At 46.2% G+C, this 1,153,433-nt stretch overlaps 2 protein-coding genes and 1 long non-coding RNA gene across 5 annotated transcripts; 2 read left to right on the top strand and 1 right to left on the bottom strand.

Moving 5' to 3' along the window:
* Positions 1–459,879: 459,879 nt before the first annotated feature.
* On the bottom strand, positions 459,880–524,580 carry LOC147702653 (uncharacterized). Its single transcript, XR_015297239.1, has 3 exons — positions 524,530–524,580; positions 523,957–524,058; positions 459,880–460,242 (listed from the first exon to the last, which is right to left on the bottom strand). It is a non-coding gene; the product is annotated as an uncharacterized LOC147702653 (long non-coding RNA).
* Positions 524,581–591,878: 67,298 nt separating this feature from the next.
* On the top strand, positions 591,879–1,150,050 carry HMGXB3 (HMG-box containing 3). 3 transcript variants are annotated; one of them, XM_086931317.1, is made up of 20 exons: positions 591,879–592,821; positions 614,406–614,561; positions 673,909–674,083; positions 699,550–700,113; positions 748,361–748,456; positions 791,817–791,948; positions 803,576–803,937; positions 839,415–839,596; positions 840,394–840,491; positions 841,060–841,164; positions 894,983–895,132; positions 936,540–936,841; positions 937,629–937,756; positions 949,963–950,094; positions 951,151–951,335; positions 971,918–972,137; positions 1,081,008–1,081,141; positions 1,082,908–1,083,024; positions 1,093,622–1,093,831; positions 1,147,296–1,150,050. In XM_086931317.1, exons 2-20 carry the CDS (start codon positions 614,416–614,418, stop codon positions 1,147,797–1,147,799), a joined length of 3,942 nt encoding a protein of 1,313 aa, XP_086787443.1. In that variant the 5' UTR covers positions 591,879–592,821; positions 614,406–614,415; the 3' UTR covers positions 1,147,800–1,150,050. The 3 variants fall into 3 exon arrangements, with proteins under 3 accessions (XP_086787443.1, XP_086787445.1, XP_086787444.1); XM_086931319.1 differs by having other exon boundaries at positions 592,096–592,284; XM_086931318.1 differs by having other exon boundaries at positions 592,157–592,280.
* LOC147702652 (uncharacterized) lies at positions 1,096,442–1,097,947 on the top strand. The gene has a single exon (XM_086928398.1). It carries the CDS (start codon positions 1,096,442–1,096,444, stop codon positions 1,097,945–1,097,947), a length of 1,506 nt encoding a protein of 501 aa, XP_086784524.1.
* Positions 1,150,051–1,153,433: the final 3,383 nt, after the last annotated feature.

Here is a 1,153,433-nt window from a genome sequence, read left to right as displayed (position 1 = left end):
AAGGGTCGAGGGATTTGTTGGATTGGAGGAGGTGGCGAGCTGGCTGTTGACGGCTTTTTCGATGACTTTGGCAGGGAATGGGAGGAGCGAGATGGGGCGGTAGTTCTTGAGTTCCGTGGGGTCAGCTGTGGGTTTCTTCAAAAGGGCGCTGAGTTCGGCGTGTTTCCAGCTTTCCGGGAAGGTAGCGGAGTTGAAGGAACAGTTGATGACATCGCGGAGATGGGGTGCGATGATGGAGTCTGCTTTATTGAAAATGTAGTGGGGACAAGGGTCGGTAGGCGAACCTGAGTGGATCGAGTTCATCAGGCGGATGGTGTCTTGGGTAGTAATTGGGTTCCAGGCGTAGAGGTTGTTAAGGTGTTGTTTAGGTTCGGAGGTGGGTGGGGTGGACTGTTCTTCGGGCTGGTTTTCAAAGCTGTTATGTATGTCGGCGATTTTGTTGTGGAAGAAAGAGGATAAAGAGTCGCAGAGGTCTTGTGAGGGAGTGATGTCGTTGGAGCCGGCGGAGGGGTTGGTAAATTCTTTGACGATGTTAAATAGTTCCTTGCTGTTGTGGGCGTTGTTGTCGAGACGATCCTTGAATGCTGCTTGTTTGGTGGATCGGATCAATTGGTGGTGTTTGCGTGTGGCGTCCTTGAAGGTGGCAAGGTTGTCAGTGGTTGGCTTTTTTCTCCAGGTTTTCTTGAGAGTACGACATAACTTCTTGGATTTCTTAAGGTCATCGTTGAACCAGGGGGCCTTTTTGCTACCTTGTTTGATTTGATGGTTTTTCAAGGGTGCTAATTCGTCAGCGCTGTGGGTAATCCATTGTGTGAATTTGGTGGCCGCTTGGTTTGAGTCCGATGATATGGCGGGAGGGTTTTGGTTAAGTGAAGTGAAGAGTTGGTCGGTGGTGATTTTGTTCCAATTTCTTCGAGGAATAGGTTGTGGATGTTTGTGGGTCGTGGTCTGTTTGTAGCTGAAGTGAACGCAGCTGTGGTCCGTCCAATGGAGAGCTGTGGTGTGATCGAAGGAGATGTGTTTGCTGGAGATGAAGATGGGGTCGAGTGTGTGTCCGGCAAGGTGGGTGGGGGTGTCAACAAGTTGTTTTAGTCCGAGATTGGCCAGGTTGTCCAGAAGGGTGGAGGTGGTGCTGTCGTTTTTCTTTTCCAGGTGGAAGTTGAGGTCTCCTAGTAGGATGTAGTTCTCGGAGGTGAGGGCATGTGGGCTGATGAAGTCAGTGATGTCTTCGCTGAATTGTGTGCGGGTTCCTGGTGGTCTGTATATGAGGGTGCCTCTAAGTGTGGTCCTGGGGTCGGTGTGAATCTGGAAGTGAAGGTGTTCGGCGGTGGCGAGGTTATCGTTGGAGCTGGTCGTGATTCGGATGGTGTTCTTATGGACGATGGCGATGCCTCCTCCTGTTTGGTTGGTGTGGTCCTTACGGGTGATCTTGTAGCCGTCCGGGATGGCTATGGCGATGTCGGGTGCTCAAGAGGCGTTCATCCAGGTTTCTGTAAGGAAGACGACGTCCGGCGCGGAAGTGTCGAGTAGGTCCCAGAGTTCAGTGGCGTGTCTGTGGACCGATTGGGTGTTGAGCAGGATGCACTTCAGGTGGGTAGAGTTGGAGCTGTGTTTGGAGTTAGTGGATTTGGTGTGGGTCCTGATGCAGGCGCACTTGCAGGAGTGGCAGGTGAAGGGTCCGTGGGTGTGTCCTGGGGTGGCCTCGCAGCATTGTGGTGTTCGACCGGGGTTCAGGGCAGAGAGGGTAGCGGAGTCGTACGTTATGCGGGCGGAGTGGATTTTGCGGGGGCCAGGGGGTCTGGCGCTGGGCGCGGTCCAGGCGCGGACTGGCGTAGACAGGCTTACCTTTGGCGCACCTTCGGCGCGCATGGGGCGCGACCGCTGCGCGTGAACGCTGCACGCAAAAGCATCTGTCATAAGTGGATAGAGAAGGGGAGGGGCGAGGGAGGGTCAGCTGGGAGGCGGGAGCGGGGTGGAGATCAGGGCAGGGAGGCAGAACAACAACAACAAAATGGCAGCAAGCCAATATCTAAACAAGACTGGGGCACAATCCAAAATTGCGCGATGCAAATGGCGGAGGCGCAGGCACAATCAGGCACAAATAAAACTGCAGGCAGCACAGCACAAGTTCTAATGTCGGACAAGCGCACCTTGGCAGTCGAGCGCTACGATCTAATTAACCTCAGCAGATATTATAAGTAATCAGGCAGCACAGCACAAGTTCTAATGTCGGACAAGCGCACCTTGGCAGTCGAGCGCTACGATCTAATTAACCTCAGCAGATATTATAAGTAATACTAAGCAGGCGGGGCAATCTAGCGCTACTAACTAGGTTAGATAATTATACAGGCTTAAGCAGTAGGCGAGATAGGCACTCAGCAGTCTACGATACCAGGTGAGGAGGCTGGGAGCAGCGTGTGGAGCGACCGCTTCTGCTGGGAGCAGGACGGTCACCAGAGATTGTGGGTCATACCGGCCCTTTCGCTTCTTAACATCGATGCAAAGTTATTCGCGGGCATCTTCGCGTCACCCCTTAACCCCCTTATGGCCGACATAGTAGACCCAGACCCGTCAGGTTTTATACCTACTAGACAGGGGGGAGACAATTCTAAAAGACTGTTGCAGCTCATCAGCCTTGTACACCGCTCGCGAACATAGACCTTCCTGCTTACAATAGACGCGGAGAAGGCCTTTGACCGCGTTGACTGGGGCTATTTCTTCGCGACGCTGCGTAAGTATGGCTTCCGGGGCAACTTTATCCATTGGGTTCATTGTCTATACGCTTCCCCTAAGGCCTCAGTGCTGGCTAATGGTTGCAGGTCGGCCCTCTTCCCTATTGCTCGGGGAATGCGCCAGGGTTGTCCACTATCCCCGCTTTTGTTTGCTCTCTATATGGAGCCATTAGCCCGGTGGATTTGGTCAAATCCTGAGATTGTGAGTCTCAAATTTGGGGCTGACGTGCATAAAATCAGCATTTACGCCGACGATGTAATACTTTCGCCTACCCAACCCCGGCTAACTCTACAGTCCCTGACTAAAGAACTTACAGACTTTGGGACAGTTGCAGGGTTCAAGGTCAATTTTGCTAAGTCGCAGATCCTCAATATCCCGGTTCCTACGAGTGAGGTACTGGACTTACAGCAAGATTTCGCATTCCACTGGGCACCCGCCGACATCACCTATCTGGGCCTTTGACTAACCTCGACCATTGAGAAAACAGTCTCCCTCAATTACTCTCTATTATTGGAACAAACGGCCAAGGCGCTGGATCCCTGGTCACATCTCAAGTTGGCATGGTTCGGGAGAATAGCGGCGGTAAAAATGACGGTGCTTCCACGCATCCTTTACATCTTCCAAATGCTACCCTTAACTCCGCCGCTGGGCACAATCAAGACACTGCAAGCGCTGTTCAACAAGTTTGTATGGGAGGGTAAGAACCCACGCCTCTCGCTTCCACACATTTCTTCCACAAAACTACAGGGAGGTTTAGGCTTTCCACTCGTGGGAGCTTATTATCAAGCAGCGTGCCTGCTCTATCTTGTTGAAAGGAACAGGTCCCTATCTAGTAAACATTGGAACTTCATGGGTCAGTCAGTGGCTGGAGCGAATATTTGGCGGAAGCTTTGGCTCCCGTGCAAACATAGAGCATGGGGCTATACTCGTCGCCAGTTACCTCCCCAACGCTCAGGGTTTGGGATCGGCTGGCAGTGGCAAAAGGCTGGACCTCATTTCCCTCTCCCATGTCCTTCATCATAGACAACCCCGACTTTCAGCCAGGATAGGCTTCTCCGGTTTTTCACCGTTGGAGGGAAGAGGGCTGCAAAAGGGTGGGCTCCCTTTTTGATACTGAAGGGTTACTCCCTTTTACTCAACTGCGTAAGAACTATGACTTACCAGCCTCAGACGCATTCTACCACCAACAAGTCACTCACTGGGTTACATAATTAGCGAATTTTACCAAAATGTCCCGGCCTCTGACTTCCTTTGAAAAATGGCTGGCACGCAAAAAAGATGATCATAAACTCATATCTGAATTGTATGCTATGATTACTGCACACCCGAAGGGGCACCATACAAAAGTGCAAGTGCGGTGGGAGACAGACCTGGGGAGGCCCTTATTGTTTAAGGAATGGGGGCATATATTATACCAAGCGCATCACACTGCTTATAACACAACCGGGGCAGAATCCGGCTATAAGATGGTAGCATATTGGTATTATACACCGGAGTGTGTTCATTGTTGGGATAAGTTCAAGACACACCTCTGCTGGCAAGGGTGTGGCTTAACGGGTACCCTAAGTTATCTACTCTGGCACAGCCCGCAATTAGTGCGTTACTGTTCAGCGGTTATTGATGTCATTGACGCTGCATTTCAGATTACTTTGCCCGAGACCATGAATATACATTGCTGGGTCTTCTCCACCCTAGGTCCTTCCCACTGAAATCATTGAGAGGTAGACAGATCGCGATGGCATTACTTGCTGCACGATAGGTTATTTTAGCGCGCTGGGGATCTTCGACCTTACCTGAGCCAATGGACTGGATTCATCGTCTTGGCAGTTCTTGGCTATGGAGCGACTTTCGCTCAGTGTAGAAGGGAAAGGCAGCAAATTTGCGAAGTTCTGGGCCACTTACTTGCAGATTCTCACCTAGGATATGAGGGAAATTACTTGTCCTAAATACCTGCAAATTCTGCAGCTCATTCCACTGGAACCATCTGGGTCATCCAAGAGTGGGGATAAAGGCTAAAGGGCTAATGTTGCAGCTTGTTGGCGAGAGGTCATGTTTGAATGTACTGGAACTGATGTGGAGAGTGGGTGGTGGGGTGGGTATGGGTGGGTGGGGGTGTTTTATTGATTTATTTGTTATGTAAAAGTGGTGGGCTTTGCTGAGTGTGCTACGCCATAAGTCATGCTTGAATTTATCACGGGGTCGCCCTCTGGGGTGTAGTCCTGAACGCTGTGTCTCCCTGCTCATATTACGCTCTGCCGGCGCACTGATGTTGGCAGCAAAGCTGTGTATACACTTCCAAGATACCGCACACTAAAAATGATTGGTCTAAACACTAAAATCACCCTTGCCTCCCTTTGCCTCCCCCACCCCTAAACTATAAATTCACCCTTACCTCTCTTTACCTTTATCCACCCCTGAGCCCTAAAATCAGCCTTACCTCCCATTACCTCTACCCACCCCTGCACCCAAAAATCACCCTTTACCTCTGTCTAAGTGTCTATTCCTAAAACCTACAATCACCCTACTTTCCTTTACCACTACCCACTCCAAAGCCAAAAAGCACCCTTACCTCCTCTTACCTCTACTCACCGTGAACCATTAAATCCCCTTTACCTCCATTAACATCTCCCACCCCTCATCTTCAAACTCACCCTTACCTCCATTTACCTCTATTCACCCCTGAACCCTAAAATCAACTTGCTTCCCTTTACCTCTTTACTCCCCTGAATCCTAAATTCACCTTGACAGTCCTTTACCTCTACCCACCCTAAACCCTAAAACCATATTTACCTCCCTTTACCTTGACCCAGACTGAACCCTAAAATCACCCTAACCTCCCTTTACCTCTACACACCCCAAACCCTCAAATCACCCTTACCTCCATTTAACTCGGACTACCCCTGGACCCTAAAATCGCCCTTTCCTCCCTTTACCTTTACCCATTCCTGAACCCTAAAACGACGCTTACCTCACTTAATCCTCTACCCACCCTGAACCCTAAGCTCAACCTTTTTTTTTTTTTTGAAAACCTTTATTGCAGCATTCATAAGGTACAAGTACGGGCCTACAACCACGGGGGCCGGCCGCTAAACAGAAGTGAAACCTGATGTATCAAAATGTAACACAGCTCCTCAGCCGACAACCCTGAGGTCCGGCAGCGATTCAGAATGGATCTTGTACTAGAACGCATTGATAAATTACAGGAGATAATAAAGGTTTCATTTTATATTATTTAAATGAGCGGATCAGGTGCCATACAGTCTAACAATAGGATACGGGGGATAGGCCAAGAAGACTGGATATGCAAATAAAAACAGCCATTCATGAGACTCCAGCGTCAAGACTTACGATTCGGAGAAAACAACAGAGCAATATACATTTTCGTGGACGCCAGTTCTCAGGGCCTGCCCACCCAAAAGTTTGACTTAACGTAAAATGCAAGGGCACTAAATACCAGGTCTCAATGAGTCAAAATAGAGCACAAGCCATACTGATCCTAAAGGAATAAAGGGAAGGGAGAAAAGAAAGGCCATAGAAAATAAAAAAGGCAAAATAAACCCCCCCCCTCCAACCCCCCACCCTGCACCCCTGCCGATGGCTTTAGCCTAACCCCACTAGCAGCGTGCCTGTCGCCTGGTAACCTAAACCCTAAAGGAAGGGAAAAGAAGAAGAATGGAGGAGGGCATAATCATATGATGTTCCCGACCCCTTAGCTCCCCCGCCTAACACAGATCCCCCCTGTCACAAAGGACGGATTTAGAGCTACTCCTACAAAGGACCACAGGGGGTACCGTGATACACCGCCCAGCCTCTTTAATCAAATGGTTGCAGTTCAAGCGTCAATAACAGTAGTTCCAAATCGTCCCGATGCAATGGACCTAACCCTGACCCTTCCGAACCACCACACGAACCCTCCCCAGCGAGACCCATGAGCACAGATGTATGTAAATGTATGTATGTAAATGTATAGGCATTTATATAGCGCACTACTTACCCGGAGGGTCCCAAGGCGCTTCGACCGCTGCGAAACCCTTCCTGGCTTCCCTGAGAGATGGTCCCTTAATAGGTATCTCCAGGGTGAGACCAGGCATCCCCGGCGGTCTGGTGGGGCCGTTAGTGAAGATGAGGCAAGCTAATGCCCAGAGTTGCCGAGTGTGATCGCTGATCAGAGTGGGCACCGAGGCGAGAGAATTATCGAGTCCGCTGACCCTGGTCCAGAAACCTGCCGCGCCGGGAATCGAACCCTGGTCCCGGGCCGTCCTCTGCTCTCGGGTCTGCCGCCTCTAACCAGTGAGCCACACTACTTCACTGCATACAAGTCATAAATGAGAAGGAAGGCATCGTAAGTCAATCCATTACCACTTGTAGCTGATAACTCTACGAAAAGTTCAAGCACTGAAAGTTTCCTTCCCCTCGCTGGACCGTCGCGATGTTTCTCGCCCCGGGATCGTAGAATTGCCAAAGGAGGGAGAGACCACCAGACGATGAGGGGAGAGTCTCTATAGCACAGGTCTCCGGGGGGGGGGACGCCACACGATACTTCCAAAGTCAATGGTGATGTAGGGTACAGTGACACACTCACGGTCTCGGGGACACAATCTTCCAGAGCGCCATCCGTTGGGTCCGATATTCGCTTCCCTACTCGTTCCCTCACGGGGTCCTCGCACAAAGTCAAAATGGCCGCTGCTTGAATGGCTGTAGATTGCTGATTCAACCGTAGGGCAGGGTCCGGTACCTCGAGCAGAATCCCAGTTAGGCATGCATCCATTTCAGTCAAGGACACATCCATTTACGAGTGAAACGCCCAAAGTTCTGACAGTATTGACCTTAACGTTAGCCCTGATGTCGTTAGATCCATATTATCAAGTTCGGTACCAGTCACGATCAGCTCCCCGGGTGAAATTGGCATTCTCGGGGGGAGCGAACAGGATCACGAGAGGGCAAGCGTGAACGGTGACCCGTCGTTATCCACAGCCGCGGTAATCCGGCGGAACACCGCAGGCCGGGGTCCCGACCCGCCGAGCCCCGGCAGGAATCTATGTCGGGACCGCGGGACGGGGATCCCCACCCTCAGTCAGCAAGCAGGTCACCTCTCTCTCGATGCTGGGAAAGGAGAACAATCGCCACCAAATTTGGGCATAAATGAAGTCTCCGCTGCGATCGACCGGACCCTGGCAAGGTCCCCAGCCGATGTTGTTGCACTGCAGTCCGGTCTTGCAAATACTCGAGGCCCCGGCTTCACCGCTGGAGCAGGCCACGATCTTCAACTCAGTGTAAGTTCGTTAAATCAGCAGATAAAAACGTTGGGGTTTCGCCATCGGAGTGAGGAACACTTCATACAAGCAGAGGCTGGGTGTAAGGTCAGGATATTGTACAGGATCTTGAGGCGGAATACGGAGATCGGCGGAGCTGGGAACCTAAGCAGCCATCTTGTTTGCCGCCGTAGCTCCTCCCCTAAGCTCAACCTTAACTCTCTTTACATCTACCCCCCTTGAATCCTAAAATCAGCCTTAACTCCCTTTACCTCTACCTACCTGTCAACTCTGGCTGGCCGGTGTGGCAGACACCGGCCAGCCAGGATAAGACCCAAAAGCAGCAGAATCACCGGGTCCAGGGCCTGACCCCATAATGGCAGCCGTCCCCTTGCCGAAATCATGACCGAATAAAGTATTCAACGAGGTAAGCACTCTTGACTACCCTACTAATTAATTCACTTGCCATGGTCAGGCCCATTGAGTCCACACCAGCAGTACTAGGGGTGGCTTAACTCCTCTGGAAGCCGACTTTCAGTGCAGGAATTGCTGTAGGGAGCGCCCTAGCCTGCCTGGCCCTAGGATGGCACCTGGTGCACTATTAATTCAAACCCAACAAATCGATGAGGCCGTTCCCCGAGGGGTGAGTCTTCAGTTGCAGGTCAGTAGGAGAGATGAGTAGCAGTGGGTGATGGCCATGCTGCACAGTGTGTATGAATACGACAACACCTGGAGTGGACATTTACCTGACCCTGCGCATTTCCACCACCCTCCAGCGCTATCCGGCTCACCAATCATGACACTGAATCTGTGAATCTTGCCAGCGACAGTGGAGATCTAGCATTCTGGCCAATGCCGGGTGGAGCAACCTTGATAGCTATAGAGGAGATGGGCTGTGGCTTTCCCCCTCGGCCGTCTCCAACCCAGCCGGACATTGGAGACACTTTCCTTCGCCTCTCTGCCATGCTTCCCTCCTTGTTACCCTTTTACATTGCTCCCTTACCATTTTACACGCCATTAAATAACAGATGTAACTTGTAACAAATGTAACGTTTGTAACAATATGTAACTTGTAACTGATGTAACTTTTTTAAAATGTGTAATCTCATGTAAAGCGCTCTGATACCTCCGGGTCTAGCCAGTGCTATATAAAACTCAACAAATAAATAAATAAAATGAATAAACTCTTACATCACTCTTGCCTCCCTTTACCTCTACCCACCCCTGAGCTCCAAAATACCCTTAGTCCCTATACCTCTACCACCTCTGAACCCTAATATCACCCTTACCTCTACCGACCCCTAAACTCTAAAATCAGTCTTACCTCCTCTACCTCTACCAATCCCTAAACCCTAAAATCACATGTACCTCCCTTTACCTCCACCTATCGCTAAACCCTAAAACCACCCTTACCTCCCTTTACCTCTTCCCAACCGAAAACTCTGAAAACACCACTACTCCCTTTTAATTCTATCCATCTCATAACCCTAAAATCACTTTAAAAAAAATAACATGTAAAGTATGTTATTTAAAAAAAATACTTACTTGTGTGGTAAACTAGTGCATATTGAAGGTACTTACCTGCTTGATGCGCATCTGTGTCGTAAAAACTGCATGTCAAACGTTCTGCATAGTAAATGCTGAATGGTAAAGGCTGTTTCCTCTCAAGCAGGAAACAATCTCCTGCCTTCACCCTAGCACCCCAAAATGTTTTGGGAGCACTGGTGTTTGTTTTATGTCCTTCAGTATGTGTGGCCGGCACCTTCACATCTTTCATAGTTTATCACCAGCCTGCCACACCCTATACAATAGGACACACCTGAGACAGCACATGCTTTGTCCCTTGCAATACATTTTGTTTACCTACAGGGGGCTTAAAGCCGGCCCATTGCTCACCCATTGCTTGCCATTGTTTGGCTTCTTCTTCAATCTCATTTCCTTGCTTGTCTTTGGTGAGCGATTGCCAGCTTTACTTCCTCTTCGTATGTTTGCCCCTACTCTGGAGCGTGGCCCAGTACTGTTTCATTTGCCCAGTGTCCTTCCGCTGCTTCAGAGGTACATTTTTACCCCTTTTCTTGCATCCTTTTCCTCCCTTCCCTCGCCCGCATTGTAGCTTACTCATCCCATCCCATCCCCTACTGCATTGTTACTTGTATGATCTGCCCCACTCATTACCCATTGTTGATTGTCCTGTCCTCCTCCCTTCCACCCTCCCCCTTCGCAACATTATCCGGTGCAGGTAAGCGTGTTGGGGATGGGGGACGTTGACAGACGACGAATAAGAAACATTTAATAAATAAATAAATCCTGTTCCGTCGTCTATCAGCGCTCCCGCCCACCGTGCTTACCTGCACCAGCCGCTGCTGCCCTTTCGTCGCTTGCACCCTTCCATCCTACCAGAGAAAAAACTGCCAAAAGCTGTGCTAATGGGTTTCAACGTGTTACAAAAATGCAGCCAGCACTGCACTCTGCATGGCTGTTTTTTGGCACTGTCTTCATGTGATGCCAACATGGCAAACTTCAGCTGGGAGGTAAGATAATTAAATGAGTGATATTTGTCCTTGTAGGCTTTTTATGTATTTCTACATTTCAAACATCTCAGTCATGCAATGATCCTTCTCAGTTTTGACATGTTGAGTCTGCTTTCAGCAGATTGCAGCCCGATCGCCAATGTATGAATGGTGGTTATCATTGCTTAGTTTGTGTTTTCCCCAGCACCCTCGGCCATTGGCTCACATTTACTGCTCCCATTGAAAAAGATTGATGCATAAATGTGTATTTTAATTTCTTGTTGGTTTACGTTTGTTGACAAGGTGCTATTGTCATTTGTTCCGGAATACGTTTTTTTGGTGAAGGCAGAGAGTAATCCCATACTAAGAAAATGAATCATTGTCCCTCGTGGATCATCACTGGCCGCTTCATAGCTCTTTTTTAGGTCTCGGTAATATCCGGTCTGCCAAAGGCAGACCGGAAGTCCGAGATTTAATGTTATTTAGTAGGGCTTCAGAACCCGCCTCCCTGCTCTGTCTCTCCACCATTGGCTGGCTTCCTAAACAGAGGCCAGCCATTGGAGGAGAGAGCCATCCCTCCAAAGAAGCCCCGTCTTTTTCGGATTCGGGGGCGTAAGTTTTGCTGTTCTTTAGACAGTGACGTCGTCCGTCACTCAGCACAGCAAAACACGCCCCCAAATCCGAAAAATGTCGTAAGCTTTGTTGCCGCCATTGTTGTCCAGCCGGCGCCTGATGCAGCGCACATGCTCCGGCACAAACTGCGGATGGGGCTTCCGCCCAACGCCTCGGAGCCCAGCTGCAGTCTTTTCCGCCCACACGCGATGCAAGGAGAAGCAAATTGCTCCTGCCGCTTACTTGCACACACGCTGTGCAAGGAAAAGCACACAGCACACCCTCTCATCTTCCGAAGCCCCTACTGCCATCGCAAGTTGTGCGCTAGAGCCTGGACTGGGAGCCGGAGCTTCACTCTGGCGGCAGCAGCAGCGGGCATTGTGCTGGAGCACCGCAACAGCTGCCACCGCCATGAACTTCACCCCGAGCCCCCCGGAGAGAGGTGAGATGAGCGAAGCTACGGGGAGAGGGGCCTCCACACTGGCCTCGCCGCCCCCTCCTCCCCCCCCGCCGGCCTCTCCCTGCCACGGCACCGCCAGTAGCAGCACCTCATGCCCGCAGTGCCAGTGCCCTGCCGCCCGATCCTAGGGCCTCAGCCAGCTGCCCCAGGACCAGCACAGCAGGTCTGAGGAGAAGGGCTCCACCGGTCTTAACAACACCGGCACCGCCGCCAGTTAGAGCGGGCAGAGTGAGGGATCAGTGAGAAGCAGTGTCCCCACCGCACGCAAGGGCGCCCAGACCCCCAGACAAATTACCTGCTGATGCGGCCGACAGTGGCGTTGCTGGGGGTCCACCTTCCCCTTGTCCACGTTCTCTGGGCCTCCGGTTCTAACAGCTCATCTGAGGAACAGGGCGGAACTTCGCTTATTTTCAGGCCCGTCTGCTCCATCCACGCCGGGGAGCAGCGGGGGCGTGATTGCTGCGATAAAGAATAACACTAGCTCCCAGGGTTGAAAATTGCAGAATATGGAAGTGAACGGCTCGCCTGCGGCCCGGGAAGCAGAGAATGGAATATCAGCATCCGTGTCTCCTTTCCCGCCCCCCTCCCGCTAACCGTGTCTCATTTCCCGCTCCCCCTGCTGTCCGTGTCTCCTTTCCCACCCCCCTGTCCGTGTCTCCTTTCCCGCCCCCCCGTCCGTGTCTCCTTTCCCGCTCCCCCCTCCCGCTGTCCGTGTCTCCTTTCCTGCCCCCCCTCCCGCTGTCCGTGTCTCCTTTCCCGCCCCCCCACTAACCGTGTCTCCTTTCCCGCCCCCGCTGTCCGTGTCTCCTTTCCCGCCCCCCCTGCTGTCCGTGTCTCCTTTCCCCCCTCCCGCTGTCCGTGTCTCCTTTGCCGCCCCCCTCCCGCTAACCGTGTCTCCTTTCCTGCCCCCCGCTGTCCGTGTCTCCTTTCCTGCCCCCCCCTGTCCGTGTCTCCTTTCCCGCCCCCCCATCCGTGTCTCCTTTCGCGCCCCCCTCCCGCTAACGTGTCTCCTTTCCCGCCCCCCCGCTGTTCCTGTCTCCTTTCCCACCCCCCTCGCTGTCCGTGTCTCCTTTCTCCCCCCTCCCGCTGTCCGTGTCTCCTTTCCCGCCCCCCCTCCCGCTAACCGTGTCTCCTTCCCCCCCCTCCCTATTCTTTAGAAAGCACAACTGAAATGCTTGGCTTTCAAGTCTCCTGAAGCACATATTACTAGGTTTTGGCTTCAGATTTGGGTTTAGGATGCAAGGATGGTCCGTTGTCTAGAACCATGGACCCTTGAGTGCCTGCATACATGTTTTAGGTGATTAAAGGTTTGTTTTTGAATCGTGATTCTAACGACTGACCAAACGTTCCTGGCTGATGTGTAGGGTGGAGCCATTTCTTGACTGTACTGAGGGCTTGCACATGTTGCAGAATGTCTTTGATTTAACACCCGACTCCACCTGAAGTCATTTTGACTGCCTAGTTATGCTACTCCTTATTGTTTCACTTAAATATGTGCTGTTACAAGCTTTTTCCTTGATTCTGCAGAGGGTGGTAATGCCGAGGAGTGTGATATGCCTGTGATTCTCAGAAAAGGACAGGACTGGTTTTGCTGTGATGCATCAAAGGGAGTCGTCATTCTCATTCAGGGTGGGCACTTTCTTTGCCACAGACCTTTTATTCAAAAGTAGAAAGCTGTACCTTTTTGAAAATTGAGAGGAGTTGTAAATTGTTGTGAGCATTCCTGTGATACAAATGATAGGTAAAGGCAGGGTATGTTGGACGATATTGCTGAAAAGTGAGCAGCACTGGAGAAAATCTGCTCAGAGTACCCGATATTCCATACAGTACTTGACTGCTGTGGAAAAACCGATGTAGTGCTTACTGTTCCTCATACATATCATCTTTTTAGCCTGTGCATGTGAGCAATGACAGTTTCTGAATGGCCTCTCCTTCATCAGCCATGTGCTAGCAGGATGGGGTACCTTGTTTTTGATGTTGGGAGATCTGAGTTCTGGATTTTGGGTGTTAAGGTGCCTTTCAAGCTCTTATTATGCTTACCTTTTTGAAAGCACAGAAATTAGATTTTTTTTTATTGTGTAGCCTTTTGGTTGAGGCTTTGAGAGGAGTCTTGTAAACTCTAGTTGTTAGCGAGCGCGTTTCCTCGATATTTGACTTGCAGGTATGGTACTCGTAGCCCTTGTGTACAGTCTGGATCTCTCTGTCTCCCACAGCGTACAAGCAACTAGCCACCTGAAACGTCAAACAACGAGTTCCTTTCCGCCATCTATTTCCAGCACCAGAAAACTATACCTTAGCAGATTGGAAAATCTCTCGAACCTCTGGAAGAAGTTTGCTCATCCAGCAGTAATGTTTTATTTCTATAGTGATCAAAAGCCTTGAAGAAGCCACTAAGTATTTCCGGGTTGTCAGGTAAGAGACTACCGTTTTTGGTATGAATGTCTGGTAGTGTGGGTTTATAGTATGGTCTATGTGGGAAGTGTTGGGATGTTGTGAAAGATGTTCAGAGATACAAACGTGGCTGTGCTTAGTCAGGGATTGAAGCAGAGAGGTGCAGAGTCACATTTACTGGAGAGACTTGTTTGTCAACAGTTTATCATTGTCCTAAAGCAGGCCTTGTGGTACCGGTCACAGATGTTACTTTGATCTATAGGTTTTAGCTATGTTGCTTTGATCTATAGGTTTTAGCTGCAGTGTGTGTTTACATTCAATGCAGCTATTATGATGATTTTTCAGTAATGTTTCAAACATTCTCCAGACACCAACATCTCTTGCTCAAGGCCAGATGGCTCTGTCTGTGTGTGTGCGTGGCTCTGTCTGTGTGTGTGGGTGGCTCTGTCTGTGTGTGTGCGTGGCTCTGTCTGTGTGTGTGCTTTGCTCTGTCTGTGTGTGTGCGTGGCTCTGTCTGTGTGTGTGCGTGGCTCTGTCTGTCTGTGTGTGTGCGTGGCTCTGTCTGTCTGTGTGTGTGTGTGGCTCTGTCTGTGTGTGTATGTGTGCATGGCTCTGTGTGCGTGGCTCTGTCTGTGTATGTGTGCGTGGCTCTGTCTGTGTGTGTATGTGTGCGTGGCTCTGTGTGTGTGTGTATGTGTGCGTGGCTCTGTGTGTGTGCGTGGCTCTGTCTGTCTGTGTGTGTGTGTGTGTGCGTGGCTCTGTCTGTGTGCGTGGCTCTGTGTGTGTGCGTGAGTGGCTCTGTCTGTGTGTGTGAGTGGCTCTGTCTGTGTGTGTGAGTGGCTCTGTCTGTGTGTGTGAGTGGCTCTGTCTGTGTGTGTGAGTGGCTCTGTCTGTGTGTGTGAGTGGCTTTGTGTGTGTGAGTGGCTCTGTCTGTCTGTGTGTGTGAGTGGCTCTGTCTGTGTGTGTGTGTGAGTGGCTCCGGGTGTGTGTGTGTGTGTGAGTGGCTCTGTCTGTGTGTGTTTGTGAGTGTCTCTGTGTGTGAGTGGCTCTGCCTGTGTGTGTGAGTGGCTCTGTGTGTGTGAGTGGCTCTGTCTGTCTGTGTGTGTGAGTGGCTCTGTCTGTGTGTGTGTGTGACTGGCTCTGTGTGTGTGAGTGGCTCTGTCTGTCTGTGTGTGTGAGTGGCTCTGTCTGTGTGTGTGTGTGAGTGGCTCTGTGTGTGTGTGTGTGTGTGTGTGTGAGTGGCTCTGTCTGTGTGTGTGTGTGAGTGTCTCTGTGTGTGAGTGGCTCTGCCTGTGTGTCTGTGTGCGTGGCTCTGTCTGTGTGTCTGTGTGCGTGGCTCTTTGTGTGTGTGCGTGGCTCTGTATGTTATGGTATGTTAAAATTTGGTAGAGCGCAAAACAGCTGCCCCAGCAAAGGGGCGTCCCGGCGCTAAAGAGCCACAGAATCTTCACAAAAAAAACAGAAAACCAGGAGTCAAAAACCTAAAGGGGAGGAAATAGATGGGTTTTGACAGCTCTCCGGAAAGCAGACAGATTTTCCATTGGGCGGATGTTCACCGGCAGATTGTTCCAAAGTTTGGCTCCTAGTACTCTAAAGGAGCGCCCACCTGTGCGAGCTAACTTTGTGAGGGGAACTGTCAGTAAATGTTGGCCAAGAGAGCGCAGATTGCGCTGTGGCACGTAAGGTACAAGGAGAGGGCAGAGAAGTTTTGGGCGTCCAGTTTTGAGAATTTTAAAGATCATAACGAGAGCTTTAAACTGGATACGGGACTCAATCGGCAGCCAATGCAGCTTTCGTATTGTGGCTCTAGCCGAGCACCTGCGGGGAAGTCCGACCAAGGTTCTTGCCGCGGTGTTCTGTACGCGCTGCAGACGCGCAATCTCAGCTTTGTTGGCACCCAGGAGTAAGACGTTAGCGTAGTCTAGGCGGGACAGAATTGTGGCTTGTATAATCGTTTGACGAACCTTGGAGTCAAAGAAGCCGAGTATGGGATTAAGGCTCCTCATCAGGCCCACACAAGTGGCCGCTACTCTTTTTGTGTGGGTCTGGAAATTGAGTGATGAGTCCATCCAAACGCCCAGGTTTTTGACCAGGGATTTGGAGGGAAGAATGGTGCCTAGCGACAGAGGCCACCAGTGTTGATTCCAGTAACTGTTATTCTTTCCAAGAAGCAGTACCTCCTTCTTGCCTACGGTGAGCTGCAGGCAATTATCCGTCATCCATTGAGCTACGGCAGCCAGCCCATCCCTGAACCTCGCTGCAGAAATAGAGGGACCCTCAGTAAGAGTGATTGCTAACTGTGTGTCATCAGCGTATGACACCAGCGAGAGGTCCCATTCTCTAGCTACAGCCGCAAGTGGCTGTACATATAGGTTAAAAAGGGATGGGCTGAGTGCGGAGCCCTGAGGTACTCCCTGTCCGATGGGGTGGGACTGGGAGAGGAATGGAGGGGCTGACACCCAAAAAGACCTGTCCTCCAAAAAGGAGCGGAACCAGTCCAATGCACGGTCTGAGATACCTGCCATGTTCAGACGATACAGTAGAGTGTTATGTGATACCGTGTCAAAGGCCGCGCTGAGATCTAATAGGATCAGCGCAGCACTTTGGCCGGCATCAAGTATCGTCCGAAGATATTCTGACGTGGCTAGGAGGGCAGACTCAGTGCTATGGCCTGGCCTAAACCCGTTTTGGGATGGATCTAAGATGTTATTTAGATCCATGTGCTTGGACAGGATGATGTTAACGTGAGCCTCTGTGAGTTTGGAAATCCATGGAAGCAACAAAATGGGTCTATAGTCCTCCGGTTTGGAGGGATCGAGGGTCAGTTTTTTAATGATGGGAGAGACCCATGCTTGCTTCCAAACAGTCGGGACAGTGGCCGAGGAGAAGGACAAATTTAATATAGATGCTAGAGAGGGTAAAAAGAAATCCAGGGATTCTAAGAAGTGGGCCGGTCTCATGGGGTCTGCAGGGGAACCACATTTGACCTTCCTGCAAAGTACAGCTAGGTCTTCATGAGAGATTTCAGGTATAAGCTCCATCCTGGTGCATTTATTAATGGGAGGAGGGGAGCTGAGAGCTATAGCAGAGTGGCGTGGAAAGGATTTGTAGATGTTTTGTACTTTGTTCACAAAGAAAGAAGCAAGATCCTCACATTGCTGTGCTGACATAGCATTGGAGGAAGGAGATCTATTTTTCTGCAGCTCATCTACTAGTTTAAACACAACTTTGGAGGGGTTGGTACTAGAATTAATTTCTTCCGCATAGAAGGTGGCCCTAGCGGAACAGATAGCTTTGTGATAAAGCTTTTGTTTGAGTCGATAAGCAGATTTGTCTCTGATACTGTATTCTCGTATCCATGTTCTTTCGGCTGTCTTGCAGTCCTTACGCATGGCTTTCAAGGTGTTGTTATACCAAGGGTTAGAGGGAGAGCTGCATCCTTTAATACATTTAAGAGGTACAAGGGTATCCAGTCCCTGATTAATCCAATCATAGAAAGCAGCATATGTGGTGTTTATGTTTGTATGTGCTTCTTGATGGAATTCTCCTAAGGTGGTATGTAGGTCGTTAGCTGAGAGTTTGTGCCATGCTCTTTTGAGATGACGGGTAGGTTCAGCTTTATTAAACACTTCCTTAATCAGTATCGTAAATTTGACTAAGTAGTGATCCGACCAATCCATAGGTTTGGGCGTCTCTATTATAGTCTCCGGGAGGTTGGTAAAAACAGGGTCTAGGATGTGACGAGCCGAGTGGGTGGCGTCCTGGATCAGGGGGCAGAGTTGTAGGGCTGATAGGTCGGCTAGGAGGTTTTTAATAGTGGGATCTTAATTCCTATCGAAATGGAGATTCAAGTCTCCCAGTATCGTAAAGTTAGCTGAGCTCACCACCAGGGAGTTCGCCGTTTCAAGGAGAGCTTCTATAAATTTAGATGAGGGACCGGGGGGCCGATAAATGTAGAGGCCTGATATAGAAAAATGGGGGCCCGCTGTGATTTTAAAGCGAGCGCTTTCACAGTTCGAAATAAATTCTTTAGTGAAGGAGCACAGAAATTGCTTTCTATAAATGACAGCAATGCCACCTCCTCTGGTGTCTCTATTTATCGACTTCATGTGATAGCTCTCTGGCAGCGCAAGATTGATGATACTGGTCATATCATCATGTAGCCAGGTTTCACAGATAAAAAGGATATCAGGGTTTTCTTCAAGTAGAAGGGTGTTGATCTCTTGATGGTGCTTACATAGTGATCTCACATTGAGTTGTAAAATGGTGAGAGGGGTGAGTTTATACGCAGCTGAGAGGCGCTTTGAAGAGCGGGGGTTCGGTGTGGAGAAGTGGCACGACTTACAGTGTAGGTATGTCTGTCCAACATTTCCCGATATCTTCTCGCAGTTTTTTCCCGGATTTAGAGCGAGAAGGCAGTCTCTATCATAACGAAAGACTTCCCGGGTGATTTGACCAGGGGGACAGGCGACAGGCGATGTCTTGGCGATGACGGGCGCAGACGGGCTTGCCTTAGGCGCGCCTTTGGCGCGCAAACGGCGCGCCCGCTGCGCCCTTCCGCTGCGCGTATGGTGAAAGCACATGTTTATCAAGGGGTAGGAGTGGTGGTGGGCGTGGCCTCAGAGTGGGCGTGGCCTCGCGGCTCACCAGCGATGGCGGCGGGAAATGTTTGGTTGTTTGGGTCCGCTACCAGCCTTCACTCGGCTGTGCGGTATGCTCGAAGGACAAGTCCTGGGGTCCTAAAGAACAAGTGAGTGCTTTAAAATCAGGAAATAAAGTGACATCAAATTTTAAAATTAACAACAAAGAACTCCCGGCTTCCGCCTCAGGAGGATACGTGCTTCTGAACTGCGGCGCTATTGATCAGCGCTTTTATGCAGGGTGGCGGTGGGCGTGGCCTCAGAGTGGGCGTGGCCTCGCGGCTCGCCAGCGATGGCGGCGGGAAGTGTTTGGTTGTTTGGGTCCGCTACCAGCCTTCCCTCGGCTGTGCGGTATGCTCGAAGGACAAGTCCTGGGGTCCTAAAGAACAAGTGAGTGCTTTAAAATCAGGAAATAAAGTGACATCAAATTTTAAAATTAACAACAAAGAACTCCCGGCTTCCGCCTCAGGAGGATACGTGCTTCTGAACTGCGGCGCTATTGATCAGCGCTTTTATGCAGGGTGGCGGTGGGCGTGGCCTCAGAGTGGGCGCGGCATCGCGGCTCGCCAGCGATGGCGGGGGGAAATATTTGGTTGTTTGGGTCCGCTACCAGCCTTCACTCGGCTGTGCGGTATGCTCGAAGGACAAGTCCTGGGGTCCTAAAGAACAAGTGAGTGCTTTAAAATCAGGAAATAAAGTGACATCAAATTTTAAAATTAACAACAAAGAACTCCCGGCTTCCGCCTCAGGAGGATGTGTGCGCGGCTCTGTGTCTGCGAATACTCTCTACTACGCTCTAATGCTCACCTATTGCCATTGTAAATGACAATACCATTTATTTATGTTTAAAAAAAAAATGAAAAAAAATGTCATGAGCAATGCCAATAGCTCTACCTTTCATAATGCCGAGACCATTGCATTGTAAATGCTTGTTTCTAAATTTCAACCATGCTGCACAGCAGCCACACTGCGGCACAACATTGAAACGGCATAGACAAGACCTATTGGCTTTGACAATGCTTCTTATGACTTGTGTTCTCAATATACTGGTGACTTTCAAGAACTCCCTCCTTACCCCATAAAAAAGAGCTGAGTACTGTGTTTAATGCATTGTGCAAATCTATATCGCTAGAGTCTATTGTGGTAGCGGCAGGAGTCACACTGGAGCACACTTGGCCCTTACAGGACACATCAGACTCAGCTTGTTTCAGCTGCTGAATGAGTCATCTGCTTGTTTTACATTATGAACATAAACACAGCGGTCTAGTGTGCTGGGATATTGTAAAAAAACAGGTCCTGCCATCATTTTCTCTCATTGTCCTCGTCTTTGCTCGCCTCCGCAGTGTTCTGAAATTGCTGTTTCATCTTGAAAAGAATAGGAACAGTTCCTAAGAGACCCATGTTTCTTCCTGAAGGCCCTGTCGACTTTGAACATGTTCTAAGTTGAGCGGGGGCAAATTATGTGAACATTTGGAATCTAGGTCACTGATTGTGATGAGGTAGGGCGAACCGGCACGTCACTGGCCTCCTGCTGCTGACCTGACCCACATCCTGATCAGTAACATACACATTCATCATATCACGCTGATATGGATTGAACAGAATTAAGATCTAACATACCCTATACAGTTATTGGTAGGGGTGGGCGAAGCTGGGAATCCTTTGTGCTTCACAAATCTGGGTGGTTTCTGATGTTGCCTGAATGGAGAAGTTTGCTTCTCCCAGCCGCACATCCATACCAATTATAGCATTCATAACAACACTTCTGACATCTTATATGACATATTTTCCGCAAACACAAAGCATGGTAAAGTGGCTGAGCATTGTGTAGAGTGGAGTGTGGCAAAATAGACTGGCATGCAGTGGAATAGCATAGAGAAGAATGGCGTGGAGTGGCAGAGAGTGGAGTGGCAGATAGTGTAGTGGTGGTGTACACTGGACTGGCACAGAGTGGAGTGAGGTACAATGTAGTGGCGTACAGTGGAATAGTGTAGAGTGCAGTGCAGTAGAGTTGAGTTGCATACAGTGGAGTAGTGTACAGTGGAATAGTATACACTGGAGAGGGGTAGAGTGTAGTGTTGTCAAGTGGAGGGTAGTGGCGTAGGGTAGAATAGCATAGAGTGGAATGCATATTCTTCTCACATCAATCAACAAACTATAATAACTTGACCTCTCTTCGTGCACTGCGGGTACTCTTGCATATTATACAACTTATAGCATGTAAAGTCATAGCAGTCATAATACGATTTATGATATCTGAAATGATATAATTTCTCACAGGGCATGGTAGAGTGACCAGTTATAGTTAATATGGTGTGGTGGCTGATGCAAGAAGAATGTGTGCGGAGGTGTGCGGTGTAGAGTAAATTGAAGATGGTGCGTAATTATAAATATAACTTCAAACTAGTGGTGCGTAAATTAGAAATGTAAATTATAACTATAACTTCATAATTTATCCTGTTTCTATAGTTTGTTAGGTATGCATATAAACAATAAATAAAGTTTTCCTAACTATAAAATTCCCGCATCACACTGATATCTTAAACAGTGTATTCCATGCTAAATATGAGACCCTGCAAATGAAGAACGTCAGTAACTATAAAGGGTCCAAATATCACGATTCCTTCAAAGGTTCTTATTAATGTATTTTGTAATTTAATCTTGTATGCTGTGTTAGGCACCAAAGCCATCCATGCCGCATCCATGTACACGTGTAAAGTGTGACGCTGTTATTTATCCAAAACATGACTATTGCCATCTAATTAGCAATGCCCTGAAGAAACCCATGTGTTGGGCGAAACACGTTGGCTGCGTGTATCTGTCTGTCTTGAGAAGAAAGAAAAGAATAAAAATAAAAATTCAAGTACAAATCGACTTCTCTCATGCTTCAGCAAAGACTCTGAATACAACTTTGTAGTTCTTAATTGCTTTTATTTTTTTAAGTCTTAATATGTCTAATGTGTGACCAATTGGCAGCTGGTCAATTGAGGTGGGCAATGATCAGTTGGTGTTAAATGTGTGAATATCTTAGGTGGTGCAGAGAATAAGCTGCCAGCTTTTCTTCAGAATACATCACTCATGACATACTAAATTACATCATTTACACAAATTTCACTCAGGCCTACTACTTATAGGTAAATCAGTATCCATAGTCGATCACATATTTTTTTGTAACCTTTTTGTGTAAATGGTTGACATTAGGTGTGTAAACAATAGTTAGACAAGGGTGTGCGCATTGTTCATGTGGGAAAACTCCTTATGCTCCTCACATCTCCTCCAATCCAGGGGTCAGTATTTAACCATAGGGTCACAAGTTTGAATTTTGGTAGATCCACTCAGATTTGTATTTCTAGAACTCTGTTATCAGCGCAACAAAACCGCTCTTAGAAGCAATCGTGCGCTTTATAAAGAGTGTTTTTTTTAGGTTACCTGTCATTAACTGCATCCCACCCCTACCTGCACTTCAGACCTCCATTGTGCGGTATATTCTGTAGATTTCACTATGGCTCTGAAAGTCTCCGAGCTAAAACGATTATACCTCTGTTGGAACATTGAAACATATTCATTTTTATCATGACGAATAGCCCTGTGCGGCTCTCCGGGAGTTCTCGTTTATCAAACGATTAAACTATTACCAGTTTGTTCTTGCCGGCTGCTCTGTGACCTTGGCAGGTATTTCATTCGCTTTGAGTACCACGTTTTACTAATTCGATTTAGTTGGTAAAACAGAAAAACAAATAGAAGGGCAAGAATTCAGAGCGTGGTTGATTGTGAAAAATAAAGGAAACTATGGCTACAACAAACCGGAAGTGAATGTGAAAAGAGTTTGTTTATTAACACTTTCGGGCCCTTAGGACCTTCTAATCAAAATAATACAATATGGTGATTTACAGCAGCGCTCCAAGAAATGTGCTTTGTGAACACATTTTAGAGGAAATAGGTGCAAAGCATGGTTTAGAGGAAATGGGTGCAAAGCATTCAACAAGCATCGGCAAAGTCAACAGGTCTTGCTTTTTGTTAGCGAAAGCGTTTTAAATTAGTCGAGTGACGTTGTGTATGCTGCACCCAGCTGTACTAAAAAGGTAATCCCACAATGACGCAACTTCTTGCATTGAGGCAGATTGGAAGCTGGTAGCAGGCCCCCTTCACTGAACAGACTGCAATAGCAGTGTGTACCATGAAAGAAAAGTGTTATGAAAAGGAGTCTCAGAAGTTGTTTGTGCTGTAGGTGGTTGTTGCGTCTTTAAGAAAAACCTAAGTGCCAGCATATCTTTATTTGTGAATAACATTTAAAAAATTTTTTTTTATAAAAATACAACCAATGAACGCCCGCTTAAAGGAAATTAATGAATGCTACTGTGCCTTGGTTATAAGCTAAGCTAACGAAACAGCATACACTTCTTAAAAAATTATAAATCAGCAACTTACATATACATCACACACTGTCTCGGGGAGCATAGCTGTCATTGGTGGAGCAGATCCAGTGGCATTGGGACCCAGATGCTTGAATGACCATTGAACCCTGATGAATGCGGTAATTGTAGACTCCCTAGAGCAGTCAGCGTGGTCACTTCTCATGCTTGCACGAGGACCCGTGCCACACTTGCTAAGCCAGTAACTTGGTCGCAATTGCAATCTATACTTCAAGTCCACAATATGAAGTATAACGAAGGGACCACTTGATCTCCCATCATGAAAATCCAATGAGAACCCAGATGGGACAATGTAGCCTTCCACAATTCACCAGCGGACTCATGTATGAAAAGTGATGCATTGCTGCGTGAAAACAGCAATGCATCACTTTTCATTGCGCCCTCCTTGCGACATGCTGGATGCGTCATATTTACAGTATGATGCATCATGTCGCAAGGAGTTACAGATACATCAGTATTTCTGACGTATCTATAGGCGCAAAAATTACGCATTGCTGGAGTGTATCACAAAAGTGATGCAACTCCAGCAATGGCTCATTTCAGATGGGCAAGTCCCATTTCAAATGTGCCTGCGTCAGTCTTACGCCTGCTGTCAGTCAGGCATAAAATATTGACGCATTTGTGTCCTAGAAGAGGCGTAGTGAAATCTCATAGATTTCACTGCGTCACTTCTATGAGGCTTACTTACATCGGAACACCCACCTTGCATATACATCATACCTGGCGCAGGTATAATGTGGCGCAGGGGTTTACAAGGGACACGTCTACCTAGATGACGCACCGGCAGCGCAAAAGTGATGCAATGGCTCATAAATAAGCCCCATGTGCTTAATGAATAGCCCAGTCAATGAATAGGAGAACATGAAACATCTGTTAAAGCCAATGGCTGAGAGGGGCTGCTGACTTATAGCCCATAGTGCAATTATCCTACATGTAAGTAAAACAAAAAGTAAAGAACTCTAAGCCCTATCTGCCCTCGACTCCACTGTCATGTCTTCACCCACGTAAGTCATATAGGTCTCTTAGGTTTCTGTGGTATGTATCCAGGCAAGCCGCCCCAGCCAGAGAGATATAAAAATACAACAATAATATGCAATAATCATCACTCCACCATTGTAAGTAGATAACATAGGACTTCCACTTAGGGACGAAAAACCCACTTGTGTCGTAGCCTCGTCTCTGTGGCCCCGTCCTTGAGGTCATCTGTGCTGGGAACATGCGGGCCTCAGTTATCAGGATCAGTGCCAAGAGTCGAAAGGCAACCATTTGGAAGGGATTAGACTGACAACTGCATACCCATGACAACTTTGTTTCCCTTAGAATCGGAACATGTCTCAGAATCGTTGCACCAATAGATAACAGTTTCACTCAGTCAATCGTGCATGCTTCATTTCTACAGAGTTACACAGAAAGAGATAGATGGGTGTTTCAATAAAAAGGTGTTTAATCAACAGTCTTATTTCTTGTGCAAGAGATATGAGCTGCTACAATCGTAAGACAGAATGCGAAGTATAATACATACAGCGTTAGCAGTAAGATAAAATAATACTGCAATAGCATGGTTTGAAGCTAGGACATATATTCATAAAAATAAATTCATAAATAACACAGGCTAAAATGTAAATACTCATCTGGTGCTTCTAAAATAGTTCTACCCCAGTGTACCTAACCTAAGTGTAGTACGAGGTAAGAAGTAGGGGCTGTTTTCTAAAGTATAGCTAACTATAGTTTAGTTTTTGCCAAGAGTTGCCAAGAGTCCCTCTAGGTTCTAGTCTGCTCCATACCTTAGAATGAGAGAGGTTGGAATCTCTTTCCGGATCTCGATCTCTAACACCCCGCAAGGGGAGTCAGAAACACTGGAGCTGGATTCTCTACGAGGAGGATGACAGCGTCAAGTTAGTGCGTCAGGCGGGGACTCGATTTCCTTCTGAACTTGTCGTGGTGAACCACGTCGTGCAAGTATTCAGCCGAGCTGTGCCGTACCGTGGTTTGTCATGGCAAGTGAAGGTATATTTATACCTTGAAGGTGTTTAGGAATGCCAGTATTGACGTAAAAGTCGGGTAGAGGAACGTCATGAATGAACCCCTAAGGAATAGATGTTAATGCATAATAAATGAGTTCTTGGAGAAATCAATAACCCAAGCAAGGGGAAGTCCTAAAGGCTTAAGAGCTTAAGAGTCTGGTTTTCCAAGAATTAGTTGTGAAGTGGTTGGACGGATGTAGGTGACCATGCCTGTATTTGGTTAGCATGGATAATGCCTAAATAAGGGTTGGATTTCTATGCCTAAATAAGGGCAAAGGGAATTGTGCCTATATAAGGGCATACATCGGGAATCCTATATACGGTATCTAAATCGACACCCAACACCCACTCTAGTTTCGTATGAACGGCATTACTAAATCCTAAACTTGCTAAACATATCTAAAATATAGCTACACACGAAGTGCTAAAAACATGTCTAAAATACATTGTAAAAATGCATTACAACTGTTGCTATGCATAAAATGCAATGGTGCTGTACGCATTAATGCAATGTTTCATTCTAAGCATATGTTGACATTTGAATGCTACAAGAATGAATCATAAATATATATATACATATGATGAAATGGCTCGCAAATACAGAAGAAAAAAGGCCAACACCATTTCATGTCAGATTACATTAATCAATAGTTGTTGACAAGGTGACATATTGTCTCTGGAATGTTTTCAAATAAGTCTGTTCTCTATGAATAGTTCTACTGTAAGCAGATTACTGTGCCAAAAATGAAAAATCATAGGAAAAAGTTGCAAAGTTAGTCCCTTGTTGTGAAAAATTGAAGGTCAAATTCAGCGTTTCTCAGTACACTGTGTGCTAGATCAAAAGTCAGTGTGTGGGCTTGGAGAAAACATGAAATCTTCTATTTCTGTAGACAAAAAGTTGGCTACCGTTGTAGGTGAAAGTTGGAATACCTAATTTAGAAGACTAACTGCACATAGATGTGAACTATCGCCTTCAGCATTGTAAGCATCAGTAATGTTTGTATTGGATGTTACCTACGTGCCTGTTGTTTCCTCTCGTACCTCAACAGCAGCAATCTGCGTCTGTGAGATCTCAATGAATGCCATCATCAAGATTGGTAGCCGCTGGGGGCAATACAGATCATGGGCCGTAACAGGGTTCAGCAGAGTATCAATAAATGTAGGCATGACTGATGAGTGTGTTAGACAGAAGTCTAGCACATATTCTTCACCGCATATCAGGCAGGTTAGAACAGGTAAGATGCAATATTGCCAGATTGGTCTGAATGACAGAAACCATGTGATATTTAGTTCTCGTTGACGAGGTAAACCCAAAATTTGAACGATGAGCTCACAACGCTTCATTTCCAGCAGAGCTCTCTCCACAGTGAATTGCGTGTCGCTGGTGACTTGGCTTGCCATATCGTAGCAGTAGGAGTAAAACAAGCACTGGCGTTGCCAATAGGTCTCGCAGTAGGAAAGTTGGAGCTATTACAATTGCAAATAACAATGCCTTTTATTTTTGTTTTCATTTTAAAAACATAAAGGGCTTTGTCATTTACAAAAGCGAGACCTATTGTGCACTGCACAGTGTGGGTGAAAGTGGCACTGCGTGGGTGTGAGTGGCGTTGCGTGGGTGATAGTGGGCTTGCGTGGGTGTGAGTGGTGTTGCGTGTCTGAAAGTGGTGCTGTGTGGGTGAAAGTGGCACTGCGTGGGTGTGAGTGGCTTTGCGTGAGTGAGTGAGTGAGTGGCGTTGTGTGGGTGAGTGGCGTTGCATGTGTGAGTGGCGTTGCATGGGTGAGTGGCGTTGCATGTGTGAGTGGCCTTGCGTGGATGAGTGGCGTTGCGTGGATGAGTGGCGTTGCGTGGATAAGTGGCGTTGCGTGGATGAGTGGCGTTGCGTGGATGAGTGGCGTTGCATGTGTGAGTGGCGTTGCGTGGGTGAGTGGCGTTGCATGTGTGAGTGGCGTTGCATGTGTGAGTGGCTTTGCATGTGTGAGTGGAGTTGCATGTGTGAGTGGCGTTGCATGTGTGAGTGGCGTTGCATGTGTGAGTGGCGTTGCATGTGTGAGTGGCGTTGCATGGATGAGTGGGGTTGCGTGGGTGAGTTGCGCTGCATGTGTGAGTGGCGTTGCGTGGGTGAGTGGCATTGCGTGGATGAGTGGCGTTGCGTGGATGAGTGGCGTTGCATGTGTGAGTGGTGTTGCGTGGGTGAGTGGCGTTGCGTGGATGAGTGGCGTTGCGTGGATGAGTGGGGTTGCGTGGATGAGTGGGGTTGCGTGGATGAGTGGGGTTGCGTGGATGAGTGGCGTTGCGTGGATGAGTGGGGTTGCGTGAATGAGTGGCGTTGCGTGGATGAGTGGCGTTGCGTGTGTGAGTGGTGTTGCTTGGGTGAGTGGCGTTGCGTGGGTGAGTGTGGTGTTGCGTGGGTGATAGTGGGCTTGCGTGGGTGTGAGTGGCGTTGCGTGTCTGAAAGTGGTGCTGTGTGGGTGAAAGTGGCACAGAGCCTTTGATGTGGCCTGGTGCAGGAGAAATGCTGCTGCTGGGAACAGATGGCCTGGCCGTGAAGCAGGGGGCGGGGCAGCGCTGGGGAAGCCTGTGGGAGGGTGATTGATGCCTTTGGTGTGGCGATATTAAACCCCCCCCATGACGAAGTTAAACAGTGGAAATTCATTGGGAGAGCAGACTAAAAGTCACGTTTAAGGCTGTGATTCGGACCTTTTGAGGAACGCAGAAAGAGGAAGATTCTTCCTCGTGTTGGCATGGATGGGTTAAAAAAATTGTAAACAACTTAAATCTCCGGGTTTTAAAGTGAATTTATTAAATTAACGTGAATACCTACAAAGTGGCCTTTATTTTATTATTTGCAATCCATGCTTACTTTTAAAAAAAAATCCTGATGCAATGCGAGTTTGCTTGATATGATAAAGGTGTAATATCAAACAGATTTAAAATGCTACACAAACAAAACGACTTTATGTAGTATTCTGCAGGCCTTCGCCTTCACAACAGATTACCAACTCATCGCATGCAGCTACGCCCTGCCACACAAGTGAGAAGCCGAGTCATACGTGTCCTTCCATTTACAACAGACAAATGCCGACCAAGTGCCATCTTATAAATACTTGATCATTTTTAAATAATTCAGGCTTCCATCAGGGGTCATTTTACTTGTTATTACATAAATTATTTACACGATAATTAGGAGAATGTACAATAGAAAATCTTCATCTAATTGTTCACTTTAGAGTATTGCAGTTCTGTCGCGTGTCACTGACAGTCCGGTCTCCATGTGCGCGGTTGTCCGGTTACCTGTCCTTTTTCCGCTCCTTGGTCTACATGTCCCTGGTGATCAAATCCCAATATATAAACTTTAACGAGAAATGTGTGCAAGCAATCTGTGTGTTCTTTGTATGGTGGCCTTGTATGTGTTTTAGCTTGAGGGCACACATTGTTTCGTTTGGCGATGGTGGGTCGCAGATATAGGTTGGTGCTAGACATGGGCCAGCTGTGGGTCTTGGGGGGTTGTTTCCTCTCACTGCATGCAAGGCAAGGGAAACTGAGAGTACGGCTGGCCTGCGGCCGGCCATGAATAATTAGGGGAGGAGAAACCCTAGGGGAGGAGAAGCCCTTTGATGTGCTGGGCTGTATAGAGTGCAGGCATGGTGAAAGGAGATGCGTGGAGGATGGGGGCGGGCTTGGGAAACTGAGAGTACGGCCGGCCTGAATAATTAGGAGAGGAGAAGCCCTTTGATGTGCTGGGCGGGCCCTGAATGCGCGTGCTTGTTCACGTGAACTTCATGAAAACCGCGGGGCTGAAAGCCCTTAGTTTGACGATGTTTTCGCCACTTGAATTCTCGCTCCGCTCGATGCGCTTGCGCACATCGATAGGTCGCGAGACCTAAACAAGACCCCTGCAACAAGTGCTAAAAGGAGCGGTAGTCCACTAAACACAGAGTGCACGAAGTTTGGAATAATTCCGAGGACTATTTGAAAAGGTGCTAACAGTCCTGAACACACATTCTTAAATACATGTACAATGCGGCTCGTATCAGACATGTTTAAGATTTGTCCCAACATTTCCGAGAAATGTGTAGGGCAGTTTGTATTAAAAAGGGCAAGTATCTCAGCAGAAGTCCTTGCGATTTGTAGATCATAGCCGAGGTCAGTGGCCCTGTTTGTTGCAAAAGAATGGCTTTCATTCTGCTTAGAGTATCAATTTGTATAGAAGAGATGTTCAGTGAAGGCCATAAAGGTGACTTCCTGACTGTGTCTATTTGTCGAAACAAGACTTGCATAAAGCAAGTGACCCTGGATGTAACCGTTACTAGATATGGGATACCTGGCAACATGCCACAGTAGCTGTAATCATTTAACATGAGGTAACTTCCATTCAAAAATTGACCAAAAATTGGATTAATCACTGCAGCTGGTGAGCCTTGCAGGTAACAGGATAAGTTTGTAGTGGAACCATCACAGGCTCCGTGTAAGTTAATACCCTGACAAAGGAGGTAACAACTTAGTGCGTTTTCACACTTAGTACAGCTAAGAAACACTTCACGCCCCCCACTCCAACATCTGTGTGTGTAGGGTAAATCCCAGGATGTCTTGATGTATTCTTTACCCAACCATTCATATTTACCTGCCCGCATATCTTTTAAGGCAATACTGAAAATGGAAATTGTAACAGGCAGAGTAATTTTACCATGTATGATCCACTCAGTAGCTGGTTTTTCTGCCACTGTGAATGGTAATTTTTCCAGTTTTTCAATGCTCAGCACCGTATAGTCTGCTCCCCTTTGTGCCAGTTTGATTTGTTTATCAATGAGATTGAATTCTGAAAACAGTGACATAGTGTTGATTAAACACCAAGGCACATAGCCTGCATGCAAGTTTTGTAGTGTCCAGCCTTTATAGCATGATAGAACGTAATTGAGACTGACCATGTTGCAACATGACCAAGTATTGTTCCATGATGTCTATGGCAGAAGACACAATGCTGTCCAATGAATATATCCTGGACGACATAGTCGTTAACCCATTGTCTACTACAGAGAGAGATTTCTCTAAATTAATACAATCAATTTCTCGTATTCGTTCTGCAGTCTCTGCTTGGGTAATCTTCTTCCATATTTTGTTATAAGCAGCGTAGATACCGGCATATATGAAACGTTTAGGATGCCATTTTCTTTGTCCTAGCAAGAATTCCCTAAGGTCTGCGCCATCTTTAAGTAAAGATAAGTGTTGTTGAACATCCTGTAGTGTAGCTTTCTGTAGCCAATCAAGGCATAGTTTCCCTACACTGTATGTTGTTAATACCCCTGGATGGTGTAATTCAACATATCATGGGTCTGGCCTATTGATAGTGAAACCCTGTGTTTTGTTCAGGAATCGATCTGGACAGTGCTTTGTTTCCGTGGGCCAGAGTAACCATTTTCTCCATTCAGCATCTGATCTGTTGTGATGTAAAATAGTATGTAAATCGACCTCCCCCTGTGTAGTGCAATTACTTGCATGTGCAGGTATAGACTGAGTGTTCATGTCTTTGATCTTGGCTATCCCAAGGCAAGACGTTTGTTGGACAGTGTCATTCAAAAACATAATTTGGTCAGGGATGATACAGGCTCTAAACAAAGCTTCTGCCCCTGCACTTGCCAATCTTTTGTACCCCAGACAGATTTTGTCTCAATGTTGTCTTTCCAAAAGTCAAAACCCTATCTAGACAGTTGGGCAATAAAGGCTGCAGAATACATCTGTTTTGTATTGGTCAACATATTTTTTGTTTCTGTCTTGTTCACATTTCTAAAGTAAAATGTTTCAGCATTGGATACATTGAACCCTGAAAAATATGGAAACTTCATTGCAAAAGGTTTTGAGCTACCCTTTGGAGGTGTAGGACAATGTTCCCATTGGTTATCCATAAATATATTTCTAGGTGGCACAGATTTGTGCAAGAAATGATGACCATAAGGGTTATAACAATACATTTGTTCATAGTATGATGAACCCTCTAAATATTCATGATTTGTGAATACTGCAGACATTTCTAGATCAGACATCATATTATTAACAGTCTTGAAGTCCCAATCATCAGAAAAGGTACTAGAGGTAATAAAGTCATTTAATAATTTTAAATAAGTGTGGAATCTTCAAAAGCTCAGGCGGGCCAAAAATGTCATATTCTGTTTTGTCCCAGACTATACCATCTTGTATAGGAACAGCTGTGATGTTCACTGCTGACAAGTCTCTTGCTTCACGATGGGATGATTTGTGTGGCTGGAGAAGTAAGTTCACTCTTTTACTTGCTGTGTCCATTTGAATATACTTTCCATTTATCAGCATACCCAGAGTTATTACCAGAGCTAACCAAAGTAGAACGAAAAATATTCCCAAAACAATCCATAGTTCAATCCATGGTGAAACTAGAGAAGTCTTTTTCAGGTGATGAAAAAAGTCTGTTGCTTGTTCTTTGAAAGTTCTTTGTGCTGGTGTCGTTTCAGTTTTGTTGGGATCTTCAGAAAACTTATCAAAGTTAATGAAATAGCCAGAGGCAGTTCTGTCAATGGTTGGAGTTGCATCAGGATTCGTAGAAATCGCTGGAACCACTTGATCACTTGTTACTTCGTTGTAGACAGGTGTATCAGGACGAACTGGTATTCGGGTCTCAAGAGGTACGAGTTCCATAGATTTATTGCTTAATCCTTAATTTCTCACTGTAGAACCTTCAAAGGTGATGAGTCTCTCAGTTTGAACCTCTTGGATTGTAGCTAGAGGAGTGCGTCTGCTACATTGCCGGAGTCCACTTGGCCTACTGCTTAGTATCAGCCACATAGTGTGGCTTGATTAGGTCGCTGGACACAAATCTTTTCTCCTTTTTACCAGCAAGGGGCGGCAGTAGAACTGTTCTTGATCCGTGGATTGCTAGGACAGGTACTGGTTGTCTGTAAGAAGGACCAAATTCCTTCTTGTCCGCAATCTTTTTTCCGACTAGATCACCAAGCTTTGGGATCCAGACAGGCCTTGCTGGGACGGCTGTTTTTTCCCCATTGGTGGTTGGCTTCAGGAACATGTTGCTTTGTTTCATTCTTAGTTCATTTAAGACTTGTAAAACAGCCAAACGATCTGTGATATCAAATTGCTTATTTTCGACCACTGTTCCCTGACAATCAAGGTCCGGTACCAACATTCTAGTCCCAAATAGGACCTTATATGGAGTGACACCCCCTAGAGAACTTCTTGGCTAATTATTTAATGAGCTTTGGACCCCATAAAGATGTTTGACCCACCCATCACCAAAAACTAAAATACCCTAGCTGTTATAAACTGCTTTATGTCCCGTTTTTTTCTTTCCACAACAGAATTTCTCTCAGGAAGGAATTGAGAAGAATACCGCAATGCTACGCCCAAGCTGGCATTGGCTTCTTTGTAAGCTGGAGAGCTAAACGCAGGGCCCTGGTCAGAGTGTAGTGTGCCTATTGCGTATGTTCCAATAAAGACATGCAAATCTTTTATAACAGTTCGAGCATCAGCCGAGCGCAGAGGCCACATCCACTGAAACCTTGAACACGAGTCCACTGCGACCATGATATATTTATAGTTACTATCCCTTTGTAATGGACCACAGTGGTCCAGGTAAACACACACTAATGGTTTATCGCAAATTAACTGGGGCGTCTGCGCAGGACATTTCACTGTAGAGACTGTCATCTTCTGGCATATTTCACAGTCCAAAACATAGTTTCTGGTCCGTTTCCTAATGCTGGGCCACCAGTATCTTTGTTTTAATAATGATACTGTGGAGGAAACACCTGCATGAGCAGAGGCAATCCCTTCATGTGCTGCTAGGATTAGTCCTAGTCTATGTTCCATGTTTGGAATTACCCTATCCCCCACTCCAGGTATTCGAGCAAACGGAACATTGTTCGCATCAGTTATGTACGAGTATTTGAGTGGAAACCCTTTAAGTAACGCTGCACCGCTGCCTTTGCTTGAAGCATTGACAGCCAGTATTATTTCACTGTCTATTTCCGTTTTTGAACAAGTGATTTCAGCTACGGAAGCCGGTTGTACAGCCCCCTTAGCGGCTTCCTCAGCCAATGAATTCCCTTCAACATGAACGCCATCACGTTGATGACTCAACGTGTGTTTCACATAAGTGTTTTGTAGTCCGTTTCTCAACTGCACTACTTGTTCCCAAAGTGTTTTGTGCTTGATTGTGCCACCTTTTGCATCTTTCAAACCATTTTGAAGCCAATTCTGTAATACATATATTCAAGTGCCATTATGATTGCTTGTTGTTCAGCTGGCTGAGCTGTACAATCTCCTAGAGATTGTGTTTTTGTGACCATGGGTCTGAATTTTCCATCGTGCATATGACCTTAAACGATTGCGCATGCTGCACTATAAGCTGATTTACCCTCCGTAGCGGGTTGTGCAGATCCGTGAGTATAAATTCATACTGGTCAAGAGGGAGAATTTCAGTAGGCAGAGGACATTTGTCTTCGTATTGCAGGAATGCTTGTGTTTTCAAATAAGGATCAAAAACATATTCAACATCAGTTGCAGCAAGAGAATTAACCCATTGTATCCATCTCAGATGTAAAGCTTTTGCATTCGGAATGCTCGCTTTTGTAACTGCCTCTAAGGCTGGTACAGGGATTACGACCATAATGCATTTTCCCTGTGCTAGGGCTCTTTCTTTTGCTACAGCGGTTTGAACTGTTGTCAGAAATGTTTCTGTCAAAGTGAATTTCATTTCTGCTTGTGTGTACAAATGTGATTTGTATGCAATTGGTACTTTTTCACCTTCGTTAAAAGTTGAGTAGGTGAATCCGCATTGACCCGGAATGAATCGGATCACTAAGTTGCGCACGTTTACGCGTGTTTGTAAGTGTTTAGTTGCTAACATATCAGCTTGAAGTGAACGAAAAATGTATGTGTGGTCTTGTGTCTAATTTATTAGTAGAGAGGTTTAACCCTTTCTGCTTAGTTTAGAATGTAAGTTCTTCCAAAATTCAGGAAACCTAGTATCAAATATGTTTTTCAGCGTTTTTGGAGGTCGGAGCAGGGCACACTTTTCTAAAAAGTTGGCTGTAAGGCTTTTGCCTTCACTTGATAGTTCATATCCTAGGAAAAGGACGTTGAGGTGGGCAAATCTTGGTTTCTTGAAATTGAATTTGTAGCCCTCAGAGGCGAACCCCAGTATAATGGTGTTCACCCTATTCAAGTGCCTATCCAGGTCATCGTCTGTCAGATAGATGACATCACTCGAAGCTTGACTCATTACCCTGCCCATGTGATGGGGTGAGTGGTCAATCAATCCGACATTTCTTGTTTTTCTGCAAATTTTACATGAAATTTATTAAGTGGCTTCTTCCCCCATTCTTTATTAAGAGCAGACCTATTAGCCTGCGCTCTGCCTATTCACATATGCTTGCCTTAGAAAATGAAGAGTTGGTCTTTCGCCTAAGCACAGTCCGGAGAATTGCTACCAGGGCATGCAAATCAATGCTTATGGATTGAGTTTTAACAATGTACAGACAGTTCCTAAATAACAAATGGATTGGTTTATATATTAGCTACCTATTTATGATGAATTTTTGTTTTAATGTGCCATCTAAAAACATCATGTTATTGTGTTCATACAACTGTAATTCTTGCTATTATATATTGTTAAATTTTCTCTTTTAATCATTGTTGCACTTTTATGGATACATTGTTTATCCGAATAAAGTTTGTGAACTGATAGATGTCATCGACATATGACAATGCCTCGTCATCATATGTTTGTAGTAACTCTGTTGCCCTTGCTGAGAATAACCCTGGGCTGTTCTTGAACCTTTGAGGGAGTCGACGGAAGTGACACTGGGTCCCCATTATTGAGAAAGCTGTCAAATACCTACTTTCAGGTGCAATGTTTTGACAAAAGAAACCATTTGAAATATCTAATGTTGTTTTATATTGTTTACGCACAATGTTATTCATTAATGCTGTACTATGTGCATTTTGCACTACAATTGTTTTACAACAAGAGTTTAGGTGTCTGTAATCCAAAACTAGACAATATGTATTGTTTGGTTTGGAAACAGGAAACAAAGGATTGTTCATTGGTGAGGTGCATATTTCAATCACCCCTTGGTATTCAAGTTGATCTAAAATCTCCCTGACCTGTTTTTTAGCTTCTTGCTTAATTGGATACTGCCTTTGCGCAGATGGTTGATTTTTTAACTGGATCTTATGATGAGGTGACTCCTCATCCCATCCTAAGTGATTTTTGTATAATGCTGGGGCTTGGGCAACTGCCCATTTCCTAGCATAAGTATATTTTAAATGTACTGGAACATGGTTAGAGAAGGCTGGCATAATGATGTCTTCGCCATGTGGGCACTCCCTGACAAATTCTGGTGGCCAGTCCTGTTCTGCTAGAAGTATACAATAACACTTTGAAAGTCACTCCTGAAAGAGTGCTTTCACTTTTCTTGGTATGTCTCCCTCCATCTGGAGTGTTATTTCATAACTTCTCAGGACTTCCAGACAGTTGTGGTTTAACTGGTTTCCCACCCAAACTGTCTCTGCCTAATTCTTCGTAGTATTTTTCAATCATTCTGGCGAGTGCTTGTTGTTGTTCTGTTACATCAGATTCCCTTAATTTCTGGTGGATCGCCACTGATGCTGCCTCTCCTTTAATATTAGATAATATTATTGTTGAGACCTGGTCTTCATACCTAAATTCAGAGCAGGGTCTGCCCCGTATTCGTTGTGAATATGTTTCTGGAAATTAGGTATTACCGCCATAGATGGAACACCATGTGTTTTAGTCTAGATTGCAGCAAAGACTGTACCCCAAGAGGTGCAATCCTCCAGATGTGGTGTTATCCCCATTGGTAAACAGATTATTAAGATTCTGTGTTTCTCATAAGGGCTAGTATCAGGAAATACTTCTTCGATTTGAGTAATTTTTTGAGCTATCCAGAATGGAATTTGTTCACGTTTTGTGGGCAATTTATTCATGACTGCGTGTAAAGTCTGTGGGGTGATTTTTAGTGTATTCCCCTGGTGAGATGTTTCTTTTGGAATAACTATTGGAGGTTGGACTGTGAAAGTCTGCATGACATATTGGACCACTTGTCTGTAGATTTTGATTAATTCTGAGTTGAGCAAGTTATTCTACGTTTCTCTTGTCTTCAATTTCAGGATGAGGTGTGTAACCTGCTAAAACCGGCCATGTTGCTCCTGGTCTACTTAGTGGACGGAGCCTGGTAATGTGATTTAAATGTTTTAGGGCGCCTTTAAACCAGAGCTCATGTTCCTGGTATGTGAGTGGAATTTCAATATCCTCGAAAGACATGGGGGGCATATTACCAAGCAATAGCGATAATTATCGCTATTGCTTGGTTAGAGACAAAAATTTACCGCAGAGCTGCAGCGATTTTTATCGCAGATAAACCTTGGTATTACCAAGGTTTATCGCAAATGCGATAAAAATCTGCCGCAATGCATGAATATCGCTGAAAAGTCAGCAATATTCATGCATTACCGAGCTAATGCTCTTAGCCATGTTATCCACTTCCCATTGGATAACATGGCTAAGAACTGCTCAGGGCAGGTGTTAGCTTTTGGAGATATTCGCGCTTAGCGCGAATATCTCCAAAAGTTGGTAATAGGAGATAGCGATGTTAGAGACTGTTTCCAGTCGCTACCATCTTGGCATGCCCACTTTGGATGTCATTAGTGATAAATATCACTGACATGCAAAGTGGGGCCCAAGATGGTCGCTATCTCCTACTAGCTGTCGCTAACTGGTGTTAGGGACAGCTAGGTAATAGGGAGATAATTTTATCTCCGCTTTCTTGGCTTTTAAAGCCAAAAAAGCGGAGATAAACCCCCTTGATAATATGCCCCTATATTCCTCTGATGGATCATCTTCTTTGTAGAAGGTAAACATTTTAGTTACTGGATGTGATTCAGGAAATACTATCCATGAGAAGAATACCTCTGTCTGATGAGATTCATGTGCCTCTATCACAAAAACTGCTCTACCACCTCTTGGTGTTAGACCATGTCTTATAAATTTTAGAGTGATGGCTCTCCTTAAATTAAGAGGGATGATTATTACATCCTCATCGGTTTCATTAAAACCTGTAAAGTTAAAAGCTGGTGCAGCTTGGTCGCCTGCAGCTCCAGCGATGCTGGTGCTGTTGTCGCTATCCAACATTGTTTAATGAAAAATGCAGAGCAAGTTTCAGGGGAACAAAGATAAGGTGCACAATATTTTGTAACACTGTATCCTTCAACGTTGAACAAACCAAACAGCTAATACATAGGATTTTCATCCTACTTAGCTATGGAGGATATTATCCCTACCCACTCCAGACGTATTATGGAGCTTTATGAGTAAAGCACAACTGAGTTACTTCAGTATCTAGCGTTAAATTAGTGCCTTACCAAACCGTTGGGCGCCATGTAGTCTAGTTCCTATATCCCTGATAGGCTCTGCGCATTGGAATGATATACCCTATAGTTTTTACATAGGACTGAGGTCAGTATGTCTCTATCGAGTAGATTAAACTTAATTACTTGTGTGTGCCAGCTAACTCAGAGGTCACCAGAAACTTCTCAAATGAGCAGGAAGGGATTAGTCTCGGACAACCGCATACACATGACAACCTTGTTTCCCTTAGAATCGGAACACGTCTCAGAATCGTGGAAACAATAGATAACAGTTTCACTCAGTCAATCGTGCATGCTTCATTTCTACATAGTTACACAGAAATAGATAAACAGGCATTTCAATAAAAAGGGGTTTATTGAACAGTCTTATTTTTCGTGCAAGAGATATGAGCTGCTACAATCGTAAGACAGAATGCGAAGTATAATACGTACAGCGTTAGCAGTAAGATAAAATAATACTGCAATAGCATGGTTTGTAGCTATGACATATATTCATAAAAAAAACATACAAAAATAACACAGGCCAAAATGTAAATACTCATCTGGTGCTTCTAAAATAGTTCTACCCCCAGTGTACTTGACCTAAGTGTAGTACAAGGTAAGAAGTAGGTGCTATTTTCCAAATTATAGCTAGCTATAGTTTAGTTTTTGCCAAGAGTTGCCAAGAGTCCCTCTAGGTTCTAGTCTGCTCCATACCTTAGAATGAGAGAGGTTGGAATCTCTTTCCTGGTCTCGATCTCTAACACCCTGCAAGGGGAGTCAGAAACACTGGAGCTGGATTCTCTGCAAGGAGGATAATAGCGTCTAGTCAGTGTGTCAGGCGGGGACTCAACTTCCTTCCGAACTTGCCGTGGCAAACTGCGTAGTGCAAGTATGCAGCCGAGCTGTGCCATACCGTGGTTTGTCATGGCAAGTGAAGGTATATTTATACCTTGGAGGTGTTTAGATGCCAGTATTAACGTAAAAGTCGGGCAGAGGAACGTCATGAATGAACCCCTAAGGAATAGATGTTTATGCATAATAAATGAGTTCTTGGAGACATCTTAAAGTCTTAAAGGCTTAAGAGTCTGGTTTTCCAAGAATTCGTCAGTGGTGGGTAGGTTTCCTGTCCCTGCATGCCAGGATTAATCTCATGGAAGAGTTAGGAAACCTCCCAAGATCGCCTCAAACATGTCCATTTGTTCATTCAAGCAGTATATTATCTGCGCACACTGAGCCGTGGTATATATTTCTTGCAGCCGTGACTCATGAGTCGAGAACCTGAATGCGGGAAGTTCTCATTAACCAAAGGAACCACAGTTTAGCCCATGCTGGAGCAGTGGCAAACCACTGAGCTCTTTGATGTGTTATGTCTGAGGGGTCCATGTAGTCATGCAGGAGAATAGCCCTACTTGTGGGTTTTGTTAGTCCCATCCACATGGAACAACACCTGGTGGCCTTCGGTCTCGGGAACCCACCCACCCCAACGGACCATGCACGCAACCTCTGGCCTGGCAGTTCGGGCTGGACGGTTCCCATTGAGCCCAGGCTCAAGACTGATTTGCATATGGCTGGGTCCAAACTGGAATGGCATGGTGAGCAAAAGAACGATGGATTTAGGCCCGGATCCCTGTACTGGGGTGAATGTATGACAGTTCATGCTCTCAATGCCACTGGAATCAAGCTATCTTGACTGAAGAGTCGAGGATGCTTATTTCAAATCCAGGGAGGACCAGGCCTGGCAGGTCAGGCTGGACTGTTACCAGTGGGCGCAGGGTCAAGACTGATTTGCATATGGCTGGGACCAAACTGGAATGGTATAGTGAGCAAATAAAACTATGGATTTAGGCCCAGATCTCTGTACTGGGGTAAATGTATGACGTTGTTCTGCATTCTGTCCATCAATAGTTCTTTATGCACGCAACCTCTGCATTAGACTGGACTACGGCAGTGCTCTCTACACTAGAATCAACAAAAACTCCTCCGCAAACTCCAGACTGTTCAGAACGCTGCAGCCAGACTCATCCTCGACATCCCCCGACACGACCACATCACCTAACACCTCCATGACCGCCACTGGCTCCCTGTCAAAAGAAGAAAAAACTTCAAGCTGCTCACACATGCCTACAGAGCCCTCCACTACACCGGACCCCAATACCTCCTTCCATGTCCCCAAGAGAAACCTCCGCTCAGCTGACCTTGCCCTAGCCACTGTCCCTCATTTCTGCAGGTGGAAGATCCTTCTCCTACCTCTCAGCCATAACATGGAATGAACTTCCCCTCCACCTCCGATGAAGCCCGACAGCACCAATTCAGAAAGAACCTCAATACCTGGCCCTTCGAATGAAATGACCCCAATGGAGCTGCTCACACCCTCCCCCCCTCAGCACCTTAAGAACCTCATGGGTGAGTAGTGCGCTGTACAAAAGCCTGATTGATTGATTGAGACTGTCTAGCATGTTCCTCTTCGTGTCCCATTCCCCCTTCCAATATGGTGTCAAAGTTGGTCATACCGTAGAATGTGGACTATGTCGCCATCCAGGGAATCACAGCTCCAGCATGCTGCATACTGTACAATGACCCTATCCTTCAGCCATTTGGGAGACCAGTGCCACCTCTGAAATATCTTAAAGTGCAGAGCTTCAGCCTGACTCCCAAAGTTGTGTATCATGAGTGCTCAGAATATCTGTCCATCTCTCCTCTGTGTATTCTGCCGGCCACCAGTCTTTCAGGCATTGTGCTGCTGAGGCAAAGAAAAACTGATCAAGAAGGATGTGGTATAGACCCGAAACCATGCCCTTATATATTCCCTAAGTATGAAGGTATTTGAGTATGGCCGAGTCACCCAATGATATCGGAGTGATAGAGAGTTTTGTGCGTAGGCAGAGGCTTATTTGGTTAAATCTTCAAAATGCTGATAGGTAAAGGTGAAATGCTATCTACACCTCCACAAACGATTTCACCCTGCCGTCAACCACTAACTAATCCACAATTTTAAGGCCCCGTGATGGCAAACGCATTCATTTTACTTTCTTATAGAACTGATGAGATGAAGTATTCCAGACAGTGAAAGATGTTGCTTGCAGACCTAAAAAGTGCCCAAGAATGATAGGGAAGAGAAGAAATGAAAAGTAGTGAAATGGGGCATGAAAAGTAAGAGATGAGGGAAGACTAGGGAAAGGGAAACTTTCTATTGCTGTAGTGCGCTCATGCCTTTGTGTTGCCTGCTGAACATGGTTCCCAAGGTCCCACACTATTAAGCACACAAAAGGAGAGGAAACACAAAGAAGAAAATGAGGTCGATATATTCATCAATAAAGAGACAGGCTACTCATGGGGGCAGTACCAGGTATGCAAAGGAGAGATGGAGTGAAGGTGAGATAGTGATGTGTGACAAAGGCAAGGAGAAAAAAGAGGCAAAGAAGGATGGAGAAGAAAATGGGAGGAGAAAGAATGTCAGAGATGAGGTAAAATAAGGGAGAACATATGAGAATAGGGTGTAGCAAAATTTGAGGGAAGAAAGGTTAGGGGAAAAAATAGAAGGAACCTGAAAAAGTTGTAATAGAATGAGAATTAATGAGAAGGAAAGCAGCAGGAAGGAGAAAAATATGTGGAACGATCAACATGGGGGAAAGTGAAGTAATGAGCATTTCTTCACCCGCAAATTAACTGCTGGCTGGAAACCTGCTTCTATTACTTATGTCTGCTATGTGGAATTCTTCCATTACTTTACCTCTTGCAGAAAATAGCCATAATCCTAGCCGTGGTTATGTTCCTCCTTAATTATTGCAACTTTGCTACACAGGCCTGCCCACAAAAGCAACCAACAAGCATCAAAGAGAACAGAATCGAGCGGATCGTCTTCTGTTTCACCTTGTCAGGGAGTGTCAGCAGCGAAAAACAAGCAATGCCACTAATATTTTACTTCTGCCAGCGGGGACTAAGGCGCGTTGAGAAGCCGCATCTCTCACCCCCCCCCCCCCCCCCCACCCCCCACCTTCCCCCAAGCGATAAAACACCACTATGGAAGAACGCACCCTGGAGAAAAGGGAAGTGGGTAAAATAATAAACACTGCTGCTGGGATGGGATCTTCTTATACCCGAGTCTGGTCTAGCGCTGGGTACATCTTCAGAAGTCACCCCACATGTAATTGCTGCACAGTAAAGAAAATAGAGATGTATGAGAGACAGTAGGGGGAGTCTCAGTCACACTCAAGCAACAGAATGTACAGCTGTTCATACACTCACAATACACTGCTGCAGTAGCGCGTAGATAGTGAACCACGGAACTTCAAACCTTCTGAAGATTCACTCCCCACAAAGGGTATTTAGGATGACCAGGAGTGTGTCAGTGCTCATAACAGAACTGAATGCAATACAATTGTCACGAAGATAAAGAAAATAGTAAGAAATGCAGGCTGAAAAGGAAACTCTTACAGTGCACCCAACTGATGTTTTCAAACAAAGCGTGAGTGAGAACGAATCCGTCACCGCCCGTTACAACGTTGACAGACACAGTGTAGGCACCAAGTAGTCAGCGCACTCGACTGCTGAAAGTTCACAGCGTGAGTGCCCTGCAGACGTTGGTTGAGCAGCACGGTTACAACAAAAATGTTGCGGGTGCTGGAGGAGTGCTCTGTCGCTCCTCTCCCGTCTAGGGCGATGATACCTGAATAAGCCTGGCGCAGTGGAACAACCACGAACCTCCAACTCCCTGCCAGTCTAGGAGTGATGCAGGGATGCAGACACAGAGTCAGGAGCTTGGGACCTGGGTAAGCAGCGGGATGAATCCTTGTGCAAGTCGTACTCAGGCAAAGGAAATTCTTTCAGAGTTCCGACATCCCGCAGTAGAAAACGAACTCCAGCGGGGAAACATACATCCGCTTTCTGCAGGCTGGAAACAGGCAAAATGTCAAGCCCTGACCCAAGCGTCTGTCTTGTTTTCGTCTGTCAGATTCCTTCTGACAGTGATGAGTTTTTGGATACCGAGGCAGTAGCCTCATTACTCCACATTCATTTCGAATTTTTTAGTTGCTGTTTAGGTTGTCTTATTGATGTGTGACTCTTTGTCACAGTTGAGGTTGCATCACATGGTCAGCTCAGTGATGGGCCGCGGGTAGCGGTCAATTGAGTTTGCAGAATTGTCAGCATGTTTCCTCAGAGAGTCTCGTCTTTGCCTATCTAGTGCCTTCTGATAGTATTGAGTTTTGGGTGCCTTCCGCGGCGATTATGCCATCTGGCAGCAAAAGGGTTTTGGTTGCTTGCCGAGGCGATTATGCCATCTGGCAGTGGAGAGTTTTGCATACCTGCCGGCATTTGCCTTCAAACAGTGATGAGTTTTTGGATGCTGCGTTGCTGTTTCAGTTTCGCAAGGTTAGAGCTTCAATGGGTCGCGGGTAGCGGTCAAATGGGTTTGTAGAGATGTCTGCGAGTTTCCTGATCAGTGGGTTTTCCTTTTGATCTAATCCTTTGTAGAATTTCCTGTTGAGTTTGAGGAGATGGTCGTCCAACATGTCAATGCCTAGGTCTCTGTGGAGGTCTGTTGTTCGTGTGAACATAGGTGCAGCTGCTGCAATCCGTAAGGCCTTGTTCTGCAGTCTCTGTAGGCCTTCCCGAAGCTGCGGGCGGCAGCCACTCCAAACTGGTGAAGCGTATGTCATTGTTGGTCAAATTATTGTGGTGATTGCTCGCACCTTGCTCTGCATGGGCATCGACTTGGTCTTCAGGAGTGGGTATAATGCAGCCAGTTTGGCTGCTGCTTTCTGGCAGGTCTTCTCTATGTGGTTTCTCCAGCTGAGTTTAGAGTCCAGAGTCACCCCTAGGTAGGAGCTGCTGTTTTCCCATTTGATCTCATCCCCATTGAGGAGAATCTGTGGATGTTTCCTGTTCAGCTTCCTGGTGAATAATGTTGCTGTGGTTTTACTTGTGTTGAAGGTGATCTGCCAGTCGCTGTACCATTCAGAGAGACTGTTGAGTGATGCAGCCCTGACCCCAGGAAGGGGAGGGGCTTTATGGAGGCGGAGTGTTCGGTGGTACCTGATCCGAGTTCTTGTCATGCATCCCAAGGGATTCTGGGATGTATAGTTTAATGGGCACCACCTGCCTCTGGGCATCACACACGCTGGGGAAGGAAACCGTATGTATAGATGCAAGCAAGGCCTTTCTGCCCCGCCCCCACTGAGTGTTCGCGACATATCTCCACAATTTTGCCTATGTAATGGAGCCAATTCATGGGCACCCAGAAGAACAATCTTCAAATCCCTTTGCTTCATCCATAAAGGATTATCCGAACAACAACTGATCTCTTTTTTGTTTGGTCCTTACTTTTCATGGAGTAGATTAAGGTCAGCAAACCACAATTTACTTCTCATTCGGCCTTCTGTTAAAGAAAATCTGGGAGAAGAACCCTTCATGTACAAGGACTATCTCTGTAGAACTCTCTTCCAATTCATCTAAGGGTTCTTGTGATCTCCAGGGAGAGCTACCAGTGTCAGAAGTGCCAAAACCAGGCAGTACCTCCCCATGAGATAATAGGAATTCTAAGTTGTTCCCCCAGTAAGGGGACTAACAGCAGACTCAGAACACTGGGCCCAATTCTGGAAGATTGCTCCTTGCTGGGGAAAGCATGGGCCAAACTCTGCAGCCTTTTACTATCTGCTTGAAGCAGATGGTAAAGGCTATTTTGCCAGTTTGGGACTTTGGGGGCAGACTCCTTTTTAGGTGTCGCCTAGGCAGCGCGCATGGCTGCTCTAGGAGATCACCTTTTGGAATTGGTCTGCCCTTTTCAAGCACTCGTGCTTGTGCTGGCATCCACCTTGCGGGAGCGAGCAGCGGCGCGCCGGGGCTATCTGTTTGCAATTAGCATGGCCACGCGTGCTTGTTCCTTCTGCTCATTCTCTCTTGCATGTAACTGCTCCATATCGCACCTCTTTTCACTCTTGCTTTGACGCCTTTGAGCCTCTTTTTACTCTTGCCTCTCATTTACTCCTTTTCTACGTTTTTCTATCCATTCTGAGCCTCTTTTCACTTTTTCCATACTTGCCTTTCGTTATTTTTTTTCACCCTTCTGCATCTCCACTTTCCTGTGTACACAAATTACTCAAACCACGGATTCAAGATTTGCAGACATTTACTTTTGTAGATTAAATTGGACTGTAGAGTCTACTCATACTGTGGACTGTGTTTAAAGTTATGGCTAGGAGTAACCAAAGGACGTGCAAAAACACCCACAAACTTGAATTTTGCTAGTAGTCTAATCTATTGTGTGCAGTTTCACATTCTGCAAAGCACATAACTACTGGTTCACGAAAGTGATATGCATTGTTAGAGAAAATATTGCTAATCTGTGGCTGCTGCTACTCAGTAGTGAAATCTTTACTGTTTGAATTGCTAGTTCGGTACAAATGCATATTTGGGATGTTTTCAGCCCATTATGTTAACTTCTGGATGGTGGCTCCAGAGGCCCTCGCAGCACAACACCCAGGCCTGAGAGCTTGTGAGTGAGTCGGGGGGGGGACCTCAAAGTACTTTGCAAGGGGGGGTCCGCCCTCAAATTTAATTACGCCACTGCTACAAACTGCTCTATAGTGCAGATCATGACCATAACAATTTGTAGATAGGAGGTTGAAACACCAGCGCCACAGTCAGTGCTACAGTAAAATGTCAGTGCTTCAAGGGGGTCCAGCCAATACTGCATTTCGGAATAGCATTTGTTTCTCTTTTTACGCTTCATTTTAATGTCCGATTTGTTTTGCTTAAACACTTTCGTTTGTATAGTTAGACTGTGTAACAGCGCTTGAAAGGCTGCGCCCCTTACACTGACCTGTGTGAGTACTTACGGATCCGAGGGGACAGCGTCAGCTCTGCTGCAGGTGACGTCTGCCTGCCTCTCTCACAAGTCTCCGCCCCTCTCTCTCCCTCTCTAGCTGTTCATCTCTCTTATTCACCCTGTTTCCCGCTCGCTCTCTCGTACTCCCTCTCTTTCGGTCGCTCTTTCTCTCTTTCATATAGTCTAGCTCCTGAGCTACATGTGTGTCTCTCTCTCTTCCTCTCATCTTTCTTCTCTTCTGCTTTCTCTTTAACTCTTGTCTCCTTTCTCATTCTCACCCCTCTCTTCATTGCTATTTATTATTCTTTCTTTTTTCATTCACTCTCCCTCCGGCCCTTCCTCTCTCCCTCCCTCTGTCCGTTCCTCTCTCCCTCCTTTCCCCCTCCCTCCTGCTCTCCCTCCTTCCCTCCCTCTCTCGGTCCCTTCCTCTCTCCCTCCCTTCCTTCTTCCCTCTCTCCCTCCCTCTCTCCATCCCTTCCTCTCTCTCCCTCTCATTCTCTCCTTCCCTTCCTCTCTCCCTCCCTCCCTCGTTCCCTCCCTCTCTCCATCCCTACCTCTCTCCGTCCCTTCCTTTCCCTCTCTCCCTCTCTCCCTCCCTCTCTTCTTCCCTTCCTCTCTCCATCTCTTCCTCTCTCTGTCTCTTTCTCTCTCTCTCTCGCCCTCTATCTTCTCGCTTCTAGCATTCAACTGCCTCAGATTGTGTGTTAAATATTTATAAGGTGAAAGCACGCACAAGTTGCTGTAAAGCGTGCCTTCTCCATTGATTGAGATATTACAAGAGGTTTCCCCATGCCTTCTTCTCATTTGATTAAACTGCAGGTACTGAATGTATCAACGAGGTGTGGGATCCCTTTATGTTGCATCTCTTACCAAACTTCCAAACACCTCTGGCAAAAGACTTATAAGGTCTCAGAGGCGAGACCTATTGGCTATGCCAATGCTTGTTTTTCTTCGGCTGTGATAGCTTTTTCAGCTACCCGGTGCTGAAGGATGTTTGCAGGTTTAGGCCGGACATAACAGCTGCCTGCAGCCTCTGCAGCTCCGCCCGTGTCTCCATGCCTGATGATTGAAGGCCCGGAATTATTGGGTCCAGACTTTACAGATAATTAATTTTAGGGTGAGACAGATCAGATCACATGAAGTTGACAGGAGCAGGTGAGCAGAGCTGTATCTCCACTTGTGTTTTTTAGCTCTTTACAAAAACCTTAAATAAAAAGTAAATGAACTAGTAAGATAGGGAGAGAGAGAGAAAGCAAAAATAAAAGAATACAGGTAGAAATAGAGAAAAGAGAGAGAGAGAGTGAAAGAGAGATATGTGGACGGAGACAGACTTGGAGAGAATAGGGTGCATGGGCAGAGGATGTAGATGGAAGAAGAAATAAAGCAAAGCAAAAATGGGAGGGATAACGGAGGAAAGAAAAATAAGAAGGAAAGAGAAATATGAGAAACCGGAGGAAGGAGAAGGGTAAAAATAAGAAAGAATGCGAGATAGAGGGATGAAGAAAGACAGAGAAGAAATGATGCATAGAGAAAGGATGTCTTTGTGTAGAAAAGACAGGGTAGGAGAGATGAGACTGAATGAGAAATGAATGGTGAAATAAATCGAAAATGACATAGAGGAAGGGAATGTCAGGTAAAAAAAGAAAAATTGAAGAGATGGTAAGGTAGGGTAAGAGTGAGAAAAAGGCAACAGAAGGCAGTAAAGGGAAGAAAAGAGGCGAGGAAGGGTGAAGCAAAAGAGAGAGCAGGAATAAAGGGTTGAAACAGGAAACGCAAAAGGAAGCAGCGGTAATAATGGCAGGGAGAAATCTGGAGAAGGAAACATAGCTGCAAAAGACACATAGAAGAAGAGACACAGGTACTCGAGGTGGGCGAGCCATTGAAAGGTCGAGCCAGGCTCGAGTCTGATGCCTGGCTCTGGCTCAGGTCAAGGTTTTCTTGGAACCTCGAGCCCAAAACGAGCAGCGCTTTCATGGAGGCAATGGGTCTAATGGTTACAGCTCCCAAAAATGCATGGTGGGGAGCCAGGTTTGAATCGGCCTTGGCTCAGTATTCTGTATATCTCCCTGTGCAGAAACACAAAAATGGATAGCATAGTTTCTGTGTCTGTTATTAACACTCTTCTACCCTTGGGCAAGATTTGTGCTGTGTAAAAAGAAGCCGAGCTTTGTTGAATCCCCTGTCCCTTCCTCCCTTCCTAGTGTTGTAGTAATCATGCCAGACGAAGGTTGAAGTTGATTTCTTGTAAAGGCTACACGGTAGACAGGACTTCACAGCCAGCTTCCCATCCAGCTCCAACCGCCCACAGTCTTTAAACAATACATTCCTAACAGTAATGCTACCTGGAAACAATAGAACTTCAGGGAGAGAATGGACAGAGAGAGCTAAGAACTCTCTGCTTCCAGCACTAAGCATGAACACAATATATGAACACTACAGTCTGCAAGCTCCCTGGGTGTAGCAGAAGAGGGCCAGTTGCATTTAATTAACCGTTATCCAAATGCAAAAATCCCTGCAGCGCTGATTAGTCCCTCATCTGCTGCGCCCAGGGGTTGGCAGCACGGCTGGGCTTCTTACATGCTGATAGGGAGGGGGGTAAAGAAGCACACACTAACAACAGAGCATGTTAAGGAGGGGCTGAGACAGAGGAGATGCTCTGCAGAAGGCTGTCATCTGGTGATTACGACAGTAAGAGGTCAGGTAGATGAACAGAGCAGGTGCTGGAGCTGTAGTGCCAGGGAAGCTTGCATGCATGCATGCAGGCTGGAAGGCAGACAAACACGCACACATATGTATGTTTAAGTGGATGTACCACTGACCTGAGAGCTGGTCCTGGCACTCGCGAATGCTGTGCCGACAAACATGGCGTCAGGGCCTGGACTGGGCTTAACTGTACATTGCATCCATTGTGCGAAGCAGAACAATGACATGTTTTCTCTGCAGCTGCAGGTGGATAGGTCTGTAGGAAAATCCTACGGTCTCCTCTCCTGGCAGGCATCAAGGCTGGGGAGAGTCAGCTACATAATGATGGGACGGATAAGGTCACCAGGCACCTCTGGCTGACACATTTCTCTTCTCTGCCTGGCCGTGAAACCTACTCTGTTTCCAGCTCTGGCTTTGCTCCTACACAATCATTACTCAACCTGTGTCTCTCCCAATCATCTGTGAATCCTGTCACGGTTTACCAAAGTTAATCAGATCTGACACTCAGGCAAAAAGAGATACTGGGAGAAGGCTGGCACTGGCTTGAATGGAGATTTCAGTCAGGATGGTCATTATTTGGTCTACATGCAAATGCAATTTGGAGTCATTATGCAGGGGTGGGGGGATAGTGAGACTGGGGGGTGAGGGGTTCAAGGCAGAAGCAAGCGTATACATTAAAATGGGTTTAAACGCACTGGTTGCATAGTAAAAGAAAGAAATGGCTTCAGTGGGCCCCTAATACTCATGGGCCCCGATGCCACTTGTTAGACCTGTCAGCCTTAGGTTGGTCTTACCACAAACTTTTTGCCTTACTCCTCCATGTTTTTCTGATCTCATTTTTGTTGGCATTACGACTCTGCACTTCGATGCTGTAGTGCATGTGCGCTCTCCTTAAAACATGGTGGCATTGGCTTGTCCCCAATTGGCGTATTTTTTTATTTTCTTATAAGTCCTTAGTTAAGTGATACTACATGCACTTAGGGCCCGTAAATTAAATGCTACCAGTGGGCCTGCAGCACTTATTGTGCTATCCACATAAGTAATCCTTCAAACATGTCTCAGGCTTGCCAATCCAGCCTGTGCGTGCAATTTTAAACTGCCATTCTGTCCTGGCAAAATAAACCTTTTGCCAGGCCCAAACCTTCCTTTTTAATACATATACGTACTCCCTGGGGTAGGCCCTGTACAGCCCAGATAACAGGGTGCAATATATTTATAAAGTAGGCCATATACTTTTAAGGTTTACATATCATGATAGTGACAAACTCTTCCATTTATTTTTCCGTATTAAAAGGCCTACCTCCCCCTAGGATAACATTGGGTTTGCCTTATTACATTTATTAAGCTGTAAGTGCCAAATGGGAACAAGTGAACAGTTCATGTTTGGTGTCTTTTGAATTGTAATAAAATAATCCTCTTTTATGCTAAAGTCGGATTTTGAATTACACATTTGAAAATGCCACTTTTAGAACATTGACATTTTCCTGCCTTAGCCATTTAGTGCATGCAGCTTGTCTCTGGGTCACACGACTGGGTGTAGTTGGCAGTTGATCATTGTGTGCTCCTCCTAGACAGACATAAAAAAGAGAGAGCTTAGGTGTTCCTGGATAGGCCTTCACTTGCAGGATGGGAGAGCGGAGTTAGGCACAGCCACACTTACACCTGAACTGGCTGTGTTCTTCCATCACACAGGGATTGCATACTCCTTTTGGTTAGTCTGGAGCCAGGGAGGGGGGGGTGAAACCTGTGCACTTCAAAGGGAAACCTTTAGAAGCTTCCCCCACTTCAAAGAAGGCACCAGGTGTAAACATTGGATCTCAGACACTAACATTTTTGTACACTTCTGGGCCTGTGGAAGAAGCTACCAGTCCACTGGACTGCTTCCCTAAAGGACTGCTGGCTGTTGTGCTTACCTGCCGCCTTATGCCCTCTTGCCTGAGTGAGAAGGACTGGACCCGTAACCTGAACCCCGGACCACCAGAGTGACTTTAAGGGCTAGTCTCTTATAACCAGCACCTGGATTCTGCAACTGTGGATGCTGACAAGTGGTGACACCCGAGTCCTGGACTCTTGGAAGTGGACATGAAGGAGCCCTGAGAACCCATCTGTGCATCCAGCACAACCGACTCATCACCTCTGCTGTGTGGCTCAAGCCCAAACAGAATCAATGCATCGCCTCTGCTGTGGGGATTCTTCCAATGCAAGGACTCCACATCGACCTCACAGCTACATCAGAACCTCTGCTGTGCTACACATCCCTAATGCAGGTGCTTGCATCACAAATCCCTCACTTGCAGCCTCAACAAGGATGCAGATCTTTGCATTGCAAATACTGCAGTCTCTTTGGAACCAGCCGGTGCGCGACAAAATGCATCATTGACGCAGGACTTCAAATTGGAAGTTTCCCTCTTTGATGGCATCCTTGATGACGACGCAGGACTTTGCATCACAGCCTCTCAGCTTCCTGGAACCGATGCATCACCTAAGATGCGCGTCTCATCCTTGAAGTGAGACAGTGCAATGCTCCACAAACAGTACATAAGGTACTTTTGTTTAGGGGGCCTAACTGGGTCCCTGCAGCAAACCCATGCTCAATTGCAGTCGGCCTGAACTTGTGACTTTGTCCCGGTCCAGCGCAACCAATTATCCACAGTTGACGCTTTGTGCTATTTTCACTTAAACTTCTAAAATGTACTCACAAGTTGGTTTCATTGCTACGCTGTGCTAGGCTTAAACATGCCCTAAGTCAATGGTGAATAGCAAAAGATGATAGGCTCCCAGGTAGTGGGGCACACCAATGGTTCCCCTTTAATCAAAGCGCCTCCAATACATGCGGACCTGAGATGGAGAGCAGCATTCACAAGTCGGTCCTTCCTGCACCATTACTTAGTTTTGCAAAATGTGTCAGTCACTGCTGTCGTGCATGCATAGAAAGTCGAACAGGGTGGCCCTGAATGTGATGATTTATATTTTGCAGCACTGTAACTGAACCCAGTGTGGCACTTAGCCAGTGCTTAATTTGAAAAAAACACTTGGTGTCAGGGTCCAAGGTATTTCTCAAGAGTTCACTGTAGCTTGCACCAGGTACTGCTGCTGCTAACACTGCTAAATTCCAGTACCAACACGACAACTAATCATCTCACTCCTACCTCCACTATCCTTTTCAACCCAAATAACAGATTCACATGTCCACTGCTCAATTTAAGTTCATATTTCCCCATACTAATTCACCTCTAATCCTTTTTAGGTTCCAGAGTAGCATGCTACTCTACGAAAAGCACTTCCGCGCCTCGTCAGGGGTAGTAAGTGCCATATAAATGCAATTACAATTACAATACGACCCTATCTCTGTGCATTAATGCGGTTAGGATCCTGTTTGATATCTTCCGACCTAGTATTGTTCGGATCAGTGGTTCACACAACACTTGTTTTTTTCTGAATATTGTACCTCTCTCCGCCTTTCAAATGACATTCTTCTCTACTGTTATCTACCTTTTGCTAAGTGTTCTAGACATCCATCTGTATGCTTACTTTATGCAACCCTGACATTAGCAAAGCAATAATGAACATTTTGTATCATCAGAATACTTGTGACGGAGGATTATGAGTGAGATGCAAAACTGAACCTCTATTATGAACCATCACATGTGCATGAATATTGCCTCTCTAGTTATAGTTACAAGCATAGGGCATATGAAAAGTGTTTTTAATTTCCTAATAACTTTGACCACGATTTGTACATTTTAACTAAACTTTTCACAAACATTTTATTCTGAGACTCAAATCTGACTGAATCATTCATCTATGTCTGTGTTCCCTTGCTTGCCTTTTGTTCCCCTACACACCCTCTCTTCCCTTTTAACTACCTCCCGTCCTCCTTTCTTGTACTTTATCCCTGTCTGTCCTCCCTTTCTTACCTTTTATCCCCCTACCACCCTCCCTTTCTTTGATTTTATGCCTCTCCTGCCCTTCCTTTCTTGCCTTTAATCGCGTGTCCTTCCTCCCTTTCTTGCCTTTTATCCCCCACCGCCCCCGCTTTCTTGCTTTTTTTATCCCTGCCCGCTCTCCCTTTCTTTCCTTTTATCCCTCCGGCCCGCCCTAGCTTTCTTTCCTTTTATCCCACTCCTGCACTCTCTTTCTTTGCTTTTTTCCCTCGATCCCCCTCCCTTGCTTTTCTTTTATCCCTCAACTGCCCTCCCTTTCTTGCTTTCTGTCCTTCACCCGGTCTCCCCTTCTTGCCTTTTATCTCTTGCCTAGTATCCCTTTCTTGCCTTTTATCCTCCCCACCCGCCCTCCCTTTCTTGCATTTTCTCTCTCATCCGCCTTCCCTTTCTTGCCTTTTATCTCTCCCGCTGAGGTTCCGTGAATTCTGAACCCGTTTCATAAATGTCATGGTTTCGTTACGAATTTGATAGTAGCAAACCGTAACTAGCGAGTGCGGCAAGTACGAGTGATTTCGCTATGCTAGAGCGACGGATTCACTGTGTATTTAGGGATTTCGTTCTGAGCCTTGGGTTCCATTTTGTGTATGGCAGCCATTTTGTGGTTGTCCTCACATAGGCCGATGACTACGGCCGAACGAGTCTTTAGTACACGTACACTTTAGCTGACTTCTGAATGACCTGAGCAAGCTGACCTTGTTGCCTGAAGCTGACCTTGTTAGGCCAGTTCCTTGCCCGGTAGCTGATCAAGATTAAGGATCAAAGCACAGGACATTGTAGAGTTTGGTATGCACACACACACCCCTTATCTTGCTTCTTATCTGTTTCTGTTCCTTCTTTTATGGTCTATTTATGATATGGGTTGTGGTCTTTTATTATGGGTTTGTCCGGCTTGTGCAAGAAGGAATGTTGGGCTTTCCTGTGTAAATAAGGGTGGGCCGGACAACTGAAAAGTGGGTTTGTCGTCATGCAATACCTTTTGCAATAATGCCTATGATTGGACAAATTGTAAATAGTGGGTGTTTGTCCAGAATGTGATTTTTGGCATAAAAGGATGTCTCGCCATACAAATTTAAGCAGTCTCCGACGAATATACTTGTGTTGTACTTCGCAGACTTCTGCTCCTGGTTGCAGCCAATAAATTCGATCTTTGACGCCACCGAGAAGTATCCCGTGTCTCTGTATTCTAAGACAGGTGAACCCGAAGACTTTGGGCGTGCCCCTGGCGCCGCTGGGTTCTAAAACCCGGTTCTTCATTTGGCGCCCAACACGGGGCGACTTCAGTGGTACCGGTCCAAGCCTGAAGATTGTGAGGAGCTTCGTGAGGAAATTCTGGAAGAGGGCCCCCACTCCATCGACCCGGCATGTCAAATGTGGACTGAAGGTTTTTGCTGCGAGGCTTCCCTCTTTCCTGACGGCTACGAAGGACTGCTGCCCTGACTGTCGCCCTGTCTTGGACCCCCTTGTGACGATTTTCTATGGCGAGATGATAGACGGGTCTTCTGGTGACGGTATTGATACCTTAGTTAAGTATAAGTGGGTCGCTCCCAGTCCTTTGTTTTTTGGTTCCTTAGGTCTTTGATTTGGTTCTTGCAAGCACCAAAGCCGAGGGACTCGTACATTTGTGAGACTATCGTTTTTGGTAATCCCTTGAAGTTTGAAGCTAGATTAGTGAGCGAAGATGCCTGGTCTTAGCAATATTGGAAAGATATTTTGTTGTGGTTGTAATAGGGATTCCCGATTGGGGGACTCGTGTCCGATACCTCCGGTTGGAACTCCGACTTATGAGCTCTATTCTAAACATGGCGTGGGCCCCATTACGTTTAATGAAGTATGGGTCCTCTATACTAGGAAATATGGTGTCTTTCGATGGCCCCAACATGGTAGTTACGATACTGAGATTTTAAATAATTTGGAAACTGTACTATTTAGAAAGAAAGCCCGGCCGGCGATGTTTGACTCTTTCCGCCTCTGGCATAAGGAAGCCAAACAGTGAGAAATTAAACAAGCTAAAAGAGATAAGAGAGAAAAGGGGATATCGATAATGCAAGCTGCTAGGCAGTTTAAAGATAATGAAGAAGATCAAGTGATTGAGGAGTTGCGTAGGCAACATAATATGGCCATCGATAAATGTTATCCAGCTTTGCCACCTCTTCTACGTGGTGCAACGAAGGACCCTGAAAATGATCCTTTGATGTCACATTTGTTGAGATTACCACCCCCTTATGTGCAGAGTGCTACGGCACCTCCACAACCTCTAGTTGTTCAGCCTCCTGTTGTTGCACAGCCGCCAGCTCCTCTTCAGCTGGTTCCTCCTCCTCTGGCGCAGCCTTCTCTAGGGGCGCCGACTTTGCTATCAGTTCTGCCTCAAACTCCTTTGTCTTCTTCTCCTGTACTTGCGACTTCTCTTGCTACTACTCCTACGTTTGTTTAATCTCAGAACACTTTTTCTCCTGTCCTTATGACAGCTTCTCCTTCTGTTCGACAAAGAATGACTGATACTGTTACTGGTCTTTTGTCTCCTTTCTTTGGGTCATTGAGTGTGACCCCTGTTTCTGCGCGTAAACAATTGCGTAGCCAGCTTCCTTGTCCCGAAGAGCGGGCAGTGTTAGATCTTTTGGCTCGAAGGTGGGTTTCAAATATCTCAAGATATAATCTAGAGTCGGTTATGGATGTCTTCCAGCAATGGGAAGCACCGAAGCAAAGGTACGTCTTCAATGTTATGTGTACTTTCCTCCGTGAGGAATGGGAAGATAGTGAGTTGGTTCAGATCCCATTAGAGTTACTTAATGTACAGTCCCAGTTTGCGAAAGGGACGATAGTGGGTCCCGATGTCGAGAAAGCAGTTGCGACGTTGCTTGTGTTTAAGAGCGAGTTTCCTTCTCAGCCACTGTTGGAGCCTGATTCTTCGGTTAGGAGAAAAGTGAGACAATATCCAATGAGAGACGTTCCTCTGGTATGGAAAGAGGCAGTTGTGGATAATGTTAATCAGGGTATTCAGGCTGCACTGGCTCATTTCCAGCGTGTGTGGGTACATGTTCCATGGAAGAGAGCTGAAGTTTTGGCTCTCAAGCAGGCTCTATCTGATCCCCGTAAGAATCCTGCAGGGTATTACAAGGAGTTGTCACAGACAGTTGACGCATGCATTATGAATTTAGCTGATATAGACATGTTGTTGGGTAACGTAGTTCCTCAACCGTTGTGGGCGAAGATTCGTCATGAGAATCACGCGCAAGAGTTAGGTGATACATGGGCTAATATTGTTGCGGCGGATGGTAGACAGGGTGGTGGAGCTAAACCTGAGCCTTTAATTGCAGAACTTCCTGGCAGGATTATCAATCTTATGAAGACGATGATGCCTGCTATGCGAGTGAATTGGGATAAGTTAGCAGCATGTAAGCAGAAGAAAGACGAAAGTGTGTCTGACTTCTTCACTAGGTTTGAAGAGACTTTCATAGATCATAGTGGTCAAGATATGAGTACGGAAGGTGATCAAAGATTGTACGTAGATAAGTTTGTTCATAATTTGCTTCCTGAGTTGTGTAATAAGTTGAAGGACTCCGAGATTTCATGGGCTGTTTCTTCGTCGGCCCAGATATTGGCTACTGCACAGTACTACGAAAATAGAGATAAAGCTGAGAAAGAGAAAGCAGAGAAAAAGACTAAAGAATTAAAGACGAAGGTTCTTTTGCAATAGGCGTATCCGCCTCGTTATAATCAGCGCGAGTTTCAGCAGCCTCAACAATTTCAGAGAGGTTCGCAGAAGCCCAAGTCTTTTCAGCAGCGAATTCCAGTTGGTCCTAATCAGTGTGCATATTGTAAAGAAGAAGGTCACTTCAAGAATAGTTGTCCGGTTCTGTTACAGCGTGCGAATGGTGCATCTGGTGTGAGAGGTCGAGGTGTTCAGCAAGTAACTAGAGGTAGAGGTAGAGGACGTGGTGTGTTCCCCCAGAATGGACGTTCCTTTCCCTCACAGAATACTATGAATTGCTTTGATCAACACAATGCTGCGTCTGGTTGGTCGACTCAGTACTATGCTGACGACTACTATGTTGAGAGTGAGAATGTTGACAGTGATGATTGCTAGGACAGCCATGGACAAAGAGAGGGAGTAGTGTCGGTTCCAGTAGACCAGAGTGGACCTTAGGTTGCAGTAGTTACATCAGGTGCGGTAGAGCTTTTTGTTTTGGATACTGACTGGTGCAGCGAAGAGTTCTATCATGCACTCTAAACTCTCTGGCGCCCCAGTTCGTAATCCAGTTTCTAGTCCCTTGTCTCTTTCTATCGGGCCTTGTGAATTGGAAGCACCCCTCATTTTAACGACAGGTTGTGGTGAGAATTTGTTGGGTCTGGATTTGTTGAAGAGATTACATGCGACATTGCATTGTTCTCCTTCGGGAGTACAGCTTACATTGGGTAAGAAAGTGATCTCTCCGATGTATTTGTCTAAAGATCGGCTTCCACTGGAATTGCGTTCTCTCCCTGATACTCTTTGGGCTACTGGTCCTAATGAGGTGGGTCTTTTGGAGATTCCACCTTATGTTGTGACGCTGAAAGCGAATGCTAGATTGCCACGTATTCCCCAATATAGGATTTCTAGCGAAGGTGAAAGAGCGCTTTTAGCGATCATCTATGATTTGATTGAGAAAGGTGTGATTGAAGAAACGAGAGGTAATGTGTGTAATAGTCCTGTTTTGCCTACTCTGAAGCGTACTGACTCTTCTCAGCCGCCTGTGTATAGGTTTGTGATCGACCTTCGAGAAGTGAATAAGATTATTGTGCCCAGTTTCCGGTTGTTCCAGATATTACTGCTTTGTTGACTATGATCCCTGCTTCAGCTGCCTGGTTTTCGGTGATAGATCTGAAGAATGCTTTCTTCAGTATCCCGATTGCCGAGGAGACTAGAGATATTTTTGGCTTCTCTTTAGGAGGCCGGAGCTTCCGATTTAAGCGTGCTCCTCAAGGTTATTGTGAAAGTCCCTCCATCTATAGTCAGGCTTTGAAAACACAGCTTGATGCGATTGTCTTGCCTGCTGGTGCTGCTCTTATTCAGTATGTGGACGATTTGTTAGTTGCTGATGATGATGAGGAAACTTGTAAAGAAGCTACTCTTTCGTTGTTGCGACATTTGTCTGACCTCCATCATAAAGTGTCACCTTCGAAGTTGCAGTATTGCCGCCAAGAAGTGACCTTCTTAAGTCATCTCTTGTCAAAGGAGGGAAGAAGGTTGACCCCAGAACGAATACAAGCAATTGCGCAAATGACTGTACCAACCACGCAGAGAGAAGTGCGTGCTTTCTTAGGTATTACCTCGTACTGTAGACAATGGATTCCGAACTTTTCATTGCTTGCAAAACCTTTGTTAGCACTTACCCTCAAGGATACTCCGAATCCTCTTCCTTGGTCTGATGAATGTCAGAAAAGTTTTTCTGAATAACGTGATGCATTGTATTCGGCTCCGGTGTTGAGTACCCCCGACTAGTGTAAGCCATTTACACTCTATGTTCACGAGAGAGAGGGTTATGCATTGTCAGTTCTGGCACAACAATTCGGTGATAAACAGCGTCCATATGGGTATTTCTCGTCGACTTTGGATCCGGTAGCTAGAGCGTTGTCGAGTTGTTTGAGAGCTACAGCAGCAGCGGCTGTTTCTATTCAACAGTCTGCTGGTTTGGTTATGGATAATACGTTGATTGTGATGGTTCCACATGCAGTGGATACTTTGTTAAATAGAACTAAAACCCAGCACTTGACTAGTGCACGATTGTCAGGTTACGAGTTGACGCTCTTAGCGAGTCATGTACATATAAAGCGATGCAAGACGTTGAATCCAGCTACGTTGTTGCCGATTTCTGTAGAGACAGATGTTCAGGAACAGCATGATTGCTTTCTCAGGACAGAGGAAGAAATGAAGGGTAGAATTGATTTGAAAGATACTCCTCTTGTGAAGTCTGATGGTACCTTATTGGTGGATGGTTCATGCATTAAGCTTCCGAATGGTGATACGACTGCAGCATATGCGGTTACGACTTTGCATACAATTGTTGAAGCTGCACGTATTCCACAGAACTCAGCTCAAGCAGCAGAGTTGATTGCACTAACAAGAGCGTGTGTGTTGTCGAAAGGAAAGAGAGTGACTGTGTACACCGATAGCCAATATGCGTTTGGTGTTGCCCATAGTTTTAGGCGTTTGTGGAAGGAACGTGGATTCCTTACTTCTCATGGTACGAAAATTCAGCATGGTCAGTTGGTGAATGAACTTCTTGAGTCACTTACGTTGCCGGCGCAAGTTGCGATCGTGAAATGCAGTGCACATAAGAAGGTTACCGATGACGTTGGTTGTGGTAATGCGTTTGCGGATGAAGTAGCGAAAGAAGTGGCGAAAGATGTGATGAGTCGAATGTATGTTGCGGGTCCAGCGAGATGGGTTCCGGATAGAGGAATGTGTGAAGACACAATAGAGAGTGTGAAGTCAATTCAGGCTGAAGCTACTGAGAAAGAATTGAGTGTGTGGAGAGAGAGTACGGGAATGTTGGATTCGACTGGTTGTTGGATTGAGTTGTCGGAACATCGCCGATGGTTGTTACCTGATGCGTATGTCCTTGCAGTGGTTACGATGGCACATGGAATGGCTCACATTAGTGCAAAAGGGATTTGTAAGTTGTTGGCTCCAGTGTGGGAGAATGCTGGAATTCCTAAATGTGCGGAGAATGTGGTCAATAATTGTATGGTTTGTCTGATGTATAATCCTGGCAAGGGAAGCCCAACTCCAGCTGGTCATTTCATCCACATGGAAAGATGTAATAATTTAAAATACGTCCTTGTGGTTGTCTGTGCCTTTTCAAGATGGGTAGAGGCGTATCCCCTAAGAGATAACACTGCCTTATCCACAGCCAAGGTTTTGCTCAAGGAATTTTTCCCTAGATTTGGATTGCCAAGGATGGTGTGGAGTGATAATGGAAGTGGATTTGTGGGCCAGATTATGAAGAGAGTGTGTGAAGGTTTGGGCATTAAGCAGAAATTCCATGCTGCGAATCACCCCCAATCAGCTGGTCTAGTCGAATGCTATAATGGTACTCTGAAGCTGAAATTAGCCAAGATTCAGGCGAGTTCTGGTCTCCAATGGCCCGATGCTTTGCCGTTTGCACTTTTGTCAACTAGAACTACAGTGCATTCCCGAGTAGGCCTTAGCCCGTATGAAATATTATTTGGCCGCCCGGCAAATGTATGGGGAGTGCCGAGGCCGACAAAGTTTAGTGAGATTGAACATCCTGTGTTGCTTGACTACTTGTATGACCTGACGGCTAAATTGCGTGTCTTACATCAACAGGTTCATGATAATCTTCCACAAGCATCTGAAGATTCAGGTCACGCTATTAACCCTGGTAACTGGGTGTTGGTGAAGAATTTTCAACGAACCAAGAACGATCAGCCCCGTTGGACAGGGCCGCACCAGGTGCTTCTATCAACACGAACATCAGTGAGAGTCCACGGCAAGAAGAACTGGATCCAAGGCGTACATTGTAAGAGGGTTCCTTTACCTCTGCCGTACGACCAGTGGGTCCAGGAGGGTGTTGGCGATTCAGAAACAGAGACAGTGCCAAGATTCATTCCGTTTAGCGACGCACGTTTGGTTGGAACAAAGTCTGAGCGAGAGGACGACGATATTTTGCAAGCAGCTGTTCCTTCGCCTTTAAGACTGGACACTACTGAGCCCGAGTTGTTGTTCCGAGATCAGACAGTACCTGGTAAAGGCCGCTATAATTTGCGACCAAGACACAATGGACTAATAAAAAAGTGATTTCCTTTTGTTTTTGAAAACTGCACTCTCTCATCCGAAAAGCTGTTTTGATCTATTTTTCTTTTTCAAACAGTCATCCGGGTTCAGCTGTAGGGTCTCGGTATCAAGACTTGGAGTGTCAAGCCGTGTAGACACAAGGTCGACGGTTCTGGTTTGTTCTAGGGCGTTCCCTGGACTTACAGACGTACACCTGATCGAAGAGAATCAACTGCCGCGAACAGCACGGTTAGAGGATGGAGTTTTTTGAGATCTAGAGAGTTGTTACAGAAATGAACTTTAAGACAAAACTGTGTAAATTGATTCGTAAAAAATGTTTTTTAATAATGTGTCTTATGGTGTTTCTTAGCATGACGTTGTCTTTGGTGGGTTGGATTGTTTTCACTAGCCAATTGACGTTTGCACCCACCACACAACCTATGTCTTTTCCTACTATTACTTCTTTGCATTCTTTTCATACCTTACCTGAACATGGATTAGTTAGAAGATCAGACTTTGTAAACAATTATTTTGTGCAGCTTTGCATCAGCATCATCTAGTAGTGAACACCACTAATTGTTGGGTGTGTGGTCTTATGCCGCATACTTCGGACAGAGGTATCCCTTATTTGGTCCTGCCGTTCAGCTGCAATGGGTCAGTATGGGCATATCAGACAATGTTTATTTATGCCCATGAAGTCTATCCCCTGTGTTCCATGAAAGATAACTTGAGTAATAGTGCCTAAGAGAAGGGAATAAAAGATATGATCAGAGATATCGATACATATGGGACTATTCCTAAAGATGAGGCATTAGCTTATATCGGATGGAATGTGACTGGATATAGTGTTAGTCTGAGTGAAAAGCAGAGACGTAAGAAGTCACCTCCGATTTGGATCGTATCCCATCGTGGTCATTTTTGTCTGCAAGGTAGTGGCAAGAATCCGAGAACTCAGTTAGGGAAGAGTGTTTGTACACGGACGTATGTTTTTGCGTCCCAGACTGCCCCACCGTTTTTAGCAGCTAAGGGCACGTATTTTGTTTGCTATGATAGAGCATATACATGGTTGCCCCTTGATTTTTCGGCAACCTGTTATGTTGCGTATTTGTTACCCCCTACGTATACTGCAGCCACAGATTACCACAGAACGATAGTTGTTAGAGGTGTCTTCAATGAGGAAGATACCGCAGGACAAGAAGTGGGAGACTTTCTTAAGGGTTTCCTACCATTTTGGGGACCTATGGCTAACAGTAGGAACCTACGGCAATTGACGAGAGTGGTCGAGTCCACCATCAATGAAACTGCCGGTGCCCTTAGTAATTTGACTACCGAGCTTCAATCAGATCGTCTTATGACATTACAAAATCGTATGGTTTTAGATGTCATACTTGCAGACCGAGGTGGAGTATGTAAAATGATGCAATCGAGTTGCTGCGTTTTCATACCAGACAATGCTCCTACAGTATACCAGGCCATTTCCAAGTTACATAGGGTCTCCGAGTCTATACATGTGGACGAAGGAGACTGGTCATTGACTGGTTGGCTTTGGGACTTGTTATCCACTTGGGGATGGAAGATTCTGATGATCATTGGGATAGCTTTAGCGATTCTTTTCTCGTTTTGTCTTTGTGTACAGTGTGCTCCTGCTATATGTGGACTTTGTGCTACTACGTGTGTAAGGAGTCCTGTCTCGAGAGAAGTACTGAGTAATAGGAGGATGCTCCAGCAGCATCTTGATAACCTGATGAATATTGACATCGATTCAGATACAGACTGAGTGATTGACTATGTAAGGGCAAAAGGAGGGTCTGAGGTTCCGTGAATTCTGAACCCGTTTCATAAATGTCATGGTTTCGTTACGAATTTGATAGTAGCGAACCGTAACTAGCGAGTGCGGCAAGTACGAGTGATATGCTATGCTAGAGCGATGGATTCACTGTGTATTTAGGGATTTCGTTCTGAACCTTGGGTTCCATTTTGTGTATGGCAGTCATTTTGTGGTTGCCCTCACATAGGCCGATGACTACGGCCGAACGAGTCTTTAGTACACGTACACTTTAGCTGACTTTGAATGACCTGAGCAAGCTGACCTCGTTGCCTGAAGCTGACCTTGTTAGGCCAGTTCCTTGCCCGGTAGCTGATCAAGATTGAGGATCAAAGCACAGGACATTGTAGAGTTTGGTATGCACACACACACACCCCTTATCCTGCTTGTTATCTGTTTCTGTTCCTTCTTTTATGGTCTATTTATGATATGGGTTGTGGTCTTTTATTATGGGTTTGTCCGGCTTGTGCAAGAAGGAATGTTGGGCTTTCCTGTGTAATTAATGGTGGGCCGGACAACTGAAAAGTGGGTTTGTCGTCATGCGATACCTTTTGCAATAATGCCTATGATTGGACAAATTGTAAATAGTGGGTGTTTGTCCAGAATGTGATTTTTGGCATAAAAGAGGATGTCTCGCCATACAAATTTGAGCAGTCTCCGACGAATATACTTGTGTTGTACTTCGTGGACTTCTGTTCCTGGTTGCAGCCAATAAATTCGATCTTTGACGCCACCGAGAAGTATCCTGTGTCTCTGTATTCTAACACAGGTGAACCCGAAGACTTTGGGCGTGCCCCTGGGCCGCTGGGTTCTAAAACCCAGTTCTTCACCGCACATCCTCCCTTTCTTGCCTTTCATCCGTTGCCTGCGCTCCCTTTCTTGCCTTTTATCCTTTGCCCGCCCTCCCTTTCTTGCTTTGTATCCCCACCCGCGCTCCCTTTCATTACCCCTCGCTCGCCCTCCCTTTCTTACCTTTTATCCCTCCCAATGGCACTCACTTTCTTGCATTTTATCCCTTGCCCGCCCTGAGTTCCTTGCCTTTTATTCCCTGCCCGCCCTTGCTTTCTTGCCTTTTATCGCTCGCCCACCCTCCCTTTCTTGCCTATTATCCCCTGCTCCCCATTTCTTGCCTTTTATCCCTCCCTCCCGCCCTCCCATTCTTGCCTTTTATCCCTCCCGCATGTCCTCCCTTTCTTGACTTTTATCCCTTTCCTGCCCTCACTTTTTTACCTTTTATACCCTGCCCACCCTCCCGTTCTTGCCTTTTATCCCGGCCCTCCCTTTCATGCCTTTTATCCCTTGTCCGCCCTCCCTTTCTTGCCTTTTATCACTCCCACCAGCCCTCTGTTTCTTGCCTTCTATCCCTTGCCCACCCTCCCTTTCTTGCCTTTTATCCCACGCCGACCTCTTTCTTGTCTTTTATCCCTTGCCCGCCTTTCCTTTCTTGCCTTTTATCCCTTGTCCGTCCTTCCTTTCTTGCCTTTTATCTCCCACCTGCCCTCGCTTTCATGCTTTCTTATCCCCCACCGCCCTCCCTTTCTTGCCTTTTATCTCTCATCCACCCTCCCTTTCTTGCCTTTTTATCCCCCTCCTGCCTTCCCTTTCTTTGCTTTTATCCCTTGTCCACCCTCCCTTGCTCTCCTTTTATCCCTTGCCTGCCCTCTCTTTCTTGCTTTTTATCCCCCACCGCACTCCCTTTCTTGCCTTTTATCTCTCATCTACCCTCCCATTCTTGCCTTTTATCCCTCTAGCATGTCCTCCCTTTCTTGCCTTTCATCCCTTCCCTGCCCTCCCTTTCTTGCCTTTTATCTCCCGCCCACCCTCCCTTTCATGCCTTTTATCCCTTAACCGCCCTCCCTTTCTTGCCTTTTATCCCTCGCCCGCGCTCCTTTTCTTGCCTTTTATCCCAAATGCAGCCCTCCCTTTCTTGCCTTTTATTCCTCCCGCCGGCCTTCCCTTTCTTGCATTTTATCCCTCACCCGCCCTGAGTTTCCAGCCTTTTATCACGTGCCCACCCTTGCTTTCTTGCCTTTTATTCCTCCTGCACGTCCTTTCTTTACTTGCCTTTTATCCCTTGCCTGCCTGCAGTTTAACTTTTTTCCCTTGCCCGCCCTCCCTTTCTTGCCTTATATCCCCCGCCCGCCCTCCCTTTTTTGCCTTTTATGCCTCGCCCGCCCTCCCTTTCTTGCCTTTTATCCCTCGCCAGTCCTCCCTTTCCTGCATTTTATCCCTTGTCCGCCCTCCCTTTCTTGCCTTTTATCCCCCTCCTGCCTTCCTTTTCCTTGCTTTTATCCCTTGCCCGCATTCCGTTTCTTGCCTTTTATCCCTGCCCGCCCTCACTTTCTTGCCTTTTATCCCTTGCCTGCCCTACCTTTTTGCCTATTATCCCCCACCCGCCCTCCCTTTCTTGCCTTTATCCCTCCCGCATGTCCTCCCTTTCTTGCCTTTTATCCCTTGCCTGCCCTCCCTTTCTTGCCTTTTATCCCTTGCCTGCCCTCCCTTTCTTGCCTTTTATCCCCCACCCGCCCTCCCTTTTGTGCTTTTACCCCTCGCCCGCCCTCCATTTCTTGCCTTTTTTTTTTTTTTTTTTTAAACCTTTATTGCACATTGTATAGTACACAGCGGAATGCCTACAACCCAGTGGGCCGGCCGCTATCACAGTTCGTAACTCAAAATGCAGCATTTCGAAATAGTCATTAAGTCACCAACTTCTGTATATGTACAAATGAGGTCGCTGCAAATTAAAAGTGCATCTCAGATATCTGTGTCGACGCTGGATGAGGTTTTTGATTTTGCTTTTTTTTTTTTGTTGAAAAAAACAACAAACTTCAACTGAAAACATTAGGAATGATATTACGATCTTGCATGAATCAACACAGTTCGAGTTACAAATGCCTCTTGGGAGAGGCCTACTCTAGTCTCGTGCCCTGGTATTCGATCGCCCCCCGCCAATTTTATCCTTACATCCACTCCCTGTTTCCCACGTGTCAATTTTAAGAGGAGATCCCGTACAGTATCCTTGGCTTCCCTCCTACCCACCCATCTCACCTAGCTTCATCCCTCTTCCTCTTTCTCGTCGGAGACATCTTGGTCATCTTCCAGCAAGGGATCACAAATTTCCCCCCTGTACACATTCCATTTCGTACAGACCTTATTCCATTTCCCTGGGCAGGCCCGGTTAGAATAGACTGCCCTTTCGGTTACCATCACCCTGTCCATATTCAGACACCATTGTGACTTGGTCGGCAGTTCTGCCGCACCCCAGCGCTGTGCGATGTCTCGTTTTGCCACCATTAGTCCTACCGTGACCCAGAGTTGTTCATATCTGGAAAGGTCAGTAGGCTCCCAGATGTTTAGTAAGCACCTCCGTGGGTCAGGCAACAGCGACTGATCTAATGCTTGTGAGATTGTGCGGAGTATCTGCTTCCAGTATTCCCGAATCTTGGGGCATTCCCATATGGTGTGGAAAAATGTTCCTTCCTCCCCACACCCACGAAGGCAGTATGGATGTGGCGTCTTATGAATGCGGTGTAACATGGTCCTAGTGTAATAAACCCTGTGTAGTATCTTGAGTTGCACTAGCCGCATTCGCGCTGAGACGCCCACTTCCTTAGGGGACCCAAGTGCCTCATTCCACTCATGTTCGTCCATTTCGCTGGTGTCCCCCTCCCATTTCCCCTTTAACAGGAGTGTTGGATCCGGGAAATTATTGAGCAATTTGCGGTAAGTAAGTGATGTTGCCCTTTCCAACATGTAATCAGTAAGGAGGCGGTCTCCCAATGGCGAGGACTCGGGCAGAGGTGTGTCGGGGGTAGGGCTGCGAGCAATGCATGCTGTATTTGGATGTACCTGTAAAGTTCCGTGTCACCAAGGTCATATAATTCTTTTAGCCGGGCAAAAGGTATCACCCCATTCCTCTCCCAAAGATCACCCACCGTGGAAATCCCTATAGTATCCCAGTGTGTAAAACCCTTACTGTTCCTCATGTTGCCCAGCACCCGAGAGTCCCACAGGGGGTCATCTTGGTGATCTTCCCTTTCCAACCCAGCGCTGCTGTTGCTGTATGCCACAACTGAACTGTCAATTTAGTGGGACCCAGTAAGGCGCGAGCTTTACGGTGATCATACAACGGACCCAACAGACTATTCGTGCCCAATTGTGCCCTGTCTGACTGAAACGCTGGTTCGGTTTGAGGTGCATGAATCCATTGGTTGATCGGCTTAAGGTGTGCTGCTCAATAATACAGTCTTAAGTTTGGTAGAGCAATACCCCCGTCGTACCAACCTCTGTGCAGCTTGGATTGTGCAATGCGTGCGGGGAGATTCCCCCATAAAAGGTTGGAAAATAGTGCTGCCACTTTCTGAAAAACCTAGGGGCTACAGGATAGGGTGTATTTTCGAGGACATACAAAAAACGTGGCAACGCCATCATTTTATAGAGTGCAGCTCAGCCCAAGAGTGTTAGCGGAAGACCGGACCAGAACGTAACATCTCGTTTAAGTCTATCCAAGTGAGGTTTCAGATTCTTATCCATGAATTCTGTCGGGTCCCTAGTGATATGAATGCCCAAATACTTAAACGATGAGCCCGCTATCGTCAGTGGGCACGCCTCGCCAAGGTTCGGGCCTGCCCCTGCAAAACATACAGTTCCGATTTATTCCAGTTCAGCGTATAGCCGGAGACACTGCCATGGGCGTCACAAATGTGTAACAAAGCCGGCACTCCGCATTCAGGGTCTGTTAGATAAATCAACATATCGTCTGCGTATAGAGACAGCCGATCCTCCCATCCCCCACTCCATGATATGCCCTTGAGGAGAGGCGAGGTTCTTATGAGGGTCGCGAGAGGCTCCAATGAAATAGCGAACAGCAGGGGTGACAAAGGACAACCCTGCCGAGTGCCCCTCCCCAGCGGGAACGTACGTGAAATATGGCCATTGGCCACCACGTGTGCCATCGGGTCAGTGTATAGTAGTTTGACCCACGCAATAAAGCGGGGCCCGAATCCCAAGTGCTTCAGTACCTCAAAAAGATACGCCCATTCCACCAAATCAAACGCCATTTTAGCGTTGAGCGCCAAAATTACTGCTGGTGTGTTGATTGAATCAGCTCTAGCCAGCACGCCGTGCAGCCTTTGCAGATTCAACGCTGTGTTTCTGTGTGGCATAAATCCGGATTGGTCCGAGTGTATAATTGACGACAGATGGGGCAGGATCCTTGTCGCTAGGAGTTTAGCCAGAATCTTAACTTCGGCATTTAGCAGGGATATGGGACGGTAAGAAGAACATTCATCAGGTGGTTTGCCCGGTTTAGGAATAGTTACGATCGTCACCGCGCGCTGATCCGGCGGAAGGGAACCCTTCTCTAGACATTCTGTAAACATTCCCAATAGATGTACACTGAGGGTCTCAGGCACTGCTTGGTACCATTCAATGGGTATGCCATTGGGTCCCATTGCTTTGCCTGGGTTTAGAGCCCGAATCGCCAGTTGGATTTCATCGGCAGTGATGTCCACCTCCAACTCATTGGACGCTTCCGGTGACAATGTTTGGACCTCGATCGGAGCTAGGAGGTCTTTGGCCATCTCAGGCGTGATCACTCGTTCCGGGGTGTACACCCATTCGAAATGGCAGCGAGTAGCTCTGTGATATGTCTTGGGTCTGTGTGTACCTCCCCTCTTTCGTCTTTCAGACGTTGGATCCCCCTGGAATTACCCTCCCGTTTATCAAGCCACGCCCGCATTTTCCCAGCTTTTTCACCCACCTCATAGATTCTATTTTGTGTGTCGGTTATGTGTCCTTTCACTTGGACGTGCAGGTGGTCGTTATATAGCTGTTGTTGAAGGGTGAGTGCATGAAGTGTTGATGGAGAGGGGTGCTGTTCATGGGCCATGGTCCGTTCCTGTAAAGCCACCTCCAGATCGACCAATTCCTGAGACATTTGTCTTTTATGACCCGTAATGGAGTTAATGGCTTGTCCCCGTAGGACCGTTTTATAGGCTTCCCAAAGTATCTCGGGGGAGCGCACTGAGTGTATGTTTTCTTGGAAATATTGCTTCGTTGTTCTTTTAAGGGCCTTGCGAACCTGTGGAACTTTAAAGTAGGTAGCGTGAATGGGGTAAATGCGTTTGCGTGATCTTGCCTGTGAGGAAAGTGTTAGCGTGAGCGGTGAGTGGTCCGAGATCCCTCGAGGGTGAATTACCATTGCATCTATATGTTGGAGGCCCTCTACCAGCGTCAGGAAGTGGTCGATGCGAGAGAGGCTGCCATGCACAGCGGAATGAAAAGTGTATTGTTTCGTGTCAGGGTGTAGGTGTCTCCAGATGTCAGTCAGTCCCATGGCCGCTGCGAACCGTTGGAGGTAGGAGACCCCCCCGCCTGAATTGGCGTGGGGTGTTTATCACGCTGCGTGTCCATAACTGCATTAAAATCCCCCCTCAGGATGATCTCGCCCTCGGGGAGAGTCAGAAGAAAGTCACCTAGTTTTGGGAGGTGGACCGAGTGCAGTGCCGGTGGGATATACACTGAGACCAAATTAAAAAGTTTTCCCTCCCACTGCCCCTGCAGGGCCGCGAAGCAGCCCTGATCATCAGTCTTAGTCAGTAAGGGGATGAATCGTGTGTTTTTCTGTATTAGAATGCCGGTCCCCCTGGAACCTGGTGGACCATCATTTTATAACCTCGCCTGTCCAAGGCCTTTGTAGCCCCCCCCTACCAGATGAGTCTCCTGCAGTAGGGCTATGGTGGGCCGTTGTCTTTTAATTGCGGTCAGTACCAACCCTCGCTTGACCTTATCCCCTAGACCTCTCACATTCCAAGACAGCAAATGTAGGGGAGGGCACTGTGATTCAGGGGCCATTACCCCCCCTGCCGGGACAGAGTTATCAACCATTAGGTACCTCGGGTTCATGATGTATCGGCCAAGAAGTGGATCCGGCATGGTGGCTATGCCAATGCACAGCGAAGAACTAAGGGACATCACGGGGGCTTATGATCACTGTCCATCCCAACCAACATGTACTGACTCATACAGGAATTAAAACATTGTCCTCGACCGTTTACATACCTTCCTAACAATAACACTACGAACCCCCCCATCCCCCTCCCTGCTACCCTGCCTAACGGACTTCCAACTGCCCGCCCCCCCAACTGAGCAGAGTGCTTAACCCATCCCGCAACCAGAGTACTTGCGTGTAGGGGGGAGAGCTTCTCCCCGAGCAGGCGGCATCCCTGCGTGCCGTAGGGGTGTTCTTGCCAGTGTCCAACTGCAGCTTATACAACAGTGTGTGAATGGTCGGCTATTGCCCTGTTCAAGAGAATCGGAGAATGGGGTCATTCTTCACCACCAGCCCCCGCAAAGCCACGGGACGGAGAACTTTCCGCTCCTCCACATCCAGACGTCTGTGAGCCAGTTCTGCTGTCAGGTCTACGATCCTGGTCGGACCTGTGTCGCCTCCGCTGCCGGTCCACAGTATGCCATCCCTCAAGCCAGTCCCGGGCCGTTTCCGGAGTATCAAAAAACCATACTTTTTTGTTTGCTACCACTCGCAGCCGGGCCGGAAAGAGCATCGAGTACGGCAGCTCCTTTTCCCTCAATGTTTTCTTTACCTCCAGGAACGTTCTTCTCTTCCTGGAGACCTTTGCCGTATAGTCTGGGAAGAAGGCAATTCTTGAGTTCTGTATTTGGATAGGCGGCGCCACCCTCGCGGCCTGTAAGATGGCGTCGCGGTCCCTGAAATGGAAAAGTCTCGCCAATATTGGTCTAGGCGAACCACCCGTCTTAGGTTTGCCCCCAGGCACTCTATGGGCCCGCTCCACCGAAAAAAAGTTTGAGAGACCTTTGGGCTGGAGTTTGTTTTTGATTAACTCTTCCACATAGAGGTCCATGGCGCCCTTGTCTTCAGATTCCGGCACTCCTAAAATTCGAACGTTATTGCGCCGGGAGCGCCCTTCTTGGTCATCCAACTTATCTCTGAGTAGTTTGTTATCTGTCTGCAGACGTTCCACTGCCGTTTGTAACTCAGACACATCTTCGACCAGTGAGTTAGTGACCACCTCGACCTGCTTAACCCTTTCGTTCATTTTCTGGAGATCCGCTCGTATCAGGGTGACTTCCGTGGCTGTCGCTCCTACCGTAGTTTGCACCTGGGCCAGCGCCGCCATAATGTCCTCTAGCGTGGCCTTCTTCGCCCCCTCAGACTCCGATGTTTTCCCCGCATTTTTGCGCTGGTCTTGGGGAGGAGTCTGTCTCTCGTAGGCAAATTTGTCCAGTTTTGCCTGAGTAGCGGTATTCCTGGGGCCTCTGTTGGACATGACTGTGGTCTGACGGTCTTTGCGGACCAACGCAGGTCCGAGATCAAATCAATGGTTCGCTATTTTGGCGTCGTCCGCGGGGGTCACGTTAGTCGACTGTCGCAGTAGTAGGACCTCAGGTCTTCATCGCTCCGCCGCGTGGTTGCTGAGAAAGCCCGGGGCACGACGTGCAGCCAACGCCCAAAAATGGCGGGGCCAGCCGTCTGAGCCCCGGCGATATTTGCGGCACCTCCGGGCATGGTCAGCGAGTATCTACGGCCACGGGCCATCTCCGGGCCCCACGTGCATCACCGGGCCGCCGGCGGATGAGTACGGATTGTTCTGGCGGTGCGTCCCGGGCACCGGCACTTCCGGCCAACCACCGCCGACAAAAGATTATTTCCGGCTGGGTCCCAAGTTTACGCAACTCCGTTGCCTCCAGAAGAGCGCTAGGCCCCACCTCACGCCGCCTTCTGCCAGGCGATGATCGCGTTGTTTCGGGGACTTCGCCGTCCCAAGATTAGACCACCGGGTGCTGCACGGCCTCTGGGTCCGATCCACCCCTCAAAGCACCTCGAAAATCAGGAATAATATGACGGATTTGAGTGGGAAGCCGCCTCGTCACGGGAGCCTCTCTAAGCTGCGGCTGCCATCGTTGGCTGCTAGCCACGCCCCCCCCCCATTTCTTGCCTTTTATCCCTCCCGCTGGCCCTTACTTTCTTGCATTTTATCCCTTGCCCGCCCTGAGTTTCTTGCCTTTTATTCCCTGCTTGCCCTTGCTTTCTTGCCTTTTATCCCTCGAATGCCCTCCCTTTCTTGCCAATTATCCCCTGCTCCCCATCCTAGCCTTTTATCCCTCCCTCCCGCCCTCCCTTTCATGCCTTTTATCCCTTTCCCGCTCTCCCTTTCTTGCCTTTTATCACTCCCGTCAACCCTCAGTTTCTTGCCTTTTATCCCTTGCCCGCCCTACCTTTCTTGCCTATTATCCCCCTTCCTCCCTTTCATGCCTTTTATCCCTTGCCCACCCTCCCTTTCTTGCCTTTTATCCCTCCCGCCGGCCCTATTTTTCTTGCATTTTATCCCTTGCCCGCCCTTCCTTTCTTGCTTTTATTCCTTGTCCGTCCTTCCTTTCTTGCCTTTTATGCCCTACCCGCCCTCGCTTTCTTGCTTTTTTATCCCCGCCCCCTCTCTTTCCCTTTCTTGCCTTTTATCCCTCCCTCCCGCCCTCGCTTTCTTGCTTTTTATCCCCCTCCTGCCCTCCCTTTCTTCGCTTTTATCCCTTGTCCACCCTCCCTTCCTCTCCTTTTATCCCTCGCCTGCCCTCCCTTTCTTGCTTTTTATCTCTCATCCACACTTCCTTTCTTGCCTTTTATCCCTCCCACATGTCCTCTCTTTCTTGCCTTTCATCCCTTGCCTGCCCTTCCTTTCTTGCCTTTTATCTCCCACCCACCCTCCCTTTCATGCCTTTTATCCCTTGCCCGCCCTCCCTTTCGTGCCTTTTATCCCTCGCCCGCGCTCCTTTTCTTGCCTTTTATCCCAACGCTGGCCCTTCCTTTCTTGCCTTTTATCCCTCCCGCCGGACCTCCCTTTCTTGCATTTTATCCCTCGCCCGCCCTGAGTTTCTTGCCTTTTATCCCCTGCCCACCCATGCTTTCTTGCCTTTTATCCCTCGCCTGCCCTACCCTTTTGCCTATTATCCCCCACCCGCCCTCCCTTTCTTGCCTTTATCCCTCCCGCATGTCCTCCCTTTCTTGCCTTTTATCCCTTGCCTGCCCTCCCTTTCTTGCCTTTTATCCCTTGCCTGCCCTCCCTTTCTTGCCTTTTATCCCCCACCCGCCCTCCCTTTTGTGCCTTTTACCCCTCGTCCGCCCTCCATTTCTTGCCTTTTATCCCTCCCGCTGGCCCTTACTTTCTTGCATTTTATCCCTCGCCCGCCCTGAGTTTCTTGCCTTTTATTCCCTGCCCGCCCTTGCTTTCTTGCCTTTTATCCCTCGCCTGCCCTCCCTTTCTTGCCAATTATCCCCTGCTCCCCATTCCTAGCCTTTTATCCCTCCCTGCCGCCCTCCCTTTCATGCCTTTTATCCCTTTCCCGCTCTCCCTTTCTTGCCTTTTATCACTCCCGTCAACCCTCAGTTTCTTGCCTTTTATCCCTTACCTGCCCTTCCTTTCTTGCCTATTATCCCCCGCCCTCCCTTTCATGCCTTTTATCCATTGCCCACCCTCCCTTTCTTGCCTTTTATCCCTCCCGCAGGCCCTCTTTTTCTTGAATTTTATCCCTTGCCCGCCCTTCCTTTCTTGCTTTTATCCCTTGTCCGTCCTTCCTTTCTTGCCTTTTATGCCCTACCCGCCCTCGCTTTCTTGCTTTTTTATCCCCGCCGCTCTCCTTCCCTTTCTTGCCTTTTATCCCTCCCTCCCGCCCTCGCTTTCTTGCTTTTTATCCCCCTCCTGCCCTCCCTTTCTTCGCTTTTATCCCTTGTCCACCCTCCCTTCCTCTCCTTTTATCCCTCGCCTGCCCTCCCTTTCTTGCTTTTTATCTCTCATCCACCTCCCTTTCTTGCCTTTTATCCCTCCCACATGTCCTCTCTTTCTTGCCTTTCATCCCTTGCCTGCCGTTCCTTTCTTGCCTTTTATCTCCCACCCACCCTCCCTTTCATGCCTTTTATCCCTTGCCCGCCCTCCCTATCTTGCCGTTTATCCCCAGCCTGCCTTGCCCTTTCGTGCCTTTTATCCCTCGCCCGCGCTCCTTTTCTTGCCTTTTATCCCTACGCTGGCCCTTCCTTTCTTGCCTTTTATCCCTCCCTCCGGACCTCCCTTCCTTGCATTTTATCCCTCGCCCGCCCTGAGTTTCTTGCCTTTTATCCCCTGCGCACCCATGCTTTCTTGCCTTTTATCCCTCGCCTGCCCTCCCTTTCTTGCCTATTATCCCCTGCCCCACATTTCTTGCCTTTTATTCCTCCCGCACGTCCTTCCTTTACTTGCCTTTTATCCATTGCCTGCCCTCAGTTTCCTACCTTTTTTCCCTTGCCCGCTGTTAGACGGGGACCCGGAGGGTCGGCCGAGTACAGTGGGAGAGGCCTCCGGTGAGGGCCGTCTCCGGCGATCGTACAGACAAGTAACTTCCCCCCCCACAGATGGACACCACCCAAGGATGAGTTCAACACGCTTTATATATGAATCTTGAGGCAAGGTGATAACGATACAGTGGAACCAGGATACGAGGATCCTGCCAATTCTAGTCTCTGTAGGGAAAAGGGGTAGCGGGACAGTCTTAGTACCGGTCCGGTACAGGTGCGGTAAGAGGGAAGCTCACAATCCTCGAGCTTGGGGGTCCGCAAAGATGAGCCGCGGCAGCGCCAGCAGGCTAGGACAATGGTTCACAGCGAGGAGGGCCGCGGCAGCGCCAGCAGGCTAGGACGATGGTTCACAGCAATGAGAGCCGCGGCAGCGCCAGCAGGCTAGGACGAGGGTTCACAACGAGGAGGGCCGCGGCAGCGCCAGCAGGCTACGAAGATGGTGCACGACGAGAAAGGCCGCGGCAGCGTCAGCAGGCCAAGACGATGGTTCACGTTGCAGAGGGCCGCGGAAGCGCCAGCAGGCTTCGAAGATGGTTCACAAGAAAAGGCCGCGGCAGCGCCAGCAGGCCTTCAAGGATGAGTTCCTCACGGTGTCTCTCAACTCCAAGATACAACTAGCTTCCTGCTCTGGAGCTGCCCCAGTTATAGGTCTGGTCTCCTTTGATGTCCGGACCCTCGCACTCGGAGGTCGGGAGGTCCGGGATGAGGGAGTCCAGACACCCAGCAGGGGGGTGGAGCCAGCGCCCGGGGAGGCCGGGGGCGATCGACACCTGGCGGAGGGGAGCCATTGACATTCCTTCTCCCATTGACCTGCCAAGTAGTCTCTTCACCCCCTAGGTGGATGGTGGTGCCTCGATGTCGGGGCCTGGCCAGGCCCAGGGTTGGGGTCGAGCCGAGGCCACGCGGCCTTGTTACGTAGGGTCCAAAGATGGCGGCTGGGCCGGGGCAGTGGTGCTGACGGGGCCCGGGCCAGCCGATACCGGGGTGTTCGGGGGCTGGAGTTCAGTTGTGGACGGGTCGTGGGTTGCCCCTGCGGGTTGCCGGGGTGGTTCTTGTCGGGGATACCGGGAGAGCAGGGGTCTGGTCCCTGTTGTGCGGGGAGGGAGCGGGCCTTCCCCGAGGCCTGTCCAACATGCGTCCCCCCCAGCTGAAGGCAGGGAGAGTCACCCATCCTCTTGGGTACTCTCCTCGCCGAGGCGGAAGAAGCGTGACAGGCCGTCTGCGTTGGCGTGGTCTTGGCCTGGACGATGTTCCACAGTGAAATCCATCCCCTGCAGGGAGATGGACCATTGCAGCAGTTTTGGGTTCTCCCCCCGCATCTGCATCAGCCATTGCAGGGGTCGGTGATCTGTCTGCACCCGGAAGTGGGTACCGAAGAGATAGGGCCGGAGCTTCTTGAGGGCCCATACCACGGCGAAGGCCTCGCGCTCGATGGTGCTCCAGCGCTGTTCTCGGGCCAACAGGCGTCGGCTGATGAAGGCCACTGGCTGATCGATGCCCTCGGTGTTGAGTTGAGAGAGGACGGCCCCAATGCCGTGATCTGAGGCGTCCGTCTGCACTATGAACTCCCGGCTGTAGTCGGGGGCCTGGAGCACGGGGGCGGTGCACATGGTGGCCTTCAGTTTCTCAAAGGCCGCTTGACAGTCCGGAGTCCAGTTGACGGTTTTGGGGTTCTTCTTGGATGTGAGTTCTGTGAGGGGCCCCACAATGCTGCCATAGTCCTTTACAAACCGCCGGTAGTACCCGGTGAGCCCCAGGAAGGCTCGGACCTCGGTTTGGGTGACAGGTGGTTGCCAGGCCTCGATGGCAGCGATCTTGAGCTGGAGGGGGGCCACCAGACCGCTCCCAGGTAGGTCACGGACCCTTGGCCAATCTGGCATTTGCTGGCTTTGATGGTGAGCCCGGCCTGCCGGAGGGCGTGCAGGACCTCCCGGAGGTGGTGGAGGTGGTCTGCCCAGTGGCGACTGTATATAGCAATGTCGTCTAGATAGGCGGCGCTGAATTCTTCGAGGCCCGCCAGTACTTGGTTCACGAGTCTCTGGAAGGTAGCTGGGGCGTTTTTCATGCCGAATGGCATCACCTTGAAGTGGTAGTGGCCATCCGGGGTAGAGAAGGCGGATCGCTCTTGGGCCCCGGGCGTGAGGCCGATCTGCCAGTAGCCCGCTGTTAGATCGAAGATGCTCAGGTAGCGGGCGGCCCCCATGCGGTCAATCAGTTCATCCGCCCGGGGGATGGGGTGAGCGTCGGTTCTGGTAACGGTGTTCAGGCCCCGATAGTCCACACAGAACAGGAGCTCGGGGGCCACGCCCGGGGCGGCAGCCTTGGGGACCAGTACGACCGGGCTGGCCCAGGGGCTGTCAGACGGCTCGATCACCCCTAGGGCCAGCATTTTGGAGACTTCGTTCTGGATGCAGGCGCGCACTCGATCTGGCACTCGGTACGCCCTGTGTCGAATAGGGGGGCTATCCCCGGTGTCCACGTCGTGAAGGCACCAGGGGGTGACTCCGGGGATGAGAGAAAACAGGTCTGCGAATTGTAGTAGGAGATCTCGACAGTCTTGGCGTTGCTCTGGGGATAAGGCATTGGAGAGTCTGACCCCTTCCACCGAGCCGTCCTGCTCGAGTGTCCTCAGTAGGTCAGGAAGGGGCTCGGAGTCTTCTTCCGTCCCACTATCGGTAGCCATCCGGAGGCTGAGTTCTGAGCGTACGAAGTGGGGTTTGAGTCTGTTGGCGTGGAGGACCCGTAGGGGGTTCCGGGGGGACTCCATGTCGATCAGGTAGGTGACGGGCCCCTTGCGCTCTACCACCTGGAAGGGCCCTGTCCATTTGTCCTGTAGGGCGCAGGGTTCAACCGGGGACATCACCCAGACTTGTTGTCCCGGCTCGAACTCGATGAAGGAGGCATGCTGATCATACCATTTCTTCATGTCCTCCTGACTGGCTTCAAGGTTGGCCTTGGCGAGTTCCCTGAATCGCCGGGTCTGGTTGCGGAGGGTCAGGAGGTACTTGTATACATCCGGAGGAGTCTTCTGGGGGGCCACCTCCCACCCTTCTTTGACCAGGCTGAGGGGACCCCGGACGGGGTGTCCATACAGGAGTTCGAATGGGCTGAAGCCCAGGGATTTCTGGGGGACTTCTCGGTAGGCGAACAGGAGGCACGGGAGCAGCACATCCCATTGGCGACGTAGGGGTTCTTCTAGGCCCATGATCATCCCCTTGAGGGTGCGGTTAAACCGCTCGACCAGTCCATTTTCTTGCGGGTGATATGGGGTTGTGAATTTGTAGGTGACCCCGCACTGTTGCCAGAGAGACTTCATGTATTTAGAGGTAAAGTTCGTGCCCCTGTCGCTGACAACTTCCCGGGGGAAGCCCACCCGAGAGAAGATCCCCATCAGGGCTCGGCCTACCACGGGCGCCGTCACGGTCCGAAGAGGGATGGCCTCGGGATAGCGGGTGGCGTGGTCCACCAGGACTAGGATGAACCGGTGCCCTTGTGCTGTTCGGGGGTCCAGGGGCCCCACAATGTCTATTCCCACCCGTTCAAACGGGGTGGTGACGATGGGGAAAGGCTGCAAGGGTGCTTTGATCTTTCGGCCGCTCTTCCCGCTGGCCTGGCAGGTTGGGCAGGCCCGGCAGTGGTTGGATACATCATTCCGCATTTTGGGCCAGTAGAAGTGGGTCACCAGGCGGCTGTACGTTTTGTCTTGCCCCAGGTGTCCGGCAAGGGGCACATCGTGTGCTAGGTTCAAGAGGAAGTCTCTGAAGCGGAGGGGGACCACCAGCACCCGGCTGGCCCCCAGCTCAGCAATCTTTTGCTCACTGTAGAGCAGGTAATTGTCCCAATAAATCCAGTGGGCCCCCGAGGCGTCTCCTGCGCTCTGGGCGAGGGCTTGCTGCCGGAGTCCCTCGAGGGAAGGACAGGTTCTCTGCTCCTGTCGGAATTGTTCCTGGGTGGGGCCACCCTCTTGACGCCACTGGGCCAGTTCGGGAAGGCCCTGGAGCCGATCAAGTCCTCCTTCGCTGGGTTCCGGCGAACTGGTTTCCAGGGTGGCTCCCTCTTGGACGATCGGGGGAGGAGGCTCTGGCCATTCGGGTTCTTCGGGACTGGGGATGGCGCGGGCGGCCATGGACCGGGTCGTTACGCAGACCCATTCAGGGAGGCCCAGCATCCCCAGGTGCTCTCTTCTCTCGACGGCGGACCAGGGGGAACTTTCGAGGTCGTTCCCCAGGAGGCAGTCCACGGGGGCATCATCGCGGACAGTTACTTTCAGCATTCCGGATACTCCTCCCCACTCGAAGGGGACGCAGACCATCCGACATAGGCTTTCTGAGTTGTCGGCCGACCGTACGGGGCAAAGGATATTTGGCAAGATCTGGTCCGGGGTCACCAGATGGCAGCGGACTGCGGTCACACTGGCCCCGGTGTCGCGGAGGGCCTCAGCCCGGTGCCCATTAATGTTGACCCACTGGCTGTACTTCTGCGTGTTGGCGGGAAGGGGTGCCCGCGGAATCAAGTCTCTTTCCCCTAGGCAGACCAGGGACATGGCGGCTGGTTCCCATTCGGGCTGGTCTGGCTCGTACTCTTCAGTGTCTTCTTGCGTTTGCTCTTCTCCCAGGGCGGCGGCAGCGACCTGGCGGGGCATAGGGCTCTGGTTCTTCGGGCAGTTGGGATCATTGGCGTAGTGGCCGGGTCGCTGGCATCGGTGGCAGGTAACGTTGGCGCGGAAACCTGGTCGCATCGGGGGTTCCCCCTGCCGGCCGGGGGCGGGGTGTTGCTGGCGGGAATCACTGGGACGGTGTCTCTGCCCCAACCCTGGCCTCCTCCTCCCCCTCGGGGGCGATGGAACCCTTGGGCGGCTCTGTTCTGTTCGCTGGGCCCGTTTCTGGAAACTCGGGTGCTTTCCCATCGGTCAGCCTCGGCGGCGAGTTGCCGAGGCTCAGTCATCTTGCTGTCAAGGAGGTGCTGCCTGAGCTCGACGAAGCAGTTGTTAGAAAGGTGCTCCCACACAATAAGGTCAAAGAGTTGCTCGTAAGTGGTCACCTTGCTGCCCTTGATCCACCCCTCGAAGGCTCGGCTAAAGAAGTTTACGTACTCCACCCAAGTCGTACCCGGGATCCGTTTGCAGTCGCGGAACCTCTGGCGGTACATCTCGGGCGTGAGGCCGTATCGAGTGAGAAGGGCGGCTTTCATGTGGTCGTAGGATGTCATATGATGGTCCGGGAGTTGCAGTAGGGCGTCTCGCCCTTCGTTGACAAACCTCCCCCATAACCCGGCTCCCCAGTCGCTCCGGGGAATCCGGTGGGAGGTCATGGCTACCTCGTAGGCTTTGAACCATTGCTGGATATCATCGTTCCGGTAATATTCTCTGACGACATCCTTGGGGATGTGGACCTTGGGGTCCGTAGTGACAGGGGGGCTCGGGTGCCCGGGGACCCCGAGATCTTTGTTCTGCCTCCGAATCTCTAGTTCCTTCAAGTTGCGCTCATGCTCGTAGGCTAGCTTTTTCTCTTCTAACTCTCTCTGCCTTTGTTTTTCTTCTCGCTCCTCTCGGAGCCGTAAGTGTTCCAAAGTTATTTTTTGTTCCGCCAATTTGAGTTCTCCATCTAATCGAAGTCGAGCTAGTTCCAATTCGTGGAGCCTGCTCTTTTCTCGTTCTCTGGCCTCCTCTGGCGAGAGACCCGGTCTTCTCTCTTCTGTCGGCGCGGTGCTTGTTTCGGTTGTCTCGAGGCTTTGGTTTTGGGGTACGGCCGTACCCGTCTCTGCCCAAGCTTCCAGGGCATGTTTGAAGTCCTCTTTCGTGCTCAGTCCTGTGGTAGCAATGCCCAGTTCTATGCAGAATTGTTTTAGTTCTCTGTGGCTGTATTCTTCTAGTTTTTCCATCTGGAATTTTTCCGTTGTTCCGCTCTCTTTTGTTGTCATGGTGGTTGTGTGTCGTGGGGTGAGTTACTCTCTGTACGATTATGCGTTGGTTCGGATCGCGCCGCTGGCCACCAATGTTAGACGGGGACCCGGAGGGTGGGCCGAGTACAGGGGGAGAGGCCTCCGGTGAGGGCCGTCTCCGGCGATCGTACAGACAAGTAACTTCCCCCCCCACAGATGGACACCACCCAAGGATGAGTTCAACACGCTTTATATACGAATCTTGAGGCAAGGTGATAACGATACAGTGGAACCAGGATACGAGGATCCTGCCAATTCTAGTCTCTGTAGGGAAAAGGGGTAGCGGGACAGTCTTAGTACCGGTCCGGTACAGGTGCGGTAAGAGGGAAGCTCACAATCCTCGAGCTTGGGGGTCCGCAAAGATGAGCCGCGGCAGCGCCAGCAGGCTAGGACAATGGTTCACAGCGAGGAGGGCCGCGGCAGCACCAGCAGGCTAGGACGATGGTTCACAACGAGGAGGGCCGCGGCAGCGCCAGCAGGCTACAAAGATGGTGCACGACGAGAAAGGCCGCGGCAGCGCCAGCAGGCCAAGACGATGGTTCACGTTGCAGAGGGCCGCGGCAGCGCCAGCAGGCTTCGAAGATGGTTCACAAGAAAAGGCCGCGGCAGCGCCAGCAGGCCTTCAAGGATGAGTTCCTCACAGTGTCTCTCGACTCCAAGATACAACTTGCTTCCTGCTCTGGAGCTGCCCCAGTTATAGGTCTGGTCTCCTTTCATGTCCGGACCCTCGCACTCGGAGGTCGGGAGGTCCGGGATGAGGGAGTCCAGACACCCAGCAGGGGGGTGGAGCCAGTGCCCGGGGAGGCCGGGGGCGATCGACACCTGGCGGAGGGGAGCCACTGACATTCCTTCTCCCATTGACCTGCCAAGTGGTCTCTTCACCCCCTAGGTGGATGGTGGTGCCTCGATGTCGGGGCCTGGCCAGGCCCAGGGTTGGGGTCGAGCCGAGGCCACGCGGCCTTGTTACGTAGGGTCCAAAGATGGCGGCTGGGCCGGGGCAGTGGTGCTGACGGGGGCCCGGGCCAGCCGATACCGGGGTGTTCGGGGGCTGGAGTTCAGTTGTGGACGGGTCTTGGGTTGCCCCCGCGGGTTGCCGGGGTGGTTCTTGTCGGGGATACCGGGAGAGCAGGGGTCTGGTCCCCGTCGTGCGGGGAGGGAGCGGGCCTTCCCCGAGGCCTGTCCAACACCCGCCCTCCCTATCTTGCCTTTTATCTCCCACCCGCCCTCCCTTTTGTGCCTTTCATCCCTCGCCTGCACTCCCTTTCTTGCCTTTTATCACTCCCGTCAACCCTCAGTTTCTTGGCTTTTATCCCTTGCCCGCCCTACCTTTCTTGCCTTTTATCCCCCGCCCTCCCTTTCATGCCTTTTATCCGTTGCCCACCCTCCCTTTCTTGCCTTTTATCCTTCCCTCCCGCCCTCCCTTTCATGCCTTTTATCCCTTTCCCGCTCTCCCTTTCTTGCCTTTTATCACTCCCGTCAACCCTCAGTTTCTTGCCTTTTATCCCTTGCCCGCCCTACCTTTCTTGCCTTTTATCCCCCGTCCTCCCTTTCATGCCTTTTATCCCTTGCCCACCCTCCCTTTCTTGCCTTTTATCCTTCCCACCGGCCCTTTTTTTCTTGCATTTATCCCTTGCCCGCCCTTCCTTTCATGCTTTTATCCCTTGTCCGTCCTTCCTTTCTTGCCTTTTATGCCCTACCCGCCCTCGCTTTCTTGCTTTTTTATCCCCGCCCGCTCTCCTTCCCTTTCTTGCCTTTTATCCCTCCCTCCCGCCCTCGCTTTCTTGCTTTTTATCCCCTCCTGCCCTCCCTTTCTTCGCTTTTATCCCTTGTCCACCCTCCCTTACTCTCCTTTTATCCCTCGCCTGCCCTCCCTTTCTTGCTTTTTATCTCTCATCCACCCTCCCTTTCTTGCCTTTTATCCCTCCCCCATGTCCTCTCTTTCTTGCCTTTCACCCCTTGCCTGCCATTCCTTTCTTGCCTTTTATCTCCCGCCCACCCTCCCTTTCATGCCTTTTATCCCTTGCCCGCCCTCCCTTTCTTGCCGTTTATCCCCAGCCTGCCCTGCCCTTTCGTGCCTTTTATCCCTCGCCCGCGCTCCTTTTCTTGCCTTTTATCCCTCCCGCCGGACCTCCCTTTCGTGCCTTTCATCCCTACGCTGGCCCTTCCTTTCTTGCCTTTTATCCCTCCCGCCGGACCTCCCTTTCATGCATTTTATCCCTCGCCCGCCCTGAGTTTCTTGCCTTTTATCCCCTGCCCACTCATGCTTTCTTGCCTTTTATCCCTCGCCTGCCCTCCCTTTCTTGCCTATTATCCCCTGCCCCACATTTCTTGCCTTTTATTCCTCACGCACGTCCTTCGTTTACTTGCCTTTTATCCATTGCCTGCCCTCAGTTTCCTACCTTTTTTCACTTGCCCGCCCTCCCTATCTTGCCTTTTATCTCCCACCCGCCCTCTCTTTTGTGCCTTTCATCCCTCGCCCGCCCTCCCTTTCTTGCCTTTTATCCCTCACCTGTCCTCCCTTTCCTGCATTTTATCCCTTGTCCGCACTTTCTTTCTTGCCTTATATACCCCTCCAGCCTTCCTTTTCTTTAATCCCTTGACCGCCTTCCGTTTCTTGCCTTTTATCCCGCCCGCCCTCGCTTTCTTGCCTTTTATTCATCGCCATCCCTACCTTTCTTGCCTATTATCCCCACCCGTCCTCCCTTTCCTGCCTTTTATCTCTCGTCTGCCCTCCCTTTCTTGCCTTTCATCCCTTGCCAGCCCTCCCTTTCATGCCTTTTATCTCCCTCCGCCCTCCCTTTCTTTCCTTTTACCCCATCGCCCGCACTTTCTTTCTTGCCTTTTATCCCCCACCCACCCTCCCTTTTGTGCCTTTTATCCCTCCCGCCGACCCTCCTTTCTTGCATTTTTCCCTTACCCACCCTCCCTTTCTTGGGTTTTATCCCTTGCCCGCCCTCCCTTTCTTGCCTTTTATCCCCCTCCTGCACTCACTTTCTTGCCTTTTATCCCTCGCCTTCCCTCCATTTCTTGCCTTTTATCCCTCCCGCCTGCCCTCCCTTTCTTGCCTTTTATCCCCGCTCGACCTACCATTTATGCCATTTATCACCTGCCCTACCTTTCTTGCACACTGCTTGTGAAATCTATTGTTTTTAATATAAACTTAAAAGGGGCTTACATCCCACCCCCTCTCTTTCCTAGCACTGGCCGCGGCCCCACATCCTCTCCAGCTCCTGTGATGCTTGTGAGGGAGCTCTTTCCTTCGTCCCGAACGGGTATTGACATAAACAGCTTATTAATCATCTCATAGGCAAAACCCATGTATTACCAATGCTTGTTGCGGTGTGTTTTCACTTTGTTACTGTTTGAATTGTTGCACAAATTCTTTACACATTGCCTCTGAGTTAAGCCTGATCGCTCTTTATCAAGCAACCCGAGGGTTGAGTCCAGGCTAATTTAGGGTTTGCTTGTGACTTCACCCTGACAAAGATGGTGGTTCCTGTTTCAGTAGGGTATCACCCGCTCAACCAGTAACCCAATTTATTACACCACTTCACTTGCTGCATTAGTGATAGCTATGCCTCTGGGCTTGATGTACTCTCCTGCAGGACCTGTCTGTGTGGAAGTCCCTGCATTGGCGGCTGGCACAGGTAAGCGCGGTGAAGCAGTGGGGCGGGATGGGTTAGGAGAGAGGGGAAGTCAGTAGACAACAGAATAGGTATAATTAAACAAATAAATAATGCCTATTTCATCATCTGTCAACTTCCTCCCCCGCCGCGCCCCGCCGCGCCCGCCCGCCTACCTGAGGCGGCCGCCACTGAATGGGTGCCAGATTCGTAGTGTACCTGCTCAGCCTAAATACTGACGTGGGTATTCTAGACACGGCCTAAACCAAACTAGGCCTTCGAATTGAAAAAAATTAAGATAATGGATGCATTTCCTTTCGCAGTTCCCCCCTGTTCCTCCTCAGAGCGCCATGAAAAGCAGAGGAGCACTGCTGGGGGCCTAACATTCAGCCATTGAAACGAATTTGCTGTAGAAACCATTTTGTTGTGTTTCATCCCTCACCACAGTATTTAGAATACCATGGAAAATCACGCAGCTCGAAAACTCAACAATCATAACACCACAAACGTAATCCCCTCTTGGCGCTTCAATAATATGTGCTTTCATTCCAAACTCAAAGGTGCGTCATCGGCCACAGAATGATGAACACGTGAGTCCAGCCCTGCCAGGATTTGGAACGCTGACGTGAAGCTTGCACGTATAACTCTGAAGCATTTATTCCACCCGCGAAGCTCTTTTAAGGGCGATGTCCAAGTGTCTCTTTCAGACTGTAATCATTCGTATATACTGCATGTCTTCTGGAAGAGACAGAGTAGAACGAAAGCGAAAAAGAGAGATTTGGTGAGGCCGCGCCAGAGAGAGAGACGGTGGTGGGGATGGTGAAGAGAAAATGCGGGAAAAGGAGGCAAAAGAAAGAGAAAGAGTCCTTCGAAAGGAAATAGAAGTACATGTCTGCAGGTGTGAGCAAAAGGCCGAAATGTGTCAATCTAAGAGTATTATTGCTCGTGTTGAGGGTCTTAGAGCTCGGCTCGGCTTTTCCCACACAATTTCTCTCTCACCGGGCTCTAGCAGGCACTCAGTGTTAAACAGCAGGACAGGTAGGGCAACACGAGAAGTTTCAGACTAATAGCAGTGAATGAGAGTTATAGAGAAGAAACGTTCAAAATGCAGTGTTATATTCCGAGGACCGAGTAAAGGAACACGGGAGAAAGAGCCGCACACAGACGTGACTGTCCCCTCCCAGTCTCATCTCGTCGCCCCTGGCTACATACTGTATCGCCGCAAGCGCTTTGCGACGACAATACAATTTACAAACAAAGAAAAGCAATGTTGTACTTCTCATATTTTCAGCACTTCCTTTAAGCAGTTTGCCAACAAACTAGACACTTTTGTTAATAACCAAACCTCTTGGGACTCAACGGTATAATGTTGTCTGTTTATTTATCTTAGAATAAGGTAATAACTATACCACAAGTGCGGAGCCTGGCGAAAGCACAGGAGAGGAGAAAACATTATTACCGTGAAATGAGGTCCCTTCAGAGGGAGCATCAGGGAGAGGTAAATCCTCTCCATGGAGGTGATAAACGCAGGCGCCCCACCGGCTCTGTGCTCATTGCAGCGGGAAGCACAGGGCGTTCTTCGCTCGATCAGGACTGCAGGCGGGCGGGTACCCTGAAGAGCGGGAGAGTTATCGACTAGCCCGTACTCTGAAGGCCAGCGGCGCCTGGCGAGCGAGAGAAACGCGAGGATTGGCCACCCTTGGCTCGGTTACGGAAACACTCTTCTATCAATGTGTTTTAACAGTCTCTTCGAATCAATACTGGGGTGTGAGCGTTGCGAATATAGACAATAAGATAGTAAAAGTGTTCAGCAGAAAGTAAACAAGGACACACATACGCCGCATGTGCAAGTATGCATGTAAGGGCATGCAAGCATGACCACATAATGTATTGTTTTGTATTGTAATTGTATTTATATAGTGCTTACTACCCCTGACGAGGCGTTGAAGCGCTTTTCAGCGAGTAGCACGCTACCCCGAAACCCAAACAGGATTACTGGCGGGTTAGTATTGTGAAATTTTGAGTTAATTTGAGCAGTGGACATGTGAGTCTGTTAGTTTGATTGAATAGGATAATGGCGTGGATAGACCGCTTGCATGATCACTGAATGATTGCGCCCAGGGCCCGACTGGGAAACCAAAACCAGCCCAGCAATGCGGCCGAGCAGTTTGCCAGGGTCAGTTTTGGTCGATTTTGTTACAGGGGACCGATATTGCAGCTGGAAATGCCTGGTGCCGGCTACTGCTGGTCCGGCACTGATCTGACCACAGACCTGAATGTCTGCACAGCTAACCTCTACACCACTGGACATGCGGACAGCCGCAACACAGCTTGCATGAACATTGCATTGGAGATATTACGTGGCATATTTCATGGAAGACTGCATGACAGTTAGTGACAAATCTTACATAAAATATTGTACGACAAACTACATGACTGCAGACTGCTAACAACCTATGCACGACAACAAATTATGTTATAACAAGTATTGTAAAAGCCAATGGGTCTCGCCTATTGTTAGAAAGTGGCTCTGTATATACTGGACAGTGTGTACAGAGTCCACAGTCCCCAGAGGTTTGGCAGAGGCTAAAGTTAGATATAACCTTACTCTCTAAAGTGGTGGCTTGGTTGAGCAGTAAGGCAGTATCAGAGGACAGTGTAAAGCATTTGCTGTACACACTCAGTCAGGAAATGGTCTCACACACTCAAGAACTTAACTCTAGACCAATTGTTTTGTATCAAAAATATAGTTGTTTTATTTTAGAACCAACAAGGTATCAAAATGACTTTCTCAGAATGAGTTACTTTAGTTAAATACTTTTCAAATAGGCAAAATACTTTTTGACTACAATATTTACAGTTGTTGCAATAGGCAACACAATTTCAAACACAATGCAACATTGAGCTCAATGGGAACTTGTAGTTAAATGCAATTAGTTACTTTGCAGATTACTTTTCTAACCACAGGACTGGATCCTAGATTCAGTCCTGCAACATTTCCTGTAAACAGTTAAGTAAAAGCGTTTCGGTTACAGTAGTGATTTTTAAGGAATATTATTGTATTTTAAAAGCTGACAGAAACTTTTTCACATAGATTCACCAATGTTATCCCATGGGAGGAAACTTCACTTAGCAGGTAAGTAGGGTTATCATTACTTTTTCTTCCTCAGTGTTGGGTCCTGGATCCAGCACTGGGGTATCACCTGTAAACAATTGAAAGAATGCGTTTAAGTCATACAGGCGATATTTAAGGAATATTTGTAGTTTGTGAAAATCGACACTTAGAAACTTTTCTGGTGAAAACCAGACAATGGATTCCTATGAAAGGAAATTCAATTTACTGGTAAGTACGGTTAAAATTACTTTTCAGGGTCAGTGCTGGGCTAAAAGATGCAGCACTGGGTTCTTTCCTGATAACAGGTGAGTAATCAGAATTCGTTTTTCAGCTGATTTTAGATGAATATTTTAAAGTTTCAAAACTCCACACAGAAGAATTTCCAAGTGAAACCAGTCAATGTTACCCTATGGAAGAAAAGTGAGTTATCAGCTTTTGGGTAAGTACTCGACTGGCAGAGTTAAGGTTCTGGGCATCGACTCAGGGGTCTCCCAGGCTCAGGTAGGTACAGTTTGTACACCCTCAGCGGCACAGGTGCAGCGGGGTGCAAAGGTAGTTAGGCCCAATGTTATCCAATGAGAGGCAGGGGGCCTTCGGTTGCTGGCTGCTGGCAAGCAGGCCACGCGGCTGTGGGAGCTGGGCTCCTGGTCACTTGCTCAGTGAAAAAGGGGGAGTAGATTTGGACAAAGGTTGCACTGCCAGGGGCACTCGGGCTGCTGGGTGAAGGGTGCTTTTGAGCCATTGTGCGATCAATGTTATTCAATGGAGAACTTGGAAGATAAAAAAAAGGCAGCAGGCTCGGGACGGAAATTCTTCAGGAGCAACCAACACTTCATGGGGTAAATTGGGATCTTGGAGGATAGGTAGACACCCAGGAGTTGGGCATAGGAGGCTGTGGGGCGCGGGGTGCAGTGGTGTCTTTTGACATTGGGAAATCTTACCCTCTGCTGGTCGCGGTTGGGTAGGTCCCTGGTTATGAGGCTGCAGGCATTGTCTGGGTCATCGAGGAGGGTCCTTGGGCACTGGATTTTAGGTCACAATCGCCGGGGGGACATCCTCAGTGTCTTTGTCAACTCGGGAACAGGCCGGGCTCGGTGGGTGCAGAGTGTGCTGGATTCGCGGTTCCTGGCTGGTACCAGGGGTATTGCTGTTTGAGCAGAACCACTGCTCATGGGAGGCCCAGTCTTTAAGATGTTCAAGGCAGGCAGGTCCTCCGGGGTTTTCGAGGTTGCTGTCCACAGGAGACGCCGGGATTTAGCAGGAACAGGTTCAAGAATCAACAGGCCTGTAGGGCTGGGGCCAAGTCAGTTGGTGTTGTCCTCTTGTTAGCAGCTGCACGGCAGATCTCCTTCTTGTTGGTCTTCTTGCTTATTTTCAAATCAGTAACCATTAAGAAAAATGGGGTGACCCATAAGGCATGGACCTGGGTATATAGTGATATAGAAAAACAATGGTCCTGAACCTATTAATTATGATGATTGACTTAATCAATTATAATACCCACAGTTTTTTTGTGTAGAGCAACCACAACCAGTCTGCTCTATTGTACTCAAGTTGCTTAGTACCAAGAGATAAACCTACACCACGGTTAAAGAAAATACTTTACATTTTTTAGCTTGTTTTTCATTTTTTGGCAGTTCATTTTATACACAATATATAATTTCAGAATAGATAAAAACAGAATGGTTGCCCAAAAAGGAGCGTGCAAAGAAAAGCGTGATCAGGAGTGTGAAACAGGTGAACAGAAAGGAAAATTCACAATAGTGGATAGAAATTATTCACATTATTTGACAAGCAATATCGGACATATGATTTGCCGTATTGAGTACCTGGCCAAACCTTTTTAACTTTTTGCAATCAAAACATTATTACATCCAGACATATATGTCCTAATGTTTTTGCACTATATAAAAAGTTTTAAATAGTTGGTCCAAGGTTATATGAAGGTAGCGTCGAGGTTTCGACTCGTCTTATGCCCAAACGGTGATTTGAACCTGGGGATTGCGAGTCTTCATCAGGACTGGAAAAGCAGACGGGGCAACCAAGGGATAATAATAACCCTATGAAAAATAAATTTGGATATTACTAACCGTGGTGGATGAGATTAATTAAAAACCATAACCCATAAATGGGTAGGGTCTTGTTTCTTACCCTTCAAAAATGAGAGAGCAATAGGAGGTGGTCCATAGTTACAACTTCCCATCAAGTCTCCTGTAAAACAAATGATACCTAGAATTTGTCTAGGTCTGATAATTCTGTTTAACAAGACAAGGGAAACCCAAAAGGAATAACACTAGGGTCCTTGGGCAGTAATCTATTGTACAGAACAGGGGACCCTAGTAATTGAGGATCGCGTAAATAATAGACATATACTAAATAGTATATATGACCTCTGTCCAGCCGGACGGGTTTTTATTTTTCAATTATTGTACTGATTTTATATATATAACATTTATACAAAAGTGGGCACAGCCTGTGACCCACAGACAACAAGACAGAACAAGTGACAAAAACAATTATGTGAAAACGCACAAAAGCGGTCTGTACTTATTATTTAGTTTTGCAGACTGAAATTCAATCATAGCAACCCATTGTTGATCAAAGTTCATGAGGTCAAACCAACATATGGTGCAGTTAAGTCGACGACGTTTCGATGCAACTGAGTAATACATGCATCATCATCAGGACAAGAAGATAATATGTCATGTTTGTCTACAGAGCCTGTTTCAATCACAGTGCCTCTATAGCGATTTACACAATATTACAACCACATTTGAAAGAGAAAATTAAAAGGAGAGAAAACATAGACAGGGTTAGACATGACTAGGCATGGGTGCATTTTACATCACTGACTAACAGACTTTAAATTTCTGTATCCAAGCTGAATTGGTGCAATTGGGCACATGCTGGTGATCAGAAAAACGGGACAAGTTTACTTAAAAAGCGGCGCAGTGAGCAGAGCAAGTGCTTATAGCCATATTCGACTGTATGTAGAAGGCTTAGTGATTTCTCGCACATGCTTGTGGCCATGCTGCTCGGAGGAAATGGCGATTTGCAATATACATTGAAACTTAAAACCGGCGCAGTGAGTGGAGAGTGGGGGAGTTTTAATTCAGAAAACGTCGCGGTGTGGAGAGATTGTGATATTGACCAAACGGCGCAGTGTGTAGTTTAGGTGAAAAAACAGTGCAGGTGCACATCGGCTGGGCGTGAAGTGTCGAATAAACAGAAGGAGCCTTAGTCTTGTAGGTACCTCGTTAAAAACTTATTTGTTGCTCTTTGACATATTTAAGAAATCCAACGTGGCCAAGCATCTATAGAAAATCGAAAAACGAAATTGCGCTGTTGGAATAGGGACCGTGTCATTAATGCTACATGTAGCGCTTATGTGGGCAGAATTATACTCACGATAACTCCGTAGTAGAGAGGAAGAAACTGGGGAGAGATGAGATAATCAATTGGACGTTTACACGGGGTAACAATAATACTGTGTAACAAGACAAAACTTACTTATTTTTGTTGCTCGAGGCGTGTGCTCGTGGCGGTCCGAAAATACATCATAGTATTCTAAATGGAAATTAAGCATACATGAGCCAAGCATAATGGGCTATATTTAGTCTAGGGAAGGGAGTAGTCAGGAGCGGTACTCACTTGTTAGTACAGCATGATAGCCGGACAATGGGGTTCTGGCGGTGATCGCTGCTCGGCAGAGGGAGGGATCTGGTAGTTATACTCGAGGAAGGACTACGCGCAGGGGTCAGTGACTAAGGCGGCCATCTTATAGTGGTGATTTTAAGTGAGCCCCAGTGGAGTGAAAGTGCTTACTGATCATTTCGTGACATATTATAATATACATTTCAGATAAAAACTGTATTTGTACCATATAGCATAAGCTAAATGATTATTCATAACAAGGAGGTCCAATCCTCAACTCTGTTGAGGCCATTTCTTATACTGTCCGTTCTCAAGATCCAATGGAGCTCAACCTTATTCAAAATTTGCGAAATGTCTGCTCCTCTTGGAGGCGCTTTGACTTGTGTAATCACAGTCCAAGTGAAGTCATTCTCTGTATGCCCTTTTTCCAGGAAATGTTCCACCAAAGGTGCATTGGCAGTTTGACAGCGGATTCGGCTTCTGTGTTGTCCCATCCGTAGCTTGATTTTCTGACTGGTCTGTCCTATATATATCATCATACACGGAGAGAGAATTGCGTACACCACATTATGTGAATTACAGTTTGTAAAGTAATGCCTTTCGTATTTGATTGTCCCATAGGTGAATGTTTTGCCTTCTATAGTAGAATCACAGGAGACACATTGGCCACACTTAGCATGCCCTTTCAAAGTGGGTAGATTCCACATATCATTTAGAGTATTTCTTGGGTCAGATTGGGGAAGTGAGGCACAAACCAGGCGATCCTTTATGTTTTTCGCTCTCTTGAAAGCAAACATTGGTCGATCTAGATTAAGAGTACCGGCATTTAGAACTGGCCAATGTTTTAAAACACTTTTCTTAATCGCATTTGAGGCTGGTGAAAAAGTGGTCACACAAGTGATTCTTTCCTGGTTATTCTTACTGCGGGGTTCTAGTAGTATCTCCCTTGGACAGTACCATGCTCTTTTTAATGCACGCCGTACCAGTTTGCGAGGGTAGCCTCGGTGTCTCAGTTTCTGGCTCAATGTTTTTGCTTCTGTAAAGTAGTCCTGTTTATAGTAGCAATTCCTACGTATACGTAGGAACTGCGAATAGGGCAATGAATCTTTTAGGGCCCGGGGATGGTGACTTCTGTAATTTAGTAAAGTGTTTCTTTCTGTGGGTTTTCGGTGGAGACTTGTTATTAGTCGTCCTTCAGAGTGTTTTATTTCGATGTCTAAAAAAGGCAGAGATTCTTTACTGGTAGTCATGGTGAATTTAAGCCCTCCACTGTTATTGTTTGGCCAGTGTGTAAATAGGTCTAGAGGAGTATCAGAGTCTGACCAGATCATAAAAATATCATCAATATACCTCTTCCACAGGGCAATGCCGCTGTGGAAGGGGTTTGATGTATCCAAGATGGTATGATTTTCAATATGGTCCATATACAAAATAGCCAAGTTGGGGGAAAAAACAGCCCCCATAGATGTTCCACGGACTTGCCCATAGAATTGTCCTTCAAAAAGAAAAAAGTTTTTTGTTAGGCATATCTCCAAGAGCTGAAGAATGAATCTGGATGGAACATTATGCGGCCTTGGGCGAGTGTCTAGAATAGTTTCAATGACTCGGAGGGACTCGAATTGAGGGATGTTGGTATAAAGTGATTCCACATCCAGCGTGCACATGGTGCTGGATGTGGGATCGAATGGGTACTCCTCAATAAAGTTGATCATTGACATGGTGTCCCTGATATAGCATGTAGTTGTGGGCACAAAGGGCTTAATAAAATGATCAATATATTGTCCCAGTGGTTCTAGGATCGAGCCACATCCGGACACTATGGGCCGACCTGGAGGTTGTTCTGAATTTTTATGAATTTTAGGGAGGCAATATATTACTGGGATCCTAGGGGCTTTTATATTGAGGAAGTCAAATTCTTTTTTGGATAGGAAACCAGCTTCTAAGCCTTCATTCGTAACTTCTGTAATCAGTTTCTGTATTTCAACTGTTGGGTTACGTGGCAATTTGCAATAGTGTTCATGATTGCCAAGTTGGCGTAAAATCTCTTGTTTGTTTTGTTCAATCTCCTGGATAACAATGCCGCCGCCCTTATCGGGCGGTTTTATAACCAGAGTTTGATTGTTCTTAAGGGTTGATATGGCGTTCTTCTCTAGAACAGTGATGTTGTAGGGGATGAAGGATTTCTTGTTTTCCAATGTAGTCAGGTCATTAAGAACTAGTTTCTCAAAAGTGAGAATTTCAGATGGGACCATAGTACTTGTGGGTGAAAACTTTGATGGAGGTTTAAAAGGAGTATTGGTATATTTCTGAGGACAAGGGTTCAGTAGGAAGTAGCTGTGTAACCTTACTTTCCTAAAGAACCTCAATAGTTCAGTCTGGGCGTCCAAAAAGTTTGGGCGCACAGTGGGAACAAACGATAGACCCTTACTTAGTAGTGACAGTTCACTGCTAGATAGCGTATGTTTAGTCAAATTAAAAATAGGGAGAATATTGGTATCATCCTGTATTGCTGGGGCAACACACTCACCCCGGTTGTTATCATTTACCATCGATAGTGTTGGCGACGGGTGAAGCGCTCGCCCGGGGGGTTCGGCCATCTTTGCGGTTGTTTGCCTCTTCCCTTCCCTGGGGGTTCTTGTTGTCCTTGGCCTCTCGCTAAAAAATTCCTATTGGATGGGCCTGGGCTCTCACTTTGGTCAGAGTTTTCAGACGATTCTGCTGAGCTGTCTGAAAATCCCACAAAATTTTTTCGTCTATTAAACCTGCCCCACGGTCTTTGGTATTGAGGACATTTGTAAGAACGGTTTGTGTAATAGTCCTTAACAAGATAGGGATATGCTCTTTCTTGACTGAAACTTTTTATGTCCTTTCTGACTTTGTTGGTTTTTTTGTCAGTTTCAAATTTATGAAAATCATCTATAGTTTTCTGGATTTGGTCTAAAAGTTTTTTTGCCTCAGTATTTGTGTTATTATCATTTATTTGTTTTTCAAGATCAGCTATTTCTATGGCCAGTTTTTTTAATTCTTCTGTTGCGATGTCAATCCCTAGCACCATCCAGTGCCGGGAACATGTAGTGCTAATATAACTGAATCCGTTGAGGTATTTCGGATTATCAGTAAAGACGCCAGGTACGTTTCTTACTTGAAGGCCAATCGGGATTATATTTGCCTTAAGATAATCTGTAAGAAGTTTTATCATCAATATTAGTCTGACTTCTTTCTTTTTTGCCTTTTCTAGTTCATCTTTCGAGGAAGGACTCGGGGCGTTAGGGGTATTACCTGAGTCAGAGAGGAGAGACGGACCTCCTAAGATCTTATTAATATAGTCTAAATCATAAAGTGGTGGGTGGGGGTCTGACATGCCTAGTCAAAGGAACAACGATTACGAAAATTTAGGGCAAGGAGTAGGGTTAGTGAGGGAAGTGAAGGTTGAAACCCACTTTTCAAAAAAAGGGGGGGGAGGGAAAGGATACCAATCCCTTGCAATCCAGCGATTGCGCTTAACTCTGTTTAACAAGACAAGGGAAACCCAAAAGGAATAACACTAGGGTCCTTGGGCAGTAATCTATTGTACAGAACAGGGGACCCTAGTAATTGAGGATCGCGTAAATAATAGACATATACTAAATAGTATATATGACCTCTGTCCAGCCGGACGGGTTTTTATTTTTCAATTATTGTACTGATTTTATATATATAACATTTATACCAAAGTGGGCACAGCCTGTGACCCACAGACAACAAGACAGAACAAGTGACAAAAACAATTATGTGAAAACGCACAAAAGCGGTCTGTACTTATTATTTAGTTTTGCAGACTGAAATTCAATCATACCAACCCATTGTTGATCAAAATTCATGAGGTCAAACCAACATATGGTGCAGTTAAGTCGACGACGTTTCGATGCAACTGAGTAATACATGCATCATCATCAGGACAAGAAGAAAATATGTCATGTTTGTCTACAGAGCCTGTTTCAATCACAGTGCCTCTATAGCGATTTACACAATATTACAACCACATTTGAAAGAGAAAATTAAAAGGAGAGAAAACATAGACAGGGTTAGACATGACTAGGCATGGGTGCATTTTACATCACTGACTAACAGACTTTAAATTTCTGTATCCAAGCTGAATTGGTGCAATTGGGCACATGCTGGTGATCAGAAAAACGGGACAAGTTTACTTAAAAAGCGGCGCAGTGAGCAGAGCAAGTGCTTATAGCCATATTCGACTGTATGTAGAAGGCTTAGTGATTTCTCGCACATGCTTGTGGCCATGCTGCTCGGAGGAAATGGCGATTTGCAATATACATTGAAACTTAAAACCGGCGCAGTGAGTGGAGAGTGGGGGAGTTTTAATTCAGAAAACGTCGCGGTGTAGAGAGATTGTGATATTGACCAAACGGCGCAGTGTGTAGTTTAGGTGAAAAAACAGTGCAGGTGCACATCGGCTGGGCGTGAAGTGTCGAATAAACAGAAGGAGCCTTAGTCTTGTAGTTCGCTACCTTAGATATAACACTGAGCGCAAAATGAGTTAGCCCCGGGATTTTAATTCAACCCGTTTTTCTTTTCTTTAAAAATCGCCAAAAATTCTCCATCGCGATAATAATTTCTTCAAATACACCAATAAGTAGGATACTATTATCAACACGAGTTATTTAAGGAAAATTGGCTCGGTTGTTTACATATTCCTGTAACGTAACTCCGTTACGTGATTCCCATAACCCAAGAGACAGTCCTCTCTCTATGCCTAATCGGAAGAGGTGGGCTGGGTACAATTGAACGCGGAAATGCGGGAGCATTACCGGCGGCGTCCTTGCACACACTGAGGCTTGGCTGTATATACGGGCTGAAAAATCGGCAAGAAGGTAAGCCCCGTAACCATTGTGTGTGATTAATTTTACACACAAGCTCTGGAAAGAATTTCGCTTTTTGCATTTAAATCGAGCGACATGCCTCCATTGAAATTAAGTGAGACCTTATAATTTTGTGTCTCCCTTTAACAGCTACCTGATCTCACGAGTAGGAGCCCAAATTAAATCAAGGCCTGTTTATCTATATGCCTCGGAATCACTTTAAGAAGGTAATTGTGTGCACTGACCATTTTTAAACGCAAATTTTTTGCTGTAGAACAATTTTTAATGTATATTCTAAGTGAGACCTTATTGTGTCTCCATATACAGCTATCTGACATTATCAACAGGAGCCCCTCAAATAAGAATTTAATTTAAAGACAATTATACCAAGGTAAAATCTTTGGGAACTTAGCCCTTACCTTTATGCCTCATCTAGGGTGAATTGTATACTGATACTATCATAAATTATTTGTAGGTATTAATTTGCCATGATGCATACATGAAGTATTGTGCCCTCCCAACATAAGTGAGGAGAGAATCTTATATTAAGGTAAACAATTCCTTCTTTAACACTGGTAATGGTTAGAGAATTGCCAATTATCAGACCTAGACAAATTCTAGGTATCATTTGTTTTACAGGAGACTTGATGGGAAGTTGTAACTATGGACCACCTCCTATTGCTCTCTCATTTGTGAAGGGTAAGAAACAAGACCCTACCCATTTATGGGTTATGGTTTTTAATTAATCTCATCCACCACGGTTAGTAATCTCCAACTCTATTTTTCATAGGGTTATTATTATCCCTTGGTTGCCCCCGTCTGTTTTTCCAGTCCTAATGAAGACTCGCAATCCCCAGGTTCAAATTACCGTTTGGGCATAAGACGAGTCGAAACGTCGACGCTACCTTCATATAACCTTGGACCAACTATTTAAAACTTTTTATATAGTGCAAAAACCTTAGGACATATATGTCTGGATGTAATAATGTTTGGATTGCAAAAAGTTAAAAAGGTTTGGCCAGGTACTCAATACGGCAAATCATATGTCCGATATTGCTTGTCAAATAATGTGAATAATTTCTGTCCACTATTGTGAATTTTCCTTTCTGTTCACCTGTTTCACATTCCTGATCACGCTTTTCTTTGCACGCTCCCTTTTGGGCAACCATTCTGTTTTTATCTATTCTGAAATTATATATTGTGTATAAAATGAACTGCCAAAAATGAAAAACAAGCTAAAAAATTAAAAGTATTTTCTTTAACCGTGGTGTAGGTTTATCTCGTGGTACTAAGCAACTTGAGTACAATAGAGCAGACTGGTTGTGGTTGCTCTACACAAAAAACTGCGGGTATTATAATTGATTAAGTCAATCATCATAATTAATAGGTTCAGGACCATTGTTTTTCTATATTTTCAAATCGGGATCTGAGGAAGGAAGGTTCAGGGTGCCCCTAAATACTACATTTAGGGGCGATACAGGTATGGCAAGGGCCAGGATCAATGGGTCCCTGTCCTGGGGTGAGTACACCCCCTATCCTGCTCCTCTCCCGTGGGAGGGGGACAGGAGCCTATCTCTGATTGGGCAGGGCTCCCCATCCTCAAGATGGCTGGAGCCCGGAATTGTGCTTCACCTCGACTTCCCCACCTGAGGGGTGGAGTTGGCACAGGCTGGTAATGCAGATAACAAGGACCCCTGAATTTGTTCTAGACCTCCTATGACAGGATAATACTACAATGGAAGAAAAAATTCCTAGGCAGTTAAATAATATGAATCACATAAATAAGTTTACTCAGTGTAAAGGAGAAGCAAGTGTTTCCTCACTTGTATTTTCATGCCTATTTTTTTATATAAATATGAATAAAGTAAATTTCTATATGTTTTAAACAGTTGCTTCTCCTGTACACTGAGTTCTAGTTATCCCTTTAGTCATGTTGTAAACTTATTGATGTGATTCATATTATTTAACTGCCTAGGAATTTTTTCTTCCGTTGTTGGCATAGGCTGGTACACCCCCTTTCCTCACTTAGGGTTTCCCGCCAGTCTTCCGGCCAGAGTGGGGGTCAGACCTGGTGGGGGCCAGTTGCCGAGTACAGCAAGTGGCCTGGAGAAGCTCACAAAGGCAGCATGCATTTGAGGCCTCCCCTCCCAATCCTGGGGGAGGAGACCTAGCACCTCGTCTCAGGATGTGCATTGTTGGAGGCCCAGGAGAGCAGATGGCTCTCTACCCAGGAGTCCAGCAACATGTCTGCTGTGTGGCAGCCTAGGCAGCCCCTCAGACCAGACATGAATTGTAGGTTAGGTTCATGGGGCAACTCTAAGTTGCCCTCTGTCATGCATTTTACCTTAAATCCCACACTGGCATCAGTGTGGGTTTAATATGCTGAGAAATTTGATATCAAACTTCTCAATCTTCAGTGTAGCCATTATGATGCTGTGGAGTTCGTGATGACGACCTCCCAGCACCATATACTCTTAATGGCATCACTGCACTTACAGGGCCCAGGAATGGCTTTGGGCACTGTAGGGGCACAGGGCTCATGCACCTGTGCCCACACCACTGGCATAGTGCACCCAGCTAGAGGGGTGACTGGGGTATGCAAGGGCAGTGTTGTTTGTGGACATGGCACACAGGGATGTGCGCCATGTCGACTCTTTGTTTAGGTTTGCACCAAGACACTCAGCCTACAAAGGCAGTGTGTGGGTGTCAGGGTACAGGGCCCCCAAGGGTGGCACAATAAGTGTTGCAGCCCGTAGGGGTCTTCTCTTGTCACAGTGTCCTGGGTACCATGGGCTGACCTGTGGCCAGAGATGCCAATTTGGTTTAGGCTTCAATACAGTTTTAGGGAAGGAACACAGGCCATGGGCTCCTGATTGGCAGGGGCCCAGGGCACACTCAGTCAAAGCACATCAACAATTCAGCAAAAAGTGGGGGCATACCATGCAAGAAAGATGGCACTTTGTCACACAACCGCCCCCCCCCCCCCAAACGAAAGGTGATGAGACTAACCTGTAGGGAGATGGACTATCTTAGTAGTTTTGGATTTTCCCCTTTCCTTTGCATTAGCCATCTGGGAGGTCTGTGGTCAGTTTGAAACAGGAAGTGAGTTCAAAACAAGTAGGGCCTCAACTTCTTCAGGGACCAGACCACAGCAAAGGCCTCCCTCTCAATGGCACTCCAACGCTGCTCTCTGGGGAGAAGCTTCCTGCTTATAAAGGCAACAGGTTGGTCTTGGCCTTCATCATTGGACTGGGATAGGACCGCTGCTATTCCTAGCTCAGAGGCATCAGTCTGCACTATGAACTACTTGGCATAATCTGGTGCTTTTAGAATTGGTGCTAAGCACATTGCTTCTTTTAGGGTGTCAAAAGCCTTTTGGCAACTAACAGTCCCGTTGATTTTCATGGGCATCTTCTTGGAGGTAAGTTCTATGAGGGAAGTCACAATGGGCCCATATCCCTTCATAAAACTCTTATAGTACCCAGTCAAGCCAAGGAATGCCCTGATTTGGGTCTGGGGTGTTGGAGCTGCCCAGTCCAGGATACTCTGGATCTTGGGTTGTAATGGTTGTACCTGGCCTCCACCAACAAGGTGGCCCAAGTACACCACAGTGCCCTGCCCTATCTGGCATTTCGATACCTTGATAGTTAGGCCTACATATAGCAGGGACTGTAAAACCTTCCCAAGGTGGATCAGATGATTCTACCAGGTGGAGCTAAAGACAGAAATATCATCAAGATAAGCTGCACTAAAGGACTACGACCCAGTCAGGGCTTGATTCATCAACCTCTGGAAGGTGGCAGGGGCATTCTTTAACCCAAAAGGCATTACAGTAAACTGATAGTGCCCATCAGGTGGGGAGAATGCTGTTTTCTCTTTTGCTCCTGGGGCCATGCCAATCTGCCAGTACTCTGCAGTTAAGTCAAAGGAACTGTGGAATTTGGCTGCCCCAATTTGTCTATCAGCTCATCAGCTCTTGGAATAGGGTGAGCATCTGTCTTGGTGTCAGAGTTGAGCCCTCTAAAGCCCACACAAAACCTCATCTTTCTCTATTCACCCTGTTGATGGGGTTTGGGAACCAGAACCACTGGGCTAGCCCAGGGGCTCTCAGAGGGTTTAATGACACCTAGCTCCAGCATCTTGCTGCCTTCAGCCATGATGCTTTCTTTGACTTGATCTGACTGGCGATATATCTTGTTTCTGTCAGGTTTACTGTCATCAGTGTCCACATCATTGGTACACCAGTTTGTCAGACCAGGGGTCAGGGAAAAGAGACTAGCATACTGTTGCAAGACATGCTTGCAGTCAGTCTGCTGTTGGGCAGAGAGGGTGTCTGAAAAGACAACTCCATCTACTGACCCATCTTTTGGGCTGTAGGAGAGGAGATCAGGGAGAGGTTCACCCTCTGCTTCCTGTTCCTCATCAGTCACCATCAGTATGGTGATGTCAGCCCTGTCATTGTAGAGCTTTAGGCGGTTCACATGGATAACCCTTTTGGGTGTCCTCCTTGTGCCCAGGTCAACTAGGTAAGTAAGGAAAACAACAAAGGAGTGTATCAATAATACAAGAAGAACAAGCATGTATCCACTTTCACTGTAACATTAACACGTGAATGGAACCACTTTGGTTCACTCCCCAACCTAGTTGGTGACATGCTTCATCATCGAGCCCCACCATGAGTGGCCGAATGCCACCCTAGTGTGCTACGACGCCAGTTTACTGCGGAGCTGGTTCAGTGATTGGTGAAGAGTGAGATAAGTGAATTTAAAAATGTCCAATTGTGTAAAAAAAAAAGATTTATTTGTTTTTCCAATTAGACATGAATAAAAACAAGAGTGTAGGATAAAGGACCAAATTAAAAGTCAGTTTTTATCCTCGAGGTGTTGGTCAACATGTTTCTGCCTTTAAATGAACAATTCATCAGGCTTTCGTCAGGACCAGTGTAGCGTATGGGAGGCCCCGGCGGTATGGGCGCGGTAAGGCCCACTCTAACCTGGGCTTACTAGCAATGTTCCCTCTAATTTTTTTCCTCTATGTGCGGCAGTGGAGGGGCTCTGTGCGCTGCAACCATGGCTATGTGCACCAGGAACCAAACCACACATGTCTGCGGCGCCAAATGGTACTCAAAACATTTACTTTAAAAAGTGAAAAGATGGTGCATTTTCACACATACAGCGCCACAATAAGGGTCTTTAGGGCAGTTTGCAAATTTATTGTATTGCCTGTATTTTCATTGCTTTTTCTGTGACTTCTGTTTGTCTTCCCCGAAGCCTGTACGTGGTCCATACCCCTTTTTCTTCCCTCTGTTCCCCTTGCTGTCCCCGTGCTCTCTGTGCCCGGTGTTTCCTTCTGTCCCCCTTGCTGCCCGTGTCTCCGTCCAGTTTTCCCTTCTGTTCCCCTCTCTGCCCCCGTGCCTCTCTGCCCGTTCTGCCTTCTGTTCTTAGCTGCCCCTATATTTCTGTATTTTGCCTCTGTGCCATTATTTTGTGCCTGTCTGCCCTCTGTGCCACTCGTTTTTGTGCCCCTTTTGCCTTCTGTTCCACTAGTTTTTTGTGCCTTTCTGCCGTCTGTTCCACTCGTTTTTTGTGCCTTTCTGCCCTCTGTTCCACTTCGTTTTCCCCTCGTTTTTGTGCCCTTCTGCCCTCTGTTCCACTCGTATTTGTGCCTTTCCGCCCTCTGTTCCACTCGTCCTTCTGCCCTCTGCTCCACTCGTATTTTGTGCCTTTCTGCCCTCTGTTCCACTTGTTTTTTGTGCCTTTTAGCCCTCTGTTCCACTTCGTTTTCCCCTCGTTTTTGTGTGCCCTTCTGCCCTCTGTTCCACACATTTGTTGAGCCTTTCTGCCCTCTGTTCCACTCGTTTTTCCCTCATTTTTTGTGACCTTCTGCCCTTTGTTCCACTCGTTTTTTGTGCCTTTCTGCCCTCTGTTCCACTCGTTTTTGTGCCTTTCTGCCCTCTGTTCCACTTCGTTTTCCCCTCGTTTTTTGTGCCCTTCTGCCCTGTTGCACTCGTTTTTTGTGCCTTTCTGCCCTTTGCTCCACTTCGTTTTTCCCTCATTTTTTGTGCCCTTCTGCCCTCTGTTCCACTCTTTTTTGTGCCCTTCTGCTCTCTGTTCCACTCTTTTTTTGTGCCTTTTAGCCCTCTGTTCTACTTCGTTTTCCCCTCTTTATTTGTGCCCTTCTGCCCTCTATTCCACTCGTTTGTTGTGAATTTCTGCCCTCTGTTCCACTCGTTTTCCCTAGTTTTTTGTGCCCTTCTGCCCTCTGTTCCACTCGTTTGTTGTGCCTTTCTGCCCTCTGTTCCACTCGTTTTCCCTTTGTTTTTTGTGCCCTTGTGCCCTCTGTTCCACTCGTTTTTGTGCCTCTCTGCCCTCTGTTCCACTTGTTTTCCCCTCGTTTTTTGTGCCGTTTTGCCCTCTGTTCCACTCGTTTTTTTGTGCCTTTCTGCCCTCTGTGCCACTCATTTTTTTCTTAGTTTTTGTGCCCCTTTTGCCTTCTGTTCCGCTCGTTTCCCCAGTCACTGTGCCCCCTGTGGCCCGCCCCCTGACTGCCCACTGTGGCCTTTTGTTTAAGTATTGCTGTTAATCAGAGCCCCTTCTGATTAACAGTTGAGAGAAAGAGTTGCTACAAGGGGGTTTGTTCAGAGTCTTACTCAATTATTTTTAGATTCTTGGTTCTAACAATAGAACCCAAAGTATCCTCAGGATAACTTAATGACTTGGTTAGGAACTTTTATCAAATGACAAAACATTCATCGTTGACAAATTTAAGAAGAAAGTAGCACAAAGCACGGAAGGATGTTTTGTTAAAAAGATTATTTATATTGGTATAAATCGCAAAGGGAGAAAATTAATTAAATGGGGATGCAGGTTGAACAAAACTATACAAAGACTATTATGAAAAGCAACAAATATACATTTAAATGACAAATCATAACAGTAAAATCAGCTCCAAAAAGTATATATATATGGAAACCAAATCAACAAATATATCTAGGTGTCCTATGGCAGAAATGCCTGAGGAGATGATTTTTAGGTCGACGTTTCGGTCTTTTGGGCTGTCGTCAACAAGACCATCATCAGGACTAGTATTTTTGAGGAAAGGACCCCCTGTACAGAAAATGACATACAATTAAATACAATACTTTAAAGTGGTAATCAAAAAAATACATCCACATATGATACATTTTTTCACCCTGACTAAAGTGCTGTGCGCGTCACATCCTATTGATGGACATTTAAACTAAAAACCTGAATTGTCAGATAAATTCGTGTTAGATACTTGGGTTGACCAACATTTTAATTTACAGGTCTAATCAAATTTTGAATCTATTAAGTTTGTCACATCTAGATTTCAAGAACTGAAAGATTTGTTGCACTCACTTGGGATGACCAACGTAAATACGTGGTCTTAATGGGCTTGTCGGGGTAACGCTCTGCGGTGGTTATTAAATCACACTGGAAGAATACATATTGGGTTGTTAGTCTTTAGCTCAATATTTAAAAATAAATTGAAGCAAGACTTTTGATTTCATGAATCGTCGTCCTACCTGAGAGGATTGTTGAGAGTCGTAAAACGTATTTCTCCTTGACAGGGATTCTTGTTCGATTTTTGTTCGAAGTTATTTAAAGCAAAAAACGAATATATTATCTGCAATGGCAAAGGGTGTTCTTTGTAATTTAATGTTCAAAAGTCAATACGAATTCCATTCACTTTTGGTTTATAAGGTCGTACCTGAATCGAAAGTGGTACATATGAATACCTTCAAGAAGTCATCGATTAGTCACGGTGAATAAATCACAAGTCATCAAATCTGTGAATTAAAGTGATGGCTGTCTTAAATAATAACTCATTTCAATGAATAGGCACAGAATTTCAGAGATTTAAAAACATTTTTGAACGATATTTTAGAGAGCAAATGAACATTGAGTGGGAGCATTATAAGATCGACTATCTAAATCGTCAAGGAACAAACAAGATGTTCACAAATTTATCAATTCAGATATAATATCCGAATCATGGAGTACGACTTATTGTAACAATCAAGGCCAGATCGATGTTGGTTATATACATACAGCAGGACCTCAAATTAGGCAACAAGGTTCCATAAACATAAATAAAGAATACCAGTTTGAGCACCATGTAGCACTCGGAATTTGGTACCTAATGCTCGCACTGGAAGCGGTTAGCTTTAACAGTATTTGCTCGCATTGCGTTACTAACATCTTTTCTGAAATAAACTGCAGGAGTTCATCAATCACCCAATTCGCATGAGGCAGAAGGCGAGAGTCGTCTGGCAACAAAGTGTCAGGACAGACTTCTCGATTTTAAATAGTGTGACCCGGAAGTGCGAAGGTGTATCTGGGCGAAGTTTGACAAATGGAGTGTCATTGCAACGTGTCGGCCATCTTAGAATGGTCTTTTATCGTGAATCCGACTGACTTAATATTATTTGTTTTAAAACATTTGAACTCTCAAGAATGTGTGGATTCAAATTTCAAACAGGAATCGCAGATTATAAGTAAAAATTCGAGAGTGGAAAGCTCTTGTGAGGACAATCTGAGGATATCGATGTTTATTTATCTTTTTCGGACTGTCCTTTTAGGAAAGTTCGAGTAAAACTTAAGGTGCCTGGATTGTGTAAAAAAGAATATATATTGACTGAGTATTCAGGAACACGGTAGTAAATGACAAATAACTTGGACTGGCATATATATTAAATTTCCCAAAAATCGCTGTGTTCAAATCATTCATATTTCCTTGTCTACCGTTCATAACATTTCCAGTAGGTTAATAGACTACTGCAGTCAGTTGTAATTGTATTTGACGGTTTAACAATTTATATACACATTTGGAGATACAGTGACAATTACCACAGTTGAAAAAACAATATTTAACAATTCTGAGAAAAATGAATCTCTACATAGATGGCATGTCCGGGATTTCCGAAGTACATAGTTGTTATCAGTGATTATCATTCCAAAAAATGTTACATCATAATTTACAGTTTTTAAATTAAACATGTCAACAACATATTGGATTCTGGAAAGCAAGGCAACATACTTAATGAAACTTTCTATACATCTGGTATAGGAATTAATAATCTATATTGGCTAGATACAGATGTATGTACACGTTATTCTTTCTGAGCATATATATAATAGTCTATTTTATTTGTGAGCATAGTACATAATATTAAATATAACATGGTGTTTCACTATGAAAAAAGTACTGAGTGTAATACAGCATGAGGCTGAAAATTAATATTGGTTACAGTGGATAGTGTAGCGAGCTGCTATCTCAAGTGTTCACAAAGTTGTTTAAAGTGGGGAATAATTTATTGTGAACTCAGGTTATACAAGCTAGGGTTTGCCATTCAAGGCTAGAGTTAAGGCCATTTTTTCTGAGTCTGCTATGCAGATTCAGCGTTGTTCTCTCAGTGTTAGGATGCGGTCTACGTAGGCATGGGCGGAAAATCCGTTCCGCTCGCGGATTTTGCGGATTTTCGGGAAATCCGCAATCCGCGAGATTTGCGAATTTCCTGCAAAATCCGCAAATCCGCGAGCAGCGGATTTTGCTCGCACTGCTCGCACTGTTCGCGTGAGTTCGCGCCCCGCGAATAAGTGCGAAATTACAGAAATACGATCTAAGCAAAACTGAAAGTAACTACTTACCAGGTTCAAAAGTTCAGGCACATCATTAGTAGCCATTTCCTGTAGTGCTTCCTGAGGGGCCCCTCCAGAGTTCAGTTGCCAGTTGCAACTATTATGTGACCCTGCTCTGAACCTCAGAATAGTTACACATATGCCACAAAGGTCCTGAATTACAGCTAAGGGAGACAAGCAGGAGCCAGGCTGGAAGTTAAAATCCATTAATCAGCCCCTAATTCATTATTGTCAGTTGGGGCAGGGCAGGTGTTGTAACTAATTTTGCAACAATGAAAGCACTTAGCAAGTGCAAAAGATCACTAATCAGGGCGCACTAAGGAAGCAGGTGCCAGCTAAAAAAATATTCTGTGACACATTAATCAGCCCCAAATTAATTCAGGTCACTTGAGGCAGGGAAGGTGTGCTTTGCTTTGCCGAAAATAATGTACACTGGACAACCAGAGGGTGTGGTGATGAAACAGAGGGTGGCATGGGTGGGCCAGAGGGTGGCATGAGTAGTCAGAGAGTGGCAGTGGTGACAGAGAGTGGCAGTGATGAAGAAGAGTGTCCCAAACAGGTTGGACACGTAGAAACAACAAGTTCGCAAAACTTGCGACCCGACAGGTAAGTTCGCAAATTGCGAAATTGTAAAAACCCTCGCGAACTGGCAGAAACACGGGCGAACACAAAAAAAAAAAAAAATCCGCAAATTCGCGGGAATTCGCGGATTTTGCGGATTGCGAGTTTGCAAATCCGCAAATTCGCGGATTGCCAATCCGCAAAATCCGCTCATGCCTAGGTCTACGTTGGTTTGTCTGATTGATGGTTTAATGACTTCTACAACCCACCAAATCAAGTCTTTGGCGGTATGTTTGGCATGTGTGAAGTGTTCCACAAGTGGAGCATTTTCCACTTGGCATCTAACCCTAGATTGATGTTGGAAAATGCGTTGTTTGATTTTTTGGGTAGTTTTTCCAAAATGCCTTAGACCACAGGGGCATTCTATGCAATATAAAACATTTGTTGTATTGCAGTTTGAAAAGCATTTTAAGGGGATGGTTTTGCCATTTAGTGTGAAATCTTTACAGATTTTGGAGGTTTGACAGGCTAGACAGTTGTTGCATCTATAATGTCGAATCAAAGGACTGAGTTGACTGATTAACAGCAATACGTAAACAAAAGGTCACAGTCTGCCCCGCGCTCCCACAAGCCCCACAAGCCCCCCCGCCTCCTTACCTGCGCTCCTCACGACAGCTCCGCCACCACCGCATGGAAAAATGCCTCATGTTCGCGCCGCTCGATTCTTTAAAGCAGCCGGCGGCACGACTCGCTTGCGCGACATCCTGTGTACGAGCTCCACACAAGGCGGTGCGCCTTGACGTCAGGGGAGATGCACGCGCCCTAGAGGGAACGGTGGTTACTAGTGTAAAAAATGGTCAAAAAACACTAGGAAGATTCTCTCACATTAAAAGAGGAAGAGTGTAAATTGGGCAAACAAACATGTAAAAGACAAAGAAAAAAAATAAAGAAGTTATTTCAGTATGCCCTGAATGAATGCACACACGAAGGCTACTTGCTCAGTTGCTCTGCGGGGTGCTCTGGTAATCAAAACAAGGACACAAGTGTCAAAACTAGTATACGCGTGCTCCTACTCGAATAACATGAACCTCATGAGAAGTAAAAGGACCGCAGTCCCTCATCAAGCCTGGTGGCGTGAACTCTAAAAATATAAAATCCGAATCATGGGCAGAAGAGTGTTTAAATGCCCGTCTAAAATTACTGACTTAAACATGGTCTATAACGAACCGGTCCAATTGCCTTGGGACAAACATACATAGCTTAAATGATAATATCCCCTGGGCAACTGTCATGCAGAATTGATCCCTTGTGGGTCCCTACCCTGATCACGACAATAGGGGCTTATCGTAAACATTTGAGCTTCATGACTGAGACTTCATGTTATTCGAGTAGGAGCACAAGTACACTAGTTTTGACACTTGTATCCTTGTTTTGATTACCAGAGAACCCCGCAGAGCACCTGAGCATGTAACCTTTGTGTGGACATTCATTCAGGGCATACTGAAATACCTTCTTTGGTTTTTTTCTTTGTCTTTTACATGTTTGTTTGTCTAATTTACTCTTGCAGGATAAACTCAGTTCCTCTCTTAATGTGAGGAAATCTTCCTAGTGTTTTTGACAATTTTTTACACTAGTAACCCCAGGTTAGGGAGGGCCTTAGCGCGCCCATACTGCCAGGGCTTCCAATACATTACACTGGTCCTGACGTAAGCCTGACGAATGGTTCATTTAAAGGCAGAAACATGCTGACCAACACCTCGGGGATAAAAACAGACTTTTAATTTGGTCCTTTATCCTACACTCTTGTTTTTATTCATGTCTAATTGGCAAAACTAATAAATCATGTTTTTGACACAATTGGACATTTTTAAATTCACATATCTCACTCTTCACCAATCACTGAACCAGCTCCGCAGTAAACTGGTGTCACAGCACACTAGGCTGGCATTCGGCCACTCCTGGTGAGGCCTGATGATGAAGCATGTCACCAACTAGGTTGGTGCGTGAGGTACTTCTGAAGAACCAAAAGTGGTTCCATTCACCTGTTAATGTTACAGTGAATGTGGATACATGCTTGTTCTTCTCGTATTATTGATACACTCCTTTGTTGTTTTCCTGACTTTGCTCGAGGGGAGTAGGAGTGCCTTTCTGTTCCTTTCTTCTCCTGTTGTTATATACAACTAGGTAAGTGACCTCACTCTTTTTCTCTATGATAGAGTAAAGTCCACTCCATCTGTCTCGGAGAGCCCTTGGTGCCTCTGGCTCCAAAACCCACACCTGTTGCCAGGTTGAAATTCAACCAGTGCAGCTTTTTGGTCATACTAGTGTTTCTGAAGCTCCTGGCTGGCCTCAAGATTCTTGGATGCCTTTTCCATGTACTCAGCCATTGTGGACCTTAGGCCAAGTACCTAGTCCACAATGTCTTGCTTGGGTTCTTGGAGAGGCCTCTTCCAACCCTCTTTCACAGGATGACCAAACAGAAGTTCAAAGGGGGAAAACCCTACTCCCTTCTGTGGTACTTCCCTATAAGCGAAAAGCAGGCATTGCAACAGGACATCCCATCTCCTCTTGAGTTTTTCAGGGAGTCCCATGATCATACCTTTCAATGTCTTGTTGAACCTTGGATGGTATGGGGTAGTAAACTTGTACTGCACTCCACACTCCTTCCACATGTGCTTTAGGTAAGCAGACATGAAGTTAGAACTTCTGTCTGAAACCACCTCCTTAGGAAACCCTACCCTGATGAAAACACCCAGGAAAGCCTTGGCTACTGCAGGTGCTGTAGTAGTCCAATGTGGAATTGATTCAGGGTACCTAGTAGCATGATCCACTACTACTAAAATTAATTTGTTCCCTGATGCTGTGGGAGGTTCAAGTGGACACACAAAGTCCACACCTATCCTTTCAAAGGGAACCCCCACCACTGGCAGTGGTTTGAGAGGGGCCTTTGGGTAGCCACCTGTCTTGCCACTGGCCTGACAGGTAACACAGGAGCTAACTAACTCCTTCACCTTTTGCTGCATCTGGGGCCAGTAGAAGTGACTAACTAGCCTTTCCCAAGTTTTTGTTTGCCCCAGATGTCCAGCTAGGGGAAAGTCATGAGCCAAAGTTAGGAGGAACTCCCTGTACTTCTGTGGCACTACCATTCTCCTGGTGGCTCCAGGAGTGGGGTTTCTTGCCTTAGCATACAGTAATCTCTCTTCCCAATAAGCTCTGTGGGTACCACTGACATCTTACTGTGCTTCTGAAACAGCTTGCTGCCTCAGGCTTTCAAGAGTGGGACAGTCTAGCTGAGCCTAGCACAGCTCTTCCCTAGTGGGTCTCCCTGGGCCCAGGGGTTCAACCTGGTAAGGCTCAAGCTCCATAGGCTCAGTTCCCTCTAGGGTTTCTAAGTTCTCTCCCTGAGTAGAGGGGTCCTGAGAGGTTTGCTGTGCAGAAGCTGGTTCCCCAGTCTTCTTGCTTTTTCTCTTGGTTGGTTGGGCCATTCTTTCAGGCTCCAAACCTACTTGTTCACCCTTCCTTTTGCTCTGTGCTCTTATTTGCACACACACCAATTCAGGGATACCAAGCATGGCTGAATGGGTTTTCAATTCAACCTCAGGCCAGGCTGAGGTTTCCAGGTCATTGCCAAGCAGACAGTCAGCTGGTAACTTTTGAGAGACCACTACCTGTTTCAGGCCAGTAACGCCCCCCCCCCAGCCCAATGTCACCATAGCCATTGGATGATTAGTGGTAACACTGTCAGCATTGGTGACAGGGTACGTTTTCCCAATCAAGTATTGCTCAGGGGAAACAGTGTATTTCTCACCATAGTGACACTGGCACCTGTATCCGTCAGAGCTTCTATCCTAGTCCCATTCACCCAGGGGTATTGCAAATACTTCTTTAAGTTGGGTGCCACACAGCTACAGTGACAAACTCAACTTCCCCCATTGAAACCAGACTAGCCTCAGTGTGCATCCGGATTTGCTCAGGGTACTCTTCAGATTCCATCTGTAGAAATGCTGCCCCAGAAGTAGCTGTACTGGGTGCCTTAAGGGCCTTGTTGTGGGGGAAATATTGATCTACAGTTAAATGTCCCAACTTCTTACAGTTGTTACAATAGGCCTTTAAGGTATCAAAGTTCTTTCCCCTATAGGGCTGACGCACATAGGGAGTACTTTTGGACCCACCCACCTGTACAGGTTTTTGGGGCCCTTTGGAAGACTCAGACTTTTTATCTTGGGGATTCTCACCACCTTTCCCCTGGGGAGGCTTTGTAACCACCTTCTTCTGGTCACCCCCAGTGTTTGTCCTTGTCACCCTAGTCTTGACCCAATGGTCTCCCTTCTCTCCCAATTCTTAGGGAGAAATTAGACCTAGGTCTACCAAATGCTGATGCAACTTTTCATTTGTGCAATTACTTAATATATGTTCCTTCATAAACACATTGTAAAATCCAGTAAAATCATGCACATTATGCCCAGCTAACCAACCATCCAGTGTCTTTACTGAGTAGTCCAGAAGTCAATCCAGGACTGGGTCTGGGTTTTGTGAGCCCCCTTGAATCTAATTCTGTACTCCTCAGTGGTGAGTCCAAATCCCTCGATCAGAGTGCTCTTCATGAGATCATAGGACCCTGCATCTGACCCAGAGAGGGTCAGAAGCCTGTCTCTGCATTTACAGAGAACAGTTCCCACAGGAGTGCCCTCAGAGAGGTTTCTTTACTCTTTTTATTTCACAAGCCCTCTCAAAAACTGTGTGAACCACTTGGTGATTTCATCACCTTCCTCAAATTTAGGGACAATCCCTTTGGGGATTTTAGGGTCAGGAGTTTCCTCCCTATCCTTATCTTTAGTATTGCTGCCACCATTGATGGATGCTAAACCCATCTATTTTCTTTCCTTTTCTAGAGCCAGCAGTCTGGACTCTAGGTCTAATCTCTTGGCCAGCTTTGCTAACAAGCTGTCCTCTTCATTGGGGCTGTTCCCAATGTTTCCATGGGCCCTGGTCCACCTGTGTGGGGCTTAGAATCCCAGAGGGTGATTCTTGGAGCTAAGGGTATGGGGACCCTCCTCTCCCTTGAGATGATGGGGGGGGGGATTATCCTCCTCCTCTATCACCCCTTCCCCCTCTGACTGGTCATCAGAGAGATGGCCTTTAGCATACTCAGCCAGGAGCTCCTGAAGCCCTAGTCTGGTTGGATGCAGGCCCATTGTTATATTTTTAAGTTTGCATAAGGACCTCAATTTCTTGAAAGACAAGTATAAGTAAGGTATGAGGTTGAGCTCCTCAACCAGGTCCTTCATATTATTATCTTCACTAATAGCTGGGGCCTGTTCAGACATTCTAACCTGACAGTTCTAACCCTATACCCTTGACTACAGTGACTTTTATTTCTTTAAAATTCTATTGGGACTTAAGCAAGGCTCTGACAAGACTTTTAGTATTTTAGAGAAATCAATTTAGGAATGTCAGAATTCTAAAGGCAATTTAGGAGTTCTGTTGTGTGATCAGATGGTAACCAAGTAGTCTAACAAATGAAAGTTTGTATCCCACTGCTGATCCACCAATGTAAGAAAGTGGCTTTGTATATACTGGACCAAAGTAAGGTACAGTGTGTATAGAGTTCACAGTCCCCAGAGGTTTGGCAGAGGCTAAAGTTAGATATAACCTTACTCTCTAAAGTGGTAGCTTGGTCGAACAGTAAGGCAGTATCAGAGGACAGTGTAAATCATTTTTTGTACACACTCAGTCAGCAAATGGGCTCACACGCTCAAGAACTGAACTCTAGGCCAATTGTTTTGTATCAAAATATATAGTTGTTTTATTTTAGAACCAACAAGGTATCAAAATGACTTTCTCAGAATGAGGTACTTTAGTTAAATACTTTTCAAATAGGCAATAGATTTTTTTATTACAATAGTTACAGTTGTTGCAATAGGCAACACAATTTAAAACACAATGCAACATTGAGCTCAATGAGAATTTCTAGTTAAATACAATTAGTTACTTTGTAGATTACTTTTTTAACCACAGGACTGGATCCTAGTTTCAGTCCTGGGACATTTCCTGTAAACAGTTAAGTAAAAGCGTTTTGGTTACAGTAGTGATTTTTAAGGAAGATTATTGTATTTTAAAAGTTGATAGAAACTTTTTCACATGGGGAGGAAATTCACTTATCAGGTAAGTAGGGTTATCGTTACTTTTTCTTAGTGTTGGATCCTGGATCCAGCACTGGGGTATCTCCTTTAAACAATTGAAAGAATGCGTTCAAGGCATACAGGCGATTTTTAAGGAATATTTGTAGTTTGTGAAAATCGACACTTCAAAACTTTTCTGATGAAAACCAGACAATGGATTCCTACTGAAGGAAATTCAAGTTACTGGTAAGTACGGTTAAAATTACTTTTCAGGGTCAGTGCTGGGCTAGAAGATGCAGCACTGGGTTCTCTCCTGATAACAGGTGAGTAAATCGGAATTCGTTGTTCATCTGAATTTCGATGAATATTTTAAAGTTTCAAAACTCCACACACAGAAGAATTTCCCAGTGAAACCAGTCAATGTTACCCTATGGAAGAAAAGTGAGTTATCGGCTTTTGGGTTGGGTAAGCACTCGACTGGCAGAATTAAGGTTCTGGGCATCGACTCAGGGGTCTCCCAGGGTCAGGTAGGTACAGTTGGTACACCCTCAGCGGCACAGGGACAGCCGGGTGCAAAGGTAGTTAGGCCCAACGTTATCCAATGAGAGACAGAGGGCCTTCGGTTAGTGGCTGCTGGCAAGCAGGGCAAGCAGGCCAAGCGGCTGTAGGAGCTGGGCTCCTGGTCACTTGCTCAGGGAAAATGGGGGAGTAGATTAGGACAAAGGTTGCACTGCCAGGTGCACTCGGGCTGCGGGGGCAGGGTGCTTTTGAGCCGTCGGGTGCTCAATGGTATTCAATGGAAAACTTGGAAGATGAAAAAAGGCAGCAGGCTCGGGTCGGAGATTCTTCAGGAGTGACCAACACTTTGAGGGGTAAGTTGGGATCTTGGAGGATAGGTAGACACCCAGGAGTTGGGCACAGGGGGCCGTGGGGCGCCTGGTGCAGTGGTGTCTTTTGACATTGGGAAATCTTACTTTTGCAGTTGGGGGGTCCCTGGGTGTGAGGCTGCAGGCATCGTCTGGGTAATCGAGGAGGGTCCTTTGGCACTGGATTTTAGGTCACAATCGCCGGGGAGATGTCCTCAGGGTCTTTGTCCACTCGGGCACAGGCCAGGCTCGGCGGGTGCAGAGTGTGCTGGATTCGCGGTTCCTGGCTGGTACCAGGGGTATTGCTGTTTGAGCAGAACCACTGCTCATGGGAGGCCCAGTCTTTAAGATGTTCAAGGCAGGCAGGTGCCCCCTAAGGTTTTCGAGGTTGCTGTCCGCAGGAGAAGCCGGGATTTAGCAGGAGCAGGTTCAAGGATCAACAGGCCTGTAGGGCTCGGGCAACGGTGTTGTCCTCTTGTTAGCAGCTGCATGGCAGGTCTCCTTCCTCTTGGTCTTCTTGCTTGTTTTCAAATCGGTATCTGAGGAAGGAAGGTTCAGGGTGCTCCTAAATACTACATTTAGGGGTGTTACAGGTAGGGCAAGGGCAGGGACCAATGGGTCCCTGTCCTGGGGTGAGTACACCCCCTATACTGCTCCTCTCCTGCGAGAGGAGAGCAGGAGCCTATCTCTGATTGGGAAGGACTCCCCATTCTCAAGAGGGCCGGAGCCCGGAGTTGTGCTTCACCTCGCCTCTCCCACCTGAGGGGTGGAGTTGGCACATGCTGGCACACCCCCTTTCCTCACTTAGGGTTTCCCGGCAGTCTTCCTGCCAGAGTGGGGGTCAGAACTGGTGGGGGCCAGTTGCTGAGTACAGCAAGTGGCCTAGAGAAGCTCACAAAGGAGGCCTGACTTTGATGCTTCCCCTGCCCATCCTGGGGGAGGAGACCCAGCACCTCGCCCAGGACGTCAATGGTTGCAGGCCCAGGAGAGCGGATGGCACTCTACCCAGGGGTCCAGCAACATGTCTGCTGTGTGGCAGCCTAGGCAGCCCCTCAGACCAGACGTGGATTGTAGGTTAGGTTCAGGGGGCAACTCTAAGTTGTCCTCTGTCGTGCATTTTACATTAAATCCCACACTGGCATCAGTGTGGGTTTAATTTTCTGGCTGTGAAAAGACTGCCAGTGGCCCACGGGAGCTTGCTGGAAGCCCCCACGGGTGTGCTGTAATCTCGCAGAGCCTGACGGGGACAGCCTTAACTACAGGTTAGGAAGTGGATCTGAACAGCAAAGATTCAGGCTCCGACCCATCCCCCACCGGCCTCTGCTTGGGTGTTCCCGGCCGGGAGTGACTGACCGGCGGCATGGAGTCCTCGCTGCTTGCAATCTGGGAGTGACCCAGTGGTCCCCCGGTACACGCGGAGTGACCGCGTCAACACTCGTCGGACGCTTTTCAGCACCTGGGCATCGCCCTCCCGGGGACCAGCAGGAGTCGGACCCCTTGATTGCGGAGACCCTCTCCAGGTGCTCTTGCTCTCCGAGTCCAGGGCATCACCCTCCCCAGGATCAGCAGGAGTCTGACTCCTCGAGTGTGGAGACCCCCACCCGGGAGCCGCACACCATGCCCCCTCGCAGTGTAACGAGCACCTCGTGGATACGGAGCGCATTCCAGGCGCTCCTGCTCTCTGACCCCAGGGCACTTCCCCGGACCTTCTTCTTGCGGATTGTGGACAGTGAACGTCTCCCAGGTTTGGGGCGTGGAGCCACGACCGGCTGATGGTCTCGGCGTTGATCCAGTGGACCCGAGCCCACACGCCTCCTCTCCCTTCCTGACTTTGATTTGCTTTAACTATGTACCCCCCGGACTTCTCCTGGCACTTTGGGGCATACTCACTGAGTTACTCTCATGGACTTCTTTACTTTTTTTTTTTCTTTTTTTCTTTTGGCCTGACCGCCATTTTGCTGCTGCTCTCGGCCGCTTTTTTCTCCTGACCCTGGCCCGCCATCTTGTCCGTTCCCTCGGCCTTTACCCTTCTCTCTCTTTTCCCCCTTGACGATCCTCAAATGTTTCTTATTTGCCTTTTGTCCATACCCCTGTATCCTTCTCACCCTCCTTACTCCCACCCAAATCTATTTGTATATATATATATATATATGTAGATAGAGATAGCTCTAATCACTAGTATATGCTGTAGACCATTGAATTCTCTACCATTCCTATGTGACACTTAGTGAACTTTCCCCAGGTATGGGGGTGTGGGAGCCATGACCGGCGGATGGTATTTCTGCGTTGCTCCAGTGGACCCGAGCCCACATGCCTCTTCTCCCTTCCTGACTTTGATTTTTTAATTATGCACCCCCCCCCGGACTTCTCCTGGCACTTTGGGTCATACTCACTTCTTTTGGCCTGGCCGCCAATTTGCTGCTGCTCTAGGCCGTTTTTTTTTTCTCTTGACCGTGGCCCGCCATCTTGTCTGTTCCCTCGTCCTTTACCCGTTTTCCCTCATTTCCACCTTGACGTTCCTCAAATGTTTCTTCCCTTTTCTGATTTGCCTTTTCTCCATACCCGTGTATCCCTCCCACCCACCAATCTACTATTTGTATATTTATGTATATAGAGATAGCTCTAATCACTAGTATATGCAGTAGACGACTGTACTCTCTCCCATTCCTATGTGACGCTTTGAGTTTATCCATTTGTACCTCCTCCTTGAGTGACTTTACTACTTGTACATTTGCAATTTTTTTTCTGTTAGTATCTCTTCCTTGTGTGACTTTACATTGTATACTTTTGCAAATTTTTTTCTGTTTGTATCTTTTATGTAATGCATGTAATCCTTAGTCCTTATGTATCGCAACTGGTTCTTATGTAAAGCGCTCTTACACCTTCGGGTAAAGTTTGCACTATAGAAAATCACATTAAATAAATAAATAAAATAAATAAATACATATCAAACTTCTCAGTCTTCAATGTAGCCATTATGGTGCTGTGGAGTTCATAATGACGACCTCCCAGCACCATATACTCTTAATGGCATCACTGCACTTACAGTGCTGAGGAATGGCCCTGGGCACTGTAGGGGCACAGGGCTCATGCACCTGTGCCCACACCACTGGCATAAGGCACCCAGCTAGAGGGATGACTGGGGTATGCCAGGGTAGTGTTGTTTGTGGGCATGGCACACAGGGATGTGTGCCATCTCGACTCTCTGTTTAGGTTTGCACCAAGACACTCAGCCTGCAAAGGCAGTGTGTGGGTGTCAGGGTACAGGGCCCCCAACAGTGGCACAATAAGTGCTGAAGCCCTTAGGGATCTTCTCTGGTCACAGTGCCCTGGGTACCTAGGGTACCATTTATCAGGGGCTGACCTGTGGCCAGAGATGCCAATTTGGTTTAGGCTTCAATACAGTTTTAGGGAAGGAACACAGGCCCTGGGCACCTGATTGGCAGGAGCCCAGGGCACACTCAGTCAAAGCACATCAGCAATTCAGCAAAAGGTGGGGGGCATACTATGCAAGAAAGATGGCACTTTCTCACACCTATATAAGACCTAATGGCTCTGCCAATGTGTTTTAGCCATGTTGTACACCAGCGCGACTGCTGTTCAGCAAAGTTAGTGGTGTAGAGGGAAGGGCATGGAGTGGAGTGGCGAAGAGTGGAGTGTCGTTGAGTGTCATTGAGTGATGTAGACTGGAGTGATGTAGAGTGGCGTAGAGTGACAGGCGTTGAGTCAAGAGGTGCAGAGAGGAGGGACATAGAGTGGAGTAGAGCATTGTAGAGTGTCATGGCATAGAGTGGAGTAGAGTGCTGTGGAGTGGAGTAGTGTGTCAAGGAGTGGAGTACCGTAGAGTGGAGTAGAGTGGAGGGGAGTAGAGTGGCGTACCGTAGAGTGAAGTCTCATGTAGTGGAGTGACGTAACATGGAGTGGCATGGAGTAGCATAGCGTAGAGTAAAGTGTTGTAGAGTGGAGTGGCTTAGAGTACCATAGAGTGTCATAGAGTGGAGTGGTGTAGAATGGAGAAGAGTGGCTTATAGTAAAGAGGTATAGAGTGGCATTGAGTGGAGTGACGCAGAGTAGAGTAGAGTGAGGTTGAGTGGAGTAGTGTAGAGTTTAGGAGAGTGCCATAGAGTGGAATGAAGTAGAGTGTAATAGAGTGTGCAGTTTATATGAACTACAAGGTTGTATGAATTACAATCGACTAACTGTAATGGTATTAGTAGTAAATGTAAATGTACATGTATTTATATAGCGCAAATCACCGACCCGGTATCTAAGCGCTTGCTTAGGGAACCCGTCCTGGTATTCCCCTGTGAGATAACCCCAGCAGGGTATCCACAAGGTGAAAGCCAGGCATCCCACCGCGAGGGGCCGTTGTGGAGATTAAGCAAGCTATTGCCCAGAGTCGCAGAGTGTGAACCCGTGAATCGAGTAGGCACCGGACCGAGAATTGTCGAGTCCATGGACATTTTAGGACTCAAGACCCCGCCGAGCCGGGAATTGAACCCTGGTCCCGGGCTGACCTCTGCTTCCAGGTCTGCCTCCTCTAACCAGTGAGCCACACTTCTCCACAGTAGTGTGGAAAGAACTATTATATATTGTATTGCATTGTAATTGCATTAATATAGAGTTTGCTACCTTTGATGAGGCACTGAAACTCTTTAAACTGGGCAGAAGGCTGCTCTAGGACCCAAGGTTAGTGTTATTTCAGGGTTTATTGTTGGTTATTGGTTTTTAAAGGAGAGGTTGTCATCTTAGAGATGAGGTGTGGACATTTTGCAGAGATTCAATAGTAGTAATCAAGGCGAGCATGCATGTGACTTAGAATAGGCGGTGGTCAGAGAGTGGAGCCATGCACAGGATGAAAAGGAAGGGGAGTTTCATGGCAAGAAAAAAGCAGGTGCAACAATCGAATGATTTATGTCACTGTCAATTTTTGGTAAGCTTACCATACACACACATATAGGTTTGTTATGAATGTTGAGATTCATAAAAAGTCGTTTTATATTTGTAAAAAGAGTTACTCACAGAAAGATTTTCCTGTAAGTATATTGTTAGGGGCAGGGAGTCAGCGCTCTAGGGTAACATTGCCTCATACATTTGTGCACACCAACAAAGGTGTTTCTTACTTGCTTGACATTCATAAACTTTTTCAATCCAATCCCAACCTGGAAATGATTGGAGATTTTAGGGCTTGATTTAGATTTTAAACTACTCCCGCCATCCCTTCATGGTGGAGGTTTCAAGTACTCTGTCGGCATAACCTAGTCCGCTCGTCGAATTTAGATTAGTGCTGGCTCCGTCATCCATCAGGTCACCCGTATTCTGCCCAGCTTATTTAGATGTTCCAGGTGTGCTGACATAGTCCTAGCAGCAGTTTGCTGCCGAAGTGATCCCTGATGGACTGGAGGCTTTTATTTTCTTGTCAATACACATATATGTTGTGTTTGCCTCAAAAACATATGTAGGTAACGTGTTATGCCCCTTTTTGTTACATATTGCATGCTACACAAACTATTGAATACACACCCACAGGCACAACACCTCCGAGCACCACAACAACAATATTTGTTTTGAAGCGTCAATACAGGTGTGTGTTCATTTTACCTTGATAAATGAACACTACTGCATTACACATAAGAAAAAAATGTATGTAAGAGTAATGCAGAAATACGCGAGGCTACAGCAATTGTCAACACACAATTCATAGTAAGACAATTGTAAAAGTTGCCTACCTTAGGTCACACTACTGCATTACACATAAGAAAAAAATGTATGTAAGAGCAATGCCGAAATACATGAGGTTACAGTAATTGTAAACAAACAATTCATAGTAATACAATTGTAAAAGTTGCCTACCTTAGATCTCGCCGGCAACAGAGTCGTTTGATGTTGTGGTGGAGTCAGAGCAGCATAGGAAAGGATCTGGACGATGGGGTTCAAGATGGAAATGGAAGTGGAAAACAGTAAAAATGGTAAGTTCTTACCTCATTTCCTTTGATTTCGCAAACTCAAAGTAAGAGATATTCCCGCCACAGTTGTCTTGATGGATAGCCAAATCATGATCAGCTTGGCGGGCATCTTGGCTGGACTCCCGCTGACAGCTGCTTTTGCCTATGGCACTATCGAAGGGAGTGAGAATTCCTGGCGGTGTTGGCGGGACTCTGTCGGCTTCCTGTCCATGGACCCACCAGCATATAAATCAAGCGGGTGGATCGCCAAGTAGGCGGGCGGTGAATCCATTGAAAACGTGTTGGCAGCCTCGCCTCGGTCTGCTAGCCTCGCCCTCGCCGCCGTACCACGCATCTGAAGAGCCACCGCCGGAGGCAGATCCTTCTCCTACCTGGCGGCCAAGACATGGAACACCCTCCCCATCCACCTCCGGCTGACCCAGGACCACCTCTGCTTCAGGAAGCAACTGAAGACCTGGCTGTTCGAGCAGCAGCGAACCCCTACCCCAAGCGCCTTGAGACCCTCCCGGGTGAGTAGCGCGCTATACAAGTGTCATAATTGATTGATGATTGATTGACCATTCCAGCCAAGCTCTAAATCAGACCCTTACTCCACTTAGGGACAGAAGAAAATCTGCTTCCATCGTGCAAGTGTGCATGTACCACCCGCAAAGATTTGTAGGGTGTAGAAGGGTTTTCATACTGTAGGGAAGAAAAAAACATCAACATAAAGTGCAATTAAACACATGGAGAGGCATTTCCCCAGGTATAACTGTACAATTATATAGTGAAAAATACCTCTGCATGGTCCCGCGTCAGAATTCGCACAGGTTTTCCATGACTATGCCTGAAAACGCAATTGTCACTAGTTTCCAGAAATGATATGTGAAGCCTTTGTGAATTCCTAAAAATGATAACTCTGCAAGCTTGTAAGGTAAACCGCAGATGTAGATTACCATATATTAAAAAGAATCAAGCCCTTATTGTGTATGAGAAAGAGACAGAGATGAGAAAAAGGGAGAACTTTTCTTTCGTTGGTTCCCAGTAACTTTTCATTTATGTCTTGAATACCAGTTCACAATTGTTTCCCACACCTGCTCCGCTAATGGCAATAAGCTATTGATCTGAACCTTGTTATTATTTCATCCCCCCCCCACCCCCCGTTTCCATGTCACTGCTCTCTCTTCCAGTGCATATGGGAGCCCCGCTTAAATCATGAGGCTACATTGCTGTGACTACTCTCCTGTGCCCGTTGCCTGTTGGGTGCTTCACAGCCTGTTCTTGTTTCTGGGTTGTGTCAGCTTGTTCCCTTTCCAGTCTCTGCTTGGTGAGTTACATTCCAGGTGGATTTCGTAGCATTTCTTTCAGTGCAGACTGTCAACATCATGTTTTGGTTTTAAAATGAATTCTCAAGAACTGTGAATTGTTTATCACTGCGATTCATCACATTTGACCTGTTTTCGGTAAAAAAATAACACCAGGCACACATCATAACTGAGCAGTAAACATGTATTTGCATACCAATGTGAACTACTGTCGGAGAGCAAAGTGGAAAACAGGGGCACCTAAGAGTACACCCTGCCCGCTAAAATACATGACCCCCAAACTAGATGAAACATGCAATAGGGCTTTTAAAACTGACTACATCACTCCAGATATGGCTTTCCACTCTTGATACAATACCACCATTGATACAATACCATCCTGATACAATGGCCAGCAGAGCTTTACACAACGCTCCATATGTGGCTTTAGGGACTGGTCAATTCTCCCATGCACTGACGGATCGTGGGCAGTCAGCTATGCTCTCTTCCTTTCGCTCTCCGAAAGTTAAGTTAGCCTGTGGAGTTCCTCAGGGCTCGTTTTTTCTCCCTATCTGTTTAATTTATACAAATGCCCTCTAGTGTGTGCTTTGAATGAAATGCATGTCACAGTGTATAATTATGCAGATGACATGCAATTGATTTTTACCATTGAGGATTCACCGGAATAGAAATTTTACCTTCCAAGATGTAATGGTTTTCATCCAGGATTGAATGAATACTAACCAACTTAAATTGAATTCAGATAAGACTGATATTGTCATCTTTGGTAAGCAACCCAACCTGTGGAATGCTGCTTTTTAGCCTGTTTTAATGGACACTCCTCCCAAGCTAAAACATTCAGTCAAAAGTCCAGTAGTTGTGGAGTTGTGATTGACTCCAAATTGTCAAGTCAATGAAACCCCAAGTAGTGGCGGTTTTGAACTCTGTAAAATTAGAAAGAGTGGTAAACTTCTTTCTTTTGAGGCTTACAAACAAGTCACCATTGCATTGATCATCTCCACAGTTCACTATGCTAACTCCCTCTACTTGGGCCTCCTAAGGGCCTAGTTGGCAGGCTTCAACTAGTTCAAAACCAGGCTGCTCTGCTTTCGTTTTGATTACCTGGCAAGTGTCACATTACCTCCCCTGTTGCAAGAGTTGCATCGGCTACCAGCTGAGCAACACTGTCTTCAAGGCCTGCTGCATTCTTTTTGAATCCTTACACATTTCAACCAGCTTCCACAAATATGTACTAGATCGGAATCTAAGATCTTCCCATTTGAATCTTTTGTCTATTCCTTCTTTTAAGAAGACTTTGGGTGGCTCAAGTTTCTCAGCACTTGCTCCTTGTATCTGGAATACTCTACCTTCCGATATCAGGTGTGTCTCTTGTCTTTCCAAATTTAGGAAACGTTTGAAGACTCAGCTCTTCAGGGTGGCTTATGATTAATCTGTCAGAGCACATAACTGTAATATTGCTTCTGTAGCTCTAGCGCCAAGCGACCTTATGGTGGTGTGCGTTCTAGAAGAACTTGGTAACATAGCATAACATGTTGACAATATTATATGTGACTTTTAGAACTAGACACAATAATCCTGATGAAATCTCCATAAGTGAACTAAAATCCACCAATGCTATCTAGATTGTTATACAATATTCCCAGGAAAGCCTCAAGAAGCAGACCCAATATTTTCAGAGGTCAGCACCAGAATTCGATGCACTGCTGAAGATGAAAGCACTAAAAATGGACACGAAAATGCAGACACAGCTTCAAGACATGGGCACTCAAATCCAGATGATGGGTAAATTGTGCATATCTTCCCTTTTACAATGGCTATATCTTTTTATCTGCACCTCAACGTTCATGTTGCTTTCCCAGATGTCTTGCTATGTTCACCTAACATGGCTTGCTAATATGTTCACCTAACATGGCAGTGCTTAATTTATATGTAAAAAAATAAGTTCCAGGGCTCTGCACTCTTACACTGCAGCTTTCACCACACATATCCCCTGCCAATGACAATACCAACACAACTACTAACCATCAAACTTCTAAGAAGTGTGACAATTTGGACTAATTGGCCCCCAAAACTATAAGAATGGCCTGGGCAGCAGGTCATTGTCATTTTTAATGTATATTGAATTCATAATTGACTGTTGTTGGAAATAAAGTTTGTTTGATGATGACTGTTGTTGGTGTAATCTCTAAATTAGCAAGACAGCGCCACCTTTTGGCAGACTGTCACAAGCGTTGATGTTGACAGTTAAGTGCTGGTGCCGAGCACCGGAAACCACTGGTTCAAATTAAGCACTGCCCATCTGGTATGAGAAAATAAAGACGCTCACTAACAAGAAAGCTTGTACTTCTGCCACCTTTACTGTAGCCATGGACATCAATTCCTAAATACTCCAGGAGTAACTTAAGTGGCATCAAACACCTTTTTACGTCCGGTGACTTCAAGTGTTGGTCTCCTGTCCCCTCAACATCCTCTTATTTGATTCTAGGTCGGGACGGGAAGGGCACGATGGGGGAATTGTAGAGTCGGTGAAGTCCTCTTCTCTTTCTGCTCCTTCAGATGTCTTCATTACCAATGAGACCTGCTGCCATGCATAAGGAGGTCTCACTCCTGCCCATATTCTATCTAGAGTGTGTGTGCGTGTGTGTGAAAGAGAGAGACAGAGAGAGGGTGCTTGCACTGCTCTTGCTGTCTGAGCTGTACAAGTCACCATAAACCATTATTGCATGTCTGTACTATTGTGCTCCCCAGTGGATAACACTTGATAAAAACCGTTTCACCAATGACTAAAAAAAATAGTTGGTCAACACTTGTTTATTGTGATGTTTGGGAATGTAACTAATGCTTCCATCTGAAAAGTCGTTTTCTATTTTCACTAGAACTTGTGTTTCATTCGTGTAATACTCACGCATATGACTTGTGTCTTTTAAATGCCTATGTTTACTTTTTTCTGTACGGTTTGGCATTTGTCTGATGAAGATCGGGGAATACTTTTTGTTCATAATACCAAGCTGCATATATTTGTAAATACTACAGTATAGTATTAAATGTTCCCGCAATCGTGGTTGGATTACTTGAAGGATAATATGACAAATGAGAAAATTAGCTTCTTAACAAAAATATTAGTGAGCCTGGTGATATATTGAAGCTCCAAAAAAGCAGATATGTATTTCTGGATTTTTCTCTATACATAACTTACCCTAAGGCTGTAGTTGGAAAGTCGTTCACCCATGTTGTGGCAGTTGCTGCTAATTTGTACTTCAACATTTGTGTCGATACCAAGATTAATTCGCTACAAAATGAAGTGCGTTGCGATGAACTGTTTGGCCTATAAAGCAGTTTAAAGCAAGGCAGAGGTGAGGATGTGCTCTGCGGGGACCACGTGTCACTGAGGGGTCCATCGCTCAGTCTATTTGTCTTCCTTTAAATGAAAAGCTCTCAGTTGCTTAATGCCCGAGGTCAGCTTGGATAAAGTGATAGGCGCAGGGCTCCAGGAGGCTGTCAAATATGTGTCTGGAGGTTTGAAAAACACTTTAGATTTGGAGTCTGATGGGCAGGAAATGTCTTCAGGCTCCACGTTTAATCAAATGGAGTCCCTGGGGCAGGGGAAATGTTTAATCTTTCTTTTGTTCAGTAGACTTTCTGTCACATTCACAGTTCTGCTCTTTCACAATAAAGATCAAATTAATTCAGTCTTGTCCAGAGAGAGCGTTTGCAGTAAGGTTTTCTCATTTTCTGAATCCCATTGTTAGTGGGATTGGTCGATATTAGCCACTCCTCGAGCCAGGACGCTAAGAAGAGACCAACTCTCCTGTGAGAGGGCGTAGGATGCCTTCCTGTGGAGCCATACGAAGCCATAACACCACTGGCGCACAGTGGGATTTCTAATTTCTTCTCCCGGGTTAGTGGCGGAGCAGATGAAAGACGCCCTCCTGCCCCCATTGGTAAACAAGCATTGGTAAATGTATTATATTTCACCTACGCGATTAATAATAACCTGTTTTTTAGGTAGAGCCTGAGTCAGCGTGCATGCGCTACTCTGCAAGACTTGTTGTAGTGGAGCATGGAAGAGAAGCCCCGTCCATCTTTTTCATTGGCTTCTGTCATTGTCCTTTGTAAACTCTGAATTGCGAGTCGTTATTAGGGTTGGTAGTCCCTCCTTGGTATCGCATTGTCTACATTTGTAACCTCCCATGGTGACTGGCTCTTTTACTTCGGATGCGACACAGTATGTCTTATCTAGTCTGTAAGCACTCTTTTCATTAATGGGTTTCTCCTACTGCAGGCACAACGTGCTTGTCTCGCAATGCCCGCTTTCACTTTCAAGCAGCCCAGACAATGGCAGACACTTCTTTGAAGTGAACTAGGTCTCGCATTTACAAGAGTTTGAGCTATTGCCATTGTAAATGATAATAGCTTAAACTCTTGTAAATGCAAGATCTATTGCATTGCAAATGCTTGCTTTTGTAAGTTGTACAATATAAGATACAGAAAGTCTTTTAAAGTGTTATAACTTGTTTATGCACAAAAAGGCAATGTATTGTGCTGTTACTAGTGGTATAGTGCGGGTAATTAATAGCAACATTTTGAAAAATGTAATGAAAGGGGGAAATAATAGAATTAATTGGTTTAATAGCAGTATTATGTGTTTAGAGAAGTTCTGACAACTTTTGGGCCCAGTGGCACTGTGCCTGCTGCACCATTCAAATCATGCCCCTAGTGCCTGCAAGAAAACTGCATTTGTGACTGCCTGTTTAGTAGTAACATATTGCAATATTTGGTGTTTAGAGGAATTATAACAACTTTTTGCCCCGGTGCCACTGCACCTGCTGCTGGACCATGCAGACAATGACCCTATTGCCTGTAAGGTAATCACACTTGTAACTGGCTGTTCAATACTAAAATATTGCAATATTTGGTGTTTAGATGGGTTCCTAGAGCTTTGGGCCCTGGTGCTACTGCACCTGCAGCACCATTTAAATCATGGCCATAGTGCCGGATAGATAACCGCACTTGTGACTGCGTGCTTTGTTCTAAAATTTAGCAATATTCTGTGTGCGGTGGGGTCCCTAGAGCTGTTGACCCCAGTGCCACTGCACCTGGTGTAACATTCAAATCAATACCCTTTTAACTGAAATAAAACTGCAATTGTGCCTGCCTGTATAGTAGTAAAATCATGTGTTTAGAGGAGTTCAGACAATTGTTGAACCCGTGCCACTGCACCTGCTGCACCATTCAAATCATGACTGTTGTCTGCAAGTTTAACTGCACATGTGACTGTCTGTTTAGTAGTAAAATATAGCAATATTAGTATTTTAGTGGGGTTCCTAGAGCTTTTGGTCCTGGTGCTACTGAACCTGCTGCACCATTTAAAGCATGACCCCATTGCCTGATAGATAAACGCACTTGTGACTGTCGTGTTTAGTAGTAACATTTTGCAATAACCTGAGTCTAGTGGGGTCCCTAGAGCTTTTGGCTCCAGTGTCTCTGCACCTACTGCAACATTCAAATCAAGTCCCTTTTATCTGCAAAGGTAACTGCAATTGTGACTGCCTGTTTAGTAGTCAAATATAGCAATATTATGAGTTTAGAGAGGTGCCTGGACCTTTTGGTCCCAGTGCCACTGCACCTGCTGCACTATTAAAATCATCACCCTAGTGCTTGCTAAATAACTGCACTTATGACTGCCGGTTTAGAAGTAAAATATAGAAATATTATGTGTTTAGAGGAGTTCTAATAACGTTTGGGCCCAATGCCACTGTGCCTGCTGTACCATTCAAATAATTACCCTGTTGCCCTGCAAGATAACTGCACTTGTGACTGCCTGTTTAGTAGTAAAATATAGCAATATTTGGTGTTTAGAGGAGTTATGACAACTCTTGGCCCTGGTACCACTGCACCTGCTGCACCATTTAAATCAAGCCCCTTTCATCTGCATGGTAACTGCAATTGTCACTGCCTGTTTAATTGTAAAATATAGCAATATTAAGTAAGTGTTGAGAGTAGTTCTGACAACGTTTTGGCCCAGTGCAGCTGCACCTGCTGCACTATTTAAATCATGACACTAGTGCCTAAAAGATAACTGCACTTGTGGCTGCCTGTTTAGTTGTAAAATATAGCAATAATCAGTGTTTATTGGGGTGCCTGGAGCTTTTGGTCCCGGTGCCACTGCATCTGCTGCACTATTTAAATCATGACTCTAGTACTCTCTAGATAACTGCACTAGTGACTGCCTGTTTAGTTGAAAAATATAGCAATATTAGGTGCTGAGATGAGTTCTGATAACTGTTGGCCCCAGTGTCACTGCACCTGCTGCACCATTTAAATCAAGCCCCTTTTAACTGCAAGGTAACTGCAATTGTGACTGCCTGTATAATAGTAAAATATATAAATGTTATGTGCTTAGAGGAGCTCTAACAACTTCTGGGCCCGGTGCCACTGCACCTGCTGCACCATTCAAGTCATCACCCTGTTATCTGCAAGGTGACTGCAAGGTGAACCATCCAAACCATCCAAACGTAGCAGCCAGACTCATCCTCGGGACACCGCGTCACGAACACATGACTCATCACCCACAAGATCACCACTGGATCCCTGTCGAGAAGAGGGTCACCTTCAAACTCCTCACCCACACCTACAAATCCCTCAACAACATCGGACCAAAATACTTCAACAAGAGAATATCCTTCCACGTACCCAAGAGGAACCTCCTCTCCACCTACCTCGCCCTAGCAGAGGTCCCCCCATTCGCAGAAACAGAACAGGAGGAAGAACCTTCTCATTAAGGGTGGGCGTAGTACGCGTAGTCGCGCTACGCGAAGCTACGCACAGACGTTCTCGCACTACGCGAGCTTCGCATAGCTTCGCGAGCGTGCGTAGTAGCTTGCTGGACCCGTTCGCGAGCCGTTTTTCTTGCTTGGGAGCTCGTTGTGCGTGTTCGGGGCGCTGTCTGCGTGTTCGGGGGATTGTAGCGTGCGACCTTACCCATGTGGTGGGCTATGGGTGCGGCCATCTTGTTTTTTCAATTGTCCCGCCCGCTCGCGTCCCCTATTTCCTCTTCCGGGTCGCGTATAACGTGTTCGCGTGGTGCACGACTTGTTCGGGAACACAACTACTTGTTCACGTCGACAAAGTGCGTGTTCGTGTGAAATCGCGCGCAAACTTACCCACGTGGTCGCGATGGGCGCGGCCATCTTGTTTTTCACACTTTATGCTATGGTTCTGGGCCTAGTTTTCTATCCACCTTTTATCTTTGCAATCTTTACCTATTTTCACAGTTTTTCTTACTTTTTTTACTTATCATCTATCTCTCTCTGTCCCTAAGTTTATATTTTGCATTTATTTCTACTTTTCCACCTTTTTTTAAAACTTTTCTCCTGTTTTATTTTACTTCTTTATTTAAGCTCATACTTCTTCCCCCTAACTAGTTTTTTTCCTGTTGTTCTAACTTTTCTTTTCCACCTCCACCTCCACCCCAGAACCATGGCAAAGGAGAGCAGCAGAACCGGCTCGAAGGGCAAGGCGCCTGCGCCCAAGAGCCGGCTGCCTTGCGGCAGAATGCGACCTTCAGGGGTGAAGGCCGGGAATCTTTTCGGGGAGGCGGAGGTGGCCGCCCTTGTTTTTTTTATCCAGCGCCACCTCCCCTTGACCTTGGCAGCAGGCCAGGCTCTGGTTACCTGCCAGAGGAGCGTCATCGCCGGTGGGCGAAGGTGCGCTGGGCAGTCTACCGTCGCTCGGATATCCCGCGTACCCACCACCAGCTGGCCCACCGGTGGGCAGACATTCTGGACAGGGAGCAGGACCTGTTGGAGTTGCTAGGTGTCGAGGTCGTGGGGCTTGGTGAGTAGCTAGTAATATTAATAATTTAATATATATTCTGGTAGTATAAGTATTGTGTATAATTCTTGGACGAATAAGTAACACGATTACTGGTGCGCTTAGTTACATTGCAGATCAATTCCGTCTCAAAATCTTCTGTTATTGTATGACACAGGTGCTGCTCACCACTTCTCTTACTGGTTTGTAACTTTGCGCTAGCTTGGGCTGGTGATTATTGTTGTTAGAGTTTTTAGAGAACTGAAGTTAGTTAATGCTATTGCTAGAGTCTAGTCCTTACATTGTCCTTTAGTGAAATAGTGGTGATGGATAGTATTAGTTCATATTTTACTGTCACTGAATGCTTAGTTAGTTCTTATTCATCCCACCCCTCCATAGAACCGGTTTGAAGTTTGTTTACTGAGTGGTAGGCTTAGCAGCAATAGCATGGCCACGTCAGTCAGTAGCAGTTCATCTGACGCAAGCAACCAACAATTCCGTGAATGCACAAATTTAGGCATGTGTCCTCCATCTCATCTAGGCATGTTTGCGGGCAAAAATAAAATGGAAATGGCGACTTACTGAAAAATCGGCCCTTCTGTATTCTGGAATAGGTGGTGTAGGTCAGGTGGTACTGGCTTCGTTAGTATATTCTGCAATCAGAATGTTTATGGAACATTTGATTAGTGTTCTATAAGTAGACGGTCTGTGAATCCTGCAAGCCAGTAGTCATTTATACTTCAAAGTTAATTTTATTGGAATTGTTGCTTCCTAAAATGTTTGAGAGGATTTTTTGAATGATGTCCTTGTTTCACAGCACTCAATGTTTCTCTTTCTTTATTATTTCTTACATGATCAGCACCACCCAGGGGCAATAAGACAGGGTCCGAGTCGGCGGGACAACCACAAGAGGAGCGCTCCTCTACCGAGGATCCTGCTGCTGGCCCCAGTAAGTCCTACAGTGCTTATATTATTAACAATCATATTTCCCTAACTTTTAACGCACCTTATTTTTTCCAAACTATTAATTGCGCTTCCTCCTAATTCAGTTTTTAACAAAAGCTTCTTTGATCTTCTTTATCTGTTTTCCAAATTTTGGGTATCCCTGCCTTTCAGTTCCTTCAAACTGCCTCTGCTATGACTCTCTGTACTTCTATTAGACTGTCTGTAGCTAAGCTTGCCCTGTTGGCCACTCTTTAGTTAAGGTTTTCTTTTAAATAAAGCTGTGATAGAATAGATGTAGCCACTTGGTCCACTTTTGCGTTGTCCTCTGTAATCTCTAGTCTATGGCAATTCCCACCAACAAAATGCGCAACCAGATGTTTGCCTACTAATTTTGGTTCGGTTAGTATACTACTACTACTGTTGTGGTTATTATTCTCTGCACATACAGAACTATGCACAAGAAAATAGGATGTTGGTGATAGAGAGGTTGGACCTTACTTCTTACACCTTACACCCTAGTCACAGAACTCAGTCAGAAGAACCCACAAACCAATGACCGTCTACCTACCTAAGTGTCTCAGTCATAGTCATTTGTCCCACTCCCGACCCCCATTTGAAGATAGTTAGATATATATACCCAATGATTTTATCACACAACCCAGAACAGAGTTAAAGAACACCCTTTCGCTCACTCACTCGTTTCAGTCCACAACACCCCAGACACTCAAAAAAGAATAACCCCAGAGTCTATGTGCAAGTTCAAAGACTTAATTTTTTTAATAACAAGCTTTGTATTGGTAACTTGTAACTTGTAAGTATTTCCATGAAAAACATCCAGCTCCACCATGCAAAATGAAGATTAAATACTATACATTTAGTACATCTAGTGCACGATAGAGAAATGTGTGAATTGTGTGAGACCCCTCAGCGTTGAACGTATACTGGTTACACATGCATCTTTCGAAAGCTCTGCAAATCTCTGGGTCGTAGAAGGCAATCTTCTCATCTGCCTATGAGAAAAATGTTGCACGTTAGACAGTGAATACAACTATGCCAGTTTTTTAGCAGTCATGGCAAAAAGTGCAACAAGGATAAGCAAAAGGGACTAACAATACTGGTTTGTCAACCTCTTTAGTTGTATGCAACACTCATGTGGCCTAATAGGTGTCTTTCTTACTGTGCAACAAGCTGCGCGGTAACATGGAAAAAGCAGTAGACCCGGATCTAAAATGGTTATATGGCTCAGGCTAACTTTCCAAAGACGAGATTAGGAGTAGAGATTATATGACCCTAGGGACCATCTAATAAATTAAAACTAAACTCGGTCTAATGTGGCTGCTGTACAGTAGGACGCAATTTGGACTAGTTGCAACAATTTATGTTGTATGTAACTGTTTTTTCAATCTTCCTTCCTGTTGAAAAAAGTACAACTAGTGAAATAGGGGGAGGTGTGCAGGCATCTAAAAAGGTGTACTTGCTTTTATAGCTGCACAATCACTACCAACCACCAGTGCTGACAGGGCCAGCGGCGATGCGATTGCCATCCAGGAGGGGACAGTGGCTGTGGCACCTGCAGGAGCATCAGTGGGGGAGGAAAGTTCAGCGGTGGGCGGTGGTAAGTTATATTCATTACTTATTTGCATTACTAGGTGGAAGGGGAACATTTCCCTCACTGCGCTATGAGACAAACTATGAATTTGAAGTTGTACTCGACAATATACAATGGTTGAAGAAGACACCCTTTGTAGCATTACCTGTGTGAGTTGAGTAAACAAGGCCTCTTCTAGCAGACTCCAACTCAGCTGTGAAAGTTATGGAGAAGACTAAAAGTCAGATCAGATGACCTTGAGGGATGTGTTGTACAAAAAGGGAAAGAAGTGAACCAGGGTGGAAGGAAGAAGGACGAAAGAGATATAATAAGACTACCATAGAAGGATACTTTGGAAGGTTCATGCACGTAGCTGATATGAATCCGATGCATGGGTTGTTGAAGGATGGGTAGAACTAGAAGGTGAAAGAAAATGCAGGCCTCGTTGGGCAAAACAACAATATGGGTGCATGGATATAGTGGATAGCAAGAATCATGAGCGGACTTTGTGTCAATGAAACCCAAGCCAAGGAAGGAGTGGATGCATGGGTGGTTGCTGGTGAAAGTGAAACCAGCTAATGTGATAATAAAGAATGATAGACATTTACTTTTAATGGGTGGATGCCCCCTAAATGTTTTGTATTCATCATAGATGGTGCCTGTCACTGGAAGCAGAGTCTTACTTTTAAAATATAAAAGGAGATACCAAAACAGACTGGTGTTCTTGTGTGTACTCAAGTCCACCCATAGTACTAGGGCAAGTATAATGCCAGAAAAAAATTCAACAAATGCTACAGGCAAGGGAAACAGGAGGATAGATTAGATAGATACTAAAAGTTGACACCAATTGTATGTACTGCGCTTGGTAGTGCTACTATGCCACAATGTACTGTTGAATTAATTTTGAAGAGTTTCACTTACAATTCTGTTTCTTTTTTTATAGATACTCATACTCCTTCCCAAAAAACATCAAGGAAGGAGTTGGCAGCCAGGGCCCGGCAACGGAAACTGCAGGCCATTGTGGAAGAGTACTGCCGGCTGGTGGCCGAGAAGGAGGAGGAGGAAGAGGCGGCGGCAGCAGCTGCTGCCTCTTCCACTGCGTCTGGCACCAGCAAGCCCCCACCTGCAGGAGTACGGCGCCACGGCCAGGCAGCCGCTCACCGCCGGCATTTAACATCTGCCACCCCCTCACAGCATGGATGCAAATGTAGGTGCCGTGCATTTTCGGCAACAACTTCTCCTCCAGGTGGCCAAGCTGGAGGACCAATTAGAGGAGCGCGTAAAGATCATTGTGGACAAACACCTCAAAGCCAAAAACAAAGAAGCAAGTCGGATGGTGGAACCTTTCTTAACGGAGCACCTGACCACAATAGCCAAATTAGTATTTTCCCTCTAAATACAAAAAAGGGAGTAGTGTGCACACTGAAAACCACCTACCATCACAATGGCAGTTCTGTACAGAACTTGAGATACAAATTGTAATTTTAAGCAAAGGTGCACCACAACAAAGACATGTGCAAACTAAGGTCTTCTAGTTTGCACACAAGAAATAATCAAAGATTACATATGGAACAATTCTTTTCAAAAAAGATATTTCTTTATTCACTCCAAATGTTAAAGGACACAGCCGACGCGTTTCGTCCCTGAGGGGACTTCTTCAGGGCAAAGTTAATCGTTGAGGCTCCTTGGACGCGACGATATATTTATCAAAGATGCAAGGTTGCAAGAAAGATGACCGGGTTGTATTCAGTCTCAGGATCTCTAGTTCAAATCCATGGAGTATGCAGTTCAGTTTATTATATAGGACGTTGTTCTGTTACGGACAGTAAGGGGACCCAAATTCTGTGGGACTAGCATCCATAAGTTGATTGAAGGATTCGGATGCGCGTTTATGCTGGAGCATCCAAAGAAGCCAGTTCGTGCAAGGATTGCGGCGAGTCAAGGATCGTGCTGAGCCCTTTATTAAGTGGCTCCAATCGGCATTTCCTTTTTTATTTTATGACACAGTACGTGGTGATTCGATTTCAGCGGCCGACTCGCCAACTATGGGATGTTCCCAAATCGTGCGCGATCCCCTTCCCGTCTTGACCAGTTCGTATAGAGCCTGGTGAGAGAGACACCTCAAAGCCCGCCACTTGTAATGGACCCTGTTGATTTACCCCTTTTTTAATACTTTTGTTGGTGGGTGGGATTTGGGTGTTGGGGTTATGTTTGTGGGACATTCTTTGGACTTGGACATTGGTTGGGGTTAGGGTGGGGATAGGGGTGGGATAGGAGGACAAGGATATGTTTTACATGAATAAATGTTATTTATTTTCAACTTACAAATATTCACGTATTTCTTAAATATGATATGAATATGACTTTTGCCTAGGCTGTATGCCCTCTGAGAAACCGTAATACCTGCTGTAGCGGGCTGAAAGGTAGCAAAGAAAAGTAAGCAATAGGTTAAGTGAACAATCAATTAACAAACACAAGCGTAAAATAAATGAAGAGGAAAAAGGAATCCAAACAAATTATGTAAGTGATACTAAACTTAATGTATGGCAACATTCATTTCATATACCTGTCTTTCTCTTCCTTGTGACTGTCAGATCACAGATGCAGCAGTCTAGTTATCAGGGAAGAGGAGCTCGTCCTCAAACCCTGGTGGTTCTTCTGACAGAAGTAGGTCATGTAACCCACTAGTTATGTCTTTGGACCTGCTCTCCTCTTCCTGCTGTGATTCAGGTATTTTGTAGTCTGGTGTTATGAAGTGCTGATTCATTTTGATCATGGTTAACCTCTCCACACTTTTGGGCAAGAGACTGGTCCTTCTCACAGTTAAAATGGCACAAGCAGCACTGAAAACACGTTCTGAAGAGACACTTGCAACAAGGCAAGCCAGATACTTCATCGCCAGCCTGCTGAGCACTGGCCAATCGTTTCTTTTCCTATACCAATACACCAATGGGCTTTGCTCCATGAACACCTCTGTTGTGTGATCCAGATAGGCCTGGACCATCCGCTCAATGTTCAGTGGTGCTCCGGTTTGCTTGTCCTCTCTTTGCTTTGTGACAGCAACGGACTTACCCATCCCTTTCTGTAGAAACCAAGCAGCTATTTTTTTGGTTGTGTCTGATGAATCAGATCCTGTTGGTGCTGTTGTTATTGGTAGTGTTGGTGACTGCTGGGAAGCAAACGCACTGCTCTCATGCTGTGAAGAGGAACATGACTCTGTAGGATGCTCAGTAGTACTTGCACTGTCCTGGGCTGGCATTGGCAGGCCACTAATTGAGAGCCGTTAGTTTTCTAAATCAGTGGCTTCCTCAGCTATTACAGTTTTGTACTTTTGAAAAAGGAATTACTGCATTACTGTTCACAAATAATTTGTACCGTGGATCCAAAATTGTGGCAGTAATGTAATGTTGATGTGACACAATCTTATTTTGAATCCTTGTATTCTCAGATAAGCGCGGGCTAAGGCCTTCGCCAAATAACATGCATCAACTTTTCCTTCAACACCTTCGTATGTTTCAGACACCTCCTTCAGCTCTTGCTCTAGCATGTACAACAATGGGATAGCTTCGCCCATAGTACAGTCCTCTCTGCTGACTGCACGTGTGAAGACCTCAAAAGGAAGTAGCATCTCTGTCAGGCATTTAATGAGGTCCCATTGCCACATCTCAACGGTCATGGCTTTAACAGCAGGATCCCCTGATCTTCTTGTCATGACATAAGCATTAAGTGGTATGTATTGCTCAAACAGCCGATCAAGCATGTAATAAGTAGAGTTCCAACGTGTTGGGACCTCCTGGATGAGTGCTTTCACTGGCATTTTATGGTCACGTTGAATGACCCGGAGCTGCTTCCGGGCTTTAAAAAATAGTTGAAGTGCGTGCAGATTCTTCTGCAAATGGTCAGTAAGTTGCAGACTTTTCTTTCATTTTTCAGAAAGTCCGGCACAACAATGTTAATGCAGTGTGCCAAACACGGGACCCTGAAATAGTCACCATCTTGCATGGCCTTAACTACATTTCTACCATTGTCGGTGGCAACAAAACAAATGTTAAGGCCTCTTGGTCGCAGCCATTCAAAGACCGTGGTGTTAAACTCAGCCAAAATGTTGGCAGCAGTATGCGATTTCTCCATAGCAAACATGGCCACAGTTGCATGTCTGGGAGTAGCTTTAAAAATCTCAGCAGTGGCAATGCCTGCAGATACCTTGTCTCTAACACCTGAAAAAGAGATCCAGTGTGCAGTGATGCACATGTAATCAGTGGCTTGGCAACTGGTCCACATGTCTGTTGTTAGGTGGATACTATGAACAGCACTCTGCTGCAAGGCTTTTCCAAGCAATTCCAGCACATTGTGGTGTAGTGCTGGAACAGCAACTCTGGCAAAATAGTAGCGGCTGGGAACATTCCATTTTGGGCAGAGGGTTGTCACAAATTCCAGGAAACCCACCCCTTCAACAAAAGAAAAAGGGAGAAGGTCCAGTGCTAACATTTTAGCAAGCTTAGCATTATAAAAACATGCTATTGGGTGGTTGCGCTCATACTTTCCCTCCTGCCTAAACATGCTAATAATGGTACGCTGCTTGGTATTTCCTTCAGTTATGCTCAATGCAGTACTTCGCGTCGCAGACTTCGCACCCGTACTCCATGGTGTCTCCGGGTTACTCTTACTCTGGTGCCACTGAGATGTTGCTGATGCGGAGGATGTGGGCTCTACCACTGCAGTGCTGGGGACAGGGGTACTTTGTGTACCACTACCAGATAGAATGTCTCCCTCTTCTTCCTGTTAGACCGTGAGTGGACCTTTTCCTATTTCCCCACCAACATTAATGGTTCCTGCTTTCATGCTATGTAGGTGGTCCTCCCACTTGATTGCGTGGTGTTTTTTCAAATGGGTCATTTGGCCTCCGGTACCATAGTTTGTACCAAGCTTACCACGACTAACAGAAGAATGACAAATGGAGCATATAGCAATGTTCTCCTCATTTGCGCTAACTGTAAAGAAGTCCCACACTGGGGAGCTTAACGTTTGTCTCCTGCTAGAGGTGCCACTTTCAAAGCCAGATGAACTGGAGGTTGTGTGTTGAAATTCACTTTGTGGCTGTGCAGTAGTACCACGACCTACTTCTGCTGAGGAGGAACTTGTGCTGGATGTAGGACGCTGCCGGCCCCGTGGTAATGTAAAAATGGAAGCTGGAGGTAATGTTTCTTTTGGTGTGGCCTGTGTTGGAGGTATGCGTGCTACACCCCTACTAGTCGCAGCCATTCTCGCTAGGGTTAAAATGTTGGTCTCCATGTTCCCAGGCCCAGGAGTAATGCTTGTGATGACTGGGTCTGACTCGTTATCATCACCATCATTATCCGGCTGTTCAACATCGCACTCCATAAGTGTAAGGCTTCCTGGAACCTTCCTTTTCTCTAGCCTGGTCTTTTTGGGATGTCTCTCCCTCTCATGCTCAGATTGTTGTGGCTCCCAATTGAGATCAAGATCATCAGAAGGGATGCTTGGCGAAGAACTCGATGGACTAACCCTCCTTTTCCTTGGTGGGGATTTGGAAAACAATAGATGTCCTGCATCAGGTGCTTCCTCTTCATGCTCTGCATCAGGCTCAATTTCCTGAACTGCCCCGACTTCGGGAGGAACAACTACTATTGCGGGTGGTGGCTGTTGAACAACAACTATTGCAGGCGGTGGTTGTGGTTGTTCTTTTCTCTGAGCATCTACTATTGCGGGCGGTGGTTGTTGAACAACTACTATTGCGGGCGGTGGCTCAGGGTGAACATCTAGTATTGCGGGCGGTGGTTGTGGATGCTGTTTTGGAACATCTACTATTGCGGGCGGTGGTTGTTATTCACCACTTTTCTGCTGTGTTCTCTCTTGCATGGATTGTGTACTACTTTGAGATAGCGCTAAGTTTAGGTCAGGCTCAGTATCACTGCTTTCCACCATTAGGCTGGCTACCTCTTCCCCACTCATGTGCTTGGGCCTGGGTTGGTGGCTTGGGGCCACTGATACCGAGGTGCTGGCCCCAGCAAGGACCCCGGTCACCGCTGCTGCAGGTGTACTTTTTTTCCCAAAAAAGGTTTTCGGGTCAACATCAGAGTTAAGTGTCACTTCCTTCTTCTGTTCTTCCTTCTTCTCAGCAGCTTTCTTGGTCTTGGAGGACCGGTACCTGCTTTCTTTGGGCCCATCTTCTTCAGATGTCAGCACTGCAGCAGCACTCACTTGCACAAGTTGCTGAGAATGAAAGATGGTCAGGTGAGTGACACCACACGTGACGTAGTACAGAAGGACGTCAGTCTGGCAGTAGAACAGGCGATGAATGATAACGGACACCTCCTCTCAGTCTTCAGTCTTTTGTGCACCTACAAGCAAAGAAGGCATAATAACATCAGTCGAATGTGGAATTTGTTTAGCTTTAATTTTAATTACTACTAGAAGTATTAGTACACTCAGAAAGAGTAAGAATAGCAAAAAGCAAATGTAGTGGAAGCGGAACTTGTTTATCCTTAATTTGTGCATCGTTTAGGATGGATGCAGCATCAGTGACCTGCAGCAGATTGCAATGGGGATGTGAATAGTAGTAAGCCAACAGGAACAATGGCAAGACACAGGCCAATTTGTCAAAAACAAAACAGCACACTACCACCACAGCTCCCAGCCACATCGGCACATATCACATTCACAGGTACATGGGTAAAGGCCAGAAAACAATAAACTCAAGCAGGCCTATATACCTATATGGCCAGAAAAAGGAGGATGCCTGTTACACATCACAGCTTAATGCACAAAAAAGAAAATCCCCATGGCTAAAAGGTTTGAAAGTTACACAACAACACAAACAACAAAGGCATTTACAGTTTTTTTACACATACTCAAACAGTTAACTACACCCCAAACACCACATTTGGGAATTCAATGTATTGCCATCCACGTCCTAAATGATGTTAAATTCAACAGACAAAATGGAAACCGCTACATCAAGCACCCCCGCTGCGCTGACTACCTCAGGGACTCTAGGCCTACTGGCAGAAGAAATCACAAGTTTGTAGGCCTGCGACAAAACTGAAGCGGGATGGAAGGTCACACAAATGGCCGCCCGAACATGGCCTGGCCATCCCCAACAACATGAAAAGAAAGAGAAGACAGACAAAACATGCTTACGGCAAAAGGACAATGCTTGGCTTCACAAAATGGCCGCTACCCACATGGCCTGGCCATCCCCAACAAAATGAAAAGAAAGAGAAGACAGACAATACATGCCTACGGCAAAAGGACAATGCTTGGCTTCACAAAATGGCCGCCCCACCACCCACATGGTCAGGCCACCCTCAAACAAGAAAGTACATAGAGGACAGAAACAGTAAGTGGTCCATGCTCCAAAAACTACAAGCAAATGACAACCTGAGGAGTTTCTTTAGCAAAATGAACAGCATCTACATTTTTGGGAAGGTTTTAGACAACTCGAGACATATTGCTCACGAGATTGCAAAATCGGCGTGTTCGGCAGCGCGAACTGTACAAAACGTCGTTATCGCGTGCCCGAGCACGCACATTGAGCGCGCGAACAAGACATAAACTGTAAGGTCTCGTTGTCACACTGTGCAAAGTTACCAAAACTACGCGAGCAGAATTCTAGGGTTACCTAGTGCGCAGAAAAAATCATATTATTCAACACACACCCAAAACCTGCAATTCAACACCAAACACACATTTTGAAAATCAATCCAAAGCCATCCATTACCTACATGATGTTACACTTACAACTTAGTTTAAAAAAAAAAAAAAAAAAAAACATTTACAGTACACCAATTCTCAAACTGACTTGTAAAAGAAAAGTTCAAATCCAAAAGTCCTCAATAAATCCAATCAAATGCTATGATGCAGCAGACATACACAAAGAGTGATCCTTCCAACTTCAAATCCAAATGAAAGTGAACAGCACATGGACAAAGCACTGGGAGGAGCCTGGTGGACAGGAAGAGGAAGTTGGAGACTCAGGGGCACTTCCTTTCTCTTGAAAAAAAAAGTAGAAACAAAAAGAGGACTCCTTGCCCAAAAAAATACAGCCAAATCACAATCTGAGGGGTTTTCCTTACCAAAATGATCATTTTTGATAAGGGTTTTAACATGCTCGAGAGATATTCTGTGCCAGATTGCAGTTTCTGCGTGTTCGGAAACGCGACCTTACCAACATGGCGCTGCAAGGAGGATCGTGCGTCCTAATGACGTATTCGCGCGTCCGAATGACGTTATCGTGTTCTTACAGTCGGGTTGGATTGTGCGGCGGGATTCCAAACATCGTAGCGAACGCGAACGGGAGAGAAAAGCGAGAAAGCGAATGCAGAACCACGGTAAGTCATTACCGCGCACGCGAGAATGCTATTTAGCGCGCGAGGAAGAAAAACTACTACGCTACGCTGTAGATTGCGAAGTAGTCGACAGCTTTGCGCTCGCAGCGAAGTGCGAAGTTGCCGATAATTCGCAAACTCCGCGAACGGAGCGTAGTTCTCCGCCCAGGGTTACTTCTCATACTTCGCAGCCAAGACCTGGAACAAGCTCCCTGTGAACATCAGACGCACCCCGACACTGCACAAGTTCAGGAAGGACTGCATTAGAATAATTTGAAAAAATAAACCCAATAATGCCTACAAAGTGCAAAGAAAGGTATTGAGGCATGAATAGGAAATGCCACAAATGATCTAAGGCTAAAGCATCTGCTTTACACAACTAAGTAATAACAAGCATTGGCATGGCCAATAGGTCTCGCTTTTGGGACTTATAAGTGTTTACCCATGCAACAGATGATGTTGTTGCATCAAGGCTAGTGTGCTGCATAACTAAATACTTCTAAGGTCCCAAAAGCAAGACCTATTGGCTATGCCAATGCTTGTTTTGTAAATGATGCCAGTAGTCTAGCATGTGTATCGAGAAGGTCAGTATATTTTAGTAGCACCCAGCCTTAGGTATGTTCTGGCTGGATAGGGTATTTTAGCAGCCCATCAGCCTAGGGTATGTTTTGGGTGGGTTATGATACTTGGTTAGTAGCTAGCCACTTTGCCGCCCATGGCGGTAATAATAATAATAAGGGAGTTTTATAAAGCGCCTGGTTATGCTCAGAAGGCGTGTCCTTGGGGGATTGGGTCCGCCATCCCCAAAACTTTTGCAGTGTGGGGTGGACTGCCCCCCCTTGCCTCGCCACTGCACAGCAATAGTCTGGGGTGAGTGATTGTCCCCAGATACCAGTAACATGTTGGGCTTTTTGCTGAGGGATCCTTCAGAAGGCACATAGGAACACATGTGAGTTAGAACACCTGCAGTAAGTATGAGGCGCACACTTCTTTGTTATTAAAACAAACCTGGAGGCCCATTATTATTATTATTATTATTATGCAATATTATATAGCGCGAACTAGATCCCAAGGTTTTGGAGCGCTTTGCATGAGCACCAGTTACATTCATTGCTCAGGATCACAGAATGTTGAGCCGACGCCGAGACTCAAACCCGGTTCCCGGGTTCCAAAATCGGCAACTCTGACCGTTACCCCCATGCTGTCTGAATCTTTGCACTATTTGTGTTATTAAGACTAATACTTCAACAGGGAGTGATCACAGACTCTCACATACATTGCACTATTAATCTCCACACCCCAGCCATCAAAAAGGTAAGTCCTCTTTCCATTACAGGCAGCGCCACTTGAGATTGTTCCTATTGTTGGAATTGGAAACTGTGACCTACCCCCGGATGCTGTCACTCGAAGAGACCACGTGGTGCATGTAGTACTAGCACACACAGGAGAAGAACAACTCCTTCACAGCATGGCAGCAAAATTGTACACACTTTTCCGATATAAACAGACGTGCTGTAAATGAAAGATTATATTTAAAAACATATAGGGACTAGGAAGGGGAACTTTTGGCAAGATAATTTACAGGTGCCTGTGTATATATACATATATGAATTAAGAATATTCTTACCATTCAATACTTATTTATGGCCTAATTCTTTGCTCTTAAAGTTCAGTTCAGAGACAAACAATACAGGGGAATGAGTGTTGCAGCTGATCTCAGTCATTGTACAGATCTATAATCTTGCTGTTTTAGTTGCATTACATCCCCTGGTTGCTATGTTAATAATTCTTTAAGACGTTTTATTGTGTACGTCCGTGTATCGCAGGAGTAGCATTAATCCGTACTATTAATGGCAGACGCAGTACAAATGGGGAATAACTGCATGTTCCTTCTTGAGTATCAAAAGATGACTCATTTCTTGATGGTGTCTTTAGCTCCAGTAGGTGGCGCACACCCAGTCCAGCTACATCACGCTGTAGGATTTGACTTCTAGCCTCCACCTGGATTTTCCCTAGTCAACCTCACTGCCACACAATACTTCCTGTTGTAATCGTGTTACAGAAGCCGCACTCGGGCAGTATCTCTCTCCCTTGTGCAGATCATGTGTCAGGTTTCTTCACTTCCGAAGGTAAAAGGTGCCAGTTGTCAAGCAGCCAGTGAAAACAGACTGCCTGGCAAAACACAGCCGTATGGGCGCCTTCCCGCCCTTTATATGCTGTATACAGATACCCTTTAAATACACAATGTATTAATTGCATGGATTACTTTAATCTACCTAGCCTCCAATGCTTGTCGTTATGTCAGAGTAGTGAACGTGCGAGTGAGCATCCCGCTATGTCAGCGTGCATCTGCTGGTAATCCTGGAGAGGGGAGCCTAATAATGTTTCACCAGTTTGAACCAGGGTTGGTATAATGCAGCAGTTTTACTGACTGATGATGCAAGTCATCAAGGACGTATGGAAAGCGCATGCAAGCCTCGCGTGGCAGAAGGGGGAGGCGCTTACCTCGCGTGGCAGCAGGGGGGAGGAGAGGAGCTGCACGATTCACTTGCGGGAGCGATAATTGCTACCATATGGCAGCGCTCGCTCCCGCAAGTGAATCGCCAGACGTGCACGCATTGCCATTGAAGGCAATGGAACGTGTTTGGCTGAAATCAAAGCCGAACCAATAGCAATAGGTCATTTAGCCTAGGCAGTGCATGCGCGATCTAAACAGCAAGCATGCCAGCATATTGTTAGAAACTGTCTGCATGTTTTTCAGTCGGTCAAGATCTTATCTTGACAGTGAATTGGGCTTAAACAGTGTGAACAGCTTTAGTAGAAGTATAGTAAATGCGTGTAACCTGGTGAAGTTAACAACAGAAACAGTTCCACACAAAAGCGAATGGACATAGTAATTCGGTTGTGGAACCTGATAAGAGCCCGCTTTTAAGATCTATTAAATCCAAGAGATTTCACAAGCACAGCCCAAGTGATGTGCAGGCGAAACCTAAAAAGAAACTGTTGTGCCTTTGGAGTCTGCGTGAATAGCACCTCTCCACCATTGAGATTCCAGCCTTGAGTGGGAATAATTACAGCTGTACCCCAGTAGCAGTCTTTGGGGGGCACCTGTGTAAAGGGGAGAATCTCTTGTTTCACTCATGGTTACTCTTATTCGTCACTGTACCTGCAGTGCTGAGATTTTCATTCTTTTCTTTGGAGGGGGAATGTGCCAACAAATCTCTAGCATTTAATGGGCTTTCCTCCTCGGTGGGACATAGGTTTTAGGGGAAAACCTGCTGAAAGCAGGAAAACTACTGTGTGGGCAGTGAAGTAGGGGGAGTCAGGCCTTGTGACATAGGACATGCTTCTCTTTCAAAGTCACTGGTGTCTTGTGGGAAAGATTCCTGCTTATGGGTCTCTGCACTAAGGAGGATCCTTGTTGGAGAGGGAGGAGTCTGCTTTTCCTGTGTTGCCTCTCACGTCTTTCTCTTTCGACATGGGGCCACAATTTCTATCCTTTTCGTTGGATTTTTTCTCCTCTTCAGAGGTGCCAATTTTCTTTTGGGTAGGGCATAGATTTGGAAAAGGCTGTTTATGGTTGGGGTTGGAGAGGAGTGGGTCTTTTGTAGGGCCATTGAAAATCTTTGGAGTCAGTGAGAAAAAATTCTGCTCAGAATCGTGGTCTTTGGGAGGGGCAAAGTTGGAAAGGGAGAGCTTCTTTATTCCAAAAGTGCCTCTTCCAAAAGTATTTCTGCTCAGGAAATGTCCTGCAAACAAGCTCCCCTCCAATAAGAAGTGTGTCCTCTGTCCATGGAGGTGGAGAGCAATCATGACAGCAGTGGGATCACACGATTGCACGCTTGTTGTCACTTGGGGCACTATACGTTTGGAGGAGGTCTGGCACTGTAAATCCTGCCATGCAATTACAAAGCAGTATAATTGGCGATTTTGGCGATTTTGGATCTATCTGACCACTTGATGCAGGCAAAGCCAGGCTTGTGGAACTATGTAGAAATATGAAAACAGGCGCTGGAAGTCATCTATGTCCAACCATTCTAGCTGCCCTGGATGTCTAAACCCTAATGAGTCCCTAGCACACTTCTTATCTGCCTGTGGAGCATACAGTGGACCCGGGAGAAGGTGGTTAAAGCCAGTATGCAGAGAACTGGGAGTCAGGCACCATGCAATGGCACTCCGCATACTGGTAACGGACACAACATCTATGATGATTTTTTGCTGAGTTGCCAAATTCTTGGGAAAGGCCTGGCAGATCCGTTCTAGACTGATAAGATCGAAAACGGGGTAGGCAACTGTGTATAATAATGCCTTAGGTTATCCCCGGTTCTCTGTTTTGGGACTTTATCTAATCTAGTTTTTAACTTACTGTGTCTGCACTTGCTTCAGAAAAGATCTTACCTTTTTTAAAGTTTTTATATCTTTTTTTTAACAATGAATTGAATGTACTTTTATGATAAAGTTTGTTTTATCGAAATAAAGTATTACAACAACTGAAATATGAAAACAGACTAATGGAGATATTTCCTAACAGAATGGAAGAGTTTAAAAGACTGGGTGGAACATATTTTACAATAACTTTGTTGCAAAATTTCAAAATGAGCGTAATGTGTTAGCAGGAAGGTTAGTCTCTAGTTTTCACTTTACAAATTAGTGAATTCTGAGACTTGTGATGTTCTGTGGCCAGCTCAAGCTTTATATCTCACAACTATGACTTATAAAGAGAAAAACTAGGAGTGAGTTGAGTTCAGTGTACATGTAGTGCTTTGGCAACCCTACGAGAGTGACAGCGGTATTAATTGTTAGTTCTGCACAAGTATATTTGTGACACAGAAGGGATTGTTACTGCCAGGGGATCATTTCAAAGAGGGCAAGGTTTAGCTGAGCATGGGCAATGAAATATTCCATCTCCAATAAAAGGCGAACTATTGTGTATGCATGTGTGTGTTGGTTTGTGTGCATGTATACAAACTCCACCCACTGTTTCGCTGCACTCTGTACCCTTTTTTTTACACTGCTCCACCTCAATATTCATACACCCTACTTATTTTAACACTATGGCTGCTAAGGCAATTCCCCTCCTGTGCTGGAAATTGCCATTTTGCTGGTGTCATGACGAGCTCAGCTCGTCATGAGCACAGCTCCAGGCTACCTCATGACGAGCTGAGCTCGTCATGAGCATGGAAGGGGTTAAATTACAGTGTCACAATTGCAGGCAAATATTTTCGCCCCTTTTGTTTCCTCACATTCATGGAGACCTGTTTCTGTTTCTAAAATATCCGTTATGAGATTTTGAGGCCTGTTTAATGAATTCTGTGTACAAGGTTTTCGGTTTCCAGCTTGTATGTATACTGCTAAGAGCATGGATCAGTAGGATGTTTACAGTGCTCCTTCATTTTCAGTTCTACAAAAGTCAAGTATAAACCATTCTCGTCCTCCACAAACAAGTGTATAGTTAGAGCAGAGTTATTCAAATTGTGGGGCGGGGGCGCAACGCCATCTCAGGGGGGGCGCGCACTCCACCAGCACCATAAAATTTCACCTTTCATTGTTTCCCACGGCGGCGAGGCAGAGTGCAGCTGCAGGGGCCCTAAGAAGGGGTGAAGACTATCAACACCTCATTAACATGTCAAAAGGTCTTTAAAAGACGGGAAACACCCATTACATCGATGTCAAAAGATCGCGGTGCCATCACACCACGACTTTTACATCGCAGTATCGTTTGAATCGCATGCATTCACTATGCATGCGACAACGGCGCAATGCCGTTAACATCGCATGCGATTACAACGCTTACCGCGACTGTCAACTTATTGATATGCGGTAACTTATTGTAATGCAGTGTCAAATGCCAAACACAAGCACAAGGCTAGGTTCCTGCAGTGTCAACTTATTGTAATGCAAAGAGGTTCCTGCTCTGGTCGAGGCTTTGGAAACATGCAAGTACGGCATGAAAAACAAAACACAAGCACGAGGCTTTGTGAAATAACTATAATTATGCATGAAATAAGTATAATTCTGCATTACATTATTGTGTGCCAAGAGGTTGGTGGTGGATGTATGGGTGATGGGATGGATGGATGGATGGATGCCTGATGGATGGATGGGTGCATGATGGATGCATGGATGGATGATGGATGGGTGGATGGTGTATGGGGGGATGGATGGATGGATGAATGATGGAATATATGGATGGATGCATGATGGATGGATGCATGATGGAACGATGGATGGGTGGGGGCATGATGGATGCATGGATGGATGATGGATGGGTGGATGTATGGGTGCATGGATGCATGATGTGTGGCTGGTGGATGTATGGGGGATGGATGGATGGATGGATGCATGATGTGTGGATGGATGAATGATGGATGGATGCATGATGGATGGATGGATGGATGGATGGATGGATGGGTGCATGATGCATGGATGGGTGCATGATGGATGCATGGATGGATGATGGATGGGTGGATGGTGTATGGGGGATGGATGGATGAATGATGGAATATATGGATGGATGCATGATGGATGGATGCATGATGGATAGATGGATGGATGATGGATGGGTGGATGTATGGGTGCATGGATGCATGATGTAGGGCTGGTGGATGTATGGGGGGATGGATGGATGGATGGGTGCATGATGGGTGGATGGGTGAATGAGGGATGGATGCATGATGGTTGGATGGGTGCATGTGGATGTATGGGGGATGGATGGATGCATGATGGGTGGATGGATGAATGATGGATGGATGCATGATGGATGGATGGATGGATGGATGGATGGGTGCATAATGGATGCATGGATGGATGATGGATGGGTGCATGGATGCATGATGTGTGGGTGGTGGATGTATGGGGGGATGGATGGATGCATGATGGATGGATGGATGAATGATGGATGGATGGATGGATGAATGATGGATGGATGGATGGATGGGGGCATAATGGATGGGTGGATGGGTGGGTGCATGATGGATGGGTGGGTGGATGGATGGATGGATGGATGGGTGGGTGGATGAATGCTGCGATGCTGCGATGCCAAACACAAGCACGAGGCTTTGAAAACATGCAAGTACGGCATGAAAAACTAAACACAAAAACGAGGCTTTGTACCTGAGGTTCCTGCGATGCCAAAAACAAGCACAAGGCTTTGGAAACATGCAAGTACGGCCTGAATAAATGCGGGGAAATAAAAAGTGCTGTGAAATAAATGTAACTCTACAGTGCTTCTCAGTGGAGAGCATAGTCTTTGAATGGTACTCATTTTATTGACCACAGAAGTTTCTTTGAGGAGGCTTTGCAAGAATTAAGTGGAGAACCCGTTACAATTTGCACACATTTTATCTTGAAAAATGTAGTTTTGGACTGTGTAGTAAGCCTCTGTCATTTCACCGCACCAACTCGCAAACCTTCAGTTTTCTAAACACTCTTACTGTGTTTAACATTATTAGCCAGATATGGACTGGGAAATGCGGATGACGGTCGATTATGTAGAATACCAGGTTCCAGAATTTTTTGTCAAGTGGTGGGGGGGCCCGACATCTAAATAAATTCAGCTGGGGTGGCTCAACATCTAAATAAATTCAGCTGGGGGGGTTCAACCTAAAAAAGTTTGAAGACCTCTGAGTTAGAGTATAGTGATAGGTGTAATGTATATGTATTTGTGCAAGGTTTCTGTTTCCTTGTGTTTACCTTTCAGAAATTCACAAGCACCTTTCAGAGCATACATCGTTGCTCACCCTCACACACCCTCTCACCCTCACACACCCCGCACCCTCACACCCCCTCACTCTCACACCCCCTCACCCTCACACCCCCTCACCCTCACACACCACACTCTCACACCCCCTCACCCTCACACCCCCTCACCCTCACAAACCCTCTCACCCTCACATACTCTCTCACCCTCACACACCCTCTCACCCTCACACCCCCTCACCCTCACACCCATCACCCTCACACCCTCACCCTCACACACCCCTCACACACCCTCTCACCCTCACACACCCTCACCCTCACACACTCTCATCCTCACACCCCTCACCCTCACACCCCCTCACCCTCACACCCCCTCGCCCTCACCCTCACACACCCTCTCACCCTCACACACCCTCTCACCCTCACATCCCCTCACCCTCACCCCCTCACCCCCACACCTACCCTCACACACCCCCTCACACACCCTCTCACCCTCACACACCCTCACACTGACACACCCTCACCTTCACACCCCCTCACCTTCACATCCCCTCACCCTCACACCCTCACACCCTCACCCCTGTCACCCTCACCCCAGTCACCCTCACCCTCACACCCTAACACCCACTCACCCTCAAAACCCCACACCCTCACAAACACACACCCTCACACCTGCACACCCCTCACCCTCACACCCCCCCTAACCCTCACACACCCTCACACCCTCGCACCCCCTCACACCCCCTCACCCACCCACATCCTCACCCACCCTCACCCACCCTCACCCACCCTCACCCTCGTACCCCCTCACCCTCACAATCCTCTCACCTCACACACCTTCACTCACCCTCCCCCTCACACCCCCTCACCCTCACACACCCTCACAAACCCTCACCCTCACACCCCCTCACACCCTCTTACCCTCACACACCCTCACTCACCCTCACCCTCACACCCCTGACCCTCACACCCCCTCACCCTCACACCCCTACACCCCCTCACACACCCTCTCATCCTCACACCCCCTCACCCTCACACCCTCACACCCCCTCACCCTAACACACCCTCCCCCCGTCACCCTCACACCCTCATCCTCACCCTCACACCCTCACCCTCACACACCCTCACCCTCACACCCCCTCACCCTCACACCCCCACACCACCTCACCCTCACACGCCCCCTCACCCTCACACACCCCTCACCCCCTCACCCTCACTCCCCCTCCTCCTCCCCCTCACAACCCTTCACCCTCACAACCCCACCCCCTCACCCTCACACCCCCCACACCCCCTCACCCTCTCACCCTCACACACCCTCACTCAACCTCACACCCTCACCCTCACACCCCTAACTCACACCCCTTCACCCTCACACCCTCACCCTCACACCCCCTCACTTACCATCACACACCCTCACCCTCACACACCCTCTCACCCTCACTCACCCTCACTCACCCTCACACACCCTCACCACAAAACATAGCATAGCATAACGAAACACAGCATAGCATAACAAAAAAGCATAGGATAGCAAAACATAGCATAGCATAACAAAACAAAGCATAGGATAGTAAAACAAAGCATAGCAAAACAAAACATAGCATAGAAAAACACAACAAAGCATAGCATAGCATAAGAAAACACAACAAAACATAGCATAACAAAACATAGCATAACAAAACAAAGCATAGCATAACATAAAGCATAGCAAAATAAAACATAGCATAGTATAACAAAACATAGCCGAACAAAACATAGCAGAACAAAACATAGCATACGATAACAACACATAGCATAACATAACAAAACAAAGCATAGCATAACAAAACATAGCATAACAAAACAGCAAAACACAACAAAACATAGCATAGCGTAACAAAACACAACAAAACATAGCATACATAACAAAACATAGCATAGCAAAGCATTGCAAAACATAGCATAGCATAACAAAACACAACAAAACCTAGCATAGCATAACAAAACACAGCATAACAAAACAAAGCATAGCATAGCATAACAAAACATAGCATAAAAAACATAGCATAGCAAAACAAAGCATAGCATAATAAAACACAACAAAACATAGCATAGAATAACAAAACATAGCATAACAAAGCATAGTATAAAAAAACACAACAAAACATAGCATAACAAAACACAACAAAACATAGCATACACAACAAAACATAGCATAGCAAAGCATTGCAAAACATAGCATAGCATAACAAAACACAACAAAACAAAACACAACATAGCATAGCATAACAAAACAAAGCATAGCATAGCATAACAAAACATAGCATAAAAAAATAGCATAGCAAAACAAAGCATAGCATAATAAAACACAACAAAACATAGCATAGCATAACAAAACATAGCATAGCATAACAAAGCATAGCATAGCAAAACACAACAAAACATAGCATAGCTTAACAAAACACAACAAAACATAGCATTGCAAAACAAAACATATAATAGCATAGCAAAACATAGCATTGCATACCAAACACAACAAAACATAGCATCGCATAGAATAACAAAACATAGCATAGCAAAACAAAGCATAGCATAATAAAACACAACAAACATAGCATATCATAACAAAACATAGCATAGCATAACAAAGCATAGCATAACAAAACATAGCATAGCATAACACAGAATAGCATAGCATAACAAATCAAAGCATAGGATAGCAAAACGTAGCATAGCATAACAAAACACAACATAGGATAGCAAAACATAGCATAGCATACAGCATCACTCAGCACCACCACAGCATCACTCAGAGGCACCACAGCATCACTCAGGGGCACCACAACATCACTATGCCCTACCACAGCATCACTGAACACCACAGCTTCCACTTGTTCGCCATCACAACATCACTCAGTGCCACCACAGCATCAATCTGTGCAACCATTCAACAACAACTGGTTCAAATATGTTCTCTCAATGTTTCAAGCTTTATTACAAATGTAATAAAAAGATGTTAATATTTCACTTCTGTTCTTGGATTTTCGTCACAATAAAATACACTGAACATAATCTTCACAAAAGTTATTTACAAAAGTTTAAGCTATTGCCATTATAAATTACAATAACTTTTATTTAAGTATTCATTATTAAAAAAATTAAAAGCCATTGTTATTTGTAATACCAATACATGTAAGTCACATAAATACAACACATATTGCATTACAAATGCTATAGGTGTCACATTTGCGAAAGTTATAACCACACACAGCCACACACAGCCACCCACACACACACCCACACACACCCACACACACAACTACACACACAACCACACACACAAACACACAACTACAAACACACAACCACACACACAGCCACACACACACACACCCACACACACAACTACACACACAACCACACACACAACTACACACACAACCACACACACAACCACACACACAACCACACACACAACCAAACACACACACAACCACACACTCACACAACCACACAAATCTATCTATCTATCTATCTATCTATCTATCTATCTATCTATCTATCTATCTATCTATCTCCCTAACTCTATCTATCTATCTATTGCCCTCACTCTATCTATCACCCTCTATCTATCTATCGCCCTCTATCTATCTATCTATCGCCCTCACTCTATCTATCGCCCTCACTCTATCTATCTATCGCCCTCACTATATCTATCTGTCTATCTATCGCCCTCACTCTATCTGTCTATCTATCGCCATCACTCTATCTATCTATCGATCGCCTTCACTCTGTCTATCTATCGCCCTCACTCTATCTATCTATCTATCTATCTATCGCCCTCCCTCTATCTATCTATCGCCCTTACTCTATCTATCGCACCACCACAGCATCACTCAGGGGCACCACAACATCACTATGCGCTACCACAGCATCACTGAACGCCACAGCATCACTCGTCAACACCACAGCACCCCCACAGCATCACTTAGAGGCACAACAGCATCACTCAGGGGCACCACAACATCACTATGCTCTACCACAGCATCACTGAACACCACAGCTTCCACTCGTTCGCCATCACATCACTCAGCGCCACCACAGCATCAATCTGTGCAACCATTCAACAACAACTGGTTCAAATATGTTCTCTCAATGTTTCAAGCTTTATTACAAATGTTACAAAAAGATGTTAATATTTCACTTCTGTTCATGGATTTTCGTCACAATAAAATACTCTGAACATAATCTTCGCAAAAGGTATTTACAAATGTTTAAGCTATTGCCATTATAAATTACAATAATAAAAGCCATTGTTATTTGTGATATCAATACATCTAAGTCACGTAAATACAAAACATGTTGCATTACAAATGCTATAGGTGTCACATTTGCAAAAGTTAAGAGTATTGGCATTGTAAATGACAAAGCTATTAATTTCGCTATTTTCAAAACCAACACATAAATAAAAAAATTGTCATTTACAAGACCAATAGCTCAAACTTTCCTAATGTGAGACCTATTGCATTGCAAATGCTTGTTTGTCCCTTGTTTTCCTGTTGGTTGTGGCACCTAGTCATGTTTTGTTTCTTTCTTGAACCTTCTTTGTGCCCTTTTGATGTGTGCCTTCTTACTACTGTTGGACTGAACTTTAGGAGAGTCTTTCTTACATTTGTCTGTTACCCTTGAACTGCGTCCCCCTCTACAGGCAACTTCTCTTTCACAACCGGTATTCCGTTCAAAGGTATAGTGGCCGGAAGGCATCGCCCATTCCTTGAAAAAGCACAGGCCAAGAGACCGGAAACACCTTTGCGTCTAGCACTCTACAGCTGGGCAGTAAGACAACTTGCAGCAAAAGGCTAACACCCCAACCCTGTACATAAGTTATTGAGCAACAGGGGGAGTGTACTTCCAGGGGGGCCCTTTTCTACACAGCCACGGCCCCATGAGAGAAAGCATATTTTAGTATGTCATGTACTGGATTTAATAGTCCTACTGAGGGTGATGGTGCTTGCACAAAATATAGCAATGCTTAATTATTTCCTGCAGGTCTTCTGCCAACTAAAACGTAAAAACAAAACGCGTCGACTTGTGCGCATGTTTTTTCCTCAAATGGACTATATGATCGTACTCAAAGTCTGCACTCATTCTGTGAGAGACAATATCTGCCAATAAACCAAAAATTACTATTGTGTTATAGTTTCATTTCAATTAAATGAAATTAAATTTTATTGATTTAGACCTCTTCAGAGATCAACAATTTGAAATGAGTACAACATATCTATATATATATATGTTATGTTATGTTATGTTATACAGATTTTTATAGCGCACAGCTGCCCCAGCAAAGGGGCGTCCCGGCGCTTTTGAACAGGCAGATAAACACACATAACACCACACAAACTGCAGGGCAGAAGCGAGAAAGGGGAGATTAAAAAACATTAGGGAACAAGTAAGTTTTAATGGTCCTCCTAAATGCGAGCAGGTCATCAAGTGCACGGATATGGGACGGAAGAGAGTTCCAGAGTTTGGCAACCATAACCCGGAAAGACCGGCCTCCAGCTCTACACAGCTTGAACCGAGGCACTACCACCAGATTTTGACAAGCAGATCTCAGGGAGCAAGAAGGGACATAGGAAATAAGAAGGTTCTCAAGAATCTGAGGGGTGGACAGCTTGAGGATCTTAAAGGAAAGGCACAGAGTTTTAAAATCAATCCTTTGCGCCATAGGCAGCCAGTGAAGAGACCGAATGGTTGCACTCACAGAGCAGAACCTCGGAAGCTCCACCAGGGCTCTGGCCGCAGCATTTTGAACGCGCTGCATCCGGGCGATTTCCGCCTTGTTCGCCCCTAACAGGAGCGAACTGGCGTAATCAAGCCGAGACAGAATAGTGGCCTGGATAACCAACTGCCTGGTAGGGGCATCAAAGAACTTCAGAATGGGTCTCAGTCCTCGAAGAATCCCGAAGCAAGTAGCTGCGACTTTTTTAGTATGGGCGCAGAAACTAAGGGCAGAGTCTAACCAGACCCCTAAGTTTTTTACCTCCGATACCGGAGTAGGCGTAACACCTAACTCTGGAGGCCACCACTCATCACTCCACATGTCACAATGTTTGCCAACAACCAGTATCTCAGTCTTCTTAGCATTCAGCTGAAGACAGTTGGCTGTCATCCAGCCGGCCACCGCCAGGAGCCCTGCTCTGAACCTGGGGGCATCAATATATATATATAACAACGATATGTATACATTCTTTTTAAAACAATAACACAGATTTTAAAAAATGTATACAAATTGTAACAAACAAATTCATTTGGGGTGAACTAATTAAAACAATCAGATCATTGATAGTAAACAGACTGTATGTAAAACATTTAGGTTTAAAAAAACTATACAGAGCTCTTACAGGGCTTTACTGGGGCAAATATGTAACACATGGGCTATATCTTGTACTCCTCCTATACATAGCTTGCATATTCCTATCTTATAGCTTATAGCTGTATTATAGCTTGTATCGTCCCAGTGTTTAGTGTAGGCTTTTAGAGGTAAAATCCCTAAACAAAGCATAATAGTGCAGGGTCTAACGCTGTTTTTGGAGTAAATCTCAAATATTTTTGGCTGTAGCTGTAAAATACCTATAGTGTAATAGCTGAGAACAATGTACAATGTCTAGGTCGAAACTTAAGCACAGAGTCATGTTTGTGTGGAAGTAAGATTGCATAATTAGCTGCATAGTAATTAAATAAATTCTAAAGAATAAACGTAGAGCGGATTTCGAAAACAAGGAAATAAGGAGAAAGAGCAATTAAATTGAAAGAAATAGCAACAGATCATGAAAGAAATTGTCAGTTTCAAAAGTAAAAGGAGAAGGGGGATAAAAATATTTTACCCAAAATGTAGAAATTACGTTCAAAGGAGGGAGAGATGAAACAATATCCTCGTTTATAAAAACAAATAAAAGGAACAAACATAAGCAAATACTGGCAAAGCCAACAAATCTCGCCTTTGTGACCCACTGGCTCTGCCAATGGTTTTTTGCCATGCTGTACAGCATCTCCGATGCTGTTAAGGCAGGCTAAAGAAAAACAAACAAAAACAAGGTGTTTTGATGCAGTGGCTGTGTCAGTTTGTAGGCGTGTACACCATGCATGCATTTGCTTAAAAAAAGACGCAATCACTTTTTAAAATTTACTGACTTGGATTGGAAAACATAAAAAATAGGTAGTAGAAAAGCATTTTGGTTTTATGTTTTTTGAAGGGAATGAGGATTGCAGGCTACATCACAAAGGATGTGAGTGGGGCAAAGAACATAGAGGTGAAAGTGGAGGGAAGCCACACAGATGGAGCAGGTGGGGTTTAGCAACATAGGGGTATATTCACAAGAACGTGTAATAACTACCGCACAAGTAGCGTAACGCAACTTTCAACATTGCAGTCCATAGCGGGAAAATAACCCTGTAGCAACGTAGAATTCACAACAAGGCGGTAGCATGCGAAAGACCCCAGATAAAGCGGCAAATGTCCGCGTGAAAATTGACGCCACGCCGCAAAAATGTGGTACACGAAAGCAAAAAAACATGAGATGAGGCCAACCGTAGGACAAAAAGTAGCGAAAACCAGCCACAGGCCTGCTAATCCCACGCGTTTGGCGGGACAAAGCACCATAAAAACCACAGAAAAAATACATCAGAAACAAGCCAAAGCACGTAGCAACATGGAGGCACCCTGACCAAGCGCAGAGACCTACTCGAACCCCACATCCCCCACAAACCAATACCAATGCATGACGGGGTCGGGGAAGGCCAAGGAGAAGAGGGAGAGGAAGACGGGGTGCAGACCGCAGGAAAACAAGACCAGTGTCACGGAGGTGACAGAACACTACCAGCAACTGACCCACAAGCAGAGGAATCCTACCCTCCCCCTCCCCCCACATCACTGCCCTGCAGGTAATCCCACTACCGACCGCGGCTGATGGCACCCCAATGGCATGTGTCAGCATGCCAAAAGGAGATGGCCCAACAGGTGTGGGAGGGGACCGAACCCATGGAATGCGAACCGGGACACGTATGCAGGTGTCTATCACCCTTCAGGGACCACCCACACCCCACTTAAGCTCGCGATGCACAGCTCTAGTGACACCAGGGCAGTTGTCGGTAGTGTACGAACACCTCCGTAACAACGATGATCCTTTTCTCTCCGCCAAGTTGCAAGGCGACATCCTGTTAGGCCTCTCCTTGCGCGCAATGATGCGTAATCAGCCTTTGTATATTCGAAGTTCAGTTCCAAATTTGTGGCCTACTCGAGCATAGCCTAGGCCAAGAGCAGTGTAGGTCGGAGGCAGCGGACAGCACGGGCCATTCACCGTGTGTCGCTGGCATAGGTTGGTGGCCCCACCGGACTGCATAGTTCAGGTTCAGTGGCACCACTTGTTCGGTCACCTCCGTGACTATGACCTGGCTTTCGTCCGGACTGAGCCGCATCTTCCTCTTACTCCTCACCGTGCGTCCACTGGTTCTCGACTAGGTGCTAGATGTGAGACCTACTGGTCCGCAGGCTTGTCCTGGTCCCTCAACCACGGTTCGCCGGATGGTGTTGGACAGGGTTTGTGGCAGCACGGCTTGCCGGATAGCGTTGGACAGGGTTTGTGGCAGCATGGCTCGCCGGATGGCGTTGGACAGGGTTTGTGGCGGGATGTGTTGCAAAAAGCGCATATGGCACTATGCTTCACTGATCAAAGGGAGTCTCGGACTTGGAGCTTACACTGGCACGTGGCGGGCCCTCAATGACACATGGCGGTGTCGGATGCTGATTAGTGTGGCCTGGCTGCGTAGGGTCGGGCCTGACGGGTTTGTGGTCCAGCAGGCCGGGGTATGTCAGGGGCACAGGATCTCAGGCAACTCCGCTAATGAGGACAGTGCCGGCCTCATGGCGGGGTGGGAGGTGCCGCCCTGGAAGAAACATTGGCCCCTCCGGAAGAGGACAACACCCAGGGCTACGTGCTTTTTATTCACACCCCTATGCTGGCCTGGCGTACGCCGGCCCATCCCACTCTGCTCACCCTTACGGGTGGGGCGTAACAGGCAACATTTCCGCCGGGACCACCACCACTGTCTGGTGTGACATGGTTGCATCCGCTGTCCACTACATTCCATTCACCAGAGGTGTACGTCACCGTGGATATGGGTGTGTTCTGCATACCGCGGTTTGTTCAGTACTTCGCCGCCACTCTTGGCATTGTATACTTTCCCAATCATGGTTCTACTGCATCCTTCACATATGCCTGGTTGCCACCTCTGCAACATTCGGCTATTGTTTGGCTGAGGTGTCATGCCAATGATGATGGCTCATGTTCACGGCTTGCCCAGGTTACCATTATAAGTTGCTTGCACGTGCATCCGGCTATGGCGTATGGTTCTTGCTTGGTCTCCAGCTGTTCCTGCGTATTGTGCTGGCCGTACGGGGACTGGGGTGCCAGGATGATGGTGATGTCAAGGACAGGCGTGGGGGTCTTGGATGTGGCTGGCTGTGAGACTTCGCCAACTCTGGCGGGTGTTGTTTGGGGTGTGCCAGGGACCAACAGGTGGTGCAAGCCATCAGCTTGGTGTGGGGTGGGATGCCGGTTGTCCACTGTGTTGGTGCCGTAGGCCTAAGTAAACAAAGCCTGTTGCACACTATATTGTAAAAGTACAGAAGTTCAGTGTCTCAATGGACACTTTAAAGTTCAAGTTTTCCGCCATCAGAGAAAACACCAATATCTGTGTAATTCGGATCCTCTTTTATTGTGTTTGAATGGCTTTGGTGAACTCTTTCTGTGAAAGTGCCAGGACAATGTGAAGTTCGTGACAATGAGCAAACAAACTGTAGTGGATGAACACAACACCGTACCCTCATGCCAGTGTAGGTGTAGAAAGGTAGAAAACACAAGCAGGACTGTGGATCGATAGTGAATGCAAATGTGACATGGTATAACATTGGTTCAAAATTTAGTGAAAGGTCGTGTTTCGGTGACGCAAAGTGAATAAGTGAGAGTTTTGGTGAAAAAGTGTGTGGTAAAAGGATAATTTTTCAGAAGGGGCGAGGAAGTAAATGATAAGGGATTTGAGGAAATTCGTAGATTTTATTACTCGTTCTATTCAGTATCCTTTAATATAAAGGAGGGCGTGCGTCCTACCTGAAGTTAATGGGTGGCGGACCGCAGGTCTGTATAGTTACCAAAAAAGAAGAGAAAAGAAGGGGAGGGAGGAAAAAATGGGTAGGGTGCGAGAAGAAAAGTGGGACACGATTTAGGAATCATGTCTGAGCTTTCAATATTAAATAGAGTTAAGTAAATGATAGTTATCGAAAATTTGTTTAAGTGCATTGAGTTGTTGCAAAAAATCTCACCGCTGTGCCGGTGATAATTCCGACCCGGCCCCGCTCGAGACCAGGTAGACTGGGTCCAAATCGTCGTCGATATAGTTCTAGGATTGTTCATGCCCAATAGGAATAGGGAGATGCAGAAAAAATATAGAAATAGAGAATCAAGGGACCGTAACTGATTGAATACCTTTTGTTGTGTGTAACATGAACGGAATTACCATAAATAAAAATAGTCGATTAGCATCTCACCTTTAAAACCGAGTGTTAGTGCGGTGAAATTCTTCTGCAGTAAGTTATTGCGAATGGTGTTGGCGTGCACTTGACAAATCACAGGGAGTGTGGAGGCTCCCGAACATTAGATGCCCTAGATGCGTAGGTATGGTAGCAAAGAGAGGGGATAAAAAAGAAAAAAGAAAGGGAAAAGACGAGAGCATACGATTAGATGCTCTTACTAGTCATAGTGATTCAAATAGGTATTTAACGGTTTGATCGGCATGACTCTTATAACTCTCTACTGGGTATAGATTAAAAAAAGGTTCTACTAATTGTTATACTGTAGTATAACCTAAGTTGTATCCAAATATATACAACTATATCGGATCTTCTCTTACCCGTTGTATGGGGAAAGCCAACAGGACGAGTATTCCTGTAGAATGGTTCCGGGTGCGGACACGTGTTCATTGACCCGGAAGTGACTAAATAGCACGAAAAATGTCCCGGATTGATGTGACTAGAACGTCAATCATGCCGGCAATGTGTGTAGTTATTCTAACCATTACGGCGGATATCATCATGAAAGTATTAACAGCGAGAAAGTTTAAGAGAAAAAGAGAAGAAACCTGTCATAGACGAGTGCAGTTTCATGCACAAAGAGTTGGTTTGCATGTTGTGGGTGGTGCATATAACATGCAGAGAGCAAAAAGGTTCATGCATCAGATCTGCAATTTTAAACACATCGGTTGTCATTTCAATTCGATTTACAAGTCGTACCTCAAATTACAGTTTCTATATATATTTCAATTATTTACAAAAATTGGTTTTTTTATCTTTCGATGTAAGTTGTAAAAAATTCAGCAATACTTTTTCTTGAAATGGCATCTTGATAGCACCTTTTCGATCACATTGTGTGGATGCTTTACCATTATACAAGTCATTTAGTTAGTAAGCAAACATTATCTCATAAAGGTCGTTCTTTAGAAGCCACTCTGGGTGGTTGTACAAACATTACCTCATGTATGACTCATTGAGAGTACATTTTTAGAGAAGGGGTGAAAATTGGTTTCAGTTTCAAAATTCGAGTTTCAACTGAAGGATTATTAATTCGCAATCACAAAGGATGGCAATTGTCATTACATGTATAATCTAGACAAGGGTACATGTATACAGTTGCATAGTTCACACTCCTGAGGGAAATAAAAGGAGACGTGTTATGTCAATCCCCTAAGAAGTATTGCATCTCCTGGTCAAAATTTAGTCCATGTTCCACCGTACGAAGGCGGAGAATCCACATCGCTTCCAGGCGTCTTAGCTTCAATTCTCTGTTCCCGCCCCGTATCCCCGGAGGTACAGTGTCAATCCCAAAAAAGGAGATTTGTTTGTCCATACTTTGATCATAACATGCATCCGCATGTAATGCTACCGGATATTTGGGATCCTGTTTGTGGATTGCTCTTATATGCTCGGCTATTCTTTCCTTGAGTGGGCGGATAGTGCTGCCCACATAGAATTTCTTACAGACACACTCCATGACATAGACTACAAAACGTGTTGTGCAATTGATATTAGTTCTGATAACATATCTTTCACCTTTGGTGTCATGAAAGTCAAGTGTCTTGTGCTTAGCCCAACGGCACATGGAACAAAAACCACATTTAAAGAAACCTATGTTGCGTGTCGTCAACCAGGTATTTATCGTGGTGCCTCGGGGAATAGTGGGACTAAGTCTGTTTTTGAGGGTCCTACCTCTCCTGAAAGTGATTTGTGGGTGTTCTCCTATATGTTCTTGGATGTCTTTATATGCTCTAAGAATGTTCCAGTGTTTAGCAAAACTTCTACGGATTGATTGGTGTTGACTATTAAAGTCAGTTATCATTCGAATTACTGTAGAGTTGATCTTTGTGTCTGTTTTTTTCTTCTTAAGTGTGTCAACTCTTTTGATTTTCTTGACCCAGTTGGTTGCTCTGTTAAGTAGATCATCTGTGTAGCCTCTTTTTTTGAAACGTACCCGCATTTCCCTCAGATTTTCATTAAAGTCTACGTCATCACTACAATTTCTGAGGGCTCTTAAGAATTCACCATATGGAATAGTGTTGATCTGATGGGGTGGATGAGCACTGCTGGCGTGTAAGATCGCATTAAAGGCAGTACTTTTTCTAAAAAGTCTGCTGGGTAGTTTATCATTTAGTACATAGATTTCCAGGTCTAGGAATTCTACTCTGTCCTGGCTGGATTCAATGGTGAAACTCATATCCCAGGTGTTGTGGTTCAGATGCTTGTGAAAATCCATCAAATGTTCCTGTGTGTGAGGAACATGGCGGCAGGCTGACGTCTGCCGTGGGAGCTCCAGACCGGGAGGTGGTTTCCCCGAAGAGAAGGCTGTGACAAAGGCTCGAAACGGTGAGGGCAGAGCGGATGATTCGATAGTCCGTTGTTAGCAGTATTCTGATGTGGCGTTCGTTTTTGTTTCTCTCCTTTTGCATACGGAGAAACGAGCAAGACGGCGTCTGCACCTCTTCAGAGCACACCCGGCACTAGGACCTAGGAGAGACCTAGGAAAGACAGAGAGAGAAGACGGAGTCAGAACGCGAAGGGAGCCGGCGGTTGAGGCAGTCACAAAAACGCTCTCGGCAGTATGATATGAGCGTGTTCAGGCTCCTTCCCATACCCGTGCTCGGACTCACAGCTGGTGAAGTGATAGGAGCAGGTATTGCCCCGTCGAAGGAGAGGAGGTATTCCGGCGGTACAGTGCGGGGACCGGGTGACTGGGCTTGTGCTTGGGGGCATGCTAGGCAGCTGCTGGCAAGAGTAAGCCTCAGCTCGCCATTAATTAATAATTTTTTCTATCACGCATCATCTAAGGAGGGGGAGAAGAAGGGTGATCAAGCGTTTGAGCATCTGGGGGGTATTGTTGTGCTAAGACCGAGCAGTGGAGGGGGATTATGTGAGTTGCAGAGTTTGTTACGGGACAAGGGTATGGACTCAGGAGCAAGCCCAGCCTCAGTGAATTTACACACATATCCTCGGCAAGAAGAAGAGATAGTTGTTCTCTCGGAGACCCTGGTTGTGGAGGAGCATAAGAACAAGACTTTAAATAAGGAAAGGGGAAGGAATAAGGAGCCTCCTAACGTACCCCCCATCCTACCACCCAGGAATAGGTATCAGCTGAGGTCGAGACTCGCGCTGCAGAAGACAGGAGTTGAGGTCCCTTGCACTGCTAGGACAGGGACCATCCCAATCTCCCCGATAGGAAAAAGGAGGGGCAGGAGGAGCAATATTGCGGGGGAAGTGAACAAACAAAAGCAGAAGCCCCTGAAGGTGCGCGGGACAGTCCCAAAGCCCACCCCTTCCTTAAAGGCCTACTTGTGGTGGATACCACAACAGGGGGGGGAGTGTCCCTTCCCCCAGCCCCTCTGACTCCCCTGGCCCACCCAGTCACCCTCCGTTAGATGATCAGAAAGGAACAGTCACACCGAGTGTCTGCAGTCTACCTGATCATACTTCTCCCAATATACCAGGTGTTTCGTTCGCAGTGCCTCTCAAAAACAGTTATACGGTGTTGGCAGAGTTAGAGGATCCCATAAGTCAGGAGAGGCTGGAGGAAGAACTAGCACAAGTAGATGAAGATAGAATAGAGGGAATACCCATAGGACAGATACCGTCGCAAGCAGCTCATGCTAGCCCCTTGCCTCCTGTAAGATCGCAGGCAACAACTCCTGATGCAGGCTTGTCACATGTAGGGGCCCTCCTTTTAAGTGTCAGAGAGGACCTTCTAACAAAACTTGATCAGAAATTTGATACATCCGAGGCAAACCAAAAAATTATTCACGACCAATGTGACAGTTTAGAACAAAAATTGGTGGATGTTAGTAAACGCACAGAGGTGCTTGAGGAAGAAGTAAGTCTGTTAAAAGGGGCTTTTCAAAGACATGACAGGGACATTGAGACACTAAGAGTGTGAAATAGGGATCTACAGAGGGACGTGGAAAGACTTGAAATTCACTCAAGAAGGAATAATTTGAAATTCTTGAAAATACCGGAAGGGATGGAAAACGGGGATGTCAAGGCCCTCATTTGCAAAATTCTCAGAGAGGGTGTCCTTAAGGATAGTCCAGAAATAGACCTTGAGGGCGAGATACAGAGAGCCCACAGAGATCCCTTTAGGCAGCGTTCAGGGAGGTCAGATCCACGAAAGATCTTGGTGAATTTTCTGTCCTTCTCGGTCAAGGAATTAATCCTGAGTAAAGCTTTGAAGGAAAAATCCCTGCAATTCGGTTCAGCTAACTATTTGATCCGTTCTGATGTGGGGAAGGTAACAGCACAGAGGCAGTGGGAGTTGGGGAGCCGAATGCCTGAGCTGAGGAGTTTAGGGGCGCACAATGTATGTAACATACATAAAGGGAAAACATAATTTGAAAAAAAAAAGGGGGAATGAATTGAACCTGAATATAACCAGTCGGTTAGACGGTTAGACGATCAGACGGTCGGGCGATCATAGTAGGGTAGTAATATTAGTAAGATTATCCTTTTTTTTAAAAACTTTTCTGGTCAACTAATAAATTAATTTACTCAGCTTTTGTCATGTTCACAAAGTCAAATAAACCACAAGGGTCTCCATCCAGGGGTCTGATGAGCTCCCGACTGGCGACAGGATCGCCGTAGGAGTAAAGGGGGGGGGGGTTCCTCAGGGGAGGGGGGGAGGAGGGAGGGGAGCAGGGGGGAAAAGAAAAAAAATTAATCCTCATATATGTTTGAAATCAAATATCAAATCACACACAGGTAGGGAACCGGCTCAGAATGCTTAGAGTCATCATAGAGAATTATGGCCAATACGATATGTAGTATAAAACTAATAAGCTGGAACGTTAATGGGTTAAGGGATAGGAAGAAAGCAAGAAGGATTATTGATTTTTTGTTTAGATCAGGGGCACATATCTGTCTACTCGAGGAGACGCATATAGAAAGGGAAGAATGTAATCAAATCTTTGGGAGATGTAGATGGGTCCAGGACGTTGTCTCCTCGGGACAAAGTGGTAACACTCAGGGGGTGGCTATAGTTATTAGAGCAGGCATGGGGATCAGGCTGATCAAACATGAAACAGATAACTCAGGCAGATGGTTGATAGCTTCCCTGATTGCAGGAAGTACCCCTTTTGTTTGTGCGGTCTACTATGGCCCGAATTTAGATGCTCCGGGGGCTATGGTGAAACTTAAAACCAACTTAATAGAGACAGCAGGCCCGATAATTTTAGGGGGAGATTTCAACCTAATATTCGATAGAGATCTAGATAGAACATCAAGAGTGAGATTTTCCCCCCCAAAAAAAACAAGTCAGGAACTGAAGAACATTATGAGGGATTTTAACCTGATAGATATTTGGAGACTTAAAAACCCGGGGGGAAGAGATTACTCTTTCTACAGCAGAAGATATGGGCATCATTCTCGGATAGATTTTTTCCTACTAGATAATAATCTCTCATCCGCAGTCGACTCAATATTATATGTTCCGGCAATCCTGTCAGACCATTCAATGGTGGAAATGGTGGTCAATTTGAAACAGGAAAAACATCAAAGGAGATGGACATTGGACCGGACGTTGCTACTAGAAGGGGTCAGACAGGACCTAGTGACCCAGTCTGAAGAGTTTTTTAGGGTTAATACCGGGTCAGCAAGTAAACAAATCATGTGGGAAACGTATAAAGCCTTTTCCAGAGGTTTGCTAACAACCCTGATGATCAGGAGGAACAGACTGAGGAAAGAGAAAAGGAAAGCATGGATCTTAAGAATCAAGCTCAAGGAGCGGGAGTTGCAGAAGGCATCGGCCGAGGAGTCGGATAACAGGCGAATCCTACAGAGGGAACTGGATGGCCTGCGAGCAGAATTCCAAGCAGGGTTGGACAAGGCTCTGAAGGAAAAATGGGACACAAGTAATCTACAAAATTTTGCCTATGGTGAGAAGTGCGGGCGTCTCCTAACCTGGAAGGCCAGAGCGGACAGAACTAGAAACCAGATAGACAGTCTGGTGTTAACAAGCACAGGGGAAAAATCCAACGAGGATGACCGCATCAGGGAAGAAGCAAAGAGATACATGCAGTCTCTATACGGAACTAACCCCTCTTTGGGTAGGCAACAAGCAGAATCATGGTTTGCAAATGTACAGCTCCCTGAGTTGTCGGAGTCAAACAGGTCTTATCTTAGTTCAGAAATCAAAGAAGGGGAAGTCAGGGCTCAGTTGGTGAAAATGGCTAAGGGCAAAGCCGCAGGTCCAGATGGGCTTCCCGTGGAACTGTTCAAGATCGTTTTAGAGCAGATTATAGGGGTCCTGACTCTACTGTTTAACGAAATCTTACTTAGAGGGGGTCAGGTCCATAGGCCATGGGCTGAGGCGACGGTCACATTATTATTGAAGCCAAATAAGGACCCGAGTAAGATAGAGTCCTATAGGTCCATTTCTTTATTAAACGTGGACTATAAGATTTTCTCGGGGGTACTGGCAACGAGATTAGCAAAGGTAGTAAAATTGGTGGTACATTGTGACCAAAGGGGCTTTATTCCGGATAGGCAACTTAATGAGTTGACCTTTCAAGCTGTGGCAGCGATAGACGTTGCTCAAGAAAAGAAGCAGCCCCTGACCATAGTAGCAGTCGACGCCGCAAAGGCATTCGACCAGGTAGACTGGGACTACCTTTGGATGGCGATGGAAAAATTTGGCTTCCCAATGAGCTACATAACGGCCATTAAGCTTTTATACTCAGCCCCGACAGCGAAGGTTCTAGTAAATGGTTCACTGACTGAGCAGTTTTCTATTTCCCGAGGCACGCGACAGGGATGTCCCCTATCCCCCCTTTTGTTTGATTTATATATAGAGCCTTTTGTTTGTCTGTTAAGAGCGGATCCAATAATTAAACCTTTTAAGATTGCGGATATGGAGTTGAAGCTTGCATTGTATGCTGATGATTTGTTAATTATACAACAAATCCGGATGTAGCGATACCCAGACTATTAGATCTTGCTAAGGGGTTTGGTAATATTTCACGGTATTCCATCAATGCTGAAAAAACTGAAATAATGGAATGGAATCAGCTGACTAGCTCGATGGGGAAAAAGAATAAAATTAGGTATTTGGGAATCCATCTGGTCAACAAAATTGAAGAAATCCCCAAAACTAATCTAGAAAGGGTTATGAAAGACACAATCGCTCTATTACAACGCTGGTCCTCTCTACCTTTAAATATCTATGGGAGAGTGAACCTCTTGAAAATGATAGTTCTTCCTAAAATTACTTTTTTATTTAACGCTATTCCATTATCTTTTCCAGTACCTTTAATTAAAAAACTCCAAGGAAAATTGGGTTCATTTATTTGGAATGCCAAAGGCCCCCAAATAGCGTGGAAAAAATTAAGAAGAGGTCTGAAGACAGGTGGGCTAGCCTTCCCGGACCTACTGTTGTATTGCCACGCTTTTCATTTTAAGCATTTTAGAACCATGGCGGGTCGTTTGGATCAATCATCGATGGGTTTGCTATTTTCTGCTTTGTTAAAAGATGTCCCTCAGGGATTAAGTTTCTTCCTTTATAAGTTTGGGGACCCAAAATTCTTTAAAAAAGTTAGGCTGAAGATCTTGAGGTCAGCTTTGAAAAATTGGGTATTTGTAAGGAACAAATTAAACATTTCTTATTATACGCCGCAGGCACCCATATGGGACTCACCAGGCCTTCCAGCCTGTCTAAATGATCAACTATCATTACCATTGAAACAGGCAGGGCTGGAGAGGTGGGGAGACTTGCAGGGAGATGGCCAACTTTTAAGTTGGGATATATTGTCGAATCTAACTAGGGGATCTCTGACGCGGTTCAAATATTATCAACTATCAGGTTGGTGGGCAACGAGACCTGTGACACCCGGAGATAATAACCCCCCTAACCCCAAATTTGATGCGGTAGTTAGAAGGGGTAAGTGGAAGAATCAAATATCTTTTTGGTATTCGGCAATGTTAGAGGGTGAGGAAGTCACGGAGGCTGAAATTAGCAAATTGTGGTGCAACGCTTTTACCCCGGCCAGCGGGTCCTTTTTGGATTTTTGGCTTGATTCTTTCGGGGTATTAAATGCTGTAATTAAGCCGGCAGCGCTGAAAAGAAATCACATATACACCATGTACAGGGTTTATATAACTCAGAAAAAACTGGCCAAATTTTCAAATATAGATTACAACTGCCCAAGGTGTGGCCTTTCAAAGGCAGATGATGTACACATGTTCGTGGATTGCCCTGAATTGGTGGATTATTGGAGCAAGATAAGGGAATTCCTGGAAGAAGTCCTCTTAATGTCTATATCAGTCTCAAGGTTTACAGTAATGTCTGGGCTTGTCACGAACTATCAGGTGAATGATCTTCCCACGAAATTTGTATTCTACATCATTCTGTTAGCAAGGCGTGAGATTTGCAGGGCATGGAAAGATCCAACTCCCCCCACTTTTGCTAACTGCCTGAGGCAGATTATGATAACTAGTAAATCAGAAGTGGCATGTGATCCCAGAAGTGAGACGAACATTTGGGCGGCCTTGGCGGCATGGCAATCTCGATGATTGGTATTCCAATGATTTGTCTCGAGCCCTGCTGGTTCCCCGATCTCCTAAGTAGCATGGGGCGCTCTAAGATCGGCGAAAAAAAGGAGAACAGAGGGGAAGGTAGTGGCTACTTGAGGGTACGGGTAAACCAACTTGCATCAGGCCGAAATCAACGAGGGCTGGTACAGAACGACCATTGGTGCATGGAGGAGCCAGTTTCCCATCAAGAGTTCCATCTGTGATATATGAGGATTACCAAAAAAAAAAAAAAAAAAAAATGTTCCTGTGTGCCAGACCAAATTAAAAGACAATCGTCTATGCATCTTCCCCCGAAATCCAATAGAATCAACAAAATTTGCACCTTTGAAGCCCCAAATTAGGTCCTTTTCCAGTGCTCCCATAAACAAATTGGCAAAGGAAGGGGAAAATTTAGAACCCATGGCGACACCTTTTGTTTGCCTGTACCATGAGTTATTAAACATGAAGACATTATTCTTCAAAATGAGTTCCATCATGGAAGCCAGCATGTTTGTGTGTTGCCACATGGTGGCTGGTCGGTTCTGTAGCATCCTCGTTACTACTTCCATTCCCAGATCCGGTTTGATACTGGTATACAGTGCAACCACATCCATGGTTACTAGAATATTGCCCGATTGCCACTGTAGATCAGAGAGTATACTTAATATATGTTTCGTGTCTTGAATAAACGATGGTAAGTTACGTACCAGGGGCCCTAAGAATAGATCTACGTACTCTGCCAGTCTCTCTGTAGGTCCGCCTATACCAGATATGATGGGCCTACCAGGTGGGAAGGGGAGGTGTTTATGTACCTTGGGCAAGGTGTAAAGCCAAGGGTAAGATGGTTTGTATACTTTCAAGTAGAGATATTCATCTTCATTAATCAGACCATCTTCTTTCGAGGTTGCCAGAAATGTATTAATGACAGAGGTGAGAGATGCTATGGGGTTGTGATCAAGCACTCATAGCATGTAGTGTCTTGTAGTTGACCTAAGATTTCATCTTGGTAATCCTTCTTGTCCATGATTACAACATTACCCCCCTTATCTGCTTCCCTGATGATGATGTCATGATCTTTGATAAGGGTGTTTAGTGCGGACCGTTCCCCTGTTGTTAAATTGTCTTTGTACCTAAAAGTTTGTAGGTCTTCAGAGAGCGCAGTGCCGGGTTAAAAAATCGTAGGGGTGCATCATATTCACGAGTAGTCAGCACCCACATATATAGAGGACTTACTAATTGTGTTCAAATATAATGTAGGGTTGAGAACTAATGTAGATGGTATTAGAGTTACACTAAGAGCTAATGTAATGTGCTTTAAAAATCCATAATGCTGTTTTAACATAGAGATGCCGTTTGCTGTGGAGTATTTCACTAATTAGAGTGCGTTTAATAATTCACCATTGTGCCTTTAGCCCTGCTTATTAAACTCACAGTTGTAACGTTAAATGTGATTAAATGGCTTAGGTAGATAATTGTATTTTGCATTAAAGATTGATGTTAAAGAACGTAAATGTATTGCTTATGTTAGCATGTGGATGCACATAACGTGCAGAGGCCCATTTCATGGAAATCGTGTAGGCCTGATTTGAAATGCCTTTCAGCATTAAATCGTAGAAATGTTTTGGAGAAAGCTGCTTCAGCTAAAGTCAATTGCAACATTTAGAATTTGTGAGCCGATTCACATGCGTTCCTTTGCAGGTGCAGGACAAAGTAGATAGTGGAGTAGAAGGGCCCATTGTGTATGAGAGTTAGGATGCTAGGCTCAGACGTGGAGGAGTAACCTAGGAATTCAAGGAAGCAACTCGAAGCGAAGAAGAGCCTGGGACCCAAGGACGTTTTAACGGACAAGGATGGAGAGGTGCCATAATGGAAAATTTTGGAAACCAACACCTTCTAGAGGGGCGTACCTGAAGGCGTGTCGTTCGCATTGTGGGGTTTTGTATTAGGGACAGCACCCCGAGGGTGGAGGTAGAGCAGATGGGCTGAGCAGTCAGAGAGAGAGGTTGGTTAGGCAGAGAGAACGTAGCTAGGACTGAGTAGCCTGAAGGTTGAGATTGAAAGAAAGTGAGTGAACTCTTTTGAGAGTCACCACTGCTGACACCTTTTTTTTTCTTTTTCTGAATGAGACATTGTTGAGTAGGGATGTCACCAAGAATAGTGTAGGGACAGACTAACCTGGATTTTATTCCTTTTCATAAATGCTTACTAAAACTCAGGTTATAGCAATTCTTGTTAGCCTGATGATTCTTGAACTGATTCTTGTATTATTTCTGAGTCGTCTGAGATTCTTCCGTAGGATTATGTTTGTATTAGTGCCTGTTTATCTTTTGAACCTTTAGCTGAGATGTTTATGCATTCAGTTGTTTTTGGCTTTGTAATAAATTTTGAACTTAGTTCCTAGTCAGTGGTTCTTTGGGGGTACATGGGGAATTGACTGAGTTTGACTAATCATTGTTTACCTAGATTTCCTAATTCACTCTATGACAGGTAAAAAGGTCTAGTCGACCTGTGTCTGGGATTCTGGAGTATGTTCAGCAGACTCTAGAAGTAAAATACCGCCTTTCCAGTTGGTAGCAGTGTAGTATGGTTTCCTTCTAGAGTGAGGGTAATCTAGATTAGGTTAAGATTTCCCCAAGGCCCATAGAGATCTAGGATGAGTGTCCAGAGAACCGCGGACGGAGGATGGCGTTCCATGGAAACTGACGGAGAGTGACGGTGCGGCGGAAAGCTGCAGGTCGTAAGAGAGTGAGTATGAAAAGGGTCATGCGTTGCTAGATTGCGGTTACGTTAAATTGGTGTGTTGTGTTGTATTGTCTTGCGGAGTTGAGTGCCTGTAGTGTGAAAGGAGATCAGGTTGTGAGCCACGCAACCGGTGAAAATCTTAGGCTCAAGGAGAGTTTAAGTGGTTCGGGTGTATCGAACACCCATAGTAATTGTTGACCATTATTAGGGGGTCATGAGGTACCATTGATCGCCCGCAGGACCGAGATAGGGGGAAAGTATGTGTGAGTGTGTGGGTAACGGACGCTGTTCGGAAGTTGCCGTGTGTTTGTAACCTATCAGTTGAGGCGATTGTCCGGTCGTTTCGCGGACAGACATTTGCCAGTTCGGTGACATTTACAGTCAGACTGTGGACGTACAGTCAAGGAAGTGGTTGCTTGGTCGGAAGTGATCATTTCAAGTGTATGATTGGGACGCATGCATGACCGGAAGACGAGCTGAGAGAGGCGGGGAACTGCTGCGAAGCGGAGGCGAGTGACGTCAGAAAGAGCCGTGCTGGGATAGCGCGGTTAGTGTGGAGCCGCGCTGGGATAGGGCGATTAGTGTGAAGCGAGTGACATCAGAAAGAGCCGTGCTGGGATAGCGCGGTTAGTGTGGAGCCGCGCTGGGATAGGGCGGTTAGTGTGAAGCCGCACTGGGATTGGTGGATTCTCATTGGGAAGTAAAAGAGCATGTAAACAAAGAAACGTTGTGGTTTTTATCATGAAGTGTTTAAAAGTGTTGCGGAATTGTTTCAAAGGTGAAAAGAAGTTAGAACCTCGGGGTGGGGAGGAGGCTCCACCCGAGGATACTCCAGCCCATTACATGGCTATGAATGTTGGGTTGCATACCATATTGTGGCTTGAGATCTGGTGTAAGATGACTGACGGAAGCGAGGAATTGACCTTTCCTAGATACGGAACGTTTAAATTGGAAGTGTTGTATCAGTTAAAAGCGACTATGGCTTCTTTGCGGCCTTTGCCCAGACCAACACAGTTTGAAGCATTGAATGCATGGATCAGGGCAGCCCATGATAAGAACAGAGATAGGAGACAAGAAAGAGTGAAAAGATCAGTTAGGGCGGTCCAAGATGCGAGATGGGATGCACTGGCTAAGAGATTGAGAGTGCAGACCATCGAAGGGGACAGGTTGTACCCGTTGTTGGTCAATACAGAGGATGCGCAGAGAAGGAGTACCGAGGATGAGGACAGTGAGACAGATGATAGCCTGATAGAGAGACTGTTGTCGGAGAGACCACCTCCATATAATCCTGAGATAGAGGGAAGACCAGCATTTGCAATGGAGAGGGAAGCTTCTGCCGTGGACGGTGGCGTCCCACTGGCGAGCGGTCTGGGCGCCTTAGGGAACAGGTCCGGCTCGGGGGAGGGAGAAAGGGCACCTCAAATTTCTCCAGAGGCGAGAGTAGTGGGAAGATTTACGGTACAAAATGTACCAAACGAAGAGGGTTTCGATTTTCAGAGATTGCCAGACGCTCTTACGGTACCAGTTACTATAGGTCCCATAGTATCAGTGTACAATCCAGAACAGAGACAAGGCGAGGGTCTGCCACAGACGGACAGGGAGAGAAGTGTCAGCGAAGGAAGAGTAGTGTGGCGGACGAATGGAGCCAATTATGATCTTCGGATAGCAGCAGTTACCGAATTAGGTGATTGGCGGCGAGTCGCGGCGTACTTAATAACACGCAGCGTGAAAATTGTGCCCTGCTGCTAATCTATGGGGTATACTCGATTCCCTGTATTATAATGGACTCCTGGTGACTCTCTAGGAGCATTGTGAGACGGTACAAAACCGTGAGTTTGTTACAGAAACTTCTTTAAAAAAGTTTTTTCTTTAAATTCTTTTTCACATACATATCCTCAGGGTTTGGACGTGCCTTAGCGAGCACGGACCGCCCGTGGATTTCACTTAATGGTCCTGACGAAAGCTGAGCCGAACGTGGCAATTAACAGCAGAAACATGTTGACCTTTTTTTAGGACACAGTGGTTTCCAAGAAAATCATTATATGGTCCTCACTTGTTTTTAATGTGACCAGCTGACCCACAAATAAAGTTGTTTAAAGGTACTGCTGGGATCTTTTAAATTTAGCACACACATCACTGAGCACACACTGTCTGTTTCACAAAGAACCTGCTCCGCTGCAATTGCAGGTGTTGAAGCACACGGGGGGGACATTCCGTCTCCCTCGTGGGAACCCTATGATGAAGCATGTCACCACTAGGGTGAGTGAGGGTTCTATTTACAAATAGAGTCTTCCCTCTTACTAATAGATTTGTCTTCCTTCCCGGTCTCTTCACTTTTTCCAAGTGTTTCTTTGGTTTTTAATTTCACTATTAGTCACTCTTTTTATTTGTTGAAAGAGAATGGGGCCAATTGCCAAGGCCTGTAGAAAGGAGCACCCCTTTGGCAGCATCGGCAGACTCGTCTGGAGAGCAACGGGGTTTTAGAGGACCGATGGATCTGAGAGGACCACTGCCAAGGTCGCTTAGGGAATTAAGGCCAGATTTGCGGACTTGGGAGACGGTTGTGGATACCCAGAGCGACATGTCGAGGGACGACTTTGGTCATGGAAGTCAGGGAAATAGGGGGGTGTCTCACTGCACACCTAGCGATAACAGATCGGAGTGGGATCGCGAAGGTTGGGAAAACCGAAGGGTTCCCCATAACACACCTGAAAAAGAGAGAAAAGCGAGTCAGGACTGTGGCAGAGGGGACTCTAATGGAAAATTGAGTCAGGGTACATTGAGGGCGGCAATAAAGGCGAGAAGGATTGATGTGCTGAGACTCAAATCGGAAGTGGAGGAAATAGTGGAAGGCACATTACCATTAGAAAGGATTGAACTCTACGAACCAGATGAACTGTTGTTTGTGGAGGAAGATGTTACTCGAAGGGCTAGGACAGCTCATGAGAAATTGTCTGAATTAGCGAACAAGTATTCTGTGGATTTGACAAGGACAAAAGCATTACAGGGTGGCCATAGGTTGCAGTACTCGGACCAAGATCTAGAAGAGAAGAGGGTGATTGGATTAAAAACCCACATCAGGGAATTGGTTGTGGGACTCCGAACATGGGTCCAATTGGACAAATGGGAGGAAAGGTGGTCAAAGAAAAAGAGTGTTGACGAAGCGCTATTGAGACATCTCCGGGAGGAGGGTTGATGCATGTGGAGGCATACCCCTTGCGGGAGGTGGATCACGGGGGATATGTACATGTACCCTGGAGTAGGGGAGATTTGGCTGCCTTTACGAACTCATTTCCGAAGTTGCGTGAGAGTCCAGTGGAATGGTACAAATAGGTAGAGAGGTTTGTTAAGATCTCAAAGGTGCTGTGGATTGATCTGAATACACTGTTTGACATTGTGGTTCCAGGAGACCTGTGGATAGCATGTAAGGTCAGTGTTGAATGGCCCACAGTGGAGCCAGACCGAGATGCTGCCACAAATGGACCCTCACCCAGGGTGATGGTAAAGTATGATCAGGTGATCACGTGGTTAAAAACTAAGGTACCACCACAGGACATCGACTGGGTGAAGATAGATCGGACCAAGCAGGAACCTAAGGAGTCAGTTCACGAGTACTATGAGCGATTATTGCAGATATTTAAGCAGTACAGCGGGTTGGATGTGATGGATCCAAAGGACATGGGACAGTTTGTGTCTAAGTTTGTTTTAGGACTGAGGCCCGATATTTGTCTCATGATACAACAACATTTGATTTGTTGGCAGAACAAGCCCCTAGATGAGATCTTGAGGTACGCCAGGTACTGTAGTGTCGAGATAGACTCTAAGTCCAAGAAACTTAAAGATAAGCTGATGCTAGTTCAAATGCAATCGGGAGGACAGGGTCAGTCAGGGGGTGGAACATTAGGGAGAAAATCAGGTGGTCAGAAAAGGGACAATGAGGAAGGTACGAGACCGAGGATAGATTTTGCGACTCTGAAGAAGACGACCAAGTGTCATCAGTGTCACGAGATCGGGCATTGGAGACGCGATGTCCCCATAACCCAGAAAATCAAGGACAGGAAGAGGAGGAGGAGGAGGTTCAGGCCCCTCCGGTGCAGAAAGCAGCAATAGCAAAAGTTAAGACGGCCAAAGGGGGGACTTCAGCTCCTAGGGCTCCGGTTCCCCAGCCACCGAAGATTTCGGCAGGGAACAAGGTTTACAAGCAGATGCCTTTCATGGTTGAAGGAGACGAGTATTACTATTTTTATCCAGTGACAGGAAGACGCCTGAGTGGGGGGGGGGGGGACTGTACCCTCGGGGCAGTTCTGGAGGTAGATCAGAGAGGACCATTCGTAGAGGCTGATGTGGATGGTCATCCCACCACCTTTCTGGTTGATACTGGTGCTACCCGTTCTACTGTACGATCTGCAGTAGTCCCCAACCTACCCCTTTCAGGACAGACTATCCAAGTTGTAGGCGTTGCAAACAGGAGAATGACGAACCCACTGACTGAGCCAGTCCCAGTGAAGATAGGAAGTTTCAGAGACAAACACCAATTTGTAGTGTGTGATTCCAGTCCTGTGTGTCTGTTGGGGAGAGATCTCCTGTGCAAACTCAATTGCACTATCTACTGTACCCCCAAGGGAGTGGAGTTGCAGACAAACGATGATGATGCTGCCTTTAAGGTTGCAAATGCGCATGTGTGCATAGAACTGTATCGTGCTTTGACTGTGGAGTAACTCCCTTGGGATTTGAGGGATACAGTCTCACAGGAAGTGTGGGACTTTACAGGAGAAGAGATCGGGTTGATTAGAGGAGTAGAGCCAGTTAAGATTCAAGTAAGACCGAATGCAGAGTTCCCTAGAACACCCCAATACAATTTGACTCCGGAAACTATTGCAGGAATAAAACCTGTGATCGAATCCATGATTAGACAGGGAATTCTGAAGGAAGTCATGGGCAGTCCATGCAACTCCCCGATCATGGGTTTGCAGAAGCCTAGCGGGAAGTTCAGGATTGTGCAGGATTTACGAAAAGTGAACAACATAGTTGTTCCATGCTGTCCAGTGGTACCGAATCCATCAGTGATACTGTTTCAGATACCGTTCCAAGCTGAGGGGTTTACTGTGATTGACCTTTGTCAGGCTCTCTTCTCGATTCCATTGCATGAGGAGAGCCAATTTCTTTTCGCGTTTAAGCTGGAAAATCGCGTATTAACGTGGTGTCGTATCCCTCAAGGGTATACAGAGAGCCCATCGATCTTTAATCAGTTGCTGAAAATGAATCTTGAGAATCTAGTGCTGCCACAGAACTCTGTTCTCGTACAGTACATAGACGATCTACTTGTTGCGTCAGAGATAGAAGATGCTTGTAGAATTGACACCATTGCCTTGTTGAACCATTTGGCAGAAAATGGACACAAGGTATCCCCCAGCAAGTTACAGTACTGTTTGCCTGAAGTACAGTATCTGGGGCACAGGATAGAGAAGGGAAAGAGGAAAGTGTCGCCTGACAGGATTGAGGCGATCATGAAAATGATGGTGCCGTCGACCCAGAGAGAGGTTAGGATGTTCTTGGGGATGGTTGGCTACTGTCGCCAGTGGATTGCCAATTTTTCCCTGAAAGCGAAACCATTGCAGAAACTGACGCACAAGGATGTAAGTGATCCGGTACCATGGGACAAGGACCGTATGATGGCTTTTCTTGAGCTGCGAGAGGACTTGTGTCGCACTCCGGCTCTGGGAATGCCTGATTATACCAAATCATTTTCACTGTTCTGTTGTGAGCGAGAGGGATGTGCTTTGGCAGTTTTAGCACAAGATCATGGAGGTGTCCATAGACCAGTTGCTTACTTCTCGGCTACCTTAGACCCAGTAGCCGCAGCGTTGCCCGGATGTCTCAAATCCGTTGCCGCAACAGGTGTCAGCATTGAAAGGTGTGAAAGTATTGTGATGGGTCATCCACTGATGGTACATGTTCCTCACTCAGTAGAATTGCTGATGACCAGGGCCAAGACACAGCACTTGACAAATAATAGGCTCACACGCTACGAGCAGGTTATACTTGCTGCGGAGAATGTGACCCTTAAGAGGTGCTCGGTCTTGAATCCTGCTACCTTGATGTCATTACCAAATGCCTTGGACGATGATTGTGAAGACCATGATTGCCTGGATGTGACTGAATTGTGTACCCAACCCAGACCAGATATTGTTGATGAGCCATTGGTAGACCCTGGTGAAATTTTCTTTGTTGATGGCTCATGTGTAAGAGACAATACTGGTCAGTTGAGAGCAGCTTTTGCTGTTTGTACGATTTCTGGAATAGTGGAAGCGGCTTGCCTGGAAGGAGTACACTCCGCTCAGGTGGCAGAGATAATTGCGTTGACGCGTGCCTGTTTGGCAGCCAATAAGATTCGGATCACCATATACACTGACAGCCAATATGGGTTTGGTGTGGTTCATTACTTTGGGCAGTTATGGTCTCAAAGGGGTTACATGACATCATCAGGTTCCCCTATCAGGAATGGAGAATTTGTCAGATTACTGCTGGAGGCTTTGCAGGGTCCAGCAGAGATAGCCGTTGTGAAATGCACTGCACATAGTAAAGGTACTGACTTTGTGTCCCTGGGAAATCGTTATGCTGATGAAGTTGCACGTTACTGTGCCGAGCAGGGATACTCGTTTACGGAACAAACTGTTGAAGGGACGCAGGGAAGGACCGAGTTAAACATGATACTGGAAGTGGCTGATACTTGGGATGAGTTGAGGTGCATGCAAGAGCAGGCGTCGGACTATGAGAAAAAGGTGTGGGAGACAGCTGGTTGTGTCAAAGGAGAGTTGGATTTGTGGGTTTCGGCTGATGGGAGAGCTGTGTTGCCGAATGAGCTGGTGAGTCTGATGGCACGACAGATACATGGTCCTGCACATCTGGGGACAGATGCAATGATGCGTGTGTTCAGGCAAACGTGGTACAACCCGAAATTCCGAGCGGCTACGTAAGCGGTATGTCAGAGGTGTGTTACATGTCAACAAATGAACGTTGGGAAAAGAACACCAGTCACACTGAGTCACATTGGGAGGTCCGGTGGACCCTTCAATAGGATGCAATTGGATTTCATTGAGATGCCGAGCTGTAATCGCCTCAGGTATGTCTTGGTGATCGTGTGTGTGTTTTCCAGGTGGGTTGAGGCATACCCAACACGTAGGTGCGATACACTCACAGTAGCAAAGTTATTGTTGAGGGAGTTAGTGCCACGTTTCGGGGTTCCGACCTCTTTGGAATCAGACAGAGGGACGCATTTTAATAGCGAGATCGTGAAAATGCTCTGCTCTGCACTGAACATTGACCAGAGACTGCATTGTAGCTATCGACCAGAGGCTTCTGGCATAGTGGAGCAAGTAAATGGAACACTCAAGGCCCGAATGACGAAAGTGTGCTCCTCTACGTCCCTGAAATAGCCAGATGCATTGCCGTTGGTGCTAATGAGTATGCGCAGTACACCAGACAGGAGAACAGGACTCTCACCCCATGAAGTACTGATGGGGAGGGTTATGAGGCTACTCTCTGTTCCTTCAACAGCCTTGCTGAATATCACAGATGATCTGATTCTTGACTATTGCAAGGGACTTTCTGATGTCATCCATTCTGTGTCTCTTCAGGTGCAGACGGCTGAAATCCCGGCTTCTAGAGACCTTTGTCACGACCTGTGTCCAGGTGACTGGGTCATGGTGCGGAAGCACGTGAGGAAAAGCTGCATGGATGTGCGCTGGAGAGGACCATTTCAGGTTATCCTGGTGACGAACACTGCTGTGAAGTGTGGAGGATTGCCGAACTGGGTCCATGCTTCTCACACCGACGAGTTCCAGCACCTCTGGAAGAAACAGCTCCTCTCGTAGATGAAAATCCAGCTGTGGAGGAAGATCCACTAGAGGGGACAAGTCAAGCTGTGGGGGTGTCTGAAGAAGCTGGTAGTTCATCTGATTGAGCTGAAGAAAATCACAACGACAGCGACTCTGAGTCTACCACTGAATGGGGAAGTTGCTGTGAAGGTGATTCAAACACAGAGCAAACTGAAAGTAGTGATGAGCAGGGTGTGCGAACGAGAAGCAGAAGAGTGAAAAGCGCAGAGACACGTTGGCCTGAGAGGCAGAAGGGATTGAACCTAAGACTAGCTTCCAAAAGAGATCTTGCCCCTGTTTCTGAAGATTCTGACCAAGAGGAAGGTGAACAAGAAATAGAGCAAGGAGGTCCAAGAAGATCAAGGAGGATGAGAGTACCTTGTTGAAGATACGCCACTCCTGAGTGGACCTACCCTGTGACCGATGCCCGGTGTACTGAGATCAGGGAGGGTGAGGGCTGTGACAGTGACCAGTACGAACCCAAATGTTAAGTTGGATGTGGTGTTGTTGGTACCAGGACTTGAGATCGAAGGTATACTGACACTCACTGTTCCTAATCCACCTTATCTAAGCAAGATACGTGATTTAATCCTGAATAGACTGATTTTTCCTACATTTGGGCCGGAAATACCAACTCATGAATCGATTGTGCTTCGCATGGAACTTTTGGAATACGTGCTAAGTGCAGTTGGAGCAAGTGTGATCATCGATTATTAAAGACTTTTTTAAATAGCTGTTGCGCTAACCTAGAGCCGAGTGGAAGAAGAAATTTAGGGACTTTCCACAGAGGACGGAGAAGGGTTAGGGTTGTCTGATGTTGATGTAAATAAAGAACAAAAAGGGTATTTCTGCTTCCAGGTGTGGTTCGAGAACTTTCAAAAGCCAAAAAAGAGACTTTGTGTTGTGGCTGAGGACGAATTACACTGTTCTGAGACCATGGAGGCTGGAAACCCGACTCGTAGAGCTAAGTGCATTGTAGGCACACTTGTAGGAGGAGGGATACTCTTTATTTTCTTAGTAGTTATAGTTTCATATTTAGTGCCACACGAGCAGGCAGTGGAGGTTGAGGGAACACCGACACCTACCACTCCTAGCAAGAAAGAGGTCAACGTAGGAGCTGAAAAAGCTATGGCATTAGAAGAGAGCCGTAGGTTACATGCAGATTTGTCGAAAGGCAATTTTAAACAGAATGCGTATGCAAAGTTGTTGTATGAGTACATTGATGCGATGGATGCGAAAGATTGCTATGTATGTATGCAGTTGCCGGCTTCAGTAGAGGAGGGTATTAAATACCATCACCTTCCATTGACATATGGAATTTCATGTAGTTTGCTGCTTAGCATATTTTATGGGCGAAATCATTTTGAGTATTTCTTTTCGAATTATGACGCTGTGCTTCCAGAAGTCCCTGCTTATAAGCACCTGAATAAGTTTGATTATTATAAGTCAGAGGACAGGCTTGGATATTTTTTCATTCCAACACAAGAATTAGACACCACATATCCTCACCGACACAATTTGACATGTTTGTTATCAGAGACAGAGAAAAGGTTCATAAAACAAGTAGAGGACAGGTACAAAAAGCAAAAACAGTTGCGAGATTCAGGGCAAGGTAAAGTTGATTGGACGGATGAGGAGAAGCTGCACAAGATAAAAGGGAGTTATGGTCCGATAGCTGTAGATGAAGTGCAGAAAGGGAAGCTGTGCATTCACAGACCACAGACGTATTATGAGAATGTGTATGTGGGTCATACTACATGTGAACACACTTTCACGTTGGAGTATTACACAAAGGGTTTCTTGCAGAGCGTGGTGCAGGTGATTCCTACTGTGTATTTTGTCTGCGGAAGGAATGCGTATGTGCGATTGCCGGAGAAATGGTATGGGACATGTTATCTAGCGATTATTTTTCCCAAGATATACCATACTGAGGATTTTGCTCTCTTGGAGGGAGGACACCAGACGAGAGTAAAGCGAGGTGAAAGTGCTGGTGCAATAGTTGGAGATGTGTTTGGAGCAGTGATACCCATGTTGGGAGTGATTCTGAATGGCGTGAAGATACGGCGGTTGGCAACTGTGGTGGATGAACTGTCAATGAATACAGCTAAGTCATTAGTGCTGGTTGAGGGTGAGATGTTGTCGATAAGGACGATGGTTTTACAAAACTGTCTTGCCTTAGATGTCCTTCTAGCAAAAGAGGGTGGAGTCTGTAAACTTTTGAAGGTTCAGGAATGTTGCACGTATATTCCAGACAATTCCAAGGATCTGGAGAAATATATAAGTAACATTACTGCAGTTCATTATGAAATTGAGGATTTGACGCAAGAGAACGTGTGGGAGAAGGTTGGCAAAGGAGTTGGAAAAGTTGGAAACTGGTTTGCAAACTTGGGAAGGAGTTTCCTTGGATTTGTACTGAAACCCCTCATCATAGTTGTGGCATGCGTGATTGGGTTGTGGGGTTTGGTAAGAGTGTTCAAGTGGTATAGATCAACTAGGTTGGAGAGATCGATGAGAGCGCAAGAGCAAAGAATGGAGAGACTGCAGGACAGTCAATATCAGAGCTTGAGAGCGATGGAGATGTTCAAGCGAGGGAAAGTGGCGACAGGCTCTGTGTAACTCAGTTCTTACCTTGGGGATGGTGTGGTGATGGTGATGACACAGGTCATCAAAGGGGGGAACTGAGAGAGCGCAGTACAGAGTTAAAAAATCGTAGGGGTGCATCATATTTACGAGTAGTCAGCACCCACATATATAGAGGACTTACTAATTGTGTTCAAATATAATGTACGGTTGAGAACTAATGTAGATGGTATTAGAATTACACTAAGAGCTAATGTAATGTGCTTTAAAAATCCATAATGCTGTTTTAACATAGAGATGCCGTTTGCTGTGGAGTATTTCACTAATAAGAGTGCGTTAAATAATTCACCATTGTGCCTTTAGCCCTGCTTATTAAACTCACAGTTGTAACGTTAAATGTGATTAAATGGCTTAGGTAGATAATTGTATTTTGCATTAAAGATCGATGTTAAAGAACGTAAATGTATTGCTTATGTTAGCATGTGGATGCACATAATGTGCAGAGGCCCATTTCATGGAAATCGTGTAGGCCTGATCTGAAATGCCTTTCAGCATTAAATCGTAGAAATGTTTTGGAGAAAGCTGCTTCAGCTAAAGTCAATTGCAACATTTAGAATTCGTGAGCAGATTCACATGCGTTCCTTTGCAGGTGCAGGACAAAGTAGATAGTGGAGTAGAAGGGCCCATTGTGTATGAGAGTTAGGATGCTAGGCTCAGACGTGGAGGAGTAACCTAGGAATTCAAGGAAGCAACTCGAAGCGAAGAAGAGCCTGGGACCCAAGGACGTTTTAACGGACAAAGATGGAGAGGTGCCATAATGGAAAATTTTGGAAACCAACACCTTCTAGAGGGGCGTACCTGAAGGCGTGTCGTTTGCATTGTGGGGTTTTGTATTAGGGACAGCACTCCGAGGGTGGAGGTAGAGCAGATGGGCTGAGCAGTCAGAGAGAGAGGTTGGTTAGGCAGAGAGAACGTAGCTAGGACTGAGTAGCCTGAAGGTTGAGATTGAAAGAAAGTGAGTGAACTCTTTTGAGAGTCACCATTGCTGACACCTTTTTTTTTCTTTTTCTGAATGAGACATTGTTGAGTAGGGATGTCACCAAGAATAGTGTAGGGACAGACTAAGCTGGATTTTATTGCTTTTCATAAATGCTTACTAAAACTCAGGTTATAGCAATTCTTGTTAGCCTGATGATTCTTGAACTGATTCTTGTATTATTTCTGAGTCGTCTGAGATTCTTCCGTAGGATTATGTTTGTATTAGTGCCTGTTTATCTTTTGAACCTTTTGCTGAGATGTTTATACATTCAGTTGTTTTTGGCTTTGTAATAAATTTTGAACTTAGTTCCTAGTCAGTGGTTCTTTGGGGTACATGGGGAATTGACTGAGTTTGACTAATCATTGTTTACCTAGATTTCCTAATTCACTCTATGACAGGTAAAAAGGTCTAGTCGACCTGTGTCCGAGATTCTGGAGTATGTTCAGCAGACTCTAGAAGTAAAATCCCGCCTTTCCAGTCTCTTTTGTTGTCTAGTTTTTCTATGTCTTCCAGTACTCGTTTATGGAAATTGTCAATAGAGTTTCCCCCTGGTAAGGTGGGGATCCATTTGGATTTGGACTTCAGCCCACTTACGATACTGAAGTCCGACTCAATGTTGAGTTCCTCTAGTAACCTTTCCATATCGTACGGAGTTTGTTCTTGATCTGTTAAAGAGAGTAGGAGTTGTGTAGCTTGAATGTCATTGATAGTTAAGACACCAGGTTCAAACTGAGTCGGTATATTTGTAGATGCTTTATTAGACATATTGCAATTTGAGAAATGCTTCTTCAGTTTTAAACTGCGTATAAACTTGAACAAATCAATCTTTAGTCTACAAATGTCAGTGTTAGTGAAGGGGTTGAAATTCAGACTTTTGCTCAGAAGGGAGATTACATTGGGTGTCAAAGTTCTAGATGATAAGTTGATAACCTGTACCTCCCCCTCTTGCGTGTCTGTTATTTCTGGTTGTTCCCTGATCTGAGTTTCCTTCTGTAATCTTCTGCGCTTCCCCCTCCTGCCCCTGCGGGTTTTGGATCTTGGATGCGATTGCCCCTTCTGATTCGTTGTATTTCGCATAAAAAAGGTATTGTCTCACTATCTGTTCTGTTGGTGTCATCCTCACTAATGCTGACTGTGCTTAGTGATGTGTTGCTCGAGGATATCGAGCTGGGTTCAGACTCATTAGGCTTACCTTTTCTTTTCTGTGAGGGTTTGTGTATCATGTAATCGTATTTCTTGGCCTATGTAAATATCCTGCCCTCAGTATTGTCAGACCCATCTCTCTTTAACTGTCTGGCTTTACGATGATTTTTTATCTCATTCTGATGTTTAAGTAGAATTTCATCCAATATCGTGTCGTTTTTGACAATAGATTCAGGAAGATTCAAGTCTTTTATCTCCTGTTCTAGAATGGCAATTTCGGCTTGAAATTTGGTGACCTTACGATCAGAGCTCTCAATGAGAATGTCCATGAGGATGTTAGAATTGTTAGTCAGTGCTTCTTCCCACTTGCCTAAGAGATCGGTGTCTAGATCATCGTAAGTGGGGAAGATTTGTGCCCTTAGGCCTCTAGGTATGCGTCTTAATCTTGCATATTGTTTCAAAGTGGTGCCGTCCCACTCTTGCTTCTTAAGTTTTTCTAGCCTTATGAATTTGTCCCTAAGACCTTCTTTTTTGGTGACACTAGGAATTCCACTAGTTGTTGCTCTATGTGTGGACATACCCTTTGCGAGGTTGTCAAAGAGTTCCTCTGCAGCTTTATCTCTATTCATACTTTAAGGAAAGGATGGGAATGCCTATCCCTGATATTGTTTGATGCGCGGCGGCTGCCTCCCTCTTCTGGCTATAGAATTCGATTCAGGACAGGGTTTTTAGAGTGAGGGAAATACTGGGCGCACTGCTATTGGTTGAAGCGCAGAAAGTGTTTGTGCTAGTATATGAAAACAATAGGTGCAGACAGGTGAGGGGAGAAGCCCTATAACCCCTCCAAAAGTGTGTGTTGTGAAACACACGCTATACCAAAGTAAACAAAAGCCTGTTGCACACTATATTGTAAAAGTACAGAAGTTCGGTGTCTCAATGGACACTTTAAAGTTCAAGTTTTCCGCCGTCAGAGAAAACACCAATATCTGTGTAATTCGGATCCTCTTTTATTGTGTTTGAATGGCCAGCCGACACGTGTTTCGTCGCAATGGAATACAGTAATTCCGCGACTCCTCAGGGCTGGGGAGGATACAAGATAAAACAGATGGAGTGCATGGTAACCACACAATGTACATGATAATTGCTTTGGTGAACTCATTTTTTGAAAGTGCCAGGACAATGTGAAGATCGTGACAATGAGCAAACAAACTGAAGTGGGTGAACACAACACCGTACCCTCATGCCAGTGTAGGTGTAGAAAGGTAGAAACACAAGCAGGACTGTGGATCGATAGTGAATGCGAATGTGACATGGTATAACATTGGTTCAAAATTTAGTGAAACGTCGTGTTTCGGTGACACAAAGGGAATAAGTGAGAGTTTTGGTGAAAAAGTGTGTGGTAAAAGGATCTTTTTTCAGAAGGGGCGAGGAAGTAAATGATAAGGGATTTGAGGAAATTCGTAGATTTTATTACTCGTTCTATTCAGTATCCTTTAATATAAAGGAGGGCGTGCGTCCTACCTGAAGTTAATGGGTGGCGGACCGCAGGTCTGTATAGTTACCAAAAAAGAAGAGAAAAGAAGGGGAGGGAGGAAAAAATGGGTAGGGTGCGAGAAGAAAAGTGGGACACGATTTAGGAATCATGTCTGAGCTTTCAATATTAAATAGAGTTAAGTAAGTGATAGTTATCGGAAATTTGTTCAAGTGCATTGAGTTGCTGCAAAAAATCTCACCGCTGTGCCGGTGATAATTCCGACCCGGCCCCGCTCGAGACCAGGTAAATTGGGTCCAAATCGTCGTCGATATAGTTCTATGATTGTTCATGCCCAATAGGAATAGGGAGATGCAGAAAAAATATAGAAATGGAGAATCAAGGGACCGTAACTGATTGAATACCTTTTGTTGTGTGTAACATGAACGGAATTACCCTAAATAAAAATAGTCGATTAGCATCTCACCTTTAAAACCGAGTGTTAGTGCGGTGAAATTCTTCTGCAGTAAGTTATTGCGAATGGTGTGGGCGTCCACTTGACAAATCACAGGGAGTGTGGAGGCTCCCGAACATTAGATGCTCTAGATGCGTAGGTATGGTAGCAAAGAGAGGGGATAAAAAAGAAAAAAGAAAGGGAAAAGACGAGAGCATAAGATTAGATTCTCTTACTAGTCATAGGGATTCAAATAGGTATTTAACGGTTTGATCGGCATGACTCTTACAACTCTCTACTGGGTATAGATTAAAAAACGGTTCTACTAATTGTTATATTGTAGTATAACCTAAGTTGTATCCAAATATATACAACTATATCGGATCTTCTCTTACCCGTTGTATGGGGAAAGCCAACAGGACGAGTAATCCTGTAGAATGGTTCCGGGTGCGGACATGTGTTCATTGACCCGGAAGTGACTAAATAGCACGAAAAACGTCCCGGATTGATGTGACTAGAACGTCAATCATGCCGGCAATGTGTGTAGTTATTCTAACCATTACGGCGGATATCATCATGAAAGTATTAACAGCGAGAAAGTTTAAGAGAAAAAGAGAAGAAACCCGTCATAGACGAGTGCAGTTTCATGCACAAAGAGTTGGTTTGCGTGTTGTGCATGGTGCATATAACATGCAGAGAACAAAAAGGTTCATGCATCAGATCTGCAATTTTAAACACATCAGTTGTCATTTCAATTCGATTTACAAGTCGTACCTCAAATTACAGTTTCTATATATATGGCAATTATTTACAATTTTTTTTTTTTTATCTTTCGATGTAAGTTGTAAAAAATTCAGCAATACATTTTCTTGAAATGGCATCTTGATAGCACCTTTTCGATCACATTGTGTGGATGCTTTACCATTATACAAGTCATTTAGTTAGTAAGCAAACATTATCTTATAAAGGTTGTTCTTTAGAAGCCACTCTGGGTGGTTGTACAAACATTACCTCTCCCCTCACCTGTCTGCACCTATTGTTTTCATATACTAGCACAAACACCTTCTGCGCTTCAACCAATAGCAGTGCGCCCAGTATTTCTCTCACTCTAAAAAACCTGTCCTGAATCGAATTCTTGGTGCCGTAGGCCTGTTAGGCGATGATGGCCAGGATGGTTGTCCCTTTCAGGCTGTAGTGGACAGTGACACTCTCAGATGTTGTGCCTGTGAGGCAGGTGCTTTTCCTGGGGGGCCACTGTAATTGTCTGCGCTGCCTCTGTGGTGGTCTGGGGGGTGCCGGTTGGGTGTTCTGGCCCTCTTGGGTGTCCATGCTGCATGTTCAGTTGCTCCATGGCATCTGTTGCCCTTCCAATGATGCCTTGGGCAGGGATCCCTATTGTGGTGCAGGCTGACCAGGCTTTACACCAGGTCAGAGCAGGTGTAAAATTCCTACTGCTAGCACGCCTTATCGCGTGTTTTGTGTTCTTATCGCCGTTCTGTCTCGTCGTGGTGAATGTTGAGGTGTGGTGTTGTCCCAGCTTTTGTCAAGGGAACGCCTACTCTGCATCTCATTAGCGATAGTTGCAGGGGTCCTCTGTGGCGATGTTTTTTGCGGATGCTATCACAGGAAAAGTGGTGCTGTGGGCTGTTAGCACCAGCTTATGAATGGTGGGGTAAATTTATCATGACTTTGGCTGCGATAAAGTGCAGTTAATTCCGCGATAGCTCCTTGTGAATATGCCCCATGGAGTTCAGAAAGGAACAGAAGCAAAACAGATGGTAGAGATGGGGGAGAAATAATGGACGAGAGAGAATAATGTTCAGCGAGAAAGCAAAACATGGGAATGAAAAGTACCCCAGAGCGAGTTCAACATGAAGAGGTGGGGGAGAAGCGCAAGGGTGACAGAGAGCAACATGGAGTGTGGCCAGGGAGAGACATATTCAAGGGAGACAGCTGGAAACACATGCACTCTCATGGAGTCATCCCCGAGCTGCAGCGCTTCGCGTTCCTGTCTTCCGTGTTGGGACTTACCTTCCAGGTTACTTTGTCTCCTCCAGGACGTCGGGAGTCGAATGTTTTCTCCCCGTCCTTCCAGCGTTTGGCGCACAGTCATCTCCTCCCGGACCTCTCTCTGTGTTCCGGCATTCGGTGCGTTGTCATCTGCTCCCGGACCTCTCTGTGTGAACCAGTCTTCGGCGCACCGCCCTTGCCTCCAGTCCTCTGTTTTCTTCAGTTGGGCTGCCCTGAATACAACAGGGAAAAAGACAGAAAGCTATATTATGCCTACATACAGTAACAGCGCTTTGCGCTGTCATTTACTATTGTTTTCTTAACCACTGCATACTTCTCTGATCTGGTGCTCCTGTTGCTGTGGGCATCCGTTCCTTCTCTCATTTTTTTGGATTTAGTGACCTGCGATCAGACAGAAGAAGACATTAGAAAGTTGCCTGAAATTTAAGGCGGTTTACATTTCTTACTTCGACACTCTGTCTATGAGGTTTATCTACATTCAGGAGTCTGGTGAATAGGTGGGTTCTAGTCAAGAGTCTTCTAATTTATTTATTCTTTGATATTGGTTTCGCTTTAATAGTACCATATTTTTCCTACCAGAACCTGACACTTCCCTGACTACAGTAATTAATTGAAGGACTACGAAGAAGCGAAATCTTTAGGTATTTAAGTTAGGGAGATTAGACATTAAGATACCCTTCTACATACTTACCAGTTTTTTCGTCATCTCTCCTATGCAGATGTTGTGCCTTGTCCTTGCTCGGTCCTATCGCAACCTAGAGTTCAATGTGTGACCACTATCCTTCATTGTTTTGTTTCCCTTCTTCCCCAAGTTACCATTGTCACTTTGACCTTGTTGGGTGCAATAGGTGATTTGGCGAAGTAGAGGATCTTCTTCATGTCTGTGACGTTCCTGCGGAAAACAGACAATAGGTGAGACTCAACAGCTGCTCTTTAAGCCCATTGTAAGCTGAAAGCAGCTGCTTTCACCAACAGAAAGCTTGCGTTGTTTGTACATGAGACCAAATCAACTGTCCAGTCTCTTGCTGAAGAAAAATCAAAGCTGAAAAAAAAATGATGTGAACTGAATGTAGTTCCGAATTCTTCATCCTTAAATAATTAATAAACACTGTTTCACATGTATAACACACACCACCAGCATATAAAAAAGCAGTAGGCAAATGAAACTGAGTGTTCAATCAGAAAATGGCCTCTTATTCAGCAGGAAAGTAACAATGGAAAGTAGCAAATACGACTGACAGCCTGCAGACAAAACACAGCTTAGCAATTCCAGGAAATTGTTTGCAACCCAAGCTTTGTAGTCAAAATGGAATGTATTACCTACAGTAGCACTATATGACAGCATCAACAAGTTTTTGATCAAAGAAAAAAGAAGCGAGAAAGACATTTTCTCCCAAACAGCAATTGCAGCATTCAATAAACAGCGAACTAATGCATGCTTCAAGGCCCATCCTTTATTGAGGAAGTATGTTCATTTTCTGTGACTAATACCGATAATGGATAGCGTCTGACTATAATTTGAATGTTGCTGGAGGACAGCCAACGAGGTGGCTGTTTTTCAACCAGTATTACAATGCTGGTTGTGTCCTAATGGTTACATTTTAAAACTCTCAGTCTGAAGGTTACAGGTTTGAATCTGGATTTTTCTATGATCAAACGTCTGCTGAAATGTATGTTCCATCATACAGAATGCTGTGAAGGTTCGTTCAATAAATAGATACATGTTTTCTTAACTGCAACAATATGCTTAAAAATGCGTTTGTTAGTAGGAGAATAGCTAACATTAGGTAACAACTCATTTTATAGATAAGCAAATATTTTATTTGGCACTTTCTCTGGAAATACGTGTATCAAATATATATGCCAGGCTCCAACAAACAAAACTACCTTTCTCTCTCTCTCTCTCTCTTGTATTGAATGTTTTGATGTGCAAAAGTAGAATGCTGGTTGTGGCCTAATGGATACAGTGTAAGACTGTAAGTCTGAAGGGGCATGCCTGCTTAAGCATCTGTTCCATTACAAAGAATGTCAATCCAATAAAAGGATAACCATTTTCAATTTGCATTAACATGTTTAAAATTGTGTTTACTTTTGGGAGAATGGGAGGATTTGGAAAGATACACTGTTTTTTTTATTGATAAGTGAATATTTTAATTGGCACTATGGCCCTGATTACAATGTCATGAGGGAAAGGAACCGCCCGACCATGGGTCGGGGGTTCCACAATCCCAATAGGGAAGCTACTGCGCTTCTATTATTCAATGAAGCTTGTGTGGCGGGCTGAAAACACCCGCAGCACAAGCTCCCATTGAAAAATTGAAGTTTTGGAAACATTTCTGGGCCGTGTGGACAAACTTAGGTTTAACTGAAACAAAATTCTAACTTAACGACTAGGATTTTGTCTCAGTTAAACTTAAGTTTATCTTAACTTTAATTTAAGACCAAAACTTAAGTTTAACTGAGACAAAATCCTAACTTTAGTACTCCTAAATACCTTCTTTGAATACTGACAGTCAGAAAGTTAGGATTTTGTCTCAGATTAATTTTGTGAATCGGGCCCCACATATTTATTGATGAGAGTCTGAATGATTGCTATTATGTAGCTATATGTTTATTACTTTTCTTCTAATTCAGCATATAAACTGCACTACCCTATTTCTCACCGCATACCCAGCCATGGCCCGTGGAATGAGTTCCGGTGGGGCAGAAAGGCGGGGTTGGGGAGGGGCAGGGCGGGGGTGCTAAAAACCGGAATATAGATAATTGGAGGTCAGTAAACAATTTAATAAATAAAACAAATTTCGTAGCTCGCCCTGCATCGCAAAATGCGATATTGAACTTGTAATAGTGGAACTTCAGATATAGTTTAATTTGAACTCTTCCTGCTCAGATCTCTTTTCTTTTGCTCTTTGAAAGAAAGAACTTCTTAAGTCTGCTAGCCCCAGTAAAAAAGTACACCTTCATAAAGAAAATCTAAGTTAGTTGTGCTACTGCCTATGAAGTCAACTCCATGTTATGCAACAGAATGCTGCTTCTGGCTCTATCATTCGTGTCACAGGGGAAGAATAAGAACTGTCACTGATGTCAGCTGTCAATATCATATTAGTGTATATGTTTGCAATTCTTAAATACTTCCAGTTACATGTGACAGTGTTTGACCAAAGCTGCTATGTTTTATAAAAACCAAAACACATAATTCAATTTTGACATGCACTTATGTTGAGCTTTATTTAATTATCTTGCATGGCCTCTTCAATGTGTCTGTAAATGTACCTTTTGTCCTGAATTTTGACACTTTGATCTGAATTGTTAGTCACTGCACAGCATTTGCCTCTTTGATAGGCAGTCACCCTGCACTCAGTGATTATATAACTTTAAAGTATATGACGGCTAAGATTCTGTTGATATACGCTCTCCCCAGATGTCCTTTCCCTATTAGAATTATTGGGGACATTGTGTGGCACCTGTCCCATTCACTATTAAATAGCTAATGTACAAGATACCGCAGGGATTTCACCATCTCAAATGAGGTGCTTATGGTGCTCATAAGAAAAGGCAAAAAATCTAAAAGGATGCTAGAATTCCATATCTTCCATATCTGGGTTTGGGTCATCTGCCTCGAACAAACCTGTCTAAAAAACTTCCCCATGTTCTGCACTTCTGATCAGAGCAGACCTGTTTACTCACATGTCCGTCCTCTCTAAGCCTTTAGACGACTTTCTCTTAGTTTGTCTGATGATACCTGACCATATGATTGTTGAATACGTCCTCACAGCGAGGATAATCGGATGCTCTATCCGGTTTTCGGTTCTTTATATATAACCAACTCAAAACGGGGATAGTCATGTCTTACTACACGTCTCAGTTGTACATATGCATCCTCAGGCTTTCTGATCCTAATAGGGATTGATCGCCACCCAAGGCTTATCTAGTCAAGCGCTATCATTCTGTACATGTATGAGTGCAAACGGTAACAATTACACAGACCGGCCTGCCGAAACTCACTTTCCGGTTTCCGGCTCCCACAACCAACCAATCAGGCTTCACTACGCGGTTCCCTTCTGGTCCGCAAGTGTTCTTCTTTTTTCAACAAATTAGGCCGATATGATTTTGGTTCTTTACACATAACCAACTTAAAACGGGGATAGTTATGTTTTACTACACCTTTCAGCTGTATATATGCATCCTCAGGCCTTCTGATCCTAACAGGGACTGATCGCCGTCCAAGGCTTATTTAGTCAAGCGCTATCATTCTGCATATTTATGACCGCAAACAGTAACAATTACACAAACCGGTTGGCCGAAATTCACTTTCCGGTTTCCGGTTCCACAACCAACCAATCAAGCTTCACTACGAGGTTCCTTTCTGGTCCGCAAAGGTTCTTTTTTCAACAAATGAGGCCAATACGATTGCCGCCTTCTCTCTGTTTCCGGTTTCCGGTTTCTTACACTTAACCAATCACTAGCGAGTATATCCAGCAAAGTTAAATAATGCGGTCCCTCTCTGGTCCGCAAGTGGTCTATTTTTACTGAGTAGGTGGATACGACCGCCACCTTCCCCTCGGCTCAGTTACCAGACCGAGGCAACGACAGACAGGTGGGTGCCCGCAATCCTGGACTCTTTGCATTTTTTATCATCCTGAATCCCGTTCCATCATCATTTTCCGTGGAGACCTAAAACCTTGGAGCTTCTTAATGATAACTTCGGAATCTTTTTCCGTTAATCTATGAGGGCTCACACACGGATTATTTTTGTCTTCCACTGTACGGGACACGCATTTAATATGCGTGGTTAAGATTGCCGAACGACTGCTCCTCTCTTCTGCATGGCTGTGGCCACACATCTTTGTACAGAGTTGTAGGAAAAATTCTCTTTTTTCAACTAGCGCACAAACTATTACTAGCATGTACAAACTAGAGACGCCTCGTCTCTCACTATGAGACAATCAATGTTTTTCTTGCCTCAAAATTTCCACAAGCAATTGCCTATGTAACCCATTGGGTTCGTCATATTTACAAAAGAATATGACCAAAGGAATCTCATTATACGTTTTATGGTTAGATTTATGTATGCAATCTATTTCTCCTCCCCATGTTTAGAGCGGGGCCTCTTTGACCTGAGCGAGCGCCAGGCGAGGTGAGGCCTTCTCCATATCAATTATGGGTGAGTTGCTTTTACCAAAGTATGGTATGTTGATCTACACATGCATTGATGTTTTCTCAATGGTTACATCTGTTTTGTTTTTGTGTGGTTTTTTCTTCTTTATTCTTTTCTCAGGAGAGTTCTTGTCACAAAGATATGAGACTACCAGATAGTGACAATTCACCGGTAGGTCTACATCACTATTAATTGTTTCTCACTGTTGCAGTAGTGCATATTATAGGTCCTGACGAAAGCCTTGTAAGGCTGAAACATGTTGACCAATTATTATCTATAATTGATAGTAACATTTTTTCCACACTATCTTCACTCTGTTTTTAACCATGCCGTTATGTTGATCACTCCCAATAAAGTTGTTCTTTGGCATCATAACTGGCATTTTTAACAATATCACATTTATCTTTCACACTTACACTTTCTTGAGCACTGCAACTCTTTCCCTTCAACCTACCAATATTACCTGCTAGCTGTCCATCTCACTGGTGGATCCAATACTAGTACTCCTCGAAAGAGATCTAAAGAGGTGTCTAGTGGATACCAGTTTCCAACTATAACCCAGATGATGAGGCTCCGCCAACGGGTGGGCTGATGGGTATTCTTATTCCATCTTACTCTTCTTACTTTGTTGCCCTCTCTCTCCTCAGAACAATTACTTACTCACTTACACTACAATTGAGTGTTTAGATATTTCAGAGTTTCTTTACAGAACCTTAGCATCCTCTGTGTGTTGTTACTTGTTAGTCTGGGGGACAGGATGCAAGTTGGTCTCTAAAAATCCATTCCCCTTAGACCCCCCTCATATTTTGTTTTCTGTTTAAAAAATCTAAAAGGCCACATGATAGTGAGGTGCTCTCCAGTGTGTAAGGATATGGGGCCAGATGCATCAAGCATTCTTTGCCTTCCCAAATGCCAGATTTGTGCGATTTGGCCGTTTCGATTCAGCAAACTCTATTTTGCGATTCAATAACCTGTTACCGAATTGAAAAATGGGTTTGTGATTCGCTATTAGTTAGGATGTGTTTAAGGTGTCCCTTCCCAACCCTGAATCGCATCGGTATGCATGAATGGTTTGCGACCGAAATGCGGTCGCAAAACATACGCATTTTGCCACCTACTTCAAGTAGGTGATAACCAATTCGCAAATGGGAAGGGGTCCTTAAGGGACCCTTTCCCCTTTGTGAATGTCTGTAAATGCATTTTAAAAGAGCAGGCAGTCGCACGGACCACTGCCTGCTCTTAGACAATGAAAGAAAAGTTTTCATTTTCTCTTTTGTAAAGAATACCATATTCCTTTAAGGAAACGAGCTGCTTTACAAAAAAAAAGATTGCCTTATTTAAAAGCAATCACGGACAGGTGGTCTGCTGTCCCCAGCAGGCCACCATACCCGTGATTTTTGTGATTCCTAGGGGGTCGAAAATTGCGACCTACCTCATTAATATTCATGAGGTAGGTCATTTGGAATCCCGCAGGAATCGCTGAAAGTGTTAAAGACACTTTCATGCATTCTATTTTGCGATTTTCTAATTGCGAATCGCAGGGATTCACAATTAGGAAATCGCAAAATGGTTTGTTGATACATCTGGCCCATTGTCTTGTATCAGTCCGAGTAAACATTTAGGGGTCGATTCCGGTGTCACTAAAAGTGCCTTCCCAATGCTATCCGTAGGCTTACCTTACGACCGACTCGTATCCGGAGCTTTTTCCTACGACCCAGCAAGTATGATGCGTATAACAGGCCATTATCCAGCCGAATCATCCGCTCCGATTCGTGCACTATGTCAGTAGCGAACAGGCTCAGGAAACACGGAATTTGAGTCGTACGGAGGCTCATCCTGAACAATTTCGGGATACGCAAGTACGATGCATAATCAATATGCGTCGTACAGGGAGCAGCTCCAGCACGTCACAGCATTTGGACAAGGCGTACAAAAGCTCAGAGTCGTGCCAGAACACAATCAACATGTACGAGATGGAGCAGCCCTGTATCCAATCGCATATGTCTTCCCTATACTGTAGGCCCATTGTTAACGATGCTCACGACGCAGAAGGTAAGTCAAACATCTACCAAAAACCCAAATGTCACAAGTACACGAAAGGAAACACCACCATAGTGGAGTGGATGCCTGTCCCAAATTGCATATCCCACCCATAGGTGGGGGGGGGTGGATGCCTGTCACTTCCAGTATTGTCCACCCCATAGGGGGTGGAGGCCTATCACTCACAGCATATCCCACCCATAGGGGGGTGGATACCTATCACTCACAGCATATCCCACCCATAGGGGGGTGGATGCCTATCACTCCCAGTATTGTCCACCCCATAGGGCTGTGGATGCCTATCACTCACAGTATGGTCCACCCCATAAGGGGGTGGATGTCTATCACTCACAGTATCGTCCACCCCATAGGGGGGTAGATGCCTATCACTCACAGCATATCCCACCCATAGGGGGGTGGATGCCTATCACTCACAGTACTGTCCACCCCATAGGGGGTGGATGCCTATCACTCCCAGTATTGCCCAGCCCATAGGGGGGTAGATGCCTATCACTCACAGCATATCCCACCCATAGGGGGGTGGATGCCTATCACTCACAGTATTGTCCACCCAATAGCAGGTGGATGCCTCTCACTCACAACATATCCCCCCCCCCCATTGGGGGGGTAGATACCTATCACTCACAGTATTATCCACCCCATAGGAGGATGGGTGCCTATCACTCACAGTATTGTCCACTCCATAGGGGGGTGGATGCCTATCACTCACAGTATTGTCCACCTCATAGGGGGGTGGATGCCTACCACTCACAGCATATCCCACCCACAGGGGGTTGGACGCCTATCACTCAGATTATTGCCCACCCCATAGGGGAGGATGCCTATCACTCACAGTATTGTCCCACCCATAGGGGGTGGATGCTTATCAATGTGAACATTAGGACTCATAGGGGGCAGGATGCCCATCAACACCAGGATACACACACATCGGGGGACTCAGCATGCCACCCCCTCAACCATCTTTGCAACATTGCATGTTTGCATGTTAAAAATGCTCACAACACAGATTGTGGCAGTGAACATACAATGTGACTCATAACACGTGTGCCCAAAATGTTAATGTGTGTCACTAAAACCTGCATCCCATGATCATTGTGGTAATGGGGTCTAAACCTCCCATCACTACAGTGACCAGAAGGTGATTGTGGAGTTCAAAAACCATGCATCTGGAAATCAATGTGGCAATGGGGTCTAAAGCCCCCATTACTACAGTGACCAGAAGGTGATTGTGGGGTTCACAAATCCAGCATCCCATGATCATTGTGGTAATGGGGTCTAAACCCCCCATCACTACAGTGACCAGAAGGTGATTGTGGAGTTAGAAAAACATGCATCTAGAGATCAATGTGGCAATGGGGTCTAAAGCCCCCATTACTACAGTGACCAGAAGGTGATTATGGTGTTCATAAATCAGGCATTTTATGATCAGTGTGGCAATGGGACCTAAACCCCCCAACACCACAGTGATCAAAATGTCATTGTGTACATGAAAATTGCAGCATCTCCAAAACAGCATGCATGATACCGTGCCCTAATTGCACAAGCAATGTTGTGGCAATGTAGTTGTTGTGTCACATACACACATATATATTAAGCGGCAAATATTGCTGTGTATCACAAGAACACTGTCTGTCACATACAGACAAGCAAGGGCCATGATCCCTGACAATTACTGCATTGTACAGTTAGACAATGCGCAAAGTGAGCACCATTATGTATACACACATATCTACACCAACAGACACACATACTAAGGAATTCTGTGGAGACTGTAGATGTTAGAGGACCAAGTACCATACCATGTCAGCAATGGGAGACACCAAACATGAAGAATGTGCAGGCTGAAGAGCCAGGAGATGCAGGGACACCAGGGAAAACCCGACCAAAAACATACTTCCAATGGGACGGAAAAGACATAACATTGCAGTGGTGCAGTTGCACGAACACAGACACCATCACAACAGCAAGATCATGATACACATCATCAATATCATGTACATTAAATGCAACACCATTTGCTAACAAAAAAATGACTTTAATCAGCTATGAAATTATTGACGAATGTACATGCCACGATGCAAAAAGGCCAGTGGCCAGGCCTCCAAAGAGTCCAATCAGGGTGACGTGTGACAACTTGTCACCCAATGATTGCCTGCACTGGTATGGACCAGGGTCATCTCGCCCCGTTGAGGGGTCTACTTAGTGGCAGCCCAGGCACCACAGGGACAGGATCAGGGGACAGGAGAATGGGGCAGGGGAGGTGTGGTGGGTGTGGGAGTAACACCAGCAAATGCAGTGAAGGGGTCTGACACAGTAGGCACTGTCATCACTGCTGGGCACAAGTCAGATGTGGTGTCCTCCTGCACCACTGCAGTGCGCAGGACAGATGTGGTGGACGGTCTCCCAACTGCAGTGCCCAGGTCAGAGGGGTGGGATGTTCCTCCTGCTGCAGTGCCAACATCAAGAGTAGAGAAATGGGGTTCGGATGAGGTGGGCACGGCAGAGGGGGGAGACACGGCCTCCACACCAGTGGCAGGAACAGGCTGAGCATGTGAGGTGGGGGCGGAAGTGCATGTGGAAGGATGGGGGGCCTAAGCATCTTGGGGATGAGGTATGGGTGTGTGGGTGAACCTGGTGCTGGGAATGGCATTAGAACCGGTGTATTGGTGCCCGGGTGGCTACAGGATGGAGAGTGAGAGGTGGAAGTCTGTGCCTTTGGTGGTGTCTTTCCCTTCCTCGTCCGGGGAGACTTGTGGGTGGGGGCATCAGTGTCCATGCACCTGGGGGAAGGTGTCTGTTTTGCTGGGGAACTCCCCTCTGTGCGTGGTGACTTCCTCTTGTAAGTCGGAGCAGATGGGTCTGTGGGGAAGAGGCCAAGGTCACAGAGAAAGAGCTGCTTGGAAGGGGGGGTAGTGGGTGAGGCAAGGGAAGGTGTTTTGGTGGGAGAGGCATCTGAGGAATGCGGAGTGCTTGTGGATGCCTGTATGTGTGTCTGTGACTCATCCCCTGTGTGTGTGCCATCAGTGCCCGGAGTGTGCGTACTTGTGGATCTAGATTTTGGCTTGGGTGACTGTATGCTGCTTTTGGCTGATGTTGTGTGTGCATGTGCGGGTGTGTGTGTCTGTTGGACAGGCAGGGGAGTGGTGACTGTGAATGTGGCAGAGGTAGCAGGGGTGAGGGCTTGTTGGAGGAGGGACACTGCTGCCGTCTGTGTGGAGGCCACGGACTGAAATGTCCGATGTAGGAACGACATGTTAACTGAGATGCCCTCCATGTAGGACACCAGTTGGGTCAACAGTTTGGTGTGAGAATGGAGGACACTCAGCGTTGATGTCTGCCCTACATGAATCTGTGTAAGAAGTCCACAGACTCCACATTCAGAGCAGCAGTGGAGACAGGAGCAGGGAGTGCGGTCCCTGGCATGAAGGAGACATGCTCCTTTAAACAGGAGCCTCCATGGACATCTGGGATGGGAACAGATAGGAGGGTGGAAATGGTGGTGGTGGCGGGGCCAGACATACTAGGTGTTGTCAGGGGGCTGCTGGCACCTGCCTCCACAAGGGACTCATTACTGAAGCTGGTGTGTTTCTCAGCCGAGGTGGACATAGCCGAGGTCTCCTCAGTGTGGCTCCCCTCACCCACCGTGCCACCGGGTCCCTCCGAATCCTCCGCACCGGACCTTGTCTGGCGCTGTGGCTCCTCATGTTCAGTGGAGCTGTCTCCTCCAGTGTCCGTAGATGTAACTACAAATCAACAGGGTAAACAGAGAAACATCAGTCACCTGTATTGACATCACACATCACAGCCAGTACAGCACATTACAGCACATGTTTGTGCCTCATTTGCAGTAAATTCCCTAAAGTGCTGACACATATTTGTAAAACACAAATTCCAGTCCGCCAGTAAACCATGCCCCTCATATCCTACATGTCCATGGAGAAATCAGTCTAGTGCATGTAGCCAGACACTACTCATTTGGGCACACATGCTCCACATAGACAGTTGGCTGAACTGCAGGATTTCTGATGGAAATGTGCCAGTACACACATACACCATCTCCTGCCACTGACTTTGTACATGTGTCAGGGAAAGGGATTGCCCAAGTAATTGTCATTAGTATGGATATGCTTCCTTCTCCACATACCATGATGTGCTCATGTTTGCTGAACGATGCCACAATTGAGTGCATGCAAGACAGCTTCCATCACTGCAGGATACACTATAGCAAATGAAACAATATGCTTCCGGGCAGTTTGGGTATCAGTAATTGCTGCCTTCTGTCACTGGGGCAGTGCATCACAAAACCTACAGTCTGCACTGTATATCAATCATGTAGTTGTGGGGAATATAAGCCCTGCATCTGTCAAGTGCACTTGTTGCCCAACTACTACACACATGTTAAGGCTACTGATGATCCCATGTCATACAAATACCAAAGTAGAGTGACAGCAAGCACAAGACTGTCAACATGATCACATCACAGTCTGATGACAATGAAGTATAGCTGACTGCACTTACATTTTAGATACACCATCAGGCACAGTGATTGCACGCCGATGTTTGACCCCATCGTGAAGATCCAACAGCTACATGTCAGTTGGCTGCCCGCCCAAAAATATTTGACACCCCAGGAGTCTAAAAAGCTAGCCCACTCCACAATGAGACAGAGGCTGACACCTGATTGCATATTGCACAATGTATTAAATTTACTTGGACACACATGATTAGGTGAACCTAGTGTACACCTTGTCCGGAGTAGGCATACCTGACCTGGGCCATGTGCAACATGGGATTAGGCTGAACAGTAGGCATGTGTCCATGCATGTGTGATACACATGATGGACATACTTCAGAGATCACAACATTGTCACACCTGCTGCATGTGTGTTTGAGAAACACCCCAGACACATATGACGAGGCAGAGCACCAACTAGGACACGTATATATGGGCCACACAGAGTGCACGTCACACTTCTGTCAATGTGCAGACACATGTCAATTAATTCCCCACTCATGAAAGCAAATACATTCTGCCGGTAGCAGATACGGTCCCCCAAATCAACCTTGGACAACAGCAGGCCCTCCCCCCGCCGTGAAACATGTCACTGACTGAAAGTGACACACCTGTGTATCAGATGAGGAAGGGCCATAACAGAATAAATGGACATGATCCTAGTTCAAGCAGACAGACAAACTGTGGTAGCGTCTCCAGGCTGAAGTAATGCAAAGATAATGTTAGACACAGTTGACAGACAAGGCATGCACTTACCCCCTCCTTGCTGCTGTCTGGCCCTCAACTGCCAATCCAGGTTAGGAAAGACCACTGGCAGAATCCAGCTCATGTGGGGGGTCAGAGTCCGGTGTCCGCCCCGACAGCGAGGAGGTGACAGCTTCAGCTGGATTCTAGCAATGCATCTGGTCCAGCCACGTAGGTCCTGCCACCTCTTCTGGCATTTGCAGATGCAATGCCTGTGGACCCCCACAGATTGAATGGCCCGGGCAATGGTCAGCCAGATCTGTTTCTGATGGGCATCAACCTGTGAGGATGACAATGTTAAAGGGTCATTAACAGACATACAACATGTTTGTGCATCACACAGTTGGATAAACATGTGCTTTTCACAAGAGCATCTGATGTACACATGTAGTGCAACTATGTGGATAGACACTTGTCCTGCATCACCAACATGGAAGCATTGCCTGGGTAGTATGGCCATCTCAAAATGTACTCTCATAGCACAGTACCTGTTCACTACAGGTACCTGCACACTTTGGGTGTGACAACTCCTGAGTGAACATGCTAGCCACTGCTTCACACAATGCCATTAGTGCTAGTCAGATAAGAAGCACAATGAGAGAGGATGCACTCTGCACACTCACCTGCTCGCCTAGTTTCCCATACCGCTTGCTGTACTGTGGTAGGAGGCTGTCCAGCAGGGCCTGGTTCTCCTCCTCTGTGGAGGCTGGGGCCCTTTCCACTGTATGTGCCATTCTTGGTGCCAGAGGATACAGAGACAGCAGCAGTGGTAACAGAGATGTCTATAGGGAGCATTTAGTGCAGGCAATTGAGCTCTCAGGGCAAGAGACAGCCTTATATCTGTGCTGCAGAGGCAGAATCGGTCCCATGCTTCCAAAGCGATAGGTCCGAGTCGTTCGCATCCTATGAATTAGTCCAATCCATGAGTTAGGACACATCGGACACGCCTACTTCAACATTCAAAATATCTGCATCATGACAGTTTAGATTTTGAATGAACTAAAGGTGTGAGAAACCCCAGACCTGCGTGAAGCACAGCAAAAGCCCCTAAGGTCTTATTTAGTATCCAATCTTTCTCAAATATTATGAAATTTCTTTAAAACAAACTCAAACACAATTGAGGTCAGAGTTACTTTCAGCACTCTTGTATTTTCATAATTCTGAAATAACAATATTCATTGCACATTCGTAATTTAAATTATCATTGGTGCATAATACAATGATTAACGCATGTTACATTTTTGCATACAGTATACAGAAAGCCTAATGACGTAAACAACGCGCTACATTACACCAGTGCTCACCCACAGTCCCTTAAGAGGCACCTTCCAGTATCATAACTGACCAGAATAAAGAGAATAACTTCTAATGACACATTATGTGAGCATTTAATTCAGGAACAATTCAACAAATACAAGGAAAGAGGCTATCCAGAAGATGTAGCAGGAGTGTAGCCCCAAAAAAACGTGAAGATCTGTTATTGAAAACGGAAAAACCATCAAGCCAACGTGGAGTTTGTTTTAAAACACTCAGTACAGTTTGGGCAAATTAAAGCTATTATCAGGAAGCGTTGGAACATAATTGAACAAGAACCAGACTTTGCCGGTTTGTTTCATGATCCACCACTATTTGCACATAGCAGGTCTAAGAACATGCGGGAACTACTGAAATCAGGACACTCTTCTGCTAGACAGTGCTACAAAGGAATGAGGAAATGTTACAACTGTGGAAAATGTGGTAGCATCATTCCTGGAAATACTTTTGTTCATCCACATTCTGGAGAAAAAAAAATCGTACTGCGACACACTTCGGATTGTAATACTGAGGGAGTAGTATATGCAATTAAAATGCCCTGTGGGCTTGCCCACGTAGGCAGTTCAAGAAAAATCAAAACGCTCATCATAGAACATAAGAGTAAGATTCGCAATAGGAATTTAAATTCATGTCTGGCAGCACACTGGGTGAATACAACACACCATTCCCCAATTGAAGTTCACCATTCTTAACAAAATTGAGACAAGCTCAGGGGCTGATTTTCACACAACCTTAGCACGTAGAGAGCCCTTCTGGATTAAGTATTTAGGCAAGGTGATCCCTGGGGTGCTCAATGATCATTATGAACTTTTGTGTTTCTTATGAGGATGTCATTCACTTGACGTATATGTATGTTTTTCCATGTATTCATAATGTCTCAACTTGTACAGGATTTGCACTCTGTTGTAATCTCCTTTCTCTTTTTCCTCTACTTTTTCCTTCTCCCCTCTCCACTTGGTACCTTCCCCCCTCCCCGCATTATCCTGCCTGTTGGAATGTTCCATGGGAGTTCACATTAGAATGTTGGCTTTGTCATCATCTGCGGAGAGTGGGTGACAGAATAAAGACGTTCTTACTTACCCTGCCTGAGTCTTTCTTCTTTTCAACACTGGCGACGAATTGGCGAAGGGGGCCACATCTGTCACCTCCCCTTTATGTGCTCTCTCCTTCCTGCGTGCCGCATGATTGATCTTCATCTTATCCAAGGAAGAAGTACTCCACGGTCATTTTCTGTACTCCTAGCCTGCTGTGGAGGTGTTCTGGAAGGTGCCTACGTTCCTTGATTAACAAGCTTCACTCGGTTTTCTGTGGGGTTCCTTGGAGTCTGCTCCTATGCCTTACAGGGACCGTAACGAAAGTATCGATAACTTGATGGGAGAGTGGGCTACCCAGCCTGTTGTCATCTGAGTTCCAGTTTCAACTCACCAGTGAGTGGTTTCATCGGTTTCTTCATTCCTGTGGGGCGCTGTTCGGGTGGTGTCTTTGCCTTTTGGACCAACGTGAAGTCGGCTGCCTGTGCTATCAAGCCTGCTGCGTGTCATTTTGCAGTTGCTCATGGTGGTGGACTTCCAGTGCCTCGTTGCATCTCCTTTTGGAGTTGCTGCCTTCTGCCTTTGCTGACCGGCGGTGGAGTGTCTCCTGAGCCCCGCTAACCTAACCCTGCCTCATTGTGGTACACACCTGTCTACTTCTTCATATGGGTGTTCCTTTTCCACAGTAATACTCTTCTTTGTACTTGTGGACTCATTATTAGTTGTACATACCTCTACCTTTGGACCTGTTGAGTTAGGTTTACACTCCATTTCCTTTGTGTTCCGTTCCCCATTTTATTACCTATACTATTTTTCCTGCTTTTTAGATCATTATTTATTGGAGAGTGTATTTCGCTCTGAGCATACTGCTCTACAATATTCTGCTTTCATACTCCATTATAAATAATGCACTTAGAGTGTTATACTCAATGTGTAGCAGTTTCTGGGGGCATTTTTCTGCTTGGTACAAGTGAAATAATATTTAAAGTACATAAGTGATCTACGCTTAATGCTTACTGTTCTACAAGATTCTGCCTTCAACTTCATTACAATTATTGCATTTATAGTATTATACTTACAGTGTACCAACTTCCTGGGGTGTTTTCTGCATACTCCAGGTGAGATGTTATTTACAGTATATAAGTGACTGTTCCTGTACATAAGTGGGTTCTTAGCTAGTCCTATCATTTTTGGTTACTCTCTGGATTGAAATATTCAGAAATCCTTCCTCGTATTCTCCACCAGGACTCCTCCCCCTCCCCTGCCAACGTCCTACCTTTTCCCTTATAGCCACTGTAATTCTCCTTGTTGTCTGTAGCACAACCTCCCTGTTAAGATATGGCGGGGCAAGCTATGAATCAACCTCCTCCATTCCTTAACGAGATTGGGGAACCAGAAATTCACTGGAAGGAGTGGATAAATATATTTGCCTCCTACCTCATTGCCATAGGAGGCGAAAGGTATTCGGCGATTCGCAACCAGCATATATTGTTGCATAACCTTGGTATTCAAGGTAGAAATATTTAGGACACGTTACCTGAGCCTGAGTTAGATGAGGAGGAGGATGACGCAGATGAGTTTAAAACTACCCTTTTAAAATTAGAGGCACATTTCGGTGACAGGGTTAATGTGGTTTTGGAGCGACATAAGTTCTTTACCCGCATCCAAGGCAAACAGGAATCTGTAATCAATTACATAGCGGCACTTAGAGGCCTGACTCAACTGTGCGATTTTGGTGATCTTACTGATTCACTTATCAGGGACCAACTTGTCAGGTGTACAAACAATAGTCGTATTCAAGAAAAGCTCCTGGCAAAAAAAACCACATTAAACGAAGCAGTCAATATAGCAGTTTCTGTAGAACACACTGCTAAGTGTATCAAGGAAATGAAGACCCCCAATGATTTAGTAGCCAATGTCTGTAATAGCAGGGAGGCACAGATCAATTCCACTGACAAGGATGTATTAAAGGTTAAATCCAGAGAGGATAAAGATAACCAGTCTACTAGTGTAAAGGGAAGGTTGAAATGCTACAGATGTGGCAGCACCAATCACCTTGCAAATGACGTACGGTGTACTGCCCGCAATGTCACATGTGCGAAATGTAACAAGAAGGGGCACCTAGGTAGAGTGTGCAACAACAGTGAAAATTACCAAGTTAAAGTTAAAGTAGTGCACAGTGAAGAGGACTTGGCCCCAAAGTATGTTTTTCAAGTAAAAGCTAGGGGTCATGTGCAACCCAATAACCTAAGGCCTACTGAATATCCCAAATGCACAATCTTGGTGAATGGTAAACCCATAGAAGTTTTTGCTGATTCGTGTGCCCCGGTTACCTTGCTTAATATCAAATCCATAAACGACAAGTGTGATGCCCCCAGTTTTGAAATGTTGATACCTGACATCTCAGCTATAGGGTATGCTGATGAGAACATTCCGTTAGTAGGAATGATGAGTGCATGTATTAAATTCAAATGTAGATCTACATGGGGCAAAGTGTACATGGTAAGCAAAGGGTCTAATCTGTTAGGTTGGCAGCATCAAAAAGAACTGGGAATAGTACTTGATCCTAACAACAAAAATCAAGTTCTCAGAGTTGAAGAGACGGAGGAAAGCAATAAAGAGTTAAACAATTGTGCGGGGTTGTGCTCTGTAGAAGGCCATAGCTCTACTAGTACTAGTGACGCAACCCTTTCTGGTGTCAACATCATTCCCATACAAAACACTACAATCCCAGTTGAAAAGGGGGTGCCTGAAAGTGTTTGTGCTACATCAGGAACTGATTTTGTTAAGAGTTGTGCGGTTAATTTGGAAAATGTATCTGATAACCCCACAGTAGTACCAACAACTCCATGGTCTACGGTGGCGTTGGAGATAATATGTCTCAATAATCCCTCAGGATTCCTGAATGCATTTTTGATTGTTCTCATGGACTACACATCTCATTGGATCAAATACAAGTGTATCCCGTGTTTATCTACAAAAATCCTCATTGACTTCTTAAGCGACGCATTCGCATGTGAAGGAATACCAGCTTACATGGTCACTAACAAGGACATCAAATTCTCATCCAAGGAAATGAAGTAAGCATGGGCGGAAAATCCGTTACGCTCGCGGATTTTGCGGATTTTCGGGAAATTCGCAATCCGCGAGATTTGCGAATTTCTCGCAAAATCCGCAAATTCGCACGCAGCGGATTTTTTTTTGCGGCGCGCGGCGTTGGTGATACAATTTTTGCGGCACGCGGCGTTTATCATCGTTTGCCGGGTTGTTTTTCTTGATAGTTTGCGAGTGCTGCGCCATTTTGGATCTTGCTGTGTGATCCCGCGGGAATTGGCGAGCGCGATTACGTCATCGCGGCTTGCGAGCGAGAGTTTGTCAACGCGAGTACGGCGAGATCACGTCTCGCGGTACTTCGCAATTGCGAGATTTGAGATGCGGCGAGCAGCAAGAATCTCGCACAAACGAAAATATAAAATTTGCAATTCTGCACAAGAAATCCACCAGCAAGCAGCATAAACCTTCTTGAAATGATGATTTTTATCTGAATAACTCCTTAGGTTGACATTTGCCTGCACTTTTTTAGCGAGGAGTCCATTTTGGGGAGGGGGGGGAGGGGGGTGGGAGGAAGGAAGTGCCCCACAGTCTTCAACTTCCTGTTCCTGTCCAGCAGGCTCCTCCCAGTGCTTTGTCCATCTCCTGGTCACTTTTCATTTGGATCTGGAGCTGGAAGGATTACTTTTTGTGGATGCTGCTGGATATTTGGATTTGAGGCCTTTTTGACTTTCTTTGGATCATTGTTGGATTAGAAATTTTACAAGTAAGTTTGTTTGGGGCATTACAGTTGCTGCAACTAAAATTTTGGAATTTTCGATTTTTGGGCTGTTTTGGGGCCTTTTGCCCAGGGGTACTCAGTGGTGGGTGGACTGAGTCTTTCTGTGGGTTGTCTTGAACTTAAACATCATGGAGGGCATGGATGGATTGGGATTGTGCTGATTTTTCAGTGATTTTCGTTTTTTGGGCCTGTACTTGTGGCCTTTTCACCAGGGGTATTTGAGTCTAGCATGGGCCTAGTCTTTCTGTGGGCTGTCTTGAACTTAAACATCATGGAGGGCATGGATGGATTGGGATTGTGCTGATTTTTCAGTGATTTTCGTTTTTTGGGGCTGTACTTGTGGCCTTTTCACCAGGGTATTTGAGTCTAGCATGGGCCTAGTCTTTCTGTGGGCTGTCTTGAACTTAAACATCATGGAGGGCATGGATGGAATGGGATTGTGCTGATTTTGCAGTGTTTTTCGATTTTTGGGGGTGTTCATGGGGAGGGACAGGCCATGTGGCTGGTGGCCATTTTGAGTGCAGCTACAAGCACTGGCCATGTGCTGGCAGGCAAGTGGCCATTTTGAATGCAGGCTTTGTTGTTAGGCCTGCAACCATTTTGCCTACTTTTCAACCTTTATTTATGCCCAGGGGTAGTGAGTCTTGCATGGGCCTAGTCTTTCTGTGGGTTGTCTTGAATTTAAACATCATGGAGGGCATGGATGGATTGGGATTGTGCTGATTTTGCAGTGTTTTTCGATTTTTGGGGGTGTTCATGGGGAGGGACAGGCCATGTGGCTGGTGGCCATTTTGAGTGCAGCTACAGGCACTGGCCATGTGCTGGCAGGCAAGTGGCCATTTTGAATGCAGGCTTTGTTGTTAGGCCTGCAACCATTTTGCCTACTTTTCAACCTTTATTTATGCCCAGGGGTAGTGAGTCTTGCATGGGCCTAGTCTTTCTGTGGGTTGTCTTGAATTTAAACATCATGGAGGGCATGGATGGATTGGGATTGTGCTGATTTTGCAGTGTTTTTCGATTTTTGGGGCTGTTCATGGGGAGGGACAGGCCATGTGGCTGGTGGCCATTTTGAGTGCAGCTACAGGCACTGGCCATGTGCTGGCAGGCAAGTGGCCATTTTGAATGCAGGCTTTGTTGTTAGGCCTGCAACCATTTTGCCTACTTTTCAACCTTTATTTATGCCCAGGGGTAGTGAGTCTTGCATGGGCCTAGTCTTTCTGTGGGTTGTCTTGAATTTAAACATCATGGAGGGCATGGATGGATTGGGATTGTGCTGATTTTTCAGTGATTTTCGTTTTTTGGGCCTGTACTTGTGGCCTTTTCACCAGGGGTATTTGAGTCTAGCATGGGCCTAGTCTTTCTGTAGGTTGTCTTGAATTTAAACATCATGGAGGGCATGGATGGATTGGGATTGTGCTGATTTTTCAGTGATTTTCGTTTTTTGGGCCTGTACTTGTGGCCTTTTCACCAGGGGTATTTGAGTCTAGCATGGGCCTAGTCTTTCTGTAGGTTGTCTTGAATTTAAACATCATGGAGGGCATGGATGGATTGGGATTGTGCTGATTTTTCAGTGATTTTCGTTTTTTGGGGCTGTACTTGTGGCCTTTTCACCAGGGGTATTTGAGTCTAGCATGGGCCTAGTCTTTCTGTGGGTTGTCTTGAATTTAAACATCATGGAGGGCATGGATGGATTGGGATTGTGCTGATTTTTCAGTGATTTTCGTTTTTTGGGCCTGTACTTGTGGCCTTTTCACCAGGGGTATTTGAGTCTAGCATGGGCCTAGTCTTTCTGTGGGTTGTCTTGAATTTAATCATCATGGAGGGCATGGATGGATTGGGATTGTGCTGATTTTTCAGTGATTTTTCGTTTTTTGGGGCTGTACTTGTGGCCTTTTCACCAGGGGTATTTGAGTCTAGCATGGGCCTAGTCTTTCTGTAGGTTGTCTTGAATTTAAACATCATGGAGGGCATGGATGGATTGGGATTGTGCTGATTTTTCAGTGATTTTCGTTTTTTGGGGCTGTACTTGTGGCCTTTTCACCAGGGGTATTTGAGTCTAGCATGGGCCTAGTCTTTCTGTGGGCTGTCTTGAACTTAAACATCATGGAGGGCATGGATGGAATGGGATTGTGCTGATTTTGCAGTGTTTTTCGATTTTATTTGTGCTGTATAACTGAACTGATGTTCCTCTGTCTTCCATTGTTTTTAGGTGCACAAGACTCAAGAGAACCACCAGTGCCAGGAAGAAGTCCTGCAGCGGTGTGTGTGTGCAGCATAACGTCACGCGACGTCACGTCTGGCCACAGACAACTCTACAATTCGTGCAACTGCGGCCTGCTGTCTGACCTGCTCTGAAGAAGATGGCCCCAAAAAAAGGTCTCCGTAGCTCCTCTAGCAAGAGAGTTGCTAGTAAGGAGCAGAAGAAGAAAGTTACCAAGGAGGCTGGTGTGCCACCCGCCACTTTTTTTGGGAGCAAAAAAAAAAGTACGCCTGCAGCAGCAGGATCTGCTGGGGACCAAGCTGGGAGCAGCACCCCTGCTCCATTGGGTTCAGTGACTCCACCACCACGCCAACTTAAGTCAAAGCCCTTGAGTGCTTCAGAGGCAGTCAGTGTACTTCTCCAATCACCATCGACCAGTGATGTTGGCTCATCGCAAGAAAGTAGCAGCAATGTCCCTGAATCAACACAGGTTGTTGTAACTCATCTGACAAGTGTTGAACAACCACAGCCGCAACAACAACACCATGTGCAAGTACACGCCCAAGTACATGTGGAAGTAGAGGCAGCGAAAGGAGATGCGCAAGCAAAGGTGCATGGAGGTTCACAAGTGCCCACAATAGTTGTTCCTCCCGAAGTAGGGGCACATCAGGAAATCGACAATGAAGCCGAGGTATCATTGGAAGCCACTCCTCCTGATGATCATTCACTGTCTTCCATATCCCCAGCAAGGAAAAGATCAAGGGGGGTGTCTACATCTTCTTCAAGCCCACCTCCTACTGATGATCTGGATGACGAATGGGTACCACCACGGCAGCCTGAGAGTGAGGCACACCATGATCTGACAAAGGTACCTAAGCGTAAAAGGAAGGTCGTCGAAAAACTCATAGCTATGGAGTGTGATGAGGCTCAACAAGAAGTGACAGATACTGCTGGTGATGAAGCCTCTCACGATGACGACGAGCCAGTCATCACAAAGGTCACTGCAGCCCCACCGGGCATGCAGCAAAGAGACATTTTGACCCTATCCTGAGAAGCTGCTGAGCGTGATGATGATGTCAACGAGGAGGCAATGGAAATGGAATCATTAGATTTGGAGTTAAGTAGTACACCAAAACCTACCGCTTCCATATTTCTTCCTCGCAAGAAGGTACCCACCTCGACCTCAATTCGTGGTGGTGAAAGTGCAAAACGTACTGAAGTTCGGCAATCCACATCCTCCACTTCATCTGGCATTAGCAGCAGGACCACCACCACCAGTATCGCCGCCTCCCCCGGCCCCCAAAGACATTTCAAGTCTCCAGTTTGGGACTTCTTTAGTGTTTGCCCAAAAATGGAAAACGTAGCCATTTGTAGCCTGTGTAAGGTTCGAGTTGGTCGTGGTAAGCTTGGTTCTAACTATGGTACCGGAGGCCAGAGAGGTCATCTTAAGAGAGCGCACCCTGTCCAATGGTTTCCGCACCTAGAGGCGTTTATGCAAGCCAGAATTGCACGTAATGAAAACGTTGATTTTTCATCTGATGATGACGAGGAGGAAGAAGACGATTCAAACACTTCACTTACACCCAGTACCCCTGTCAGCAGCACACCCCATGTGAGCCACACTAAGAGTGTGGGAGAGAGTGAGACATCAATGCGGAAAAGTTCATCAGCGAGCGTAACTGGGTCGAAGATATCATCATCATCCCGTAAATCCTTGGTCCAGGGCAACATTAAAAAGATGTTGTTTACAGAAGCGCAATATGAACGCAACCACCCAATGACGCGTCTGTATAACACTAAGCTGGCTAAAATGCTAGCTCTGGACCTTCTCCCTTTTTCTTTTGTAGAAGGGGTTGGTTTTCTAGAATTAGTGGCAGCGCTCTGCCCTAAATGGAAGGTTCCTAGCCGGTTCTATTTTGCCCGAGTTGCGGTTCCAGCACTACATGAAGATGTTCTGAAGGTGATTGGGGCAGCTTTGCAGAAGAGTGCTGTTCACACTATACATCTGACAACAGACATGTGGACCAGTGGCGCAGGCGCTGACTACATGTGCATCACTGCACACTGGGTCTCTTTTTCAGGGGCTAAAGCAAAGCTAAACGCAGGTTTTGACACGGACATTGTTTTTAAAGCTGCTCGGAAACATGCAACACTAGCCATGTTTGGTTTGGAGAAACGTCACACAGCAGAAAACATTTTGGATGTCTTTAACACAAAGGTCCTTAACTGGCTGTCCCCACTAAAACGCCGGGTTGGTTATGTTTCCACGGACAATGGCGCCAATATAGTTAAGACCATGAGGGACGGTTACTATTTCAGAGTGCCGTGTTTGGCGCACTGTATAAACCTGGTTGTCCAAAAATTCTTGGCTAATAAAGCCAGTGCAGCGTACAGTGTATTGGACACCTGCCGAAAAATGTGCAAGCATTTCAGCCATTCTTTTAAGGCCCGGAAGCAGCTGAGGAGCCTGCTATATCAACGTAAAATGCCAGTGAAAGCACTCATCCAGGAGGTGGTAACACGTTGGAACTCAACCTTCTACATGCTTGAGCGTCTGTATGAGCAGTATACGGAACTCGATCAATATTTCCTTACAGAGGGTACAGAGGAGCTGAGGATGGGTGGGCCGCAATGGAACATAGTTCAAAGCCTGACACGCATGCTTCGTCCTTTTGAGTTCTTCACGCGTGCAGTCAGCAAGGAGGACTCTAATTTGGGAAAAGCTATCCCATTGTTGTACATGCTGGAGGACCAACTGAAGGAGGTGTGTTCTGTGTGTGAAAAAGATGACAAAAACCAAGACTCTTTGCTTCTGGCTGAGCAATTATTAGAGCTCCTACAAGGTGATGAACGTCTTAAAAAGATCCACTCAGAAGAGCATTACATTTGTGCTACTATTCTGGATCCACGCTACAAAAAGGCGCTGGCAGGCCAAGCATTCTTTCCTTTTGATGATCAACATGTTCCAAAGTACAAACGTTGGCTAGCCTTGTCAGCCAAGAGGTTTGAAAGAGAACGGCTGGAAATTGAAGGAAATGGCAGTACATCAGCAGGCCATCCCCAGTCAAAACAATCCACTTCTGCACCTGTGGCTGTGGCACAAGTGACCTCTCAGCCGTTAAAGACACAGGCAACCGGATCATCTGCACGAGACACAACAGAAACATTGGAGGCTGAAGAGGATTGGCTAGCTCTGCATGGGTTTGGTTCTCAAAAGGTCAGAGGCACAGCAAGAGCTAAGCAAAGTGGAGGAACCTTGGAAGAGGACCTTGAGTCGATGGTGAAGGACTATCTGAATGACTCAACAGAGGTCTATGTTAATTCTGACCCATTGGCGTATTGGCATGGGAAAAAAGAATTGTGGCCACAGCTCACCAACCTGGCTTTAAACTACTTGTCTTGCCCACTCGCAAGCGTGTCTTCTGAACGGGTTTTCAGTGCTGCTGGTGGCATTGTAACTCCCAAACGGAGCCGCCTCTCGCCCAAAAATGTGGAGAGGTTAACAATGATCAAGATGAATCAGCACCTCATACCACCAGATTTCAGAGTACGAGAAAGCGTGCCGGATGAAGAGGAGGTGGCCAGCAACATAGATGAGGGAATTTCTACTCTGTCAGGTGACACTGAGCTCACCCTGCCTGAATTCGCAGAGTATGATGACGAAGCCTTATTCTTATTCCTGGACCGTGATACCGAGCCCTGAAAATGAGACAACGAATCAATAACTTTCTTTTTCGTCCCTATTCACTTTTATTCTTGTCTGTCTGTCTTTCTTTGTTGTGCACAGTTAATATATTTCAAACTTTAATCAGATAATCACAAAATCAAGCCCATCAGCAGAACTGTCTTCACTGGTTTGCTAATTGATTTGAAGTTGCCGCAGTCTGCATTCCTCAGGTTCACAAGTTCAGAAGAACATGCTCCTCTATCCTCCTCCTCCAGACTCCTATTTCCATCAAACCAGAGGGCTGGTTTACGCCCAATGAAGAAAGACTCAGCACTTGTGGGGGTGTTGTTGTACCTCTTTGCAGGTGAGTTGACGGCTCTGGGACCATTGTTGGGAAGCTCTAATACCGGATAAAAGTGGTTTGGACCAAATCCCAGGAAGAATTTATTTTGTGTTTTTGATGACTTGCTTGCCTTTTAGGTGCTCTTAGGGAAGGTTCCGTCTGTTTGTGGGTGAGTTTCGTGGTCTGGGAGCATTGCTGGGACACTCTAATCTTGATTGCATTTGCTTTTCAGGAAATCCGTCGTGGCAACCCCGACTTATGGCCTAGCTACGCAGCGCGTTTGGACCGAAGGCCGAGAAATATTGCAAGTATGAGATTTTGCTTTTGGCCTGTTTGGGGGTGTTATGCTTCTTGGCGGGTGGGTTGGCGGGTCTTGGGGCATTCCTGGGAAGGTCTAATACCGGGTAGAAGTGGTTGGGACAAAATCCAGGCCGATTTTTTTTTGGCTATTTCTGACATTTTGCTCAATGTAGCGTTTTCGGGGGCCTGTTTGGGGGGCTTCCTGGTGTTTATGGGTGAGTTTCGTGGTCTGGGAGCACTGCTGGGACACTCTAATCTTGATTGCATTTGCTTTTCAGGAAATCCGTCGTGGCAACCCCGACTTATGGCCTAGCTACGCAGCGCGTTTGGACCGAAGGCCGAGAAATATTGCAAGTATGGGATTTTGCTTTTGGCCTGTTTGGGGGTGTTATGCTTCTTGGCGGGTGGGTTGGCGGGTCTTGGGGCATTCCTGGGAAGGTCTAATACCGGGTAGAAGTGGTTGGGACAAAATCCAGGCCGATTTTTTTTTGGCTATTTCTGACATTTTGCTCAATGTAGCGTTTTCGGGGGCCTGTTTGGGGGGCTTCCTGGTGTTTGTGGGTGGGTTTCGGGGTCTGGGCGCACTGCTGGCTATATATACTTTACTTTGCAAGAGGTTTGAAGCAAATCCATGGTGGCAGAGGGGAGTTAGGGCCTAGCTGCAGAGCGCGCGCGGAGTGATTTGGGAAATTTGTGAAAAATTGACTAAGTCCCCGTTTTTGTACTTTTGCTCTTTGGCTGTTTGGGGGTCTTCTACTCGTTTTCTCCTGGGTTGACGGCTCTGGGGCCATTGCTGGGAAGCTCTAATACCGGATAAAAGTGTTTTGGACCAAATCCCAGGCGGAAATTTTTTTGTGTTTTTGATGACTTGCTTGCCTTTGAGGTGCTCTTAGGGGGGCTTCCTTGTGTTTGTGGGTGAGTTTCGTGGTCTGGGAGCACTGCTGGGACACTCTAATCTTGATTGCATTTGCTTTTCAGGAAATCCGTCGTGGCAACCCCGACTTATGGCCTAGCTACGCAGCGCGTTTGGACCGAAGGCCGAGAAATATTGCAAGTATGAGATTTTGCTTTTGGCCTGTTTGGGGGTGTTATGCTTCTTGGCGGGTGGGTTGGCGGGTCTTGGGGCATTCCTGGGAAGGTCTAATACCGGGTAGAAGTGGTTGGGACAAAATCCAGGCCGATTTTTTTTGTGGCTATTTCTGACATTTTGCTCAATGTAGCGTTTTCGGGGGCCTGTTTGGGGGGCTTCCTGGTGTTTGTGGGTGGGTTTCGGGGTCTGGGCGCACTGCTGGCTATATATACTTTACTTTGCAAGAGGTTTGAAGCAAATCCATGGTGGCAGAGGGGAGTTAGGGCCTAGCTGCAGAGCGCGCGCGGAGTGATTTGGGAAATTTGTGAAAAATTGACTAAGTCCCCGTTTTTGTACTTTTGCTCTTTGGCTGTTTGGGGGTCTTCTACTCGTTTTCTCCTGGGTTGACGGCTCTGGGGCCATTGCTGGGAAGCTCTAATACCGGATAAGTGTTTTGGACCAAATCCCAGGCGGAATTTTTTTTGTGTTTTTGATGACTTGCTTGCCTTTGAGGTGCTCTTAGGGGGGCTTCCTGGTGTTTGTGGGTGAGTTTCGTGGTCTGGGAGCACTGCTGGGACACTCTAATCTTGATTGCATTTGCTTTTCAGGAAATCCGTCGTGGCAACCCCGATTTATGGCCTAGCTACGCAGCGCGTTTGGACCGAAGGCCGAGAAATATTGCAAGTATGAGATTTTGCTTTTGGCCTGTTTGGGGGTGTTATGCTTCTTGGCGGGTGGGTTGGCGGGTCTTGGGGCATTCCTGGGAAGGTCTAATACCGGGTAGAAGTGGTTGGGACAAAATCCAGGCCGATTTTTTTTTGGCTATTTCTGATATTTTGCTCAATGTAGCGTTTTCGGGGGCCTGTTTGGGGGGCTTCCTGGTGTTTGTGGGTGAGTTTCGTGGTCTGGGAGCACTGCTGGGACACTCTAATCTTGATTGCATTTGCTTTTTTTAGGAAATCCGACGTGGCAACCCCGACTTATGGCCTAGCTACGCAGCGCGTTTGGACCGAAGGCCGAGAAATATTGCAAGTATGAGATTTTGCTTTTGGCCTGTTTGGGGGTGTTATGCTTCTTGGCGGGTGGGTTGGCGGGTCTTGGGGCATTCCTGGGAAGGTCTAATACCGGGTAGAAGTGGTTGGGACAAAATCCTCGCGGAAAAGCCTTTTGGCACTTTTTGTAACTTAGGGTTCGTTAGGGTTAGCCCTAGCAGCAGGATTGCATGTGTTTCGGGGTGTTCTAGATTTTTGCAACTGAGTTCTGGGGTCTTAGAGCACTCGTGAGAATGTGTAATTTTGGTTGCAAGTCATTTGAAGAAAATCCATGGTGGGAAAGGGGGGATTTGGCATAGTTAAAGAAAGCCTTTGCCACTATTCTTAACTTAGGGTTCGTTAGGGTTAGCAGTATTTCTATTGCATGTGTTTGAGTGGGGGGGATTTCGAGTCTTGGAGCGATGCTGGCTATGGCTACTTTTGCTTGGTTGCTTGCAAGTGGTTTGAATGCAATCCATGGTGGGTAAGGGGTAATTAGGAAGGGGGTACTTCGGCCTACTTTTACTTTCAAAGTAAGTTTTGTCACCAGTTTTCTGCTAGGCCTCGTTTTTTGAGATTTGATTGGGGGTCTTCTACATTTTTGCGACTGGCTTTAGTAAGGGTCTGGGTGGGAGCACTGCTAGGAAGATCTAATTTTGTTCTAAAACACAGTTTACAGTACACCTAGCTTGAGGGGAAAGATCCGCTACATTAATTTGCCCATACTTATTTATCCTTCAAAAGGTGACTCAGAGTACGCACTTTCAAAAATATTGTACTGTCTACTAGGAAAATCAAATTGTGACTTTTTGCACTCCACAGCCTACATACCTTATATTTATTTATCAGTGGTGTTGTAATATTATATCACTTCCTGTTTTTCGTTGAATAATTACAGGCCGGGTTTCAGTCTCTGCAATGGGGAAAAAAGGATGGAGTCAGGCTTCACAGTAGCGAGCCACAATTCAGCATCAGGCAGGCAGTGGACAGGGTGTCTTCTGGTGACCAACATCGATGGACGAAGCGTCGGCTGCAATGGAGGAGTGCCGCTAATAAGAGGATTTTTTTTCTGCAGGCAACTTACTTACCACTTCCAACAGGACCACTACAACCACATAGATACAGTATCCCTTGCCTTTTTCTCTGACTGTGACTGCATTTCTTGGATCTCTCTCTGCTTCTAAATTGATCCCTTAACACATCACTTAGTCCACTCCACTATCACATCTGCACCACACATAGTCATTTGTAAGTGCTCCTACGTAATTCGCAAGTCGCAGCACGCCCCAGGCCGTAGAGGACTGGGATGGCCCCAATGATGAAGCATGTCACCAAGGGGCAACCCTGGTGAGTGAGGGGACACCTAGAAAAAAAGCAATTTCTCCTTTTCTATCTACTATACCTTCCAGACCAACCCCACTGAGTGTTGTTGTGAATGGATTTATAGTGACCAGCAAGGCTCTCGGGTATCTGGCTACAGAGACCTTATGTTGAATATCGTTATCAATAATTCCACACAGGCCCTGTACTGTCGCATTCTTTCTTGCACAGTTGTCGAAAGTACTACTTACTTTTCACTGACATGCATGCAGTAGTGCATGCACTTTCAAAGATTGATGGATAGGTTTGTACCCAAAGAATTGTTTATGTTCAATTGTTTGTCTATGCTGTGCTTTTTTTACAGGTTGTCTTCTGGTCACCAACATCGATGGACGAAGCGTCGGCTGCAATGGAGGAGTGCCGCTAATAAGAGGATTTTTTTTCTGCAGGCAACTTACTTACCACTTCCAACAGGACCACTACAACCACATAGATACAGTATCCCTTGCCTTTTTCTCTGACTGTGACTGCATTTCTTGGATCTCTCTCTGCTTCTAAATTGATCCCTTAACACATCACTTAGTCCACTCCACTATCACATCTGCACCACACATAGTCATTTGTAAGTGCTCCTACGTAATTCGCAAGTCGCAGCACGCCCCAGGCCGTAGAGGACTGGGATGGCCCCAATGATGAAGCATGTCACCAAGGGGCAACCCTGGTGAGTGAGGGGACACCTAGAAAAAAAGCAATTTCTCCTTTTCTATCTACTATACCTTCCAGACCAACCCCACTGAGTGTTGTTGTGAATGGATTTATAGTGACCAGCAAGGCTCTCGGGTATCTGGCTACAGAGACCTTATGTTGAATATCGTTATCAATAATTCCACACAGGCCCTGTACTGTCGCATTCTTTCTTCCACAGTTGTCGAAAGTACTACTTACTTTTCACTGACATGCATGCAGTAGTGCATGCACTTTCAAAGATTGATGGATAGGTTTGTACCCAAAGAATTGTTTATGTTCAATTGTTTGTCTATGCTGTGCTTTTTTTACAGGTTGTCTTCTGGTCACCAACATCGATGGACGAAGCGTCGGCTGCAATGGAGGAGTGCCGCTAATAAGAGGATTTTTTTTCTGCAGGCAACTTACTTACCACTTCCAACAGGACCACTACAACCACATAGATACAGTATCCCTTGCCTTTTTCTCTGACTGTGACTGCATTTCTTGGATCTCTCTCTGCTTCTAAATTGATCCCTTAACACATCACTTAGTCCACTCCACTATCACATCTGCACCACACATAGTCATTTGTAAGTGCTCCTACGTAATTCGCAAGTCGCAGCACGCCCCAGGCCGTAGAGGACTGGGATGGCCCCAATGATGAAGCATGTCACCAAGGGGCAACCCTGGTGAGTGAGGGGACACCTAGAAAAAAAGCAATTTCTCCTTTTCTATCTACTATACCTTCCAGACCAACCCCACTGAGTGTTGTTGTGAATGGATTTATAGTGACCAGCAAGGCTCTCGGGTATCTGGCTACAGAGACCTTATGTTGAATATCGTTATCAATAATTCCACACAGGCCCTGTACTGTCGCATTCTTTCTTCCACAGTTGTCGAAAGTACTACTTACTTTTCACTGACATGCATGCAGTAGTGTATGCACTTTCAAAGATTGATGGATAGGTTTGTACCCAAAGAATTGTTTATGTTCACAATTGTTTGTCTATGCTGTGCTATTTTTTCTTGTCTCCCAAAACCTTTCCCAAAAACCCCCGTACCCATCCATTTTTCAAACCCTAACCCTCTTCCCCCGGGCTGTGTGGTTTTGATTGATGTGTGACTAAATTACAGCAATAAATCCACACACTTGCTGGGGAGGATAAGGTGATAGCAACAGGCTGGTGAAGAAATCCGAGGATATATTCTTACTCTGCTTGACAAAGAACCATGGCTAATGTCAAAGAACTTCAACCGAATTAGTAGTTATACTTTACCATTTGTTAGGCTACAATGTGGCACTGTTCTAGTGTACTTCTGTCACCTGCTATATTCTCAGTTGTACCGTTGAATTGCTCAGGAGGACAAACCAGATTTCATTTTCTTTTTTTTCATAGGCATGCAACTGCCACTGTGTCACACCACTAGTACCACCGCTATGAGGAAATGTTATCCGACCAAGATTGCCAACCTTATTCGCTGTTTCCCGTGGAGCCAGCCCTGGGTCTAGCCCTACTTTCAAACACAAATTACAGGTAAGATAAGCGTTTGGTGGTTTGGGGGTATAATGGAGTATTAGTAGGAGAGACGAGAGACTGAAGGTAGTACTACTAAAGTCCTAGGACTCTTGGATTCACTTCACTTACTCTGTGAGAGGCACTTAGTGTTGAAAACATTTGGGCATTTACACTTAAAGGAAGAAAATGGAACTAAACTTTCAGGAAAACAAAGTCACTGTTAAACCCCCACCCACCAGGCAAGCAGTAAGAAACGGGTATGCTCAGATAAAGTTTGAAAAAGTATATTTATATCCCTAACAAAATAATCTCCCGCAAGACCCTCCCTAACCCCAACGATTGTCCTTCAAAAGTCCCCAAAAACCCAACTCCCAATTCCCACCCCCCAAAAGTCTCTAAAAAAGGGGCAAGGGACACTATGGGTGGATGCTGTCAACTTTTTGGGCCAGGGCATCATGCTCCTGGCGGAGCAAGGCGTGCTCTACGCGGCGCCCCTCCAACTCCTTTGAAAAGTGGTGGAGCTCCTGCTGGAGGCGGGACACCATCAGGGTACTGCGGCGCAGGCGTGCCTTCAATGCCTTGCAGGTGCAACGGCTGTGAGAGGAAGCTGTTGTCCTTGCTACTCGGCGGTGGCGTTTGGCTTTGGCAGCCCGGCTCAGTCTGGGTGGACCACTGTGCTGGGTGGCACTGGCAGCCCGTGGGGGCACGGAGGCCGATGCAGACGACGTAGTTGTTGTTGTCGACTGCACACTTTCTTCGTCCTCCAGGGCCACCAGCCGCCGATATTCGGCCACAGTGGCATCGATCCTCCGTTGCCGGGCCGCTCTAGCCAGCTCCTTCCTCCTTGTTCGTTTGGAAGGAGAACCTATATGAAGAAAGAAAGACATAGTCTGTAACCAATGCTCTTTAAGATTAACTCAATCATTCAGCAGAAATTTGCGTTGCACTACAACTAGCAACTTGCAAGCGCATTACATAACTATTGAGGCCAGTATCTATCTAACCTCACACTTCTTCATCCTTGCTCTAACATTAGTGGGAGTTTAAGGAACAAATTCTAGGAGCACTATGGACTTCCATTGGAGTCGACTATGAAAGTACACCAGTCTTATTCTTCTTCTTGTCTCTTGTTTAGGAAAATTGGTACGTTATCTTCTGCAAGCCGGCATAATGCCAGCGCAGTAAACTTGCACCCGAGAAAAAGAGACGCACGCCATGAGGAGTGACCTAGACTTGCGTTGCGTTACTGTACCCATCCAGTACATGCAGGTGGTGAAGCTTTTACTTTTCTATTACGGGTGGCACTGAGAATACTCTGTTACAACTCAAGGGCTACTGCTTAATTAATTTAACTTTCACCCTACAGTGGAAATGAGTACTAGAAATGGAAAATTGAAGAAGATAAATAATCTGATTATCTATCACTTCACATGGGATGTTTTTGCTTATATATGGGATGACTTTAGGTGCTTTGCTTTTTATTGAGTGACCAGTGATACATCCACACATGAATGACTGGGTACTACTAAACTTATTAAGAGAGGTAGGGAGTGGCCACCGTAATAACCGGATCTATGCTGTGCTTGCAATACAAACTACTGCTACTATTGATGGTAGTATTTGGACAAAATTAAAACTTCTTTTCCTTGCCTTTCCTACACTGGAACGGACGTGCGGGTGCAGTGTTACATGCTCTTCAAAGTTACACTTAGTTCATCCACTGACCGTCTACTCTCTCTAGATCATGGGTACTCACAAACTTTCTCTCAGGGGCTAAATTTACAGTGTAGTTTGTGGCCGAGGGCCGCACTGGTGGGGGCGGAGTCAGAGGGGGCGGGGCTAAAGCAAAACGAAAACTTGTGACCATGAGGTTGCACACAGGTCCCTGCAGCAGATGCCCTCATCCACTGAGCCACCAGACCCAGCATTTACATACATCTCTCTCCCTCCTGCTCTCCCTCCTGCCCTCCCTCTCCATCTCTCCCTCCCTCCTGCCCTCCCTCTCCCTCCCCCTCTGTCATCTCACTGTGTGTGTGTCTATCTGTGTCAGCCTTCAGCCCGGGTTGAGACCGCTTCCTCAACGCGCACACACAGACAACAACACCAAAGTACTTTAACAGGTCTTTAAAAGACCATTAACATATTATTGAGGCTTTGTTTGTTGTAGCGCCCCTGCATCTCCACCCTGACAATCACTGCTTGCCCGGCCCCACAGAGCAGAGGCTTTGTTCTATTTCACCTCTTTGTGGCCTTGCATCTCCACTCTGCTCTGTGGGGGCCGGGGGAGCAGTGATTGTCAGAGTGGAGATGCAGGGGCGCTAACAGGTGAAATACAAAAAAGCCTCTGCTCTGTGGGGGCCGGGGGAGCAGTGATTGTCTGCAAGGTCTGCGCACCGCCAAGGAAGGCTTGCCGGGCCACCACCGGCCCGCGGGCCGTACTATGAGTACCCCTGCTCTAGATACACATATGCTATCTAAGAGTCAGATAGTAGCATGATCCAGGTATATGGACACATACAGTTTCTGTGTCACCCACCCAGGCTGTTGTCCTTCCACCCATCATTGCTTCATCATTCACCCAGCCATGCATCTCATATTCTTGCCTTCCCAGCTAGTCTTCAATCTCAATAAGTAAGGAATATATAAGAGCTTACCTCTGGCCGCCACCACCACCGTCTCAACTCTCACAGCCGCCGCCTCCTCCCCTGAAGAATCGCCCTCCGCCTCCGTGTCGAGCACCACCACCTCCACGCTGGCCCCGCCACCAGATGTTCCACCTACAAAGTACATTTCAGAATGTTAGAATAAAGCACTCACTAGTCTTTGGTCTAGGAATGAAGACATGTGAAAACAATGTAATTTGTGACTGTCTACTTTAAAGTTAAAAAAAATGTCCCTTTTTCCAGGGAAGGTTGTCTTGCTGCACTTTTTGGCACAACTGATGAAGGCTGTTTTTTTAACACGCACCATTTTTCTCCACACAGACAGAAGATGGACTTCTAACAACAAGATCAAGTTGAAACCAGGTGAGAGCTCGGCTCGACCACAAGAAATGTCTTCAATTAATCGTCAGCACTAACCACTTTTCCATTATCAGTTAAACGTTTAGTTTTATTATGACTTCATTTTAATAAATGTGTTTACTTTTAATAAAGCTTTTAAACTTAAATACAATCTGTGTTTTTTGGTCCAGACTAGAGTGACTGAGCGAAAGGTTTTGCAATTTTTGCAAGCATGAGTCCAGATAGAACACTTCAAAAGACATTATGGACAATCCCAGAGGAATGCACTAAGTTGATAGAGCTATTGCTGACTAGAATCATGGGAGTTTCGCCAACCGTGCAATCTTAGTTAGCTACACAGACAGACTAATAAGAATAATCTAGTAATACCACAGGGAGTCATAGTAGAGGCAGGATAAGAATTTAGATACAGTCTACAAGAAGATCAAAGACAATTTTGAAAAAAGTCAAATGAGGAACGCTAGGAAAAATAGGTACTAGTCTAAAATGAAAACTTACTGGGGCCAGCAAAGGAGCCCTCGCCTGCCCGATCCTGGCCCTGTTGAACAGCATCCACCGCCTGCTGCTCCTGTGTCCTCTCGCCCCTGGGGGGAGCTGACGTACAACATGAAAGAAAGAACAGAAAACATGGATGATTGTTGCTTGTCAATGTCAACCAAATCAAACATTTCAAAAGAACAATAACAAAATATTTCCGCGAAATTATATTGATTAGGGTTAGTTTTCATTTATTTGCGGACCTGTGACTTCGAAAGTCACGTAACTCACTAAACAAAGTACTGAAAGGTTCACCTAGGACTGACAGGCAGCAGTCCGCAGGCAAGACGCAAAGTGACAGACAAACTCCATTGTGATTTCAGTCAGATCAGTGACAACACTAACAGTTGCCTGCTACATTACCAGTCATTTAAATAGTCAAACTATCAATCCACCGCCACTATTTTTCTTATTGTCAGGGGTACAAAGGAAGGGGCAGATTTAAGCCCCTTGCGGCTCTTTTGCGCCGTTCTTGCGTGACTTTTGTGACGCAGCAGCTAAACAAAAAAGGGCGCCATGGTGCGGCGTATAATATTATAACAACGTGACGCATTTGGGAGATGCATCCCGTTATAAAGCCCTGCGCCATCAGGGGGCGTTCTGGCGCAAGGGAGGGCATTCCTGCGCTGGAACACATCCTAAAAGTGGCTGAGGGAAATCTACAAAATTTCAATCAGTCACCTTTAGGACAATGATGCGTCACACAAACCCTGCACCTGCTTAAAGCAGACGTACGGCTTGACCCAGCATTGGGGAGATAGGGTACCCCAGAGCATTGCTGGAGCTGCACCATCGTTGCGACGCAACTCCAGCAGTAAAGCTTCGGTGACGTTTTGGGCCCATGGTGCGCTGCATTGCAAATACGGCGCACCATGTTTGGTGGTGGTAGCGGGCCGCACAATTAATGGCGCATCCCTGCTACTTTGCAGGGATGCGACGGTAATTGCAATTCTGCCCCTTAGGGGCATACTTACTTACGCGTTCTGGCGCATCTCCAGAGATGCGCCAGATCAAATGTGTCACGAAAAACTACCCTTGCGACACGGCAGATGCGCCTCATTTACAATGCGGCGCGCCCTTGCGCAAAGGTAGGCACTTGCGTGACGCATCTCGTCACGTAAGAGTGGCGCATCGCTGGAGTCACGTCGCCAACGCAATGCAACTCCAGTAATGCTCAGGGCCACCCAATACTTAACATGCTGTGTCAGTCCTTTCGCCTGCTTCAAGCAGACATAAGGAATTGAATTGACGTAGCAGCGTCGCAAAAGTGCCTGCGTTAAATCTTGTAGATTTCACGCAGGCAATTTTGCGAGGCGCACAGCCGCCGGACCGCCCACCCTGCGTACTAGGAACGCACCCATTGTGGTGCAGGCCCATGGCTTTATAACGTGACGCATCTCCCTAGATGCGTCATGCTGTAAATGACTCGCAGGGATGCGGCACGTTTACGCCGCTGTTGCGTCACGCAAGGCAACGTAAACGTGGCGCAAGGGGCTTGTAAATGTAATCTGCCCCCTAGTGTCTAGCATTACGCAGTTCTGTAAAGTACACTCATACATAATAGTTACTCAGGCCAATGAGACCACGAAATAGAAAACAAATAAGCATAGTAGCAACGCCGCTGAGAAGGAGAGCAGTGCACCTGAAATGCACAGAAGATTTTGAAATATAATTTAACTACAATGTAATCGTCATCAGCGGCATTATTGGCTTGCTCCATGTAAAAAACAAATATTTGCAATACAACAACACAGAGCAGGAGAAAACATCATAGTAGTGAGTGATTAAATGGCTACTACTACTCACCAAGCCCGGGGATCTCCAAGCCGAGCTGGTCCAGCAGGTCGCGCTCGCGGTCCAGGAGGTCCGTCCAGCGATGAGTGACCTGGCTGTAGGTGCGCTGGACCCCGTAGAGGTGGGATATGGCCCAGCACACCTTCTCCCACCGCTTCCGGCGCTCCCGCATGTTGTAGCCGCCGGCCGCGATCCTGCCGCCTCCCGCGATGGTCCTGGGCAGGCGGCGCTGGACGAAGTAGACCAGCGCGCCCACTTCCTCCGGGCTGAATATCTCCCGTCGCGTCACCTGCTCCCCCCTCAATCTCCCGCATGCTGTCCTGGCACTGGGTCCAGCACTACTCCCCGCCGCCGCTGCGGCCCTCAAGTGCCTGGCAGCTTCACGGCGCCTGGCTTGACCATGGTCTGGGCAGGTAAGGTAGGAAGAAGTAGAAAATTAAGAAAGAATAGGATAGGGAAGAAGAAAAGAAAAGAGTTTAAAAAAGTAGTTTAAAAGTAAAGAAAAATAGCAGAAAAGACAAAAATATACAGCTAGGAAAAGAGAGGGATAGATAAGAAGCAAAATCGTAAAAAAAAAACTGAAAACAAGCAAAGGATGGCAAAGATACCAAGAGGATTAAACACCATGCCCAGACACAGGAAATGAATGAAAAACAAGATGGCCGGCGCCCGTTCACGAGCGCGAAAGTAAGTTTGCGCGAGATTTCCCTCGCGATCTCGTGCGAACCTCTAGATTTCCCGCGCGATCTCGTGCGAACCTCTACTCGCAATGCGCTTACTGCGCGAGATTATACATAGCGGGCGGAAACGGAAATACGTCACGCAAACAAAATGGCCGCGCCCGTACTCGACCTTGGGGTAAATTCGCGTGTTGCGCTGCAAGCGGCTCGCGAATATTGCAAAAAAACTCGCGAAACAACAAGCCGCAAAAAAATAAAAAGCTCATTCGCACGAATTGGCGGCTTCCGCGGTCGGTTTCGCACGACGCCGCGCCCCGCGAATAGCGCGAAAAAAACGAAAAACGATTTTAGCAAAAGCAAAAGCAATGAGCAGGTGCAAAAGGTCAACCTCATGATTTGTAACGATTCCCTGTAGTGCTTCCTGAGGGGGCCCTCCAGAATTCGGTTGCCTGCTTGCAACTATTGTGTGACCCTGCTCTGACCTTAACTGTATGCCACAAAGGTCCTGATTTACAGCTAAAGGAGCAGACAAGCAGGTGCCAGGCTGGAACTTCAAATTCTTTCAGTGACACATTAATTAGCCCCTAATTCATTATTGTCAGTTGGGGCAGGGCAGGTGTTGTTAATAAACTAACCCCAAATTAATTCATGTCAGTTCAAGCAGGGCAGGTGGGCTTGCTTTTCCCCCCCATCTTCTACAGTGATGATGAACCAGAGGGTGGCATTGATGTAACAGAGGGTGGCATGGGTCAAAGAGAGGGTGCCAGTGGTGAAACAGAGGGTGCTGGGAGGCTGTGATGATGAACCAGACGTAGAAACAACATAGTTGCGACCGTTGCGAGCCGACAAGTAAGTTCGCAATTGCGAACTAGTACCAAATTCTCGCGAACTGGCAGAAACACTTGCGAACACAAAAAAAAAAAAAATCCGCAAATTCGCGAGAATTCGCGGATTTTGCGGATTGCGAATTCGCAAATCTGCAAAATTCGCGAACGCGAGATTCGCAAAATTCGCCCATGCTTAAAATGAAGTCTTTCCTGGGTGAGCAGGGCATCAAGCATGTGGAATCTACTGTATCTAGTCAAGGTGACAATGACCCCTTGCAGAGGGCAATGCTCTGGATCAAAAATCTCACTCAACTAGCTTGTACAAACAACATGGATATAGAAAAAAGGTTAAGAGAAAATATTTGGGCATATCACACCTCTTCCGACTTGATAACGGGAGTTTCCCCTTTCGCTTCCATCAGGGGAAGAGATCCTATTGCCAAATCTTTACCCCCTGATTTGCCATGCATTCAGCCTTGATGCTAAGTGTAATTCTGCATAATGGTTCATGTATCTATTTCTACCATTATATATATGCATGTGCTCCACCTCCGCCAAGGGGGTTTCCTTTTCTTGCTTGTTTATATTTTCCCTCTCAGTATTCCTCTGCTCTCACTTCTTTCTCTTTTCCTTCCTTCTTTCCTCGGTTTGCCTTGTTTTTCTCCATCCCAGTTCTCTCCCTTCCTTGGTCCCTAGCCTTGTCTTTTCTTTTTCTTTCCCTCCGTAGGGAGATGTGTTGTAATCTCCTTTCTCTTTTTCCTCTACTTTTTCCTTCTCCCCTCTCCACTTGGTACCTTCCCCCTACCCCGCATTATCCTGCCTGTTGGAATGTTCCGTGGGAGTTCACATTAGAATGTTGGCTTTGTCATCATCTGCGGAGAGTGGGTGACAGAATAAAGACGTTCTCACTTACCCTGCCTGAGTCTTTCTTCTTTTCAACACACTCACATTATACTTTTCCCTTTTTCACGTTAGAATTGTCGTATTCTATACGGTTCTCCTTGGGGATAATAATTGACATAGCATTTCATGCGCCATGGTTACATTGAGCCTGTTACGTTATGTTTTAGGGCACTTCGGCGAGTTTTCGCACTCAAATTTCCTTTTCCTTTTTCATATTTGACCTCGTTAGTTTAAGCATGGACTAGCGGGTCAGAATGTCTCTAGTGACGCAATGGAGTACTTTTACATATTGTTATTGTCAATCAGCGGAATTGACAATTAAGTTGTTTTTAGCATTTCCCTTCTATGAAGAAGATGCCAGTTCTTGAAATAATGACACATCCGTAGACACGCCAGCACGCACGGAGGTGGGGGCCAGCTCAGGGAATAGAGGAAGGCAGACCGCGTCTGTATCTGGTGAGCTTTTCACCAATTTCCATGTTCTAAATGCCGATTACTTATTGTGGCATTTTCCGGACAGGATGTTTGACGGCACAATTTTTCTTTTTCCTTTAAGTTTACACTCCTAGAACTTTTTTTTTTTTAAGTTCAAGTTTATTGAAACCAAAACATAGCATAAAATACAGAATGTAATACACTTAATCAATGAAAGGTATATGAGATACAAAAGTAAAATTTGAGAAGGTATAATAAAACAGAATCAATAAACACCTATATCTGAGTCATGGAAAAGGAAAATAAAAGGGGGGAAAAGAACAAAACAAAAGGGAGACGAGATATGGCAATTCATAAAATATAACATTGTATGCAGATATTGAACTTAAATAAAAAAGTATACAATTGACAGCGAATAATAAATAAGCGTAAAACTTGTAAATCAAAGGAAAAAGATAAATAAGCAACATCATGGCGGCTTATGAACATCATCAGATGGATTTTGATGGGTAACAATAGCATTTTGAGGAGAGGGAGAGGTCTTGGAGAGGTAGGTAGTAAGAGGAATCCATAATAGGTCTTGCTTAATAGCTAAGGAAACGGGGGTAACATAATTGGTATCAAGTCTATGGTGAAAACAAATAGCATTCCACCAAGCTGAATAACTAACTTTGGCGGAATCTTTCCAATTGGAAGTAATCAGATGGAAGGCTATGGCCAAAAATAAGTCAAGCAACTTATAGTGAGACGGGGAGAGTGGTAAATCAGGAGACAAAGAACCCAAAAGGACGTTGGAAAGGGAGAAAGAGAGTGTTTAACCAAAAATATTGTGCAAGCGGGACCAAACCAATTGCCAAAAAGAAGCAATGTTGGGGCAGTGGAACAACATATGAAGTAAATCTGCAGATTGGCAAAGACAGGACCAACACTTAGGCGAAAGATCCTGGGACAATATAGCCAGTTTCTGTGGGGTTAATAGTAAACGATGATATAAAAAGTAAAGAGTTTGGATAGTATTAGCAGCTCTGGCTGTTTTGTGTATTTTTAACCACAGCTTGTCCCATAGAGAGACAGGCCAGGATATTGACAAATCCCGTTCCCAGGCCAATTCAGTCTTTGATTTGAGTCGTTCAGGCGAAGTTATAAGACATTTGTAAATGTGAGAAGCGGACGGAAAGGTATCCAAAAGCGGGCTAATGATAGAGTAAGAGGAGGGTATATCAGAGGAAGAAGGAAGAGATTGAAGGTATTGAAGAAGAGCAGGTAGTAACAGGTCATATTGTTTTCTAAAGGAAGCAGGGAGAAGGAATTGAGTTTGAAGATCTGTAAAAGAAAGAGGAACGTTATGAAATAGAAGTTGGGAAATCCAGAATAGACCTTTGGATTTCCAAGATTTCCAATAAAAAGAACGGTTCTTAATGCGGAGTAGTTTATTATGCCAAATGGATTGGTGGGACAAAGAAGTAAGGGAAGGGTAAGAAGAAGGTAATAGGGGGATTAAGAGGTGACGGGTATGAGCAATGACAGGGGATTTCAAGAAAGAAATGTTGGCCGAAAAGGCAAGGGTCTCTGAAAAATCAAACGGTGAAATGAGAGATTTCTCCAGAGACAGCCAAACAGGAAGATAAGTGGGAGTTTCTATGGAAAGCCAACGAGAAGCTTGTTTGAGGATAAAAGAATAATGGCATGATTTAAAGTCTGGAAATTTAAGACCTCCGGACTGTTTATCTTTTTTAAGGGAAGACAAGGCGATCCGTGGAGGCTTATTTCTCCAGAGAAATTTCACCAAGAGTGAGTCTAACCGTTTAAAATAATAACAGGGTATGCGAACAGGAATCATGGATAGTGAGTATAGGACGATAGGGGCTAACATCATTTTGATGGAGTCCAAACGACCCCACCAAGAAAGAAAGAGGGGGTGCCATCTAGTAATAGAGTCAGTTAATTTCTTTGTAATATATTCAAAATTAGCCTTCAAAGTATCTGGTATAGAAGGGGAAAACCACAATCCTAAATATTTTACCTTAGTCGACTGCCAAGAGAAACCAGTATGATCAAAGTAATGACGCTGACATAAAACATTAAGGGGTAAAACTTCACATTTGTCATGATTGAGGCGATATCCCGAGACCTGTGACTGTGAGAAGGCGTCAACTTGGAGTAAAAAGGCAGGAAGAGTGGACTCAGGATTAGAGCAATAGAAAAGAATGTCATCTGCATAAACAGATAATTTAACTTGATTAGGGCCGGGGTTAAAGCCAGTGATTTGGGCATCCAGTCGTAGTTTGGTGAGAAAAGGTTCCAATGCTACAATAAACAATAAGGGAGATAAAGGACAACCTTGCCGGACACCCCTGGAAAGGGAGAAATAATCAGAAATGTTCCCATTAGCAAAGATAGAAGCTCTAGGGCCAGAATACAAAAGGGAGATGAGGGAGATTAATTTAGGGGGAAAGCCAATTCAAGTGAGGGCATGAAACATAAAATCCCAACTGATCCTGTCAAATGCCTTTTCGGCATCTAATGTGATGGCCGCAAGTGGGTAGGTTAGGGAAGAAGCCTTACTAAGAACATTAAAGAAAACTCTGGAATTGTCAGAGGACAGACGTCCTTTAACAAAACCTGATTGCTCAGGACCTATACGTTCGGGTAAAATGGGATCAATACGCAAGGCAAGTAATTTGGCAAATATCTTATAATCTGTATTAACAAGGGAAATGGGCCGGTTATTCTTACAAAAGGAAGGGTCTTTGTTATCTTTGGGGATGAGGCAAATCATAGCATCTTGGAAAGTACCTTGAGAAGAGCCATTTGCAATGAACGAATTAAATAAAACGAGCATGCGTGGAAGAAAAAGTTTCGAAAAATGATCATAGAACTCAATAGAAAAGCCATCAGGACCGGGGGCTTTACCGAGTCTTAAGACTGAAACTGCATGGGATATTTCTTTAAGGGTTATATCCGCTTCAAGTGAAGCAAAATCAACATGGGAAGAAGGAGGAAAAGTAATGGATTGATAGTAGGAGGATATATCAGAGGGAAGCGGAGAAGATTCGGGAGTGTAGAGACCTTTGTAGAAAGTGACAAATTCCTGCAAAATGTCGTCGTCTTTAAAATGAGAAGTACCACTCCTAGAACTTTTACAAGCACTGGTAAGCCTCATACACAGCGGGTAGCGAGTTTAGCCATCGTATGTTAGTTTGTTTATAATTTGAGCATTTAACACGCACTACGGATGTTTCATGGGATATTCGTTTCTTTTTTCTTTTCCTTTCAGCGTATGTACGCAGAACTTTTGCACACACCGGTAAGCTTTTATTTAGAGTGGGTAGCGAGTGCAGCTATCGTATACTTGTTTGTTTGTAGTACGAGCGCCTAACATGTACCTCTTTCGCCTTTGTAGCTTTGTTCACAGCTATTGTAAGATTAGCATTTGTGGTTCTAAGACGGGTAAGCGTTTTTTTGGCTACTTTGTTAGCTATCTTTAGATTGCATATCCTTTACCTAATCACATCACTGGGTACGTGATTCCTGTTGAGGAACTCACGCATGTCATTGAGGTACATGTTGTACAAAGCATGTGTTTTTTACAATATCCACACATCTACAAAGTGCATGCTGGCACACGGGAGTACCTTTTTCTCCTTTTTCTATTTCTTTCTTCTTGAGTGCAAATCCTACTTTTATGACACCTTGAAATGTATAAATATTTACATTCATGAGACATTTTTACTTTTGTTGTAGCTCCGAGCGGAGGACTTCATCTACATAGATCTGCATTATTATGTTCAAATAACCACTGACGAAGGGTTTATTACAACCCGAAATGCATTGGGATTGAATTTCAAATGTGCAGTTTATGTTTTTTGCAAAAATGTAACAAGCGTTAATCATTGTATTATGCACCAATGATGATTTAAATTACAAATATGCAATTAACATTGTTATTTCAGAATTATGAAAATACAAGAGTGCTGAAAGTAACTCTGACTTGAATTGTGTTTGAGTTTGTTTTGAAGAAATTTCATAATATTTGAGAAAGATTGGATACTAAATGAGACCTTATGGTCTTTTGCTGTGCTTCACGCAGGTCTGGGGTTTCCGACACCTTTAGTTCATTTGCTGTCAATAAGGGGGTTCAGGGCTAAACCCTGTAGCGTGAAAGCAGACCGTAAAGCAGTTTGAAACTGAACAACATAGTTACTAGTGTTCAAAAAACAATTCACTTTGGTGTGCAGGTCCATCCACACATATAGTTTAGATTTTGATACATTTATTTAAAAAGTAAACTGAATCGTACCGTACGCGAATCGTGCCCGATGCAAAATGCGCGTCTGTCACCATGATGACCAACAGGCAATCAGTGCGACCGGCTCGGCCAGGTTGTGGCAGACGCGTATTTTGAAAACTCACCCGCGTCGATCAGCATTGTATCAAGCATGCAATCTGTCAGTCCGGCTCGGTCAGGATGTGGCAGATGCGTCCAAGCAATAGTCACCCGCATCGAACAGCATTGAATCAAGCATGGAATCTGTCAGTCCGGCTCGGTCAGGATGTGGCAGATGCATCCATGCAATGCTCACTCATCAACTCAGATAATGTATGTATGAATAATGGCATGCTGTATACCCTGTGTGGAAGGAGTTCAGCACATGTCAAATGAGACAGAGACTAATCACATTATGAACCTAGCTTATAGTGCAATTATAGCAGTGTTAGTGAGGGACATGACTAGTGTGAGTGACCACTTCACAGATCATCCTCCTATGCTTGGCCCTGTCCCAAGGGATCATTGTGTTGTGTAGGTTATACATCACATCCTGACAATATCCACACCATGACAGTGTGGTGCATGTTGACAAGCTGTCTGTATGTAGTGTTGTTGCTAGGTTGTAATACCTTGTCCATGTTTGTGTACATAACATTCATGTGCTAGTTGACCTAAGAATCTATGGCTGATACTTAATTGTGTGGGTTGTGTCTGTTACAATTGATCACATGAGGAGTGACAGAGAACTGTGAGTAGTTACAATACAACACTGTATTCTTTGGTAATACATGACATAATTGTGTGTATGTTCATGCTCACATTGCTGTAATTTTTGGATGAGGTCAACCTCAGACATCGGACTTCACTGTGTCATCATTGTAAGTCAAGTCAAGTTAAAATTTGTATAGCGCACTACTCACCCAGAGTGTCTCAAGGCGCTTGCGGGAGGGGGTTCGCTATTTATCAAACAGCCATGTTTTGAGTTGTTTTCTGAAGGAGAGGTGGTTCTGTGTAAGGCGGAGGTGGGTGGGAAGAGAATTCCAGTTTTGGCTGCTAAGTAGTAGAATGATTTTCCTCCCATGTTGGCTCTTTGGATGCGTGGGATTGCGGCGAGGGCTTGATTGGACGATCGTAGATGGCGGGTGGGGGTGTAGAAGGTCAGGCGCGTGTTGAGGTAACTGGGTCCTAGGTCGTAGAGGGCCTTGTGTGCGTGGGTGAGGAGACGGAACTTGATTCTCTTGTTGACGGGGAGCCAGTGAAGGTCTCTCAGGTGACCGGAAATGTGGTTGTGGCGTGGTATGTCTAGGATGAGTCGGGCGGAGGCGTTCTGAATGCGTTGGAGTTTTTTCTGTAATTTGGCTGTGGTTCCGGCGTAGAGGGTGTTTCCGTAGTCCAGTCGGCTTGTGACAAGTGCTTGGGTGACCGTCTTTGTTTCGGTGGGGATCCATCGGAAGATCTTTCGGAGCATGCATAAGATGTTAAAGCAAGATGACGAGACGGCGTTGAATTGTCTGGTCATTGAGAGGGAGGAGTCTAGTATGAATCCTAGGTTGCGAGCATGGTCCGTAGGTTTGGGCGCACTGCCTAGGGCCGGAGGCCACCATGGGTCGTCCCATGCGGAGGGGGATGATCCAAGGATGAGGACTTCCATCTTGTCTGAATTCAGTTTTAGGCGGCTGTTCTTCATCCACTCGGCTACGTCTTTCATCCCTTCATGTAGGTTGGTTTTGGCGGTGTTTGGGTCTTTGGTGAGGGAGAGGATCAGCTGTGTGTCATCAGCGTAGGAGATGATGTTAAGGTTGTGCTGGCGTGCGATGGATGAGAGGGGGCTCATGTAGACGTTGAAGAGGGTGGGGCTGAGGGATGATCCTTGTGGTACTCCACAGATGACTTCGGAGGCCTCTGACCTGAAGGGGGGAGGCGGACTCTCTGGGTTCTTCTGGCGAGGAACGAGATGATCCAGTCCAATGCTTTTTCTTGTATCCCGACGTTGCTGAGGCGTTGTACGAGGGTGCTTTGGCAGACCGTGTCAAACGCTGCTGAGAGGTCCAGGAGGAAGAGGGCAGCTGTTTCCCCGTTGTCGAGTAGTGTTCGGATGTCGTCTGTGGCTGCGATGAGGGCGGTCTCGGTGCTGTGTTTTGCTCGGAAGCCGGATTGTGTGGGGTCGAGGGAGCCGTTAAGACTCGAGGAAGGCGGCGAGCTGGTTTTTGACAGTCTTCTCTATGACTTTGGCAGGGAATGGGAAGAGCAAGATGGGGGGTAGTTCTTAAGTTCGGTGGGGTCTGCTGTAGGTTTTTTCAGGAGGGCACTAAGTTCGGCATGCTTCCAGCTTTCCGGGAAGGTAGCGCTGTTGAAGGAGCAGTTGATGATGTCCCGGAGTTGGGGTGCGATGACGGAGACGGCCTTGTTGAAGATGTGGTGGGGGCATGGATCGGTTGGTGATCCGGAGTGGATGGAATTCATCAAGCGGATGGTGTCTTCGGTGCTGATTGGGGTCCAGGCGCAAAGGGTGGTGGTGGGGGGCTTCAGTTCGGTGGTGAGGGGAGTGGATTGTTCGCCGAAGCTGTTATGTATGTCAGCGATCTTGCTGTGGAAGAACGAGGCTAAAGAGTCGCAGAGTTCTTGAGAGGGGGTGATGTCATTGGTGCCGGCGCTGGGGTTGGTAAGCTCTTTGACGATGCTGAAGAGTTCCTTGCTGTTGTGGGCGTTGTTGTCGAGTCAATCCTTGAATGCTGATTTCTTGGTGGATCGGATCAGCTGGTGGTGTTTGCGGGTGGCGTCCTTGAGGGCGGTCATGTTGTCTGTGGTTGGGTTTTTTCGCAAGGCTTTCTCGAGGGTGCGGCAGTTTGTTTTTGGAGTTTTTGAGGTTGTCATTGAACCAGGTGGCTTTTTTGTTTCCTGGCTTGTTGTGGTGGTTTTTCACGGGTGCTAATTCGTCAGCGCAGCGGGTGATCCATTGTGCGAGATTGATGGCTGCATGGTTTGGGTCCGATGATCTGGTGGGAGGGATTTGGTTTAGAGCTGTGGTGAGCTGGTCGGTGGTAATTTTGTTCCAGTTTCTGCGGGGGACTTGTTGTGGGTGGTGGTGTGTCGTGGTTTTTCTGAAGTTGAAGTGGACGCAGCTGTGGTCCGTCCAGTGGAGTCCTGAGGCGTGATTGAAAGAGATGTGCTTGCTGGAGGAGAAGATTGCGTCGAGCGTGTGTCCGGCGTAATGGGTGGAGGTGTTTACCAGTAGTTTGAGTCCGAGATTGGCGAGGTTGTCGAGAAGGGTGGTGGTGTTGCTATCGTTGTTCTTTTCCATGTGGAAGTTGAGGTCCCCTAGGAGAATGTAGTCCTCGGAGGAGAGGGCGTGTGGGCTGATAAAGTCAGTGATGTTTTCGCTGAATTGTGTGCGGGGTCCTGGGGGTCTGTAGACGAGGGTGCCTCTAAGTGTAGTCTTGGGGTCGGTGTGAATCTGGAAGTGGAGATGTTCGGCGGCTGTGAGGGTGTCGTCAGCGCTGGTCATGATGCGGATGGAGTTCTTGTGGACGATGGCAATGCCTCCTCTTGTTTGGTTGATGCGGTCCCTTCGGATGATCTTGTAACCGTCCGGGATGGCTATGGCGATGTCGGGCACTGATGAGGCGTTCATCCAGGTTTCCGCGAGAAAGGCGACGTCCGGAGTCGTGGTGTCAAGTAGGTTCCATAGTTCAATGGCGTGTCTGTGGACAGAGCAGGTGTTGAGCAGGATGCACTTCAGGTGGTTGTTATTTGCGCTCTGTTTGGCGTTATTGGTTGTAGTATGGGACCTGAAGCAGCTGAACTTGCAGGATTGGCAGGTGAGGGGTCCATGGGCACGTCCGGTGTTGAATGCAGTGGGGGTTGCGGCGTCGTACGTAAGGCGGGTGGAGTGGTTTTTGCGGAGGCCAGGGGGTCTGGCTCTGGGTGCGGGCCAGGCGCGGATGTGCGTAGACGGGCTTACCTTTGGCGCGCCTTCGGCGCGCATGGGGCGCGTCCGCTGCGCGTAAGTGACCCTGTCATAAGTGGAGAGTGGAGGGGGGCGGAGCGAGAGAGGTGCAGCTGGGAGGCAGGAGCGGGGTGGCGAGTGGGGAGGGGATCTGTTCTGGATGCTGTATGGAGCGGGGGTGGGGCCGCAGGGGAGCAGCGGCAGGGAGCAGGGCGGGGAGACGGGCTGGGACAACAACAACAATGGCACCAAACTACAACAGAGCAATAGGGGGTGAGATCGGCCTGGCACAATTATTATTTCACAGTCTGGCACAGTTATAAGTTAAAGGCAGCAAAGAAACTAATTCCTGCAGCAGATACGATACCACGACCAAGCAGGGCGAGATACGATCTGTCTCCGGATGCAGGCGTGATCAGGGGCAAGTCTGCACAGCGAGTAGAAGCGATGCAGGACGGCCAAGGAGCAGGTGGAGCGACTATCTCTGACCAGGTCAGGGCGGTCACAGCTCTAAACCGCTCCGGACTATCTCTATGGTCCAGTGGGAGGGAGGTGCAGCTGGGAGGCGGGAGCGGGGTGGCGAGTGGGGAGGGGATCTGTTCTGGATGCTGTATGGAGCGTGGGTGGGGCCGCGGGTAGCAGCGGCAGGGAGCAGGGAGGGGAGACGGGCTGGGACAACAACAACAATGGCACCAAACTACAACAGAGCAATGCGGGGCGAGATCGGCCTGGCACAGTTATTATTTCACAGTCTGGCACCGTTATAAGTTAAAGGCAGCAAAGAAACTAATTCCAGCAGCAGATACGATACCACGACCAAGCAGGGCGAGATACGATCTGTTTCCGGATGCAGGCGAGATCAGGGGCAAGTCTGGCCCAGCGAGTAGAAGCGATGCAGGACGGCCAAGGAGCGGGTGGAGCGACCGTCTCTGACCAAGTCAGGGCGGTCACAGCTCTTCACCGCTCCGGACTATCTCTATGGTCCAGTGGGAGGGAGGTGCAGCTGGGAGGCGGGAGCGGGATGGCGAGTGGGGAGGGGATCTGTCCTGGATGCTGTATGGAGCGGGGGTGGGGCCGCGGGGGAGCAGCGGCAGGGAGCAGGGAGGGGAGACGGGCTGTGACAAGAACAACAATGGCACAAAACTACAACAGAGCAATGCGGGGCGAGATCGGCCTGGCACAGTTATTATTTCAAAGTCTGGCACAGTTATAAGTTAAAGGCAGCAAAGAAACGAATTCCAGCAGCAGATACGATACCACGACCAAGCAGGGCGAGATAAAATCTGTCTCCGGATGCAGGCGAGATCAGGGGCAAGTCTGGCACAGCGAGTAGAAGCGATGCAGGACGGCCAAGGAGCGGGTGGAGCGACCGTCTCTGACCAGGTCAGGGCGGTCACAGCTCTTCACCGCTCCGGACTATCTCTATGGTCCAGTAGGAGGGAGGTGCAGCTGGGAGGCGGGAGCGGGATGGCGAGTGGGGAGGGGGTCTGTTCTGGATGCTGTATGGAGCGGGGGTGGGGCCGCGGGGGAGCAGCGGCAGGAAGCAGGGAGGGGAGACGGGCTGGGACAACAACAACAATGGCACCAAACTACAACAGAGCAATGCGGGGCGAGATCGGCCTGGCACAGTTATTATTTCACAGTCTGGCACAGTTATAAGTTAAAGGCAGCAAAGAAACTAATTCCAGCAGCAGATACGATACCACGACCAAGCAGGGCGAGATACGATCTGTCTCCGGATGCAGGCAAGATCAGGGGCAAGTCTGGCACAGCGAGTAGAAGCGATGAAGGACGGCCAAGGAGCGGGTGGAGCGACCGTCTCTGACCAGGTCAGTGACACAATCAGTTGATTCTGTATTACTTGTTGTTTAATTTAGCGAATAATATGTGTACATACTTTGTCATGTGTTCCACAGGGCACCAAATGTCCACAGACCTTTCCCAGATCTTGAAACCATGGTGGAGCGTGAGTGCATGAGGAAATACAGGTTCACGAGGGCATTCATTTTGGAATTGACAGACCAGTTGTCACCACACTTGCTACCTGGAAGCACATATCTTTTTGCCCTGACCCCCAAGGTGGAGAGATGGCGGCACTACATTTTGTTGCCACTGGTTTGTTCCAGTTTACTGTGTCTGATGCTGGTGGGATGTCCCAGACGAGTGCTCCGGAATGTGTGTGAGGACATGTTGAGGTTCCTCAACCTGTACCTACATTTTACCACGCCGCCACAATTCTGTGGCATTAAGTATGACTTTTATGCCCTGGGACACATGCCGCATCGGATTGGATCGATTGATGGGACACATTTGGGTTTGGTTGCACCATGAGCCCATGAACAGGTTAACAGAATTAGTAAACACTTTCATTCAATCATTGCCCTTGTGGTATGTCTGGCGGACCAGATCATCTCCCATGTATGTGTGCATTTCCCGGGATCTGCCCACGTCGCATACATAATGAGGATTAGTTGGATCCCCCAGCGGATGTCCCAGCTCATGAATGAGTGTGCCTGGCTTGTTGGTGAGTCAAGTTGCCAGTGTCAGTTGTGTGATCATTGTCTGTCATGTTGGACCCTGTTGTTGCTAAACTGATCATTCATATTTGATAAATATAGGAGACTCTGGATACCCAAACATGCCCTGGTTGCTGACACCACTCAGGAACCCGGTCACACCTGCTGATGTCCGTTACAACATGGCACATGGGCGGACCAGATGTGCGATTGAGTGCACATTTGGGCTGCTGAAGACCAGATTCCGCAGCCTAGACCGGACAGGAGGTACCCTTCAATATTCCCCAGAGAAAGTGTGCAAAATCATTACAGTGTGTTGCATGCTTCACAACAAGGCTGTGAGGAATAAGCCACCGCTCATCCAGGATGACAGGGACCAACGTCCTCCATCATGGGCGGATCCAGGCCTAGGGCACGTTGCCAGTGATGAGGAGGAGGAGTAAGAGGAGGTGGATGTCAGGTGACAGCTCATTAACAACTTCTTTACTTGAGTGTAAGTATGCAAAGATGTCTGATGATGTCTTTCCTAAGTGTGAAGTGTGTATGTAGGACAATATGTAGTGATATGTGTGTGGGTATGCTAGTTTACAGGGTCATTGCCGTTGTACAGTTTATGTTAAGTTATGATGGTCTCCACTACATTGTTGGAATTACACCTAGCTTTTGGTCAGAATTTACAATGGACAATAGTGAGTCAATAATTGGATATGTCATCATGACAAGTTGTATCTAAGACTGTACTATGTCTCTCCTTCACAGGCTCCTTTGGCTGTTGTGTGGGTACACATCACTGTTCCATAATGGATTTTCAATTTGGACCAGTTCTCTCTGACAGACAATCTTTTTGTCATTTCATTTGTTCATTTGGATAATTGGAAATGTAATCAGTTTGCTTTGCTGTTGAGCAGAGCTTCTGCCTGTGTAATAAACCTGTTACACACATTGATGTTTGCCTTGTCTGTTGCAAAAATATGCTACAACCGTTTCTATCATGTTTTTCTGCCTTGGTGTTTATTTCATCAGACAATGGTCTTTGTTTGTGCGGTTCAATGGATTAATTTGACAACATTGAGTGCAATGCTTAAATGTGCTATGTGTGTTGTGCTGACCTTGCATGTCTATCTCTGGTACATGTCATGTTACATTTCTTCATGAGGTGGTAGATGTATTGTAAACTGGTTCCTAGGATCATGCTGTATCATGATAAAGTAACCGGAGCCAAGCTAACATTATAGCTTTGTGTTGAAATTTTAGCACACATTCTTTCTATGATTGTTGTGCAAGATGCCTTTGAGTCCACATGAGATCATTTTGGTACTGTTGAGGCGCTGCGCCACAAAGTTGAAAAACAAGACTCTTTGTAATGGTAGATCTGGTCAGCATGGATAGTGTAGCCATGAAAAGCTACACTTTTTAACACATAAGTGGAATACTTGCATTGCATTGATGCACAGGGCAATAATGTACACAGATGGAAGATCTACATATATGCACCAGTGCTTTGTTGTGCATATGCTGTAATCTGTACTCCTACTTTCTGAGGTGAGCGGTTAACCCGTATTGCCACAGAGCTCTTCAATGGTTTGCTGAATATGTCACCATCACAGGGAGGGTGGTGCTTTCCACACTGAGGTTGTAAACACATTTCACCAATAGTATTATGTTTAGTTATGGAAATGTATATTGTTTGAGAATCATGTATTCTGCTGCTGGGGCTAGCTCATATGCTGCATTGTAGGACAACAGTCAGAGATTATTCTTTCTCAAAAGTAAATTCTAGAACTTTACACACACTCAGATTCATGATTTGGTGGACAAGTATGGGTGAGTGAGCTTGAATGGGTGCATTTCTACCTTGCTTTGGAGATGTTGTTAGTGCTGGCTACTATGTGGTAGAATCATTATGTATCTTCTGTATATTTTGTTGAGCTAATGAGACACTAGAGGTAGTGGGTCATTGGATTGTGTGTTCTGATGTGCAACTAATGTCCAATCATCCTTCAACAGCGGGCTATTTTGTCGTACATACTTCTGTATGAGAATAATCCCTAACACAGAACTCATGCACCTCATTGTGAGACAGTGCCAGGTGATACAGATCATGATTTAATAAGTGGGTACAGTGTAAAATTCACAGATGACACAAGGATTGTGTGAATTCGAATTTATTAATGTGAATTTATTAATGTGCATGTGAACAAAACTAACAGGTAAAGGTGGTAGAATTCCCACATTTAAAAAGCACAGCTCACAGAGGAGTTGAAAGTGTTGTCAGATGAAAATTCTTCCGGGCTAAGTCCACAGTCACCCTGGCATTTAGTCCAACTTATGCACTCCATCCCATGTGGGAGAGTCCAGGGACTGTCAACAAAGTGAATGGTTTGCACACAATGGAGGATACCCAGAGCATTTATGTAGTACCGGGGGGGATGCATGTCCATCAGTCTCTTACTTGCAATCCTTCCTTGGACGGCCCCTCCTTTTCTTTGGTGGGGTGGGACCCTCAGTATCAGGCTGCTGTGGTAGAGGGGACTCTACACCAGACTCCCTCATCCTTACCTGTGGCAGTTGCCGATGTTGAGGCAACAGGTTTGGCGTGCACACAGGGAGGTGGGGTAATGTTGGTAGGTGGTTATCTGGCGTAGACATGCACCACAGTGAGATTGTCCATTTTCAACCAGTTGTACTCTATATGGTCCATGTGTTGGTCCATACGGTTCATGTGTTGGTCCACACGGTCCATATAGATGTCCATCTAGTCGAAATGTGCAGCCTGCTGATGTTTTATGTCCTTGAGGATCCCGACAACCTGGCCAAAGTCTCCAGTGTATTTGCGATATACATCGAAAATGCGTTGTAACTCGGGGTCAGCTTGATCTCTGACACCAGCTGTGGGACGTGTCCTCCCACCACGCACCCTCACACTACTCCTTACCCTACCCGCACGTACGCACTACTCCTTACCCTACCCGCACGTACACGCACTGACTGCTCCTGTCCTGCTTCATTGCTTCATTGTTGACAGGGCTGGTATTTCCTGCCAAATCCAGATTGGGCTGTCTTGCTGTACTCCGAGGGTTTTGTTGTCTGGCTGTGACCGTGGGAATCCAGGGTGCCTGGATGTTACTGGATGTTGCAGGAATGGTTGTTGGGGCTGCTGATCATACTGGTGCTGCCTGCTGACCCACACCGGAGGTGCCAGGTTGGTTCCCAGCGCCCGAGGAGGTGTGAGAGTCATCCCCACTGGAGGCCTCTGTGTCTGACGTTGTGCTGGAGCTGCTGGCAGACTCCGAATCTTCTCCAGATGATGCCCTCTCTGCTGGAGTGCCTTTGGGTAGTAAAGAGACACAATGTTAGTTGTGTATTTTCAGATGTTATGGTGTCATACACACACAAATGTATAGATGTTGTGGATAATGTAGCGTTTCCTTCATATTTCTACACATCAACCATTACAGGCACTGAGATATTTGTTAATCGAACATTGTGATTTGGAAACATGTGCTTTATTGAGCATGTCGAGCTCTGTGCATCAATGTGCATGTATTGCTATCCTTGACTATTCGTAGTAATTGCTTGTCAAAGGTCACACTGTGCATGAGCCAGTTGTGTTGTTATTTGAAACATCAGTGTTTTCACTATGACATACATACTGTAACAAATTTTATATTTACCAGGAATTGTGCATTGTGAATCAGTGTCACTGTTACATTGCAGAGGTGACATGTGAAATCACTCTCCTGAATATGTGTCAGCATTTGATGATTTTGCTTGGATAAATGTGTTAATTTGAACAATCAATTACATCACATGTGTAACCTCGAATGCAATAGCAACGCGTTTCTTCTGACAAATGCATTGTTACATGGCAGTCCATTAAAACACAGGTAATTACATTGACATGCTGTAGGGGAGTCACTAACATGAGTTGTTGTATTATGTGATAAAAGTGTGATCTGACATTCCCTAATGTTGCCCACACTGAACTTGTAATGGTAAATAGTATAGGTTTGTACTCCTGCGCAGAGCCTACAGCAACTTTATGTGATTTTTGCATTGTGATGTTCTGCTATGTCACAACATTGTTGCTGTTATGCCTGTGTTATTTTAGCATTGTTTGTAAACATATGCAATGTGAGAAGATATATTTGTGTGGATATTTATCATCACTTTGCACACATGTGAATATCTTGCTGGAGTACATTTTGTTGCTGCATACTTTAGCACATGATCTCTTCATGTACATTCTACTTGTTCTCCATGGACAGAGAAGTTTCCCAACAATGGCCATTTGCCTTTTCATGTGAGGTACAGTGTGTTTAGTGCTTGAGTTGGGCTGTGTTGACTTCTACCCCACTTTCCAATGTCAAACAGAACAGCTTACTCATCATTGTAAGAGGTAGTTTTCAAGGATGCTGACACCGCGGACTGATGTTGAGTTACAATACAAAACACAATGCCTTGTGCACATGACACAACCCAAGAGTGTCAGCCATCTTGCATTACACCTCACATCTACTGTCCGTGGGCATTGTACCTGATGTGTGCTTATCTGTGTGTGTGTAATGTGGTGTGACTGCAAATTAGGGTGTGTCCTGTCCTGCTACATTTATAGCATGCACATTGAGGGCACATGTGACTGATCTTTACTTGTAAGTGTGTGGAATGTACAGTTAAGGTTATGGTCTGTAGTTGTGTGAGTAGGCTAAGAACTGGCAGTAATTTTTACCACATTTCATACATGATGGCCCTGTGTAGCCATCTTGACAGGGCATTTGCATACACTCCCAGGGACAGCATAGTGACAGGTTTGTTCTTGTGGGAGTGCTGGTGGCATTAGTCATTGCTTCCACTCCTCCTCCCACCCAGGGCAAATGGGCCAGCATGTTCCAGGGTTCCATGAAAGTGTATACAGAGTCAGATTCAAGATGTCTGACAGTGGTGCATGAAGTCATGCTGTACACAACTGCCAACAGGACCTTGTGTTATACACACCTATGGCCAGTGTCAGCCATCTTGACAGGGCATTTGCATTCACTCTCAGGGACAGCATAGTGACAGGTGTGTTCTTGTGGGACTGGGGGTGGGGACTAGTGTGTGCTGGTGGCAGTAGTCATTGCTTCCACTCCTCCTCCCACCCAAGACAAATGGGCCAGCATGTTCCAGGGCTCCATGACAGTGTGTATAGAGTCACATTCAAGATGTCTGACAGTGGTGCCTGCAGTCATGCTGTACACGACTGCCAACAGGGCCTTATATTCCGCCCACCGATGGCCAGTGTCAGCCATCTTGACAGTGCATTTGCATTCACTCTCAGGGACAGTATAGTGACAGGTGTGCTCTTGTGGAACTGGGGGGGAGGGGGGGACTAGTGTGTGCTGGTGGCAGTAGTCATTGCTTCCACTCCTCCTCCCACCCAGGACAAATTGGCCAGCATGTTTCAGGGTTCCATGACATTGTACAAAGTTACATTCAAGATGTGTTGCTGTGGTGTCTACGGCTGTGTATTTGGGGTGAATTTAGACTATTTGTACATGTACTCACCAGGTTCTGGGATTCCAGCTAGTCCAGTTATGGCCTCCTGTGGGAGGAGGTCCTGCACCTTCAACTCCCAGGTGGTGAAATGCACTGGTTTATGACGTCCACCGCCAGTCTTGGTGCTCAGGGCATGTTCTTTGGCAATGAGCCTCTTCACCCTCCTGCGAACGTCATAACACCGGTTCCTGATATCCTCCTTTGTGCACAAGGTAGGTGAATGGGCATTCACCTTGTTGACAATCCTCTCCCACATCTTGGTTCTCTGGGACTGGGAGGTCTGTTGGGCCAAGCTGCCAAATAACTGTGGCTCAACTCGGATGATTTCATCTATCATCACTTCCAACTCAGCAGCTAAGAACTGTGGATTCTTCTTTGGGGGCATGGTGATGGGTGTTGGTGGAGATGTGTGTGTGTGAAGGTGAGGGTGAGTGTGTGTGAGTGGAAGTGTGTTTCTTTGGTGCTAGTTGTGTGGAGGTTGTTTGGTGGATGAGATGTGTGTGTTTGTGGTGGCTAGATGGGTTATCTGTCTAGTGGTGTGGTCTGCATGCATGTGTGTTGTAGTAGCAAATGGTTTTGGGAAGTTTTGGCTCCATTTTTATGGGTTGAGTTGTGGGTGTGTTTTTTTGGAGGTGACAATGCGTTTTTTGGTAGTCTTTTTTCTGTTTCCATTGTATTATTTTTTCACTTTTTGTAAGTTGTTTTGACAGCACATGATGCTTGTTCTTGTGTAAATTGTTTTGGACAAGTCTGTTCCATTCATACAGGGCTATGTGGCATTGTTCGCGTTCCGAGTCTGTCTGGTCGTGTTAATGCTGGACTATGTGGCATTATTCGCATCCGAGTCTGTCGAGTTGTGCAGATGCTTGACTATGTGGCATCGTTTGCGTCTGAGTCTGTCGGGTCATGTAGATGCTTGGCTATGTGGCATTGTTCGCGTACGTGTCTATTGGGTTGTGTTAATGCTGGACTATGTGGCATCGTTCGCGTCCGAGTCTGTCAGGTCGTGTAGATGCTTGGCTATGTGGCATCGTTCGCGTCTGAGTCTGTCGGGTCGTGTTTATGCTTGCCTACATGGAGGCAAGCTAGCCGGGCTGATGAGAGGTGTTACCTCGAAACCGGTCCGGTCGGATGCTTGATTCCGTTCTGGGAAGGACATGGCTTTTGTAGTTCGGACTGGACTGTTCCCATGGGGCACAGGGTCAGAGCTGATTTGCATATTGCCATTGTCTAACCCAGGGTGGTGTGGAGTGCAAAAAAACGATGGTTTTGGTCCCAGATCTTTGGACTGGGGTGAATGTGTGACATCGATCCACATTCTGTCCATCACCTGTTTTGTTTGCAATTACCGCCATAAGTGCGCTGGGGATGCTCAGACGTGGGTCCCAGGCCCTCCACACCACTGGAGTCAAGCTAGCCGGGCTGATGAGAGGTGTTACCTCGAAACCGGTCCGGTCCTCGGATGCTTGATTCAGTTCTGGGAAGGACATGGCTTTTGTAGTTCGGACTGGACTGTTCCCATGGGGCACAGGGTCAGAGCTGATTTGCATATCGCCATTGTCTAACCCAGGGTGGTGTGGAGTGCAAAAAAACGATGGATTTGGGCCCAGATGTTTGGACTGGGGTGAATGTGTGACATTGATCCCCATTCTGTCCATCACCTGTTTTGTTTGCAATTACCGCCATAAGTGCGCTGGGGATGCTCAGACGTGGGTCCCAGGCACTCCACACCACTGGAGTCAAGCTAGCCGGGCTGATGAGAGGTGTTACCTCGAAACCGGTCCGGTCCTCGGATGCTTGATTCCGTTCTGGGAAGGACATGGCTTTTGTAGTTCGGACTGGACTGTTCCCATGGGGCACAGGGTCAGAGCTGATTTGCATATCGCCATTGTCTAACCCAGGGTGGCGTGGAGTGCAAAAAAACGATGGTTTTGGGCCCAGATCTTTGGACTGGGGTGAACGTGTGACATTGATCCACATTCTGTCCATCACCTGTTTTGTTTGCAATTACCGCCATAAGTGCGCTGGGGATGCTCAGACGTGGGTCCCAGGCACTCCACACTACTGGAGTCAAGCTAGCCGGGCTGATGAGAGGTGTTACCTCGAAACCGGTCCGGTCCTCGGATGCTTGATTCCGTTCTGGGAAGGACATGGCTTTTGTAGTTCAGACTGGACTGTTCCCATGGGGCACAGGGTCAGAGCTGATTTGCATATCGCCATTGTCTAACCCAGGGTGGTGTGGAGTGCAAAAAAACGATGGATTTGGGCCCAGATCTTTGGACTGGGGTGAATGTGTGACATTGATCCACATTCTGTCCATCACCTGTTTTGTTTGCCTACATGGAGTCGTTCGCGTGCGTGTCTGTCGGGTCGTGTTTATGCTTGGCTGGGTCGCATTGTTCGCGTACGTGTCTATTGGGTTGTGTTGATGCTGGACTATGTGGCATAGTTCGCATCCGAGTCTGTCGGGTCGTGTAGATGCTTGGCTCTGTGGCATTGTTCGCGTCCCAGTCTGTCGGGTCATGTAGATTGTTGGCTATGTGGCATAGTTCGCGGCTGAGTCTGTCGTGTTGTGTTAATGCTTAGCTACATGGAGTCGTTTGCATATGTGTCTGTGTCGTCGGGTTGATGCTTGGCTATCTTGAGTCTTGCGCGTAAGAGTCTATCACGCCAGACTCCTTTCCTGCTCACTCGGACGTATAATATAATTTCCGGCCGAGTCGGTCGTAAATTTCAAGCATCGCATCGTACTCAGCTATTTGTAAGGCGTGCGTACGGTTCGGTTGGAAAAATTAACGGGTCCTTGTCGGGTTGAATGTTTTCCGACCGAAATCGGAATCGACACCTTAATGTTAATTTTCAGAAATGTAGAAACACCTGATAATGGATTCTGTAACAATTGAAATTTTCTTGGTTTGCTGTTACTGATGTAGTGTTGTAACAAATAGCAACAAATGTAAGATTTCCTGTGAAGATGCAAAGCCTACAAAGCATAGACCAAATCAGAGCCATGATTGTAGTTATTCTCAGAGGTGTATGATAATTCCTGCACCCATAGAGTACCTCGAAGACTTTCATTATTTGCCTCCCCTAGGCGGCTGGCCCAATCTGGGTTTTAGGCGACATGTTGTGTACTCTCCCCTTAGTCAGAGATTACCTCTATAATGATTCACGCTTTGTCTGTTAACATGTATTTGAATGTAGAGGCCTGCCTGGAAGGGGTTGTAGGTGACTTGCTGAGTAAGTGACCTGCCTTGTTCTTTGTCAATAAACAGATTTAATCCTAAATAAATGTAAGATTGGTCACACTTCTGTCTAAAGTTTGTGCCAATTGTTGCTATGGATTTGTTTTCAGTGCCCTTGCAAAGTCGAAACCAGTATGTCAGTTTGTGATTACTAAGGATTTATAATGGTCACTTACCCAATTAAAGTATTTTCACAGCAGGTTGTCGTTATTGTGGCACGTTTATAAGATATTTTTTTTTTCCAGGAATATTATATTTTGCATTTTTCACAAACAAATCAACAGTGAGAAAGGAACAGTAATATAGTACATGTGTCAAGTTTTGAGTAGCCCAAGCCTGATACATAGAGCTCTTGATGGCTAGTTATGACCGGAAAGTGTAATACATAGAGCAAAGTCCAGGTAACAGGTGAGAAATGAGGGCAAAATAACATGTGGTATATTTACAACCTCATGAGAATTACAGGATGAGGTATAATGATTTAGTTGGAATAAAATAAAGAAAAAAGAAGAGCTAGTAGGTATAGATTCAAGTGACACGCGTAGGGGTACGAATCCTAAAGAGACTTTAGAATAAGTAGATGAAGGTGTGTTTCAGGGTGTATATTCCGAGCTAGCCAGGAGTCAAGCACCAGGATTTAGGAGGCGGTGACATCTACTGTTGCTAAGTCTGATGTTTATGCATACAGGGAGATTACAAACTTGAGAGGGTAAGTGTCAAGGATTGTGGGGGATGTATCTCCTATTAGGGCTTCACTTTAGTGGTAGTGAAATAATTGTTGAGGGAGTTCCAAATAAAGGTATTGCACACTACCCATGGGTAGTGTGCACCTCCCATTTGCAGGGAGGTGTTATCTGCGCCCAGACCCAGTTTAGCCAGGAGTGAAAAGGGGTGGTGTTCTTCCGATTAGCTAAAATTGTTTTGCAGGCAGTAGACAGAAAGATATCAATTAAGAGGTTATCATTATGGGATCTGGTATTTGGGTCAAGGAAGCCTTTGATTCAAGAGCTAAAATATTCTGTTCTAGATGGACCCCGCAGATGGAGTGAATAAAGCTAAATACAGAGTCCCAGAATGAAGAGACATTGCTACAGTAAAAGAGGAGGTGGGGGAGATCTCCAGTAGAGTCGTTACAGTTCCAGCAAGATGGAGTCTTTGTGGAGGCGGGCCGGAGTCCAGAAAGTCCTGTGTAGTAGCCAGAATTTCGCCTGTGAAAGGGAGGGAGATATTTTATATGAGATCACTGACTTTCATATCAGGTGCCAGGACTCTATCGTAACCGTCTCTGCGGAGCCCCACTTTGTTTGGAGTCTTGAGGACATAATAGAGGACTTCGGTTTTAGGAGATGGTACAACTTAGAGGCCTTGTAACCGGATGTATTAACGGTTAGGATGGCTTTGGTAAGGAAAGGATCGTTAGTTGGGAGTTTTTAGTTTAGATTGACCAACTTTAAGATTCAGGAAATTGCAGAGGTCTTGGTTCTGTAAGTTAAAGTGGGTTGGTGGTTCTCTAAAAAATAGTGGAGATTTTGGGGGTCCTAGATCTTTCAAGAAGTAAATGCTCCTAGAGTCCCAGTGTAGCCAGCAGGCTGGAGAGCCATAGATTCAAATTTTAGGGTTGTTCCATAGGGAGATTATATTCGAGTTGGAGATCTGGGTTTCCAGTACTCTATTAATTTTCAGGAGGGCCCTTTTGGTATTGTTTAAAATTTATTTACGCAAGGGCGGGGGTCTGGGATTGCTGGTTAAGAGAGAAATTGGGTGGAATTTGCCCAGAATCTCCCTCTCGATTAAAGGCCATGTGGGAGTGTAGTCTGGAGATTGAGCAAACCAAAGGGAGCCCTGTCTGGCAGTTTTTAAAGTCTCCTAAGTAAACGCCTCTGAGGTGAACCGGTAGACACAGTTTTTTATAGAAATTATGGGTAGTTTCTTTTGCCAAGTAAATTGCTTTATTTGTTTATCGGTCTTTTGTAGGAATTCATCTGATAGAGCTAGTGGTAGCATGTTAACAAGGTAGTTGATTATGGGGTGATCATAAGCCACATCTTTCACTGTAGAGCTATTAAAGGAGACACCATGGATATGGGGATTATTTCTTATCTTGTAGAGCAAGGGTTCTAGGCTTAAGATGAATAACTAAGGGGAGAGGGGACAGCCTTGCCGTGTACCTCTTTCTAGATTAAACGCAGAAGAAAGTAGACCTCTGGCTTAATTTTAGTTGCCGGGACACTATACAGAGCCATGATCATTTTGGTGAAAGTTTCTCCTAAGTTAAATTTCTGAAGAGGTTCACGTAGAAAAGTCCATGAAAAGCTCTTTCAGCATGAAGGGTAACTGCTGCTGTTTCGGTGGAGGCTGTCTTAGCCTTTTCAATAACGTGGCAAAGGAGACAGGTGTTATCATTGGATAGCTTGTGCTTCATGAAGCCCACTTGTGAACCCTTAATCAGACGAGGGAGAAGAGGTTCCAGCCTCTTGCAGAGTTTCTTGGCGCCGATCTTTACATCTAAGTTAATTAGAGAGTGTTAGACCTGGTACCATTGGCGTGAGTCTCCCTTCCATTTTTTCTGATTGCCTCCTCTGTTTTTGATATGTTTTGCTGGTTTAGATGCTTTGGGGACTGTGCCACTGCTATTCAGTGCCACAGTGCAAGTGCTTCCTATGTTAAATTGATGTATTGATTAGTGACTTCATGATTGGGTTATTTGATTTACCTGTCAGACCCTAGTGCAATGCACCATGTGTGCCCAGGGCTTGTAAATTAAATGCTGCTGTGGGCTTGCAGCACATGTTGTGCCACCCACAGAAGCTGCTTGTAAAGTGTGTCTTAGGCCTGCCATTGTAGAGCCTATGGGCAGTCTAGTACTGCCATGTTGACTGGGCAAGTGCATCCACTTGCCAGTCCCAAAACCTTCCCTTTTCTTCATATAAGACACCCCTATGGTAGGCCCAAGGGCAGTGTGCAGTGCAAGTATAAGGTAGGACAAGCCCTGATGTGTGTGGCATGTCCAAATAGTGAATTACATCCATTTTCATTTTTCACTATTGTAAGTAACCCTGGGCGAAGCACTACACTACGCTTGCGTAGTTTGCAAAGTTTGCGCAACTTTGCATTACGCGAGCTGCACATAGCACAGTGCGAGCACGTGTAGTGCAGCGTAGCATAGTGCAGCGGTCATTTTTTGCTTGTTTGCGGTCATCAAGGTCATGTTCGCGACCGCGAGCAAGCAAAATGACATCTCGGCGAGATTCTCAACGCGGGGAGGTCAGGTTTCTCATTCCGAGTGGTTGCGCATGCTCGCGACAGCTCGCAATGAGAAACTACCAGTTAGCGTTGAGAAAGCTGCCGCTCGAGTAAAAATCTACTCGAGCAGCAGAAAACTGCAGCTGGCTCTGTGCAAGATGCCGTTTTCAATGATTGCACAGTGCCGGATGCTTGTCCGCACTGTGCAATCATTGAAAGCGCATCTTGCACAGAGCGAACATGCTACTACGCAGTTCGCGTAGTGCTACGTGAAGTTCGCGTAGTGCGAAGTGCGCTTTGCGTAGCGCTACTTCGTGAACTACGCCCACCCTTAATTGTAAGGCTACCTGTTCTCCATAGGCCAGAATGGACAGTTTGATTATTACATCCTATAATCCTAACTGACTCAGGGAATATTATACAAATTCGAGTTTAGTATGCCTGAACTCAGAATGCTAAAATACATCTTTTAGTGAAGTTGGTTTTAACATTCTGTGTTTGAAAATACCACTTTTAGAAAGTAGGTATTTTCTTGCCTAACTATCCAAGCCTGCCTCTGCTAGGTTGTGTATTGTGTGTCTGGTTCTGTTAGTGACAGGGGCTGGGGGATTCCGGGAGACAGGGTGAGTCAGCCAAGTGGTGAATAGAGAGATCTGCATCTAGATGGGAGGGAGGAGTTGTAACTGCATCCTGAATAGGGCTGTGCCTTCCCTCCACAATGCTGGCTCCACCTCCTGTGGTGCGTCTGATGTCTCTGCCCTGCACTGTGAAAAGAAAGGAGTCATGTAAACAGAGTGCTACAGGACTGTCCAGAACTGGTTTGGACTAGGCAAAGGCCTCGCTGCCTTCAGAGAACAAAGAGAAAAGTAGTATAAATATGGGGACCCAGACCCCAAGACTTTAGATCACTTCTGGAACAACAAGACTGACCTCTGCCAAGGATAAGAACCAAAGGAAGCTGTAGGAGTGGACTGCCCCCCTGCCAGTGTGCTGTGTTGGCCTACAGTGGTGTCTTCAGTGCCAAGGAGAGGAGAAGGGACTTTGTGTGTACTTCATCATCTTGCAGAATATTTCTCGAAGGGCTTGAACTTGTGCTTGCCTCCTGCTGAAGTCTCAGGGACAAAAGACTTCACCACCAGCTCCCCTTTGAATTCCCTTGCTGGGAATTCTATCTGCAGAAGCTTGCATGTCGCTGGGAGCTGGAAGCGCGACACAAAGAGAAGAAACGTGTCGCCGCCGCAGCTGTAGCTGTCCATCGCCGGAGAAGCGTGCCGCCGCCGCATCTCCCCAGAAGCGTGTCTTCATCGCAGCTGTCTGCTGTTGTGTCACCAGAGAAGCGTGGCGCAGGGCCTGTCGCTGCTCCAAAGTACAGAGTCATCCCAAGGCTGCCAGGGCGTGTACGCATCGTCTTCGCATCGTCGCATCAAGGACGCCATCTTATCGTATCGCACCGGATTGTCGCATCGCATTGAGGCGCCATCTTCGCATCGCAACCGGGCCGCAGAACGAGAATCTACCCATCACCCCCGCTCCGGTAAGGATCACGATGCATCCCCTACTCTGCGCAAGCATTGAGGCACGACGCATCATCTCCCCCGAAGCACAGAACCGGCGCATCTCCAACACTGTGAGCCTTTTGTTTATTTTGCGTTACGCATCCAGGTACTTTTGTGAGAACTGTCACATTGATCACCAACTTGAACTAAGAATTTTCTACCATCTTTAAGTCAATTTTGAGTACAGTATTGTGGATTTGTCATTTGTGATCTTGTGTTAAGTCTATATAAAGAATACTTATTTTTATAAAACCTGTGATGTGTCCATCTGTAGTGTTTTCACTGTATTACTGTGTGTATTCACAAATGCTTAACACACTGCCTCTGAGATAAGCCTGTCTGCTCATGCAAAGCTACCAAGGGGGTGAGCAGGGGTTATTCTGTAGTGTAATCCCCTTATCCTGACTTAGAAGCAAGGGTTCCTATTTGGACAAAGGTATTTACCATTGCCAACTAGAGACCCCCAGTTCTAACAGATTTTTGCCCTCTTTGGGAAATACAACAATAGTGGCTTCACTAGTAGTAACGGATATAGTACCGGAGTATGCAAAATGTTGGAAAAGGGTCACAAGGGTTGGATTAAGTTTATGAGCAAACGTTTTGAAAAAGCTAGCTGTGTATTCAACTGGACCAGGGGCTTTATGGGATTTTAGGGAGCAAATTGATATATCGATTTCTTTAGGAGTAAATGGGGAACTTAGGTCAGATTCTTGTTGATCCAAGATGGTCGGGAGGGGAATGTCTCTGAGATAATCTGCACAAGAGGATGCAGAGATCCCAGAGTCATCTGTGTATTAAGATTGGTAGAAATCTTTGAGTATTTCCAGTATTTTCTGTGTTCTGCTGTGAGTGATGTTAGCTTTGTGAGTGAGGGAAACAATGCCCATGTGGGTCTGCTTGTGTTTTAGGAAGGAGGCTTGTGTTTTCCATGCCCTGTGTGCATCACAAATTTTTTAGCTTTTGTATTTGTTGACCCATACTCCCACTCTTTCACTTTGGATTCTGTTGTATTCATACTTCTTGTTGGTGAGGTTTAAGAGGGTTTGAGGGGTTCAAGTCAGAAATGTGAGCTGTCTCCAGTGATTTAATGTCTTTTTCTAGGTTTAGAAGATCTTTATTATGATCCTTGTTAATTTTGGTTTGGTTATTAATAAGGGTTCCCTTTACCGCAGCCTTCAGTGCATCCCAGTGATTGGAAGGAGAGGTGTCATTTTCAGTTGTCTTCCTGGTAGTTTAGAATGTTTTCTTTCAATCGCCTCCTTGGAGACAGCGTCCCTGATTGACACGTCATTGAATCTCCAAATCTTACTTGGAGTATTCGCATTAGTACAAGTGAGAGAGAGAGTTATAGCCGAGTGATCTGAAACTAATCTTGTCCGTATGTCTGTTAGATCAATCAGGTGGATATGGGGCTTGGATATCATTAGGCAATCTATTCTGGAATAGGATTTATGGGGTTTGGAGAAGAAGGTGTAATCTCTGGTGTCTGGGTGTTTAAGTCTCCAAGAGTCGTATAGACCAAATCTTGCGCCTGGTTTGTGTAGTGAATTGTGTGCACTACATGGTTGGAGAGAGGACCTGGACTGCTTGTCAATGGTTACATCCATGGGGAGATTAAAGTCGCCACTCAGGATAACAAGGTTGTTGCTAGGTATTTTACTCAGTGGAAGGGTTAATGAATCCCAGAACTCAGTGTCGTCCGTATTCGGGCTGCATACATTGAGAACATGGAAATGCCACAATTGTTTTATATATTTCGATAGTGCCCACCTTCCATTATTATCAATCAAAAATGATTCGGTAGACAAGCCTGAATTCTTAGAAATGAAAGTGGCAACCCCACCGTTGCTACTTTTGGTGGACTTGCCAATGACGAAGGCGATCCAGCCCTTTCAAAAGCTCTCAAACCCTCCCTGGGTCATTTTTATTTTGTTTCTTGTTTTTTTTTTTAAGTTTATTTTTATTGCAGAATTAGAAACAAGACCTCAGAATAGGCCAACCAGTACACTCACGGCATCACAAAAGGTTGAAGTGACATAGGTATAGTACACAGCTATTTAGCCCACATCCCGGAGGCTGGGCGGCGCGCCAAGTCTTCTGTTCTCGAGAAGATGCCTCAGTGTTCGCCCTTCCCGGGCGTCCGGTCGGCTTCACCATTTAGTATCTGCTTTTACCCCCCTAAAACCCCACCCTCCATGCACCATCAAGCAGACACAGATTCCTCATGGGGTCACCGTCAACAGCTCTTACCCGCACCAATGCAGTCCCACCCATATCATTCCAGAGACCTCCTCCTGGATCCCATTAGTAGTACTTCCCGGGTGCCTGCCTGCGTTCCTCGGAAGCCCCTCTCGTCGTGGACCAGCCCTGAGTCCTATCCTCCGGTTCTCTTAAACTATGTCGCAGTGCCTAACTACCTCTCTTGAAACGCCCCCCCCTTCCACCCCCCCTCAACTGCTGCTGGTGCGGGCACACATAGTCCGTATTAATGCTGGAGCACGCTACCTATCAGGAGTTACTTGCAATCACTTAACCTACATGGAGCCCTGTGCAATCATTGCTCCTCCACTTCATCCTCTATCATGTAGTCACGCAATGCCTGGACCACCATCTCCCATGCTCTCGCCATTTCCAAGCATTTCTCATTGCCAGTCCTAGTAGCTTGTCGCATTCTGATAATACTTTCACAGCCTGACCATTTCAACAGCTCATTCATCCATCTCCTCACTGATGGGCCTTCTTTGGACTTTCAGTGCCAAGTTATCTCTCTCTGAGCCAACATGAGTCCCAGGTCAATAAATTTACTCGTGATTTTCGTCTTCTTAGTATGAGGGAACCAGAGCAGTAGACATGCCGCCATGTCAAAGTCCACTTCCCTATCTGTTACCGCATTCAGGAGTTCCCCCACTTCCGGCCAGTACGCCCCTAGTTTCGGACATCCCCACAACAGGTGATCCAGATCAACCTCGGGCGCCAAGCATCTCGGGCACATTGCGTCAGGCACTTGAAAGTACTGTTTTATCCTCTCCGGGGTCAGGTACGCCCTATGTACAATGAAGAAATGCACCTGCTGAAATCGTGCATTCCTCGTACCCTTCCACGTCCGTCGCATCACATGGCTCCAGACAGTGTCCGGTATGGGCTTGCCTATGCTGTCCTCCCATCGCGACTTCAGTATCAGCAGTGGTACCAGTCCCTCATTCAACATTCTAGTGTGGAGGCAAGTTACCGCTTTAACAGTGCCCGCGGCCATCACCACATATTGGCATGCCATGGTCACTTCCGGCTCGGCCAGCCCTCCCCTCCAATGCCTCTGCATCGCCGCCACCACTGCTGCGGGCAGTAAAAAAGTCCCGTCTGGTAGGCCAAATTGCTCCTGTAACGTCTGATAGGGGATCATCATCCAATCGATGTACAGATCCCCCACCATCTGCAAGCCCAACTCCTCCCAGTCCAATAGCTGGAACCAATCGCCCCCATGCGGCAGAGCAGTCAGCATCACCAACGGTATCTCCTGTGCATACGGCCGGTCTCTCTTCGCTCTTTTCAGACTCCTATGCGAACATAATTTAAGCGTCCTTTCCTCTATCGTAAGGTCCCTCGTATCCAGTTTCTGTTGCATGATTATATATGACAAGACACACCTCTGGATACCAATCCCACGTTCGCGTTCAGGACCCCTGAATTCTCTAGCAATATTTTGCGTTAATATCTGCAGTTGTGCCGCCAGGTAGTATAGTTCAAAGTCGGGGACTGCCATCCCCCCTTCAAACTTGGGTCTAGTCAGGGTACCCAGTGCCACCCTACGCCGTCCATGACCCCAAAGGAAGCCAGTCACCAGCATCTTCAGTTCCTTAAATACCCGCTGCGGGATCCATATCGGCAGTGTTCGGAAATAATAGAGCAGCCGCGGAAGTGCCACCATCTTCAATAATGCTACTCGGCCCAACACCGATAGAGGGAGGGAGGCCCAAAAATCCATGCAACCCTTCAGCGCGCGAATGCAACGCCCCACGTTCCCCTCTAAGAGGTCCGCAGCCTCATGGTAAATGCGCACACCCAAGTAGGTGAAGCAGGAGGGTTCCCACACCACCTCTCTCGCTAGTGGGGGACAGGGCGTACCCGCCCGCAATGGGAATACACAGGTCTTGGTTCAATTCACCCTAAGGCCTGATAGCTGCCCGAATCTAGCCAGCATATCCACTGCTCCTTCTAGGGATTGTCCAGGGTCCGCTAGGTACAATAACAGATCATCAGCATATAATGATATATAATGCGACTCTGACCCTTGCGCGATCCCACTGTACATGGCACCTGACCTTGCCTGTGCCGCCAGCGGCTCCATCGCCAATGCGAACAACAGGGGGGACAGTGAGCAGCCCTGTCTCGTTCCCCTACAAACAGGGTAAGCCGAAGATACAATCGGCCCCAGTCGTACTCGTGCCCTCGCCGACGAGTAAAGCACCTTTGTCCACCTCCGAAATCCTTCCCCGACTCCGAATTTCAGCAACACCTCATCTAGGTACTCCCACTCGAGGCTGTCGAAAGCTTTTTCGACATCAACTGCTAACACCACGGGGTCAAGAGCCGAGACCCCGGCACCATCCAAAATTCAAACCAGACGACGTATATTCATCGAAGTATTCCTAGTCGGGATAAATCCCGCTTGATCTCTATGTACTAATGCGGTCATGTGTGGCAGTAACCTAGTGGCCAGGATGCGACTCAAGATCTTATAATCCACCGTCAGCATAGACAAGGGTCGGTAGGATGTCACATCCAACGCATCTCTGCCTGGCTTCAACAGTGGCACTACCAGTGCTTCCCTCATTGACTCAGGCAAGCACCCCAACTGCTTTGCCTCCGAGTACACCACCAATAGTTTGGGTGCTAGAATATCAACAGATTTAAATTGGCATAGAATTCTATCGGTAAGCCGTCCACCCCTGGAGTTTTATTCCGAGCCATCTGTTTAATAGCCACTCTGATCTCTGCTAATGTTATGGGGCCCCCCAGTTCCTTCGCCTCCTCGCTATCCAGCACCGGCAGTGGGATCAAGTCCAAGTATTCTCCTATCTCAGAGACCTCCGCCTCCAGTTGGCATTGATACAATCCCGTGTAATAGGACTGAAAGCGCATCAGGACTGCTGATTGCGAGTAGACTAAGTCCCCCCCTTCTGTTCTCATACTCAAGACCGGACATCCCCTAGGCTCTGGATCGGCAAGCTTGGCAAGGAGCGTACCCACTTTATCTCGTTCCTCATGCACCTTAATGGCGTACAACTTATAATCATAGCACCGCAGCCGTTCCGTCTCAGTCGCCACCACCTCCTTAGCCTCCATCAGTCGCGCCTGTAGATCCGGTCGCTCAGGCCTTTGCCGTTCCAGCCCCCTCAATACCTCTTCCGCTTTCGCCAGATCATTCAAGACTGCCGCCCTCGCATTTGAAAATCTACCCATGCACACGCCTCTCACCACCACTTTCATCGCATCCCATTCTACAGACCTCGACGTGGCTGAGCCTTCATTCTCCTCAAAATAGCGGTCAATGCCCTGTTGAACCGTGTCACTAAACACCAGATCTTCTAGTGTATCAGGCCGCAGCCGCCATGATGGAACCGCCGACCTCGCCTGCTGCCACTGCACTGACACCAATAAGGGGTTATGATCCGGAATGGTCCTGGTCAAATATTCAGTATGAGTCACCACAGCCGCCAATGGGCCACTACACAGCACCGAGTCTAGTCTAACATGCAATTCGTGTATTGTGGAAAAGTAGGAGTAATCCCTCATCTCAGGGTGCTGTTCCCTCCACACATCTACCAGTCCCCACCACTCCTGCCAATCCTTCCTGTGAGCTGCCAGCCTGCGCACCGGGGAGTCGGCTAATGGCGGATGCGATCTATCCAGCGCCACATCAGTGATCCAGTTAAAGTCGCCCCCCAGTAAGACAGGGCCAGCCAGGAAATAGGCCAGCGAACTTGTTAAACCGTCCAAAAAGCGGGCCTGATCAGAATTGGGGGCATATACACTACACAGGACCACCTCCCTACCGTAAAGTCGTCCCTCAACCGCTACATATCTACCCTCAGGATCAACCCGCTGGTTCGTGACCTGAGATGGTGTCCCCACTCTTATTCATATTAGCACCCCTCTGGCAAATGCGGAGTATGTTGTGCCAAACACCTGACCCCGCCACCTCTTCTTTAGGGCCCCGCATTCCTTCTTGGTCAAATGAGTTTCTTGAAGCATTGCTATCTGTACGCCCCGCCTCACCAAATAGGCATGCACGTTATGACGTTTCACCATCGTTCGAAGTCCTCGGACATTCCATGTAATGCATTTTAAATTAGGTAACGTCCCCATAACATGCATTTCTGCACAGTATCACTAACAAACAGTGGTTCCCCGCATCGCAGCAGTTGTATCCCCCCTTCAAAACACCCCACACAACTCCCCAAACCCCTCTCCCCAGGACAGGACCTAATAACCCAGCTTCAGCCCCATTCCAAACCATCAACACCCCACACATTACACTAATCTGTGGTCGTCACCACAGAAGGCCTTAAGGGCCACAAGAGGGTGATGGAGCACCGATCCAGGGTGGGCAGAGCTCCCACCCCGCGCCCTCAGTCCCATGCTGCTTTTACAGCCCCATACCGGATAGTCCATCAAAAGTCTGGAGAGTCTGTTCCAACAGGTACCTCGGAGTTCTCAGGTCTCCGAAAATTCACTCGTTAAACAGTCCATCCGAAGTCTGCGGTGTGACCGCTGGCCCTTTTGCACTCCCCGTGTCCGATTTGTCACCTCCAGTTTATTCTCCTTCTTCCTCCGATTCCGATCCTCCCGACGTTCTCTCCTGCTGTGACCCCGTGATGATCGCCGTCACAGCCAATGCACCCTTCCTGTCAGCCGCCATCTGAGCATCTCTGTAGGAAGGTGGCTACCTGACTATGGTTACCCCAGATTTTTTGCCTTGTGTTTAGCTGGTTTTCGACTTAGTTGGCCTGGTTCCCTGCTAATCAGGGCCCCAGGCTATCTGCTCTCTCTGTAAAATGGATTCCATGTACCCTAGGTGCATAACTAGATTGGCTTGGGTCCCCTTATCAGCCCCTGTACAGTGCACTATAGGTGCCCAGGGCATAGGTGCATCCAAGGCCTACCAGGGGCTGCAGCATATCTTTTGCCACCCCTGGCTGGCTATCTAAATTGACACAACTGGCTGATCACTCAGCTGGGGCAAGTGGGTGTAATCACCCCTTGCTTAGATATAGTATACCTATATCTAAACCTATATCTGGACACATATATAGCCTGTAAGCCACTCCTATGGAAGGCCTCATCAATCCTGGAGGCAGAGTGCGTGGTTTTATGTGAGATGGAGCTCTGGCATGAGCTGAGCCTGTCTGCAGCTGTCGGGAACAACTCCCTAAGCTGATCCGGGATAATGCCATACCATATACTCTTAAGCGCCTTATAATCCTCGCGGTTATATAGCAACTTTGGTTTGGCTTTATCAAAACATGTCGTGTAAGGTGTCATACGAATTGGAATACTACCCCCTCGCCAGTTCTGGCGACGGGGGTAGCATTCCACCCTTCTAGAGGGAGAAGACATGTTACTTTACTGAAACGCGGTTGATTTAAAATGAGCCTCAGATCCACAAAATGGATGCCTCTGCCACAGACACGGGTCTGGCCTCCTGCTGCTGACCGAAACTCAGCAAATGGTGGCCTGGACAAAGGGTTTCCTGTCGAAGGGCGGTGTTAAACCCCCCCAGACAGGAGATAGTGGATTGTAGCAGGGAGGTTTCAAAGAAAACAGACACTGCCTGGGGAGCACAAGGCTGCCCCTTGCATAATCCGGCCAAACCGGTTCTGGGGCCTTCCAGCCCCAGTCCCAGCGCGGCCTGGATCAAAGGAAAGGGGTGTAACCACCCCCTTCCTGGGTCCCACCCATAGGAGGGGACCTAGCAGGATGTCCAGCCCACCAGATTCGAATAAGAGTGGGAGCAGTGCCAATGCAACTCAGATCATCCTGAAGAAACATAAGAAACGAATTCTGGACCCTTCGACTTTCTACACGACGTTAGAAGACTGAAGAATCTCCCTTGTGGTCAAGGAGTGACCACCCTGTGCAAACAGGTACCATCCAGCCCTCGACCCTTGCTTTGTTGCAGTTCCCGCCGGAACTCGAGCGACAGAGATTGACGAGATCAAGCTTGCCTGCCTTCTACCTGCCCGATCCACAGTCCCTGCAGAGCTGAGACCCGTGGAGGCGACCGGAAGCGTGGGGCACGCCATCTTGAAAAGGCCACGAGACGCTGACCGTGCAGCCCACGAGTGACCCTCGAAGCTGTAAACCGGGGTTTGAGAAGCCCCAGCCCCGAGCTCCACTTGCACCAAAGCTCACCCCTCCACACTCGACGAGTGCTGCGTGGGGCCCTTCTGCTTGTGTGGGCTCGACGCGTTGGCCCGGTCACTTGCCAGCTGGCTTGTGGCCCCTGTGCCGACGAAACTTGAAATACGACTCGCTTTTCTGGTTGCTCCAGATCTGCACCAGCTCCTGTGAAAAGGAGCCCCCACTCTGACCCTCCTGGTTCGAGTGATAAGCAATCTCCCGGTTCCGCGTGGATTGCTTTTGCCAAGTGCTGTTTGCTGCAATCTTAAAGCCGACGGTGCTGACGGCGAGAGCCTACGTGGGACAGATCGTGACCCGCTCCTGGACGTCGCAGATGCCCCAGAGCCCACGTGACAGCGGAGAGAAGCCTATCGACAACCACCTGATTGCGCCCGACATTGCCTGGTTCCGTCCTGGTTCCACCCTGGTCACTGCTGAGTGACCCAGACTCTGTCCCCTCTGCTTTCAGGTACTTTTCTACTTCGATCCACCCTTGGATCGCACCGGACACTTCTGCTTCACATCGCCTGCAGCTGCAACAGCTTCAAGCACCAAGAGCCTGCGTGTCAGAACCCGACGCCACTTCGACCCTGTGCACCCACGGCCTGTGGGTGAGGTAACATTGCAACGCCGGTGTACATACACTGGTACACACCTCTAGGGTCTGTGTCTAAAGTTTTGTGCCTCTAGGTTCAGCGGAAGTATCTTTTAATTCACTTTAACTAACTTTTACGCACCATTGACATTGCATTGGTGCGCGCCGCACTTTCCGTGCTGCACCCGTCTCCTGTGGGCTACTCCCGACTTCAGCATTGCTAGTCCTGACTGCTCCCAGCGAATCTCTAGGCCCTAGGCCTAACCACTGTTCGAGAAGTGTTACTTATACCACTTTTTTAGTATATGGTCTGAGTGGCCACCCGCCCTCATCCATAATTGTGCAACTTTATATGTTTTACTGTGCTTTTGATTTAACGCTTGTGCCCCTTTCCTCAAAAAGAGTACTGGGGAGTAATTTAGAAATAAATACATATATTTTTACAATATATACTTGTGGAGTATGTTGTGCCAAACACCTGACCCCGCCACCTCTTCTTTAGGGCCCCGCATTCCTTCTTGGTCAAATGAGTTTCTTGAAGCATTGCTATCTGTACGCCCCGCCTCACCAAATAGGCATGCACGTTATGACGTTTCACCATCGTTCGAAGTCCTCGGACATTCCATGTAATGCATTTTAAATTAGGTAACGTCCCCATAACATGCATTTCTGCACAGTATCACTAACAAACAGTGGTTCCCCGCATCGCAGCAGTTGTATCCCCCCTTCAAAACACCCCACACAACTCCCCAAACCCCTCTCCCCAGGACAGGACCTAATAACCCAGCTTCAGCCCCATTCCAAACCATCAACACCCCACACATTACACTAATCTGTGGTCGTCACCACAGAAGGCCTTAAGGGCCACAAGAGGGTGATGGAGCACCGATCCAGGGTGGGCAGAGCTCCCACCCCGCGCCCTCAGTCCCATGCTGCTTTTACAGCCCCATACCGGATAGTCCATCAAAAGTCTGGAGAGTCTGTTCCAACAGGTACCTCGGAGTTCTCAGGTCTCCGAAAATTCACTCGTTAAACAGTCCATCCGAAGTCTGCGGTGTGACCGCTGGCCCTTTTGCACTCCCCGTGTCCGATTTGTCACCTCCAGTTTATTCTCCTTCTTCCTCCGATTCCGATCCTCCCGACGTTCTCTCCTGCTGTGACCCCGTGATGATCGCCGTCACAGCCAATGCGCCCTTCCTGTCAGCCACCATCTGAGCATCTCGCATGGCCCTCTGGTGTCTGTTCCGTCTGCGGATGCGCTGCGACTTCCTAATCTGGACCGGCTTTTGCCGTTCCCTTCCACTTTTGGTTTTGCGATCCGTCCCAGCACGGTACAGTTCAAGCCACAACCATGCCTCGTCAGGAGTCTGGAAGAAGTGGGTCTTGTCATCAAGGATCACCCTCAATTTGGCAGGGAAGAGCAAGGAGTATTGAATCCCCTCATCCCTCAGTTCTTTTTTCACTGACAAGAAGGATGCTCTGCTTTTCTGGATTTCCTGCGTGTAATCCGGAAAGACCGTAACTTTGTTATTGTCCACTTGGAAGGGGCCCTGGGACCGTGCCCTCTGTATCAGCAGATCGCGTTCCTTATAGTGCAGTAATTTTACCACCATCGGCCGAGGTGGGCGGCCCTCCAGGGGCGGTCTGGCCGGGACCCTAAGCGCTCTCTCCAGGGAGAAGAAGGGAGACAGACCCTCCAGTGCCACAACCGTTTTAAACCAGTTCTCCATATAGGACACAGCGTCACCTCCTTCAATTTTTTCCAGAAGACCCACCACCCTCACGTTATTCCTTCGGTTACGACTTTCAGCATCCTCCGCCCGTCGTTCCAGAGTCGCCAAGCGGCCGAGAATATCTGTCAGTTTGTGTTCCGCGGTCACCACCGCTGGTTTCAGCTCCTGAAGCAATTGTTCATTCTCTTTCACTCTGCATGGTCTGCTCTCAGTAGGCCCAGCCCCGTTGCGACCTGCGCTATGTCTTGGTGCAGCGATTCCTTCGTCGCCGTGATCGCCTCCAGGATGGTGTTGAGACGCAGGTTCAGCCTCTGTTCCGGCGTCGATGCCTCCAATGGGGCTTGGATTCCGCCATCTTGGATCAAGGCGGACGCGTCATCTCGCCCTTGTGGCTCCACGTTCGTTCCACCACCACACTATGAGGTCTCCAGACGGGTGGCGTCCGCCGTTAATAATGGCTCCTCACTGTCCCCACCGGTGTGCAGGGCACGTCCCTATCTAGTCCCAGCCACTCTCGGGAGTTGCAGCGCTCCTCGGCATTCAGGGACTTGAGATGTTCGGCTCTGGGTCCGCTCCCGCTGCCGTGTCGGAGCCCGCCGCCCGCCGGCAGCGCTCCCCACGCAGGCGGCCGAGTCCGCCTTCCAATGCGGCCCCCTCCAAAAGAACTTGGCCAGTTTCCCGGGTATGCGACCGCCGCTGGCTTCAGGCGTCGCCGCCCAGGAGCAGCCCGTTGTTTACTCGGCCACCACGTCGAGGAGTGGAGGGCGGGGGGGAGGGGCGCCGCACTCACCGGACCTTGGGGTTCCGATATCTCCGCTTCTCTGGGTCGGCGCCGAGGATACCCTCCGGCGAACCCCTGCTCCGCTCGCTCTGCTGGGCAGCCACCGGAACACCGGCTCAGTTCAGGTGCGTCAGTCCCTAGTTCTCCCAAGTCCCTCACGCCGCCATTTTCCTTTGTCCTCGGCCCGGCTCCTCCGAACTCCGGGACCGGATCTCCGCACGTCCTCCGAGGTCCCGCTGGCGTTCAAACTCTCCCCTCCGCTCAAACAATATCTTGTGCTGTAAATCCGCTCCTCCGGGGGCACCAAAGGCAAGGATACCAGGATAACTGTCGGGACTCGGCCCGGAGCTGCACGCTCACACAGCCATCCCGGTCGGCGCTCAAACCACGCCCTCCGTTTCTTGTAACAGGATTACGTCCGGTTTCAACTTAAAGAGGTAGTTTTTGTATTTGTTTCCATTTCATTGGGTGATTAAGACTCTTAACATTTAGAGAATTATTTTTTTTTAGTTTCTATCCTTTAGGGAGTTATTCATAGCGAAGGGATGCGGACATGGCAATGTGGATACAGGGATAATCTGCGGCTTGTGTTGAGAGTGAGCCAAGGAAGAGTGGTGCAAGATATGAGTATAGTCTGGTAACGGGCGACGGAGAGCCAATAAATGTGGTGGGAACAATGTGAAGGATTTGATACATTCCAGAGGCTGTCAGAAAAGACCTATACCAGGATGCAGCAGCAACGGAATGTGAGTATACATCTGCTTAACAGTATACACACAGCAGGAGGAAGAAATGAAAATGAAAAAAAAACCAGGAGAGGAAGGTAACACAAACTCCCAAACACCCTCACCAACTCACTCAACCCACCCCACCCACCCCAAATATTGTAAGAGAGGGAGACAACAGTGGGTGAGAACCACAGTCATGGGCAACAACAAGCAGCAATCGAATAACCAGAACATGAAATCCTGCTAACAGAAGAGTACAACAAGCCTAGTTGGCTGCAAAAGTATGCTATGAAGGAGGGAAATAGGCCCTAAAACTCAAATAGGATCTCCTGTATCATTTCTGTTACTCAGCAATCATAACACCAGAGTTTGGGAATCTATGACCAATATAAAGGAACAAGCCTACTGGGCTTTGGGAGTATGATATGATGTGATGATATGAGAATAGGAAACTGGCCCTAAAGCTCCCAAAGTGGCTCTGGAACTCAGGCATCAGTTGTGTCTGTACCTTTGGTGGGGATTAGGAACCATTTTTATGCCTAACGAGATGTTAAGAAAGGATATGTGTCATAGTGCTCAGGTGTAGCATGAATCATGGCTTAGCGAAGGGAGCAGGTCCTGTGTCCATCATGATAGATCGTCTGTCAGCTAGGAACAGACGAAGGTCCTTTGGGTTGTTAAAGATGTAATTTTTCCCATTATCAGTGCTTTTGAATTTCTCCGGGCTGAAGAATGAGAACTGAAAATGTAAAGTCTTGAGTCTGTGCCTGAGAGCCAGGAAGCCCCTCCTTGTTTCCAGTGTAGGTCTGGAGTAGTCCTGGGATACGTAGATTATCGCTGTATTCTCAGCGATATTCATGCATTTCACCTGATTTTTATAGCTTTTGAGATAAACCTTGCTAATAGCAAGTTATCTCAGCGATAAAAACCGGGACTGCGTGGCGATAAAAATATTGCGGCTAACCCTACTTAGCGATAAATATCGCTATTTGTTGGTAATATGCCCCCAGATTTTATTAAACCAGTGTGTAGGAGTTTTCACCTTAAATATCAGTGTCTGTGAGGTGGGATAGTGAACAAATCCCCGTAGCAAGAAGTGTATTAACAAACGTACTTTCCTACTAAGACTCAAACACCAAAACTTCAGTCAGTTTCCCAAAAATTTTTCTTTGCGTGCTACAAAGTGAAACAGATGGGATGGCACTGGCCAGACGTTCTGGATAGTGGAGACTGTATCGATGTTCTTCTGCCGCCATCTTGCTGAGTACAAACTCTGCTTCTTTCTCTATTTCTGACTGCTTGTCTCTAGCAGCAATTCAGCCCACCGACAATCACTTAGCCTCTCTCTTCTCCATAATAATTACGATTTAGGCTGTTTCTTTTTTGGGGGCGATAGCACTGGTGACAATAGCCTTCTCAAGATCAAAGAAATACGTACCTGCCAACTCATAGGGTGCCACAGTGTGACACACAATATTGGCCTGTCACACAGTCTTCCCAGTGAGGAGCCAATGTCAGACTGTGGCAGGGAAAACGAGCTGAAAACCACTGTAAATAGTGTTTTTCCAGATTGTTTTCAAAAGGCTTTGAACTGCTGACATCCTTTAAGGGGTATGGAAACACACAGGACACCGGCACCAGCCTCAGCAAGCTTTATTTCTTTTTAGGGGGGGGAAGGAGGGGGATTGGGTGGGGTTTCAAAGTGCCTCTGTTGTGACTTGATTGTCGCCTCTTGTTTCTCTCATGCACTTCTTCCCTACGGCTCAGCCAGGTTGAGTGGTGGAATGTGTGGGGATGTCATGGAATGCTTGGGTACCTGGTGATGTGCTGAGTGTCAGTTTGTGTGTGCAGCTTGAGTGTAGTATGTTATTAACACTGTACCTTTAACATGTACATTCTTCTAAGAGTGTTCCTATCATTCTATCTCCCTTCACTCTGTTCCTCCACAACAGTTTGCTGTTGGTGCTTGCCTACACTAGCAACCTCCGTTGTGGGCTCCCTTCTTCTGTACTCCAGGAAATAAATCTTACTTCTACTATCAACTTGGATCTACTGCTTATTCATTATTTACCCCTTACTACATTGGTACCAGGAGAGGGGTACAAATATATATATTTTTTCTCCACCTCAATTTTGATTTCAACTGGATTTTGCCGGATTTTATTTTGGACTTTATTTTAATTTGGAGCCCACATGCGTACCTGTCTCGACCACCTCAAACTTTGTTCTACATTTCGGAAAATGGGTCAGACATTATTTACAATATTTAACAATTCATTGTGGAACTTACGGTTTGTCCCCGAGCTCTTCTTTTTCAAACCCAAACCTTCCACCAGCATATTCGTCAACTTCCTCAGCGTCGCTTCACGTCACAATCCTAGGTTTATCGTCACTACGCTGCAGAACTGATAAGCACTGTGGGAGTAGCGTGTCGACGGAAAGTTCTGCAAAGCACTCTGGGAACAGCATGTTGACGTCACACGCTCGGCGGCCATTTTGAGTAAGTCGCGAAGTGTCTCCGACTTTACTACAACGTTTCTCCCCTCAGTGCGATCTCCTTAACAAACAGTGATTCGCACACCATTAACCTCAACAATCTAACGTTTCTCCACAGCTCTTCTCCTTATTTATACCCATCAGTGCATTTTTATAAACGGTGATTCGCACACCATCAACTTCAGCATTTAGATTCCTTATGGAACAAAAGTTTGTACAACCGTAACTTTACTGTTTTACTAATTCATCTTACTTTATCTGACAGGTACCACTTTGGTTGTTCATCTAATCCTCACGGCTACTGCTCAAGGTGTCATACAGCCATCACCTTTCCTACAGAAACCAGGTAAACTGGACTTAAAATGGTCTGAATGGCTGAAAGACTTTGAGAACTATTTAACTGCAATTGACGCAGATGGTTATTCTCCCACAAGGAAATTAGCTCTATTAATTAACCATCTTGGAGCTGCTGGTTGCAGGGTCTTTGACAACCTTCCTCATTTTCCTCCCCCATTCTCAGAAGATGCTGTCTGGAATCTGTTTTTAGAAGCAAAATTACGTATGGGGAAACAATATCCTAACTCAACAAGTGTTCTTCTAGAGAGATTCAATTTCGCAAACTGCAAACAGTCCCCAGAAGAATCTGTAGAAGACTATATTGCAAGTTTAAGAGTCCTAGCTAAAAAATGTGATTTTGGTGCTAGTGTTGACACGTATATTAGAGATCAATTTGTGTTTTATTGCCGTTCTGAAAAAATACAAGAACGCCTCCTTACTTCTTGTAATCCCACTTTGGCTGAAACAATTGACATAGCCAAAAGTATTGAAAGGTAAATTGTTACGTCCAAAGTCCTAGCTAGTAACCAACATACTGGTTTTTCTACTCAAATTAATACTCAAACCGGTTCTCCTGATGTTTCCCAAACCATGAATGTTGTGTCTGAAAGCAATACTGTGTGTGCTATTAATTCAAAACAAGGGCCAGAAAGGAAATTTAATAGAAACCAACCCACCAGATCTCAACTCATTTGTTTTTGCTGTGGTTCTAGAAACCGCATAGGAAACAATCCTACATGACCTGCTTCAGGGAATAAATGTATGAAGTGTCAAAAATTCGAGCATTTTCAAAACCTATGTAACAAAATAACCTATACTCCTTTTAATAGCAATTCTAGACCCAGAATAGCTAACATATCAACAGATTCACCTGAAACACAAGACTGTGCATCTCAGTTTGCTAACATGGTTGTAACAATTGACATCCCTGAATTTTCTGACAAACCTATCAAAGGTCCATTTGTTGATATTATTATTGATAACAACGTTATCCCAAGCATGGCTGATTCAGGTACACCTGTCACTATTCTAGCTGATGTCACATTTTATGAGTTATGGCCTGATAAATCTCCACTTATGGCTCCTGATATTAACCCGAAAGCTTTCGGCGAGCAAGATATTGATTTAATAGGGTTTTTTTGGGTCACCCTTATGTGTCTAGGCAGATCAATTAAAACTAAAATATATGTGGCAATTAAAGGAAGAAATATCGTTGGATGGAGGATCTTGGCCTTTTAGGCATTATTTTACGTCCTGGACAAGATCCTCCCATAGTATTAGGTGAATTACCTTCAAACATACAAGCTATTACTGACCATGTTTCTATTGTTGACAAATTTGCTGCAAATTTCCCTGATGTTTTTAAGAATTCTGTTGGCACTGTCAGGGGCTTTGAACACAACATTTTACTGAAAGATAATGCCATTCCTATTGTGCACAAAGTCAGACCTTTCCCTCTCAGTGTCAGAGAAGATCTTAAAACCCTTCTATCTAACCTGCCCCCTTAGATGCCTCTGAATGGGTTTCTCTGGTGGTTTTGCAGAAAAAAACGGCGATCTAAGGTTATGTGTTAATTTAGGATCGCTCAACCAGAATATATTAGTTGACTGTCGCCCTTTACCGCATATACATGAAATGCTAGCTAACATAGGTAAGCCTAAATTCTTCTCCACCATCGACCTGCATTTGGCTTATCATCAAATCCAACTTTCACTCAATTCTCAACCACTCACTGCTTTTGTAACACCCTTTGGAGCATTTAAATACCTAAGATTGCCTTTTGGCCTTGCATCAGCTGCGAATGTTTTCCAAAAGCTTACGGACAATCTCTTTGGTGAGTTGAGTCAAGTACAAGCATTTCAGGATGACATTTTAGTACATACAGAAACTAAAGAAGAACATTTGATCATCCTTAATAAAGTCTTTTCAATTTTATAAGACAAGGCAATGACCATAAAAGCCAACAAGTGCAAATTACTTGTCCGTGAGGTTGAATATTTAGGCCATTTAATTTCTAGCGATGGCATCAAACCTAAATTTTGTAACACTGAAGCCATACGCAATGCACCTCCTCCCTCCGATAAAGACGCTTTGCGATCTTTCCTCGGTCTCTGCGAGTACTACGCGAGATTTGTTCCTGGTTACGCCCAACTAATACAACCACTAAGATGTTTACTTAAAAAGGGGTGCAAATTTGTATGGACTAATATTCTACAAGAAATTTTTGAGAAAGTTAAATTACTAGTAATCAATGCTCCTGCTTTACAACCTTTTGTTCCCAAAGCAAAACCTTTATTGTCAGTTGATGCCAGTCAAAAAGGGTTAGGAGCAGTATTTGGTCAATGGGTGGATGGTAAAGAAAGTACTATTGCTTTCGCTTCTCGTGGTTTAACTTCAGCTGAATGCAGTTATAGTACAATCGAGCGCGAAGCACTCGCTATTGTATGGGCTGTTCAAAAATTTTAAACTTATTTTTGAGTGTTTCTTGTGAAGTTTTTACTGACCACAAACCACTTGTGTCTTTATTGTCTGGAAATGGTTTAGGCAAATCATCCGCAAGATTAGTAAGATTGCTTTCTAAGCTACAAGAATACAACCTTGTTATCAAATACATCCAGGGAGGACAAAATGTACGAGAAGACTGTCTTTCTGCTTACCACTCCCAGATTGTAGAGAAGGTGAAGACAGTCTTCATACTGACTGTGTTGTTGGTTTGATTGATGCTGTTGCTTTATGCCCCAATAGCATATCTCAAGATGAATGGGCATATGCCATGTCAGGGATGGGCTGTTCAATCCTCCAACTTTGCTAAGTAATAAAAACATTGGTATAGCCCATGAAGGTCATTTAGGCATCTCTGCTACTTGTAAAAAATTGAAAACAATCTATTGGTGGCCAAATTTAGACAAGCAAGAACAATTCTTTATTGACAGCTGTCCTACGTGTATTGTCTCAGATAAACATTGGATACTCAACAAAAAATCTTTATATCCTGTGCCATTTCCTGACCTACCTTGGGACAAAATTGCATTAGACTTTTCAGGGCCTTTCACTCTACTACCTTTAAACAAAATATATTGTATTATTGCCATTGATTACCATTCTAAATGGATTTACTATTCTTTGGTACAAACAGCGAATTCTTCTACAGTTATTGCTTTTCTTCAAAATATTTTCAAAATTGAAGGTACTCCTAACTATATTGTTACTGACAATGGCCAACATTTTATCTTTAATCAAATTGTCAGTTTTTTACAATCTAATAAAATACAACATCTCAAAGTTGCTTTATATAACCCCTCTTCAAATGGCCTTGTTGAGAGAGCAAATCGTTTTATTAAAGAAGGAGTCCAAACTGCTCTCGCATCTAATGTTGACGTTGCCGAATGTTTGCAAAACACAATTTGGGCATATTTAAATACTCCTCATTCAACTACTAACATCACACCTTTCAAGGCCCTTAGAGGAAAAGAAGCCAAATCCAAACTTATGCCCAAATGGTTCAGCAATTTATCTGCAGGTCAAAATATAGAGAAGAAAAGGAGTGCTAAAAGTCACTAAAGATGTTGTTGCCAATAAACAATCACTTCAAAAGAAATTTTTTGATGGTAAATCTAAATGTAATAAAATTTACTAGATAACAGAGGTTGGTGGAGCAAGAACATGTGGTGAAAATTACCAAATCTCAAGTCGGGATTTTTAACAAAGCATATTCCAACAGACAAGTTGGAAATGATTCTGATTTTACTTTTGGTCCTGGTTTTGATTTAAAACATTTTCAAACTGATAATTTACCCACAAGTCCTCCTCAATTCTTTTCAAGAGATGTTTCACCTAGTTTAAAGGTCTCTGATGATAATGTTGTTGTTCACAACCATCGTAATCACAAATTACCTATCACATTTAAATAATAAGGGCCCGATGTAGGTAACCAAATACCGGTCGGTAATGGCCGAAAATACCGAATTTCGGCCGTTATCGACCGGTATTTGGTTTTTGAGATGTAGGGGCCACAAAAACGTACAATTCAGTAAATTTACCGAATCAGTAAATTTACCGATTCTGTAAATTTACTGATTCTGTAAATTTACAGAATCTGTAAATTTACTGATTCGGTAAATAAGAAATGGTAAAATTTACTATTGAGATGTAGGTAACCTCTAAAATACCAAATTTACATGAAATTCGGTATTTAAGAGCCTGTATTTACCATGGATTCAAATCAGGTGGTAACCAGATGCAGGCTATAAAAAAGTGCCTAAAATACAACAGTTTGAACAGAATGGCGGCATTCTACGTGATTGAGAGGCAGCTACGGCTACAGGCAGAAGGAGAGAGGGTCTGGAGTAGGGAGGAGCAGGTCTACAGGCAGAGAATCACCCTATTCCAACTGACTGAGCCAGAGATCATACAAAGGTACAGGCTACACCCCCAAACCATCCTGGAGCTGATCAGGGACCTCCACCCACTTTTGGAGCACCCAACCCCAAGGGTGCATGCCATCCCACCCCATGTGCAGGTGCTGTGTAGCCTACACCTCCTTGCCTCTGGGAGTTACCAGAGTGTGGTTGCTGCAGTAGGTGGGGTGTCTCAGAGCTGCCTGTCCCGTTTTTTTAGGAAATTCCTAGAGGCCATGATGCAGAGAATGCATTATTACATCAGCTTCCCTGCAACGCACGCAGAACAGCTCAGGACCAAGACAGAGTTTTATCAAATGGCACATTTCCCCAATGACATTGGCTGTATTGATGGCACCCACATACCAATATGTCCACCTGCTGCCACAGAGTACACATATAGGACCAGGAAGTCTACCCACACCATAAATGTACAGGTAATCTGTGATGCAAAGTACATCATCACGGACATAGTTGCCAAGTTTCCTGGAAGTACCCACGACTCATACATCTTTCAAAACAGTGGGATCTACACACGCCTGACAGCGGGGGAATTTGGCGAAGGATACCTGCTAGGTAAAACACTGTGTGACACTCCCTTGATACATATTGCAGATGTATGTGTATGTGCGGATGAGTAATGTCTTTTTCTGTTACAAATAGGGGATAGTGCATATGGGGTCCGGTCTTTCATCCTTACTCCCTACCTCAACCCTTCAACCCCCAGCCAGAGGAGATACAACAGGGCACACAAATCTACCAGGAACATTGTGGAGCGCACCTTTGGGCTGTGGAAAAGCAGGTTTCGCTGCCTCCACAAAAGTGGAGGGGCACGCCAGTATACACCAGTCACCTGGTGCAAGATGATTGCAACCTGTGCAATGTTGCACAACGTTGCCATGAAGAAGGGCACCGAGGTGGAATTATCTGATTATGAGGACCATGATGATGAACAATTACTGCCTGAACCCAACACTGCTGGAGTTGCAACACCAACAGGTGGCAGACACAGATGGGAAGAGATCACATGCAACTACTTTTAAGTAAGTAAAGAGACACAGACAGGTGGAGTATGCACCCAAAGTAGTTTAATATTTGTCACTAGGCAGGTGGTCAAAAGCACAAATGTGCAACACAAACGTCATCCAGGCAATAATGGTAGTCCTGGGTCACTTCCCCATTTACTGAACAAGTAATTTATGGCCACACCTACCAGTGCCAGATGTAAGTGGCTGACTCTCTTCCCTGTGCGTTTGGGCTGCTGGCTCACCATGGTGTCTGCTGCTCCTCCATGTCTCCACAACAAGGGTGCTTGCCATGCTGCTTCTACTGGTGCTTTCCTCACTTTCTGGTGCATCCAGAGCAGCAGTTTGTGCTGTCTAAGAATTAATCAGCACCTCTATAGCACATGTCAAACTAGCAATGCCCCTAGACACCTCATTGCTGTTGTGTGTGAGTCCATCCTGCATGTTAATGCATCTTCTGCATAGCAGGGAAGTGGCTGTGGCCAGGCGGTTAATAGCTTTATTTTGCTGCTGCGCACGCTGCATCTCCTTGCGCCTAGCTGCCATGTCCTGGTCCAGGTTGGTGCACAGAAGCTGCACCGATTGTGTCATCTCTTTGTTCACATCTACCAGTTCTCTAATGCCCTTCCCTATTCCTTCCATATGTGTGTTTAGGTTCCTCATCTGGCGTTGCACGGACTGGATGGCTTTCCCCTGCATCCTCTGTATTTTGACCATACTCCCCTCAAGGCCACAGAAGACACTGAGACCCTCAACATGTGCTGGTAGAATGCTTTCCCTGTGCCTGCAGGGTCTGGTAGCTGTACGGGCAACCTCTGCAGTGGACTGCTGTGTTGCAGGGCTACCTTCACCTGCCATGGTTTGTGTGTCATCCCCCTCCATGTCACCTGCTGATGACTCCATTTGAACTAGTGGGGCAACTACATGCCTCATGCTCTTTTGTGTCAGAGGCAGTGATGCGGGCAGTTCAGGTGAGGACATTAGCAGAGGGGATCCTGAACGTTCTGGGGTCGCATGCAGTTGTGGGGCCATTTCTGTGTCTTGGGATGGTGGCTGTGTAGTTGGTGCACCTGTGTCCTCTGTGACATTCCCTGCACTTGGTCCTGGATCCTGGCTGTCATCCCTCTCTGGTGCCGTGCCTTCCGTCTCCCTGGTGTGCTTGCGAGATGTCTCGCCTGTGGACATATAAACGAACATTAGCTCAGTGCTACTGCCTCACAACCACTATAATTAAATTTTTCTCACTTAGACACTTTACATGTTGCTTGCTCTTCATTATGTCTGACATGATTTGCCTGACTTTTTGCTTGCTGTGCTGAATGACATGGTCTTTCATTTACTGACTACATGTCCCATGATGTATTGCTCCTGTATAGTGCAACCTCTACTGGACTGGGGTTAACTATGCAACATGGGGAAAAGGGAAGGTTGATGGGGTGGGGTTGATTGCTGTGCATGCATCTTACCTTTTTTTTTGCAGGTCTGGCTGAGCTGTCTGCTCTCAGGTTCAATGGTGGACCCCACCAGCTCCTCCAGGTCAGTCGGGGGGGGGGGGGGGGTGCACGGTTCTTCCCTCCTCCAGTTTTGTTTGCCTGTTTGTGGATGTCAGAGAGTTTTTTCTTGGTCAGGGTCCTGAGGTCATACCACCTCTTCTTCAGGTTCTCTATGTCCCTTGGAGTCACTCCAACAGCATTAACCTTTGTTTGAATGTGCAGCCAAATCTTTCTCTTGGCAGATTCAGGCACAGTCAGGGGCAGCTTGCCAAATAAATTCTGGTGTTCCTTCACCACCTCCTCCACAAGGACCTGTAGCTCCATGGAGCTGAATTTTAGTTTCCTCTTCCTCTCTGGCTGCTCCTTTTCACTGCTGCTTGCCATTTTCACAATTTAAAACTGCAAAACTCTTTCTGTGGCTCCTGCACTCAGCTCAGCTCCAACTGCCTCTCCAGAACCTTCTAATTACTTGCAGCTGCCTGTGTAGCCACTTCCTGGTAGGGAGGGGGAGGGTGGTAGCACCTGATTGGCTGCCTGATTCAGTTTCAGTTTTACTTGCTTTCTGATTCGGTATTTACTGAATCGATATTTACCAAATCGGTATTTACCGAATCGGTATTTCCCATTCATTCCTATGGGCCAAAAGGCCCATAGGAATGAATAGGAAATACTGATTCGGTAAATACCGATTCGGTAAATTCCGAATGACAGATACCAAATTTTACTGAATCGGTAAAAAATACCGTTTTTTTACCTACATAGCATTTACCGATTCTATAATACCGAATCGGTAAAATTCAGTATTTTAGAGTCGCTAAATTACATTTACCTACATCGGGCCCTATGTTCTTTACTAATTTTGTGTTTATGGCGGGGTATGTAGTATGTCATTAACACTGTACCTTTAACATGTACATTCATCTTAGAGTGTTCCTATCATTCTATCTCCCTTCACTCTGTCCCTCCACAACAGTTTGCTGTTGGTGCTTGCCTACACTAGCAACCTCCGTCGTGGGCTCCCTTCTTCTGTACTCCAGGAAATAAATCTTACTTCTACTATCAACTTGGATCTACAGCTTATTTGTTATTTACCCCTTACTACACTGAGCAGGAGGGAGGCTGCTCCTGGTGGGGTTATCTAACATCTTACTTACCATCTTATCTACTAACTTCATCTTCTGTAACTGGACCAATAAACCACCTTATTGTGATTTACCTCTTGGCTAAATTTGGACTTCTTTTACCTACAAAATCTTGGCATTGTTTTGAACACAGAACCTACGAGTTGTGTACTTTGTAATTCAAGGAACCTACTAAAGAAATTGGACCTAAGGTATCTCAAGCTTCAAGGAAAGAAACGCCCTGGTTAACCCCACCAGTGTCCTTTACCAACTGGACAGCCTGTTTGGGGTGTTTTATCTTTCTTACAATAGAGGATCTCATGAGCTACTGTGGTGTCCTGCTGCTCAGTAATCCTACATGGAAAATGTACCTGGCTTCGAGTGTTCTTCTATTATACTACATTTTGGTACCAGGAGTGGGGAGTCTACAGTCTGAAAAGAAGAGGCTGAAGAAACTAGAACCCACAATCAAGCTAAAGGACTTTCTTTGAATTCAATGCAGAGCTTTTCAAGTTAACTGGCACCTCCAAGCCCCACCAGTGACATTCCATCGGTCGCCCACAACTTAAACGTGCCAGTTTCAAGTTTATTCTACCAGTTCCTCCTGCCTTCTATTGATCTGCTGTCTGCCATTTCCTGCGACATCCGTTGTACACATCTGAAGTGTGCCAGTTTATACCTGTCCTGTTGCCGGCCTATCCTGCTGCCTGCCAGTTCCTGCCATCCTCTACTTTATGCTGCCTTTCGCTTTGCTGCCTAGTTGCCCAGAGACCTGCTGCAATCTGCATTTGCAGCGAGTGCCGTGTAATTAGAAACCTCCTTTTACTCGTACTCTCAAGACTCTGTCGACTTCATCTGGGACTCTGCTGACATCGGTTTTGGCCGCGTGTGTGTGGATTGCACCGGTAAGGCGTATGCGCAATGTTATGCCGGTCTGTGTCTAGTTGAAGGCAGTTGTTGCTGATATGCGCAGCTTTGTCATCATGCTGAACGCTGCACTATGAGGAGGTTTAATGCGGGGTAGTCATGCCATTTGTGTTTGTGTGCGCTTATGATGAGGAAAGACTTTGTGATGATTTGTTTTTACCTGGTAGCCCCATTACAATTTGAAAGTTGTGAGTAAAGTTTAAATTTAAATCGTGCGCGTCTCCTCCAGCACGTGCGATCTCACCTTCATCTCCTGGGGATTCGTCGCTACGCCCACGTTCTGTGCTGCTTCTGGCTGATTGCATGCGCTGTGAGCCACCCGGCTTAGCGCCACCGTGCGTGCTGCCATTTTGGGTTTGCCTCATCATTTCTTCCAACCACGTTTTGTTTGCCAAATTGAAGTTGTTGTGAGACTGAAGAGTTTCTTTTGCACCTCCATCTTCATCAGCGCTCTTCCCCAACGTGCGTTTTCATTGCAGCGACGTCGAATCGGCCTAATGTAGCCATCGGTGTCATGAGAGGCATATTAACACACACTGTGTTATGAAGAGTCTTTAATTGTTTTCCGCTTGGGGAGAGTATCACCAGTGACCGCCGTTCCTGTTTGTGCCTCTTATGTTTTTGTTCGACTTAAGCTGATGCACGTATTTATTACGGGAAAGTCTGATGACCGTCTTCACACAATTGTCTGCATTGACTGTGAGTGTTTTTTTTTTACTCTCCTCATTTTGTTGTCTCTTGCCATCGTGTGCGTTTTCTTCATGTCAGTTAAACCGCTTCTACATTTTCAAAACCTACCACAAGAACATGCAAAGCGCATGCAGCCTTACCTTTACTCAGCTGTCTGAGCATCCCACGGGAACGGCAGACCTCTGCCATTTAAGGTCCAAATGGGCGTGACCCTCGGAGGTGGGGGTGTACCCATAGTAGCACCTCGTTCTACTTCATGTGGCTCTGCTGAACTTGCTCCCGTTTGTTTGACCGGACTGGTCTGGTGCAATTGCATCATCATTCACCAGACGTTGTGCCTCATTTCCAGGAATGTAATAACGAAGAAAAATGCAAGTACTGATACTTTAATCAAAAGACCTAACCTGTACAGTGACAGGCGAGTTGCTTGACATTAGAAACACGGGCCGCACCGGACACTGAGGCACACCGCGAGGTTAGCCTTATTACTGTCTGCAGGCATGCTAGGACTCTAGACACCGTTACGCTATGGGTACACTAATGGGTTTTCTATCTCTCTTTCCTTTGCTGTACATGAATTGAACAGAGGAGTTAAGGAGATTATTCCTACGGATATAAAACAGGTCAATACTGTAGTATTCATAAAAGGTTCAATTATACCACTAGAAGAATAGTTAAGTTGTAGCTTTATTCCAAGAAGAAAAGCACATCCATGTACTTCGGTGCCAGATGATAGAATGACATAATGGTACATCACAGAATTCTAACAGTGCTCTGTGGAACACAGAACACCAGCATTCAAAGGATACACAAGAGATGAAAGCATGCAAGAATGAGACACTTAAAGGAAAATACAAGACACTACATATCCTCCCTTTTTCTAAAATAACAAAATACCTACCATCCTCCTTTTTTCTAAAACAACAAAAAAAACTCCTGAATTATGTTCCATAAAAACACATAACAATTTTTTGACAATGCACCATATTTACTCTCGTCAGTACATATCACCATATTGCATTGGAATCTTTCAGATGTAGACGGAGAATCGATGTCAGAATCATAATCAGAAGAATCAGTATCATTAACATTGAAAACTTCAGATGGCTGTGAAGAATTTCTATTGCAGACTTTAGCATAATGCCCCACAACCCCACAATTAGAACATTTCACAGATCTAGCGGGGCATTTCTCAAAACCTGCATTGTGGTTCTTATCTCCACAACGATAACAAGCAAAGGAAAAAGAACCATTGTTTTTATACGTTTCCCTGGTGAAAGATTTTGAGTTATAAGACTTTCTCTGAGAATTCCTAACAGATTGAAACTTTCTATCACCCTTCTTGTCTGGTAACTCCTTATTAGTCTTTACCAAAATTTTGTTAACCGTAGAAGTAGAAGTAGTAGCTCCAGACTGATCAGCTAAAGCTTTAGAACTTCTATCAGATAATTCAGCTTTTTTCAATAAAGTTATCACATCCTTCAGACTAGACTCTCCCTCAATCCATAGTCTATCTTGAATACTCTTATTCCTAGAACATACAACAACTTGATCACAAATAAGTTCGTCGTGCAGTACTCCAAATTTGCAATGCATGGCTAGCAATTTTAATTGCGAGACGTACTCCTCCACTGACTCATTTTCCAGTTGTTTTCTTTTAAAGAATGCTCGTCTGGTAACACCAATACACACAGTAGGAGAGTAATGTTCTGTCAAGTCAGAAATTGCATTTTTGAAGATGTCAGTATCACCTGCTCTATCCGGTTTCTGCATCTGATTATAAACTCTCAAGCCTTCCGGACCCAAGCTATGTAAAAGCATACGCAGTTTCCGTACAGGAGATAAGAGTCCAACATTATCCTATAAAGTGGCTATATACTTGAGAAAATATTCCTTCCACTCAGACCACTTTATAATCGGTTCACCAGGTGAAGTTAAAAACTCTTTAGGCGTGCTAATATTTATATTGATGCATGAGGAAGTTGCAGAACAGTTTGAAGAATTACTTGTGGAAGCAGAATTGGTGTTACTCATGTCGTTCGAAGAAAATTAAGATAAACTAAAACAATAAAAAAAAATGAATTAACTTACAATGCTGGTCGAAATTGTAGAAAATGCTGCATAAATACGTAGAAATCCAAGATGGAGGCACGTACAAAACGCAAGGTTACGCGACGTGACCTCTGATGTGCCAATCAATGCGCTTCTTACGCGACGTGACATCCGATGTGCCAATCAATGCGCTTCTTATGCGTCACACATTGCTAAGCAACGACAAAGCGCGGAGGTGCGAGCGCTTGTCCCATGCACACACGCGTTGCTAGGCAGTGAATTGAAGAAGTGCGCAACAACGGAAAGGCAATTTCAAAGGTAAACATGCAGACAAAGTTTACTTTTCGGAATGAAAGTATTGAATATGAATGAAGTATAGTTCGAACATGAACCAGCCTATGTACTCACGTTTTGCAAATAAATTTCCTCAGAAATACGATGTTAACTTCAATTGTAGTTGAACCTCAATCAACATTTTACAACGAAGAGCAAAATAAATATATATTCCCAGACAATAGTTAAATCTTTGTAGTTGATGGCTTACTGAAGTAGAAGAATGCTACGTTGGTTAGCTGAAGTAGAAGTACAACGATGAGAATGTAGTTTAATCCAAAGATGTTCTCATGAAGAAGAAAACGGGTATCATGAATCCACAATTCTAAGTTCCAAATGTTGGTTCGTTCTTTTTTTTATCCCGATCGTCGCCAGTTTGTAGTATTCACGAAAGGTTCAATTATACCACTAGAAGAATAGTTAAGTTGTAGCTTTATTCCAAGAAGAAAAGCCCATCCATGTACTTCGGTGCTAGATGATAGAATGACATAATGGTACATCACAGAATTCTAACAGTGCTCTGTGGAACACAGAACGCCAGCATTCAAAGGATACACAAGAGATGAAAGCATGCAATAACGAGACACTTAAAGGAAAATACAAGATACTACAAATACCACGCTGACTGGTAAGCTGTAGTGGAGTTCTGGTGGTCATGTTACTCAGTTGTTTTAGACAGTTATATAAGAGTGGGCTGAGACATAGTTTCTTTCTTTTTCTTTCCACAGAGTGTGGTTGGTCCTGAGGAGATTCCCTAGTATTCGAGGGATTCGAAACGTGTAGACCATCGAGTCAGCCTAATTGCTTTTTTTGCTTATTAATTTCGCAAAGATTGTGGCAACTTTATACCGTACTATTCTTGTTTCACTGTGAATTAATTTAAGTATCTTTATGACTTTGGAGAAGGTGTATTTACATCAACCAGTGGTGTAAATTATTGCATTTTGGCAGACCGAGTGCTTTTTCAATTGGTGTATTCAATCCCCCGTTTGATTTAGCATTGTGCAGGATGAATGAATGAGGTGTGTTTGTGAAATGACTGAAGCGGTATGATTTAAAGTATATTTGTGAATTTCGTGCACATTTACTTGTTTGCATTTTCATTTGTTGTAGAATATTTCTTGTTTTAAATGTGTTCAACTTTCAAATGATCTGTAAAGTAATTTTTCAAATAAAACAAGCTATTTAATAGCACTGGATGCATTGTACAGTCGTCTATGCATTTTGGATAGATTAGGTCTTTTGATAAAAGTATCAGTACTGGCATTTTTCTTCGTTATTACATTTGAGCAGGCTCAGCCTTACTGATTAGAGCCACACCCTGTTGTGTTTTTGTCATTTCCAGGAATAGCATCTCTTCGCTGTGTGTGAACCAAATTGTCCTGTATGTACATCATTTTGATATTCTGCACCACAAAAAGGTGCTCTCTATCAATTGGAGGAGTGGGGTTAGATTAGGAATTGTCCACAGTTGGCTGACTATTGATATCATAACAATACGAGTGGGCCTAGCACTGCTAGTAATATTTCGGAATGTGTTTTATGCACAAAAATATCTGATGTTTGTTGGAAATTAGGTTATTAGTAGTGATAAATATATATCTACCAACTGGCAATAAGGCCACTAACACAATATACAACTCTGTATAGGTCTTAGAAAATTATTCCCATGCTCAACTCTTTGTAACTTTGCTGCGAGCAGGAAGGCTTAACTTCAAAGACAGGAATGTAAAGCATTTAAAAACACCAGTTCAGTTAATACACAATAAAAATCCAATAGCAATTTATAAAAACAGTAAATATTTGTATCTTTAAAATGACACCAAAACGAAAATATTCCAATGTAGTGAACCGGAGATATGAATTTATTTAAGATTTAGCACTATATAGCAAATAGAAACCTATAGTGCCTATTGAGACATCTGGTCATGCTAGACCTGGACAAAGTCGAAGTTTCAGGCCGATTGTGATGGAGCCCTGTGTGGCTACTCCTCGCAGTAGGTCTCGATCAAAGTTTTTACCTTCGAACTTAGAATCATTTTCCGGAGCTTTTCTTGGCGGGGTCCCTCGAAGCTCTCAGGTGAGATTTGGTGAGGGTTCGCTGGCTTGTCTTGTGACAAGCTCCCAGTCAAACTTTTGGACGAACCAGGGATCCAGGCCAGCTCGCGGTTGAAGGTGGGCAGCTTCACTCTCAGGGTTGGTCCCTGCCACCTCTCCAACTTTCAGACTTAGAAACCTTTACAGAACTTTTTCTTTAGAGGTCCCTCGTTGCTCTTCACCTTAAGTAAGGCTTCGCTGGCTTGGGTTTCAGCTTACTCCTGGTCAAACTCTGGAAAACGGACCTCCAGAGCTTTTCAGTGGATGAACATGGACGGCATGCTGGCTTGCAGTTGAGAGTCGCCAGCTTGGCTGGTAAGGTCGAGTCAGTCCACTTATGAAGCTTTTTTCTAAAGTTCTTCAAACATCTGGAACTTCTTCCTGATGTTCCTCAGAGAGTCCCAAAGTGTCCAAAACTTACTCCAAGGGTGTGGAAGCTCCAAGATGGCCCATGAAAGTTTGGGACTTCAAGTCCCACAATCCCCCGGGGCAAAACCCTTACAAATCCACTGGTAGAAGTCTAGGCTGAGGAATCTTGGTGGTGATTTTCCAGGTGAGCTCTGTTAACCTGTAGCTTTCAGGGAGTCCACTCTTTAGTCCTTTTGAAGCAGGTTTGATCCACAGGGCTGTCGTTCTAGATTGTGCAGCAGGCGCAGTCACTCAGAGTGCAGGGCCTGGTTTGTGCAAATCAAACTTCCAACATGGACCCTTTTTCTTAGTTTCAAGCAGCAAACCTGAGAGGTTCTGCCCCTCTCAGATACTTATTCCAAGTTCTCTGGGTCAAGCAGGTGGTCAATCATGTCCAATAAGGTGCAGGGCAACTCCCTAGGCTACTTATCACCTTATTCTAAGGAGCCTGGCTAAACCACTTAACTGTGACCAATCAGGACAGACAACTGGAAGGCTGAATTTTGGCTTACAGACAAGAAAGTCTTATAACTTCTTGTCTGTACATTTTAGGATAAATTCAACAAAAGCATATTGTTGGATTTATCAATACCATTCTAGGCTGTTGTTGAATGATATTTGTATGACCTCCTGAACATTAGTTATTATGTAATAACTTCTTGCCCTGTTAACCTATATGTCTAGGGATCTGCAATGTGAAAAATTACTTGGGCCATTTTCCTACACCAGGGCTTATAAAACATCTTTTATAAAGACCCTGCCTAAATCTACAGGACGCCACACCCCTGGAACACCTAGGGGAGATTTTAGGGATTCTGAATATGTACAAATATTGCAGATCCTCACTCCACAGTGATCCTTGGACAAAAGTTGATTTTGGGAAGCACTTTATCACAATACTAGCAGCCCGTCCCGACCTTGTCCGGGAGCAATCAGGCTTCCCCGACCCCCGACTGCCCCGACATTGTCCAGCATTTCGTGCCCCCGCCCGCCCTGTCCCCCGCCTGCCCTGTCCCCCACCTGCCCCGACCCCCACCTGCCCCGACATTGTCCCCCAGAGCCTTAAAAAGGCAACATATGATAGTCACAGCAGTGCACTATAATGTAAAACCGTCTCACTGTATTGCAGCTATTACTCCAGCCTTCGCCTGGAAATTACCATTTCCATGTGTTTAGAGTGGGGATAAACCGAACCAGATTTCCTGGCTTTCCTTCGGGCTGCTTGCTTTCCCCGTCCCCGCCCGCCCCAACCCCCGCCTACCCCGACCCCCGCCTGCACCGACATTGTCCCCCGGAGCCTTAAAAAGGCAACATATGATAGTCACAGCAGTGCGCTTCGGGCTGTTTGCTTTCCCCGTCCACATGAAAAGTACCACGAAAAGAGGGCACATTTAAACACGGCTCCGAGGTTGACTGATCACTTTCGCCTGTGGGGTGTCTTTCAGCGGGGTTTACCCCTTCCAGCATGGTAACATAATGCCCGCGTGTCAACCTAATGACCCTTAACCCCTTTACTGCTAAGGCATTATTCCTGCCCTCATAGAATTTCCATTGAAATCAATGGAAAGTCCATGACGAGTTACCCTTGTCATTAGCGGCGAAGAGGTTAAAGCTGAAACGCTGAAACGCTGGCGCTCTGCAGTTCAACTTCCTGAGCTGTGTTTGAGGTAAAACTAATGAGCATGATCGTGGTAGTTTGGAGCCTTACATCACCCCGTCCCCTGCCTGCCCCGACCCCCGCTGCTTTACCTCAGCCGTCGCTCCTCAGTCCACCGCTCCTCGCCGCTCGTCACCGCTCCTCCCCCATGCCGTGTCGGCCGCTCCTGGACGCCGCTCCTCCCCGTGCTCCTGACGTCAGCACGGAGGTCGCGGCCGGCGCTACTTCGAGGGGACTACTTATTTTATAATGTAAATGTTTTAACTATAACATATTTTTTAACTTTATATAGCCTATGTCCATCTGCACACCCTGAGGATTCCAACGATGTATCGGGTGTGTGGATTGGCGCTGTGGTTCCGAGTTTACCCGCCTCAAAGCCTCAAAGTTCTTCCTTTATAATAGTAGTATAGATTGGGAGTGAAATGTGCAATTTCACTAAACCCAGGGCATATAAAACTAATTTCTATAAGGTTCCTCCTTATAAACACCTGCCTCCTACCCGTGGGATACCTAGGGGATACCCTTGGGGTACCTAATATGCCCAAACATTGCAGTTTTTTGTTACTTTTTAAGTGCCTCAAACACCATAGTCGAGTCTGGGCGCAATTTGCAATTTAAAAGCAGTCCTGCAACACAGGGCGGTCTTTAAACTGACCTTAGGCTTCAGCAGTGCACACATGCAATTTCAGAAAAGGCTACTGGCCTCTAAACTGCCATGCCGATTATTAAGTAGGGACTTCAAGGTAGTTTCAATCCCATGCTCTATTATGTTTTAGGGCCTTATGGGAGAGGTCCCACTCATAGTGTACCCTGGAGTATGTAGGTGTTTTCACTGTATTCTAAGTGTCTTTTTCAGCATAGCACTGGACCTGGGCCGGGTTAGACAGAGCCCAGGGACACTCAGTCAGTTAGCATCAGTACCAGTCGGGAAACAGTGTTTACAATGCTGTCAGTACAAAGCAGTGCCATTACACCCAGGCACTACAACAAACGCGCTGCTACCACGTGTTCCATTACAACATGTTCCATTACAACGCAAGTCATTTCAACGACTTGCTTTAGGGAACTCATTGTTGGATTTTAATTCCAACACCTACCCTACTGTTGCACAGACGGGAGATGGTAAAAAAAATTATACTATTCCAAACTCCAGCTCTTCCCTAAGGCAAGTCGATTGTATTGCCCAAGTTGTATAGGCATTTTTTTATTTATTTAACGTTTTTTATAGCGCGAACATGACCCAGGTGTGTATCAGAGCGCTTTTCATAGGTCTAGGAATTGAAGGAGACAAGTAGGGAAATATACAACAAGAGCAAATCAGATAAAAACAGTCATTTATAGTCAGTAGGAGCATAGCATCAAGATCAGCACATTGTTTGTTGGAGGTGTTTGTTCAGTAGTAGAGATTTTACTTCCTTTTTGAAGGCAAAGGTAGAGAGAATCAGTCTTGTTTCAACTGGAAGGGAGTTCCAGATTCTCGGGGCGATGCCAGAGAAAGAATGATTGTAGGTTTTAAGCTTATTAAAGTTCTTGGGCTGGAGCAGCAAAGTGCCTGAGCTCCTTGTGGACCTGGAGCCACCAGATAGCTCAAGCTTGTTAGTCAGGTAGAGTGGGGTGGTGAAGTGAAGTGCTCTATGGGTCATACATGCAATCTTTAATTGTATCCTAGCTTCAAAGGGAAGCCAGTTTTGCGATATCAAGTCCGGTAAGATATGATTGGTCTTCTTAGAGCCCGTGATGAGTCTAGTAGCAGCATTAAGAGAGGCTCTGATGAGAGCTAGACTGAGTTTTGGCAGACCGCAAAGAGTGGCACTGCCGTATTCTAGCCTGGAGATAACCAGTGCTTGTACCGCTGCTTTAAAGTCATCATGTGGAAGGAATGGTTTGAGTTTTCTTAGGATGCAGAGTTGAAAGTTTGCTCCTTTGGTCGATGATCTGATGTGGCCTTGCATGTTTAGGTTTTTGTCAAGCACAACTCCCAGAGATTTAGTAGAGTCAACAATGTGAGGAATGTAGTTGAGGGCGGAGAGGTTACAAAGAGATTGTAGCACAGTAGGGGATTGTCTAGTGGGTGAAATAAGGAGGAATTCTGTCTTGAGGGCGTTTAATTTGAGGTGGTTGGAAGTAAGCCAGTTGAGGGTTTTGCGAATGGTTCCATTGAGCGATATGATGTCATCGGGGAAAGAGATTTTCATATACAGTTGGGTGTCATCAGCATACATGTGATATTGGATGGTGGAGGATTTAAGAATTACAGTCAGAGGTTCAAGGAAGATGTTGAAGAGGGTGGGGGAGAGTGAGGATCCTTGGGGGACACCCAATGTGCAGGGACTCTGGTTGGATTTGACTCTTTGGGTTCTGTTGTCGAGGAACGATGCGAACCATTTAAGGACCGTGCCAGATAGCCCCATTCTGCGTTCCAGTAGGAAAAAGAGATTGTCGTGTTTGACAATATCAAACGCCGATGAGAGATCGAGCAGAATTAAAAGGCAAGTTTCATTTTGGTCGAGTAAAGTGAGGGCATCGTCAACGATGTGAGTGATGGCCATTTCGGTACTGTGGCCACTGCGGAAACCCGATTGGAATAGGTCGAGAAGCTAGAATTGCTCAATGTGTTTGCGAAGATGTTCATGAACACATTTCTCCAGAAGTTTCACCAGGGTCGGAATGTTTGTGATTGGTCGGTAGTTGTTCAGGTCATCAGGGTCAGCCGAGGGTGTATTTTTGAATAAGGAGCACCAGGCCCGCCTTCAAGCAGTCATGTATCTTACCTTGAAGAAGTGAGGTGTTGATTATTTTGGACCAGAGTGGCTCTAGTGAGCCAATCATTTCTTTGAAGAAGTTGGGGGGGGGGAGGGGGTCATTGTAGTGGTTGGAGGGTTTAAGGGTGGAGAGAATGTTGTGAATGGAAATGTCATTGAGGGGAGTAAATTGGCTCCATGAGGCATTATTCTTGAGTGTCAGGACCCGATATGCGGCCAGGGGAGTAGAGACAGGGTCGTCAGGAGGGGACGCGAGAGTGAGCACAGCAGACCTTAGGTCTGATTCGATTTTGTTAGTCTTTTCAAGGAACAATTCAGCCATCACATCGCAATTAGGTTGCGCGCGAGCTGTCAGCTGAGATTGGTTTGAGATTTGATGAGCTCCAAAATTCGTTTCGGGCATTTTTTGGCACTGTCCAGTTGGTTTTTTAAGAAGTTGGATTTCGTCGTTCTTATGAGTTTGTTGTATCTACTTCTTTGTGATCTAAGAGATTTTAGAAGATCTGTGGAGGGAGAGGAAATCCACTTTCGTTCAGCTAGTCTAAGACTGTGTCTGTCAGCATTAAGTCTGTCATTGAACCATGGTTTGGAGTCTTTAGTGGGAATTCTTTTTAGTTGAAGGGGAGCAGTATTGTTCAAGGCAGAAAGCATGATGTTGTTATAGTGGTAGTTAAGGTCGTGCATGTCAATCATGTTGGAGGGCGGGGGAAGGGAGAGATAGCAGAGTTCTATGAGATCATTAACGCTTGCTGTGTGGAGCGGTCTTTTCCACTGTTTAAGTTTGAGTGGTTGGCCCTGTTTGTGATTCCAGCTTTCAATTATCAGGAAGTTGATAAAATGATGGTCAGAACAGTCACAGGGGAGAATGGATTTGAGTTGAATGGCATTATGGTTGGAGATGATGAGATCAAGTGTCGAGCCTAAGATTAAAAAAAAAGTGTTGAGCCTAAGTTGTGGGTGGGGGTGTCGCAGAATTGGGTAAGAGACATGTCAGTAAGGACATTTTTGAAGGTTGTGACAGCCTGATTGTGTGGGTCATTCCAATGGAGATTGAAGTCCTCAAGGAAGATCGGGGGGGGAGTGTCTGTCGAGGTTGGATGAGATGATTTCAATAACCTGTTTGGTTAGAAGGAGGTTATCACCCGGAGGGTGGTAGAAGATGTGCAGGCCGCATAGGGGGTTTGAGAGTGCTGGTGATATCTATGCAGAGGTATTCGCAGGGGGAGAGATTGGCAGATGGGGACTGTTTTGCTGAGAGAGAGTTGCGGAAGATGCAGGCAATGCCACCACCCAATTTATTAGCTCGGTCGAGTCTAATAATGTTGTGACTAGGAGGGACTAATATGTCAATAATAGGGCCAGAGGAGTCATTGAGCCACGTTTCTGTGAGAATAAGGAGGTCTAGGTCTTGGGCTAGGATGAGATCAGCCAGGTCTGTGGTATGTTTCATCGCTGATCTGCAGTTAATTAGCATGCTTTTCAGATGTCATTTGGGAAGTGTGTCAGTGAGCACGGGGTGTGTAGTGGGTATCTGCAAGAGGTTATTGGCATTAATGGTATTGGCGTTGGACCTGGGTTGGGTTGGGCGAGATGGTTCGGATGGGTTCCAAATTACCTTGTTTAGGGAGTGTAGGGTTATGAACAATTAGAGGGTGTGTTAAGGAGGATGGAGCAGGGCCCGACATGGTCGACAGAGGGGGTGAATTTGAGGAGGAGGGAGAGAATATCATCTTCTGAGTATGGGGAGGTAATATCTGGTTCTGGATAAGGATTTAAGGATCTGGTAGGTCGAGATGGGTGTTAGGGTAGGGGCTGGTGTTCGAGATAAGGGCGGAGGGTTTCGGGAGGATCAAATGTGGGGACTCGAGTGTAGCCATGTTGGAGGAGAGTTGGGGGATCTCACGTGTGGACATTTTGGGAGCGAGATTATGGGCTAGCTCTTCGGTGTCCTTCATGAGTTTAAGGATGGCAGTTTTGAGAGTTAGCAGTTTGTGGATTATAGTCTTGAGTTTAGAAGGAGGGTCAGGTGAGGAGTATGGGTCATGTTGAGGTGAGGCAGGGGATTTGCCAATGGGGGGGAGAAGGGGAGATAGGGAGAGGTGGACGGGAGGTGTGTGGGAAGTCCACTAGAGGAGAGTTCAATTTCAGATGTAGTGGAGCATGAGGTGAGAGGTCGATATAGAAGAGGTCAGGAGAAGGGAAGTTGGTGGAATTCGTGCCTGGGCAAGCAAAGGCAAGTCTAGAGATGGAGTTATGTAGGTAGGGGCTAGTGGTAGAGGGGATGGGAGAGATGACAGGTACATTAAGATTGTTGGTCAAGGTCAGGTCAGGGCGTGTCATGTTGGGTGAAATAGCGAAGCCAGGTGTCTGGGAAGCTGTGGTGAAGTGGGGGTTGATCTGGGTGGGAGAAGCAGTCCTTCGGGTGTGGTTCAGTAAAGAAGGCTCATGGACCTCCTGAGTTGTTGAAGGTTTGGAACAGGATTGAGTAGTAGAGACACTAGGAATCAAAGATCTTTTAAAGAGTGCAAACTTATCATCAAAGATGTCCAGACAATGATCAGAGGCCTGAATAAGGATAGTTCCATTGTTGTAGATGGATATAGTGGCACTTGCTCTGAAAGTGGGAGACTTTGTGACCAAAAGTCGCAAACTTTGTGACCAAAAGTCGCAGACTTTGTGACCAAAAGTTGCTAATGCATGCATGAATAGGGCCCAGGGCACAGGATGATTTTTCAACAATGTTCATGTTAGAATGATTGAATATGTGGGTTGAACATAAATGTTTTTACATACATCCTGCATCCGGACCTGCACCGCACCCGCCAAGACGAGCACCAGCAGCAACCACCTGAAATGCATCCTGCTGAACACCCGCTCCATCCACAGACACGCCGTAGAACTCTGGAACCTCCTCGACACCACAGCTCCAGACGTCGCCTTCCTCACGGAAACCTGGATGAACGCCTCCTCATCGCCCGACATCGCCATTGCCATCCCGGACGGATACAAGATCACCCGGAGGGACCGCGCCAACCAGACAGGAGGAGGCATCGCCATTGTCCACAAGAACACCATCCGCATCTCGACCAACTCCGACGACACCCTCACAGCCGCTGACCACCTGCATTTCCAGATCCACACCGACCCCAAGACAACCCTCAGAGGCACCCTCATCTGCAGACCCCCGGGACCACGCACACAATTCTGCGAAGACATCGCCGACTTCATCAGCCCACACACCCTCCCCTCCGCTGACTACATCCTCCTCGGGAACCTCAACTTCCACCTGGAGAACAACAACAACCACAACACCACCACCCTGCTGGACAACCCTGCCAACCTCGGACTCAAGCAACTGGTGACCACCCCCACCCACTACACCGGCCACACGCTAGACCCCGTCTTCTCCTCCAGCAAGGACATCTCCTTCAGCCACGCCACCGGACGCCACTGGACGGACCACAGCTGCGTCCACTTCAGCTTCAGAAGGACCACGCTCCACCACCACCAGCAACAGGTTCCCCGCAGAAGCTGGAACAAGATCACAGCCGACCAGCTTGCTGCATCCCTGAGCGAGAACCCTCCCGCCAGCTCAGCGAACCCCAACCAAGCCGCCAACAACCTCACGAGGTGGATCAGCAACTGCGCAGACGACCTCGCTCCACTGAAGACCCTTCCCAGCAGACCCGGCAGCAAGAGGCATCCTGGTTCACCGACGAACTCAAGAGCTCCAAGAAGAACTGCCGAGCCCTCAAGAAAGCCTGGCGCAGAGACCCGACACCAGACAACATGACCACCCTCAAGCTCGCCATTCGAAAACACCACCAACTGATCCACGCCACCAAGAAAACCGCATTCAAGGAACGACTAGACAACAACACCCACAACAGCAAGGAACTCTTCAACATCGTCAAAGAGCTCTCCAACCCCAGCGCCGGAAACAACGACATCACCCCATCGCAAGACCTCTGCAACTCGCTTGCCTCGTTCTTCCACAGCAAGATCGCAGACATACACAACAGCTTCAGCACACAGCCATCGCACCCTATGACCGCACCAACACCCCCCACCTCCACCCTCCGCGCCTGGACCCCATTCAACAGCGAAGACAACATCCGCACGATGAACTCCATCCACTCCGGATCACCAACCGACCCCTGCCCTCACCTTCAACAAGGCCGACTCCGTCATTGCACCCCATCTACGGGACATCATCAACGCCTCCTTCGACACCGAAACCTTCCCAGAGAGCTGGAAGCACGCCGAACTCAGCGCCCTACTGAAGAAACCATCAGCAGACCCCACCGACGTCAAAAACTACCGCCCCATCTCGCTCCTCCCGTTTCCTGCCAAAGTCATCGAGAAGACCGTCAACAGACAGCTGGCCACCTTCCTCGAGACGAACGGATCCCTCGACCACTCGCAGTCCGGCTTCCGAGCCAACCACAGCACCGAGACCGCCCTCATCGCAGCCACAGACGACATCCGAACCCTGCTCGACAACGGGGAAACAGCGGCCCTCATCCTCCTGGACCTCACCGCGGCGTTCGACACGGTCTGCCACCGCACCCTAGTGCAGCGCCTCAGCAACATCGGAATCCAGAAGAAGGCACTGGAATGGATCATCTCCTTCCTCGCCGGAAGGACACAGAGAGTCTGCCTCCCCCCGTTCAGATCAGAAGCCACCGAAGTCATCTGCGGCATACCACAAGGATCATCACTCAGCCCCACCCTCTTCAACAACTACATGAGCCCCCTCGCGGCCATCGCACGCCAACACAACCTCAACATCATCTCCTACGCCGACGACACCCAGCTGATCCTCTCCCACACCAGCGACCCCGCCACCGCCAGAACCAACCTACATGAAGGGATGAAAGACGTAGCCGAGTGGATGATGAACAGCCGACTGAAACTGAACTCAGATAAGACGGAAGTCCTCATCCTGGGATCATCACCCTCCACCTGGGACGACTCCTGGTGGCCCCCTGCCCTGGGCAGCGCACCCAAACCAACAGACCACGCACGCAACCTGGGCTTCATCCTGGACTCCTCCCTCTCCATGACCAGACAAGTCAACGCCGTCTCCTCGTCATGCTTCAACATCCTACGCATGCTACGTAAGATCTTCCGGTGGATCCCCACCGAAACCAGGAAGACGGTCACCCAGGCCCTCGTCACCAGCCGACTGGACTACGGCAACTCCCTCTACGCCGGAACCACTGCAAAACTCCAGAAAAGACTCCAGCACATTCAGAACGCCTCGGCACGACTCATCCTGGACATCCCACGACACAGCCACATCTCCGCACACCTGAGAAACCTGCACTGGCTCCCCGTCAGCAAGAGAATCACGTTCCGACTCCTCACCCACGCACACAAAGCTCTCAACAACCAAGGCCCAAGATACCTCAACGACCGCCTGAACTTCTACACTCCCAGCCGCCAGCTTCGATCGACCATCCACGCCCTCGCCGCCGTCCCCCGCATCTGAAGAGCCACAACGGGAGGAAGATCCTTCTCCTACCTGGCCGCCAAGACGTGGAACTCCCTCCCCACCCACCTCCACCTGACCCAAGACCACCTCGCCTTCAGGAAGCAACTCAAGACTTGGCTGTTCGAGCAGTAGCAGACCCCCCTACCCCAAGCGCCTTGAGACCCTCCGGGTGAGTAGCGCGCTATACAAATGCTTTGATTGATTGATTGATTGATTGTGAAGTCTCATTTGTGACGCTCAGTGTATTTAGTGCCTATGGCTGCTGTGCCTTTGCTTTACACATTGCTTCTGTAGTAATCCTGACTGCTCAGAGCCGAGCTTCCCAAGGGTGAGCATGGGTTATACAGTCAGTGTAATCATCCACCCTCAATGGGAGCGGTAGTTCTGCCTGGCTGGGGTCATCCTTTCAGTCAACCAGACACTGCTGGTTCCAACACTTACATATAATTAAAGTATTCTCAATAGAAACTGTCTCAATAAAATTCCACCTCCTGCTTAATGATGTAGCACAAAGTTTACAGAGTTTTCCAGTGAGCTTAGCTATGGTTCCCCTCACTTTTTGCCTGGGACTATCCTGTTTTTGACTAGTCTGACTGGGATCCTGCTAATCAGGACCTGGGTCTCTGTGCTTTCACCCCTAAATTGGTTATGGCAATTACTTAGTGACATCCCAGGTCGGATACTGGTGTACCCTTATAAGTCCCTAGTATATGGTACTGAGGTACCCAGGGCATAGGTACACCAGGGGGCCCCCATGGGCTGAAGCATGTATAATGCCACTTATGGGGAACCACTCAAACTGTAACTATAGGCCTGCCATTGCAGCCTGTGTCAGCTGGAGCTAGCACGACTTACAACAGATGTAGGTTTCTCTATATCTAAGGGCACTGCATTTAAAACCTATTTCACCCCTAAAGCAGGCCTTTCAATCCTGAAGGCAGGGTGCTCCGTTCTAAGTGTGAGGGTGACCCTGCATGAGCAGGACACCCCTACAGCCTTTGGAGTCCATTGTCCCGGGTTGTAAGTACATCAGCCATTCCGATACATAGAGTGGCCATGCGGCATTACGCAATGACCATCTCTAAACTGGCTGTAATGAACCCTGTCATGTTTGGTTTCACTTTCAAACATGTTGGAATCATACCGATACACTGTATGGTGTGGGAGGTATGATTCCATGCACTGTGAAGCTCCTCCGGAAGGCCCTCAGTGCTCCCGGTACCAGTCTTCCAGACCCAGAAACCACAACATGGCTGCTGCCGACCAGAGACACAATTCTGCCCTCTTGCTTCTGAGCCAGGCTCGAGCAGTGGAAGGCAGGACAATAGGTATCCTGTCACAGGGAGGTGTGACCACCTCCCAGACAGGGTTTAGTGTATTGGGGCAGGGTGGGGGAGATTGCCAGCACCACTATGTCTGTTTGAAGGGCACATTGGTGCCCTCCTTGCATTGTCCAGTTCAAACCAGCTCAGGGAGCTGTTAGCTTCCACTCTGGCGTGAAACTGGACAAAGGACAGTGGGAGTATCCTCCCCACTGTCCGACCCCACCTCTGGGAGGGAACCCTGAATCGTCCCAATCCTTTCCTTAGGGTACTTAAGGGATTACCTGTGGGTAGGTCCCTTGATTCGTTATATCAAGACACCACTTCTTCTTCGAACTTCTGGGCACACTGGACTTCACTGGAAAGACCCATTACAATGCTGACATTACAGAATGTATGACGATACAACGCGATCATTTAGATCGCGGTACATTACATCACGGTTTTTACAACGCAAGTCACTAAAACGACTTGCGCTGGAGGGCGCTGACCTTATTAATAGCATGATTTACTATTCAAACTTCAGCCTACGTAACAGTAGGGAAGGTGTTGGAATAGTAAATTGCACTATTCCTTAGTCTAGCGAGCCATCCAGCACAAGCTGTTGTAACGACTTGCGTTTAATGACCTCAAAGTAAATGTTTTGCAGTGTTTTGAATGCATTGTAAAGGTCGTTTTCCATCATTACAACGACCTACCTTTACGACGGAACGGTTCCAACTCAACTGCCTTTACATCGTATGCCATTACAATGCATGCCATTACAACGCATGTCACTACAACACATGGCATTACAACGCATACCATTACAACGCATGCCATTACAACGCATTATAAGGTGAGTAATGGGGATTTTATTAGTATTAGGGTGGGTACAGGGGAATAGTAATTTTTACCCATACACTATCCAACACTTTCCCTACTGTTGCACTCACTGGAGTGGGAATAGTAATTCTTACCCCTACACTATCCAACACTTAGTAATTTTTACCCCTGAACTTTCCAACACTTGCCCTACTGTTGAACTCATTGGCGTGAGAATAGTAATTTTTACCCCTATACCATCCAACACTTACCCTACTGTTGCCCTAAAAGTATTATGCATTGTAATGATATGCGTTGCAATTGTATGCGTTGTAATGGAATGTGTTGTAATGGTAGTTTTAAAAAATGCGTTGTACTAGCATGCACTGTAAAATTATGCAATGTAATGGTAGTTGCGATGTAAAGACTGCGTTGTAAAATCCTGCGTTGTAATTGCATGCGTTTTAACAACATATAGTCGACTTCATTGGACTTCACTCTGGGTATTGCAACTGCAATTGGGAAAACTCCCTTTGCTCCTGGTCGCGTCGCCCTGGTCGTCTGCTGCAATGTCCGTGCCTGTGCTCCGTACAGGAACCTTCTAAGGCCTGTGGACATCCAAGACACCTGATGGAATCTCCCTTGAAGTGAAGAAGCCACTTCCCTGCATCCACTGGCACCGCAGCGAAGCTGACAGGTCTGCTGATCCTGGGCTCTCATGGACTTCGAAAGGCTCCGCAACACAGTTGGTGGTTTTTCACATCCCGCGAGGCCTGCCCTGTCCACCAAGTTCGAAACCAGTATCCCTCGTCGGAGCCGCAGGAACCAAACCCCTGTGCAATGCGTCGACTTGTCATTGCAAAGGTTTGTTGTCTTCCTTCCACCGAGATCGTTGGGCTCCAAGAAGCCCCAACCTCAAGCATTTCTAGTGACCAAGATCTTCGTCCTCACCACATCACTTGCACCTTGGGCCTGCATCTTTGGTGAGCTGCTCGAGGTCCTCTTGCGACTCCACTGCCTCCAGCCTGAGTGTCCTCTTGATGGTCTTCCTTGATTTCAGTGGGCTCCCCTAATTGCTCAGGCCTGCTATGACTCACCTACTTGTGGTAAGTCACCTGGACCTTGCTGGTCCCAACACTGTACCTTTTTCGCTTTCCACCTCTCAACATCAGACATGGGACAGCTTGTGAATGGCTCCTGGTCTTCCACAATACCGCCGGTTTCGCACAGCTGCAGCTCCAAGGTCACCGTCAACTCTCCTGCAACACCCAACATCGGTGGGATTCCTGGTCACTCCTAAGTTGCATAGACTGTCCCCTCTCCTTGCAGGTACTTCTCCTGAATCCACCTTTGGGTACCACCAGACACTTTCACCTTCTCCGGCAGCGGCATCTTCCTGAAGTCCTCCATTGGGTTCGACTGCGGTTTCAGACTCCACTTCACACCTATGCACCCGGCTTCCCCATTGTAGGTATCTTGGTTCCTAGGGAATCCACGGTTGGGGTGGCTCTCCAACATTCTGTCTTCCAAGGTGTTTCTTCAGGGTCCACTGGGAAGGGTCCTTCTTCTTTAAAATTGCAACCGCTACTTACTCATTGACTTGTATTGAGCCAGCGGTCATCTTCCCATTCTGCACACAGCCTCCGTGGGGTTCCTGGTTACTTACCTTGGGTAGTTTGTTGGGTCCCCTGCACTTCTACGTCTTCTTGGTATAGTCTTTACTTGAGTCGTGGTACACATACCACTATTTTAGTATATGGTTTGGTCTCCCCCTGGCGACCACTGTGTATTTTGTGCTACTTACCTGTTTTTTCTGCAAAGCATTGTGTGCATTGTGTTTATCGCCGTATAGGAGATATTTGTATGTGTCAGTAAGTGTCTTATAATAGATACATATTTTTATAAACAAACAAAGTCCCAACCGCTCCTGGTAGCGGTTCGAGTGGGCGCAGACCTCCAATCCCTCGGAAAAAATTCTCACGATGTTAAATCATCCAGCCACCACATCAATCAGGTGTCAGCAGTGCATTTTATTTCGCAAAGGTGAAAGAGCAAGTGCCCTCCCTGACGCGTTTCGCTCCGCGAACGGAGCTTGGTCACATGACGCGTCAGGAGTAGGCAGTGAGTTAAATGGAAATTAAAAGCCCAAGCGCCTAAAGAAACAGGCCGCATGGGTTGTGCAACAAAACAAACAAGCAATAAATTGAATGTCGCATCAAACATTGATGAATACATACTTGATATACAAGAGGACAAATTAAAGCATAGTGCTCAAATATTGTAACAGTAGGCCAAATGCTCAAATAATGCAAAATCTCAAATGACAAAAACAAGTCCATAAAAAATATAAATGAGACCCTACCAATTTGTCAAAATAGCAAAAAAACAACAAACCCATCCAATCCGTCTTCAATAATAATAACAGAAGGACAAATAGCAAAAGAGAAACCAATATCAATTGCAAGTGCAAAGTAAGGTTCCTAATAACTATGCATACAACACTGGCCTGGTATATAGTTATTCATCACAGAAATGCTTGAATGTTAAAGTGCAAATGCTTATATAGACCATACAGTAGAATGTTAAATACATGGAATGAACTAAGCGACAGGACACTCCCATGAAAACCTTCAATAACTATTTTTTGAAGAAAAAATATATATATACAAAAATACATCAAATATACATATATATATATATATATACATATATGTAAGAACTACTAGTTGCATATAAATCATTCAGCAGGAATTTCATCATCAAAATCTGACACAAGATGTCACCATGGCAAAAGCCAATAGAATCTATAAGTGAACATCATAATCAAAGGGAACACAATTCATTCAATAAAGATTCAGAAGAAGACTACAAACTTTACAAATAATGGTGTAATTCATCAAATGCATTTAATCCATTGGGGGATATGGTATCAAGCAAAAGAATAAAGAAAGCCTCTCTTTGGCGAAGAAGTTTCTCGCGATCACCACCCCTCCCTGGGTTAGCCACAGAGCACAACAAAGTGTATTTAAGATCTTTCAATTTTTTGTCATGCACTGCTTTGAAGTGGCGTGCCACAGGATAATTCATATCTGAATTAATCATGGCCCGGATATGTTGCAGAATGCGTTGGTGTGCTTGCAACTTGGTACTCCCAATATAGGAAAGAGAACATGTGCAGGTTAATTGGTAGACTACAAAGTCACTGCGACATGTAAGATGTTCCCTGATCGGAATGACACGGTCATTGAAAGCAGATGTATAATGTGTGCCAATGACTGCAAAAGTGCACGCACGGCACTAAGTGCATCTGTAAAAGCCACGTTTATTGAGCCAAGTAGTTTTTGGTTGAAGCTCTGGCTGGGTGCGATCTAGGGAATCTTTCATGGAGGGAGCCCTCCTAAAAGTAATGGCCGGTGTTTTGGGCAAAAAAGGACTTAAAATAACGTCTGTTAGCACAATAGGCCATTCCGATCTAATGATTTGGCTGAGCTTGGAAATTTGGGAGCAATATGTGGTGATGAATCTGGCTGTCCCACCACTTGTCACATCTGAATTCGATTTGATTTTAGGAGTTAACAGTGCCTCACGGGGGCGTGTTGATACTTTGTTCAGTGCCCGATCTAATATGGCTCTATTATAACCCCTTCGGAGGAATCTATCTCTGGATTCTAATAGACACTGTTGGGTGACGTCTGGGCTACTGCAGATACGCTTGATCCTGATAAACTCCCCCAGGGGTATGCTGTTTATGGTGTGAGGGGGGTGGGCACTGCTGGCATGCAAGATGGAATTGCCCGCAGTGCTTTTCCTGAAGAGTTTTGTCTGTATGGCGTTTTTATCAATGTAAACTAGGACATCCAAAAATTCAGCAGAAGTAGCTGAAATGTTAGCAGTGAACTTAAGGTTCCTATTGTTTACATTAATCTCATTGACAAACTCAGCTGCCAGTTCTTGTGAACCTCTCCAGACGATAAAAATATCGTCGATGAATCTCCAATAAGACACAAGGTGAGGAAGCCAACGTGCATGAGTGACCCCCAGAACATGCCTCTCCCACCAGCCAACATGCAAGCATGAATAGCTGGGGGAGAAGCATGAACCCATGGCCACCCCGCGTTCCTGGTGGTAAAAGTCCCTGTCGAACTGGAAATAATTGTTGAAGAGGCAAATGCGAATCATATCTAGTAACATGAGATTATGATCCCTCATGGTAGCCTCCCAGGAATCCAAGAAAAACTGAACAGCTTCCAAACCCTGCAGATGGTTGAGGCTGGTATAAAGTGTTTCAATGTCCATCACCAGGAAACACAAATCAGGACCCCACGTAATGTGATTGATCTTAACAAAAAAATCAGTGGTATCCTTAACAAAAGAAGGGAGAGAAATCATATGGGGCTGTAAGAAAAAATCCACATATTTAGAGATATTCTCATTCATGCTACCTTGGGCTGAAATAATAGGACGACCTGGGACTGGGACAGTGCACTTGTGAATTTTGGGTAACAAATAAAATAAAGGTGTAATGGGATGCAATACATTCAAGAATTTTGTCTCTTCTTTTGTCAATAAACCACGTCTATACCAGGCATTGATGTCCTTCCTGGTTTGCTCGTGGCTGTTGAGCATTGCAAATTTGGTAGTTTTAGAATAACAAAGGGGATCACCAAGTTGGCGGACTGCCTCAGAAACATAGTCAATTTTCGCCCACAATACAGTGTTTCCCCCCTTGTCCGCACTTTTCATTACTACCCGATTGTTACCCTGGATTTTTTTGACAAGTTTAGCATACTGCAAATTATTGAAATCACATTGTTTTTTCTTTCCCAGTACCGTCCTATTCAGAGTCTTCAGTTCTGTGATGACCCTGTCACTGAAGACATCAACAGCGTCTTTAGGCATCAATGGTAAAAAAGTGGCTTTGCCCCGAAAGACCGTGGTTGGTGACTGATTAACAGTGACAACTTGACTGACTGTAGGTTCAGTTTGTGAACTCTCTTCATTAGCTAGGGAAATCAAAGTTTGTAGACCTTGTAAATTCCTAACTGATAGCGGTTCCTCAGATACTGGTGTCACTGGTCTAATGTCACGTATATTAGGATTCTCCGGATGTAACAGGAAGTATTTTTGTAATTTAATCTTCCTGATAAATTTAAACACATCAATACGTGCCTGGACATAGGAAAAATTGTTTGGTGGACAATATGAAAGACCCAAAGAGAGAAGCTGTTCCTCCGCTTTAGAGAGTATCAAATCAGTCAAGTTGATTACTGTATTGTCTTGTATACTCGTTACTTGTTCCAATTCCTGCGCGTTCTGCCTCGCCCTCCGCCTCTTTTTGGCAATTCGTTTCCTGTGGCGACGTTTTTGGCTGCCACTTTGCCTGCTTGTGGAGGATTGTTCAGTGAGCGCAGAGAATATCTCCGGTCCTCGCTGGCAAAATTTAATTCGTCAACTACTGAAAAAGTTGTGAGGTCAGGAGCCCCTGCATCACTAGAAGGTGCACTCCCCTCAGAGCTGGTGAAAGAAGCTACTGATAGATTGTCATCATTGATTGTAGCAGCAGCAAAAGAAGGAGTAGTTGAATCAGTTGACCCACTTGGTTTATGCTGGACAGACATTGCTTTACGTTTGTATGAGTCGTATTTCCGAGAGAACGTGAAAATACGCCCTGTAGCATAGTCTTGTTTATCTCTCGCAAATTTGTGAATTTTGCGCTCTTGGATGGTTTGTTCCAGCTTGGCCAGGCGTTGATCAATCTCTTTCCGGGTGTTCGCTACCAACTCGATTTCACCTCTTGCTTCCAGGAGAGCATTCACCTTGTCTATTTCAATTAATAATGCTTCTCTATCTGTGTGGGCATATTTAATCAAAATCAGCAACATATTTCTTGATGATTGTAAATTGTTCTCTGCCCACTCCTGAAGCATTTTGGGGTCCGGATTTTCATATGTGGGAACAATCATAACTCGTAAGCCCCGAGGTACACGATTGGCCTCAATGTATTTTTCTAAAGATTTTTTCTCCCACCACTTGGATAACTCACTGCGGAGTAGTTTCTCAAGAGTCTTTAAAAGTTCCCTTGTACTGCTGTTAGTATTGGTGGTACGGTTTTCCTGAGTAGTCTCGGGCGTTACAGTAGGCAGGTTTCCATATAGAGCCTCCGCCGCCGTTTCCCTACTCCTTAACGCGTCGTTGGAAAACATGTTTGCAGGTGTAATGAGCGGTTTAAATATATACCGCTAAACTGCTGTTTTGGCTGTAGTTGGTACGAGTGTTGTTGGGAGTTGAGCCCAAAACCCGCTAAACTCAGAAATGAAAGGGCAAAAACGCACATTCGCTGCCTTACCGGATTCCGCCTCCTGACGCCGAAAGAAGTCAGCCGACCTCCTCAGCTCCGAAGCTCCTCTCCAGGTTCGGTCACCGTTAGCATGCAAAGAAGAAAAATGCCTCAATCCTTGAGTTGCAGGGGGCACGGCAAACAGTACTTAGACAGTTCAATTATCAAACGCCAAGAGACGTTGTCGGATTGCCACAAACGCCGTGCCTCGATACAATGGGCGGGTCCACGAAACCGGAAGCAAACCAATCCCGGTGTATGAATAAACAAACAAAGTCCCAACCGCTCCTGGTAGCGGTTCGAGTGGGCGCAGACCTCCAATCCCTCGGAAAAAATTCTCACAATGTTAAATCATCCAGCCACTACATCAATCAGGTGTCAGCAGTGCATTTTATTTCGCAAAGGCGAAAGAGCAAGTGCCCTCCCTGACGCGTTTCGCTCCGCGAACGGAGCTTGGTCACATGACGCATCAGGAGTAGGCAGTGAGTTAAATGGAAATTAAAAGCCCAAGCGCCTAAAGAAACAGGCCGCATGGGTTGTGCAACAAAACAAACAAGCAATAAATTGAATGTTGCATCAAACATTGATGAATACATACTTGATATACAAGAGGACATATTTTTATAACTACACCGTGTGGTTCTTTTTGACTTAATCTAGACCTATAAGTTTACGTTCTGATAAAAGAAGCTGCTTTACACTCCTTTTGGGCTAAGCCTGAGGCTTCTCTCCACAGCTACCACTTAGGTAGCTTTCTAAGGTTGTCTAAGACCACTAAAATCACCATAAGGGTTGTCTGGATTAGGGCTGGGTACCTACTTACATAAGTGTGCACCATATACCAAGCCAGCTTCTCACAATTCCCCTTCCTTTTTCTGCTCATCCTTTCCATTGACCCCTTAGTATACCTAATTTTCTACCTTAAACTTGCGAGAGCTGTAGCCTTCTCTGTTCATGTATTGGGATTTCCATGTTAGCCGTTATTCCTCAGGCTGCACGTCATTCGTTTTGTTTAGATGTTTGCTGCTGATTCCTCCAGTAGGCAATAGCAGGCCCTTCCATCTTTCAATGCTGTTTGTAGTCTCCTATACAGCTATACATTAACAGCGTTCTGTTTGGTGTTTTTAGGAAGCGTGCACTGTTCTGCTTCTGATGTCTTCTGAAAAAAAAACAGTTGATGGTCACAAATGACGAGATTGCAGCAGGCCAAACCCACCACCATTACAAGTTACATTTGTAGGGCGACTTATTGTTGACATGTGGCATGGCAGCAGTATTATGCCCAGAGGTCACCCTGTAACCCCGGAGCCAAACTAACCACACACATTTCTCAAAACTAGAGACCCCGGGATACAGACAGCTGTGACTTTTGGAACACATCATTTTTTGATCCCTAACATACACAATTCCTTGGTGAAGTGCAGCTGTGAATAGCAATGTGTGCTGTCATGACGCGGACTGACGTCCCCATGGGTTGGGGGCACTAGGGTGCAACCTTGTCACCTGGTGGCATTGATAGAGCGCGCAGTTCTCCCGGGCCACCTGGGTTACTAATTCTTTACACGCACTGGGCCCTGGCGTGTGAATTTCCCAAAATGCCACACTAATAATTTGGGTGAACCGGGAGAGGAGTACTATTTTTCCTCCTGCACGCTGCTATGAGCAATTAAGGTTTGGTTTCACCTCTGCATACCATGTACCTGACTTACCACAGGTACAATTCTTACGACGGACCTGGAGCTATAAGGGAAAATAGTAGACAGGCCTAACATCAGATACTCTTTATAATCAGTAAAATACTTTCCACAATTCTGTAAAATGACCACAGACACCTGAGGATGTTTAAAACTTTATATAAGTTTAGAGAGAATATGACAAGGCAATAAGTGATAGGCAGAATAATGCGTCTAACATCAAAATCAACACTATAAAATAGCTATAGATAAATGCTAAGACCATTTGAGTACATGGGAAAACTAAAAGGTAGGAGTTTTTAGAACAAAACTAGTCACTGCAATTTTATACTAAAACATAGGATGTGGATGGGACCTAGAACACGCACTTAACCTAAGTGTTTAAACTATTTTTACTAAGTTCACCGCAATCAGGCTAAAGGTAGGGGAAAAATTGGAACATACTAATATAATATAACAGTCAGCAATTTTCTAAGGGAGGGGAGAGAAGTGGAACACTTCTAGAACAATTGCATATAACTCGTTCTCAAGGTGATAGAGCAATATCACGGCAAGAGTGCTTTATTAAGGAAGGAGAGAGAGGGAAGTCAAGAGAGAGAGAGAGAGAGAGAGAGAGACGCAAAACCCACAGATTAATATTTACCTAGATCTGAGAGAAGACTAACCCTGGCCACGGGTCAGTTGGAAGGACGGGGACAAGGACCCTCAGGAAGGAATGCCAGAATGCGAGCAGGTACAGCTCACGGACAGTAAGGACAGGATACCCCTCAGGATTTGGGATCAGGACTGGGCTCCCCAAGGTACGACCAACACCCACAGCTTCAGAAGCAACGCCAGCGTTACCCCTCTCTGCAAGTAATCCGCCAGTAACCCGATTGGGTTTTTCGAATTTCCCAGCAAAGTGCTTCGCCAGCACTTAGGATTATTTCCACCCCTTAGGAGTTTGTGGAAAGTATGGACAGAGTGCTCCGCAGCACTTCAGATTGAGCACCTATAGAGTTCGTAGGGTCAGTGACAGGTCTGCTACTCGGACAAGTCGGACAATTTTCCTAAACTAAACTAGGGCAGTTATACTGTTTTGGGGTCCCTCAGACCACCCACTAATGTTGCAAGTGACAGTTTCCCACATTATGATTGGTCAGGAGAGGTGGTGTGGTCATTACCACCTCCTAGAATTCAACTTTCTCATCCAAATATTAAAATTTTTCCTACCCGCCCCTTGGGTTCACGTTCCCATGCATAGAATACAATAGAAAATCTGAGTGCACAAGACATTGCAACAAAATCAGTTATTCTCAAGGTGAGTGTCCTCATCTTGTGCTGGGTTTCTCAGGCGCATTTGGCTTCTGGGGCCAGCTGGCTGGTTTCAGCTTCTGCGCAGTTAGGACTTTCCCCGGTCACCTGACAGGGTTCAGAGGAGCCTCAGCATGGCGTCGCTCATGTATGCCCCAGCCCACAAAGACGCGGTACATGAAAAGTAAGCGAGAACGAATTAAAATCACATATAAAACGATCACACTGTATACCATGATAAAATACTAACCAACCCTTACTTTATAATGACTATAGCATTATTGTTTAGCGCGAAAAGACAGATAGGCAAAAGCAGCGGCAGCAAGCGGAGAACATGGTGAGAGACAAGCGGCCATATTTGCTACAGTGCGCATGAGCACAACTTCCCTCCAGAATGCGAGTGCGTCACATCACATGGGTATGACCGACGCATGCGCAGACTGAATTACAGCGAAGCAGCCGATTTTAGTGCAAGCTTCGTTAGTATGAAAAAAGACATACAAGCAAGCATCCTGGGGACACCCGCGTGTTTGGGAAACCACTTAATAAAGGACGAACAATAGTGTTAATATGATTATACGATTTAGGCAAGGGTTTTGTATGTGAGCAGGGCGCTTGCACGCGAATCCCAGCTCCATCAATCCCCTCTTTGATGATATTTACTATCATCACCACATAGAAGGAAACAGATGCCAACTTTTCTCATTCATCCATATCACTCATCTGGATTTCAACAAATTTGTCGTTGAGTTTTCTTGCAGCTTCTCTGTGAGAGTGGTGATTTTTCACCTTTTTGTAAATTTCACTCTTTAACTCTTCTAATTCTAACTCATCAATATTTCTTTTCACCCCCCTCTTATTTACAGTATATTTCTTTTTGCACCTCTGGCATTTGCAGCAGATAAAAATTATTAGTACAACTACACCTATTATAACTATTGGCATCAGTATTTTCCACAAAAGACTTCTACCTAGGTTAGTAAACCAACTACCTATAGAGGAGAGACCTCCAGTCAGTCTCGTCCAGGCACTGTCAACCTCCAATGGTTTGAGTTCTTTTTCCAAATTAGTTATGTTTTTCACATATTGTTTTAGTTCGATACTTTTGTCAGGAATGTAAGTGCAACAATGTTGCGCTTTCAGCATTCTACAGACTCCGCCCTCTTTTGCTAATAGGGTGTCAAGGGCAAGACGATTTTGTAAAACCATTGATCTGATCGCAACCATTTCAGTATTGACCAGCAGGAATCCAGCAGCAGTGTCAGTAGATAACCGATCCACTACTGTAGACAATTTGCAGATTCTATGGGTGTTCAGAACTACCCCCATTCCAGGTATCAGTGCACTAAAAATATCACCTATAATTTCACCTACACTTTCACGTTTACTACGCACTAAGCCATTAGTTTCTTCATCGCTTCCAGCTGCATTATTCACATGGTATATTTTCGGGAAAACAATGCCAAAGTAGCAGCTTCCATACCAGTGATCCGGCAATTTGAAATAAGCCTTGTTCCCACATATATAATATATTCCGGGGAACACAGGTTCTGACCCATTTTTAAAACCCCAACCTCCAATTACCTTGTAATTATGTTCACACTCGCTGGAACCGATGAATACATTGTTATAGTACTCTGTCTTTTCCCTATGGATACAAAGTTTCCCCTTTCGTTCAAAATCCAGCAACAAGGCAGGACTAGCTTCGCCTTCCGAGGTGTTATCCATGTGCTCAGCCCACCTAGGGACTCTATCCTTTTCGTCATGCGCCTTCTTCTGAAACTTTTCTCTCCTTCTGTCTGCCATCTTTATAAACATCTTTTCCTGCTCTTGCAGAGAACAGGTCAGATTATCTTCTCTTGCTTTATCTAAATCTATGTTACCTATAGTCAGGAAATATTCTCCCATATAGCGGGTCACGTCACTTGTAGTATGTACACGATTCAGGTGTCCTCTAATAGGAAGTTCAGAAAATACTACATCATCATTTGAATAATAGTACTGTAAAGTGCTTCTATAAAACAAGCTAGCTAATATACTACAGGAGATTCCATAGGTCAAAGGTAGATGGTGGTATGTCACACCTTCAGCCACTGAAGTTGGCAGCTTCATGCAAACATAACAGTCCTCTATTTCCATAGCTTCTACATAATGCACTAACAAGTTAGCAAAAACATTTAGATGCGTCCTGTTTCTCATTTTGTGAAAATGCAGTCCATCCTCATCTGGTGCTTCTAAATTAGGTCGTGTGTGGGTCAGTCCTACTCGTTTGTCGCGTCTTTCTAGGCTTCGTGGTGTTTCTGCAGTCTGCACAACCCCTACGTCTACAGCTTCGGGTTCAGTAGGGGACAAGTTAGGATTTTTACTTATCATAAAAGGTAGAAAAACGGTTAGTCCTATCCACATTATTATTAACATGGCTACACTACACAAGCATATTTTACAACAGGTTTTAAGACACCCACACCGGGATCTCCCAGAGACATTCGGATCAGACATATTTAGCTTACAGGTGGCTTTTGCTACCCCTTTTTGTTTCTTTGCACCAAAGGCTCACTTCGGGGCTCTCTCAAGGAGGGTCTTCGTCCGAACTCCGATCAGCAATGGACTCGTCGTCACTGTTGCCACTGTGGTGTGGCTCGTCAATTTCCTCCAACACAAAGTACGTCCACTCAGGGCTCCGATACAGTCGGTTCTGTTTCTTTATTCTGTCGCTCTTTCTTAGTGATTTGCCTTGGGCTGCATTTCTTTCACTTTGAGCCCTTTTTCTGTCTTTCAGGTTTTCTTCGACTGTCTTTAGTCTGAGCCTCAGTCTCTTGACGTATCGGGGTGCACTTCTGCCTCCGTGCCTCCCAGTTGTTGAGGAAACTTGGCCTTCTTCGTGCACTCTTTTTACTTTTTGATGTGGCACCTCTGTTTCCCTGCCTGTCTGACTTGTTCCAGGTCTTTCGTCTATTTCTTCTGCCTGGTCCCTAGTCTGTCCCTGCTCAGATTCAAATCGTACTCGCTTTTTATTTTTCGTTATCGTTGTTTCCGTTGTCTGAGCACTTTGATCTAGTTCTATCTGTTCCTGTTCATGCTCTTCGATCTCTTCGTTTTCTTCTGCATGAACGTCAGCTCTAATTTCTAACTGTCCCTTTCCCACTTCTGGAGTTTCAGGAGAAGTTTCGATGTCTTGATCTGTCCCTACTTGGCCTACGTCCTGATCAGGTGTGTTGTGGCTTTCGTTGACCTGACCTTCTTCTTCTATTTCTAACTCACCTGGACTATCCCACTCACTGTCTAAGTAGGAATATTTCCGGGTTCGTATTGGATCATGAACCTGGTCGTCGGCGGGGTACCATTCAACGTCTCGACTTGTGCTCGGCAGTTCAATGTCAGCTAGCTCCGGACTCTCCTCCTCGGAAGCTTCTTCAGCTGAGCTGCCTTCAGCTCCAGTCGCGTTCTCTCCAGATACCCGCTTTGTGTGGCTGGCGTGGATCCACTTCGGTACACCAGCGCACTTTACAGCAGTTGTAGTGACGAGGATCACTTGTCGTGGCTTTCCCCACCTCGGTTTCAGGCAACTGCTCCGGGTGTGTTTCTTTAACGCCACCCAATCTCCTGGTTGCAGTTTATGTGCCGGAGTCTTTGGCCACTCGTCTTCAGTCTCTCCAATCTGCTGAGAGAGAGAACGCACTTGGTCACCCAGCTGCTTGCAGTATTCTAATACCATATCATCAGAAATGCTTAGCAGTTTGTGTCCGGGCACCCAAGCCTGCCGCATCACTCTTCCCATCAACACTTCATGGGGACTTAGGCCAGTTTTTCTGTTCGGGATACTTCTCAGACTCATCAGCACAAGGGGTAAAGCCTCTATCCAGTTCATCTTTGTGGAGTCACACATTTTGGCCAATCTGGATTTCAGGGTGCCATTTATTTGTTCCACTACCCCAGAAGCCTCTGGATGGTAGGCACAGTGCAATCTTTGCTTCATTCTGAAGGCTTTACAGAGTTCCTCTAAGACATCGTTGGCAAAATGCCCACCTTGGTCCGTTTCGATTGTCTCTGGAATTCCGTACCTAGGTATCAACTCCCTGAGCAATAACTTGGCTGTGGTGAGAGCATCATTTTTCTTAGCTGGATATGCTTCCACCCACCTGGAGAATAGGCAAACTATGACTAGGATATATCTGTACCCTTTACATTTAGGCATGGTAATGAAGTCTGCCTGCATCCTGACAAAGGGACCTATTGCCTTTCCAACTGTACTTTGTTCTACTACAGTCTTTTTCCCTGCATTGAATTGCTGACACACTAGGCACCTCTGGCAAAGCCTTTCCGCCTGGTTCCTGAATTTTGAATTACAGAACACCTTGTCAAACACCCGGCACATTGCGTCCCTTCCCATATGTGTTGGTTCATGTATCATTCTAATCATGGGGTCAATCAAACTATCAGGCAGTACAGGCACCCCAGTTGAGTTTACCACCACACCATCATCTCTCAGTTTGCATCCATTTGCTGCCCACCTTCCTTTTTCCTGCCTGTCTGTCGCCTGTTGCAAATCCTTTAATTCTTCCCACGTTGACACATTCTCAAACAACATAAGTTGGCAGCTGGTTCCATCCCACAACGCAATTTGGAGTGACATATGGTATCGGGCACAAAACTGTGCAATTTGGTCCGCGTACCTATTACCGGCAGTCACATCATCATTTCTAGATTTGTGAGCCGCACACTTGACCACAGCCAATTCTTTGGGCAATTGGATAGCTTCCAGTAAGTTATGCACCACCTTTCCATTTCTGATAGGAGTGCCTGAGGACGTCATGAATTCTCTTTGCAGCCACAACTGGCCGAAGTCATGAACAACCCCAAAACAGTACTGGCTGTCTGTGTAAACAGTTATTCTCTTGTTCTTACCCCTCTTACATGCTCTGGTTAACGCGATGAGCTCGGCCACTTGTGCAGATTTCACCTCGCTCATGTAAGATGCTTCTATGGTTTCTGTCAATGTAACCACAGCATAGGCAGCACTTAGGTTCCCACTTTCATGCCTTAAACACGAGCCATCCACGAACATTGTCTTATCCCCATCAAGTAACGCTATTTCACGGATGTCAGGACGGGGTTTGGTACTGAACTCAGTTAGATCGATGCAATTATGCTCCCCTTCCTCTTCACTTTCTACATCCAGGGGGACAGGTAACAAGGTCGCAGGGTTTAGGACATTGCACCGGGAAATAGTGACATTCTCGGCACCAATCAAAATTCTCTCATACTTAGTCAGCCGACTAGGTGTGAGGTACTGGGTCTTAGTTCTAGTCAATAGGATAACAACAGAATGAGGAACATATACAGTGACATGATGTCCCATGACAATGTTCTCACTCTGTTCCAAACTGACGCAAGTAGCAGCAACTGCTTTCAAGCATCCAGGTAATCCAGCCGCCACCGGATCTAGGGTGGCCGAAAAGTAGGCCACTGGTCTTCTAACTAGTCCGTGCTCCTGGGTCAGGACTGAAAGAGCACAATTCTCTCTTGTGTCACAGAATAGCTCAAAGTGCTTGGTGTAGTCAGGCATACCCAGTGCAGGAGCGGAACATAGACAGTTTCTCAGAGTCACCCAAGCGTTCATGCTTTCACTGTCCCAACTGACGGGGTCTTCTACGCCTTTCTTCGTCATTTTTATCAGGGGTCTGGCTAGAGCTGCGAATCCTACAATCCATTGTCTGCAGTAACCCACAACTCCCAAGAACATTCTCACCTCCTCTGAGTTCTGGGCAGTTCCATTGCTTTAATTATTTTTATTCTTTCGGTAGTAACTTTCCTGATTCCCTTTTCGATCTGGTGTCCCAGATATTTCACTGAATTTTTACAAAATTGTAGTTTGTCAGGTGACACTTTATGTCCTCCCTTTCCTAGGTGATTCAACAAGGCAATGGTGTCAGTGACGCAGTCATTTTGGGTTTTAGATGCCACTAACAGGTCATCTATGTACTGCACCAAAACAGACTCTCTTGGCAGCACTAGGGATTCAAGGCACTTTTTTAATATCTGGTTGAAAATCGATGGACTTTCGGTGTACCCCTGGGGGACACGATTCCAGACATAGATATGGCTGTCAAATTCAAAACTGAAAAGGAACTTGCTTTCTGGATGCAGCGGGATGGAGAAGAATGCATGGCATAAGTCGATGACAGTGAACCATTCTGCATTCCAGGGAATCTGATATAGTATCACAGCAGGGTTAGGTACAATAGGGCAGCACGGCACAACAATTTGGTTTACCTTGCGTAAATCTTGCACCACCCGGTACTTTCCACTAGGCTTCTTGATCCCAATGATTGGTGAATTACAGGGACTGCTCATTACTTCCTCTATTATCTCTGCTTCGAGTAGCCGGGTAATTTCAGTCGCTACTCCAGCTTTTACTTCTGCACTCATTTTGTTCTGTCTGGTTTTGGGGTATATAGCATTTGTTTTTATGGCTATCTTAACTGGGTCCACATTTGCCATTAAACCTACATCCTTTCCTGTGAAATCCCACACTTCTGGAACTACTCTTAACTGGAGCTCTTCAGGTAAATCTACAACTGTTAGAGGTTTGATATCAGAATCTTGTCTGACTAACATCAGCTTGTACACACCATCTTCATCGGGTGTCTGAATTTCGACGCCTTTTGGTGTGCAATAGATGGTACAATTCATTTTGCACAACAAATCACGTCCTAGCAGGTTCACAGGACTGGAATCACAGACTACAAATCTGTGCATTTCTTTGAAATTTCCTATAGAAACTTCCATTGGTTCGGTTACTGGAGTACTTATTATTTGATTTGAGACGCCCACTACTTGGATCGCTTCTCCCGAGAGGGGTAGGTTAGGAACATCCACTGTTCTTACAGTAGATCTGGTAGCACCAGTGTCCAACAGAAAGGTGACGTCTTTTCCCTCAACCTTTCCTTCAATGTATGGTCCAGTCTGGTCTACCGGTAAGGAGGCGCCAAGCACGCACTCCTCATCCTCCCCCCTCAGGCCCCGTCAATCTTGATCTTCACAGAGGAAGGTATCATTTAGCAAGTACTGTGGAATGATTGCATTTCTTTCACTCTCAACTTCCCATACTTCCGCCCTCTCATTCTGCTGACCCTGACTCTTAAAATTCTGTCTAGGAGCGCGAGGTACGGGAGGTAATTTTACCTGTTGCTGGTTCTTTCTTGTCCCCTCTTTCGGTACCTGTGAATTTAAACCATTTACAGGGGCATTACCGGCCTGCAGGTGTGGACACTCGTCTCGCCAATGCCCTATCTGGCCGCACCCATGGCACGGAAACTTTTTCATGGCTTCTTCCCGACTCATTTTAGCTCGGGGCTTTCCTCCTCCCCCAGCAGTGGTATTCAGAGTATTATTACTGGAAGTCAATTTATTTAACTGTTTTTCCTGCTGTTCAGCTAATTTCACCTGTGCCCACATTACCTTTTCCTTGAGGGCTTTCTTTTTATTTTCAATTTCATCTTCGCAGTATTTTGCATATTTTAGGACATCATCTATGGGCTTTCCCTGCCAACTTATTTTATTATCTCGAATCCATTGTGAAATTTCAGGTCTTAATCCTAGCACAAATCTGTAACTGAAATGGGTCATGTCTTTCATGTCTACGTTATCGATACCACTGTAAGTTTTGAATACCTGCAGTAACCTTTCATAAAATGAGTGCACCGTTTCATCACGTTCCTGGGTGGTTCTATCTATTCGGGTCCAATCTGTCTCCTTTGCTGGCACCTTTTTCTTGAGGTATTGTATGACTTGCTCATACTTCCTCATTACTTCAGGTGCGGGAGCTCCTGTTTTCTCATCTCTGGGGAATTCCTCACTGGGCCAATCAATTTCAATTTTACAGTCGGTCCACAAATCTACAGGGACCACAATGTCGAAAAACCCATCCAGGTCTTTCAAGAGGCATTTCTGAACTTTTATGAAGCGTTCTACCTGCCTGTACCAGTCAACTGGCTTCTCACGTAATTTCGGGAAGTCATTTGTAAATGACACAATATCCTGTCTGGACCAAGGGACATGGACATATTTTCCTCCCGGAACCTCTCTCATGGGGCACAATTTTTCTGTTGGTGTTACTTCCTTTAACACGAATTCTGAAGCCTGAGACTTAGCCCTGCTGTCTTCCTTTTTCTTTGCCCACCTGGTTCTCCACTTTCCCACCTCTCCCCACTTTTGCAGGAGCTTCAACAATTCCTTTACTTGGATCTGTTTTCCCATCACATTCAGGCTTTCTAAATCCTTGTCTGAAAAATCTACTCTGTAGGGTTTCTGGAGAATTTTGGAGCGACTAACATCAATTCCCATTTCTGTGGCCGTATCCATTATCCTTTCATGGAGCAACCTAGCACTCCGGGTAAGGTTTTTGCTGATAAACAGTAATTCTTCTTCACTGTACGAGCTTAGGCTCTCAACTCCTACGTTTCCAGCCATCATTTCTTCTATTTCTATTCTTAATTTATATATTTCCAATGCTTTAGGTTGGGGAGTGGTCTCCTTCTCTAGATCCTTTGTCCATCTGTCCAATTCTTCTGGGGACACTACGGTGGCACTCCTAGCCCCAGTTGCACCTTCAATCAACACCTCCTTTGGTCTTGTCTGGCTTCTTGCCCCCGAGGTACTAATTCTAGACTCTCTTATGGGCAAATCCATCAAGACTACAGATTCACACTCACTTTCCTGATCCTCATCTATGAATACTTCCTTCCTCGGGGTCGGGATGCTAGGAGTAGGCAGTATTGGGGTGATAACAGGAGGATGGGGACTAGTCAGGTCATTTCTATACAGTGGAATAGCTGGACCAATAGTTACTGGAATAGTCAGGGAATCAGGATGGGGATGTATCTGGGCAATGGTTCGAACTAAATCCTCTCGCTGTCGAGCCAGGGCTTCTTTCTCTTTTTCCCGCAACACCTTTTCTGCAGAATTGTCATGCAATACCTGAGGTACCAAGGGAGGATAAATACTTGGGGCAGTTGGAGTGACCAATCGGGGTGGATCTTCTCCGAACGGCTGATAATTTGGGACCGTGGGTCTAGGTCTGCAAAACCCATCCCCCTCACTGGCTTTACTGTCTGTACCTGTTCCATCTGTATCACTATCCCTCCCACATCTGGGATATTTGGCAAAGGGATTTGGAGAATGCATAGGCCCTGACTCTGCGACATATGGAGGTGGATTTTTCATTAACAAATCTTCCAGGTGCTCATCTTCGGAATCCCCCACGGGCATTAGGTGATGGGTCTTTTCTTTACATTTCCCTTTTCTCTCTTCTGATACCCCCATCATAGGGAACAACCCTTCAGTCAACATAGATTGCCTCCACTGTTTCATTTTCTGCTCTTTGGTCTGCGTTTGAAGCCTCGGATACCATTTACTCACTCCCTTATCCATCCGGGGTTTATCTCGCTCTGCAGCCTCAATCTCCCATTCCTCCAGGGCTTCGTACTGTGTCAACCTAGGTCTAGGGTGTAACTCATTCATGCGGGTCCTTAAGTTAAACAGAATCCGACCATTAAATGTGCCTTCAACAGGAAACGCTAGGACTCCGTCATCTACAGTATACTTTGCCCAATTTTCTAACCAGACACAAGTGTGGTACCCTTTATCAAACAGCATGAAGGAGGCAAGGGTATTTGGCGGGGGAATAAGCACGCCTTCCCTCGTTCTAATGGGCTTGTCAGTTTTGAAAAAATTCTTTATTTTATCAGAAAAGGACAGTTTCCTCTTTACTCCATACATCATGTGCGGTCTACCTCGTATAATCTGCTCCTTATGAAATCCTAGGTACTTTGGATTCGGTATGAAATCTGGATACCACATGCAACTCTCCAGACTCGCTTCTAACTCGGCTTGATTAATTTTGTTTACTTTTGTGCTTCCAATGCTAGCGCGACTTTTATTCCGCACTACCCAATCAGATCAGAGAATACAAACACTGTTAACCAATGGGTGCGCGGCCTTTTCGCAAGACTGAGTCTCACGCTTGGGCACTCACCCCTCCTTTACAAATTCAGCTCCACTACACACCCGCTGTCTTGACCAATGCCAGCGCGGCACGGAGTGACGTCAGAGCAGCTCTCCGACTGACTCCCTCCTTCACAAGGTAACGGAAACTTTTTACTCTCTCTAAAGTGCAAGTGCACGTTTTAGTCAACAACACACAACGTTTGCCACTATGTCTGAGTGTTCTAAAGAGAGAAAAGATTTTTCTTTCGCTACTAGTAAACCACTTCTGTCTACTTTTCATTCACTCTGGATAGACTTCTTTGCCTGTCCCTTCACACTAGTAACATAGAACCCGTTATTCTTCTGCCTCATCCACCTTAGTCGGGGATATGTACTGAGCCAGGATTTCACCAGCGAACTATCTTACTTGCCAGACAAGCCTCGGAGACCCTACTACTCCTTCCGTATGCGACCCTTACTAGGTGATATCGCAATGAAAGTTTTATAAAGGACTCGTAGCTATTATGCACTCCAGAAACGAAAAGGTCCTAATTAGTGCTTCCAGTTATTCTTAACCCTGCACTAATACCTCAAACCTAGTGACTTCAACAGCTAACCGGATTCTGCTCACCGTTAGCTAAATACTTCCCCGGGAATTCGGACTACACTGAACATTCACAAATACTGGTTAATATAACATTTATAGCAGCAATGCAAAAAATCATATACATTTATATATAAATCCTTAAAACATTTCAAATTTTTTTTTTTGAACCTAATACAGTAGAAATCAGCAGCACATTTTAATTTTCACGGTTTGTTTATGACCTATCCTGTCTACCTAATCTAACTAGTCCAAACCATCCTCTGGCTGCCAGAAAATTACTGATAGAGCGCGCAGTTCTCCCGGGCCACCTGGGTTACTAATTCTTTACACGCACTGGGCCCTGGCGTGTGAATTTCCCAAAATGCCACACTAATAATTTGGGTGAACCGGGAGAGGAGTACTATTTTTCCTCCTGCACGCTGCTATGAGCAATTAAGGTTTGGTTTCACCTCTGCATACCATGTACCTGACTTACCACAGGTACAATTCTTACGACGGACCTGGAGCTATAAGGGAAAATAGTAGACAGGCCTAACATCAGATACTCTTTATAATCAGTAAAATACTTTCCACAATTCTGTAAAATGACCACAGACACCTGAGGATGTTTAAAACTTTATATAAGTTTAGAGAGAATATGACAAGGCAATAAGTGATAGGCAGAATAATGCGTCTAACATCAAAATCAACACTATAAAATAGCTATAGATAAATGCTAAGACCATTTGAGTACATGGGAAAACTAAAAGGTAGGAGTTTTTAGAACAAAACTAGTCACTGCAATTTTATACTAAAACATAGGATGTGGATGGGACCTAGAACACGCACTTAACCTAAGTGTTTAAACTATTTTTACTAAGTTCACCGCAATCAGGCTAAAGGTAGGGGAAAAATTGGAACATACTAATATAATATAACAGTCAGTAATTTTCTAAGGGAGGGGAGAGAAGTGGAACACTTCTAGAACAATTGCATATAACTCGTTCTCAAGGTGATAGAGCAATATCACGGCAAGAGTGCTTTATTAAGGAAGGAGAGAGAGGGAAGTCAAGAGAGAGAGAGAGAGAGAGAGAGACGCAAAACCCACAGATTAATATTTACCTAGATCTGAGAGAAGACTAACCCTGGCCACGGGTCAGTTGGAAGGACGGGGACAAGGACCCTCAGGAAGGAATGCCAGAATGCGAGCAGGTACAGCTCACGGACAGTAAGGACAGGATACCCCTCAGGATTTGGGATCAGGACTGGGCTCCCCAAGGTACGACCAACACCCACAGCTTCAGAAGCAACGCCAGCGTTACCCCTCTCTGCAAGTAATCCGCCAGTAACCCGATTGGGTTTTTCGAATTTCCCAGCAAAGTGCTTCGCCAGCACTTAGGATTATTTCCACCCCTTAGGAGTTTGTGGAAAGTATGGACAGAGTGCTCCGCAGCACTTCAGATTGAGCACCTATAGAGTTCGTAGGGTCAGTGACAGGTCTGCTACTCGGACAAGTCGGACAATTTTCCTAAACTAAACTAGGGCAGTTATACTGTTTTGGGGTCCCTCAGACCACCCACTAATGTTGCAAGTGACAGTTTCCCACATTATGATTGGTCAGGAGAGGTGGTGTGGTCATTACCACCTCCTAGAATTCAACTTTCTCATCCAAATATTAAAATTTTTCCTACCCGCCCCTTGGGTTCACGTTCCCATGCATAGAATACAATAGAAAATCTGAGTGCACAAGACATTGCAACAAAATCAGTTATTCTCAAGGTGAGTGTCCTCATCTTGTGCTGGGTTTCTCAGGCGCATTTGGCTTCTGGGGCCAGCTGGCTGGTTTCAGCTTCTGCGCAGTTAGGACTTTCCCCGGTCACCTGACAGGGTTCAGAGGAGCCTCAGCATGGCGTCGCTCATGTATGCCCCAGCCCACAAAGACGCGGTACATGAAAAGTAAGCGAGAACGAATTAAAATCACATATAAAACGATCACACTGTATACCATGATAAAATACTAACCAACCCTTACTTTATAATGACTATAGCATTATTGTTTAGCGCGAAAAGACAGATAGGCAAAAGCAGCGGCAGCAAGCGGAGAACATGGTGAGAGACAAGCGGCCATATTTGCTACAGTGCGCATGAGCACAACTTCCCTCCAGAATGCGAGTGCGTCACATCACATGGGTATGACCGACGCATGCGCAGACTGAATTACAGCGAAGCAGCCGATTTTAGTGCAAGCTTCGTTAGTATGAAAAAAGACATACAAGCAAGCATCCTGGGGACACCCGCGTGTTTGGGAAACCACTTAATAAAGGACGAACAATAGTGTTAATATGATTATACGATTTAGGCAAGGGTTTTGTATGTGAGCAGGGCGCTTGCACGCGAATCCCAGCTCCATCAGCATTAACTCGAAGATGGAAAGCAAGTGTATGTAACACCCACTTTGCAGCAGAAGCTGCTAAACCTAAACTGAAAGCCACCATGCCAGGATCTGTGGGAGGGTTTCTGGTAATACAGTTTATCATACCCAGCAGGAGCAGCGCGAGATAGGGGACGCTGCCATCGAGCTCTATTTTACAGCTCCTTGACAGGATAAACCATACAGGGTGGTCCTTTGCAGTCTGTAACAGTTAATATCTCTCCATCTAGGCGTCTATTCCTGGGCTCTTTGAATATTGTTTATTCAAAACCAGTGCAAGCAAGGCAACAGAAGCCAGGTGCGAAAATAGCAACGCTCAATTCCCTTATGCATTCCTTCCTTCTCTGGCGCCATTTTAAAAAATAGTGTAAGAACTTCCTGTCCCGGCCCAGAGTAGAGCGCACATGGTCCTCAGGAGTACACATGCACCCACTCGAGCTAACCCCGCACGTGCCTGCGGAATACTTTTAAATCTGCTCTGACGTCAGTAAACCATCACATACTTGTATCTCCTCTCCCTGTAGTACATCCGTTTCTTAGGTGTGAGAATTACATTTAGAGCAAGAAAGTTTTTGAGAACAAAATCAAAGCAAGGAGCAGTGAGGTAATGTGGCAGCACTGTGTGCAAATACCAGTACTTCCGCAGTGTCCACCTGACAAGGAATATGAAGCAATGTAGTGTTGTATATGGAAAGTGGGCTATTGAGGAGCTGTATTCGCTTAGGAGAGGAGTCCAGACGAGAGGGAAAGTTCTTCATAAATTAGTAATCCGACCCATGCACAAGGAACCGCCATGGAAGAAACGAAGGAGAAAACAAATCAGCCTGATCTGAGGTGAAATGTTATTTCTGATCCTGATTGGGCAGCCGCAAGAGGGATATCTTAATGGTCCCATCCGTTTGGCACCTTTTGATTCCCCACCTTAATTTAAACTGAGGTGGCATCCGGGGGCATTATGTTTGAGCTAAGCAGGGTAGTGTGCTATCTGTTACTGAGTTCAGGATAGAACGGAAGGTTTTACAGATGATGCAGGCCACTAGTGGAAGTCAGAGTTGAATTTGTTTTTAATAGGTGAAGTAACACAATAGACTGGCACGTCTACCAGTGGAAGTTAACTATGTGCTCTGGTTTAGGTGGAAGGAGAAATAGTCTGGGAGACTGGTACAGGGATAATGTAGGGGTTACGTTCCTCAGGACTGAAAGGAGGCCTACGTTCTAGTCCCAGCATCCCACTTCTATTCATAGTGTGATCTTTGGTAACATTCCCTTTCCCTCTGTGTGCCACAGTTCCTTTACGTACCAAAATTAGGAGTAATTGCAAAACGAGCTTTATGAAAGTAATAAACAATAGCTAAACAGATGGGCATTCAGTCACATACGAGCAGCGCACTTACAATCACTTTTCCAGTGTAGGTGTCTGCTGTGAGGCTTCCAGCAGGAAAGTGCAAATAGCATGCCACTTCAAACACGGGCATCAGTTGACTATCTCACACGGTTGGCACAGTAGTTCCGCTCTCCAGATACTACTATTGAACTGCGGTATGTGTGGAGGTTTTTCACCCTTCTCGCTACCATTATATATTTCCATGAGGCCTTTTGTCAGTTGTAGGACGATATATAAAAGTTCCTATTTGTTGGGGCAGGAATTAATTTGATTAAGCTGCGCAAATGAGCACACTTGTAAGGTACGGGAACAAACCTTGTTCTCACAGGAAAAACACGGATTTTTTATGAGTGACACCATAGCCAAAGTGCACTCTCCGTGGTGATTCCTGTGTATCTAGTCTGTCTGCTGCTTCCTCTGCCACGGACGTTATCCCTTCCCACAAACAGGAACTTTTACCCTCGACCCTCCAACTCCACCCTCCAACTCCACCCTCCAACTCCAACTCCACCGTCCAACTCCACCCTCCAACTCCAACCCCACCCTCCAACTCCAACCCCACCCTCCAACTCCACCCTCCAACTCCACCCTCCAACTCCACCTTCCAACTCCACCTTCCAACTCCACCCTCCAACTTCACCCTCCAACTCCACCCTCCAACTCCACCCTCCAACTCCACCCTCCAACTCCACCCTCCAACTCCACCCTCCAACTCCACCCTCCAACTCCACCCTCCAACTCCACCCTCCAACTCCACCCTCCAACTCCACCCTCCAACTCCACCCTCCAACTCCAACTTCACCCTCCAACTCCACCCTCCAATTCCAACTTCACCCTCCAACTCCAACTCCACCCTCCAACTCTAACTCTAACTCCACCCTCCAACTCCACTCCACCCTCCAATTCCACCACATCACTCGGGGACACCACCACATCACTCGGGGACACCACCACATCACTCGGGAACACCTCCATATCACTCGGGAACAGCACCATATCACTCGGGGACACCACCACATCACTCGAGGACACCACCACATCACTCGAGGACACCACCACATCACTCGAGGACACCACCACATCACTCTGGGACACCACCACATCACTCGGGGACACCACCACATCACTCGGGGGCACCACTCAGGGGCACCACCACATCACTCAGGGACACCACCACATCACTCAGGGACACCACCACATCACTCAGGGACACCACCACATCACTCAGGGGCAACACCACATCACTCAGGGGCAACACCACATCACTCAGGCTACACAAGATAGGTTCTACTTTCTGCCGATGTCAGACAATTGGTTTATCTCTACGACACACAAGCCTAACTAATACGAAAAGAGCATGTGATGCACAGTTGTTAGTTCATGTACGGCACTTTGATCAGGGACGACTTTATTCCAGACCCACCACGATTCCGGATTTTATTTATTTATTTAAAAAGTTTTATAGAGCGCGAACAAGATCCTTGCGGATATCAGAGCGCTTTACACGCAAATGGCAAAGAACAGATAGTGAGTTAAACAAAATATAATACAAAGGTGAAAGAACACAAATTGCACAAATGTAAACAAGGTGAGGTAGCAGCGGTGTATAAGTGGTCAACTGTACATTCATAAAGGATTAAAAGTTAAACAAATATATCAAAAAAAGATGATCAGTCAAGTTAAGCAAATGTAAAGCAAGGTGATGTAGCATATTAGTCTGTTTAGAGGGTGGCTTGACACTGTCTGTCACCTAGAACCCCATGAGAATAGACTCCACCGCCCTCCTACACCGGCTATACACTAGTCTCATAAGCTGCACATATTGAATGCATACTGTGTGTATACTGGCAGTCTAGCCCACTTCTGAGATTGCCGTATAGTGCACGGGACTCCCCGAGTCTAGCCATGATATGTTGACAGTGTGCAGATAAACAGGTTGCCTTCATTATAAATTGGTTGTCATACATACCCCTATTCTGGCGCATACTTTGAGGCTCTCAACACCTTTGTACCTCTCCCCAGCCTAAGCTACAATAGCTTCTCCCCTGATGTCTGACCAGCTGGGCACTGTTGACACCTTTTAACTCTGACTATTAGGTGAGTCTACTCTATTCGTACATTGCTCTCGCTGGATGCTCTGATATCTTGCCCTGCACAAATGCTGCTGCTAGCAAATGTTTTTACTGTTTTTTAGATACCCATACTGGGAGTTTCCACTATGGTTTTATTCACATACTAGCTGCACCTTCACTAGTATGTCACGATGTCACGATGTTCTCACGGTCACTTTAAGGAATGTATTTTGTCACTTACCTGTAGTAACGCTCTCATTTGTCTCCCAATTTAGGCAAGAGCAGGTGTTAAACTGGTAGTACAATTTGTGTGCTTTGGTAAACTGACACTTATGTAGGTCATGTTTTGTAGACAGTAGTTCTGCTCCATTTTAGGTCCTGAAGAATCGCATGTCAATGAACTTAAAGCGAGAAACATGTTCGTACATGGAAACAAGTTCCAGCGAGTACAGACTAATCTTTATTTTAATTGAGGCAAAGGACCACCAGAATAAAGTTGTTTTCCGGTACCTCGTGCTTAATTTTACCCTCACCTACACCGTCTACACTGTCCTGGCCCCACACCCGCACTTCACCCTTAGGCAGTTGGATAAAAAGATCTCTGCCAAAGAGCCCTTCTTAGAGGTGTTGCCCGTTGGGAATTTCACCGCCTACCCAACGAGGAGCATTGCCTATGATGAAGCATGACACCCGCAAGGGTGTGTGAGGCCCTTTTATCCAACACAATGAATACCCTGGGGTAGTTCTCAAACGAGCACTCACCCCTGCACCTCATTGACCGCCTTGACCCTCCAGGAACAGCCCAGTCTTTCTTTGTTGGCCTCATTTACAATGCCAATAGCTCAAACTTGCGTAAATGCGAGACCTATACCATTGCAAATGCTTGTTTAATGTTTTGCCCTGGTGCTATCGCGATCACAGTCCTGGCTTTGCGGTGACTGGAGGACTGGTGGCAAGGTGAGGGTGTGGGTCTGTCTGTGCGACAAGACAACGGAAGATTAGCAGTCCTTTGCAAACATATCTGACTCTAAGGGGCTCGTGTATATTCATGCAAGAAAGCAACCCTGGGGCTGCATGCATAGTTCTGGGGCCTGGGTACCAGATAGCACAGAAGCCGCCAACAAGCAGAAAGTGTGAGGGGGTGGCATCCAGCCACCGCGATCAAGGAAACATTTTTGCGCCTCTTGACACCAAGCCATCTAGGAAACTGGAACAGGGATGTGGGGTAGTTACGCTGTGGCTGGTAGAGTTCAGTATTGTGAAACTGGCCCTCCCCATCGCTGTGCCTATTATAAACAGAGAGGATATTGCACCGTCACCTACGCAGCAATGGTAAACATTAAATGTCTTTGGACTAAAAGCATTACTTTTGAGTCCTACATATCAAGGGTTCTCGTGCCATACCTTGGGCCAATCTTAACGACAGCAGAGCTACTGTTCATCCCTTGTGGTACAAGAGAAACACAAATTGGTCAAAACCTGATTTCCATCCAATTCGCATCAGCTATTTACAAAGCACACTTTCTATTCGAGATTTTGGAGCTGGGTGACGTATCACTGATTCTGAACAGTGGCGTAACACAAGATGATGGGGGGCCCGCAGAATCTGGTGAGGAACCAAGCTTTGCATATTGCTCAGACAGATACTAGAACTTAGGCTGAATGGCCCCTCCCACGGGCCGCAGGGGCACGCGTTACGCCCCAGATTTTTTTTTTTTTTGTTTAAAATTTTTTTATTTTCTCCCATTTTTTTCCGTAGATTACAATACAGTATATACAGTACAGAATTTTCTTACAATTATACAGTCATATATATTATCACCATACAATCAATGCCATGGAAAAAGGAAAGAACCCAAGATTTAAAGGCAAACACCACAATAATTCAAAACAAAACAGTGAGCACAAAACCCAATTCATGTCTTGGTGTTCTTCCACTCTTCTATAGGGCGCCATATCTTTCCCCCCAATATTCTTGCCCTTTTGCCTTTCCTATCATAAATGGCTTTCTCCAAATTATATATATGCAGTAATCTCGCCATCCAGATACGAAATAGTGGTGCAGATTTGTCCTTCCAAGCTTTCGCAATAATTAGTCTATACACTGCTGTGGCCAGAAATACGAATTCGGGGTAGTTATTATTATCGCTTATGCTAATTCCTAGTATTATCAGCTCGTCTGTAAGTTTCACCTTCAATCTTAAGGATTTCTCCAAGAACTCCTCTATTGCAATTTTTAACGTATATAGCTGAGGACACTGACAGAACATGTGCGTGATATTAGCATTTGTTGCGTCGCACCGTGGACAAGTTATACCAGTGTTACCCCCCCATTGTGCTATTCTGGCTGGTGTGTGATATAATGAAAATATAGTTTTATAATGTTGTGTTTGCAGTGTAGCAGAACAAAGTATAGTTCTCCCCAGGTCTAGGGAGGCTTGCAAAGCTTCCGGGTGAGCCCCAACTTGCTCGGTCCATTTCTTGCTAAATTTTTCCCTGTCATCGGTTTTATACTCCTGTAATTCTATGTACAATTGTCCAATTGAGCCCCGTAAACTGCTCCCTAGGTATTCCATAATCCTGCAACTTGACATACCAACTGGTCCCCCCTTTTTTAGATGAAAGTAGCTTCTTATTTGTAGGTATTTAAAGAAATTGTTTCCGGGTATTTCAAATCTATGTTGAATATCCTGAAATTCCAGGAAATCCCCTTCCCCATCCATCAAATCACCTATTTTCTTAACCCCTTTGTCATACCAGATTTTCATTGTGTTATCCCAGAAAATTTCTGTCGGTAAATCAGCATTTCGGTATAGCCTCACATATCTGTTAAATCTGCCTAGCCCTGTTCTTTTCATAATAACCCTCCAAATTTTATATACTGCCTCTAAGGTCTTAAATCTAGTATGCTTGAAATACATAAACTCTACTGTATTAACCAAAGCATTCTCAGCCCTTTCTCCTAATAATGCTTTATAAGTATTCTCTATACCTATCCCTTCCTCGTGAAAAGATCCACCACCTAGTAGCGCTTTAGAGTACTGCAGTACTGCAGCCCAATAATAAAATCTGAAATCTGGTGCCCCCCAACCTCCCTTTTCCCGTGATAGTGTCAGGAATCTGTATGCTCTTCGTGTCTTGCCTTGTGCCCATATTAACCTATTCAGTGTTGCTTCTATTTTATTGAACCATATCCCGTCGAACAGTAAAGGAATCGCCCTAAAGAAATATAGAAATTTGGGGAATGTGACCATTTTAATAAAGTTAATACGTCCCATTAAAGTCAGATGTAAATTATTGACCCTCTCCAAATTTCTCCTCACTTTCCCTAATAATGGCCCCATATTTATTTCCACCAGCTTCCCTAGATCGGCCGTCACTTTCACTCCCAAGTATGTAGCTTCTTGAACTACTCTACTATCACTAAAGGTGGTATACTTATTCTGCACTATCTGCGTTTTCCCTTTGTTTATTAAGTATCCTGAGAATATACCAAATTTCCTTGCCTCATCTTCAATTTCGATCAGCGCTTGCGCTGGCTCTGGAGTGACAATCGCTACATCGTCTGCGTAGGCAAATAGTTTATAATCTTCCCCATGCAGTGTGACAGGTCTAATCCTACAGTTCACTGTTAACCTTCTCAGATAGGGGTCCAAATAAATAGCAAACAGCAACGGAGAGGCTGGACACCCCTGTCTTGTTCCCCTCCCAATCTGTACTGTTTTTGAAAAGGCTTTATTTATTCTTATTCTAGCTGTAGGTTGTTTGTATAGAGCCTGGATTGCTGTCATAAATCCTTTACCTATTCCCACCCACTCCATCGCTTTCCATAGGTAGGCCCAGGAGACCCTGTCAAAGGCCTTCTCGGCATCTAAAAAGATTGCTGCAACTGGGTCTCCCAAGGCCTCTGCTGCATCCAGGACAGTGATCATTTGTCTGGTATGTTGGGTAGTCCCTTTACCAGGTATGAACCCATGTTGTTCAGGGGATACCATTTTCTCAATTACCTTACTCAATCTATTAGCAAGGGCCTTAGCATATATCTTCACATCGGCATTGAGTAGAGTGATTGGTCTATATGACCCTGGTTCTGTTGGTGGTTTATCCTTCTTTAATATCACAATGATGTCTGCCCCCGACCATGACTTTGGAACAAACCTACCGCCCTGTGCCAGACAACATATCGTCCACAAATCTATGCCTATGATGTCCCAGAAGGTCTTATAAAACTTGACAGGTATCTGATCCTGTCCTGTTGCTTTACCTGCTGGGAGGTCGGAGACAGCATCCCCAATCTCCTGAAGAGTCAACGCCTCGTCTAGTTTATCTCTCTGCTCTATACTAAATTCTGACTGTGGTCTTGGAATTAGGTAGGCCATACTTTCTTCCTCAAGCTCAGACTCGCCCATATTTTTGTCTTTCTCATATAATATCTCGTAGTACCTCCTAAATACCTCCTGTACCTCCTCAACCTTATTCACAATAACCCCAGTGTTATCCCTAATTTCTTTTATTTCCCCTGCTGCCATTGATTGTCTTGTTCTTATTGCCAGGAGATGTCCTACTCTTTCATTATATTCGTAACACAGCTCTTTTTTAGCTAAGTAGTTCCTAGCTAGCTTCTGCGCTAGCGAGACCCCCGTTTCTGCCTTTTGAGTTTCCAATTCAAGTAATATTGATTCAAAAGGTTCCCTCTTACTAATTGCCTCTACCAAAGCCTCTTCTATTGTTGCAAGGATTCTAATCTCTTCCTCTGTTTTCTCCTTCTCTCTTCTATTTCTAGCGATTGTGTAACTTAGTGTCTCCCCCCTTATACCTGCCTTGAAGCTATCCCATACTACATCTGCCGATGTGGAGTACCTGTTAATATCCTAGAAATTCCTTATCCAAACTTTCATGCGACTAATGTAATCCTCCTCTTTTAATAGCCCTCTTTCGAACGTCCAGGTAGTATTTATTCTCTCTTTAGCTTGGGCAGTTCTTATACTTAAAACCAGGGGGTTGTGATCCGACACAATCCTAGGGAGTCGATCTATACTAGAGATGCCAACAAGAGAGCTAGAAATAAGAAAATAGTCAAGTCTAGCTAACGACTTATGTGGCGCAGAATAGAATGTGCTACCTGACCCCGTTGGATTTTTTTCGACCCACATATCACTTAATGCATTGTGTCTAGCAAGGTTTTGTAGTGATCTGTGTATCTTTTTCTTCCTCCCCGTGTAACTCTCCCCCTGCTTCTCAAGCAAGCCATTTAACCCATTGATGTTAAAATCGCCGCAGCAAATCACCGGCTCTGGCCATATAGCTAATTCTCTATCCGCAAATTCGAAAACATCCGGATCATCATCATTTGAGCCGTACACAGAGAAAATCGTAAATCGATGTGCATTTGTTTCCAATTCAATCATCACCCACCTCCCTTCACTGTCTTCCTTTTTCCTTTTGACAATTGTGCAACCTTTCCTTGCCAACACTGCAACCCCCCTGCACCTTTCTATTTGGCCTGTGTAAGCTATAACATCATATCCCATTTGCTCCAACAAATAAATCTCATTAACGGCTATGTGTGTTTCTTGCAGACAGACAATGTCAATTTTCCAGAATCGCAGTAGAGCTCCCAGTTTTTGTCTTTTATCTATATTATTCAGACCACATATATTCAGCGTAATTATCTTAGTTTCCATCTACCTTATTTTTCCTTCCCCTTCCTTTTTCCCACCTTAACACTCTCATTACTTCCACATTTTCCTCTTAACAACATAATGACTTTTATTAATCTGTACTGTATTTTTGTTCCAGACCCAAAACGTGCCCCCCCACCACCCTCCCCTTCTGTACCCCCCCTCCCCTGCAGCACCCTCCCCCCCCCTGTGACAGGCAAATAGGTCAGAGCTGACCTATGCGTGCCCACTGTGCGTTGTAGCGTCGCCCCCTCTCCCCCCCTACCCTACCGTCAAGAAAAAAACCAATCCCAAAAACAACTCCTAATCACACTAGCTATTGTTTTCCGTTTTCCCCGTTTTACTGGGCAGTGCTGTTTCTCCCTCGTTGCACTTCCTCAACTTTTCTTTTCCCCTTATTTTCGTTTTTTTTTTTTTGTTTTTTTTTTTTTTACCTTTTTAGCCTTCTGCCCCATCCTATTCTCATATATCTACTTGAGACTACTATCTACTAGCTCCACCTTTGCCCTTCATCTCTTTCAATTCTTCTAGATATTCTCCAGCCTTGATCTCTGAAAAGAACATTCTGACTCTGCCCCCAACAATGACCTTTAATTTTGCCGGAAACATCAGATAGGCTTCAGCGCCTTGACTCTGAAAAGCAGCAATCATTTGCCTTAATCTCCACCTCCTTTCCACAGTAGCGTGGCAAAAGTCCGGTCTCGCAAAAAATGTCGTACCATCCACCGTCTTTTTAGAGTCGGGTCTGGCCTTATCCATCAGTTCTTGTCTCGCCAGAAAATTCCCGAAGAACACTAGCATCGCTCTTGGAAGTGAACCGTCCCCTCTTTTTTTCCCCTTTGTCGTAAGCGGAAACCTATGTGCTCTTTGCACCTCTTGTTCCCATTGCCATGGGGTCTCCGGGAAGGCTCCTTTTAGCAACTTTATCACAAAGCCTCTGGGGTCTTGGCCCTCTGACCCTTCTTCTATTCCAAGAAGGCGTGCGTTATTTCGCCTCTGGCGATTTTCCAAATCCTCGACCTTCCATTGCAAATCCTCCACCGTTTTTGATTGCTCTTCTCTGTTAGTCTGCCAGTCTGTCACTTCCTCCTCAATCCTGCCAGTCCTTTCTTCCACTTCGGTAACTCTATCACTCACTTCCTCATATTTTTTATTTATTCTCCTAATGGAGGCTTGAATTTTTTTCGTATCGTGCCTGGCTCTTCTACTCTCTGCCCTGGCTTCCATTTGGATTTGTTTTAGCGTTGTAAAAATTAAGTCTAGTTTCCCATCATCATTCTGGGGGTCTTGCCCATCCTCTTTGTAGAGATTTGAAGTAGCGGAATAGTCCCACATCAATTTTTTATGAGAACTCTTGTGCGTTGTTGTGGGGGAGCCTGTTCTCCTGTTAGATGGCCTACGTTTTTTCTGTGTGTCTTTTTCTCTGGAGCCCCCTGTATCATCAGTACTGGAGAATGAGTCTCCCGTTTCTCCCTCCTCTTCACTGCTGGTGACAGTGGAATCTGATTCTTCGGGAACAGAGAAGAATTCTCTGTCCCCCTCTGCTCCCTCTGTGCTCTCTATGTCCTCCGTGTATCCACCACCCAGTTGCTCCTTTTGCCCTTGCAGTAATCCTGCCTCCACCTCTTGAAGCGCTTCTAGTAGCGGGTCTGTGTTTAATACTTTATTTTCCCTCGCCTCTTTTGTCGCTCTCACCTCATTCTCCGTGATCGTCCGCCCAGCCTCCTCTCCAGCAGTAACCGTCTCGTTTGCAGCTTGTTCCGCGGTAAGCGTGAGCTCTGCCTGCTCCGCTCGCGACCGTTGCCTAGCAACGCCTATGCTTGCGTCCACGAGGACGCTGCCTCCAGGTCCGCCCGCCGGAGGGTTTTCTGTACCCAAAGCAGACTCTGCGTCCTCCGTTAGGGCTGGTGGGGGTACCTTGTTGCTGAAGATCTCGCTTACCGAGGGCTGACGGAGGGATAGATCGCCCTTCTTCCTCTCCGTGGTGAGTTTCCCCGCTTGACCAGTCTGCATGCAGTGATCGCTGCTGCGCGTGTCATCATTTGCATTCAGCAACTTGCCTCTGTCTTTCTCGGCAGCCTTGTCGATTTTACGCTGCTGTGCCTTGGCCGCCGTTGAGATCATGGGTGTGGAGCGTTTACTGGGTGGGGGCATCTTGGTCTTCGGGATTGTGCCGGTCCTTCCCGGATCTTTCTGGGCTATCTCTTTTACCGGTCCGCTGATAGTAGCCACAGTTTGTTTTTCTTTTGCCCGATTGGCCATTTTAGGAGTACAGGCCTTTCGGAGCTCCTTAAGGAGTGATTTCCAATGCAGTAAGCTTTTTTTAAGGAAGTGTAAAATCCCACTATTCTCTTCCAGCGACTGCCGGTGTAGCCACCGCTGCATACTTCTTCCTGCAGCCGATCAGGATTTTGTTACCTCCATGGGTCAGAGAGGGGTCTAGATGCGACTTGCACCTACAGCGCTACAGCGGCCATCTTGCCTCCCTCTGCCTGGCGCAGCCCGGGGCCTTCCCCCATATCCACATATATGGAGCAAGTTCATTGTTAACTCTTGGGATAACTCTGTGGGTAGGATTATTACTGCAGAGGGTGTTGCACACCCTGCAGCTCATTGGTTGGGAATCTTAACCGAACCACCTTTAATTCGTCACTCTGATGCCTACAGAGAAAGTAGTGTTGAGCAATAACAGCTGTTTTTAATAAGCAAATGCAAACAATGCAGCTGTGGAGTGCAGTGCATTAACGCCCACTATTATTGAAAGTGCAGGCAGTCTCATACTGTGCTTGATTCTAAAGTATAATGACATGGCTATGAATATCTTGGTTCGTGAATTAACGGCTGAAATTCTATTTAGCACTCGTTTTGTTGAGCTTCTTGTTCTGTGGCAGAGTCAATACAATGTGTTGGTACCTCCCGTCCCATGCCTGACCCCTGTATAAATGTAGTCATTTGATCTCCCTCAAAGGGATGAAAGGGTGAGTGGCGAGGTTTGATTGGGATCAAAACTAGTCTCGGGCACCCTAGAAAAAGTCGCCCACATTTGCAAACTGCGTCTTATCGCAAAACACTTACATTGTATCTGGTATGAAAATGTAGAAGGGGTCCTCTAAAAGAGGCATAACCAAAAAAAACACAATTGAATCATTACCAGGATGCATTATCTGTGACGTTAAAGATGTGGTTTAAAACATGCGTACTATATTTATGTACCCGACCAGTAATCTATATGTGAGTCTTTTTATTGCATCCAGACAATATTACCAGGTTACATAGATGAGCAGAAAACCAAGATAAAACGTATCAAGCAGGGAAGCCATGAACGAATCAGAAACAATTGTCGCCCTTTGTAACCCTTCTGATACAGCATCAAAGTCCTAGCAGGAAAACAATGTGCCCCAAAAGCTTCGGTCTAGCCATCCACTGCACATATGACCTGGCGCTGGCTTGCAACTGCAGTCAACCTTAGTTATAATCATGGCAGTATGAGGGAGTGAAGCTCTGACCTTTCGATTATGAACATAATCATTCATGATTCATACACTAAGCGCAGTAACCTACTGGGCTGTCAGACTAGCTGCAAAGATGCTCTCAAGCGCATGCTGACACTTAACGTTTGCTGTGTTAATTTCACTGAGATAAAAAAAAACGTAAACGTTGCCAACTTTCATTTGTGCACAGAAACGTCATCTAAATTGTGCTATTCCTAACAATCATTGTTTTTTTTGCTAAAATTCGGAATACTTTTTAACACTGTAGTTTCCAAGCTTGAGCACCAAAAGAAGCCATAACAAGTGTAAGCAATGTTCTCTCTGTCATTCTATTGCACAGGCTTGGAGCATGAGACGCCTCTCACCAACACGTCAGTAAACATAGCCAAGAGCACGCCTGCTAGAGACGCTACTCACAAGCGCGCGCTCAGAGCGGCGTCAGCACAGGATGGGCTCTTAGTAGGCACTGATCGCCGATTAGATTAGAGCAAGGAACAAGTTTTCCTAGGAAATGTAGGTTTCGAACAAGATTTACACAAACATGTTTTAAGGTGGTTGTCAGTGAAGGTCATCAGTTGCGAAATGTCCGCGGCAGTGCAGTGCGATCCGAAGCCCTGGCGCTGAATTCAAGGAGGAAGGAGCTGCGTCCGGCGGTCCGGCCCGGGGATCCCTTCTTAGAGTCATGGAGCAGAAGCTGCCGAAATCAAGGAGAAACGAGACTGACCCGCTGCCGAGGGAGAGAGGGACATGCAGAAAGAGCCCAGTGAGTGGGGGGGGGGGATGTGTGCGCGTGTCTGTGTGCGTGTGTGTGTGCCCGCGTGTGTCTGTGTGTGTGCGTCTGTGTGTGCGTGTGTCTGTCTGTGTGTGTCTGTCTGTGTGTGTGCGTGCCTGTGTGCGTGTGTGTGTGTGTGTGCACGTGTGTGTGTGTGAACAGCCATGCCGGAATCGGAGCGCGTTTTCACGCATGCGACCTGATCCGATTCCGGCATGCTGTGCGTGACCATCTCATGTCTCCCTTTTGGCTCCTTGTAAGCAGAGCTGACGGCTATAGGTCTCACAGCGAGAACGCGCTTTGCGCTTTCGCCAGGGCGAGACCTAAAAATGTGTCATTTACAATACCAATTGCTCACACTTTCCTAATGCGAGACCTATTGCATTGCAACTGCTTGTTTCTGAGGGACACTATAGCCAAAGTGCACTCTCCGTGGTGATTCCTGTGTGTTTAGTCTGTCTGCTGCTTCCTCTGCCATGGACGTTATCCCTTCCCACAAACAGAAAGGGATCAGTGGCGTATCGAAACTTGAGGTGGACACCCTGCAAGGTACTTGGAGGGGCCCCTTCCTGACTCAACAAGGAGCTTTCCCGCCACAGTACTGTGCTGAGAGGGCCCCCGGACCAGGGGAGCATAAATATTTTGTCAGAGAAACAATGCTACCATCCATTCCGTAGAATCCCTTTATTAATAAGGTAAAACAAAATGCAAAAAGTAAATTAATAAATGAAGGGTACAGTAATTAACTAACTTGTTAGATTTTCCACAAAACACAGGACCAGTATTTGCGTTTCTGGTTCTGTGTCTTATGGTTTTTTTTACCCTGTAGTGCATGTCACTCACTTCATTACTTGTCTCTGACACATTCTTTCTGGCTAGATTATTCACTGTACATCTTTTTGGATGGTCTTCCCTGTACACCATAACTAACCCCAAGATTCACATCAAGGCAGTTGTTTTACCCTTGTGCTTACGCTTAATTATTTACAGACTTAACTTCCCCTGACAAAGGGTTCGTCCGAAATGCATTGGGTCCAGAAGACATGGCTCACTAATTTCTATGACAACGTTATATTTCGAAGGAATTTAAATTTGACCACAACTATCATGTTGAATTAAACTACAATAATCCTAAACCTGTGTTTTCGTGCTGATTAACTTTGGACTATCCTCCCTCTGGGAGTTTAGCAGTGCATTGGGGGACGTTTCCCGGTCGGACACTCCTCTCATTTTAATTTCCCTCACGCTGTTGGATCAGTCAGTGATACCCTGGTTGCACGCTGTTAGACCTGGCATATCTTGGCATGATTACCCGTGACTTTTTGCCTCTACCTCCTTTGTTTTTAGATGCTTTGGGTACTTTGTCACTGCTGATCAGAGTCAAAGTACAAGTGTTCCCTATGTAAAGTTTAATGGTAATTGGTTGGCCATGATTGGTAGGTTTGACTTACTAGTAAAGTCCCTAGTGATGTGCACTGTGTGTGCCAGGGCTAGTAATGCAAAGGAGCGTGGAGAAGGGAACTCAGGCCTGCAGACAGAGCCTGCGCGCAGTTTGCTAAGTTAGCATCTTGTCCTGAGAAGTGCAACCACTTGTCAGGCCTTACTTTCCCTTTTGCATACACATTGGGCACCCCTGTGGTAGATCCTGGGTAACCCTGGGCAGGGTGTAGTGTAAGTAAAAGGCAGGGAATTCTGAGGTGTGGGTTATGTCCTGACAGTGAAAAGCATTCCATTTCCTTTTTCACTGCTGAAAGGCCATTCTGTCCATAGGACAGAATGAGGGAGGCTGGGTATTGTGTTTTGGCAGCCTAGTTTCCTGTAAGGTTATAATGGAGAGGTGAAGTTTAGTATGTATGAACTCACAGTGTCATAACACATCTTTCTATGAAAGTGGTTTTGTCACTGTGTGTTCAGAAACCACTCTTCTAGAATGTGACTGAGTTTTGTGCTTTAAGCATTTCTGTGTGTCTGTGCTGAATGTGGACTGTCTGGATCTGAGAGGTGAGAGGAGCTGGGAGCAGTCTTGACCCAGGGAGGGATTGAGATGGCACCAGGCTGCCCTGCATTTTGAGTGTCTGGGGGAGAAGCCCGGGAGGTAAAAAGACCTGGGCTGGTGCTATAAACCATTTGACCCATCTCCTGCTGAGTGATTAAGGATCCAAACCCCCAGTATCAAAGGGAGAAATGTGCCACTGGGAGGGAGACACCCAGGACTGATTTAGTGAGGGGTCAGGGACCATTGAGCACAAAGGAACCTCAAAGACATTAAGGGGTATAACTCTGAGACCTGAAACCCCTGAACATGGGAATAAAACAGAAATGGATTGAGATTGAAAAGGCTTGGACCCATTCTGTGGTCAATAGGAACCTCTGCTAAAGAAGGAGCAACTGAAGAGACTGCTGTGGAAAGACCAATCCTTGCTTCGTGAGCTGGGGCTGGTCTGCAGTTTGATATTCTAACCAAGGAAGAGGCTGTTGGGACTGTGCTTGGAGGCACTGGGTCCTCCTGCTTGACGGAGACTGTGCTTTGTGCTGTGTCTTGTAACCCTAAGGGCTCGAGGTGAGCTGGCTCCCTGTTTGGAAACACAGGACCATAAAAGTTTCTGGAGAAGTTTCAAGCGATGCAGTGGGCGCGTGTTGTGGCAGCTTGAGACCCTCTGAAGGTGTGCCCGGTGATCTTGGATACACGAAGGAGGAGTATGACTCAGATCCACTGGGTGCGTGTCGTGGTGCACAGGTGAAGAACGCCTGTTCAACTTGGGCATCGCCGGTGGAGTGAGTCTCGGACACGCTTGGTGCGTGCCGTGGTGCACCGCAGGCATTAGTGAACAGCGCCTGGTCAGCCTGTGCACCGAAGCTGGAGTGAGACTCGGATGCACAGGGTGCGTGTCGTGTGTGCACCCAGGTGCTGGTGAGGAGCATCTGGTCGGCGTGTGCACCGAAGGTGGAGTGAGTCTCGGACAAGCAGGGTGCGTGTCGTGGAGCACAGGAGGTGTTGGTGAGTAGTGCCTGACCAACGTGTGCATCGGAAATGGAGCGAGTCTCGGACTTGCAGGGTGCGTGTCGGGTTGCATCGAAGGCGTTGATGAAGAGCACCTGGTGATCGAGTGCATCGCAAGAGAAGTGAGGCTCCGACACGGTGAGCTTGTTGAGGTGCGGTCAAAGGCATTGGTGAAGATCGCCTGAATATCGGAGCACCGGAGTTGGAGTAAGTCTCAGTAAAGCAGTGTGCGTGCTTTCGTGTAACCTGGGACTGGGGAGGTAATCGTATGATCATCGTATGCACCGGAAGAAAGTGAGTCTCTGCAGCAAGGTGTGCGTGTCTTGGTGGCAACTGAGACCGCCGGAAGGAGTGCCTGGTGAGAATGCACTCGGAGACATCGTGGAGTAGTCCCATCAGTGTTGTGTGCATGGCTTCATGCCAGAAGAGACCCAGAGGGTGCAGTGGTGACCGTGCACCCGGAGTAAAAGAAATCTAAGGGGCGTGGGGTAGGTGTGCCCTGCAGCCGCCTAGACCATCCTAACAGTCGCGGCCCGGAACACCAGCCTTGGAGGAGCTGAGCTGCCAGAGCGAGCCGCTGAGGCCCGTTGAGAGAGTTCTGCACGGAAAGCCCAGTTCAAGGAAGGAGGAGAGGAGAGCAGGATCGTGCCCCCAGGTAACGTGGATTACTACCTGGGCAGGGTGCAGGCTCGGAGGGACACTCTCTTGGTCTCTGAGTCCTTCTGACGATGTGAGCCTTTGCTCCGGCTCAGAGTGGGCCGTACTACCGAAAGGAGTGCCATTACAGGGGACAGATTAAGAAGCTGTACTCCGTGTCATCGTTGAACAGTGTATGTGGGGGGGGAGACCTTTTATCGAAGAGGGTGAATTGTCGTAATACACATTGCCAATATTGCTGCTAACGAACTGCCGGACTGTCTTAGGACGCCTGACATTGTTATTGCCTAACAAAGTACACCATTGTAGCGATACGCGTTGCATTATTTTTCCCTTGCCAAGTACAGGAGTGTTGCAAAAACCACAATTGATGGACAGAATTCAGAACAATGTCATACATTCACCCCAGTACAGAGATCTGGGCCCAAATCCATAGTTTTTTTGCACTCCACACCATCCCAGTTCAGACATGGCCATATGCAAATCAGTCTGACCCTGTGGCCCATGGGAACAGTCCAGCCCGAACTGCCAAGCCATGCCTTCCCTGGACCGGAAAAAAGCTTCCGAGGACCGGTTTCTGGCATTCCAGCCGTCTTCAGTCCGGATTGCTTGAATCCAGTGTTGTGGAGTGCATGGGACTCATGTCTGAGCATACCCATCCCATTCGGGGTGAAAATTGCAAAAACCACAGTTGAAGGACAGAATGCAGAACAATGTCATACATTCACCCCAGTACAGAGATCTGGGCCCAAATCCATTGTTTTTTTTGCACTCCACACCATCCCAGTTCAGACATGGCCATATGCAAATCAGTCTGACCCTGTGCCTCATGGGAACAGTCCAGCCCGAACTGCCAAGCCATGCCTTCCCTGGACCAGAAAAAAGTTTCCGAGTACCGGTTTCTGGCAATCCAGCCGTCTTCAGCCCGGCTTGCTTGAATCCAGCGGTGTGGAGTGCATGGAACTCAAGTCTGAGCATACCCATCCCAGTCGGGGTGAAAATTGCAAAAACCACAGTTGATGGACAGAATGCAGAACAATGTCATACATTCACCCCAGTACAGAGATCTGGGCCCAAATCCGTCGTTTTTTTGCACTCCACACTATCCCAGTTCAGACATGGCCATATGCAAATCAGTCTGACCCTGTGCCTCATGGCAACAGTCCAGCCGGAACTGCCAAGCCATGCCTTCCCTGGACCGGAAACAAGCTTCCGAGGACCGGTTTCTGGCCTTCCAGCCATCTTCAGCCCGCTTGCTTGAATCCAGTGGTGTGGAGTGCATTGGACTCACGTCTGAGCATACCCATCCCACTCGGGGTGAAAATTGCAAAAACCACAGTTGATGGACAGAATGCAGAACAATGTCATACATTCACCCAAGTAGAGAGATCTGGGCCCAAATCCATCGTTTTTTTGCACTCCACACCATCCCAGTTCAGACATGGCCATATGCAAATCAGTTCGGGCTGGACTGTTCCCATGAGGCACAGGGTCAGACTGATTTGCATATAGCCATGTCTGAACTGGGGTGGCAGAGTGGGCTAAAGAGCAGTGATGGATTAAACCCAGATCTTTTGACTGGGTGTGAGTGTTTGATTGGTTCAGATGCTCTGTCCATGACCACCCCCTTTTGTACCGCTTTTGGCCGCCATAAGTGTGGCAGGGTATGCTCAGACGTGAGTCCCTTGCTCACTTTGCCACTGGATTCAAGGAAGCTGGGCTGAAGACGGCTGGAATGCCAGAAACCGGTCCTCGGAAGCTTGTTTCCGGTCCAGGGAAGGCATGGCTTGGCAGTGAGGGCTGGACTGTTCCCATGAGGCACAGGGTCAGACTGATTTGCATATTGCCATGTCTGAACTGGGGTGGCAGAGTGGGCTAAAGAACGGTGATGGATTAAACCCAGATCTTTTGACTGGGTGTGAGTGTTTTATTCGTTCAGATGCTCCGTCCATTACCACCCCCTTTTGTACCGCTTTTGGCCGCCATAAGTGTGGCAGGGTATGCTCAGACGTGAGTCCCTTGCTCACTTTGCCACTGGATTCAAGCAAGCCGGGCTGAAGACGGCTGGAATGCCAGAAACCGGTCCTCGGAAGCTTGTTTCCGGTCCAGGGAAGGCACGGCTTGGCAGTTCGGGCTGGACTGTTCCCATGAGGCACAGGGTCAGACTGATTTGCATATAGCCATGTCTGAACTGGGGTGGCAGAGTGGGCTAAAGAACGGTGATGGATTAAACCCAGATCTTTTGACTGGGTGTGAGTGTTTGATTTGTTCAGATGCTCTGTCCATTACCACCCCCCTTTGTACCGCTTTTGGCCTCCATAAGTGTGGCAGGGTATGCTCAGACGTGAGTCCCTTCCTCACTTTGCCACTGGATTCAAGCAAGCCGGGCTGAAGAAGGCTGGAATGCCAGAAACCGGTCCTCGGAAGCGTTTTTTCCGGTCCAGGGAAAGCATGGCTTGGCAGTTCGGGCTGGACTGTTCCCATGAGGCACAGGGTCAGACTGATTTGCATATAGCCATGTCTGAACTGGGGTGGCAGAGTGGGCTAAAGAACGGTGATGGGTTAAACCCAGATCTTTTGACTGGGTGTGAGTGTTTGATTGGTTCAGATGCTCCGTCCATTACCACCCCCTTTTGTACCGCTTTTGGCTGCCATAAGTGTAGCAGGGTATGCTCAGACGTGAGTCACTTGCTCACTTTGCCACTGGATTCAAGCAAGCCGGGCTGAAGACGGCTGGAATGCCAGAAACCGGTCCTCTGAAGATTGTTTCCCGTCCAGGGAAGGCATGGCTTGGCAGTTCGGGCTGGACTGTTCCCATGAGGCACAGGGTCAGACTGATTTGCATATAGCCATGTCTGAACTGGGGTGGCAGAGTGGGCAAAAGAACGGTGATTGATTAAACCCAGATCTTTTCACTGGGTGTGAGTGTTTGATTGGTTCAGATGCTCCGTCCATCACCACCCCCTTTTGTACCACTTTTGGCCGCTATAAGTGTGGCAGGGTATGCTCAGACGTGAGTCCCTTGCTCACTTTGCCACTGGATTCAAGCAAGCTGGGCTGAAGACGGCTGGAATGCCAGAAACTGGTCCTCGGAAGCTTGTTTCCGGTCCAGGGAAGGTATGGCTTGGCAGTTCGGGCTGGACTCTTCCCATGAGGCACAGGGTCAGACTGATTTGCATATAGCCATGTCTGAACTGGGGTGGCAGAGTGGGCTAAAGAACGGTGATGGATTAAACCCAGATCTTTTGACTGGGTGCGAGTGTTTGATTGGTTCAGATGCTCCGTCCATTACCACCCCCTTTTGTACCGCTTTTGGCCGCCATAAATGTGGCAGGGTATGCTCAGACGTGAGTCCCTTGCTCACTTTGCCACTGGATTCAAGCAAGCCGGGCTGAAGACGGCTGGAATGCCAGAAACCAGTCCTCGGAAGCTAGTTTCCGGTCCAGGGAAGGCATGGCTTGGCAGTTCGGGCTGGACTGTTCCCATGAGGGTCGGACTGATTTGCATATAGCCATGTCTGAAAGGGGTGGCAGAGTGGGCTAAAGAACTGTGATGGATTAAACCCAGATCTTTTGACTGGGTGTGAGTGTTTGATTGGTTCAGATTCTCCGTCCATTACCACCCCCTTTTGTACCACTTTTGGCCGCCATAAGTGTGGCAGGGTATGCTCAGACGTGAGTCCCTTGCTCACTTTGCCACTGGATTCAAGCAAGCTGGGCTGAAGACGGCTGGAATGCCAGAAACTGGTCCTCGGAAGCTTGTTTCCGGTCCAGGGAAGGTATGGCTTGGCAGTTCGGGCTGGACTGTTCCCATGAGGCACAGGGTCAGACTGATTTGCATATAGCCATGTCTGAACTGGGGTGGCAGAGTGGGCTAAAGAACGGTAATGGATTAAACCCAGATCTTTTGACTGGGTGTGAGTGTTTGATTGGTTCAGATGCTCCGTCCATTACCACCCCCTTTTGTACCGCTTTTGGCCGCCATAAGTGTGGCAGGGTATGCTCAGACGTGAGTCCCTTGCTCACTTTGCCACTGGATTCAAGCAAGCCGGGCTGAAGACGGCTGGTAAGCCAGAAACCGGTCCTCGGAAGCTTGTTTCCGGTCCAGGGAAGGCATGATTTGGCAGTTCGGGCTGGACTGTTCCCATGAGGCACAGGGTCAGACTGATTTGCATATAGCCATGTCTGAACTGGGGTGGCAGAGTGGGCTAAAGAACGGTGATGGATTAAACCCAGATCTTTTGACTGGGTGTGAGTGTTTGATTGGTTCAGATGCTCTGTCCATGACCACCCCCTTTTGTACCGCTTTTGGCCGCCATAAGTGTGGCAGGGTATGCTCAGACGTGAGTCCCTTGCTCACTTTGCCACTGGATTCAAGCAAGCCGGGCTGAAGACGGCTGGAATGCCAGAAACCGGTCCTCGGAAGCTTGTTTCCGGTCCAGGGAAGGCATGGCTTGGCAGTTCGGGCTGGGCTGTTCCCATGAGGGTCGGACTGATTTGCATATAGCCATGTCTGAACTGGGGTGGCAGAGTGGGCTAAAGAACTGTGATGGATTAAACCCAGATCTTTTGACTGGGTGTGAGTGTTTGATTGGTTCAGATTCTCCGTCCATTACCACCCCCTTTTGTACCGCTTTTGGCCGCCATAAGTGTGGTAGGGTATGCTCAGACGTGAGTCCCTTGCTCACTTTGCCACTGGATTCAAGCAAGCAGGGCTGAAGACGGCTGGAATGCCAGAAACCGGTCCTCGGAAGCTTGTTTCTGGTCCAGGGAAGGCATGGCTTGGCAGTTCGGGCTGGACTGTTCCCATGAGGCACAGGGTCAGACTGATTTGCATATAGCCATGTCTGAACTGGGGTGGCAGAGTGGGCTAAAGAACGGTGATGGATTAAACCCAGATCTTTTGACTGGGTCTGAGTGTTTGATTGGTTCAGATGCTCCGTCCATTACCACCCCCTTTTGTACCACTTTTGGCCGCCATAAGTGTGGCAGGGTATGCTCAGACGTGAGTCCCTTGCTCACTTTGCCACTGGATTCAAGCAAGCCGGGCTGAAGACAGCTGGAATGCCAGAAACCGGTCCTCGGAAGCTTGTTTCCGGTCCTGGGAAGGCATGGCTTGGCAGTTCGGGCTGGACTATTCCCATGAGGCACAGGGTCAGACTGATTTGCATATAGCCATGTCTGAACTGGGGTGGCAGAGTGGGCTAAAGAACGGTGATGGATTAAACACAGATCTTTTGACTGGGTGTGAGTGTTTGATTGGTTCAGATGCTCCGTCCATTACCACCCCCTTTTGTACCGCTTTTGGCCGCCATAAGTGTGGCAGGGTATGCTCAGACGTGAGACCCTTGCTCACTTTGCCACTGGATTCAAGCAAGCCGGGCTGAAGACGGCTGGTAAGCCAGAAACCGGTCCTCGGAAGCTTGTTTCCGGTCCAGGGAAGGCATGATTTGGCAGTTCGGGCTGGACTGTTCCCATGAGGCACAGGGTCAGACTGATTTGCATATAGCCATGTCTGAACTGGGGTGGCAGAGTGGGCTAAAGAACGGTGATGGATTAAACCCAGATCTTTTGACTGGGTGTGAGTGTTTGATTGGTTCAGATGCTCTGTCCATGACCACCCCCTTTTGTACCGCTTTTGGCCGCCATAAGTGTGGCAGGGTATGCTCAGACGTGAGTCCCTTGCTCACTTTGCCACTGGATTCAAGGAAGCTGGGCTGAAGACGGCTGGAATGCCAGAAACCGGTCCTCGGAAGCTTGTTTCCGGTCCAGGGAAGGCATGGCTTGGCAGTTCGGGCTGGACTGTTCCCATGAGGGTCGGACTGATTTGCATATAGCCATGTCTGAACTGGGGTGGCAGAGTGGGCTAAAGAACTGTGATGGATTAAACCCAGATCTTTTGACTGGGTGTGAGTGTTTGATTGGTTCAGATTCTCCGTCCATTACCACCCCCTTTTGTACCGCTTTTGGCCGCCATAAGTGTGGCGGGGTATGCTCAGACGTGAGTCCCTTGCTCACTTTGCCACTGGATTCAAGCAAGCAGGGCTGAAGACGGCTGGAATGCCAGAAACCGGTCCTCGGAAGCTTGTTTCTGGTCCAGGGAAGGCATGGCTTGGCAGTTCGGGCTGGACTGTTCCCATGAGGCACAGGGTCAGACTGATTTGCATACAGCCATGTCTGAACTGGGGTGGCAGAGTGGGCTAAAGAACGGTGATTGATTAAACCCAGATCTTTTGACTGGGTGTGAGTGTTTGATTGGTTCAGATGCTTCGTCCATTACCACCCCTTTTTGTACCGCTTTTGGCCACCATAAGTGTGGCAGGGTATGCTCTGACATGAGTCCCTTGCTCACTTTGCCACTGGATTCAAGCAAGCCGGGCTGAAGACGGCTGGAATGCCAGAAACCGTTCCTCGGAAGCTTGTTTCCGGTCCAGGGAAGGCATGGCTTGGCAGTTCGTGCTGGACTGTTCCCATGAGGCACAGGGTCAGACTGATTTGCATATAGCCATGTCTGAACTGGGGTGGCAGAGTGGGCTAAAGAATGGTGATGGAATAAACTCAGATCTTTTGACTGGGTGTGAGTGTTTGATTGGTTTAGATGCTCCGTCCATTACCACCCCCTTTTGTACCGCTTTTGGCATCCATAAGTGTGGCAGGGTATGCTCAGACGTGAGACCCTTATTCACTTTGCCACTGGATTCAAGCAAAACGGGCTGAAGACGGCTGGAATGCCAGAAACCGGTCCTCTGAAGCTTGTTTCCGGTCCAGGGTATGCACGGCTTGGCAGTTCAGACTGGACTGTTCCCATGAGGCACAGGGTCAGACTGATTTGCATATAGCCATGTCTGAACTGGGGTGGCAGAGTGGGCTAAAGAATGGTGATGGATTAAACTTAGATCTTTTGACTGGGTGTGAGTGTTTTATTCATTCAGATGCTCCGTCCATTACCACCCCCTTTTGTACCGCTTTTGGCCGCCATAAGTGGCAGAGTGGGCTAAAGAACGGTGATTGATTAAACCCAGATCTTTTGACTGGGTGTGAGTGTTTGATTGGTTCAGATGCTCCGTCCATTACCACCCCTTTTTGTACCGCTTTTGGCCACCATAAGTGTGGCAGGGTATGCTCTGACATGAGTCCCTTGCTCACTTTGCCACTGGATTCAAGCAAGCCGGGCTGAAGACGGCTGGAATGCCAGAAACCGGTCCTCGGAAGCTTGTTTCCGGTCCAGGGAAGGCACGGCTTGGCAGTCCGGTCTGGACTGTTCCCATGAGGCACAGGGTCAGACTGATTTGCATATAGCCATGTCTGCACTGGGGTGGCAGAGTGGGCTAAAGAACGGTGATGGATTAAACCCAGATCTTTTGACTGGGTGTGAGTGTTTGATTGGTTCAGATGCTCCGTCCATTACCACCCCCTTAAGTACAGGAGTGTAGCGGCCTGCATTGCATTATTTCTTCATTCCAAAGTACATGATTGTCGTGACCCATTGCATTATTCCTTGCTTGCAAAGTACAGGATTGTAACGGCCCACATTACATTATTCATTCATTTTAAAGTATGTGATTGGGGTGTAACGCATTGCATTATTCCTTCATTGCACAGTACATAAAAGTAGCGGTACGCCTTGCATTATTTCTCCCGTTGCAGGTACCGGGGTGTATCGTTACGCATTATATTATTTCTCCTTTGCCCAGCATAGGATTGTATCGTTATGCAGTGCACTATTGTTTGTCTATCGCAACGTGTGTGATTCTAGCATTACGGCCAGCATAGCATTTGGAAAGTGGTGGTTGGGATTTTAACCTACCAGCCAGCCGGGACGAATATGACCATTTATTCTATGTTGACTTATGTATTGTGTGGTCTGATCGTATATCTTTTTGTATAAAGTTATACTAGTTTTTATCAAACTTGTGTGGAGTCCATCTGTGGTGTCACCAGGGGGTTGCTGTGAGGGTGGTTGCACATACAGAACACTTGTGCCTTGGAGATAGGCCTGGCTGCTCGTGCCAAACTACTAAGGGGGTGAGCAGGACTTTCTCAAACGGTGTCCTTACTTGGCCTAACATTGAGTGGGGAGCTCCAGGTCGCGCACTTGGTTACAATAGTGCGGGACTGGGACTCCGGCTTCCAACACACGCAAAAAAACAACCTCAGTATTTTGGAATTTTGTTTTACGCTTCTGATGTGCGTATACCACCAACACATTAGTTTTAATTCATACATTTATTTTACTTGTGAATTGTTTTAAATGAAATTTCAAAGTTTTTTTAAACACACTTTGACATGTTAAGGGTAAAATAAACCATACTTTCACTTTCTCTGTGTTTGTTACAGTGAATGTGTTTTTTTTACTGAAATGTTGCATTCCCATAACCTCCCACTGTTAGATTCAGTCTCTTGAGACCCATTGAAAATCCTTGCTTTTCCTTAGTCCCTTCATGGAGGTATTTGTGCAATGGTGCAACTGCTCACTACGTCAATGTAGTCAAGCTATCCTGGCTGAAGACGGTTGAAAGCCAGAAACCGGTCGTAGGATGCTGATTCCGGTCCAGGGAAGACATGGCTTGGCAGTTCGGGCTGGACTGTTCCCATGAGGCACAGGGCCTAGACTGATTTGCATATGGCCATGTCTGAACTGGGGTGGCTTGGTGAGCAAAATAACGATGGATTAAACCCAGATCTGTGACTGGGGAGGAATGTTTTGCCATTGAGCAACATTCCGTCCATCATCTTGTGTGTTTTGCTGTTCACCGTATGTGGGAAGGGTGTGCCCAGACGTGGGTCCCGTGCTCACTACGCCACTAGAGTTAAGATATCCTGGCTGAAGACATCTGATAGCAAGAAACCGGTCCTAGGATGCTTGATTCCGGTCCAGGGAAGACATGGCTTTGCAGTTCGGGCTGGACTGTTCCAATGAGGCACAGGGCCAAGACTTATTTGCATATGGCCATGTCTGAACTGGGGTGGCTAGGTGAGCAAAAGAACGATGGATTAAACCCAGATCTGTGACTGGGGGGGGAAATGTTTGCCATTGCGCAACATTCCGTCTATCATCTTATGTGTTTTGCAACTGTCACAGAAACCAGGGGAAACGCAGGGTGAGTGCGTCTCATTCAGTATAGCTTCCAAGCACTTCTACCAGGGGATAGGGAAGATTTCAAAGAAGTAAGGGGCAGTTTTAAGATAAGTAAAATAGGACAGGTAAGAATAACGCCATGGAAACAAAAGTAATGTTAAAAGAAAGAACAAGGCTTGCCGTTGTAATTGGGGACAGTTCTGTGATGAGCTCCTGACAGACCACTAAAACAGACAAAAACCCCAAGGCACAATAAAACTAGCAGGCCACAGGCTGAGGAATCAAAGATGTAAGCTTAGAAACGAGGCATAGACCAAACGTTACTACAAAGAGAAACAAGGTAGCCCTAAGCATGAGGAAGATGAAATTGAGAAATCAGCAAAGGGGTTGATGAATGAGTGTGAACTAATACAAAGCAGAGAAACCATAGCTGCTTAGCACACCAGGTGTCTGTCACATGTTAGAATAGGCCTTGCACTTACCCTTGAATTGCTCATGATAACCTGGAAGTGAGTATGTCAGCTAAAGCTGTGTTGCACAGTCTAGTATTTACATGAGCCCATTCTTCAGCCCTGTGAGTGTGGTGCTGCGTGTATTGTGAGACTGTTGTGACCTTTGACAATGTATTTTAACACTCCATTTTGAATGTACAATATCATTTTGTGCTCTCATTTCATGCCTGCTTGCAGCTTCAGAGTATGATGTTTTCATTTCTTCGCAGCACAGAGCCTTGCCTGGAACAAAACATGTGGGATGTATGTTTGAAAGTGTGAGAGAGGAATTTACTTCTCTGTCTCGAGTCAAAGCACAGAGGGCTGGCCAGCTTCCGTCTTGACCTTGGAACAGACCGGTATGGTCAGCTTTGGTTTTGAAATAGATGAAGGGGAGGGGAACTTCTAGAAGTCTCTCTCTGTGTTAGCAAAAAGTATTAAAGACAGGAAGACTTTGCGCTCCTACAGAAGCTCACTTGTGAGGTGGACGCATCGTCACAAGAAAGATTTGCTGTCCCATTGAGACTGCAGCGGTCCTCACGCCCGCCATATTACAATGGGCAAATATCTGAATGACTGAAAGGGCTTTCCAGTCCAGCTGACCAGAATGTTGTGCTGTCCTCAATGGTGATATGTGAGTTATGAGTTTCATTGCTCTGTGATGTCTTCATGTTGTATATATGTGCTCTTTATATTTGAGTCTTTCATTTGACAGTGCTTGTTTCTTGGACGTCCATTATTATCTGCTTCCATTATTATTATCTGCTTGCGTTTTGCTCCCTTATATTTGAGTTGTGAATGTTCCATTACTATTATCTGCTTATGTTTTTCTCCCTTGCATTTTACTTGTGAATGTTCTATTAATATTTGGCTTGTGAGCGTTTTATTATTATTATTATTATTATGATTATTATGATTATTATTACCTGAGTTTTACCATTGTAATCTGCTTGTGTTTTATGTCATGCATTTGAACCTGTGATTGTTTTATTATAATTTGCTTTCACATATGTATTCATATCTATACATTTGCATGTTGTTTCATTTGATACCTGGGAAAGTATTTCTGTTCGAGAGTGTTGCATTAATAAAATACCATGCTTTATTATGGAACTGCCTTTTGATTTGCCTCATTTGGTGAGTGCTGAACCTCCTTTCCAGGTGCTTTTTCTTGTTTTACCGAGTGCCTCTTCTTGGGAGTGCTGAATGTCTTTTATTTGGGAGTGTAAAGCAAGACAGCAAGGCAAGTAACTTGTTTTCTGAGCTTCACCATCATAAGTCATGTGATCAAGAGATAGTTATTCTGCCACTTACGCCCTATTTTGTTTTTATTTTTCCTAACTTTAGCAAAAGAGTTCTGCCCATAAGATCAACAAGGATTTTACGTCTCACTCATGGTAATTGAACTGAGCTTGCTAACCGCCAGTGTCTGCCTTTTAAGATAAGGGCAGAGCTGCGGAGTTGGGATAGGAGGCTCTTAGTTAAATATACGTGTCCACATGTGCACACATATGTGCGTGTGTGTGGGCAGCACATGTGACACTTCTGTCATGTGCAGTTCAGTGTCTGCACACTGGTAGCCTGTCACAAATGAGATTCTGAAAGGATTGGTGCTGACCTGGGGTAGACCTTCATAGTGTAGATATGAGGACGTGCTGGAAAATCTGAAGTGCTTTACTGTATTATACTTTATTGGCAAAATCCGTCTTAAAGTACAGCTTCTCTCCATGTAGGCTTAAAGGGTCTAGCAAGGTGCCAAACTGTGCTATCAAATGCACACCAAGTTTGAATTTGCAGTCCCCAATAACCCACATATAAATTTTATGGGTCTTCAAAGTTTTACATATTTTTGTGGTGCAGCTCATAATGAGATTTCAGGTCTTTGTCCCCCCTATTGGGCAATGTTTAGTACTCTGATTGCCAGCCTAGTGTGAAGGGCCTCCACACACAAGAGAGCAATCAACAGTGATTGGCCCTGTCCCTGGGTGAAGGTAATCTTTCATCTGATAATTAGCTTGTCACACTGCACTGTAACATAGGAGGGAATTGCCTTTGACATTTAGATGGGAACGGATCAGGCAGCTGTGTCAGTTGGGGGGAGAGCTCAGACACTTGGAGAAGCACTTGGAGAAGCTCTTACCAGAGACAACTTGGAGGTTGCCATTTTCAATTGTCCTGGAATGCTCTGCAGCAGGTTTAGGACAGGGGTTTATGGATGATGTGGCACTGTAGGATTTCCCCAGTGGAGTTTGGCCTCTAAACTTTCCAACCCACTTAAAAACCCTTGCACAAGAGAAAAACAGTTAAGAAGACCCTGGCCCTGGGGACTGTGATGGCAAAAGGATGCCCAGCTAAAAGGAAAAGCCACCTGATTCCCTGGAAGGATAAACTTTGGGACTTTGACTCCATCTGACCTCCAGGGCTAGGATGGATCTCTCCAGGGCATGTAGCACTGGCTCTCCTATGCCCCATGAGGAACAGTTGGGGGAAAAGGACCTTCTGGGGGACCCTAGATTGCTCCCATAGGACTGCCATGGAATGGCCCAGGACTCCGCTGCTGACACACAGGTGCCCTGTAGGATAGCCAGGATGCCATGTGGCCTGCAGAGTGTGGCAGGGAGGGTGCTCTGTTTACTGGATATGGAGAGATTGTAGAAGAGGTCCACTAGACTGAAGAGAGCCTCATGAGAACAGGCAGGAGACAGGTCTGACACAGGGGGGCAGTACAATCTTGTACCCAACACAGTATCATTTAGTGGCCAGGAGACCTGTAAAATAAGTCTGGTGGCTAGGGCAGGCCACCAGGAGTGAAACGAGTAATTTATGAAGAAATCTGCTAAACAGGGCCAGAAACGTGCAGCCTTGAATATTTGCTTGTTTAAAATAAAAAAACAGATGAAATGAAGAGCGTGGTGGTCCACCCGAGGTCTCTAAATTACCCCTAGGGTGGGCCAGGTATTGGTTCATCCCTTTAGTTAGTATTCTTTTCAGGGAAGGAGCACGCGTGGGACCCCCACACCATGCATACTTTCTGCTGATATAGGCCCTACCTCCCCTAAGGCCAGCACATATATGTATTTTTTCTGCCTCAGGGACCCCATTCTCAAGGTAGTAATCAGATAGCTGGGTCCGTTTCCATTCCTCTGTCCGTATCTTGGGGAGGCAGCTCACACAGCACCATAGAGCTGCTGCCGCCATGGGATCAGAAGAGGACTTAGTCCCACTATGGCGGAAGCCAAAAGGAAAATAGCAGCTCCAATTCATCAAAGTAGCTGTGTGCGGTTAGCCAGCGGGTCTGCATGGGCTTCTCCCTCCGCCCCACCCCCCAACAGCCCACAATGACTGGATAAGGCTGTGGGTGCTGTGGTGGGACCGGGACACACAAATCTAATAATTAAAAAATGGAAAAGCTGGTCACAGACTCAAAGGAGAGCAGGAAAAACTGCTCATATCAGATGCATTTTAACTGTTCTGGAGTGCATCATAAATCATAATGCTCTGCGAGGAGGCAAATAATTTGCCTATCTGTTTTGCTGGTGATGCCTCAGGCAGAGGCACCTCTAACGCATGATACATGTGTGTGGTAGCTGCATGGAGTGCAGCAGCTCTCCAGAAGTGTTTTATTAAATGTTGTTTTATGTTACAGTACCTTGCATAGCGCATGCCTACCCAGTTCGGGCTTCCCAGCACTTTGAGAGAGATGAGATGAGTAATGCACGTATTACACAAAGAGGTAGGTCTTCAGTTGATTTCTGAAAATGAGTAAGTTGTCATTGTCTCTTTAGTGAAAAGGTAGGGAGTTCCACATCTTGGACACTAAATATGCAAAAGAGTGCTCTCCACTTCTCGCTCTTTTGATTCTGGGCGTAGCCAAGAGGAAGTGGTTATTCAATCTTAGTTCTCTTGCATTGTTGTACAGATTGAAGTGATGACTAAGTAAGGATGCAAGGGCCATGAGCGTTTTTTACCTTATGTGCAATGCAACCAGTGAAAGCTAGCCAAAGTCAGGCGTGCCAATTGTGATTTTGGAAGGCTCAACAGTACTCAAACTACGGCGTTTTGAATCAACTGCAATTCCCTGGTGATGTAGACAGGGATGCCTAGATACAAGGAATTGCCGTAGTCTAAGCTCGAAAGTGTGAGACCTTGTACCCGCTGTTCTATTTGTTTCCGCAGGGAGCCATTTGAGCATCTTCCTGAGGGATCTTAAAAGCCTCCGGAATCCGGTCACTGCCACTGTTTTGGCCTGAGGGGCCATGGTAAGGTCTTTATCCAAGAACCCACCTAAAATCTTTACTTGCAATTTAGGGGAAGGGTGGTCACTCATGCATGGCGGCCAGAGGAGATGGTACCAGAGAGATGAATTGTTACCGACCACTATGACCTCTGTTTTGGTGCTGTTTAATTTAACGCAACTGGTAGCCATAAGTCTGTAGGGGCATTGAGATTATAACTCCCAGAAAAGGTTATCATTGATTTAAGCACTCCTAGAGCTGGAGGATGGACAACCTTTACAACGAAACTTTTACAACGCACTACCATTACAACGCGCTCATTACAACGCAAACCATTACAACGCATTGCGCTGGGGGGCGCTCTAGGATAGGGAATACGTTTAATTTTCTATCCAACACCTTCCCTAGTGTCCACGGGGACTGGAGTTGGAATAGAAAATTAAACTTTTCACTATCCAGCACCTCTAAGAGCTATGCGTTGTAAAGGTATGCGATGTAAAAACCGCGTTGTAAAGGCAGGCGTTGTAATAGCCTGCGTTGTAACGTCATACATCCGAGCTGGAGTTGTTGCTGTTAGACTCTGGAGTTTGGGAATTGCTTGCAGTTTGTCCTATGGCTCTATTTTGTGGGATGTGGACAGTAAAGAAGGACTCTAACACACTTGTTTATGGTTGCCATGTATGACAATGCTTATTATTGACGTTAGACAGTGCCATATCTACCCTTGTAACTAATGTTTTTCAATATGAAGATGGTTTCAATTGATTCCGATGATGGCACCTTGATGAAGTATAACATATGATTGCGTTGATTAATGTGGTGAAGGAAACGCAATCAGTGGACAATGATTTATTGAGTGTTGTTAGTGAACTGGGATTGCTAGCACGCACCACCTCTCCTGAGTAGGCATTAGACAGTTGCGCTATGCTACCCTGAGAGAGTCAAGTGCTAGAATGGGGCACCTAGTTCCAGTAATAAGCCAATTCTAGACCTATCACTTGAGTAGGACTCACATCCATCACAACTAATAACCCAATTTCTTAAACTACCTTTTTGGGTAGTGAAATTGGCAACAGCTGCAACAGAAATTTCCCTGCGACGGCCAGCTAATCAAAGTGTTCAGATTTGATGATATACAATGGAAGAAGCCAGGGCTAAAAAAAATTTATAAAAGCAATTTCTAAAAATCTACTGAACGGATATACAACTAACGTACCAAAGGCACTCCTCTGAAAAAGTTGCAGTTTCATGCCAAATTTGGTCTAATTCTGTTTAGTTTTTGCTGTAGCAGAAAATATATTTCATTTAGGAGTTAAATAGCAAACACAGATTGCTTGACCCCTGCAATGCACTGCTGATGACGTCACATATTACATCACTCATGACAGGGTCAGTGATATCACTGATGACATCACTGATGACATCTCAAATGTGCGAGTTATAGTTAGCAGAACTAACTATAACGGAGGAATTTCTATGGTTTTGTATGAGTGAAATGTTCAGCTAACTATAACACCCCTGAAACCTATGGTTTTTTCAGTGAATTTCAATGGTTTTTCAAATGCTCGTTTCTAGCGATGCCTACAGAGATAGGACATGTGAAGAAAAAAGAAAAAACGCACAGAAATAAGCAAATGAAATGCAGAAAGAAGCAACAGAAGTCCACAAAGATGAAGAAAAGTGCAAGAAGAAGCAAGACATGTGCAGAAAGAACCAACGGAGGAGCAGAAAGAGGCCTTGTTACAAAATCATCCTGTGCCCACAACTTTTTCAGACGGGTACTGGTGGTTTAAGTTGGGAGATTAAGTCCCCTTGAATCCTGACAGTCCATGGGGTCCAACTAGCCAACCAGGTACCTCCAGTAATTGCCACAGAGCAGCATTGCAGAGGTGTAAAAAGGGGCGTGGCCTGGACCACCTCTCTGCAATGCAGGTCTCTGGCACTTACTGGAGGTACCTGGTGGGCTAGTTGGCCCCCAGGGACCCTCAAGATTGAAGAAGAATGAATTCCCCAACTTAAAACGCGCCACAGGGTGTGTTTGCACACATGTCACTTCAGGCCAAGCCCCATTACTTCACCACTGTGCAAACGTGCCTGTGGCGCGCTTTAAGTTGGAGGATTATGTCCCCTGGAATCTTCAGGGTCCCTGAGGTCCAACTAGCCCACCAGGTACCTCCAGTAAGCGCCACAGAACTGCGTTGCAGAGAGGTGGTCTGAGGACACGCCCCTTTTTACACCTACCTTACCGTTTAAGTGGCGAGCGATCTATCAGAGTTCAACTGTGCTACGGCTTAGCATGTTCTGAATAATTTCTACATTTGCATGAACTGCCTGCAGAAATATCCGTGACAAACCTTTGAAAAAGGACTGAGCCACTTTCATAGGTCTGAATGGGGGGCTCAATTATGTGACATCGCTCTAGTGAAATACTTTTCCTCAGTCTAGAGGCACGGAAACATACTATGCTAAAAGCAAAACTGTGAAACTGCAAACAGACATGTTTGTAAAGGAGGATACGAAATGAGGCACTGCATACATTCCTCTTCATGTAGGGGGTCGTGTTTTGGGGTTTAGGGTAGTGCAGTGGTATTTGTGTAGTCTAGGGGGTCGTGCTGGGGTAGATGTAAGGTTTAGGGCGGTGCAATGGTGTTTGAGTAGTGTAGGGGGTCGTGCAGGGGGTAGGGTTTTAGGGTTTAGTGTAGCGCAGTTGAATTTGGGTAATGTAGGGGGTCATGCTGGGGGTAGTGTTTTTGGGTTTAGGGCAGTGCAGTGGTGTTTGTGTAGTGTAGGGCGTAGTGTTTTAGGGTTTAGGGTAGTGCAGTGGTGTTTGAGTAGTGTAGGGGGTCGTGCTGGGGTAGATTTAAGGTTTAGGGCGGTGCAATGGTGTTTGTGTCGTGTAGGGGGTCGTTCTGGGGGTAGTGTTTTAGGGTTTAGGGTAGTGCAGTGGCGTTTGTGTAGTGTAGGGGTATTGTTTTAGGGTAGTGCAATGGTGTTTATGTAGTGTAGGGGGTCATGCTGGGGTAGTGTTCTAGGGTTTAGGGTAGTGCAACAGTGTTTGGGAAGTGTAGGCGGTCGTGCTGGGGTAGGTTTAGGGTAGTGCAATGGTGTTTGGGTAGTGTAGGGTGTCGTGCTGGGGTAGTGTTTTAGGGTTTAGGGTAGTGCAGTGGTGAATGGGTAGTGTAGGTGGTTGCGCTGGGGGTAGATTTGGAGTTTAGGGCGGTGCAATGGTGTTTGTGTTGTGTAGGGGGTTGTTCTGAGGGTAGTGTTTTAGGGTTTAGGGTAGTGCAGTGGTGTTTGTGTAGTGTAGGGGGTAGTGTTTTAGGGTTTAGGGTAGTGCAGTGGTGTTTATGTAGTGTAGGGGGTTATGCTGGGGTAGTGTTTTAGGGTTTCGGGTAGTGCAACGGTGTTTTGGTAGTGTAGGCGGTCGTGCTGGGGTATATTTAAGGGTAAGGGTAGTGCAATGGTGTTTGGGTAGTGTAGGGGGTCGTGCTGGGGTAGTGTTTTAGGGTTTAGGGAAGTGCAGTGGTGTTTGTGTAATGTAGGGGTCGTGCTGTGGGTTGTGTTTTAGTGTTTTGGGTAGTGCAGTGGTGTTTGGGTAGTGTAGGGGGTTGTACTGGGGGTAGTGCTTTAGGGTTTAGGGAAGTGCAGTGGTGTTTGTGTAATGTGGGGGTCGTGCTGTGTGTTGTGTTTTAGTGTTTTGGGTAGTGCAATGATGTTTGTGTAGTGTAGGGGGTCGTGCTGGGGGTAGATTTAGTGTTTAGGGTAGTGCAGTGGTTTTTATGTCGTGTAGGGGGTCGTGCTGGGGGTAGATTTAGAGTTTAGGGTAGTGCAGTGGTGTGTGTGTAGTGTAGGGGGTAGTGTTTTAGGGTTTAGGGTAGTGCAGTGGTGTTTATGTATTGTATGGGGTTATGCTGTGGTAGTCTTTTAGAGTACTACAGTGGTGTTGGGTAGTGTAAGGGGTTGTGCTGGGGTGGATTTAAGGTGTAAGGTAGTGCAATGGTGTTTGGGTAGTGTAGGGGGTCGTGCTGGGGTAGTGTATTAGGGTTTAGGGTAGTGCATTGGTGAATGGGTAGTGTAGGGGGTCGTGCTGGGGGTAGTGTTTTAGGGTTAGGGTAGTGCAGTGGTGTTTGTGTAGTGTAGGGGTATTGTTTTAGGGTAGCGCAGTGGTGTTTGGGTAGTGTAGGGGGCCGTGCTGGAGGTAGATTTAGTGTTTAGGGTAGTGCAGTGGTGTTTGGGTAGTGTAGGGGGTCGTGCTGGGGATAGTGTTTTAGGGTTTGGGAAGCGCAGTGGTGTTTGTGTCCTGTAGGGGTAGTGTTTTAGGGTTTAGGGTAGCGCAGTGGTGTTTGGGTAGTGTAGGAGGTCGTGCGGGGGGTAGTGTTTCAGGGTCAAGCAGTGGTGTTTGTGTAGTGTAGGGGTCGTGCTGGGGGTAGTGTTTCAGGGTCAAGCAGTGGTGTATGTGTAGTGTAGGGGTCGTGCTGGGGGTAGTGTTTTAGGGTTTAGGGTAGTGCAGCCGTGTTTGTGTAGTGTAAGGGGTCATGCTGGGGGTAGATTTAGGGTTTAGGGTAATGCAGTGGTGTTTGTGTAGTGTAGTGGGTCTTGGGGGGGGGGTAGATTTAGAGTTTAGGGTGGTGCAGTGGTGTTTGTGTAGTGTAGGGGGTCGTGCTGGGGTAGTGTTTTAGGGTTTAGGGTAGTGCAGTGGTGTTTGGGTAGTGTAGGGGTCATGCTGGGGTAGATTTTGTTTTTAGGGTAGTGCAGTGGTGTTTGGGTAGTGTAGGGGGTCGGGCTGGGGTAGATTTAGGTTAGTGCAGTGGTGTTTGTGTAGTGTTTGTAGGTTCGTGCTGGGGGTAGTGTTTTATGGTTTAGGGTAGTGCAGTGGTGTTTGTGTTGTGTAGGGGGTCGTGCTGGGGTAGTGTTTTAGGGTTAAGGGCAGTGCAGTGGTGTTTGTGTAGTGTAGGGGTAGTGTTTTAGGGTTTAGTGTATCACACTGGGGTTTGGGTAGTGTAGGTGGCCGTGCTGGGGCAGATTTAGGGTTTAGGGTAGTGCAGTGATGTTTGGGTAGTGTAGGGGGTCGTGCTGTGGTAGTGTATTAGCTTTTAGGGTAGTACAGATGTGTTTGGGTAGTGTAGGGGGTTGTGTTGGGGTAGTGTTTCACTGTTTAGGGTAGCTCAGTGGTGTTTGGGTAGTATGGGGGTCATGCTGGGAGTAGTGTTTTAGGGTTTAGGGAAGCGCAGTTGTGTTCATGTACTGTAGGGGGTGGTGTTTTAGGGTTTAGGGTAGTGCAGTGGTGTTTGTGTAGTGTAGCGGCTCGTGCTGGGAGTAGTGTTTTAGGGTTTAAGGTAGTGCAGTGTTGTTTGAGTACTGTAGGGGGTAGTGCTCACCAGAAAGTTAACTGGAAGTCTACTGCTGGTATTGAAAGTGATTTTTCAGTCTGCATATCAGAATTTTCAAATTTAATAGAAGAGTATTTGAGATCTCTCTTAAAACGTGCCCTAATTTTTCTTTCTACAACACTAAACATCATTGTTATGACTAAATGAACCCCTTCATTTTGTTCCTTTTTAAATTAAATGTTTTAAGTGTTACCAGTTTATTCCAATCAAGATGGCTTTAGGTGTGCCATAATTTTGTCATAATTGTAAGGGGGGGGGGAGGGGGTCAGGAGCAACCAAAGTAAGGACAGCTAGGTCACATACACTCGTGGCAATAACGGACACCAACACGCTGGCTTGCTGGTATGGACCGGAAGGCCCGAGCGACTCGGTCCCTTTATTTGAGCCCTCTGGCCACGCCAGGCCAGAGAGTGCTACAATGTAAGGTGGTGCTTCCGGGGCTCTGCCACCACTGGGACACAACCACTAGAACGTTACATCCCATCCCAAATTAGTACTTTAGCAAAATAAAGAAAACATTAACATGCAAAATCTGCGAGCCTCTGGTTGGGCCGTGGATTCGGCCTAAGGTTATATGGACGCTGGCGGGCCTCCTGATCTTGTCCATGGTTCACCAGCTGTCGGTCACTCGGCACACAGCCAGGGTTGGTGATCCTAGATGGCGATGGCCTTGTGGGATTTACTGCGGGTATGTCACTGGGATTGTCTTCAGGGGTGTCCGCTTGAGGCTCCCCATTCAGTGACGTCTCCGTGACTGACAGTGGTCTGGTCAGCGGCGGAACTTGTTTGAACCAGGACACGTTTCTTGTTATTTCTTCCCCATCTTGTTCCACGGTGATGGCCATTCCTTTTGTCGACTTCACGACCCATGGCCCAGGCTCATAGGGGGTACGGAACTTTCCGCCAGGCCGCCGGTTTCGTATTAGCACGGAATTCCCTGGGACCATCAGTCGGGTGCGCGCCTTCCGCCGCCAACTGGCCTTGTCGTTGGTGTTGCATCTTCTCTCTTGTGTGTCTGCCGGGTCGTATGGTTCAGGAACGCAGTTGTCCGCCATGAGGAACAGGTCACGCCGAGTGCCAGTCAGCATGAGTGACCAGGGGGATCGTTGCGTTGTGCAGTGCGGTGTGCTTCTGTACTCCCTCAAGAAGTGTTGGAGAGCTACTTCTGGGTCTTTACTCCTCTGCAGTTGTGATGAATAGAACCTTGTTGATGGTTCGCATGAACCACTTGACCTCCCCGTTGGCTTGTGGCCACTGTGGAGTAATCCGGTGGTGTTTTATCCCGAGTTCTTTCAGAAAGTCTTTGAACTCGCTGCCCTGGAACGGAGGCCTGTTGTCTGTTTTGAGGACGTGAGGCAGGCCAAACAGAGCAAATGATTTGTTCAGAATCGGTTGGATGCTTGCAAAGCTTGTAAACGGTGCCGCTTCAACTATGGGATACTTGGTGTAGCTGTCAACGAGGACTACCCGTGTTGCTGCCGTTGCTCCCACAACTCACCACAGAGCCTTGCTGCCTTTCGCGGACCCGCCCGCCAGTCTCCCGCCGCTCCGCCGCTCTCTGTCCAACTGGAGCGGGAGCCGCTGAGTGGAGATCGGCGAGGGGCAGGACCACAATACCCACAAGCCCTACTGGGGTCCGCGTCACCTCGAAGCGCCAGGAGGCACTTAAAAACGACGTTACCACCATTGTGAGTGGGAACCCTAGACTGCCCGTGTTGCTGCCGTTGCTCCCACAACTCACCACAGAGCCTTGCTGCCTTTCGCGGACCCGCCCGCCAGTCTCCCGCCGCTCTCTGTCCAACTGGAGCGGGAGCCGCTGAGTGGAGACCGGCGAGGGGCAGGACCACAATACCCACAAGCCCTACTGGGGTCCGCGTCACCTCGAAGCGCCAGGAGGCGCATAAAAATGACGTTACCACCATTGTGAGTGGGAACCCTAGACTGCCCGTGTTGCTGCCGTTGCTCCCACAACTCACCACAGAGCCTTGCTGCCTTTCGCGGTCAGTTACTTTTCGAAAAGTAACTGACCGCAACAACACCCTCCATCACACTAGTTTCCACCAGGACTCGTTGAAAAGACACTTACCTTACAGCCAACTGCTGAGAGTCAAAAGAATCGTATCAAACCCAGACGTGTGCATCAATCAAATGAAAGAAATGGGCAAAAGATTCCAAAGCAGAGGGTACCCACAAGAAAGCCTCAATGAAACTATCACTAAAGTTTCTAACATTATACGCGAGGTAGCCCTCAAAGGATCCACCACCAAAAAAGATAACAACAGAACAGTACTTGTATCAAGATACTCTACAGCCAGCAAAACCTTCAAAAGTATCATTTTGAAACACTGGCGCATCCTTTCATCTGAGCCTGACTTTGGAGATCTTTTCAAAGAACCCCCTCTCTTCGCTTACACTAGATCGGAGAACTTAAAAGAATTACTATCTAAACCACCCCCTAAACAAATGTCACACACTGGAACACGCCCATGCCACAACTGCAACAGCTGTAACAACCTTATCCCTGGAAACAGTATAAACCACCCCATGAGAGGTTTCAAAATCAAACTCAACGTAGACGCTACTTGTGACTCCTCCAACCTTGTCTATCTCTTGAAATGCCCATTTGGGATGATCTACGTGGGAAAAACAACCCGGAAAATTAAAGTTCGCCTCAATGAACATAAATCAAACATTCGTACAAAAAATCAGAAATCAAATGTTGCGATCCATTTTAATGACTCCAACCACAATGTGGCCCAACTAAAGTACATGGTACTTGAGACTGTATGTAAATATGAAGGTAAAGACAACAATAAAGTTCTTCTTCAACGAGAAACCACCTGGATCTACAGGCTTCAGGCGATGAAGTCACACGGTCTGAACGACCGAATTGAACTAAGCGCATTTCTATAGTACCTTGCTGGTACTCTTTCCACACATTGACCCATGGCAGCATTTACTTGAGTGTTACCATCAACTGTGCAGAAATTTGTATTCGTGTATGCTTTCTGTCAACCTTTAATACCAGCACCTTGAACACTTTGATTTACTTTCCCGTAGCACTACCCCATTCCAACATGGCCACCACCCAGCCCCCTCCTCTCCTAGTCCCTTCACCATGTTTATCCCCCCACCACGTGATTCACCACATGACTCCGTTTAACTCCGCTAGTGGAGACTCCCTCCCGAACTCCGCGGAAACTCCGCTTGGGATCCCTGCCGCTTCGCAGCCGCAAACCTATCCACGATGCCCTTCAATCTATAAGTAAGTCGGGGCCCCGACGAGTATAAGCTTACTGTTTCACCACTCGGTTTGAAACAAATAGCGATAACCTTCTTTTCCCACGTCTTTCATAGGTTTTCACCAATCAAACCTACTACTCGCACGTAAGTGTTCTCTGATATTCGTTTGCACTTTCCCCCCCCCTCCACTTCACCTTCCTCGCCGCTTTTATCACTACCCCCACGGTGCACAAGGCACACTCTTTCACCCGCAATAAGATCACCATTTAAGCATGTGTATTCATGGATTGTCAGATTAATGAACATTGTTATAACATTTAAGCATACATGTATGTTTTACTTTGGGTTAGTTCCATGTTTTAAAAGTGTTTACCATCACATTTTCAGCGCTCCTTGAAAAAGGGCTTGTCCTGCCCGAAATGCATTGTTATTATTATTATTATTATTACATTTCTTATATAGCGCCAGACTCAACCCCCGAAGGGGTATCTCCGCGCTTGCCTTGGGAACCCGTCCTGGTTTTTCCCTGTGAGATAGCCCCTACAGGGCATCCCCAAGGTGAAAGCCAGGCATCCCGCCGCAGGGGGGCCGTTGTGGAGATTAAGCAAGCTTAATGCCCAGAGTTGCAGAGTGTGAACTCATGATTAGGTCAGGCACCGAAGCGAGAATTATCGAGTCCGTGGACATTTGCGCTCAACACCCTGCCGTGTCGGGAATCAAACCCTGGTCCCGGGTCTGACCTCTGCTTCAGGGTCTGCCTGCTCTAACCAGTGAGCCACACTTCTCCATTGGAGCATTTGCTTTATGTGAAGCCTAACAGCGTTGAATTATTTCACCATATGCATTAATATGGATAAGATGAAGTTATAAAATGCAACCAAATGAACTTTGAGAAACTTGAACAAAAATTAAAAGCAATTTACTCTTGAAACCCAAAGGAGTCTGTCGTATTTATGACGAACCCAACGGTGTGCCCAAACACAAGGATGCGTTTAAATACCCCGTAACGCACTCAACCAGCCACTGATATTATTGATGACATTTCACTTGCGGACAGTGTGCCCCTTTTGCTCAGAGAATGTTTAGCACCCCCTACCGGCCTTAATCAAACTGGTGTTGGTATCTCACCTCATGATTCTACTAGTACACCCAGTGCATCAAAGGTGATGATTTCACCAACACCTAGGCCAGGCAAAGTAGTAAGAGGTAAGATCATGAGGTCCATGCAACATAAAATCTATGGCCCACCGCCAACTAAAAAGAGACGCAAGAGGGTGGAATTAACCAAACTAAAGCCGAGTCATTCTGATTTTGGGAAGAAGCTTAAGCCTATTAGTACCAATGGCTCGGGAACTACAGCTGTTACGGAAGATGTAGGAACAGCGTCAGCTCCCTCAATATTGCCCCCACCATCTCTATATTCAGTCAATGAGTAATATCGAACATGACCGTACGGTCGATGGGTCTCAACCAGCTCATACTAGAAACTTATTGGATAGTATCGAACTCATTGTGAGAAGCTATACACTAGCAATAGTAGAAAGACTAAAAAGCATGGAGGATAGACTAGGGAAAATAGAGGCAGACTTGGGAAGACATGGAAATCCCACTAGGATTTTAGAAAACAAAGGGTTAACAACAGTACCAATCCCTTCTCAAGCTACTACATCCGCCCATAACCCTCAACCAGCAGTTACTATAGCAGTACCTTCTACCACCATCTCACATATTAACACGATACCAGCTGTACCAACTGCCACCAACCATCTATCTATAAGGACAACACCTGTACCCAAACACCCCCATATCTTAAGTATAAACCAGCCAAAAATACCTATAACAAAGCCGATCACAAAACCCAACCGTATGCCTGCTATTCCTGTTAACAACTCTGTAAGGGATATGGGTATTTCATCAAAAGGGTTATTAAGATCGGAGGAGGAAGGTTCCAGATATTATAGGGGGGTCCAAGATAGGAGACCACCCACAGAACTCCAGCCGGAAGCTGTACCATATGTGGTGGCTCTCACTGGGGTACCAGAGTTGTCTGAAAATAAGAGGGAAGGCTTTTTTCAATTAAAGAACAAGATAATGCATTGGTTGACCTCATACAGACCAATAGCCAGTAATATTAATGGCGGAATAGTCCATGTCCGCCGCCTCCAGTGGTTAGGAGGAAGACCAAAGGATATTGGGGGAGATGTGGTTGTAGTTAATTTTAGGGATCAAAATGCAGTTCAATACATACTAAACTGGCCACAGGGCAATGCTAATAATTGTATTACGCCGCACTCATTAACATATTTCTATCCTAGATCTGTAGTATTTCCATCTCAAACATTACACAGTCATGCTTTCTCCAACAATTATTTTCCAAATATGGAGAACGCTAGGAATTCTGCCTATATGTATCATTCAGTACCAGCCCCTGATACATCTGGGTGGAACACCATACCCCCCAGACTTAATACATCTGCACACAGAAGAATGGACTATCTCATGCCATTCACGCCACTGGCGCTAACAAACAGGTATGACATATTCAGTGGTCTGGATGAATGCGATTGAAGACTAATGAACAGAGGGGAAGATAGTGGTGGTGCAAATATTCCTAGTTTAGATGGAGTCGAGGTGGATGAAGGGAAAGGAGCCCCTAGGGTAGATATTACAACTACTGCATCCAGTTTAGCAGAGGAAGCATCAAATCCATCCCATTACCCCTGGCACGAATCTGGAATCCCCGACTCGTACAATGTTCCTAATGGAGTTGGAGAGATAGTGAAAGTCACATCTAATAATTCCATTGAAAAGGACATTCATTTTAGCAGCTCGGTTAAAAAAATAATGTATGATTCAACTAATAATACTGAAAGTGTCAAGGAAACAGTGACTGCTATATCCAATTTCTGCACAGGTAATGTCAACCCCATTAGTACTCTGATTGAGGAAAGAGAAATAGTGATAGAGGGAACGCCGGACAATGGTCAGAATCAGATGGGGCATAATGCTCTTTACGGGGAAGCTCGTTTAAGGGGCAATAAGGTCCACAATGTATTACAGACATATACGGGGGGTCAGTTCCTGGCATCCTGGAATGTGGCAGGCCTTAAGAATAAGATGGCTTCTATGGACTGGGCCATTTTTATTGATAATTACTTGATAGTCACTATGCAGGAAACCTGGGCAGTAGAACCACAATATAGACCAGGGTATCTTCATTATGCGATAGCGGCAACCCACACCAGTAAGGGAAGACCTATGGGGGGCCTGACCACTTGGGTCAAGCAGGATGATAGATACACAACATCCCAACTTATAACCAATTCCGAGGACATATTGGTGGTTAAGCTTAAATCCCTCTTTTTTGGTGAATTAATTATCTTTAATGTATATGCCAGGGGGAAACCAGGGGGTAAAACGTCAGAGGTGGTCGAGGCACTGGGACACTATGTCAGAACCTGGAAGGGAGGTGCTAATGTAATAATTTGTGGAGATTTTAACTGCTCCTTTGAGCCCCTAGATCATAGTGACCTACAGCTCACAGAAGATGAAGACACTTGATGGCAAATTCCCCCATTAAATATACCCCCAATAAAAAGGTGGACTCAAGCAGCCCTTCAACTAAAGACCCTTAGTCTCGAATGTGGGCTAAGAGCAGTAAACGGGAGAATGCGAGGGGACAAGCAGGGAAATCCAACATTTAATAATGGCCTGAGTACAAACAGAATCGACTATATATTAGTGAATCTAGAATTCTGGTCCTCTGTCTGCGACATGTCCATAATTCAACGCATAGAGAGTGATCACAACCCGCTTAGTCTTGAGATATTGCTCTTTAAGGGACAAGTAACACCGAAAAATGACATAGTAGATGACATCGTCATAACAAATGATACAAGGCAGTTAAGATGGGCAGAGTGTTTGGGCAATCCTCATTCTATTAACGAAATGGATTCTTTGGTCAAAGAAGCAATTGTAGAAATGCAGGGTCAGTTATCTTATGAAGATCGCGACATCAGGGTAGTCCACATTCACTCGACCCTTTTTCTTAAACTTGGTAAATTTTTTAGTATTCCAAAGAAGAACCCTTCTGGCAAAGGAAGACGGAAACCTGAGTCATGGTATGATAAAAATTGTAGGTCAGCATACAAATCTCTAGCGCTAGCAGTGCGATCTACTGACAGGGAGGCCATACAGGGCGCTAGGAAACACTATAAAAGGACGCAACATGTTGCAAAAAAAGCCTGGGACAATAAATATTGGGATGAGCTGTATGAAGCGAGCAAGCTCAGAGACATGACGGGCTTTTGGCACCTTGTGAGGTGGGGCAAGGGGAATCAAAAACCTCAGCCCAAAAACCACGTCCCTCCAGAACACTGGATTATGTATTTTAAATCCCAGTTTGCTAATGTAAACATCGTACCTAAAACAGCTTTGGACTTTGCCAGCTGTTCCAAACCTACAAACCCACTAGTGTTCACAAGGAAAGATGTGGAATATGCCCTCAATTTAATACCTAAAGGCAGAGCTCCGGGCCTAGACAAAATTCCAGCAGATTTTTTCCTACATAATAAAGAAGGCTGGGTCCCGTATATAGATTATTGTTGGCTAACGCCATTGCGAGAGGCACTGCCTTACCGGACACATGGCGAGGAGCTGAAATCATACCTATTTTTAAAAAGGGGGAACGCGCAGATCCAGCTAACTATAGGCCGATTAGCCTAATTGCTTGTATCCAAAAGGTTGTGGCCAGGATGATACTCCTTAGGATCCAGAACTGGATAGAGGAATCGGGGGTCATGTCTACTCTACAGGCTGGCTTCCGACCTTCTACCAGTACAGTTGATCAAGTCTTTAGGTTTTCCACAATATACTGGAAATGGGTGATCCTAGGGGGTGGTACACTTTATGCAGCCTTCGTCAACCTGAAGGCAGCGTTTGACCTTGTCCCTCGAGACAGGTTGTGGCGAGCGCTTTATGAACAAGGTATGCCTCCTGAACTGCTCGCAGTTTTGATTAAATTTCATGATAATAACTACGCGGAGGTGAGATGGGGTAACCAGAGTCAGGTGACCGACAGATTCCCAACAGCAAGAGGCGTCCGACAAGGATGTGTGTTGGCACCCACATTATTCACTCTATATATCAACCGGGTCACAGATTACTACAGGGACTCCCATACAGATGCACCCAAACAGAATGGTATCTCGGTCCCCCTGTTAATGTTTGCCGACGACACCCTTTTAATATCCAAAACCGAGGAAGGGCTTCAAAAAGCAATCGGCTGCTTGGAAAAATTCTGCAACGACTATGGCCTATCTGTTAATGTATCAAAGACTAAATTCATGGTAATGCACAAGCATAGGAACATCAGGGGCAGAGTTCATATGAATGGGGAACTCTTAGAACAGACGGACAGCTTCAGTTACCTGGGCCTAACATTAGGCTCCAGGCTTCAGTGGAAGCCACATATGTCATATTTAACTTCCAAGCATGCACAGCTGGCTGGTGTTCTGTTAAGAGAGTTTAAGTCCTCAGCTACTAAACCAATGGCCCCAGTACTTATAATCTACGATACCTAGGTGAGATCTTCCATGTTGTATGGAGCAGAACTGTGGGGGGTTTCCGATACAACGGGCTTAAAAAATGCACATTGCGATTGCTAATTTTTTTAATTGGATGTGGACAATCCATAGTGGTAAACTGAAAGCATTGCAGCCCCTATAAATTTACTGTGGTATTTTTGTGGAATATCAATTTTATTAATTTTAAATGTTTTTATTAAAACATAGTACTTATTTATTTTCTTAACTGGTCGAGTTGGTATACCATGTATGTGGCAATCTTAATTTGAACATTTTAAACTGTATTTCTCTGTTAATATCAAATATAATGTAATGTCAATGAATTGTGATTTTTAATATGTTAATGTGTGTCTTTTATGACTAACAGTCGAAATAAAGACTAATTTGAGTTGAATTGACTACAGAGATCCTTCCATCAGGGAAGCTTCCAAAGTCAAGGCTGACCCATGACCACGGCGACGGAGCTGCGTCTTCCGTGATAATTGGAGCTGGGGCTTCAGAGTTGCTGGTGAGTTGACAGGCTCTGCAGTTGCGAACCCCTGTGTCTACACACTCTTCTAAGTTAGGGAACCACACCTTTTCCCTCATCCTTGATTTCATCCTTCCGGTGCCTTGGTGGCCTTCATGTGCGAGGATTGTGGCCTGTTCTTGTAAATCCTTTGGGATTACAATCCATGAACCTCTAAGGATGACAACATTGTCTGCAGCACTGAGTTCATCGTGAACCCTCCAGAACTGTCCCAAGCGAGTTCTGTCGGTTTTAGACCAACCTTGGAAATTTTTGAGAAATCCTTCCCATGATCCGCTCTTCAGTGCTCGAGCTACTCGTTGGAGGACTACATCAGTGTCTATGTGTGTTTTTATCACGTCAATCGACATTGCACGAGGGCACGACCATTGGGAGACCATGTTAACAAATTCTTCGGTCTTCGACTCTTGGACCACATCTGGTTCGGCTGTTAGTGCTGGGTGGCGAGAAAGAAAATCAGCAGGATTCTTTGCCCCAGGTCGGTATACGAGTTCCATCTGATAATGTTGCACTTGTATTGCCCACCTCTCGATTCTGGGAGGTGGGTGAGGAGCTGTCCCTCTGAACAATGGCAGAAGTGGTTGGTGGTCTGTTACCACACGGAAAGGGTGTCCACTCACATATAAATAAAAATGATTACACACCCATTTAACAGCTAGCGCTTCTCGCTCTATTTGTGAATATCGAGCTTCCGTTGCGGTGAGTGCCTTGCTCGTAAATGTTAGTGGGACCCAGGTCCCTGGGTCTGTCTCTTGGATAAGTAGTGCCCCTAAACCAACTGGGCTGGCATCAACTAGCACCTCTGTGGGCCGAGTAGTGTCGAAGTAGGCCATCGCGGTGCTGTCCCACAGAGCCAATTTTACTTGATTGAATGCTTTGTCTTCAGCGGATGTCCACTGCAACGGGGTTTCCTTCTTTGTGAGGTTTTGCAAAGGTGCTGCAATCGTCGCTAGATTTGGGATGAACCTTGCAAAGTATGTTGCCATCCCTAGGAAGCTTCTTACATCAGACGTACTGGTCGGGGCTGGAGCAAGCTGAATAGCTTGAGACTTCCTGGGGTCTACTTTGACACCTTCTGAGCTGAAGACATATCCGAAAAAGTCAATTGTTTACCGAAAGAATTGGCACTTTTCTTTATGAAGGGTCACGCCGTGCTCTGCTAATCGCCGCAGGGTGGCTCTAAGTCGTCGGTGATGTTCTTCGATTGTTTTGGAATGGATCAGGATATCGTCGCTTACATTAAAGATGCCTTGAAGGCCTGACAAGATCTCCCTCACTGCATTTTGAAATATCTCTGCTGCAGACGATATTATGAAGTTTAATCTTTTATATCGGCGGAGCCCAAGATGGGTTGAGAATGTTGTAATGTATCTACTTTCCTCCGCTAGCCGCCCTCAACTAGTGGTAGCCAGCCTTTAGATCCAACTTTGAGAACCATTGTGAGCCGTTGAGGTTGGCTCATATGTCGTCAACTGTTAGTGTAAGATGTCTTTCCCGTTTTATGGCTTGATTGGGCATTCTCATTTCTATGCAAATTCGAATTTTCCCTGGTTGTTTCGGTTTTTCGGCTATGACCATGAGTGACACCCATGGAGTGGGACCTGTTACTTTTTCAATCACCCCTTGTTGTTCGAGTTTTAGGAGTTCTTGCTCAACCAGCGGTCGGAGATGAAACGGGATCCGCCGGTGTCGTAATGCTACTGGTTGTACTGCTTGGTCAATGTGCAGCTTTACTGGTTGCCTCTTAATGGTTCCTAATCCTTTGAATAATTGTGGGAACAGCTCTAGGATGTCATCCGTTTGAAGCACTTTCACTGAGTTGGCAAACGCAATCAAATTGAGGTCTTCCACGGTATGGCTCCCAATGAGTTAATCCGCCTCTCTGTCAACAACGTGAAACGTTGTTGGAACTTCTTGGTCTTCCGACTTGACCTGAACAATAATTTTTCCTTTCAGGGTAAACTGTTTTTGACTTCCGTATGTCAGGATTCTGATATTGGATGGGGTGAGTTGTGGCCTTGGATTTAGGCTTTTATAGTGTTGCAGACCCATCACATTAACGGTTGCTCCCGTGTAGATCAGGCCGGTCACTGAGGATCCATCAATCTCGATGTTGCACTTCAGCTGTGGTCTCCGTCTTTTCTTTAGGTCACTTGCAAATGACACAAAATAGCACTCTTCGTCTTCTTCTGTTGAAGATTCATCTAGGCGTGGATGATGGCGAGATGGTGTCTTCATTGGACGCGACGTTGTTGAGTTCTTCCTTTTTTTTTATATTATTTTTTTATTTAAGCAACTTCAATAAATACATATACAAATAGGTGAAAAAAGATACAGATCACGGATTTATCAAAAAAGTACAAAGATTAAGATATGCAATCCAATTCATTACAATCATTATATTCCCACTGCTCGTTAAAAAATAAATATTATAATAAGCATAATATGTCTTTATACATTCCTTGTGGTAGTACTCCAGGCTGCTATAGAGGACCAGATCTTAGTGCCACGTATTCTGGTGCATCTACCCCCTAGTAGCATAGATAGCTTTTTCCTGGTTATACACCCCTAGGAAACGAGCTAGCCACATTTGAAAAGTTGGTGGATCTACATCCTTCCAGCCTGCTGCCAAGATAATTCTGTATACTGCTGTACCAATGAACAAGCATGATTCTTCTTCTATACTTAAATCCAGAGTGCTATTGTAGCCAAGAATATAGAGTGTAGGAGATTCCGCCACTCTATACCCAAACACCTCTTCCCGGAATTCAGACAGCATTCCTTTAAAAGATGTTAATTTGTTGCATTCACAAAACTTATGTATTAGAGTAGCTGGGCCCCGTCCACACCTAGGACATTTGTCATTTAACCTTTTTCCCCATGCATGAAGCTTAGCAGGTGTATAATACAAAATATAAATGGTCTTACACATCTGGGCCTTCAGATTAGAACTTAAAAGCAATCGTGATGTTAATAGTAGGCTCATGTCAAGATTTAGGTTAGCCAGTTTATCCGCCCATACAACCTCAGTATTTTCAAGATCGTCTTGGAGTTTCCCAAGTAGCATACTATATATAGTACAAATTCTAGTTGTGTACTTAATTATAGTTTCCAACAGTGGGATCTTTTCTAGTGTAATATACAGAGTTTTCAAACTAAGAATTGTATTCAATTGAATATATTTAAAATAGTCATTATTGGAGACATGAAAGTTTCTTTGTAGGTTTAAAAATCTGACATTTGGATCGACACAGAGAAAATCCCCTGCTGTAATATTTCCAAGATTTTCCCATTTCTTAGCGATAACATCATTAGTCTGCTCCGGTAATAATGAGGATCGCCATAGGGGGGTATGCCTATGGAATTTCGGGATTGCCATGTAGCCATGTATTTAGTGACTTTCCCCCATACCTTCCAAGCATTGTTGATGACTTTAAATCTAGTTTCTTTTAAATAACTTGGCTCGAGTTGTCCAAGCAGGAGCCCTCGGGCTTTCACCCCCATTGACCGTTCATAAATTGATGGTATTCCTGTGTCTCCTATATTCTCACGGTCATCACAAGTATTAAAAAGTGGAGCCATTTGTTGGAGAAAGGCTGCCCATAAATAGAACATCATATTTGGGATAGCCAGACCCCCCTATCTTGTGGCAACAAAAAATATTTCAAAGACCTCCTAATTTTACCGTACTGCCAAACAAATTTAGCCATTTGTGATTCAAGGGATTTAATATTCTTGTCCTCAATAAGTAGAGGTATGGCACAAAACAGATATAGTGCTTTAGGAAGTATATTCATTTTAAGATAATTACCTCTATCAATAATGGATAAGTGTACACTATTAACTCGCATTCAATCTTGTTTTATTGTCGTGATTAAAGGTTCATAGTTTAATTTACAATTGTTTTGGATCTTTGTACTTATACAAACCCCAAGGTAGACGGCTGTTTCTGCTTTTCTGGGATTGTCATAGTCTATATTCTCCGTACATAAGATGATGGTTTTATCTTTATTAAGAGAGTATCCAGAATAGATTCCAAACATCTGTGTAACAGCCTCAATTTCCGCAAGAGCTTCAAACGGATCAGGTATTAGTACAGCCACGTTGTCAGTATAGGCGAGTATTTTAGTATCAAATATACCAACTGTGACTGCTTTAATTACAGGGGTCTGTATAAGTTTGACAGTCAGGGGGTTAATATACATAGCAAACAGTAAACGGGAGCATTGACAACCTTGCCTTGTTCCTCTCGTTATCCTGATTATCCCAGATTCAATGCCCATTACCTGGATCTTAGCTGTTGGTTCCTGGTACATTGCTCTAATTGCCTTAGCAAATATAGGTCCAAAGTTATTCTGCTCCAATATGCTCCAAAGAAATTCCCACGACACCCGATCGAAGGCTTTCTCAGCATCAAGAAGGATCATCGACATCCGGCCTCCCGTCACAGCCATGACATCAAAGAGTGAGATCACTCTTCGAATATAATCAGTGGTGCCTTTGACGGGAATAAAGCCATGTTGCCAGGGGGAGACCAGATGCTCGATGATCCTCGAGCCGATTAGCCAGGATCTTGACAACGGAGAAACAGCGGCCCTCATCCTCCTAGACCTCTCCGCGGCCTTCGACACTGTCTGCCACCGTACACTAGTGCAGCGACTCAGCAACGTCGGAATCCAGGAGAAGGCACTGGAGTGGATCATCTCCTTCCTCGCCGGAAGGACACAGAGAGTCCGCCTCCCCCCGTTCAGATCTGAAGCCACCGAAGTCATCTGCGGCATTCCTCAAGGCTCCTCGCTCAGTCCAACCCTCTTCAACGTGTACATGAGCCCCCTCGCAGACATCGCACGCCAGCACAACCTCAACATCATCTCCTACGCCGACGACACCCAGCTGATTCTCTCCCTCACCAACGACCCTGCCACCGCCAGAGCCAACCTCCACGAAGGGATGAAAGAGGTAGCCGAATGGATGAAGAACAGCCGCCTGAAACTGAACTCGGACAAGACGGAAGTCTTCATCCTGGGATCCTCACCCTCCGCCTGGGACGACTCCTGGTGGCCCCCCGCCCTAGGCAGCGCACCCAAACCAACAGACCACGCACGCAACCTGGGCTTCATCCTGGACTCCACCCTCTCCATGACCAGACAAGTCAACGCCGTCTCCTCGTCGTGCTTCAACATCCTGCGCATGCTACGAAAGATCTTCCGGTGGATCCCCACCGAGACCAGGAAGACGGTCACCCAGGCCCTCGTCACCAGCCGTCTGGACTACGGCAACTCCCTCTACGCCGGAACCACCGCCAAACTCCAGAAAAGACTTCAGCGGATCCAGAACGCCTCAGCACGACTCATCCTGGACATCCCCCGTCGCAGCCAAATCTCCGGACACCTGAGAGACCTGCACTGGCTCCCGGTCACCAAGAGAATCACCTTCCGTCTCCTCACCCACGCACACAAAGCCCTACACAACCAAGGCCCAGGATACCTCAACAGCCGCCTCAACTTCTACGCTCCCAAACGCCAGCTTCGATCGACCGGCCACGCCCTCGCCACCGCCCCCCACATCCGAAGAGCCACCACAGGGGGACGGTCCTTCTCCTACCTCGCCGCCAAGACATGGAACTCCCTCCCGACCCACCTCCGCCTGACCCAGGACCACCTCGCCTTCAGGAAGCAACTCAAGACCTGGCTGTTCGAGCAGTAGCGGACCCCCCTCCCCTAGCGCCTTGAGACCCTCTGGGTGAGTAGTGCGCTATATAAATGCTTTGATTGATTGATTGATTGATCTTAGCATATAGTTTAGATTCGGAGTTTATCAGAGAAATTGGGCGATAAGAGGATAAAAGATCACTTGGTTTGCCCTTTTTTGGAAAGATGATTATATTAGCTTCCTTCCATGAGTCTGGCGAGATACCGCTCCATTGTATACCAATGAACAGATCCAGAAGGAAAGGCAGGATTTGTGCTCCCAGAATTTTATATGGCTCTGTAGGAATCTTATCGGGGCCTGCTGCTTTTCCTGAGGCAATGTCGAATAGAGCACTCTGCAATTCTACTAGGGTTATCTCTTTCTCAAGATCCACTTTCATTGTAATATCTAAGGCCCTATTCCATCCTGTATTAATCATAAATTCCCTGCAATATTCCAGTTTCAGCGCTGTTAGTTATTCTATCTGCTTGATATCATTTTTGATAATACTGCTGGAATACTTCAGCTATATCTGTTGGGTATGTGTATTTGTGGCCCTCTGATTTAATAGACTTGATGGTGTTATAAGAGATCTTTTGCCTGGTACGTAGAGCAAGTTGTTTCCCAGCCCTCTCTCAGTTTTCATACAAATTATTTTGATGTGCTCGATAGGTTTCTGCAGCTTTTTGTGTAAGTCCGCTATTTAAATCTGTTTTTAATAGCAGCATTTGTTGCATCATGTGTGTCCCATCCTCACCCCGAGCTATTGAAGCGACATGCTCTTCCTCCGTTCTAGCTAACTCTGTCATCAGTAAGTGATTTTCATTGTCATGTTGTTTTTTAATTCTGGCCACATAACTGATTGTCTCCCCCCTTAGGGAAGTCTTAAAACAGTCCCACACCACACCCCTGAAGCACTAAAGCGGTTTATATTGAAATATTCTTGCGCCCAGTTAGTAATAAAGTTTATGTAATCGCTATTAACCAAAAGATTTCTATCAAAGGTCCAGCTAGAGCGTTGTCTGGTGAGCCTAATTAAATCAGTTGAAAAAATTAGTGCATTGTGATATGATATTATTTTCGGCCATTTTCGTATTGTAGCTTGATTGGATAAGTCCCTAGTGACTAGTATGTAATCTATCCTAACATACCTATTGTGGGGGTATGAATAGTAAGTATATCCTGGTTCAGGTTGGTTTTTATAATCCCAGATATCCACAAGATCATAGCTATCTCTAAGCTGGTTAATCGCATTAAATACTCTTGGTTTACGGCCTGAATATCTTTGTTGAGACTGTTTAAAGGCTGGGCCTAAAGAAATATTAAAATCCCCACAACATACAAGCGAGCCTGGCCAGGACGCAAGTTCCAATTCCAGGCTTTCAAAGACATAGGGGTCATCTTGATTTGACCCATAAACTGAACAAATGGTTAACCCTAAGGCCAGTTCTACAATGGCCCATCTTCCCTGGGTATCCGCTGCCATGCGTACAGGTTTTCCTAGGGGTATATTGGCTAGAATAGCTACACCACGAATATTCGATGTGTGTGTGGAGCAGGCCTGTAGGTTGTAACCATTCATTTTTAATAAATCCCTCCTATTCCATGGTAGGTGCGTTTCTTGGAGACAAATTATGTCGACTTTATTTTCCTTAATTATTTCACTCAGCTGGGCACGCTTATTTCTATCATTGAGTCCTGCCACATTCCAAGTACAAATCATTATCTTCCCCATTTTGACCTGCTAGGTCTTTTACTTGGGGCATGAATACCTAAACTGAACATCTTGAATTTTTGCAATGTATTTATTAATTTGACAAAATCAGTGATACCATTTTTAAGTTTCATTTTAAAATTGGAGTTGCTTTTTTTGTGTGTTTTTGCCCCCTGCCCACCCCCCTACGCTCCGAGCACCGTCCTACCTCCCTCCCCCCACTCTCCCTCTCCTCCACCCCCACACCCATAGTGAGGCATACAGACTCCATTAGAGTCTGGTAGTGATGAGCATGCAACACGTGCTCCAGGCCCAACCTGATAATCATTGATTATATACATTCAGCTGCCGAGTTATCCATATCATATAGATGCTGAAATTAAACTACATTGCTTTTTCTTTTTTGCACCCCCCTCACCAGAGTGATTCAACCATTCAATTAGATATATTGCATACTATACTTTTTCCATTCATTATATATATCATCTCATTATTCTAGTTATTCTGGGCTGATTTAGTTTAGCTTAGCCCATCAAGGTATTCCTTAGCTTTAATTTCTGAAATAAAAAATGTTGTTTGGCCACCGTAAATTATTTTAAGCCGTGCCGGGTTATTGAGGTAGGCCTGTGCTTTTTTATCCTGAAATGGTTTGATTAACTGGCGTAACCTCCACCATCTTTTGACAGTGGAGTGGCAGAAATCAGGACGCAGAAAGTAGGATATCTCATTCCTGGTGCGCTGCGCCTCAGGCCTTGCTTTTTAAAAAATTGCCTGGCGGAGCAAAAAATTGCCTAAAAATACTAGAATGGCACAGGGGTATGCTCCATGTTTCACAGGTAACTTTAGTGTAAATGGCAAACGATGGGCGCGCTGAACCCTATGTCCCAGTTCCAGCTAGAGAGTTGTGGTAGAGAGTCCCGAAGAAGTTTCACCACAAATAGGCGAATATCATCCTCTTCCGCTGCCTCGGGAACCCCCAAAATACGCACGTTATTTCTGTGCTGGCGGTTTCAAATTCTTAAAGCTTCCACCTCACGTCTGCCAGCTCAGCCTCATGGGAATCTACCCGTTCTTGATTCGAGGTAATGCCTGACTCGTTAGAAACTATTCTGGACTCAAGCTCTGTCAATCTGTCCCCAAAAGTGCTGCAGGTTTTAGTTAATTTGCGCACCACCTCTTGTACTTTGCATAAGGCTGCCTGAGCCCTGCGACCGTCCTGCGAGGTTTCTTCACGATGAGAAGCAAAGGCTTGAAGAACAGTGTCAAGGTTATGGGGCTGGTGGACCAGCGTGTACAGAATGCAGAGCTTGTCGTGTGGGAGTAGGTACAGATGAGGGGCTCAAGAGTAGATTGGTAGGTGTATATTCCCAGTCTAGGTCTGTCCCCCCATTGCGTCCCTTTTTCCGCTTTACAGTCATTTTCGATCTGGGATTAGCAGTTTTTGTGTCTGTTTTCTCGCCACTACCACTTTCATACGACAAGTTTGATGTAGTGTCATAAGACCATTCTGCATCCTCGGAAAAGGAAAAGAAATCACTGTGGTCTTTCTCAGTATCAATATCAATCCCAGTACTAAAGTTATTTTCCTTCGGTCTGGTTGAGTCAACCATTTCAGTGATCTTAGTACTTCTAGCTACAATAATTGCAGCACTAGGACCTGCTGCCAAGGATTAGGGGTACTGAGATGTTTGAGGTACTTCCGAACTATAAATGTCCGAGGCCGAATCCGGGGGTTGTACTTGATCTTTATTTCCAGAGTTACTGGTGGTCACCCTACTTGCCCCATCAACAACCCTCATGCCAGAGTCTTTGTCCCCTATCGTAAAAGAAAGAGGATGCTGCATACCTTTGTTTCCCCTTTCATATGATTCACGGAGAGCGCTTCCATTGAGGTCGGGGGTTGAAACCTCCTCCTCTTGCTCTCCTGTTATCTCTGGGCTCGCTCCTTCCGCCTGTGCACCTTCCACGCCCGTGGTTTCGTTCACTGACTCCGCGGGCAGTTGCTGTTGCTTTTGCAAGCCGGGCATTACGGGGCTTACAGGCTTGTGCTTCCCACCACGATTCAGAAGCAGACCTAGGGCTCTGCGCAGCAGGTCCACCACCGATGGGCCAGTCGGATTTCCCTTCCGTGTTACAGCTGCGGCTGCAGCTCCTCCACGCTTCGGCGTTACCGCAATCTGTGCAGCCTCTCCCGCACCTCCTCCATCTGTTTTGCCGGTTCGCTCTGTGATCTCACGTAGCGCCAGTGCCTACGCCGGTCTTGCAGCTCAAGCCCGAGCCGCCTCCGATGAAGCTGCCGCAATCTTGGGCGCCATATCCGTGCCACTTTCGGCTTCACTGCAAACCGCAAGGTAGGATTTTATCTTGTTCTCTTCACTCGCCTTAGGGATCGCTTTGTATATATAGCGAAGAACCGCAAAGTCGATAACAGTACTGAGAGCTGTTATTCTATTGTATATCGACTACTCTGTTCCTTGACATTTTTTTCTCTGGGATGCCCATCTCCAATCCTGATCGGGGTTTTTTTTATCCACTTCCGCATTCCTGGTATCAAATCATTCTTTTCCGGGAGAAATTGTCTGCATGCATTAGGTTGGCCGCTGGAGCCCCGAGCTTGTGTGCATTACGGTCTCAGTTGACCGCCATCTTGCCTCCCACTCCTGTGTCGGCATCGGCATTCCATCGGGACACCAACGTTGTTGGTTCTTCCAGTGAGAGGGGTCTAACTGCGCCTGTTAGTGTTCTCTTACCCCTGCCTCGGGAGCCTCCTCGACATACACTTGCAAAGTGGTTCAGAATTCCACACTTGGTGCACGTCTTTTCTTTCGCCGGGCATCCAACTGGGTTGTGTTCTTCTCTCCCGCAATACCCACACAGTAGGCGTCATGTCATTCTGGTGGGCCATCTTCCTCGCCCGCTCCGAGTCGGTGTGCGGATGGCATCGACCCACTCCGTTTTTATGCTGACGACTGGTTCGGTTTGTTAGTTAAGCGCAGCTTCCATTGCGGTTGCTCGAATGTCAGATAGCTCATGTGATCGCGTGAGGATCAGTATTTCTTCTAGGGTAATCCGTGGTTGTCGAAGTATGAGCGTTCGCAATGTTTTGTTGCGGCAGCCTTGGATGTGCCGTCACTTTCTTGGTCTGATTATGCTCGGTGCACGTGCTCACTAGCTCTCGGAGGCGTGCGTGGAAAGCGTCCATCGACTCCCCTTCTCTTTGTCTCAATTGCCTGAACTTGAAGCGCTCGTAGTGAGGATTAAGCTGGGGATCAAAGTGGGCGTTTAAGGCCCTGACCGCTGCGTCATAGTCAGTGGGCGCGCCAGTGTTCGGGAGGTGTGCAAATAGCTTATAAATTTCATCCCCAGCGAAGTGTAGTAATTGTTTAGGCGACTAACTCACACCGACCACCTCCGCGACGCAGTAGATGGATCAATTCGCTCACTGAACGGGGGTATTGCGTGAACTTGGAAGTGTACTGGATATGGTGGTGGCTGTGCAGGGGGTGCGGCTTGTTGTTGCGCCACTGGGGCTGGTTGATTTGGCAGAAGCGCCGCTGGAGCAGGTTGATTTGACATGGCATGTTGTCTTGGGGTGATAGCCCTTGTTCTGATGCCTTTGGCCTCTTCCTGTTGCCTTTGCCAATACTTGTCGACCACTCTGGAGTTGAGTCACCTGCCTTTGCCAATGCTTGTTGCTGTTTCTCGCACCAGAGATTTGCATCAGCTTGTGTTTGTTGTTCCTGAACTTCTCGGCCCTCTGTACGTGCTTTTACTGAGGCCTGAAGTGCCACGGGGGTGCAGTTTACTGTTTGTTTGCTGTGTTTCTTTATTGGGCTTTCTGCCGGCTGATGTATGGGTTCGAGCGCTCCCTTCACGCGGTTTCTGAAGTGAGCTGCGCCTTTGGAGCCACTGCGCATGCGCGCACTTGCTGCAGCTCCGCGGATCACTTAGGGACACGCCGCAGGCCTTCTGGCGGTGTGAACAGGCACTAGAGTTGCTACAGGCGATCCGTGTGGGCCCAGTCTTCTCCGCGCTGGTTACCCGTCGTCTGTTGTCACGTTTGGGCGTTCTCTGGACATGTCGCCACCACCGTTTGTCAGTGCAGGTATGGCTCTCTGGTTCTTCAGATAGTGTTATCCTCAGCAGCGCGAACCACTCGCATCCCACCTTCGTCGACAGTGTAAGGGGGAGCGGGTCAGGAGCAACCAAAGTAAGGGCAGCTAGGTCACATACACTCGTGGCAATAACGGACACCAACACGCTGGCTTGCTGATATAGACCGGAAGTCCCAAGTGACTCCGGTCCCTTTATTTAAGCCCTCTGGCCACGCCGGGCCAGAGAGTGCTACAATGTAAGGTGGGGCTTCCGGGGCTCTGCCACCACTGGGACACAACCACTAGACCGTTACAATAAGTAAGACGCTCTAGTTGTTCTTTAGAACACTCTGGGTAGCTGCAGTAGAACACAAAGGAATCAACTGCCAGGCTGCTTCTGTTTAAATATAACAGGAAGATATTTGAGATCTCACTTAAAACATGTCCTAATTTTTCTTTCCACAGCACTATCCATAATTTCTAGGACAAAATGAACCCTCTCATTTTATTCCTTTTTAAATTAAATGTTTCAAGTGTTACCAGTTTATTCCAATCAAGATGACTGCTGGTGTGCCATACTTTTGTCATTAGTAAGGCTGTTAGCGCTCTAGTTGTTCTTTAGAACACTCTGGGCAGCTGAGTAGAACACAAAGCAATCAACTGACAGGCTGCTCCTGCTGAAATATAACAGGAAGATATTTGAGATCTCAATTAAAACATGTCCTAATTCTTCTTTCTACAGCACTAACCAAAATTTCTATGACAAAATAAATCCCCTTATTTTGTTCCTTTTTAAATTAAATGTTTTAAGTGTTACCAGTTTATTCCAATCAAGATGGCATCAGGTGTGCCATCATTTTGTCAATAGTAAGGCTGTTAGCGCTCTAGTTGTTCTTTAGAACACTCTGGAAAGCTGCAGTAGAACACAAATGAATCAACTGACAGTCTCTGCCCTTGTTGGATGTACATGTCTTACTGAGAATGTCATACTTCATTATCACATGACTTCGAAAGAGAACGTGAATTTACAGAAAATATGCTCTCATTTTAGCTTCTGGAGCAGTGTCCAAACCTCTATGGGACAAACATGAGAAAATAGTTTTCTCTCAAACATGATTCATGATATCCCAGCAGAAGGCTTTTTCACATGTTAAAATCACCTTAGAACACACCACAATTCCTCAACCCCTTCGATGCTCATGACGAGCTCAGCTCGTCATGCAGTACACTGGTCGTGTGCTTATGACGAGCTGAGCTCGTCATGAAACAATGTATTCCATGGATCTGCAGCACAGAGGGGGAATTGCTGCAGCAGTGATAGTGTTAAATGAGTATGGTACCTTTAACAAATGATTTATAATGTAAATAAAGTCTTAAAACTTTCTATTAACTGCAATGCTATTTAATGAGGTGCTATCATGTATATTGGTCCCAAGATGGCTGCCAACACTTCTTGGATGAAGTGCTGACAGCCAATCAGATCTCACGATGAGATGTGTTGATAGGCTCCGCCCAGATATATATGTAAATTGTTCCCTTTAATATCTAAAAAACTACTGAACAGATTTACACCATTTAAGCAAAAGGCATGAGTCTGAACTAAGGACTACCTCTTTGCCAAACTTGGTGTAATTCCGTTCAGCAGGTCGGGCTGTAGCTGCGGCTAAAGCTTTGTATGGAAAATTGCATGGGAAAAACATGTTTTGGGACCCCCCTTTTTTCTCGGCCCCCGCTTCACGTATCACCCCGAGACTTTCAGGATAGGAGCGGAGCGGACCTGGCCATTAGTTTTAAAAATTACACAAAGATTTGTCAACCGGCGCCAAAGTTAGTCCAAATAGAATGTTGCGGATTTCCTATGGAAAATAGGTCCTAACTATAACTACCTATATATATTACCTAGTTAGGATCTATTTTCCATAGGAAATCCGTAACATTCTATTTGGAATAACTTTGGCGCCGGTTAATGAATCTTCGCAAAACTTTCAAAACTAGTGGCCAGCTCCGGTGAGCTCCAATCCTGAAAGTCTCGGGATGATTCGTGTAGCGGGGGCCGAGAAATAAGGGGGTCTCAAACCGTGTTTTCCCCAAGCAATTCTCCATTGGGACCTTTACCCGCAGCTACAGCCCAAACTGCTGAACGGAATTACACCAAATTTGGCAAGGAGGTAGTCGTCAGATCAGACTTATGCCTTTTGCTTAAATGGCGTCAATCTGTTCAGTGATTGGCTGTCAAATGGTTGTTATTCGAAACCAGAAAGTGTTGGCAGCCATTTTGTGCCTCGGTAGAAGCGAGGCTGAAGAAGTCAGTGGAACAAGTGTGCAAAACGTATAAAGGGGTCCCTGTTCTTTCCTAATTTTCAGAATTAGATTATCCGCTTCTTCTCCTGTTTTTATTAGGTGCATGTGGTTATTCCACATCACCCTCAAATGTGCAGGGAACTTTAATTGTGCCTTTACCCTCAGACCATTCAGCTCATCCAGCCTCCTCCCGAGCTCCCACTGTCTGGTTGCTGTCGCATGGGAAATGTCAGACCTTATTTGAAAATTGAAAGGGTTAGAGCTATTATATGATATTATTTTTTCCTTCAGTGCTGACGACAAAATCTGCTCCTTCACATTGTAAGTTAGGAAGTTTACCAAAATTTTCCTTGGTTTCTGCCTAGTAGGGTTTCTCCGAAAGGGATCCCGATGCACCCTCTGTATTTCTCGCATTAGATCCACCGTCTCGTCACCCTTCAGAACAGTCCCCTTTATCAGTGATATCACAAAGCCCTTCAAATCAGCTCCTTCCATGGCTTCCGGTACGTTAAGTATTTTCAAGTTGTTCCGTCAAGAGTGATTCTCCAACCTCTCAACGTCTTCTCTTAGTTCTCGATTCTGTGCACTTAACTTTGCCACTACTTAACCGGTGGCATGTACTGAATCCCTTATTAGTGATAATTGTTTCTCCAATACTTCAGTCCTTAACGTAACATCATCTAGTCTCTTAGCCAAGACCTCACATGATGCCTGGATTGCCGCCTGATTAGCTTCAGAGATTGAGAAGCGGCTATCCAGCTCAGATTGGTTGTTTTCAGAGACTGTGAACCTGTTCGATATTTACTCCTTCATAGTCAGAAGGATATCTGCCAAAGTTGAAGAGGTCACGTTGGGGTTGGAAATGGCTGGCTTATTAACACCAATACGTGCGGGATTTTTCTGTGGCTCGGGCTGTGGCTCTGGCTTTCCGGAAGGCTGGTTACTTGGTTGCTGGAATACCCCCTCTTCGGGGTTACCATTCATCAGCACAGAGTACTTAATTGATAGAGCTACATCGGAATGCACGGTCACACCGCTTACTGCAATTGTCTCGGCCCCCCCTTCTTCCGCGTCAACTTCTTCCCCATCCATCATGTCAACTTTAATTGCCTCATCGTTGGTTTCGGCGGGAGATCTAGCAGGGTTTCTCTTCGGCTCGTCCCCCCCCTCCCCCTCCTTGGGGAGAGTTTTTTTTGCTCCTTCCCTGCTCCCCGTTTTGTGACATACTTTTGGGAGGCACTGATCAGCGCAGGTGGGGGCATCTGTATTTTAAAGGTTTTAAGGCTTTGGTTGGTGTCTGGGAGGTGCTGGTGACCATTACTTGATAGTAGGTTTTTAGCGAAGGGGTAACTTGGGTGTATAATGTAACACCTTTCTTAGCTTTAACTTTCCTTTTCGACGCTCTTACTCTGACCTCCTCTAGGTCTTTATCCGAACTACACGCTTTCCCCCTTCCTTGTTTACTACAGACCTTTACAGAAGAGTTAGGGGGGACACACGAATGGGATATCCGGAGCTTTCCTTTATGGGGTCTCGTGTGAGCCTAGCCCTTAGTGCATACCTATTAACCTTCTCGCCTTGAGTATGTGCCGGGACAGCACCTCCCTTCTGACCCTCAGTGTCTTCCGCTGTTTCTAATTTGATTTGATCATACATCCCCCTCTCTTTGGCCCCCAGGGGGTTAGCAGTATCACCATCCATCCATTCTGTCTGCAATGAAGCAGTGGCACCTCCTTTTACATGTGCATTTAACTCTTAAGGACCTCTCCCCACACTGTGCTTCAGAGGATACCTTCGATTCTTCCCCTCCACGGGGGTAACTTTCGCTTCCTCAGCTATTCTTACAGTTATGGCGGCAGCTACTGCTTGGGGGATCGATATAGTAGGCAGAATCAAAATACTCGTAGTGGCAGCGCTAGAAGCGCTGCTCTTACCCCCCCCTTGCTGCTGCAGCCTCCTCTTATGCCAAGAACCCCACTTCCACTCCAAACGGCAATGCCTCCCCTCCACGGCACCCGGAGTGCACTGGGGAAGCCGGGGAAGCTGAAGACTGGGTCCCGCCTCCTCCATGCACCAGCCGCCTCCTCCCACCTCGTACTCCAAACCTTCCCGCTGACGTCGCTGAAGCCGCTGAGGCCACCGAGGCCGATTCGGATGGTCCGCGGGGCTTCGTCAGCCGCTTTTCCCGTGTACTGCTGTTCGGTGTCTGATGTCATCCCCTCCTAAATTTCCTTCCGTAATACTACATACACAATGCGATAAACCACTGCTGAAGTCAGGTAGCTTTAGAGCTCATTTACGCCTGCAACCCAGGAGCCGAGCCGCGGCCGTTTAGCTGGCGGCCGCCATGTTCCTCCTCGTTGTCCAGGGATCAAAAGGTAGCGAATAGGTGGGGATTAGGTGTATAGGATCCCCTCCATTAGTTTTGCAACTTGCTGCTCGGCTGATAAATATATGCTAAAGTGCTGCAATATTGAGATTGAGATTGTTTAATGATAGAGCATCCGCAGAACAATTTGGAAATAAAAATTGCATCCAGGCAATGGAGCCTAGCCAAATAGGCTCAGCCTATTGGAAGGGTGGGTTCCTCGGGGGGGCAGGGCACAGGGGGAGGTGGTTAGGGGTGGGGCTACAGGGGGAGCACTTGGGTGAGGAGCATAGGGATGAAAATCAAAAAAAAATACTCATCTCGCTAGAGTCAAGCAATCAAGCCTGTTAGGGAATTGGATGAACAATGGGAGATCAAAGTTCAGGGAATAACCAGACCATTTTTACCACCTGGAATGTGAATGGTTTGTGGTGTCCTCGTAGGCAGAGGCTTATCCTCAAAAATTTGGAGATGTCAAGCGCCCAGATCTGTCTACTACAGGAGACCCATTTGAGTTTTGATGAAAGTCGATCTGTTTTTTCTAAAACCAAATGGGTAAAAGAGTTTGAGGTATCCCGGGCAGACATCGCACAATAGAGGAGTGGCCATACTAGTGAAACAGGGTGTCTCTGCAACAATTAGGGGGGCTCATACGGATACATCTGGAAGGTGGATAGTCGTGAAAATGGTGCTGAATAATAGCGACATAGTATGTGGCTCTTTCTATGGACCAAATGTGGATGATGCTTCCTATCTTTTGAAGTTGCAATTTATATTGATGTTAGAGACACTACCCTATATCCTGGGTGGGGATTTCAATGTACTATTAGACCCCATCAAAGATAGGAGTAATGTGAGTAAATATGTAGGCGCACCAAAGATGTATGGAGAGCCAAACAGGGTCCAGTTCAGGGGTATACTTTTTATAGTAAGAAGTCAAAACATGCCTCTAGGATTGACTATATTCTCACGGATAGACACTCAATTAAGGATATCAAAAAAATAGAAGTGAAGCCCAGCCTCCTTTCAGACCATGCTCCCCTGCAGTTGGTATACATGAATAGTGTCACACAGATGCAGTCCAGATGGACGTTAAAGAGGGCTATTCTTTCCAGTCCGGAGACAATACAATCTATCCGGGCCTTTACCACAGAATTTTTCTTATCAAATATGGGGTCTACCACCATAGACTATATTTGGGATGCTTATAAGGCTGGGCTAATAGGAAAGCTTCATGCAATTAGTTGTACTAAGAACAGAATAGAGGCAGGAGAATTAAAGAAAATTGAGAACAGAATAGGGCAGTTGGAGCAAGATAGGATTAATGTGTCCAGTAGGGAGCATGATAGACTTCACCAGATTGAGCAGGAGCTAAAGGTGGCGAAACAATCATATAGAGGGAATCTAGATGCTAAATGTAAAGCTCAATGGGACTCAAGTAGGATTTCGAGTACGGTGAAAAGGCAGGAGCTCTATTAGCATGGAAGTCTAGAACTGATCGGGATAGGAATGATAAAGGAGTTAATAATTAACAACAATGGGGAAACAGCAAGGAAAATAGAGGATATGCAAAGCTGTCTCCTCTCCTTATTCACTGATCTGTATATAGAAGATGTAAATCCGCCCACTGAAGCCCTACGTACATGGCTAAGTAATAAGAATCTGCAAAAATTAACTGAGGAGGGAAGAGATAGCCTCGATGCCCCCATAACAAAAGAAGAGATAGTAGCACAGATTAAAAAATTACAAAATAAAGAAGCTGCTGGCACTGATGCACTGCCTAGTGAGGTATATAAACACCTAATAGATGAGCTATGTCCCTTTCTAGAAATTATCTTAAACTCTATCTATTCATCTACAGGTAGGATCCCAAACTCCTGGAGGGAAGCTATAATTGTGCTGATTTTGAAGCCCGGGAAGGACCCCCAAAAAGCAGACTCATACAGACCAATCTCCCTGCTAAATGCAGACTATAAAATCTTTGTGGGTATTTTGGCAGGGAGATTGGCAAAATTAATACCTAAATTGATCCATGAGGACCAGAAGGGTTTCGTGGCGGGTGGACACATTGAAGACCAAACACACCTGTTGTTGGGGAATATCGACATAGCAGTGGAAAAATCAGAACCCTTGGCCTTGGTAGCTTTGGACGCGGCCAAGGCATTTGATAAAGTCTGTTGGAAATATTTGTGGGAAGTCCTGGAAATAATGGGTTTTGGGCATGTATTTATTTACATTCTAAAGAACTGCTGTAAGGGTGCCTCTGCCAGGATCCTTTTAAATGGATCATTAACATCAGTATTTAATATTCAGCAGGGAACCAGACAGGGATGCCCCATCTCCCCGTTATTGTTCAACCTATACATTGAACCCCTGGCCCAGGCAATCAGGCTTGATACTATCTTAACACCTTTCCAGTCCGGACAGTATAGTTCTAAGTTAGCCCTATACGCAGACGATCTGATCCTGTATATGAGAGACCCAGCTATAGCCATCCCCAGGATTGAGGAATTAACAGCAGAGTTCGGGGCACTATCGGGTTACAAGGTAAATAGATCTAAAATGGATGTTATGTGCTGGAATATGGATCACTGGGTGGGGACAGAGAGTTTGGAGTTTAGATACCTGGGGATTTATGTTGTGCGTTAACTGGATCGGATCCCTAAGATAAATTTAGATAGAACAACTAAAGAAACAGATCGCTTGTTTAATAGATGGAAGAACCTCCCCTTAACTATTTATGGGAAAGTGAATTTGGTAAAAATGGTTATTCTCCCCAAGCTTTCATATTTATTTTCAACTATCCCCCTATCATTTCTAAAGAAAGATATGAAAAAGATACAGGGCAAAATTGGGAGCTTTGTGTGGGGGGACAAAGGGGTCCGCCTGACCTGGAAGAAACTTAGAAGGAGGCTACTAAAAGGGGGGCTAGCTCTCCCTGATATTAGCCTCTACGTAGTGGCATTTCAGTTTAAGAGCCTACGTATGTTACTCGCTAGACCTGATGATTAACCCTGGGGCAGATTGTTGCAAGAAATGGTGAGAGTAGAGGGGGGAAATTATGAATTTATGTATAAATTTGTATCTCCAAGATTTGTCAAGACTGAAGATATTAAAAACAGCCCTAGAGATCTGGTACAGGGTAAGGATAGGTAGTAGGATTGGGTACTACTCGGAATCATCTCCCATCTGGGATTCGCCCGGTACTCCGGACTGTTTGAAAGATGCCCTGGCAATGCCTATTAGAAGAGCTGGAATCTTGAAATGGAAAGATTTAATGGATGAGGAAGGGATACACCCATGGGAGTATTTGAAGGTGAAGGTAGGGAATCATCTTTCAAGGTTTAAGTATCTTCAATTGGTGTCTGTTCCGATGCCGACCAGCCCGACACCGCAGGAGTGAAGAACGTCCCTGTCACGTTTCCCCGACCGCTGGTAAACACTGACTGCCCAAATACGCGCTCAAGGGACTAGAAACTACAAATCCCATTATCCTTGGGGCGGCGCGCTGTAGTGACGCCTCGCGCCGGGGAAAAAAGCATTTAGCGTGCATTCAGGCAGAACGCGCTGCCGATTATTTGTTCTTGTGAAAGTTAGTTCTTGTCTGGAGGATCGGTGATTTCCAATTCACGTTGGATTACTTGGCAGAGGCTTAGGAAGCGCCTACCTGGATTAACTGGTTTGTTCGGTCCCAAGGGTAGGGACGCTTCCCTTTGGATATCTTGGCAGAGGCTTAGGAAGCGCCTAGCTACAGGTACGAGTGGGACTTTCATCGAGGGAATGTGAGTCGGGAGTCCAGTGGATTATTGGCTGGGGCTTAGGAAGCGCCTACATCGTACACCGTCTGTTTTCAGGTCGTCTTATTTCTTGGTTCAAGGTGGTGCTTACTGAGTTCAGGGTTCCGGTGTCCTGTTCATTTCCCTGCACCCTATTGAAATATTACTTTGTGAATCTGTGAAAGTATTGAACGCTAGTAGTGACTACTTACCAGATTTTTCTTCCTGACTATTGTGGATCCTTATGGAGGAGAAAAGAATTGTACTATTGAATCTTCCTTTTGTCCTCAGCTGCTGATATTATTTGTTTGTTAGAACTTTCGTTTTCAAATACTTTGTGGAGGGAACCAAATGTGTTAGCGACACTCCAGGTGACAGAGTTATGTACACCTATAAGACACTACTTCGTGCATGAAGGAATGCACAAGCTATTGCATACACTAACATTACTTAAGGAGTCTAGAAGTATAGAATTGGTGGTCTTCGGTTTCCAGAGGATCGTTTGGTATTCCTTCTCCCTTCAGGGGTAGGTGTATATTCTTGTTAAAACATACCAAGAAGAGATACGGTGTGGTGGGGGTATTTCGATACTTAGAGGTTGTTATTTCTCATTACAGTATCCTTGGGGGATGAGGAGTTATCCATTTCCTTACCTCTTATATCTCAGCACTCCTGAATGATTATACAGGTGAGGAAAGAGTAACATAGTTAGTTGTGGTTCAATCTAGTAACCCAACACCACTTATTCCGTGCTTTGTATATTTCAGATTTCCGGTTCCAGCAGCCCAGCAGTTCCCCTCCGGACCTTTTATTTTCCTCCGCTTGATCTCCTTAACAGTCTGTGTACTATTAGTGTCAGACTTGGGATGATCTAGAGGTGGGCCCCTTTATAGCATCGGTACAATCCTGGGGATACATCACAGCGGAACCTGACAGAATAATCGGCCCAAGTATTTGTATCCCCCCGGTTGTAGTGATAAAGGATGGCCTCCTTGGATGACGTGCTGGCAGCTTTAGGCCTGGTACAGGCTGAACTTGCTGCCTCACGTCAAGAAACAGCAGCGTTAGAAGTAAGGGTTGACGCATTGCAGCGTAATCCTTTTGATGTAGGAGCTCCTCAACCTGCATCAGTGGTGGTGGAAATGCCTTCTCCAGTCCCTTTGGCCCCTCCAGAAAGATTTCTAGGTGACAGAAAAAAGGTGCAAGTGTTTATGACACAAGTGATGTTACATTTCACTTGTAAACCCAAATTTTTCTTGACCAATCAGTCTAGGGTTTCCTTTTTGATTTCGTATTTGGGGGGAGAGGCAGCGCAGTGGGCAGTCCCTATTGTAAAAAGTAATGATACCATACTGTATGACTGGGATTTGTTTTAAGTGGAGTTTGAAAAAACATTCGACAGGAGAGCAGAAACATTCTCAGCAGACAAGGAATTGCTTGTACTGAAGCAAGGATCATCTGATTTAGTCACTTACCTGAACCATTTTAGAAGGCTCGTAGCAGAAACGGAGTGGCCTGAAGCAAAACAAACCGTTCTGTTTTATCAAGGACTCACTGAGAACTTAAAGGATGTCATAGCCCAGGTCGATCCTCAACCCACAACCTGTGCTGCTCTGATCGAATTGGCATTGAGGCTGGACCATCGTTTAAGGGATCGTAAAGGAGATCATGGCAGAAAAGATAGACCGCTGTTCGTTGGTGAGAAACAGACTGGCGGAGAAAAATCTAAGGGAAAAACAGAGCCTATGGAAATAGGAGCGGTCCGCTCCCCGTTGACGCTCAGTGAAAGAGAACATTGTCGCAAACATGGATTGTGTCTTTATTGCGGGAAGAAAGGAATTTTCTTGCGTGAATGCCCTGTAAAACCGAAAGGAGGTCGGTTTCGACCTGGTCAAGTGGCTGCTTCTTCCGTCGAAAAAGGGTCGGAAAACTCCAGTGCTTGAGTATACCAGAAGGGAGTGACTCAAGCAAACAATTCATCCCTTCTGTGAAAGGTGAAGATACAGTTGGAAATAAGTTGTTCTTTTTGGAAATGGAGTAATGGATTGATCAAACCCCGAAACGCATCAGAGCCATGGTGGATTCAGGAGCCACGGGCTGTTTTATGGATAAAGAAGAGGCGCGTAGACTGGGAGTAACACCTATAACGAAACAGGTTCCAGAAGTGGTGTTTGCAGTAGACGGACATGAATTGGAATCAGGACCAATAAATCAACACACTCCGGAGTATGAGCTTTGGTATGGAGGTTACCATAAAGAATATCTTTCGTTTAATCTCATTCATGCTCCACGTTATGGAGTGATATTGTGACTCCCCTGGTTGAAAAAACACGAACCCACAGTACAGTGGGCTGAGCAGTCTCTGGAGTTACAATCCGACTTTTATCAAGAACATTGTAATGTGGAGAATCCCTGTCCATCTACCATCCTTGCGACCATGCATGCCATCAATACCGCTGCTGAAAAGGAAATAGTGTTGCCAAGCTGTTATCGGAAGTTTGTGGAAGTATTCAGTGAAAGTAAGGCTGAGGTGTTACCACCACATAGAGAATACGACTGTCGAATAGATTTGGTACCCGGAGCTGTGATTCCTTGTGGTCGAATCTATGCTCTCTCTCAACCGGAAACGACGCACCTCAAGGAATATTTGGATAAGCTACTACAGCTAGGATTCATTCGGCCTTCTAGGTCCCCAGCGGCCTCTCCGCTTTTTTTTATACCGAAGGCGAATGGAGAGCTGCGTTGCTGCATCGACTTCAGAGCATTAAATGCTGTTACCATCCGGAATCAATACCCGTTGCCTTTAATTCCAGTTCTGTTGGAACAAGTCCGCTCGGCACAAATCTATACCAAATTGGATCTAAGGGGCGCATACCATTTGGTTCGGATGAGAGAAGGCGACGAATGGAAGACGGCCTTCAAGACGCGGTATGGGCTTTTTGAATATCTCGTAATGCCCTTTGGGCTCTGCAATGCCCCTGCCTCTTTTCAGTTTTTTTTTAATGAAGTGCTACACGAGTTTTTGGACATCTTTGTTGTTGTATACATAGATGACATCTTGATTTATTCCGACACTGAGCTAGAACACCAGGGTCATGTATGTCGAGTTCTCCAAGCCTTACAACAGAACCATTTGTATTGTAAGCTGACAAAATGCGAATTTCACGTCACCACTGTGGAGTTTTTGGGAGTCATGCTCACTCCATCAGGTCAGGTCATGGCGGAGAGAAAGGTGCAAGCGATTGTGGATTGGCCTAGACCAAAGAGTGTGAAAGCTATTCAAAATCTTCTAGGATTTGCACATTTTTACAGAAGATTTATATCGCATTTTTCAGAGATGGTTACTCCACTCACAAGATTGACGAGAAAGAACATCCCTTTTGTGTGGAGTGTTGCTGAACAAAAGGCGTTTGATTTATTGAAAGAAGCTTTTGTCACCGCCCCAGTACTCACACATGCAAACCCTGAAATTCCATTTGTGGTAGAAGCCGATGCCTCCGAGATGGCCATAGGGGCAGTGCTATCCCAAAGAAATGAGAGCACCGGACATCTCCATCCCATAGCCTTTATGTCACGCAAATTAAATGCAGCTGAACAAAACTACACAATAGCTGAAAAAGAATTGTTAGCGATTAAGGATGCGTTTGCTGAATGGAGACACTGGTTAATGGGAGCATCTCATCAAATCACTGTGTATACGGACCATCGCAATTTACAGTTTTTAAAGGGCAGCCAGACATCTTACTCCCAGACAACTCAGATGGATGTTATTTTTTGCAGAATTTCATTTTATCGTCACCTTTCGTCCAGGAAGCGAAAACAGGAAGGCGGATGCTCTGACCCGCCAGGAAAATAACCCCATTGTAACGATGCCACCTGAGAAGAGCATCATCGAACCACAGAAAATAGTGGGAGTTATACGTCTGGAAGACTTCCTCCAGAAAACCAAGAGAGGGATTCAGACCTTCGAATGGAAAACTTGGATTCGAATGCATCCGGAGTGGAAACTTAAACAAGGGTTACCCATGAAAGGCCAACAATTGCTTCTACCCACCCTGAGTTAACGTAAAAAGGCATTCGAATGGTGCCACAACCTTTCCTGTGCAGGCCATACTGGTGGACAAAAGACTTTGGAAAAGATGTTGAGGAAATTCTGGTGGCCTACCATTCGTCCAGACGTGTTTGCATGGGTAAAAAACTGTTCCATCTGTTCACAAGCCAAAAGTGATCATCGTCCTACCCAGGGGCTCTTGCAAGTCATGCCTACTCCATCTATTCCCTGGGAGAGGTTCTCAGTCGACTTTGTGGTGGGGTTGCCTAAAGATCAAGGTATGACAGCCATCATCGTGGTGGTGGATTACTTAACCAAGATGGGGCATTTCATTTCATGTAAACAAGTACCAAACGCTGGTCAGCTAGCTCAGCTTTTGCTCCAACATATAGTCAGGTTACATGGGCTTCCTCGTTCCATAGTGTCTGATAGGGGAGCACAATTTACAGCGAAATTTTGGAAGACCTGGTGTGAGAAACTGTGTATATCGTCCTCTCTTTCTACAAGCTTTCACCCCCAAACTGACGGTCAGACCGAAAGGTTGAATCAAACGCTCAAGCAATATCTGAGATGTTTTGTTGACACCACCACTGACGCATGGGTTGATTTGCTGTGGGCCGCTGAAGTGGCGTACAATGATTCAATTCATACCTCCACTCAATACACTCCTTTCTATTGTACCTACGGGTTTCACCTCAGCTTTGCCCCTTTGAGTTTGCCCTCTGTTAATGTAAACATCCCTACATTGCACTCCCGATTGGTTACTATCCGAAATACGGTAATACAAGCACGGAATAACCTGGAGAAAGCTAAAAGAAGGTATAAGATGCAGGCAGATAAACATCGTAAAGCTTGTCCTGAGTACAAAAGAGGGGATTGGGTGTGGCTATCCACTCGAAACATTCGTTTTCGCAGATACAGTGTTTTCAATCCTAGGTTTATAGGTCCTTATAAGGTGATCAAGCATATAAACCCAGTGGCTGTGAAGTTGCATCTTCCAACTCATTTCCGGATCCATCCGGTTTTCCATGTGTCTCTTCTGAAACCTGCCAAAGGTCCTCGCACAAACACCCCTATGCCTGTGAGGGTACAACAAGACGTTGAGTATGAGGTGCGAAGGATTCTGGATGCTAGAAGAGTGAGAGGCAAATTACAGTACTTGATATCCTGGAAGGGGTATGGTCCTGAGGAGGATTCCTGGGAGCCTGTTGCAGCTGTACATGCTCCGAGACTGGTGCGTTTGTTTCATCGTCAGCATCCGGGCAAGCCTGGTGGCAGTCAGTGAGTGTCGGAGAGGGGGGTGTACTGTCACGTTTCCCCGACCGCTGGTAAACACTGACTGCCCAAATACGCGCTCAAGGGACTAGAAACTACAAATCCCATGATCCTTGGGGCGGCGCGCTGTAGTGACGCGTCGCGCTGGGGAAAAAAGCATTTAGCGTGCATTCAGGCAGAACGCGCTGCCGCTTATTTGTTCTTGTGAAAGTTAGTTCTTGTCTGGAGGATCGGTGATTTCCAATTCACGTTGGATTACTTGGCAGAGGCTTAGGAAGCGCCTACCTGGATTAACTGGTTTGTTCGGTCCCAAGGGTAGGGACGCTTCCCTTTGGATATCTTGGCAGAGGCTTAGGAAGCGCCTAGCTACAGGTACGAGTGGGGCTTTCATCGAGGCAATGTGAGTCGGGAGTCCAGTGGATTATTGGCTGGGGCTTAGGAAGCGCCTACATCGTACGCCGTCTGTTTTCAGGTCGTCTTATTTCTTGGTTCAAGGTGGTGCTTACTGAGTTCAGGGTTCCGGTGTCCTGTTTATTTCCCTGCACCCTATTGAAAGATTACTTTGTGAATCTGTGAAAGTATTGAACGCTAGTAGTGACTACTTACCAGATTTTTCTTCCTGACTATTGTGGATCCTTATGGTGGAGAAAAGAATTGTACTATTGAATCTTCCTTTTGTCCTGAGCTGCTGATATTATTTGTTTGTTAGAACTTTCGTTTTCAAATACTTTGGGCCCCTTTATAGCATCGGTACAATCCTGGGGATACATCACAGCGGAACCTGATAGTCCCAATCCTCTACCCTCACCGTGACCCCCAACACCCGCGACCAAATCGGATGGTGGAGAACACGACACTGAGAGAAGGTGGGTAACAAAACAAGGGAACCCAAGGTCTTGGGGAACACAGCTCGTCTCCTCTGGCTTCTTGGCAGCTGACAGCTGGACACAGACAAGACCGTTATAAATGAAAAAAAAGGACAAGATTAAACACCCCCCTACTATTAATACCAGTGCCAAGTACACACACGCACTACCGACCTCCCTGCTTACCCCAGTTAACAAACGGGATTGGCTTGATACGAAACAGGACTTCGTCCGCTCCACTGTAATCGTATTGGTTGTTTCTTGCGTAACCCCAGACCAACCACGCCCCCTCGGGAAACACAGAGAATGTCAAAGGGGGTGGAATACACAATCGTAAGACGAAAAAGGGACAGGGGAAAAAAAGGCATCGAAGGAATTCAAAAGACACCCAAAAAAAACCTGGAATCTAAAAAAGAACACGAAGGTAGCACAAAAAACGGCCGTTATTCAGCTCCTTCGTAAAACCATCCAAACACAACAGACAACAAGATGGTTTGGATACAAAAAAGGGTAATTAACGGGACGCCAGAACTCATAGGAAACGCAGCCGCGAATCCCAGAACGTCTCCGAATATCAAAAACAGGTCCCCAAAAGGGTTCAGTAATGCCCAAAAGAAGGTGAAACAGGGTAACAGGAAAGAAGGGGATCAAAACCCAGCACTGGAAAAGACCACTGGAACAGGACTCGAAGGAAAGGGAACAAGGCAGAACCACAGGAACAGGAAACACACGGCAAGGGACCAATGAAGAAACCAAGCACTTGTTTCCTGTTGGCAGCCCCCTTATAAAGCGAGCCCTAGGGAGCATCCATAAATTCGCATATGCACTTGGCACTTTAAGCTAAATCCGCTGAACGGGGAACTAGACAGAAGGCACCAGGCCCCCTTGAACCCCAACAGTACCCCCTCCCGAAAGCCTTCCTACAGGCCTAGGTTTCCAGGGTGTAGGCGATGAAAAAGACGAACCAACCGGGCAGCATTCACCCTACTCGCAGGAACCCATGAACGGTCCTCTGGGGGATAACCTTTCCAGTCAATAAGGTAATACAGCCATCCTTTCATCCGCTTGGAATTCAAAACAGAATTAACCTCTTACTCCACGTTATCATCAATCAAAACAGGAGGAGGAGGTGGCAATTCTTGAGAAGTGGTGACATACGGCTTCAACAAAGAGGTATGAAATACAGGATGAATACTATACTCAGCCGGTAAAGTCAACCTGATTGCAACTGGATTCACCACCTTCTGGACAGGAAAGGGACCCACAAACCGAGGCTGTAATTTTCTGGGCCCCGGCAACTTCAGATTCTTTGTTGCTAGCCAAACCTTATCTCCAACTGCATACAGAGGAGCTGGCCGTCTATGCCTGTCTGCCTGTACCTTCATGGCTTTCTTGGACTCAAATAGTTGCTGTTGGGCTTTCTTCCAGATGTCAATCAAACCCCTACTCAGGGAATCCACTGCTGGCACCCTCTCAGATGGCTGAATAGGAATTGTCTTGGGATGGAACCCCATCGAACAATAAAACGGTGACATACCTAACGCTGAGTGCATGCTGTTATTATATGCGAACTCAGCCACAGGAAGGGCTTGTACCCAACTGCCCGTCAGTGACGTTAGCAAACAGCACAAATACTGCTCTATGGTTTGATTGGTGTGTTCTGTTTGCCCGTCGCTTTGTGGATGGTAAGCAGTCGACAAACGTACTTCCATCTTCAGTGACCGACACAGGGCAGTCTAAAAATGTGAAACAAACTGTGTCCCTCTATCTGAAACGATGGCAGTAGGCACCCCATGCAATCGAATCACTTGGGCCATAAACACATCAGCCAGTTCTCTAGATGTAGGCAATCCTGGCAAGGGAACGAAGTGGGCCGTTTTAGTGAATAAATCCACTACCACTAAAATGTCCGTAAACCCTGAATCAAGCGGCAAATCGGTCACAAAGTCCATACTGACCGTATGCCAGGGGGAGGGAGGCACTGGCAAAGGGTGCAACAACCCCGATGGAGACATGTGCGAGGACTTACTAACAGCACACACCGGGCATGAGGCCACAAATACCTGTACATCATGGGCCAGAGACTTCCACCAAAACCAACGCATACACAGCTCTTTGGTCTTATTGACCCCCAGATGCCCAACCAAGGACGTTGAATGACAATATGTAAGAACCAGTGTACGTAACTCAGGGGGCACAAACAACTTCTTTGCCTGATACAATAGCCCATCTTTTAACGTGATCCCAGGTTCCGACAGCCACGGAGCCAGTTCCAAATGTTTCATTTCATCCTGCACTTTAACCATAAAATCATCTATGGAGGCACAACCAACTATCTTATCACTGGGAATCATAAGACAGGACTCCTCCGTCATGCTTCCCTGTGACAGATCCGCATAAATCCGAGATAATGCATCAGATTTCCCCTGTTGAGCAGCTGGCCTGTACGTGATGGTAAAATCGTATTCATTAAAAAATAGCACCCATCTCATCTGTCTGGGAGTCAAAGCCCTAGCGGACCGGAAAAACTCCAAGTACTTGTGATCCATATAGATAGTAATGGGGTGACGAGCCCCCCAAAGATAATGGCGCCATTCCTCAAAAGACAGCATTATGGCCAATAGTTCCCTCTCAGCTACTGTATAATTCTGCTCAGCCGGTAGTAGTTTCTTTGAGAAAAACGCAATTGGATGTATCAACCCAGATTCATTGTCACGCTGAGACAACACGCCCCCAAGGGCTAGCTGGGACGCATCCACCTCTACATAAAATGGAAGGGCAGGATCAGGATGCATCAACACAGGAGCGGATGTAAAAAGCCAGATCAATCTTTCCAAAGCCCACTGTGCTGCAGGCGTCCACTCAAACACCACTCCCTTCTTCAACAACGAAGTCATAGGCGAAACAATATCAGAGAAATGACTGATAAAACGCCTGTAGAAGTTGGCGAAACCAAGTAGCACCTGAATATCCTTAACACAAGTGGGTATGGAGAAGTGTGGGTCAAGTGGTTGGAGCGGCAGACCCTGATGCAGAGGTCTGGCCCGGACCAGGGTTCAATTCCCCGCCTCGGCGGGTCTTGGGCTCAAATTTCCCCGGACCTGACAATTCTCGCCTCGGTGCCTATTCCAATCATGGAGTCCCACTCTGTAACTCTGGGCAATAGCTTGCTTAATCTCCACAACGGCCCCTCGCAGCGGGATGCCTGGCTTTCACCTTGGGGAAGCCCAGTAATGGGCTATCTCGCAGGGGAATACCGGGACGGGTTCCCTAAGCAAGCGCTGGGACGCTTCGGGCAGCCATGCGCTCTACAAATCAAATTTCATTTTATTCATTTCATTATGGGCCAGTTGACAATAGCTTCAATCTTCCAGGGATCCATCTTAATACCATCCGCAGAAATAAAGAATCCCAAAAACAACATGTGTCGCACCAAATGTGCATTTATCCAGCTTGACAAATAAACTGTGTTCCAACAACTTAGACAAAACCTGCGAAACATGAGCATCATGTTCCTCAAAGGACGGGGAAAAAAACAAAATGTCATCAATGTAAACAATCTCACTGATATCCAAAAACTCACGCAAAACCTCATTAATAAAAAACTGAAAAGCGGCAGGGGCGTTACACAAACCAAAAGGCATAACACAATATTCAAACAAACCAAACTTGGTACGGAACGCCGTTTTCCATTCGTCGCCCTCACGGACGCGAACGAGATGGTAAGCACCTCTTAAATCAAGCTTTGTGAACACCTTGGCATGTCGCAGCTGATCTAACAACACTGGTATGAGAGGTAATGGGTACTTGTTCTTTATTGTAACTTTATTCAACGCGCTGTAGTCCACGCAAGCGCAAAGATAACCCTCCTTCTTCGGTATAAAAAATATGGAGGATACAGGCGAAGAAGATGGTCGAATAAACCCATTCTTTAACATCTCATCCAAATACTGCCGTAGATGTTTCTCCTCCGGCTCCGACAACGCATAAACACTACTACAGGGCAAAATGGCCCCCGGAACCAAATCAATACGGCAATCAAAAGCCCTGTGTGGTGGTAATACACTCGCCTGATCCTTATCAAATACCTCCTTGTATGCCATAAATGAAGTAGGCAAACTGTTCTAAACGCAACCAGTCGCTGCACAAGACAATGGAGACACCCAATCAGTCGCCTCACGATAACAATGAAGGAGGCAATACTCCGAATCAAGCGTGACCAACCTCCGCGCCCAATCAATTCTGGGATTATGAGCTTGTAACCAGGGCACCCCGAGTACCACCCCAAAAGCTGGTGCGGCTATCAGATCGAAACAGACTGTCTCAGAATGCCCATTATCGAATGTCATCAACAGGGGTTCGGTTTGTCGAATAATCGACCCAGAGGTTAGCTCCGTGCCATCAATAGCCCTCACGGGCTCAGGCTGTCTTTTCATAACACAGGGAACCATCAACTTCTCGGCCAACCTGATGTCCATAAAGTTCCCTGTGGCCCCACAATCCAGTAACACCGACAAGGAAGCTCTACCGCTTGATGAATAAGCGAAGCAAGCCGATACCGTGAAATGATGCGGGACTCTTTGAACCGCCCCTTGTACATCATATGGATTACAAACATCACTCTCAAGGACAGAAGGTATCTCACAACCCCTTCCCACGAAAGCCACAGCCTTATTCACCGGTAACCTGGACGGTTTCACTGGACACTCTCGAGCGAAGTGTCCACCCCACCCACAATACAAACACAACTGCAACAAGCACCTCTGCTCCTTTTCCTCCTTGGATAAGGGACCCCGCACCCCACTCAAAGGCATAGGTTCGGGATCGGCTTTTACACCCTCATTCTCAGATGTTTCTCTCTTGGTTACAGTTGTCTTAGGGGGTTGAAACCTGATCTTTTCCCCTTTTCTTTCACTCATTCGATGGTTGAGTTTTACCACCAAATCGATGAACTCAACACAATCTTCGGGGGGGGGGGTCTAAAACCTGTAAAACTATATCTTTTAAGTCCTCGCACAAGCCCTGATAAAATAAAGAGGTTCTTTTTGCCATGGCCATTGTGTTTCAGCTACTAAACGATTAAAAGTAGCCACATAACCCAGAAGATCCTGTTTCTCCTGCCGTAGCTTTAACAATGCAACATCGCTTGCCTGCATGAACGCATGCTTAGCAAACAGTCTATGCATCTGGTTCTTAAAGGCCGGGAAACTACTTAACACAGCGTCATTGCTCTCGACTAAGGGGACCGCCCAACCAGCAGCAGTGCCCGAAAGAGAAGAGATCACAAACGCTACCTTAGTAGTATCGCCAGGAAAGGCGGTTGGTCGACACATTTATTTATTTATTTATTTTTTAAATTTCTAAAGCGCGCAAATACCTTTCGGTGTCTCGGCGCTGGAGTTTGCAGATTGCAGGGGTTCCACTGACGTCTTACTGGTTAAAGAGCCAGGTCTTGAGGTGTTTGCGAAATGAGAGTAGTGAGGATTGATTTTTGACAGAGGAGGGGATCAGATTCCATAATTTTGATGCTGCCACTACAAAACGTCTATCTCCCCATGATACTTTTTTTGTGCATGGGATTTGAAGCTGTTGGGCCGAAGAAGAACGTAGTGTTCGGCTGGGTTTGTACAGTTTGAATGCTCTTTTGAAAAAATCAGGTCCATTATTGTTTAAGGCCTTGTGAATAATACACATGGCCTTAAACTTTATCCGGCTTCTTATTGGTAACCAGTGGAGCTCACGAATTGTGGGAGAAATAGAAGCGTGCTTAGGTATACCCATGAGAATTCTTGCAGCAGCGTTCTGGACAAGCTGTAATTTGCTCAGAACTTGCTCTTGTGCGTTAAGCAATAGGCCATTGCAATAATCCACCCTAGATAACACCAGGGAGGACATTAAGGTTTTGCCTGCAGTTGGGGGGAGAAAGGGGAGCAGTTTCTTCACCATTCTCAGGGTAAAGAAGGAAGCTGACACCACCGCGTTGGCACATGAAGTGCAAATGGCACTGGTACATGAAAATAGCATATCTGCTACTATCCCCGGAAAACCTCTCTGGAGCTGCGAGAGGCACCGGCACAGGAGTATTCACTGTAACTGACAAAGGAGAAGAAGACCCACTCTGCCCCCACTCCTTTCATATTTAAATGTGGCTGGTTGAATCAAGGGGGTCTAGCCTTTACTGAGGGATCCCTCCCTCTTCTCTTAGTGCTTTCCTTCACCTCACTCATTGTCACCCGTAACTCCTGATTCTCCTGACGCAGGGAATGGACTTCACCCTGCATGAGTGCTAAGGCCTGCATAAATTCCTGCATCGTAGAAGCCCCCCCGCTGCCTCCTCAACCATTCTTCACTCGGGCGGTGTATTAATTTGTGGGCTTGGTTTTCTGTTCCGATGCCGACCAGCCCAACACCGCAGGAGTGAAGAACGTTCCAATCCTCTACCCTCACCATGACCCCCAACACCCGTGACCAAAACGGATGGTGGAGAACACGACACCGGGAGAAGGTGGGTAACAAAACAAGGGAACCCAAGGTCTTGGGGAACACAGCTCGTCTCCTCTGGCTTCTTGGCAGCTGACAGCTGGACACAGACGAGACCGCTATAAATGAAAAAAAGGACAAGATTAAACACACCCCTACTATTAATACCAGTGCCAGGTACACACACGAACTACCGACCTCCCTGCTTACCCCAGTTAACAAACGGGAGTGGCTTGATACGAAAAAGGACTTCTTCCACTCCACTGTAATCGTATTGGTTGTTTCTTGCGTAACCCCAGACCAACCACGCCCCCTCGGGAAACACCGAGAATGTCAAAGGGGGTGGAATACACAATCATAAGATGAAAAAGGGACAGGGGAAAAAAGGCATCGAAGGAATTTGAAAGACACCCAAAAAAAACCTGGAATCTAAAAAGAACACGAAGGTGGCACAAAAAACGGACGTAATTCAGCTCCTTCGTAAAACCACCCAAACACAACAGACAACAAGATGGTTTGGATACAAAAAAAGGGTAATTAACGGGACGCCTGAACTCATAGGAAACGCAGCCGCGAATCCCAGAACGTCTCCGAATATCAAAAACAGGTCCCCAAAAGGGTTCAGTAATGCCCAAAAGAAGGTGAAACAGGGTAACAGGAAAGAAGGGGATCAAACCCCAGCACTGGAAAAGACCGCTGGAACAGGACTCGAAGGAAAGGGAACAAGGCAGAACCACAGGAACAGGAAACACACGGCAAGGGACCAATGAAGAAACCAAGCACCTGTTTCCTGTTGGCAGCCCCCTTATAAAGCGAGCCCTAGGGAGCATCAATAAATTTGCATATGCACTTGGCACTTTAAGCTAAATCCGCTGAACGGGGAACTAGACAGAAGGCACCAGGCCCCCTTGAACCCCAACAGTGTCCTGGCACATAGCGGAACGGGGAGAGATGCGGAGCAACGAGGTAGTAGAAAGACTCAGTCGATCATCCATACCTATTGTAAAGGAAATTTCGGTATGGTACCAACAGCTTTTAAAGGGTGAAGATATGGAGACACCACCGGCTGAGGGGGTATGGAACAATTCTCCACTGGCATTACAGGCAGAGGGCATGTTTGAAACATCTTTGAAGATCTTATATAAATATGTTAAGCCTGCCTGCCTGCCTGAAAAAGAACCACTTCTTTGTAACTAATAGGCTCTACTATACCCCCTACAAAACAGGGAAATTTGCCCCTGTCCCTCCACCACAATGTCCGAGGTGCCATGAAGTGATGGCGGATGACATTCATATGTTTGTAGATTGTAAAGAGCTGGAGAAATATTGGAAAGAGATAGGTCAGGTATTGTCAGGTCTTTTCAGCACTGTGATTAATGTAAACTCCTCTTTGATCATATTTGGGGATGATGGGGTGTTCGATCAGACAGTTACTTTGAAAGATAGAGGGCTCCTTCTCTACTTGATCCTACTAGCAAGGAGGGAAATTTGTAGGAGGTGGAAGGATCGCCTCCCCCCGTGTAGCGAGGACTGGCTAAATGCATCATTCAATATGGCCCAGTTGGAATATGAGAGGGCAGAGGAGAAACCGTCTAACATCTGGCACCCTCTAATAAGGTGGGGAAGGAGCTTAAGATTGATCCGGACACTCCAATGATTACACCATGTCCCTGGTACTAAAGGGGAGGAGGTCTGGCGACCCAAGTTAAAGTGTGGTCAGCCTGGTGGCCCACAGAGAGATAGTAAGGCTGTAAATGTTCCACAAAGACTTGACACAGTGAGATGAGGAGGGAAAAAAAAAAAAAAAAAAAACGTATAAAGGGGGCAAGGTAGAAATACCCTGACCCTTTATACCTGCTTAAGGGGGTCCCACAAGAACCCCCAGGGCCCAAATGTATTTATTTGGGCCCTGGGGGTGCGAGCAGGGTGCGCAGATCCTGCTGTAAAAAAAAAAAGAGAGACAGAGCTTTTTTATATTTAGCCCTCGGGGGCAAAATTATTACATTTTATTGGGGGCCCCAGCCACAGGGACCATCTCCCCCTGGGGCTATAAAAAAATAGTTGGGGGGGCTCCAAGGCCCCTCCCAGGAAAAAATTCATGAGTGGGGGGCTCAACGGCCCCCCAAGCCCCGGGGACCACCACCCCCGGGGCTTTATGTATTGAGGGGTGCTGCGTGGCCCCCCTCCTGGAGCCCTTGAGGGTCATGGAGACCACCAACCCCCATGGCCAGCTCCTGCAGTGTCCCGGGATGCCCAGCCCCAGGACACTGCTGTTTGCTATCGGAGGGCGGGAGTCTCGCTGCTCCCGCCCTCCCATAGCAAACTTGGTTTGGATTTTGAAAGAGAGAGCAGGGAAACCTGCATGTTAGCAGCTCCCCATGTGGAAAAGCAATGCCGGCTCCTGTAGGATGCGGGGAGCCGGCTGGGACTGTGGGGGCATTGGGGCTCTCCCCACGGTCCCCAACGTTTTATATAAGGGCTCCCTGGGGATAGTAGAAATTAGTGATAGAAGCTATTTATTTATTTTTACGGTAAAATTAGGAGTCGCGCACTCAGCAGGTCACTCAGCGCGGCCCACTGGTGTGCACGCGTTGGATGCACGACTCCTAACGTGTATGGTGCGCAACTCCAACATGTTTGATGCACGACTTCTACGCGTTGGGTGCACAACTCTGACGCGTTGGGTGCGCGACTCCAAGCAAAAAGTTATATTTTTGAGATATACAGCAAGCTTATATGTTTAGATCTTGGGTGGCTCTAAAAAGAGCTTGTGTGTATATATATATATATTCACTGAAAAAACCATAGGTTTTAGGCCATATATAGTTAGGGATTAGCATTTACAAAACCTTAATTTACTCGCACAAAACCATAGAAATTCGCATATATAGTTAGATGCAATAACTATATATCGCGCACCCGCAACCCACTGCTGATGATGTCACATATTACATCATTCATGACATGGTCAGTGACATCACTGATGACATCACTGATGACATCTCAAATGACATCACTGATCAGTTCCGGTAGCGCCCCAACGTGACCCGGTAGAGAAGAACTTGCCCTCCCCTCTTTGACTGGTGGTTCTTGTTGCCTGTTCCTTCTGTTGTCATTTAACAGAACTTTTTAGACTGCTGAAAGGGGTTGTGTTCCGACCGCTGGTTGGTGGAAACATTTTGACTATATTCTGGACCTACGTTGTCGCGTAATGCGTTATATGACACGCGTTAGCGCACCCGGAAGTGCTCCGGTGCGCGAAGCGCAGCTTCCCGGAAGCGATCCGGGGCGCGGCGCGCAGCACGTAACGTAAGCATAACAGGTCATGTGACTTGTTATTAAAACTTTTCATTGGTTCATTTTACTTTTGTTATTCTAATGATGAAAGGCTTGGTCATATGACCTAAAAATTACGCTTTTTATTGCTTTCGAACATTATTTTTTCTTAAACATATATGTTATAATGTTCCAGGCTAATGTACTTTCCCGGAAAATTTACAACTGTCCTGCAAGTAAAATATATTCCTTTTTCTAGAAAAAGGGCGTTTCTTCGTCCCATGACGGAGCCGTTGAGCAAAAGAGGCTCGGCCTGCTGTCTTAGTCGCCGATACGCCTGAATATCAGATTCTTATCGATCACTTTATGTTGCAGGAGTAGAAAACACAGCCCTTGACCATTTATCTTTACTGCGTTCCTGCGTATTATACCTTTTATCCGTCATGTAATTGGACTGCTTTATTTCACTTGCCTTTTACTGATTCGAAAACAGTGACTAAAATTAAAAACTTTACCAATGTAAATACTACTACCATGTTTTGTTTTAAAAACCTTTATTGTGAAAATGTCAGTATACAAATACGGGCCTATAACCACGTGGGCCGGCCACGGAGCAAACTGGAATCGTATATGATGAGGAGACATTTACACTGTAGAGGAACGTAACGAGCGGGCCATTAGGTTGCAAGAACTAAGGTGTCTAACAGTTGCGGAATCGGTGGACGTACATTTTGTAATTAAAATACGACAGGGCCACTTACAATAAAATTATCTAGATATACATTTCCGGGCAAGTACCATGGGTGACGTTAATTCGAACTTTCAATAGTACAGTAATCAATAACACATCAGAACTTAATATCAATAGGGATGTCGAAATATTCAATCAATTCTCGTCCCCGCCCGCCATGTGCTTCAAAACTGCATACGTATCTCGTGATATCAAGGTTGTGCAACCAGTACACAACAAGGAGTTACGAGTCCCATTTATACCGGCGCCATTTTGGGCGAGGCCGGGCAGGTCCAGGATATAGTCAAAATGTCTCCACCAACCAGCGGTCGGACCAGAACCCCTTTCGGCAGTCAAAAAAGGTTCAGTTAAATGACAACAGAAGAGATAGGCAACAAGAACCATCAGTCAAAACAGAGGAGGGCAAAATCTGAAGCCATTGTTCTACAAACTCTCAACCAGCCTTGGATGGAAAAATCCTGAAGAATGTACAAACTGAAAACCAGTTTTTGTCTGTATAGCATCAGCAGCAACGCTTGAGTCAGCTTTGTGTGAAGCCGCCATTTTGATTCAATCAATAGCGTCCCCCTGCACACATTCAGGGACCTGGTCGTGTCTTCAGGTCAAACGGATTGTGGGACAAGATGCAGAAAGGAAAAGGAAAAAAGTTCCGCCGGACCCCGGGAGCCGGCCGCCTATGTCATGGGCGATCTTTGGCCACACCAGGGCAATAGTGAAACTGCAGCAGGTGCAAATAAGCTTCAGACAGTGTTACAAGCGCTGCTCAGAACTCTCAACTATGACACCACCTCGGTGCCATCCGGATCTTGGCGCCTTGTGCTGGTTCCGGCCTATTCACACATCGGTCCGCTACTGACACCACCTCACAGGCCAACGGGGCACCCCACGCCGACTTTCGGCGCAGCATTGTAGGATGGCCACACCAGTGCGGCAACTTGCTGGACACCACCTAGGTGCCATCCAGATCTCGGCGCGTTGTGCTGCCTTCGGCCTACTGTAGCCGCAAGTGCGGACGCAACTCAGCTGGATAGCGAGTGAAACACCAAGTGGCGCCCCACTGCAGCCGAGGAGCCTCCATCTTGGGGGCGACGCACACCACCTCGGTGCCATCCAGATCTCGGCGCGTTGTGCTTCCTTCGGCCTACTGCAGCCGCAAGTGCGGACGCAACTCAGCTGGATAGCGAGTGAAACACCAAGGGGCGCCCCACTGCAGCCGAGGAGCCTCCATCTTGGGGGCGACGCACAGCATCACATTGCTTTCCAATGCAGTCAGATCCTCAAACAGCCCCCACTGACTGACGCGACCTCACAGGCCAACGGGGCGCCCCACGCCGACTTTCGGCACAGCATTGTAGGATGGCCACACCAGTGCGGCAACTTGCTGGACACCACCTCGGTGCCATCCGGATCTTGGCGAGTTGTGCTGCCTTCGGCCTATTCGCACATCGGTCCGCTACTGACGCCGCCTCACGTGCCAACGGATTTTCTACGCTTTTTATAGCCCTATGCCGCATAACAGGTCATGTGACTTGTTTATAAAACTTTTCATTGGTTCATTTTACTTTTGGTTTCCTAATGATGAAAGGCTTCATCATATGACCTAAAAATAACACTTTTCATTGGATTAAAACATTTTTTTTTCCCCAAACGATGAAAGCCCCTCCTTGTTTCTGGATGTTTCAGACTGAAGCTGGCGTCAGCATGAGAGCACCACCATCTCGTGGCTCCGTCGTGGTCATTCCGCGAGCAATCATGGCAGCCGCTCCCCACCGGAAGCCTGCAGGAGTCGGGGGCCCCCAAGACTTTTGTAGAATCTTCAAGGCTCAGGGGACGCTTTCGAGAATGGGGTCCAAGACCTAGCAGACAAGCGTCCGAGTTCCAAGGTGTCCCAGGGCCATTTTAGTGGACCAGGCCCAAATCCGAAGAGCCGTCCGCCATTTTAAGAGTCCTGTGGCAGCCGCCTATCGCTGCACCGCAAGAGTGGGCGCAACTCAACTACATGGTGAGCGAGACGCTGTAGCCGCAATAGCGGGCGATAAACAGCTGAATGGCAGATGAGGCACAGTGTAGCAAAAGCGGGCGGAATGGCAACTGAAACGGTAAAGGGGCGCCCCACTAAAGCAGACGAGCCTCCACCTGGGGAGGCCCGTTCACGCCGCCTCCACCCCACCCCCCCCGGGGCGCCCCACGCCGTTTTTCGGAGCAGCATTGTAGGATACCAAAACCAGTGCGGCAACTTACTGGACATCACCTGGGTGCCATCCACATCTCAGCGCGTTCTGCTGCCTTGGGACTATTCGCCCAACAGACCGCTACTGACGAGGCCCCCCCCGGGGCGCCCCACGCCGTTTTTCGGAGCAGCATTGTAGGATACCAAAACCAGTGCGGCACCCAGGTAACATCACCTGGGTGCCGTCCAGAACTCAGCACGTTGTGCTGCCTTGGGACTATTCGCACAAAACACAGCTACTGACCATTGTTGCTTCTTTTCTCAAAAAAATGTTTAAATGTATTTACTGTTTTTGTTGCGTTGTATATATTTATAAGTTATTAAAGTTTTATAATCCTACTACTTTGTTGGAGTGCTATATATTTTTAATGTGACACATAATTGTAAAAACTTTGATGTACAAAGAGGCATCCCTGGAATCTTCCGCTTCAGGCTCGGACCCACACACCCTCACAGTGAGAATCCCCTCCCCAAGCACAATACAGGATGGTTATCAGATAGTAGGAACGCGTGTGGTGTGACGGATCTCATCGGGTGGGGGCCTTGATCTACTGTAACTCCTTTGAAGAGGAGTGATTCTCTACAGCTGGGGCCATAAACTACATCTGCAGGGCTAGGTGATAGCCTGGGACCGGCCTGGACAATCGGACACAGAGGAAGAGGAGTGTCGCGGTAGTGAATAGGTGAAAGGGAGGTGTCGGGCGGGCACAGGGTGTGATACTCAGGGAAGAGCAGCGCAGATGGGGGGAGGTTTATGGCCCATGCATATGAGAGAGAGCAGGGGTGACCAGTGCGTGGGGGAGATGCTTGCGAGGGTGGGGAGCCATGCTGAGGATCGGCGGCGTGCAGAGAGTGGGTCTGGTCAAGGCATCTAAAATGGCTGCCGTGCACGACAAAAGTGTGGCATTGGAAAAAAAGCAAGATGGCGCACACAAGGTTTATCAATACGGATTAATTTATAACAATTATTTTTAACAATATATTTACTCGCAGTGTCAAAATGGCGATCAACACTTCCTAATTTCCTTCGAATCGAACGTTAACAGAAGTCAAGCGGCAAAAAAATAAATAAATAAATAAATAAAAATCGCTCACGCGCAACCGCTGGAAGACATGGATCAACATATATGAGCCTCCTCAACCACCCTCAGAAAACATAGGGGGTCAGGATACGTCTCCCATACCCCCTTATACCCAATACTCACATTGCTTTTCCTCCATCTAGTAATTTAATTAAATCGAAACACAAAATGGCGAATTCACGTTTCGCTACCAGTTTGCGACCCGGTTCGCAAACCGAGAAGCGCTTCTACCGCGAAAAATCAAATTTTTATTATTTGCCCCACGGGACCCTTTAATAACCACAACATCATTCCTAGGGGGTCAAGAGGGGTCTACCTTGCCCCCTTTCATTAAATTCCCCCTTCGTTTTTCTCCTCCTCTTGTCTCTCGATCCTACCGAGAGACAAGATGGCGGCCGCACCGGACTGTTCAGAATGTTGACAGACACCGGAGAGCCAATCAGCTTCGCTACGCAAAGCTCCGTTACGCGAAAAGTACGCGATCTGGAGCGCTATCTGGGACGCTGTCACAGATATGTCTGTTTTTTTAAACGTTAATTTCTCAAAATCCACTGGAGCACATATATTGAGACCCAGCAAAGGCACATCAGGCTAACAGTCCCTATAATTTTGCCAAGTTTCGTGTAAATCCATTCAGCCGTTCGAGCTAAAAGTGAGGCCAAATGCCCTATGGAAAAATGAATGGGAAAAACGCGTTTTGGGACCCCCCTTTATACCCGGCCCCCCCTTAACGGAACCCCCCCAAATTTTCAGCGGCTGCTCAGAAACAAAATGTGCCATTTTCCTGAAAATTTCAGCCGATTCCGTCCACAAACGCCAAAGTTATTAGACATAGAATTTTCAAAAGTTCCATAGAGAAAAAATCCTAACTATATATACCTACTGGCTATCGCCAGTAGGTAATTACCTACTGGCGGTCGCCAGTAGGTATATATAGTTAGGATTTTTTCTCTATGGGATTTTTGAAAATTCTATGTCTAATAACTTTGGCGTTTGTGGACGGAATTGGCTGAAATTTTCAGGAAAATGGAACATTTTGTTTCTGAGCAGCCCCTGACAATTTGGGGGGGTTTCATCAAGGGGGGGCCGAGAAAAAAGGGGGGTCCCAAAATGCGTTTTTCCCATGTTAATTTCCATAGGGCGGTTGGCCTCACTTTTAGCTCGAACGGCTGAATGGATTTGCACGAAACTTGGCAAAATTGTAGGGACTGTTAGCCCGATGTGCCTTTGCTAGGTCTCAATATATGTGCTCCAGTGGATTTTGAGTAATTTAGGTTCAAAAAAAGATATATATCTGGGCGGAGCCTAACCACACATCTGATCTGATTGGCTGTCAGCACTTCATCCAAGAAGTGTTGGCAGCCATCTTGGGACCAATATACATGATAGCACCTCATTAAAAAGCATTGTAGTTAATAGAGGGTTTTAGGACTTTAGTTACATTATAAATCATTTGTTGATGGTACCATACTCGTTTTAGGAATTGTGGTGGGTTCTAAGGTGATTTTACCATGTGAAAAAACCTTCTGCTGTGATATCATGAATATTGTTTGAAAGAAAACTAATATCTCATGATTTTCCCACAGTGGTTTGGAAGGGTATCTATAAGCTAAACTGAAAGCATATTTTCTGTAAATTCACATTATCTTTCTCAGTCATGTGAAAATGAAGTCTGACATTCTCAGTAAAACATGTACATCCAACAAGGACAGAGACTGTCAGTTGATTCCTTTGTGTTCTACTGCAGCCTCCTAGAGTGTTCTAAAGAACAACTAGAGCGCTAACAGTCCTACTTATTACAAAGGTATGGCACACCTGAAGCCATCTTGATTGGAATAAAGTGGTAACTCTTAAAACATTTAATTTAAAAAGAAACAACATGAGGGGGTATATTTTGCCATAGAAAGTATGATTAGTGCTGCAGAATGAAAAATTAGGGCACATTTTGAGTGACTTCTCAAATCCTTTTCTATTTCATTAAAACATTCTGACATGCAGTCTCCCAAAATGGCCACCAGAGACAAAAGAGCCCAAATGTAGCCCAAATATCACCCAGATGTAGCCCAAGTATAGCCCAATGACAGAATGTCCCAGAGTGTTCTAAAGAACAACTAGAGCGCTAACAGTCCTACTTATTACAAAGGTATAGCACACCTGGAGCCATCATGATGGGAATAAAGTGGTAACTCTTAAAACATTTAATTTAAAAAGGAACAAAATGAGGGGGTATATTATGCAATAGAAGGTATTATTAGTGCTGCAAAAAGAAAAATTAGGGCACATTTTGAGTGACTTTTCAAATCCTCTTCTATTTCATTAAAAAATTCTGACAAAATGGCCACCAGAGACAAAAGAGCCCAAATGTAGCCCAAATATCACCCAGATGTAGCCCAAGTATAGCCCAATGACAGAATGTCCCAGAGTGTTCTAAAGAACAACTAGAGCGCTAACAGTCCTACTCATTACAAAGGTATGGCACACCTGAAGCCATCTTGATTGGAATAAAGTGGTAACTCTTAAAACATTTATTTTAAAAAGGAACAAAATGAGGGGGTATATTTTGCCATATGAATTATGATTAGTGCTGCAGAAAGAAAAATTAGGGCACATTTTGAGTGACTTCTCAAACCCTCTTCAATTTCATTAAAAAATTCTGACATACAGTCTCCCAAGATGGCCACCAGAGACAAAAGAGCCTAAATGTAGCCCAAATATCACCCAGATGTACCCCAAGTATAGCCCAATGACAGAATGTCCCAGAGTGTTCTAAAGAACAACTAGAGCGCTAACAGTCTTACTTATGACAAAAGTATGGCACACCAGAAGCCATCTTGATTGGAATGAAGTGGTAAGTCTGAAAACACTCAATTTAAAAAGGAACAACATGAGGGGGTTAATTTTGCCATAGAAAGTATGATTAGTGCTTCAGAAAGAAAAATTAGGGATCATTTTGAGTGACTTCTCAAATCCTCTTCTATTTCATTAAAAAAATTCTGACATGCAGACTGAAACATGCACTTTGAATACCAGCAGCAGACGTCCCTGGTGAGCAGTAGCTTTACTACAGTGATCTAATGTGCAACTAGAGTGCTAACATTCAGAATTTATGGCAAATGTGTGACACATCTGAATGCCTTCTTGATGGAACCAAAGTAAACAAGCATTGAAAATGCAATAGATCTCGCCCTCGTTTAAGTTAAAGCCATTCTGTTTGTAATGAGGTGGCTTTTTAGCTTTGCTTTTATTAGTGTTTTTTCAACTTTCATGTAAATAACATGCATCTGTATGCATATAAGTATATGTATGCGTGCATTTATGTTTGTATTTATATAGATATACAGATGATATATGTTTATATATGTATGTATATATATATATTCACTGAAAAAACCATAGTTTATAGACCATATATAGTTAGGAATTAGCATTTACAAAACCTTGAAAATTCACTGAAAAAACCATAGGTTATAGACCATATATAGTTAGGAATTAGCATTTACAAAACCTTGAAAATTCACTGAAAAAACCATAGGTTATAGACCATATATAGTTAGGAATTCGCATTTACAAAACCTTATTTTACTCACACAAAACCATTGAAATTCCATATATAGTTAGTTGCACTAACTATATATCGCGCACCCACAATCCACTGCTGATGATGTCACATATTACATCATTCATGACATGGTCAGTGACATCACTGATGACATCACTGATGACATCTCAAATGACATCACTGATGACAACATCCAGTGACTGTATGTTTCTGTAAAGTTAAAATATGTCTTACATATTGAAGAATGAGTGGATGTATAAGTGTCTGGATGAAGGATTTAGTAGGTGCATGACTGACTGTATGAGTGAGTGATTAAATGTGTCTCACTGAGTGCATGGGTTAGTGACTAAACTGTCTTAATTTGTGCATCATTATGTCTGTTGTTCTGTAAACTGTTGCATGTGTTGATAAGTAGCTATATGAGTAACTATATGGGTTATTGATTGGTTGCCCAAGTATTTGTATGGGAGACTGAGTGTGTGTGTGGGTGGCTGGGAGGTGTATGACTCTGTGCATAGATGTGTGAGCAGTTGATTCACTAGATGTATGGTTTCAAAAGTGCATGTCGAAACAGCTGTATGGGCGGTTGACTGTGTGCATGAGTGTATTGGTGAGTGAATGGATATCTCAGTGCTACATGTCAAAGTAAGTACATATGTAAAACACAGTACATGTGAGAGTTGACATATATAAATAACTGTGCATAAGAGCCAGTGAATGTGTGAGTGGCTGTATGGATCATTGTGAACTTGTATCAGGGATTGTATAAGAGAGTAAATATGTGTTAGTATATGTTTGAATAAGTAAAGTTTGTATAACTGTATAGTATTGGAGGTCTGATTGATTCTTTGCATGACTGACTAGGTGTGTGAGTGACTCCATGGATGAGTGACAGTCTGTGAGTGTCTGTTTACACTGATTGTATCTAAGGTTATATTAGAGTCTGAAGAGGTTCATCGTATTATCACATGAATGATATCATCAGTGATGTGATCAGTAATGTCAAATGAGATGTCATCAGTGATGTCATCAGTGATGTCATTTGAGATGTCATCAGTGATGTCATTTGAGATGTCATCAGTGATGTCATCAGTGATGTCACTGACCATGTCATGAATGATGTAATATGTGACATCATCAGCAGTGGATTGCGGGTGCGCGATATATAGTTAGTGCAACTAACTATATATGGAATTTCAATGGTTTTGTGTGAGTAAAATAAGGTTTTGTAAATGCGAATTCCTAACTATATATGGTCTATAACCTATGGTTTTTTCAGTGAATATATATATATATATATTCAGGACAAAGGATGCGGCACACCAAATGGTTTTTGCTTATTTTAATAGCAAGCTCTCCCCCACCAACGCGTTTCAGCCAACAAGGCTTTGCTCACGGTTGGTAAGTCCTTCTTCAATTTCTACTTATATACCCACCTCTGCCCTTAAGTGGCATTGTGGGATATGTAGTTTGACAATTATCAAAACTTTACAGACAAAAGAAAGACAATTGTGCTTCTTAATGAGTCTTATAGTATTAAATGTCATTCATTTTTCGGAGTATTCAGGGTTTGTACCCGGCATCATACTTCCATTTTATCATTGTTGCTTCAGTGATGGTATAGTACCCATCTCGCATTCATTTTAGTTCATATTTTCTTTAAGGCCACTTATTCCAAATGAACATGAAGTTCATTTGGAATTGCTGAATCAATCAATATCCCAAATATGGAATTCTGTGTTGAACACTTGCTGGTCACTCTCCTGAGCAGAGACATATTCCCAAGTGTTTTCATTGTAGAGCGAGCTCACCGAGCGCTTGCGCCTAGGCCGGCCCCGGGTGCTCCCCCGAGGCCAATAATAGCCAAGTTGCTCAATTACAGAAATCGGGATGACTTATGAAAAGCCAGAGAACAACGTACACTGCGGCATGAGGGTATGGACATTTCCTTATATCCAGGCTTCACGCAGCTGTGCAAGAGGCAAGATGCTTGTTTCTCCTAGCAAAGAGGAAACTCTGTGACCTTAATCCAGATTATAATAGGATGTACCCTGCTAAATTAAGTATACAAGATGATGGCAAAGCATTCATATTCATGGTCCTGAAGCATGCTTTACAGTGCATTAAGAAAAGGGAGAGTGAAAGGTCTTGCAGGGAATTCGCAAGTTCACCGGCTTCAATGGGAGAGGCTACTCCAGTATTAGATGAACAGTAATAATATCCAGTCACTCTGCTAGCCTCATCGAACTGATGTTACAACAGATGACGCTGTTTTGAGCGATGCACCTTTGCCGGTGTCCGCGCGGGCCTTTGGGCCCTATAGACAAAAGCTGGTAGGGTTGGAAGCCTTCATCAGGTCGTAGGGAGAAGACCATGGCTACACATGTTATTTAATCACTCTTTGCGGGTACCGAAGTGGTCGCTATGTTTCATATTCCTCTTATTAGTTCCAATTAGCCGGACAGCCATTCTTTTTTTTTAAAAAACCTTTTTATTGAAATATTCATAACAATGCGCATCCAAGAACTAGTACAGCTCAGATCGATTAACACAGCAATGGATTTTGTTACCAATTGGTTACATAACAATTTCACCCCCACGTCCATATTCGTCATCAACAGTATCAGTGAGAGTCTTTAACCATGGTGGTCCCTCCTGTGGAGCTGCGGGGGAAGCACAAATATTGTCTCCAAGCATGTTCCATTTTCCCCATACCCGATCCCATTTCCGTGGGCACCATCTGTTTCTATAGACCGTTGTTTCAGCCAACATACACCAATCCATACCTCTTTGCCATTCCCCCCGGGTCGGTGGCTCCGGCACCCCCCATCTCCTGGCTATATTGCGCTTGGCGATCGCAAGACCCAGGGTGGCCCATAGTTGTTCAGCATGACTCATGTCAGTGGCCTCCCACACATTAAGAAAACAAAGTTTGGGAGCCACAGGCAGGGCGACACCGCTAACTTCGCCCAGCTCTTCCACCACTTTATTCTAGTACGTCTGGATGACCGGGCATTCCCACAGAGTGTGATAGAAGGTGCCCACCATCCCGCACCCCTGTTGACACTCAGCATCAGCACTTTTGCCCTTCTTAACCAATGACGCGCGTCGGATGTATGTTCTATGGAGGATCTGTAACTGGCTCAACCTTAGGAGTGATGATATGGCAACTTCCCGAGGTGAGGACAACGCATCCTGCCAATCCTCATCCTCCAAGTGCCACAGGTCCACCTGCCAGTGAGTATGTAATTGTTGTAGTGGGTTTGGAGTGTTGTTGTTGATTTTACGATAAGTGAGTGGAATCATTTTCCGATCTATATGTTCGGTGAGTAATCGGTCATCAAGAGGAGTAGCCTCCGGCACCTCCCCCCGCTCTGAGTGCCGACCTCAATTTGCGTTGTATTTGTATGTATCTAAACACCTCCCCATACGAGAGCTCATATTCTTGTTGTAGCATGGCAAACGTAAGTATGCTACCTTTTTTAACAAGATCCGGACATCCTTTCTTAATGCATGAGTTTAATGCATTTGTTAATATCCTTTGTAAATACTTAAATGCGTTAATCAAGCTATTACGGTTAGCCTTAAGGGGACGGCTGAATCCAACCCTACAGATAGCTTAAATGTATATCGGAGCGTTCTGGAGGGGAAGAGTATTAGCTGTATTATTATGTTAGTTGCCGGAAGCTGGGCGGATGTTTGCAGCCGGTAACATCCGCCCCCGTGTGTTACTCACATTTTGTCAATGAAACTGCTTACGGTTGGGGGGGGTTTGAATTGGGGAATGTCTTAATATTGGGAGGGTAATTCTTCGACTATGCTCAGTTGGGTATTGCATAGACTGGGAGGGAGAGCTGCTTGTAGTACAATTACAGACACAAAATGATATGGCCAGGTACTGCCGGAGGAACCCCACCCTTCTGTTAACCAACATAACATTATTAACAGGACGTGAGAGGGTCTTCTTTGAAAGGCGGGGGATCTATCGACCCCCCGGACATATTTATTAAAATATAGAAAATAAATCAAAATTGAAATAAACAATATTTACACAATTACGCAGAAAATGTTACAATTGATATATACAGGTATTCAGATGGCTAACCTTAACATATTTCTAGTACAAGGTATTTCCTATCCAAAACTAACATATCAATTCATATTATACAATAGTTAATATTCTGCGTACCTATTTGGGCCTACGGCAAGGTCAATAACTGGTGTCAGATCCTTATCACTAAATCACGCCCTCATGAAGGAGTGCGCATGCGCAGGAGGGCCCGTTTACCGTGGGGGCACATCCCCTCCCTGGTTACACCCGGACGCCCTATTTAATCACGCCCTCCTGTGGGAGTGCGCGTGCGCAGGAGGGCCCGTTTACCATGGGGGCACACCCCCTCCCCGGTTACCCACGAACGCCCTATTTAACCACGCCCTCGTGTCGGAGTGTGCGCGTGCGGAGGAGGGCCCATTTACTGTGGGGGCACATCCCCTCCCCGGTTACCCCTGTATGCCCTATTAAACCACGCCCTTCTGTCGAAGTGCGCATGCGCAGAGGACCCGCTTACCGTGAGGGTACTTTGGTCCCCCGATTACCCCGTACGCTCCATTAACTCCATTAAAGGGGGGTTTGCATCTCTGCTCCGTTTACTGGCGTCATTGTGCACATGCGGGGTGGCCAAAGAGCCTAGAGAAAGCGTGACTGTCTCCCCCGCACCCATGTACCCAACAGGCTGTGCCTGCCCCTGGAGTTCTATGAGAGACCACTTGTCTCTCCCTTTGGGCGAACCCATTCGAGAATGGCGGCGCCCCCCTAAGGACCTTAAATTAACTGCTCACCAATCATGACCTTACCACCTGACCAAGGCATAATAAATACGACGATTGATGACCTGAAAACGGGAGAACGTTCTAAGGAACAAAACGTATTAATCAGACACTTTGTCCTACATAAACACTTGTATCCAATTATGAAAACCTTCATAACACACAATAACAATCATCTGCTTTAGGGGATGGTGGGTGGGAAAATTAATTACAGCCTCATAGAGGCAGGAATGGGCAGGCCGTGGAGCGCAGGAGTCAAAGAGGCCGACTCCCATGCTTCACAGCCTTTTAACCCCTCGCAGGCCAAGCCGGATCTAATCGGCCTGGCCTTTGTTTCCTTTGTGGCCCGGAAGTGACTCAATCACTTCCGGGTCACCAGGGAACCCGGGGGAGAGTGGGGGCCGGTGCGCCCCGTCATACGTCATGGCCGATGTCAGCCCGTCTTTCCATATGGCCAGGGACTGCCGGAGGACTCCCACCCTTCTGTTAACCAACATAACATTATTAGCAGGACATGAGAGGGTCTTCTTTGGAAAACAGGGGATCTTTCGACCCCCCCGGCCGTATTTATTAAAATATACAAAATAAATCAAAATTGAAATAAACAATATTTACACAATTACGCAGAAAATTTTACAATTGATATATACAGGTATTCAGATGGCTAACCTTAACATATTTCTAGTACAAGGTATTTCCTATCCAAAACTAACATATCAATTCAGATTATACAATAGTTAATTTTCTGCGTACCTATTTGGGCCTACGGCAAGGTCAATAACTGGTGTCAGATCCTTATCACTAAACCACGCCCTCCTGAAGGAGTGCGCATGCGCACGAGGGCCCGTTTACCGTGGGGGCACATCCCCTCCCTGGTTACACCCGAAGGCCCTATTTAACCACGCCCTCCTGTCGGAGTGTGCTTGCGCAGGAGGGCCTGTTTACCGTGGGGGCACATCCCCTCTCCGGTTACCCACGTACGCCCTATTAAACCACGCCCTCTGTCGAAGTGCGCATGCGCAGAGGGCCCGCTTACTGTGAGGGTACTTTGGTCCCCCGGTTACCCCGTATGCTCCATTAACTCAGTTAAAGGGGGCCCTTGCATCTCTGCGCCGTTTACTGGCGCATTGTGCACGTGCGGGGTGGCCAAAGAGCCTAGAGAAAGTGTGCCTGTCTCCCCCGCACCCATGTACCCAACAGGCTGTACCTGCCCCTGGAGTTCTATGAGAGACCACTTGTCTCTCCCTTTGGGCGACCCCATTCGAGAATGGCGCCGCCCCCCTAAGGACCTTAAATTAACTGCTCACCAATCATGACCTTACCGCCACAGGCCAGCGTAGTTGACCGACTATCTGACCCCCTCCTACAGTGAAAGGTCATGCCCTAACCTTCAATCCTCACACCTAGTCCTCATATATTTGGTCCAACTATCGGGCCCTAACAACTCGTTGCAAGATCATATCTTCTCCCTATACTCCCTTTCGTAGGCAAGAAATTCTTTGCAATGGTTTCAACCCCAGACCTGTACCACGGATGCCGTCTTTCAAGAAGCAGGACTCCCCCCGGATGCACCCCTGGGCGACGGTCTACAATTAGCAAGCCTCACTACTGTTGTTACTAGGTATTTGCTTCCATGGGCACAATATGGCCTCACAGACTCGCTTCCCCGCTTCGGAAGATTTAAAATGTCCGCGCCAGGGTGTACCCCGAGTACGGACATGTTGACCCCCTTTCTACCCAGGCGTCCTGGTGTACCTGTTCGTTCAGGCCCCCCCCCCCCAAAATGTGTGCTAATTATGCTAGGGTTGACTGATACAGGGCAATTAAATGTGCCGCCATAGGCCACCAGATGGGCTTAATTGAATGGCATTACGATGCGCCCGATAATACACGCCGCTCCTGACGCTGCCACCCACTGTCAGTGCATCTGAAAAGGCTACCGGTCATTGTATGTCTACCCCCTTACTATGGGAATCCCCAAACACGCTGTGTCTACGAAAATGGCAACTGGAAGCTCGGGCCCCAGTAAGGGCAGAGTCCAGCTTCCCGACAGGGAGTGCTGAGGTGTTGCATAGGCCTATTACTCCTGAGTTTGGCCAGGCTGGCCAGGCACATCCCTGTGCACTGCCACATCACTATTGTTGTCCCTACCAATTGTTAAGCTACGAAAAATACTATGACGATCACGGTGGCCCTGCTAGCACAGGCGCCGTTACAGTAGAAATACAGTTTCTTGATAAGGAACATACTGCCATCTTATGTGAAGCAACATCCTGCTACATTACTGCAGCCAGCCAAATCTAGGGTTAACACACCAATAAATAATCAACCTAGTGTTGGCACCTCTTGAGTCCTTGATCGATCGCCAATCACACTTGATGTCGTTGCTTGCCATTCCTGTTCGTGAAGTACAGGGTCCCCTTGGCTGTCCACCTCTTGCAGTTGTTGTGGTGTGGAGTACTTCCCAGGTATCCCCCATGGATCCGGCCACACATAAATAGAAAAAACAAACAAACAATTAGTTTTTCTGGCTTCCTGACGAAAGCGGCAGTACACATGCCCGTATTATATAGCCGTCACATGCTAAGCCTTAGCTAAGATTAACACCAGACGCATTCCCATAAGGCTTGCAACTGCCAGTGTTTAGCATAGCATCAGTCTGTGTCACATGCAGAGTATTTGAATTAGTGTTACTGTACCATGTCTCACGGCCTTTTACCCCTCCATGCACCACAGTACTGCCCTGGATAGGTAACATACAATCCACGCCAATCCTGGAATGCTTAAAATCCACCCCTGGCATGTGTTTCACTCTCAGTAGAACCTTCCCGAGAGGTATAGTTCTGCCCAGACCACTCCCTTCTCTTGGACTCATGCATGCTCCATTTACATATGGTTCAGTAGTCATATGTTAATTGTAGTTGAAATGGGCGGCTATCTGCGGAACATGCTTATTGCATATAGTACATTATGGTCACTGTTTCATGTTTTAAACACAGGAAATGCCTGTAAAAAAAACCACTGCGTTAGTGTAAGTAAAAGAATAATACCATTATTACCGATATTAAGGTGGATGGGGAACACTGCACTCACTAGAAAGTAACACAACATGCCTATTGCGTCTGCCGATTGTACTGGTACTATACTCAAATACCAAAACCATGACACAGCCAGTCTGGGAGACGACATCCCTCATACCACTAATACCAATAATAATGTGTTGTCCAAATATCGAACTGTTGTTTTTTTGAGCACCTTGTATAATCAGTGTTACCGCTACCCGGTACTAATCGGACGTCTAGCGTATAACCTCCCTAGAAGTCAGGTTCGTGAGAGACCATACTGTAGCCAAGGATAAGTATCCAGTAAATCTGCGGAAGCATTCCATATCCAGACATCCCTTACAAGTAACACAGTCTAATTTTGTGTGTTTGACAGAAACCGAGAACTGCAGTTCGAGGGTTGCATTTTATATCTGACCTACATCAACTGTATAATCCTACTTTTAACCTGCGGTGTGTGTCCAACCAGTTAACCAAACCTAGGCCCCAGTACCCTAAAAGCATTTACCTATTGATTTTAACAAATAAGGCACCAGTATCCCCCTACTGGATCGTCCTCAATTCCGCTGGAGGCTTCAGGTATCAAAAATTCTACGTGCTTTTTTAGTGGCTAACAAAACCGGAGCAGCAATTAGATTAAGCGCCTGAGACAATGATTCCTGGTGTGTCCTGCGCTCACCTCCCACAATGAATGCTCAATACGATATTCTCTAACTTAAAAAATAGCCTGGTTATAAATGGCATTTGACAAAATAAACTGCTTTAAGTAATGGATAACCATTGGCGCCGATTCTGGCGTCCCCCAGGTGATGAAAACCCTCCTTAGTCATGCTGAATACACTTCTATCTATCACGTCGGAAAAGCATGCACAACAATCGATTTCGCCATTTTTTTACATGACCACTAGATGGTAGCACAGGCAGCTAGATCTTGCTTCCTGTATGTCGAAAAAGATCCCATTCCAGACTTTCGTCCATTTAATCTTTATTCATTTTATGCATTTTAAATAGCTTGCCTTAACCCGAAAGTGTCTGAGCGCTTCACAATATGAACAGCAGCGTTACTTGAGCAAAAGTACAAATGGGCATGTACCATAAATCAGTACCTGTGTGGGCAAAAGCCTTAGACAGATAGCTTCGGTATGCCACTAGCAGGCGCGCAACACCCATTGGCCTCAAAGGGCTTCAGCTCCCCGTCGTGTGTGGCAGCCCGGAATGAGACACTTCCCGGGCCGCTCACAGCCGGACCCGAGCACTTCACAGGTCTTTAAAAGACCTTGTACATGTTAATGGGGCTGTGTTGTTGTTTCACCCCTTCTAAGAGCCCCTGCAGCTCGACTCTGACGATTGCCTAAAGATTCCGCCACCCCCCCCGAAATTTTCTCTTAGCCTCCCCTGAAATTTGACTCTAGTTGCGCCTCTGGCCACTAGTAATTATATCAAGTCCGAGCTTGGTTTTTAAAATGGACGTACAAGCCCACTGTTCAAATAGGCTAGATTCGAAAGAAACGCATATTGAGGCGGATTTCCTTCACACTAACATACACTTTGCGCAATAAACAGACCACGCAGTGTCAGTGTAAAAGGCCATTTTATTAGACCAGAACTGCGAATCTGTACATAACAGTAACATCAACAATAACAGTAACAGCAAACCCCCACTAACACTTCCCCCCTCAATTGTTTCATTCACTCCGCTTCATCACCAAGCCCTAGAGGCTCCAAACACCTTTCTTCTTGCCCGTCAATCACCGTCATCCAGCCCCCAGTCGTTGCGTCATTCCATTCACGCTTCTATCCGTCCTATGCTAACTCCCCCCCCAAGGGATGGGTGTGCCCGCTCTTCACCCCCTTGTCCCTTCGAATCCTGCCAACCAGTGAACCCCCTGTAGGGCGGTTCACTGCCCCACCCCCCACAGGGCCGCCCATCCGACACCAACACCCATTCACTCCCGGCGACACCAGATAGCCTCGTCCCACAACTTGCTCACCACATCCCGCATCTCCATGATGTAGTACGCATTGCCCAGCTGAGACAAGTGCACTCCGTCCTGCCTAAAAACTAACGGTTCCTCCAGTCGAATCCCAGGATGTGCAATGACCTTAATGTTCCTGTCCGCACAGTAGAGTCTCATCGCCCTATTAAGTTTCCTCCGGGCCTTCTCAATGGCCCCATGTTTCACAGCCCCTCTCCACACTTTTCTGGGGACCAGCTCCGTCCAGGCAATGCAGGCCCCCGCCAGCCTCGATTTCAAGACCTCCAAGTCCCTTTGCATGAGTTGTAATAATGCCAATCCAGACAGTTGCTCCAGATCATTTTGACCCAAGTGAATGATCAGCAAATCCGGGCATCCCCTCTGGGGGACCATCTTCGCGAGCCAGGGCAGTAGTGCCCCCCATCGCATACCACTCTTTCCCCACCATTTCACCTCGTGCAATTGTCCCTTCAGTCCCAGGTTACGGCCGTAAACCTGCTGGTCCGCATATTTGGAAGCCCAATGCACGAAGGAGTGCCCAACGATCCAAGTCACCGTCCTACCGCCCGGTCCACCCACGCAACCTACGAAGAAAAAGATGTTAGAACAGGCAACAAAACAGTGAAACAACCAACAACCACCTGCCTGGGACCAATCTACTTCCTCACATACCTCTCACAACAGCGCGACTTCCAACGCCCAATCCTCTTAATCCTGTCCCAGGACCAACCCAGCCGGGCCGCCGCAGTCGCGGCCCCAATGCGAAAAGAGTGAGTGTCGAAACCAGCCCCATCCATGCCCAAACGCCCCAAAGCCATATGCAACACCGCCAACAGCTGGCCAGCCGTCACCCTCGCACCAGACGCATGGCTAAAAATCTCACCACAACGCACCCCACCCTTCCCCAGGAAAGACCGCCACTCCAAAACTGGGCAAATCGCCTCTCCAGACTCACTCAACCATACCCACTTGCCTCTGCCCATTTGATCCGTTTTCGAGCAACTCAGCCAAATCCCCAATCACCCTGCATCCACCCATACCTCCTCAAACAACCTACCCGCCCCCCGTCTCGCACCCAACAGCTCCGACACCCGGAAAGCCCCAAAAAACATCCACACCATGCACAAACGAAAAAGGCCCACCTCAACCGGGTCATAACAGCATTCCGGCAACACCCCAACCAGCCGAACCAACAAGTCAAACGTCACCGCCTCTCGCAGCCGACCCCCCCCAGCCCCCCTTTCCCGACCCCAACCCCGCAACATGCGAGCCAAAACCACATCCTTGGTCGGGTCAAAACCCAAGAACAAAACACAGTAAAAAGAAATCCCTGCCAATTTCCCAGAGATCGTAGCCGCAGTCAACCCCCGGTCCATGCAAGCCAACACGTAACCCCGCAGACCTTCCACCACAGTCGACTCCCCGCTCACGACACCATCCACCGTCCAGCCCATGAAAGCACTAAATTCAGACCATGCCAGACGATAAGTCCTCCTCGTGGTCGGAGCCAGCGAACCCTCCACCAGACCAATCATCCTCACTCCCCCAAGGCCCAGATGCCGGCCGGCAGCTCGGTCTTGCAGGCATCTGCTCCCGGTGCCAGGTGTCGAAACCGCTGCCACTGCGAACGAGACAAAGCATCCGCAATGTCATTATTCGCCCCAGGGACATGCTTAGCCCGAAACACCACATTCAGCTGCAGGCACGCCAACATGAACCTACGCAACAGCCGCAACACTCGCAGGTCCCTCGCCCTCTGATGATTCACCAGCTCCACCACCGTCATATTGTCGACGTGGAAGAGCACGGACCGATTCCGAAAGTCCTCCCCCCACACCACCAGTGCCACCAGCAAAGGGAAGAACTCCAAAAAGGCAATGTTCCTGCCTTGCTTGATCCAGGAGGCTGGCCAGCTCTCCGCACACCACCTGCCATCCCAGAAAACACCAAACCCCGCTGACCCAGCCGCGTCAGAGTAAATTTGGCATTGCCAGACCGCCCTCTCCTCGTCAAAGTCCAAGGACACCCCATTGAAATCCCGCAAGAAGGTGATCCATGTCCTCATGTCCGTCCTCACCTCCAAGGAAATCCTCACTCTGATGCGGAAGCACTGCCCCGGACATGACCATGCCGAGCCGCCTGCAGAACGTCCGCCCTGCCCGCACCACCCTGCACGCAAAGTTAAGGAAACCCAGAAGCTTCTGCACTGCCCGCAAAGGGATCCGGCGTTCCCCCACAGCCCACTCCAGACATGCAAGAATCTCCCTCACCTTAGTCGCAGGCAGGCGCGCCAACCATTGCACCGAGTCTAGTTCAATCCCCAGGAATGTGAGGCAACAGCTGGGACCAGCCGTCTTCTCAGGCGCCAAAGGCACCCCAAACTGCGAGGCCAAAGCCTGGAACCGCGACAGGGCCCTGCCGCAATCCCCGGACTCCGACCTCCCCAGGAAGAGGAAATCGTCCAAGTAGTGGGTGACTTCACGGCACCCACTGACCCGCACCATGACCCACTGCAGAAAAGTGCTGAAAAGCTCAAACAGAGCACAGGAGATGGCACACCCCATGGGCAAAACCTTGTCCACGTAGATGGCCCCCCCGAACTGCATACCCAAAAGCGAAAAATCCGCCGGGTGAATGGGCAGGAGACGGAAAGCCGACTTGATGTCACACTTCGCCAACTCCGCGCCCGGCCCACAAATCCTCACCAGGCGGACCGCATCGTCCACCGATGCATACAGCACTCTCGAGTCTTCTTCTGCAATAAAGTCATTCACCGATTGACCCTCCGGCCACGACAAATGGTGAATCATTCTGAACTCCCCTTCCTCCTTCTTCGGTACCACCCCCAACGGGGAAATGATCAGGTCCGGCAATGGCCAGTCAGTAAACGGGCCAGCCACTCTCCCCCTCCGCCACTTCCTTCTCCAACTTTGCAGACACCACCTCCGGCAATTCTTTTGCAGATCTCAAGTTCTCAGCCCAACGACGTTCCCTGGGACCCTGGTAGCCCACCCTAAAGCCCTCAGTGAACCCCCAGAAGAGCCGCGCCGCGGCTTCGCGATCGGGATAGCACGCGAGCCACGGGGCCATCGCCTCCACCCTAACCGGAGTAGGCGCCCTTCGGTCCAGGCTGGCCCTGCCCCCGCGCGTTCCTCCATTGCTCAGAGGGGGTGGTGAGCGTGAGGCACTGCGTAAGGGCGTGCTTGCCGCCACACTTCGAGCACTCGTGTTTGAACTTACAGGGGTACCTGGAGCAGTACCCCCGATTGTAGCTCCAGCATGCCCCCGTGGAATAACCCCCCTGCTTGGACTGCTGAACCGAAACAATGGTGCTGGGCACTGTTCCCCCCCCCGCCCCGCCTTGGGCGGGACGCGGCGGAAAAGACCGATACAACACCGGCAAACCACTGGCAGTATGGGTGGACGCCGTCGAGTGCGATGACGCCATCCACTGCATCCAAAGCTCCTGGTCTACCTCTCCCCAACTCTTCTACGGATCCGCGCTAACCCTGGCCCGAAACTCCTCGTCGTAGCTTAACCAAGCAAACCCCCCAAACTGCATCTGGGCCTTGCGAATGATGTCCATGTACTTAAACAGCGCAATCGCCCGGTCCAGATACTTCTGGCAATAAACACTGGCATAGATCAGGAAAGCCGACGTCCAATTCTCCATAGTCACCGGCACTCTAGGCTGCCTCGTCAGCTCCCACTCCTCCTCCTTAGAGCCCTCCTTGGCCTGAACCTCCCGATGAAGCAACTTAAAAACGTCCACAAACTCATGTTTCCAGATTTTTTCTTTGAGTTTCTCCGATAAATGTGACCCCAGAGGCATCGCTAGCCCCATATATGGCAGCTTCTTAGGCACCTTCACCCCCTTTTCCTCCTTGCCATCCCCTTTGTCCGTCTGCACCCCCAACGTGACCGACTTACCATCCACCTTCTTACCATCCGCAGGCGGACCGCCCAAAGGCTTCTCCCCCTCCCGCACAGAACCGTCCCCCACACCCACCGACCGGCAGGTCAGTTTCCGGCCTTCCCCCCCCCCGTGGAGCGTCATCCCAAGCTGCCCACCAGGCGCCCTCACCTGTGAGTGCCGGCGTCCGCTCCCGGGGCCTTCCTCTGGACTCTGTCCCCCGGACCGCCATCGATCCGGCCTTCTTCCTCGTCACAGTCTCGACCTGCAACACACCAAGGTCGTTGTCTCCTGCTGCGCCGCCTATGCCTTCCAGGTCATCCCGCACCTCCCCGTCTTCCAGCTCCTCACTCTCAGCACTGTAATCCAACTCAAGCACCGGTTCCAGATCCACACCCACGCTGTCCACCTCCTTCACCGCACGCTTCACACCCTTCTGCACACTCCCTCGTCCACGCATTCCAGAAACGCCACGTGCCGAAGTCGCCCGATCCCTCGGTGGAGGGACAGCCGCCGCGGACTGCCCTACTGCTTCCGGCCTGCGTCTTGGAGCCGTCTTGCGACCCGCCAGGCCCCCCCGGGCTCTGCCTACAACCGCCGGCTTGGATCCCCTCCCGCCCCTCAGGTCGCTCGAACCTGAGCGGGCCCCGGCACCATCGGGCCTCAAAGCTGTCCCGGCCGTCCCTACTCCAGCCACACCCCCCGAGGGAGGGATGGCCTGCCCTGCCTTCTTCGACCTGGCCCTCATAGCCTCGTCTTCCTGCCTCTCCGCTTCCCGTTCCTCCTCAGAGGTCGGGGTGGGAGGGCCCTCAATCTCATGGCCCCACACCGCACCCACCCTGGCGCAGGTCGCCTCGGCCCACCTGACCTCCTGAATCTGCTCCAAGATCCGCTCCCTCCGGGCCCTGTCCTCCCAGGAAACCGAACCCCAGATCTGAGGGGGGGGGGTTTCGGGCAGTAGCCAAAGAAATCACCCCCCGGGGGGAAGAAACCCACCTGCTGAAAACCCTGAACCCAGCCAGGCCCGCCAATGGGGACCAGAGCGGCCGGGGTGCCAGCCCTGGAACCCCTGGACAAGTCAATGGGGGCCTCCTCCTCCAGCTCCCCTGCCTCCCGCAAGCCATCCCCAGTCCCATCCCCTTGAACAGCACCACTTGCAAGGTGCCCGGCGGGCCCATGGGCCCCACTCCCACCCAGAGGCCCCGCCTGGACCGAAGCAGGCCCGGCAGGGGCACCCGCCAGCCCCTCCCCCTGCAAGGCGCCGGCCGGCACCAGCAGAGGCGGAAGCGCAGTGGGCGCGGCCCTCACGGCCGCCCCCGAGGCCCCAGGCAAAAACTCAAGCGGAGGGAAGGCCCGCGCGGGAAGGCTCCTGCGCTTCCCGCCCCTCGCCGGATCTTTGGGAACACCGCCCCCCCTCCTGCCCTCAAAACCCCCGCAGGGTCCTGCTCGTCCTCCTGGCAGGCAAACACCGCCGCCTTAACCCTGGCCGAGGCAGCACGCGTGCCCCTGGTGGCCCCCACCCAGGCCTGATCCAAGACCCCCGGCTGAATAAGGTCTTCCCGGCCGGCCCTCGCAAGCAACAGCAAGGCCTCACGCACCTGCTCCGCAGACACACCAGACATCTTACCCAAAAACTGCCCACAAAGACGAACGAGAAAAAACCCAGCTGCCGTGAAACAGCTCCGAACGAAAATCCAACCAAAACTAGCACTAGGCCGCACAGAAACTAGTCCTAACTATCTCCTTTTGATCTCCCTCCCGATGGTGCCAGGCACAGAAAGAGGAAGTTCCCTTCCTCCCCCGCGCTTAAATACCCACCCCCTAACTCCTCCCCTTCCCCTACCTGGCCTATCCCCTGCGCGAAAGACCCCGGGAGAAGACTAGTCTGCGACTCTGCTTCCCCCGGGGCCCGGCAATCTTCCTATTATGCTTTTCCTGCAAGCAGTGTCAATCTGATCCCTCCTCGCACGCTGCGGGGGAAGCAACCCACAGTAATGTCTCCCACACTGTACTTCTTAAAGTAGTTCTCCTTCAGCAGCGTTGCTAAGCCATACACGATACCCCATAGCATTGTGCCCCAGTAGCGATGACCGAGGGTCACCTCCTCCGATCCATTTTTCTGCAACGCTGTTTCAAGAAAACCAGCCTAATATTCTAATAACTCATTTCTGAGGAACAGTGCTGGCAGGCTCGCTTTATATCACGTCCAAAATGCACGCCTGTATCCATCCTCAATGAGGCCGCCCCGTGAATAAAATTAAGACGATACAAAGTCCGCTCCTGTTGTGTCCTAGCAGACACAGTCTAGTTGTTGTAAGTGCAATCCTACACTTAACACCCACCCACCACTGATGTCACGAGACCAGGTGACACAGCTAATGAAAAGAGAGCCGAGCGCACGTGCTCGAGGCTCATTAACCAACTATCTATACTGGTGTCTGTGTCGCAGTATTTACCACCATGCGGGCCTAGTGCCCCACGACATAACATTTGGCGACGAGGAGTGGTTGTAACCCCACGAGACGCAGCCACTGCTGAAAGGGGGGAGAATGCTGCCCGTGTGAAGGGCACCCCCTGACAAAGTGGCGCTGGCCGTCGAGAAGCCCGAGGGGTGTGTGCCTTGCCCCGGGCCTAGCCGTCGAGGAGGAGGTGATCGGGAGCTGACCCTGCACCTCTCTGGCCCCGCCGACTGCTGCCCTGATGAAGGAGGCATGTAAGGAAAGCGGACCGTGCGGTGCCCACCCGCGACCGACCCCCACCGGAGAGGAGTGCTGGCCGGGCGGAGCCCACTCGCCACGGCCGCAGGAGAAGAATAGGCCCGTAGGCCGGAGGTGAGCCCGGGTGCTGCGAATGGCCCCGGGGGGGTCACGGATGCCAGAAGCGACCCCCCTCATATAGACGTACCAAGCGGAGCCCACCCGCATGGCCATGGTGCCCTGCCGCGAGAGATGCGGCCGAAAATAAACTTTCAATAAAGGAGCGCCAGTGGACCCCACCCGCGGCCTGCCTGCAACGCCCGCTGTCCCCCGCCGCGCCGCCTGTGTGATGAGGCGACCGCGGCGAGGATGAAAGAATTCAAAAGTAAGCAGAGCCTGCAGAGCCCACCCGCGGGCTACCAGGTGAAGGAACGGCGTGCCTGCACTGAGTAAAGAGCTGCGGGGAGCTTGAAGGTGAAAGCAGAGCCTACCCGCCGAACCCGCACATCGGACCATGCCCCTCAGCGCTCCCCTGCCTGCGCAGCCTGAGAGACACTCACCAGCCTGAGAGCTGAGAGCAGCCAGGAAAGCAGCCCACATCCTCCCCCGTCGCGCAATGTGTGGCAAGTGGAGCTGCGGCGGCGGAGGGGAGGGAGAGAAAGAAGGCAAAGTCGTCCGCTGCGGGGAAGAGAAAAGAGTCCCACCTCCGGAGTCCCCTGGTAAGAGTGGAGGGCCCGCAACTGCAGAGGACCGCCCTATGAGAGGCCACAAGTGACTGCAGGCATGAGGAAAAGTGCAGGGAGCAGGAAAAGTGACAAACGCTGCAGCACAGAGATTAGGCCTGCGGGTGCTCACCCAGCACAGCGCAGACAGCTCCTGCCCCGCCCTGTGCAGTGAGTGAACTGTAAAGATGCCAGCGCGGGAGGGGGCGAGAGAGCACAGAAGGAACCAGGTCTGTCAGCCTGCAAGAGCCCCCCCTCCCTGACGGCAGGCAGAAAAGAGACAGTGTGAGGCCTGCTGGATAAGAAAATAATAAACTACTCACCTGGCATCATCAAGCCTGCAACACAATGGAGCCCAGCACTGGCAGCTCCCTCAGCAGCAGGTCCCCAGACAGGAAAGGAAATAATTTAACCTGCACCAAGAAGCAAACAATAAAAGCGTCAGGGAACAAAACGAGAAGGACTGCCAGCAAAGTGGAATACACTGCCATCCAATGGACACTGGGGAGCATTGCACCAAAAGAAGCACGAATGAAGCAAACAAGCACAAGGGAAAGCCTATAGAACGAGAACAAGCCTGCAGAGACGCGGACGTAGACGGAGACCCATCACCACTGCAGAAGTGACGCCTGTGGCCACAGGTGTTCATCGCAAACGCAGGAGAGACAACAACCTCACGCTGGACGTCGAGGGAGAGTCAAGACGTCTACCGCAAGCAGCAAAATTCAAAGGCAACCGACTGGAAGCGCGCAAGTGTACTCCGGACGTGGACAGTACAGGACAGCGCCTAACAGAGAGGAAGCCACACCCAAAGCACCAGAAGACGTGTACCCAAGTGAGAAGAGGACCAATGCACCAGAAGACGTACCCAAGTGTGAAAACTCATGTGGCGAAGAGCGAAGACGCCAAAGAAGATAAAGAAGCACAAAGAGCAAAGCTACACTGAAGATGTACCACGGCCGGTACAAAGCAGCTAAAAGGAGGCGAAGAAACCACGCACGGTCAACGCCCCACAAAGCCAAAGAGCCTCACCGGAATCGCGTGCGACAAGTGTGCCCACCGAAGAAAATTCCAGGAGAGGTGACTTAACCCTCCAGAACCTGAAGAGCGCCAACAAAAGTGCGCCAACGCCAAAAGCCGATCACCCAGATGGTCGCCCGAACAGGAGAAGAGAAAACCGACCTTCCAACAGGTCGCCGGAATGCTGACCCGCCATAAACGGTACAAAAGGGGGTGGTGATGGACGGAGCATCTGAATCAATCAAACACTCATACCCAGTCAAAAGATCTGGGTTTAATCCATCACCGTTCTTTAGCCCACTCTGCCACCCCAGTTCAGACATGGCTATATGCAAATCAGTCTGACCCTGTGCCTCATGGGAATAGTCCAGCCCGAACTGCCAAGCCATGTCTTCCCTGGACCGGAAACAAGCTTCCGAGGACCTGTTTCTGGCATTCCAGCCGTCTTCAGCCCGGCTTGCTTGAATCCAGTGGCAAAGTGAGCAAGGGACTCATGTCTGAGCATACCCTGCCACACTTATGGCGGCCAAAAGCGGTACAAAAGGGGGTGGTGATGGACGGAGCATCTGAATCAATCAAACACTCATACCCAGTCAAAAGATCTGGGTTTAATCCATCACCGTTCTTTAGCCCACTCTGCCACCCCAGTTCAGACATGGCTATATGCAAATCAGTCTGACCCTGTGCCTCATGGGAACAGTCCAGCCCGAACTGCCAAGCCATGTCTTCCCTGGACCGGAAACGCCATAAGTGTGGCAGGGTATGCTCAGACGTGAGTCCCTTGCTCACTTTGCCACTGGATTCAGTCCAGTTCGGGCTGGACTGTTCCCAGGAGGCACAGGGTCAGACTGATTTGCATATAGCCATGTCTGAACTGGGGTGGCAGAGTGGGCTAAAGAACGGTGATGGATTAAACCCAGATCTTTTGACTGGGTGTGAGCGTTTGATTGATTCAGATGCTCTGTCCATCACCACCCCCTTTTGACCCGCCATAAAGGGTCAGCGAAGGTATTCTGCCAAGAAGTCTGGATGAAGATGTCCTACCAGAAGACGTCCGTGAACTGAGAAATCAGGAGAATGTCCGGAAGAAGACCCGGAGAGACAGACGCACAATGCACAAGAAAAGAAGTAATAGGAGGCAAGAGAGAAGATCGTAAAGACCGGTCCAGTCACCGAAGAGTGGAGAGAAGACAGTGTCCAAAAGCCAGGACAAGACCAGACTGAAACAGGCAGAGTGCACGCTGCTTGAAGAAGCCTGGTCAGCAAGACCAAGGAAGAAAGGTGACCGCACTGTGTCGCGAAAAGGAGAAGGGAGAAAAGAATGAAGAAAGAAGTCATGTGGCACGACGCCAAGAACAATATCTGTAAAAGGTGAGGAGAGGTGTGACAAGTCTACACACCTACAACAAGAAGAGGTGACACCACAACATCGTGTATAACGACCCACACGTCCAGGAGAACACTGAGAGCACCAAGAACAGAACAGGCACCCATTCACAAGACCCCGACAACCCGTGGACGGTAGGAGAGCACAGGCCGGACCATTGGCAACACCCACCTTTGGGATCGAGCGGAAACCTGGATGGGGAGGGAGCTCAGATGGCCTGGACAAGGAGAACTGACCAATCCACACCAGCCCGTGGAGATCCAAGGGGCAAAGGCCTCAGGGACACCGGTGGCAGAGGGTCCCGACACGAGAGATGGACCCATCGCCGTCTAACCTGCACATTCCAGGAAGAAGAGGAACTTGTGCGCAAAGGCAGGAGTCAACAACTACCCTTCAGGTGGAGCTACAGACTTTGTGAGGTAGTACCCTCATCGTCTCCTCCATTCACACGCAGACTGTGGAGTTGGAGCAACGCTGTGGAATAATACCCGGCCCAGTGGAAACCTGATGAAAAGGGCCTCCGGGACATCTCGTGGCAGGAGAACACCCGAGAGAGGGGCGTCCTAGTGAGAAGAATGTCCTTCAATCACTCCATCCTTTGTAATGTAAAGACAAGCTGCCTACAGTTAAGAAACCGACGGACCAGTAGAAGACAACATCCTTCAAGTCTAAAATCTGGTCATCCTGTTTGACGTCACCATCAAAAGCAAGATCTCAGTGGACTGACCAACACACCCCCAGGGCGTAAGTCCAGAAGAGCACGCCCACCGAGAACCAAGACGTCAAGCCAAGAAGAACTAAAGTTTCAGCAGCCATTTCCACCGTCATCATCAAGCAAGCAGCTGAAGAGACTCAGTGTAAATTTTGTAATTATTTTATATTTGTGTATTTCCTCCCACAGGTTCGAACTTTTGTCTTCCCTTAATTGATATCAAATTTTTGGAGGAATGTTGTGTCCTAGCAGACACAGTCTAGTTGTTGTAAGTGCAATCCTACACTTAACACCCACCCACCACTGATGTCACGAGACCACGTGACACAGCTAATAAAGAGAGCAGAGCGCTCGTGCTCGAGGCTCATTAACCAACTATCTATACTGGTGTCTGTGTCGCAGTCTTTACCACCATGCGGGCATAGGGCCACACGACATAACAGCTCCATCAATTAAATGACGTTCGAGGTTTTAAATATGACCCATGCGTAATGCTAGCCAAATCCCCGACCCATATGGAGGGGCTACTAGCACACACTGTCACCAACTGAGCTAGCTTGTAGCTTTCGGGCAAACCCTCGGTGTTTTGCGCGCTTCTCACCCGGAGCAAAAACCACAAAAACCTCCAGTTTAGACTGCACTCCCCTCTTTAGTGCTGACCTGATACACGCGCCTCTGCCGCTTGCCATGCAATCCTGCTCGATGCACCGAATATATGTTCGCCTCTGGCCGCCGCTTTCTTTTCTGCAGACGGAAAACAGATTCAACCTCCACGTCCTCGGCCGACGATCGCCCTTTTCCCCTTATAATGCTGCGAAAACCTGTAAAGGGAAACAAAAGAACATGGCCGGCGATCGTCCCGTTCTTCCTGTCCTCGTGTCCAGTGGTCTCCTGAAAAGCTGCAGAGGGAACCAAAATACAATTATTACAACCTCATAGAGGCTGGAAGGGGCAGGCCGTGGCGCGCAGGAGTCAAAGAGGCCGACTCCCGCGCTGCACGGCCTTTTAACCCCTCGCAGGCCAAGCCGGATCGAACTGGCCTGTCCTTTGTTCCCTATGTGGCCCGGAAGTGACTCAAGCACCTCCGGGTCACCAGGGAACCCGGGGGTGAGTAGGGGCCGGTGCGCCCCGCCATACGTGCGGCAGGGCCGATGTCGGCCCCGCCTTTCCAATTGCTCTGGTCACTCAGGATTGACTGGCAGTACGAGGGCATGAAAGTCGAGTATTACACTATGACTAATAGATCTGCTTTGAATGATGCAACACATCACTTGCAAAACAGAGTTAGATTTTTATCCTGGAATGTGAAACTACGCAAGTAGTAGCGTACTTTAAACGACACCAAGTAGACGTCGCATTGATCCAAAAAACACATCTAACCCCCAATAGTAATGGGTCCACACATAGGTGGCTGCAGGGCCATTTCAGTGCGGCTGGATTCACTTCACATGCTAAGAGCGTCCTCACATGGGTGAATTCGAAATCTGGCATCACATTCCAAGAGTTAGAAGTGGACCTGAGTGGCAGAGTTACCATTTCCAGGTGCTATAAAGAAGGGCTGAACCAGAACAACACACTCTTTTATCAATCAATAGTTTCTCGTCTACTCAAAAGGTCTGGCCTCCCACTAATTTGGGGTGGTGATTTTAATTGCATCCTTGATCCCTCCCAGGATCGCTCCAGAGGCTCCCCTCGGAGGTCCTCATTTGCAGCTGGGCAATAAGGGACATCACAGAACAACTAGGTTTGCTAGATGTATGGCGCTGGAGTTCACCTGGCCCTACAGGATTCACAAATTATTCCGCTACTCACGACATACACACCAAAATAGACTTCTGGTTAATCTCCAGATTGCTTTGCTCCAGTGTCAATGCTTGTGAACCGCTCCCCCACACATACTCAGATCTTCCACTGTACTTTTAGATATCAGATTTCCCCCCAAGAGTATTGCGCCTTTTACATGGAGCTTCCCCCTATTCTCACTTGACCCTGTATTTAAGGCAGGTCTAGCCTCTATTGAAGAGTTCTTTCAGAACAATATTGGCTCAGTCACCCACTTCTCCACAGTCTGGGAAACGTTTAAGGTATTTATTAGAAGGGTTGCTATATCAAAACATTCTGGAGTATTCCGCTTACTGAGAGATAGGCTTACCGCCCTGGAAAAGAGACGGGTGCGTCTTTACCGAGCTCATCAACTAAGGGGCGATGCTCAATTTCTTTAGGATGTATAAACTGCATTAGACGAATACCAGGAAGTTGCGAACAGTGAGTTGAAACATTTGGGCAAGTATGTTATTCCTAGATCGTATGGTGAGGGTGAATGCCCTGGTGCAGTCTTAGCGGCAATGCAGCTCCCTAAAAGGGAATCTAGTACTATAGTTATGATCCTGGGGGAGGACGGCAGCCACATACACAAGATGTCGCTGATTGCCAATAGATTCAGCACATATTACACGGAACTGTGTAGCTCTCGGATAGCTCCAAACGAGGAAAGCATGAAGGACTATTTGCAGCATATTCAGATGCAATGGCTCACCAATTCACATAGGGAATATCTTATGGCACCTCTCGATCCCAGTAGGATCCGAAGGGCACGCTCCGGGCTCAAATGGCCTAACTGTGAACGTTTAAAAGACATTCATGGATTTACTGATACCGTACTTAGCGACTCTATATGAAAAGATGGTGGAAGCTGATCAGATGCAAGCGAATATGAGAGAAGCCCTAATAATCAATATATTTAAACCAGGGAAGACGGCAAATGAATGCCCCTCCTATAGACCCTTATCACTCCTGAATGTGGACACCAAGCTGTTCGCTAAAATATTGGCTAATCGCCTCGTTAACCATTGCTGGTCGGCCCGGAGCAAGCTGGCTGCGTTCCGGGGCGATGCTCAAAGTATAATCTTTGAACTGTTTTCGGTCCCATCCAGAATATTAACCCTGGGATCAAAGCTGTTGCCTTTTTTCTGGACGCAGAGAAATCTTTTAACTCTATGGAGTGGTCTTTTATGAAAGCTGTGCTTAGACGTATCGGGGTGGGAGACGTTTTTTCTACGCCTTGTGGTGGTCCTATATACTGCTCCTGTTGCCAGGATCAGAGTTGGCAATATGGTCACTCCTCCTATCACTATATCGAGGGGAACCTGGCGGGGTTGTCCGCTGTCACCTCTACTTTATGCCCTGGTTGCTGAGCCATTGGCCTGGACACTGAGGGAATATCATGGGCATAGGGGACTGCGCTTTCCTAGATATCAGCAAATTATCTCCGCTTACGCGGATGACATGCTCTTATATATATGTGATCCGGGGACAAATCTCACTCCGGTGGTTACGAAGGTTACGACTTTTGAGGAATCAACAGGTCTGAAGGTCAACTGGTCTAAATCTATTATTTTTCCTCTGACTCCAACCATGACCCCAGTGGAGCTAAACTTCCCATTACAATGGACCACAGACCCTGTTCGATATCTAGGCATACAAGTGCATACTGACCCTAACATAGTATTTTCTGAAAACTACGGGAAAGCAATCTCTAAACTGGAGGATGACGTGGTACGGTGGATTCGCCTGCCTCTCTCACGGCTAGGATATATTTCTCCCATAAAAAATGGTTGCTCTCCCTAAATTATTGTTCCTGTTTCAGACTGTCCTGATGCTCCTTCTTGGGCGTACACTTGCTGTTCTCTGTTTCTTACTCATAAAACTTGCTTGTGCTGGGAAGAAGCCAAGAGTTAAGTGGGACACTCTGACTTTGCTCTACTCTATGGGCAGACTTAATGCCACTGACGTTGTATTATAGAGTGGTGCAGTGCGCACATGCTCACTACTGGATTCATGAGCCACAGAACTTGCCACATCTACATATTGAGAGAGTTACTGCCAACCCCTGCCCTCTCCCTTAGATGCTGTTCCGCACCCCTGCTAGGAGGCCTGGCGTGCTTGACTCAATTAACTCCACAGTCCATGCTTGGTTTAACCTGCTAAATGGACAGGCAGGCACCCTGTGGAACTCCCAAACACAAGAAGATGATGGAAAGAGTGCTGAAACTTTTCAGACAGTCACCCTCAGTCACAGATATGGGTTGAATCCATCATCATTCTTCAGCTCACTTCACCACCTCAGTTCAGATATCATTCTTTAGCTCAGTTTGCCACCTGCTGTACTCCCCTCTGATACCAATTGACTGGTGTTCCTGGTTTTTGACTGGAGGTGAAAAGGAAGTAGCCTCAGGGTTAAAGCCACTAGATATGATACAGATGGAGGACCTCTTCCAGAATTGAGTTGCACGCAGGTGGGAAGACATATTAGCAGAAGAACACGACCCCTCCCCTCTAGCAGAATATCAGTTCCATAGAGTAAGGCATGCACAGCGTAATCTCCTGGGGGAGGATAAGCTGGAAACCATGGATCTGCCATCGCTCCGCTTCATTTTAAGCTCCACTTCCCCCACTGAGACAGTTACTATCATTTATAATTTGACGCAAAATGTCAGGAGACAGATTTTGATGAAAGCTCAACAGGACTAGCAGAGAGACCTGGATATTGCTGCGAGATGGCTAAACATATTTCACGTAATGGTAAACACCACCTAATCCACTTTAAATACCTCAATAAAGTTTACTATACACCAGAGAGGCTGAGACGAGATTCAGCTGCCTGCCCCGCTATAGGGAGGGAGAGGCGGGGTCTCTGCATGTAGCCAGGTTCTGCCTAAGATTGCTCACTTCTGGGGCAAGATATTTCATATGCTAAACACGCTCGCATTATTAGGATACAACAAGAGAATAGGCAAATAGAGCAGGTGCTTGGTGGATATGGGCCGACTTCTCGCCAAGCGTAGGGTTGCCATGCGCTGGGCCACAGGTCCTGTCCCGACTGTAGATGACTGGGAGAAAGATGTACAGTATTGAAACACTCAATCGGATAATTATAGTGAGCTACCGCCCGCAGAGTCGACCTAAAGGTTTCTGGGGATTATATCAGCAATATTTGGTGGGGAAAGAAACTGGTGAACCAGAAGGAAGCTAGACTAGTAGGAGCTTAAGGATAGCTCACTCTGTTGTGCCCTGAGAGATCATACTTACTACGTAAAGGGATTATATATGTATGTCCATCATATATGTACAGGTTGAAATATGCGTTTGATTTCCCGCCTATTGCTATCAATCACTGTTGATGATTATCTACTCTGTTTGACACGTACGGATGTATTATATGTGACCACTGTTGATCTGTACTGGCGCCAGCCAAAGTTATTAAGTACTGCATTGGGTTGATGTCCAATTGTAAAAGCGTTAAATATAATACTATTAAATTATAAAAAAAATACACAAATTAGTAAATATCAGATCTCTGCAAGAAGGCCCATACGTCGGCAGTGTTGTACTGGAGACCTCCATTATCAAGTAATGGGGTAAACCAAACAATGTTCTTGGACCTGGGTTGACCTCACATTCTCATTACCCAGCTTGAGCTACAGATGATTGCTTTCTCTGTGTTTATTTGTGAAATTATTTGAATTAATTACTTGGAAATTGATTGATGTTGGAAAGGCTTAATTTAACTGGTTTTGTTATCAATTATATCCAGAAGTATTTTAGTGATGTTTGTTCTTTGAATTTCTTTGCCTTTGTTCTCCTTCCTTTTACCTTCATTCACTACACACTTGAGCACAATTTTCCTGCACCCCTTGTATGGAGCAAACGCTCCTTCTTAAACAATGAATATGGTAGAGTGTCTATCATGTGTTGAAATTGAATCTGTGAACAATAAATACGTTTTTCCAAATTAACAGACGCCAAGTATGTTTTCAGGCCTAAATGCACATCAAGGGTTTTGTATGGATTAAGTGACCTTTTGCTGACAATATGCGTGCATTAAGGTATATCTGAATAATTATCTTCCCCTGTAATTGCTAGGGGATATATACATAAAAAGAAAGGCCCAGGACCAATTGTTTTCTGTACTAGTACTGGAGTCCTCAGCAACAGCTCCTGAGCTTGGAGACGCCATATCCTCTCAGGGAATCCCCGGCATCTGTGGAGAATTCCGTTTCAAATAGTTTGTTTTATTTAATGTGTTCTCAACAATATAATTGGTTGAAAATCTGCACTTTTTAAATTATTTTCCCATAGTACTCATGCATTCCCTTCCCATGTCCCAAGATTATTAGACTGCTAAACCAGTGCACATTTATTTTATGTTGTCTATACCACTGTTGGGGCACAATTAAGCACATTTTTTTTACATGAAGGAAAACTTATTCGGCCTCTCATTACCTTACACCAAATACATAAAAGCTCCATCTTCCCAAGTGCTTTTTATATCTAACATCCTTGCCACTGTGATAGAGCTATGTCTGTGTCTCCAGTGTAGAACATAGCAGGACACTCCAGATAGTCTCATTGCATCGGGTATTTCCAGGTCACTGCAATTATGCAGCAGGAGAGGGCCAAATTATGCAGCAAGGTTGAGTAAATTATGTGGGAAGAAAAGGCAAATTACGTAGTACAATGTGGCACATTTTGTAATAGTATTACTTCATTATTTTGTCATTTATAAACTTCGCAAGACCACCTCCTTAGTACCAGTCTAACAGCAATAAGCAACAGAAAGGTGACCAGTCCAGCTTTGCACAGGGCCTTCCCTTGTGAGGCAAAACCTGTTGCTGTGTTTTTTAGGAACTTTTAAACCGTTCCAGCTAGAAACAATTTATTTTTGGATTTTGGGTGGAAGCTGGGGGGAGGTGGGAGGAGCTAATGGGTGAGGACAATTTTCTAGGCATCAGGGAGGGTAAGGTAAGTTAGAGCTACTAACCCCGGCTGCCGGACCTTACTTTTGACTTTTCAGGGGAAGCAGCCACATAGATAGGCAGACTTGGGAGAGTCACATGCGGCTAAAAGACCCAGAGAGGAAGGGATCGCACAGTCGGGAGCGGCCAGTTGGAGTTCGGCGAGAGACAGTCTCAACGCTGTCATGAAGGTCAAAGGTGGCCTCGGCGGTGCAACACCCTAGTTCGGTCAATACGGCCTCTGGGGCCTCGGGATCGTCTACAGGCATCAGGAGCAAAAAGCTGTGATAGGAGGTACGCGGAGGTCCGCTGCGGAGGACAACAAAGAGGAAACTCAGCAAGAGCGGGGAATAGCAGAGGCAGCGGTTAACAAGCAGGCTGGTTCTTGGGTCAATCTTACAAGGGCACTCGGAAAGAGTGTGGAAGAAGCAAGGAGCTATAGCTCATCGGTAATGTCTTTTGCCTTTGGAGGCACAGGCTCTAGCAGGACAAGGGTTCGGATCACTCCAATGCTGGCAAATTTTAAGAAATAACAGAGGCGGCAAGGAGGGAGCACAGGGGACCAGGGATCACAGTAACGATGTAGTGCCTAGTCTGTAGCAGACTCAGAGACAAGAAGAAGGATACCCTGCACTGGACGACACCATTAGAGCCCCTTCCCAACTGGTTAGGCGGCTGGATCTGGTGCGGACACAGACCTTGTCACCAGGTAAGGGCCATTGGGGGGAGATCAGGGTCTTACAATGGACAAGGTGTCAGTGGGGGCTAAAGTCAGTAGCAAAGCGGATATCTGAGAGGTCCATCTTCAAAAATGTTAGTGGGGGAAAGTACTGGTGTGGGTGCAGAGACCGGGATAATAGGGGGGAGACAGGTCAGGGGCTGACAACAGAGGGGCAAGAGATAACAGGAAAAAAGATGTAAGCACACAAGGATGAGGACAAGGTGGTGGTGATGGATGAAACAAGGCAGCATGGAGAAAGGGCAAAGGAAATTCAGGAGTTAACAATAAAGAAACTATCTTACATGGGAGTGACGGAACACCAGGGATCACTTCTTATGTAGCAACCGAAGAGAAAATGCAAAGAGGAATATATGGAGATGTTAAAATTGCTCACCAGGAATTAAGGCAAAGGAAGGGTTGAAACAGGAGTAACTAGAGTTGTCTAAAAGGCCTAGGTGCCAATGACAATAGAGGATGGGATTGCAGTTTTCGTTTTCTTTTTGCGAATGTTTAGTTTTGCAAATACCCTGAGAGGTGTCTTTATTCAAATACATAAAGGGGATCAGGAGGCTACAGGTAACACATGGGGGATATGCCTGCTAATGCTACAAAAAGGAATGTAGTGCGTAGCAGGCCTGGGATCCTGAAACCCAATGGGGGAGATCAACACAGATCAGTACCTGTAGACGATGGGATCGGGTAAGTTTGGGAAACAACCTACACAGCCAGCGGTCTCCAGTTAGTGTACCATCTCTGTCAAAAATGCACCACCCCGGGAGGCGGGGGGAGGGGGGGGAATGTGGAGATGCAAAAAAGAATCTGATGCTTTGAGGACTCTATGGGGATTTTGTCAACGGTATCTCCGCTAGTGAGTAGTACAGAATCCGATATGAGTTTTGATATGTTCGGGATGACACCCATTAGTACAATGTTTCGGGGCGGGGTGGCAACAGTCAATTGACAGCATTTTGCCCAAGGGAACCAGCACCCAGTCTTCCTACAGTGGACAGCAGGGACACCAGATTGCAGGGCCGCAGGTGGGTGCGGGGGTGCAAGGTCATAAGAGAAAAGGCTAATAGACCATTTTAATAACAATTTTTTCGATGCTTGGTTAACATTTATCCCGCAAAAAGGATGCAATGTTGTTAAGTAGAGGATTGCGGGAGAGGTTTACACTAGGGTACGTGGACCTAGGTCTACTAAGTTGGCGGAATACTTACGGTCAGTACATACACGTATGTCAGGGTGCGGTAGGAGCTGTTCAAAGACATTGCGGAGGGGAGAATGAAGACCCATTTACAAATTGGCTGATCGAGGATTTGATCATACCACCTTTTGGGTGGTTCCAAAGTAAGGACCAGGGGATTTCAGATTGTTACAGCACTTGGTCAGAGGGAGTCCTGTTAAAGATTTCATATCTGAAGAACTAACTTCGGTTTCATGCAGCTGTAAAGTAGCCAGGGGACTGGGTTTGAAGCAGGAAAAGGGGCAGAGATAGAATGATGTGATAAAGTCATCGCCTTGGGTATTGTGGTGCAGCTTGATGATTTCCAGATGTTGGGTGTCCAGTTTGATGGACAAATATTTGTGGACACAGCGTTACACATGGGTGTACATATCGTGTGCCTTGTTGGAGTGTGTCAGTGCAATTCTGCAATCGGTTCCTCATGCCAAACGTGTAAAGTGATGGTGACACACTCCCTTGTCGACTCCTTCCTGGTGGGCCAAACTGGTTAGATGGACTGTCAGCAACAGTTGACAAGGTTCTAAGAGCTGTGGGGTACTGGGTACCCCAGGCACCAGAGAAGGCGCAAGGACCAAACACAGTGTTGTCATTTCTGGGAACTGAAGTGGTTTTGGTGACAGTGGAGGCACGCCTACCAGCAGATGAATAATGGCAGATGCTGTTGATTGATATGTTGGCTAAACTACAAGTGACAGTCAGGGAGGTACAGGTTATGTTAGGCCATTTGACAAGACATGTAGAGTAGTACAGGTGGGAAGGTCATTGGGTAGGACATGGAGCAGGTCATTAGCGGTGCCATCACATGTGTTTATCTGCAGGGACAAAGGAAGAGTTGCACATGGGTTGCAGGTTCTGGGAAGGTTCTAATGGCATTCCGATGACAGTGCGCAACAAATGGCAAAGGAACGTACATATGTACTCGGACGCTGCAGGAGCTAAAGGTTTGGTTATATAGGCAAGGTAGATGGTGCGCAGAAGCAGTGGCCAGGGCACTGGAAACATGGGGGTAGGAGTATTGCCTTCTTTGAATTTCCCTCCAGGGGCAGCAATCCTGCCATGGGAACAGGAATTGCCAGACAAGAAAGTCCTTTACAGGGAATACATTTGCAGTGGTACACGGGGCCATAAACAGTCTGCCAGGGAGGATCAGGTCTAGGCAGCTGCGACATGGGAGGTGGTCCATAGGCAACAGGTGATGCCGCAGTTGGTGGTAGGGTCTCAGTTTGTGTTCTCTAGGAATGCATGTGCCAGGCTCCGGAGGAGTTTTTTGATTGGGGGTGCAAGGAAGAGGTCAGAGGCCCGGGTAAAGGGAGAAGATGTCCATTTTATTTTGTCATTTATTGACAAAGGTTTTTCCAAATTAGTGGGAGCAACTGCCTGCTCTTGAAAAGCTTTTACAAACATTCTTGACGGGGAAAGGGGTTCCTTTGGGACCCCTTCCCATTTGTGAATGGGTTACCACCAACCTGAAGTAGGTGGTAAAATACAAATGTTTTGCAACCGCATTTTGGTCACAAAACATTCATACATACTGATGCTACCCTGTATTAGGAAGGGACGCCCTAAACACACTCCTTCCTCCTAATACCGTATCACAAACCCAAATTGCAATTTGGTAACAGGTTACCGAATCGCAATTTGGGTCTGATACATGTGCAAAGCCACTTCTGCATTCGCAAACAGGCCGATTCTGCAAATCAGCCCGTTGCGAACTCAAAAAAGCTTAATACATGTAGCCCCTAGTGTTGTTCATATTGTCGATTGTGATCAATAATAGAGTTTTGGCAGAAGAGACTATTGCAGACAAATTGTCAGAGATTCCCTTTTATGGCAAAATGTTTTCTGGGCTATGAGCCTTCAGTAGGTGAATTTTGTAGGCATATTTTACAGGTTTGTGCAAAACAAAAGAGTTAAGAGATTCTTGCCAGGGAGCCCATATCAGCTAATTCCCTTGGGATGATTTTAGAAGGCTTAAAAAGTATATATATAATAATGTATAAATTGCTGTTACTTAGTTGTGTGCTTTGGTTATTGTTGAGGCCTCTCAGCGTTTCTGTATTGCTGTCAAATAGAAACTTTCAGGGCATTGAGCACTAGGTGGTGGATGTTCAGGGGGATTAGCTGCTGTTGAGGTTAAGGCAGATCAAAAGGTAGGAGCAGTTTGGTAATTTTGAAGATGAGGAGTGGTGATTTTAGACTGGTGGAGGCATGGCTTTGGTTCAAGAGAGGAGCTGGGAGGTCAGGAAGCTTGGTTTTTGCCATGAAGATGACAACTAACTGAACAAAGGGACACCTTTTAAGGTTGACTGGAGGCCTCATTTGGTAGACAGGACAGGAATAGTTACAACAGGAACAGGTGCAATTATGTAGATACGTATGAGTAGCTGTAGTTAAGTCAGAGGTATCATAAGAAGAGTAATTTTAGTTTCGCTGGAAATGTTGACACCTACTCAAATTTTCACCCAAAAGTTTAGCCACCTTTGACTCTTTATGAAAAGTTTCACTACAATCTATCATGCAGAGGCCAAGAAAAAGGGGGTGTCCCAAAACTTTGATTTACCATTTTAGTTCCCGTAGGAAACTTTGCTCTTTGATACAGAAAATAATGTCAGCACGTAATTTCTCCAAATATGGCATACAGGTATTAAGATCATGCACTGCGGCCAACCACCCGATATGAACAGTCAATGGCCATGCACAGCAGGTGATTGGTCAACCATGGTGGGGTTTTTGCAGGGTCTGGGCAGAGGCCGGGCCCTGCAGCCAACCCCAAGCTTTGTGCAGCAGGTGCATGGGCTGCAGGTTCTGTGAAGATTCTAATGGCATTACCATGACAGAGTGCAAAGAATGGGAAAGGAACGTACATATGTACTCTGACGCAGCAGGAGCTAAAGGTTTGGGTTATACGGGCAAGGTAGATGGTGCGCAGAAGCAGTGGCCAGGGCACTGGAAACATGGGGGTGGGAGTATTGCCTTCCTTGAATTTCCCTCTAGGGGGTAGCGATCTTTGAAAGAGCAACTACAAGCTGTGTTTAAAGACAAACACTCCCCTTGGCACAAACAGTTGCACCTTGCTATCTCTACACTAAAGATTGAACCAACCTCTCTCATTAAGCCAACTATTCCTCTGCTAACATGGAAAAAAACAATAACAAAACAAATCTCAGTTTCATTTCAGACAGACGTTGCCGGGCTATCTAATAACAAACTTTTTACTGCCTTGAACGAATCATATATCAAGGGAAAACCTCAAATATACTTCAACTACTCCCTCAACCCCCAGACTCGTAATAAAATATTATGCATGAGGCTGCTAGCCCTACCAGTCTTTGACTTTAACCCCCTGTGGGCTCGGTGGAATGAGCAGCCCATTTGCAGGTTTTGTAACTATAAACATGAGTCCTGGCTCCACCTGCTTTGCTGTTGCCCATTCTTTGCTACCGATCGACGTCGCCTACTGATCCCCGTCTTTCGGGAACAATCACTGAGACACTGTAGAGAAGCATCGACTTTGTGTTTTAGTAACAATTCAGCCCAGGCATTAGCAAGAGCTGGGAAGTTTGTCAATATCATTTTAACTGCACTGCATAAACGCCCAGCATTAAGAACCTGATCATGTTTTTTAATCTAACATGCATTGCTCTGTTTGTACATTACGGTTTTTATTAACTGTATAATAAAGATAAGATAAGGGTAGAGATCTTGCCATGGGAACAGGAATTGCCAAACCCCCAGCTTTGTGAGGCAAGTGCTTGGCCAGCGACAGTTGTGTTGGGCGCAGGGCCTCACTGGAGCCTATGTGGGGGTTGGCTGAGTCTGAAAAATAACCATGAAATCTAATTTAAAAAACAAAGGTTAAAGTGATGTTAAAGTTAGGTATGATAATAAGATCTTACCTTACAATAAAAAGAAAACAGAAATACACTGAAAAAAAAGCTGAATGGAACGTTATAGTTAAACCAATGAAATTTACCAGTCATGTTTTTCTGAGCAAACTATAACTTGCACCCCCGCCACAAACTGCTCATGACCTCACATATTATTTCACTCATGACACGTTTAACCACATGACTGCTAAGGCAATTCCCCTCCTGTGCTGGAAACGCTTGAAATACATTATTTCATGACGAGCTCACGACCAGTGTACTGCATGACGAGCTGAGCTCGTCATGAGCAGCGAAGGGGTTAATGACACAATGAATGTGTGATATGAGCACTTTTTGGAGGCTGTGTACACTTTCAGCACAGTTGTGGGTATCTACATTGTTGGTCTGGTGTCACAGAGTTTAAATCAGTGAAGACTGGTCTGTTTAATGTAGCATTTAGTGAGGGTTAGTGTTAATTAGGGGGCCTAAATAGGATGTGCCAGATCCTACACAAAATGATTAAATGTATGTATTTGTTTTTATTGATTCATTTTGTTATCTATTTACTCCTGCAATTGTTTGTTTATTTATGTGGCTTTGTAAAGCTCAGTTATTACTCCAGAGGAGTCTCTTGGCACTAAGTAGCACATACATCCAGTTGGAAAGGAGGCACTGAGGTGGCTATTCAGCAAGAATTCAGGTTTTTAAAGCTTTCCTGCACTTTAGTAACTGGAGAAGGTTGTGGAGCTCAAGGAGGGTGGCATTCTAGAGAGCAGCACCCTAGACCCTGAATGTTCTTCTCTATTTAGTGTACTTGGAGAAAGAAACAAGTTAGCTTTGTTGCCTTATCTAAGGTTCCAGCTGTGATCTTATTTTTGAATTATTTGACTCCGAGACTCGTCACTGATTCATTGAAAAGTTTGAACATCATGTAAGAGGCTGTGAAGAAGATACATTTTTACACTAGTAAACAATGCAATTGGCAAATGTGGTTAGAGATTAAATCAAAATCTTAAGAAAATTGTTCTGAATAGGGTATTCTGATTATTTTACTATGACATTTTGTAGTTGTAGTATACTTTATAGTATACATTATATAAGGATAGATGTGCTGTTTATTTCATTGCATGAGAAGTGAAGGTTGTCCATTGCCCATTCTGAGGTGGGTGTGCTTTTGGGCACCATGTTGCAAGCATATAGATAAGATTGAACTAACATGTTCTGCTGCTCCTATCAATGCAGGAGTTTGCTTTTGGAAAATTTAAAATTTTTACAATCCTCGCACTGTGGGAGTTTTCTCCCATGGTTTGGGGGTCATTCTAGACAATGTTCTGTGTTAACTTCAAATGGCCCAGTGGACTACGGGCCATCAGAGGAGTATGTTGCCAATGGAGCTCGAGTAGGCTCCATCGCCTACATACTTAAAGGCCACCTGCCTCTCTAAATCTGACAGGCGGACCTTGAGTTTGGAAGAGAGGTCGATTGAGTACCCTCTTCGCCAAACTGTAAATCAGACTCTCAGCCACTTGAGGGATAGGGATAAGGCCAATGCCCCCACTGCACTACCTCCTCTATCTTTGTTGATTTTGTGGCAGCCAATCAGATCTTATCTCTAGATCAGTAGGCTCCGCAGATCCTCTGCAGCATGAAATATCAATATTTTTTAACCTTAATTTCTCGAAAACTACGAAACCAAATTACACCATATGACAAAAAGCACACTTTATGGACTAAGATCTAGCTTTCTGACAAATTTGTTTTAATTACGTTCAGCTGTTTTGGCTATAGCTGTGTCTAATTTTGCTATGGAAATATTAATCAAGAAAACATGTTTTGGAACCCTTCCCTTGACAGATAACCATGAAACTTTCCAGGAAGGAGCAGAGGTAAAAGAATATTTTTTGGGAAAGTTTCATGAAGATTTGGCGCTAAAGTTATTATCAAAGTTTTAGCAAACCAAAAATGCTTTCCCCATGGAAACGTGGCACATGGGCCTACCTATTTCTACCCAGTGGCCGTGGCTGAAAAAGCCATAGGTTTTACAGACGTTATAGTTAGAAATTAGCATTTAAAAAAACCTTTGAACGTTAGTTAGCTAGACATTTGACTCGTACAAAATCATAGAAATTCCACAGTTATAGTTAGTTCAGCTAACTATAACTCGCGCCCTGCAATGCACTGCTCATGAAGTCACATATTACATCATACGGTGGAATTTCTATTGTTTTGTACAAGTGAAATTTCCAGCTAACTACAACTTCCCTGAAACCTATGTTTATTCAGTAAATTTTAAAGGTTTTTTAAATGCTAATTTCTAACTAGAACGTCTGTAAAACCTATGTTTTTTTCAGTGAATTTCAAAGGTTGTATAAATGCTATTTTCTAACTACAATGCCCCTGAAACCTATATTGAAGTACATTTTAAAAAGACGTGCATACTTTTTGTAGAGAAAAACTAACTGTAACAATAGTCTGTTATAAGTTATAATTTAACAATGTTTAAAACTTAATTAGCAGTAATTAACATATAAGTGTGGAAAAAGTGTGACACAGCAGCTATGATACCAGACTTCGAACAACAGTGTTCACAGTTCGATTCCCGGCTCCAGCAGCACATTAGCCCACCACTACGTCACTGTGGGCAACACCCTGCTTAATCTTCCCAACGTCCCGAGGGCCGGCACACCTTTCCGGGGATACCTGTAAGCTTTACAAATGTTTTTGTTTTATTTAAAACCATATTGATGAGAAATATTAGGACATACTTTATTTTTCTTCTATTCAATCAATATTTTTTTCATATCTTCTATTTGGAATTGCAGCAATTAATAGATGTTTTTAGTCACGAGAAAGGAAATGACACAGTTTGCTGGGTAACAGTTTTTAAGCTCTCCAACGAATGTACATATTAAGGAACTTATACTTATGAGGATCGAAAGTGAAACCTTTACAGCTTCACATTTAGTAACTTTTCCCAACACGTGCACAAGTGAAACAGTGAAAACGGGAGAATGTGTCAACTGTAAAACGTGACATCTAAATGAGCGGAGCCACATATTCTTTCTATAGACCACTCAATAACCAAAATTTATATAAACAACATCCGTTGTTCGATTAGTTTAGTTTTTGCAAGCTATTTTTGAGTATGCATCCTGTGATGCAGGTTCCCTTTTCTAGCTTTGGATTCTTCTTTTGCGACAACAAACCCTATTACGGAGTTGTAAGTTGTTTGAATATAGCAAAGTAGATAATTATATTACGTAGCTATTTGTGAATATTTAAAGATTTGTATTACGAAAAAAAGTGTTATTGGTTATTTTTGCCCTTTTTCTGTAACATCAGCAGCTTGATTTCAGAAACAGACAGAATACTGCAAACATTGCTCCTTTTCCGGCTCCTTTGAGCTTATATACTGTGACTTTGTATACTATAATATTGACACTGTACTTGACTTCAGAGGAGTAGGTGACCCGTCGGCGAGAAGATTAAAGATTTATACATAACGTCACCAGCTTCTGGTTGTTACTGTTTTTTCCCCTTGAGATCATATGCTGTCAATATGTATAGTGTATAGTAGTTCATGACCCGTCGGTGCGAAGAGTAAAGATTTAAATGTAAGGTCAGCACCTTCTGGTATCTAAATCGGTTTACCCCTTGAGATTAAATAGTGTGAATATGTATATTATAATATTCACAGTCATTATGATCTCAGAGGAGTTTGTGACCCCTCGCCGCGAAGATGAAAGATTTCGAAGTCCCAGAGAAAAGAAGCTCTCAACATATTCACCGTTGGAAAGTATTTAGTTATTGATCTTGTTTTGTATTCATAACTTTATTTTCTTTTTCCTTTTTGTGTATCATCAGTGACACTCTCTATATTGTAAAAGTGTCATGTTGTCACAAAACAGGAATTGGAATTTTGTCGGCGCCAGGAGTAAACCATCTGAAACACAGCTTACTGACCTTTATAACTTACTTGATCAGATATTTTTACACAGTCTTATCTTATCTTATCTTATCTTAGGGGATTCTTGTATAGCGCACTGACACCAAAAGGTTTCCTGGCGCTGGCTGAGTGCCAATGAGATGAAGAGACGGGGGTCTAGCCAGTCTGTGTGAAGAGGTGAGTTTTCAGGAGTTCACTGAAAGCCAGAAGGGAATTGGCAGATTTAAGAGGGAGAGGTAACTGGTTCCAGAAGGCGGGGGCAAGGTAGGCAAATCTGCGACCGCCGTTTTTTTTTAGTTTGGTAGCAGGGACAGCTAGCAAAAGGCGATGGGAGGAACGAAGATTGCGTACCGGACGGTAAGGAATGACCAGTGATTTGAGAAAGGCAGGGGAAGTCCCGAACACAGCTTTGAAGGTCAGGCAGCCGATCTTAAATGCAGTCCTCTGCTCCACCGGCAACCAGTGGAGTCTGTGAAGCAGTGGTCTCGCGGATTGCCACTTCAGGGTTTTATAGGCCAGCCTTGCCGCTTGGTTCAGTACAATCCGGAGCCTAATAGGGAGGAATTTAGGTAGGCCGTAGTACAGGGAGTTTGAAAAATCCAGGCGGGAGAGCACCAGGGCAATCAGGACTTGTATCAGGGCCTCTGGTGTCAGGAGATGGGAAACTTTCCTGATTTTTCTGAGCTGGAACATACATGAGGACACAACCGCGCCAACCTGAGGCTTAAGAGAGAGCTCCGAGTCAATTATGACCCCGAGGCTCTTTGCTGACTTAGCCGGGACGGGCGGGGAGCCGAGCTCAGTTGGCCAGAACTGTGAGTCCCAGTGAGTGAGACTGTTTCCTGGAAGGATTAACTCGGTCTTCCCCGGGTTCAATTTAAGCTGGTGGGAGTTCATCCAATGTTGGATAAGTAGCATCGCTGCTTGACAATCGAGGGCTGCATTGGGGGTGTTAAGCTGGAAAATGATTTGCAGATCGTCTGCATAGTTGAATACGGTGATATTCCACCTCTTCAAGGAAAAAATGAGCGGCTGAAGATAGAGATTAAAAAGCAGTGGGGACAGGGACGATCCCTGAGGCACTCCGCAGATGGATGGGACCTGTTCTGCTGTGAAGGGACCAAGCCGGACCGCCTGCATTCTGCCCGACAAGAAGGATTTGAGCCAGGCAGAGGCCAGGCCTAGGATGCCGGCTTGCTCGGCACGGTGGATAAGGATGTTGTGGTCCACCATGTCGAACGCAGCCGACAGATCCAATAAAACAGTGAGAATATTTTTTGAAATTGCAGTCTAAAAAAAGATACATTGCATAGATACTTTCTTAGTGAAGACCTTTGATAAACCAATACATTTCTGAATGATATTTAGTCATATCTATTTTCTCAGTTGTGGTTCCTATTCACCTTCTCCCTATAGAATATATAGGACCAGTAGTGTATATTATGATCCTTTATATCCTTAAAAGAGTACATGATTTGTTAGCGGAACAGTGAGCGACCTCTAAGCACTACGACAGAACGTTCCCGAATTCTACAGAATAGAAATTGTAAAAAAAGATAAAGCTTACATTTCTTTGTAATATAATATAATTTGAGTTTAACAGTTTTTTACTTGCTATTGTTCTTGTGACCTGAGATGATGTAGTGCGGGAAAGTTTCTTGTAGCACTTCTTTTCTACTTTATCTAAAAGTAACTCATGCCCTCTTATATTATCAAGAATATGGGGCAACACTTTAACAAACTATATCAGAAAAAAGGGAGAGTGTGGCCACGCTTCAGTGATACTTTATGAATTGAGTTTTTATTTGTCACCCCTTTGATATTTACAGATTCAGTTTCCAAAGAAAGTTTATTTGTAATTGCTTAATAAAAACTGTTTCAAACCTAGACTGAAATTTTTGCTGCGCAACCAAACCTCCTTGTCAGAAAATTAAACACCACATTATAACTAAATAGTGCTCCTGGGAACTATCCCACCTGCAAACTTAATAAAAAGAAGACCGCAACACACACTGTTATTTTTCCGCCGTGATTTGTACACCCCACGCCAATTATATAAATGGCCCTTAAAATATATAAAAAACGATTTTTACCTTCACAGTCCCTGTCCACCACCTTGTGACCACTGTACAGAGTTAATAGTGTTCCTACCCTCCCTGCTACTACTTTGTTTTCTCGTACTCCATTGCAGTGCATCCCAAAATGGCTGACAACAGTGAACCGTTCCCAGCCAATAATGAGCAAACTTGTCCTCGGAACACTTTAGCCAATAAAATGTCCATGCTGTTCCGCAGAGGTAGAGGGAATCTCTCCCAACACTTCTCCTTTTAATGCTTCACAGCCAATGAACACTAAACTTTGGAAGGTCCTGCTTGGAACACGTCAGCCAATTAGATGTCCTTGCTACTACGCACAGGGGGAGGGAATGGCTGACAACACTTCTACTTTTAATTGTTCACAGCCAATGAACGTTGAGCTCTTTGTTGGAACACCTCAGCCAATTAAACATTAATTTTGTTCTGTGTACAGGAACAGGACACGCCTTCCCACATAATATTATATTTTGTCTAACTAAATGACACTGTCCATGACAAAAGTGAACACTGCATTATAAGTACACATTACTGCGCCTTATATTAAAGGAGAGGAGCAATACGGCGCATTGTTATTTTCCCGATGATTTCCACAGCCTAGTGAACATTGCCGCAATAGCATTGTTTTCCCCGACGGGATTTCCAGAGCCTACGCAACCATACTGCTTACTGCAATATGGTGCATTGTTTTCCCGGCGGGATTCCCGGAGCCTACGCAACCTTGCTGCTTGCCACAATACAGTGCATTGTTTTCCCTTAGGGATTTCCAGAGCCTATGCAACATTCTAACTCCCTGCCTCTACACCGTACAGACTGCTTAAACTAAGCCCACAGTGTTCCTACTAAACCCTCTTATATAATTTTTTTCTTTTTTGCCCCCTACTCCATTCAACTACGTCGCTGAAGCGCCCGGTGGCGCTCAAATACAGCTGTGAGCACCGGTACAGCGGGGAAGCTGTAAAAGTGTTTAGGGGCACTCACCTTGCAGGACGCTGCTCCTGAGACCGTGCTCTGCCACCCGGACCATCGGGCTCTGTGGTTGCTGCTCCCGACCCCTCCCGCCCACCCAGTAACTACATTACCCGCCAGGACTTGCGGCCAGGACGACGCCTACGTCGCTGAAGCGCCCGGTGGCGCTCAAATACAGCTGAAAGATCTGCTTCGCGGAACGGGCGCGAGTGGCGCCGGGCTAAGCCCGGGCAAAGGGCGGGCCGTGTGTGGCCGTTCGGGGCTGGCAGGGGCTGGGCTGGGCCCCCTCCCCAACAATTTGGAAACGGACTGGGATACAAAATCTGGACCATTCTGTTGGTTAGTGACAAGGGAGGCTTTTGATACATGTATTAAGGGGCCTATTTGAGATTGCATTGGGGTTTTGTGGCCAGAGGGTGACATAGGTTTGTTGTGTCTGAGTAACAAGGGCGATGGTGACTGGCCCCTATCGCAGATATTGTATTAGTATTTTTTTGTTTACCCAATAGTAACTGTTAAAGGTCTACACACTAATAGACTTTACAAAAAATGGCCAGTACGGTTCAAACAAGGTCCTCTAGGTACACCCTGCGTACATCACCTGACCTTTGTCGGGTTAGTAAAGCAAAATGAATTCCCCCCCTATACTTGATAAACCAACAGCTATAGACAGAATGTTGCGCAAAGCTATTGGGGAAGTGGCAAATGAAATTGAGCGCACAGAGAGGCACCTCTCATTAACCCCGCAAAACGACCTAATGGCGTCACAACAGGATTGTGACATAGAAGTCCCATTAACACCACCACACACTCTGCTAGACCTCGAGTTAACTGATATTCCCTGTGCCCAGGGGGGGCCACAAATGAACAAGTGACACACACAAGGGGGGAGATAGCACAAATGGGCAAGGAAAAGAAGACCAGCAGTAGGAAAACAAGGCTGAAGAGGGGTAAACCTACTGAGGTCCTGCTTGAAAAATCTAGTACAGAGGCAAAAGTCCATGGAGGAGGCGAGCTAGACACAAGCGCCCCCAATGTGGGTAGCCCAAATTATAACTTACCTACAGAACCACTTCGAGCATCTAATTAACACCCAAACAAAATTAATTCTTAGTAGGCTGGACAAGGTAGTAACTTTGGTAAAATTAAAGGGACTGGGAGGTGGTATTACTCCGCCCCCTCCAGGCAACACCATAGTAGGGGAGTCTATTACCATACGTCCGGCCATGCCACTATCGAGAAACTCCTCAAAAGGACAAACTACCACTGCTACATGCCACCCACATCCACCAGGCCCTCAGAGGTCACACACAGGCCAGGTTCCCAAGGGTCATACCACTACCACTGGTGAGGTCATCCCGGGGGTGTCAAAAGGCACTCATCAAGCTATTGTTCATAGATAGCCTTCACCAGTACCCCCGATTCGGTGCCAAGTAGAAGGACCACCCCCCAGGGTACCCACTAACCCTCTACCATGTATTAACTTACCCCCCGAAGCAGCCCCATATGTAATTATTCTAACAGGGGTCCCGGAGCTGAGGCCAGACCAGACAGAGGCCCATGATGAGCTTAAAAACAAAACTACGTTCTGGCTGAACAAGCAAAGGCCTCTAGTAGGTAACGAACAGGGGGAAATTTTGTTGGTACGTAGGGTGAATTGGGTGGGGAATAGGCCCAAGGATACCATTGGGGATTGTGTCGTGGTAAACTTTAGGAATCAGCGCGTCATTGATCAAATAGTAAGGTGGGGATCGACTTCTAACTCTAGCAACATTAGATCTATGCCCTTAAGTTCTTTCTACCCAAGGGGAATTCATAACCCGGGGTTGGATCAGGTCGGCCAAAGTACAAGTGAGTGGAACGTGGTTGGGAGTCATCGCAGACCTTTATATGTGCCCCTTATGAACCAAGGAGCGACATACCTGCAGAATAGATTTGATACTTGATGTGCCTGGAAGAGTTGGATTGACTAGAGAAGGACAGAACCCCCCAGAAGAGATATGGTAGGGAAAAGAGCCCTGATCAAGACATGGCACAGTCCACAATTATAGCCCAGGCCGATTTATTAGGTGTACTTGTTGAGTCAATGGTCGGAACCATAGAGGGTCCACAAGTCAGGTCTGCAGCTGACATGGAAATAATGGAGTTGGATAGTACCTGGTCACGCCCCCAGCAACTGAAATTGCACTCCCTACTTGAGCCCAAGGAAGCCCCGATTAGTGATAGGATAGAAAACAACAATCTTACCACACCTCTAGTAAGGATATCTCAAAAGCAGGAGGGGTTAAAGCTGCTATCCTGGAACATAGCAGGACTCACAGCCAAATTTGATGATCAGGACTAGAAGCAATATATCACCAGGTTCCATGTAATATGTTTGCAGGAAACCTGGGTGATTGATTGCAACCCTTTCTTTCTTTCGGGGTACAAGTGTTTTTCAGTACCTGCCCAAAAGTCAGCATCGGGGAGAGCCATGGGGGGGTTGGCCATATACGTGGATCTACATGTAGAAGGAGTGTGGACTAACCTGAACTGGCCATCACATAACATGCAAGCCCTGGGGTTACACTCAAAAGGGTTAAACATCACCCTGATTAACTGGTATAATGCTGTGGGAGCCAATGGAAAGGGTCCCACATTAAAAGAATTGGACACGCGCCTAAATGCTGAGTTAGCCGCAGGGAAAAGGGCGGTGGTGCCACTTCTGGTCCTAGCTGGCGACTTTAATTGCCACCTTTGCCCGATCCGGAGACCTGTCAACAAGGATTGGTCCCGTTGCACAGTGGAGGATGGCCCACACTTTTTGCATTCCCCTGAGGGGAGGGATTGTGGTCTCTAGCATATTTAAAGTTTGGGTTAAAGGGGCAGATATCGAATGGAGCATATATAGTGACCACAATCCCCTAGTGTTGGAACTAAAAGGTCCGCCCACCAAAAATATCACTTGAGGGGTAGGTAACATAGAGAGGGCAACAGACCAGGGGAGGAGACTCAGATGGTCTAAAGTAGATGGGGACACCTTTTATAAATCTTTAGTGGTGAAAGGTGGAGATGCATTGAAGCTGTGTTTCGATCCTTCCCTTGTGGGTGTAGCTGTTGTAAATGCATTTGAGGACATGGCGCACCTGATTGATGGATTACTAAAGACCACTAAGACTGTGAGAACAAATACCACCCCTAGATCGTTCGATAAAGACTGCTCGCGGGCACATAAAGATCTGAAATATAGCCTCAAAACCTTACCCCGGGATAAGTTACAAATCGCCCAATGCAGGCTTCTATATAAAAAGGCATTCAAAGGCAGGAAATACTGTCTTCAATCGCAAGCTTGGGAGGACCTAAGGGAGGCAGCGGACAGAAGGGATTTGACAGAGTTCTGGAAAATCATAAATAAACCATGTTTTCAGGCTCAATGCCCCAGAAATATGTAACACAATTCTCCCAGAACAATGGCATAACCATTTCAAAAACGTATACAACCATATTGGTGAAAATAATGAGGGTGATGGGCTGGGCCCCCGGTGGGTTGCTAGTCTTGAGTTCACCCTGAAAGAAGAAGTAGGGTGTAGGAATGCAGGAAGCAGGTTTAAATTCAAGAAGTTTTATTCAGCAGCACAGCATCATATAAGCAGCTTCAGAGTCCAGGTACAACTGACTCAAGGATGCAGAATGCATCACCAGGAAAGTTCTGAGAACTGGAACACAATGAACCAGGTCTCATGCCATTAAAGGGGAAGGAATAAAAGGCAAGAAACACAATGCAGGATGTAACACATCTCCCCCACAAAATGGAAAAACAAGAAAATTAAAATATGCATAGAATCATAATAAACAACAAAGGCAACATATTATACATAGTCCCGTAAAGACATGGGTCTTTTACGAATTTGGGAATCTTCCTTGATTCTAGAGGCAATAGTACCAGGAGAAGGCCTAGAACACTGATCTGGTACAGAATTGGAACAATTCTCAGAATAAGAATGAGTATTCGCACCAAACTGGATAGGACACTTTGCAACTTTGCTTACATTCCAGACCTTTCCATCTTGCGTGATAACAGAGTTTTTGAAAACATTCTTAACCTGAATGGGTCTACCATATTTGCTCACACCCTTGCTAACAAAAGAAGGTTTCAGTATCTTGACCCAATCTCCCACAGCCAAACCATGCTCTCTTGCCTTCCACCTCTTGTTATACCACACAGCAGATTTATTCTGTTTAGAGGCAACTCTGTCTGCAATAAGCTTGACATCCACAACATCCTCACAAAAAGCTTTACACTTCTCCTTGAACCACCAAGGACAAATAACAGAAGCTGGATCTCTTCCCTTAAGTAACTTGAATGGACTAACCTCCGTGGTGGTGTGAGGAGTTATGCGGTAATTCCAAAGTTTCTCTCTGAGGGTATTCAACCAATTGCCCTTTTCCTTAATGGCATCCAAAATTAAGTTCTTTAACACACGGTTAAATCGCTCGACTTGACCGTTCTCATGCGGTTCGTAGAGAGAAGTCCTAACATGTTTAATATTACAAAACTGTAAAAATGACTGCATTTCTGAAGAGACCAATTGAACTCCATTGTCTGCTGGATCTCTTCCCTTAAGTAACTTGAATGGACTAACCTCCGTGGTGGTGTGAGGAGTTATGCGGTAATTCCAAAGTTTCTCTCTGAGGGTATTCAACCAATTGCCCTTTTCCTTAATGGCATCCACAATAAAGTTCTTTAACACACGGTTGAATCGCTCGACTTGACCGTTCTCATGCGGTTCGTAGAGAGAAGTCCTAACAGGTTTAATATTACAAGACTGTAAAAATGACTGCATTTCTGAAGAGACCAGTTGAACTCCATTGTCTGACACCAAAACAGAAGGACAACCTTCTCTAGAAAATACTTCCTGAAAGAACAAAATAATTACCTCAGAAGTGATTTTTGACACAAATATTACTTCTGGCCATTTTGAATGGTAATCGATAATTACAAGAGCAAAACGAGAAGACTCAGGTAAAATATTAAACGGACCAGAAATGTCAAAGGCAATTTTGTTCCACGGAACTTCAGGCCACACTACTGACTTAAGGGGTGGAACAACAACTTTCAACATCTTGTCTTTGTCACAACACTCACTGCATTCCCTAACCACACGATCTACAAACCTGTCCAAACCTGGCCACCAAAAATTCAACCTAATAAGACGCTTCATGGCAGAGATTCCAGGATGGGTTTTGTGCGCCAACTTGAGTATCAACTCCTGAACACCAACCGTTGGAACACACTTGTCACCTTTAAAAACCAAATTACCCTCACAGAACAATTCATCAGCAACATTAAAAAACTGCACAATATCTTCTCTGATATTGGCCTTGCTGGGCCAATGGGCCAACCTTCCAACAAATATTTCCTCAATGTAATTAACTTATCATCTTCTTGACACTTGAACCAAAACTGTTCAGTAATCTCTTGATACTGAGTATCAACAAAATCCTGCAAACTAGACACAAAGTCTACATCTTTACACCCACTTACGCTGTCAACCAAACTAAGACGAGGAAGACGTGATAGGTAATCAGCCGTAACATTTTTCTTTCCAGGTATATATTCCACCGTAAAGCTATATTCCTGCAACTTAGATGTCAAACGTGCAATCCTCGCTGTAGAATTCCATCCTCCTCCCACTGATAGAATATGGACAAGGGGCTTGTGCTCAGTTCTCAAAATGAACTTACTACCCCAAATGTAGATTCTATAATGTTCTATAGCCCACACACATGACAGTAACTCTCGCTCAATAACTGCATACCTGCGCTCTGTCTCACTCAGCGTCCTGGATGAAAAAGCCACATTCAACTCTGACACACCATCTGTTTGGGAAAGTACACACCCCAAACCGTACAAACTCGCATCCGTGGTAATTATACATTTTCTTCCCATCCTAAAGGGTCTTAAAGTTGGTGAATTGAAAATGTCCTTTTTGATCTCAGAAAAAGCCTTTTCTTGCTCTGTGTCCCAAACAAATTCATTTTTTTGTCTCAAAAGTTTCCTCAAAGGCTCCATTTTAGTAGCAAAATTAGCAACAAATTTGCTGTAATACTCACACATGCCCGAAAAGGACAGAAGCTGTTCCTTAGTACTAGGAGCTGGGGCATTAAGAATGGCTTCCACATTAGATTTCTTTGGAACCAAACCTTCCCCTGAAAGAGTATGTATGCCCCAAATACTCCACTGATTTTCTAAACAAAATGCATTTATGTGCTTTAAGAGTGAGACCATAGTTTTGTAATCTGGAACACACTTCATCAAGGTGGGTAGAATGTTCAGCATTATTTTTAGAAAAAATCAGAATGTCATCCTGAAAGCACTTAACGGAAGAATCAAGGTCTCTAAAAATCTGAAACATCACACGCTGGAAAACAGAAGCGGCAGAAGCCAACCCAAATGGCATTCTTCTGTACTGGAAAAGACCCATGGGTGTAATAAAGGCAGTGAATTTTTTGGATTCTTCTGTTAACTCTATTTGATGGTACGCTGACCTAAGGTCCAGGGTGGAAAAGATCTGCGCACCATCAAAAAGTGAAACCAATTCATTGATATTTGGAAGCGGATGACAATCTATAACAATGTTTGAATTGAGAGCCCTCAAATCAATACAGACTCTCAACTTTTGATCAGGTTTTCGTACGAGAACTATGGGTGAAACCCATTCAGATGACTCTATGGGTTCGATGATATTATCCTTCAAAAGATCATCCAGCATATCCTTTAATTCAGATCTAACATTAAGAGGTACACCTCTCAATTTCTGCTTCACAGGAATAGCACCATCTTTTAACACTATTTTGTGTGCAAAGCCTTTCAACTTTCCTAGTTGATCGCAAAAGACTTTGTCAAATTTTTTACTCCAAAAAGAGGAAACATCCTTTTCCCCATCACTAATGCTATTAACCATCTCCTGATCACTACAAAGCTCAATGGGATCCTTAGCTCGTGGATTCAATTTGATACCGAGTTCCCATTGATCTTGCCATCCAAGAACATTTACTACCTTGAAAGCAATGTACAGTTTGATATAGGCAAACCTACCTCTGAAAGTTAAAGGCACATTTAAAAATCCCTCAATAGTAATATTGCTTCCATTAAAACTCTCAGCTAAAATATCAGAGGGTTGTAATTTAGAAAAATCACACACATCATGTAACTTCTCATCGAAGTATTGTTTCGTGATAATGGTCCATGGGGACCCAGAATCTACCATCAATTCAACATCAACCCCAAAAATGTCAAACATGCATTTAGGTGATTTCTTACTAGTCAAAACAATAGTACCACTTTGTATAATGGAAACAACATAGCCTCTTGTAACTTCTTGTGATGTGGTTTCAGAATTGTTAACTGAAGACACTTTGACAGGAGTGGGATAAATAGAAACAGAACGCGATTGTCCTGTTCGTCCCTGTGTATTAAAACGTTTTTCCCTGCAAACATTACCAAAGTGTCCCATTTTACCACATATATTGCAAGTTCTATTTAAGGCAGGACATCCTGGAAAAGAAGCTATATGTGACTTATTGCCACACCTAAAACAGGAAACTGAATTGCCGTTAATATCAGGTTTTCTGTAATTACCACTGGACCAATTTTTAGTACCCGTATGTGTGGTAGTAACATTTTTTCCTTAATTTCTGGGCTTAACTAAGCATACTTCTTCCTCAACATTAGTTTTGTTGCTATTGGCACTTTGTTTATCTACAATATCCATCCACTTTTCAGACATCTCTGTAGATTTAGCAATAGCAATACTTTCTTCCAAACTAGGATCACCTAAACACCATAATTTATCTTGGACCTTCTTATTCTTAACATGAACAATAATTTGGTCACGTATCATCTCATCAGCCATTGTACCAAAGTTACAACGTAAAGTTAATGCTCTTAAGGAGGTGAGGAAATCATTGAATGATTCATCCTGTTTCTGTGCCCTGGTGTAAAATTTAAAACGATTAAGAGCAATATTGGCAGTGGGTTTAAACCTTTTTTCCAGTCTAGCAAGGGCTTCAGAATAAACTTTAAGGTTATCACCACTTCCAGAAGGAGGAGTAACTTGAGGCAAGGTTCTAAAAATTTCTTGCCCTTCTGAGCCTAGGCAATGCAACAATATACTCTTTTTCCTCTCTGCACCCATTCTCTCTCCATCAATGGCTCTCATGTAATTGAAAAATTCCTCCTTCCATCTTGCCCAAGGTAAAGGAGGATCACCCTTGATTTGTAAAAATTTTGCAGGAGGATCAAATTGCATTTTAAATAACAAGAGTGCAAACAACTATAAGAATCTTTTAAAATGTAAAACGAAGATTTCTAAAATGTACTCTAAAGTAAATGTGCTCGAATATAAAGTATTAAAGTAAACACACTGTAAAACATAATAAACATATTGTAAAATGTATAGTAAAACATTAATATGAGTCACTGTATGAAAGAAGTCGAGATTTCTTCATGCGATGATGAGAAAAAGTACCTTTGCAGATTTGGGTGAGAATGGTCCAAAAAGTAAGAAAACGGAGTATATAAAGCGCTGAAATATACAACAAAAGCGCTAATAAATGAGACAATAATTAGCTCTTCCGTGTGAAATTGTACCAACGAATTCGAAGGAGGCGCTGAAGAAAAGGAAAGTCAATCGGCTTCTCCGTGTAGAAAAAAAAAACGTTGCTAGGTAACGCGGTGTCAAAACAAAATGGAGGCACGTTGTACGCAACGTCAGTGCGTAGAGCGTTGCGCTCTGTGTCACAGTGACAATAACTCCAGTAACTTAGCAACAGGCGAAGCAATGGCGTGTTGACGCTTCGGAAGCAATGACGTGTTGACGCTTCGGTTGCTAGGAAGTGTAGGATCACAGAAAGAACGCGCTGACGTATCGAAACTCCGTTCGCCTCGTCAGAAGGCTTCCAGCTCGGCGTTTTGATCGCGTCTTGTATCCAAGTAACAGGCTGGAATTTTCGCTAGACAGCGAGTTCTACAGCTCGGTGGAAGCAGGCAGCAGGCTGGAATGTTGAGAGAAGCCTGAGCGTTGAAGAGACTTGAAAGATGCACAAGTCTAAAATTAGGTGTAGATTACACCAAATCACCAGGAAATACTTACAAACAGCAAGAAAAATAATGGAAAATATCCAAGAATCCAGAAAGTCAATAGAAAAAAAAAATTTCCAAGAGATTTTCTTCAGCAAGACATAAAAGTCCATAAAAAGGTCCAAAAAAAATAGAATAGGGTTCACTCCGCTCCTGTGCTGTAGATGGCTGGAGTCCTCGTCACCAAACTATGTAGGAATGCAGGAAGCAGGTTTAAATTCAAGAAGCTTTATTCAGCAGCACAGCATCATATAAGCAGGTTCAGAGTCCAGGTACAACTGACTCAAGGATGCAGAATGCATCACCAGGAAAGTTCTGAGAACTGGAACACAATGAACCAGGTCTCATGCCATTAAAGGGGAAGGAATAAAAGGCAAGAAACACAATGCAGGATGTAACATAGGGGCCATTCAAGGTTTATCTAAAAACAAAGCGGCAGGCCGGAGATGGTATACCACCTGATCTCTACCTAAGCAAGGTGGAGCTGTGGGCCACTATCCTGACGAGGGTTTTAAATGCGGCGGCCGAAACTGGCCTCTCGAGCTCCTGGTCTACAGCAACAATAGTCCCAATTTTCAAAAAAGGGAATAGAGACAATCCCCAATGTTACCGCCCGATATCCCTGATCGATGTTGCGGCGAAAGTGTTGGGTCGAGTGGTCCTCAATCGCCTCACGGAATGGGCTGATACACACCAGATTATTACTGACATGCAATACCGGTTTAGTGAGGGTAGGTCAACAACGGATCAATGTTTGAACCTCTATCTCCTGGTTGCCAAATACACCATTGCCAGCAACAAGGCAGTTTACTTAAGGTTCATGGATCTCTCTGCTGCTTTCGATCATGTTAACAGAGAGAAGCTATGGGCACTGATTATGAGCCTAGGGGTCGCACCTGACCTAGTTAACATACTTAAAGCATTGCACTGGAATACCTCTGCTTCAGTGCGTTTTAACTCAGAAGGAGGTACCACATCACCTTTTCTATGTAATAGTGGGGTCAGGCAGGGCTGTATTTTAGCTCCTTTTCTGTTCTCCCTATACATTAACAACTTAGACAGGGAATTAGGTAAACTCTGAGTAGATTCCCCCCAAGTAGGTTACCGTTCTGTCCCGGTCCTGCTTTACGCAGATGACGCAGTGCTGTTAGCCCGCACCCCCAAGGGTCTTCAGAGGCTGATTGATGGGTTTGTCAGCTTTATGAATACACTAGACCTATCTGCAAACCTGGATAAGTCTTATGTCATGCTGACAGGGGTCAAACCTTGCAAGAAGTTCTCCTATAAGATAGGTACCCATAAACAAGGGCAGGTTCAGTCCTTCTCTTATTTAGGCTTGTTATTTGATGGGTTATTAAGCTTCAAACGTCCAGTGGAAAAACAACGCTCAAAATTGGTGGCCTCTACCGGGGCAATAATGAATTATGGCCGTAGGCTGGGAAGGTGGTCACCTGAACAAGTTATGAACTTGTACAGATCGATCTGCTTTTCTTAAGTGGTTTATGGGTCAGAAGTATGGGGTTTCGCAAATATTCAACAGCTACAGGCAGAGGGAAATAAATATTTTAGAAAGGTACTTAAAACCCCACAAAGCAGCTCTGTCCATATCATACACGAAGAATTAGGAGGGGCATATATTGAAGACCAAATAAAGGTCAGACCTCTCATAGCCTGGCTGAAGATCTGGACCAACACTGAGGCAGATCTAAGCAGACAAATCACAGATTGCCTGAAAAGGGATAAAGGAATGAGTATTCCCTGGTTAAAATATGTAAAGGGCACATTTGAGGGCATTGGCTGTAAGAACCTTTTTACCAATCCTGAAGATATCACCGCCCATGATAAATTGAGAGTGAAAATATTTTTGGGGGAACGGGCAACCGTATATAGGGCTACCTCAGAAGAACGAAAACCAACAGTTGGTGCTTACAGATTATTGAAAACAGAGGGAGGAATGGAACCCTATCTTGCCTCACATACAATGCACAGGAGGGATTTTACATGACTCTCTTTAGGCTCAACCTTCTACATCATATACTGGCTGATCTTACAGGTTTTACTTTAACGGTTGAGCAGAAGGGTACCTGCGGCTGCGACAATAGGTCTCCGCAGGATACCTTTCATTTTGTATTGTTATGGTCATTTTATATTCTACCCAGGCTCAAGTTTTTAGTGGGAATTAAAAAAAAAAAGCAAAGTTTAAACACGCCAAGGTAGCATTTTTGTTTTTGCAAAAGGCTAATGATCCCTACACCCTGTTCTGTATAATGAATTTTATTAAGATTTTGGTTAGGATAAGGAACTCAAGAGGGCGGTGCTGAATGTATTGTTCGCCAATTGTTAAATTTCGGGCTAATGATTTTGTATTTTAAGGATTTTTAACAGTTTTTATGTACTTTCATGGTATTTTTTAAATGCCGAATAAAGAAACATTGAATTGAGTCACAGAACTACGGATCCGATGGCTCCCAATGGAGAGATGCAAGCTGACGGACTGATTCACAAAATGGCTGCCAACACTTCCTAGTTTACAACCGTTCACAGCCAATCAGCCGCAAGCTTGTAACCCCTCAGCCAATCAAATGTGAGAATTCTCAAATATCGATATCTTTAAAATTTGATATTTCTTAGAAACTACTGAATGGTTTTACACCATTTAAACAAAAGCATGCTTTCTGGACAAAGACCTTTCTCCCTTCCAAATTTGAAGTAATTCCGTTCAGCAATTTGACCTGTAGCCTGGTCTAAAGTTTCCTATGAGAAAACACGTTTTGGGACCCCCCTTATTTTCTCAGCCCCCCCTTGACCAATCACCCCCAAACTTTCAAGATAGGAGCTGATTTAAACAGAAAAACATTTTGGAAACTTTCGTAAAGATTCATCAAATGAAGCCAAAGTTATATGCACATGAAAAAATGCTTTCCTACGAAAACGTGGTCCTAACTATAACTACCTACTGGCGACCATCAGTAGGTAAAATATCTACATACATATACATACATACATACATACATACACATACATACATACATATGTATATACACATATATTACAAAAGCCCCTGACATTAACTCTCCTTCTCAGAATCAGGCACGGACCACTTTGAGCTGAAACTCAAAGAGTGCTTTATTGCGGCTTAATCCTCCAGCAGGACACGTTTCGATCGGGTGTCCCCGGTCTTGATCACATGACGTGCTTGAGTCCTTGACACATTATATGGTGACGTGAAACACTCTCCACAATTTGATAGAGCTAGACAACATACTACATTACATTTTTGCTGTGCAAATAATGTCACCGTAATCGTTTTACCAATGATAACTGCATTAATCTAAACATGGAAAAACCTATGCTGGTATTTGTAGTCAAGTGGCTGGCAACATTAGTTAACCTATACCATACATTTTCACAAATGAAAATAAGACCAAATTCAGTGCACTTAATGTCAAATTGGTATTGTTCCATTCAGTGAAGAGTGGGTACAAATAACTAAATAAAGTGCTAGTGCATACAAAAGTTTAAACGCCCATCATTAATAATGGCTATTAAAAATGTCATAGCTAATAAACTAATTGTCTAAAACAAGTTAAAGGCAAGCAAATTCTGTGTCCTTCATAACTCTAAAGTGCAAGTGCATATATATTGCTGAAATGCATAATATTGCATTTTGGACATTTCATCATGAATAAATGCTTTATCATTTTGGGGACATCAACATATATAGCAGTGAGCTCAGTGCTCTGATACACTTTATTTAGACCCATTTGATATTTCAATACTCAGAGATACAGTACGAGGATAGTAATAATTGTAGGAGCATATAAATAGTTTCACTAAAACCGATTAAAAACCGAGCAATATCCAGATAAAAACCATGTAAAAACCGGGCAGGTCAAAACAGGGTTAAATAGTTGGGTAAAACAAGGTCCTAAAAATCGGATAGACAACTAATATATATACACACAATTAATAATGACGCAATTGTAAAACAGATAGACTTGTCCTTAAACAACCATTTCAATTCATGCAGTTATACAAAATTGTACATGTCTTCCCCCGTGTTTAATCCTTTTGGCATCTTTGTGTCTAGCGATAAGATATATTGGGTTTCCAGCTGGCGTAATTTTCTCTCCCTGTTCCCGCCCCTCAGTAGCCTCAGCACTGCGTCAATGACAAAATATCTGAGGTCATTCAAGTTGTTATTGTGGACTAACTTGAAATGCCAGACCACTGGGTAGCTGGGGTCTGAATGGACTATTGCACGGAGGTGCTGCAGGATCCGGTTAAATACCTGCAGCTTCATGCTGCCCAAATATTGTAGGTGGCAAGAGCATTTGAGGGTATAAACCGTCCTACATGTGAACATTCCCTTGAATTTGATGTGTATAGGCTCAAATGCATCAATATACTCTTGTTTATTGACCCCGAACTTGCAAGTCCGGCAAGAGCTGCACTTATAAAAGCTTGCCCTGTTGAATAACCAATGTTTGGGGGCAGTAACATCTGGGCTAGTTTTAACTAACAAATCCCTCATAGAGGGAGCCCGTCTAAACATTATCGAGGGCAGATCAGGTAGAATTTGTGATAGCGTGATGTCGGTCTTGACAATACGCCAGTTGTTATTTATTCTTCTTCTTATCTGCTTCTCCTGGTGACTGAACATTTTAATCAGTCTTATGGCATCACTTCTAGTGTGTAGGTTATTACAAACCTCAGCATTCATGGGGATAGTGCTGAAATTGGTTATAGTTTCTGTTGTTAGCCTTTGCCAATGCGTTTTTCAGATCTTTCATCTTGTACCCCCTTGCTAAGAATCTCTGTACTGCTTCATCCTGACACTCTTTGAGATAAGTATCTAAACTGCAGATTCTCTTAATTCTCAAAAATTCCCCGTATGGTATATTTTTTATTAAGTGATTGGGTGGGAGACGCTGGCGTGTAAGATTGAATTACCCGCTATCACCTTTCTATGTAATTTGGTCTGTAAGGTGTTATTAATAACATAGATTTCCACATCTAGGAATTCAACTTGCTGTCTGCTGATATGGGCTGTAAATTTCAAATTCAAATCATTCTTGTTAATGATATTAACAAAATTCTGGGTATCCTCCTCTGAACCTTTCCAAATCACCCAAACACAAACATGTGTGTCAAACAGTTGTTTGTGGGTGCGTCTGGGGACATTTTCCTCCAACTACCCCACATGCAAACATACGAAGGTAGGAGAGAAACATGTCCCCATAGCCACACTGTGCAGCTGATGAAACACTTCTTTGTTAATGGTAAAATAATTGTTAAGCAAACACAGTTCAATCATTTTCATTAGCATGGCATTGTGTTGGAAGAATTGAACATTTCTGGTTGCTAAATAAAATTTGACTGCTTCCAACTCATCGATGTGATTAATGCTCGTATAGAGGGAGCAGATGTCCATGACAATCAATGTATACTCCTGATAATAATTCCCCCTGAGCACTCAAAATTTCAAATAATGTCTCATATATCCGTAAGATCATATAGTTCTCAAGATGCAGGAAGACAATACATTCCAGTCCTGGTTGAGATGTAAACAAATAGTCCTTGTTTTCCAGTCAGATATTATTCATCCACTTGTAATCTTCAAAAACGTAGCCAGACGCAGCCAACTTGTAATCTTCTAAAACGCAGCCAACACGTGTTTCGTCGTGCTCTTTGAAGCACTTATGACTTTCTCAAGGCTGCAACCCAATTATATAGTGTATAAGTATTATACACTTACCACAAGGGTACCACATAATATCCTATTGTATCATAGATATGCAGTAACACACTGTATTCATGGAAGCCCGTGATCGGAAAGAACAAAACAAAAGGATAGCACCAAATCCCACAGTCACCCAAATGTGTAAGGCAACCTTTCTGTGTATGACCCAACACCACTAGAATTATTAAAGTAAATATTATGGATTCATAAGAATGAAACTAGGAGTGTGAAAGAGAAATGAAAGAGAATATTAAAATCACCTGTTCTACACACTCGTCTCACTACTCCGTGTATCCATGAATGTAAACGCTTTTATTCACCTGTAAATTACAATGTACCAATATTACACAAGTACTTAAATCCCCTAACAGCTCTCAATAGGCTCCATCCAATAAAGGTCAAATCTCAGCTTCCATACCGTAATTCAAGTACCATCACCATCGCTCCTTATCCATGTAGAATCCAATTCAATATTCACAAGTAAACTATAGTCTCCGCCTATCACGACGTTCATAAAAAAACATTAACTAATTTTTATTTCATTGTAACCGGTAAGTGTTTACAACAGCACCTACTCAAAGAACATAAAGCAGCAAATCACCCCTTTGAAAACAGTCCACAACAGAACATGTCCCAATATCCCTCATCGGTATTAAATCCTACCAATCACTACTTATCTAAGGAGTAAATGAATAATATTCCACTTGTTTACTCCACAAAATAAATCCTGATATAAAATGCATTCTCAATTCACAAAACGTTTTAAATTGTACATCTGACGCCTCAAATCCCAATAGATCATTACATCATTTAAGATCTGGTACTTAGTCTGTACACCAAAACCTAAACATATCCCATACGTGCAAATTAACGCTAACGTATACTACAATATGATTCTCTGACTAATCGTGGTCAAGAAGTCAAATCAGAATCCCCATAGTTACATAATACAAAACAGGGGAAACTCACCAGTAATCTAGTACTTCGACAGAAACATCCCTTATCGGCAACCAGCGTTCTGCACCAGCGCCATCTTAGTGTAACCTTAAATACCCAGAAAAACGTGGGCGCCATCTTGTAATGGGTCAGAACTTACATATACTCAGTCAAATCCTCAGTAAGCATAGTTATTATACCTCATTAATCTAATAGCACATTTTCCAAAGAATAGCAATCAAGCGAAATTAAGCTTGCACATGATGTCACAATAATAAACATGTTACGAATAAAAGTTATTCTCCGCCGGGGACACGCGCCATCTATAAATGTGTCCATAGCGAATCCCACTTAATCAATAATCCAATTCAAAGTGCTAATCTATGTTCCCTAAATTTATCCAGAAACTCCAAGTAATTATAAAAACGCTCACTTAAGTACCTTCTACCAGGATTTAAGTCATGTGGTTAACTACATATTACAACCAGGTATAACCATCTTATACAGTCAAGGGGTGTAAGCATATCTACTATAAAGATCCCTCAAGATAACCTCAAGTTGTCAGGTTAAGGGAAACATAGAAGACAGGGTGAGAAAACATGTAAAAAAAGAGATAATAGGTAAATTCCCTCAATATATTCAGAAATCCAAGTTGCTGCTTGTCATTTTCGTAACAAACATATACAGGGGTTGTCATGAGCAGTGACAAAGTCACTGCTTTACATTTTCAATTATAAACATATCCTATTTGCTGCCATAAATTGATTGTTCTATACATATAACATTACTCAATACCATAGTACACATCAGATGTCATCAACACATATGTAGTCAAGATCAGATTTCCTTCCATCATACATGAAAAATTATGAACTAAAGTAAGGTTAATGCACTCCAAACGTCAAATAACCTCACATTATTGTCCCAAAAAGTATTGAAACTCAAAATCAATGTTCATACCACACTCTACTGCTTTCAATTTCATTATCCAGATAACCTCTCTCTGTCTGAGTTTTAGTTGTCTGTTACCCCCTCTCGGGTCCTGACTAATATGATCAATACCATGAAATCGAAAGGTGTGCTTATGTACATCTTTGTAATTTTGTAGAGCATGTGCGGCAGTAGCGTATCTGGTGTCCCCATTCCTCCAGGCTCTGAAACGTTCGTTCATCCTATCTCCTAGTCTCCTGATTGTACTGCCCACATATATTTGGCCGCAAGTGCATGCAATCACATATACCACGTAAGTGGTATCACAGTTAATAAAACCATCAATCTCGTATTCACCCGTGTTGTTATAACAAAAAGTCTTCACCCTATTACTAGCCCATCTACATGAGCTACAGCGGCCACCTTTATAAAAACCTCTCAATTCATTGGTCAGCCAGGTTCCTTTCCCTTTATACGGATAACTCGGACTGACAGTATTAGCCATTGTCTTTCCTTTTCTGAATGTCAACCCAGGTGGACCCCAACATGCGGCAGTATATCCTGGTCTGCTGTCAGCAAATGCCAATGTTTCTTCAGGATAGAGTGCACCCTATGACTTTCAGTGTGATAATTTGTGACAAGTCTGATCTTGCTGCTCTCACTAATCCCCTGATCTGTCTCTTTGGGTTTCAATGTCTCAGCTCTCTTTAAACTCAATTCTCTTTTCCTAGCACCATTAATAACTGTACAATCATAACCCCTGGCTAAGAATCTATCTGAAATATCATCCACATTCCAAACAAAGTCATCATCATTCGAGCAATTCCGTCTAGCCCTCACCATCTCACCAAAAGGTATTGCATTAATTTGATTCTTAGGGTGGCAGCTTGAAGCGTGTAGTAAAGCATTGCAACTCGTTTCCTTCCTGTACATTTTACTACACAGTGTTTCGTCATCAACATACAATTCAATATCCAAAAAGGCTATGCGTGTTTGGTCAAATTTTGTAGTAAACCTCAAATTTACTTCATTGTCATTTAAATAAATAAAGAATTCTTGAAATTTGTCCACAGGACCAGTCCAAATCATTAAACAATCATCGATAAATCGACCCCAATAGTGGATATATTCAATCCATCTCTGTCCTCTTCGGCCCTAGATCCACTCTGCCTCAAACCACCCCATGAAGAGATTGACAAAAGATGGAGCGAATCTGGAACCCATCGCTGTCCCCAGTCATTGCCTATACCATTTGTTATTAAATAGAAACACATTGTTTTTCAAAACCAACTCTGTCATCTTCAAGATCATCATAGTATGATCATACAATTCTGCAGGTCTTTTGTTAAGAAATGACTCCAATGCTTGAATCCCCAGTTGATGTTGAATATTTGAGTATAAAGAGACAACATTAAGGGTAACCAAGTACATACCAGGTTCCCAAACTAAGTCATGCATAATATTCAGTACATGTTTAGTGTCCTGTATATACGCAGGTAAGTTCTGCACATAAGGACGCAAGAAAGTGTCAATGTACTGAGATAATTTTTCTGTAGGACCTCCAATGCCCGATATTATGGGTCGCCCTGGAGGATTCTCTCTGTTCTTATGAACCTTGGGTAAGGTGTACATACATGGTGCTCTCGGACAGGATACCAGTAAGTAGTTATATTCATCCAAGTCCAGCAGTGTCTGTTCATAACATAGTTTTAGTTGAACATTAATTATGTCAGTTATTTCAAATAGAGGGTTAGAACTCAATACTTCAAAATATTCTTTGTTATTAAGTTGTGACATAATCTCAGCATTGTATTTGGTAGTGTCCATCACAACTATATTGCCCCCTTTGTCTGCCATGCGTATTGTTAAATTCCTTATTTGTTTTCACATCTTTCAGAGACTTCCTTTCCCCTTTATTCAAATTATCATGAGTCCACGAAGACATTGTTCTCCTGTTTTTGTCAATAAGTCTATCAAGATCAAACATAACAGACCTATGAAAAGCATCAATGGTATTGCCTGTAGTTAATTGCGGTGTCCACCTAGGTTTTAACTTCAGGCCACTGCTCTCACTTTCATACCTATTAACTTCCAATTCACCCAAAAGTCTAGAAACTGTAACTGGATCATCCTCATTTTCAGTAAGGGACAGAAGTATCCTAGTAGCATTAATTTCTTCAATAAAGAATTCACTTGTTTCCTTTATTGTACCCTTAAATCTCCTTTTCTCTGGTACATTCATGAAAATACTTCTTCAACTTAAGTAATCTTACAAATCTGTAAACATCAATTTTAGTCATAAACCAATCTAGTTGCATAGTAGGGCAGAAGCCCAATCCCTTTTTAAGCAAAGTAATCATATCCTGTGTCAGATCTTGTGATGACAGGTTGATAATTTCAATCTCTCGTCCTTGTAGTTCATTATTGTCAATCAGTTCTTCCAGGATCTGGTCCTCATCCCTACTCTTCCTCCTCGCTGCACCCTTACCTCTTGTCCCTCTCCTAGTCCTTTGATACCTCCTTCTTGGTTCCTCGTGCTTGTATCTCGATTCCCAATTATCAGTCGTTTCACCTCTTCTAAAAAATTATTCTCAATATTAGTTGTCACCTGAATACCTTCTACGTCCTCTCCCTCACTACTTGAGATATTACTTGAAGATGCATCCGTATCGCTAATAGAGGGGGCGCCCACCTTGATACTAGATCCCTGTTTCTGTTTCATGAGATAGTCAAAGCGCTTAGCAAAAGTAAAAACTCTCCCTGATTTATAATCATTCCTCGACGCGCCTCAACTTCCTGGCCTTCCTACGTTTTATATCCGCCTTTAAATTATCTAAATATTCATCAAGTATAGTATAATTCTTGATGGTTGCCTCGGGTACGTTCATATCCTTGATCTCATCCTCTAGTTTCTGTATCTCAACTAGAAGTTTAGTAATTTTCCTTTCAGCATTCTCTATGAGAATATTCATCAAGTTCCTTGAGCTATTACCTAGTTCCTTTTCCCATGTATCTAACAGATCAGGTTCTAGGTCTCCATATGTGGGCATGATCTGTGACCTAAGGCCACATGGTATCCTATTTAAAGCAAGATACTTTTTTCACGTCACTGCATCCCACCACTTGTTTAACTCCATCCTCTTGAGGGATTCCAGTTTCTTAAATTTCTCCTTGAGACCCTCTTTCTTGATATTCTTTCCAGTGCTAGTTGCTGCAGTGATCGTACTTCCTGCTGTCAAGTTACTGAATAAATCCCTAGCCTCTTGATCTCTAATCATGGTTCCCTGCGGCTGCCCTCACCTGATACTTAAACTCTCCTAGAATGGTAACCAGTAGGTCAGGGCACTCTGCTTTAGTAAAAGGGAATGTTACCAAGAAAATAAATTCTAACACAGTGCTTCGAAGGGTGAGGAGTATGGTTACCAATCACAGTCACTAACATAACAGATAATAATTCCCCCTGAGCACTCAAAATTTCAAATAATGTCTCTTATATCCATAAGATCATATAGTTCTCAAAATGCAGGAAGACAATAAATTCCAGTCCTTGTTGAGATGTAAACAAATAGTCCTTCTTTTCCAGTCAGATTTTATTCATCCACTTGTAATCTTCAAAAACGCAGCCAGACGCAGCCAACACGTGTTTCGTCGTGCTCTTTGAAGCACTTATGACTTCCTCAGGGCTGCAACCCAAATAAATAGTGTATAAGTATTATACACTTACCACGAGGGTACCACATAATATCCTATTGTACCATAGATATACCGTAACACACTGTATTCATGGAATCCCGTGCTTGGAAAGAACAAAACAAAGGATAGCACCAAATCCCACAGTCACCCAAATGTGCAAGGCAACCTTTCTGTGTATGATCCAACACCACTAGAATTATTAAAGTAAATATAATGGAATTATAAGAATGAAACGAGGAGTGTGAAAGAGAAATGAAAGAGAATATTAAAATCACCTGTTCTACACACTCGTCTCACTACTCCGTGTATCCATGAATGTAAACGCTTTTATTCACCTGTAAATTACAATGTACCAATATTACACAAGTACTTAAATCCCCTAACAGCTCTCAATAGGCTCCATCCAATAAAGGTCAAATCTCAGCTTCCATACCGTAATTCAAGTACCATCACCATCGCTCCTTATCCATGTAGAATCCAATTCAATATTCAAGAGTATACTATAGTCTCCGCCTATCACGGCGCTCCTTAAAAAATGTTAACCAATTTTTATTTTATTGTAACCAGTAAGTGTTTACAACAGCACCTACTCAAAGAACATAAAGCAGCTACTCACCCCTTTGAAAACAGTCCACAATCAGAACTTGTCCCAATATCCCTCGTTGTTATTAAATCCCACCGACCACTACTTATCTAAGGTGTAAATGAATAATATTCCACTTGTTAACTCCACAAATTAAATCCTGATATAAAATGCATTCTCAATTCACGAAACGTTTTAAATTGTTCATCGGACGCCTCAAATCCCAATAGGTCATTACATCATTTAAGATCCGGTACTTAGTCTGTACACCAAAACCTAAACATATCCCATACGTGCAAATTAACGCTAACGTATACTACAATATGAATCTCTGACTAATCGTGGTCAAGAAGTCAAATCAGAATCCCCATAGTTACATAATACAAAACAGGGGAAACTTACCAGTAATCAAGTACTTCGACAGAAACATCCCTTATCGGCAACCGGCGTTCTGCGCCAGCGCCATCTTAGTGTAACCTTAAATACCCAGAAAAACGTGGGCGCCATCTTGTAATGGGTCAGAACTTACATATACTCAGTCAAATCCTCAGTAAGCATAGTTATTATACCTCATTAATCTAATAGCACATTTTCCAAATAATAGCAATCAAGCGAAATTAAGCTTGAGCACGATGTCACAATAATAAACATGTTACGAATAAAAGTTATTCTCCGCCGGGGACACGCCCCATCTTTAAATGTGTCCATAGCGAATCCACCTTAATCAATAATCCAATTCAAAGTGCTAATCTACGTTTCCTAAATTTATCCAGAAACTCCAAGTAATTATAAAAACGCTCACTTAAGTACCTTATACCAGGATTTAAGTCATGTGGTTAACTACATATTACAACCAGGATAAACCATCTTATACAGTCAAGGGGTGTAAGCATATCTACTATAAAGATCCCTCAAGATAACCTCAAGTTGTCAGGTTAAGGGAAACATAGAAGACAGGGTGAGAAAACATGTAAAAAAAGAGATAATAGGTAAATTCCCTCAATATATTCAGAAATCCAAGTTACTGCTTGTCATTTTCGTAACAAACATATACAGGGGTTGTCATGAGCAGTGACAAAGTCACTGCTTTACATTTTCAATTATAAACATATCCTATTTGCTGCCATAAATTGATTGTTCTATACATTTAACATTACTCAATACCATAGTATACATCAGATGGCATCAACACGTATTTAGTCAAGATCAGATTTCCTTCTATCATACATGAAACATTATGAACTAAAGTAAGGTTAATGCACTCCAAACATCAAATAACCTCACATTATTGTCCCAAAAAGTATTGAAACTTATTATCGAAGTTCATACCACATTTTACTGCTTTCAATTTCATTATCCAGATAACCTCTCTGTCTGAGTTTTAGTTGCCTGTTACCCGCTCTCGGGTCCTGACTAATATGATCAATACCATGAAATCGAAAGGTGTGCTTATGTACATCTTTGTAATTTTGTACAGCATGTGCTGCAATAGGTTACCTGGTGTCCCCTTTCTTCCAGGCTCTGAAATGTTCGATCATCCTATCTCGTAGTCTCCGGATTGTACTACCCACATATATTTGGCCGCGCTTTGACGATCTCATGCAACAGAAACAGGGATCCAATTAGACAAACACATCGAAAAATTCAACCTTCTTGACCCCTTACAATCAGGCTTTAGAAAAGGCTGCATCATTAAAACTGCCATACTAAACATTGTCGATGACATCCACCACTCCCTAGATAATGGTGAGACATCTCTTCTTATTCTCCTTGATCTCTCCGCAGCTTATGACACTGTCAACCACTCTCCCCTCCTTAATGTGCTCAAAGATCACTTCGGCCTGAATGGTACTACCTACAAATGGTTTGTCTCCTATCTTCAACATCTAACCCAACAAAATAAAATCCATGACGGTCTCTCTAACCCACCCCGGTCAACCTAGGAGTCCCCCAAGGATCTATTCTCTCACAGTCACTCTTTAACCTCTCTATGGAACCCCTCACCCTCATTCTTAAGCAGGCTGGCATTGACTGCCATCTATATGCTAATGACACCCAACTCTATTACAAGATCAAAACCCACACTGACATCATACACCTTAATAACACCCTCACTAAAATCCAATCCGGGTTCCACCTTAATCATTTCAAATTCAACCCCAAAAAAACTGAAATCATCCTCTTCTCCCCCCAAAACAGTCCTCTCCCCATTCAAAATTGGATCTCCGACCTCAATGTCCTCAACCACTCTCTCTCCTTGTCCAATTCGGTTAAATCTCTCGGCATCTCCATCAATAACAGTCTTAACCTCAACCTCCACATCCAAAACTCAGCTAAAGGAGCTTTCTTCACTCTTCGTCATCTCAAAAAAATCAACCCCTTTCTCCCTACTGAAGATTTTAAATGAGTGGTTCAATCCCTAGTCCTTTCACGAATCGATTACGGCAATGCCATCTTCACTGGAATTACCAAGGTCTACCTAGCCCCACTCAAATCTGTACTCAACCTTGCAGCCAGGGGCATCACCAACTGCAAAAGGTTCGACCACATTTCCCCATCTCTCAAAACCCTAAAATGGCTCCCCATCAAAAGCAGATCTGCCTACAAAAACGCATGCATCACTCACAAAGTCCTCCATCAAAACACACCACTTTACCTCGCCAATAAACTCTGCAAAGCGGGCAGCACTCTACCCCTAAGAAGCTTCAACGCCCTCCTCCTTGTTCCACCCCTACTAAAAAAGAAATCCACTTAATCCCATTCCTTCTCCGGAAATGCCCCTTACATCTGGAATGCCCTCCCCAAAGACCTACAATGCAATACTTCCTACACCAGCTTCAAAAGAGATCTCCAAACTCACCTTCTCAATAAATATTGGAGGTCTCTTCCTGCGCCTTAAACCTACTCCTCCACGTCTTTAGGTTTTTTCAATGCTTATCTCCAAGTACTTGCTTTACATGATATGCACTACCTCAATGTCTCTTGTTACTCCCTGTCTTACCTGACGTTTTTCATATTTTGATGCTGTAAATGATGTACATTTTGTAATTCTGTTTTACCATGTATGTATCTCAGCCTTGTAAAGCGCTCTGCTTTTTATTACTCATTGATGCTGTAACTTGTTCTCTCACTGTAACTAGCTCTACCATGTAAAGTGCTCTGATGCCTCTGGGTCCAGCCAGCGCTATATAAAACCTCTCAAATAAATAAATAAAATTCACACATCTACCCACAGAGCTATACAGGCACTCACAGACCCATGCAGGCACTTACAGAGTTGACCCACTCACATACCCACATAAGCACTCACACCCACTCATAGACCCACCCTAGCTCTCACAAACCCACTCACTGACCCATGCAGGCACTCACAGACCTACTCACAGACCTATGCAGCCATCCATAGATAAACTCATAGAGAACCATGTAGACACTCAAACACCCATTCACAGACTCACTCAGGCACCCACAGACTGACACAGGCACTCTTACACCCACCCAATCACAGACCCACACAGCCATTCACAGACCTACATAGGCAGTCTCACTCCCACTCACAGACCCACGCACCCACTCACAATGCACTCACAGACTCACACAGGTACTCACATGCCCACTAATATACCTATGCTAGCTCTGACAGACCCATTTACAGACCAACACAGGCACTCATAGACCCATGCAGGCACTCACACACCTACTCACAAGACCATACAACCACTCACACACCTACTCGCAGACCGATACAGCTACTCAGACACCCACTCACCAACCCATACAGCCACTTAAACCCAGTCACACAATCATACAGGCACTCGCACACCCACTCACAGACCCATGCAGCCAATTACACCTGCACTCACACACCTATGCAGCCACTCTCACACTTACTCATAGACCCATACAGCCACTCACACACCCACTTAACCATTTTAACATCCACTCAGATACCTACTCACTGACCCAAACAGCTACTCACACAACCACAAAACCACCCACTCACAGAGCCATACAGCACTCACCCAGCCACTCACAGACCCATACAGCCACTCAGACACCCACTTACAGACCCTCAATACCCTTTGTGTTTATGATGTGTAGATGATATTTACACATAGAACAGGCTGAAGTCTTCTGAGTCGTTGCCTCCATCTGTTAAATGGACTTCTTCTTTTCGATATATTCCATCCTTGTTGTGCCCATGTTGTGATCTTGAAGGAATACAGAAACTGTTTTATTGACATGTTTCCTGCTTTACTGTATCTGTGGACAAAATTGGGTTGACCACCACCACTTCTGTTTTTGGCAAGTGTTGGAGAACACCAAGGCAGTAGGTGGGAAAAGTGACATTAGTTTACCAAAGGTATCCTTCATTTGGATTTCAAGTGGTGCCACAGTAATTGTGCCTAGGTCATTGCCACCACAGTGCACAATCATGAGATCTGGATGTTGGCAATCTGCAATGCGGTAAACCAACGTCAGCAACTGATATCACTTAAACCCTCTCTGGCTAACCTATGTAATGTCTACATTATATACACCTAGGTCCCTGCCAATGCGACTTTTTCTAGGAATCTCTTTGGCCCATAACAAAAAACGTTGATCCACAATCTAAACTCTTATCATTTAGGGGACAGGCAGGAGTAGTACACAAGAAAAAGCTGCAGCAGAATGAGGCAGCTTTGAAGATAAAAGGCAGCTAAAATGGAGGACAGCAAGTAAAATATAAAATAACATATTTGATTGGAAAGTGGAGATGTACAGGGAACTAAAATCAGGTAGTGACTGTAACAAAAAAAGTAACTACCTTTGTGATTGGCTTTGAAAAAATAAAAAAACGTTCTTTTGTTTGGCATTGGTAACAGTCAACCACATCTGCTACAGTTAATGTCAAGCAAGCATGCAGTTTAGACAAAGTCTTGTGAACTTTTCATCTACTGGTAGGTAGAGACTACTGGAAACTTGGTTACTATGGAAATAAAGCTAAAAGGACAAGATGGCGCCTGACTCAGACGGCAGTGCTGGTCGCCCCTTGCTACCCAAATGCATTTGGAAATATAGAAGGATTATAAACAATAACCGAGCAAGCATATGCTCCCCGTGAAGACTCACCGGCTGGAGGTTTGCATCGCGGATGTCTTTTGGACCCTCTAAGGGCGATTTTGAGAGGCGTGCAGGGGAAATGGAGAGAGCTGCAGCTTGCGTTGGTGGCTGCCTTGGACTGGGGGGGGAGGAGGGGCAAGAGCAACTGACAGGACCATGCAGCTCACGGCATGGGGCCGCACCAAAGGAAAATCAGAAGGGAGGATACCTCCCAAGCCAAGTTGTGCAGCACACCTGAAGGCTTCTGAGGGGCAGGCAAAAGCCGATGCAAATACCAGCATCCTGATACATCGAACTAAGGGAGGGAGGCCAGTTGGCTGCCCAAACTACAGCAATAGGATATCCCTGAAGGTAAAACAAACCCAGGATGGTATTAAAAAGGAGAAATAAAAGAGGTTGAAAGACAAGCTGAAACCCTAAAAAGCACTATGGGAGTAAAAAGATAAGACTGCCAATTAGAGACTATCTTACAGTTGCAACCACCACCACAGTTACAGTCACAGTCTCAGGTGCAGGCTCAGCAACAGCAAAGCAATACGGAAGGTTCAGATAGCAAGATTGGATAACACAGAAAAAAATACCCCAGATGAAGCTGACTTTTTAAATAAAAAACAGTTCAATGGCAAGACAATAACTCGAGTGGATGCCATCCATGATGAAATTGCCACTGGAAGGTCTGAAAACATTAACAATCAAAGATCCATCCCACCACCAGTGTCTGGGCAACTTGTCTTAGTCACTCCGGATTAATACCATGATGCAACCCGCTCCTTGCCAGCACAGGAACAAACCCCGGTTAAAATGGCTCCAGCCACTAGTGTGTTAGTTGAGGAGGCAACAGGATTTAGGGGCTGGAAGATACTCAAGAGTTTGGCAGTACATTCTTTTCTTTGACCAATGGCTCTGATATCAGCTTCTCGGACTCTGAAGATGGAAGCAATGTTTAGCTCTCCAGTTCAAGCCAGAGTAGTCAACAGCTGGGCCTAGGCACAGTGATAAGAAGGAAGAAGCTTTCTTAAAATCATAAAGACTCTCAACCAACTGAATGGATGGTAGATGAGAACGCCGTTTAATGTAAACCCTGGTTTAAAATGGGATTACCTTGCTACCGAAAACGTTAACCCAGATCTTTTCGGGCAGGAAGCAGCTAACACCAATGCAAGAACTTCACAAGCTGAAGAACCCTCCTTGAAACTGATCTACAAATCCATCAATAAATTCAGGAAGAGACCCAATTGGATGGAAAGAAAAATCGCTTGGCAATGCTCCAGGGCGCTGTAAGGAAAATGGCTGAAGCCTGTACAGACAAACTCGAGGTTGACGATAGTGGTTGAAGAGTGAACTGCAACACTGGAAGATGATATTACCAGAACCCAGGCACAGACAGAGACCAACGCAGCTCAGTTTGCAGATTTTCAATGGAAGATGGGAGATTTCGAGAACTGGCAAAAATGGAATAACCTATGGATTCTTGGCATTAAAGAAGGTGCAGAGGGCAATGATAAATGGGCCTACATACGGAAGCTAATGAAGGGAGCCTTTGCTGAACTTCAGCATTGGAATTGGGAAGTAGAAATACAATGGGTTTTATCGTTTCCCACTGAGCTTAAAGAAGTCAAGTCAGCCTGCTAGAGAAGGTACTGAAATGCCGAGTGGAATATTAATATACTTTGGGTACTATCTGCTCTGGGAGGAAGTATTTGCAAAGGCCCGGCCGAATGCCAGACGAATGTATGAAGACCAGTCCTCCTCCTCAAGACCAGACTTTCACCGTGTCATGGTAGAAATGCGGTGGAGACTAAGGCAACTGGTCCAACCATGTCAAACCTTAGGGGCAGCAGCTTATCCAATGAACCCAGCTCGACTGAAGGTCATATATAAGAACACTACAAAAGTCTTCACCTCAGACATTCAAGCTAAAGAATATATTGATAACATTAAAACTTAATGGCAGTAATTAATATCCATATTTTAGGCCTGATAGCTTGAAGCAACAAAGGGGGGTATTTTGGGCTGATTTAAAGGGGAAGGCAACAGGAGTCAACTTTAGTTCATGAGAGTTCACGAGGGGATAACACTTGAAAAAAATGGAGTGGTAAAAGGGGAAATTTAGCTAGACGGTAGCAAGGGGGGCTAACTTCCAGGCTCCATCACAAAGACCTTCGGTCTGCTTGTCTCACAATGTAGGTGGGGAGGGGTGGGTCACATTGGAAGGAGGTTGGCGGGGAGCAGGGTAGCGGGAGGGTCACCCTGAGGAGTGGTAAGGATAAAAAAAATTTAAACCAACGTACGAGGAAACCATGGAGTGATGGCGAGAAACAGAAGGGGTGACTGAACAGGGTGAAAAAAATACACTTAGCATGCGGATAGCCACTATAAATATATGTGGGATGAATGACTCAGCAGATCCTAGGAGAGTTAAGGAACAGCTTAGGAGGCTGCATGCCCATATAGTCTGCATACAGGAAACACATACCAAGGGGATGAGGAAAAATCTCTTAGGGGTTTCAATTGACAGCTTATACTATACAGGGGACCAGAACGCAGGAGTGTCGATTTTGGCTTCGAAGGTGGGGATTGTAATTAAAAGTCGCTCAACTCATTGACTAGGTCATTGGGCAATTGCTGAAGGCCAATTGCAGGGGTTTGATTTTATGTTAAGTACAATTTATGGATCTATGGGTGATGATCCTGAAGTGTTGGAGTTTTTCAATTCAGAACTGGTCAAGTGGTCTCTACCGATCATTGCATGTGGCGATTTAAACATAAATTGTATGGGGGGGCTATGGAAGGGGAACTCAGGTAATTATACAGGCCAGAAAAAAAAGTACATTGGGCTCTTAATCAAATGATGCGAGACAACGGGCGCTCTCTGATGCTTGGGCACAACTTAAACCACAGGAGGGGGGTTGCACATACTTCTCTGCACCACATAGAGCTGTAGCGTGACTGGATTACTTCCTGGTTTCACACTGCCTCCTTACAACTTGTACCATTAAGAAACTTCCCTGGGTTATGTCTGACCACAATCCCTTGGTCTTGGAGATAACAAGCATACCAGTGGATGTGCTGGAACGCACTTGGACATTTGAAAGGGCCCTGCTTCAAGATTCCAACGATGTTCAACATATGAAAAAATGGCTAAGGGAATTCTTGGAGGTCAATAGGGATAGTGCTAGGTGCAGGATGGTGTGGGATACTCTTAAGGCTAGGGTTAGGGGGGAAACTCTGAGCTACCCTCTGAATCAGAATAAAGAAGTTAGACAACGCTTAAATACCATGTATAGCACAATGTTAGATATAGAAGAAGATCTGGTTAGGGCTACTGCTAATGTTAAGAATAATTTGTAGAGCGCACGTACACCGGTTGGTTTCATGGCGCTGTAGTAGGTCTTGTCCGTTACCTGAGGAAGAGTCAGTTGTAGGCTTGTAATGGTAATGTTAAATTGAGGCGAATATGGGAATCCACCCTATCCGACTGAACGGATTTGAAACCAAAATTCTAGGGCATGTGAATGACTTGGCAATAACGGCTGTGAATCCGCTTGCGGTCTTAACGGAAATAGAACACAAGGCTAAATGCTTTGGTGTGATTTCTGGCTATTGGCTTAGCTGGAAAAAGACGCAAATAGTAATCAATAGCAAGCTTTCTTTGCTGGATTCACTGGTGACTGAATGGGCAACTTATCTTGGGGTTACGATAATCGCAGAATTGGGTAAAGTTGTGGAAAAAAGTCTCGCCAGATTATTCCAAAAGAGTAAGAAAGATTTGGAAAGGCTCAATAATCTGCATCTCTTGATTGTGGAACGATGTAACATTATTCAAATTATACTTCTTCCAAACTTTTTGTATCTATTTAGAACAATACCCCTAGCTTTTGAGAATCATTGGTTTAAGGAAATGGAAAAATTATTAACAGATTTGTTTGGGCACAAGGAAAGACTAGAGGAGCCCTCAGATATATGTCCTTACCCAGGGAAAAGGGGGGCTGGGCGGTCCCAGACCTAAAAATGTACTACTGGGCTACAGCAATCCAATACTTTCGAGTGTTACTGGGAGGGAAGTTGTGGGCCGGTGGAGAAGAGATGCTCCTCCGGATGTATATGAATTGCTACTAGAGAGAGAGAGGCCCCTAACTGGCTTCTGAGATTCAGTGAAGCCAGCTACCATAACAACGTTACATTTAAGACCCTGGGTGCTGCAGCAGTGGTTTAGACTGGTGTCAGGAATAAGTTGGGGCTAGGAAGGATGAATTACTGTACCTCTCTGTTTGGAAATCCATCACTCCTGGGGGTATTCCATGATGGGGTGATGTTGCGTTGGGATGCATCGGGGTGAGGAAGATGGGGAGCTGCTTGACTCAGGCAGTATAATTTCATTTGAGAAGGCTCAACTCCTTTTTATTCTCAATCACAGGGATTTTTTAAAAATATCTTCAGCAACGTAGCTCCATCGCAAGGAAGAACAAGGGGGGGGGGGGGACGCATTTTCTAAAGTCCTAATTTTGGAGGCAATAAGAGATCTAGATGGCTGTACTATTACCCCGATTTATGGTGGGCTCAGGCACCTATTGGTTGACGATTTAGATAAGTATGGTGAGAAATGGCAGCAGAAGTTGAATATTGAAGGGGATGAGTTTATGGCTTCACTTAAGCTTGTATGTATTATCAATAAGGACTAGCCTATTCGTGAAATGACTCAGAACTGTATGTTAAGGGGCAAACCATTTGGTTTTATCATTAAGCCCTCACCCACCAACCTAGTTGGTGGCAGGCTTCATCATCGGGCCAACCCAGTGACACCAAATGTGTCCCGGGTGTGCTTCGACGGCTGGATACAGTGGAGCAGATATATTGCTGAGTGTGCAGTGTGGTGACGGGAAAGTGAAAATTAAAAGCTATACAGTGGTCCCAGTACCCGAGGGTAATCAATACTTTAATCACTGGGCCTCTGTTGGCATTAAAAATAAAAAGGCTGATGGATGTATAGGAGTTTTTATTAGGGCCTCCTGCATCCAGGTGTGGTCTACATGTTTCAGCCAGGCCTTTACTGTTAAAACTGGCTTTCGTCAGGACCAATAAATAGGTGATAGTGCAGTCTTAATTTTAAGTGAGCGTGTAATATGCAAAAATGTGAAGCACTCGCTAAGGTGCTATATGTGTGCGAGGGGGATTTCCTCTTGAGCATCTACTGGCTAGTTGCCAAAAATGCCTCAAGGAATCACTCGGCAGAGGTTTTGACCGAGACTTTCAGTTCGGACCTGTAGAGAACCTGTTGTCCTGCCGTGGTATTCACTTAAGCTTGGTCACACCGTATTGAGGGTATCAGGTCTACAAGCACAACATTATAAAACGATCTTCTCACTATACTACACGCTAGCCAAGATTTCTCAATATGGTGGTACTGATGGGATCCTATGTCCTGCTGCCATAGTACTGATGCAGAGATAGCTTAATGCTTGCTTCTTGTCCATCCTTAGATCCTCTGAAGGGAGCCATATAAGAATTCCTGGAGCAAACTTTGAGGATTCAAACCAAAATCACAGTCCAAAGATGTTACTAGGCATTACTAAAAAATGAAAACAATTGGTACAATGCAAATTTGTCTTTTTAGCTATGGCGGTAGTAAGAATTTGTATTTCATCTGCTTTGGTGGATCCTGGGCCCCCCACATTTCAGCAATGGCTTTCACTGCTCTTAGCTGTGCACAATCTGGAAAAAGGCTTATATGAGAGAAAAGGTTGGAAGGCTCGGAAATTAAGGAATCTGATCTGGGCTCCTATAAATTATTGGAAAACCAGAGTCGAAACCAAACCAGGCACAACTTAACTACCTAGGGCCCTTGGCGTATCATATTTAATGTGTAATTTTTTGCGCTTTCTTATTCAATGAAAGGTATGCATAATGCTTTTTGACCCATTATTTACTGTATTTATGATAGAGAATGTATCCTCATATAGTTATCCATTTACAAATGTATTTTACTGATGGTGAATAACAATAAAAGGAAATAAAGCTAAAAGACTGCAGTGGAGAAAAACAAAAGAGACTTGTGTAAAATAGAAAAGCAGAATAGTATACAAACATTGCTCAGTAGGGAGTGTATGCCTTGTCACTTGCAATATTTTACAAAATGAAATATAATTAAATAGCATTAATAGTAGACTGTTAAAAGCTTTTAAGGGCTTCTGTATAGATCCGCAGAATCTTCGCAAAGTTGCACGGGGACTGTGCTGACTGCCTCTGTAGATATGCGGAAAACCTACAAGATTCGGCTTCTTTCCAGAAAACATGGAAAGGGGGTAAAACTAGTGACCATGTAGGCATGGTATAACAAAAATAAACGATGAAAGGAAGTCTGTAGTTTGCTAAGTATAGAAGTATGAGTAAGAGCACATCGAAAAGGATATCCATTTTAGGCACTTTTCAACTGAGAGTGGAGAAGGATTGCCTTAGTTCTGACTTGAGTTTTGCAGTGAAGAACAAATGTTAACAAATATTATAACAAAAGTTATTTAATAGCAAAAAGATTTTACAGGTATGTTAATTAGGTTGAGGTATAAAAACGTATATTTAAAAAATTGTGAGTGTATATTAGCGGAAAGAAAATGTGTGGCTTCTAGACACCATACTAGGAGGCAAAATAGAAGGTAGCTTAGATGAGAACATTAAAATATAGTGAGCAACAAAGGAGTAAGAGGAATTGCTATACTGAAAATGTAGGTATTATATTACGTCAGTATACATTGTATTGTAATTGCATTCATATAGCGCTTACTACCCCTGACGAGGCGTCAAATCGCTTTTTCGGCGGGTAGCACGCTATTCGGGATCCATAGAGGATTAATGTTGAATTATTATAGTGAAACATGCAAGTACATTTTAAGTGGCGGATAGGTTAGTCAGTTATTTGGATTTGGAATGATAGCTGAAGGAAAGAGGAGGAAAAAAAGGTTTCTATTTATATAGCGCTTGTTACCCTTGATGGGGTGTTGAAACATGCTATTCAGGAAGCCCATAAAGGATTAGTGGTGAATTAATATGGTGAAATATAGAAGTAATTTCAGTGGTGGATATTAGTTATTTGGAGTGAGAAGGATAGTGTAGAGATAAAAAGGGGAAGAAAGGTTTGCATTCATATAGCACTTCTTACCTCTGATGGATGTTGAAGCGCTTTTCTGGCGAGTAGCACACCACTCCGGAACTCAAAGGATTAGTGTGGAAAATTAGTATAGTAAAATATGAAGTAATTTGAGTAGTGCATATGTTATTCAGTTATTTGGATAGAGAAGGGTAGGTGGCGGGATAGTGAAGGGAAAGAGGTTTGTAGTTATATAGCGCTTTGAAGCCCAAGTAGCACACTACTCTGGAACCCATCAGGTTTAGTGTTGAATTAGTATGGTGAAACATGAAAGTAATTTTAGTGGAAGATATTTTAGTCAGTTATTTGGATTGAGAATGGTTGTGGAGGGGTAGAAAAGAGGAAAGAGTTTAAAAGGTTTGTTTTGGGGGATTGGTATAGTAAAAGAGATGTAAGATGATGCAAGGAGGGGTAGAGTAGGAGAGAGTCTAGAAAGGGTTATTTTGGGGATCATATTAGTGGTATGGGGTTTGAGGTTAAATGAGAGAGTGGATGTAGAGGATATATTGATAGAGGTATAGGGTGAGAGATAGGGTAGCGCATTGGGAAGAGTAGTAGAAAGAAGTTGAAGATGAGTCAGAAAGTTAGGCTAGAAGATATATTGAGCGAAGTATAGGCTGAGAAATAGGGAAGTGCATTGGAAATGCTAAATTGGAAGAAAGTCATAAATATATAGATCCATAAGTACATTGAAAGTATATAGATGCATAATGGAGGTATGTATATTGGGCATAATTTCTAGCCCTGGCCCTGATTAGTCTCAAACCGGCAACTGCCCTTGTTCTCGCCGCCCTTGGCTGAGACGCCCTAAGCCTGGCCTTTTATAGCCCTAGTAATCAGGTGACCCCGCCAGCCAATGTCAACCTTAGCCCTAACACTATCCAATCACAACACTAGCCCTAAAAATCTAGAACCAATAGGAGACCAGGACCTTACAGCCAATCTTAGCCCAAGTCCAAGCACCCAATCAGTTCAAAACCCCTAATCTCTAGGTACAATAGAGGCCCTAGCCCTACCAGTAGTCCCACCCCAAGTCCAAGCAACCAATGGCACAGGACGCCCTCGTCCCTACTTCAAATAGAAATCCTAACCCTACTCTTAGTCCCACAGCCAGTCCAGCAATCAATCACACCAGAAGCCCTAATCGCTACTTCCAATTAAAAGTCAAACCCTAGCCTCAGTCCCACCCTAGTCCCAACAACCAATAACACAGAAAACCCTAGTCCCAACTTCCAATAGAAATCCTAACCCTAGCCCTAGTCCAAATCCTACATTGATTGGATCACAGACCCAGAAACCAATCAGAACACTCAAATACCCATCCAATGAGGACACTAACTCTAATCCAATAGAAACATCAGATACAACCACCAATCAGTGTACACATGTACCAAACAATATCAAACCATAAAAGGTCCCAGCGACCTCAGACAAGGTTTGCTGGCCAGGGAGTTGGAAGCTGCTTTTCCTGTTCAGAATCTCCTAGGAGACAGACAGGCTCAATCCACACGTTGGACTTCTGCAGGTAAAGACCTCACTAACTTGAAATCTAACAAAACTTTACTCCCTCTACTGGCCAAAAAAACAAAGTGCACTGTCCCTAGTAAACACAGTTTAAACAGCTCACAGAAGCACCCTCCGATGTAGAATATCCCTGTTGCTGGGTGGGGGGCTGGTTTTACTGGCTTGTGAACACAAAATGGTGGCTGGGGGTGTGTGTTAGAAATTAGATGTGGGTGCTGGCTTATAGTATGTAATTTAATAGTATGTTTTTCAATTTTCAATTTCATTTTATTGTTTGATTAATTAAAATTGTTACAATATTCGAACAAGAGAAAAATTACAAATTTTCAAAACGGTAAAAAAAAAAAAATTATCTGTCCCGGGTAGAGACAGGACTGTTTGTATTTCTTCCATTATAATACATTTATCAACTTTTTCGGTATTGTCCGTTCTGTCCCCACAGACCTCTTTCATTAAACCACTATTTACACTAGGCGTGGAGTGCCTTGATCAATTCAATTTCTTGTATCAGTTTTATTACCTTGGTCATAAATTTTACTCCACTTCATGCCAAGATAGGTGATGTGCCTCCTAGCCAGCCTATCACTGCTTGCCGGCAAGTGCGGATCTTTAGTGTAATAACGATGGCCCGTAGGTACAATCTTCTTAGAGCTAGTAGAGCTGGACAAGCACATAGCAAATGCATCAAAGTTTCCTTCTGGTGTCCACACAGTCTGTAGTTGGAACTTTCTGCTAGATGTTTCCAAGAGGGCCTTAAGTCCTTTAAATGGTGCATGCCCATTCGGTAAGCTAAAAAAGCCTTTTTTTTAATGTTGATTGTAATGTGAGGCGAAGTATTCCTGTGGTTTTTGATGGGTGTAAGAGTTGATTACTGTCCATGCGTGGCGCCGTTTCATTAAAGATTTTTTATCTTCTAACAAGGAATTCCTTTTTGCTGACCCGTTGGCTACTTTACAGAAGTGCACTCGGTCTATTTTTTTTCCATACTTCTTGTAGATCCAGTGTGTTCAAACAGGTACTAAGGTAGCTTCCCCATTAGGTGGTATTAGGCACGTTTTCACGATGATTTATTTCCTTCCAGCAGATGTTATCCATTGACTCGCCTGGGGCAGAGCGAATTTTATGACACAGCTTTGCGAACGTGGACATTGACCGAAATTTTTGATTTTGAAGGCCAAATTCGAGGCGGACTTGGCCGGGCACGGCTGAGTGAGGTAGGTTAACATTTTTGCCTCCCCTCCTAGCCACGATGATAACCCGTATGACAAGGTTGGTATTATTAGTGAAGCCATGACTTTGAGCAGGTGAGTCGGCCATTTCGTTGCAGTTGCCTGTATGCGTAGATTAATGATTGGGCCTTCCCTTTTAATGCAAGAAACTAAAAACACACACTGGGGGTCTGCAACTGGGCCAATTACGCTCCAGAGAAACAACTGACAAACAGACTGCTCAATGAGTCAGTAAATGTATTGCCAATACTATGTATCAGAAGAGATTACGAGGTATTCACAACAATGACCTGTGCAAAGGGATTCACTTCAAATAAAGACCAGACCCATACAGAGAGAAAATAGGATGTCCATCAACGTCAGATGTAGATCATATATTATCATTTGGCCATCCAGATAGGAATGGTGTGTCCCATGATCATTGAGACTAAGCCATAACCTGAACTTATCTGGGTCTTATCTCCAGATGCAGTGAAGACCGTATGAGTGAAAAAGATCGTGATGGAATCCAGTGCAGTGCAAAAAAATGTGTGTGGTGTGGTTAAAAAAGGGTAGTGAATCAATACCAAATCTTTTCTCTGGAGCGTAATAGGCCCAGTTGCAGACCCCCAGTGTGTGTTTTTAGTTTCTTGCATTTACTGGATGGGGGATTCCACCCTGGGCAGGTCTATAAATATTCTCCCTCTGACCCTTTCCTTCCCCGTTGTGTTTACTATTACCTTCCCTTTTAATACAAGGAGGTGCTTCTTTTTTGAATTCCCTCGCTCAAGGGACATCCCCAGGTACTTATACGAGTCCTGTTCTTCTAGGACTGAGTTGTTAATTGTCCATTTAAAGTTCAATTTCTTCTTCCTCTCCACTAACCATAGTACTTTTTTTTTTTTGTTCAGCTGTAGATTTTCTTGAGCTAAATAGGACGATAACATATTTACTAAGCGTTGCAGACCAATTGGGGTGTTGCTTAGTAGTACGATATTGCCTGCGTACTGCAGAATTGGAAGTGAAACGTTGCCTAGTTTCGGGGCGTGGCTCTTGATTTTTTCTAGATTGCATTCGATGTCTGCTAAGTATAAGTTAAAGAGGCTGGAGGCAAGGACACAGCCTTGTTTTAGGCAGTCCTGGGTCTCAATTTTTTCTGTTAGGCTGGTCCCATTCCCTGGTTTTACCTCTGCCCATGTGTCGCTATACAAGCTGATTATTGCGTTTATTAGTTTGTCCGGCAACCCCCATTTTCTCAACTTTCCCCAGAGTCTTGGCCTACTTACGTGGTCGAAAGCTTCTTTTATATATCGACATAACACCCGTATAGTCGTTGTTTCTTTTTTTTGGCGTTCTCTATTAACAGGCCCAAAGTGGTCAAATTTGTGGTCGTCCCCATCCCTTGTCTAAATCCAATTTGGAAACTAGGGATTATGTTAATGGGTTTTGCCCAGTCTTGAAGCACTTCCAATAGGCACGAAGCGTAGAGCTTGGCTTCAATTTCGATTAGGGAAATCATCCTGTAGTTCTCAGGGTGTTTTCGATCCCCTTTCTTATGAATTGGATGAATGAGGTTTCCTTTCCAGGAAGCAGGTATATTTCCCTTTGTGAAAATATGGTTGAATAACACTGTTAGTTGTTCAGTCCAAAAGTCTTCGTTGGTTTTAAATACTGCTGTTGGGAGACCATTTGGTCCAGGAGCCCCCTCTGCTTTAAGTTTTTGGATTAGCATTTTTAAGTGGGTGCCGGTGGTCAGGGGTTCTTGAAAAAAAACGTCTTTTTCAGTGTTGGTGTTTTCGTGCTTTCTTTTGCTAGCGCCTATTACTTTTAGGTTATCATGTTCAGTATTGGTTGGTGGACCTTGATTGTTTTCGTGTCTATGTGGTTCCTTTCTTAGGTAAAGGTTCTTCACATAATCTCCCCAGGTCATGTTCCCGATTCCGGGGTCCTGTTGCAAAGCTGCGCCTGAGTTTAGGTCATTAATAATGGCCCTAAAGTCTCGGGAGTTTGATTTTTTGCTTGTTAACAGTAGTTTTTCCCAGATCGATTCTTTATATTGTGCCTTCGCCGTCCATAGTTTTTTCCTGTATTTTTTTCTCATGCTTCCAATGACGTTATTGTTTCCCTGAGCAGCCGATCTTGGTTGTGTTTTTAGTGCCCTGGCTAGTTTTCTCTTTTCAAGATTTATTTCGTAATTAAACCATGGAGGAGGTTTTACTTTTCCCTCTCTTTTCACCCCTGGCATAACTGAGTGCTTTTCCTTCAGGACCTCCAATAATTTTTCCCAGTTGTTTACGGGGTCTCCGTTTACTAGGCTCCCGAGATTAGTCACAAAAATACTGGCTGTAGACTGAATGTTTTTTGTTTCACCTCCCCTCCACTTTATTTTCCGGAAGTTAACATTTTCTGGTTGTTCCTGTAGCGAGCATAATTTTTCAGCTCTTGGAACTGTGATGATAATCCGTATGATTTGGGGGGAATGATCACTTTCTAGGCGCTGAACTATTGAGTATTCCACTATAGAGTTTGTTATTCTGGCACTTACGATTGTAAAGTCTATAGTAGATGTAGTATTTCCACTCCTGTAGGTTTGTACCAGCAAAGGGTGGCCATTTGTTTGCTAATTAGAATTGTTAGGCCCATTGAATTTATGTTGCTGAGTAGAACTTGTTTGGGCCCGTGTGCTTTTCTTTTCACCCTATGGGGTCTGCCCTTGTCGGCACTCAGTAGGTTACCATTAACATCTCCCGATATTATCATCAAGCTTGTTTTATTGGTTTTTTGAAGGGTTTTAATGAGTTTTATTAGCAGTCCCATTTTTTCATTTTTTGCTTTTTGGTCTGGATGTATGTAGATGTTTAACATTAGTAACTGGTCCTGGAGCTTTATTGTGATCTTTATGACCTGAACCCAGTTTAGCCCTACGTCCAGTTCCTCCTGTTCCCAATTACATTTTTGTGACACAAAAGTTGATAGTCCATCTAACTGTGGCATTTACGGCTTTTCTAGGAACTCTTTTTGCTTAGCGCCGATGGAATCCATGACCATTCCTGGTTGTTTCAATGGGACCCGCATTTCAAGGTCTGATTTTTGGTGTTGATCTTGGATCTTAGTGTTATTCCCTGGGACGATGGCCGAGCTGCGTTTAAGCATGTTTTTACCTTAGGGCTTTGCAATTCCTCCTCCTTTAGATCGACAGCTATTAAAAAGGGGGTAGGGATATCTGGGGCGCTTATGTTGCTGCAAGGATATTCCCCAGCTCTCGAATGTTGCTTTATAGGCAAAGATTTTAACTGCCAGCTCTTTAGATATCCAGGTAATTACCGAGTTTTCAATGTCTGGCTTGGCTTTGTTTTGTTGGAACTCCACTGCTTCGATGTCTTTTGAGGCTATTCCATTTAATTCTGGGATGGCCTTAACTAATTTTATAATGTTTCCCCTATTAAGGGTATCCTGTCTTCCTTTTGTTGCGTATTCCGGGGTAAAGGTGAGTACTGGTTCTATCTCGTCCAGTTCATTTGTTTGGTTTCCTTCCCGGTCCAATTGGGGATCTTTTGCTCTTGTGATCCATGTGTTTGTGGTTGTTATTTTTGCCAGACTTTTGGTTACCACATTACTCTTTTCAGATAACTTCACATTTCCCTGTTCAGTGTATTGAGTTGTTTGCTCGTATTCGTGAGTGTTACTCTCTAAATTGACTCTCCTACCCCTTCCGTTTATGGTAATCTTGAGTGCCGTCTGGTCTGCTCCTAGCTGTACGGGTTTAGGTTCCCTATTTTGGTTGCTTATTTTGTCACTCATGTGCCCGATACTTGTTTTTCGTACTCTCTCTCTTTTTTTTCCGTGTGGTGGGGCCGGACTAACCTCTATGTTGCCTATTGTGGCTTGAAGAGCTGGTTCTTTTACAAGTTCCTGGTGTTTATGATTTTCCGCTGATATTCTTGAAAGCACTGTTTGTTTTACTGTCCTCTTAGGGCTGCGTGAACATGCTGATTGTTGTGTGCTCTGCCTTAATCCCTCGGGAGTTATTAATTCTAGTACGTGAGAGGATTCCACCATTATTGAATTCTCAAACGAGTAGCCCAACCCTTTCAGAATATAGTTGGTCAGGTCTACTGAAGGAGGCTTTCAACGCGATGTTATTCATTTCGAGCCCATGACTTACGTTCTTTTTGTAAAGATAGGGAAGAGGTGTTCAGAGGCTACGTTTTGTTTATTTTTTTGTTTGGGTTGTGCCTTCCTGGCTCTCTTCCTTTGTCTTTTTGTTAGTTTATCTTGGTGCTCCGGTAGAGGGGAAGGCGGGTGTTAGTTTGTTTGTGCCTCAAATATTTCCATTATCCTATCTTCAGACTATGTTGGTGCCGGGGATGTCTTTGCGAACCCCTTCGTTGTCGTTACTCCAGTTGGGTCGTAGGGTTGGGGCTTTTGGTATTTCTTTGTTGGTGATTTTGTCTGGGCTATCCCAGTTTCTCTTTGGATCACATGAGTACTTTACCACTCCTAGGATGTCTTTTAAAATGTCTGGGAGAGACGCGAGTTTTTCAATTATACTCCCACATTCGCAGTTGTTTTGTTTTATTTTGTTTGAGGTTCCATTTATGCTTCCTAGATTATGTTTATCTTGGTTTGCAATTTTGTCGGCGTTTCCCTTGTTATCCAGTAGGGTCATTATTATATCAGCCTTAGAGCTTATTTTTGCTGTATGTTCTGCTATGATATTTATTAGGTCTATTTGGACCTCCATTTTGTCTGATTGGTAGATAAGTGCTCTTATTGCCTGATCCAATGAGCTGATTAGGGCGTTCCCCCAGTGTGTATCGGGTTGTAGGCTACCTCCGTTCCCTGGACGGTTGTCCGGTTGTTCAATCCTGCTTGCTGATGAGATTGAAATAGGTGCCGACTGAAGGTCCTCATTTACGTCACTTCCATCGCTGATGGAATCATCTATCAAGACTCTCTGACTACTGCTGCAGATCTCAGAGTTGCGCTGTGTTGATGCCACTGGCATCGACCTGTGCTCCTTAGTAATGGGGAGTTGCGTCGTAGTTAAGCATGAGCGAATTTTTTTTTAATCTGGCGTTCGCGAATTTGCGTATTTGCGAACTAGCAATCCGCAAAATCCGCGAATTCGTGTTCGCAAGGGTTTCTGCAAGTTCGCGAGGGTTTTGTACCAGTTCGCAATTGCGAACTTACTTGTCGGCTCGCAACGGTCGCGACTATGTTGTTTCTACGTCTGGTTCATCATCACAGGTTCCCAGCACCCTCTGTTTCACTACTGCCACCCTCTGTTTCACCCATGCCACCCTCTGGTACATCAATGCCACCCTCTGGTACATCAATGCCACCCTCTGGTTCATCATCACTGTAGATTATGGGGGGGAAAAGCAAGCACACCTGCCCTGCTTCAACTGACATGAATTAATTTGGGGTTGATTTATTAATGTGTCACTGTTTTAAAATTCCAGTCTGGCACCTGCTTCCTTATCTGTAATTTGCTTTCTGTTGCAGTGCAATTTTTTTTTCCAGGACCTTTGTGGCCTACTTGTAGCTATTCTATGAGCCTGCTGTGAGGGTCAGAGCAGGGTCATACAATTGTTGCAACTAGCAACTGAACTCTGGAGGGGCCCCAGTCAGGAAGCACTACAGGGAATGGTTACTAATGATGAGTTTGAACTTTTGCACCTGCTGAGTGCTTTCATTTTTGCAAAACTCGTTTTTCTGCAGAACAGCAACTGTAATGCCCCAAACAAACATAGGCAACTGAACTCTGGAGGGGCCCCTCAGGATGTACTACAGGGAATGGTTACTAATGATGAGTCAACTTTTGCACCTGCTGAGTGCTTTCAGTTATGCAAAACTCGTTTTTCTGCAGAACAGCATCTGTAATGCCCCAAACAAACTTGCTTGTGAAAGTTGATTTCTAATCCAAAAGTGATCCAAAGAAAGTCAAAAGGCCTCAAATCCAAAAAAGTGCAGGCAAATGTCAACCTGAGGAGTTATTCTGATAAAAATCATCATTTTCAGAAGGTCTATGCTGCTTGCTAGTGGATTTCTTGTGCAGAATTGCAAATTTTGTAATTTCGCGATTCCGAGATTGTTGCTGCCCGCCGCACCTACATGTTCGCAATTGCGAACTCTCGCGATGCGTCGCCAAACTCCCGCGGGATCCCGCAGCAAGATCCAAAATGGCACAGCACTCGCAAAATATCGAGAAAAACAACTCGGCAAACGCTGAATGGCGGTAAGTGACCGGCGCACGCCGCAAAATTGTATCACCAAGAAAAAAAAAATCAGCTGCGTGCGGATTTTCGGTAAATTCGCGCGCATTCGCGGATTGCGAATTTACCGAAAATCCGCGAGCGGAACGGATTTTCCGCCCATGCTTAGCCATAGTTTGCCCTAGATGAAGTGCCCTCTTTGTTTTTGTTTTTATGTTGGTTGTTTCGGTCGATATTGGGACGCTTAAGGCTTGCGGCGAATTTACCCTGGCGTCCTCATTTTTTTTACTCTGGGTTGTTGGGCCGGCTAGTTCTCTCTTTATATTCCCCTTGCACGACATGCCTTGGTATTTGTTACTTTTGTTTAAGGATCCTGCTTTGCCAAAGATATTTTCAAGCGACTCCTGTTCCATTGATGTCAATAGATAGGATGGATTTTTATGTGTGCCCTTTGTTTCTTGAGTACTTTGTGGGCTTGGGGTTTTGGTGACCGTGTCCATTATGGGGTCCAAGTTGTTGAATTGCCCGATTGATTTTTGAACTTGGGCCTGTACAGTCTCCGTCTTTTTTACCGGAGTGTTGAATTTTTTAGCCTTTAAATCAAACGGTATAGATGTACTGTCGTGGTGGAATGGGTCCGTTAGCCAATTGTCTTTGATACATTTCTCTGACTGGGCTGGTGGATTTATCTTGTCAGGGTGAATTGGACTCAGGAGATTATGGGCCTCCCTTGTTGATGCAAAAGGCACGGAAACTGGGTCTTTTAAAAAAAAGAATTTATACATTTTTTGCTGCTGTTTCCCAGGGGCTGGATTGTCGGTTATTGGGACCAAACCTCCCGGTTCCAACCTCTCGCTTGTTCCCTGTGCCACGGTCACCTTTTGTTAATAGAATGGAGGCCTCTTTAGGGGACCGTGCAGATTTAGAATACTTTTTTTTGGCCTTTTGTTTGGGACAGTTTGTCGATTAGTACCAGATCTCATTCTGTTATGATTAGGTCTGTGATTTTGTCTGTAATTTTGTCTGTGTTTTTTTTCCTGTACTGGAACCTATGGTCGCTTGCAGGCTCCTGTTGTCGCTTAGTCCTCTGTAGTTGGTCTCTTTAAATGGTCTTTAGATGGACTGGTCTATGCGTATATTGAAGTTTTCCGAGCACTTGCTGTTTTCCTGCTCAATTTGCGCTTTTTGTGAGGACAAACAAACGGAATGGGAAACTGGGTGGGGCTCTTCCCTTCCCTTCATCAGCCTGTGGCCCTTAGTTGTAAGGTACACCACTGGGTTAACCACCCGCACCTGTGTTGTCCTGGCTGGATGGAGCACTCCTCTTCCCCTGGAACACCCAAAGCACGAGCGCCAAGTGGGGACCCACCTAGGGTTGTCAAGACTGGCCGTGAATTAGGTGGTGATTAGGTGGTGATTAGGTGGTGATTAAGTGGCGATTTGGCAGCTTGGCCGGTCCCTTGGCTGCGTGCGACAGTGGTGATGGTAATATCGGTGGCAAAAGCCGTTCCCCGTGGAACTGGGCACTCTGGAGCTGTTTTCCCCTCGGCTAGGGGGGCCGAGAGGGAACAAGGGGTAGCCGGGATGTTTGCTAAGCGAGAGCAGGAGCAGATGTGAGGTCGTGAACTATTGCTCTGCTCCGCTCCATTCCGCCGTTCACCACTTCTCACCTCTCTTGGCCAATCCGGCTGACCCAGCTCCAGTGCTCCTCAGTTCCACGCTCCGTGACCTCAGCTTCGGCGGCCTCGTCAGCTGCGGCAGCTTCGGCGTTGCAGTGCAGAGGGGACGGCTCTGCCGGCTCTACTCTGGCTCCGCTCACTTCACCAAATAATTCTTTCCTGCACACCGCCACACACCACCACATCTGTGCTCCTCACCTTGCCTCGCCTTGCCCTCAGCCCTCAGCCCTCCGCCAGGGTCAGACTCAGATTGCAGGCTCACTCCTCCTCCTCCTTGCACGTCACCAGCACCTTTCTCTGCCTACTCCTTTTGTTCGTGTTACCATCAAGCACTAAGCCCCAAGCTCCAGTGCGAGCAGAGCGATGGGGTGCAGTGCCATGCGGGGTCCAGATAGAAAGGGGGGGACCCTGAGTGGCACAATTAGCAAGGGGCGGGCAGGTGTGCGGGCGGATGGCCGGAGTGTTCTCCTTTTCTTTCGGCGTTCCTCTGCGGTTTCTTTTTCGGCAATCCTCCGGCATTTTCCTCGTCGGCGCTACCCGCTCCTGCCCCCGCGCTGCTTCTCTGGCTCCTGCTGCTGGCTGCTAGCTTCGCTCCGATCCAAGTGAAAACCTGGACTGGACTACAGAATAGTATGTAATTTGCACCCACTCACACACTCAGACAGGCACTTACACACCCGCTTATGCTCTCACAAAAGCACTTATATACTCACCTCTGATATAGCTAGAGAGTGATTGACACGCTCAGTCACACACCCATAAAACAATTCACACACCAATTTACTAACCTATATATCCACTTACATAGTCATTCACACAGCCATAAAGGCACTGTCACACCCACTCACACACCTATACAGCCATCCATGTACCCTGCCCTTTAAACCTGTCTGAGGCCTGCCACTGCTGAGCCTGCGTGTGCAGTTTACTGCCACTCTGGCTGACCATTTAATACCACTTGCCAATGTTTAAACTCTCCTTTTATTTACAGATTTGTCACCCCTAAGGTAGGCCCTAGGTAACCCAATGGGGAGGGTACTGTGTAGTTAAAAGGTAAGACAGGTACTTTTCATTTTCAATCCCATACATACACACTTACGGACCAATACACCAAGACAACCACCCATACAGAAACTCGCATACCTATTAACAAAACCATAAAGCCACTCACACACCCAGTGAAACAGCAAAATTAACATAACATAACATACCCACATAGCACTTTTGTGTCCACCATTAACCGAGCCACTTCTACACACAGTTACACATCCAAACACCCACAAACACAGCCAGTTACTAATCCATACAGTCACTTGCATACCCATTTAGACACCCATATAGTCGTCACTAACACACCCAGTCACATACTGAAACACCTAGTTTGCCTGTTGCAGAATAAGGCTTTCTCTGGCTGCATTGTATAGATGTTAAGTTCACATTTCTGTGGACAATATAGACTGGTTGGCTTGTAATATTGTTCTTGCAATCTAATTAATTCTGAATCTACAGCATACCCTTTGTTATCCATTGGGCTGTGCATTATAGCTGCGCCTGTCAACATTTGGCTGCTCATATAAGTTTTCCAACCACACACAGAATCTGGGACAAGGTGAATGAATGTTTATTCATTTCAAAATACTCCTTAAATTAGCCTTTTAATTTCATTTTCCCATCTGGGAGTTTGTACCTCACAGTATCCATCCACAATGTCCTTGCTTTGGGAGGTTGACAGCTACAGAGCTAGATAAAGAGCCACTGGGGCATGGTCCAAAGTGCACCTTATAGCTATTTCACAAGTTGGGGACAAAACGTGTAACAGAGACTGAAACTTCTCTTCAAGAATATTATTACGTATGAGGTCATACCCTTTCTGTGTCTCAGTGCCATGACAGAAGGACAGGAAAGTATACTATATAGCACTAGGGATTAGCAATCTTCATGGTTTGACAAAAGAGTGGTTATTTAGAAGTTCCTTTAGAAGGTCTCTATCATTATTGTTTGTAGGTCTGGCATCTTGATCTGTCCAGTACTGGATCTTTCGCGAGGTTCCAATAACCTCCAGTGATAATGTTTATATGGGCAAATTCCGTCATTAGACTGATCCGCCTAGAGAAGAAATACTCTTTCATATAGTGTTGAATACATATTGAGAAAATGATGAGGATTTAGCTCTGAAATATAATTTTAACAATAAATTAGGATGTGGTGTAACAACCTGAGCAGCTGACTTCAGAGCAGATGGGAATCAGGTTTGAGTCTCAGCATCAATATCCTGTGATGCTGGGAAAATTACTTTATTTCCGCGTCCTTGCAATTCAGCAATATGATACCCTCACAGGTGATTTGGTGCTATTTACAAAACCTGGATTTTATTTTTATTCCCATGGGTCACACCAGGTTTTTATGTGACTCAATGTAGCCTCACTACACCTTCTGTATGGTAATTGTTGGCATCTACCCGAGTTATCCGTAAAGTCACGTGTGGATTCAGCAATCTTCTGACCTATCCAGTCTCACTTGTGCATTGCTGCTCCCTTTTGGGGGAAATTATTCTATCATAATAAAGCTACATTTGGTTTCTTTGATGACAGGTAGCGGAGTATGTCCTTTCTTAACATAGTTTGTGAGACCATTCACATTCCATAACCACAATGAGAGGTCTCTAGTAGCATGCATGTTCATAGAGGACGACTCAGATTACTGTGTCCCTAGCTTTCCACTAAGCACTAATGTGCCTATTCCTGTTGCCAGGTAGGAAAGAGAGCAGTTATCGGACTAGCTGGTCGAACTGGGATATTGTGATAACATAAACCAAGGTGTTGTGTGCCAAATAAAATACTACCTACAATAAGAAGTCATTTGATACAGGAATTACTAAACTATGAAATTATCCATTCTTTAAAAGGCCTTTCTTCAAGCAGACCATATGTATTTAATGTCCAAGTATCAGGTAAAGTGTTATGTGGTGAGGTAGGCACTTGAAATGGGATTATAGTGAACACATACCACTGGTGGATACTTGCTTATGATGTTGAAGTAAGCATTCCACCTTGAGTGGAGACCTGGATTTATCTCGGTTTCTCGGAGGCAAATAATCCTTGGTCTTGGTGTTACCTGTACTTCTTTTCCTAAGTCGCAGGTAGAGTATAAAATGTCCAGAAGTTAAGAATCTGTAGTTACCGCAACAACAGTCATGTCCTTAGAGGTGTGCTCCATGGTTTTCAGAAACGTCTAAAGTTCTTGAAGATCTTAGAATTTTCCTCTCTTGCCAGCTACTGTAATTAACATGGTTGTCAGATCCAGTGAGCAATATGAGATGCCTTTTTGATTAAGAAGAGGGCATTGAGCTAAGACTTTTCTTCATAGTATAGTCTAACTAGAAGTTCATTTCAGTTGAAACCCTTTCTCTGGTAGTTATATGGACCATGTTTCTTTGCTGTATGTAAGATCTTTCTTTCATGTTGGTGTCAGAGAAGACACATGATAAACAGCCTGGGGGTATTTCATCCATCATTCCTCCTGGCGTAAAGTCTGTACTGTTGCTGGAATTTGATAGAGGCCTAATGTCTATATCAAGTAGTTAAGGTAAAACACTGGAGATAATGTGTAACATTATCTCCCTCCTCTGCTTCTGGGACACTGTGCAGCTTTATATTATCCCTCTATCTTATCTTTGAGACTTTTTTCTGCAAGGTCCATTTGTCCTTGACCCAGTCATCTAAGCACTTCTCCAACGTATTCAGTTGGGCTTTGAAAGCCTATATTTCACTGTGCACAGATTTCAGTGCGTTGATTGTCTCCATCAATGGCAATTCTACACTGCTGAGAGATAATTCTATTTCTTTCAGCTCCTTCATGAGCTTCTCAAGAATGATTGTAGCCATTACTGGTCCTTAGTCCTTCCTCAGGTCTATTTCTTACCTCATGTTAGTGTCTCAGAGAATGAGAGTTGTTTGGTTTAGGCATCTATGATTCTAGATGGGGTGAGCTTGAAACTATTCCTGTCACGCAGTCAAATGAAATTCTCTTACTGCCCTAGATGCTGCTGTTATCATTCCATCAGCCAACCTAAGAGACGTTCACAGCAAATCCACCTATTTTTCCTCCCGTATCCTAAACTCTGCCGACAAACCCAAGGATGCCTTCTCAATCTTAAACGAGCTGACTGATTTAGACAGCGTACGCCCTAAGGTGGCTCCAACCCAGACCTTCTGTGATGCCCTCAATACATACTTCATTGATAAAACTGTAGACATCAAAGCGAGCATCCCCAGTTCCTCTAGCGTTATCCCCTCTGTTCACCATTCCCCCTTCGAGGTTACACTAGACAGGTTTCCTACCATGACTTCTGAACAATTCTTAGCGTTATTGACAAGAGTCAAGTCCGGGCACCCTCGGATAAATGCCCCCCCTACATTCTCAAAGACTGTCTGTCCTCCATCCCTATGCCGGCTCTTACCTTACTGAACACTTCTCTCACTTCCGGCCTAGTACCCCGTGCATTTAAGGAGGCAACAGTCATCCCACTTCTGAAGAAGTCTGGGGTGGACCCCTCCTGCATGGCTAACTACCGGCCAATTTCTTTGCTTCCTTTTTTGGCTAAAGTTTTAGAAGCCCATGTTGCGAAACATCTGTCCAACTTTTTGGAGAGCTCATATTGTCTAGATTCCCATCAGGCAGGTTTTCGCCCTGCCCACTCAACAGAAGCAGTGGCAGTCGCGGTCCTTGACTCGCTCCGTGACTGCGCTGATAAGACATTCCCCTCAGGCCCTGGTGCTCCACGATCTGTCGGCCGCTTTTGACACGGTCGACCATGACATACTGATCGACCGTGTCAACCAGGCTGGCATCAGGGGCCTAGCGGCGGACTGGCTGAAGTCCTTTTTGGAGAATCGCTCCCATTCGGTCCGCCTTGGTACCCTGGTTGGCCCTAAACGGTCCATCACCTGTGGAGTTCCTCAGGGCTCTTCACTGTCACCCCACCTGTTTAACATCTACATTCTTCCGCTAATCCAGGCCTTAAGAGACATGCAGGTGTCTGTATTTAACTATGCAGACGACCTGCAACTGCTCTTTACGATCGACAACTCCACAATCTCCATTTCTCATTTCCAGTCCACCATGCGGTTCATCCAAACTTGAATGAACCAAAATCACTTAAAATTAAACCCTGGAAAAACCGAGCTGGTGCTTACAGGGGACAGTGCCAAATTCTGGGGCCCCCACTACTGGCCATCCAATATGGGCAAAGCCCCTACCCCTACCGCAAAGACACTTGGAGTGACCCTGAACAGTGACCTCTCCTTAAAAACTCAAGTGGGCCAAGTGGTCTCCAAGTGTTTCTTCCAGCTCAGGAAAATCCGGAAGGTTCGACGTTTCTTCACTCCTGCAGCTATGACCCAGGTGGTGATTACCACGGTTTTGTCCTAGCTGGAATTTGCAAATTCCATATACCTAGGCCTACCCCTCTATCTCTTAAAGCGCCTCCAGATGGTCCAGAATTTTGCAGCCAGGTTAATCACTGCGCAACCGAGATGGCACTCAGCCTCTCCGCTGCTTAGGGACCTCCACTGGCTCCCCCTGGCCCAAAGTTGCTCTTTTAAAACTGGTTGCATGATCTTTAAATCACTCCATTGCAAAAGCCCTAAATTTATAGACAATCTCCTCACCATGTACACCCCCTCCTGCAATCTGCAATCTGCGCTCTGCGCACCAAGCTCTCCTCCAAACACCTGCCTTCAAACGCAAACGCACTGGTGGCTGCAGATTTGCGGTTCTTGCATCTCGCCTTTGGAACACCTTCCCCTTTGAGATCAAATCATGCCCAGACCTCTTGTCTTTTAGGAAAGCCTTCAAAACATGGCTTTTTAAGCAAGCGTATCACTGATCGCCTCCCCCCACCGCTTTCCTCAGGATCCGTTCTCCGTCTACTCTAGCGCCAGGAAACCAACCGGTGGCAGCGCGCTCAATAAATACTTTTTAACATTAACATTAACAACAGCAGTCAGATTGTATGTCAGGCCTGGATGTAAGGATTATGCATTTCTCTCTTTACTTTCACTCACGAGCAGTTATTACCAAGTATATTCCTTGATCTTGTATAAACTGCATTTCCTAGGGAATACAGGTAATAAACAAATTACAAAGTAAGTGCAACTCCAACAATCACACAGTCCTTTCAAATGTAATCATGATTGACATCCCTTCCTTTTCCTCTATATTCACGGCTCAATTAAGTGGAAACCTAAGGCTACCTACTGTCAATGTTATTAGGGTTTAAGTGTGTTTTGCTTAGTTGGGTTAATTCTTTTGCATCCCACAGAGGTGGGAAGCCTGTGTGTCCCATGGAAGCTAGGTAGGCCATACACTGGAAAGTCCATTAACAACTGAATCTCTATGCTAGACTACCTATACTTGTGATGGAGGACATCACCGTCTTGCGCACGTACAGAGTTGTAAATTCAACACCCCAAGAAGCCGTCCAGGAAAAATCATATAGGGCATTTAGAAGACTGATAGATTGCGTGAAGTTTTCCATAAGCACGCAAGCTGATATTTACCCTCTCGGAGGCTGTATTCCCTGGAAAGAATGGTGACCCAGGCAACACAGACACAAACCCAACCTGGGTTCACCTGTATCAGGAGAGGATGGTAATGACAAGGACAACTGGTCCACAAAGAGGGAATCCAAGTGCAGCAGAGCTTGGTGACACGGTCCCACCCATACACGTATACCCCAGGAAGAGTTTCCACACTCTGGATCTAAATCACCAGAATGGGTCCATGCTCAGAAAGTGGTGTAGTATGTCACTGGAACAATAAGGTGGCATCTGGAAGAAGAGATCAGGGCAAGACTGGGGTGGAGTGCCCCTGAGCGTCTATGAACTGCAAAGTCACCGCAACTCCTCACATTGACCAGAAAATGTGCACCTTTTTTGAGAAGTATGTATGTGCAAATCCATGCAGGTTGATCCAAAGGAGACTTATCAACTTCAGAGGCAGGCACCAGTGCTCAGGGCAAACTATATAGAGACCCTTTTGGTGAGGAGCTTAGTAACTTTGTAGCCACTACCTTAGCCCCAGACAAAGGCCAACCATCTATCAGGAAGATCCTCTCTTGGAAGGTCTACCCTGGGGCTGGAAGAGGTAGGGGCTCCCTCAGGTCAATTCTCCAACAAGGTTGCTTTCAAAGTCAGGTAAGTGGGAACAACAGCTTGTACAAAGGTCAGGGATGTTCTTCCCCTCAAGACGTTTCAGAAGAGGCAGAGGCTACACAAGCAATTTTTAGAGGCAGAGCAAATGCCCTAAGATAATTGTCCGGTTGGGGATATCGATCTTTCCCTTGTAAAATTATAGAGAGGTGTCAGAGGGGTCAGGGACAAATGGAGGGAAACCTCATCAAACCCATGGGTTCCGGAAACAACTTAAGGGTTTCAGATAGAGTTTAATGATTCTCCGAGGCAATCCTTTCACCTCAGCCTCTGAGATTTTCCATGGAAGAGATGGGCCTGATAGACCAAGAAGTGAGAGATCTGGAAGCCAAAAGAGAGATTTACAGGTCAGTACTACACCAAAGGGGTTTTTTAAACAATCTTTCTAGTGGAGAAAAAGGACAAGGGTTTTAAAGCCAAAATAAACCTAAAATCGCATGGGTAAATTAGGGATTATAGGATGATGCTCACCTGGTAGTAAGACACACTATTTAGGAGAGAAGTGCTTAGAGTGGTGCTCACAAGGGAGTAGTGTTTACCCTACGCTCCTAAGTTGAAATCCCCAGAGGTAGTCCTATGCAAGATCAGAGAACCTTGGGCACACACTATACATACAAAAACGGTCAATTTTCGTACAGTAGGTGCTTCAAATTAAACATTGACCGAAGAAAGAAGATTTGCATCTTATAAGTATTACAATCATTCAAGTCTTTGACATCAGTAGAGATCTTTAATTTGTATATCTTGTTCATAGTTCACATAGACTCAAACAACAAGAGAGTGTTAATACAAACAGACCATGCTAGCAAGGTTAGTACTCAATATCGCAGGTATGTTAGACAAGGCTATAAAAGATAGCTGGAAAGAATAGAGTGCACGTGTCAGAAAAACTAGCTAAAAGAACCCTCAGGCCCCAGTGGAACACTGGTAGCCGGTTGTCTTCATTGGGTCCCTTTTTATAGCTAGAGAAGTGAAAAGTGAATCTAAAAAGAGTACTCACTACTCCTCAACATAATTTAATAAGAGGGTAGCTCCAACTCTATTAAAAACAGTGATTAGAAAAACATTGTTTTTCTGGACTACTCTAGGTTGTGCAAATTTGAACCACAGAGTCCCTTTATAGAAGAAGTGTGAAGAAAATTAATTAGTAAAAAGAGGTGGTCAACATGTTTCTGCCAGGTAAGCAAATTCGCTCGGCATTCGTCAGGACCAGTATAAAAAAGAAACAACTCACTGCCCTGGGCACCCTAAAGTGTACAGAAGCAGAGAGTATGGTCATTTGCTAATACGACCTGTAATTTGTCGAAGCAGTTGGTAGAGAAATTTTTCCAAATCCTAGAGGCCCCCTCTCTTGAGGTGGTACCACTCGATCTGTAGGGGTAAATAAGAGAGTAGAAAAGTTGAAAAATGTATATACTAAATAATTTTTAAACTAAGCATATGTGCTTCTACCCTGATTACCACTCCCCACCAGTGCACTCATCATTTTATTTCGAAAGCATTTTCATGTGTAAAAGAGGAGAACAATTAAGCCCACTCAACATCAGGCTGGACCCTCTTGTTTCAATCCATCCTTCTTGCAGTCTATAAACTCAGACCTTCATTTGTCGTGGCATACACTTAAATACCGAAACGGAGGGTTTACTAGCGTGTTGCGAAGAAAATTTTTCTCGCAAAGGATGCTTTATAAAACAGTGCTTAGGACAAAGCCGAGAACGATGTACGCTCTAGGCAAATTAACCGAAGAACACACAGACACACTTTAGCAGAAAGGCATCAAGAGCTCAAGCCACCCCACTGCGAGAACGCTGGGATGTACACTTACATTTTATTTACTGTTAAACTGCCCCATGGGCCAAAGCGGCAGGAGGAATCTTCACGTCTGGGCCACTGAAAGGCATAATAATTATTGAAAAAGGCGCGTTAGCGTGTGATTTAGCCAAAGCTGCTGGTTTGTTATTCCTAGTTTCCGCATAGGTTTAAAAGGAAACTTACTTCACTCCAGACGGCTCCCCGCTTGTTCACCTACGAACTGCCACATCCGCCGCCCGTAGCTAACTGCACGGCGAAGGCTCCAAGTTTTTAAGTGAACGTTTGGGGAAGCGTGACGCGTCCCAGACGTTGACGACAGTCACGTGGTTCGCGTAATCTCATGTTTCTTAAAGGAGCCGGTTTATTTTTGTGTTCGTACACCAGGTAGTGCGATCTTGGTGCATGTGAAGAGCCATGTAGAGAGCACCTCCAAACCATACAACAAAAGGTGTGATTATGTTAAACCAACCATATAGATGGTTAAATACTGTTTACATGTTTAATCCTCAGTAGAATGCGATAAAGTCCCAACTTGTTGTAAACTGAACAAAGTATTAGGTGGTTATTGCATATGTCATGTAAATGACAGAGAAGTGAAAAATGCTCAGTAGATGTCGGGCACAAATAGCTGGTGATCACTGATATGGTCAGTTTACCGGCGTCTTATTGAGCCCCAAGGGATGTCGTCATTGAGGCCCCGTGTGTGCGTGGAAAGACGATAAATCCAACGCTGCTCTTTTTCAAACAGAATATTATCATTGGTGTGATTCAGCTGCTCTATTACTACCCACTTGACGTCATTGGCACAATGGCCTTGCTCCAGGAAATGTGAGGTCATTTTTGTGGTGACCCTACCACATCGGATGTTACTACGGTGTTCTGAGATTCTCGTTTTGATTTTACGCGTAGTCATCCCAATATACCTGAGACCACAAGGGCATGTAATCATGTAGATGACATAGTTCACATAGCCAATACATGTTTTGTCTGGTTATCGACTTCATCAGGGCTACAACAAGTAAAAACTAAAATTCAGGGATACAAAACTCCCAAACAAATCTTACTACAGTCTAGGCAAATCCATCACCATCACCAACTAAAGTGAGGAAGTGGCAGTCATGTTATTGGCAATTCACATAGCCAATATCCATGGATATAGGTGCAACACAGTGGTCGTTTTAAGTGACTTGTCTAAAATTAAAATAGCATAAAGGACAAGAAAATATATAAGATAATAATGATAAGCAATGTATTGTCTCATGCACAGTAGTCACTTTGGCAAAATGAGGCGGGCCCCTGCATTAACGGATGAACCCTAGCAAGGAAAAACTAATTTAGAAAAGCGGAGAAAATGCACCGGGTTGCGTGCATTGATATACAAAAAACATGCATATGTTGAACACTATAGAAAACAAATTGATAAAGCAAAACTATAGATAAATATTTTGTTTATTTCAGTACTTCTATTTTTTTGTCATATTTTATCTTCTTTTTATCAAACAATATATATTTAATACATAAAATTAGTACACACAATTCATATTGGACACTTTCTAGCTTCTATTAATTGTTCTCCATTTATCTGGTACATGTTCTACATTAATTTCATTCTGCTCTTATGTTTTCTACAGGAGACAATTAATCACAATGACTGATTTACAATGTATTAGTTAATTACGACAATTCATGATAGTATCTGTCATAGTCAAATCATTACTGTCCACTTATCCCTGGTAGTTTTGTACAGACCATTCATCAACACGTTTCGGCTATTGCCTTCTTCAGGAATTCTGTATTACCAGTGAAAAGAAATTGATACGTAATATCCTCTATGTGATGTCCTGATATCAAAGGTGCGTATCCCTCTGCAGATTAGTATATAGTCTCTTGGAGATATCCAGGTAAAATTCTTTATAGGTCTCAGGGTATCCCAAGCTGTAATTAAGTTTATGCTGGATCTATTCCAACTCGTGGTTGTAGGTCCGCTATTTTCTGATTGGAATATAGAGTCGGATGTCAATATGCGACGAGCGGCTCAGCTGGAGCCCGAGGCAACGACGGACAGGTACACTTTATCCCCCGAGAAGCATTGTGTATAGGAACTCAATCCGTCCAGGAGTATCAAGCACCATCCACATGGATATAAAGTGATGATGCACGATTCCAGAATTCTTTAAGATATATCTTGTGCAACAACCCATTCCACCCCAGGAGCACCAGAGGAATCAAATAAGGGACTCTGTTTTTTCATCGCATATTGACATCCGACTCTATATTCCAATCAGAAAATAGCGGACATACAACCACGAGTTGGAATAGGTCCAGCATAAACTTAATTACAGCTTGGGATAGCCTTCCTAACTGCATCTTAATCAGGCCCTAGGTGGGAATACTTTCCTAAATGTTTAACATTTGTAATGGCATGCATAGTTTAAGTAACACGAATAAAGGATATATTATTTCAACACCTCCCTTAGGGGCCTATTAGGATGGCGGACGGACCTGCGTCCGTCCGCCACCCCAGAGGAGGAGGGAGCATCCGCAGGGGCAGCGGCGGTCCCTCAGTGCTAATTAGGATGTGACTGCCACCCTGGCGGTCACATCCTGTATTTTTAACATTACGGCGGGTGCTGTTTGAAGCAGCACACGCCGCAATGTTAAAAAAAATATGTTTACCTTTGCGTGCACGAAGCTGCAGGCTCCACGTGGTGCCTGCCGCTTCGTGCACGCAAAGGCAGGAGGGCACCATAGGTACCCCCCATGTGCACCCCCCCTTCACCCCTGGGGGCCCGCAATGGGCCCCCGAAGACAACACCATATGCCTTTCCACAGCGGAAATGCCGCCGTGGAAAGGCATATGACCGCAGCTATCGTAATATGGCTGGTGGTGTCTGATAGAGGCGGGATTTTACCTACTGGAGGTCGCCATTAGGTATATATAGTTAGGATTTTATTGAATAGGGATTTCTGAAAATTCTATGTTGAATAACTTTGCCGTTGATGGACGGAATTGGCTGAAATTTTCAGGAAAATGGCACATTTTGTTTCTGAGCGTCTCCTGAAAGTTTGGGGGGGTTTCGTCAAGCGGGGCCGAGAAAAAAGGGGGGTCCCAAAACCTGTTTTTAACATGGAGTTTTTCATAGGGCGGTTGGACTCACTTTTAGCTCGAACGGCTGAAAGGATTTCTATGAAACTTGGCAAAATTGTAGAGAATGTTTGCCCGATGTGCCTTTGCTAGGTCTCAAGATATGTGCTCCAGTGGATTTTAAGAAATTAACATTCAAAAAAATATATATATCTGTGACAGCGTCCCGGTTAGCGCCCCGGTTCGCGTACCAGACGCGTAACGGAACTTCGCGAGGAGAAGTGGATTGGCTCTCCGGTGAATCTCAACATTCTAAACAGTCCGGAGTGGCCGCCATCTTGTCTCTCGGTAGGATCGAGAGACAAGAGGTGAAAATAAACAAAGGGGGAAATGAATGAAAGGGGGCAAGGTAGACCCCTCCTGACCCCCTAGGATTGATGTGGGGGCTATTAAAGGGCCCCGCGGTCAAAAATAAAATAATATTTTTTTCGATTTTTTGCGGTGGAAGCGCTACCCGGTACGCGAACCGGGTAGCTCACCGGTAGCGTAACAGGAGTCCGCCATCTTGTGTTTCGGACGAATTTAGTCACAAGATGGAGGATAAACAATGTTGGGAATGGGTATAAGGGGGCACGGGAGACATATCCTGACCCCCTAGGTTTTCTGAGGGTGGCTGAGGAGGCCCATATATGTAAAAAAAAAAACACCTTTTTTTTTCAAATTTTCGCACGGTTAGCGCCCGGTCCGCACACCGGGTAGCGGTCCGGAAAGCGTAACAAGGGGAAAACCAAGGGAAATAGTAAAATAATATTTTAGAGTGCTTTGAGGTAGGGTAGCTCTGAATAGAGCTGTTGTGTTGTGTGGGTGATGTAAGTACCAACATGTAGGTACCAATGAAGAGTCTAAAATTCAATGTACACCGTCTCCTCTGTAGATATTTTGTATGTTCTAATATGGGTTATTTAAATGTAAATGTGTGGAAAAGCACTTCATGCTTTAAAGCAATTGTATTTTTGAACTGATTGTTCTTTCCTCTTAGTCCTCCTCTTTGTTTTTTCCCCCACACTCTTCTTCAGCATGATAGTTGATAAATTAGTTCCCTCAAAAAATTTATATACATAAAAAAATTATATTAAATACATATAAAATATATTTTTCCTTTAAAAGAAGAATACATTTTACAGCTTTTGATATTTGCTATTAAAAAACCATTGAAATTCACTGAAAAAACCATAGGTTATAGACCATATATATAGTTAGGAATTAGCATTTACAAAACCTTATTTTACTCACACAAAACCATTGAAATTCGCATATATAGTTAGTTGCACTAACTATATATCGCGCACCCGCAATCCACTGCTGATCATGTCACATATTACATCATTCATGACATGGTCAGTGACATCACTGATGACATCTCAAATGACATCTCAAATGACATCACTGATGACATCACTGATGACAACCTCCAGTGACTATGTTTCTGTAAAGTTAAAATATGTCTTACATATTGAAGAATGAGTGGATGTAGAAGTGTCTGGATGAAGGATTTAGTAGGTGCATGACTGACTGTATGAGTGAGTGATTAAATGTGTCTCACCGAGTGCATGGGTTAGTGACTAAACTGTCTTAATTTGTGCATCATTATGTCTGTTGTTCTGTAAACTGCTGCATGTGTTGATCAGTAGCTATATGAGTAACTATATGGGTTATTGATTGGTTGCCCAAGTATTTGTATGGGAGACTGAGTGTGTGTGTGGGTGGCTGGGAGGTGTATGACTGTGCATAGATGTGTGAGCAGTTGATTCACTAGATGTATGGGTTCAAAAGTGCATGTGGAAACAACTGTATGGGTGGTTGACTGTGTGCATGAGTGTATTGGTGAGTGAATGGATATCTCAGTGCTACATGTCAAAGTAAGTACATATGTAAAACACAGTACATGTGAGAGTTGACCTATATAAATAACTGCGCATAAGAGCCAGTGAATGTGTGAGTGGCTGTATGGATCATTATGAACTTGTATCAGGGATGTATAAGAGTAAATATGTGTTAGTATATGTTTGAATAAGTAAGGTGTATATAACTGTATAGTTGAGGAAATGGAGGTGTGATTGATTCTTTGCATGACTGACTAGGTGTGTGAGTAACTCCATGGATGAGTGACAGTCTGTGAGTGTCTGTTTACACTGAGTGTATCTAAGGTTATATTAGAGTCTGAAGAGGTTCATCGTATTATCACATGAATGATGTCATCAGTGATGTGATCAGTAATGTCAAATGAGATGTCATCAGTGATGTCATCAGTGATGTCATCAGTGATGTTATTTGAGATGTCATCAGTGATGTCATCAGTGATGTCATTTGGGATGTCATCAGTGATGTCATCAGTGATGTCACTGACCATGTCATGAATGATGTAATATGTGACATGATCAGCAGTGGATTGCGGGTGCGCGATATATAGTTAGTGCAACTAACTATATATGCGAATTTCAATGGTTTTGTGGGAGTAAAATAAGGTTTTGTAAATGCTAATTCCTAACTATATATGGTCTATAACCTATGGTTTTTTCAGTGAATATATATGTCAAAACTCCAAAAACGCCACTTCCAGATCCACCCAAGACCGGCGAGGCAGGCAAGTAGGAGACGGACCACGGAATTCACAGGTTCTTTACTTTATTGCAGCTGGTACAACAGGAGGGCAATACGCGTTTCGGGCTTCAAGAGCCCTTGTTCACATGCAACGAACTAGTGCAGCTTTTTTGTTTTCATAATGTTTAAGTGAGTAGCATAAGTTTCGCCCTTCAAACAATCATGTGACCATAGACAGACAACACAATTTTACAAATGCCAGTTAGGTATTTAAACAAAGCAATTTAAAAAGTTCATGATTTAAAATATTTTTGTAAAGTGTCCGTCAATGCAGATTTGTAGAAAAATACCAGGATAAATCCATGTAATGCAAAAATTCTAAGTCTATAGTAGAAATATTCAAGTGTTATCAGGGTAAAGTGCAAATAACAGTGCTGAACTAGACCAGTGTCTTACTGTACATAAAGTGCCATCACGCGTGCTAAAGGGAAAACAACAATATGAAATATTCTAAGAACATGATAAAAAGGAACCGGTGTAAAAAATGCTTAAATGCTTGATTTGACTATTAGGAAAACCCACAATTTTTTCATTTATAAAAAAGCATCATTTAACACATTTTATGCAGGTAGAAAAGGAATTTATCATATTAAAAAGTGATAAAAACACCCATAAAAAGTGTTAAAATCCTAAATAGTGATAAAAGTGAATAAAAGTATGGAGGTGAGAAGTAGTTAACTAATGCATCCAAGGCCAACAAGGAACTTGACTAGCCACGGAATGCAAAAAATTCAGAACACAGAAACAGTTTACAAAAAACCAAGACCCATGGGACAATCAACTCTAGGTAACAGGGAACCTGACTACCTGAGGAAAAGTGCATATATGTGCATGGGTGAAGATTTTAGAGAAAGTTGCGTAAGTCCTCAGTATTGTTAAGACCATTGGGCCACTTGCTGTCATATTCAAGAATGAATCGAGATTCTAGTTGCCTCAGTTTAAGTTCTGGATTACCCCCGCGTCTAAGAGGGGGAACTGAGACAACCACATATTAAGAGGATAAACAGTTAGCATCTTTATTATGTGTGCTTTGAAAATGACGAGCCACCGGATAAGATTGGTCACAGTGCAAAATGGCCCTAATATGCTGCAGGATCCTGACATGCACCTGCTGCTTGGTACTGTCTATATAATTAAGGCCGCAGGTGCACGTCAGGACATAAACAGCATAATCGGTCTTGCAAGTGTGGTTGCCAACTATGGGTGTATCCACTAATTTGAATGGGGTACTATAGTGGGTTTTGTTGATGCCAAATTGTCAAGCTCTACACGTAGAACATTTACGGAACCCCGGTGTTGGTTGTAACCAGACCGCCTTTTGTTTCAATTCTGGACTATTTTAATCCAACACTGTCCCCATGCTTTGAGCTCTGCGGAATGTTACCAGTGGTTTGTTTGGCAACATATTTCCTAGCACTGTGTCCGTTAAGATGGTAGGCCAATTACGATTGATTATTTGTCTGATCTTTTTCTCCTGGCGACTAAATGCAGTGATGAATCTCGGGCATTCGTTTTCCCCCTCAGGGTTTACTGTATCAGAGGCATTCTCAGTGGATTTAGGGAATAGTGAGGATCTAGATAGTTTGTCGGCTCTCGCCAGAGCCCGATCAAACACTCTATCAGAATACCCTCGAGCTTTAAGTCGTATCCTTAAATCTTTAACACATTTGAGAAAGTTTTCATGGGAGCTACAAATTCTTTTGATCCTGAGAATTTCTCCTAAAGGTAGATTGTCAATGGTGTGCATAGGATGGAGACTAGAGGCATGCAGGGTTGTATTGCCAGCAGTGGCTTTTCTATGTAGGGTCGTTTGCAATCGATTTTCTGTATCTATATAGACACTGACATCCAAGAATTCTATTTGTTTGGCACTAATATGGGACGTACATTTTAAATTGAGAGTATTGTCGTTGATTTCATCAATGAATTGATGAGCTTCTCTTTCGTCTCCCTGCCAAACTATAAAAAAGTCATCGATGTAACGTAAAAATTTAACAATTTTTTTCTCTGACCCAAATCCGGTGTGAGACGCGGAGGACCCGCTCCTCCCACCAGCCCACGTGTAATTAAATGGTTAATTAGGTTTGTATTTGTTCTTCTTTTTCCTTTGCCTTATGGCTTGTTCTTTCTTTACTCTAAGTGCAGTGCACTTGAATGCGGTTTTATGTTCATTTCTTTGAAGATAAAAACAGAATTGTTGAATTATTTTTTTAAAGTTTATATTATTTCTGGTATGCCTGCAATAAAAATGTTTCATTACATACATGTCGAAGCAATTGCAATTTTTTATTTTGTTAGTTGGTAATGGTTAGAAAAATGTGTTTAACTTTAAAAAAAATGTCAAAGCCAGGGTTTGTTTATATTACCTTTCTTTCTAGTTTAACTATGTTTATTCTGTTTCTTTTATTTGACACGTTCTTTTAAAAACTTTCCTGGTTTATAACTAATCTGTAATGTAAAAAAAAGTATAATATTGATAAATACTGAATTTATTGACACTGTTGATTTCAATATGCAGACATGCCAAAATGTAGTTTGTTTTTTCCCCCATTCCTGTTTGGAATAAAGTTTAAAAAATTTAATGAATTTATCGATTGCTTTCTTTCTTTTTTAAATAATTGACCTGGTCATTTTTAGTTGCTGAGAAACAATTTAGAAGATTTGTTTTTCAATTCAGTGCTATCCATTGAAAATCTTTTTTTTTTAAAGAATTAAAAATGTTGAAATAAGTATTATTTATTTCAATGGTCTTTATTAGTGATTATACTTTTGTACTTATCCTAGTTCAGAGATAGATGGCACTGTTGTATGCAAGTGTCTCATTGCAGTATGTCCTTTCCTTAGAGTTCGTCAACAGGGGTGCTATGACAAATTGGTGGCTGGTGTCTTTAAATCTGTTTTCATACCACTTCAATCTTTTGAAAATAAAATATGTTTTGGAATCTGTATTTTACTTCTGATTCAAATATGACTGACATTTTTTTGGGGGGGGGGGGTTGAGGGGCTACAATCTTTGATACATGTTTACTTTCTAATATTGACAAATTTGCATAATGTATTGAAATACTATTGAAATACCATTTAACATTTTGAATAATAATTCAAATAAAAATTTGTTTTAAATGTGGTAAAACAATGCATTGCAATACCTTGAGTGGTATAAGTTTATTACATAGACTTACATAGTATTGTCTGATATTGTCTAGTGTGGTAAAAAAATAGTGTGGTAAACTATAAAGTTCTAATTGTTTGCAAGGTAATGACTTGTATTCGAGAAAGGACTGACCTACTCCCTCCCAGTTTACCTGTCGATAGAGGCCAGAATGGAGATCCATTGGTGGCTGTTTCATACGGATGCCTGGCATAGGAGAGTGATCTTCGGATCTTCTCTGGACTTGATAATAGAATCTGACGCCATCAGATGGGTCTGGGGACTCAGATGCAGAGAAGTTTCAGGCGATAATGGACAAATGATGAACTTTCGGAAGGCTTTTCAGGCTTCAGACTTCATCGCATGTGACTGAGGCACAGTTAAGAGATATTTATCGGTATGCAGGAAGGCTGGTTAGTGTCTTGAGAGAAACTTTGATTGATTGGGGGAAGGCTTTGTCCATGTCCTGAATTTCCTCTCAGAAAATGTCTAGGCAGGAGTAGCTTACAGGACTGTAAATAATTTTCGATCTGCCATGTAGGAAATCTGCCTTTTCCGCGTGTTCACCCTGGCTTTTTCACCTTTAGCTGGAAACAATAGTTTTGCTGGTTTAAGACATCTGTGCACTTAAACCCTGCTACACAGTAGTGCAGTACATGTGTTTCCCCTTTAAAAACATGGTTGAATTGACATACTCCTAATTGGTATATTTATTTGCCTACAAGTCCCTAGTATATGGTAAAAAATGTACTCAGGCCCTGGAAGTTAAATGCTACTAGCGGAGTGCAGCACTGATTGTGCCATCCACTATAGTGGCAAACATAGATTCAGGACTACTACCATAGACTCACTCTAACAGTGCAAAACATGCACTATGACCTGTCAAAATAAGGCAGTTTGACAGAATCTCTCCTTTAAATATTATTATGTCACCTCCTATGTGAGCCTTGTGAGCGTTGTAGCCCACAAGGTATGCTGGATTGAATTTAAAAGTGGGACATGTAGAAAAGTAATATCATCATGTCACAATAGTGACAAGGCCCTAAAACCTATTAAAACCTGTTTTCACTGCAGCAGGCCTAGATGTACTGTGTAGAAAACCAGAGCACACATTAAAATACTGAATCTCAGAAATGAGACCAGCTAGAAAAATCATTAAACTATGCTAAAGTACTATTTTTAATAGTTTTTAAAAATCCACTTCAATTATGAAGTTGGATTTTTAATCAATATTAAGTAAAAGTCACTTTTAAAAAGTTATCTTTTACGTGTCTGAACTGTCAGAAGTCTAATTAACATATATCTCAGCCTGTGCTCAGCTTTGAATAGGTGTGAAATGCCTCCTGAGAGCAAACAACAGGCTGGCCTGAATGGCAGAGATGACTCCTCCGAACTTCGCAGAATATGAAGGCTGGGGGCTTTGATCATCCTTTTTGTCACTGCAGTGTCAATTTCTGCTTGACAGGTTTGTCGAGCAGCATCTACCACTTGTGGATCCACAGTCTGGTTGCTAGAAGACCCTCTTTGACCTAGCAGACTTCTGTCTATGTGTTTGTTGTGGGTGCAGTGTCTTCTTCAAGCTAGATTTTACTGTTGGATGAAGGAGGACACTTAATTACCATAAAACAGTGTTCAGAGCACAAGTTTTGTGTGGCCGAAAAATTATGCCATCTTGAAAATGCCCTGACACATGACATTTAGGGCCTGTTTGCAGTAAGCAAAACAGAAAATGATACAAAAGTGAGTAAGGCTACCCCTGGGAACTTTAACCCCATTAGGTTGGGCATCCCCGCAGTCATTCCCACCCACTAGCTCGTGCCAGGCATAAATGCCCCACGCCGATGCACCTACTTCAAAACACTGGCCCTGCAGAAGATCAGAAGCAGACTGGACCTGCTGTCTGTAACATGAGAGGTGTCTGTATGAACCGGACTTGCTCCCTCTTGCACCCAGGACAAAGAAGTGGACTCCATGGGTCAGGTAGCTGACCTCTGTATGGTTACTGGCAAACAAGAATCTGAAAGATGCCTTTTCCTTGAAGTACTGCGCTGACCAGCGGGAACTTGACTTGGAATGGACCCTGCAGTAGGCCTCTGCCTGACACCCTATGAGTCTCTAAGTGCCTCCCATGAGGTCCTGGTGCCTTGGAGGTGTACAACTGTGATTGGTTGGGATTTAAAAGACTAAGGGGCTCATTAGGATGGCGGACGGAGGCACATCCACGGTGCTGGCGGAAAATGTCCTTTTCCGTACTCCATCGGCGGTCCTTGCGTCTGCCATATTACGATGGACAAACATAGCCCATTTTCATTCGGCTGCGGAGTTACGTGAACCACCAGAAATTTTCATCCGTAATGGTGGCGGAGGGAGCAAATAGAGAAACACCGCTGTGCGCAATTACGTCCCGTCCGTCATACAGCCCATCACACTGCAGCGGAGAATCCAGCCTCCAGGAGACGGTGGAAGCACTACTGCGGAGAGTGCAACTCGATACCCAGTCACCTCCACGCGGTCCTGACCACCATGGATCCAGCTCTTCAAGCCCTTCCACTGCTGTACCTCATCCACTACCAGCAGATAAGACATCACCACGGGCAACGCCGAAGGTACGCAAAAACACAACTCCGCATACAACCACAATACACAACTGCTGTGCTGACATACTGTTCCTGCCCACATCAGACACTCTGGTGGGGACAGGAACATATCCCCCAGTATACTCACACATGTCCTACCTGATAGAAACCCACACCTCCGCATCCGGGTCACCCATCAACCGCAAAATCACTGCATTTTCCCGGGAAAGTCACCGCAGCGGTGAAGACGTGGGAAAACCTACAAACAATGTAGTAGGCAGGGCTGGTGCCATGTATGGACAGTCCGCCCAGATTCACAGGGCTCCACTCTAACCCTTCCCACAGTACGCATCACGCACCCATTTGGGCACATGCTGTGTGCCCCTCCTGTGCCCCCGCCTACATGATTAATCAGCCAGGTGTAGCCAGACCTCGCACCACACACAGCAAAGGACAAGGTAGATTGACTGGGAATGTGGGGGTGAAGAGGATTACCCTGTACAGAAGGTCAGGGGTTGGACATCCCTCCTACTTACACCTACCTTCCACTCATGTGAATCAAACTGAGAATGATTAAAAAATGAAGACTCACACTGCATATGAACATCCACTAAACTGTTCACACTGCCTGTCAAGTGCCCTCAGAAAGACCCCACACTGACACTCTGCCACATACACATACCATAGGTCAGCAGCAATGGAGTACAATAAAAGGGCTAGCCAAAAGTGATGTGGATAGTGCTGGAAAGCCATGGAGCAAGCCACATAGCATGTGTACATCACATGCAAGAGAAGGAACATATCACACCACCCTTAGGCCCTCAAATCAGACATGGGTGGCACAGTGAGTGAAATTAAACCAAAGTGACCTATGTGCAACAACTCAGAGATACATCAAGGCAAGCCATGCATAGGCGCTGGAATGATAGGAAGTGTCAGAATTCATACAATGACCAGCCACATATCTGTGTCAACTTACCAGACATGTATAGGTCATCAGCACAATACACATGGCTCATTGTCACACTCCCCGACTGTCAAAGACAAGTAGGGTCTTCACATATGCCCCTCAACTACCACCCTCACACCTGCAGCACTCAACACCTGTGAGAAACACACATCATGGTGCAAAAAAGGTCCTTAAACCCGATAGGCTTGCATGCTTTTATACTTGTTCACCCGACGATCTTTTATGTCCTCCATCATGTGGTTGCTGGAATTCAGACACGGTAAGGTCTACCTCCCTACCACCCAGGCACAGGCCTAAACAACTCACCTCTCTTGAAGTTAGGACAGGGAAGGAAGACTGTATTCTTCTTAATGCCCGTTCACTTATAAATTCCCTAAACACAAAGTTATTTTTAATATCAGATAGGAAGCCTTCCCTGGTCTTTATTACCGAAACCTGGGCAAAGGACTCTTCCGGCCCAGATCTCACTGAAGCAATCCCGGAAGGATATTGCTTGGCTCGGCTGGATAGACTGGGCCGGGTGGGAGGAGGGCTTGCAATTCTCTATAGGGATCACTTACACTGCCACACCGTTGCTATCACTGACCCAAAGGACAGCTTTCAAGCACTTTCCTTTTCCATAAAAAGTGGCCATACAGTCCTCTTTAATGGAATTCTGGCATATCGCCCCCCTGGCCCACGAACCGATTTTGGGCAGCGGATGCTTCACGTCCTAGAACCTTATTTTGGTCAAAAAGACTTTACGATTCTAGGAGACTTTAACTTTCATTTAGAGAGGCACGACATCAAGGATACCGTCTCCTTGTTAGATGCCATGTCAGCCTGCGGCTTTGACCAGCTGGTTAAAGGGGCTACCCACCGAGCTGGGCACACGCTCGATGGAATTTTTTCAAATGACGAGAGGCTGACGATTAAGGACTCTATTCCTCTGTCATGGTCTGATCACCTGGCCGTTCCATTTGAGCTAATTTGTCCGCTCACCTATGTGCCCATAAATACACCCAGCATACAAGAACTTTGTAGGAACTTCAAAAAAATCTCAAACAGCTCCTTTTCCCCGTGGGCACCCAACCTGTGTTCACCTCAAGAAGAAAGTGTTTCTACAGCTGTCATGCAGTTTGAAAGAACCATGACTGAGGCACTAGATGAATTGGCACCGTTTCAACCCGGCCGCCGTGCCAGAAAAAGGCCCTCAGCCCCCTGGTTTTCTGAACATCTTAGACTCCTGAGACAGGAGGTAAGAAGGCGGGAGCGCCTCTGGCACTCTGGTTGGGACTTAAAAGATAAGGAAGCTCATAAGATTCTGTTGAGGAAGTATAAGGCTGAAATTATAAAAGGCCAAACAAGAGCATTTTACGGCCTTGACAACTTCACTCTCCTCCCCTAGAGAGCTTTTTAGGGTTGTAGACTCTTATAACCCTCCAAACCCCTGATCCTGTAGTAGCATCCCAAGAGCTCTGTAATAATATTGCCTCATTCTTTCAGGCAAAAATACTAGATATTTACACTGCCTTGGAGCTGCAAAAATCTCTTATGAGTGGACCCCCTGCGTTAGGGGCTTTGGACCACGCCCCGGCTGAAAAACTTCCCTTTGGAATTTTGGACTCCTTTCCCCCACTTTCATTAGAGGAGGTGGATAGCCTTCTAAATAAAACTAAATCGGGCTCTCCTCTGGATGTGTTACATTCTTGCATTTCCTATGCTTGATTTTCTTCACTATGTCTTATGTCATTGTTGCTGGAGCCTAGAATGTATGATGTGTGCCTGCATCTTACATGATGGGTTCCAGATTCTGCTTCAACTGTATTATACCCTGGACATACTGCCTAACGGACGTGCTGTGCTCCTTTCATTCTATCTTAAAATAAACCTCATATTTTTTAGATATACATGCCTCCTACTTTTTTATACTGGCGACGAGGGACACTAATCATTTTTCTGCCACATTACCTTGGAGCACAGGAGCAGAAATTTTGAGAATCCACGTTTTCAACGTTTAAAATTATTCTTCTTACTCTAGAAGAGAAGCAGATTATTTCCTGTCCATTTCCCACTTGCTCCGGTGAATCTACGTAAAGTATTCAGCCTTTGCTCGATTTCTTCGTGTTTTCCATGTTTTCTCCGTGAACTGAGACTGGTTCTTTACGTCATTAAGTGCCGACGCTTGAACCAATCAGCAACTTTATTTCTATCTCGATCCTGATTGGTCACTGTCAACCAGCCCTTTGTGTGAGTCATCGCGCATCACGCTACATGTCATCGCGCACCACGCTAGGCTGCCATTTTCGTTGCTATAGCAACTGAATTCACCGAGTGACAGAAACAAGAAGCAGTTGCTGTATACTCACCGGACAAGTGAAATTAAACTATTTTACTTTAAATTGGAAGGAAAAGGTACTATTTTTTACACGCTCTTCCATTTCTTGCGTGTTTTGTTTTATTTATTTTCACTTGAGAGGATTATCTTTTAAACAACAGTGCTACGAGCTTAATATACTACATACTATCGACTTCCTTATTGTGACTATTTTTTTATTAGCTTCAAGCTACTTCAACATTTCAAGTTCTCTTTTGAAACTTTACTGTGGAAACTGTGACAGGAACTCTGTGTATTTTATTACTAGACTGCTATCTACTGGATATTTTAATAATTATTTTTAGAATTCATTAATTTTGTTTCCTAGTTGTTTATTTGACATTTATTTTACATTCAGAAACTAACATGCAATTTGATCCACCGTCCAAGTTCTTACAATCTAAGGGTGATCCACCTATTCCATGGACAAGATGGAAGGAGGAATTTTTTACTTATCTCAAGGCTATGGATGGAGAACGCATGTCTGCAGAGAGGAGAAAACATATTTTTACATTGCCTTGGCTCAGAAGGGCAGTTGGTGTTTAGAACTCTGCCGCCTGTAAGATCAGGTGGTGATAGCAATGTTTATGATGAAGCGGTTTCAAGGATAGAAGGGAGATTCAAACCTATTACTAGTGTTGCACTAAATAAATTTAAGTTTTATACTAGGGTTCAAGATGAAAAAGAATGTTTTGATGATTTTCTTACAGCTTTACGTGCATTATCTTTGCATTGTAATTTTGGCCTTATGACGGATGAAATGATCAGAGATCAGATCATTGTACATGTGAAGAGTAAGAAAGTTCAAGAGCAGTTGTGGATCTTAGGTGACCCTAGTTTAGAAACAGCGATCAGTACTGCTAAAGCCCTTGAGCAGTCTGATAAATGGATAAAATCGTTAGATAAGGCATCTGCTCCTAGTACTTCTACCTCTACTAGTGAAGTTAGTGTGGTTAAACCCCAGGAACAAAAAAATGTCTTGTATTCCAATAGGAATGATGGGAAAGCTAAACAGTTCTTTTGTTTTAGATGTGGTAATCCCGACCATATTGCATCTTTCCCGCAGTGTCCGGCTATTAGTAGACAATGTAATAAGTGTGGGCGCTCCGGACATTTTTCGAAAATGTGTAAAACTCCCACAAGACCGTTCCAAGACACAAAAAAATCTTCGTTCTCTACATCTAAACGTCCTACTGGTAATGTATCATATGTTAATGATGAGGCATGTAATGATCCAGATATTAAGGAGTTTGGTATTGTTGTTTCTGTATAAGAGTCATTCGACATGTCACAGGCGGACACACTATCTTCCCCTAAGAGTTGTGTTACCATTTTGGGTAAAGTATTTGAGCTTATGGTCGACTCTTGTTCCCCTTGGACCATTATCACACATGAATATTGTATAAAGTCATTTGGAGACCTAATTGATATCAATGCGTTATCAAAACCTGATATCTGTGCTTACAATTTTGATGGATCTAAGATCAATTTTATTGGTTTTAAAGAAGTTTTACTTACGATCAAAAATAGTTCTGCAAGTGTGAAGTTATATGTTGCGTGGAAAGGAGTGAATGTTTTGGGGTGGAGGGACCAAGCGAAGCTTGGTGTTACGTTGAACCCTAGACTGAAAGATCCTGTGTTAGTCCTTGCTATATCTAATGGGGAGTCTACTGAATTACCTGAATTCACAGAGATTTCTCGTGCTTTTCCTAAGGTGTTTTCTGATAAGTTGGGCAGATTGAATGGATTTAGTCACAGGATCAAAGTTAAGCCCAACTCTGTCCCTGTTAAACAAAAACTAAGGGGAGTGCCTATCAGTATTAGAGACGAACTTAGAGATATGCTTGATACCATAGTGAAAGATAATATAATTGAGGAAGTGGAATCATCAGAGTGGGTTTCGCCCATTGTTTTGGCCATTAACCCTTTCGCTGCGGCGGCTATTCCGCCGCAGCGCTAAAGAGGCGGGGCGGCCGCGCGGCCGCCGCATGCTGGTGACAGAACCGCTCCGTCACCAGCTACAGTTGAGCTGTGCTGGTGACGGAGCGGTTCCGTCATGACCCGCCCCGCTCATTAAGACTGCCGCGCAGGCGCGAAATCAGCGCCGCGCAGGCGCGGCGGCCGGGCCATGACGGAACCGCTCCGTCATCAGCACAGCTCAACTGTAGCTGATGACGGAGCGGTTCCGTCATCAGCAGGGGAGGGGTTAAACCTGACAAAAGTATTAGGCTATGTGTAGACTTGAGGGCACTTAATAAGTGTTTGGTTACTGATTGTCACCCACTTCCAAATATTAATGAAATGCTATGTATGTTAGATGGTGCTAGTGTATTTTCAACGTTAGACCTTAGATCTGCATATCACCAGATCGAACTCACTGAAGACTCTAAACATTTTACAGCATTCATCACCCCTCATGGGTTATTTCAGTTCAAGAGAATGCCATTTGTTCTGGCTTCAGCTGCTTCAGTGTTTCAAAGGGCAATGTACCACATTTTTAAAGACCTAACATTCGTCAAGTGTTTTCAAGACAATATTCTTGTGTTTTCTAAAAATAACTGTGAACACCACTCTCATCTTAAAGAAGTCTGTTCTAATTTAGAACAATTTGGTTTGACTATTAAAGCCAGCAAGTGTAAATTTTTCTGTAACTCTGTTGAATATTTGGGACACACTCTTTCTGGAGAAGGAGTAGTACCAAAAAAAATCTTGTAGATGCTATTGTGAAAGCACCAGCCCCGGACAATAAAGAAAAGTTGCTCTCATTTGCTGGGTTATGCGAATACTATAGCAAATTCATTCAGAATTTTGCTAACAAGATGGAACCCTTAAGAGAATTGACTAGGTCTTCTGCCAAATTTGTTTGGACAGACAAGCAAGATTTGGCTTTCAAGCAGATTAAAAATGAGATTGTTAATGCTCCTACACTTAAATCATTCTGTATTAATAAGAAATGCGTTGTCACTGTGGATGCGAGTCTATATGGCATTGGAGGTGTTTTGAGTCAGAGTGCTGGTAAGGATGAGTGGTGCGTAGCTTTTGCTTCTAGAACTTTATTCCCCACCGAAAGAAGATACTCAGTTATCGAAAAAGAGTTGCTAGCCTGTATTTGGGCTGTGGAACATTTTAGAAATTATGTGTGGGGAAACAGATTTACTTTGAGAACAGACCACAAACCGTTAGTAGGGATTTTGTCTCCTGGGGGTGGTTGGAACTTGACTGCAAGGATTGCTCGTTTGTCTTCACGTCTTCAGGAATATGATTTTGAGATTGTGTATGTGCCAGGAAAGAGCAATGTCACGGCAGACTTTCTCTCCAGGTTACCTTGTAGTGTTGATAAGGTTTCTACCATTGACCTGGATGTGGATGTTGTTGCTTCCATTAAAGATTGTATATCTCAGGAGTTCTTAACTTTGACTGAAGAAGAATGGTTTAAGGAAATGGGAAAAGATTCTGTATGTCAACAAATCTTGGACTATGTAAAAGTTGGATGGCCCAATAGTAAGTCCACTTCTTCTGAGTTAGCTTCTTTTTCTCAGGTTGCTTCTGAAATTGAAGAGTTTGGTGGTTTTCTGTTCAAGACTGGTAAGTTAATTCCTCCTGCCTCTTTACAAGAGAAGATTTTGTTGTTAGCTCACCAAGGTCATATGGGTATGTCGTCTATGAAACGGTTGATTAGAGAAAATTTCTGGTGGCCTGGCATTGATAAAATGGTTGATAGAATGGTAAGGGAATGTTCACAGTGTATTAGTAGCGATAAAATGCTTCATTTGTCTTCTGCTCCTCTTAAACCTGTAGCTTGGCCTAAGTTTCCTTGGCAGAAAGTGGCTTTTGACATCTCCGGCCCTTTTAAACATTTGCCTTTAAATGCTCGGTTTGCTTTAGTTTTGGTAGATTACCATTCAAAATGGCCTGAAGTAAAGTTTGTTAGTAATGTTTCTTCTCAGGTTATTTTGCTTTTCTTGAAAGAGATCTTTGCTAGGGAAGGTTTTCCAGAGACCTTTGTCACATATAATGGCACACAGCTAATTTCCTCTGAGGTTGAACTGTTTCTTGACAGCTGTGGTATTAAGCATCATACTGTCTCATTATATGAGCCTAGGGAGAATGGTCAAGTGGAGCGTTTTAATTGCGTTCTTAAAGATTGCATTAGTGGTATAAGTTCCTCTGACGACTGTTGGTTGGATGTTGTCAGGAAAAGACTATGGGTCTATCGCATCACACCTCACTCTGTCACAGGTGTGAGTCCTTTCAAACTTCTGAAAGGTAGGGAACCCACTTCTGTCATTTGTCCCTGGTGGGTTAAGAAGTTAAACAAGAATGATTCTAAAATTGATATTGAGAGTGTTGCTAAACGTGTTGAAGATAAACAGCAGTGTGTGAAAGTTTTGTTTGATTAAAAAATGAATGTCCAACTTCATGATTTTGTTGTAGGGGAATGGGTGAGAGTGAAAAAACCTGGATTTCTGGTTAAAGGATTTTCTAAATTCTTTCCTCCCATTAAAGTGGTCAAAGTATTCAAAAACAGTGTTGCCACACAAGATGGAAGAGTTTGGAATGTTCGTAGGGTGGCCAGATGTCCTAATTCCTCTAATTCGGCCAGTTCTCTTAGTTCTCCTAACTCACTTCCATCACGAGTGCATGTTAATGTGTCTCCTCAAAGTTCCACTCATAAAGATTTGTCCATTGCATCTAGGGTTAAAACTGATGTTAGACCCAAAAGAATGCCTAGTAGGTACCTGTGTTAATTTTCTTTTGTAGGGATAAGATGTGTTACATTCTTGCATTTCCTATGCTTGATTTTCTTCACTATGTCTTATGTAATTGTTGCTGGAGCCTAGAATGTATGATGCGTGCCTCCATCTTACATGCTGGGTTCCAGATTCTGCTTCAACTGTATTATACCCTGGACATACTGCCTAACAGACGTGCTGTGCTCCTTTCATTCTATCTTAAAATAAACCTCATATTTTTTATATATACAAGCCTCCTACTTTTTTATAGATGTGTGCCCTCTCAGGATCCTCAAACAGTGTAGGGAAACTCTCCTGCCCCCTCTGGTCGATATCATGAACAGAGTCATGAGAGATGGCCTTTTTCCCACTCAGTGGAAAAGCGCGGTGGTAAAACCTCTTTTAAAAAAGTCCTCCCTTGATCCGTCGGTTTTAAAGAACTTCCGGCCTATTTCATTACTGCCTGCTCCAGCAAAGATGTTAGAAGCGCATCTTAACACGCATCTTGCTGCTTCTGTAGAGAGCTCGGCCTGTCTTGACTCCTCTCAACATGGTTTCAGGAGGGAACACAGCACTGAGTCGGCCCTCACCGTAGTGTTGGACAACATCCGCACTCGTGCTGATGAGGGCCAGACCACCCTTCTGATCCTTTTGGATCAAACGGCGGCCTTTGATACCCTCTCTCCCTCAGTATTAACATCTCGGCTGAGGGAGATTGGGGTGCAAGGTGCAGCCTAGATTTACTCACTTCTTTCCTCAACCATCGAGTGCAAAGAGTGAAGTTGGGGGAGTACCTATCTCCATCCCTTCCTGTGCAATGTGGGGTCCCCCAGGGGTCGGCTCTTAGCCCGACCCCATTTAACATCTAGGTGACCCCCACTTGCCAGGCTTATTAGATCTTATGGGATGGAGATAGTTTCCTATGCGGATGACACCCAGATCCTTGTCTCTCGCTCAGTCTAGCGTCTCGACTGCCTCCAATTTTAGATCTTGCATGGAGGCAGTCGGCCAATGGATGATCCTCAATTCGCTAAAACTGAATGGAGAGAAGACGGAGGTAATGGTGTCTGGAGGGAAAGATGACGTATGGTCATCCTGTTGGTGGCCAGACTCTTTAGGAGCCTGCCCCACCCCTACCTCATCTGCAAAAAATCTCGGGGTTATGATTGATCCTGCCCTCAGCATGGGTAAACAGGTCAGCAGAACCATCTCCACCTGCTGGGGCATTATTCATGTTCTGAGGAGGATCAGGCATTACCTATCCCTGCAGGCAAGGAAACAGCTTGCTGTCGCTCTCATTTGCTCTAGGCTGGACTACTGCAATGCGCCGTATGCGGGAATGAATAAGAGCCTACTGCAGCGCTTGCAGGTAGTCCAGAATGCCGCTGCCAGATTTGTCCTAGATCTTCCTAGACGCACCTCAGCCACAGCAGCTAGAAAGCTGTTGCATTGGCTTCCGGTGGAGGACCGCATTCATTTCAAGGCCCTATGTATGACATATAGGGCCTTAGACAACAACAGCTTCACCGGTGTAGGATCCATCCTGTCCCGCTACACCCCTTCTAGGGATTTGCATTCCTCTGGCAGACTCCTCCTATCTATCCCCCGTTTCAGGAGAGCGAAATGGGGTGGTAGGGCCTTTTCCACCTTGGCGCCCAAATGGTGGAATGCCCTCCCGCTGGAAATAAGATCCCTTCCCACTCTTCAGGCATTTAGAAGGGCTCTGAAAACTCATCTCTTTGCGCAGGCGTATATGTAGTGGTGTATTGTTTACATTTATGATCTGTTTTGTTAGGCGCCTTGATGCCTTCGGGTTATTGTTTGCGCGTTATAAATTTTCTTTCAATTCAATTTCAATTCTGTGAGTTCACTGAAAACCAATCACACACCCTGTGGTGCATCCACAAATTTCAGACTCCCACTCAGGGATGCCTAAACCAATGCTGACACAAAACAAATAGCTAAACACAAATCTCACAAACAGCATCCACAGAAGTCCAACAAGCTCAGCCATGTGCAGCTAAACAGTGGAAAGGCAATGTGACCCTAGACAGAACAGGAATACACAACATTGTCACTCTAGACAAATGCACAGACACCAAACCCCAATACAAATAAGAATTACATCATCAAAAAAAAATCATGAACAATAACTGGGGTCAAGGGGACAAATCAGCTAACACACTAACAACTCAAAGGCAAAAGTAGATTTAAAATAAAAGCTTTATTGAGTTCCCACATGTAAGCCCGGCATGCAAGCCAGATCAGCGTAAAATGGCCGGCACCCAACTGTCCGACGTAACTGTCACAGTGACGTCCCAGAGCCAACGGGCAGCACGAGACAAAGGCTAATAGACCCCACGCGTACGGTGCGCGCGGTGGGCGAGACTACTACATATATCTCCTTTCCTCAAAGAAAAGGGAAAACAATGCGGAAAAGGGAGAAGAAAGGAGAAGGGAAGAAGGAAGGCAGAAGGAGAGAAGAGGAGGAAGGTAAACAAGGAAGAAGGAAAGTAAGAAGAGATAGTAGAAAAGGGACTAACGCCGGTACCTTACCGGAATCCTGACCACTCTTGTGCTCCTCCTCAACACCGAGTGTGAATGGCATGAATCATGAACACTGCGATCTCTAGAAACAGAGTTGTGTGACACATCACATACCTCAGTAGAATTGTGCATACAATCCACTACATCTTTAACTTTTACAACTTTGTTCAAATTCCACAATTTGCGTCCATTAACACAAACCGCACTGCCACACACTTTGTCGACAACCGCAGGTTTACTGAACTTAGATTCTCCTTTTCTTACAAAACCCTGTTTCTTTATTTTCACACAGTCGCCTACAGCAATCTCCCTGCTAGTGACTCGCTTCCTGTCGTCAAAGTATTCTTTTTGCTTGGACTGGACCTTTTCAACCTTGCATCTGACCCTTCATCTAGTTCTTGTGAAGTAGTGTTGGATCTAAACCATTTAGACATCCATGCAGGTCTAAACTCTGTACATAGCTTTCTGCCTCTCAGAAGTTCAAAGGGAGATACTCCCGTAGATGAATGAGGCGTGGTCCTGTAGAACCACAAAATTGTTCTTACAGTCGGGGGAACAGCTTTGTTGTTGTGTTCTATGGCCCATTTGACACAATCACCAATTACTCTATTGAGCCTCTCGACCAAACCATTGGTTTGTGTATGGTAAAGAGAGCTTCTCAGATGGGTAATAGCAGATTCTTTAAGACACTCTTCCACGTCAGCAGACACAAACTGCACCCCGTTGTCGGAAACGATAGATAAGGGAAAGCCCTCTCTCATGAAGACTTCTTTCATGAAGTCAAGAATCTTCTTTGAGTCCACTTTGGATACAAACTTAACCTCAGGCCACTTAGAGTAATAACCCATCATTACAATGGCAAAGACACTGATGAGGTAGAGAATGAAAAGGCCCTAAAACATCAATACCCAATTTCTCCCACGGAGCTTCAGGGAGAGGTATTGGAGTGAGAGGGGGATTAGATGAGCGGAGACTTATCGCTGCTAGGGCAAATGGTACCCTCCTGCACCATAGCATCAATGTCCTTATCCAGCTGGGGCCACCAAAAGTATTCTCTAACCCTACGTTTGGTAAGAGTGGCTCCCAAGTGTCCTTCGTGAGCTTTTTCAAGTAAGCTGGGTCTAACGCTTTCGGGAGGTATTAATTTATCTAGCCTGAACACTAGTCCATCCTCTACAGAAAGCTCTTCACATATTTTTATGAAAGGTTTAAGGCCACATTCACATTCCTTTCCGTGGGCCACCCCTAGATTATGTCCTTCTTCACATCTTTTAACACTTCATCATTGGCCATAGCTGCGCTTCAACTTTCTTGCCCCACCGAACATACATTCTTTAATTCCACACTGGCTATAATACAATCCTCTTTCTCATAATAATCAATGTCATCATCACATTGAATGGCATGACTGGTGGTTGGAGGCAAGCGTGACAGAGCATCCGCTCTTACATTTTTGCCCCCAGCGATGTGTGTTACCTCAAAGTTGAATTGTAAAAGCTTCGATGCAAGAGGGGCTATTCGAGGTGTAGCATTTTGATTGTTGGTATTTCCTAAAATAGCTACCAAAGGTTTATGGTCAGTTTGTAATGTGAATTTCCGTCCCCAAAGATAATTCTTGAATTTTTCAATGCCCCACCAACATGCAAGAAGTTCTTTTTCAATGACTGAATAATGTGTTTCTGCCTCTCTTAGTACCCTGGATGCAAACCCAATGGTATGTTCCTGATGTCCAACTTCCTGTGTCAAAACTACCACTAATCCATAGCTACTAGCATCCACAGTCAATGTGCCGGTACGTCAGACACAAACGGTTTCAAAGCTTTGATTGTGCTCAGTTGTTCTTTGCGCCAAGTAAAACTTGTTTACAGTAATTGTCCCATACAAATTCACTTTTATCCTTCAACAATCTCGAAATAGGACGTACTTTGGTGGCGTAGTCTTGAATAAAGTGTGCATAAAACTGAGTCAAACCAAGCAGAGATTTAACTCCTGCTTTGTCTTTTGGAGCGGAAGTTTCCAAAATGGCCTGGACAAGACTAGGCTTGGGTACGACCCCGCACTTGAGAAGGTGTGACCCAGATATTCCACCTTGTCTTTTGAAAACACACATTTGTCACGTTTAAGAACCAGACCATACTCTGAAAAATGGAGAGAATCTTGTCAAGAACCACATCATGTTCATTTTGATCCTTAGCAAATAAAAGGACATCATCGTGAAATATAGCTACGTTTTTTATGCCTTTAAGTAAGTTGACCATAACCCTTTGGAAGACAGAAGCTGCCGAAGCCAGGCAAAATGGCAAGCGACAGAATTGGAACATCCCAGAGGGAGAGTTGAATGCAGTGTAGTGGCATGACTCTTTATCAAGTTCAATCTGGTGGTACGCAAAGGCCAGGTTCAGTTTAGTGAAAACTTTGGCCCCTGCTACCACCCCCATTATTTCTGTTATATTGGGTAAGGAGTGCGAATCGACCCAAATCACCTTATTTAGGCTGCGCAAGTCAATGCATATTCTCAGTTCATTATTTTTTTTCTGTGCGACTACTAAGGACGAAGACCAGTCAGAGGACTCAATGGGTTCAATTACCCTCTTTTATGTATGGTCCTCTCTAATACTGAAGGGTATGCTTCTGATCTTATGTTTGACGGGCACGGCATCCTCTCTTACCTCTATTTTGTGTCTGAACTCTTTAATTCGTCCTAACTCTCCTGAAAATACTTTAGGGTATTTGTTGAGCAGTTCTTCAACATTTGTGAGATCACGGATTGCCAATACCTGTTCACTTACACCTGGGCATAACATCATGCTAAACAAGCCTTGATGGAACCATCCTAAAATGTTCGGCCGTGGACAGCCACGTATATTTTTCCATGTATATGGCTGTTCTTGAAAACCATTACATCCTCAAAATACCCTAGAAGCTCTATTTTGCGCCCTTCATAGGATACAGGCTCGCAATTTGGTGGTTGTAGGGGTCTTTCCCCCATTTTTCCCTGAAAAGTGACTCTGTAATCATGGTGATCCGTGCACCTGAGTCCACTAGAAGTCTCAAATTTTGGTCACCAACCTCAATAACCACATATGGATCCACACAGTCATTAGGATCTCCACTCTTCACACCTCCATCGTTCGCAACAAGCACCATGTCTTTTAATTCACTCAGGGTATCCTCATTGTCGCTATCGCTTGAGTCTTTCACACAACCTACACGAACATTGTTTTTTTTTATAAGTCTGACACACTTTGTCAAAGTGACCAATCTTGCCACAGTTGCGACATACAGCGTTCCTAGCAGGACATGGTCTCCCATTTTTTGTGTCAGAAGGATACCCACACCTGAAACAGATGTCAGTTCTTTTGAAAAAATTATTCTGTTGAAAATCCTTCTTTTTCTTGTAATTCATGAGGCGTACTGGGGTAACCATTTCAGTGTTTTTACTTTCCAGTTCTTAAATAGAAGTCTGAGAAGTTTCTATGCGCTTAGCTATACGAATAGACTCATCAAGTGACGGATTTTCTAAAGAGAATAATTTTTGTCAGATGGTTTTGTCAAGACATTTATTTATGAATTGGTCACGAACCAACTGCTCACTGAAATTCTCAAATTCGCATTCAGCAACCATTTTCCTTAGAGCCGTGATGTACGTGTCTACATCCTCCTCTAACTTTTGCGCCCTTTTGAAAAACTTGTGCCTCAACACTACAACACTTGGTTGCTTATCATATCTTATTTTCAGTTTTCTAATCGTGCTTTGGTATTCATCAGTTTCCTCACCTGCTTCATCAACAACCTCTGGTAAATGCTTGAGGGTGTCTAGACCTGCAAATCCTAGAGAGTGAAGCAATAAAAATCTTTGTTTCAGGTGTAAATCTGTGCGCTCCTATTGCTCTTAAATAGTTTTCAAAGGCTTCAAACCATTTTCTCCACGCCACGGGTTGTTCTCCAGGAGTGTCAAGAAAAGGTGGTGGAGGGTGGACAGACTGCATAATGTGAAGCGGTTACCAGTATTCAAAAGAGAACTTACTATAAGTATTATTAATCTGGTAAGTGTGGAAGAGTACGATTGTAAAGGTAACCCTCTTATTTCTTTCAAATTGTTACGCCCAAAAACACATTAATACCGTTTCGTCCCCATTATATAAATCCCATTCCAGCTGTCAAGCTCTAATTTTTTATTTTCCTTGCAGCAAGTGTGCGTGCCACTGTGTAAATCTGCACACAGTCGTTTTACGCTGAATAGTCTAAAAATAACACCACAAAATTCTGTCACAAGCGTTGTTTCTTCATTGAGAAGAGAGAATTCTAAAATACCTTTTTTACTTCAGACGCTTTTTTCCTTATATCCCCTTTCCGATGGAAACTTTGAAATGCGCCTCCTTTCCCTATAAGAAATGCCTAATTGTTTCCACTTCAGGCAGGCAGGGGGTGGTGCTATACGAGGACTGCCGGGGGCGAAGCCGGGACGTGCCAATTCCTCACCAGTCAGGTTGCGTCAGCTTAATCGCCTCACCTCTGGTTCTTCGCTGCTTCTTCCCCAACACCACAACGCCCTGCCAGAAACCTCCGACGACAGGACACAGCTCTCGACTGTGTGCTTCGAGCCAGCACAGGTAGAACCTTACTTTTCTTTACAGCCAGCACTTCTTCATGTCGTAGTGACAAACTCCTTTTTGTCGTGGGTTCTTTGTGGGAACTCGGATACCTTGTCGCCAAAATCGAGTGTAATAATGTGAAGGCAAAAGCAGATTTAAAATAAAAGCTTTATTAAGTTCCCACATGTAAGCCCGGCATGCAAGCCGGATCAGCGTAAAATGGCCGGCACCCAACTGTCCGGCCTAACTGTCACAGTGACGTCACAGAGCCAACGGGCAGCATGAAACAAAGGCTAATAGAGCCCACTCGCACGGTGGGCGAGACTACTACAGACACACATACACACCACACCGGTCATCAAGTGATCATAGTGTCATAGTGTTCCACAAGCATGCACATGCACAAGTGACAGGCCCAAAATAGGAGGACAAACCATTATTGTGAACTCAAAACTAGTTCATGAACATGAAACCACATTGCTGCATGTGACATACACACAAGAAATGTACACTACATATGCAACACACATATGAATGTATCACAATGCACAAATTACTCACACACAATGTCATGCAAACCGAACAACACACATATTGCACCTGTCGCAGAAAGAGCCAACAAAGGCCAAACACTACATACATCCACAAGAACACAACAACAGAGGCACATACCAATCCATCACATAGCAAACTCCCCTGACATCAGGGAATGCACACCAAGCAAGTACAAGGCAACATACACTGACAGCACTGCATGCACAGCTACAAAACCAGTAGCACACATATCTGAGAGCCACACCATGTCCTCCCACAACACAAATCATCACAGCACAAAGATAACATCACACTCAGGAAGGGTATCAGTACCTCAGCAAACATAGATACACCTTAGTCTTCACCCACAGATGCACATCTCAGGGAAACCCAGATGCAAACAATGATGAATAGAGGACTGTGATGAGCAAACATATGCACTGCACATGAGCAACCATGACTGCAAACCAGTAGAAGAAAATACCATAAAATTAAGTGTGAAGCTGTCCTGAGTGGCACATTGGTCCTGTACAGAGATCATCCTCGCACAGCATAGTGTCACACTATGAAGTGGTGGGGAGGCTCACATGCTGGCAAGCCATGGGGTGGAAGACATGAAATTTAAGTGGTGTGTACATCAGTAGTGGACAGATGAGAAGTCTAAGTTCACAAACACATAGAGGAGTAACTCACAATGTGTAGGCAGCAGAAGCACATATAGGGGATGGTATGATTCCACATATGACATACCATACTGGAGCCAAAAATGGGTCAAGTGACTGCAATGCATGAGAAATCTCACAAATAATGTCAGTGCGGCTTAGCAGGTCTGCACAGTGAGCACAAACAGAAACAAGACACATGGCTGATCAACAAAACACAACACAGACTTGGCAGTCACACACTCTGCATACTCACAGCTAGCAGCGACAACAAGTAGGTGTCCCCCAGGAGTGCAAGGACACACCAACACACTGCACAGTAACCAACCTAAAACTCCTACATGTGCCCACAATCTGAAGACTATGCAAAGGATGTAGACGGTGGTCTACACGCAGTGTGCACTGTTCCCTGAAAAAATTATTTTCAATAGTGGTATTCAAAAACTTAAAAATGAATACACAAACTCTTATTTATACATTCATATTATTTGTTAGTATTTTAAAAAAAAAAACCTTGTTCAATATGCATGTACTTCTTGTTATGCAATGTCTGCTAACATTACAGTTTTTACCCTTTAGCAATATATGTATCTCTATACATTCAACATCATGATAAGATATTATCCATACTAATCCATACTAATATAATAAAGAGCGAGCCCAAGCCTTTGAGGCGGGTAATCTCAGGAACCACAGCACCAATTACAACACCCAATACTGCGTTGGAAAGGGCAGTTGCAGCAGAAGGACATAGGCTATGCAGACGCCCACCATATACATTTAAAAGGTAAAAGAACTGTGCCAGCAAAGTAGTCCCTTGTGGGCGTGTCTGCGTTGTGCTGTGAGTGTGTGCTGGGGGCGTGACAAACGCTGGGGGCGTGTGGTACGTTCCGCCCTTCATGCCATGTCGCATATCGTGTGCTAATACCACCCTGCTCCTTTTAAATACCCCTGCACTTCATAATCATAACCCACCCTTACTCCTTAAAATACCCCAACACCCTTAAACACTAACCCACCTTAACCCTATAAATATACCCTGTACCCTAAAACCCAAACCTATCCCTAAACCCTAAAAATACCCCTGTACCCTAAAACCCAATTCTAGCCCTGAATCCTATAAATACCCCTGTACCTCAAAACCCAAACATACCCCTGAAGCCTAAAAATACCCCTGTACCCCAAAACCTGAACCCTAAAAATACCACTGTACCCCAAACTCCAAACCTACCCCTGAACCCTAAAATATCCCTGTACCCCAAAACCCAAACCTAGCCCTGAACCCTAAAAATACCACTGTACCCCAAAACCCAAACCTACCCCTGGACCCTAAAATACCCCTGTACTCCAAAACCCAAACCTAGCCCTGAACCCTAAAAATACCCTGGTACCCCAAAACCCAAACCTACCCCTGAACCATTAAAATACCCCTATACCACAAAACCCAAACCTAGCCCTGAACCCTAAAAATAACCCTCTACCCCCCAAACCTACCCCTGAACCCTAAAATACCCCTGTTCCCCAAAACCCAAACCTAGCCCTGAACCCTAAAAATACCCCTGTACCCCAAATCCCAAACCTAGCCCTGAACCCTTAAAATACCCCTGTACCCCAAAACCCAAACCTACCCCTGAACCCTAAAAATACCCCTATAACCCAAAACCCAAACCTAGCCCTGAACCCTAAAAATACCCCTGTACCCCAAAACCCAAAACTATATCTGAACCCTTAAAATACCCAAACCCCCCAAAATATATACCTCAGTACCCCCAAAACATGTACCCCTATACCCATACTTACCTTATCCAAACATTTTTTTAAAAAACATACTTTTACAATTCGTGCATTTACAACGAATTTCGTTGTAAATGTATGCGTGGTAAAAGCATATAAAATGTAATGCCATGCGTTATAATGGCATTGCGGAGTCATGGTACATTTGTAATGCAGAAAGAAAGTTGCGGAATAATGGGTGTTTACCCTCCCCGGTAAGTACATTGGTGGCACGGCGGCCCACATCTCCAGCAAAACACTCATATTTTTTCACCACCCATTTGAAAAATGCACAGGTCTCCCTCATTGATGGCCAGCACCGACATACACTTTTATGACACACCTCCCGCCACAAGTTCTAGAATTGCGAACTTTAGAGCTTCAGAGCTGGGGAGCTACGTTCGAATCTCGACATCAGCTCAACATCCTGTGATTCCAGGCAAATCGCTTTGTCTCCCCGTGCCTACCACAAATGAATGTGTTCTTCTGTAATGTAAATTGTGCTCATGCCATGTTGTCGAGTTTGCGCTATATAATATTGCAAGTAGGGAAACTCGAGTTCACACACTACTGAACGCGCACTCTTAAGTGCATCAGCAGTGCACTGTGAATCAGAGCTTTTCAGAGGCCTGTCACAGATAAGAAATGCTATCAAAACGAAATCCTACAAAACAATATACTACTGGCCGGTAGCAATTCATACCCGGACAACGTTGGGACGGGCTGCTAGTTAACAATAATCTTGTTCCTATATACATAAATCATAACACACGCCACTTGTTGTAGTTCAATCTAATCCTTGGATCAACAAACTGTGGTGAAGCGCCGCCCAATGCATTTCGGGAATTAAGATTCCCTTCGTCAGGGGCAAGATCCTATAACAATACAAAAACATCAATAAATGACTGCCATAAACAATTCTCACAAATAATATATAGACTATGGGGGATATAGTCAATATGATTTTTTGACTTACAGGTCGTACCTTGTGCTTATGCTTATACGTTAGCAATTAAGGTATTGCCTTTGCGTCAATTATTAAAATTCTGAGGTATGACATAATGCGTGGCACAGTGTCTCATATTATATAATACTGACCAAATACAAAATAACATGCTATGTATATCATTGATGAATAGTGAGTACCTGTGTTCAAGGGATCCTAGATCTAGGCTATAAGAGTAGCCTGTCTTTAATATCAATTGGCAGTCTACCGAAAACTGCTCTGAAAGATCAATAAAACAACCATTTATTTTCGCCCATAGAAACAACATCGTCAAATGGCCATCTTTTCATCATCACAAAACCGATTGTGCTTGTCCAGTGGAGCATCCAGCAAACATGGTCTTTACACACTGATGGAGGTGGTGTTATCGCCCATATATCACAAGCTCATAAATAATTAGTAAGTATAATCACCATCACTAAGTCGTATTCTATCTGGAGGAAAACACTAGTTCTCAACTGGCATAATGACGATCTGACTGCTCAACCTTAAAGGTGCTTTTAAATACCTAAAGTAACTGATGTTTTGGAAAAAATACATAAAGAAACAGCAACACACAGATAAACTGTCACTGACCTGTCGTCACATGCAATAGTGGCTTCGAAGATCAATCAGTGTATGTCAGTTCATAAATACAGATTCAGAATCGAAGTCAGGTTCAACAACTTCTGCTCGAAACTATGAACAAGAAGGAAACGTCACTCCTGCCGTCACAGCTCGTAAATGCCATACAACGCTAGTGAGGCTGCCTAGTTCTAAAGATCTAATGGCGTATCTCTAATTATCTGTATGACATAAAGGTTCCCTGCTCACTTGTGTGCGCGGATTTCTTAGACGTTATACTGCATAAAAGTAAATAAGCAGTTAAAGGGTCAAAAGTCCTTTCACGCAACTGTAAGCACACCGGAAATAACACTGATATGTTGAATTCTCATAAACTTCAAACAGACTAAAACTGGGCTAGCTCGTAAAAAATGTATGAGTAATCGCGTACCTCTAATTCTAATCCCTGCTACTGGAGACTGTTTTGAGTATGGTTCTTCGAGCTAATGCTGCGAGGAAAAAAGTAATAACATATTTTAGCTCTTTATTCTCTCTAAGTTCACAACGCTAGCACTAAAAAGTATTACTCATAAGGAAAAAACCTACCTAAATCAGGCCCTTTCGAGCATAGTCACATCCACGTCGACTCTGATCCCGTATTCCAACTAATTCAGCGAGGAAGGATACCATACCACCAAAAAAAGAGTTCCATTAGTCTCTCCCCGTACAAGAGTTCTCAGTGCTTCATGGGCGCTGTAGTCTTAAATCTCACAGCTTACAGATTCGTGTAAACCAATATATTCAAAGATCTCAATGTCCGTACGCAGCTTGCCATGTAAGCGCAGCTCGTAATCTGCGCAAAGATTCAACGTTACATCGTCACTGGACTCGCGAAATTTCGTAAACCATACGGGCAGTCTCCGAAAACTACAACCCTGCCGAGCAAATGAACATCCTACGAATCCTTAACATATCATCAAATGATACAATGTACCATGCACTTGAAGTGACATCGTGAACTGAACCTACTCCTGGCTCACCCCTGTACAAGACAATCTTGCTCGTTAGGTTCACTAGTGTATGAACAATACACGGCAACCAGATATGTAATGTATGTCTAATTGATCCTCATGACCGTACAGTCTACTGTGAATGAATGTCAATACCTCCTCAAAGATGAGGCATATGTGTGGCTATCAAGTCAATCGACCAAAACTAATGATCGATTGAACACGGTACCCACTGTAGACTGTCCCATCGTCGTAGGGGAATATTATTACACATAGTAAATGAATAAACACCCAAAAATGCCTACAATCAGAAACTGGTAAGTGCAATACTGTGCTTTAAGCATCACATGATCCAAATATTTATCATCCATATATGGTGAGACACTCCTGCTTTCATGTCTAAATCAATACTGTGCATCGTAGACAGTTCATTAGCAGTTAGCTGTTCATGACATATCATGCACATTCATTATAACATTGATTTCACCATCCTAGACGTTGTTATTAATGCTTGTATAATGCATTTCTGAAATTCTAGCACAAAACCGGCAATTTATTGAAAAAAACTGAAAAAAAACTGACAAATTGTGGTGATGCACTTTACCCAATGTATGAATCTACCTGCGAAGACCTATGTTTTCATAATACTGGATCCTCATCAATTGTAGAATGATAAAGTGCCTAGTGATTGTCGATGCCTAAGGCCTAGTGGTATCAGTGTGCAGAGATATTCGATCCAAAAAGCCTCCCTCTGCAGTAATTTTGAACTGTTGTCTACTCCCTCTTTTCTTTGCACATCCTCTATGATCTGTGCTCTTAGTTGTGCAATATTATGATTAAATTCCATCCAGTGGTTAGCAATAGGTGTGGCTTTGCTCTTAGTACGGATATTACTTTTATGTTCTGTACGTCTTATTTTCAGTTTGCGTTCTGTCTTGCCTATGTACATTTTCCCACATGGACACTTCAAACAGTAAATTAAGTTCATGGTGTTACAATCTCCTGAATGTTTCAATGGTATTTTTTTGCCTGAAGTCGGATGCACTATTGTGTTCCCTGTAATTATATTATTGCAGTGGATACAATTTTGGCATTTTACAGTTCCCGTGTATGTCGTGACTTCGTTACATTTACTCGGTGTTCTCACAATGTCCATGAGATTTCTTCCTCTCGTGTATGCAAATATGGGTTTCTCTGCAAATATTCCCTTGAAATCATCATCATTCTGCAACAGCTCTCATCGGTTAAGGATAATATTTTTTATCTTGCTTGATACAGTCGAATACTTAGATACAAATGTGAACCCTTTCTTCTGCTCTTTTGGCTTAGCAGCTAACAATGATTGACGATCTCTGATTGCCAGCCTGTCAATACTTTGGTCTAAAATTTCTGGCGCGTATCCTCTTTGTTCAAATCTAGTGCGATGTATCTGAAGTTGATTTTCAAAGATTTCTTCGTTAGCACATATCCTCTTGATTCTTAAAAAATGGGAATATGGCAGGTTAGTGATCAAACTTTTCGGATGAAAACTCGTGAACAATAAGGTGCTGTTCTGATCAGTGGATTTAGTATAAATGTCAGTGATCAACCTCTTAGAAGATGAATCTTTTGGGATTTTTACATCTGGATAGTTGACTTGGGTCATGTTTACAGAATAAGTGAATTGAATCCTTGGATTTTTGGCATTGAGTTGGGATATCAGCCTCTCAAGTTCCAAAGAATCTTTGGACCATATTAAAAATATATTGTCTATGAAACGACAATATTGTACAAGCCCAGTGTTCCATGCATCTTGTGTTAATATATACTCATGCTCAAAGCTGGGGGTCGCGTAACTATCTGAAGCACATTGCTGATAATTTAAACAAACAGGCACTCATTACCTGGATCATGCATGTGTGTAGTTGGCATTGCAGGGGCACACACACGTCAACACTAATGACAATGACAGCCCATTCACACTGTATGACTACTCAAGTTCACATATTCAACTGTATGAAGACAGGCCTACACAAGATGACTACATATCAACACTGCTGTTCACACATCAAGAAAGATCACACATATAGATATGATGGACCCTGGCCACCTCGCAGGTAATCCTGTGGATAGAATTCACCTCTGTTGTGGTATTGCATCCTAACATGACATGTGTCCAATTGTGTGCATGAGAAACTGCACAGGGAATGGGCTTCCAAAGTGACAAACAGCAAGGCCTTTGGCCAGTCCATAGTTCCAGTGTGCACATGTGTGCATGAGAGACTGCTCAGGGAATGGGTAACACCACCCACTGCCATGGGAATTACCCCAGCTACGGTGATACAAATGGGCAGTCCAGGCACCTCTGTGGGAGAGATGGAGTTGGGAGGGGGACTTTGCCTCAGATTTGGCTGTCAGTTGAACTGGGAGATGGCTAATTGTCGGGCCAGTTGTAGGACTGGACCTGGGAGGGAGAGGACCAGCTGAGTCAGAGGCATAAGTGGCTGTGGGAGCCTGAGCTTGGACTGGGCGGCCTGGTGGCACGGGTACGCAGAAATATGCTGCCGTGAGACACAGTGTGTGAGGGTGAATGTTGAGGGCTGGGTCTCATCTTCTTGGAGATTCAATAGCCAACAATTGTCTTGGCAGGAGTGGGAAGTGGGGTGGGCACAACAGCTTCATTCTCCACCAAAGGTGTATCAGGTCCAGGTGGCTCTCCCTGTGGGTATTTGCTGAATCTGGTTGTATGCTTGGGGTGTCCTTACCTTTTCCCCTCCATCCCCTGTTGCCCAGGTGAACCTCCCCACTTTGCTCTCCTGTCCCAGCTTCACAGGGGTGTGGGTGGAAGATTACGTTGAGGGTGATTCTGCCTTAGAGAAGTGTTTGTGCTGAGTCTTTGCAGGCACCAGGTTCATGGCAGACAGGGCAACTTTTTGTTTGTCTTTGAGAGCAGATGTGGGGATGGGCGTGCGCTTGGATGGGGGTGATTTGGATGAATATGAGGTTGAGGCCTGCTTCTTGGCCTGATGCCCCTGACTGTCACGTGAAGGGCTTTTGCCTTTGCGCTCCTGTGTGCCTGTTTGGTGTTTTGGGAATTGTGTCTGTGCTCTGGGCTGCTTGGAGTGTGCTGTGTGTAGAGGACTTGGCGCCTGAGGGTTGTGGTGTGTGGGCACTCTCGTCAGGTGATGCCACTGGCAGGGTGGTTGCTGAAGGGACTGGAGCTGGACTGGGAGCATGTGACAGCTGAATGGCTGCCGTCACTGTGGAGGACAAAGACTGGATAGTTCTGTGTAGCCCACCCACATCAGAATGGCGGCCCTCCATGAAGGCAACTACCTGTGCCAACATCTTGTCATGATCCTGGAAGGTATTCAGGGCAGTAGCCTGACCAAACACAGTTGGTGCAAAAGGTCCACCACCTCCACACTGAGGGCAGCAGGGGAGACAGGGGCAGGGGCAGCGGTGCCTGGGGGGAAGGATACTCCAACCTTTCCAAGGCTGTGAGCATGGACAGCACTAGTTGTAGCAGAAGGGAGGGTGGGCACTGGACATTGTGGGGTGGAAGATTAGGCAGATTTTGAACTCCCTGTGCCTGCCAACATCGAGGAGTCACCGCTTGAGTCAGATGATGTTGAGGTTGGTGTTTCCGGGCGTGATTCATCCAAGTCACTCCTGTCCCCCTCCGAGGCGCTGGTCACATCAGTGTCAGTGAGCTCATCGGTAGCAGTCGTGCCAGAAGCTTCACCACTGGTATTCGTCCCCTGTCGTTCCATGCCCTCAGTAGAAGCTGCAATAGAGAGAGATGAAGGTTCAGTATAGTGCCATACTCACAAATATCATATGCAAGCAAAGAACAAAACTATAAAAGGATACCCCCTTGTCGCCCACCACCATGTGCAGTCTGCAAGTGCAACCTTTATGCAATCCTGAGAAGATGCATGGAAACATGCATAGTTTACATGAATGACCCATGTGACGTTGACACAGCCAAATAGCTGGTCCATGCCTACTTGTAACCTAACAAACTAATCTCTGTCAGCATACATAGGTGCCTGTAGGTGAGATAGATATACATCTCAACATGTTGTCCCTGTCACATATGGAGTCACTTTAAGGGAACAACACAGATACTGACTCCCAAATATCCTTTTGCAATGGCCATAAGCTACTGCTATCCACCATGTTGTGCTTTGAAGCACAGCAACTGTTGCACATTGGTGTCAGATGTGTAGTTCTCACAATGTCCAAGTTGTGCACAGAACACATTTACAAAAGCACACTAATATGATGCACCCTGCTGTTCACTGCCAGGTGATGTCTATGACACGCATAATGCAGCAGATGTCAGAAGGCCACGTCTCATCTTGCGATGTCAAGGGTCATTGTATTAAACACATGAGAAACTACATGTAGGGAAAATGCATGACAGCTGCACTCAATTCAGAGGCCACTTAAAAGCCATTGCATCACACTAGTAACATCACAGAGCACTGCACTGGCTCAGGGTTGGGATACATGCAGTCACTCATACCCAAAGTCACCATTCACAGAATACTCACTCACACCTTGCTGCTGATGGGCCCTCAAACGTCCATCCAGCTTGGGCTGTGTCACTGCCAAGATGTGGGCTATTAGTGGTGTCATGCTCCTGCACGCCAACCTGCCAGTCCGAGGAAGCACCCCCAGCGTCATCTCTGCCACGTTTTTTCTCAGCCGACAGATGTCATCCCACCTCTTGTGACAGTGTGTGTGCCTTCAGTTGGAGACACCCAGAGCCTGCACCTTGCGTGCTATGACCCTCCATATGGCCTTACGCTGGTGGACTTTAAGCTGCAGGCATGGGAGACAAGAAGAGGAAGTTTCAGTGACACTGTTTCATGTACCACTGTGTGTCAGTACAGGAGCATGAAAAAACAGAGCACACCAAGACATAAATATTGAGCAGAGGCCATACAGCATGACACATAGTATACTTGCATCAAATACTATCATATAAATGTATACATGTATGTGGATGGACACAGTACATGGGCATCTCATACAAATGCAGAGTGCCAGCACAGACACCAATGTGAAGAAGACCCTCATCTGTGATGCAGTATGTGAGTGAGCAAGGCATACAATACATTTGTAATGATGTGTAGGAGGCCGACTCACTGTGTCCAACACTACACACACTTTAATGTCCTTGGCCAATGATTGGCTACCTGTGTCATGGAGGTCACATTTAGGGCCATGATCTTACATTCTCACACTCTTCTAACAAGGTGTAGTCCTGTCTTGTGCGATCCTCAGGCCTAAGATAGCTCATTGAGAAATAGGGTGTCAGACAACACATATGTTTCACTCTTTCCATTTGCTGATGGGTCCTTGCCAAATTGGGCAATTTCTGTGCAGCTCAGGGAGACTCACACTGAGGTTAAGTGTGGAGCATCAGAACATTCACATGCATGTACAATATGAGAGGGCGAACAGTGCCTACACATAATCAGTCAGTACACATAATGAAAACAATGGATGGCTGATATCATAAATTTACATTTTTCTGATGCGTTATAGGTGAATTACCACCAAAGGTATAACACTCAGGCATTGTACTCTTGTACATAATGCACACATATCCATGGGGGCAATATGAAACCTGTACACCCATTCTTCCTTACCCTCTGGGCGACATACCTTTGCAATGTCACAATTGAGCATGTGACAGGCTCGTGGACTATGTCATCACATAGCCCAGGCAATGTTTTTTCTGACTTCAACTGTGCAAACCAGCAGTGTGACAGTATGGGTGCAAAAACACTGCATGTCCCACCCATCCTTCAATGCAGCCATGGTTCAATCAATCAATCAATCACGTCATTTGTATAGCGCACTACACACCCGGAAGGGTCTCAAGGCGCTGTAGAAATAAGACTACACACCCCATCGACATGGAGTCAGCATGCCAGGCAGTGTATGACTTATTTACTTCACCCAGTCTCACACCTACGTTTGTATTTTACTTGTTGGAGAAGGGCTGTAGAAATGTCCACGTTGCCATCCTCCACAAATAGTCAAGTGCAATATTTACTAGGCCATGTAGGGAGCATGGTACATCAAGAATGAGGATGCAGGAACATTAAATTGCACATGCAGGCACATATTACTGCGTAGCAATATCATGTGAGCATTGTGAGCACTCTCAAACTGTCACTCTGAAACACTTACCAGTACATCTGGCGCACCATATAGCCTCCCATACTGTTAACCCCATGGCTGCTCAGCATATTCCCCTGCTGTGCTGAGATTTTCAAAATCCCATGCTTCATGACGAGCTGGGCTCGGCATCAGCGTGCGAGGAGGCTACTGCATGACGAGCCCAGCTCGTCATGAGCCTGGAAGGGGTTAAAGCACCTCGTCCACCAGGACCTCCAGCTCCTCTGTGGTGAAGGGATGGGCCCTGATGTTCTCAGTTCTTGCCATCACTGGGTCCAGGAGACAGGAACAGCAAAAGTTGGGGATTAAGAATGGCAGGAAGCAGTGTCTGGATGCAGTGGAAATGTGTCGCTCTCTCACAGACATATATATAGCCTCTGGGGTTGTACTCAGCTGCTGCAATTGGTGTTCTAGGTCAGCTTTTTTGAAATGTAACCAATGACCAGGACCGCAGTGGCGGTGCACAACTACCACGATTTTCAAATGTGTAATTTACTACCGCCATCTCGGTTCCCATTGGCTGGTAGGGCATTGGCATTGGCAGTGCCACACTGTGGGGCCCAAGCGGTTGCTACCGCAATCATGCATCTTTCAATTGTACCCAATGACCGGGCCCGCGGTGGCAGAGCACACCTACCACGATTTTCAAATCTGTATTTTACTACCGCGATAGCGGTTCCCATTGGCTGGTAGGGCATGGACATTGGTGGTGGCACACCGTGGGGTCCAGGCGGTCGCTACCGCAATAGTGCATCTTTCAATTGTACCCAATGACCAGACCCGCGGGTTTCAAATGTGTAATTCACTACCGCAATTGCGGTTCCCATTGGCTGGTAGGGCATAGGCATTGGCGGTGTCACACCGCGGGGCCAGGCAGTCGCTACCACATTCGTGCATCTATTGATAGTACCCAATGACCGGGCCCCTGGTGGCGGAGCACGCCTACAGTGATTTTCATATCTGTATTTTACTGCCGCGATAGCGGTTCCCATTGACTGGTAGGGCATGGACATTGGTGGTGTCACACCGTGGGGCTCAGGCGGTCGCTACCGCAATCATGCATCTTTCAATTGTACCCAATGACCAGACCCGCGGGTTTCAAATGTGTAATTCACTACCGCAATCGCGGTTCCCATTGGCTGGTAGGGCATAGGCATTGGTGGTGTCACACCATGGGGCCAGGCAGTCCCTACCACAATCGTGCATCTATTGAAAGTACCCAATGACCGGGACCCTGGTGGCGGAGCACGCCTACAGTGATTTTCAAATGTGAAATTCACTACAGCAATCGCGGTTCCCATTGGCTGAAAGGGCATGGGCATTGGCAGTGTCACACCGTGGGGCACAGGCGGTCGCAACCGTGAATTGGCATTTTTCAATTGGTGCCAATGACCGTGATTGCGGCAGGGTGCATGCATACGGCACCTATGGACTCATCATGCAGTAGCGATGGCAATGGCCACTTCTCATCATTAAAAACTAGACACTTACAATGAATCATGACACCAGATTGTTAAATTCAATGCTAGTGTGACATTGAACTCACTGATGACTACACATGCCATGTCAGTGCACAGGATTACATGCATTGAAATGTACTTCCTCACATGTCACATATGATATTTGTGTCCATGTACACAGATCTGTTGTGTAATGGACTCTCAAATTTTAAACATATCAATGTGTGAGATGGCTAATCAACCCACAGTAATGATGGACGGACAACTTAATGTGCCTATTTCACTGTGTAGATTGCTGAACTAATTTTGATAGTTGATCTTTATACACACACTGTGCTCATTGTGTTGTAAATGTGTGCTCTGTTCGACTCACGCAGGAAGGTATGGCAGGTACAGCAGCTACGTTGAAGCCAGCAGTGTTGCTGTTTCAAACATGTGTTGTGTCAACTACTCTCAGGGCTGGTGACTCAAGATGTCGGAATGTACCATTTTTCATTCACATAGTCAGAATCTGTTTTGTTGGTACTCAGTATGTACATACTGAACATGTGTACAACTACTTGAGATCATGGTGTCTCTGCACGTGACTTGTGCTGTAAGCTGTTGTTTACGTCGAGTCATTGTTGGAGCTGTGTCAGTCAAGACGTAAGATGTTGGACACATCTCATAGGGGAATTTAATTGACATGTGTCCACTTTAATTTCATGTAGGAGACGACCAAATGTGCATCGTCCATTCACATTGCTGGCGGACATGGAGGATGAGGACATCACACGGAAATTCAGTTTGGATTGAACTACCCTTCAAGGCCTATGTGGTCAGTTGGAGCCCCATCTGAGGCCTCGCAGAACCTATTCAACTGCTTTGACACCAACAGTTATGGTGATGGCTGCCCTACATTTCTTTGCAACTGGTTTGTTCCAGTACACAGTGGCCAGCGCAGGTGGGATGTCTCACCCAATGTTCAGCATGGTGCTACATGATGTCTTGTCCACAATGATGACATACAAGAACCGCTACATCCATTTTCCCAGAAGACATGAATTGGCAGCTGTGAAGGGTGATTTTTATGACCTTGCCCACATCCCTAATGTTGTGGGCTCCATTGACTGCACACATGGTTCCACCACAGGCACCTGAGCACATATACAGGAACAGGAAGATTTTCCATTCCTTTAATGTGCAAGTGGTATGCCTAGCGGATCTGATAATCTCCCATGTCTGTGCCAGATTTCCAGGATTAGCACATGACTCCTACATACTGCGTAACAGCATTGTACCACAGCTGATGGCAAATCTGCATCTGGAGCGTGCGTGGATTGTTGCTGAGTATGCAGAGTCAAGTAGTGTGCTGTATGTGTGACATGCTGTACTCAGCTACTGTTATATTCCAAAATTGGTCTGTGTATCTCACACCTAGTTGACTCTGCATATCCCAAATGGCATTGGTTGCTGAGCCCACCGAGGAATCCCAGGACCCCAGGTGAAGTCTGCTACAATGATGCACATGAGAGGACACATCGTGTGGGGGAGCTTACTTTTGGTCTTCTGAAGTCTATATTCTGGTGTCTGGACAAGAGCAGAGGTGCAATACTCTACTCTCACCAAAAGGTGTGTCAGATCATAGTTGCATGCTCCACAACCTGGCCTTGCGCAAAGAGATCCCCCTGCTCCTGGACAATCATGAGCAGCAGATGCCCCACCCCCCGCAAATCCACACATGTCCAGTGATGACGATAGTGGAGAGGAGGAAGGTGTCGACCTGCGTCAACAGCTCATCAACCACTACTTTCCTTGAGTGTGAGTGACATTGTACAACAGTGACATTGTCTGCTGTCTTTGATGGTAGTGACAAGGCCTAGAAGAGCTTTTTGACTGCTGCTTGTTGTTAGCTCTGTGCTGATGGCTAATGTTTGGGGCACAGGGTAGTTATGACCGGTCACATGATGTCTGTTTTGATATTGTTGCTCATTGTAATGTGTGCTGGTTTGTGTACCTTGATAACTAGTGTTGTGTACTAGCTGTGATTCTATCTCCTGACAAGTAAATATCGTTTTCTTGTGTCTTTCTAGGTCCCTTCACCCTCTCAATGCCTTGTCACAATCAGAGCTTCGGGTACATTGGAATCTGAGTCGACATTGTACATACTGTGATAAACATGAAGCTAACACAAAGACATAGGTGTGTAAAGAGTGTTTATTTACAATGAGTATTTGTGACAGAAAAGCGATATTTTACAAAATGATGCTAAGCGAATTAATGAGTCACCACCTTGATGTAGTGACACAGTCCAACAGACACCTGCCATCAACATGGCAGTGTGGGTAAGGCTAGTCAATAAAGTCAATGTCAAGGAGAACATAGGTGCTATCATGGCTGGCTCAGCAATTGGCGTTTGGATGGTGCTTTGCCGGTTGATCCTCCCGTGGTGTTTCTCAGATGGCCCCTTTTGCGTTTTCCAGGGGGGCCACTGCTACAGGCAAAGCGGTGTCTGAGGAGTCATCCTGTTGCAGCTCACCCCTCACTATGGTCGCATCTGCAGTGGGGGGAGTATCATCCTGCGGCCCACTGGAGGGGGTTTGAGCTGTCCTTTGGGCCGCATGACTGTCCCTCAGAACACCCACAAGCTGGACCATGAGGTCCACAATTTGGCCCATACACGTGTCAATTATTGCGACCGCGGCGGTCGGGAACAACTAATCGTTCTGCTGTCACCGCGATCATATCCTAATTTCGCATGCAGTCAATCCGCTGGTCGTGTGGCGGCTTTGAGTCTTACCGCAGCAAATCCGGAGTTTCGTGGAATCCGTCTGCCACGGTCGGATTCTTTGGGCGGTTCATCCTAATTTGACTGCCGGTTGTCCCGCAGTAAATGCGGACGGTTATTTTTTACACTACCTCGGCGGTCGGAATGGTTTTCCGACCTCATCCTAATCGACCCCCCAGTGCCCGATTTCGATGTGGTTGAGACAATCTCCGACCAACGGTCGACGCCATTCCGACTGCATTGAAACTGCCTCTTCGTATTCCTTTCCGATCGACCCTTTTTGATGAGGTCGATCGGAAGGGAATCTAAACCGGTTTTCCGGATGGCCTCCGACGGGCTTGGAAAGCCCATCTGCCATTCGGAAAGCCTGCAGTAATCCCTCGGATGGCTCTTTCCGACCGAGGGATTTCAATGGCAGATTTTCACTTCCTGTATGTGCCGGCCTTTCCTACACAGAAAGGCATTGGGAATCTGGCAGCCTAGGGGGAACTTATGGAGCCCCCTTGTTGATCCATGCACCCAGTGGCAGACACCTTGAGGTGTCTGCAACCGGGTGCAGGATCGAACTGCACCTCTGCTCTTTGCAATGATAGCATGCATTCCATTCGGAATGCATGCTCCCCTTGTACAGAATAGGATTGCAACCGAACAGGGTTCAGTCGCATCATACTTCCTGGATTGGAACCGACAACAAGAGGTCGTTCGGACCCAGATCCAAACCGATGCACGACGGACTACGGTCCGTCCAACATCGGAATCTGGCCCTAAGTCAGATAGTAAATTCTTTGACCAAGATGAACCTGGTTGGTATATCTGACCTGAGCTCCATCTCGGTCAGCCTCAAATTGTTCCTTGGTCTCGGTCTACTGCGACCAATGACTATCATTGGCGCGGTGTGCTTTTTGGTTCTACTTGCCTTCACTTCAAAAAGTTTACATCTCTGGTTCCCTTAATTGATTTTTGTCATGTTGGTGTCATTTTGTTTTTTAAATGTTACTATTTTTTCTAATTTGCTTTGTGATTTTTATTATTTTACATTTTGACTTCATGACTGTGTTGGTTTTCATACATACTTTACACATTGCCCTAAGTTAAGCTTGTCTGCTCTGTGCCATAGCTAGGAAATAAAACTTAGGGTAATTTAGTGACTTTGAGGGTCCACCCTGACAACGGCTGTGATCAGTCCTTAGAGTGGGTAGTCACCGACCCCAAATAATATTCCAATTCCTTACAGGACATATCCGCAGGACATAAACTGGTGAACAAGACAGCAGTGAGGGAACATTCTTTGATGTGTAAATTGATGAAAGGTATTGGATTATATAGGCCCCAGGAACACAGAGAGTCATCCCTTTTGGGATGTGGATGTAGTACTTAGGTTAATTTTCCCATAGCAGAATAATACATTTTTCCGGAGGAAAGAATTATCAGCCAAACTAGCTTTGCTCTTATGCATGATCTCCTGCAAGAGAGTGTCTCATGTCATAGCTTTGGATACCTCATGCTCATGCAGGATAGAGTTACGTTTACCATTTCCTGGAGGACCAAAACAAATACTAGAGTGGTTTTTAATATCGATTCTTCAGAAATGTACCCAAACTGTGTGAAGTTAGATGTTTGAAAGTAAACAAGAGTAAACCAGCAGACATTAGACCGGTGGACGAGGGGCAATTACAATTACAATGACTTATCTCTTTGAAGAAACCCTTTAAAGCTGTGTCATTGCCACTATTGCTAAGTGGGTATGAACGACCAAGCAAGAGGTAAGTATTAATGTGATGCATATTGAGGCCCACTGTCGTAACTTCAAAAGTTGCCTCGGGAGCCCCACGGAATCCGAAGACTGGCCCACAGCTTCCCCCACCGGGTCCACCACACGCCAGGGAATATCAAACACCTGAACGCATAGGATGGGGCCCAATAGGGAAAACAGGGGAACAAAACAAGGAAAGGAGGGGATAAACACAGGAATCTCTTCTATACTGGAGACGAACTGTTGAAAATTCAGGATACTGGTTCACCTTGATCAACAGGACTGCAGTAGGCACAATGCAACAAATAAGACACAATCAATAATAAAGATATGACAAACATGCATTGAAATGTATTATGATCCTCCAGTGAAAATAACAAATACCTGTCTCCTTTTTGTATATAGCATTTACAGGCAGGTCTTCATAGGGTACTCATATATATAAATGCTTAGTCCTGAGGAACATATAAACAGGGTTACCTTTCTATAACTATTTATACAGAAAATAATGCAGTATACTCTTAGGCGTGCTGTTACCTGAGGAACATAACGAAGACTCATACCATGGCACCCCAAGTAATAGAAAGCCACTAAATACAGAATCAGGACTCAATAATATGAAGCACCTTGTCTTTCGACCATAGAAGAAAACAATAACCAAATCTTGAGATACAAGAATAAATTCTAAATAATATCTCAACCACTCTTGTTGAATATCACAAGAACAGTATAATAGAACCAAGTCGTAACAACGCTATGGTCCCAGCAAACTCCGTTATAGATTCATGAATGAGGAATGCCCAGGAAATAATGAATACTCTCTGAGACTCCACAGGCACTGAAATGCTCCAAAAACAAATAGCACATAAACACAACCAATGCTCTGAACGAGCTGAGAGAACGTGGAACCAGGGCAATGAACGCTCCACACCGTATATCAGGCCAAAAGAAAATACACCGGTAACAAAAAGGTACTGGCTACATAAGTCTTTAGAAATACCGTCAGCGCCGATAGATGCACGACGAGCCCGCAGAACGCCACCACCGTGACCCGGCCGGAACAGGAACCCCGGAAGCGGAAGAACGCAAAGGGTTCATGTCACCATAGAGACGGGCTAAATAGGATGACTTGTGCTGACGCTTACGTGGTGTTCAGCGCATGCGCCCTGATGGAACATTGCCGAATCTCCAGCCAACTCGGGAAAGCAATATTGCCCTGTACTCTACGCGGCAGGCACGACAGTACACCCCTCCCACTCTGCCTCCCACTGGTTTGGGCTTGGTGGGGTAACGCCTGTGGAATGCGCGTAGCAACTGAGGTGCATGTATTTGACTGGCGGGTTCCCAGCTGCGCTCTTCGATGCCATACCCTTTCTAATGTATCAAGTACTGCAATCTTCCCCTACTCCTCCTGGAATCCAATATAGATTCAACTTCATATTCTTCCTCAGAGTCCACTAGGACAGGGGTAGGGACTGACGGTAAACGTGTGCCTGGTTCCACTGGCTTAAGGAGAGAAACATGGAACACAGGATGGACTTTCATTGAAGAGGGCAGATCAAGTTTCATGGCCACTGGGTTTAAGACCTTAATTATGGTGAAAGGCCCTATATATTTAGGACTGAATTTACATGATCCCTTCAAGTTGAGGTGTCTTGTGGATAGCCATACTTTATCATCAACTTGATAAATAGGTTCCTGAGTTCTGTGAGTATCAGCATTGTTTTTATATGTGGTTTTGGCCCTATCAAGATTAGTTGCAATTGTATCGTGGGTTGTACGTAGATGTTGTACTAAATCTTCTACTGCAGGGTTATTACAGGATGTAGCAGTTGCAATGGGCAATAACTTGGGATGAAAGCCATGTGACCCATAGAAAGGTGTGAACAATGTAGAGAAATGGTGGCTGTTGTTATATGATAACTCTGCTAACCATAACACCTCATCCCATTCTTGTTGATCTTGTAGGGAGTGGCATCTCACGAATTGCTCAAAACTCTGGTTGACACGTTCTGTCTGCCCGTCTGTTTGTGGATGGTGACTAGAGGACAGACGAACGTCAACTTTCAAGGTGTCACATAACTGTCTCCAGAATTTCGATACAAATTGCGTACCCCTGTCGGTGATTAAAACAGAAGGGATACCATGCAAACGGACGATGTTCTGCAAAAAGACTGTTGCTAATGAGCTAGAGGTCGGTAAACCAGGCAAAGGTATAAAATGCGCTGTCTTCACGAATAAGTCCACAACCACCAAAAGCGTGTTATTCCCTTTCTTTGTCTTTGGTAATTCTACTATGAAATCCATTGACACTGTGTGCCATGGACCAGGAGGAGTGGGAATGGGATGTAGCAATCCTACAGGTCTAACATGTGAGGATTTACCCTGTGCACATATGTGACAGGTCTTTACATAATCTTGTACATCCTGATTTAGATTAGGCCACCAACAATGACGTTTGACTAATTCTATGGTTTTTTTGTACCCTGGATGACCGGCCACCCCATGCTCATGACACCATTGTAGGATCTCGCGTTGTAACTGAACCTCAGGAACATAAAGACCCCCCTGTATATAGTGTAGACCTTTCCTAATCTGAGAAGGATGTTTCTGGAGAAAGGTGACGGAATCAGGTGTCTGTTGTGCTACAGCCACTTTATCCATGAATAGCTCTTCCATCGTGAGTGCACCTAGGATCTTACTAGGTGATATAATAGCAGGTGGATGTTCGTCAATCAAAGGCGCCTCGAACCCAATACGGGATAATGCATCAGCCTTCCCGTTCTTTTTCCCTGCCCTGAAATGGATCTCAAAATCGTAGCCACTAAAAAATTGAGTCCATCTCAACTGTCGCATAGACAATGCTTTTGTAGTTTGTAAATACTGCAGATTTCTGTGGTCTGTGATGATGGTGACAGTGTAACGGGTACCCAACAGATATTGCCGCCACTCCTCCAATACTTTCTTGATTGCTAGCAGCTCTCGTTCTCCTATGGCATAATTCATCTCAGCAGGGGATAACTTATGAGAATAATACGCCACTGGGTGTAATTCGCCAGTTTCTGGGTGGACTTGTGATAATACTCCCCCAACTGCCACTTGGGAGGCATCAACTTCCACGATAAATGGGCTGTGAGGATCAGGGTGTCTGAGTATGGGTGCACTTGTAAATTCTGTCTTCAACTTAGTAAAGGCCATGTCTGCTTCAGAGGACCAAACAAAGGGTGTGTTTTTCTTCAGAAGCCGAGTAATGGGTGTTACGGTTTCAGAGAAGTTGGCTATAAAGCGCCTGTAAAAATTGGCGAAGCCAAGGAAGCGTTGTATATCTTTAACCGTCTGAGGTGTAGGCCATTGTGTGACTGCTTTAACTTTTTGAGGGTCCATCTGCAACCCACTAGAGGATATTACAAATCCTAGAAAGGTTACTTGGTCTCTATGAAAGAAACATTTGTCGAGTTTACAGAACAGGAGATTGTCCCTTAACTTGGCTAGGACCGCACAAACGTGCCTAATGTGTTCTTCTAAGGTGTTTGAATAGATAAGCAAATCATCAATGTAAGCAATGACGCATTTGTCCAGTAACTCTTTCAGTACGTCATTAATAAAGTACTGAAAGGCAGAGGGAGCATTGCACAGTCCAAATGGCATAACCATGTATTCAAATAGACCGTATTTAGTGCAAAATGCGGTCTTCCATTCATCACCTTCTTGTACCCTCACCAGATGATATGCACCTCTCAGATCTAACTTTGTGAAATACCTGGAATTCTTCACCTGATCTAATAGAGAAGAGATGAGAGGCAAGGGGTATCTATTCTTGATGGTTACTGCATTGAGGGCGTGATAATCTATGCAACACCTCAAGCCTCCCTCACGTTTGGGTATGAAGAAGAGAGCTGATGAAGCAGTGGATCTAGAAACTCTTATAAATCCCAAATCTAGCATCTTATCTAAATACTCTCTTAGATAAATATTTTCCTTCTCCGTCAATGCATATACTCTGCTGGTAGGGATCTTAGCACCTGCTTGTAGGTCGATCCTACAATCATATACCCTATGTGGGGGTAATTGAGAGGCATGTTCTTCATTGAATATGTCTTGATATTCCTGATATTCCTTAGGCAATGTGGAATCGGGTTCCTCTAAACTGTATAGGCCAGCGAGAGAAGAGGACGATGTTATACTAGAATATGGAGGTTTCTGTTCTTGTATATTTCCTGCTTCTAGTGACTTTTTCATGAGGAGATGGGTAGACTCAGTTCTTGTATGTGCCCTACATGTGGATGTGTTGAATGTCACCTGTCCCTTTACCCAATCTATATCAGGGTTATGTTTCCTTAACCAAGGGAGTCCTAGGACCACTGGGAACTGAGGAGACTGAATTAAATCGAATGGAAGATCTTCCCTATGATCTGGGAGTATGGTAACTTGCAATGTTTCTGTGGAGTGTGTAATAGGTCCTGATTGTAATGCACTTCCATCTATAGTGTAAACCTCATCTCTTGTGGTTTTAAGCATTTGTGGGATGTTATTGTTCAAGGCCCATTTGTCATCCATAAAATTCCCGGATGCCCCGGAATCTATCATTATTGATATGCTCCTGCTCTCATTGTCCCACTGCAGTACCGCTGATATAAAAAAATGACTTTGAGTGTCATAAATAGATGAGACCATCATTCCTGAACGACCCGATGCCTCAGCCTCTCTTGGCCTCGGGTCTTCTAGTTTTCCGATCTCCTTGAAGCTTTAGGCTTAATCGGACATTCTCTCAAAAAATGGCCAGCCTTACCGCAGTAGAGACACAACTTATTGTCCCTTCGGCGTTGTCTCTCTGCTTCTGTAAGAGGCCCTCTTACACTCCCGATTTGCATAGGTTCAGAACTGTCAACCCTTGTCTCGGGTTCTGTCTTTCTTTCCTTATATGAGAATTTAGTGAATTCATAACGAGTTCTATCTTTCTTTCTCTCACCCAGTCTGTGATCTAATTTAACAACCAGATCCATTAATTCAGTGCATGAGTCAGGTGGATCTACAACGTGAGCTAGGGCGTCCTTTAAATCTTCACGCAACCCTTTGTAGAATAAGGCACTGCGGTTTTCCATAGGCCACTCCGCTTCTGCCACTAGTCGGTTGAAAGTAGATATATATGTTTCGTGCCCTGCTTTAAGGATAACAGCTCAGTATCAGCTGCATGCGTAAATGTATGGCGGTCAAATAATTTACGTAATTTGCCCTTGAAGGCATCATAATTAAGTAATAAAGGGTCATCACGCTCAATGAGGGGCATAGCCCAATTGGCTGCAGCACCTCCTAAATAGGACATCATGAATGCCACTTTGGCATGGTCTGAAGGGAAGTGGTTAGCCTTACATATATAGTGGAGTTGACACTGACTAATAAAGGCAGCACATCTAGCTGGGTCTCCATGGAATCTCTCAGGAGGGGCCAAGGGTATAGGAGGTGGAGGTGTTACCACTTGTATTACCGGGTTCTGTGACCCGGACGCGCCCCCTACTCTATCCAAATCACCTACTGTGAGAGAATCAAGACGCTCAGTCAAGGCTTGGGTTTCCATTTGTAAATTACCCATCAAATTAGCTAACTCTTCCATCTTCCGATCCATGGTGCTCAGGAGGCAAATAAATTACAAGGCTTTGCTTTCTGTCGTAACTTCAAAAGTTGCCTCGGGAGCCCCACGGAATCCGAAGACTGGCCCACAGCTTCCCCCACCGGGTCCACCACACGCCAGGGAATATCAAACACCTGAACGCATAGGATGGGGCCCAATAGGGAAAACAGGGGAACAAAACAAGGAAAGGAGGGGATAAACACAGGAATCTCTTCTATACTGGAGACGAACTGTTGAAAATTCAGGATACTGGTTCACCTTGATCAACAGGACTGCAGTAGGCACAATGCAACAAATAAGACACAATCAATAATAAAGATATGACAAACATGCATTGAAATGTATTATGATCCTCCAGTGAAAATAACAAATACCTGTCTCCTTTTTAGGTCTCGGCTAAAAGACGCGCGTAAGCGCGTCTCCGCCGAGATCTTATGTCAGCGAGTAGCAGTCCCAGGAGACACTCCTGGCCGCGCGCAGGCGATTCTAAACTGGCACGCGCATTAGCACGAGCGTTGCGCGAGGCTCCCACACAACACACGCATACATAGAAACAGAAGCGCTCACGCACGCACATACATACAGAACCCCCCCACTCATACACACACACACACACACACACACACACACACACACACACACACACGCGCGCGCGCGCACCGGCCCCCCCTCTCCCTTTTAACTTACTGCTCCGCACCGGCAGGGAGAGTTGACGCTGCGGCTCCTATCCCGGGACTCCCTCTTGGTCAAGGGAGCCCCGCAACACGCGTGCAACGTCCTGTTGTCGGCCCCGGGGGCTCTCCACGCTCGCAGGAGCCCCGGGCCGCTCCACGCATTTCCTCCGCCTGCCTCCTCTTCCGGTCCGGACGCGGCTCCGCCCCCGTCACAGGCGACCTTGCCTGACTTCCGGTGCGGCCGCGGCGGAATTCCGGGGGCAGTAAGTTATTGTATATTTGGCTGCTAAATGAAAGCGTGTCCATCTGCCACTGACATTTAAATTTACTAAAAATATGTGAATATGCCCTAAATCCAAATGTAAATTTAATTTAGCTAAAAACTATTATTATTTTAAGTGAAATTAATGTTTTCATGTAAATCAAAACCCATGCTGAACAGTTTGTTTCGGCATTACTGTTTGCATGTCATATTTTTATCTTTTTGAAGGAAATGTACTACTTTTGAGTAGAGAAGTAGTCTAAAGCGTGATTTAACACATGCTGCTCGAAATGTGAACTTGGCGTGGTACAGACAGCTTCAGTGTGTTTCCTTGTTTTCTCTGTTTTGACATTATGCACTAGTTCTAGCTGTGGAAGGAAGCTGTAGTGAGTGCAGAGTAGTGAGTGTGAGTAGTGAGTGTGAGTAGTGAGTGTAGAGTAGTGAGTGCAGAGTAGTGAGTGCAGAGTAGTGAGTGCAGAGTAGTGAGTGCAGAGTAGTGAGTGCAGAGTAGTGAGTGCAGAGTAGTGAGTAGTGAGTGCAGAGTAGTGAGTAGTGAGTGCAGAGTAGTGAGTAGTGAGTGCAGAGTAGTGAGTAGTGAGTGCAGAGCAGTGAGTGCAGAGTAGTGAGTGCAGAGTAGTGAGTGCAGAGTAGTGAGTGCAGAGTGCAGAGTAGTGAGTGCAGAGTAGTGAGTGCAGAGTAGTGAGTGCAGAGTAGTGAGTGCAGAGTAGTGAGTGCAGAGTGCAGAGTAGTGAGTGCAGAGTGCAGAGTAGTGAGTGCAGAGTGCAGAGTAGTGAGTGCAGAGTAGTGAGTGCAGAGTAGTGAGTGCAGAGTAGTGAGTGCAGAGTAGTGAGTGCAGAGTAGTGAGTGCAGAGTGCAGAGTAGTGAGTGCAGAGTAGTGAGTGCAGAGTAGTGAGTGCAGAGTAGTGAGTGCAGAGTAGTGAGTGCAGAGTAGTGAGTGCAGAGTAGTGAGTGCAGAGTGCAGAGTAGTGAGTGCAGAGTGCAGAGTAGTGAGTGCAGAGTAGTGAGTGCAGAGTAGTGAGTGCAGAGTAGTGAGTGCAGAGTAGTGAGTAGTGAGTAGTGAGTGCAGAGTAGTGAGTGCAGAGTGCAGAGTAGTGAGTGCAGAGTGCAGAGTAGTGAGTGCAGAGTGCAGAGTAGTGAGTGCAGAGTAGTGAGTGCAGAGTAGTGAGTGCAGAGTAGTGAGTGCAGAGTAGTGAGTGCAGAGTAGTGAGTGCAGAGTAGTGAGTGCAGAGTAGTGAGTGCAGAGTGCAGAGTAGTGAGTGCAGAGTGCAGAGTAGTGAGTGCAGAGTAGTGAGTGCAGAGTAGTGAGTGCAGAGTAGTGAGTGCAGAGTAGTGAGTGCAGAGTAGTGAGTGCAGAGTAGTGAGTGCAGAGTGCAGAGTAGTGAGTGCAGAGTAGTGAGTGCAGAGTAGTGAGTGCAGAGTAGTGAGTGCAGAGTAGTGAGTGCAGAGTAGTGAGTGCAGAGTAGTGAGTGCAGAGTAGTGAGTGCAGAGTGCAGAGTAGTGAGTGCAGAGTGCAGAGTAGTGAGTGCAGAGTAGTGAGTGCAGAGTAGTGAGTGCAGAGTAGTGAGTGCAGAGTAGTGAGTGCAGAGTAGTGAGTGCAGAGTGCAGAGTAGTGAGTGCAGAGTGCAGAGTAGTGCGTGCAGAGTGCAGAGTAGTGAGTGCAGAGTGCAGAGTAGTGCGTGCAGAGTGCAGAGTAGTGCGTGCAGAGTGCAGAGTAGTGCGTGCAGAGTGCAGAGTAGTGCGTGCAGAGTGCAGAGTAGTGAGTGCAGAGTGCAGAGTAGTGAGTGCAGAGTGCAGAGTAGTGAGTGCAGAGTGCAGAGTAGTGAGTGCAGAGTAGTGCGTGCAGAGTGCAGAGTAGTGCGTGCAGAGTGCAGAGTAGTGCGTGCAGAGTGCAGAGTAGTGCGTGCAGAGTGCAGAGTAGTGAGTGCAGAGTGCAGAGTAGTGAGTGCAGAGTGCAGAGTAGTGAGTGCAGAGTGCAGAGTAGTGAGTGCAGAGTGCAGAGTAGTGAGTGCAGAGTGCAGAGTAGTGAGTGCAGAGTGCAGAGTAGTGAGTGCAGAGTGCAGAGTAGTGAGTGCAGAGTGCAGAGTAGTGAGTGCAGAGTAGTGAGTGCAGAGTAGTGAGTGTGCAGAGCAGTGAGTGCAGGTGCAGAGTGGTGTGTATTGGCAATGTAAATGACAATGCCATTTATTTATGATTTAAAGAAAAAAAAAGAAATGTCATGAGCAATGCCAATTGCTCTACCTTTAATGATGCCGAGACCATTGCATTGCAAATGCTTGTTGTATATAGCGTTTACAGGCAGGTCTTCATAGGGTACTCATATATATAAATGCTTAGTCCTGAGGAACATATAAACAGGGTTACCTTTCTATAACTATTTATACAGAAAATAATGCAGTATACTCTTAGGCGTGCTGTTACCTGAGGAACATAACGAAGACTCATACCATGGCACCCCAAGTAATAGAAAGCCACTAAATACAGAATCAGGACTCAATAATATGAAGCACCTTTTCTTTCGACCATAGAAGAAAACAATACCCAAATCTTGAGATACAAGAATAAATTCTAAATAATATCTCAACCACTCTTGTTGAATATCACAAGAACAGTATAATAGAACCAAGTCGTAACAACGCTATGGTCCCAGCAAACTCCGTTATAGATTCATGAATGAGGAATGCCCAGGAAATAATGAATACTCTCTGAGACTCCACAGGCACTGAAATGCTCCAAAAACAAATAGCACATAAACACAACCAATGCTCTGAACGAGCTGAGAGAACGTGGAACCAGGGCAATGAACGCTCCACACCATATATCAGGCCAAAAGAAAATACACCGGTAACAAAAAGGTACTGGCTACATAAGTCTTTAGAAATACCGTCAGCGCCGATAGATGCACGACGAGCCCGCAGAACGCCACCACCGTGACCCGGCCGGAACAGGAACCCCGGAAGCGGAAGAACGCAAAGCGTTCATGTCACCATAGAGACGGGCTAAATAGGATGACTTGTGCTGACGCTTACGTGGTGTTCAGCGCATGCGCCCTGATGGAACATTGCCGAATCTCCAGCCAACTCGGGAAAGCAATATTGCCCTGTACTCTCTACGCGGCAGGCACGACACCCACTCAACTAGAGAAGCAATGGCCTGTAAGGCAATTGCAGTCGGGGGGAAGACTGAGAGATATCATGAATGCTACAGACTGGTCATCCGACTCCCCCTTAAGAAATTCTATTTTAAGCCCGTCTTCAATGCACCAACATTAGTGGTATGGAGGTTTTTAAAATGTATAACCCTTCCCGCTGGTCCTTACACAGAACATAAAAATTCCTAGCTATCACGAAGGACTTTTTCAAGTCTATTAAGGACATGGAGGTGAGGATCATCCCTGCCTAGCAAGTGTTGGATCCCTTCCTCAGATTAACTACTATTTAATGTATGTATGTACACAAAAAATTCATTTACGCCGTGAAGGGAACGGCTGTTTTACACCCTCTGCACTCTATCATACTTTGCTCTCCACCACCGTGAGGGGAACGGCAGGCTGAGCTTCATCGATGCCATACTGCCACCGGCTCCAGCCTGTGGCAACAGTGACTGTAGGGTGACAGTGACCACTGACATAGGGCACTAGGACCCTGTGGGTCACAGGACAGTGACCAGGTCACTGGACACGACATCCTGTAGAGGACAGGAAGTGGACAGACGACGCCAGACACCGAAGAGGACAGACGTGCAGTGACCCGCTCCCCAAACAAGAATAAACAAAGTGATCACCCTCACCGTGTGTCCTGTGTTTCTTGCGCAAGCCCCAACAGCCAGAACACGACATCTGGCGACGAAGGGTGCCGAACTTGCGTGTGCAGAACATCCGACGTGTGCTGAGGAAGAAGAACAAAGCCAGCGGTGAGGAAAGACGCAAGGAGCTACATGGGAGCCCACCCCGATAGCGTCCAACAGAAAACACCTGAACGCGGTAAGAGACGTTCAGTGAACAGCGCTAGAGCGCTAGTGCCCGAAGTTAGAAGCGCGAGGCCCTCGCGCTCGTAAACAAAAGCGCGAGGTCTCGCGAGAAGAACAGAATCTCGGTGGCCATTGGAAAGTCAGGCGGGAAAGCCAATAAGGGCACAGAAGCAACGCGGCGGCCATTTTGAGGACAGGCAACGCGAGATTTCGATCGGGAAGTCTCGCGAGAATAAGGACAGCCATTTTGGATGTGACAAGAAGCCAAAAGAAACAGTGAAAATACAAGGCAGCCATTTTAGGGGCAGGCAAAAGACAAAAAAAGAATGAATAAAGAGAAATAGACAAGAGAAAAGGAAAGGGACACAGAAGGATCCCCAGAACAAGGAACAACAAATACCAAAGTGAAAATTAAGTCAGAAATTTAAAAGATATAAGGAAATAAAAACATAAAAGAAGGCAAAGATGCCAGAAACAAAACAAAGCGCACAGTATCGCAGACCAATGCCCTTCAGCATATCAGAGCCACAAGTGGGAATAAGATGGGAGAAGTGGATTGTGAAGTTTGAGCGATACATGGAGGCAACAGATGTAGTAGAAGGAAAGAAACTAGGACTATTCCTGAATTTGGTGGGGGATGAAGTGGATGACCTTCTGATAACACTCCCAAAGAGCGAGACGAACAAGTACGAAGGATTAGTGAAATGTCTAGAAAATAAATTCGACCCTCAAAGAAACGTCGACTTTGAAAGATACAGCTTCAACATAGCTTTTCAACAGCCAGAGGAATCAATGGATGATTTTGCGACAAGGCTAAGGAAATTAGTAGCTCATTGTGAATTTGAGAAATATGACAATGAGCAGGCCATCCGCCTCAGACTGATAGAAGGCTGTCGTGACACAGACTTTCATATGAGAATACTAAAGGAACCAATCTCTCTAGAAAAAATTCTAGATCTAGCGAGAGCGGAAGCAAGGGCGATGGTGCATGCAAGACAGATGGACCGAAGAGAGGAGCAAGTCCACAGAATGACAGACACGAGCAGAACCGGGAATTGGAAGAAAGGATCGAAGGAACAGGCGACAAGGAAACAAGGGTCCCAGTGCTACAAATGCGGGTTGGAATTTCCACATCGAGGAACATGCCCAGCATTTGGTAAAACATGCCGCAAATGTAACAGAAGCAACCATTTCGCCACCATGTGCCAAGGAATGCAATTCAAGAATGAACGGGGAAGGGGCGCTAGAGGGCGCACAAGCTAATGGCCGCACTTCTGTGAGGCTCTGGCTGCCTGGCCAGCATTATCCTGCATTTATCCACTTAACCTGGAAGTGGACGCCTGAAACTCACACCGAGGGTGGACCCACATGTGCAACGGACCCTGACCGAGTCTGGCGAAGATCTGATGCCTGGTGCCTGAGATACGGCTCTTAGTGCGTCCACCGGGAGAAGGCACCGCGGAAGGCTGCTGCGGCGCACCAGTCGCTGACCTGCGCGAGGCCGCGGCGTCCCACGAGGCGGCTGGGCCGCGGAGATACGGAACACGGCCTGAGAGCCGGGCGATCGGCGGGCAGCTCACCGATTGCAAACGGAGGTGAGTCTTGCCACATCTGACAGCGCTGCGGCGGGAGGCGAGTCGGGAGACTGGTGCTGAGTCCGGCTGACACCCCCGGTGCGCACACCGTGCCCCGTCTGGACTTACGGGGGGTGCTACTGTTATACCTGGCCCCACTGCGCGCCTCCCTCCCGGCCTCCCTGGGACACCTGTGGGATTCTGCTGCCACCGACCGGCGTTCGGAACGCAGGGGACGAACGGAGGCGAGCCTTGCAGCCTCGGACGGCGCAGCAGCGGGAGGCGGATCGGGAAACTGTGCCTGGGGCCGGCTGTTGCTCCCGGTACCTACAGCGGAACGCGCCTGGGCTGAAGTGGGAGACACCGTCATACCCGGCCACGCTACATGCCCCCCTGCTGACCTCCCTGGCATAACTGTGGGACACTGCTGCCATCTGCGATTGCGGCCACGGGAGCGGAGGCTCACCAGAGAGGTCGGATATAGCAACGCTGCAAGGGCTGGCTTGGCCTTACATCACCGGATTACCCTCCACCTCCTGTGCGCTCCTGCCGCCAAGAACTGCTCGTTACCACACAGGAGAGCTGCGACCAGACCACCAACGCGTGAGCTCTCATGACGCTCTAAACATTACAATTGAGGCGCAGGGAGGGCCAGGAGGCCACTGGGCTTTGCCGACCTGCTCATCGGCTGATACTACCTAGGGTGAGGTCGCCACGTGGGCGACGGCCGGCGGAGCGCCATAGACTGGGGGAGAGGAATCCTACTACTGCTCGCCATTTGCCCACCCCGAGCAGCGCCAACAGACTGGGCACTATGGGCAAAAACGACGCTAAACAACCCAAACTGTCCTTCGAGCCCACGGCCGCCAAAAAACCAACACGAGGCACCGTGGGATCCGGTGGTGCTCCAGGACCATCTAACGCAGAGTCCTCCCCTGCACCTGTGACTCCAGAATTGTGACCGCTTATCGACGAGATGCGGCAAGGCTTTGCAACAATCGTGGATAAGGTTGACCGCCTGTCCTCCAGGATGGACGGAGTTGCGCAGAAGATAGAAGTCCACGAGGAGCGGCTGACGGAGGCGGAACGGCGCATCTCCACTGCTAAAGACACCTCCAACGCTCACGAAACGCGCCTAACCCGAATGGATAACATCCTCAGAGTGATTGCGGCTAAGAATGAGGAGTTGGAGGCGAGGAGTAGACGCAATAACATCCGCGTCACGGGAATTCCGGAATCCACCAACACCGGACGAATGGAGGAATACGTGGAACGCATACTGCTTACCGCAGTGGGTAAAGAAGCCTTCTCTCACCAGTTCATTGTGGAGCGGGCGCACCGCTCACTGGGCCCGGTCCCCAAACCGGGGGCCCCGCCACGTCCCATTATTGCCAGGTTACTCAACTACCGTGATAGGGATGTGGCCCTCAGAGCAGCCCGTACGAACCGGAACCTAGCCTGCGATGGTGTACAGTTCTCCTTGTACCCAGATTTCACACCCATGGTACAGGACCAACGGAGAAAATTTCTGGATGTGAAAAGTAAGTTAAGGGACATGCAGGTGGACTATGCTCTTCTCTACCCGGCACGCCTCAGGGTGACTCATCAGGGCAAACAACACTTCTTCACGGATCCGCAACAAGTTGAGGACTACGTAAAGAGACTTCGCGCCGCTAGGAGGGACAGGCGAAACGATGAGGAGGAGGAGGCAGGAGGCAATCCAGATGAGCAGGATGCGTCTTGATAGTGGCATAATGATCGTTTTATCGATAGCTCCTTGTTGAATTGCTGATGCTCACTTTGGACAATGTTGCTGTTGGATACTAGTGCCTCCCCGCTTCACCTACGGCGCCTATGATAACTGTTACCTTGCATATTAGATAAACTGCTGAGCGATGTAGGGCATACGAGCATTCTTTCCCGCTGCTGGGTGGCTGCTGGGACTGCACAGCTGTATAGGAATGCGGACACAGAGTGGGCAGTGGAAGATATGAAGGCGCCTAACTTTACTTGCACAGTTTGTTATCTGAAGGGAGGGATGTCGGGGGGTTGAAGCCCTCATGTTAACCTGGCTGTTGATCTGCTGTTGAACTGATGAAACTTGCTTCGGAGGTTATGCCTCACTTCCTGCCTGCCTGTGTGGACACGAGCAACTGCTCACTGGCCGTAAAAACTTGTTGCTGTATGAGGGCTAGGTTGCCCACTGTACGCCACTGGAATGGCTAGTGGCTTGCGTAAGAGGGTGGCGATGCAGGGGGGAAAGAGGGGGCATGGGCGAAACCGTGGTTGATCCCCCTATCCGCATTGTTGACTTAGACTGATGGGAGGCGAGGAAGAACTATGATGGTGTGTTGTGACGGCTTAAACTTGCAGGGGTTATATATGCCAGGCACCACCCCTTCTTCTCTGTCTTCCCCGTATGTCGTATGCGGGGCGGGAGGGGAGTGTAGGGGTGTATAGGTGCGTATCTCTATTGCCCCCAGGAGGGGATACCCCACATGGTTTGACTACAGTTGTTGAGTTTGGGGGTTGGGGTGGTGGGTGGGTTTCTGGTACTGGCAAGTTTGGGTTGCTTCAGTGGGTTGGGGGTGGGGTAGAGCTACGGGAGCTGAAAAGGTGCGCGTGGACGGGGGGGGGAGTACATGTTGGGGTGGGTGTTGTTGACAGTGGCAAAGTTCTTGACGGTGAAGTACATGGTGCGTATGCGGGTGCTGGAGATGCGAAGTGTGATGGTATGGATGGTCGTGCACAGCGAGGGTTCATTTTGGTGGTGAGAGTGGTACTTGCTACGATCCTGCGAAGGGCTGGGACGCTGGAAATATGCGTGCTTATGTATTGTGATGACAAGTGCGGGTGATCACGCCTTATCCACTGTGTCCATTTTGTCCTGGAATGTCCGAGGTCTTAATAACCCCCGGAAGTGTAGGAATGTAATAGCATACCTGGATAGGAACAAGGCGCAGATAGTGCTGCTCCAGGAAACCCACCTGAGTCCAAGCTGTACTCCCCAACTCGCAAGTAGATGGGCGAATGTAAGAGAATTTTCCTCCTATTCCACCTATTCCAGGGGGGTAGCCATTCTGGTGAATAAACGGTTAATGTTTCAGAAGATGGGGGTTCGTGCAGACAGGGAGGGGAGGTATGTAATTTTGTGGGGGCGGCTGGGCACTGATGTGATACTGGTTGTAAACTGTTATGCACCTAATGTCGACACTCCGGGATTTTTCTTGACGTTGTGGGGTCATGTGCTAGAGGTCGAAGCTACACACATTATCTGGGGAGGGGACTTCAACCTCTCATTACATCCGGGGATGGACAGGTCGGACGGTAGCGGACAGTATAACACGAAAGCTAGGGACGCACTGCAGGGTATACTCACGGAGGCGGGATTACTGGATAGCTGGAGACACTTACACCCGGGAACTAGGGAAGGTACCCACTTTACCACATACGCACGCTCGTGGGCAAGGATCGATTACTGTTTCGTCTCTCGGGGCCTAGCTGGGGGTATCGTCCAGGTAAAGCATCTGCCTCGTACGTACTCGGACCACTGCCCTGTAATGACGGTTATAGATATGCCTGGCTATGCAAGAATGCGCCCCCCGTGGAGGCTCTTCCCTTCGGCCCTGCTTGATCCTGTTTTCAAACAGGAACTAGGCGAGGAAATTGAAGCCTTCTTCCCTAGGAACAAGGGATCTGTTGCCAAGGTCGAAACGATATGGGAGGCTTTTAAGGTTACCGTGAGAGGTGTCACAATTTCCAAGAGCTGTGGAGTACTAAGGGAAATCGTACGTACATTGACTGCTCTTGAAGCGGAACTGAAGTCGCTAGAAGCGGAGATGGTCAGGAATCCCTGTCCTGACCTAGAGAGGGCTTTTAGGGCCAAACTATCAGCCTATGAAGACGAGGCTGCCAGAGAGGTGAAGTTTCGAGGCAAATATTGGACTGCCAGGCGGTATTGCGAGGGAGATAGGCCGGGAAAAGTTTTAGCAGCGCTTACGAGGCATCAACGGTTCGCCACACATATATTGGAAATCTCTGATGGAGAGGGCAGGCTCTACCGAGATACTAAAGGGATACAAGACACCTTCCTACAGCATTACCAACGTTTGTACTCCACACAACAGACAAGCGGGGTGGAGTTTGGTTCTTTTCTAGACGAGATAGCACTCTGCTGGCTGAGTGACAGCGACAGGGCGTTCTTGGGATGCCCCATCGAGTTGGACGAAATCCGGGAGGCGATCATGTCGCTCAGTAATGGCAAAGCTGCAGGTCTTGACGGCCTTCCGGCCGAGTTTTATAAGTGTTATATCAACATCATGGCACCAGTACTGAAGGAGGTATTCGAAGAGTCGTTGGAGGAGGGAATACTGCCAGGCTCTATGAGGGAGGTGGCGATCACATCGCTACTGAAACCAGGGAAGAATCCAGTGGACACCGACGCATATAGGCCCCTATCATTGCTAAACTGTGATGCGAAGATCTTGGCGAAAGTACTTGCGACTAGGCTATCCCTCCTTATGAGCACCCTTGTCCTGCCAGATCAATCTGGATTCATCCCGGGGAGAGCTACATCCCATAACCTCCGCACATTATTCTCCCTCATACCCACCATATCGCCTGAACTTCCGGTCGCTGCTGTATTTTTAGACGCCACCAAGGCGTTTGACTCGGTGGAATGGGGATATCTTTTTGCCATATTGGGTATAATGGGGTTCCCCCGGATATTCATCGCCTGGGTCCAACTGCTATACACTTCCCCAGTTGCCAGGGTCGTTGTTAATGGTGTGCTGTCAACTCAGATGCCGATCACGAGAGGGACTAGGCAGGGATGCCCCCTGTCACCCCTGCTCTTCGCCCTGTCCATTGAACCGCTGGCCTGCAGGATCCGACAACTACATAAGGCCAGCGCCTTTAATTGCAACCAACGGCAGATAGGCATATCCCTCTACGCGGATGACGTCACTTTGTATGTGCGGCACCCGCAGGACAACCTCAATCCACTGCTGAGGGAATTTGTTTTATTCGGCGGTATTTCTGAAGTACACATCAATTGGAAAAAGTCGCATTTCTTTCCCCTCACGGCATCAGTGACCCGCTTTGCGCTGGAGTACCCCTTGGAGTGGTGTGACTCTGACTTGAAATACTTAGGAATCGAAGTGTCGCTCAACAGGGAAGACACGATCCGGCTGAACTATGGGGTGGCCATTTCTCAACTGGCCGACAATGTGACTCGCTGGACGGCCCTGCCACTGTCGATGGCAGGCAGAGCCTCCCTGATAAAAATGGTTGTTCTCCCACGGTTCCTATACCTTTTCCAGAATATACCTTCCTACCCGGGGGCCTACTTTTTTAAAAGACTTCGAACCGAATTGCTGAGGTTGTTCTGGGGAGGCAAGCAGCCGCGCCTTAGCTGGAATGTCCTCACACAGCCATATGACAGGGGAGGTTTTGACGTACCCGACCTGGAAGTGTACTACCTCAGTGCTCAAACTCAGCATGCTTATCACTGGGTTAACCCTGCTCCCTTTATGCCCCAGGTTGCTGCTGAGGACTGGATCGTTCACCCATTGCCACTCAAGGGCATGCTGATGGGGGTGGTGGGAGATGTTGAGACACCGGCTACCACTGTCACCTGCACCATAGATTCATGGCACAGAGTAACGAAACTGCTAGGGGCTCCAATGCTCTACTCACCGGCAATGCCCCTTGCATACCACCCGAAACTATCTCTTTTAACGGAAAGCGGATTCCGATCCATGTGCACCCGCGTACACCTTAACACCTGGGGCGATTTATTTCAGGATGGACAATTCCGCACCAAGGAGCAGATCTTCCTGACCGCCCCACCGACACCAATGGAGGTGTTCTATTATATTCGTCTTCGTCAGGGTATGAGGGATATACTCCCCAATTTTCTGGAGGAACCGGGTATGGTCCTGCCTTTGCACGTTTTATTGTTGTCAGACGGCAGACATCTGGTATCGAAATTATATGCTGCCATTCGGGAGCAGCGTCCCCCTGTCCTGGCCAGGGCGCGAGCTGCCTGGGACTCTGATCTCCCTGCTGCACTTACCGATGAACAATGGAAATATTGCTGCTCAGTCACGGCCAAAATTTCCTCCAGCTGTAGACTAAAAATTATTCATTATAAATTCGTACAAAGATATTACTACACTCCAGTTCGGAAGCTGCGTTTTCACCTCTCGGAGGATGATAGATGCGCGAGATGCCGGGCGGAGGGCGCTGATTTCCTCCACTTGGCCTGGGAGTGCGGAGCGATTCAGGCATACTGGGAGCAGGTGCACGCTGCGCTCCAAGTTATGATAGCTGGCCCTATTCCCATGGACCCGGTGGTGATGCTGCTGGGCTACACCAGGAATGTCCCCAAGGCTGACCGTCGATATGTTGATGTTGCATTGCTACTTGCAAAGAGAAAACTTGCCTGCAGGTGGGGGAGGGGCAGGGCGCCAAAATTTAAGGAATGGCTGGACGATCTCAAGTACTGCCAGGATCAGCATGGCGTTTATGCAGAGCTAATGCCAGCCCGTTGTAAACCCAGCGATTTTTGGTCCCCCTTGCAGGTGTACTGGCTGTCTCAGACGACTCATGGCGACTCTTCTGGAGATGATGAGTCGGTGCCGGGCCCATGAGCGTGCTCAAATTTCTCACACCACACCCACCGCACTATAGATCACACGATGGGGGGAGCTCGAACCTTCCTGACTGGGGAGAGATTGAACAACCACTATTGGGGTGACGCTAGGCAGCCCGTAATGAGTATAATACACATGGCATGGTTTGAACGACTGGTCGCTCTCCACTTTTAGATCCTTAGATGCAATGGGCCTGTGGGAACGGTCCACCGTGCTGGTCCCCACGGCCGCCAGCCGATACAGTTGACCCTTATGCTGCCTTGCATTGCGCCCTGCACTGGATTTGCGCCCTAATCTGATCACTCTCCCGCTGACTGTCACTGGGGTGTTTGACAGACCCGCGCTTGCTTGTTGCACATGCGACACGATATTGTACAGGGGGATGCTGATAGCTTACTACTAGATACCATGACGAATGGGGGTAGACGTGCCTAGTGATGACTCTCGCCAGCCCTGCCGGGATGCCTGTCTACGACAGATTGGATCTAAGCCTCCGCGGCCCGCGCCTCGGGTCGGGAGAGGGGGGGAGCCTCAGAAAGTATTGGCTCGTATTCCAGGACACTATACGTAATTCATGCGTTGTACCAGCCCTTGTGTAGCCACTCCTTATCCAATGTATGTACCATGAAAAGTATTGTATTGTTGTATTGATGCTTTGACCTTCATGACACTGTGTTGAATGCCACTAATAAAAAAAGGTTTAAAAAAAAAAATAAAAAAAGAATGAACGGGGAATGCCAGGGAGGCCGAGAACAACAACAAGCAGACATGTGCGACACATGGAAGCGACCACCAGAAGCTCGTCGCTGGAGTCGAGAGAGGAAGAAGAAGAAACAACAGAGAAAGTGGAACGCCTATACCTCATGTCCACAGATGAAGGGCATGAGGAAGAATACATCAGACTAGTGGATAGGAAATCACTAAAAAAGACGGACTGGGTGACCATAGACGTAGGAGTACACCAAACGGAATTTGTGCTAGACAGTAGGGCCACGTGTAACATTATGTGCGCCACTGAATACGAAAAAATTAAGAGAAAACCACATCTACAACCATCAAGCATACGAGTATTTACCTGGGGTGCACAAAATCCAGTAACAAACATGGGAAAATTCACGGACACCATGACACACAGCGGCAAGACCGTCACTGAAGAAATTCATGTGCTACGAGGAGACATTCCTGCACCATGTTTGCTAAGCAATATCACAGCGAAGGTCATGGGCCTACTACAGATGACATATCATGTATCAGACAAAGAGAACATTTTACAGGAGTACCCAAAGTTAATGAAAGGTCTTGGAAAGCTGAGAGGACGACAGATAACACTGCACATTAACGAATCAGTCAGACCGGTCGCCCAGCATCACCGAAGGGTACCCATCCATCTACAACCTCAGGTAGAAGAGGAAATAAAGGCGCTCCTAGAACAAGACATCATCGAACCAGCTGAAGGGCCAACGCCATGGGTGTCCCCAATAGTGGCTGTACCGAAAAAGGACACTGCACAAATTAGAATATGTGTGGACATGAGAATCCCCAACACAGCCATTAAAAGAGAACGACATCCAGGGCCGCATCTAGATGACATGATTAGCTGCCTGGCAGGAATGAGAAGATTTTCCAAGCTAGACCTATGTAAGGGTTACCACCAACTGGAACTGGACCAGCAGTCCAGATACATAACAACCTTCTCAACACACCTAGGTCTATTTCGCTACAAGCGGTTAAGCTTTGGGATATCATCAGCAGCTGAGATCTTCCAGGAAACGATCAGACAGATCATTAGACCAATCAAAAATAGCCTTAACTACAGTGATGATATCCTGGTATTTGGCAAATCAGATGAAGAACACGACAAAGCATTGAGGAAAGTATGCTCACAGCTAGAAGAAGTGGGCCTAACAGTGAATGAAAAGAAATGTGAATTGGGAAGAGAAGAACTGGTGTTCTTCGGACACATCTTCTCGAAGAAAGGAATAAGACCAGATCGCAGCAAAGTGGATACCCTCGAAAAGGCAAAAGAACCAAAAGATGTAGCTGAAGTGCGCTCCTTCCTCGGCCTTGCCAGCTATTATGCGCGATACATCAAGGACTTCGCAACAGTGAGCACCCCACTGCGAGAATTAATGAAGCAGGGCCAAACCTTCGAATGTACCACAGAATGCAGCAAGGCATTTGAAGAAATAAGGGCGTCAGTAACAGCAGTAGACCACCTGGCATATTTTGACCCGAGCCTATGCACTGAATTGACAGTGGACGCCAGCCCGGTAGGTCTTGGAGCAATACTAGCACAACATAAGCCTGGAAAAGACTCACCACGACAGATCGTAGCATATGGAAGCAAGAGTTTATCGGACATTGAGAGAGCATACTCTCAACCAGAAAAAGAGAGTTTGGCGGTAGTATGGGCATGTGAGCACTATCACATGTTCATCTATGGGAAGCCATTCACGATTGTAACAGACCACCAAGCACTAGTTACCATCTACGGAAACCCGAACGCCAAAATACCACCAAGGATTGAACGATGGGGGATCAGACTGATGGACTACAACTTCAAGATTGTCCACAAGCCTGGAAAGGACCACAACCCCGCAGATTACATGTCACGACACCCGCTTCCCCATCGAGAAAGTGGCACCACCATGGCAGAAGAATATATAAATTTCATTTTAAAACAGAACACCCCAACGTCAATAACGATTGCAGAGCTAGAGCGAAAAACAAAAAGAGGTCCGACGATGCAAGCAATCGGGAACGTAGTACGGCAACAGAGATGGAGACACATTAACAACAACAGCCCCGCAGGAGAAGGGGTCATCAAAGAAGAACTGCTGGCTTTCAAAAAGATAAGTGAAGAACTGTCTGAAACTGAGAACGGAATCCTGATGAGAGGTTCAAGAATTGTGATACCATATCGACTAAGAAAGAGAACAATTGAACTAGCTCACGAATCACATTGAGGCATTGTAGCGACAAAGAAGATGTTGAGAGAAAAGGTATGGTTCCCAGGACTGGACAACATGGTGGAAGAAGAAGTAGCACACTGTCATGTCTGTCAAGTGACGGGACCACCTGCCAAGCCAGCACCGTTGCAAATGTCAGAACTACCACCGGCAGTATGGACTGAGTTGGCAGCAGATTTTTATGGACCATTAGAGACTGGAAGGTACCTGCTAGTGGTCATTGATGAATTTTCAAGATTTCCAATCGTGAGAGAAGTATCGTCAACATCAGCAAGTGCCACATTACCAGCGTTAGTCGACATATTTGCCGCCTGGGGCTCCCCACAAACATTGAAAACAGACAATGGCCCTCCGTTTTCTGGAGAAGAATTCCGTAGATTCATGGAATATTTGAGGATCAAGCATCGGAAAATAACACCCCTGTGGCCACAGGCCAATGGAATGGCCGAACGGTTTATGGGACTATAAAGAAAGCCATTCAGCGAGCAAAATTGACACAGATATCAATTGGACAAGCCTTATATCAAGTGCTAAGAGATTATAGAAACACCCCTCACAGCTCCACTGGTCGATGCCCAGCGGAACTGGTGTTGGAAGATCAAGCAAAACAAGACTGCCTCAACTAGATGCAAAGGCAAGCATGGATCGAAGTGACATGGTAGAAAGAGATCATGAAGCCAAGAAGAAAATGAAATAATATGCTGACAAGAGGAGAAACGCATCTGAACATCAGCTAAACGAAGGAGATCTGGTGGTAGTGAGGCAGAGACAACAACGGAAGTCGAACAGTCCATTTTCAAAGGATCCGCTAGTTGTGACCAATGTAAAAGGGTCAATGGTGACGGCAGCATCTGACCATCAAAGAATAATGAGAAACAGCTCCCACTTCAAGGAGCTCAAGGTGGAAGAGGAAGGCTAGTGGCAACATCACCGAAGGTGGAAAAAGGAGAGCAAGGAACTAGCAGAGAGACAATATCACCGAAAGGGGAGAACGGAGGACAAGAACCAAGCAACGGAGGACAAGAGCCTAGCAGAGAGCCGAGACCAAGCAGAATGTGCAAGAAGCCAAAAAGACTGATTGAAGAAATGTAGAGAATCTCTCTCTCTCTCTCTCTCTCTCTCTCTCTCTCTCTCTCTCTCTCTCTCTCTTTTTTTTCTGTTTCTCCCTCCATTACTACCTCTATAATGTACCAAGACTTTGTGCATGTGACAAAGAACTTTTGTTGTGACAAGGGGGGAGATGTGGCAACCGTGACTGTAGGAAGACAGTGACCACTGACATAGGGCACTAGGACCCTGTGGGTCACAGGACAGTGACCAGGTCACTGGACACAACATCCTGTAGAGGACAGGAAGTGGACAGACGACGTCAGACACCGAAGAGGACAGACGTGCAGTGACCCGCTCCCCAAACAAGAATAAACAACGTGATCACCCTCACCGTGTGTCCTGTGTTTCCTGCGCAAGCCCCAACAGCCAGAACACGACACAGCCTTGAGGGGAACGGCCAGGTGAAAACTACATCCCCCAGCACGCATTGTGTGGCACCAGCGGAGGGCGCCAGAGGACCTCAAATCAGTCGATCATCTGCCCCCGAGGTGAGTGAACGTACACTCTTTGCGGCGCATCAGATAATATGGGGAAGCAAGGGGGAGTACCCCCATTATGACCTGTCACCTCCAGGATAGACAGCATGCTGGAAAGAGCTGTAAGCATTGTAGCCAATGAGATTGAAGTAACCGAGAGGCGGCTCTCCCTTGGCATTGGAGTCCCTCTGTCGACAGGCCCCACGCCAGGAGATCATGTTATTACCCTACCGCCTTGTAATACTAGTACTTCCAGCACCCGCTCGCATAATGGCTGCATTATTGATTCTCTCATTGATATTGACACAGAGACTAATGAAGGTGTAGATACTGCAGCCCACCCCAAAAAGTCGTCCGCTAACCCCAACCCACTACAGGCGGGACTGAAGTAGCATCAGGGGCAAAATGAAAGAGAAAGCTAGTGAAAGTGGTTACTGCAAGGAGGAAACAGCCAACCTGTGTAAGCTCATGCCGCTCCAGTCTGATCTCCTGGATACACACCTCAAATTCAACGAAGTCATCTGAAGCACCAACCCAAACATTAATTAAAGAGCAAGGCAAATCCATCGGAACACAGACTGATGCAGGCCAACCCTGTTTAGATGGCCATAAAAATCAAGACGACCAACTCTCCATGTTTGTTATAGACACTGTGTATGGACCCATCAGAGACGTACTGGACAGTAAATTTGATGTTTTGTTGAAAGGGTTGGAAAGCTTCGCCTGGCTTATTGCTAATGTAAATACACAGTGTAGTGAGCTGGTTGATTCCACGATGGCGCCATTGATCAAAGTATCCAATCCTAACTCTAATATCGTGAATATCACACCAACAACTGTCTCAATGACTGGTATTTGCGCAACCTGTAATAAAGATTGCTTTGTACCAGAGTGTAGTAGGGCAATAAATAATACCATCAACACTGGTTGTTCTGCTAGCCATGGCCACAATCGATCAGAGAAAAATGCACAAACAACTCCTGATCCCCCTAATAGCAGCCTCACTGGTGCCCCAGCCCTTGACACTCGCAAAGGCATCAGATTAAGAGAGGGAAGTTTAGCCCCAAAGCTCATTCCAAACCCAAAATGCAGTCAGAAGATTTTGGACCTACCACCAGCGACCTGTCCGTATGTAGTGGTCCTGGCAGGAGTTCCACTACTCAAAGAAAATCAGGTTGAAACTAAGCATGGGCGAATTTTGCGAATCTGGCGTTCGCGAATTTGCGGATTTGCGAACTCGCAATCCGCAAAATCCACGAATTCTCGCGAATTTGCGGATGTTTTTTATTTTTTTTGTGTTCGCAAGGATTTCTGCCAGTTCGCGAGGGTTTTGTACCAGTTCGCAATTGCGAACTTACATGTCGGCTCGCAACGGTCGCGATTATGTTGTTTCTACGTCTGGTTCATCATCACAGGTTCCCAGCACCCTCTGTTTCACCACTGCCACCCTCTGTTTCACCCATGCCACCCTCTGGTACATCAATGCCACCCTCTGGTTCATCATCACTGTAGATTATGGTGGGAAAAAGCAAGCACACCTGCCCTGCTTCAACTGACATAAATTAATTTGGGGTTGATTTATTAATGTGTCACTGTTTTAAAATTCCAGTCTGCACCTGCTTCCTTATCTGTAATTTGCTTTCTGTTGCAGTGCAATTTTTTTTCCAGGACCTTTGTGGCCTACTTGTAGCTATTCTATGATCCGGCTGTGAGGGTCAGAGCAGGGTCATACAATTGTTGCAACTAGCAACTGAACTCTGGAGGGGCCCCAGTCAGGAAGCACTACAGGGAATGGTTACTAATGATGAATTTGAACTTTTGCACCTGCTGCTGAGTGCTTTCCGTTTAGCAAAACTTGTTTTTCTGCAGAACAGCAAATGTAATGCCAACAAACTTACTTGTGAAAGTTTATTTCTAATCCAAAAGTGATCCAAAGAAAGTCAAAAGGCCTCAAATCCAAAAAAGGGCAGGCAAATGTCAACCTGAGGAGTTATTCTGATAAAAATCATCATTTTCAGAAGGTCTATGCTGCTTGCTAGTGGATTTCTTGTGCAGAATTGCAAATTTTGTAATTTCGCGAGTGCGAGATTGTTGCTGCCTGCCGCACCTACATGTTCGCAGTTGCGAACTTACACCGCACGACGCAAAATTGTATCACCAAGAAAAAAAAATCCGCTGCGTGCGAATTTGCGGATGTTCGGTAAATTCGCGAGCGTTCGCGGATTGTGAATTTACCGAAAATCCGCAAAATCCACGAGCGGAACGGATTTTCCGCCCATGCTTAGTTGAAACATGGGACTAATTACACAACAAAAGCGTTGATTGGCTGTCAAAACATAAGGGATTCAGGGCATCACTTACTAATAACAGGGGAACAGCGTTTACAACGCAACTTTTACCACGCAGTACCTTTCCCACGCAACTTTTACAATGCAAGTTGTTACAACGACTTGCGCTGGGTGGCGCTGTAGGATAAGGAATAGTTTAATTTGCTATCCAAAACCTTCCCTACTACCCACGGGGACTGGAGTTGGAATAGTAAATTAAACTATTCACTATCCAGCGCCCCCCCAACGCAAGTCGTTGTAATGACTTGCGTTGTAAAACGAGCGTGGTAAAGGCATGCGCTGTAAAAGCATGCGCAAGCATTGTAACGACTTGCGGTGTAAAACCACCGTGGTAAAGGCATGCGTTGTAAAAGCATGCGTAGTAACGACATACATCCCTAATAACATTATCCTAACGCGCAGAGTGGGATGAGTGGGGCAGTCCCCCAAAAACATCGAGGGGGACTGTGCAGTTCTTAATTTCCAATTTCATTAATTTCCCATCCTTGGTGAAATGTATAGTAATGACCCAGGAGTCCCACCCCAATGTCCCAACCCAGATCTGGGCCCTACCTTTGGGCTATTTTCACAAACCACATCCTAAACAACGCAGCCTCTGTCCCCATTTTCAATAGGTTCTCGTCACTGTCTGACTTGGACAACCAGGATTGACCACCTCCCACTGCTGTGTACTCATCTCTTTCATCCTATGAACCCTCAGACAGAGGGGCCTACCTTCGACTATGATCCCGAACCCCTAGCACAGGGCCCTTGCCTTCCATCTGTGCCGACGTTTGCCCCTGATCTCGACTTAAAAATATTAAGTTGGAATGTCGCCGGCCTGGCTTCTAAAACCAATCTGCCAGACTGGATAGAATTCATCCAAAAACATGACATCTTAATGTTTCAGGAGACATGGGCTCACAGAGACTTATTTCTGAAGGGGTTTCAGTGTTTTAATACCCTCGCCTCCATTCCAAACCTGGGTCACCTTTCAGGAGGCCTGTCACTTTGGATAAACATTTTTGCAGGTGGAAGTGTAAAGGCCTTTGACACTGATAATGATAAATTCCAGGCAATTATCTATAAAAGAGGGGTTTCCATATGCGTTATCAATTTTTATAATAACGATTTTCTGAATATACCAAATATTAACTTTGTTAATTTATTCGAATTCATAAGCACTATACAGAACTCAAATAACTTCCCCAACTTGGCAGGAATCTGCCTAGGGGAAGATTTTAATGCTAAAATTCATAACGGTAGCCATACTGCCACTCACCAACCTAGTAACACGCTTATCTGTTATTGGGGGATCAAACTGGCAAATTATCTATGCACACACAACCTTGTGGATGTAATGGAGATTGTTACCGACCCTGACTGTGTCAAACATACTATACCTACATACAGAGGTAGGGGTAGCGCTTCTATCATTGACGATGTTTTCATATCAACCCTACTGGAAGACTCCCTCCTTAAAGCTGAGGTGGTCGATACCACTCACAGAGATCACAATCCAGTAAATGTAACCCTGAGACTTGCCCCCAGACTAACTTTTAGCAATGAGTGTGGTGCAAGAGATCTGTCCGCCTCTACCGATAATCTTAGACTAGTCTTGCGGGGTATCGATAGCACAGATTTACTAGGCAAGGTGGTTAAAGCGCATTCAGATCTCGTAGACATCTGTTTGACTTTTAAAGAACTCAACATAGATGTAGTCGGTGCCTTTACGCAATTATGCGAGGGCATTAAACATATGCTCTCAAGGCCCATTAAGGAAACACACTTAGGCCCCAGATGGTTTGATAGCGCTTGCTCCACTGCAAATAAGTATCTTAGAAGGGCAACCTCTAAAATCCCCAGGGACCAGATGGCCATTAAACTGTGCAGACAGCGATATAGGGCTGCCATTAAACAAAGAAAACTCGAATTAGTCAAAGAACACTGGAATAAATTAGCATGTGCAGCTACATTAAAAGACAGGAAAGGCTTCTGGCGGGCTGTTAAAGCCATGAGTTCTATAGGTCACTCGCTGTCCCCCATCAGTTGTAACATCAGTAGCGAGTCATGGGACAATCATTTCTGCAAGATTTATTGAGCTCCAGCCCAACACACGGCTCTGAACGAGAATCTGGCAGCTACCAGGGTCCAGATAACCCTTACTGAAGTAGAGGAAGCAATACATCAGAGTGTGGGCAACAAGGCGCCAGGCCCAGATGGCTTGCCAATTGATCTCATTAAATATCAGCCTGAATTTTGGGTGCCTCTTTTATTGAATGTTTTTAACAACTTATCAGTCTCACTAATCCCAGAAACGTGGTCTACCAGTATCATCGTGCCAATTTTTGAAAAAGGGTGACTGTTCTAATCCAAGTTATTATAGGCCGATCTCCCTGATCGACAATACACTGAAAATCTTAGGGAGGATCCTATTTAACAAGATCAGGGCATGGGCCAAGGAGGGTCACACCCTCCACCCATGCCAGTTGGGGTTTAAGAGCAAAGTTGGAACCGTCGAACAGAGCCTTAACCTCAACCTGTTCATAGGTAAATACACAATAGCTAAAAGATCTCCTATTTTCCTGGCATTCATGGATCTGACCGTGGCCTTTGATTTAGTTAACAGGTCTCAGCTTTGGTCCATCCTCTTGAAATAGGGCCTGGATGAGGGTTTAGTACGCTTTTTAGCTTATTTACATAGGGACCTGCATGCCAGGGTGCGGATTGGGAAGGGCGGTGAGGTATCGAAGGCCATCAGGGTTGGGCGAGGGATCAGGCAGGGTTGTGTCCTGGCCCCTCTGCTTTTCATTTTTTATATCAACGATTTGAGCGGACCATTGGTATCACTCACCCCTGATGTTCCCATCATTAATGGCAACACGCTCCCGGCCCTTCTCTATGCTGATGATGCGGTTTTAGCCCCTCTCATGCTCATGACGAGTTCAGCTCATCATGTACCACGGTGGCCGTGTGCTCATGAGGGGCTGAGCTTGTCATGACCGTTGCGCCGCGCCCACGCGGAGATAATCCCCCTGCTGTGCTGGGCGTTCCATTGGAACGGGCGTGGTCATGATGAGCTCAGCTCGTTATGAGCACATCGCCACCGTGGCTCATGAAGAGCTGAGCTCGTAACGAGCACCGGGGCGCTGCGTGTGCCTCCTCCCCCCAGCACAGCGTGGGGAATTTTCCCTTCAGGGAAGGGGTTAATGGCACGCACCCCAAATGCCCTACACTTATTGGTACGGGGCTTCGTAGATTTTATGGCAAGCTTGGACCTTTGCACTAATTTTAAGAAATCGCATTTAATGGCGTACGGATCAAAAAAATACCTAAATAATACCATTGCTTTGGGTTCAGGGTTTATAGAGCACTAGCACTTTTCCTTACTTGGGACTGGTTTTTGCAGGAAATGGCCTATCGGCAGAGCATGTATTACACTGCGGTAAAAAGTTTTCTAGAGCGATTAACAGCATACTTGGCTAGCCCCAGCCTGGAAAGACACAGGTCGTTTCTGCTATCTCTAAAATGTTTAAATTACAATGCATCCCCACTGCCACCTATGGAGCAGAAGTTTGGGGTTTTAGGCAGTGTGACAGTATACAAAGGGAAGAAAACAGATTTTGTCGTAAAATATTGGGCGTCCCTATTGTTACATCACAGTACACTTGCCACAGCGAATTGAAAATACCCTACATAGAAGATTATATCAAAGCTCCATTCGCTTTATTCTGGCTTGCGGTTTGGAAGAACTCCGTGGCGCAGCTAACTAGGGAAATAATTAAAGACTGTCTCAGCTGCGATAAAGGAAAGGATATACACTGGCTCGCCGCTGTCAGGAAGAGTCTGGCCAATGTAAATCTTGAGTGGTTATTTTTAAATCCAACCGACTTAGATGGCATAAGTAAAAAAGCCTAATGAAGGCACTTTACGCAACATACAGCAAAACTAGACATGAAACAGAGGCACAAAAACCCTTAGTAGCCCGATACATGACGTTTGAGAATAGAACCCACCTACCTTGTTGTTATCTCTCAAGACCAATCGGTAGATGGGAGAGGAGCCTGGTTTTTAGACTAAGGGTTGATACTGTGAAATTTCTGCTCTGCTTCCCTCTGGGGTTTAACTCCAATCTCGACCAACTCCCCTGCACTTCCAATGCTCAATGTAAACAAACAACAATGCACTTTCTATTCTTCTGTAGTTTTTATTTAAAATATACAAAACAGTTTAAAATAAAAAAATGTAAGACTATCCCGATGATTAATTACAAGGCAGCATATGGGCACATCATCACTTTGGAAGATGAGGAGCTAACATTCAGAGTAGGATCCATTTTGAAAGTGGCGGTACGTGCCCACTATTCCATGTGTACCTACTGATCTTTACCTCTTGTAAAATTCATTTGTGTATAGTACTTGTACATATGATGAAATTGTCGTATTTTGTTTTATCTAAAAATGTGATATCTGAGATTCTGTATTTGTGCTTTTATGGATATTTATTGTATCCGAATAAATATTTTGAATTGAATTGAATTAATGTATGTAAAGCTTCTGTCTGTTATTCTGTAGGATACTTAATTGTGGAAATTCTACAGTTTATAATTCGGAAATGTTACTCTTGTTTTTGGTAATGAAACTTAAATATGTTTTATAATACTCTATTATATTTGGACTCCTTCTGCCAATGATGATGAAGGCATATTCTAGGAATTGTTATTGTTAATCATTAGTTTGAAGAACCGGATAATGGATCTAACATGATATTTACTATGTTCAGACCAGAAAAGCGAGCAATAGGATGAACATCGGATGAGATCTTTGAGCGGGAGCGAATAACGAGGGAAAAGAAGCGGTACCACGCATGGTTATATATTCCGAGTGAGTCGAGGGTACATGTGGGTAGATGGAGTCTACCCACTATTTTCATAGGGTGGACACAGTCAACCCTGCCAATAATTTGCCCTGACAGAAATATGCTGAACTCGTTTGGGTACCATTGTCAGACACCGGGACACCTGAACGTTGTCTATTTTCGTTCCGAGCAGCAACATGTAGACAGGGAGGGGGCTTATTAGATTCCAGCTGAGCCCTTAACAAAGGCTGAAGTTAAGGGGTCATCAGGCCTCCTTTTGTTGAAGTCAGCTAGCTGAGAGCTATCTGGAGTCTCACACCTAAATGCAAACACAATGAAGGAAAGAAAGCACAACTTGTTATTACTTCATAAAAAGTACTTAAGAGAGGCATGCTTTTGACATTATTCAGTCCTTGTATGTAGGAGATATGCATTCACCTAGGAATGTCAGATTTGCTGGTTTGTCACAGTATTTACACAAATAACAATGTAAATACTATTATTTTGTTTTCCATTTTTTTATAGTGCTACTCATCTGGATGCAGGGTGGCAGAGCGCTCTACATCACACGTACACATTACACATTGACAATAAATCATGCAAGTGTACAGGATGTGTTAGATAAAACTGTGAGGGTTACAAGGTATAGTAGTCACATGTCCTTCATAGCTCGCTCTGCTATGTTAGAAGGAATACGATGTAAGAGCTGAAAGTAACAAAAGGATCTGTGTTAAAAGCAGGAACCCACTTATCTAGCTACATAAAATAAAAATCTGTCATCTCATGTTACATGATGTACTTTGCAGGAGACATATTAACCCTTATTGCTACTTTGATTCAAAACTGGGAGAAGAAAAAACAGATCTCTCCAGCAAATGTGTTCAGAAGTTATCTTTCCTTTATTATTATTCCCTGAGATGTTCTGGGTACACAAAGATCTCCACAGCAGGTGCCTTAACCCCATAATATATTTTAAAATGCAGACTATGCAAACAATGGAGCAGAATAGATTTAATGCCACATTTCTTCTTGCTGGCAATTTCTTTGTGGCAGAGGTAAAAAAAAATAATGTATAAGCTGAGGTCCAGATTTTGTGACAGGTTGCACTACTTTTTTGGCACAACCCTGACGCAAAATCTCATTTGTTAAATCATTTGTTAAATCTCATAATGCACTCAAAGCTACTCATAGTAGACCTGCTAAATATATGTGTGAGGTCTTGCGATAATGTCACTTCTTGTGATGGCACTTTTTGTGAGATCATGAGGTTTGATGCCACTTTCTGTGATGTCACATCCTGCAAAGCCATGTGTGATGCCACGCACCATGATGTCACACGCTGTAACGTCATGCACCATGATGCCACGTGCATACTGCCTAACTTGGTTATTCCCCTTGCTTCTTTTTTTAGTTTTCATCCTTCCAGACAGGTTTGCTAAAGACATCTTGGGGACTTTCAGAAAGTTCACCTAGGAATGCATTCTGCCCGTTGATTACCCTTGGCTCTGAGGTTTGTAACTCACATGTTCTGGCTTTCTATTTGCTGGCTTTGTTTGCTTTAGGCTCTCTAGGTTCAGTGTGTCCCTCACATTGCCTAAATCATGGTTACAGAATACTTCTACAAACTCCCTTTCTGTAAACTGCACCTTAAATCTCCATTCCATTGCAACAAACTTTATTTCAGACAATATAGACCTTAAAAAGTGAACAATACAGACAATGCCACACAGAAAAAAACAATAAATGACAGTATGATAAAAACAAAACTAAATTTAAAATTGTCAATGCGATGCCATCATAATATAAATAGATGGTACTCTTAGAAATGCAATTAATCAACGTCCACAAAAACACGAATCAATTGAAATTGCCATTATTGAGTTCTTCTAGAGTATTGGACACTAAAGTGTGGGAATGTTACAAGCAATTAAAAGTGAATTAAGAAAACACAATTGTTAAAAATGAGAAAAATGTGACATTAGGCAGGCAAAAGTAAGCTTATATTTCAGCTACTACATTTGTCCATCTCCTTCTTTTGTGCCACATGGAGTTCAGAAAACTGGAAACAGCAAAAACAATGGGTGGAGGAACATCTGTTCGAAATATTCTATATGTCTCCACCTATTGCCTAAACTCCATGCTTTTACAGAGTGGAACTATCCAACGCCGTCTGGCATTTTTGTACCCGGGGCAAAAAAAGAAAACATCTACATCAGTCTCCTCTGCGCATTCCAAGCGGGAAACCCCAGAGAGATAGAGTTAGACCATTGGTTGGTAAATGCACGGAGTGACAGTGTCCCCATTCTAAATTGAAAATAGAGTTTACTCACTAAAATCGGTTGGATAGCATCAATAAAGTGCTCAAAAGGATAGTCAGCTTTTATATTTAAGAAAACAGTCATTAGATGGCCAAGTTGAGCATTCCCCTGCAGTGCATCAAGTTTGTGCGATCTAAATGCTCTGACTAGTGCTAAGCGTGGAGAGGCCGGACACGCAGACTCTGGGTGGGTCCATAAGTTTGGGAAGCCTAACTTGTAACACAAGTCCTTTATATAGGAAAGCCACAGCAGGTTGGCCACCTTCGGGAGGCCCAAAATCTCCTTAAGTTCTGACTGCTAATTAACGAGCTCTAAGGTCTCCCACAGCCTCCGCCAATAAGTTAGAGGACGAAGACCGATCTCCTCTACTATGGGTCTAATACCAAGATCCATTCGTAGTGGGGTGATAGGGGTACTGGATGGGAGACACAGCAACTGTCTCATAAAGTTATTCTTGCTTTTGGACATGCCTCCAGCAGAGCAGTGACCCCATAACTCATTTGTAGAGGACAGCACTCCTGGCTTGGACTTTGTAAATTTCTGCCACTCAGGCAGCCGGTTTGCGAAGGAGTTCATGTAGGTTTTTAACATAACCCCCACCATCTGAGCTAGTTTATGGCTTGCTTTAACAATTTGAGGGCCCGACTCAAACTTTTCAAACAGAGTGACACCAAGGTAATCAAAGACAGAGACCCTCTCTAACATGGTGCCATTTAAAGAGGGGCTGGGGCGGGAGGTTTTTGCTGGATTAAACACCATAAATGTGGTTTTGAGTGTGTTTATCTCCAAACCTCTTCCTGTACAGAATGTTACAAAGCTATCAAGGACTCTCTGAATGCCCATAGGAGACTTGGAAAGGAGCAAGGTATCGTTCGCAAACATCAAGGCGGGCACCTTGCTGTGTGCCAACAATAGGGGCATCGTTGTCAACTGCCTCATTAACATGGGTTATCAGAGCATTAATGAAGAGACAGAAGAGAGTTGGAGCAAGCACACATCCCTGTCTTACACCTCCGGTTACTGGAAAACGAGGAGTCAATTCCCCTCATTTCTCATACCTTACTTGGGCATAATTATCTGAGTGCAGTTTTATGATCAATGTCAAAGATAGGGAGGGATTCCCTGTTGTTGCAAAACCTCCCACAGTTTGTATCTAGAAACCAAGTCGAAGGCCGTTTTCAGGTCAACGAATATCACATAGAGGCTGAAACCCTCTATTAATACCGTCTTCCAGTGTAGTAATTGTAACCTTAGAACTTGGTCAAAGGTGGAGGTATTTTTCTTGAAACCGGCTGGGTAAGGACTAAGTATTTCTCTCTCCTCTATCCAATCATGCAGTGATGGAGGAAGATCCTTGCAAATAGTTTCTGTGAGACATCGATCAAACTGTTCTGCCTGTAATTGATTGGTAAGAGGGGAGAGCCCTTGCCGTAGATGGGGTAGATTTCAGCCCCATCCAGGTATCCGGGATTGCCATTCCTCTCAAAATGGCGTTAAAAATTGCCCAAAGATAGGGTCCCCAAATCCGTGGTTCTGCCCTGAATAAATCACCTGGGATCTTATCTAAGCCCGGTGCGTTACCAGGAGGAAGATTCCTAATTGCAGAGTGGACCTCCCCTAGAGAAATCCCTTGGTCAACCTGGGGAACTGGCCCCATGGTAACTAAGGGCCGTCAGCAGAGAGGTCGGGACCTATCTTCGTGAAATATAATGCTTGGAAGTGAGATTTCCAAGCAGCCGGGGCAATATTGGGCTTAAGGGCTGCTGGCCTAAGTTATTGTCAAAATTTACTAAGGACCAGAACAGCCTCATATCTCTGTTGAAGAGGGCTACTCTAATGGCCTCCCATCTGTCTGTTATGTTATGTTAACAAATTTTTGTAAAGCGTGCGGACACCCAGGGGCTTCATGGCGCTGACTAACAGAACATCCTGACAGCGGAGGGGAACACCTAGGCCGATGGAAAAAGCCAGGTCTCAAGCTGCCTTCTGAATGTTAGGAGGTCAGTACAAGAACGCAGACCCAGAGGAAGAGAGTTCCAAAATCTGGAAGCAAGGGTAGCGAACCTGCGTCCGCCCTGGCGTTGCAGTTTGAAAGTTGGCGTAACCAGAAGTTGGAGATTGGCAGAACGAAGGTTACGAGAAGGGATGTACCTGGGCAAAATGGTGTTAATAAATTGAGGGCTGCGAGCATGGAGGGATTTGAAAGCCATGCATGCTGTTTTGAATTTTACTCGTTGGGCAAAAGGGAGCATGTGGAGTTGTTTCAGCAGGGGCATAGCTGACTGCCAGCGGGGCTGCCGGTGAATCAGTCTGGCAGCCTGATTCTGAACCAGCTGAAGTTGCTTACTCAAGTACAGAGGAAGGCCCAGATAGATGGCATTGGCATAGTCCAGGTGGGACAGCACAAGTGCTATCACCACCTGGATCATAGCCGGCTGAGTCAGCATCCGGCTGATCTTCCTTATTCTGCATAGTTAGTAAAAGCAGGTGGATACCACCGAGCTCACCTGAGCCTTCAGTGAAAGTTCACTGTCTATGATGACTCCCAGGCTCTTAACTGATGCAGAGGGCATGGGCGAGGCCTAATTCAGAGGGCCAGTAATGTGGGACCCAGAATAATTGACTTTTGCCATTGAGAATGATTTCATACTTGCCCGGGTTTAACTTTAAATGGTTCGAGTCCATCCAGTGAGAAATATGGAGCATGGTCTCTTGAAGTTCCCTAACAGAATCAGTGGAGCTGTCCACAGTAAAGATAAGCTGCATGTCATCTGCATAATTAAATGTGGTGACCTTAAATTTCCTCAGGGATTGAATCAAAGGGGCTAGATAGAGGTTAAATAAGAGAGGGGACAAGGAAGAACCCAGAGGGACCCCCCAAGGGATCAGGAGTTTAGTGGCAGTGAACGGGGCTAGACGGACCGCTTGAGTGTGGTCACTGAGGAAGGAACTAATCCACCTGTATGCTGAACCACAGATACCGGCTTGAGCGACACGGTCGAGCAGGATGGTATGGTCGACCGTGTCGAACGCCGCAGACAGGTCTAGAAGAACAAGAGCCTGAGGTATTGCTTTGTCGGCGTTAGCACGGAGGGAATCCAGGACGGCAGTAATAACAGACTCAGTTGAGTGGGCCGGCCGGAACCCAGCCTGGTTGGGGTCCAGATGATTAGATTGTTCAACAAAATTGGAGAGGTAGCTGGTGACATGGGCTTCAAGTATTTTGGCCAAGTAAGGGAGAAGAGAAATTGGCCTATAGTTAGAGAGAATTGAGGGGTCTGCACCAGGTTTTTTTAAAAGGGGTACGACCACTGCCTCTTTAAAAGCCTTGGGAACCACCCCTTGTGAGAGAGAGGCATTGAGGAGAGTGAGGAAGGGGGCAGAAATGGCTGAAAGAATTTCTCTTTGAATATATGGGGGGCAGCAATCCCTAGGGGAACCAGTCTTTACCCTTGTGGATAGGGAACATAAGGAGTCAGCATTAAGAGCTGGAAGATGATCAGGAAGATGGACACTGGGGTTCAAGGGAGTGGTATTCAATTCAAGGTCGATGGCAGGAATGCTGGCCTTCATAGCAGAGATTTTGTCCCGAAAAAATAAATTGAGGGAATTACATTAATCTTGAGTCACAGTGGGTTCTGGGAGGGCTCTTTCCATATTAGACAACTTATTGACGATGGAAAAAAATGTCTTTCGACTTATTTTCGGAACGAGTTATAATGTCAGAAAAATAGGATGCTTTGGATTGGGTAATAGCTTGTTTGTAGGCAGTGCGGGCAGCTATATAAATAGTTTTTGCAAGGGGGTCATAATTGCTCCTCCATTTACGTTCTTTTTGGCGTGTGTCAAGTTTTTTTGCCCTCAAATCCTCAGAGAACCATTTCTGGGAATCCGGATGGCGGCTGATTTTAACTTTTTTCAGCGGCGCATGTATGTTACTTGCCGCCAACAGCCAATAAGAGGTGTTAATTTCGGCCGGCTCAAGATCTGAATTATCGGCAGGAATTGTGCTTACTAGGCTGTCTATAAAAGCTAATTTATTCAGGGTACTCCATTTACGAATGAGGCCTCCAGCCATAGTGCAAGGTTTACTGAGTGTTACAATGGAGATAGTGAATTTTATCAAGAAATGATCGGACCATGCGCAGGGGTTTATGGTGGGGGTAGAGATGGCAAGATTGTTGCTCCACACCTGGTCAAGGGTATGACCCTTGACATGTGTAGCAGATGTGATGTGGTGGGAGAAATTAAGGCCAGACAAGTTGCTCCTATGACTTCTTTGCTTGGTTTATGGTGACCCGGTAGCAAGCCCTCTTTTGTTATTAAAATTCTGTTATTGCCCCTGATTGTATTGAGAAGGGCTCTCCTCATTATACCAAGGTTGTTTAGTGCCCTTCATGGTTTTAGAGTGTGTCAGGGGATTGAACGTATTAGTCAGGCTAGATGTTAGTTCTAGATGCAATGCCTCAATTCTTTCTAGGGTATGGGGGGAGTCCATAGCCCCAGACACCCCCCAGTATCTGTAAGGGCTTTATAGTTAGGGCAAAAAGTGCATCCACCTTGTCAGGTGACTGGTTAAAGAATCCCTGTCTAATTCTCCTTCTGTTGTTAGCAACAGTTAGATTGCTAGGTTCTATGGCATGGTTACCAGTGGGGTTATTAAAATCCGGGGGCAGAAGTTCTAAATGAAGCACATTATGGTCACTGTCCTTCTTGACAAAACAGAAAAAATCAGCAACCCACTGCCATGTTCTAGTTTCAACCATGATATAGTCCAACAGGGAGGATTGACCAGGCCTATTAAAGGTTGTCTTTCCAAGTCTGTCAGACTTTGTACGGCCATTGCAGGCTCTCAGAGAATTGGTTAGAGTCACTTTGTTGATCTGAAGTGGTAATGGTGTCCAAGCCTTTATTGCTTGGATTTGAGGAGCGGGGCTCAGCCAGGGCCGATTCTCATCACTAGAAAAAACTTCGGTAGGGGCAACAAGGGGCTCATATTGACAATTAAAGTCCCCCCCAATAATCAACCTTATATTCGGGGGGGACAATACCAATGAAGGTGCACAAGTGTTCAAGAGTCTGTGATTCTTGACAAACACAGGGCGAGAATAGAGATTTATAGGAGCAATTTTAAGACTGGGAGAAAAGGTAAGGATAGTACACTGGATGTCGTTAGACGAGGTGTTAAGCTGGGCCACTGTACAATCCAGATGTAAGGCAACCCATGTGCTTAGACCCCTGAGAGCCTGCCTCTTCCCCCCTTTGTGGCAGGGACATATAAAGTTGCATACCCCGTCCTTAAGAGGTTGTCCCTGGCTCAAGTTTCTTGAAACATACACACATCATGGCTGGCTGCAAAGGACTCCCAATCTGGGCAGAACAGTGTAGAGTTAAATCCAGCGATGTTCCAGGATAAAATCCTCAGCTTATGGTCAGAGTTAAGATTTTCACAAGGAACAAGTTGACTAGTAGAGAGTGGACTAGTGGTGATCTCCTGTTGGGCCGAGGGGACTAATTCCATGGACATCCTAGAAGGGCCACTACTGATTAAACCAGAAAATGTGGAATTATGCACTGCCAGCGGTGGATTTCCCTGCTGGTGATTTGTTTGTAGATCTTCCGTGACTTCCCCCTGGTTGCCCAGCTTAACCTACGTCGAGCGTCCTGTCTTGGGCCCCCTTGGATCACTGCCTAAATCCTGGTACCCACTACACAGTGCAAGTCCATCTTCCCACAGAAGTCAATCCACCTCCTCATAGGCCCCAAATCTATTTACCACTGGGATGTTATACAGAAGGGGTCTAGGATATACATCGATTATAGATTGATCCAGAGAACAGTTAGCTGGGGCACAGGGGTTAGTGTTCCTGTCATGGCTACGACTGTGAGAATAGAAGTAGTCCAAAGTATAGGCCCTAATCGCTGTGAATGGAATCTGAGGTTGTTACCTGCCAAAAAATTGACAGTCTCAGGATTGTTAAAATGAATACCAATACAGTGTCCTTGTAGAGACTTTGGTTGTGTGCCCACCCTCCCAACTCTATGAAATATAAGGATCACACCTGCTCAGTCATAAGAAAACTGCCTGAATTTAGCCAACCGAAAAAGACACTTATTCCTTAGATCCCACTGGGTCTCCTGTCCCACTTTAATCCCAGGTACACCGGTCAATATGAGTACATATGGGAGTGAGGCTGGCGGTAGGGCAATGGTTGGGAGGGTCGCCTCTCCAAGGCCATTCTCAATAGCCACCAAGTGGTCTGCTCCAGGCCTATCTATCCTAGAGTCCAGTTGTAAAGACATTTTTGCTGTTGGATCCTCTATTCGAGGGGCAGAGTTATGTGTCCCTTCCAGGGTATTAAAAGACCTAGGAGCACTAGAGAGCCTCCTGACTTGATTCTGATAAACTTCTGGCCTGGTATCTGGGGCACAGTGGTTCCTGCTGGCACGTTACTATGAGCAGCTTGCTGGGTGTTAGATTTGGGGGTCTCTAGTTGGCAGAGGTAGGTACCTTTGACCCTTGCGTCTAGTCAGGGTAAGGGGCTACACTCCTAAAATAACCCCTGCTCACCCCCTTGGTAGCTTGGCACAAGCAGGCAGGCTTATCTCTGAGGTAGTGTGTAAAGCATTTGTGAACACATACAGTAACACAGTGACAACACTACAGATGGACACCACACAGGTTGTATTTTAAAAATAAGTATTTTTATATAGACTTAACACAAGACCAAATGACAAAATCCCCAATACTGTACTCAAAAATAGACTTTAAAATGTTATAACATAGCTCAAGTTGTAAATGCGACACTTTACTCCCAATGTACCTTGAATGCGTAACACAAAGAAAACAAAAGGGTTGCAGGGAAGGTGATGTGTTGGTTCCTTACATGCAGGGGAGTGGATGCGTCGGTTCCGTACTGCTGAGCTGGATATTTGATGCTCGCTTCCTTACTGTGTGGGGAGATGATGAGTCGGTTTCTTACTGATCTCCGGTACGATGCAACAAGATGGCACCTCAATGGGATACTCTTCTCTGGTGTGATGCGACAAAATGGCGTCTTGGTTGCGATGCGCCAACGTTGGTGTGATGCATGCTCGCCCGACGGCCTTGTGGCGAGTCAATGATCTTTGGAGCTGTGACAGGCCCTGCAATGCGCTTCTCCTGTGATGCGACGGCGACCTCTGTGGCGGCGTCCTGCTTCTCCGGTGATGCGCCGCGCTTCGGCGATACGATAATGACAGGCACAGTGGCAGCTCTCTTCCTCTGCGATGCGACGACAGCTGCTGCGGCGGCACAACGCTTCTCCTCATTGCATTGCGCTTCCAGCTCCCAGCGACACGCAGTCTCGCAGAAGGCCCAGAACAACAGCAGGCACTTCAATTCCCAGCAAGGGAATTCAGGGGGGAGCTTGGTGGTGAAGTCTTGTATCCCTGAGACTTCAGGCAGGAGGCAAGCTCTAGTTCCAGCCCTTGGAGATTCTTCTTCAAGTTGATAGAAAGCACACTCAGTCCTTTTCTCCTTTCTTTGGCAAGGAAGCAACCACTGCAGGCCAACCCCCAAACACACAGCACAGGGGTAGGCTCCGCCTTCAGCTTCCTGGTTCTTCTCCTCAGCAAAGGTGTGTCTTGATTCCCAGAAGTGATCTAAAGTTCTTGGGTCTGGGTCCCAATATTTATACTAATTTTCCCTTTGTTCTCTGAAGGCAGAGAGGCCTTTCCCTAGTCCAAACCAGTTCTGGTCAGTACTGGAGCACTTTGTTGACAAGACTCCTTTTTTCATTTAACAGTGTAGGCCAGGGACATCAGACGCACCACAGGAGGTGAGCCAGAATTGTGGAGGGAAGGCAAAGCCCTATTCAGGTCCCAGATGCAACTCATCCCTCCCATCAGCATGCATATCTTTCGATTCAGCCCTGTGCTGACTCACACTGTCTCCTGGAATCCCCCAGCCCCTGTCACTCAAACTCCAGACATGGAATACACAACCTAGTAGAGGCAGGCTGGATAGTTAGGCAAGAAAATACCTACTTTCTAAAAGTCGTATTTTCAAACACAGAATGTTAAAACCAACTTCACTAAAAGATGTATTTTATCATTCTGAGTTCAGGCATACTAAACGCGAATTTCCACCTAGTTCCCTGAGTCAGTTAGGATTATAAGATGTTATAATCAAACTGCCCATTCTGGCCTATGGGGAACAGGTAGCCTTGCAATAGTGAAAAACAAAAATGGCTGTAATTCACTATTAGGACATGCCACGCACATCAGGGCATGTTCTACTTTTTACATACAATGCACCCTGCCTTTGGGCCTACCATACGGGTGACTAATATGTATAAAAGGAAAGGTTTAGGGACTGGCAAGTGGGTGCACCTGCCCCGTCAACATGGCAGTACCAGACTGCACACAGGCTCTGCAGTGGCAGGCCTGAGACATACTTTACAAGCTGCTCATGTAGGTGGCACAATCAGTGCTGAAAGCCCACCAGCAGCATTGGATTTACAAGCCCTGGGCACATGCAGTGCACTGTACGAGGGTCTGACAAGTAAACCAATCAAGCCAATCATGGAGTCACTAATCCATACATCAATTTACCATACGGAGCACTTGACTGTGGCACTGAAAAGCAGTGGCACAGTACCCAAAAGCATCTAAAACCAGCAAAAACATAAGGGGCAACAACAAAAAACTAGAAGGGAGACCCACGCCAATGGTGCCAGGTCTAACACTGGGGCCCGCAGCCGAATATAAGAATGCTTTCCTGGGGGGTACATGCAGGTCTACAGGAGTTTGGGCTACCCTGTCTGTCTGTGCACTGCCATCTTTCATCTCCCCTGGGGCATGGTTGGTAGGTACTAGGGTGTTGGTTTGCCAAGTGTGGACAGACAAGGACCCTGGGCCTAAATGGTTGAGTAAATGGACAAGCTCTTCCTTTATAATAACTCTCAATTGTGACTGCAGTCCCACAATCAGACTTCTGGCCCACGGTGGACAGTCAGAATCCGTTGTGAGGCTAGTAGGTCCCTCAGACACAGCCCCAGTACTAGATAAGATGCTATCCCCTGGAGCAGGCTCAGGATTCTTCTTCCTTTTAGCCCCCACCTCAGGCTCAGGATTCTTCTTCCTTTTAGCCCCCAACTCAGAACCAACTTTACACTTGCCCTTCTTGAATGTGTCAGAATGAGGTCCTCTTTTATGTGTTGCTCGCTTGGCTGGTAAGTCTTAGGGTGGAAAGAGAGAAGACTCATTCGGCCCTGACAAGGATTCTAAGAAGCTAGAGGAGGGTACAGGAATTAAAGGTAGTGCAGTGGATGACTCCGGCTCTGGGCAAAATATGTCAGGAGTTAGAGAAAGGCGGCGCTCTGTTAACTCAATTTCAAAGGTAACCACCCCAATAGCTCTCTGGAGCATCCTATCAATTGAGGTCTCGGGCATAGGGGAAGATAGAGGCACTTTGGGGTATTTTGTCGTGCAGTTGCGCTTGCCCATAATTCCCACCAATAAAACATGCTTAACCCTTACCCCCTGGGATAGACCAAGCATGGGAGAGTAATAAATGGGATAGAAGTAGAATAGAGTAAGTTAGTCCTAGAAAACCAGTGACAGACCACAAGTGACAAAAAGGGGCACAAATAGTTACACTGAAAAGGAACTCATACAGCCATCACTAGCATTGCATAAATATAAACCACCCTTCACTGATGCTGTTGTGCGATTAACAGTTTTGACGTCCGGGCAGTGCAGCTGGGAAGAGTTACAAAAGGCTAGTCATTTGGTTTGCTCCGGGATCTTACCCAGTTTGTTGAGCTTGAAGTCCAACAGAAAGGGGGGTTGCCCGGCCCTGACTCTCCCGGGCAATAACGGGCTAGGACGGGCACGCCCTTGGCTCGGGCTTCGTCCGGGCGCCTCCCACGCCGCGGAGAACTTTGGCGCTTTTTAAAGCGCTGCTAGGCTCCTCCTAATCCCTCCTGGGAGTGGATGCAGGGCTGGATTATGGGGCTTGCAGTCCCTCAGTACAACAACAGCAAGATGCGTTCCGCGCCGCGGAGAACTTCGGTGCTTTTTAAAGCGCTGCCAGGCTCCTCCTCCTCCCTCCTGGGAGTGGATGCAGGGCTGTATTATGGGGCTTGCAGTCCCCCAGTAGACCAACAGCAAGACACGTACCTATGCAAGGACTGACAGAAGCAGTCCTGCTCCTATCATCGGATCGAAAGAATCATCCAAATCACGAGGCAAGTGCCCCCGAGCACCCGCGAACCAAATCATTATTAGGCCACAAGAAGCACACCAGAATACAGCTTCTTTAAGAAAGGATTGCCATTGTGCGCCCTCAGTGAATCGCTAGACACACACCCTCATTAGGGAACCCGGCTGGGTTGCCTAGTGAGTACTTTTATTTTATTTTAACCTTACACGGTTTGCACGTACACCACCAGCAATCTAGCAATCCTGAAAGACAGAGGTCCCACATCGTAGGTCCTGAAGAGACCCTACAACCATATTAGGGTCGAAACGCCATCGACTATTGAAAAAAAGTGGTGTTCTTTCTTAAAGAAGCTCTATTCCGGTGTGCTTCTTGTAGCCTAATAATGATTTGGATCGTGGGTGCTCGGGGGCAATGGCCTCGTGATCTGGATGATTCTTTCGATCCGATGATAGGAGCAGGACTGCTTCTGTCAGTCCTTGCATAGGTACCTATGCAAGGACTGACAGAAGCAGTCCTGCTTCTATCATCTGATCGAAAGAATCATCCAGATCACAAGGCCAGTTCCCCCGAGCACCCGCAAACCAAATCATTATTAGGCCACAAGAAGCACACCTGAATACAGCTTCTTTAAGAAAGGATTGCCATTGTGTGCCCGCAGTGAATCGCTAGACACACACCCTCATTAGGTAACCTGGCTGGGTTGCCTAGTGAGTACTTTTATTTTATTTTAACCTTACACGGTTTGCACGTACACCACCAGCAAGATAGCACTCCTGAAAGACAGAGGTCCCACATCGTAGGTCCTGAAGAGACCCTACAACCATATTAGGGTCGAAACTTCGTCGACTATTGAAAAAAAGCGAACCTTCTGAAAAATAGCATTCTATGATTGTATAGATGTTATGTATTTGTTGGACAGGCCTCGTGAAAGGCCCGCTCCCTCCCCGCATGATAAGGGCCGGACGCCGGCTCTCCCTGTATCCCCAGAAAGACCCATCCCGGCAACCCACCGAGGCAACCCGCAACCCGTCCCCAACGGGACGCCTGCTCCCGAACACCCCAGTATCGGCTGGCCCGGGCCCCCGTCAGCACCATTGCCCCGGCCCAGCCGCCATCTTTGGACACTGCATCACGAGGCCGCATGGCCTCGGCTCGACCCCAACCCTGGGCCTGGCCAGGCCCCGACATCGAGGCACCACCATCCACCCAGGAGGTGAAGAGACCACTTGGCAGGTCAATGGGAGAAAGGAGTGTCGATGGCTCTCCCCCGCCAGGTGCCGATCGCCCCCGGCCTCCCCGGGCGCTGGCTCCACCCCCCTGCTGGGTGTCTGGACTCCCTCATCCCGGACCTCCCGACCTCCAAGCGCGAGGGTCCGGACATCAAAGGAGACCAGACCTATAACTGGGGCAGCTCCAGAGCAGGAAGGCAGTTGTATCCTGGAGTCGAGAGACACCTTGAAGAACTCATCCTTGACGGACTGCTGGCGCTGCCGCAGCCTTGCCTTGTGAACCATCTCCAAAGCCTGCTGGCGCTGCCGCGGCCCTCTGCAACGTGCACCTTCGTCTTGGCCTGCTGGCGCTGCCGCGGCCCATCCTTGTGAACCATCGCTCCGGCCTGCTGGCGCTGCCGTGGCCCCTCTGCAACGTGAACCCTCGTCCTAGCCTGCTGGCGCTGCCACGGCCCTCCTCGTCGTAAAGCCTTCATCCTGGCCTGCTGGCGCTGCCGCGGCCCTCCTTGCCAAGAACTATCATTCTAGCCTGCTGGCGCTGCCGCGGCCCTCCTTGCCGAGAACTATCATCCTAGCCTGCTGGCGCTGCCGCGGCCCGACCTTGCAGACTCCTGAGCTCGAGGATTGTGAGCTCCTTCTGGCTGCCCCTGTACCGGACCGGTACCAAGACTGTCCCGCTACCCCTTACCCTACAGAGACTAGAATTGGGAGGATCCTCGTGTCCTGCCCCCGCTGTATCGTTGATAACCTTGCCTCAAGAACCCTATATAAAGTGTGCAGATCTCATCCTTGTGTGGTGTCCATTTGTGGGGGGGAAGTTACTTGTCTGTACGATCGCCGGAGACGGCCCTCACCGGAGGCCTCTCCCCCTGTACTCGGCCGACCCTCTGGGTCTCCGTCTAACATTGGTGGCCAGCGGCGCGATCCGAACCAACGCGTAATCGTACAGAGAGTAACTCACCCCACGACTCAACCACAATGACAACAAAAGAGAGCAGAACCACAGAAAAATTCCAGATGGAGAAACTAGAAGAGTACAACCACAGAGAACTAAAACAATTCTGCATAGAACTAGGCATTGCTACCACAGGACTGAGCACGAAAGAAGACTTCAAAAAAGCCCTGGAATCTTGGGCAGAGACGGGTACGGCCGTACCCCAAAACCAAAGCCTCGAGGCACCGGAAACAAGCACCACTCCGACGGAAGAAAGAAGATCGGGTCTCTCCCCGGAGGAGATCCGAGAACGGGAAAAAAGCAGGCTCCATGAATTGGAACTGGCTCGACTTCGTTTAGATGGAGAACTTAAATTGGCGGAACAAAAAATAACGTTGGAACACCTGCGGCTCCGAGAGGAGCGGGAAGAGAAACAAAGACAGAGAGAGTTAGAAGAGAAAAAGCTAGCCTACGAACATGAGCGCAACCTAAAAGAAATAGAGCTTCGGAAACAGAACAAAGATCTCGGGGTTCCCGAGCGCCCGAACACTCCTGCCACTACAGACCCTAAAGTCCACATCCCCAAGGATGTCGTCAGAGAGTATTACCGGAACGATGATATCCAGCAATGGTTCAAAGCCTATGAGGTAGCCATGACCTCCCACCGGATTCCCCGGAGCGACTGGGGAGCCGGGTTATGGGGGAGGTTCGTCAACGAAGGGCAAGACGCCCTGCTGCAACTCCCGGACCATCAGATGACATCCTACGACCACATGAAAGCCGCCCTCCTCACTCGATACGGACTCACGCCCGAAATGTACCGCCAGCGGTTCCGCGACTGCAAACGGATCCCGGGTACGACTTGGGTGGAGTACGTGAACTTCTTCAGCCGAGCCTTCGAGGGGTGGATCAAGGGCAGCAAGGTGACCACTTACGAGCAACTCTTTGACCTTATTGTGTGGGGAGCACCTTTCTAACAATTGCTTCGTCGAGCTCAGGCAGCACCTCCTCGACAGTAAACTGACTGAACCTCGGCAACTCGCCGCCGAAGCTGACCGATGGGAAAGCACCCGAGTTGCCCGAAACGGACCCAGTGAACCGAACAGAACCACCCAAGGACCCTATCGCCCCCGAGGGGGAGGAGGAGGCCAGGGTCGGGGCAGAGACGCCGTCCCGCTGGCTCCCGCCAGCAACGCCCCGCCCCCGGCCGGCAGGGGAAACCCCCCGATGCGTCCAGGTTTCCGGGCCAACGTTACTTGCCACCGATGCCAGCGACCCGGCCACTACGCCAATGATCCTAATTGCCCGAAGAACCAGAACCCTATGCCCCGCCAGGTCGCTGCCGCCGCCCTGGGGGAAGTCCCTGTAATCATGAACCAAAAAGGTATTGACAAAAACAGTATAAATAATCAAAGAAACCAATTGGGAAGCAGCAGTTTTTCGCCCATTCTATTGCGAGCAGTGAACGGCTTCTGACTAATTCCGCACACCGTCCTGCTACGGACTTGATGCTTCCTCGCGAGTACCGATCACCCCATGCCGAAAGTCGACAAGTTACGGCTGTCGGACGCATTGACCTTCTGGATGTCTAACGGACCCCTTACTACCAAGTTATACAGGCTCTTCTGAGCACTGAATTTGTCACGTGCCCCCTATCCCCAGTCCTGAGGAAGACCCCACGGCAAGATTCTAACCTATATCTGCACACGAGGGTCGAAACGTCGACAATATTCTGGTCTTGCTTGTCAGCTCCACACCCCACTGACTTCATTAATTGTTCATTTGGAGTATGACTTTTGCCTAGTATTGTATGTGAACCTAATGGTCGGTCTATGAGTACATTGACGTGTAACTCCACCTAATTTGCTTTATTTGTTGATTCTACTGTCACTGCATTACCTTTTTTCCTTCACCTAATCCCTACACTTATCACGTACCCCTTCCCTCTCTTCCTTTTTTCGGGGCACCACTATACTGTCACTGAGTAATGATTGCTTAATGTGATGTATACAATACGATACTAGCACGTTGTGATTAAAACAATGCTGCTTCCCAATTGGTTTCTTTGATTATTTATACTGTTTTTGTCAATACCTTTTTGGTTCATGATTACAGGGACCCCCTCTTATACTACAATTGACAGCCCAGGTCCCCGTAACCTCCCCTGGGTATAACCCCCTTATCTATAGCCCTGGGGGAAGAGCAAACTCCAGAAGACCCTGAGGAGTACGAGGCCGACCAGCCCGAGTGGGAACCAGCCGCCATGTCCCTGGTCTGCCTAGGGGAAAGAGACATGATCCCGCGGGCCCCCCTACCCGCCAACACGCAGAAATACAGCCAGTGGGTCAACATTAATGGGCGCCGGGCTGAAGCCCTACGCGACACCGGGGCCAGTGTGACCGCAGTCCGCTGTCATCTGGTGACCCCAGACCAGATCTTGCCAAACATCCTTTGCCCCGTCCGGTCAGCCGACAACTCAGAAAGCCTGTGTCGGATGGCCTGCGTCCCCTTCGAGTGGGGAGGAGTGTCCGGAATGCTGAAAGTAACTTTCCGCGATGATGCACCCGTGGACTGCCTCCTGGGGAACGACCTCGAAAGTTCCCCCTGGGCAGCCGTCGAAAGAAGAGAGCACCTGGGGATGTTGGGCCTCCCTGAATGGGCCTGCGTAACGACCCGGTCCATGGCCGCCCGCGCCATCCCCAGTCCAAAAGAACACGAATGGCCAGAGCCTCCTCCCCCGATCGTCCCAGAGGGAGCCACCCTAAGAGCCAGTCCTCCAGAACAAAACGAAGAAGGGCCCGATCGGCTCGAGGACCTTCCCGAACTGGCCCAGTGGCGTCAAGAGGGTGGTCCCACCCAGGAACAATTCCGACAGGAGCAGAGAACATGTCCCTCCCTCGAGGGACTCCGGCAGCAAGCCATCGCCCAGAGCGCAGGAGACACCTCAGGGGCCCACTGGATTTATTGGGACAATGACCTGCTCTACAGTGAGCAAAGAATTGCTGAGCTGGGGGCCAGTCGGGTGCTGGTGGTACCCCTCCGCTTCAGAGACTTCCTTTTGAACTTGGCACACGATGTCCCTCTCGCTGGACACCTAGGGCAAGACAAAACGTACAACCGCCTGGTAACCCACTTCTACTGGCCCAAAATGCGAAATGATGTCTCCAACCACTGCCGGGCCTGGCCCACCTGCCAGGCCAGCGGGAAGAGCGGCCGAAAGATCAAAGCACCCTTGCAACCCTTTCCCGTCGTCACCACCCCGTTCGAACGGGTGGGAATAGACATTGTGGGGCCCCTGGACCCCCGAACGGCACAGGGGCACCGGTTCATCCTGGTCCTGGTGGACCACGCCACCCGCTATCCCGAGGCCATTCCTCTTCGGACCATGACAGCGCCCGTGGTAGGCCGAGCCCTGATGGGGATCTTCTCTCGAGTGGGCTTCCCCCGGGAAGTCGTCAGCGACAGGGGCACGAACTTTATCTCGAAGTACATGAGGTCTCTCTGGCAACAGTGCGGGGTCACCTACAAATTCACGACCCCTTATCACCCGCAAGGAAATGGACTGGTCGAGCGGTTTAACCGCACTCTCAAGGGAATGATCATGGGCCTAGAAGAACCCCTACGTCGCCAATGGGACGTGCTGCTCCCGTGCCTCCTATTCGCCTATCAAGAAGTCCCCCAGAAATCCCTAGGCTTCAGCCCCTTTGAGCTCCTGTACGGACACCCCGTCCGGGGTCCCCTCAGCCTGGTCAAGAAAGGATGGGAGATGGCCACCCAGAAGACTCCTCCAGATGTATATAAGTATCTCCTGACCCTCCGCAACCAGACCCGGCAATTCAGGGAGCTAGCCAAAGCCAACCTTGAAGCCAGCCAGGAGGACATGAAGAAATGGTATGATCAGCATGCCTCCTCCATCGAGTTCGAACCGGGACAACAAGTCTGGGTAATGTCTCCGGTCAAACCCTGTGCCCTACAGGACAAATGGACAGGACCCTTCAAAGTGATAGAGCGCAAGGGCCCCGTCACCTACCTAATCGACATGGAGTCCTCCCGGAACCCCCTACGAGTCCTCCACGCCAACAGACTCAAAGCCCACTTCATACGCTCGGAACTCAGCCTACTGATGGCGACAGATAGTGGGACGGAGGAAGACTCCGAGCCCCTCCCTGACCTACTGAGGACCCGTGAACAGGATGGCTCAGTGGAAGGGGTCAGACTCTCCGATGCTTTGTCCCCGGAGCAACGCCAAGACTGTCGAGCTCTCCTGCTACAATTTGCAAACCTGTTCTCCCTCACCCCCGGGGTCACCCCCTGGTGCCTTCACGACGTGGACACCGGGGATAGTCCACCTATTCGACACAGGGCGTACCGGGTGCCAGATCGGGTGCGCGCCTGCATCCAGAACGAAGTCACCAAAATGCTGGCTCTGGGAGTGATCGAGCCATCTGACAGCCCCTGGGCCAGCCCAGTCGTACTGGTCCCCAAGGCTGCCGCCCCGGGCGTTGCCCCCGAGCTCCGGTTCTGTGTGGACTATCGGGGCCTGAACGCCGTTACCAGAACTGACGCTCACCCTATCCCCCGGGCAGATGAGCTAGTTGAACGCATGGGGGCCGCCCGCTACCTGAGCGTCTTCGATCTAACAGCGGGCTACTGGCAAATCGGCCTCACCCCCTGGGCCCAAGAACGATCTGCCTTCTCTACCCCGGATGGTCACTACCACTTCAAAGTGATGCCATTCGGCATGAAAAACGCTCAAGCTACCTTCCAACGACTCGTGAACCAGGTACTGGCGGGCCTCGAAGAATTCCGCGCCGCCTACCTGGACGATATTGCTGTGTACAGTCGCCACTGGGCAGACCACCTCCACCACCTCCGAGAAGTCCTGCACGCCCTCCAGCAGGCCGGCCTCACCATCAAAGCCAGCAAATGCCAGATTGGCCAGGGGTCCGTGACCTACCTCGGACACCAAGTGGGGAGCGGTCTGGTGGCCCCCCTTCAGCTTAAGATCGCTGCCATCCAGTCCTGGCAACCACCTGTCACCCAAACCGAGGTCCGAGCCTTCCTGGGGCTCACCGGATACTACCGGCGGTTTGTAAAGGACTATGGCAGCATTGTGGGGCCCCTCACAGAACTCACTTCCAAGAAAAACCCCAAAACAGTCAAATGGACTCCGGACTGTCAAGCGGCCTTCGAGAAGTTGAAGACCGCCATGTGCACCGCCCCCGTGCTCCAGGCCCCCGACTACAGCCGGGAATTCATAGTCCAGACGGACGCCTCAGATCATGGCGTTGGGGCAGTCCTCTCTCAACTCAACGCCGAGGGAGTCGATCAGCCAGTGGCCTTCATCAGCCGACGCCTGCTGGCTCGAGAACAGCGCTGGAGCACCATCGAGCGGGAGGCCTTCGCAGTGGTATGGGCCCTCAAGAAACTCCGGCCCTACCTCTTCGGTACCCATTTCAGGGTACAGACAGACCACCGACCCCTGCAATGGCTGATGCAAATGCGGGGGGAGAACCCAAAACTGTTGCGAGGGTCCATCTCCTTGCAGGGGATGGACTTCACTGTGGAGCATCGTCCTGGCCAGGACCACGCCAACGCGGACGGCCTGTCACGCTTTTTCCGCCTCGGCGAGGAGAGTACCCAAGAGGATGGGTGACTCTCCCTGCCTTCAGCTGGGGGGGACGCATGTTGGACAGGCCTCGTGAAAGGCCCGCTCCCTCCCCGCATGATAAGGCCCGGACGCCGGCTCTCCCTGTATCCCCAGAAAGAACCATCCCGGCAACCCACCGAGGCAACCCGCAACCCGTCCCCAACGGGTCGCCTGCTCCCGAACACCCCAGTATCGGCTGACCCGGGCCCCCGTCAGCACCATTGCCCCGGCCCAGCCGCCATCTTTGGACACTGCATCACGAGGCCGCGTGGCCTCGGCTCGACCCCAACCCTGGGCCTGGCCAGGCCCCGACATCGAGGCACCACCATCCACCCAGGAGGTGAAGAGACCATTTGGCAGGTCAATGGGAGAAAGGAGTGTTGATGGCTCTCCCCCGCCAGGTGCCGATCGCCCCCGGCCTCCCCGGGCGCTGGCTCCACCCCCCTGCTGGGTGTCTGGACTCCCTCATCCCGGACCTCCCGACCTCCAAGCGCGAGGGTCCGGACATCAAAGGAGACCAGACCTATAACTGGGGCAGCTCCAGAGCAGGAAGGCAGTTGTATCCTGGAGTCGAGAGACACCTTGAAGAACTCATCCTTGACGGACTGCTGGCGCTGCCGCAGCCTTGCCTTGTGAACCATCTCCGAAGCCTGCTGGCGCTGCCGCGGCCCTCTGCAACGTACACCTTCGTCTTGGCCTGCTGGCGCTGCCGCGGCCCATCCTTGTGAACCATCGCTCCGGCCTACTGGCGCTGCCGCGGCCCCTCTGCAACGTGAACCCTCATCCTAGCCTGCTGGCGCTGCCGCGGCCCTCCTCGTCGTAAAGCCTTCATCCTGGCCTGCTGGCGCTGCCGCGGCCCTCCTTGCCGAGAACTATCATCCTAGCCTGCTGGCGCTGCCGCGGCCCTCCTTGCCGAGAACTATCATCCTAGCCTGCTGGCGCTGCAGCGGCCCGACCTTGCAGACTCCTGAGCTCGAGGATTGTGAGCTCCTTCTGGCCGCCCCTGTACCGGACCGGTACCAAGACTGTCCCGCTACCCCATACCCTACAGAGACTAGAATTGGGAGGATCCTCGTGTCCTGCCCCCGCTGTATCGTTGATAACCTTGCCTCAAGAACCCTATATAAAGTGTGCAGATCTCATCCTTGTGTGGTGTCCATTTGTGGGGGGGAAGTTACTTGTCTGTACGATCGCCGGAGACGGCCCTCACCGGAGGCCTCTCCCCCTGTACTCGGCCGACCCTCTGGGTCTCCGTCTAACAGTATTTATTTGAAAGACAGTGGTCGCTTTTGTAAACAAACAAACTACTGAAACCTTGCACATGTAATTTTTTCACTTATGTTATTCGAATACGTTGATTCATATTTTCACTTGGGACACTTCACACAACTGTAAATAATGTTGCCCTATGTATGAAAGTATTTAATACAATTTGAAATGTTTTTCAATACAACTCATTTGAAAGCTTATATTGGTGTATTGGAAGTTCTTTCTCTTTGACATTCAATTAACTCCTGTTTTAAATATACGTAATTTACGTCTCTTTATCATTATCAAGTATTTTTCCCACAGGAACCAATGTTTTCTTTAAATACTTAATCACCCTGGTTCCGTTGTGAGTAGGGTTCCCTTGTCCTTCCTTTACGACTTATTAAAGCGCTGCCAGGCTCCTCCTCCTCCTCCCTCCTGGGAGTGGATGCAGAGCTGGATTATGGGGCTTGCAGTGCCCCAGTATGCCAACAGCAAGGCGAGTCCAACTCCGCTGGGAACTTCTGCGCTTTTTAAAGCGCTGCCAGGCTCCTCCGCCTCCCTCCTGGGAGTGGATGCAGGGCTGGATTATTGGGCTTGCAGTGCCCCAGTACACCAACAGCAAGGAGCGTCCTGAGCCGCGGAGAACTTCTGCACTTTTTAAAGCGCTGCCAGGCTCCTCCGCCTCCCTCCTGGGAGTAGATGAAGGCCTGGATTATGGGGCTTGCAGTCCCCCAGTACACCAACAGCAAGGCGCGTCCTCTTCAGCTGGTGCGTGGATAGGTGTTTCTTTTTGCAGGTCCTGTTCTTATCTTATCACATTTGCTGTGCATTCAAAGACTGAGGTCAAATGTGAGGCATTGACTTCTGAGGGCACTTGTTTACTTTTCTTTCTCTGACTTCAAAGTGAGAGGATTTATGTGACAATTTTGCTGTATACTGCGGGTAGGAAAGAGGTTTTTTTGTAGCACCTGACAACATTCAAATGAACTGTGTAAGTATTTCAGAATTAGGAATACAAATGAAGGACATTTTTTGTGATTTCTCCAGTGCGTTGCAAACAAATACTTCAATATGATTGAAACAAATCATTGCACTAGGTGATGCAATTTCCACATATTTTCGTTTGTGCACTATTTAGTTTTATTCTTAAAACTGTATGTCTGTGCACATGTAATGGTCATTTCAACTGAAAATGTGATGTCTGTAATGGAAGTGCACTACCATAGCATACATACTCCGCTCTATGCCTCTCCACTCAACTCTGCACCACTCCACACCACTGCACTTTACACCACTCCACTTTACACCACTCTGCACCACTACACTCTACGCCACTGCACTCTATTCCACTTCACGTTACGCCTCTCTACTCTAACCTTTACCTCTTTACTCTATGATAATGCGCTCTTCACCACTCAACTCTACACCACGGAACTCTTCGCAACTGCACTCCAGTCTAGGCCACATCAATCTACTCTGCACAACTCCTCTCGACACCCCTCTGCAGCACTACACTCCACGCCTCTGTACTTTACTCTTTACCACTCAACCTTATTCCCCTGCACTCCACCAATCTACTGTACGCCACTCTAATTTACTTTGCACCACTACACTCTATGCCACTGCATTCTACAACACTTTCCCCACACCATTATACTCTATGCCACTCTAAGCAACTGCAGTCTACCATGCACCGCTCCACACCACTTCACTCTAGTTTGAAACAAGCTACTCTATGCCACTCTACTCTACTTTGTGCCACTCCACTCTATGCCACTGCACTCTACTCTTATCCACTGAACTCTACACCAATGCACTCTATGCCACTGCACTCTACTCTATGTCACTCTACTCTATGCCACTCCACCCCAACTGCACTCTACTCCATTGCACTCTAACCTTCTACTCTGCAACACTGCACTCTCTGCCATTGAACTCTTCGCTACTCTAGTCTACGTCACAGCTCTCTATGCCACTACACTTTACAGCACTATACTCTACTCTGCACTACTCTATGCTACTCTACTCTGCACCACGCTATGACACTACACTCGATGCCACTTGACTAACTCTGCACCACTGCCCTCTTCATCAGTCAACTCTACGCCACTTTACTCTACACCTATGCACTCTACTCTCCTTTACGCCACTAACTTTTAGCCATGTTGAACAGCAGCCGCCTATACTAATCCACCACTAATCATTTTGGGTTCCAGAGTAGCGTGCTACTCACTGAAGAGAACTTCGACACCTCGTCAGGGGAATAATAGGCGCTATATAATTATAATTACAAAAGCGGTTGCATAGGCAAGACCTATTGGCTTTGCCAGTGCTTGTTTAGGACTTGTGCCAAGGTTGAATTCGAAGAGACTGTATGATTGGAGGACTTGGACTTTGTTACTTGTGTATTGCCTGTGTTTGCCGGGAAATACATTTTATTCAAGTTTGCTTTTCATCTTGATAGTAGGCAAATATTATTCCTTTAAATTCCTTTAGCGTTGGGCACCAGATGTAGCGTTCAGTAACAAGCGATAGGGGGCAGCATATAAAGATTTAACGGTTCACGCAGTCTTGCAACAACCTCCTCACCCCTTTCCGCATGTTATTATTTTACTTTATAGATATGGCAGCCTCCTGTCAGTTGGATGACGTCATCAAATGCAGCCCAGCCCGATCCAACATGGATGCTCTGGAAAGGGCAAAACCGGTGACTTCGGCGGTTGAGAGAGAGGAGTTACGCATGCTCTGTACTGAGTTCGGTCTGTGAGCAGCGTTCGCGGTCTCAGTGTGGTCACAGAAGAATTCACAGGGGCGGCTTATTTCCTGGTGTCCGGACTGCAGCAGCAGCACCATCGCAAGCAGATGAGTTCAGATCCTGCTCCGGTTCTAAGCAAATCGGTCTGTGTCTTTCGCGGCCGGCAGTGCAGCCTCCGTCCCATCGTTGCCTAGGTACCGCTTGGATGATACTTCTCAGCGGGCTGGCAACTCCCAGAGTTTTTATGGCCCCGGCGCCGCCAGTGATCGTTTTCGGTCATCAGTCCTCGCCTGGAACTCCCCGAGACACCGGCGACATCAGCACCGTAGGTGTGGACTTCGAGTACCAGGAATAAAAGACTGTTTTGGAGCAGTGGTTGTCAGAACTCACTGTAAGTCGTTCATCATCGAGGTGGCCAGGCTCTGCCTCCTCCACCCTGCCTTTAATAAATATGGGGTGCAACATAGACACACTAGCTCTCCCCTGGAGTCCGGTATCAAAGCAGTTGCAAAAGTTGCATTAAACAGAAAAAACATTTTGATTGGATCTGTAGGTCGCTTTTGACATGCAGTTAGAGCCTGGCGCCCCAAACTTACAACAGCTGTTCTAGAGGTAAAGTAAAAGGGCAGAGATTTTATACCAAAGTGATGAGGAACCCACACGTCATACCGAAAAAAGCTACGCCCTCACAAAAGTAACTGATAGAAGAACCTGAGCCATGACCAGAGAGAAGAGATGCAACCAGGCAGCATGTAAATGTGAATGAACTTGTGCTGACCAGTAAGATGAGAATGCAATTTAGCTCAACTCAAACAAGCAAATTGGAGGACTCTTCTTTGTCAAGATAGCTGTGTACAACAACGAAAGTAAGTGGAAATGACTGGCAGTAAAAGAAGCTAAAATAGAGGTGAGGTCAAAAAATTGGGGCGCTTAAAAATGGAAAACGTATAAAGGAAATAAACCTTTCTGGGAGTAAAATGGCAAGGAACTTGGTGCTGGGATGAGGTTTTCAACTATATATTCATTCCTCAGGACCGGTTGTCCGTAAGGTAAACATAATTTTTGACTTGTCCTGCTCTTAGTCTGTCTAACCAGGCTTGTGTATCATAGTTGCTTTTTCAGCACTGAATCTGAGGGTTATTGGGCCCTTTCCTACTGCGACTCTAAACCTTAGGGAACTTTTTGAGGGCCCTACTGAGGTGACCTCTGAGATCCTAAGCTCGATGGTCCATCCAATGGCCTCTGATCAAGGCGCCCTCTGTGGGACCCTCACTGGACTGCTTCTAGTTTTCAACCAAGGTTCTAACTGAACTCTGAAACTTTCATGGGCCACACCCAAGGTGCAATTCAGGGCCTTTTATAACATGTTTTGTTGAGGCTCCTTAGGTTCTCTCTAACGATTCTGCTTGATGTGCTGTCCAGATCTTTTCCACCAAATTCTGCAAGGAGGTAACATTTGTGACCTGAGCAGCAGGCTCTGCTGGAGATGACCTCTGGGGCTAGCACTAAGCCCTGACTTTTTGCCCTCAGGCAGCCTGTCATTGGACCTCAGTACCCTTTCTCCAGCTCTTACTGATATGCCCTCTGAGACTTTAGGTTGATAATTCGGGAACAATGTGGTTTTGTCCTCCTAACTCTACTCGAGGAATCCTCATTGGCTTCCCTAAACCCAGTGTTTTTTGATTCTTTCGGTAAGGGGAAAACTGGTGAAAATATAAGCCCCTGCTACTAACAAGAACAGCCTTTTACTTAGTCATTGGAATTAGACTTTGGTGAAATTGTTGGAGCAAACTACTAACTATCTGACTTTTGTACGCTCTTGTTAATCCATCAATAAAGCCATGGGTGCTTTGCTCCTGCTTGTGCCTGTACACAACCACACTGGGTGCACTCTGCAGAGACTGACAGATTTGCAAACAAAGCCCCATAACAATCGCCCCAAAAAAGAAAAAAAAGGTTGGGCTCGTAAATACACGACCTGTCAAGAGTACGTACTGGAGACCATGCTCCAAATATGCAAAGGAGCGGAGTTTCACCCACCACTGCATTTATGCATGTGTTATTCATATAATACAAATCTAGCTAAAAGTTAAACTTACTGTCAGTAAATGATTGGAAAGGAAGTTTAGTTCTGTGGGTGAAGGTGGGCTGTACTGTTTGTGATGCACTGCTGTTTAAAGCAGTGTCTTCAGCACTTTCCGAAATTATAGAAAGGATGGGGTGGCTCCTTTTGGATACAGGTATGTTGTTTCAGATCATGTGTAATTTAAATGGAGACGTGTTGCCTTTTTTTTCTTTTTTGTTCCACTCCACCTTTAGTCTGTGTCCTAGCTGCAGGTGTGCCGCTTGCCAGTTAGATAGGTTGGGGTGACGTGATGTCTTTGTAGAGGATGCAGCTATTTTTTTAAAGAAGGTAAGGCCTGACTATGGCATACCGTAGACTTCCATTCGAGTGAGGGGGTAGATTACATATTGTTTCAGAACTTCAAAGTGGTGTGGTGTGCCATGTTGAATGCTCCTAAAAGGGTGTTGGGGAGGGGGTGTGTTCAGGTTGGGTGTGCATTGCCACCATCTAGATATGAGGGTTTGAACAGTAAGTCCCATTCACATCTAGGAGGAATACTTAACCTTTCTTCAGTAGACGTAGCTGCTACTAAGCGGTTTTGGTTCTCTTGGTGATGTATTTTTTGAGGGTTAGTTTGTGTGAATTTGATGACTTGACATTTCGGTGAAAGGATGGAGTTCGAATCCATCCAATTCATGTTGTTGAGCCAAGTTTGGACCAGATTCAAAGTGAGGCATTTATAGTACGGTATCGGGCACATAAACAAATAGCCTCCAATCGCCCAGACTCTTGCAGGTTACTAGTCAGCACACATGAAATGAGTGCCGGCAACACCGGGGCACCATCGAAAAGATGTACATAAACCGACCAAAACCCAGGACCTGGCTTAAAAATAGCTCAACACATTGAGCCAGTCACAGCCTCTGACTGAGGCCTTAAATGCCACCAGGAGGCAAGATGCATTTGTCGAATTCGCCCATTCTTGTAGAGGGTATTGCATGACCCCCCCCTCATAGAGTGCTGCACAGCTTGCGTAAGCACAAAACTGTTTTTTCTGGCTCCAGAGTGAAAGACAGACTCCTGGCTTCTCTAGAAAGCGGGGCTGTGCACTCTATGATGGAGCGTCACTGCCTCTTTCATGGTGGTGGGAACACTGACCTACTAGTCCACGGACTCACAATACAACCCATCCGGGCTCTGCAGGGAAGGGAGTGCTGTGTGTATGTGGCATGCACAGCTACTGTATCCCTCAATAGCCATTTGCCTCTGTTTGTGCTTCTGGCCCTGGAATATGGTTCAGGCACAAAGCAAATGCATCATTGGTATAGGGCTATGCTCCCATGCAAATGAGCAAATACCCCTTTTCCACTGCAAAAGACCTAACTTTGGATCTGTTCAATTAGATTTATAGAAAGGGCCACAAAACATATGTGGTTCGATCATTTTGAAATAAATTGATGTGGAAGCAGAAATTGTGCACAAACCTCAGTTGTGCTTCTGTGGGAGCTTCTAGGATATGACATCCAGTGAGGTGGATAATTCCCAGGGGCCTCTTTTTATTAGAGAGAAACTCTCTTAATACATTGAAAATACTATAAGCAAAAATTCTAAGATCTAGTGACTTAATGGAAATGGAGAATAGAGTGATGATTCAAAGGTAAACAATGCAATCATTATTGGGCGGTACGGTGCATGCTTGAATGTGTGCATGTATTTGAATCACTTCAAGCATTTGGCACTTGCTATCGTTAGGAATACCAAGAACCAGTTTGACCAGCAATGGTGGATGTTGGCGATGTAGCAAAGAAGTATAGTATGGGAATCCAAAACAAACCTGGAAATAGCTGATGAAGTATTTAACAAGCTTTTCCATTGAAGAGACAGAATGTTGTTGGTAAATGATATTGAAATGAGCTAAGTGTCCAAAGAGAGCTGAGTGAAACTGTACACAGTACCCCAAGAGAAATTGACAATTAACCCCAAATTCAAATTCAATACTTAGGTAGATAAACGTCTGTGTATAGGATTCTATACCCTAATTAAGGATTGTAGGGTGTAATAGAGATTAAAAAGGACATGGGATGAAATGGACTCTTTGGGGTAGATGGAACAAAGATTATTAAGCACAGTTGGAAAAGATAAGGTAATAAACAAGGTAAAACCACTGGCAGTTTACAGCATGGTATTTGTTGATTTTGGTATGCATATTTAATGACAATAACATTAAACCTTGGAAAAACACTAAGGCAGTATTAGATAATTGAATGCAAACAATCCTAATAACCTGGAATCCAATCAATGCAGTAAAATCAATATGCTGAACAATTGGGGCTCCTCGTAGGAAACACCAAACCCGCAGATCTTGTAAGTTAGAGCTCCCCAATTTGGAATTGACATTTGGGACAACTCCACCAGAAGGGTCCAGGGGCACTATGTTTGCTAAATACATATGAGCAACAAAACTATATTACATGAATTGGCGTAATGAAGTAGCTGATCAGCTTAGGCTTGTGCTCATGATTTATGCAGACTAACCAACCCAGAGACCCTGCAGTTTGGACCTTGACCTGCATAACACTGCTTAGACAAACTGATTGTTTTAGAAACCAAAAAGCTAAAATATTTCAAAGCTGTAAGACATTCATCGTTCATTCTCTTATTCACTTCTGAGAATACCCCAAGGTACTAACCAACGACCTTCCTATCTTAATCCAACATCCTCCCAGCAAAGTCTTAGACAGTCTGAGCTCCGAAGCAGTTTGTGAGAGCTTATTAGTGACTGCCCCCCCTCCATCCACTATGAATTCGCTTTACTTGATAGGTGTTCCAACCCAATTTCTCACCATGATGGGATAAGAGGAGCTCACTCTTTAGGTCTCGGCTAGCGTAGGCTGCGCACATGCGCAATCTCGCTGGCGAGAATTAATGATTCTGAATAGCCAGGGTTAACCCCGCCCCTCTTCTCCATTGGCTGGCCTCCTGAACGGGGGCCAGCCATTGGAGAAGAGGTCTCGGTGACGTCATTCTCTCGCTGTAAGCCCCGTCCATTTCGGATTGGGGGCTTGTTCTTTAAGTTTGTTCTACCCTCTTCTCCATTGGCTGGAATGTAAACAACAAGTCAAAAACACGCCCGTTGTTTACAGTCCAGCCAATGGAGAAGAGGGGGAGAAAGAAAAACACGCCCCCAATCGCAAAAGGACGGGTCTTAGTCCCTTCGTATTCCACCTCATCTTCATGAGCAGTGTTTCTCATGCTTGTTTATTTAATAGCATGTATCTGTGTCAGGAGCATACTTTCCCCGGCCAGGCCCTCGACGGAGACGTGGCACAACCTTTCTGCTGGTCTGGGGCAGGTGCTTCCCGGCGCTGCGATCCTAGTCACGAGCAGTGTTTCCCATGTTTGTTTATTTAATAGCATGTATCTGTGTCAGGAGCATACTTTCCCACGGCCAGTCCCTCGACTGAGATGTGGCACAGCTTTTCTGCTGGTCGGGGGCAGGCGCTTCCCGGCGCTGTGGGGGTTAAAGGAGCCGGGCAGGACCGGTGAGTGGCAGCAGGAGGGAAGAGGCCACGCACCGGAGCACTGAGCCGGGGGAAGATCAGTCCTGCGGCCAGGCGGTGAGGCAGGAGCTTGGCAGGCATTGCTTCAGGGCCCCGAGGCCAGGGGAGCGGGAGGAGGAAGGCAGGCATACAGGAGGAAGCAGCGGATGCCGTTCTTTGTATCTAAGCCCTGTCCTTTTGCGATTGGGAGGCGTGTTTTTGACTTTCTTTCTAGGCTGTAAACAACAGTCAAAAACACGCCCCCCAGTCTGAAAAGGACAGGGACTTGGATACAAAGAAGAACCATTTGTCTGTAAGCCCGTCCTTTTCAGACTGGGGGCGTGTTTTTGACTGTTGTTTACAGCCTAGAAGGAATGTCAAAAACACGCCCCCCAATCGCAAAAGGACGGGGCTTAGAGACAAATGGCGAGCACCAGCAGCAGCAGGATTTTGGAACTTTTTCTTTTCCCCACTTTTTTTCTTTTCATTGAGACTTTGCCAGCGTAGCTTGAACGTGGCACCTCCCCGGCCCCCTCCCGTGGAGCCTGTTTACTGAGCAGGAAAGGCCAATGATGGAGCATCACCACCTGCGTGCCGAGGAGACGGCGCATGCCGAGGAGACGGCACCGTCCGGCAGCGATATAGGCTCCTAGATGTATGCACGTCAACATTCACACTGCATAGGCTGGTGGACGACCTGGCGGGCACAAGACACGGGGCAGTGATCAGTTTAAACCTTCACTAACAGCCCCCCCCCCCCCCCCCCCAAGTACTGCCTGATGCCTCAGTCCATCCATCATGAACCTTCTCCAAGCCCCCTGTTTCCTTTCCATCAGGAACCCGCGTCCAGGGTCCCCTCTGCTGCCACCGTCCATCCATCATAAACCTTGTGTCCTTGGCTCTCACTGAGCCAGCCTGGAACCTTTACCCAGGGATTCTTGTGCCCCCCTCTGCCGGTTCTGGGTGCCCACGCGCCCCCCTTGCACCCTGAAGAAGAGTCTTAGTGACAGGTTAGAGATGGACTGTCAATGAAAGGATGAAGATTGGGTTCCCACAGTCCCAGGCTTCTTCCTTTTGAACCAAGGGTTGTCCTCTCAGAAAGAGATAGCTCACATGGTAAGGGGCAGGCTGCTTTCAAGAGTGTGGTGGCTGCTATGTCCTATTCCATGATCACTTTCACTTAGGAGGTGTCGTGTTCTGATGTTGCTGCTCTTTCTCTTCGACCGGCACTTCTTCCAATGGGAATGAGTTGGCGATAGTGCCTAAGGAAATACGACGCCTAGGCCAAGCGGACTTCTTTAAAAGATGATGGGACACTCTCTACCCCTGCTTTGAGGCACGGACCTCCTCCGTTTTAGTGACTGGGAAGAGGGCCCTGTTTTGAAATGGAGCGACTTTGAAAACGTGTCAGGGTCTGTCTCCATAAATAATCGGGTCTCTCTCTAGCTCTGAGGATAAGGCGAGCAGGGGGGTACTCTATGGAAATATGGCGAGCCTGACCTTTACCTGAGGGGAAGGGTCCCACTCCGAGGATTAATAGCAAGCCCCCACAAACCTCTGAGGATAGGGGATCCGTGAATCTTCATTGAAGAAGGATACTGGAGCCTATCTGATTTTTTTTTTTAAATATATTTTTATTGCAGAGTTATAAACCACAGGATACAATTAATCAGCCAGTTCACTCGTGATATCCCCCTGTCCAATAAGAAATCCCAGTCTTACACAGCCATTCAGCCCGCATCCCGGAGGCCGGGCGGCATATTACGTCGTTCAATAGGAAAACATCACGGTGCACGTCCCATAGGGACCATGGTTGAAATATCGTTTTGCGTATCTGCTTTTACCCCCCCACCCACAACAACACTCCCGTCAGCCATCCAGTGATAATCAGTGGTACCGCCCTTGTCGGGACCTGTCCTAGGTGCTATGGGTTGTCACACCTGGCCGCTCTCCCCAGCCATTCCCCACTCCACACAGTACCCACCGTCCTAGTAGATCCAAGGTGCCCTAACGAGCAACCATCTAATGGCTTCCGGCCCCCCCCCAAACTCCCGTTAACCAGCCCCACCAAAGCCCCCCCTCCCCTGGCAACTGCTAAGGTGTGCGCCTCGTCCTGTCGAATTGGATGGATCCACTACAGCGCGTGGTATAATACTTCTGTGTTCGCCCCGCGGTGTCCATCGGCTTAGTTCTCACCATCCTCATCCTCTACCAAGGAATCACGCAAGGCCTGTACCACTAACTCCCATGCACGCGCCGCATCCAATGCCTTCTCATTCCCCATCTTGACAGCCTGCTTCATCCGGAGCACACTCTCGCAGTCAGACCAACGCAGCAGTTCATTCTTCCATCTACGCAGTGAGGGTCCCCCCCTGGACTTCCAATGCCACGATATTTCCCTCTGCGCCAATATCAGACCCAGGTCTATGAATTTGCTTGTCACCTTGGTGTGTTTAGTATGCGGGAACCAGAGCAGCAGGCACGCCGCCATATCGAATTCCACCTCCCTATCAGTCACTTCATTCAGGAGTTCCCCTACCTCCGCCCAATAGGTCCCCAGGTGTGAGCACCCCCAAAACAAATGGTCCATGTCCGCTCCCAGAGACGAACACCGTGGGCATCGGGCATCCGGCACCTGAAAGTACCGCTGTAATTTCTCAGGAGTTAAGTAAGCCCTATGAAGCACATAGAAATGTACCTGCTGAAAGCGCGCATTTCTCGTGCCCTTCCACGTGCGCCGCAGGATGTGGCCCCACGCCGTATCCGGTATGGGTCGGCCTACGCTCACCTCCCATTTAGCCTTGAGCCCTTGGAGTGGTTCCAGTCCCTCATTCAGCATCCTATTATGGAGGCACGTCACAGCTTTGAACATACCAGCCGCCATCACCACATATTGACACGCCATAGTCGTTGTGGGTTCCATGAGCCCCCCTTTCCAGTGCTTCTGCATGGCAGCCACCACTGCCGCGTGTAATAGGAAACCCCCATCAGGCAGCCCGAACTGGTCCCGGAGCACTTCGAACGGCGCCAAAGCCCCGTCTATGTACAAGTCGCCCACTACCTGCAGTCCCGCCTCTTCCCAATCCAGCAACGGGGACCAATCTGCCCCGTGCGGCAAAGCCGTCAGCATTCCGATCGGAATCTCCGGTGCATAAGGCCGCGATGCCCTCGCTCTCCGAAGGCTCCTCTGCCAGCACAGCCGGAGCGTCCGCTCTTCCATGGTGAGGGCCCGTAACTCGAGCCTCTGTTGCATGATGATGTAGGACAGCACGTGGCGTTGTATCCCCCGATCCCGGTCCTCCTCTGGACCCCGAAACACCCTAGCTACGTTCTGTGTAAGGACCTGCAACTGCGCCTCCAGATAATACAGCTCGAAGTCGGGCACAGCCATGCCCCCTTCTAGCTTGGGGCGAAGTAGCGTGCTCAGGGCCACTCTACGGCGGCAATGGCCCCATAGGAAGCCAATTATCATTGACCGCAGGTCTCTAAATACCCCCTGGGGAATCCAGACAGGCAGCGTTCGGAAATAATAGAGGAAGCGGGGGAGCGCCACCATTTTCAACAGTGCAATCCTACCCAGAACCGTCAGCGGGAGGGTCGACCAGAAAGACAAGCTGCCCCGCAGTGCCCGGACACAGCGACCAATGTTGCCCTCCAATAGGTCCGCAGTCGCGTGGTAGATGCGAACACCCAAATAGGTGATGCAAGAGGGCTCCCATACCACACCCAAATCGCTGCCAGGGACTGGCGAGCCCGCTCGCAGCGGGAACACACAAGTCTTCGCCCAATTGACCTTAAGGCCCGACAGCCGGCCAAACTCAGACAACAGATCCATCGCTCCGACCAACGCCCCCGAGGTGTCAGCCAGGTACAGGAGCAAGTCATCCGCATATAGCGATATATAATGCCACTGCCCACCGCTGACTATCCCCTCGTACCTGTCACCTGACCTCGCATGGACCGCCAAGGGTTCCATCGCCAGAGCAAACAATAGGGGGGAGAGAGAACATCCCTGTCGTGTGCCCCTGCCCACCGGGTATGCCGCAGACACCAGGCCGCCCAAACGCACTCTCGCCGTTGCCGAGGTATATAAGACCCTCGTCCACCTTCGGAACCCCTCGCCCATACCAAACCTCTCTAACACTCCATCCAGGAAAGACCATTCCAAACTATCAAAGGCCTTCTCGATGTCCACAGACAGGACCGCCGGAGTTCCCTCCCCGTCCAAGATGGCGTCCATTATTCCCACCAGGCGGCGGATATTCAGCGCCGTGCTCCTCGTGGGTATAAACCCGGCCTGGTCTTTGTGTACCAGGCCCGTCATATGTGGGGCCAGCCTGGTGGCTAGGATTCGGCTCAAGATCTTATAATCTACCGTCAGCATGGATAGCGGGCGATAAGACCTCACATCCACGGCATCCCGGCCAGGCTTTAGGAGCGGTACAATCAAGGCCTCCCGCATGGACCCAGGCAATGCCCCCGCCTCGAAAGCTTCCGTATATACCACCAGCAGCCTGGGAGCCAAGCTGTCCACATACTGTTGATAAAATTCAATCGGCAGTCCGTCCACCCCGGGCGTCTTGTTGCGGGCCATATGTTTGATGGCCACCCGTATTTCCGTGAGCGTGATCGGGCTACCCAGCTCCTTCGCGTCCTCCTCGTCCAGGACCGGAAGCTGCCTCTCCCCCAGGTATTCCGCGATGTCCTGAACCCCCACTCTCAGCTGACTCTGGTATAACTCCTCATAATACCCCCTAAAACGTTCCAATACCGCAGCCTGGGAGTACACCATTTCTCCCTGCGCATTATTAATGCTGAGGATCGGGCAGCCCCTAAGTTCCGGGTTAGCTAGTCTGGCCAAGAGGGTACCCACCTTGTCCCTTTCTGCGTGTGCCCTGAGGATATACTGCCTGTAGTCATAACACCTTAAACGTTCCATCTCGGTGGCAACCACTTCCTTCGCTTCCAATAACTGGGCCTGTAAATCTGGTCTAGCCGGCCTGCGGCGCTCCAAGTCCCTCAAAGTTTCTTCCGCTTTCATTAGGTCGTTCAATACAGTCGTGCGAGCATTCGAGAACCTACCCAAGCACACCCCTCTCACCACCACTTTCATTGCATCCCATTCAGTTGACCTACTCGTAGCCGTGCCCTCATTCGCTCCGAAATAGCTATCAATGCCCTGCCGAACCGCGTCGCTGAACACAGAATCCTCAAGCGTCTCCGGCCGAAGCCGCCATGTTGGTATCACTGAGCGCTCTCTCTGCCACTGAATGTGTACTAATAGGGGGTTATGATCGGAGATAGTCCTAGCCAGGTACTCCGCATGGGAAATCAATGGGGCTAGGGATCCACCGCAGAGCACCGAATCAATCCTGACATGCAGATCATGGAGAGCAGAATAAAAGGAATAATCCCTGGCTCCCCTGTGCCGCTCCCTCCAGACATCCAGCAACCCCCATCGTTCCTGCCAGTCCTTCCTGTGCGCGGCCAGCCTGCGCACCGGGGAGTCCACCAGGGGGGGATGGGACCTATCCAGAGCTACATCCGTGATCGAGTTGAAGTCCCCCCCCAACACTATCGGACCCCAAAGTATCGAGCTTGGTCAGTGTTCGGTGCATAGACACAGCAGAAAACCACATCCCGTCCATATAACCTCCCCTCCACCGCCACAAACCGGCCATCCGGATCCACTACTTGATTCAGCACTTGAAAGGGTATCCCCGCCCTCACCCAGATCAACACCCCCCTGGCATACGCTGAGTAAGTGGTGCCAAACACCTGGCCCCGCCATCTTTTCTGCAAGGCAGCGCACTCTTTTTTGGTGAGATGAGTCTCTTGGAGCATAGCAATCTGAACCCCCCTGCGTACTAGATATGCATGTACTTTGTGCCGTTTCACCATAGTCCGCAGCCCCCGGACATTCCACGTCAGGCACTTCAAATTAGGTAATGTCCCCATTCCAACTTCGCACAGTCCGATTCAAATAACGAAGGTTCATAGCCCCCCCAATGCAGTTGCCCCTCCCCGAACATTCCCAAAACTGAAAAACTCCCCAAACCCCACTCCCCAGGACAGAGCACACGAACCCAATGGCCGCCCCCATCCAAACCTTGAACCAACTTCTCGCACTCTTACCCTGTGGTCTCCACCACAGTCGGCCTTAAGGGCCCAAGGGGGGTGAGTCACCGCCGACCCCAGCAAGCGGAGCCCGCGCCCCGCGCCTTCATCCCCTCCGAAGCACACCGCTCCCCCTCCCGGCAACCCGCCCTCCAGCAACAGGATACCACCCTACCATGAAGTCTCGATCTAGTCCCAATTCTATCTCAGCCGCAGAAAATACCATCCGATGTCTGTGGGGTCACTATCGGCCCCTTCGAGCTTTCCGCCTCTGAAAGTTCCTCTCCCGTCCTGCTGCCTTCCCCTCCCGAGTCCGTTTCTGCCCGTTCACTGTTCTGTTGCGACCCTGTAATGGCCGCCGTCGCTGCGAGCGCATCCCTCTTCTCCGCCGCCATTTGAGCCTCCCGTTTCTCCCGCTGGCGCCTGTTGCGGGATCTGATGCGTTGTGACTGCCTCACCCGGGGCTCTTTGGGTTGGTCTCGCCTACTTTTATGCGATCTGTCCGTCCCCGCTCTATATGACTCCAGCCATTGCCAAACTTCATCCGGAGTCTGAAAAAAGTGTGTAGAGCCATCCATTATGATCCGCAGCTTAGCCGGGTAGAGCAAGGAGTACTGGATGCCTTCTTCCCTGAGCTCCTTCTTCACCGCAAGGAACGATGCCCTGTTCTTCTGGACCGCTTGAGTGTAGTCCGGGAAGATCGTGACCTTACTGTTCTCCACCTCATACGGGCCCGACATCCTGGCCCGCTGGATGAGGAGATCCCGGTCCTTGTAGTGGAGGAGCCGCACCACCATCGGTCGGGGGGGGCGGCCAAGCCCCGGCGGGCGAGCAGGCACCCGGTGAGCTCGCTCCAGGGTGAAAAAAGGAGTAAGCCCCTCCGGCGCCACCACAGTGCGGAACCAGTTCTCCATATAGGCCACCGCATCCTCCCCCTCAATTCATTCCGGCAGGCCTACGACCCGCACGTTGTTCCGTCTATTGCGGCCTTCGGCATCCTCCGCCCTCCGCTCCAGTGAGTCCAGTCGGGCCAAAATGTCCGTGATCCTGTGCTCCGCGGTCACCACCGATGGCTTCAGGTCCAGCAACAGTTGGTCATGGTCCTTGACCCTGTCCGCCAGCTTCGCGTGATCCGCGCGTAGCAGCCCCAGGCCCGTGGCCACTTGGGCAATGTCATGGTGAAATGCTTCCTTAGTGGAGGTGATCGCATCAAGTATGGCATCCAAACGCCGGTTCAGCCGCTGTTCTTGGTCAAGCTCCGGGGAGGGACTCTCGCTCAGCCGAGTAGATGTCGCCGAGTCCCCCTCGCGACTCCCGGGCACCGGCCCTCCGATCGCCGCCATGCCAAGGTGCTGCGTCACAGGTCCAGTCTTGCGTGGCCGCCCGTGGTTCCGTGCCAGTCTCCGGGCACCGGGCAGTGCAATGTCCCCACCGACGTTCTCAGGAGCAATGGCCAGGTAGACGAGCTCCGTTCCGTCACCCCCCTCCGACGCCTGAGGGGGGAAGGATGAGTCTTAGGGCGGCGGCCAACGAAGGTCCCCAAGCTCCTGGGCGAATCAGGTCAGCGTCCCCTGGTCTCTGGACACAGCACCGCCGATCCTAGTGCCTTGGGCAGCCGAGTGCAGGAGCTCTTGCCACTCGGCGACAACTTGGCTCAGGGCTGAAGTTCGGGGCCGTCCGACCTCCTCGCCGCCATTTTCTTCGCACCCTCGGCAACACCTCGGCCGCCTCTTCTCTCGATCTTCTCGGGGCCAGCAGTCCCCCAGCGACCCTCCAATTGTGCCCAGCTGTCCCCTCACACTTCAGAGGGCAGGAACGTCGTCTTCGGGTCGCCTAGGGTCCCGAAAACAGGAGAATTAACGGGATTCCGCGCGGAGCTGCGAGCTCACGCCGCCATCCCGATCGGCGTCCAAGCCACGCCCCCACTGGAGCCTATCTGATGACGCTGTATCTTAAATATTTAAGGAGGGAAGGATGGCAGTTTGTGGCTCTGTGTGTGTGTGTGGCTCTGTGTGTGTGTGTGTGGCTCTGTGTGTGTGTGTGTGGCTGTGTGTGTGTGGCTGTGTGTGTGTGGCTCTGTGTGTGTGACGGCTCTGTGTGTGTGTGACGGCTCTGTGTGTGTGTGTGTGTGTGTGTGTGTGGCTGTGTGTGTGTGTGGCTCTGTGTGTGTGTGTGGCTCTGTGTGTGTGTGGCTCTGTGTGTGTGGCTCTGTGTGTGTGGCTCTGTGTGTGTGTGTGGCTCTTTATAATACCCTACTCAAACTCTGTATTGTAACTATCTACTACACTTTACTAACTACTCAATCTACTACTACTACTGTAAGCTACTCACACATTACTCAATCACTACTACTCTCTACTACTCTCAATTCACACTCTACTACTAACTCAACTAATCACACTCTAATACACCCTCTAACTACTCTTTACTACATACAAGTCACACTCCTCACAACTCACTAAATTAAACTATCCACAAGTTTATACTCACTCTCTACTACTCTACTACTCTCTAATACTAAAAAGTACTAACTACTGCTCTCTAATATATACTCTTATTTTAAGTCATTCGCTACTCACTCTACTAAATACATATACTACTCCACATACTATCTATAACTCACTGCACTACATCTATTTATATCTAGTACTTTTCATTACTTACTGCTACTCTGTCTCTACTACTCACTAAATCCTACACGCTCTCTACACACTATCTACTACTCACTCTATACTACTCTCCCCTAATCTACACTACTCACTAACTACTATTGCCTACAACTCACTCCTACTCTACTTTATACAAGTACACTCTCTATTAATCAACTAGTCACTCTCTACTAACTAATAATAACTGCTAATACTCTCTACTTCTCTCTAATGCTTACCTATTGCCATTGTAAATGACAATACCATATATTTATTGGTTAAAAAACAAAACCATAAATGAAAACAATATCATTTGCAATGCCAATAGCTCTAACTTTAAGAAAGACGAGACCATTGCATTGTAAATGCTTGTTAAATGAACTGCAGGATCTTGGGCTCACTCCCAAATTTTGATGACCTCCGCTTGGATGGCATTACAGGAGCAACATTATATGGCACTAGGCTTAGTACACTTAGCACCGTACAGTTTGGCAGGTGCTAGACATCTGACAAAAAGTGGAGAATGTCACTTAGTGCTTCCAACCTAAATCGGTTGCATCCCCATGGGCACACCTGTGTTCGTACGAGTAGGACTCCAAAGAAATTTTTCACAACAGATTCATTTCAATTGTAATCCATTTATTCAGTATCCAATTCCTTGGAATTATATTCACTTCATCTCATCCCAATTTTTTTTCAAATTACTCATTGTTTAATATAGCCTATATGGCTCCTATGCACTTCGGGCTGAAAGCCCTTCTTCGGAGAGCATCACCGCAGCCCGCAATGCATAGGAACTATAAAGGCTATATCCTTTTTTGGATGAGATGGAAATGAATATAATTTCAAGGAATTTGATATTGAATAAACGGATTACGATTGAAATGAATCTGTTGTGAAAAATTTCTTTGGAACCCTACTCGTAGGAACACAGGTGTGCCCATGGGGATGCAACCGATTTAGGTTGGAAGCACAACGTGATATCATTACATAGATATCTCCAGGACGGAAGACGCCACCCGAGGAGCACCCTAAAATTGTTAAATACTACCATAAAATTACTTAAGTATTTTTTGTAAAAAAGTGAAGAGGGTGTGCGCCAGCTACATTCTGATTTCAAAAAGTGGAGAATGTCATATCAGCCTTATTTAGTTTATAGGCCCCGCGTGGACTCTGAATAGGAGTGATGGATCACACACTGCTTTATTCAGTTATCCCTCATCCACCAGGTTCTAAACAAGGCCTTACTCCATTATAATATGTTTACTTTATACTTCACAAATAATATGTTAAAAAACTATTTGAGTGAAATAAGTTTCCTTTTACTAGAAAGTTCCCTCTATTATCTTTGAACTTAAACCAGCTATTTGAAATAGTTGCTTTCAAATTTTCTTGCTTTTTTTTATGTTTATTGAACTCGTTGATATCATGTTTTTGTGTTAGTTGTAAATATGTATACAAAGTTTGTTTGAATTTGACCACCATTTTGCAAATTAATTGAATCCACTTAACTGATATTTTTTAATTGTGAGGTACATGTGATGTATTTTCTGGTTAGTTTTTATATTTCCTTATTGAGCAGAACATTTTTACGTTTTTAAATAAAGAAGGGCAACGTTAGTGGTTTGTTCCTTATGAGAGTTGTATGCACAAGTTACAAAGGGGTTCCCTTTATTGAAAGCGATATTGTGGACACACTAGATAATACTCCTTGCACATAGTTAATAGGTCTGCTGCTGTAACTCTATTTTACTTCTGTAGATTAGCGAAAGTTGTGAGGATCTAGATGGTGGACAGAGATGCAGATCATTTCTGTAAATGAGCAACAGTTGTCTGGGGTTAGGATGCAGATCTTATCCATTCATACTGGCATGCTTTGCTTAAGGTTTGGTGCTGCAGGACGTCCCATTTCTCCCTGACCGTGTAATGTACATCTACTGACTCTTCATGTTTTTTTTTATGTGATATGTTTTTGGAATTCCAAATCCACTGCTAGGTTGCCCAATGGGAAATCCTATCCTCACTATAATAAGGATATACCGTTTTGGCTTTCTTTGGAGTCTCCAACAAAGAATTTGAGTTGCATATAATTGGTGTTTGAGCAAAATTCAAAATTCAACAATGACAGTGCTCATATCCTCATCTCGGCGTGAATTAGCCAAAAACCAGAGCTCGTTGAATTAGCATTATCGAGTAAACTGACTAAAATTGAAAGCCACTATTTAGAAGTGTTCAGTTGCAGGACAATCCAGAGACAAAGCCCTCCATTTAGTATTGTGTACCAGAATGTCCACATGTCTTCATGCAAATACACAGATCAGCGCTTCCTACAAAGATTGAGCTAGCAATCTGTTCATTTTTATATGGCCTCGTTTTTGGCTTTAAGATAAATAGCAGCAATTCAGTACTTGTTGGGATCGCTCAAACAATAGTCGGGAACTACAGGTTCTCCTGATCATAGTAGCTAGAGTCTTAACTAGCCACATGTGCCCCCCTGTGTGCATGCACACCAGTTCCTGCACGGCATAGACTTTTCAGTCCATGCCGTGCAGGAACTGTTCTTGGCGTTCCCATTGCGGTGCTGATTTTGAGAGGCACCGCCGTGGGAACACCCAAAAAAAGGCAGCAAGACATGCGGAAACTCCTAATCTGACAGACAGGCAGGCTGACCTATGCTTTGTCGTTGCAGCAGCGAGGCGGGCCCAGTGCTGCATCGCCAAAGTCTTAGCCAGGCCCTAAGTGCCAGATTTAATGTTGTATCTATTGGCAGTAAGGCATCTTTTGACTTGGCTTTGGAGTGGATTGCTATGTATAAATGAGTTCAATACTTGAAATCTGAGGTAAGAATATTGTGGCTATACTTGAAATTTCAAGTGCCATGGCAGGAGATGAAACCTTCGCTGTTCATGCCTTTAAGATGTAGATCCCGATCCCGGAATAAGTCCACAATATCCATCACTAAATGCCGAAAATTGTGCTGAACTATTGTCTTCTTAGTAGTCATTTAGATGATGCTTGGATTTAAGCATTTTGTTTAGCAGCAGATGAGCACAGTGCAGTTATACAAGCAGAATTATAACTATAAATAGACCAACATCGTCAAATCAATCATTGCAGTGTCCATCTCGATGCGAACGTCAAGCTATCGCGTTTCCGAGATCATGCAAGGAAGGGTCAGTAAAAGGGGCACAAATCATACCTCTACTTTTATTCCACGCCCCCCCCCCACCACAATTTGGTCCATTTTATAGGGCATCCTCTTCCTTCATATATCACTTTCTTGGCTAGAATGCACCAGTCCATATCTGCTTCCCATTCTCGCACTCTGGGCCTAATTTCACCCTTCCAGGTTTTTGCTACATTGCATTTTGCCACCACACGTCCCAGGGAGACCCAGGTTTTCACGCTGGACGTCAGATCGGTTGCGTCCCATATATTGCGGAGACCCCATCGGGTTGAGTTCTCCATGGTCTTCCCACAGATTCCTAGCATTTTTTTGGGCTATTTTCTCATGGTATACCTGAAGGATAGGGCATTCCCACCACCTATCTTGTATCTGCGATGTTGAGTGGCCCGCGGTTGAGCTTTTATTGCGTCTTCTGCCAGATCTCTATATTCTTTCTGCTTTAGTGATAGTCTATGCTTAATGTCTGGGGTGTTTGTTTATTAAATCCTGTTCTAGTTGACTGATTTTGCTTTCTACTTCTTGTATTTGTTTTCTCTTTTCCTTCTTATATCCAGATATTGCTGAGATTCCCTGTCCCCTGACCACCGTTTTATATGCTTCCCACAGTGTTAAGGCCGAGTCCACTGACCCTTTGTTTTCAGTGAAATAGTTTGTAGTGGCCTCTATAACCCTGTCTCGTATGGTCGGCACTTTTAAGCACCAGGGATTAAGTGCCATCTTAAACCTTTTGACGGTGAGTTTTCTCCCATAAAGCGCCACGACTGGTGAGTGGTCGGAGATGCCCCTGGGAGGTGCATCACTTCTTTAAACATGGAAAGCTGGTCGCACTACCAAAGAAATAATCTATGTAGCACAAACTCTAGTGCGCCCCAGAGTTATAGGTTTACTGCAGGGAAGAGGGGTTATGTGCTTTCCAGATGTCCATTAGGCCCATAGCACTTAGGAACTCTGCCAATAATTTTCCGGATGTCTCTTCCGGTCTTGCCGGTTTCCTATCTTGGTCTCTACGGAGGGCCAAAATTTCAACGTTTCATTGCATAACTTGTCTCGAGATTGGTCTTCTACCCGCCACTATATGTATATCTCCTGCACTGTAACACATTCCGCCGCTCAGTATAATAAACAATAAACAAATAACAATCTCACATGTATATTTCTCATCCCACCCCCTCCCTGCAACGTGGACTCTAAATTGCCCACCTCCAACTATGCTGAGTGCCCTATACACACTTGACCTTTAACCATTACGTAGGGGAACGTGGCCCTCCCCCCCCCCCCCCCCTTCCCCCAATTCTTTTCCATTTTGGCCCTTACCCTCATTGTATATTAAGCAACTAAATGTGTGTGCCGGGTGCACTAGATATAGATTTACTGTAATCTCAGCTTTGTTTTAGGAGTGAGGGGCCAAACGGACACATTTTCTTATCTTCAATATTTAACCCCCTTCCTCATGGTAGTACACTTTGCAGTCTTTGGGTTTCTCAGCGCCCGTTGATAGAAAAAAAAAGAGATGCCCTCTCCGCCTTGATGTCTCATTCTCCATATGTGAATTGTGCGGCAGACTGTGTCTTTTCTTGTGTGTGTTCTTTTAGGTCTGTCTCTTTCAGGGACCATCATTGAGGTCGCGGGTGTCATGTCGACCTTCTTGCCCTTGTATTAGTTTTTGCACGTTGGGTCTGTGGGGTCCTGATGTTCTTCATCCTTCAAGCCGGTCCTAGGTCTCCTCCGGGGTCCGGAAGAACCAGGATCTTCCCTCAGCAATCACTCGCAGTTTTGCTGGAAAGAACATGGCACATTTGATATTCCTCTCTCTTAGAGCACGCTTCACTTCCAGGAAGGTCCTTTGCATTTTATGGACCTTCACTGTAAACTCCGGGGAAAAGGTTATTGTGGAGTTGTCCAGTTTGAGCGGTGGAGCTGTGCACGCCGTCTTTAGTATTAGGTCTCTGTCTCTATAGTTGAACATTCTGGCCTGGATAGGGCGGGGTGAGCACCCGGTCTCGGCGGGCCTCCCGGCACTCTTTTGGCTCACTCTACTGAGAAGTTTTGGGAAAGGGCGAGGGGTTGCAGATGATTCTTTAACAGGTCTTCTACAAATAGATCCGTGGCCGGTCCTTCCCTCTTCTCACATAAACCCAAAATTTGCACACTATTTCTTTGTGCGAGCCCTTCATAGTCTTCGAGTTTTGCTTCCAAATCCGTTGTCGTAGCTTAAAGTTTCTTCACCGTTGCTTCCAGTGTTTTTGTAGAAGTTTGGTGTGTAATGACAGTCTTCTGTTTTTTTTCACTCTTTTTCCTAAGTTGCGAATGTCCGTGCGTATTAGCGTCACTTCAGTTGAGTCAATTTTACTTTCAAGCGTGGTGGGTACCCCTTGTATTGCTTCCATAATGTCCTGCAGCTTAGGAGCGACCTCATCTGACTGTTGTTTGGCAATTGGCGCTTCTGTTTTCTCCTCCCAGTGTCCCTCTTGGTGCAGGCATTTTAGCGAAGTTGAAAGTGTGGCGTCCAAATAGAGCGATTGTTCTACACCCGACAGCAGGCAGGTCGACCCGGCCCTTCTTCCTGGCGTTGTCAATTAGGCATCTGCAGTGCGGGAGATGGTGTGCTTATCTGTGTTTTACAGATTTAGTAAGTACGGTCACCCGGGGCTCCCTATATAGCCTCACGTTTGACTACACCTCGTAGTCTGAAGTTTTCCTTGTTTTTTTCCATTTCTTTCTTTTTTTCTTTTTGCCTTCCTTTGTTGTCTGAATCTAGAGGTTTGGATTTCTTTAGAATTGGGTGAAGCCATGACATGTATTCATAGTGATAGTAGACTTACTTTGGATTGCCTTCTGTCATGATTCAAAACATCCCTTGCTATATTCTAAAGATACTGCTTTTCACCACCATTCCTGCTGCCAGTGAATGGAAGCACCTCTAGCTAACAGTAAAGCCACTACCAAGGATTAGGGTCTTTGAAGGGTACTCTGGTGAACACAAGGTACCTTGTATTATTTTTGTAATCTACAGTTCTCTACCAGCAAAGGTATAGCACATTCTCTTCTTCAGACTATCAATCTAGGGCCTTTGCTGTTTTGTATGGTCTGTTTATTTTCTGTCCCCTGCGTGATTGTAAGTTCATCGCACATAGAAAACCTACCTTCCTGAGTTTTGTTTAGAGGTATGAAGGAGACATCGTTGGATCCATATAACTTGACTAGCCTCACAGCATAGATGCATTCATTAAAAAAAACTAATATTGTCGGTGCATGGCTGCTTGAAAAGCATTTTGGTGCTCAGGAAGCAGAGACTGTGAAAAAAATCTGTATAGAGTTGACGAATACAGTTAGCCATTGATTAAAAACATGCACCGTTGGCAGTTAATGAGGTTATGATTGAAGTGGCAAGATATCAGATGTGGCCACATTCAAATATGGAAGATCTTGTATGATTTATATCGGACTAAAACCAAAGTAGGATTGTCTCATTTAAGAAATTGAGAAATTGTAAGAAATTGAGACGTTGGTTCGCTCTGTTTCTTTTCTTGACTTCCTTATCTCTGGTAACTCTGTTTGCCTAAGGCTGCCCTTGGATATTTTCTTTGAAACCCACATTCCTGGGTCACATAGACATAAAAGACTAATTACTGGGAACTAGGCTTGTTTTATGGGTGCTTCTTTAGACAGAAAACCTGGGTCCTGTAGACTTGGAAGGCTGTTCATCCTAATAGCATTGGTGGAGTGCAGGAAGTAGGTTTAAGGGAGAATGAAGTCCCTTAATGATCACCCACTCCCAATACCTTATGAAGTCCTACTTAATTACAGGAAAAGGTCCACTTTGGTCTCTGTTTGCATGCTTCATGATGAATGAACTACTCCGAGTTGGTAGTTACCAACTATATATACTGTAGGGATACTACATACTTTTTTGGTCCTGAAATAAGCCTATTGACCCTTGGTGGCACTGGATACAGGCCGATTTAATGTTGGGGGTCATTATACCAACTAAACATCCCACTGTTTTTATTATCGCCAAAGGACCTTACTAGTAAACAGAATTTAGGACCCTGAAGGCAATTTTAACTTGCACTTGTTAACCCTTAGACAAAGGGCTCTGCATACGAACTATGTTGAGCTCACTCACACACATTGGGGTCAGTGGGTGAGGACCTGATGATGAAGCATGGCACTGGTGGGACCTGTGGGTGAGGATCCTACTAATATATCCATAAGATGCAAGGGACGCACCATTTTACCTGGGTGCAGATCTCCCACCATCTTAAGATCTATTGAGACCAGATACCTGACCTCAAGAGTTAATTTCTAGACTGGCTAACCTTCTCTTGTGTAATTGACTGTTCATCCTAGTCCGTTAATAAATCTGTGTGTAACGTACAGGACACACATTGGAGTTCCAGTTGGGCCGACTTAACATTCTATTCCCTGACCTAAATAAAAAGATGACTATTGAGTTGAGTCTAAGCATTTTGGTTCATTACAATTTCAAAAACCCCCGACCGCTTGGACCTTTTATCATCTAAAACAATTATGTTGTCAAAAAAGTGTAACTTACCCTGCAGGGGAGCCATATTTATTGTATGTGTAGAGATAATGTTCATAGTGACCTTATTGATAACTTTTGATAAACTTTGAGTGTAGGTGAAATGGTCGTAGCCATTGGGGTGTGCTCACAGGAGGCCAATGCTTCACCTGGCCCATTCTGCCTTTCCTTTTGTACCTCACAGATGTGCTTTGCGTTTCAGATGGCATGGGGTAAACCACTTGTCTACCATTTACTGCACTCTATAGTTGATTGGGTGACTTCTATATATGTTCTTGTGAAAATTATGCAAGTACTTCACATTTCTTAGAATGAGTCTGAGATATTTCTTTGATCACTCTCTGACTGTAGCTGTGCAGTGATGGATGCTCCCTATGAAGGCACTGAGGTCACTATTGTGTCAGAAGAGCCAGAGACTGGCCATGTCTTGGCAGTTGGTGGCCCCCCAAAGAAGAAGAAGAAATTTAAAGGAGTTGGAGATCAGGGTGATAGAGCCAAAAGGCCCAGGTAAGCACAGCCTGATTTTCTTCTGTTTGCATAAGAATAACTTCTGATTTTCTGTATATGTTTTATGAGTAACACAAAAATTGCTGATAAAATATGGAGAGGATACAGTTATTGACACAAAAGCATTAAAACAGTAAAATTCTACCCCTTCCATATGTTTGGTAGCAATTATGGTTTCATGCGCTATCTATTTCGTGCTCCTCTGTCCATTTTCTGCCTCTTTACCAATGCTAGACACAGCATGACAGTCAATACCCATAGGGTCGAGTTCATTAAAAAATACTGAAGCTGTAAACTTCATCCAGTAGAGTGGTGCACTAATTGAGGACCGATCCAAAGAGTGTAGTCAATAGGTGGAATATTAGTATTGGAAAGGTGCTGCAGATGATTAGGGACTCTTTTTTATAGAACGCGTTTTATTTGCTGCTGTCCTGTGAAGTTGTCAATAGCTTTTATATATTTTTTGTGCTCCGTTCTAAGCAATTTTGGTTTAGAGCTCATTTCTAGTGATTATATTTTATCTTTCCACTTTTTCACAAAAGATGAGTGTTAGAAATGGTATTTCTGGTAGGCTAGGGCAAGGGCCAAAGCCAGGCGAAAATCTCCACTCTAGTCAGGACAATGGAGTTACACTCCTAAAATAACCCCTGGTCCCCTCCTTGGTAGCTTGGCACGAGCAGTCAGGCTTATCTTAGAGGCAGTGTGTAAAGCATTTGCACATAACCCACAGTAATACAGTGTACGCACTACAAAAGGACATCACACCAGTTTTGAAAAATATCAATTTTTTTTATATCATTAAAACAAGACCAAAAACGACAAAAATACACAATACTATATGTTAAAAAAATAAGTCTATAGTTATCAAAGTAAGTTTCAAACAAAGTTCCTCGATGTCGATTGCTCTGTCCTGGGCTACCACGGCGTCATGAACAACAAATCTAACAGTTCTGGCTGGTCGCGGGGTCGTGGGCCAGCTGCGGTGTTGGGAACAACTGTAAACAGTACCTGTGAGAAATACAGGGCTAAGAGGCCCTCTAAGTCATTCGCGTAGCAGGCCGAGCTCCTCTCTGATGGCATCAGGAGCACAGGCGTCTGCAGGCATTGGGTGCTGCGGTGCGAAGTGCAGCAGCCCGGCGTGTGGTGCCACCAGGTCGCGGTGCGATCAGCGGCTCAGTGACTGCATCAGATGGGTCCGTCGGTGAGACCAGGGTTGCGGTGCGAGATGAAGGCGGTGCTCGTCATGGTGCTAGCAGGTTACGGTGCAGGCAGAGGCGTCGATGCTGAAGCGATGTAGTCTGCTGAGGAGCTGAAGTAGATGGTGCCAGCGTCGGTGGGCCAAGGCTGCGGTGCGGGATGAGGGTGGTGCTTCATGTGACTTGCGAGCGGTGCCCTCGAAGCACAGTGCAAGCAGCAGCATCGATTTTTGGCGTGGAGCAGCAGCGTTGGGGAGGCCAAGGCGTCCACGTGAAGCAAGGGGGTGCGGAGTGCGGTGTCCACAAGTCGCGTTGCGAGCAGCAGCTCGGTGGCGACGTCAACAGGCTTCATCGGTGAGACCAAGGCAGCGGTGCTGCCTTGTGGCTTTGCTCTCTGCGGTGCCAAGGCTTTGGCGTGAAGCGAGGCGGTGCGGAGTGCGGTGCCCTTAGGTTGCGGTGCAAGCAATGGCTCGGTGGCGGCGTCAACAGGCTTCGTCGGTGAGACCAAGGTTGCTGTGCGGCGGTGCCCTCTCTGGTGCCTTCAGGACAGGGAGTCTGCAGTGGCGTCGTAGACTTCGTTGAGTTGCTTTTCTTCTGATTCAGTACAAAACACACAGTCCCCAGTGCTGCGGGCAGAGGAGCTTGAAGTCTTTGCTGTTCCTGAGACTTCGTGAATAGCGGGGGCAAGCTCTACTTCAAGCCCTTGGAGAGTCTCACAAAATAGGTTGCAGAAAGTCCAGTCCAGGCCTTTCACTGCCCAAGACAGAAGCAGCCACTGCAGGTCAGCCCAGCAAAGCACACAGCAAAGTGGTAGTTCCTCCTCACAGCTACTCCAGCTCTTCTTCTTGGCAGTCTTCTTGATGCAGATGAGTTATAAAGTTCAGGGGTCTGGGCCCCAGTATTTGTATCCAAAAATCCTTTGATCCTCTAGGCAGAGGGTGTCTGTGCCCATCCAGAACCAGTTCTGCCTTCTCTGGTGTGAATTCCTGGCAGGAGGTTGAGACTGCATTGTCAGAGGCAGGCTAGGCCCTTTGAGGTGCACGGAAACTTCTTCCCCCACTGCAGCCCAGGTCTAGTCAGCCCTTTCCTGACCCTACCTAGACTATCTGGAGCCCTCCTGCTCCCCAGCCTCTGTCACCCGAAACTCAGACAGGCAATCCACATTCCAGCAGTGGCACACGGGATGACTGAACAAGAAAATACTTACTTTCTAAAAGTGGTATTTTCAAACACAGAATGTTAAAATCACCTTCAATAAAAGATGTATTTTAACATTCTGAGTTCAGGCATTCTGAACTCGAATGTCTACCTTGTTCCCTGGGTCAGTTAAGGATTATAAGACGTTGTAATCAAACTGCCCTTTCTGGCCTAGGACAACAGATAGCCTTGCTATAATGTAAAACGAAATTGGCTGTGATTCACTATCAGGATATGCCACACACACCCGGGCATGTCCTACCTTTCACATCAACTGCACCCTGCCCACAGGGGTACATTGGGCCTTCCTTAGGGGTGACTGACAATTAGAAAAGGGAAGGTTTAGGACCTGGCAAGTGTGTGTACTGGCCAAGTAGACATGGCAATTACCAACTGCGCGCAGACTCTGCAATGGCAGGTCTGAGTTACCTTTTTAAGGCTACTCACGTGGGTGGCACAATCCGTGCTTCAGGCCCACTAGTAGCCTTTGATTTACAGGTCTTGGCACACTCCGTGCACTTTACTAGGGACAAACAAGTAAATCAAATATCCAATCATGGAAACACCAATCCATAACACAATTTACACAGAGAACATAAGGACTTTAGCACTGATTGGCAGTGGTAAAGTGCCCAGAGTCCTAAAACCAACACAAACAAGTCAGGAAAATATAGGAGGAAGAAGCAAAAAGTTTGGGGATAACCTTGCAAACAGGGCCATTTCCAACAATGAGCAAGAGTTATTTTCTAATGCTAGAAATGACTAGTAAATGTATTTTAGGATGGGATTGTCCCCTGCATGGCTCACAGCTGTGTTCTCTTGTCGTGCGTACCAATCTTTATGTATCTGGTATCATGGTTTTTGATTTTGGTTCTAGTCTCACAGTAATCCAGTGTGTGCACCAAGGTTTTTGGGCTGTCACTTGACATTAATGAGGTTCTGCATCTTTCCATTGACCTAGAGGAGAACACTAAGTATGCACTTGTGTGCAGCTCTCTCCTGGCAGTTTCCCTGCCCACTCATTGCCTTGCCGGTTAGTCGCCTGAACATTCCTGACTGGGGTGGGACTATGTCCCCCAGTCTTCATGACGGCAGGGTGGGCTAAGTACTGGTGATATCATGCACTTAAGAGCACTGCTTTCCCTGCAGCGCGAGACACGCCTGGGCAAAGACTGGGCCCTTGTTTGGCCACCATCGCTCAGGCTAGGATAGGCCCTCTCTCATTCAGCTGTAATTTCGAGTTATCAACTGTATGGGGTCCTGTCAGTTCTATCTAAAAGATTTTTTATAACTATGATCTCTGATTTGTTTAATTTCTCCTTTTGCCTGTTGTTGTGAATCTTTATTGACCATTATTGACATGATGGGTAAGGGGTAAGCAATTGAAAGTTTGAAATCCCCCATTACTGTTAAGAAATAAAATAAAAAACGTAGCCAGGGTATTTCTGAACTGTCCACAACTGCTGTTAGCGATCGTACTTTAGAACATAACGCTATTTGTTTGAAGAAGTTCAATCTATACTTGGCATGAAGGAGTTGTCTACAAGTGGTCGATCAAGATATGTTCAAGAAGAATAAGGAGACTTCGGAAAGGGCAACAGAGGCACGCAAGGAAGTTTCTCCAGTTAATTAGCCAACTTCAGAAACTAACAGTCCCTTGGACAGTGGGGAGGTAAAGAAAAGTCTAACTTCTCCTCTGGACGTGTCTATATCTGTCAGATATCCACCGAGCCCTAAAGTCAGTATGATTTCCAATGTTCCTTGTTCTAAATGTTCACTCCTCTGGTAGCTTCTGAGGAGACCGACATACTTCACATTCATCTTACGACCACTCCCCATGCACAGCGTACTGTCTCTACAGCTAGAGTGAAATCCAGCAATATTAAAACTATGACTGATGGCTTTGATTACATATCTCTGCATCAAAAGTTGGAGAAAGTAAAAATGTTATTTGTTACTTTATCAGCGCAAGTTTCACAGTTGATGGATAACCAGTGTCGCTGTAACGGTGAATACAACGGAGTATCTAATAGTTCACAGGCTCTGAAGTTACAAAGGAGGTTTTACCTCGCAGAACAGTCTTTTCGATTCAACCCAGGTTCCAGTCTGGAAGCCATAATCCCTTCGGAAGGACTTTAATGCCTGAAAACTAAAATACAGGCACCTTCATACTTGTCTTTAAAGGACCCTGCTCTAACACCACAGCTGGTGCAGTTCCAGGTTAATTGACACAGTCCTAGAAATTATTTTCCAAAATCTTGCATAGCAACTTGCAGAGACATGTTATGGGGCGAGTAATCTTCCTGCCACAAGGCCTCCGTCTATCCAACGTCTTTGTAATCCTGGGTATGTATTCCCCCTCCCCCCACCTCCCAACCTCCTGTAGAAACTCCAAATAAAAAGAAAATGTATCTGATTGATGTACCTAAGGTATCTCCAGGATCTTAGGAGTCTTTTGATTCATAACTTAATGAAGTAGTATTTTGGTTCTGGTCCATACTGAACTCTTGTTCTGTAGTCGGATCAGATATTGAATTTGTCAAATGACACCACGTGGGAACGTCTATTGTGACTATATCTCTGTTACATTTGTCAACTAGTGTTTCATCAAAAAATGTATCAAAATTTTGAAATACGCACTAGCCATCTTGCGAAACCTGATAAGACCCGTATTAGACTCAAACTATCACCACCTTTTGTTAAATTTACTTCTGGGATGACTACACATAATCTGTGTTCTATGAAACCTCGCCTGACCGTAATACCGGAGACTTCACATTTGAAGGCTGTTGACTGACTCATTGACTCAGCCAAGCAGCCTTGGTAGATAATTGTTTTGACCCGGCCTTTGCGATCTGTGACTTCGGTCCCAGAATCCTAGCTCATGACAAAATATTAGATCAATCTTGTGGGAAAGTCGCTTGACAATGTACCTAATGATGACCCAACATTAGCTACCACTCTCTGGCAATCCCACAGTTCTATGGAGCCATTGATTCTCTGTGTACTCTTACTGTCGTCACCTGGAGCTTGGCTGGTGACAAACTAAAACTGCTGTACCCCGATTGGTTACTATATATTGGGACATTTGATGTGTGCATGTTACAAGAGATGTGTTCATCAACGGCTACACAACATATAGCGTAGAGACCAGGTTGTCTAGGAATGGGTGCGTGAGTGGTGGGTTGCTTATTTTGGTCAAGAATGATTTGCACTGTTGCCACACAGGTATTCCGATTGATTCCAAAGATTCGCTGGGGTTTCACTTGAGTCCTTCACCAGGTTAAAACTATTGCTGATTAATGTCTATGTCAGACTTGTTGCAGCAGGTGTTAAGTCCCCTGTTCTGACTCATCTAGATGAAATAATGGAAACCTATCAACAGAATTCAAAACTAATAGTGGCAGGTGATTTTAATACTTTTTTTTAGCCCTCTCACAATATTTACCAGCTCATCAAAGACGTGGATGAATTTTGGAATATTACCAAATAAAGGGACAGGATAGAAGCAATTTTACAAGACTAGCCCAGCACCTGACTACCATAGCTGTGGGTCGAAGTATTAGAGCCTGTAATGGCCGGTCTTATGCAGGCTCTCAAAGGAGGCCCACTTTCAAGCAGGGGTTTACGATCGTATCATTGATTATGTCTTCTTAGACATCAGGCTATGGGCATTGTTGAAGATATGAGAGTGAATATTCACTCGGAGAGTGACCATAACTCACTGCTGTTATTTCTTTCTGGTGATGTCCTAAAACTGACTAGGTCTAGCTTAACTTCAGTTGTCCCTGAACCACTACTGTTTAGTAACCATAGGAGACTGGCTTGACCACAAGTCATGTCTAACTATATAAGCTGGATAGTGAGATTTAGGATTTGTTTATGGACTTTTTTGCTGACTTTGCAAATGCCTCCAGCATCGCTATTCCAATTCTGGAAATTTACAAATTTTTCTCTTCATTCTTGAAATGTATTTTTTTTTTTACAAACAAGTTACTATTAGGAAATCCATTCCCGCCACAGTAGTTAAATGGTTCAATTTGGAATGTAAAATGACCAAAGCTAGGCTGAGGGTAGCGGTAAGGAATCCAGACCTGCCAGAGATCACTCTAGCAAGGAGAAATTCTGAATCTTCCCTTGCACACGCTAAAAAAAAATCGGAGTGACCAAATCTGGCAAGAGTTGCTCCTTGCCATAAAATTGAAGGACAGCAGATTATTTTGGCAACTATTATCAGATAGCACCAGTGAAGAGACTAGAGTATTTCCTCATAAGATTCAACCAGAGTGCTGGGAAAACCATTTTACTAAGCTGTATGCTCCAGTAGAAGTTGTTGTAGCAGTCAGTAGCTTCCCTGATTCCAAGATGTTAATGTCGCCACCCAGTACAGGAAGGATGACGGAAGACAGTGAGCCAATTGAACCAGTGTTCTTTACCATAGAGGACACAGCCAATGCTATTTCCCTTCTCATATCTACTAAGGCCCCAGGACTTGATAAAATGCCATGTGATCTCTACAAATCAGAACCCTTAATCGAGACTTTTTAAGCTAATCTTATTTCCAATGCAATATCTAAGGGACGGCAGAGATCCCACATTCTATGAGGGGTGCTAAGGTTATCTTAGTTTATTTAAAAAAGGTGATCCATGCATACCGTCCAGGTACTGGCCCATAAGCCTTAGTAACAACTTGCAAAAAAAAATAGCAAGACAAGTTCTTGACAAGCTTTTAATTTGGGTTAACAAAAGCCCTTTAGGAGGCTTCCGACCCACTACCAGCATTTTGGACTAAGTCTTTAGGCATTACTTGAAATATGTATTACTGCTAAAGCAAAAGCTATGTGTGGCATTTTTTAACTTAGTATTGTGTATGACCTTGCTTCTCGAATCTCTGGATAGTTAAAAAAAAATAGCAAGACAAGTTCTTGACAAGCTTTTAATTTGGGTTAACAAAAGCCCTTTAGGAGGCTTCCGACCCACTACCAGCATTTTGGACTAAGTCTTTAGGCATTACTCGAAATATGTATTACTGCTAAAGCAAAAGCTATGTGTGGCATTTTTTAACTTAGTATTGTGTATGACCTTGCTTCTCGAGAATCTCTGGATAGTTAAAAAAAAATAGCAAGACAAGTTCTTGACAAGCTTTTAATTTGGGTTAACAAAAGCCCTTTAGGAGGCTTCCGACCCACTACCAGCATTTTGGACTAAGTCTTTAGGCATTACTCGAAATATGTATTACTGCTAAGGCAAAAGCTATGTGTGGCATTTTTTAACTTAGTATTGTGTATGACCTTGCTTCTCGAGAATCTCTGGATAGTTAAAAAAAAATTGCTGCTCCCATGAACTTGATCAGTTTAGTAGCTAAGCTACACAAATCTAATAACACTACGGTCAGGTGGGTAGGCAAAGCGGAGTTGACGATCACATCCCAATTATGCAAGGGGTACGACAGGGGTGCATCCTTGGTCCACCCTGTTTACCCTGTACATGTGGTCCAGTTACTTTTGGAGTGTCCGAATGATTATCTGGTATTAAATAACAAGAGGATTCCCATCCTGCTCTTTGCAGATGATTCTCTCCTAATATCCAAGTCGCCGTATCCTTGACCTGCTTAAAACCATCCAGATGCTTCAAAAGACATTCTGATGGATTCCATCGAATCCTAAAAAAATCATGCATGCTCTCATCCTCAGCAGACTAGATTTTTGCAACACGTTCTATGCAGGAATCAACAAGAAACCCCATCGCAAACTCCAGGACGCCGCAGCCAGACTGATCCTTGACATCCCCCCTTATCACCAAACACTTCCCCGATCTCCTCTGGTTTCCAGTCGAAAGAAGAATCACCTTCAAACTCCTCACCCACACATACAAGGCCCTGCACAACACCAGACCAACATTACTGAACAACTGCCTCTCCTTCCATGCACCCAAAGGACACCTGCTCTGCCGACCTCTCTCTGACCACCGTCCCATGCCTCTACAGGACCAGAACGGGAGGAAAGTCCTCCTACCTCGTAGCCAAGGCCTGGATCGACTTCCCAGTGCTACCATTTCAGGTGTATGTTTTGCATGTTTGCATGAGTAGCCTCTGTAGTACATGCACAGTGTTTGTTAGTGAAGCAGAGAAATTATGGCCTGTGGATCCTTTTCGGATGCCCTTTTGGTGGCTTGTTGCACAAGGTGGAGAGGTTGTTTTTCTCAGACAGTGGGAGTGTATTGCTGACATTATTGCAGCTGGAGGGAGGAGATCTGGACACTGAAGTTAGGGTAGAAGATACAAGGCTTGTTTAGAAATTTGATTAACCTTTTGCTGAGCAAGGAGCTGCTGATTAGTTTTCCTGAAGCAGTACCATTTATCAGTTAGTGGAGGTGAAGTGTGGGACTGCAGGCTCTATGGTGCAAGGTGAAGGGAACCTCCTGGGTGAGGCCCAGCCTTTTGTCTTTCCCTGAACATTTCTTCTGTGTGTTTGATGACCGGCAGATGCAGTGAGGTCACACCTCTTTGTGCCTCTATTGTGAGTACTCCAGACTGTAGACTATTCTACTGTGAGAAACACTTTGAAAGAGAGGACACTTTGAAAGAGAGCCACCTCATACCGGTTCTGAAAGTACAGATAGTGGATATACATCTCCTACATGATTATTGGCCAAGGCGTGGAATAGCCTCCCTTTCCCTCTCAGAAATTCAACGGAGCTTTTCCTGTTTAGGAAAGGCTTAAATACATGACTATTTTCTTCGACTTATAAAGGCCTGGTTTTTCAGCCCACATTTTCTCAGATGTTCTATTGGTTGGTAGCGTACAGCGCCAGGACACCTCAGGGTAACAGAGTGCTTTAAAAATCCCAGTAACATAACATAACATTCAGTGTAAAAGTGGAACCCACTTATTGTCCCAGTTCCAAAGTCTGTATGACCAAGGAAGGGTTTCTCCATGCAGTACTGATAGGATTTCAGTGCAAGAAGAGCTGGTGACAGCCAGCTTCCCAGAATGGACATCACCGGAGTCTACCCCGTTGCAAACAGCTGTTTACCTGTCATGAATCATCTAGAAGCCAGCCTGACTGCTGAGAGAAGGAAGGCACCGGTCATACCTGCAACAGAAGCGATTATCCAGGAGGAGTGCAGTGCACAGTGACCCCAGTGCGGTGGGTCTGCAGAAGAGAGACTGTGGAGAGCAATCTGTATTAATGGAGTGGTAGGAATCGTGAAGCTGCGGAATGACGTAAGCCGATTTACCCAAATTGTGAAGCTAATGCATGACCTGAGACTCCTGCATGAATTGTGAAGCAGTCGTGTGACCTCAGTCTCTGCAGGACCTGAGATCTGGCCTTGACCTGAGCGGTGGTCCCCAGCCAGCCTTTGAGACCTGTGCAAGATTAGACTTCTGCCACAGCCTTTCCTTGTGGAGTTGCACCAATTCGAACCCTGTCAGCCTGTGTAGGACTGCATCCAGCATCCACCGGACCTGCTGAGAAATATCCAGCACATCCCTTAGCAGCTGCCCCTGACCTGCCGTCTCATCAACAACGTGACCGCCAAGGCGGATTGGAAAAACTGACAGTTCACACTCAGCCCCAAAGAGGAAGATAATGCAAGTAGAGGAGGAGCAGGGTGGTTGCCTTAGAGTGAGCAACTCCTTGGGTGAAAAATTGTGAACTTAAAGATAGACTGAGCACATTAATTAATAAGAGTAAAGGTGTATACCTGAGCGTTATCACACTAGGTATTTGTATGAGGAGGGAATCACATGGACCATAATAGGCTGAAACTGGGTCTACTAGTGGGAAGAAGTGCAGACCTACTCCAGTGTCAGGGCACTAAAATGCATCTTGCACATTGCTTAAGATTTAGCTTTCACCGTATACTTTGTTTACCCAACCGATTATTGAGGATTACACAACGCAAGATCAAGCTGGCTCTTATCCATGGTTATCGTATGTTTGAAAGACCTTCATTGGCTTTAAGCTGCCGCACCTTTTTCATTTCCCCTCAGAAATATCTGGTAGAGCAAAAAACAAGGCTAAGACCTTGTTTTTCCAGCATATACCCGAAACCAGATTTTCTAAAAGTCTTGCATTATCTGCAGTTTCCGGTTATCTGGATTTAAAGCAAGCAGAGGGAGGTGAACTTTTTCTTCTATGGGTGAATAATTCCAAACGCCAGTTTTGTTTAATCTTTTTGAGCCTAGGCACTGCAATTTCTGGTAGCTCACCCCCAGCAGGGCACATGCTTCATAGCCTACCATAATGCCCTTGTGATTGCACATCCAAACAAACGCTTGGTCATTTTCTGTTCCTTTGTGGTTTTTTACACTCTTCCCAGTCTGCATTATTTACGGCCCTTGCTGCACTTTTTTTGGCTCCAGCTGCTATATTGCCTGTCTGCTTCGCCTCCTACTTTTAGAGTCTGGACGGTGTTGCTCCTCTTTGGTGCCATGTATTTCAGTGACAAATTATGGCATCAATATCATTATATAAGAGCTCTGATATAGCCTCTCTAATTATGCCAGGGCTCATACCATATTAGTGTTTGAATACTTGCAATCCCCTTATGTTGCCACGTTTCTGCAGATCTACATACTGGGGCTGAAGGTAGTAGTAAGCAAGAGTTCCAGGGTTAGAATGCCCGTTTGAGTCTGTGCAAACCTACTAACTTGCATGTTTTAAGGGTTATCAGCAACTCTTCTCTAATGTTTCCCATACTGGGAAATGGTGGAATTTTACTCCTGACAATGGCAGATGTAAACCTTCTTCCAGAGTTGGGAATAAAGGGGTTGGAGGGAAAGTGAACTTGCAAACAATCAGATTTTCGCATGAGCAAATCATAAACTTTATAGCTGCACTTAATGCAAGGACATATACCATGGGTGCACTTTTGAGACTTTCCTTAATAATTGGGCCCCTAATTTGGTCTTGCGTTGACCATGAACTTTTGCGTTGATTAAAATTCTGTCTCTCTCTCGCACTCTGTATCGACTGGCTTCACTGTGAGTGACCACATTCTGCTCTTTCACAAGGATCATATCAGCACACAGAGTAGTTTTGTTCAGTGCCATTAGCTACTGTGGTAGTGTGTACTTTTTGAGACCAAAAACAATTTTTGCTTTTGCCAATGTTTTTTATAATGGCGAGGACCCGGCAACTCCCACACCAATAAGATTTTACAAAAACCATGGCAAAACAAGTCACACGTTGACAAAATTAAAAAGTTGACCACCAATTTCAGACCTTCTGGCTTTGGTAATGCATTTTTATTTTTGTTTCCCATAATCTTACTGAAACTGATTGCACTGTCTTTTGGGAAATTCTAGTATGCATCAACACATGTTACTAAATGATGATGAAAAGAAATGCTACGCAAAAGTTTATAGTAGTTTAGCAAAACGTTTTTTTTCCTGCTTTCATATTTTTATGAACATTGTTTTTTTGAAAGAAAAGAATCCTCAATTTTGCTTTCAAGCTTCTGCAAATGTTTGCAGCAAATTAGAGCGCATTCTGGGAGCATTATACATAACCTCATGCTGCTAAACTTTGAAAACGTGTGTACACATGTTTATACTGGAACCAGTCAGTAGTGCAGTCAGAGTTTACAACATTTGCTTAGAGCGCTCATCCTAATAATGAAGGCTTTCAATTAATGAACCCTAAATACAAGTTTGAACTGCATTAACATATGAACAAAAATATTACCTTAGCTGCAGACAGTGCCTTTCCCTGATCCATAATATGGTACTGCAAACGGGCAGCCAAAGGGTTTGTGCTGCAGGGGGTTGGGCCTACTTGTCTCAAGGACAAAATACACATGAAAACCTGTTGCCCTTGACCCCAAACAATATGTCCTGGGCGTCCGGCTATATGAATTCCACATCCCTGCATCATGTGACTGCTTATTTATTTATTTATTTTATTTATTTTATCAATTTATAGGGCGCAACAGCTACCCAAGAAGGGTTTCCCGGCGCCTAGACACAGCTGGAAAAAAGGACAGAAAGGAGGGAACTGTGTGAGGTGGTTATTGTTCGTACAGCCAGGTCTTTACAAGCTTTCTAAATCTACAGTAGTTTTCTTCCTTCCGGATGCCTGGAGGAAGCGTGTTCCACAGGGAGGGTCCAAGATAGGCAAAAGATCTGCCCCCTGATCTTGCCCGTTTAAACCTAGGTATACAGAAGCATGCTGCTGTCTGGGACCGGAGGTTTCTCTTTGGCGTGTAGAGGCAGGCAAGGGATTGGAGGTATTTTGGAGCTACTCCTGTTTTTATTTTGAACATGTAGTTCAAGGCCTTGAAGCGAACTCTGCTCTCTATCCTGAGCCAGTGAAGATCCCGACGATGGTTCGAGACTCCAGCGTTCTTAGGAATCTTACATAGGAGTCTGACCGCAGCGTTTTGCGCTACTTGCAGTCGTCCAATGACAGATTTATTTGCGCCTAAATATAGGATGTTGCCGTAGTCAAGCCTTGATGTGATAAGGGCATTGACTACGGTCTTTAGTGTTGACATAGGCAACATCCACAGGATTTTCCTCAACCATTTAGCTATGGTGAGACACAAGCCAGTAACTTTACTGGCCTGCTTGTCCATGGATAAGGCATTGTCCAGTACAAAGCCCAGATTTCGAGCATGGGACACCGGGGTAGGAAAGATGCCCATCTGGTCTGGCCAATGCGCGGGGTTCCAGAGATCTTTGTCTTTTCCCAAAATCAGAATTTCCGTCTTGTCGCCGTTCAGTTTTAACTGGTTTGCTGTCATCCAGTTCAATATTTTTAGTAGTCCTTCCTTAAGTAACGACGGGGAGTGGGGACAAGAATCAGACAGGGAAAAAATGATTTGGGTGTCATCGGCATAGTTCATAAGCGTTAGACCTAGCTTTTCAACAAGTTCTACCAGCGGTTTGAGATAGATATTAAAAAACAGAGGGCTCAGGATGGACCCCTGCGGCACTCCATGAGCTGCAGGTAGGGTGCCTGACACGGCCTGTGCTGATGCGATCTGAAAGGTTCTGTTTGCCAGGAAGGATTTGATCCAATCCAGAGCCTTTCCTCTTACGCCATTAGTGTGTAGCTCTCTAATAAGCGTTTCATGAGAGATGGTGTCGAACGCCGCACTTAGGTCCAGTAGCACAAGTGCTACCGTCTGGCCTTGGTCAAGAAGTTTTCTGATATTTTCAGTGACACTTAACAGGGCGGTCTCCGTCGAGAACCCAGCCCTGAAACCAGATTGCGAAGGATGGAGTAAGGAGTTTTCTTCTGCAAAAGTGGCTAACGTGGAGTGAACGTGTCTCTCGAGGCACTTTGAGAAAGCAGGAAGTAGAGATATAGGCCTATAATTGGCCAGTATTTCTGGGTTTGCATTTGGCTTTTTCAAGAGGGGTGTCACCATGGCATGCTTCCATAAGGCCGGGACAGTGGCGAGGTCGAGGGACAAGTTTAAGAGATTGGCTATGATATTCAAGGACTGGTCATCCAGTTTTTTTATAATTTTAATAGGGATGGGGTCCCTAGGGGAACCGGATTTAACAGTTTTTAGGATTCCTTTGAGATTCTCTAATGAAAGAGTCGGCCAGGATTCCAGTAAGCTTTCGCCTAAAGCAGTGGGTTGAGGCAGGATAGGGTCCGATGGAGGGGGTGGGTCAGAGTCAGAAATTTTAGTATTGATGTCTGAGATAATTTTGTCGATTTTCTCAGTAAAGAAACAAGCTAATGCTTGCCATCACTACCATTGAGAGCCAAATGCTGAAGGGGTTATATTTGGCCCAGCTTGCATAGCCGTTGTCGGAGACACCCTGGGACATCGGAGGCAAATAACTTAACCCACGAATTCCTCCCAACACTTTTGAGGTCCATTAGCCCCTGCTTTTTCCCGTGCCCTCACAATGTACGTTTCTGCTACAAACACTATTCCTTGCCTAGTATTGATTTCGATCTGCAAATGTGGCAGAACTGCATATAATGCTCCACCTTCATCATATGTCTCTTTAGGGCTATCCAACTTTCTTAGTGTACTCTCATCAGTAGAAGGAAAGCAACACAATCGGTCAATCTGGGAAGCTTCTCGTCCTTACTGGTCCTCTGGGAAAGAGATGCTCTGTGCATTCTCACTACGGTCAGTTGCGGTCCGTTGCAGCCAGCATTGTAGCCCAAACTTTCCCTCGTACTTTAGGCTCTTTCACTAGAAGGCTATCTTGTCTATTTCATTTTATTTACTTTGGATTCACAGTTTTCTTCCTAATTTTGTGTGTATTCCGGCTTTGGGGCATAACTCATCTTTATTTTAGATTTCATGGGCTATATTCTTACATAGCCTGCTGTGAAGGGACTATTTTTTTTCTATGTGCACTTTACACATAGTTTGTCTTTATGCAATGGGAATGGATGGCTGTTGTACTTCTCGTCTGACCCAGTTGCCATTTTTCTTAATTCAGAGCGATCCTGATCCCTGCGAGTTTTTCTTCTTCTTCTTTTTCAAGATCCCCACTTGCTCCACCGTCTTCTGAATTTTTCTTCCCTCCACCTATCTCTTGTCATGAGGATAGGTGCTATTGGCTTTGCCAGTGCTCGGGGATTTTAAAATAACCTCGTATTGGTTAAGTCAACAGCGGTTATTGGTCATGCTAAAACACTTTGTGATATACTTTCAAGATCGTTATTATGTTGCTTCATGCAACATGTGTTGCGATGTCATGTTACATAATGCAATGCAGTGGCCATCTAGAAGGTATAGAAAATATACTTTTATAACAGCTACCACTTTGATGCAATGTGTGTTGTGTCGTAATTTTTTTTGTTTACATTTCTTTTATTCATATGTTGTGGAATAAACGGGGTATAACACATATAATTATGATCCAAGTTCAAAGCATGAATTAAATTGTCGAGTCAGCAGCTGATCAAAGACATAAGATACATTTTTACCAATCTACCATGCAGAAAAATAATGAGGCAATGGTGATATAAGCGTGGTTAAAGGAGTCCATGTGTACAGTGACCGGGCAAGACTGCGCCTCTTAGCGGCCTCCAAGTAACTCGAATATGCATGTGGGTCGGGGTGAGAGGGAGTTAACAGGGAGTGTAGATTATACAAAAGTATCAAACTGTATGCCCTAGCTAGTCAATATCAGTTTGTGCCCGCTACTAAGATTCTGGCGGCCAGCAACCCACCCAATTGAGGAATCTGTGTATTATTTGGCAATAGGAGATTTGGTGTTCACGCTGGTTAAAGGTGTTAGTAGTTGGTGCCTATGAGAGGTCAGCCTAGATTGCTTCTGGCGCAGCGTGCACTTCTGAGGTGGGGAGCAGAGCCCCTGATGGGATTTATGTAAGTCTGTAAGTATGGCATCCCAGGCAGACGGCAGCGGAATCTGGCGCAAGCTTAAGGCATCTTCCCGCCTCTACACTCTCAGCTTGTGCCCAATTAGTGAAACGCCTCCCAAGGTTGGGGTTCTGCGTATTTTCAGCGCCTAGTGATCAGGCGCTTTGCAATGATCTAGCCTAGATCTATGAAGCGTGGCCATTATTTGTTTTGTTTGAATCTGCGGTATAGACCCAGAATGCAAGTCTCCCATTTGTTTGTCAATGTGCGTTCGGTGCAATCTGTGAGATGGGTGGTGATTGTACGCCAGTGAGTGACCATAGCAGGGCAACCCCACAGCATATGAATTAGGTCAGCATTTACCAGCTGACAGTGGGGACATTGGGCGTCCATGCGGCAAAAATACCTGTTTATGGCTCACGATGTAAGATATGCCCTGTGAATTATGTAAAGCTGTATGAGGCGGAATCTTGCGTTTCTGGGTATATGAACTGGTCCCTGAAGGATGGTCTCCCACTCTGTCAGAACTGGGGTTCAGTAGGGCCGTATCCCAGCAATTCCTAATCAAAGTTAGTTGATGTGTGCAGTGAGCCAGCAAACCATTTAATAAGCTGCCTCCCTGTGCTGATGGTATGAATGTATTGAATAGTGTGATGCATTGCCGTCTCCTGTGGTACGTCGCCCCAATGCGCCTTCAACTCCGCGAGTAGGGAGGCATGAAGCAGGAACTGTCCTTGAGAGAGTCTGTCACCTGTCACTAGCTTCATGAATGGTATCAGCTGCCCATCCCTGTAAAGGTCGCCCAATGCTTGCAGTCCCGCTGCTTCCCAGGCGGGGAGGTCCGCACTCTTGATGCAGCCTTGGTATCTCGGCGGCGTGCCCAAGAGGGGAAGGGCAGGCGAGTATGGGGTACAGTCCTTATTAAGAAATAAAGCGTGTTTAAAGCACCTATGAGCCACTGCCAGCATTAGTTGCTTTGGGGTCTGGTCCCGGCTTTCTGGGTGAACTAATCAGAGAATGAAGGAGCTTGATCAGGCCTGGTGATGTGTGGCTCTGTCCTCTCTGTACTGCCCACTCCTCTGTCTGGCTAACCACTGGAGTTACTCAGCTAAATAGTAGTGTTCTATGTGGGGCACTGCATGGCCTCTCTGATCCACCAATAAATACAAATTGGATAGCACAACTGAACCGTTCCAGATGAAGGAGCGAAAAACTGGGGGCAGATATAGATAGGCTAATTCGCAAAGGAGTATAACAGCCTGGGTAGCACCACCATTTTCAGTAGGGCAATGCAACCCATATCTGTCAGTGGTAGGCTTCGCCAGAATGACATCTGTGATCGTATGGCAGATGTTGTACATGGGACATTGCCGTCTAGTAGCTCATCAGGTTGCTGATAGATCCGATAACAAGGTAGTGGAAAACGGCTGGTTGCCAACAAACTTGTTGGCCATCTATGGATACCCCAGCGTCTACAGTTGATGGATCGAATGGGTACAAACATGATGTCGCCGAGTTGACCCGAAGGCCGGACAGCAATGTGAATTCTGTAAGTGTTTTCATTGGCATCCCGAGAAGTTCTGATGTCTTGGACATAAAGTAAAAGGTCGTCCGAGTAAAGTAAAATTGAATGGATTTAGTCACCGAACGATATCCCCCCCCCATTCTGCTACTCCGCATCTGAGAGCCGCAGCAAATAGCTCCATGGCCAATGAAAACCGGTGCGGTGACAAAGGGCAACCCTGTTTGGTACCTCGCTTGATGGACACTAAACTGGGCCAGTAGGGGCCTGTCTTCACTCTTGCCATGGGCAGGGTGTATAAAAGGCAGAGATAACGAGTGCCCAGACCATATTTAGATAGTACTGCAAATAAGTAGTCCCATTCCAATGTATCAAATGCTTTCTCCAGGTCTAGGAGCAAGCACCCAAAGTGCGGCCACTGCTCTGGAGCGTATCTGGCCATTCAAAACAAGCACTGGCGTTGCCAATAGGTCTCGCAGTAGGAAAGTTGGAGCTATTACAATTGCAAATAGCAATGCCTTTTATTTTTGTTTTCATTTTAAAAACATAAAGGGCTTTGTCATTTACAAAACCAATAGCTCCAACTTTCCTACTGCGAGACCTATTGTGCACTGCACAGTGTGGGTTAAAGTGGCACTGCGTGGGTGTGAGTGCCTTTGGGTGAGTGGCGTTGCGTGGGTGAGTGGCGTTCCGTGGGTGAGTGGCGTTGCGTGTGTGAGTGGCGTTGCGTGTGTGAGTGGCGTTGCGTGTGTGAGTGGCGTTGCGTGTGTGAGTGGCGTTGCGTGTGTGAGTGGCGTTGCGTGTGTGAGTGGCGTTGCATGTGTGAGTGGCGTTGCATGTGTGAGTGGCGTTGCTAGTAAGCTTGTTGACCTTTCCTTTTTAGGTTTTGACTAGCCAATGCTTACGAAGTAAGCATTCGCTAGAAAAAACCTAATGAGAATAGTATATGGGGCTTGGAATCCGCCCCGTCTTGTATTGGCTAGCTCCATAAATGGAGGCTAGCCATTGGAAGACGGGCCTGTCCGTCAATGCCGGACCAGATTCGGGGGCGTTCCCGAGAATTTTTGGCTTTTGGCAACGTCACGCTACGTCAGCTGAAAGCTGATTCTCGGGAACGCCCCCGAATCTGGTAAGGCACTAGTGGCAACCCGAGCGCTCTGCCGCCTCCTACTATGGTGTAAACGCTGCCTCCCTGATTGCTGCCGCTGCCCGGGGCCGAGAATAACTTGAGGACCTCGCCGGGCCGCGGAGAGCAAGAACGAAGGAGCTGCCCTCCCATTGGCTGAGGCGGTCGAGCCCCCTCAGTGCCGCCGCGCTAGGATTGGTTCTCGAGCCGCCGCGTCATGAGCAAGAACGAAGGAGCTGCCCTCCCATTGGCTGAGGCGGTCGAGCCCCCTCAGTGCCGCCGCGCTAGGATTGGTTCTTGAGCCGTCGCGTCCTCGCTGGAGCCGCCCTGCGATTGGCCGCAGCTTCGTTCTGTGTTCTTGGTTTTATCAATAACTAAAATGGCCCCTACACACAGATTCATAGATGAACCAAACAGATGTTTTCCCTTCATAAATAGGGCGATCTGCCACCACAAGGCACATGGGACTGACACAAAATAACTTCATTTACATTACAAACATTTGAAAATGGCATTTTACTGGGGATAATAAGACAGACCAAGGTTGTGCGTTGTTTCCATCGCACCTGCAGTCTCCGCTGCCCCGCCCTCTGCTGCCCTCCCTGGTTCGGTTTCGTTTCTTCAGTCTGCTCTAAGAAGAAGAGGAAGGGCGAGGACGACTGAAGGGAAACAGACTAACGGGAGCCAGTCGGAGGCACGAGCGTCCTGCAAACAGAGAGGAGCGAGAGAGTGACCAGTATCCGACCAGCCTCCCGGGAACATCAGCTGTTGTCTAGAGTGACCGGCATGCACCTGGCAAACCAAAGGCAGACCTGTCCCAGCTCCAGGAGCGACAGACAGGCACGCGGCAACCCAGGCTTTGCTCAGTGCACCAACTATAGGAGTGACTGGCACGCACCCGGCAGCCCAGGCTGTACCCGGTGCACTAACTCTGGGAGTGACTGGCACGCACCCGGCGTCACACAGTACACCACCTGTAGGAGTGACCTACTCGTCTGCGGCGCCTCTTGTTTTTACTGAAATCCAAATAAAAAGTTACTAAACAGTGACCACGATTGTAGAACCAGTGGGAATCTCCAATGATTCAGCACTTTATCGATTCAGCTGAAACACTGTCTTAAATTGCACCATTTGGGCCAATTTGGCAGAGATAAACATGGCCCTGCTCCAGCTAGGTAGATAAGGATGAGCCCAGACACAGCAGAAGTGGCAAGAGAGGGAAATGGCGCCGAGGCAGCTCAGCGGTAAATTCACTTGAGTTAGCCAGGTGGTAAACACAGTAGTGCGTGCAAAACGGCACAATGACCACTGTGGTATTTACAGCTCGGCGGTAACGGCAGATCATTGGAAAAAAACAACTTCCTGAACACCCATGGGTGCAAATGCCGGCTTAAAATTATAGACCGTGAAGACAGGTTGAGGGTAAATGTGCTTAGAAATAAAGACAGTGAGTATGGTTTCAAAGTAAAGGAAGTTCTATTGTAAAGTCGGCGATGACGAATTTTAGGTAAAGACAGCCCAACGTGCGGCTCGATGGTTAATTGCACATTGACACGCTTCAAGTGCTGGGTCACCCCTCTGCCCCTCTATCACCCCGTGAGATAAGTTGCTGGCGCTCCAGAAAGTCTCTGCATACTCATTTTAGGCTGGTTTACAGACGCCCACGGATTGCTTATCAGATGGTACAGGGCCGTGTCGTGATTTTAACGTGTAAAAGGAAACTATGAGACAGAAATTGAGACCCCTCGGCAGTATGTAACGTGTCTGCCCCTGAGAGCTGTATGGGGCTTTCGGTTGTGTTACCTGCGCCAGTGAGAGGTGTTTGGGGCGTACGCGTAGTCTGGCACCATCCCCAGTTTGGGGGATCTGTCCCGTTGTTACCTGCATGGGGAGCGGTATAAGGACTTTATGGCTGTTTTTAGAAGCTGTGTACTGTGTAGTCCTGGGGCCGAAAGACGGTGGAGCCAACGACCGCACACAGCCTTGCTGCCCGACGGTGCCATTGGTGGTCAACGCTGGCACGAGTGGATCCTGCTACCGCTCCAGAGTCTCTGCGTCTACCGGTGGGATTGTGAGTGCCGGTGTTACGCCCCGCCTTTAGTGCTGTCCGACGATCCCAGTGATTGAACCCACCGATGCCGGACTGCCGCCTTTGCCCTGGATTGCATGGGAGGCATCGCAATGCGGAAATTGCTTCGGGGAGTCCCCTAGTCGGAGGGGAGGAGCTCCGGTGAGTAGCGATGTCCAAACTGCAGAGCTGCAGGTTGTAGCTACTCATGCTCTATATAATTCACTAGAAACTTCCTCCTTCTTAGAAATAAACTTCTCTCCAACTTCTTGGGAATAATCCTGTGCTTTGAAAATGTCTGGGTAACGCTGGCTACATCTTCCACCTTCTGTGGCATGGAGCTCAGGCCATCACGACTGCAGTGTTTGAGTCTCGTAATTCAGATCTTTCCCTTGATGCATGTTTCTCTTTGAACTCCTCCTATGCTATGGCTACCTTTCTGTTACTTTCATTTAGACGTTCTTTTCAGTCCTGATTTGCATGTCTTTTCACAGTTTTTGGCTTGAAGGATTTGCTCGGTGTATCACAGTAAGGTTTGTAAATTGGCATACCATGTTTGCCATCCTAATCATAGCTTTCACGTTAGATCGCCGTGGTTTAAGCATTGTTGGCTGAACCCTTTTTTAGCTTTTAGCTTGTGCTGTTTTCAAATCCCGGATTCTTCTGCTATGTGCAGAGTATCGCATCGCAGGCTTTCTTTCCATGGTGCATGATTGTGGTACACAAAAATCTGAACACTTGGTGATTTTGCTGCCTTTCATGGGTACTCCCTCATGTATGACTGCTTCCATGCTGGGATCAATTTCACATATTTAGTGGACACCTACGCAGAATGCAGAGGGCTTATACTTTTTCAGAACTGGTTGACTTTCTTTATCCGGAGGTGCTGAAGAGTCTGTTTCTTTCTGAGCACATCGCTTTGGTAAGTCAGGGCCAATCTAGTTAAATCTGTCCCTGCAGGGAAAGAGCCGTTACAACCCGACCGTTTCCACGCAGTGCCTTTATCACGCAGGCAGTGCCACGCAAAAACTGTTACCACGCAGGCAGTGCCACGCAAAAACTGTTACCATTCATAGCCTTTACCATGCATTTTATTTCAATGTACTTGGTGAGGGCATTACTGGTAACGGCAACTGCGTGGTAAAGGCTATCTGGGTCGTTAGAGGAGTGAAGAGGTCCCTCCGCCTCCTCTTGATGACGTGTGTGAAGTGCCTCACAAGAGTTGCCTCGTCGTGAAAAGGTATGGCGATTGTTGATTTTATTTTAAAGGACCTGAGGGCAAGGGGACAGATTTAGGATTCAGGGCAGAAGCTGTGTATTTTTTAAAAAGGGCTGGAGGCTAGGAGGGGGTTGCGCAGAGTTCTAGATTTAGGGTTTGGGAAGGGTCAGGTATTTCTTAAGAGGGAGGGGGTCACGCTGGGGTCTAGATTTAGGGCTTAGGGATGGGCCGGGTAATTGTTAACAGGGCGAGGTTCGATCTGGGGTGTAGATTTAGGGCTTAGGGAACCAGCTTAAGGACTGAGGGCAGGGGTTAGGGAAATCTTTTAACACTCATAGGCTTTTACCATACATGCTTTACAACAAATTACATTGTAAAAGCAAGCGTGGTAAAGGATATACATGGTAAAGGCATTTGTGTTGTAACGCATACAAGCAAATTGAGCAAAATGCCTAAAATATGTTACTGTGCAAATTTTTTTTTAAAAGAAGCTAGACCACATGCACTCATTCTATGATGTTCTGTAGCAAATTCATCTGTCTTATACCTTCAGAAAGAATGGTAAAAAAATATCCCACGTTCATTAGAACTGCTACTCCAGTGATAATACTCACAACAAGATAAAAAATGTGAATGAGATACATCATTCATCCTACCACATTTTCACACATCCATACATCATTCATCCATGCAACATTTTATCCATCCATACATCCACCTTTTCTTCCATCCGTCCTTCTTCCATCCACACTTTCATCCTTCCACGCATCCTTTCATCCATTCATCCACACTTTCAACAATCCATCCTGCATCCCTCCACCCTCTCATCCTTCCATCCATACATCCATCCTTTAAACATCCACATTTCTATCCATCCACCCATCAATCATCCACCCACATTTTCACACATCCATGCAACATTTTATACATCAATCTTCATATTCTTCAGAAGTTATAGGGTTAATTAAACTAGTAAAGTCACTGTGCAATATTGTGCCTATGCATGGTTCTGTGTGTCATCCACATGTGCCTTATTAGTGTTTTACAACAGTACATGCACTCACATTCTAAGGCCTTGACTTAATTGTGTATGTTGTTTAAAAAAGTTTCTAAGCAGCTGCCTGCGTCCATCTGAGAGTGGCTTCAATAAGATATATTGTCCACCATTGTATAGTTAGAAAGGAATATATTCTTTATAATGAACAGTTGCAAATAACTCTCTCCAAAGCTTTATAAAACTCTAAGGGCTTAGTGTACATTGCCAAACAAGGGGAGGGCTCTCTGTGTGTGGGCGGGGGGCTCTGTGTGTGGGGGGGCTTTGTAGGAGGTGGCTCGCAGTGTATAGGGGAGGCTCACAGTCTGTGGAGGGAGCTTGCAGTGTGTGTGGGGGGGCTTGCAGTGTGTGTGGGGGGGCTCGCAGTGTGTGGTGGTGCTCGCAGTGTGTGGGGGGGCTCTGTGTGGGTGTGTGTTGGGCGCTCTCTGTAGGTGTTTGTGGGTGCCATTTGCAAAAGATAAAGCTAGTGGCATTGCAAATAACAATGCCATTTATTTATGTTAAAAAAAAAAATGGTCAAGAGCTTTGCCAACAGCTCAAACTTTAACAAAGGCAAAACCATTGCATTGTAAATTCTTGTTTCTCATTTTTGACTGATGAGTCTGACCTCGGAGTTTAATGTCCCAGGACAAGAAGAAAAGATTGTTGCCTTCTCTCAAGAATCCCTTGATCAAAGCCGACCTGCAGAAGGATTGCCAAACGGGCTGTACAAACGTTTTCAAATGTGTTTTCCTAGGCTCTGCAAGTAAAAATAAATGCACGCACGGAGACAAAGTGAAAAAAAATGAGTTCGAGTATTGGAAAAAGGCTCTGCAAGTAAAAATAAATGCACGCACGGAGACAAAGTGAAAATAAAGAATGCCAGCCGAAGCAAATACAAACAAGCAGCAATTGGCCACGGCCGCTTTCAAATGTGTTTTCCTACTGTTCCTCGGTGCTCTCGGCTTGTAAGCCAGCTGTGTTTACTGGCAACATACACAAGGAAAACAAGTAGCAGTACTCGAGGAACTGCTGAGACCTACATCCCGTCGCCACAAACAATGTGTGATCCTCCCACCTCCAAAATGATCACACGAGTTTAAGTATTGGAAAAAGGCTCTGCAAGTAAAAATAAATGCACGCACGGAGACAAAGTGAAAATAAAGAATGGCAGCCGAAGCAAATACAAACAAGCAGCAATTGGCCACGGCCTGCCTGCGAGGCTCAAAGTGTTAGAAGGCAGGTCTTGGGCAGAGGCAGAGTACTGACTTAGGAATGACTGTAAGGCGCATTGGTGTGAAGCACATCAAAGGGCTTCTCCTCCCCTAATTAGGTGAGGAGAAGCCGTTTCGGGAAACTGAAAGTACGGCCGGCCTGCGGCCGGCCATGAATAATTAGGGGAGGAGAAGCCCTTTGATGTGCTGGGCTGGCCCTGAATGCGCGTGCATGTTTAATCACGTGAACTACATGAAAACCGCGGGGCTGAAAGCCCTTTGGTTTGAAGATGTTTTCGCCACTTGAATTCTCGCTCCGCTCGATGCGCTTGCGCACATCGATAGGTCGTGAGACCTAAAAAGTGGATGACTGGTTTGTCTAGCACATACCATTGTTGCGAAGTGTTGGCCGATAAAGGGAGGGGAGATAGAAACTCATCTAAGTTGCTCGATTCCGCCACTTTGCGCAAGCGGTATAGTGTTTTGTAGTACCCAACAAACTCCGCATGTATGTCCGACTGGGTATGAAGCAAGTCTCCAGTACTCAAGTGCAGCGTGAGGACTGGCCGTTGTGGTTGCTCGTGCCTAATTAGCTATGCCAACTGGCTACCTGCTCAGTCCGCGGAGGAGTGAGTACTGGCAGACTGGGTGGCGTAATTCAGGCTCAATAGCCTTTCTAAAGGAGACAAAATGAGTAGAGTTTAGATGCAGGGTTTAGTGCACTCCAGATATCTGTTAGGTGCCAGTGAGAGAACTAGTCCCTTAGTGATTGAGCATTGGACGATGCGGCCTTGCGAGAGAGGGGAGGGAAGGACCTGCCTAGAGTAGTGTTGAGCACAGCATTAAAATCTCCGCCTATAAGCCAAGGAAGGGAACTCCAGCGCGCTAAAATAGCGATAGGGAATGCCAGTATGCAGCCTGCTCAGAGTTAGGGGCATATATCACCCCAACTACCATATGATTTCTGTCTAGGAGGCCACATGCAAAGACGTATCGACCGTCCTTGGATTTTTAGGGATTCGTCGACCTGAACTGTGGTACCTGGCCTCACCCATGTTAGTACCCCTCTGGCGTGTGCTGAAAAGCTTGTGACAAATACCTGCCCACACCACCTACGACGGAGATGATGTGTCTCAGACGAAGTGAGGTGCTTTTCCTGCAATAACGCTACGTGCATTGACTGTTGCTTGAGATAGGCATATGTGTCATAGCGACGCGAGGGGGTGTGGATCCCCCTCACGTTCCAAGAGAGGATATTAATGGACGACATTCTCTATAGAGGTGTACATGCATGGTTCCCTGGGGGGGAACAGGGTGGTAAACCCAGGGGAGCAGGCAGGAGATCGCACCTGCTGAAGTGTGACGCTTGGGCGTGGGCAGCGATGTGCTATAATCGGAGATTATGAAGAGGAGGAATGAGGAGAGTAGAAAAGCAAATGGAGAGGGGGGAGGCAAAACGTGATAACTGTGTTGGGGCAGAGGGACAACATGTATCTGCCCAAACTGTGAGAAAAACGACCCACTCCAACAAATCGACTTATTTGGTCAGGGAGACTGGCAGTGTGACGTGCTCCAAGTGTGTCATGCATGCTTGCGCTGTCGGCCCCCATGTGTTGCTGTGATGCGTTCTGAGGAAATATAAATTTTATGGTCAAGATTGTGTTCCCTAGCGTGTACCCCACCGACTCCATGTACCAGCTTAAAGTGCATGTAACTTTCCTCCTGTGCCAGCTACGAAGACGCAAATACATTTGCGTCCAACGTCAACATGTCCTCTTTCAGACCCACCCTGAATGGGTTGAATAGTCCGTTCCTAAGTATGCTATGCCAACGTCTTTTTGTAGTGTACCTTACACGTTTTTCAGCTCTGGCAAAGTAGGCCCTGAATTTCTGCCATCGAGCCATTTTTCTGGCTTCTGACTCTAAAATCCTCAGCCCCGGCTGCCTCTGTACCCGTGAACTCTGACTTACTTCTAGCGCGGCCCACCGTGCTCAGCTCAGCCTGCTGCCTGCCAAGACTGACTATAACCTTCGAGTTATCTGTTCCGCCCCTCGAAAATACATTCCTGCCTGCTAGCTTCAGTAAACATCTCCCTCATCTGTAGAGCAAAGGGCCAACCTGTCTCCGTGCAAGTAATTCATAGCCTCTGTTACCATGCTCCCATGGAAGGCCCATGCCCCCACGCTTCTCATGCAGACACTCAGGCGCTTATACACGCACTCACAGTCAGTATAGAATAGCTTCTGCCCCAGAGACCTTTCCCTCCAGATAGTATGGTTCCCAAACATCAGATATCAGATATGATAGAAGTACAAGTTGATCTGACATGCCAGACTTCTGTCTCTTTCCGTCAGTGTAAATGTCAAGTTTCCTGCACCCTCCAGTTCCACGTCAATCACACGTCATGCAGCTGCGCGCGCATCCAAGTTTCCGATTTCTGCTGACATTGCAACATTTCTGTTAGTGCCACCCCTTCTGTGACACCTATCTGGTGACGTTTCTAGCACACACCTCTAGTTCACGCCTTCTGATTACGTATTGCTAACACGTGGATACTGTTATCTTGTCTTCTCTCAGCTGTTACGCCTACCACATGTTTTTCTATGACAATGAATTAAGTATATAAGCTATGTACTGTCAATAAAATGTGGTGCGCACTCTTCTATCCCTTCCTGAACCCTGTGTGGTTGCGGGAACATGATAGCTAAGCCATGACCATTCCTTTTTAAGGAATAAAACCCCTAAAAACTCTAACACCACGGACTCTGCCTCCTTCTTTCCGATTGAGTTATTATTGATTAAGTACTTACCTGCATAGAAATTATGATAGTAAATTAAATATTTACCACAGTTCACAAAATAATTTTGCCAGGTACACAATTTAAGCAGGGGAGTGATGTCTTAATCCCCATGAAGCGTTATAGCAGATGGTCGATTAGGGCTGGCTAGGTAAATTATTCTAGGGTGTAGGAGGCGTACAGAGTATCACATTGCCTTGCACAACATATGATAGTCAACATCTCAGAACACATTCGCCGTTCGAAGCATGATGTCTGGGGGTGGCCCAGACTCCTCCCTGAGGGGCGAAACCGCTATGTAGCTGTCATCACAGCCAGGGCCGGACTGGCTGTAGCGGGCACCGGGTGTTTCCCCGGTGGGGGCCAGTTTTTGTTACTGGGGCCTGCAATACCGGGACCTGTTAACAAAATCGGCCAAAACAGGCCCTTGCAAACAGCTCTCATGCAGCCCCTCAGCCCCCCCTCCCCCCAGGGGGTCGGCTGAGCAGTGTGCCAGGGCTGGTTTCGGATCCTTGTCCGGCCATGATCACAGCCCAACTTGGCTGCTGCCTGAAGGGCCTCTCTGCGTTTCTGGATAATTTGTTCCAGATTTGGTACTGGTCGAGGCTGGGAGGGTCGAGCACGTTGACTTCTTCTCCCACGGGTATTCATGCGAGGATGTGTAGGCGGTGTGATTTCCCCATGTCTCAGGGATGCCCTGGTCTGGCAGGGGACTTCAGCCAAGACCTGACCTCTTCCGCCCATCAAAGAAATGTGTAGCCCCATCAGTGGCGACTCTGAGGCAGGCCGGGAAGTGAAGGGAGTACGGGATATCCAGTTTGCGGAGGCGTCTTTCTAGGAATGATCCCTGCTTCTTCTGTACTTCGTGGCGTAGTCAGGAAAAAAGAGAACAGCAGCATTATCAAACGTCAGCCCTCCGAGCCTGCGGACTTCAAGCAAGATTGTGACACAGTCCTTGTAATTAAGGAGGCGAAAGAGGAAAGGCTGGGGCCTCCATCCAGGCGGCGGACGCCTCGCCCGGACACAGTGTGTCCTTTCAACTGCAAAAAAGCATTGGAAATGCAATAGGTCTCGCATTAGAAAAGTTGGAGCTATTGGTCTTGTAAATGACAAATATTTTATTTATTTGTTGATTTTTAAAATAGCTAAATTAATAGCTTTGTCATTTACAATGCCAATAGTTATAACTTTTGCGAATTTGACACCTATAGCATTTGGAATGCAACATGTTTTGTATTTATATGACTTTGATGGCAGCTCTGGTCGTTAGGCCACATCTCTAGAGAGCAGGAGTGTGCAGCAGGGGAGAGAAGCACAGCAATGCAATAGGTCTCGCATTAAGAAAGTTTGAGCTATTGGTATTGTAAAGGACACTTTTTTTATTTATGTGCTTGTTTTGAAAATAGTGCCAATAGTTTTATCTTTCGCAAATGTGACACCTATTGTAACACAATATGTGTTGTAGCACTGAGTGGTGTGAGGGGGTGTGAGGGTGAGGGGGTGTGAGGGTGAGGGGGTGTGAGGGCGAGGGGGTATGTGAGTGTGTGAGTGTGAGGGTGGGTGAGTGAGGGTGAGGGTGTGTGAGGGTGAGGGTGTGTGAGGGTGAGGGTGTGTGAGGGTGAGGGTGTGAGGCTGAGTGAGGGTGAGAGGGTTGTGAGGGGAGTGAGGGAGTGAGGGTGTGTGAGGATGAGGGGGTGAGGATGAGTGAGGGTGTGTGGGTGAGGGTGTGAGGGTGGGTGAGGGTTTGTGAGGGTGTGTGATGGTGAGGAAGTGTGAGGGTGACAGGGTGTGTGAGGGTGAGGGGGTGAGGGTAAGGGGGGGTGAGGGTGAGTGGGTGTGTGAGGGGGTGTGAGGGTGAGGGTGGTGAGGGTGAGGGGGTGTGAGGGTGGGGGTGTCAGGGTGACAGGGTGTGTGCACTGACTGCTGGTGGTTTTTGTGCCTGGTGAAAGCGTGCACTGATGGCTGGTGGTGTTTGTGCCCGGTGAAAGGGTGCACGGACGACTGTGTGGTTGTGTGTGTGGTTGTGTGTGTTTGTGTGTGGTTGTGGTTGCATGTGTGTGGTTGTGGTTGCATGTGTGTGGTTGTGTGTGGGGTTGTGGTTGTGTGTGGGGTTGTGGTTGTGTGTGTGGTTGTGTGTGTGTGTGTGTGGTTGTGTGTGTGTGGTTGTATGTGTGTGGTTGTGGGTGCGGGTGCGGTTGCGGGTTCGGGTGTGGTTGTGTGTGTGGATGTGTGGTTGGGTGTGGTTGTGTGTGTGTGTTTGTGGTTGTGTGTGTGTGGTGTGTGTGTGTGTGTGGTTGTAGTTGTGTGTGGGTGCATTTGTGGGTGTGGTTGTGGGTGTGTGTGTGGGTGTGTGGTTTTGTGTGTGTGAGGTTTTCTGTGTGTGTGGTTGTGTGTGTGGTTATATGTGTGTTGTTGTGTGTTTGGTTGTGTGTGTGGTTGTACTCACGAACATATTGTGACTATTCACAGCAGTGTTTCGGTGCTCCAAGAGAGAGCAGTGAAGGTGTTCAGATTAGGCACTGCCACGCTCGCGAATGCCTTACCATGCATAGCAGAAGTCAAAAGTGCTTCGGCATTGCACACTGCCACCACCACACCACCAGTGCTGGAGGCCTGAAAGGAAGAAAAGGGGTCCTTGTATCATACCACAGTCAAGCTAAAAGAACCAGTGAAGGTCTTACTGTAAACAGCAGGAGTCAATGGTGCTTCGGCACTGCACACCACGCACTACCCCCGCCACGCCACCAGTTCTGGAGGCCTGGCAGTGTGGGTGAGTGTGTGTATGTCTGTGTGTGAGAGAGGGAGAGAGAGCGTGCATGTGTGCGTGCATGCATGTGAGAGAGCGAGAGCGCGCATGTGTCCGTGCGTGGGTGTGTGTGAAAGAGAGAGAGAGAGAGAGTGCATGTGTTTGTGCGTGCGTGTGTGTGTGTGTGTGAGAGAATGTGCATGCCTGTGTGTGAGAGAGAGAGAGAGTGTGCATGTGTGTGTGAGGGGGAGAGACAGGGAGCAGAGCCTGCATGTGTGAGTATGCGTGTGTGTGTGAGTGCGAGAGAGCGTGCATGTGTGCCTGTGTGTGGAGGGCTCAGGCGTGCAACTGCTTATCAACGCGTCCACATTAGTGGCACACACCTGCTTTAGTTCTTTCTATTCCTGGTGGATGCCATTTCAACAAGTTAACCCCTTCAATTTCAACTGGGTTGGGGCCCTTGAAAAAACCTTTTTTTAATGAATTGGTTGATCCCCAGGTCCATTTTTTTTCTTGATGCTGGCGAACAAATAAGGTAGAGCCATTAGGCGTGAGAAATAATTGGCTACCTTGGATGGGTCATCTCAACTATGTTTTGATGGTAGAGTGTCAGGTGTCCATGGCAGTGTAGTAGTTCCATATAGTAAATGTATATGTTCTGAATTGGAAGCTGTTGCGCTGAAAACTAAAACCATAATTTTTTTTTAAAACTTGTATACGCACTTCAGGTCATACATTTGTACAGAAGTCTTTATGAATCGGGCCATTAATGTGTTTCATGTGACGCTGTTAATGGTTTCTGCATGTTAGTGACAATGGTATTTTTACTGGGGATCATTGTTTAATGGGGTTTTTATCTGCGATACGTAAACCAGCTGATTGAATCAATTGCTAAATTAAGTGTTTGTTGTACTTTTTTTGCCAAAAAGGAAGGTTGCGCTAACATCTGCTCGCCAAGTCTAAGCAGCGCTCTGTAACAGTCCACGTCATCAACATAAGGTGCTACTAAGCAGTTTTGATGTATGAGAATGTGTAGCACAAAATATATTCACTAACACGGCTTACATCTCCATTCAGATTTCAAAGAGACACATTTACCATAAAGTTCACAACCACAAAATGTGTTGATCAAGTATATGTACCTCGACATGATGTGCTGTGTCAGGCTGTGCATATTATGTGGAATGTGTGCCATCTTGTTGTAACAGCTGTCCAAGGGATAGTGTTTTCAACAAGCAAGTAATGCTATATCTGTACTAACAAGGTGCTACCGGTCTGGTTATAAGTGCCCGTTAAATTGTGAACACTAGGCAAGCACCTATTTGCACAGGGGTTGTAATTAGAATAGGAAGGATGATTATCGCATCGGGTAATTACCAGGCGCAGTAAAGTTTGCAACCCTGCTAACCATTAAATATCAGTAGGTCAAACCTGCCGAACTGCATTAGGTAAAGTGATTAAGCTGTCTGAAACCACGAAGAGACAAGAATTTAATTCTGGCTTCTCACTTGGGGAAAGTGTGTGATCCTGGGAAAATCGCTTTCACCTTCCGCCTAAATCACCTAATCTGCTGAAACACGGGAGGCTGTGAACCTGACTAAACAGCATACGACCTATATAAACTACTCCTGTATGCTTGATTTAATTCACAGGCAACATACCACGTGCAGCGTTACCCTGCCAAAAGCATGGTTATGGGGCAGTCGCTACCCCTCTGTTACTGCGTCTCCTGTAGGATATGCAGGTGTGAAGGGGTCACCAGGGTTCACCAGGTCACTAGAAACCATCACCAGGGGTCTGTGGATGAGCCCGTAGGTATTTGACTCCCTGGTGCCAGGGACGGAGGGGAAGCTTGTTGATCAAACAGCCCCCTCTTTATTGTGCAAATGGTGCTTGATTGAAGGGGACAATAGCCGTAGGTAGGTGAGCCAGTTGGAGGAGTGATATCAGAGCCCACTTCCTGTTAGGAGCATTTAATGTGTTCATTAACCCACACCTTCAAAGCTCCCCCGCCCCAAAGCCGGGAACCTTTCCCAGGCCGAAGCCGGCCCGCAGGATGGCATTTATAAAAGTGCAGATTTTCACATCAAAAGTGTATTTGTCCACTGGGGGCGCGAGCGGGTTCACAAAATGCAACAGCTGACTACCACACCACTTTAATTTAACGTTGACGCCTGGGGGAGGGTGTGGAAAAGAGTGTCTACATCCTAGAGAACAGCGCTACAGTCTCTTCCAATGAAGGATAATAACAGGTCGGTTGCAATGCTGGTCTCAAATGATGTTATTATTGCTCGTTCAGACAGAACAAGACTGCTGCAGTTGGCGGAATAATGCGTGAGAGCGCCGGGGAAGCCTTGAGGAGACAGAGAGAGCAAAACAAGCACGGCAGAAACGAGAGTCACGGCCGGCCGGCCGGCCGTGAAAAAGCCTTTGATGCAGCAGGGGGCGGGAGCGGGAAGAGCTGCTGGCGGCACCAAGCTGACGATTTGATGCTGTGCACGCGCATTTTAACTCATTGCGCTTGCGCAATGAGTTAAAAAGCACATGCACTGCAAGGAATCGCCAGTAGTTAAACTTTGTTTAAGTCCCTATAGAGCTTCGCCAGCTATGCGCAAGAGCGCATCAGCAGGCGAGCCCTAAAAAGGGAGAGAGCGAGCCTGGTGGGAGCAGGTTTGCCAGCCACTGCTCTGTGTATTCCACTGCGTCGGATCCCTCCGCACCCTTGGGCAGGCCAATGACTCGCACATCTTCGACATGGCATTCTTGAAGATGGACCCGCCTGGTCAGGTCCCGTACCATGACAGCAGTGTTTGTGACAGTAGGGCGGTCTTCTGCAAGAGTGAGCGCCATATTACACACATTGTGTGCAGCAGAGTGAATTCCAAAGTGATTTTGTTGATACCGTCTTCGAGTGAGGTTCTGGTATTGAGCAAGAGAGGTGCCCAGCCTCTCCACAGCCTTGAGCACTGAGTCTAGTTTGGTGTCCAGCACCAATGAAAACACCACAACTGGCGCATGTTCCCCCCCCCCCCGCTCCTGATGTGTGGTCAGGGTGTCTGGTTGCGAGGAAGTTGAGGCAGGCTCACCATATTGTCAACCCATCACTTGGAAGTGCTCCAGAATGTTGTACATGAGGAATAGGGAGTGCGGTTGGGAGGGATCAAGACCTACGCTGGCCTTTGGGTGTAGCAAAGCAGCAGCGGGTGTGGATGTTAATGTAACATCACTGTGCAGGAGCGGGTGTGTTCACAAGTGTCACTGTGTTGATGTGTCTCCGCCCACAGTGGTCTCCTGTGTTTACTGGTGCCGAGCGTAAGCTGCGGATCTGCAATAGCAGTGTACCGTGCGAGAGAAAGAGAGGTGAAGTGGGGGGGGTGGGGGGGGGCAGGAACTCAATGGAAAGGTGGAGCCCACAGTTGTATGCCCATGTTGGATCAGTTCTGCCCATAGGGTGTGGTAAAGACCAAGTGCAACCAGCACACCGTGGCCGTAGTCCTCCAGAGAGGCAGGCCTGGGCCTGATCAGACGCCCTGACCTAGTGGCACAACTCCCATCCTCCTTTCCCCTCAGGTGTGTTGAGAAGGAATTGGGATGTGAGGCAAGTGTTGGTGAGGTGCCGGGAAGACGGGAGACGTGAGGGGAAGATGAGAAGCTATGGCGGCACACACCGCTCCAACCCGGGATGCGGGTAACAGTCCAATGAGGCCCCTGTTAAGCGCAAGGGTGGGGCTATACCCATACTGCCCTCGGACCCAAAGCACACCAGCGCCTCAGGAGCTAGTGCAAGTCACCAAACATTATGGAAATGGCTTGCAAGTCCAGCCAGACAGAGGTGCTCGCAACAGCATCTGGGGCGGGTGAGGGCCCGACACGACCCCGAGTCCGTAGGTGCCCCTTCTGCCCCCTCCCCACAGCCCTCCAGGCAGGTTGCAAGGTAGGTCCGAGGCTCCGTGTAGATGGCAGGGCAGTGCCAGAGAGGAAGGTCAGCGGAGGCAAGCGGGCAGACCCCCTCCCCCCCCCCCCCCCCCCCCCCCCCCAGGTTCCATGGAGCAGATCAGGCACGCCAAAGGCGATATGGCAGGACTCTGTGCAAACGCAGCCCTAGGCTCGAAACGGCCCTTGGGCCCAGCAGCTCCACCCAGCCGCAAGGGCTATCACCTGGTCGCAAGGCGCAGGAGAGGCAACTTACCGGCTGAATCGGCGCAGTCCAGGGTCGTGGGTCAGGATGGCTCCAAGACTCCTGTGTGGACAGCAGGATTCCAGTCCGGAAAGTGAAGGACCGCGGCCATCCCCGCCTTGGCTACCAGGCTCCAACTGTATTCTGGACCCCGTTACAGTATGGGGCAGACGCGATCCAGGCAGGCCTGATATCCTCCATCCGCAGTCGCTGCAGGGACGTATAGAAGGACTGGCCTCGGGAGGAGCATGTTGTGGTGACTCACTGTAGGTATCTGACTTCGGGAAGTGCCTCACTGCTGGGCGGCCATCCAGCAGGAGCTCCGGGGCATCTGGACCGCACAGGCCGCTCGGTAGGTCGCCAAACACTGTACACAGCTTGTCAGTGGGACGAGTCGGCTACTGAGTGGTTCCAGGTAATCTGCATCTTGCTGCTGCATCTTGGGACACAACTGGGATATGAGCTGGGGCCCTTATATTAACTCTCTTTGCAATTCAATAGCTGCGGGTGCACCGATCCCCGAATCATGGAAAGGGGCAGAAATCACTACTATTTTTTAAAAAAAGGTAACCGCCAAGACCCCTCAAACTATCGACCGATCAGTTTAATCGACATTTTATCAAATAAATTGCTAGGTAAATTTTAGCAAAACTCAATGACTGGATTGCGGATAACTGCATTCTCTCAACATTTCAGGCTGGATTTAGAGCTAGAACCAGCACAATCGACCAGGTTTTTAGATTACTTTGCATGAGCTGTAAATACACAATCTTAAAAAAAGGCCTTCTGTATATCTCCTTTGTCGACCTGAAGGCCGCATTTGACCTTATCCCCTAAAACCAATATGGAAATCAATAAAAGATCATGGGGTGCCAGATGAGCTCCTCATGCAAATAATAAGGTTGCACAAGGACAACTATGCAAAAGTTAGATGGGGTCCGAGGGGCGAACTCACAGAGGCAATTCTAGTAAAAAGAGGTGTAAGGCAAGGATGTGTGTTGGTTCCCACCCGGTTTTCATTGTATGTAATTATATTCCAGAGTATTTAATGGGTTGTGCACACGATTTGCCCAAGTTGGAGGGGGCAGTACCATCACTCTTATTCGCAGACAATAGCATTCGAATATCTCAAACTCCAAAAGGTCTACAACAGGAGTCTCCAAACCGGTCCTGGAGGGCCGGATCCATGCCAGATTTTTAAAATAACTACATGTATCTCAATGGGGATATCCCAAAAATCTGGCATGGATCCGGCCCTCCAGGACCGGTTTGGAGACCCCTGGTCTACAATGTTTGTTAGATTCCTTTTGTGCATACTGCAATATTAAGGGCCTAGAAATAAATTCCAGCAAAACCAAATACATGGCAATTACCCACATAGATATTTTAAATCGAATTTAATGGTCAAAAAACTAAAGTTAGAATATGTGCATAATTTTTGTTATTTAGGTATAACCCTAGATACTAAAATGACTTGGAAACCGCAATTGGAATAAAGTAAGACCGTTTTGCTCCAAAACTCCCTACCGATAGTAAAGAAATATGGGAATAGTACTTCTAGGGGTGTGTCCCCTGCCCTTGAGGTTTACAAGTATAGGGCACAATCGGCTTCCCTGTATGGGGCAGAATTATGGGGGCCCTCAAGTAAGAACACCTTTTTCAGAAAGGTATTATGCCTTCCAGTGCAAACGCCCCTAATCCCTATTGTTATGGACCTAAATATTAAACGTATTGATCATCAAGACACACTGAGACCATTACTATTTTGGGTGTGACTGTGGTCCACAATAGAACTTGCCCACTACAAGGATGGCCTAGAAGAAAATCTAAGGTTCGATCATAGTATGAGTCTTCAGTGGATCAAGCATGTTTTTATTGGTTTGGTAAATTAGGGCTGAAGCACTTCTGAGAAGAACCAACACCATTGACATTGGCTTCTAAGAAATTATTAAAATCTACCTTTTGGACGTACATCCAAAACAGTGTGTCCCACAAGTCTGCCATTGGCACACTGACGACTCTGTTTCTCCTAATGAAGCTAATAGCGAGCTTTGAGCTATTTTTGGACGTAGTGCAGCCACAGTTATCAAAATCATTATACATGAAATGTCGATATGGTATTCTACACACCAGCTCGAACACATTGAAATGGGTCAGTAAACACGGTGAGAACAATAGTGAGTGCTGTGTGGTATGCCGACCAGACACTCTAGAAAATGACCTACATATGGTATTATTTTGCCCTGCTTAAGCTAACCCTAGAGCGAAATGGATCAAACCCATTTGTCGAAATATAGGTATTAGGTCCTGCAAGGAAGCTGAAAGAATATTGAAAACTGACACTTTTCAAAAAATTGTTTTTAGTGTTAGTAGGTATCTGTTTAATGATGGTAAAATAAGAGCAAAAGTAGGCATTGAAGTTTTAAAGGATTCATGTACATGTGTATTTGGATTTACGTTTTGAAATAGTTACTTACGCACTTGCATTTTATAAATTAATGATAGACGGCAAGGAATATCCTGTTAGTCATTTTACTGCTCTTTAAGCATTTGCACTTTTTCTAGATCATACATCAACCTGGAAGTTGTAGTTAAGGAATGCATACACAGTAACTTGCAGCCTATGGCACTTTAAAAGCACTTGCACTTTTTTTTTTAGAACAGATCCTCCCCGGGAAGTTGCATTTACAGGATGTATAGATAGCCACCCATAGTGCTTGGCTACAACAAGGTGAATAGATTTATGTACTCAGTAAATGATTTTATAAATGTAATTATGCCTAGCTTTTTAAAGTATTCATTATATTTTTACATTTTAAATTGGTATACAGATGATCGATTTCCTTTATAATAAACGTTTTCTCTTTGTTGAAAATTGTCTAAAGTGGAACCTTGGTTCAAAGGCATCTACATGTAATTCAATAATGTGGAATGTGATTAATTATCGTGTATCTTTTATGGTTTAAATCAAAACCTAAATAAAGAATTGAATTGGGATATGAGCTGGCAACGTGGGTATAAGTGGTGTCAGATTAAGCGGGCCGGAGTGCAGAGCACTTCAAAGGTGCGTCCGCCATGTTGGGCAGTTAGCCACTCCCCCATGTGTGTTGCATCATCATGTCGCATCTCTCAACACTGCCAGAAAAACATTCTTTATCATGCTTGCAAGATAGCTGCCTACTTTTGCAACACGGCTTGACCATGCAATGCATTGGTCAACTTGAAAGTATGAAAAACTATTTTGTATAATTTTAACATAATATGACAGTCGGTGGAGTATTGACAAAGCGGTTTGCTCAGCATTGGCAAAGCATGACAGATTGCTTTTGCCAGTGCTTGGTTTTTTTTTATTCTCTTGCAGCGAAGCAGCCATTACATTATTGGTTTGGAAGTAATGGAATCAGGATATTCTGTATAACTTATTGTAGACATCTAACCTGTCCTTCCTTCCTTCCTTCCTTCCTTCCTTTCACAAATAAATTGGAACTGCTAATTATTGCTTCGGTCTTTCCTACCTTAGGAAAATTGAATTGGAGTTCTTGTGCGATATTCAAGCAGCTATTTTAAGGTTTGCCATGTGGAAATGAATAATTGGAAATATATTTTCCTTTTGTATCTGCGTAAACCCAGGGACAAGAGAGGAGGCATGCCATTAATGGCAGTAGTCTAGTCAAGCTGGTTAAGGGAAACCAGGAATACACATAACCCCAGACAACTAGTGTCATTGTTTCCTTTTTTTTTTTTTAAATGTTTTTATTGATTTTTACATATTTATCCCCCCCCCCGGACAGGCAGACTTTCTGTTCATTAACATCATGAACTTTTCGTTGTGTTTGACATAAATAAATATACATTATAGAGAATTTACAAAATAAAATATATTCCCAGCATCACGAAAAAACCAATTAAAACAGTAGCATGAATACATTACAGTATCGATATTAAATCAGTTTTGTAGAGCTCGCCAGTGTGTGAGAGGAGTCCAGATTTTCATACCCCTTTCACGTCGCCGTCTGCCTTTACGCTTATAAATAGCTGTCTCGATATTATGCACAGCTAAGAGCCTAGCTAGCCACTGTTGGAAAGTAGGTGGTAGCGGGTCTAGCCAAGCCGAGGCTAGGCATAGCCGCCAAACAGCCATAGCAACAAATATAAAATCGTGGCCGCTCTCAAAATTATCTGGATCCTCCACCCCAAGTACCATTACCTCTGGTGACAAGGCAACCTTTCTGTGAAGAACTGAAGTTAGAAACCTCTCTATACTTTGTATTAAAGGTATTAACACCGTTTCATTGTTTCCATTAAGAGTAAGTTTGAGGTGCTTCGAGGAACATAGGCCCTTCAATACATCATGTGTCCGATTCCACTTGCAGAACCATTGCAGCGTGTTGGAGCGAGGAGATCACCCATCACTTGCAAAACTGGTGCTGGAAATTAAACTGTGTGGAAAAGTGATAACCGGATGGAATTAAAATGGATGAATGGGCTCGCCACTTGACATCCTAGAGAGCGAAGAAGGTGGCTTCCATGTAGTGGCAATGATGGACCAAGTTCTTCTTTAGAAGCCTGGTGTGCTTGTAGTGGGCTATAAGGCATTGCAAATGCATCTTTGCAATCACCAAACATTACCCATGCAGTTTTCCTGTACCAGCATTCCTGCTTTCCTCACTTTACATATAAAAGGGCACATTTTTATCTAACGTTTGCAAGTCACAACCATTAAAAGAACCCTATGAGAGCTAATTGTTGTGTTACCATTTTCTGACTACTGGTGCCAAGGAGGCATATGTGTCAGATCCCAGAGCTCTCTTGCTCCCTTCATAAATTGGGGTTCGCCTTTCCAGGACCAGAGAATGAGCTGCTGGTTAGTAGTTTGCTTCCTGCCCTGTACTAGCTTCTGGAGAGCATGAAACCACATGAAAGGATCCAACTAGTCCGTTTGACAGCTTTCCAGCCTTGCCAAGAGGCTATGGAGCAGTATGTGCATTTGCTCCTCCTCATGTTTTGTGAATCACTGCAGCTCTCTGCTTCTCTAATCTTTCTACATGTGCAGACTCACTTCCCATAAGATTCCGTTCTCTGATAAGCGGTGGTGAAGTTTGGTCAAAAAGAGCTGGAGATGCAACAGATTTTCTGGATTGCAAAAAAGTAAGGAATGGAAATGTTTGTATTAATCAGAACTTCTGTGATTGCTGTGATGCCTTCTGTAAGCAAATCATCCTTGTCCCTGCTCTGAAAAGAGGAATCTGAAAGAGACACGTTAGTGATAGATTCCTTACCTTAGAATATCCCCAAGCGTCAGACTGGATCCTGAAATTTTTTGCGTAGCAATACCCCTGCGCGTCGGTATGCGTCGTCTGCGGCTCCGCGTCTGTCGTCGGCGTCGTTAGCGCCGAAATGACGTCGTCGGAGTACTTAGACGCCGCCCATGCGCGCTGACGTCAGTTCTTCTTTTTTCCGCGCCAGCTAGTGCAGATCCGGAGAAGCTCTACCCCAAGTCATTTTTTGACTGAACTTTTGATCTTTTTGATCATTCTCTTTCTTCGAGTCTTCGACTCTATCGGTGCTGGTAGGGATGCCCGGGTTCAAACCCTGCTCGAAGTGCGACCGACTGATGTCGGTCACGGACCCCCATCGCCGGTGCCTGAAGTGCCTAGGCCTCGATCACGACGACCGCACCTGCTCCGACTGCCGAACCCTGACGTCGAAGGCTAGGCGGGAGCGGTCCCGCAAGCGGCTCGAGCTCCGGCAGTCGGCCCCGCGCCACTCCAGGTCCCGGTCCCACGGGAGGTCGAGGGACAGGTCGCGAGGTCGGAGTCATCGCAACTCCGGGAGTGGACACCGGTCGTCAGGCTCCAAGTCCTCAGGTAAGAGGCATGAGAGGTCGGAGAGACGTCATCGTTCCTCCGACCCACCCCGACGCTCGCACGATGCGGCCGGGTGCTCGGGCGACACCACCCACGCGGCTCTGCGGGAGTCGCAAGCGTCCCCGCCTGCCCCACACCTTCGGGTCCCTGGGCACGGCGCGACGCCGGAGGAGATCGAGCGGTACCTCATGGCCATGAGGTCCCTCCCTCCTCAGTCTGGTTCCGTGGCGCCTTCGGGCCCAACGGTCCCGACTGGAGGCCCTAGCGGGTCGGGTGCTTCGGCCCCGACGCATTCGGGTGCTTCGGCCCCGGCGCCGCCGGCGACTCCGGTCCTGGCGCCGCAGGACCTCACTGGATCCGCTTCCGGGTCGTCGCCGGTCGACCTCACCGGCGCCGGCGCCCACTGTGGACGCTGTCCCCAATGTACCCTACGGTCCGACTCTGGTGCCGAACGGCGCCGCTTGGCGCAGCTTCCGACGGCCTTTGGAGATTTTGATTTCCATGAGGAGGCCCCGTCTACTAATCCTGTTTTACAGGTAACGGGTGACGAGGAGGATTGGGAGGCGTCTGAGGACCCTCTGGCACTGGAGTGTCAGTCTCAACAGGACTGGACATATGAGCTTGGGGAGGCCAGTGGTCTTGACACATCGCCAGACACTGGATTTGCCTCCCCTCCGACTGTGGCTTCGGAGGAGGGGTCTACATATAGTGTAATGTTGACGAAGGCAACCAAGGCCTTACACCTTGAGCTCCCCGTCGCGGCCGTGAGGACTAATCTCCTCACTGAGGTCCTCAAACCGCAGTCAAGCTCCAGCGAGCCTCTGCTGCCGTTCAATGAAGCCTTATGTGACGTTCTTGTGGGCACTTGGTCCAGGCCGCATGTGGATAGGAACGTGGCCAGATGCTACCGCCCGGCCCCGGGCGACCCATGCTTTTTGTCCACCCATCCCACCCCCAAGAGCCTGGTCATCCAGGCCTCCAATTCCCAGACCGCATTCCCGTCGGCCCCGCCCGACCGGGAATTCAAGAGATACGAACAGTTTGGGAAGAAGGTGTTCTAGTCTGTAAGCTTAGGGCTGCGGTCTGTCAATACCACCTGTCTCTTGGGCAGCTACACCCACACTCTGTGGGACGCGGTTGCGGACGTGCTGCCACAATGTCCAGAGGAGGTCCGGGCTAAACTCGCCCAAACCCTTGCGGAGGGCCGAGATGCAGCGCGTTATTCCATCCGGTGAGGGCTGGGTACAACTGACTCACTGGGCAGGGCAATGGCAACGACGGTGGCGGTTCGACGCCACGCCTGGTTGAGGTCCGCCAACTTCTCGGCCGATGTCCAGGCCACACTTCTGGACATGCCGTTCGATGGCCGTCGCCTCTTCGGCGACAAGGCAGACCATGCGCTGGAACGTTTTAAGGACTCCAGGGCTACGGCCAAGTCCTTGGGCCTCTCGGCCCCACGGCAGCAAACGGGTGCCTTTCGCTCCTTTCGTGGCCACGAAAGGGGTGCCCCCACACGTGCTGCCAGCCACGTGCCGCAAAATGTTCAACAGCGCGGTGGCGGCCGTGGAAACCGCTGTGGCGACGGTCGGGGACAACGGCGAGGCCAGTCCACACCTCCCTCCACAGCACCCGCCTCAAAACCTTCCTAGTCCGAGTTTTCAGGCCCATTTGACGCCTGTGGGAGGCAGGGTTCGCCATCACCTCTCCCACTGGCGCACTATCACATCAGACAGGTGGGTGCTGCAGATCGTCCGAAGGGGCTACTCCCTCCTTTTCGAGGCGACCCCTCCATCCATGCCACCGCAATGCCACCGCGTGTCGGGGGATCACTTGCAACTTCTGCAAGAGGAAGTCAAGGCCCTCTTGGCCAAGGGGGGCCATCGAGCTCATTCCTGGGCCAGAAGTAGGGTGTGGATGTTTGTGAGAAGTTGGCCTGATATGTAGTGTTTCCAATTCTGGAACCACTGGGTATCAGTCCAAACAAACCCCAAAGATGTCTGGTTGTAAGTCAACCTTGTTAGACAAGCTATCCTAGTGGTAGCATGGACTAAGCAGCCTTAAAGGCTTAACTTAAGAGGTCGTGTTAAGCAAGCTGTTTTACCACATACAATCCTGTAATCAAATGAAAGGACACCACACAAGTATATATTATAAAAATATATGTATTTATTTCTAAATTACTCCCCAGTACTCTTTATGAGGAAAGGAGCACAAGCGTTAAATCAAAAGCACAGTATAACATACAAAGTTGCACAATTTTGGATGTGGGCCGGTGGCCACTCAAACCATATACTAAAAAAATGGTATAAGAGATACCAATCGAACAGTGGTTAGGCCTAGGGCCTAGGGAATCGCTGGGAGCAGTCAGGACTAGCAATGCTGAAGTCGGGAGTAGCCCACGGAATTCGGGTGCAGCACGGAAAGTGCGGCTTGCACCAATGCAATGTCAATGGTGCGTAAAAGTTACACAAAGTGAGTTAAGATACTTCCGCTGAACCTAGAGGAACAAAACTTAAGACACAGACCCTAGAGGTGTGTACCAGTGTAGGAACACCGGCGTTGCAATGTTACCTCACCCACAGGAAGTGGGTGCACAGGGTCGAAGTGGCGTCGGGTTTTGACACGCAGGCTCTCGGTGCTTGGAGCTGAAGAAGCTGCAGGCGATGGGAAGCAGAAGTGTCCGGTGTGATCCAAGGGTGGATCGAAGTCGAAAAGTACCTGAAAGCAGAGGGGACAGAGTCTGGGTCACTCAGCAGTGACCAGGGTGGAACCAGGACGGAACCAGGCAATGTCGGGCGCAATGAGGTGGTTGTCGAGAGGCTTCTCTCCGCTGTCACGTGGGCTCTGGGGCATCTGCGACGTCCAGGAGCAGGTCACGATCTGTCCCACGTAGGCTCTCGCCGTCAGCACCGTCGGCTTCAAGATTGCAGCAAACAGCACTTGGCAAAAGCAATCCACGCGGAATCGGGAGATTGCTTCTCACTCGAACCAGGAGGGTCAGAGTGGGGGCTCCTTTTCACAGGAGCTGATGCAGATCTGGAGCAACCAGAAAAGCAAGTCGTATTCAAGGTTTCGTCGGCACAGGGGCCACAAGCCAGCTGGCAAGTGACCGGGCCAACACGTCGAGCCAACACAAGCAGAAGGGCCCCACGCAGCACTCGTCGAGTGTGGAGGGGGTAGCTTTGGTGCAAGTGTAGCTCGGGGTGGGGGCTTCTCAAACCCCGGTGCACAGCTTCGAGGATCACTCGTGGGCTGCACGGTCAGCGTCTCGTGGCCTTTTCAAGATGGCGTGCCCCACGCTTCCGGTCGCCTCCACTGGTCTCAGCTCTGCAGGGACTGTGGATCGGGCTGGGAGAAGGCAGGCAAGCTTGATCTCGTCGATCTCTGTCGCTCGAGTTCCGGCGGGAACTGCAACAAAGCAAGGGTCGAGGGCTGGATGGTGCCTGTTTGCACAGGGTGGTCACTTCTTGACCACAAGGGAGATTCTTCAGGCTTCTATGTTGAATAGAATGTCGAAGGGTCCAGAATTCGTTTCTTATGTTTCTTCAGGATGATCTGAGTTGCATTGGCACTGCTCCCACTCTTATTCGAATCTGGTGGGCTGGACATCCTGCTAGGTCCCCTCCTATGGGTGGGACCCAGGAAGGGGGTGGTTACACCCCTTTCCTTTGATCCAGGCCGCGCTGGGACTGGGGCTGGAAGGCCCCAGAACCGGTTTGGCCGGATTATGCAAGGGGCAGCCTTGGGCTCCCCAGGCAGTGTCTGGTTTCTTTGAAACCTCCCTGCTGCAATCCACTATCTCCTGTCTGGGGTGGTTTAACACCGCCCTGCGACAGGAAACCCTTTGTCCAGGCCACCATTTGCTGAGTTTCGGTCAGCAGCAGGAGGCCAGACCCGTGTCTGTGGCAGGGGCATCCATTTTGTGGATCTGAGGCTCATTTTAAATCAACCGCGTTTCAGTAAAGTAACATGTCTTATCCCTCTAGAAGGGTGGAATGCTACCCCCGTCGCCAGAACTGGCGAGGGGGTAGTATTCCAATTCGTATGACACCTTACACGACATGTTTTGATAAAGCCAAACCAAAGTTGCTATATAACCGCGAGGATTATAAGGCGCTTAAGGGTATATGGTATGGCATTATCCCGGATCAGCTTAGGGAGTTGTTCCCGACAGCTGCAGACAGGCTCAGCTCATGCCAGAGCTCCATCTCACATAAAACCACGCACTCTGCCCCCAGGATTGACGAGGCCTTCCATAGGAGTGGCTTACAGGCTTATATATGTGTCCAGATATAGGTTTAGATATAGGTATACTATATCTAAGCAAGGGGTCATTACACCCACTTGCCCCAGCTGAGTGATCAGCCAGTTGTGTCAATTTAAGAACCAGCCAGGGGTGGCAAAAGCTATGCTTCAGCCCCTGGTAGGCCTTGGTGGCACCTATGCCCTGAGCACCTATAGTGCATGGTACAGGGGCTGACAAGGAGTCCATTTCCAATTGTGGTATGTACCTATAGCACATGTATTATAAATTTAGAGAGAGAACAGCAGGCTGGGGGTCTGATTAGCAGGCCCACAGCCTCAGTAAGTCGAAAACCAGTGAAGCAAAAAGCAAAAATTGGGGTGACCATAGGATAGCAGACCCTACTCTCCTACACAACCCCCCCCCCCCCCCAAACGCAGGGACATTAAACTTAACCTTGACCAGATAAGTCTTCATGTTCTAAGTGGAAGTACCTGGAGAGACCATCTGCATTACCATGGTCAGTCCCTGGGCGGTGCTCCACTGTAAAGTCCATCCCCTGTAGGGAAATGGACCACCTGAGCAGTTTGGGATTTTCACCCTTCATCTGATTTAGCCACAAGAGGGGCTTATGGTCTGTCTGAATTAGGAAGTAAGTACAAAACAAGTATGGCCTCAACTTCTTCAGGGCCCAAACCACAGCAAAGGCCTCCCTCTCAATAGCTGACCAACGTTTCTCCCTGGGGGTCAGCCTTCTGCTAATAAAAGCAATGGGCTGGTCTTGACCATCTTGGTTAAGTTGTGAAAGCACAGCTCCCACCCCCAACTCAGAAGCATCTGTCTGTACAATGAACTGTTTGGAGTAGTCAGGACTCTTCAGGATAGGTGCAGAGCACATGGCCTTCTTCAGGTCATCAAATGCCTTTTGACAGCTAACTGTCCACTGAACCTTTTTGGGCATCTTCTTGGATGTCAAGTCATTCAATGGTGTCACAATGGACCCATAGTTCTTTACAAATTTTGTGTAATACCCAGTCAGGCCCAAGAAGGCTCTGACTTGTGTCTGGGTAGTTGGAGGAGCCCAGTCCTGTATGGCCTGGATCTTACTCTCCAGTGGTTGAACTTGACCCCCACCTACTAGGTGGCCCAAGTACACAACCTTGCTCTGCCCTATCTGGCACTTAGTAGCCTTGATAGTCAGGCCTGCCTTTTGCAGGGCCTCCAGAACCTTCTTCAGGTGGATCAGGTGATCCTCCCAGGTGGAGCTAAAGACAGCAATATCATCTAGATATGCTGCACAAAAGTCATCCAACCCAGCAAGGACTTGATTCACCAACCTTTGGAAGGTGGCAGGTGCATTCTTCAAACCAAAGGGCATTACCACAAATTGATAATGCCCACTAGGGGTAGAGAATGCTGTTTTGGCTTTTGACTCTTCAGCTAGTCTGATTTGCCAGTAGCCAGCTGTCAAATCAAATGTGCTCAGAAACTTGGCAGAAGGCAATTTATCAATGAGCTCATCTGCTCTTGGAATGGGATGGGCATCTGTCCTAGTGACAGCATTGAGACCTCTGTAGTCCACACAAAACCTCATTTCTCTCTTCCCATCTTTGGTATGAGGTTTTGGCACAAGGACCACTGGGCTAGCCCATGGGCTCTCTGATGGCTCAATCACTCCAAGCTCCAACATCTTTTGCACCTCAGCCTTTATACAATCCCTGACATGGTCAGGTTGCCTGTAGATCTTATTCTTCACAGGCAGACTGTCACCAGTGTCCACCTCATGGGTGCACCAATTAGTCTGGCTGGGTGTGAGTGAAAACATATGTCTGTGGGCCTGCAACACCTGTCTGCAGTCCACCTGTTGCTGCTCAGTGAGGCTGCCTGCCAAGGCTACTCCATCAACTGAACCATCATCAGGGTTCTGGGAAAGCAGGTCTGGGAGAGGGTCACTCTCTTCCTCCTGTTCCCCATCTGTGGCCATGAGGAGACTCATGTCCTCCCTGTCAACAAATGCTTTCAAACTGTTTACATGGAGCACCCTGTGGGGGCTCCTAGGGGTGCCAAAGTCAACCACATAGGTGACTTCTCCCTTTTTCTCAATGATAGGGTAGGGTCCAGTCCATTTGTCCTGGAGAGCTGCTGGGCCCACTGGGTCCAACACCCACACCTTCTGCCCTGGCTGGAACTCAACCAGAACAGCCTTTTGGTCATGCCAAGCTTTCTGTAATTCTTGACTGGCCTCAAGGTTTTTGGATGCTCTCTCCATGTATTCAGCCATCCTGGAGCGGAGACCAAGTACATAGTCCACAATGTCTAGTTTAGGCTTTTTGAGAGGTAACTCCCATCCTTCCTTCACCAAACTCAATGGACCCCTCACAGGGTGGCCAAACAAAAGTTCAAAAGGGCTGTAGCCAACCCCCTTCTGTGGGACCTCTCTGTAAGCAAAGAGCAAGCAGGGTAAAAGGATGTCCCATTTCCGCCTGAGCTTCTCTGGTAAACCTTTTATCATTCCCTTCAGGGTCTTGTTGAACCTTTCAACAAGCCCATTGCACTGTGGATGGTAGGGTGTGGTAAACTTATAGTTTACTCCACACTCTTTCCACATTGCTTTTAAGTATCCAGACATAAAGTTGGTACCTCTGTCTGAAAGAACCTCCTTTGGAAAGCCCACTCTTGAGAAAACTGCAATGAGGGCTTTTGCCACCACAGGTGCTGTGGTGGTCCTCAGGGGAATTGCCTCTGGGTACCTGGTGGCATGATCCACTACCACCAGTATAAATCTGTGCCCAGATGCTGTTTGAGGATCCATGGGACCCACAATGTCTATTCCAACTCTTTCAAAGGGTACCCCCACCACAGGTAGTGGTATCAGGGGGGCCTTTGTTGTGCCACCTGACTTACCACTGGCTTGGCAAGTGACACAGGAGCGACAAAACTCCTTGACATTTTCTGACATGTGAGGCCAGTGAAAGTGTGGAACAAGCCTGTCCCAAGTCTTATTCTGGCCTAAGTGTCCTGCAAGGGGAATATCATGGGCCAAGGTAAGAAGGAAACCCCTAAACTTCAAAGGTATAACCAACCTCCTGGTTGTGCCAGGCTTGGGGTCTCTAGCCTCTGAATAAAGGAGTCCTTCATCCCAATAAACTCTATGGGTACCTTGAGCATTCCCTGCAGCCTCAGCAGCAGCTTGCTGTCTGAGAGGTTCAAGTGAAGGGCAATCTACTTGGGCCTGCCCCAGGTCTGCCCTTGAGGGTCCCCCTGTCCCCAGAAACTCAACCTGGTCAGGTTCAAGCTCCTCTGAGACAGTCTCCTCTTGGACTGCAGAATCAGTTTCCTGTGAAACTTGATCCTCAACCTGGGGCAAGTGGGAAGGCACAGCCTTAACCCTCTTGCCCCTTCTCTTGGGTTGTGGTTGGTCTATTGTTTCAAGATCCACCACTGGTTCAGGAAGGCACTTCTTAGCCTGAGACCTTGTCACTGCAAGGACATGAGCTGAAATCCCTAGCATTTCTGCATGAGTCCTGTACTCCACTTCTGACCAAACTGAGCTTTCCAGATCATTGCCTAACAGACAGTCTACTGGGAGGTCTGCACTCACAACAACTTTCTTTAGGCCATCTACCCCTCCCCAGGAGAAGTTCACAACAGCCACACTATGGGAAGTAGTGGAGTTGCTTGCATTGGTCACTAGGTAACTTTCACCTAGTACAATCTGACCAGGGTCCACAAAGTCTGGTGTCACCATAGTGACACTGGCACAAGTGTCCCTGTAGGCCTGAGCCAGTTTCTCATTGATTAAGGGAGTCTGCCTATATTTGCCCAGGTTACTGGGGCTTACTGCAGTGGTCAAAGATAAGTCCACATCATATAGGAGAACTGCCTGTGTGGGGATTCTGACTAGGCCAGATTCCACCTCAGTACCCAAGGTTAACCCTACTAACCCCTTAGGTTGTGCACTACCACTGCTGACTGTACTAGGGGGTGCAGTTGCTTTAGGAGCTGCAGTGGTAGGAACTGGATTTTTCTTAGTGCATTCACTGCCCCAGTGTGAAACTGATTTGCAGGTATTACACCAAGGTTTCTTTGGGCCATCATTCTTCTTTTTCTTGTTTCCATTTTGGGAACCCCCCTCCTTATTGCTAGTTTGGGGGCCTGAAGACTTCTGGTCCTTTTCTTTATCTTTCTGATTCCCACCCTTCTGGTCTGTGTTCTTCTGGTCACCTTGGTTCTGGTTTTTCTGCTTAATCCTTGTTCTGACCCATTTGTCTGCCTTCTTTCCCAATTCTTGGGGAGAGGTCAGATCAGAGTCAACAAGGTATTGATGCAACAGCTGGTTCTGACAGTTATTAAGGATCTGTTCTCTCATCATAAGATTGTACAATCCTGTATAGTCTGAGACTTTACTTCCCTGCAGCCAACCCTCCAGAGCCTTAGTGGCACAATCAACAAAATCAGTCCAGTCCTGAGTCTGTGCTTTTTGGGTGTCTCTGAACAACAACCTGTATTGCTCAGTGGTTAGGCCAAACCCTTCAATAAGAGCACTCTTCAGGACAGAGTAGTTTTTGGCATCCTCAGGTCTAACAGTGAGGAGCCTATCCCTCCCTTTCTCAGAAAAGGAGTACCATAAAATTGCTGCCCACTGATCCTCAGGGACCTGCTGTACCATGCAGGCCCTCTCAAGAGCAGTCATCCATTTGTGGATGTCATCCCCTTTCTTGTAGGGGGGCACAATTTTTGTCAGGTTTCTATTGTCATAGGCCCTGTCTTTTTCTTTAGGAACTTTGCTGCCACCAGTGGCATCTAAGCCACCCAATTTTCTTTCTCTTGCTAAAGCAAGTTTAGCTTGAGCCAAGGCTACCTCTTCCCTCTCTATCTGGAGTTGGACAGCCCTCATTCTGGCCCTATGCTCTTTCCTCTGGGAGGGAGTCATCCCTCTTTGAGATTCTCTTGAGGCACTAGAAAGATGAGTCCCCTGATTGAGATCTCACCCTCCTGTTGCCTGGGAGAATTTGGTTATGAGATCTGGAGTGGTGCTGGCCCTCTCCATTCCCATGTAGGTCTAGGTTGGCCTGGTTAAGCCTGGCAACCTGTACCTGGGTCACCCTCTGATCCTGATCTTCAGGCTCTTCTACATCTGAGCCTTCCTCTTCCTCTTCCTCCTCCTCTTCTTCTTCATCTGGAAGATCCTCATTCTCAGGGGAGTTTATCCCCTCACCTGAATCTAAGGGAGCCTGACTCACCTTATCTAAGTCATCCTTTTCCAGGATAGCTATCAGGGAAGGAATGGTAGGGCCTCTGCCCTTTTTTAGCCCCCTGGCTGTGCACAAGGCACTCAGGTCTTTGTGGCTAAGGTTGTCATATCTGGAAGTTGCCTTGGTAGGGTCAACTGCTACAGGAGCAGAGCCTGAGGCTCCACCTGTATCAGACATGACTGCTAGTGAGGTGTAAGTGGTGCACTTACCTACACTAAGTGTTTTCCTACTGTACCTTGCTAGTGAGTTGTAGTCAGGGTGTGCTAATCCCTTTAATCTACAACTACTAAGTTCAGTAGAACTTAATATGCTAAGCTTTTGATTTATATGTACCTAAGGTACTTGATGTGATCTTTCAATTTGATGTAAAGATTGCAATGGTAAAACAGCAAGCTCAAATCCGCACCGCTGCACACCAATGTGAGAAGTTGGCCTGATATGTAGTGTTTCCAATTCTGGAACCACTGGGTATCAGTCCAAACAAACCCCAAAGATGTCTGGTTGTAAGTCAACCTTGTTAGACAAGCTATCCTAGTGGTAGCATGGACTAAGCAGCCTTAAAGGCTTAACTTAAGAGGTCGTGTTAAGCGAGCTGTTTTACCACATACAATCCTGTAATCAAATGAAAGGACACCACACAAGTATATATTATAAAAATATATGTATTTATTTCTAAATTACTCCCCAGTACTCTTTATGAGGAAAGGGGCACAAGCGTTAAATCAAAAGCACAGTATAACATACAAAGTTGCACAATTTTGGATGAGGGCCGGTGGCCACTCAAACCATACACTAAAAAAATGGTATAAGAGATACCAATCGAACAGTGGTTAGGCCTAGGGCCTAGGGAATCGCTGGGAGCAGTCAGGACTAGCAATGCTGAAGTCGGGAGTAGCCCACGGAATTCGGGTGCAGCACGGAAAGCGCGGCTTGCACCAATGCAATGTCAATGGTGCGTAAAAGTTACACAAAGTGAGTTAAAAGATACTTCCGCTGAACCTAGAGGAACAAAACTTAAGACAGACCCTAGAGGTGTGTACCAGTGTAGGAACACCGGCGTTGCAATGTTACCTCACCCACAGGAAGTGGGTGCACAGGGTCGAAGTGGAGTCGGGTTTTGACACGCAGGCTCTTGGTGCTTGGAGCTGAAGAAGCTGCAGGCAATGGGAAGCAGAAGTGTCCGGTGTGATCCAAGGGTGGATCGAAGTCGAAAAGTACCTGAAAGCAGAGGGGACAGAGTCTGGGTCACTCAGCAGTGACCAGGGTGGAACCAGGACGGAACCAGGCAATGTCGGGCGCAATCAGGTGGTTGTCGAGAGGCTTCTCTCCGCTGTCACGTGGGCTCTGGGGCATCTGCGACGTCCAGGAGCAGGTCACAATCTGTCCCACGTAGGCTCTCGCCGTCAGCACCGTCGGCTTCAAGATTGCAGCAAACAGCACTTGGCAAAAGCAATCCACGCGGAATCGGGAGATTGCTTCTCACTCGAACCAGGAGGGTCAGAGTGGGGGCTCCTTTTCACAGGAGCTGATGCAGATCTGGAGCAACCAGAAAAGCAAGTCGTATTCAAGGTTTCGTCGGCACAGGGGCCACAAGCCAGCTGGCAAGTGACCGGGCCAACGCGTCGAGCCAACACAAGCAGAAGGGCCCCACGCAGCACTCGTCGAGTGTGGAGGGGGTAGCTTTGGTGCAAGTGTAGCTCGGGGTGGGGGCTTCTCAAACCCCGGTGCACAGCTTCGAGGATCACTCGTGGGCTGCACGGTCAGCGTCTCGTGGCCTTTTCAAGATGGCGTGCCCCACGCTTCCGGTCGCCTCCACTGGTCTCAGCTCTGCAGGGACTGTGGATCGGGCTGGGAGAAGGCAGGCAAGCTTGATCTCGTTGATCTCTGTCGCTCGAGTTCCGGCGGGAACTGCAACAAAGCAGGGTCGAGGGCTGGATGGTGCCTGTTTGCACAGGGTGGTCACTCCTTGACCACAAGGGAGATTCTTCAGGCTTCTATGTTCAATAGAATGTCGAAGGGTCCAGAATTCGTTTCTTATGTTTCTTCAGGATGATCTGAGTTGCATTGGCACTGCTCCCACTCTTATTCGAATCTGGTGGGCTGGACATCCTGCTAGGTCCCCTCCTATGGGTGGGACCCAGGAAGGGGGTGGTTACACCCCTTTCCTTTGATCCAGGCCGCGCTGGGACTGGGGCTGGAAGGCCCCAGAACCGGTTTGGCCGGATTATGCAAGGGGCAGCCTTGTGCTCCCCAGGCAGTGTCTGGTTTCTTTGAAACCTCCCTGCTGCAATCCACTATCTCCTGTCTGGGGTGGTTTAACACCGCCCTGCGACAGGAAACCCTTTGTCCAGGCCACCATTTGCTGAGTTTCGGTCAGCAGCAGGAGGCCAGACCCGTGTCTGTGGCAGGGGCATCCATTTTGTGGATCTGAGGCTCATTTTAAATCAACCGCGTTTCAGTAAAGTAACATGTCTTATCCCTCTAGAAGGGTGGAATGCTACCCCCGTCGCCAGAACTGGCGAGGGGGTAGTATTCCAATTCGTATGACACCTTACACGACATGTTTTGATAAAGCCAAACCAAAGTTGCTATATAACCGCGAGGATTATAAGGCGCTTAAGGGTATATGGTATGGCATTATCCCGGATCAGCTTAGGGAGTTGTTCCCGACAGCTGCAGACAGGCTCAGCTCATGCCAGAGCTCCATCTCACATAAAACCACGCACTCTGCCCCCAGGATTGACGAGGCCTTCCATAGGAGTGGCTTACAGGCTTATATATGTGTCCAGATATAGGTTTAGATATAGGTATACTATATCTAAGCAAGGGGTCATTACACCCACTTGCCCCAGCTGAGTGATCAGCCAGTTGTGTCAATTTAAGAACCAGCCAGGGGTGGCAAAAGCTATGCTTCAGCCCCTGGTAGGCCTTGGTGGCACCTATGCCCTGAGCACCTATAGTGCATGGTACAGGGGCTGACAAGGAGTCCATTTCCAATTGTGGTATGTACCTATAGCACATGTATTATAAATTTAGAGAGAGAACAGCAGGCTGGGGGTCTGATTAGCAGGCCCACAGCCTCAGTAAGTCGAAAACCAGTGAAGCAAAAAGCAAAAATTGGGGTGACCATAGGATAGCAGACCCTACTCTCCTACAATGTTACTCCCACTACTTTCTGGTACCCAAGAAGGGCAAAGGGGGCCTACGCCCTATCTTGGACCTGCGGAACGTCAACTGCTTCCTCCGGAAGGAGAAGTTCAAGATGCTGACTTTGGCTCAGGTCCTAGCTGCCCTGGACCCGGAAGACTGGCTGGTAGCGTTGGACTTGCAGAACGCTTATTTCCATATCCCGTCCTGCCGGCCCACCGGCGTTACCTGCAGTTCACGGTAGGCCAAGAGCACTTTCAGTTTACCGTGCTCCCCTTCGGCCTTACCAGCGCCCCACGGGTGTTCACGAAGGTGATGGCGGTGGTCGCAGCTCATCTGCACAGGTTAGGGGTGTCAGTCTTCCCCTACCTTGATGACTGGTTGTTGAAGGCGGGCTCGCCCCAGACAGTCGTCAGCCACCTCCAGACTACGGCCGACCCCCTGCATTTGCTGGGGTTCTCCATCAATGTGCCGAAGTCGCACCTGTGTCCCTTTCAGAAGCTCCTCTTCATCGGAGCGGTTCTCGACTCGGCGCAGTTTCGGGTTTACCCTCCCGAACAGCGGGTTCGGGATATACAGGCTCTGATTCCCATCTTTCAGCCGTTATCCCGAGTCTCTGTCAGGTTGACGCTGCGGCTTCTGGGGCTGATGGCCTCCTGCATCCTTCTGGTGCATCACGCCAGGTGGCGTATGCGGGCTCTGCAGTGGGACCTGAAGTTTCAGTGGGCCCAGCATCAGGGCAACCTGTCCGATCATGTCTTGATCTCGGAGGGCACTGCAAGACAACTGCAGTGGTGGCTCACGGACCGCGACTGGGTCAGTGGCAGATCCCTCTGCCTACCCCACCAGGAGCACGTGGTTGTGACGGACGCGTCCCTCCAGGGCTGGGGAGGCCACATGGGAGAGGCGGAGATCAGAGGCCTCTGATCTCCGGCGGAGTCCCGGCTCCATATCAACCTTTTGGAGCTGCGGGCGATTCGTCTAGCACTGAAGGCATTCCTCCCCTCTGTCCGGGGGAGTGTAGTGCAGGTCTTCACGGACAACACCACCGCCATGTGATACTGCAACAAACAAGGCGGGTGGGGTCGTGGACCCTATGCCAGGAGGCTCTGCGCCTCTGGCAGTGGCTGGAACATCAGGGCTTGACCCTGGTGGTTCAACACCTGGCAGGCTCTCTGAATGCCAGGGCGGACGAACTCAGCCGTCGGTGCATGATGGATCACGAATGGCGTCTGAACTCTGACGTGGCGCAAGGCCTCTTTCAGCAATGGGCAGAGCCTTGGTTAGATCTATTCGCCACAGAAGAGAACGCGCAATGTCATCAGTTCTGCGCGTTGGAATTTCCAAGGCGGCACTCGCTCGGAGACGCTTTTCGTCGCGAGTGGAGTTGCGGTCTATTGTACGCCTTTCCGCCTATACCACTTCTGCCCAGAGTGCTAAAGAAGATCAGGCGCGACCGGGCCCAGGTTATCCTTGTGGCTCCGGACTGGGCACGAAGATACTGGTATCCCGAGCTACTCAGCATGTCAGTCGATCCCCCGATTCGTCTGCCTCTTCGGGATGACCTTCTGTCGCAGCAGCAGGGGACGGTCCTGCACCCGAACCTGTCCAGTCTCCACCTACAAGCTTGGAGATTGAGCGGCGGCAGTTGAGGCCATTTGACTTGCCTCCCGAAGTCTGTGATATCATTCTGGCAGCCAGGCGTCCATCCACAAAGTCGGTATACGCCTGCAGGTGGAACAGATTTGTGGCATGGTGCACAGCAAAGGCTGTGGACCCTCTCTCTGCACACATTTCTGAAGTTCTACTCTTACTTCTTTCCCTTGCCCAGCAGGGCTCTGCTCTGGGCACTCTTAAGGGGTACCTTTCTGCTTCTTCCGGCTACCTGATCAGCCTTCCTTATTCAATACCCCCATTGTAAATAGATTTCTGAAGGGCATCACACACATGTTCTCTCCTGTTCCCTTCGTGATGCCCCAGTGGGACTTGAATCTTGTACTCACTTATCTAATGTGTGCTCCCTTTGAGCCGCTCCATAACTGTCCTCTCCGTCTTCTTACCCTGAAGACTGCTTTCCTGGTTGCCATCACCTCTGCCAGGAGAGTGAGTGAGCTCCAGGCTCTTTCTTCCACTCCACCTTTCCTCTCTGTTCATCCGGACAAGGTGGTGTTGCGTACAAGACCTTCCTTTCTGCCCAAGGTTGTCACGGCCTTCCACATCGGGCAGTCCATTACCTTGCCCACCTTCTTTCCGCCTCCGCATCCCTCGAAAAAGAAAGAGAGGCTCCACCGTCTGGACCCAAAACGTGCGCTCTCTTATTACCTAGATCGCACACGCCAGTTCCGGGTGGATGACCAACTCTTTGTTGGTTACGTGGGCGCGAAGAAGGCAAAGGCGGTACCCAAGAGGACCATTTCGCGGTAGATCATCTTGTGTATTCAGGCATGTTACTCCATGGCCAAAAAGGAGCCCCCTGCTGGTTTGCGGGCTCATTCCACTTGAGGCACGGCAACAACAACTGCCTTGGGCAGAGGAGTCCCCTTACAGGACATTTGCCAGGCAGCTACGTGGGCCTCGCTGCACACGTTTGCAAGACACTACTGCCTGGACAGCCAAGCCCGGAGGGATGGCTTCTTTGGCCGTTCCGTCCTCCAGGACTTTCTGGTGTGATTATTGGTTCGCAGACCCACCACCGGGGTTGGTATTGCTGGGGTATCTATTCTAAGGTAAGGAATCTATCACTAACGTGTCTCTTTCAGATGCACAAGTTACTACTTGTGTAACGATATATCTGTAAGAGACATTAGTTACTGATAGATTTCTTACCGACCCACCCATCCTCCCCGTTCTGCGAACCGATATCTAGGGTTAAGGTCATCCCCTTTCAGGGCCCTAGTTTCATGGCACCAGTGTTGGTTCTATCATGGCTCTGCGTATCTTGCGCGGAAAAGCTGTGTATCAGAACTGACGTCAGAGCGCATGGGCGGCGTCTAAGTACTCCGACGTCATTCCGGCGCCAACGACGCCGACGACGGACGCGGAGCCGCAGACGACGCCTACCGACGCGCAGGGGTATTGCTACGCAAAAATTTCCGGATCCAGTCTGACGCCTGGGGATATTCTAAGGTAAGGAATCTATCACTAACTAATGTCTCTTACAGATACATCGTTACACAAGTAGTAACTTGTGCGTCTAGCTTGAACAGCTGGGTCACATCCCCTCTCAATGTTAATGTAAGCAAGTCCTTCGTGGGCTTCATTAGGATGGCACAGCCTCATCATTGTGGTGGAGGTTGAGTTCTGTTGCACAGCAAGAAAGGGGGCTTATCCCACATCCTTTATTTAGAGAGGAAAACAGTGATGGATAGAAATGCTGGAATGTGTTGAAATCAGTAGTAATTAATCTGGACAGATTCCAAAGCACTGTTTATCGTATTTTTTTTTTTTACTTTGCTTTTCTCTACCCTCACAAAAGTGGACACACCACTTACAGATCAAAACGTCCCAAACTGCTAGGCTGTGTTCCCTCTGGACAGGAAAACCAGCACAAACACGCGTATAGGTTTCTTACCCATCAATTTTGTTTTTCCCTTAAATGCAATAGCCATGAGCAGTCGTGACTGACTGCCTTGCCTTAGGCAAAGAGCTCAAGGTTCACCTCGTTGATGAGGCCCGACAAAAAGGCTGAAGCATGTCTCGGTTTGATTTAGGTTCCTGTAGAGACGGGAGGTGGCTTAGCAGTTTTGTCTAAATGGCGCCTTTTGGGATGGCACCAAGGCGTTTGCACATAAGGGGGGTTCCCTATCTGATGTGGTATAGTGAGCAAAACATGGTCTGAAACAACGCAGCCCAAAGTTTTTAGGTCTCTACGCAGCGTGCATGCACTGCATAGGAGGGGACTTCTTGGAAACAATCAGCTTTTTTGGCCAAAAACATGTACACTTTGCATTGCTTTCTATTGCAACACGTGTACGTTTGGCTTTTCCCTTGCGGGAGCGAGCTTTGGCGACATCTGTTTGTAATTATCTTGCAAACAGATGGTGCCCCTGCTCGCTCCCGCAAGGGAAACGCTGTGTGTGTGTCTGTCTGTTTTTTTGCTTTTCGCTCGTGTCTTCGCAGTTCCTCTGATCCGCCACTGTTCTCTCTTTCCGTTCTGTTCCCTTCTTGCCTGTCCTATTCCATCTTGCATCTTTCGTCCATTGCTCTATCTTCTGTTCCTCCCTAGCCTCTCTTGATCCCTCGTGCCTTCTGTCCTCCCTCCTTGGCTCTAACATTTCTTCCTTTACTCTCTCCTGTACCTCCCATTCCCTTTATGCATGTCCTGGCCTCTCTTTTGGTCTCGCATTCTCCCGTTTTCACTCTCACATACCCTTTCCCATTAACAGTTCCTTCCTACTCTTTGTTCTTCCTCTTCTTTCTTCTGTTCCCTTTCCTGTTTTTTCTTCCCTCCGCTTCTAACCTCTACAGTCCATTCCTTGCTCCTCCTTCTCCTCGTTCTCCTCGTTCCCTGCCATGTACCCTCCAACACCTGCTGCCCCTCAGTGCTTCGAAGTGTCATTTTTTCCGTATAAGCGTTATTCCTCCCATGAGGGGAGAGGATGTGGCATAACGGCCAGAGCTGCCATGCCCTTCGTGTTGCTTGTTTTATTCGGTACTGCGTCCGAAGGGCTAACTCCCGGAGCCGTTTCTGGATCTCTGAACTGGAGCCATATTTCCGTAGAAGAGCCCGTGACTGCTTTACTAAGCAGCGCGCAGGATGCAGCTTTGGAAAGGGTCTCTTTCACTGCAGATATTATGCCACTGGCTCTGCTTGTAAGGCGTACCTTCCTCGCTGCGTTAGGTGGCAATAAAAACATGACAGCATGAAAACACGCTACCACATCTAAAGGACGGGCAATGCCTATAAAAGTAATCATTCACCTGAACACCAGATTTGGATAATTTTGCCCTCCCTCGCTCACTTGTTCCCTCGTTTATCTCCCTTCTGTTTCATGTTCCCTCCTTCAACACCTGCTGCCTCTCAGTGCTTCGAAGTGTAATTTTGTCGGTAGACGTGATATTGCTCCCATGAGGGGAGAGTATGCAGCTTAACGGCCAGAGCTGCTGACTTTTTTGCTGGAGAAGCAGGTTCGAGTCTCGGCGCCCGCTCAACATACTGCGATTCTGGACAAATCACTTCATGTTCCCGTGACTACCAACAATGAATAAGCCCTTGTATAATATAATTGGTGCTAATGCAATGCGCTTCAATAGATCAGGGTTGAGTTCGCACTATCTAAAACTACAGAAAACAAGCATTGGCATAGCCAATAGGTCTCGCCTTTAGGACCTTATAAGTGTTTAGCCATGCAACAGTTAATGTTGTGGCACCAAGGATATTGTGCTCCACAACTAAATACTTATAAGGTCCCAAAGGCGAGACCTATTGGGTATGCCAATGCTTGTTTATGATTTTCACGGATTTTCAGAATAGTTATAAATGATTCCAGTTTATCCTCTTGAAAATCTGGTAAGGCTCTGGATTTATTGGACCAGCATGAGGCACACGTGGCAGGACCATCAGTGCTTGCTTGTATTGTACTACTCAAATGAATTGAGGAAAAGGGAGCTTTGTCTGCTGTGGAGCAGGAGACTTAACTACTAACATTGGGTTTCCACTTGAATAAAATTGTAATCCTGGGCCGTTCACTTTCTGCTCCTCTTTCTCAGTTTCACTCTCTGCAAAAACGTGGAGTTATTTAAAAATCTCAGCATAGTTGTTACCTCTTTTGAATTGTAAGCAATGACCAGGCCAATAGATTTTCCTTTTTAAAGAGGACCGGGTTTCTCATGCTACATGAACACAATCACTTTGTGAAATAAAGACATCTGCGGTTTTACTTTATAACATAACAGGTGCAGACCAGACATCACTTGTTAAAAGATGCACAGAATAGATTCTGCACAGTCAACAGATGTCCAATCTAGCCTTCAATACACCGAGGTACAATGCAAGCTGTAACTTTGCACACACAACTCCAAGGGATTAGGCATGAGTCGTACCAAGGCAACCGAACAGGTGCATCATAAATAGTTCACTTGAATGCAAAACAGGATGAGCACCAGCAGTGCAGACTTTCAAAAACATTTAAAATATTCAGCAGGAGTGCATTTTTCTTGCTGCTTGTTCCCTGCCGGCCCAGCATAGGCATCGCACCCAAAGACTTCCCTCAATTGATGAATAGGTACAACAGAGTATCAAGAACCCACGTGCCTGTCAGACATGTACAACACAAGTTCTAGCCTTGCAAACATCCCTCCGACACAAAACTAGTCCTGCAATAGCAGTAGTAACTAACATAAAACACGACAGAGGGCAGATGCAGCCATGCAAGCCACCTTCAGATATGCCATGTCCTGTGCAAACTGCTGTAATTCAACCTTCCAACAAAAAACCCTGTCCACCATGCTGCTGGACAACCTGTATATCAATGTCAGTGGGCTTCACTAGGACTGTGGAAAACTCTAGAATTTGGGTACTACGGAGGAAAGTGAGACACTTGCTCACTCAACTTTAAAACTGCGTGTGTGCTTCTAGCACTTTGAAATCATTTTTTTTGTGTTTCCAAAACAAATGGGGGGCCATGCCTCACCTTCACTGTTATGTTACTTTACCCATAGATATGATCAAAGTGAGTGCCCAACCAGACATTCTTTGAAGTGGATTGTGGGGGGTGCTAAGAACAGACAAAAATCATAAATGAGCAATTGACAGCAGCAGCAACAGAATACATTTGTATTGAAGGTTCTGTATGGATGCTATGGAACAAAAAGTTAGGTTCTATGTGGTTAGGTTGTATTATAACCAATCGGAAGGGGCCAAGATGAATTTGCAGAAAAGGTTAGTGTGCCTGACGTGCTCCACTTATACTGCGGTATGATGCACATTAAATTGCGGATGCAAGCTCCAAACCAGAATGTGCATGCTTGCACAATGCCCTATTTCTGCAGTACCAATGCAGTGTCAGCCTATGGTGCTCGAAGTATAGATCCGTACTAAAGTACTACTACCTCAGATGTAATTGTTCTATTTATGTAGCACCTACTATGATATTGGGACTTTCTCGTTAGACCTGAAGAAGGTAAAAGCTGTTCAATTTCCATTGCTTGGATACATTCACCATGTCACTCTTCTCACCTTTGGCTTGGTTAATAGACATTCATTTCCTAATGACTGCTTTTCATTTCAGATCAGCCTACCTGCTCTATTACTACGATATATACCTCAAGATACAGCAAGATCTGCCTAATCTGCCCCAGTCCGAGATCAACAAGAAGATCAGTGAAAGCTGGAGACTGTTGAGCGTGGCCGAGAAGAGCTACTACTTGGAGAAGGCAAAGTTGGAGAAGGAGGGGCAGGACCCTGTGAGTCCTTTGACATTAGTCCTTTACTTATAGACACCTGTACATGTGTAAAATGTGTATTTTGTGGTGGTCTATGCTAGTTTGTAATATGAAATCTCAATGTGTGCAACTGATTTTATTCTCTTGACTCCGTGGAGCACTGTTAGATCGATGTTGGTGTTCTATAAGGTGGCAATCTAGTTTTATACATATGTTAGTGTTTCATGTTGTCCGTGTCTTCACATGTTATGGTTTATGTCTAGCATAGACTTCCATTGTTATAGATTTATATTGCTGTTTCTTGCCTGGGGAGTGTTGTGGACAAGGGAGACATTTCACATATGCTCAACACTCCTTGTGTCTGTATCTTGAAAAACACCCACTTTCTATCTTCTGTTCCACTGAGGAGCTAATTCCATCCTTGGTCCTGATGCACCCCAAGTTCCTTGGTCCATTGGTGTCGTTACAGTAGGTAGAGGCCTTTAGAGTTGCCATGCAGTGCATCTTTTGCATGCCTACAGCATCCTCTTGTTTGCCTTAAGCCTGCAAGCATCCACTGGGACTTCATCAAGTTATCGCAGGTACATTTGTCTCTGGTTATGTCTGGGCCCCTCTAAACCACTTTGTTCTGTGCCGGCATCAAGACTGGTGCCAAATCAGCACCAGTCCCACGAGCACCAACGCGACCGGGAGAAGACCCACAACTCATCGTGGTTGCCATCTCCAGCCGAGGTTGTATCTTTCAAGACCATGTGCAGATCGTGATGTGCCAACACCTCTACTGAATCTACTCAGACACAATTCTACAGTGCCCACTGGCATGACCCCACATTTTTGGCTCTTGTTCAGACCACAGCCAGGCTCATGGGGACAGCAATGGTGGGAAAGGGGAAGAGTTTGCCTCACCTTATGGTGATAACTGGTACATGGACCTGCAGTATGCCAGTGGGCAGGACATCTCAACCAATGCTGGATTTCTTCTGCCACAGACCGAGGAAAACACTTCCTTTGCATCAGGAGGGTTGCCGAGATCCTTGACTTCCACTACCTCAAAATGGAGTTAAGGTGAATGTGTTCACAGAAGTCCTGCAGCCTGGCCAGGCACCGATGGAATCTCTTTTACCTATCAACAAAGCCCTCACTTACACGCTGCAGGGCACTTAGTCCAAGCCATGGTCTGCCCCCCGCCACAACTCCTAAGCCTACCCCTTCAGGCCTCGAAAAATCTTGTGTTTACTAGACCTGCAGGTCTAGTGACTTGAATAATATTCTGGACCTAACTATAATGTACCTGTCCTGACTAGTAATCTGGTCTCAAATTGTGCGATCCTAGTAAATATTTTATTTTACAGCGCCGCCTGTTCTTCATTATCACATATGAGAACACCACCTTCTATGCAAGTTCAGCATTTCTGCTGTACAAAAACTATTTTGTTTGAATAATTGACTAAACTTTTGCGCCTTGTATAATGGCAAACTAGCCCACATATAGGGCACAAATAACCCCATACCTGCCTTTTAGTTCCCTAATAGCATTGTCCTCAGGGCAGGGGCAGGAATGTTAACCCCGATCTTCTTTAAAAACTCACTTTTAATAAATGTATTGCATAAGGCATGATTTGGTAGCACACTGTCATTTAAAAACAGCATATTTTCCATTGAAATGGCCTCAAATTTTCCACCAACATGTAATTGTACTCATAAAACTATATAGCATATAAAACAATCCGTGCAAATTGGGTTTCAGCAACAAAAAAAATCATTTGCATGTCAACAAGAAAAGGGCTCCGATATGTTTTCATCATATAAAACCTTTTTTTCATGACATAATTACACAAAAATGCTTTCAGAACTGCTAAAATATATTTTGAAGTGTTTAAACTTCATTTTCAAGCTATTTAAATGTGCTTTAGGAAACAAAAACCGACATCCTACAGTCTTTTATTTCACACACTTTGTACAGCACAATTTTCAGACAGTTCCCTTTACAAAATACTTTAACTTTTTTGCTTATTTTAGCCTGGAGGTTGTCTACTATTCTTTCACTGATTGCAAATTGTAAGACGTTAGCTGACATTTGGCCTCTCTCTCTGATCTCAGGGCAAATGTGACAAGATAAAACTAAGCTTTAAAGTCCACTTTATTGCTCATTCACTTTCTGAGAGAACAGAATCCCTCTTCTTTATCAGCTCGCCAGAACGGGCTAGTTAGCTTTAAAAAATAGTTCACCCTGTTAAAATGTGACTCGCCATAGCGAGTAGATTTCTCTAGGCCTGCTTTACTGACAGGTCGCCCACCCCCAAAGACCGCCTTCAGGAGACCCGGATTTCTATACTCAGCATCCATCCTTTGAAAGTCGTGTTGCATAGTTGTCCACCAGTAGAGAGAACCCTAATGCCTTCGCAACCACTCTCCCTGACGGGAAGTCAAAACCAGTATATATACGTGGCGAACCTTGCCTTGAAGTCAGTTAATACAAGCTGTACACTAAGTTGCTCTATGGTTCATAGTGGGTGAGACCTTACCTGTGGTCCCAGAACAGTTACATGCTTTATTAGTCGAAACCATTTAAGATTGTCTGTTTGTAGCCACATTTGTAATCCGCTTGGGCCTTGACACCATGGATTGTCTGGGTAGTGCTATAGGAACCAGATGTGGTGGTTCGATGCCACACCACTATGAGGTCCACTGGCTTCCCTGAAGACATCCAGCCATCCTCAATGGATATGCCTGTTTGGGGAGAAGGCAGATTGGGCCCTAGAACATTTTTAAGGAGAGCCGATCCACAAAACATTTTGGCCTTTCTGCTCCATTTAGCAATCTCCCAGAAATGTCATCCTTTTCGGGAATATGCAGCCGACGGCTTATATACAGTGTCAAACCCCACCACCCGCACATCCTGCCTCCAAGTAAGTACCTCAGGCCTAGCAGATTACAAACTGGTCACCAAGGGTAGCACTGATCTCAGTCCACCACCTCTGGACACAACCTCCAGTTCTCTTTAATATGCCCTTACCGGCACATAGCCATCCAGTAGGAGGCTGGATCAGCCACTTTCTGCAGGAATGGCAAAACAGTACACCTTACAAATGAGCCCTGCAGATTATGCACCTGGCCATTACCTGCTATTCCTTTTTGATCCACAGCACCTGCCACCTACATAAAATCACTTCTCAGAGGATCATACGACTGTTTTATGCCATGGAGTTCAAGTCCTTTTGGCCTAGTCAGCCATACAGAGGGTGCCGGCCTCGCAAGTAGGGACTAGGTGCTATTCCTGCTATTTCTTTTGACGAAGAAGGATGGAGGCCTACTTTCTATCTTAGTCCTTAGTCCTTTGCCCTCTCAACACCTAACTGCACAAGGACAAATGCGCAATGCTCACCCTGGCCCAGGTTTATTGCCCTGAATGTGGGAGACTGAATGGTGGTGTTGGACATCCAGGCCGCGTATTTTCATATCCCAGTCTTTCAGGATCACTGATGCTAAATGCATTCCATGGTGGGTCACAAGCACTTTCAGTTCGCCATGCTCCCTTTCAGCCTCAGCAGTTCCCCTCTGGGTGTTTAGCAAGGTGAGGGCAACAAATTGAATCCATCACCACTGATCCCTTCAGGGAACCTAGGCAAAACACTGGAGCATTCAATGAGAATAACTTCACCAAGGTCACCACTTCATTATCAGCACCAATTGACGCCAACACAAAGCTCAAATGAGTGGTCCTAAACTGTAGATCGGCAGTGAAACATGCTGTGGACGTTGCCAACCTCATCCTTGCACAGGACCTGGACCCTGTAATGCTGACTGAAACATGGTTAAATTACTCAGCTGCTCCCACTCTGGACAGTTTAGTTCCTCCCAACTATGATATGATTCGGTTGGAGAGAGCAGGTGGTCAGGGTTGGGGGCATTGCCTGCTTACATCGTAGCAACCTAATTGTGAAAAGCACTACAATCTGCCCTCCTGCCATCCTGTGAATACCTATGCATTGAAGTGGCTGGTACAACAATCGTCCATGCAAACTGGACACGTTCTACCACCTGCCTCGAGACAACCTTCCCTTCACTGAACAGATCATGGACATTATCTCAGCGAACGCTGATTTCCATGCCACTCCGATCTTCCTGGAAGATTTCAACCTGCATTGGAACGATGTGAATGAGGTCGTCAATAGCCTTAAAACCTTTCTACTGGACTTCAATCTAATCGAAATCTGTGACAGCCCTACTCGTATTTAAGGAGCTACTTTAGATTGGTAAGCCCAACTACATCCGTTCGGATTCGATCCTTCCATGTGATTGGACCATCACTACTGCATCGCCTTCCTCAGCCTGGAGTCGGGAAGAGCTAGTAGAGCCCAGCCAAAGAACCCTAAACAACTGAAAGATGCCTACGGAATATCAACTCACACAATATGAATGCACTCTGTGATGACATCCTTCCCCCTCCCATGAACATGTCAGATGTACATGACCTTACGGCCCATTATAACCGCTCAATGACCAATGTTTTAGACTTGGTTGTGCCTCTATAGCTTAAAAGACTGTCCTCCAAACTCTCCAAACCCTGGTTTAATGACAGTCTTAATTCCGAGAGAAGGAATCTAAGACTTTCTTAAAAGACTGTGGTGAGCATATCTCTCCCTTGAACATCTCTACCATCTGAGATCCTTAAGAAGCACCTACAACAAACGCATCAGATGCTCAAAGGCCACCTGCTTCCGAAATAAACTAGAGCAAGCAAAAAAAGTCCCTGAAAACTGTTCAAACTCATCAAGTCCCAAGCGAACAGTCAGCCTAATCCATCGCCACAGGGTCGAGTGCCACTACCGAACTGCGATTCATTTGCTGACTTCTTCACTGATAAGACCGCTAAGATCGAAGCTGAACTACGCTCTGCACTCGAACAACTGTCGTTCAGGCTGCTGAACACCTTCCTGCCCACTGGGTTGCTTGTCACCGTCCCAGTGCAGCCCTACCTCCCCAAAAACAATGCATCCTGGAGCCTGTTCCAATCCTTGGATGAAAGCACCATATGCAAAACGATGGCTACTCTGAAACCGTCTAATCACTACAACGACCCCCTGCCATCGAACCTCTTCTCCGAAGTTGAAACCTCCCTACTCTCTCTTTGGACTAAGATCGTCAATGCATCACATCGGCAAGGTGCTATTCCGGATTGCCTAAAAGCGGGTCAAGTTACCCCAATCCTAAAGAAACCATCTGCAGATCACCCTGACCTTCACAACTTTCGCCCAATCGCTAACATCCCCACGCTGGCAAAGCTCCTGGAGAAATCTGTTCTCGCCCAACTCCGCAACCACATCTGTCACTTCCAACTCCTGGACCAGTGTCAATCTTGTTTTCGCCCGGGTCGTAATACAGAATCGGCGTGTTCGAGGCATGTGGGCTGTTGAATTCATATCTGTGCATAGATCGCCGCCTAGTGTTGGGTCCGGATGATTGCACATTGTTGTCCTGGAAGAGTCTTCGAAGTATCACAAGATAGGTGGCTCCTCCCCTGGACTACAGTGCGCATATGCATCCCCTCCATCCTCAGATTATTTTTCCGCCATTGGGTTCGGATGTACTTTTGTGACTCAAGTACGGAATCAGTATAAAACACTTTGCGCAAGGCCAAAAGGCCTTCGGGGCGTCGGTATTATCTCGTTTGGTGCCTATACTTCATCCAGTTCTTCGAACAGGACGTCGAAGGCCGTTTGCCTTTTCGACACCAAAGGCCCCAACTACGACGACGATGGAACGGAGCCGGTTCAAGAGATTCCCCGTCTGCAACTCAAAATACCCTCACATTGATGTGCACCCAGTGTGCAATAAATGTTTATCCCCGGACCACGACGAGGCCAGCTGTATGGCCTGTTCCAAGAAGACGCTTCGACTTCGACGCGCAGCAAGACAGTCGGCGCAGAAAGCGGCACCTGACCCGGAGAACATCTTCGAGGCCGATGACGATGAAGACGTTGATGAGGAGGATCCTGACCAGCAGTCGGACCCTGCGTCTGAGCAAGACTCTAACTTCGGTGTGGACGACGATAAAGACTACGTCCATGATGAAGACGTCGTCGAGGTAGGAGACGACGCAGAGGCCATTGGTGCCGTCGATGACGACTCGAGCGATGAGCAAGGCCCACCCGCAGACGCGGGGACTAATATTGACACTGTGCTCAAGGCTCAGGTCGAGGCATCGCCGGAAGGCCTTAGCCGAGATCTTACTCCACATTCTATAGCCCCACGTCAAGGCCCGGCTAAGAATACTTCTAAGGAGCCATCGGCCGATCCATCAAAATCGAAACCGAAACCAACAGAGGCGAAAACGAAACCGAAACTGGTGAAGACAGTCCTCGGATCGACGCCCTCGGCTCCAGTCAAGTCTAAAAGTGTAGTCGACTCTTCGGGGCCACAAGGGGGCATCGGCCCGAAGAGCGGGGCGCCAAAGCTGGTCTCTACGGTAAAGCACGTCACTCTGACGACGTCGACGTCCAAACATGGCGACACTGCCAAAGGACTCCAGACTAAAAAGACTGTCGAACCAGCGCTTGCAACCTCCAAGCCACTGTTGAGCAAGGCCCTCGAGTCGAAGACCAAACCCGACCCGAAAGAGCATATTGCGTCGAAGCCCAAGGCCGTACCTGCTGCGCACCATGGGCTCGAGTCGCCGCAAGCATGCTGGTGACCCACCGAAGCAGATCGGATCGAAGACAACGTCAATCTCAAAGAAGGTCGGTTCGTCTCCGGTGCTTCCTCCAATTAAAAACGGACTGCCCGTGACCGCTCGACCCAAAGCGTTCGAGCCACAAAAGAGCACCGAAACGTCCAAGAAGGTGTCGGGACCTTCCAAGCCTCAGACCATTCCAGAGGAGGTAGTGTTCCAGGCACCCTCTTATAACAATCAGTCGAAGCTCTTCATCAACTCGGATTCTGGCAGGCTCAACATTCACAAACGGAAAATCGCTCCAGAACATCCTTTGGAGTCATACAAAATCCCTCTCAAAGGGAAATGGGATTTAGCCACCTCACCTGTTCTCTTCGAACCTGTGGAGTCATATACACAACGCTATGCCTATTCTCCCACACGCAGCGATGAGGATGTGGGAGAGGTTTACGATCAGATTGAATTTACTTATCGTGCTGACGCAGATCAGGAGGAACCTCAACCCTGGACTGACCCTGTTGACCCTGATGAGTCACACACTACGCCTGATACTCAGCCCTATAATGTCAAGACCTCGCCTACTGAAGACACGGCGGCGTTTAACGCTTTACTTGAAAGGGCGGCCATTAACCATGATGTTGAAATGCACGCAGACCCAGTGGAGGAGGACGACTTTCTGTTCGATACTTTCTCCACCTCGGAAAGATCAGTAAAGACATTGCCTATGCTAAAAGGTGTCCTGAAGCATGCTACTGACATTTTCAAGGAAACCACAAGGGCAAGGGTTGTAAACCCAAGGATTGAAAGAAAATATCGGCCTGCGCCTGTGGACCCTACGTACATCAAGGGCCAGATCCCATTGGACTCCTTAGTAGTGGCTAATGCTCACAAGAGAGCAAACTCCCAGACTAGTGGTGATGCTCCTCCTCCGGACAAAGAATCCAAAATCTTGGAAGCTTCTGGCAAGCGTGTAGCTGCTCAAGCGGCTAATATTTGGAAGATCGCAAATACACAGGCCCTATTAGCCAGATACGACAGGGCTCACTACGACACGTTAGAGCAGCTAATGCAACACCTTCCTGATGTTTATAAGGAGGGAGCAGAAATGCTAATACAGGAAGGAAAGTTGATTTCAAATGCATCCATCAAGTGTGCACTCGATGCAGCAGACACAGCAGCTAGGGCCATCAACACTAGTGTAATGCTGAGACGCCTGGCTCTACATCTCTGGTTTCAAACCAGAGATCCAAACAACTTTGCTCAATCAGCCAGTTAACCCTGACTTTCTTTTTGGTCCTGATGTAGACACGACCCTTGAAAAGATTAAGAAAGACACTGAGACAGCAAAATCCATGGGGGCTCTACAGTCACAGCAGTTCAGGGGCAGTTCCTTTCGTCGCTCCGGTAACAGGGGAGCCTCTAGAGGTCAAGCATTGCAGCAAGCCCAATACAACAAGGGGAGCACGCAAACCACCTGTAACAAAAATAACAGGGGTGGATATCGTGGGAACAGCACCAAAGGCAGAGGACGTGGAAATAACAATGCCAGATCCTCCGCCCCCAATAAACAGTGACGCCTTGTCACTGCCCCCAGACCATATAACACCGGTCGGGGGAAGACTCCAGCAGTTCCTGCCAGTCTGGGAAGGCATTACCACAGACAGGTGGGTGAGACAACTTATCCAATACGGCTATTGTCTGGAACTAACCTCCACTCCTCCCAACATACCCCCAAGGCACCGTACTATGTCCGCAGAGCACATGCACTTTTTGCAGCAAGACGTACTCTCCATGCTGCAAAAAGGGGCAATAGAACTCGTGCCTTTAGAACAGCAAGGTACAGGGGGGTAATCTCTGTACTTCTTGATCCCCAAAAAGTACGGTCCCCTGCGGCCCATTCTAGACCTCAGACCCCTGAACCAGTACATCTTGTCAGAACATTTTTATATGTTGACCCTAGACCTGAAAGATTCATATTTCCACATTCCTATTCACCCAGGTCACAGGAAGTATCTCAGGTTCACCGTCAACAACCAGCATTACCAGTTCAAGGTCCTGCCTTTCGGGGTCACTACTGCCCCCAGGGTGTTCACCAAGTGCTTAGCGACTGTGGCTGCACACCTTCGAAGACAACACATCCATGCCTATCCTTACCTGTACGACTGGCTTGTCCAAGCAAAGTCAGCCCAGCAGTGTGACAGCCACATGTCCCGCATGATTCACCTCCTACACAGTCTAGGATTTTGACTGAATTACCCAAAGTCACACCTTCAGCCCGCTCGTGTACAACAGTACCTAGGTGCAACAATAAACACTCTGACAGCAACAGCGCAGCCAAACTCTGCCAGAGACAAAAAACATGCAATTGCTAATTCGGAAATTCAGGCCCCAACACTCGCTCCCAGCGCAGGTGTTCATGCAGCTGATTGGTATGATGGCCTCCTGCATCTTCATAGTCCCGCATGCGAGGCTACACATGCGTCCGCTTCAGGAGTGCTTACCACGACAGTGGAACCAGGCTCATGGGCATCTCAAAGACCTAGTGTTGGTGACCGGTCGTGCATACAACTCTCTGCATTGGTGGAACACACAAAACCTTTGCAGGGGACGACCGTTCCAAGAGCCTGTCCCACAAATAGTGCTAACAACAGACGCATCTCTCCAGGGCTGGGGAACGCATGTCCTCCATTATACCGTGCAGGGACTATGGACGACGCAGCAGCAGAAGATGCATATCAATCTGTTAGAGCTGATGGCAATGTTCATGGCGATGAAGGCATTCAAATTGCACCTGTGCAACAAAGTCGTTCTGATCCGGACTGACAACATGACTGCCATGTATTACATCCAGAAGCAGGGAGGCACACACTCTCCGCAACTGTCTCATCTAGCCCAGAGCATGTGGAAGTGGGCTATTCAGAGGAACATGTTCCTCATGGCGGAACATCTCCCAGGCAAAGACAACCAGATGGCGGACCTGCTCAGCAGGCACAGCCATCAAATGCACGAGTGGGAGATACACCCCTCAGTGCTCCAACAATATATTTCCAGCAGTGGGGTCATCCCGAGATAGACCTGTTCGCCACAAAGGAAAATGCAAAAGGCCAAACCTTCGCCGCCAGGTTCCCACACCCGCAGTCTCAGGGCAATGCGATATGGATAAACTGGTCAGGCAGATTTGCGTACGCTTTTCCTTCAGCGCCGCTCATACCGCTTGTGGCACGCAAACTGCGGCAGCACTCCATGACGCTTGTCCTGGTTGCTCCAACGTGGGCAAGGCAGGCCTAGTACACCACGTTCCTGGAACTTTTTAGTGGTGCCCCACCAACGGCTGCGCCTCACGCCCAGTCTCCTCACTCAGAGCCATGGAGACATTCAGCACCCAGATCCACAACAGTTGAGCCTTGCAATATGGCTCCTCAGGTCATAGTTTTGCTACCTCAACTTGCCCCCTGACTGTATGAACATCATCAAGGAGGCAAGGCGACCTACAATTTGGGCATGCTATGCGGCCAAATGGAAGCGATTTGTCATCTACTGTTCCAATAATGACATTAATCCGCTAGATGCGTCCAGGCAGAACATCATATGGTATTTATTGCATCTGTACAGATGCAATCTGGCATATAGCTCCATCAGGATACATTTGTCCGCCATGGCAGCATATCTTCAGAACAGGCAGCATCTTTCCCTTTTCAGGGTGCCTGCCACTAAGGCTTTTTTGGAAGGACTCAAAAGAGTGATCCCTCCTAGACACCCTCCTCCACCTGTCTGTAATCTAAACATAGTTCTCACCAGACTCATGGGACCACCCTTTGAACCTCTTCACTCTTGTGAGATACAGTTTGTTACATGGAAAGTGGCTTTTCTGGTAGCCATCACATCGCTAAGAAGAGTTGGTGAGCTTCGAGCCCTAACAATTCAAGAGCCTTTCATACAAATTCATGCTAATAGGGTAGTGCTACGTACCAACCCTAAATTCATGCCTAAGGTGGTGTCGCAGTTCCACATTAATCAAACCATGGAACTGCCAGTTTTTTTTCAAATCCTGATTCTGTGGCAGACCGAGCGCTGCACACCTTAGATGTTAAAAGAGCTCTCCTGTATTACATCGACAGGACAAACGACTTTAGAAAGACTAAACAACTGTTTGTTGCCTTCTCTCCACAACACAAAGGCAACCCCATTTCCAAATCAGGTATAGCCAGATGGATTGTTAAGTGCATACAAATCTGTTATCAAAAAGCAAAACGCACATTAACAGTTCCCCCAAGAGCGCATTCCACACGCAAGTTAGGGGCATCCATGGCTTTCCTAGGTAACATTCCCCTAGAGGATATATGTAGAGCAGCCACATGGACCACCATACATACATTTACCAAACACTACTGCGTAGATGTACACTCCAAACAGCAGGCTGTTCTCAAAACCCTTTTTCAGACTGCTGCAGCTGGCACGGGCAACCACCGCTAAGGAGGTAACTGCTATTTATTCTATGCACAGATATGAATTCAGCAGCCCACATGCCTCGAACGGAATATGCTACTTACCAGTATGCATCTGTTCTTGGCATGTAGGGCTGCTGACATTCATATCGCCCGCCCTCCTCCCCGGTGCCTGTAGCAGCTGTACCACTCAGATTCATTCTCAGGCATGGTCATCACTTACTGTATTACACTCCATCTCTGCCACAATGGCGAAAAACAATCTGAGGATGGAGAGGATGCCCATGCGCACTGTAGTCCAGGGGAGGAGCCACCTATCTCGTGATACTTCGAAGACTCTTCCAGGACAACAATGTGCAATCATCCGGACCCAACACTAGGCGGCGATCTATGCACAGCCCTACATGCCAAGAACAGATGCCTACTGGTAAGTAGCGTATTCCTAACTCACATTGTTGATGATGCACTAAGAATGTTTTATCGAAATGAATCTTGCCTTCTGATCCTTCTCGACCTTTCGTCAGCATTTGACACCGTCAAACACGATAACCTAATTGACCTCCTGGAACATAGAATGGGGAAGTCTGGGCCTGTACTGAACTGGTTTTCCTCATTCCTTCACGACTGATCCCAAATCTTCTAGGTGAACCAGTCCCTCCTGCATCCTTCGCCGGTCACGCTAGGGTCCCCCATGGTTCAGCGCTCTCACCCATTCTCTTCAACCTGTTCATGGAGTCTTTGAGATAAATTCTATAATCATCCAGCATTCACTATCACATGTATGCCGATGACATCCAACTATACTTGAAGGTTCGAGGCATGTGGGCTGCTGAATTCATATCTGTGCATAGATCGCCGCCTAGTGTTGGGTCCGGATGATTGCACATTGTTGTCCTGGAAGAGTCTTCGAAGTATCACGAGATAGGTGGCTCCTCCCCTGGACTACAGTGCGCATGGGCATCGACTCCATCCCCAGATTGTTTTTTTCCGCCATTGGGTTCGGATGTGTTTCGGTTCCCTCTGTCGGAATCGATAATTGTTTAACTTTCTTTACTTGAGACCAAAAGGTCTTTAGGACTCGCGTCGGTATTGTCTATCGTTCGGGTTTGTTTGTTCATCGGCTCCGAACCATTACTGCCCTTCCGCGTGCTTTCAGCGCGGACGGGCCTACACGACGCTCCAGACTACTTCATCATGGAACGAAGTCCATTTAAGAGGTGCCCAGTGTGTGCCTCAAAGTACCCGCACATCGACGTGCACCCAGTGTGCAATAAGTGCTTGTCACCGGACCACGACGAGGCCAAGTGTATGGCCTGCTCCAAGTTCCGGTCGAAGAAGACTCTCAAGCTACGCCGGGCCGCAAGACTGCAGGCCCAGAGTTCGGCACCCCCTCCAGCGAACATCTTCGAGGAGGATGTTGACGACGACACCATCCAGAATATCTCGGACTCTAACCCGGCGTCGGAGGTCGAGGAAAACTACGACGCGGAAGACGAGGAGTTCGAGGAAGTCGTCGAGGAGGTAGGGGACGACGACGGGGCCATTGCCACCGTGGAGGATAGCTCGGAGGAGGAGCTTCCTCAGACTGACTCCGGGGCCATCCGCCATTATGAGGCCCAGGTCGAGGGATCGCCTTCGGGCCTTACCCAAGACCTTGATACCCGTCCCACGGCTCCGCCTTCCGGCCCGGCCACGGACATTGGTGCGGCACCACTCCCGGTGCAAAAACCGAAAGTGAAACCATCGGTGTAGACGCCACCCGTATCGAAACCGAAAGCGCAAGTCGCACTGGTTGGGTCGAAGACTTCGGACTCCTCGGCGCCGAAGAAATCCAAGATGGCCATCGAGCTCAAGAGCCACGCCAAAATGGCCGATCCGAAGACTGCAGTGTCGAAGCCGAAGGCGAAGACGCCCCACGCGGCTGCGTCGGCGCCGAAGTTAGTCGACGCTCTGAAGAGTCGCGTCGACACCAAGAAGGTCGATGACCATAAGAAGGCCCCAAAGAAGCGGCAGGACGACCCCAAGTCTCTGGCTGCACCGCTTCCACTTGACAAGGCAAAGGGGGGAGCTGCGTCAGCTCCGAAGACTGCGTCCTTGGTTGCCGACCCGAACCCGGCTTCTGAAGACTCTCTCGAGCCGGTCCGTCCCTCCGCCTCGTTCACCAAGAAGGTCACGGAGTCCCTTCAGCGTATTCGGGAGGGGCCGCGGCGGTCGAGCCAAAGGACACTGTGCCGCCCAAGCCTCTACATTAACCAGCGAAGGCGCAGACGCCGATTCTCTTCACGTTGCCGCCGAAGACGGCGCCGAAGGCTTTCACTGCGAAACCTGGGGCCGGAGTGCCCTTGAAGGTGACTTAGACGCCAAAGGCATCGTTGGTGGTTCCGAGCCCGCGCCACCAAGCACTGGCAGAGGAGGAGCGTCGAGAGGTGATAATCAACGCCAACACAGGCAAGCTCTCTCTCCTTAAACGGAAGATCACCCCGGAGCCGGCTTTGGAGCATTTCCACATCCCACTTGCGAAGAAGTTGGACTCTGCGGGTGCATCTGCCCCTATGGAGCCTGCATCTCCACAAAGTCAGGAACTCTCTCCCACTCATTCTAATGTTGAGGAGGGTGATGGAAACGATGAGGATGAGTATGCTTATCCAGTTTACTCAGACCCAGAGGATGTAACTGAGCCATGGTCTGCCGGGGGGGGACCCTCATTCGAGACAGGAGCCGCAGCTTTTTGCTGCAAAGACTTCCCCAACAGAAGACTCTGCGGCCTTCAACGCTCTAATTGAAAGAGCTGCAGCCAATCATGACGTCGACCTCCATGCAGACCAAGTGGACGTCGATTTTCTTTTTGACACCTTTTCAGTGGCTGAAAAAACTGTTAAGACATTGCCAATGCTCAAAGGAGTGTTAAAACATGCGCCAGAGGTTTTCAAGGAGCCCACCCGGGCAAGAGTCATTAATCCTCGTATTGACAAGAAGTACAAAACAGCGCCCACTGATCCAACATATATCAAAGGACAGTTGCCACTAGACTCTTTGGTTGTCTCCAACGCACGCAAACGAGCCAACTCAGACTACGGGTGATGCTCCTCCCCCAGACAAGGAATCAAAAGTGTTTGAGGCTTCGGGGAAACGTATTGCTGCGCAGGCAGCCAATATGTGGCGCATATCCAACACGCAGGGGCTACTTGCACACTACGACAGGGCACACTATGACACTCTAGAGACCCTTCTACAGCACTTACCAGATCAGTATAAGGAGGCAGCTGAAATGTTGATTCAGGAGGGGAAGCTTATCACCAATGCTTCAATTAAGTGTGCTCTAGATGTGGCTGATACCGCCTCACGAGCAATAAACACTAGCGTTCTACTGCGCCGACATGCATGGCTCAGAATATCATGCTTTAAACCAGACATTCAAACTACCATCCTAAACCAAACTGTCAATCCAGACCACCTGTTTGGCCCAGAAGTGGATGCCACCCTCGAAAAAATGAAAAAAGACACTGACACTGCTAAATCTATGGGTGCCCTGCAGTCCCAGCAGTTTCGGGGTGGTTCCTTTCGCCGCTCCAATAACAGAGGCACCTCAAGGGGTCAAGCGTCACAATCCACGCAATTCTATAAGAGTAACACCCAATCCTCATATACCAACAAGGGTCGGGGTGGATACCGTGGCAACAACGTCAAAGGTAGAGGACGTGGAAATAACAGCTCCAGGTCCTCCACCGCCAGCAAACAGTGACGCCTTGTCACTGCCCCCCGACCACGCAACACCGGTCGGGGGGAGACTCCAGCAGTTCATGCCCGTGTGGAAGTCCATCACCACGGACAGGTGGGTCAGATCTCTTATCCAATACGGTTATTGTCTGGAGCTCACATCCACTCCACCCAACATACCTCCAAAAAGCCGTCCTATGTCCGGCGAGCACTTGCACTTGTTGCAGCAGGAAGTCAACGTCATGCTGTAAAAAGGGGCAATAGAGCTCGTTCCACTGCAAGAAAGGGGTACAGGGGTTTACTCCCTGTACTTTCTAATTCCAAAGAAGGACGGATCCCTCAGGCCCATCCTAGACCTCTGACCTCTCAACTTGTACATTCTGTCCGAACATTTCCATATGCTCACGCTGCAGCAGGTTCTCCCACTGCTTCGGCAAGAGGACTTCCTGGCGACTCTGGATCTCAAGGATGCATACTTTCACATTCCCCTGCATCTTTCACACAGAAAATACCTAAGGTTCACCATTCAAAACCAGCACTACCAGTTCAAGGTTCTGCCTTTTGGGGTCACCACAGCGCCCAGGGTCTTCACGAAGTGCCTAGCGACGGTGGCGGCGCATCTGATATGTCAGAACATCCACGTCTACCCCTATCTGGACGACTGGCTCATTCAAGCAAAGTCGGACCAGCAGTGCGCCAACCACGTGTCCCACACCATTCACCTTCTGCACGATCTGGGGTTCTCACTGAATTACCCAAAATCCCATCTCCAGCCCGCCCACATACGGCAGTATCTGGGTGCGACCATAAACACTCTGGCGGCCACTGCGCAGCCGAATTCAGTGAGTCGGCAGCATTCAGTCGCTGATCCAAAGATTCAGACCTCAGCACTCGCTTCCAGCAAGAGTGTTCATGCAGTTGATAGGCATGATGGCCTCCTGCATCTCCATAGTCCCACACGCGAGACTACATATGCGTCCGCTTCAGGAGTGCTTAGCACGTCAGTGGACTCAGGCTCACGGGCAATTGAAAGACCTAGTGTTGGTGAGCGGTCGGGCATACAACTCTCTGCATTGGTGGAATCCACAAAACCTTTGCAAGGGCCGACCGTTCCAAGAGCCTGTGCCACAGATCATCCTGACGACGGACGCTTCTCTCCAGGGTTGGGGAGCGCATGTACTCCATTACACAGTGCAGGGACTATGGACACTACAGCAGAAGAAGATGCACATCAATGTGCTAGAACTGATGGCGATCTTCATGGCCTTAAAGGCGTTCAAAGTACATCTGTGCAACAAGGTCGTGTTGATCCCGACGGACAACATGACGGCCATGTACTACATTCAGAAACAGGGAGGAACACACTCTCCGCAGCTGTCTCATCTGGCTCAGAGCATGTGGAAGTGGGCCATTCAGAGGAACATCTTCCTCATGGCAGAACACCTCCCAGGCAAAGACAATCAGATGGCGGACCTGCTCAGCAGGCACAGCCACCAAATGCACGAGTGGGAGATACATCCATCAGTACTCCAGCCGTACTTTCAAAGATGGGGTCATCCAGAGATAGACCTGTTCGCCACAAGGGAGAACGCAAAATGCCAAAGCTTCGCCGCCAGGTTCCCACACCCGCAATCGCAGGGCAATGCGATATGGATGAACTGGTCAGGCAAATTTGCGTACGCTTTTCCCCCAGCACCCCTGATACCGCTGGTGGCACGCAAGCTCAGGCAACACTCGATGACTCTCATCCTGGTTGCTCCAACGTGGGCTCGCCAACCATGGTACACCACGTTTCTGGAACTGTCCGTGGTACCGCATCAAAGGCTTCATCTCACACCCAGCCTTCTGACGCAGAGCCATGGCGACATTCAGCACCCAGATCCGCAACAGCTCAACCTGGCGATCTGGCTCCTAAGGTCCTAGAGTTTGGCTACCTTAACCTTCCTCCCAATTGCATGGACATCATTCGGGAGGCAAGAAAGCCCACTACTAGAGCATGTTATGCGGCCAAATGGAAGCGGTTTGTCATTTATTGCGCAAACCACAACATTAATCCACTAGATGCTTCCATTCAGAACATCATCTGTTACCTGTTCCATCTGTACCAGTGTAATTTGGCATATACTTCCATCCGCATTCACCTGTCTGCGATGGCCGCATACCTCCAGAATAGACAGCACCTTTCACTTTTCAAAGTGCCTGCTATCAAAGCTTTTCTGGAAGTACTCAAAAGGGTCATTCCACCACGGACCCCACCAGCTCCAGAATGGAACCTCAATGTGGTTCTTACAAGACTGATGGGTCCTCCCTTTGAGCCACTACATTCTTGCGAACTTCAGTTCTTGACTTGGAAAGTGGCTTTCTTAGTAGCAATTACATCGCTACGGAGGGTTAGTGAGCTGCAGGCCCTCACAATCCAAGAGCCTTTCTTCCAGGTTCATGCTAACAGGGTAGTGCTCCGCACTAACCCTAAATTTCTACCCAAGGTTGTGTCTCAGTTCCACATAAACCAAACGATTGAGTTGCCGGTGTTTTTTCAAAATCCTGAGTCACTGGCGGAGCGGATGCTCCACACCCTTGACGTTAAAAGGGCCCTAATGTATTACATTGATAGGACCAAGGATTTTAGAAAGACTAAGCAGCTTTTCGTTGCCTTTGCGTCACACCACAAAGGTAACGCTATTTCCAAGGCTGGTATTGCTAGGTGGATCGTGAAATGTATTCAGATCTGTTATGCGAAGGCTAAACGCACTCTTACAAATCCACCGAGAGCCCACTCCACCAGAAAGTTGGGGGCCTCTATGGCCTTCCTTGGAAACATTCCCTTAGAGGACATATGTAGAGCAGCCACATGGTCTACCACACATACATTTACTAAACATTACTGTGTAGACTTGCACTCTAAACAGCAGGCAGCTGTAGGGCAGGCTGTTCTCAAGACACTTTTCCAAACTGCTGCAGCTGGCACGGGCGGCCGCCGCTAATGGAGGGACTGCTATGTATTCTATGCACAGATATGAATTCAGCAGCCCACATGCCTCGAACTGCAAATGCTACTTACCAGTATGCATCTGTTCTTGGCATGTAGGGCTGCTGACATTCATATCGCCCGCCCTCCTCCCCGGCGCCTGTAGCAGCTGCAGTGTTTACATATCATTTCATGGCATGGTCATCATTCACACAGTTCACTCCATCTCGGCCACAATGGCTAAAAACAATCTGGGGATGGAGTTGATGCCCATGCGCACTGTAGTCCAGGGGAGGAGCCACCTATCTCGTGATACTTCGAAGACTCTCCCAGGACAACAATGTGCAATCATCCGGACCCAACACTAGGCGGCGATCTATGCACAGATATGAATGTCAGCAGCCCTACATGCCAAGAACAGATGCATACTGGTAAGTAGCATTTGCATTCTCCTCCCATAAGGACATCTGGGCCCTCAATCCAGTCCTACTGAAAACTCAAAGCTGTCTGACACCACTTGAAGTTAAACGCTCGCAAAACAGAAGTCCTACATATCGCACCACACAAGCAATCTCCGGTCATCTAACAATGGTTGAATCCTCTCACTGCTCTTAACTGTAGGCCGCACCTTGTTGATTCTGCAACCTCTCTGGGAATTATGTTAGACAAAAGTCTGAACATGAAAATGCACATCAGCTCCCTCTCAAAAGGAGCGAACTTCCAACTCCGCATTCTAAGGAAACTTAAACCTTGCCTCCCTGCTCATGACCTAAAGATGGCAGTGCAAGACTTAGTGTACCAAAGCTGGACTATGGTAGCGCAACCCTTTGTGGCCTACCTAGAGTTAAGACTGCTCCTCTTAGGGCTGCATTCAACTCAGCTGCTAGGCTCGTAACAGGCACCAAAACATGCAACCACATCACCCCTAATCTTCTGTCCTTGAACTAGCTGCCTTATGAAGCTCGGATACAATAAAAAATTGCCTGCATGGATCACAAAGCCATTCACTTCAATACCCCTTTGTACCTTGCTCAGAAACCGGAGTTCTCATGTGGCGAAAGACCATCTAGAAGCGCCAGCACCCTATTCTCAAACCGCAAAAATTCAAGAAGAAAAAACCTATAATTGAGCCTTCTTCTGTATAGCACCTAGGATTTGGAACTCCCTCCCCCTAAAGTCAGGGTGAACCCTTTAATTGTCCTCCTCCAAAAAGGAAGTCAAAGTGCTCCTGATGAAGACATTTCTGCTATGGTCACAAAATTTCCTTTGCTCTATATGACTTTGTATCTTCTACTTTGTGGGTTCTGTTTTGATTGCATGTATCTGTATTCCTCTTGATGAATAAATTGTAAAGCGCTCTGATACTCCCAGTGGTCACGTTCGCGCTCTAGAAAACTTTCAAAATAATATAAATAAATAAAAGATGGCATTGATTGCTGCCCATCTTCGGGAGTCAGTTAGTCAAAGACCGCTTCAAGATGACAGCAGACCTTTTGACATAATTAGGGTTCTCAATCAATCTGTCGAAGTCACACTTGACTCTTTTGCAGAGGTTCCCCTTCATCGGAGCCATCCAAGACATGGCACATTTTCATGCTTTCCTCTGGATCAATAAGTCCAGGACATTCAGGCTATAATCCTGAAGTTTCCGCCTCTGTCCTTGGTCTCAGTGAGAACGGCTCTGAGGCTTTTTGGCCTACTATTCTCCTCCAGTCTTCTCACCAACCAAGTCAAATGGCACATGCTAGCTTTGCAGTGTGATCAGAAGCAGCGGTCATTCCACTTCAAAAAAAGCAAGGCATAGATCCCAATAAACTGGAGAATTATAGACCTATTTCTCTTCTCCCATTCCCGGCAAAAGTGCTGGAGACCCATGTGGCCACTTGCCTCAGCTCTTTTCTGGAGACTACTAAATTCCTGGACAACCATCAGGCAGGTTTCCGTCCTGCACATTCCACCTGAAGCAGTGATTCGATCTGTACTGGACGACCTCAAGGGACAGGCCGATGTGGATCACACTCCAGCCCTGATCCTCCTTGACTTGTCTGCGGCATTTGACACCGTGAACCACAACATTTTACTGGATAGTATTGCTGCAGCGGGTCTCGGAGGCTCAGCACTTGACTGGTTCAGCTCCTTTTTGGAGGCCCGTAAACAGTCCGTGTGGCTATCGCCCTTCAAGTCCAGAACTGTAGATCTGAACTGTGGCGTTCCTCAGAGCTCCTCCCTTTCGCCAAGTCTGTTCAATATCTACATACGTCCCCTGATTTCTGGTCTACGATAGATGGGTGTATAAATCTTCAACTATGCTGACGATATGCAGCTTATCTTCACCCTTGACAACTCCACAGAATCTAAGGACATTGTTAGGAGGTCTATGCTGCACGTCAAACCCTGGATGAATGAAGACCAACTAAAGCTGAATTCAGAAAAGACAGAGATCCTTGTTCCCCACAGTAAACTTGACTACTGGACTCCCTCCTATTGGCCCCCTGAACTAGGTGAGGCGCCCACTCCTACACCTGCTATAAAAAGTCTGGGTCTTCACATTGATGCGGATCTCTCCATGAGCACCCAAATTGGTTCAGTGACATCGGCATGCTTTGTCCAACTGCGCAAGATCTGAGTTTTTTTTTAGTAAGAAGGCCATCACCCAAATTGCCATAGCTCTAATTCTCTCCAAAATAGATTATGGGAATGTCCTCTGCATTGGACTCCCACAATTCAAGAGATATCGCCTGCAGAGGATTCAAATTCAAGCAGTAAAAATCATCTATCTTAAGGATAGACGCTGCCATATCAACCCCTTGCTTAAAAGACCTCCACTGGCTTCCAGTGGAGCAACAAGCCTTGTTCAAAGCTGGTTGCATACTCTTCAAAGCAATCCAAGACACTGGCCCAAGATTAATTGTCTCATTGATCAATAAAAGCCTACACGAGCGGACTTTGAGATCCTTGCACCAGAACCTTTTGACGGTGTCCAGAATCTGACGTAAACTCATCAGCAGGACTAGGTTTTCTTTCCTAGGCCCCATGATCTGGAATGCTTTCCCTGCTTACCTCAGGCCTGAGGGAGACTATCTGCGGTTCAGAAAACAACTGAAGACCTGGATTTTCACCCTGGCCTATAATTAGCTGTTTCCTGCTTAAGCTGCACTCTCCTGTCATTTCCTCAGCGCCAAGAAACCTGTTGGCGTACGTGCGCTATAAAAATTCTCATGTAACATAACATAACATCAGTCATCTCTGTAGACCCAGCACCAAAGGGACCTATCAGATTCCATCCAGGTGTCTGAGGAGACCGCAAAAGACCTTCAATGGTGGCTCCTCAACTGCATTTGGACCAGCGGCTGACCACTCTCACTGCCCCACCTGGAGTTGACTGTGTTGACGAATGTGTCGCTATGGGGTTGTCGTAGATCATCTGGGACAGGTGAAGATCAAAGATCTCTGGCGGAGCCCGTCCCCACATAAATTTGCCGCCGTTGCGGACGGTTTGCTTGGAGGCCTTCCTGCCTTCTATCAAAAAACTGCTGGTGCAGGTTCTCACAAACCACCAAGGCATAATGGGTTCCTGGCTCCTGTGCCAAGAGGCCCAGCACCTCTGGGGGTAACTAGGGGATAGTACCTTGTGGGATCTTTAAATGCTGTGGTGGATGAACTCACCTTGTGGCCTCTAGCAGATCACAAATTTCTGTTATGGCAGGAAGTCGCACAGGGAGTCTTCCAACAATGGGGAGAACCAGAGCACGATATATTCATCACCTCTGAGAACATGCAATGTCAGCCATTTTGCATCCTGGAGTCCCCAGGGAGGCTAACCCTTACAGAATCATTCTGCCTAGAATAGAGCACAGGAATACAGCATGATTTCCTGCCGCTACTTCTGCCCTAGGATCTGAAGGAGATCGGACAAGCCCAAGTCCCATCCTAGTGGCTCTAGATTAGGTGACAAAAGTGTGGTACCTAAACTTCTAGGCTGAGCATCCATCCTTCAATCTAGCTTATTCTTTTGGAAGACCTTCTGTTGCTGCAGCAGGCCAGGGTCTTGCACCACGCCTGCACAATTTTCACCACCCTAGCTTGGAGATTGAGTGGCAAAAAGGAATCCCCCTTGCTCTTTCTCCTGAGGTTGTTGATGTCATTTTGGCAGCCATGTGCTTTCATTGAAATGTGTATGCAGGGTGCTGGGACAAGTTTGTGGTGTGGTGTGGTGTGACGAGGAGCGGTACCCACCAGCTGGACCCATTGCAGACAAAACTGTTAAACGTGTTGTTGTTTGATTTGTTTTTGGCCCAGCAACGTCTTGTTCTGGGCAGGATGCTTTTTGGGCCTTTCGACTTTTTTAAGTTTGCCAAACCAGTCGGCCCTGTTTAGATCATCACTTTTCGTGATGCCAAAGTGGGACTTAAATCTGGTTCTTTCGTTTGATGCGTTTCCCTTATGAACCAATGCACAGTTGCCTATTGCACTTATTCACCTTAAGAACTATCTTCCTGGTTGCAATAACATACCCATTCTGAGCTTACTTCAGGCCCTTTCAGTCCACCCTCCCTATACCACCTTTTCTGGAGAAACTGGTGTTAGGACTCCAGCAGCGTTCCTGCCGAAGGTAGTATTACTTTTTCATGCTGGACAAGCAATCGCCCTTTGATCTAATTTGCTCTACCTCATCCTTCAAAAGGAGAAGCTCCATCGTCTTGTCCCCAAGAGAGACTTCAGGTTTTTAAATTTTGTGTTCCTAAGAATATCAGGTGTACGATTGCCTCTTTATTTGGTTCTCAGAGGCAATGAAGGGCAAGTTGGTGCAGAAACGTACAATCTCTTGATGGATAGTCTCTGCATTAAGATCTGCTACACATTGGCTAAGAAGCGTCCTCCAGAAGGCCTTACAGCTCTCTTCACCTGGACCGAAGCTGCTACCATTGCCCTGGCATGCCGAGTACTTGTCCTGTATATCTGTCAGGCAGTAATGTGGGCATCTGTGCACACATTCACGATGTACTAGTGCTTTGGCAGGCATGCTTGTGGAAAGGGGGATATTGCCATCTCGGTCCTGCAGGACTTTTTACTCTGAGACTTTACATCGACCCACCACCTTGGGGAGGTACTTTGATACCTTTTCACATGGTGGGGAATCTGCAGTTAGAAGTATCCATCAGAAGAACAAGTTACTTCTCTTCAGTAACATTCCTTCTCCATCAAATCGCAGGTTGCTCACCGCCCTAGCCCTCTTCATGCTTCTTCCTAATTAGATCCTAATCTAGGAATCTGCACACTGGTTGATTCAATTCGCCGATGTGATCCATGTCTAAAGACACAGATTAGTTCACAAAAGAAATTGAACCCTGCACGAATGACTGGCTCGTACTGGCTACGCCATTCAACACTTCTGGAGTAGAACGATGTGCAGAAACACTGCTTTACAATCTTCAGAGGTGAAGTATCTGTCGTTGAATACCACCAAAAAGAACTTTACAGATGGTAAGTAGGTTGTTCCCTTTCATGCAAGTAGTGGCACCAAACACTTTCCTTGATCTGGTGCTTTGTGATTGAGGCGTTGTGGTCTGATTCTGAACATAATAGCTGAAAGAATGTGTTCGTTTGGGACCTTCAAAGGTGGTTTGGATATTTCACTCTGCAGATTGCTGTGGAGAGGGCAGGTGAGAATATGTTCTGTGTGTGCAATAGAAATGTGTTGGGTGTGCTGTAGAATTTTTCCTCCTTTGTCTCCCTCCTCCTTTGTCTTCCCAGTACCACCCACCCGCACCACTCTACTTAGTTTAATCACAGGACAGTAGCTTTTTTATTTTGATGATGGCTGGGTGGGGTTTATTAAGTGTTATCTGAATGTTTTGATTGAGGTTCATGTTCTTCAGACTAGCTGAATGTTACAGAAATGTAGTCCTCTTGGTGAGGTAACATTCATTTAATGATATCTAAATCACATGTTTTATTGAGTTTTTGGAAAATAAATGCTTAGCCCATTCTGGTCGAAATAGTGATACAATATTTAATTTCAAATAACCAAAGCTAAAAAAATACTATACTATTACCCTGAAATATTGTGTCTTCATCAAGACTGTCATTGGTCTTTTCAGTCCATAGAATTCTGCACAATATTTTCCTTACCAAAAAAATCTACTGCAGTGTGATTTGCCACCACATCTATCATTACGTTCCACTCCACAACTAAAAGTATTCTGTTGCTTCAACTGTGACTGAGTACTATTAGTCCAACTCTATTTTTTTTAATGGATAGTTAGTACAGGACCTTACTATCCCAGAATAGCTGCTTCCTTTGGAAGAATACTGGCGCTGCAGGTACTTCCAGTGAAACAGGACCTACCCATTTAAGCAGTTGTACAGCAAGTGAGATTACAAATATTAGTAGTGGTAGGTCTATAAAAACAAACGACTACTATGACTTCTATTACTGATAGCAAATCCTGTGTCCTACTTGTAGTAGTACATGCAGTACAAGTGCCATTAATAGCACAGCTACTTGAAATCTTTTTTTTGTTAATATTTCTTCCTCTGGTACTGATCCTGGTACGACTACTAAAAGCACACCTAATGTGCCAGCTCAGTGATCAAGCATCTCAGAATATGTTACACTTGGAAATTGACGTGTTTGGAAAGTGCCAATTGACTTTAAACTTGATTTGCTGATACTGATGTTGGATGGCCCTCTGAGATTATCAGACAAAGGAGGGCTTTTTGATCCTATCTCTGATAACATAATTGGTATGTCAAGGTCATTGGGGCATCATGACACCATTTCTGCACCTGTAATTAACAAGTTAGTTCTTATTTGGGCAGGTGAAGTCTTCCTTAATTTATGGTGAACCAATTGGACGCACGAGAAATACATTAATATGATTTATAAAAATAAACCATATGCATGGGAGCACGGTTTCTCAGCAACACAGAATCACAAAGTTACCATATGCTGTAGGTATTATTTTCTTCTTCATCATTGAGCATTTGTCAACACCCGTAGGAGAAGACTAGGCAGTACAGCATCTGATGGAGATCTGTGCCTCAGCATTAATTAGGTGTTTGCGGGTGAAAGCCTCATGTGGGTGATACCAAAAACCAACAGTTGGTTTAGAGCCCACACACTTCTTACCATTGGTTGTTTTTTTTGTCACACTCAGTTGTTTGCTTTTTATTTGATGGCTTGCTTACCTCTTCTTGTTTGTCAACCCTCCCCCTGTTAATAGCCACTTTAACATCCTTTTGATTGGCGACTTGTAACCTTCCACTGCTCAGATTTAGGGAACAGCTTTTTTTCTTATTCATTGAGCACTCCATGAGAATGCCTGTATTTTCTTTCTCTATCACTTGTGTGATGCGCCAACCCCACTCCCCACAATTGCCTTTCCCACAGTCTGTTACTTTCCACCTCTTCCATCTTGTGTCTGAATGCACAGCAAGTTATATTTTTTCGAGGGTATGACTGAAGAGCAGACTCCAAGAGGTTGTTTCTGCCTGCTGTTGCTGGTTTCTGTTACTTTTTTCAATGTGATTCTTATGCAATGTACTGTTCTTATGTATAATTCACTATTCTTTTCCTATGATATAATCTTTCCTTTATCTTTTGTTTATACCTGCTTTAACTTTTGCATATGTTTTCACAGTCTGCTTGACAGCTAATGACAGTATTTTCTTTTGGACACAGAACTTCAAATCAACCTCATATACAGCTGTTCCAGAAATTCCAGGCTTCAGAAAAATTCTGCCCCGCTCGGACTATATCATAATTCCAGGCTCTACCCTTCATGAAGACAGCAGGCAGCATGTGGAGGTGCATGTGGTGCAGGGTCGTTGTGCCAAAGGTGGAAGGGGAGACGTGGGCAGCAGAAATGGTGGCCTACTGAGTGAAACGGAACAAAGCCTACTGTCCTTCGCCCCGCAGCACTCTGGCTTGACAGAGCAGGTTGTTGCCATAGAAGGTCTAGCCGAAGCACCGGTCTCCTTCAGGCAATCTGATGTGGTGCAGGAGGTCGTCACATCAGAGATCCTGTCACACTACCTCAGCACTATGAATGAAAAAGGTAGCCGAGAGACAATGTCAGACAAGACCACCCTAAAACCACAAGAAGGCGAAATCTATGTAGCCACTAGCTTGGCTATGGAAGATGAGGCAACAGACAGCACTACTCCTGTTCCTTGTGAAGGAGTGAACATGGTCCGGTCAAAGACAGAAGATGGGGTGTCTGTGTTGACACTTATGACTGAGAGGGTGAGGCTTACTCATGTCTGTTTCACTTCTGCCTGTTGCATTTTGATACTCTGGTTGTGTGGTTTCATAATCTATTTTACCCATCGTCGCTTCCCCCTCAATTCTGGCGATCTTGTTTAAATGGCTCTTGAATTCTCAGTAAAGGCTATTTGCGGCTTAGTTTTTGTAATAAAATGCCTGTATTTCCAGTACCACTCCCAGTCGCTAATATACAAACACCCAGGGAGCTGGCCAAAAAGACAAAGGCATGTCACAATGCACAGAGTAGAAACATACCAAAATATATTAATAATTCACTATATAAAATCCCACGCCACATTCACTTAGGCATTCATACCAACATATTCATACTGTCACGTACCAACACATCCTGAAAACCAGGAATTCAATCATACTCATACCAACAATACAAGAGATAAGAACAAATGGACCAATTTTAACAGCTAGAGATGACAATGATCATAATCTAAAGGCAGATGAATACTCCAACATTTAAGTAGCGCCAAATATATCCAGGGTTCTCAAGATACATTAGAATCAGATAACCAGGAGTATAAATCATGAATTAGATGTGATCCATAAAGTAGAAACAACGCTGACGCGTGTTTCGGTGATCGACCTGGTGTGGGTCTCACCTTCCTCAGGTCGGAAAGATCCAGAGGCGTGGCTGTGGTACAAGCCAAACAGAGGAGACCAACTAGGAGGATCTCAAGTTCGCAGAACAAGAGACTAGGATCAAAGAAGAGTACTTATCTCTATAGGAGACTTGAGTATACCAAATGAAATCCGATCGTGTATCAGGATTAATTCAGAAGCGCTGGGGCAAGAAAACGCTCAGAGACAGAGTTGCAGTCAGCATCCAGGGCATGGGGTCAGGGATAGCGAAATGCTTCTGAAACAGCGTCCCTCAGCGTAGAATGTTCGCATTGGATCGAGAGACCGGGCCGATCACCGACACATGCATCGGCGTTGTGTCTACTCTATGGACCACATATAATTCATGATTTATACTCCCTGGGTGTTTGTATATCAGCGACTTATAGCGCATGTTAAGTATTATCGTAGGTAAATTTTGTTTTGAGTAGCTTGCTTGTTTCCCCTGACTTTTTTCTACCCTATTTGCTTCAGGGGCTCCCTCTGATTGAGTGGCCATCTCCATAGATTTGCCAAGACACCAACATATGCAATAATTTGGCTATCAAAAGTAAAAGCTGCTGCTAACATTTCATTAGGCAAACCTGCTCTACCTACCGGCAGCTTGTTTACATAGTTACGGCCACTAACATTGTCTCACTGCTTGTGTGTGCTGTACTTCCTTTGCAGTACATGCTTTGATAGCTTGGATTCTTAATTTGTTGGATGCCTCGGTGTAGGAAGCTGGCTCTATATAGTGCACCAAAACGAGGTACACTGTGCAGAGAGTGCAGGCAACCCATTGATTTATAGGGGCTAAATAATAATCCCAAATGCCCTCTTTTGTGGTAGTGTGAGCGAGCAGTTTGGGCTTATCAGAGGATTATGTTAAGTATTTATTGCCCACACGGAGCCAGTAAACGAGACACAAACTCAATAAAAAAAATGACACCAATTTATAAAAATATCAGTTTCTTTAATGCATTTTCTTTTTAATATGAATTTAGACACCAAGATCATCGTAATCGGGTAAGTACTTTTCGAGTTATCAGTTTTTAAGCCCCAGTAAAATACACTTATACTGTGAACTTCAAGCAGCTCTGTTTTCCTATGGGGAATAAACCTATACAGCATAGGGTCGCTTATCAACGACTTACAGGATTGTTCTCCTCGACTTAAGGCGAGTAAGGCGCAAGGTCCGAGGCAGCACCAACAGGTCACCTCAGTCAGCAATGTGGCGTCGGGGTGAAGATGTGCGCTTCGTCATCTGGTGCTCCGTTCACTTCAGTGGGAAACAGTACTGTGGAAAAGAGGCTGCAAGCAAGGGACAGGGGGTGGGGGGGGGGGGGTCAGTCTGGCGTAACTGAAAGGGGGACTCCGGTCTTGAGGGTCTGGGGCATGCAGGAACATTGAATGTTCACTTGAACTCGGGCTGGGGGGGGCTCATGATGTACAGTTGGGCTTTGTCCAAGAAGGTTGTGCTGCTGAAGACTCCTGTGGTTCTCGATCCCTGCAGCAAGAGGTTGCAGGCTGCGACTGAAACCAGTCTGGCCAAACCCAGGGGTGGGATCAGGGTTTGAGGGTCTCAGGATTCCGTTGCCACAGTCGCCTCCCTCGGACTCAGGCTGTGGCTCTCGGCTACTGAGGTGCATTGAGGCGTCTGGTCGAGACTCGCTGTGTTTCTTTGTGACCTGTTGAAGAGGGTAAACAGGCCAGCAAGTCCACCCTCAGTGCTGGCCTTGTGGATCCTAACGTCCCTCAATGGTTGATTTGTCCTTGTGCTGTTGGATGCTGGATTGGACCACCAACATGCCTAGGTTGCTGCAACTGCTCTGGTACCCAGGGTATTGGTGCTGGGTGGCACCTGGGGGTCCTAACTTCTCCAGACTTGGCAAGGAGTCTGATTTGACCTCTGGAGCACGAATACCTTCTCCTGTTGCGCTGTTCCTTCGGCGCGCCAGAGGACCGGCATCATGGCTATTCGGTGCCTGAATATTCACAGCAGTTATTCATGTGGTCAGCGTGCTGCAGAACCCGTTGGGCTAGACTAAGCCAGTGAGCCTTGTCCCCTATATGTTGGTGCCAATTTATTAAAGGCGACTGACAGTTCATGAGTATAGGCCTGTAATTATGCGATTTAGGTTTAAGCCTTCTGCCAATTAAATTGGCTTCCTAAAATATTTGAAGGAATAGGCTGTTCCATGAATTCCCCCACTCCTGGAATCTTTGAATTCATAAATAAGCTCCTGCGATTACAATCCAGCATCTCCTCTGGATCTTCATTTTACAGAAGTCATTTTCTGGGTGGACTCGATCGTTGTACTGTCGGTTGGGTCTATCTTAACAATAGATGTTGAAACTGGTACAGACGCTCATAGAATTACCGTTTGTCCTGATAATGACCATTAAGTTTTACTATGGTCGAAACGATGTCGACACACATGTGGCCGAAATTGTAGAGAGCGCTTTGTTTGCTTTGTGTTTCAGTTTTGTCCTGAATTTCTGATTTTTGTAAACCTTTTTTCTTCAGCCGCTTGTCTGTTTACACATTGCACTGCTTATAGTTCATAGTTTCTGTATTGTGTTGAGCGCCTTTTGTCTTAAATGTTTTAAGATTTAATTATTTATTATTGTTAATAAAACTTTTTCTATGAATTGTATATATTCATACATGGTTTTCCTTTTTTTTCTTTTTTTTCTTTTTTTCCCCACTTTTCTCTTTTTTTCTTTCTTTCCTGTTTCTTCATTGGGATAAAACATTTTTTTTCATATTCGAATGTTCTTTTTAGGTTTTTTGATTTTCTGTTTAAAAATGTGTTGCAGGTATTGTCACCTTGAACCTTTGTTAGGGTTCTAGTGAAGGTTCAGGGAAGCAGTTCTGCTCCAAGGGATAATTTTGCTGGTTGTTGAGGTGCCTGGCAATCCACCAAGAGTTTTGGTGAAAATGTCCAGCTCTTGATGAAATTGTCCCAGTGATGGTCGAAGTGCAAGCAGCGTGGCAGAGTATTTTGCCAAACTGTGGTGCAGGTAGTCAGTTTTTGCTTTCTTTTGGCCTTCTTTTCTTCCCTCTATCTCGCAGTAGCCAAATCTGATTTCCTGGTGTCAGGGTGGGGGGCACCTAAATTCTCAACTTAGGGGAGTGAGGGGTGGTTGCTAATGGTCCTCTGATTGCTGGGGTCACTACACCCCCTAGATGACCACTTTCTGTGGAGAGTGGACATCACCCTGTCCCAGAGTTCCTAAATCCACCACACTCGGTATGGTGGAATCCTTCTTTTGTGTTCACTTTAGGCAGCCCATCTTAAAAGTGGGTCCAGCCTGGCAGTGCAATATGCCTCCTGAATATTACATTTCCCACCTGTCCTGGTGCAAATGGGCCCCAGGGCAAATGGGCCCCAGGGCAGGGGGTGGCATCCTCCAGGTTTGGGGGAAGCTAGGATCGCATATTAAAGGTGGCAGAGGCCATGACCCCTAGCTTCTCATCATGCCTCAGGGTGACAGTTAGGTCAGTTGTTCTTTCCTGCTCCTTCAGTGACGACCCTGGTGATTTCAGCTCTGACTAAAGGTGACGTTTGTCAATTTTTCACTTTTATAAGTAACTTTTTACCTTCACACACCATCTTTTCACCTTGTAGAGTGAGGAACTAACTTTTCTGACAGAAACTTAGCATTTTTTCTGTCACAAAATGCCTTCTCTTTTTGATCATTGCCCCTCCTGTGGCAAGAAGGCCAAGACTGACACACACTCAGTGTGTATACTCTGCCTACCTGAGACTCACTCCTCTGATGTTTGCCAACACTACAAAACCTGTCTAGGCGTACTCGTAAGGATTGGGAGAGAATTAATCTCTTATGGCCTCTCAGAGAAGCAGAAATCCACTTCCAGAGGAAGATCTCCTGTAAGGCAGAAGAAGAAATGGCCCAGATCGACGTCGAGAAGTAAGGTCCCGATCTGTTCACAGTCAGGATCGGCATCGACTAGGCCTCCAGCGGTGAAGAAGCGAGTACCTTGGCCGTCGAGACCTCCATCGTCAATGGTATTGGCGTTGAAGAACAGACCGTTGGATGAACCTCATTCTTTAACCTCAACTCAGCGGCATTCAACGTCGAGGAATAGGTCTCCTTCTGCGTTATCCAAACTTTTGACCTCGAAGCTCAAGACTCCGTAGGCGGCATCACGGAGAAGTTCGGCTTTGAAGCATAGTGCTCTGTCGACACCTGCACATAGATGGTCGATGTTGAAGCACAGGACTCCATTGGCGTCTTCACATAGGCGCTTGAAGTCGAGGCATAGGACTCCATCAGCTTCTTCTCATAAGCACTCGACGTCTAGGCACAGGACTCAGTCGTCCTCGTCACATCGGCGATGGAAGTTGAGGACTTCCCCTCCGTTGACGTCAACCAGGCGACGATCGATGTCGAGGCCTAGATATACACCGGAGCGACGTCAGTTAACATCCATTAGACTATCACCTTCGACAACGCATCACCCAACTTCGATACATCTGTCTCTGTTGGCATCTGTTCGGTTGACGTCCAGGCATGCGCCATAGAGATCGACGTTGAAAACAATAATCCAGCCAGTGCACCTCTCCCCGTTGGTACCTTCTCGCCCGATGTTGAGCGTTCAATCGCCTTTGGTGACCCAAGAGACACCAGTTCCAAGTCGAGACACTCTCTCCAGCCGACGTCAACCCATCATTCTGGCCGATCAAGATCAGGACAAACGGCATCATCAACCTCTAGTTTGCTGAAGGTTATCCTGTCGGCGTCTAGCAGTTCGCCGTCCTCTCTGGAGAGTCACCCGTCCACAGGGTACAGAGGCCCCTTCACAAGAGGATGCAAGGAGACGAAAATCACCCTCCATACATCTCTCTCCTTGGTGAATGTTACTGCTTCACTGGCAGAAGGTACGGGAACCACAGGATTACACCAGTCCACTGCACAGGTCACCACTGGCTCGTCTGGTTCAGGCAGCAGATGTGTAGCCTAACACTCCATCAAGGGGGTGAGATCAGGTCCGTACAGGGACAACTTCCTCAAGAAGGTCTACATCTCGGGGGGGGGGGGGGTGCGCGCATCTAAAAAAACGCAGATCTCCAACACGGTCACCTTCTTAGTCTCAGTCTCGAAAAGGGACTATTCTCCCTCTCTAACGGACAGTTCACCTTTGATGGTCTCTCCAGTGGATGATCTCGGTACTTTTCAAGATGTGCTGGCCAGGGGGGCAACAAAATTGAGCATCGATATGCCTACACACTGGACTTCATCCTCTCCGATTTTTGAGACATTACAACACAGAGCAGCGGCTAGACCTTTGTTGCCTCTGGTACCGGGTCTCCTGCAGCCTGTTATGGATGTGTTCCTCAAACCAGCAACTATCAAGAATGAAACCAGCAAGGATCTTGAAAAAATACAGGCCTCTAGAAGAGGATCCTCTATTCCTTCGAGCAAATCCTCCGCCAGACTCTGTGATAATGGCGGCAGCTAAAAAGACACATGCAGTGGTGTCCTCCTCAACAGTGCCTCCTTCAAAGGAAAGCAGAACACAGGACTTTTGGAAAAGAAAAGTGTGTGGTAGTTCGGCCTTCATGTTGTAGGTTTCCAGCGCCTCAGGTCTATTGGGGCGCTATGATAGAGCTTTGTGGGACTCTTTAGGAAGGTTTAGCGACAAGCTTCCCAAAGAGGCCCGCAGGGATTTTGAGGAGGTATTGCAAGAAGGAGGTTCACATCATTAGTGCTGCAGCTTATGGAGCAAACCTATCTGCTCGTTCCTAGGCACATGGGATCTGTGCCAGACGTTCATGCTGGCTTCGGCTTAAGGCACTAAAGCCCGAATCTCCGCTACAGATCCTAAATCTCCCCTTTTCAGGATCTTCCTTATTCGGCACGCATACAGATGACGAAATGTCAAGAATGAAAGCAGAGCTAGACACCTTGAAAGAGGTAGGTCTTGAGAAGAGGAAGGCGTTCAGGTGCAGATACAGGCCATACGACTGCCACCATTTCCATCAGAGGATTCAAACCCCTCAGTGGCAGAGGCACCAACAAAAATAGCACCAAACCAGAACCCACTATCAGGGGTGTCGCACCCCCAGAGGGAGAGGGGCTTCACGTCAATCTGCTACCTCGGCAAAAGCCACATCAAAACAATTATCAATCTCTTCCCCCGCCGCTGTGGGGGGGGGGGGGGGGGGGGGGGGAAGAAGTATAGCCAGCAACCTGGAATAGTGGGGAGACATCACAAACAATCAATGGGTATTAAGTATGCTGCATAATGGGTATTCTCTATGTTTCGGTCATCACCCTCCGGAGATCGCCCCAGTAAAGACTGCGTGCTACCAACTGCAGGCACTACAGCAGGAAGTGTCCACTCTCCTACGAAAATCAAAGAAGTTCCTATATCCCAACGGGGTCGAGGGGTATACTCGAGGTAATTTCTAGTGAGAAAGAAAGGTCAAAAATCAGAATTGAGACCCATCCTGGATTTCAGCTCTCTCAACAAATTCATCCGGAAGCAACATTTTTGCATGTTGCCTCTACATCAAATATATCTTCATCTCCAGCAAGGGGATTGGATGTGTTCGATAGACCTGCAAGATGCATATTTTCACGTCTTGGTATGCCGCCCTCACCGGAAGTTCCTGTGCTTTCTGGTGGGAGCCAAGCATTATCAATTCAAAGTTCTTCCCTTCGGGTTGAAGTCAGCTCCCCGAGTGTTTACCAAATGTATGGCGGTAGTAGCAGCTGCTCGAAGGCGACATGGAATGTTTGTTTACCCTTACATCAAAGACTGGCTTCTGAAGGGCCCATCTCCCCAGTGTGTGAGGGCCCTCTAACAGCGATGTCTAGCCCTTTGCCAATGGCTGGGCCTTCCTGTCAATTGCGAGAAGTCAGTTCAACATCCTACTCAAAGAATCTATTATCTGGGTGCAACAATAGACTTCACCAATTGTAAAAGGATTGCCTTCTGAGGAGAGACTATTATCTATCACCCTGAAGTACCAGCAGATCCTTCGCACTACATCGCCTTCAGTTCAACAGGTTGCCCCTCTTCTGGGGTCGAAGATATCCTGCATTTGTCTCGTCCCCAATGCCAGACTGAGGATACATCCTGTATAGCCGGATCTGAAGGCTAAGTGGGATCAACAGACTGCTCGATGGGATGACAAGGTCCATCTGTCGAGAGCAGCCAGATCATCTATCCCATGATGGATGCGACAGGAAAACCTCTTGGTGAAAGTTTCCTTTCATCAGCCTCATCCTACACAATCGCTAATCACAGATGCGACCCTCCTGGGTTGAGAAGTGCACATGCGGTATCTCCAAATTCAAGGTCTGTGGTCGGCCAGAAAAACAGATGTATCACATCAACATGCTGGAGCTATGGACTGCATTTAGCCCTCAAGGCTTTTCTTCCTTCCATTCAGACCAGCTCCATATTAGTCCAGACAGACAATACGACCACCATGTCCTATCTAAAAAAACAGGAAGGGACTTAATCACTTTCTCTGTCCCTGGAGGCTCAAGCACTCTGGCATTTTCTCCTCGCAAGGAAACTGTAAATCACAGCGGTACATCTACCGGGAGAGCAAAACTCTCAAGAAGATTCCCTCAGTTGCTACTTTGACGATCAACAAGACTGGGTTCTATACGACAAAGTGGTGGAAAGCATTTTTCAAGAGTAGGGTCGTCCAAGCATCGACCTCTTCACAGACGAGACAAACAAAAAATGCCACAACTTCACGTCCAGGTTCTGCAAAGACGAGAGGGAATGCCCTTTTTTGATCAACTGATCCGGGGGCTTTGTTTACGCTTTCCCCCCTCTTCCCCATTTCCCGGAGGTCTTCACCATGCTCTCCCATTCCAAGGCGAGAATGATTCTGATCGCTCCAGACTGGCCACGACAGTGGTGGTACCCGGATCTTGTATACCTATCGTAATGTCCACACAAGAGGCTGCTGTGGAGAAAGGACCTGCTGTCCAAGATTAACAGGAACATGCATCACCCCAACCTTCCCTCGCTAAACTTGGCAGCATGGCTCCTGAAGTCCTCCAGTATGGACACTTAGGACTTCTTCAGGGCTGCATGGGTATTTTGAAGCAAGTGAAAAGACCTTTTACAAGACACTCCTATGCATTTAAATTGAAACATTTCTATTTGTGGTGTGTACAGAATGGTTTTCAGCATACCAAGAGTCAAGAGGAAGTAATTTTGCCCCATCTCCGCCACGTCACCAAATCAGGCCTACAATTCTTTACGATAAGGGTACACCTGGCAGCCGTTACGACATACAGGCGGTCTCCTTCTCAACTTTCTTTCTTTCAGATGCAAGTAGTGAAGGATTTCTTGCAAGGGTTAAAGGTTTACCCTACTATCCAAACTCCTTTACCTCCCTGGGAGCTAAATCTGGTTTTGTTCAAGCTCATGGCTCCACCTTTTGAACTTATTCACAAAGCATTCCTCCAACACCCTACATGGAAGGCCTCTTTCTTAAAGCACTCTGTTCTAGGAACCGTACATGGTTTTTCACCACAACAGTCGCTCTGAGGACCCACCCCTCCTTCCTTCCGAAGGTGGTGTCGAACTTCCACTTTAATCAATCCATTTTGCTACCTACCTTTTTTCCTAATCCCTCTAAACCAGCTGAGAGGTCTCTTCATTCTCAAGACCTGAAAAGAGTTTTGAAATTCTATTTGGACAAGTCTAAACCTATTAGGACATCTGATCAACAGTTGTAAATTATGGTTCCATCAGAACAGGTTTCCCAGCCTGTAAGCATTCCATCTCCAGATGGATAGTGTCATGTATTGTTGGACCTGGCATCGTTAGTGTGAGTCTCCCTTTCATTTTCACTTATTGCCTCCTGTTTTGATATGTTTTTGCTGGTTATATGCTTTGGGCTCTGTGCCACTGCTATTCAGTGCCACAGTGCAAGTGCTCCCTATTTTAAATTGATGTACTAATTGGTGATTCCATGATTGGGTTATTTGATTTACCTGTAGGCCCCTAGTACAGTGCACCATGTGTGCCTAGGGCTGGTGAATCAAATGCTGCTGGTGGGCTTGCAGAACTGGTCGTGCCACCTACAGAAGCAGCTTGTAAAGTGTGTCTCAGACCTGCCATTGCAAGGCCCGTGTGCCGTCTAGTACTGCCATGTCGACTTGGCAAGTGTGCCCACTTGCCAGTCCCTAAACCTTCCCTTTGCTTCATCTTAGACACTCCTATGGTAGGCCTAAGGTCAGGGTGCATTGTAAGTGTAAGGTAGGACATGCTCTGATGTGTGTAGCATGTCCTAATAGTGAACTACAGCCATTTTCGTTTTTCACTATTGCAAGGCTACCTGTTCTCCATAGGCTAGAATGTTCAGTTAGATTATTACATTCTTATAATATTAACTGACTAAAGGAACATGGTAGAAATTCGAATTTAGTATGCCTGAACTCAGAATGATAAAATACATCTTTTAGTAAAGTTGGTTTTAATATTCTGTGTTTGAAAATACCACTTTTAGGAAGTAGGTATTTTCTTGCCTAACTGTCCAGGCCTGCCTCTGCTAGTTTGTGTATTTCTTATCTGGCTTTGTGAGTGACAGGGCTGGTGGATTCCAGGAGACAGACTGGGGCAGCCCAGTGGTGAATGGAGAGATCTGCATCTAGATGGGAGGGAGGAGTTGCACCTGGGACCTGAATAGGGCTGGGCCTTCCCTCTACAATGCTGGCTCCACTCCTGTGGTGTGTCTAATGTCTCTGCCCTGCACTGTGAAAGGAGAGCAGGAATCTTGTCAACAAAGTGCTCCAGAGCTGTACCTTCCCTCCCCGGTGCTGGCTCCACCTCCTGTGGGGCGGCTGATGTCGCTGCCCTGCACAGTGAAAGGAAGGAGAGAGTTGGGTAAACAAAGTGCTCAGGAACTGGTTTGGACTAGGCAGAGGCCTCTCTGCCTTCAGAGAACGAAGGATTTTGGGGTAAAAAATATTGGGACCCTGATTCCAAGAAATTAGATCACTTCTGGAACAAGAAACCTTTTGCCAAGGAGAAGAACCAAGGAAGCTGCAGGAGTTTTACTGCCCCTCGGCCAGTGTGCTGTTTGCTGGGTTGGCGTGCAGTGGCTGTTTCATTACCAAGGAAAGGAGAAGGAACTTTTTAAGGACTTACATCATCTACAGAATATTCTCCAAGAGCTTGAACTGTGCTTGCCTCCTGCTGAAGTGTCAGGGACAAAAGACTTCATCTCCAGCTCCCCTCTGAATTTTCTTGCTGGGAATGCTCAACTCCAGAGATTTTGCGTCTTGCTAGGAGCTGGAAGCGCGACGCATTGAGAGGAAGCGTGTCGCCACCGCAGCTGAAATTGTCACATCGCCGGAGAAGCGAGCCTTCGCCGCTGCTCCCTGGAAGCATGTGTTCATCGAAGCTGCCTCCTGTCTCATCACCGGAGAAGCGTAACGCCATCGAGCGAGTCGCCATCGCATCACTAGAGAACCATGTCGCAGGGCCTGTCGCAGCTCCAAAGTACAGAGTCGTCGCAAGGCTGCCAGGGCGTCTGCGCATAGTCATTGCATCGCCGCATCAAGGGCGCCATCTTCTCGCATCGTAACCGGATCATCTTATCGCATCAAGGTGCCATCTTGGGCACCACAACGGGCCAGCAGGCCGAGAATCTACGCATCACCTCCGCACCGGTAAGGATCACGAAGCATCCCCTACTCTGCGCAAGCATTGAGGCACGACGCATCATTTCCCCCGGATCACGGAACCGACACATCTCCCCTTTTGCGAGCCTTTTCTTTACTTTGCGTTATGCATCCAGGTACTTTGTTGAGAACTTTGTCGTATTTATCATCAACTTGAACTCAGTAAATGTTATCATCTTTAAAGCAATCTTAAGTGTATTATTGTGGATTTTTGTCGTTTGTGGTTTTGTAAGTCTATATAAAGAATACTTCTTTTTCTAAAAACCGTGTTGTGTCTATCTGTAGTGTTTTCATTGTATTACTGTGTATATTCACAAATGCGTAACACACTGCCTCTGAGATAAGCCTGTCCCAAGGGGGTGAGCAGGGGGTTATTAAGGAGTGTAATCCCCTTATCCTGACTTAGAAGTAAGGGTCCCAATTTGGACAAAGGTTAACACCATGTATCAAGCTGTCTTATCAGTTGGCTCAGAAACCACTTGGCTCTGATCCCAAGGCTCATACCACTAGAGGGAAGGCAGCTATGGTAGCTTTTCTCACCAATGTACCGATTGCTGAGATCTGCAAAGCAGCTACTTGGAAATCGATACATACATTCATGAGACACTTATGTCTCGACTCGGTTACCAGAGCAGATACTCAAGCTTCCTTGAGAAATTTGTTTCAATGCTGAATCTGCTATGATAACTTTGATTGGTTCACTTCTCATTTTTCTGCAGGCGTATAATGGGCTTGCTACTCGATTAAGTGCTTATGACTATTGATGAGGATCCCTGGAAGATCAGGATAAGTTATCTGTAATCCTAGTTCTCTTCCAGGGGTATCTTCATCAAAGTTATAAGCAACCCACCCGCCTCCCCAGGCAAATGAGATTTGGTTCTTTAAACTGTTTGTTCGAGGCATATGGGCTGCAGACCACACACTATTGCATAGATAGCCATCGGGTGGTGGTGGGCCTGGATGATTACACTTTGTTGTTGTCTTGGAAGAGTCTTTGTCTGTTGGATGACTCCTCCTGTAGATCGTAGTGCGCATGGGCATCAACTCTATAGTCCGATTGTTTTTTTTTCGCCATCGGGCTCGGATGTGTTTATCGTTCGGTCCCGTTACCAATCTTTTTTTCGACTTCCAGTCCTACATTATATCATCAGTTTCGTCTTTCACAGCAATTCCAGTTATGCGCGTCGAAGAAAGGCTTGCGCTTCTTGATTCCGGTGTTCGTCGGGGCTGTCGGGCCCAACTTGCGGGATTGGGCCTTTTGCTCAACGAAAGAACACCATTCAAGAAGTGACCTCAGTGTGGACACAAATTTCCCCACACTGATCTTCATGAGGTTTGCAATCTGTGCTTGTCTCCAGAGCATGAGTCGAGTATGCGAGGCCTTCGCTTCGTTCCGGTCCAAGAAAACCATCAGGGACCGTCAAACTCGAAGAGTCATGGCGCAGTCATCTTCATCGACACCAGACCTCATCATAGACGAGGCTCCGATCTAGGTAGAGTCCGAAGAACAACAGCAGGACAATGTCGTTTCTGAAGCAGAGGATTCAGCTTCCGGAGCTGAGAAACAATCGGAAGACGAACATCTTCCAGCTGGTCAACAGGTTGTGAGTACAAGCGTCGACCCTGTTCACCCCCCCATACCGGGACAGGCTTCGGTTCTACCTCCACCTTCGGGCCCATGTGCACACTGACCAAAACCTTCTGACGCCCGCCTTCTCGCTAAAACGAAGAATCCAAAAAAGCCTCCAGTCGACTCTGGCTCGAGTCAGTCTGTCGGTCCCGACAAGCAGAAGGTCCTCAACCCAAAACTAACTCTGGCACTGAAGCAGCCCTTGGTACCGAAACTGGTCGAGCTGAAAACAAGCTCAGCACCAAAAGAGGTTGCCAAGTCTATCAAACCGAAGACAACTCCAGTTCTGGAAAAAAGACGATCCGAAACCTGCTTCGGCACCGAAACACACTTCGGCTCTGAAGGTCGATGACTCCAAACGTGCTTCGGGACCAGTAATTCCGGATCCAAAAAGCTCCGATCCGAGAAAGAACCATGACATCAAGTCTTCGGAACCGAAGCCAAGAGCCGCTCCAAAGACAATATACACTGTAAAACCTAAGCATTTCGGTCCCAAGTAGGATAAATCGGCTCAGAAAAAGGATATTTCCGCTGAAGAGCTTTTCCACCCAGATCCAATGCAAAAGACTCATCGTATTAATCCAAAGACTGGACATGTAATTACAGTGCCTGAAAAGAGGAAAATTGACTCTCTCAAACCACTTCCTGGTCCTCTCAAAAAGCATGCTCAAACTTCCCCATAAGGATTTCTTCACCATTGCTAGAGATACCAATAGATATTTCTCCTGCACACTCACCATCCATCACACATAGCCTATACCACAGGAAGATGATGATGATGAAGACAATTATTCACATGGGGTAGAAAGTGAGCAACACATAGATGACACAGATGACTCAGCCAATATTCCTGGGCCATCAGATGATCCCTGGGAAGATTATAATGCGCCAGGTGCACCAGATCTGCCACAAGATGACGCATATCTTTCTAGACCATCTCCCCCAGATGACACTATTCGGTTTACACTGCTCATTCATAGAGCAGCCACTTTTCATGGAGTGGACTTACATACAGATCCAGTGGATGAGGACTTCCTTATGGATACACTACTGTCGTCACATAAAACCACAACCACAATACCAATACTTAATGGAGTGGTAAAACATGCACCAGAGGGATTCAAAGACCCCGTCAGAGCCAGGGTAATTAACCCGGACTAGAAAAGAAGTATAAAGCGGCTCCAACTGACCCAGCATACATCAAAGGTCAGCTGCCATTGGACTCAATAGTAGTCTTAAATGCGAGGAAAAGAGCTAATTTGCAGACAACAGGGGATGCTCCACCCCCTGATAGATTCCAAGCTTTTAGATGTTTCCGGAAAATGCACCATCTCACAAGCAGCCAATGTCTGGAGAATTGGTAACACTCAAGCTTTGTTAGCAAGATCTGATCGAGCTCATTATGATGAGCTAGAAACACTCATGCAACATTTACCAGAACAATATAAGGCCAGGGCTTCTGACTAAATACAAGAAGGCATGGTTATTACCAATACCTCAATCCGCTGTGCATTAGATGCTGCTGACACAGCCTCTAGAGCAATAAATACAGGAGTACTGTTGCGTAGACATGCCTGGTTACGCATCTCTGGGTTCAAGCCAGAAGTACAGGCCAGTATCCTAAATCAATCCTTTGACCAGCAACATCTCTTTGGTCCAACAGTTGATAATTCACTATAGAAAATGAAAAAAGATACGGATAGGGCAAAATCCATGGGAGCCTTACAAACTAAGACCCATCAAGCGTCCTTTCGTCGCTCCTCTTACAGGGGCGCCTCAAAAGTTTTTCAAACTGACAACACCTCCTCTTTTAAAGCGCTCACCCAAACCTCCCCCAGTAGAGGGTATTACAGAGGAAGATATAGAGGTAATAACAATAAGGGTAGAGACAGAGGCAACAACAACCGCAATGCCTCTACTCCCAAACGGTGACTTCCCTCCCATCCCCCCAGACCATTCCACTCCTGTCGGTAGGAGATTACAACAGTTTCTACCTGTCTGGAACTCCATCATCACAGACAGGTGGGTGAGACAAATAGTTCAGTCAGGTTATTGCCTGGAGCTTACTTCCACTTCTCCAACAATACCACCCAGACAACGTCCCATGCCATAGGAGCATCTTACACTCCTAAAACAAGAGGTTTACTCTACTGCGAAAGAATGCAATAGAACCAGTCCCAAAACACCATCAAAACACTGGAGTTTACTCCCTATACTTTCTCATACCCAAAAAGGACGGTTGCCTCAGACCTATACTAGATCTAAGGCCTCTAAACTTTTACATACTATCCGATCACCATTACCTATCAAGCAAGGCTGTACTAGTCCGTACTGACAATATGACAGCCATGTATGACATCCAAAAACAGGGAGGAACACACTCCTTACAGCTCTCCCCGCTGGCGCAGAGCATATGGAGGTGGGCCATTCCTCAAACAGTCTTTGTTAGCAGAACATCTACCAGGAGTTCACAATCAAGTTGCAGATCTGTTAAGTCATCAAAGACAACAGATACACCAGTGGGAACTTCATCCTCAAGTTCTTCAACCTTTCTTTCACAGGTGCGGCCAACCAGAGGTGGCCCCACTTCTGTTCGCCACACACCGCAACTCCAAATGCCCAAGCTTGCGCCAGATACCCACACCCATTGTCCAAAGGCAATGCGGTATGGATGAGTTAGTCAAACAAATTTGTGTACGCTTTTCCACCTCTCCCACTAATTCCGTTAGTGGTACGCAAGCTACAGCAACATTCCCTCACATTGATTCTCATAGCACCAACGTGGGCATGACAACCATGGTACACCACACTACTAGAGCTCTTAGTAGTACCACATCAAAAAATAAAACTCTCTCCACATCTACTGACACAGACCCACCATGGAGAGATCATGCATCCAGACCCAATGCAGCTCAATCTAGCGATTTGGCTCCTGAGGTCTTAGAATTTGGATACCTCAATCTTCCGCCTGATTGCATGAATGTCATAAAAGAAGCGAGACGCCCCACCAGTAGAGCATGCTAAGCAGCCAAGTGGAAAAGGTTTGTTGTGTATTGCACAAATAACAACATTAACCCATTAGATGTTTCCTTCCAAACCAATATATGCTACCTGCTCCATCTACAAAGATGTAATTTAGCTTACTCCTCAATCAGGTTACATCTTGCTGTTATAGCAGCCTACCTTCATAATAGACATTTGTCATTATTTAGAGTGCCTGCCATCAAAGCGTTTATGGAAGGACTCAAAAGAATAATTCCTCCCAGAATACCACTCTCCCCGGTATGGAATTTAAATATTGTTCTCACTAGACCTATGGGTCCTGCATTTGAACCATTGCATAAGTGTGAATTGCAGTTCCTTACATGGAAAGTTTCTTTTTTAGTTGCTATTACCTCACTCAGAAGAGTAAGTGAGATCCAGGCATTAACAATTCAAGAACCATTCATACAACTCCATCACAACAAAGTGGTTCTTAAAACAAACCCCAAATTCCTTCCAAAAGTAGTTTCACTGTTCCACCTCAACCAATCTATTGAGTTGCCAGTATTCTTTTCTCAACCACTAACCGTTGCGGAAAGAGCTCTACATACATTAGATGTAAAAAGAGCGCTCCTCTGCTACATTGATAGGACAAAACCATTTTGTAAAACAAAACAATTGTTTGTGTCCATTTCTCCTCCACAAAGGTAATCCCATTTCAAAATCTGGGATTGCAAGATGGATTGTTAAGTGCATTCGAATCTGTTAACAAAAAGCAAAACGCATTCTATCCATTCCCCCTATGGCTCATTCCACCCGTAAATTAGGGACATCTATGGCATTCCTAGGAAATATACCCCTAGATGATATCTGTAAAGCAGCTACATGGTCTACACCGCATAGATTTACAAAACACTACTGTGCAGATGTGCAGGCAAAACAACAAGCTAGTGTGGGCCAGGCTGTACTCAAGACATTATTTCAAACTACTGCAACAGATACTGGTGGTCGCCGCTAAGGGAGAAAAACTGCTATGCAATCAATGCAATAGTGTGTGGTCTGCAGTCCATATGCCTCGAACGGAAAATGGTACTTACCAGTATGCATCTGTTCTAGGCACGTAGGGCTGAAGAGCCAAACACGCCCACCCGCCTCCCCGGCTACCTATATCTGTTCCAGTAATATCTTAATTAGATACAGAAGACTGTGGAGTGGAGAAGTGTGTCTCAATGATTAGAGCGGCAGACCCTGATGCAGAGGTCTAGCCCGGGACCAGGGTTCAATTCCCCGCCTCGGCGGGTCTTGGTCTCAAAAATTCCACGGACCTGATAATTCTCGCCTCGGTGCCTATTCCAATCATGGAGTCCCACTCTGCAACTCTGGGCAATAGCTTGCTTAATCTCCACAACGGCCCCCACAACGCTAAGGATGCCTGGCCTCCACCTTGAGGGTGCCCAGGAGTGTACGCCTCACAGGGAAAGCCAGGATGGGTTCCACAGCGGTATTCGTACAAGCGCCTTGAGACCCTTGCGGGTGAGTAGTGCGCTATACAAGTATCAATTTATAAGACATGGACATCCTTTTCTGTACTCATACAACTCCATCATTTCCTCAATGGCAAAACAATCTGGCAATGGAGTCAATGCCCATGCGCACTACGATCTACAGGAGGAGTCATCCAAAAGACAAAGACTCTTCCAAGACAGCAACAAAGTGTAATAATCCGGTCCCACCACTAGATGGCGATATATGCAATAGTGTGTGGCTCCGCAGCCCTCCATGCCAAGAACTGATGCATACTGGTAAGTAGCATTTTCCCTTTGTGCCCTGACACTTGGGTCTCCGCAAAGAACAACTGACCTGTCACCTGAGGCATGATGGGAAGCTAAGGGTCATGGCTGCCTTTACGGCACTGTGCCAGTTTTTTATCTTTACTATTGCTTTCATTTTCTATGCAAGTGTTCCATGCAGCCTATAGTCTAATAAAGACTGCTGTTTTGCAGATTGAGTTTTGTGACCCGTTTTCTCCTGTTGTCTATGTTTTATGGTGGCAAAAACAGTTTTTTCAGTGCATTGATTAGCCTTTTTGTTGCCTTATGGGAGGCTGCATTGATGTGTGGAAAAATTATATATATAATTGTAATTGCATTTATATAGCGCTTACTACCCGTGATGAGGCGTCAAAGGGCTTTTCCGGCGAGAAGCATGCTACGCCGGAACCCATAAAGGATTAGTGTTGAATTAGTATTGTGAAATATGAAAGTAATTTGAGTGGTGGATAGGTTAGTCAGGTCTTTGGATTCAGAAGGCTAGCGGAGGGATGGAAGAGGGAAAAAGGTTTGCATTTATATAGTGCTTGTTACCCCTGATGGGGAGTTTAAGCGTATATATAGAGATGTATATATGTTTTCATATATAATGTGGTATAGTTTTCTGGGGTCCCAGAGCATGGGCGGGAATATTCACTGCTTATGATATTGATGAGGATACCCCTGGAAGAGAACCAGGATTACAGGTAAGTAACTTATCCTTCTTGGTCTGTGGTGTTAGAAGTGTCATTTATAGGTAATCGAGAAATGAAGTCTGCTGCAAATTTTCTTGACCCTGGTACATTTCTATATTGAAATTGAATCCTTGAAGACCCAAAATCCATTGGCTGTTCTGGGTGTGTGTGTGTGTGTGTGTGTATATATATGTATATATATATGTATATATATGTATGTATATATATATATATATATATATATATATTGTTTTTCTTTGTCTTTCTTGGAGAAGGCAAACATTAGTGGTTTTTGGTCTGTTCTTATGTTCTCATGACAAAAAGTAAACCCCATAAGTAGATTGTAAAATGATTAACTGCTCAAACACATGCTAGAGCCTCTTTTCCTATTGTGAAATATTTTATTTCTGAATCCTTGAGAGTTCTTAATGCTAACACAACAAATCTTTCTTTACCCTCCATTAGTTGTGATAGAGTAGCAACAAATCCTCTGTTGCCAGCATCAGTTGTAAAAATAGTTTCAAACTCAACAGAACAATGTTGAGCGCCTTTGCAATATAATCTTTTATTGTATTAAATGTGTTTGTTTTTGAGTTTCGCATTTAAAAGGTGTACCTTTTATGAGTAATGCTCTGATGGGTTGGACCAGATCAACAAAGGTGGTTTTATGAATTGTGACGTACCTTCACTCCGTCCTAAGAATGATTGAATGTCATCCTTATTAGATGGTACAGGTACTTTCTTGAAAGACTCCACCAAATCTATTTGAGCTTTAATTTCCCCTTTGGAAATGATGTGCCCTAGATATTCCTCAGAGGCTACCCCTTTTTTACACATGCTCTTTTCTTTTCTTCTTTTTTATTTCTAATACGATTCTCAGATTACAATTATGTTCTTCATTGGAACCGTGAATCAAAATATCATCTTGATAACACTAACATTATTTCTCCCCTTCAAAAGACGCTGTATGATTCTTTGGAAAACCTCAGCTGCTGAGGCAAACTCCAATGCCATTCTGAGGAATCTGTACGTTCCAAAAGGGGTGGTGAAAGCTCCTAAGAATTGTAATTCTGGGTGGAGTGCTACCTGATGGTACGATAAGAAGTCCAGGACAATAAACTAATTGGCATCATGTATAACACATAACTTCTCGTGTATCCTGGGGAGCGGATGAAGATGCACATGCATGTTGGAATTCAAACCTCTCAGATCCATGCAAAGATGTAGATCCCCCCCACACACCCCCATTTTTTTTAAATAAAACCAGCCATTCTGAACACTCAACTGCTTCAATGACTCCCTGATCTACCAGTTTATCTAACTCTTCTCTTAATGGTGCACCCATTGAAAATTGGCCTGGTTTTGTGCATCTCTGGGATTTCATTGGATTTTATTTTGATTTTATGCACACAAATTATGTGCATTCCTAATTATCTGTGAAGTCTCTGGAAACTCCTCACAAATGTTAGGCCCGATTATTGATCCGGCACCCAACAAAACCTGTTCTTCATCATTGAGATCTAAACTAATCCCTAAATCTTTCTGGTGTTTCTGCCCCAAAAAATTACATTCTTGCTTGGTAAAATATATTTTTTCCTCTGTGTGCCTATTTTTTAAAGAAAAATACACATTCTAATCATTCCTTCTCAACAAATAGAGTCTTGAATGTATCCTCCTGGGTGCATGTCAGAGTTTTGTAGGATGTGTTCTTTACTTGGGAAATTGGTGTGAAAGGTTTGGCTGTCAAATTGTACGGAAAACACTCTACCCCATTCTATTGTTCCACTCTACACCACTCCGTGCCATTCCATTCTCCTACACTACTCCACTCTGCGACAATCTACTCTACTCAACATCACTCAAATCCACTTTACTCAACACCATCCATGTCACTCCACTCTGCACCACTCTATTCCACTCTGACACTCTACTCAACTCATCGAGCTTCCACTGTATGACTCTACTCCCTCAACAACACTCTACAACACTCTAGATCACTCCGTGCCACTCCATGACACTCAACTCTTCACCAATTTACTCTACTCCATAACGCTTCACTTCCCTTTACCCCCATAACTTTTATCCATGCTGAACAGCAGTCGCACTGTTGTACAAAATGGTTGAAACATATTGGTAAGGCCAATAGCAAGTACATAGGTGAGACCTATCAGCTTTGCCAATGCTTCTTTATTATTTGTTATGACGTATATTTTTCTCAGATATTTCCAAACCTTGGTAAAGTGCCTTCTTTTATGGCATTTTAAGTCCCTGTGCTGGACATTTGGTATTATTGGCTAAATGATTACTTCCACATCTAAAGCATTTCAGTTTTTCGTTTTTGGTTTCACTATATGTTCCTCATTTATTTTACAAATGTTTTCCTCATTATTGAGAACACAAGGTTCCCCATTGCCTTTGTGTCTCTTTGTTTAGACAGTTTCATTTCATTGACACACAAGTCAGAGCGTTCAATTCCACTAACTATATGTTCGAGGCATATGAGCTACAGATTACACACTGTGCACAGATCGCCACCTAGGCCCGGATGTTTGCAGTTTGTTTTTGTCCTGAAAAGTTCTTTGGAAGTCACGAGATAGGTGACTCCTCATTTGGACTATATTGCGCATGGGCATCGGCTCCATCCTCAGATTGTTTTTTTCCGCCATCGGGCTCCGATGTGTTTTCAGCGCTCCAGTTTGGAACCAATTTTCCGTCGGCGCGCAATCCTCCCCCCAGTTCGACGGTATTGTTTCAATCGCGGTCCCCATCGGCGCGACTCTTCACCACTTCGAAGTCTTCGATTCCGGTCATCGACGAAGGCCTTCGTGCCTACCTAGGCCTTATTCTCTGGCTCATGGAAAGGAGGCCATTCAAGAGGTGTCCTCGATGTAGGTCGAAGTTTCCCCACACCAATCTACATGAGGTGTGCAACTTTTGCCTCTCACCGGAGCACGAGGCCGAAGACTGTTCCGCTTGTGCCTCTTTCCGCTACAAGAAGACAATTCGGAACCGACTAGCTCAAAGAACAATGGCTCGCTTGTCCGTATCTATCCCGGACGACATCTTCCAAGAGGGCATCGACGTGCCAGAACAGCAGCGGACCGAAATAAGCGGACACCCAAGCACTCGGCGCTGAAGATTGGCACCGGCTCATCGACGTCAAACCGCACTCTGAGCTGAGTAAAAAACTACCTAAAGGTCTCGACTCCCAGGCTTCGGAACCGAAAAAACCCACGGAACCGAAAATACACGTTCCGGTTAAAGACATTGCAAAAGGTCACAGTTCTAAGCCAAAAGACCCAAGACCAGCTACCGAATCGGTTTCGAAAAAACCTCCAGAACCGAAGGACTTGCCATCCACAGAAGAGCCTTTTCTACCAGATCCTACTCAAATGACTCTTGTAAAGGATCCTAAGACTGGACAATTGTCTCTTAGCTCCAAGTAGAGACCACTAGAGATGCCTGCACCTCCTCCGCCTTCTCCAATGAAGAGAGACATTGCAACCTCTCCATTCAGGGTCCCTTCTCCACTTCCCCATACTCTTCCACCTTCTCCACCACATCATTCTCCTACAGCATCCCCTAACCCAGATGATGATGTAGACACTGACTCTGATGACACAGGTGGGGGTGTTATGAACCAGTAGGGAACAATAGTCCCCCCTCAGTCACCTAATCCATGGGATGATTAGAACACCCCTGATGTGCCTTACGTCCCTCAAGACGATGTATATCCCTCCAGGCCTTCCCCCCCCCCTAGAGGACACTATAGGTTTTAACCTACTAGTCCAGAGGGCTTCCCAAAACCATGGGGTCGATTTGCACACACTCTGTGGAGGAAGATTTCCTATTGGACACGTTTGACAATACACAAAGGTCCACTGCCATTCTGCCAATGCTTAAGGGGGTCATTAAGCATGCAACAGATGTCTTTAAAGATCTTGTCAGGGCTCTTGTCCTCAAACCCCGCATTGAGAAAAAATACAAAGCTGCCCCTACAGGTCCAGCTTACATTAGAGGCCCAGCACCCCTAGATTCCTTGGTAGTTTCTAACGCACGTAAACGTGTCACTTCACAAACATCAGGTGAGGCCTCACCACCCGACAAGGAATCTAAACTCCTTGACTCCTCCGGCAAACGAACAGCGTCACAGGCAGCTAACATATGGCGCATTGCCAATACCCAAGAGCTAGTGAAAAGATATGACAGGGCACATTATGATCACTGGAGTCCATAATGCAGCATCTACCAGACAAATATAAAAATAGGGCCAATGAACTCATACAAGAAGGTAAAAATGTCACTAATACTTCATCTGTTGTGCCCTAGATGCTGCAGATACTGCCTCAAGAGCAATCAATACTAGTTTTCTTTTGCGTAGGCATGCCTGGCTACGTATTTCAGGTTTTAAACCTGAGGTACAAAATTCCATCCTCAATCAGCCATTTGATGAGAAACACTTATTTGGCCCTAATGTCGATGTATCTTTAGAGAAAATTAAAAAAGACACCGATACAGCTAAATCTATGGGAGCCTTGCAGCTGCAAGTTCCCAGACATTCTTTTTGTCGCTCATCATATAGAGGCAACACAAGAGGCTACTCCTCCGAAAGCCCCTCCACTTCCTACAAGACCCCTAGCCAATCTACATTCACTAGGGGCTACCAAAGAGGGGGTTACAGGGGTAACAACAATAAAGGCAGAGGCAAAAAAAACAACTCCCGCTCTGCCTCCACCCCTATCCAATGACTTTCCTCTTCTTCACCCCCAACATTCCACTCCTGTGGGGGGAAGACTGCAACAATTCCTTCCTTCCTGGACCGACATCACATCAGACAGGTGGGTGCGACAAATTATTCAGTCCGGTTACTGTCTAGAACTAACATCTATCCCCCAAACATACCTCCCCAAACAGCGTCCAATGCCACAAGAACACCTATCACTGTTAAAGCAAGAAGTAATATCTTTGCTAGAAAAAAGTGCAATAAAACTAGTTCCTCTGCACCAACAAAACAAGGGGGTTTACTCCCTATATTTTCTTATCCCAAAGAAGGACGGCTCTCTAAGGCGTATTCTAGACCTCAGACCGCTAAACATATACATACTATCAGACCATTTTCACATGGTAACACTCCAACAAGTCCTTCCTCTCCTATTACAAAACAACTTCCTTGCTACTCTAGATCTCAAGGACGCATACTTCCACATTTCCATTCACAAAGCTCCCATTCGTAGTCACAACAACACCAAGAGTATTCACCAAGTGCCTAGCAGTAGTGGCAGCACAGTTACGAAGACAGCACTTCCAGGTCTTCCCGTACCTCGACGAAATGAGACAAATGAGACCTCCCTTCGAACTCTTACATAAATGTGAACTACAATTTTTAACATGGAATGCTGCATTCCTAGTAGCCATTACTTCTCTATGGAGAGTTGGTGAACTGCAAGCACTAGCCATTCATGAACCATTCTTGCAAATGCATCATAATAAGGTCGTTCTCCATACTAATCCAAAATTTCTACCCAAGGTCATTTTTCCATTCCCCCTCAATCAATCTGTGGAACTGCCCATTTTCTTCTCGCAGCCACAAACAGTAGCAGAAAGAGCTCTTCATACCCTAGATGTTAAAGGAGCATTGCTATACTACATTGAGAGACCACAACCCTTTCGTAAGACCAAACAACTTTTTGTGTCTTTCTCACCACCATACAAGGGTAATCCCATATCAAATCTGGTATAGCTAGATGGATTGTCAAATGCATACAGATTTGCTGCCACAAAGCTAAAGGTACATTATCTGTTCCTCCTAAACCCCATTCTACAAGGAAAATAGGGGCTTCAATGGCATTTTTAGGGAACATTCTCCTAGATGACTTCTGCAGAGCAGCTACATGGTCTACACCGCACACATTCACAAAACACTATTGTGTAGATGTGCAAACCAAGCAACAAGCTAATGTGGGCCAGGCTGTCCTCACAACAATTTTTCAAACTACTGCAACAGATAGGGGTGGTCACCGCTAAGAGTGGATACTGCTATACAATCTATGCACAGTGTGTAATCTGCAGCTCGTATGCCTCCAACGGAAAATGCTACTTACCAGTATGCATCTGTTCTTGGCATGTAGAGCTGCAGAGTTACCCACGCCCACCCGCCTTACCGGCTACCCTTGTCTGTTCCAGTATTATCTTAATTAGATACAGCTTACATGGATATCCTTCCTTTTCTTGCAAAGCTCCATCATTTCCCTAATGGCAAGAAACAATCTGAGGATGGAGCCAATGCCCGTGCGCAATATGGTCCAAAAGAGGAGTCACGTGTCTCGTGACTTCCAAAGAACTTTTCAGGACAAAAACAAACTGCAAACATCCGGGACCAACACTAGGTGGTGATCTATGCAGAGTGTGTAACTCTGCAGCTCTACATGCCAAGAACAGATGCATACTGGTAAGAAGCATTTTCCTTATTGCCTCTGTGAGATCAGGGTTTTGAGTTAATACGTTTTATTGCATCTTGGGATCATTTGTGCTGTCGACCAATTGACTCCTTATTAAGGAGTCTGTAAGAGAACCAAAGTCACATTGTTGTAGATAACCTCATCAGGACAGTAATATAGGTGGTCACTTTTTTAGTTTTCCCTTGTATTCTTTTGAAAAATGAATGCCTTTCTAGCACAACACATTTTTTCTTTGAAGTCACTTTCTAGTTTCCTTAGAGTGGCCTGAAGCACATATTCTTCACCATCATCTTCTTTGTTGGCTTCATTGGACAAATGTTATGCTATATCCTCATATACCTTTCTTTCCTGCATTCTAAATTGTGTACTAAAATGTGCTGCTTCCTTACTGATGAAAGGTTCCCAACACCTATGCAAACAAATATTCATTATATATCTTTATGCACCTTTCCCGTTGTATTTGAGGTTCTCCTGCCTCATTTACAAATTGGGGTGGTTGGTTCAGTGTTAACTGCAGGCATAATGAATGCTTAAAGACACAAATTGAGGAATGTTCCTTCTTTGATAACTCAAGTGAAATAAGAACGGTTTATACAGTGGCAGTTCGTCCATTGGGGGCGTTGGGGTGTTGCCCCACTAGCCATGGACGACCGTCACTGTCACTGACGCTGCACATTCAAAAAGTAAAATTATGAGCGCAGAGCTCACAATACAACAACAGCCCGATAATTATTTGAGGTCGGAGTCACACTCACAATAGTGACGTCATCATCGCGATCGCAGAAGGTTGTGGGGGGCGGGCCTGCGGCAGTGAGTGGCAGGCTGGCAGCGTGTGAATGTGATAGCAGCAGTGTGCGCATTTAGGACAAGTCATTTTTATGACTTGCCCATGCATGCGCACACACGCAGTAGCCCCTTCCCTCCTCCTCCTCCCCTAGCCGTCACACAGGCAGAGACCCGGGGGAGCCGGGTCTCATTATGGGCAGTATTAGCCCTGCTCTTTAACCAATCCTAGCGCAGTGGCGATGTTAATGCTGCGCCAGGATTGGCTGAGTTACCGCGCACGAGGATGGTGGTGCTGGTGGCTCGAGTCATGCAGTGCTCCAGTTAAGAGGAGACTGGACGAGACTTCACGACGTTAAGTAAGTATTTACAGTAACTCAAAGTTTGAAGATGCTGAACTGTTGACCATAAATATACTATTTTCCTTTCACCCGGGCCACTAAGCTGATTGTTGTAAGTAATAGTACATTTTAAATTACTTACAGCAATCAGCTTGGTGGCACGGGTGAAAGGAAAATAGTATATTAATGGCCGGCGCTTTGCTATTGGCTTGAGTGGGGTAGGGGTGGGGGAGGGGTCTCCCGCTCACTTGGAGTCAACCGAGGCCCAGATCTGGGTAGTGGGCTTCCAACCCCCACCTCAGGCACTCCAAGTTCTCTCCCTGTATACTCCTCTCTTCATAAATCAGATCTTCCCAGAATAAAAGACGACAAATTAAAGTCTCTCTTAACTAATGACTGCCACGCTTCTGAGGCATATTTGTACACACAGAATGGTTTATAGAGACACTGATTTGATTTGCACGAGATTCGTTTACAACTCTTTACATATGAACTAGCAGCCCGTCCCGACGTCCGGGTATGAATTGCTGCCTGCCAGTAGTATATTGTTTTGTAGGATTTCGTTTTGATAGCATTTCTTATCTGTGACATGCCTGTGAAACGCTCCGATTCACAGCGCACTGCTGATGCACTTAAGAGTGCTCGTTCAGTAGTGTGTGAACTCGAGTTTCCCTACTTTATTTTTCCTTGCAATATTATATAGCGCAAACTCGACAACATGGCATGAGCACAATTTACATTACAGAAGAATACATTCATTTGTGGTAGGCACGGGGAGACAAAGCGATTTGCCTGGAATCACAGGATGTTAAGCTGATGCCGAGATTCGAACGTAGCTCCCCAGCTCTAAAGTTCGCAATTCTAGAACTTGTTGCGGGAGGTGTGTCTAAAAGTGTGTCGGTGCTGGCCATCAATGAGAGAGACCTGTGCATTTTTCAAATGGGTGGTGAAAAAATGAGTATGTTGCTGGAGATGTGGGCCGCTGTGCCACCAATGTACTTACCGGGGGAGGGTAAAACACCCATTATTCCGTAACTTTCTTTCAGCATACCATCACTCCGCATACTTTCATTACGAAAGTACCATGACTCCGCAATGCCATTATAACGCATGTCATTACATTTTATATGCTTTTACCACGCATACATTTACAACGAAATTCATTGTAAATGCATGAATGGTAAAAGCATGTTTTTTTTTTAATGTTTGGATAAGGTAAGTATGGGTATAGGGGTATATGTTTTGGGGTACTGAGGTATATGTTTTGGGGTGTTTGGGTATTTTAAGGGTTCAGATATAGTTTTGGACTATGGCGTACAGGGGTAGTTTTAGGGTTTAGGGATAGGTATGGGTTTTGGGGTACAGGGGTATTTTTAGGGTTCAGGGCTAGGTTTGGGTTTTGGGGTATAGGGGTATTTTTAAAGTTCAGGGGTAGGTTTGGGTTTTGGGATACAGGGGTATTTTAAGGGTTCAGGGCTAGGTTTGTGAGAGTACAGGGGTATTAGGGTTCAGGGCTAGGTTTGGGTTTTGGGGTACAGGGGTATTTTTGGGTTCAGGGCTAGGTTTGGGTTTTGGGGTACAGGGGTATTTTTGGGTTCAGGGCTAGGTTTGGGTTTTGGGGTACAGGGGTATTTTTAGGGTTCAGGGCTAGGTTTGGGTTTTGGGGTACAGGGGTATTTTTAGGGTTCAGGGGTAGGTTTGGGTTTTGGGGTACAGGGGTATTTTAAGGGTTCAGGGCTAGGTTTGGGTTTTGGGGTACAGGGGTATTTTAGGGTTCAGGGGGTAGGTTTGGGTTTTGGGGTACGGGGTATTTTAAAGGTTCAGGGCTAGGTTTGGATTTTGGGGTACAGGGGTATTTTAGGGTTCAGGGGTAGGTTTGTGAGAGTACAGGGGTATTAGGGTTCAGGGCTAGGTTTGGGTTTTGGGGTACAGGGGTATTTTTGGGTTCAGGGCTAGGTTTGGGTTTTGGGGTACAGGGGTATTTTTGGGTTCAGGGATAGGTTTGGGTTTTGGGGTACAGGGGTATTTTTAGGGTTCAGGGCTAGGTTTGGGTTTTGGGGTACAGGGGTATTTTTAGGGTTCAGGGGTAGGTTTGGGTTTTGGGGTACAGGGGTATTTTAAGGGTTCAGGGCTAGGTTTGGGTTTTGGGGTACAGGGGTATTTTAGGGTTCAGGGGGTAGGTTTGGGTTTTGGGGTACGGGGTATTTTAAAGGTTCAGGGCTAGGTTTGGATTTTGGGGTACAGGGGTATTTTAGGGTTCAGGGGTAGGTTTTGGGGTACAGTGGTATTTTTAGGGTTCAAGGCTAGGTTTGGGGTACAGGGGTATTTTTAGGGTTATGGGGTAGGTTTGGGTTTTGAGGTACAGGGGTATTTATAGGGTTCAGGGCTAGGTTTGGGTTTTGGGGTGCAGGGGTATTTTTAGGGTTTAGGGATAGGATTGGGTTTTGGGGTACAAGGTATATTTATAGGGTTAAGATGGGTTAGTGTTTAAGGGTGTTGGGGTATTTTAATGAGTAAGGGGGGTTTATGATTATGGGGTGCAGGGGTATTTAAAGGGAGCAGGGTGGGATTAGCACACAATATGAGACATCGCATGAAGGGCGGAACGTACCACACGCCCCCAGCGTTTGTCACGCCCCAGCACACGCCCACAGCACAACAGACACGCCCACAAGGGACTACTTTGCTGGCATGGTCTTTTACCTTTTACATGTATATGGTGGGCGTCTGCATAGCCTATGTCCTTCTGCTGCAACTGCCCTTTCCAACGCTGTATTGGGTGTTGTGATTGGTACTGTGGTTCCTGAGATTACCCGCCTCAAAGGTTTGGGCTCTCTCTTTATTATATTAGTATGGATGTTTCATGGAATATTACAGGAGCATGAACACACGTCCAATAAATGTAAACTGTTGTGTGCGGAGTTTTATGCAGGAAAGCGCTATCTGGGAATATATTTTCGATACCACAGTGACATGCATGGAGACCGTGGTGCTGCCACACAAAATAACCCACCAAGAAGCGCCTGTTGCTCTCTTGCTCAAAAGTTGTCCTGCCCGGGTGCACACATTTTGCAGTACATTTCAATTGTGGCTATTTTCTGGAGAATGTTGAAGTGCCGTTTTTGCATAATGTTAAATTTTAGGGAGGCAATTTTACTAGGGGCACACAGGCGCCACTGGTCAAACTCAGAGGTATATAGATATATAAATATTGAATTGATAATGTTAACGTTGCTCTGCGCTCTCTAAAGTGCACAATAACAGTTTGGGCATCTACCTTTCCGGTGTGTGCGTTTTATGTGAAGACACTTGACTTTGGTTATGCAGCCATTACTAACACACGAGAAGCTACACAAAACATCTAAACGAAATTAGACAAGAGGATCGATATTGTTACACCCAAATATTGCCTAAACGCAGCACCTCAGAACAACGGTAAACGCCAAATACAAAGTCTTACCATTCCCATTCTGACTCCTATATGATGGGTACCTCTTTGGTGTTAAGAGGCTCTCCATGTCATGTGTCACCAGATTTCAGCGTTATTTGCCCAAAAAACCTGCACATACCTGTTAGATATAAGTAATTTCAGGGCATTAAGTTGGCCGGGTCTCACCGGTGCTGAGCACCGGCAGTTTTTTAAAGGAGGCCTCGAAACGCTCTGTTTTGTGCCTTGGCACAGGCGATCCGTTTTTTCCGGGCTGCAGTCACATCCTGTGCGCGTGCTCACTTCTCACTAGTGGAGAAGTTACAGCATGAAGTCAGGCCAGGTAAGTGTTGTAGGGGAAGGAAAATCCTTCAAAGAGTAATTTTCTTTCTGGATTTCACTTCACTTTTTTAAACTCAGAAGCAGCAACATGGCCGTAATGTCACCAGGGCTTTAAGTGGAAGCTTTTTCAATACTATATACATTACACAGTTGCTGCTTATTTATCTTATGCAACTAACACCCATTGACAAAGCCAACAGTCCAGACTTGTTGTTGGTATGATGTTACTTGTTGTATCGTATATCAGGATGCAATGACAAAAAACAGCAAAATACACATCGGGCAGCACACTAAGCTAAGCACAGAATTTTTGCTTACGTTTTGTTATGCCACGCCCTTAAATACATTGGCCTCGCCTTTTGAGAGACAACCCCCTCCCCTGTTTTTTGATCCCACTTAAAGCCCTGAGTAAGTTGCACATTATGCAAAAGGTGATGGCATACATGATGTTTATGTACGATAACGTGAGATCTTGCAACTCACACTCCCTCAAGGAACAATGGTATTCCGAGTTCATCCTTTGCAATTCCATTTTAACATTGACCGTGCACATCACTTGCCCAGCACATGCTGCACAGGCGGTTTGGAAAACTGTGCCCCATGCAAAATATGTTCGCTCCCTACGGTGCTCTATGAAATTCATTTTCTCCCCTACCACTTCCAAATGTCACTAGCCGCCACTGGGTTTATATGCACATAAGAAGGCAATCTTTAAAATACTATTACTATTAATATACTGTAAACTCAATCACAACACATTATATTGCCATATGTTTGTTTCTGTGAGGAAACACTTGGCTCTTCTTCCTTTAAGTAGATCCTGTGAGGCAGAGCTTATATTTGTAAAAAACAAATGATACTGATTTGCCTGTTTAGCAAATTGCCCCATAGACAAAATAAAAATACTAGGAATATAGATTATGGTAAGGCTTTCTCCGTTTGCTAAGTAAATTGAATGAACTATAGGCTCATATTCTAGGATCAATGTGTCTCCAGAATTCTTCAGGCTTAGCTAAGGCTCTGCTGATCACCACTGGCAATAACTTGTGGCGTGGTGTACGTAGCTTGCCAGACCCTCACGCAGGGTCGGGTTGGGATCACAATTCGGCCCGGGCACTGACGAAAAAAGTGGCCCACATTCAAGAGGCGTGGCCCATATTTAAGGGGCGTGGCCCACATTCAAGGGGCGTGCCCTTCATGAAACACTATTTGCACAGACAAGGAATGAAAGTGGGAGGATACTGTTCTTGCACAGGACACAGGGCCAAGGTACCAATGGCCTACATGCTGAGCAACTAAAAAAAATAGCAAGGCCCCTTTCTGTCACAAAATTATTCCAGCCCTCCAGCACAGGAGCACCTGAAAAGCAGCCCCTGCTATTACTAACCTACTTGAATATCACCAAGGGTATTGTTTTTTTAAGAAATAGTCAATTGCTCATTTTGTGCCATTGGTGATACTGGATAAATCACTTTTGGAAATGCCTTTATTTAACGAACAGCTTTTGGCACTGGGCTCTTCTAAATCTTTGATTGCTGTAGGTTTCTGGTCCATTAAAAATGCTATGTGGATGACTTCGTAACACTTGCAACTGCAAGGGCTGCAGCTTCTTGGCTGCTCAGGTTAGGCAAGCTACCTACTGGAAGAGGATGAGTTTACCCATAGCATGTAAAAGATCACCATAATCAACCATGCCATGTAATCTTCTGGCCCCAGGAAGCAGGCAAATTGCCTTAGTAAACAACAAAGTGTTTGACAGTAGAACGGGAGGAGCATGTCAACTCGTATAAGGATAGATGGCTGCTACACTGGCCCGTTCACACTCCTCTATAATTTTGGGGTGAATACTGCAGAGTGATTGACCCTCCAGGGTAATACGGAGGAGTGTGGGCCGACACCTTAGGCCACAGGACACTACTTTGCTAAGCGTTGATACTGCTGCATTACTCCATCTACTCGAGATTACAAAGAAATCTGGCTGTGTGTGAATTCGAACTCTTGGGTTCGGGACCACTTGGAGTTTAAAGTGAGACATTTGAGCCCTGACGAAGTTCCTATGGAACGAAACGCGTTGGCTGAGGTTGAATTTTAAAATTGAAAAAAGAATAAAGGATATATTTGGATACATTAGAAGCCTTTTTGACTTTATTTTGGTGCACTGTCCTTGTCTTCTTGAACTTGTGTACCTGAGCCTCAGTGGAGTAAAAGTGTGGCCATCTCCGGACGTGTCTGCACAAACAAAGAACTTATTTATTTACTTCGGAATTGAGGTGCTGAACCTTGGTCAACCGCGTTGTTCCTTTAAATAACAAAGTGTTTGTGTTGCTTGCCCATTGCCATGGGAGCTTACCTATGTGTTGTAGGGTGGTATAATAGGTGGTTGTGGAAATGCATACAGATTTTTTGGAAAGCTGTGCTTATTTTAACCAGGGTGTTTCTAGCATCCAGTCAGGTGATGAGGATGTAGCTGTTGTCTCAGATCTTTCAGAGCATAGTTATTACCATAGAAAGTCAGTGTGCACAATTCAACAAAAGCAAGTAGTAGAGTATTTTCTTAAATTCCAGAGGACACTGGATATTTGCTCCTCTTTCTACCCAGTTCAAAAAAAGACCTAAACATAAGCATATGTTTATAAGGAATCTTTAACAACAAAGAAGTAGTTGTGGTAAGTCAAATTTAGAATGACAACCTTATATCATCGTAAAATTCAGAATGACAACCTTGTATAAAATATTTCCACATCTTCGTCAAGGGGACTACATGTAATAAACCGCCTTCGGAATGCGTATTTTCAGTTCTTAATTGAGAAACGACACCGAAAACAAAGAACAAGGATCACTACCAATACAAGATCCTTTCATTTGGTCTGAAATGAACCCCACGTGCCTTCTCTAAATGGATAGTGTTAATTATGACACATCACTGGAAGAAACAGATATTTGCCACTACACTCTGGAATGATTATCATCTAAAGGGAGGCACCTTATTTGAATTTTCAATGTGATTTTTAAGTGACATTCACCATTTCTTTAAACCTGGCAGTTCAAATAATTCTCAGTAGATCTGTACTTGTACCAGTAGAGTTGGCACGTTGCTCCAAGCAAATTGACGCCGAATTGTGTACTTAAGAAGAAAGAGCCTTTTCTTTCCACCAAAAGTGTTTTTTCATTTTGAAGACCACCCGTGGCATGCATGTATTTTCCCTTCTGTCTCATTGTCATGTTGCATTTTAATTGGACAATTAGACTCCATATGTACCTCAATGTAAGATCATCACAGAGCTACTTTGTGAAACAGGAAACTAGGAAGAAAAGGTAAAGCTTTCTCTTGCTGCTTTCAGCTCTTCTCACTGAGGCAACTTAAAGGCGATATAATTAAAACAGCAGCTTTAGATGTAGTCTGTAGTGCTGGATGCTTCTTTGAGGCGTTGGGAGCTCACCTTGATTACAAAGAACTTGGTCACCAAATAAAAGTGACTTTATGGCACTAACCTCCTCAATATTTCATTTTTGAGCAAGCATGCTCTTTAGTAATATCAGTCTAAGGTTTTTTTTTTCATTTAGCGTTTTTGATATGAGTGTACAATTTAATATTGACCTGAATTTGTGGTTTTTTTTTTTAATGGTGTCAAGCTCTAAATGTAACTTTGCCAATGAAAGGATTTCACAATGCACATCACTAACCCTTCCAGTTTTCGATCGTGCTTCCTCTTTTAATAGAAATTTAAATTAATTTAGTTCTAGAACATATGGATAACTACCCGGTTCATGTACCTCCAGATAAAGAACCCACTGTATGAAATGCATTAGGGTTTCTATACAATAGACAAAAAGAAAACATGAATGTGATCTAGAATTGTACTCTAAGTGTAAGCATTGTTTTTTAATTGAATTTGATTTCATGAACTGCTCAAAGCGACATGAAGAAGGAACAAGTTAATTTAAGCCTTAAATTTGTATTTGGCATGCATTTATTCTGATGCAGGCTAAACCCAACATTGATTGTGAATTGGGTCTATAATTGTCATTCGACTTTTAGCTTATTTCCTTATCCTAGTCGGGCCTTTTGGATGAAGGGCTAACCAATCCAGCACGACGAAATAACAAAATTAATCCTGAATTAGGTGTGCCTTGACAACCAACCGTTTTTTTTAGTATGTCTTAAAGTAGCAGTGGTCTTCTCTTTCCTTAACACACTCTGGTAAGATCTGTCTTTAAGGGGGTCACATTCAAGTCTAATATTTCAAACCACAAATACCATCTCTTCCAACTACTCTTTAATTCCTAACTGTTTGTCCATTTTGTTGCAATTTAAGATCTGAGGGCCCTGTACATCCCTTTTATACATGACTGTGTGGTAGCTGGACTCTGTTTGTCCCAGTATTTAACTCAGCAGGTAACCACCTCTTTGGGAAGGGATGGAGAGAAGGGAGATGAGCAACGGTCTTAACTCTGTCATCCTGTGCAGTTAATCACTGTTATTCGCTAAACTTGGCACCTCTGCTTCAGAAGGGCTCTCCTTACTGGTGAGGAACTTGTGGTTGGGGGGTGGGCTGCTCTCTGGGCAACTCTGGGGCCCACATCCTACAATGCAATTCCAAACATATTCTTTCTTCTGAACTCGCCGAAACGTAGGTGCCTCTCTTGCCCTCCAGGCCAAGTTTTCTTTTGATACTGCTTTGCTTTTCCATGAGTTTTGTCAAGCCATTCCTTTCAAGCATCTCTCACAATACTTTCAACTTAAGATCTGTGGGTTTCAAGTAGGAAGATTTTACGCTAGGTTTATCTTGCGCAGAGAAGAACCCAAGAGATATCTGTTGTCAGCTCATGCAACTGTTTTCCCAGACTCCATACATAACATTTTAAGGGAGAACATTTCTAAAGACTTCACTTGATTTTTGAGGTTTCTTTGCAATGGGTGTTAAGGATGCCATTAGAGAAAACACTAGCGAATAACTTCTACCTCTCTATGAGATACCATTAATACTCCTAAATGTAGACTACTTTGCCTATTTGAGATCCCATGAACAAAGTTAAAAGCAAAATCTCTTACCCAAAAATATTTAAGCAGGTATCTATCTAAAGGCAAGTTGATCTGTCTTTTCAAAAACGAAGTCTTCTCCCAAAGGTGTGATCAGATAATTGAGATGGTGTTCTTCTAGAAGAGGAAGGGCTAGGCTTCAGAGAAATCTTACGTACCGGTCCAGTGTCATGACTATCTTTGATGTATTTTGATACATTTCACCTTCTATAGGATGTCCAAGAGCGCAGCTAGAAATCTGCTACCGTACCTCTGGTGTATACTGTTGTGGAAACTCTATAATCTGCACCCCATCTAGGCCTCTTTCCCCTCTTGTCCTGAAATTACAGGAGTTTGAATAGATTTTTTTACTTACTTGAAACATTAAGGCTCAAAATAGTGGAGATGCTTGAAGGCTTCAAATCTAGAAAAGTTTACATAGCCAGTCCTTGATTGGACTCCACCATGGTCTTAAAGGTCAGGAAGAAGCTACTGTCTTAATCGTTGTTAAAGAAAGGAAGAAGGACATACAAGGCAAGACTGTGCATTGGAAAATCTATATTTACCATAGGGGCAGTCCAATTAGTTGGCCTGCTAACTCTTTATGAATTCTTAGTGTGGGAAACATTGGAACAGTTCACAAAACTACTTCAGATAGACAAAAAGCAAATATTCAAAGAAGTACATTGGTATCGCCTATCCGATCTTTAAGCCATTAATAGATGTTGCAGATCGGCAGCCAGGGAATACTGCAGTTGAATTTTCATTGGAGATTCTACCTTGCTTCCCTTCCCAGGAATTGATTCTGAAATAAAGTAATACTAAACCAAATTTTATTTAGAAACTACTTCAGCTATTGCTCATGTATTTTTAAAGGCACGTTCAATAGCAGGTGTTTATTGTTTCTGAAGTCTGTGGTGCTCATTTTCTTCACCTTGGGAGCATGAAAGGCTGAGTAAACCCACGAGATTCATATCTGTGGCCATGAGGTCAGAAACAGATTTCTGGAGTAGATGCATTAGTTCACCGAGCCAACCAGACCAGATTGCTTGGTCAAAATGAGACCCAGAAAATGGAAGCCTAGGCGGTCATTAAATGAAGTTTTCTGCAAACCTCCGTATAAATTCTGCAGAATGGTTTTCACCAGCATGTTCATAGTGCTTACTTGTGGAACTATTTGCAGCACCAGGAATAACAGCAAATACATTACAGTGGTGGCTGCCCACTTCTGAAGAGATATAGAATTCTGCTACTAATTGTGATGGGTATGTCGATCATTACAAATGGTAATGAAGACTTGGGGGAACGGGCCTATCATTTTCTCTGTCCTTAGCGGGCGGCCATCATGTCACATCATCATTTTATATACACTTTCTACGTGCAGGTTTATGGTGGTGTTACCGATAAGTGTCCCAAATCAATTACAGCATCTCATCGAGTGTCCGCCACCGGCGAGTCAATCATGATGGGTAGTGATTGAGATGGGCAATGAGTGTGAATGAGATGCAGTGCCGACATGGCGGAAGGATGGATGTTGAATGGACGTCCTATATGTGGGGAATGCACGTGTATGGGGATATTGGAGCACTTATTTTGTTTTAAATATAAACACACAAAATGATTTATACTGTTTAAGAGCTTGACGTTGTTTAGATGTATTGGAATACAATTTACAGTTGTATATTTCCTCTTGAATAGGAGCGTTGTGTAACATATGAGAGAAGATATATATTTATTGTCCTGAAGACGGTGGGTTCATCAATTTCACCCACCGAAACGCATCAACGCCGTGTTTGTTTACATTTATGCAATATAGAACCACATCTTGACAGAGAATTTGTATCTTTGCTTTGTGTTTTCTATCTATTCTCTTAAATGAACGTCCTAATGACAAATGTGATTGTCTTCTTTGAGTCTTTTCTATTTTGTTATATGATCTATTGTATAGGTTTATGACTTTATAATGTGTATTATGATGTTTTTTATTGAATGTTTTTATCAAAAACTTCTATTTATTAAATTGAACATAAGTGTTACCACATCCTATATAGTTGTAATCCCTTTGGGTTATGTATATTTGTATATGAGTGGCAGTAGAGCTTGTATTTCAGAAGTGGTTCTAGAGGGAATTATATATTTGATATTTAAGTTGTATATAAAACACCTCAAGTTGTTGTATGGCTAATTCCTCGCATAAGATATCCCATAGGCTAGATCTGTAGTATTTTGTAACGGTGCTCCCGTGCACGGTTAGTTGCCATTGTGTGGATTCACATTGGTGCCATTCTGGTGTGGAAATGACAGTGCGGATCTGCCTAGAAGCCCCACCCCTGCACACCGACATCAGTTCCTTTCTTTCCATGCCTTTTAGTGCAGATCTGGAGCTCTGCTCCAGACTTTGACATTTTTCTGACTAATCAAAAAAACTATTTTCCAGGGTTTGCTGGGGATCAATGTCCTACCAAAAATGTCAGCAGGAAGTAGATATTGGTTGCAAACATACACTTGGTGTGCCTCTGGTGGCTGGACTTCGAACACAACTTGAAGCCGTATAAAGTGCACCCTAATGCACCTGAAGGCGATTCTAGTGCGGGGAGATCCAGTTGTATGTCACTGCAGATCCCACTCAAAGTCACAGCGCTGGTCACAGGGCCATTTCTGATACTGCTCCCGCTCCACTTTCCTCTCGAATGCCACTGGTATGTCGCAGTCCATGCACACACAAGTGAAGTAGGACTCAGCCCCATCTCACCACTCTGAGTGACAAAGAGGAGATGCAAGGGCATTAAAATGTCATTTCTACTCCATCCAGGTCGCCGGTCCTGGAGCATATTCCTCAGTTGGTCCTAATGAGCACTGAGATTTCCTGGCCTGTCGTAAGCCCAGTTCTACCAAGGGTAAGGAATGTGGCTATGTAAAAGAGATAGACATGCACATTTTGGCAACTCGGGACTTCAGCGTCCCATTTATCTGTTCCCCAATGCCAAAAGCCTCCGGTCGGGAACTACAGTGCTGTCGCTGTTCAACCTGCAAAGCCACACAGCATTTTCAGGACTTCATTTTTAAAATGAGTCCCTAGGTCTTTTATTTTTATTTTTTATTCTTTTATTTAAATTTTAATCAATTATAAACAACATAAACAATATGCAGGAGAAAGTACAGTATGCATATGTTCACGATAGAGAAAGGTTCATACAGAAGTAGTTGACAATAGTTCGATAGGAAACCAGCTTTAGCATCAGTATCATTCATGGTATTACATGTCCAATATTTTTGCGAGTCCAACATGGTGAGAGAAATGGGAACAGTCCTGGCACTTCAGTCTCAAGGAGAGAGAAGAGAAAATGAAGAAAGGAAGAGAAGCAAGACATAATGGCATAACCAGGGCCTTTTCGACAATGTAAATGTTACTGCGCACGGCTATGCCCACTCCCCCCCCCATCATGGGGTACACTTCACCACTCCTCTCAGTCCAACCTAGTCCCCTCTCATTCTGTCTCCTCTGGGTGCAGCAAAAAGTAAGAATGGAGTGCCTGCCAGATATATTTGGGTCTGGACGAAGGTGGTTGCAGCGCAGCATATATGTCACTAGTAGTTTCACAATATACTAGATCCCGTAGCCAGGCCTTAATTTTGGGGACCGTGGTAACACACCGGTGTTTAGAAATTTGCCTTTTGGCGAGAAGCAAGGCAATATTTAAGTAAAGCGGCGACTTCCAGTACTCAGTTGTTTGATGTATCCCAGCAAGGCAAGTACGTTGTCCACGAAAGTGACGTCAATGGAGCCATATAAGCCCCTCCCTGGTGCTGACGTCAGTTTCCTTCCTAACGCGGATCCGGGAAGTAATACCTTGGGCCTGTTTTTGTTTATTACAGGCCTTTCGATGCCCTTTTGCGTCTAGGAATAGTGTGTTCGATGCCCTTTGTGGGCTTCAAACCGTGACGGTCCTGCTCGCGACAGATGCCAGCGACAGACCCTCACGAACTTTGTATATGGTGCTTGGGAGAGTACCATAACTCTGTGGAGTGCGACGGTGCCACATGGAGCTGGTGTCTAGCCGGATGTCCCGAACGGACCCCTCGCGTTGCCGCAGGTCAGCATTTGCCCCCCCCCCCCCCACTCCGTGGCGCACCTCTGGGCCCCATGGGGGGAGGGATTCAGGTTGGGTTGATTCAGAAAAGGGGGTGGTGATGAACAGAGTGTCTGAATTAAGCAGACCACTCTTACCCAGTCCAAAGATCAGGGCTTGATCCATCACCGTTTTTTAGCTCACTGCACCATCCCAGCTCAGAACTTGGCTACATGCAAATTAGTCTGTTCCTGTCCCAGTGCATGATGGGAACAGGGCAAACCAAACTACCAAGCCAATTTTTATACTGGGAAGGAAACAAGCTTCCGGGACCGGTTTCTGGCATTTCAGCCGTCTTCGGCCCGGCTTGCTTGAATCCTGATGGTGCAATGAGCTAGGGACTCACATCTGAGTATACCCTTCCACGCTTATGGTGGACAAAAGGATTCAGAAAAGGGGGTGGTGATGAACAGAGTGTCTGAATTAAGCAGACCACTCTTACCCAGTCCAAAGATCAGGGCTTGATCCATCACCGTTTTTTAGCTCACTGCACCATCCCAGCTCAGAACTTGGCTACATGCAAATTAGTCTGTTCCTGTCCCAGTGCATGATGGGAACAGGGCAAACCAAACTACCAAGCCAATTTTTATACTGGGAAGGAAACAAGCTTCCGGGACCGGTTTCTGGCATTTCAGCCGTCTTCGGCCCGGCTTGCTTGAATCCTGATGGTGCAATGAGCTAGGGACTCACATCTGAGTATACCCTTCCACGCTTATGGTGGACAAAATGATTCAGAAAAGGGGGTGGTGATGAACAGAGTGTCTGAATTAGCAGACCACTCTTACCCAGTCCAAAGATCAGGGCTTGATCTATCACCGTTTTTTAGCTCACTGCACCATCCCAGCTCAGAACCTGGCTACATCCATATTAGTCTGTTCCTGTCCCAGTGCATGATGGGAACAGGGCAAACCAAACTACCAAGCCAATTCTTATACTGGGAAGGAAACAAGCTTCTGGGGACCGGTTTCTGGCATTTCAGCCTTCTTCGGCCTGGCTTGCTTGAATCCTGATGGTGTAATGAGCTAGGGACTCACATCTGAGTATACCCTTCCACGCTTATGGTGGACAAAATGATTCAGAAAAGGGGGTGGTGATGAACAGAGTGTCTGAATTAAGCAGACCACTCTTACCCAGTCCAAAGATCAGGGCTTGATCCATCACCGTTACCCTCTGCTCCAACCGAGTGCCCTGACTCAGACACCAGAGTCGCTGTAACGTCGGGACACGGCCCAGAGGGGCATTCCATGACGTTTAGCCCTTCCATAGCGCTGTTGACAGCCTTTCGAGGCTCCCTGTGGCATCGCTGGAGGTGGCTGCGGCGCAGTGCATGACACCGCTTCGGCGTACTCTCTCCCCCACGGGGACTGATGAGTCTACGCCGGTCTGACTCCCAGCGGTCGAGGCCTTTTCGGAGGTTGCTGAAGGACCTGTGCTTCAGGCAGCTCTCTCTGTGACTCCAGTTCCGTTGTATCCTCCCACTCGAGAGTCTCAATGGTTGGAGTCATATGGCCGTGCTGTGTTTGCATCCGGCAGCTCGGGACTCCGGTCCCCAACACGTTGTTTGTATTTTCACGGGCTACATTGCCCTTTGGGATGCTGTTGACCATCTCCTCCCCTCCTTGCCGGGGATCTCTCGTGCCGATCTGGCCCACCTAATCAGTGATGGCCATGACATGGCGCACTTTTCAATTCGGTCTGCCATGGACTCCACGGATACTGTGGTTGCGTGATGAGTTTTCCCAGAGCATGTTCATGAGTGGCTTAAAAAGTTATACCATTTAATGGGGTCACTCCTTTTGACGCCCATGCTGATTCGGCAGTCCGGCGCCTCCTGTATATGAATCTCTTTTCTGTTACCCGTCGTGGCCGCAGAAATTCTGGGTTGTGTGGCTGCTTAGCTGTGTTGTTTATTTATTCTGGTACAGCTGGTTAAGCTGTGTTTACTTTTCTTTTGAGCCTCTGCCTACGAGCTTGTCTCAATGGGGATCCTCCTTTTGTAGGGGTATTTGTTGGCAGTCCTATTGCTACTCTTCTTTGGCCAGAAACTTTAGCGCAATCTGGTGAGTTCCATAGGATTGGTTTCTCTCCACGGGTTACCATTGGTTGTTCATGGTTGGTCCATAATACATCCCTGCCTCATATGGGGTTTTGCCACCCTGGCATGTTCCTACAACCTCGTTGTGAACGTCTTGCCTGTCTATCGGCGGAAATGCGCCCCGGAGAGTGTGGGAGGGGGCGGGGGGCGGTGGCTGGTGGTCTTCAATGGAACAGCCTCCGGTTCCTTGCTTTCTGCAGGACATGGGGTCCGGTTTGTTCCTTCCGGTCCTGTATATATTCCTAGGTCTCAAGGAGTGGCTCTGGTCTTTGCCTTTCTGCCTCTGGATATGTGCTCCACCCCTGATGTTTTTTCTGGGTGTGACTTCTTGCTCCCATTATGGCACAGGTGCTTCTTTAGGTGGCATTACTGTGTGTGTATTCTTCTCCACGTTCTCCATTTTGGTAGGCGTTGTCGGTCTTTGACAGTGTAGGCTTTGGCGCCAGGCTTCTGTCTGTGCCTTCTTTCTATCCTTTATGGACAGTCTTGTTGGCTCTGTTTCCGCTGTCTCACGGGAGACCAGGATTCTTCCCCCTCGGGGACCTGTTAATTTTCTGCATTCTTAACTGTTATGCTGCACACCGGTGCTGTGGTGCCGCTTGCATTATTACCCTATTAGGATTTAGTCACTCCACGTACGTGTGTCGACATTCCTGTCTCTTGTGTGTATATCGTGGATTCTACACGTCACTGGGGTGCTCGCATACTAAGTCTTTTTTTATTTAGTGTCAGACATTCTTGCTTACTCTTTCCTTCGGGATAGTTTCCTCTGTGTGTTAATAGCCTTGCAGATTATCCTCTCACAGTGGTGCCTTTTAATTCGTTTGGCTGCATGCCTACCTTCTGAGCTTTTGCTCAAATGGTGGCTCCTCTGTCACTGTTGTCACTAGGTTCTGGGCTCGGCCCTGCCACTGTTGTCACATGTCCTAGGCAGTACACATTAAGGTGTTTTTTCTCCCACCCACGGGCCTCATGCTGCAGCTCCGGTTCTTGGGCGTACAGTCTCCTGACTATCCCGTTTCTTGTGGCTTCCACTGTGGTGTGTGTTCAGGCGGTATGCTCTACCGTTGTCATGTTGTTTTGACCCTTGGTACTTCTTTCCTTTTGGGTTATAGAGATCGATGCCTGGATCCTTCTTTGAAGGCCTCGCTGCATTGTGTCTTGCGTTGGCACAGAAGTTTCTAGTTCTGTTTTCCTATTGTGTATGTCTGGGCAAGAGAGGTCTCACACCATCCCTCGTCGGATTTGGTGTCTTTGCCATCCCTTGTTCATGCTCCTTAAGGTGGGTCATGGTCTGATGTCTGTTGTCCTGGCATTGCAGTTTCCACCGTTTTTCAACAGCCTCTTGACGATTATGTTCTCTTGGAACTTGGTGGTTGTTTCGCAGACCCTCCTCCTATGGAGTATGGCTTTGGAATCTATTCCAAGTTTAGAAATCTGTGGCTAGATGTCTCTATCAGATGGAAGAGTTACTTACCTTCGGTAACGATATCTCTGGTAGAGACACAGTCTAGCCGCAGATTCCTTAATGCCCGCCCATCCTCCCCACTCTCCGAAGACCTTTTCATATGGTGCCTTTCCACCTAGCCTCCCTCTTTCTGGTGGCCTTGGTCATCCGGGAGTGTGCTCTTGCACCGCACTCTGGGATAAGGTGTGGTGTTCTACGTGGGGCCCTTCGGGCTCCCCTCCGTCTTAGTGTTTGGTTGGTGGCGTGCTCTCGCACCGTCCTTTCGAGCTCTTTGGCTCTCCACTCTGCCCATGTTTTAAGGTGGTTCAGGTCTGTGCTTTTTACTACCTTCTCGTATTTTTCCTCCTGTGCTCCTCACACATGGAGTTATTCTGTTTTTAATTTCCTCCCACCGCCCACACCTATGCCCCCTCCTTTCTCTGGCAGTCGGTTGGGTTCTCTTGATGCTACAGTTCTTCAATCTCTGGAATGTATGTGATGAACTTTCTAGTGGTCATTCATTTCTAGTCCCTTGTCTTGCAACATGTTGCTTCAATACTGTGGTTCTTTTAATTTCCCTCCTGTGGTGACAAGCTGTGCCTCGCTTGCCATATCGTTTGTGCCGCTGTCTTTGCCCCCTCGAGGTGGGGCACAGTTTGGCAATTTGTTAAGCCCTTGCTCTCAGCAAGTACTCTGTGAGCTCCCTTCAGCCCCTCCAGGGACTGGGTGCTCTACCAGATATATTGTTTCCGAAGGTAAGTAACTCTTCCATTAATGCAAGATATCGGAAAATCTCTTGCCAATACCGCAGTATGGGGGCCCAGCCCCAAGCCAAATGAGCGAAATCAGCCTGTTCTGTCGCGTATCTGGGGCAAGTAGGAGTTTTAGTAGGATCCTTTCTTGCGATCAGTTTGGTGTAACATATGTTCTGTGTAGGTATTTGTATTCTAGAATCTTAAGCCGATAATTGCCAGAAATGAAACTGGTCTCTTCGCAACAAAACATCCATGTCTCATCTGATAGTCAATGCCCCTGATCACTTTCCCAAGCTGTGCGTGCTCCCAACCCCACCGGCGGTCTGAGCCAAGCTATGTAAGCGGGAGACCAGATGAGTGCCTCCCGTAGATGTTAGGATAAGAGATAACGGCAAAAATTCAGCTGGCTTCGCTGTGGTGCAATGAAGCGCAGTGTACACGGATGTGCATGTTCTTTGTTAGCCCATCAACAGTATATCGTTGAGCCTCGCAGAATAAATCCCCAACCTTGCATAACCCGTATCAGGGAGAGTCTGTTTAGTTGATGTTTCCAGGGTTGGGGATAGCTATGGATTACCGTGGAGTGGCAAGTGTGTGGAGTAAAGGAACCCAGCGTTCAAATAACGCCGTAACCTTTCCCAGGACCAATATGCGGTCTTGAAGTGTCTGTATTTCTGTAGGTGATCTGGGAAGGCCCTGCGGGATAATGGTATTAAGAGGACAGGGATTACCTGCGACTATTCAGGTTTTAGGTACTGTAGCCTCGCATCTGAGTGGTACCAAAAATATGCATACTGCGCCTGTGCCTTTGATGTGTCTGGTGGGATCCCACCTTAAATGTAAGGCCAAAGTGCACACTGTTAATGACTCTAGTGTGGTAACTTGAAGAGCTGTTTGTGCTGGCTCAGCATTCTTAAAGCCACTTGTAGTGTAAATACTGGCAAGATGGAAGCTGTCCTCACATGTTCCTCCTCATAGAAAGTGAAAGAGGACTCAAAGCCTATCACAACTATAGAAAGAGGACTGAGATCGAAGCACATCCTAATAATAGAAAGAAGACTTCTGCAGCGGCCATCTTGGCATGGGCATGCGATGAACAACCCACTCAACTTTTTCTACTGAAAGCGACAGAGAAAACCCTACTGATCATTGGATGGAGCATTCTTATCTGGTCGAGTCTATTTTATTTTATTTTGCATTTGCATCTTGTTGCTTATTTAAGTGGGGGCATCTTGGTGCTGTTGCACAGTTGCTAAGTAATTCTAGCTACTTAGGACAGACCTCCTAGGGTCTGCTACTGCTATATCCCACTAATCAAACCGACCGCTGGGGCAGTAGCCCCGTCACTCTGCCCAGCATGGCTGCGACCTGCCTGACCTCCATGGGTGACGACCACTACTACACCTTTGTCTATCCTCCTAATCTCTCCAAATCCACCGCTAAATCCGTCAAACACTCCATCTTGAAAAGTCATCCTGAGACCCTGATCTCTGATCTACGTTTTAGCATGGACAATGGCACAGTCATTAATGACCTCATCTTCCACTCCAGGAAAACGACTCTTTGGCACAATGCCTTCTCGAACCTCCTCAAAGTATGGGGATCCAGAAACATCCTGTATGACTACAAACTCACGATCACACTGTCTGCATACCTGCATGCTGACCTCACCGTCAACTTGTACAATAGTGGCATCATCCTGATACAAGCGCCACCCAAAGACCTCATAAAATCTGCGGACCTCTTCACCCTCCTTAAAAAATATGTTCCTGACCCTACCCAGTCCACGCTCCCCCCGCAACACCCTCGCCCAATCGACCAAGTGTGCCTAGCCTTTCATAAACCCCATTTGCTAGGGATCACTGCACTGGTCGACCCAGCCACACTACCTTGCTACAAGCGCATGCCACCTACTGCGCTCCTATACCACTGCGGACCTCTTCACCCTCCTTAAAAAATATGTTCCCGACCCTAACCAGTCCATGCTCCCCCGCAACACCCTCGCCCCAATCCACCAAGTGTGCCTAGCCTTTCACAAACCCCATTTGCTAGGGATCACTGCACTGGTCGACCCAGCCACACTTCCTTGCTACAAGCGCATGCCACCTACTGCACGCCTATACCACTGAACTCAGGCCTGCAAGCTCTCCCCTCTCTGACGCCTTCCGAAACTCCCCCTAGGGCTCACATCTCCAGCCAACGTAGCCCCTCTACCATGTTACCAGCACATGCAAACAGAAGCGTCTCCAAACCCTTAAACTGCCGGCAAAATCTTCCCGCACATATGGTTATTAAAATGCCTACTAAGGCCGACGACACTGGTCGACCTAGCCCCACCACTAGGCTACCAGTGCAGTACCTTAAAATTGCTCCATCTCATCGGCCCCCTGCCCGCAAGAACTTCACTCTTACAGAGATATTGATCGACTCTGCCCCACCACTAGGCTACCAGCAAATTCTATCAGAATCCTTCGCATGCAACTGACCCCCTGCCTGCAGGGATTTCCCTCCATTCTGGAGCTAAAGAACCTCCTGCACCTCACCGAACTCTCCTTCTCGAATCTCTATCCCTCGCAGTACGCTACCTCCTGCACTAAGTCCCTTCTTCACCCACTACGGCTATCCCGAGACACTTGTGCCCCCGCAAGCAACCTTGCCACCTCTCAGAGGAGGAAGTTCTTGACCAGCTCCACACCTTCAAACCTACCCCTGGCACGCGTAGCCCATTAGACCTCAAGGAGGAAGAAGTGGTAGACCTCATTAGCTACGAATCAGCCTCGCCAGCCCCATACCCCTCAGACCTGACGGATGAACACCCTATCTGCATGGTTGCAACCAACCCAAACAGATCAGCTACCCTCCGCGTCAGAGGCGCGGTCAATAGCAAACCAGCGAGTGTACCCATCTCTACACCTACCCACAATACCTATCCTGACCCCTCTATAGCCGGCCTCCTAATTAACTGCTGCTCAGCAGTAAAGCATGCCTCTGATGTCGCCAATCTCATCCTGAGCCAAAAATCGGACTTGGCAATCTTGACCGAATCCTGGCTCAAGGAATCCTCATCGCCCTATCTAACACCCCAGGCAAGAATGACACCTTCACTGACCACCTCATGGAAATCATCACAGCCAAGGTTTTCCCCTAACTCTGACATCTTCCTGGGTGATTTCAACTTGCACTGGAACGATCCTAAGGGCCCCCAGGTTAACGCCATCAGAGACTTCTTGGCCGTCCAAGCCCTTACCCAAGCCTGTCTCTCCGTACTCACGTGAAAGGCGCCATCCTAGACCAGATCATCGCTAAGGAATCAGCAGTCAAACTTATTTCTATTGACCCATGTGATAGGTTTGACCACCACACCATCACCTTCCTCCTGCCTAACACCCACAAGACATAGACAGCACAACCAGTGATTCCCAAATGATGGGTTAGAGACACCAAAAACCTTGATTTAGGGAAACTGGATGCACGCTGTTATACCGACCTCTTCCCCCCCCCCCCCCCACCCACCCCCCTTTCCCTCAGTACACTTCGGTTAACAACCTAGCTGATCACTACCCCTCAACTATATGTCATTCTCACTGACCTTGCCTCGCTAAAGCTAAAAAGAATCAAGATCAAAGACATCCAGGAATGGATCAAGGCTATCACTGCGCTAAACTGCCCTCCTAACATTGTGGACTCTGCGAAATCCCTTGGAATAACCTTGACGGCAGCTTGAACATGCGGACCATATCAACTCGATGGCCAAATTTGCCAGATTGTCACTTGAGTTACCTAAGAAACCTGAAACCCTTCCTCGACACTTCCTACCTGAAAACGGCAATCCAGGCACTAGTCATTTCCAGACTCTAGTATGGATGCTCTACTCTCGCAGTTCTACCAAAGAACTCTCTGGCCCCTTTGAAAGCCTGCCTCCATGCCGCCGCCAGATTCCTAACTGGCTCAAAGAAATTCGACCACATTTCTCCCCACCTTAAAGCTCTGAACCTGCATTACTCCCAAGGCGCTTTACTCCAATTCCCCTGCATTTCTCGCCCAGAAACTCATGATATCCGGGTGAGCCAGAAACTCCCGATCCGCCAGCGACCTTTTGCTCCAGCCAGCACGCTTCTGGAAAAATAAAAACTACAATCGGGCCGTCTCCATATGTGAATGCTTGGATCTGGCCGTTGGATTGAGCATTCAAACATCAGCTAGGTGTAAACCCAAGAGAAGTTATTTCTAGTTTGGGACTATGGTTGGTATGATCATGAACTGTCCACAACATTTGTATTTTGAGTGTTACATCTTGGGCATGGATTATGTGCCTCTGGATACATTATGTGCCTTTGTACGTGTGATATATTGGGTGCAGTATGTTATTTAGTAACCTAAATCTAAAGTTCCTAGAAACTACATCAGTAGAACGCTAATGTTCTCAACCAACCAACATTGTCTTTCATTCTGTAAGAAGTGTGGCTCACTGGTTAGAAGCGGCAGACCCTGCTCCAGATGTCTGACCCGGGACCAGGGTTCAATTCCCAACGCGGCAGGGACTTGGGCTCAATGGCCATGGACTCGATAATTCTCGCCTCGGTGCCTAGTCTAATCATGGGTCCCACTCTGCAACTCTGGGCAATAGCTTGCTTAATCTCCAAAACGGCCCGGAAAGCGCTGGGATGCCTGGCTTCACCTTGGGGGTGCCCAGTAGGGGGCATCTCACAGGGAAAGCCAGGAAGGGTTCCACAGCGGTATACAGCGCCAGGATGCCTGAAAGGTGATAGTGTGCTTTACAAGTATACATACATTTACAAGGTTTTGACCATTTTGTCTGAAGGTTGTCTAGTGTGGGCATAATTATTGATGGAATGGACCAATATACTGTTGTGATGACTTTTCTCACCCCCTACCATTGGGGATTTGCTTAACATATATTTATTCCTTCCCCCACTAATATACCTCCGTCAATCCACTTTCTCAGTTTTGTGCTCTGCATAATGAGATTTACCTCCTTTGATTTTCAGGCAGCAGATAACTATTCCCCATCTGCCTCCAACCAGTACATTGTGCTTCCTGTACCTACCCGTACCACATCAGAGATGCTGACATCCATCAAGCTGGTTAGTAGGCCAATATTATGGAATTTTCAGATTGAAAAACAACTTTTTCCTATTGTAGATCTCCTTAAGGGGTCTTCTTTGATAGTCATAAATGCTAAATTTCACTTTTTATATAAATGCAAATCTATCCTGTCTTTATCTATCTATCTATCTGTCTATCTATCTATCTATCTATCATTGTTGATTGTGTAGAGGGCCTTAAATCACTGCTTGGCGTGTGAGGTGATGCCCTACCACATCCTCCACATTGGCAATACATAGTATATTTCTCTCTGCACATTTACTTAGCCCCTTGTTTGCATATATGATAGTTATATTTTTCACTTTATTAACCAAATCACAAAGAGCACATAACACAATATAATTATTGCACATAGTTTGAAGTTTTAAATCCCCATATAGGTAATAAAGAAAACGGTCTGGGTGAATCTGTTCAGAGAAAGAACTAGAGGAGAAGACACAAAATGCACACTTTCTAGGTAAAATTTACCTAATAGTAAAGCATTCTCCTCCTGTCTGCTCCCATGACCCTGTGTGGGATATATACTCCCCAAGGACCTAAATCAATTCCGCCAGATGTCTGCCATACCAATTCACACAACACAAGTTTGCTCCAGTGCTTGCTACCCTCTGGTCTCCTCTCTTGAAATTAAAGCGGAAATTAAGGCCCCTTCTCCTCTATTTTATCAACATTTCTTCTTCCTGTCAACTCTGTTTCTGTGGATAGCAATGCATCATAAAATGTGTTTGTTAAAGTCCTTCTTTATCTCCATAAGAGCCCTCTTCCTTGCAGTAGACTGAATTGTGATCAGGAGCAATTGATCACTGGAAAATACCTCCTTTCTTAATCCTGCTTTGGAGCACAGGATGTTTCTACTCAGGCGACATCTCGACCACCATAGTTTTCTGCTCCTTAAATCACTGGGGTCGGAATGGCGTAAAAGCGGAGTCTGACTCTCGTCAGTTTACAAAAAAAAACTTTATTTGCATTTTCCTTTTAATTCTAATGTATTAAATTCATTACAGCAGGGTTGGCGCACAGATAATATCAAACTTTTGAGCCCTGCGGTGGTATATATTCGTGTCTGCAATAATGGGGCTACCCATGGGAATATCCTAACAGATGACTAAATGATAGACTCAAGCAGGATTACATTCTGATATTAATAAACCATGTGCATTTAGTATGTTTATCAGTGATTAATGATCAGTTGTTTCAACTGAACTTAGGTTCAACTCTCCCCCCTGAAATTGATAAGCACCACAACCCAAGTCTTTTATAATTTCTCAATTTTCACGTGGGCTTCTCTTGTCACATTTGACAAGACCATCAGTTTGAAGAAGGTCCATCAGGAGAAGTGTGGCTCACTGGTTAGAGCGGCAGACTCTGAAGCAGAGATCAGGCCCGGGACCAGGGTTCAAGTCCCGACGCGGCAGGGTCTTGGGCTCAATTTCCGCGGACTCGATAATTCTCGCCTCCTCTAATCATGGGTCCCACGCTGCAACTCCGGGCAATAGCTTGCTTAATCTCCACAACGGCCCCAACAACACTGGGGTGCCTGGCTTCACCTCGGGGGTGCCCTGGAGGGGCATCTCACAGAGAGAGCCAGGAAGGGCTCCACAGCGTTATACAGCACAGGGACGCCCCGTTGCTGGGGCAGCTGTGCGGTTTACAAGTATACTACATTTACATTTACATGTCCATCTTCAAAATGTACTCTGAATAGCACAATCCTAGAGTAGCCCAATGTCTTACAGAACTTTTTTCCATACCTACAGAGTGCTGCTCTAGTATAGCAATAGAGGCTTCTACTTTAATCAATGCAGTTCCACCACTTATTTACTCTCAGAAGAAGTTTGACTGACTGCTTAATGTTACTCGTTTTCTTTGTCTGGCCAGCACAGAGTAGGTGGTTTCAAGGAGGAGGTTGTACAGGCCTGACTTGACTCTCTTGAATGTGCCCTACATTTCTAAATAAATTTGCAGATATTCAACAAAGGAAGTGGGGTTGGGCCAATGCCCAGACACCCCTTAAGAAATTGCATCAGTTAAAGGTAAGACCAGTACTGGGATAGAGATTGTCCAAACTCTAGTTGGAGGGTCGTAAAGGACTTAAAGGAGGCGCCATTGAGTAGTTGATCAATGTGCACCCACAAGACCTACAGCTTTCCTGAGAGGCAAGGAGACTGGGAGACCCCCTGTGCTGATTCCACAGTTGCCCCATAAAGGGGCAGAGGCACAGAACAAGGGATTTTGTTTCAAGGAACCATGAACCATTTTCCTCAGCACCAGCATGGCTGTAATGACCAGGTTAGGACTTAGCAGGAAATGTGCCTTAAGTTTATAGATGGCGCTAAGGGATTTGATGTTCTTTAGTATGGCTATTTCAGTGGTTATCCAGGTAGGCGGATCCAGGGTGCGGGCTATCCAGTAAACTAGCTGTGAGAGGTAGTGGGCGTTATAGTAGGTCAAATGAGGGAGGTGCAGGCCGCCTGCCTCAGTGTAGGCATAAAGCTGGTCAGTTTCAAGTGTGGTCTTTGTCGACATCGCTGCGTGTTCAAGTGCCAGTTGGAACGGAAGCGAGGAAAGCAGACAGCCTTGCCGGGTTCCCTGATTAATCGGGAAGCTGCATGAGAGAAAACCACCACTACTCAACTGGGCCGTCAGTGCCTGATAAATCCACCCAACCTTTTACCGGTGCAGGTTAGTGGTAGAGCCTCCTGTGGTGCTCTCTTGTCAGAAGCTGTGTCATGGAGCCTTCATCTTGCTTCCCGGATGGATATGCCTTCCCCCTGGCTCAGGCCTCTATGGACAATGTTTTTAATCCTCAGTTTAAACTTTTAATTCAATATATTCTCCTCTCTTGACTTACTTACTGAATCCAAGGTTTAACAAGTTTGCAAATGCCCGATAGCAACTCTGATTACGCTGATGTTTAGTGATCATTTTGCAGTGCCATTATGGTTACCTTCTCTTTCCAGTTGTACAGTGGCTAAAGAATGCTTGGCACTGTTGCACTGTCTTTTTCTCACCATTAGTTCAGTATTTCCCAGCAAATGTTCTGTAAGTCTCTAGTTTATACCTCGCTCAACATGTCTAAACTTGTCCAGAACATTAACAGCTGGATCGGTAGGGCTCTGGAGTTTGTTGCCCATCTTAAGATCTGATGCCTGTCGGAAGGAGTATTTATCCCTGGCTTTCAGGTAAACGTCATCCATGGAAGTTACATGGCAAGTCTCAAGTGGTCCCACAAATGTATTCATAGAGCTCGCCAATCTTATTTCACCAACAAAATTATGGCAGCTGGCAATTCTCTGCATACTATTTTTAACATCGTTAGGGAGTTCCCGCAGCCAATCTCTTGTTCACAGGACATTATTCCATCTCAGTATCTCATAATAACCTTGCCTCCTTTTTGGGCAAACATGCACAAAATTCCAGACCATTCAAGTTTAAGTTTTCTCTGGACTCCCTTAAGTGCTGGGATACTGCCTGTCAAGTTCCTAATGGAGTGTGAGAAAGTGCCTCTTTTGACATGGTTAACCCCCCACTTTTGCCTGGAAAATTATGTGGTTTTGATTCAAAGTGCATGAAGTTCCTGCGAACCAGTTCCCCTGTGCCAGAGCTCCTTCCCTAAAACTGTAGCACTATTGACACTTCAGACCCCCCTGTAAGTCCCAAGTAAATGGTACCCTGTTACTTAGGGCATTGAGTCTGAAGAGGGCCCTCTAGGTACCCCTCTCCAAGGCCATTCAAACTGTCACTGCAGCCTGCATGCCGTTTTGCAGAAAAAAATGACAAAGTCGACATGGCACCCTGCCTGTGTGCCATGCCAAACAGCACCCCTCTAGCAGGCCTTAAAAGCTCAATGCAGGGTGCACTATATCTCATGTGTGGGCATATCTGCATAAGTAGTTATGCCCCTGCAATATTTAATAACATTCTTAATATTGTACGTGCCAGTGAAGCCTTAGACAGTACGTGAGTTGGAAGCTCGACAATTTGAGCTCCCCAGCACCATGATGGCTTCACTGATTCCAGGAGTGTTTGGTACCAAACAACCCCTGTTAATAAACCTACACTGATGCAAGTTTTGGATTTATTGAAACGTACTCGGAGGGCACCTCAGAGGTGCCCCCTGAAATCTCCCAACACTAGTGTGGTCTCTGACTGGTTTTAGGCAGCTTGCCACCATCCAACATGTTTCTGGACACCAGGGTCACGAGCCCCTGCTCACTGAGGCCATATAGAAAGCAAATCCTGGGCGTAGGTGTCACACCTCTTTCCCTAGAATGAACACAGTGCTCGAGAGGGAAGCTTCAAGGTCTTTGCCGCCTTTGTAATGCGACACCAGCTTCAGCTGCTAGCAGCAGATAGCAGCCTCAGTTCAAACTCCCACTTTTAGCGGGAGAACCAGTGGGAAAACTTAGTAAGAGTAGGAGGAATGCCCCACTTCACAACTGCTGAGTCCAAGTTGCCCACCAGTTATGTGAAGGTTCCCAGCACTTCTTAGCAAGAGTCCACCGTGGGCTGACCCCTGCTGAACTCCACCTTGACACTGCAGCCTCACCTCGAAGACTCCCGCGACCTGCCTGGTAAGACTTTTCCAATGCCTAACCCTCTGGTGCAGGATACCCCTGCACCCGAAGCCCCCGACCTTGGGCAGTGCGACCAACGTTGGTCCCTCCATTTCCTATCCTCTCTACTTACCCAGGCAGCTGTGGGTTTTCTTCGTCCGGCCTCCAAGCCTGAACCTGCAGCCTTTCTTCAAAACCGATCTCCCTCATTTGTTTGCATTGGATGCCCAAAGCTGTGCTGGCGCTCTGCACCAGGCGGCCCCTGTGACACTCTGTTTGTGAGTTTGGTTCTGCCTTGTACCTCTCCCCCCTTATGCTTATCTTAACCCCCGAAGACTGGGTCACCAAATAGTTTCATTCACCTATGAGCAGTATCTCTTTGATTACCCCTTTTCTTCTTTGGATAACATTGGCTTCAGATTTTGAAGTTGAACTGTGCATCCGGCCGCCACTGTGCTGTTGGAGGAGCAGATTTGTTACTTACCTGAACCTTGTTCCGTGCGGTTTCTTCATCCTGAAAACGAAGACTGTAAATTGTATACTTAACTGCAAAACCGCATTCTTGTTTTCCTTCCATAGGTTAACATTGCTAAACTGAAAAATTGCACTACGTGCCAACTTTTTAAGTGAAAAGCATTTCTTATGAAAAAAAGTACTTCCCTTTTTGTTTTTTTGGTCGTAAGATAATTCTTATAAGAAACGAATTTTTAAAAAATTGGTGTGGATCTTCTTTTTGAGCTGTGTCATTTATTAATCACTGTGTCCATAACAAATGTATTACACTCGTCGATGTTGGATCTAAGACGGCTCGACCACGCTACCACAAATGGAACACTTTAGGTTTACATTGAGCCCTGTACGCTTCTGGGGGAATCTCTGGACTCTTTACATGATATAAACACTAGTAGTATAGGTGAGAAGCTGGCCTGGTATATGATGTACACTTATGTGAGTGGACACCTTGCATCAGTCCAGACAACCCTTAGGGTGATTTAAGAGGTCTTAGACAACCTTAGAAAGCTCTCTAAGTGGAAGCCGTGGAGAGCAGCCTTGAGGCTTAGTCCACAAGGATCATAAAGCAGATTGTTTTACCAGAATGCAATCTTATAGTATAGATTGAATGAAACAAGAACCACACAAGGTATTTATAAAAATATGTATTTATTATATAATACACCCTAACACATACAAATATCTCCTACCCGGAGATATGCACAATGCACACAATACTGAAAAACCCAGTAAATAGCATGTAATACACAGTGGACCCCGGGGAGGGGGCCAAACCATATACTAAGAAAGTGGATAAGAACCACGACTCGGGGCAAAACATAGTTGAGAGGGCGTGGAAGTGCTCAGGACCCAAGGTGAGTAACAAGGAGCCCCATGGAGAGCGTGTGCAGTACGAGAACACAACGGTGTGCTCCGTACAAGTCTTTCTGTAAGTCGCAGTTGGATTTTTAAAGCTTAAGGACCCTTCCCAGTGGACCCTTAAGAAACCCCGTGGAAGACAGAAGGTTGGAGAGCCACCCCACCATAGTACGCGAGAAGCTGGGTGCCTAGGTGTGAAGTGGTGTTAGAAATCGCCGTCAAACCCAATGGAGGACTTTAGGAAAGTGGCGCTGCTGAAGGAGAAGAAAGTGTCAGTTGGAATTTGAAGGTGGATTCTGGTTGAGAGGTACCTGCAAGCAGAGTGGAAAAAGTCTATATCACTCGAGTGACCAGAAGATCTGGAAGACGAATGCCTACCAATGTCGGGAGTTGCAGGAGAGTTGACACAGACCTTGACTCTGCAGCTGTGAGGACCAGGCGACGCTGAGGAAGACCAGGAGCCATGCACTAGCTGTCCCACGAATTAAGTTGAGTGCTGAGGGGTTGGCGTCCGGCGGTATCCGAACAAGCCTTAGCAAAGGCAACCAGCGCAGGGGTTGAAGAATTAGCACCGTCGAGACCAGCAAGGTCCAGGGAACTCACCACAAGCAGGGGAGACAGGGCAGGCTTCGAGCTATCAGGGGAGGCCAAGAGAAGTAAAGGTGACCCTCAAATGGACCCACAGGCCAGAGGCACTGGACTCGCGAGAGGACTTCAAGTAGCTCACCAAACGATGCAGACCACGATGCACCCGATGAGTTGTGGCCGAAGATTCTTGTCACAGGAGGTACTCGAGGTTGGGGCTACTTGCAGCCCGAAGATCTTCTTGGAAGGAAGCCAACAAGCCTTTGCAAGTTGGAGCTGTGCATGTGCACAGGGGTTCAGTTATTGCAGCCCCCTCAAGGGATACTGGCCTCAAATTTGGTGAGATGACATGGCCGGTCTCGAGATCTGTGGAAACCACCACCTGTGTTGCAGAACCTTTACTAGTCCGGAGGAGCTCAAGATTAGCAGACCAGTTGGCTTAGTTGCTGTGCCTGCAAATGCAGGGAGCGTTTACTGTCCTGCCCACGTGCGGGAACCCCAGAGCACTTCTTTAGATATAACGTCTTGAGTGGATATTTTTTTGCCTTTCGTCAGGTAGGCCTGCAAAGGCATTTAAGAGCTAAAAAGATAATAATGCAGCCTAAATACATAAGCTACACTGGCCACATCCTCATCCGGAATTGAAAAAAGGTAGCCACTATTCTAAATTTGTGTAGTTATTGTAGTATTAAACACACAGAATAATCTCCTTCACAAAATCCTGTTTTTCATGATAGAGTTGAAAGGAAAGGACAGAGTAGCCCATTGGCTGCCATTATATGTCTGAAAATAAAAGCTGTGCCTTTAAGATTCCAGAGATCACCAGTATCCCATCATGCACAGCTAGTGACAGTTCTTTTTTCCGGCTCCTGCTTTCAGGACCATGGAGTATTGAGTTCTACCAATTTGGTGTTTATCTTCAAAATTCACTTCTGAATTTAGCATATAACTGCTTCACTCAACGTCTTTGGTCTTCCTCTTCGTGTTTCTGTTTTTTTTCTGACAGAAACCTTGCAGTTGCTTAGACTGTGGTAGGAAGAAGTCCAAGACTGATCCTCACAGAGTGTTCATAATTTGTCGTCTTGCATCTCATGTTCCTGATGCTTGTTCCATCTGCAAAACCTTCTCAAGGTGGGACTCCAGGGCAAGCATAGGGTCATTTCTCTACCAGGGCTCTGTCTTCAGCTTCTGGGGTGCTCCCCAGTAGAAGAAGGGCTAATAAATGGCGCTGGTCCCGGTCAATGTCTAAGTCAATGATTTTGAGAGGAGGTACAGCCCTGACCTGTTCACCGTTGACCCAGGGCTCTGGGTCCAAATGACGTAGAAGTTCAACGTCGAGAAAAAGAACATCTACATTGATTTGGAAGTCGACGACAATACCACCTCGGTCGGCGTCAGGAAATCCGCCGCTGACAGTGACACCTTGTACGTTGCCGTCGAGAACCTGGTCTTACCTGCAAAGTCGCTCGACGTCAAGGAGATTGCTGTCGAGTCATCATTGACGATCGACGTCGAGCCATCACAGTCGATCACCGGCACATTCCCACCGTTGATCGACACCGAGAGAGTGGTTCTTGACGTCGAAGGGAGATTCTCCTTTGGGCCGATGTCTAAGGTCGCCATCGATGAGTGGATAGACGTCTAGAGGGAGTCCAAGAACTTCCTCAGGAACTTAGTCACCATCTTAAAGACTACAGGAGGCGCTTAAGAAGTGGAGACATATTTACTTGTCAGATTCGGATTATTCACAAACCTATTCTACATCTAGGCCATGGGTACTCACAAACATTTACCCAGGGGCCACAAAGTACAGTTTGTGGTGTGATCGGGGCCGCACTGATGCGAGCAGGGTGGTGGTGGGGGACCAGGGTTGGTCAAGGATTGCGTAAGGAGGTCTAAAAAAATGTAAATAAACAGGCAAGCAGTTATTTCCAGGTTAATAAACACTTGCCTTTTTAAAAAAAAAAATCTGAATATTAGTGCTCCTAAACTAACAGCAGCTCGTGCAGCTGCTGGCGTATTTAGTGGGAGAACGGACATTAGATGTTTGATACTGATCTGAGTGAAGGAAGCTAGTATAGTGAGGAACGCTTGTTACTACTTAAGTGCAATGTTGGAAGGATTTAGCATGTCGCTTGTGGCATTTCTACTTAAGGCAACTAGTAGAGTGAGACAATTCCTGTTTATTTTCGAACGTGATTACTGAATTCACTGTACACTACATCAGATTGCCTGTTACCCCGAGTTTAAAGGTGATGTAACCAGTGGCTGGTCCATTGTAAATTGAATTACCCAGAAGCTTAGTCGGTTATCATGGTTTGCTTCACGTTTGTTCCCTTACCCTTGTCCTGAGGAGACCAAGATGTAAATGAAGGCTGAAACGCACCTGCTTATACAGTTTTTGACGAGAGGAGTCCAACTGGAGTTGATAAAAAATTCTTATGGTTTAAAGCAGGTTTGAAATGAGGTTTTTAGAGGTGTGGTAACCTTGTGTGCATTGAAGCCTACCTCACAGTGTATTGCCTTGATTTAGTCTGTAAACACTGATTAGTTTCCAATCAAGTAGGTAGAAGAACTAATGAATTTAGTTTATGTTGATTTGTGATGTAAATGTTGTCTGTATATATATGAATGTTTTAAAAGAGAAACAAAAAATGATTACTTTTTCAAAAATGTATGTGGTTTGTTGTTTTGAATAAGGGTCATATGAATTAAAGATAGGACTATGTACTGTTTTTTTTTTGTTTTGTTTTTTAACGAACTTTATTGTCACCAAATCAATGTAACACAGCTTCAGGCCTACAACCCGGAGGCCGGCCGCACCAGTAATCGGGGGCAAAAACTAGATGACATGCAAATGAAACACAGCCATACAACCGACAACCCGGGGGTCCGGTGGCGTTTCAGCATTCACATATGAACTGACTCTCAACAGCTCTAACAGGCCGGCGACAGTTCTTACTTTGCGGGGAAGAGAACTCCCTCACCCGCAATCCTGCCCGACGTGATCACAAGCAATAGTGAAGATGAGCAGTCTTCTAGAACAAAAAAAAAAAAAAACTCAGGGACAATATACAGAAAAAGAACTACCCGCCTCCCCCCTACCCCGCCATACCTGCCCTGACCTATCCTGTAAGTCTTGTAGCCTTCACCTGCCCCTGCCGTCTCTGCCTCCGCAGTCACATATCTGTACCGCCCATGCACGCCCACAATCGCTAAACGTGTCCTCAGAAAATAAAAGAGAGCAACCCGCCCGCACCAGGTGCCCCGCCGCAGTCTCAGTCCCGGAAAAAGTGCCTAGTTCTCTCCCTGTCGCATTGTAAGCTCGGGAGTTGCCGGTGTGCCATCTCCCGCTTCACCCCGCTCACCCGCTACACTCGTGTTCAGGTGTGTTCTATATAGCCCCCAGAAATTCTTAGGCCGAGAAGTCAGAGGGAGCAGCTCGCTATAGTGTTCCGTTTGTGTGCAGCAATAAATCATATCATGCGCCCATCTCTTAGCAGTCGGGGGCCCTCTCATCCAGCAGGTCGCCACCACCCGCCTAGCCATCAACATACCCATGTCCGCCAGTCTTCGCAGCACCACCGGTAGTGGCTTTGAGTACCCCAGTAGGGCCAACGCAGGGTCTGGGGTAATTTCCAGCTCCAGAATTTCGCTCATCTCCTTAAATACCTCGCCCCAAGATTTCTGAACAGCCGGGCACAGCCACGAAAGATGCAGAAAATCCACAACCAGAGCATGACATCTCTCACACTCCGCTGCTTGTCTCAGGCCATACCTGTGCAGCCATTCCGGGGTATAATATACTCTCTGCAGAAACTTAAAATGAATAAGCCTGTGCCTCTCATTCAGCGAGATCTTTTTAGTGTTTCCACAGCAGTACCGCCACATGGCGTCGTCAATAGAAATTTGAAGGTCACGTTGCCACTCAATCCTAGCTTTCATGAGGTTCTGTTCCCTATACATAATTGCCTTTCTGTACAGTGTTGTAATCAGTTTGCGGGGCTCCACGACCTTGATAGTATGCGTAAGCTCCGGAACTTCCGGCGGTTCCTCAAGCTCAGGGCCCAAGAGACCCAACAGGGCTCCCCGCACTCTGTGGAAGTGGAACCATGTCAGCAAGGAGACAGCGCAATTGCCTGCAGATATCTGCTCCCATGTCCTCACCCGGCCCTCAAGGAACAAGTCGCCTAACTTAGCTATGCCCAGCGTGCGTAGTGCCTTTGTCACTGCCTTGTCTTGTAATGAAGAGAGCCATAGTCCCCACTCCGGTAACATATCTGGAGAATAAAGAATTTCACAGTTCCGAGCCCGAGTCAGGAAGCGCCATGCGTGGTTCGTGGCAGCCAATGAGTCCAGCACACCCGTCCTACGGTCAACTGGAAGACATACTATGGCTGGAAGGGGGAGGGGATCTGCGAACAGACGTTCCAGCCGGACATGTGGGATATTAGCCTCACCGTGTATCCAAGTATGGAGGTGCGAGGCCTGTGCCACCCTGTAGTATAGCTCCAGGTCCGGCGCAATCAAGCCGCCCATCTCGTATGGTAGCGTCAATGTACTCCATTTCACTCGTGGTTGCCTACCCCCCAAGCCAGTTTGATCATAAGTTGCATGAGTGCCTTAAAGAAGTGTCTGGACAGGACCACCGGAAGGGCACTGAACAGAAATAAAAACCTCGGTAATACCACCATTTTCATGATGGGTATGTGGCCCGTAAGAGAAAGCGGCAGTTCGCACTACTTCTCCACATCATCCTCAAGTCTATTATAAGCCACACCGTAGTGGTCACGTATTAGGATCTCCGGGTCCGTGTGCAGCTGGATCCCCAGATAGCGTACCGAGTCCTGGGACCACTGCAGTGGATATTCAGCTTCAAGGCGTCTGGTAGCTGGGGTTAGGGGGAAGGCCACCGATTTCGACCAGTTGATCTTTAGGCCTGAGAGGGCGCCAAACCGCACCACCTCCCGCAATACAGAGGACAGGTTATTCTCCGGGTCTCGGATATAGAGCATGGTGTCATCCGTGTATGTAGAGACTATTATCTTATGAGCTGGAAAATTAACACCCTTGTGCCAATGGTATTGGCGCAGTGCGCAGGCCCATGGCCCCGCCACCAGCGCGTAGAGCAGTGGCGACAGAGGGCAGCCCTGTCTTGTCCCCCTGCCGATGGGAAAAGGGTCGTCACCAGGTCTCCCACTTGCAGTCTCGCCGACGGTTCGTGGTACAAGGCGCCGATCATTTGGAGGAAGGGCTCACCCAGCCCCATGCGCCGCAGGACTCTAATCATAAAAGGCCACTCAACCGAATCAAAAGCCTTCTCCATGTCAAGGAATATGGCTACGGCCTTCGCATCCTGCTTCACGTGTTGGATCACTCCAAGAACCGTCCTAACATTATACGTGAGGTTCCTACTGGGGATGAATCCCGCCTGTTCGGGGGCTACTAGCTCGGGCGCTAGGATTGCGAGACGCGCAGCCAACACCTTGGCATATAGCTTGGCAGCCACGTTCATGAGCGATAGCGTTCTATACGAGCCGCATTCGTTGTGGGGCTTTTTAGGCTTAAGTATAGTCACCAGTAGGGCCTCCCTCATCGACTGCGGCATACTGGCCTCCACGCATATGTTGTCGAACAGAGCAGAAAGGTGCAGGATCAGTTTGTCTTGGAACGCTTTATAAAAGCTCACTGCAAGTCCATCCGAGCCCGGAGCGCTACCAGAGCGCATGCTAGCCAAGGCCTCCACTATCTCATCCTTGCCAATAGGCAACATGAGAAATTCCCTCTGCGCATTTGAGAGCATAGGCAATGCAATGTGTTCCAAGTAATCAGAGATGTCGTCATCCATGTGCCCGCCTTTTGCAGAATACAGGTCCGCGTAAAAGGCTTTGAACCGGTCAGCTATCTTGACATTCTCAGTGACCAACTCTTCCTCAGCCGTCCTCAATTCAGTGATCTGTGTCTTCCCTCTAGTACCTTTCAGAAGTCTGGCTAGTAGGGAACTAGGTCCCTCCCACTCTCCATATGTCCTAGCCGAGCGTATTTCCCCATGTGCTTTATCTCCCTGTCTGCCTCCTCGTGATATTCGGTAAGCAAACTCTTGATTTCCTCTAGGACCTCAGTGGTTGGGCAGACTCGTTGTCTTTGCTCAAGGGCGGACAGCCGCCTCTCCAGAAGCGGCAATCGACCTCTGATTGATTTGAGGACACTGGAATGTTTGGACTTAGCCATGCCCCTAATATATACTTTAAATGTCTCCCACAGTGTTCGATAACTATCTACCGACCCCACGTTAGTGTCAAAAAAGACTTCCATGTCCTCCGCAAGTCCCCCCCTGAACTTCTTGTCTAGCAGCGAATAGGGTGGGAAACGCCACGTGAACGGCGGTATATTTTTGGCAGGCGAGTGCAGCTCCATAAGTACTGGGGAGTGGTCCGAGAGGGTGCGCGGCAGCACTATGCAAGACTTGACATTTCCCATTAGTGCAGGTGTTGCCATCCAGTAATCAATTCTAGTGTGTATATTATGAAATGCGGAGTAGTGTGTGTACCCTCCCTTCTCAGTATGTCTGTAGCACCATACATCCTCCAGATCCAGTGTGATGAGCTCCCTGCTCAGCGCCCGTGCCGCGGCAGATGGCTTACGCGGGGGGCCTGCAGATCTATCCAGTGCCGGATCAAGCACTAAGTTGAAGTGTCCCCCCCCCCCCCCCCCCCGAGCATGCGCAAAGAAGCAAGAAGCATGAGAGCGAGCAGCAGACGCCAACGTTCTATAGAAATCCGGGAAGTCAAAGTTAGGACCATACACATTGACCACCACAAAATCGCACCCTCCTGCGCTGCACTTAGAGATGACATATCTCCCCTCCGAGTCAGCTTTCAAAAGGGTCTGAGTCAGCCTGGTTCTCGGATTAACCCATGTCAAAACCCCGCTAGAGTGAGTAGTAAATCCAGCTGCAGTGCAGTTACCAGTTAAGCCCCTCGAGAGGTACATTCTGCTATCTGCCAGCAAGTGCGTCTCCTGTAGGAGAGACAGATCTATTCTGTGTCGCTGAAGGTAGCTCAACACTCTTCTAAGTTTACGATGGTCATTTAGGCCTCTAACGATCCATGTGAGGACTCGTAGCGGAGGCGCCGAGTCTTGGCTGCCTGATGTGTCATCAGCGGACATCCCAATAGAGGGGGCACTATGTGCAAGGCAAGTCAAGGCGAACTTCAGGCAATGGCAGTGTGCGTAGTCCACATCTTGATACCCTCCCCCCCAACCCAAACTCAACTGTGCTTCTGAACAAAACACCCCCTCCCTCCTCCCACTACAGACCACCCCCAACCTGGCCTGGCCGACAACCTTCCCGCTCCCCACCCAGTCCCAACCATGAAAAAAACAACCCTGTGGTGCGTTGCGTGCTGGGGCCAAGGTCGCCTAGCATCCTCTGTTTGATATCCATGCACAATCTGCTTCTAGGACCGCATCCCAGCTACCGCCGTGCCATGTAGATCAGCACCAAATGAGCATAAAAGTGAAACAATGAACCACCACTTTGTGTACCCCCCCCCCCCCCACCCAACCCAGCGTCAACATCTCAGTGCAACAGCGTGCACAGCATAGTAACCAAGTTCAGGAGTCCTCAAATGTCTCACATGTCTTCTCAAGGTCCATTTCCCCCCCCCACAGCGCAAAAATCAAACAAAGGCAACACCATTGTGCGATGCCGAGCGTCTCTAGCATATCCTACCGCCTACACTGAAAGTCGGCTACTCCTGCTCATCCAGCCGACTGCTGACTTCTCCCTCCTCAGTCGAGCGATCCACGTTGTTAGACCGTTCCTTGGCCCAACTTTCCATTGCTCGTTGGAGCGAAGCATTAATCTCCCTCCGTAGAGCTCGTCCAGGGGGGGGGTTTCGTCTATGTTTTCCCCCGGCCACAGGTCTCCGAACTAGGTCCTCAGGGTTAACGGGGGAGGTCCAGACAAGTGCCCTGTGGGTACAGCCGCCTACAGAAGGACTCCACCAGTATCTTTTATGGGGGTCCGCGGGACACGGGGACCAGGCAGCAGGATCAGGGTTCACCTCCTTCAATCTCCTGTGTGGTGCTCGCAAGTGTCCGCCGTCAGTCACCAGCTCGGGAACTCCTCCAAAACTTCCGCGGTGCCCAACTCCCGCTGGGGCTGGGTCACCCAGGTTAGGCCCGCCGCGCGACGTCGTTCAGGCAGCAAGATCACTGTGGGTCGGGGATTTAGGGCCTCCCCTCGCCGTGCCGCTCAGCTCCCGGATCTCCGGCACCAGGTCCTCGCCGTGGTGTGAAACACCACCGCAGACCCCCCGATGGTTAGTGGGCCCTGGGGAAGGGGTGTGGAGAGCAAATCGCACGCTCAGGTGCTGGATAGTTTAGGATAATTACTTCAGCACGGCGGAGCAGTGGGATCAAGCGGCCATCTCGGATTCCGGCAAGCTCCGCCCCCCAGGACTATGTACTGTTAATAGGGCGATATGATGTTCCCTATGATTTAGTGGATAAAGATATTATTTCCTTCTTGCCATTTTCTTTTTTCTACTTGCTGTTCACCAGGGGGACTGCATGTAAAGGTCAAGAGGGCCGCAAGCGGCCCCCGGGCCGTACTTTGAGTATCACTGATCTAAGCTCTAGTCTTCAGCATCAGCAGTCTCCAAATGTGGAACCACGATCTCCGACTCCTCTACCTCCTCCTCCACCGCTGCCGCCTACTCCTCCACCACACCATCTCCTTCACCATCTTCACCATGAAAACACAGGTCTAGATCCCACGCGAGGCATCGTTCTCGTAGTCATAGATCCTGTACTCATTCACGTCGTCATCATTGACGGAGGTCTCATTTTAGACATACTAGAGACACTTCATCATCAAGCACTCTGATATTCACCTATACTGACGGATCGCCTCCCAGTTGACTTCTCAACGTTCTAAGAGGTTTTAGTGAGGGGTGCTTCCAAGTCATTCCAGTCTCCACTCCTACACCTACTACTTCCATTGTATTTGAGACTTTGCAACATAAACAGGTGTTGTGTCCTTTGCTTCCTCTTGTGCCAGGACTGTTAGAACCAGCGATGGAGCTTTTCATGACACCTTCTACCATTAAGTCGGCTCATTCCAGGCTGCAGAAGAAATACCGGAGCTGGATCCTGCTTTCCTTAGGATAGATCCAACTCTAGACTCTGTAATAGTGGTCGCTGCCAAGAAGCAACATGCCACGGCTCCAACTTTGACAGTGCCACCAGATAAAGAAAGCCGCAAAATGGATATGGCTGGGAGAAAAGTTTGCACCACAGCAGCCACTGTCATGAAAGCCGCTAGTGCCACAGCCTTGTTAGGGAGATATGACAGGGCACTGTGGGAATCGCTCCAGTTTGCGGACTACCTCCCTAGAGAGAGACAAAAGAGTGGATTTTGACGAGATACTTGTTGAGGGTTGATGGTTTCTAATCAAACTATATAAGTGCAGCAGCAGACACGTCCCTCCTTGCTGCACATGAGTATTGCCATGGCGTGGCATTAGGGCGGCATTCTTGGTTACTCCTTATGTTACATAAGCCTGAATCGCAACAGCGCATTTTAAATCTCCCATTGTCGCATACAGCTCTTTTCGGCACTCACATCGATGAGGAGAGGCCAGGATGAAAGCTGAAATGGAGACGCTAAAAGCGGTAGGCCTGGAGAGGTCTAAGGAGCAGCGCAAATCTTTTTGTCCTTTTCGACGCCGATACTCTACACAGAGGGTTCAAACCCCTCTATGGTATCAGGGCCACCAGCCAGGTACGCAATCGCAGTAGCAACGTTCCTACCTACTGTACCAGAGGAATCAAACAAGAGGATGATCAGGCCAGCAGCCAAAACCCTATATCCTGTCTTCCCCCTCTCCTGTTACCCGCTCCTTTAGGGGGAAGCATCGGACATTACCTGACAGAGTTTCAAAAAACAACGCAAGACAATTGGATGCTGAATATGGTTTGCAATGGATACTTGCTCAGGTTTATCAGCCCTCTAACGTCGATACCCCTGAAACAATCCAAGTTTCAATTGCACCAGTTACAACTGGAAGCAGACATTTTCTTACAGAAATAGGTGGTGGAATCCGTTCCTCCCTTACAATGAGGCAGGGGGCTATACTCCAGATTCTTTCTTGGCAAAAAAAAGACCAGAACTAGTTCAGACCCATTCTGGACTTAAGGACGGACAACAAGTTGATTCGGAGAGAGCGGTTCAGAAGGCTAGCATTACATCAAATCTACACTCAGTTGCATCTAGGAGATTGGCAATGCACAATTGATCTTCAAAATGCATACTTCCATATTCCCATCATAGAGAAGCATCGCAAATTCTTGAGGTTCACAGTGGGGAATAACCTCTACCAATACTGTGTGCTCCCATTCGGCCTTAATTCAGCACATAAGAGTTTCTCCAAATGCACGGCGGTAGTGGCCGCACATCTGAGGAATCACAAAGTGTTCATCTACTCCTATCTAGACGATTGGCTAATCAAGGTATCCATGGCTCAGGAAGCTTACCTGCATTTCATTTGTTGTTCCTATCTTCTTCTCCGGATGGGTCTTGATATATTAACCAGGCGAAATCCATTTTGGTTAATGTTCAGTGCCTGCAATATCTGGAAGCTTTCATAGATACTCGCAATTCAAATGTGTGTCCTCTGGAGGAGAGACGCTTATCGATCCTTTCGGAAGGCTCAGGCTCTCATGGCACTGTCTCTCCCGACTGTGGGAAAGGTATCCTCGCTCCTGGGTTCGATAGCATCCTGTATATTCCTCACACCGAATGCACGTCTCCACATTAGACCTCTGTAAGAATGCCCGCAAGATCAGTGGAATCAACAAACAGGAAACTGGGAAGACAGGATTCAATTGTCTCAACGTGTCCTACTGTCCATCAAATGGTGGTGCTGTCCCACCAATCTCCTAAGAGGGATCCCATTTCACAAGCAGATGCCTCTTCAGACCATTGTCACTGATGCCTCTCTTCTGAGATGTGGAGCCCATCCAGGTCAACTTCAAATGCAGAGCAATTGGTAACACAAGGAATCTACTTATCACATCAATCTGCTACAGCTGCGAACAGTTCACATGGCATTGAAAGCTTTTCGTCCTTCACTCAACTCCAACTCTCTGCTTGTACAGATGGACAATACATCTACGATGTACTACCTCAACAAGCGGGGAGGCTCGAGGTCCAGGCCTTTGTCTCGGGAAGCCAAGATGATCAGGAAGTGGCTTCTGGCCTGAAACTCGACCATAACAGCAACTCACCTCCCAGGTGTTCAAAATGCTCAGGCCGACTCTAAGCAGACTCCTCCGTGAAAACAATGAGTGGGTCTTAAACGACGACTTCGTCCACGATATCTTTGGAATATGGGGTACATCAGAGGTCGACTTATTCGCCACCGCAGAAAACAGCGAATGCCAAAACGTAGCGTCTAGGTACTACCAACCGGGAGCATTGGGGAATGCCCTTTGGATTAACTGGTCTGCGAGATTTATCTACGCCTTTCCTCCAATGCCCCTAATCCTGGCAGTCCTCATCAAGCTGGCACAGTCTGGGACCACAATGATTCTCATAGCCCCAGAGTGGCCACACCAATGGTGGTTCACGGACCTCCTTCACTGGTCTATTCGTCCACATCTCAGGCTTCCTTGCTGATCAGATCTATTATCGAAGTTCAAAGGCCAGATGATTCACCCCAAACTCTCCTCTGTGAGTTTGGCAGCATGGCTCCTGAGATAGTACTAAATGAACACTTGAACTTACCCCAAACCTGCTTGGATATCCTCAAAGAAGCTAAGCAGCCATCCATAAGGTCCGTCTATGCTCATAAATGGAAGAGATTTTGTATTTGGTGCTCATCAAAGAATGATGATCCTACCTCTTGCCAGGAAGATGTCATCCTCCCATATTTGCTTATTCTGGCACAATCTGGCCTACAGTTTTCTTCCATTAAGGTTCACTTGCAGCCCTTACTGCCTACAGGAAATGCCCTTATAAAACTTCATTTTTTAGAATCACTGTAATTACAGATTTCCTGTAGGGTTTGAAAAAGGTTTCATCTCCCATTAAGAGTCCTTCTCCTCCCTGGGATCTTAATGTGATACTTTCTCGTTTTATGCAAGAACTTTTTGAGCCCATACATAAATCTACTATTCAGCATCTGTCTTGGAAGACGGCTTACCTTGTGGCGATTACTTCCGCCTGCAGGGTTAGCGAACTCCATGCACAATGCTGTTAAGAGCCATACACAGTGTTTCGTGCATCTAAAGTGGTTATGGGGACTCCTCCGAAATTCCTCCATAAGGTAGTTTCGGATTTTCATGTGAACCAGACTATCTAGTTGCCTACTTTTTTGCAGCATCCATCCACTCCAGCGGAGAGATCTCTTCATTACCTGGATGTGAGACGAGTTTTATTTAGATAAAACTAAGAATCTACGGAGATCTGACCAGTTATTTGTAAACTATGGTTCCCTCCATACTGGTCTGGCGACTTCTAAGCAGTCCATCGCCAGATGGATTGTTTTCTGCATCCTTCTTTGTTACCAAAAAGCTAATAAATCCTCAGCTAGTAAGCCTAAAGCTACTCAACTAGAGGGAAAGCAGCTACTGCTGCCTTGCTTAGTAATATTCTAATTGCAGAGATTTGCAAGGCTGCTACCTGGAAATCAGTTTATACTTTCACTAAACACTACTGCCTAGATTCTGATGCCAAGGCAGATGCTCAAGTGAGACAGGCTACCCTTCGGAACCTGTTTGCTTGAATTTACATATCTTTCTCTTCAACCACTTTTTTACAGGGACGGGCTTGCTAATCTATTCAAGTGAATATGACTATACATGGAAATCCCCTATGAGAGATGGAACAGTTTCTTACCTGGAACTCCTGTTCTCTCATAGGGGTATTTCCATGATACTTCATAAGCAACCCTCCCTCCTCCCCGGTGGAATAGACATAGTTATCCATAACATAGAGCATGCATACTCGTCTCACTCGTGGCTTATCGTTGAAATACCCCTACGAGAGAACAGGAGTTGCAGGTAAGAAACCGTTCCATCTCTTTCAGTGTTTGGGAAATGGGCAGTCTTTTACCACCTTGGCTTTGTCTTGGTCAGTGTAGATTTCTTAGTCAGAGATCTTGAAACCTGGAAAAACCACGAAGAGTCACTTCAAAGAGACATTTTTCCAGCTTATCCAACAAGTTGTCCTGCAAGCTTTTTAATACTACTTTGAAACGTTTTTGCTTTTCTTTACATGATTCCAAGAATATTAAGATGTCACTGAGGTGAATTACCACAAAAACCTTGTATTGGGTTTTAAAGGAGCCGCCACACATCTTTGTCTGATTCTTACCAATTTGTACGCACCTTTCAAATCCAATTCGGAAAATAGCTTTGCTAATCTCATTTAGTCTAGAAGAAGGGATATGCTGGGTAATAGATATGTATTGCTTATTGTTAATTCATTAAGTTCTTTGTAGCCAGTGCATGGCCGGTGTTTCCTCCTGGTTTTAGTATGAAGAAGATAGGAGCATCAGCTTGAGTGGTAGAATTGTGAATAAACCCCTTCTGTAAAATGTTCTTCTGAGTAATCGTGGAGGACCTCGCCTTCCTTTATGGTTAAAGGATAAATTAGCCCATGAGGGATTTTAGCTTCCGGAAGAGGTTCAGTCCTACAGTTATAATGCTGATGTGGTGGTAACTGAAATGCTGCCTTCTTACTGAACAGCTCTTCAAACTCTTGGTAAGGCACTCCGGTTTTGAAGGAGATTAACTGTTCAATGCACCACACGTGAAGGGCAGTACTTGTCATAGACCTTATCATGGAAATGTTTCCTCTCTTTGCACTGTAAAGAATCAACAATATTCTGTTTTTTGCAATTGATGTGAGGGTGATTTAAGGGGTCAGTTGTCTTAGTAAACACAATCATGAATGTAGAGACTTATAGGAGATCAAAACATTCCTTTTCAGTATGCCCATTGTCTAAAGCCATAACCTAATCTGTCATCTCCCAACATGCACCTTCCTCTATCAAGACTTTCCACCAATGCCCACAATATGCAATATGTTCTGGTTCATCCTGATGCATCAAAGTGTACAAGTGTCTGCAGACTCAGGGATCCTTTGGATGTTAATATCTTTATTGGGATCTAAATATCGGCTCTTGCTTTTTCATCTGTCTTTAGGACAAACTGCTTGTCAAGTGGGGAATCTGGCTGGGGTTCTTTGCTTACAATTGGGCTTTGGAGTTTTCCACCAAGCGAGCACAGTCTGTGACAAAGTGTCCGGTGATCCTACAACATAGACCTACACCAACATCTTAATTTTTTTCTTCCAAAGTGCTAGACTTTTTTAAATATTGTTAACTTGCCTTGGTTCTTCAGAGGACTTTAATGACTCTTTCTTTTGCTCCCTCCACAGTGTTCCATATTACTACACTTCTAGGATAAAACGGCCTTTCTTTTAGCCTTTGTTCTTTCTGTGTATCAGTCTGTCACATAAAGTTTGAGGGCTGATGATATGGTAGGCATGTTCACCACCATAGATAGAGCATCCCTTAATTGTTTCTGTAGGGCCTGGTTAAATGTGGTAGCAGGAGATTCATCCTGCCTTGGCCACTAATTGCTGGTGCTGCCTAATCTGTGCAATGTTATCTCTTGACCCTTATCAAAGTGTCATTAGTCCTAGATGAGCAGCTAGCCTGTCAGTTTTTGTACAGATATCTGATAATTTGAAAGTGGAAATCAACTTGGGAGCCTGGGGCAGTGTGTTTCAGACTGATCCCGGAAGCTAATGTTCTCAATTACTGTAGTCTCCACTGCCGCACCCTCCATCTCCTCCATGTGATATGTTTCCTAAATCTCTTATGTAGTGTCTTGTACCAAAACCTAATACAAACTTAAAGTTTCTCCTAGGGAAAATGCTGCTAATAATGTTTTGACATCCGCCAGTTGAGTAAGGGAAGTATAGACTTCTACCGTCATGCAGTCTTTTCTCTACTCTCCCAGGAAAACGTGGTTTTATAGACTATTTAGGTCAAAAGTGTCACGTGACTTCCACTAAAGAAATTAGAGGAGCTTTGATCATTTATTGTGAATCCTTGCTCCAGTGCTAAAAAATCATTGTACTTGTCAGTTGTCCATGGATATTTTAAGTTTTATCTGGAAAAGACTATGGATGTTTGGAATATGACCAACTCTTTGTAGCAACTAGTCTTACAGGGAGTGGTGCTCCCTTTCTAAACCGGGCCTACCCCAATGGTGCTCAGTCTGTCAGATGATAACATAGTGTCCCCTCGGAGTGAAAAAGTGAAGTAGCATTCCACTCAAAACTTGCTCTCAATGTTAGTGTGGCTCTGTATCTCATCTGCTTAGCAACAACCGGCAAGTCTTCATTATTCATTACTACCTATATGTGAATGCTTCAGTAGATTAATCGATGGAAAAAGCAGTCTTAAAGAACATGTTTTGTTTAGGTCAACCTGCTTTCATGCTTATTTTATATGGATATAACCTTAACTATGCTAATCTACTTGATTTCAAACATTTGAATCAATGAAAGTTTAGTGCTGGAATAAAAATTAATTTCTTATCTTTAATTGTTGTTCTACAGTGTTGCACTGTTTTATAGATTCACGTGCAACTCAACCCCTGCCTGACTTTCTGACTTATTAGCATAGAAGAGCACAGAAAATACTTAAGGTATTTCAGAAATAAAAATATAATCTCTTTAAAATGTTTACATTCATCAATTAATAATATTTGTAGAGAATCAAACACAGATTCAACCGATCAACAGCTGTTTTCATTTGCCATTGCATTATTTATCAACACAATACATGTGTATGCTACAAACAGTGTTATGGTAATAATTATTGGACATTTAAAATTTCCAGATTTGCAGTCAGCCCACATGTAGTGCCAATGTGGCTAAAAAAAGGGATGAAAAAAAAGATATCAACTGCATATCCAATCAGTGGTTTAACATTATAGAACACAAAATATATTTAAAAGCTCCAAAACACATGTGATCAAGATATTTTGTAGTCCTTGCCCTGTGGATCTTTGTATGGCAAAGTAAAATAAATGTAGTTTAGCTCTCTCCTGTCAGTTCCATATTTGGGTGAGAAATCAGCTGAATTATCTCCTGCTGGAACCACCATAAACCTGGGAGATAGAAGAGCACAATTGTGATCTTGATATATGCTTAAAAATATCATACAATGTGTTCAATATAACTACAAAAACAGCCAATCGCAACTATTATTGTCAATTGTATGACTCTGGGATATAGCTCTGTACATGCATATGTATTTAAATCAGTATTGAGACTGTGGCACCAAAGTAGCAAGAAAAACAATCTAACCGTAATCAATTTTGCCAAATTCCAGTTTCTGATAGAGGCTTCTAACAGCGGATTACTCTACTTTTGAATATTCACCAAGCATGAGACTAGATCCAAAAACTTTTGAGCAGTACCTCTGTACCTTTTGAAACTGTGAATATAAATATTACTGTCCATACGGAGAAAACGACTAGAGTGACTAATAGTCAGCATCTCAGTGATCCTTCATCTGGAAACCCTGATCTGAGTGACTAATAGTCAGCATCTCAGTGATCCTTTATCTGGAGACCCTAATATGGTCTTCAAGGGTTAACACACCAAATAGATTCCCAACTGTAGACCGAATATCTTTAAGAATATTCAAGAAGATACTTTTTTAGACATCTCCGCTTTACTACTTCAGGCTCCCTGCTGGATCCCCTGTTTCTGAGGATATGGAAGGAGCTGAGGGATGATCTTACTCTTCATACATTGCAATTGTGTAACCAATCCCTGGATTCAGGGATGGTACCCCAAGCCTGGGAGAGGCAGTGGTCACTCACCTACTGAAGAAACAGTCTGCCAATTCTCTGGTCATGAGTAATCACAAGTCCATTCACTCTTCCCTTTCCCTGTAAATCTTTTGGAGCGATATGTAAGTAGCACACTGTCCCAGTGCCTGGAGTCGCATGCTCTTCTGGAGAATGAACAGATTGGCTTCTGACCAGGAAGTGGTACGGAGTCTACCTTACTTGTCGTGTTAGACGAGTTACAAATGCAAGTGGACAGGGGGCAGTCAGCATTCTTGATCTGGCTTGACCTGTCTGCTGCCTTTGGTGGACCATAAAATTCTTCTGTCGAGACTACTGTCAATTGGTATTTGAGGCACAGCTCTAAATTGGATGACGTCCTACCTCTCGGACAGGTATCAGGCTGTCTCTGTACCTCCCTACTGTACTGAATTTAGACATCTACGACAGGGAGTACTGCAGGCCCTGTGTTCAGTCCTATCCTGTTGAATATATACCCGAGGCCACACATTACGCTTATAAAGGAGCACAACATCAAGCTGACCAATTATGCTGATGGCACCCAGTAAATTCTGTCCTTCAACAAAGATAGGAGGTAACATTGGCCTTTCAGAACGGTATGTTGGCTATTTCCAGATGGATGAATGCAAATGTATTAAAACTAAATGGGGACAAAACAGATTTTCTGTGCTGTTCGGCAAGTAAGATTCCTATGATTCTAGCTCCTAATTTTTGGCCCCCCTTGTCTGCAGACGAGTTGGTGCAATCACAATCAGAACGTAATCTGGGGGATTATCTTTGATTAAAAACTATCTTTGGAGAACCATGTTACAAAAACTGCGGACACATGTTTTTCACTTTTGCGTAGTCTTAGGAAGGTGCTACCACTATTGCAGAGTCAAGTCAAACCTCTTATAGTGCATAGCTTTCTACTTCGTCAACTAGACTTCTGCAATTCCTTGCTACTTGGTGCATCAGAAAATCTGCTTAACAGACTGCACAGAGTCCAGGTGGTAGCAGCCAAAATTGCCTTGAATAGACCCTGCAGATCATCAGCATCCAGTGCCTTGAGTGAACTACATTGGCTATATGCATTGTTCAAGGCACTACAAGGCTTTGGCCCATTGCCTATAAGACGAAAACTGAAAGAATACACCCCTGGATGATATTTGCGTTCTAGCACTACAAATGTGGTCTGTTTTAGTAAAGTCCGGAAGGTAAAACAAGGTAGCCGAGCCTTTTCAGTCAAAGCAGCACAAATTTGGAACACGTGTCCACCATCATTTCGATCCATAAAAGAAGTGCTGCGTTTTAGGGAAGCCTTGTAGACCTTGCTGTTCCTCAAATAACTTCTCCATGTTCTGAGGGTTGATAATATGGTTGGCAGCTCTGTAACACTACTTGCGCATTAGCACCAGGATTCGAGTTTGGGCGACAGTTCACTCTGTATAAATGATACAAGTAAATAAGTAAACTCTGTGTGCTGGTTGGGCAGTGCAGCTTTGGAAATGATATGCGGGGTCTGTATAGGTGCTATTACTGCATGTTAACGTTGTTCCTCTCTTTTCTCACCACCATATGTGGATATGGAGCTACTTCTTATTTCTTTAAGATAGCTTTTCAACCAGGAATGTAAAGTGTGCAAGAGAAATGCCACCTCTGAGGATAGCAGTATTCACATCCTGCAAGGACTGTTACATACACATATCTGTGGCAGATCTTCATCAAATTTGCCTGTGTTGCCTAGGGTCGAGCCACGACTGTATGCTGATGAACCTGAAGGTTGTGTGAGATGCAAGGCGAAACTCTCTATAAAGCACAAGCACACTCCTCGATGAGACCAGTCTAAGCCGAGGGGTCAGTCCTGAAGTTGCAAAAGTCGTTCCCGAGGTTGTTCGTCTTTGCACTCCAAGTCTTTGGTTAAGTTGAAGAAAAAACACAAAAAATCCAAAAGGGACTCTGTCCTTTCCCACCTCTCACACACTCCTGAGAAGGCCCTAGGGCACCATCATGCCTCTCGACCTCGCTCTAGAAGTTGAACAATGTCAGAGCCTGACCTGCAACTTGTCCATGCACACCCAGAGTTCCCGGGGTAATCTGCAATATCGAGGCAGATAGAAGCGTTCTTCGGGGCGATGTTTCGACTCTTTGGATCCTTACCCAACTCTCTGAGAGGCCCTCCATCTGGGGTACTGCCGGAAAAATTACCCTTGATACCAGTTGGACCCTCCTTGTCCCCCAGTGTCCTCCTCTGCCTCTGGTGCCACACTCCACTCCTGTCTTCCTATACTCGAAGCAGACCTTCGATGCAGGAGGATGAGGTGCCCATTGTGGTCTCCGACTCAGACTCTGCGCCGCTATGACCTCACTCGAGGCTGCGCTTGGCTTTCATCGAAGCGCCACATCCCCAAATGGACTTGTCAACCCCAGAACAAAAGAAAACCTATGATTTATTTGTTATTTGGCATGGATTTGGACAGTTACTATGATGCCAGTGATGAAATAGGGCAATCTTGTCACAAGAAAAATTGGTCTGATGAACTTCAAGATGCCAGTAGCCTTGATACTTCCCCTGAGTCGGGCCTCCTCTCAACATCTGGTCCTTCCAGCGAGAAGATCGCTTCTTATGCAATTGTCTTGCTTAGGGTAGCCGAAATTCTTGACCTCCAGCCGGTGCAAATATCCACTGAGCCCCTTTTGCTCTAAAATGAGGCACTTATAGATATCCTTTTGGGGGCCTGGCATCCTGATCAGTAGCTAGACTGCATGATGCCACCACACTTCCCGGGCGATCATGCATTTTGGTCTCTGCACCCCTTACCTGAAAGCTTGGTGGTAAAGGCAAGGTGAAGTCAATCAACCCTGAATACCTTCCAAACTACCCCCCCCCCCCAATAGGGAGTCCAGACATGTGGAGACCTTTGGGAAGATGGTCTTTTCTTCCACTAGCTTCGCCCTCAGGTCTGTGAATACCAGCTTCCTCTTGGGCTGCATTTCCCATGCTTTTTGAGATTTGATGTCTGATTTCCTTCCGGGTCTCGACTCTGGCCTAACCCAAGCCCTCCATGGTGGTCGGGATGAGGCCATTGATACCAGCTTTGCCTTTCGTGGCCACACCTAGCTGCTATCCACTGGCTTTCGAGATTATGTCCAATCGTCCCTTAAGTACATGACCTTTGATGGGACTCGCCTGTTTGGGGATAAGGCAGATTGAGCTCTGGAGCAGTGCAAGGAGAGCAAGCCCACAGCATGCTCGCTGAGCTGTTCCGCCTCCCCAGCCACACGAGCCCTACCATCTCTTTTGTGGACTTGCTAGAGGAACCCCATGCCATCTGCCCTTTAGTCCCAGTAAGGTGCACAGCAGTTTTGCGGCACCCACTACCCCCATGACAGACCAAATCACACGGGCAGGTCCTGCAGATAGTCTGGAAAGGGTACCCCATACCTTTTATCTTCACTCTGCTGCACCTTCAAAGTTTCTCAGAGAGACTGATTGAGGGCCATCTCTCTGTCTTAAGTCAAAAAGTGCAAGCCCTTTTGGCCAAAGTGGCGATTGTGAGGGTGCCTGCACTAGAAGTAGGTTGTGGTTTTATTCCTGCAGCTTTCTAATGCTGAGGAAGGAAGGAGGCCTTTGTCCTATTTTGGACCTGTGCCTTATCAACACTTTACTCCAGAAGAAAAATTAACGATGCTCACACTGGCCAAGGTATTGACTGCCCTTGACCCTGGAGGCTGGATGGCCTGCAGGATGCCTATTTCCATAAGCCTGTCCAATTGGCCCATCTGCAGTTCATTGTGGGACAGAAGCATTTTCAGTTGACTTTGCTCCCCTTTGGTTACACTAGAGCCCACCAGGTGTTCACAAAAGTGATGGCGGTGGTAGCAGCATACCTTCAGGGGTCCTAGTCTTCCCCTTACCTCGACGATTGACTATTGAAGGCAGGTTCTTATCAGGCCATCATCACCCCCCTCCAGACTATGACGAATCTCCTGTCATCTTTGCAGTACACTATCAACTTGCCAAAGTCACATGTTTTCTCAGACGCTCCCCTTCATCAAAGCCATTCTGAACACAATTCAATTTTGTGCCTTTTTTCTCCTGGAAAGGTGAGTGCAGAACATTCAGGCTATGATCCCGATATTTCAGCCTCTGTCAGTGAGGGCAACACTGAGGCAACTGGGACTGGTTTCCTTCTGGTCTTCTGGTCAAGCATGCCACATGGCAAAGGAGGGCTCTGTAGTGGGATCTGAAGTCTCTGTAGTGGGATCTGAAGTCTCTGTGGGCCAAATATCAAGAAGACCTCTCCAACCACGTCCAGATCTCCGAGGAGACTGCAAAATATCTGCAGTCATGGTTACTGTAGCACGATTGGGTCAGCGACAGACCCCGCTTCCTACCCACCCAGAATTTACAGTGGTGAACAATGCGTCCCTTCCGCATTGGGACGATTATCTGGGAAGGGTGGAGATCAGAGGACTCTTGTCTTTGGCGGTGACGCAGATCCATATGAACCTCCTGGAGTGGAGGGCCATCCATTTGCAGTTGAAAGCCTTCCTTCCATTTATTAAAGGGAGGCTGGTGAATGTGCTTATCAACAGTACCACCGACATGAAGTATTTCAACAATGCAGTGTTGGACCCTGGACCCTGTGCCAGGAGACGCTACACCTCTGGAAATGGTGAGACCATGGAGGGATCTTCCTGGTTGTGAACCACCTGGCAGGATTTTTAAATGCCAGGCTGGTCACGCTCAGTGGTCTATGCCTAGTGGTAGTTACACCGAGAGGTAACACAAGGTTTTTTTGTGCAGATGGGGAGAACCTTCGCTCCATCTATCTGACAATGCACAAAGTTAGCACTTCTTCTCGATAGAGTTTCCAAGGTGCCTGTCGCTAGGGGAAGTGTTCCGTCTAGAGTGGAACTCAGGACTCCTTTAAGTCTTGCTGCTGATACCACTCCTGCCCTGAGTTCTGAAGACCAGGAACAACTGGGACCAAGTCATTCCGTATTAGGTATGGCATCTAGAAATCCTGGGCTTGAGCATCTGTCCTCCATTAGTGTGTCCCTGTGGGAGGCGGACCTGCTGTCGAAAGAAGAAGGCAGGGCTCTACACCCAGTCCTTTGCAATCTCCACATTCATGAATGGAGATTGAGGGGCAACAATTAAACACCATAGACCTTCTTCTGAATTTGGTTGATATCATCTTGGCATCCAAGTGCCCCCTCGACAAAAACTGCATACACCTGCCATTGGGCCAAGTTTGTGGTTTGGTTCGGCACACTCTAGATTGAGGCCATCCGGGCTATTTGACTTTCTGTTGTATGTTTGTCTCTTGCCTGTCAAGGCCATGTTTTGGGCACAGTTAAGGGTCCTTTTTACGATTGCTGGACCAGTCATCATTGTTTTGTGAAAGGTCGCCAACACTGGTTTCCTTCCTCTCCTTTTTACAATACTCTGGGGAATCTTAGCTTGGTCCTCACATATTTGATGTTAGCTCTCATTGAGCCACTTCCCAGCTGCCCCTTGCAGCTTCTCACCCTCAAAATTGTGTTCCTCATTTCCTTCAGCTTAGTGTGCTGACTGATTAAGCTTCAGTCTCTCTGTTAACTACCCCGTACACCACCTTCTTACCAAACAAACTGGTTCTGCGTACAAGAGCATCCTTCTTATCAAAAGTTGTGGTAGTGTTCCACGTCAGAAAAACAGTCACCCTGCCATTGTTCTGTGCTTAGCCTCACTGCTCTACAGAGGTAGAGAGCCTCCATCACTTGTACCCCAAAAGAGCACTGAGCTTTTTACATCGATCATACCAAAGAACACAGAGTGGACGATCGTCTCTTTCTGGGGTTGAAAGGGGTGAAAAAGGAAACGCCATGCAGAAGAGAACAATCCACATATTGACAAAAAAGCAGCCTCCAGAAGTTCTGCGAGCCTATCCTACCTGGGCAGTCCTGGACATCTATCAGGTGGAGACGTGGGTGTCACTCCGTATAACAAAACAATGCTATCTAGCCAGTTTGGTTTGCCTAGAAGGGCGTTTTGCCTGCTCTGTCATACAGCCAATTTACAGACCAACCGCCTATTAGGTACAGTTACTGTTCTGGTATTGATTTGAAAGGTGGGGAATCTGCAGTTAGAAGTCTCCATCAGAAGAACAAGGTATTTACTTTCAGTAAATCTCTGTTTGAGGCATGCGTGGCTGTAGATTTACATGCTTAGCATAAGCCTGCCATCTTCAAAGTGTGCAAGTTGTTTTTTATCAAAGAAACTCTTTTGAGTCACAAGTTATTATGACTCCTCTTGCTGGTAATGTGCATGGCCATTAAGTCCATTGTTAGATTGTTCTTCTGCCATCAGGTTTGGATGTGTGCTCTTCAGCTCCGGTTCGGCACAGTCGTTGCCTATCTCTCTTGGGCTTTACCATCAGTATTGTTTCAATCACAACTTCTTCTCTCTCTCTCTCCCCCTGTTTAACAACTTTGACTTTGTCAAGGCGACTCAAGTTTTTTCTGGCTTTTCCCCCACACCATGACCACCTGGTGATGGAACGCACACCTTTCCTCTTCTGTCCTGGATGCCAGGCTAAGTACTCTGGCACCAATCTGCATAAGGTGCCTAACCAATGCCTCTCCTCTGAACACGACGATGCCAGCTGTGAGGTCTGCAGATCTTTTCGATCGAGGAAGATGCTGCGTGATAGTCTAGCTCGATGCCTCGAAATGTCTTGCTACAGCGTCCAAAGAAACACCAAATCTCTTTGGACCCGAAGACCTCCAAAGGGAGGTGTCAGCGGAGAAACATTCTATCCACGACAACTGCTCCGAATCCAAGGTCGAAATGCAGGATCTCAGCCAGGTCAAGCCGTGAGTACTGTGCCCCATCCATCTTGAAATTAGAACCCCCTCCTCAGAGGGTCATCTACCCATGCCAGATAGGCCAAAATTCACTGTTGGGCCACCACTGCCATCTGGCTGTGGTTGGTGTCGACTGTCTGTCTCTGACACACCAAGCCTTGGATCTGCGCTGACATACAGTACAGGCTGCATGCACCCGCACTGACTCCTCGTTCATCAAAGCTGAGCCGACCTTCGAAGATGAAATCCTCGGCGCTGCAACATCGTTCGACATCTGTGCCGAAAATACCTACTTTGGACCCTAAGCCATTGGTACTGAAAACCTTTGCAGTCTGGCCAAAAATATTTACATTTGGTAAACGAGCAGACCGTTCCAAGCCTATAGAAACAGTGCTTCAGCGCCTGCAGGAGGAGTTGCACTCGGGCAAAAACATATGATTCATCCAGACACTGGACTCATCACCACAAGACCTCTATACACTAATGCACAGCCATCTAAGAGACAACTGGCCTTTATAGAGGCTTTGGATACTTCACCTCTACCAAAGCATAGCACATTAACCCACCTCGAATACCTGCTGAGCACCATGCACATGTATAAGCCTGCTTCAACGGCTGCTCCTGCACCATACTCGCCACAGAGTTCCCACCATGCAGGGGCGAGGGAGTTGAGGGGGAGAAGAGGGGGCGGGTTTTCTTCCCCACCACAAGATAATCCCTGGGACACCTACAAGACTGAACCTCCTGCTGTTACAGAATCTGATCTGGATCCTGCTAAACCCTCTCCCCCGGGCGACACTACCACCTACCATGATCTCATGGATAGAGCTGCTACCTTTCATAAAGTACAGTTACACACAGAGCCACTAGAGGACGATTTATTTTGTTTGAGACTCTTATCCTCTAGCCAACGCTCGTGCAATACCTTATGATGCTAAAATGACTGTTAAGACACACCACAGATATATTCAACTACCCATTAAGGTCTAGGGTAATTACACCACTAGTCTACAAACAATATAAGGCATTGCCCAATGATTCTATATACATAAAAGGGCAACTTTCACCTGATTCCTTGATAGTTGCCAGTTGCCACAGCATGCAAGAGGGCCAACTCCCAAATATCTGGTGAGGCACCCCCACCAGATAAAGAAAGCAAAAGAATTGATGCAGCTGGAACAAGGGTGACTGCCCTATCCGCCATCCATTGGTGGGTTGCTAATTCCACCAGCTCCTCTCACGCTACGAAATGGCCCACTGGGACAGATGGAGGAAATCCTCCAACATCTCCCAGAGGAGTTTTAAAAGGGAGCTTAAAAGTTTGCCTCCTAGGATAAGCTTATTTCTAATACGACTAGCCATTGTGCCCTCGATGCTGCTGACTCTGCAGCTAGAGGCATACATTTGAGCATTCACCTCATAAGACATGTCTGGCTCCTGAGATCCAGCAGAACCTTTTGGCTCTCCCTTTCAATGGTGAACACCTTTTTGGTTCTCAACTCGACACTCTCCTTGAACATCAAAAAGTACATCTAGACAGCAAAGGCCATGGGGCATTAAAGACACCATCACACCATGGCTCCTTTCACCACTCCTCTTACTGTAGAGTCTCAAAGACCACCTCCCCTGAAACTTCCCCTTCCTTTCAACGTTCCCAGACACAAAACTCCTCGCCGAGCGGTTACTATAGAGGCTCCTACAGAGGTAACAACTCTAAATGTAGAGGTAAGGGTGGATTCATGAATCCATTTACCACAATTAGCATTCCCTGACTTGCCAACCATTCCTACTGATCACATAATATCTGTTGCGGGTCATATATAAGTGGTGTTCTTTCCTGCCTGGTGAAGCATCACCCCTGATTAGTGGGTGTCCGATATTATCCAACATGATTATTTTCTGGAGCTCACTTCCACACCCCCAAACATTCTACCTCTCAATCACAAACTTTCACCATAACATGTTCAAGCACTCCTCTGAAAAGGCGCTATAGAACCTGCGCCACTCCACCAGCAGGTTCAGGAGTCTGTCCTCTTTACTTCCTTATTTCCAAAAAAGACGGATCCCTCAGGCCAATCTTGGACCTCAGACACCTCTACAAAAACATTCTCTCAGAGAGAACTTTCACATGGTTACTCTTAAAGATGTCATACCCTTATTACAACAAGGTAACTTCATGGCTGCTCTAGACCTCAAGGACGCTTATTTTCACATTTCTATTCACCAAGCGCATCACCTCTATCTCAGGTTTGTCATAAATGGTTAGCACTTCCATTTCAAAGTGCTTCCCTCTGGGTCATGGCACACCCGGAGTGTTCACCAAAAGTCTTGCGGTAGTTGCTGCTCACATGCTTGGACAAAAGATTCACGTCTTTCCATATCTAGATAACTGCCTTATCAAAAGTGCAGCTCGGCACAAGTGCTTACAACGCACTCCGTTTACCATAAACCTACTTCATCTGTTGGGCTTCAACATCAACACAGTCAAATCCCACCTCCAACCCTTTCAAATACTACCCTGCCTGGGAGCGATCCTTGAATCACAAAGGAGTACAGCTTACCGCAATACTGCCAGGATGCAAACCTTCCAGACACTCATTCACCAGTTTCAAACATCAACTGGTCATAGTGAGGACAGTCATGTGTCTCCTCTATACGATGGCTTCACGTATAGCCATAGTACCTCATGCCAGACTCAACATATGCCCATGGCAGGAGTGTACCATTTGGACTTAAAGGGGATGTCAAAATAGAAGATCTAGTGTTTGTCGGCCGTCATGCTTGCCACTCTGCAGTGATGAAACACTGACAATTTGTTAAAAGGAATGCCTTTCCTAGACCTAGTTCCACAGAGAACCATAACAATGGATGCCTCCATCATGGGACAGGAGCGCATTCTCAAAATCTAACTGTCCATGGACACTGGACATCCAGTCCAGCACATCTCCACATCAGTCACTGGAGTTGCTAGCTGCTCACCCAGTGCTGAAAGCCTCATTGGCAAGATAGTCCTTATCAGAACTACCTACATGACAGCCACAAAACTTCTTCAAAAGCAAGGGGGTAGCAGGTCCCCTCATCTTTCTCATTTATCCCAGACCATTTTGAGGTGGGCCCTCAGGTACAACATTTACTTGTTAGCAGAGTATTTTCCGAGAGTGGACAACCACTTGGTAGATCTCCTCTGCAGGAGGCATCCGCATATCCACAAGTGGAAAGTTCACCCGCGAGTCCTCCACCAATACTTCCAGCGTTTGGGTCTACCACAAATGGACCTCTTCACCACAGCAGAAAACGCCAGATGCACAAACTTTCCCACCAGGAACCCATAATCACAATCCAGAAGCAACACACTACAGAGAAATTGGTCCGGGATATTTGTTTTATGGTTTTCCACCTCTCCCACTGCTTTGTTTGGGGTTCGTTAACTTCGGCAGACATCTCTCATCATAGTGGCTCCCACATGGGCACGGCGACCTTGGTTCACCACACTCCTCTAACTCTCAGTAGTTCCTCACAAAATACTGCTGAACAGGCAGGACCTTCTCATACAGAACCACAAATATATCAGACCTCTGGTCCGTCAGCCTCTCGATCTGACTCCGGAGGTCCTAGAATTTGGCTACTTGAATCTCCCACAACAGTATATGAACATTCCTAAAGAAGCATGCAGGCCTACTACTCGTGCCTGCTATGCTGCTAAATGGAAAAGGCCTGTTCCCTGCTGCTATTGTAAACACATTGATCCACTAGCAGCCATGATACAAGACATTGTCTGCTACTTATTACCTTGATAAGGTTACACCTAGCAGCATTGGCTCTCTATCTACAAAGCAGACAGTACACTTCCCTATTCAAGGTTCCAGTCATCAAAGCATTTTTGAACGGTCTTAAGAATAATTCCACCTAGACTGCCACCTGTTCCTGCATGGAATCCAAATATTGTATAACACGATTAATCGGCCCTCAATTTGAGCCCCTCCACTCCTGCCCCCTCTAGTTTTTATCCTGGAAGGTAACATTTCCTAATATTATCACTTTGCATAGGCGTGTCAGTGAGCTTCAGGTATTAACTTTAGAAGAACCTTTCATCCATTTGCATAGATATGGTGGTACTTCATACCAATCTTAAATTTCTTCCCAAAGGTGTTTTGTCAATTCTTCTCTAATCTATCTATAGAATTGCCTGTCTTTTTTTCCACAACCGAACTCCATTGCAGAAAGGGCACAACAACTCTTTGTTGCTTTTTCAAACCACGCAAAGGAAGGACCATCTCTAAATCGGGTATTGCACTTTATATTGGAAAATGCATGCAAACATCCTATACTAAAGCTTTCCTGTCCATCTTAGAGTTCACTCCAAACGTAAACAAGAGCTTCAATGGCCTTTCTAGGAAATATACCTATAGCTGATATACGTAAAGCAGTTACATGGTCCACACACCTTCCAGATTACACATAGCTCATCGATGTGCCTGAACCCTGGGACAATGTGGTGCGTATACTCCGGGCTTCTATTCAACCAAAGCACTTACTTCTCCCAACAGCACATGAACAGACTAATATTACTCGAGGCAAAGCAAGTGCCCATTATTGTCCTCCTGAGTTGTCTATGTGAGTGTCTCGGCCGCACATTCTACAATTTAACTTTCTCCATGTTTCCTAGATCACTTGACTACATTGCCCCTGTACTAGTGCACGCATGTGATCTAACACACAGAAATGATAAAAGGTATTTTGCAGATCTTCGCTTCGAGTGGTGTCAGAAGACACGGAAGCAATCTGTGATGCTTCTGTCCCAACCTTGACGGCCACTTTTCAAGGCTGAATCTGTAATGGGGAGAATGCTGTGCTTCGTTACTATATCTTCTGTACCAGGAAGGCGTTGTTACACTTCTAATGAATGTGAAACTGTTTTTCCTTGTTGGAGAACCGAATTGTCTTGTAATGTTCCTTTATCATGAAGGGTATATCTACCCATGTTTAGAGGCGTAGCTTCAAAACTGCTGTAGCCAACTTGACTTGAGATATCAATCAGGTGAATAAATCTTCACTCTCAAAGAATAAACCTGTTGCAGTGTTAATTTTCAAATGTGCTTTGACATCTATACAGAGTCATCTGAAGGAGAAAGATGTTATTTTATGATTTTGATCTCAACGCCTACAGGCCTCAATGCCCTGGGCATGGGCGATGATTCTGAGACAACATCTATAGTTATCATAATGTTTTGCAAAGGGATGCCCTCTGGTTTAGACAAAAAAATCCATTATATGCCTCACAATAGGAGCTATATGGAATATATGTTGGGGGCAAAACATAAATACATACTCTAAAGTAATTTCCAAAATACTGTTTTTAAATGACTTTGTGGGCATACCAGGAGGTATATTTGCTCTATTGTGAAACTTTGGTGAGACATATATTGTGGGAATTAAGATGATCATTCCTTAGGTATAAGTATTCTTCAAGTTCAATCAGACTGCTATCCTTTCAATTGAGAGTACTGAAGTGTTTAGTCACCACATCTTTCTTCTCCTATGTAGTTATAACACAGTATGATTGTCATCCAATTGACTCCTATCTTCTGTGGTGTACATTTCCATTAATAGTACTACTATATGTTCGAGGCATATGAGCTGCAGATTACACACTGTGCATAGATCGCCATCTAGTGTTGGGCCCTGATGTTTGCATTTTGTTGTTGTCCTGAAAAGTTCTTTGGAAGTCATGAGATATGTGACTCCTCCTTTGGACCACATTGCGCATGGGCATCGGCTCCTACCTCAGATTGTTTTTTCCGCCATCGGGCTCGAATGTGTTTCCTGCTCTCCGGTTTGGAACTGAATTTCCTTCGGTGCGCAATCCTCACCCAGTTCGATTGTATTGTTTTGATCGCGCTCCACATCAACGCAATTCTTCACCACTTCAAAGTCTTCGATTCCGGTCGTCGACGATGGCCTTCGGGCCTACCTAGGCCTTACTCTCTGGCTCATGGAAAGGACGCCATTCAAGAAGTGTCCTTGATGTGGATCGCAGTTTCCCCAGACCGATCTACATGAGGTGTGCACTCTTTGCCTCTCACCGGAGCACGAGGTCAAAGACTGTCCTGCTTGTGCCTCTTTCCGCTCCAAGAAGACCATTCCGGACCAACGAACTCGAAGAACAATGGCTCGCTCGTCAGCTTCGATCCCCTACGACATCTTTGAAGAGGGCGTCGACGTGCCAGAACACCAGCACGCCGAAGAAAGTGCCAGCTCCTCTGATGCCGAAGACTCAGACGTCGAGGACATCACTCCAGCTCAACGGGTCGTAAGTAAGACAGTCGACCCCTACCGTTCCTCGACACCCTCAAAAAAGGCTTCGGTCACACCCTCACCTTCGGGCCCGGGTGCACACCGAGAGACTGCTTCCCACGCCCCGCCTTCGGGCCCGGCAAAGAAGCCTACTAAGCCTTCCGGCGGCTTGGGCTCGAGTCCGCCTATTCCCAGTGCCGATTCCATACAGACACCGAAGAAGAAGCCATCTTCCTCAACCGCACCAACCGCTGCTCCAATACCTACGCACTTGGTGCCGAAGACTTGCAGCGGCTCATCGATGCCGAAACCACACTTGGAGCCGAGTAAAAAACCGCCCAAAGGTCCCGATTCACACGCTTCGGAGCCGAAAAAACACCCGGAACCGAAAAAACACGTTCCGGTAAAAGACATTTCAAAAGGTCACACTTCTAAACCAAAAGACCCTGGACCAGCTACCGACTCGGTGCCGAAAAAAACCTCCGGTAATGAAAACTTCGACGCCGAAGGATCTGCCCTACACAGAAGAACTTTTTACTCCAGATCCTACTCAAAAAACTCTTGTAAAGGATCCTAAGACTGGCCAACTAGCTCTTAGCTCCAAGAAGAGACCACTAGAGGCGCCTGCACCTCCTCCTCCTCCAAAGAAGAGACATTGCAACCTCTCCATTAAGGGTCCCTTCTCCATCACCTCCCCATACTGTTCCGCCTCCTCCACCTCCTCCACCACATCATTCGCCTACACCATCCACATGATGATGTAGATACAGACTCTGATGACACAGGTGGGGTGCACATGACCCAGCAGGGAACAATAGTCCTCCTCAGTTACCTAATCCATGGAATGATTATAACACCCCTGATGTGCCTTACGTTCCACAAGACGATGTATATCCTTCCAGACCTTCCCCACCAGAGGACATTATAGGTTTTAACCTACTAGTCCAGAGAGCTGCCCAGTACCATGGGGTTGACTTGCACACCGATACTGTGGAGGAAGATTTCCTATTATACACTTTTGATAACACACAAAGGTCTACTGCCATTTTGCCAATGCTTAAAGGTGTCATCGAGCACGCTACAGAGGTTTTTAAAGATCCTGTCAGGGCTCGGGTCCTCAACCCTCGCATTGAGAAAAAATACAAAGCTGCTCCTACAGATCCAGTTTACATTAGAGGTCCAGCACCACTAGATTCTTTAATAGTGTCTAATGCACGTAAACTTGCTAATTCACAAACATCAGGTGAGGCCTCACCACCAGATAAAGAATCTAAGCTCGACGTCTCCGGTAAACGAACAGCGTCACAGGCAGCTAACATTTGGCGCATTGCCAATACCCAAGCATTGTTAGCAAGATATGACAGGGCACATTATGATGAACTGGAGTCCATAATGCAGCATCTACCAGACAAATCTAAAAATAGGGCCAATGAACTCGTACAATAAGGTAAAAATATTACTAATACTTCCATTTGTTGTGCCGTAGATGCTGCAGATACTGCCTCAAGGGCAATCAATACCAGTACCCTTCTGCGTAGACATGCCTGGCTACGTATTTCAGGTTTTAAACCTGAGGTACACAATTCCATCCTTAATCAGACATTTGATGAGACACATTTATTTCGCCCAAATGTTGATGTGTCTTTCGAAAAAATGAAAAAAGACAGCAAAATCTATGGGAGCCTTGCAGCAGCAAGCTCCCAGACGTTCTTTTCATTGCTCATCATATAGAGGCAACACAAGATGCTACTCCTCCGAAAGCCCTTCCACTTCTTATAAGACCCCTAGCCAATCCACATTCCCTAGGGGCTACCAAAGAGGGGGTTACAGGGGTAACAACAGCAGAGGCAAAACCAACTCCTCCCGCTCTGCCTCCACCCCTACCCAATGAACTTCCTCCCCTTCCCCCCCAACATTCCACTCCTGTAGGGGGGGGAAGGCTGCAACAATTCCTTCCTGCCTGGAACAACATCACATCAGACAGGTGGGTGCGACAAATAATTCAGTCAGTTTACTGTCTAGAACTAACATCTACCCCCCAAACATACCACCCAAACAGCGTCCAATGTCGCTGTTAAAGCAAGAAGTAGTATCTTTGCTACAAAAAAGTGCAATAGAACCAGTTCCTATGCACCAACAAAACAAGGGTGTTTACGCCCTATACTTTCTTATCCCAAAGAAGGACTGCTCTCTAAGGCCTATTCTAGACCTCAGACCGCTAAACTTATACATACACTCAGACCATTTTCAAATGGTCACACTCCAACAAGTCCTTCCTCTCCTGTTACAAAACAACTTCCTTGCTACTCTAGATCTCAAGGATGCACACTTCCACATTCCCATTCACAAAGCTCACAGGAAGTATCTCCGATTTGTAGTAGACTGGCAGCACTATCAATTCAAAGTACTCCCATTCGGAGTCACTGCAGCACCAAGGGTATTCACCAAGTGCCTAGCAGTAGTAGCAGCACATTTACCAAGACAGCACATCCACGTCTTCCCGTACCTCGACGACTGGCTCATAAAGGCCAGTTCATACAACCAGTGTGTGGAACACACTCCTAACACGATTCAACTGCTCCACAACTTGGGGTTCACAATAAACCACACCGAGTCTCATCTGCAACCATCCAAAGTACAACAGTACCTCAGTGCCACAATAAACAACTCAACAGTGCTAGCTTATCCCACTCCAGCAAGGAAAGCCAGCATGTAAACTCTTCTCACAAAGTTTCCGCCACAACACTCCCTTCCAGCATGAGTGTTCATGCAGCTCGTAGGGATGATGGCTTTTTGCATTTTCATAATTCCCCATGCCAGATTTCAAATCTGTCCTCTACAAGAGTGCTTATCACGTCAATGGAACCAGGCTCAAGGTTAGACCTAGTGTTGGTAGACGGCCGGATTCATCGCTCTCTGCAGTGGTGGAACACCAAAAACCATTCCAAAGGGCGACCGTTCCTAGAGCCAGTTCCCCAAATAGTCTTGACAATGGACGCATCGCTCTCCGGCTGGGAAGCCAACTTACTGCAACACACCATGCAAGGCAGGTGGACACCACAACATAAGTTACTCCATATCAGTCACTTGGAGTTACTACCTATATTCCTAGCATTGAAAGCTTTCCAAAGGCAAGTATCAAACAAAGATGTGTTAGTCCGCACGGACAACATGACAGCCATGTATTACATACAAAAACAGGGCGGAACACACTCCCTGCAACTTTCTCAACTTGCTCAGGACATATGGCGGTGGGCTATACCTCAAAACATATTCCGTCTAGCCCAACATGTTCCAGGAGTACAAAATACCATAGCAGAACTGTTAAGTCGTCAGACACAACAGACCCACGAGTGGGAACTTCATACGCAAGTTCTTCAACCATTCTTTCAGATGTGGGGACAACCTCAGATAGACCTCTTTGCCACTCACGAAAACGCCAAATGCCCAAGCTTCGCCACCAGATATCCACACCCACTGTCCAAAGGCAATGCGATATGGATGAACTGGTCAAACAGATTTGCGTACGCTTTTCCACCTCTACCACTCATGCCACTAGTAGTACGCAAACTGCAGCGGCCTTCTCGGACCCTCATCCTAGTTGCTCCAACGTGGGCCAGACAGCCGTGGTACACCACACTGCTACAACTGTCTGTGGTACCGCACCAAGAATTATACCTGTCTCCACACCTTTTAACACAGAACCATGTGGAGATCAGGCACCCGGACCCAGCTCAGCTCAACCTAGCGATTTGGCTCCTGAGGTCTGAGAATTTGGATATCTGAATCTTCCTCCAGACTGCATGAATGTCATAAAAGAAGCAAGACGCCCAACCACTAGAGCATGTTATGCAGCCGAGTGGAAACGCTTTGTAATATATTGTCAGAACAATAATATTAATCCCTTAGACGTGTCTATTCAACACATCATAGGATACTTACTGCACCTCCAAAGATGTAACTTAGCCTACACGTCTATTAGACTGCATCTTGCTGCAATAGCAGCATATCTGGAAAACAGACAGCATCTATCTCTGTTCAGAGTGCTTGCTATTAAAGCCTTTATGAAAGGTCTTAAGAGAATAATTCCTCCCAGAGTGCCACCTTCACCTGTGTGGAATTTAAACATTGTTCTCACACGGCTAATGGGACCTCCCTTCGAACCATTACATAAATGTGAACTACAATTTTTAACATGGAAGGTTGCGTTCCTAGTAGCTATCACTTCTCTGTGAAGAGTTAGTGAACTACAAGCACTAACCATTCAAGAACCCTTCTTGCAAATGCATCATAATAAGGTCGTTCTAGGCACTAATCCAAAATTCCTGCCCAAAGTCATTTCTCCCTTTCACCTCAATCAATCTTTGGAACTGTCCGTTTTCTTCTCGCAGCCACAGACAGTAGCAGAAAGAGCTCTTCATACCCTAGATGTCAAGAGCATTGCTATACTATATCGAGAGAACACAACCCTTTCGTAAGACAAAACAACTTTTTGTGTCTCTCACCACCACACAAAGGTAATCCCATTTCAAAATCTGGGATAGCTAGATGGATTGTCAAATGCATACAGATTTGTTCCCACAAAGCTAAACGTATGTTATATGTTCTTCCTAAAGCCCACTCTACAAGGAAAATAGGAGCTTCAAAGGCATTTTTTAGGGAACATTCCCCTCGATGACATCTGCAGAGCAGCTGCATGGTCTATACTGCACACATTCACAAAACACTATTGTGTAGATGTACAAACCAAACAACAAGCTAATGTGGGCCAGGCTGTTCTCAAAACATTATTTCACACTACTGCAACAGATAGGGGTGGTCGCTGCGAAGAGTGGGTAATGCTATACAATCTATGCACAGTGTGTAATCTGCAGCTCATATGCCTCGAACGGAAAATGCTACTTACCAGTATGCATCTGTTCTTGGCATGTAGAGCTGCAGAGTTACACCCGCCTCCCCTTCTACCCTTGTCTGTTCCAGTATTATCTTAATTAGATACAGATTACATGGATATCCTTCCTTTTCTTGCAAAGCTCCATCATTTGCCTAATGGCGAAAAACAATCTGAGGATGGAGCCGATGCCCATGCGCAATGTGGTCCAAAGGAGGTGTCACCTATCTTGTGACTTCCAAAGAACTTTTCAGGACAACAACAATCTGCAAACATCTGGGCCCAACACTAGGTTGGGTCTATGCACCATGTGTAACTCTGCAGCTCTACATGCCAAGAACAGATGCATACTGGTAAGTAGCATTTTCCTTTCATCTTTCACAATACTCCTCAATAGATAAATATTTAACAGCAGAAAAGGAATGCCCACAGCAACTGTGTGCATGCATGTTCCCATGTTTAAAAAAAATAATTATTAACCATAGATTGGAATGTATCTATAGCATCCTGTGGTACATTGGGACCAAAGGTGGGCTTAAGGCGTAACCCACTTCCCGACAGCGGTTTACGTCCTAAGTCTTCCTTTGTTCCTAATTTATCACAGGATACTATTGATGATTCTAGTGCATGGCCTAGCCACTGTTCAGCAGAGGTGCACGTCCTATCTCCACCTTTATTCTCACTTTACAAAAAGTTGCATAGAGACTATTTTAGTTTTCTGTGACTAGCGAGTCACCAGCAAATCTTGGAACTTTAATGACTTTTTTTTTAATTCAAGGGGCGGGGGTGTCATTTGGCTCCACCGACTGTGACCTGGGGCTCAGGATGTCTCCTTACCCTCCCCTTTTTGTCCTTTTTCAGGGCAAGGGGACTATGCTTGTGTCTTGAAATGTTGGGGATTATTGTTGGACTGGGAAATACTTTGCAAACCCAAACGGCCTAGATATACCAAAGTGCTAACCCTTGAAAGCCCACTCCAGCACTTTTTTTAATACTTATCTCAGTAACTACTGGACAGATTGATATTAGTTATTTTTTTCACCCTCTCCCCCTCAACTTTTATTCCCATGGATGGATGTTATCTACGTTACCTGGCTGCTTATCTCTCCATGGGGTCAAAAGTTAGACAATTCGAAAATTGCCTATGCCTTGGAATCACCACCTAAACCATAACTACAAAGTGGCTATTTCCGCTGTGTAATATGTTGAAGCATGTTGGTCCATTAGTTCCTTATAATTCATTCAACAAGAAAGAACATCAAATAGCTAAAATAATGAAACTGTGGCATGGAGTTCAGTGGCAGTGTGTACTGGTAACTCTGAAGTGCTAACGCTGCAGTATTAAAATTTTCTGCAGCTTTAAATCTAAAACAGCAGTGGGAAATCCTAGGGATGTGTATAAATGGTGGCAATGCGTATATTCAATAAATCGCCAATGATTGTCCTTTTCAGGCATGAAATTTCAGTTCCAAGATTCATCCTGGAACCTTCAGCCTAGGTCTGTCTGCTACTGAGGGTATATCAAGACCTATCATTCTTTCATTTCCGTTTAAAGAGATGGTCTGTTAAATCAAGAACGAAAGTACCTTACTAGGCATTGTAATGTTTGCTTTAGTTTTTTTCAGATTCACAATCATATGTGTTCTAATTGCCCTTTTAATAAGTAAACATTGGGATTGCCATTGATATTGCTATTCCTGGTTGCTTGTTCAAATTATTACTTTTTTTGTAAGTCTCATCACTATCATTTTAGACTAACTTTATCCAGTGGTTCTGTAAAGCACAGGTGCAGCTTGTCACTGATAATGAAACGTTTTGGGAATGTGAGTCTAATTTAAGTTGGCCAACTCTCACACTAAAGGATATCATCCTGTTTTATTTTTTAATGTTTTTCTCATACAGGCAACTACCTACACGCGTAGAGGGCGTGGAAATTGTACCAACTCTAGCTGCTCGTACACGTATGTCACTCGACACAAGCCTCCCAGGTGCCCTCTCTGTGATACCGTCTTAGGAGGGAAATGGATCACTAAGGTACAGTGAGCATTTTTTAATTTGACGTTTTCATTTATGTATGATGCTAAACCACTTGCATCCCCCCACTTTTCTAACACATCTTCTTGCATTCTCAGTTACTTCAGTCCTGTATAAGGTCCTCCTCTATCAAAACATTTAACTGTTAAATATATTTTAGATGTTTGAGGCAAAGGGGTTGAGTGTTCTCTAAATAGTTCACAGCATCCTACTATAGTGTACCAAAGGTCCACCCAGTTGCTTTCTATCTTGCTGCCAGAATGGAGCTACATAAGGGTTGTGTTCTGTAGTACAGAACTATTATAAACCCTGTATGTGACTCTCGGGCGCACTCTTACAAAACTGATGACCATTTTGGTTGTTTCAAGGGCGTTAGTCCAGAGAGTTTGAGTACACTGAGTGTTTGTGTGGAAGGGATTGTATTGGTGAAGGAAATGTGAGAAGGCGCAAGTGGGCCTTGCAACTTTGTGGGTGGGTCTGGTAATTGAGATGCATTTAGTGGGTTGTGTTATTAGGGAAGGTTGCATGCCACGATTTGGGTGGTTGTTAATTGTTTCTGCGTTTGGATAGTTGATGTTGGGGGAAAGGTGTGTAGGTTTTCTATACTGTGTTTGGGGTACAGTGGCTCTGTGAGGTGTGTAGGTGTCTGTAGTGGTGGTGGTTTTGGTGCAATAGAGTTTTTCTGTTTTAAGCAATTGGGTGTGTAATGTTTAAATAGTAGGACATGCGTCTATGTACATTTTTGCTTTATTTGGTTTGAATCAGAGGATGTTTTTCAAGTTGGGTTCCTTTATCAATGTAGACATCTTTTTGGGAAAGTGGGCTGTGCAGTGCAAAGATGGTGCAGATGTTTGCCATGCTCAATGTGTTCGAGATTTCATTGTGGATGCTTCTGTGCTTGAATGTTTCCTCAGTGTGTGAACAGTCTGGAATTTTGGGGAGCTGCTCTAACGGGCATCTCATATTCTATCACACTCCTTTTTCTCACTGATCCCTTCATCTGGATAGGAAGTCTATGAAGATATGAAGTGGCTGGCCATAGCAAGGCTTCAGTCAGATGCTTATAGGCAATATTAATCTTATCGTATCACATATTCAATATCACAGGAAGAAGTGCACACATGAATTTGTTCTTTTAGTGTTATGATAATATTTAAAATCGAAGTTCAAATTCAGTAACCCCACCATCACCTTTTAAATCAGCACATTTGCCTTTTAAGCGTTCTGTTGGCCTGTTGGCAGTTCCAGCAGGCTGCAAAGTCAGCCATCCCAGCTTGTGCAGGAACTCTGTACTCACGGTGACCGTTGTCTAACCCATACACTACAGTGCGTGATCATGTGTCATTTTGTTACACTCTGTGCTATTTTAGAGGAATGAAGTCTGTCTGTCCAACTTTGCAAGACATTTATCAGTGAAGTTCCAGCATTTAAAAGAAGGAAACCCCATTTGTTGTAATGTCTATGAATCCTGCTGCCAACAGGCGCTAAACGGTCTGCCTGGGGAGCAAGACAGGGCAAGTGGGGCAGAAGAAACACAGCAGGCACGGATGCAACACAGAATACAGGTGGGAGAAACAACTCAGAAGAGTCTGGTAGGGGAAAAGCAGGTGGGTGGGAGGAAGCAACATGGAGCTGGTAGGTAAGCACACAGGCGAAAACGCAACACAAGAGGAACAAGGTAAAAGCAAATTGTGAGAGGAAGGAACACAGGTCGCTTCGAAGGGGGAAAAGGGAGTAAATTAGGGAGATAACTGGAAAACACATGCACTCTTGTGGAGTGCTTAAACAAAGAGAAAACGTTCTTGGAAAGTGAGCAGTGGAAGGGCAGAAGTAATACATGCATTCATTCTCTAAGGGCTGAACAAATGGAAGAAGAGGCAGGAAAGCCCACATGATCTAGCAAATAAGCAAATGTATACGAGTGACAAATAGAAATAGAGTTATTCCTTGGTGGACAATTAATTCAAATCATAAAATTTGAAATTATCTACAGTAGTGGGTGTCGCACAATATAAACCCATATGTTGAACTTTTACCTAATTTAAAATGTAACCAGCCAAAGTCTAAAGTAAAATATTGAAAAGTATTTTCATAAAAAACAGAAATTTGCTAGTGTTTGCAATTAAAAAATGTGACCATAAGATACACAATTCATAACAGCCTATTCACATGTCGTACAAGAAAATATTTGTAACAAAGTGCATAAAAAACAATATTTACATAACCCCAGAGCATACACATAAAGTGTTCAAATGTAGAGACTAATAAGCACACATTTATACCCCTGTTACCTAACTTAGACAAAAAACAATGAAACCGAGAGACAAAAAATAGACAGTTCAATTGGTCATTAAACGACACATCAGGGTCAAAATATTTTTTTAAACCAATCCCAGTAGCACGTTTCCTTAGCTCATCTTTAGGATTGATTATTGTCCCACAGATTGTGTCAGACAATGGCGTCCACGCGTTTCAATGGCTTGAACTTATTGTTCCATCTTTTTCAAGACAAGTATATGTCTCTCTTGTTTGGCACTGGTTGGTTGCCTGCTGATATTATTCCTGTTAGGGATACATAATATTAATTCTATATCTTGCATTTAATTGATGTCATTCAGTTTTTGTACACATGCCTATAGATTTTTGTTATAAATTACGGTTTTCCAAATCAACAAAATATCCCATGTAGATAGACAATCCATCAGGATAAAGGTTGTTGTAAATGTTAAAAAATACTTCTCATAACCCTCTCTTATCTAATAACCCAGGAGTGGTCCCATTTGATCGACAAGCCGGTTTCCACACAAAGCGCCGGGCATAATATCAATAAGACACCTTACTCTGTACTGTCACTTTTTACACGGAAGAGATTTCAAGACACTAACGTTTCTATCGGCAATGGTCCAATTTTGTTTTTGGTCCATGTTTTTTTCGCATGAGTGTCAATGACGAAATAAGGACACCTTACCCCTCTCTTCTTTTATTTTATACTTTTATAATTTGATCCGGGGAACGCAATTGCAATATACAGTTTGTATTAAAAAATGCAAATTTTGTACCCTAAAAAATCGCACCTTCAATTTTAGCAGTTCTTCATTTTTCTCATAATTACTACTACTACTACTACTTGGATTTTGAGGCAGAATTTAAAATAGCAATTCTCCATGGGGAGCATTTCTATTATCTCTTACTGGCTTAGCCACACACTATAATAGTGTTCTCGCATTCTTACCTCCTATAGCACATTTTCTACGTTTTATATAGATGTTTCGTATGGAGCTACGTTTTATATAGATGTTTCGTATGGAGCTATGTCTATAGATAAACTGTACGTACCTTTTCTCTCATATGTGTGGTGACCTATCCTCCTTACTCTAAACGCAAATTATTATAAGGATAAATTATCAATATGAAAAAGGCTTAAGCTTTATGAATCACTGGTTAGCAAGCAATTTCATCCACTCTTCACAGGTGTTCAATCCCCTATCTATAGTATCTAGGTAGCACATGAACCTCTGTTCCCTCATTTTCCTGATTACATCTATATTACCTCCTGTCCTATTTATAGTGACTTTCTCTAAAATATACCACCTGAACTCATTCCAATGATGATTGGTTTTGAGTAGTGGTCTGTTAGGGGTGCATTTTCTTTTTTTGTTTTTAGCGCAGACCTGTGTTTGATTAACCGAATGTGTAGCTCTCTGCCCGTCTCCCCCACGTAGCCTAGGCCACACGGGCAGACCAGCAGATAAACCACACTTTTGTTTCAGCAGTTATTCAGTGTTTTAGCACATAAGGCTTTTCCTTTAAAATTCAAGCTTTTGACCTCTATACAGTTAGGGCAGATTGAACAGGTCCCACACCTATAGTTTCCCACAGCTTTTGGATTTTGCAAGGTTGTCTGATTTTCTCTGTCTACTTCTTTGTAGGTCTTTGCCAAAACATTTCTTATAGTTTTGTTTTGCCTAAAGGAAAACGGAGACTTGGATGTTGGTATTTTCAAACCACTTTTTAAAATCTTCCAATTTCAGTTGATGATGCTTTTTTATTTTGTTACTCATCCAAGAGTATTGACTCACGAAAACAATCCTTTCAGAAGCTATTTTCTTTTTGACCTTATTGGTATTCAAGAGGTAATCCCGATCATAAAACCCTGCTCGTTTAAACAAGTTTAAAAAAAAAAAATTGGGGGATAACCTCGATTGCGTAGTTTTTTTCTCCATAATTTCAGCGTGATGATAGAAGTCTGCGAGAGAAGTACAATTACGCTGAAGTCTTAAAAATTTGCTGAATGGTATATTGTCTTTTTGTGACTGAGGGTGGTTGCTCTTGTACCGTAATAATGTGTTTTTATCTGAAGGTTTTGAGAACAGCTCCACCTCCAGCACACCCTGCACATTTTTTACTTTTATATCTAAGAAGTCCACGCTGTTGTTGCTAAAATTAACTGTGAACCTCAGATTGTCATCGCCTAAGTTTAACCACTCCAAAAACAGTATGAGCTCATTGCTGGCACCGGTCCAGATGAAAATGATATAATCTATGAACCGATGCCAGCATGAGACATTCTCATAAAACGGTGCCATCTCGTTATAGATGTGCCTCTGTTCAAAGTTGTTGACATAAAGGCATGCCAGACTGAGAGAGTGACAAAGCCAACCAATGGTAAAGAATGGGCTGGCTTTGAGCTCACTGAAGATATGTCTTGCAAAAAACAGCATCTGTGAGACCTAAATTAAACAGTGAATCTCCTATCCTAACTTTGCCGTTCCTCCGGAAGGGTTCCTTAGTATAGAAATATGGGTGAGCTTTGAACAGGTTGTGTAAAGCCGATTCACTCTTTCTAGCTGAGTGTAGTTCATGGATATAAGCCCCCTCCGAGCCTTCTGTCTCCCCAAACAGAACTTCCATGCCATCCAGTGCAGACATGAAATGTTTCTATTTCTTTTTTAGCTAATTAAGGGTTAAACCCTGCTTGTGGAACACACTGGAAAGATATGCACTTCTGTGGGATGAGTAGTAGAACAACATATGCATCAACCTCAATCAAATGAATAAATCGCAGTCCACTTAATAAAACAAAAGAATAAAACAGTTGAGCCCTTTTCAAACATCAGGCAAGCAGTCTTTTCTGTATAAGGTACCCTTTAGAGCAGCCTTAGCTGCTGCTCACAGCATCCTTGCTGATGCCTCAGTGGATAAAAAATTCACTAGGAGTGCACGTACTTTATACTTACCTCAGGATGTCTATATCTGCAGAAGTTCATCCTCGAGAGTTTTGTCGGAGTTGCTACCAGACCTGGGAAAATTCACAGTGGCACGATCAGATATACCATCCTCCATAATTTCACAAGAAGCCACATCTACCAGGTTTCAATCAGAGACTAGGAAATAGTCAATACAAGTTCATGTCCCATGTACACAAGATGCAAACAGATATTGCCAGTCCCTAGGGTGCAGCAACATCCATACTGCCCATGATCAATGGCCCCACATAACATCTTTAAGGATGGTCTTGTTCCTATATTGCAGAAGTCTGGTCTATCTCATCTATTCAAGGCTGAGTCTCTTGTAATATTCCATTCCCCACATATCAAGGATTTAGTTTGGCCAAATTGTGTTAAACCCCTTAATAGCCTACTCAAACATTTTGATTTGTTGTCAGTTAGAGCAATAACCAAGCCTATGACTAAAGGTTCCCCTTGTACCTTACTTTTGTTGAACACGTACCTTCTACCCAAGTCCTTCCATGTTTTGAGGATGCAGAACAGAAATGTTATGTGAAGAGAATGGCCACTCTCCTTTCTAAATGCTGTAGTGCCTGCCTCGTCCTGTGGGGAGGTGTATGAGTTAGTAGCATACAACACTTTCCATTCATATCCCTACTCAATTTGTCAGATTAAAGAAGGGCCAAGTGTGTCTCCTAAAGGAAGGCTAAATCCGGATATTTAAAACCCATTTACGACTGCCCTTTTTCGGGTTTGATGTAGTGAGTGAGCCCATTGACGTTATTTTATATTGATTTGTATAGCGCACTAATCACCCAAGACAGTACTCAGGTGCTTGTACAGAAGGGTAGGTCTGTGGCCTGCAAGGTGCATTTATGTAGAGCCAGGTCTTCAGCTTCTTGCGGAACTCAAGAGGTGAGGAGGAGACTTTGCTATGTTGAGGGATGTTGTTTCATGTCTTCGCTGTGATGTAGGAGAATGAGCGAACTCTAGTTTTGTTTTTGTGGATGCAGGGAATGTGTGCGAGTGAGAGTGAGGCAGAGCATAGATGTCTAGTGGGTTGTGGAAGTTAATGCGAATGTTCGGGTATTCTGGTCCTGCGTTGTGTAGGGCTTAGTATGTATGCGTGAGAACTTTGACTTGGCTACGCTTGGGAGTCAGTGAAACATTCTGAGGTGTAGTGCGATGTGTCATTTTGAAATTGCTCACTCTCTTTTATCCATGTCTGCACAATCTAGTTTGACAGCTACTAATCTCACACTACCTTTGTCTAACTCGACTGCTAATAGTACAACACTCCAAAGCTGAGGGTAACCTACCTCCTCTCGTCTGGATTATTGGCCCCCTCTTAACTTGCACTCTCTCACTCTTATTCTGGATAAAGTCAAGTCCGGCTCTTCTAATGACCCATTGCCAGCTTCTATTCTTAAGCAACTCGATTGTTGTCACATGAAGGTCATTTTGGATACATTAAATTCTTCTCTAACGGAGTCCAGGTTTCCTCCACTGTGGAAACATTGGCCTGTTGAGATGGGAACTCTCCCGCGGCCTACCAGTCACGTCCGTAATCTGGGCGTTTATATTGATGATTCTTTATCCATGCACCATCAAGCAGTCAGGGTCACAGCCACCTGCTTCACTATCTTAAAATGGCTTACTAAAATCGTTTGGATGTTACCTCAGACCACCCAGAAAACTGTGATCCACACCCTTATCACCTCACGGCTGGATTAGGGTAACGTCCTTTTTCTGGGCGCTAATAAGGCTGTGGTACGTAGACTGCAGCTGGCGCCAAACGCTGCTGCGAGACTGCTATGCAGTCTCCCCAGATTCACTCCCATCTCCGGCTATCTCCATATGAACTACATTGGCTCAGGGTGGAAAATCGTATACAATTTAAAGCCCTGAGTTATATGTTTAGGAAGTAGCTGTTGCGCCCTACAAATTAAAAAAATAAATGTGGGTGTGGTGTGAGAGGTTTAGTATGCTTCTTGCAGCTGTGTTCTGGATGGTCTAGAGTCTGTGTAGGAGTTGTTTGGAGATTCAAGCGTAGAGTGTTGCCATAGTCCTGCTGGTGATCAATGCTTGCGTGATGGTCCATCTGCTGTTCCAAGGCAACCGTCTGAAGATTTTTCGCAGCATGTATTGGTGTGGAAGCAGTAGGTGCACACTGAGTTGACTTGAGCTGTTATGTTTAGCTGGATGATCCCTAGATTTCTTGTGTGGTCTGTGGGTGTTGGTCGTGACTCCCACAGCCATCAGATGGATTCCCATGTGGAGGTCTTGTTGCTGAAGGCAAGTACTTCCGTCTTGTTGGAGTTGAGCTGCAGGCAGTTGATTTGCATACAGTCTTCTACGATGGCCATGGTGTTGGTGAAGTTGGTTCTGGCAGTGGTTGTTTTGTCCGTCAGAGAGAGTATGAGTTGGGTGTCATCGATTTGGGCGATGACTGTGATGTCTTGTGATCGGATGATGTTAGCGAGCAGTGTCATGTACATGAAGAAAATGGTAGGACTGAGGGATGATCCCTGTGGTACTCTGCATATCAGTTTCTTGGTCGTTAATGTTATGTTATGTTATACGTGTTTATATAGCTCGTGGCTGCCCCAGCAAAGGGGCGTCCCAGCGCTTATCAAGAGAAGAAAAGTGCAAACGCCGCCGATAGACATAAGAGCATAACACAACCAGCCCTAACAGAAGAGGTGAGTCTTGATTGCCTTTCTAAAGGCCAGAAGGTACTGTAAGCCACGTATCTGTGATGGTAGTGCATTCCAGAGTTTTGCGGCCATGTACCGGAAGGAGCGTCCTCCCATCCTGGCACGCTTTACTCGCGGAACCGTAGCCAGAGACTGTCCTTCTGATCTGAGGGCTCTCCGGGGAGTATACATAGTCATCAAGGGACATAGCATGGGTGGTGAGGCATTTTTCAAAATCTTAAAAGCAAGACATAGGGTCTTAAAATGATTTCTCTTTTCCACGGGAAGCCAGTGGAGCTTTATAAGGGTGTTGGTCACTGATTTAAACCGGGGAAGCCCAGTCAGGGCCCATGCAGCAGCATTCTGAACACGTTGTAAACGCCCCTTCACAGTCGGGTTGGCCCCCAGAAACAGAGAGCTTGCGTAGTCTAACCGGGACAGAATGGCAGACTGCACCACGAGCTGGCACGTAGGGGGATCAAAGAATTTAAGTACTGGTTTAAGATTCCGCAGAATTCCGAAGCACGTGGCGGCGACTTTCTTCTTATGTGCGACGAAGCTCAGCGAGGAGTCAAGCCAGACTCTAAGGTTTTAAACTTCGCTTTTGGGTTCCGGGGGATTGCCGAGAATGTTACGCCACCATTCAGCGCCCCAAGCTGAGGCTTCTTTGCCTACTAACAGCACCTCGGTCTTATCGGCATTAAGCTTGAGGTAATTAGCTGTCATCCATGTAGTTACTGTAGTAAGGCCTTGTTTAAAGTTGTGCGCATTTACCCCGGCTTCGTCACTCAGCATCACCACTAGCTGAGTGTCGTCCGAGAATGAGACTATAGACAGGTCCCATCGTTTAGCAACCTCAGCCAGTGGCTGAAAGTACAGATTAAAAAGTGTAGGGCTGAGCGCGGAGCCCTGGGGCACACCCTGCTCAAACGGAGGGGTGGAGACCCGGAAGGATCTACCAGTCAAAAACGCTTTAAACCACGCCAGGGCTTGTCCTACAACCCCTGCATCTCCAGTCGGTGAAGCAGGACCTCATGTGAAACCGTATCGAAGGCAGCACTGAGGTCTAACAAGATCAGTGCTGCCGTCTGCCCGGGATCCAGGATGGCCCGGAGGTGTTCAGTCACACTAAGGAGTGCGGTTTCCGTGCTGTGACCGGCACGAAATCCGTGCTGGGAGGCGTCCAAGATATTGTTAGAGCAGAGATACTTAGTCAGAGTGATATTAACATGAGACTCTGCCACCTTCGCAGGCCAAGGTAGCAGGGAGATAGGTCTAAAACTCTCCGGCTTGGTGGGGTCCAGGGTAGACTTTTTAATGATGGGGGACACCCACGCCTGCTTCCATCTAGTGGGTATTATAGCTGTTACAAATGAAGAGTTGATAAGAGCTTTTAGTGGGTTAAGGACCAAGGTATCTGCTTCTCTGAACTGAGTGGGTTTTAAGGGATCTGCTGGAGAACCTGATTAAATTTTTTGGCAAAGTCTAAGAAATTCCTCTTGGTCCAGCTCGGGTATGAGCTCAAGTTTATGAGTGATAATATTATTGGAAGGGGTGAGAGTAGGTATAGCTGGAAATGAATTATACATTTTACTAACTTTGTCTATGAAGGAGGCCAGATTCTCGCAAAGTATGTGGGAGGTAGTATTCACCGCTGCTTTTTTCGCACTCAGCTCCTTGAGAATTTTAAAAATGATCTTGGAAGGATTCTGGCTATTATTAATCTCACAGGCATAAAATGCCGCACGGGTTCTGCAAATCTGTCTATGGTAGTTTTTTTGGATATGAACATATTGGGTTTTTAGCTCTGGGGCATAAGCCTTCCTCCATTTACGCTCGGTAATTTTACAATCTTTTTTAAGAGGAGAAAGCTCCTCATTGAACCATGGGCTAGACTCTTGGGAACGTGCTCTGATCCAATCCGCTGGAATCAGCGTGTCCAGAGCTTGGTTCACCCAATTGTAGAAGTTTTCGTAGCCCTGGTTGGTATTTCCACTGTCCGCGGGGGATTGGTTTTAAGTAGGGTGTAAAACTCTTCGAGTCGTAATTTCCTCCAAGGACGTTTGCGCACTCTTTGTGCTAGACTCGGGGTAGGTGTGCCCTGGATGGGCAAGGACATGATAACCAGAGTATGGTCGGTCCAGGTCATCGGTGTTGGCACTTTTGCCGTTGCTTCCTCTAAGTTGGTAAAGATGGGGTCTAAAAGATGTCCCCCTATATGCGTCTGGCCTTGTACTAATTGGCACAGTTGGAAAGAGGCTAGATCGGCAAGCAGGCCGCTGACCTTCTTGTCAGTAGTCAAGTCAAAATGAATATTAAGGTCCCCAAAGATGTTAAAATTGGCGGTCCCTACTACCAAGGAGCAAACTGTTTCCAGGAGCGCTCTGACAAAGCTACTGTCCGGCCCTGGAGGTCTATAGATCAGAATGCCAGATAGCGAAAAATGGGTGTTTATGTGAAGGGTGGCAGCCTGATCCTTTGGGTACTTCCCGTGAGGAAGGAGCAGATCCATTTGAGAGCATTAAATAACATTATCACTATATGTTTAGGGTTAATGTTAGAGGTCTTTTCCCAGCAGATCTATTGCGCCTCTGGATAGGTTAAAAAATGGGGGCTGTATATTAGTGCATGGAAAGTGTGGCATGTATTTTATATCTGAATAGTGGTTGGTGTGCCCCATCTGAATGGTAATTGTCTAGACTGCACTGCGTTCCAAAACTGAGAAAGTTAACCCAAAAATCTGAATTTGAGGGTATGTGTATGTCAGTCCTTCTGCAAAGTCAAATTAATAGGTGACTGGTGACGTACCTCACAGAAAGCTACCACGAGACAACGGAAATAGAATGACATTTGAGGGAGGGAAGGACCCCTGGTGGGTATGAATAAATAGGTGTGTTTTTTTTGAGTGGTGGTAAAGTAGTCACACAGCTCAGTCTCTAAATTGTTGCCCATGAAACCAGAAGGGCTATGTACGCCACTCGTTCCCAAGTGATCTAGTGGAAATGTCTCTGCCACAGTGGATGCAATACTCATTTCCCAACTTTTACCGCTGCTGTCTATACTTCTGATGGTTTAGCTCCTCATAGGCTCAAGTTTATCCTTGTGGTGAATGTTGGTTAGTTTGCTATCCATATCTAGAACATTGTTCTCCAGAGCCATCATGATTGAAAGTATGTGCCTTTTAAAACAACTCTTGAAACAAATTCACTTTTTCATTCATGCGTTCATTCAAGTACAGTAGTAAAGTCCTAATAGAGTGGAATTGATAACATCCCGTTGAATGTTCTCCACTGTGGGTGCTTGTAAGAAATTAAGAGTACATTTTTGTTGTGTTCCTTATGTTAGTCAGTGTGTCAACCTCAGATGTCTGAACATTTTGGTTTGACATGCACTGCCTGCTTACTCGTGCCTGTGCTCAGCTAGATTTCTTGTAGTTCTGTTGAGAGTGAAACACAAACGAGGATGTTTTCACTTAACGCATGTTGGCTTACAAACCTTTTCTTGCTGCTAGAGTGACTTTATCTTCAACATACCATTTCAGCCACTCTAGGCTCCCATCATTGGGTACTTTGCGGTTGAAAAGTTTATCAAGTCATAAACAAATGTTCATTTGCATTTATTCCACATTACCAACTACATTAGTTATTTATTTAACCTTGTTTTCTGCACTTTCACATTTTGGTGGTGGGTCTTTTAATTCTAGGAGAAATCAAAAGGAACTCACGCTGGTCTTACTGACAAACCAGGAGTCCAAAGAAGTTCCATTGTGCCCCCACAACCGATGACAGAAGATAGAAGCACCCCGGGGTCTGCGGAGGAGAGTTTGGCAGCTGTCAGCCAGCTTCTGAGAGTGGTTCCTGTTGGAGAAAAAACACAGGAGACTGAGTGGGAGGAGGTGATTATTTCTGAAGCGCACATCTTGCAGAATGACGGTGCAAAGATGGTCACTACGACTGGAGGTCTTGTCGCACATACAGAGAACAGCCCTGAGGCATGCCCGCAGCTACCTGTAGATGGCACTGGAAGTCTGAACGCAGATGTGGACAGTGTTGGAACAGCCGTGGAGTGAGTATGAATTGGTCTGTCACGTCAACCTCCGAGTCTGAATGTACGTTATTTCCCATACAACCAATCTAGGTTGACATAAACAACATTTAAAATGTTTCTTTTACTTTTTTTAAATTTTGGCACTCCACTGCAATTTTCCCTAGCTTCTTTACATCTACAAAGAGCAGTCATTCATACCCACATGCAGGAAGTGGTTCAGATTTCTTGAGCCTGGGTATTCACATTAAGCATGACATTTGACTTGTTTATTATCATATTATTATAAATGCCTACTCTTCGGGTGCCCCCTCGGAATATTGTGGATCTCGATCTACGGAACGGTGTGTTTGTAGCAGGTGTTGTAGATACGCATGCTCTGCATAATGCTGCCATCTAGTGTTCAGATGTTTCCAAATTATTTTTCTCTGAAGGAACATTTTTCATTTCACAAGATACCCTGTGACTCCTCCTTTAGTAGACAGTGGGCACTGGCTCCAGTTTAGGTTGTTTTGATCCGTCATTTGGTTTGGGCGTGTACTACCGGGGCTCTGAGGTTCGGTGCTTTGCTGACGCTACGGCATGGGCGAACATGCTGCAGTTTAAATCCGTTCATCAGAAAACGTTTTTTTCTTAATGCTAATCTCAGACAGCTTTTGGAGACAGACTCATCCATTGACTTCTAACTGCAGGGGCATCGAGCCTTGTATCGGCCTCGCGCCCCTCGTCATTGACTTCTCCTCAGAGAATGCACTCGCAGAGGTGCAACAGACGCAATTCCGATACTGATCTCAATACCAGTCAGACTCCTCCATTCCTCTCAGAACCAACTCCAACCACCTGCGGAGTCCCACAAGGATCCTCCATCAGCCCAACCCTGTTCAACATCTACATGGCCCGCTCGCATCCATCGTCAGAGCACAGGAATCATTGTCATCGTACGCAGACAACACCAAACTCCTCTTTTCCCTGTCCAACGAACCCAACATCACCAAACGCAACTTTCATGACTCAATGGAAGCGGTCGCCAGATAGAAGAACAGCTGCCTTCAACTCAACACGGACAAGACCGAGATACTCCTCATGGGCCCAACACCCCGACGACTGGAACAACACCTGGAGGCCCCCCGCCCTTCTAGCCCGCCCCGACAGACCACGCACGCAACCTCCGAATCATCCTGGACCCTGAACTCAAAATGGACCACCAGGTCAATGCCATCACTTCCTCCTGTTACCACAGCCTCTGCCTACTCCGCAAGACCTTCAAGTGGATCTGCCCAGAACACTGGAAAACTCACACAAGCCCTCATCAGGAGCTGCAGACTGGATACGGCAACGCACTATACGCCGGGATCAACAAGAACCTCACCCGCAAACTTCAGAACATCCAGAATGCCGCTGCCAGACTAGTCCTCAACCTACCACGCCACATCAGCCAACTCCTACGGTCCCTACACTGGCTCCCCGTCTACAAGAGAATCACCTTCAAGCTTCCCACCTATGCACACAAGGCCCTCCATAACAACGGACCCGCCAACCTGGACCATCGCCTCCTGTTCTACGCTCCAAAGCGCTCTCTCTGCTCAGCCCAGCTCTCCCTCGCAACGGTACCTCGATCAAGAAAAGCAGGAGGGTGCTCATTCTCCCTCCTCACGGCCAAGGCATGGAACTCCCTCCCTCTCTACCTCTGACAGACTGCATCGCTTCCTAAGTTCCTAAAGGACCTCAAGACCTGGCTCTTTGATGGAACCCAATGAACCTCCGGACACTGCAGTACTCCCCTTGCCCCCTCCCCCCCAGATCCCTTCCGGGTGTGTAGCTTGCACTTTAGAAACCTTTGATTGATTGATTGACACCAAATATTCTTGGTCCGATCATCAAGGGATGTGCCACTTGTTCCTCTGTCCGATGTTGATGATACCACCTGCCAGGCCTGCCTCACCTTCTGCTTCAAGAAAACCTCTGATATCAATGTGAAAGGAGGTAGGCTCACCAAAAGATACAGTGGCAAGCTTCCCCACTTTTGGTGAAGAGACCCGGCTCGACAACCAAGAAGGGGGAAGATGGAAGGTGGCGTTCTCCAACTCATACCTGGAGGAAGAGGTGCTAGACTCTCCACTTGTCTCTACAGCCTAAGGCCCATGAACGACCTCTGCAAGGGGACGCTAGTACAGCTGCTTGCAGCAACCCTGCTCGGTTGCTGAGCCTCACAATCCTCCACAAGCTTTGGGAACATGGAAGTCGAAGACACCCTCTGCACCGACACCAAGGCCAGCCTTGGTCCCCATTCCACAGTCTACTCCAGAGCTGAAACCTCTGTCCGCACCTAGGATTCTACTGGGCTCCGATAACTCGCATCAACCAATCCTATAGAGATTCAAGGAGGAGCAGTATACACTATGGAAGCAACTGTTTATCCAACCCCATACAGGGAAAATGTCAGAGGGAGCTTCATTGAGAACACTGTAGGACGTGTTTCGTAAGAGGAAATTAACTTTTGAGGAGCACCTTGTTTTAAAGCCCACTCCAGCCTCCAAGCTTAAGAGACACTGGAACTAGCCTTCTACTCCCTGTTCCTCCTTCTCTTCCACCACTACAACTTCCACCAAAATTATCACCACCCCCCAGGTCACCACTACCATTGCCTCTGCAGTCACAAAACACCTACTCTCTCCTCTTATAGGGGTGGCAGACGCTTCAACCCTGCCAACCCTTCTGATGCACCATTTAAACGGGTGCACCTAGATGGTCATCAGCACTCTGGGATGACTACAGTGTTGATCCCCTATTAGGTTATCACCCTTGGACGATACCATGGCATACCACGAGGTAAGCCAGTGGGTGGCCACTTTTCACAAAGTGGATATGAATGTCTACCTTGAGGAGGACTATGTTTTGGTGGAGACACTTTTCACCATACCTTATCCCCTCAATCTAAAAGCAGCAGAAGTCATAACACCAGCAGGTGGCACGAGGGTACAGCTGGACTACCCCATGGGAAACAACAAATAGGGCAGCGGCCTAAGAGGTTCTGGCAAAGGGGCCACTTCCAAACATTGACTCGAAATAGTCCCCACCCTCGACCACACATCACCTGTGGCTGTAAGAAAGAGCCCCTTTTTGTCATGGTCACCCCCAGTGTTTACCACTGGTACTAATGTTTTTCAACTGATGTGCACTGGGTCCCTGCTAACCAGGCCCGTGTCAGTGCTCATTCCCTAAAACAATGTAAAACGGTCTAATTGCAACACAATTGGCACACACTTAGGCACCCCTGTAAGCCCCTAGTAAGTGGTATCCATGGTACCTAGGGCATGGGCACCAAAGCTGGGCTCCTAAGGGCTGTTGCATGTATTATGCCACCCAAAGGAACCCCCATACAAATTGCATGCAGATTGCCATTGCATTCTGCGTGTTATGGTGCAAACCATGAGTGAAAATATGACCTGGCACACACACTGTGTGTCATGCTAAAGTCACTACATGTAATATATTTAAGTCACCCCTGCAGCAAGCCTTGTAGCCCTAAGGCAGGGTGCGTTATATTCATGTGAGGGCAAATCTGCAATAGCAGATATGCCCTGTGCTGTCTTGTTCAATTACTACATGGTACAAGTGGGCAGTGAAGCCATCTTTTGTGTAGGTATTGGGCACTGGTTATTATGAATTCCCCAGCTACATTATAACTTGATAGAAACCTATGGTGTTTTGTCTCAAACTCTGTAAAGAAGAGGAACCAGGAGCAATTAAGGTCCAGCACGCAAGCTCCTTCCTTAAATCAAATTGTAAACGTAGTGTGGAGTTCCTCATGAAGAAAATGTATTCAGGGGTTCCAGGAAAAGGAGTATGCTCTATTAGGAGCATTGGCCCTCACACATCCAAATGGGTGTCATGCTTTATTATTGGGCTAGCTACTCGTCGGATTGGCCCCGCAATGCACAACTGGCATCCACAAGGGGACGCTTTGCTGAAGATCTTTTGATTAGCCATCTGGTGATGTGAGTGTGGGTGGGCTGGACAAGTGTAGTGAAGAAAAGTGAATTAAAAATAGGTTAAGTGGTACTCTGGGTCAGTCTCGTCAAAGAGTACCCTTGTGGGTGCATGTCGGGCATTACAGCGCCACCCGACGAGGGTTTGGTATCAAACACCTCGTCTTAAGAAACATATACTGTTGCCAGTACAAAATTTATGATGACCTGTACCCAGAGGGCACCTTAGAGGTGCGTCCTGAAAAACCTACCCGTATCTAGTGTGCCGTTTGACTGATCTCTTCCAGCCTGCCACCACAGACAAGTGTCTGCCCTCCCACCCCCCACCCCCCCTCCTCTGTGCAGGTGAGAGCCTATGCTCTCTGAGGCCAGAAACAATGCCTATTCCGGAGGAAGGTGTTTACATCTCCAGCAGGATGGCCAGTGATTTAGCCTATCAAGGCAGGGGCTTCAAAGCCTCTGCCTCCTTTGATATGCGACTCGGCTTCCCCCAGACTGGGCAAATGCCACCCCCGGCACTGAGGTCCATTTATCACGAGGACAAGAGGGAAGTTAGCTATGCTGTTGGCGTGTTGCACCACCAGACTAGTCACACCCCTAAGGTGGGCATCCTGATGTGCACCATGAAAGTGTGATTCCACCATCGTGAGTTTGGTGGAATTAGAACTCTGGGACTGTGCTGTGCCCACAGGAAGTGGTCATATAGGGGGTGGAGTTACCCCAAGGGTATGTAGCGCATTGGCTACTACCTCTTCTCTCCCCTTATTTCAATATTTAGGTGGTCCCCCTGACACCTGGAACTCTGATTCACCTGACTAAAGAAGGACAAAGAAAACCCAAAGAACGCATGAGCTGTGGACTTTACGTGAAACCCTTCCGCCTGCTCCTGTCCTTACAATTGCAATGACCCTGCTCGTCCTGCAGCTGTGCATCCTCCAAAAGCCCCAGATGGGCTGCCAGCACTTTTCCAACCAGCCGGCCTTGAAGCTACTTGCCTGCTGGCATCAACCTTCTTGTCCCGGTACACAGATCTGCTGACTCCCGGGAGAAGGTCTCTGTGCTCCATAAAGGTCAAATCCGTCTCCCTACCAAGTTTGGAGACGCCAGGACCCCCAGGAGCTGCCCTGCACCAATACCCGGAGTACCTGAGCCCGTGCAGCAGCCAAGACATTTTTAAGTGTCCAGTGCGGACACCAACACGGCCAAGACTGACTTACAGATGTGGGACGTCTGCACCAGAGAGGCCATCATTTAGAGAGGCCCTGCTGCCCTTTTTTTTTCGCCATCTTCAGGTCGACCTAAAAAGTGAAAGCATCCAGCGCAAGTGACCCGCCGGACAAAACACCTCTGCATCCGCGCCCCACAGCCTGAGACTGAGCCTTCTGACACTGCACTTTTGCTCCAGAGACCCTCAAGAGCAGAGCCCCCATTTGAGTTCTGCCAGACTGGTCCCCCAGTACCCATTTGCAGTCTTTTTTGTTGTTGCAGGTTTTCCCATTGACTTCAGCGGTAGCGTTCGAGGCTACCCTTGCGACCAGCACTTCTGCAGTGAACACACCAAGGCAAGGCAGGTAAACAAACTGCTGGTGGTTCTAAGTACCTTGGCTACTACTTACCTTAAGTTCAGTAGAACAACCCTGTTACTCGTTTGGAAGTACCCCTATGAAGTGTATGTTTCTCCCATAGGATAACATTACCAATTTCGAGGCCATTGCCTCAAATCCGACAATTGTATTTTCTTTGTTTCTGAAAATCACTAACTCGAAAAGAATGTACATAACCTCTTAGATCTTGGTGTCTAAATTGTTTAGAAAATCTGTTACGTGTGTGTGTGTGTGTGTGTGTGTGTGTGTCTGTGTGTGTGTCTGTGTGTGTGTGTGTGTGTGTGTGTCGGTGTGTGTGTGTCTGTGTGTGTGTCGCAATCGAAAGCACCACCAACTCATCCACGCCACCAAGAAAACCGCATTCAAGGAACGACTGGACAACAACGCACACAACAGCAAGGAACTCTTCAACATCGTCAAAGAGCTCTCCAACCCCAACGCCAGAAACGACGACATCACCCCTTCGCAAGACCTCTGCAACTCCCTCGCCTCCTACTTCCACAACAAGATCGCGGACATACACAACAGCTTCAGCACTCAACCGACGCACGCCACGACCGAACCACCGCCCCCCACCACCAACCTCCGCGCCTGGACTCCCATCAGCACCGAAGACACCGTCCGCACGATGAACTCCATCCACTCCGGATCTCCGACCGACCCCTGCCCTCACCACGTCTTCAACAAGGCCGATGCTGTCATCGCACCCCACCTGCGGGACATCATCACCACCTCCTTCGACACCGCTACCTTCCCGGAGAGATGGAAGCACGCCGAGCTCAGCGCCCTACTGAAGAAACCAACAGCGGACCCCACCTCAAGAACTACCGCCCCATCTCGCTGCTCCCGTTCCCTGCTAAAGTCATCGAGAAGACCGTCAACAAGCAGCTGGCCGCCTTCCTCGAGACGAACGGATCCCTCGACCCCTCGCAGTCCGGCTTCCGGGCCAACCACAGCACTGAGCCCGCCCTGATCGCAGCCACCGATGACATCCGAGCTCTGCTCGACAACGGAGAAACAGCGGCCCTCATCCTCCTAGACCTCTCCGCGGCCCTCGACACTGTCTGCCACCGTACCCTAGTACAGCGCCTCAGCAACGCCGGAGTCCAGGAGAAGGAACTGGAGTGGATCATCTCCTTCCTCGCCGGAAGGACACAGAGAGTCCGCCTCCCCCCGTTCAGATCTGAAGCCACCGAAGTCATCTGCGGCGTCCCTCAAGGCTCCTCGCTCAGTCCAACCCTCTTCAACGTCTACATGAGCCCCCTCGCAGACATCGCACGCCAGCACAACCTCAACATCATCTCCTACACCGACAACACCCAGCTGATCCTCTCCCTCACCAACGACCCCACCACCGCCAGAGCCAACCTTCACGAAGGGATGAAAGAGGTAGCCGAATGGCTGAAGAACAGCCGCCTGAAACTGAACTCGGACAAGACGGAAGTCCTCATCCTGGGATCCTCACCCTCCGCCTGGGACGACTCCTGGTGGCCCCCCGCCCTAGGCAGCGCACCCAAACCAACAGACCACGCACGCAACCTGGGCTTCATTCTGGACTCCTCCCTCTCCATGACCAGACAAGTCAACGCCGTCTCCTCGTCGTGCTTCAACATCCTGCGCATGCTACGGAAGATCTTTCGGTGGATCCCCACCGAGACCAGGAAGACGGTCACCCAGGCCCTCGTCACCAGCCGTCTGGACTACGGCAGCTCCCTCTACGCCGGAACCACCGCCAAACTACAGAAGAGACTCCAGCGGATCCAGAACGCCTCAGCACGACTCATCCTGGACATCCCCCGCCGCAGCCACATCTCCGGACACCTGAGAGACCTGCACTGGCTCCCGGTCAACAAGAGAATCACCTTCCGACTCCTCACCCACGCACACAAAGCCCTACACAACCAAGGCCCAGGATACCTCAACAGCCGCCTCAACTTCTACGCCCCCAAACGCCAGCTTCGATCGACCGGCCACACCCTCGCCGCCGTCCCCCGCATCCGAAGAGCCACCACAGGGGGACGGTCCTTCTCCTACCTCGCCGCCAAGACATGGAACTCCCTACCGACCCACCTCCGCCTTACCCAGGACCACCTCGCCTTCAGGAAGCAACTCAAGACCTGGCTGTTCGAGCAGTAGCGGACCCCCCCTCCCGTAGCGCCTTGAGACCCTTTGGGTGAGTAGTGCGCTATATAAATGCTGTGATTGATTGATTGATTGTGTGTGTGTGTCTCTGTGTCTGTGTGTGTTTGTGTGTGTGTCTGTGTGTGTCAGTCAGTCAGTCAGATGCCCAACACTCGCCTCTGATAAGCCTAGGGCTGCTCAACCACACATAGAGCACCTTGAGATTGTTAAAGCAGTCCCCTGTTCTCTGATAAGGGATCACTTGCTCTCTACACAGTGTACCTCATTTTGGTGCACTATATATAGATCCAGCTTTCTCTAAGGAGATCCATCTTGAACCGCAGGCCCCTGAATCGCTACATCCCTTCTGAACATTTCCATATGTTCACTCTCCAAGATGTCCTCCCGCTTCTAGAACAAGGTGATCAAATGATGGTGGAAGACCTCAATGACTCCTATCCATCCCGCCCACCAGCACTACCTCTACTTTATGGTAAGTGGTTAGCTCTATCAATTCAAGGTACTCCCCTTTGGCGTCCCCACTGCCAAAATATTTTTACAAAATACCTGGGGGTAGTAGCAGCCTATCTGAGAAAGGGGGTGTATCCACCTTTTCCCATAGCTTGAATGATGAAGTCTCAGCTCCTAACAGTGCTAAGCAGACACCCAAAATGTCATCTCCTTCCTGCACAGCCTCTGGCTTTATGATAAATGCTATCAAATCCTCCCTTCACCCACTTCAAATCCAGCCTTTTCTTTGGGCAATGCTAAACTCTGTCATAGGCAAGGCCTACCCATGCCCAAAGAGGGTGTTAGACTTTCAGCAGCCCTTAACTCTTTTTAAGCCAAACCATGAACTCTCAGTCATAACCTTTATGTGGTTGCTAGAAATGATGACTTACTTTGTCACCATAACTCACGCCCGGCTTCAACTGCACCCTTTACTACAGTGCCTCAACCTAATGCTCACAAGTGGAGGGTTAGTGGGAAGATCTAATGCAGACAAGCGCCAGCACCTAGTCATTGTGCAGAGGCAGAAGATCATCAACTACTGGCGGGCAGGCCCTTCCTAGATCACATTCCTCGAGTTACTGTCAACACTGAAGCCTCTCAACTCAGCTGGAATGGGTAAAGGGGCATGGGCCCATCTGGAACACAAGCCAATACAAGCTGTGTGGGCCCCTCATCATCAGAGGCACCAGATCAACTACCTCAAGGTTTCTTGCCGTTCATCCCGCTCTCAAAGGCTTCCTTCCCCTCATCTAGGACAAGGTAGTTCTACTCAGAAAAGAAACTATGACAGCTATGCTTTACCTCCAGAATTGGGGGCACTTGCGTGCCCAAAAGTGGCATTGGCAACTCCTTCACATTTACTTAGCAGAGTACCTTTCCGCTGTGGATAACAACTTGAAAATCTGCTAAACAAAATGCATCAACAAATTCATGAGTGGAAACTCCACCCGCAGTTACTGCTTCACAACTTCCACCAATGGTGCACACCACTCATAGACCTATTCTCCACCCCCAAAAATGCAAAATGGTTAGCTTCACCTCCAGGTACCTATATCCACAGTCAATGGGCAATGCACTGGTGATGAACGGGTCGAGGATCTTTGCTTATACTTTTTCACTTATCCCACTCCTTCCGTTCGTGGCTCAGAAAATGTGGCAAACCTCTCAGACACTCATTCTAGTAGTCCCCACCTGGGCCAGAAAGCAGTGGCATTCAGCGCTGCTAGAGATGTCAATCTTCCCCCACAAGAAGTGCCACAACAGGCCAGACCCTCTCACCAGAAGCCACTGCAGAATCAGACACTCAGATCCCAAACACTTCAATCTAGTGGTCTGGCACCTGAGGCCCTAGAGTTTGGCCACCTGCGTTTTCCACAAGAATGCATGGCTGTTCTATGGGAGACTCGCTTGCCCACCAATTGTGCCTACTGTGTAGCAAAAATAGAAAAAATATGTCTGCATCCCCAAATATCTGGACCCCCTAAATCCAGGACATAATCAGCTATCGGCTTCATCCACAGAAGTCAGGCCTCGTCTGCACCTCTATACGCTTTCACTTAGCAGCCATTAAGCCACTAATATGCTAAACAGGGAGCATTCCTCTATTTTCCTGATACCTGTCATTAATGTCTTTATGGAGGGCCTCAAAAGAGTTGTCCCTCCCAGAGTTCCCTCTGTACCAGTCTCGTACCTTTATATAATCCTCTCCAGACTCATGGGACCTCCTTTCGAGCCCTTTTACTCTTGCTCCCTATGGTACCTTTCCTAGAAGATAGCTTTTCTTGTGGCCATAATGTCTGTTAAACGTATTTGTGTGTTACACTCCCTCTCACTACAAGAACCTTTCTTTCAGATTCACAAATACAGGGTAGTGCTTAGAACTAACCCAAAATTCTCCAAAGCAAAGCATTGCCAGATGGATAGTCAAATATATCCACACATACTATCTTAAAGTGAAAAGAGCTCTTCCCTGTCACTCCAGGACGCACTTTAAAGTAAAAAAGCAGCCTTTCTAGGGAATATTCCACCAGAATGTTTTAAGACAGCTAATTGATCAACCCCACACCTTTACTAAATATTATTGTAAGAAAGTGGATTATTATGTGGTGCGTTTTTCAGGCTTCACTGTGTAATAATGTCACAATCTTTATCAGGTCTAGTTAGAATTATTTAATAAAACCAGCATCTCAGTCCGAGGTAGCCGTGACACTAAGCAGTCCGACTTCATCAAAGGAGCAAGTTTAAAGCAATTAGAAGTACCAAAACTGAATAAATAAGAAGTACAACCAAATTTAAATCTGACATGAATTTATTAAAATTGGGTAAATGCTTGTCTTTAAATAGACACTAAATGTCAAACATCTAGTGAGGGTCACCGGAGATATGATTTTTCAAAGGCAAGTAAACTCTTTTAAGTACATTAAATTGTTGTAATCTGCTTAGCGGGTGCGGAGTCAACAGGCCAGTACATCAACTACCAGTCTTCTCTTAAATTGGCCAAAATGAGTTGGAGGCCAGTCACAGGCGCCACGTAGGTAATGATGAGCGAAAACCTATTGCGGGTGGACCACATAATATGATTAGAACAAGAGAACAATTTTCATTGTTGCCGGACATCAAAACAATATACTTTAACTGCTTGCCACGTGAAGAAGAAAGAGGCAAACCCAGAATATTGTCTGATTTTATATCCGAAACAATGGAAAACAAATAGTTCAAGATAGCAACACATGAAGGTAGTGCTACATTTGGATCTCTTTTCCTCTACTATGTACCTGTGGGATTCAATTTGTATACGTATGAGGTGCCTTATAAATGTAGACATTTATAAGGAATATGGAAAGTAGAGCTTCGTGTATTGCTATATCAAATACCTGAACCACAAAGTGTGGTGATAGGGAAAATGGATGTTTGGAATATACTTAATACATGAAAGGTGATTGGCAACTCAACTTTTTCAGTTCTTCTGACTCTCCTGGTGCACCTTCTCTCTCTCAGGTTCTCAACTTTAGATAGCGAGGACATTCCTGCATTGTTTATTTATATCTATTAAATGTGGTTCTCTATTAGACCCTATCCCCCCTCACATTGAAAATGCAGCCACTTGCCACACCGCTGTTTTCTTCTTCAGTATCTACTCATCTTCATTGGCTGCCAAACTGCAAACAGACCCTGATTAATGCTCCTTGATTTGTACTTTAGGCTCTTAATAATTGTGGACTGGTCTGTCTCGGGCAGTAGTTTCTCCCCTACTGCCTTAATAACTCTCTTCATTCAGCTATTTCCAGCCTGGTAGTGATCCCCAGTTCAAATCTAGGTGCATTGGCAGAAAGTCTTCTCTCACCTGATATCTAAACACTGGAATTCCTACCCCCACCCCCATTTCAGGAATATAGCCTGCCCTGTGTCTAGAGGTTTCATTCATTCATTCATTCTTCTTATTGCAGAAAGCAGTGGCAGACATCGCCCTCAAGAAGCATGATAGTCGGAGCAAGAAGTCGGACATGTAGCAATCACCAAGAAATTGAATTATGTAGAAACTTGAATTCCCAAGCTAGAGAATGGGTTGGGCATGCTCGTAGAGATCCCCTCCCATACCTCTAACATATAGAACACCTCTCTAACCACCTATATTATTATGAATTAGGGGACTGACTCAATAATTACTGATGGACTACAAGGCCGAAATGTGAAGCATTTTATGATTATCCATCTTTCAATTACATTTCAGATTTACAGAGGTCATTTGATACTTACACCATGCCCAGATGGCAAAAAGCCTTTGCAGCTAGTCCTGATACCACTGGTCCCTCATACAGTGGAAGAAGAGGTTTCATGGAAGGAAAATAATTTTGATCTGACACTCCACTGGCTGTTCTCAGTTAGTTTGATGTAAACAATAACTGCAGCCAATCCTTCTTGGCATTCTCACAAAGCAGTGGACTAGGGCCAGATCTGCATCATAAGAGTGAAGAAGCTATGACGGAACTGCTAGATTTTGGATAGCTGCTGTTGTCTGCTATGACTGTCTTCCTAACCCTTTGCATGCCCTTCATTGGAATATTAAAGGGATGAATTAAACAAAAGTAATATCCATTTTCCTAAAGGAAAGTACAATATTTGCCCTACTCCAAGAGAAGCATTTTGGTAGGTATGAAAATTAGAAAATGGGAATGAGGGAATTCCATTCCAGCTGGAGAATGCTGCAGCAGAAATGAGGGCCCGCTAGTTGGCAACAATGGCCAAGATGAATTTCATTGGGCTAATATCCTTGCCTATTAAGGAGCCAAACAATGACATTTAGGGTTGTTCCCCCTCCTGGCTAAGCAGGTTTTGACGTTCCCAGATTATGACCTGGTGCTACTGCATGATTGGAATGATGTCATTCACCCCACCTTTCATCACACAGGTGTCGCCAACACCAAATCTACTTAGGCCTTAAGGTCAGTGTGGCTGCTACCCAGGTATCCCAACCTGACACCTTGAGGCTGTTGCATCCCAAGAAACTGGATTATATTTTCCAATCCCCAAGGCAGCCTATGTTTCCTTAAATATATAGAATAGTGTAGTTTTCTCCTTGTCTACAAGATGTCTTGGATACATGAATGCTAGTGACAGTGCTCTTTTGGTCACATTCTAGTTTCTGTTTGTCTGCACCTAGCGACAATGCAAGCAGTATTAATCCAATTTTGCTTCAGAGTATGGTAGATGCCTAGATGTTGAGGCTATTCAAACAAAGGGGCAACCCAATATTTCGTTGTGGGCATGGGTATATAACTTTAGTAAGATAAACTGCTGACAAAAGAAGTCATTCAGAAGAACAGAAATTTGAAATCAAAAACTAATTTGTATCCTTTAGATTGCACTGTTTGGCACAACATTGGACGATGAATCCGTAGTAAAAACAGACATTTAAGATGATTAAATCATTAAAAAAATGTATTTGTAAACTGAAAACAATTGGGTCCAATACAAATTATATCCACCTATACATTGAAAATGCGTTATCCTACTATAAATACATCGTTCAATGATCCCATATGTCAGTGTATGAGTAACCCACTCTCAAACAAAGCATGTAAATGTCTGTCTTTTTTCAAGACAAAATTCCACCTTGATGGAGAGAATTGCACCAGATATGTGCGTGTCGTCGATGTTTCGGCCTCAAATGGTATCAGTCCATGAGACCATTCTCAGTACTAGTAAGATTTTATGTGGCGATACATGGATGACTCCCACTGGAACTAATAAAAAATGGGAAAAACAACAATCATATCAAATATTATAATGAAATATGCCTGTCTGAGAAATAATTCACCTGCTGTGAAAATAGTGGAAACCCATCACCAATTGGTTAAAACCTAATCCAATTAGAAAAACAAGGAACTGAAACCAAAACCACTAACAGAATGAACCAAAATTCAAACCAGTGTTCCGTAGTCAAAGCCTTAAAAATAAGAAACAGCATGCAACCACCGTGTTGCAGATTCCCCTGGTACTTTTGCAACTGAAGGATATTGTATGAACCTTTATAAGAAAAAGCAGCCAGGGTAACAATATCAAAGCATTCAAAAGAAGCCTGACTATAAGTGGTGTAGTACATCTACACACCTCTTCAATTTTAATACTTAGAAAGCACTTCAACAATGGGTGGCTCTGTAAAAACATAATATGACATTAATCAACCACTCAATGGCCGTAATACTCGCAATGAAAGCTGGCGTGTTTGCCTTTCCCGGACGCACTCGAGTAGCTCGGGTATTCAAGCTAATAAAGATTAGTGTGCCTAGTACCAGCAAGAGAATCAGAACTACTAGACTGCATATTCTGCCGCGGCCATCTTGAGGGAAATCAATGTCAGTGAACCTTAATGGTTGCTCAATGGCCTCAAGGCTAAAAATGTGTCAGTCAATAATTTACGACAACTATCAATCTTTTGAAACAATACAGTGATGCAAGTCATGATATCGCAGCCGCTAGACCGTAAGTAAGTAAAACATTTATTGTTTTTGATTAATAAAAACCATTACAAAAATACACGTAAAAAAAAGACTTCGTACATGAAAAGAGAAGTGCAATTCTAAAAGCTTAAGTCTCTGATGAAAAGGTGCCTTTGTTCAGCTTTTTATGGAGGGGTTCAAAGATCTGTGCTCTAAGTTCCCAATTATGTGGATTAAAACCTTTTGTGGTTCTTAGGTTGACGCAAAGCGCTGCGCTCCCTTGCTTTGATTCTATTAGTGACAGGAATATCACTAGCTTCCCGTTTAGCTGCAGGTCCTTTGGGTCAAAGCATGGAACCCCAGCTGGTCTCCGGGATCGAATCCCTTGCTCATTAAAGTGGTCTTTGAGTAATCCTGTCCTTTCCTCCTTTAGTTTGGTACAGTAGCAGACAACATGTTCCATGTCTTCTGTGCCGTTCCCATATAATCTGCATGTGTTTCCCCATTTCGCCCTCTTCCAAGATGGAAGGTGCGGGATGGCTGGCAGAATTCCAAGCCTGCATTTTAAGAATTTTTGTTTTGGTCTTCCAGGAGTACCCCAGATTGAAGAATGACTGTGGCCCAAGTGCTATGCAACCGCTCAGTCATCCAGGCTTGCCTCCTGCGGGCAAAGGTGGCTTTGTCTTCGACAAGGGAGATTTTTTAAATGACTTTTTTTACTACGTGATTAAAGAGCAAGTGGGTAGTTTGAGTATCCCATAGGTCAACTATCCTAGTAGTAGCAAGTGAGTCCTACAAATATTTTCTGTCCGGTGAGCTGGGTATGTTAGGGAATTCTTGCTAGATCTCGTTGTTCAACGTGTTCTGTGGAGAGTTCTTAATTTTGTGCCAGCACACTATGTATGAACCTTGCATTGCCAAGAGTTGTTTAGTTAGGCCGAACTCCAAATGTATCTGTGCAGGTGAGGCCTAGGTTGGAAGGCTGAACATAACTCTATAGGCCTTGGTCATGGTGGTGTCCAACAGTTTTGCGTCCCTGCCTCAGTGCCTTACTGACATAGATGATGGAGGGTAAGATTTTGGCTTGGGTGACCCGAAGGAGAGGTGAGAATATAGGTCCTGTAAGCTTTGTTTTTAACTGCCTTAGTGTTATTGCTATTGTCATCCCCTTCCTCCTGATAGCCTCAAGTTGGTTGGCGAACTGACCGCCCTCATCGATGGTTACGCCTAGGTATTTGTAAGCAGGGGTGTTCATGATTGGATTTTTTTCCAAGTTCCAAGACTGGGTCTGTCGTATGCCGTTTATTGTCAAAGTTTTTGTTTTATTGATGTTCACTTCTAAGTGTTTTTCCGTGGCGTACTCATGCATTTTTTTGAGCATGCGTTTCAAGCCGACTTGAGTGTGACTTATTAGGACAACATAATCGGCGTACAAGATACTGGAGATAGCTGTGCCTCCAAGCCATGGGGCATGCGCATTGCAGTTGCTGAGGACTGATGTCATATCCGCTGTATACAGGTTAAACAGCGTTGGTGCAAGCACGCATCCCTGTTTGAGCCCTTTGTTGGTTGGTATACGCCTTGAAAGATGGGAGCAGTTACCTAGTTTTATCTGTATCCATGTATTGGAATGGAGGTGTATTAAAAGATTTAAAAGAGATGACGGAATTCCCCGGGAGGCCACCTTTCTCCACAGTCTTGCTCGGTTGACATTGTCGAAGGCTGCCTTGAAGTCGATGAAACAAAAGTGAATCCCCTGGTTCAATGATTTTGCCTTGTCAATAAGCAGTGACATAGTTAGTATCTTGGTTGATGTTCCTGTATCTTTGGCAAACACTGTTTGGTGAGGGGGGATTATTTCCTTCTCTTTAGCCCAGTCCTTGAGCTATGTAAGTAAGGTGCCTTTTGAAATATGTTGACTCTATGTCTAATAGTGCAATCAGACAATTGATTTTTTGGTGAGGTTTTGTCGCTGGCCTTGAAAATTGGATAAATGATAGATCCCTTCTATGAAGCGGGTAGAAGTCTGGACTGTCGGACCGTGTGAAAGGGAGAAATGATGGATCCCTTCTATGAAGCGGGTAGAAGTCTGGACTGTCGGAACGTGTGAAAGAGGGGAGGGGGGCAATATTTATGTCCAGTATTCAGGGTCTTGTTTAAAGAGAGCTGGTGGAATCCCGTTTGGCCTCTGGACCATTCTCTCCTTCCTTTTGAGATTTGGTTTTTAATTGTTGTCACTTAACTTTGCCTCGTCCTCTGGGTTCCTTTCAGGTTGCGTTTGGTGGATCAGTTGGTTATCCAGAATTGCTTGTTGACTAGATGTTTGCTGATTGAAGTGGGATTCTAGAAGAGTTGTCCATTAGTTCTCGGTGATGTACAATGTAAGGCCTCCCTGTGCTGGTTGTAAAATTTTGTTGACAGTGGCCCAGAAACATGTGCTGTTCGTCGCTTGGGAGTTATGGTATATTTTTGCCCAGAATGCAATTTCGTTGGACCTTTTGATATCCCGCTTGAGTTTTTTGGTTGGGCTTTCCTTTGGCGGAGTTGATGGTTAAGGTCCACATTCCCAGGATAAAGCCTCTGCGCTCCGAGAGTTTTATTTACGGATTTCTTTTTTTTTTTTAATCAATTTTAGTTTGGTTCGCTGTACTCTTGTGGCCCTCCCCTCAGCTGGTGGATTACTTGAAGGAGTATATCTGGCTATAGTCGAAAAGGAACTTGCAAGTGTAACTGTGAAGGTTTCCCATGAACTGATCGGGTGGTACTGAAATTTGTGTGCTCACGTAGCAGTGTTTTGCCCCAGTATTGGAACTTTCATAGATTCCCATGCTTTGTATCATTCCCCGTCGTCAGCCTGGGAGCCTCAGTAAATAGAAAAAACCATAGCAGTATGTACAAAAGAGAAAGTAAGGCCTTGGCCTCATCTCATTTTGTAGCCTAACTACCTCTTTTTGTAAAAGAGACCAACATTTTGCAACAACCTATCAGATTAGCCTCACCCCATAGAACTGTCCTGGAAGAGCCTCAGAGCCTCAGATTATCTACCGCACGTTGTGCTAAGGGAGTCTCCACTGAGCTCTGCTCAGTTTTCTCTTCAACTTTGGATTTCTACACCTTTTTCTCTTCAGAATGTCTGAAAAGAAAACTTTGTTCAAAGCCTGTGCTTCTTGCTCAAAGAAGAGGCTATATGTCGAAGATAAGCATAAAGATTACATTTATTGCTTATACCCAGATCACAAGGTCACTGAGTGCAAGATCTGCAGGACCTTCTCGACCAAAACTCTGAGAGACCGAGAAGGAAGACTTCTGACTTGGCTACAGAAAATGAAGTCTCGAAAGGAGGTTCTTTCTAGTAATAGTGAAGATTCTTCCTCAGCAACATCTTTGAGGAGGTCTACAAAAAGGGGTAGGTCTTCCTCTTCTACTTCAGCCGAACCTCCTACTAAGGCCTCTCAAAAGACCTCTGAAAGGTCTAAAAGGCTTAGTCCCAAAAAATCTCACCATCCAAAGGAGAAAGAGGGACTTCTTCCTGAGGTGTCATCTGGAAAAAAGGCAAGCCAAGGCCTTTCTGTTGCCTCTTCGCCTTCGGAAAAAGAAAAGATCTTTAAGAAACCTTCAAGTACACCTCAGGAGGTTAAAGGAGAAAAGAAAATTTGTCCCGACGACAATCTCCTCGGGTACGACGACGTCAAAGACTCAATTGATTTCGATTTCTCCTTCGTCGACGGGCCCGTTGTCGAGAGCTTCGCCGACGACATCGTCGACGATGACTTTGTGGACGATACATCCTATGTCGACGAGACCAACAACGTCGACGTTAATGATGCCGATGATAGTGTTGGCGGCGACGAGGACGTCGATGACTACGGCGACGATGATCCTGACGTCAACCTCGTCGACAGTACCTTCGACGATCAGCCCACCGTCGACGGCTACTCCACCGTCGACGACACTTCCAGCGATGACTGACTATTTCCTCGTCGACGACACAGTCGACGTCACCGTCGACGATCCAAAAAGTGAAAATTTCCACCAGGAAAAAACTAATTACTCCGGAAATGACATCACCCCATGGGGTAACACCATTGCCTCCACCTCTTCTTCTGAGGAGGAATATTCTGACAAGGATGAGGGTCCATATGGGGATGCTTACAGTATTATTGCTTCGTAGTATTATGGTGTGTTAAAAACGCAGTATTATTGCGTCGCTTGGTAAAGCATAAGGAAGCTGACTGAGTGTGAAATGTGCACATAGAAGCCTGGGCACATTATTTGGCTAACCACGATTATGTGTGCTGTTATGAAAGGTAACGCTCGTTTTCACTGACCTAATGAGAGTGTGATTAAAATTCGGCTTAAACTCACGACGCAGAACCAGCGCGTTGCGTATTTGACTCTAATCATTAAGAGTCTATATTTAGCTGCACTACACCATCTTATAGAAGGTAACCTCTTCCAATATAATTATTACACGATAAAAGAGCGCCACAAGACTGACTATGAACTTGCTATATCAGAGATATCGACATACACCATCTCTGAACAAATACTATATGTAAATATCCTGACTAGTCATCCTCATTGTTTTTACTAGAGCTGTGCTCCACTTACCTGAGCTGCAGCCAGGTGGGGTGATGCATTGTCCTCCTACCAAATAGGTAAGCAGATTTTTTCTTTGAGTAATGGGTCATTATCCATACCTTCGAATGATCTGAACAAAATGTACGATGTGCTATTGACAATTTTGTTATGTTTGTCTACAATTGTTTCTCTTTCTCTCCTTGTATTCTGTCCTTGACACAAGGATTCTTCAGTCCTCTGGAGGATATTTATCATAACCTGGAACCAACAGGTGATATGGTTCATATTTTTTTATTAATCTTGCAGTAGCGAATACATTAGTCCTGAAGAAAGCAGTGGCTAAATAGTCGCCACACATGCTGAAACATGTCCACCTTTTTCCTAAACAGATATTTTGTTAAATCTGTTCACAATTCATACTGTTTTTAAATCTTGGAAGATGTGAGAGATACCATTAAAATCTCCTTTCTACTCATTTCTCTCCAATTTTATATACCTCACCTTCTCACTTTTTCACTTATGCACTGCAAATCAGTTACCCCTGCATACATTCATTTTGGTACTTCCCACCTACATATGCAGCTATCATTGGTTGAGCTCCAGTCACAGCAACATCTAGTGGCTGGCAGCGTACTCTCCTGGTTATAAGGAGAACCCAAATGATGACCAGGGTGGTACCGAGCTGGAACTGATAGGTACTTTTTTACATCCTAGAGTTTCCATGCTGCGCCTTTAGGATACATTGGTGCACTACTTTCCCCTATCACTCCCTGGTCTTTCTATTAGTTGTGTCTCGGACGGTTTACATAGTTGAGTTCTTTTTGACCCTTAGACACTCTTTGTTATTATAGTGTATCCCTTGGGGCCTGTGTCTGTTTGATGGTCATTAACCATGCCCTTAGACCCTCATTCAAACTGTTGTATTTGTAGTTTGATGCTTATAGTCCATCACAACTTCAGGTAAATTACCAGGACTTGGATTCAGATGTCTATTACCTGGATCAACATCATCCTGAAACTCAATTCACTCCACGTGATACACATCAGGAACCATCGGGACATGGTAGGGTTGCCATGCCGTCTTCACTTATAAATGACCTACAGCTGATGTTGTTGGATTACAAGAAGAGGTTCCCATCAGAAACCTCAGGAACCATACAACCTCCCCCGCCACCACCTCAGCAACCTCCTCCTGCTTCTGTGGCATCAACCTCTCAAAGGCAGGGAGAACAGCCTTTGATAGAAGGGCATGATGTGGTTACAGTGCCTGATGATGATTCATCAGATGAGCACCAGAATGTGGAGCATATCCAAAATCCTGATGCAGAATTGGACGCTTATGTTATCCCAGATCCGGCTTCACCATCTCCGGACCCGGTGGATTCGCCTCCAGTGGACATTGGAGGTTTCCATAATCTGATGGAAAGGGCATCTATAAGATTTGGCCTTCCTGTTCCTGTGTTATAATCTGACTGCTTCCTCTATGATTTTAAAAAGCCCTACAAAAAATATATTTGTTCCATACCCATTGTAGAACATGTTTGAAATGAGGGCAAGAAGGTAATGCAGTCTCCAGCTACTGTAACTCCGGTTCTACTGTGGCTGGAGAAAAAATATAAAGCTCCGGAGGACCTTCCTGCATGCCTTATTGGGCAACCTAAACTGCACTCTGTTATTTCTCAGGCGGCCCAAAGAAAATCAAGAAACCCGTCGGCACCCCTGACTGCACTGCCAGACAGAGAGGGCAGGCGCCTGGACAATGTAGGCAAGAGGTTTTCCTCTATGTCTAGCCTCCTTGTTAGGGCCTCGAACGCACTAGCGATTTTGGGACGATATGATCGCCAAATGTGGTGCGATCTTTCTCCTTTCATTAATCAGCTTCCTGAGAGTGCCAAGGCGGAAGCGAGAAAAATCCTGGAAGGTGAACGATCTTCATCTGAGATTATAGATTGTGCAATGGACATTGCTACAACGGCTTTTCGCGCCTTAGCAGGTTCAGCAGTCCTAAGGCGTCAAGGTTGGCTGAGATGTACCTGGTTTCGCCCGGAGGTGCAGAATAAGATTCTGGATCTGCCCTTCGATAGGGATATGCTGTTTGGCAAGCATGTAGATGATGCTTTACAAGACATTAAAAAAGATACCGAAACGGCGAAATCTTTGGGCACACTTCAATATCGAAAAGTACCTTTCCGGGATGCAAGAGGTAAAGGATTCTCAACATATAGGGGAGGTTATCAGCAACGCTACTCCTCCTATTCACAATCCTCTCAATCATTCAAGCCTCAGTACTCTCAGCGGCAAAGTCAATCAGCGTCTTTCTGTCGCCAATCTTCCAGAGGTAGACAAGGACGTCAGGGGAGAGATACCTCTAAACGCCAATAGCGGCTTCCTGGCTCTGCCTACTGGTCCTTCACCCCTTGTGTCATTGTTAGGTGGCAGGATTACACATTTTCTCGATTGCTGGAAGATCATATCAACAGATCGGTGGGTCCTGAATATCGTTCAATTTGGCCACACATTAGAATTCCAAAACCTCCCACCTCCCAGAGACCCTCTGGCCACAGAATCAAAACATCTGCATCTTCTCCGTCTCAAAATGTGTCATCTGCTCAACAATGGAGTGCTAGAACCAGTTCCACTCTCTTCAAAGAGGAAAAGGGTTCTGTTCCAGGTTTTTCCTCATTCACAAGACGGAGGAAAAGTGGCGCCCAATCTTAGATCTGAGGAAGCTCAACACCTATCTCATAAAACTCTCTTTTCGAATGGTCTCTCTTCAAGATGTCCTACGTCTTCTAAATCCAGGGGATTACATGGCGACCCTGGATCTCCAGGACGCATATTTCCACGTCCCGACCCACCCAGCTCACAGAAAATATTTACGCTTCACAGTAGCCAAAAGCCACTTTCAGTTCGAAGTACTACAGTTCGGGCTCAGATCCGCGCCGCGGATATCAATTGGTTCATAAAAGCTCTGTCTTCTCAAGCAACGACAAAGGCAGTCGAAATTTGCATCCAACTTTTCTATCACCTGGGTCTAAATCTCAACAAGGAAAAATCAGTCTTTGGTCCATCGAGAAGGGTCAAGTTCCTGGGTGCCATTCTGGATACAAGAAGCTGCAATGCTTTTCCATCGGAAGAAGGACAGAAAAAGCTAATCTTCTCTGCCAACCATTTACGGAAGAGACGATCCCTGACGGTTTGTCAATACAAGTCTTTCCTAGGATCGATCTCATCTTGCATATCATTAGTTCCGCATTGCAGACTGCTAATGCATCCCTTGCAAGAACAGCTGGACATACAATGGCGTCAGGTGGAAGGTTCTTTCGAGGACAAGATAAGGGTCACTCCTTTCATGAGAAAAGCTGCTGGTTGGTGGGCTATCAACAGCTCAAAAGGTCTCTCTTTCAGAATGGCTCCATCCCCTCTGATTCTAACCACAGATGCCTCAATGGAAGAGTGAGGCGCTGTCTTACAGGACCTCCAAGACAGCAGCAGTCACTGGAGCACAGAAGAGCGTTTTCTTCATATCAATCTCTTGGAACTCAGAGCGGTTCGCCTAGCCTTGCAGGCTTTCAGGCCGAAGGTTCAAGACTCAACAGTGCTGGTCAGGACGGACAACACAACGGCCATGCATTACATAAACAAGCAGGGAGGTACGAGGTCTCATCTGCTCTCGAAAGAGGCCCAGGAGATATGGGAACGGGCAATTCTCCACAATGTAATTCTTTCAGCAGAGCATCTACCAGGCACTCTCAACACAACAGCAGACACCTTGAGTAGTCTGAAATCGACCTGTTACGAGTGGGAATTGGATCAAGACATTCTGGAGGAAGTGTTTCAATGCTGGGGAACTCCAACAATAGACCTGTTTGCGACTCCAGAAAACAGGAAATGCTGACTCTATGCAAGCAGGGATCACCATCGAGGGTCACTGGGGAATGCTCTTTCAATGTCTTGGTTAGGCGAATTTGTTTACGCCTGTCCCCCAATTCCCCTGATCCCATGGCTTCTCAGGAATACCACAGCCTTGATATCCCTCAGGAATGTAGGGAGATATTAAGTCAAGCACGCGCACCAAGTACAAATAAAACATATCGTGCTTAATGGAAGCGCTTCTGCCTGTGGAATCATCGGGAACGCATCCATCCATTCCCTTCAGCTCCTCATCAGTAACTGCCTTACATTCTATCGCTGGCCAAATCAGGTCTTTCTCAATCTTCTGTCAACGTTCATCTGGCGGCTATTTCAAGGTTCAGAAGATCAGCTTTGGGTCTTTCTCTCTGGTCGGACATGATTATCAAACAATTCCTGAAAGGTCTTTTCAGGGTTCTTTCCTCCAGTGCGGCCACCACCTCTGGCTTGGAATCTCAATCTGGTTCTGGCTCATCTCATGAGATCTCCGTTCGAGCCAATCCATAGGGTGGACTTACAATTTTTGTCTTGGAAATTAGCTCTCCTTTTAGCCCTCTCTTCAGCTAGGAGAGTAGGAGAATTACAAGCTCTATCCATTCTAGAACCCTTTCTTCAGTTCAAAAAGGACACTGTGATTTTAAGGACCAATCCAAAATGTATTCCAAAGGTCTCTTCGGATTTCCATTTGAACGAGCCAGTGGTTCTAAAGTCATTCTTTCCGCGGCCTACATCCCCTGCAAAACGGTCTCTGCATTACTTGGATGTCCACAGATGTCTCAAATTTTACCTTGAACGCACAAAGGATTTTAGAAAATCATCTCAACTTTTTGTGGCTTTTAGTGCACCTAGGAAAGGACTTCCTCTCTCAAAACAAGGAATCTCACGCTGGATTTCAAGTGCAATTCATTATTGCCACAAAGCGGCAGGAAAGCCGCTGGAGAGACATGTAAGAGCTCACTCCACAAGATCAGTTTCATCTTCAGCAGCTCTCTTCGCTGGAGTCCCTGTAAAAGACATTTGTAGGGCGGCCACATGGAGCAGTGCCCATACATTCACAAAGCATTACTGCCTGGACTCTTTCATGAGGAGCAAAGCGGCAGTAGGACAAGCAGTCCTGAGGAATCTTTTCCAATGAGGTGAGCTTTCCCTTCTATCCCTCCTTCCTATGATTTCACATTTTGTATCACATAATCTTACTGATGTATTGTTATAAGGTATGTATATATATATAGATCTATCTATCTATATGGTCATATGCTGTGATGTTGTAATACACTTGTAGCAAAATGTGCACTGGTGGCTTACTGCTAGCTACTCTGATACAAATCATGGGAATCTATGAAAGTTCCAATACTGGGGCAAGAAAACAAGTTACTTACCTATAACTTTGGTTCCCCAGTATTGGTAACTTTCATAGATTCCCATGCGCCCACCCACCTCCCCCGGGAAAGCTCAGCCTTCAGCAAAACTCGTTACTGTTACACAACAGCTGCGAAAATCTGAGGCTCTCTCAGGAGGATTCTATGGGGTGAGGCTAATCTGATTGGTTGTTGCAAAATTTTGGTCTCTTTTACAAAAAGAGGTAGAAAGGCTACAAAATGCGATGAGGCCTAGGCCTTACTTTCTCTTTTGTACATACTGCTATGGTATTTTCTATTTACTGAGGCTCCCAGGCTAACTATGGGGGATGATACAAAGCATCGGAATCTATGAAAGTTACCAATACTGGGAAACCAAAGGTACAGGTAAGTAACCTGTTTTCTTTGTAGCCAGGAGCACCTGCCTGGAATTTACAAGACTACTTGATTCTTTTTGAGTACATTGTGTGGCATGCATGCCTGCCCACTGGATTAAGCATCAGTTTGTGCAGGAATGCTCGGATTGAGACTTCCTGGGGCCGGTGATCACTGTCCCCTTTGTCTCCTAAGCGAAATCCTAATACGTATTGGAAGAGTGAAAGGGATACTAAAGTGTAATCTATGATGGAGTTTGCAAATTCCTAGTAGAATGAGCGGCCGGAGGGGAGTCATCAGTAAATCTTCAGTTGAAAACCCTTAGATTGATGTGCTCCAGATCTTCTAGCAGCTCTTTCCTAGCTTGGTTGGTCTGACATAATGGCCTTTATTTCGGGTTGGTATATACCAGTAGGAGAACTGAGCTTGTATGTCGTGTTTTGACGATGTGCCTAGGATTTGCTGGTTAAAATCCCCGCAGAGGATGAGGGTGGTGGTATTCTGAGAACTAAAGATAGTGACCAGGTGATCGATTAATTGAATTGACTCTTGTTTTTTCTGTCTGTGATTTATATATGTGTTGACCACTAGCACCTCCTTTTTGTGGCCATTGAGGTTTAGGTGTATCGTGACTGAGTTTACTGATGGCAGTGGAGATTGAATTTCTTGTGCTGTATCACATTTTGTGCTAGGCCCCCAGATGGGTGACCATATTTTGATTTGCTCAGTGCCGGAGCATTGAAGCAAATGTACCATGTAGTTGATATGGAGCTTCTGACCATGTTTCCTGCAAAAGGACAATGTCGAAGGTATTTAAGTATGCGAGGAATTCAGCATCAGCTACCTTACTGTTAAGCCCATTGATGTTCCATGAGCCTAGTCTCAGAGTTGTTTGTCATAATTTTCCCAGATGTTGTGTGCAGGCTTTTGTCATTGCGTCGGTGTTTACGGGAAGCGGTGGCTGATGGTGATTGTGGCCAAGTTGAATGCCCTGTGCCTGCTCCCTTTGGGGTTACCCGCCTAAAGCTCCCCTAAGCTACCACTAGACTATAAGTAGCGCGGCGGCCATCTTGGAAGACATATGTGTCTCCGGGTCTTTATGCTATAACTTGGCTCAATACACAAAAAGAAAGAAAACGGAAAACGTGGGGCATGGAGTGTCTGTCACAACAGTTAATATTGCACTACCATAAGCCCACAGTCAAGGTAGCAGCCATCTACGTGGTGTATTCATATTGCCCCTGCTTAATCTCAAAATTGTAGTTTTACAATAACTAAAGAACAGGTATCAATGTATTATAGTATCACCATGTCATGCATAATTAGTTACTGAAGGAGGATCTACTTCAATGTTAACTGGCTTAAGTGAAGTAGTGGAGAGGCTACTAAGGTGGCCATATGTGCCATGATCAAAATCGTATACAGGCTTACTAATGACAATACCGTTAATTCAGTGATACATATCAACTTTCAAAACAACAGCAATAATTTGGTAAGGATCAGAAATGAGTCAATATGATAACAAATTTGCCATATATAATATAGCATAACATCCAGTGCATTATGCTGTTGGAATTTACATCTTGATGAGTTTTGAAAGGTGAATATACCCAACAATCATGATAACAGAAGTAATATTCTCCAAAATTCTCCAAAACAAATCAATAATTGTATTAATGAAATCAATACTATGATAACTTTAATCAATGCTTTAATTACATTTATATTAAGTTTTCAATGAGGGCTAGAGGAGTAACCCAGTCACTGTTTGGGTTGGATATTTTTTATACGCCTAGTAGAAAAATCCAATCCGTGTTTGTATCTTTTCTGGGACACAAAGAGACACTTCTCTGCCCCAACGAGGAGCCAGAGGCTGTTGGCATGTTTTCTTAGGCTAAGGCAAAACTTGGCCAGCTTTTGGCACCTTGCTGTGGCACAGACGTATAGCTAAGAAAAAAATCCTTACAGTGTGTGTCTAGCCTTGCTGGTCCATAGATGCACAGCTCCTTCCTTTCACTGTGTGATGTGGGGGTGAGCTTTTCGCCTGTGCATCGGTAAGTTACCATGTGTTTGGATGTTTTCTAAATGTGAGATGTGCATTACCAATTTTTGTGTTTTAGGCACACTTGCAATATGTGGGGGGAAGCATATATGAAATCATAGCATTAGTGGTAGTCCCACACCAGGAGCACCCATGGCAAATGCTATTACCCCCAAGGTGCTTTAGCTCCCATATTTGCCAGTTGCTCTAAATGACCATGTCAGTTTTAGCACACATCATTTAACAAAACAACCTCTTTATTTTGCAAACATAAATTAGTGCATGTTATTAGTCATTGTTAGAACTGGCTATTTCCGGTGGGCTAAGGCTGACGCCAAAGCCAGGCAGAAACCACCAATCTAGTCAGGGCAAGGAAGTCACACGCCAAGATAACCCCTGCTCACCCCCTTGGTAGCTTGGCACGAGCAGTCTAGGCTAAACTCGGAGGCAATGTGTAAAGCATTTGCGTCAGCGCACAACAGCAACAACATACTAGGTACACCACAAAAGAGACTCCACACAAGGTTATTATAAAAATACCCTTTGTATTGTAAAAGCACATCAGATAAAATCACACATATACATGGTGCCAATTGGCACGGGCAATATTCACATGGGATTATTCACAAGACAGGGCCACATGGGCCACTGTCATATTCAACACTTTCCGAAATAGAAATACTTGTCAGAAATTAGAATAAGCATATAAAATCACTGTAGCACAAAGTAACAGTTATGAATCACATCCAGTAACTACTGGGAACAGGTAAGTACCCACTACGCAACCCTAAACACCTTAGGAGCATGTCACGCAGGTAACCAGGACCTCCCTAGGACCACCTGTACTAGAAAGAACAACCACCTAAGGATAAAATCCACTTAGGGGTATAAATCAGAACACATTACCCATGATGCATGAATATACATTCAGAGGAGTAGTAAAGAAAGAAAACACATGATGTATAGACCTACACATTCAGCGGTGTTAAGGACAGAGCACATGATGCAATCAAAATACATTCAGGGGTGCAGCGCAAGAAGACACATGATGACTAAAACATTCAGAGGTGCAGCGCATGAAAAGAAAGACACATAATGCAGAAAACATTCAGAGGTGTCAAGAGTTATACCATAGCGCAAATATCCCATGAGGCCTAAAAACCTTCAGAGGTGCAGGAATAACACATGATGCAAAAGATCACATTCAGAGGTGCAATAACCATACCATTGCGCAAACTCACATAAGCCACCACCTGTGGCAGTCCCTAGGCCAACGGCCTTGTTGGGGCTCAGACGCCCTGAGTCTCAGTGTCAGGGTGCGCTGCCATGCAGCGCCAGTCTCGAAGTTCAAAAGGCCTAAACGTGGCAGGTGCCCACAAAGTGCTGGGCACCTGGAGAACAATAAAACTGCGCCAGGGCCCTCACTGGCCCTTAGGCGCCAACTGCGCCACCGCTGGAGCCACACAGGCTCTGGGCATAGCACATGCCCCAGACGTTGGAGCCACCGAGGCTCTAAAGCACCATGCCAACCGTTGGAGCCACACAGGCTCTTAAAACAATGCGGCCCCCACACTCGGGGGCAGGAGGGGACGAGCACCGAAAATATGCCCCGAAGCCCCCCCTCTAGAATATGGCCCTCTCTGGAGCCAAACGGGCTTGTAGGTATCACATGGCTCCTCCGAGCCTCTCTAGGCTCATGCACGTTGGGGCGACCCACTGCCAACTGGGGCCGCCCTTGAAGCCCTCGTGGCTTCGCGCTGACAACAGGCGCGCTCTCAAGAGCCCCTCGCGGGCTCTGTAATCACGGTGGGGCGACCCACTGCCATTCGGGGCCGCCCTTACTCGGCGCCTTGACCGGCACCGCACGGAGCTTTCCCCCCCGCAGCCCTTCACTCACCGGCTCTGCTGCGGGGAGGCTCCATCATCGCGCCGCTCAGCTTCCTCACTCTGCCCAGCCCTCCGCCCAGACTCACCGGGTCTCCTGCGCGGCGGGGGCGGGGCTCGGCGGCAACGGAGGAGCTCCTGCTCCTCGCAGACTCTCCTCGCTTGGCCCGGTCCCCCGTCTCGGGACCGGGACGCAGAGTGGAGCCAGCCAGGCTCCCGGGCAGTCTCTTCTCCCGTTGCAGGGCTCCCTCGGCACACGGGAGCCCTGTTAACCGGCCGCCATGCGTCTCGGCGGCCTCTTCCTCGTGCCCCCGGACTCGGGGGCCGACCAGCCAATCGCGTCGCGGCCCTCCGGTCGAGCCCCTTCAGTACCCGGGAGTCAGCCAATGACAGAGCGGCTCCCGGGACAGTCAGGCGATGACGCTCCGCTACTTCGGCCAATCACGGCCCACCACGCGGATGACGCTGCGCCGCACGGGCCAATCCCGTCGCGGCCCCTTCGTAGTTTGTTTTCCTACAAGGCAGATCGAGGTGGGCACTCGTAATTGATTAAATCCAGGCAGGCAGGAATCTTCAGCGCGTCCAGCGCTATAAACGAGCAGGGAAAACGCTCCTCAGCGCTACAAAGTCCAGAAAAGGCGCTCTCAAGCGCGTGGGGGAAATGAAGCGCCCCAGAGCTCTAGACAGCAGGCAGAGCGCTCCCAGGCGCTCAGGGGGAAGCACAGCGCCTCCAGGCGCTAGAAATCAACTCCAGCGCTCTCCCCAGAAAAAGGCAGCTTCTCCATGCTGCCAAGGTCCCAGAGCTTCCCCAGGGGCAAAGCCAAGTCCCCCCCTTCAGCCCAGGCAGGGCAGAAGGGTCCCCCAGGAGTCCAGGAATCCAGGCACCCAGGGGCTGGGCAGCGCCCACCCCTGGTAGATCCAAGTCAGCCACAAGAGCTAGAACAAGAACAAGAACAAGTTGGAAGGAGACTCATCTCCTTCTTATACCCAGAAATGCCTTTGAAGTACTTCGTGCAAGGGACCCTGAGTGCTGGAATGTTTCTGGTTTTCGTCTTCCTGACAGCTTCAGGGCCAGAGGTGACAGTGAGCCGTCAGGATGGAGAGCTAGCAGGGTGGGCGGCAGGCACAGCCCGGCACCACCAGACGCTCTTTCCTCCCATCCCTGACAGCAGAGGGGCCTTTCATCCACGGCTGACTCAGACCCCCCTCCTCTGGGGCCTTGCAGACCCTGCAGACCCTGTCCTACTCAAACCGGACAGTCCATCCACCAGCAGGTCCAGGCACTCCTGGGCAGACCCACCAGCCAATCACACGCTAGCACCAACTTACACAATTATGCCAACTTCCAAAAGTAGTACTTCCAGACTAGGCACAGTCATGCTGCATACATCATTTTGCAGCATTCATTCTCACGAGTTTATACATACCAAACTTGACCCTTGCACTCCCCACACAACAGGAACTACCATGGGCATACATATTCCCCATTCATTCCTATGGGAGGGCAGGCCACTCACTCTTCATACAGAGAGCTCCAGCACTTTACACTGTACCACAGTGAAAAAAATGCGCAGAGGCCTAGAATCACCAACACCAGGTTCCAGAAACAGGCTAGGAAAAAGAAAAAAGTCTAGGGGTGAACCTGCCCAAAGGGCCGGGTCCAACACAGCCCCCTTCCAGCCAAAACGCAGGGTAGACCAATCACTCCACTGATGGGCTTCACTGCTTTGGGCGACAAAACCCACGGACACGGCCCTGCACGGCAGGGACAACCCTCTGGTTTTTCGCCACTCTGAACCTACCTGGTTACCTCTAAGCAATAACTCTCTGACACAACTAGGACACCCCACTGGTACTCCCTAGTCATCCACAGCCAAGACCATCCAAATCACAGGTCCTAACCAATCCACAGAGCGGGGGGCAATAACCCCTGGCACACAATAGCCATTCTCCACTCTCTCTCTCAGTGTAGCTACATCTACCACTGATCCAACAACCTAGGGTCCACACCCCCAATCTGACCAGAGGTCATGGGCAAGAGTGCCCCAACCTACCTCTACTTCTGGGTTTCCGCACCCTCACAGAGAAGCATTCACCAGAACACAAGTCTCCTACCAGATCAGGACCTCACTCCGTCACTGGTCTACCACCTGGAAACTATTTCACTTCTGAGGTACAAAGCACACAGCACAGTTCCTCTTCAAGCAGGTGGGGGGACACAGCACACCGCAAAGCCCCCTTTCCTCTACCTTAGTGGAAACAACAAACTGCAGGTGGGCCCCAGACCACACAGCTAGGGCAGCCCCCTCAGTCTCTTCAGCTGATCCACTTTGGCGGAGATTCCTCTTGACCTAGAAGTTTCCTAATCTCCCAACCTAAGACCTAAACCCTCAGGTTGCACCGGGGTCAGAAGTAAGGACACCGTCCCTCTGCACCCCCTTCCAGTTCCATGACTACAGGCCCAGTATGTCTCAGGCTAGACAGAGCACACGCCAGCGGCGTATCAGCGACACACTCTCCTCCAGTACTCCCTATCACAGGGTAATTCTCAGTATGTCCCAGGCTAGACAGAGCACACGCCAGCGGCGTATCAGTGACACACTTTCCTTCAGTACTGCTTATCACAGGGGGATTCTCAGTATGTCCAAGGCTAGACAGAGCACACGCCAGCGGCGTATCAGTGACACACTTTCCTCCAGTACTCCTCCCAGGTCAGGCCACAACCCCAACCCGGCTTTCCCCCCTCCTCGGGGAACGACCTCCAGAGGCCCCACAAATGGTCAAGCACTCTAGACGGTCAAATGCTCAGCGAGCCAGGACTTCTGCACCCTCCACTTAGGAGCGGTACTGCCCAATACTAGGACCGCCGGAGGTCTGGTTACAGACACTCCCCGTCCTCTAGACACAGGAAAATCCTCCTCAAATGACTTGTATGTACAGCCTAGGCCCCTGACCTGGCGCTCCCTTAGGGAACCCTCCGGGCCCTGAGATAAGGTTTCAGGCCAACGTGGGACACACCGTCCCACACTCACTCCGCCTCCACTGAGACAGGACGTGAGCCCCTACACCCCTACCATGCTACTGGGATCTAGCTGGGCTACACAGTAACCTCTTCTCCTCCACAGGATCATCAGATACACAAGCCACTCCTTTTAAAATCACTTCCTAATGCCTCAGCCAGACATCTAGCACACCGCCAGACATCCACCTTCTTGTCCAGTTCCTTTGCAGGACCTCGTGCACACCACCAGAGGTAAACCTCTCATGCAAGCTCTTTAACAAAAAGAAAACTCACACCAACTCCTCCAGTTCAGCACATCACTCCTTCGCACACTCCCCCCCCCTCGGACTGGTAAGGCAGTTTCTACCACCCCTGATCACTCAACCTGACCACACGTGACACAGGTACCAAACTCTGGGAGCGGGGAATGGGAATTAACACACTGGACACATTCAAGCTGCCACCACTGGACCCTACCACCCTGGGGAATCCAGACACACACACTACACCCAGGGAACAACTACCCCCCTGAGCTAGTCTTTTCTCCTCACACTCCTTCCCTCTCCTATCTACCCACACAGGTACAGGATGTGGGATTGGACAAGGGACCCAGCAAGGGATTCCTAATCTATGGGAACCTCCCCCTCTACTGGCGTCCCGCCCTGTCACTTTCTCTCATCTGCCGCTAAACATAAAGCGCAGAAACACATTTGAAAATGACACTCTTGAGGAAAAAAAAATCAAAAGCAATAATCCCAAACATGTGACTATCTGAAAAAAACAATTGCAGAGTTTTGTAATGTAGCCAGTTGTCGCTATGGCACTGCGCAAACACCAGTTCCAAATCCGCACCGCTGACCCACCAATGTTAGAACTGGCTATTTCCGGTGGGCTAAGGCTGACGCCAAAGCCAGGCAGAAACCACCAATCTAGTCAGGGCAAGGAAGTCACACGCCAAGATAACCCCTGCTCACCCCCTTGGTAGCTTGGCACGAGCAGTCTAGGCTAAACTCGGAGGCAATGTGTAAAGCATTTGCGTCAGCGCACAACAGCAACAACATACTAGGTACACCACAAAAGAGACTCCACACAAGGTTATTATAAAAATACCCTTTGTATTGTAAAAGCACATCAGATAAAATCACACATATACATGGTGCCAATTGGCACGGGCAATATTCACATGGGATTATTCACAAGACAGGGCCACATGGGCCACTGTCATATTCAACACTTTCCGAAATAGAAATACTTGTCAGAAATTAGAATAAGCATATAAAATCACTGTAGCACAAAGTAACAGTTATGAATCACATCCAGTAACTACTGGGAACAGGTAAGTACCCACTACGCAACCCTAAACACCTTAGGAGCATGTCACGCAGGTAACCAGGACCTCCCTAGGACCACCTGTTCTAGAAAGAACAACCACCTAAGGATAAAATCCACTTAGGGGTATAAATCAGAACACATTACCCATGATGCATGAATATACATTCAGAGGAGTAGTAAAGAAAGAAAACACATGATGTATAGACCTACACGTTCAGCGGTGTTAAGGACAGAGCACATGATGCAATCAAAATACATTCAGGGGTGCAGCGCAAGAAGACACATGATGACTAAAACATTCAGAGGTGCAGCGCATGAAAAGAAAGACACATAATGCAGAAAACATTCAGAGGTGTCAAGAGTTATACCATAGCGCAAATATCACATGAGGCCTAAAAACCTTCAGAGGTGCAGGAATAACACATGATGCAAAAGATCACATTCAGAGGTGCAATAACCATACCATTGCGCAAACTCACATAGGCCACCACCTGTGGCAGTCCCTAGGCCAACAGCCTTGTTGGGGCTCAGACGCCCTGAGTCTCAGTGTCAGGGTGCGCTGCCATGCAGCGCCAGTCTCGAAGTTCAAAAAGCCTAAACGTGGCAGGTGCCCACAAAGTGCTGGGCACCTGGAGAACAATAAAACTGCGCCAGGGCCCTCACTGGCCCTTAGGCGCCAACTGCGCCACTGCTGGAGCCACACAGGCTCTGGGCATAGCACATGCCCCAGACGTTGGAGCCACCGAGGCTCTAAAGCACCATGCCAACCGTTGGAGCCACACAGGCTCTTAAAACAATGCGGCCCCCACACTCGGGGGCAGGAGGGGACGAGCACCGAAAATATGCCCCGAAGCCCCCCCTCTAGAATATGGCCCTCTCTGGAGCCAAACGGGCTTGTAGGTATCACATGGCTCCTCCGAGCCTCTCTAGGCTCATGCACGTTGGGGCGACCCACTGCCAACTGGGGCCGCCCTTGAAGCCCTCGTGGCTTCGCGCTGACAACAGGCGCGCTCTCAAGAGCCCCTCGCGGGCTCTGTAATCACGGTGGGGCGACCCACTGCCATTCGGGGCCGCCCTTACTCGGCGCCTTGACCGGCACCGCACGGAGCTTTCCCCCCCGCAGCCCTTCACTCACCGGCTCTGCTGCGGGGAGGCTCCATCATCGCGCCGCTCAGCTTCCTCACTCTGCCCAGCCCTCCGCCCAGACTCACCGGGTCTCCTGCGCGGCGGGGGCGGGGCTCGGCGGCAACGGAGGAGCTCCTGCTCCTCGCAGACTCTCCTCGCTTGGCCCGGTCCCCCGTCTCGGGACCGGGACGCAGAGTGGAGCCAGCCAGGCTCCCGGGCAGTCTCTTCTCCCGTTGCAGGGCTCCCTCGGCACACGGGAGCCCTGTTAACCGGCCGCCATGCGTCTCAGCGCCCTCTTCCTCGTGCCCCCGGACTCGGGGGCCGACCAGCCAATCGCGTCGCGGCCCTCCGGTCGAGCCCCTTCAGTACCCGGGAGTCAGCCAATGACAGAGCGGCTCCCGGGACAGTCAGGCGATGACGCTCCGCTACTTCGGCCAATCACGGCCCACCACGCGGATGACGCTGCGCCGCACGGGCCAATCCCGTCGCGGCCCCTTCGTAGTTTGTTTTCCTACAAGGCAGATCGAGGTGGGCACTCGTAATTGATTAAATCCAGGCAGGCAGGAATCTTCAGCACGTCCAGCGCTATAAACGAGCAGGGAAAACGCTCCTCAGCGCTACAAAGTCCAGAAAAGGCGCTCTCAAGCGCGTGGGGGAAATGAAGCGCCCCAGAGCTCTAGACAGCAGGCAGAGCGCTCCCAGGCGCTCAGGGGGAAGCACAGCGCCTCCAGGCGCTAGAAATCAACTCCAGCGCTCTCCCCAGAAAAAGGCAGCTTCTCCATGCTGCCAAGGTCCCAGAGCTTCCCCAGGGGCAAAGCCAAGTCCCCCCTTCAGCCCAGGCAGGGCAGAAGGGTCCCCCAGGAGTCCAGGAATCCAGGCACCCAGGGGCTGGGCAGCGCCCACCCCTGGTAGATCCAAGTCAGCCACAAGAGCTAGAACAAGAACAAGAACAAGTTGGAAGGAGACTCATCTCCTTCTTATACCCAGAAATGCCTTTGAAGTACTTCGTGCAAGGGACCCTGAGTGCTGGAATGTTTCTGGTTTTCGTCTTCCTGACAGCTTCAGGGCCAGAGGTGACAGTGAGCCGTCAGGATGGAGAGCTAGCAGGGTGGGCGGCAGGCACAGCCCGGCACCACCAGACGCTCTTTCCTCCCATCCCTGACAGCAGAGGGGCCTTTCATCCACGGCTGACTCAGACCCCCCTCCTCTGGGGCCTTGCAGACCCTGCAGACCCTGTCCTACTCAAACCGGACAGTCCATCCACCAGCAGGTCCAGGCACTCCTGGGCAGACTCACCAGCCAATCACACGCTAGCACCAACTTACACAATTATGCCAACTTCCAAAAGTAGTACTTCCAGACTAGGCACAGTCATGCTGCATACATCATTTTGCAGCATTCATTCTCACGAGTTTATACATACCAAACTTGACCCTTGCACTCCCCACACAACAGGAACTACCATGGGCATACATATTCCCCATTCATTCCTATGGGAGGGCAGGCCACTCACTCTTCATACAGAGAGCTCCAGCACTTTACACTGTACCACAGTGAAAAAAATGCGCAGAGGCCTAGAATCACCAACACCAGGTTCCAGAAACAGGCTAGGAAAAAGAAAAAAGTCTAGGGGTGAACCTGCCCAAAGGGCCGGGTCCAACAGTCATCCAGTCCTGAAATTGGATATTTAACATTTTCATTTGTTCTTCCCTTTTTCAACCAGAATCCATTCTTCACATCCCACAACTTCCCCTAAACTTCTGGAACTCCGAAATAAATCAAGAGCCCGTCCTGCTTTAATGGCAGCTACCCGCCCAACAAGAGCCATCCTCCCTGCGCCTGTCTGCTCCAGCCGAGAACTTCTTTCTGAGAACCTAATCCAGAAGCCAGCTTTCCTAAAAAACGGTAAGACCAGAGTCTCGCACTGTCTTTTTTTCAGGAGCTAGAAGCGGCAATTCTCTAAGAGGCAACCCTTCCCTTGGTGAAACTTGATGTTTTTCACACAGATTGATTGCCCTGAAAGGTCGGAATCAATCACAGACTAGGTTAACTGAAATGAAGAGTGATTCCAGTTTCTTTTTATAGTTTTATTTTCATCAGCATCTCGAGCATCATGTCTTCAGTACTTCAGTCTTTCTTCACATTACTATCATCAGAACATTCTGAATCACCTTGCAACTAACTCATGACTTCTTTACATTAACCTATGTGACCAATTCTTCTCCTGCTGTACTGGACTTGGATCACACTATGTTTCACTTAGAATTCTTTTCTGTTAATTTAGTAACTGCTGTTTCAGAGAGGTTATGAATGATGTCTCTGAATGAAAGAATACGTTTGAATTGCATATCTCAAATACCCCCTCTGAAGAAAGTTGGACAAGAATGATTGTTCTGCCAGAGAACAGAAACATTAAGAAAAGCAACTCATTCAAAATATGGGTTACTGTCCCACAAAAATGTAGAGAATTACCAGGTTTTTGTCTACTAATTTGTGGCTTGTTAAGTGTGAATAAAGAGTTGAAAGTTTCCATAGGATTTAGGATGGGGCAGTAGTTATCGAAGGGAAAGTATGATGAACCGGTCCCATTGCAGATGGTCACATAAGGGTTGTTGATTGACTTCTGAGCAATCTGGTGGTTAATCTGGAAGAGAAAGCCAAGTGATATTTCATCATTCATTTTTGTATATTTTATATTACAGATATTCATTCCCATGTCCGTGCTACTGGACTAAAGCTCAGCACACTAAAACAGCTGGGTCATTTGGTACAGCTGCCATCAAAGCCGGAAGAGAAAAAAGTCAGTATTTCAGTGTATTATCAGTTTTCTTTATCATATTGTTTCTCTTAATTGCCTTGTTGGTCCACACGGCCCTTGCCAAATTCACGTTTTTGTATTTGAACTGACCTATGTGCTTGCTTATTGTCAATATTTGACACTTTCGACCTTTGCATATAAGACCTTAGTCATAGAGGGATGCCATGTGATGTTTATTGACTGTATGATTCCAAGCGTAGTTTTCTTGGAGCCGCCAGTTATAACCATGGTGAATAAGGAAAGGAGTGATATCAGGACATTCATGTATAAAGGCCCCTTTCTCTGTTCACTTATAATTAGCTTGTAGGATTGGCTGGTGTATGGGGCAAGAGCAAAAAGGTATTTGGTTCACTTTTGCACCGTCTCAAGAGATAAAAAACAGAAATTAGTTAACATTTCTAAAATGGTTGGTATTTAAGTGGCAGCCATTCAGTGTGAGCTATGTGCTTGTAGGACACTTCTGCCCTCTGCTCTTTGTCTCTTAGTAAACAATGATGCCCTAAATGTGCGATGTGAACTTAATATTTTTTTTCTCTTATTCTTGTGCTAGGTTCAGGTTGTTGCTGTGAACAACATTTCCCCACCTCCGTCAAGGGTCCTGGAAGTGAAGCCGCATGTTTTTCCTTCATACAAATATAGCTGTGCTGTAACCCTGGTGAGATCGCCTTTCTCATCCTAATTATCCTCAATGCGACCCTTCTGTGTTTGACCCACTGTTTTGATCACAGTTTCTGTTACTCTTTTGAGATCCCTTTGTTCATCCTTCAGATAAGACAACAGAACTCAGTTTGGATGTCTCGTCATGCCACGTCTTGGTTCCCATGCCTCATTTATAGTTTGGGAAACTGTTGTTTTTCTGATAATGAAACCTCAGCCAGCTTTGCATCTGAAACGCCTCCATTGTGCGGGCTAGCCAGCGGAGACTCTGCACCTCTGACTTTTTATTTTTTGTGGCGGGCACTGCTTTGCGTGCTGTGCAATGCATGGTGGTCCTTGTACAAAACTTACAGGGCAACCCTGTTGTTCCAAATGAAGAACCTGGATACACATTAAGTACAACAGAATATAGCACCAATGAGAGCCATGCAATTAATCCAGTATTGGAACTTCCATAGATTCACATGCTTGAATCTTTGCCTGTCGTCATGATAGGAGTCCCAGGTACCTTTAATATCATTTTCAAACATAGACCAAGCACAACACAAAATAAGTTTACAGCCGATTGATCCCAACCAGCAAAGTTAATTTAATACAAAATTCAGTAGTAAGTTCTGTTCAGCATACAATCTTCATGACAGTTGTTCCATAAATGCATTTTTGATACAGCTACAGCCGACACGTGTTTCATCGCCGTTCGCGACTTTTTCGTGGCTGTTGACAAGATCATACAATTGTATTACAATCAGATGGAGAGATATAACCGATTTTCTCCTATAGATCTTTACTCATTATACTTCAACTATAAATGATGTGCCTGAGTAGAAAAAGAGAGAGAAGAATAGTCCCACATCTCTTAGCATTGGCAATCATACACAAAAGGAAAATAAGAAAGTAATTGCCAAAGCGAGGAATCTCCTGTGATTTTTTTAGGAAGAAGTGAATAGAACATAAAAAAGAATGTGAGAAGTAATATGTGAAAAAGAAAAAAGGCCAATGCAGTTGCCCTGAGAAAACACTTGTTTCAGTGATTCTAAAAAAACAATATTATATTATAATATGTATAAATACCTATTAGGTAATTTTCAGTTCAATAATTCGAGATCATCAAAATCGATCGGTCAAGGCACACGTGTACTGAATTCAATGGTCCAGAAACGGGATAAGAGGTTCAACAGAGCACCCCTATATGTCGATTTATCCTATTGAGGATTTATAAGAAAGCAAAAAAGGAAGAAAAGGGGGGAGGAGAAGAAAAATAAAATAGAATAAGGATAATAATATTGGAAGAGTTCAGACGTGATCTCGTGTTGGCCAAAAAGACACAAATGTAAATGTAAATGTGGGTGTACTTGTAAAGCGCACTGCGACTCCATGGAGTATCCTGGCGCTGAAGACCGCTGGGGAACCCGTCCTGGTTTTCCCTGTGAGATGGTCCCTTTCTGGGTATATCCAAGGTGAAACCAGGCATCCCCAGCGTCAGTGGGGGGCCGTTGTAGAGATGAGGCAAGCTTAATGCCCAGAGTTGCCGAGTGTGTTCCTTGGTTAGAGTAGGCACAGAGGCGAGAATTATCGAGTCCGTTTTGGCCCTGGTCCACGACCCTGCTGCGTCGGGAATTGAACCCTGGTTCGGGCCGTTCTCTGCTTACGGGTCTGCCGCCTCTAATCAGTGAGCCACACCACTCCACAAGAAGAAATATATATACTGGAGATGATATTGTACATTTATGGTGCGGTAACTAAAACCCTAGAACACATATTTATCAGTTAGTCCCCATCTTCAAAAGTTTTAAGGAGCCAAACAATCCTGTTAGCGAGCTATTCTAAGCAGCGCCACACTTAACAAGTTAACATTTAAAATTTACACAGTGCCAAAAGACAAAATGAACTTTAGGGTTTAAGAAGGTGTTTTTGCTAGTCATACGTTTACTTCAAATTCTATTCTACCTCGGTAAGCGTGACGAACGAAACAAATAATTCTGCCGGCTATCCGGCTAATATGCTTTTATCTGCAAGATTCTATACCTTTGCGTGCTGTGCCATGCATGGTGGTCCTTGTACAAAACTTACAGGGCAACCCTGTTGTTCCAAATGAAGAACCTGGATACACATTAAGTACAACAGAATATAGCACCAATGAGAGCCATGCAATTAATCCAGTATTGGAACTTCCATAGATTCACATGCTTGAATCTTTGCCTGTCGTCATGATAGGAGTCCCAGGTACCTTTAATATCATTTTCAAACATAGACCAAGCACAACACAAAATAAGTTTACAGCCGATTGATCCCAACCAGCAAAGTTAATTTAATACAAAATTCAGTAGTAAGTTCTGTTCAGCATACAATCTTCATGACAGTTGTTCCATAAATGCAATTTTGATACAGCTACAGCCGACACGTGTTTCATCGCCGTTCGCGACTTTTTCGTGGCTGTTGACAAGATCGTACAATTGTATTACAATCAGATGGAGAGATATAACCGATTTTCTCCTATAGATCTTTACTCATTATACTTCAACTATAAATGATGTGCCTGAGTAGAAAAAGAGAGAGAAGAATAGTCCCACATCTCTTAGCATTGGCAATCATACACAAAAGGAAAATAAGAAAGTAATTGCCAAAGCGAGGAATCTCCTGTGATTTTTTAGGAAGAAGTGAATAGAACATAAAAGAGCAGGAAGCAACTTTTTAACTTTTAGCCGTTTCTTGCTTGTTCTTTTGCTTTTTACAGTCAGAACACTACTGACACTCTGAAGCTTTCATGACTTATGTACCCTGCCGCCAGACCATAAAATATACGTATTGGATGTGAATAGACGACTATTTTACGCTCAATATAAGGTGAGCACAGTTAGTTTACATTTTTCTAACCAAAACTTGGTAAATAGATGAGATAGACTTCACCCAGAGGCCTGGATAGTAGAGGCTATCTCAGGTTGTAGAGATTTTTAGATAAAGTACAACTCAGGGTGTTTTGCCTACTGTTTGTTCATTGTTTTTTCTTTCAATAACATTGTTCTATTAGGTACTATATATATAGGGATTGGTTCTCTGAGGCCACCGTGGTTTATATTATCCATAACCCGTTTAAACTAAAGCACCAAACAGAGAATTTTAAGTAAACGTATGACTAGCAAAAACACCTTCTTAAACCCTAAAGTGCATTTTTAGGTCGAGCCTAGACGAAAGCAAAGCAAAGCTTTGCTGTCTAGGGCGACAACTTATGTTGTTACTTTTGGGGGAATGTGGACAGCAGAGTGCCACGCGCTTTTTCTGGCCGAGATTGTACCTCGTGGGCGCGCACGTCGCCGTGCCCCTCACGTGCCTCATATTCCCATGCGCACACAGCCAGCCCCCATACCCCTGCTCACACACCACACAGGCACACCTAAACACGCTGCCGGCCCCCCCCCCCCAACCACACACACACACGCAGGCAGGCACACACACAGGTACAACACACGCAGGCACATACAAGCGCCCCCCCCCCCCCTTACATACATACACACACGCGCACACACACACTCCCAACGCCGCTCACCGGGGCTCACCGGGCACACGCAGGGCTTCCATCATGGGGGGGGGGCGGGCACCGTTAATGTGCCCCGACGCCCCCCCTCACCGGCTCCTCTCGTCCTATCCCTCCGTGTCCAGACTCCGCAGCCCGCTCCTTACTCTGCCCCCTTCAGGACATTTCCTGCGTGTCAGGCCTCTCCTTTCCACCGGCCGGAAATCCTGTTTGCGTGTCAGGCCTCGTTTTCACCACGCATTTTTTTGTTTTGTTGCTGGCTTGTCTAGAAAGACGCTACAACCTCGTGCAAAGCGCTGCTGCCAGCTGGGGCGCGCGGAGCTCACGTCATAGTTTTTGTTACATTACATTATTTTAAAGTTCCAAATGTAAGCGCTATAGGGTCTCGAGTGCCGCATTGTCAACGTCTAGGCGCTTTCTATATAAAGTGCAGCATTTCAAACAACCCTGCGGCAGTTAAAACAAGTACATAAAACAAAGGCTTTCGAAGGAGCGGCTTCAGGGCACTTCGTGATCGTTGAAAGAAACGGAAATTCTGCTTCAATTCTTCTCGGTTAAAACGCTTTAATTTAATTTGAAAAACAAACTCGATAGACATATCACACTCAGTGAGCCAGAATAAACCAGGTAGCATTTCATTCTGGATTTAGAATAGGTGGGCGATCTCTTTATGGTAAATGCTTCGTTTTTTGGGGGCGTCTCCGAGTCCTGTCGTTGGGGGGGGGGGGGGGGGGGCAGACGTGCGCACGCCCCCCGCCCCCCCCCCCCCCCGGCCCCCTTCATCCTTGTCAAAGCAGCATTGCTGCCGGTTCCATCTGCCTTGCTGTTCAAAGTCCCCCCCCACCCCACCCCACCCCGACCACGAATGTCTGCGCATGTCCCGATCCTCGTAGCGCCGCGCAGATCAGGGCGCTACTCAGGCTCTGTCTGAAGCCGCACGAGCCAGCAAACTGGATTTTCCGCCTGACATAAGCATAGACATTTAAAACAACCGAGGCTTGAACCTGCTCTTAAGGACAGTGAGATCCAGGCAGGAACGGCGATGAAGGGGGCGTTTATTTTCGTGATATGGGGCTGCATAATCTAGGCTCATATAGATATGTATATAATAACATGTATATGTGGTTGTAGTGAGGCAGTTTAATATAGCTTGCGCACATTTCTGCTCGTGCCTGCAGTCTGCACCCCCGTTCCTCATTTCACCTTTCCGTGAATGTGTGAATAACACGGAATTAAGGCCTCTCTGGTGACGCGCAGCTGGTGCCGATAGGCTCGCTCCACCTGTGACGGCTCCTGAGAGAGTGTGTGCTTGTCTCATCCTGGTTGTGTCTCCACGGACGCCTGTCTCCTGAGGCAGGCTTCTCAGGGGTACATCTGATTGTCACCTCCGTACTGCGTGTGTGTGTATGAGAGAGGGGGGCAGATTGTGAGAGGGATTGTGTGTGTAAAAGATAAACAGACAGATTCTGTGTGCGTGAGAGAGATCATTTGTGTGTGTGGAAATAATTGCAAGTGTTTGCATCAGAAAGATTGTGTGCGAGAGTGTGTATGTGAGAAAGTGATACTTATTGTGTGTGTGGTCGAGAGATTATGTGTGAGCGCTGCGTTTGTGTGAGATTTTAAGTGTGTGTGCACGATAGATACAGACAGATTGTGTGGGAGAGAGAGAGACTGTGTGTGAGAGAGAAATTGTGTGTGGTAGTAAGATTGTATGTGTGCGTGTGACCCTCTGTGTGTGTAATGTAATTACAAGTTGTATGGCTATTGACATTGTAAATGACAATGCCATTTATTTATCTGTTTTTAAAACCAACACATAAATAAAAATGTTGTCATTTACAATGCCAATAGCTCTAACTTTGGCAAAGGCGAGACCGTTGCATTGTAAATGCTTGTGTCTTTTGGCACTGTGTACATTTTAAATGTTCACTTGTTAAGTGTGGCGCTGCTTAGAATAGCTCGCTAACAGGATTCTTTGGCTCCTTAAAACTTTTGAAACTGGGGGCTAACTGATAAATATGTGTTCTAGGGTATTAGTTACCGCACCATAAATGTACAATATCATCTCCAGTATATATATGTTCGAGGCATGTGGGCTGCTGAATTCATATCTGTGCATAGATCGCCGCCTAGTGTTGTGTCCGGATGATTGCACATTGTTGTCCTGGAAGAGTCTTCGAAGTATCACGAGATAGGTGGCTCCTCCCCTGGACTACAGTGCGCATGGGCATCCTCTCCATCTTCAGATTGTTTTTTTCCGCCATTGGGTTCGGACGTACTTTCGTTACTCGGAGTTCGGAAATAGATTAAAAACTTTCTAAAGGCCAAAAGGCCTTCGGGGCGTCGGTATTGTTCTTCGATCGGTGCTCGGTGCCAACAACTTTATTCCTGTTTCTACTCAGGACATCGAATCGGGCCGCGTGGCCTTTTCGACACCAAGGCATATCGTCGATGGAACGAAGTCCATTCAAGAGATGCCCCAACTGTAACTCTAAATACCCACACATTGATAAACACCTATTGGGAGTATGAGAACAATGACCAGTACAATTATCTGGCAGGCAATGACCAGGACATACAAACTCAGCCATGGTCTGACCCTGTAGATCCTGGAGACTCTCAAACAATTCCAGACAATACTGCATAACCTATTAAAACATCGCCTACAGAGGACACAGCTGCCTTCAACGCACTGATAGAAAGGGCAGCATACAATCACCATGTGGAGATGCATGCAGATCCCATTGATGAAGACTTCCTCTTTGACACTTTCAGCACCTCTGAAAAAAACGTCAAAACATTGCCAATGCTAAAAGGGGTGCTTAAACATGCAGGGGACATATTTAAAGAAATAACCAGGGCACGGGTCATTAACCCTAGGATAGAGAGAAAATACAGGCCAGCACCGGTTGACCCTACATACATTAAGGGACAACTGCCTTTAGACTCTTTGGTCGTCTCCAATGCACGTAAACGTGCTAATTCACAAACCTCGGGCGAAGCTCCACCTCCAGACAAAGAGTCCAAAATTTTGGAGGCTTCAGGCAAAAGGGTAGCTGCTCAAGCAGCTAACATATGGAGAATTGCAAACACGCAAGCCCTGTTAGCCAGGTTTGACAGGGCGCACTATGACACACATGAGCAAATCTTCCAACATCTACCATACCTTTATAAGGAACAGGCAGAATTCCTAATACAAGAGGGAAAGCTAATATCTAACGCCTCCATCAAATGTGCCTTAGATGCAGCAGAAACAGCAGCCAGGGCTATCAATACCAGTGTCATGCTCAGAAGACATGCGTGGCTACGCATCTCTAGGTTTAAAAATGAAGTTCAACCCACTTTACTCAACCAACCTGTAAACCCTGACTTTTTATTTGGTCCTGATGTGGACACAATATTGGACAAAATGAAGGACACCGAGACAGCCAAGTCTAAGGGTGCCTTGCAGTCACCGCAATATAGAGGCGGTTCCTTTCGTCGCTCTGGCAACAGAGGAGCTGCTAGAGGAGCCTCAACACAGCAAACCTCTTACAATAAAGGCAACACGCAAAGCACCTACAACAAAAACAGTAGAGGTGGATACCGTGGCAATAACACCAAGGGTAGAGGACGAGGAAATAACAACACCAGATCCTCTACCAACACCAAACAGTGATTTCTTGTCACTGCCCCCAGACCATGTAACATCGGTCGGGGGAAGATTACAGCAGTTCCTGCCAGTCTGGGAAAACATAACTACAGACAGGTGGGTGAGGCAAATTATACAGCATGGCTATTGCCTACAGTTAATCTCCACTACACCCAACATACCCCCAAGACAACATCCTAGGTCCGCAGAACACCTACACTTATTGCAGCAAGAGGTCATTAGCATGCTACAAAAGGGGGCCATAGAACTAGTACCCCTAGAACAACAGGGCACAGGGGTATACTCTCTGTACTTCCTAATCCCCAAAAAGGACGGGTTCCTCAGACCGATTTTGGACCTCAGGCCCCTAAACCAATACATCTTATCAGAGCATTTCCACATGATCACTCTGCAGCAAGTGTTGCCACTGTTGCGTCAAGGAGACTTCCTCGCAATACTAGACCTCAAAGACTCATATTTCCATATACCAATACACCCGGCCCACAGGAAATATCTCAAGTTTACAATTGTAAATCAGCACTACCAATTCAAGGTCCTCCCTTTTGGGGTAACAACAGCCCCAAGGGTGTTCACCAAGTGCCTAGCGACAGTAGCTGCACACCTCAGAAGATAGCATATACATGTCTATCCATATCTGGACGACTGGCTAATACAAGCGCAGTCAGCCCAGCAATGTGCCAGCCACATGTCACGCACTGTTCACCTCCTGCACAGTCTAGGTTTCTCGCTGAACTACAAGTCCCATCTTCAGCCTGCCCACATACAGCAGTATCTGGGAGCAACAATAGACACTCTGGCAGCAAAAGCACAACCAAATTCTGCCAGAATAAACAGCATTCAAACGCTCATCCAAAAGTTCAGGCCACAACACTCACTCCCAGCACGAATGTTTATGCAACTGATAGGCATGATGGCCTCATGCATCTTCATAGTCCCTCACTCAAGACTTCACATGTGTCCGCTGCAGGAGTGCCTAGCACGGCAGTGGAACCAGGCTCAGGGACAATTAAACAACCTAGTGTTGGTGACCAGTCGTGCATACAACTCTCTGCATTGGTGGAAACCACAAAACCTTTGCAAAGGACGACTGTTCCAGGAGCCTGTACCACAAATTGTGCTAACGACGGACGCATTCCTGATAGGGTGGGGAGCCCATGTCATCCACCACACAGTACAGGGCCTATGGACCACGCAGCAAAAGAAACTGCACATCAACCTGTTAGAGCTGATGGCAATTTTCATGGCAATGAAAGCTTTCAAAGTAAATCTGTGCAACAAAACCGTGTTGATTTAGACTGACAACATGACTGCAATGTACTACCTACAGAAACAGGGAGGAACACACTCTCCGCAGCTGTCGCATCTGGCTCAAAAAGTGTGGAAATGGGCCATCCAGAGAAACATTTTTCTCATGGCGGAACCCCTCCCAGGCAAGGACAATCAGATAGCGGATCTGCTCAGCAGACACAGCCAGCAAGTGCACGAGTGGGAGATTCATCCCTCAGTGCTTCCAACAGTGGGGACAACCAGCGATAGACCTGTTCGCCACAAAAGAAAACGCAAAATGCCGGTCCTTCGCCGCAAGGTTCCCACACCCGCAGTCTCAGGGCAATGCAATATGGATGAACTGGTCAGGCAAATTTGCCTACGCTTCTCCACCAGCACCGCTGATACCGCTGGTGGCACGCAAATTGCGCCAGCACTCCATGGCGCTAATCCTAGTTGCTCCAACATGGGCGAGGCAACCGTGGTACACCACGTTCCTAGTATTTTCCGTGGTGCCTCATCAAAGACTACCACTGACACCCAGTCTCTTAACGCAGAGCCATGGAGACATTCAGCACCCAGATCCGCAGCAGCTGAACCTTGCAATCTGGCTCCTGAAGTCCTAGAGTGCGGCTACGTCAACTTACCTCCTGGCTGCATGAACATTATCAGGGAGGCAAGAAAGCCTACAACAAGAGCATGCTATGCGTCAAAGTGGAAACGTTTTGTCATTTATTGTAACAACAACGACATAAACCCTCTAGACGCGCCCATTCAAAATATCATATGCTATCTTTTGCACTTACACCGCTGCAATCTAGCCTATACGTCCATACGGATACACTTAGCTGCCAAAGCGGCTTACCTTCAAAACAGGCAGCACCTTTCACTATTCAGAGTGCCTGCAATTAAGGCATTCATGGAGGGCCTCAAACGAGTGATCCCCCCCAAGACATCCACCTTCACCTGTCTGGAACCTAAACGTAGTTTTAACCAGACTAATGGGACCACCTTTTGAGCCTTTACACTCGTGTGAAATACAATTTTTAACATGGAAGGTGGCTTTTCTCGTAGCTATTACTTCGCTTAGAAGAGTTAGCGAGCTGCAAGCCCTAACTATTCAAGAACCATTCATTCAAATTCACGCAAATAGGGTCGTGCTTAGGACCAACCCTAAATTCATGCCCAAAGTGGTATCCCACTTCCACATCAATCAGACAATAGAACTGCCAGTGTTCTCTCCAAATCCACAGTCGGTACCTGAAAGGGCCCTACACACACTAGATGTTAAGAGAGCTCTCCTATATTACATAGACAGGACAAAAGATTTCAGGAAGACAAAACAGTTGTTTGTTGCCTTTTCACCACAGCACAAAGGCAACCCTATTTCAAAAAATGGTTTTGCTAGATGGATAGTTAAGTGCATCCAAATATGTTACATTAAAGCTAAACGCACTTTAACAGTTCCCCCAAGAGCGCATTCCACACGCAAAATGGGGGCATCCATGGCTTTCCTAGGAAACATTCCTCTAGAGGAAATATGTAGAGCAGCCACATGGACTACCATACATACATTTACCAAACACTACTGCGTAGATGTACACTCCAAGCAGCTGTAGGACAGGCTGTTCTCAAAACTCTTTTTCAGACTGCTGCAGCTGGCACAGGCAACCACCGCTAGGGGAGAGACTACTATATATTCTATGCACAGATATGAATTCAGCAGCCCACATGCCTCGAACGGAATATGCTACTTACCAGTATGCATCTGTTCTTGGCATGTAGGGCTGCTGACATTCATATCGCCCACCCTCCTCCCCGGTGCCTGTAGCAGCTGTAGCATTCAATATTACTTTGTTAGCATGGACATCACTTACTGTATCATACTCCATCTCTGCCACAATGGCGAAAAACAATCTGAGGATGGAGAGGATGCCCATGCGCACTGTAGTCCGGGGGAGGAGCCACCTATCTCGTGATACTTCGAAGACTCTTCCAGGACAACAATGTGCAATCATCCGGACCCAACACTAGGCGGCGATCTATGCACAGATATGAATGTCAGCAGCCCTACATGCCAAGAACAGATGCATACTGGTAAGTAGCATATTCCTTCTTCTTGTGTCTTTTTGGCCAATACGAGATCACGTCTGAACTCTTCCAATATTATTATGTTCGAGGCATGTGGGCTGCTGAATTAATATCTGTGCATAGATCGCTGCCTAGTGTTGGGTCTGGATGATTGCACATTATTGTCCTGGAAGAGTCTTCGAAGTATCACGAGATAGGTGGCTCCTCCCCTGGACTACAGTGCGCATGGGCATCCACTCCATCCTCAGATTGTTTTTTTTCCGCCATGGGGTTCGGATGTATATTTGTTAACTCAAGTTCGGAATCGATACAAAACTTTTTATTTGGCCAAAAGGCCTTTAGTTATCCTCGGTATTGTCTTTGCGATCGGTGCCCAGTACGTGTTCCAGCTCTATCCTCGAGCCGGACGTCAAGAAGAGCCGCGCGGCTTTTCATCACCAAGGCCCGGTCAACGCCAGAGGCCTTATCGACTACCCATTATGGAACGGAGCCCGTTCGAAAGATGTCCCGTTTGCAACTCCAAGTATCCTCACATCGATGTCCACTCAGTGTGCAACAAGTGCCTGTCGCCGGATCACGATGAAGCCAGCTGTATGGCTTGTTCTCGGTTCCGCTCCAAGAAGACGATTCGCCTTTGACGCGCAGCGCGAAAGGAGGCCCAGCAGACTGCACCCAACCCGGTGAACATCTTCGATGCCGAGGAAGATGAGGGAGTCGAGCAGGAAGTTCAAGAGAACCTGTCTGATCCTGCATCGGAGATCGACTCCAGTTACGACGCAGATGTGGAAATGGTCGATAATGAAGACGTCGTCGACGAGGTAGGAGACGACGATGAGTCCTTTGGGGCCGTGGAAGATAGCTCGAGCAAGGAGCTAGGCCCAACCTTTGGTACGGAGGCCGAGACCAAAACACTCTATAAGGCTCAGGTCGAGGGATCGCCACATGGCTGTACCCGAGATCAAACGCTTGGTTCTGCAGCCTCGCCTCAAGGCCCGACTACGGACACTTCCAAAGAGCCATCGGTTGACCGATCGAAATCGAAACCAAAAGCATCGCTGTCTACAAAACCGGAAGCACCGGAAACGAAATCTAAATCGAAAGTGCGTATTACTTTGGTCGGATTGAAAGCTTCTGAACCATCGGCACCGAGGAAACAGAAGAGTGTTATCGACCCGGGGAGGTCGCTAAAGGGTGTCGAGCCGAAGGCCGAGGCACCGGAGAAAATGGTCAAGGACGTCGACCCGAAGAAGTCTGCCCCGAAGGCCGTAGACACTAACAAGGGACTCAAAACTCAAAACGTTCTTGATCCTAAACGTCGACTCGACAAGGCTAAGGGCAGTAAAGACCTCGAGTCCACGAATAGCAGTGGCTCTAAAGACCCCGCCGAGTCAACACAGCCATCCGCCTCTTTTTCGAAGCAGTTGTCGGACTCGCTGCAACGCATTAAAGAAAAGGCCATTGTGGTCGGGCCGAAGGCCAATCCACCCCCGAAGCCGGTCAGTAAACCTCCGAAGTCGTCGGCACCGATTCAGTTCACTTCCGCCGAAAGTGGTACCGAAAGCGTTCGCCCCTAAGACGGGCGTCGAAGCAACCAAAAAGGTGTCCATGGGGCCGAAGCCTACAACTATGGAAGGGGCCACCAAGCATCGACAGCCTCCGCAGGAAGATCAGTCGAGGCAATTCATTGACGCTGAGACGGGTAGACTTTCCATTTACAAGTGAAAAATCGCCCCAGAACAGCCTATGGAGTCATATAAAATTCCATTGAAGAAAAAGAGGGATTCTGCTAAGTCACCTCCTTCTTTTTGAACCTATACAACCACATGGACAAGACACTGCTCCTATTTCACCCACATACTCAGATGTGGATGTAGGGGATGGTGACAATGAGGATTACAGTTATCCTGTAGACACTGATCCAGAAGATCACACTGAACCCTGGACAGACGGTGTTGACCCAGGGGATCCACAAACTGCCCCGGACGGTCATGTCTATGCTATTAAAACCTCACCTACAGAAGACACGGCTGCTTTTAATGCACTTATTGAGAGGGCAGCAAAAAATCATGATGTCCAGCTCCATGCTGACCCTATTGAAGAGGACTTTTTGTTTGACACCTTCTCATCCTCGGAGAGAACTGTCAAAACTCTACCCATGCTTAAAGGTGTCCTAAAACACGCTGGAGACATCTTTAAGGAGACCACAAGGGCAAGGGCAAGGGTAATCAACCCCAGGATTGAGAAAAAATACAAACCAGCACCTGTGGACCCTACGTATATCAAGGGACAGTTGCCGTTGGACTCTCTGGTTGTTTCCAATGCCCGCAAAAGAGCTAACTCGCAAACAACGGGTGATGCTCCTCCCCTGACATAGAATCTAAAGTGCTAGAAGCATCAGGGAAAAGGGTGGCAACTCAAGCGGCCAATGTCTGGCGAATCTCCAACACACCGGCACTCTTAGCCAGATATGACAGGGCTCATTATGATACACTCGAGACCCTGTTACATAACTTGCCAGATGAGTATAAGGAGGCAGCAGAGATGATAATACAAGAAGGGAAACTTATAACAAACGCATCTATTAAGTGTGCGCTGGACGCAGCAGACACTGCAGCCACGGCGATTAATACAAGTGTGATGTTACGAAGACATGCCTGGCTGAGAATCTCCCGCTTCAAGCCCGAGATACAAACCACCATACTCAATCAGCCGGTTAACCCTGATTACTTATTTGGCCCAGAGGTGGACACCACCTTAGAAAAAATTAAGAATGACACAGAGACTGCAAAGTCTATGGGGGCTCTACAGTCGCAGAAGTTCAGGGGTGGTTCCTTTCGTCGCTCCAACAATAGAGGAGCTTCCAGAGGCCAGCTGGCCCAGCAGACACAATACAGTAAAGGAGGCACGCAGACCTCCTACGTCAAACACAATGGGGGTGGCTATCGTGGAAACAGCACCAAGGGCAGAGGTCGTGGAAACAACAGCTCCCGATCCTACGCCACTAACAAACAGTGACGTCTTGTCACTGCCCCCCGACCATACCACACCGGTCGGGGGGAGACTACAACAGTTCCTGCTGGTCTGGAAATCCATCACTACAGACAGGTGGGTGAGGCAGCTTATCCAGTACGGTTATTGTCTGGAGTTAACATCCACTCCACCCAACATACCCCCAAGACACCGTCCTATGTCCGCAGAGCATTTACAATTATTTCAGCAGGAGGTAGTCAGCATGCTGCAAAAAAGAGCCATAGAGCTCGTGCCTGTAGAACAAAAAGGTACAGGGGTCTACTCGCTGTACTTCTTGATCCCAAAAAAGGACGGGTCCCTCAGACCGATACTGGACCTCAGGCCCCTAAACCAGTACATTCTATCAGAACACTTTCACATGCTCACATTACAGCAGGTTCTACCGTTACTCAGTCAGGGAGATTTCCTCGCAACACTAGATCTGAAGGATGCATATTTCCATATACCGCTACACCCGTCACACAGAAAATATCTCAGATTTACCATTCAGGATCAGCATTATCAGTTCAAGATCCTCCCTTTCGGAGTGACGACAGCACCCAGGGTGTTTACCAAGTGCTTGGCGACAGTGGCTGCACACCTACGGAGACAAAACGTTCACGTCTACCCTTATCTGGACGACTGGCTTATCCAGGCAAAGTCGGCCCAGCAATGTGCCGCCCACATGTCCCACACCATTCACCTTCTTCACGATCTGGGGTTTTCACTGAATTATCCAAAGTCCCACCTTCAGCCCGCCCACGTACGGCAGTACTTGGGCGCAACAATAGACACTCTGGCAGCCAAAGCACAGCCAAATTCAGTGAAGATCAACAGCATGCAATTGCTGATACGGAAATTCAAACCACAACACTCGCTTCCAGCACAAGTGTTCATGCAGTTGATAGGCATGATGGCCTCCTGCATCTTCATAGTCCCGCACGCGAGACTACACATGCGTCCGCTTCAGGAGTGCTTAGCACGTCAGTGGAATCAGGCTCACGGACAATTGAAAGACCTAGTGTTGGTGACCGGTCGCGCATACAACTCTCTGCATTGGTGGAATCCACAAAACCTTTGCAGGGGCCGACCGTTCCAGGAGCCTGTGCCACAGATTATACTGACGACGGACGCATCTCTCCAGGGATGGGGAGCTCATGTACTCCAGTACACAGTGCAGGGACTATGGACAGCACAGCAGATGAAGATGCACATCAACCTTCTGGAACTGATGGTTATCTTCATGGCAATTAAAGCATTCAAAGTACATTTGTGCAACAAGGTTGTGTTGATCCGGACGGACAACATGACGGCCATGTACTACATACAGAAGCAGGGAGGTACACACTCTCCACAGTTGTCTCATCTGGCTCAGAGCATGTGGAAGTGGGCCATTCAGAGAAACATCTTCCTCATGGCAGAACACCTCCCAGGCAAGGACAATCAGATGGCGGACCTGCTCAGCAGGCACAGCCACCAGATGCACGAGTGGGAGATACATCCATCAGTACTCCAACCGTACTTCCAGCAGTGGGGTCATCCAGAGATAGACATCTTCGCCACAAGGGAAAACGCAAAATGCCAAAGCTTTGCCGCCAGGTTCCCACACCCACAGTCTCAGGGAAATGCGATATGGATGAACTGGTTAGGCATATTTGCGTACGCTTTTCCCCCAGCACCACTGATACCGCTAGTGGCACGCAAGCGGAAGCAACACTCGATGACTCTCATCCTGGTTGCTCCAACGTGGGCACGCCAACCATGGTACCCACGTTTCTAGAACTCTCCGTGGTACCGCATCAAAGGCTGCACTTCACGCCCAGGCTTTTGACGCAGAGCCATGGCGACATTCAGCATCCAGATCCGCAACAGCTCAACTTGGCGATCTGGCTCTTGAGGTCTTGGAATTTGGCTACCTCAACCTGCCTCCTGACTGTATGGATATCATAAGGGAGGCAAGAAAGCCCACTACTAGAGCATGTTATGCGGCAAAATGGAAGCGGTTTGTCATTTATTGTGCCAGCAGCAACATTAATCCGCTAGATGCATCAAATCACAACATCATCTGTTATCTGTTACATCTATACAAATGCAATCTGGCCTATGCTTCCATTCGTATACATTTATCCGCAATAGCAGCGTATCTCAAATAGGCAGCATCTCTCACTTTTCAGAGTGCCTGACATCAAAGCTTTTCTGGAGGGACTCAAACAAGTTATTCCTCCCCGACACCCCCCAGCACCTGTATGGAACCTGAATGTGGTCCTCACCAGACTGATGGGTCCACCTTTTGAGCCTCTACACTCATGCGAGATACAATTCTTGACATGGAAAGTGGCTTTCCTAATAGCAATCACATCGCTACGACGAGTTAGTGAACTTCTGGCACTAACTAACCAGGAGCCATTCCTACAGATTCACTCCAACAGGGTGGTACTACGCAATAAACCTAAGTTTCTACCTAAAGTGGTTTCACAGTTCCATATGAATCAAACTATAGAATTGCCAGTGTTCTTCCAGAATCCTGATTCAGTGGCAGAGAGAATGCTCCACACACTAGACGTCAAAAGAGCACTAAATGTACTACATAGATAGGACAAAAGATTTTAGGAAAACAAAACAACTGTTTGTTGCCTTTTCACTGCAACACAAAGGCAACCCCATTTCCAAAGCCGGTATAGCCAGGTGGATCGTTAAGTGCATACAGATTTGCTATCAGTTCCCCCAAGAGCCCACTCCACACGAAAGTTGGAGGCCTCCATGGCTTTCCTTGGAAACATTCCTTTAGAGGAAATCTGTAGAGCAGCCACATGGTCTACCATACACACATTTACAAAACACTACTGTGTAGATGTGCACTCCAAACAGCAGGCAGCTGTAGGACAGGCTGTTCTAAAAACACTTTTTCAGACTGCTGCAGCTGGCACAGGCGGCCGCCGCTAATAGAGGGACTGCTATATATTCTATGCACAGATATGAATTCAGCAGCCCACATGCCTCGAACCGAATATGCTACTTACCAGTATGCATCTTTTCTTGGCATGTAGGACTGCTGACATTCATATCGCCCGCCCTCCTCCCCGGCGCCTGTAGCGGCTGCAGCACTCAAAATTACTCTTAGCACGGTCATCACTTACCGTATTAAACTCCATCTCTGCCACAATGGCTAAAAACAATCTGAGGATGGAGTGGATGCCCATGCGCACTGTAGTCCAAGGGAGGAGCACAATTTCATGACCACCCTAGACCTGCAAGACGCCCTTATTCCATTAATGCAGTCCATTATTCGTTTAATGCAGTCCAAGCAGCCGCTTACATCACTATATTAAAAGGTTCCAGAATAGAACCTTGGCAACACATGAAAGGCATGAGCCATTAACAATCTGCCTCTTTTAAATGTTGAGGAAAATAAGTTCATGAAACTTGAAACATCAAAACGATCTTCTGAAGAGCAGGATGAAGGAGAAGGAAGAATGAAGGTAAAACCAAAGGTCAGACGACACACAGTTAAGGAGCGTTACCTGAAAAGAGAAAGAAGTAAATATCTGTTGATATCAGACATATGTTCAATAGGCTTGCAATATTGACGTGCAAAGGTGCTAGCATTTGACCAGTCTTCAGCTTTGAGAATGTCGTCCAACTTACCTCCAGACCAGAGAGATTTACTGGCCATAGCACCCCTCTAAGGGAGTGAGCTTGAAATTTCTTTAAGTCAATACCTGCAAAACTCATAACAGTCTTAACCCATCTAGCAATATAGGTCGAGGTTATGCCTTTGTGGGGTTTAACAAAGGATATAAGTAATTGGTTAACATCCTGAGGGTGAAGAGCAAACATTATGCGATCATACTCTCTCATGCAGTCCACAACGCAAAGTTTTGGACATAAATCGAAACGTGGGTAAAAGATTGAATCAGACATAGTCTTTGTTCTTCTATAAATCTCAAATTTGACTCCGAACATGTTAAAAGATCTATTCATAATCTCCAGGGCTTTGACATCAGAGACCCTTCTGCATGAGATTAGGCATAGTAGAGTAGCCAGATTAATGGAAAAGGTTTTTTTTTTTGATCGAGGAGAGTATTAACAGGCCAGTTATTGAAAAGATAAAGGATTAGTTTGACATCCCAACCTATTCAGCCAAGACACAAGAAATACCTGAGGTTTATGGTTGCTGGATGCCACTACCAATTCAAGGTGCTCCCTTTAAGTCTCAAGTACGCACCCAGAATTTTCACAAAGTGCCTTTCACCGGTCGCAGCATTCCTCAGACAACACCAACATCAAGTCTTTCAATATCTGGACGACTGGTTTATCAAGGCACCTTCTAAGCCAGCATCGCGAGCGTCCACAAAAAGGCATGCACAACTCTCTTCCGTCAGTTGGGTCTTACGCTCAACCTACAGAATCCAAACTGAACTCAAGGCAAACAATTGTTTTTCTAGGAGCCAAGTTAGACACATTGTGCTTAAAGGCGTATACTTCTTCTCATGCTAACAAATTCAATTAGAAAAAAGTCTCTTTGGGTCCGACTTTACAAATCACTCTTTGGAATGATGTCATCATGCATACAACTGATCCCATTGTGTCGCCTCAAAACGCGACCTATTCAGAAGGAGCTGGACCAGCAGTGGATACAATCCGTCAGCTCCTCAGACATCATCAAAGTGACTCCATGCATGCTAAAAGCCTTAGAGTGGTGGACAGAAAAAAAGCATATGTCAGTAGGGCTATCCCTACAACAAATATCTGCACCATTGGTGATTACTACGCATGCATCCCTGAAAGGATGGTAAGCCTACCTCCAAGAGTGGCAAGTGGCATCCGACTCAGTCAATCCCACTTAAATTTACTAGAACTGAAAGCAGTGCATCTGGACCACCACGCTTTTCTTCCTAGAATACAACATTCACCGGTGCTTGTCCATAAGGACAATACCACGACGATGCACTATATAAACAAGCAGGGTGGCACAAGATCTCGTCTGCTTTCCGGGGGGGTGGGGGGGGAGGGAGTTATGACTCACAAAATATGCCTTCAAGCGGAACATGTTCCGGGGAAGCAAAATACTGTTGCGAACACACTCAGTGGTAAATACACCAGCAGACCCTACACAAGATCTTCCTTCACTGGGGCAGACCTGACTTCGATCTATTTGCAACTTTTCAGAACCGCAAATGCAGGTACTATGCAAGTTGGCATCCCAAACCAAGGTCATGGGGTAATGCCTTTTCAATTGCATGGTCCGGCATCTTTGCTTATGCTTTTTTCCCACTCCTATCCTCCCAAGAGTCCTCAGGAAGATGAAGTTCGAACCCTGCAAACTGATTCTCATTGCTCCTGCCTGGCCACGTCAACACTGGTACACAGTCAATCAACCAGAATACTTGTAAAGTGCACTACTTACCCGTGAGGGTCTCAAGGCGCTGGTGGGGGGAAATGGGGGGGTGAGAATCTGCTACTGTCTTGAGGAGTCTTCTGAATGCGAGTAGGTCTTGGGTCTGTCGTTTGTGGGTAGGGAGGTTGTTCCAGGTCTTTGCGGCGAGTTAGGAGAAGGATCTGCCGCCGGAGGTAGTACGATGGATGCGGGGGACAGCGGCGAGGGAGAGGTTGGCAGAGCGGAGCTGGCGGGTGGAGGTGTGGAAGCTGAATCTGCTGTTCAGGTAGGCTGGTCCGGCGTTGTGGAGTGCTTTGTGTGCGTGTGTGAGGAGCTTGAAGGTAATCCTCTTGTCGACGGGGAGCCAGTGTAGGTTTCTCAGGTGGGGGGTGATGTGGTTGCGGCGGGGGACGTTGGCTATCAGTCGGGTGGAGGCGTTTTGGATGCGTTGTAGTCGGCGTAGATGTTTGGCTGGGATTCCTTCGTAGAGTGCGTTGCCGTAGTCCAGTCTGCTGCTGACGAGGGCATGTGTAACCGTTCTTCTTGTTTCGGTCGGGATCCACTTGTGGATCCTGCGGAGCATGCGGAGGGTTGTAGCAGGAGGAGGAGACGACGTTGACCTGTTTCGACATGGAGAGGGAGGAGTCGAGGATGAAGCCTAGGTTGCGTGCATGGTCGGTGGGTGTTGGTGCTGTTCCCATTGTGGTCGGCCACCAGGAGTCGGTCCAGGCTGAGGGGGTGGGTCAGAGGATGAGGACCTCCGTCTTGTCAGAGTTCAGCTTCAGACTGCTGCTCCTCATCCAGTCGGCGACAGCCCTAATTCCGTCGTGCAGGTTGGTTTTGGCGGTGAGTGGGTCCTTGGTGAGGGAGAGGATGAGTTTGGTGTCGTCAGCGTAGGAGATTATGTTGAGGTTGTGATGGTGGGCCAATTATGCGTAGGGGGCCATGTAGATGTTGAACAGCGTTGGGCTGAGGGATGAGCCCTGGGGGACGCCGCAGATGATGTCGGTGGCTTCGGATCGGAAGGGTGGGAGGCGGACTCTCTGGGTTCTGCCTGAGAGGAACGACGTGGTCCAGTCCAGGGCCTTCTCTTGGATTCCGGCTTCTAGGGGGCGTGTTTTTAGAGTGTGATGGCATACCGTATTGAAGGTGGCTGATAGGTCCAGGAGGATGAGGGCTGATGTTTCGCCGTTGTCTAGTTGGCGCCTGATGTCGTCTGTGGCGGCGATGAGGGCTGTCTCGGTGCTGTAGTTGCGTCTGAATCAGGATTGAGATGGGTCTAAAATGTTGTCTTCCAGGTGGAGGGCCAATTGCATGTTGACAATTTTCTCGACGACCTTTGCCGGGAACGGGAGCAGGGAGATGGGCCGGAAGTTCTGGAGGTCCTTGGGGTCCGCTTTGGGCTTCTTGAGGAGGACGTTGCTTTCGGTGTGCTTCCCGCTTTCCGGGAATGTCGCTGTTTCGAAGGAGATGTTGATGACCTTCCGTAGTTGGGGTGCGATGGCTGCGTCTGCTTTGTTGAAGAATGGTGTGGGCAAGAGTCTGACGGGGATCCTGAGTGGATGGAATTCATGACCTTGTGTGTCTCGTTGACGTTGGCCCAGGAGGTCAGGCGGTTGGCGCTGGTGGTGTTCGGAGGGGAGGTGGCGATTGGAGTGGTAGGGGCGGTCGTGGTGTTGAAACTGTCATGGATGTCGGTGATCTTGCGTTGGAAGAAAGAAGATGGCTAGTGAGTCACACAGTTCTTGTGAGGGCAGGATGTCGTTGGTGTTGGCATTGGGGCTGGAGAGTTCCCTTACGAGGCTGAAGAGCTCTTTCCTGTCGTGTGCGTTGTTGTCCAGGCGGTTTTTGAAGGAGGATCTCTTGGCTAGTCTGATGAGGTGGTGATGTCTGCGTGTGGCGTCCTTGTGGGCTGCGTAGTTGTCCGGTGTGCGTTTGTGGAGCCATGTGTTCTCCAGTTTCTGGCATGCGCGTTTGGAGGTCTGGAGCTCGTCGGTGAACCAGGTGGCTCTTTGGCTGGTGTGGTTGTTGGATGGTTTCTTGAGGGTGTTGGCGCAGTCTTCGATCCACTGTCTGAGGTTGTGGGCTGCGGCGTCTGCGTTGATTGGGTTGTGGGGGGGTTCTGGGCGAGGGCTGTGTTCAGCTGGTCGTCGGTGACTTTGCTCCAGCAGCAATTGCTTCAGAATTGCTTCTCCTATCCCAGGTTCCATACATCCGGCTTCCAGTCGATCCCGATCTTCTGATGATGAACCAAGGATAAATCCTACACCCGGACCCCCTGCACCTCCACTTATCAGCATGGCTCATGAGTTCCAGCATTTGAACATTCCTAGGGAGTGTAGAAAGATCTTGGCCAGGGCTTACACAAACAAAACTTACACCTCAAATGGTAACGTTTCTGCATCTGGTAGCAGATCTACATCATCTTTCCTCCTCTCCAGAGCAAGTCTTGCCATAGCTATTGCACTGGCGCAGTCAGGCTTATCACATAGTTCGATAAAGGATCACTTAGCAGCAATTTCCCATTTTATAAGATTGCTTTCCTCTCCACCATTATGGTCTTCTAGAATAATCAAAGAGTTCCTCAAAGGACTGTTTCACGTTTTTTCCTCCTATAAAGACTCAAGCATGGCAATTAAACACAGTCCTTTTGCAATTAATGTAACCTCCCTTTGAACCGATTCACAAAGCGGAGATCAAGTTCCTGTCATGGAATCTGGCTTTACTCCTTGCTTTGTTCTCAGCCAGAAGAGTCAGCGAAATTCAGGCTTTCAATATTTATGAACCGTTTCTGCAATTCCGAACTGATGGAGGTCAATCTTGTCTGCACAAATTCAAAATTCATACCCAAACTCCCTACTGACTTCCATCTTAATGAACCTATGGTACTTAAAACTTTCTTGTCAAATCCTTTGACAGCAGCAGAGAGGGCTCATCACTCGCTAAATGTCAAGCGTTGCCTTATGTTTTATCTACAAAAGACTCAAGCTTTTTGCAAGACTTCTCAGCTGTTTGTTGCATGCAGTGCTCCAAGAAAAGGTTTCCCACTCTTCAAGCAAACTATTTCTTGGTGGATTTCAAATGCCATACAATATTGCCATCAGAAGGCAGGCAGACCTTTGTCTTCTAAAGTCCGAGCACATTTCACTAGAGCTGCATGTTTTTCTAAAGCTTTATTTGCGGGAGTGTCGCTTCCTGAAATTTGCTGTGCAGCAACGTGGAAGAATAGACACATACTTACTCGACACTACTGCTTGGAATCAGCAGTTCTAAACAACACTGCAGTGGGCCAAGCAGTACTCCGACATCTTTTTCATTAAGGTGAGCCACCCTTGTGTACCCTCCTACCACTATTGCTGTATGCGCATTTCCATAGTGCAATATGATTTTCTATTTGATGCTTGAAGGATTTCACTTCCCAAGTATTATCACTGTTATTATACTTGCTTTTGATTGCATGTTGTAATTATATATACTTATTAAGAAGTACAATGCTATTGTACATGTGCTACTAAACTGCTAGCTATTCTGATTCAAGCATGTGAATTCATGAAAGTTCCAATACTGGAGTAAGAAATGTGTTACTTACCTGTAACTGTAATGCTCCAGTATTGGAAGCATTCATAGCCACATGTGACCCACCCTCCTCCCCGGGAGAAGCTCACCTTCTTCTGTCTCTGTATATTAATGCTAGCACTAGTGCTTGAAAATCTGAGGTAGTGGGTTTCTCTCAGGAGTGTTCTGGAGAGTGATTCATGCTGATTGGTTAAAGCAAAACTCTGGTCTCTTTTTAATAATGACTACGATATGTTACTAAAGTTAGAGGCTAGGCTTTTTTTCTAGTCTATACTAGGCCTGGGCGGTTAATTCCGTTCGCAGAATATGGGTAATTTCGCGTTCCACAGGGAACGCGAAATGGGCAAAAATTCCACGATCTGCGGCTTCGCAGAATTTTTTCCTCGTTCGCGCTTTCAAAATGCATGTTCGCAAGGTATTTCTCCCTGAACAGCGTTTGTGAACAGGAAAAAAACATCGCGAATGGGCAAACAATTTTGCGTGTTTACGAAACATTTGCGTGCTCGCAGAGATTTATTACCATTGTGCGGAGCATTGCGTAGCACAACTATGCATATTCCGCCACCCCTAGTCTATACCTATCATGGTACTACTAAATTAAAGCTACCGGGGACTCCAATCTTGATGGGGAATGATTCAAGCTTGTGAATCTATGAAAACGTCCAATACCGGAGAACTATAGATACAGGCAAGTAACTAATTTCTTATCTATCAAGTATGTGCATCAGTATCATGCCTCAAAGTGAAATGATTCCAATTTCTGGGTTATTAAAGTATATTTGAAAACCTTTTTATTTAAGCAAAACACACAAGATGATGGACGGAATGTTGCACACTGACAAAACATTCACCCCCAGTCAGAGATCTGGGTTTAATACATCATTATTTTGCTCACCACACCACCCCAGTTCAGACATGGCCATATGCAAATCAGTCTTGACCCTGTGCCTCATGGGAACAGTCCATCCCGAACTGCCAAGCCATGTCTTCCCTGGACCGGAATCAAGCATCCCAGGACCAGTTTCTGGCTATCAGCCGTCATCAGCCAGGATAGTTGGACTCCAGTGGCGTAGTGAGCACGGGACCCACGTCTGGGCATACCCTTCCCACATAGGGCGAACAGAAAAACATACAAGATGATGGACGGAATGTTGCACATTGGCAAACCATGCACCCCCAGTCACAGATCTGGCTTTAACCACATGGCTGCTGGGCGTTTTCCCCCCCTGTGCTGGAAAATGCCATTTTAGTGGCACCATGACGAGCTCAGCTCGTCATCAGCACACGACACCCGTGGGTGATGACGAGCTGAGCTCGTCATCAGCATCGAAAGGGTTAATCCATCGTTCATGACATTGTTCTGCATTCTTTCCATCAACTGTTTTTTGCATTTGTCACCCAGAGTGGGACGGATATGCTCAGATGTGAGTCCCGTGCTCTCCATGCCACTGGAATCAAGCTATCCTGGCTGATGATGGCTGAAAGCCCGAAATCGGTCCTAGGATGCTTGTTTCCAGTCCAGGGAGGAACCTGGCTTGGCAGTTCGGGCTGGACTGTTCCCATGGGACACAAGGTCAAGACTGATTTGCATATGGTTGGGTCCAAACTGGAATGGCTTGGTGAGCAAAAAACAATGGATTTAGGCCCAGATCTCTGTACTGGGGTGAATGTATGACTTTGTTCTGCGTTCTGTCCATCAACTGTTGTTTTTGTACTTTATATTTAAGAATCACATTAAAAACAAAGTATAATTTCTTTAACAATGAGGAGGAAGTCTGTTACGTAACGGAACAAATCATAGTATATAATACTATGTGCAATCAGACAAACAGTAAAAACATAATACAAACAAATCTATACCTCATTAAGCATGGCGGTGGTTGAAAAAAGCATAAAATATCAATGTAAACAGTCTGAGAAGAGTTGATGTTTCTGTTGGTTTCAAACCCTCATAGCTAAATCAACAGCAAACTATACATATAATAAATTAAAACATCTGAAGGAAATTTTGTCAACATCAAACCACCAATTTTGTTTCTTTTTACCTATTCCTACATCATCGTTTTGATAATGGAAATCTTTCAGTGGATAGGAATAGATTTCTTTCTTTATTTTATTTTGCAATTTGATATTGCTTTGTATTGTCTCCGTTTTTGGGCTACATTAAGATCCAAAACACTTTTTATGATTGGATTGTTCTGATACGATTTTGGTATGAACTGTTATTTTGCTGCCCGATATTGTTTTTAGGAAACACAGTTGGAAACGGAGGCAAAAAAAATGTAGACAGCAAAATAATAGTTAATTTTAAAAACTAAACTTTCATGTATACTTAACCTCTTAACTGGATTAATTTCACTTTGATATATTGTGCATAGTGGTCGCCACTGACACTTCTGCTGTGTCAGTGGAGCGACACAGCAGAAGGTGGGTAGGTTACTGCAGGGGAGGTCACCCTGCAGACTGTAAATAAGCCAATAATTCTGTTACTATTGGCTAAGACAGTACCATGTCCCTGATTACAAGTTAGCTTGATGGGGATGAAGTATCACACTCTGTCTTTCACTCAGAAGTGAGATAGAATTCATATTTATTGCACCAAATTCATCATTTTTTAACCTTTTTTGGGTCTTTTCCCATGATTAATTTCGGAAGTTTTAAGATGCTGAAATCTGTTGTGAGGAAACAGTGGCTTTGTTATAATTAGGACTTAACTCTGAATTCTAATTCCTGCAAAACTCGTGTTTACACATTGATCGAAATGTAATCCCCTATCTTATGAGCAGGGCCGACATCTCTTATTTGTTTCGGATGAGACCACTTTCTGTGGCTCACACTGTTTCCTGGTCTCTTCTGGTTTCCTTAGAATTCTCTGCTTTTGTAAAGCGGTTTTGAACACAGATGTCAGATTTAACCTAGAGTAGTTTCTTCTAAATGTAGATTGAGAAGTCACTGTCTTCTCTGTTAATGTATTGAAAAGGGATCATAAGAACCTATGTGTTCAAGGCATAGGAGCTGTAGATCATATGCGTTAGCATAGATCGCAATCTGGTGTTGGGCCCAGATGTTTGCACCTCGTTTTTCTTTGGAGAAGTTTTTGTAGTCTCAAGGTAGGTGACTCCTCCCTTTAGTGATAGTGCACATGGGCATCGACTCCATCACCAGAATGTTTTTTTCCACCATCTGGTTTGAATGTGTATTGTTGCGCTCCGGTATAGTTTTCGAACGCCTTCAACGCGCATTCCTCTAACCTTGACGGTATTGTCTTTCGATCACGGTTTTCCATTCGACAAGCATCGTTGAAGTTGTAAAACCTTCAATCGGGAACTTCGAGGCGGGCCGTCGGGCCTACTCGTGCCGACTACACCAGCAGTCGATGGAACAGACTCCATTTAAACTATGTCTCGGGTGTCATGCTAAGTTCCCACGCACCGATCTGCACCCAGTCTTCAACCTGTTATCCCCGGAACACAATGAGAAGGACTGCAAAGCGTGCTGATTGTTCCGATCGAAAAAGACTCTTCGTGACCGCTGGGGTCGACGCCACAAAATGCAACGAGACAGCGGCTCCGTACCCAACATCTTTGGCAAAGATCCAGAGGTTCCCCGTACAGACGTAGAGGCCGAGGAAGAAGAACCAGTCTCCGACTCCGACATGGAGGAAGACCTGAACATCACTCCGGGTCAGCATACTGTGACTACAAATCCCCATGTGACCATGCACCCCAAAAACCTAAAGCTCCGGCATCACCCCCACTCTCGAGCTTGGGTCGACGCCGACAAAAGGTTTCTAATACCCTGCCCTCATGCCCGGCTATGAAACATAGGGACAAGCCTTCCGGCTTGGGTTCGAGCCGACCCCATTCCAGTATCGAACACCACCTTCGGCACTAAAACATAAGATGCCTCAGGTGCCACTCCCTACATCGCCAGCGGGGGGGGGCAGCTCACAGGGTCCTCCAGGCAGGGAGACAGTCCCCCGTGGCGGTCCTCTTGGTGCCCAGCAGCAGCAGCAGGCCCCCTCAAGGTAGGATCAGCAAGCACATTTTGTATGGGGTCACAGCCCCTATTTATTCACAGAAATCCTTTGTCTGTGTCTGCAGGGTGAGGGAAAACCAGTCGCAGCTGGTTTTGGAGCACTCTGGTGTGCTCAGCCCCTCTCACCATTCACTAGTCAGGCTAGGGTCATCAGTCGCACCACAGGGGGTGGAGCCAGCATTGTGTGGGGAAAGCCCAGCTCTATTCAGGTTCCAGGTGCACTCCTCCCCACATCAATCATGCCGATCTCTCCACTCACCACTGGGGCAGACCCATCCTGACTCCTGGAGCCAGGCTCACCAGTTAGCTCCAGCCAGCTCCAGCCAATCACAAGCCAGACAGCCAATTCACATAAATTACACAGACATGCCAACTTCTAGAAGTGGCACTTTGACACTAGACGCAATAACGCCCACACATCATCGCGCAGCATTTAATCACAGGAGTCCGCACATACCAAACTCGAGCTTGCACTCCCCACGCATCAGGAACTACCAGGGACACATACATTCCCCATGCATTCCTATGGGAGGGCAGGCCAACCTCACTGCGCAGAAGCCAAATATCACTAACACCAGGTCACAATTAAAAGCAAAAGGTTTAGGGGTGAACCTGCCAGAAGGGCCAAGTCCAACACACGCCAAAACTAATTACTAAGGAAAAAGTCACTCCTTCCAAGGAACGTCCATCCGAAGACACAATTTTGGACCCAAAGCAGAAAAAACTCTGTATCGATCCCAAGACTAGACACCTTACAGCCACTCTTCTGAAAAAAAACGGAAGCTGCATCTCTCAGATGACTGTACTATTCCTCTGAAAAATCTACTAATCACACCATCAAATTCACCCCCACCCCCATTTTCACCTCAACCATAGGATGATTATGAGGATGGGGATGGGGACGAGGATCAGGACATACCACAAGACATTCCATATGACACTGATCCATGGGAAGACTACAATAAAGACCCGGATCATAATAATGACCCTGACCTGTATCCCTCCAGACCCTCCCCACTTGATGACAATATATGCTTTGTGCAGATTATTAACTGGACTGCTCAATACCACTGGGTGGAGCTACACTCAGACCCTCTAGAGGAAGATTTTCTTGTGGAGACATTCACACATTCACAGAAGTCCACAAATACTTTACCCACGCTCAAGAGCATTATAAAACACGTAGAGTAGGTCTTTAAGGACCCTGTCAGAGCCAGAATACAGAACCCTAGGGTGGATAAAAAGTACAAGCCTGCTCCTACAGACCCTGCATATATTAGGGGACAGTTTCCCTTAGACTCTCTTGTCGTATCTAACGCCCGCAAAAGAGCTAATTCCAAACTACAGGTGATGCCCCTCCTCCTGATAAGGAGTCTAAATTAATAGACTCATCAGGCAAACGAGGGGCCTCACAGGCTGCTAACCATTGTCGAATTGCCAATGCTCAGTCCCTGTTAGCACGCTTCGACAGAGCTCACTATGATGAGTTAGAAAAACTCATCCAACACTTGCCTGATGAGTACAAGACTAAGGCTAACAAACTCATTCAAGAAGGGAAGCTTATCACCAATACACACAAAATGTGCACTGGATGCAGCAGACACAGCATCTCGTGCCATCAGCACCAGCACATTACTACGCAGGCACGCTTGGCTTCGAATCTATGGATTCAAGCCATAGGTCCAATCCTCCTTACTCAATCAGCCCTTTGATAAAGAGCATCTTTTTGGGCCAACAGTCGACCCTTCATTTGAAAAGATGAAAAAGGACACCGAAACTGCAAAGTTCATGCGGGCCTTGCAATTACCTTCCTTTTATAGAGGTGGCTCAAAAACAGTGTTGTCAGAGACTCCCTCTTCTTCTTATAAAAAAAACAAATCCACCTCCTCCAGAGGTTTTTTTCGAGGAAGCTACAGGGGAAATAATAAAAAGGGGCGAGGCAGAGGTAATTCCACACGCACTCCCTCTGCCAATAAACAATGACTTCCCCCCACTACCCCCCATCATTTGACACCTGTTGGGGGACGTCTCTCACAGTTCCTACTTGTCTGGAATTCAATCACCACAGACAAGTGGGTAATACAAATTCTCCAACATGGTTATTGCCTGGAACTTACCAGCACTCCACCAACAATCCCTCCGAGACAGCGTGCAATGTCATCAAAATATCTCCCCCTGTTAAAACAAGAGGTTAACTCTCTGTAACACAAATATAAGAACTGGTCCCAATACGTCATCAAGGAACGGGAGTGTACTCCCTATACTTTCTGATTCCAAAAAAGGACGTCTCCCTCAGGGCCCATATTGGATCTAAGACAACTAAACCTCTACATTCAATTGGACCATTTCCACATGATCACCCTTCAGCAGGTGCTCCCATTACTTCAGCAAGGCGACTTTCTTCCCACCCTAGATTTAAAGGACGCCTACTTCTATATACCCATTCACCCAGCTCACAGGAAATGTCTCGGGTTTGTTGTGGACGGACAATATTACCAATTTAAAGTCCTCCCATTCGGGGTAACTACTGCACCAAGAGTCTTCATCAAGTGCCTAGCAGTAGTCGTAGCTCATTTAAGAAGACAACACATTCACATCTTCCCTTACTTAGACTACTGGTTAATAAAAGCCAAGTCACAACACAGCTGCATACATCACACTCACAAAACAGTTCAGCTGATTCACGACTTGGGATTCACTGTCAACCTCACCAAGTCTCATCTTCAACCCTCCAAAACGCAAGCGTACCTAGGAGACACAATAGACACTAGCAAAGCTTTAACGTACCCCACGCAGTCAGAATATGCAACATGCAAACACTAATATCACAGTTTCACCCGCAACACTCACTACCAGCACAAGTGTTTATGCAGTTGACCGGAATGACGGCGTCTTGCATTGTAATTGTTCCTTACGCAAGACTCCAAATGCGTCCCCTTCAAGAAAGCATGGAACCAGGCTCAAGGTCAGTTAACCAATCTGGTGTTGGTGGACGACCTCATTCGTCTGTCTCTGCAGTGGTGGAACACACAAAACCTTTCCAAAATGCGGCCATTCCTCAACCCGGTTCCACAGATAGTACTCACAGCACACGCATCCCTCACTGGTTCGGGAGCTTATCTTCAACAACATACCATTCAGGGCATATGGACACTACAGCAAAAACAACTCCACATAAACCATCTGGAGCTGCTTGCAATTTTTCTGGCATTCAAAGCTTTTCAACTACACATAGTAGGCAAGGCTGTCCTAGTCCTTAGAGACGATATGACAGCAATGTGCTACATACAAAAACAAGGGGGGCACACTCTCTACAGCTTTCACACCTAGCTCAAAGCATATAGAAATTGGCCATTCCTCAAAAGATATATCTCCTTGTAGAACATCTCCCAGGAGTAAACAATCAGATTGCAGATCTGCTCAGTTGTCAAAGACAACAGATCCACGAATGGGAACTACATCCCATTCTTCCAGATGTGGGCCTACCCAAAAATAGATCTGTTTGCCACACACCTCAACGCAAAATGCCCAAACTTCACATCCAGGTATCTGCACCCATTGTCCAAAGGCATTGCGCGATGGATTAATTGGTCAGGGAAATTTCTTTTTGTTTTTCCACCTCTCCCACTAATTCCATTAGTGGTTCGGAAGCTCCAGCAACATTCCCTCATAATGATCCTAGTTGCTCCCACATGGGCTCGACAACCATGGAACACAACCCTGTTGAAACTATCAGTAGTTCCTCATCAAAAGTTACACCTCTCCCCCAGGTTTCTCACTCAGAACCATGGAGATATGATATCTAGATCCCAGCCAACTCAACCATGCGATCTGGCACCTGAATTCATAGACTTTGGCTACCTTAATCTTCCTCCAGACTGCACGGACATCATTAAAGAGGCTAGACGCCCTACCACAAGTGCATGCTAGCAGCTAAATGGAAACAATTTGTAAATTATTATACTAACAATAAAATCAATCCGTTAGATGCTTCTACCCAAAACATAATTTGTTATATTTTACACTTACAACATGCTAACCTAGCATATACGTCTATACGATTACATCTTGCCGCAATAGCGGCTTACCTACAAAACAGACAACACTTGTTTTTGTTTCGGGTACCCGATATCAAACCCTTTACGGAAAGACTCAAAAGAATCATTCCTCCTAGACTTCCACCTTCTCCCTTGTGGAATCTTAACATAATCCTTACAAGACTCATGGGCCCGTCATTTGAGCCTTTGCACAAATGCGAACTACAGTTTCTGACTTGGAATGTAGCCTTCCTTATAGCCATCACATCTCTTAGAAGAGTTGGTGAGCTCCAGGCACTAACCTTACAAGAACCTTTTTCACAAATTCACCACAATAAAATGGTTCTTAGGACTAACCCAAAATTTTCACCTCAACCAGTCTGTTGAGTTACCTGTGTTTTTTCCTCTACCAGACTCAGTTGCAGAACATGCTCTTCACACGTTAGATGTGAAAAGAGCGATACTTTATTACATTGAAAGAATCAAGTCTTTTAGGAAAACTAAACAACTCTTTGTTGCGTTTTCCCCACCACATAAAGGCAATCCCAATTCAAAAGCAGGTATTGCCCGGTGGATAGTTGAGTGCATCAAAATTTGCTACCTCAAAGTTAAACACACCTTAACAATTCCCCCTAGAGCACACTCTACACCCAAACTAGGGGCATCTATGGCATTTTTAGGGAACATACTGCAAGGCTGTGACATGGTCTACACCACACACATTTACAAAGCACTATTGTGTAGATGTGTTAGCCAAACAGCAAGCTAGTGTGGGCCTGGCAGTTTTAAGAACACTATTTCAACCCACTGCAACAGATACAGGTTAACCACCGCTGGGAAGATAACTGCTGTATAGTCTATGCGAACGCATACGATCTACAGCTCATATGCCTCGAACGGAAAATGCTACTCACCCAGTATGCATCTGTTCATATAAAGCTGTAGATTAATATGCACCCACCCACCACCCGGGTACCTTTATCTGTTGCAGTATTATCTTACTAAGATATACTATACATGGACATCTCTTTCTACTCATACTAACTCCATCATCACCCTCAGGGAAAAACAATCTGAGGATGTAGTTGATGCCCATGCTCACGGAAGGAGTCACCTACCTCATAACAACAAAGACTTCTCTGAAGAAAAACAAAGTGCAAACATCCGGGCCCAACACCAGATGGCGAACTATGCTAACATATATATATCTACAGGTTTATATGCCAAGAACAGATGCATACTGGGTAAGTATTATTTTCCTTCTAAAGCTTCATTTTCGGAAACAGGGTTTGTTAAATAAAAAGTTCAAATGCATTTTGTCAGTTTTTTTTAAATGCAATAATGGACAGGGGATTATGTGTAACTTGAAGGACTGAAGGAAATAAAGTGAATAGGGCTGAGAAATAGAGCATAGAGAGGAATGGTTGAGAACCGGTTTTGTGCTCAGTGCTCTAGTCTCCCAGAGAAACGTCATTTGCAGAGCATGGGGCAGCCTAATAAACCCACTTATCTCTACCTGTGCCACAGGTATGGCCAAGGCATGACTGCCTGCGGCTATTCACGCTGTCTTCGAGAAAGTCTGCTAGTTTCATAGTGGTCAAGGGGTACAAATCTTTAGAGCTACATGGTTTGAGAACTGATACAGTGAAGCTAAAATGCCAGTATTTTACCTGAACCGATTAAGAATGATCTTAAAAAGCTGCACACTTACACTGATCGTTCACCCAATATTGGTATAGTCAAGGATTTTAACACTCATGCTTTAAAGAAGGAACTTGTCCGGCGCCCTTTTGAATATCTGGTTCTTCCCAGCTCACCGATTAGGAGTGTTTTGGCTAATGTCTGTGTATAGTTAAAATATTATATTCTTAACTGAAACATAGCTCCATCCACAATTTATCCACAGCCCTGATACAGCAGCCCAACCTGGATCAACTGAGGAGGATGTTTACCTGTGCAGACAGGAAAAGTTAGTGGTTTAAAGAGGAAGAATCTCTGATCCACATACCTTGACCTTGTATGAATATGTACCTTTCTGGAAGCATGCTCTCAGCCCTATGAAGGCTGGTATGCGACGACCTGATACTGAGTCTAGAATGAAAGAACATGGAAGACCTCCCAGGAAAAAGTTATTTTTTGTTTTTGTTTGTGCTGAGGGCAGCAACAATATTGATTGCCTCATATTAGGAAAGGAGAGATTCTCCGGAGGACTGTTTAGTCACTGAGTAAGAATGTGCCTCACAATAGGATTTAAAAAACTAGCCTGTGTTCTTCACAGTCGGAAAGCTTTGTTTTATAATATTTAGTTCTCGTTAATTGTCCACAGACCTCACTTTGTACATTTTAGTATGTGTTAGTTTGTCACAAGTTAGAGCATTTTGCAACCGTTTGATTGTAAGGAATTGGGAGGGGGTTTGACTTCAAGGGAGAACTGGAAGATACACATTTCATGGGCCACTTCACATTACTTTGGTGGACCTTCTAGGGGGTGATAAGGGACTTCTGAAGATTGCTTTTATTGTCTCTGCTTTAGGGCGTTTTTTGCTTGGTTAATATGTTTGAGGTATGTGTGCTGTACACATGCTTTGCATACTCCTGCCATCTAGTGTTGGGTCCAGATGTTTACAAGTTGTTTCTCTTCGAAGAAGTCTCTTCCAGTCACGTGGTAAGGTGACTCCTTCTTTCGGTGATAGTGCGCATGGGCATCGACTTCATTGTTAGATTGTTTTCTTTCCACCACCTGGTTCGGACATGGTTTGCAGCACTCTGATTTGAAAGCATAACGGGATCCCTTGGGTGTGCAAACCACTGTACCCTCGTCAGTATTGTTTTGATTGCGTTTCCCATCTGCCGCGTATCAAAAATCTGAAGACCTTCCTAGATGGATCGGGAAAACTTCAACCGCGGCCTTCGGGCCTAGCCAGTTTCCACTAACTTCCACTCGAGGACCTCATTGAGTAATCCTCCCGATGGAATGGACCCCATTCCAATTCTGCCCTCTGTGTCACTCTAAATATCCGCACACGACCTTCACAAGGTCTTAACCTGTGCCTTTCTCAGGAGCACAAGGAAGAAAACTGTGACACCTGCTGCTCATTTCGATCAAAAAAGACCCTGCTGGACCGTTTAGCGCAACTAAGAGAAATGCAGCAGCAGAGTATCAAAGACACCCCAAATATCTTTGTAGAAGATATCATACATGAAGAAATGGAAGTGTCAGAGGAGCCAGATGCTTTCTCCTTCCAGGACTCCAATTCCGAACTGGAGAGCGAATTTGAGTCCCAGGATGTCTCAGCCAGTCAAGGTGCTGTGAGTACCACAACCCCTTCGACCACAAAACCGGCTTCCGCCAAACAAAGGGCTTCCAGGCCACCTCGGCCATAGTAGGCACAGAGACTCTGCTTCAAACGCCTGCCCTCTGGCTCTGCTCCAAAAGCGCAAGTCAAGCCTTCCAGCTTGGATTCGAGTTGAGACACTACACCTTTGGCACCTAAAATATCCGGTTCTGAAGGGCAAAAATGAAAAATTTGGCACAGAAGCAGAAAGATGCTCCCCAGAAGTCTCTCAAGCCAATTCTGGAAACTATGCATGAAAAGCTGGATCCAAAACAAAAATAATGTAGTATTAATCCAGACATAGTATATATTTCTACAAAACCTGTGATACTATCATACTACAAAAGAAAGAATCCTAGCTCATATGACACAGGATATTAAAATTCCTTTGAAAGTAGAAATAGTACATAGCTACCTGCCCTCTTCACCCTATTCCTTTTACCCCACCACCATATTCACCAGTACTTTTAGTACAAAGTTCAGACCCTCTAGACATTACACCACAGGGCTTTCCTCATACAGATCCTGATGCAATGCAGGGTCTGGGGATGACACTTATGGCCAACCACCACCAGTTCCATGGGATGATTATAATATAGTGCCTCCCACAGACACAGATCCAGATCTATACCCTGCAAAACCTTCACCTCCCGTTGACAACACCTCATATCAGGAGTAAAGTGCCAGGGCAGCTACATACCATGGAGTCACTTTACATAAAGAATCTTTAGAAGAAGATTTTTTTATTGAAACATTGGGGACTACACATAGAACAACACAGTTGTTCTCAATATTAAAAGGCATGATGCGCCATGCAGAAGACATTTTTTAAGACTCTGTACTTGCACGTATTAGAACACCAAGGCTTAATAAAAAAATGCAAACCTCCACCATCTGACCCAATTTTTATTAAAAGACAGTTTCCATTGGACTCTTTGGTTGTGTCCAATGCTCGTAAAAGAACACATTTCCAAACCTCAGGCGATGCACCACCTCCAGACAAAGAGTCCAAATTAATAGATGCCTCAGGCAAAAGAGTGGCTGCACAATCAACCAATCATTGGCACATAGCCAACACACACAGTCTTTAGGCTAGGTACGATAGGGCCCACTGGGACAATGGACATCTTTTAGGCCCTCAAGTGGGTGAAGCACTTGAACAAATGAAAAAAGACACAGAAGTGGCAAATTTCATGAGAACACTTCAGTCACCCTCTAACAGAGGTTCCTTTATATGCTCATTTTATACGGGAGGCTCAAAAAGCACTTCCACAGATGCCAACACATCTTGCTGCAAGACTCAATGTCGATCCTCCTGCCGCTAGAGGATTTTACTAGGGTGGGTACATAGGAAATAATTTTAAAGGAAGAGGTAAAAGTACGCCAACATGCACCTCTCTATCTCCCCACAAAGAATGACTTAATAACAATTCCCCTTGACCATCATGCATCTGTCGGCGGAAGACTGCAACAATTTCTTACCATTTGACAATCAATAAAATCAGACATTATCCAACATGGTTATTGCCTGGAGGTCACCATCAGTCCTCACAATATTACACCTTGCATTCACAAACTCTGGAGCACCAACATCTGCTCAAACAAGAGGTACAAACTCTTCTAACAAGGAGCTATAGAACTAGTTCCAGTTTAACACCAAGTTCTACTCACTAATCCCTAAAAAGGACTGTTCTCTGTGTCCAATCTTAGCTCTCAGGCCAATAAACCTATACATACTATCAGAACACTTGCATATGGTCCCACTTCAAAAGGTACTTCCGCTCTCACAGCAAGGCGACTGTCAACACTGGACTTAAAGGACACATAATTTCTTTTTCCTTTTCACCCAGCACATCACAACTATCTCAGTTTTGTGATCGAAGGAAAGCACCATCATTTCAAAGTACTCCCATTTGGAGTCACCACTGTACCCAGAGTATTCACCAAATGTCTAGCAGTAGTAGCAGCTCATCTAAGAAGACAACAAATGTAAGTCTTCCCATAGCTAGAGGATTGGCTCATCAAAGCCAACACACACCGCAAGTGTTTACAACACACTCAAATTACCATAAATATTTTTCATCAGTTAGGATTCACAGACAGTGCTCATAAATACCATCTTTAACCCTCACAGCTACAACCCTATCTAGGATTTGCAATAAAGACGGTAACAGTTACCAGGAGCGCACAGCGGGTATAGGTAAGTACATATGATCAGTAATAGTGGTGCTCAAGGGGGACAAGAGCCGGTTACCACGACTCAAAGTAGAACCAAATAGCTGTACAACAAATTCTGATAATCTTCCAAGCACTCAAGATATCAATGAAAGTCCAATTTCAATAAAGTCTCTGTCTTCAAAGTCTTTTCTTTATTCCTTCTTCCTTTTTCCAACAACAGCCAACACGTGTTTCGTCCTGTCAGTCTTTGACAATAGACTTCTTCAGGGCTGTAATTAATTAACATTACTTATTTTAAAGCCATGCCTATTACACAGAACATGATAACACATAAAGATCATGTTCTAAACTCACTGAGACTTACAGTGATAAAGTATACTGTAAAGAGAAAAGTAAGTGCCCGTCACCAAGGACAAACCAGAATCACCCAAGTGTGATCGTATATATACATGCCATTAGGCAGAACCAAAGTTTTGAATTCCAAGGTATGGAAATAAAGTTATTCTAAAGATACAAGTAGAACGTACCACGTAAAAATCCAATTCTTCCTTAGTTCAAATCAGTCCAAAATAAGTTCTATCTCCACTGCTTTAACTAAAATATAAAAGAACACTCCAATATAGAACCACTCCTATCCCAGAACAATTCCATAGAATATATCACACTCTCCAAATGTAACATGTGGCTCACCTCAATTCACAAAATAATGTATCCCGTAGCACGGGTCATCGGTAATCTCTTCAGTCAAGTAATAATTTGATAATTCTACAATAAAAAGTAATATGCGTGTAAGCTTCTTAATTTGATCAAAGTCGTCTCTATTCTATCAGTTCTAACAATACAGCCGCTATCTTACCTGACTAAGTAGTAAAGTCTCACTATCAGTTTTCGGAACGTAGTCGATCAGTATCCAGGTTGATTTACTGTAAGAAATATATAAAATTGCACTAAGTCACTGTATTTCCATAGTCCGTCATGTCAAAATACGCTTCTATTCCAAACACCGCTTACCGCGTATCTGCCTTGAACCACTCTCCATTCGTTCCGCGTGCTACACATGCGCCATCTTGTAATGGCAATATAAAGCCATCGTAGATAAGCGCCATCTTGTAATGGTACTATCTTGAACCACTTTCCATTAATTCCGCGTGCTGCACACGCGCCATCTTATAATGGCAATACAAAGCTGTCATAAATAAGCGCCATCTTCTAATGGCCTAAGTCTACGTATTCACACTGTCTATTCAAGCGCCATCTTGGTACGGGATAACATTATGGATTCTAAGTCAAGCTATTTCAATCGTATCCTGATGCGTTCATATCCACAATGAACCTAGTTTCGTACTACAATTTAAATATCAAAAAGGATTTCGTATAAACCTTGATTCTCAGTCTAACCATAAATGTACCAGTCAGCTTCTTAGAACCATAGTCCATGGTAGGAGTGATCTATATTAGTATAGGTATACTACTCTTCATAATGGTTAACCAGAATAGAGAAACGAAAATGAAAATTGAGGACAGATTAGACATTACCGTATGATAAAGTGAAACATACGGGGAGACGCTATAATAGTTACAGAACTAAACAGTAAACCAATGCGAGACTCTTAATTCATAATAACTAACATTGGTTATCAGAAGATAGTTATGTAAACAGCATTGAGTTTATGGCCTTCATTCTTGTCCTAAATAATATTCAAATTCGTGATCAATATTCAATCCCTGTTCCACAGCTTTCAGTTTTAGTAACCACATTACTTCTCTACGTCGCAGCTGTAACAATCTATTACCCCCTCTGGGGTCCCGTTTAACATGGTCAATACCGTGATAGCTGAATACATGTTTATCTTTTTCATCATAATTTCTTACAATGTGTGAAGCTATAGGATAAGGTGTGTCCCCTGTTTTCAATGCTCTGAAATGCTCAACCATCCTTTCTTTAAGCTTCCTGATAGTGCTTCCCACGTATATTTTATCACACGTGCATATTATCACATAGACTACATATGTAGTATCACAGTTTATAAACATGTCTATTGTGTGATCACCAGTATTGTTATAATTAAAATTCAGTACCTTTGCCTTGGCCCACCTGCATGAACTACATTTGCCACATTTATGGACTCCTTTTGTCCTATTAGTAAGCCAGTTCGGTTCTGTCTTTTTCACAGGGTAACTAGGACTAATCAAATTGGACAGGGTACAGCCTTTCTTGAAGGTTATACCTGGTTTATCTCCAATAAAAGGCAACAAGTCATTATCCAAACTCAGCAAGTGCCAATGTCTCTTCAAGATTACAAAAAGTTTATCACTATCCGTTCTATAGTTCGTGATTAATCTAATTCTTGTATTCTTTGAAGCTTCCTCTCTTGGTCTTTTCATCAATGTTTTAACTCTTTTCAACTTCCTTGCCCTTACAGCAGCATCCTCTACAGTTTTCTTCTGATAACCTCTTTTAATAAACCTGTGTGAAAGATCTGTAAGGTTATACTCAAAGTCTCGATCATTTGTACAATTTCGTCTCTCCCTCACCATTTCGCCATATGGTATGGCGTTCTTTTGACTTCCAGGGTGGCAACTATCAGCGTGTAGATCCGCATTACAACTGGTAGGCTTACGGTACATACGGCTACACAGTTTGCCTCCTTCAACAAATAGTTCTATATCCAAGAATGTAATCCTGGTGGCATCATAGTGGGTTGTAAATTTCAAGTTCATTCTATTATCATTTAAATAGTCAAAAAAAAACATTAGTTCATCAACAGTACATGTCCAAATTAACAGGCAATCGTCAATGTAACGGCCCCAGTAATGGATGTATTGTACCCATTTTTTGCCAGGTGTGCCCCAGATTCGCTCCGCCTCGAACCACTCCATAAAGAGGATCGCGAAGGACGGAGCGAATCTGGAACCCATCGCAGTACCGAGGCGTTGCCTGAACCACTGTCCATCAAAAAGAAAAACATTATTTTTGAGTACAATTTCAGTCATCGTTAGAATCATCTGAGTATGATAGTAAAATTCTGCTGGTCTATTACTAAGGAAATAGTCCAAAGCACTAATTACTAGATCATGATCTATGTTAGTATACAATGATACTACGTCCAGTGTAACAAGTAACATTCTCTTGAGGAAATATAAATTTTATGGTCAAGATTGTGTTCCCTAGCGTGTACCCCACCGACTCCATGTACCAGCTTAAAGTGCATGTAACTTCCCTCCTGTGCCAGCTACGAAGACGCAAATACATTTGCGTCCAACGTTAACATGTCCTCTTTCAGACCCACCCTGAATGGGTTGAATAGTCCGATCCTAAGTATGCTATGCCAACGTCTTTTTGTAGTGTACCTTACACGTTTTTTCAGCTCTGGCAAAGTAGGCCCTGAATTTCTGCCATCGAGCCATTTTTCTGGCTTCTGACTCTGAAAACCTCAGCCCAGGCTGCCTCTGTACCCGTGAACTCTGACTTACTTCCAGCGCGGCCCACCGTGCTCAGCTCAGCCTGCTGCCTGCCAAGACTGACTATAACCTTCGAGTTATCTGTTCCGCTCCTCGAAGATACATTCCTGCCTACTAGCTTCAGTAAACATCCCCCTCATCTGCAGAGCAAAGGGCCAAACCTGTCTCCGTGCAAGTAATTCATAGCCTCTGTTACCATGCTCCCATGGAAGACCCATGCCCCCACGCTTCTCATGCAGACACTCAGGCGCTTATACACGCACTCACAGTCAGTATAGAATAGCTTCTGCCCCAGAGACCTTTCCCTCCAGATAGTATGGTTCCCAAACATCAGATATCAGATATGATAGAAGTACAAGTTGATCTGACATGCCAGACTTCTGTCTCTTTCCGTCAGTGTAAATGTCAAGTTCCCTGCACCCTCCAGTTTCACGTCAATCACACGTCATGCAGCTGCGCGCGCATCCAAGCTTCTGATTTTCTGCTGACATTACAACATTTCTGTTAGTGCCACCCCTTCTGTGACACCTATCTGGTGACGTTTCTAGCACACACCTCTAATTCACGCCTAGTTCACGCCTTCTGATTACGTATTGCTAACACGTGGATGCTGTTATCTTGTCTTCTCTCAGCTGTTACGCCTACCATATGTTTTTCATGACAATGAATTAAGTATATAAGCTATGTACTGTCAATAAAATGTGGTGCGCACTCTTCTATCCCTTCCTGAACCCTGTGTGGTTGCGGGAACATGATAGCCAAGTCATGACCATTCCTTTTTAAGGAATAAAACCCCTAAGAACTCTAACACCACGGACTCTGCCTCCTTCTTTCCGATTGAGTTATTATTGATTAAGTACTTACCTGCATAGAAATTATGATAGTAAATTAAATATTTACGACATTTTGGCGCCCGAATAGGGACCCCTCCCCCACCTCACGCGCCGGTTGGTGCATTGCAAGCTCTGTACCCTGCCATCAGCTAGACGGAAACTACGCGTACCGGCAGGATTTCCTGCATCTCCCTCTGGCCCACGGAGGTGATGAAGACTGCGATCAGTACCCAGACGAGGCGGTGAGGAGTGCGGAGGATCCCGACCAGAGCCTAGCCGAAAGAAGCAAGGTCCGAGGTGTCAAGAGGCCCACCAGTTTTCCGAAGTTTTCCGAAGTTTTCCGAAGTTTTCCGAAGTTTTCCGAAGTTTTCCGAAGTTTTCCGAAGTTTCCCGAAGTTTTCCGAAGTTTTCCGAAGTCGAGCCGAGTCCAGTCCAGTCGAGTTTTCTGAGGCCTTCCGATTTCCGTGCTTCCCGGTGAGTACCATTGCTGGGTCGTATCAAGACGGGTTTGGGTACACAAGTCCGGTCTGCACTGTTTTTAGACAGTGTATCTGTGCTGTTTAGCAGTACATCCGTTATTTTCAAGTTTCTGCACTGTTTTTAGACAGTGTATCTGTGCTGTTTAGCAGTACATCAGTATAAAGGGGTAGTGATATATGTTTTAAATGTTTTTTCATGTGATTAATGTCGTGGTATGAGTGTGACTGTTTTTAATGTGCATTATTGTGTGTTTTTGTATAAATAGCTGTATTCAGTATTAAGTAGGTTAGAGCGAGCTTTCAGTACTAAGTAGAAACAAGATGCCGTTTTTCAACAAATTAAAGCAGATAGGAACTAGGAAAGGGATACTGGAGGAAGAAATCCCTATTCCCCCTAGGGACACTCCAGGTAACTTCATGTACCACAAGCATGGCTTAGATGCCATATTGTATCTAGATTTATGGGCCGATTATACAAAACATCTAGACGAGAGACACAGATGGCCAGTTACTGGAACATGGGATGCTGAGTGCATCATGAAGGTAGAGGAAGCATTATGGAAAAAGAAAGCCAGACAATCTCAGAAAGACGCCATAGAGTTTTGGCGTAAGGAATCACATAAGCGTGCTGAAAAAGCACTACGTAGAGAAGACCGACTTAGAGAATCAGATAAAGCTCAAGAAAACGAATTAGTTACCGAAGGGATCCGAGTAAAAACAGAGCAAGTAGACCGTGCACGAAATAACCTCGTAAACGGTATGTATCTCGCGGCCGAGGGTTCGCCTGAGGCCATTTCAGAAATACCGAAAAATCTGCCGCCACCATTAGTGCCAACTAAAGTAAATCATAGGACCACTAAAGACATATTCCTGAATTCCTATCTAGAGGATGTAGCACCCGCTTACACCAATCTGCCTGTCCGCACCCTGCCTAACGACAGGGATGGGGGTGGTAACCCGCCCCAAGATCATATTCCGCCAGTACCACAACAGATTCCTCCACCTCCACCACTTCCCACAGTTAAAATAGATCTACCGAAACCACGTCTACCTGACGCTGCCAAAGGACAAATTCAAGTTCAGATACAGACTCCTCAGAGAGATAATGCCCAAGCTTCCGTTTCAGGAGGTGCGACGGGGGGTTTTCACACCCCACCATTGACACACAGAGTAAACCTTAGGGATATGCAGAGTCCTCTCACGTTCAAGTCACCCCGTCTTGACATACTCAAAGAAAAACTTTCAGTTTGCAGATATGATCCAGTACCCGGCAAAAACGACAGAATGATGATGGCCTCACTACGGTTAAGATCTGCTACTGATTTCCTGCTGTTATTTGCAGGGATGAAGGAACGCCTAGATAGAATATATCAGTTCATTCAGACTGGTAAAGACCCTGACAGTGTTAAGGATGCCATGGAGCTTCAGAAAGTTGACATTCAAGCACAGATACTACGTTTTTTCATAAATTGCCTAATAAGAGAAAGAGATAGGCCTGGGACAGATCAGAGCGAGTTAGATGCACTAAACAAGTGGGGTCAAAATATATCTGAAGGAAAACATGACAAGGGGGCTTGCATAGCCAGTATGTACAAGAAAATAAGAAAAGCAGTGATAGAAATGCACGAAAAAGAGAATGAAAGGGCCTCCTCCGAGGAGGAGGAAGAACTCGAAGAATCAGAAAAGACTACAGATACTATAGCGTATGTAGGTAAGGGAACTTACCTTAGGAAAGGTATCCGTCCGGAAAACAAGAAAGTTTTTCTCTCTGCCTTAACCAACCCGAATTCTTCTGAACACCAGTTCCAGGAGACTGATAAAAGACTCCGAGATCGAGTGGGGTACCACATACTAAATTCAATGGATGAACAGGAATTAGCCCGGTCAGCCATATTATGGGCTGAAAATCCGGATATGTATAATGATGACACCGTAGCACAGACATTCCTGAACCTCTCCCCAGACGAGCAGAAATTAGCAGGTGTATACATGATGCAGCACCTCCTCACGAAATACAGAAATAAACATTCCGATCCAGGTCCCTTACACGAAACTCTAGAAGCACTACTCATGGATAGATGGAGAGGTCTAAGTACCAAGTTAATACAAATAATTCTAGAACAACGACATAGATATGACACTTTTGTAAGCTCCGAATATGTTCCCGCTCCACCCCCAGAAAGAAAAATGTATCGTATGGAATGCCTGAGTGGCATTGAAAGTCAGAACCCCTTACGAGAAGTACACCCAGTTATGGGTGCGGATCATCTCTTGAAACGCGTGTATGTACACACGCCACTGACTAAGTTAGAACTGTTAGAAATGAAGAAACTAGTACCGAGCCATGATAAAGACCCTGCAGGTTTCCACAGAGAGCTTAAAGACATGTTACTGATGGGGGATTACACATATGAAGATATCATGAAAATGTTAAAGGTACTGCTGCCTACGGGCATATACGAGAAACTCAAGGATAAGGAATGGGAGGTAGGAGACAAAAAGATTGTATGGGCAGAAATAGAAGACGAAGAGAGCAAACGTGTCCCAGGGTTAGGCCTCGGGGACAAAACTAAAGCATTACCAGGTTTAATAGTACAGGTTCTGCCAAGATTACTAGCAACTAGAAAAGAAGACTGGGATGCAATCTCAGCATGTAAACAGAAACCCGACGAAGATACTAGTGATTTTTATTCAAGATTCGAGAAATGTTTTATTATTAATAGTGGTCTTAAACCAAGTAGCGAATCGTACCCGCATCTTTTTGTATCAAAGCTAGTCGAGAATTCCCTGTTAGCAGTTAAAAACCGTGTATACAAGGTCGAGAGTACATGGCGAGCAAATACGCCATCACAGATGTTACAAATGTTACAATACCATCAGAATAGAATTAGAGAAGAACAAGATCAGGAACAGAAACGTATGAAAGACACAAAAATGAAAATGTTAGTAGCCCAGTCGGTACATACCGACGGAAATAGGAAAGGTACGAATCAGACAAATCATGCCGCAGGTCCTGTTAAAGGGACGTGCAATTATTGCAAGCAACCAGGTCACTACGTACATGAATGCCCAGTTCTGAAACACAATATAGCAACAGGTAAAACGAAAGAGAGACCGCATCCACCAAGACAAGATCAGGTTCAGCAACAGACTCCACAGAATGTACAGACCTCACAGAACACACAGCCTATGCATGCTTCATCCCATACAGCACAGACAGTAGCGGTATCTCAGCCACAGCCTCTTGCCGCGACTCAGCAAGTTTCCCAACAAATGTACCAGTATGCCCAATCTGCTTACCCCGATTACCAGCGATACACATGAAACAGCCTAGAGAGGGAATTTGGCTTGCCTCTTATTGAAATTCCTGTAGATCAAGAAGGTCCTTATGTACATTGTCAAGTATTGGGAAAAGATAGAAAGTTCTTAATTGACACAGGGGCAAGCCGCACCACAATCAGTCATGACGAAGTCCCAGGGGCACCCCTCTCAGGCTCACAGAATGTTTCCCTTGGTTTTTCAGGACAGCCCATTATAAATGAAGTATCAGAACCAGTTCCCCTGGCTGTGGGTCCATTATCACGTATTACAGACTTGTTACTTACGAAATCATGTCCAGAAAATCTGTTAGGAATTAAAACATTGAAAGCTCTAGGAGCTATAATATGCTGTTCCCCGGAGGGAGTTAGACTTTTTCTGCGGGATTTCAAGGGTCATTATGTTTTGCGAGAATTCGATGTCAGATTGAAAAATGTACCAGATCACTTGTGGGCAACAGGCCCAACTGATGTAGGTTGTATGCATATCACACCATACCGTGTTACACTCAAGACAGGAGTTGTTCTACCACGAATCAGACAATACAAGTTACCACCCGATGCTGTAGTGGCTTTACTGAAAATCATTGAAGAGCTCATTGCCCAAGGAGTGGTCGTAGAGACCGACTCCAATATCTGTAATTCACCCATCATTCCAATTCTTAAACGTACTGATCCCAATGCACCGCCAGTATATCGGCTGGTGATTGATCTTCGAGAACTGAATAAATGCATTGTACCACAATACCCTGTGGTCCCCGATATCTCTTCTCTATTGACTGCTATTGATTCAGAGGCAACGTTCTTTACTGTAATTGACCTCAAGAACGCCTTCTTTAGTGTACCTATAGATCCAGAGAGCCAATATCTCTTCGGATTCAGTTTAAATGGACGAAGTTTCAAATTTTCCCGCGCACCTCAAGGATTCACAGAAAGCCCCAGCATCTATAGTCAAGCACTGAAAAGACAACTAGATTGTATTCAAATGCCAGTTAACACTGCTTTACTGCAATACGTCGATGATCTGCTGATCACCGCACGAAGTGAGCCCGAATGTGAACAAGCATCACTGACAGTTTTACATTTTTTGGCCGACAAGGGACACAAGGTGTCTCCTTCGAAGCTGCAATTCTGTGGTCAGCAAGTTGTGTACTTGGGTCACTTGCTGTCCAAAGTGGGGAGACAGCTCACTCCCGATCGCATTCAGTTAATTGTAAATATGCCACGACCCCAGACACAAAAGGAAGTGCGGGCCTTCATAGGCCTCACCTCGTACTGCAGACAATGGATTCCTCAATACGCATTTCTAGCTAAACCACTCATCCAGTTAACGACACAGGAGGCAGCGACTTCGACTGTCCTCCCTTGGACTCAGGAACATACACAAGCCTTTGAGGAACTAAAGAAAGCATTATGTCAAGCACCAGTTTTAGCAACACCATGTTACAGCAAGCCGTTTACACTTTTTGTTACAGAACGTGATGGTACAGCATTGTCTGTCCTCACCCAAGATCAAGCAGGTTCATATAAGCCTTGCGCTTATTTTTCAAGTACATTGGATTCAGTAGCGCAGGCACTCCCTGCGTGCTTAAAGTCTGTAGCAACAACAGCATTAGCAATCAGACAGAGTGATTCAATTGTCCTAGGGCATCAGTTAACAGTACAAGTTCCACATTCTGTAGAGGTTCTTTTAAACAGAACCCAGACTCAACACTTGACTATAGCACGACTGACAGGTTATGAATTGACGCTATTCCAGCCTCACATAGAAATCCGACGTTGCAGCATTCTGAACCCCGCAACACTGTTACCTACAATTATGACAGATCCAGCCCCGCATGATTGTATAGAAATCATTAATGCAGTAACAAAGCCCCGACGAGACTTAACAGATGTTCCACTGTCAAATCCAGACCTGACACTTTATGTGGATGGTTCATGTATGCGAACAAGTACAGGAGAATTAGTGGCCGCCTATGCAGTGACCACTGAAACCGAAGTAAAAGAAACACATCGTATTGACACACTGTCCGCTCAAGCAGCAGAGCTTATTGCTCTGACCCGAGCCTGTATTCTAGCCAAAAACAGAAATGTCAACATATACACTGATTCCCGTTATGCGTTCGGAGTTGTACACGACTTCGGTATGTTATGGCAAGAACGAGGTTTTCTGACCTCTCATGGTACCAAGATCCAACATGGTCCCCTCATTCAAGCACTGTTAGAAGCAATACATCTGCCTTCAGGCATATCCGTCATGAAGTGTAAAGCACATACTAAAGTTACAGATTCTGTTTCCCAGGGTAACGACCTGGCAGACCAGACAGCAAAACATACAGCATTGACTCACACTCAGACAACAGACATGACAAAGACAATAGGACCGACAAATTGTATGACAGTCAGGGATCCCACACTAGATGTGATAGACATTCAGGCACATGCTACTCCAGATGAAATAAAGAAATGGACTGAACTAGGAGGGATTCAAACAGAACAAGGTTGGATGACGAAGGGAAAATCTACATGGTTTCTCCCTGACTCTATGGTTCAAGTCATGGTTAATACGGCACATAGTCCAGCACACCTAGGAGAAAAAGCAATGCTAGACAGTTTACAAAATCTTTGGAGCAATAAACACTTACGAGCAGCAGCAAAACAGAAAGTGCGTACTTGCATGATCTGTTGTCAGTTCAATCCAGGTAAAAGCGTCCCTGTAGAGCAAGGTGGATTTCATCCTCCCGATCACCCTTTTGAAGTCCTCCAGATGGATTATATCCAGATGGACCGTTGTCGAGGATTCAAATATGTCCTCGTAATTGTTTGTGCACTGTCCCGTTGGACCGAAGCATACCCAGTCCCAGATTATACTGCTCCGACCACTGCCAGGCAGCTGGTTCGTGAATTCTTCCCACGGTACGGCTTGCCTCGTGTCGTGTACTCAGATAACGGTCAGCCATTCTCATCTGAATTAATGAAGCAGGTTTCCCTATTGCTAGGATACCAGTGGAGATTCCATTGTGTCCGACATCCCGAAGCCGCAGGCCGTGTAGAGAGGCATAACCAGACATTAAAGACACGCCTTGCAAAAATATGTAAAGAGAAAGGGGTCGACTGGATAGTCGCCCTGCCCGTGGCACTGTTCTACATGAGGATGGTTGCCCACTCGAGATCAGGACTATCCCCGTACGAAGTGGTCTTTGGTAGACCACCGAATATGTGGGGGACGCCCATTCCGAAGAAGATCACTGATGTTGATTGTAATGTGTTGACAGATTACCTTGCCTCCTTGATGTCTGCACTCCAATCATGTCGTTCACAGGTTGCCGCAGCTTTCCCCGACAACACTGATGTAAAGCCGCATGATGTCCGTCCTGGTGATACAGTTTTAGTACGGAACTTCGACAGAAAGAGTCCGCTGGAGCCCCGCTGGAAGGAGCCAAAGACCGTCCTTCTTACAACGAGGACCGCAGTGAAGCTGGAAGGCAGAAAGGGGTGGGTCCACACGAGCCATATCAAAAAATACAATGAACTGAAACCAGATCCAGGCTCGTCCACCCCCACCAAAGACTGTATCAAAACTAGTGACTTTAAAACTTCCAAACGAGAGAAAACTCCCCAAGAGGAGTACAAACTTAAGCTCCGATCTAGCAAGTCAGACAGTTTAATTGTTTAAGTCCTCCCCTAGGTGAATCGGTTAAATAGTTTCTGACATGTATCCCCTAGATCGAGATAGAGAGAGAGAAAGACAATTAAAGAAACGTACATATTGTAAATCACTACGTAGTCACTGTATGGTGACATTATTAATTATGTTTTTTCTAAGTGTTCTGATAATCATTGCGAGCATACTGCTCCCCATCTATTACCCTATTTTCAAGCGTGAACAATCTGCTTACAATGTTTCTGCTGAACATTCTTTTAGTAAGCTACCTCCACATGAACTTTCTTACAGACTTGCGCTGCGCAACAACACATTCATTAGTATGTTACATCATTCCCATCAGACTAACAATGCTACAAACTGCTGGATATGTGGCCGACTCCCTCCCTACCAGAAATACAAGGGAGCTCTGCCCCTCTTTCCGTACCCGTTCACTCACAATGGCTCCTGCGGAGCCTGGTTTAGAATAATAAATTCCGTAGATCCTGATATTGCTGTTTTCAAAGGGAGCTGGGTTTGGGGAAACTTGAACTTAGTTCTGCTTAATGCCTGTCATCCTGACAAGAAGGGACTCCCCATTAGAATAGGAACTGATCTAGAAAACGAAGTTTATGGATTAGGTAATTACACAATTAACCTTATGATCCTTACAGTTGAATCCGAAGCTGCTCCAGTCCTGCCCGCTATGTCAGTACTACCAGTCACTGGTGAATTATGTGTCAGCAAGAAAGGTTCAGTACACTTAGGCCATAGTAAATGTACTATTGTGGTCGAATTCAGTGATCAAGGCAAGTCTTCTTTTAGAGCTACCCGTCATTCCTATTTTGTTTGTGGTCATACCGCATACATACGCTTACCTCCAGATTGGGATGGTACCTGTTACATTGCATTCCTTCTGCCACCTGTTTTTCTAGCTCCTCCTGACTATCACAGAAATACAAATCTAGCAAAGAATAGACTCAGAAGAGATATCTCACTTGTCGACTATACAGAAACAGCATGGGAGCAATACACCGATTTTAATAAAGGATTCTTTTTCTTTTTGGGTCCCGTCCAAAATAGTAAACTAATACGCAGATTAACTAGAACACTTGAAGCAGTAGTGAATGAAACTGCCTCCGCCTTGGGTAACTTAACAGAAGAGCAGTCCGCCATGCGGGTTGTTGTTCTTCAGAATCGTCTTGTGATTGACGTCATCTTGGCAGATAGAGGCGGAGCCTGTAAGGTCATCGGGTCAAGTTGCTGTATTTTCATTCCCCAAAACGCACCATCTGTATATCAAGCTATTACACGTCTTCATAAAATTGCAAATCTGATACATCAGAATCCAGGCACCTGGACTTGGTCCGGTTGGTTCTGGACAACGTTAACCGCTTGGGGATGGAAGATCCTATCCTTCCTAGGCATTGGCCTAGTCCTAGTATTCAGTTGCTGCCTGTGCCTACAGTGTGGGCCAGCGATTTGTGGACTGTGTGCCACATCATGCATTGAACATTCCAGTTTACTCTCAAAACGTGAAAGAAAGAAAGAAGAGCAAATGATGTTACAAGAACAAACTGATCGATTCATGAGGATCGATATATCATGAAGGGTCCGTAGGGAACAAGGAGGGAATGAGGAAATATAAATTTTATGGTCAAGATTGTGTTCCCTAGCGTGTACCCCACCGACTCCATGTACCAGCTTAAAGTGCATGTAACTTCCCTCCTGTGCCAGCTACGAAGACGCAAATACATTTGCGTCCAACGTTAACATGTCCTCTTTCAGACCCACCCTGAATGGGTTGAATAGTCCGTTCCTAAGTATGCTATGCCAACGTCTTTTTGTAGTGTACCTTACACGTTTTTTCAGCTCTGGCAAAGTAGGCCCTGAATTTCTGCCATCGAGCCATTTTTCTGGCTTCTGACTCTGAAAACCTCAGCCCAGGCTGCCTCTGTACCCGTGAACTCTGACTTACTTCCAGCGCGGCCCACCGTGCTCAGCTCAGCCTGCTGCCTGCCAAGACTGACTATAACCTTCGAGTTATCTGTTCCGCTCCTCGAAGATACATTCCTGCCTACTAGCTTCAGTAAACATCCCCCTCATCTGCAGAGCAAAGGGCCAAACCTGTCTCCGTGCAAGTAATTCATAGCCTCTGTTACCATGCTCCCATGGAAGACCCATGCCCCCACGCTTCTCATGCAGACACTCAGGCGCTTATACACGCACTCACAGTCAGTATAGAATAGCTTCTGCCCCAGAGACCTTTCCCTCCAGATAGTATGGTTCCCAAACATCAGATATCAGATATGATAGAAGTACAAGTTGATCTGACATGCCAGACTTCTGTCTCTTTCCGTCAGTGTAAATGTCAAGTTCCCTGCACCCTCCAGTTTCACGTCAATCACACGTCATGCAGCTGCGCGCGCATCCAAGCTTCTGATTTTCTGCTGACATTACAACATTTCTGTTAGTGCCACCCCTTCTGTGACACCTATCTGGTGACGTTTCTAGCACACACCTCTAATTCACGCCTAGTTCACGCCTTCTGATTACGTATTGCTAACACGTGGATGCTGTTATCTTGTCTTCTCTCAGCTGTTACGCCTACCATATGTTTTTCATGACAATGAATTAAGTATATAAGCTATGTACTGTCAATAAAATGTGGTGCGCACTCTTCTATCCCTTCCTGAACCCTGTGTGGTTGCGGGAACATGATAGCCAAGTCATGACCATTCCTTTTTAAGGAATAAAACCCCTAAGAACTCTAACACCACGGACTCTGCCTCCTTCTTTCCGATTGAGTTATTATTGATTAAGTACTTACCTGCATAGAAATTATGATAGTAAATTAAATATTTACGACACTCTCATCCCATACAAGATCACACATCAAATTAAGTACATGCACTTACTTTTCTCTTTACAGTATACTTTATCACTGTAAGTCTCGGTGAGTTTAGAACATGATCTTTATGTGTTATCATGTTCTGTGTAATAGGCATGGCTTTAAAATAAGTAATGTTAATTAATTACAGCCCTGAAGAAGTCTATTGTCAAAGACTGACAGGACGAAACACGTGTTGGCTGCTGTTGGAAAAAGGAAGAAGGAATAAAGAGAAGACTTTGAAGACAGAGACTTTATTGAAATTGGACTTTCATTGATATCTTGAGTGCTTGGAGGATTATCAGAACCCTATCTAGGAGCTATGCTAAACACTCAAACAGGTTTAGCCTATCCCAAGGCAGTCAAAATTCACAATTTTCAAACACTGCTACTATAATTCCAAAGCAATCTGTATCTATCAGCCAGAACTTTCATGCAACTCCTAGGGATGATGGCATCATGCATTGCCATAGTGCCTCATGAAATATTAAACATGTTTCCTCTACAGGAATGCTTAGCACGTCAACGGAATTAATCACAGGGTCAGCTAAAAGATCTATTGTTGGTAGACAGCTGCACCCATCACTCTCTGCAACACACAATAGGGCAGCCCTTTATCAACCCTAATTTACAGATCGTGCTCACAGCAGACGCTTCCCTCATGGGGTGGGGTGCCCATCTACAACATCTAGGAGTTCAGGGTCTCTGGGACTCCAAACACCGAAATCTCCACATCAACTACATAGAGCTTCAAGCTGTTCACCTAGCGATAAGAGCATTTTTAGCTCACCTGATAGGGAAAGTTGTCCTAGTCCGGATGAACAATGTGACCGCTAGGACAGCTATGTACTATGTACAAAAGCGGGTGACACACTTTACAGTTATCACACCTCTCTCAGACCATTTGGCTTTGGGCAATATATCACAAAATCCAATTGCTAGCAGAACACTTTCCAGTGACAGAAAACCAATTTGCCGACCTTCTAAGCAGGATTGGGCAACAAGTCCGCGGGTGAGACTCCACCCCCAAATCCTCCTTCCATACGTCCACAAATGGGATTTTCCACAACTAGATTTCTTTCCAACAGCAGAAAATTAAAAATAACCAGACTGTGCATCCAGATTCCTGCACCCTCTATCCAAAGGCAATGCCCTAGGGATGAATTGTTCAGGGATATTTGCTTACGCTTTTCCACCTCTCCTTCCATTTCTGGTTCAAAGCTTAGGCAAACATCTCTCACCTTCCTCTAGTGGCTTCCAAATGGGCTCATCAACCATGGTTCACCACATTACTAGAACTCTCAGTAGTTCCACATCAGAAGCTTCATCACAACTCACAAGAGCATTATTGTATTATATCACTAGAACAAAAGATTTTTGTGAAACAAAACAACTTTTTGTTTCCTTTGCTCCCCATCATAAAGGGAAACCTGTCTCTAAATCTAGTATCTCTAGATGGATAGTAAAATGTAACCAAACATACTATGTTAAAGCCAAAATAACTTTGTCTATACCTCCTAGAGCACTCTCTACTAGTAAAATAGGAGCATCTATGGCCTTTTTAGGTAACATTCTCACAGCTGACATTTGTAAAATAGTTACATGGTCTAAACCACACATATTTACCAAACATTATTGTGTGGATGTATTAGCACGTCAACAAGCTAATGTAGGACAGGTAGTCCTAAAAACACTTTTTGGAAACAACTGTAACGCCCACTGGTTAGCCACTGTTTTGGGAGAGTACTGCTATACAGCCTATGCAAAGTATGTGTATCTACAGCACACATGCCTCAAATGGATTGTTACTTACCCTGTAAGCATCTGTTGTTCTTGGCATGTCGAGCTGTAGGTTTACATGCACCCTTCTTCCTCCCCAGACACCTATGGTTGTTGCAGTTATTCTTATTGTTCACACATGGACATCTCTCTACTACAGTTACTTGCTCCACCCTCACCCTCTTGCAGGAAAGCAATCTAACAATAGAGTCGATGCCCATGCACACTATCACCGAAAGGAATTGTCATCTTACATTGTGACTGGAAAAGACTTCTTCGAAGAAAAACAATGTGCAAACATCCAAACCCAACACTAGATGGCAGGAGTATGCAAATCATGTGAATCTACAGCTCTATATGGCAAGAACAGATGTTTACAGCGTAAGTAGCATCATCCTCCTTGTGTTTCATATTTAAGTAATGTAATATGTGCACTACTTTGCATTGTATAAAATATGCTTACATCACACGATGTTAATAAAAAGAGGTAAATAAAAAACTGTATGAAACTATGAATCGACCATCACAAGGTTAGAGTAAGTGTGAGGTAGAAATTGTCATCTCAGGAAGAGTTCATGGAGGAGTGAACTACTTGTTCAGACTGGTTGAAATATAGAAAGGCATTCATGTGATGAAACGACTGGCTCCATTTACAGACCTATTGCATGTTGTTGATATCAACTGCAGTTCAGTATGATTAAGTGATACGTTTTTGGACTTTGGCATAGTGGGTGTGTGTGGTGAATGAAGATTGGGGAAGAAAGTAGATTTAAGAGAGAAAACAAGGAACAGTTGTTAGATTTTTGCAGAATCTTTAGAGTTGATAATTGAAATACTGGGATATAAGATATTAGTTGCATGACTTTAGGATGGTGAAGAAGAGAACGATAATGGACTGGTGCTTAAATAAGATATAAGTGAGCAGAGCAGATGCATGTAAAATAGTTGCTTGACAGTAAAACAACTCTACAAATCAGGTATCACAGAAATGGTAAGCCGAGGCTTTAAAAATGTATCAAGGTTGACAGAGGATGATGGAAGATGGGTAAGGCAGTATTATTGTAAACGGTCGGAATCTGCACTACTTTTGTGTGTATTTTGGTTGTTTTTTTTATGAAGTTAGGATGGTTTAGTGTCAATTTTCTGGACAGATTAGTTGTCATCAAGTTTCACATGTAGTAATGAGAGCTGTATGTCAGAAAAGGCATAGATATGGTGGGGTTTGCTCAATACAATTATTTTACTTAACATCTGTCTCCCTTCCTAAATTTACCACTATCCCAAAAATTGAGGGTATAACTTTTTTTGTCTCTCTATTCCAGGACTTGGGCTTGGCGACATCAAGAGGCCGTGGAAAGTGCAAGAACCCAGATTGCAGCTATGTGTACACAAACCGCCACAAGCCCCCGTTCTGTCCAAACTGTGGGTTTAATCTCGCGAAAGAAAGAATTGAAAAAGTAGTCCAACCTCTTGTGAGTGAGGATTTTATTTTGTATCTTTATTTGTAGAGATGATGTACATTTTGATTTTTACTCTGGCCTTTCTGAAGCCCATTTATATTGCGAATCGGATGTCCTCTTTGTAGACTTCAGTGGAAAGAAGGGACACTAGTATTTTGAGCCTAGAAATCCTTAGCTGCTAGAAGTGTGAGAATAGATGACTCTGCCAATCCCCGCATCTGCCAATTTGTAACCCAGCCAGCTCACTTCAAACTGTTACTTTTTTTTGTGTCTTCCAAATGAAAGACCACTCTTAAGCAGAAAGATTTTCTGATCCATAGTTCTTTGGCTGGTGTTTTTTTCTTTTTGGACTTTAGAAAGCATCTGGCGTGGGCATTTCTTTTGGCAGAGGGCCTTTACCAGACTTGTGTGAAAACACCTAAAAAAAGGCCATGGAAATACTAGGGTCTCAATCACTTGTGAGGCCCAAACATGCTGTTTTTTGTTTCCCCTTTCACTAGCAATACTTCTACGGATAAAAGTCTTTATTGCACAATGTAGCCATCTCCACAGCTTGTGGGACAATGTGTCTCCCTCTCTTCTAAATGCTTGAGAATTCCCCACTGAGTTGCATGGACCCCGAAACATATTTTGCGGAGCTTTCTTCCATGACAACAGCACTAAATAATTTCTCTGTTCATGAATGAAATTATGTGAAAGTTTAATGGAAGCCTATCGGAGACATAATTGGTTCCTGAATGTGCGCGCACATTCGCTATATTAGTTAAATAGAACTGGATTGTAGCTTCAAAAGTGCAGGAATTTCTATTAACAATGGGTACATGAGGGTAAAACAATGCTGACCGATAGGCTTACATTGCAGGCTAAAAAGAGGCACCCCATCTCTTAATGCATTGTACTGACAATTGTTTAACAGAGCTAGTTCTTTTTTCCAGCTTTCTGAATACCTTTGTGGATTTAACACCTCAAATATCTTCATTTTTTAGGGCTCGGGCCTCGCCCACCACGAAGTGGGGGCGGAGCTTGCGAGCTCTTTTGTATTTAGAAAAAAAAATTCAGAAAGGGGTCTGGCTGGCACATTCTTTAGTGCGCGCCGGCGTTTTTTATGGCATCTGCCTAGTGATTCGTCTTCGCTGTGCTGTTTATGTAGTAGCCTTGACGTGATAGGGTATATTTACTTTTCGTCCGTCATTTATTGCAGTTGTATGGCATATTCTGTGCGCGAACGAGCACAGCAGAGGGATTAATCTTAATTAGGAGCTGTCAGGGTGCCCGAGTAATGCAATCCAGATGTTGCGAGCGCGTTCACCATTGCATTGCATGTATCTGCTTCAGGGACACCGTGCTCTGTTTTTTTTTATTTCACACTTTAATACTTTGAGTGCGGCGCTCGCTTCAGGGACACCGCGCTCAGTTTATTATGATTCGGCTGCTATTAAAGAAACATGCCACCGAATGGTGTCAGTTTAGGTGAGCAGGGAGTGGTGGCTGAGGGTAATGTAAGGCAGCTTTGCATCGTTTCTCTGGCACCGAAGATCTTAATGGAGGTGTGGTGTGGTTAGAGGGGGTGGGGATGGAGTAGTGTGCGGTTACTCTGATACTCTCATCGGATGGCCATCATGTTCGCTATTTCTTGTTCATGCAAACCACTCTCCCTGTTCTAGGTCACATTATAGCACTATACAATAGAAGACCATATTAGAATACAATAACAAAGAGCTGGAAAGAAGGCTGAATAAGAGTCTCATGCTGCGTACAGGAACATTGCACCCCCAATCCAGCATTGTAGGCTGCAAAGAAGTACTACCACCACCAGTACCACCACCACCAGTACTACCACTACCAGTACTACGGGCAGCAGTACCACCACCACTAGCACTACCACCACCAGTACTACCAGTACCAGTACTACGGTCGGCAGTACCACCACCACTAGCACTACCACTACCGGTACCACCACCAGTACTACCACTACCAGTACCACCACCAGCACCAGTACCACCACCACCAGTACTACCACTGCCAGTACCACCAACACCCCCAGTACTACCAGTACTACAGCCACCAGTACTACAAGTACCACCACCACCAGTACTAACAGTACCACAACCACCAGTACTACCACTACCAGTACTACCAATACCAGTACCACTACCACCACCAGTACTACCACCACTAGTACCACCACCACCAGTACTACCACTACCACTACCAGTACCACCACCACTACCAGTACCACCACCACCACCACCAGTACCACCACCACCAGTACCACCACCACCAGTACCACCACCACCAGTACTACCACTACCAGTACTACGGGCAGCAGTACCACCACCACTAGCACTACCACTACCGGTACCACCACCAGTACTACCACTACCAGTACCACCACCAGCACCAGTACCACCAGTACTACCACTACCAGTACCACCAACACCCCCAGTACTACCAGTACTACAGCCACCAGTACTAAAACTACCACCACCACCACCACCAGTACTAACAGTACCACGACCACCAGTACTACCACTACCAGTACTACCAATACCAGTACCACTACCACCACCAGTACTACCACCACTAGTACCACCACCTCCAGTACTACCACTACCAGTACTACGGGCAGCAGTACCACCACCACTAGCAATACCACTACCGGTACCACCACCAGTACTACCACTACCACCACCACCAGTACCACCACCACCAGTACCACCACCACCAGTACCACCACTACCAGTACTACCACCAGCAGTACTACCACCAACAGTACTACCACTACCAGTACCACCACCTCCAGTACTACCACTACTACCACTACCAGTACCACCACCACCACCAGTACTTCCAGTACTACCACCATCAGTACTACCATTTCTACCACCACCAGTACTAACACTACTACAGCCACCAGTACTACTACCACCAGTACTACCACTACCACGACCACCAGTACTACCACTACCAGTACTACCAATACCAGTACCACTACCACCACCAGTACTACCACCACCAGTACCACCACCACCAGTACTACCACTACCAGTACTACGGGCAGCAGTACCACCACCACTAGCACTACCACTACCGGTACCACCACCAGAACTACCACTACCAGTACCACCACCACCAGTACCACCACCACCAGTACCACCACTACCAGTACTACCACCAGGAGTACTACCACCAACAGTACTACCACTACCAGTACCACCACCTCCAGTACTACCACTACTACCACTACCAGTACCACCACTACCAGTACCACCACCACCACCAGTACTACCAGTAACACCACCACCAGTACTACCACTACCAGTACCACCACCAGTACTACCACTACCAGTACCACCACCACCACCAGCACCAGTACCACCAGCACCAGTACCACCACCACCAGTACTACCACTACCAGTACCACCAACACCCCCAGTACTACCAGTACCACAGCCACCAGTACTACAACTACCACCACCACCAGTACTAACAGTACCACGACCACCAGTACTACCACTACCACCAGTACCACCACCACCACCAGTACCACCACCACCAGTACCACCACCACCAGTACCACCACCACCAGTACCACCACTACCAGTACTACCACCAGCAGTACTACCACTACCAGTACCACCACCTCCAGTACCACCACCACCACCAGTACTACCAGTACCACCACCAGTACTACCAGTACCACCACCACCACCAGTACTTCCAGTACTACCACCATCAGTACTACCATTTCTACCACCACCAGTACTAACACTACTACAGCCACCAGTACTACCACTACTACAGCCACCAGTACTACTACCACCAGTACTACCACTACCACGACCACCAGTACTACCACTACCAGTACTACCAATACCAGTACCACTACCACCACCAGTACTACCACCACCAGTACCACCACCACCAGTACTACCACTACCAGTACTACGGGCAGCAGTACCACCACCACCACTAGCACTACCACTACCGGTACCACCACCAGTACTACCACTACCAGTACCACCACCACCAGTACCACCACCACCAGTACCACCACTACCAGTACTACCACCAGGAGTACTACCACCAACAGTACTACCAATACCAGTACCACTACCACCACCAGTACTACCACCACTAGTACCACCACCACCAGTACTACCACTACCAGTACTACGGGCAGCAGTACCACCACCACTAGCAATACCACTACCGGTACCACCACCAGTACTACCACCACCACCAGTACCACCACCACCAGTACCACCACCACCAGTACCACCACTACCAGTAGACCCACCAGCAGTACTACCACCAACAGTACTACCACTACCAGTACCACCACCTCTAGTACTACCACTACTACCACTACCAGTACCACCACCACCACCAGTACTACTAGTACCACCACCAGTACTACCAGTACCACCACCAGTACTTCCAGTACTACCACCATCAGTACTACCATTTCTACCACCACCAGTACTAACACTACTACAGCCACCAGTACTACTACCACCAGTACTACCACTACCACGACCACCAGTACTACCACTACCAGTACTACCAATACCAGTACCACTACCACCACCAGTACCACCACCACCAGTACTACCACTACCAGTACCACCACCACCAGTACCACCACCACCAGTACCACCACTACCAGTACTACCACCAGGAGTACTACCACCAACAGTACTACCACTACCAGTACCACCACCTCCAGTACTACCACTACTACCACTACCAGTACCACCACTACCAGTACCACCACCAGTACTACCAGTAACACCACCACCAGTACTACCACTACCAGTACCACCACCAGTACTACCAGTACCAGAACCAGTACCACCACCAACAGTACTACCACTACCAGTACCACCAACACCCCCAGTACTACCAGTACCACAGCCACCAGTACTACAACTACCACCACCACCAGTACTAACAGTACCACGACCACCAGTACTACCACTACCAGTACTACCAATACCAGTACCACTACCACCACCAGTACTACCACCACTAGTACCACCACCACCAGTACTACCACTACCAGTACCACCACCACCACCACCAGTACCACCACCACCAGTACTACCACTACCAGTACTACGGGCAGCAGTACCACCACCACTAGCACTACCACTACCGGTACCACCACCAGTACTACCACTACCAGTACCACCACCAGCACCAGTACCACCACCACCAGTACTACCACTACCAGTACCACCAACACCCCCAGTACTACCAGTACTACAGCCACCAGTACTAAAAGTACCACCACCACCAGTACTAACAGTACCACGACCACCAGTACTACCACTACCAGTACTACCAATACCAGTACCACTACCTCCACCAGTACTACCACCACTAGTACCACCACCACTAGTACCACCACCACCAGTACTACCACTACCAGTACCACCACCACCACCACCAGTACCAGTACCACCACCACCAGTACTACCACTACCAGTACTACGGGCAGCAGTACCACCACCACTACCACTACCGGTACCACCACCAGTACTACCACTACCAGTACCACCACCAGCACCAGTACCACCAGTACTACCACTACCAGTACCACCAACACCCCCAGTACTACCAGTACTACAGCCACCAGTACTACAACTACCACCACCACCAGTACTAACAGTACCACGACCACCAGTACTACCACTACCAGTACTACCAATACCAGTACCACTACCACCACCAGTACTACCACCACTAGTACCACCACCACCAGTACTACCACTACCAGTACTACGGGCAGCAGTACCACCACAACTAGCAATACCACTACCGGTACCACCACCAGTACTACCACTACCACCACCACCAGTACCACCACCACCAGTACCACCACCACCAGTACCACCACTACCAGTACTACCACTACCAGTACCACCACCTCCAGTACTACCACTACTACCACTACCAGTACCACCACCACCACCAGTACTACCAGTACCACCACCAGTACTACCAGTACTGCCACCATCAGTACTACCATTTCTACCACCACCAGTACTAACACTACTACAGCCACCAGTACTACCACTACTACAGCCACCAGTACTACCACTACCACGACCACCAGTACTACCACTACCAGTACTACCAATACCAGTACCACTACCACCACCAGTACTACCACCACCAGTACCACCACCACCAGTACCACCACCACCAGTACTACCACTACCAGTACTACGGGCAGCAGTACCACCACCACTAGCACTAGCACTACCGGTACCACCACCAGTACTACCACTACCAGTACCACCACCACCAGTACCACCAGTACCACCACTACCAGTACTACCACCAGGAGTACTACCACCAACAGTACTACCACTACCAGTACCACCACCTCCAGTACTACCACTACTACCACTACCAGTACCACCACTACCAGTACCACCACCACCACCAGTACTACCAGTACCACCACCACCAGTACTACCACTACCACCAGTACTACCACTACCAGTACCACCACCACCAGTACTACCACTACCAGTACCACCACTACCAGTACCACCAACACCCCCAGTACTACCAGTACTACAGCCACCAGTACTACAACTACCACCACCACCAGTACTAACAGTACCACGACCACCAGTACTACCACTACCAGTACTACCAATACCAGTACCACTACCACCACCAGTACTACCACCACTAGTACCACCACCACCAGTACTACCACTACCAGTACCACCACCACCACCAGTACCACCACCACCAGTACCACCACCACCAGTACTATAACTACCAGTACTACGGGCAGCAGTACCACCACCACTAGCACTACCACTACCGGTACCACCACCAGTACTACCACTACCAGTACCACCACCAGCACCAGTACCACCAGTACTACCACTACCAGTACCACCAACACCCCCAGTACTACCAGTACTACAGCCACCAGTACTACAACTACCACCACCACCAGTACTAACAGTACCACGACCACCAGTACTACCACTACCAGTACTACCAATACCAGTACCACTACCACCACCAGTACTACCACCACTAGTACCAGTACTACCACTACCAGTACTACGGGCAGCACTACCACCACCACTAGTAATACCACTACCGGTACCACCACCAGTACTACCACTACCACCACCACCAGTACCACCACCACCAGTACCACCGCTACCAGTACTACCACCAGCAGTACTACCACCAACAGTACTACCACTACCAGTACCACCACCTCCAGTACTACTACTACTACCACTACCAGTACCACCACCACCACTACCAGTACCACCACCACCACCAGTACTTACAGTACTACCACCATCAGTACTACCATTTCTACCACCACCAGTACTACCACTACTACAGCCACCAGTACTACCACTACTACAGCCACCAGTACTACCACCATCAGTACTACCACTACCAGTACTACCAATACCAGTACCACTACCACCACCAGTACTACCACCACCAGTACCACCACCACCAGTACTACCACCACCAGTACTACCACTACCAGTACTACAGGCAGCAGTACCACCACCACTAGCACTACCACTACCGGTACCACCACCAGTACTACCACTACCAGTACCACCACCACCAGTACCACCACCACCAGTACCACCACTACCAGTACTACCACCAGGAGTACTACCACCAACAGTACTACCACTACCAGTACCACCACCTCCAGTACTACCACTACTACCACTACCAGTACCACCACTACCAGTACCACCACCACCACCAGTACTACCAGTAACACCACCACCAGTACTACCACTACCAGTACCACCACCACCAGTACTTCCAGTACTACCACCATCAGTACTACCATTTCTACCACCACCAGTACTACCACTACTACAGCCACCAGTTCTACCACTACTACAGCCACCAGTACTACCACTACCACCAGTACTACCACTACCACCAGTAATACCAGTACTACCAGCATCAATACTACCAGTACTACCACCACCAGTACTACCACTACTACAGCCACCTGTACTACCACCACCACCAGTACTACCAGTACCACCACCAGTACTACCACTACCAGTACTACCACTACCAGTACTACCACTACCAGTACTAGCAGTACCACAACCACCACCACTACTACCAGTACTACCACCATCAGTACTACCAGTACTAACACCACCAGAGTAGTGAGTAGAGTAGTGAGTAGAGTAGTGAGTAGAGTAGTGAGTAGAGAGTGCAGAGTAGTGAGTAGAGTAGTGAGCAGAGTAGCGAGTAGTGAGTAGAGTAGTGAGTAGAGTAGTGAGTAGAGTAGTGAGTAGAGTAGTGAGTAGAGTAGTGAGTAGAGTAGTGAGTAGAGTAGTGAGTAGAGAGCAGAGTAGTTAGTAGAGTAGTGAGTAGTGAGTAGAGTAGTGAGTAGTGAGTAGAGTAGTGAGTAGTGAGTAGAGTAGTGAGTAGTGAGTAGTGAGTAGAGTAGTGAGTAGTGAGTAGAGTAGAGTAGTGAGTAGAGTAGTGAGTAGAGTAGTGAGTAGTGAGTAGAGTAGTGAGCAGAGTAGTGAGTAGAGTAGTTAGTAGTGGGTGCAGAGTAGTGAGTAGAGTAGTGAGTAGAGTAGTGAGTAGAGTAGTGAGTAGAGTAGTGAGTAGAGTAGTGAGTTGAGTGGTGAGTAGTGAGTAGAGTAGTGAGTAGTGAGTAGTGAGTGCACAGTAGTGAGTGCACAGTAGTGAGTAGAGTGGAGAGTAGTGAGTAGTGAGTGCACAGTAGTGAGTGCACAGTAGTGAGTAGAGTGGAGAGTAGTGAGTAGTGAGTGCACAGTAGTGAGTGCACAGTAGTGAGTAGAGTGGAGAGTAGTGAGTAGTGAGTGCACAGTAGTGAGTGCACAGTAGTGAGTAGAGTGGAGAGTAGTCAGTAGTGAGCAGAGTAGTGAGTAGTGAGCAGAGTAGTGAGTGCAGAGTAGTGAGTAGAGTAGAGTAGTGAGTAGAGTAGTGAGCAGAGTAGTGAATAGTGAGTAGAGTAGTGAGTGCAGAGTAGTGAGTAGAGTAGTGAGCAGAGTAGTGAGTAGTGAGTGCAGAGTAGTGAGTAGAGTAGAGTAGTGAGTAGTGAGTAGAGTAGAGTAGTGAGTAGAGTAGTCAGTAGTGAGTAGAGTAGTGAGTAGAGTAGTCAGTAGTGAGTAGAGTAGTGAGCAGAGTAGTGAGTGCAGAGTAGTGAGTGCAGAGTAGTGAGTGCAGAGTAGTGAGTGCAGAGTAGTGAGCAGAGTAGTGAGCAGAGTAGTGAGCAGAGTAGTGAGCAGAGTAGTGAGCAGAGTAGTGAGCAGAGTAGTGAGCAGTGAGTGCAGAGTAGTGAGTAGAGCAGTGAGTGCAGAGCAGTGAGTAGAGTAGTGAGTAGAGTAGTGAGTAGAGTAGTGAGTGCACAGTAGTGAGTGCACAGTAGTGAGTAGAGTGGAGAGTAGTGAGTAGTGAGTGCACAGTAGTGAGTAGTGAGTAGAGTAGTGAGTAGTGAGTAGAGTAGTGAGTAGTGAGTAGAGTAGTGAGTAGTGAGTAGAGTAGTGAGTAGAGTAGTGAGTAGAGTAGTGAGTAGAGAGTGCACAGTAGTGAGTAGAGTAGTGAGTAGTGAGTAGAGTAGTGAGTAGAGTAGTGAGTAGTGAGTAGAGTAGTGAGTAGAGTAGTGAGTAGTGAGTAGAGTAGTGAGTAGAGTAGTGAGTAGAGTAGAGTAGTGAGTAGAGTAGTGAGTAGGACATCACAGGCAGCAGCTGTGCAAGCTTCTTACACTCACAAGGAGACCACAGGCAGCTGAGGTGCAATCTTCTCCCACTCACAAGAAGGACATCACAGGCAGTAACGGTGCATTATTCTCACACTCACAAGGAGATCACTGGCAGTACACACCACATGAACACACTCCATAACACATAGCAACAATACATTGCCATTTACAATGCCATTAGCTCAAACTCAAATAAATCCGAGCCCGATTGCATTTCTAATGCTTGTTCTATCAGGGAATTACATTTTTACTGTTTTACTTTACATCTAGGAACATCTGCTTTCGAGGGCACCAATTTCAAACACATTCTGGATAAAAAAAAAATGTGTCAGAATGCTCACTAATCTCACAAAATATCCCTCATGTGAGAGACAAATAAAACTGTTGCTATGCTCACAAGCTTTGCGTAGTCTACCTGCCTCTCACACTCAAGGAATGTTTAAAAAGAAAAAAAGTCAAAGAATTTTAAAGGACAGAGAGGGTGTTAGACTGAAAGATATGTGGAGAAAGAAAGGAAGAAGGCAAGAAAGATCAGCCTCCCAGCTTGCCTCAACAAGCCTGCCTCCCTTTGATAGGTACTCCCATGGATGGAGATCCAGGGAGTAAAAATCAAGTGGCAGAGAAAGACACCCCCGTTATTCTCATCACCATAGAAGAATGACGTTAAAGAAGATGACTTCGCTGTCAAGAGCATCAGTGCCGACTTATTCACCGGTGAAGGATCACTCTCAGTCTGCACTAGCTGACATAAAGACATAAAAGTTGATGATGAGGAAGCTCTCATTGCCATCGACAACAAAGCACCAACCATGGTCATCAGCGACTGTTACACAGTTGACGACGAGATCTCTTGCATTGGCAGTAAGACAAACACTGATGGTGAAGCATTCACCATTGACAGCAAAAACACCAGATTCCGTAGTGACATACATACTAGCCAAGAATCAGGTTGACTGTTTTGACGTCAACGAGACAGAAAATGTCTTATTCTCTGTCCGTCTCTCCTGCTGACTAATCTTAATCACTGTCTGTGAACCATTCAGTCATTACACTCTGACTTTCACCAGACATACAACCTTGATCCCCTCCTACAATGACACAGAGAGAAGACTTTTAATTCCCTTTGTGTGTTTGAAAATGGTCACATCGTCAGATCCACCTCATTTACCTCATCGCACAATAAAGCCAGTTATCCCATTTGAAGATCCGGTTGAGACTCTAATTGGTGAATTTCATTCTGACATGCCACTCAGAAACCAACACTCTTCTGTAAGGCATGCCACTCCACTTTGACACGCCACTCTTCTCTACACCACTCCACTCCACTTTACTCCACTGTAAGATATTGTTTGACGCTCCAGTCTATGCTGCAATAAGCCACTCCACTCAACGCCCCTTCACTCATCTGTATGACACTCCACTTCATGCCACAATACTTTACGATCCGACACTCCACAAAATTCCACTCTGTCACTCCATTCTATACCACTCCACTCTAATCTACCACACTACTGCACTGTATGCCATGCCACTCTAAAGTACTTTGCTCCACTCTGACACACTACTCCACTCTGACACTACACAACTTCCTCTACACCACTCCCCCACTATACTCCAATCCACTGTCACGTATCTCTAGTCTATTACTCCACTCTGCACCACTACCCTCTATGCCACTCAACTCTTGACACTCTATGCTACTCCACTGTACCACCCTCTGTGCCACTCCACTGTAACACACTTAATGACATGCCACTCTGACACAGCTCTCCACTCTACTCTACAACACGACACTACAGTCCACGCCACTCCGCACTTCTCCACTCCACGTTTTTCCACTGTACACTTTCCCACTCTGCGCCACTCCACTGTACATCACTCCACTCTATGCCACAATACTCTGATACAGCATTCTACTCTACGCCCCTCTGCTCTAACACTCCACTTTACAACACTCTACTCAAAGCGACGCTCTTTGCAACTCCCTCTATGCCAGTCCACCTCACATTACTCCACTCTGACCTACTACCCCACTCTGTCACTGCACATTACTCTGCCACTCCATTCTACCACACTCCACAGCACTCTACTCCACGACGGTGTGTGCCACTACACTCAACGATACTCCTCTCTGCGCCACTCTTCGACACTCTTCACCCCTTCACTCTATCACATTGCACTCTACTCCATTCTATACCAATGTACAACACTCTTCTCTACTCTGCCTCTCAACTACACTCTGCTCCTCGAAACTCTACACAACTTTACTCCACTTTACTCTGACACACTACTCTTCTCTACTATTCCACTACGAGCTACTCTAGGCCACTGGACTGTACAATATTCTATGCCATTCCACTCTGCCACACTCCGCTCTACTCCTCTCCACTCTAAGCCACTCGACTCTGCGCTATTGCACTCATCGCTTTCCCATTCTACGCTACTTGATTCTGCTCCACTCCACTCTTTTGTAATACATTATACTACATGCCACTCTGACACACCACTACTCTAAGGTAGGGCACTCCACTCCACTCTACTTCACTGTAAGACATTGTGTGAAACGCCACTCCATTCTATGTGCAACATGCATCTCCCTCAATGCCACTTCCCTCTATGCCACAACACTCAACTCTACGCCATGACAGTACGCCACTCCAACACTTTCTGACACTACAGCATTCTTCTCCACTCTACGAAGCGTCACTCCACCCTGACATTTTACTCTACGCTACTTCACTCCTTTCCACTCTACTCAGATATGCTATGCCACTGTACAACACTTTACCCCATCCTACACCACTGTATGACACTCCCCTCTATGCTGCTCCACTCTACAAAACTCCCCTTCACTGTATGCCCCTACACTCCACTCTACGACACTTTACTCCACTCTATGCCACTGTACAAGACTCTACCCTGCCACTCCAGTGTAAGACACTGTACGACATGAAACTTAGACACAACACTTCACTTTATGACTTTCCACTCCATTCAGCTAGACTCTATAAGCCACGCCACACCAGTCTACTCTATGCAACTGTAGTCCACTCTAGGCAACTGTAGTCTACTCTACGCAACTCTAGTCTATTCTACGCAACTCTAGTCTACTTCATGCAAATCCAGTCTAATCTCTGCCAATCCAGTTTAATCTCTGCAACTCCAGTCTACTCTCTACCAGTCCGATCTACTCTACGCCACTCCACTCTCCTCCACCCCACTCTCCGCTCCTCCATGCTATTCCACTCCACGCCAGTGTACGTCGATCCACTGTACGTCACGCCACACTACTCTGACACGGCTCTCTACTCTACTGTATGCCATTCTATTCCACTGTACTCCACTCAACGCCACTGTACTCCACTCCAAGCCACTCCACTCTACTTCACTCCACTCTGTGCTACAATAATCTACAATACGACACTCCACTCTATGCCACTCCACTCCTCTCCACTCTGCCATACATTACTCCTCTATACCACACACTACTCTGCTCGACTCTATGCCCCTTCACTCTACTACACTCTGACACTCCATTCTACAAAACTCTATTCCACTCTGTGATTTTCTACACAACTCCATCTGCCACTCCACTTTACTTTAACATACTACTCCACTCTGTGGCCCTCCACTAGACTCTACGCCGCTCTGCTACTCTACTTTACCCCACACATTATTCCACTCTACACTGTTCCACTCTATGCTATGACACTCTACGGCATAACACTGTGTGACATGATTATACAACGCTCCACTGTACGACACTCCACTCTGCACTACTGTGTTCTGCTCTACTCTACTCTTCGACACTCGTCACCCCTTCACTCTAACACAGGTTACTCCACACTGTATTCTACTACACTATGTCTCTCTGTGACACTCTACGGCACTGTATGCGACTTTATTCTACTCTACTCTTGCACGCTACTCCTACTCCACTCTGCGCGACTCTATGCCACTGAACTGTACAACATTCTATACCACTACACTCTTCTATACTCTACGCCACTCCACGCTATCACACCCCCACACTTTTCCACTCTATGCCACTCTATTGTAAAACATGCCACCCTGAACTGATACAATACTCTAAGGCATACCACTGCACTCAAAGTCACTCCGCTCTATGCTATTCCACTCTGCTCCACTGTAAGACACTGCATGGTAAGCTACTCTGGCACAATGCTCCACTCAACGAGGCACAACCACTCAATGCCACTCCACTCTAAGCCATGACACTCCATTCTATGCTGTGACACTGTACGCCACTCCACTCTGACACTTTACTCCACTCTATGCTGCTCCACTCTAGTCCACTCTATACTACTCTACTCTGACACGCTACTCCACTGTACCACACTTTGCCCCACTGTATGACGCACCACTCTGACACTCCACTGTATAACCCTACACTCCACAACACTGTACTCCATTCTGTGCCACTGTACAAGACCCCACTTCACTTAATGCCACTCCGGTGTAAGACATTGTTCTTCATGGCAATCTGACACAACACTCACTCTGCTCTACGACATACCAGTCCATTGAACTCCACTCCAGTCTACTCTGTGCAGTTGTTCACTCCACGCCACTTCAGTCTCCTCAACCGTTGTCCACTCCACCCTGCTCTATGCCACTTCAGTCTTCGCAACACCCCTCTACACTATTCCACTCCACTGTATGACACGCCACTCTGACACCGCTCTCCGCTCTACTCTATGCCACTCTACACCATGCCACTGCACTCCACACCACTCTGTGTCAGAATAATCTATGATATGCCACTCTACGCCACACCTCTTCGCTCTACAACACACTACCTTGCTCTACCACACTCCACGCCCTTCACTCCACTCTACGACGACAATAGGCAACTCCATCTATGCCACTCCACTTTACTCCACTGTACTCTGCCACACCACTCCACTCCACTCCACAACACTCTGCCACTCCACTCTTTTGCACACTGGAACGCAATTCTGCTGTACAGCACTCTATTCCACTTCACTCTACTGTACACTGTTCCACTCTACACCACAAAACTGTACTTCATGATTCTGTACGACACTCCACGTCACTTTTTTTCTTCTCCACTCCGCTCTGACACTCCACGACACTCTTCACCCCTGAACTCTACCACACTTTGCTCCACTCTGTGCCACTGTGCAACACTGTCCTCCACCCTATGCGACACTCTTCTCCACTCTACAACACTATACGCAACTTTGCTACACTCTACTCTGACAAACTACTCTATGCCACTGGACTGTACAACATTCTATGTCATTCCACTCTGCCACACTGTACTCCACTCCATTTTACAGTACTCTACTTAATGCCACTCCGTCTCTACACTATTGCACTTCCTTCATTTTCCACCCATTCTAATCCACTCAACGCCACTCCATTGTAAGACACTGGACGGCATGCCACTCTACTCTAATCCATGCCACTCCATCTATGACATGCCACTCCACTCTGTTATTCCACTGTACTCCACTGTAAGATAGTGTGTGACACAGTACTCTGACAAGGCACACCACTCTACGCTACATGCCACTCCACTCTACAACATGACACTCCACTCTACAACATGACACTCTACTCTGCCACAACACTGTACACCACTCTACTCTGACACTTTCCAACACTCTGCCGCATGCTACTCCACTCCACCACATGCCACTCACACTTTGCTTCACTGTACTCCACTCCATGCCACTCTACTCTGATACTCTACTGCCCCTTACCATACTTTACACCACTCTGCACGTCTGTATGACACTCTACTCTACGCAGCTCTACTGTACGACACTCCACTGTATGCCTCTCCACTACAATCTACTCTGCTCTGGGCCACTGTAGAAGACCCTACTCCACTCTTTGCCCAGTTACTCCTCTCTACAACACTCTACACTGCTCCTGATATGCTACTCCACTGCACTTTACTCCACTCCACTCTACAACACACTACTCCACTCTGCCACTCCACTCTACAACAGTCTATGCTACTCTACCACATATTACTCCAGTCCAATCTACAATACTCTACTCCACACTGACAGTTCACTCGACAACACTTTCGGCACAATACAACTTCCCATTCCACTGTACGACATGCCACTCCAATTTATGACACTTTACTCAACTCTTTGCTATGCCACTTCACTCAAAACTCCATGCCACTCTCCTCTGACACAGCACTTCACTCTGACCATTTCCTCCACTCTACGCTAAGCCACTCCACTCTACTCCACAATACAACAGTCCACTCTGTGGTGCTCCACTCTACTCCATTCTATGCAACTCTTCTCTACAACACCCTACTATTATCTGCCACTGTACGACTCACTATTCTATTCTATGCCCTGCCACTCTACTACAATAGTTTTTTGGAAGCTGGATCCATAAAGCTGAATATATACTCATGCTAAAGAATCCATATGTTTGGGCATTTGTAGCTGTAGATACACATGCCTTGCATACTCCTGCCATCTAGTGTTGGATTCGAATGTGTGCAAGCAGTTTTTTAGGGCTTGCGCCCTGCGTTGCACTGCGCCGCAGTGCTTCACAGCGTGAGGCATTTAGTAGTTGAAAAAACGGGGTTTGTAAGCTGCCCTAGGAATCACACAAGCTCGTGCGTGTGCTTTTCCTTTTGTGGGCAGCTATTGGCCTTTGCGTGAGTCTTTTAATGAAAGACTGCACGCAATAGGCCACAGGCGGGTGCATTGCTCCGCCCATGGCCTATTGGTGTCTATTACGCGCTTGGTGAGCGTAATGGACACCAGTAGGCCGTCACGTGTGTCGCAGTGGCGCGCGCGCACCACTCGCACCGTTCACGGGTGTGTTAGCAGCAGAGGTTCTGCAACAGACACTGGCTGACTCAGTCACGCTCGTTTTTATTGCTCCTTAGTCCCAGTTAATGTTGTGTGTTTTACTGCACGTTAGAGCTTAACGCTTTCGTCATTACGATCTATTTCCCTTGCAGATGTGGTCAGGTGATACAGGCGCAAAATTAACATAGAGACTAGCGGCCGACTTTGAATCTGGGGAACCGGGTTCCAGTCTGGCGGGAGGCTCTAAGATCTTTTCCAACAGACTTTAGATTTCACACCAGGCTCACAAGTAAATTTCTAATACATTTCATCGTTCATAGCCTAAAGCCAACTTTAAGATTTTTTCCATTGTGCAGTATATAAGAGAATGACTGCTAACTTTATTTTGAAACGACTGAGCTATGGGTGCTTTTCACGTTGAGAAATATTGTCAGGTCTTGTCAATTTTTTTAATTTTATTTTCTAACAATATGGCTGACGGTCTATGATTTACGCTTAATTAGTTTGCCTTTGAATTTCTGCCGTATTTCAGATGTGCACAAGCCTTTAGCTGGCTAGCGCCCGGCAGTGGCCTTCCTGCTCCCAGCAGATGGCAACATCACCGCACGGGAAGGGAGCCTGCCGCTTCCCTCCTCCTCATCTGCAATTTTTCTGCCTCTTTCACTAAAAATAGCAATATCCTCCCAGGTGAGCACGTTTTCCCATTAATTCCCTTTGGTGTAATTACGCTTTGATTGAAACCTAAGCACAGGTTTTTTTTCTCGGCCCTGGGCATTTTAAGGGCGTTAATGACCGTGCCTGATGACACTGGCAGGAAGTATGAGGGGCTTTAAATCTAAGAATTGTTCACCAGTTCAAACCAGAATCCTGTAGCCCAAGGCAATGCTGACAGTGTAATTTTTCTTTTAAAGCCAGCCCCTCTCACTCCCAGGTTGGCATTTAAATCGGATGTCTCAAGCACTGCAGCTTTTATATTAATATGCTGCCCTTCATATGCACAGAGTCCATGCTCCACAGAGCAGATCCCGGCAGGACATGGCGTATTTGCCTTCTGTCTGAGAATTGAGATCTCTCTCCTGCGTTGTATATATTGGACAACTGCCTGAGAACTTAGAGCAGGAGTTTGCAGAGTATTTATGGGGTTTACATAAATGTACATTATCATCACCCCTACTTTTTCTTGGATATGAGGGTCTGGAACCGAAAGTACATTTATTGTGAGATGCTTCTGTACCCCCTGCTACATACCTGGCTGCTCGCTCCTCACAGACTGCCTACTGTAGACTTTGCCACCATCACAGCGTGGCATAAACAGTCCACCAGTGTAAATACCACAGCTACCCAGAGTAGGCGGGTCAACAAATATGTCACTCAGTTACATCATAAGGGATGCAGACTTCACCATATCCCTTATACTCGCCCTTGTGGCTCGCTCTTGCACATGAGATTTTGTTTGCCATCTTGTGATCCCTCACCAAGGGCAGACACACCTCTACCCACCATAGTGGTAACCCAGACGCGTCCCACACCTGCCTTCGGGCAGTAGACAGAGTGAGGTGCCATAGAATTCTGTGAGGGTCATTTCTTCGAAGACGCTGAAGCATCCACATAAGGTGTCTGCCTTGATATAGGGCCAAGTCTGGTGCAGTGCACACTACAGAACAGGGGTGTGGGGTCCTATACAGTGGCCTCACTCATCCTTAGGGGTTGGCAGCTCTGTCAATGGTGACCAACACGATGTTCACGCTTACTGCACACCCAAAGGCTCAGTTTCTATGTTCTTTGCCCCTTGTGCCTTATAAAGATGGACTGCTTGAACCAGGAAGGCCCTGAGAAAGTACTAGCCAGTGGCTCTCCGGAACCTGAGGGTCTAGTCCCAGTGAGGGGGGGTCTCCTGAAAGAGGATCTTCCTTCTCCATTCCCCCTTACCCAGGTGGCAGGGTCAAGGCCCTGCAGTGCAGTCCTTAGGCAGCTGCTCTGGCTCTATACAGACTGTCATTCAAACTCATGCTCATATCCATTGCCCTGCAGGAGTATCCTCTGGCCCCAGTTACTAAAGCTTTGCATGGGCGGTCTTGTGAATCGACTCCAAGTATGGTGTCAATTTACCAGTTCATAGCAGATCATTGTTCCTGCATCAACAGGACTACACGCGCATTATTTCAGGAAGCCTTCGCAAAGCATTTGACAGCACTTGGGGCACAACACAGCACGCTTCATGTGAAATACACACATGAAATGAACAAAAGAAGAAGGAAGAACAAAAGAAGAAGTGAAGGACGTTCAGCTCCTGCACCAAAGTGATGTTTTACTTGAGATCCTACTCCGACCCTAACCTGATTTTTTACTTGTGATCTAGCGCCTGCACCAATGCACTGTTTACTTGCAAACCTACGTTTCAACATATTTATTGTTTTCCTTGTCATTAAACGTCTTCACCAATGCATTATTTTCCTCGCAGTGCAACCTCTGCACGATGCACTGATTTACTTATGTTTCAACTCCTGTACAACTGAATTGATTTTCTTGTGATGTAGCTCGTACACCCATGCACTGATGCATTGTTTTATTTGGGATTCAATTACTGCACAAATACATTGTTCATTTGCAGCTCAGCCACTGCTCCGATGCATTGTTTTGAGGTTCAACTCCTGAATAAATGAGTTGTTTAACTTGTAGTCCAGTTCTGGTACTAGTGCCTTGTTTACATGTGGACAACCCCTGCACAAGACATTGTTGTTTATCTCGTGGGTCATCATCTGCACCAATGCATGGTTTCACTTGTGATACAACTCCTGCACCGATGGATTGTTTGACGTGTCATTGAGTCTCTGGACCAAGACACTGTTTGACTTGTGGTTTTCCTTCTGCCAGAATGCATTGTTTAAACGATAATGTATACTTCAAACTCTGCACTAATTACTACAACAATTGTTCTGTATGTGGTTCAGTGTATGCACTAAAGCATTGCTTTACTTATTGTTTAACTTCCATGCTTAGGAATTATTCTGCCTGTCGTATAACTTCTGATACAAGGCACAGTTTTACGTGTTCAACCTCAGTGTTAAATATATTTTTTAAGCAGAACTCATGCAACAGGTAATTGCTTTGTCTAACATTGAACAGATACACAAATGCTTATACATGCCAGTAATACAGCATATGCACCAATGCACTGTTTACTATTTAAGTTTCTGAAATTCTCAACCAATTGGCTACTTAGCTTCGAGGCCAGCCAAACTAGCAAACAAATACCCAGATCTGCAACATTCACCCTCTTTTCTAAAATACTCACCTTCCCTCTCTCCACTTGTCATTCCGCTTGACCGTAGACTCTCATCCACAACCCCGTTGAACATTCGGTCAATTCTCCAAGACCTACCAGCCTTACATCACCAGTCGGACATTAGAGCTCACCCAGATGGTGTTTTGGATTTTCCTTTGAGACACAAAAAAAGGGGAGTGGTGATCCATCATAAACCTCCTGAAATTAAACGAGTGTTCCTGGAAACGATTCTTTTCAGGCCTCGCCTAGCGTTGCAGCGCATGCGCTACTCGCTCTGGCGAGATATATATTTTAGCTGAGGAGATTTCTGAAGGGGACTTGAAGCCCCGCCCATCATTTTCATTGGGTCTCATCCGCGTTTATGCTAAACTCTGGCTTCCCATTGAAAATGAGGCTTCTTGGCCACTGCCCTTGCTCCTTTTCGTCTGGCCCATCCGGACTGGATCGTCTGCTTCACGGCTGTCGTGAAGCTATTTCTTATCTTTATGGGGCCATCTGTTTCTAATCCGCGTTTCCTGCTCCTTGGTCACCAGTTTCTTATTGGAGCACTTGCAGCTCTCGGACAGGGCGAGGGCTGGCGGCAGCACAACCCCACTCTGTGCGCAGGTCTCTGGTGACAGACAGGAGCAGGAGCTGAGCGTGGCTTCGAGGTCCACCTCAAGCGCATGATCCCGGCAGTGCCATCCTAGTGCAATATTTGAATCTGCCCCATGAGAGCATGCTGCTAGCTTGTTTTGCCAATTCTTGTTGACAACATTCTGTAGTGCCTATCCGAGACCGCTATTTGCATTTAATCCTGTTGTGATTGTTTGTTTGCAACCTCGTTACACGTCCTTGCAGTGTGACTGCGTACTCTGCTGTACATAGGCTACTCCCTCGTCACACACAATCAATAAGGGGTCACCAAAGTGCTACCATCCCCCGGCTTAGGAAGAGAGAACCTGTGTCCTGGCCCCCGGTTTACCACTCCAAAGCAAACCTGGCTGATTACCGAGTATCCTACAATTATTTCCAGACATAGGGCGCTCCATTTGGGACGCATGTAGCCTAAACTGTCACCATGAAGCAGTTTCCTGCCAAACGGTCTTGTGAAGCCGATCTGTGCCCACTGCACCAGCCCAGAGTACGCCCAGGCGTCTGCAGTAGGCGCTTAATACCCCTGTACAAAATGACTTGGAGCACAATGGTAGATGGACGTTTGGCAGTGCACGCATGTCCTTCTTTTGGGCTGCGGGGGAGGGTTTGCAGTCTAGAGCACAAAATAGGAACGAGGTTATCATCGGCGCTCAACCCAGTCAGAGGGCCTTGAGCCTAGCCCTCTTAGTGCTCGCCGCATATCAGCCGTGTTTATTCCGGCCCTGACCAGACAGTCTCTGCCCACCGGCTCCTGGTGACCACCACTTCATGCCCCGGCCCCAGGCCGCCATGCTGACAGCTGCTATGCCCACCTCTACCGCCCTGCTCACAGCCACAGCTCTCCTTCACATAAGACGGGAAATTCCCAGTTCTTGGCAGTCGTGCCTCTCTCTCGTCTTTGAAGTGAGGTTTTTTTAGGGGAGGCTCTCTTGGATCGTATTACAGAGATTCTACATCTGGATTCTCTATTAACAGACTCCTTCTCCTAATGAAATGTACACGTTATACTGTTTTTCCCTTGTGTTTGGTCTACAAATGGCCGGGGGGGGTGTGAGGGGGGGGGGCGGCGATGGCTGAAATGTGCCCAGTGAGGTGGGTGAAATGGAACAAAGTGGGCTGAGTGGGGAGGGAGCGCTGGGAGGCTGTTTTCTCCCCAGCTGTTCCTTCCTGGCCTATTTTGGTTGCAGATAAGACTGCTCGATATTCTGAGCTCACACACTGGAGACGGGCCCCAGGGGATTGCTGCTGATCGAAGGGCCATTAATATGTGTGTGTGGGGGAGAGGAGGCATTCTGCTGACTTCACTTCTCATAATGTGTGTGTTTTTTTTCCTGCCGGTAGAGGAGCAGCATTTATAACAGCCAGGAACTCTTTTCTAATCGAGGGACTCAAGCTCTTGTGGGTCAGGGAGAAGTGAGAATGGTTGTCTGTGGCCCCCGTAGAGGTGGTTCTGTTTCTAGGCATAATTGATCATTGTGTTGCTTTGCTGCCGTTCTATATGTGAATATAGATCTCTCAGTGTAACTTGAATGGATGTGCCAAACATATTGCATCTATATTTCTTCGTGCCCAAATGTCCATTGTTGGCTTAGGGCTAGGGGTGAATATAATTTGAATTGGACGTGTTGTTGAGTTGACAAAGGCTGAGATAAATAGATGCTTTGGAGCCGTGATGCACAGGAACATTTGTACCAGGAGCTGCCTGGTGTGTACAGTTGCTAAGGCATTGTACAATTATACGTCAAACGTGACATGGGAGCTGTTGGCAACATCCGATACCACACGGTCTTACTATATTCTGTATGCTCCATCCACGACAGCGGTCAAAGTGCATTAAATAAAAGTAAGGGACCTGTGATGCTATGCACAATGGGGGCGGGAAAGGCTGCCTACATTTGATTCCACCAGGGCTTTAAGTGGAATGAAAAAACTGAGGATCTCTCTAAGGGCCGTGGCGATTATAATTAAGGGTGTGGCTTAAAAACATGTAAGCTAAAAATCTGTGCTTAGCATAGTGTGGCCCGACTGGTATTTTGCTGCTTATGTTATTACATCCAGATTTATACTACAACAAATAACATTACACCTACAAGCCAGAACTATTGGCTTTGCCAGTGGTTGTTAGTTGTGTAGGATAAATAAGCAACAACTTGCCCCTCACAGCGTTTGCTCCACCGGCCAAGAACAAGGACTCCAGCAGTTTCCTCTTTGCAACTTAAAAAAAGAAAGGGTATCTGTTTGAATTTTCTATTGCTATTGTAAGTAACAATGCCTTTTATTTATGTTTTACAAAAGAAAAAAAAACATTGTCATTTACAATGCGAGACCTATTGCATTTTCAATGCATGTTTTATGTAGTCACCCTTTCCGACACCACATGACAGCTCTGAATTTACAGGATTCATATTTCAGCATTCCCACCCATGCATCAAAGTTCCATTGAGCTTTAAATCCCCTTCCTGAATTTTTACCAACTGCCTAGCACCTGGACAACCTTTTTTCAGGAAGGGCGGTCATCAGGGATTCCCCTACCTCGGCAACTGGTTGATAAAAGCACCAACCTCATTTCAAGCATCCAAGGCCACTGCGTCTTGGCTTAAAGTTGTTTCACAAACTAGATCTCCTTGTGAATTATCGAAGATTATCAACTCCTCCATCCAAAAAGAGAATGTTCTGGGTCCGCAACACTAGAATGTCCAAAACACAGAGTTTCTATCCCAAGATAAGCATTGAAGGCTCTAGGAACTGGCTCTCAAACAAAACAAAAAAAAATCAGTGCAATCAACATGATCCCTCCTGCACGCTTGTGAATGAGAGCCTTACAGGAAAAGCTACAAAAACAGTAGATTAAAACAAAAGAATCGTTCAAGGGCCTGGTGAACTTCACACCAGTATGATAGAAGCTCTAGCCTGGTGTTCTCAGACCTCCCATCTAACTCAGTCTACAAGCTTTCCTGCCAATGATTGCAGGGTCGTCTGTGTTAGTTCAGACGGACAATACCACCAGCATGCAATACTTGAACAAACGAAGTGACACAAGATCACTAGCACTGTTCTAGGAAGTTCAGGAAATCTGGAGCCATCTAACAACACACAGAATCACTCTTTGGGTCAAACATGTTTCCAGGACTGGTAATCTCTTAGCAGACATACTAAGTAGAATTGGAAATAGCCTTCACGAATGGGCGTTTGATCAGCCTGCGCTAAATGTAAGCTCATTCAAAGGCAAACCAGCTCTAGATCTCTTTGCAAAAAACGAAAAACGCAAATGCTAGTTCTGTGCAGTTGGCATCCATATCCAGGATCATGGAGGAATGCCTTTCGATAGATGGTCTGGGATCTATGCCTACTTTTTCTGCCGATAACTTTCATACGAAAGGTTCTCAGCAAGATTAAACCCGGAGCAGTGTCCTCTCATCCTGATAGCCCCCAGGCAGCATTGGTTCACTGATCTTCTCCTACCATCGAATTACAACCACATTCACTTACTAGCATCCCATAAACCTTTGACCATGAACTAAGGCCAGGTCCTTCATCCTGACCCGCTCTCTCTCCTCTTTTGCGCACACTTCCTAAATTCCATTAATTCAAAGATCCCAATATTCCTCAGGACTGCACGTCAATTCTCTCCAAATCAAGGCAAAAGCCATGATAAAGACTTGTAAACCGTAATGGAAACGTTTCTGCCTATGGCACCAGAAATTAAACCTATATCCTTTACTAGCCCAGTTTGGCAGATAACTACCCTAACTCCTCTCACTAGCTTAGTCACGGTTAGCATATGTGTCTGTTAATGTATGGCTTGCAGGAATATCAATATCTAGATGCTCACACATTTTCTGTTTTTTCTGCTCTACAGAATCATCAAACAGTTTGGAAAAGAATTATTCAGAGTTTTTTCCTCCAGTAAGGGCTCCTCCCCCAGACTGGCATCTGAACATAGTTCTATAGCCACTCATGAAGAGTTCACTCGAACCCTTTCACAGAGTACACCTCATATTTCTCACATGGAAGGTTGCCTTGTTACTAGCGCTCAGTCTGACCAGGAGGGTAAAGGAGGTACGGGCTTTCTCAACTCAAGAGCCTTCTTGCACCTCGCAGGCAGTTTAGTACATCTCAGAACCAATCCAAAGATTTATTCCCAAGGTTTATTTTATATTTTGCCTCAATGAACCTATAATGTTTCAGACTTTTTTCCTGAATCCGATATCACCAGCTGAGAGGTCTATTCATACGCTGGGTATCCAATAATATCGAGAACTCTGCTTACATCACACTAAACAAATCATGAGAACTATTCAATTGTTGAACTTCGATGAATACACTCGTAAGGGTGTTCCAGTCACGATCGCAACCATTGCTTGATTAATTTCAGCTGCAGTCCAGTTCTGCCACTCAAAGGCTGGCAAGCTTCTTACAGCGAAAACCAGGGCCCTCTCCACTAGGACAGTTTCCACCTCAACATTTTTATTTGCGAAGTGCAGCTGGAAAATATATATTTTGTGCTGCAACTTGGAAGAGTATGCATAGAAGTCATGCAGCATTTTTGCCTGGAATCAGCAGAACAGAGTGATGCAGCGGTTGGACAGGTTATACTGCACCACTTATTTCAATAAGGAGAGCCTCTTTTGGTTCTATTTGTTTGCTTATGTATTTATGGCAATTTTAAAGTATGATTTTATATATATATATATAGATAGATAGATAGATAGATAGATAGATAGATATATATCACCACCTCCCTCGATTCCAGGTATTTCTCTCCCAAAATGGCTACGGACCACACTTCTTTGCTTGCAAAATCTTTATTGCTTTGTCGCTCTTACTTATTTCGGCGTGTGTGGTGGCTGTGGTGGCATGTGTGGCTGTAGATACACATGCTTAGCATAAGTCTGCCATCTAGTGTTGGGCTTGGAAGTGTGTAAGTTGTTTTTTCTTCTACGTAGACTTTCGAGTCAAGAATTATAGTGACTCCTCTTGCTTGCTGTGCGCATGGTCATCGACTCCATCGTTAGAATATTTTTTTTCCTCCGTCTGGTTCGGTTGTGTGCTCCTCTACTTTGGCCGACACCGTCATTGGGATCCTTTTCTAATACTGTCAGTATAGTTTTCAATCGAGATTCAATCCATATTTAGGCAATAACTTTTTTAACCCCAACTTCGTCCGGTCACTTCCATCGCACCATTCGGGGCCTTCGCCCCTCGGGGCAGAATTTCTCTTATAATGTTTTTCATATTAAAAAAAACCAAAAGATGATAAGACTGCACCTTTTAAATGTTGTCCTTCCTGTCATTCTAAATTTCGACATACTGATTTACACAAAGTGTGTAATTCATGCCTGTCTCCTGAGCTTCAAAGACAAACCTGTGAGGCCTGTAAATCATTCAGGTTGAAGAAAACTCTGAGTTTGAAAAGCCAGACCACTGGAAATATATCGATGAGACAGCAGACATTTTTGTTTTTGAGGTGCCGGTAACAGAAATGGAGGCACATCCGTCGACTGCAGATGAAGGTAATTTTTCTCCAGAACTAAGCTCCGACTCTGAATAAGAACAAGTAACCCTCACATCAGGGCAACAAACTGTGAGTAAATTGCCCCATCCAAAACCACAGATATTACCAAAGTCTGCTGTTGGGCTCCACTGCCTTCGGGCCACGTTTAGCAACAACTGGCTCATTCCAGAAAGTCTGGCCTCGGCACTTCTCCAAAAAACAGCCTAAAGTCCTTGGTCCGAAACGGTCTACCTCAGAGTCCTCCATTCCAGCACCGAAACAATCGGAAGCAGACACGCTAAAATACTTGGAACGGAAATATTCTGATACGAACAAGCGATTCAACTCTGCAGTTAAAGCCAAAGCTTCGGAACCGAAACAATTGGCTAACAAAAATATTTTTGGAACTGAAAAAGCAACAGGTTACACATTCTCCACATACTGTACAACCAGTACTCAAGAAGTTACACCAGCAACTGGATTCTGACAAAAATACTTAGTAATTCATCCTGATACAGGACAAATACTCACCAGCCCCCCAAAAGAGCACGCACAACCTGTTAAAAGACAATTATCTTAAGGAAGCAATAGACTTTCCTATAAAAACAAGGACAAAACCACTAGTCAATGTTAGTCCTCCTCCACTACACCATGAACAAACTCCCTCATATCAACACTCTCTACATTCACCAGAAAAAAGGTACATTCTTTTACAGGGGATGGAGATGGGAGGGATGATGACCAACAGTCAATACCACCACAGAAATACAATTGATACAGATCCACCAGATAATACAGGTACCAATCTTTATCCATCTAAACCCTCTCCGCCAGATGAAAGGACTACATATCATGGCCTTATCAGTATTACATACTGAGGAAGTAGAGGATGATTTTTTTGTTTGAGCCTCTTCAACACAAAATTCTATACAGTATCTTCCTATGTTAAAAGGAATGCCCAGGCATACTTCTGATATATTCAATAACCCTGTCACATCTAGAATTATCACTCCTAGAGTTGATAAAAATAATATAAGCCTTTTCCAGCAGACCCTGTTTACATTAGGAGTCAACTTGCACCAGACTCTTTGGTTGTAGCTACTGCTTGCAAAAGAGCAAACACTCAGGCAACTGCTGAGGCTCCACCAAAGAGGGCAAACATATAGATGCCGCAGGAAAGAGTGGCAGCTAAATCATCCAATTATTGGAGGATTGTTAATTGAATAGGACCGTTATTAACTATGATAGGGCACACTGGGAAGAAATGGAAGCAATGTTACAACATCTTGCAGAAGAACATAAAAAAGGCCATACCAAATTGCATCAGGGGGTAAACTTATTTCTAGCACAAATATAAGATGTGCCCTAGATACTGCTGATACAGCAGCTAGTGGAATAAACACTAGCCTTATATTAAGAAGACATGCCAGGTTATATGGAGTATCTGGTTTTAAACCATAAGTACAACACATTTTACTAGGCCTTCCCTTTGATTGAGGGTATCTTTTTGGATCACAGGTAGATACTCTCAGAAAAGATTAAAAAAGACAATGGAGACCGCTAAGTCAGTGGGAGCCCTACAAACACAGTCTCAAAGGTGCGCGGGTGATCAAGAACTACCTCCACTGAAACCTCCACCTCCTATAATAAAGCACTAACCACCTCCCCTAGAGGATAATATAGGAGGTCCTATAGAGGAAACCATAATCGAGACATAAATAAAGGAAGCTTTAACAAAACCAATCCTTCCACCAACATCAAGGCTTGACTCCCCTATCATTCCCCCTGATCACACAACACCTGTCGGGGAAGATCACAATACTTCCTTCCCGCATGGATAAATATCACATACGATCAATGAGTGTTGGATATTATCCAACATGGTTATTGTCTGGAGCTCACTTCAACACCTCCAAACATTCCACCTCGCACTCACAGATTATCAACAGATCATCAAAAGCTACTCAAAGAGGAAATTCAAGCATTACTCAACAAAGGAGAAATAGTGCTACTACAATAACAAGGCAAGGGAGTTTATTCCCTTTACTTTCTAATACCCAGAAAGGATGGAGCTCTAAGACCCATATTAGACCTAGGACCACTAAACAAATACAACCTTTCAGAACATTTTCATATGGTCACTCTTCAAGACGTCGTACCACTTCTCCAACAGGGAGACTTCATGACTGCATTAGAATTAAAGGATGCATATTTTCACATTCTAGTTCACCAGCACACCGGCACTACCTCGGGTTAGCATTCAAGGGAGAACACTTTCAATTCAAAGTGCTTCTGTTCAGGGTCACCTCAGCACCCAGGGTATTTACAAAATGTCTAGCAGTGCTAGTAGCCCTCTTGCAAAGGTAAAACATACACGTCTTTCCATAGCTAGATGTCTGACTTATCAAAGTCAACACATATCACAAATGTTTGCAACACACACTAACAATAAACTTACTACATCAGCTAGGTTTTACAATAAATGCACTAAAGTCATGCCTGTATCCTCTTCAAATATAGCTTACTTAGGAGCCATACTAAATTGTTGAATAAGATTATCCTACCCATATACAGCCAGGGAACAAACATTAAACAATCTGGTGTCACTGTTTCACCTTCAGAGTCTGTTCTCAATGAGAACAGTTATATGCTTACTAGGAACAATGGCATCATGTATAGCCATAGTATATCATGCCAGACTCCACATGCGCCATCTACAACAAAGTTTAATACAACAATGGTCTCAAGCAGAGTATCATTTAGATGATCTAATGTTGATCAGCCGTCAAGTTTGCCAATCTCTGCAATGTTGGAACTCCAAAAATGTACTACAGGGGCGGCAGTTTATAGACCCAATTCTGCAAATAACAGACACATCGCATCAATGACTGGATGAGGAGCGCACTTACAGAAAATGACTGTACCTGAGCATTAAACACACAGCCAATCCCTCCTACATATCAATAGCCTAGAGCTGCTAGATGTTAATTTAGGGATAAAAGCATTCTTTCTTAAGCTAGTAGGCAAAGTAGTCTTAATCAAAACAGACAACATGACTACCATGTATTATCAGCAAAAACAGAGAGGGACCAGATCTCTACAGTTGTGTCTCCAAGCACAAAAAATTCTGGAAATTTGCTCTGCAACACAACATTCAGCTATGCGCACAATACATTCCATGAGCAGGCAATGAATTGCCCGATCTCCTCAGCAGGACACGCCAACAAGTACAAGAATGAAAACTCAATATACAGGTCCTACACCCATTCTTCCAACAATGGGGACAACCAGACATAGACTATTTGCAGCACCAGAGAATGCAAAATGCAAAAACTTTGCCTACGTATTTCAAAATCCACAATCCAAAGGCAATGCTTTATGGATCAATTGGCCAGCGATATTTGCATACGCTTTTCCACCTCTCCCCCCTGCTTCCATTTGTAATTCACAAATACGGCAGACATCCCAGACACTCATCCTAGTTGCTCCCACATGGGCCAGATGACCTTGAAACACAACGTTACTGGAGTTATCAGGCGCCAAACATCAACTACAACCCAACAGACAAGACCTACTCACTCAGAACCAGGGAGCAGCAAGACATCCAAATCCCAGATCACTGAATCTTGCAATTTGGTTCCAGAGGTCTTAGAATTTGGATAGCTTAATCTACCACAAGAATGTATGGATATCTTAAAGGAGGCAAGAAGGCTAAAGGGAAGAGATTGGTTCATTACTTTCACTTTAAAGATATTGATCCACTAAATATTTCACATCAAAACATTTTATGTTACCTTCTTCATTTACAAAATGCAGTGTTAGCTTTTATTTCTATAAAAATACAACTTACAGTTTTAGCTGCATACCTTCAAAATAGAGAGCAAACCTCTATATTAAGAATTCCTGTAATTAAAGGTTTTTTACAAGGCCTTAAGAGTTATTCCACCTAGTGCTCCACCTACCCCAATATGGAACCTTAATATTGTGCTAACAAGGTTAATGGGCCCGCCATTTAAACCATTTCACAAATGATCTTTAGAATTGTTATCATCGAATCTTGCTTTTCTCATTACAATTACTTCACTCAGAAATGTAGGAGAAATTCAAGCACTAACTATAGAGGAGCTTTTCTTCCAAGTACATAAAGACCAAGTAGTTCTAATAGCTTCACCCTATCAATTTCTTTCTCAAGAAGATCAAATTCAAGATCCCCATACTGGCCCAAGTTCTGTCTTCACTGAATCCAGACAACTGCTTCATGGTGACGTTGGATTTGCAGTACGCCTATTTTCACATTCCTATCCTACAGGTGTTACCCATGGTTCAAGGTGGGCCAATAGGATTTTCATATGTCCGAGGCATATGAGCAGCAGATTGCACACTGTGCATAGATCGCCACCTAGTGTTGGGCCCAGATGTTTGCAGTTTGTTGTTGTCCTGAAAAGTTCTTTGGAAGTCACGAGATAGGTGAATCCTCCTTTGGACCACATAGCACATGGGCATCGGCTCCATCCCCAGATTGTTTTTTCCGCCATCGGGCTCGGATGTGTTTCCTGCTCTCCGGTTTGGAATCGAATTTCCTTCGGCGCGCAATCCTCACCCAGTTCGACAGTATTGTTTTGATCTCGCTCCACATAGACGCGATTCTTCGCCACTTCAAAGTCTTCGATTCCGGTCGTCGACGAAGGCCTTCGGGCCTACCTAGGCCTTACTTTCTGGCTCATGGAAAGGACACCATTCAAAAAGTGTCCTCGATGTGGGTCGAAGTTTCCCCACACCGACCTACATGAAGTGTGCAACCTTTGCCTCTCACCGGAGCACGAGGCCAAAGACTGTTCAGCTTGTGCCTCCTTCCGCCCCAAGAAGACGATCTGGGACCGACGAGCTCGAAGAACAATGGCTCGCTCGTCCGCTTCAATCCCCGATGACATCTTCGAAGAGGACGTCGACGTGCCAGAACACCAGCACGCCGAAGAGAGTACCAGCTCCTCAGACGCCGAAGACTCCGACGTCGAGGAAGTTACTCCAGCTCAACAGGTCGTAAGTAAGATCGTCGACCCCAACCCTTCCTCGACACCCTCTAAAAAGGCTTCGGGCTCGGGTGCACACCGAGAGACTGCTTCCCACGCCCCGCCTTCGGGCCCAGCAAAGAAGCCCATTAAGCCTTCAGGCGGCTCAGGCTTGAGCCAGCCTATCCCCGGTGCCGATCCTATACCGACACCGAAGAAAAAGCCATCTTCCTCAACCACGCCGACCGTTGCCCTGATACCTAAGCAGACTGAGCTGAAGACTGGCAGCGGCTCATCGATGCCGAAACCACATTCGGAGACAACTAAAAAAACGCAGAAAGCTCAAGAACACTCTTCGGAACCGAAAAAACACCTGGAACTGAAGAAACCGGTTCCGTTAAAGAACATTTCAAAAGGGCACACTTCTAAACCAAAAGATCCAAAAGCAGCTACCGACTCGGTGCCGAAAAAACCTACGGAGCATCCTCGACGCCGAAGGATCTGCCCTATTCACAGGAACTTTTCACACCTGATCCTAACCAAAAAACTCTTGTAAAGGATCCTAAGACTGGTCAATTGACTCTCAGTTCCAAGAAGAGACCACTTGATGCGCCAGCACCTCCTCCTCCTCTAAAGAGAGACATTGCAACTTCTCCATTAAGGGTCCCTTCTCCACACCTCCCCATACTGTTCCTCCTCCTACACCTCCTCCACCGCGCCATTCACCCACACCATCCCCTAATCCAGACGATGATGTAGACATAGACTCTGATGACACAGGTGGGGGTGCACATGACCCAGCAGGGACCAATAGTCCCCCTCAGTCACCTAATCCATGGGATGATTACAACACCCCTGATGTGCCTTCCCCACCAGAGGACACTATAGGTTTTAACCTACTAGTCCAAAGAGCTGCCCAATATAATGGGGTGGACTTACACACCGATGCGGTGGAGGAAGATTTCCTACTAGACACTTTTAATGACACACAAAGGTCTACTGTCATTTGCCAATGCTTAAGGGTGTCATCAAACATGCAACATAGGTTTTTAAAGACCCTGTCAGGACTAGGGTCCTCAATCCTCGCATTGAGAAAAAATATAAAGCTGCCCTTACAGATCCAATCTATATTAAAGGTCCAGCACCATTAGACTCTTTAGTAGTGTCTAATGCACATAAACGTGCTAATTCTCAGACATCAGATGAGGCCTCACCACCAGACAAAGAATCTAAGCTACTTGACGCCTCCGGCAAAAGACCAGCGTCACAAGCAGCTAATATCTGGCGCATTGTCAACACCCAAGCGTTGCTGGCCAGATATAACAGGGCACCTTATGATGAACTAGAGTCCATAATTAGGCATCTACTAGACAAATACAAAAATAGGGCCAATGAACTTATACAGGAAAGTAAAAATATTACTAATACTTCCATTTGTTGTGCCCTACATGCTGCAGATACCGCCTCAAGGGCAATCAATACCAGCACCCTTTTACGTAGACATGCTTGGCTACGTATTTCAGGTTTTAAACCAGAGGTACAAAACTCCATCCTTAATCAGCCATTTGATGAGACACATTTATTTGGCCCAAATGTTGACTCGTCTTTAGAAAAGATGAAAAAAGACACTGATACAGCAAAATCTATGGGAGCCTTGTAGCAGCAAGCCCCCAGACGCTCTTTTCGTCGCTCATCATACAGAGGGAACACTAGAGGCTACTCCTCCGAAAGCCCCTCAACTTCCTACAAGACCCTTAGCCAATCTACATTCACTAAGGGCTACCAGAGAGAGGGTTACAGGGGTAACAACAACAAAGGCAGGGGCAAAACCAACAACTCCCGCTCTGCCTCTACCCCAACCCAATGACATTCCTCCCCTTTCCCCCCAACATTCCACTCCTGTGGGGGAAGACTGCCTGGACCAACATCACATCAGACAGGTGGGTTTGACAAATTATTCAGTCGGGTTACTGTCTAGAACTAACATCTACCACCCAAACAGCGTCCAATGTCACAAGAACATCTATCACTGTTAAAGCAAGAAGTAGTATCTCTGCTACAAAAAGGTGCAATAGAACCAGTTCCTCTGCACCAACAAAACAAGGGGGTTTACTCTATATATTTTCTAATTCCAAAAAAGGACCGCTCTCTAAGGCCTATTCTAGACCTCAGACCGCTAAACATATACATACAGTCAGACCATTTTCACAAGGTCACACTCCAACAAGTCCTTCCGCTTCTCTCACAAAACGACTTCCTTGCTACTTTAGATCTCAAGGACGCATACTTTCCCATTCACAAGGCTCACAGGAAGTATCTCAGATTTGTAATAGACGGGCAGCACTATCAATCCAAAGTACTTCCATTCGGAGTCACAACAGCACCAAGAGTATTCACCAAGTGCTTAGCAGTAGTGGCAGCGCATTTACGAAGACAGCACATCCATGTCTTCCCGTACCTCGACGACTGGCTCATAAAAGCCAGCTCATACAACCAATGCGTGGAACACACTCATGCCACAATAGAACTGCTTCACGACTTGGGCTTCACAATAAACCACACCAAGTCCAACTACAACCATCCAAAGTACAACAGTACCTCGGTGCCACAATAAACACCTCAAAAGCGCTAGCTTATCCCACTCCAGCATGGATAGCCAGCATGCAAACTCTTCTAACAAAGTTTCAGCTACAACACTCCCTTCCAGCACGAGTGTTCATGCAACTCATAGGGATGATGGCCTCTTGCATTTTCATAGTGCCCCATGCAAGACTTCAAATGCGTCTGCTACAAGAATGCTGTCAATGGAACCAGGCTCAAGGTCAGTTGACAGACCTAGTGTTGGTAGACGGTCAGACTCATCGCTCTCTGCAGTGGTGGAACACCAAAAACCTTTCCAAGAGACGACCGTTCCTAGAGCCAGTTCCGCAGATAATCTTAACTGCGGACGCATCGCTCTCCGGCTGGGGAGCCCACCTACTGCAACAAACCATGCAAGGCAGGTGGGCACCGCAACTAAAGTTACTCCACATTAATCATCTGGAGTTACTAGCAATATTCCTAGCACTAAAAGCTTTCCAAAAGCAAGTATCAAACAAAGCTGTGTTAGTCCGCACAGACAACATGACAGCCATGATTTACATACAGAAACAGGGAGGCACACACTCCCTGCAGCTCTCTCAACTAGCACAGGACATATGGCGGTGGGCTATACCTCATAACATAGTCCTTCTAGCCCAGCATGTTCCAGGAGTACAAAATACCATAGCGGATCTGTTAAGTCGTCAAACACAACAGATCCACGAGTGGGAACTTCATATGCAAGTTCTTCAGCCATTCTTTCAGATGTGGGGACAACCTCAGATAGACCTATTTGCCACCCACGAAAACATCAAATGCCCAAGCTTCGCCGCCAGATATCCACACCCACTGTCCAAAGGCAATGCTATATGGATGAACTGGTCAAACAGATTTGCGTATGCTTTTCCACCTCTACCACTGATGCCACTAGTAGTACGCAAACTACAGTGGCCTTCTCTGACCCTTATCCTAGTTGCTTCAACGTGGGCCAGACAGCCGTGGTACACCACACTGCTACAACTGTCTGTAGTACCGCACCAAAATTGCACCTCTCTCCACACCTCTTACCACAGAACCGTGGAGAGGTCAGACACCCGGACCCAGCTCAGCTCAACCTTGCGATCTGGCTCCTGAAATTTGGATATCTGAACCTTCCTCCAGACTGCATGAATGTCATAAAAGAAGCTAGACGTCCAACTACTAGGGCATGTTATGCAGCCAAGTGGAAACAATTTGTAATATATTGTCACAACAACAATATTAATCCTCTAGATGTGTCTATTCAACACCTACTGCATCTCTAAAGATGTAACTTAGCCTAACGTCTAGTAGACTACATCTTGCTGCAATAGCAGCATATCTGCAAAACAGACAACATCCATCTCTATTCAGAGTGCCTGCCATTAAAGCCTTTATGGAAGGCCTTAAAAGAATAATTCCTCCCAGAGTACCACCTTCACCTGTGTGGACTTTAAACATTGTTCTCGCACGGTTAATGGGACCTCCCTTCTAACCCTTACACAAATGTGAACTACAATTTTTAACGTGGCAGGTTGCGTTCCTAGTATCCATTACTTCTCTGCGGTGAGTTAGTGAACTACAAGCACTAACCATTCAAGAACCCTTCTTGCAAATGCATCACAATAAGTTAGTTCTGCGTACTAATCCAAAATTCGTGCCCAAAGTCATTTCTCCCTTCCATCTCAATCAATCTGTGGAACTGCCCGTTTTCTTCTCGCAACCACAGACAGTACCAGAAAGAGCTCTTCACACATTAGATGTCAAAAGAGCATTGCTATACTACATAGAGAGGACACAACCCTTTCGTAAGACAAAACAACTTTTTGTGTCTTTCTCACCGCCACATAAAGGTAATCCCATTTCAAAATCTGGGATAGCTAGATGGATTGTCAAATGCATACAGATTTGTTACCATAAAGCTAAATGTACGTTATCTGTTCCTCCTAAAGCTAAAGAAAAATAGGGGCTTCAATGGCATTTTTAGGGAACATTCCCCTAGATGACATCTGCAGAGCAGCTACATGGTCTACACCGCACACATTCACAAAACACTATTGTGTAGATGTGCAAACCAAGCAACAAGCTAATGTCGGCCAGGCTGTTCTCAAAACATTATTCCAAACTACTGCAGCGGATAGGGGTGGTCGCCGCTAAGAGTGGGTACTGCTATACAATATATGCACAGTGTGAAATCTGCAGCTCATATGCCTCAAACGGAAAATGCTACATACCAGTATGCATCTGTTCTTGGCATGTAGAGCTGCAGAGTTGCACACGCTCACCCACCTCCCCAGCTACCCTTGTCTGTTCCAGTATTATCTTAATTAAATACAAATTACATGGGCATCCTTCCTTTTTTCTTGCAAAGCTCCATCATTTCCCTAATGGCGAAAAACAATCTGGGGATGGAGCCGATGCCTATGCGCAATGTGTTCCAAAGGAGGAGTCACCTATCTCGTGACTTCCAAATAACTTTTCAGGACAACAACAAACTGCAAACATCAGGCCCCAACACTAGGTGTCGATCTATGCACAGTGTGCAACACTGTAGCTCTACATGCCAAGAACAGATGCATACTGGTAAGTAGCATTTTCCTTATGTGCTTCTCTTTATCCTCACCAGTGCTCCTTGGGTGATCGCAAAATGTATGGTGTTTGGTTGCAGCACATCTTCAGAGGTTTGGAATACCAGCTTCCCATACTTCACAACTGGCTTCTGAAAGAGAGATGGTCGCAGTCATTCATAGACTTCCTCACATCTTTGGGGTTCTTGATCAACGTGCCGCTGTCACACCCGACTCCTTCCCAGAGGTTCTGATTCATTGGGGCGGTTTCTGGATACAATGCTATTTCAAGTTTTTCTATAGGCTCAACGATTCATGGATATTTGAGCTATGATTGAGATACGTGGAGAGACTCCATAGTTTGAACCCCAAAAAAGAGACCTCACTTTTTATACTGATCCTACCAAAGGACCATCTATCAACTCTTAGTGGGTTTCCAGGAGCGAAGATGGGCAAAGTAGTGTAATTCCACTCGAGCCAAGTATGTTGTTATGTCCCTGGCACGTGGAGTGCCTGTCCTCTGTTAGGCTACTACGTGGGCATCAGTTATGTTATGTCAGTGGGATTTACAGAGCGCACTACTGCCCAGAGCCATCCGTGCACATCTTCACGAAGCACTAATGCCGCAACAGTCAGGTCCATCGGGATGGACATATTGTCCGTTGGGTCCTTCAAGAACTGGTTTTCTTCCATTCCATGGACCCCCACCTTGGGAGGTCCTGCTTTGTTGTCTCATCGCTAGTTGAGGAATATGCAGCAAGAAGTATCCATCAGAAGAACAAGTTACACACCTTCATTTTTGCTCTATTTCGGTTGATACTCTAAACACAAATTCCTCAAACACCCTCCCTCCTCCCCAATCTGTGAAGTGAACTCTTTTCCTTCTTAAAAGTCATAATCTAGAGATCCGCCAACTGATCAAGACAATTTGCTGATGGGGACTGTGTATGAAGACTAGCCCTCAGAAGCAACTGCCGTCAGCGCTCTTGGATTGCACTCATATACTTCCGTTCGTCACTTCTAGTATAGAACGTCGATGTGCAGCTGCATGTTGCCACCTACTGGTGCACAGGAGTACTGCTTTTGAGTTTCTGTATTCAGTCTGTCGCCTGGGGGAATATTCACAAGATGAGGAATCTGCAGTTATCCAGTATTAGATCTTTCATAGATTCACATGCTTGAATCTTTCCTAGTCATCGCAGTGGGAGTCCCACTGTACCATAATAAATCAGTATGTATCTCTATCTAAGGCTATAATGGCAATGGAAAAAGTCAGTTTAATAGCCTATCTGTTCCTTTAAAAAAAGGACCAAACTTGAAATATAACCAATCAGGCGACAGCACCCTCTAGAGCACTCCCAACAGAGGCGGAGTCCCTCAGATTTTCAACTACATGTCGTTTGCAGGAGGTTTTCCTGAGCTGTTCTCGGTTATCTACCAACTGGTATAGTAAAACTTCATTATTATTGCTGCTCTGCCTGAAATGCCTATGAACGTGTTTTTAGACCCTAAGGCAGTTGTGGGAGGACATGTCTTATGAAAAATCCCCACAAATATTGATTTCTCTACTTTTGTACTCCACTAACAAGGAAGGCTCTTTATATGGATTCAAAAGCAGCTTGAAAGGGGACAATGACACTTCTTCGACCTCTACAGAAGGTTGCATAAAGGAAGCCAAGCAAACAAGATGCTGCTAGGACGTCCTTAGAAAAGACTCCTCCCGAGTCGAGAAAGGACAGTTAAAAAAGGAGAAACATGGTAAATACTCTTCAAGAACTTATATGTCTGAGTCTACAACTCCTTCTCTGTCACCTGGAGTTTGCTCTTCAATGTCCTCATAACGTCCTAAAGCCTAGACTGCCTCAACGAACACCACCTCGATGTTAACAGTTCAATCATCTGCGACGATGATCTTTACAGTGAAGTCGACCACGGCCCGCGACGAAGGCTTTGTTTACATCATTGCATAACTCTGTCGCCAACGGCTCCTTCGGCATTACGCTGTATATGATCACCTCGTCAATGAGAGTTACCCACCATATTGACTACGTTTTCTACAAAACCGATGAAGATGATAAGAATTAAACTTCTAAGGCAAGACTATGGGCATAACGGACCATCTGGGGCATTCCATTGTCCCTCAGTATTGCACGTGAACCAGAATTATGAGAAGGAACACAATTATTATCGAAGTTTCCATGAACAAAAATACTAAAACATTCCGCCCTAATTCAGGTGGTCATGGCCCTAGTCCTCTCCCGCATCGACTTCTCAAACAGTCTATATCTTGGCCTACCTGTAGGCCAACTTAGAAGACTGCAGTACTTGCAGAACCAGGCCGCCAGGCTGATCTGCAATGTACCCAAATGGGAATCGATTAAATCAGGCTTAGAGACCCTGCACTGGCTACCTGTGGCTCAAAGAGCCGAATTCAAAGCTGGGTGTATCATCTTTAAGGCATTGCAAGGCAAGGGACCTCTATTCATCAGGCAGCTGATTGGAAGATATGTTCCTTCACGCAGTCTGAGATCAGCCCACAAAGACCTACTTGAGGTACCACGCTTTAAGAAAAAACGACAAGGAGGCAGTAGTTTCCATTTTTTAGCAGCTACCCTATGGAACTCTCTGCCACTAGCCCTCAGACAGAGTAAGGACCTCCTTGCCTTTAGAAAGGCATATAAGACTCACCTCTTCACACAGGCATACTTGAAATAAAGATTCTCGTAGACTCACCCCTTGTTATGTTTTTTATCTCTTTCCAGCGCCAAGAAGCTCTCGGGCGTATGTGCGCTTTATACATTTTTAATAACATAACATAACATAACATAAAACAGGCTGACATCTTTTGCCCTCTAGCCTGTAAAAGAAGCTATTCTGCAAGCATTAGCCTTGTTCCAAGTCTACAAGATATGCTTCACCTCTTATGCCACTGCAGTCAGCACAGCATGGAGGTCCGCCACCCCTATGGTTTCATGCCTACAGCTGGGATTGCCAGTCTCAAAAGGGATTACCCTACATCATTGCTTACCATTGCAAAAAGCGGTCAGAATACTGATAATCCATCCAACACAGAATGGGTCATTATAAAATAAAACATGTGTATTTGTAAAACACCATTTCACCCAAGTGAATTGTGGCGCTGAATACCAGATGTTTGTTGCCCACTACCTACCTACTATCCCCACCAGTTTCACACGAGTCAACTGCAAAATGTTATCCGCTGCCAATGACTATCAAACTCACCGATTGCTTCTTAGATGATTTCTAACAGCATGTGCTATTCCCATAGTGGATTATGTTTGCAGAGAAGGTGTAAGAATAATGTGCTTCCCAGCCACATTGGCAGCGGAATTGCAGCAAATAAAAAGAATATAAGGCACCTGGGAATTCACTGGCCTCTTTAGTCAGTCACCCTAGCCAGAATCTGTAGTTACCCAAGTGGTTCAACGTCGCTCAAAAATTCCCCTGGACCAGATCGTAAAGGTAGGCGCATATACTATATACGCTAAGCGTTCTCCGCAATGTTGACTATTACCTTCTATTTTGTTACTTCACTTACCAATCTTGGTCCTTTCGATCGACAAATATGGTCCACCTTAAGTACACACATCTATCTTCTGCCGTAAAAATGAACAGTCGAAATCTAAAAGAATCTTCTGAAGTCTTTGATTGTACAATGGCGATTGCTTACAATGGATTCCGTCAACTCTGCAGGTTCAGACAGGGAGGGCTTAAAGAAAAATCTTTGTTGCCTTAGGTGTACTCCAAAATCATGGACATGACTTACCAAACCCTATCCGTACACACAGTAAAACACACCATCACATCCCTTGGCACCTTACACCTCAAAGTTTGCCCTTTCCATCTAGGTGAGTATAAACCTTCTATCAATTTGGGGAGAGTATCTGCAATCTCCACTGTTCCTACCCTTGCAATTGCAAGACAGGCCCATTTATTAGTGACTACAATATTCTCAAACACATGTGGCTGCATGATTTAAAGAGTGTCCTCCTCAAAAGGGTCAGGAGGCAGTTCTCAAATAGTGACCTCAGTCAGATGATGCCTGCCTCCAATCCCAACTCATCCCGTGGGTGCGAACATTTCCAACTGCCTTCCCCATTGGGGAGAAATAACTTCAATCAGATGGTTGTAACATGGGTCAACTATGCCATGTCCTGGGTTTCACCAAAGACCAATCCGCTGGGGGGAGTCGCCCGCTTGTCTTCAATTATTGGAAAAAGAAGTCCACATCATTCTTGACAAGGACCAGTGAAAAAAAAATAGAATTCACATAGAGCTGGGGGTTTCTACTCCTCCTTTTAAAAATAAAATAAAAAGGAGAATGGAGTCCCATCCTACACCTCACGGATGGCTCCAACCTTACACATCCTACGACCAACCCATCTCCCCTAGGAGGCTTCCCTTATAGCTAAGGATTATTTATTCCTACTTGTGCTTGAACTTCTGAAGGACTCCGTCTCTGTTGGGAGTTTTCCAGAGGGTGCTGTCTCAATATTGGTTATAGTTTAAGTGTGCTCCTTTTATTAAGAAAGGACATAGGCTATTAAACTGACTTTTTCATTGCCATTATAGCCTATGATAGTGATACATTCTGCTTTATTATGGTACCGCGGGACTCCCACTTCAATGAGGAATGATTCAAGCATGTGAATCGATGAAAGATACCAATACTGGATGACTGCAGTTATAGGTAAGTAACTTATTTTCTTACATAGTCCACAATCCACCAGAAGGAGTGTAACTTGTTCAATGTGTTTGATAGGCAAAAATCACAAAATTGCAGGGTTCACGCAGCCAGAATTTGGAAAGTGTATACAGAACACATTTCAAAATTAAATTAAAAGATGACTTAAAAATTGCTTCTCCTCAGCTGGAAAAATCATAATTGGTAGCTGTTTGAAAATCCCATTTTGGATTTGGTTCAGGATTAGAGTAAACTGTATCCTTGTTTCTCATTTTTGGAAATATTTTTATGTGCTTTAATACAGTGCGTGCCTCATGATGTGAAAAGCCTGCTGTGCCCTTTTCTATTTTTAGAGTTATCACATATTGTAGTGGGTTAGATGCACAATCAGTCACTTCACAGGCATGAGACCAATGTTAACTCTCCTGATGACACTTGTCAACTCGTACTTCTGTCTCAGTGAATTTCTTTACACATTTCTCTTTTTCTCCCTCTCTCTATATATTTTCCCTCCAGAACTTCCCTCTCACTCCGCCTGACGTGTTGGACATCTGCAACCCTCTGAGCCAATCCCAAAAGGAAACTCAGCGCATGTCCACACTGCAGCTACTGCGCAAAGTGGTACAGATCCCAGAGAATGAATCAGAGCTGGCTGAAGTACTTGCTCTGATCCACGAACTCAACAGCTCCCGCTTTGTCCTGTCTGATGTGAGCGAGGAGACCGTTACCATCGAACAGACATCCTGGTCCAACTACTATGAGTCTCCAGCCATTGAGTGCCTCCTCTGTGGCAGCCCTTTATTCAAAGGGGAAAAAGAGTAAGAGCCCGCCCCAACTGTGTGTCTTGCGTAGCCAGGAATTAAGGGAGGCTGCCTGGTCTGAGATGATATGAGAGGTTCTATTAGATGTATGAAATCCCACAAGATGGTGAGATTCAATTTAGTAGGGATCCTAACAGACTGGTTGCTACTAAGGTATCAGTGCACAAGAAATGATAGAGCAACAAATTGTGTGATGTGCTTTTGAGGAGTACTTCTCTGTGCCACTGAAAGCAGCACCCCTGCTTTGTGGAGGAATACACCCACTCCAGTTTTTGTAAACTGAGCTTTGCGGTTGTGTACTTTTAGCATACACTTCTGCAAAAGTTGTGACTTAACTAAAGTTGTACTCCTAGAAAGAACACTCACACTCCTTTTTTAGACACATGAAGTAATCCTAAATTGAACTGAGGTATGTTGGTGCTATTTGGTAATTCCTCCTGAGTATGAGGAAAATGAAATCAGTCCAGTAGCGTTATTCCAATATTGAATAACGTCCCCAAATGCACACAAAGATAAATGTTGAAAATCAATTCAAAAATGCAATTGTTGTTGATTCCTTGAAATAAAGTTTTTAAACTAAAGTTGTGCCTGTTTGCAGTGTTATGTACTTATGGCGAGCTTAATATCTATGTAGCAGAATGATCAGCGTTGTTCATCCTTTTTCTCAGTTATAGGACAAACCGTTCTTTTATGCATGTTTGTTGAGCCTACATCTGCTTATCTTTATAATATTCAAGCTCTGCAGCTTTGGTGGGAGACTAATGTATTGGCTTGTGCATTGCAGCTCTCTTGCTGGCCCTTTAGAGTGCTGGCTGCTGACCGCAAATAAATTACAGGTGGTTACCGCCCAAGTAAAGATGTGTCTGAACCCTCTGTGCCTTGCCCTACACAGCTTCACAGATATCTACACCGGTAAGCAATAGCATTCAGCTTTGTGCTATAAAGCCTCGTCTTTGCAATCTGTAAATGCTGCTTTAAAGGTCTGTAACCAATTGCCAAATTAAAATGTTTCATAATGAAGAGCAAGGGCATTGATGGGGATGTTCTGTGAGATGTGAAACGAGTCAAGTCCCTAGAGCTACATTTTCTAAAGGGGTACCCTCCTGGTAGAAATATTCTGAGTGCCATAGGATCTTTAGGCACTTATCATATAAAATGTTATTAGTCTTATACATTTTATTGAGGCAGATTCAACTCCTATCCTTAGAGTATCAGACGGATGATGAAATGCCAAGATCCATTTCCCATGTTGGACCCTGGATTCAGTTCGCCCCTCTTTATGGAATAAGAGGATCCTGAATGTGCTTCCTTGCTTCTGAGAACCCATTCTTACAAGAGAATCTTCCCTCCTGCAGGTATCTTGTTTTACCTAATGAACAGTTCATATTCATCAGATTGTTTGGACAAGGCAGAAGTTGGACGAAGGGTTATTGAACTTCTCTCAGCTCCTTTCAGTCCTTGTTACAGGTTTTATCTCCATATTGTCCCCCGAGCATAGCTCAGGCTCATTCCAAGATGCTGTGTGCTCATTGTTGAAGGCCTTCCCCAGTCTCTGAGCCTTAAGATCAAGCTGTTTAGGTGAATTCTTGGAGAGTTGTACGAACCATGTGCTTTCGTGCTGACACCCAAGGATTTGGAATTACGCGGATTGAGGCCCTGACGTTTCCAGCAGACAATTAGAGCATCTATGGCTAGGTTGTCAAAATAGAGCTGTATGTGCTATAACAGGTTTGGATGAAACATGAGACAACAAGTAGTATGGCCATGATCAGAATTTTCTAAGGATAGCTGCTTCCCTGAAAGAAAAAGCAACTTTTTTTCACGTTGACTAGAAACTGAAATGCTATGGGGCCTGCAAAGTATAAGTTCATGCTGGACCTGGTAAAGCAGCTGTGTAATAAAAGCTGTTCATGGTAACCAATGCCATGAACTCTGGTCTGGCCTTGGTCTGGCAGCTGTGGCTCAAGTCCTTAGACCTAAAACCAGAGGCCTGGGAAAAAAGCCATTGACCATCCTGGAATGCATCAAAACAGGTTTGATCCTTCTATGAATGACGTCATTCAGTAGTACTATATAGGAATGGTCACAGCTAAATTATTCTATGGCATCCAAGTAGTTCTTCTAAGACCTCTCTCTCTCAACCAACCAAAGAAAACTTTCCAATCTTATTCCAGAAGAAGGGGAAGTTTAGGGGGAAGCCCTCACCCTCTCCCTTGCCTTAAGAGGCTAGAAATTCACACTGACTTCACCAGGGACCAGCTGGATTTGTCTGTACCCATCTCTATAGGCCTACTCCATTCCACTGTGGGAAATATTCCGTTGTTACCTGAATCTTGTCTTAGCCAGGCTGACTTACAAATCTTTTGAAGCAGTGGCTCCATAGGGACACTAAGCTTCTGTCATGCAAGATGATGTTCTTGCTGTCCATTACATTGGCTAGGCAGAAGGCAGATGTAGACCATTTGCACTTCAAAACCATTCATGATGTTCTAAAATGTTGTCAAAGTTGCATCTGAATGTGTAATCTTCTAACCATATCTTCATGCTTCTTCAGCTGAAAAGACCTAACACATTCTGGTGTAAAAGCAGTTTATGTTCCCAAAAATGTGCTGGAAACTACCTTCAGGTTTATACTAGCAAATAACCTGGAAAATGTATTAGAGTCCATTCATGGGTACCTTTTCATTTGAGGTACGTGTGGCTGTAGATTCTCATGCTGTGCATACTCCTGCCATCTAGTGTTGGGGCTGGATGTGTGCAAGTTGTTTTTCTTCAAAGAAGTCTTTCAAGTCCTTAGATTTGGTGACTCCTTCTCTTGCTGGTAATGCGCATGGGCATTAACACCATTGTTAGATTGTTTTCTTTCCGCCGTCTGATTCGAGCATGTGCTCCCATGCTCCGGTTTGAGACCATTGTAGGTTTGGTTATGTTTTTGGTTCCCAATGGTAGCTCCTAAATGTTAGTATAGCTCTCGATCGCCTTCCCAATTTTCCTTCCATTCTGGGTTGATGACTCCAGCTGCGCCTGGACGTTCCTCGGATCGATCTCAGCCACTTGTAGGGACTCGCCCTCTGGGGCCTTCTTAACTCAGTACTTTCGATTGGTTCCAAGCCATCTCACTAGGGTAAAGGAGTGAATGCCTTTTAGATATTGTCCTAGGGCCACTGAAAATATCCACGGATCGTAACCTTTACCTTTCGCCCGAGCAGAACAAGCTTGTCTTGAGACACTACACGCACCTTCAGATCGCTGAAGACACTCTGTGACTGTCAGGCCTGACGCTTGGAGAGTTTGTAGAGGAGCGGTTAAGAACTTGTGATTCTCTTCGGCAGCGAAGAGTTTCAAGAACGCCACTCCGAGGCATCTGCTGCCGACAAAGAGGTGTACTCACCAGAGCACAGCGCCAGCTCTGACCTAGTGATCGAAGACTATCCAACATCTCATGAGTACAGATCCTTTCCCTCCTCAGTATAGCTCGGTAGGCAGAGCAGGACTCCACAGAAAGGCCGCACAGTCTCCCAGGAACGCAAGCAGCAGACCATCTGGCCACCACTGCCCTTGGGCCCTGGTCAGCACGACCATGGTCTGCAGCCTCAACGCCCAGCTCGGCACGGAAAAAACACTCCAAGCCAACTGGCTCAGCACTGATCGTGACTAGCTCAGCATTGAGTAAACTGTTGGAGCTGAAGCCATCTGCACCGATACCATCAGTTCGTTGGCACCAAAGTTAACTACTGCCACAGTCGTCGACAAAAAAGGTTGGACCACTTTTCAGTCAGCTCTTAGAGATATTGATGCTCGACAGACATTTGGCAATTCATCCACTGATGGACTGGGTCATTGCCTGTCCACCTGGAACTGCCATACAATCACCAAAAAGGCAGCTTTCTTTCCAAGAAGCCCTGGATAGAGTCCCAACTGCTAAACAAAGAAAAAAGACAGACAGGTCCACCAGTCCACTACCTTCTCCTTCGTCACCAAAATAGGCCACACAGGACTCTCCTTCACCTCAATCCTCACATGAGGACCCTCTTTCCTACACTCCACAGGGGTCACATCTTCCATACACTAGGGATATGGAGGGGGAGACCTTACTCTCATCCACATCCAGATCCCTGGGACACTTATGATGCTGAGCCCCTAGCAGACACAACCCTATTTTTTACCCAGGTCGACCCACTCCCCTCGATGATTCCGCAACAAACCAGGAACTCCTTGCCAACGTAGTGGCCTACCATAGAGTTCCTCTCAATTCAGATCCGATAGAAGAAGATTTCCTACACAATGCTGTCTATGCCAAAGGGTATGTTGCATGCCACAACTGAAATTTTCTAGGACCCTGTTCATGCTTGGGTAATACTCCCCAAAGTGATAAAAAATATAAGGCGTGCCTCTCATATTTTCCTGACATTCGAGGCCCGCTTCCTCCAGACTCTCTTGTGGTTCACAGGGCACAGAAAAGGGCCAACTTCCAAACAACCGGAAATGCTTCCTGCAAAATGAAGAAGGTAAAAGACTAAACACGTTGCCTTGACTTTTTCCCGCAAACGCCTCGTGAAACGCGGCTCTTTCGGCCTCCTGATGTTGAGAGGTTTACTGGCAACTAAGGTACATTGGACAGATTTATGTATTTAACTTTCATCGTAATCTGTATAACTCTTCCGCTACTCCCGGCGCCCTCGCTCATAACAGAAAACATTACTTAGTGGGGGTCCCCGGGATTAAGTAGAGTTTAGCGTATACGCGCCAATGTGTATAGACCTTCTAGCTGACATTGATAGTTCTTTCCATCATAACACACTCTAATGTGGCATACCAAAGACTGCGCTGCCGACATTTATAAATACACTCTTTCTGACACGAGTCGGCGTGTCTTTAAGCCAGTGACATTGATTCACACTATAAGCAATCGTCACCTATGCGCTATCCATGGGCGTTACAACATCATAAATACAAGTGTAAGTGAGAATTTTTTCGCCTCCTGTGGCATAGCCACTTCTATGCTACACTAAGATTTGAACCACCACGCGGTGCCCTAGTTCACTGCAACTTAACAGTTTAACCAACCATTTTCCTGTTCTTCTTCTCCTCCATTCAAGCTCTTTTTTCGTTCCTGTGCCCATAGTGTGGTGCACACACACAGACACTAATAAATGATAATAATACTCATTTATTTTTTGATCTATTCACAGAAACTTTCTGTACATATGCTATATGCTGCTAATTAATGTGACATTTGAACTGCTAATGTTAACTGCATTCTTTTCCAATATACAGGAATCTCAGTATGAGAATCTCATACCCCCCTTTTTAGGTTTTGACTGGCGATGCGCACGTAGTGCGCATGCGCCAAAAAACCTTATGTTTTGAGTGTGCAGTCGGGTATCCGCCCCAGTCTCCCATTGGCTAGCTCCATAAATGGAGGCTAGCCATTGGGAGACGGCTCTGTCCGTCAATCCCGGACCAGATTTGGGGGCGTTCCCGAGAATTTTTGGCTTTTGGCGACGTCACGCTACGTCAGCCAAAAGCCCTCAGGAACGCCCCCGAATCTGTTCCGGCATTGAGCCGGCACCCGCCTTCCTGACCTTCTCGGTTTCTTCCCTCAGGCTCGGACGGGAATAATTATACCTCCACTCCTCTTCACACCCACTCACTCCCCTCCTCCGAATTCCGCCGCCGCCCCCTCCTCCACGCAGCCGATTCTACCCCTTCCCGCCCCCTCCCGCCCCCTGCTCCTTTCCCCGCCGGCACCAAGACACCAAGGTGACTTAAACTTGGTAGAGTTGGAGAAGGGAAACTACGTTTTAAATATTGTTTGCAGAGACCCCTGGGTTATATAGCGCTATACAAATCGAAAGAAATAAATAAATAAAATAAATAAATAAATTCTGGTTTTATTGTCCCGATGTCTGTTGCCCCCCCCCGCTGTCTGTTGCCCCCCCTCCCGCTGTCTGTTGCCCCCCCCTCCCGCTGTCTGTTGCCCCGCCTCCCGTTGCCCCCTCCCCGCAGATTTGTCATTTTCCTAATGCAGCTTCAAGAAGCTCGCGCGAGGGCCTCGGTGCATGGATGATGCATCCGTCTTCACCGCCTGCGAATGAGCTGCGTGAGTGTGGCCTAATGTGGCATCCCCGAGCCCAGTGACACTCCTCCAGGGCCGGCGGCGGCGACCAGTGCCGAGTGCTCAGCTCAGTGCGTTTTAATGACAACCGAGCTGGTTAATGGCCGAGGGCGGCTAGTTAGTAACCCGTGGTATTTAATGGCGCTGGAATCGCTGAACGTGGATGGTCTGTGAATTAACAGGAAGGCCTGGTATGTGGATGAATCTGGATTCGAGAATCATACGTTATAGGATTATTTAAGGCAGGGTCCTGCGTGAGAAGGGACAAGAATGAGGGGGTGCATGCAATAAGGATTGTTTTGTGCAGTGCCACAGGGGCACCCTGGAGCCACTCCGGTTCACCATTACTAGAGGGATTCTGCACATGGCCTGGGGGGGTTGCCAATGTGTACGTGTCTTTGGCTTTTTTAAAAATAATAAATAAGATGACTATTTCTGTCTATTAGCAGGCATGTCTAGCCAAAAATAGTGCTGCAAACATTCCAATCCGCGATCCATTCGAGAATGTCTTCGTTTTAGAGGTTCCTGCTGAGAAGTATTATTAGCCTCCAAAGGCACGCTGTCTTGTAAGTGATCAGCTGTCAGATACATGCTTGCATGCTCGCTTTCTGAGATTTATAGATATAAAGGTATTTCTTTGAAATGTTAAGATTCATGATTCTCTCTCCCCTGCACAATGGCCTCTTTACTATCCTAACAGATTATGTTGTCGACGCCGAGACTCGACCCTGGCCCCCCAGCTCCATAATGTCCGTGTTCCCGTTCCTTCCCGCACCCCCCCCCCCCTCCCTCACCCCCCCCCTCCCACTGTCCGTGTCTCCGGCCGTCTGTCCCACCTCATTTACATTAGAACATCTTCAGTCCTGCTCTTTAATAACCAGCTCCCGCAACAACTCCCCGTGCCAAGTCCTCGCACACACTCTTTACATAAAACGCCTCTCTGTTGCCTGCGTGTGCCTCCGTGTGCCCCTGTTGCCTGCTTGTACCTCCGTGTGCCCCTGTTGCCTGCTTGTGCCTCCGTGTGCCCCTGTTGCCTGCTTGTGCCTCCGTGTGCCCCTGTTGCCTGCTTGTGCCTCTGTGTGCCCCTGTTGCCTGCTTGTGCCTCCGTGTGCCCCTGTTGCCTGCTTGTGCCTCTGTGTGCCCCTGTTGCCTGCTTGTGCCTCCGTGTGCCCCTGTTGCCTGCTTGTGCCTCCGTTTTCGTGCCCCTGTTGCCTGCTTGTGCCTCCATGTGCCCCTGTTGCCTGCTTGTGCCTCCATGTGCCCCTGTTGCCTGCTTGTGCCTCCGTGTGCCCCTGTTGCCTGCTTGTGCCTCCGTGTGCCCCTGTTGCCTGCTTGTGCCTCCGTGTGCCCCTGTTGCCTGCTTGTGCCTCCGTATGCCCCGGTTGCCTGCTTGTGCCTCCGTGTGCCCCTGTTGCCTGCTTGTGCCTCCGTGTGCCCCTGTTGCCTGCTTGTGCTGTGTGGGTGTGTGTCGAGGGCTCTGTGTGGCTGTGTGTGTGGGAAGCTTTGTGTGGCTGTGTGTGTAGGAAGCTTTGTGTGGCTGTGTGTGTGGGGGGCTTTGTGTGGCTGTGTGTGTGGGGGGCTCTGTGTGGCTGTGTGTGTGGGGGGCTCTGTGTGGGTGGGTGTGGGGGGGCTCTGTGTGTGTTTGTGTGTGTCATTTGCGAGAGATAAAGCTAGTGGCATTGTAAATGACAATGCTATTTATTTATGTTAAAAAAAACATAAATAAAAATAATGTCAAGAGCAATGCCAATAGCTCTAACTTTAACAAAGGCAAAACCATTGCATTGTAAATGCTTGTTGAAAACTGCACTTATGGTGTGAGTATCAACCTTTTTTGTTTGTCCTGACGAAAGCTCTACAGACCCCTGCGGGCCATATAGAGCTGACACATGTTGACCTTCTGATAGAGTTATATACTAATCCTGTAACTCGATTACCGAGTATACCACTATTTCTTTTTTTTAATTTACAGTGTGCATTTTCTTATAATAAATTTTGTTTTTTTTGATACAACACTGCTTTTATACCCACTTATTGGCACTGCTGTCAATTCCTCTGGAACAGTCCTAATTATCTCTGGACACTTCTACACTTGCCAGAGGTTGCCTCGGGTGAGGCAGGCATATAGCACGTCACTTGACAGCCCGATGACTATGCCATGACGCTAGAGAAGGGGCGGATAAAAGATACACCGCAACAACAAAATCACAGCGTCTATGAGGGTTGTCAAGTAATAACCAATGGTTATTGTAGATACAAGTGTCCATTCTCTTTTGTGATTATTGAGGTACCTATTGAGGGGAACTGAATGGACGTTATTTCCTCTTCCCTCTTATGATAAGAGAAAAGACTAAACACAGCAGGGAAAGAGTAGCGGCGCAGTCTGCTAACTACTGGTGTATTCCCAATTGATTAGTTCACTTGGGCTGATACGACAGAGCCGCTTGTTGAGATAAAATGGAGGAACTCGTTCAGTATCTCCCTGAGGAACCCAGGGAACGAGGGCTTGAGTTGGCTTCTGAAGGGAAATTCATCTCCATCACTACCATACAATACACTCTTGGTACTGTTGCGCTACTGCTCATGGCATCAACTCAAGCCGCCTCCTCAGACACAATGTTTTGCTGTATGTATTGTGGTTCAAATCAGAGGTACAGCCGAGCTTGGAGGCCCCTTTTTTTGACAGTCAACATCTTTTCGGGCCCCAGGTGGACCAAATCCTTGAAAAGATTAAAAAGAATACTGTGACAAATAAGGCTATGGGTGCCCTTCAAGTGCCCACTTTTCTAGGTTCCTTATATTGCACTCTCTTCGGTGGAGGCACAAAACAAGCCTCCCCTGATTTCTCCACGGCATACAATCGACCACAGGCCCAGTCACCCTCAGGTAGAGGCACCTGTAGGAATAATATCTCCAGAGATAGAGGTAAGGGCCCCTGCCCTAAAGCAACAGCTACCACAGTCCCCTAACCTGGACTTTCCGCTCCTGCCCCAATCACATAAATCCTATCAGAGCAGTTTACAAGGGTTCTTCCCCACTTGGCAAAACATAACCTCCGACCAGTGGGTGCTGGACATCATAAAGTATGGTTGCAGTCTGGCGCTAACCCACACACCTCCTACCATTCCACCCCGCAAACACAGGCTTTCAGCATAGCACATAAATCTGCTCAAAGAAGAGGTGCAATCGCTCCTTCAGAAAGTCACCATCAGGCCGGTACTACCCAAACACCAAGGCTCAGGAGGGTACTCGCTGTACTTCCTAATTCCCCAAAAAGATGACTCCCTCAGGCCCATTCTGGACATAAGATCCCTCAACAAATACATCCACTCAGAACATATTCATACGGTCCCCATTCATACCTCTCCTACACTAGGGCAACATCATGATCGCTCTCGTCCTGAAGGAAGTATATTTTCAAATACCAATACACTCAGCCCTTCGACGCTACCTCAGGTTTGTGGTCAGCGGGAAACATTATCAGTTCAAAGTACTCCCCGTCCTGATACCTACAGCTCCCTGAGTGTTCACAAAGTGCCTTGCAGTGGTAGATGCACACCTGCATCGGCAGGGCAGTCACGTCTTCCCTTATCTGGACCACTGGCTTATCAAGAGTTCCACCTGCCAACTATGCCGCAAACACGCACAGACCTCTATTCACCTTCTACACAAATTGAGATTCACTGTGAATGTCAAAAAATCCCACCCCCAACCAAGACAATTTCAGCTTTACTTAGGAGTAAACCTCAACTTAGGTTACAGCCAGGACAGTTGCGCGCCTCCTTGGCATGATAGCTTCCTGCATTGCAGTAGTGCATCACAAAAGACTGCAAATGCACCTTTTGCAGGATTGCCTAGTGCAGGAATGATTTCCAGTGGAGGGTCACTGGGAAGATCTAGTGTTGGTGATCTGCCACACTTGCCATTCTTTGCTGTGGTGGAACCCTAAAAACCTGTTGCAGGGATTGCCTTTTCTTGACCAAGTTACACAGGAGACCAACACAACTGATGCCTCCCTCTTGGGGTGGGGAAAGCACATTTGCGCACTTTGACTGTCCAAGGGCACTGGTAACCCAAACAACATCGCCTTCACATCATTTACTTATAGCTCCTGGCAGTTCAACTTGCATTGAAGTCTTTCCTTCTCCATCTGGTGGGTACAGGTGTCCTCGTGTGGACGGACAACACCACAGTCATATTTTACCTTCAGAAGCAGACGGGAACTTGGTCTCCTCAGCTCGCTTAGTCACCAAGCACATCTGGCGATAGGCTGTCCATTGCAAAATTCACCTACTAAAAGAGTACCTCCTGGGGTGGACAATGAATTTGCCAACGTCCTGAGCATGATGCGGCAGCAAGTCCATGAGTGATAACTCCACCCGCAAGTCCTCCACCAGTACTTCAAGTGATGGGAAATTTCCTAAATAAATCTGTTGCAACTGTAAATAAGTAAAATGCCCAAACTTTGTATCCAGGTAACCATACCCACAGTCCAAAGGCAATGCACTATGGATTAACTAGCCAGGGATATTTGCCAATGCTTTTCCTCCTCTCTTACTGCTTCTATTTGTGGTTTTGAGACAATGACAGACGTTCCTCAATGCTGTTACAAGGAGATGATGGACGGAGCGCTGAAACTTTTCAAACATTCAGCCCCAGTCATAGATCTGGGTTGAATCCATCATCATTCTTTAGCTCACTTTATCACTCCATTTCAGATACAGCTATATGCAAATCAGTCTTGACCCTGTCTCATGGGAACAGTCCAGCCCGAACTGCCAAGCCACATCTTCCCTGGACCAGAAACAAGCATCCTGGGAACGGTTTCGGGCTAACAGCTCTCATCAGCCTTGCTCACTTTGCCACTGGATTTAAGCCAACCTGACCTTTCCTTCAGACCCAGCACCTGAGAGAGGTACTGCTTTGAAATCTATTTAACCGATGAGGAATCTATAGGTAGAACTATCCATCAGAAGAAAAAGTTACTTACCTTCTGTAATGATCTTTCTGGTAGATACTCTGTTAACCTGCTGATTTCTCACTTATCCCACCGACCTCCACATTCTTAAGGATGGTCATCGAGCATACTAAAATGTTTCCTATTTAGCTTATTGCACTTCACTGCTTTCAACTGATCATCATTTCCTTGTCTCTGCCTCTATGGGTGTGGAAGAAAATGGATGGGAAACAGACATTGTTGCGCCGGGGTGGGTGCTTTATGTTATGGCTCCAGTGACAACATAGTGGTGTGTTGCTTTTGGCGCAGAGAGAGAGCCGTCACCCCTACCGATGTGGGAGAGCTAGTGAAAGATTTCTAGATCCAGTGTGGTATCTTGGGATATTCAACAGGTAAGGAATCAGCAAGTAGAGGTATCCACCAGTGCTATGTAGCTCATTCTCTGTCTGGATCTGTATCCATTTGTACAAGAAACATTTTTTCTGAAATCTGCCAATTGTTCATGTTTCATTGCAAATTGTGTGGCAAACACTGGAAATACATAATTATGTAATAAATGTTGAACCACAGAATTGCAGTAATCCACGGTCCCTTACCATTGTTGTATCAACTTTGTATTCCTGCAAGGTGAGCAAAATCTGAAAATTCTAATTCCAGTCTCTGCTGATAGTTGGCTCAACTTAAAGAAAGCATCTTTTTTGAGGTATCACCCCCAAAATAAGCACGTAATATGGACACATATAGTGGGTAATGTCTAAAATTGCCCTGTATTGCCATTTTGTGGTACTGGTAACATCTACAGGCCACTCTGTCATCAGCCACTGTCATTTATATGCGAGTCTGAGTTACCATAGGAAGAGCGTATTTAGCTATGCCAATAACTTTGGCCGTTTAACAAATCTTCAAGAATCTTTCCCCTCAAAAAGTTCTTCCACCTCAGCTCTTTACTGAAACATTTCGGGGTGATAGGTCAGGTGAGGGACTAAGAAAAAGGGAGGTGCCCAAAACGCTTTTTCGTTGTGCATTTTCCACAGGATAAATGTGACAATAATGCAGAGAAAACGGCTGTACAGAATTACACTGAATGTGGCAGATAGCTGGATCCTTTCACAGAAAGCATGCTTTTCTGTTATTTAGTGTAAATCTGTTAATTAGGTTTTGAGAAATTAAGGTTAAAAATGTATAAACATATTAACAGTTAATCCTTCGAACACTCGCGAGAGTCCTGCGAAACCGCAAATGAAAAAAAATAATAACTGGAGCGATCTTATTGGTTTCTGTGCTTTTTTTAATTCTCCTCGGCCAGCTGGCTCCTGAAGGATTCACAGTCACAGCAATTTGATTGGCTTGCTGCAACATGAAAGAAATGCACTGGGTGCCATTACAGGGCAGGTGAGCTTTGTATCCTGAAAATGTAAGAGAAAAAGTAGTAGAGGGCAGGTAGGGGCACCCTGACCCCCTGGCGGTTATGTGGGAAGAAACAACTGGGGGCATGAAATATTTTTTAATGTGCCCTTTTTGCGTCAACGGGTTGACAGCAAACGTATCATAATATGACTTAGTTTACAAAACACCTGTAAAAATTCACTGAAAAAAACAAAGGTTAAAGTGGATTAAAATGTAGGGAAGATAGTAGAACTTTAACTTACATTAAGAAACACCATATTAATTCACTGAAAAGCACTACTGTTTAAAAAAAAAAAGCTGAAAATTTCTCAAGTCATATGTGACTGACATAAGTATAGCTTGCACTTCTGTGATGCTCTGCTTTTGACCTCACATATTACATCACTGATTACATCTGAAATCTATGGTGGTGCAAGTTGTACTTGTACCTAGCCCTCCTACAAGCCTACAAATGCATAGCTGTGTTTTAAGGAGTGACATTTGCATTGGTGCTGTATTTAATATGCTGAAGTTTTGCACAGCCCATCTTTATTATCTGAATGTTTTGCATAGTGGTTTTTGGTCAGGGTATTGCTGTTATGACTAGGAATTTATTGTCCCCTCTATTAAGTTCTTGCTGCTGTCCCTAATTTTCAGGTCTTTTTAATTTGGGGAATAAACTCCTGGTGAGCCTGGACCTGCTATTCACCATCCGAAATCACCTCAAGCTTGGGGAGGACCCCAACACAGCTGTCAGAAGCATCCTGGGATCTGTGCAAGAGCAAACCGGTCAGTATATGCGGAATCTTGCTTTTCTCTATCACCTATCCAGTCCCTCATTCATTGTCGGGTCCCTGCTTCTCTGGTTCCTCTCTAACAGTTCACCTGGTTGCTTTTAAGTATCCTAGTAAAGTCGTGTTGCATGCATGAGAGTAGCGTTTTGTAAAGTGTTGGTGGGGAACACATTCTGGTTACTGAAAGCATGAAACTAATAAATAACATAGAATTTTAGATGTTTTGCACTAAGAGATTCCAAATGAAATCACAAACAAAAGTGCAAAGCTCTCAAATCGCAGTGACATATCACTGGAAAATGCCTTTACTGTTGTGAAATCATATTGGAAGTTGCTCCCCTTACTGTTGCAACACTTCTCAAGATACTACTGCATTGATATCTTCCAGAGAGATTACCTTGTCAGTGCTTAACTTGTTAAATAAGTGCCAGAGCTCTCGCCAGGAGGCCACTGCAGCTTGAACTACACATTGCCTCTGCCATGCTGCCAATGATGCTAACAAAAAAACGACTAACCATCACACCCCTAAAAGTGTGAAAATTCAGACTATTTCAGACCCCCCAAACTTATAAGAATTACTTGGGCGGCAGGTAATAGTTATTTTTAATGTATATTCAATTAATATTTAGCTGCTGTTGTGGTCCTCTCTAAATTAGCCAGACAGCGCCGCCTTGTGGCAGAGGGACACAAGCACCGGTGTTGACAATTCGGTGCAGGTGCCAAGCACCGGAAACTACCGGCCCAAATTAAGTACTGCCTTGCTGCATTAAATCTCCCCAATGGGCTGCCCTTACAGTTGTCACATTAGACTCAAAATCATCTTCGGCACAGTTATAATGCTGGGCATAAAATCAGGTCCAGCCATGAAAAGCCAACTCGAATAGTTAACATAGGTCGGTAGAAGCGCTAAACATATTTTTCATGTGCTACTGCTAGTAACAGAATGTCTCCCTCTTTTCTTTATGAAGATACAGGTTAATTCTTCTTCACACTCGTGCCTAAAAATCTGCTTGCAGCTCTTTTTGTTGACTATTTAATTATTGACTTCCAGAGAAAAACTTGTGCCCTGAGGAGGAGCTCATTCTGCACGAGCTACTGTCCAATTCTTATTGGGCTTTTGAATGCCTCACCATCCGAGACTACAATGACATGATCTGTGGCGTTTGTGGGATTGCACCCAAGGTTGAGATAGCCCAGCGCAACATGGAGAATGCCCTGTCACTGAAAAATATTGAGGTAAGTTCCGACTACGCAGCACTAAGCCTAGCACATATGGTAGTGTTTTCCCCCACTCTGCTTCTGGAGGAATGCCAGTGTTTCTTTAACTTTTTAAACAATTTTATTAATTTTTCATACATAGAAAGGCAAACATCCTGCCCTCTTAAAAGGGGAAGTCCTCACAACAGGATCAGGTGTGTGCCATCCCACTACCTGTAAAAAAAATTAACTAATGCTTAAAAAGTGTAAGGTATAGGATAAATTATACATCAAGTGATAGCATGCATTATACCACAACATGAAAGGCTTTAGGGCACCGTCTCTATAGAACAGTGGTTGAGCAAATGACATACAGTTTAAAAAAAACTGTCTAGTTCATGATATCGTTTTCTTGAGTAATACAGCTTAATGATTATTAGGGGGGTTTCGTCTGCAGTTATAAACTACCTGATATGCAGCCACACACATCTCCACATTGGAATTCTGTGTTTCTACTTTAGGCTTTTCACTGCTACCCCATAGTTAAGCTGTATCCCTCTGTGCCACAGTCACCCTTTCATTTCACCACATGTGAGTTTACTATATTTGTGCGACACCTGATGGCCCAGAACTCTAACAGCATTACATTGGGGCACAGTGAAAAAGACACCCTGGTGACCTCATATTAACCGCCTTTAATCTATGTCCAAAATCTGTGAATCATGGGACCCACACATATATTATGGATTAATGATGATTGAAGATTTTATTTCCAAATACTCTGATAACTTAGATTTTGTCAGTGACCGGTCTGCATCTCTCCTGCGGAATCAATATATTCCTTGGGTGGTGTGCCTAAGTTACCCGTACTTAAACCTTTCTGAGTGCTACTTCATAGTCACCTTGATGCCGATTAACAACTGTATGCCATCTTTAACCATAGATTTCGGAAATTGAATATCCCAATCATGACCCACACACAGAATCCCACTTCCCAATAAGCTGCAGTGCTGTCATTCGGCTACTGACCTAAAGAGGGGTCTCCTTTGCCAAACCCCCATCCTCTTCACAAACCTAACCTCTGCATGCTATTCCAATATCACTGCCCTGGTGTGATATGGGAAAAATGCTCACCAAGGCAAACCCTATTTCCATGGTAATCTGGGTGTTACTGAAAATGGTGGATCCCTAGGAATCATTCAAAAACAATTTTAGCCAACTTATAGCAAAGCCTAGTATTCAAGGTAGTTCATCAGTTGTCTTTAGAGTGGCAAGCGAGAAGTCTATTCCATAAAAGGTTGCGCTGTGTGGCGATGCAGCAAAACATCAGAGCAGAGCACCATCTTGGGCAGGGTCTCTTCAGAAAAAAGTATATCACATGGCAGTCTGAAAACACCAATTATAGAGTATATAAAAGGAGTGTGTGTATGATCAAGACTTTTTAAGACCTAACAGGAGTAGCGATGACTGTGCCGCTTGGTAAAATCTTGTAGTTGCTAACATAACGAATACTTGTATGTAGGAAACTGCTTCTTTATATAGTGTACAAAAACGAGGTACACTGTGTAAAGAGTCCAGGCAAACTCCAAATGGTTTACAGAGGCAAAAATGTTAACCCAAATGCTCTCTTTTCTGGTAGTGTGGGCGAGCAGTTAGTCTTATCAGAGGGTAGTGCTAATCATTTGTTGCACTCACAGAGGCAATAAATAAGACACACATTCAAGAATAAACTCTGAGACCAATTTGGAAAAATAAGTCTTATTTTTATATACGTTTTGATACCAAGAACTTTGTTAGCAAGTAAGTACTTTTGCTGATATGAATTTTTACAGGTAGGTAAATAGTTTGAGTCTTTATGCAGCAGTGCTTGTCTATGGGAGAAAAGGCATATGTTGCATACAGTTATTTGTGATCGGTTTCTGGGGGTCTCCTTCGAGACTTAGGGTCGTAGGGGGCCAAGGTCCAAAATACCACTAGCAGTTACTTGTTCCCTACCCTGTTGAGTCCGGGTGCAGAAGTGCTGGTCGGGTTGGTAGCTGTGCGTTGAATGCTGGTGGAAAGAAAGGGGGGCACCTAGAAACAGGCTGCAGAGGGGGACTTTGGGACAAATCCGGGAGCTCCCCGTAGGGGGGGCTTGGGTCACATAGGGGAACAGCCAGTTCTTCATTACCCGCACTGGGGCGCTCAGGTGCAGAGTGGGCTCTGTGTGTCCTGGAACCTTGCAGTTGTCGGTCTCTCCGGTTATGGGTGTGAAAATCAGGACTGCTGGGCCACTCTGTACGTGGGTGCCTGTGGTGCTGACGTCCCTTGACCGGCCGCTCGGTCTAGGTGCAGTGGGAGTCCGGATTGGAATCTCACAGACAGTGTTTGCTGCAAGAAGTCCTGTACCTCCGGTATTAGTCCTGTCCGGCTCATGTTGGTCCTGGTGTCCTCTCAGGAGCATAGGGCCATCTTCCTGGGCAGCTGCTGCATCGTGCTGGCCGGTGAGCAGCAACTCTGTAGACCTGGCTTTGCGTTTCGGTGCCTATGGAGACTGCAGGGGAGCAGCTCCTCTACTCCAAGGGAGATTGCTGGCAATATGTGAAGGGCTGGTAGTCTCCTTGGGTTCTTGGAAGCAGGTAAGTGGTATGACGAGTCGTTGGTCACGATTGTCAAAGCTGGTGAAGACAGGCAGGTTTTGGCACCAAATAACAAGCAAAGAAATCCCTTTCCAAAAGATTAAATATGGCAAACTATTTATTATTTTATGAAATATGTTTTGTTGTGATTAAAAACAGTTGATGTTAAATTCTTAAGGTACAGAATACCACAAATCTATTTGTCACAAAACATTAATTTCATCAACACTTTGACATACTTTTCTTTATCCACTTTAAAGAAGACAAGTAAAAATACAAGTTTTAAAAACACATAACACACAATTTAAAAAACAAAATTCAAATAAAAACTGACAGCTTAATAAAATAAGATATAGCTGGCTGTTTTGTAAACTGTACCGGATGCACGATTAAAAGACAAGCTTAAGAACAAAGATTCCTTCGTGGGACTGTCCTATCTTGCTTCTAACACTTATCTATTGGATTATTTTTTGCCTAATGTGTGCACAGGACTTCTGCTTAGTTGTTGTTGTGTGGTTTTCCATACAGATTGAGGGGTTTTGAGGGTTTCCCCTTCCTGTTAGCACTATTCTGAATTTTGTGAGCCAATTATACACATTACGTTTACTTTGCTTGAGCGCCACTACTTCCTGGGTACTAAAACCCGTCCCGGTTTATCAAAAAGTAGAGGGTGACCATGTCAGAAAGAGACACTTTCCTATATTATGCATGTCATTGTTTTCAAAGATATCATGTAATAAATGCCTAGCACCGTTCACAGATGGGGACCGTATCCATAGCATTACATGTTACAATCTTATAGTTGCTAACAAAGCAAATAGTTAATTGTACATGTAATTTTGATCAAAAATAGTTATATGCAATTAATGCCAAACACATTTTACATTTGATGAACATACCAGAAATAAATAATGAGAAGTGCAAAGCTAGGAACATTACAGCATCAACTGAACTATTTACAGTACATTATATGGAACTACATCATAGTTCACTGATTTTGAATGTATGTTTAGAATTCTTCGGTACTTAAGCACTACCTTCAGATTCCGTTTTTCTACGGTTGAGTTCAGAAGTGAAGGGAGGAGCTCAATGCTGAATAATTATTGGAGCAAAAGAAATGTGCACTAATCAGAGTAGAAGCAGAAAAAACAGACATCAAAATAATCAAGAAGAGAGGTTTTTCTTTTTTCCTCAACCACAAGAGTCCACAGGAGAGTTTGAGAATGCATGTTTCAGGCCATTTGCAATCTCTCAACCTCAAAGGGGTGAAGCAAGAGAATATACGGTTTTGCTTGAAGTGCTACAGTAAACTGGCACAAAAAGAAGCTTGCCTTTCCAAGCACCATAAGCGCGAAGGCTGTAAGGCATGCAACAATTTTAAGCCCAGGGCCATTCAGTTTTGTGAAAAACAGTGCTTAGTACATTGCGCCGTAGCACAGGCAAAGGAATAGAATGTGTCGAACTTGTTTTTTCTGAAAGAGAGGGCGTTAAATGAAGCTGAGGGAATTAAAAAAGCTCATAATGAGCAACTTCAAGGTTCTGGTCTAGAGTGCACATCAACTGTAGACGTGCTGAAGAAAATTATTTTGATGTAGAAAAAGCCTGAGTCGCCAATGTCTCTTGAACGTAGGTCTACATCTCCAACTATGTTCAACTCTAAGATGAAGAATACTTCTTTGACGACAAGATATTCAGCAGTCGAAGGACGTCAACACTAAAAAAATGTTTTAGAGTTGGTTAAAGAAGAGTCAAATGGTTCCCAGGCCTAAATAGTCTGACTCGGTTCTCAAAGAAGATTGAGATCAGAGAAAGGCCCAGGAGAAAGTTGTCCTGCTTAATACATGAACAAGAGTATCCATCAACATTGAAGCAAACGAAAGGCACAACATTTTGAAAAGAGCATGTGGCAACTTGAAGGCAGTATGGTGGCATTGATCCAAAAGGAAAAGGAATTTGATGGGACAATGACTACTTTTAAAATCCCAATAAAAACACAACTCTGAGACCTGCGTAGGAGATGGAAACAGAGGAGTAGAATCCATTTCCAGCGTACAAACGTTAAGAGGGGGGAGCAAGCATAGGTTTCTGTGGGCAGGACTGGAAGCTTGTGCTTGCTCCTTGCTCCAGAGATACCGCCTTACCTGTCTTGAGTGCAGACTCGCTAGCATTACTAGTTTGTCATGACCCTTCTGTCACTGGGCTGCCCACTTTTTGTTTCCTTATACTTTTTTTTTTTTCCAAGACTTTTATTAGGCGCAAAAGGTTAATACACAGCTTCATGCCTACAACCTTGAATGGCAGGCCGGCAGCAATCGTGTGTAATGTAAAAATTGCCATGTACAATATGGATTGGCGTAATCAGTTAACACAGCATGTCGCCTACAACCCATCCGGGCCGGCCGCGTTGTAAAATGATAAAAGCTGTAACATGACTTGTCATCTTGCAAGTAAATCCCATAACAAATCTCGAAATAAACACTGAACAGTTGAGGTCTCTTTTTGTGTTTTTCTCACCCCCCCCCCCCTCCCCCCCCCCTACAAAAAAAAAAAAAAACTGAGAGTGGAACTGAGGAAGACCAATGTGTCTAGTCCCTTCCCCCACTGTGGCCACCATACATAGTATGTGATATAGAGGAATTTACAGGGCAGAGCAAGTGGGTGGAATGATCTCCACATTGGAATAGACTGGAAGCGGATTGAGAGTGCCTTGAAGCCTAATGGCGAATTTGAACTGTAGTGGGGATGGATTGAGTATAGTTTGGAACCGCATCTGTTAGCTGAAAAGTGCGCTACTCGTGTATATGCCATGTATTACGCTTTGCGCGAACTCGTGGGTAAGTGTCCCGAGAGGGATAGGAGAGCGACCAGCAAGCCCCCAAACAGTCTGTGTGGGCGTACTGACCTGGGGTTATCCTTGAAGTTGCCACAGCGGCTGTGCCCTGAACCTCCCAACAGAACCCGAGTAACCAGTTATGTTAGCAGTGTGGTGGTCGGTAGGCTGGGATCTGGGGGAGGGGAGGAGAAGGAAGCCTAATAGGGCCAACTCATCGAGGGTCAGGCTCACGTCCGGGTGTGTTTGTGAGCTCAGCTCGAACCGGTGTCACTTGCGGGTCTGGCCCTTCTGATTCGTCATCTTGAGTTTGAAGGAGGTAAGCAGTGAGGGGGCCCCATAGGTCCCTCGGACGCATTTTGTGGGGCAATAGGTCAGCGTAATTGTGAAGTTGGTCCTGCCAAGTAGACATAGTATATAGCCAAGTCTTGAATTTGGGGGCGCGTCCTCGTCCCCATCTGCAGGCCAAGTGGCGCTTTGCCAGTAGGAATCCTAGCGCGAAGAATTTACGGTGATTCCGAAGCGCTAAAGAAGAAAGTCCCAGTAGTGCTATTTTGGGGCAGGGTGCGATTGCCACTCCTACCATATCCGACATAGCTTTAAAAACCTCCACCCAGTACGATTCCACAGCCGGGCACGTCCAAGCTAGGTGAATGAAGTCAGCTCCAGCTCTCTTGCATCGAAGACAGCGGTCATCCGCTCGCAAACCGAAACGGCACAATTTGGCGGGTGTATGGTAAAGTCAGAGCAAGAATTTAAAATGTACCAGACGGAGGCGAGCATTGCCGGTTACTGCATTCGTGTGTGAGCAGCTTTCCTCCCATTGTTCGTCCGAGAGAGGGGCATCGAGGTCTTCATCCCAATCTTGTCTAGCTCTGAGGGGTGGGGGGTTGGAGGCCGCATACGCGTGTTTGTACAGCATGGAGACTACATGTGTCGGAGTATCAGTGTGTAGAAGAGCATGTAATGGAGCTACGGTTTCCGGTTCATCAGGGAAGTCAGGGGTGACCGCCCGAACATTCTGTCGCAATCTTGTATAAAGGAATGTGTCCATGACAGAGGGTGTATGCGCTCCAAAGAATTGCGTCGCCGTCCGGAATCGGCCCTGTATGTACAGATCCCCCCACGTGTGAAGTGCCAATTTAGTGAGCATTTTGCGACCTATTTCTTCGCGGGCAACGCTTAGTCTAGGATCGTGTGCCAATATCATGAGAGGGGAGTATAAAATGGCAATGCCCATACGCGTCGTTATCCTGCGCCACGCTTGCACCGTGCAGTCCACTGTTGTGGGGTCACGGTCAGTTACCCGGATTTCCGAATAGAGGTAGCCTGATGGTTTTTTGGGTCTCATGTATCCATCTTCTACAGCCAGGTGAGCCATAAAGGGAGGGGGGTGAAGCCAGTAAGTGGCAAAATGGCCCTGCGCACAGTCATAGTAAAGGCGGAAATTAGGCACATCAAATCCACCCTGGTGGTAGGGGAGCATAAGAGTTTTTAGCCCGACTCTGGCCTGTTTCCCTCCCCATATGAGTCTAGACAACTGGGAATCAAGGGCCCGGAAGAAGTGTGCTCCTGGGCTGTATGGTATGTTGGTAAAGAGGTATAACATCTTCGGGAGTACCACCATCTTGATTAGGGAAATACGTCCTGCCATGGACAAAGGGAGGTGGATCCATCTAGTGACGCTATCAATCAGTTTATCAAGGACAGTGCCGTAATTAGCACGAATAAGGGTTTCCCTATTCCTAGTGATATTGATCCCCAAATATTTTAGTTCTTCGTTTTCCCATAGTAGCGGGTAGTCAAGAGGGAACTGCAGGGTCTTGTCCGTAAGAGGGAATAGGGCCGACTTTGCCCAGTTTATCTGTATTCCCGCGATGGCGCCAAATTTGGTGACCTCGTGTAAGATAGGGTTCAAGTTTTCTTGTGGCCTGTGAATATAGAGTGCCATATCGTCGGCGTACAATGATATGAGTAGTTGCCTTTCCGGGTAGATGAGGGAGCGGTGATTGTGGTGCTGCCTGAGTTTGGCCGCTAGAGGCTCAATTGCTATTGCAAAGAGGACAGGGGAGAGAGGGCACCCCTGTCGAGTGCCCCTACGAATCTCAAAAGGTTTTGAACGGGCTCCATTCAATAGGACTGCAGCATGCGGCTTATGGTATAGTAGGCGGATCCACTCTATAAAACTAAAGGGGGTGCCCATGCGTTCCAGAAGTGCCCGAAGGTAGTCCCACTCCAGAGAATCGAATGCCTTCGTGGCATCGAGGAAAACCGCGGCTGCTTCACATCTGGGGTCTATATCTTGTAGCACTGCCTGAAGGGTGCGAAGGTTGTGGGAGGTGGCACGATTCGGGACGAAGCCTGCTTGGTCCGGTAGGACCAAGCGCTCCATCAATAGGTTCAGGCGGGTCGCCAAGACCTTCGCTAGTATTTTGACGTCAGTATTTAACAATGAGAGGGGTCTGTACGAATCACAGTGTTCCGGTGACTTACCTGGCTTTAACAGGGAGGCAATCAGGGCTTCCCGCATACTAGTTGGTAAAATGCCTTCTTCCAGGGCCGAATAGTATAAATTTTTTAGAATTGGGGCCAGTAGGTGTAGAAAGGTTTTATAAAAATCTATCGGTAGGCCATCCGAGCCTGGGGCCTTGCCTGATTTCATGGACATAATAGCGTCTTTAATTTCATCCACCTCTATTTCCAGGTGTAAAAACTTCTGTTGGGTCGGACCAAGCCAGGCTATAGCAGTGTCGTCAAGATAGGTTGGTAGGTCAAGCGGTGCTTGTCTGTGGGAGGTGTAGAGTGCAGTGTAGTGATCAGTTAGGACCCGGAGTTGTCCCGGGAGGTCCCTCTGGGGCATATCGTGGCTATCGTGTAGTGTGGTGACATAATTATTGTGTCTAGGTGGTCTAACTGCAGAAGCGAGCGCTCTGCCCGGTCTGTCGCCTTCACCGTATATGCGTGCTGTAAGTGGCTTCCCCAGAAATTTGCATTCTTTCTCCGCAGCCTCAGTATATTCATTAATTTTGTCCCGTAGCTGATCTTTATCTGTGTGTCCCCCCGACCCCAGGGAAATTTCACGCTCAAGTTTGCCTATTTCCGCCTCCAGTTTCCGCAAGTCACCGCACAGGGATTTGAGTACCCCTCCCCCTTTGGAAATGCACCAGCCACGCACGGTTACCTTAAATGCCTCCCAGACAGTAGTGAGACTGGAGACTGAATTGACATTACGGTCAAAAAATTCTGTTATGTCCTGCTCTAGGTCTGCTGTAAAGGCTGAATCAGTTAAGTGCGCGGGATTGAGGCACCAATTCAGGTATGGTGAAACGTCTAGGGGAATGCGCAGGGCAAGAAGGACTGGCGAGTGATCCGAGAGGGTGCGGGCAAGGTGTTGTGTCTTGACAAGCCATGGGGTGAGCCCAGCGGAGAGGAAGACATAATCAATGCGTGCCCAAGTGGAGTGGACTGCGGAGAAGTGTGTGCCCTGTCTAAGAGATGGGTGCGAGTGCCTCCACGTGTCAGTCAGGTGATGATCTTCCACAATACCCAGTAAGGCGCGTTGTGTGTGTGTATAATGGGTAGAATGTGGGTGTGATCTGTCCATTGCAGGTTTCAATGCAGTGTTAAAGTCTCCACCCAAGATTGTGGGATATGCCCAGGGTTTGTATCTTGCCCCACATGGTGAGGAGCGCAGACGGATCGTCTGTGTTGGGGCCATAGTAACAGGCAAATAGGACCGTGTGTGAGTGTAGCTTCCCCCAAACAATGCAGTATCTGCCATTGGAGTCTATTTCAGTACCAAACGGGGTAAATCCCATGCCTCTTTTGACCAGAATCGTGACCCCTCTAGAGTAATTTGAATACGATGAGAACACCCTGCATGTGGCCCATCGGGAAGCAAATAAGGGGGTCGCAGTTGGCACCAGATGAGTTTCTTGTAACATTGCAACAGATACTCCCTGTCTATCCAAATACCCCAGGATCTGCCGCTTTTTCCGCGGGTCATTTAACCCGCGAACATTCCATGCTACAAGTTGGAATTGCAGGGCTGGCTGCGAATCAGTTACGTCTCCCATCCCAATCGTAAAAGGAAAATGTGGCATATGTATGTAGCTTTCAGCAGAAAACAGACAATAGTAACAAATCCAATTCCTTTGCGTAGCAATCCAGTCTCAGAATTTCCCCCTTCCCCAGTAATATCCGCAGCGGCTACGCTGTCGGAACTAAAACAAGTAGTGTACCCAACATCCCCGGCAACCCCAACAGGCCGGCGATGCAGTACCGTTGCAGCATGAGACGTGTTATGCATAAACTGTGTGGTCAGCTCGTTTGCTGTCTCAGTATAAGAGCGGATTGTGTCCCCACCCACACCGGCAGCCCCAACTGGCCGGGCATCTAGTTCACCCACCCCCCTCCCGTCTGTTAACAACCCCAAAACTAAAGATAGGACAAAGGTTTGTAGGGAATCACCCATTGGGGACGGAGATCCAGGGGCACCAGACCTGCCATCCACCTCCTTACTTTCACCCACTAGACGCCACGTATGGACCCAGCAGTCGTGAGCAGGACGGAGGTGGGTGACCGAGCACTTGCGTAATCATAGTCCAGTGAGATTTAAAGCAGTACATGTACCTCACCTTGAAATGCAGAGTCCGGTCTTACTATGTTCAGCGGTCAGCATCATCGTGATCAGGATGGCATCTCAGTTCGTTACTCCTGTTGAGACATTGGGGACTGTGACCTAGAGCGTTGTGACTCAGCCTCATTCCTGGCGCGTTCTTTTTTGTGATGCTTAAGGAAGTCTTCCACCTGCTGCGGGTTTTGAAAAAAATGTTGTGTGCCCTGGTGTGTTATCTTCAGTTTGGCTGGATATAGCATGGCATATGGAATTTCCTGTGATTGGAGTTTCTTCTTCACCCCGGCAAATTTGCGCCTGGCTTCCTGGACTGAAGGGGTGAAGTCAGGGAAGGAGAGCGTCCCGTTGCCATAAGTGACTGTGCCAATCTCCCTTGCCCGGCGAAGCACCGCGTCTCTGTCCCTGTAATTGAGGAAGCGGGCGACAATGGGCCGTGGTTGGGCCCCTGGAGGGGGTCGTGCAGCGAGAGACCTATGAGCTCTCTCCACTATGAGCTGCGGAGAGAAGGATTCTTTCCCAAACAACTCCACCATAAGGTTTTCAATGAAAATCTCCATCTTTCCGGTGTTGGTGGATTCTGCAAGGCCAAGGACGCAGACGTTGTTGCGTCGGGACCTCGCTTCCAAATCCTCGTTCTTGTCCGCTATTATTTTTAGTAGTCTGTCCATCTGTGTGACTTGTCTGGCAGAGGAAGTAGCACCATCCTCCAGCACGGAGATCCTGTCCTCCGTCTCTTTGATGCGAGTGTCATGGTGTTCAAGCTTCGCCACGACGCTGTCCATGCGTGTATTGATGGTGTCTATTTTGGCATCAATTGAGGAAAGGCTCTGTCTCATGCCCAATAGAAGTGCTTTCCAGTCCTCTTCCTGGGGTGCTGAGGCGGTAGGGCTGTCCGCCCTTTCCGACGGCGTTTTGGACGCTTTTTTGGATTCAAAGGGGATTTTGGACTGCCTTGCGTCGTTGCGGCCCATTTCGCGCCGAGGAGTTCGCGATATCGCGGCTGAGGAGGACGCCAGGACGTAGGGCGAGGACAGCAGTAGGGCCAGCAGAAACTGGTGGGTGGCAGGTGCGAAAGAGCCTGTAATCCGGGCGCACTTTAGGCCTCGGGGGGGCCAGGCCAGCGGGCGTCGCGATTGCCACGTGTTCCTCAGGGCCTACACAGAGTACAAGATGGACGCACGCGATCCCCAGCCCTCACTTAGTGCCGGCTCCACACGGTGTTGTCCAGACTGGGTCAGCTGAGTACAGTTGGGAGGCTGACCTGCGAATGAGGTGCTGAACCACGGTGCTCCAGTAAGGATGGTGTATTTGCCCCAAGCTGGTCAGATGAGGAGGGTACTTCTATAAAGAAATTGGCCAGATGGGCCCCAGTTCTAGGCGGGTTTAGTAGAGGGTCAGCGGGGGGGCCATGGGGTGCACACTGCGAGGTGTCCTGGAGGTGCAGGTAATAATGGGCAGAGCCCCGTGGATGCGTCGGAGTACAGGCGGCTCCTCCCGGTCCCGAATTAGTAGGCCGTCAGCCGCGGCCTGGAGTGCAGACTGTGCCTGTGCCTCGGGAAGGAGCCGGCGATGATGCCGCACTATTTCCGCATATTGGGTGCTCCGGCGCGTTGCAGCTGGCGCGGCTGTGGCAGTCTCCGGTACCCGCCGCGCACCGGGGGGGGGTCAGCAGGATGTTGAGGCTTCGGGGGTGCAGTGCGCGCCGGGACCGCCGTCAAACAGTCCCGCTCTTGGCAGTGGGGGGGGCAACAGGGCCACACGTACCTCTCCCGCGAGCAGGGTTGCACCTCCGACGACAGCGCCAAGTGTTGGGGCTAATCTGGACCTCGGAGCGGGAGAGACTTTCCGGCCGTTGTGTGCAGGCCTGAAGGCACCGGTCTTTCCTGGTTGGACGTTCCGCCGACCGCAAGTTCCCTCTCCAGCGCCCGGGTCCGCTCAAGGTCAGTTGCTCCGGAGCATCAGTTCCCGCCGTCCGTAGAAGGCAATTCAGGCACCGCTGTGTTCGTCTAGGTGTCAGGAACTAGTTGGGAGTAAAGTCAGGCCGTTTTCACTAGGCAGGATGATGTAGGATCGTGTGATAGTGCTCGGTCTGGCGAGAGCCTCACACCAGTGCTGCCATCTTGGTTTGGCGCCACCTAGCGCCCTGTTTCCTTATACTTGGCCTCAGCCCTCTGACTAAGGGTTTCTTGACTCTTTTCAGACCCATTATTTTAGCCAGCTTTACTTTCTTTATCTTACCTTTGTATTTCCTATATGTGCCCCTTCTGAGGTTTTCCAGCCTTTCTCTGTTCTAATTTTCCTTAGTTCAATTCATTTGTCTTTTTCTTTTTATTTAGCCATTTTTCTGTTGGACAACAGCTTCCTGGTTTCTGTGGGAGCGAGGCTGTTAGCAAGTGCATGCTTCCACTCCGGAGGTGCCACCTTACCCATCTAGCAGTTCCTGGAAATAGCAACCTTTCTGAAGATGCGCAACTGACGTGATGCTGGCAACTCCAAAGGAAGCCTATCCTTCCTACCTCCCCCCCACCCCTTTTGCTGGTGGCTCTTTCTGCGTGTACATTGCCACTTCACCTGCAGCACATCAGCTCACATCTCCGCTGCCCATACTCACACATGCCATATCTTCTACTTTTCTCCAGGCCCCCATAAACTCTATCCACCACCAACCACTTCAGTTGTATATATACCATTGCCTGCTTCTTCCCTAAGCATTCTATTGAAATGTGGAACATACGCTGTTCTGAAGGCCTGGACCTGTCATTCCTCTCTGAGACATGGCTCCCTCCACCACCAACCCAAATTTAGCCAAAGCTATCCTTCTGGGTTTCAAGATCGCCATTCAAGACATGCACCACAAGATAACACGACTAACCTGGATGATCTTTCGGATCATTACATTAGCACTGTGGCTAATATATTTGACACCATGGCGCCGAAACAACTTAAAAGGATTCCTCTCAAACAATCCAAACCTTGGTTTAATGGTTTCCTAAATGACAAACGCCGTAAACTTGGTCTTTTAGAGAGGACCTGGAGAAACGAGCCTTCCACCAGCAGCCTCTTATCAGCTAAGGAAAATGAGAAGCGCTTACAATAAAAAATTCCGCATTGCTAAAACTGACCATTTCAGGTCGCAGCTGGGCGGTGCTAAAAGCAGACCCAAGATGCTATTTGAAATCATCAAACAGCAAGTGAACCACACCTCCAACCCAAACCTGTCTTCCGTGACTCTGCTTCCTGCGGGGAGGACTTCACAGTGCACTTCTCTGAAAAAACTAGGAAAATTGAACTGGAGCTCAAACCTGTCACTCCCATGGTTCCGACCCTAATCCTCACCACATCTCCAGAGGAGCTTGGGGTTCCCTCGGCAGTCTCCTCTTTTCTCTGTTGTTCTCTCAAAAATGACGCCTCTTGGAATTCCTTTATACTGCCAGATTGCACAGAATTACTCCACGATATGGCAACTCTAAAACCGGCCAATCACTTCAATGATCCTTTTCCTGCTAAATTTTTTCAACTTGGCCATTCTGCCTGTTTGGTAGCGGATTATTCATTGGGCAAGTCACTCCCATCTCGAAGAAGCCCGACTCAGATTTATCTGATCCCAACAACTTCAGACCTATCACTAACATCATGACGTTAGTCAAACTGCTCGAGAAATGTGTTCACAAGCAGCTCTGCAGTCATATAGAGAAATTTCAACTACTGGACCTCTATCAGCCCGGTTTCAGAGCAGGGCATAGTACTGAACTGCACTAACGCTCATTTTGGATAACACCCTGCAAGCCCTGGATCAAAATGTCCCTTGTGTTCTGATCCTTCTGGATCTGCCTTCAGCATTCAACACCATCAAACATGAAACCTTGATTAATCTTCTTCAACGTAGGATGGGTCTAGCGGGACTGATCCTTAAGTGGTTTACCTCGTTCTTACATAACCCCACACAAAGGATTAAACCTAACCAGTCCCTTGCTTCCATTACCCAGGGCAGGATTGGAGTTCCGCAAGAATCCGCACTCTCGCCCACGCTCTTCAACCTTTTTATGGAACTTCTCACTGTCATTCTGAGCCAATCTTAACATTCACTACCACATGTAGGCGGATGACACACAACTTTACTTAAAGGTCTCCTCTCTACATGAATTAAAACTTTAAAAGAGGCTCTTTCGCAAACTCAACAATGGTTAGCACAGAACCATCTTTTACTGAATACCCTCAAAACTGAATTACTGCTGATTGCCCCACGCAATCACTCTGCACCTACCCTGGACTGGCTAAAGCAAATCAAAGCCCTGAACTGCCCCCTCAGGTGGTTCATTCCGCTAAATCGTTAGGCATTACTTTGGACAAATTCCTTAATATACAAGCTCACATCAGTGCCACTATTAGGGGTACCGACTTTCATCCTAACACCCTCAAGAAAATCAAACCTTTCCTTCCGACCGAAGACATACAGCCTGCAGTACAATCCCTGGTGATCTCTCGACTTGAATATGGTCTGGTGACCCTTGCGGGGCTGCCTAAAGCAAGATTGGCCCCTCTCAGAGCTACTCTCAACGCATCAGCCAGACTCATCACAGGCTTCAAAAAACACAATCACATTACACCTTACCTTGTTCAGCTTAAATGGCTGTCTATTGAAGCGAGAATTCATTTTAAAATAACTTGCCTCACGCATAAAGCCTTGCATCACAACACTCCGCCTATCTGACGAACAAGCTTGTTCTTTCTGGCTCGGGTCGGAACTTAAGAATTACGTCCACACTTCTCTTGACACCACCCAAATTCAAGAAGAAAAGTACGTACAAACGTGCTTTCTCTGGCCTTGCGCCTAGAATTTGAAACACTCTTCCTACTGAGATTAGAGCCAATCCTTCCTCTGCCTACTTCAAAAAACAGGCCATATTGTTTTTCCTGAGTGATCACTAACTGCATCGTCGTGTTCATTTTTTACATGTCCCCTTATTGACAGACTTGACATTTATCCCAACATATCGTTCTCCATTTATTTTATATTTGTTTGTTAATTGTTATTTTATTTCACCCTAGGGCCCTCACCCTACAGTTTTGTCACCTATTTTATTATGTTGTAAAAATGTTGTCGAGCTCACTTTTGTTTGTTTTGCTGAATGTTACAGGAATATTTAACACTGGAGGAGAATTTGTTCTAGTGTGGCCCTCTACCAGGTCCTTGATCTTGATTGTGTACTCCTTGTTGTTTCACTATGTTGACCTCTATTGTACGGAGTTTATTCATGCTTTCATCTTTTGTACAGCACTCTGATACCCACAAGGGTCATGTTCGCGCTGTATAAAACTTTCTAAATAAATAGGTATTGTAATCGCCATAATTTGCCAAACGTTACTCATGTTTTGTCTTGTGTGTGAAAATCACAAAATGAGTCCAATATATCCTATTCAAAAGTACTGCTCAAACTGATCTACACTTGTGGGCAACTTTATCTACTGCTCACCTAGGAAAGACTTCAGCACTAATTTTACTGAACGCGTTTCGCTCTCTGCCATTAAATATAGTCACTTCATGACTCTCTGCAATTTTTGTTTTCACATTAATAGTACCCGAGAGGCTGCTGAACCCTGCAACTTGCTGAATGACTTTAATGCCCGTGGCCTTACCCAGTATGAAAAATGCCATACGCACATCGCAGAGCACCTACTTAACCCCATCATTGATAGAGCCAATATTATCAATCTGGACTCAAATTCTCCTCTAACCTGGATAGATCTTCATGTCCAAGCATTTAATGTTTGCTTTCCTCAACCTTCCCACACTCTCACATCTTCGCTCCCGAGAAAGAAATTGAGACCATGGAGACTGGTAACAAAAGACAACCTACAATCCTTATTCCACTTATCTTCCTACCTTTACCGCTGCACCACTTTGGGAGCTTCTCACCAAAATGACTGTCTAAGCAGCTCTCAGAACATAGCACAAAATCTTTGCGCCGCCGGACACACCACATTTGTTTCCTACATTGAGGAATGCTCTAACTTCGTCAAGGAAATTTTAACCATTGTCAAAGAATTCTCTCATTCATTTGCTTGTGCTCAGACAATTTCGCCGTCTGCTGAACTCTGCACCTCCTTAGCGGATTTCTTGAAGTATAAAATCTCCAACATCTATTTTAAATTTGACTGGCAGCCAGCTTTAAATGATCTGCCTTTCCTCAATTTCCATTCCGCTTCGGTATCTGAAGCAAGTCTATCTTGTTTTACCCCTGTCAGCCTACGCAGTTTTACCACTACTATGCTTTGTCAAGTCGGGCAGCCTCTCCCAAAGACCAATGCCCTTGCGTCATCTTCATCTTTGCATTGTCCACTCTTGGCAGTTCTCACTTCTTTGTTAAACCTCTCACTTCAGTCACATATCCTGAAGGCCGAAAGCATGCCAATGTTCTTCTGCAACCTTCCCAACTTCAGGCCAATCTCTACTTTCTTACCCCGCCACAGTCTTAGAAAATCTTATCAACATCCATCTTTCAATCTTTTTGAAACCAGTTACCTTCTGGACCCATCCGATTCCAGTTTTCAAGCTACTTTCGGGACAGAAGCTGCTCCCATTACAGCCCCTGATGATATATATAGTACCATGGATCAAGGAGTTTCTGCTGCCTTGATTCTTTTAGATCTAACAGCAGCTTTGACATGGTATCTCCTGTTGCGTTGCCCAAGTGCTTGCACGACTGTGCCATCTGTCTCACCACCCTCAACTGGTTTTACTCATTCCTATCCCTCTGCACTCAGTCTGCTTTGATCTTTCCCCATCTCACTACACTAAAGTTACTTGTGGAGTGTCCGAGGGCTCCTCTTTGAGCAGAAATTGTTCAACGTTTACATAGCCTCACTCACTTCTATTAGGAGATGCAGAGGCTATGAAGTCCTCACAGCTAATTGTCTCTATTTCAGAGGACATCCACACCACGCAATCAAACGTCAATGCTTGTATGTCACATTGCAGGCTTGGATTCAAGATAATTGATTAAAATGTAATGGAAATAAGTCTGAGGTGGTTCTTTTTGGAAGGAACATTGCTCATTAGTCCAGGGCCTGGTGGCCCATTGAACTGGTGCCTGCCTCTTTGTCTGGAAATTTTCATAGCACTATTCGTGTTTGCAAGGGTCACAAGTGGGGTCCTGCGTCTTGCCCTGGTAGTCACAAGTGTACTTATATTTAGAATCTCTATGATGTTGCAGTGAGTTTCACCTGCCTGAGCTCTGCTCATCACGAAGGGGGAGCTTTTTAACAAAATCTGATGCTTGTTTAGGAGTCTGGAACACATGGTGCTTGCCAGCCTCCTGGATGTGTAGATGGGCCAGATTTAACATAGTACATTGCCTTTGCAAAGAGTTTGATTTACTGGTAAGAATTTCCTCTTGAGGTCCTACACCGCTATGGTAAATTCTGGGTACAATGAGAATTTATTGCCATCAAAGGAGAGTTGCCTTGTCTCTCCCGCTAGGTGAAGTGCCACATCACGGTCAAAGAGGATGAGCAATTTGGCTATAATGATGCGAGCTGGTGTGCCAGGAGGGGTCCTGGCAGCCAAGGATCTCGGCGACCTCTCCACCATCAAGAGGTGCAAGAAGTCCTCCGACCCAGACATCCCCAGCAATATCTTTTCCACATGTTCCTCCATGTGGCCTTTGTTGTCAGATTCGGGTATGCCTACTATGCTGAGATTAATATTGCAGGATCTGGCCTCCAAATCCTCATTTTTGGCAGCGATGACTTGCTCTACTTACTCCATATCGCATAGTGTTTTCCCTTTTGCCACCATGTCATCTTCCGTAGTTGGTATTCTGCGCTCCCTTCTGTCTTTGTGTTTGTCAAGTTTTCTAGGGATGGAGTCCATGCAGACATTCAAGGTGTCCTTTTCGGAGTCTACAGATGGTAGGCTTTCTTGCGTGTAGCTAGTTAGTCGTCTCTGTCCCCAGTTGGATCAGTAGCCACCACCGCCAAGTCTCTCCAGATCTCATCCTTTGACGGCTGTCTAGTGCCTCGACAGGTCTTAAATGAGAGGCGAGACTGCTTGTTGTCTGTTTTGCCCATGGTAATGCGCCGTGACTATTCCCACCAAGGAATCCGCCACGGGCCTCTTGGTTGGTTGATCGCACTCCCCTTATGGGTACACAGGCGCCAGCAGGCTCCTCCAGGTCTTACCAGAAGCTCCAGATGTCAGCAGCTGGCCAGGTGATGACGCATTCTCACAGGCAAGTCGAGGCTCACCCCTCAGGGGAAGGGCAGAAGCAGATCAGGGGTCCACCCTCACCCAGCGTTTTCCTCTCGCAGCTGTGTGGTAGTAGGGGGCTTGGTGTCCTGCTGCTGCACGGGCCTTCCGCTTTCTTAGCAGGCTTGCAGGCAGCTGATGCTTGTTACTGTGCCGAAAGTACACATTTTTTAGGTAACCTTTCACTCACTAAATGCATCAAACAACAACACATTTCATTGATGCAGATGCCAAGTCCTTCCTGTCCTGCAGTGTCCTCATAAAATTACATTTGAACTCCCAACATTGCTGTTTGACTGGAATATTGCAATGCCTTTGGCACTGTGCTGCTAAAGAGAGCATCTCCAAACTAACCCTTCCCAACTGATATTCATCTCAAAACAGTATGGCCACGTCATGCTTACTTTGAAAAACCTAATGCTGAGTTTCAGGTAAAGAGCGAGTTCAATCAATTGAAGACCCTTTAATAAAGCCCATAAGACACTCCATGGCCGCAATCTAGCTTACCTGTCCAAGTTTTTCCAGCAATACGTTCCACCCAAGAGCCAAGACCAGTCTCCCAGATAGAGAGCTTTCTGGAAAACCCTCTCACTATCTCAGATGACTTAAGGAAGACCGGCTAAAATTGGGTATGCAATTGAAGTGGCACTTTTTCCACCTTTCTTGGAGTCTTTTCCCCTTCTACCCCACCTTCGATTCCAAAGCCTGGAATTGGCATTGACTCTTGCTGACTAGTATACATGAAAGATTTCCAGGCTGTTCTCTACCACCCTCTCATTTTAATCTGGGGTAATTTTACTAACAGCTTGTAGAACTTATAAAAACCACACATAAAATGGAAATATTTCTTTGTACATGGGGAAATGCATCCCAGGAATTATGGGAGCTTTCATGGCATCTCTCTTCATACTACTCTATTTAGTCATTATAGAGCATTCACTCTACATACAATACTTTCTATCTTTCTTGGTGGAGGCAAAGGTTTACGTTTAGGGCATATGAGGATTTAGCATGCTCTGAGACCCACACGACTTATAACAGCTCTTTAATCAGTACTAGTTGAATTTCCAATGCACACTGATGACACCCAAATGCTCTTCAGGTTACGGAAAACAACTTTGAAAATCAGGCTAACATTAATGTATGCTTTGGTTATGTCTTCCCTTCGAAAAAGGAGAGTTTCCTTTGCTTTAATGGATGAAAATACTGAAATGCTTGTGATAGGATGGACTAAACTTGATTCGGTCTCCTCCATTTGGCCCCATGACCTCGAAACACCTCGAGTAACTATACCAAAAGTAATGAGCCAGGCCATTATTTGTTATGCTGAACTCTTTCACGCCCCAAGTAATTTCAGTGTGCCCGAAGGAGTAAATGTGCAAATATCAAGACTCTAAAAAAAATTCCACATCAAACTAGAACTGAAAATGCTTCAATAGATCCTAGTGGAAGCTAGGATTAAATTTAAATTAAAGCACTTTATCTTATGCACATAGCCTATTGGGGTATTGGTCCCAAAATACTTAAATCCTCTAGTCCCCTGCTATTGCCCAACCAACATCTTTACACTGATATTGCATTCATTGTCACTCAGCATTAGGAGTGCACAAACTTAGGTAATATCAAGCTCGGGACCAAAACCGAATAGCTAGATCAAACTTCATGCTCTTCAGAAAACTGTAGAAGACACCACTTTCCAAAATGGCCTGTAATTTCATTTTAAATACCGTCAAAGAGGTTAAAATAAAAAACACGCAAAAGGTTCCACCTCTCTAACCAGATTCTAATGACTCTTATAATCTCTCGAAAGCTGGTGTGTCCTCCTTAGTACATTCACCGCTCTTAAATGACCTAAAAGAGACATTTAAAACTCTATAGAACTCTTGAATTAATAAATGAGAGAGATATGCATACATCACTGAAAAGGTGCCCTTTGTAGCTCAATGAAAGCCTCATTAACTTCTGTCTCCTAGGTGCGGTGTGGCATATTTGTGCATTTAACAATTGATTAAGCACTGTTTGTTCTTTTAATGGAATTTGCAAGTACCCCCAGTTTCCTTTAGTTATCCCTCTATAGCATGAGAGGAATTTTCCTCCTCGCCTTAGTGGGTTGTGATGTGCGTTGTGTTACACTTAATGGCTGTAGCCCCATATTTGAAGATATTGGGTGGTATGGTGGGGGTTGTTCTATTTTAGGTGGAAGAATTGTTAAATATATGGGAAATGTAGCGTTCTCTTTCAAACTGCAGGAACTACTGCAACTATGATAACCCTGCTGTCTTTTTGCAGTTCACTTGGCCAGAATTCGCTGTCAGTGGGGAGGTTAATGTGGAAGATTTCTGGCTTACCATGGAGATGGAAGTGATTGAGCAGGCTGCCTTTCCCTCTGGCATTCCTATCACCAAGTTTGATGCAGCAATTATTGCCCCCTTCTTTGCGCCACTGTTGAGGGGATCTGTGGTGGTCAACACAGAGAAGGACAAGAACCTGGAGCAGCGATCAGTACCAGGTAACAGGAAAGGCAGAATGGTAGCATGTATATCATAAAACGTGTAACAGTCGTTTTACTTTCTTTCTCTCCGGTAGTCAGCCACTTTGATATGTGAGGCTTGATTCGCAAAGTGCATTCTGTAATACGTAAAGAAGTACAGTAGCACTACTACGTACTGCAAAATGCAATTCACAAACCTAGTATAAATCTCCACCTCTGGTTCTCCTATCCTTTTTATGGGGAGATCCCCATACATGTAAATTTACTACTGAATAGTAAATATGGAAGGGACCAAGGGGAGCATTAGGAGTGCTTAATAGTGAATCGGAAGGAGTAAGAAGGTGTTTCGGTATGTTTAAGAAGGGTTTTAGGGCGTGGAAGAAGCCTGTTGCTACTAACAGATTGCACTTCTAAGGTTACTACAGCCAAAAGTAACCCAAAACAGTAGCAAAGATACTCCATCTCATACCTGGGGAAAGTCCAACACCACACATGGCCAACCAATGGGACTACATCACCCTCACATACAAAATAGTGGAGCACTTAAAAACGAACCTCATGGGAAATAATAACATAAATTCATTAATTTTGGCTAGTTAAAAATATATATATACATTTAATTTAATGTTAAACTAAAATTGTGTATGCATAAAAATATTTTATGGTAAAATATTTCGGTACTCCTTTTTAATTTAAAAATAAACGCAATTGAATTTTTTATTAAGTTAATTTAAATTAAACCTGTACACATATTTTGTAATTTTTAAAACTTAGTCGGGAAATATAAATAATGTATGCAGGATTTTAAATAAAAGCTCAAATTAATTCAAAAGGAAGCCAATAGTGCATTAGCATTTATGTTAGACACAAAATAAATATGTATTACTCGTATACATTCCTATTTAACATAGCTATTTAAAAAAAAAAAAAGTTCATTAAAATGTTCCCTGTACTTCACTATAGTGAGATATCTTCTCAGTGGTGGTGACCTCTGCCTACATGTGAAATGTTACCTTCAGTGCTTTCCACTATTAGCTTAATTTTGAATTAAATACTGAATTAGAGTACTTATAAAAATACATTTAAATTAATTTTTTAATATTTATTTTAAACATCCCACATAAAGTAACATGTTTGCATTATGTATTCTGTATTACAAAATACAAAGTTATGAATAGAATTCTTTTTTTTTTATTGTTGCATTTGTAGTACAGTAAAAAAGGTTATTGATATCTATAACCTATTAATTTCAGGATGGACACTCAGTTGAGAACAAAGGGTTTATTGTTTTATCCCCTTAACACATTAGGGCCTTGATCATCCCCCTTTTGGAGACCGAAACAGGCCAAGGGGATAAAACTATTATTCTGAAGTTACATATATTTACTGACCACCGCTGGTTCTGGTATCAGTGAGGCATTTGGGGGAGGGTTTGAGAAATACACATAAATAATTTGTAAAGTGTACCATTTGCATCTTCAGCTTCACACTGTTGATTGCCCAAATAAATTAATCTGTTTCTGTAAAAATCTCCCTGGTTTTGTTTTCTTAGATATAGTATTGAAGTATTTATTACTGAACTTTTTATAATTGTCTCTATTAATTATAGTGGGTTGTAAAAATAATTTCATAAAAATATTTACTCAGAAAAGAAATCAAGAATTATTAAAAACATTTAACTATTACTCCCAACATTTAAAAATGGTTGAACAGTGCATGTTTCTGATAACATTTCTTAATATTTTTTTGGCAATTTTACCTAACAGTATCTCTGTAATTCCAATTAGATTGTCCCTCAACGATTCTTTAAAATTGTTTACAAGGAAAAGTCTCCAGGAGAAAAATCAAGGAAACAATTTTATTTTATCCTCATATTTATCCATGAAGAAAAGTATGTGTATGTATTGTATATCAGGTCTCTTCAACCTATTCTGTAGCCAGAGCTACTTCTGATCAATGAAAATAGTCCCAAGCTAATAGTGACTTTGATCAATGTTATAGTAGTGACCACATCAAATGTGACCACCAGTGTTCCCTCTAAAGAGCGCACGTGCGCGGTCGCCCTCCTTAGTGACCCCCCAGCGTGCAGTGTCCCTATTGAAGCGCGCACCCATCACGCCGCTTTTAAAAGGCGAGTGAAACAAAAGATGCAAATTTCCTGATTTCAGGGACGAGTTCCATAACAAGTGGCTCTTGCTACATTTGTTCTTTAATGGGAAGCGGCTGCAGGCTGTTTATGGGCCTTTGTGGTAATATGTGTTAATTGCAGCACCGTCATGCTCTGCAATTAACATAAATATTTTCACACTGGCCACTCTGTCACAATCAGCCCCCATCTGCGCTCTAACAAAAGATAGTCAAACTGTCATTGGCAGGGCTGGCGGGCTATAGGTGTCGCAAGCATTCAGTTGCCTCCCGACGAGGGCCCTGGCACTTTTTTTTGTGAAAAATAAGCACTGCTTGCTCAATTGTGCGCTCTTTTTATGGTGGACTGGGGCATTTCTTGCCTTGATCGGACGGAGTACGGTTTTGGCCATTCAGTTGGCATGCTTTTAATCTATGCAAATGGGATGGGCGAGTCACAATCATCCCCCAGCCGCGCTCGAACAAAAGACAGCATCAAGGTAAAAACGTTCATTTGTTCCGTGATAGAAGTACGAAGTATATTCCTAGATGTTATAAAAAGGTGTCTATTTGTAATAATTAGAGGCAGTTTCTGTCAAAACCTAACCAAAGAAGCAAACTCCTTTTTGTTTCTCACACATTGAGGACAACCTGTGGCAAACTGTATTCAGCTTGACCGGCTACGTCCATCCACTTGCCTTCTTATCTCACCTCCATAAAAGCAGCAAATTAACTACTTCAGCCAAAACTATTTCTGCCCATGTTTCTATAAGGTACATCGCCAGCCGGACTAGAGCTTTTCACCAGAACTGCTGCTCAAACACCGTGAAGAGATAAAAAGATTAGGAACAGATTTGTTGTGTAAAGTTGTGTAAGTGTTTGAAGTTCGTAATAGCTACTGAGTAGGTCAATCATCCACATACATTTTCAATCAGCAGCTCTCGCCACCATGACCCCACATTTTATTATCTGCACTGAAATTTCGAACATGTCTGCAGCTGCATTGGGCTACTGGCAATCCTCAATGGCGTGAAAGTGTATCGAACAAGGTTTACGCTGAATGGGAAAAGAATTCCTCCAGTAAAAATTAAAGGTGTCCCCCACTTCCTGAAAAACAAGTTAACGTGGTTACTATTTAACAGCGAGAAGGCGGGCATCTTTTTTTCAGAGAGAACACGTGGCATCATCGAACAAGAGATCAGAACGCCCAAGGACACATCATTTCTATCAGCGTTAGGTGGCACGAACACAGCAAGAGAAACGTGCTCTTTGTTGTTTTCCTCCCAAACAGTGAGACTGTTGAAACCATGCCTTGTCACTACCAGACCCATATTAGATTGTTGCAAGGCAGGGGGAAATTCTTTGAAACCCTGAAGCAAGAGGCACCAGGGAAGCTAACAATGCTGGGAAATAAAACAATACACAGTGCAGTCGTGTTTACAGTGGCAAGATTGAGTTCAACACACAGCAAGCCATTATCCCACACGTGCCTCTCTCTCTCACTCGTAAAATATTTAAAATTATGTGTTTTTTTTAAATTAACTAACCCAAAATAACTAAACTGCAGGATGATGCATACAATACACAGGCGGATCTTGCGAGCAAAGTTTACTAAGACGTTGTCGCGCTGTCCATTTGAATGCAGTGATACTGACAGACCTCGGGTCGTACACTATGCGATGCACATATTTTTAGCCTAACTGCTTTCAAGCCATGCCCTTAATTGCATTGGTTACGCCCCTTTGAGAGACCCCGTAGTTTTTTCATCCCACTCAAAGTCCAGGTCTACACGCACGGTCAGGTTTTTGGTGCACATAGCCTTCGCTGCAGCGCACAGAGACCTTACTCTGCCGCACACAGAGGAAAATAATTAGAGGGAACATTGGTGACCACACCTTAAAGGTCATAGCATCTTGTTTGCCTTTGGTGACTCAAGCGCGATCACGGCTTTTAGACCTGCATAGACTGCCACGCCATGAATCTGAAGGGCTTGAGTGAGCACTCCCTCAAGATAGAGACACCATGACAGTCTCTATCTCAGTTGAAAGGAAGGTCCCGGGATTGGTGGCAAGCTCAAAATCTTCGTTGCACTTTAAGTCATCAGGTCACTCGGCCATGGGCCTTTCCATTGCCCCTCAGCAACCCAAAACCACATTTTGCTCCTTTCATGGCTTTTGAAGGGGCTTCCAGCCACGTCTATACCTGACCAGCCACCATGGTGTCCAAGCTTCCCAGCCTCTGCATGGCCGAAGACTCGGTACCCACAAACCTCGTGGGTCGGGCACCTTCCCCCGCCAAAGCCGCAGCCTCCAAAACTTATAGTTTGTCTCCTTACTATCATGGGAACCCAGTAGGCGGCAGGATCTGCCATCACCTGCCCAACTTGTCTATACCATCAGAACAATGGGTTCTGCAGACTCCCTCCCTTTCGAGACTACCCCTCCACCCATGCCACCTGCTTGTGACAGGCTGACGGAAGACCATATTTCTTTGCTCCACCAGGAACTGATGGATCTCTTGGCCAAGGGAGCCATCAAGAGGGTGCCAACGCCTGAAGTAGGTTGTGGTTGGTATTCCCACTACTTTCTGGTGCCCAAGAACAACAGAGGCCTTCGTCCTATCCTCGACCTGCGCCCTCTAAATTTCTTTCTCATGAAGGAGAAGTTCAAAATGCTTACGCTTGCTCAAGTCTTGTCGGCTCTAAACCTGGGAGACTGGATGGTAGCTTTGAACTTGCAGGATGCACACTGCCACATTTCCATTCTGCCTGGCCCCAGGTGTTACTTGCTTTTCACAGTGGGCCACGAGCACTTTCAGTTTGCTGTGCTCCCTTTTGTCCTTACTAAAGCCCCTTGGGTGTTCACCAAGAGGATGGCAGTGGTTACAGCTCATCTGCAGAGACCAGGGGTGCCAGTCTTTCCCTTTCTTGATGATTGGCTGTTAAAGGCGGGCTCGCCCAAGGCAGTCATCTCTCACCTCCAGACTACGGCAGACCTCCAGCATTTGCTGAGGTGCACTATCACCATGCCAAAGTCACACGAAACTCACTTTTAGATGCTCCCTTTCATCAGCGCTCTTCTGGACACAGTGCAGTTTCGGGCCTATCCTCCCGAATGGTGAGACCAAGATATTCAGGCTATGATACTAATGTGTCCTTTCTACACTCCATCATGTAAAGGCTAGTGCAGGTGTTCTAGGACAACATCACCGCCATGTGGTACTGCAACAAACAAAGCGAGTGGAGTTGTAGACCATTTCTCAAGAGGCCCTGAGTCTCTGGACATTGCTGGAACGTCAGGGCATTTCCATGGTGGTTTAACACCTGGCCGGCTTCTGAATGCCAGGGTGCACAAACTCAGCTGAACTTACCTAGCAGATAACGAATGGCATTTCCATCTGGAGGTGGTGCAAGGGGTAAAAAAATGCATTTATTACTAGATCCTGTAGAACTACAACTCACATTCCTTTGCTGCAGAATATAGAAACCACAACCGAAGTTGTGGTACTTCACAATGTCCCTGGTAAACAACTGCATGTCTTTAGTCATTATGAGCAGAAGTATAAAAACGTGATCTGCTATTTCAAGTGTAAATGTTCATCAGTTGGAATTCCCTAACCATCAATAATTTATATGAAAAAATAATAAATGCAACAGGGATCATGCATGGGCCTTGAAACCAAGATAACATTTTGCTTATTTATGTAAAGGCAAGGACAGATTGTATTGATATAGTTCAAGGACTCATTCATCGCGAAAAGTTAATTGACTGTGTCCATCCAGGGCATACTATTCTCGAGACAAAATGGGTGCATTCGAACCCCACTGTACACCATCGCCTTCTGTAACACAGGCTGCGTTTCCATCCCCCCCCCCTTACTGCTGTTTCCTCATCTGGGCTTGGTTCTGTGCAGAGTATTGCACACACACAACGCAGACAGCCAAGGCTGTACATGACAACGGAGACATGAAAGGCCATGCTTGACGAGGCATGTGCGAATAGCCTCGACCTGCACCAGAACGTGTATCTTTCTTCTCACACTCCAGACGCCCTCTCCTGCGCTCGTGTTTCATGAGGGCCTAGAAATCCACATCCAACCATTCTCAAGCAACCACCGCTCACTCACATGCCTAAGGGCAGGAAGTGTATTTTGTGGAACTGAACAAGCGAGTCCACCGGCTGTAAGAGAGCAAGTATCGCTTAGTATACACTGAAAACTGAAAGGTACCAACACAGACACAGCAGCACCACTCCCTATTCAGAGCGGATGGCTCGAAAATGCCCTCTGAGGCGTACCGAAAGCATCTCATACACAGGTATGTGTGCAAAAAAAATGCACACATCCCTTACTTTACGACCCTGCTCTGCCCAGGCATTTACACGAGAGACAGTGCCCACACGTACTGTGGGCCTGTAGAAAGTCTCAATTGAAGCAATAAAAACGCGTTGGAAGCATATGGCGTGAGACGAGGTTTATTCAACATCCACTCTTCAAGATGTCCAGTCTGATAATGCCCCTACCAACAGTACTCCTCATCATTCCACATATTCAAACAACAACATAGTCCCCAACATTCCCATTGAACACGAGCTAGTCATGAGCTGTAACACAACAAGCAAGCTCGTGACAGCTCGCATCACATAAGCAGTTCCCAACACACCTTCCCCCCTTGAAACAAAAACAACAACAAAAAAATTATATTTAAAAATAAAAAAAACAAGAAAACACAGTCAGAATAATAACATTATAAACTTATTTCATTAAAAAATCGTTATACCTAGCAGGCACACGGTGAGAACGCGCAATTCTGGTGTTACCAGAATTGCACTCCGCATATGTACAATTCCCTTGTTCACTTTGTTGCCCAACATCCAAAAACACATTGCTGTCATTCATTTTCAACTGGACTAACCCCAGTAAACACAGAAATTCTATTTAAGTTCCAAATTGAACCACCATCAACCCTGAATGCATTCCTAAAGATTTCAATCACCTTTTTAGGACTTGACCACACAGGAAAACCTTTGCTTACACCTTCCTTCTTCTTAATACGAACTAAATTACCCACTTTTATCAAGCGACTAGACGTAGAACCAACTTTCTTTACCATAGCATGTTTCGTTTTATTTTTATATAATTCAACTATACGTTGAACCGCCTCAAAATCTACTTTCAAAAAATTATCGGATCCACATATATTTTTCTTTAACCACTAAGGTGCCCACCTGGTACTAGGTTTACGTCCTCTTAAAAGTTCAAAAGGGCTGACCAAAGTTACAGAATTAGGTGAAGTCCTGTAAGCCAGAAGCATGGATTGTAATGCATTTCTCCAATTCAAATCACCCTTAATTGAAAGTTGAATAGCTTCCTTGATCACACGGTTGAACCGTTCAACCTGGCCATTGGCCTCAGGATGGGAAACCGCAATCCTTCTATGAACGATACCACATTTAGCCATAAATTATTTAATTTCCTTGCTAACAAACTGGGGGCCATTATCAGTTACAACCTCTTGGAGAATCCCCTCTCTGGAAAAAAATCTCATCCAGAAACTCTATTACATGGTGAGAAGTAACATCCTTGACCATCTTGACTTCCGGCCATTTAGAATAATAATCAATAAGGACAATTCCAAAAGCTTCTTGTTTAGGTAAACAACTAAATGGACCAATGATATCTAAACCAAGTTTACGCCAAGGACCAAGGGGTAAATCAACAGGATGAGGTTCAGGATGCAAAACTACAGCTGTTTTGTCGCTATTTGGACAATGAACACATGAACGCACAAAATGATCCACACAGGAATCAATCCCTGGCCACCAAAAAGACTCCTTTAAGCATCTTCTGGTGAAAGATATTCCTAGATGCCCCTCATGAGCAATCTCAAGAACAACATTCCTGAGAGAAAAAGGTGGAACAATTTTGTCTCCTCTTAGAACTAAATCATTCTCCAGCTCTTCCTGAACCTTAAAAAAAAAACCATCATATTGACATGCAATCTGCATGTGCATTCACCTTACCCTGAACATACTCAATCTGACACTGAAAGGATTGTAATCTTGAAGCTAACCTTGCGAGACACGCCGACATGGTCCTGCCACCACCGAGAGCCATGAGAAAAACAAGAGGCTTATGGTCAGTTTTTATGGTAAATCTCGTACCCCACAAAAAAGGTTTAAAGTGTTCAGCTCCCCAAACACATGCCAACAATTCCCTTTCTATAACGGAATAATTATTTTCGGCATCTCTCAAAGCTCTTGAGGCATACGCAACTACCCATTCCTTCTCATTGTCTCTCTGCAAAAGGACACCACCCAATCCAGAACTACTAGCATCCACCATGACAATGCATTTCACACCACACACAAAAGGTTTAAGGCACGGCGCATTCACAACAAACGTTTTCAATTTCTTAAAAGCTTGGGTCATATCATCAGTCCAAACAAATTTGGCATTCCTCTTAAACATCTAAAAAGATCAACGTTTGTAGAAAAATTTGGTATGAATTTTGCATAGAATTCAATAAGTCCCAAAAATGCCACCAGTTCTTTTGAAGAAGGTAAAGGAGCGTTTACAATACTTTCAACATGATTTCTTTTCGATTTAATCCCCATTCCACTAATGGTATGCCCTAGATACTCAACCTCTTTTTGTCTAAACTTGCATTTGCCAAGACGGAGAGTAAGCCCCTTCTTTGACAAAGCAGCAATCACACATTTCAGATTGTTATCATGCTCCTCATCATTTTTGCCGTACACAAGAATGTCATCCTGAAACTCTACAGCGCCATTTAACCCCTCCAAAGTGTCTCTCATGAGTCTCTGAAACACTGAGGCAGCGCTCGCCAAACCAAATGGCATACGACAAAATCTGTAAAGACCCTCAGGAGTAATGAACGCGGTGATGTTCTTAGATTCCTCAGAAAGGACCACCTGATGATAAGCGCTGGCCAAATCAACACAAGAAAAGACTTGTGCACCAGCTATGGTGGAAACCATTTTGTGAAGATTTGGTAAGGGATGAGAATCCACCCAAATAGCACTATTAACACTACGAAGATCTACACACAGCCTAAGCTCGCCAGAAGACCTAATTGAAATTACAATGGGAGAAACCCAAGGGGAAGATTCAATTGGTTCTATAATATTCTTCTGACATAAGTCCTTAAGCATATCCTTTAATTTGCTCCTGTAAGTTAGTGGAACATTCCGTACTCTGTCGAACAGGAATAATATTCTCATGCAGCTTGATGACATGTTCAAAACCCTGATATCGTCCCAGAGTACCACTAAAAACACTTGGAAATGATTTCCTCAAACTATCTACTAACTGTGAGGTGTCTCCATGAACAACTGACATACAGTGTGGTTGCACAACAAAAACAGGAGGGTTGGCTCTTGAATCAATTTTCATTTCCAACTGGTGTTGGTGCGGCCACCCTAGAAGTGACAATCCTGAGCTTGCTACATAAATTTTCCCAAAAGTATGGCGGCCAGAAAATTTGTTAATTAGCATTAAAAAATCCAAGTAGATCAATTTTTTGGCCTGTATAACCACCAGGGAATACATCAGGTTGGAACAGAATTCTGTTAGGCCACTTCTCATGAAAAACATTCAATGAAATGATGGTATACCATGCACATGAGTCTACGAAAAATTCCAAATCAATATCAACAGTTATCACACAAGACGGGAATTTTGTACAATCCCAATCCTCACATACATTGATTACAGTATTGACTTAGAACTCGCTCTCATCATCTAAAGCATAACTGTCGCAGCAATCATGTATACAATTCACTTTCCCGGGTAATGATCTACAAAATCTTGTGAAATTGCCTTTCTTGTTGCATTTTGAGCACGTTTTTCCTAAAGCTGGACAATTTCTACAACTGCTAAATGCCCATCGCTTCCACATCTGAAACAAAGTAATTTTGAGATCTTCTTTTCATACTTCTGGTTTCTGAACTTGTTGTCCATTCTAAATGAAAAATCACTTCTCGGTAAATAGATTTTCTTTGACCTATCGGAATCCTTAGAAACAATGAAAACATCACCTTTATCATTTCCTCTAATTTCCTTCACAAATTTTTCGGAACGTTCTATAGACTTTGCAATATCTATGGCATTGTTTAAAGACATATCAGATGTAGCCCAAAGTCGTTCCTGTACTTTTTTGTTATTTGTTCTCATCAAAATTTGGTCCCTTAAGACTTGCTCATAAGAAATATGTTCAAAGTCACAAGTGACAGCTAATGATCTTAAAGCTGAAAGAAAATCCTCCACAGGTTCATCTGCGCATTGCTTCGTGAATAAAAAATAAACCTCTCCATAACAACATTCTTCTTTTTACCGTATCGCAGACTTAATTGCAAAGAAGCATACTCGTATACATTAATATGCCCTGGATTTACGAGAGCTGGTAAGGTTTTGAATTATTTCAAGGCAATTCCACCTAAACAGTTTTAAAAGCGACAATTTCCTTTCAGGCTCACATTCTCCCTCCTGCAACACCTCTACATAAGCTAGAAAAACAGGTTTCCATATTTCCCAAGCCATGGGAGGTTCACCTGGGGACGATAGAAAAAATGGAGGAGGAACAATGCCAGACATTGTAATTCCAGTAACTAATTTTAAAAAAAAGCTAATAAATAGGGAGTGAACACAATCTAAAAAAATAAATATTTTGTAATAAATGCAGTATATTTAATACAACAACTATGAGACATACGGTGTCCGTGTCACCGATGCCAAAATTACACTAAAATCCATAATATGAGACACACGGTGTGCGTGTCACCGATGTATGTAAATATGTTAAAGTTTCCACCTTTAATCCAATATGAGGCGAATCGTCCTCAAAATGCTTGTTTTTCAGAGAGTGTTGCTAGGCAGCAACAGAAAATGGCACCCACGTTGCGTGATGACACAGGAAACGTAACGCGTAACGTGATGACAGAACACAGCGTGATGACACTGCGCCTTGTCAGTCTGTGCGCTTACGCGAACGCCGACTCCTCCGGACTCGAAGATGGAATAAGATCAGACGGCAACGCGATGGAACTCCTGACCCATCGAAAAATGCTGTCAACAGTAAGTTTACTTTGGGGGGCGTGGCCAGCCGCTGAACATGGCGGACGTACTCTAAGAGCGCTCCGGACCCGGCCGCTGAAAAATACTGAATTTACCTGGTTGCCATACTGCAGGGGGTCCCAAACTGCAGAATTCAGTGGCGGAGGGACCTATGGTCGCACTGAGCTGTCCGGAAGGAGCACCGATCAGCGGATTGCAGGGCTCCCGGCCGGGAGCGCTCTCAGCTGTCCGGCGAAGCCGCGCAGCCGTGTGGGCCTTTGGACTGCGAATAGCTGCCCTGGTCGGCGAGGAGTGATGCCGGGACGTGCCCGCTACTGCCACCAGTGAGGCACGACGGCAGAATGCGCTGATGAGAGCGGCGGACACAGCGGTACAGGTCGTGTCATTGTGCGACGATAACTGAGGCAGCTGCACGCGGGCGATAAAACTACGTGAGCCCGGGGCTGTGCGGCCTACTGCGGAGGGGGCGGAGCTACGTGGCGCCTGGCGGACATGAACTCTGTAGGCCGATGACTCGCCACACTGAGAAGACACAGAGGCTCATATAGCGTGCAGAGGGAAGATCTGGACCCAGAGGTGTTGATCGACCTGGAGAGGTACTCCATCTGAAATACCACTGCCCCGTCGGAAACTGCCCGGACGGGTAAGGACACACTACCAGAGCACAGGCTGGAGGGAACTCCCCTTCTTCCCCCCCCCCCCCCCCCCCCCCCCCCCGCTGTGTGGGCACTTGAAGGTCTCCCCTCCCCCGGCCCCCTCCCTCGCTTCCACGACGGGCGGATTGGGAATACGCTGAGTGGCCCCACAGGATGGGAGAGACCCATGTGGCCTGTGGGGTTCCCTTCTATCGCCTCACGGAGACGCTGATTGCCTGGCCCCTGACTGTGTCTATAACTGCGGCTGACGACGGCGCTGCTCATTCCTCTGTGACGGAAGCTCAACTGGCACCCTGCAGGCGGCCCGAGTGCGTGCCGCTAATCATAGACACTGAGAAACTGACTGACTGCGCCTGGGTGCTGCAATCTATCGAGAACCATGGGGCGCAATACGACGAAAAAGCAGGGTCAGGTTGGCTCAGATCCATCCGCGAGACACACAGGACAATGTGGATAATACGCCTGGTCAGATTGTGTCCCTCCCACGATGGTGCCTGCACAACTGGATAAGTTGGACCTCATTCTACAGGAAGTTAGAGACTCCAGGAAGGCCATTGAATCTCAGATAGGATCTCTGACCACGGGACTGAACTTACTGAGGGCGAACCATACGAAAGTAGCAGACCCGGTGAAAGAACACACATCGACCTTGGCCGAGGTGCTCCCACAACAGAAGCAGACTGCTACCAAATAAATTAACCATGGAGCCACAAGTCAACAATGTCGCAGCCATCTGTTTCACCATACTGAGATGGCTTAGAAAAATCATCTGGATGTTGCCAGAAGACACGCAGAAGTCAGTAGTCAATGCTCTGATTACCTCCCGATTAGATTGCGGGAACGCCCTATACCTGGGATCAACACAAGCAGTCAAGAGACGTCTCCAACTAGTCCAAAATGCCGCGGCCAGATTACTCTGCAAGTGCCCCAGAAGGGAGAGAATATCTGGACACATCAAGGCGCTCCATTGGTTAAAAATCGAAAACCGTGTGAAATTTAAGACTCTGTGCCTTATGCACAAAATCAAATGGGGTAATCAGACCCTCCAGCATTTCGCGATTTCGCGATTCACGAAAAAATCGCAAAATCAGCTGGTTTGTCAAAAGGCCGCGATATTTCCTATTTCGGCCGCAAAATAAGGGACTCCCGGCAAGCATGAAAAATTATGGCTTCTTATTGGCTGTACGCAAACACGTCACTACGTGTCTCCGTACAGCTGAGCCCTACAATAGTAGTTTCCTTTAGCCACACTGTGACGGGCAGAGTCAACGCAACTGAACTCTGGCTGTGCGTGGGGAAGCCTGCTCATCAAATAGCAAGTTGGTGATGTTTTAGGCACGTTGTTTGAGTGGCCTTTCAAATACCAGGCGCCTCTCGACCTCTGCTCCCTTTCGGAGGGGCATGAAAACACGGCCTGGACTGGAGAGGGCGGGGGCCACCGGCAGAGTTTAACGATGCATGCCTGTGAAGTTCGTAGCGAGTCAAGCTTCTGACTTTTGCAGCAAGATTAGAAACTCAGAGTAAACGGGAGTGCCTTTCACAGACGCGCATAGATGAAGTAAGGGGAACTCAATTTCCTATAGTACACAGCAATTGTAAAATAAATGGTAACGTTACGTTTCCCGAACCTTGATTGAAAAGGTTCCATGTTAATATTTTTGGTGCCTCGCAAAGCAGATAGAGAATCGGCAATAGCCTCTGTATTTTTAATGTGCAAAAAGGTAAAGGTTCATCATCATATCATGTCTGAGTATTTCCATTTGCTGCGCTGTCTTTCGAGGAAATAAGAGAACGAGTGGAGCAGGCTAATTATGTAAACAGTCAGTATGTACTGTATTCTTTTTTTAAAGATTTTCGAAACAGCATTCGTGAGAAACTTTATTATTTCCATATACTAAAAGCAGGGCTTTAAGTGGGATGAACAAAGTTCTCTTTTAATGAGTCGTGGCCTATGTAATTAAGGCTGTGGCTTGACTACATAAGATACATTCCTGCCATTTCCGTGGTGTACCACCCTACCTGTATGTTGCTCCTCTCTCAGCTTTCTGTGCTGCTCCTCTGTGCAGCCCCCTACCTGAGTTTCTCTGCCGCCTTCCTCGACACACATTTTGCCCTAAAATGCTCTGACGGCCTCTGCCCCCCCCCAGCTCTCATTCTGATATCTCTGTGCCTCAAGCCTCTTAGAATCACTGCCCAACCCGGCATCTCTGCACCCTGTCCCTACACCCCCCAGACCTCCAGACATCTCCCTCCCTACTAGCTTCTGCCTCTAGTCAGACCCCCCCCAGGATACTGTTTAGGTTTCTTAATTTCCAGGGAGCCTGTAAGAGCAGCTACCAGCCCAAACAGGATTAGGAGAGCCAATGGTACTCTGCAGATTGGTTTATGTTGGCTGCTGAAAACACATGAAGTCTTTGGGTGAAAGTGTGATCAAAATCAGGGGAACAAAGCTGAATTTACCAATTCTTTGATAATTGTACTGGGGCCTATTTTCTTCAACCCTGATGTAAACAATACTCTGCCTGGGTATAAGAAGTGTGACAGCCACTGAAAACCCAAGTTATTACCTGGCTTTGACTCCGTATGCGGTGGTCCTGGACTATCAAGCTCGAAACAAGCCAAACTTTCTTGTGGCTTCTGCCCACTATGTTCCGGTAGGTCAGGCCGCCGCTTTCTAACATATGCACTTGGGTACGGTCATATGTAGTACCGGACTAGTTACCTCCATACACAAAATGACGGGGATCTGTTTGACTAATTACGCAACAATTTAAAAATCACTTATAATTACAATATTTTAATGTAATTCTTTTAGAGCGCTATTCTTTCTAATTCATGATGTTAGTGCTTTGCATCACACCCACATATTAAACAGAGACATTAAATCATACACGTGTGAATTAAATGTCTATGAAGTTACATCTAAAAAAGGGTTACAAGGTGTAAGAGTCCTCTATCATCCATATTACAAGGCATTAGGCTGTATTAGAAAGATTGCAAGGTAAGAACTGCAAGTAACAAAAATATTTCTGTGCCAAAGCCTGGGGAGGGGGGGCGGTTTCTTGCAGAGGAGTTGTGGTGGAAATGGTCTCATATTTGGGATGTAGACTGTACACACAGCACCTGTAAGTCACATTGAGGTGGGGCTGTATTGTGAAAGGGCTTACACCCACCCCATGCTCTGATCTGCGTAGCAGTGGCGAAACACAGGCCCCCGCGATTCAGTGGGGCCCCCAAGTTCCATAGGCCACCGTCAGCACAATAATCTGGCTGGAAGGCTCCCGGTTGAGTTCGGAGGGGGTCCCTCCACATACCTTGCCTCCTCTAGTTTAATTATGCCAGTGCTGCGTAGAGCAATATTTAACATGCTTACATTAGCCATGGCAATGCACTTCCACCCACTACGATCATGTGCTCTATGGCACCTGAGAAAAAGATATCATGCCTCATGGGTCCAGGAGGTAGTGGTGCCCAGCAGGGGTGCGTACATGGATGCTAGAACGTCCCAGAGAGAAATAGGAACCCCTCTCATGAGGTTAGGATTGGAGCTATGCTTCCAATGAGCTGCAGGCGCTCTAAACATGCCTATTTCAAAGTGGAGTACTCTGCTAAAACAGTTTATCGATGTAAGGCTGAATATGAATGATTATAAGGAAAATAAAGTGCCGCAAAAATGCCGCTAAATTTCCATATCTGTGCCGCTAAATTTCCATATTTGTGCCGCTAAATTTGCTAATCCATGCCGCTATATCCTGGGGGGTCTGGGTAATGCCCCCAGATATCTACAATCCCTTGTGCAGGCTTGTATGCCGGCTCGCTGTTTCAGGTCGGCATCTCAAGGCCTCTTTTGCGTACCGAAAGTGCGCAGAGCTACGATCGGAGGAAGGTCTTTCTCACTGCTGGGCTCCAAGCTATGAAACACTCTCCCACTGAACTTACGTCTGGAAACTCGCTATGACCACTTTCGCAAAGCAACCAAAACGTGGCTTTTTAACCAGTAAATTGTTCTAGCCTCCCTCTCAGAGTTTAACATCCTGCTCTGCAATTTAGTGTCCCTCAGCGCCGGGAAACCCTTTGTTGGGTAGCTGTCGCGCTTTAGAAAACAAATAAATAAATAAATAAAATAGCTTCCTTAATAGACAGGGTGGAGGATGCGGAAGGGAGAGCGAGACACAATAACATTTGGGTGATCGACCTGCCGGAGAAAAGTGAGGGGTTCGATGCAACCGGATACATGGAACAGTAGTTCAGAGACCATGTGACGCTAGAAGGGCTCTCTTCGCAGTATTGTATAGAACGGGCACATCGTATACCAACTGGACGGTCGAAGCCTGGTGCACCCCCCCCCCCCCCCCCCCCCCCCGAGATCCCCATATTGTGAAACTTTTAATTTCAGAGACCGGGATACACTATTACAGAAGGCTAGAGAGGCAGCGACGATTACCTTTGAGAACACGAGGATCTCACTATATCCGGACTATACGGTAACGGTGCAACCGCAGCGCTCATCCTTTATGGCGGTGAAAGTCGATTGCGGGAACTGAATGTTCAATATGCTCTGTTATTCCCTGCCCGTCTAAAGGTACTACATGAACAAAAGTCCTATTTCTTTGAGAGTCCTGGAGACGTGGAAGACTGGATTGAGGTGATGGAACTGACTAGTGCTGCGGACGCCACCACTCATGGGAACTTTGAGAGAGGACCTCTACAATCTGTTCCCTTGAGCCGTGGGAGTGATCCGCGTAGGAGAAATAACATGCACAAACGTGTCGCGACACAGCAGCAACAACAATCTAAACAACAAGCAATTATCAGACCCCCCAGGATATAGCGGCATGGATTAGCAAATTTAGCGGCACAAATATGGAAATTTAGCGGCACAGATATGGAAATTTAGCGGCATTTTTGCGGCACTTTATTTTCCTTATAATCATTCATATTCAGCCTTACATCGATAAACTGTTTTAGCAGAGTACTCCACTTTGAAATAGGCATGTTTAGAGCGCCTGCAGCTCATTGGAAGCATAGCTCCAATCCTAACCTCATGAGAGGGGTTCCTATTTCTCTCTGGGACGTTCTAGCATCCATGTACGCACCCCTGCTGGGCACCACTACCTCCTGGACCCATGAGGCATGATATCTTTTTCTCAGGTGCCATAGAGCACATGATCGTAGTGGGTGGAAGTGCATTGCCATGGCTAATGTAAGCATGTTAAATATTGCTCTACGCAGCACTGGCATAATTAAACTAGAGGAGGCAAGGTATGTGGAGGGACCCCCTCCGAACTCAACCGGGAGCCTTCCAGCCAGATTATTGTGCTGACGGTGGCCTATGGAACTTGGGGGCCCCACTGAATCGCGGGGGCCTGTGTTTCGCTACTGCTACGCAGATCAGAGGCATGGGGTGGGTGTAAGCCCTTTCACAATACAGCCCCACCTCAATGTGACTTACAGGTGCTGTGTGTACAGTCTACATCCCAAATATGAGACCATTTCCACCACAACTCCTCTGCAAGAAACCGCCCCCCCTCCCCAGGCTTTTGGCACAGAAATATTTTTGTTACTTGCAGTTCTTACCTTGCAATCTTTCTAATACAGCCTAATGCCTTGTAATATGGATGATAGAGGACTCTTACACCTTGTAACCCTTTTTTTAGATGTAACTTCATAGACATTTAATTCACACGTGTATGATTTAATGTCTCTGTTTAATATGTGGGTGTGATGCAAAGCACTAACATCATGAATTAGAAAGAATAGCGCTCTAAAAGAATTACATTAAAATATTGTAATTATAAGTGATTTTTAAATTGTTGCGTAATTAGTCAAACAGATCCCCCTCATTTTGTGTATGGAGGTAACTAGTCCGGTACTACATATGACCGTACCCAAGTGCATATGTTAGAAAGCGGCGGCCTGACCTACCGGAACATAGTGGGCAGAAGCCACAAGAAAGTTTGGCTTGTTTCGAGCTTAATAGTCCAGGACCACCGCATACGGAGTCAAAGCCAGGTAATAACTTGGGTTTTCAGTGGCTGTCACACTTCTTATACCCAGGCAGAGTATTGTTTACATCAGGGTTGAAGAAAATAGGCCCCAGTACAATTATCAAAGAATTGGTAAATTCAGCTTTGTTCCCCTGATTTTGATCACACTTTCACCCAAAGACTTCATGTGTTTTCAGCAGCCAACATAAACCAATCTGCAGAGTACCATTGGCTCTCCTAATCCTGTTTGGGCTGGTAGCTGCTCTTACAGGCTCCCTGGAAATTAAGAAACCTAAACAGTTTTTTTTCCATCGGAGGATGCACATAGATAGATTAGCATGTGCCCTGCTTGCCTAACTGTATGCGAATGCGCATCCATGCCTCAATATCCTGGGGGGGGTCTGACTAGAGGCAGAAGCTAGTAGGGAGGGAGATGTCTGGGGGTCTGGGGGGTGTAGGGACAGGGTGCAGAGATGCCGGGTTGGGCAGTGATTCTAAGAGGCTTGAGGCACAGAGATATCAGAATGAGAGCTGGGGGGGGCAGAGGCCGTCAGAGCATTTTAGGGCAAAATGTGTGTCGAGGAAGGCGGCAGAGAAACTCCGGTAGGGGGCTGCACAGAGGAGCAGCACAGAAAGCTGAGAGAGGAGCAACATACAGGTAGGGTGGTACACCACGGAAATGGCAGGAATGTATCTTATGTAGTCAAGCCACAGCCTTAATTACATAGGCCACGACTCATTAAAAGAGAACTTTGTTCATCCCACTTAAAGCCCTGCTTTTAGTATATGGAAATAATAAAGTTTCTCACGAATGCTGTTTCGAAAATCTTTAAAAAAAGAATACAGTACATACTGACTGTTTACATAATTAGCCTGCTCCACTCGTTCTCTTATTTCCTCGAAAGACAGCGCAGCAAATGGAAATACTCAGACATGATATGATGATGAACCTTTACCTTTTTGCACATTAAAAATACAGAGGCTATTGCCGATTCTCTATCTGCTTTGCGAGGCACCAAAAATATTAACATGGAACCTTTTCAATCAAGGTTCGGGAAACGTAACGTTACCATTTATTTTACAATTGCTGTGTACTATAGGAAATTGAGTTCCCCTTACTTCATCTATGCGCGTCTGTGAAAGGCACTCCCGTTTACTCTGAGTTTCTAATCTTGCTGCAAAAGTCAGAAGCTTGACTCGCTACGAACTTCACAGGCATGCATCGTTAAACTCTGCCGGTGGCCCCCGCCCTCTCCAGTCCAGGCCGTGTTTTCATGCCCCTCCGAAAGGGAGCAGAGGTCGAGAGGCGCCTGGTATTTGAAAGGCCACTCAAACAACGTGCCTAAAACATCACCAACTTGCTATTTGATGAGCAGGCTTCCCCACGCACAGCCAGAGTTCAGTTGCGTTGACTCTGCCCGTCACAGTGTGGCTAAAGGAAACTACTATTGTAGGGCTCAGCTGTACGGAGACACGTAGTGACGTGTTTGCGTACAGCCAATAAGAAGCCATAATTTTTCATGCTTGCCGGGAGTCCCTTATTTTGCGGCCGAAATAGGAAATATCGCGGCCTTTTGACAAACCAGCTGATTTTGCGATTTTTTCGTGAATCGCGAAATCGCGAAATGCTGGAGGGTCTGAATTATAGCAACAGCGACCTTCACCAATGCCCCACGCGTTGGTACTGAAGCGAAATCTGCTACAGAGGAGGAGAATGTCACATGGTTCGGATTCTGAGGGCAGTGTGGCCCTGTTCCCCTCGGCTACACCGCAGCTAATATCGAACTCATTTGGTTGATGCACCCACGCAAGTATACCTTGTGCCTTTGTTTACGATGTGCAACCAGTGTACACTGCTGATAATATGACATTACTGTGCAGGCAATAATTGCAGATCATTACTGTTGGGCCCGGGTACCGTTGTAGCTCTAGAGTGTTAAGAGAGGGTACTACACGAACGCATGCGAGGTGCAGGTGCAGCCCCCCACATGGCGAAGGCACTCGTTTTGCAATCTTTATTTTGCTTCTTGCAATATTTTGTTGTGGTCTGGTATGGTTCAAGTACCAGACCGTGTATTGGGATTGTTGGGGGGAGGGTTGGTCACATTTATGATGCAGCTGGTGTTAAATTCACTCTTCCGTACACTCTGTTTACACCCCGCGATATGTTAAGACTATCACGATGCGTAAGTTAGGTAACAACACCATAATTACCTGGAATGTACGGGTATGGGCACCTCCCACAAGAGACATACGATACACATATATTTGTTGCGCCGCAAGGTGCAGATAGCATGTCTACAGGAATCACATATGATAAATAGCGAAATAGTGAAACTTAGGAAGAAATGGAGGGGGCAGGTTTTTTCCACCTCTTACTCAGGTTATGCTCGGGGGTCCATGATATGGATCCGACATGGGGTGCCTTTTGTTGCACATGATCAAAAAATAGATAAGGAAGGCAGGTAAGTTTTTGTGAGGGGATCACTGTATGGACAAATGGTGGTACTGGGCTCTGTATACACCCCTAACTTTGATCAGGAAAAGTACTGGGATTTACTCAGCGGAGCACTGACAGGATGGGATACGTGTCCATGGATACAGGGAGGAGACTATAATGCGATATTAGATGTATCCTTCGATAGATCGCACCCGCCACTACGTGGTGCGGGGGTTTTCAAGCAGGCTGAGGCTCTGGAGCGCCGGGTGATGGGGTGGAGACTATGTGATGTGTGGAGGATGCGCCACCGAAACCACCGGGAATACTCATTCTACTCGGCGGCGGTTCATACATTACATACCAGAATATATAGGATCCTTTGCTCACATGACATCGCAGTACAGGTACTTCACACTACGTACTTACCCAAGACATTCTCCGATCATAATCCACTGGAGATAAATATTACATGGGGTAGGATTCCCACTCTGGTTCCTACGTGGCGACTCAGGCCGCAATTACTGGAAGACTCGGTGTTCCGTGCAAATATACTGCACACGATCGACTGATATTTTACTGAAAATAGCAACACGGCGACAAGCAGGTTAATTGAATGGGATGCGTTTAAGGCAGTATTAAGTGGCAGGGCGATTCCTCAAATCCCTGGTGGACACTGAAGCGCAAATGGGGAGGTTAGAACAGTTGGTGGCGCAGGACGACACACATACAGAGGCGCTCCAGGAAATGAGGATTACACATGCTTAACTGTTGGAATCCCTTAGAAATATAGACTACCAGGAATTCACTCGAAGAACACATGTAGAGGCAGATAAGGCAGGTACTTTACTAGCCAGATTGCTACGAGATGCCCCTTCCACAATCATGGTTACTGAAATCAGACCGGAAGATGGTACGAGAGTCTGTACACAGGGCGAGATTAAGGAGGCCTTCAGGACATACTATGCTTCGTTATACAGCGCGCCTGAGGGAGTGCCCATGGAACAAGTGGATGCTTTCTTAGCCGCATTGCTATTTCCTATGCTACAGCCCCCGGCGCAGAAAGACCTGGCAGGGCCCATCACACCACATGAGATCAGGACTGCTATGAGAGGACTTCCTCGCAATAAGACCCCCGGTATGGATGGGCTTCCCATCGAATTTTACACCGTATATGCAGACACACTGGTGCCCAAATTAGTTGAATTATATAAGACGGCATGGGATACGGGCAAACTGCCCCTCACTACCGCTCAGGCACTGGTAGTATCACTGCCGAAGCCAGGCAGAGACCCCATAGACATGGCTAATTACCGCCCGTTATCACTGCTTCCCACAGAGTATAAAATACTAAGCAAGGTGCTCGCTGACCGGTTACAACCATTCCTCTCACGCTTGATACACGTAGACCAGACGGGGTTCCTACCAGCACGTACCACCTCCCTAAATATTAGGAAACTACATCATTTGATGTCGGAAGCGCCGAAGCAATATCCACACGCAGGATGTCTCTCCCTAGACCTAACGCAAGCATTCGACTTGCTGCACTGGGAATATATGCTCAGGGCGCTACCACGTTTTGGGATACCTGAGGGTTTCATGAAATGGCTATGATTGCTGTACACTACTCCGACGGCGAGGGCAAGGACGGGCAGACACGTCTCGGGTGAATATTTGGTACGCAGAGGGACGAGACAGGGCTGCCCGCTATCGCCCCTGATATTTATACTGGCTCTGGAACCCCTGGCGATAGCAATGAGACAGACACTCCCACATATGGGGATATCTCTCAGACACAACATACACCTCTTCTCGGCATATTCAGACGACATAAATGTTTATCTTCGTGACCTACGCCAACCCTTAGCTCCAATTTTCGATCTGCTAAGACGCTTTGAGACCCTGTCCGGTCTGGCAGTTAATATTGTCAAGTTGCATGCATTTTGTTTTGTGAACAACGATGAAGTTGCGGAAGTGGAGTTTGGGGACACAACCCTGCAGGTCGCTCCAACTACATTGAAATACTTGGGTATCCAAATATATAGAACCCAAGTCGATATGCTGGAGGGTAATCTTGACAGAACGATACGCTCCCTGCGATCCAGTGTTGCTTTTTGGACATCGCTGCCCTTATCCATTATGGGACGAGTTGCAATAACAAAGATGGTCGTGCTCCCACGCCTGCTCTATTACTTTACGAATTTGCCTATCATGGTGCCACTATCCACTTTCAGAACACTAAACGTGGTGCTTGTGGAACTATTATGGGGTATGGGACGAAGCCGTATTAGCCTGAAAAAACTGCAGGCAGGAACTTGTAAGGGAGGGCTTGGAATACCGGACTTCCGGGCATATTATTACGCCTGCCAGTTACAATGGTTATCGTATTGGGTGGCAGGGCGTAACCTACATGAAATAGGATACACTGATACGGACGTCAGTAACGGGGCGCTGCACGCTCTTTTGCTGCCCGGAAAAAAGATACCTAGGGATCTGCCTACATTGTTAGGTACCGCGCTTAAGTGCTGGAAGGCGGCCCTAAAATATGCCAAGGCAACCTCAACATATGCGAGCAACATTCCATTGCTGGGCATTCCGCTTACTGTTGGTAATAATAATAATAATAATAAAGAAGTTTATAAAGCGCCTGGTGACGCCATCTCGGCGTGTCCCCGCGCTGTGGAGCTAGGATACGTACAATGGTAATGGTAGTCTCCTCTTCCCCGCTGTGTTTTAAAGATTATACAGGTGGGTTTTTAAGAGTTTTCTGAACTTGACCTCAGATCCTTCCAGTCTGAGGCCAACCGGGAGTCTGTTCCATTTGCTAGCCGCTACCAGTCTGAAAGAGCGGCCTCCCAGTTTTGCTCTTTTTACGCGGGGAATCCTCAGTAAGCCGGCTCCTACTGAGCGTAGTGCTCTGTTTGGCTCATAAATGTGTACCAGGTCTTGAAGATAGGATGGAGCTTTATGCCATATAATCCTGTGGCATATTAGGAGCGCTTTATACATCACTCTCTTTCTGACCGGTAGCCAGTGTAGCGCCGCAAGAGCCGGTTTAGAGGCTGCTCTTTTAGGGAGTCTCAGGACCAGGCGGGCGGCCGTATTTTGAAGGACTTGCAAGCGCCCCATGCTTTTTTCTGTGGTGCCTAAGAGCAGGAAGTTTCCGTAATCCATACGGAAAGTTACCAGTGCTTGCGTCATGGTGCGTCTGGCCTCCAGCGGGAGTAAATCTAAGGTGTGGTTGAGAGTTTTTTAGTACCCTAAAACATTTTCCCACTAGTCTGTGCACGTGGCCCTCATAAGATAATTTGGGATCAACCCATATTCCCAGGTTCTTTGCCTCCTTACAGGGAATGGGCGTAGGGCCCAAGCATGGTGGCCACCAGTCCGCCGTCCAGCTCGAGTTGCTCCCTCCGATCACCATTACCTCCGTCTTGGAGCCGTTAAGCTTCAAACAGTGAGAGTTCATCCATCCTGCCAGGGCCCGCATACAGGCCTTGAAGTTAGATGCCGCTGTTGAAGGAGCTTGGGACAGGGAGATCAGCACTTGGGTGTCGTCGGCGTAGGAGACTAACTCCACTCCATACGCTTGCACCACTTCTGCCAGGGGGGCAGTGGTACACTCACTAAACGCAGGATAACACCCTGGGCAGAGACTGGCGTTACTACAGTGGCGGACCTTTTCGGTCATGGGGTCCTGCTGAACCATGACACGTTTGTCCATGAAACGGGCGCACCGCATAACTTATTTGTTACATGCAGCATTGATACAATATGTAAAGAAACATTGGGCACCACAGGGCCAGGAACCAGACCAAATTGAGTTGGTATAGATGGTAGGCTACATGAGGAGGGGAAGGCATTTGATCCGTCGGATTTGTCATGGGATCAGCACACGTTCTAGGCTACCCTTAGATCCCCTACGTGAGACCTGGGTGGAGGAGATAGGTCGGGAACTGTCAGATAAAGAATGGGCAGTGATCCTGGAACACCTCAAATTTATTCAAACCATGATACTGCACCGAGCATACCTAACCCCGGAAAAGATGGAAAAATAATTCCCATGGACACAACACTCCTGTCCTAGATGTCACAGGGAGGGGGTGGGACTCCTGCATATGTCATGGACATGTACTAAAGTAATAGACTACTGGGCCAGATTAAAGAAATATTGCAGGACTGGCGGCTCATCTTACGTTACAAGCTACAGTAGAGGAATGTCTGTTACGATTACACAAGCACAGGTCAAAACACAAGGTACAGTACCGATTCTTAGATCTGGTGTTACTTCTAGCTGTTAGGAATATCACGATGCGCTGGATGTCTAGTAAATCTCCGGAGGTACACACCTGGCATGCGGAAATGTTAAAGTGGGGTGGTGCAGAGGGCGCAGCGCTGCGTAGAGAAGAGGTGAGAGGGCTTCCTGGGGTGTTCCAGGATCACTGCCCATTCTTTATCCGACAGTTCCCGACCTATCTCCTCCACCCAGGTCTCACGTAGGGGATCTAAGGGTAGCCTAGAATGGCTTCTCCATCTTCAGAGCCGACAGAAAAATGAAACGCGGGGGAGGATTAGCAATTATAGCTAAAGAGGAATTTAAGATCAAAAGTTCAGATAAAGGAAGCAACCCAGATTGTGAAACGTTAACTTTCCAAATAAAGATTACCAACAATTATACGTTTAATGGCCTACTGATCTATAGACCACCAAATGCTAAGACGCCTTTAATTGAGCTTTTAAGTCCATTTCTAGAATCAAGCGTGACGAGTCTTGACTATACAATTCTAGGAGACTTTAATGTACACCTGGAGAATACTTCTGACCCCAAGGTAATTTCATTTAAAGATGAAATGGCAAACTTTGAATTAGAACAAAAAGTAGATTTAGATACGCACTGCGCCGGCCATACTCTGGATGGTATTTTTACATCATGTCAGAACATAAATAAAATTGATACGCTCATGATCCCGTGGTCAGATCACAAGATGGTCTCCTTCTCATTAGAAATTGCACAAGATACAGGAAGACCGGTCGAAGCCATAAAAAAAAACACATACCCTGACTAGTCCAAAATCCAGCCCCAAGCCTTTATGGACACTCTGCTCACCTTATCCAACTCTAGATGCAGACAGCAATAAAGCCTGTAAACAATTCAATAATTGGCTGGAGAATGCAGTCCGACTCACAGTTCCACAAAAGAAAGTTACATTTAAAAGGAAGACCCCTTCAGAACCATAGTTCTCGGAAGCTTTGAAGGAACAAAAACAATTGTGTAGAAGAGCAGAAAAGAAGTGGAGAACCAATTACGACGCACAGCAAAAAAAGAATATAAAGCAGTTTTAGCTAGTTATAAAAAATTAATAACAACAGAGAAAAGCAAATACTTCGTTCAAAAAATTAATGAGTCAAAAATCTCTAGTAAAGCCCTCTTCTCTATTGTTAAAAAACTTTCAAAAATTGAAAATAATACTTTAGAAGAAATGTCATCAGAATTCTGTAACACTCTAGGTGAATTCTTTGTAAAAAAGGTTTCCTCAGTTTATGACTCTTTTAAAAGCCATAATACAGACAGGGCAGACCAGGCAGATCAGGCTACCTCACAATCAACAAATTCAGTGGAACAATCAGTCCAACCCATACTGTTCCAATTTATTCCTCCAACAAAGGATCAAATTCAGAAAGAATTACTCACTATTAACTCAGGTAGTTCAATGGATCCTTGTCCACCCAAAACAATGCAAATCTGTTCAGAACAACTGAGCCTGGTATTAGAAAAATTATTTGGTCAAATACTTGGAACTAATACCTTTCCAGATGACTTGAAAAAGATATCAATTAGACCATTACTAAAAAAATCAAATCTGGACTGTGAAGAACCAAGTAATTACAGACCAATAGCCAGGATCCCTTTCGCCGCAAAAATATTAGAGAAACTCTTAAACAAACAGCTATCCCGTTATCTGATGGACGGTAACTGGCTGGACCACTCTCAGTTTGGTTTCCGCGAAGGACACGGAACAGAAACTGCTTTAATTACAGCTGTGGAGGAACTTAGGAAGGTGATGGATAACGGAGCGAAGGCCGCCTTGATACTACTCGACCTATCGGCGGCCTTCGATACGGTCAGTCATGAGATTCTCCTAAATCGTTAAACAGCAGAAATGCATGATTCGGAATGTACCCTCATCGCATCCTACCTAGCTAACAGAACTTTTTCAGTAGAAGTAGGAGGAGCGAAATCCAAATCTTTTAATCTACCATGTGGGGTCCCGTAGGGATCCTCGCTGAGTCCCACCCTTTTTAACTTATATGTGGCCCCCCTTGCAGAAATAAAAGGAAACTGTGGTTTCACCCCAATATCCTACGCTGACGACACCCAAATTGTGGTGACCATCAGCAAGGATGTAGAGGAAACAGCGGAAAAATTCCAACTATGTATGACACAGGTCAGTCAATGGATGGAAAGGAATTGCCTAAAGCTCAACGGAGATAAAAGTGAAGTGATGATACTAGGGGGTGACACAAACATTTGGTCCCCCGCCTGGTGGCCCAAAGACTTGGGTAGAGGCCCAGGATCATCAGAAAAAGGGAAGAATCTGGGTTTCACTCTTGACATTAATTTATCATTTGAAGCCCAAGCCAGCAAGCTGTCATCAACACTATGGTATATTCTAAAAATGATAAAAAAGTTACTTCCTTATCTACCACAGGATTCATGTAAAACAGTAGTGACAGCATTAGCCTTGGCGAGACTGGACCACGGGAACGGTCTATATGCCGGAGCTAGGACAAAAGTTATAAACTACAACGTTTGCAAAACGCAGCAGCCAGACTGGTTCTAGGCATACCTAAGTTTGAGCCAATCAGTCACAAACTAAAAACTTTGCATTGGCTGCCAATTGTAAAGAGGGTGAAATTTTAATCACTCTGCCTGGCCTACAAGGCATTTCAGGGAAAAGGATCACAATTTTTGAGGTCTCATCTGAAACAATATGAACCAAGGAGACCTCTGAGATCCGGTCAATTGAAACTAATTACCGTTCCCAGATTTAGACGAGCCAGCTGGGGCGGTAGAAGCTTCCTTGTACATGCAGCACGAACTTGGAATCAGCTGCCTCTTGCCATAAAAACCTGCCCATCTTTGGAATCCTTTAGAAAGGAAGTAAAAACATGGCTGTTCTCTGCATAACTTTAGACACCGTTTAGGAGATAGGAGGATCTATCATAGTGCCAAGACGCCCACGGGCATTCGCGCGCTCTACGCTCTAAGTTGACAAATCAAATCAATTCAAATCAAATCCGAAAGATACCAATAGCACTGGAATGGGGGACTATGTTGGAAGAGCTATAATCCGCAGAGATTGATATGTCAGTTTAGACTGTGTCCATGTATATGGGGGCGGTAATGCTAATGGCCCGTACTTTGTTCTCTATAGAGAATGTTACAGTTGTATTATACTCTACTGAAAGATGTTATCGTGGTGTAAATGTACTGATGTACTGATGATGCCGCTACGTATGGGATGTGACCAAAGTTTTGGGGAGGGAGGGGGGAGGAATTACAAGGGAGATTCTTGTGAATACTCGTCATACATTGTTATCCAAGAGCTCTGCCGAGGGTCGATGCAGTGATGTTTGTGAGCTTATTGGATTGTTCAACCTACTATGACCAAGATATATGACTGTATAAGGTACTTAAAAATCAATAAAAATATGTTTTAAAAAAAACAGTAAGATTACTTTCAGTGCGGATAATTTTCCTTTCTTTCTTCCCTTACCGCGGAAAAGCAAACAAGGCAGAGTAATCCATAACAAAAAAATGGAACAAGGTTTCCGCAATCCTCGTGAAAGCCTCACTGCTCGATCCAAATTAGAAAATGTTTTTTTTAGAAAGCCAATAAAATGCTGTTCTTCAAACAAATAGCAGTGGTAAACGAATCCCGCCCGTCGCCAGTGTAGAAAGTCTCAATTGAAGCAATAAATAAACGCGTTGGAAGCATATGGCGTGAGACGAGGTTTATTCACCATCCACTCTTCAAGATGTCCAGTCTGATAATGCCCCCAACAACAGTACTCCTCATCATTCCACATATTCAAACAACAACATAGTCACCAACATTCCATTGAACACGAGCTATAACACAACAAGCAAGCTCGTGACAGCTCGCATCACATTAGTAGTTCCCAACAGGGCCCTCGGTCGAGGACTGTGCCAGCCGCTCCCCCTCACCTACCGTTGGCTAAGACAGCAAGGCAGTATTATGAAAGAAACACATACATCACCAGTCCTCAAGTGTGACGTTGAAGCATTTTTACTACCATGGTTTAAAATTCAGCGAAGTGAGCGGGAATAGAGAATTGAGAAGTGGCCGGCAGGGGTGAGGAATGGACTAGTGCACAAAACATGTTGGATCTGGGGCTAGGCGGAGCAGGCACTTACTTACCCAGCAGCATCAGCTTCAGCTCCCGGCGGGCGTCCCGCTTGTCCCTGCGGAGCTGGCGTTTGATCTCATTGTTTATCCGCCGGGCTTGTGCAGGCTCAGGTTCCAACCAGCCCCCTCACCACTCTAGGGTCGCAGCTTAACTAAAATACTTAAATATATACGTGTGGGTGCATGCGTGCGTGTGTCTCTAATCTGAAATTCATCTGAAATATTGGTTCTTCATCAGACCAGTTGCCTTTAAAAAATCAAATGCCTGATCTGTGTCGGACTCTGCCCCAACTCTTCTGGCCTAGCAACTGCACCATTAACCTCGCAGATGGGCAGCCCTATACGTGAATAAGCATGTCCCACCACTAATACCCTTAAGCTACCATTTGGGCTCAAGTGTGAAGAACTCTGGCCTAGTTTGTACGTCTTTTCACTGCTGCTAGCCCAAACAATCTCTGACTCTAGCCTAGCGCTGTCAGCCCCTAAGATGCGCTGTCCTGGTGTATATCCAACCCTGCCCCAGCCGACCTACCTTGCAGTGACAATCATCTGGTATGTGACTGACTCTGACCCAGCCACACGTGTGGCTTCTCCAGCCCCAGATGTATCCTGCGGGTGTTCCACCAGCTACAAGCTACCTCTTTCAACACCTCATAGCAACATTGCAGAGGCACTGGCCTCACATCTGACTGACTCTACCACCATCCCTGCCAACCTTCACAGAACGGACATTATAGCTGACGGGTTCCACTTCCTCATACTATCCAGTTCTTTTTTTGCGGTTCTACTCACCAGGAATGTCATTTTTAAATGCAAATGTAACCTAGTTGGGGTTTGGATAAATGAGATCATGTCTGCTTGCGATCACGCTAGAATTGCTTTAGTGAAAAGGAACATCACTCTGGGACAAACACGCGTTTACGCCCATCATTTCGTAGATCTAATTGCCCGTAATTTTGAACACCATCTTTCATGTTTGATAAAGCCTCCCTCTTTACAATACAAATAGTGTTTCTACTCTCGTCGTAAACATTCGTTTTTTGTATCCAGAGGGTGTTCCTCGGGCTAAAAAGCGCCTCTCTCGTCTCCAGACCAACAGATGGCGCCTTATAACATTCGCACCCGGACGGGCGCACGGAGCCACCTCACGCACGGAGCCGCCTCACAGCTCTGACTTCGGCACAGGGCGGCAGTTATTTCAAATGGAAGGCTGATAACAGCAGGCAGTTTACCCAGAGACGTTTTAAGGCATGGGCAAAGTGGGCTCTGGCCCAGGGCGCCAGGCTTTCAGGGGGCCCCCTGATAGAGCCAGAGCCAGATCTGGTCTACCCTGATGACCTTGATTGATTCTTAAACAATTTGTTTTAAATGCTGTTTTCCTTTTATTTATTGTTAATGTAGTTGATGTGTAAGAGTCTATTATGGATATTTTGCAGAGAAATGTTGTGTTTATGTTTCATGCAACATCCTTAAAAAAGGTTTATTTTAGATAAAAACAGAACCTCTCATATGAGAATTGGGAGGGTGTCTTTGAGATTATTTGCAGTAATTTTAGTGAGCTTCTTCTGTGTTACAATATTAAAATCCCACACCACTTTCTCTGAACATTAGATGTAAACACATTTAAAATTAGCAGGAGTGAGTCTGTGCACTGTCAGTGGCCAGGCCGAAGAGGGCATAAAAGAGCGCAAATTGGATCATTAATTCAAAGCAGTGTGGATTAGAGGCCCCCAAAATACATGTGGCCCAGGGCCCCAAAAATCCTTAAGATGTCCCTGAGTTTACCTCAGCCTGCGACAGGAACCGTCATGTATTTTCCGGCACAGCCTTTTTCTACTCAACTTGATCCACTTTTGAGCAGTGTGAGCTGAAACTACGCTTAGAGCCTGATGCACGTCGCCAATGGCCGATGCCACGTAGGCAACCACATCATTAAGGAGACATGATTACCGTTGGCCTTAAAATCAATTAATTGAAGTGAATTAGTGAGGGTTTTAATGTAAGAGGAATGGATACCCCCACCGCGACCCTTTGCTTGATAAAGGCGCCCTAATTGGAATTAAGTAGCATTCCTCCACCCATTGAGCCCGGTGCCACTACACCTGCTGCATTAATGACCGCAACAACACTACATAATTATCGACGTCATGCCAATTGCAGCCTTGCATAATACAAGTAAGACCGCTTTGGACTAGAAAAATAAACCTATACCATAGCACATCATATTGTAATGCAAGACAAGACGAAATAATGCAACAAAGCATAACGGAGCTTATTTACAAGCCCCTTGAGCGCAAGTGGCGTAAATAAACCCCAAAATGTCAAGGGCCCCTGGACTGTTGCAATCGGAGCCGGGTTTAAAAATGATTTGCACATTGACGCTCCCCATCCGGACTTCCAAAAAGGGCAGAAAATGAAGGAATGGAATGCAGCTATCTATGAATCTATAGCAGTTACAAGCGGCTGAGGCATGTGATTGCACGCCACCCATCACCTATTAGTGTTTTAATGGATCTCCTTTGGATGACGTATTTTAGTCAATGTGGCATAATCCGCCAGTGAATAATTGTGAGCCATTGGAAACTACCCCACATTCTGCACGGGGCACCTATTCATTTGCGTCAAGCCACTGGGGCGAGTGTCCTAAATAAAACAAGCATTTGCAATGCAATAGGTCTCGCATTAGGAAAGTTTGAGCTATTGGTCTTGTAAATGACAATTTCTTTATTTATGTGTTGGTTTTGAAAATAGCTAAATTATTAGCTTTGCCATTTACAATGCCAATAGTTATAACTTTTGCAAATGTGACACCTATAACTTGGGGTTGCGCTGAGTGATGCTGAGTGGTGCTGTGGTGGTGTTGAGTGGTGCTGTGGTGGTGCTGAGTGATGCTGTGGTGGTGCTGAGTGATGCTGTGGTGGTGCTGAGTGATGCTGTGGTGGTGCTGAGTGGTGCTGTGGTGGTGCTGAGTGGTGCTGTGGTGGGGCTGAGTGATAATGTGGTGGGGCTGAGTGATAATGTGGTGGGGCTGAGTGATAATGTGTTGGTGCTGAGTGGTGCTGTGTTGGTGCTGTGTTGGTGCTGAGTGGTGCTGTGGTGGTGCTGAGTGGTGCTGCTGAGTGGTGCTGTGGTGGTGCAGAGTGATAATGTGGTGGGGCTGAGTGATAATGTGGTGGGGCTGAGTGATAATGTGGTGGGGCTGAGTGATAATGTGTTGGTGCTGAGTGGTGCTGTGTTGGTGCTGAGTGGTGCTGTGTTGGTGCTGAGTGGTGCTCTGTTGGTGCTGAGTGGTGCTCTGTTGGTGCTGAGTGGTGCTCTGTTGGTGCTGAGTGGTGCTCTGTTGGTGCTGAGTGGTGCTCTGTTGGTGCTGAGTGGTGCTGTGTTGGTGCTGAGTGGTGCTCTGGTGGTGCTGAGTGACAATATGGTGGTGCTGAGTGATAATATGGTGGTGCTGAGTGATAATGTGGTACTGCTGAGTGGTGCTGTGGTGGGGCTGAGTGATAATGTGGTGGGGCTGAGTGATAATGTGGTGGGGCTGAGTGATAATGTGGTGGGGCTGAGTGGTGCTGTGTTGGCGCCGAGTGGTGCTGTGTTGGCACCGAGTGGTGCTGTGTTGGCGCTGAGTGGTGCTGTGTTGGCGCCGAGTGGTGCTGTGTTGGTGCCAAGTGGTGCTGTGTTGGTGCCAAGTGGTGCTGTGTTGGTGCCAAGTGGTGCTGTGTTGGTGCCGAGTGGTGCTGTGTTGGTGCCGAGTGGTGCTGTGTTGGTGCTGAGTAGTGCTCTGGTGGTGCTGAGTGATAATATGGTGGTGCTGAGTGATAATGTGGTGGTGCTGAGTGATAATGTGGTGGTGCTGAGTGATAATGTGGTGGTGCTGAGTGATAACGTGGTGGTGCTGAGTGATAATGTGGTGGTGCTGAGTGATAATGTGGTGGTGCTGAGTGATAATGTGGTGGTGCAGAGTGATAATGTGGTGGTGCAGAGTGATAATGTGGTGGTGCAGAGTGATAATGTGGTGGTGCAGAGTGATGCTGGGGTGGCTCTAAGTGGTGCTGTGGTGGCGCTGAGTGATGCTGTGGTGGTGCTGTGGTGATGCTGTGGTGGTGCTGAGTGATGCAGTGGTGGTGCTGAGTGATGCAGTGGTGGTGCTGAGTGATGCTGTGGTGGTGCTGAGTGGTGCTGTGGTGGCGCTGAGTGATGCTGGGGTGGCGCTGAGTGATGCTGTGGTGGTGCTGAGTGGTGCTGTGGTGGTGCTGTGTGATGCTGTGGTGGTGCTGAGTGGTGCTGTGGTGGTGCTGAGTGATGCTGTGGTGGTGCTGAGTGGTGCTGGGGTGGCGCTGAGTGGTGCTGGGGTGGCGCTGAGTGGTGCTGCGGTGGCGCTGAGTGGTGCTGGGGTGGCGCTGTGGTGGTGCTGAGTGGTGCTGTGGTGGTGCTGAGTGGTGCTGTGGTGGTGCTGAGTGGTGCTGGGTGGCGCTGGGGTGGTGCTGGGGTGGTGCTGGGGTGGCGCTGAGTGGTGCTGGGGTGGCGCTGAGTGGTGCTGTGGTGGCGCTGAGTGGTGCTGTGGTGGCGCTGAGTGGTGCTGGGGTGGCGCTGAGTGGTGCTGGGGTGGCGCTGAGTGATGCTGTGGTGGCGCTGAGTGATGCTGTGGTGGTGCTGAGTGATGCTGTGGTGGTGCTGAGTGGTGCTGAGTGGTGCTGGGGTGGTGCTGGGGTGGCGCTGAGTGGTGCTGAGGTGGCGCTGAGTGGTGCTGGGGTGGCGCTGAGTGGTGCTGTGGTGGCGCTGAGTGGTGCTGTGGTGGCGCTGAGTGGTGCTGGGGTGGCGCTGAGTGGTGCTGGGGTGGCGCTGAGTGGTGCTGGGGTGGCGCTGAGTGATGCTGTGGTGGCGCTGAGTGATGCTGTGGTGGTGCTGAGTGATGCTGTGGTGGTGCTGAGTGATGCTGTGGTGCTGCTGAGTGATGCTGTGGTGCTGCTGTGGTGGTGCTGAGTGATGCTGGGGTGGTGCTGAGTGATGCTGGGGTGGTGCTGAGTGATGCTGGGGTGGTGCTGAGTGATGCTGAGGTGGTGCTGAGTGGTGCTGTGGTGGCGCCGAGTGGTGCTGTGGTGGCGCCGAGTGGTGCTGTGGTGGCGCCGAGTGGTGCTGGGGTGGCGCCGAGTGGTGCTGGGGTGGCGCTGAGTGGTGCTGGGGTGGCGCTGAGTGGTGCTGGGGTGGCGCTGAGTGGTGCTGGGGTGGCGCCGAGTGATGCGGGGGTGGCGCCGAGTGATGCTGGGGTGGCGCCGAGTGATGCTGGGGTGGCGCTGAGTGATGCTGGGGTGGCGCTGAGTGATGCTGTGGTGGAGCTGAGTAATGCTGTGGTGGTGCTGAGTAATGCTGTGGTGGTGCTGAGTAATGCTGTGGTGGTGCTGAGTGTTGCTCTGGTGGTGCTGAGTGGTGCTGTGGTGATGCTGAGTGATGCTGGGGTGGCGCTGAGTGATGCTGGGGTGAACCTGAGTGATGCTGGGGTGAACCTGAGTGATGCTGGGGTGGCGCTGAGTGATGCTGGGGTGGCGCTGAGTGATGCTGGGGTGGCGCTGAGTGATGCTGGGGTGGCGCTGAGTGATGCTGGGGTGGCGCTGAGTGATGCTGGGGTGGCGCTGAGTGATGCTGGGGTGGCGCTGAGTGATGCTGGGGTGGCGCTGAGTGATGCTGGGGTGGCGCTGAGTGATGCTGGGGTGGCGCTGAGTGATGCTGTGGTGGTGCTGAGTAATGCTGTGGTGGTGCTGAGTAATGCTGTGGTGGTGCTGAGTGGTGCTGTGGTGGTGCTGAGTGGTGCTGTGGTGGTGCTGAGTGGTGCTGTGGTGGTGCTGAGTGGTGCTGTGGTGGTGCTGAGTGATGCTGTGGTGGTGCTGAGTGATGCTGTGGTGGTGCTGAGTGATGCTGTAGTGGTGCTGAGTGATGCTGTGGTGGTGCTGAGTGATGCTGTGGTGGTGCTGAGTGATGCTGGGGTGGTGCTGAGTGGTGCTGTGGTGGCGCCGAGTGGTGCTGTGGTGGCGCCGAGTGGTGCTGTGGTGGCGCCGAGTGGTGCTGGGGTGGCGCCGAGTGGTGCTGGGGTGGCGCTGAGTGGTGCTGGGGTGGCGCTGAGTGGTGCTGGGGTGGCGCTGAGTGGTGCTGGGGTGGCGCTGAGTGGTGCTGTGGTGGCGCTGAGTGATGCTGGGGTGGCGCTGAGTGATGCTGGGGTGGCGCTGAGTGATGCTGGGGTGGCGCTGAGTGATGCTGGGGTGGCGCTGAGTGATGCTGGGGTGGTGCTGTGGTAGTGCTGAGTAATGCTGTTGTGGTACTGAGTAATGCTGTGGTGGTGCTGAATGGTGCTGTGGTCGTGCTGAGTGGTGCTGTGGTGGTGCTGAGTGGTGCTGTTGCGGTGCTGAGTGGTGCTGTTGCGGTGCTGAGTGGTGCTTTTGCGGTGCTGAGTGGTGCTGTTGCGGTGCAGAGTGGTGCTGTTGCGGTGCTGAGTGGTGCTGTTGCGGTGCTGAGTGGTGCTGTTGCGGTGCTGAGTGGTGCTGTTGCGGTGCTGAGTGGTGCTGTTGCGGTGCTGAGTGGTGCTGTTGCGGTGCTGAGTGGTGCTGTTGCGGTGCTGAGTGGTGCTGTTGCGGTGCTGAGTGGTGCTGTTGCGGTGCTGAGTGGTGCTGTGGCGGTGCTGAGTGGTGCTGTGGCGGTGCTGAGTGGTGGTGCTGAGTGGTGCTGTGGCGGTGCTGAGTGGTACTGTGGCAGTGCTGAGTGGTGCTGTGGCGGTGCTGAGTGGTGCTGTGGCGGTGCTGAGTGGTGGTGCTGAGTGGTGCTGTGGTGGTGCTGAGTGGTGCTGTGGCGGTGCTGAGTGGTGGTGCTGAGTGGTGCTGTGGTGGTGCTGAGTGGTGCTGAGTGATAATGTGGTGGTGCTGAGTGGTGCTGTTGCGGTGCTGAGTGGTGCTGTTGCGGTGCTGAGTGGTGCTGTTGCGGTGCTGAGTGGTGCTGTTGCGGTGCTGAGTGGTGCTGTGGCGGTGCTGAGTGGTGCTGTGGCGGTGCTGAGTGGTGGTGCTGAGTGGTGCTGTGGCGGTGCTGAGTGGTACTGTGGCAGTGCTGAGTGGTGCTGTGGCGGTGCTGAGTGGTGCTGTGGCGGTGCTGAGTGGTGGTGCTGAGTGGTGCTGTGGTGGTGCTGAGTGGTGCTGTGGCGGTGCTGAGTGATAATGTGGTGGTGCTGAGTGGTGCTGTGGTGGTGCTGTGGTGGTGCTGAGTGGTGCTGAGTGATGCTGTGGTGGTGCTGAGTGATGTTGGGGTAGCGCTGAGTGATGATGTGGTGGTGCTGAGTGATGCTGGAGTGGCGCTGAGTAATGCTGGGGTACCCAGAGGGGCGCTTCCACAGTCTCCACTTGTATTTACTAAGCGTGGAATGGAACATAAAACATAACCAGGAGACGAGGGGAGACAGAAACAGCCAGTGAGAGAAGAGAAGAGAAACCAGCACTGATGAGTGACACGAGATAAGCAGGAAAAAAAAGTAGAGCAAAAAGGAAGAGTGTGAGAGAAGTGAGAGAGGAATAAAGGGAGAGGAAACCTACTTGGGATGGAGAAAGAAATAGGCAGAGTGTAGAGAGACAGGAACAAAGTGAAAGATACCCTGGGTTTGCCTACAACGAGTTTTTGCAGGTAGAGCAAGGAGAGGAGAAGAGGCCAGCAGAAAATGGAGGAACGTGGTAGGTAGGGGGCATGTAGAGGAAGGTATAAGGTAGTAGACAGACACAGTGAGGGAGAGACAGTGAGGGCCGATATCGCCAGTTCCCATGAGACAAAGGCAAATAAGAAGAGAGACAGATGAGATAAAGCCAGTCAGAAAAGAAAAACGGACAGCAAAGGTGACAGGCTTGCGGTGGTGGGGGGGCTAACTAAATATACATCAACGGAATGCATGAAGGAAAGGCCACAGACAGGGATGGCGCATGCAAACCTAGAGTGAAAGAAAACCTGGCAAGCAGGGGTGGGTGTGACAGACTGGGAGGTGAGCCACGACAGTCACAGAAAGGGCAGGGACAGACTGGAGGAGAGGCACGAGAAATGCCCTGAAGCGGGTGTGGGGGTCAGATAGGGTGAGAGATTGAGCCAGCAGGGAAGAGAAGAATGGGAAGGGCATGCTTGTGGGAGGGTGAATACTGACAGACATAGATACGATAGACCGGTATGGAGAGAAGTACGCATAAAGAGTGAGAGAGAGCGTGAGGGAGGGAGGAAGGGTTTGGAGCGAGGCATGTAGTCATACAAGAGCAAAAAGAGACGGGCTTAAAGTTAAAGAGAGGCACACACACATGCTGACGATGAGGGGTTTACAGACCGGCAGAGCGCAAACAGGCAAAGAACAGACCGAACAGAGGGAAAAAGATACAGGCAGGAGATGGGATGACTGGGCAGCGTGCACGTCTGAGTGTAGGCATGCTGGAGAGGGAGGGGAGGATGATGAGCGAGAAAAAAGAGCCAGGACGTTACAGAAAGAACAAGTTCATGGGGTGGAAGGGGCGCAATGAAGAATCCGTGCGCAAGGAGGGAGGCAAGATGCGGCAGTAATCATATTCAACAGCGGGGAAAGTAATGTGCAGCAAAAATCACAAACAGTGAGACGCAGTAAAAACATTCAGGCCCGAGCATGGGGAAAAAGAAGGCAATATGCAGCAGTAATTACATTCAAAGAGACGGTGTACAATGAATCAATACAAACGTGTGATGACAAGAAATAAAGTTATTTGCAGAAAAAGAACATGTTTAAAGCGAATGGTGGACGTAGCATAACACAAGTTTGAACGAACATGGTCTTATATTTACAATTTGTAGTTTTCGTGATGTCAGTTCCAAGGTGGGCGGAGTGGGCATCCGGATCTGCATAGCAGAATGATAGTGGGGAGGAGAAATGCGAAACACGGCCTGGCGGCCGTGAAAAGTGTGAAGCAGTGGGCGGGGAAGCACAGGAGCAAATGGTAAGGTCGGGTCTGATGCAATTATGGCAAGCGCGCTGGGGAGCATGTGGGAGGGAGGCTGAGGCTTTGATGTGGGGAAATGCGTGTGCTTGTGGTCACGTGATTTCACGTGAACTGTTGGAAATCCGCACTCGCAATCCGCCTGGTTTAACTTTCTGGTTTCACCCCAATAGGTCTCTCTGCGAGACCTAAAAAATAAACAAGCTGGTGCCATTACGCACACAGCAGCGTGTTTATTTTAGCATTGCGCTTTCACTTTAAGTGAAAGTGAAGGCACTATGCAAAAATGATCACGCTGCTGCCTCACTCCGTGCGAGTAAACAAGCCTCTATTACAGAACCACAGATGGCCCCAATTAAGATAAGGAATTGCTTCACGACAGCCGTGAAGCAGGCGATCCAATCCGGATGGGCCGGACGAAAATGCGAAAAGGCTGCAACCTAAAAGCCTCAGTTTTAATTGGCGTCCACCGTTTTACATAAACGGTGACGCCGGCCAATGAAATTGAGGGGTGGGCTTAAAGTCCCCTTCTCAAATCTTGTTGCTCACAAGTTGTCTTGCAGAGTGAACAGTGCTTTGTACTGCAACGCTACGCAAGACCTAAAAACAAGCTAGCTCTACGAACTGGAGCTTCATTTCTTCCGAAAGTCGTCATTCCCTATCATTTAGGCCAGTCCATCACTCTACCGACTTTTTACGCTCTGCCACTTCCCTCTAAGGAATTGGAGCGTCTTCACAGTGTTTGGCTATACTTTTCATTCAGAGGTGATTCACAAGTTTGGCACTAAACATTGGTTGAAAATGGCCACTGGAAAGAATGCACGTGCCATTTTTGGTGCTTTTTTTCCTCAGGAGTGCCTTCTATTTTACATGCATCTGGGGCCCCCTGACCACTACACTGGGTTGGTCGCCTCTGGTATTGGGTCGCCTAAGGCTGTAGAAATGTTTTGTCGGAGCTGACTTGCTAGTTTCAAGATGGTGGAATTTTCTTGTTTACCCTAATCCCGCCAATCACGGTTTGGAAAATAAATTAGACAGGATTCTTGAGACGTGAATCTCGAGTTACAATGGCAGTGGTATAGAAAAGTGTTACACCTTTAAACCTACTTTGCAACTTTTTTAAACGCTAATATCAAAACCTGCTGAACAGATTTACAGCTAACCAAACAAGCATTAATTAAGTTTGAGCTATTGGCATTGCTAAATATTGCAACACTAATTGCATCAAAAGTCTATAAATTGTAGGCCAAACAAAATGTGTATTTATTTTTGTAGCAATGGTGGCATGCTGCGCTTTAGATGAATATGTTTAAAAGTAAAGTGTGCCATACTGCGATTGCTGCAATAGTTAATTGTGGATGTGTTAACAATTGGTGTGCACTGATGGCTGGTGGTGTGTGTGCATGTAGAAATTGTGCACTGATGGCTGGTGGTGTGTGTGCCTGGTGGAAGTGTGCACTGCTGACTGGTGGTGTGTGTGCCTGGTGGAAGCGTGCACTGACAGCTGGTGGTGTGTGTGCCTGGTGAAAGTGTGCACTGACGGCTGGTGGTGTGTGCTTGGTGAAAGCGTGCACTGGCAGCTGGTGGTGTGTATGTGTGCCTGGTGAAAGCGCGCACTGACGGCTGGTGGTGTGTGGGTGACTGGTGAAAACGTGCACTGACGGCTGGTGGTGTGTGTGCCCGGTGAAAGTGTGTACCGACGGCTGGTGATGTTTGTGCCCGGTGAAAGCGTACACTGACGACTGACTGTGTTTGTGTCTGGTGAAAGTGTGCACTGATGGTGTGGTTGTTTGTGTGTGGTTGTGTGTGTGTGTGGTTTTGTGCGTGTTGTGGCTGTGTGTGTGTGTGTGTGTGTGTGTGTGTGTGTGGTTGTGGTTTTGTGTGTGTGGTTGTGTGTGTTGTGTCTGTGGCTGTGTGTGTGTGTGTGTGTGTGTGTGTGTGTGTGTGTGTGTGTGTGTGTGTGTGTGTGTGTGTGTGTGTGTGTGTGTGTGTGTGTGTGTGGGGGGGGGGGGGGTTGTGTGTGTTTATGTGTGTATGGTTGGTGCTGTCATGTTCTCTGTCTCCCAACCGTCTACATGGACCTTCAGTAGATTGGGATTTCTATCATACTCTTCATCAAGCCATTGTAACAGCCACTGAAAGCACTATGCCTGCTCACTTCACTCTCAAAGAGAACAGAAGCACAGCCCTCATAAAGGAAGGTGGAGACACACCCAGTCCGAAGTGGGTACGAGGCAGGAGCTACCTCAAATATATCTTAACGTTCTGGGAAATGTACGGCGAGGGAAGACCAAAGAGAGGTGGGTCAGTGTGGCAGGCAAATATGTATATTTTGAAATATATGTGCAAATTGGACCATGAAAGGGATTGGAGTGTTGCACAAGACTAAGTATCTTGCTTTCATGAATAACGAGAACGACAGAATAAGAGCTGGGAAGACGCCATACACACAAGTTGAAATATATAGGGGCAATGTGCGCTACATTTCACTAAAGAATGCCAGCGACAAAATACACAGAGCCACAGGGTGTTAGAAGGGAGGTCGGACAGTGGAACAAAGAAATATAGCAAAGAGAGTGAACGGAGGAATCAATGCAGAAAGTACGAATGAAACGCTGCAGAGAGTCATGGGAAAAGACAGAAAGCGGGCATGGGAAGGGAAGGAAGCAAGCTGAACGGCAGGGGTGTAAAAGGAGGCGAGAAAGGAGGAGAGAGGAGAGAAGAAGGGAGGGAAGGCAAAGTGGCGGGAAGAAGAGAGAGGGCATGAAGGGATCGAAGGCAAGGGAAAGAAAGTGAAGATGGACGAGATTGAGGAGCCACAGATGGACTTCTGAAAAAAGAAGGGAGGAAATGGTAGAGGAGAAGGCTAAAAAAACACGAGTCCCCGTGCCTCAGTTCTAAGAGAGCCGCTAAATGAAATTAAAAAAAAGCGATTTGTGCACACGCACATTGGGTATTTCCGCTCACAGACAGAACTCGCTCACAAAAGTAAACAACTGACCAATCATATGGGTTGCCTGCAGTGGTCATAGTAGAGGCAGAGGGAAAATGACGTTTATTTTATGGGAACGGAGGGGGCAGCCATTCAAAATATGGGAAGCAGCAACAGACTAGCACTGTGGAAATGCATGCAATTTATTTAATAAAATGTTTGATTAATGGCATCTCTAAAGTGGGAAAGAACATGTCACACCTGCTTAGATGTCAGACACTAGCGAGCCTTGGTTTTCACTCAGAGTGAAGAGCCCCCGTGCCTCAGTGCTAAGAGAGCCGCGAAATAAAATAATTTAAAAAATACGCGATTTGTGTGCACGCACGTGCAACGGACAAAAGTGCTGCGCGCGTTATTGTGCGCTAGAGACGTCTATCGGATTACACAGGACGTCATAAATGCGGCGTGTTTGTGAGTACAATCAGTCAAGTGAATGGCATCTGGAAGCCGTATGACCGTGAACATTTTAAAAAGGTAATACAAATTGATTATTTGCCTTACTCACGGCTCGTGCATCGCACAAAGGAGGTTTCTGAGTATTCCGAGCAAGTCCCGAATAAAGCACCGCAGAAGACTCTGCACAGGATTGACTCTACAGAGGAAAGTACAGACGCACATGTGCACATGAACATACAGTGGATCAGTGACAGAATACATCATTATTTGCCTTCCCGCCCCCGTTGCTAAAAACCCAGATAGAAATTACTGTCAGCCAGTTGCAAATGAATTGTGATTGATCCCAGTGGTGGAATAGAGGGTTTTGGAAGCCCACTGCAATGAAATTGGAAACATTCACATTAATTCCAAGTTGATTTATACACGGTGTTTTGGTGCCTCATGGTTGCTATTGGTTTGAGTTACTACTTTTATCTGATGAGTAGAATTTGTATGGCTTTTTTTTCAGTGAGATACATATGATTGTTATCCGGTCTTTAAGTGGAATGAAAAAATTGTGGGGGGGGGGGTGTCTCTTAAAAGGTCATGGACGATGTAATTAAGGGCGTGGCTTAGAAACACATGAGCTAAAAATCTGTGGTTAGCATAGTGGGCCGCCCAACCGGAATTCTGCTGCTTCGGTCATTGCATCCAGATATATAAAACAACAAGTAATATTACACTTGCAGAACTATTGCCTTTGTCAGTGGATGTTAGTTGCATTTGATAAATAAACAACAACTACAGCTTCGTTTTTTATAACATTGAAAATGCTTCAGTTCTGACATGATGAGACTATGAAACAAATATAACAAGCCTCTTTGAAGTTACCTCAAAGGCGTGACTGATGGCACTGCTGCAGAGTTCAGATTTTTCTACCTGAGGGTAAGGGCAAAAATGCTTGTTCTGGTAAGGCTTAGGTGTGAGCTCACGTGTTTACAAATATTGCGCTGGTGAGTTTTCTTCTTTCATTGTTTACATACTGCGTCAGTTCGCCACGCTGAGGTAATATAAATTTTATGATCAATTATGTCCCCTATCTTAGACCCCACCGACTCCGTGTACGCGCTACAAGTACATGTATGTTCCCTCCACTTCAAGCTATGAAGACGCAAATACATTTGCGTCCAACGTTAACATGTCCTCTTTCAGACCCACCATGAATGGGTCAAATAGTCCGTTCCTAAATATGCCATGCCAACGTCTTTTTGTAGTATGCTTTACACGTTTTTCCTGCTCTGGCAAAGTAGGCCCTGAATTCCTGCCATCAAGCCACTTTACTGGCTTCTGACTCTGAATCCCAGCCCAGGCTGTCTCTGTACCCGTGAACTCTGACTTACTTCCAGCGCGGTCCCCCGTGCTCAGCTCAGCCTGTTGCCTGCCAAGACTGACTATAACCTTCGAGTTATCTGATCTGCTCCTCGAAAATGCATTCCTGCCTACTAGCTCCAGTAAACATTCCCCAGCTGCAGAGCCAAAGGGCATCACTGTCTCCGTGCAAGTAATTCATGGCTCTGTCTCCATGGTAGGCCCATGCCCTCCCTCGCACCTCTCGCTTCTCATGCAGACACCCAGGCGCTTGTACACGCACTCACAGTCAGTATAGAGTAGCTTCTGCCCCAGAGACCTTTCCGTTCAGATAATATGGTTCCCAAACATCAGATATCAGATATGATAGAAGTACAAGTTGATCTGACATGCCAGACTTCTGTCTCTTTCCGTCAGTGTAAATGTCAATTTTCCTGCACCCTCAAGTTACACGTACATTACACGTCATGCAGCTGCGCGCGCATCCAAGTCTCCGATTTCTGCTGACACTGCCGGATTCACTCACGGATCCGCCTACTTGTGACATCATGATAAATGACGTTCTTGTTCACACCTTCATACACGCCTATTGTAACGCCTTTTGTATTACGTACATGCACTCTTATCTCTTTATTCAGCTGTTACGCCTCCTGCCTATGCTTTTACTGTAATGCATTGACTATATATATGAATGCCTGTCAATAATGTATTGTCGCATACTCGCTTACTTGCATATCATTGACTCTGTCAGTCTGTCCCTTCCCGAACCCTGCGTGGTGACGGAACGGTATGCCACCTTGGCTCGAGCCAATATGCTAATTACCCAATTCCTTTTTAAGGAATAAAACCCACTTTGAGAAAACCTCAAATATCACGGATTTTGCCTCTTATTTATTATGAGTTATCCTTATTGATTTTACCGCATAGAAATTCAGTACCAGGTAATTAAATTTACCACATAATTGGCGCCCGAACAGGGACCCCTCCCCCATCTCACGCGCCGGAGGTGCTTTGCAGGCCTAGCCCCCTGCCACAGCCGGACGGAAACTACGCGTACCCGCAGGATTTCCTGTATCTCCCTCAGGCCAACGGAGGTGACTGAGGCTGCGATCGACACCCAGACGAGGCGGTGAGGAGTGCGGAGGATCCCGACCAGAGCCTAGCTGAGAGAGCAAGATCCGAGGTATACAGAGGCCCACCAGGTTCCGAAGTTCCGAAGTATCTGCGGCACGAGTCGAGTCCGAGTCCGAGTCCAGTCCGAATCCAGTCGAGTCCAGTCCAGAGTTTCCGAGGCCTTCTGTTTCCGTGCTTCCCGGTGAGTACCGTTGCTGGGGACGCATCTAGACGTGCACATTAGTTTGTGCCGGTCAAGACAGGTCTGGGTACACAGACCTGGTCTGCACTGTTTTAGACAGTGTATCTGTACTGTTTAGCAGTATATCGAGTCTGCACTGTTGAGCCATTGTTGAGCAGTGTATCTAGTATTATGCAGTCTGATTATTGTTGTTCGTTTCAAAATGTTTTAAATGTGTCTTAAAAAATGTCGTGGTATGAGTGATTGTTCGATCTTTTATTATTGTGATTGTTGTGTTCATTGTGTTCATACCCAAGTAAGAACCAAGTAGCCAAGTTTATTAAGATGCCGTTATTCTCCAAATTAAGACAGATAAAAACTAGGAAGGGGATACTCGAGGAAGCCGTTCCCATTCCACCTAGGGACACTCCAGGGTATTTTATGTACCACAAGCACGGCCTAGATGCCGTTCTATTTTTCGATTTATGGGTGGACTACACTAAAGACCTGGCAGAGAACCAGAGATGGCCCGCTGCTGGGACATGGGATGCAGAATGCATCATAAGAGTAGAAGAGGCATTACGGAAAAAGAAAGCCAGACAGTCACAGAAGGATGCCATCGAATTATGGCGTAAAGAATCACATAGGCGTACAGAAAAGGCACTTAGAAAGGAAGAGAAAAGGAAAGAGGATTCTGACAAGGCCCAAGAAAACGTATTAGTTGAGGAAGGTATCCGAGTAAAAATAGAACAAGTGGACAGACAACTAAACACCATTAGGAATGGTATGTATCCTCTCCTGGCCGAAGGTTTACCCAAAGCCACTCCGGAAGTACCAAAAGATCTATCGCCTCCTATGCTCCCGATTAAAGTACATCCCAAAACCGCGAAGGATATTTTCCTTTCTTCCTATCTAGATGATGTAGTGCCCGCATATGCTAATTCCGCACGGCAGCGCACACCTCCTGCTGGTGGCGCTCAACCCCGAGACAATGAACACCTACCCCCGCGACAAGCTACTCCTCCGCCTCTTCCTCCCGTTCCGAATGTTCTTCCAGCTCTTCCCGCACCCATTCTTCCCACTTTTCATCCAAATAACCCTTTCGGAGTCGGTGCCTCAGGAGGCGCGTCCGGAGGGACGATAGATTTTCAGACACCTCCACAAGTACATAGATTGACTTACAGAGACCTAGCACAACAACGTACACCTCGATCAGCCGATTTTGATATAGTAAAGGAACGTCTCGGGGATTGTAGATACGATCCAGTACCCGGTAGAAATGATGACAGACTAATACTTGCATCAGTACGACTAAGACGGGTTACCAATTTCTTGTTAACCCTACCCGGAATGGTTGAACATCTAGACAGAATATACCATTTTGTCCAAACAGGGCAAGGACCTGAAAGTATTAAGGAAGCCATGGCTCATCAGAAAGTTGACACTCAAGCCAAGATATTACGGTTTTTTATAAACTGCTTAATAAGAGAACAAGATAGACCGGGGATGGACCCGGAGGAAATGAAAGCACTTCATAGATGGGGTCAGAATATAGCAGACGGGAACCATGATAAACAGAATAGTATAAAAAACATGTACCAAAGAATCAGAAGTGAAGTGTTAAAAATACATGAAACAAGACTGTTAGAACCAGGAAATGAATCAGACAAGCTTGAGTCCTCAGAAGAGGAGCAACAAGAAGAAGCTACAGGACCAGTTAAAGAAACAATAGCGTATGTAGGTAAAGGGAGACCTTTTAATAATTCAATGCGTCCAGTGCGTCCAGAAAGCAAAAGACTTTTTCAGGAAGCTATGTGGAATGTGAGGACTCCTGAACACTTATTCCAAGCTACTGACAGCAGACTTCGAGAACGAATGGGGTACCATGTACTCGATTCTATGGACGAACAAGAACTAGCTAGGTCAGCAGTACAATGGGCTGACAGTTCCGAGAAATATAGTGATGATGCGTTAGTACGCACGTTTTTGAACATGACACCAAGCGAACAGCGTTTAGCTGGTACATACATGATACAACACCTACTTCTATTGTATAGAAGTCAACATTCCGATCCAGGCCCCCTGCATGATATATTAACAGAACTACTAATGAATAAATGGAGAGGTCTAGGTACCGACCTGATTAAAATAATTCTAGAACATCGACACAGATATAGTGCCTTTCTATGTCCACAGTCTGAGCCAACACACTCCATGGAAAGAAAAACGTATTACATGGATAGACAGAATCCGCTACGAGAAGTGCACCCAGTTCAGAATGCCGACAACACACTTAGACGCGTGTTCGTGTATACCCCTATAACTAAAATAGAGTTATTGGAAATGAAAAAATTAGTACCTAGCCATGATAAAGACCCTGCAGGTTTCCACCGTGAAATAAAAGACATGTTACTCATGGGTGATTATACTTATCCCGACCTTATGAAAATATTGAAAGTACTACTGCCCCCTGGCATCTACGAGAAACTTAAAGAAAAAGAATGGGAAGTGGGAAATGCAAAGATTGATTGGACTGCATTAGAGAACGAAGAAAATACTAGAGTTCCAGGTCTAGGGCTTGGAGATAAGGTTAAAGTATTACCAGGATTGTTAGTGCAAGTGTTGCCACGTTTACTAAGCACGAAAAAGGAAGATTGGGGTGCAATCTCAGCCTGTAAACAGAAAGCCGATGAAGATACTAGTGATTTTTATTCCCGATTCGAAAAATGTTTTGGTATCAACAGCGGCCTGAAACCAAGTAGCGAATCATACCCACACCTTTTTGTAACAAAATTAGTCGAGAACTCACTGCCCCAAGTAAAGAACAGAGTATTAAAAGTCGAAAGTACTTGGCAAGCTAATACCCCTTCACAAATGTTACAAATGTTATAGTACCACCAGAATAGAATTAGAGAAGAACAAGAACATGAACAAAGACGCATGAAAGACACGAAAATGAAAATGTTAGTTGCCCAGTCAGTTCCTGCTGATGGTCACAAAAAGGGTGCGACCCAGTCTAGTCATTCGACGGCTCCTGTCAAAGGGACATGTAACTATTGTAAACAGCCAGGTCATTATGTAAACGATTGTGCAGTTCTGAAACACAATATCTCCACGGGTAAGACCAAGGAGAGACCGCGTGCACCTAGACAAGATCAGGCCCAACAACAAGTACCACAGAATATACAGCATATTCCGCCTATGCCAGTTTCACAACAGACTGCAGCAGTGCCACAGCAACAGCCTATTTCTGCAACACAGAACACGACACAACAGATGTACCAGTATGCACAAAATGATTACCCCGATTATCAGCGATACACATGAAACAGCCTAGAGAGGGAATTTGGCTTGCCGCTTATTGAAGTTTCTGTAGATCAAGAGGGTCCTTATGTACACAGTCAGGTGTTAGGGAAAGACAGAAAGTTTTTAATTGATACAGGGGCAAGCAGGACCACAATCAGTCACAATGAGGTTCCAGGGGCACCCCTCTCAGGCTCACAGAATGTTTCCCTTGGATTTTCAGGAAAGCCTATTATTAATGAAGTATCACAGCCACTCCCTCTGGCAGTGGGTCCGTTGACACGGACAACAGATCTATTGCTTACGAAATCATGTCCAGAAAACTTATTAGGAATTAAAACATTGAAGGCTCTAGGAGCTATAATATGCTGCTCTCCGGAAGGAGTACGATTATTCTTACGAGATTTTAAAGGCCATTACGTGTTAAGAGACATGGATCCCCGGTTGCAGAATGTACCTGCACACTTGTGGGCGCAAGGCCCCGCGGATGTAGGTTGTATGAACATTACACCATATCGAGTCACACTCAAAGCAGGAGTGGTATTACCACGAATTCGACAATACAAGTTACCCCCAGATGCTGTAGTGGCTTTACTGAGAATCATTGATGAGCTCATCGCACAAGGAGTGGTCGTAGAAACTGACTCCAATGTATGTAATTCTCCTATCATTCCAGTTCTTAAACGTACTGAGCCAAATGTATCACCTGTTTATCGATTAGTTATTGATCTGCGCGAATTGAATAAATGCATTGTACCACAGTACCCAGTGGTTCCAGATATCTCGTCATTACTGACAGCTATTGATTCAGAAGCAACGTTCTTTACTGTAATTGACCTTAAGAACGCCTTCTTTAGCGTCCCTATTGACCCAGAAAGCCAATACTTGTTCGGATTCAGTTTAAATGGACGGAGTTTCAAATTTTCACGCGCACCTCAAGGATTCACAGAAAGCCCCAGCATCTATAGCCAAGCACTGAAAAAACAACTCGATAGTATTCACATGCCTGTTAACACCACCCTACTTCAATATGTCGATGATCTGTTGATCACCGCCCGAAGCGAACCCGAATGTGAAAAAGCATCACTGACGGTTTTAAACTTTCTGGCTGACAAGGGACACAAGGTATCTCCCTCGAAGCTACAATTCTGTGTTCAGCAAGTTGTGTACCTGGGTCACTTGCTGTCCAAAGTGGGGAGACAGCTCACTCCAGATCGCATCCAGTTAATTGTAAACATGTCACCACCGAAAACACAAAAGGAGGTGCGGGCTTTTATAGGCCTCACTTCGTACTGTAGACAATGGATTCCCCAATATGCATTTCTAGCAAAGCCACTCATTAAATTGACAACTCAGGAGGCAGCGACATCGAATGTCCTCCCTTGGACTCAGGAACATACACAAGCTTTTGAAGACTTAAAGAAAGCCCTATGCCAAGCACCTGTTTTAGCAACACCATGTTACAATAAGCCTTTTACACTTTTTGTTACAGAACGTGAAGGTACTGCATTATCAGTCCTCACTCAGGAACAAGCAGGTTCACACAAACCGTGTGCTTACTTTTCTAGCACATTAGATCCAGTAGCCCAAGCTTTACCTGCATGTTTAAAATCAGTTGCAGCGACAGCATTAGCAATCAGACAGAGTGATTCCATAGTATTAGGACATCAATTGACAGTACAAGTTCCACATTCCGTGGAAGTTCTTTTAAATCGCACACAAACCCAACACTTGACCATAGCCAGACTGACAGGATATGAATTGACATTGTTTCAACCACATATAGAAATTAGACGCTGCAGCACACTGAATCCTGCCACACTTTTGCCATTAAGCGGTGTAGACCCACTGAAGCATGATTGTATTGAAGTCATTACTATTACAACGAAACCCAGACAAGACTTGACAGATGTCCCATTACCAGACCCAGAGCTGACACTTTATGTGGATGGCTCATGTATGAGAACAGGTACAGGTGAATTAGTGGCAGCTTACGCAGTCACGACAGACACTGAAGTTATTGAAACCAATTGTATCGACACACTGTCAGCTCAAGCAGCAGAGCTTATCGCTCTGACACAAGCCTGTATTCAAGCCAAAGATAAAAGAGTTAACATATACACTGATTCACGTTATGCATTCGGAGTTGTTCACGACTTTGGAGTTCTCTGGCGAGAGAGAGGTTACTTAACTTCTCACGGTGCCAACATTCAACACGGTCCCCTCATTCAAGCCCTGTTAGATGCAATACATCTACCAACTTCGATATCTATTATGAAGTGTAAGGCACATACAAAGATTACTGATATGATCTCCCAGGGTAACGACCTGGCAGACCGAACAGCTAAGCAAACTGCCCAGAATCAAATTCATGTAAACGACTCGACAAAGACAATAGTTCCGACACAATCACACTGTATGACAGTCAAGGATCCCACACATGATGTAATTGATATACAGACACATGCCACACCAGATGAAATAAAGAAGTGGACTGAACTAGGAGGGATCCAAACAGATCAGGGATGGATGACGAAGGGAAAATCTACATGGTTTCTCCCCGATTCCATGGTTCAAGTCATCATTAACACTATCCATAGCCCAGCACACCTAGGAGAAAAAGCGATGCTAGACAGTATCCAACATATATGGTCCAATAAGAACTTAAGGGCAGCGGCAAAACAAAAAGTGCGTACCTGCATGATTTGTTGTCAGTTCAATCCAGGTAAAAGCATTCCTGTAGAGAAAGGTGGATTTCAGCCTCCCGACCACCCTTTTGAAGTCCTCCAGATGGATTATATCCAGATGGAACGCTGTCGAGGATTCAAGTATGTCCTCGTAGTTGTATGTGCACTTTCACGATGGACCGAAGCATACCCGGTTCCCGATTACACTGCTCCGACCACTGCCAAACAGCTGGTTCGTGAATTCTTCCCACGGTATGGTTTGCCCCGTATCGTGTACTCAGATAACGGTCAGCCATTCTCATCTGAGCTTGTAAAACACATTACACTTCTGTTAGGTTATCAGTGGAAGTTCCACTGTGTCCGGCATCCCGAGGCGGCCGGTCTCGTGGAGCGCCATAATCAGACATTAAAGATCCGACTTTCAAAAATATGCAGAGAGAAAGGCGTTGACTGGATAGTAGCCTTGCCAGTTGCCCTTTTTTATATGAGGATGGTTGCGCATTCTCGTACTGGGCTATCCCCGTATGAAGTGGTCTTTGGTAGGCCACCAAATATGTGGGGGACGCCTATACCTCGTAAAATTACAGATGTTGACTGTATTATGCTGACAGATTACCTTGCCTCCTTGATGTCTGCACTACAATCTTGTCGTTCACAGGTAGCTGCAGCCTTTCCCGACAACACCGAGGTAAAGCCCCATGAAGTGGTCCCCGGTGATTTTGTGTTCGTGCGGAATTTTGATCGGAGAAGTCCACTGGAGCCCCGCTGGCAGACCCCGAAGTTGGTTCTTCTGACGACAAGGACGGCTGTTAAATTGGAGGGCAGAAAAGGATGGCTGCACTCGAGCCACATAAAAAAGTTTCACGGACTTCCTTCGGACTTGGACTGTAAGCCCTGCCCTCCTCCACAAACTGACTCAAAACTCCCCCTGGTTGAGAAAACCGCTTCTGAAGAATATAGACTAAAATTACGGTCTAGCAAGTCAGACAGTTTAATTGTTTAAGTCCTCCCCTAGGTGAATCGGTTAAATTAGTTTCTGACATGTATCCCCTAGACCGAGATAGAGAGAGAGATAGGCAGAGACAACTGAAAAAACGTGCATATTGTAAATCACTTCGTAGTCACTGTATAGTGACATTATTAATTATGTTTTTTCTAAGTCTTCTGATTATTGCCGCTAGTATCTTGCTGCACTCCTACTACCCTATTTTCAAACATGTACAATCTGCTTATAACGTTACTGCCGAACATTCCTTTAATGAGTTACCTCTACATGAACTTCCTTACAGACTTGCGCTGCGCAACAACACATTCATTAGTATGCTACATCACTCCCATCAGACTAACAATGCTACAAACTGTTGGATTTGTGGCCGACTCCCTCCCTATCAGAAATACAAGGGAGTTCTGCCCCTTTTTCCATATCCGTTCACTCACAATGGCTCCTGTGGGGCATGGTTTAGATTGATTAATTCCCTAGATTCTGATATTGCTGTTTACGATGGAAGCTGGGTTTGGGGAAACCTGAACCTAGTTTTACTTAAAGTCTGTTACCCCGACGAGAAGGGAATTCCCACTAGAATAGGAACTGATTTAGAAAATGAAGTATATGGATTAGGTAACTACACAATTAACCTCATGATTCTGACTGTTGAATCCGAAACTGCACCAGTTTTACCTGCCATGTCAGTATTACCAGTCAAAGGTGAATTATGTATCAGAAAGAATGGTTCCATACACTTAGGTCATAGTGAATGTACTACTGTGATCGAATTCAGTGATCAAGGCAAATCCACGTTTAGAGCTACCCGTCATTCCTACTTTGTCTGTGGCCATACTGCATACATACGTTTGCCTCCAGATTGGGATGGTACCTGTTACATTGCATTCCTTCTGCCACCTGTTTTCCTAGCTCCTCCTGATTATCATAGAAATACTAATCTAGTAACCAGCAGACTCAGAAGAGATATCTCACTTGTCGATTACACTGAAACAGCATGGGAACAATATACCGATTTTAATAAAGGATTCTTTTTCTTCTTGGGTCCTGTCCAAAATAGTAAATTAATACGCAGATTAACTAGAACACTTGAAGCAGTAGTGAATGAAACTGCCTCCGCCTTAGGTAACCTAACCGAAGAACAGTCCGCGATGCGGGTTGTTGTCCTTCAGAATCGTCTTGTTATTGACGTCATCTTGGCAGATAGAGGTGGAGCCTGTAAGGTCATCGGGTCAAGTTGCTGTGTTTTCATTCCACAAAACGCACCATCTGTATATCAAGCTATTACACGTCTCCATAAAATTGCAAATCAGATACATCAGAATCCAGGCACCTGGACTTGGTCCGGTTGGTTCTGGACGACGTTGACCGCTTGGGGATGGAAGATCCTATCCTTCCTAGGCATTGGCCTTCTCATAGTATTCAGCTGTTGCCTGTGTTTACAATGTGGACCGGCGATTTGCGGCCTGTGTGCCACATCATGTATTCCGAATTCAAATTCCCATTCAACACGTCAAAAGAATAAAGAAGAGCAAATGATGTTACATGAACAGATTGATCGGTTCATGCAGATTGATATATCATGAAGGGTCCGTAGGGGACAAGGAGGGAATGAGGTAATATAAATTTTATGATCAATTATGTCCCCTATCTTAGACCCCACCGACTCCGTGTACGCGCTACAAGTACATGTATGTTCCCTCCACTTCAAGCTATGAAGACGCAAATACATTTGCGTCCAACGTTAACATGTCCTCTTTCAGACCCACCATGAATGGGTCAAATAGTCCGTTCCTAAATATGCCATGCCAACGTCTTTTTGTAGTATGCTTTACACGTTTTTCCTGCTCTGGCAAAGTAGGCCCTGAATTCCTGCCATCAAGCCACTTTACTGGCTTCTGACTCTGAATCCCAGCCCAGGCTGTCTCTGTACCCGTGAACTCTGACTTACTTCCAGCGCGGTCCCCCGTGCTCAGCTCAGCCTGTTGCCTGCCAAGACTGACTATAACCTTCGAGTTATCTGATCTGCTCCTCGAAAATGCATTCCTGCCTACTAGCTCCAGTAAACATTCCCCAGCTGCAGAGCCAAAGGGCATCACTGTCTCCGTGCAAGTAATTCATGGCTCTGTCTCCATGGTAGGCCCATGCCCTCCCTCGCACCTCTCGCTTCTCATGCAGACACCCAGGCGCTTGTACACGCACTCACAGTCAGTATAGAGTAGCTTCTGCCCCAGAGACCTTTCCGTTCAGATAATATGGTTCCCAAACATCAGATATCAGATATGATAGAAGTACAAGTTGATCTGACATGCCAGACTTCTGTCTCTTTCCGTCAGTGTAAATGTCAATTTTCCTGCACCCTCAAGTTACACGTACATTACACGTCATGCAGCTGCGCGCGCATCCAAGTCTCCGATTTCTGCTGACACTGCCGGATTCACTCACGGATCCGCCTACTTGTGACATCATGATAAATGACGTTCTTGTTCACACCTTCATACACGCCTATTGTAACGCCTTTTGTATTACGTACATGCACTCTTATCTCTTTATTCAGCTGTTACGCCTCCTGCCTATGCTTTTACTGTAATGCATTGACTATATATATGAATGCCTGTCAATAATGTATTGTCGCATACTCGCTTACTTGCATATCATTGACTCTGTCAGTCTGTCCCTTCCCGAACCCTGCGTGGTGACGGAACGGTATGCCACCTTGGCTCGAGCCAATATGCTAATTACCCAATTCCTTTTTAAGGAATAAAACCCACTTTGAGAAAACCTCAAATATCACGGATTTTGCCTCTTATTTATTATGAGTTATCCTTATTGATTTTACCGCATAGAAATTCAGTACCAGGTAATTAAATTTACCACAACGCTTTGCACGCAGACCACCCCCCCTTTCTCACCTGTTGCCTGCTAGCGTTCATATAGCGTTACTTACAAAGTATGAATGCAAATATATGAATATATACTCCATTGTCACTATAAAACCTATATGGAACGTATTTAATTGTGCAAATGTTGTTCTATACGTACGAACGATGATATTCCAATCTTACAGAAATTCATGACACTGTTGTACGTAGAAAGCAGATATTCTGTTTTGTTTTCACTGCCCTGTGTTCCAGTTCGAAAGGCTTTGTGGGATGAGTGGGGGGAGGTTATAGACATGTAAAGGAAGGAGAGATTTGAAGGAAATAATGTGACCATTTAAAGGGTGTGTGAAGGAAAGAGGCGGGAGAAGTTTATGGAGAAGGGTTAATGTGGGATATAAGTGCTATACGGGAGGTTTGAAAGCCCTTTGAGGCCGTATTTATATTTATAATATTTCAGATAGGCTGGATTGGGAGGATGACACGTTTTAAAAAGGAGCGTGGTCTGGAATACTTGATAGAGACTTGCGGGAAGAAGTTCTGAGGCAATTCGAGGGGGGGTCACAAGGGCGAAAGGTATCTGAGGGCAGGTTGAGAGATATTGTTCTGCGGTGCAGTTGGTGAATAGTTAATGCCTGTGCTCTCCCGCTCCGTGGTCGGGCTTGGCAGCCCTGCATTGTGTGTGTTTGTAAAAGGAGGCGGAATGCAAGGTTTTGTTCCCTGCCTTCTTTTTTTGCCTGCTTGTGCTGGCTTGGCAGCACTGCCTAGGACATGCCTGGAAGGGCTGGGGCAGGCCTGTCGAGAGTGTTTAAAGTAACTTTTTGCTATTTCCCGCGACTGAGCCAAGCTTGGCGCCGTAACTTTGTAGCTGTGTGTGTCCTTGAAATCAAGTGGAATTATGTATTTGTATGAGCAGGGTAGAGGCTGTGTAGCTTTCGAAGGCGCCAGGAAAGACACAGAGGTATTATGAGGCAGGGAACGCAAGCGTAAAATGATGTGTTTGTAGGGCAAACCCCCTGTAGTGCTTGGAGGCGCACAGGAAAGACGCCAAGGCTCTAAGAGGAAACGTCACAACGGGGCTGCAAGTGGGCGTCTGTAATGGGTAACCAGCCCGGGAGTGGGAAATAAAAACTAGAGGCAAAGCATAGCAGATGTAGCATTGCAGCTAGTAAGTCGAGTGTTTTCAAGCTGAGTGTCCCTAGAGAGATGGCAACACAGCAACAGCATTACAGCATTTGAGGAGCAAGGCTACTGTAAACAAGCACGGTAGGCTTTCATTTTCCTCCAGAAACAAGCTCTCGCATTGCAGGGGGGTGGGGGGTGAGGGGGAGCAGAGGAGCAGCAGCTTTTGAAGTCTGATGCAGAGGCACAGACAAATGGTGGTGTGTTACGTGGCTGGCGTGCACGCGCATGGATCACATGAACTGTGTGCGATCCGCAGCCGTTTTGGTAGACTGTTCTTTTCTGCTTACTATAATCTCGCCAGAGCAATGCGCAAGCGCATTGGCTCAGCGAGACCTAAAAACACTTTCTGAAAAAAGTCTACTTTCATGGCAAGTTGTTCTAAATCCCTTAAGGATTTTTGTTAGAACTTTTGGTAAAAGTTCCTAAAATGTGAACTCTTGTTTTTTCACACCTCCTTGCCTCCTGATCTTGTTTCTCCAATGAGTAGGTCTTCATGACACGTGGCATTCTGCTAAAACGTACCTAACTGAGTGAATAGACTGGTAAGTTTTGTGCAAATCGGTATAAAGGGGTTCAAAGTTATCGGCAAATCAAAGCAGCATTTTCTTTGGCACGTAGTCTCAATCATGCTAATGCCGCTTTGCGTGCGTGTGTGTGTGTGTGTGTGTGTGTGTGTGTGTGTGTGTTTGTGTGTGTAGATACATATAGACCCTTTTTTAATGAAGGGAAAAACCACAGCCTATTGCATATTAGATTTTCTGAATTATTTGCCCAACTAAACTCCGGATATAGATAAAAAATGTTGGTGTACCATAAATTTCATTTGTGCTGCTTAAATGTATGAAACTGGTAAATGCTGCCAGATTCAGTAATGTTAAGCTGGCATTTGACACCTCCTCTAGAGCCAACTACTTCCATATTATATTTTGTTTTGTAATGACACTTGCCTCCGAGCTTCCGTTCTTATTGACATGGACAAAGGGATCCCTACTTAACATCCTCTACACATTGTCAAGGAGGATTTATGACTTCGGTCAGGATACTTCTTGTACAGTACTAGAGTCAAAAGCAACCTTTTGTTGAACGTTGTTGGATCTTCATTGATCATTATATACACTATTTTAGAGTAGCAATTGCAGTCCCAGATACAGCAAATAGTTAGAGGATTGACAAAATTCTTTGTAATACTAGAGAAATCGGATTCAAACTAAGACCTCTATTCAGCCTCCTCAGTTGGCCATCATCATAACTCTAAAAGTTGATAGAAGGAATGGTTACTAATGTCTCTTGCAGCAGCTCATTACATCACTCCATATGCAAATCAGTGTTGGTGGTGCTCCAATAGGAACAGTCTCTACCGTTCTAGCTCTTGTCTTTTTATGCAAACACTAGCTTACCCGTCGCGCGTTGCTGCGATCTCAGAAGAAAGGCAATTCAAGGAAACTCGTTATGATAACCTTAAATTTACATTGTGTCATTGTTATTGAAAAGTATTCATTTTATTTTTTAAAACATTTCTAAGTGTGGCTTGAGCAGTGCGTCCTCGATTGGCTTCCAATCTTGATTCTGGTTGCTCTCCTGTTTCATTCGAGCGGTATTTTTTAAAACCTTTCTAAGTGTGGCTTGAGCAGTGCGTCCTTGATTGGTTTACAATCTTGATTCTGGTTGCTTTCCTGTTTCATTCCAGCGGGCTTGAGCAGTGCATAATTGATCGTTTGCCAATCTTGATTCTCGTTGCTCTCCTGTTTCATGCGAGCAGGCTTGAGCAGTGCGTAATCGATCTTTTTCCAATCTTGATTCTCGATGCTTGTTTGTTTGAGAAGAATGGGCTTTATCATTTCGTACTCGATCGGCTTCCAATCTTGATTCTCGTTGCTCGTTCGTTTGAGAATTACGGGCTTGAGCAGTTTGTATTCGAACAGCTTCTAATCTTGCTTTCCGTTGCTCGTCTGTTTCTGAATCTCGTAATGCCTTGTTCTTTCGTGCTTCTAATGTACATTGACCAATCGATTTCCGTTTGGGGGCCATAACTGTCGACGATGCTCGCAAATTCGCTGTCTATTTCAGTATTCGAAAGATTGAGGGCCCTGGGGGGCCGATTTAAAAAAAAAAAATGTTTTGCCACAAACTTTCGCTAGAGTGTACTCAACAACTTCCCAAAGTTTCATAGCGATCGGATGAATGGTGTAGTAATGCATATAGGACAAACAGACATACTTTCGTTTTTTTATATATATAGTTTTAAAATCTAGTGATTCAGATTTATGAAATACTGGCCAAACATGAAGTTTGTTATTTATGCAAATGAATTATTTTAGTGATTTTGTATGTTATGGTTTTTAGTGACGGAGTATCTATAAAAAATAAAAAAAAATAACAGTAGGAACAGTCCAACCTGGTCTGTGAGGCTATGTCCCTTTTAAAAAGGAACTCAAATAACTTTATATCATCTTTAGTCTTGATGGGCCTTATTCGTGTTCTGCTGGTTGGATCCTATGGCACAGCATATGCACAAGAGTTCCTTCAGGCATAGCTGTTGCTTTTCAGGAATCACATTATAACAACAAAAGGCGATCAGTGGAAAGTCTCAGGTACTCTCAGTTTCTTGGGCCACATTCCAGTTATCTTTCTTTTGTGCCATACAGCTCTCCAGATGGAGATCAACTCTATGGTAAACATTATTCATCGTACTCCAATAGGGAAGAGAACTGCTCACTTGCGCATCAGCCTTATAGTCTTCATCTAAGTAGTGCCTGGTGAATGTCTGCTCAGACATGTCTGAAGCTGCATTGTTTGGAAGTAGCCACAGCTGATCGAGTAGGACAGTGATTATTAAAACGTTGATACAACTTTCTAATGTGTTTTGTTTTGACCAGATAGCATCTTAGAACTCTGCTGACCACTCTAGTATTAAGTGACCTCTGTGCTTGACAGGCAGTTAAAAAAAAAAGACAAAGACTATCTTTTTAACATGGAAATCCAATACATTTGTCAGTAGAAAGGGTTGAGATTCAGTACTACCCTATTTTAATGAAAGATCTTGTATGGTTCTTGGGTTTGAATTTTGCTAATCTTATGAGCGAAAGATATTGCCACTAAAAGGTAGTCTTCCAAAGGAGCTGCTGGAGTGTGGGATTATGAAGTGGTTCATATGTTGGAGGGTCCACATGGAGGATGGTTTCCTAATTGGACGAAAGTTTGTGTTACTGGTAGTGTGAAAAAGGAAGCCTCAAATGGGCTTTTTTGTTACATCTCTCCTTTAGTCAGCTTTTAACTGTCTGTTATTGAAGACCTGTTGTGGGCAATACTAATATTTACAATGGTTCAACCCATTGATTACCACTGGATGGCTTTTTGATCAATCTTGTTTGCTTGCGTTTTAACCAGCAACTTTCCTTCCTATCTTGCATTTCTCTCTCCTCTGGAGCTTAGCATCTTTACAATCCTTTTGCTTAGATGAATGGTATCCTTCCACATCCCCTCACCAGGTAACAATTTGTTAGAGGCATGTGTGGCTGTAGATACACATGTTGTATATACTCCTGCAATCTAGTGTTGGGCCCGGATGTGTGCAACTTGCTTTACTTCAAAGAAGTCTTTCAAGTGACGAGGTATAGTGACTCCTCCTCTTGCTGGTAATACTGTGATCATTGGCTCCATTGTTGTTAGACTGTTTTCTTTCCGCCTTTGGGTTCAGATATCTGCATCCGTGCTCTTGGTCAAAACTGTGTTCTTTTTCGGGTCACATGGGTTCCTTCCCTCCTTCAGTATTCTTTCAATAGTGTTGTCTTTACTCTGCTTCTGTGTTCCGAAGTTTGTCTAGTTTGCTCAAGCATGACCCAGGTTAACCTCGGCCCCTCCTGTGCCTTATCCTTCAAGATCTACTCCTGCCTCCCTCTCCTCTCTCCACCATGCCTCAATGGTGATGGAATGGACGACATTCTGATATTGTCTTCGCCTCAGTGCAAAATATCCTCAGACCTACCTCTATTAGGTTTGCAATGTGTGCCTGTTGCCCGAACACAAAGAAGCCACTTTTGACGCTAGCCTCTCCTTCCATTTCTTCCATTCCGAGAGGACTCTTCACGACTGGCACGTCGACTTGAGATTTTGCGTTGAATTGGTGACGACATCCTAGACCTCTCCGATCCCGATGACCTTGAGGGGGAATATTATCCACAACCGCGGGCTGCAGATGAAGAGGCTTTCTCCCCGATGATAGCTTTGGCTCCTATTTGGAGCTAGAGGATCATCCGCCAGCCCAACAGTCCGTGATTACGGCACCCCATCTCCCTTAACACCGCTCTCAATCTGAGCACCCCTCTGCCTAAGGGCACACAGCCACTCCGGAGCACCAGGAACAGGCCTTCGGACTACCACTGCCTTAGAGCAATCGTCAGCACCGACAAACCACTTCAGGCGCTACCCCTGCACTGAAGAAACCTTCAAGACCGGCTGCTTCAGCACTGGCTACTCTGGCACTGAGGCGGCCCTCTGGGCCATCCGCATCTGCTTCGACGCCAACTAGAACCTTGGTACTGAAACTAAAACCACCCTCGGAGCCGAAGACTTCAGTATCGACCAGCAGGACCGACATGGGAGCCGTCAGGCTTGAACCTATTCGCCAAAAACTGCAAGAGGAATTTGACGCAAGGCAGAAACACCTGGTCGTACACCCCCATACGGGCCATATCCTTTCCTGCCCTTCGGGGTCTGCTGCTGTTCCACCAACAAAACACCAGCTGTCTTTCGAAAAATCTTTGGATTTTCTGATTCCACCAAAGTAGCTATTGCAAAGGTTTCTGGTTCTATTCTATTCTCATGGATATTCAAAATGTGAGGATTATGCAGATACATAGAGTATCCACCAGAAAGATCGCCACCCAAAGTAAGTGACTTTTTCCTTGGTGCACTTATCTCCTGGTTTTTAACCAATTCACCTTTCACGTTTTTTGTAAGTCTTGCCTCCTCTCCATGGGAATATCCTCTAAAAATATATGCATTGATTCCCACAATCCTTTTTCATGTTTGCCTAAAAGCACCTTACCACTAGATACCTTAGGTCCTGTTCCAGCTGTGCCATACACACTTCTTTCCCAGCCATAGCCAAGCGATTGCCTCCTTTATCTGGCGATATAGATGATACCTGGGCAGATGCTTGACATTTGCCTACTGCTAAGGTACAGCAGTTCTGGTGGTGTATCGTTTTTTTTAGCAGCCTTGAAGAATATGATTTTGAAGCCTCTGAAGTAAGAAACTGTAGAAAATGGTTCCATAAACCCAAAACCAACAGTAAGGGGTAAATAGAAGACATTCTTGGCTGCTGAATCCAGTTCACCGTTATCTTTGACATCTCAAATCGGATATGTAATGTACGTCCTCCTACAATCATGTTGTTTTTGAGTGTATCTGTGGTATAACCATCTATGTCCCTTTGGGGAATGGACAATATTAATGTGTGCTTAATGCTACACTTATCAGGTGTATGCTTTGCCCATGTACTCAGAATTCCCAGTGTGTTTAGTCTGAAAGTCACCTGGGGTCTGGTGGGGTTCTTGATGTTTAATATAACCACTTGCAGAATAGTTGAAGGAATTGTAGTTGAAACTTCCATGATGTAAGTGGATAATATGGTGCTCTACTAGAAAGAAGTGAGACTGGCCATCTCCTTGTTATCACCATTAACATAGAAACATCTTGTTTACCTGATATCTCTAGTGACTTCAAGGGAACCTCAAGTGGAACAGGTGTTGGAGTAATGATGACAGATGTCCAAGATGCCTCAGAAATCTACTTGACCTATTAAAAAAAAGAGCAACGCTTGTCCATTTGCTCCCATACTGTGATGTGAGAAAGCTCTGCTGATAGCGTCTCTGATTATACTATTGCTCATATTAGGTCACTGTTTGGTTTCTCTCGATGCTCAGATAGTCCCACCTTTCTGAATATACCAAGGCTCTGTATATATGAGATATATGAGTATCCACAAGCTCAGTGTCTGCAGAAGCTCTGTATATAAATAGGCTCTGTTTAGGCCAGTTATTCGATCACAGAAGGGCTCTGAATGTGCCATCACTTTCGTTATGCTGACGATGTGATTCAATTAGTGTTCAGTATATATCATTGCCTTATCCTTATCCTCTTTAGTTTCTCAGAAAATCTTGTGAATTGACCTAGCAAGTGTACTTGTAAGCTTTTAATCATTATCTCAAAATAATGCAGTAAATAAGCTCATATTCTACTTGCAGTTATGTGCCTATGTTGCCAACTGAAGATCACAGCAGTCGCCCCCAGTCTGACATTCTTCACTTGCCACATTGGGTAATTCTTGGGCAAGTCACTGCCTCTTACTGTCCAAGGCATGTGTACCATCTTTGTGAGCAAATACCAAGTGCTGGGTAAATTGTTGGGCATTTATATTTAACAACTAGACTAAGTATTGCCAAAGTCAAAATGTTGTGGGCTATCTACTTATGTAGGTGTGGTTATACGTGCAAAAATTCGATTTTGCATTCGTAAGAGGATTTATTCAGACAAATGTATTTGTGTCAGCAAGTATACTCAGTGTCTAGAAGAAGGCCAAAAATGGTTGTTCCAGTGCTGGATTGCGCTGTGAGATTGTACACACCCACACACGTATACTGTTAAGTGCATTCTCTAACTGCTCGCTAACCCTTTCCCACCCCTGAAAAGGTTGGACGTTTACTTCTAACAAGGGCAGGAATAAAACTTTATCCGTGGTGAATAGGGACCTACCACAAAATGTGACATTCTGGGAAAAATAAGATTCTCCATTTGGAAATATCCCTGGAGAAAAAATAAATAAAAGTTTAAACAAGTAACCGTGCATATGCTCTACATATTTTTGCATGAGCAAATATATTCAGCAATGTTTGTTCCTTTGGAAAATGAATTCACAAATGTTTTTGTAAAGGTTTGCCTGGAAACCTGGACCTGTTGCAGCTAGGTCCTAGGCCTACTTTTGTAAATTATAGGGAATTTTTAAAAATTACAATGTTAGTAACTCTGCATCGATACACAGGTCATAGACATATGGTTCACCTTTACTTTCTTTAAGAATGTGGCTACTAATTTATTGTTTGCATGGTGCACAAGAAAGATGTACGCTGATTGTTGTTGTTTTTTTTTTTTTTTTTTTTTACAAGATATTGGCATGCCTCAACAGCAATCTATTAAATCATGCCTCAAGAAATGGTATTTAATGTTTCCTTATATAGTGTACAATTGACTGTCTAGACCATTCCTTCTTTTTTCCAAGTTGCAAATATTTTTTAGACTATTTTATTTTGAAAGTAAAAAAGTTGTTTGCAAGAAAGTTTACCAGACTGTTAGCAATATTCGGGCCGTTTTTTCCTATTGTAAATATTTTGTAATGCACTGCTTGCTTTCAAAATAAAATCACCAGTGTTGCTTCCTTTATTCTGCATGCAATGGCGTACAATAAGAAGCACTCTGAAAGCAATATAAATAGCCACCAATGTTGCAAACGTGAACACATTTTAAAATGTGAACACAGCAATGAAGATTTTTAAGCTCATTGTATTTCCGTAGATTTCTTTGAAATAATGAACCATGTATACTACTTTAAACAGCAAACACTTATGGCTGCATATCCTGCCTTAGTAGCAGGCAATCCTCTTTCCCACACCTGTACTGTGGCACCGTAAATGGTCAGCCAAATACTTTGTTCTGCAGCAGAATGAACCTACGTATCCAGGGGATACAATATACATTAATACTTGTTGTGCATGACCCCAGACAATATATCCTGGTCTTTGGGTGATAAGAATATTACATGCAATCTGCTATTGGTATAACAGGGTTGTATGACGATCCATCGCGTGCAACGTCCTCGCGGGCGTTCGCATCGCGGACAAAACATCACAATGGCACTTACATCGGCCATTTTCTCATCGCACGACGTTGCGCCGCAAATGCGGCCTTGAAACAGGATCGCGTGTCACATCGGCGACATAACATCGCGCGACATGACAACGCTAGATTTTTTGTAGTTGTACTCGAGAAGCCTTTCTCTCCCGGCTCAGCCGCCCCTCAAGAAAAGTTGATTATTTCCAACACTGATGTCACTTCCCCAGCCGTACAATGCGATAATATTAAAAATGTCTGTCCCTGCTACGGAAACTCATTTTATCTGTGCTGCATCTATTGCAATGCCAAATTTCCTGTCCCTGGCTTTGTTACCCCCACCCTGCGGAAACTAGCTCCTTGTTAATTTGTGGCCAGCCACCTACTCATCCAGCTCACTAACAGATGAATCGATATCAAAACACAATACAGCATTACAACTTTCTGTGCTGCCAGTCTAAAACTACTTACTCCAAGTCCCCCTGAATATTTAAGTCCAAAGGTGGATGCCAATTTAATGCTCACGAACTCCGCCTTTCAACACGGCGGCGCTCCACTCAGGCAAACCACCTAGCACCCAGAAGTGAACTGAAAGCATGTTCATTCTAACAATCAGGGCACCCCTCTTCAGGAGAGAAGCGCCTAGAAGTAGTGCAGGTCATGCTACTTATATTCACACATCTCATATGTATGCAAAGTGCCAGTGCCGCCTCATTGCATACAGTGAGCTAAAAAACGGTGTTGGATCTAGCCCTGATCTCTTGACTGGGTGAGAGCTTTCTGCTTAATTCAGAGACTCTGTCCCTCACCACCCCTTGTTGTAAATATTTTTGTCCACCCTAAGCGTGGAAGGGTATTCTCAGATGTGAGACCCTTGCTCATTGCACCATCAGGATTCAAGCAAACCGGGCCGAAGACGGCTGTAATGCCAGAAACCGGTCCCCGGGAGCTTGTTTCCTTCCCAGTGTAAGAATTGGCTTTTGTAGTTTGGTTTGCCCTGTTCCCATCATGCACTGGGACAGGAACAGACTAATTTGCATACAGCCAGGTTCTGAAACTGGGATGGTGCAGTGAGCTAAAAAACGGTGTTGGATCTAGCCCTGATCTCTTGACTGGGTGAGAGCTTTCTGCTTAATTCAGAGACTCTGTCCCTCACCACCCCTTGTTGTAAATATTTTTGTCCACCCTAAGCGTGGAAGGGTATTCTCAGATGTGAGACCCTTGCTCATTGCACCATCAGGATTCAAGCAAACCGGGCCGAAGACGGCTGTAATGCCAGAAACCGGTCCCCGGGAGCTTGTTTCCTTCCCAGTGTAAGAATTGGCTTTTGTAGTTTGGTTTGCCCTGTTCCCATCATGCACTGGGACAGGAACAGACTAATTTGCATACAGCCAGGTTCTGAAACTGGGATGGTGCAGTGAGCTAAAAAACGGTGTTGGATCTAGCCCTGATCTCTTGACTGGGTGAGAGCTTTCTGCTTAATTCAGAGACTCTGTCCCTCACCACCCCTTGTTGTAAATATCATTGCATACATAGCATCGGTGCTGTGAACCCTCGGAGACCTCTCACTAACATATAGTAAGGCTCGTGGCATGAAAGCCATTTGTTTTTGCCTGTATTTGGTTCCTGTCTCCTGTAGGGTCGCCACGAGCAGCGCTGACCTTCAGGGGGGCTGGGAGGCGAGGGGTCTGCGCACAATGTAGGATTGTAATAGCTGCCAAAAAGATAAATGGATTAGTCACATTTACATGACATTGAATTTTTGTGTTGCAAGTAATGCACACAATAAATGATCATTTAATGTGTTTCGAAGGAAGTGAATAGTCGTGAAGGACAATATTAAGAAGAAACAGGTGCGTTAATGAAAGCAGGCCGTGTGGGCTGACTGCTAGCTATACCGACATTAGTGCTGTTAACCAGGGTTAGAGCCTCCTATCAAGTCGCCAGTGCTTTATTTACTTTTTATGTATTTACAGTGATATTACAAGATATTTTATAATGGCGCAGATGTAAATATTTATAAGACACAGGGTGAATGCATGGCGGATGGATGTGTAATAATGGATGCATGGATGGGTGCATAGATGGGTGGATGCACGGATGGGTGTATGGGTGTATGGATGGATGCATTGATAGATGGGTGGATGCATGGATGGATGGATGCATGGATGGGTGTATGGGGGTGTATGGGTGGATGGATGGATGCATGGATGGGTGTATGGATGCATGCATGGATGGCTGGATGCATGGATGTGACTAATCCATTTATCTTTTTGGCAGCTACAATCACATTAACATTGAATTGATACTATTTCCAGATTTCATGTAGGCGACGGTCAAATTAATGAAAAAAGAAGGGTCTGTGAAAGTTCGAGCATCACATTTAGGTGTAGCACTTCCGACTTACTCACTGGGCCTTCGTAGAAGAGTGCAAAAGTTTAAAATGTACAAGCAGTTAAGCAAATCTGGGCAACTTTCACTCCGTTTTCAGTTGCATATATTGGTGTACCTATTTAACCGAATGGCACTGTTTACTGTTTCCGATGCCATTTTTTATGTACAAGAATAAGTACTGGTATTCAACCATAGTTGCAGCCAGCCAATGGGTTTATTAAATATGATGCTTGAATCAGATGTTTATTATACACCCATCCCACCCACCCACATCCATCCATCCACCCATCCCACATCCATCCACCCACCCACTCATCCATTAATCCACCAACACCCATACACCCATCCCACCCACCCACATCCATCCACCCATTCTACCCACCCACATCCATCCATTTAGGAACACAATTCTGGTCGTATATCATTTTGGCATGAGTGGAGGCTCGAACCTTGTCTGCCAGCACCAAAGTCTGGCAACCTATCCGTCAGACCACATATCTTTTTTTATTTATTGATGTATTGTACGTGCCGGCTTGAATCCGCACAATTCCGCTCGCATATGCGCTGCTTTAATAATGCAATGTATGTTCAATGTACTGAAAAAACTTAATTGCCATTTTCTGAACACAATTCTGGTCGTATATCATTTTGGTATGAGTGGAGGCAACCTATCCGTCAGACCACATATCTTTTTTTATTTATTGACGTATTTCAGACCACATATCTGTTTTTTATTTATTGACGTATTGTACGTGGCAACCATATCTTTTTTTATTTATAGAAAATGCGGTAAAGAAATGTCTCTTCTTTAATAAACAAGCCGTTTCTCGTAATGTCTCTTCTTAAATAAACAAGCCGTGCGAAATGCGAGTCTGCTCGTATCTGTTAATGTTCCAATAAGCGATTGCCGATGTAATGGTTAACGATGTACAAGGAAATGCGATGTACTTGCATGCGTCCTGATGGCATGCGATGTGATGTCGTGCACGATGTAACCGCAGCGATGCACTGTCAGCGCGATGCGATATATCCGCTGTAAGCGGTGCTTCCCGTATAACAGTAGAGAATGGGCTCATGGCACGGTCGGCTGGCCTGGGGTCTTTCCGTCTGAATCAGTTTGTGATGTTATGGATAGGATATAGTATTCTGGTTCATCTATAGGACTATGTTCTGGACCTTGCCTGATCTGAATCAGAGTTTTGGAGTCCTATCCATTAAGCATTTGCAAAGCCAGTAGCTCTGACATTTTTTTCTGATGGTGCACACTATGTCATAAATATGCCCACTTTAATCTTTCTCTGGCTCACAGAAAACATTGTCAAACACACAAACACATTAGAAACATTGTCACAGTGGTCTTGATGGCAGTACTAGTGATGATGATGGTGGTAGTAGTGGTAATAGTGTTGGAGGGGATAGTAGCAAAGATGGTGTTGGAGGAGGAAGTAATGGTGATGGTTGTAGTTGTAGTAACTAATGTGATAGTACTAATGGTGTAAGGAGTGATGATGTGATAGCGGTGGTTACGATGGGACTAACAGTGGTAGTAGTGGTGGTGTTGGTGAAGATGGTAGAATATTGTTGTGATAATAATGAAATTGTGGATGATTATGGCGGTAATACTGGTAGTGCTATTAGGAGTGTGATGATGGTGGCAGTTGTGATAGTAGAAGTGCTGTATTGCAGGATAGTGGGGTACTGCCTAAGCTCATGACTAGAAAGTAGTAGGTGCTTTGTAACAGGATGGAAGGGTGCTGCGAGAGCCCCAGAATTGAATAGCAGAAGGTGCTGCAGGACTGGAAAGAGATGCATTTAGAGATGTATGCATGTATATGTATCATTTTAAAAGTGTTGCTTTGCATACATATCTGTTAGACCTGGCACCATTGGCGTGGGCCTCCCATCCATTTTTGCTGTTGCCTCATGTGTTTTTGCTGGTGTTAGATGCTTTGGGCAATGTTCCGCTGCTGTCCAGTGCCAGAGTGCGAGTGCTCCCAACTGTACATTAAAGTATGAATTTGTGATCCCATAATTGACTGGTTTACATATCAGACCCTAGTACAGTGCACCCAGAGTGCCCAGGGCTTGTAAACCAAATGCTGCTGGTGGGCTTGCAGCACTGGGTGTGCCACCCACAGAAGCAGCCTGTAAAAGTGTGTCTAAGGTCTGCCATTGCAGAGCCTGTGTTCAGTCGGGTACTGTCATGCTGACTGGGCAAGTGCACCCACTTGCCAGTCCCTAAACCTTCCCTTTTCATCATATCAGACACTCTATGGTAGGCCCAGGGGCAGGGTGCATTGTAAGTATAAGGCAACAGGGCTGCCACCAGCAAAAACTCGCCGGACCCGCTTCACGGGTCCCGCAGCGCGGATCGCCGCGGGAGTTGGAGTTGACCAGGAGGAGGGGCTTGTGCGAGTGAACCGGCAGGGCTGCGAGCTGTGAGCAGGGACTCCGTGGACCAGGAGTCCCTGCGTGGGCCTGATCACCGCCAGCTGGCCTGCTCTCCCTGCCGGCCCCGCCCCCCCCCCCCCCCCCCGCCTACCCCATCACCAGGGACTTATTACACAACGTGCAACCGCTGCGCGGGAGCGCCCGGGGCTAAGCCCGGGCAAAGGGCGGGCCCTCTACAGCCCTCAGCGGCCAGAAGAGGCCGGGCCACATCTCTATCCTGTGGAACAACGTGAGACAAAGGTGAGGACTCTAAGACTGTCTATCTTGCTCACAACCGGACACTATCCTATTGCCCTGTCATAAACATGAGGAAGGGTTTGAAAACCGGCAGAGTGCCTGTCCTTCGCTCCAAAACGAGACAAAAGGAATCTGTGCCGCAACCGGTCCCTACCCTCACAGCAATTGACATCATGCTACAACAAACTATTGGGGCAGTATCTTCTGCTATCGCTAGTACTGAAAGGAGGTTATCTTTGCCGCCAACAATATTTCTGGCTGACACCCAAGTGGCGGCTGCCGATTTTGATCCTGTAGGTCTCCCACATGTTGTTACTGACGACCTAGATATAAGCCTTGGAGTCACCGCCTCTTTTGCTGATCTTCCATGTGGTCAGCCTTTAATTGAATCTCAGGGAAACCTTCAAAACATGTCATCTGACCCAGTTCCCCTGAGGATAGATGGAATGCAAGTTAGTGTATCGCCAGAACTAGGGAATATAGGTCCTTCTAAGAACGAACCCAAGACAAAGAAAAAGCCTAAAAATAACACCAGGAACCATAACTTAGTGTCACCCGCCCCAAATTCTGCATCAGGCATACCATGTTGGGTTGAAAATATGGTAGCAGATTTAAAATCGGACCTGGAAGCAACGATAACGGCTCACATCAAGCCCTTAATGTCCAAAATTGACAGATTAACATCATTAATCAACACAAAATGGACTAATAAGGCAAGTGGAATTGTGCCCTTACAGACGCACGGGAAAACAAAAGAAGCGCCTCTGGGAAATACCACTAGTAGCAGATCTTCAAAAGATCTTACCACAAAGGCCAAAACCTTACCAGACAACTCAGGAGCAGCATCACAACAACTGTCCCAAAAGGGGGAAAAAGCCGCTGCACCTCCCCCAACTCCTAGTGTTACTGGCCATACCCCGGAGTCACAAATAACCTCTGGTCCCAAAAAAGTGTTCAATCAACCTGCAAAGGGCTCTAAAAGTTTGGACACTAATTTGACATCAACTAACTCCCCAAACAAGACCCAAGAACCAAAAACAAGGCCGGCTCGTTTTAAGTCAATTAACTTGCCGCCGGAAGTCTCACCCTTTGTGGTTGTACTGACGGGTGTACCACCACTGAAGGAGGGTAGAAGAGAAACCTTTGTTGAATTGAAAAACAAGTGTGCTCAGTGGCTTCAGCTGCATAAACCACTACCCATTCACATGTGTGGTGAAATCCTTGCAGTCAGAAGAGGAGAGTGGGTGGGCAGAAATATTAAGACTATAGCAGGAGATGTTGTAACTGTTAACTTCAGGGATACAGGGGTAGTGAATTATATATGTAATGCACCTAGTAGTGGACCAGCTACCCAAATCCATCCACTTCCTCTGTCCTATTTTCTACCCATGCCACCAAGACAACATCCCCCTAGATTCAGTCTTCCAATTAAGAGGGTATACACACGCTCCACAACATACTATTCATCAGTGGCAGCAACCATGGCTAGGACCACCTCCTCCATTTGACCCCTTTGTATCTCAGTTTGCCCACTGGAATAGATTCTGTGCCCTTGATGAGGTAGACTGACTTACCCTTGATGAAACTTCCTCCTTACATCTGGACATCAATAGGGGTGAGGAGGAGGGTTCTCAAGTTACATCATATTCGATATGCCCTAATCTTCCAACTATGATGGCTACTAGCCAGATTCAGGTAACATCCTCTGCTCTAGAGAGGGAACGTGCAGAACTTCAAAGTCATGGTGACATTATTGGCACTAGAGGAGAAACCACCAAGGAGAAAATAAAAATCCTTAGTTGGAACCTCGCAGGGATCCATAGGAAATTGGGTCTGCCCGAGTGGAGTGTTTTGGTTGAAGCACATAAGATCTGCATGTTCCAGGAGACCTGGAGCACTGAACCACTCCACCGGGTTGGGTTCGTAACCTACTTTGTCCCAGCTGAGAAACCCAGGCATGGGAAGGGGCGCCCCTCGGGGGTTCTCATTATCTGGGTAAGCATTTCCCTTAACTGCAGAATAACATCAAAGCAGATAAATAACCCAGATATTCTAGGTATCTTACTGTCCAACCCCTGTAGAGGTCTGTCTCTAGTTCTGTATAATGTCTACGCTAGAGGCACAAAAAATGGGTGCACCTCATCTGTAATATCTGATCTTGAGGTGCAACTCAGGGACCATAAGGAAGCTGATCATACCCTAGTAGCAGGCGATTTTAATTGCACCTACGAGCCACTTCCCTTGGACGGTATCCCTGACCTGGGTGAAGAAGATAGTAGATGGGATATTCCCTCACTCTCCATCCCTCCGATTAAGCGTTGGACTCGTAGCGCAGTGCAGTTAAATGCACTGACTTTAGAGTTTGGGCTAAGAGCCACTAATGGCCGCACATCTTCTGACCGGATGGGTGCTCCTACGTTCAACAGAGTTGGTCATACCTCGAGGATTGACTATATTCTGTTGGACTTAAAACTTTGGAGTCTGGTCGAGGATATGGTAGTTACACCAACTGTGGAGAGCGACCATAATTCGCTCTCCCTAATTATCTCGAACCCCTGGTCAATTGGCGCATTGTTAGCACCATCCAAATGCATACACAAGGTTACTGTCTCCTCTTGTGGTAGACGCTTAAAGTGGAATAAAGTTGCCAGTAATGCTGATAAACTTTCTAGTATAGACGAGGTTCTTATGGCCTCTCAAACAGAGTTCGATAACATCAACTTAGCCATGTTAGCGGATAAGGAAACACCCATTTTTGAAGCAGCTGTCAAGGATATAGGTGAAGCTTTCTGGGTAAAGGGCTCCGCAGGGAGGAATATGTCCCAGCATAAAACTAAGGGGATGCATGACTGGTACACCACAGCATGTAGGAAAGCTAAGATCCGCCTAATCAAGGCCATTAAAGGCAAATCCCAACCCCAGATACAGACAGCCAGGAAAGAGCATAAGAAGACACTGGTACAAGCAAAAAAGGAGTGGGAAGAGGCCTATTGGTCTACCCTTAAAGAAGCTAGCTCCAAGAAAGATTCAAAATGCTTTTGGGACACCATAAGAGCTAGAAATAGGCCAGATAGCGACTTGATTACATGTAATATCCCAAGTCAGGCGTGGGTTAATCATTTCTCAAAGCTCTACACCCGCCAAGATGATCATCTTATTCCCATTGCTTCCAGTGTTTCTGAAGGGGGGGTCGTGGCTCCACTATCGTTCCCTCCAATTTGGGACACCCATCTTAAAGACTTCGACTTTACAATTAAAGAAGTGCAATATGCAATAGGCACTATCATCCCTCAAAAGGCTGCTGGCCCGGACGGTATCCCTGGCGACCTTTTGAGATCTGACATCCCGAAGTGGGGAAAATTGATTCACTCCCTACTTGTCGCCATCTGTAGGGGCGCCCCTATCCCCTCTTCGTGGAAAGGGGCGGAGGTGGTCCCTATCTATAAAAAAGGCCCCAGAGAAGATCCATCAAACTATAGGCCCATTAGCCTGTTAGACATTAGTCAAAAAGTAGTTGGCAAGGTCTTACTGGTCAGAATACTCGACTGGGTAGAAGAAAACAAAATCCTTTCTGACTACCAGGCGGGCTTTAGAGTGGGCACTGGGACAATCGAACAAGCTTTTAGATTAATGATGGTGTATTGGAAGGTCGTGGTTATAGGCAAGGGCAGTCTTTATCTCGCGTTCATCGACTTAAAGACTGCCTTTTACCTTGTACCTAGGGAGACCCTTTGGAGTGTATTGGCTGATATGGGGCTGCCTCACTACTTACTATCACTACTCGTTAGGCTACACGAAAATAGCTTTGCCCAGATTAGGTGGGGCCCAGGGGGGGAAAAAACAAGCAGTATTCCGGTTGAGAGAGGTGTCCGCCAGGGATGTGTGTTAGCTCCCACCCTCTTTTCCCTCTACATCAATGGGGTGGTTGAGCATCTCCGGGAACATCCTTCAGATGAACCATCCCTGGCTGGCGAACGCATACCTACCCTCCTCTTCGCGGATGATACGCTTTTAATATCAAAAACCCCAATAGGCCTCCAAAGGCTCCTAAATAACTTTCAATCCTTCTGCTCCAAACGAGGCCTGGTAATCAACACAAGCAAGACAAAATACCTTGTGTTGAATCCTCCTAAAAAACCAGTCCGCCCTCCTACCCTGAACGCTGAACCTCTGGAGAGGGTAGAAGTCTTTGACTATCTAGGTATTCGCCTCTCACATAAAATGGAATGGACCCCACATTTGGACAAAATGCTGCTAACTCACAAGAGAATAACAGGAGCTCTCCTGAAAGAACAACGCTCCTGTACAATAAGACCAATAGCTGTAGTCCTTGAGATCTATTCGGCCAAAGGGGTTAGTTCCGCTCTCTATGGGGCAGAACTTTGGGGATCATCCATCACTGACGATTTACCAAGATCAGAGAAGAAATTTTGCAGAGCGATTATGTCTCTCCCTCAGGGCACTCCCACGGTCCCGCTAATGTTGGACCTAGGTTGTCGCCCAATTGATGACCTTGCTAGATTCCGCCCACTTTTGCTATGGGCACGACTGTGGCGTGTGGAGGAACTTGGCAAATATGCGCAAGGTCTACCAGAAATGATGTCATCACCAAGGTGGCATAAAATCAAATGGTTGAGAGATATGAAGACATTGTTACTAAATCTGGGCTTAAACGAAGCGTGGGTAAACAGATCCTCACCCCCGAAGTCAATTCTTAAGAAACTTTATTGGGACTGGATTTTGCTACAAAGGAACACTAGCACTACTATGGGCAGACTTACGGAGGACTTCTTGAAGTTTAAGGACCAACCAAAACGGGAAGTGTACCTTGATATCATCGAAAAACCCTTTGATAGGGCTTTGTACTTCAAATTTAGAGCAGGAACTCTTCCTTTGTACTCTTTTACTTCATGTGGTAAATCCTTTGCACAGACTACAGAGTTCTGCCCAGTATGCCTAAATAACCCAGAGACAGTGGCACATTTTATGTTTGAATGCGGAGAGTATGCCCTTCCCAGGAGGGTTTGGCTCAAAAACTTATGCCGGCAGCTGGGCACTAGGAGCCACATGGCCGCAGTTCGGATTTTAATGTCTGACAGTCGTGCCATCTATGCTTGCGCCCTAGCCAAATTTTTATCATGGGCCTGGTCCATTCGATCTAAAAGGCTAATATTAACTGTTTAATTCTCTTTTTAAACTGACTGCCAAATGAATTGTTTCTCAAATCTGTAAAAATTTTTCTTAACCAACTTTTTCTATTGGGTTATACCTTTACTGTATGTCCATGATTGCTTGCTTTTAAACTTGATGTATTTGTGACTGATGTGCAGCTTTTATGATAACTTTTTATCGAAATAAAGCCTTTTTGACTTGACTTGACTTGTATAAGGTAGGACAAGCCCTGATGTGTGTGGCATGTCCTAATAGTGAATTAGAGCCATTTTCGTTTTTCACTATTGCAAGGCTACCTGTTCTCCATAGGCCAGAATGGGCATTTAGATTATTACATCTTATAATCCTAACGGACTCAGGGAATACAGTAGAAATTTCGAGTTTAGTATGCCTGAACTCAGAATGATAAAATGCATCTTTCAGTGAAGTTAGTTTTAACATTCTGTGTTTGAAAATAAATCTTTTAGAAAGTAGGTATTTTCTTGTCTAACTATCCAAAGCCTGCCTCTGCTAGGTTGTGTATTCCTTGTCTGGAGTTTGAGTGACGAGGCTGGGGGATTCCAGGAGACAGAATGAGTCAGCCCAGTGGTGAATAGAGAGATCTGCATCTAGTTAGGTGGGAGGAGTTGCACCTGGGACCTGAATAGGGCTGTGCCTGCCTTTCACAATGCTGGCTCCTCCTCCTGTGGTGGGGCTGAGGTCTCTGCCCTGCACAGTGAAAGAAGAGTAGGAATCATGTCAACAAAGTTCTCCAGGGCTGTGCTTTCCCTCCACAATGCTGGCTCCACCTCCTGTGGGACGTCTGATGTTTCTGCCCTGCACTGCGAATGGAAAGAAGGAGTCTTGTCAACTGAGTGCTCCAGAACCGGTTTGGACTGGGCAAAGGCCCCTCTGCCCTTAGAGGGCAAAGGATTTTGGGGTATAAATATTGAGACCCTGATTCCAAGAAATTAGATCACTTTTGAACAAACAAGAAGAAACCTTTGCTGAGGAGAGAAACCTGGAGAAACTGAGGCGGGACTATCCCTAAGCTGAATTGCTGCTTAGGGGATTGGCCTGCTGTGGTTGCCTGACTGCCAAAGAGAGGAGAAATGGACTTTGTGTACTGTCATCAACTTGTAAGGATCTCCAAGGGCTTGGAGATCTTACAAGCTTGCCTCCTGCTGAAGTCTCAGGGACAACAGACTTCAACCCCCAGCTTCTCAGAGTTCCTTGGGAAGTGCCTGCTGCTGTTTTGGGCCTTCTGAGGGACTGCGTGTCACAAGGATCTGGAAGCGCGACTCAAGCGGAAGAAGCGTGTTGCTGTCGCTGCTGCTGCCGTCGCATCCTGGATGTCGCTGCTGTAGCTGTCATATTGCTCCGCATCGAGAGAAGCGGCTCGCAACGAAGAGGAATCGTGTCACTGCTGCTGTCGTCGCATCTTGGATGTCGCCGCTGTAGCTGTCATATTGCACTGCATCAAGAGAAGCGTCTCGCAACGAAGGAGAAGCGTGTCGCTGTTGCTTCCGTCGCATCTTGGATGTCGCCGCTGTAGTTGTCGTATTGTGCGGAAGCGACTCGCAACGGTGGAGAAGAGTGCCGCAGCCGAAGCTGTTGCCGTCGCATCGCTGAACAAGGGTGTCGCCGCTGCAGATGACGCATCAAATCGAGACTTCTCGCATCATCGGAGAAGCGTGCCGCATCTGGAAGATCTTCTCTTCTTTATTTTTTTGCACTGGAACTTTGCCGCATTTCCATCGCTGCAACACTTTTGTTGTGGAAGCGTCACGCATCGTAAGGTGCATTGACTAAAAGTGTCGCATTTTAAGAACTGAACAGACTTAAGCTAAAACTACCATTTTAAGTACAGTATTGTGGATTTTTGTTGTTTGTGGTCTTGTGATAAGTCTATACAAAGAATACTTATTTTTGATATAAAACCTGTGTTGTGTCCATCTGTAGTGTTGTCACTTGATTACTGTATATGGTCACAAATGCTTTACACACTGTCTCTGAGATAAGCCTGTCTGCTCGTGCCAAGCTACCAAGGGGGTGAGCAGGGGTTATTTTAGGCGTGTCCCCCCTTACCCTGACTAGAGGGAAGGGTCCCTATTTGTCACAAGTACCAAACTGTGCCAACTAAAGACCCCCAAACCTAACAATATCCCTATAGGAATAGTTGGAAGTTGGGGGTTGAATGAGGCGCTTTTAGAGCTATGTGGACACTCTAGAAATACCAGCTCTAGTTCCACTTCCAGCCAAGTCTCCTTCACCTGTCCCCCAGAAGTTCCATTGTAGCTTGAGGGACTGTGTCAAAATTAGTGTTGAATTGTCTCAGCTTGTAAAGCAGATGTGTGCAGGGCACAAGATAGACACCAGCAACTGCAATAGGTAGTGTCTTCTTTCACAAACAGAAGCAATACAAATGTGTAGGGTTTCATAGAATGAAAAGTACCAATATGGTCACCAGTCAGAAAATAATTTGTCCCTGTGTAAATTGTACCTTATTACCACTAACTACAAGGATCATGTAAGAAACTAATGGTCTTAGCTGGGCCTTAAACACACACTTTGCAGACAACAGCCAGCTACCTATACCACATGCTGCTCAAGCTGTTCTGTAAATATGTAGTTAATTGAAAGACTGTTCATGTCATGTGTAGCTGTAGATAAGCATACTGTGCATTCTCCTGCCATCTAGTCTTGGCCTCGGACATGTGCAAGTTGTTTTATTCAAAGAAGTCTTTTGAGTCGCGTAGTATAGTGACTCCGCCCATTATTGGTAATGCGCATGGGCATCGGCTCCGTTGTTAGATTATCTGCATCGGGTTCAGGCTTGTTCTTTCTAGCTCTGGTTTGATGCTGCCTGGTGTTCTCACATGACTCATTTGATTTCCTTTACCTCGTCGGTTAAATAAACAGTGTATCTAACTTTGGTTCCAAACATCGCGTTGACCCTGCTTCGGTCCCACAGTTGAATACTTCAATGCTCCGGTATAGGAAGCTGGCTCTGTATATACTATACCAAAGTAAGGTATAGTGTGGACAGAGTCCACTGGATCCCCAAAGGTAGACAGAAGCTAAAGTAGATAATACCTTACTCTCTATTTGTGGTAGTGTGGGCGAGCAGTAAGGCTTTATCAAAGGGTAGTGTTAAGCATTTATTGTACACACTCGGGGAAGGAATTATGTCACACTCTCAAAGACTGAACTCAGACCAATTTGTTTGTATGAAAATATTATTTAATTGTATTTTATTTCTAGAACCAAGCCAGGCCTGGTGCAGGTAAGTGAATTGTGAATTGTATGTACTTGTTTTGTATACATGTAGGTCAATTATTTAGGAACATTTGTGATTACGTTTCAGTTACTTTGCAGGTATTGTATGATTACGTTTACGATTACTTTTCAGATTACTTTTCTTACTCTAAACGTATGCCTAGATATCACACTGGGACATTTTCTAGATAAAAGGTAAGTAAAACAGTTTTTCTCAAGACAGTTTCTTAGGTTCCCATAGAAAACACCCTTAACACTAAAGTTTTTCATAAGAAAACAGTCAATGCAATCCTATGGGGGAAAAAATGGGTTATTGTTTTGCAGGTACGTAAACAGTCTTGAGGGGTGAGTTTCTGGGGTTAGAACAGGGTTCCTCCAGGGTAGAGGATGCACCATCAATGCACCCTCAGCGGCACTAGGGCAGCCGGGTGCAGAGTGCTGAGGCCCAATATTATCCAGTGGGGGATAGGGGGACCTTTGGTTGGTGGCTGCTCACGAGCAGGCCACAAGGTTGAAGAAGCAAAGCTCCTGGACTTAAGCTCAGAGCAAAGAGGGTTCAAGGCAGCACCCAAAATATACCCACAGTGGCACTAGTACGGCCGGGTCCAGGGTGCTGTTTTGGCGTTGGGTGCCCTGTTACTTTTAATGGGGATTCTCCGGTTTGAACAAACACTGCAGGCTTGGGCATGAAGAGCTTCTGGAGGCAACCACCGATTGGAGAGGTAAGTTGGGAAGTCGTGGGAGACCGGTACACTGTCGGTTGGGCCACCCAAGACCATGGGGCGTTGAGTGCAGATGTGTCTTTTGGCGTCTGACTCTTCTAACCGGCTCTGGTCGCAGTCGGGGGGATTCTCCAGAAAGGGGCTGCAGGTGTCGTCAGGGGACTCAAGGCAGGTCAGGGATCACCAGATCCCAGGCTAGGATCGCCAGGGAGACACTCGTGGTGTTGGGCCATTAGAACTCAGGCCATGGGCGTTGAGTGCAGAGTATGGCGTATTTGGCCAGAGTCTGTTGGTGAGCAAATCTGGTGCTCACAGGAGACAAAATCTTGTCAGTGAAGGCAGTTCAGGTCCATCGGATTCTTGGGGGCAGCCTGCTATGGACACACTGGGATTTAGCTGGAGCAGAACAAGGTTGGGACAGCCCGTAGGTCTGGGGCCATGTCAGATGGTGTCCTGCTCTTCTTCTTTCAGCACATCTCTTTGGTCCTTCTCTTGTATTTTGTTGTCTGAGTAGGCAAGGTTCAGGTTTGCCCCTAAATACGAAATGTAGGGGCGTTTCTGGTAGGTAAATGGGTCCCTTCTTTGGGGTGGATACAACCCCTATTATGCTATCCTCCAGTGGGAGGGGGCATAAGCCTCACTTTGGTTGGCTGGGTCACCCCATCTTCAAGATGGCGGGGACTGTGTTGTGCCTCGCCTCCCCCACCTGAGGGGTGGGGTTGGCAAAGGTGGGCACACCTCTCCTCCTATCTTGGTTTTCCCGCTGATTCTCCCACCCACAGTGGGGGTTAGAACCTGTGGGGGCCAGGTGCTGGGAGCAGCAAAGGGCTGGGCCAGCTTACAAAGGTGGCAAGCCTTTGAAGCTTCCCCTTCGTGGACCCTGCCCATCCTGAGGGAAGAGGCTTGGCACCTCGACCCAGGATGTGCTATGTTTCAGGTTCCCGAGAGTGGCAGGCTTTCGACGCAGGGGTCCAGAAACATGTCTGGTGGTGAGCAGCCACTCAACCAGCATTCTAGAGTCAGAGCGTTTTTCAGGGGACATTTCTAAGATGCCCTCTAAGTGCATTTTTCATTAAATCCCGCACTGGCATCAGTGTGGGTTTAATGTGCTGAGAAGTTTGATATCAAACGACCCAGTTTTCAGTAAAGCCATAAGGTGCTGAGAAGTTTTTAAGTCCCAGACCATACACTCTTTATGGCATTATTCCACTAAGAATGGACTTAGACACTGTAGGGCCACAGGACTCAAACACTTGTACCCTCGCCAGTGGCATAGTGCACCCAGCTAGAGGGGTGGCTGACCTATGCAATAGGCAGTAGGTTGTAGGCATGGCACACGGATGTGTGCCATGTCGACTCTTCACTTTGCTCTGCACCAAAACACTAAACCTGCAATGGCAGTGTGTGGGTGTAAAGGTAGAGGGCCTCTAAGGGTGCTACAATAAGTGCTGCAGCCCTTAGAGGCCTTCCCTGGTCACAGTACCCTTGGTACCCATGGTACATTTTACAAGGGACTTGCATGTGGCCAGAGAGTTGCCAATTTGGGTGTGCAACAGTACAGATTTAGGGAAGGAACATAGACCCCTGGGTACCTGGGTGGTAGGAACCCAGGGCACACTTTTTTTGTGTCCACATTTCACCTTAAGCATCTGCAATTTCGCATAGGAAAAACCCTCTTCCAAACTGGGTGGCCTGGGTCCATGCTCTTGCATTCGCTTTTAGGCCGACCAGGCCAGCTTCATTTGTGCGAGGCTTGGTGTCATCATTGGACCGCGGGTACTTAGACTAGCCTCATTTCTGTGCCCCAGGTGATTAACGGTGTCCAGATACTCCCTTCCCCTTGGTCCAGTCTCGCCATACTCAATACTGCTCTCAACCAGGTCTCATATTGCGGTGGCTCAGGGTCTTTCCACAGCCTACAGATCTCTCTACGGGCTGCTAATATCAATCAGAGGAATAAACCAGTCGATTTGTTAGGTTTATAGAATTGTTCTCAATACCAAAAATAACTAGTGACAGATTAAGATTAATCTTAACTTTAAAAACTCCCTCCAAAGCCCTCTCCACATTTACCCAGAAAATTCTTAGGGATCCACAATCAAAAAACATATGTAGATCATCAGCCTCTACTAAGCCACACCAAGGACATTTCGGAACTAAGTTTAAAACAAACCTAGCAATTTTTTGGGGGGTATAGTACATTCTATTTACCACAAAGAAATTATTTTTCTTTAGAGAAGCTGATTTGACATACTTATATAAATTATGGAGGGAGAGAAAAAACAAATCAACAGAAACATCTTCCAAAGATGATAAACTCCACACCCTGTGGGGAGGAGGAAGATCAGTATCCTCTGCATCAATTATCGCCCTGTACCATATCCCTACCGCCTTTTTGGGGGGGTTTACATTTTGGAGTGTATTTTCGATCTCCCAGTTTCCACCGATAAGGTCTTTCTCAGCAGCGAACCAAGAACATAAATGCAAATACTTAAAGCGTGAGAAAGAGTCCCCTATTTTAGCCTTTAACACCTCCCATGGATAAACTCCGTCCTGTGATATTAAATCGGACCAGATGACGATTCCCGCTCTTCTGATAGGAATAGCCATGATATCATTTAGGCAGGTGGGGAGCCCTGGAGAGTCCCAAATAGGGGCAAAATCGGAATAATATCTATTTCCCCACTTCATTTTCAAGTTTTGCCACATTCTGAGAGCTGACCTCATTACTTTTAACCGTACCTTTTTGAAAAATCTGGGAGCGCCAAATTTATATAAAAACCCAGTACTACCTCCCTCAAAATGAACCATGGCATCCAGAATCATCCCGCAATTAAAACCAGGAGGGCTAGAGAGTAAACGGCGAATATTTTTAAACAAAAAAGCAAAGGAATATAAAGAAACATCTGGGAGAGCAAGGCCACCTTTGTTCAGCCTCCGTTTTAGCTTCTTCCAAGATAGCCTGAGTTCTTGTTAGCCCATATAAAGCTCCCTATGTTGCTTTGAATGTTTCCCAGTAGCTTCCCAGGGAACTCGAGTGGTATAGCCCCAAACAAATATATCTGCTTTGACAGGATAACCATTTTGACCAGGTTTACTCTCCCATAGATAGTAAGTGGAAGATTCTGCCATTTCAGCAATAGATGATCAATTTCTTTAGCACTTTCTTCAAATTCGTTGTGGGGATATCCTCTACATTATGGGTTATAATAATCCCCAAATACCTAAATTCCCCACAATTCCTCCCACCGTAATTCTCAACTCCCCAGCTAATAACCTCGGTCTTGGAGGAATTTACCGAGTATCCAGAGAGCGGACCAAACTCTTCCAAAATGTTTTCAACCCAGGGGAACGCCTCTACTGGGTTACTGGTATACACCAGCAGGTCATCTGCGTAGAGGGATAGCTTACACTTATACTCAGAGACCTGAAATGGGGTTATCTGCTCGTCGAGTCTCAAAGCTTGAGCCAAAGGTTCAATAGAGATATCAAACAACGGGGGCAAAATAGAGCACCCCTGTTGTGTACCCCTTTTTATACTAAAGCTTGGTGTCAATATCTTGTCGGAACATCTGGAAAGTAACGTCCTGCTTGAGCCGAACCAGGCTGGGTTCCGTGCGAATCACAGCACGAGGCTCGTTATGCTGTCTATTCTGGACGAATTGAGGAACAGGGCAGATAAGAAAACTCCAGGTGCCCTGGTGCTGTTGGACCTCTCCACACCACTGGAGTCAAGCTAGCCGGGCTGATGAGAGGTGTTACCTCGAAACCGGTCCGGTCCTCGGATGCTTGATTCCGTTCTGGGAAGGACATGGCTTTTGTAGTTCGGACTGGACTGTTCCCATGGGGCACAGGGTCAGAGCTGATTTGCATATCGCCATTGTCTAACTCATGGTGGTGTGGAGTGCAAAGGAACGATGGATTTGGGCCCAGATCTTTGGACTGGGTTGAATGTGTGACATTGATCCACATTCGGTCCATCACCTGTTTTGTTTGCAATACCGCCATAAGTGCGCTGGGGATGCTCAGACGTGGGTCCCAGGCACTCCACACCACTGGAGTCAAGCTAGCCGGGCTGATGAGAGGTGTTACCTCGAAACCGGTCCGGTCCTCGGATGCTTGATTCCGTTCTGGGAAGGACATGGCTTTTGTAGTTCGGACTGGACTGTTCCCATGGGGCACAGGGTCAGAGCTGATTTGCATATCGCACTTGTCTAACCCAGGGTGGTGTGGAGTGCAAAGGAACGATGGATTTGGGCCCAGATCTTTGGACTGGGTTGAATGTGTGACATTGATCCACATTCGGTCCATCACCTGTTTTGGTTGGACCTCTCCGCGGCATTTGACACCGTTTGTCATAAACAACTATTGTTGCGGTTGATGGACTTCGGCATTCAGGGCACAGCACATGCCTGGCTCTCCTCTTTCCTTCAAGGGAGGTCACAGAGAGTGCAGCTTGGTGACCTTCTTTCCACCACCACATCGATCACCTGCGGAGTGCCGCAAGGGTCTGCCCTGTCGCCCCTCCTATTCAATATCTATCTACAGCCTTTATCTGAAAGAAACAGGTTAGTATTAGATTCCTTACCTTAGAATATCCCCAGGCGTCAGTCTGGATCCGGAAACTTTTGCGTAGCAGTACCCCTGCGCGTCGGTAGGCGTCGTCTGCTGGCGTCCCCTGCGGCTCCGCGTCCGTCGTCAGCGTCGTGCGCCGTGATGATGTCGCTGGAGTATATAGACGCCGCCTCCGCACGCTGACGTCAGTTCTTTTTTCCGCGCCAGTTAGCGCAGATCCGAGAAGTGCAGTACTCCGGTCTTTTGACCAAGTTTTTGATCTTTGATCCTTTTTGAACTCTTCTTACGGTGCCGGTAGGATGCCCGGTTTTAAGAACTGTGACGACTGTGACCGTACGATGTCGGTCACAGACCATCACCGACTCTGCCTCCGGTGCCTGGGCCCCGACCACGACGTGGACGCCTGCGTCGATTGCCGGGCCTTGACGAATAAAGCTAGACCGGAGCGGTCCCGCAAGCTGCTCGAGCTCCGGGTGTCGGCCCGCGTCGAGAGCGGTCCCGGTCCGGCCGGAGGTCAAGGGAGCGATCGAGGGAGCGGTCGCGGAGCCGTCACGAGCGCTCCGGGAGTCGTCACCATTCATCTGGTTCCTCAGGTAGGAAGCACAAGAAGTCGGGGCGTCGTCATCGTACCCCCGACTCCCCCCCCGACGCTCGCGCGATGCGGCCGGGGGTTCGGGTGGCCCCACCCCCGCGGCTCCGGATGAGTCGCCGACGCGGCCTGCTCCATACCCTGCGGTCCCTGGGCAAGGCGCGTCGCCCGAGGAGATCGAGGCGTTCCTCATGGCCATGAAAGCTCTGTCTCCTCCTGCGGGTTCCGCGGCGCCTTCGGGCCCTGTGGTCCCGTCCGGGGGCCCTAGCGGTTCGAGTGCTCCGGCCCCGGCGCCGCCGACGGCTCCGACCCCGGCGCCGCAGGGGCCCTCAGGGTCGACGCCGGCTGGTCAACCGGCCTCTCCGGCGCCGATTCCATCGGGGCAACCCATGGCGCCGCCCCCGCGCAGTGCCGGTTCTCTGGCGCCGGCTCCGGGCGGCGCCGCCCCCATTCCCTCTCCGACGCCGGACGCGGGTTCGACGCCGATGGGGCCTGTGAACCCCGAGGAGCCGGTCTACATTGTTGACTCCGAATATGGTGAAGATGTAGATTACGGAGAGGAGTGGGAGGGGTCTGAGGACCCTCTGACACGCGAGTGTCAGTACGACGTGGACTGGACGGGTGACTTGGGTGACGCCAGTGGTCTGGACGACTCCCCCCAACCCTGGCTTTGTCTCGCCTCCTACCGTGGCTTCGGAGGAGGGGGCAGCTTATTCAGTGGTGTTGATGAGGGCTGCCAAGGCCCTAAAAGTTGTGCTCCCCATCGCGGCCGTGAGGACTAACATCCTCACTGAGGTCCTCAAACCGCAGTCATGCCCACAGGAGCCACTGCTGCCGTTCAACGAGGCCTTAACTGACGTTCTTTTGGGCACGTGGTCCAGGCCCGCTTCAGGTTCGCCTGTTGACAGGAACGTGGCCAGACGACACCGTCCGTGTTCGGACGACCCCAAGTTTCTGTCCACCCATCCCACCCCTGAGAGTCTGGTGATCCAGGCCTCCACTTCCCAAACCGCATTCCCGTCGGCCCCGCCCGACAGGGAATCTAAGAGGTACGACCAGTATGGCAAAAAGGTCTTTTCGTCCTTGAGTCTGGGACTGCGGTCTTGCAACACCGCGTGCCTCTTGGGCCGCTACACCCACTCTCTGTGGGATACGGTCGTGGACCTGCTGCCTGAATGCCCGCCGGAGGTACGGGCTAAGCTCGGCAAGGCTATGATTGAAGGCCGAAACGCAGCAAGATACTCCATCAGGTGTGGTCTTGATACGACCGACTCACTGGGCAGAGCGATGTCCACGACGGTGGCGATTCGTCGCCACGCCTGGCTGAGATCCGCCAACTTCTCGGCAGATGTCCAGAATGCATTGATGGACATGCCGTTTGATGGCAGTCGCCTGTTTGGCGACAAAGCGGACCACGCGCTGGAGCCCTTCAAGGACTCCAGAGTCACGGCCAAGTCCTTGGGTCTCTCGACCCAGCGCCAGTAAACGGGTTCGTTTCGCTCCTTTCGTGGCCAAGGAAGGGGCGGTCCCACACGTGCTGCCAGCCACACGCCGCAACAGACTTATCAACGCGGTGGCGGCCGTGGAAACCGCCGGGGTGGCGGTCGGGGACAGCGGCAAGGTCAGACCACACCTCCCCCCGCAGCATCCGCCACTAAATCCTCCTAGTCCGTGCTTTCAGGCCCATGTGACGCCGGTGGGTGGCAGGGTTCGCCATCACCTCTCCCACTGGCGCACGATAACATCGGACAGGTGGGTGCTGCAGCTCGTCCGAAGGGGCTACTCCCTCCCCTTCGAGACCACTCCTCCAGCCATGCCACCGCAGAACCATTGTGTGTCGGGGGACCACTTGACACTTCTGCAGGAGGAAGTTACGGCCCTCTTGGCCAAGGGGGCCATCGAGCGCGTTCCTGGGCCAGAAGTAGGACGTGGTTCCCACTACTTTCTGGTGCCCAAGAAGGACAAAGGGGGCCTACGTCCTATCTTGGATCTAAGGAGCGTCAACGGCTTCCTCCGGAAGGAGAAGTTCAAGATTTTGACTTTGGCTCAGGTCTTGGCTGCTCTCGACCCGCAAGACTGGATGGTAGCGTTGGACTTGCAGGATGCGTATTTTCACATCCCCGTCCTGCCGGCCCACCGGCGTTACCTGCGGTTCACGGTAGGCCACGAGCACTTTCAGTTTATCGTGCTCCCCTTCGGCCTTACCAGCGCCCCACGGGTGTTCACAAAGGTGATGGCGGTGGTCGCGGCCCATCTGCGCAGGTTAGGGGTTTCAGTCTTCCCCTACCTAGACGACTGGTTGTTGAAGGCGGGCTCGCCCCAGACAGTCGTCCACCACCTTCAGATGACGGCAGACCTCCTGCACGAGCTGGGGTTTTCCATCAATGTGCCAAAATCACACCTGTGTCCCTCTCAAAAGCTCCTTTTCATCGGAGCGGTTCTCGACTCGGCGCAGTTTCGGGTTTATCCTCCGGAACGGCGGGTCCAGGATATACAGGCTTTGATTCCCATCTTTCAGCCGTTATCCCGGGTTTCGGTCAGGTTGACGCTGCGGCTGCTGGGACTGATGGCCTCCTGCATCCTTCTGGTGCATCACGCCCGGTGGCGGATGCGGGCTCTGCAGTGGGACCTGAAGTTTCAGTGGGCCCAGCATCAGGGCAACCTGTCCGACCATGTCTTGATCTCAGAGGGCACTGCAAGACAACTGCAGTGGTGGCTTACGGACCGCGATTGGGTCAGAGGCAGATCCCTCTCCCTTCCCCAACCGGAGCACGTTGTTGTGACGGACGCGTCCCTCCAGGGCTGGGGAGGCCACCTGGGAGAGGCGGAGATCAGAGGCATCTGGTCTCCCGCGGAGTCCCGGCTCCATATCAACCTGTTGGAGCTCCGGGCGATTCGTTTGGCACTGAAAGCATTCCTCCCCTTTGTCAACGGGAGTGCAGTGCAGGTGTTCACGGACAAAACCACCGCCATGTGGTACTGCAACAAGCAGGGCGGGGTGGGGTCGTGGACCCTTTGCCAGGAGGCTCTGCGCCTCTGGCAATGGCTGGAACGTCAGGGCGTGACTCTGACGGTTCAACACCTGGCAGGTTCTCTGAACGCCAGGGCGGACGAACTCAGCCGTCGGTGCTCGATGGATCACGAATGGTGTCTGAACTCGGACGTGGCGCAAGGCCTCTTTCGGCAATGTGGAGAGCCTTGCTTAGATCTATTCGCCACAGAAGAGAACGCGCAATGTCATCAGTTCTGCGCGTTGGAGTTTCCAAGACGGCACTCGCACGGCGACGCCTTTCGGCGCGAGTGGAGTTGCGGTCTGTTATACGCCTTTCCGCCTATACCACTTCTGCCCAGAGTGCTGAAGAAGATCAGGCGCGACCGGGCCCAAGTCATCCTTGTGGCCCCGGACTGGGCTCGAAGGTACTGGTATCCCGAGCTACTCAGCATGTCACTCGGTCCCTCGATCCGCCTGCCACTTCAGGAGGACCTTCTGTCGCAGCAGCAGGGGACGGTCCTCCACCCGAACCTGTCCAGCCTCCACCTCCATGGGTGGAGATTGAGCGGCGACAGTTGAGGCCATTTGACTTGCCTCCTGAAGTCTGTGATGTGATTCTGGCAGCCAGGCGTTCCTCCACGAAATCGGTATACGCCTGTCGGTGGAACAAATTTGTGGCATGGTGCACAGCAAAGGCTGTGGATCCTCTTTCTGCCCCTCTTTCTGAGGTTCTTCTCTTCCTTCTTTCTCTTGCCCAGCAGGGCTCTGCTGTGGGCACTATCAAGGGCTACCTTTCTGCCCTTTCAGCCTTTCTGAGGCTACCTGATCAACCTTCTTTGTTCAAGTCCCCCATTGTAACAAGATTCTTGAAGGGCATCACACACATGTATCCACCTGTTCCGTTTGTGATGCCTCAGTGGGACTTGAACCTGGTTCTAACCTTCTTGATGTGTGCTCCCTTTGAGCCCCTTCATTCCTGTCCTCTCCGTCTCCTGACTTTAAAGACGGCTTTCCTGGTTGCCATCACCTCTGCCAGGAGAGTGAGTGAGCTCCAGGCTCTTTCTGTCAAACCTCCTTTCCTGTCCATTCATCCTGACAAGGTGATTTTGAGAACTAGACCTTCTTTCCTGCCCAAGGTTGTCTCTGCTTTTCACATCGGGCAGTCCATCACCCTCCCTTCCTTCTTCCCACCTCCGCATCCTTCAAAGGATGAAGAGCGGCTCCATCGTCTGGACCCAAATTGTGCGCTTTCATTTTATATGGATCGCACACGCCAGTTCCGGGTGGATGACCAACTGTTTGTTGGCTACGTGGGTGCGAAGAAGGGACGGGCGGTACATAAACGGACCATCTCTCGGTGGGGCGTTCTGTGCATCAAAGCGTGCTACTCTTTGGCTAGAAAGGAGCCTCCTTTTGGGCTGAGGGCCCATTCCACTCGGGCCACGGCGGCTACTACTGCCCTGGGCCGGGGAGTCCCTTTGCAGGACATTTGCCAGGCGGCTACGTGGGCCTCGCTGCACACTTTTGCGAGGCACTACTGCCTGGACAGTCAAGTCCGGAGGGATGGCTTCTTTGGCCGTTCGGTCCTCCTGGACTTTCTGGTGTAGGATTGTATTGGTTCGCAGACCCACCACCGGGGTTGGTATTGCTGGGGTATCTATTCTAAGGTAAGGAATCTAATACTAACCTGTTTCTTTCAGATGAACAAGTTACTTACCTTCGGTAACGATATATCTGTAAGAAACAGTAGTTAGTATTAGATTCCTTACCGCCCCACCCATCCTCCCCGTTCTGCGAACTGATACCTAGGGTTAAGGACATCCCTTTCAGGGCCCTAGTTTCAAATGGCACCAGTGTTGGTTCTCACATGGCTCTGCGTGTTCTGACGCGGAAAAGCTGTGTACAAAGAACTGACGTCAGCGCGCGGAGGCGGCGTCTATATACTCCAGCGACGTCATCACGGCGCACGACGCCGACGACTGACGCGGAGCCGGAGGGACGCCTGCAGACAACGCCTACCGACGCGCAGGGGTACTGCTACGCAAAAGTTTCCGGATCCAGACTGACGCCTGGGGATATTCTAAGGTAAGGAATCTAATACTAACTACTGTTTCTTACAGATATATCGTTACCGAAGGTAAGTAACTTGTTCGATTAGACTGCTCAACCTGATGGACTGCCAGGTGTACAATTATGCGGATGACACCCAGATCGTCATCCAACTGGACGATGGTCCGGGTGCTTTCGAAAGATTGCAAAACATCTTGAAGTACACAGCCAATTGGATGTCCATGAACTCACTAAAGATCAACCCGGACAAGACCGAGGTGTTGCCTATTACCATCGCGGGCAACCCATGGAACGATCAATTCTGGCCAAGAGAACTAGGGTCACCTCCGGAACCTGCGGCCGTTGTTAAAAGCTTGGGCATCCATGTGGATGGCAAGCTGTCCATGCAGAAACAAGTTATGGCTGTCGTGGGGACCTGTGTCGGCCTCCTTCGACAACTTAGGAAAGTTTCCCCGCTGCTGTCTTTTTCTACCCTGAGGGTGCGGTCTCTGCCACGATCCTAGCCAGGCTGGACTACGGTAATTGGTTATACATAGGGCTGCCGCAAAAACTCTTGAACAAGATGCAGGTTGTCATGAATGACGCTGCTAGGCTTATCTTTAAAAAGTCGAGGAACACGCATGCATCCCCCCTCATGCGAGAACTGCATTGGCTGCCAGTTAAGCAGAGGGTGATGTTTAAAGGGCTGTGCATTGTGCACAAAGCCCTTTATGGTAAGGCGTCAAGCTACATGAAATCCCGCCTGACTCCCTACAGGCCGGGTAGGGTGCTTAGATCTGCAGAAGCTACCCTTCTTACTCAACCACGCTGTAGATTGGCCACTGTGGGTGGTCGCGCCTTTTCCTGTAGTCTCCCAGCATCTTGGAACAAGTTGCCAATGGAACTGCGGAAGGAAACCAATTTGTTGTCCTTCTGAAAGAAATTAAAAACAGTGCTCTTTCAGCAAGCGTGGGGTGGCCTGTAATTTATGACCAGCTGTTTCTCTGTACTCGATGTGTTGATCCTGACAAAGCGCTTAGAGACCCCTGGGTTATAACGCGCTATACAAATCAAATAAATAAATAAATATTCTGTTAAGAAGGATAGCAGCAGAGGCCCCTTCATACCATCTTGTTAGTACATTAATAATCGGAAGGCCAAACCCCATTATTTTGAAAGTCTCCCAGAGATACACCCACCTCACACGATCAAACGCCTTGGCGGCATCATAAGCAGCTACCACCAGGGGTTCCGACCGTGCCACCGCCAGGTCGAGGCATCCTATTAGCTGTAAAGTTTGCTCCTGAATGTATCTTCCCGGCAGGAAACTCTTTTGGTCCTCGTTAATCAATTGAGGAGCTACCCTCCCTAATCTCTTGCCAGAATGCTAGTGAAGATCTTATAGTCTGCGTTCAGGAGGGAGATTGGTCTATATGAATCCGGTCTGAGGGGGTCTTTACCGGGCTTCGAAATCAAAACAATTATTGCTTCCTTCCATGAGGGGGGAATTCTGCCCTCCGGGCTAAGGATAAAATTAAACAACTCCCTGAGTCTAGGCACAATAACTTCTTCCAAGATTTTATATACCTCCCCCGGGAGCGCATCTGTCCCTGCCGCTTTATTATTTTTGATCTTCTTTAAACTGCTTCTTATTTCATCATCAGAGATTGGACGTTCTAACAAATCCCGGCCCTCTCTCGACAAGCTGGGTAAGGCTTTGCTTTTCAGCCAATCTTGAATTGAGGTAGTAGAAGGAGCCCTGTCTTATTTATATAGAGTGGAAAACCAAGACAGGAGACATCTCTGCATGTCTTCCTGGTGACAGGATATCGTCCCACTCTCATATACCATTAGCTTATTAATATTGTTCCTAACTCTGTCAGTTTTGCTCTTCCGAGCTAGGGTAGCCCCCGCCTTTTCCCCAAATTCAAAGTTTTCCATATTGTAGACCGCCCATTGGGCTTTAAGCTTTTGATCTAACTTATCCCTATAAGTAAAGCAAAGACCCTACAAGTCCTTAAGGACTTGTGGCAGATTGACCGAGGGACAGTTTGATCTAACTCTTTCCAATCTAGAAATCTCCTCCTCCACCTTTTTAAGTTCTAATCTTTCTTCCCTATTTTTGGAGCTTATCCAACTGATTAATACTCCACGCGTATGGGCCTTAAACGCATCCAAAACATAGTCCAATGAGGTTGAACCCAGATTATCGGTAAAATACTCCTCAGTTGATGATTTAATTGCTCTTATTAACTCTTCGTTAGTCAACATTGCCCTTTTTAATGTCCATCTAGGAGCAATAGTTGAATTCCCTTTACAATAAAGGAAGATTATTGGGGCATGATCAGACAAGATAGATGGAAGGATAGATATATCTACCAAATGCTCCAAACATGATCTATCTGTGAGAATATAGTCTAATCTGGAAGAATGGCCATATTTCTTACTAAAGAAAGTAAAACCCGGTTCACCCTCTTTCTTTACACTCCGCAAATCCACTAATCCGAGGTCATGCATCATATTAATCATTGTCCGACGCATGCGGTGGGCTGTCACAGAGCGACTGAGATTAGACCTATCTTTGGAGGAATTAAGAAGGACATTGAAATCGCCGCTCATTATTATTGGCACGGTGACTTCAGCCAATATGGCCTGCACTTTAAGGAGACAGGCCGGGTCGTCAACATTAGGACCGTAATAGGACACTATGGCCAATTTCCCCCACCCGTCACCACCTGCACCAAAATCCACCTCCCTGATTGATCAGTAGATGTATCCTTAATTGAGCAATCTGAGTTAGATCTAAATAAAATGGCCACTCCTTTATTATGGACCGTTTGCTCTGAACAATAGAAACTCTCCACCCATTTATATTTACTGAACATGGGTCTTGCTTCAAGATAACCTAAATGTGCTTCCTGTAAAAGAATAACCTGAGCGGAGGATTGCTCCAAGTATTTCATTATTATTCTCTGTCTTCTGGGGCAACGGAGACCATTAACGTTCCATGACAGGAGCCCCCACTGCTCTTGCCCCCGCTCTCCTCTCTGATCTTCTCTTTTAGGGAATCGACCTCTTCTATCTGATGAATATTGTACATGTGGTTATTCCACATTATGCGAAGCGATGCAGGAAATCTCAGTTGGGTCTTAGCCCCCAGTGCGTTCAAAATCGGCATTCTCTTTCCCAGTTCCCATTGCTTGGTGGATGTTATATGAGAGACATCTGAACAGATGGAAAAAGAAAATGCAGTGGAGAAAAAACTTCATTTTAGGTGACCAGCTTTCAGGGCAAGAGACAGGATCCTCTCCTTCATGGTATATGTAAGAAAGTTCACCAGAATTTTCCTGGGGCGTTCTATTCCTTAAACCCTTCTAAATGGGTCTTGGTGCACCCTCTGAATATCCATAGACAAGTCCACCCCTACTTCCTCTGAGTCTTTCAGGATGGTATCCTTCAAGATGGAAACAACAAAGTTCTTTAAATCGGACCCTTCTAAATCTTCCGGGACATTTAGGATTTTCAAGTTATTCTTCCTTGAATAATTTTTTAACCGCTCTATATCCTCTTTCAACTCCTGATTTTGTTTACCCATTTTACTCATCGAAGCAGAAGATACACTCAGGGCTTCCTTTATTTTTGGTAGTTCTGCCTCGAGAGCATCCGTTCTTTGACAGACTTCTTCTACTTTCTGAGCAAGAGCTTCACAAGAGGCCTGAATAGCTGCCTGATTGGTCTCGGAGGTAGTAAACCTCCTACTGATGTCCTCCTTCAGGCTTAACAGAATATCAGCCAGCGACCCAGGAGACTCGGATATGTCCGAAGATCCAGAATGAGCAGACTGGGTAGATGGTAAGGGTGACAAAGAAAATTAATTGGGTATCTCAGGGGTTACGTGCTTCTGCAGTTAAAAGTGGGACTCACCCTCTTTCCCTAGAGTTATTGCGGCACACTTAGTCAAAGAGCATCAACATCAAGCAAAAAGTGGGGGACAACCATGCAAAAAGGGACACTTTCCTACACCTGTACAAGGCCTGGCCCCTTTGGCCCTTCATCTACTTCTCAGCACTGGAGAATGCACTCGTAATGAAAGGGACTCCATTCAGATACTGCCCCAAAGTGTCAAACTAAGACTTGAGGACAGATGACATCAGGTGTTCAATCTGTCTATCCCAGGAACATCAGGAGGCCTGCTCAGCGTGCCTCACATTCGAAAATAAAAATACTCCAAGTTACAGATGGGATTGTTGCCTCGCGTTGGAATTGATGGCACACTGCCATTCGAAAGATACCCTGGACCTGAACAGGAGACAGAGGTCAAGCTGCAGATGGAGGCTTCTGGTGCAAAGGCTCGGGTATTAGAGGTGGTAGAGGACTCTAACTCTGATGTCGACGCGGACAGCCCTCCACCTGCACAGCGTCCATCTACAAAAGCAACTGCAGTAAGTACTGATTTCCTACCACCCATCCCACAACACTTCTCGGAAGCCGAGCATTGAGCTTACAAGCCAGCTTTGAGGCCTCCGGTCTGCCACTGCCGCAAGGCCTTGGTTACCACCAACATGCAGAGTCAGAGCCAACGCACATACATCGTTCAGTGTCAAAGCCTGCCTCCAAGCCATGGCTTTCGACTTCACAGTGTTCTTCGACTCCCACTCATAAGATGCCCTCGAAGCCTGCCTCAGTGTCAAAATCTTCTTAGCCAACGTCCGGCCCTGTGTCGGCAGACCAACAACAGTCCTTGGCCCCCAGAAAACCAACATCGAGAGCAGCATCCTCAGTCTCTTCAGAGGAACAGGATAAACCCATTTAATCTGTGGATCTTTAGATAGGTCTTCACAAGATGCTCTCACAAGGTCTCTGACGGATTGGCTATTCTTATAGGACTAACAAGCTTGAGCACAATACAAAGGGTTAGTTGGGTTTTTATTTTGCATTTATTCTATCAAGCACATTTATTGGCTTTTAAATTTTTCTTTTTTGGTGAAACAATTATGTTCCTCCACCTCTAAAACATGTAAATATATGTAATGGGCTATGGATCGAGCCATTGTGGATATCTTCATGATTTTCATATACATTTTGATCTTTAGGATTCTCCCTTGGGACCTGCAACTCTTCCCAAAGCCCCTCCCCAAGCACCTCCCCCACCCCCATTTTTCTACCGCACCTCAAGTTATGGAACATGATACTTGAGCACCCTGAGGAAGGTGTGACCAGCACTGTGATCCTCACCGAATCGTGCATTGATGCATGATCTTACAGGAGCACTAGGACCATAACATTGGACTACGTTGCCTACATTAATATATATATATATATATATATATATATATATATATATATATATATATATATATATATATATATATATATATATATATATATATATATATATATATAAAGTTGAATATTCTATACTTTTGGATGGATTTAGGATTTGTACTGAAAGAGCGATTGAGATGTCTTCAAGGTCCTAACACTGGCCTTTAAGGCCTTACATGGTCCTTGCCCACCATACCTCAGTGCCAGGTTTGCCTTCTATCATCCCCCGCGACAATTGAGATCGGCCTCTCTCAGACATTTGGTCACTCCGAGATTTAAGAGAGCTCGTCTGGGAGGAAAATCCATGACGGTCATAGCCGCACAGCTATGGAATAGCCTCCCTGACCATTTGAGACACACGACTAACCTCACTTATTTTAAAAAACACCTTAAGACTCACTTATTCAAGCAGTTTATGTAAATGCACATCTTCTCTCCTGTTATGTTATCCCTTTGTTACTTTCTGACACTGAATCCCTTTCCGCGCCAGGACAGTCTTGACTAGCAGTGCGCGCTACAAGAAATATATAACATAACATAACATAACATAACATGTCTCAACTTATTAACTATTTACATTTTTGAAGTGATGAGCGCTATATAATATTGGTTCTATCATATTGTTTTGTCTGTAAATATCTATTAAGACACAATGTATGTCAGTAGACAATGGATGTATGTGGTGTGATATGACTGTAGGTGAGATTGATACAATTGAGTGATTGTAGGGGGACGAGAAATATAAATATTTTTTGTAATCTACTATAGTGCATTTTTATGTGTTTATAAAATATATGTATAAAAGTTGCTGATATCTATTATGAATTTTTTGTATTAAACATTGAAAATTCTTGAAAATTAATGGTATGGTTGTTCACTATGGAAGATACTTTGAAAGTTAAGGCTCAATCCATTCGGTGAGTTGTCCACAGCTTATAGCGAGATACTCCGCTTATTTCCATCAGAGGCAGTTTTTTTAGGCAGTCATCCGTTATAAACATGGCCTTTTACTGGACTCAGGCAGATTCCACTCTGAAACAATTTAAGGAAGCCACAGCACACTTCCTGGGCTTATCTACCCTGCCTTGCCAGCTGCATCAGCACTACTCTTCCTTTCATGGCTTTGGCAGAGGTACTCCATACCCTCAGCCAATTCAGCACAAGCAAAGTGCCCAACAGTTTGACTGCTGTGGCTTCCACTGCCCCTGGGGTCAGGGACATCAAGCCACTCCGTCCACTGCCCCTCATTGGCAGCCCCACCTGCTAAACCCCTTTTGTATGCCTTTAATGGAGCACAGCCACTCGGTTGAAAGCTAGATCCGGCGGTTCTTGCCGGGTTGACAGCCCATCAGATCGGAATGGTGGGTCCTGCATATAGTCCGGAAGGGCTACGCCATGCTCTTCATTGCCACTCAGGCGCACCTTCCACCAACCCCAAAGCTTCTCATGGAGGACTATTTTTCTGTCCCACCGCAGTAAGTGCAAGCCCTTTTAGCCAAATGGGTTTTCAAAAGAGTGGCAGAAGTAGGTTGTGGTTGTTATTCCTGCTACTTTCTGATTCCAAAGGGGGACGAAGGCCTTCATCCTATTTTAGACCTGCGCCCTCTCAACGCCTTCCTCTGGATGGAGAAATTCAAGAGGTTTATATTTGCCCAGATCTTGGCTGCCCTCTAACTTGGAGACTTGATGGTGTCATTAGACCTGCATGATGCCTCTTTCCATATAACAGTTATACAGGCCCGTTGACGCTACCTGTGGTTCCTGGTGGGACTGGAGCATTTTCAGTTTGTTATGCTCCCTTTGGTCTCACCAGTGAAGTGATAGCGGTGGTAGCGGTGCACCTTCAGGGAGCATAGTTCTAGTCTTCCCCTATCTCGACGGCTGGTTCTGATGGCAGGCTCGCCCCTAGCGATTATCCACCACCAGACCTCCTGTCATTTTTTAGGTTCCTTATCAACATGCTAAACTCCCTCCTGACTCCATCTCCGACTCTCCCGCTCATAGGAGCCATTGTGAAAATGGCCTGGTCCTGCATGTCGCCCGGCTTGCTGCTGGTCAACGATTTCAGGTGGCATACGCAAGCTATGTAGTGGAATCAGAAGTCTCAGTGGGCCAATCATCAAGGGTACCTCTCTGACCACATCCAGATATCGGAGGTGTTGGAAAGTAAGATTAGTCACTTTCTAGTGCTTAGAAACCAACAGTGCCCCTTTTAGTCATTTCGTTATCTCTGACAGGGACACCTTTAAAACTTGTTCTGGAGAATCTCACCAAATGTGCCCCCTTCCCCAGCAGGCAGGGTCCAGTTAGAACTCCTTCCTGAAGTTTTGCTTGCGGGTCCCAAAGTATCCAACACACAATCCAAGGTTCTGGAATCTCAGCGAGGGTCCTTGAAAGTGTGAAACTTCAATTCCGCAATCCACTTGAACCAAACCCTTACAAATCCACTGGTACTCCAGGCTGGGAATTCTTTGTGGGGATGTCCAGGTGAGCTCTGTTAACCTGTAGCTTGCAGGGAGTCCACTCTTTAGTCCTTTTGCAGCAAGGTAATCCACAGGGCTGCAGTTTCACTTGTTGCAGTCTTCAAAGGTCAGGCCTTAGAAATCTTTGCACAGCAAAACTTCTCAGCAGTGCACGTCTTGCTTAAGTAAGTTTCAAGCAGCAGGTCTGGAGGGCTCTGCCCTTCTCAGATACTTCTTAAAAATTCTCTGGGTTAAGCAGCAGGTCACTTCTGACCAATGAGAGCAGGGTAACTCCTCATAGGTATGACCACATCCTGTAGAGTGTGGCATTATTCTGTCCCAGAGTGCATCACATATGCCAAATTCCATAATGGCTGATTTTCCAGCAAGGAGGTAAGAGCTGGGATGGCTTGTCTCCATGGACTATCCCCCTACCATCTGCACATACTTTCTTAAGCCTAGCCCTGACTCTGAGGCAAGAGTGTCAAAGTGAAACTGAAACCCAGGCCTCCCCTCTGCCTTTGAAGAGCATGGTTTACAACTCCACACCCTGGCCTGGCTTTCGTATACACCAGCACACTGCCCTCCCAGCAGAGTGGCCAACCCCAGGGATTCTTTATCACCTCTTCAAAGCAGCCTGGCTAATCCACCTAACTGACCAATCAGGGCAGACCACTGGAAGGCTGAATTTGGACTTACAAACAAAGTCTTATAACTTCTTTTATGTACATTTTAGGAGAAATTCAACAATCTAATAGTGTTGGATTTTTCCCTACCGTTCTAGTAAGAGTTTGAAAGGTAGCTCTATCTCCTTCCTATCAGGAGTTATTCTTTAATAACTCCCTGCCATGTTAACCTATGAGCCATGGGATTTGCAATGGGGAAAATGACTTGGGCCAGAGTTCTAGCACCAGGGCTTATAAAAACATATTTTATAAGTATTTCCCTAATTTCTACAGGACCCCCACCCCTGTGCAACTAGGGGAGACTTTAGGGGTTCTGAATCTGCAGAAATATTGCAGATCCTCCTTACCCAGTGCTCCTGGCATCAAGGTCGAATTTGAGCAGCACTTAAACACAATGTGGGGAGTAAAATGTGGAATTTTACTTTACCTAGGCATATAGAAACTCATTTTATAAGGGTGTACCGTATGGATAACTGACCCCCCACCCCGGGATACCTAGGGGAGACCCTGGGGGTCCCCAATATGCCAAAACATTGTAGGGATTCCATTTTTAAGTGCCCCTACCACCAAAGTAAAGTTTGGGGACAAGTTACTGTTTAAAAGCAGTCCTGGCACCCAGTGCTGCTTTTAAACTGACCTCAGGCTTCAGCAGCGCACCCATGCTGGTGTAGAAAAAGCTGCTGGCCTCTAAACTGCCATGCCTCAGGGTACTGGGGACTTCAGGTAGTTTCAATCTCCTACTCCATTATATACTAGGGGTATATGGGGAAGGTCATGCCAATTACAGGGGTACCCCACCATACTTTAGTGTACCCTAGTGTATGTTGGGTGTTTTAACTGTACTCTAATGTGTTCCTTTCAGCTCAGCACTGGCCCTCGGCCTGGTAAGGCATAGCCCAGGGTCAATCAAAATCAGTTACCACCAGCATCAGTCAGCAAAATGTTGGGGGGTGCCCAGGGCACAGGATGACTTTGCAACAGGAGGAGACTGCAAAAGATCTACAATGGTGGTTACTGGACTGCGATTGGGTCAGTAGCAGATCTGTCTCCCTAACCCACTGAGAGTTGACAGTGATGACCGATGCAGGTCTTCTTGGTTGGGTAGAGGTGAAGATCAGAGACCTCTAATCTACAGCGGAAACCTGGCTTCGTGTCAACATCCTGGACCCGACGGCCATCCACTAGAAGTTGAAAGTCTTCCTTCCATCAATCAGAGAGGCTTGTGCAGGTACACGGTTCCCACATCGCCCTGTGATATGGCATAAAAAGCAGGGCACTGTGGGGTCCTGGACTCAGTCGCTCATGCTTAGCGTATCACAAGTGGTATTTACATCTGGAGGTGGCACAAAGTCTCTTCCACAAATTGAGAGTACCTTGGTTCGATCTATACTCCACTTGCTCAAACACTCAGTGTCAACGTTGGAGTTTACAATAAAGAGGGTCTCATGTTAGGAGACGTGTCCTACCTAAAATGGAACTTGGGGCTCCTGAATGCCTTCCTGCCAATGCCTCTTCTGCCCTAAGTTCTGAGTAAGATCAAGATCAGGACCGGCTAGACCCGAGTCATCCTACTACCCTGAATTGGGCACGGAGAGTATGGCATCCAGGACTTTGAGTTTGAGCATCTGTCTGCTGATGAGGCTTCCCCTCCTCGAGGACCTGTTTGCTCAATGGGGAAAGGTTCTGCACCCAGGCCTTTGCAATCTGCACTGTCATGCATAGAGATTGACCTTCCCAGACAAACTGGTTCTGCGAACGCAAGCATCCTTCTTGCCTAAAGTTGTGACGCTGTTCCAAGTCAGTCACTCATCCTGCCAGCGTTCTGTGCTCTGCCTCACGCCTCTAAGGAGGTGGAGAGAGTCCATTGCTTGGGCCCCAAAAGTGTGCCGAGTGTTTACAACGATCGTTCCAAAGAATACCTAGAGGATGATTAACTATTTGCGGGGTTTGCTGCAGTGGAAAAAGGCAAGGCTGTGCACAAGAGTACTCTCTCTCTCGCTAGATCATACTCTGCATCAAGCTCTGCTATACATCTGCCAAAAAGCAGCCTCTGGAAGGACTACAAGCTCATTCCACCAGAGATAAAGCTGCTCCCATGTGTTGGTATGCAGAGTTCCTGTCCTGGAAATCTGCTAGATGACTACGTGGGCTTCGCTCCATACATTTACAACCCAGTCCTATCTGGGCTGCAAGGCTTGCAGAGGGGGCATCTCGCATGCTCGAACCTACAGGTCTTAATGGTTTGAGACAATACACAGCCCCACCTCCTAATTGGTACTGCTCTGGTATCTATTAAAAAAAAGTCGACGGATTGACGTCTCTAGCTCTTTCTGGTAGAGATTCTAGCTAACTTTACCCTTTAATAAGATCCCAAGTCTAGGAATATGCACACTGCTCACAGCTCTGCATCTGGGGACCCGGACAGCTTTGAAAGCAACTGACTTCAACGTGCTAGAGTGGCACCTATATAGCACAGCACGTCCTTTCCGGAGCAGAACATCGTATGCGTGGAGTAGCACAACGCCACCCACTGCCACACATGGATCCAGTTTGACGCCTGGAGAATAATCAAAATGTGAGGATCTACAGTTAGATCGTCTCTGCCAGAAAGACCGTTACTGAATGCAAGTACCTTGTTTTTCACTGACCTTATCCTGATATTTCTAGTCTGCCCTGGAACTTACCCAGTCCCATCTTCATCTTTCGGTATGCTGCAAGTCGTTTTTAGGGTAAAGTTCAGGTCGATTTTCTGGACCATGGAGACTTTTCATCTGTCACCAACTGTTGTGCCTGACAGAGAGAAAACAGAACCACTTTTCAAATGCTGCTCTACATGTGGTCACAAAAAAATCTACAGTGATGGCCTACACGAGCAATGTATTCATTGTTTTTATTCAGCGAGCAGAGCTTCACTCTGATATTTGCTGAATCCTTCCTTATAAGACTTTAAGTATAGCGAGAGGAGGTTGACCTCTACATACTAGAAAAGAAAAAATAAAGTGGGTTCCCTTAGAGCGATGCAGTGAAAAGTGCTCGATCAGGCACTCCCATGAAGGCGGTGCAGAAGTGAAAACTTGTGGTTTTCCCAGAGTTGGTAGAAATATAGAGTCCCTAGCTTGCCATACAATTGGTAAAAAAGGGCATCCACTGAATAGTAGAGAAGGTGCTCTTCATGTGGATTGACACATTTTTAACTGTTCTCAATGGCACTAAAAATTGTTTTGGGAAAATGTTGTTTTTTTAATTGTCTTATGAATGTATTATTCTTTGAATAAATTGTACAATTTTTCTATACATTATTTGTAATTGTTTTTTTATCTCATTATATCCCTTTCTGTGATTTATTATACATGTGGTTATGGTCTGTACTTAAGGGCTGTGAGCACCTTCTCTACTATTCAGTGGATGCCCTTTTTAGGTTTTGCCTCGCCAAAGATGCGCTCTGCGCATCTTTTCGGCGCAGGCGAAAACCTGATGAGAACTGTAGTGTGGCTTGGTTCGGCCCTCGTCGTTGATTGGCTGGCTCCGTAAACGGAGCCTTGCCATTGGACGAGGGGCCTGTCCGTCAATGCCGGACCAGACACGGGGGCGTTCCCGACATTCTTTGGCTTTTGCCGACGTCACGGGACGCCGGGAACGCCCCCGTGTCTGGTCCGGCATTGCCGGCACTACTGCATCTCATTTATTTTCAGAAAGCAATCCACTAATCATTGTTATTTGTTATCTCTTTAAATGGATATGTCCTGTTTTCGGGTAATTTCAGTAGTTTTGCGTAGCTATCCATTTCCAGTTTCGGGGTGGGTAACAGTTAACTACCACTTTGCCCTCTTGCGCACTAATGAGGATTTATGGTGAGTCCACTAGTCCTTAGTATTGGGAAACCCTTTCCCCATTCGTTCAATAGCAGAAAGATGTACGAGGACAAGTAAGAATATACGAGACACAACTCTTAAACTCTTAAACTTCTCAGAGCCATTCAGGAAAAACAATCCTGCCGGCCGGCCAATCCTAGCGCGGCCGGCCGGAAGTGCCCGCCCCCCGCAGCCCGGGGAAGAAGGAGAGGAAGACGGCAAGCACTATGGCGGCGCCCGCGGGGAGACCGGAGAAGTGCCTCTCCAACCTGCCGCTCTGTCTGGGCTGCCCAGCCTGTCGCTGCTCGCCTCCCAGACCGATCGTCACGGTGCTCTGCTAGAGGTGCCTCGAGATCCTTCGAGGTTCCGCTGCCTTGACGCTCTGCCGATTTGGAATGCCTTGTCCCGTTACCTCCGTTTCCCTTCTTTGTGCGATGCTGCCCAGATGTGTTTGTCTGCTCTGAGCCTGGGATCGGCTCCCATGGACCTGCCTGGACCATCGTCCTCACTCACGCGCTGCTGCGGGGAGTTTGCTTGTGCGTGGTCAGATTGCCCTGGACACCGTGGAACAGAGCTGCACCAAGCGTGGAGAAAAGGTACACCATGTCCACCGCCCGGTCCCCCGCGTGGATCATGGCCACACCAGGTACCCAGGATGGCCGAAGAGCACCTGACTATCGAGCGCTAACCGACCCAGCGCTAACGGGCTCAAGATCATGCCCACCCAGCACAGCTAGCCGGCCGGCCATGCCAGGTAAGAGCGCTACCAGGGGTCTGCATCATGTTGCTGATTTGTGTGTCTAGTGTGCATCTCGTTGTGTTGTGTCTGTATATGCTACCTCTAAATCGGATGGGTTGTCTGTGTGTGTTTTGTGCTGTTTTTTGTCTATGTCCTGTTTCCTACGTGTCACCAGGTGGTGTAATATATTGATGGTCCTGTATGTGGGTCTGTGGGGTGTGCTGTTTTTTGTGGTGTCTGTCTATGTTCTGCGAGTGTTGCACTGTCTGTGTGTTTGAGAGTCGTGTGGGCCTGTAAGTGTTGTGTATGCCTGTGCCCTGCTTGTGCTGTGCGTGGGTTGTCTGAGAGACTCGTCTGTTCACGTGAGCTGTGGGTGTTTTACTCTTTAAAATATGATGCCTTTTTTATTTTATGTTGGTAGCTACTACTTTATACAGTATATTATTAAGCTATATGCCCGTGTGTGCTTGGGGATCTGCTAATTTGAGGAAAGTCTCTGTGTTGTAGCTGTATTTTGTGGTGAGAAGCTTTCAAATAGTCACTTGTTCACTGTGTATGCTGGACGTCATTGCGGGCTTTGTGGGTGTCCAGTCTTCCAGAACATGAATAAAACTACTGTGGCTTACACGCTTCCTTTTGCCTTGAGCTTTAAGCCGAGCGCGTCGAAATACATTATGTATTCGCTTTCCGTGGCCCTCAAAAGGTATGCTAGTCAAATTTAGACTGTAAGCACCACCCTCGTGCATCTTAATTTGTGTTTACTTGCTGGCTTTTTTTGGGCTTTAAAGGTTTTCTTTTTCAAACTGCTGGTGTTTTACCTGTATTTTTTTCAAACCTTTGTACCAGGCAAATTAAAAAAAAAATTACCCATACCCAAGTCATTCCATAGTGCGCTTCAAAGCGCTATGTGCACTCCAGTCTCATGGAAGTTGGCCCGTGGCACTTTCCGTTGCCCGAGCATTCTGGCAGTTACTTCTATTCTGACTTAATCGGTGTAGAAGTGCGCACACATGCATTTTGTTTTGCAGCAAATGCTACAAAAATCCCCAGCAACGTTCAGTTCTTCTGGGCTTCTGGGATCCTGAGCTGTGTGGCGGTTGTAAAGTAGACTGGGCCTCGCATCCAGGAGGCTGTAGTGATGAGGATAATGATTCCAGGGACTTGATGGTTGGGTAGGAGAGTGGAGAAGAGGAGGGAGGGAGAGAGACAGAGGATTGGAGAAGGAGAAGGAGAGAGCAGCGAGGTGGTAGGTGTTGTAGTCTGTGAGCTGTCGCAGATAATGGCTTGTAGTTGGTGGTTTCAAGCTGTATACAGACATCTCTCACAAAGCTCTTTCAAGGTTAAGTTTATATCAGGGAGGAGACGGAGCAGAGGCTGCTATAGAGAGAGGAGTTGAGTCTGGACTTGTCAGGGCGGACGTGTGTTACAAGACCATTTTTCTGGCATGGGAGATGGTGTGCCAAATGTGTGTCGGTCCGCTGCCCACACTGTGAAATACCCGCAAGCTCTTCTATATACAATGGCAAGTACCTGGAAACTGCGGCACAGATGGACAAAGGCTAGTAGCTCCTCTGTACACATGGCAAAATAACCGCAAACTCCGCTATATAGACTTATGCATACAAGCTAAGTTAGACATACAAACCTCTCCAAGCTCTGCTGCACATAACTGACCAATAACTAGAAGTTCCAGAAATCACTTGCCTCTGTTGCATATGGGGCCAAATTCACACAACCTTTGCTACATGAATGGGTAAATACCGGGGCCCCCACTATGTACAAACAAAAGTATGCTATAATGCACACGACAAATAACCACAAGCTATACTACAGACCCCAGAAACTGCTGCACTGACGGACAAATACATGCATCTCTACACGTACGGAAATGCTAAACATACAGTCAATACTTGCAAGGTCGCTGTGCACACAGATTTTCTGCCCTTCACCCCCACCCTGTGACTCCTAAGACTTTCCTTTATACGTGATTGTTTTTCCACCAACACAATGGATACATTGAACAACTCCTAGTGTCCTTGATTTAGGGGTGAATGAGCTTTGTCAAGAGAAGGTTAACTGCTTCTGCAGTACATGAATAACAAGCATTGGACATGCAATAGGTCTCGGATTTATTTGAGTAAGAGCTAATGGCATTGTAAATTGCAATGTCTTTTAGCATTGTGTTATGGAGTGTATGCATGTGGTGTGTACTGGAATTATGTGGGTTGGATTGGAATTGTAGCAATCTGCGCTTTGATGAATATGTTTAAAAAGGTTTTTTTTTTTTGGTCCTTGTCTCTGACCCTGCCTCCACAGCGCTCTGAAGCGTAGTAACCGTACTCGTGGTCGCTTTGACTGCATATACAACAACAGTTTGGTTGTGTTTGTTGTAAAATTATATATTTCTGTCAAATGGCTTCAGATTTATTAGCAAAACAAAATTTTTCGGCCAATAAATAGCGATCATAAATATAGACGCACTTTCCCCGGTTTTGTAAAGCAAGTCCAAAATCAAACTCTCGAGCAGTAAAACTGATCAGGCGTTTACTTATTTCATCTACATTAAAAATAATGAGTGAGTCGGCCCTTGTTTACCAATTGTATGGCAAGCTAGGGACTCCTCTATATTTCTACTGTTCACTACTCCTTGTCCCAGATTGGATCTAAAAGGAGACCTCCCGGTCTTTTAAGAAGTTTCCCAGAGTTGGACCTGGTTCCTAAATCACCTGCAGGCACATCCTCACAGAAAAAGTATGAAGTTGCTTGCGAATCCCCACCCCCTTCCCTTCTAGGACTGGACTCAATGGTGTCCCGGAAGGTGCCCTCATCAACAGCCTGCTCCTCTTCGATATGGGAAATGTGTTGTCAAGCAGACCCCTGCCAGTGATGGTACATTCAACTTCAAGACCACTGTCGATAGCCAGACCCTTGTTGACTACACAAAGTATGTCCCTGCTTCTTACCTTGACCCAGTCTACAATTGTTTCAACGCCAGTCACTTTTAGAACCTATGCAAGTGACATCTAGTTTTCTCACCAAATTCATGATTCTTTGTTTAAAAGGGAACTTCGCGACCAGGGTGCTTGTGAGACTGTTTATAGTTCTATGCAGTTGGATGTTCATTACATCCCGGAGTTTGAGGGAGACACCTTGGTAGATGAGGATACTTACCAGGAGCGTGGCTGCCACAAACGTTTGTTGCTGATCATCTTCTTCAGTCCTATAAACCTCGTTGTTGCTGTGCAGACTGATGTTTTACAAGTTCTTGTCACATTTTTGACAACCTTGCAACAGATGGACAGCTTCCAAATGTCCTTGCTCCCTCAGGCGCTTGTCGGACAGTCTGTGCCTTCTCTGCCTCTGCCACCACCTCTGCTACCACTACCAGCACTTCCTATCCCACATCCCTCACATCAGTGCAGACCAGTCTCCAATGAAGTATCACACCAAAACTTATCCCACCAACTCTTAAAGTTATGTGACAGGGACTCCTCCCATTCAGTATATATTCTGGTGTTTAAGAGGAGGGCTAACTTTATAATGATGGGGGTAATAAGAGGTGATAAATCGCCCATCGAACCAGATTCCCCTTTGGGCGACATAGCCCAGTTTCCATGCACTGATGGCGAGAGCAGCTAAGAAAATTCAATATTCCAATGACCTCTATTGAGAAACAATGCTTCTTATACGACTTCAAAGAGCAACCACATCAAAGTATTATTTCCATACCTATACTGGATCTTGTCTGGTTGGAAGGCCTAAAATTAATGAAAACACCAGCTACAGTATCTGCGGCGGTGCCCCGTTTGAAGAAGGTCTACAGGCTTCCTTACAGTCCATGCCATACCAGGTTCTGTCATGTGTGTTGCCCAGTGCAGATCAAATAACCAGACTGTGCCTTCCTCCACACTTCCTAATGGGGACTGCAGATCCATAAGTAAATTGGGCTGTAGAGTTGGGTCCACGGTGGCCAACTCAGTTGAGGCTGTAAACACCTTGGCAATTTTAGATCGTCCTGATCGCAAGATGTGGCATGACATTTCACCAATGGTTGAAACTCATATTAGAGGATAAGAGCAACTAGGTTAAACCTATCATCGAAGTGGGTGCAACAACTTCAGTGGCCATCATTGATGTGGTAATAGACGTTTCAAACATGCGCTTTTGCCCTCTGCCAAGAGTGACTTTATTAAGAAGAGCAGGATGGCTGCGATCAATAGCTTTCCCACAGAAATTCCAAGCAAAAATCCTGGACATGCCTTTTCATTTATTAGCTTGTTACCTTGTTACTTTGTGTGGAAAACATGTTGATGGTGCCTTGCAAAATGGAAATACAGATACAGCAAAATCCCTGGGAGCTCTCCTGTATCCTTGTCCTGGCTTCACAACTTTTCATGGCTCACGAAAATCCCAGACATATAGAGGTTTCAATCAAGAAATTCTCCTGCTCAAAAGAGCAATAATGTCTGTCCCAAATGCACAGAGAAATCAGGGATTTTATTCCAGAATATTTCTGATAAGGAACAAAACATGTTAATGGAGACCTATTCTGGACCCCAGGGAACTAAGTGTTACTCAGAAAATAAACCTTTTATATAATAATGTTGCAAGAAGTCCTTCTGAGGCTCCAGCTCACGAATCTTCAGAATGCATATTTCCACATCCATACAGTGGAATCACAGAAAAGACCACCTTTTTGCAGTGACGGGCAGGCCTGCCAATTCAAGGTGTTTCTGTTTGGCCTCAATTCAGCATCATGCATCTTAACAAAGTGCCTAGCACCAGTTACTGCCTTCCTCAGACTGCAAGGCCTTCATCTGCACCCATTCTTTAATGTCACAGCTATCCAAGGAAAAGGCAAAGGCTTCCACAGCCCCCCTGCATCACTCTATTCCACAAATTAGGATGGACACTGAACACCAACAAGTCCTCTACACAAACACATTGGTTCTGTTTTGGGGAGCGATAATGGATATGTAATTGGAAAAGGCTTTTCCCTCTGGGGATAGACTAATCAAAACTTAAATCCATGGCAAAGTCTGTCATGGTCAAAGAGTCATCCATGGTCAGGCTATACAAATGTTGCTGCACCTGATGTCCTCATGCCTAGGTCTTTTACCCTTCTTCAGACTCTGCATGATACCGGTCTAGCTAGAACTGGACAGCCACAGGGAACAAGTTCATGGAACGTTGGACGACATTGTATAAGTTATAAGTCTGAAGCAGGCACTCATGTGGTAGCGGTTTTTGCCAAATCTCAATGAAGGGCTTCCTTACCACCCTTCATCAGACAGACTAGTACTCATGATTCACGCATCTGGCGGGTTGGGGGAGGATATTCATGAGCAGATGACCAGAGGTCTCTGGTCAGATGCAAAAAGGAAGTTCATGTCAACATCCTGGAGCTCCGTGCCATAAGACTTGGTCTGCAGGCGTTCCTTCCAAGGTTTGCAGGTTATGCAGACCTTATCAAAACAGACTACACAAAATGTATGTTTTAAATCGCTATGCAGGGTGGAGAAAGGTCCTGATCTCTTTCAGAAGAGTTTCAGATGCTGCGCCATTTCTGCTGTGAGCATCTCCGTGGATGCCAAAACGATCAGGTCAACTCGTTCAATTGAACATTGATGGATTGCCACAAGTGGAAACTCCCGCAAGACCAAGCCAGTTGCATCTTCCTCAGATGGGGTTGCCCCACACTGAACTTGTTTGCTACCCAGAAGACCAGGAAATGTCAGTATTACACAAGCAGGTTTGGCCAACTGCAATCCAGGGGCAATACCTTTTCAATTAAATGACACAACGTCTTTACATACTCCTTTTCCCTTGATCTCCAGGGTTCCTAAGGAAAGCGAAGGCAGAATATTGTGCCCTCGTTCTGTTTGCTGCGGCTTGGCCATACCAGTACTGGTTCACCCAGCTCCTGATCCTATCTGTACACCCATCAATTCCATTGTAGACGCACTCAAGCTCTTCTCCAGGCACAATGGAGAAATATTACACTAATATCTCAGGTCATTGAGTCTGACAGCATGGTACTGGCCGACTTAGAATTTGGACCTCTCACGCTCAAAATGTAGAAACATACTGGCGCAAGCTCAGCGTCATCTACCACGAAAATGTTTTGCTTTAGATGGAAGCGTTTTTGTGTCTAGTACAAACCCAACTGATTCTAGCTAGTGACTGTAGCACCCCACCTAATATTTTCATATTTACTGAGCTTAGCTAAAAATGTTGTTAAATACTCAGTATGAGCCCACCTTACACCAATTTTATGGTTTTGAAGAACGAAATACAATTGGACTACTCTTTTCTAGCAGAGGATCATAAAGCAGTTTATGAAAGTGCTTTTCAGAGCATTTCCTCCTTTATGGCGTTCACCCATCCCTCGGGAGCTTAATACTGTCCTGAGTCAGCTCATGCTGCCTCCATGCAAGCCGATTCTCAGAGTGCATACAAAATGTATCTCATGGAAGACAGTGCTGCTCTTGGGGTTTATATCCGCATGCAGAGAGGGAGAACCCTTTCTCTACGTAACTAATCGTACAGACCAAATCTAAGTTTATGCTTAAGGCCCCTACTGATTTCCATCTCACTGAACTTGTGATTATGTGCTCCTATTTCCCACATCACACAACATCAGAAAAATCACTGCACTGATAAGCTTCACGTGGAAAGGCAAAAGACACATGCTCTTCTGATCAGCTATTTGTCAGGAGTAGGACGACCCCTGTCAAAACACGTAATAGCCTGATGGCTCTCAGCCTGCATCACTTTTTGCCACAAGGGGAAGTGTTCATTCCAGTTAAGAGTCAGGGCACATTTCTCCAGGAGCATATCGATGACTGCAACCTTCTATGCTGGTGTGCCTTTGCTAGACATATGCCATGCAGCTATCTGGAGGAACAGGCAGACGTTTACAAAGCTCTACTGTATGGGCATTAATGTAGCAGTGGGAGATGCATGCCTCTGCAACCCTTTTCAGCGTAGGTGAACCTCTTTCCCACATTTACCATTCGGATTCAAGCAAGTTAATATATGAAAGGTCCAATCAGAATTAGAAGTTCGTTGTAACTTCAGTTCTCCAAGGTTGGTATCTTTCATATATTCACTTGCATCCACCCCGGTCAGAGGTCAGCTAATTTCTTACTCTCTGCTTAAAACATTCCTCAACATCTTGCTGGAAGAAAGCAGTAACTTTAGCCACAATGAATTCTAATAATATGCATGCATCAAATGACAGGCAAGCACTGTAATGGTGGTGTATTATTTTCTGTCTTGTGTTCTTTTGCATATTTGTGTGGTTTTTCTACTGTGGCAAGTGCTTTTTAGGTCAAGCCTAGAGCCAGCGCGCATGAGCTGCTCTGCGAGACTCAGGAGTAGGGAATAGAAGCCCAACCCACTCTCTGCCCATATTTGCCTTTGGCTTGTGTCATTGTCCTTCCTAAATGCTGGCCTTTGATTCCTAAATAGGCTTGTTAGTCCCTCGTTAGTACTGCCTCCTCTTCATTTTTCACCTCCCATGGCAACTGGCCCTTTTACTTTGGTTGTTACACGGTACCTGTTATTTAGTCTTTAAGCACTATTTTGTTTATCGAGTTTCTCTTACTGCAGGCATCACGTGCTTTGGTGCCTTCTTTATAACCCCGCCCTCCCTCCCGATGTCTGTGCCTTCGAATTGAAATGGGTGGTGCGTGTGTGTTTCAGAGCAGCTTGGTGGATTTTGTTGAGGTTGGTAGGGGAGCTGCCGCCAGTTCTCCAAGGGGAAGCGGTCTTGGGATGGCGAGTTGCGGTAGCAGGCACTCCAGCAGTGACCGTGAAAGGGTTAAGGAGTCAGGTGGAAGTGGGAGGTGTCGGCTCTGCTTCAGCTGCAGGCATAGTAAGTTTAGAAATGGGGTTGAGCTGCTGCTGGACCTGTGGTGCTGTAGCCGTGAGAGTGCACCTCACCCAGTATTGCTTCCCAGCTGCCCCCACTGTCTCCTCTTTCTTCACACCAGTCAGTGCTTATGTACTGGCCCCATGCAGAGATTCCCACCGCATCGCCGCCCTAGGGCAATGAGCTGCTCATACCTGGATATAAGACACAGGCTGCTTCTGCTGTCATGTACCGTACTCCGCAATCTAGCAACGACAGACGTCACTCCCGGTGAGAGAGCTTTATGTGCGAGAGGATGCTAGGGGTAAGCGCTGCCCAGACAAACACCAAGCAGGTCTATTGCTTCCCACCACTATAAAAAAAGTGCTATGATGCGGACACAGCTGCTACATCGTAGTGCAATTTCCCCCCACAATCTGCGTTGTCTGTATTGCCCCCACACACCCATCCACCCTCTGTGTTGCTGGCTCACCCAGTCATATTGCTTTATTTTTTTGCTGCTGTGCTGCTGTACAACATGGCGACATACCTAAAATCATTGACAAAGCCTCTTAAATGTGAGACCTATTGGCTTTGCCAATGCTTGTTAGAGCAGTGTGGTAGCCGGATTGCTGCTTTATTAGAAGTATTTTCGGTATTATGTTCTGAGATACTTATAACTTAGTTATAACAAGCATTGAGTCCTGGTAAAAGTGCTCTCTTGATCATACATTGCCCCATGACAAGTGTTTGAATTTCGAATTTTCACACCCAGTGTTGATAAAAAGTATGTGTACTTTTACATAGTGAGAAAGGTAGAAATGCAAGCAGTCTTTTAAAAAAAGTTTATCTCTACCCTTAAGGAAACGGTAGTGCACTGGTGCGTCTGCTGCACGATGGATCCCTGAAGTTGGAGCAGATTGATTCTTATGGTGAGAAGGACCTACAGCACTTTCTGACTTTGTGTGAAATCCCCTGGATGTTGAATACCAGTAAGGTAAGCTGCTGATTAACCCTCCAGAAAGAAGGTCCAGAACATTTTCTAACTGCATGGCTGCTAGCATTCAGTAGACTGTAGATAGACATTTTTCTTATATACCTGCGTTAATCCTATTCCTTATTGTAAGCGCTGTCCTGACAAACACCAAGCACGTTTGATGCCTCCCACCGCAATAAAGAAAGTGCTATGATGCGCACACACTCTTAGCTTCTTTTATTGGTTACATTGGAAGATACAATATAACAACTAGAGTGCGAGGAACTGACCTCAGTACTTCTCCCTTTCCCCAATAATGTATATAAAACAACGTGGACAAGTCCCTTAGCGGGTAAAGATCAGGGTTGTGCACCTGTCACCTAGTAGATGAACGCTGACAACCGGTCGTTGTCTCATGAAACCCCTTACCCACCTACTTAGTAGGTGGCATGCATTATCATCGGGGTCCAGCTGGATTGCCGAATGCAATACAGCTGTGCTACGACGCCTGTTAACAGCAGAGCATGGTATTTGCGTGAAGTGAAGTGCTTTTGTGAAGTGAGATTAAATGATAAAAATGCCTATAGGAAATACCCTTGTAAAAGTTTTAATGGAAGGGTCCTAGGGCATGAGTAAAAACATAGGCGGGATATGTATGAGGTATGAATGTGCCTCAAAATCCCTGAAAAAGTGTAGGTCAACTAGTTTCAGCCTTCTACGTTAATCGTGAGGCTTTCTTCAGGACCAGGGGTGTGGTGTAGGTGGCCCAAAAAGTTAGGAGGCCACCGAAGTGTATATATCAGCGCACACCCTAAAGTGCGCTGCGAGTGTGGTGGATCAGGTTACTTACAGATCCGACGAGAAAAGTATTTTAACTTCTCGTGTGTCAGGATTCATGGATCCAGTCACACGGGGGACTTCTTGCAATGAGGACCGTTTGTCTACTGGATAGCCCGCCGTTACCTAGTATGTGGACTAGATCCCGCCGATATGGCGTGAACCATATCCGCCGATATCGGCGGGATTCGGTCCACGAACTAGGTAACGGCGGGCTATCCAGAAGCCAAACGGTCCTCATTGCAAGAAGTCCCCCGTGTGACCGGATCCACGAATCCTGACACACGAGAAGTTAGCGTAGAAGGCTGAAACTAGTTGACCTACACTTTTTCAGGGATATTGAGGCACATTTATACCTCATACATATTCCGCCTATGTTTTTACTCATGCCCTAGGACCCTTCCATTAAAACTTTTACAAGGGTATTTCCTTTAGGCATTTTTATCATTTAATCTCACTTCACATAGCACTTCACTTCACGCTAATAACCTTCTCCGCTGTAAACAGGCGTCATAGCACAGCTGGATTGCATTCGGCAATCCAGCTGGACCCTAATGATGAAGCATGCCACCTACTAGGTAGGTGGGTGAGGGGGTTTCATAAGACAACGACCTGTTGTCAGCATTCCTCTACCAGTTGACAGGTGAGCAACCCTGATCTTTACCTGCTAAAGGACTTGTCCACGTTGCTTTATATCCATTGGGAGATACTCATTATCCATCCCTAGGGATGCCTTGAGATCCTCCACACCCTGCATCTTCCTCCCACTTTTTCTGTTTGATCGTTTGTTTGCATCCCTTGCATACATTCTATAATAAATGTGTGTTCTATGTTGCAAACAATAATGGTTCTTTGATGCTCTCTTTATTCATCTGTTATGTTTCCCTGTTTCGTCCTTACTCTTCACGTCTTATTTCTACAATGGACACCCGTCTCTCCTCTACTTTTAGGAACAACTGATCAGCTCGCTTGAGGCACTTCATGCGTTTGTGCAAAACGGGAGTGGAGCTAAACAGCCCCCACAGGACTTCACAGGTGGCAAAGTGTACAAAGTATGCCCCCACCAGGTAAGGCCAAGTCATATATTGCTACCACTTCTCCAACACTACACTGTAGAGCTGATTAAAAGTGATTTCGGTGATTTTTTTTTCTTTTTTTTGTTTGATCTGTTTATTATTATTTTAACAGTAAGACATAAAAAGACATGAATTTCCTCCAGGTACTTAGCACATGTACACAGGACAACTTTACACCCACCGAATTTTCAAGAGGCCACATTATATCAGTTGTCCCCATTCAGTGGTCTTATAATCGTACATAGAATTATGCAGTCTGCAGTGTATACTATGAGAAACAAACCATTTGCACATATCTTGCCGATTTCCGGCAGGTATTAAAAGATCAGTGTATATACTAATTAACAAACTGAAGATTTACAGGCAATGCTCAAGGCATCCACCCAGTGGCAGAACATACTTTGCTTGGAAATTTAAAACCATGTATATATTTATGCGTGTACAGAGGCATGCTCCTGCTAATCACCGTCCCCTGAGTGGGTGTGTGATTTTTTTTTTCCGTGGTCACAGGTGAATAGGGTACTTTGTGAATGGTCGGTAGAGCTCAGAATATTTTCTTACAAGGATGCTTAAATTTTCAATGAAATTTTGAGTCCTCTTTAGATCAGTTTTTCGCAATGCATGTTCACTCCACCCTTATACCACAATTGCTACATCTATTTTGTGTTTTTTCTACCCATCTAGCAGTGCATCTGAATTGCTTTTTGGTTTTAGGCCTTTTTCGGTGATGTGCGTATTGCTCTTCAGTTGTGTGCGCTTTTTGGATTGGGGCTATTGCTTTACACTGCTGTACATAATATTTACAACAAACAATAAGCAATGCATTGGATACCGCTAAACTTGTTGTATTTTCTTTTCTTTTCTGTTCTTTGAGATCAATGTGAAACCTTATTCTGGTGATGTCTGAATATAAACCGGTACCTAAGGTGACATTTGACCTAGGATGCCTGGTGTGGTATCCGCAAGACTGACCATTTTCAAAGCTGTAAAATATTCTTGTATTTTTTTGTCTCTGGTGCATCAAGGCCTTGCAGTGGACACTATTAAAGTGTATTTGTTTGTCCTTTTGGTCTTTCTATGTTTACTGCACCAACTGTCCTTATTTAACCCCTTCCACACTGATGACGAGCTGGGCTCGTCATGGCGTAGCCTCCTCGCACGCTGATGACGAGCCCAGCTTGTCACGTAACATGCGATTTAAAAAATCTCAGCGTGCGAGCGGAATTCCGCTAGAACGCATGAGGCTACGTCAACCATTGTGTTTATATTTATTAAAGATTTGACAAGTTTCCTTACAAACTATTTGTGATGCCGCAATGGGACCTTAACTTGGTCTTGACATTTCTCAAGTGTACACTCCGGATCTGATTCATAGCTGCAAGCTGTGTCTCCTGACTTTAAAGACCATCTTCCACACCGCAATGCATATTGCATGAGTGAACTTCAGGAACTGCCGGTGCAACCACCCGATACCACTCTTTTCTGGACACACCGGTGCCGACATTCTTACCTAAAGTTGTGATGCCTTTCCAAATTGGGCAATCTATCACCCTACTAGTATTCGTTGCCCCCCTTCCATATTTGAATGAGGAGGAGATGCTTCATGAACCCCAGAAAGGCTATTAGCTTTTATATTGATCAGACCAAGGAACACTATGGGTATAATCAGCGTTTTATGGGGTTCTCCTGGGCGAAGAAAGGGAAAGATTTGCAGAAGACTGACCTATAGAGGTTGATAGTCCTCTGAATTAAAATCTATGTGCTGGTCCAGATGCAGCCCCTGGAAGGAATGAGAGCCCATTCTACCAGGGCTAAGACTGCTACCACTGATTTGGTATGTGGAGTGGCGGTCCTTAAAATCTGCCAGGCTGAGGCAGGCCCTCACAGCATACCTTAATGGAGCACTACTGCCTTAACAGATCTGAGTCCACTGAACAGACCATCCACCAGGGGTGGTTCTGCTTTGGTATCTATTCTAAGATGAGGAATTTGCTGATAGAAGTAATCATCAGAAGAACAAGTTGCTCTCTTTGGTAATGGTTTTCTTGGTGGACGCTCTAACTGCCTCTTTTTAACATGTAAAAAGATCACAGGTTAGGAAAAAGCACACTTATACAAGGGAATCCCTTGTATCTGCTCGAGCCCCCAGTCAACATTTCACTCATAAGGCCTGCTTTGACACCAACTGACCGGCTGTGGTGTTACATAGCTCAGTGAAGGTGGTATAACTGCAGATGCCAAAAGTAGAAACCATAGTCGGTCTATTTACTGAAATATTTCACTTCAACTTCGAGGCCTTTACTACCTACTCATCATATAGTTCTCTTCAGATACTATGGCTTGGGTAAATCCAGCCTCTGCACTGCTGTTTGGTGGCCCTATAGCTAGGCATTGTAGACCTGTCCCCTGGGACCCAGCTTTCAGCCAACAAAGTGAAACTCAATACGTTTCCTGCTGCTTCACCTGATGGCAAATGGTCAGTATTTCTCCTCCCACAGTCTAGCACTACAGTCTGTGAATGTGGTATACTTTTGGGCACACACACCCACTCACTGTGGGGCATGGCAAGTACCCCAGAGCAAGTGAGATCTTGCCCACCTTTCTGGAGGAGTTTAAAAGTACTTACGTACAAACAGTCCATGGTAGGCAGGAAGTGCCTAAAATATTTTTTGGGCCAACTGGATATCTACATATTTTGTAGGCCATGCTATGTGTAATGTAGTGATTCATCACGGGTGATCCTCATAGGTTTCTCTGAAGATGTGCAAGCATTCCTCATAGATGTGTCTTCTAATGGCTTCTGGCTGTTTGCAAACAAGGTGGATTCTGCCTTGGGGTGATTTAAGAACAGCCATGCTAATTACCGCGCCTTAAGCGGTACAAAAGGGGGTGGTAATGGACGGAGCATCTGAACCAATCAAACACTCACACCCAGTCAAAAGATCTGGGTTTAATCCATCACCGTTCTTTAGCCCACTCTGCCACCCCAGTTCAGACATGGCTATATGCAAAACAGTCTGACCCTGTGCCTCATGGGAACAGTCCAGCCCAAACTGCCAAGCCATGCCTTCCCTGGACCGGAAACAAGCTTCCGAGGACCGGTTTCTGGCATTCCAGCCGTCTTCAGCCCGGCTTGCTTGAATCCAGTGGCAAAGTGAGCAAGGGACTCACGTCTGAGCATACCCTGCCACACTTATGGGGGCCAAAAGCGGTACAAAAGGGGGTGGTAATGGACGGAGCATCTGAACCAATCAAACACTCACACCCAGTCAAAAGATCTGGGTTTAATCCATCACCGTTCTTTAGTCCACTCTGCCACCCCAGTTCAGACATGGCTATATGCAAATCAGTCTGACCCTGTGCCTCATGGGAACAGTCCAGCCCGAACTGCCAAGCCATGCCTTCCCTGGACCGGAAAAAAGCTTCCGAGGACCGGTTTCTGGCATTCCAGCCCGGCTTCTTTGAATTGCTGAATCCAGTGGCAAAGTGAGCAAGCCAGAAACCGGTCCTCGGAAGCTTGTTTCCGGTCCAGGGAAGACCTGGCTTGGCAGTTCGGGCTGGACTGTTCCCATGAGGCACAGGGTCAGACTGATTGCATATAGCCATGTCTGAACTGGGGTGGCAGAGTGGGCTAAAGAACGGTGATGGATTAAACCCAGATCTTTTGACTGGGTGTGAGTGTTTGATTGATTCAGATGCTCCGTCCATCATCACCCCCTTTTGTACCGCTAATTACTGCGCCTTAGGCTTGCTCTCCCCAGTCCTCCAGTTCATTCCTTTATACCTGAAATTCAGGGGCTAATTCCAGGGTTTGGCGTAACACCAGTGCCCCGCATTTCAGCCTATAAAGTAGCCAATTCAGCCATTTCAAGACTCAGAGGAGCGGAAAGTATGGGGCTACCAGCAACATGGTCAGTCTTCATCTTCTTTTCCCCCTGCTGCCACCAAGCTGCTCTGATTCTCAGTTAGGTAGTCAACTACAGCCAGTGGAGGGCATTATAATATGGTTTTACCTGCCCATGTTTTGTGCAGGTACCTCCGATCAGTGTCTACTAGAGATTGCCATTCATGGTTACACTTTTCCCATCAACCTTCTCGCACAGTTCCTCCTGCTTTAGTTCAAACTTTGGCAGAACATGCCTCAATCCTGGCCTTACAGTTTCAACTATTGCTAGCTAAAGAAGCAAAAGGGAGACCTGAAGAAGGTGAGGCAACAGTTGCTATTTACCTTATTTCTTGATTTCCCAAAAGGATCATAAGCGGAAACAAATGTTGAGAATCTTCAGTTTTTTAACACCTTCTTTTGACAGGATGAGCTCAAGATTCTGACTCGGGTCCAGGTCCTCTTTACCCATCTACATAGGTCGGGAGTGCATATATTCCCAAAGTTCTATTGCTGGGTCTTGAAGGCAGCTCCCCACAGTAAATCTTGGACTAGATGCAGACTTCCGTCTCTCTTCTATCAGTCCCTGAGGTTCTCCATCTACAAGACAAAATCTCATTTTCAGTCAGAGCAGAGGTATCCCTTTATAGGGGCCATTCTGGACACGAACATGTTCAAAGCTTTTTTGCTCAAACGTCCGCAATCATGATATCCCAATGTTTCAGTCTCAGTTCTCTGTTCCAGCCTAGATGGCTCTGAGGCTTCTTGTTCTTCTTGCCTTTTGTCTCCATTGGCGTCTCATGCCTATTGCATATGCAGTTTAACTTCTGGCTGCAAAAGCATAGCAATGAGGGTACAGTCTCAGACGGCATCAGTGTGTCAGACGAGGCAGTCTCGGACCTTTATACCCACCTGACTTGAGGCAGGCCACTCTCTGTACTCCATCTATAGCTCACAGTTGTGACCAATGCATCTTCTCTGGACTGGAGAGGCCAACTGAATCAGTCTTCTGCAGTTTCTTTCTCTCAAGACCTTTTGACCTTCCATCTTGAGCAGTCCACTGCAAGTTTTAGCAGACAACATAACCTCCATGTGGTACAGCAAAAACCAGTGTGATGTGTTGTTGCATGTGCTGTGCCAAGAGCTGCGTAGGCAGTAGCAGGGCCTGGACTGTCTGGGAAGTTCCTTGACTGTCAACCATCTGGCAGGGTCCTAGAACACAAGGGCAGTCAAGCTCGTCAGACACCATCTAGCCTACCACTAGTGATGTCTGCTCTCAGAAGTACATCAAGGAATCTTCATCCAGTGTGGCGTGCCTGGGGTTGATCATTTTGATACCACCAAGAGTGCTCATTGTTGAGCCTTTCTGGCTCTAAAGGTTCCCTATGAGAAGTGTTCCACTGTCATTGAGACTTGGATCTTCTCTACGCATTCCTGCGTCTTCTGCTGCTTCCCCTGTGTCTGAAGATCAGGGATCAGGCTTGGGTATCAGGAATACCAGAGGCTAAGCTATTAGGACCTGGTACTCATATCAGAATATCTAGCCCAAGAATCTGATCCCTCCCCACTTACCCAACAAACATCAAGGTAGGGTACTACCCGTACACCCACATTGTGCACCCTATGCACAAAGGCTGAATTGAATTAGCTGAGCGGGTTCGATCTACCTGAGTAAGTTATAAATGTCATCCTAGCATCTCACCACCTATCCACAAAGTCATACTTGTCTGGACAATACTTTGTGTTGATCCACTGCAGGATAAACTCTCAGGTAAAGGCTAATAGTCTGCCCTCCCTTCCATTGTAGAATTGCCTGATCACCCAGATCCATTTAAATCAATGTTCTGATGCATTTTGAAACAGGCTTTCATACATGTGTCCTCCCACGCCTTTTTTGCTTCCACAGTGGAACTCTAATTTGGTAGTTACCTTTTTGGTGGGCCTGCTTTGCACATTTATTTTGAGGTAATTGACCCTGAAATGTGTCTTCCTCATTACGATTACTTCAGTGCCTGTGTCAGTGAACTGCTGTCACTGACATTGCAACCACTCTGTACTACCATCTTTCTTGACAAGCGGGTGCCTCAGGTTCTAGCACCATTTCTACAAAAAGTGGTGTCACCATTCTATATGGTGTCCAAAAAACCCAATGGTCCTTAAAACATACCCTATATTTTCATTTCACTCTTATAGAGAAAATGTCATGCAAACTTGTGTTTTCGTGTGTGCAATAGAGGGTATGACCACTACTTACTGGGTTTCTTTATTTCCATGCATAAACACTATTCTAAACTGAGTGATTGCCCTCCCTCTTGTTGCACCACTTTAACTGTGTCCCGAGGCTTCATATTTTGCCTCAGATTTGTTTTTCCATCTATAGTTCTTCTTAAATCAATTGAGCTGTGTTTCATTTTAATGTGCTTTATTTATTGTGCATACTATAAAATTGTCATCTGACATGTTTCCTTAAGAGTTACTTAGACATCACTGTGCTATCCTATTTCCATGTCCCAAATTCCCAATGCATTTCAGGCCTGACAGAAGCCCTTGGTCAGGGGATTATATTTTCAACTCTGCAACCAATGTAAAAGCAATTCATAAGTATTCCATGTGCAGTTTTTGAGCCACTCATCTAATGTATTTCTCTACTGTAATGATTATTAACCTATATTCAGGTTATGTATATGACGACTATCATAGCACTTCTACTCAAAATACTGTTCCATTTGATGGCAATCTATCACACTTTCCGCCTATCTAGATGGATTGTTCTCTTCATAAAAATGTGGTATGCCTTGTCCAAAAAGGGGTTTGTTTGAGGTTGTTCTTGCTCATTCGATTAGAGCAAAAGCTGCACTGCAGCTCTGGCAAAGTCTGTTCCATTACTGGACATCTTTCAGGTGGCTACATGGGTGTTGTCCATAACCTCACCAGATATTTCTGTCATGAATCTCTGATTCAAGGGTTTGGCCATTTTGTCTGCTCTGTCCTGTAGGATTTCCTCTTTAAAGGCGACCCCACTACAATTTTGGAGGTTCTGCTGTAGTATATATTGAAAAGGTGAAGAATAGTCATCAGAACAACGTGTTTCTGCCATTGATAACACTCTTTGTGGTGGATTCCCCCATTGCATCCTTACTGACCCACCCTCATCCAGTTTCTGTGCAGTGGACTTGTAAGTCCTAAGGTTCTTTGCTAGGGTTTCATTCTGGTACTGTCACTCTGCGCCTTGGGGCTCAGAAGATTTTCTTGTAACCTGACTTCAGTATGTAGAGACGGTGTCCATATATGGCTCTGTGCTGTTTCTTCTGGAACCTGAATGAAGCCAATGCGGTGTTCGATGGAGTCAGCTACTGGTGCACAGGAGCAATTGCAAAAAAGTTTTGTTATCCAGTCTGTTGCTTGTGGAAATTCAAACGATGAGGAATCTGCTGTTAGATGAAATATCTATCAGAAATTGTGCTATTGAAGGCAAGTAATTTGTTCTTCTCATCAGGATTTCGTCAGTTGACTAACACAGCTGAAGCTCTTTGCCATGAAGGATTTAAGAGTACATCCTTTTTTTTAGGAAGTCCAAGCTAAGATCCTCCATATGCCATTCAGCAGCAATACATGTTTTGGTAAACATGTGGGCGATTAATTACAGGATAGTAAAATTGAGAATTAAATCGTAAACTCCTTAGCCTCATTAGAATACAAAAACATCAACTTCTTTTGTGGTTTGAGAAGCAAGCAAGTGGATCTCGCCTACCAGCTTCTACTTTTAACAGCAAACCATTTGACAGCCTGCCCTTTATAAGGTCTTCACCAGTCATTGAATACACGAGACCAACACCATTCAATACCAAACGCAGAGTATTCTGTCAGACCTCATAACAGTACCGCGCAATAATTGTGGACTTGTCACATTCTCCCTTTTAACCACCCCAAGTGCTACTAGCTACCTTCAAGAGTGGAAAGTCGCAAGCCCAGACCTATTGGTATTGGATATAATTCAACAGGGGCACATTTTAGAATTTTTACAAAGAGCTCCTCTAATCTGATCAGACTCTCACTCATAACATACACCCCTAAAAGAATTTAAATATGAATTTCTCATGAATGTTGCTCAAAGAAATAATAGAAAATGTCCCAAAAGCAGAGAAAGGGAAGGGCATTCGTTTCAGATATTTTCTTGAAAAGAAAAATACTGGGCTGGAAGGCAATCTTAGACTGGCAGAAATGAATATTTAAGTAAACAGATACTCAGAGTCAACATTGCTAGAAATATAAAATTTCTATTGGTCAAAAACATTTCCTGATTTCCAAGGATCGCCATAGTGAGTATTTCTATCTCCCTGGTCATCCAAAGAACAGGAAGTACTTGAGATTTTACATTAGTTGAACTTATCCCTTCAGTTTGCTGAAGATTCAACCTAAAATAATCCACGGAAGCATTCAGAAAGTGCATGGTACTAGTGGTTACACAACACTAAAGCGAAGAAATCTGGTAGTATTTTAAGTAGACAATTGGGGGCATATTTATATAAATCCTGGAGCAGGGCAGTGCAGCAAGCCACTTTGATGTGCTGCATCACAGGGAAAGGGCAAGAATGTGCCTTGCACACATAGAAAGATGAAAAAACAAGGATAAAGATATTTCTGCTTGTTACGCCTCCCCTGGGAAGATGTAAGATTTTGGCGCATTCCCAGGTTTACAAATCCTTGTAAATCTGGAATGCGTCAAATTCCATGGGAGTTGCATGGGAATCCACTGCAGTGCCTATGGAACACTTACCCAGGGCATAGTAAGGCAATGCAGCGAATTGCGCTGTGTTACCTTACTACAGATCTAAGAAGCCACTCGGAGCCATGCAAAGTTTTTTTGTTTGGCTTCATAAATCTGTCGTATAGGTTTGTTTAGCGCATGATGCAAGCATGACACAAACCTCTCACAAATATGCTCTTTGGTTGATGAAAATCCTGTCCGCCCTGACACTTCAGAGAACAATAGTCTCTTTTCCTTTAGTGCAAATGTTTGGACATACGCTGAATCAAATAAAATGCGTCCGTAAGGGATTTAAACATTGGTCTAACACTTTTAATTGGACAGTCTTTTAACTTATACTTTCCAGTGCCTTGAAGGCTCTTACTTGGAAAATAGTCTGTTTAGTGGCTGTCACTTTCTGTAGGCGATCATTACATTTTTGTTCACCAAGATTGGTTGTTTTTGTACACACACTCAAGAATTCTGTCTAAGGTAACAGCTTCATTTCATGTTAGCTAGCAGTTGAATTTGCACATTTTATCTCATATTCTCCGGGACATGCTGAACGTACTTTTTGATGATCGTATGCTGTAACATATTTCATTGACAAGGATCTGTTGTACAAAACCCTTTTGCTGTCGAAAATGCTACGGTTTGCAAAATCATAGGGTTTGCAACAGGAAAAGACTATTTTCAAATTCACTAAATTTTTTCAGGTCAGTTCTCTGCCTTCATTAGGCATCATATTGTTGCTTCAATTTCAACACAGAACTAAAGAATCCTGGCAATCAGGCCATGTTTTGTCTTCTTTGGAAGTGCAAACAAATGTGCAACTTTTTTCAAAATCAGAAATCACACATTGAATTTCATTGTGAATCTCTTTGCAGTTCTTAGATGGACACACCACTGCAAAGAAAAGTGGGTATGCACTCCAGGAAAGGCATATCAGTCACTGCTGTTTGATGGCATATCAAAGATGGACATTAGTTGTGTGGAAGCTAGTGCATACTTTCTCAAAGCACTAATATTTAGATGTTCAGTCCTCATCATCATCAATAAACGTTATGCGTCTTTAAAGATAAAACCATGAAAGTCATACATCAATATACCATTCAGTTTACAAATTGAAAAGTATAGTAAGTTCTGGGTAATCTAAACACAGTATAAAAATACATGATTTACAATACAAAAATTTATCACAGCTTTCCCCGATTCTGACAGAGACCGGTAAAAAGTTAAGAGTGTACAAAACAGTATCACTTGAAAGAAGTTGTAAAAAAATGAAAGCTGGTTTCACCCTCCTAAAGCCCATTTTTATTTTAGAATGGGGATGATAAATAACTTTCTAGGAGCAGCATAAAAAGTAAAAAACATTAAAAAGTGCATCCGGTCCTAAGGAGTCAAGATTCAGAGCAGTCGTGGGGTAAGTGGTGCTGTCTAACTAGGCCCCCCTTAACCAATCCCACTTGTTTTGTTGTATAAAATGTATACAATAATGTCTACACAGTGTATACAATATTGCTTTTGTATTCCTAATTCAGGCATTGAAATCAATGAAAGAATAAGTGCTGGAGAAGAAAATGGTGCTTATGAGAACCTAAGCTTTGGTATCTCTTCTCTGTCTGTTATGAGGCTCTAAAGGTTTTTTCTCTTTCAGTTTAGAAATCAGAATCCACGGAGGCCTGTAGTGGGTTGAGGCAATAGGCTTCTCCTCAGCCCATTGGTCAGAGTACGGGCCATGTAATGAAGTTGATAGACTGTAGAAGAAGGTGCAAATGTGAAACAGTTAAATTAATGTATGTGTACACTGCTGCTTAACTTTGACTATCTAGGGTTCCCTAAATCTATGAAAGATGACAATGAGTAAGAACTGTTTTACAGGTCAGTAACTTATGCCTTCTGTGACACATTTTGTTGATGTGTTCTTCTGTCTTTGTCTTTTCCGGTCCACCATGTAGGTAGTTAGCGGTTCCAAATACATTGTGCGGGGTGAAAGCGCCTGTGACCATGTGGACCTCCTGGTCTCCTCACGCCACTGGCCCCCAGTTTATGTGGTGGACATTGCCACACCAGTAGCTTTGCGTGTCGACACCTGTTACCCAGAGTTAGCAACTCAGATGTGGGGGCAGGATCAGGGATGCTTTTCAAACCCCATGGAGCCACCGAAGGTAAGAGTATTTATAAGTGTTTTTGTAAAGCATGGACCAGTTCAGTACTGGTATTGGAACCCTCAAAACTCCTGTGGCAATACAGTGGATCAAAAGTAACAATAGTACACCATGGGAGTCATATCAGCATGCAATTAGCACAAAGTCAAATTGTCAATAAGATGTTTGTGCTTAGCTTTTGCATATATGCACAATTTTATGACATGACCATTCGAATGAAGTTAGATTCAGCACATACCAAGTGAGGCAGAAACCACTGATACTCTTAGTCGAGGCACAAAAACGGAAGATTCACACACATATAGTTACACACACAATTCTCATCTTAGGCCGTTGAATAAGACCAAAGTATAGATGAGAACTGTGGAACTATACATTCAGGGCAGACCACAAAGCCAGCTGACTAACTTGTGGTCCATGTGTTTACATAATTAAGAAGCATTGATACGTTTTAGTGGTCATGCTATGGAAAAAGAATATACATACAATTACATGTATGAACATGTGTGCACTTAATATTATATAACAGTGCACATATGGACCCACAATTTGCAACTGTCTGTACACACTTAATGTAGAGGTGCATCTATGCATACACCCACAAAGCATGCGCTAGATATACAGTAAATGCACATTGAGAATGTAGCTATAGTAAGCAATTAACAAAGATTTTAGTGCTCTGTCGTTATACAAATTCATAAAGTTTAAAAATGTCTGTGCCTCTGATCAAATGTGCTTATTAAGAGATTTTAACTAATGTTCCCTCCAACGTCTTTCCACTGTGTGCAGCAATGAAGGTTCTCTTTGCACTGCAGCCAAGGCACCAAGCGCTGAAAATGTGATTACTTGGTTTGCAAGTGAGCCCCACGGGCAAACATGTGTTTCTTTACTTGATTCTAGACTCAACTTATCTTTGGGCCCAGGGCTTGGTTCACTTTAGCAGATTTTCTAGTCATATACTGGATTTGTAGCAGCACACATTCACAAAGAACGGAAATTGATTAATAGGGATTTCAGAAATGTTAGATCCTAGATGGCAGTACAAGATTTTCCCTAGCTCCTCTATTCATCTCATGTTTTCTCCTCTCTCATTCTCACCTTCTTCATGGTGTTTCTTCTTCTATTAATCCTACTCCCACTTTAACCTCTCTCTCCTTGGTGCTGTCTTCCTTCTCTCTAATCCCGTTATGCCTTATTTCAACCTCAACTTGCTCCCAGATCCCTATTTGTTATTTCTCGTTCGACCATTCCTCACTTTTCCTTTATTTAGACATTGTTATCCAGTATTGGGGTATCTTTCATAGATTCACATGCCTGAATCATTCCCCGTCGTCGAGGCGGGAGTCCCACGGTAAATAAAAAAGCAGTGCCAAAAGCACTTTGTAGTAGTAGGCCCTAGAAAAAGGCCTGAGGCCTATATTATAGTAGCCTATCTACATCATTATGCTAAAAGACCCAAAGTCTATGCTCCAACCAATCAGCTCACAGCACCCTCTAGAACCTTCCCTGCAGAGCCAGCTCTCCTCAGATTTTCACCGCACGTCGTGTGGAAGGGAGTCTCCCTGAGTCTTGACTCAGTTTTTTCTTCAGAGCTTCAAGATGTCTGACAAGAAGGCCTTGTTTAGACCCTGCAGAACATGCGAGAAGAAGAGGGTCCATGTGGATGACCAGCACAAGGACTGCATTTATTGCCTGTATCCCAAGCATGAGGCAAAAAGCTGTAAGATCTGCCTTACCTTCCCTGCCAAGACCTTAAGGGATAGGGAGGCCAGAGTCCTTTTGTGGCTTAAATCCTCTTCCACGGATGATGACGACAGAGCCTCTACCTCTAGCAAGAGGGCGAGGTCTCAAGAGGATAAGACAAGTGAGGGGAGAAAGCATGCTAAGACCTCCCACTCTACTTCAGGCTCTTCACAGAGATCCAAACATTCTGTCTCTGGAGCCTCAGCCACCAACGATCCGGCAAAGAAAACTGTGAGTAAGACTTCTACTGTCTCTTCTCCAGTGACCACTGTCTCTACTTCAACCTCTTCTTCTATGGATATGATATCCACTACATCTGTTACTACTCCGATTGTGTCTACAAAAATTTGTATTGTGACAAAAAGAACTCTCGTGGACGACTCGTCGACGAAGACGCCATCATCAACGAAAAATTCGTCATCCAAGAAGAGCCCGTCGACAAAGTAGTCGTCGACGCCGCCGTCGACGACTGTCTCGTCGACGAAGAAAGCATCGACGTCTATCCCGTCGACGACAAGCCCGTCTTCGATTACCCCGTCGACGACCGTCCCGTCGACGGTGGCTCCATCGACGTCGAGTCCGTCGACGACTGTCCCGTCGACGTCGAGCCCATCGACGACGGTCCCGTCAACGGCAAGTCTATCGTCGACGATGCCCTCGTCGTCGATCTCATCGACGATAAACCCGTCGACGACGGCATCCTTTCAGCAGGTGGATGCACCTTGGTCACCGGGGCCATCAAGATCGATGGGATCAGCTTTACTAAGACCTGCCACTGGGGATCAGGCCTTTTGTACGCCAATAGCGACAAAGAACTTTCAACTCGTGTCTTATAAGAGACAACAGGGTTCATATATATCACCACTTATGCCTTCTCATCTTCTAGAAACCTATGCTGATGATGAAGAAGATGACTTTGAAGATGATGATGATGAGGGTGCTTTTGGTGTGGCACGTCACCCATCCGAGCTTGTCATCAAGTGCCAAGATGATGATGAAGACGATTCCTACGCTGAACACTACTACCAGGAGGATATCATAGTGCCTCATTCATTGGAACATCAGAGACGGCCTAGAGTCCCGGAAGTCACTCAGTTGCCGCCTAATTTGATACAAGACTTACAGGCTATGCTGGCGGATTACAAGCAGCGTTTTCCACCGCAAGTACCTCAATCTGATACTGCAGTTCCTCCTCAGCAACATCCACCGGTTTCTCCGATCGTGGAAACTCCGCAACCGGTCTTGCCTCCACAAACTCCGGATACGTCATCAGAAGAGGAGGTAGAAGATGGAGAGTTGCCTAACATACCTTCATCAGACCCATGGGATGAATATGTTATACCCATGCCGTCCCCTCCAACTCCACAACCTTCAGATTCACCACCTGAAGATGTAGGTGGTTTTCACAACCTGATGCAGAGGGCATCAACCAGGTTTAAGCTCCCGGTTACAGTGGAGCAAACGGAGTGTTTTCTCCATGACTTTAAAGAGGAAACAAGAAAGATATCTAGAGCCATTCCCATGATTGAATATATTTGGAAGGAAGGCATAAAAATAATGAAAAACCCTGCATCTGTGCCTGCTGTGTTACCCAGAATAGATAAGAAATATCGTGCTCCGCTCTCTAGTCCGGCGTGCCTTATTGGGCATCCACGCCCGGATTCGGTAATCTCTCAGGCGGCGCAACAAAGGTCAAAGAACCCAGCTACCCCTATTTCTACTCCACCAGATAAAGAGGGGCGACGATTAGACCTTATTGGGAAAAAGTTTTCCACTATGGCTGCAGCATCCATCAGGATAGCAAATTCAATGGCGATTATTGGGCGCTACGATCGCCAAATGTGGTCAGAAATGGCTAGCTTCATAGAGTTGTTGCCAGAGGACAAAAGACAAGAAGCCAGGAAAGTTCTAATGGAAGGAGAGCGGGCAGCGGAAGAATCCATCGACTGCGCTCTAGATATGGCTAATACGAATTTCAGACAGTTGGCTGGGGCAGCTGTCCTGAGACGTCAAGGGTGGTTAAAAGCCACTACATTTCGTCCGGAAGTTCAATTGAAAATACTGGACATGGCATATGACGGAGAGTCCCTCTTTGGGAAACATGTCGATGAGGCTCTCCAAACGATTAAAACTGACACAGATACTGCAAAGTCACTAGGATCATTGCAATATAAAAGAGGATCGTTCAGAGGAGCTAGAGGACGAGGTTATTCGTCCAGAGGAAGTTATTACCAGCAAGGCAGGCAATATCAACAACAATACCGCCAAAACTATCAGTCCTCTTATAGACAATCTGGATCGGCTGGTTTCTCTCGCCAAGGAGGAAGAAGGCGCACAAACAACCAAGAAAGAGACGGTCACAAGAAACAGTGAGAGCAATTGGGCGCCACCTCCAATCCCTTACCTTCCCGTGGGCGCGAAGATATCTGCTTTCCAACAGCAATGGCAGAATATAACAACGGATCGGTGGGTGTTAGACTTGGTCCAACATGGTCACACCCTAGAGTTCATCACCAAACCTCCACCAACTCCGCCCAGGGGTCCCCCTCCCCCTCGTCTTCACTTATTGTTCAAGGAAGTGCAAGCTATGCTTCTCAAAAACGCAATAGAGAAAGTTCCAAATCATCAGAGAGGGGCAGGTTTTTATTCCCGTTTTTCCTCATAAAAAAGAAAACAGGGGAATGGCGACCGATCCTAGACCTACGCAATCTGAACAAATATCTCAAGAAGCAAGGATTTCGAATGGTCACCCTCTCGGACATTCTCAGTTGCCTCAACGAGGGAGATTACATGGCTTCCTTGGACATGGAAGACGCATACTTCCACATCCCAATCCACCCAAACCATCGGAAGTACCTCAGTTTCACGGTGGCGGGCGCCCATTATCAATTCAAAGTTCTCCCATTTGGCCTCAAGTCGGCCCCAAGGATTTTCACGAAGTGCCTGGCCCCTGTGGCAGCAGCTCTTCGGGCAGCAAAAGTGCAGGTCTTCCCTTATTTGGACGACTGGCTAGTCAAAGGTCCATCAGAGGCCAAAGTAAGATCCGACATTACAGTATGCCGCAATCTCTTCGCATCGCTAGGCCTCACAATCAACAGAACAAAATCTAAAATGGATCCAAAACAAAACCTGTTGTTCCTAGGAGCTTGCTTGGACACAGTGGAATGCAAGGCATCCTTATCTCGAGAGAGACAGCTCCGACTGCAGGCGTTGGCCAAAAAACTGGCAAGAAGAAGGTCACTTTCAGTTCGCCTATTTGCATCACTTCTGGGGATGTGTTCTTCAGCCATCAACCTCATTCCATTGGCGCGTCTAAAGATGCGGCCACTGCAAGAGGAGCTAAACTGTCAATGGCATCAAGCGACAGGGTCTTTCGAGGACACCATCACAATCACCAACAGGATGGTGCATGCACTCCAATGGTGGTCTCAGATCAGCAATCTGGAACAGGGGCTCTCATTCTTACAGAATCCTCCGGATTTTATTCTGACGACGGATGCGTCCATGGAGGGCTGGGGTGGTCATCTCCAGGACCTGCAAGTGCAAGGAAAATGGTCTCAGCAACACAAGAAATGCCACATCAACAGTCTAGAGTTGAAAGCCATTTGTCTGTCTCTTCAAGCGTTCCTCCCCAGGATAGTAGGGTCCTCGGTTCTAGTCAGAACGGACAACACCACAAGCATGTTTTATATCAACAAGCAGGGAGGAACGAGATCAGCAACGTTATCCAAAACAAGCCCAAGAGTTATGGAAATGGTTAACAGTTCACAACATAACTCTCAAAGTGGAGCATGTCAGAGGCCTCTACAACACCTTGGCAGACAAACTGAGCAGAACATTGTCAGATTGCCACGAGTGGGAACTGGACAACGACCAGTTGAACTATGTATTTCAGAGATGGGGCAAACCCAGGTTGGACCTATTTGCGACTCAACAGAACAAGAAATGCCGGTACTACGCCAGCAGATATCCTCAACAGGGGTCAAGGGGGAATGCCCTTTCGATGCGATGGTCAGGGACCTATGCATACGCTTTCCCTCCGATCCCTCTGATTCCACGAGTGGTGCGCAAAATGAAAATGGAGAGTTGTCGCCTTCTCCTCATTGCTCCCAAGTGGCCTCGCCAGTATTGGTTTCAGGAACTCATGCTACTTTCACACGAACCACCGATCAAACTGCGTGTAACTCCGAAGTTACTGTCATGCAACGAGGGTCTGGTACTTCACCCAGATCCTCAATCGCTGAAATTGCACGCATGGCTCCTAACTTCCTAGAATTCGAACATCTTCAAATTCCTCAGGACTGCCGAGACATTTTAGAGAAGGCAAGAGCCCAGAGTACATTAAAAACTTATCGTCTCAAGTGGAAGCGTTTTTGCGCATGGTGCATCTCTAGTGCTTTACACCCTATAGAGGCGCCGGCAGAAAAGATATTACCCTATTTATTGCATTTAGCGCAATCTGGTCTTTCTTTTTCATCAATAAAGGTCCACTTAGCGGCCTTATCCAGGTACAGAAAGGTGACTAACACTCAATCACTCTGCTCTTCATCGCTAATCAAGCAATTTATGAGGGGTCTGTTCCGGGCTTATCCCCCAGTGAAGCCCTCACCACCGGAATGGGAGCTCAACACGGTTCTATCACAGCTGATGAAGCATCCGTTCGAGCCTATCCATAGAGCCGACCTAAAGTTCTTGACATGGAAGATTGCTTTATTACTGGCGCTAACTTCCGCAAGAAGAGTGGGAGAAATTCAAGCTTTCACCATAAAGGAGCCCTTTTTACATTTCTCCCAGGACTATGTCACTTTACGAACGAATCCAACGTTCATACCGAAAGTGCCTTCCCAGTTTCATCTAAATGAACCGGTCAAGCTGAAAGTTTTCTTTCCAAACCCGTCAACCCCGGCTGAAAAAACATTGCATTCTTTGGACATCAAACGATGCTTAAAATTCTATCTTCAGAGAACCAAGACTTTGAGAAAGTCAGATCAACTGTTTGTAGCTTATGGCCAGACTACATTGGGGAAAGCGGTAACTAAAGCCACGATTTCAAGATGGATCGCATCCGCTATTCAATTCTGCCACATCAAGGCTAATCGACCATTGACAAGATCTGTTCGATCTCACTCCACAAGAGCTGTGGCAGCGTCTGCAGCTTTGTTTGCAGGAGTGACGCTTGAGAACATTTGCCGTGCTGCGACATGGAAGAATGTCCACACGTTTACAAGACATTACTGCCTGCAATCAGCAAATCAGGATGATGCGGCAGTGGCCCAAGCTGTTTTACTTCACCTGTTTCCATAAGGAGTATGTTCAGGTACTGATGTTCACTTATTTCATATAAAGTACATGCAATTTAATAGATTGTTTTTAAATATGCAGACATATGCTAACATGTTGTGTATTTTTGTATGATGCTTAAGATTTCTTTCTAGAAAATGCATAATTTCAATGTTGAATTTGAACATGATTTATTAATAGTTCAATCTCTAGGCGTTTGTTGGTTGTTGACAATACATTCATAGGGGTGCACTGTAATAAGTCTCCCACCATCCGCAACCGACTTTGCCTGGCTTACTGCATGCTATTCTGATTCAGGCATGTGAATCTATGAAAGATACCCCAATACTGGATAAGAAAACAAGTTACTTACCTGTAACTTCAGTTATCCAGTATTGGTATCTTTCATAGATTCACATGCACCCACCCTCCTCCCCGGCGAGTCAGTTCTCTAAGTTGGGGATACTTGTTCCCACTTGTGCTACGAAAATCTGAGGAGAGCTGGCTCTGCAGGGAAGGTTCTAGAGGGTGCTGTGAGCTGATTGGTTGGAGCAAAGACTTTGGGTCTTTTAGCATAATGATGTAGATAGGCTACTATAATATAGGCCTCAGGCCTTTTTCTAGGGCCTACTACTACAAAGTGCTTTTGGCACTGCTTTTTTATTTACCGTGGGACTCCCGCCTCGACGACGGGAATGATTCAGGCATGTGAATCTATGAAAGATACCAATACTGGATAACTGAAGTTACAGGTAAGTAACTTGTTTTCTTACCCTGTACCTCCTTCCAATTCCCACTCATCAATGCTGTCTCTTACACTATTATTGTAATACCTGTTCATAACACCTGCCTACCTTCTTTTCCCACTTTCTCCCACCTCCCTACACTCTCCTTCCTTCCAATTTAAATTATCTCACCCTATCCACTATTGTGTCTCATCCACTGTTACTACCCCTTCCTCTTCTTTGTCTCTCTCTGCTATGTAATGTAAAAGTATTTGTAAAGCGCAACTTCCACCAAACGGTTTCTTGGCGCTGTGAGCGTGTGGGGACAGATCGGAGGGGGGCTTAGTTATGAGCTTTGCGGAACAGATGAGTTTTCAGAAGGGATCTAAAGTGGGGATAAGAGGCAGTGAGTCTGAATTCTAGGGGGAGTGCATTCCAAAAGGAAGGGGCTAGGAAGGAAAATCTGAGCCCGTCATGTTTCTTACGCCTGAAAGCTGGGACATTGAGTAAGGCAAGATGAGAAGAGCGGAGATTGCGGGGAGGGACATAGTGATAAAGAAGAGAAGAAATGAACAGAGGACCAAGGCCAGCTAGGGCTTTAAAGATAGTGTAGCCCAGTTTGAAATAGCAGCGTTCTGCTACTGGGAGCCAATGGAGGGTCTTCAGAAGGGGGCGCTCATGCTGATGTCTGGGCTGATGGAAGATTAGCCGTGCATCTTGATTCTGAACCAGCTGGAGGCGGTACAATTGATAGGAAGGAATGCCGGCATAAAGAGAGTTGGAGTAATCAATTCTAGAAATGACCAGCGCCAAAAGGGTCAAAGTGAGGGCCGAGGTGGTGAGGAAGCGCGCAATTTTTAGAATTTTGCGTAGATGAAAGAAACTAGAGGAGACCACAGCATTGATCTGGGGTTTCATCGAGAGATCGTTGCTGATGATCACCCCAAGACTTTTTGCAGAGTTTGTGGGGAGGGGGGGGGAGGCCTAGACTTTTAGGCCAAAAAATGGGGCCTCCAAGGGTTGGAGGCACCCCCGACAAGAACCAGTTCGGTCTTGTCGGGGTTAAGTTTAAGGTGGTTTACTCTCTCTTTACACCTCACCTTTTTTTTGGTTCTCCTTCCTTTCTCGCTGCACTTTTCCTTTCACCTCACATATATTCCACTGTCGTGCCCTTACTAGTCTTACCATCCCCCTTCTCTCCTGTCAGCTACCCTTTCTCCCTGCTTTGCACATCGCACATGCCTTTCTGTTCCTTCTTTTATCACTGTTCCCTTCTTTCGTGTCTACACTTACAACCCCCTTTTAACTTCATCTCCTATTCCGTGTCTCTCACGCTGTTCTTCTCTTTTTCCTCATTCACTATCATGCCCTTATTTCAGTTCCATCATCTGCAACTTTCGTTCCTCTCTCAGGCCTCAGAAGTAGACAGCAGGATGACAGAGATGCCAAAAACTGTAATTCTGCACACACCTCCGAACACTATGTATCAACCAGTACTTGATATGGCATGATAAATGTGGAGTGCCTGTAAAAAGGAACATAGACCAGAAACTTAAATCCTGTGTAATCAGCGTTGTCCGTGTACATAAAGCCAAATACATGTTTGCAACATTCATATGCTTGACAAGCTCTTAAAAGGCTTTCTTTACCATGAGAAAAAACATAATTGGTGAGCAAAATGATATACAGTTTATTCCAGACACGTATCTGACCATAAGTGATAATAAGTCAGGCAAAGGTATTTTTCTTGTAAAATGGTGTTTTAAAACCATTCCAAACAAAGACATCAACATCTAAATAGGAACGCACTTTTGCAGCTTTTTCTGTCCATTTTGCCTTATTATCTCTAATAAGTGTTAGAATATGATGTCTAGTGGTTGTGTTAACACTATCTTACCAGATAACCTGAGTTAAAGGAGTTAAAGAGCTGGAGCAGGATCGAGGGTGTTATTGTCCTCAAGAGTAAATGAGGCAATGTGACCCTAAATAGATCATGATTGACAATACATCAAGTAACATAATCAATTAAATAAGCCTTCTTGAGTCACTTATCAGTTGGAGATCATACAAGGTTTATTTAAAGATTCCGTTCATTACAGAAAGCAAAATATGGTTAGTCAAATAATCTTATATACAGGGAATTGGCATTCGAAGTATGATACAGACTGGCATGGGTTTGCTCTGTAAAAATCTCCAAAGACACTCTGGCTCACCTCCAAAATTAGCCCACTTCTATAGTAAAGTATAGAGCACAACTCATTACAGTCAGCGTGAGGTGAGCAAAAAAAATGCATAGGCTGAACAAATCACAATACAGATTAAAATGCAACAATATCTTGTACTATCCCTTTAAATTAATATTAATGAACTCCCATTTGCCCTAATGTCATCGGACGTGACTGTGCAAATCTTGTTACACGTAAAATAATGACAGACTTCTGAAATGAATAGACTCAGTGATTTTCAGGCAGGAAGAACCTTCAACAGAACATCTTGAGAGGAAAGCTTCCTTTAGATGTTGTTCCTTTAGAACAACATCTTTTTAAGAAAGGAGATGGCAGAATCATAATACATTGAATTTTGTTTCAGTGCACATTTTGCTGCACACATGCAGAGAGTAAGAATGAAAACATGATCACGTTTTGAATTTCAAAATTGAAACATACTAGTCTGGCCAACTTAAGAAAACATGATTCTGCTAAGATTGCAAGTGCCCTTCTGCACAGGAAGTGACATCACTGGATTTCCCTTCCTACATTTGCGCAGGTAGTGACATAATTGGATTTCCCATCATCTATCTGCATCGGAAAGAAATTCACTGGTTCCCTGCCCAATGTAAACTGCCCTCCTCCTTCCTCCAAGGACTTATTTAATGGTGGCTGCAGTGCGGACACGCAGTGGGAGCACCGTTGGCACGCCACAGGCAAACCTGTCAGCACCTTGACAGCACCACGAAATCTGGTTCTCTTCCAGGGGATCATCATCATCGATAGTTGTAAGCACTGGGTAGTCACACCCACACCTGGGATTCCCAGAGCACTTCTTAAATATTTTTAATATAGCACTTCACATATATATATATATATAGATATATCTCTCTCTCTCTATATACATATATATATATATATATATATATATATATGAACCAAATCTTCAAATCAGCACACTCCTGCAATGAAGACACGGACCCAAGGCTGCAGTAAGGGAGATTTATTTCAACCTCTCAGGCGACGCGTTTCGAGCAACTAGTGCTCTTGATCACACACCATACACCTGGTCAGCAAACATTTTTATACACTTTTTTTTGCTACGTGATGCTCCACCTTCTTTGTGAATCACATGGTGCATAAACATAGATGAAATACTTATCGATGTTTTTAGTAAGTGCACACCAAAAAATAAATAAAACTTGAAAGGCACTGAACACAATATAACTGCATGAATGCATAAACCATTACTATTACATGTTCTGCTCCAGATTTCTAATGTCATGACAAATAACATTGTTGGAGCGATACTCCAACAAAAATTTGAAAGAAAGTATAAACACGTAGAAAAAAAAAAAAATATATATATATATATACAAATTTCCTATATACACTAATTTACATATAATTTATCTATATACATCATTATTTACAGCTTTCAAATCTCATGACTTGGTATCCCAGTACCTAGTAATGTATAAACTGGATTTCAGAATTCATATATGAGAGTTTCCTCCCTAGTGGAATATATCAAACGTGCTCCAAGTGCCCATAATATTAAAACAAACCCTAAGTGATTACTGAGATGAAAATTATAACGTGATAATATTAAAACAGTGAAAGCAAAAAAAACCTTTTTGTTGATAACAAAGAATAACCCATCAACAATATATACATAGTGTTCAGAAGAGAGTGACAATTATGAAGCTTAGTATCAGTTATCATAGTCTTCTAAGATGAAATTTCTCAATTGTTTCACCCAAGGTGCAACTTGATGCAGTTAGAATTTTCTGTATTTGTACATATTCTTTAGTTCTGAAAGACCTTGAAAAAATGAGATATAGAAAAAACACATAAATATTCGCTCTATATCTACTTAAGAAGTATTCTGTAGTACACACAAAGTGAACAGAAATCATGTGAATTATTATAACAAATGATGTAAATCTTCTGTTGTATTTAAACCGTTGGGATATTTACTGTCCAGCTCAATTATGTATTCTGTTTCTTTCTTCCTCAATAATCTTTCTCTGTCACCACCTCGATTGAGGGGAGCCACCACATCTATGACAAAGTATGTCAACTTTGACAAATCATTGTTATGGGTTGACCTGAAATGGCGTGCTACCGGGTATGTGTTATCATTGTTTACTATTGCACGTAAGTGCTGCAGGATCCTGACATGCACCTGCAGTTTAGTACTGCCTACATATCGTAGGCCACAGGTGCATGTCAGGACATACACTGCATACTCACTTTGACAATTGTAATTACCCCGGATAGCTTTTCTGATGGAACTGAAAGGTGTATTGTAGTGAGTGGTATTTACACCAAACTTGCACGCCCTACACGAGGAGCATTTAAAGAAACCTTTCTGTTTCAGCCAGGCACTGCCACTACCCAGCTCTGGACTGTTTTTCACCAGACTATTGTGCATGCTTAGGGCTTTTTTGTAGGTTATTGTAGGAGTGATTGAAAGTGTATCACTAAAGAAACCATCTGTCATAAGAATGGGCCAGTGTTTCTTAACAATAGACCTAATTTGTCTTTCTTGTTTGCTATAGGTCAGAATTAAGCGAGGTGTATTATTATCTGTTTCTGGCTCTGGTTTTTCTGATCTGAGTAGCGATTCCCTAGATTTTTCACGGCTACGTCTCAGAGCATTGTTCAAAACTTTATCATTATAACCTCTAGCTTTAAGTCTGTTAATTGTATTCTGGGCTTCCTGTTCAAATATTTCAGGGGTACTGCTAATCCTTTTAACACGCAGCAGCTCACCGTATGGAATATTGGCGATCACATGTTGCGGATGTTTGCTACTGGCATGTAATATGCTGTTTCCAGCAGTTGGTTTTCGAAATAAGGACGTGGTTACAGCATTATTATCAATGGTTACATGGACGTCTAAAAAGTCTGCCTGCACTTTACTGATGTTGGGGGTAAAGAAAAGATTTTCATTATTCTTATTGAGTGCATCAACAAAGGAATGGGCACTTTCCTCATCCCCCTCCCATATGCAGAACACGTCATCAATAAACCGTTTCCAGTATTGCACATGTTGAAATCCCGGTGTTTCGATGAGACCGCGCTCCTCCCACCAGCCCACGTGTAAACATGCGTAGCTGGGGGAGAAGCACAATCCCATTGCCACACCACGGACCTGTCTCCATACACCCTTAGCAAACATGAAGTAGTTATTATGCAAGCACCAATGTACTAGTTCACATAACATTTTGTTGTGGGTATAATATTCACATGATCGTAGACCAAGATAATGTCTGATAGCCTCTAAACCCTTCGAGTGGTCTATTGACGTATATAAAGACTCTATATCAAGGGTCAACAAACACCAATTATCTTGCCATTGGATTGATCCAATTTGTTTAAAAAGTCCCCTGTGTCTTTGAGGTAACTCGGTAAGTTTTTGACAATGTCCTGCAGAAAGAAGTCAATATAGCGAGAAATATTTTCTCCAACACTATTGATGGCCGCTATAATGGGTCGGCCCGGTGTAGGGACTTTCTGTTTATGAATTTTTGGGATCAAATATAAAATGGGTATAACAGGATGTTCAACATGTAAAAAGTCAAATTCAGTTTGTGAGATCGAATTATTTCTTTTATATGAGATTAGCATCTTTTTCAGTTCATCCTTGGCTTTCTTATATGCCATCCCATTCGACCTTTCATAACAATTGGTGTCATTTAATTGTCTCATGGCTTCTACAGTATATTCATCCTTCTTCCACAAAACAATATTCCCACCCTTGTCCGATTTGTTAATCACCACTTCCTGATTTTGACTCAATTTTTTCATCAACATGTTATATTGATTCACCATGGCATTGTTTTTATGTGTCTGTGCCTGCACCACGCGGTTTAACTTTTTCAGATCTTCTATAACACATTCGTGATAAATGTCTACCGCGTCTTTAGGCATAACAGGCATAAATGTGCTTACCGGTTTGAATGGACTCTCTCCGGCTCCCTTTTGGCAAATGTCCACATTGTAAAGTTCGCTCTGTGTGTTTAAGATAGCTCCATCATTGGAAGTTGAGTTCACAGACTCCCCCAGATCAGAAAGGGTATTCTCAGCTGGCCGACCCAAAAGGTCTGGTCCCCATCTTCAGAAATCGATGCTGTGGCTTCCATATGTACCTCTCAACATTAGAAAGCTAAAACGTAGACTTGCAAAATGATTCAAATAAATATTTTCATCCCCACATGAGGAATTTCACACCTGTAAATTAGCTTTGGGAGGTACTTCTGATGCTCCTGTAAAAGTCAACCAACGAGAGAGCTCAGCAAGAGGTGAGCGCCACAAACACCCGTCACGGGAGTTCCGAGCACCATACATGTTTCATTGCTCAATTACCTCATACACACGTGTAGCATCCATGTGCTGGGAAACAACGTGTTGCCTTGGAAGCACTAGATATGTCTGTGGGTTCAATTTCCTCAGTAGAGTGCCTCATCCCCTCTTCAGGCCCCTAGGAGAGGATGTGGCTTTATCATTCATCATATTTGGGGAGGAGCCGAGACAGGAAGGACGTGGACCGTCTCGGCTCCCGGCCAGCGCGCTGCTCCGGCCTGGAGCCCAGCATCCTTGGGAGGCCCCCCGCGACGTACACGCTTCATAAGTGTGGCGGAGGGTGTGGGGCACCTGCAGGGCTACCCAGATCGCTGCTGGTGCCGGTGGAGCGGCGATTGCTGAGTGCTCCTGATCCCCGCCGAGGACCCAACATGGCGGCCGCCCGTTGCCAGCTCGGGCTGTAGAGCAGCGGGGAGGAGGAGCGGAGACCGGGGGCGAGTCGGATGGGCGCTGTGCACCCGAGCCGTGTGTGGGGCTCCTGCCGCGTCCCCCGCTGCCACCTCGTTGCTGGTGTCTGTGGAGCGGCGCTGGCTGGCTGCTATCGGTCCCTGCCGGGGACCCAACATGGCGGACGCCCGCTGCCAGCCCGGGCTGAAGAATGGCAGGGAGGAGAGCGGAGACCGGGGGCGAGTCGGACAGGCGCTGATCAACTGAGCGGTATGTAGGCCCCCGCTGCCACCCGCTGTCGCCCGCCGAGACTCTTGCCCCCCCTTCCCCCTTGCTGACCACGCTGTGTAGCCGGTGCCTGACTTTAAAATGGCGCCCGGGGAGACACGCTTTCTCTGACCGGCAGACACAGGCTCCGGGAACACGAACACGAACGCAGAGGATAGTGCCCTGGTGGACTCTGGAGGACTTTTCTCGTGGACTAGACCCTCCCTCCATACCCTGCATCCTACCCACCTTTCATCTATGCTGTGAATGCTGCTGTTTGTTCGGACAGTTTTCGCTGGACTCTAGCCCTTCCCTCCAGACCCTTGCATCCCACCCACCCCTCCTCTATGTTGGTACTAGTGTAGTGTTTGCAGTGGTCCTTTGTACTCTCTACCACCCCTATATAGTACCCTTAGAGTGTTTCCAGTCACATCCCTCCTGTCAGGATAGAAGACAACTCTAACGACTAGTATCCTATGTGATTATTAGATTGTATCCATGTGTATCCCCTCCCTGTGTTTAGAACTATAGCTTTAACGACTAATCGCCTGTGGAACTGTTGGAATATAGCCAGGTGTTCCCCTTCCCCCGTGTGAAGAGATAACCCTACTCACTAGAGCAAAAAGAAATGTGTTCCTGAAATGTGTAACGTAACTGATTCTATGTAAAGTGCCTTGTAAAGGGGCAGCTGACATTCCAGGAGCCTAGTCCCGACAGCTCGACGACTTCGGAGGGTTGGAAGAGGTCCCCCGCTACACGGCGGAGGAGGGCACTGGACATCGAATGCTGTCTTATGTAAAGCGCACTGATAACCTAATCGGTTCAAGATCCTGAAATGTGCAACGTAACTGATTCTATGTAAACTGCTGTGATAACTTGTAACGGAACTGGTGCTATGTAAAGCGCTCTGATAACCTAATCGGTTCAAGTTTGCGCTATAGAAAACTCTAAAAATAAATAAATAAATAGCAGCCTAGCATCACGTGCTGCTGGAGCTGTCGTGTTGGCCAAAGATTTAGTAATTCGCTTAGCATTATTCTCCTTGTCTTTGGGTGCCGGTTTCGAAGAAAAGAATTTCTTTAATTTAAGTTTGCGGATAAACTTAAAGACATCCGCTCTGGTGTTGGTATAGTTAAATGAACTTTCAGGACAAAAGTTCAGTCCTAATGATAATAATTGTTTTTCTGCCGTTGTTAAAACCACATCGAATAAATTTGTTATGGTACAATCCCTCATTGTTTCCTTTTGTTGTACCATTGCTTCTTCTTTTTTTGCTGCTGCTGCTGAGGCTTTTCGTTTCTTTCGTCTTGCGTGACGTTTTGCATTGCGCCCCTTGCGTTTTGATTCTTTCGCAATCTGGGACGCAATGTTTGCAGCCGGTCCTCCACTAAAAAATCAATCTCTTCACCAAGGTTTAATATTCTTCCTGCTTGGCCTCCTTCCATAATGCTTGCTTCAGAAAGCGATGTACTTGATGTGCTGGCCAAAGAGATTGTTTCCGCATCAGAGTTTTCATTAGCCTCTTCCAGTGGGTTGGTTCTAGCCATGCCACCACCAGTGACTGTTTGCTTGGTCAGTTTGACTTGCTTTGCTCTGTCGTATTTGCGAGAGAATGTATATATCTGACCGGTCTCATAGTCCTTTAAATCCCTCGCAAATTTATGCACTTTTCTGACTTTGATGCGTTCTTCATGCTTACGCAGCCTTTCACTTATCTCCTTACGTGTGGATGTTACCAACAATTTAGTTTCAGGATCAGTAATAGAGTCCAGCTGCTCATCCAAGCTTTTAATTTCCTCCAGTAGCTTTTCCCGATCTATGACGGCATACTTAATAAGGACTCTTACCAAATTCATTGAGGCATCTAAGTTCATTTCTCCCCATTCTTTTAACATAGCCGGATTGGGGTCTTCGAAGCTAGGCGCCAGCATAATCCGTAGACCACCCGGAACCCTGCCTGCCTCCACCTATTTGGTGAGCGACTTGTGCTCCCACCATTTCGTGATTTCAGACTTAGTCTTTTTTTCAAGGGTTTTGAGTAACTGCTTAGCGTCCTGTTGCACGCTGCTGGGCTGGGTGATAGCCGCGGTAGCATTTGAAGCGTTCTTCCGTACATTGTTGAAAAGCGCTTCCGCAGCATCTTCACGCTCTCAATCCAAACTCGCTGACATGGTGCTTACGAGAGGGTTTTAATTTTGATAACGCACCGATGACAAACGCCAATGTCGGTCTTCTTACTGCTGCACCTTGCACTCGTCACCTGTGATTCCCGGAATAACACCTCTGTTGCGGTTGGACGCCACTCGCTCTCAGCTCGCCTATCAGACCAGCCGTTAGCGCGTCTTCGTTGTCCACCTTTCGAGGTTGCTACTTCGGTTCAGGGGGTCAAGCAAATTTCCTCCTCGGAACAAAAAGCGCAGTTAGCCGTTTAAGCAAGACCTCTTGCTGACGAGCGGGTACCGTGAACGGGGACAGCTTTCCTCCGTGAAACGTACGACCCAAATCTTCAAATCAGCACACTCCTGCAATGAAGACACGGACCCAAGGCTGCAGTAAGGGAGATTTATTTCAACCTCTCAGGCGACGCGTTTCGAGCAACTAGTGCTCTTGATCACACACCATACACCTGGTCAGCAAACATTTTTATACACTTTTTTTTGCTACGTGATGCTCCACCTTCTTTGTGAATCACATGGTGCATAAACATAGATGAAATACTTATCGATGTTTTTAGTAAGTGCACACCAAAAAATAAATAAAACTTGAAAGGCACTGAACACAATATTATATATGGCATGATAAATGTGGAGTGCCTGTAAAAAGGAACATAGACCAGAAACTTAAATCCTGTGTAATCAGCGTTGTCCGTGTACGTAAAGCCAAATACATGTTTGCAACATTCATATGCTTGACAAGCTCTTAAAAGGCTTTCTTTACCATGAGAAAAAATATAATTGGTGAGCAAAATGATATACAGTTTATTCCAGACACGTATCTGACCATAAGTGATAATAAGTCAGGCAAAGGTATTTTTCTTGTAAAATGGTGTTTTAAAACCATTCCAAACAAAGACATCAACATCTAAATAGGAACGCACTTTTGCAGCTTTTTCTGTCCTATTTTGCCTTATTATCTCTAATAAGTGTTAGAATATGATGTCTAGTGGTTGTGTTAACACTATCTCACCAGATAACCTGAGTTAAAGGAGTTGAAGAGCTGGAGCAGGATCGAGGGTGTTATTGTCCTCAAGAGTAAATGAGGAAATGTGACCCTAAATAGATCATGATTGACAATACATCAAGTAACATAATCAATTAAATAAGCCTTCTTGAGTCACTTATCAGTTGGAGATCATATAAGGTTTATTTAAAGATTCCGTTCATTACAGAAAGCAAAATATGGTTAGTCAAATAATCTTATATACAGGGAATTGGCATTCGAAGTATGATACAGACTGGCATGGGTTTGCTCTGTAAAAATCTCCAAAGACACTCTGGCTCACCTCCAAAATTAGCCCACTTCTATAGTAAAGTATAGAGCACAACTCATTACAGTCAGCGTGAAGTGAGCAAAAAAAAACATAGGCTGAACAAATCACAATACAGATTAAAATGCAACAATATCTTGTACTATCCCTTTAAATTAATAATAATGAACTCCCATTTGCCCTAATGTCATCGGACGTGACTGTGCAAATCTTGTTACACGTAAAATAATGACAGACTTCTGAAATGAATAGACTCAGTGAATTTCAGGCAGGAAGAACCTTCAACAGAACATCTTGAGAGGAAAGCTTCCTTTAGATGTTGTTCCTTTAGAACAACATCTTTTTAAGAAAGGAGATGGCAGAATCATAATACATTGAATTTTGTTTCAGTGCACATTTTGCTGCACATGCAGAGAGTAAGAATGAAAACATGATCACGTTTTGAATTTCAAAATTGAAACATACTAGTCTGGCCAACTTAAGAAAACATGATTCTGCTAAGATTGCAAGTGCCCTTCTGCACAGGAAGTGACATCACTGGATTTCCCATCCTACATTTGCGCAGGTAGAGACATAATTGGATTTCCCATCATCTATCTGCATCGGAAAGAAATTCACTGGTTCCCTGCCCAATGTAAACTGCACTCCTCCTTCCTCCCAGGACTTATTTAATGGTGGCTGCAGTGCGGACACGCAGTGGGAGCACCGTTGGCACGCCACAGGCAAACCTGTCAGCACCTTGACAGCACCACGAAATCTGGTTCTCTTCCAGGGGATCATCATCATCGATAGTTGTAAGCACTGGGTAGTCACACCCACACCTGGGATTCCCAGAGCACTTCTTAAATATTATTAATATAGCACTTCACATATATATAAATATATATATATATATATATATATATATATATATATATATATATATATATAGATAGATAGATAGATAGATAGATATATCTCTCTCTCTCTCTCTCTCTCTATATATATATATATATATATATATAATCTCCTCACAAAGAATGCCCTGCCTTCAGAGACGGACTCTTCCAGCTGATGAGTTTCACAACCATTTATTAGCAAGGAACAGGGTTACAGCTCCAACTTTCATGTCCATTTGCCTTACGCGTTTCAGAGCATGTATATATATATATATATCTGTAGCCTTTAGAGAGGGTCAAAAATGGCCAGATTACATTAGATTTTTATATAGTTTTGAATAGTTGTGCAATCCAGAATTACCTGTCATTAATAAACATTGACTAAGGAAAACCCACACAGACCTTTATTTTAAAGAAAAGGCAATATGAGACATTAACCAATAGGCTGCCACTCAAAGAATAACATAGACAACGGGCACTCTGCCTTTAAGAACCGCACAGTACCCCCTTTGTCACATCATGCAACACAGGTGTGACAGGTCAGTTCATTTTGCCCACTCCTACTGTTAGGATCCTGGAGCACTGGGCTCTGATTTTTTTCCGTAAAGAATTGTCAGAAAAATCTCTTCAAAACTTTGAAAATTATTATCTCTTGATGCTACTCAGTACCATGATAGACAGTTTAACTCTGACCCACACCCAAAACCCACGCCAGGTACCTCAGAATAATCATCAACCGCAAACTGGATATGGACTGCACAAGTCAACGCTATCACAGCATCCTGCTTCCACACTCTGAAAATACTGAGGAAGATCTTCAAATTGTCACTCATGCCCTAGTCACCAGCAAGTTGGACTATGGGAACACCCTCTATACCGGAATCAACAAGCAACTCACTAGAAGACTACCCACCATCCAGAACTCAGCAGCCAGGCTCATCTTCAACCTCCCGACACACAAACATGTTTAATCTACAGTTGTTTATGAAATATTTCTTAAGGAGGAGTGTTTTCAGCTCTTTCCTTAAGTACAAAAACACTTCGGAAAAATAATTTTTGAATTGTGGGTCATTAAGGGATTAGTTATTTAATGCCCTTAGTTCAAGAGAGTTTAGGCACAGTAGCTCCTAAAACCCTGAACGTTTCCCCTTATACCGCCTCCTCAGCCCTTGAGTTCCACAAACAAACAGAAGACATATGCCTTTATCTAAAGAACGGTGATGGATTAAACCCAGATCTTTTGACTGGGTGTGAGTGTTTGATTAGTTCAGATGCTCCGTCCATTACCACCCCCTTTTGTACCGCTTTTGGCCGCCATAAGTGTGGCAGGGTATGCTCAGACGTGAGTCCCTTGCTCACTTTGCCACTGGATTCAAGCAAGCCGGGCTGAAGACGGCTGGAATGCCAGAAACCGGTCCTCGGATGCTTGTTTCCGGTCCAGGGAAGGCATGGCTTGGCAGCTCGGGCTGGACTGTTCCCATGAGGCACAGGGTCAGACTGATTTGCATATAGCCATGTCTGAACTGGGGTGGCAGAGTGGGCTAAAGAACGGTGATGGATTAAACCCAGATCTTTTGACTGGGTGTGAGTGTTTGATTACTTCAGATGCTCCGTCCATTACCACCCCCTTTTGTACCGCTTTATGTAAGTCCCAGGCATGGCATACACTAATCCCATCTTATTAGCTCCAGTGTACCATCCCAATTGAATTGTGCTCTCTACAAGTAAGCATAAAATATTATGTTAGGTATTCTTGTAAAGTGCAAAACACTCGCTTAAGGAGTCTCTGGGCACGAAAGAAGGCCTACTTGTTTTCAAAAAGTTGAATAGAGCAGGACGACTGATCTAGCATTAGGACAGCTAAAAATAGCAATGCCTTCAGCATTGTTTTTATCGTACCCGTTTTCTTACAGGATCAGTGGGAAAACAAAAGCATGTACTAGTGATGAGGCATGATTTAAGAAAAGGAGCGCCATCCACTTTTGACTCTGAATCCGGGGAGAAGTTGCCAGAATCAGACCCAGCGATCTGAAAGCCCTACAAGACTGATAAAAACTGACCCGAAAAACTGATGTAGCTAGGGCCACCATTATACAATGCAATGTTCTATGAGCATAGCACAAAAGCTTAAAGATATTCCGTTTGCGGATAGACAGCCAATGAATGCAGTGAATCCAGACTCTGTCCTGAAAGTGTTCTTGGGGGGGAGATTCACTATTAGTCTTGGTGCAGTATTCAAAATGACCTGCGTTTGTAATAACAATGACTCACTTATACCTACATTAAAAGCATTACCATGGTCGAAAAGATTAGTAATTAGAGCCAGTAATAAGGTCTTTTTACCCTGCGTAGGATACCACTTAAATATTTTCCTCAGCAATTGAAGGATACCAAAACAAGGTGCGCAGACCGAATCAGCATGGTTTTTTATGGTTTTTTATGCTGATGGTGTCAGCCAGTAAGAAGCCCAGATTTCTTGCTACCCGCTTGTCAGATGGTGATGCACCTAATTTTTGAGGCTACCACTCTTCTGACCAGATCCCATTGACATTACCAAACATAAGTCTCTTGCATATGTCCTTTAAGTGGTAGATAGTTCTGTTTCGTCCATCAAACAACAGATCTCAGGCAACCGCACATCTAATTCTGGTAAAGCCATGAATATCCTCTGCAAATACCATCAATTGAGTATCGCCAACATATAACAATATCTCAAACCCGGATCTGTTACTTTTTTGACATATGGCAACATGTTTATTTTGAACAGAGTGGGGCTTAGGGATAAACCCTGAGGCACCACACAAGCTGCTTTTGGTCTTTGATCTAAATGGTGACAGATACATTGCCTGAGTTCTGTTTGCCAAACAATCGCTCCAGAGTGTGTTCCTATTTTGTACATCCTCCTTTTCAGGTCTCGCCTATGCAGCGTGCATGCGCTGCATAGGAGAAAGACCTGTAGCCATCGCCACGGGGCAAAAATGTGAATGCTTTGAATTGCTTGCACTGCAACATGTGCACATCTTGGCGATTTCCTTGCGGGAGCGCGCAGCGCCATGTGGTTGCACACTCCCGCAAGGGAATCGCGCAGGCCCGCCGTGCGAGGTGCGTGCTTTTTTTAATGCAGATGATAGTTTTCACGGCCTTGCATCTTTACTGCCGCGTGACCAATGCTTGATTAGACCTGTGTGGGAAACTGTATGAAAAGCTACTACTCTAACAGGATAAAGTCAACATTGGAGACCGTGAATAAAGTTGCAAAAGTACACAAGATTGAATCCTTCACTTCCCCAATTGCACTGTCATTCCTGAATCTTGATTTCTACCCAGGGCAAAATTGGAGCCAATTCAGTAAGTGACTCCAAGGGGGTTGCTTGATGTTTAGAGATGTATTCTTGGGGGGGGGGGGGGGGGGGGGGGGTGTAACATTTTCGAAATGGAGTTTCAGTTAGATGAATTTGAATCTATGCTTTATTTTCAAGTAGGACACTTCGGAAGATAAGTTCTCCAGTATTGGGGTGTCTTTCATAGATTCACATGCCTGAATCATTCCCCGTCATCAGAGTGGGAGTCCCACGGTACATAAAAAAGCAATAATATGCCATAATAACATGAGAAAACCTAGTAATTCCCAACCAGGAAGTAAAGTAGCCCAAGCTACAGGAGAAAAAACTTCCACACTCATGACTATCCTAGTCATTTTGTATGGCCCAAACTGCAGCCAATCAAGCGACAGCACTCACCAGAAGGTTCTCCCCAGAGGCTCAGGCTCTCAGATTTTCTACCGCACGTCGTGTGAAGGGAGTCTCCCTGAGCTCTGCTCAGTACTTCTCTTTTTTCCTTCTGGAATCTAGTTTTGAAGATGTCTTCTTTTAAGACATCTTTATTCAGGCCTTGTGACTCTTGTGGTAAGCTCCGGCTGTTTAAAAAAGATCCCCACAAGAAGTGCATCTACTGCCTGTATCCTGAACATCAAGTGAAGGACTGCAAGATTTGTAGGACCTTCCCTCGGAAGACCCTCAGGGACAGAGAAGGCCGCCTGCTTTTGTGGCTACAAAAGCTCAATGATACAGACTATCCTACTTCTGAGGTAGGCAGTATTGCCTCTGGGTCTACTTCAGCCTCTAGGAAGAGAGCTGCTGAGGAGGTATTATCTTCTCCTGGGGCAAAGGTTGTAAGGAAGCAACAACCCTCTAAGGGGTCTGAGAGGCCTTCCACATCTAGGGCTACTCCCCCTGCTAAGGCAAAAAGTGGTTTATCTACGCCCCCCAGAAGAACAACCAAGAAATTACCTCAAACGTATTCTGAGAAGTCTTTACCTCAGAAACAGACCCTGTCGTCCACGATGCCATTGTTGGCTCCTTCGCCGACGAAGATCTCCGTCGACGCGACGTCTACGGTAACTTTTACCTCTCCTAAGCCTGAGATGATAATGTCAACAGTGTCTTCATCGCCAACGATGTTCTATGTAACTGTCAGACCTATCTCGTCGACGGCAGAGTCTTCTTCTGCCGTCGTCAGCGCCTCGTCGACGGCCAAGCTAAAGAAGATTCCGTCGTCGACATCATCGTCGATGCTTGCTTTTCCGTCGACGAGCTCGTCGACGACTACCACATCGTCGACGAAGACACCATCGTCGATGAAGACACCATCGTCGACGAAGACACCACCGTCGACGGAGCCACCATTGTCGACGAAGATAACTCTATCGTCTTCGACGACCTAGTCGTCTGCCACCAAACCCAGGCCGACGAGCCCTCTGGTGGGGCCCCCGTCGACGCCACAACTCTCTTCATGTACCACCATGCAAGTTTGGTTGCCGTCTACGGCTCTCATGCCTACACCAAGACCGTCTTTACTTCAAAGACGCGGTTCTAGCTTATAACCTTTATCTCCTCTACGCATGTCACCTCAAAGGGTACCCCTACAGGTTCCAGACAAGTTACTGGATTCTGAAGATAGTGAGGAGGATTCTGTTATTGAAGAAAGATTTGGAACGGCGACAAGTCCTTCTGAATTGAACATTAAATATCAGGAGGACGACCAAGAGGATCAGCATTCACCTGAGCAAGTGACATCGCCTGTGACAAATGTCCCCTCAGCTCAGGTACCAATAGCATTGGTTATGAACCTTCAATGCATGCTGGATGATTATTACAGGCGTTTTCCGCCGTCTGAGTCAACAGGCTCTATACCTCCTACACCAGTGGTGCAAACACCTATATCTGATTTCAGACCTCCAAGGTCTCCTCCACCTGCATCGTCCAATCAGCCGGACGAACAACATTCTTCTGACGGAGAATAAAGAGAAGAAGGAGAAGTCGATGACAGATCCTTGATGTCGGAGTGGGATGATTATCAGGTGCAAACTCCTTCTCCTTCACCACCGGCTCCCTATGATTCACCTCCAGTGGACGTGGGCGCATTCCACCTTCTAATGGAGCGGGCTACAAAGCGTTTCCACATTGACATGGAGCATACAGAGCAGGAATGCTTTCTATATGATTTTAAGGACCAGCCAGGGGAAGCAAGCCAAGACTATACCAATCATAGATTTCATCTGGAAGGAGGGAATTAAAGTTATGTCTACTCCGGCTTCCATACCTCCGGTTCTACCAAGGATTGATAAAAAATATAAGGCCCCGGAAAAGTCCCCTGCTTGCCTTATAGGACAACCGAAATTGGATTTGGTCATCATTCAGGCTGCACAAAAGAGATCTAGAAACCCTTCTTTTCCAATTGCAGCCCCACCGGATAGAAACTGCAGGCGCTTGGATGCCATTGGAAAGCGTGTGTCAACAATGGCAGCTACCACAGTCTGAGCTGCCAACCCATTGGCTATCCTGGGCAGATATGGCCGGCAAATGTGGTCGGATATCTCGCCATATATCAACTTGCTTCCAGAACCCTCCAAGTCTGAAGCTCTGAAAATCCTGCAGGAAGGTGAAAGGATCTCGGCGGAGATGATTGACTCTGCAGTTGATGTGACTTCAACTGGGTTCAGACAATTGGCAGCAGCTGCTGTCTTACGCAGGCAAGGTTGGCTACGATCCACTTCGTTCCGCCAGGAAGTGCAAGCAAAGGTATTGGACATGCCTTATGACAGGGAGTTTCTGTTTGGTCCGCAAGTGCAAGAAGCCATGCAGACAATCAAAAAGGTCACAGAAACAGCTAGAACCCTGAGCACCCTACAATTTCGTAAGCCGCCCTTGCGAGGGGCGAGAAGACGTGGATCGTCCTCTAACAGAGGTGGATATACTCAGCAGCCCTCCTACAGGCAGGAGAATCAACGCTACCAAAACCAGCGTTACCAGTCCTACGACCAACGCAACACTAACTATTCCCAGAACAAGAGGAAGCCGGCCTACTGCAGAAAGTATAAACGACAATGAGCCTTATCACCTGCCACCGCTACTGCCCCAATCTCAAGTAAGGATTGGAGGACAAATATCAAAATTCTACTCAAAATGGTCATCGAGAACATCGGACAGGTGGGTCCTGGACATTGTGGCCAAGGGCCATGCCCTCGAATTCGAAAAAGTTTCCTCCAAACGTTCCCCCAAAGGGCCCCCCTCCAGCTCATCTCAAAGAACTGTTTGCCCAAATCAATTTGATGCTGAAGAAAGGAGCAATCAAGAAGGTTCCTCGGACTCTGAGACGAACAGGATTCTACTCCAGATTCTTTCTGGTAAAGAAGAAATCCGGAGAATGGCCCCAATTCTGGATCTCCGTGCTCTAAACAAATATTTGAAAAATCGAACATTCCGGATGCTGTCACTACAAGAAATACTGCATCTTCTATCGGCAGGAGACTACATGGCCACCTTGGATCTCCAAGATGCGTATTTCCACATCCCCTTCTTACCTCATCACAGAAAGTTCCTACGATTCAGAGTGGCTGGCAGGGATTATCAGTTCGAGGTCCTTCCCTTTGGGCTGCGCTCGGCACCTAGGGTATTTACAAAGGTCCTGGCTCTGGTAGCAGCACACCTCCGGCTGGAGGGAATACAAATATTTCCTTATTTGGACGACTGCCTTATCAAGGCCAGTTCTTACGCAGACACAGACACCCATTTACAGCAGTGTCTAGCTCTCTTTCAGCCTCTGGGCCTTTCCATCAACGTCAGCAAGTCCCAGCTGGTACCATCCAGAAGACGAGCTTTCTTGGGAGCAACCTTAGACACTCGGCTGCTCCAAGCTTTCGTGTTGGACGAGACAAAAAAGAATACTGGGCATGGCTCGGAGTCTACTTTCAAAAAAGTCAGTTTCAGTCCAACAGTTCAAATCCTTTCTGGGGATTGTATCGTCTAGCATTCCTTTGATACCGAATTGCCGACTCAGAATGAGGCCTCTTCAAGAAGAACTCAGCCTGCAATGGCTGCAGATCTCCGGCTCATTCGAGGACCTCATCCAGATCGCCCCTCTCATTCGGGCTGCCCTACTTTGGTAGATACAAAGAAGGAATTTGCAACAGGGTTACGCGTTCCTTCAGGACGCACCAAACTTTACAATTACCACGGACGCATCCCTCAAAGGCTGGGGAGCTCATCTTCAGGGACCGACAATCAGCGGCAAATGGAGCCCTCAGCAGAAACGTTGGCACATCAATCTGTTCGAGCTGAGAGCCATCTTCCTTGCCCTCAAATCCTTTTGTACAATCGTTCAGGGAGCCACTGTATTGGTTCGCACAGACAATACTACAAGTATGCACTATGTGAACAAACTGGGAGGGACAAAATCGGCTCCTTTGTCTCAGGAAGCATAGGAGCTATGGGCATGGGCAATACGACACAGAATCAATCTTCTGGCGGTCCATGTACCGGGAACAGTGAACGTTCTTGCGGACACTCTCAGCAGGACAACAGTGTCTACTCACGAGTGGGAACTTCATCAGCAAATGGTGGATCGAATCTTTCGACAGTGGGGTCATCCAGATCTAGATCTCTTTGCGACCAGGAAGAACAGCAAATGCCGGTTCTTTGCAAGTTGGCATCCCCACAAAGACTCTCAGGGAAATGCGTTTTCGAATAACTGGTCTCAAATATATGCTTACGCTTTTCCTCCGATACAGTTGGTTCCCAGAGTTCTGCGGAAGATGAAGAAAGAACCGTGTCGGCTGATTCTTATTGCCCCCAGATGGCCTCGCCAATACTGGTTCACTGAGCTCCTTCTCCTATCGGAGTGCGAACCAATTCAGTTGCAGCCAATTCCGGACCTACTCTCCATCCAGGTTGGTCAGATTTACAATCTGGACCCGACATCTCTGAAGTTAGCGGCCTGGCGCCTGAGTACCTTGAATTCGCCCATCTGAACATCCCTGCAGATTGCAAAGAGGTACTAGCCAAAGCAAGAGCACCTGCTACAATAAAGACATACAGACTCAAATGGAAACTATTTTGTATCTGGTATCTTTCGGCTGGAATTCATCCCTTTTTGGCTAAGTCAGAGCAAATCTTACCTTTTTTCTTACATCTGGCAAGATCGGGATTTGTCCCATGCAACCCTGAGGGTTTTCCTAGCAGCGATTTCAAGGTATCGACAAAATGGGTCCACTTCACTTAACTCAGCAAATGGTGGATCGAATCTTTCGACAGTGGGGTCATCCAGATCTAGATCTCTTTGCGACCAGGAAGAACAGCAAATGCCGGTTCTTTGCAAGTTGGCATCCCCACAAAGAATAATACAACAATTCTTCAAAGGACTTTTCAGAATGTTCCCTGCGGTACGTCGTCCACCACCAACGTGGCATCTCAATGTAGTATTAGCGCAACTCATGCGCCATCCTTTTGAACCTATTCACAGAATCGATTTGAAATTCCTTACGTGGAAGGTGTCACTTTTATTGGCTTTGACTTCCTCTAGAAGAGTCAGTGATATCCAGGCTTTCACAGTTCATCCACCTTTCCTACAGTTCACACATGACTCAGTAGTGCTCCCCACGAATCCGAAATTCATGCCTAAGGTGCCTTCAGACTTCTACCTAAACGAGCATGTCATCTTAAAGACATTCTTTCCTAACCCACAATCCCCTGCGGAAGGGCATTGCATACACTGGACATTAAGCGGTGTTTAAAGTTCTATTTACAAAGAACCTCTACGTGACCTAAATCTGATCAACTGTTTATCGCCTATGGTAGGATTCGTACAGGCCAAGCAGTATCTAAGCAAACAATTGCAAATGGGATCTCTGCAACTATCGACTTTTGCCATACACAAGCAGGACGACCTTTGCAAGCAGCTTCAAGAGCGCACTCTACAAGGGCAGTGTCTTCCTCAACTGATCTTTTCGCTGGAGTCCCTCTCCAGCACATCTGCAGAGAGGCAACCTGGGCCAGTCGGCATACTTTCACCAAACACTACTGTTTGGATGCAGCCAGCGAGACCGATGCTTCAGTGGGTCAAGCAGTTCTGCCTGATCTTTTCAAAAAAGGTGAGCCTCTGTTTTCCTCCTCCTCTTCCTGCTGTCAGACGCTTGTTCTGCTTATTATTATTATTATTATTATGTACATGCTCAAGTAACTGCTTTGGAGATGTGATTATATTTTCATGGTTATGTGCATCTCATATTTACAAGCTTATGCTACAAATAGCGTCTTCCAAGCACGGATATGTACTGCTATCTACTCTGTTTCAGGCATGTGAATCTTTGAAAGACACCCCAATACTGGAGAAGAACAATAGTTACTTACCTGTAATCTGTGGTTCTCCAGTATTGGTGTCTTTCATAGATTCACATGCAACCTGCTCACCTTCCCTTAGAGGCTCATAGGCTACTTTGGTGTACCATCACTCCTTGCGAGAAAATCTGAGAGCCTGAGCCTCTGGGGAGAACCTTCTGGTGGGTGCTGTCGCCTGATAGGCTGCAGTTTGGGCTATACAAAATGACTAGGATAGTCATGAATGTGGAAGTTTTTTCTCCTGTAGCTTGGGCTACTTTACTTCCTGGTTGGGAATTACTAGGTTTCCCCATGTTATTATGGCATATTATTGCTTTTTTATGTACCGTGGGACTCCCACTCCGACGACGGGGAATGATTCAGGCATGTGAATCTATGAAAGACACCAATACTGGAGAACCACAGATTACAGGTAAGTAACTATTGTTCTTTTTGCCTAATAATTGTCACATTGTGTAGTTCAGCTTATAGTGTTTTCCTTTTTGGGTGGGGGCATGTACTAGGTCTAATTCATTAAGTGGCTTGTTTGACCTTTTGTTAATATATAATCAAATTATCTATGATTAAAAAATACTTTTTAAGCCTCTTCAATAGGATTCCTATTACTTGAGGTCTGACCACAAACCCGACTGTTATAGTCTTGCCTGTGAAGATTGCAGGATAAAATATTTTCCAGAATCTGACATCTGTGGGTTTAGCAACAAGGCTCCTGAGATCAGATGTCATTGACATCTAAATATTTCTTAATCATGACGTTCTGAAGGAAGCCAAACAACCTTCGAGTAGAAATTGCTGGTTCTTCAAATCGAAGGAATTTTGGTTTTGGTGCCATTTGAGATGATTCAAGTTTATAACCCACGAAGAGGAAGTTTCTCTTGCTTACCTACTAGATGTCACCAAATCAAAATTAAAATTGTCCTCCATCAAAATTCACCTTACTGTCATTACAGTTCATAGGGAAGGCCCAAAACAAACCTCTTTTTTCTAGATTCCTGATTTTAAAGATGGCCTGAAGAATGTCTTCCCTTCCATCTCCCCTTAGGACACCTTTTCCTCCCTGGGAGCTGAGATTGGCATTATCAAAATGATTCACCTCACTTTAATGCAGCATATTTCTTGGAAGACTGCTTTTGTAGATGCTATAACCTCCACTCAAAGGGTTAGTGAGATTCAATCCCTTTGAGCTGTTGAGCCTTACTCATTATTTCTTGCTCATATGAGAGTGGTGATAGAAACCCACCCTTCCTTTCGACTGAAGTTTAAGACTTTCATATTAACCAGACCATTGGCATCCATACTGACCTGGATCAACCTTACACATATCTAACCAACATTTTATTAACTACTGTCAAACTCGCTGAGGTCTGACCACTTGAATACAGTTGATCTCTATTTGGATTGTAGCCTACATATCCCTTTGTTATCCAGTATTTGGGTATCTTTCATAGATTCACATGCTTGAATCATTCCCTGTGGTTGAAGTGGTAGTCCCACGGTAATCTAAATAAAACAGTCAATAACAAATTGCATAGGCTATTATGGTGAGAACCATGTATTTAATAGCCTATCTCCTTTTTTATTTTATTTAAAGGACCAAACTTTAGATCCAACCAGTCAGTAAATTGCACCTTCTAAAACCTTTCCAAGAGAGGCTTAGTTTCTCAGAATTTTACCGCACGTCGTGTGTGAAGGGTGTCTCTCTGAGCTCTGCTCAGTTTCTTAAATTTTTTTCACAGATAATTCTTATTACTTCTGAATGCTCATTATATCTGACAGGAAGGGTCTATTTCGCCCTTGTAAATCCTGTGGGAAGAAGAGGGTTCACATTGATGATCCCCACAAGGATTGCATTTATTGCCTCTAGGCTCATCATGAGGCAAAACAGTGCAAAATCTTCTCCGCTTTTGCATCCAAAACAAATGATAAGGCAGACTTTTGTTATGGCTGAAAAAGACGCAGAGGACATCTTCTTATGAGGAGAGCGACATCTCATCTAAATCCCATAAAAGACCCAGTTCGCCTGAGGGTAAGTCTGGGAAACACCTTAAAAACCTCCCATCAGACTAAAGAAGCTCATAAGAAGGAGAAAGACTTCAAAGCCTCCTCAGAGCTGGTCTTGCCATCAAATTCTGGAACCTCTAGGGTTAAACTAGAGTCTGACACCTCTTCAGGTTCTTCTCAGCATAAATCCAGTCACAAATCCCTCTTGGCATCAGGATCACCGCTGGCACTTTCAACATCAACGACGACGACTACCCTCTCATCATTGAGACCGTCGACTGCACCTGCATCATCTGCGGTAGTTATCAATGCACCTATATTGTCGACGATAGCATTACCACCGGCAAAGTCCTCCGTGACATCCACACCACTGTTGACATCCGCAACACCGTCGAAGAGCACACCACCGTCAATGGCAGCCACATCGATGACATTGTTGACAGCTTTACCGTCGAAGAGGAAACCATCTCTGAGGACGATACCATTTCAGATGCTACAGCTTCGATAACAGCATCTGAAATAGTACCGTCTCTGAGGACGATACCATTTCAGATGCTACAGCTTCGATAACAGCATCTGAAATAGTACCGTTAACACCTCCTCAGCAGGTATCCAGATTGACCAAAACATCCCCGCGGCCTGGTTTTGCATCATCAGGTAAGAGTTCCCCTTTGCCCCCCAGTCACCTATTGGAGACCGAAGAAACGAACAATGGCAGTCCTTTTGGGACTACTCATAGTCCTTCAGAACTCAACGTCAAGTGTCGGGGTTAGGGCTACTATGACGAGGAGCAGTACTACCAACAGTACTATCCAGTTCATCCTAAACAATACCAACAATACAGGTATTACGTTGATCCTCCTAGACAGGAACAGTCTCACTTACCCGGAGAACCGAGGTACTTTCTTTGAGTTCCCTATCACGGCCACGAGCCAACGAGAGAGGGCAAGCGGATTTGCTTCCCTACACTGTTCGACCGCATACGTAGCGGCGGCCACTCGTTTCTTTATATCCGTTTTTGACGCATTCCACATTACCTACTTCTCGCGTCTGTCTATATTTATACCCGATTAGGACCGGGTTGGAATTATCACTGGTCCCCCGATATTGCCCTCAGCCTGACTACACAGCCCTGAAGAGTCACGGGTCTACCCCGATATTGACGAAACACATGTCGGCTGGTTTCTTGTGCAAAAAAGTTCCCCCTTTGGTTAGGGGAGCTTCTCACCAGATAAAAAAAAAAAAGACAATAACACTTGAGTGTGATTTTATCCTTTCCTCAAAAGATACAAGACAATACCTATCAACTAATTTAGGTTGTGTGCGCTTGACTTTTCTTGCATTCTCAGATACCATCTACTTTGATCCAAGATCTACAAGAAAAGGTTCCCACCCCAAGAGGCTACCCCAGCCACCTATGGTGCCACCAACACCAATATTGCCGCCTCCTTCTACTCCCATCATCCTGGTTCCTCCTAGGGATTGCCTGCCCTCTTCTGAAGACGATGCTGAAGAGGGAGATCCTCCACCGCCTGCTTTGAATGGGACAATTACATCGTTTCCACACCATCGCCACCTCCTTATCATTCTTCTGACTCTCCTCCAGAGGATATTGGAGGATTTCATAAACTGATGGATAGTGCTGCCTCCAGATGTTATCTGCCCACAATAGAGAAGAAATCAGATTGCTTCCTTTATGATTTTAAAGAACAAGCAAGTAGGTCTGTGAACATATCTGTCAGGAAGGCCTTAAAGTCACCATCCACAGTGGCGCCTGTATTGCCAAGAAATACAGAGCAGCTGAGGATTCCCCACATGCCTTACAGGTCATCTCAAACCAGATTCAGTGATCTCTCAAGAGGCACAGAGGAGATCGAATAATCCTTCAACCCCCATCACATCCTGTGATAAAGTGCCATCTTTCTTGCATGGGTATGTCCCCACTTTTTGCTGAATTGCTGATGTGCTTTGACTGAGTGTGCCCTGGGCTCATGCCAACCAGGTGCCCAGGGCCTCTGTTCCTTACCTAACACTGGGTTGAAATTAAAACCCAATTGGCATCTCTGGCCACCGGTCAGCCCCTAGTAAATGGTACCCAGGGCATGGTGACCAGAGAAGACTCCTAATGGCTGCAGCACTTATTGTGCCACCCTTAGGGGCCCTGTACCCTGACACCCACACACTGCCTTTGCAGGCTGAGTGTCTAAGTACAGATCTAAACAGAGAGTCGACATGGCACACATCCCTGTGTGCCATGCCCACAAGCTCACTGCCCTGGCATCCATCAGTCACCCCTCTAGCTGGGTGCCCTATGCCAGTGGTGTGGGCACAGGTTCATGAACCCTGTGCTCCTACAGTACCCAGGGCCATTACTGGGCACGGTAAGTGCAGTGCTGCCATTAAGAGTATATGGTGCTGGGAGGTCGTCATTACGAACTCCACAGCACCATGATGTCTTCACTGAAGACTGAGAAGTTTGATATCAAACTTCTCAGCACATTAAACCCGCACTGATGCCAGTGTGGGATTTAATGTAAAATGCACGACGGAGGGCATCTTAGAGATGCCCCCTGAAACCTAACCAAATCCCAGTGTCCTGACTATGTGGCTGCCAAGGCTGCCACCACCAAACATGTTTCTGGGCCCCTGGGTCGAGAGCCTGCTGTTCTCGAGGGCCTGAAACAATGCACATCCTGGGACAAGGTGCCAAGCCTCCTCCCCAGGATGGGCAGGGGAAGCTTCAAAGGCATACCACCTTTGTGAGCTTCTCCAGGCCACATGCTGTACTCAGCAACTGGCCCCCACCAGTTCTGACCCCCACTCTGGTGGGAAGAATGGTGGGAAACCCTAAGTGAGGAAAGGGGGTATGCCAACCCCACCCCTCAGGTGGGAGAGGCGAGGTGAAGCACGACTCTGGGCTCCGGCCATCTTGAAGATGGGGAGCCCTGCCTAATTACAGCTAGGCTCCTGCCCCCCTCCCACAGGAGAGGATCAGGCTAGGGGGTGTACCTACCCCAGGGCAGGGACCCATTGGTCCATGCGCTTGCCCTACCTATAACTCCCCTAAATTTAGTTTTTAGGGACACCCTGAACCTTCCTTCCTCAGATCCCGATTGCAACAAGAAGAAGATCAAGAAACAAGAAGACCTGCCGTGCAGCTGCTAACAAAATGACGACGCCCACTGACTTGGCCCCAAAACCCTACAGGCCTGTTGATCCTTGAACGTGCTCCTGCGAAACTCTGGCGTCCCCTGCGGACAGCAATCTCGAAAACCCTGGAGGACCTGCCTGCCTTGAACCTTCCAAGAGACTGGAGCTCTCACGAGCAGTGGTTCTGCTCAAACAGAAACAGCCAGGAACCACAAATCCAGCCCACTCTGCACCTACCGAGCCAGGCCTGTGCCGGAGGGAACCAAAACCACGAGGACATCCCCCCTGCAACTGGGACCCAAAGTCCAGTGCTCAAAGACCAGCCTTAACCAACCAGACGACGCCTGCAGCCTAAGAACCAGGGGCCCTTCCAACAGCGACCAACTGAGGGTAAGATTTCCCGACACCAAAAGGCACCCCCGCACCCGGCGCCCCACGTCCCCCTTTGCCTTCCTTTGGGGTACCTACCTCTTCTCCAAGATCCCAACTCACCTCTCGAAGTGGTGATCGCACCTGAAGAATCTCCGTCACCGAGCCTGCAGCCTATGTTCACTTTTTAACTTTCCCATTGGATAACATTGAGCACCCGATGGCTCAAAAGCACCCTGCACCCAGCAGCCAGAGTTCCGCTGGAAGTGCATCTACTATCCTACTCTACTTCCCCACGTGCCCTGAGTAAGTGACTAGGAGCTCAGCTCCCACAGCCGATTGGCCTGCCTGCTTGCTTGCAGCCACCAACCAAAGGCCCCCTACCATCCATTGGATTGCATTGGGCCTACTCTCTCTGAACCCGGCTGCCCCTGTGCCGCTGAGGGTGTAACTTCTGTACCTTTCCGACCCTGGGAGACCCCTAAGTCTATGCCCAGAACCTTAACTCCATTAGTCAGTTACTTACCTAAAAGCCGATAACTCACTTTCCTTCCATGGGTTAACATTGACTGGTTTTCACTTGAAAATTCTTCCAAGTGTGGAGTTTTGAAACCTTAAAATATACATCTAAAATCAGCCGTGTAACGTATTCTGAATTACTCACCTGTGATCAATCAATCAATCAATCAATCAAAGCATTTGTATAGCGCGCTACTCACCCAGAGGGTCTCAAGGCGCTTGGGGAGGGGGGGGGGGGCAGGGTCCGCTACTGCTCGAACAGCCAGGTCTTGAGTTGCTTCCTGAAGGAGAGGTGGTCTTGGGTCAGGCAGAGGTGGATGGGGAGGGAGTTCCACGTCTTGGCCGCCAGGTAGGAGAAGGATTTTCCTCCCGTTGTGGCTTTTCGGATGCGGGGAATGGCGGCGAGGGCGTGGCTGGTCGATCGTAGCTGGCGGGTGGGAGTGTAGAAGGTCAGGCGGTCGTTGAAGTATCTGGGGTCTTGGTTGTGGAGAGCTTTGTGTGCGTGGGTGAGGAGTCGGAACGTGATTCTCTTGCTTATGGGGAGCCAGTGCAGGTCTCTCAGGTGTCCGAAGATGTGGCTGTGTCGGGGGATGTCCAGGATGAGTCGTGCTGAGGCGTTCTGAATGCGCTGGAGTCTTTTCTGAAGTTTGGCTGTGGTTCCGGCGTAGAGGGAGTTACCGTAGTCCAGTCAGCTTGTGACGAGCGCCTGGGTGACCGTCTTCCTGGTTTCGGTGGGGATCCACCGGAAGATCTTCCGTAGCATGCGTAGGATGTTGAAGCATAACGAGGAGACGGCGTTGACTTGTCTGTTCATCGAGAGGGAGGAGTCCAGGATGAAGCCCAGGTTGCGTGCGTGGTCCGTTGGTTTGTGGTGCGCTGCCCAGGGCAGGGGGCCACCAGGAGTTGTCCCAGGCAGAGGGTGATGATCCCAGGATGAGGACTTCCGTCTTATCTGAGTTCAGTTTCAAGCGGCTGTTCATATTCCACTCGGCTACGTCTTTCAACCCTTCGTGTAGGTTGGTTCTGGCGGTTGCGGGTCGTTGGTGAGGGAGAGGATCAGCTGGGTGTCGTCGGCGTAGGAGATGATGTTGAGGTTGTGTTGGCGTGCGATGGCCGCGAGGGGGCTCATGTAGATGTTGAACAGCGTGGGGCTGAGCCATGATCCTTGTGGTACGCCGCAGATGACTTTGGTGGCCTCTGATCTGAACGGGGGGAGGCGGACTCTCTGGGTTCTTCCGGCTAGGAAGGAGATGATCCACTCCTGGATTCCGATGTTGCTGAGGCGCTGCACTAGGGTGCGGTGGGAGAGGTCCAGGAGGATGAGTGCCGCTGTTTCCCCGTTGTCGAGCAGGGCTCGGATGTTGTCGGTGGCTGCGATGAGGGCGGTCTCGGTGCTGTGGTTGGCTCTGAAACCGGACTGCGAGTGGTCGAGGGATCCAGTCGTCTCGAGGAAGGCGGCCAGCTGTCTGTTGACTGTCTTCTCGATGACTTTGGCAGGAAAAGGAAGGAGCGAGATGGGGCGGTAGTTCTTGAGGTCGGTGGGGTCCGCTGGTGGTTTCTTCAGTAGGGCACTGAGTTCGGCGTGCTTCCAGCTCTCTGGGAAGGTGGGGGTGTCGAAGAAGGCGTTGATGATGTCCCGGAGAGGGGGTGCGATGATGGAGTCGGCCTTGTTGAAGACGTGGTGAGAGCAGGGGTCGGTTGGTGATCCGGAGTGGATGGAGTTCATCGTGCGGATGGTGTCTTCGGTGTTGATCGGGGTCCAGGCGCGGAGGGTGGTGGTGGAGGGCGTTGGTGCGGTCGTAGGGTGCGTCGGCTGTGTGCTGAAACTGTTGTGTATATCTGCGATCTTGCTGTGGAAGAACGAGGCGAGCGAGTTGCAGAGGTCTTGCGATGGGGTGATGTTGTTGTTTCCGGCGCTAGGGTTCGAGAGCTCTTTGACGATGTCGAAGAGTTCCTTGCTGTTGTGGGCATTGTTGTCTAGTCGTTCCTTGAATGCGGTTTTCTTGGTGGTGTGGATCAGCTGGTGGTGTTTTCGGGTGGCGTGTTTGAGGGTGGTCATGTTGTCTGTTGTCGGGTCTCTGCGCCAGGCTTTCGTGAGGGCTCTGCAGTTCTTCTTAGAGCTCTTGAGTTCGTCGGTGAACCAGGATGCTTTCTTGTTGCCGGGTCTGATGGGGGGGTCTTCAGTGGAGCGAGGTCGTCTGCGCAGTTGCTGATCCACCTTGTGAGGTTTTTGGCAGCTTGGTTGGGGTTCGCTGAGCTGGCGGGAGGGTTCTGGCTTAGGGATGTGGCGAGCTGGTCGGTGGTGATCTTGTTCCAGCTTCTGCAGGGAACCTGTTGCGGGTGGTGGTGGAGCGTGGTCCTTCTGAAGCTGAAGTGGACGCAGCTGTGGTCTATCCAGTGGAGTCCGGTGGCGTGGCTGAAGGAGATTTCCTTGCTGGAGGGGAAGACGGGGTCAAGCGAGAATGATCAGGAGAGAAGCCAGTACTGTACCTTTTATCCCAGTACTGAACCGCAAAAGTAATCCTAACTGTACTTACCCGTAACCTGAATTTTCTTCTATAGGAAACCATTGACTGTTTTTCTGTGAAATTTCTTGTAAGGTGGCGATTTTTGCAAACTAGAAATATTCTTTCAAAATTGTACCAACTATCAAAACTTAATTACTTACCTGTCTTAGGTAGAGATCCCAGTGCTGAACTTAGGAGTCTAGTACTGGATTAAAAAAGTAACGAGAAACTACTTTACCTGTGACTTGAATTTCCTTCCGTAGGATAACATTGCTTGGTTTTCACTGAAAAGTTTCTAAGTGTCAACTTTGAAAATGCATTTATATTCTTTAGAAATCAGTACTGCAATCAAAACGCTTTTACTTAACTGTTTACAGCTTATGTCCCGAGACTGAATCCAGGATCCAGTCCTGTGGTTGGAAAAGTAATCCTTAAAGTAATCAACTGCGTTTATGTAGAAAAACCCATTGAGCTCAATGTTAAATTGTGTTTACAATTGTGTTGCCTATTGCAACCACTGTAGCTATTGTACTTACAAAGTCTATAGCCTTTTTGCAAAGTAATTACCTAAAGTCACTCATATTGAGAAAAGTATATTTTGATACCTGTTGGTTCTAAAGTAAAATAACTATATCTTCTAATATAAAAACAATTGGCCTAGAGTTCAGTTCTTGAGTGTGTGAAACATTTTGTGTACAACAAATGCTTTACACTGTCCTTTGATACTGCCTTACTGCTCGACCAAGCTACCACTTTAGAGAGTAAGGTTATATCTAACTTTAACCTCTATCACACCTCTGGGGACTGGGGACTCTATACACACTGTACCTTACTTTGGTCTAGTATATATAGAGCCACTTTCTTACACATCCCCACTGGACAAGGAAGGACGCCGCTTGGACACCATAGTAAAGAGATTCTCATCCATAACGGCAATTACCGCAAGAGCTCCTAATGCCCTGGCCATTTTTGGCTGCTATGATCGGCAAATGTGGTCCGACATCGTGGCCATGTTGGATCTCATACCTGAAGAAAATAAACAGGAATTTTGAAAACTTCTAACACGGGGAACGCTCATCTGCTGAAATATTAGACTGCGCCATGGACATAGCCACAACAAGCTTTAGAAAACTAGCCGGTGCAGCTGTGTTAAGGAGTCCGGGATGGCTTTGAGCAACATAATTTCGTCCGGAAGTACAATCAAAAATCTTCGACATGGCATACGATGGTGATAGTCTATTTGGGAAGCACATCGATGAAGCTGTACTAGCCATCAAGTCCGATTCTGATAGACATGGCTAAGACGCTGGGGACCCTGCAGTATCGTAAAGTGCCATTTTGGGGAGCACGCGGGCAAGGTTTCCCCGAATATAGAGGTGCTTTTCAAAACATTTAACAGTATCAGTCCTTTTAACCACAATACCAACATGGCTACCAACAACCAGCCTCCCGACAACCAACTACATCTGGTTTCTCCAGACAGGGTAGTATTGCGCTATCCCAAACGTGGGTAGCGTCACCAAATGCACTCAGTGAAAGAAAATTTCAAAAAAACGTTGTTATGTGTTTGAAGTTAGTTTATTACGAATAAAGTTTTTTTATCTTGATGTTGAATTCACATCATAAAGTTCATGAAAAACATCTGTGTTTGATTCTTATTATTCGTTCATGGTTTCCCCATGGTTTCCCAATGCATTTCGGGCCGAATGCCCTTCATCAGGGGATTAACAGTACTGTTGATAAAGGATAATACACAAAAATTAATACACATCGAATTAGTGTGAGGCGGTCATTCTTGGTAGAGAGATATCTACGTTAACTATTTTATACATGCCTGTTTGAAAAATATAACAAGAAAGTAAAATCTAACAAGAAAGTAAATGTAAGCTCAAAAAAATCGACCCACAGAATAGGACATTGTTAAACACATTTCACACATGTACCGATGATCAGTTGCAAAATATGGAGAACACTGTGCTTCCCTGAAACTTAAATTGGGAAAATACTCGGGTGAGTGAGATGAGACAAAGTGTAAATACTGACGAGTCATGTTTACTCAATTATGCACGCGTGCCCAGTCCTTTCAGAAAAATAACGAGATACGTCTTATTTTAGAAGAATCTAAGATAACAACTGTTCAAAAGAATGGGTACTGTCGAACGTGAATGGGAGAATACTCGAGTATAAAGCATTTCACAACGGGGTGACAAGCCCCTTCTATTTAAACAAAGGTAAACAAAATCGTACCTTTTTAATGTGGTTCTTTCTTAATTCCACGATAGAAAAAGTTTCTGTGAAGGAACAAAAAGTACGAGAGAATCATGAGCGTTTCGAGCGCATAAGGGGCTCGCTCGTCTAGACCCTGGTTGAAACGTGCTTCCGAATTACTCACCGATCTCATAGCGGATGCTAGAAACAAAGTAACCTTCCATGTGCGTTGGCGGGATGGAATGCGGAAGTCCCGACCATGTATTTAAAGTGAACGTCAGATGACGAAAAAGGTCATGTGACTAAAAACGAGAAAACAGAATACTACGCATGTATAAAATAGTTAACGTAGATATCTCTCTACCAAGAATGACCGCCTCACACTAATTTGATGTGTATTAATTTTTGTGTATTATCCTTTATCAACAGTACTGTTAATCCCCTGATGAAGGGCATTCGGCCCGAAATGCATTGGGAAACCATGGGGAAACCATGAACGAATAATAAGAATCAAACACAGATGTTTTTCATGAACTTTATGATGTGAATTGAACATCAAGATAAAAAAACTTTATTCGTAATAAACTAACTTCAAACGCATAACAACGTTTTTTTGAAATTTTCTTTCACGGAGTGCATTTGGTGACGCTACCCACGTTTGGGATAGCGCAATACTACGCAGTAATTTGGTCCTTCAGCCCTCAAAGGATTACCGAATAGCACCAACTGAACTGTATTGAATATCTCAACTTCCTATTTAATCAGGAGTGCGATTGTTCTACCCTCGCAGTAGTTCTCCAGACAGGGCTCTGGCAGAAACCCACCATCACAAGCACGCGACTCTGGTCACAAACAGTGGCCGCATCAGGGCACCAGCTACTACCTTCCCCCTCCCAGTCGGTGCAAACATTGCCAATCATATCCATCAGTGGCGCAACTTTACAATGGACAGATGGGTCTTGGACTTGATATCCTATGGCCACATTCTACAATTTGTTCAGCGCCCACCAAATACTCCACCAAGGGGATCGCACCCCACTCGTCTTCACTTACTGAAACAGGAGGCGGATGTTATGCTCCTGAAGGGAGCAACAGAGAAAGTTCCTGTAGAATAAAGAGGGAAAGAATTTTACTCCCGTTTTTTCCTGATACACAAGAAGTCAGGGCAAAAGCCTATTTTAGACCTCGGACGGTTTAAAAATTCCTCAGATATCAAACCTTCAGAATGGTTACGCTCTCAGAGGTCCTTCAGCGCCTCGGCAGTGGAGACTACATAACATCGCTGGATTTGGAAGATGCCTACTTCCATGTTCCTATACACCCCAAACACAGAAATGTCCTCCTCTTCACAGTGGCTGGTTCCCCTTATCAGCTCTGAGTCGTACCCTTCGTCCTGAAATCTTCTCCACGCATATAGACGAAATTGTTGGCCCCAGTGGCGGCCGCATTACAGAAGCTAGGTCACCCGGTATTTCCTTATTTGGATGACTGGCTCCTCAAGGCTCCACGGATCGCCTTGCTGCCAGTGCTACAAGAGACTGCACAACACTATTCGGCAAACTGGGCCTTACCATAAACCAACGTAAGTCATCAGTTGTTCCAAGTAAAACAATTACTTTCCTGGGGGGGGCAGACCTAGACACCACTCCGAACAAGGTTTTCCTCTGGCGAGAAAGACAGGAGAGGTTGCATACCTTGGCTCTCAGACTATCAAAAAAAGGTACACTGTAGTGAGGACATACAAGTCTCTTCTTGCCATGCTATCCTCGGCAATTAACCTAGTACCTCTAGCTCGTCCTCAGATGATTACTCTCTCTCCCGGCCCACAAGCTTTGGAGTTGATTAACGGTTCATGGAACTTGGAATAAGTATCCTTTTTAACATGTACGTGCTTTTATGGTTATATCCAACCGAAATAAAGCTTTTTGGAATGGAATGGAATGGTTCATAGAACATCCCTAAAAGTAGAGCACGTTCGAGGGCTTTGGAATACTCTGGCAAACGCCCTCAGCAGGACAAAAGACAGTTGCCACGAGTGGGAGCTAACCCGGTCCAACTAGATCGGATCATTGCACAATGGTGAAAACCGGCACTGGACCGGTTTGCAACCCACACCAGTACAAATGCCGGTTCTTTGCCCTTTCAGTTCATTGGTCTGGAATATATGCGTTCGAGGCATGTGGGCTGCTGAATTCATATCTGTGCATAGATCGCCACCTAGTGTTGGGTCCGGTTGATTGCACATTGTTGTCCTGGAAGAGTCTTCGAAGTATCACGAGATAGGTGGCTCCTACCCCGGACTACAGTGCACATGGGCATCCTCTCCATCCCCAGATTGGTTTTTTCCGCCATTGGGTTCGGATGTACTTTTCTTTACTCAAGTTCGGAAACTTTCTAAAGGCCAAAAGGCCTTCGGGGTCGTCCGTATTGTTTCGATCGGTGCCGAGTTCTTTTTCCAGTTTTCTTGAGCAGGACGTCGAAGAGAGCCGCGTGGCCTTTTCGACACGGGAGGCCTGATCGTCGATGGAACAGAGCCCGTTCAAACGATGCCCCCTATGTAACTCTAAGTACCCGCACATCGATGTACACCCGGTGTGCAACAAGTGCTTATCACCGGAGCACGATGAGAACAACTGTCTAGCTTGTGCTCGATTCAGGTCGAAGAAAACGCTTAGACTCCGACGCGCAGCGAAGCAAACGATGTCGAAGCCGGCGCCCGACCCGGTGAATATCTTCGAAGACGACGATGAATTCGTCGAGACAGAGGATCCAGAACAGCAGTCGGATCCCGGCTCGGAGCATGACTCCAACTATTATGAAGAAGACGAAGACAACGTTGAATATGAAAACGTCGTCGAGGTAAGGGACGACTTATCCCCCATCGGAGCCGTTGATGACGACTCGAGCGATGAACCAGGCCCAACAGTGGGTACGGGGCCCGAAACAGACTCTTAAAGGCTCAGGTCGAGGCATCGCCAAAAGGCTTTAGCCGAGATCATGAAGAACATTCTATAGCCCTGCGTCAAGGCCCGGCTAAGAATACATCACATGAGCCATCGGTTCCACTACTCAAAACGAAACCGAAAGCCATCGAGTCAATAACTAAACCGAAAGTGCTGCAAACAGTCTTCGGGTCGAAAAGCTCGAAACCATCGGAGTCGACGAAAAAGTCAGGTGTCGACGACCCTGCAGGGTCAAAAGTAAAGAATGTTGAACCGAAGAAGTCCGCCATTAAAACCAAGCACGTCGACCCGTCGACGTCGATGGACAACGACACAAACAAAGGACTCGAGTCTCTGAAGGTTCTCGATCCGAAGCATCAGGTCGACAGGCCACAGCTTGTTAAAGGCCTCGAGTTGAGAGTCAAGAGCGCCTCGAAGGACCACGTCGAGTCGAGGCAGAAGGCCGCGCCTCCGACGTCACAAGCACCGAAGTCAACGCAGGGCCAAAAACTTATTGGCGAAAAGGCAAAGTCGGTCGGGCCTACATCGACGCCGGCGCCGAAGAAGGTCAGTCTGTCTAAAGACACTATGCCACCGATAAAATTCGGACTACCACCAACTGCACACCCCAAGGCGCTCGATCCAAAACATGGGGTCGAAGCACCCAAACAGGTATCATTGGGAAAAAGGAGTCATCCTCTAGAAGAGGACGTTATGTACCAAGAGCCCTCAGTCAGCCAGTCGAAATTACATATCGACTCCGAATCTGGTAGACTTACTATTTATCAAAGGAAAATCAGGTCGGAAAATCCTTTGGAATCATACAAAATTCCACTCAAAGAGAAAAGGGATTCTGCAACATCACCTGTCCTTTTTGAGACTGTGAGGTACCATGGCCAGGACACTTCGCCATATTCACCCACACACACTACTGAGGATATGGGGTATGATGATGAACAATATCATTACCCTGCGGACATTGATCAGGATGACCAAGCTCAAGCCTGGACAGACCCTGCTGACCAGGGGGAATCACAGACTGTTCCTGATACTCCCTCTTATCCTGTAAAAACTTCACCAACGGAAGATACGGCTGCGTTCAACGCTTTGATTGAAAGGGCAGCACTAAATCATGATGTGGACATGCATGCTGACCCGGTTGAAGAGGACGTCCTGTTTGACACTTTCTCCTCTTCAGAGAAATCTGTTAAAATGTTGCCAATGCTGAAGGGTGTCCTTAAACACGCAGGGGACATTTTCAAGGAAACCACTAGAGCAAGGGTTATTAACACCAGAATTGAAAGGAAATACAGACCGGCGCCTGTGGACCCTCATATATTAAGGGACAGCTGCCGTCAGACTCTTTGGTGGTCTCAAATGCTCGTAAGCGCGCCAACTCACAAACTACGGGTGATGCTCTTCCTCCCGACAAAGAATCTAAAGTACTAGAAGCTTCTGGGAAAAGGGTGGCTGCTCAAGCAGCTAATATCTGAAGGATTTCTAACACACAGGCCTTCTTAGCCAGATACGATAGGGCACATTATGACACTCTAGAGCAACTGCTACAACATTTGCCTGAGGCCTACAAGGAGGGAGCGGAGATGCTAATCCAGGAGGGTAAACTCATATCCAACGCATCTATTAAGTGTGCGCTAGACGCAGCAGACACTGCAGCCAGGGCCATCAACACAAGCGTCATGCTCAGGAGACATGCTTGGTTGCGCATCTCTGGATTCAAACCGGAGATTCAAACAACATTACTGAATCAGCCTGTGAACCCAGATTTTTTTATTTGGCCCCGACGTAGACACAATCTTAGAAAGGATTAAAAACGACACCGAGACAGCCAAGTCTATGGGTGCCTTGCAGTCCCAACAGTTTAGAGGAGTTTCCTTTCGTCGCTCCAGTAACAGAGGAGCTACACGAGGCCAGGCATCACAACAAATTCCATATAATAAAGGGAGCACACAAACCACCTACAATAAAAATAACAGAGGTGGCTACGGTAGCAACAGCAGCAAAGGCAGAGGACGAGGGAATAACAAGACCAGATCCTCTGCCAATACTAAACAGTGACGCCTTGTCACTGCCCCCGGACTAAATAACACCTTATCGGGGGGCGATTGCAACAGTTCCTGCCAGTCTGGGAAAGCATTACCACAGACAGGTGGGTGAGACAACTTATTCAATACGGCTATTTTCTAGAGCGAACTTCCACTCCATCCAACATACCCCCAAGACACCGTCCTATGTCTGCAGAGCACATAGACTTATTGCAGCAAGAAGTTGTCAGCATGCTGCAAAAAGGGGCCATAGAACCCGTCCCCATACAAGAACAGGGCACAGGGGTATGTTAATGTTAATGTTAGGGATTTGGTAAAGCGCAACAGCTGCCCCAGCAAAGAGGCGTCCCGGCGCTGCTAGATAAAAAAAAAAACAGATACTCAAGGACAGTCAGGCAAATACAGGAGCCTATGGAAGTGAGAAAAGGATGGTTTTACTCACTCACTGTACTTCTTAATCCCCAAAAAGAACGGGTCTCTCAGGCCAATATTGGATCTCAGGCCCTAAACCAATACATCTTATCAGAACACTTTCACATGCTCACTCTACCACAGGTTCTGCCATTGCTCACTCAGGGAGACTTCCTCGCAACACTAGACCTAAAAGATGCGTGCTTCCACATCAATCAATCAATCAATCAATGGCATTTATAGAGCGCGCTACATACCCGTAGGGTCTCAAGGCGCTGGGGGTGGGGGGGGTGCCGCTACTGCTCGAACAGCCAGGTCTTCAGCTTCTTCCTGAAGGAGAGGTGGTCTTGGGTCAAGCGCAGGACATAACAATACATCCTGCACACAGGAAGTATCTCCGGTTTACCATACAAAATCGGCACTACCAGTTCAAGGTACTACCTTTCGGGGTGACAACAGCCCCCAGGGTGTTTACCAAGTGCCTAGCGACGGTGACGGCGCACCTGAGGAGGAACCATGTCCACGTCTACCCCTATCTGGACGACTGGCTCATCCAGGCAAAGTCAGCCCAGCAATGTGCCAGCCACATGTCTCACACTATTCACCTCCTGCACAGCCTAGGATTCTCATTAAACTACGCAAAGTCTCATCTCCAACCCCCTCACGTACAACAGTACCTAGGAGCAACAATAGACACTCTGGTAGCAAAGGCACAGCCAAACTCGGCAAGAATCAACAGAATTCAGTTACTGATTCAGAAATTCAGACCCCAACACTCGCTCCCAGCACGGGTGTTTATGCAGCTAATAGGCATGATGGCTTCCTGCATCTTCATAGTCCCCCACGCGAGACTACACATGCGTCCGCTTCAGGAGTGCTTAGCACTGCAGTGGAACCAGGCTCAAGGACAATTGAAAGACCTAGTGTTGGTGACTGGTCGCGCATACAACTCTCTGCATTGGTGGAACCCACAAAACCTTTGCAGGGGACGACCGTTCCAAGAGCCTGTACCACAAATAGTGCTGACGACGGACGCATCTCTCCTGGGATGGGGAGCGCATGTCCTCCATTACACAGTGCAGGGACTATGGACGACACAGCAAAAGAAGATGCATATCAACCTGCTGGAACTGATGGCAATCTTCATGGCAATGAAGGCGTTCAAGGTACATTTGTGCAACAAAGTCGTGTTGATCCGGACAGACAACATGACTGCCATGTACTACATACAAAAGCAGGGAGGGACACACTCTCCACAGTTGTCACATCTAGCGCAAAGCATGTGGAAGTGGGCCATTCAGAGGAACATATTTCTCATGGCGGAACACCTCCCAGGCAGGGACAACCAGATGGCAGATCTGCTCAGCAGACACAGCCACCAGTTGCACGTGTGGGAGATACATCCCTCAGTGCTACAACCGTTCTTCCAGCAGTGGGGTCACCCAGAGATAGACCTGTTCGCCACAAGGGAAAACGCAAAATGCCAAAGCTTCGCCGCCAGGTTTCCACATCCGCAGTCTCAGGGCAATGCGATATGGATGAACTGGTCAGGCAGGTTTGCGTACGCTTTTCCCCCAGCCCCGCTCATACCACTAGTGGCACGCAAACTGCGGCAACACTCAATGACACTCATCCTAGTTGCTCCAACGTGGGCGAGGCAACCATGGTACACCACGTTCCTAGAACTTTCCGTGGTGCCTCATCAAAGGCTGCGATTAACACCCAGTCTTTTGACGTCATAGAGTTTGGTTACCTGAACTTGCCTCCTGACTGTATGAATATTATCAAGGAGCAAGAAGACCTACAACCAGAGCTTGCTATGCGGCGAAGTGGAAACGGTTTGTCATCTATTGTACCAATAATGACATAAATCCACTAGATTCCTCTACTCAAAACATCATATGTTACCTGTTACATTTACATAGATGCAATCTAGCCTACAGTTCCATACGTATACACTTAGCTGCGGTGGCGGCTTATCTTCAGAACAGGCAACACCTTTCACTCTTCAGAGTACCTGCTATTAAAGCTTTTATGGAGGGACTCAAGCAAGTGATTCCTCCAAGACACCCACCTTCACCTGTCTGGAACCTAAACGTGGTTCTAACCAGACTGATGGGACCACCCTTTGAACCTCTACACTCGTGTGAGATACAATTCCTAACGTGGAAAGTGGCTTTCTTGGTGGCGATTACATCACTTAGAAGGGTTAGTGAGCTACAAGCCCTAACTATTCAGGAGCCATTCATACAAATTCATGCAAATAGGGTAGTACTACGTACAAACCCTAAATTTATGCCAAAGGTGGTTTCCCAGTTTCACATCAATCAAACTATCGAACTGCCAGTGTTCTTCCCAAATCCAGATTCAGTGGCAGAAAGAGCTCTACATACCCTGGACGTTAAAAGAGCTCTCCTGTACTATATAGACAGGACAAAACCTTTCAGAAAAATTAAACAACTGTTTGTTGCCTTTTCACCACAGCACAAAGGCAACCCCATTTCAAAATCAGGTATAGCCAGATGGATTTTTAAGTGGATACAAATTTGTTATCAGAAAGCTAAACGCACATTACCAGTTCCCCCAAGAGCGCATTCCACCCGCAAGTTAGGGGCATCCATGGCTTTCCTAGGAAACATTCCTCTAGAAGACATATGTAGAGCAGCCACATGGACTACCATACATACATTTACCAAACACTACTGCGTAGATGTACACTACAAACAGCAAACAGCTGTAGGACAGGCTGTACTCGGGACTCTTTTTCAGGCTGCTGCAGCTGGCACTGGCAACCACCGCTAGGGGGGAAACTGCTATACATTCTATGCACAGATATGAATTCAGCAGCCCACATGCCTCGAACGGAATATGCTACTTACCAGTAGGCATCTGTTCTTGGCATGTAGGGCTGCTGACTTTCATATCGCCCTCCCTCCTGCCCGGTGCCTGTCGCAGCTGTAGCACTCTGAATTATTATTAGCATGGACATCACTTACTGTATCATACTCCATCCCTGCCACAATGGTGAAAAACAATCTGAGGATGGAGAGGATGCCCATGCGCACTGTAGTCCGGGGGAGGAGCCACCTATCTCGTGATACTTCGAAGACTCTTCCAGGACAACAATGTGCAATCATCCGGACCCAACGCTAGGCGGCGATCTATGCACAGATATGAATGTCGGTACAAAAGGGGGTGGTGATGGACGGAGCATCTGAATCAATCAAACACTCACACCCAGTCAAAAGATCTGGGTTTAATCCATCACCGTTCTTTAGCCCACTCTGCCACCCCAGTTCAGACATGGCTATATGCAAATCAGTCTGACCCTGTGCCTCATGGGAACAGTCCAGCCCGAACTCCCAAGCCATGTCTTCCCTGGACCGGAAACAAGCTTCCGAGGACCGGTTTCTGGCATTCCAGCCGTCTTCAGCCCGGCTTGCTTGAATCCAGTGGCAAAGTGAGCAAGGGACTCACGTCTGAGCATACCCTGCCACACTTATGGCGGCCAAAAGCGGTACAAAAGGGGGTGGTGATGGACAGAGCATCTGAATCAATCAAACGCTCACACCCAGTCAAAAGATCTGGGTTTAATCCATCACCGTTCTTTAGCCCACTCTGCCACCCCAGTTCAGACATGGCTATATGCAAATCAGTCTGACCCTGTGCCTCATGGGAACAGTCCAGCCCGAACTGCCAAGCCATATCTTCCCTGGACTGGAAACAAGCTTCCGAGGACCGGTTTCTGGCATTCCAGCCCCCTTCAGCGCCGGCTTGCTTGAATCCAGTGGTAAAGTGAGCAAGGGACTCACGTCTGAGCATACCCTGCCACACTTATGGCGGCCGTTCATGCTGCTGTTCTCTCTGGCCTCTATTTACATGTTTCAGTTCTACAGTTACCATGGGTGGCCCAGGTGTGGTAGTAAAAGGGATCAAGAATTGGCTGAAACAATCCGTTGCTATGGGACTTTTGGTTGAAGTGATGAAAAGACAAAAAGTTTCATGCCTTGTGATTTGGCAGTGAAAAAACAAAATCTGCGAAAACATCGTCATGGGAAGACTACAAGCTGCCTTGTGATGTAAACAAAACATCGTTTCACAGTTTATATTTTGGTGGGTGGTAGACTGTAGTTAAATGACTTGGACAAGCAGAAGTTCCACTATTCAGAGGTAGGTCAGTGTTGAATTCCAACCAAACTGCAGTGGCATATGAAGATGCATTAAAAGGTCATCACGAGGAGCATTTGTTTCTTTTGCTGGTGCTTTTAACTCCTCACTAAGCAGTCAGTTATGAAAATTAGACAATTGATGCACAAAGAAGTAATGGTATGTATTTTCTACTTATGAATACAGTGACATGCAAAGAGAGGTGCATTGTGACTTCCACGTTGGGAAACCTGGATACATAAATGACTCGAACACTTATCACCTTTCCATTCTAAAAACACTTTGTGGTCTCTTTCCTTCTTTGGTCCTGTTGTGCTTCCAGTCCTTGTCAGAGCACAGTTGCTCCTTTTGCACCAGGAATGTCTATTTATAGCCACTGGTGCCCAATGTGACAATGCAGGGATTTAGTCACACTAAGTAGTCCTCTAAAAAAGGAATTTCATATCTCCCCTGACTTTGACTCCTGCACTATTTTTCTAAATGCAGTGTCACATTGTGATAAAATCTTAAAGTTGACCTGAATTATTTTCCATTTCATTGCATATAGTCTAGTTGTATATTATGGACGCAATACTAATATTTGTTGTTGCACAACACTCTTAGTGATTGCTTTTGAAAGGTAACCATATGTGTTGTAGTTCCTTTTCTTCAAGCTGTTGGGGCAAAAGTCCTCTGCACTGCTTAGAAGAGGATGTATGTTTTTCAGGACAACATTATAGTTTTCTTCTTGTGAACTGAACAGTAATGCAAATCCATCGGAGGCGCTCTGTCTGTTTTCCGACGGTCATCAGAGCTGTCCTCTGACTGATTCACACCTACACTGTATCCCTTTCTGAGTGAGGAAAACCATTGCCAATTAACCTAGGCTACACAGTGACTGGTTCTGTGCTGATAACAGCGATTTGAAGGTCTAAGAGCACGTGACTTTTACCTGTACCACTGTGGAGAACTACCTACCGTTTGCCTAGGGTAATAGGTCTGTCAAGTGCACTTAGCTGGGGGTCAATCACCTTCATCAAGTGTGAGACATGTATGGGTATTGTGAGTATGTAGTTCATGGATAACTTGGTGAGTAGTTAATTCTTGTAGTCTTGTGTGTGCTACAGGAGATTGTGGTTACATTTGGGAAAATTGACCATGTCAGACAACATGCATTCCCTTTATTACAGGCTTCCACCCTGAAACCTTTTCTTCTTGGGTTCTTTGGGAGTAGGAACCCCCTACCTGGTTGGAACTAAATCATCCTGTGTTTTCGGTATTATTGCTGGATCCCCTAACAATGGTAACAGATCCTGACATTTGTCAGAGTCCATGGTATAAAAATCCCTCAACCCAATCCAAATTGTTCTGACTCGGTTTTCTGGCTGATTCAGTCAGCCCTCTTGGCCACCAGAGGAGTGTAGGTACTAGCAGCCTCATCAGTTTTGGTCATTGTACATCAACTGCACAACCAGTAAACCTGATATGTAAGAAGAGCACTTTTTGATCAGGATTAGATCCTCTTGTAGGGTGCTATTTTTGTCAGATTTGTTCGAAGTTTGGGAAGGACTGCTCCTAATCCACCTGTGTCACCCTACATACAGATTAGAGTTGGGCAGTTACAAACATAATACATTTGTACAACTGTTATGGAGTGTACCAAACAGTAACAAAATACATCTTGTTGGATAAGGTTGTATTCTTTAAAGATGCAACTAGGAGTTAATTATTGAAGACCTAGGGCATAACAAAGCTGAGTGAGAAGGAGAGTGGAGCTACGGATGGGGAAGGAGGAGACCGTGTTGATTGGATAGTAGATGTTTGAATGTTCTTTTAAATAGGGAGAGAGCAAATGTTGTGGTAGGAGAGAAGGCTAGAGATCAAAACTGCAGGTTTGCATCTAGAGGATCGATTCAGTGTTTGTTTTAATTGAAAGAAGAGTAATATCAGCTGTACATAGTGAGTGAGATCAACCATAAACTGGATTTTCTAGTTGGGTAGTGAGAAGATTCTGAGTGCAGGAGTATGTCAATTTGTAGATGCAGCTTTTGAATTTAGGAAACTGTCCAAATGAGTACAGGGCTAATTTCTTAGAAGCAATTGCTCTACTTCCTGAAAAGTACCCATGGCGAGACATAGAGTGACTTTCAGGAAGAAAAAGTATAAAAGGCCATGGTGTTTACACAGGGATAGGGACTAGACCATTTCCTTAAGATCATATGGATAATAAGGATTGTATCCCACAAATGTGCGAGATGTTTGCCAAGAATAAAAGCAAGAGATTTTGCGCTGTGAATATTTGAGGTTAAAAGTATAGGGTGTTCGATGAGGGGAGCTTCTTTTGTACAGGAGTGGTAGAGTGAGAGTGGGAGATGCGTAGCAGCTGGAAGGTTCTTCGGGTTTGAATGTTGATCAGAGTCTTAGCTAAGTGAGAGATATCATTCAAGTATAGTGTACTGGTAGTATAATGGTTTGAAGTTGTTTAGAATTTCACCAAGGGTTTTGAGATGTAGATTGACAAACAAGGGTGTTGGAATAGAGTATGAGAATGAGCAGCATGTCTTAATCTGCTGCAATCTGTTGTGAGTGAAATGATTTATCCCATGTGATCTCTCAATGGTTGTATTAAGATGTGATCCATGGTCCTGGTTGTGGATTGCATGACCCCGAGAGATCCAGTAGAAAAAGAAGGGAGAATCACCATTATTGAAGATGTGCAGGGCATCATGTATGATTTGATGAGGTTGCTATTGTTGGTGAATTGTTTAGGTTCGTCATTCGTACAAGTTTCAAGAAAGTAGTGAAGAATGGAGATCTGGAAACATGATGGAAGTTACTGAAATGATCTTAGAAAGCAAAGTGTTTTAATAGCGAAACAGCTTGGCCTATTTTCATACAATCTCTATTAACACTGTGTGACAGAGAGAAGTTGAACATGTACATCTTATGTTAGAGTATCAGAAAGTCTTTGAAAGGTTTGGGGATGATGATTGGGTTTATAAATTCAGCTATACCTTTGAATGGGACCAGATGTTCAGACATTTTGTGCAAGAGGCGAGAATGAGAGGAATGTGGGAAGGTAAATTGAGAAATGGTGTAAGTCGTGACAGGTTTCAAGATATTAAAACATATTGTGGACTGCTTTTTGCCAAATCTGTTTGGACTTTGATGAATGTAAATTTGTTTTTAAAGTGTTTCGTATATACTTTTCCTATTGCTAAATTTGATCTAAAATGATTCTTTGGTGGAATTTGATGCCAAATATGTTCATTTGTGCGAAGAGTTTTCTTCTATTTCATTGACGGTCTAGGGACCATTTTCTTGTTCACCATTTTGTCTTCTGAGACAGTGACGTTTAATTTCTGTCATACTCTCATGATGATTATCATTGATGCTGTTTTTTGACCATACCATGAGTAAGTTAGGTTGGAAGCAGTACCTAAGGCAATGTTTGGGGAGAAGTACATTCTCATTTACAAATCTAAGTCATCAGGTGGTCAGTGAGTGTGGAGAAGGACATGGAGAAAGGTAAAACAAAGTTAAAATGTGATCTGAGAGAAAAAGATCACTTTCGATATTTGTGAATCGTGGGCAGCAAACAAAGTGTAAAACATAACTTCCACTCTCACTTTTAGGCAGGAAACAATATAGAAGGAGAACGGAATTAAGTCAATGAAGTAGACTACTACCTATAAACTAGAGAAGGAATCCATCTTGCTAACAGAAACTAGAAGAAGCGAGTAAATGTTGAAGAAAATTCAGAGCTGTAAATCTCCAATTCTAAGCTAAATGTTTAGTAGAGTGTGGAAAATAACTAAGGTATAAAAGCGAAGCCAGATTAATTGTTTCAGAAAGTGATGACGCGCAAGTAGTGGAAGATAGGCCAAAGACGATTAGGTTAAGGGGTGAGTGAGACATTGACCAACAGTATGATGTAGTTCCTATTTCGACCCTTCAGTTGAGCCTTGGAAACAAATAACTTGTTAAAATGTATGCCTTTCACGTATGATATATTGTTTGAAACATTTTTTAAGCCAATTTCTACAGAATCAGGAATTGCACACTGATGTTCTTGGCTGTGGGTCTGACCTATTTTGAAATGATATTAATAGTGATATGTCTTCCACAGTATGTATCTGCCCCGGAGCTGCTCGATCAACACTACAATGTGGATATGACCGTAGCTGAGCCTTCTCTCCAGCACCCTGTGACTAAATCCACCTGCCGCAGAATCGTCCATGCTGGAGGTGAGCAGAGCAACCACGTCAACTGCAGTGCACGGCACCGTTCCCTCTCTCTGTGCCGGGAGCTTGAGCCATATGAAGCCATCATTACTGCTATTAATGATAGCAAGACCAGCATGGTCCGCCAGCAGGTTCTCACCTTTGACAATGCCACTCACTACTACCTCTACAACCGCCTCATTGATTTTCTCACTAGTCGGGAGATTGTGAACCGTCAGATCCATGAGATTGTGCAGAGCTGCCAACCTGGTGAGGTAGTAATCCGAGATACCTTGTACCGACTGGGAGTGGCACAAATCAAAACGGAAGACAGCATGGATGAGGAAGAAGGAGAGGATGAGGAGAAAGTAAAAACAGCAGCTGAAACCTTTGTGACTCCTGGCAGTTAATTTTAGGGTGCCTGCTAGATGTTATTTGTGATGGTAGGCAAGAGAAGACCTTAAATGGTTTATGGGATCTTGAGGTGATTTTGTATCAGTTTTAGTCCCAACCCTCCTTCTTTACTATAACTGTAAACATGCTTGGTACCGAAGAACATATATCCAGGCTCTGAAGACTTGCCATAATGACAAGTGCTGAGATTGACATATTGATAATGCATCTGCCCTTCACTTCCTGTCAGACAAGAGCAACCCGGCCTATGCTTCTCTCCCAGTTGTGAACTCCTTGCACGTAACCTCACATCTTCTTGGCTATGTGTAAGACAAATGTAAATATTTTGCAAGCAAGTGGGTTTTCCTTGACTGAAATGCACTAGCCCCATATGAGGTCTGTGAATGATTGCACATGCCAGCCTCCTGGAAGTTCAGAATGCACCAGCTGGTATGCATGAGTAGAGTATGTTGGTATAGTCTGATGTCATTGCAGGTAAAACCTTTCCTATAGAGGTCCCAAAATTAAGATGGCACTGGGATTGGTTGAGCCACCCTAGAGATGGAAGTAGCCTAACATTATGGAACTGGCTTTGCCATTTTCTTCAATGTTATGCATGTAATGGCTTAATTTGGTGTAAGAATGTTTTTAAAAAAAGGTTCTTCTGCTGCTGATGGTAATAAGCTGCTGCTATAAGACGTATTTAATGGTTGCGTGGACAAGAATTTCTTTGGGACTGTTGACCTACCCATCAGAACCTATGAACTCTGCTGCACAAGGCTGGAGAAGTCAAGAAGTGTCACTATCTAAATGTGTTCATTCTCCGGACAAGTATGATGGATAGTTAGGTCGAATGAGCTAATGCTCAGGTCAATCTTGCAGTTACAAGTAGCATCTTTGAGCCAGATCTACCATTGCATGACTTTTGGTTACATCTAGAGAATGCTCCACACTGGCAGCTACCTCTGGTACTGAATCCAGATAGATGGAACACCTAGACATAACAGGAGTACACATGTTATCTCTTTCACAGTACTAGCACCTTATCACTGCATCTAATCAGCAGGGGTCCACATAAATTATATCATGGAGGCTCCTATGTTTCAAGCTATACATCTCTTTTGGTTTTTTTAATGTTATGAGAGCATGCATTTGGCAATAAATGACGTCTAGTGGTTACAATTCTGATCTTGGAGTCAGAATTTGGGTAAATCACTTCAAAGCCACATAATGTGTGGCGTGATTTTTTGAAAAATACACGTTGCTGTACCTGTGGATTGTGATTGCAAAGTTGTTGCCTTATACTGTCACAAGTAACAGTAGAAATGTATTCATTGACATATTTGTTTCAAGATAAAAACAAATTAAATTCACAGTGGACCATTGGAAATACTGCTCATCATGTTAACTTAACAAATGACAAGCAACTGAGTATTTCTGGGGTTGCAAAATCTTGCAAGATTGGGGCATACAATTAAATAAAGTATGCTGCACATCGTCTTTTCAACTTTGAAGATCATGCTGGATGAAATCACATTTATGGGATCGTTATTGCGGTCCATGGAAATCTTCATGCACTCTTTAGGAAATATACAGAGGGCTATCTCTGCCTAGACACTCTATTACTTCCTGTGGAAAGGTCAGAAAAAGAGCAGGTGCACCCTCTAGGACCACTTTGGGCAGTGCTATGAGCCCACACTGAGGAGTCCTTGCTCTTCAATGTGTGCTATAGTGTGAGCCGCATGTGCCCACTATAGATTTGTGTAACAAATCAAAGTTCTGCCTGACATTTACTTTCAGATTTAAATGATATAATCCCCCCTCCATTAGCCAAATGCAATTGGCTGTTTATGAATTGATGGCCTCTTTGTAACAGGTTGGGTATCTGACAGGCTACAGCTCTGATAGATCTGTAGAATTGGAGAAGTGTCAATCTATTTCCAGGTTATCCTGCCATGGAGACCCTACCTGCTAGTTTGAGTCCAGGAGCTAAGCTGGACCTTTAAAATACTTGTCTATTGTTCTGATGAGTAAATATTCCTTCTGTGAAGGTGAAAAGTATGATGTTAAAAATGTAATATTCATCTGTGCAATATATCTGTCTGTGCTACCGTTCTGTGGAAGCAGTTTGATGTTACAAACTTGGGAAATGTTTGTTTCACTTTTTCAATTTAATTCTGGACTTTAATTTATTTAAAAGATGAAGTGTTCTTTTGCTTTTTCCTTTATGTAAAGCCATACAACTGAATAAATATTTTGCTATTCTTGCTTTGGGATCCATTCTATTCTTAGCTTGTGGTAGCCTTGTGGCATCTTCTAGACTGAACTGAAGTGTATTTAATTTAAACCATTTTTAGACCTGGACCTAAAGTGTTTTAATTAGAATATGCAGAAACTGGAAGAGTTACTGGAAAGGTGGTTCATCCAAGAGACTAGCAGACAGCAGTGGACAAAAGTCACAGTAAAGTCTGAAAACTGTAGGCCTTTCATAGATATAGTCCATTTTTATTTCAGTTCAATGGTTTCATTTGAAAGATTATTTAACAATTATACAGTTAATATAGGTAAATGTTGAACATTACATTTGATTATTTGTACTCTTCCTAAATGTCATGCTGAGGATGCTGATCACGCGGAAGGCCCGGGACTGCTAGCGGAGCAGCTCCCAGTGGTCTTCAACTTGTCTAGAAGTCGAAGAGATCTTTGCTGCGCTCACAAAATCTTCGGACGAAGCGTAGAAGCGTCGCCTCTCCAGCCAATCAATCAATCATTTGTAAAGCACACTACATACCCGCGGAACCGGAGTCAGGGTCCACTCCATGCTTACCTGACTTTCCTGGAGTTGGAGCGACCCCCGCCCAGTTGAAGAATTTTATTATGCAATGCACATCATATTTGGGTGACCCAGGTCATCTTGAGCATCTTTGAGCCACACCGGCTTGGGAGGGGCGAGCCCACTGGATCCTTGCCAGCAGGTTCTCCCTCGACTCCGGTTGGAACCCATGGACCTGCTTTTAGATCTGGAGCGGAGCTGCCTGCAAGACCTTCCTCGGCACCCACTCCAGTGGCAACACCCCCAGCATGGCTGGCGCCTTATGGTGGTGCCATCCCCATTATCATTGCCGACCCGAAGCTGGAAGGATGTCGTCCACTACCCATTCAAACTGCGACCATGCCCTCCTGGTCAAAGCCAGTGCCTTTTTAATTATACAGGCCAAGTGAGAGAGATAAATGGGAGGGGTCTGAGGACCCTAATGGATACCAGCATCCCCTACATAATACTGGGAACAACTGGTATGAGGAACTGACAGGTGTCAGTAGATTACACACCTCAAAAGAAACTGGCTTGGTCCACCCCCTCCACCATGGCTATGGAGGAGGGTGCCTCATTCGCTATGATGGTGAGCAAGGCGGCTTAGGTCTTAGACCTTCTGTTCCCTTCAGTGGCATTAACGACAAATGTTTTGATAGAGATGCGTCAGCCAGGAGTCACCCCATACAAACCTTTGCTCCCCTTAAATAAAACCCTTACCGATGTCCTACCTGGGGCCTGGACCAAGTCCTGTACAAGGGCTCCTTTAGAGGGCCTTGAGCAAGCCCTGCACTTGAGCTCCTGTGCTTAGGACAATTGTCCAACACCATCGCTCAGCTTCTGGGGACCCCAGATTCCTCACCTATCACCTCAACTTGGAGAGCTTGGTGGTCCAAGCCTTCACCACAAGGGTCAACCCGGACACGTTCCCTACCTCTCCACTGGATAGGGATTCCAAGAGGCTTTTGAGCAGGGATGTTAATTTCGACCCGCCTTGCACTGAAGATGGTTAACACCACACGCCTTTTGGGCCGATATTCCCTTACGATCTAGGATTCAGTTATGCAAGTGCTGCCTGTGGTCTCAAAGGAGGCCAGAGCCAAACTCTCAATCTACTGCTGTCAGAAGAGAGCCAACAAAGTTCACTGTAAGATGTGGACTGGACACAACTGAATCGCTGGGTTGAGCAATTTCATCCTTGGGGGGCCTTTCAGCGCCCGCCAGAGTGAGAACCACTGGCTTTTCTGGTGATGTCCAAGCCTTCCTTTCATACATGTCTTTTGATGGCTTTCATCTTTTGGTAGAGAAGGCGGACTCAGTGCTGAAGTGCCTTAAAGGTAGAACCAGGTTCTTGGGCTTCTCCATGGCCCCTCACCAACCACAGTTGGCCTTCCACCTGTTTCGTGGCCACAGAAGGGGTTTCCAACCACGTCCATACCTCCCCAGCCACCTCGGCCAGCAGGTTTCCCAGCCTTTTCATGGCAGAGGATCCCATAGACTATGTGGACAGGTAGCCATAGGTCAGACCAGTCCACTCTCCCCTCCCCACCCAAAACCCCTAGCTGCCACAGACTCCAAACGCTCTGTTTGCCCACCTACTATCATGGGCATCCAGTGGGAGCCAGGATACACCTTCACCTGTACCACTGGTGGCTGGTAAAATCAGACCATTCAGATATACAGATATGCAGATTGTCCAAAGGGGCTTCCTTTGTGACCACCCATGCCACCCACTTACTACCGGCTGATGGAGGACCACCTCTCCTTGCTCTGTCAGAAAGTAATGGATCTCTTGGCCAAGAGAGCCATCTAGAGTGCCAGCATCAGATGTAAGTTGTGGTTTCTATTCCCGTTACTGTTCGTTGTCCAAAAATGACGGAGGCCTACGTCTCATCCTAGACCTGCACCTTCTCAATCTTTTCCTGAAAAAGGAGAAAATCAAAATGCTCACGCCTGCTCAAGTCCTGTCTGCCCTGGATCAGGGAGACTGGATGGTAGTGTTGGACTTGCAGGGTGCATATTTCCCACATCCTCGTCCTCCCTGCCCACACACATTACTTGCGGTTCACGTGGGGCAAGAGCATTTTCAGTTTGCGGTGCTCCCCTTTGGCCTCACCCTAGCCCCTTGGGTGTTCATCAGGGTGATTGCCGTGGTTGCAGATCATCTCTGTAGGTCAGGGGTTCTAGTCTTCCCCTACCTCGACGATTGGCAGTCATCTCCCAGCTCCAGACTACAGCGAACCTCCTGTACTTTCTGGGGTTCACTATCAATGTTTCAAAGTCACACCGGACGCCCTCTCAGACTCTCCCTTTCACCTGAATTTTTTTTTAACACAGTGTAGATCTGAAAGAAACAGGTTAGTGTTAGATTCCTTACCTTAGAATATCCCCAGGCATCAGACTGGATCCGGAAAGTTTTCGTCAGCAGTACCCCTGCCCGTCTGTAGGTGTCGTCTGCGGCTCCGCGTCCGTCATCGGCATCGTGATCGCCAGGATGACGTTGTCAGAGTACTTGGACGCCGCCCTTGTGCGCTGACGTCATTTCTGTACATAGCTTTCCGTGCCAGGAACGCAGAGCCATGATAGAAACCGACACTGGTGCCATGAAACTAGGGCCCTGAAAGGGATGTCCTTAACCCTAGATATCGGTTCGCCGAACGGGGAGGATGGGTGGGGCAGTAAGGAATCTAACACTAACTGCTGTTTCTTACAGATATATCGCTACCAAAGTTAAGTAACTTGTCCCACTGCAGAGCCCGCATCTGCCACCTGGCGTGATGCACCAGAAGGATGCAGGAGGCCATTAGCCCCAGGAGCCGCAGAGTCAACGTGAAGTTAT

The sequence above is a fragment of the Lissotriton vulgaris genome, chromosome 7 (assembly GCF_964263255.1).
Source record: "Lissotriton vulgaris chromosome 7, aLisVul1.2, whole genome shotgun sequence".
In the NCBI taxonomy this organism is placed as follows: Eukaryota; Metazoa; Chordata; class Amphibia; order Caudata; family Salamandridae; genus Lissotriton; species Lissotriton vulgaris.
Note: the sequence above shows the minus strand (reverse complement) of the source record. Positions and strands in the feature narration are given on the sequence as shown.

Bases quoted from the DNA above. Each gene is read 5' to 3' on its own strand.
- HMGXB3 (XM_086931317.1), top strand. From the start codon at position 614,416: ATGGATGCTCCCTATGAAGGCACTGAGGTCACTATTGTGTCAGAAGAG. The intron at 803,938-839,414 runs GTGAGTATGAAT...TTTTTCAACCAG, and splicing joins AGTGTTGGAACAGCCGTGGA to AATCCATTCTTCACATCCCA. The intron at 937,757-949,962 runs GTAAGCAATAGC...CCTAATTTTCAG, and splicing joins CTTCACAGATATCTACACCG to GTCTTTTTAATTTGGGGAAT.
- LOC147702652 (XM_086928398.1), top strand. From the start codon at position 1,096,442: ATGCCTTCTCATCTTCTAGAAACCTATGCTGATGATGAAGAAGATGAC.